The sequence below is a fragment of the Sciurus vulgaris genome (assembly GCF_902686455.1).
Source record: "Sciurus vulgaris genome assembly, chromosome: X".
Lineage (NCBI taxonomy): Eukaryota > Metazoa > Chordata > Mammalia > Rodentia > Sciuridae > Sciurus > Sciurus vulgaris.
In genome coordinates this window covers 64,709,155-65,755,756 of record NC_136471.1, presented here as the reverse complement: position 1 = coordinate 65,755,756, position 1,046,602 = coordinate 64,709,155, and the positions used below count along the sequence as shown (strand labels likewise).

Sequence of the window (1,046,602 nt, the reverse complement as noted above, 5' to 3'; positions counted from 1 at the left end):
CCTGACCCCTAATTTTTCTCCCTAGAGATAAACATTATTTACTACCAGTTTATTGTGACCTGCTAGAGATAATATAATGTAGAGCACTTAAATGTGCTACAAATGGTAGTATGCTATAACTATTATTTTCCTTATACCTTTTTAATCCCATTTTATCTTGAAAATCATAGTACATATAAGGATGCCTCCTTTTTAATATCTTCCTGTAATACCATTATATGAATACACCATGATTTATTTCATACTCCTCTATCATGGATATTGAGTATTTTTCAGTGTTTTTAAAGTGATACTGCAATGAACATCCTTCTTTTGGAGAGGCAGTATAAGATAATGGTTCTGAGTTCAGGTTCTTGTACAGATTTTCTAGGTTTGAGTCCCAGTTCTATCATTTAGCAACTGAATGGCCACTAGCAAGTCATTTAACCTTCATGAATCTCATTTTTCTCAACTGTAAAATGGTTACAATCTTACTATTTATCCGCAAGGTAGATATAAGTTAAATAAGGTACTTAGAACTATATTTGGTGTAAGCACCTAATAATGTTGTAATCATTGTTTTTAGTAATAGTAATTATAAGCCTGTGGGATATATCAATTTTTACCAATCAGACAGGCAAAAATAAAAATATTTAATAACACAGCGTTGGTAAAGGTATGGGGAAGCAGGCACACTTATACAGTGTTAATTGAAGTATAAATTGGTAGAGTTTCTTTGAATGGCAATTTGGCAATATTCATCAACATTTCAAATGTATGTACTTAGTGATTTAGCACTTCCTTATTTGGAATTTATCATATAGGCCAGTGAACTTGGTTTGGAAGCATTTGCAAGGATGTAATACTATACAACACTTCAGTATTTTGCTGCCTTTTGGTTTTAAATACATATAACCAAGAAATAATTTTTCAAGGTTAATAATTATTTCTTCATGTAATACCATAATATGGATAATATTTTCTTAAATAAAATATAAATTCTTTCCTCCCAAGGTGGCCTGTAAATTAAGCATATAAACATATTTAGGAAAACCTTATATTAATTCGAGGATCATGAAAGTTAGCAGTAGGAAGGCAGAGATATCTGTTTACTGAACTAGAATTTGTTTACTGAACTACATTATTTGTTTACTGAACAAGAATATAAAAGAGTGCCTATAATAGAAAATATGAACAAGAATATAAAAGAGTGCCTATAATAGAAAATATGAACAAGAATATAAAAGGGTGCCTATAATAGAAAATATGAACAAGAATATAAAAGAGTGCCTATAATAGAAAATAAGCTTAATAAGTATTTCTAAAACATCAAATGTTTAGAGATTCATAATATGCCCCTATGAATCCTTTTTTAAATACTGTGGTCACTTTTTTCCCCAGAGACATTTTCCCAAAACATGTTCTGAGGAAAAGAAATTCTGCAAGACATTAACAGGAATTTCATGACCAAATATTTGTAAGAAACAATCAAACTTATATGGTTTATTTATTTTAATATTCCTCAAGTGTTTTATAATTAATATACATGCGAATTATGAGGATTTCATAATAACTTTTAAAACATTGAACACATACTGAGAAACACCAGGATGGACATTTGGTATGGTTCAGAATATTTCTTATGTTTCCATACATGATATTATTGGCCTACCAATGTAAGACATACATAGCAAAATGTTTTCTGGGAGTGGTAATGAGCCAGATGAACCAGAATTATTACATGTTCTCCTCAGATGTCAATGTTGGTAATGCAGCTTATGATCCTAAATTCACGTAAGTTTGCACACACACACACACACACACACACACACACACACACAAATTGATGTACTACCAAGAATCTCATTGTCACCATGTTGTAAACAACCAAATTAACCAAGCACTGATTTTGTAGCATAAACAAAAGCTAAAGTATAAGAAGAGCCATTGACAACCTGAGTTCTTAAAGTTTAAGGAAGTTTCTTAGAAAACAGTTATGCCTGTAGGAATATGTATCCCTTAATGCTGTGAAATACAATCAATATCAGTTCAGGAAGTACCTTATTCAAACCTTATTACAAGTTCCAGACTTGTAGAGTAAGTTGTTCTTTTAAGTGTAGAACTAGTATCAGAGCTTGCTTTGAATTAAAGTTTCTCTGTCTTAAAGTCTGTGATTGCAGTGGTGCTAACAATTCATGAGCACAAATAGACTGGGCATTAAAACATATCAAAAAATGGACAGTCTAGTCTACTGGAGAATAACCTCAAATTACATGACGTAGTACTTTGGTGAGCATACAAACTCCTTGAGGAATTTACAGTATACTCAGATGAAGTCAACTTAATGTTTTCCATTTCAAATTTGTGCAGAAACTATGCCATTATGCATTTTCTATTTAAGGAATTCCAGTTCTTTGAGTTCATTATTATTGCCATCTTTAAAAGATAATCAATGTCATGACAGAAATAATTTCCACTATTTCCAAAATTTTTAAGTGCTAGTCTTAGTAGCAAATGATCATTTGTACTAACTATTGTATTTGTCAACTTGTTCAATACAGAAATATTCAGAACACATTTGCATTTTTCATAGTCCTTACAAAGCAAAACAAAACAAGAGAAACTATGAATAATTTTGTGGGAATTTTATGAACCTTTACAGAAAGTCTTGCTGTTCTTTTATCTGTTTAATTGTAATGTCATAGTAACAGAAAGCAGCATACCCAATTCTGCATGGATGAATAAGCACATTCAATAAGGAAGATTTAACAGAGTAAATCAAACACTGGATTAAACATTTTCTGCATAACAGACCACAAAATGGGCATTCATTTTACCAATGGATCCTTGGCATTAGAAGCAAATAGAAGTGCACACCAACATAATTAAACTGAATATTCAGTGGCCTGATTGCAAAGTTTCCCAATATTTTATCGAACTAACATCCATTTAATTAGAATTGCCTAAATATATTCAAGCACACGCCTTGAAAAGATTAAGTATAAACACTATTCATTTGCATTTCATCATTCAATATATTAATTTGTTTTCTTCTCTTTCATTATCCCCAAAGTTTGAACCAAGGAAATTTTCTGTGTGGTTGCACAAAGTAAAAAGTTCAAATACATGAAATCTGTAATATGAGGTGGTTTCACATTTAACTGCATTTGATTTTTAATTTTCAATGTGATGCATTCTTATTTAAAGACAGATTTTAATTCCCAAAAAGTGAACTATTCACCCAAAAATTTGCTGACAAAACCTCAAGACAGTTTTACATGGCTATTCAGATTAAAATTTTAAAATAGTCTGCTAGTTTTATATAGTCTCTTCCATTATTTGTGTTTCATTTATTCTATTAGTTTTTATTAGAATATATTTATGTTTTATTTCAATAGAAAATTTTAATTAGTCATTATCAGGAAATGACTAAGTAAAGCAAGATACAGAGCTTTATATTCTCTCTAGTCCATGATAATGTTTTATTAAGTCTATGTGTGACTTAACCCATTAATAATAGAAATTATCATTTCACATTCAGACTAACACTAATAAATCTGAATATAATGAGATAACTTGAACCATGTTTGATACTATGCAGAAATAAAAAAGGAGTTTGGAAAGAAATGAAAGATCTACTAAACAGCAAATAATGTCTTTGTAATATCAGTGTCTACTATTGTCAAATCAACTTCTCATGGAAGCTACCCTACCCAGAGACCCAACAAACATCATCAAGTATTTTTTCAATATCACATGACTGTAAGTTTCTAACCACAGCTGATTGGAGGACAGAGAATGAAGCTGCCTCAAGAACCACAGTTTTCAAAAATTTATGCCTCAACTTTTGGCCTGTTTTAAAAAAGTAACCTTTGTTAAGATTTTTTTTGCAGGAAATTCTAAATAAATGACTTAGCTAGAAGGTAGAGTACAACAATATTTGTTTGTATGATGTATTTTTTAGTTTTTCTAGTGCTGTGTATTGAACTCAGGGCCTCAAATATACTAAGCCTGTATTGCACCACTGAGCTACACCACAAGCCACTCTATAATTTTTTGGTTTTTTCCCTCTAATTTATTTTTAACAGTTCTTTTTACTTATACATGACAATAGAATTCATTTTAACATAATTATACAAGCATGAAATATATTTTATTTTAATTAGGACACCATTCTATTGAATGCACAAGATGGTGGGATTCACTGTGGTCTACTCATATATATACATAGGAAATTTATGTCAGATTCATTTCACTGTCTTTCCTTTTCCTATTCCCCTCCCTTCCCTTCATTTCACTTTGTCTTATCTATTGAACTTCTATTCCTCTCTCCCCCACTTATTGTGCGTTAGCTTCCACACACTAGAGAAAACATTCAACCTTTGTCTTTTTGGGACTGGTTTATTTCCCTTAGCATGATAATCTCCAGATTCATTCATTTCCTGGTACATGTAATAAAGTCATTCTTCTTAATGGCTGAGTAATACAACTTCATTTTGTGTATGTACCACAATTTCTTTATCTATTTATCTGTTGAAAGCCACTAAGTTCCATAGCTTAGCTATTGTGAATTGAGCTGTTTTAAAAATTTATATGACAACATCACTATATTATACTGATTTTAAAACCCTTGGATATTTCCTGAGGAGTGGGATAGTAGGGTCAAATGAAGGTTCCATTCCTATTGTTTTGGGGAAACTCTATATTGCCTTCCCGAGTGGTTCTACCAAATTGTACTACCACAGCAATGTATGAATGTACTTTTTTCTCCACATCCTTATCAATATTTATTGTTATTTGTATTCTTCACAATTGCCATTATGACTGGAGTAACATGAAATCTCAGTGTAGTTTTAATTTGCATCTCTATTATTGCTAGAGATGTTGAACATTTTTTCATATATTTGTTGACCATTTGTATTTCTTCTTTTGATAAGTGTCTGTTCAGTTCTTTTGCCCATTTATAGATTGGGTTATTTAATTTTGTTGTTGTTGTAGTTGTTTTCTTTCCTTTTTTTTGTTCTTTATATATCCTAAAAATTAGCTTCCTAACTGAGGTGCAGGTGGCAAAGATTTTCTCCCATTCTTTAGACTCTCTCTTCACACTCTTGATTGTTTCCTTTGCTGGGAAGAAGCTTTTTGTTTTGATGCCATCCCTTTCGTTGATTCTTGATTTTACTTCCTGCACTTTAGGAGTCTTCTTAAGGAAGTTGGTTCCTAAGTCGACATGGCGGTGTGTTGGGCCTACATTTTTTCAAGTATGTTCAGGGTTTCTGGTCTAATTTCTTGATCTTCGATCGACTTTGAATTGATTTTTGTGCAGGTTGAGAGAAAGGGATTCAATCTCATTCCACTACGTATGGATTTCCAGTTTTCCCAGAACCATTTGTTGAGGAGGTTAGTTTTTCTCCAATGTATATTTTTAGCATCTTTGTCTAGTATGAGATAACTGTATTTATGTGGGTTTGTCTCTGTGCCTTCCATTCTGTTCCATTGGTCTTCTTGCTTGCTTTGGTGCCAGTGCCATGCTGTTTTTGTTGCAATAGCTTTGTAGCATAATTTAAGGCCCTTTATAATTTTCTTTTTATTTTAAGTTTGGAGTTTGAAGTGATGTATTAGTATTGTATTAGTATCACATCATGAAATGACTGAAAATAAAGCAACTAAAGCCAATTTTCCATACCATTATGAACCCTCCATACAATGCTCTGAATGAAAGCATGATATCATAAAGGGTCAACTAAGGGAGAATCATGTGCTCCCTTAGCTTTGAAAAGAAGAAAAGAAAGTGCTACTGTGAGAAATGTTATAGAGCTATTATTAAAATACATGTAATATTATAGAACCATTAAAAATATGAAGACACTAAGTACATTCATGTTGAAATTTCAGTTGCAGTCTTAATTGCTTTATAGCAGTGTACAAATTACAAACTTTCAATAAGATAGAAAAGTAGAAATTATGGTCCTCATGGTCCCACATCTTGGCAATCATGTCCATATATAGTTCCTTCCCACATCAAACAAACTGACCAATGTACAAATGGGCTTTTGTGGAAATGATGGAGTGTCACTTTAGGAGACAGTCATTCAAGGCATTGTAGTTTCTACCTTACTATTTCTGGTATTATTTGTGCTGTAAAAAGCCAGCTGCCAGTTTATGGGAACACTTAGGGAACTCTATGCAGTGGTCTGTGAGACCAGATCTTCCACCTAATTTAGCATGCAACTAAGGCTTTCTTCCAATAGTCATTTGTGTGATCCATCTTGGAAGATAGTCTAGCCCTAGTTAAACTTTCAGAAGATCACAGCCTCAGCTGACATCTGGACTCAAAAGCTCACGAAATACCCTATGTTACTCCAGAACTCCTAACCCACAGAGACTGTGAGATAATAAATGTTTATTATTTTAAGACACTAAATTTTAGGGTGATATCTTATTTAGCAATAGATAATTTGTAACAAAAAATAAAACACTATCTTAAGATGACATTTCAATAATACTGTCTTATGGACAGAACGGAAATCTATGCCTCAACCTATCCTAAGTGTTTTAAGTCAAGTTGAGGCCTAATTTCACATACTCCCCTATTTATACCATATGGTCCAGTAAAACTGTTCTATTCACTATACCCTGAATGTTTGAATTTTTCTCCATGTTTTTGCTCAGATTGTTTCCTCTGACTAAAAGGATTTTTTTTCCTATCTTGGCTGTAAAAATCACAAACTTCCTTCAAAATCTCCTTAGCTGACACTTAATTCATGCAATACTTACTAATCTTCCAAAGTGAAAGTTTTCTCTTCTTCATTTTAAACTTTGTATTAGTCAGGACTATTTTAGTTGTTGTAAATTGTAGAATCCAAACTTAAAGTATCTTAAGCAAAAAAAGTAACTTATAACTTCGCATAACTAGGAGAGGCAGGGATACAGATGACTTAAACATGACTGGGTCATGATGCACAATGTTATCAATGTGCTCTCTTGCACTTATTGTCTCTGTCTGTTGCATCTCATGCTCCTGCTTCCTTGTGAAGACACTGGCTTCATTCCTATACTGTCCCTCTAATTTATATGGAAAATAGCTCTTGAAAACATACACTGAAATCCTTACAGGTTGTTATTCAAAACCTAGAAAACTTCTCTTTCTCCAGTTCCATACACCAGGGAAGACTCTGATTGCTCTTTCCATCAGGGTTCCTGCAAAAATTGAAGACACACACAACCAGGGAGTTTTTTGGCCAGATTTAGGGAAACCAACAAAGAATTTTGTAGCCATAACAACAACAGCAACAACAAAAAAGAGCTTTTATCATTCCTAGGCCAGAAAGGATAAGAGGTATTAACAGTTATCTTAACCCAGAGAGGGTAATCGTATGGAGAAGGCCACTGATAGGGTTTGTAACTTCAGTAGACAGAATTAACTAATTCACAACAAACTCAAAAAATCAAAAGGAAAGATCCAGAGGAATAAATATACTGGCCTCATTTCCTTCCCTTCTTTGTTTCCATGGTACCCCATTTGCTGAATCTAAAAAGAAGACAGAGGGAAAAGAAACACATGGGTATATTTCATGTCAGCCTCCCAGGCCTAGAGATGTGGCTCAGTGGCAGAGGGTTTGCCTGGCATTTCATAAGGCCCTGGGTTCTATTCCCAATACCCCAAGGCCAGGCTCCCAGAGATCAGAACAGAGTCAAAGGGGTAGATGGTAGATTTGGGAGGACAAAGTAAAATATCCAGGGCATTCTACTCAGGTAATGTGCTCACATATGACCAATCACTGCAGCATAGGACCGAAGAGTCTGATTTGCCAAGTCAGGTCACGTGGTCACTCAGGGGTAGGGTTGAAGTGAGGGTCATAATTAAAAGAACTTTCAGAACAATAAACTGGCATAAGGTATTACTCCAAAGGAAGTAATGTTGCATAAAAGAGTATGCCCCTGCCATCACAATGCATTTTTAGACCATTTTTGAGAACACTTACTGAATGCAGTCTTAAATTATAGTTGGTTCTGATTTCACTTATGCCACTTCCCAGACTGACAACTGCTAGAGAAGACAACTAATATTTTTTTCTCATTGATTACCCTGTATCACCTATCAAAATTCCTGGAATATGACAGTTCTTAAATAAAATTCAATTGAAATATTTTTATGTTTTTGAGACCAGTTAATGAAGATATAAAGAAAAATCTTTATTTTTATCTTATTTTGAGACATTTTATATGTTCTAGGTCAGTTCAGAGATGACTTTTTTTATCCCGGAAATGAGAGTTTGTTTGTTTTTCCTTTTACTTACATCCTAGGCACAGAAGTCCTTATCTTAGAGTGACATGAGGTAAGGATTAACAATCTGTCAGATTTTCTCAGCTGGAAATCCTTCCCCAACAAAGTACATTTCCCACACATACATGGATGCTTAGCTCCATAATATTTATGCCTGGCTGCTTCTAGGCATTCTGACCTACTAAATAGTTGGTTTGAGTTTTGCCATTGATGTTAAATAGTGATGAAATTGAGAGAGATGAAATGTCCTACATACCAAGTAATATATCTTCTAAAAGAACCTAAAATACTTAAATTACATAATTTTATGTAGAAAAGTGTTAGTTAACTGGAAAAATAATCACTGTACTTAATCTGAAAGTAGACTTTATTTCAATAAAATGACAGATCTTAGCAAATTTTAGATTGGTGGCATTGGTTGACTTGCTGAAATGTAATGCTGACAGAAATTTGCATATAGTATAATGAAAATTAGTTTAAAATCACCAAGGGAGGGCATTCACTGAAAATAAAATTGTAAGTTGTTCATTATTTTTTCTTTGTAAACTGTCTGGCTCCATTAGACTTAGAACAAGAAATAATGTTATGTTAGTTGAGGCCTGAATAATGTAGGAAATACTGGTGATCAAAATCTTGCATATTATAGTTGACAGAAGTACAAACACAGATATAGAATGATCCTAACTTTGCATTTGCCAGAACAAGGATAAAGAAAGTAACAGTCTTTAGTTTAGAAATTCAGTTGTTCTTTATGTATTCCCAATTTCACTCGTGCATATATGCCTCCATTATATTTTTTGTTTTAAGTCTTTTTTCTGTTTGAAAAACTGTGGTGGTTGACCATATATGTTAACTTGACTGGTTGTGTGATGCCTTGATATCTGATGAAACATTTTTTCTAGGTTTAACTGTACCCAACTTTTGAATGACACCACCAACTTTCTAAGGTCTCTAGCTTATGAACAGCAGATAGTGGGATTTACTCTGCTTAATTGTGTAATCCAATACCATGTTGTAATAAATTAATAATTAAGAAATCTCTTTTCAATTCAGTTTTTATGCAGAACTATAATGCAGAATGCTTAAACAGTTTTTACAAATATTCTAATGTGATCCTTCAATTATCAGTCATATTTTTCCTGTGATACAAATTAGAAAAGCTAATTTCTGGCAGCTTCTCTTTCAATACACTTTAACACATTTTGCCGTGTTTTTATACAGCCCTTTCTTTTCTTCTGCTTCTCATCTTAACTTTTGTCAATCTCATTCGCTATGTATCTTTCTCCTATCTTTCATTGAACATTTTCAAGAACCCATTATATGCAAAGGAGAATAAAAGATGAGGAGTGATGATGAAAAGATGGAAACCTGCCCAGGGATGTTTAATAACGCCATCCATAAAATGATCTACTCACTCTGCCAAGAGTAAGAAGAAGGCATCTAGGAGATGAAGGCATTTGGGTTTGGCTAAAAGGAAAGGGTAGAATTTAAACAGATAGAGATTAATGGAAAAGGCATTATAAACAAGAGGGGAAATTTGATCCGATTTATTGAAGCATAAAAGTGTGTTGGTGAGTTTGAGGAATAGAGACAAGACCAATGTAGTTGTAATACAAAACAGGGCAAAATTACTCAAAGATGAGCTTTGCAAAGTACGTTACTGGGAGATCATGAGGGATCTTGGATGATAGTCTAAGAATTTTGGACTTATAAGCAAGTGGAAGCACTGAGAGGTTTTTGTACAGGGAAAGACATAATCGTACCTGTAGAAGAAAATTATATTGGCAATTTAAAGGATGTAATAGAGAAGAAGTGACAAGAAGACATATCAGTTGGGAGGCTAATACAATAATTTATGGGGAAAGTAAGTGATGAATCTAAGTAAGTGCAGTAGGAATGGAATGAGAATAAATATAAGAGACTCATCAACAGAAGTATCAAACCAATCAGTATATTGGAAAGCGGATGGGAGGATAAGTGAGCAGTCGAATCATCCTAAATAATTAGAAAATGGCAATAACAGCAAAGCAGTTCTGATCAAGATTACCACATTGCCTTGCTGTATGATGCACTATTCACATAGTCTGTGTAAATGCTATCACCTGGAGTTGTGCAGTGCATAGGTTATAGAGCCTACACAACCAAAAGTAAGGATACTGACTTCTGATTCTTTACTGAAATAAGAGTATTAATTTCCTATTGCTTACCAATAGAAATTTTACTATGACTGATTTCTGAGATGACTAGCAACTCATCTACTAAAGAAAAAATAAGAGGATGAAATTTAGGTACCAACAAGTAGACAAGTAAATTTGAATAACAAATCCAACAAAGTAAAAAGGAATGCATATTTAAATTTTACCTACACATTACTTTATCACTATATTTAATTTGTATTAATATAAGAATCAACAGTTGTTTAGGAATAATAGCAGGCATTCAATCTAATGTCCCTAGCGTTTAGGATAAAGCAGAATTTGTTTTACTAGCTTTATTGAGATATAGCTCACATATCATTCAATTCGCCCACGTAAGAGTACAATTCATGGTTTTTAATACATTCCAATTTGTGCACATTTAAAATTTTTCACCCCTAAAAGAGGCATCATTCCCTTTGTTATCACCTCATTTTCCCTCTCAGTGCCCTCCAGCAGTCCCTGGTAACCACTAGTCTATTTTCTGTCTCTATAGATTCCCCTATTCTAGAAATTTAATATAAATAGAATCATAGAACATGTGGTTTTTTGCTACTGGCAAAATTTATATATATTAATGGTTTATAATACCATACATTAGGTGATAAATGTCATTTCAAAGGAATAAACATATTGTCATTTACATGCAGAGGAAGGAACTCTTCCTTCTGCTGTGTGACCTGGGAGAAGTCTTTAAAGAGATTAAATAAGAAAAGTCAGGGTATGTTTGAAGAACAGGGAAGAGGTGTTTGCAGCTGTATCTATACAAACACAAGTCTGAATTTATTTCTTCCTTAAAGATATTTTATGTAATAAAATATATATTCTGGATATCTTTATAATTGTTAGGCGATAAAATTAGTCCTCCCCAATGTAGGTAATATGTGAATTATCATGCAAGTCACTAAAAATTTACAGACAAAATAAGAATTAAGACACAAAGGTAGATTTAAACAAACTCCTTTATAACATATAGGTTAAAAATAAAGTTTTCAAATGGTAGAAAAATGTCCAATTTTGAATATGTGTTGTTTCTTTAATTTATCTTTTAATTTTTTGCAGACTGCATTTTGATTCATTGTACACAAATGGGGTACATCATTCATTTCAATGGTTGTACATGATGTAGATTCATACCATTCATGTAATAATACATGTACATAGGGTAAGGATGTCTGTCTCATTCCAACATTTTTCATACCACCCTCCCTCTCACTTCCTTCTACATAATCTAAAGTTCCCCCATTCTTCTCTCACTCTACACTCTCCACCCCCATTATATATCAGTCTCCACTAATCAGGGAAAACATTCGGCCTTTGGTTTTTTGGGATTGGCTTATTTAACTTAGCATGATATTCTCCAATTCCATCCATTTATTTTCAAATACCATAATATTAATCTTCTTTATGGCTGAATAATATTCCATTGTGTATATATACCACAGTTTTTTCATCCATTCATCTGTTGAAGGGCATCTAGGTTGGTTCCACAATCAAGTTATTGTGAACTGAGCTGCTATAAATATTGATGTGGCTGTGTTACTGTAGTATGCTGACCTTAAGTCCTTTGGGTATAAACCAAGGAGTGGGATAACTGGGTCAAAAGGTGGGTTCATTCTAACTTTTTTGAGGATTCTCCATACTGCCTTCCAGAGTGGCTGCACCAATTTGCAACTCCACCAGCAATGTAAAAGTGTGCCTTTTCCCACATCCATGCCAACATCTATTACTGTTTGTGTTCTTGATAATAGCCATTTTAATTAGAGTAAGATGAAATCTTAGAGTTGATTTAATTTGAACTTCTCTAATTACTAGAGATATCGAACACTTTTTCATATATTTGTTAATTGCCTGTATGTCTTCTGCTGTAAAGTGTCTGTCCAGTTCCTTGGCGCATTTATTGTTTGGGTTCTTTGTATTTTTGGTGTAAAGTTTTGTAAGATCTTTATAAACTTTGGAGATAAGTGCTCTATCTGAAGTGCATGTGGTAAAGATTTTCTCCCACTCTGTAGGCTTTCTCTTCACATTCTTGATTGTATCCTTTGCTGAGAAAAAGCATTTTAGTTTGAGTGCATCCTATTTATTGACCCTTGCTCTGATTTTTTGTGCTTTGGGAGTCTTGTTGAGGAAGTCTGATCCTAAGCCAACATGATGAAGATTTGGGCCTACTTTGTCTTCTATTAGGTGCAGGGTCTCTAGTCTAATTCATATGTCCTTGATCCATTCTGAGTTGAGTTTTGTGCAGGGTGAGAGATAGAGGTTTAATTTCATTTTACTGCATATAGATTTCCAGTTTTGCCAGCACCATTTGTTGAACAGACTATCTTTTCTCCATTGTGTGTTTTTGGTTCCTTTGTCTAGTATGAGGTGACTGTATTTATGTGGCTTTGTCTCTGTGTCTTCTATTCTGTACCATTGGTCTGCCTGTCTATTTTGGTTCCAATAGCATGCTGTTTTTGTTAATATTGCTCTGTAGTATAGTTTAATGTCTGGTATTGTGATACCTCCTGTTTCAGTTTTTCTACTCAGGATTGTTTTGGCTATTCGAGGTCTCTTGTTCTTCCAGATGAAGTTCATGATTGCTTTCTCTATTTCTATGAGGAATGTCACTGGGATTTTAATTGGAATTGCATAAAATCTGTATAGTGCCTTTGGTAGTATGACCATTTTGACAATGTTAATTCTGCCTATCCAAGAACATGGAAGATCTTTCCATCTTCAAAGATTTTCTTCAATTTCTTTCTTTATTGTTCTGTAGTTTTCACTGTAGAGGTCTTTCACCTCTTTTGTTAGATTAAGTCCCAAATATTTTATTTTTTGAGGCTATTGTGAATGGAGTGGTTTTCCTAATTTCTCTTTCAGGGGATTCATCACTTATGAATAGAAATGCATTAGATTTATGCATATTGATTTTATATCCTGCTACTTTGCTGAATTCATTTATTAGTTCTAGATTTTTTCTAGTGGAGTTTTTTGGATCTTCTAAATATAGGATCATGTCATCAGCAAATAGTGACAGCTTTAGTTGTTCTTTTCCTATTGTATCCCTTTAATTTCTTTAGTCTGTCTAATTGCTCTGGTAAGTGTTTTAAGTACAATGTTGAATAGAATTGGTGAAAGAGGGCATCCCTGTCTTGTTCCAGTTTTTAAAAGGAATGGTTTCAATTTTTCTCCATTAAGAATGATGTTGGCCATGGGCTTAGCATAGATAGCCTTTACAATGTTGAGGTATGTTCCTACTATTCCTATTTTTTCTAGTGTTTTAAGCATGAAGGGGTGCTGTATTTTATCAAATGCTTTCTCAGTATCTATTGAAATAATCATGTGATTCTTAACTTTAAGCCTATTGATGTGATAAATTAAATTTATTGATTTCTGGATGTTGAACCAACCTTGCATTCCTGAGATAAACCCCACTTGATCATGGTCCACTATCTTTTTAAATATATTTTTGTATGTGATTTGCCAGTATTTTGTAAAAGATTTTTGCATCTATATTCATCAGGGATATTGGTCTAAAGTTTTCTTTCTTTGATGCATCTTTGTCTAGTTTTGGTATCAGAGTGATACTAGCCTCATAGAATGAATTTGGAAGAGTTCCTTCCTTTTCTATTTCCTGGAATACTTGAGGAGTATTGGTATTAGTTCTTCTTTAAAGGTCTTGTAGAATTTGGCTGAGAATCCATCTTGTCCTGGGCTTTTCTTGGTTGGTAGGCTTTTGATGGCTTCTTCTATTTCAGTGCTTGAGATTGATTTGTTTAGATTGTGTATGTAATCCTGATTCAGTTTGGGAGGATCATATGTCTCTAAAAATTTGTCAATGTCTTCGAGATTTTCTACTTTGTTGGAGTATAGATTTTCAAAGTAGCTTCTAATTATGTTATATATTTCAATGGTGTCTGTCATGATCTTTCCTTTTTCATCATGAATTCTAGTAATTTGAGTTTTCTCTCTCCTCTTCTTTAGTGTAGCTAGGGGTTTATCAATTTTGTTTACTTTTTCAAAGAACCAACTTTTTGTTTGTCAATTTTTTGAATTGTTTCTCTTATTTCAATTTCATTGATTTCAGCTCTGATTTTAACTATTTCCTGTCTTCTACTATTTTTGGTGTTGAACTGTTCTTTTTCTAGGGATTTGAGATGTAATGTTAGGTCATTTAGTTGTTGACTTTTTATTTTTTTAATGTATGAGTTCAATGCAATCAACTTCCCTCCTAGTAGTGCTTTCAGAGTGTCCCAGAGATTTTGATATGTTGTATCATTGTTCTCATTTACCTCTAAGAAATTTTTTATTTCTTCCCTTACGTCTTCTGTTATCATTGCATCCATCATTCAATAGCATGTTATTTAGTCTCCAGGTGTATGAGTAGTAAATCTGATTCCATCAGCATTTTCCCAATCCCCTTTAGAAAGCTCTGAAAAACTTAACTGTTTTCATGACGATTTTTGAGCTTGGCATAGGGACTGCAGGCTGCACTGAACACCTCCCACCACCATTGCTAATTTACTACCAGAGTCCATCCCTATGAGACTTAGTTTCCAGGATAGTACATCTAAGGAAACTACATAATAGTATCATATTCTCTCACTCTTCCTTCCCCACTACCCTGTCAGAAAAGGTCACTTCATATCATATGATCCAAACTTATACACTTACCTTTGTTTCTCTAATATATATATATATATAAATATATTTATATATATAATTCTTATATATATTATATAATAGATATTAGAATTATAAGGAAGTTTTCTTTATCAACAGTACTGCATTCTTTTATTTTTAAAATATTTTTAGTTGTAGATGGACACAATATATTTATTTATTTATTTATTTACTTTTATGTGGTGGTGCTGAGGATTGACCCTCACATGTGTTAGGCAAGCACTCTGCCACTGAACTACATCTCCAGCTCCATACTTGGTCCTTTTAAATCAAAATGTTTTGGCTTTTACATTATCACCTTCCATGGTTCAAAATCCATTCAGCAACACAATGGACTTCTTTGAGGACAAGGTCATCCTGCAACCAATGGCAGGATTCACACAGAAAACTCTGTTGCCAAATCATTGGGAAAGAATAATGGACACAAGGAAGAGGAGCAGTAAACATACAAGGTCTTAAATATGAACTCATATTATTTGACATATACATACACAGGACCTTAACAAACAAAGGTCCCTAAATTCAATATCTACCCTCCCTAGAAAGAATTTGAAAATTAAAAAAAATTGTTCCTGTTACACAATATTAAGATAATAATATAGAGATATGATATGAATTGATATTCATTTACTAAAGAAGAGGAAGAAAAATATGGAAAACATACATTTCCATATATATTCCTTTGAATCTCTGAATTTGACAATTATTATGAAAGAAACATGAGAAGCATTACTGCTATAGTTTGGATATGATTTGAGTATGTCTTCAAAGGTTCATGTGTTGGAAACCTGGTCACTCCTCATAGTGACAGTGTTTAGAGGTAACAGAGCCTTTAAGTTGTGGGTCTAGTGAGAAATGATTAGGTCTTCAAGAGAAATTAATGCTTTTCTCACAAGTTTATCTTCTCAACTTCTAAGGAAGTCCCTTGAGAGCAAGTTGTTATAAGTGAGACTGGCATCTCTCCTGAATCTCTCTTTTGAATGTTCCATCCACCACTTTTTCACATTCCTGCCACTGTGATGTCATCCACCATGACATTTTCACTAGAGTCAAGCAGATGCCAACACCACACTCTTGAATCTCCAGAATTGAAAGCTAATGAAAATTATCTTCTTTATAATGTACCCAGCCTCAGATATTATGTTCTGGCAACACCAAATGATCTAACACAATTAGTGTGAGTTTTTGTTTGCATCTCTAGGCATATGGTAACACTGGTAATTAATGTGGTAATTAAATTGAGTTTTACATTTGTTTTATAGTTCACCACAGTTCCCACTGATCTTTGTTCACGAATAGTTCATTCCTATTCATTTATATTTTGTACTTAACCTTTGTAGTATAAGTTTATGATCATCTCTTAAACCCATTAATTCATTTCATTCATACATACACCCATGTAATAACCTTATTTTGAGATATCTACCTACTCTTCAACAGAATAAACAAAGTTCCTCATCATATGTTCATTTTATCAAATTTCATCTTTATTAATTTTGAAAACTCAAAGTATAAAATTTGTTTCCCAAAAGTAAAAATAAGATTCCCATATAAGGTTTTAAAAATCCACACAAGAATCTCCATTATTTAACAATAGGACTTCTTAATCATTTTAAATACCCTCAAGTGGCTTAGCTTTCAGAAGTCTTCAAATAAGCAGAGAACAGGTTGTCCACTTACTCCCCCTAATGATTTTCCTCAGAAGAGTCATTCATCACCTGCCCCCAGTTTTTTTCAGCTCCTTAATCTGTCAGCTCATTTGTTCAGCTTGTTCCATTGAGGCATCTTACTTTGTTCTACATACTTTGTTGAGTGCCCTTGAAGTTTCCTGGGACTTTTCCTTTAGCACGTTACAATTAGTAGGGTAAAAATGTAAGCTCACAACTAACTAATCCTCACAGACTTCATGATGATGCATTTCTGTCAGACAGAAAATCAAACAAACTCTTTAAAGACTAAAAAAGAATATATTGACTGATTTAGCTGAAAATGAGGAAGTATGGCCCAAACAATATCTAGTACGCTAAACTCTACTCCATTTTATTCAATTCTACTCCCCCCCCCCTTTTTTTTTAGCTCTATTTCTTCTGTGTACACTTCTTTTTCAGAATGTGGTAGACCCCAGTGATGCTAGGCTCTTCTCTTTCACTAGCAGAATAGTTGCAAAAGATTGAGAAATCTTAATTCCCTCAGGTAAACAAGCTTGCAATAGGAAAGCTCACTAACTTTTCTTCTAATCAACCCATTAAATGTCTCTCTAGCACCAGCTCGGCTACATACCCAAATCTGAATGCATCTCACAATGGTCATGGAAATGTGAAGTTCTGAATGGATTAAGTGACATCAGTGTATTCCCCTGGAGCTTCAAATAGATTCAACTTCACCCTAAGCACATAATCAGAGAACAGAACAGGAAACACTTTTCCCCAAGAAAAGTTATAGTACTTTGTCATAAACCTAGTGGTGAATAATTTCTCATAACAAAAGTAATAGATGTCCACTATGGAATTTTTTTTTAGTGGAAAAATATTTTGGGCTACATTTTCTATTTTTATTGATATTTTAAACTTCTGTGTAGTCCATTTACTTTAAGACCCTAATAACTTCTTTCACATTTCAGAACTTAAGAATTACAGATTTACATTATCTGTAGGGTTTCTAATGATTTAAAATATAACCTTACTCTGGAAAGCAGTATGGAGATTCCTCAGAAAACTTGGAATGGACCCACCATTTGACCTAACTATCCCACTCCTTGGTTTATAACCAAAGGACTTAAAATCAGCATACTACAGTGATGCAGCCACATCAATATTTATAAGCAGCTAAATTTACAACAGTTGGATTGTGGAACCAACCTTGATGCCCTTCAATAGATGAATGGAGAAAGAAACTGGTATATATATATATGCAATGGACTATTACTCAGTCATAAAGAAGAATAATTGCCATTTGCAGGGAAATGAGTGGAGCTGGAAAATATTATGCTAAGTAAAATAAGCCAATCCCAAAAAGCCAAAGGTCGAATGTTCTCTCTGATAAGTGATGCTGATACATAACAGGGGTGGGTTAAGAGAAGAATGGATTCTACACATTTGATTGTGTAGAGGGAAATGAGGGAAGGCAAGGGAGAAAGGAAAGAAAAGATGGTGGATAGAAACAATTATTACATGTATGATTACACAAACAGTGTGACTCTACATCATGTACAACCAGAGAAATGAAAAATTGTACTCCATTTGTGTACAATGAATCAAAATGCAGTCTGCTCTCATGTATAACTAAATAGAAAAAAAAATTAAAAAAGAAAATATAACCTTTACTTTTGATTTTGCATGATACTTTATATTCATATATTCTATTAGCATATATCCTATATAACTATTGTAGAATTGGACAGAATAAAGAAAGGAGTCCTTGGGGAGTGCCTATCCCTGGAAGAAGGTCCAGGATTTAGTGCTTAGAAAACATGACAACTAAGAAAATCATCAGTGGAGATATGGCATCTCATATTTCAACCTTTCCACAACTGCCTTAAGGTACATATTTTAAGCATACATTTTGTTTTGGAGGCTTTTGAAACAAAAATCATATATAAATCACCTTTTTTTTTAATTCTTAGGAGAAAAGATGGACATTAAGAAAAATACTATCATGCTTGTTACTTAAGTTTTTCAGGTCTTTGAGCCTACAGCCAAAATTGTTGGGGTCTAGGAAGATAGACAACCAGAGGGCCACCATGAAAAGCATATCAAGTGGGCTAAGAAGACTAGCATTGCTGTCCTTAGTATGGCTTACCGGTTTAATCTCAGCTTACATCTGTATCTAATTTTCAAAGTTGTGGTTTAGTCTAAGGCACTAGTCCGTTCAGACAAGTGGAATAAGATTCAGTAAAGACAAAAGAATCTAAGTCAAATAGACTGAAATTACAGGTAGATGTAAGAGGGAAAGACTGTAGTTAGTAAAAAAAAAAAAAAAAAAAAAAAAAAAAAAAAATCAGGTACCTGTAGAGTTTGCCACAGGCTTAATGGCCTTTAGTTTAGGGAAAGGGTTCTCAAGTTTCAGCATCATGATCATTTCGTAAATCTGTTAAAAGTCCTCTGTGAATTTCTGCAGTTCCCAATTTTATGAATTTGTCATAGGCACTGAGAATTTGCCTGGATTTTTTAAAAAGTTCCCAGGTAATGCTGATGCTTCTGTCCTTTGGCATTTACTTTGAGAGCTACATCATGGCAACACAACTAATTGCAGACTCCCATCTTCTGGTGGAAATAGAGCTCCTGAAAAAATGCCAGGCCTGCTCATTATTGTTTTGGGAGAGAAATCTATATTTGAAGGTTTCCATATCTAAAGTTTGATATGGCACAGTAAGAAGGGACAGAGATCTGAAATGCACTGGAATCTTCTCCTACCAGCTCCCAAGAGTCAATGTTCACATTTGTTCCAAATTCCAAGTTCAGGGATGTCAAGTTGGGTGCTTCAAAGTGGCCTTGGTGAGAGAATTACATCACACAAATTCACCAGTGCACTAGTGCCTCTAACATGAGATTGAATGATGATATATTTATAAGTTTACCTGCTCTATAGATGCTAAATCCCGCACACTCCATCTTTTAAGAACCTACGTTCCAGGGCTGGGGAGATAGCTCAGTTGGTAGAGTGCGTGCCTTGCAAGCACAAGGCCCTGGGTTCAATCCCCTGCACCACAAAAAAAAAAAAAAAAAAAAAGAACCTACATTCCATATATGATTATTAATTATCCTATAAAAATTGTTTTGTATTATTTATTCAACAATACTTGAGCATATTGAGTAGTTGCCACATGTCATGATCTTTGGCCAATGCTGGGGATACAGCTATCAACCGGAAAAACACAGTCCTTATCTTTTTGGAGATTATATAATTGTGAAAAAAAGAAATAATTAAAATGTGAGTGATCCTGTGAATGAATTAGCAGCAAAAAGCATGAACTCTTTTTAAAACTCAAAATAGTGAAGAAAATTCCTAATAATTATAAGAAGTAGAATTCAGTGAAATACTATAATTATGAAAATTATTTATATCTGTTCATATTTGCTATATATTTAATATGTGAGCCACAAGTGTTCAGGTAGATATAATTATTGTCAATCTCATTCTCTCTAATACCATATATGTTCGAATTTGGAAAGAGTTTGGACATTTACAGATTCTTAGGTAAATGTTCCCTCATTTCTAGACATGGTTCATTGGTTTCACCCTCTGTATATCTTTTTAAAGAAGAATAACCTTTGCCTTCTGGGAGGAAAAAGAGTTAAAGGAAACATGCTATAGTTAAAATATTTTCATTTTCTCATAATGAGTCAATGCATGTTAATTTTAAGGAAGTTTTTTAGGATGGCTTAGTTTAGCTTGTTTTATGAACAGTAACGTGTTTTTGTGCTGGGAATTAAACCTGGGGCACTTTACAACTAAACTACGTGCCCATCCTCCCTGCACCCCACCCACCCCCGGTTCTCCTTTTTTTCTTAATTTTGAGACCGGCTCTTCTTAAGTTGCTGAGTATCTCACTAAGTTGCTGAGGTTGGCTTCCAACTGGGGTGCTCCTTATTCAGCCCCCCAAATTGCTAGATTACAGGCATGTACCATTATGCCTGGTCAAAATAAAAAATTTTTGGAAGCAACTATTTAATCTATTCAATCATCTTTGGATAGTGTGGGAAAATTCCTAAAACAGGAAATATAGATGAGGATAAGAGTAGAATTTTGTTTTATTTTTATTTTATTTTATTTTATTTTTCTGAGCATAAATACAAAGTTTATTTCAATTAATATTAAAGAGTATAAATCTGAGCATCAATAAAGAGTTTATGTAAAATAGTTATTACTTTTAGTTTGGAAATGCAAGGATTGAGAGATAAGACAAATAAAAATGGAGCAAACTGTTTATATATTTGCTTATAAAGTTTCATTACACTAAAATTAGAAATCAGTATTAAATTTTCAATGTGTTTTTTTCCCTTCCCCCCGACCCCTCCCACCCTACTTTTCCCTCTATACAGTCCTTCCTTTCTCCATTATTACCACCCTCCTTATACCTAACCCTAAACCTAACCCTAACCCTAACGCTAACACCTCACACCCCCCCTTATATGTCCTCATCTGCTTATCAGCGAGATCATTCGTCCTTTAGTTTTTTGAGATTGGCTTATCTCACTTAGCATGATATCCTCTAATTTCATCCATTTGCCTGCAAATGCCATGATTTTATCATTCTTCATGGCAGAGTAATATTCCATTGTATATATATGCCACAGTTTCTCTATCCATTCATCAACTGAAGGGCATCTAGGTTGGTTCCACAATCTGGCTATAGTGAATTGAGCAGCTATGAACACTGATGTGGCTGTATCTCTATAGTATGCTGATTTTAAGTCCTTTGGGTATAGGCCAAGGAGTGGGATAGCTGGGTCAAATGGTGGTTCTATTCCAAGCTTTCTGAGGAATCTCCACACTGCTTTCTAGAGTGGCTGCACTAATTTGCAACCCCACCAGCAATGAATGAGTGTACCTTTTTCCCCACATCCTCTCCAACACCTATTGTTGCTTGTGTTCTTGATATTCGCCATTCTAATTGGGGTGAGATGAAATCTTAGGTAAGTTTTGATTTGCATTTTTCTTATTACTAGAGATGTTGAACATTTTTTCATATATCTGTTGATTGCTTCTACATCTTCTTCTGTGAAGTGTCTGTTCATTTCCTTAGCCCATTTGTTGATTGGATTGTTTGTATTCTTGGTGTAGAGTTTTTTTAGTTCTTTATAGATTCTGGAAATTAGCGCTCTATCTGAAGTATGAGTGGCAAAGATATTCTCCCATTCTGTAGGCACTTTCTTCACATTACTGATAGTTTCCTTTGCTGAGAGAAAGCTTTTTAGTTTGAATCTATCCCAGTGGTTGATTCTAGCTTTTATTTCTTGTGCTATGGGAGTCCTGTTAAGGAAGTCTGATCCTAAGCCAACAAGTTGAAGGTTTGGACCTACATTTTCTTGTATAATCTGCAGGTCTGTGGTCTGATTCCGAGGTCCTTGATGCATTTTGAGTTGAGTTTTGTGCAGGGTGAGAGGGATTTAGTTTCATTCTGTTGCATATGGATTTCCAGTTTTCCCAGCACCATTTGTTGAAGAGGCTATCTTTTCTCCATTGCATATTTTTGGCCCCTTTGTCTAGTATGAGAAAATTGTATTTATTTGGGTTTGTGTCCATGTCCTCTATTCTGTACCAGTGATCTACCTGTCTATTTTGGTACCAATACCATGCCATTTTTGTTACTATTGCTTTGTAATATAGTTGAAGATCTGGTATTGCGATACCCCCTGCTTCGCTCTTTCTAGTGAGGATTGCTTTAGCTATTCTGGGTTTCTCATTCTTCCAGATGAATTTCATAATTGCTTGCTCTATTTCTGTAAGGTACACCATTTGGATTTTAATTGGAATTGCATTGAATGAGTATAGCACTTTTGGTAGTATGGCCGTTTTGTCAATATTAATTCTGCCTATCCAAGAACATGGGAGATCTTTCCATCTTCTAAGGTTTTCTTTAAATTCTTTCTTTAGTGTTCTGAAGTTCTCATTGTAGAGGTCTTTCACCTCTTTTGTGAGATTGATTCCCAAGTATTTTATTTTTTTTCGATACTATTGTGAATGGGGTCGTTTTCCTAATTTCTCTTTCTGAAGATTCATCAATTATGTATAAGAATGCATTGGATTTATGAGCATTGATCTTGTAACCTGTTACTTTACTGAATTCACTTATGAGTTCTAAGAGTTTTCTGGTGGAATTTCCAGGTTCCTCTAAATATATAACCATGTCATCAGAGAACAGGGATAGTTTGAGTTCTTCTTTTCCTATTCGTATCCCTTTAATTTCTTTGGTTTGTCTAATTGCTCTGGCTAGAGTCTCAAGAATGATATTGAATAGAGGTGGTGAAAGAGGGCATCCCTGCCTTGTTCCAGTTTTTAGGGGGAATGCTTTCAGTTTTTCACCATTTAGAACGATATTGGCCATGGGCTTAGCGTAGATGGCCTTTACAATGTTAAGGAATGTTCCCACTACCCCAATTTTCTCTAGTGTTTTGAGCATGAAGGGATGCTGTATTTTATCGAATGCTTTTTCTGCATCTATTGAAATAATCATGTGATTCTTAACTTTTAGTCTGTTGATAGAGTGAAGACATTTATTGATTTCCGGATGTTGAACCAACCTTGCATCCCTGGGATAAAACCCACTTGATCCTGGTGCACTATCTTTTAATATATTTTTGTATGCGATTTGCTAAAATTTTGTTGAGAATTTTTGCATGGATGTTCATTAAGGATATTGATCTGAAATTTTCTTTCCTTGATGTCTCTGTCTGGTTTAGGTATCAGGGTGATATTGGCTTCATAGAATGGTTTGGGAGGATTCCCTCCTCTTCTATTTTATGGAATACTTTGAGAAGTATTGGAATGAGCTCTTCTTTAAAGGTTTTGTAGAACTCGGCTGAGAACCCGTCTGGTCCTGGACTTTTCTTTGTTGGTAGGCTTTTGATGACCTCTTCTATTTCATTGCTTGAAATTGATTTATTTAAGTTGTGTATGCCCTCCTCGTTCAGTTTAGGTAATTCATATGTCTCTAGAAACTTGTTGATGTCTTCAAGGTTTTCTGTTTTGTTGGAGTACAGATTTTCAAAATAGCTTCTAATTATGTTTTGTATTTCACTCGTGTCTGTTGTGATATTTCCTTGTTCATTCCAAATTTTAGTAATTTGAGTTTTCTCCCTCTTTCTCTTTGTTCGTGTGGCTAAGGGTTTATCAATTTTGTTTATTTTTTCAAAGAACCAACTATTTATTTTGTTAATTTTTTCGATTGTTTCTTTTGTTTCAATTTCGTTGATTTCGGCTCTGATTTTAACTATTTCCTGTCTTCTACTACTTTTGGTGTTGGTCTGCTCTTCGTTGTCTAGGGCTTTGAGCTGTAGTGTTAAGTCGTTTATTTGTTGATTTCTACTTCTTTTGTTGAATGCGCCCCATGAAGTAAATCTTCCTCTAAGTACTGCTTTCATAGTGTCCCAGAGATTTTGATATGATGTGTCTTTGTTCTCGTTTACTTCTAAGAATTTTTTTATTTCCCTCCTGATGTCTTCTGTTATCCATTCATCTCCAGGTATTGGAGAAGTTTCTGTTTTTTATTCTGCCATTTATTTCTAATTTCAATCCATTATGATCTGATAGAGTACAAGGTAGTATCTCTATCTTCTTGTATTTGCTAACAGTGGCTTTGTGGCATAAGACATGGTCTATTTTAGAGAAGGATCCATGTGCTGCTGAGAAGAAAGTGTATTCGTTCTTTGTTGGATGGTATATTCTATATAAGTCAGTTAAGTCTAAATTGTTGATTGTGTTATTGAGATCTATGGTTTCTTTATTCAATTTTTGTTTGGATGATCTGTCCAGCGGTGAGAGAGGTGTGTTAAAATCGCCTAGTATTATTGTGTTGTGGTCTATTTGATTTCTGGAATTGAGAAGGATTAGTTTGACGTACATGGATGAGCCAATGTTCGGGGCATAGATATTTATGATTGTTATGTCTTGCTGATTTATGCTTCCCTTAAGCAGTATGTAATGTCCTTCTTTATTGCTTCTGACTTTATTGTTTCTTTATTGCTTCAAGTTTTGGCTTGAAGTCGACATTATCTGAAATGAGTATGAATACTCCAGCTTTTTTGCTGTGTCCGTGTGCATGGTATGTTTTTTCCCATCCTTTCACCTTTAGTCTATGGGTATCTCTTTCTATGAGATGAGTCTCTTGCAGGCAGCAAATTGTTGGATTTTTCTTTTTAATCCATTCTGCCAGTCTATGTCTTTTGATTGATGAGTTCAGGCCATTTACATTCAGGGTTATTATTGTGATATGATTTGTACTCCCAGTCATTTGACTCATTTTTTTTTTTTGACATGATTTGGTTTCCCCTTTATTTGGCTATTCCTTTAGGCTAGTTCCTCCCATTGCTGATTTGCATCGTTGTTTTTCATCTCTTCCTCATGGAATATTTTGCTGAGAATGTTCTGCAATGCTGGCTTTCTTTTTGTAAATTTCTTTAGCTTTTGTTTCTCATGGAAAGATCTTATTTCGTCGTCAAATCTGAAAGTAAGTTTTGAGGGTATAAGATTCTTGCTTGGCATCCATTTTCTTTCAGGGCTTGGTAAATGTTGTTCCAGACCCTTCTAGGTTTTAGGGTCTGGATTGAAAAATCTGCTGATATTCTTATTGGTTTCTCCCTGAATGTAATTTGATTCTTTTCTCTCACGGCCTTTAAAATTCTGTCTTTATTTTGTATGTTAGGTATTTTCATAATAATGTGCCTTGTGTGGGTCTGTTGAAATTTTGTATATTTGGACTCCTATAAGCCTCTTGTACTTGGTTTTCCATATCATTCTTCAGATTTGGGAAATTTTCTGATATTTCATTGAATAGATTGTTCATTCCTTTGGTTTGTTTCTCTAAGCCTTCCTCAATCCTAATAATTCTTAAATTTGGCCTTTTCATGATATCCCATAATTCTAGTAGATTCTGTTCATGACTTCTTACCATCTTTTCTGTTTGGTCAACCTTTTTTCAAGATTAAATATTTTTTCTTCAATATCTGAGGTTCTGTCTTCCAGGTGTTCTATCCTATTGGTTATGCTTTCTATGGAGTTTTTAACTTGGTTTATTGTTTCCTTCATTTCAAGGATTTTTGTTTGGTTTTTCTTCAATATCTCTAACTCTTTATTGAAATGATCTCTTGCTTCCCATATTTGCTCCTTTAACTGTTGATTGGTGCGATCATTTAATGCCTGCATTTGCTCTTTCATCTCCTCCTTCAATGCCTGCATTTGCTCTTTCATCTCCTCGTTTGCTTCCCTGATTGTTTTAATTATGTACATTCTGAACTCCCTTTCTGACATTTCTTCTGCTGTGCTGTCATTGGGTTTTATTGATATAGTATCTAGGTTTGTTTGAGACATTTTCTTCCGTTGTTTTCTCATACTGGTCAGATGTCAGTGGGACTTTGTGATATTGCAGAATTCTTTTATTGGCTTATAGTGTCCCTGTAGATTTCCAGTGTATCACCTTCCTGCCTTCAGTAGCCTGAAGTGTTGGAGTAACTTGATAATGCAGTGCTTCCAAGGAAATCTGCCCCTAGCCTTCTACTGGTTCCAGGACTTGGAGCTGGCTCTGTGTGGAAAGGCTCTCACTGGGGGGCCTGCTCCGAGAAGCTAGCCTGTAAAGGCGCTTCCCACCAGAGGGAGCCGGGCTGCTGGCTGCTTGGGGAAGTCCCTGGCTGCCCTGTCCTGGTCCCTGAAGCAACCTGTGGGCGTAACTCGTTGCCCTGGTTCAGGAACCTACTTGGTTCTGTGCAGAAAGGCTCTCTCTGGGGGGTCTACTCCGAGATGCTGGAGAATCTGGCCGTGTGGGAGGATCCCACCGCCGGAGTGTGCAGAGCTGCCTGGGGAAGACCCTAGCTGCCCTGCCCTACTCTAATAAGCCACCCGAATCCGGGCCTGCCTCCCGGGCAGCGCTTCACCGGGTGGGGGAGACACACCCCATCGCTCTATTTTAGTCCGAGTCTCTCAATGCCTCCCCTTCTTGAATCCTGGCTTCTGGAGCAACTGGAAATGCAGTCACCCTCTAGTCCGCCGTCTTGGATCGCCCTGTGGAAAAAAAAAGGGTAGAATTTTAATGAGGCCTTGACATGAACAATAGTGTTGACTCTTGGGTAAACTTAAGACATCTCTCCACATTTCTTTCCCATTTTTTGCCAGAACATTGCAAGGTTACAGCAAGGATGTGGAACCTGTGCTTTTAGTTGGTGGATGAAGGAGTACATGGAAAAAAATTACTTTTTATACCCTTCTTAGGATATTAATGACCAATTTTTCAACTTCTAAAGTCTCAACATTATATTTTTAGTCTACTCAAATTGAGGTTCTTTGAGCATTTCTAGTCCTCTGATTTTACTGGTCTGGAGTGAGATAGATAATAGAAATCGATAGGAGACATTTAGAAACTTTAGTAGCAATTTAATAGAGTAATTTTATGTATTTTGAATATAATAATAAAAAACTGTAGCTTAACACAAATCTCCCCATTTCCTTCACCACCACCCACAAACTCTTGCAACCATCATTCTACTTTGTACTTCCATGAGCTCTACTACTTTATATTATACATACATGAGGTTATAAATGTTTATTTTTTTTTCAGGTTTTTTTCATGTAGCATAATGTCTTTCAGGTTCATCCATGTTGTTGCAGATCATAAGATATTCTTTTTAAGGTTGATAACTACCCTATTGTGTTTCTGTATTTCTGTGTGTATGCCACATTTTCTTCATTCCTTTGTTGACTGAAATTTAGGTCGTTTCCATCTTTTACCTATAGTGAATAATGCTGCAATGAACATAGGGAATGCAGATAATCTCTTTGAGATAATTATTTCATTTCCTAGGTTCAGTTATGCAAAATGAATGCATTCTGGAGATCTAATATAAAACATGGTGACTATAGCTTACATACTGTATAGTATACTTAAAATTTGCTAAGAAAGTAGATCCTGACTGTTCTCACCAAAACAAAGAAAACAACACTCAAAGTAGTAGATTGTGAGTTGATGATTATGTTAATTATCCTGATTTGTGGGATCATTTTAAAATGAATATAGATATCAAAACATCATGTCATACAACTTAAATATAATATATATATGTATAAAATCTTTGTTGGTCAATTATACATTAATAAAGCCAATAAACATAAACAAACAAAAAATCCTGGAGCTTGAATTATATGCCTTTTTTCAATTTATTTTCCAGCAATCATTCTTAATTGTATTTTACAAATCAATTGCAATTTTTAAAACATTTAATTCACATCTGGGAATGTAGCTCAGTGGTAGAGTACTTGCCTAACATCTCTGAGGTCCTAGGTTCAATTCCCAGTACTGCAACAAAAAACAAAAACAAAACAAAACTTTGTGTCAGAAAGATATGACACAGGACTGGGGATCTAGCTCAGCTGGTAGAGTGCTTGCCTTTCAAGCACAAGGCCCTGGGTTCAATCCCCAGTACTACAAAAAAAAAAAAAAAAAAAGATATGACACATAGAAACACCCAATACTAATCTTCTCTGTGTGATAGAAACAAATCAACATGTATGTAACCATTTTAGAAGATGAGTGGCCATGGGTGACTGCTGGAAATTGGCAGCATAAAAAACAAAACTTGATAAAAATCTGGGGAGAAATAATAAAGAACAAGAAGTGAAATACCCAGGGCCTTTGACTGAGTAGCTCAGGCAGGGGAAGGGGACTCTTCCCTCTAAGGGGGTAAAGGTGAAAAGGAAAGGGTGCAGAAGAATTTACCCAGCAGAAACAAAGCTTAAATAAATAAGTGATCATGACTCTGCAGAGTAAGTCATCTTTAGCAAAGAGGTTTCACTGTATCTCTCATCAAATTCTCTGAGTACTGTGACTAGGAGCCTTCTTGAATAGGATCGTATTGTCTGGGACTACACTGCTCTGGGTATCAGAAAATCTGGCATAAGCATATCTCAGGGTCCCTTTGGCAACATGTTTGCATTGAATGGGCAGATAGCAACCACAGGAGACATTTTAGCTTGGGAGAGTGTTTCTGACACAAATCTTCTGAGAGGTGTAAGATGCAGGACGCAAAGCACATTGCCCTCTGAATCAGTGTTTTCAGTGAACTGGCCCTAAGTGACTGGAAGGAACATAATCATGTGTACTTTTGTTCAGGGATCCTCTGAAGATGCTAGGATCAAGTGTAGCAGATTGCAAGCTCCCCTCCAGTACAGAACTGGGTGGTTCAATTGCTCTCTGCACCCTAAAAGGCTTAACACTTGCTGCACCTCCGGATCCACAAAATTAAATTACACTATAGATCAAATTGACTTAACAGATGTCTATAGAATATGCCACCTAACAGCTACAAATATAAATTATTTTCATGAACACATGGAACTTTATCCCATATATACCACAAAGCATGCCTTAACAAATTTAAAAAATTGAAATAATTTCTTCCACCTTATCATATCACAATGGTATGAAACTAGAAATCAATAGCAAGAGAAAACAGAATTTATACAAACACATGGAAATTGATCAACATACTACTCAATGATCAATAAGTCACCAAAAAAGTCAGAGGAAAAAAAATTACAACTACTTAATCAAATGAAGATGGAAACACAATGAACCAAAACCTGTGGAATACAGCAAATGTAGTTCTTCTTTTCTTTTTTTCTTCCTCCTCCCCTTCTCCTCTTCGTCCTCCTCCTCCTTCTTCTTTTGTTGTTGTTGTTTTCTTTGAATTGAAGATTGAAACCAAACTCAGGAACACTTTACTGCTGAGCTACATCCCCAATCCTTTTTTTTTTTTAACTTTTGATTTTGGGACAGGGTCTTGCTATGTAACTGAGGGATCCACTAAGTTGCTAAGGCTGGCCTCAAACTTGCAATCGTTCTGCTTCAGCCTCCACAGTCACTGGAATTACAGGTGTGTGCCACTGCACCAGGTCAGTGAAAGCAGTTCTAAAATTTTATAACCTGAGTATCTACATCAAAAAATAGTGAGATCTTAAAGAAATAACATAATGATGCATATCAAGTTCTTAGAAAAACAAACCCAAAATTAGGAGAAGAAAAGAAATGATAAAGGTCAGAGTAGAAACAATTTGAATGTATGATGAAATTAAATGATAGAAAAATCCAAAAAAAAAAAGAAAAAAAGAGATCAGTGAAATAGAGGCTAAAGTAAAATACAATGGATCAATGAAACTCTTCATTCTTTGAAAATATAAATAAAATGAATAAACCTTTAGCTAGCCTAATTGAAAAGAAGTTTCAAATAAATAAAATTTGAGGAGAAAAAGGATACATTACAAAAGATACCACAGATATTCAAAGGGCCATTAGGGACTATTTTTAAAAAACTATATGCCAATAATTTGGAAAATATAAAAGAAATGAGGAAATATCTAGAAACATAGAACTTACTAAAATTTATCCAAATGGAAAAATTTTTAAATCAATAACAGGTAATGAAGTTGAAGCAAAAGAAAAAACACCCCAAAAAAGAAAAGTCCAGGACTTAATGGTTGCATTGCTGAATTTTACTGCTCAATTTTTTAAAAAAGAACAAGTACCAATGCTTCTCAAACTATTCCATAAATAAAAAGGGAAGGAACCCTTCCAAATCCATTCTATAAAACCAGCATTACTCTGCTACCAAATTCTGACAACAAATAAAAACTAAGATTCCTGATGAACATAGATGCAAAAATCCTCAGCAATATATTAAAGATATTAATTCAGTAGCACAACTAAAAAATCATATGCCACAATCAAGTGGGTTTTACTCTAATGGTGCAAGAAAGATGAAACATATGGAGATTTTAAAATGTAATACAGCACCCAAATAGAGTAATGAATAAAAAGCAAATGATCATTCCAATGGATGCAGAAAATGCCTTTTATGAAATTCAACATTTCTTCATGATTAAAGTCCTGAATGAATTAAGTGTAAAAGGATCATACATCAACATAATAAAAGCTATGTATGATAAACCCATAGACAATACCATAATGAATGGGAAAAAATGAAAGCATTTTCTCTAAGATCAGGAACAAGAAAATGGTGCACACTCTCACCACTCTTATTCAAATATAGTACAAGAAATTTTAGCCAGAGCAATCAGGCAAGAAAAAGAAATTAAAGGCAGACAAATAAGAAAGAAAATCAAATTATTCATGTTTTCAGATGATATGTTTCTATGCATAGAAAACCTTAAAGACTCCACCAAATACTGTTGTTTTTCAGTAATGGGGATTAAACCCATGGGTAGTCTATCACCAAGTTACAATCCCAGACATGTTGTTGTTGTTTATTTTTATGTGCGTTATTTGGTTTGTTTGTTTGTTTTGAGACAGGTAATCACTATGTTGCCAAGGCTGGCCTTGAACTTGCACAATCCTCCTGCCTCACCTATTCAGTCTCTGGGATTACAGACATGCCAACATACCTGGTTCTTCTAAGAGATTTTTTTTTTTAATGAAAAACAAATTCAGAAAAGTAGCAGGTTACAATTGAACCAACACACAAAAATTGGTAGATCTTATGTACACCAATAAAGAATTATCTGAGAAAGAAATCAGGAAAGCAATCACATTCTCAATAGCTGTATCAGAAAAAAATACCTCAGAATAAACTTAACTAATGATTTGAAAGTAATTTGAAAGACCACTACAATTTAAAATAGCAAAGAAAGAAAATGAAGAAGATATTAGAAAGTGAAAAAACTGTTAGGGGCTGTGGTGTACACCTGTATTCCCAGCATTCTGGCAGGCTGAGGCAGGAAGATTGTAATTTCAAAGCCAGCCTCAGCAATTTAGGGAAAATAAAAAATAAAAGGGCTGGGGATGTGGCTAAATTCAGTTCAATCCCTGGTACCAAAATTAATTAATTAATGAAATAAAAATTAAAAGAGCTGGGGATGGAGCTTAGAGGTAATACATCCCTGGGTTCAAGCCCCAGGACCCAAATAATGAGGATAAATTTTAAAAGAGGTTGGAGATTTAGCTCAGTGGTAAAGCACTTGCGTAGTGTGCATTAGTCCCTGGGTTCAGTCCCTAGCACTGCCAAAAAAAATTTTTTTAAAGGGGAAAAATCTCCCATGTTCAAGAACTTGGAGAACTAATATTGTTAAAATGGCCACACTACCCAAAGTTGTCTACAAACTCAATGTAATCCTCAAAAAAAACAACCACTGATGTTCCCCATAGGACTAAAATAAAAATTATCATAAAATTCATGTGGAAGCACAAAAGACCCCATATAGTCTAAGCAATGCTGAGCAAAAATAGCAACAGAAGCATCACAATACTGGATTTCAAAACATACAATAGAGCCATAGTAATAAAAACAGTGTGGAATTGGTATAAAAAAAGACCTTAGATGAATGGAACAGAACAGAGTACCAAGACATACATAAATGCATCTTCGGCCAACTGAATTACATACATTGGAGAAAGGACAGTCTCTTCAATAAATGGTGCTAAGAAAACTTGTTATTCTCATGCAGGAGATTAAAAATAGAACCCTGTCTCCAATTCTATGCAATAACTAACTCAAAATAGATCAAAGACATGAATCTGAGACCTAAAGGCTTGAAACTACTAGAAGAAAACATAGGGGAAATACTTCAACATAGTGGCACACTATAATAGCCCAGGAAACAAAATCAACATTTTACAAATGGGACTACATCAAATCAGAAAGCTTCTGCACGGCAAAGAAAAAAATCAGCAGATTGAAGAGACAACCTACGAAACGGGAGAAAATCTTTGCCAGCTGTTCACCTGGCAGAGGATTAATATCCAGAATATTCAAAGAACTCAAAATAAGCTAACAATAAAGAACAAGTAATTCAACCAAAAATGGGCAATCTGGACACTTTTCAAAAGAAGAAATACAAATGGAGAATACATATATAAAAAATGCCCAATATCTTTAGCTATTAGGGAGATACAAATAAGAGCTATATTGAGCTATATTGAGATTCCTTCTCCCCCAAGTCAGAAGGGCTATTTGTCAATAACTACAGTAAAATAAAATGAAATAGCAAATGCTGGCAAGGTTGTGGATAAAAGGGAACTTTTACATACTGTCGATGGGAATGTAAATTAGTACAGCCATTCCAGAAAACAGTATTAGAGTTTTCACAGAAAACTAGAAATAGAAGCACAATAGAATCCAGCTTTTCCACTCCTGGGTATATATCCAAATGAATTGAAGTCAACATAGAGAAAAAAACACCTGTAAATCTATGTTTATTGCAGCTATGTTCACAGTAGCTAAGAAATGGAATCGGCCTAGATGTCTATGAACAGATGAATAAATAAAGAAAATTACATATATACAATGTAGTATTACTTAGCCATAAAGAAGAATGAAATTCTGTTATTTTCAGGTAAATGATGGAATGAAAGACATCCTGTTAAATGAAACAACACAGAACATAGAAAAACGAATACTATGCATTCTCTCATATGTGGAATCAAAAAAAAAGGAAAGAAAGAAAGAAGATCTAAAAGTGGAAATGGGATTATTAGTTTTCAGGATGAAAGGGGTGGAAGTAGGAAGGGGAAGTGGTAAGAGAAGGGAGAGTGGACATGATCAAAGCTCTATATATGTATGGACAGAAATGCCACAGTGAAACCCATTAATTTGTACAACTAATATGTGTTAATAAAAACAATAATAATAAGTTTCTTCATATCAGATGACTTGGGAAGCACTCGTCTAGCAATCTTTGGGACAATATACAGTTATTACCTTTAAAAGTGTTGGAAAGGTGCTTCTGTGGAGGACATATGTCAAGCATTAACAACTCATTCACCTCATGCTTCTATTTGATGTATAGTGCAATGGTAAGAAGCTAAAAAATAAGACTATGACATTTCCTGCAGACACTGGTCCTCATGTCATTCATTCACCCCACTACTGCTTGATGGCTATAGTACACAGAATATTCACAGCTAAAGTAATGTGGAACATCAAAATACCTGTACTCATCAGAATCAGTTATATTTGTTTCCAGTTGTTCTTGTTTTTATGATTTTGTACTTTGATTGATTATCGTATACTGATGGAATAGGAGTGTAAAAATTAGTTGTTTTTATGAAAACTCAAATACTTCAGAAGGACAGAAAAGATAAGTTGTTTCAAAAAACATCTATTGATTTGGGGGAAAACTGCCAAAGATTGGGTAAAACCGTAATTTAAAAAATTCTGCACTTAGGCTTATTTACAAAGATATTTCAGATTTTCTTTATTTATTTAAAAAATATTTTTAGATGTCAATAGGCCTTTATTTTTACTCATTTATTTATATGTGGTGCTGAGAATTGAACCCAGTGCCTCACACATGCTGGGCAAGCGCTCTACCACTGAGCCACAACTCCAGCCCCAGGTATGCCTCTACTTCATGTACAAACAGAGAAACAAGTTGTACCCCATTTGTTTACAATAAAAAAATTAAAAAAAGAAAGAAACACTTTGAAATACTAACCGCACAAAACTTCAATTGGCAGACATGACTGGAAAAGAAATCCTTGGCCTATGTCGATAAAATGACAAATTACCGCACAATTGTATTATTTAAAATTCAACAAAGTGTTTAAGATATGTTACTTCTGTTATTCATTTTTAAAAGTAAACTCATACACTGCTGGTGGGACTGCAAATTGGTGCAGCCACTCTGGAAAGCAGTGTGGAGATTCCTTAGAAAACTTGGAATGGAACCACCATTTGACCCAGCTATCCCACTCCTTGGCCTATACCCAGAGGACTTAAAATCAGCATACTACAGTGAGGTAGCCACATCAATGTTCATAGCTGCTCAATTCACAATAGCTGAGCTATGAAATCAACCTAGGTGCCCTTAGACAGATAAGTAGATAAAGAAAATGTCGTATATATACACAATGGATTATTACTGAGCTATAAAGAAGAATGGATTTTTGGCATTTGCCAGTAAATGGATAGAACTGTAGACTATCATGCTAAATGCCTTAAGCCAATCCCAAAACACAAAGACCAACATTTCTCTCTGATATGGGGATGCTAACACACAACAGGGGGATGGAGAATAGAAGTTCATTGGATTAGACAAAGGGAAATGAAGGGAAGGGAGGGGATGTGGAAATAGGAAAGAGTAGAATGAATCCAGATGAGTACATGACCAGTTTAACTCCACATCATGTACAATCACAAGAATGGGAAATTATACTCCATATATGTGTGATATATCAAAATGCATTCTACTGTCATGTATAACTAAAAAGAACAAATGAAGAAAACATTTTCAAAGGAACATCCCAAGAATGGATTCCTAATTACATCTTTTAAGATGGCTTCTAGGGCTGGGGATATAGCTCAGTTGGTAGAGTGCTTGCCTTGCAAACACAAGGCCCTGGGTTTAATCCCCAGCACAACAAAAAACAACAACAACAAAAAGATGGCTTCTACAGTATGAACAAAAATCACAAAAAGTGTTCAATGAAGGAAGGATCATTTTGTACTGAAATGTCAGATATGACATAATAGGGAACCTGGGGATCCTTGAAAAGTTGAGTCTTGGGTGGAAAAAGTTGGATGGTATTGATAAGTATATAAATTCAGAAAGAACTTCAAGAGAAAAGGCATTAAGCCAGGAAAGTATGAGCATAGTTATGGAGAGAACAGTAAGGTCTGATCTAGTTTGAAGAAAGGTTCATACTGGTAACTAAAGACTATTACCTTAGCTACAGTAAAGTTTATGACCTTAGATCAGTCATTCAGACTGAATATTCTCAGTTGTGCTAAAGGTCGAGTAGCTTTTAAACTTTTTTGCAGCAACCCAGAGTAAGAAATAAATTTTAAATAATAATATAGCACACACATGATGTATTATGTGTACATTTCATGAGATGTGCTTGTAATTTTTTTAGCAATTTTTGGGCATGATTCAGCGAATACTTTGGAAGTCATCAGAAGGGGGTAGAGTTGTATTCCACATCACATTCTGCCATTTACTTTTTATTGTGTATCATAATTAGTGAATATTTGTGGGGTCCATGTTGACATATTTATAAATAAATATAACAAATTTTGTTCCATTTCAATTCCCAATACTTGCCCTTTCCTTCCCATCCTCCCTCCCCCATCCCCTTCCTCTACTCTATTGTTCTTTCTTGTATTTATTTTTAATTAGTTAATTACAACTATATATACAATTGAAATGTATTGTGATATATTTATACATTCACATACCATGATTTGGTCAACTTCATTCCTCAGTTCTTCCCCTTTCCCTCCCCACCTCTCTCTCTCTTAGTCCCCTGCTATTACTCTACTGATCTCCCTTCTATTTTCACAAGATCTTTTTCATTCATTTTTTCTATCTTAATCTTATTACTATAGTCTAAGGGGTCTGGTATTTTCTATTCAATTTTATTTTATTAAAAATGTACTAAAAATATACTGTTTAGCCAATCTTGGTGGCACACACCTTTAATTCCAGTGGCATGAGAGGTTGAGGCAGGAGGGCCACAAGTTCAATAATAATAATACTGTTCAATACCCATTAAATTGATATCAGTACCCAGTACCCACTAGTGGGTGTAAACCACAGTAGAGTACCGTCTGAGGAAGTGGTTCTCAAAGAAAGATGAGTTTACCCTCCAGTAGACATTTGGCAATGTCTGGATACATTTTTGGTTGTCACCATTGGGGGAGGGGGAACTGCTGGTTGTATAATGGGCAGAAACTGTGGATGCTGTTAAACCTCCTACAATGCACTAAATAATTCATGTCCTCCTCCTAGCAAAACAGTGTCCAGTCCCAATTATCAATAGTCCCAGGTTCAGAAACTGTTATAGAGAACCCATTAATGGAACAAGTAAGTTTGCTTTAGATATTGCATTTCCATTTCCTTAGCAACTGAGACTCAGGTGGTTTTTTTTAAGTGTTCCCTTGTAACTTCCAATGAACAGAGCTGGACGAGGATTTGCTATCCAAATTTCTCTTGCTGTGTGTCCTTAGTTCACTCCTATAACACAAAAATGTACAAAAACAGGAGATCAAAATTCTTGAGTCAATGATTTAAATAGTATTTTCTTTATTAATCTTAGAAATACATTCTACAATGGTTAAGTTGTCATCATCCAAACTTCAAATGTATGAACTGACTATAGAAAGGTTAGTTAGGTGCAGTTTACAGTCTTTTATTTCACATTGGTGTCCTAGTTAGATGGCTTTGCTTATGCCAGAATGATGTTCATGGACTCAGGAGTGACACTAAATAGGTTAAGTCTGCTGTAAATTTTGTGACACTACAGTATCATGAATTTAATGCTAAAGTTACAACAAGGGGGTATATAATAAAGAAAATGCATGGTTTCTTCTACTGAGGATTTTAAAATATACAAAGAAATTTGTAAATTCAGAAGTCATTCAAATGAAAGAATTTATTCACAGAACAACATAAGAAGATGTGTTCATTGAATGCCTCTCTCTCCCTCTCTCTCTCTCTCCTTGCTCTTAAGAGAACAATACAATGTGAATACCTCTATAGAGAGATGCATGTAGCAAAGGAACTAATGTTCCTAAAAACCAATAAACAGCGAGAACCTAAGTCCTACCAATAGCCACAACAATGAAGTTAGTAAATATATTTTCTGAAGCCTGTCAACAACCATGTGCATGAACTTAGAAGTAAATTCTCCCCCAACAAAGTGTTGAGATGGCTGTTTTGAGGTAATTTGTTATGCAGCAACAAGAAGCTAGTAAAGAGTATTAAATTATCCTATTAAAATTGCAGAACTATGTTGATATTTATTTTGTATTTATTTAAATTTTTAAGAATTACTTATTATTTTCTGATAAATGCTTTACTATAATTCATTGCATTTTATTTTTGTTTCCCTAGGGTTTATATTATTAATCCATAATTTCTACAGACCATGAAAAGTTAATAATATTTTCTTTGCCACATTGTTATATCTATATTCTTTAGAATCACAAGATATTATTTTTCAATTAACCTTTACATGTATCTATAAAACACCAATTAAAAACAATAAATAAATAGAAGGAAACTCAGTATCTCAGTAAATGAAGGGGTACAAGGGAAGAGAGAAGGGCCAGGAAAGAGGAATTACTGGGGACTGAAATGGAGCAAATTATATTCCATGCTTCTGTAATTATGTCAAAATGAACCCCAATATTATTTATAACTACAATGCACTAATAGAAACATTTAAAAAGCAGTTTTATGTTTCCTAAAGCAATTAAGAAGAAAAAAGGAAAATTTTTGAAAATAGTCCTCACAAGCTATTTACCATTTCAGATGCCCTTTAGTGCTTTCTAATGATCCAAGTTTCCGTTATGAAGTCCCTTCAACTTGAAGAACTTCCTTTTACATTTCTTATAAAACAGATTTGTTAGTGATGGAATTATCTTCATTTTCTTTTGTCTAAAAATATCTTCCTCTGTGTGTTTTGTCAAGTACTAATTATATCTATCCCAATTATACATCCTGGGGCTGGGGAAATAACCACAGGATGTTTGGGGGCCCACTGGACCCATTGTGAGTCAGACGTTGGCCCAAACTACTTTGATCACCTGACCTCCTTAAGCCCCTACTTTTACTGGAGGATCACAATAACGTTTTGGATCTCCAGGAATCAATGTCAATACAGAGTCTGTGACTAGTAGTCTTCAAAAGTTCTGATCGTTGTCTTTTTCCCAATGCACAGTTGCCCTGGTAAAAGGCCTCAGGTCCCCTTGGGGAAGGATGGGAGAAATATTAACAATAAAGCTTTTTAGTACTGAACCAGAGTCCTTCCTCAAGGGGATCTGGCCTGTTCTGGGTCTGTAAAATGGCTCAAATCTGGGGATTTGTTGAGGGGCTGTGATTCTCTACTGTTATGATCAAAGGCAGACTTTTGTATATTTACCCTGAAATTTTTCAAGTTATATAAGTCAAGTAAGAATTTGGTGGGTTTCTCATGGAATTCTAGAAACTCCATAATTAATTAGCCAATGCCAGAGATCTACACAAATCAGAACATTTTGCTCATTTCTTCTCCTATGTGTTCATTATGGTAATTACAACCATCCTGTCCTTGGTGATTGAGTGCTGCCACTTGACCCCTTCCTTCTCACAATCCAATTAGTCTCATAGTGTTTAAGCCTCCCAAGTGATTGATCACAGCTCCCACAGAAAGGTCTGGCATGCAAAGAATAATGGCAGAGCTCTTCAAGAATGCAGGTTCTCCCCTCACAAATTTGTACCTTAGAGTTTTGGTGAAGGACCCTCCTTGTATGGAGGAGAAGGTCATAAATGATAGAGCCACTCCAGCATTCCAATCTCTCTGAGCCTTTGAATTTCTTCATTAACAGTAACAAGGAATGTCAAGCATTTCCATCTCACTCATAGTAGGCCATCTTTTGACTCCTACTTCAGCCAACCATCCAAACAATTTTTTAACACTGTGAGCTTGTTGCTGAAAGATCACTCCTTGTCCCTGATGCCAATACAATAACAAGAACATGGTTTTGAGAAAAAAGAAAAAGAAAGTTTGTTGCTTTGCTAGTAAAGGAGAAACACAGGGGACTCCTGTTCCAAAGGCTGTGATTCTGCCCATCAGGAAAAGGGAGCTTTTAAAGAGGTGATTCAAAGGCTACATTCCATGTGTTCTCTGTTGGAGTTTTCATACACTTGTTAATTTGGGAGATAGTCGTTTGTGAGATCTTCTGGTACCATCTCTAAAGTCTGTATTACTTCAGACCTTGGGTATGTACTCAAGGATGGATAAATCTGTCTAAGATGGGGGAAGAAAGGTAGTCCTCTTTCCCCTGAGATTAGGGAGGGTAGGAAGAGAGGAAAAGAAAGAAACACGTCCATTTAAAAATAAGTTGCAGTGGCAGAGCAGCAAAGGCCATATTCAAAGCATAAAGTAGACCACTGTTACATTTCCTCACTGTCGATTTCTACATTCCATTTCTATGAAAAAAAAAAAATGGGCAACAACATCTCCAAGTTGCTTCTTGCTGAAAGAGGGAGAAGTTGGGGAAAGTAATCCAAAGTCCTTATTCTCTATCAGGTAGGGTATAGACAGTTAAGGGTATTCAGCATAAGAGTAGTCCAGTGGTCCACTGTGGCAGATGGCAGGTGACTGGACAAGGCATACATAGAACAGGGATTATGTTAAGCCAACAATAAACAAGACAGCAGAGCATTACTTTTTTGTAAGCAATTAACACAAAAACATTTAATATTTCAGACAGTCTCTGAAAACCATGAAGACAATAACTCATAATCATATCAGTGAAAAATAGATCAAGTTTATCAATGTAGGAGGTTAGAAAGATTTGTAGGTCTATGAGATCAAACTCAAATTAAATTAGGACAAATTTGTGACTCTTGAGTCTTTTGTGATCATTGTCATTAGGCACTCTCACACAAGAAACCTTCCTTTGTAGCCTCCAGCTTTACTTACTTTTGGTAGGGCTGACACAAGTGTACATCTTATGCTTCATTTAAAAAAATATTGTTTTTCCTTCTATATGTCCATGCAGGACTTTTAGGCTATACTCTCCTGCCAAGTGTTTAAGACCAAGTTGGTCAAAACTAAACTTGTTCCTAGCTACTCTTAAGAGTCAGCTGAGATTCCTCAGAGATCACTCTTTTGGATGTGTGCAAAGCCTCCTGGCTCCTTTAGATTTTCTCTAACAATGATGCCATCTGCCAGAATGGGTCAAGGTCCTGCTGACCATAAACGATTTCTCTTAGAGGTGACAGGGACATTTCCCTCTTCAATGACCCTTCTCTTGCAAAATGTGTGCTGGTTGGCTTCCTGTTCTCTAGGGTCCTCTCAATCTCACCGATCAAGAGATTGGCAGACTCTCCACAGTTGCAGGGCCCAGAGAGAGTTCCCATTGTTCTCTGGGTCCTGGCTGGACTTAGAGGGCAAGGGTCAAAATGTTGGCTGCTTTTTCCTTGGTTCTTTTACTTCCTTGAATTTGGTCTCCATGTTTTTGGTTTCAATCATCCAACAGGCCAGTTTCACCAGTCTTAAAGTGGGAATTATAGGTTATAACCTCAATATCTATAATTTTACAGTGACCCCTTTCATTTAATTGGGGTCAGTATTAGTACCAGAAGTCAGCATTACATACTATCTGCCCTGTAGGTGATGGCTTATTATCTCAAATTAACCCAGATTGTTCCATGTAAAGCAGTACATCTGCCAAACAACAGGTGATCGTTACAAAATTTACAAGGAAAATACAAAATGAAATTAACCAGGCAAAAACATATTCAGGGACTGGGGATATAGCTTGGTTAGTAGAGTGCTTGCCTTGCAAGCACGAGGCCCTGGGTTCAATCCCCAGCAACACACACACACACACATACACACACAAATTCAGTTTGTGTAACAGCTATGAACCAAGTAAAATGATTTTTATGATCTTAAATCTTTACTTAGTTATGTGTTATATCCCCTGTTTGGGATCACAGTAATCTTTACAACAAAATTTGATCTTTGGAATACAACTCTAAATGAGTTCAAATCTAGTTATTCTGGAGCCATTCTAACATGGAGTAAGGTGGGAAGCAGAGCCTTATCTCAGGTAAAGTGGGGTTCTTGACAAATAACAACATATAACCATTACATCTAAAACATGAATCAAACAAAGTCAGAAGAGCTTTCAACTTTCTTTTTGTGGAAATGGTGGCAAAATACCTTCATGTTTTACAATGTTACCTTTAAACACATCAGGCTCTACTTATTACCTTCCAAAATACATTTAAATTCCTGTTTCAGTGTGAAAAATAATATAAAATTGTAAATATAACAATGACAACAGGTTACTTTATGTAGGTATAAAGCATCAAAAGACATGAATAAATACTAACTAAATTTGTTATTTCTATACAAATTCAAGACTATTGCTACAGATAAGTTTAGTTTGAAAAACACCAACTTTGTAAGGTGCTCTCCCTTAAGTTTTACATTTAACTATGTTTAACTTGTAAAGTACAAGTTAGAATCCATAGTGTACACTAACAACCCTCACAGGTCTGCATAGGTTAGCAGTACTAGCAAAAATCAAAAGGTAGCCTTAAATCTATTATACATTTAGGAAAGTGTTAATGATCAGAAATTGACTTAGTCAAAGCAAACAGATATAAGGCAGGTCTTCAAATGACCGTGGCCCTTCTATATCAGATACAATTATAAATTATTGGTTATCTTGCTGGTAATCTTACATAAGCTTTCATTTTATAAACTTTTACATAAAACTTAGACAAGGCTTAGACAGATATAGTTCTTAGATGCATACATATATTTAGGGTGTCAACTATATTGTTATAACCTAAATAACAGTTTTTGTTTAACCAGTTACAAAGGAATCATTTAAGACTTTAAAACAGGTAAAACCCCTAATTTCTTTAAGACTTAATTTCCCCAAGTAATAAAACCTAACAAATACAAGAAAATCATCTTGATATATATGAGCACATCGATGTTTTAGACCTTGCTTCATATCAGTACATAGAAGTTCAAATAACTTGTCTGCGCTAAGTACAGCCAATTTAATCACAATCACAAACTTTTTGAGATGTGCCTTCTGCAATTATTCTGCAACTTACTAAAACATTCACAACTTTTTTACATCCTTAGTTTTGTCCTCTTTTATCTTGGTCTTTAGCACTAGAAAAAATACTTTGTCTTCCAGAAACATTTCTTTTACCTTCTAATTTTCCACACTAATATAGTTCCATAGCTATAACTTTCTTTTATTTTTTTAGTTTCAGATGCTTTCTTAAATTCATATTCTGAAACAATCCTTATGAATGCTACCTGTGCATTTAATTTACACAACAAATCTCCCAGGAGAGGGATCTGACAATTGGGCATATACAAAAACTGTGACTTAATCTTTTTCTCCTAGGTTGTTCATGGGGTTGGAGAATAGGATATTTTTGAGCCTGACCTGTCTGCCTTATCATTATCATGATGCCATCAACTTTAAGTGACTTCCCCACTGTCAATTGTACCCAGAGGCTCCTTTTGTGCCTTTATATTATACTATGCTTGCTGGCTTTCCCCTCATGGGGATCCGAGACACCTCGACTGTGCCCCCTCCTCCCTGGCCAATATCCACCATGAGGTATTTCTGCCTCTTGCCATTGCCAACCTCCTCACCTGCCACAGAATTCGTCTCTGAACAGTCTTCCCTCTATTGGCAGTGAGTCCTCAGAGATCTTCTACAGTGGCCCTGAACTCTCTCTCTCTCTCTATGAAAACCCCAGCGCTGAATCAGGGTCTCCTTTGGCTTTGGCCACAGACCTGTCAGGGATGGTGTGACACTCAATGATGGTCTGCTCCTACGTGGGAAATCAGAGAGGTTGTGGGAACATCCCTTCCTCTCTTGTTTCCCTTCTCCAGGCTCCTGGGAACTCTTAGCCATGGGCTCTGCCCAATCTAAAATTCTCTGTGAACCCCACCCCCTTGGCTATTTCCTCAGAAATATTTGGTCTCTCCATTTGACTCCAGATCTCAAACCTCACAGATTTATTTTCTACTGCAACACAGTCTGACCCCAATACAAATTAGATAATGACTCCTCTTGGCTGGAGAATGGAACTTATACAACTTCTGTCAAAGCAGCAAGCTCTCAGCCTTTCCTTGATTTATGTTTCGGATGTAATGTCATTGTGTTAACTAACATTCACATAGTCTCAGGAAACAATACAAGTATAATGTATAGCTCAGCCAAAATTCAAGATAGCTATTACACAAACTAAATGTTTTAAGTACTACCTAAAAGAACGAACAACCTAAATTAATTTAAGATAATAAGCCATTACCTACAGGACAGACAATATAGACCCCAGTTAAATAAAAGGGGGTAAATTACTGTAAAGTCATAAACGCTAGACGTGAAGCCCAGTACTCTTACTTATGACTGGTGAGAATGGTTTGTTGGCTATTTAAGATCAAGTTTAAGATCAAGATTAACACAAAAGGGCCAAGAAAACCAGTTTTGGCTCTTGCCCTCTGAGTCAGCCTGAACCTAGGGAATGGGAGAGCTTCTCTAAGGAGCTTTGCAACTCTGGGTCACACGACCTCCCAATCAGGGAGATTGATGGGACCACTAGAGGATGAAAAGCCCATCAGTGCACCTGCTATCAAGAGGAGGGTCATTGAAAAAGGGAGACATCCCTGATGCTTACAAAGGAAGTCACCTTATTAAGGAGACCCTATCTAGCAAATGGCACTAAAGGAGCTAAGAAGCTGCTCTCAAGTTCTCCAAGAATAACCCTGGTGGGAACTCAGCTGACCCTTAACAGCAGATAAGAACAAGGTCAATTTGACCAGCTTGATCTTGAATTCCTAGCAACACAGTTAAAACCAAAACATAGTCATTCCTGGGCATTTAAAAGAAGGAACAATAGTTAAACATAACTTAAGACCTACACTTGTGTTAGCTCCAAGAATAAGCAAGATTGGATGCTACAAAAGAGATTTTTAGGCAGGAGTGCCTGATAACTATCAAGAGAAACTGCCAGAGTCAGAAATTTTTGGTCGTTTCAAGGTCTACAGATCTTCCTAAACAGAACCATGCCTGCTAAATTGCCCACATAAGTTCCTACAAGATCAGAAACACAAGTTCACCAACCAATCGGTCAATAAACCGCTTCTCCTTCAAGACTACCAGCCCCTGACACCCAAAGCAGAGACCTGTGATTCACTATTGACACCTCTGTCTCCAAAAACTCTGCTCCCACCTAAAGCCCTTCCTATCCTCTTTCTTACAGGAATGAGACTCTTTGCCCCTAACCAACAGGAAGAAGCTACACAAGAAAGACCATCATCTCCCCACCTCCCCCATCTATAAAAACAAAAAGGGAGGAATATTGGCATAAGTTCTGCTATTTTGCTGTCACCATTATTCTCCCTCCCCCACACCACTTTACAACCCAGATTGTTAGCCCACGAACTTCCTAGCCAGTACTTGGTCCAGATTGTTAGCCCTCGAACCTCCTTGCCAACCATTGGTTTGTTGTTATTAGCCTGTGAAATTCTGCCGCTTAATAATAGCTCCCCCGCCATTCTCTCTCCTCCTCGCTTTCACTCTCTCTCTCCCTTGCCTCTTGTGTGTACTCTCTCACTCTCTTTCTCTCATTTTCTCTCTCTCTCTCTCACCCTGTGGGCAGACACTCTGCCTCTCCACTTAATAAAATCTCTTGTGTGAGTTCCGCATCTGGAGTGGTTTTTCTGGGCACTTTTCACTTTTCACTATGCATATTGATATGCAATGGAGAAGGCCCTTTCCATGCTTTTTTTTAGACTTCTTAAAGACCCTTTTACAGAGACTGCCTATGAAACACAAGTTGGCCTTAGTTTCTTTTTCTTTTCTGGGTGCAATTATTTATTCTGCTAGTCTCCCCAGGCATCCAGCTTGATGGGATACTGTTATAGCAAGAAATGCTTTGCCCCAGTGTTGGATATCCCCTGACCAAATGGGGTGTGCTGTCAGATCTTAAAAGGGGAGACTCTTCCTGTCCCTATGTCATAAACTGACAGTGCTGGAACCTACTGCCACATTCTTTGTGGCTAGCAGTCTCCACCGTCCATGGCCAAAAGGGGTTGGAACACAGGGGAGAGGCCAGGTCATTTTTCTACAGCCCAGGAAACTTCTCTGGGATACCCCCCAGCTTAGGGCTAGTGTCTTTGACCACAGTGAGATGATCTGCAGTTGCCTGGGGTCAGGCTAAGAAACAGTGCTGGAAGTGGCAGTACTAAATTTAAAGATTTAAATTTTTTAACCCTTTCTTCTGGTGTCCTACTATCCTTTCACACCTTTTGGCACATTCAACTTAGTGCCTGACTCTTCAGACTCCTTATAATTTAACTGCATACTTGCTTGTATATACAGATTCTCTTTCATAGACTTTACCCCTGACAGACCAACTTTAACTTCAAGATTGTATAATAGTTCAGAAAAACCATTCAAAGGCCAGATTGTGTTACAATAAACTGTCTTTCTCTCAGACAGGCTTATACCTATAGGTGGCCCATTCAGTCAAGATCTCTGTGCTCAAGAGACTACTGGTAAGATCAATGCAGCATGGCCCAGGTCTTAAAGGGCCAGTAACATGGTAACAGATTAACACACACACACACACACACACACACACACACACACAGACTATAGAGAATCACCAAAACCACTTCTGACAGATGGCAACATTTAATACAGATAGACCTGCACATAAAAATTTCTTCTACTTACTTTAGCTTTGACAGACCAACTCCAACTACAAGATAGTACAATAATCCAGAAAGCTATTTAAAAGCCAGATCATTACAATAAAACATTACCTTAAGCAGACTTACACTTTTAAGTGGCCCTTTCTTTACCCCTGATGTAACAACTCCAATTGCAAGGCTGACCAAAAAAGAAAGGTTGTCCAGAGAGAGACAGCCAGAGAGGAGCCCCCAAATCATGGCAGACAGGAACATTTAAATTGGGCAACCAAATCATTCCCAAGAGAATACCTATAGGATCAATGAAGTATTGGCCATGTATTAAAAGAGACCATAACAGATACCAAAAAAAAAAAAAAAAAAAAAAAAAAAAGACAACCAGAGGGAATTACCAAACCCAAGGCCAACAAGCAGATGAGAACCTGGAAAAGAAATAACCTTAGGTTCTTGAGTTCTGCTTAACCATGACTCCTACACAGTGGCACCACAGATGTCCCCAGAAAGAGGGACAAGATGTTCCCATGAAGAGAAACCAGATGTGTAGAATCAAGGGTCTAGGCATGCACACTGGGGGACTTACCAGATGGCCATGTGTGAAGGGTTATGGAAAACAATATTCCTATAAGACGGCTTCCCAAGAAAAATTGAGGACGGTGTGGCTCGGGAGATGGGAGGGGAGATTGAACAAACATTAAACCTCTCCCAGTGCACTCCTGATGACAATGGACCCTGGGGGGAAGGGGTGGATACTGAATGCTAGACCCTAAACCCTGACCTTCCCCCATGGCAACTTAGTCCTAAATGACAATGGGCAAGATTTGAACACTCATCCCTCAGGGTCTGGTTTTAACCTGTACAACTAGCCCCCGATGGTCAAAACTGCACGTGCACAGTTTCCAATGATTACATCATTCTCATTGGACCCTATAAAACCAGAATCCCTTCTGTAACTGACAGTCATTTTCCCATACAGAAAATGGGCCTCAATGGAGCCTGAGTCCGCAAAGGAATAAAGGCTTCTGGGAATTCATGGAGGTCTGCTTCCCATCTTTTGTGCCCAGATCGCGAATCCCCAAAGACCACCAGGGAGCTGTCTCCAATGCAAAAGCAAAAGGGTCTTTATTGCAAGCTCGAGCTCGGACTCACAGTGTTCACTGACTCAGCAGGTACTGGCTGAGAGTCCCGAGTCTCGATTCAGTGGGATTTTTATGAGCTCCACAGTAGAGCGGGAAATTTGAACAAAGCAAAGTACACAGTTGGCTGATCTTCCAACATGTGTGGTTTGGCGTGTTTCCATTGGCTTAGGGTACCCAGGTCTTAACATATTGACATATATGGTTTGGAATGCTAGGCATTGGCTTGTTAGCTCCCGATTGGTTGTTTGCCAAAGGCCAGTCCTAATCTAGTAGCCTTCCTGGAATGGGCTATCTAGGCCTGAAATCTTTCATGCCCTAAATGCAGCCTGTCATGGCCGTGGTTTAGCTCCCTTTTCACCGTCCTTTTGTGCTTACAATGTGTGTCCCGACTTTTCTGAGTTCAGTTTTCTTTTTCTCAAAACAGACCATGATGGAGCAACCTGTACCATTCAGGAAGAGAATGCAGGAGTTCTCCAAAGCAAAAGGATCTTTGACAGCTGCTGGGATGATCCCTCAATCCCTCCCTTTATTCAGAGGAACAGCTCCTCTGGTTGGACCTGAGGCAAACTCACCCGTCTCCTAACTCTCCTGAAGTTGGTTTTCAACAAGTTTGCCAGCACCTTGCATCGTCAGCATGGAAGTAGGTTTCCTTGGAGAGACAGGCCTACCCATGAAAGCTGGAGTGCAGACTGCTCTTGGGTCCCAACTGGGGTACCAATTTTTTTGCTAAAAGCTCAATCCTTGTCACCAGTCCCAAATCCAATAATGAGGACACGATTTTGAGAGAAAGGAAAAAGAAGTTTTATTGTTTTGCTAGCAAAGGAAAAACACAGGGAACTCCTGTCCCAGAGGCTGTGATTCTGCCCATTAGCAGGAACTTTAAAGAGGAACTTTAAAGGCTTTTAAAGAGGTGATTCAAAGACTACATTCCATGTGTTCTCTGTTGGCGTTGTCATTCACTTGTTAATTTGGGAGAGAGTCATTTCTGAGGTCTTCTGGTACCATCTCTAAAGCCTGTATTATTTCACTCCTATGGTGGGTGTGTGCTCAAGGATAGATAAGTAAATCTGTCTAAGATGGGGGAAGAAAGGTAATCATGTGTCCCCCTGAGATTAGAGAAGGAGAGAGATTAGGAAGGATCAGGGAGAGAGGGTCCTATTCAAAGCATAAAGTGGACCACTTTTAGGAGCTGCCGCATTAAATCTAAATCTCTGCTTAATGGGTCCATAACAATAAATTCAGCCTGGTCTAATTTTGTGTTTTTCACTTTTAACCCACACTCTTAAAATCCATCCCCACACATGTTCCCTAGACCTCTGCTTGTGTGAATTAGAAAACTGAAGTTCCTTAGGAGTGTAGTGCACCTCTTTGAGGGTCACACCATGTATCTCACCTCTAGTGGCCTGCTTAGACTTGGATCTACTTATAGCCCTAGAGGCAACAGTGGGTGGTGAGGGTGGGGGTTTGAGAAGTATCTGTATTTTCATGCTGAACAACTGAATTATGAAGAATCATTACTGTTTCCACAGGCAAAGCAGGATTAGTTCACTTCAGGCGAGTTGGAGAAGCCAATACAACAGAGGGTGGTGGTAGGGATGCCTCAGTCACAACTTATGGTGGGGATTCAACAACTTCTCACAAAATAAACTCATCAGAATGTAAGAGTTCAGTGTCTCCAGACCCTTCAGTGTCCTCCCATAGGTCTCCATCCTTGATTTACAGGATTCCGTTCTTTTCTACGCAGTGTCATCACTTTAACTGCAGAAACCTTATGAGGTTGAGAATTAAACTTTCATCTTAATTAGGCCAATTGCAGTATGAGGTTTTTTTTTGTTTGTTTGTTTGTTTTTTTTTTTTTTTTTGCTTTTCAGCAACCTCAGTCCTATGACTACAAGAAAGAAGATTCTCCTTCTGAGCACACTGAGAAATTTTAGTTGGTTATGCACATCTGGAGGTGAGAAACTGAATTTCTGCACTCATCCTTTTCCTTTGTTATTTCATCTAGTGAAGCCAGAAGCAACCAGCCAACATCATTGTGTTTCTTAGTTTTCCAGAAATGTTCACAAGTATTAGGCAAAGAGTCACTAAACTCCTTGCTACTTACAAGTGGTGAATTGAGAACATCAAATGTGTTCATGAATCTCTTTAAACAGTTCACACCATGATTATCAGTGCTCTCCATAGAACCAGTGGGACAGACTTTAGCAACTTTAGGCCTAACAGATTTAGACAGCTCACTCCCAAAACCATAAAACCAATTAAGGAAATTCATCCTTACATTTCTATTTCTCTAGAACCACTCCTGGTACCAAAATCTGTATTAGTCAGGGTTCTCTAGAGAAACAGAACCAACAGGATATAGATATAGATATACAAATACATATACACATATATACATATAGATTTATTAGATTAGCTTACAAAACCAGAAGCTGCATAGTCCCACAATGGCTGTTTACATGCTGGAGAGCTGGGGGAAGAAGTAGTTGTGCAATCCAAAAAACTGAAGCCTCAGAACAAGAGGGATCAATGATGCAGCCCCAGTTTAGGACTGAAGGCCTAGAATTTTCCTTGAGAATCACTGGGCAGAGTCCGCTTTGGAAAAGTGAAGGTGGATGTCCTTGGGTGATCGCAGCAGCAATCTAGAACCTGTTAGAGAAGAATAAAGCTTGCATTTGCCGCTGCTTCCTTGTTCTTCCACCTTTTGTTCCACTCATACCTCCAACCTATTGGATGGTGTCCAAACTTGGGGTGGGTCTCTGCTTCAGTTCGCTGTCCCAAATGCCAATCATTCTTAGTCACACCCTCATTGACACACCCAAAAGCCTCTTAATCTTAGGTATCTCTTAATCCAAATTTACAATTCAGATTATCCCAGATTAGACATTACATCCCCCTTTAAAGAATTTATTTAAAGAATATATTTTCTGAATATAGAATTATTAGATCACATTTTTCAGTACTTTAAAATTTTTGCTCTTTTCTGGACTCCTTTGTTTTGAATGAAGTCAGGTATTAAATAGGTCATTGCATATATCACACACCCTCACCCTTCTCCCCATTTTGTCTTTCTTTTGCTATTTCAAGATTTGCTCATTGTTTTTGAATAGTTTGTTATGTTTCTTGGCAAGAACTTCTTTTGGTTTATTCTGCATGGGAATCAGTAAACACCTTGAATCTTCAATTTTCTGTCTTTCATCAAATTTGGGAAGTTTTGAGCAATATTTCTTCAAATATTTTTTCTGCTCCATTTTGTTTCTCCCCATCTTCTGGTATTCCATTGACACATATAACAAATCTTTGGATACCACCTAATAGGACCCTAAGTCTTGGTTCATTATTTTTCAATCTTTTTGTTCTCTGTATTTCACATTAATTTTAATTAATGTGTCTTCAAGTTAATTTGTTTATTCCTCTGATATTTCATTTGCTATGTCTACTCTGAAATTTAAAATTCAGAAAGTGTCTTTTTAAATTTGAAAGTTTCCATTCTGTTCTGTTTTATTGTTTCTCTTTCTATTCTGAGATTTAGTATTTTTCTGTGCTGATTTTTTTCATTTTGTATCTATGTACAAAATGTTTGTTGTATTGAGGATTGTTATTAGAGACTAATTTTCTTCTTCTATAATTCTAACAACTGGTTCATTTTTGTTTCAGATATGATTATTAATTTTTTATAGTTAGGTTATGTTCTATTTTTTTGGTTCTATTTTTGTCTGATATCTTGATTGTTAAATTATGAAGATTTGGAAATTTGTTATTTTTTCAACTGAGTGCTGTTTCCTTTGTCTTAACAGGTGATTTTTTGTGGGGGGAGGTACAAGACTTGAACTTCAAATTCTGTATCTGAGGCAGCAGCTCCATTATCAGTTTAGATTGAATTTAAATATGTCTTTGGGCAGCAATTCTCCATGAGTTTTCAGGTTGCAACCTGTGGCCTAGAATACAATGGTCTTTAATTGATATGCTTTTAGTTTGTTTCACACATGCCTGACTCAGAGATCAATCAGAAATGTGGATAGACAAGAGTTTGGATATCTGCTCTCTAGTTCTTTTTCTTGCAGGATTCCCCTATTCTCTTCAGAATTTAGTTTCTTGGGTTCAGTTTTCTCAGTTCACAGGTCAGAGGACACATTTATGTCTGTACAAATCCCAGTTAGGTGTGAAGTACACTTAACGTCACCCTGAAAACCAAAGAGATAGGTATTTATTTCTTCTCCTTCCTCCAAGTAAATATGAATTACAAACCATAAGACACTTCTGTCCACTCTCCAATATGTTCACTTATTTTTGTGTTACTCCTGTGCTTTGTAGTTTTTTTTTTTTTTTTTTCAGCAGGGTAGGTATGAAGATTTCTTAGGTAGGGTCTTAATCTATCATATCTGGAAGTGGAACTTTCTCTCATTTTATTTAATATTATTGTTATTTTTGTTTCATATTGGGAATTGAACCCAGAGGATCTCTATGCCTGAGCTCCATCCTCAGCCCTTTTAATTTTCTATTTTGAGACAGAGTCCCAATAAATTTCCCAAGTTGAACTTAAACTTGCAATCCTTCAGCCTCATTCTCCTGAGTCCCTGGTTTTACAGGTGTGTGCCACTATAACCAGCTACATCTATTTTTGCTTACTCTTTATTCTTAAGTATTAAAACAAACCCAAGTCACCATGTTTTTCATCTCTATATTCTTCTGTAATGTATCACTAAAAATCATAGACACTCTTACATAACCACAATTATATTATAATACATAAAAAACTTAACAAGCTTTTGTGAGGTCAATTTCTAGTCCATAAATTAATGTTCCTGATTGTTTAAAAAATATGTGCTTGATTTAGTATTCAAAGAAGGTCCATGAATTGCATTTTATTGATATGCCTCTTTGAAACTAAAACAGTATCTTATTTCTACCTTGCTGGAAAAACCACATCATTTATTCCTATAGATTAGCCTACCTTCTGAATTTGTCTGATTCCTCACCTGAAGTGTCATTTCACTTGTCCCTCTATCCTTCATATTTCTGTAAATGAAAACTAATTCTAGAGACTTAATTACATTTAAGTTCAACTTCCTGGCAAGAGCACTTCACAGTTTTTTCTGTGTGACTGATATTATAGTGTCTGGATAATATAACCATTTTTATTTTATTTTATTATTTTGATTCAGTATACACAAATGGGGTACAATTTTTCAATTCTTTGGTTGTACACAATGTAGAGTCACATCATTTGTGCAATCATACATGTACATAGGGCAATGATGTTTGTCTTTTTTCCATTATCTTTCCTTCTCCCCCCACCACCTCAATTCCTTCTACACAATCCAAAGTTCCTCCATTCTTCCCTTACTCCCTCCCACCCCCCATTATGTATCATCATCCAACTTATCAGAGAAAACATTTGGTCTTGGTTTGGGGGATTGGCTTATTTCATTTAGTATGATATTCTCTAAATTCATCCATTTACCTGCAAATGCCATAATTTTATTCTTCTTTATGGCTGAATAATATTCCATTGTGTGTATATACCACAGTTTCTTCATCCATAATCTAGCCATTTTTATATTTCACTCTAAACTAGAAGTGACAACACATAGCCAAGCCTTGCACATAAACACATTTGAATCCAAATGTCAGTTGCTATATTTTGTTTTGCTCACATGTTTTTTTTGTTTTTTTTTTACTGGCAATTGAAAGAAAACAACAACAACAACAACAAAAATTGTTTCCTGAAGCTGTATCACTCAAATTAGGAAAATGGAAGATCAGAATTTTTTCTTGTTTTAAGATATCTGTTCTTATATCAAACAACTTGACTCATTTATGTTACCTGTCAGGCCTCTATCAGCATGTGAATTTATAACTCACCCCATCATAGCAGGTATACCAAAACTCTGATCACTAATGTTAAACCAGCCCTCAGTAGTCATTTCACATTTATTCAAACCACAATCAATTTTGTTGTGCTCTGTCTGTGCATAGCTGAGCTGAAATTTGAAACTTGCATTGTGTATTTTTAAGAAATGAGAAAATTCTTGAAAATTTGCTTAAATATAGTCCTCTTATATACTGAAAGATAAAATTCACCATGACAAAATATCTTGACCATCCCCCAATTTCTGAAACTGGTTAAACTCCTTCAGGAATTTTACCATATGTTTCAACATAAAAATTAAAAGTTTAGGTGGCTCATAAAGCTAAAGCATTGATAACTTTCATATGCAATATTTTAATTTGGACTTTTAAAAGAGAAACCATAAACCTAAGACCATAAAGATATCATAGGAAACAAGCTCTTGCAAACTCATATTCATTGAAGAGGATACTTATTTTAAATTCACGAAAGATATAAACAAATATGAAACTTTAATACACAGGAGATGCAAAGCTAAATGATAAGGCTACATAAGTTACAGATTAAACATTCTGTTTCCAATTCTTTCAGGAACAATATATTTATCTAGTATCTAAATTGAGACAAAGGAAGTCAGAAAGAGAGGGGAATAACCAAAAGAACACAAGTGTTCTCCTTGAGATTGTTTTTGAAAGCTTTTAAAAACTGGGTGTGTAAGTTAAAGCTGCTTTTAGCACTTCCTCCACAGATCACTTTAGATTTTGCTAAACTTGGCAGCATTGTAGGGGTCATATTTTCACATGGATGCACTCTTCCTGAACAGAATATATTTGACAGAAACAAGTTTTTCTTTCATGCCAGGCATTTGTGTATCTGCTTTCCATAACAAACAGCAAGACAAAGCTCACTATTCTGGACTCTCTCCCAATATTTCCAATTTAGCTATGAAAACAAGATTTTTATTTCATGGTCTGGATAAATGCCCTATAAAAATTAACTCTATAAGAGAACACAGCAGTTTTCCTCAAAAATCATTTTATCATCTATGCATTTTCATTTCCATTTCTTTGTATATCATAAAGTCTATACTCTCGTCAATTGAGTTGATCAGGGTGACATTCTCAGTCTTTTTAAACATTATATAATTTACCATTTCATTATTTTTCTAATTTTAATTTCATATACTAAATTTTGACTCCATGATTGGATGTGGAGCAGATTTTATTTTACTGTTAGGTTTTTGACAGAGTCTAGGAGGTCCCAAACTGCCAGAGTTTTGTCCAAAACAGATTTTTAAAATTTCACTTGTTTTCCCACTCTATTCTTTCATAGTGAATTGAATCTGTCTAATAAAGTTATTATGATAGGTTAAAATCTTAAGAAAAGTTTACCATGCTGTATCTATTCAAATGCACCATAAGCTTATCTCCACAGGTTCTAAGGACAGTATGTCATGTAGCTAAAATTCCCAGTCTTCCATAGAAGTCAAAGCATTCAGTGAAAACTTTGACACTAAAAGAATGACAATTCATGTCTTCATTCTGAAGCAGGTAATTAAAACATCACTGTCAAGAATAACTGTCTTTAAAAAGTCATTAGGAAAAGAAGGAAATAAAGCCATATATATATTTATCATATTTTTAGTTGTAGGTGAACACAATACCTTTATTATAATTTTATGTAGTGCTGAGGATCGAACTCAGGGCCTCATGTGTGCTAGGCAAGCACACTACCACTGAGCCACAACCCCAGTCTGGAAATATAACTTTTGGTTTGTAAAAGAAAGTGGATAATTAAAATTGCTATTTTAATTGAATATAATCATTATCATAATAATCATTATCATCGTATTTGTGATACTAAATTATTTGGAATAGAGTGTTAGTATATTTCATGTGTCATTTTAAAGCTTTTCTTTTTTTGGTCACCTTAATTCTTTACTGTGATGCTTTCCCTTTTATAATTTGCCTTCTTTAGTATCTGAACTATTCAAGAATGCTATTATCCTTTTTAGTTCCTAGGGCTACATTATTCAAATATAATATAAAACCAGAAAAGCTATTTGGTATTGAAATACATTTAATCATTTTTGCTGGGAGAAAAACATATCAATTTTTTATATATAGAAAATTGATAGAGAGATATTAGTTGATTCCACAGCATATAGGGTTGTTGTACACAAAATGAGATATTACAAAATGTTAATGCATGTACAATTCTGTATGACTTCATACCTCATCACTAAAATTATGAAAGACTATTTTGAATTGGACTCAATCTAGATACAAATCAATTACTGAAATCAAGAGGAGGATAAGAGCACACCATCACAAAAACAAGTTAGTGCCAGTAGAATATGAGTTGAAATTTATTGCAGTCTCTTTTTCCCAAGGCTTAATATTATAAAGTGAGGATGACATTTCATGAACTGGGGTTTCTTAGTATTCACAGATGTATGTGTGTGTGTGTGTGTGTGTGTCTATTATTTTTAGTTTGAATACAAAACTGATGTTTGCTGTACATGTATACAAATCCTAAATTTTCTAGGTTATTTCAGCATGAGGACAAAAGTCATATTAATAGAAGGGTCACAAAACTACATTTTTTCTGATATCTCCCTTATCACTATTCAGGCTCTCATTTAGATTAAGGAGTTCAAGAAGAAGGTAAGGAATGATATATCTTAAATAGGAATGTCTTTCTTCACTATTTTTTTTTTTTGTATGTGTGGTGCTGGGAATCAAACCCAGGGCCTTGTGCTTGCAAGGCAAGCACTCTACCAACTGAGCTATCTCCCCAGCCCTTTCCTCACTATTTTTATATAGCTAATTCCTATTTACACATCAATGCCTGACTTAAGATACAATTTCTTTGGAAAACCTTTCCTAACCCACATTCTGTTTAAATGACCCACATCTACTCACTCATAAAACCCTATGCCTAACTATGTCCTGCTATACATAGTACTGATTATGACATTCTTAATACTTTTTTAAAATTTTAAAATATTTAAATGACAAGACTTTGTATATTCAAGGTATATAATATGATTTTATATATGTATACATTATTTAATGATAACTACAATCAAATTAATTACAACACCCATCACTACCTATATTACAAGTCAGAGTCCCAGAAATAATTAATCTTCTAACCCTAACTTTACAATTCTTAAAAATCATTATTCTACACTCTTTTTTTAAAACTCCAACTTTTCTAGACTCCACATATAATTGAGATCATGTGGCATTTTGCTTACTGTTTCTGACTTATTTCACTTAGCCTAATGTTCTCCAATTTCATCCATATTATCTGTTTTAGTCAGTTTTATGTGACTGTGACAAAACGATCTGAAAAGAACAATGAAAAGGAGAAAAAGTTTATTTTGGCTCACAGTTTCAGAAGTTCAGACCATGGTCAACCCGCTCCTTAGCTATGGGTGCTAGGTGAGGAAGAACATCATGGTAGAAGGTTGTGGCAAAGGAAAGAAGCTCAGGACATGACAGCCAGAAAGCAGAGTGCTGTGCTCACCAGGGACAAAATATAAACCTTAATGGAACACCCCAAGTGATCCATTTCCTCTAGCCACAACTGCTTACAGTCACTGCACAATCAATCCATCTCAGTGAATTAATTCACTGATTAGGTTATACCTCTCATAATTTTATCATTGCACCTCTGAAAATTTTCACATTGTCTCACACATGAGCTTTTGGGGGGACACTTCATATCTAAACCATAATATTATCACAAATGTCAGGATTTCCTCTTTTTATGACTGAAAAATATACATCAAAATACATATATTTATCCATCCACTGATGGACACTTAGGTAGTTTCAATATTTTGATTATTGTGAATAATGCTGGGGTGAACATGAAAGTGCAGATACTTCTTTTAGCTACTGATTTTCTTCTTTCAGATATATATCTAGAAGTAGGGATTCTGGGTTCTACTGCAGTTCTATTTTTAACTTTTTGGGGGAATTCCAGTAATGTTTTCCATAATGATTATACCAATTCACATTCCCATGAACAATGTACAAGTATTCCTTTCACTTCATGCTTTTGTCAACACTTCTTGTCCTTTTATAATAACTCTATTAACAGGTGTGAAATAATATCTCATTGTGATTTCATTTTGTATTTCCCTATAATTAGTATTGTGAAATTTCTTTTCATGTATCTGTTAGTCATTTGTATATTTTCTTTGGAAAATTGTCTATTCAGGTCCATTACCCATTTTAAAATCATATTGGTATTTTTTTGTTGTTGTCATTTTGTTGTTATTGAGTTGTATGAATTCCTTATATATTGTGCATATTAATCCCTTGTCAGATATAAGATTTGCAAGTATTTTCTCCCATTCCATATGTTGTGTTTTCATTTTGTTTTAGTTTCCTTTGATATTGCAATTATTTTTCCATTTAAAATGTACTGTGAAATGGGTATTTCTTAAATTTCTTAAACTGTAAAGGGGTATTTCTTAAATTGTTTAAGTATTAATATTTTTATTATGTGGATTAAGAAAGTTTTAGACACAACTGGAAATTGGGGGAAGTTGGGTGATTTAGCAGAAAAAGAGATTCGTGAAAAGAGAGTGAAACTTGGGAGTTCATATATTATTTTTAGAGTTAGATTTTAGAAGTACATATATTATAGGCACTAAAGAGTCTAATTAATGTCTATTTTTTCTCTTCATGGAACAAAAAAACAAGAGGTAGTGGAAAAAGAAAGGGGCTACTTCATGAAGGGTAAAAAATAATTCCTTTCTCTTTCAGAGTTGTTAAGGATAGCTACAGTTATTTGTAGCTATTCTGAGGTCTGACAGTAGAATATATCCTTCGCCAACTTCATCATAGACCAATGACAGCATCCCACATTCAGGACCATTTAAGGCAGCCTTAATCCTTCACCATGTGAGTACAGACAGATTTGTCAAGAAATTTCATCCAACTAACTAATCCTTCTTTCTAAAGAATATCTTGGAAATCAACTCCTCTGGAGTTTTGAAAAATTAATTTCAAATATACCATGAAGGCTTTCTTTATTTTAAAAACTTGACATCAGTAAGGAAAAATGGGAGTTTAAAATTATTCCCCATTCTACAAATGCTCCTCCAAGTGATTCAATTAGCAATTAGCTAATTGCATCATAATTTTAATTTTTAAATTTAATAAAGTCTTTTTTTTTCCTTTAGCATTTTGATTAAGTTGTGGTACATAATGGTATCAAAACTTTTCAAGTCAGATTACCAAAGTCTTGGTTAATTTATTTCAAACAATCCTTTCAACCTTTATTTATTTTATTGAAGTCTGTGCATGTAATGTCAGGAGGAATTTCACATCTCTTTGCAGAATTAAACATATTGAGCTGGTGTTTCACATGGCAGGCCTATATTTTTTTTCTTATCCCTCAGGATGCCTGTTCACTTTAGTGGGAGCTGAGTAAACATATCAAGCAAATTAAGAACCCTCCTTTCACTTGAGAACTAGGTAACAGGCAGAGTTATCAGTGCTGGCAGTTCAACTCTGGGAGAATTTGAAGGATCACTTTTAATTACTAGTAAAGAACCAAACAATAAGGTATTATACAGCTAACCTATTTATAAAATTACAAATCCCCACACAAACATTTTTGGAAATTGGACTTTAAATGTTAGCATTTTCATAGAAATGTATTTTTAAATATATACAATTAAATTTTTGCCAACAATATTAAAAACTTAGAATCACTGCAGAGAGTAAATGGCCCTTAGTATGTATTCTTTAGACAAAGGCAACACAGCACTATTACACATGCAATTTTAATTTGAAAATCCAATATCTCTCTCCAAACAAATGTAGTATAATATACCTTGCACCTCTATGTAGGTGCACAAAATAAGGTTAACATCCATCTCAGTAACCTATTAGTAGTGCTTGAGGACTGACAGGATTTCTTTATGTTCCTGGGTTTGACAGTAGACATTTTTCATAGGTTGAAAATGCTATTTAGATCTTAAATATTCTTAACAATATTACCTGGAATATATAACTATGTCTTCGTTTTTTCCAGGCTATGAACAAAAAGGGTGGGACACTATTTAAAAGAAAATATTAACTGGATTTCCAGGTGCACTCCTGTAATCCCAATGACTCAGTAGGCTGAGGCAGGAGGATTGAAAGTTCAAAGCCAGCCTCAGTAATTCGGTGAGGCCCTAAGCAACTCAGTGAGCCCCATCTCTAAATAAAATATAGAAAGTCCTGGGGATGTGTCTCAGTGGTTAAGTGTCCTGTGTTCAATCCCTGCTACCAAAAAAAAAAAAAAATTAATTGTATTTTCTGTTTTACATTGCTTTTCATTTTATATATTTACTTCAAATCTTATTTTTTTCTGATAATAGGCCAAACCCCATCTATACCATGCACAGAGACTGCTTTGGACATTTCACCAGTCAATGCTTTCCTACTCCTTTATTGGGAATATTGTGGTACTGGCTATAGAAAAATTAAAGTTTGTGTTATGAGAATATACACAAAATATATGATGGGAGGAGGAAATGACATATAAAACCTTATATAAATAAAATAATTCTATAATGCTCAATGTAGAAATGCCTTTGAGACAAATACATTTGTACAAAATCTATTTTCCAAATATTTTCTGCTTAAATGGCTTTTGGTGCTCTCACAGGGGAACAATAGATAGCCCTTTCTTGAAAGTAGGCTATTGCTTCTGCTATACTAAGAGTCTGCATTGATGAACAGTTATTGCTTATAAGAGTTAAATCTAAAAGGGGCTGCCAACTAGCAAGATCCTACTTTGAGTATATGGTGAGTACATAAGAGGCTATTCAAAGTATCACCAGTCTTAAAATAAGGATGTTGTGTCTGCTTTCCTTCACCCCACTCTGATTTTTCTTATGGTTTAAAACAGGGACATATGTGAATATTTGTAAGATTGTTTAGTATAAAAAGAAATAGAGGGCTGGGACTACAGCTCAATGGCAGAGAACTTGCCTAGCATGTGTGAGGCACTGTGTTCAATTCTTAGCACCACATAAAAATAAATAAATAAAAAATTATAAAAAAGCAATAGAGCAACAAATCACTGTTTTTCATATCTTCATATCTTTATCTTTTCAAATTTCAATGCTTTGTGGTGAACTGAATCTCTTTAAATTTTCTTTTCTGGTATTGGGAATTGAACCCAGAGGCACTTATCCACTGAGCCACATCCCCAGTCTTTTTGTATTTTTATATTTTATTTAGAGACAGGATCTCTCTGAGTTTCTTAGGACCTTGCTAATTTACTGAGGCTGGCTTTGAACTCTTGATCCTCCTGCCTCAGCCTCCCAAGCCACTGGGATTACAGATGTGCACCACTGAATCCCTTTAGATTGTTGCCTTCAAGACATTTATTTCAAATATCTCCTATGTTCTTTAATAAGGAACAATAACTCTGTCTAGAATGTTTTTATTTCTCAACTTTTTGTAATAAATAAGTAAAATCCCCAAAATTGTCTCATAGGCTAATAAGATATGGAAAAAGAACATTTAGTTAACAACAACTAGTCGTGTATTTCAACATAGCTAGTAGAAAGGATTTTGAATGTTTCCATCACAGACATATGATAACTGTTTGAGATGATGTATATGCTAATTATATTTATCTGATTGTTATACATTGTATACATCTATTGTAATGCTGCAATATACCTCCTAATTCAGTAAATTATTATGTGTCAATTAAAACTTTAAAAGCACATTAAAATGAAAAATAAACATTTAAAAAGCTTTCTTATTAAGGTTAAAAGAAAATACTGCATATTTAAGGCGAAATTTCAATGAACAAATTCATTCTTCTTAGCAAGTATAAAGAAAATAGAAATAGTCAAATTTTTATTATTGAATGTGAAATTGAAGACAATGATAGTACTGTGGTTTGGGGTGGTCTGTCTCTCAATGGATCCTCTGTTGAAATTTTGGTTTCCAATGTGGTGAGGTGAAGAGGTGGTGGGAACATTAAGAAGCAGGACCCGGTTGAAGTTAGGTCATCAGACTTGCTGACCTCTGAAGGGATAAAGGTAGTTCTAATGGGTTCCTAAATTAGTTCCTACCAGAATAAATGAATGAATCAGAACTTTTTCAATTCTAGCTAATTGTCTGGCCATGTGATCTCTCCCTCCCAGACTTGCTTCTGCCATTGTAATTCCATGTGCCATGAGGTCCTCATCACAGCTGAGCTGAGGCTGCCCCCATGCCTGTGAAACTCCAAACCTGTGAGCAAAATAAACTTTTTCTGTATAATGTACTGAGCCACAAGATTTTTGTTGTAGTAATGGGAAAAGGACTGATACAAATACCAGTTCCTCTTTTTTTGATCACTTTCTATCTTGGTGCTAATTTGGGGGATAGAGATAACTTTGGTTGATAAGAAAACTGAACACTGACCAACAGTTTAATGTATTTATTGTATTTTAAGCTTTCTAATATAATGGAAATTGCTGAGTTTGCAATGTATGTTGTCATCCACGTTATTACTAACAATGCTGAACAGAAGGGTGGATACAACTCTGGTAAAATACAGATACTTTGCTTGTGGTTGACATTGAACCATTTAGTGTTTACTCAATTTCCCAGCTAATACTCCTTTATTTTATGAGGTAAAATGTAGCAAGAAATGTGAAAGTTTCATAATTAAATCCATCTATGGAAATACAAATAGTATCTGCCTTCCATAGTCTTTTTTTCTACCACTTGGTTGTTTCCTATGTAGTGTTCTAGAACATTCTGTGTATATGAAACATATGCACATATGTGTTAATTTATATTCCTTTCTTTTTACAATAATAGTATTATGTAAATAGTAGCATATTCTGAAACTGTTTTGTATATTGCTTTTTATTTTAGTGCTGGAGATTGAAGCCACTGAGCCACATCCTCAGCCCTTTTTTGTATTTTATTTAGAGACAGGGTCTCACCAAGTTACTTAGGACCTTGCTAAGTTGCTAAGGCTGGCTTTGAATTCAAGATCCTCCTTCCTCAACCTTCCGAGCTGCTGGGACTACAGGCATGTGCCACCAGTCCTAGCTTGCATGTTCCTTTCTATCACATAATGTATCTTAGATATTATTCCAGTGAATCTAAATTTGCTGCATTTCAAAATGCTATTCCTGCCACCTCTTTTTTTTTTTTTTTTTTTTGCGGTGCTGGGGATTGAACCTAGGGCCTTGTGCTTGCAAGGCAAGCACTCTACCAACTGAGCTATCTCCCCAGCCCTCAAAATGCTATTCCTACACAGTAATTGTATGAATATACCATAATTTATTTTATCAGTCCTATTGATAGACATTTATGTTGTGTCCAATCTTTCTCAATGAAAACAAGCAACAATCAGTAACTATTCTTTTTTTTTTTTTTCTTTTGCTACTGGGGATTGAACCCAGAGCCTTGTGCTTGCAAGGCCAGCACCCTACCAACTGAGCAATATCCCCAGCCCCAATCAGTAACTATTTTTGCCCATACTTTTTGGTTCATATTTTTAACAAATCTTACAGAAAAAAAATCTTAAAATTAGAATTGAGTGAAAAAATGTCAGTCCATTTTGGGTTCCTATAAGAGACTACTCAATACTGGGTAATCCATAAGGGAAAAACTTTATTTTGGTTTATGGTTCTGGAGACTGGGAAATTCAAGAGCTACATCTGGCAAGAAACTTGTGCTTCAACATAACATGGCCCAAAGCAGAAGGGTAAGCGGGAGTGCATGGAACAGGCAATACAGCAGGGACAGCTTCATTTCATAGCAAACTCTCATAACTAATTCTGTCCTATGAAAGCCAGGACTCACTCATTTCCACAATAGTCAACCTATTCCTGTGTAAAACATATTAATACCTCTTAATGAACTAGTCACCTCCCAACAGCACCACCATGACAAGCAAATTTTACACGAGTTTTGGAGGCAACAAACCAAATTAAAACCATTGCAAATAATATTTTAAATTCTGATAGATTTTATTAAAATACTTTTCAACCAAATATTTATGAGAGTGCTGGATTCCCTATACTTTAGCACTTCTGTTTTTGTTTGGCTCTAATCATTGCAAGTTTTTTCTTGCATTGAGATACAATGTATTTTTCTACGATTTCTTCCATTTGTTTTAGTACTGACTTCTGGATTTTTACATAACAAACGCCATTCCTCTTTCATCTGAGAACCCTTTAATAATTTAAAGAGTATCATCGTGTCCTTTCTCAAGATTTTACACCTGTATTGGAAAATTGTGACTTGGCTCTCTTATTAATAATTTGCCCTTTATTGGTTCTGCTCTAAATCACAAGGAGGCTAGTCTGTAAAGTTTGTTTTTCAGCTTATATCGTGGCTAACTTCTGACTGTTTTCAGTATTGTGAGACACTGGCGAAAGAATGCAGGAAGGAAAGATCTAATGATATAATAAGTATCTATCTCAAGAAATTAGGAAAAGAACAGACAATTTTGACTCAATGAAAGTAGATAGAAAATAATGAAGACAAGAGCAAAAATTGACTTAATAGAAAGAAAATATATAATAGAGTGAATTCAAAAGCCCAGAGTTAGTTCTTTGCAAGACTAATGAAATAGTTTAGAGCCTGAAAAAACTGGTCAAAAGATAAAAAGTTAACACACACATTGCCAATATCTGTGCTGAAAAGAAGCTTATTACTGAAGATTTTACATGCATTAAAATGATGTTTGTAACCTATGACAATAAATTAAAGTTTTGGATAAAATAGAAAACTTACAAGAAAAATATTATCTACTGAAATTGACGGAAAAAAATAGGAAGTTTGAATAGTATAACATTAAGTAAAAATTGGATTTGTGGTTAAAAACTTGTGCAAGAAAAAAATCTAGCCCATTATTCTTCAAAATATTTAAGGAAGAAATAGTACCAATGTCACACAAAATCTTCCAGAGGGTAGAAAATGAGGGAACATCTCCCAACTCGGTTTATGTCATCAGAATGATACAACAAAAACTGACAAGAACATTATAAGAAAGAAAAATGTCAATTCTGTGATGAACATAAATAAAATTGTTCTTAAATGTTATAAAATTTAACTTAATGATAAAATTAAAGATAATTATGAACAAGTTGGGTTTATTCTAAGAATACAAAGGTACTATGATATTAAAATTTAATTAATATATTAAAGTATTTATAGATCTGGTTTTAAGATTACTTTGTTTCCTATGATATATTTAACATTTCTCCAAAATATTTTAATAAAAGGTTATTGAATATTGCATTCATTATAATAATAAAACATTTTTGGGGGGTGTTGGGGATTGAACTCAGGAGCATTTAACAACTGAGCCACACTCCCAGTCCTTTGAATATTTTATTTTGAAATGGAGTCTTGCTAAGTTGCTTAGGGCCTCACTGTTGCTGAGGCTGGATTTGAACTCCTGATCATTCTCCCTCAGCGTGCTGAGCCCCTGGAATCATAGGGGTGTGACACTGCACAGAGTTATAAAAAACTTTTAGTAAATAAAAATCAATTTGTTACTTATCAATTAACTAAAGTGACAAAAATCTATGAAAAAGAAATGTGAAAAGAGAAAAAAAAAGAAAAATACTAGGATAAGCTAATGGATTGATTAGAATTAAGATTAAACTTCTATGCCTGTTTAAAATTTAAAAAAAAGAAACTTTTTAGTGAACCAGTAATAGATTATTTCCTTGCTGTGAGTAATAGTATATAAAATAATAGCTTACATCAAACATCATATTTAATGATGAAACATTGAAAATTTTCCTCCGGAGAATGTTAGGAAAAAAACAAAATATCTGATGCCATTGCTTACATTCAGTGCTTACATTTGATGTATTGGAGATCCTAACCAGTGAAATAAAGTAAAAATATAAATAAGGTAAAAGTGTTGGAAGTGAAAAATAAGGACATTATTTCATATTTATTGATCTGTTTTCCAATGCTATAACAAAATACTTGAGGCTAGGTGTTTCACAAAGAAATATTTTTGTTTAGATCACTGTTTTCGTAGGTAACTTCATCTGTTTAGCATCTGGTGAGATGCCTCTTAACTTTATCATAGCATAATGGATGGAATAAAGTTGAAACTGCATGTGAGAGGGAAACATCACAAAACAAGACAGGAAGCAACATAAATTCAGGACCAAATTTCCTTTTTCAATGGCAACTCATTCTCTCAGAAACTAGTGTTCTGTGAGAACTACATTAAACCCTATCAGGAATATGTCACCCATGACCTATTTATCTGTACTAGGCCCCACCTCTTAAAGATTCTACTATTCTTATGACCACACATTGGAGACAAAGTCTCAAGACAAACCCTTGTGGGACAAACCATATGCAAGTAACAGCAGCATATGGAACCATGTATAGAGAAAATCCAAAAACATTACATGTTAGAAATAGTATGTTTGCTAGATACAAATTTAATATACAAAAATCAATCAATATTAGAATTTGATAAAAGGATACCTATTATATTATTAACATGAAATACTTAAAAACAAAAATAACAAATGAATTGTAAGAGCCCTATACAGAAAGCTATAAAACATTACTGAGGAAAAAAATCTGATATAACTGGAGGGTTATGCCATATTCATGAATTAAACTACACAATGTTGTAAAGGTTTCAATTAGTTGCAAATTATCATATTCTGACCCCCATGAAAATCTCAGTAGGTTTTGTGTAGAGACTGATAAGTTGCTTCTAAAAATTATAATGGAAATTCAAAAGCTCAAATAAAGCCAAAGAAATGTGAGGGATGAATAATAAAATTAAATTGCCAGGGAGGCTAAGGGAGGAGGATTGTGAGTTCAAAGCCAGACTCAGAAATTAGCAAGGCCCTATGCAACTCAGTGAGTCCCTATCTCTGAATAAAATATAAAGAGGGCTGGGGATGTGACTCAGCAGTTAAGAATCCCTGGGTTAAATCCCTCCACCACTGTACCAAACAAACAAACAAAAAAACTAAACTGCCAGGTATTAAGGCCTAATATTAATATATATTGGATAGGATAACATGTTTTATTTTGGCACATGTACAGACTAATGGAGTAGTAAATTGGCATAGAGAATCCAGAAACCAACCCATATATATATATAGTTACATAATTTATGACAATGCAATATAATGGGAAATAAATGTTTTGTTTAAATAAATGGATCATTTTGTTGTCTATCTGAATAAGTCCTTTACTCCATGCTATAAAAATACATCAATTCTTTGTGGCATAATATATGGTCTATTTTGGAGAAGGGTCCATGTGCTGCTGATAAGAAAGTGTATTCATTCTTTGTTGGATGGTATATTCTATAAATGTCCGTTAAGTCTAAATTGTTGATTATGTTATTGAGATCTATGGTTTCTTTGTTCAATTTTTGTTTAGAAGATCTGTCCAGTGGTGAGAGAGGTGTGTTAAAATCACCTAGCATTATTGTGTTGTGGTCTATTTGGTTTCTGAAATTGAGAAGGATTTGTTTGACTTACATGGATGAGCCACTGTTTGGGGCATAGGTATTTACGATTGTTATGTCTTACTGATTTATGCTTCCCTTAAGCAGTATGAAATGTCCTTCTTTATCCCTTCTGACTAACTTTGGCTTGAAGTTCACATTATCTGAAATGAGGATGGATATCCCAGCTTTTTTGCTGAGTCCATGTGCATGGTATGTTTTTCCCCATCCTTTCACCTTTAGTCTGTGGGTATCTCTTTCTATGAGGTGAGTCTCTTGCAGGCAACATATTGTTGGATCTTTCTTTTTAATCCAATCTGCCAGTCTATGTCTTTTGATTGATGAGTTCAGGCCATTAATATTCAGGGTTACTATTGAGATATGATTTGTATTCCTGGTCATTTGGCTCATTTTTTTTTTTTGACATAACTCAGTTTCTCCTTTATTTGACTATTCCTTTAGGATAGTTCCTCCCTTTGCTGATTTTCATCATTGTTTTTCATCTCTTCCTCTTGGAATATTTTGCTGAGAATGTTCTGTAATGCCGGGTTTCTTTTTATAAATTCTTTTAGCTTTTGTTTATCATGGAAGGATTTTATTTCATTGTCAAATCTGAAGGTAAGTTTTGCTGGGTATAAGATTCTTGGTTGGTATCCATTTTCTTTCAGGGCTTGAAAAATGTTGTTCCAGGCCCTTCTAGCTTTTAGGGTCTGGATTGAAAAATCTGCTGATATCCGTATTGGTTTCCCCCTGAATGTAATTTGGATCTTTTCTCTCACAGCCTTTAAAATTCTGTCTTTATTTTGTATGTTAGGTATTTTCATTATAATGTGCCTTGGTGTGGGTCTGTTGTAATTTTGTGTATTTGGAGTCCTATAAGCCTCTTGTACTTAATTTTGATTTCATTCTTCAGATTTGGGGAATTTTCTGATATTATTTCATTGAATAGATTGTTCATTCCTTTCGTTTGTTTCTCTGTGCCTTCCTCAATCCCAATAATCCTTAAATTTGGCCTTTTCATGATATCCCATAGTTCTTGTAGATTCTGTTCATGATTTCTTACCATCTTTTCTGTTTGGTTAACTTTGTTTTCAAGATTAAATATTTTTCTTCAATATCTGAGGTTCTGTCTTCCAGATGTTCTATCCTATTGGTTATGCTTTCTATGGAATTCTAAATTTGGTTTATTGTTTCCTTCATTTCAAGGATTTCTGTTTGTTGTTTTTTTCAATATCTATAACTCTTTATTGAAATGATCTTTTGCTTCCTGTATTTGCTCTTTTAACTGTTGATTGGTATGATCATTCAATGCCTGCATCTGCTCTTTCATCTCATCCTTTGCTTCCCTGCTCATTTTAATTACGTACATAATGAACTCCCTTTCTGTCATTTCTTCTGCCATGCTGTTATTGGATTTTATTGATGTAACATCTAGATTTGTTTGGGGCATTTTCTTCCCTTGTTTTCTCATATTGGACAGGTATCAGTGGATCGCTGAGATGTTGCAGATTTCCTCTATTGACTTACAGTGTCCCTGAAGATTTCTAGTATACCACCTTCTAGCCTTCAGTAGCCTGAAGCCTTGGAGGAACTTGATAATGCAGTGATCCACACGGAAGCTGTCTCTCTAGGGGTGGTGGCCTTCAGGTGGTGTATATTCCCTGCTAGTGGGCAGAGGCGCCTCCACTTGTTGACCAATGGTCATCCAAAGGGGAACTAGGCTGTGGGCTGAGGCAAGGCCTGTTTGGGCCTGTGTCTCTGGTTTTACTGTCCTTGTGGAAAAACCTCACCTGGCAGAGAAGACTCATCCGGTGGGGATGTCTCGCTGGTCAGTTCCCCTACTAGAGGTTCCCCTCAATCCACAACCACTGCCTGGGATGGGCAGCCTTCCTCTGCAACGTTCTCAGGGGCCCGGACCTACCTCCTGGGCCTGGGAACCTCACCCTGCGCCAAAGAGTCTCCTTAGGCTGCCCCTCCTCAGAGAAGGTGCCCGCAGTCCTGGAACCTTCACTCCGCCCCTAAGTGTGTCTCTGTGTGGCTCTTCCACCAAGAAGCCACCTAGGTTCTGGGACTGTGCTCTGTACCTAATCATCTGGCTCTGCAGCCGCTCCTCCGAGCAGCCACCTGGAGCCCTGGTGCAGTCGCTCTGAGTCCAAGCAACCCAACCCGCTGTGTGCCTCCTCCTTCAAGCAGCTGCCTGGAGCCCCAGTGTGGTCACTCCGAGTCCAAGCGCTGTGCTGAGCAGCCTCCTCTACAATGCTCCCAGTTGTCCATGTTCACTGCTCCAGTGGGGGGAGGGGTGTCTCGTTGGGCAACTCTACTTCACAAAGTTCCCTGCTTCTGGGACTACTGCCCCATCCGGGATGCCTCCTCAATGGGAGGGACTCACCTGGCGGCTTTGAGTTGGTTCCAAGTCTCTCAAAACCTCGTCTTCTTGAATCCTGAGTCCTGGAGCAACATGAAATGCAGCCACCCTCTATTCCACCATCTTGAAATGCTCCACATCAATTCCTAATGGATTGAAAACTTAAATGTTCATGAAAACAAACCAACAAAACTTATAGCATGTAGTATGGGAAAATATTTTTAGGATCACTTGGAATAGGTGAAACTGTTTTTATGAAAAACACAAAAGCACTAACCATAAAGAAATAGATTAATAAATTAGACTTCATTAAAATTAAGAAGTCTTTTTCTAGAACTGTTAATGCTAACATTTAGGGCTCTGATTGTCTTATTGCTCAATCCAGTGGCTTTGAATTTTATGGCTCTATAAACTCCACTCATGGATCAAAAAAACTGATAATGGACATCAACGAGTTTGAAAGAAAATTGAAATGATTATGCAGGAGTAACTCAGTGAGAAGTGAGCCTATGGTGCATCTTTTTCTGCCATAAGCTAAGTCAGTTGACCACACATCTATTCATTTCCATCTTCCCTTATCTCCCTAAGGATATTTCCGGTTCTCCATTTATCTTGGTCTCTGTTATAAAGGAAGTTTTAAAATACTCCTTTACTATTATTTTAATGGATATTTGATAAAGAGTGCAGATAAATGCCTGTGAATATTCCACCATGTTCATCTTACAGTCTCCAGGATGTAGTGTAATAAGATACATTAAACCTTAAGAACACCAGACTATGTCCACCAATTTGATATTAACCAACAAAAGGATATAGTCCTGATTCTCTTTTATGTTATATTTAAATTTCCTGTCTGTGCTCTGATGTTTATTTTTATCATATCTTTTTCTTGTTTCACAGATGAAACTTTATTATTTGTCTGAGCACATTATTTATTTATATTCAAAGACTTATTCTATTCTCAGTTGTAGCTTTTTGTTTTTTGGTAGTAGGGATTGATTCCAGGGGCACTTAACCACTGAGCAACATCCCCAGTCCTTTTTTGTATTTCATTTATAGAAAGGGTTTTAGTGGGTTGCATAGGGCCCTGCTAAATTGCTGAAGCTGGCTTTGAACCCGTGTTCCTCCTGCCTCAGCCTCCCAAGCCACTGGGATTACAGCTGTGCATCACGAGTCTTCCACATATATATATGTATGTATATACATATATGTGTGTGTGTGTGTGTGTGTGTGTGTGTGTTTGTGGTTTGTGTCAGGGACTTTCCTCCAATATATGGTAATATTTGGCTTCCCACTCATTTTAAAAAATGAGACATTGCTTAACTTAGTAGCTTAAAGATTTTTTTCAGACATGTTAGAACTCAAATATTGCCTTCTTTATGTCAAAAAGTACCCTAATACTACATGTAACTAAAAGAAACTAATTAAAAAATGCCTTCTATGCCAGATCCAGAAAGTGAGTGGAGGATATGATATGGTATACAAAAACAAGGCAATAAATCAGGAAAAAAAGAAAGGTTAAGGGAACAGAGGATAGCTGGGGATGTAGCTCAGTGATAGAGCATTTATCTATCATGTATGAGGCCCTTATTCAATCCCCAACACCACTAAAATAAGACTCCTAAATCACAAGAAGTAAAATCCAGAATCAATAAATGGGATGGCATTAAACAAAAAAGCTTCTACCCAGCAAAGAAACAATCAAAAACATAAGCAGAGAGCCTACAAAAATGGGAGAAAATCTTTACCACCCGCACCTCAGAGCACTAATCTCCAGTATATACAAAGAACTCAGAAAACATCAAATCAAACCAAAATAAACAAAACGAATAACCCAATCAATAAATGGGCAAAGGAACTGAACAGACACTTCACAGAACTACAGATGGTCAAAAATATATGGAAAAATGTTCAATATATCTAGTAGCTAAAAAAATGCAAAAAAACCTACACAGATTCTATCTCACTCCAGTCAGAATGGCAATTATCAAGAATACAAGGAACAATAAATATTGGTGAGGATGTGGGGGAAAAGTTTTGCTCAAACATTGCTGTTGGGACTGAAAAATAGTTCAACCCTTCTGGAAAGCAGCATAGAGATTCCTTAGAAAACTTGGAATGGAACCATGATTTGACCCACTTATCCCACTTCTCAGCTTATACCCAAAGGACTTAACAGCATACTGTAATGGTGCAGCCACATCAATGTTTATAGGAATTCAATTCACAGTAGCCAAGCTATGAAACCAACCTAGGTGCCCTTCAAAAGATGAATGGATAAAGAAAATGTAATATATATATATATAAATATAATATATATATATAATGGAATATTACTCAGCTATGAAGAAGAATGAAATTATGGCATTTTCCAGTAAGTGGAAGAAACTGGAGAATACAATGCTAAGCCAAATAAGACAGTCCCCCAAATCCAAAGGCTGAATGTTCTCTCTGATATGTGAGTGCTAAACCATAAAAAGGGAGGGTAGGGAGAGGAGTGTAGAAGTTCATTGGATTAGACAAAGGGGATTGAAGGGAAGGGAGGGGATATAGGATTAGGAAAGAGAGTAGAATGAATCAGTCATAGCTTTCCTATGTTCATATATGAATATACAACCAGTATAACGCTACGTTATGTTCAACTACAAAAACCTGATTGAAATTGGAATGGGTTGCACCCCATGTGTATATAATGTCAAAACACACCCTACTGTCATGTATATCTAAAAAAATAAAAAGAAAAAAAAAATGGAACAAAGAATTCCAAACAGGGTGATCTAAAGGGAATTTCCTGAATAGTAGACATGCAACAGCCCTGGAGTGACATTAACAGAAAGCAGAATAAAGAAGGTAAAGACTCTAGGAGGGAAGACTTCTTGGTAAATAGGAATTGAAGAATTACATGTGTTTGTTTATGTAGCAAATAGTATTAAGACAATGATGTAGTGTGTGTCTAATTAGAATTAGCAAATAGGTACATAAAAAATAAGCATATAGAAATATAAGACAATTGTTAACACCTGGAAAAATAAGAAACTATAAGAAAAAGGAAATGTAATCACAGTATATTAGTTGGATCATGTAGTAATCAGATGAATGCTGATTTTCCCTAATTCACGATATAACTATATTGAGTTTTTGTTGGATGGGAAGAGTTGGGATTAAAGGTATGAGAGACCAAAATACTCATCTACTACAACAGGAAGTCAATAGGTAATATTTAAAAATGATTAATCAGGCAGATGCTGCTGCCACAGACACCTCTGCCATCACACAGAGAATTTCTCTTGGGGCACAGCTGCCCCTGATACCACTGCTGTAGGTGCCCATAGGTCTTTTCTCTGGGCACTACTGCTGCTGTCAACATTGTCACAGATGCCCAGAGGTCTTTTCTTTTGGCACAGCTGTCATCTATAATGCTGCTGCCACCACTGCTGCTGCCACTACCACTGCTGCCACCAAAGTTGCTGCCATCTCCCGGAGGTCACCTGGAGGTCTTCTCTCTGGGTACCACTACTGCTGCCGACCACCTACCTGCTGCCACCGACCCCCACTGCTACCACTTCTACCACCTCCCATGTGTCCACTGCCAGGGAGACTCCAGGTTTGGTTGCATGTGACTGCATTCATTTTAAGACACTGCCAGAACCTGGGGTTTGGGGTGTTAATGGGTTTTCTGCCACCACCATCTTGAGGCATAGCTGCCCCTGTCTGGAGACATTGGCCAGGACCTGGAGGTTCAGTGCTGGGGTGCCTATGGGTTTGGCAGCACTTGGGGTCTTCCTCCTGGTAGTGCTGGTTGCCACCACCTAGTTATTATTTCTCAGGATTGCTCATCCCTGGTGGTCTCTCTCTAAATTCAAGTGGCACTGGGATCTTGGGACTGTAATGTGGCCAACCAGAGCATCTGAGGCCCAGATTGGTGGGATAGTGACTGGTCTACCAGGGCCTGTCTGGGCCAGTCTTGTGGGAAGCCAGAGACAGGGCTAAGAAATTTTTGGACACTGGCAGAGATTGTTGGTCAATTTTCCACTGAGAATTATTTTATTTTTATTTTTTTCTTCTCTGGCATCTCTCTCCACCACATTTGGAGCAGGATTTTTTTTGTGCATCTGTATGTTTGGGGCAGTGATACATACATGGTGTTTGTAGTTCTGCCGTATATTCTTATATTTTTAATTTGTTCCTCTTTATATGTATTCTTCCTCTCCTTTTTATGTCTTTCTGGATTTCCTTTGTACTTTTTCTCCACCTAACAGCCAATCTCTGTTGGTTCTTCTTCCCCTGTTCCTGTGGATTTTTGCTTCTGGCTTCTCCCTTTCTTCTTCATGAACATCATATCCTGCACTATTTCTGTTCTCACTATGTCCACTATTTGAGACTGTAAATCCTTTTGGCAAATTTCCTGTTTATATGGTGAACAGTGATTTAACTCACCATTGCTGTTTATATCAAGAGGACAGTGAATACATTGGTGGGAGCTATTAGATTTGAGGCTGTATATTGTTTGCACTGGGTGCTGCTGATATTGGTATCCCTCTTAAAGGTGGGATAAAGGAAATCTTCAAGGACAGTATAGGTCTACAGGGTAGAATATGTACTGCCTCAGATCCATAAAGCTAGATGAGAAAACACACAAGCAACATGAAAAAGCAGAGGAACAAAATGCCCCAAACAAACCAAGATGCCCCCATAAGAGAATCTGCTGACAACACAGTAGAAGAAATGTCCAAGAAGGAGTTAAAATGTACATAGTTAAACTGATCTGAGAAGTAAAGGATGGTATAAAGAGTGAAATCAAAGAGAAAATACAGGAAGTTGAAAGATCACTTCAATAAAGAGCTAGAGATTCTGAAAAAAAAGCAGAATCCTTGAGATGAAGCAATTAATAAACCAAATAAAAAATTCAGTGGAAAGCATCACCAACAGACTAGACCTTGTGGAAGACAGAACCTCAGGCAATGAAGACAAAATATTTAATATTGAAAATAAAGTTGACCATGTAGAGAAGATGGTAAGAATCCATGAACAGAACTTCCAAGACTTAGGGATAACATGAAAAAACCACATATAAGAGTTATCAGGATAGATGAATGATCAGAGATACAAACCAAAGGAATGCACAATCTTTTCAATGACATATATCAGAAAATTTCCCAGGGCTGGTGTTGTGGCTCAGTGGTTGAGTGCTTGCCTAGCATGTGTGAGGCACTGGATTCACTTCTCAGCATCACATATAAATAAATAAAATAAAGATATCATGTCCATCTACAACTGAAGATATTTAAAAAAAAAGAAAATTTCCAAAACCTAAAGAATGAAATGTAAAATCAAATACAGGAAGGAGGCTTACAGGAACCAAAATGTACAAAATTACAACAGACTCACACCAGGACACAATAATTAGAATGACTAAAGTACAGAATAATGATAAAATCTAAGAGGCCATGAGATTTTTTTAAAAAAGCAAATTACATATAGGGGAAAACCAATTTGGGTCTCAACTGATTTCCCAACCCAGACCCTCAAAGCTACGAGGTCATGGAACAACATATTTCAAGCTCTGAAAGAAAATAGATCCCAACCAAGAATTTTATATCAAGCAAAATTAAGTTTCAGATTTGAAGATGAAATAAAAACCATCCATGATAAACAAAAGTTAAAAGAATTCACAATTAGAAAGCCTGCACTGCAGAACATTCTCAACAAAATATCCCATGAGGTTGAAGAGAAAAAAAGTGAAAACAAGCAAAGGGTGGAACTACACTAAAAGAATAGTCAAAGGAGAAACTAAATCAAATTAAAAGCCAGAAATAAACCAAAATGACCAGAAACACAAATCATATCTCAATAATAACCTTGAATATTAATGACCTCAACTCATCTATCAAAAGACATAGGCTTTCAGATTGGATTAGAAAGCAAGACCCAACAATATACTGTCTTCGAGAGACTTATCTCATAGAATAAAACATCCACAGACTGAAGGTGAAGTGATGGGAAAAAACATATCATTCATATGGATTGCATAAACAAGCAGGGTTCTCTATCCTCATATCAGATAAAGTGGACTTTAAGCCAAAGTTAATCAGAAGGGACAAAGAAGGTCATTTCATTCTACTTCAGGAAATTATACATCACCAAGACATGACAGTTGTAAATATTTATGTCCTAAATAATGGAGCATCTACATACATCAAACAAACCCTTCTCAGCTTCAAGAATCAAGTAGACCACAACACAGTAATACTGGGTGACTTTAATACACCTCTCTCACCACTGGATAGATCTACCAAACAAAACTAAATAAAGAAGCTATATAAATAAATAGTATAATCAATAATTTAGACTTAACAGACATATATAGAATTTTTCATCCATCAATGATCGAACACTTTTTCTTGGCAGCACATGGATCCTTCTCTAAAATAGAACATATGTCATGCCACAAAGTAACTCTTAGTAAATACAAAAAAGTGGAGATAATACCCTGCATTCTACCAGATCATAATGGACTGAAATTAGAAATCATTGATGAAATAAAAAATAGAATCTACTCTAACACAAGGAGACTAAATAATACATTATTGAATGATGAATGGATAGTAGAAGAAATCAAAGATGAAATTAAAAAATACTTGGAGGTAAATGAAAATACCAATGCAACATACCAAAATCTCTGGGACACCATGAAAGCAGTACTAAGAAGAAAGTTCATTGCATTGAGCTCATTTATTAAAATAAAAAAGTAAACAAATAAATGACCTAACATTACATCTCAAAGTCCTAGAAAAAGAACAAATCAACATCAAAAAGAGAAGACATAATTAAAATCAGAGCTGAGATCAGTGAAATTGAAACAAAATAAACAATTGAAAAAAATTGACAAAACAAGAAGTTGGTTCTTTGAAAAAAATCAATAAAATTGATAAGCCCCTAGCCACACTAACGAAGAGGAAGAGAGAAAACCTAAATTACTAAAATATGCAATGAAAAGGAAATATAATGACACAACTGAAGTACAGAGGATAATTAGAAACTATTTTGAAAATTTATACTCCAATAAAATAGAAAATATTGAAGACATTGAAAAATTTCTAGAAACATATAACCTACCTAAACTGAAACAGGAGGTCACACATGGTTTAAACAGAACAATTTTAAGTAATAAAATAGAAAACATCATCAAAAGTCTACAAGTGAAGAAAAGCCCAGGACCAGATGAATTCTCAGCTGAGTTCTACAAAACATTCATAGAAGAATTAACACCAATACACCTCAAATTATTCCATGAAATAGAAAATGAGGAAACCCTTCTAAACTCATTCTATGAGGCTAAGATCACCTTGATACCAAAACCAGACAATGATATATCAAGGAAAGAAAACTTCAGACCAATATTCCTGATGAATATAGATGCAAAAATTCTCAACTAAATTCTGGCAAATCACACACAGAAACATATTAAAAAGATGGTACACCACAATCAAGTGGGGTTCATCCCAGGGATACAGGGTTGTTTCAACATATGGAAAACAATAAACATAATTCATCATATAAATAGTCTTAAAAACAAGAATCATATGATCATCTGAATAGATGCAGAAAAAACATTTGACAAAATACAGCACCCCTTCATGTTCAAAACACTAGAATAACTAGGGATAGTAGGAATATATCTCAACGTTGTAAAAACCATATATGCAAACCTAAGACCAACATAATTCTAAATGGAGAAAAATTGAAGCACTCCCTCTAAAAACTGAAACAAGACAAGGATGCCCTCTTTTACACTTTTATTCAACATTGCCCTTGAAACTCTAGCCAGAGCAATTAGATCAAAGAAAGAAATTAAAGGTATATAAATAGGTAAAGAAGAACTCAAATTATCACTATTTGCCAATGACATGATTCTATATTTAGAATATCCAAAATATTCCACCAAAAAATTTCTAGGACAAATGAAAGAATTCAGCAAAGTAAAAGGATATAAAATCAATACCCATAAATCAAATGTGTTTCTTTATACCAGTAATGAGTCCACAGAAAGAGACATAAAGAAAATTACCCCATTCACAGTAGTCTCAAAAAAACTGAAATACTTGGGAATGAATATAACAAAAGAGGTGAAAGACCTCTACAATGAAAACTACAGAACACTAAAGAAAGAGATTTCAGAAGACTTCATAAGATGGAAAGACTTCTCATGGTCCTGGATAGGCAGAATTAATATTGTCAAAATGGCCATACTACCAAAACTATTATACAGATTTAATGCAATTCCTGTTTAAATCCCATTGACATTCTTCATAGAACTAGAAAGAGCAATCATGAAATTCCTTTGGAAAAATAAAAGACCCAGAATAGTCAAAGCAATCCTTAGCAAGAAAAGTGAAGTAGGAAGCATCACAATACCAGACCTCAAACTATACTACAGAGCTATTATAATAAAAACAGCATAGTATTGGCACCAAAATAGACATGTAGACAAATGGTACAGAATAGAAGACACAGAGACAAACCCACATAAATACAGGCATCTCATGCTAGACAAAGGTGCCAAAAACATTCACTGGAGAAAAGGTATCCTATTCAACAAATGGTCCTGGGAAGAATGGAAAGCCATATGTAACAAAATGAAATTAAACCTTTATCTTTCACCCTACATGAAACTCAACTCAAAGTGAATAAAAGAGTTAGGCACTAGAATAGAGACCCTGCGACTACTAGAAGGAAAAGTAGGCCCAAATCTTCACCACCTCAGCCTAGGATCTGACTTCCTTAACAAGACCCCTAAAGCACGAGAAGTTAAACCAAGAATCAATAAGTGGTTTGGATTTAAACTAAAAACCTTCTTCTCAGCAAAAGAAACAATAATGTGAAGAAAGAGCCTACAGATTGGGAGAAAATATTTACCACATGCACATCAGATAAAGCATTAATCTGTGGGATATATAAAGAACTCAAAAAACAACACCAAAAAAGCAAATAACTCAATCAATAAATGGGTAAGGAACTAAACAGACACTTCAGAGAAGAAGGTATACAGTTGATCAATAAATACATGAAAAAAATATTCAACGTCTCAAGGAATTGGAGAAATGTTGGGGGCTGTGCCATGTTGGCGGCGCCAGGATGGCGCCTGATCACATCGGCAGTGAGGAGGTTAATTGACATAAGCACACTCAGGTGACTTTCTCGTCCACGCACACAATGTCTGCGCATGTGTTCTCGAGCACTAATTGCCTGCTCGGAGCGTCTCGCCTAATCTTTGCGTAAGAGGCGTGGCCCTGCTCTCCGCCTCCTGGAGGTGATATAAGCGTAGGCGGATCGAGAGAAAGAACACAGCAGCTAGTAGGGACACACAGCAGCCATTAGCAGAGAAGCAGCAAGATACACGCAGTGCGGCAGTAGCCAGAGAAGAAAAGACAGAGCAGCAGCTAGTAGGACATGCGCGGCAGCAGCGAGTAGGGGCGGCGGAAGGTAGATCACGGAATGGAGAACTGAGATGCATCACTAGGGCACCTTGGGCGGACGTACCCTTAGTTCACAGGATGCAGGACTTTAAGGTGTAGCAAGTCTCTTCTTCTAAGCTCTAAGCAAAGCCTGCCCTTCTTTCAAAATCTCTCTTAAGCAAAGTCTCTCTCTCTGATAAGCAAAGTCTCTCTCTCTCTCTCCCCTCTCAAAGCAAGTAAACCTCATTTCCTCTATCCTCTATAAACAAACAAGCAAGAAAGCAGTGCATTAAAGAGAAAGATAGAAGTGCCTCAGTTTCCACTCCACCACCCATAAGACCCGTGCAAGTTGTTGCTGCAAGCGGTGACAAATATCCACGGATTTTGGAACCACAAAGAGCCAGCGACAGAGAAATGCAAATCAAAACTAGTCTAAGATTTCATCTCTAATCAGAATGGCAAGTATCAGGAATATAAGCAACAATAAATGTTGGTGAGGATGTGGGGGAAGAGGTACACTCATACATTGCTGGTGGGAATGCAAAATGGTGCAACCATTGTGGAAAGCAATGTGGATATTCCTTAGAAAACTTGGAATGGAACCAACATTTGACCCAGTTATCTCACTCCTTGATTTATAACCAAAGGACTTAATAATGGCATACTGCAGTGACACAGCCACATCAATGTTTTAGCAGCTCAACTCACAATAGCTAAACTATGGAACCAACCTAGGTGCTCTTCAACAGATGAATGGATAAAGAAACTATGATATATATACACAATGGAATATTACTCAGCTATTAGGAAAAATGAAATTATGGCATTTGCCAGAAAATGGATAGAACTATAGACTATCATGCTAAGTGCCATAAACCAATCCCAAAACACTAAAGGCCAAATATTCTCTCTGATATGTGGATGCTAATTCACAATAAGATGGGGGGGATAGGGAAGAATAGAGTTTCTTTAGATTAGGTAGAGGGGAGTGAAGGGAGGGGAAGGGGTATGGATGTAGGAAGGATAGTAGAGTGAAAAAGACATTATTACCTCGTGTACATATATGGCTGCATGACTGATGTGATCTTACAACATGCACAATCATAAAAATGAGAAATTATACTCCATTCATCTATGATCTCTATCAAAATGTATAAATGCATTCTATAGTCATGTGCAACAAATTAGAACAAAAGAAATTTAAAAATAAAAATAAAAATGATTAATCAAGAAATAGCAATGGGCCCAGCTCAGTGGCATACTCCTGTAATCCCAGCAGCTCAGGAGACTGAGGTAGTAGGGCCCAAGTTCAAAGCCAGTACCAGCAACTTAGTGAAACCATAATCAACTTAGCAAAACCCTGTTCTCAAAAAATAAAAGGACTAGGGATGTGGGGATGTAGCTCAGTGGTTAAGTGTGTGATTGTGGGTTCAATCACAAAACAAAAACAGAAACAAAAACAAAAAGACCTGATGTAAGTACATTATTTACCAATGAGCAGATAAATTCCACAGACATAACCAAAATATTTCAAAGTAGTTTACTTTGAGAAATATTTTTTTGGTTTGGGAGTGGAGTGGCCAAAGGAGCCATAACTTACTGTATGTATGTATTCTAGCATTTTGCTTTTTAAAGTATATTCGCTTAAACAGAAATTGAACAAATTCATTTGGGATATGAAAATTCACAGTCCGGGACACATCCTGGAAAATTCCTGTTTATTTAGTTTGTGGAAAAGAATCTATATTTATTTATTTAGCTACTGGAGATCTAACCCAGGGGCACTTTACCGCATCCCCATCCCTTTTTATTTTTTTTCTTGAGATGGGATCTCACTGTATTGCTTATGCCCTTGCTAAGTACTGAGACCTGCTTTGATCTTGTATCCTTCTGTCTTAGCCTCCCAAGCCTCTGGGATTACAGGTGGGCACCGCTGTGCTTGCCTTGCAATCTGTATTTTAAATAAACATCTCAGCTTTGATTACCACATCACTATAGCCCTTTTTGCATACTTACTCCAAGTATAAGTTTTCAAAGGAACTTTTAGTGGTTTTAAGTTTTTCCTCTACTTTCACAGTGTTCATTCCTTCCATGGCCTCACTTTTCCTGATAGTATATGTATTTAAGGTATATATCTGCCATTTGAAAACACCTGTCCTTAAAGGTGTTTATTTTTTCATTTGTCATGTGCCTCCTCGTGCAATTTAAGCTCATCTGAGAACTCCCTATAAAGTCACATTATCTTTAGATTCATTCTCTTTCTTTTTCCTAGAGATTATTTTTAGTTGCATAGTGAGAATTTCATTTTTGAGACTTTCCAAACATTTTAATATAGTTTCTCTCTCAGGATCTCAGTCCATGGGTCCATAAAATTTTCTCTGAACTTAATTGCTTCAGGTTACTTAGATAATCAGAAGTTGCTTAATTTTAAATGTCTTCTTTATCTTAAATTTAAGAATTACCTCTCAGTCTCATTCTTCCTTTATGGTGCTACAGGACAGAATAATATATGATTCCACTGCTTCTTTATGACATTACAACAGAATCTTCCACCGCAGAATTTACACATGGGAGTTTTCCCTCTAATGAATTAAGATAGTTTAACCCCTGATATACATGCTGATTTTAAATAAGAAATGCTGAATGAATCCAAAACATGCATTTTAAGTTTAAAGTCAAATATCCATGCATCAATTGAAGGGCATCTAGTTTGGTTCCACAATCTGGCTATTGTGAATTGAGCAGCTATGAACATTGATGTGGCTGTATGCCTCTACTTCATGTACAAACAGAGAAACAAGTTGTACCCCATTTGTTTACAATTTAAAAAAAAGTCACATATCCAGCTAAGAATTGAAAAACCTAAACTGGGCATTTGGAGAAATAAATATTTTATTTAATGAATATTCTTTAAATGTTTACTAAAAAAATTCTCATTGATGATTATTAAACACCCCCCAAAAATTAACAAAAACAAAATGCTACTTCTAATGAATACTTTAGCTGTATTTGTATCTTACTTCATTAGTAAATTTTACTCTGTGTGTGTATATATGCAGTGTGTGTGTTGGGGATTAAAACTAAGGTCTTATGTGTCCTAGGCAGGCCTTGTACCAGTACCACTGAGCCCAGTTAAAATTTTACTTTTTTTAAAATGTAAGATTCTATAATTCAGATGAAGGAATGGGTTTTAGAAGAAATCAAGCTGAGGTAATGTACTTCTGATGTTTGAGATACCTTTGCTTTGATTAATCATTTTAGTGCTCCTTTTATTTTCACATTAAACATAATTTCGCAGTTTCTTATATTAATACAGTTATGTAATTTATTGCACATTCTTTATTTGCATACATTAAATTAGTATCATATCCAATGTACACTGTGAGCACTCATTAACTATATTTTCAAATGAGACTTTACTTCTAGGGTAAAATCATGAATAAGAGGACAAAGAAATACAATCAGGAACAAAGACTAATTTAAATTACTTTGAGTATCTTGCATAGTACAAATAGATTGCCTTTATAATTCTTCAATAACAACATAATTGAATCAAGAGTATGTGCATTTAATTAGAAACTATTTTAAACACTCCAGCCATAGGCCAAATATTCCAATCAATTAATGCATGTCTATTTAAAAAGATTCAGCTAAATTTAATCATTACATTTCTATTAATATGACTCAGTAATATAACTGTGACAACTCTGGTATTCTATTCTGATATTGCTATGAAAAATCTCAGCAACAGAAATGTTACTTTTGTTTTGCTTTCCAGTCCAGATGCAGAAACTATTGGATGGCACACATTTTAATGTAACCCCTATAACATTTTACAAGACACAGATTCAAGAGATTTGGTTCCAGTGACTCTGTGAAATGAAAAGTGGTTGCTAACCTAGGGACCCAGAACCTCCGCATTCATATTTAAGGGTTTTCCTTACTGGCAGAGACAAAAGAATTGACTTAAGCACCCCAGAAGCTCTTCAACTGGATGAAGTGATTAAATTGCCTGTTTGGAGTGTTCAATGTTCATGGTAGGTATATTCATCCTAATTCCAAAGGAAAAGTGAATTCAAAGCATTATATACGATTCATTGTATTCTTAAAAGAACAAATGATTTTTAAATAAGTGCTATTTGACACTAAATAATAGTCTTTGTAACATTTGGATAATTATCTGGATTTTCTTATTTGTGGTCAACAAAAATGTATCAGAAACTTGTACACTCATCTTCCCTCTTCCTTGAAGGGTTTTCTGTCTTGTATTTCCATGACTTGCTTGCTTGCTTCCTATAATTATTTATTCCTGTAATTATTAGCATTCCAATAAATATTTCCCTTTCTACCCTATTTATAATCATAATGCCTGTACTTTATCAAATATTTTTCTATAACCCCTACCACATAAATTTCAATATATATATTTTATATGATTTTTTGGGTTTCTAATTTTAAAAAAAAATGTATTTGATTCTTGAGAAGACTGAACTGAAATTCTGCAATAATTCTGTGTTTCCTAAACAGGTCACTTTCCAAACTGAGATAATTATGTTTGTGTGACCCTGAAAGGTGATAGTAGGGCAATTTTTAAAAAAACTTTATAACTCCTACACAACTGATTTATACATATATATTCTGTATAACTTATTTAATAACCTATTTCTGAAAGAATTCTAAAATATTTGGTCAAATGTTAACATTTTTTTACTTCAAGGCAATATTTATGTAATTATGAATGCAAGGAAATCATTTGTGACAACATCTCAGGAACCTGTACACATAGAAACTTCTCAAGATAAGAACTGCAGATGTAAGCACATTCTATAAAAATAGAAAATTATTATTATTGAAAACAATTGGTAAGTTGATAAAATAAATATTATTTCATAATTGAATTTTCAATACGTTTAAGATGCAAAGCAATACATAATCTGTATAGTTTATATTTTCATTACACAGTAAAACATTAACATGCTGGAACCTTGGTAAGAGTTCAATTTATTTGAAAACATTAATTACCTTCACTTATAGTCAAACAATGGCATGTAATACATATTGTGAACTGAGAGTTTTTTTAGAATTTTTTATATTTCTTTCCACATTTTTTGTTTTAAAAATTTTAGGTAATTTAGGTTTGAAAAATAAAAGGCTTAAGTACTCCTACCTATCACTAGATGGCGGTAATTCCAGGGTGGGTCTCATGTAGAAAAGCAGTAAAATGGAGATTTTTTTGTATTTATTGCTTTTGCACCAAAGATAAAGATATGTAGTAACCTCAACTGAGATTTTAGTGGTGGTGGTGGTAGTATAACTAGTGTGTTTTTTGTGGGGAAGGAAGGTAAGATGGAGGAATGTTTGTGTGACAATAAGTGTGTGTAAATTTGTAAACTTGTGTTGAGGACATGGTCAATTGCTTGTAAGAGAACTGAAATAAACTTAAAAACCCAAATTAAGAAGTAGAAAAAGGTAGGTATGCATTTGATGAACGATAGAGCATTTTCATTTCACATATTGCCCTTATTTGGAGACATTTGGTATTTGTACTTCAAAAAGAATGATTTGTGAATCATTGTTTATGATGGTCATAGCACCTTTTGTTGATAGAGAACCAGGACACATAATTTTAATATAAGAGCAGGTCACAACTTCCACTTAACATTTTCTTTCTGTTTGGCTATTTTGAACACAAAATGCATCATTTGACTCCATATTTTAAGTAAAGAGGTTGGATACATTTTTGGAGAAACATTCTTATTGAGTTTGAAATGAATATTTGTGGCTCTTTAATGATAATGAGAGATATCAATGGAAATGAATCATTGTATTGAAAACCCACCCAGGGCAATAGAGATAAGTGTGAGTTGTCGTAGTAAAGGCAACATAATGAGAAATTTTAGTGAATAGCATGATACAAAACTTTTTCTAAGTCAGCATCCAAACAACAAACAACCACATTACATTAAAGAACATTTCATCATTTATCAGCCATCAGTTCCCAGAGAAAAAAATTTCTTGGTGTAACAGATTTCCTAGTCTAACAGAAAATTACATTGAGACCTGATATCCTGATGGGTTGAAATAGTTGAATATAATGAAGAATATGACATGTTTGAAGAAAATTGAAGTGATCAGATTTCGCAGGGGAGAAAATCAAAGGCCTATCAGCTCTCACAAAGTAAGGTGAAACCTTTTGAAGGTTCTAAAAGAAGAGAATTTTGGAAATAGCAAAGTTGTGCCCTTTTAAGCAACTGTTTTGCACAACTTATGCTATGCTTTACACCTGCTGGACTTGGGATTGGAGGTTCAAGTAAAGTCACATCTCTTCTATCTGTTCTCACTATCAGGAAGTTAATTTAGAAAAACTGAAAGGCTCACCTATATTTCTCATGACTCCTTCATACTCCTGTCCACCAGCCACATTTACTATTATCTTCATGCCTCAGCCTCAAAGGCTATCCTTGTCCCAACCCTCCACCAACTTTCACCTAGCTAACTTCAACTGATCCTTCATGGTGGCTCAAGTGTCATATCTCTTGTGAAGCTTTCCCTGATACCTGCTATGCTAGGGTTGCCAGATTTAACAAATAAAGATAGAAGAAGTCCAGTTGAATTGGAATTTCAGATCAGCAATGAACAAATTTTTTTGTATGAATATGTCCCAAATATTGAGTTATGGATATTTACTTGCTAAATCTGGCAACAAAACCTTAGTTTGTAGTTTTTTAGTATCTTCCATAATGCGGTGTTTCATGAACCACATCGGATACTTCCATTGGAGAATGTCTTCACCATTACTTGCTTTGTGTATTGAAGAAAAAAGTATGGTGCCAGGCAGGGTGGCAGACACCTATAATCCCCATAGCTGGGGAGGCTAAGACAGGAAGAGCACAGGTTCGAGGCAAGTCTCAGCAACTTAGCGAGGCCCTAAGCAACTTAGCAAGATCCTGTCTGAAAACAAAACAAAACAAAGCAAAAAACAAAAAAGGCTGGGGATTTATCTCAGTGGTAAAGAGTCTCTGGGTTCAATTCTCAGTATTAAAAATCTAATAAAAGAAAAAGATATGAGTATGGCTTTTATGCCTCAGCCTCTAACTATGGCATATAGTTAGACTAATAAAAATTGGCCTTCAACCCAAAATTCTATATTGTTATTTTATGACCTGATAACACTATGTTTACATCTTTACTCTCTTCATCTTGTGAATGTGGCAGAGGAATAGCCTATCACTGCTAATTGATGAGCATTCAGCATGATAAGGCAATGTAACAAAAGAGTTCCACAAATTATTTCCAGAGAAAGAAAGGATTTGTGCCTCAATATCATTACTTATAATTAACAGTGAATTAAATGTAGTTATTGTGAGACATTTAAATGCTTTTATTAGGTCTCCTGCAAGATACTACTATGATTGCTAATCACTGAAAAAATTGCTAGTCACTACTTCTTTTACTTAATAAGGGATATACTATCTTTCAAACATTAAAAACAGATGACACTGCATTACTTCACTGCTGATGTATGTAATAGAAATGACACACTAATTAATTTAGTGCAGTATAAATGTACTAATTATTTATCATGGTTGACAATAGAATTATGAAAACATTCAATTACAATCAGTGGTAATTAATTATTTATTGATTTTACATTATGCACACATTAATACAATACACTTAATTATGCAGAAGAGGGGATCGTTTTTCTGTTGATATGCAGACCTTTCAATTCATCAGTTTTATTTAAAAACAGAAAAATTAAGTTTGGGTAATAAGTGTTGATCCAAGCTGAAATAGAATGTGTTTGGTATATACTAGTATCAATCTGATTAGAAATCTCCTTTAAGAGACTGTCTGAGATATAAAAGCACTAGATCAAGATTTATTTATTTAAATATGTTGTTCAATTATGTATCTCTGAGATGGCCAGTGATTATTTCCTAGAACTGTGCAGCTCTCAAAACTTAATTGCACAACTGGCACAACATCTTAATAAAATATTGTTCATAGTATGAATGCAACAAATATGTGCTAAATATTAATCTTGAAGGAAATAGAAGATAATTTTATGATGGAAATACATTCTTCAGGTTTCTGGAGAAAGTAGTGTCACTACCTCTAGCAGTGAGTAGAACTTTAAGGCAAACAAAATATTTTGGAGGATGGCTTTTCATAAGCAAAGAGAATTTGCCACATTTTTATCAGTTCATTTTAATTGTGCATAGTAGAGAAATTTGTTGTAATATAGTTGTGCATGTACACAATATAATTGTATTAATTTGACCATTATAATTCTTCAGCATTTCCCCTTTTCTTCCCTCTTCTCTCTACCTGGTCTTTTCCCTCTATTCTACTAACCTCCCTTTGATTTTCTTCTTCTTTTTTTTTAAATGCTTTTTAGTTGTAAATGGACATAATGCCTTTATTTTATTTATTTTTATGTGGTGCTGAGGATCAAACCCAGTACCTCACACATGCTAGGTGAGTGCTCTACCACTGAGCCACAACACCAGGCCCTCCCTTTGATTTTCATAAGATTCACTCCATATTTATTTTCCTTTTTCCTCTCTATTGTTCACATATGAGAGAAAACATATGGCACTTGATCTTTTGAATTTATTGTATTTCACTTAACATAGTGTTCTCAAGTTCCATCCATTTATCAGTAAAACGACATAATTTCATTTCACAACAATTTCTTTATTCATCCACTGATGGACACCTAGGCAAGTGGCATAGTTTGGCTATTCTGCCTGTATCACTATAATATACTGATTTTTGTTCTTTTGGTTATACACTGAGGAGTGGGATAGCTGGGTCATATGGTGGTTCCATTCCTAGTCTTTTGAGAAATCTCTATACTGATTTCCATAAGTGATTTACTAAGTTACTATCTCACTAACAGTGTAAGTTTTCCTTTTACTAAGAGAATTTTTGACAAAGGGTACCCAAGGCAGAGGAACAGCATACACAGTGGCTTGGAAATGTAGGTTTAGAGCATATCAAGTATAACTCCCTGCAGCCGAGGCAATTTGTAGCAGAATGGTGAAAAGAAATATAATGATTAATTGAAGCCTGGTTGGGGTGCAGACTGGAATAAGAAGAATCTCTAGAAGAAGGGAGTTCAGAAAGGAAAAAAAATCATTAGCATCACTATACTAGAAAATCATTTTTTCCTACCTTCCTATCGGCCTTGACTTAGTATGGTTCAATTTAATATATATTCTATATATAAATGAAAATTTAAAAGAATGGGATCCTAACTAAAATAAGATATATTCCATGCTTATATAATTATATGAAAATGGATTCTAATGTCGTGTATAACTAAAAAGAAACAATAAACTAAAAAAATTCCATTCAGTGTAGGTCATTAGATGCGCCAAAGAGTTTTCTTTCTTACAATGTAAGACTGTTCCTTCTGTCTTGAGGTCTTCCATTAACCTGGGTTTGATTTCAATAACATTACTAAGGCCAAAATCCCAACTGCTTTCAATATCACACCTCAAACTATGTTTTCTTCTGAGAGGAAATTATTTTCATAATTGCTTTTAGAAACAGACAATGGGTAGGCTCTAAATATAAGCAAAGAAAAATCAACATTCTAATTGGTAAAGGGGGATGGGGAGAACTACACCCTCACTTGGCTATCTTTTTCTCCATTTGTTTTGTGTGTATGACTCTCAACTAATCCTAAAGATGTACTGATCAGGTTTCTATTATTTAAACAACATTTTTTTCTGGAAGCATATTTTCTGTTAGTTTTTCTGTGTCTCTTATAATCCATTATAATTTACAATCCAGAGAAATGTGGACTATGTATGCATTTATAGAAAATTATAGCAAAATATATAATTTATATACAGCAGACTTTTTTTGACTTCCTAGTCCATTGTCAATATTAACAGTTCTACTTCAGTGCCTGGGCAGTTAAGACATTAAACAATGTTTCATGTGCTATGTTTAACTTGGATATAAACTGAGAATTGAGTTCTTTTATGGACCAGGCATATGTATGGCTTGTTTATTTCTACAAATGGATTTATACACTTGATGGAGATGACTGGACACAGGATTCTAGATAAAAGCTGTCTCTGACAAATATGACTGCTAACTCCATTGCCTACATCTGGAGGGGTCTCAAAGAAGCTCTTGGGTTAAGTATGTCTGTGAGAAGAAATAGTGTCTAGGAACTGGTAAAAAGGAATGTTTAGGTGGAACTTCTTTTTGTTATGTTTATGCAATCTGTACTATTCTGGAATCCAGACAGTATGAAGGAATACAGTACCAGCTAAGGCTTCCTGTTTATTTCTGTACATAGGTCCAGCTGAAACTAAATGTTCCGGCTGGGTATGTTACTCAGTAGTAGAATTGCCAGATGGAGGATTTCCTTGGTTTTTGTCTTCCAAAAGGAAATATTTCAGTCAAGAGACACAGTTAGAAAATACATAAAGGGTTTATTAGTGAGAAGTATGCCTCGACATGGAGTACATCACCTTCAAGAAAGGAAATGGTATGGTGTCTCCACAAGGGAGAGTTTTTGTATTTGACCTGGGAACATCCCTTTTCCTGTATTATGTATTTGGGCAGTTACTGCAGTTTCCCACCATCTTATTGTGGCTGTACTAATTTCCAACAGAGATTGTATCCTTTATCTCCAGTCTGACCTCAAGAAGGTGGTCCCTGGGTGGTGTAATGGCTGGCTGGGTGCTGCTCAGGGAAGAGCCTTAATTTCCTTTTCCCACCTTCCTTCTCCAAATTGCCTGGCCTGGGTTTGAGTTCCAGCACTGGAGGAAAAGAAGAAAAACACTAAGTAGATGAAAGATAAATGGACAAGATGAGACTCATTTGATAACCAAGTGTTCAGATGAAGGATCTAGGTCAGCTCTCATTTTGATAGAATATGTTATTGGTGACTTATGATTTTTAAAATTCATTATCAAAAATTAAAATTCAACCAATGTTTGTTTTATTCTGAATCCATTGCAATGTTTCCAATTTATCTTCTGACATCCCTGGAAATCAGTAATATGCAGTTGAAATAAGTAAGAAGTGAAAAAAGTGGGTCCTTTTCCAATGATGAGGCCAAAGTTCCTAAAAGTTTCTCTAATGGGAGAAGTCATGTTTGAGGAATTAAACCTTTAGGTATCCAGATATACAATGATCAAACCCATGAGTGCACCTACAAAGTTCTTATAAATAGATTTTAGGTACTTTAAACTGAGGTGATGACTCTGGCATATTAAGAGTCAGACTTAATGTGTTTTTGTTTTCACCCATGATAATTGACTGATACTCAGGACAGTATAATCAGTGTTCATTTGTCATACTTTGTTCATAAAAAACTGCTCAGGATTTCCATCTTCTCCTCTCTTCTTGTGGTTTCAAGCAGAGGATTATCATCTTGTTTCACATTAATGCCGGTCATTTGTACATTAGTAGGTGGTTACAGTGCTCCTCTGTGTCTAGTCTACTCTTCAAATGCTCAAGGCCTTTCAGGTGTTATGACAAAGAGTCATTTTCTCAAGTCAATGATCTCAGAGAAGCATAGAACCCTGGAAGTTAGAGATGAAAAAAAATTGTGCCAATCTTTGAAAAGTGATCCTGTTAGGCTGAGTTCTAAAACATACTGTCAGATCCTCTTGTCTTCATTTCTTACCCTCCCTCCTCCTACAGTCCTTAAATCAATTCTAAACTTGGGCTACTTTCCTTTTTATTTTTTAAGGTACTGGGGATTGAACTCAGGGGTACTTGACCACTGAGCCACATCCCCAGCCCTATTTTGTATTTTATTTAGAGACACAATCTCACTGAATTGCTTAGTAATTGGTGAGGCTGGCTTTGAACTTGTGATTCTCCTGCCTCAGTCTCCCGAGTCGCTGGGATTACAGGTGTGCATCACCTCGCCCAGGTTCCCTCTGCTTTTTGAATCCCTGCCTCTGTCTTGTATATTCTGACTTTGTCTCCTCTTCAATTCCCTTTTCTATTACCACTTGTAAGCATCCCCCTTCCTACAACTTTTCTAATTATTCCCAACTGGAGGAGTTATAGTTTGCATTTACTGAAACTGAACTTTGAAAAAAATCAAACAAATATGAAAGTAATTAATAGGGAATGCATTTATCCTGTGACAGGAATTATTCTAAGCAATTTATAAATGGTGTGTTGTGTATGTTAACTTTTGCAATTTCACAGAACCCCATGAAGAATTTATTATTATTATTATTACAGTTTTATACATCAGGAAATTGAAGCAAAAAGTGGTTAAGTATTTTGTTCAAGATTACCTAGCTAGGCAAAGGAAACAACAAGGAATGGAAGAGAGAACCTACAGAATGGGAGAAAATCTTTGCCAGCTACTTTTCTGACATAGGATTAATATCTAGAATATATAAAGAACTAAAAAATACACCAAAAATCAAATAACCCAATTTATAAATGGGCAAATGATTCAAGCAGACATTTCTCAAAAGAAGAAATACAAATGGTCAACAAATATAAGAAATAATCAAAACTACACTCAGATTCTATTTCATACCAGTCAGAGTGGCAGTCATCAAGAATACAAACAATAATAAATACTGATGAAGATGTGGAAAAAAGGAATACTTTACATTGTTGGTGGGCTTCTACATCAGTACAACCATTGTGGAAATCATTATGGAGGACCCTCAAAAGACTAGGAATGGAACTACCTTATGACCCAGTCACACCACTCCTCAGTATTTATCCTGAAGAATTAAAGGCATCTTACTACAGTGATATGTGCATACCCATGTTTATAGCAGCAAAATTCACAGTAGTCAAACTATGAAACCAGCCTTGGTGTCCATCAGTGGATGAATGGATGAAGAAAATATGGTATACATACACAGTGAAGTTTTATTCAGCCATAAAGAAAAATGAAATTATGTCATTTGTAAGCAAATGGATGGAACTAGAGAACATTATATTAAGTGAAATAAGTCAAACTGAGAAGGTCAAGGATGTATGTTTTCTCTCATATGTGGAAGTAAAAAGGAAAATAAAGGTGAAGGGAATCTTATGAAAATCAAAGGGAGATCAAATAGAGGAAAGGGACTAAGGAATAGGAGGAGGGAAGGAATGGGGGAAGTGTTGGGGAGTAATTTTGGCCAAATTATATTCTTCTATTGTGTGAATGTATGAATATGTAACAACAAATCCCATCATTAGGTGCAAGTTTAATGCACCAATTAAAAAATGTGGGGAAAAAAGTTTACCTAGCTAGTAAACGGGGAGGTAGACTTTGGATGCATGCAGTCTGTCTTTAGATACCTTTTCAATGAAACATATTTACTTCCTTTCTTTACCCATCTTTTATAGAAGAAAAAACAACAAAAACAAAAGGTAATCATTTCATAGTGCTCTGCTGCTGCTGGGAATATACATATCCTCATGTTTATATTTTCCCAGTCAGAAAAGTACCTATTTCCCTCCTACTCATAAAGAAGTGATACAATTTCTCCTTTATATTGTCAAGTCAGAGCTGGTTATTTTGCAAATAATAATAAATGTATGCCTTAACCCTGTGCCATTTTGTCATGTTGTAGCAAGTTTAGAAACAGTTATATCAGTGACACACTTCCTCAGTTAAGATAATCTTATGTAAAACATGTAGAATAAAAAACGTAAGTTTCAAACAGAGATTTAAATATTTTCTATTAAAACAAATAAATAAATTTACTTGGAGAAAGTAAAAAATTCATTATAATTTTCTAATACATTCATTAAAGATGTGTAACAAACAATTTTAGGTTTCATAGAAGCAAACATAACACAATCTAGTAGTGCCCCTTTATTCATGGAGAATATGTACTGAGAGTCCCAATGAATGTGTGAAACCCTGGATAGTGCCAAATATCATAATATGCTATGTTTTTTTTCTATGTAAACATACCTATGATAAAGTTTAATTTATAAATTAGGCACAGTAAGGGATTAACAACAATAATAAAATATGAAATATTTATAACAATATACTGTAATAAAAGTTATGCAAATTGAGTGTCTCTCTCAAAATATCACATTGTATTATACATCTTACCTGCCTTAGTATACAATTTTTTTCTTTATTAAGTCAGGAACTCTTACATTTCACTTTAAGAAAGCACTATACAGCTACTGTTTGGCATATTCAAATTGCCAACATCATTAGTCTTGAGCTTTTGGTGCCATTAATCAAGCAAAATAGAGGTTCCTTGAACTCACATTCTGTGATTCTTCCAGGACAGTCAATACCATAACCAAGATGACTACTGAGTAACTAATGAGTGGGCAGAGTGTAGTATACAACTTGGATAGGCTCAAAGGAATGAACATCCTGGGCAGGATGGGGTAGGATGCAGCAGGACAACATGAGACTTCATTATGCTACTCAGTGCAATTTAAGACTTATGAATTGTTTATTTCTGGAATTTTTCATTTAACATTTTGCATCTTGATTTTGGGTAACTGAAATTGTGGAATATAAAACTGGATAAGGGCAGGAGTACTGTATAAATATCTCACACTTAGCAGCATATATGAGGGAACAAATGCTTAAATAAAAATTAAAATATTTCTTAATCTGAGAATCCAGTCATCATCAAAAAGATCTATTTACCAAGAAGCAAAATTGTCATTCTTTTAAGGAAAACATAAATATATGAAACACATCAATCTCTTTGGCTTTGCTTCAGAATAAGTAATAAACACTTATATAGCTTAACAACTTATACAGGTGTACCTTGGAGATATTACAGGTTTGATACCAGACCACCCCAATAAAGCAAATATTGGAATACACAAGACTCACATAATTTTATGGTTTCCCAATACATACAAAAGTTATATTTACACTATAATGCAGTCTCTTAGGTGTGCAATCAGCATTACATCTAAAAAATGTATATACCTTAATTAAAAATACTTCATTACTAAAAAGGCACAGTATGCACATACTGTTGAAAAAAATGGTGTCAATAGACTTGCTTAATACAGGCTTGCCACAAACTTTTAATTTGTAAAAAGCACACAGTAAGTCAAAGTAAAATACAACAAGATGCCACATCTGTGTATTCATTCATTTAATAAACATGTATGAACACCCACTATGAGTGAGTGCCACTAAATGCACAGTGGTTTGCACTGGAAATATCACATTAAGGTTTATGTACTCCCTAATCTGACAACCTTATTCTAGGAGAGGACCTAAGACTAAGGCACAAAGGATATCAGAAGCATGTTTTAACTGCCTTAAGTGAGGCACAAAGTACTTTGAGAGTTCAGAAGAGGGAAAGCCCATTTCTGACTGAGAAGAAAAGAAATGGGGAATTCATCATGAAGGAGAATTGGACTTTTGTTTCAAAGAGGGGTTTGGATTTGGGTGAATGGAGATAAGGAGATGTGCAGCAACGTTTTCCCTGTAGAAAAAAATAACATGAGCATTAGCACCAGGGTAGGAAGGTACAATACGTTATGAGTAGTGGAAAGTAATATTAATTTATTGGTGTACTGGCAAAATGTCAGGGAGTATTGAAGGAAAGGATAAAAAGGTAAATCCAAGAAGAGTTAAATGTCTGTCTAAAACATCTGAAGTGTATGTGGTACCCAGAGGGGTAGTAATGAATTTTCTGAAGAGCAGATGAAACTTTAGAAAGAAATAACCTGGTATACTAGATAGACTGGAAGAGAAAATACCTGAAATTAGGTTGATTAAGAGGAATTGTGCCAGGTATGGTGTCACATGCCTGTAATTTCAGCTGCTCAGGAGGCTGAGGCAGGGGTATCAAAAGTTTGAGTCCAGTCTTAGCAACTGAACAAGACCCTGTCTCAAAACAAAGAATAAAAAGGGTCGGGAATATATCTCAGTTGTAGAGTGCTTTCTTACCATGTGTGAGGCCCTGGGTTCAATCTCCAGCATCAAACCAAACCAACCAAACCAAATCAAACCAAATCCCCACAACCCCCCCTAAAAAACAACAAAACAACAAAACAAACAAAACCACAGTGGACAAAACTAATGGAAATAAGCATTGAGAATGAAAAGGAATGGAAGGAACTGGTTTTGCTGAGTGTAAATTCAGCAAAAACTTAGGGACTAGTTCAGTAAGGATATATTGGGTAGAGAGAAATCAAAGGAGTCTCCCAAGTATCTCCTTCAGGTGACTAGCCACATGGAGAACATATTAAGAAAATACCAGAAATGAGAAAAAACCTCCAGATTTGAAGGGAGGAAGAAATATAATTCAGTTTTGTGCCAGTTGAGTTTAAAGTGACCATAGGATATCCAAGTGGAGATAACTAATTCTACAGGAGAGTTTAAAGAAATCTAGTGATAATATTTGGGGTAATTTGTAATTTGAAGGTTGTTGAAGCTATAGAGAGTTGATGAAATTGCCACATGTAAGGGTGTAGACATTAGGAGTCATAAAATTTCACTGTCAAGAGCAAGGCATGAAGAGAAAAAAGGTATAGGGAAGAGGAGAGTTGGATTGTTGGAAAGTAAGAAAGTCAAGAGTTTAGGGGCTCAAGAAGGATATTGATAGTGTAAAATGCTGCAGAATATCAAAGGATAAGGATTTAGAAAACAAGTTCAGATTTGACTTTTAGGAGGTCAATGATCACCTCTGGTAGATCAGTTTCAGCTAAGTGTTAAGCAGAAATCAAATTGCAGAATTTTAAGGCCTATAAGAGTAGTAATAAAGAAGGGAAACAGTTTTACACTTTTAAAAAATAAGAGTTTATGAAAAGACAGAGACTTCAGGGCAAAAGAATCTCAAAACTGTATTGAAATCACCTCTAGAATTCTTGTTTTAACACAGATTGCTGAACCTCACCCCCCGAATTTCTGACTCAGTAGGTCTTGGGTAGGGTCAAAGAGTTCGTATATCTATAAAGTTCCCAGATGTATTACTGTGTGTAGTTCAGGGACTACACCTTGAGAACAGCTGGTAAGGATTGAAGAGAGCATTTATTTATTTGTTTTGATACATACCCTTGAACATTTTCTATAATAAAAAGGGAAAGTGCAAGTAGAGATGGAGAGAAAGGAGATGCGAAAGAGAGGAGTGAGAATAAAATTAATAGAGTCAAGACCTGAAGGAGGTAAAAGGAATCAAGAAAGTAAATGAAGGCAGTGGAAGAAGCTTCTTATTTTCTGAGGGATGAGGAAAGTAGGAGAGGATGAGAGGGAAGATAAAAGGGACTTAGGAGGAGAGAAGGGAGGTTGGGGGAACTTCTATGGAATCACTTTGTGGTAAAATCATAGAGAAGTGGGAGGCAATAGCTGATGAGCCTTAAGGGGACGGTACCTTACAAAAAGTAGAAAAGAGTCCGGATGTCAGCTACAGGGAATTCAAAAGGAAGTCAACAAAATGAATAAAAGGCTACCAAGTAGCAGTGGGAATCCAGCTGAAGTTAGAATGGCTTGAATTTGAATAGCCTAAGATTTGAAAGGGAACAATAAGTTGAGACACATAGAACTTAAAGAGGACCTATCTCCTCCCCCTGGGACAGTGCAGTATGGGGTATCTTACGTTAAAAGTAGGTAAGTGCTTATACTTTATGTTTACTGGGAGAATTTTTTTAAACTTCAGCTAGAATATGTTCATTTTTTTCTTTTAAGCATCTGATTTTGTTTTCCTACCCAGGTTTTGACCAATTCTTCTCTTGTTCAAGTGATTGCCCTTCTTCACCTTTGCCTCCCATGGAACTCATCTACAATTTAACATTGTAAGTAAAAAAGAAAAAAAAAATACATTTTAGGGCTGACGATGTGGCTCAGTGGTAGTGTTTGCCTAGCATGCATGAGGCCCTGGTTTCTATCCTCAGTCCCATAAAAAAATTTAAAACACATTTTAGATGATTATAACATAGCCAGTTTCCTAGGAAAATATTGAGAAGGATATACGTATAGGTTTTAGCCAATTGATCCTCAATTATAGGAATGTTTTTGTTTCACATTTATTGCCTTGCCCAATCAATTTTCTTTTATTGTTTGCCTAAAAATAAACCTTAGGGGGTTCCTGGAAAATTCTGATTAGAGGCCATACTAGAGGTCATAACTTCAGACGGCTGAGGGTTTCAAACAATTCCACTTATTACCTTGGGATTTGCTTGAAAGCCATCCCTGAAAATATTTTGGATATTTTGCAGTCCTGCATAAGTTTGCATATGTGTGTGTGTGTGTGTGTGTGTGTGTGTGTGTGTAATTTTTTTAAAAAATTAAAATGATATCTTCATTTCACTGACAATGTGAAATGAAGTAGAATGTTTGGCCTAAAGTCACAGTTGAGCATGTTTCCCTCCAAACTAAACATAAATTAGGAGAAAATGTAAATTGCTAATTAAGGATAAGAATTTTATAGCATTTCAGTGTATGAGAAGCTACACTTAGGTCTCAAATCATTCCACTGAAATTAGTGGCATCTAGAACTTCTTGTTCTGATGAGATATGGTATCTACTTGTACCAATTTTATTCGTATTTGCTGTGGTGTTTGGATTCTGTTTGATATTAATTCACAAACCTTGAATATTTTCTTAGTTTTAATGCAGTGCTCTTATCTCCTAAGGGTACCCTGTTTACTGCAGCCTTTATGATTTTATATTGCTTCATACAATTCCAAACTTACAGGGTGTTGACATGCAAGGTTTCCTCTGGCCTTGTAGAAATCTAGCCTTATTTAGAAATATGTTTGGCTTATGGAAGACATTAAAGTCAGAAAGGGATAAAAACTGTGTGTAATTTGATTGTCTCAGTCTCAAAGCAAAGATAATAATAATAGAAATAGCAGCCATAGAAACTGAGTAATCAAAAGATCAAGAAAACCTAAGGACACAACACCTGGAGTCTTGCATCCAGATGACTAAATCTTTAAATTACAAGTATCACTTAAGAAAATTACCAAGTTTACCTTCAAGAGGACTGCAATGGGAAGGAATTCAAATAATGAAACCATGGGTCTTTTGTGTATTGAAAGCTTCTAAGAGACTTTAACACTTCAGTGATCACTGGCCAATTTGAGTCCTTAGTATTTCTATTAGAATTTGAACCTTGATCTCTGGTAATAATTAAAATTTAATTCTTACCTTTTCTAAAATTATCAAAGTTATCCAAAGTTATCAAAGTATGTATTGCTTTCAATATCACAAATAATGATTAGAATCTAAGTGAATGTTCAACCTTTCCTTTTTATATTGAAGAATCTCTTAAATATAAAACATCAAAACATCTGTCATGTCACATTTCTGAAAACTCCAAATCATTCTCTGAATGAAAAGGCATTAATAATGTAGAATTTTTAATGTAATTAGAGCTACTTCAAATAAAACTTTCCTTTACATCAAATTTATTGACTGGAAATTTTAATCACAGTAAATTAACAAAAACAAGTTATTTCAACACATTATTTAATAGCCATTTCTTTCAAAACACCTGTTGAACAGTTTTTTCATTAAAAAAAACCCTTGTAAATGAAAACATTTCTGCCAGTACTCTTCTATTTTTGTTTTGAGAAGCAGTACTTTTCTGCTTCTACTCTCTTCAAAATTGTTCATTTTGCCCCTTATTTTCTTCCCATGAGTGTACCAATAAAGCCAAAACAATTTGATATCTTTTAAAAATGTTTTGTGGCTGTGTAAGTTCCAGTTTTTTGTGTTAGAGATTCTTATTGCTGTATTCCAAAAGCAGCTGTCATCACAACTTCTTAGCATTTTGACCTCATGCAATTTAAAATTAAAACAGTATGAAGAGATTCAAAGGGCAGTTTTAATGCTTGGTTGATGAAATGACAAAAGAAGAAAGTATGTTGTAGAAAGAGGAAGAGAAATCTAATTTAGAACATTTACAACTTATGAAGGAAGCAAATAGAACTCACTCACTCCCCCTCTTTGACACTACTAAGTTCAACTCTGGAAGAATATCAGAGTTGTTGTATGAGCTATGTAGTTGGTTTCTGTAAAGAAATTAAGCCTGGATTTCACTTTCTTGAATAACTATTAACCTCTAGAGGAGCAGAGCACAGGAAAGGAAATACCTTTCTTCCAAAGAATCAAAATCTTGACAAGGAGTCTTAAAACAACTTTGATATGGTTACCTAACCACCATTTGCTGTGTGGATAAGACTATGTTTCCCCTGGAATGTACCCTATTTATAGACATTTTGTTGATTATGAGCTCTTGCAATAAGTTTGGAGCATTTGACAAGTCGGGGAAGAGGAATCTTGAGCTACCTTTTAGGACATGAAACATTAATCACTGAAACTTAAAAGCTCATAAGTAAGGGAGGGAAATGCCACATTCAATAGTGCAAACCTTTGCCCTTCTCTTGTATTCTATAATGGCTGTTTTGAGGCATCAAAGAAGCTTTCCTATAAATTTTACCGGGTGTAGTGCAGGGCAATCCTGCTACTAAGGGATGTGGACATAGAAAGCCTCGTCTGTTCCAGGACTGTGGCGGAAGTGCTGTAAAATGAGGTGTCTATCAGCCACCCACAGACTAAGTCTGTTTCCTAAAGTGTTCACAGGCTCACTGCGCTTCCTGATTATCAGTTCATATGAGCCAGTTAGTGACCCCAGCAACTCTGATCTGAGTGCGATCCGGTGGCCGGTTTCTCCGTGAACTGGGTAAGGGATAATTTACACCAAGCGCTCTAGGGGGACTGAAGAATGGCTGAGTTGTTTACTTCTGAACTCACTGGAGTCTTTCTCTAGGAAACTGGGTGAAGCCACCTATTAGCGCTCACGGAATTTGGGAGCAATGTGCAAGTGGAATTGCCGCAGCCATCTCACTTTCCTCGAATGAACTGGGGTGCGAGGTGGCGGGAGGGGGATCAGAAGATGCGTTCAGGAGTCCTGCTTTGTGTTTCCCAACCTTCTGGGGCGCAGAGAAGATGGGTACTTTGCGTACTATAGTTTGAGAGCTCTGCCTGATAATTGGACGTTCTATCGTTAGATTTCGAGGCAAGAAGCGGAGGTACCACACCAACCCCTTTTCGGGCTCCACCTCTACTCACCCGCGAGCCCAGAACCGCCTCAGGTAGTCTGAGGCCAGCCAGGGAGTCTCCACCTCCACGCCAGCGGCAGCCATTCGACGCACTCAGGCGCGGAGGGGGTGGGGCCCATTGGCTGGGGGTGCGCTGCCAGTCTCGGGAGGGGGTGTGGTGGGGGTGGGGTTTCGGGCCGCCGCGGGTCTAACTGCTCACTGTTTGCTGGGTAGTGGGTGAGCTTGAGCGTGAGCGGGGCTGCTGGAGTCTTGAGAACACTTCAGAGCGAGCGAGCTCGCGTCAGAGAAAGAGAGAGAACGCGCGAGCGAGAGTGAGGGAGTGCGAGGGGACCTAGAGGAGTCAGGGAGAGAAAGCGAGGGCCGGAGGAGCCACGATACAGACAGAGTGAGCATGTCTGTCTCCGCACCTCCGGTGATCTCTGCAACTTCCAGTGGTGCCGGCGTCCCGGGGGCCTTATTTCGGGCCGAACCCCTATACTCCACTCCGGGAGAGCCCCCTCGTCTCACCCCTAATATGATCAACAGTTTTATGGCCAATAACCACAGCGGCAGCGCCGGGAGTGGAGGGATCGGTAGTGGCAGCGTTGGCAGCTGCAACACCAACACCAACGAGTGCCGGATGGTGGACATGCACGGGGTGAAGGTAGCTTCATTCCTGATGGATGGCCAGGAACTGATCTGCCTGCCGCAAGTCTTTGATCTTTTCCTCAAGCACCTGGTGGGTGGGTTGCATACGGTGTACACTAAGCTGAAGAGACTGGACATATCCCCGGTGGTGTGTACTGTTGAGCAGGTCCGGATCCTCCGCGGGCTGGGGGCCATTCAGCCCGGGGTGAACCGCTGCAAACTCATCACCAGGAAAGACTTCGAAACTTTGTTCACCGATTGCACCAATGCCAGGTGAGACACTCATTTCTTGACTCGCTGCTCTTGCCCCTTTGCCCTCTTTTGCATGTCTCATCACCCTCACTAACTTTGTCTGTAGAGAGTGAGTCTTAACTAGCTTGCCTCTTCATACTTTGAATGGGTGGGGAAAGAGGACTAGAAGGACTCATTAATTACGGGTCCCTTCTAGTCCGCTCTCAGTGGTAGGGCTGGGGTCTAATAAAGTCCCGCACAAACTTCAGTTTGCAGTCCTCTACTGAAACTTTCCAGCCTTTCGCCCATATCTTGCATGGCATTTTGGCTGCTTGTGTTTATTTGTTAATTTCTCTATTTGGTTTTCTTTCCTGCTCTTTTGTGGCCTTACGGGTCGGATAGGTTTTTTTCTGAACACCGACACCAAGGGCTTTCTCTGGGGGCTGGCTGAGCAGTAAACGGGGCTCCAAAGCTGGCAACCCAGAAAACAGCATTTGGGGAACGCAGGGGGCTGGAAGTCTAGAATCCATCCCAGAGGGTGATTCAGTTCCCATTCTGCGAGTTTGTTGTGAGAGTGTGTGGGATGTGTACTGCTGTTTGTTTTTGTTGGTGGCGGTTGTGTGTGTGAGCAAGTGTGTGTAAGGACGAGTGCTCATGCCTGCTGCGCAAAGATCCCCGGTACACGATACAGGAAAGTAGATTAGTCCTTAAAAAATAAAAAAAATAAAATATAAAAATAAATAAAAAAGACGACGCAGATGTCACTTTCCTGGGATCGTCCGTTTTGGGTTATCTGCAGAAGGTAATGTGGGGCATGAAACGCTGGGGCTGGGGCTGGGTTGGGGGTTGGTATAGAAGTTGGTAGGTTTTCTAGAGAAGATGCTCTCAGCTCTTCCCCCCCACCAGGCAAACAGTTGGAAGGATCCCATTCCTTCAAAGAGAGGATTCCTTAAATGATGATGGCCAGCTTCCCTGGTTGTAAGTGTACCTCCTTCATATCACAGTTCAGAAGTACATTGAAGTATAAATGTCCATTTGCACATCAGAAGCAAATTGTGTTCAATGTTTTGAATAAAAAGTAAAAGAAACTATATTCGAAATTATTTGACTTTTTAAATACCTGTGAATTAGTCTTAGTGTTTATTTGACCTCCATTCTGTTAATATCTACAAAAGTATATATTTGGCACTTGAGTTTGGTATACAAACTAAGAAATTATCATCACCAGATTAACAGGAGCAAAGGGTTTTTGTTGTAAAACACTACTGTTCATCATTTTGCAAAGAACTTCAGAGGTACACTGTCTCACAGTGCAACTTTAAATGATCAGATCTCTGGATCTGTGATCTAAAACTGTAACTCAGTTACCACATCTGTTGTAAAATGCAAATTACTATGTTTAGTTGGAAGTGTACTGACAACTTGTAGAGAAACTGTTGCTTAGTGCTACAATAAGATAATGCTACAGAACTTACAAGAGAACCTTTTTTCTTTTTCCTTTGAGAAGTGTTCTTCTGGATTCAAGCAATTGAGCAGAAACGGGTTCATATGAGAACTCCTACCTAATGCACATTTAGGGCTTACAAACCTGGTTTATTAGGTCAGCTTTTCTTAAGGAAGATAGATGACCTTAAAACAAAGGATGAAGGGTTTCTCCAATAAAACAAGCAATTATGGGTTGTAAGAGTAGAAAGAAAATTTTATTTCGACTACAAAGCATTTTACTAATATATAAAATCAAAAGATGACAAGGGAATTCCTATGGGAGCCATCTAATTCATGTGTTACCATTCAAACAATTTATATTTAAATAATTGCAGACATGAAAAACTATCCTTTTACCTCTCTCCCTCTCCTCTCTACTTTCCTGTCCTTTCTTCCCCTCCCCTCTTACACCCATTCTTAAAGTGAACATTTATTACATATAGGAAGTTCTTCCTTCCCACATAATTAATTTATACATTTTTGAGCAAAATCTATGTATTTCATTTTAAAAGTAAATATATTAGTATTTTATTGTGATTTTGATACTTTCCTTTGTAAATTGAAACTTTGAATTTTATTAGAGTTACTTGCTAAAGGGTAAAATGATAAATTTCTATATATCCAGAGACAGGTAGTCTTATCCTATCTTTGGACCATGTTCTAACATGCTTATAAGTTATTATTATAAGTTATTATTTTAATCCAATTAAGTTTTATTTACTTCTTATCACAGCATTTGAATATCTAACTTTTTTGCTTGAATTGATTTTGTGTATGCATTTGTATAAAGGTGATAGAGAAATACTAAATATGGAGGAAGAAATATATTTGTGATATGATGAATGTGCTTTCTATTGCATTTTTTTTCTTTATAGGTCTTTTATTTATTAGATGCATTTTCTATAATGGTTACAAGTATCACAATATAGAATTGTAAAAAATTGTGAAATATATTCTGTATGTGCAATTCATAAATGGAGATGAGGAAAACTACTAGAAACACCCCGACATTGCAATTTTTAGGTAGGGTAAAACCCAATTTCTAGAAAAAGCTAATGGTAAAATAGCATTACCAAATTTTGATTGTGCAAATACCCTCATAATCATGTTGAAAACTAGAAAATATAATGATGTTTATGAAAGATACTTTATGAATTTTGGTAATATTTACAGAATATGTACTTCAAATTATTCATAAGTCTGAAATTTAAAATTAAATTTGAAATTAATATTTAGATCAACATTATTTCTGTGATTTTTAAATTCAGTAAAAAGTGAGGGATCCAAATGGGAAGGAGGTCCAAGAGAGACAACATGAGGCAGATAAGACATAAGGGCAGTAAGAGAGAAGAAATGTAGGAAAAGAGCAGAATGATGCTATGGGAAGGAGAGAAAGATGGAGAAGATCTTTTAGAGTTGCCTAAAGAAAATGAATGATGTAATAATGGAAAACTGGCTAAAGAGGATTGTCCTTCAGGGCTCATGACTTCTTACAGCTTACAGAGGGGAGAGAAATATAAGGAAAAATTATGCATTAGTTTGAATGGAAACTCTCATATACTATTCTTGTTTTGAAAGAAGAGTTTCATTTTCATCTCCCAATGTATAAATTTTCATAATATATTGTTGAATGGAAGGACTATTTGTATTGGTGTCATTGGCAATTTTCTTTTCCTGCACAATAAACATTATTCCCCATCTGTCAAAAGTGTAGGGAAGAGTACATGTCCTGACTTAGGGTATTTTAATTTGGAATGCTTTCTATGCTATCCCAGAACACATAAAATGGGCCATTTTCAAATTGGTCCTTTTCAGAGACTTTAACATATTGCCACTAAGTGGCATCTTGATTTGGTTCAGTGCACATCAATGTGCACTGAAGATAAATGAATGAATACACATCATTTTTGATAGTGCAAAAGTCACAACAAGGGACTCAAACAGTACCTTATATTAACAATTTTGTTTTAGTGAATTACTGAAATGTTCAAAGTTTTCTTTCTAGAAAAGAAGTTGAGAAATAATATGTGCTTCCAAATTAGGGAATTGTAAGACCAAAACTCTTGACCATACATTGTTCTGTTAGGTAAGTCAAGCTTTACATCACTGGAACTTCAAAGGGCTTATACAGTGTTCTCCCTTCATGCCCTTTAACTTCAAAAAATTAATTATAGGGAAATTATTTGAGGATTATTTTAAAAATGGTGACTTAAGGGTCCAAACCAAATGGAAAAATTATTATATGGTTTTAGATTTTGTTTTTGCAGATAGAAAACTGTTTTTTTTTTTTTTTTTCACTTCATTTCTTGTACAAGAAAACTTGGGAGTTTTTCAATAGCAGAGAAAAGAGGCAGATTCAGAAAGCAAATGCCTAAAATTCTCACTCTTATGCAGTGGATTTTACTACTAAATTGTCCTAAGTTTAGTAGCAGTAAAATGCAAAATTGGTTTCACTAAATGTGGGAATTATCCACGAAATTTTAGTGTTTTCTTTTTTTATCTACCTATCTACATGAAAGTAGCATTGTTGGATTTCACGACTGGCATTTAATTTCGTTTGAGGAGCAACTGATTGAATGTTATCCAGTCACTTAGAGTTAAATTAATGCTTGAAGAAATAAGAATGTATAATTAAGAAGAGACTTTAATAGTGTATTTGGAGATATGATTCAACATACTTTCATATGTATAAAATACACTTTTTAAAATTAAAATTCAAAAAGTTCAATTATAGTTTATTTTGACAGTGTATAAACAGAATATGAATGTGGTTTGATATTAGAATAATTTTATGAGATGAATAACGATGTTTACAACATTTTAAAACTACTTTCCAATATTAGAAATATGATTATTGTAAGCACTTGATGAGTTTGGCTTTGTATTCACACTCAATGAATACTTTATAGTTCATGATCCATACAGAATAATGTAATTTACTTTGAAATCTGATGTTTTTCATTTACAGTAAAGTTAAGGAACATCCAGTTTTTAAAGAACTTTTATCACTTTCCTTGACTGATATATATTTTTAGAAATGATAAAAATGTTATAGAAATGAATGCAGGCAGTTAATACAGACATTTTATTTCAAAGGATGATGATGAGATAGTCATATTGTCCATTAGAAACAGTCACATTGTCAACCATGCTGTGACTTTTACAAGATGAATGGTATCAGTATAACAATTAAAGTAATCTAGTCATATGCTAAGGCAATGAACTTTTGTGTGTATATTCATTTTAAATCTATACTTCTGTATAACCAAGAATTTTTGTATTTACGTAAATGCTTTAGCTTGTACTCATATTTGCCTTAAATGCTCATTTAATATGATGGATACTACATAAAGAAATGATCCATGATATGATAGAGTATATCTTTGGATTTTTATGTATATTATCCTCAATGTCTAGTACATGAACACCAATAAATAATTAGGATGTGATGATCGTCAGACATTAATGTTTTATGTGTTTTTGCACAGGAAATCCCTAATACTTGTAGAAGATATCAAACCTGAATTATTTTGTACTTTGCTAAGAAACATTATTTTATTTTAATGAAATACCTAGCTGTTTTTAAAATGATTCTTATAGGCAAATATAATTGTAAGAACCCTAGTCACAATATATTGTATTTCAGTTAGCAATCTAGATCTCCAGTGGCACTTTATCTTGTTCATGTAGATACACATGATTTAAATTTATCCACTCTACACATTTCAAATATATAGTAAAACTATCCTAATTGATCTCAAACTGAAAATTTATGTTTTTAGAGAAAAAAAAATCAACCTTTTCCTCCAAAGCAAAACAATCAGGTATTAATGATATTCTTATTGAATATTCAAAAGGTCTTTGGTAGCATTTTTTCTTCCTTTTTTTCCCCTTTCACCATTGAAACCTGCAAAACTCTTCACTGTCACTTCAGATCACACAATTCTACAAAGACAAAACAACATTTAAACACATTTGGTTTGGAAGGGAAATTGAGCATTTGCACCCAATAAGCCTGATTGTGGAACTGCATGCAAATTGTGTTTTGATTTATCTCTTTTACACTTTTTTCCATTTGAATTGATCTTGCATTAATTTCACCAAGCGGCTCTGTGAGGCTGCAGATGTTGCCCTGTGTTTAATAAATCAATGAGACAGATCTGAATGAATCACTTCAGATGGATTCTCTGCTCGGTTTGATGTCTAGATGTTATTCTTAGCTTGTTATCATGACAGATGCATTAATGTTCCCATACACTGCCAGCAATGTCAAAGAGATTGAAGCTTTTAAAGTGGCGGCATCCCTTTTTCCATTTTCTGCTAGAACAACTAAATTTATTTTATTTTACTTAGGAATCAGAGAAAAATATCAAAGCAATCTTAAGATTCTTCATGAGAAAGATTCTTAAAATTCATGGTATATTATTAACTATTCCAAAATGGTGGAAATCAATATAGTGTAAAAACTAAATATAGTATAGCTACATGATAGTGCCTCCACTTTAATATTTAATCATAGGAGGAAAATGAGAATTAGTAATATATGATAGGGCCACATTGAAAGTGTCACTATAAGTAGAATAATACTATAACCAAATTAATTATGGAAGGGTGTTAGTTATTAAATCCTTACTAAAAATCTTTTTGTCAGATTAATGCAGCTGCAATATACTCTTATCAAGGGATTAAGTATCTAATATTTTTGGTAGGAAGGAGACAGCCAGTCCACTGTATATTCATCATTTCCTCATTTTGTGATGGTGGAAATCTTAGAAAAGTTATTTCATTTTAGTATATATCAGTTATTTATATTCTGAGTAATGGTTTGTAAATCATAAAACATTCAGTAACAATGTTATCTTTGTAATTTAATTCCTTAGACTAAAAAGAGCATATATGCACTTAAAGGAACTTTGATATAACTTATGAAAATTACCTACCTTCATTAAATATCATAACTACCATATTTTGTTTAACATAACCTCTCACTTCATTACCTTTGTTTTGGGAGAGAAAGAATGCTGTCAATTGATGTGAAATATTTTGAATTTAGTGTTATAGGTGATATAGCATTTTATTTAATGTCCGATATTTGAAAATGCATATTTTGAAAAGGAGGTTCAACATTTTGAAGAATATTTATTTTTAAAATTAAGTTTTTAGAAGTAGATCCTCTTTACACACGTGTATGATACTTTTTAATCATAATTTCATTGTTACCTTTATTAGAATAGGACAATAGAGAACATTTGAAATGATACTGTTTAGTTTTCAAATTCTGCAGGAAAAATTTTATCTCCAGTGTTAGGATAATCTTTGAAGCTTAGGATACATGCATCGTAGATCTATAGTAGCGCTTAAATACAAGTTTACAATGAACTTCAATAAAGTTTTGAACAACAGTTAGCTTTCTTTTTCAAATTTTGTTTAAAACATGTCTATGTCTTATGCGGGATCTTTATGGTGGAATCTCACCACATCCTTCTTTAATGCTAAATTTATACATTATAATTTGTGAAATTACTATAATGTGAATATAAGATGTAATACAAATTGTTTAATGTGGAACTGTCTAAAACATATTTAATATATGTGTATGTATGTATGTATATATATATTTTTTGGGGGGCGGGGGAGGTACCAGGGTTTGGACACAGGGTGCTTAACTACTGAGTGATATCCCCAGCCCTTTTTGTTTTTGTTTTTTTAAATTTTAGACAGGGTCTCACTAAGTTGCTGAGGCTGGCTTTGAACCTATGATCCTTCTGCTTCAGCCTCCCGAACCACTGCAATTATACGTGTGCGCCACAGTGCCTGGCTTAGATTGATATCTTTATAAGTACCTACCATTAAGAAAGAACTGAAATTGTTACATAAAACAAAACCATGGATTTGTGATAATAATTTATGATAAGTCATTTTATCTTCATTATTATTCATTGTAAAACTTCATTAAGTCTAATATTGTGTATGATAGACACCCAATTCACATTTGCTGAATGAATATAGTCACACACATACACACACATGCACATTCATTCCTTTTATTATAATTCTTTGTACTAAATGCTTTTCTTTAAAAAGACGCTAAATAAGTAATCATAAAGTATGTAGTTATTAGAAAGACATAATCCTAAATCTTAACTCCAGTGTTAAACCATTTGTATCATTCCTTAAACTTTTCACAAATACACATGTAAAACTATCAAAACCTGATACATGGAATTAGAATATATGAATGAAATACATCATTGTAGAAAGTATGACTTCTTGATATTTCCTTTTATGGAAAACCCAGAGGAGATGTTCAAATATTATAAATAGACAAGAATTGATAAACAAATCAAGCCTAATACCATAAAATGATTCTCAGTGATTTGTGTTTATACCACTTCATAACAGCACTCATCCTTGTGGTGGTTGACTTGAGATCCTACTTTCAAACTTGCTTCAAAAGGAGCTGGTAAGAAGATAGTTTTCCTCCCATTTTTTAAGATTCTGTGAATGGAAACACAAATTCATATTAAGAAAAATGACATATTTTTCCCTGAGTACTCTGAAAACCCAATCCGATTGATACTTACACTTGCATGAAGTACAACCACCCCACCACCCCATTAAAGGAAAAACAGTTCTCTCAGCTGTAGTTAATTTTGGAAAGCAAAATTTCCTTTCATCTCATACCCCTGAGGTTGAAACTACTGGTATCTATGTACTATTTTGATTCATTATGATTAGTTTTATTAGAGCAAATAGTGGTGAAAACTTTGCAGTTACACTACTGGAAAAATATATAGTACAGGAAAGAAAGCTTAAAAAATAATGAGCCACAGTGTTTTTATTGCTGTACAACCATTTTATTTTTAAACAAGTTGACTGCTTAATAGTGTATAATGTAGTATATATGTTAAAGTATAAAACATCCAATTGTAATTGGGTCCAATGATCTTATCAGGTTGCTGGCAACTACTAGCTGGTAACAGCATTTAGGCTACATTTAGTCTATCTGCTATTTATGTGATGGGTTAAAAAGAAAAAAGTAATATTGATCTATCTCCGGATTAAAGTTTGAAATGGGCAACAGCCTGAACACAAAAGCCTTTTTTTATGATTTCTCAGCTTGCCATTGATCTCCTAGTTTTATTGCATTCATTATTTATTAAAAGAATTTGCAAGCTAAACATAATGTTAAGCTAGTTTGCACACAGGGACCGCACTTAGGAAATTGAATGGAAATTGCATTAGAGATGAACATCTGTGCTATTTTTCCACTCATGTGTTTATGGGTTTGTATAAAAGGTGTATTGGATTAACAGTTATAACTATTATAGCTTACAGCAATATGTTAGTTTCTGAGCTTTCAGTTATTTTGGAAGAAGTCTGTCTATCATATGTTTGTCTAGAAAACAGTGCTACCATCTCAAACAATATTTGGATAAATTTATTTTTATGAATGAATTATTTACATTATATATCAATCGTGTGGTAGTCTGTTATAGTAAATGAAATGCATTTAAAAACATCATTATCATATAAGACTATATTATCTCTTATTGGTTTTTGGTGGTGCGATACATAGATGCAATTTATACAGTACCTATTTTAAGAATCCAGAGGTTAATGCCATATGAAAGCATAGTAAATTCACAGAAACTATATAAAAGATTTAATATGACCATCCATAAAATGTTATTACATATGCATTTTAAGCCTTGATGCTTTTGGAAGGATAATAAACATACACTGAACACTAGTTCTATATAATACTACCAATGATAGGGTGGAATGTCTTATGTTTCTCTCTTGAGTTCAGTTCAAGGGCGTTTCATTGCGAAAACTCAAGCTGACTTCACCTCAAACGGTTCTGAGAAAATCAGTTAGACCCCAGTAAATATCTTTTCTGCTATATTGTTTTTAATCTGTGCATTCTGGAAAATTCACTTCTATCTGTCCAATTATTGGGGTTTAAGTAAATAAATATCTAGTTTAGGATGTATAAACCACATTATTTCCTGATTATACTTACTAAATTAGAGAAACTTTGTGATTACATAATTTTGCCGTGTATGTTATTGAATAATCCTTGAATTTCCTTTCCTAAATCTGTTCCATGTGTCATATGAACAATAGACCTCATTCTGTCATTAGAATTATACTACAGAGGTTCAGTTAAAAATAGTTATTAAATGCGCATCTTTGGATTAAAAAGTTGTTTTATGTTAAAAAGCTTACTTTCATTTGTGTGAGAGTTTGAAACTATTTAGATCAAGCTTAGGACTTCAATGACTTCGACTTTGTACAGTATTATACATTAAAATTAAAACTGAGATAGTGAGATGAGAAAAAGTCATTTGTTTTTATTCTTTCACAATACATTGTCCCTTAAATGAATTAAAGTATAAACAATATTGGATAACTAGATTATTTGCAAACATGTATCATTAAACATTTAATGTTAATGTTAAGATTGCTGCTTTGAAATAGCCTGTAATTTGATAAACTTCAAAATTTATTTTGTAGAAAAATTTATGAGCACCCTCATGGTTTTTAATTGAGGAAGACAAAAGGGGAGTTCATTCATAGAAAAGAATTTACTGCATAGTATGTCTTATGCATAACATATAAGGTTTAGTTTTCACTTTATAAGCCAATTAGAACATTCAGTTGGAACACAGCATATATCCATAATATATGACATTTTCCAAATTATCAATATCATTTCAACAAATATTAATAATCACCTACTATGTGCAAGGCTACTTATGAAGGAAGAGTAGTGTTCCTAAGAATTATCTATATTCTTGTTTTCTCATTTCCAGATTACCTAGGAGTAGAGGTTTATTGTTACATGGTTAACTCTTAGCTAACCTACATTATTGGAAAGAGCAGTAAATGATGTATACAATTAAAAACATAGACAATTAAAATAACATTAATTAAGTTTTGCAGTACATTATAAAATCTGAGAATATTCATCTAATTGTAGTGTCCATATTCCAACATTAAATTTTATTTCCATTTCATGAGTATTCACTGGGGGAAGGGAAGATAGCCCAGAAACATGTGAAAGTTGAATTAAATGTGAAATTAAATTCTTTGTGTAAATAATATCTGAAGTAAGTGAACATAATCAGGCATACAGCATATATTTCACAGCTAACAGTGTACTGGGTAATGTTGTTTGGTGATTACTAAATTAGTATATTTTGCTTGAAATTACTCTTATGTTGTCTGAGGAAGATTTATGTACTTAATGGATACAGTACTCATTATAGGCTGTTAGCAGATCAAAACCTGGCAAACTGCATGTGGCCAGTTGTTGACTTTAACAGACTTTTCTGTGCTTAGAATCCCTTAATAGCCATCTTCTATAAGTTAAATAAACATTTGTGGACACCAGAGGAATCATGACTTTTGGGCTAAACCACATTGTTGTGTACAGTTCTAAATGAGATTTTTGTGAAATGTTTCTGTTTTGTGAAGGGAAAAATTAATTGATTTTAAACTTGCAATTAAGAAAAGAAACACTATGGCCTTGATGCTGAGAATGTCCTACAAGAGCAGTCATTTTGATGATGGGTACATTTTGAACGTTGCAATGTCTGAAGCGTGTAGTAACTGTTTTAGAGCTTAATATGTATAAGTAAATTTGACATAGCCACTTTCTTACTTTGCAGTTGTCTTGGACTGGTCATTGTCATTCTAGAGGACTAATAATGTAAATACAATAAAATAATTGCTCTTTTAATTCTTTTTCTGTATTAATGGGAAAAACATAAAAGAGTTAGTGTCATATGTACCCACGTACCATTCCAGAAGGGACAGTGGAGCTCCACAATTTAATTTTCTGTCCAATTAGGAAGCCTCTTGATTCTAGACAGGAGTATATTTTCAGTCATGTTAGCATTGATGTAGTTATATTTGTATATGGACAAAAGAATGAAATTAAATAATGGTGGAGAAAACTTGAGAAACATTTGTGGACACCAGAGGAATCGTGGTTAGTAATCATGGCTAGGAGAATGGACTAGCAACCAATAGATGAGGGGTGGGTAATATAGAGCTTACTGATTATGGCCTTTTCATAGAGTTCTTGAATGAATTTCTCTTTCTCTCTCTCTTTTCCTCTGGTGTTGGGTGTTGAACCCGGGGTCTTGTGCATGCTAGTCAAGTGCTCCACCACTGAGCTACACCATCAGTTCCTGAATATCTTTTAATTGCCATTTTATTTCAGTGGTCAGCCTAAGCAGATTTATATGTACAGGGACATAAGGCATAAAAAATACCAGCCTTGAATAAAAGTTAATATAGTAATGACAAGATGTGGAAATGTTATTCCTTTTAAGGTCAACTGGTAACAGAAATTATAATGGAAAATTTGTATACATATTGTTATTAAGATAATATTCCTTTAATATTCTTGTTAATATTGCTTTAATTTAAAAATTATAAGGTGTCCATTAACATATCTTTGGGAAATTTCTTTACAATTCCTGTTAGCTTGATTCTAGCTTGCCATAGAACATTTTCAAAATATATGTTGCATATGAATTTTTGAAAAAGGGTTAAATTTTGCCTTGGGGTATGTGTATGTAGTCATCATTGTATTCAGTAGTAAGTGAATTTGCATATTAGGGAGAAATTTAAACCACTGAATTCAAGATTATTTAATGAACATTAAAATTTGAATTAAAGAATGCTGAAGTGGCATTTTTGTCATTTTTGGCTTTAGTAAGTACAATAAAGTTTAAATATTTAGTACATGCCTTTAGTCTGAAAGTATATCTGAAGGTTTAAAATGATGCAAGTAAGATGTAATGTAAAAACTTTACATGTATATAGTTCATATTTTATATGGTGCCTTTACATACACTGATGCATTTAATCTGATACTTAGAATAGTCTGTTTTAATAATTTTGTTGTGAAATTTCTTAATTTTTATAAACAGATGGCTAATCACTTTATAACATGGTACTACTGGTGGTCACTTAATCTCACTTAGACTTTTATCCCTCTGTGCTAAATTAGTATCATCCATAGTTATATTGAAAATTACAGTGCTTCTAGGGTATAGTAGTGTCTTAGATTTGTACAGAAGTTCACAGGCTGCAAAGCTTTTTTCACAAGCTGTCTGCATTTATTCTCACAGCAATTCCTTGAGGAAGGTCATCTGATCTTGAATTTAGGTAAGAAAATGGAAATGTAGGCAAGTAAAACAAATTACCCAAAGCCCTGCAGTCTAGTATACACAGAGCTGATTCTTGAATGTAAGCCTTCTATTTTGCCTTCTCTGCTCAGATCTCTATGCTGTTTTGAACGATGGACTCGAGAAAATGAGATTAGTTAGGAGGTGCATTGTTCCAAGTAGTCAGGATACTGTGGGAAATCTAGTTGTGAGAATTAGAAACAAACTGGAAGGAAAGAGAATCAGTATTCAGGAGCTTCCCTATAATGCCCTCAGGGCACATGTCCTTATTGTAAATACTGTCCTTTATTGTTGTTATCTTCAGAAATATAGTAACAAAATTATCTTGGGGACACAATTCCATGAGTGGGTACAAAAAGTTTTGGGAAATATTTCAAGTGAAAACGTGAAAGAAATAATACTTCAACAAAGTGTGTAGAGATGACAGTTCCTCAAAGCATAATAGTGGAAGAATTTATGAAACTGGAACCAAGTTACTAAAAGAAAGTAAATTACCTTTTGTGTCCAAAATACTATGCTAGAATCTATGTATGCCTTCAGAGACTTTTAAGTCTTATTGTAGATGTAATGCATATGCACATAAAAATTACCATTATTCGTTCATTCATCAAATAGCTGCTTGGCATCTACTCTGTGTCAGCACTCTTCTAGATACTGTGGAGACATTCAATAAATAAACAAGTAAGCAAGACGTGGAAATGTTATTCCTTTTAAGGTCAACTGGTAACAGAGAAATTGTAATGGAACATTTGTATACATATTGTTATTAAGATAATATTCCTGCCTTTGAAAAGGAGATCGAATTCTAGAGTTTGGTATTATAGGTAGAGAAAATCAATCAACAATATGCATACTGAAGAGAAAATTATATTATATATTAGAAGATGGCAAGTGCTATGGAAAAAATAGAGCAAGTAGAGCAAGTTACAGTTATGGAAGATTGAAGGCAGTTGTAGTTTTAGATAGCATGGACCTTGTAGGTCTTACTGAGAATATGAGATTTGATCACAGAATTGAATTGGAGGGAAATTAACTAAACAGTATGTGGAAAGAGTGTCTTGCCTTGGAAACAGTTTGACCAAAATCTCTGACACAGGAGCATGCCTGGCAGATTTGAGGAATATTAAAAAGGTGAGTATGGCTGCAGTGGAGTGAGTGAGGAAAGAGTAGTAAGAAGGAGATCATAATTGTAATGTTCTTGGTGGGTGTTCATATTAGGACTTTTAGACCAACGATTTTAGCTTTTACCCTGAATTAAATGGGGAATCACTGCAGCATTTTAAGCAACGGTGTAAGAGGCTCTGACTTAAAATTTGAAAGGGTCACTGTAGCTGCTAGGTTGAGAATGTGAGAGTAAAGCTTCAAGTGGGGCAAGAGTAGAAGTTAGTTTGCAGTGCAGAGGGAGAAGGGAGAAGGAGAGAGAGAAAAAACACTTTAAACCACAGTGGTAAAATAGTTATGGTAAGAACTGGTCAGATTCTGGACAGGTTTTGAGACTAGAACCAATAGGACTTAATGATGAATCAAGCATTGGATATAAGAGAAAGAAATTAGTAATGGACAACTGCAGGAATTGGGCATGTGTAACTGGGAGGATGAGGTTTCCACCATTTGAGAGAGTGAAGTCTGTAGGTGGAACAGGTTTAGGGGAAGGAACTAAAAAATATAATTTTGTACATATTAGTTTTTAAGTATCTCTTAGCCTTTCAAGAATAAATATAGATATTAGATCTAAAATTCTGGTGTTTGAGAGGTAGATGTGAACAGGAAATAACACATTTAGGACAGGAGTGACTAGAAGCAGAAAAGAGGAGAGTTTCAAAGACTGAGTCCTGGGTCACACCAACATAAAGTGATCAGGAAGAAAAGGAAGAATCATTAATTTATCCTAAGGAAGAGTATCATATCCAGTGAGGTAGGAGAAAAACCAAAAGGGAATTGTGTTCTGTAAACTAAGCAAAGAAAATTTATCAACAAGGAGGGAATGATTAACTGTATCAAATGCTGTTCATGTAAGTCCTGAGAATCTGCCATTAGATGAAACAATGGAAATCATTGGTGACTTTGACAAAAGCCATTTTGGTAGAGAGGTGGGAATGAAAAGTATGAGTGGTATTTGCTTAAGAGAGAATAGGAGAAGAGAAATTGAAGACAGTATAAATAACTCTTCCCAGGAATTTTCTTCAATGATAGCGAATAGCTTGATATGTAAGAAGCTTGATAATCACGAGCAAGGGGGCATAAAGTGAAGAAGTTATTATTTTTATTAAGTTGAAAAAAGAATGGCATTCTAGTAGAAATTGATACTATAGGAAAAAGAGAGGAGTATTGCTGAAGTGATATTCTTGAGTGGTAGATAGTAAATAGGAGCCAGTGTACACGTAGAGGCACTAACCAGTAGTGTAACCAAATTAGCTTTAGTTAGGAATAAGATTAGTGCATTGACAGAAACAGGTGGGAAGTCTAGGTATGTGTATGAAGATTCTAGTCATGGTATTGGGGATCTGTGGAAGTTCTCTTCTGATTGTTTCCTCTGTGAAGTGGAAATAGGTCATTCATCTGGGAGTGAGGATTGGAAAGGAGGTGTAAAGTGGTGTTGAAAAAGAGTCTGAGGAGAAAGATAAAGTATAAAATAGTCATTGGGCAAGTAGAAAAGCAACTATTAAAAATAAATTTAGTATGATTGCCAACAACATTAAATGTCCTTTGAGTTTAGTGGTCATAAATTTATATTTGAAAATGGTTAGTGTGGTTTTTTTTGTTTTAATTTCATCATGCAGAGCTGCGTCAGTACTGGTGCTAAGTAGGTAAATACTTGGATTTAATGAGAATTGTGGTTCTACTAAGTGGTATAACAGAGAGGTTGAAAAGTGTTGAGCCCTTTTAGCAAAATGTTATTGTAATGAATGAGAATGCATTTTAAATGGTTTAGATAGAAAGGGTATCAAGGAGGTGAGTGAGATGGGTATTTTCAATGAATTGGAGGTCACAAGAAAGGACCAAAGGACTTTAAGGGTTGGAGTACTAGAAGTAGTGGACTGGACAGGCATAGTGGTGGGCAGAGAATATGAGGCTCCAAATTAACAATGTGGAACAGTGGCATTATTGAAATTACAAAGTTTAGTGTATAACTGTGCACTTGAATAACTGAAGAGGACAAGATTGTTGGAGAAATTAAGAAACTAAAAGGCCAGAATGTTGGCATTATATCATCTATGTGTACATTTTTATTGAAATTTTAAGGATTAAGAGGGAGTCCTAATACAGTTCATTTAAAAATTTTACTGCATATAGTAGTGATATTGAGTTTGCTTTGTTAAAAAAAGATACTCTGCAATTAATTTATAAATTTTTAAATTAAAATTGTTGGAATTCAGAACTCTTAGAAACTCAACTTGACTAAAATGTTTTAAAAATGATCCACATTTATTACATTGTATAGGTTTGAATATTTGTACAATCTCTGACCTGTCACAGGCATGCTGTGCTTTATCTCAACTGATGAATAAGGTGAAAAACAGTATTTTCTAAATAACTGAAATTGTTTGATTTATTTCAGCTAGGGTTAATATTAGTTTATAATGGGAGTTATAATTAATTTTATTATAAACTGATTTTACACCAGGCACATTATTGGTTCCATGATGTATTTGTTGATATTATTAGTATGTCATATGTTCATGAAAAGTAAATTAAGTTTTTACTTTCATTTCAACATATCACTATTCTATAAACAGAGTACTACAAATCTGTTCAACATGGTGTAGTACTAAGAGATAGTCTTGGTTCTTTACCTATAGATGGTTCATAATGCATTGAAAGGAGCAGAAACGAAATCAATATATATTTTAAACACCTGCTGTTTTCTGATTCATGCATTATTAACCTCACATGGTAGCTACTTAAACAGCTCTTGTTGCAGGCACCACTTCTCACAGCTACTCTTTGACTTACTCTTGGGATTTCTGTGACCTTGGGGGTTTGGTGACGAAGAGTTAAGCTTTAAATCAGGTTCTCATATGAAATCATTGCAGAGCAAAACCAAGAAGTTAGTGATCTCAGTATTAATTCCTTTCTAATTACCTAGGAAATGAATTTGCTCTGGTGGGGGCTTGTCCAGCCATTCACCTGGCCTCTTAATAGAGTAGTTGAGAAGAAGGGTTTGGTCAGCACTGACAAACTCTCATTAGATCCTGTCACTGATTCTGAGTGAGTTTTAATTTTTGCAGCTGGAAAATAACATGGGAAGCCAGATGTAGTAACATCTGCTATTAAGTCTTGTTTGGGCGGGGGGTAGGCAATTGCATTGCTAGAATTCGTTTTTAGATCTACTGGATTGATTAAAAAAACCTTATTTCTCCTTTTTCTATAGCTCTGAAAGGAAACTTATGCATGTACTAAACACTGGGTTATCTCAGTCAGGATCAGATATCCAAAGTGTTGTAGAAAGACTTTTAGGCACTGTGCACTAATCTCTACTACAGAAAAGCAAAGTAAAGAAACAAGTGATTACTCATCCTGCCTGATATTTCAAAACTGATGAGATTAGAACTTCAAATGAATATTTTATTTAAGCATGAATCATTGGCAGGTTTGTTAAAACTGAATGCAAGTGCACTGATGTAAACTGCCTGAGGAAACTAATATCAGAAAATGGTGATGTTGAGATTCCTTTCTAAGAATAATTGATTGCTCTACTCAAGGTCTTGCTAAAAACAACCATCCTTTAAAATCTAGCTGAAGTATTAAATCTATGGGGACTTCCCTCACGATGCAGTGACTTCTTGCTTCTCTGAATTTTTATCTACTGACAACCTCTCTCTATATATCTATCTCTATCTCTATCTCTACCTCTATCTATATCTATCTTTCTCTCTCTTTTCTTTGGGTGGGGGCACAAATTGTGAAGTTATAAAAATGTTTATGTGTTCTCTCCCGTTTCAAACTAGCTTGTAAGTTTCTTAACTTCAGAACAGTTTGATTCATTCTTTTATCATTGCCAGTGCCAAACATAGTACATGGATTTGAGTACTCAAATTTTCTTCAGCTTTTTGGTTTGAGAGTAAAACTATAATTTATTATAATGACATGTATTGACTTTGGCAAATATTCATATTGTAAGAAAATTTGTTGCTATGCTTAAATTGCATATTATTGGAATTTGGATTGACAGCTATTCTTGAATAATAGAAGCTCAGGTAATCACTATTTTGTCTCAGAAAGATGCAGTTGTCCTAATTCCAACCCTTTCTCAATGTATGACCATCTAAGCCTTAGTTGTTTTCATCTAAAAATGAGGGTAATATTGGTTACATATGGAGTTTTTAAGATTGAGACCATGTACATAAAATGCTTGGCACACACTAAGAACACTGTAAATGTACATTACTGAAAGTGGTGCTCACAGTAATAAATGTGTACACAAATATATATATACAATCCAAACACAAGATAAAGAACAAATTTCAAAATAAAATGGACCAGTTTACAGAAATTTTTGCAACCAGGACTAAAACTGTGAGTGACAGCTTAAGCACTTCATTTTCTAAGAAATTCTTGTATGTTGACTTTCCAGGCTGATATGGCAGCTGGTAGGCCATTTATTACTAGTTCTATTTTGGTGGAAAATTCAGCCTTGTGTGTCATTTAGAGTTTGTGACACATGTACCCTCCCAAGGCTTAATGAGTTGTCTGCAGATGGGCTGTTATTTATTACAGTCATGTAGAATAAAATTGATTGTCTTCTAAAATTAATTTTTCATTTGCCTCCAGCCTTGCTTTAATAGAGGACACACAGTTGCCTGTTTGCAGAAATACTGTTTAATCACATTAATATCTCAGCCCCCCAGGCTGAAGAAGATAATTGTACAAACGAACAGCAAAATCTGTATCTTTAACTTCTTTTTATGATTAAATTATGCAAATGACTTATCTCCTGCCCTTCCAAGCACTAATCATCTAATTAGGAATGATGTGTTAAAGGGATGGTTTTGAATCAGGAGAGGGACAAATGCAGGAAGCAGAAAATGGGAGCTGACAATGGAATCACTGACGGTATAGTAAGAGGTAGTAGATGAATCTGTGTATTTGGCACAAAACGAAATGAGGCTAGTGTATACTAGTTATAGACCTGTCATGTGTCATCTATTGGCGGGAAATAAAATTTCCTACCTATGATGGCATTGCATCTTTTTTGATATTTATTTCGAATTATTAGTAAGACAACTCTTAATGTTAAGTTCCCTGTATTCTTGAACACTCAAGAAAACTAGGGTTTTTAATATCATACCCAATGAAGAGTTGACTTGCTCTTTTATTCCATGAAGGATAATCTATAGCAAAGTAATGGGATTGTACATTGATGAGGACCATAAACAAAGCTTTTCAAACTCACTTTTAACAACATAAATTATTTTTCCTAAAAAATTAAACAAAGTCAGGACATGCAAACCCAGAACAATTGTAGACCTCTGAATGGGTAACTCAGCATTCCAAATAGGTGGTTAACAAGATCTTATATTAAATTTGTGCATCTACCTCCAGACATGATTTTAAAGAGTTCTCAACATAATCATCCTATTTACTTGTGGACATAATTGTTCTATACAATATAGATATTTATCAGTAATAACAATTATATTGATAATTAGTGATCATAATATTTATAAATGATATTATTAATCTTCCTTAGTAACCACGTAGAACTTTATACATGAGTGTGATTCTTATAATAATGTAAAACAAATAATAATACTTAAGGCCATAAAATTTAAATTGAGTTTAATATGAATGTTTTAGAACCTCCTAAAAATCTTTTGTACCGTTACATTTGTGGGAGTCAGAAATCATAATGTTCATGTTCTTTCAATACAGTATTTCATTGATTTGAATTCTGTGCTTTAGTTGTTTCACACAGTCTGCTCCAGGGTATTTTCTGTATATAATACAAACTATTTCCCCAAGCATTTAAGAACAAACTCTCAATAAATATATCCTAAAGAGAACATAAGCAAAACTTTGTGTATTGGACAAGATAATTTTTCTTAAGCCCTTGCAATCAATGCTGTCATTCTGTTACTATTTCTGACTTTAGCTTCTTCTGTATTCCTGCTGCAGGTCACTAAGACTATCCACTGATCACTACCAGCCACTATTCTTTATTGAAGTGTGGTGAATTCTTACTATATTGATGCCAACAGGTTACAGACGTTTATTTAGCATTTTTGCTTGTTAAGAGTGGCATCAAACTATAGTTTATTTGTTTTACTGGAAAAAAATTTATTATTTGAAAAATTGAAGCAAAGTGTGTGTGTGTGTGTGTGTGTGTGTGTGTATGAGTGTACTGGGAATGGAGCCCAGGAGTACTTTATCACTGGGCTATTTCCCCAGTCCTTTCTGTTTTTATTTTGAGACAGAGTGTTGCTGAGTTGCTAAGACTGGCCGCACACTTATCATTTTCTTGCCTCAACTTCCTGAGTAATTGGGATTACAGGTGTGCACAACCACATGTGGCAAGTCTCCCTTATTGAACTTTTCAAAGTTGACTTTTTAAAATGTAATTCTGGAGATTAGGCACATGCATTCCTGTGGAGGACAGACAGCCTTTTATAGGTTTTTACAGTGAAGATAACATTGCCTCCAGAATTGCACTGAATTCAGAAGGGCCAAGTTAGTTTGTGTAAGTGAGGGTGAATCCATTAAGACATATTCCATTACATTCCATTTGGAAACTAACATGATTGTTACAATTTCCCAAACAAAAGTGGTACATTACCATATGATTCGAAAAACACCCCCCCAAAGTGGCTATGCCCCTGTTAGTGTATCCTTTTTATGAGATTAATTCTCAGTTGATGGTGTAGTTTTCCAGTAAGTCTAAATAAGTTAAACAGACATTCCTTTGGATTTAAAGGAACCAAAGAAGAATGGTTTGAATATTTGCAAATAGAAATAATTGTTTTTATAGTCCCTGTTTTTTTTTTTTTTTTTTTTTTTTTTTTTTTTTTTTTTTTTTTTTTTTTTTTTGTGGTGCTGGGGATTGAACCCAGGGCCTTGTGCTTATAAGGCAAGCACTCTACCAACTGAGCTATCTCCCCAGCCCAGTCCCTGGTTTTTAATATGTTTTCCAAAAAATGCCATTTTTACATGGCAATAGAACAATGATACTAAAACTCATTTTTGTTATCTTATTATGGTAAAATAAATATTTTTATTATTTACACAAATATTTTAAAAAATCTGCTTTAGTAGGTTGGGAGAGTTACAAGATTTTGTCTGAATCAGTCATGCAATCGAGAGCTATGTACTCCTCTTCAGCTCTTAAAGGCACCTCTGCTGAGTCTTGGGGTTATGAGAAACAGATTTTAAAACACAGTATGCAATAAATAACTGTTTTATGAGTAATATTGAGAAAGTTGGAACAATTGGAATCTAAAATGCCAGTAATTTTTCTTTATTCAAAGGCTAAAAATAAGGGATGCATAAAACAAGTTATTATCCATCAAATGGGGATTAGGCACCCTCTAGAAAGGAAGCTTATCTTCTCTGAGAACTGAAAAAACTCAGAAAGGCTTATTATCTGCTGTTGCATTATAGGAAGAATTATGATATCACTTTCTTCCAATTCTAAACCATACTACTTGGCTTTTAATAGACTTCAGAAGGATTCAGAGGAATGGGAATGGGAAGTATGGATTATTAACCTGCTACTGTCTTATTTCTCTTTCTCTTGAATAATTGGAAATGGTGAATGATCTTCTGAAAATGCTAAGGTAATAATATAGGGCAACTTGGTATATGCCAAACCTTAGTAAATGATCTAGGGGCAAAACAATATGTGTTTCTCTGGAGAATTCTACCTTTAGAATCAATCCTCTCAGGTTCTTCAGAATACAGGAGGCAAAGTCAGCAGATTTTCAAAATGCTTCTCTCATGCTTGTGTTTTTTCCCCCTTTTCTTCAATCCTTTATTTATTCTGTTTGGTGGTAGGGACTCTAAATGATGTAGGACAGGGTCTAATCCCAGGATGTAATTTCTAGGTATAAGTTCAAGAGGAAGGGGAAGAACAATTTTTTCAAGTTTGCTAAAAAGCCTGATTCCTTACCCAATACATGCTTTACCTTTTGGCATGCTCAGTTCTCTAGAATCTTGCCCTTAGTTGATACCAGTTTTCTGATAATTTCTTTTTTGCCTTATTTTTGTAGCATCTATATTATAGTAATAGTGTTCATTTATTGAGCACTATCTATGAGCCAGACATTATGCTTGGGACTTCCTGTTCATTATCTCATTTAATCCTCACAATGACCTTACATGTTAGCTATTGCCAGTATCTTTCTACAGTTAAGAGAACGAAACCTCAGAGAAATTAGGTAAATTGCTGATAATAAGAGTCAATGTAGAGACAAGAATTCTTTAATGTTCTAAAATTCTACACTCACCCAAATAATAAAAAAATGTCAATTATAGCATAATTTAATCAGGTTTGAGGAAAGGATATTTGAAATAAGAACACAAAACTGCACTTATCTTTTTTGGGTTGTGAAGAATCCAGGACATGTCTTGGACATTGATACAATTCAGAGAGGTGGTAACATTGGAAAATGACAGATTTTTTCAAATCTACTTCTATCAAGTTATGATTATAAAATGGGATAGCAATTGTCATCTTGTATAATGAATATCCACGTATTTTGACAAGTTACTTATTCATTGAAATTACCAATAAAAACTCCAAAAATGAAGAATGAATTTCAGGGGGAAATAGAATTATTGAACCTACCATTGTTCCGTTTCTCTTGTCTATTGCCTTTAAAAGATAAAATGGTGTTTTGAAGACAGGTAGTAACTATCCTCTAAAAAATAATTCAGGCTGTTGAATGTTAAGTAGGATGTTTATAGTGAGCTATAAACTGGAAAAAAGTCTTACATCTCTGCTGCACAGGATTTAATTATGCAATTTGCTCTGACTTCAAGGAGAATGAGACAGGGTTTCACATAATATTGCAAGGAATGCATATTGGGGAAAGGAATAATGAGAATCCATACAGATTAGAGGCCATACCCTAGGCAAAGGTATAGATATCTAAGTCCATTAACAATTTTATAATGATAGTAGTGGTCTAAATTGTAGGGCACATGTGGATTTTCTTGTTCATATATATAAATTTTGCGTGACACCTTTGCCAAGTTAGAATTATCTTATGTGCAGATGTAGGTACCTAGTATCATAAAGATTATGTCTTATCAAAGGCAAACTGGCAATGATGGGAAAGAAAAGGGAATTTATTTCTCTGAGTCCACTAGTCATTGGGTACTGTTTCCTATAATATCAGTTATTTCTCATATAAGTAACTTTATTATGTATCATGAGGTAGATTATAAGCAGTAGTTAATGAAGTATTATGTAAGATGGTAATAACATTTCATGAATGGTATTGCATGAGCAAAGTGAGATGTTTAACTGGAAATTGTGGAAATAAGGGTCAAAGGTGTGAGATGCCTGGAAATTATAATTGATGGCATCTGGAGAAGATTTTTCCAGAATTTTTGGCCTGGCATAAACTGCTATTGGAGTATACAGAAAAGGTTTAGGTAGGATTCCTCCCCGCAAATCTTATCATATAAGGGAGAAGCTAAAAGAGGTTTTAGTTAATATATAATTCTTATTAATAACTGAAAAGGTAGATTCCATCTAACTTAGATGGATTTTTGGAAAAAAACATTATAAAATTTTCTTCCAATTTGAGACTATGAAGGCACCAGGATGTAAATAAGTCTGAGATTCCACTTTTTTTTTTTTTTTTTGGTACCAGAGATTGAACTCAGGGCCACTCGACCACTGAGCCAAATCCCCAGCCCTATTTTGTACTTTGTTTAGAGACAGAGTCTTACTGAGTAGTTACTGAGTTGCTTACCATCTCATTTTTGCTGAGGCTGGCTTTGAACTCACGATCCTCCTGCCTCAGCCTCTCCAGCCACTGGGATTACAAGTGTGTGCCAATGCTCCTGATGAGATTATACTTTGAGAAAGGAGGAAACTTTACTACATAGAATTTCAAATGGGTAGTAATGAAGTTAGAGGAAACATACTAAGAACATGGGATAAAGGTAATAATAGTGGAAACCTAGACTTGAGTTATTGTCATACACTACTATAATAGTTTGCAGACAATTACTGACCCCAAATCCCAGAGATTGCTGATCAGGAAATTATATGATGGTAATAAAAGAAATTATTTTTATCAATTAGCTAGCCTATTTAACTGCAAAGAAAGTAAATTTGTAAAATTTCATGTGATATGGTACATTTTAGGTATTTTTATCTGTACAATTGATAAATGAAAGGGACACCAAATTTTACTTCCCCATAGGCCAGTTTCTGCTGAGGATGTAACTTGTGAGAGTCTTTAAAACCACTCTTTCTCTGGTTTCCAATATTATTACTATAAATCAACAAATAAAGAGAGATAGTGATTGAAACTCAGAATGGATTAGTAGTTGAGGAAAGTTGTATTGCCCTGTGCATTCTTTGTTGTGCTTTTTCTTATTATTGTGTTTTTCTTTTTTCTTTTCTTTTTTTTTTTTTTTTTTTTGGAGAAAGGATCTCACTATGTTCTTCAGTCTGGTCCTGAAATTGTGGGTTTGAGTGATCTTGCTCAGCCTTCTAAGTAGCTGGGACTACTAAAGTATCCTACCATGTCTGGCATTATATTGCCTTTTATTCTTTTATGCCCTGTGTTCTTTATTTTGAGATGCAGATAAGAAGCTGTTTTTGATGGTGCTTATGATGGAGTATTTACCTGTAGTTTTATAACTGATTTTATCAAATAGGATAATGACACCAGTTTCTGTCTTTTTAATATCATTTGCCCTGTGGTTGGCTGAATAATGCCTCCACATCCTAATGCGATGTCCACATCCTAATCTCCAGAATTTGTGAATATAATCATACTTTGCAACAGGAATTTTGCTGATGTGATTAAAGTTAAGGACATTAAAATGGGGGAGATTATCCTGGATTATCTGAATGGATCTAATATAAGGATCCTTTTAAGACCAAAGTAGGAGGACCAGAATCTGTATTAGGAGATATGATGATGGAAATAAAAGGCTGAAGTGATGGAATGAAAGGACCATAAGCCAAGAAATGTGGTCATCCTTTAAAAACTGAAAAAGGCAAATTAACATTCTATCTTGAAGGAATCACCTTTATTGACCCCTTGAGTTCAGACTTCTGCCCTCTAGAAGCGTAAGAGAACAAGTGTGCGTTATTTTAAACCACTAAATTTCTGGTAATTTATTACAGCACCAACAGGAAACTAATACATGCTTAAGATCTGGTGTCTCTTCATTGCATCAGCACATGACTGAACACATGGTAAACAACCAGCATTTATTGGTTGAACCACTATACCACAAAAGCTAGGAAAAGATTAACTAGAAGTGACTCTGAGAACCTTTAAAGAACTAATGGGTGTTTGTTGAAAAGGATTTGAGAGATTTTCAACTTTTCTGTAAAATATTTGAATTTGCCTTGAGTAGATTAAGGACCAGTGTAAGTAAATTCTATGTAAAACACTAAAGATTTCTGTATCAATGCACAAATATTTAGAAATTATGTAAAGTCAGTAGTCTTTAGAAAATTTAACATTGTATGTTACCCCTTAGTGGAAATGTCTTAGTGCAATGGATCATCTACATTATTATTTGTATCATGGGAATTAAAATCTAACTATAGTAATTAGAAAGAAAGATAACTTGGGATGTTTGGTGGTCTTTGGTGGCATTCACCTTCATGAACCATGTTAAGGAATATATGTCATTTATTAAATTGCTTTTAAGACTCTATAATATTGATAAGTTTGAATAATGAACAAGAGAAAGTACAAATAGGCATATTTAAGATAATTCTAAACTGTATGGCTCCATAACAGCCTTGAATGAGTTATATAGTGTGTTAGTTAATTTAGTGTGAAAGTCCTTAGGTTGGGTGCATTAGTCACTACATCACAAGACTGTAAGTATGAATTTTCTTAGGGTATGGCACCAAAATTCTCAATAAAATCTGTTGGTTATACCTGATAAGTAATAAGCAAGATACTAAATAAGAAAACACACTTTATACTATTTTCCTGGCATTGAAACATTTTAAAAATGAAATTTGTTATCTTTCCATTACTCAGTGGTTGTTTGGTCTGCTTCTTCCATCTTGTTAATGATGTCACACAATTCCCTAGACTTTTGATCATGGTAATTTTGAAAAAAATTCACTTCCTTTGTTTTTCACATTTAAACTACCATACCCTACTAATTCTTTCTCCTCAACATCTCTGAGACCATCTCTTTTCTGCATCTTAATCTGCAACAATTCTCCTGATTGAAAAGTGTTCTATCCTGGGAAACTCTCCCTGTTCCTTACTACTAATGCTTGTCTCTTATTCCTTAAAAACTACTTCAAAACTTTAAAAAACAATTTTCTCTTGATTACTTATTCAACCTTGATTCCTCTTTACTCTTACTGTGGTTACTAACAATTACTGATTTCTTGACTTGTGCAGTTGGATCATACTTACTCTGGCACTCTTGTTATTAGCTAGGTATATTGACCTCATCTTTGTCAGTGTTCCAAATATTTGTAGTATCTTGTTAGTGGTTTTCAATGCAGTTTCAGATTTAAACATAGGCAAGTTTCACATAATAAATTTCAAAAAGCACAAGTCTTGTGTCTTATGTTCCTTCCATAAAGCATTGCTTCACAAATACATCATAGGTCCTAATTAAGTATTTAGCTTAATTGAAACATTATAATTAGTATTAAATCATGCACGTAGATGTGTACTATTTAATGTGTGTGACCAGCTTCACATTAACAATAAAAAATATTGCCCTGAATCATGTGATACAGTGAAAAATTCAGTACTTCATTTAAAATGTGTGTGTGTTTGTGTAGAGCCTAGCATAGTACCTGTCACATACTGCATGTCCACTTAATGGTAAGTAACAACAGTAATATTTGCAAATGGTCTAGTCTTCCTTTATGGGTGATGAAATAGAGATTTAGTGGGTTGCTATAAGTTTTGTCTTGGTTAACTCTATGCAACCTTCCAAAGTAAATTTAGCAAGTAATATTCAACTTCTAAGATTATATTTAACACTAGGACAAGACTGGTGGACTCCAAAAAAGTAAATGGCCTATTCCTGTTTACTGCCTTCAAAGAATCCTACTGAGTAACAAAATGTGCACACATGAAACAACAAAAGAATACAATTCTAAAACTTGCAATGTAGTCTTTCAGGATCTGTAGAAGTTTAGAAATGGAAGGATTGATTCTTGATTTTTTTTTTAAAGAAACTCTGCTTTTCATTTATCTTGTGTGGTGTGGAAAATCAAAGTTTCATTATACTTACATGTTTTAACTATATAAACTGTAAGAATTATGCTTTTCTTTTCTTGTGCAGTATAGTGCCCTCTGGTGAATGTTCGTTCCAGCATAAAAATTCTATTTTACTCATTTTTTGGGTGAAGTTATCATTTCATGAATCTCTACTGGAAAATAAATTTGATTTGCCTGTTAGTTTCCAAAAATAATGACATGTTAAATAAAAGAAAGATGACAGTCTAGTTTTTAATTAAAAATTTAAAATGATTGTAACTTAAGCTCATGTACGTTTACCCTACTCAGTATACCAAAAATTGGTCTGCCTTCTTTCTTTAATTACCCTCCTATATGAGAAGTACATTAAACTCTCTGTTTTTCTTGATAGGGTTGAAAGTGGCTACTTTTGCATTTTAAAGATAAAGAGGTCATACTGATATTTTTAATGAAAATGAATCCAAGGATAGTATTATTCTATATGGAAAACAATTTGATCTGTACACTCAAATGTCAAATGCCAAACTTGAATGCATTAATTTTCTCCCTTGGTTAAGCCATGAATTATTTTAACTCTTTCTTTATAACATATTTGCTAATGAAATGTAATCTACTTTCTTTTTTGGACACACTCAAAGCTAGTTTGTATAAAAAATGTTCTGTAACAGTATAGCAACTCAGTAGAAATAGCTATGTTAGATATACTTTAAGAATTTTTTGTTAGGCTGGTGGTGAAGATTTTTGAGTATACCTATTTGTGACTTCAGCATAATTCTTGACTTTTCTCAAGGAGTTAAACTACCCTTCACTATCAAAAGAGGTGAATATCTTAATAAAACAGTAAGTGTCCTTACCATTTTTTTTTAAAGAGGAGGTCTCACTATGTTGCCAAGGGTAGTCTCAAACCTCTGGGCTCAAGTGATTCTCCCACCTATTCCTCCTGAGTAGCTGGGACTACAGGTATAGAACACCATGCCCAGCTTCTTATGAGTTTTTAAATTACAGGAATCAAGAACTCTTTCAGACAGTTTATATATGAAGACAGATGTACAGTTACTCACAAGGCAACTAACTGCAGGTTCCATTTACCATATTTTTGAGACTTGTTTATGGCACTTAAAATGACATTCATATATTTTTGTATGTTTTTTAAGTCAACATAGGCCTAAGGAACTATATTTGAGTTCTGCTAATTATTCATAAGTCAATTTTGCAGTCTGTTCACATCATTGCGATGTGATCTTCTTGCCCCATAGTAACTTCTATGCATATCACTTGAAACTTCCTTCTGAACTGACAGATTGATGGAATTGTTTAGAATTTTGCATGACATAGAAAGAAAGCAGGCTACCCCAGTTCAGTTAATTTGACTGAGAGAGAGAAATTGGCATTGAGCTGCTTTTTGCAAAGATATCAAAACCATGTAAATCTTGGTTAAAGTGAACACACATCTTATGTTGGAGAATTTAGTTATCGTGGGAAAACTCCCACGATGAAGAAACATACATACTTACTAAAATGTATTCTTACTTTAGGAATAAATGGAAACTTTTGACAAATGTCATTTTATGAATTCAGTTAAAATTAGACATTTCAGTTTGATGTTCATCTTAAAATACCTTATCCCTTATTGCAGTCTCTTAAACTACTTTTCAACAGTGCAAGTGTTATTCATCAAGAAAATATATAGAATAAAAATGTAAAAATATGGATGATTTAAGTTACATAACTTATTAGTAATATTTTGTTTTACTACATGGACATGTTTTACTTGGGTGTGTTAAGAGAATAACTGATCAAAATCCCTATTAAATTCACTCTAATGTATACTTTGGGCAATTGCTTGCTATGATTTTACTTTCTTCACACTAGAAGTATATTTACTCTTAGAGTAATGCAACTAGGATTTACTATGTTCCTTTCTCTTTACCTTGCTGTATGACATAGGGAAAGTCACTTATCTTTCCTCAGCCTTATTTGTAAAAGGAGTATTGCAAGTACTTTACTACTGCTTTTGGAGTCCTTGGAAAATTGAATTAAAAGTGTGAAAGTATATTTGCAAGCATAAATATTTATTTTCTTAGTTTTAACCCTCTCTTCACTAGCTTATAAACCTCTTGAGAATAGAAACTGCATCTTATTGTTTTATCCTAATTTTCATTTGCTAAGTACTAATGACATGCTAGACTCTATTCTAGCTACTTGAAACAAAAAGAGTAATAAAATATGGTCCCTTTGCTAGAAGTGCACGCACTTTTTATATAGGGGAAGGGAGGAGGGAATTAAATAAGAGCAATAGAGAAGTATTCAACCACTTACAATGCTAGAAAGCTATATAATATAGGCATGTGAAATATCCAGAAAGTGACATGGGAATGGAGATTGGGAAGTTATTGATCCAAACTTAGGAGAATCAGATAGTTTCTGGGAAGAGATGGCTTTAGAACTGGTTCTTGAAACATGGGCAGGATTTTTGTTTTAGATAAAGTTGAAAAAAAGAACAAATTCTAAGCAGAAAGAAGAATCTGGAGAAGGTACAGATGTGTGGAAATACTTTGCATGTTACAGAGAGTCTGGGTAGTTTGGTGTTATTGAGGTGCCTCCCTGAAGAAGTTGGCTATGATTAAATTTTCAAAACCTTGGAGAAAATATTGTGAGAAGCAATATTAGAGGTAGGGAAAGGAGCACAGAAGCTGGGGAATTAGCTAGAAAGCTGCTGCAGTGCTTTGAGAAAGAAACTTGGAGAACTTGGTAGTGGTGGTGGGAATGAAGGGATTTGTTTGAGAGCCAGCCACTGCTGCAGTAACCTTGATAGGATTTGGTGAATGAATGGATATCCATTATGCATTTAGTATGCATATTGTTTGCACATAGTAGGAAGTCAGTACACAGTTGTGTAATTGGATTAATTAAATTGGATTAATTAATTGAATTGTTAGCAAAATGTATTGATACTATTTTCATAAAGATAAGGCTTTATTTTCTTGTTTCCAGGACAGCCATTTCAGTAACTTTTAGGACTATTAAATTCACTACTAAATGATTTTTAATGCCTGTAAGGTCAAGCAAATAATTCTGTTTTTCAAGTAAAAGCATAGAGAGTTTATATATCAGCTTCCTTGTTATTGAGTACAGGGAAGAACAGGTTGAGCACTTAAAAAACTTTCTATTTGTTACCATTTGAACAAATGAAGTTGAAGTTACCTTTTCATTATATCTGATGAAAGGGCTTGCTAGACAGATTTATGGTATTCTTTAAAAATATTTTTATTAGTGCATTATAGTTTTATATAACAGTGAGGTCCTTTTTGTCATGTTTGTGGTGTTTATGTTTTTTGGTACTAGAGATTGACCCCAGGGGTGTTCTACCAAGCTACATCCCTAGTCCCTCTTATTTTTTGAGAGGTTCTTGCTGAGTTGCTGAGGCTAGCCTCAAACTTTATAATCTTCTTGCCTCAGCTTCCTGAGTAGCTGCGATTACAGGCATGTGCCTCTATGTTCAGTTAGTAGTATTCTTAGTTAAAATATTATGTTTGCAAAAAATTTCAGCTATCTCAGGTAATTTTCAATAAAGCCCCTTGAAATTGACAGAAAATATATTATTATGCCCATATGGTAGCTGAGGAGACTGATGTTTAAAAAAGTGAAATTACTTGTCTAAGGATCACAGCTAGTAAATCTTATTGTCAGGAATTGCTCTCATCTTCTGAATTCAATTCCTGAGTGAGATTCAGGAGAATGTATATTCAACAAGCTTCTCAAGTTTCTCTTCAGCAGACAACACCTGAGAATCATTACATTTGCAAGCCAGACTGGAAGTGGGAAATGAGAATGGAGTGAGAGAGAGGTGTTATCTAAAATAGAAGTGTCTTAGGGGTTGTAATAGGATTCTGGAGGAGGATGGGGTAGAGTCTAGAAAGGTGGAGAGAAAATCAGACTTCTTAGCCATTAACTCCCAAGTTCAGAAACATGATGCAGAGGTTGTTGTAGTAATTGTTGTTGCTGCTGCTGTTTTTATTGTTGCTGTAATTGTTAGTTTAAACAGTTTTTTTGTTAAGCAAAAGAAGAGCAACCTTAAGTACAAGAAAGTATCAGCTCCCCTTTGCAAGGACCTTACAGTGAAGATGTGTTTTACAGTTTTCTGGGTGAAAGTCACAGTGAATACATTGCAGCAAAATATAAGCTCCAAAAAGGCAAGACGTTTGTTTTCTGTGTTCATTGTTCTATCTCCAGAAACATATCTGCAACACATAAGGTACTCCAAAATAATTTCTGTGAAAAACGTGTCCTGCATTTAAACCTTCGTTATAGCTTTTGTGAAGTGCATAGCACATACTATTACCTCTCATTACCCTATTGTGCAATAGCACAAAAGAACTTGTTTCTCCTATTGAACTACAGCTTAGTACTTTTTGATCAATGTATCCCCATTCTTCCCTCTCTCCTACTCTCTCCAGCTTTTGGTAACCTTTATTGACTCTCAATTTTTTTTTTTTTTTTGACAGTGGGGATTGAACCCGGGGCACTTAAATGCTGAGCCACATTCCCATCCCTTTTTAAATATTTTATTTAGAGACTGAGTCTCGTTGAGTTGCTGAGGGCCTCACTAAGTTACTGAGGCTGGCTTTGAACTCACAATCTTCCTTCCTCAGCCTCCTGAGACTCTGAGATTACAGGCATGAACCACTGTGCTTGGCTTTACTTTCAACTTCTATGAAATGAACTGTTTTAGATACCACATAGTGAGATCATGCAGTACTTGTCTTACACTTGTTACTGTCTTATTTCACTTAAAATAATATCCTCCAGGGTCATCCATGTTGTCGCAAATGACAATGTATAGCATTTTGTCTCTGGGACCAAAATACCTGACAAGAACAACTTAGAGGAGGAAAAATTTATTTTGGACTATCAGTTTCAGAGGTTCAGTACACAGTCAGCTGACTCCATTGCTCTAGACCTGTGATGAGGCAAAATATTGTGGTGAAACATTATGACAGAGGAAAACTGCTAAGTTCATGGCAGCTGGGAAGGAGAGAAAAAGAGTGTCACATGAAGGGTGAGGGACAGATATAGTTCAATGGCATGCCCCCAGTAACCTACTTCCTTCAGCCTTACCCCACCTGCCTACAGATACCACCCAGTAGTCCATTCAGATTATTAATCCATCAAATGAATTAATCCATAAATAATGTTGCAGCTCTAAAAATCTAATTACTTCATCTCTGAACATTGCTACATTTGCCTAACATATGAATTATTTGGGGGACATCAAAATACAAACCATAGCAGACAGAATATCCTCTTTGTTGAGAATGATTAGGATTTCACTGTGTATATGTACCATATTTTCATTATTCATTCGTCAGTTGGGGACACTTATATTGTTTCAATTTCTTATCTATTGTGATTATTGTAGTCAGCTTTTGCATTGCTATGTCCAATATACCTGACAAAAACAATGGAGAGGTGGAAAAGTTTATTTTGGTTCATGGTTTCAGAGGTTCAGTCCAAGACTGGCCTGCTTCATTGCTCTGGGCCAGTGGTGAGGCAGAACAATACTGCAGAAGGGTGTGGTAGAGGGGCTGGGGTTGTAGCTCAGTGGTAGAATGCTTGCCCAGCACATATGAGACTCTGGGTAGAGTCCTCAGCACCATATATAAATAGATAGATAAAGGTATTATGTCCATCTACAACTAACATTTAAAAATTTTTTTTTTAAAGAGAAGGGTATGGTGGAGGAAAGCAGCTCAGATCATGGCAACCAGGAAGCAGAGAGAAGAGCCCCACTCATCAGAGACAAAATATAAAACCCCAAAGGCATGTACCTTGTGATCACTTCCACCAGGCACACCCTTCTCACCTACAGTTATCACCCAGTTAATACAGACTGGTGTATTAATCCACTAATTAAGTTATAACTTTTGTAGTCTAATCATTTTACCTCTGAAAATCTTGCATTGTCTCATACATGAACTTTTGAGGGATCCTTCATTTCTAAACCATAATAGTGACAAATGCTGCAGTGAATATTGGAATTCAGACATCTCTTTGAAATACTGATTTTGAATTCTTTTACCATAAAGAAATGATAAATATTTGAGAAGGTAGTTATGCTTGCATCATAAAATGTATATATGTATTGAAACATTACATGACACCACATAAATATATATCATTTTTGTTAATTAAAAAAATCTAAGTTTTGTTGTTAAGAAATGATGCTCTTATCATAATTGAGATATCAAGAGTCTAAGATATCTAACATAAAAGTAATAGTAGTTTGAGATGCATTGCTATTCATATGACTTTTGCTACTACTTCCCAGAATGGGACTGAGTGCTATTTGGAAAGGTCTGATCTCAGTAGTAATTGGTTCTTCTTGAAATTAAACAATTTTTCCAGGTAAATTGTACACTACTGTATGCCTTCATGGACTAGCCTAAAGATACTATATATAGAATGATTTGTTTCAATTGACTTGCAGTATAGAAAAGAGGTAAATGGATATTCAGAGGGTGAGTGTAACATTATCTGAGACAGTTATACCTTCCAGTGTTTAATTTAGAGTAAAATTTATTTTATTATTATTTTTGTTGTTGGGGATTGAATCCAAGGCCTCACATATGCTAAGTATGCACTCTACCACCAACCTACACACCCAGCCCAATCTAGTAATTCTTAAAACAACAAAAATTAATTCAGAAACACTTTTCTGATTGGAATTAAAACAATACATCATAAGAATACATTTAGAGGAAATTATTTGCTGCCTAGTACAAATCAAATAATATAATAAAATATAGCATGAATTAAAATGAATTAAAAATGAAAAGTAACTTACACTTTTCTTGTAGTAATTTATATTTTAAAATAATGATCACCTGCCTTATTTTCAGGAGATTCTTGAAATAGTGTCCATTTTATAAGTAAGGGAATTGACCCTAAAGGAACTAAGCAACTTATCCAGGGCTCCATAGTAGGTCAGAGTTGTGTTCTATTTCTGTGAAGTATATTTCTCAAAGAATGTCCTACAGAAGATTAGTTTTGAAAGTTTTAAAAGATTTCCCTCCTAAATGACAGAAATTTTAGAAGACTTCTCTCCCAAATGAGGGAAAATTTTATTTTAAAATAAGTCTAGGAAACAAAAGAGTTAGGTAGGATTTTTATGGTAGTGTATTCGTGTGTGTGTGTGTGTGTGTGTATTAAAATAGTCAGTGTTTTCCATACTTTTCTGATTTAGAATGCTTTTCTTTTCACAGAACTTTCCCTGAAATTGGTGCTTTTCATAATTTATTTTGGGAAATTATGTTTTAGGGCCTTGGACTCAGAACTGTCAAAGTCAACAGAGTCATGGTAATTCAAAGTATAACTTCTCCTTGAGTTATTTTAATTTTATTATAGAAATCCTAATGGTCCAAACTAAAATGATCTTCATATAAGGATTTTTTTAAAAAACAATTTCTCAGCCATAAAGAAGAATAAAATTATGGCATTTTCTGGTAAGTGGATGGAGTTGAAGAATATCATACTAAGTGAAATAGGCCAAGCCCATAAAACCAAAGGCTGCATGTTTTCTCTGATAAGTGGATGACAATACATAACCAGGGGAGGTGGTAGGGGCAGAGAAAAGAATGATGGAACTTTGAATGGTGGAGAGGAAAATGAGGCAGGAGGGGTGGGGGAAGGAAAGAGTAGACTGAGACAGACATCATTACCCTATATGTATGATTACATGAATGGTGTGAATCTACACTGTGTACAATCATAGAAATGAAAAGTTGTACTCCATTTGTATACAATGAATCAAAAATGCAGTCTGGAAAAATAAAAATTTAAATAAGAATAAAAAATAAATGAATAAAATAAAGTTAAAAAAAAAGCCAAGGGAAGCATTTGAGCCGCAAGAGGGGCATCAGTGCCTCTCAAATTGTACTACTTAAACAACTGTCTGTTCCATATATGAAAGGACACCCTATGTAGCTGACCTTGAAACAATTAGGACTTTTGCATAAGGATATAATTATATATATTGTAGCATAATTTTTACTTCCTTTTTATTTACAAGGAAGGCATCCCATAAATGATTTATGCTTTTTACTTATAAAGACAGAACTAAATATTCTAGCCCTTGGGTACTTAAAAATATTGCTTGAAAATGATTTGAAAGGTACTACTGGCCTTAGGGAGTAGAGTATAATTTTATCCTTTTGTAGTGTATTTATTTTATTCACCTTAATAACTTAATTTGATAATGGGTTTGTTGAGTGAAAGAAATTATGTATAAATGGATAAAATGCCTGCCATAAATAATGTTCCATATGAACAAGTCTTTGTTGAAATTTCAATGATAACTAAGATTGTTTTCTATGTTCAAAAAATTCGTAATAGAGTTATAACTTTTTTACCTTCTGCCTACTTCAAGTCAATAGATTTATGCTTTACAAAGTGCTTTTACATCTGTTCTTTCACTGAATCTTCATAAAACTTTATGAGTTAGGTAGAGCAGATTTTTCTCTCATTTATAGGGACAGAAAATGAATTGCTTGAGATTCTACTGCTAATAAATAATAGAAGGGTTAGTGCAATTGTTCTGTGTGTGTGGAAAGCCAAACCTTAATCAATCTCTTGCTAGGAATGTGTTGCTCATGAACCACACCCAAATTACTATGTTCAGTCAGCATTACCTATGGATTTGCACTGCTTGGAGAATACATTCAGCTTGTTCTAAAGTCTTTTTGTGTGATGCTGGGGATTGCACCCAGAGCTTGGTGCATAGTAGGCAAACACTCTGCCACTGAGCTATATGCTCAGCCCTCTTAAGTCATTTTCACTGGGGCATATTCCAAAACGTAAACAAAAACAAACTATCTAACATACTAAGCTTACTCGTTTTTGGAATCCTGTCCTAGTTAGTGTTCTGTTAGCACATGCTGATGAGTGACTTTACTGAGAATCTTTGGCACCAGGTGATGCTTGTTTATGAGTCTGCTTAGTACTTTGACTATTTGTATGGCCTAACTAAATAAATATTTTTGGTAAAGTACATACTGCATTTGTAAAATATAAAATGATTCGCAGACTTTTCTGCTGATTAAAATACAAATATATTCATTGCAGTTCAGCGGAATGCATTATGAAATAATAGAAAGACACTAGAAGCCAGACTAGAGTCAGGAGACCTGAGTTCCAAATGTACAAACATGTAGTCATGGAAAAGTCATTTACTAAATCTCTTTCCTCATCTGTAAAATGGGAATAATAATAGACCATCTTATTTGCCTCATGGAATATAAATTTATTTTCCTCACAGTTTACAATCAGGTATTCCATTTTTGGATCCCACCATTGTAGTTTTCTGACCTGAGGTATTGCCTGCACAATAAAAGGACTTTATTACCATGAAAGTGTTAATATAATTTCATAACATAATATTTGGAAGGGAAGTTAGGTGTAATTTTGAGTAAGTCCTTTAAATATTTATTATAATAATTTTAAAATTGTTAATGTCATTTGATAGCCTTATAAACTAATGATTCTCTGACTTTGGAAAGCATTACATTCTGCAGAGGAGCTTGCTGAAATAATGTACATTATTAAGAATCACCCAAGACTAAGTGGTTTGGTGTTGGAAAATTATTGCTATCATCTCCACTTTAATCATTAAAAAAACAAGAAACAAAGAAGTAAAGTAAAATGTCTCATTCAAACTTGAAGACTTCTGAATTCCCAGTTCTGAGTCTATTCTTTTACATCCTAAGCCCATTTCTGTTGCTAAGAAGAAATGGATTGGGTAGCATTCTCATGTTTCCTAGAACATAGATCTATTGTAATCTGGTTCCATAGTTTCTAAAATCCAATCTGTGTGATTTGCACATTATATTGCTTTGATACTGGTGCCAGAATCTTTTTAGTGGATGCATTACTTTCACAGATTATTAATTTTTTATTAATAAATCTGATGTGTATGCACTATTTTTTGCCTAGCTAATTTTACTTAGCATATTTTTGGGATTCATCCATGTTGCTGTATGTATAAGAAGTTTATTCCTTTTTATTGCTGAGTGGTATGAATATGTTACGGTATATTTATGAATTCTTCTATTGATGGACAAATGGATTGTTTCCAGCTTTGGGTGATTATGAAAAAAATTTCTATGCATATTAAAAAACTGATGTGGCTGCAGAATTGACAGTGTGTATGCTAAAATATATATGAGCACTAAAAATAGATTCTGCTAAGCATGGTGGCACATGCCAGTTATTCCAGTGACTTGGGAATCTGAAACAAGAGTATCAAAAGTTCAAGGCCAGCCTCAGCAATTGAGTGAGGCACTAAGCAACATAACAAGACCCTGTCTCAATACAAAGAATTAAAAGAAGGACAGGGGATGTAGCTCAATCTTAAAGCACACCTGGGTTAAATCCCCAGACGAATAATAATAATAATAATAATAATAATAATAATAGACTCTGAGACCTTCATTGCCTATTATTATAATTTGGATCTGGAATATCCCCCAAAGGCTCATGTGTTAAAGGCTTTGTTCCCAATGTGGCAATACTTATAAGTGGGGCTTGGCGTAAGTGATTGGATCATGAAGGCTCTAAATGAATGGCCTGTTGAATGGACTATTGGCAGGTGGTGGAAACTGTAGGGACTGGGACTAGTTGGAGGAAATATCACTGAAGGCATATTCTGGGAGAGTATATCTTGTCCCTGGCCTCTGGTCCTCTCTTCCTCTGCTTCCAGGCTGCTATGAGGTGAACAACTTCTCTCCACCGTGTCCTTCTGACATGTAGTACAGCTTGTACAGGCCCAGAAACAATGGAGCCAGCTGACCATGGACTGAAACCTCTGAAACAATGAGCCAAAATAAATCTTTTCCTGCTTTAATTTGATTTTTTCAGATATTTGTCACAGTTACAAAAAGCTGACTACCATACCTATTATAATTCTGAAAGAAGATAGTCGACAGCAAATTTTGTATTTTAAAATAAAACTTTTTGTGACTCTGTAAAAAGATTGAGAAAAATTATGATTTGGTTTTACTAACATAAAAAATGTAATGGACATTAGGGCTGCAGATTTGACTTAATACTTTTGTAATAAATAATTTTGTCTGCAATGGTTGGCTTGCACATAATAAAAAGGAAGAAATATACTCATTTATGTTATAGGGTAAGTAGCTGTAAGGTAAAAATTTGGACCTAACCATTTCCTATGCCATAATACTTACTTATGCTTTATTTTATTCTATTTAATTTTTAATAATTACCATCTTCATTACTTGGTAGAGTTCCTCTAACTTGGTATATCTGCTTTGGATTAAATTTAAAAATTCACAATTCATTCTACCAGGTTAAGGATTTCAGCATGCCCTCCATAGTAATTTTGCAGTGTGATAATGCTGTTTTGTTACTTAAAATTCATACAATTTAGAGTAAAGAATACTACAGTTCCTAATATAGGTTCTGAATATATTATCAAAGTTTCCTCATCACAAAGAATAATAACTTTTATAAAAAATTTAGAGTACTTTGTGGGGTTTTGGTACTAGAATTACTTTGTGCACCTGTAGATTGTATTCATAAAACTACTGAGCAGACAATGGGTTTTTAGAGGATTTTAAACTCCAACCAGAAAATATATTCTAAATGTGTAGCCTTTATTATCATCACATGGCCATTATAAATTCCACAATTGATTGTGTTAAGAATGAAGATCAGGGCTCATGGATTACATTGTCAATTTTGTCATAAAGTTCCTATTTGTGAACGTCCAACTTCATGCCTTTTGTTCTTGAATTTACCTTCTGTAAAATATAGTAATACTATTTAACTATATCACACAGGATGTTATCTCACTTAACTTTCCTTTTAATTTTTTTGAGATTCTCAAATATAAGGGACCGTAACAATTATTAGCACTACTCTATTCTGACTAGCAGGATTATGGTTGGTTTTAGCTGTATACATATATATAAATAGTTATTAGTTTCTTTTTAACTAGTATGTTGCTAAAGAACTTTGCATGTATCTTTCTCCTATCTTTTCTCACTCATGGACTTTAAATAAGGATCTTGCACCATTCTGATTCAAGTTGAAAGAATTAATCATTTTATTCATACACAAATATTTATCGAACATCTTCTGCATGACAGGAATGGGGTTAGTGATGAGAATTCAAAAATTGTACTGTTCCTGTACCTGATTTTCAAGGGTTTAGAAAAATAGATAACAAGTTTCTTCAGCTGAATCCTTCTGCTTTATCTTCAGGTACAGTGCCAAAAAGCAAAAAGCAGATGCTGACACGGCCCAGCAAAGCAGGTCACCTCAGGCTATTAATGATGATGTCTGGTATTTCATAGGAGTGAAGCTTGAGTCATTCTTAGTTTCCACAATTCATTCATTATCTAACTGTGAGAACTTGGGCACATCAGTTCACCTTCTTTGTATCTCAGTTTTCTCATCTGTAATCTCTAATACTTCATTTAGTTCTGAGTTTCTGTGATTTCTATCTTCCAGCTATAGGTATGATAACCATTTATAAAGTTGTAGAATTTTGTTTCTTTTAAGTAGTCTCATTAGCTAATCAAGATTGGAAAAGGATGGCTGAAGGGTTTCAAATCAATCCTTGAATAAATAACATCTTTCATGGAATGTGCAAAGGGAGATGATGAACTTTGTGATCCTACCCAGCCCGTACAAATACAAACTCTTTACCAAGTTTGATTTCTTCCCAGATTACATTTATTTAAATGGAGGAACAAACCAAGCTGGACTTGACTTTAACGTTACTGCTATGTGCAGTGCTAAGTGAAGACAGAAATGAAACTTTTTTTTTTTTTTTATTTTTCAAACAGAGGGCTTCATGTGATTTACTGTATCTCTGTCGTAGGCAGATTTATCTTGCTCAGAATATCCTTATTGTTTGTACTCCTTGGAGTCCTTAGAAAACTCATGCATAATTTCCATCCTGGCACAGATAACACAGGCATCCTAAAAGTTTCAACTTAGAATTTGTGTTTTTCTTTCCCTGCTCAACGAGCCAGTGGCAGGAGGATTGGGGGAAGTGGCAGGCATCCTATTCCACTTGTGTATGATGGCCCAGCAACTTGGTGCTTTAGGCTATTATTTCAAAATCCAATATATTCAAACTTTGGCCTCTGAGAGCAGTAGGATCAGCACACAAGAACAATAGAGTGTGATAAATATAGAATTTTCACTAAGGAAAAGACTGTGTCCTGTCATTTTGAATCAATGTTCAGTAGATGATCTTAGCATTCACAACCTACTATGTGCTTTAGTTTTGTGTTTGTGAAAGATAAAGAGGAGTAGAAAAGAACTTGACAGTGCTTCTTTCAAATATTATTGTGGAATAAAGAAATAAGTTCAATATATGCTGAGGGTGACCTCTACTAACATTGTCACATTAATTTAATATGAATCCCTTTCACACCCTACATAATTGCTGCTATGATAGGTAGTGCATCTCAGTGAGAATGCTTTGCATAGAGTCACCAAAATGTGGCTGAATGGAGTAACAGCTCTTAATATTTCTAGTTTTATTTTTCTTCACAATATTGTTTCATTTGTGAACATAAAAGAAACTTTAAGCTGCCCATTTTGTTCAAAATTCTGATAATTATCTACATTTTTCTTGAATTTCATATTATATAATGATCACAAAAACTATTTTGTATTAAAATGCATAAACTTTTGCATTTAGGATCTGTATAACTTTTTGCTTGTTAGTATATAAGAATTATAATTTAAAAACCTTTTAACCTCATGATCATTTAATTTAAAAATATTCTGAACAAATTAATGAATTAGTAGTAGCTTTATTATTGTTAGTCTATGGACTTGGGTTCTGTAAACTTTTGTTAAAGATTGTTTGATGGAGAATTAAATTAAATGAAAACAAAAGAAAGACAAGAAACACTGACATCAGCTGAAAAGTTTTTTGCTGACTTTTAGTTAACAAAGCTCTAAATGGCTACTAGTCTTCCACCTGCAATCAAGTGTAATAAACCTGCACTACAGAAGTCAAATTCTAGGGAAAAAAAGTTGGAAGCTCACACTTACACCATAAAACCTTGTTTATTGCAACCATCAGTCTTCTAAGATATGCCCCACAATGGGATTTGGTAAAGCCATTACAAGGTGCTGTATGAGTTCCATTTGCCTACAGTAAATAGAATGTCAGAAGTGTCAGGGGGAAATAAATATCGGGCTGGTTAAAAGGGAGCAGAGATAGCTCAAAGCATCATTGAGAGGATTGATTTATCTGGCATGCTGTAATGACTGCAGATGTGGATCTGTTATTCTAGATGAGCAATGAATTTGATGAGCTGATAACACAGGGCCAGAGAGGCCTGGTTTTAATTACTGATGAGGAATTTATTTGTGAAGCACTGTGATTTACTGAGGGTTTGTTCTGTTATTGACAGGTGACCTTGGGGCTTTTCTCTTCTGATGAATTCCAAAAACAGGAGCTTTTAAAAGAAATAATCAAACTCATGTATTTTATCTTTACTTAGAATACAATTAAGTCATTTGAGATACATTGTTGGGGTGGAAGCTGCATTCTTGCTTATATAAAAAGTTTGCTGCTCCAGTTATTTGCTGCTGATAAATTACAGTTGATTTGTACTACTAGGTATATTTTGTATTTTTCCTTTTAGGTAAGTCTTAATTCTGTGACTAGACATTAACATTTACTAGTGAGTTTTGTTTTGTCAATAGTATAAACTGTTGAAGCAGAATTGTACAGAAACTTAAGGTGTCTAACATTGCTCCTTCATTAAATAATGGCTAATTTGTATAATATGAATTGGGAGTCCGTGGGGAATTTATGGCTCTGATATAGTTCTGATAGTTACCACTGCTTCTTCTTTTTTAATGATACAGAAAATCCAAATCAAAGAAAGGAAGGTCAAGAAAATATCCCTCATTTATGTTCATTTTATTAACTCCCTTCCTTAAGGTTAGGAATTTGCCTCAAGTTAATAAATAACTAATTTGGGTATTTGTAATGATATTTGTATATTTTTTATCTTGGAAAAGTCTAATTGTTATGGCAATTCTCCCTTGTTTTTTTTTATTTAAAATATGGTACTATTAGGATTGCATCAAGAGCATAAATTCAAATGTCTGAGCTCCAAGTATCACTTGCCTATTTTCTTTTTATTTCAACTAGGAGTTTACATAAATGATTCAGAAGTTTGTGGTAAACACAGTAATTTCTGTATGTGTACCCTGTTAGAGTTGATGGCAAAAAAAATTGACTCTGTCCAGTTCTCATATATATATATATATATATATATATATATATATTGTTCACAAGCTATGTAAAAAGTCACTAAAACCAGAAAATATCTGAACCTCAAAAGTTACTAGAGAAGACATCAATTGATTTGAATTATATTTACGTGTGTAAACCTGTTAGTAGTTTGTTTGGCAAATGTCAGGAATCAAATCAGTTGGAAGGTGTTCAAATAACTTTCCTTTGTAAGCCTTCTATCTTACTGCATTTTTCTCATTTTATTTCTGAAGATTTAATAGGCAGTGGCATTGCATTTCTTTGTGAGGATTGCAATGTTTTCTGCAAAATTATTATAAAATCCAGAATGTTAAAAAACTCGTGTATATAAATGTTTATGAGATTAATATATGTGTTTGTATATAACAACTAATGAGAATATTTTATTTATATTGTTGTTTAATAAGTAATACCTTGGATGATTTGGACTGGGAAAAACTTTTTGACAAATATGCTATTTTGGAATGAATCATGACGTAACCATCTTAAATTGTAATATTATAATGTGTACCTAATATATATTTTCACAAAATTATGAGGTTTTTGATGTTTCAAACAGGTTGATTTGAATTTTTAAAGAATTGTAGTTTAGTAGAGATCAAGTAATAATTTTAATAGAAATTACTTGCCTTAATTTTTGCCTGTTTTGTAGTCTCATATGTTTAGTGAGTAAATCTCATTTTTCCTTCTTGCTGTATTCTGTTGGATTTAAAATTGTAAACTACAAATAGATTTTTCTATTGTCTCATTAACTAAAAGATTCACTTTGCATCTTATTGATTTTTGATAGGTTAAGTTCCACTAAGCCACCATCAAGTGTGTTTTAAGGGAATGGGTAAATGCTCACATAGTTGTAAGATCTGTATTTTGGCAGGCTGAAGCACATTAATTGAGGGACCAAATAGTTAAAATTTAAATTTTCATTCCACAAATTTAACCTACCAGGCACAAGAATAATTTTTATGTGTATGATTTTACATACATTCTTGAAATCTTCAATGCAATCTTGTAACAGTGTTCTATTAGATTTCATGATTAATCTCCAAAGAATACAGAAGTGAGTAGCATAAATTCCATTTACTGTAGTGAGACTGAGGAAACAAAGTTAAATACTTTTCAATACATGTATACATTTTGTATCAAATAATCACATGGTAGCCCATTGATATGGACATTTCATGTTTTATACATTGGTTAAAATAAATTTAATTTAAAAAGTTGAATAATTTTTAAAAGTATATCTAGCAAGAGAATGTGTATAATAGTCACTTTTCATCAAAGGAATAAATGTGGTATAAGCATTTGCTTATACACGTGTCTGTATATAGATATTAGTCAAAAAACTAGAGAACTCAATCTTTTTGAAAACATTTCATTTTCCTTGACCTTTCTGCAGACTTTGAAAAGTTTGAAACTCTTCTTTGCCTTCTGTGACTATTTAATTTTCTAGTTTTCTTTTGCCTCTTTGATTATCCTTCATAATTTGTTGGGTCTAATGTACTCCACACTTAAAGAATAAAAGAATTCTGTTATTGGTTTCCTGTTCTTCTCCCTCTTTATTCACTGCTTTAAAGAGCTCATAACTTAAATTACTACCTCTTCAAAAACAATCTATAAAGTACCAATCAAAAGTAAATAAAGAAGTGAAAGGAAGATCAGTAGAGGAGGGAGAAAAGGAGGAGGGTAGGGGGGAGAAAAGAAGATGGGGAGTGAGGATTGAAATAAAATTCCTTATGTATATAATTTTATCAAAAGGAATTCAAATACTATGTATAATATTAATTCTCTAATGTAAAAAATGATCCACAGGACTGCAATGTAACTCAGTGGTAGAGTGCTCCTTTGGCATGCTGGAGGCCATGACTTTAATCCCCAGTACTGCAAAAACAAAACAAAACAAAAGAAAGAAACAAACAAAAAAAGGAACACCTCATATTCCAGAAATAATAGCTTCTTTTCCTGCTGCCTTCATTAGTCAGCTTCAACTTTCCCAAACTGAATTCATAATTCTCATCTCTAAATTAGCCTTCCTAATTGTTCATATTAATTGCAAATACAATAATTGTATATATTTTCATAATTGTGATTGAATATATTTTTATCTCTGTGATTATAATTTAACAAGAATTTGGTTCTCATTGACACTTTCTTGACTTTTGATTCAATTTGCAATTCTTTGCCCAGTTTTTCCCAAATTTTCTTTTCCAACATTTTTTTTCAGAACGTTTCCCCTTTTCTTCCCCTTCCCTATTTTCCAATTCCAGCCAATACCAACATATCACCGTAACGATGCAATACTCCTCTAGCTTTTTAAGTCCCTTTTGGTTTATTCTTAACGTCACTTGTTTGATACCCATTTTTAAATTTGCATGGAATATTGTTTCTTGAAAGATCTCTAGTGAATCATTTAGTGATGCCTTAGTTATCTTTAATATCAAACTTTAAATTCTCCTTTAAGAATTCAGTCTTCCCTATATGTACACTTTAGAATTTTGATTCTCATAGCTTTAATTATCATGCACGAGCATGTGACACAATTTAATATTTTTATTTTCATGTACTAGAGGTGGAAGAAACTCATGATTCTCGTTGTTTGGCTCTGCCTCTGGCCAGGTAAGTATGCATAAGTCAGAAAGCTCTACAATACCTCCACAAGACACTTAGTAAATGTTGATAGAATTAAAATACTCTCAAAAATAAAATTTTTTCTCACAGTTTGACCATTTAAGAGTAGTTGTCATCATTTTTGTGGATGAACATCTATATCACAAATAAAGTGAAATCTAAATAATTTAATGTACAAGTTCTAGACACCCTTTATTTCTATACAGTTTATTATAAAATTATCACTTTATTCAATCTAGAAACAGTGTTACTTTCTAATCCTTCACACAATTTTTTAAAAAAATTTTTGAAGAAATAAAAGAAAATTTACTCTCAAAATATTCTTAATTTTCCTTAGTTTATCAGCAAAGTGTATACCTTTTGACTTCTGAGCACTATTTTGGCTTCTCCAAAATCATATTTTTTTTAAGTAATTTCTTTTTAAATTTTAATTTATTTTTATTGTAAACAAATGGGATACATGTTGTTTCTGTTTGTACATGGAGTAACAGCATACCATTTGCATAATCATACATTTACATAGGGTAATGATTCTGTTATTTTTCCTCCCCCCACCCCTCCCACCCCTCTTTTCCCTCTATACAGTCCCTCCTTCCTCCATTCTTGCCCCCCCATTATGTGTCATCATCCGCTTATCAGTGAGATCATTCATCCTTTGTTTTTTTGAGATTGGCTTATCTCACTTAGCAAGATATTCTCCAGTTTCATCCATTTGCCTGCAAATGCCATAATTTTATTATTCTTTATAAATTAGTAATATTCCATTGTGTGTGTGTGTGTGTGTATATATATATATCACAGTTTCTTTATCTATTCATCAATTGAAGGACATCTAGGTTGGTTCCACAGTCTGGCTATTGTGAATTAAGCAGCTATGAACATTGATGTGGCTGTATCTCTGTAGTATGCTGATTTTAAGTTCTTTGGGTATAAGCTGAGGAGTGGGATAGTTGGGTCAAATGGTGATTCCATTCCAAGTTTTCTAAGGAATCTCCACACTGCTTTCCAGAGTGGCTGCACTAATTTGCAGCCCCACCAGCAATGTATGAGTGTACCTTTTTCCCCACATCCTTGCCAACACCTATTGTTGTTTGTATTCTTTTTTTTTTTTTTTTTTTTTAGTGATTTCCCATTTCCTGCTTAGTATCTTCTTTTTATTTTTTATTTGGTAAATAATAATTGTGTAGATTTATGGGGTGCAATGTAATGTTTTAATCTATGTATATATTGTTGAATTATTCAACCAAGCTAATTAATATATCTATCACCTCACTAACTTATGTTGTTTATACATGTGTTAAGAATGTTAAAAATCTATTAGCAATTTTGAATTAAAAATACATTTTTATCTCCTTTGCATGTTTGGCCTATACAGAAACCTTTTTAAAATGTTGATTTGTCCAGGGGATATTTTTACTTTTTTAAAACATTGGTGTATTATAATTTTGTATAATAGTGGGATTCATTATACCATGTTTGTACATGCATATAATATAATTTGATCAATCTTATATATCAGTACCTTTCCTTCCCTTTTCTTCTTCTTCCCCTGATATGCTTGCTCTGCACTACTGATCTCCCTTCTATTGCTATTATTATTTTTAGTGCATTATAATTATATACATATATATGACTCATTGGGTATATTTGCAAATGAATATAGCATAATTTAATAGATTTTGATCCACAGTATTTTCCCATCTCCTCCCTTCTCCTTCCATGTTGATCTCCTTGCTCTACTCTATTGTTCTACCTTCTTGTGAGATTCCCTTTTCTTTATTCCTTTTTTCCCTCCCGCTGGTTTCCACATGTGAGAGAATAGGGGATATATTTGGAAGCAGATCTTATTATAATTTTATTTGAGAGGTATTTTTATGGTGACATAGTAAGATGAATTTTATTCAGAAATTTCTGTATGATCTTATTTATTCTGTTTATAAGTTTAAAAGTAATGAAAATTAACATCTTTTACAGCTGCAACCATTTAGGTTTATAGTGAAGTATCTGGTGGTTTAACTGCATATTGACACATTTATTAAGCTGTTTAGAGTACAGAGAAATAGTTATTTAATAGTCAGCATGAAAGGGGTGAAACCTTAACTTATTGTATTAAGCACAGAGTTTATTTTCTTCAAGTTATTGACATTATATTAAATAATGGGAGGAGCATTTGTGATGTCAAGATATGGTATAGAGTACAGAGAATGAAATGTTCCCCCACCATCTATTTTATTTTAACTTTGACTACAAAACTTCCCAGTATGCTCATAATTACATTAACAGTTATTTAATTATTGGAGAAATTTTTTTCTCCCTATTTTCAGAAAATAAGCTACTCTTCAAAAAGCACATAGTTGACAAATTGTGTACACATCTCTAGAATACTGGATCTAAGGAAAAATTTACACTTAGATCTCAGGAATTCTACCATTTAAGAATTCTTGACGATATATTACCTAGAATAGACTGAAATTTCTTTGGTATACTCCTTGGGAAGAGTTTGCTAAGCAAAATAAAAATGATGAGATTGAACAGGTAATGCTTTAAAAAGAACTATGCAAGAGATGATACATTTTCAGGTGTTTTAACCATAGCTCATCATATACAAGCAAAGGACGTATTATCCTATATTGTAGAATACACAGTCTTTTTATATAAAATTGAGATTCTTTTTGAAGACGATGTGTATGATAAGAGAAAATTTTTCAAAAGGCATGGCATGAAAAGTAAAAGTTCCTTCCATCAATCTCTGTGTGCTAGTCATTCAGTTTCCTTTAATGGGGGTTACATTTACTCAAGGTTGTGTAATTTCAGTTCTGAGCACTTATCTCTTTCAAATTAACTGAGTAACCTGAGAGGAGGTTGGTGAGCATACAGGCACAGTGTTATGTTCTTATTTCCTTGATACTAAGTGAATTAAGTTCTTGTACTTATAATAACTGATAAAGGCAAGGACAGATCATAACCTAAATTTCTACATTAGGTTGACATGTTAGAAAGTTTTAAAACTTTTTATTATGAATATTAAAAATGATCCATCACTAGTATTAAAACTACACTTCGGCTTTAATAATTACATTAGCAGTTTTAAGACATGATGATATGGACATGCATTATGTTAATAAAAATCTTTCACTATATCCATTCCTGACTGAGCAGATACTTATACACATATGAAACTTTACATTGAATATATTACTCTATCAATAAGTGAAAATTTTATACAGCAATAAGACCATTGTTTTCTATAACACCACTTTTAAATTATATTATTTATCTCAAATTTTATGCAATATTTGTTTGAGCATATATGTACTGGTTGTGGCCATGAAGTATTGTTATGGTGGTAACCATGGCTTTAGAAAATATAAATACAAACAAAAGATTCTAACACTGGGAGATAAATCTTTTTTTTTAAATTTATCTTTTAATAATTTTTATTTGTGATGAGAGTGATTGGATTCATTTTTGAACTCAACAGTACTGCTCTGGGGACTTTTCAGGAGGGATTTGAAAAATTAATGCAGTTGAAAAGAGGAAGATAGCACAAGTGAATAACAATGGTTATAAAGATTGAAAGGTAACAGGACAAAAATATACAGGGACTTCTTTATTGAATATAGCCTTTAAATAAGAAAAATTACCTTTGAATAATGCAATAATTAAAGAAAAATAACAAGGTATAGGAAGAACACAAAAGATAAGAATGAAATTAAGGTAGAACAAAAATACCATACTATATACTATACATATTTGATTTGAAAAATAAGTTGATTTCCAAATTTCTCTACCCCATTTTTCTCTTCTGCCCTTAATCTAATAAGAGAATAATTATTTATCAGAATATTTATTAATTAAATAAAGCAATGGCCTTTTAGAAAAGTAATGAGCAAGGTGTAAATTCATTATTAATAAGAAAACTACAGAAAATTTCACCTATCTAAATGTTTATAGTGGTGTCTTCTGATGGTGATAAGTATTTAGAGAATCAAAGATTAATCTATTTGAACAGTATACTAGAGTTTCAACCTACATACCAACACATGTACAAAATGTATAAAATATTAGTTGTCAGTAATCAAATCTGGCAGCTTGGATTTCAAAAGGACACAGAAAGAATTAAATTTAAAAAAACAAATAATTCAGATCCTTGGTACATGTAAAACTGATAAAAAAGAAATGCTTAGTAGTTTAGAAAAGAAAAAGATTTAAGAATTAATAAAATTATAGAATAAATCAGGTAGATGATGAAGGAAAGATAATGAAGAAAGCATACAAAACAAAAATTGTTAGGAATTATAAGTATAGTGACTATAGTTAACAAATATGATGCCATGAAACTTTTTAGGATATATATCCATAGGTGAATCCAGTGGTTACAACGGGATCTTAACCAGAGCAGCTTTATTACATTGTGGACTTCCAGATAGGATTGTTTAGATGTCTCTTTGCCCTTCTTTTATACTTTGCTCTGGCTATCTTTACATCTAATACTACTTAGTCATTCTAGTTAGATACATCATTTTACTGATGAGCAAATTGCACAAAAGTTAGTGATTGTCCATGGTGTCACAGATGATATGAGGAAAGCACGTGTATTATGGTGTACTTTACTGCAAGGATAGTATATAAATTAAAACAACTAAGAAAATTTATTGTACCTCAATACTGTTTAAATCTCAAAAGTTACCTTATTATATTGCTCTGATAATTTTGTCAGGAGTCTTATTAAATATTTGCAATGATATACTAATGTTTTATATTATGTTTAGTGATTATTATTTCAATGGTCTTTGAAAATAACTGTTAAATTATCTATTAATTTCCTCAATTATTGAAAATGTTAACCTAAAATTGGTCATCAGCAGCAATTCTTGCCATTCGTGATGGGGAAATTCTATGTTGGTTGACTTTTAAGTAACTTTTTTGCACTGTCCATTGTGTGGTTAATGTTTTCCAATTATCCTTTGTAATAAAGTTTGATGGGTGGTGACCAAATTGGAGTGTACAATCATAAGAATTCTAAAGAAGAATAAAGCACGATTCTGTGGATCACAAAAGTGCAGTATACTTGTGAAATTTTGATATCCTTAAGGACTTCCACTGCCCCCTCCACCTCTTTCTATTTGTTTTGTGATTTCCCATGAAGATCTGCACATTTTATAAGTTCACAAATTTGAATAAGAACAGTTGAGTTTTCTTACATTAGTCACGGTCTACATAATGTAGCTTAAAATTATGTTTTATGAATAATCATTCATGTTAGCGCTTGAAGGGAAGTTCTTTTGTATCCATACGTATAGTGAATACTTATCCCTTTGTTGCAATTATTGGATATTTAAAGACAGGGCCAATCTGCTTCCAGTTCTTCTTTGATGTCCTGGTAGATACTAGGAAATAGTGTGAATATCCACCAAAGGCTTACTGATAGCAGTAAGATGCCTGATCCATCTTGGTATCATTTCATTTTAACACATGATTTTAGTAATAGTGAAACTGACAATCTACTAAATGTCAGTTTTCTAATGAAATATTTGCACAAGCTCAGAATGTGAGTTGATGAATTTAGAATGTTTGGTTTGTCTTCACACATTGTTTTTAAGACAGAGCACTTCATAGGAAATAGATTCCCATGGTAACAATTACCAAGAAGAGGTTTTATGAACCCTAAGTTACTTTCCGTGGAATAATTTTTAATATTATGTTGGTTTAATGCTAACGATTTGTGAGTTAACCATTCTTAAATAAAAAATATTTGGTACGTTGAAACACAAATTATGAAAATAATTATTCATTTTAACACATTAATTCTTATACAGTGAATTTTGTGGAACAAGTTAGGACATAGAATGTCATTACAATGAAAAGTTAGGTGTGATTGTAGTACTATACTGAGTTCTAGTTCTTTTTTTTTTATTGTAAACAAATGGGATACATGTTGTTTCTCTGTTTGTACATGCGTAAAGGCATACCATTTGTGTAATCATAAATTTACATAGAGTAATGTTGTTTGATTCATTCTGTTATTTTTTCCCTTCCCCCCACCTTTTATTTTCTATGTGTGTGAATCCATATGATTCAGAGCTAATTAAAAGGTTCTTTTAAGGTAAAATGCATTTCAGAATCCTTTTTAAATTTTTAATTGGTTTTAGATATACATGGCAGTAAAATATATTTTGACATTATTATACATACATGGTGTACAACCTATTCCAATTAAGATCCCATTCTTTTGGTTGTATATAATATGGTGTTACACGGGTCGTGTATTCATTTGGGAGCACAGGAAAGTTATGTCCGATTCATTCTTCTGTCCTTCCTATTCCCCTCCCCCACCCTTCCCTTCATTCCTCCAGTTGTTGAATTCAACGAACTTCTATTCTTCCTCTCCCTACCCTACCTTGTGGTGGGTTAGCATTCACATATTGGAGAGAACATTCGGCCTTTGGTTTTATGGGACTGGTTTATTTCACTTAGCATGATACTTTCCAGTTCCATCCATTTAATGGCAAATGCCATAATTTCATTCTTCTTTATGACTGAATAATATTCCGTTGTGTGTATATATCATGTTTTCTTTATCCATTCATCTTCTGAAGGGCACCTAGGTTGGTTCCATAGCTTTACTGTTGTGAATTGAGCTTCTGTAAACATTGATTTGGCTCTATCACTGTAGTGTGCTGATTTTCAGTCCTTTGGGTATAAACTGAGAAGTAGGAAAACTGGGTCAAGACCAATGTCATGATGTTTTCCCCTTATTTTTTATTTAGTTATTTTGCAGTTTTTGGTTTTATGTTTACATGTTCAAGTCATTTGATTGGATTTGGTAAAGGTCTAATTTCATTCTTTTGCATGGGGATGTCTAGCTTCCCAAGGAATATTTGTTGAAAGGACTTTCCCCATTGTATATTCCTGGAACCATTGTTGGAGGTCAGTTGACAGTATGTACATGGGTTTATTTCTGGGTTCTCTATTTTTTAAATTGTTCTGTATCTGTCTTTATGCCAATAATATTCTTTTTTATTTACCGTAGCTTTGTAGTGTATTTTGAAATCAGGAAGTGTGAGGTCTTCGGCTTTGACTACTTGGTATCTTTTGTGGTTACAAACCAGTTTTAGGATTTTTTTCTATTTCTTTACGAAATGCTATTAGGATCTTGATATAGCATTGAATCTGAGGAAAAATTGAATTTGTAATCTCTGCCATCTATGAGTTGGTATATTTATATTAATTTTTAGTAACATAAAAACAAACTGGATCAATAGTGTATCCATAAGGCCAGGATTATTTATCTCTTAGGGCTGCCATATCAAAATACTTCAAAATATGCTGGAAGACCAAGTTCAAGCTTTCAGACATGTTTAGTTTCTCCTGGGGCCTCTGTCCTTAGCCTGCAGATCACTCCTTGCTCTGTCTTCACATGGCCTTTCCTCTGTATGTGTAGGCTGAGAGAGAGAGAGAGAGAGAGAGAGAGAGAGAGAGAGAGAAGAGAGAGATAGCTTGTCTCTCTTCTAATACAGACATCAGTCAAAATGGATTAGTATACTGTCCTTATGACCATTGTTTAATTTAGTTATCACTTTAAGTGATCTATCCCAAAATACAGTCACACTAGGTAGACTCTGCTTTTAAAGATATAATTTGCTGTGCATGAAAATAGTTGAAATGCATTAAATTGGATTTAAATAAGTGCAGAAGAATTTCTCAGTCCTTTCAAATATTAGCAGAATGGGTTGTGTTTCTGGAAATCAGTGCTTCTGATTTTGGAAATCTGTAGCAATTCATCAGTTTTAGATGTCTTGTAATGCACAAGAAGTTATATATATATATATATATATATATATATATATATATATATATGGTCATAAAAACCATTCTGGAAGTACAGAGTGGATAAGATCTAGTTTAACAGAATCATATAAGCAAATGACCTAACAGCCAAATGTAAAAGGAAGGGAGGAGGAGGCAAGGAAGTTATTATGTAGTAATAAATAGATCCTTTGATAATTGGGTTCATAGCAAATATACTGGAACTGTATGTTGAGAGTTCTGAAACATGGCATTGTTACTGGGTGGGAGGGCTTAGGCATTCAGGGATAACAGAAAGACACTGGAACCAGTGCTGGGAATGGGGAACTGGCCATAGAATGGTACTTTAGGAACCTCGAAAGGCAGACTAAATTACTCAATTTTATCTAAAGTTCCTAAAAGAAATCTAGTAAAGAGAATGTAGTGTTAGTGAAAAGAGCACAAAACAGGCTACTTAACCAAGAGAACTGGATCAAGGAAAGTGACCACCACATAACCAGGAGCACATTGGAAGGGAAAAATGTGTAAGGAAGTTGGTTAAAAGAAAGAAGGGAGATGACCTCAGTCTGTATGAAAGTAGTTCAGCATATAAGGGTCAAAGTTGAAAATGAGGAACAGTATAAAATACTTCAAAATATACAACAAAAAAGTGATACGTGTGGGTGGTACCTAGGGAAGAGAGTATAGACATTGGTTTATGATGCAATTTAAACTTATCTCAATATCAACAAACCAAATACAGCTTCTTCTTACGAAGTGCAGGGTATTTGAAAATGCACACTATTAACCGGTGATAATGTAACTCATGGAAGAGTTACATTGGTTTGTAAACAGTAATTACTCAATAATACCTAACACATTTAATCACAGGACTGAAATATAACCATTTATCCTGTCCATAATAAGAGATTGAAGTATCTTCACGTTGTGAGCTTTATATATTTCATGTATGTGCTCCCTTTTAAGTAAGTTTTCTTATTACTTAAAGCTTTTGGTTTCTCTTAGTGCCTTTTTAAATTTTATCATGATAGCCTTTTTGTTAAATCTCCTATAATAGCTTGTTATTGTAGCAAGGAATGAAGACTTCTATTCCTTCAACTCAAGGATATTCTGAATTTTGATGCCTATAATTAACCTTACATGTACATAATTATGTACATAAATTTATGTTATTTTGTGTGCATATATGGTAAAGAACATTTTTTTCTCCTCTTTCCATCATTTATTTGTTGCTAGATAAAACAAAACCCTTTTTCTTATACCAGAAAATAGAATTGGGAGATGTCTTTATAATGAGGAGCTTACTATCAGCTCATAGATCATTCTGACAACTCCTGTTTTCAAGGGAAGGTCCAAACAGAAAGGGATATCACAGTTTGTCTCCCTGCCTAAGGGCAAGATAGGCCTGAGCTTTAAGGAGAAATAGCCCTTTGCTGTTCATTTGACTGTTGTGGTTGTAGGTATTCATCTTCTTTTGTGCACACATTCTAAAGCATTGAATGTTGGACTGATGTTCCCATTTTCATGTGCTAACCATCTCTTGAAAAGTCGAACCTTGTTGTATTGCTGTGTAGCTTGTATGTCTTAATGACATGGAAAGATGGTTCTTCATTTATCAAAGAGGTTTCTTCTTGGAATTCTAGTTTCATAGCTTTCTCCATTAGCCTCCTCTCCATGTTTTTAATGTTTCTGTTTTGTCTTGGGGCTATTGATCTGATCTTTGCCCTTTTCTGTAAGAAGGAAAGCTGCCATTCAGAAATAATATGACTCTCTGAGTTAATTCATGGTGCATTTTTTTTCCAGATAAAAGTGAAATGGATTGATATATGCATATTTATCTAGAAGTGAGTGCAATTTTAAGAAGTTAATTAAGAACATGTGTATTTTTCTGTAAAGCTTTAGTTATCTGTTTAAAAAAATCTTGAGAGGTATCCTGGGAATTTATTTGATTCTTGTTCCTGTATTTTTTAGCATACTCAATAACTCTTAGCTAAGAGGCATGCTGCACAGATACCTGGCAGATAATTCTAATGCATGTGTATTTCATGACTTATTAATCAAAAGCCAGCAAATCCATACTAAATTGTAAAGATATCATTAGATGATCCAAATTAGAAATTTCAGAATAAGGTTAATAATCATTCTTATTCTGCTATTTGAAATGACTGTTAATCACATAAAAAGTGAAATGGCACATGATAATTTATTTGAAAATTAAAATTTTCTTTTTTGTCTTTTATTGGGAGATAAAATTTGCAAGTGCTTTTCATAAAACATTTATAGTGAAGGAATATTTATAAATGCTGTTAACAACTACATTTGCAATAGTTCATTCTGTTCATCATACCCCTGAAATGATTTAATTTTTAATGATTTTATATAGCTTAAAATAAGAAAATGCATGGTCTTCAAAAAAGTCCACATCATTTCCCTGTTATTGGCATCACAAATAACATGCTTTACTCAACAAAGCTGCCTTGATTTTTCTAATGCAACTCCCTGCTTCCTCTTCCCCCTATAGAACATGAAGAGTCAGTTTCTACCAATAGCAGTAGTTGTCAGTGAGATTATAAAATGTTTTGTTAGATATAGAAATGTTGACAGGGAGTAGAAATGTATATATGTATATACACACACACACACACATATATATATATATAAATATATCTGTCTCTCTACCTATCTATATATGTGTGTGTGTGTGTGTGTGTGTATACATACATACACACATATAAATTATTGTGGATTCAAGTTCCAGTGTATAATTACATTGTGATTTTATTTCAGTTAAAATTGGTGAAATACATTCCACTATTACCATATTCATAAGGTAGTAAAAAAAAATTCTTCAACTAGCTAGTTTTCATGGCTTTGGTGTTTAGGGTCTTTGGTGGTTTTATTTCATATTGAACCTGGGAGTTGCCTAAGTATTAGACTTTACAAGAGTAAATTTTTACATTACTTCTTTTTGGTATAAAGATGTCTCAGTTTACAAAATGTGATACAAGAACTGAGGTTGTAGCTCAGTGATAGAGCACTTGTGTAACGTGTGTGATACTGGGTTTAATCCTCAGCACCACATAAAAATAAATAAATAAAATAAAGATATTGTGTCCATTTACAATGAAAAAATATTTTAAAAAGTGTGATACTAGATTTTTTTCAGCAGATATTACTTTGGAGTTTTTGAATGTTGATCTGAAATTTGTTTATCCTTTAGTTCATATGATTTCTCCTTTAAAGAAACAAGTCTGGAACTATAAATCAGCCTATTTTCCCAAAACTTATGAAAAGGAGGGGGAGGGGATGTTGGGACCCCTCTTGATAACAACAATCAGCCTTTGTAAGGATTCATTCCAGGCTAATGGCTGGTGAAATTGTTCTGGGTAGTTAAAATGAAATGAAATGAATTAAAGAACATGAAGGAGAGCAAGCAGAATGGTTTATTGCTTTTCTTTGAAGGCACAATAGCTATACTCTGTCTCTTTTTTTCTTACTCTTATCTATGTGTTGGATATTTAAAGTCAGGATTTTGAATACCATGATGGCTAAATGAGGGCTATAAATCCAGAGCTATGGTGCAAAATCTACAGCTAGCAGGTACTAAAACAGGATGCCAGAGACTCAGATTCTTAAATTGTTTTAACTGATGAATATTCAGAGTTGAAAACAGAAGCAAGCACAATTCTTCCCTCTTGCTGAGAAATATCAAACTAGGAGTGAAAGACTTAAAAATATATTTATTGAAGATGGACACAAGGCAAAGTAGAGTAAAAGTCTAAATTGATATTTCTTCCATGACTGTTTGGAAGTTTTCTGAAGAACTCTATTAAAATAAAGGCAGTTTTGAATGTATGAAGAATCAAATGATAGACTATTTTAATTTAATTAAAAAGTAATCATCTAGTTGACTTGAATTTTGCAATGAATAGAATTGAACTTTGAAATGTCTGGAAGCTTACAACCATCAATGTAAAAGTTTCATATATTACTGTAATGTGGCTTACAAAGCACCTGGTTTTATGGTATTACACAGCTGAAAAAATAAAGTGTCATATCAGGTTGGGGTCACATCTGTCTAAGAAAACATAACATGGCAATTTATTTTGTCAATAAGGGAGATGAGCTATTACATTAAAGGTAAATTATACTCTCTGATCTACCCTTCTCTTATGGAAGTGACTGAAATTAAAGCCTCAGTTTGGAGTTGCATTATTTTTATACATTTTTCATGTAAGGCAATTTTCGCAAGAGAAGAGTGCTGGTAAAAAGAGCTTCAAATTTCTTTTCAAAATCACAAGTCTACTGTGGATTCTCCATTTTTCTTTTGGTGTTCTGACAAATAGGGGAAAAAAAACAGAAGTCAAGTATTCCAAGTCAAGAAGTCATGAACATTTGTACCACAAGCTCCTAATATGTCTGCATTCATCATATGTTGTGAGTTTACTTATTTTTACGCAAAATAATGGAATATATGTTGTAGTGTCAATATAATTTTTCATTGATACTTTTAATTGTGCATTAAAATATAATTTTACAGTCAACTACATGGAACTGCTGGTATAAAATATATATAAATAGTCTTTTTTGAGAAATTTTCCTGGTGTTTTGGTTATGCTTATATATTTAATCACTTAGTTTGGGAGTATATTGTCCTATCCACTAATGTGGGAATAAATATCCTTTGAAACAGATGCCACTATAAGAAAAATTTAATGAATGAAATTACTGGACATTTAACACAATAGTTAACATTTATTGGAAGTGTTCTGTGTGTGCAATACCCATATTCATTGAAATTACTAGCTCAATCATGTGAAATAGATTTCATGATATCAAATAATAATGCAGAATTATCTTTCTAATATTTTTGACATTATATGTCAAAAATGTTATATATAGCTCATACTAGCTGGGTAAATGTGTTTGACTGTGTTTGCCTTTTTTCATAATAGTTCACATTAGCTGGATAAATTTAAAATGCCATGTTGCCTTATAAGTAATTAGCTTCCTGCTTTTATAGAGTTTTTTTTTCCCCCTATATCCTTTGGTATGTTTGCTCAACTTTATTACTTGGTTTTATTGATCTCACTAGTCATTATATGCAATTTCTTCATTACATATCATTCTCTTTTTGTTCTAATTAGTTATACATGACAGTAGAATGCACTTTTGACTCATCATACATAAATGGACTATAAGTTCTCATTCTTCCGGTTGTGCATGATGGAGAACCACACCAGTCATGTAGTTATATATGCACATATGGTAATAATGTCTGATTTATCCTAGTATCCTGCTACCCCCATATCCTCTCCCCTCCCTTCATTCCCCTCTACCGAATTCAAAGTACCTCTGTTCTTCCCAAACACCCCCCTTATTGTGAATTAGCAACCACATCCAGAGAAAACATTTGACCTTTGGTTTTTTGGGATTGGCTTATTTTACTTAGCATGATATTCTCCAGCTCCATTCATGGCAAATGCCATAATTTCATTTTTCTTCATGGCTGAGTAATAGTCCATTGCGTATACATACCACAGTTTCTTTATCCATTCATCTGTTGAAGGACATCTAGGTTGGTTCAATAGTTTAGCTATTGTGAATTGAGTTGCTATAAACATTGATATTGCTGCATCACTGCAGTAGCCGATTTTAAGTCCTTTGGGTATAAACAGAGGAGTGGAATAGCTGGGTCAAGTGGTGGTTCCATCCCAAGTTTTCTGAGGAATCTCCATACCACTTTCCATAACAGTTGCACCAGTTGCAGTCCCATCAGCAATATATGAATATACCTTTTTCCCCACATCTTCGCCAACTCTTATTGTTGCTTATATTCTTGATAATTGCCATTCTGACTGAAGTGAGATGAAATCTTAAGAGTAGTTTTGATTTGCATTTCTCTAATTGCTAAGGATGTTGAACCTTTTTTCATATATTTGTTGATTGATTGTATTTCTTCTTCTCTGAAGTGTCTGTTCAGTTCCTTAGCCCATTTATTGATTGGGTTATTTGTTTTTCTGGTGTTTGATTTTCTCCCATTCTGTAGGCTCTCTCTTCATGTCATTGATTGTTTTCTTAGCTGAGAAGAAGTTTTTAGTTTGAATCCATCCCTTTTATTGATTCTTGATTTTACTTCTTGTGCTTTAGGAGTCCTGTTAACAAAGTCAGATCCTAAGTCAACATGGTGAAGATTTGGGCCTACTTTTTCTTCTGTTAGGCACAGGGTCTCTGTTCTAGTGCCTAAGTCTTTGATCTACTTTGAATTGAGTTTCATGTTTGGTAAGAGATAGGGGCTTAATTTCACTTTTTTACATATGAATTTTCAGTTTTCCTAGCACCATTTGTTAAGTAGGCTATCTTTTCTCCAGTGAAAAGATACTCATGGAGTAAAAAGATACTCATGGAGCCCCCCAAACCCTCCCTACACTAAAATCTTACATGGTTCCTATAATCCCCAGAATTAGTCTGTCCCTTCCCTCCCCCCAAGATCTTGACCTGAATATCTTTGTTAAAATTAATATATTTGTTGAAAGGCTGATACATTCTTGAGGGTCAGCTGAATGGGGTGTCATTGTTTATAAACAATCCTGGGCATGTTGATCTTGGATGACCAGTAGAGGACAGGTCATTTGGGAAAAATTAAGTTGATGATCTTGAAAGATAACTAAGATAAACCTGCCTAATTCATTTGTTTACTCATTACCACCAATCACTTGGTGAGTTGGAATTTTTAATTCTTTTTAGAATTAATAGGAATGTGATTTTTTTTTTTGTACCATCCAGTTAAACCAGTTTCTCATTTGGGATTTGAAAACCCTAGTTCTGACAAAAGTAAATGTTATATGCTCTATGGAAGATAGTAGTGAATAAACCTACAGGAATAAAGAAATTGTCTCTTAGGCAATTTAAGGTAAGCTAGAGAGGGGTCTTTGTAGAAGAGATGCTTTATTGGACATTGAAAAGTGAATAGTTCTTTAGTATAGAACTGTTTTGAGATTTATCTTAGTAAGTAAACATCCCAGCACATGTATTATTTAGGGATATACTTTTCACAGAGATTAACTAATGGAACATTAAACTGAATGAGGATGATTTTGAAAAAATGGTTCAAGTTGTACCATTTGAAGCTTGTGCATAGTGACTTGTACTTGTGAAATGAGTTGTGACCTGATCAGGAGGATTGAGTATAATTTAATGTGCATTGGGAGATTCCAAGCTGACCCACCATAATTGGGATCCTTTCTATGATACCATTACATGAACACTACATATATATTAACTGAAGAATTTTTTATACCATAAATACAAACTAACCTCTACAAATTTTTATCTTGAACACTCCTCTCTTTTTTTTTTTTACAGATTTTATTTTTTTAGAACAGTTTTACCTCCAAATTGAGAGAACAATATAGGCAGTTTTCATATACACTGTACTTAGTTTCCCCTATTGTAGCCATCTTACATTGAATAGTAATTGTTTATAGTTGTAATTATTTATGAACCAATATGTGACCATTATTATTAACTAAAATTCACATAATATTCAGAATCTCTTAGTTTTTCCTAATGTCCTTTTTCTGTTCCATGTTTGAATCCAAGATACCACATTAAATTTAGCTTTCCTGTCTCTTTAGTCCTCTCCTATCTGTGAAAGTTTCTCTGAATTGCTTTGGTTTTGATGACTTTCACAGATTTTTAGGAATACTGGTCAAGGTATTTTTTAAAGTGTCCCTTAGTGGGATTTGTGTCATGTTTTTCTCATTATAAGCCTGGAGTTATGGGCTATTGAGTGGAAGATCAAAGAAGTGAAGTGTCAATTTCATCACATCATATCAGGTACATATTATCAACTTGATTTATAATGGTTGGTTTCTGACCTTTCAAGAGAAAATTTTTTAACTCTGGTTTAGTTTTAGGTTTTCTCTAGTACTCCATCATTTCTTGTCATTGAACTGTACTGAAAACCAATTAACTACACGTGCTTCATGCTTTTTCATCTCTGTAGATGTGTGCTTTTATGCTTACCTTCCTGTTTTTACTTTGTTCATATATTCATATTATTTAGAAGTGAATCTTTCATGGGATCTCTCTACCCAGAGGTAATTTCCTTCTGTTAGCATAACACCATCCATGTTATTAAACTGTTTAATAGATACTTTTATTTGTTTGATTTTCACAGTGTGTTTAAACTCTGGGACAAGAACTTCATCTTATTTCTGTTTATACCAGTCACCAGAGTCTCATATATTGTGAGCATATAATACATAGTTACTGAATAAGTGAATAAGGGAGTGAATGAAAGAACCAGGAAGTTGAAAACACAATTGTACAGTTGTTAACAAAGTATGAATTATAAAGCTCATATAATTATTTTCCCCTATAATTTATTTAAGATTGAGGCTTGGACTGGAGATGTAGCTCTTTGTTAGAGTGCTTGCCTAGCATGCTAATGGTCCTGATTTTGAGTCTCAGCAATTAAGAGGGGAAAAAAATGAGGCCTATTAAGAAGGGGAAAATCATATATTTGGTGAAAAGCAATAACACATAATTTTGATAGAGTTGTCCTTTGGCAGTAGATATGTCCTCTTCTTTTTCTATATCTGATATAGTCACTGATGTGCAGAAGTATGATCTTGTGGTTCTACAGCATCCTTAGTAATTTTAGATTAATTTTGAACAAATTTTGAAACTAAAGCAGTTTTTAGTGTAATTCTGAGGTAATCAGATTTTCCTTAATAAGAACAACCCATTTTCTGATAATTCTGGTTATAAACATTTTATCATATTTTACTTGATGTATTTTTAACAAGGTCATAGTCACAATAGTGAATATTTTTATATCTAAAGATTTGTCCCTCACTGACCTCATCTGCTAGGATTCCTTTCCTAAATGTCATCAGCTTTCTCTTATATAGGCAGCATTCATAGTATGATTTGGCAATCCAAGATGAGTAAAAATGTGACTTAGTCTTAATTCAATATTTTTTCTGTGGACTGAATTACTTTTAAATACAGCTTATTTCCCTCTTTAAAGACTTTCAAATATTTTTATGACATTAGACTCAAGTGATACATTCTGCAAAGAAGTAGTCAATTTCTTCATAGCTGTTTTAATGAGGTTTTTCATGCTGCAACCAAAACACCTGACAAGAACAATTTTAGAGGAAGAAAAGTATATTTGGCACGCACAGTTTCAAAGGTCTCAGTCCATAGACAGCAAGATCCACTCCTCAGGTCCCTAGGAACAGGCAGAGGAAATCAGTTCTGGACATCAGACAGAGAGAGAGAGAGAGAGAGAGAGAGAGAGGAGAGGGAGGGAGAGAGAGAGAAGAGGAGGAAGGAAAAGAGAAGAGAGGGAGGGAGGGAGGGAGGGAAGGATTGAGGAAGAGAGAGAGAGATCTGCTCACCAAGAACAAACTATATACATATACCAACGGCATGCTTCCAGGGGCACATGTTGCCAGTCACAACCTACCTGCCTACCATTACCACCTACTTAACCCATATCACGGGATTAAAGCACTGATTAGGTCAAGATTTTCATAACCCAATCATTTCACCTCTTAACTTTCTTGCATTTTCTCACACATGAGCTTTCAGGGAATATCTAAATATATCATATCTAAATATATAAATATCATATCTATATATCATATCTAAATATATCATATCTAAATATATCATTTGTCTCTGGCCCCCAAAAGCTCATACCCATCTCACAATGCAAAATACATTGAGTCCATTTTAAAGAATCCCCAACAGTTTTAGCATTACCCAAAAGTTCAAGTACAAAGTCTCCTCTGAGAGTCAGGGCAAACTCTCAGTGAGAGCCCCTGTAAACATCAAAAGCAAATTACATATATCCAATATATCAAGGTATGGAGTGTACACTTCCATTCTGAAAGGAAGAAATAGGGACATAGAAATAGGGATGAGACCAAAGTAACACTGAGATCCAGTCAGGCAAACAAGTCCTGTAGCTTTATATCCATCAGGTGGGGCAGATGGCATTGTGATGTCTTCTCCAATGAGTGTTTGTATTTCCATCCCATGGCCTTGCCAGTTTCAGTCTAAATGGCCTCTGTTGGCTTGTCTCTGCTCACTTTCTGCAGCTTTGGTTGGCAGACCTTTCAGACATTTCTTAATCTTGGGGGTCTCCATTGCAGCTACGACTTCCTTCTCACTTCTTTATGCATCACCATTTGAGAGAAACCTTCAGGGACTCTGACCTGATACACTTTACCTGGCCTCCCAGGCCTTCCTTTGAAATCTCAGTGGAAGCGTCCATTACCCACTAACTCCAGCATCCTGCATTCCTCCAGAACCAGAACCATGTGATGCTAAGGTCTGCCAACATCTCTAGCAGTAGCTGAGCCTCTAAGGACCATGGTTTCAGCAGCTTCTGAATGCCTGGGTGACTGAGCAAGTTGAAAAAATAATCCTAGGTCTCCCTGAAGAAGGAGGGATCCCCAGGAATCTCTTCTCAAAGGAATTTTTACTTTTACTCCCTTGAGCTTGAGAGGGTGTGGTCTTGCCAATTCCTGAGATATCCTCACACCATCTTTCTTAGTGTCTCTGGGCAAAGTCTTTAGCATTTCTTTAATGGTGGTAATGTATTTAACAACTGTAACTTTCTTTGCCCAAATTTTACTCCCATCTTTCATGTTCAAGTTTTTCATACCTTTTGGCTCTGCTTTCTGCTCCTGAGTATCATAAATAAGCTTAACTAAAAGTCACCAGCATTATTCATGCCACTGTCTGAAGACTATGTTGCTTAGAAATTTAACCTCACAGAAAGTCTCTGGGCATGGGCATAATGCAGACTTCTTCTTAATCAGAATGGAATAGGAACATCCTCTAGTCCAATTTCCAATTGAGTTCTCTTTCTCCTCTAGAACCTCATGAGCCCTGTCTTTACTGTGTGCAGTTCTATCAACATCAGGTCTTCTGAACTCCCACCAGAATTATGCATTAATCCCTGCTTACAACTTTTCCTACTTGCATCTCTAATCTTTTCAAAATCCCCCCACAAACTGCAAAAATTCCAAAAGCTTCTGAACCACATGGTCAGCATAGTCACAGCAATCACCCCATTTCTCAGTACCGAATTCTGTTTTAGTCAGCTTTTTCGACATTGTGACCAAAAGATCTGACAAAGGACAATAGCAGAGAAACTTTTACCAAACTAGAAGTTTTTCATGGTTATGAAACTTACTTTTCAACTTTGAAAATGACAGGTGTGTTGGACTGGGCATGGTGGCACATGCCGTAATGTTGACAACTTGGGAGGTTGAGGCAGGAGGATCATAAGATTGAGACCAGCCTCAGCAACTTAGCAAGGTCCTAAACAACTTAGCAAGACCATGTCTCACAGTAAAAAATGTAAAATCACTGGGGATTTGGCCCAGTGGTTAAGCGCCACTGGTTCAATTCCCAGTACCCCCCCCCCCCCAAAAAAAAAAAAAAAAGAAAGAAAAAAATTATATGTATGTTGGTAAAAATATTTACAACATTCCAGCAAATATCATTACCCATTATTTAACTACTGCAACAGTACTGTATTTATATAATGAAAACTCGGCATTTGGATAGTATTAACTTTAATAAAATTGCTCACTGCTTATTTCTGATTATATCTGTAATTGGAAGAAAGAACAATTCAGACATAATAATAGTTTGCGTGGCATAATGAATGTGTGTCCCTACCAGTACATAATGCAAGAACATGAAATTAATCAAAATATAAGTTTTTTAATGTTTCCAATATTGGGTATATGCTTTCCTCTTTGGGTTCAGTTGATTAGTGGGATAAGTAAATTTTATATTACAATTCAATAAAAGGGTTTTTCACTTAAACAATATTAACATTCTTAAAATGAAACAAGCAAATGGAAATCATGATAAGATCAACAGGATGGCTTGAGTGTGTGTATGTTTTTGAGGATTAATGAGGTGATGCTTGAACTTGAGAAGCATTAAAGGTAAAATGAAAAAGAAGAATTTGCATTTTTGTAGACAATGAATGAGTTCTCTGCTAATAGAGGAAACAGCAAGGTCACAATACTGGATTTAGCTATTATAATTTATATTATAGTGGATGCAATATTATAGGTAAAAATGATAGGATAAATGAATCATGATTTTTGGTGTGAGCTTTAAAGTAACTAATTTAGACTGTTGATTTTCTTTCAGTTGAAATATACATAGAAAGGAGTACCTAAGTTAATTTTCACAAGGGTAACACACCTGTATCTGTGTAGTCAGCATTCAGATCAATAGTGTCATGGATTCCTAGAAGCCTCCCTTTTTTGCTGTTGTAGATATTAACACACTGCCAAGGAGCAATTTGTTTTCTGCCATTTATCATCATATGTTTGTTTGCTTACTATTGAACTTAGTCTAAATAAAATAACAAAGTATATAACCTTTTGTATCTGGCTTCTTCTCACCATTATGACTGTGAGATTCATCCATGGTTTTGCATGTGACACTAGTCCATTCTCTTTATTGCTAAACAATATTCCATTATATGAATGAATATGTAAAAATGTATTTTTTTCATTCTATTATTGATAAACTTTTGGGTTGTTTTCAGTTTGGGGCTATTATTTACACCACTTCTTTGAGAATTCATGTCTTTATCTTCAAGTCTCTTGCTGGATATATATATTCATTTCTGTTGAATATGGCATTGCTATATTGTAGGCTTAGTCTTATTTCAAGTTTCAGAATATGCTGCCAAATAGTTCTGTACTTCCACCAGGCAGCAGATCATGAGAGTTCACATTCTTCCACACTACCATTAACACTTGGTATTACATATCTTTTTTTATAATTCCATTTTTTATTTGTTCTGTCTAGACATACATGATAGTAGTATATTTTGGCATATTATATGGGATCCTAATTACAATAAGTTATGTGTCTTTTTTACTTTAGTCATTCTTTGGGGTACATAAACAAATCTGTTAAAATTGTAAGAGGATAAAAATATACATCTGCATAAGCATTTTTAAATACAGAAAATTCTGTTTGGCAAACATCTGTGATAGTACAATAATGACTATAGTGGCTCCTGACTGTGAAGAACCTGTGCCCTGCTCATTGTCACTGCTTTTCATGGCTTAATGTCATTCACTTCATCTTAATATTTTTACTTCACCAATTTCAGTCAAAAGCAAAAAACCTCCAAAATAAATTCTATTTAAACTCTCATTTGTAACAGTCTCTGTAAGCTAGTTTGATTCCTAGAACTGAAATCTTCAGTTGTCTTGAGAGATTAACCTGGTTAAACCTAATTCAGTATTGAAAACATATAATAATTACACTGGAGAGTTTTGTTGTTTGTGGAGTGTCAGCAAGTAATCTGTGAATTTTGCAAGTGTGTAATACTTTCCAGAATATTTAATTTAGCTATGCTCAAACTTAAGTTTTTGGGCCAAAGGTATTTTGCAATTGAGTGTAATTCAAAAATATATTCATCACCATTGCTGCTGTACCAGAATGTTCATATTTTACTTATTATTTTTTATCATTTCCCAAATTGTTTCTAAAACTAGATGACAGGAGATAATTTGCTCTGTCAACCATTGTTTTTTGATCATTACCTTTTTGAGAGATATTTTATTTCCTTTGCTTTAAACAGAATATCTCAATGTGATAGAGTGCCTACTAGTCAGAGAAAGTAGACTATACAGAAGCAGAGACTATACTCTTCAGTGGTATTACCACTCAAGGGTTCCTTCCAAGAAAGGGGTGATCTCTTTAATCTCTGGGTAATCTTATTTAGTTATCAGAATAATTCTGTAAATACAGTAGAGAAAGAGGAGATGTATTAAAAAGATCTGATCATTTTGAAGACAGTTTTTAAAAGAACATTCAATTAGATTGTAAATCAACTTTGAGTTGAAAATGTTTTCAGGATCATGGAATCAATCAAGATTTTCCATCTTAAACCACCAGATTATTTACATTTTACCCCATCACCCGTACATTAGGAAAGTGGCAATTGTGTGCCGCAATGTATTTAATATTTAAGCTTAATATTTGATAAATTTTTTGTGTTCGTAATTTAGAATAATTTTATTTTCACATGTCAATATTTGATTATCTGGGAAACCCAATGAGCCTTTATATTCACAAAGCAATATTTGTAGTTCAGGATGTATTTTAATACATTTTAAGAATTGATTATTTTGTATTAAGAAGTGCGGCTTATTCTCATAATGGTTTTATCTGATATTTGGTCCTAAGTGAAGCCAAATAGCAAAGTCAATTAAGAGCATTGGTTACATCAGCTAGGTTTATTGAATTTCTACAGTGAATTTGAAGTGGGGACAGAGGCTTTCTTTTGTATCATCAATCTCTGAGTCAACTCATTTCCTAATACTAATTCTAATACTGATTAAAAACCTTAGAAAGATGCAGTAACAGTTGTTTGTGGGTGTAACAAGGAAAGTTAATTGGTTAGATTGAGGTTGTAACAGTATATTGTAGCAGGAGGAAGAATGGACTAGGCAACAGAAAATTCCTGGTTCTGTGTTGACTTGGTCAAGTGCTGTCTATGTGATATGTTTGTCACTGAACTTCTCTTGAACTTAGCTTCCTCATCTGTGAAATGTGGAGAAATATACACTGTTACTGCCTTCTGTGTTCATCATAAGTATTAAAATGTGCAAATTTGTAATATTCTATCAATGTAGTACATTATTATTAGGATTTTACCAATCTGAGATAGATTACAACAAAAATTATTATCTGAAGAGAGAAAACTTGGTTCCCCATAAGTACACATCATATATAACAGCTGATGAAATAATTAAACATGAAACACAAAAACGTATTCATCGACTTGTATGATGGGTAGATTATATAATCTTAATTATTTAATAAGGTGTTATGATATTAGTAACATACAGCCTGATGAAGGACTCAAGGCAGTACTACCCGAACAAAATTAAGATTGTTACTGACAGTAACAATATATTTTGAAAATCCCCAAAAAGCAAAGATACTATTATAGCTATACTACTTTGAGGAGACTTTGAAAGAATAACAATTCACTATGAATTCTCTTTCATCCATTCTTCCCATCTATGGCAAGTGAATTAAAGTTAATGAGGAGATACAAGATTATCAAAGAAGGGGCTGAAGTTGTAGCTCAGTGGTAGTGTGCTTGCCTAGCTATGTGTGAAGCACTAGGTTCAAACCTCAGTGCCACATAAAAAATAAGTAAAATAAAGGTAAAAATGACTTATTATCAAAAATGATTATTAAAGAAAAGTGTATTAAAATATTATCAGTGAGGTCATTACAAATTCTGAAAAATAAAGTCTGAGTTTTATACATTCTTTGTATATAAAATGCCTTCATAGGTAACCACAAAATTCTAAGAGTAGGGAAATTAGGGTATATCATTCCAAATAACATTTATTTGGATTTTAAGTTAATGTCACTGATAAATGTATGCAATATAATAACTCAATGAATTCATAGTAATTTTACATTAAAAATGTAAAGAGCTTATAATATTGATCTTTTTTGGTTATGACATCTGCTTTTAAAGGTGAATAAAGCATGAATTCTCAAGACTACAGCATTGATCATAACATTTATTATAAATGTTCTGTTTACTTCTAAGATAAAATAAATTTCAGCCGACCTTTAAATCAGGTGATTAATTTATTGGATCTGCAATGTGAGGTTTTTGTTAATTTCAATGAAGCACATTTCCCTGTAAATCCTGACTGCTAATTTTGCTACATACTGTGGACATCAAATGCTTATTTGCATTGTTTTTCCAGCAGTATGATATATCCACATCTGCTCTGAGAATTAATACATATATAACTAAAAGTACTTGTGTAAAGCATAGTTGTCCAATAAAAAATAGATACATACTTTAAATGAGGCTTGAAAATGATCTGTTTGTGTCATATTGTGGAAATAGCAAAGATGTAAAAGCAGCAAATTTCTTCTAAGTTTCGTTAAATTGGGAAATACTTCAATCTGATTGGAACCTCTCTGTCATTCATTGACAATCCTATCACCTCTCTAAAGGCTTCTTTCCAAATTCTTTTCTATTATCTTGCTATTTGCTCAAGTGATCAAAGTGTATTGCCTTTTTGCATGTTGATGAACAAATCCAAATATTTCTGAAAAACCTTCAACAAGACTAGGGAAATTTAAATTTAATATCTAAATAACACTGGCATATAGTGTTCTAAACCATTTTTGACAGATGCAGTAAATAATAGACTTATGACTTTAGTTCAGGAGTTCTAAGGGAAGCTAGTATAAACATGTAAACCTCATTTGTAGTATAAACTTTTGATCCCCAGATGTATGAGCTAGTAGTGTCTGCAATTTTTTTTTACCTTGCCCTCTATTTCCATTTGTTTTTTGTTTCAGTACCAGATGGATTTTTTAAAACCAGATAGCTGTGGGAGGGACAAGATAAAGAAAAACTAAATCCATAAATGCCATATAAGCCACCTAGTGATCTGGTTATATTTTCATATTTAATATATTAGGAAGATGATCCAGAAAGGAAGTGACAGATATTTGCAGATTATATTATCTGTACTTTTGACACTTTGGTCAATATTCCTGTATTCATAGAAAAATCTATTAAATGCTCACATGTATTTTATGAGATTTATTGGATTTTAAAATTATTGCTATGAGTATTATGAATCAGGGAACACTAAATTAAAAGGAATCAGCTCCAAAAAGTCTTTGTGTATAAGGGGGAGAGCAAAACTCCTGCTAGGTAATCAGCTTTCATCAAAATATATTTTACTTTGAATATAGTATCAGCATTTCAGAGATGGGGACATTGGAGTTTCTGACAACTGGCTAATACTTTGTAGTATGTTTAAGGGAATTTGATCATGTATTGTAGATTATCATACAAACTAGTAAGTGTATAGGTGTCACTTTGATATTCTTTCATCCACTTCAGAGTAGAGCAAATATGATATTCAGAATTGTTGCTGGCTGCCTAAAATTTCTATTTATCTTTCATCTTCTTTCTTTTTCTTATTAACTTTCTAGAAACTTGAGATTCTGCTGCGATGCTCTCTACCACTCTTTTGTATTTGCTCTTAAATATTTTTTGTAATGTAATTAAAAGATTTTTTTCATTTTGGTAAATAACTTACATCTTGTACCAAATTCAAAAGTGACATAAGAATAAAATCAGCTCTAACAAGGAGGCTTTATCAAAAGAGCCTTGTTTTTATTTCAATTACTTCCCAATGGTAATTAAATTATTTCTTGGTTCACTATTCCTGTAGTACCTTGAGAATGGCTTTTTGTTGTGCTCCTCACAACTGAAGAAGCAGTAATAAAAAGGAGAATGGGAAAGGAAGTACAACCTTAGACATTCTTCCAAGTATGTGGTGTACTGTTCATATTTATATGTGAGGGAAGAAGGTTGTAAAACAAAAATTGTGGTAAGTATATTTTCACAGTTTGCTTAAAGAAGAACTCAACAAAAGAAGTTTTTCTGAGATAAAGGTGAAAAATGCACATAGGGGCAGGTGGTGCCATTAGCCCTGCAGTTGGGACTGACAGATCAGTACTGAAGTGGCATCAGGGCAGGGAGGTATCAGCTTCAGTAATGGAGAGATGTCTAGGGGAAAGATTGCTCTATCACAGTGATGGGTTCCTAGCATGTTATAAATCGAAGATTGTTCTTTCCTGCCACCGAGATGAGCAGCTCTTTCTCCTCTCTAGAATGAAATGTCGGACAGAGACAAGGAACAGATGAAAACGAAAAAGTAGGAGAAAGTTTTATCTCTTCCACATAAATCTCCTTGGGACCAGACAGACAGTATAGTGCCAATCTCCACCTTAAACATGAGGTGAAGGAAATGCCCTGTTTAGCAATTTCTTCTCATCTTAGACTACAGAATAGGTAGATTATGTTAATTCTCTGCTTGATACAACTTGTTTCCTTTTTTTATTTTTATTGTTTTACAAAAATAGGTTAAAACCAGAAAAATTTTAGTGGATTAATATTCTGGATTTGGAATGAAAGAGAAGTTGAACTGAATGATATTCAGTCAGAAGGCAGCATAATATATAGTGAAATGTGTAGAGCCCAGGTTTTAACATCTGGCTAACCAGCTCTTCTGCTTAAGTAACATTGTGATTTTTGGCAAGATACTCTCTTTAAGTGTAGGTCTCCTGGTGAGTAAACTGGGAATAATGATAATGATTTCACAAATGAGATGACATGTAAAGAGAGAACCTAGCAGAGTGCCTCATGCATAACAAGTACTTAAAAATGTTAGTGTTTCTTCCCCCGCCAGTCTATATTACTGTATGTAGTCAGTATTTGCCTTTTCCTGGAAACAATGAAGTGAGAACAAAGATCACTTTTTTCCTGATTATTTATAAAAATTCATGTAAACTACATCAAAATGATATTAGTGAAGTTCTGTGTAGGTCACCAAGTTACCAAAACTGATTACACTTTAATAAACCAAATTAAAGGAAACACCTAAAATATAAAATAAAAATTTCCAAGAAATTATCTAGGGTAAATTAATAATAATGTGAGGGTCACAAGTTAATTGTCATCATTTTAGCCACAGATCAATTGAATGACCTACCTAAAACCCCAACAGGGAATATCAGAAGAAGGAGAAATGAGCAGCAATTCTCTCTTTTCATCTAGCACTCCAGCTTTTTTTCACATAATTTGAAACTGGACAAGATAATTCACATAGGAATTTTATCAGTAAGAAAAGAGTATAACAGAAAATATAACTAGTAGGAAATAAGCATGTAATGTAGACTTAGGTACTTCTTTTAGTGAATATACAGAACATCAGTGAAGATTGTAGTTGAACTATCTGCTAATTAATTAATGTACATCAACAGTAAAATGCCGAATTATAACTTCTTTGTATGCTTTTATTTTGCATGTAATCATACATAATAGTGGAGTTCCTCATGACATATTCATAAATGTATGCAATTTGCTCCTATTTATTCTCTAATACCCTCCTCTTCTCCCTTTTCCTATAACCCTCTCTCTACTCTTCTCCAAATTACAACATTTTAAAGAGCCACATGGCATTCATTTACCCATTCTATTTTAAACAAAATAATCACAGCATAACTTTATCCTGATTAGAGATGCCACTAATCTTAAAGATGAGAATTATAATAAAATAATGAAAAAATCTAATAAAATAATTATTGAATTATGGCAGCAGTTCTCAAACTGTGATCTAAGGCAGCCCAGAGGTCCCTAAGATTTCCCAGGCATTCTCAGGTCCCTCCCTTTACCTTCTAAATATATAACTCTGGATTTTTCTCCCTGTATGTGTTTCAAACAAAACAACATAGTGCTTAGATTGAAGTAGATGAAACAAACCAACTCTTTTCTGGACTTACAAAAAAAATTTAAAACAATTCTATTCTTTACACTAATTTTTAAATTATTCACTTGTTTTAGAACATAGTCATCTTTTTATTAAAATGTGTTATTTATGATACTAGATATTGGTTTTATTATTGTTATATTTAATGAGTTAATAAATACAGTATAAAAGCATCCTGAGACAAAACATTTGACTCTTGGTAAAAGGTATAAGATTTTTGCTTTTAATGATTAGATCTTCGTGCATGTGTGTATGTGCGTGTGTGTGTGTGTGTGTTCATTCTACTTATGAAAGTAAAATATATGTTAGAGAATACTTGGGAATTTATGTGAAGTCAAATGTAAATCCCCTATGTTCCCACAATTCAGAGGTATCACATTGTAATCCCTTGATTCTTCTATGCATATATCTACATGTTTATTTAAACATAATAAAGATCATAAGGTATATATATTTCTGCATCTTTTTTTCATGTAACTTTGTGTCATGACCACTTTTACATTATTTTTACTACTTTTTAGAAACATGCTGTTGAACGTAATAATGATCAGTCATAAACTCTTTAAGCATTCTATTGATATACAGATAGATTACATTGCATTTTTATTATTGTTATTATCATTTTTATCAGCATCATTCCTTTCATCATATGTAGTATATTTCTGTCTCTAATTATGCTCTGGGCACTGTGCTAGACTCTTTACATGCCTTATCATATTTAACCCACTTTGGGTATATTCAGCTGTGTCCTCTAAGAATTGGTCTTTCTCTTTCTTTCATTTCTTCATTTTTTTCTGTCATTAGATCTAGTTGACTGAACATATGTAAAAAGAGGTGATATACAATGGCTCATCTCTTGCTTTTAATATATAAGAACCAAAAGGAAAATGTGTCTATTGCAATCTAACTCATTCTAATGAACAATATCTATATAAAATATTGTGGCTATTGTTTTAACTTTCTGCTTCTGTTTGGTATGATTAGTGAAGATTTCTCTCTCGCTCACTCTCTGTCTACTATTTATAATTCTTGAGATGGTGGAATGTATTCTAGGAACTTTGGTTAGAAATACCACAGGTATAGATATAAATCTGATACCAGCCAGATGACCTTAATTTATAGAAATTCCACCTCACAGATATACAACATAATATTAATTCAGTCTGCTCTCTTAAGAATGCATGACCTGGTTATTAGAATTATTAGGCCTAAGGATGGTTGAATACTAATGATATTTTTATATATCAGACAAAAATATTTTCCAGGATAAGAAATTAAAAATAATTATTGCCTCATTTTTGTAAAAATTTGTTTAAAATACTTATCAGAAAGTTCTTCCTATTTTTAAAGCCTACTTTTGCAGGTTAGACTTTTCGAAAATATTCAGACACATTCTAAAGGGACCATACATGAGTAAATTGAAAGTACATGTTCTATTTTGCCTATTTTTAAATGGGACCAGAGTCAGATTAAAGTAATTAGGGCAATTTGAAGCTAATGGTCAGATTTACCTCTCATCTATATGTGCAATACCAATTAAAACAAATAATTATCTTTCATTACTTTAGTGATTATCTCTTGTAAATATTTAATGCCATTAGCTACAACTAAATTATGTATTGTGCTTTTAAAATTCTAGCATCTTTATAAAAACTCAGGTCATAAGTAGAGCAGTTATAGCTAAGTGTGGTGGCACACGCCTATAATCCCAGAGACTCAGTAGGCTGAGGTGGGAGGATTCCAAGTTTGAGGCTAGCCTTAGCAAATTAGAAAGGCCCTAAGCAATTTAGAGAGACACTGTCTGAAAAATAAACAAATAAATAAATAAAAATAAGTAAATAAATTTTAAAATGAACTGGGGATGTAGCTCTGTGATAAAGCATTTCTGGTTTTAATCCTCAGTACCCCCCACCAAAAATTTAAAAAGTAAGGCAGCTATCAGTGAGAATTAAAACCATTGATCTAAGTGCAGGAAAGGACAAGTCTCACACATTTTTCTGGTTATATATTTACGTGCCTTATTTAACTTCATAGTTTTATTCTTTGAAGAACTTATTTCTGGAAGAAAATAATTTTTTAGAAGTTACCCTTGTTAGTGAGGACAAGACCCACTAAACATTTAAATAATTTTATTCAATACATCATTAAGTACATGTGGAAATCGTCTGTTTTATGTTGTTTATCCACAAATATAAAATATTATTAATGTGCTGATTTCAGGAGAGTTTGGATACTTTTTGAATGGGTTTACTGTTATCTAACCTTTGGTGATTTTTTTTCCTTTATTTTTTTAAGGAGACCAATTAAAGGGAACTTTTATTTCTGTGGATGATTGTGACCTGGACATTTAGAAATGAATTGCTTAATGGAATCATGCATAAATGGAAACATATTTATCTGTCAAAAAATAAATAGCAGTATTCTTTGGTTAATATCAAAATCTAATCTAAAATAGTTTTAGCCATTTCATACAGGTGACATCTGTGCTTAAATATAATTTTCTCTCCCTGTTCTGGCAAGACTGTTAATTACTTACTCAATGTAGTTCAACATTTAGTTAATAAATATGTCAAGCATTTACCATGGTGTTCTTTTTGCAGAGTTGTGAATTTGCAATTAGTTTTAGATTTACAACATGGTGACAGACAGTGCTGTATAAATAGAGGTTAAACACACAATTTACATATTAATTTCATGATTCATTTATTCAATGATTTATGTGGATATAGATTGTATTTAATCTCGGTGTGGTAGTTGTTTCAGGCATGACGAAAGGAATCACTATACTAGCAGAGAAGTAATGATGTCTATATTGAACTACAGGAAGTTGAGGTGGGAAATAAAGGTTTGGAAACAGTGATTCATTATCTTTAATACTCTCTGAGAGGCAAGCGAAAAGCCATAAGGGATTTTTTTAAAGGATCATATGTGACAATACTAAGAGTGGGGGAGGAAAGAAGTTAACCAGTTAGTATAGTGCCTTGCATATAGCATGAACTAAAATATTTGTTAAATTGAAGTAACTTGAACCTGAGGATCATAATATATGTTTAATACTGGATAAAACTTGAATTTTCAAAAATTTATGCAAAACTTTTTAAAATGTTTTTTATTTATTTATTATTTTGTTACTGGAGATTTAACCCAGGGGCACTTTAACACTGAGCTAAATCCCCAGTTCTTGTTATTTTATTTTATTTTTTTTATTTTGAGACAGAGTCTTTCTAAGTTGCTGAGGGTCCTGCTGAGTTGCAGAAGCTAACCTTGAACTTGCGATCCTTTTGCCTCAACCTCTAGGGTTGCTACCATTAGAGAAGCATACCACCATGCCTGGACCTTTTATCTGACTTCTTTTAATGGCCTTGTCTTCTCATGACTAGCACTCCCATATTTAAAAATTTCTCTTCTTCTATGGGGAAAAATGCACACTGATACATTGTTGGTGGGGCTTCAAATTAGTACATATTTCTGGAAAGAAATATGGAGATTTCTTAAAAAACTAGGAATGGAACCACTGTATGACCCAGCTATCCCACTCCTTGGTATTTATCCAACAAAACAAAACAAAACAAAACAAAACAAAAATCAGAATACTATAGCAAGACAGCCCCTTCAGTGTTGTAGCAACACAACTAACATAACAGCCAAATTATGTACTCAGTCAAGATGCCCATGAATAGATGTATGGATCAGGAAATTTTGATATATATACACAATGAAGTTTTACTCTGTCCCATTTGCTGGGGAATGAATGGAAATGGAGGAATATCATGCTAAGTGAAATAATCCAGATTCAGAAAGTCAAGCTCATATGTTTTCTCTCGCATGTGAAAGCTAGATAAAGTTAAGGGAAAGAAAGTGGTGGTGGGGGATCAGATATCATAAAGATATGGAAGATTAGTGGAATGAAATAAGGGAAGAAGAGGGAGGGAGAAAGGTTGGGGAAAGGGAGGAAATATGGAATGAATTTAGCAAAATCATGTTATATACACATATAAAATACCAAAGGGAATTTCTTTATGTATATGTAGAAAGTACCAAACAAAAATAAACAAATAAGAGAACAAAAGGAAAATCAGTAGAGGAAGGAGAATAGGGGGAGGGAGGTGATGAAGGAAAGGGGGAAATGGTAATTCAAATCAAATTCCTTGCATGTGTGATTTTGTCAAAATGTAGCCAACTACTATGTAGAACTACAATGCTCTAATTAAAAAATTCTCTATTTATCCATTCTTATAGCTTTATTCAAGGTTTATTTTTTTCATGCTTGGGATTGAGCCCAGGGCACTCAACCACTGAGCCACATCCCCAGACATTTTAATATTTGTGTTTAGAGACAGGGTCTCACTAAGCTGCTTAGGGCCTCACTAAATGGCTGAGGCTGGCTTTGAATTCATGATCCTCCTGCCTCTGCCTCCCAAGCTGCTGGCATTATAGGCATGCCACGGTGCCCAGCTTGATATTCTTGGTCATGACAATGCAATGTCAAATACAGATTAAAATAAATGAGATTTTTCCTTCCCCTTATTTTTTATTAGAAATATTAATATGTCTGAAGGAATTAAATAGGTTATGTTATATAATAAAAATCACCATTAAAAGTTTAAATGAATGTATGTCAGCTTTAAATCGGTCTACCTAAAGTTTTCAACATACTTTTAAAAGATAGGTAAATGCTATATGTATCTTTGATTTTCACAATATCAAATCTTATGATCAACTGGTTTTAAACCAGACAAAATATAATAGGTATATTAATGTTCCTAGGGCAACTTATAGTCCTCAAAATCATTTTACCCCTTTTAACCAAGAATAGCAATTATTGTGGAAAATTCTTCATGTAGTATTGGGGTTTACATTGTTTTGTTCTCAAGAAGATCAAGCCTTACAAACGTAATAACCTCAAGACCTTCTCACAGATGTAAAACCAAACATGTTCAGCAAGGGTTCCCAGGTCACTGAACTAGGTTCTCCCAGGAGGTAGAACCAAACATTGGATATCATCTGAATGGAGCCTGAACTTTTTCAAGCCACTAGGATTAACATTTAGTCAAAAATCCAGAATTTTTGAAGTGAAATTCTATTGGCTTACAGTAATATAGAAAACTAGGGCAACTTTAATAAACCTCTTCAGTATGCACTTATATAATCCCTACTTTATGCCAGGCTCTTTTATATACTCCAAAGATCTCATTTATTCCTTTCATACCCTCCAAGAAGGAATTATTAAATTCATTTTGAAGATGAAAAACCTGGGCCTCTGCTTTGGCTGCTAGCTGCAGGGTCAAATTATGAGAATTTGAACCCAAAAATGTCTGGCTCCAAAGTCTGACTTATTCTTCTGTTACTGGCTCTGTGGGTTCCTATGCTATCAGAAGAATCAGACAGATGAACAAAGTAACAGGAACAAGGCTCTTGATGCATTGAGGGGGCTTGTGCTTGAGCCAGAAGGGAGACAACACTGAACTAAAGTGTGAGGCAGTTTCAAAGAAAGGACAAAGGATATAACTTTTATGGCATCTACAAGTAGGCAGGGACCAAGTCTCTATAGAAGTAGGGGTTTTAATTATATCTGCACACTTAATCTTGCTTCTTTATGTGATGTGTGCCTAATTACTTTCTTAAGTCTTGCCTCTGGGTGAGTGTTTTATTATGCTAAAGTAAAGGTAACTGTGGGTTATTTTAGTGACTTCTATGAATGCATTTGTCTCTCACCATCAGCAGTTATCACCTGAGAAAATCCGTAATATTATTTTCAGAACTGTACAGACTATTGTCCTATTCTAGTGGGTTTGATTTTAGTGAACTTGAATGTGTGGATCTGAAATCTGATATTTTTGCTAACCACATAATCTCAAAAGACTGAGTTGACTTCCCAATTTTCCATCTCCTGGTGTGTTATCTTAATTCCATAACCTTGGAGACCGCTCCACTTTTTAATTCTTCATTTTCTGGTATGCCTGTTAACCTTATAAGAATGTGAGCTAGCTTGCCTATCTCACTTCCATTTCAGTAAAGAATGGAGTTACTGTGTTGTAAAGGTACCAAAAGTATTTCAAGAATTAAAAAAAGGTGAAAGACTAATCCAGGGTCCTCAATCTTGATCCTTGGCAACATTAGTTCAATTTGTATTTAATGTTAACCATTCTAGCAATGTGTCTGATAATTCCAGTAGTTATTGCTGTTTTTCTTAGTGGATAGATTTGATTACTTCAATTGTCTGCATTTTCTTATGTCAGTGGTTCCAATCTTGCTATTTCTCATGTTCAGAGCTCCCATGTACTTCAGAAAAGATCCCATGCAATTCTGTACTTTTTTCACTTGGTACTGTCATGGCATTTTTTTCTTGAATGCAGTGGTTTCTTGTGATTTCATTCAAAGGAGATGAAATTCTGTTTCCAGTGAAGATAATATGTAAATACATTGTATGCGTAGGATCCCGGAGGTAAACCTAGTGGCAAAATGCAGGCAGATATAGTGGATAATAAGGCAAGGCAATAATATCAAAACAATTGGTAGTAGAGGAAACAAAATGAGACTAAGCCTTGATTTCATCTGGAGATATCCTCTGACTATTTAAAATTAATAGCAAAAAAAAAAAAAAAAAACCAAAAAAAAAAAAAAACCAAAAAACGCTGGATTTAAAATTGTCAAGAGTGATTGACTTGGAGTGGAAGATTGAGTGGAATCCCTGGGAGGAAAATGCTTAATAGAGTATATTGCATTCTGGCGTCCATACTTGAAATGCTAACTATCCCCACTTGCTCAGCACTTAATAGAAACTTTTCAACTTGAGCAAATGGAGGTGAATATAATAAGCCCCTTCCCATTAAGAAAAGTTAGCTTATTGTAATCTTCTGCACTGTGAACTGTCCTCTCAGTCAAAGAGTAATGCCACATAGAGCTTGCACATGGAGAAAAATTGAAGAAGTAGGGTGAGTGGAGTGATCATTTTCAACAGTAGAATACCTAGAAAAAGGCAATTTAATGAATGAACAGGCAGGTATTCTTGGCAAGATTTCAAATATGGTTTTTAAAAATAAACACTTGAAAGTGAAGGGCAGGAGAAAGTGCTGAGGCTTAGATATTCTCACATATAGACCCATAAAACTGAATCAATTGCATTTTCATTTATTTAAATAATTTGCATATATCAACCATGCATTCTCATCTTGGTTTATAGATGGGTTTCTTTTTTCTTACTAGACATAGAGTTAAGTCTCGCTTTTAAATCCCTTGAAATTGTAATGTGATGAGTAGCTGACTATAGGGAGCAGGTGTCAAACAATATTTAAATGACATTCTCAACAAAATAAATATTGAACCACCCTGTCACATTGGTGATAGAATAATCTGCTCAAAAAAAAAAAATCTCATTCATTGTATACCGCCTCTGACATTTGTTCTTTAGGAATTATTTGCAGTTTATCTTCTGAGCTGGAGCCTTTTATCAGCACAGCAGTTGAACTACAGTGAAAAAAAATGGTAATTGAGTATTTTATCAAATGCTTCTAACAAAACGGACTTTGCAAGTCGTAAATGAAGATTAAAACCATTGCTTGCAGGGATGAACAAATTGGAATGATTTATTATCTGAAACATCAATATGTCACTGTTCAGAAATAAAATAAAAAGAAACAAACAACACCAGCTTCCCTCCACATTAACACTCCCCCCACCTCACTGCCAGACGTATGCACCCAAAGCACCCTTAGTTACAGTCAAAGCAGTGGAAGGTAAGTACATTTTAATTATTTGTGCTAGCAAAATCACTGAAGAAAAAGACAGGAGAAAAGCATCATAATAATAGGCCAGCTGCTGTAGGACATTATGTAAGGAAAAGAGACAGTAATAAAAGAACCATGTCAAAGGAAAGCAACTATGAATGTGTACTTCAGTGCTCCTCATTACAGGAGGAGGATTAAATATAATAAATGGGGCAATTTAGAAAAGTGAATTTACTGCTTAGGTTTAACACCTAAGTAGCCAGTGATTTTAAATTGGCCTTTAATCTCACTTATCTAAAATAACTCTAAAGAAAGATGCTAGAAGAATATGCATCATAGAATTGTTTTCTCTTAATTATTTTAAATTTGGAATTATTTGGATTAAATGCAGCATGCTTGTGTATTCACATTGGAACCACCCAGTAGATTAAATACATGAAAATCCTTTATAAAGAGTTGATGTGTTTTTTTAAATTTTATTTAATTTGATGTTAAGGATTTTTAAAAGAAAAATCAGAATTAAGTTGAATAAAAGAGAAACTTCCCATTTGTGAGAGTTCTAGCTGCTAAAAATGGTATCTTGACTTTGGTGTTGTCATTGAGTAAAAAAATTATCTACCTTCCAGGCTGCTAGCAGGGTGCCATTGTCTTTGTTGTTCATTCTCTGTGTGAATCTACTAGCTTATGACTCTTACCCTTGACTAATCATTAAGTACAAATCAAATGAGCTTAAAGCAGGTAGAACCCGAGACTACAGACTTTTTAAGGCATGAGAAAAACAAGACAATTAGATAGAGCTTTTTTTTTTGGTGTAGATAAAGGGAGCTTTGTTTTCTTTCTTCATTGCCACAAAGCTTCCATCTCTTTTAGACCTTTTGGATATAAAATTCTAGAGCCAATTGATTGATACATGACAAATTAAGTATAATTTTATGAAGAAATCATAGATGGTTGAATATTTTTAAAATTGAAAGAATCTTCTTCCTTGTTTATGGTCACATGGAAACAGATTTATATGTAACGTATTCTTAATTTTTTTGGTGTGGTACTGGAGATGGAACACAGGTTCTTGCTCATACTAGGCAAATCCTTTAATACTGAGATACATCTCCAGCCCTTCTCTTTCTTTAAGGGATGTGCCTAGATCTTAGCAAAACTAGCACATTTGTAGAAGCAAAACAAAGAAAGTCATACTCTTAGCTTGAGAGAAAATATTCTGAATAAGTGAAAAAGTATGATTGAATTTGATCTATATATACTGTATGCATGTAGGAAATAGCACACTGAACCCAATTAATATGTAGAAGAAATGCATGTCAATGAGATTGAAAATATATTTAAAGATAAAAATGAGTTGTAGAATATTTCTTAAAATTACAGTATTTCATGTGCATTCAGTAACTTGAAATGTTCTTTCTGGCAGCCATCAGAGACTATTCTAATTAATAGATATTTACATACACTTATGGTGTGAATTTATAAAGTAGCTTGTTCTTTCAGATGATTTAAACCAACTCAACTCCCAGTTTATTTAAAACTTCAGTAAGTTTTGCAAACTCATTTTAATTATATAGTACAAAGATATTCAGCATTAAAACTGAGAAACTACAAGGTTAAACCTTTTCTATTAAAGGCCTGGTGTCTCTAATAATTCTGTCCAATTCAGGTTAAATGGGTAGTTCCAACTCATGAGTTTTTTAAAACTGGAAGATGTTAAAGCTCTTCTTTTATAATTGAACCAGCTGTGTATTATTGTGTTTGTGTCTATTCGTGAGGCGATGCAAAACCTTTCCCAAGATTTCCATTTTTATGGGACAAATGAATGGCAGCACAGATTTTCCCACACTTCCTTTTCAGAGGAACCATATATATTTATCTCCAATAATACATATTATATTAACTTTCCAGTAAACTAATTTCACCCTTTGCATTCTAAAAGACTTATTCCCACTTTTTCCCCTTTTCATGTACTGGCCAATTCTCATAAAGCACAGATAAAAAGGTAAATAAAGGTTTTCAAAAACAGAAAACCTTATCTAACTTTTGTCTTTTGCAATTAGTTTTTTCAATCATCCTTAAATCACAACCCCAGTTACATTTGTGTTTTAGCTTTTTAAGAAAAATTATCTGAACTTAATGGTGAGGAATATGCTAATTACCCTGAGTTGATCAATTTAGAGCATATACATGAATCAAGACATCACATTTTATCCCCTAAATACATAGAACTATTACATGTTAACCAAAAAACTTACAAAAGAATTACTACATAAATAAAGTTAATATGTTGAAAACACCCTGTCTTTTAATCAATATTTTGAATGTTGAGTCAGTGCATTTGTAAATTCTATAAAACCAGAGAATAAATGACTAAATATTAACTGTGCATTTCTCTTTCTTTAGTCAGTACTTTACTTAGACTCCCTGGTTTTCTAAGAACTTTGCATTTTATAAAAGAGATGGTGCCTGCTAAAGTGTACTTCACAGATGCTGAAGTGAGAGAGAGAGATGAGGGATTTTACTCTCTTAAGGAGGAATTTTTGAGAAGAGATTTCTTTTGAAAGAGGAACATGGATGATTTTTGGAATGAAAATATGGCTGGGGATTGATAAACCTATCTACATAATACACAAATAATATGATCATAACCATTAGGTTTGTTATGTCGATAGTATTATTTATTGGTTATATTTGTAGGTATGATTATGTTATTTATGTGTATAATGTATATATTATATCTATGGGTATTATGTATATTTATTTGTGTGGGTATATATATCTATATGATTTTTGTGTTTGGGAATACACACAACGACAGCTTTCTCATTCCACATATAAAACAGACAGGATTTCAAATAACAAAATTCACTTGTTCAAAATTATACTTGAGTGGAGAGAAAAAGCCAGTTCTAGACTAGTGTTTTTCAAACTTTATCATGCATCAGAGAATTCTTTGGAGTGTTTATTAAAACACAGATTGCTGGGCCCTACTCTGTAAGTTTCTGATTGAGTACATATAATATGGAGCTGTGAATTTGTATGTCTAACAGGTTCCTAGGTGTTGCTACTGGTGCTTTTCCAAGAACCACACCTGCTTCTAGAATGAAACTCAAGATTTCACTTTCATATTTAATCTATTTTGACTGTGTGAAAAATAAGGGTGCTTTCTATAACCATAGAAATTTTGTTAACAAAATTAATTAATTTACTTATTTTTTGTTAACGTTACTAATTCTATATGTTAATGAAGTTCATTGTGATATTTCCATACATGTATACAGTATGCACCGATCAGATCCAACCTCCTTTTTTTCATCTCCCCCATCCCTTCCAATCTCTAGTAATCACTATTCTGCTATTAGGTTGACAGCAAAATTGTTTCAAACAAGTTACTAAATCCTAGTTTCTTTATCTGTAGAATGAGGAGATTAGACATGGATAATTTTTAAGGCAACTACAAAATGATATTCTAAACATGAATGAAATAATGATAATAGACAATATCAAAATATATAATTTTATCTGTGATATAGCATGTGAAGTTTCATACAATATATTGCATGTAAATTTGTAGCATGAGTTGGAGGCTAAATAGGAAGTCTAAGTTCTCACAAAAAGACTGTCTGAATTTGAGTACTTGCTTTGCCAATAACTATGATTGTGACCTTTGCCAATAACTATGACTGTGACCTTAGGCATGTTATCTAAATTCTGTATGGTTTAGTTTTTTTTCAACGAGTTGTATGATTTCTACCTTTTGGGGTTAGGAAGAATAACATACTATACATTAAAATGCATAAAACTTGTTCTTGACTTACAATAGGTATAATATCACTATCAGTTACTAATATTATTGGCAGTTATATAAATTTATCTCTTTGAGGTGTTTTACACAATATTGAACTAATTTGTTTACTTCTGATAATTAGTATCTTCTATGGATAAAAACTTACATGATATAAAATGATCACACTGACGCATCTAAGACTCCTTTCTAAGTTATATTTACTAAATGTTTTAAGCAAGATTTAAGTCAATATAATTATTTGATTATCATTATTTTGATTGATGATCATGACTTTAAACAGGTGACTGTACTCACTGTTGATACTGTTGGTTTGTATTATTTGAAGAAAAATATCATTGATTACTGTGCATGAATTATTCTGTATGTGTGCATGTCTCTGTGTGTGTTTATCTGTATATACATATGCAATTATCTGAGTACTTAATATCTAAATGTTTGAAAATATTTCATTTGGTGGTAGAAAATAAATCTATATCAGTGATTATAACTTTCTTTATTAGAAGATAATATACTGTAAAGAAATATGTCCATATAAAAGTCTGTGAAGGTACTCTATTTAGATGTGAATATTGTCTTGACTATTTAAATATATATTTGTGTTCATAGAATTTCATGCCTAGGAAATTTCACAAATGAAATTGGAAAATTTCAAAAACTATTGATTTGTCTTGAATTTTTCATTTAGATTATCTTGAGTTTCTTTGAAATCAGTACATGAAAATAAAGACTGATAATCGAAATGCCTTCTCAAGGACAATTCTGCAAGTCTTTTTGCACCAATTACCTGTATGTCTTGTTCAATTCATTTAAACTTGTTTAGCTCCCAGTTACTTGTAAAATGATGTGGTCAGAATCAATGGCTTCAAGATCTCTTTCAGCTACAAAATTCTATAATTCTCATACTATTAATAAAAAATCATCACAATAAGGTGCCGAAAAGATTGTTCATACCTCGTTGTTTGAATATTTTAAAACTCTCCCTGGCTTAGGGTATTAAGTGCACCCCATCCCCATTTTTGGAATATTAAATGTTACAATTTGATTCTTTCCAGATCTAGATCTCATCACGCATTGGCCACATGGCTAATAAAGATAAAATAACTACTTGTTACATAAATGGCATAGATAGCAGTCTGTCAAGTTAATTTCCAACACCAAACATTTTGAGATCAGTCACCATTTGCGAATTTTTTATGTCTGGCTTGTTGTAGGGAGATTAGTAGTAGATGAGAACAGCTGACAGAAAAATAAGGATGAATGGAAACCTTAAGGAAAAATTTTCTTTTAAGGAGATTAGTGATTTCAACTTTGGGGGTGACAGGAGCCAGGCTAAGTTCATTTTATCATATGTGAAAGGATTTTAGTTTAGTAGAGTTTCTTCATTGTTTTATTCACATAATGGAAGGATAAAATAATGATCTCAAATGTGCTAAATTTCCTGAGAAAATCTATTAAGCAAATAAAAAGTGATCACAGTCAAGAATTGTTAAAACTTACTGAATGCTTACTGTGTGCTCAAAATTCTTTTAAATGCTTTTTATGTATTAACTGTTTAAATGAAATACAAAATTTTAGCTATGTTCATCACTTTTTTTCAACTTAGGTACTTCCATATCACAAACGATGTAAAAGATGAAGCTTAATTGAGGACCTAATAGTATATTAGTGGTAAGAAGTGTTCCTTAGTAATTACTAGGTGTGAAGTTACCCTTGTTACTCAAATATGCCTGAGCCAAACATATAAGAGATCATTTTCTTTAGAATATGCTTAGAAAACAAAACAATGATGACTCCTCAAAATTATTAATCAGGCTTTATCTAGGAAGGAAGTTTAAAATGTAGTTATATTGTTTCATAGGTCCAAGTGTTGTGTGCTGTATTGTTACCTTCAACTGAGTAGTTTAAGAGTTGGTGAAAGCTCTTTGGTCTATAATTACATTTAGCTCAACCATTTAGCTGTTAACTCATATATTCCGTATAAAGGGACAATCTGCTGCCACATATTTTAGTGCCTCAGACAATAGTTTTCCAATTTTTCAAAAACAAAAACAGAAACAAATTCTTGATAATACAAGTAGTCAAATTTCCCCTGTAAGAGAATATGCTGGTATCCTGCAAGGGCAGGGGAAATATTTTTTTGAAGTAGTCATATGACTAACACAGTAATTGATTTGGTATATTAGTTTTGAATAACTATAAACAGGACTTCATATTTTAAGGATCAAAACAGAATTATATTATAATAGGCCAAATATTATGTGGAAATGAAATTAGAATTCAACTTGGTTAACTATAGTGGAGTGGGATGGAATCAGAGAACTTACCTTTGTTCTCTGATGGAGTTCTTTGAGATCTGTCATTTTGAACTAAGAATTACTCTGAGACGTTTAGGATCTTATCATTCTATTTTATATACTTACTATTATTATCTAGTAAGTTAACCATTTTAAATTAATGGGATCAGTATTTTAAAACACAAGGCTTCCAGAAAAGTGAATGGCAATCAGTTGTTTTCCACTCCTTAAAGTGGGTAACAAATTAAGGCAAAATCAGGTTATTACTACTTTTTAAAAAACATAAAACATATTAAATTACTATTTAGACAATGTCCATAAAATATTACACTTGAATCAGTTAACCAATTAATTATCTTGGTTGTTTAAAATGTGCTGATCCTATAATTGTACACAGTTGCATAGGTATATTTTAGGGGAGATTTGTAAGAAATGTAAGATTTTTTGACATGGAGTTTATGGTCTGACATAAAAATTTAGATGGCACTATGGTAATTAAGTATAAAATCTACTACAGCAAGCAACTGCTATAGGAGGTCAGAGAAGAAATTCGTATGTGATAGGCCCATCAAGACCCTTCAGTAATGAGTTTGTTTGACCCTCTGACCATGTTAATTCTGTTCTTCCAGTTTTATAGGTCGGTCCTTCGATGTTACTAGCTTAAATTTCTACTTGTAATATTCGAAAGTGAATTTCAATACTAGTACATTTATACTTGAGTTTTTCCTTTTCTATGCAAAGATATTGTAGCAAAATATTTCTATTATTTATTTGTCTTTAGTGTCCATTATAGTGCTTTGCTTTGTTCATGGCAGAACCTCAATAAGTATTTAATCAGAGGAACTATTATTAAAGATGGACATTGTATAAAGCTGAGCCATGAGAGGTGAACAGGAATTAGTGGGGCAGAGAGAAGTAAGGAAGATAGCCATGGGTGTACAAATGAATTTGGCAATGGTAGAAGCAGGAAGAAAAAATGCATTCCAAAATATATATTTTGATCCCAGTATAATGCATTTACAGTTTTTCATTCTACTCCCCAAAACCAGGAGATTTTAATGCAAGAGCTAAAATGTTGTTGGGTGCTGAGGTGCAAGCCTGTAAACCCAGCAACTCAGGAGCCTGAGACAGGAGGATCACCAAGGGCTATGCCTCTCTCAGCAACTTAATGAGACCCTGTCTCAAAAAAATAATAATAAAAAGGACTGGGGATGTAGCTCAGTGGTAAAGCACCCCTGATTTCAATCCCTAGTACAGAAAAAAGAGCTGAGATATGCTACCTTAAATTTTGTAATGCTCTTGTTAAAATAGTTGTATACAAAAGCTCAAAGTATTTCTAATTGTCTCTCTTAAAATAATGCCTACTATGCTAAATATACAGTTTTTAGAGAAGAAAGAATTTTGAGAAAATGGGGAAAATCAAGGATAACAAAATTTAGCTTGGATAAAGAGAGAAATCAAGAGTAAATGATAGGAGTCTCATGTATTTTATTGTAGAGGTCACACTTTACAAGGAGTTTGAGCTCAGAGGTAATACAATATCAACAATAACAACTGAACAGTCATGAGGTAGACAGCTTTGTGTAAGCATTACTAAAATTATTTTAGATTGGAAATGGTTGGGCACCTAATGAAAGGAATGGAGAAATCTCTGATTTTCTTCAGTTCACAGTAAAAATGGAATAAACACTGAAAAGCAACTAGGTTGACATTGCTATTGAATTGAACGGGTCAGTTTAATAGTCAACTCAAGTGAGGTGATGTACGTTAGAGTAAACAAGTCCCTCTAAAGGTTTACTTGATGATTGTATATTATAACTTGAAAACATTTTTTGAATAAAGTAAGTCTAACATTGTGAATACTGTCAGATCTCACAATTGGATAATGCCTTTTAGTGGAGTGGGGAATTCCAGGGTTTGAACTCAGGGGCACTCAACCACAGAGTCACATCCCCAGCCCTATTTTGTATTTTATTTAGAGACAGGGTCTCACTGAGTTGCTTAGCACCTCACTTTTGCTGAGGCTGACTTTGAACTTGCTATCCTCCTTCCTCAGCCTCCCAAGCCACTGGGATTACTGGCATGTACCCTATGCCCAGCATGGATAATGCCTTTTTAAATCAATGTATTAGCAAGTGGGTAGCTCTCATGGTTTCTGTTGAATGCATTGTAATCATTTTCTTTGGAGGGATGGAAGTCTATGGATTTTTAATGCTGACAGTCCCACAAAAGAGTTTCCCTTCCTCTTCAAGTGGTTGTCTCCTTTTCTAACAAAGATGACATCCAAATAGGAGACATTCAAATGACCTCATGCCACTCAACAAACAAACCAATTATTTGATAATAGGGGGGGGTTCTGTGTTTTGAAAAAACTATGCTTTTATATTTCCGTTACCATTCATAGACCATTTTGTAGTACCTCAGGTATTTATATGTATATTTCAGAAAAAACAAAATGTAGAAATAAAAAGTTATGCAGTTTTATCACTATTATGTTTCCAAAAGATACCACTTCTCTTTAACTTTCAATTAGCACTCTGGATTAATTTTCTATTTGCTTATGAACAAATGAGATTTATGTTTTTTTGAAGTATCCTATTTTATTTGAATGGGATGCTAGGCCAATTCTCTCAGGATTTTTATGACCTACTGGTTGTTAGTTAAATTTTCCTTTACTCTTTCTGGCCTCTTTTGCACACTTAGATTGTTATATATTTAGTGATGCTTTAGTCAGTATCAAATACTATCGGTTCCTAACAAGAACACTGACCATGGCTAGTAAGGGGGGAAGTATCTCCTTTGCAATAAATATTGCATCAGATAAAATAGATAATAATTAAAAATTTTTTCAGTATATCAGCATTTGGGTTTTGTCCAGATTAAAAACAAAAGCATGATTTGATATAAATTTAGACAATAAACGATATGATTATTTCTGAGAGGTCTATAGTCACATAGTACTGTGGGAAATAAACTAAGATTAGCTCACCTGAAAACGCACCAGGCTCTTTATCTCAGTAACCTTTGGGAAAATTGGAAATATTTAGCACTCCTAAATTTTAGGATTCTAACCTTATTGTGGTTACACCAGGACACATATTTCAGGACAAACCAGAGGATCACAGAATAATATGCTTACCCATTTTAGAATGAATGTTAATGTTTGGAATGCTTTCTTAAGATTTTTACAGACTGTGCATTTTAGATCTGGCCATTCTATTTAGATATTTTTATGCTTTTTCTTTAGGGAACATTATTTGTGTGCATCTTGTGCTTAAAGTTTCAAGGTCAGCATTACTTGCACGGTTGTAATAGTCCCAACAGAAAGATAAATATATATTGACTGAGCCTGGAGTTCCAGCTCTTTCAGTTTCTGAAGGTCAACAGCCCCTTAGAGGTGCTCTCCAACCTTCAGATGTCTATAGGTTAAATTACTGATGAATCACGGCACTTTTCTAAATGGAGGAAACCTACATTGTACTGGGAAGCAGCCCGATGTATTGTGTCTTCTGGCTGACATAATTTTGAACAAGATGGGAAGCAATTTCAATCCAGGCCTCATTCCAAAACTTTATGGAAATGATTGTAAAACTGACCAGTCAGGCTGAATATACTAGCTAAAAAGATTTAGGGACACCATTTATTTTGCCAGCTTGAGTTGTAACATTGTCTTAGGATCGATTTAGAATGAGCTGCCACTTTACATTATAAATCATGTTAACATTTCAACTTCGTAGGTACTAAGGTATATAGGATTGATAATGTTCAGGGTGTTGGAGAAATAATAAAGACAAAAAGGATAAATTTACAAATTATTCTTAGTGAATACAAAATTATTTGAGACAAGGTGATCATGTGACACAAGAGTATTGAAAAACAACACAGCAAGACAGAGTGAAACTGTAAACCTACATAAGACACTTGACTTTCCACATTTCTACTGGCATACTTTAGAGAATGTGATCCCTGCTAGTCAGGGTTGATGAGCTATAAACAGGCAGCATAAAGAAGAATGCATTGCAACAGCTACTTAATTTTACCCCACTGGTTTACATATAATGAAGAAATATACAATAAGGGGTTTATAAATACAAACTTCATTGTGTAACTTAAAACTTTTTTGAACTTTTTTCAATTAAACAAAGTTAAACTTTTGATTACACAAAGTTAATACCATAAGTATGTTCCAATATTGTCCTTCCAAAATGATTTCACATTTAAGGACTTAAAGTTTAATTATAGTTTAATACTAATTTAGAATAATTTGATTAATATTTTGAGTTAAATAGTACATTGAGGTAACTGTTTTTTTTCATGCTAGGGATTGTAGCCAGGGCTATAACCACTGCAGGCACCACCAGCCGAGGGTAATCTTTTTTCTATTTTACCAAAAACTGTTTGTGGAAGTTGCATATGAAATATCTTAATTTGATATAGATATGAAAGATCTGTCAACCTCAACTCTCCAAGTCAAATTTGATCTTCAGTCTTTGTAGATCCCATTTCTGAATTTGCCCATGATATGTACAAATTAATGGCAGTGTCTTTCATAAACTTATATCAAAATATAATTCTACTTCTTGCTATTAGACCTTTCATGCTAGTGTGTTATCTTTTTGCTTGTCTAAAAACCAAATAAAAATGTAATCCTTCTGATTTCAAATGGAGTTTTGAGATTTACAAATACATGTCAATTTGCTTAAAATCATTCTTAAAGGGATCTGTTGAAATTCATTACATATATACTAGAGTTATTATGACATTTTACTAGGTTTATTTATCTTATAGTAGATCATTCTCAAGAATCCAGGTTGTGGGGGATGTGTAGACACTGCCCACAGAACATAATAGACATGACTGGTAGTATCTTGTTGGAAGACGGTGAACTGGAAATATATGTACACATATTTCATAACATATGTGCATGTGCATATGTGCAAACATACTTTTTCTACATTTGGAGTAATATACAGAAACATACATTCCTATACAATAATATATTACAATGTGAGTAGTTAAGGCAATTCTACACAAACTAGCTGGAACCACCTAATAGAGTGATAAATAGTTCAATTTTCAGTATATTATGGAGTTAAATATATAAAAAAGAGCTTCAGCCTTCCTAGATATGTTCTTTCCAAAGACCAAGGGATAGACAAGAGCAAGTTCAAAGTCCACAGTTCATATTTGGTTCCAAATGTGATTTGATGCAAACCCTCTCATTACACAGTGATATCAAATGCTTTTCTGTTTTCTGGTGTAAAAAAATTAATTTGTCATTTGTAATGGTCTGTGAACAACTGTTTGAATGCCAAACCACATAGCAACCCCATCCCATCGTAGGAGGTTTGTTGTCCTAGGAATAGGTGGTCCGATTGTATGATTTCATTTTATGTAGAACATTTCAGATGTTTTCTAAATGAAATGTTTCTGAAAAGAATAGTGACAAAAAGAGAATTTGGTGGAAGTCATTCAGATTGTATGAGACTGTTAAATCACTTTAGTGCATGAGAATGGGGGACTAAATGTGTTAAATTGGTGTTAGTTGAATTTGAGTGATAATGCTCAGTTGTCATACCTTATTGTGTTAGCTTAAAAATATTTCAAGTTTTACTCCTACTGTTTTCAGAGAACTAATATCTGGATAAAGGAGAAAGTGAAGATATTTTCTCTAGCAGATAATGGTAGATATTTATCAATAGGATGCTAACAGGGAAACTATATATAATTTCTTTTTCAAACTGGAACAGTTTGGGGAGTGCAAGGAGGCACTATTAATAATTAGACTGGAACAACAGACATGTGCCAAGAAGCAAGTTTCAGGCAAACTACGATGTCTTGCCACTTTATGAATGGGATGCCCAAATTTACAAGATCGATTTTCAGGTGATCAGGCCTGGCCAATTCATTGTCATCTGTCCACTGAGTACTGAAGTGACATTTTTGTAAATGAATTATTTCCATGTAATGTTAAGACTCAATTTCATTATATGGGAATATAATATGGTTCCAGGATATGTTCTTCATATGGGTTTCACTTCTGAACCCCAAAAAAGTTTGTGGTAGGCTGTTGCAGCATCAGCAGATGGAAGTGCCTGGTAAACTGACCAGGCACTTATAGTAAATGCTATAATTCTTTACTTTCTAATTGCATTTTGACTTTCTTAGTCTATTTCCAGTTTCTCTTTCCTTCTACTTAGAATTTTTGGAGGATAATTTCCAATCTAAGAAAACATATGATATGTTATTTGCTTCTTCAAACCCTATGGTTCTCCTGAACACCTAATATAAACGTTGAACTTAAAAGAGAGACTTCAAAGACACACTTGTTTCTGTTGTTTCACTGATATCTCACTGTGACCTCTTAAACAAATGACTGAGTAGTTTTATTTATATATTTATGAAGTTTTATAAAAAAAAAAACAGGCAAAGTGCATTTTATTGACTGTACTTAGGTTTTTAACTGAAAAATAATATAACTCTCTGTAGTAATAGTATTTCAATAGAACCACGAATCAAGTTCTTTTCAGGTGAAACATATTCATCCACAATTATTTAGTTCACTGTTCAAAATGTTGTAATAAAGATTTTCCTGTTTCAAAAAGGGCTTAATTAGACCAATCATTCCAGGTGTCTCTGAATTGTTTTCATAGAGAAAGATTTCAGGAGTTCATTTGCAACATATAAGATAATGGCAAAGGAATTTTAGCTGATAACTGCTTGGCTAATTGATATTTGATTTCTATTTTTCTGTACTTTTAATATGTAACTAGATTTACGTAATTTTCATAATATCTTGAGGAAAAACTCAGTTAAGTTTATGCTTTTTATAAGACTGCAAAACTCTGCTTTTGAAAGATAAGAACACTCCACCCTGTTCATTGGCTAAGAGGAAACGCAATCATCAGTGTAGTCTCTTAGCTCAGTACAATGTCAAGTTGCATTATTTCTTAATTTGTTTCTTTAGATTTGAGATATGCTGAGTTTGGGAAGTTCCTCTTTATTCTGTCAACGTTTTTTAAAAATAAAATTTGCCACTTCGTACACACATATTTTAGTAGCCTTGATCTTTACTTTTGTAACACAAATGTTATTTATGAACAAATAATACCTTTGGAAGGAGAAAAGGTAGGATTGGTTTTCTTTTATAATTAAATTACTATGAATCAACACTTTCATGATATGTAAGCAACAATTTTGTTATGATTCTTATGTTACCCCATGATGTAATTCTCCTCTCTACCTCCCCTTTTCCAACATGGGGATTTCATTCTATATCTGCTTGCATTTCAGTGACATGTACATATAAGAATAATCATGTTCAATCCTTCAATATCTGTGAAAGTGTTCAACACAAAGTACATGTTCAATTTTTCTTTGCTAGATACAAGTTGTCCCTATAATTTATTTTGTATTGTAATGATTTGCGTGCTGAGATATGATTACTTAAGGAACTATTCAGGGCAACTGAGAGTTGTGAGTTTCCTTAGGCTAGGGTTTGTTTTACCTGTAGTATGCGGCAGGGAGGGTGATTTTTGAGAAGTCATGTTATTCCATAACTTGAAAAAATTCAGTGCTTATTCAAATCTGAAGGAAATACTTCTAAACAGTATGTATCATATAGAATTCATCTTAAAATCACAGCCATTTGTAGGATTTGTCTCTTGTTGGCCTCCTCCATCTGTCAGTTTGTTTGAGAAGGGTGTTATGTGTTTGCATGTAAGTAAACTTTGTATAAAACTCAGTTTTCTGACAGTAAAAATACAAAATACATTTTAGAGGTTATTATTCTTTATAATTTTAAATATATAACTATTCTAGATAGAACACTTATTTAAGACTGTTGAAGGAACTAAATTTATTTTGTGAAAGAAACTTGCATCATGGTACTTGGGAAAAAGGTATCTTAAACCTAATACTGATAACATTTTATTTTAATGAAATTTCACTTTACTGGTAGAATTTTCTACTTTGTGTTACTTTTACTCTACTCACAAAAGATCCTTATTTTGAAAGTTTCTTTTACAAGTAGTAGTTTTTATTTTTAAGGATAATGTTTTACCATCATAATAAAAGTAACCAAAATAAAATGTAGGATGGTCATCTTAAATTTAACTTCTCAGTGGTTTATACTTGAATATTTGACTATGCAATTCATAAGAATCTTAGGATATGGTGCATGAAAATTCTACTTTGCTATTTTTTTATGCTCATTCATTTTCATGTGATTTATGAATTTTTAAAATGGAAAAATATTGGCCTCAAATAAGAAAAGTTTTCTTTTAAACCAAAAACTGTATAAATGTTAGTGCATTTTGAACAATGTAGTATGAATTAGATTATTTTAGTGCTCCATTTGTTGAGGAATGTAAAAGGAAAAAGGAGAAGGAATACAATGTATGTGTCATAAGTGACCTATCTTGCCCTTAGACTTTGAAGTAACTCATTGGCCTCAAGAATGGCAAGAAGAAAAATGATCATAAAGCATGTACAAGTATCCATTATTTGTAGCTTTCTACTAGTTCAGTCATGGGAAAATTGGGCACAGGAGAGAGAGGTGATAGAATTATTATAAATGTTCTACAATGCTAATAAAGGACATCATAAAATATTTTAAGTTTTCCACACAACAAATGGATTTTGCAGCAGATGTACATAACTTGGAAGAATTTTCCTTGTTTTATCAGGGCCAAATATATATTAATAAATATATTGTTGAAAGCATTTGAATTTTTAAAACCTTGTCTTCCTGCTTCAGTCCTAAAAATTATTCTTGAAACATAAAGAAACTGCCCTGTGGTCAATGATAGTCTTAACTACTTGTCAATCAAAAGCAGAAGTTTGTTGAGACATTTAATTACAAGATAATGTAGTCATCAAAATGTCGTTGTGGTAACTGACAGCTCATTTTGGTCTGAAAGCGTGCAGCTACCTCCCCTGAGGTCAGAGATGTTCTGAGGTTAACTTAGTAATGACAAGTCCTTTATTATCACATTATGACATTGAAAAAAATTGCAATTATACTAATAAATTAATAACAGTAATAAAATGACAGTCATAATTGCATAATATACAAGTTGTCAACTGCATTTTGTTACATGGTTGGAATTTTTATCTTATCAGTATATCTGTAATATGTTAATTGTTCCTAGTATGGCATAGACAGAGAAGGATTTCTAGAATTTTTCAAAAGCCATCTCTATACTGATGGGAGGCCCACGTATCTATATTTTTTGATCTGACTTATATTTTGCCCTCCTTTTTCTCTTCTGCTATTTTACACAGCTATAAATTAAATAAGGAGAATTGGTAATTACTACCTGATCTAGTGTTAATGTGTAGTTAATATCCTTATTACTTCACAAAACTTTGTCTTTTTAAGAAAAATTTGGCTTAAATATCTTCTACTTTATGCATCCTGAACAAATGATGGGAAAGGACAGTGGTGTGCATAAGTTTTCTCTTATTTTATCATCATCTTAACACTGTAGGAGGAGAACACATTTTATTAAGTTCAACATATTACACAAATATGTTGATACAGTTTTAGTGTTTAGATTACTTTAAATAGCTATAGACAAAACCTGTGATTTCCTAATTTTGTATAAATCTAGAAAAGAGATAATTTTTGTACATACTTCTTCTGTGAAAACTTCCAATTAATCTAACTTAAGAAATAACAGGCTCCTCTAGGATTTGTTTAAGAACAGATATATGTGTGGAATAATCTAGCCATGACACTTGACAGTTGACATTTATTTACATAGAAAACATGTGGAAAAATGTTTAGATGGCTACTGTTTCTTTTTTAAAAAATTCATTGGTTCTTTATAGTTATACATGACAGTAGAATCCATTTTGATATAATTATACAAGCATGGAATATATTTTGTTCTCATTCAGTCCCTAGTACCTCTCCTTCCCTTTCACTCTCCCCAGCCCCAGCTCCTTTCCCTCTATTGATCTCTCTGCCATTTACCCATAGTTATTTCTTTAAATTAATTTCTGATAATCTACATGATGGTGAGATTCACTGTTGTGTATTCATATATACACATAGGAAAGTTGTGTCAGATTCCTTCCACTCTCTTTCTTATTCCTATCCTTCCTCCCTTCGCTTCATTCCCCTTTGAGATGGCTACTGTTTCTGTATACCTCAATTACAGAGAATTTATTATATGCTTTCACACATTTTCTCCTGGGAAGGGAGAATACCTCTTGTAATTGTGATTTTAACTTACTTTTTATATTTGCTAGACATGTTTAAAAACTCCTGGGTTTGCTGGGGAGAAAAAAATTGTTCTTTGCTACTCAAATTCAGAAAAGTAAACTCAAATCTCTTCTGCCAGGACTATGGGATTAATTAACTCTTAACATACCAAATTTCTTTGAGAGAAGTTTGAAATTAGAACACAAAAGCTCGCAGATCATATATTAATTCTATATTTTATGTACTGTAGATATAATGATTAGAAACTTATATTGAGTTTTATCCATATTGGAAAGAAGGAATGCTATAGGGTCAAATATATTTTAGGGAAGGTTAAATAGTCTTAAGAACACATTGGCGGGCTGGGATTGTAGCTTAGTGGTAGAGTGCTTGCCTAGCCCATGTAGGGCACTGGGTTTGATCGTCATATAAAAATAAATCAATCAATAAATATAATATATATATATATAATATATATATAAAGGTTAAATTCTCAAAAAAATGCATTGGTAACATGGTTGCTTATTGGCAGTCTTTTGCAAGTTTGAAAAGTACAATACAAATAGTGACTGATTTTTACTGAGTAAATTTTGATATGTTTTGGCACTGTTTTAAGACTATCACACATATTTCAGAGGATTTAGCTCAGTGATAGAACCTGGCATGCACAGGATCTGGGTTCAGACCCTAGCACTGCAAAAAAAAAAATTCACATACTAACTATAAAGTCCTCCTAAAAATATGAGGGTGGTACTATTATTATCTCTACTTTTCAAATGTAGAAACTGAGGCACATATGGTAAATAGACTGCCTCAGGATGTATAGCGGGTATGTTGTGGAGGTAGAAGTAAAACCCAAATAATCTGACTCAAGAGTTCATATTCTTAAACCACCAAGGATTGTAAGTTTGTATACTGCAAAACAGTACTTTACTGGGAGTTGAAGACCTGAATTCTAGTCTAGTTATATCTTTGTTCATTTATTTCCTGGTGGTGCTAGGAATTGAACCCAGGCTTCATATGTGCTAAGCATGCATTCTACCACTGAGCTACATCTCTAGCCCTAGTTTAATTTAATTGCTACTAAATAGTTTTATGATCTCACACAAAATGACTGACTGGTTCCAATTTCATTATTAAAAAGATGGACAAGTTCAGCGGGTCTGTAATCTGGGGTTATGAGAGCTTCCAAAGCAGACTAATATTTTTACATCCATTATTTGATCTCAGAGCTTTCTACCTCAATGCATACAGTTTATTAAGTATACATAGATTGAAGTTAAGGGAAAATTATTCTGGTTTGAATGTGAAATAGAATTTATTAGTCTGAACTGTCCAAATATGGATAAAATTGATTTAGGCATATTTAAGCATATTTCATTAAATGGAAATACTGAAGCAGAGGTTGGATGGCAACTTGGTGAGGTACTTAATCTAGGATTTCAGTTTATCCCTTGGGGAATGGGATAGACTTGATGACATTTTAATGTTCCTTTCTACCGTAAGATGTCATGTTTCTACAAATACCACCAATATATAATTCATTCATTTAACAAAAGTAGTCTATCTCTAACTATATCTAAACATGCATGTGCGCACACACACACACACACACACACACACACGGTTATGTGAATATACTGTATATATTTATCTCTATTCAAGAATTGTAGAGTGAATCTTACATGGATTTTATCTTTTAAGAAAAGGGAGATCAGTAGAGAAAAGGGACCAAGAGGTTGGAAGCTGGAAGGGAGGGGGAAAGTACTAGGAAGTGATATTTGCCAGATTATGCTGTTCTATTTTGTGCATGTTCAAATATGTAACAACAAATCCCATCATTATGTGTAACTATAATGCACCCATAAAAGTGTTGAAAAATAATAAAGTATGTAGATGTTCTTTCTCTAAATAAGCTAAAATGTAGGAGGCAGTTTTGCTTATTAAAAAAAGAGACATGGTTATAATGTTCCGGTTTAGGAAGAAAGTTGATTTATAGCTTAATATAGCATTTCACAGGAGGTTTCAGATACCTACTAAGCAGATATTTTGAACTGGAGCATATTCTAAGTAAATGAAACTGCATAAAGAATGACACCGGGGATAAGTTGTGCTCCACTGACACTTCCTTCCCCATTCCTCAAATTACGAACAACTGAGTGTCTGCAAATGTAGGCTGTTAATAGAAAGTATTATCTTGATTTGAATGCAGGTTCGAAGATTACTACCTGTGAAACTTGAGAGCTAATTTAACCATTTCAAATCTCACATTCCTCATTTGTAAACTGGTGACAATAACGCACCTGCATCCTAGGGTTATAGTTACACTTAAATGATTTAATACATGGGTCTAGAAGCTATTATATCTATATTCTTCCTTTTTTTATTTTTAATGTGATCCAATGTCAACTTAAAAAATTGTAGTAGAAGGGCAATTTGTATATTTAGGGATGTTATAGTGCTAGTATTGCTATGTGAATATCTGGAATCTAAAGCATCCGACTTTCATGCATGTACATACTAGCTATCTGCATTCTAGATACTTGCTTGAGAACTCATGCTTAATTGAGTACTCGACAATTTCTACCAAAATCCAAGAGAAAAGAGTGAAATAGAAAGAGGGTGGATGAGTTGCTTAGGGTCTTTCAATGCCATTTTTATATCATGGTGGTGACTCAAAAGCATATTTGTAGCCCCGGGGTGGTGGTGCATGCCTATAATGTCAGCATCTCTGGAGGCTGAGGTAGGAGGATCAAAAGTTCAATGCCAGCCTCAGCAACTTAGTGAGGCTCTAAAAAACTTAGTGAGACCTGTCTAAAACTAAAAAAATAAAATAAAATGGACTGGGGATGTGGCTCTGTGGTTAAGTGCACATGCATTCAATTCCTGGAACCAAAAGCAAAAGCAAAACCAAAACAAAAAAAAATATGCAAACAAATGATAAAAACTACAGCATAAAACAAAACCTGTAATATACTATCTGATTCTTCTTGGAAAATCCTTTGCAGAATTGTGATTTCATATAGTGGGCTCAGCCTTTACTGAGGACTGAATTAGGTTTAGTTACACGAAGAACATTTTTTTTTCTCCACATTTTTTATTGGTGCATTGTAGTTATAAATAACAATGGGATTTGCCATTACATATTTGTACATGCATAAAATATAACAACGTAATTTGACCAATATCATTCCCTAACACTTCCCCCTCTTCTTTCCCACCTCTCTCCCTCTGGTCACTTTTCTCTACTGAGCTCCTTTTGATTTTCATGAGATCCTCCACTTTCTTTTCCTTTTTTCTCTCTAGCTTCCACATATGGGATAAAACATACATTTGACTTTCTAAGTTTGGCTTATTTCACTTAATGGTCTCTGGTTCCATCTATTTTCCTGCAAGTTACATAATTTCATTTTTATTTATGGTTGAATAAAACTCCATTGTGTATATATACCACATTCTCTTATTGCATTCATATATTGATGAACACCTTGGAGGGTTCCATAGTTTGCCTACTGTGAATTGTGTATGGGTATGCATGTATCTCTATAGTATGATGAATTTAATTCTTCAGAATAGAAAAATGAGGAGTGATATAGCTGGGTCATCTTGTGTTTCCATGCATAGTCTTTTGAGAAACATCTATACTAATTTCCATGATGGTTCTACTAATTTACAGTCCCACCAACAGTGTCAAAGTGTTCCTTTTTCTTTACATCCTGTCCAACATTTATTATTGTTTGTATTCTGGATAACTGTCATTCTGACTGGTGTGAGATATCTCAGTGTATTTTTTTTCTTTTTAGTATTTTGTTTTAATTATAGGTGGACACAATACCTTTATTTTATTTTTAAATGGTGCTGAGGATTGAACCCAGGGCCTCATGCATTCTAGGCAAGCACTCTACCACTGAGCCAACCCCAGCCCCTTGGTGTAGTTTTGATTTGCATTTTGCCAATTGCTAGGATGTTGAACATTTTTCATATATTTTTAACAATGGTATTGAATCAATTTTTATTGAAATATTCTTTATAATTAGCAGCTTTTAGTTCATTGTTTATTTTTATTTTTATTTAATTTTCACTTAGCATTTGATATTGTAAGGGTGTTATACTCTCAAATTAGTGTCATTTTAATGAAGTCAGTTACTACTCATCAATATTTTATATTTAAAAATGGAAATTGGAAGTAATAATTTGCACACACTCCCAGTTTTAGAAGTGCCATTACTGTGGACCAATCTAGGAGAAAAGGCCTAGGTTTAAAGAAATAGAGTGTTGATATATTTAGGTAAGTTCTATAATTATAACAGTGTAGAGCTTCAGCCTTATAGATAAGACTATTACAGTATATTGGAAAAAAGTGGAAGCTTTGGAATGGATAGATGAATGTCTGATACTTGTTTGGACACTCACTAGCCAAGAGTTTCGGGGACTCATTTTGATATTCTGAACCTCATCCTTTTTAATACGTTTTCCATTTTTCATTGGGTTTAATATTTTCCTAAATGAATTATTTGAGAACTTCACTAAATAATGCGTGTAAAACATTTATGGAATGCTTGTGTACAAATGACTTTTTTTTGAAGACTCTCCAGGGGGTCATCATTTACACAGAATGCAATGCAAATAACATTCCTTGGAGTTATGCAATCTGTGACCCTTGTTTGGATTTTCATAATCTCTTTCTTAAGGGGTCTTTACTTTCTAGAAAATAAAGAGGTAAATGTTGGTTGGATTTGTTCAGAAAAATTGCAAATTTTGTGAGTAGTGAGGAAGCCAAATGAAGGAAGTAACCATCAATCTGTCCATTAGTTATCTCACCCACACATTCATTCTTTCATTTACCAGTTAGTTTTGAAGAATTGGCTGTGTGCCAGGCACCATCACAGATACACAAATATGTGTGAGTGAATGAAAATGAAATATGTGTTTGAACTTGAGTCAAAAAATACAGTGAAGAATGTAATTACATAAGTTATATTTAAAAATAAGAATTCTTTGCAATTAAATCCAAATTGGATAAGAGACCTGGAGATCTCTGTACTTCCGCTTACTCAGGATATCACCCGATATTTTTTCAGTTGTTAATATGAAATATTGGTTGTTTTAAAAATGGGTGATGGAACATGAATAGAAAAGAAATGTTAAATGTAAATAGCTTCTAAATATTTGCAGATTCTGTTGTTATCCTCACCCCTATTTTTTCTTTTCTCCAAGATACTTATATTATTCTTTTTTGTTGTTGTTGTTGTATTGTAGTCATTCTTGAGTCAGTCTTTCCCTCTGAGCTATGAGAACTTTGTAGAGAAAAGGAAATGTTAGATTACATTCCTATTCATTTTTTTATGATTGATCATTCCAGGCCAATAAATGTTTTTGTTTTTTTTCCAAAAGTGACAACAAATACTATTGTAAAGGTGCTAAATGTGGATATTTTTCATTTTGTCTCTCTTAATAGAATAAAGCTGTCATGAGAGCTAGGAAAAAATGTAGGAATAAATCATTAATGCAAACATTCAATTTTTTCTGTGGTTTCAGTCATCTTGGAATTGTCACTATGTTTAAATCAGTAGGAACATGAATTTGCCCTCTTATTTTATAGATGAGAAAAGAAAATTTAGAAAAATGAAATTACTGTAGGTAGCTCAGACACATTGTAATAGTTACTGGAAGTTAATTTTGGAAACTAAGCTCAGTGATTTTCTGGCACATCAAGTTTAGTTTACACAGTTTTCCTTTGTTACTTATTTTATTTATCTCCATGATTTATAAGGAATATGTGAAACATATCTTTCCTCTCAAATTACATTCAATTATCATCTTAGTATTTTTAAAACTTTCCCAGTTTTTCTCATAATTTAACTGCTCTTTTCATTGTCACTATATTTATTCTCCCTCTCTTTTGACTTTCTCAGGGTATTTTCTTCTTTATTTTTTTCTTCCTCAATGAAATATCATTTACTATAACTGCTTGTGTAAACACAAAAATAATCTCATTCATATCTAGCATGTTAACTTTGATATTTAATCTGTGTGCATCAGGTTAGGGTATCCTTTTCCTTTTGGTAATGAATATTGTACAGGGTCTGAAAGCATAGAAAAATTGGTCCAGTTGTGTGCTGTGTTACACTTCTTGAGAGAGAAGCAGGAATTGTACTTGCAAACTTATTGTTAATAATCAAATATGATATTAGGAGTATCTCATTGAGGGAGACACTCACTTTCACACATAACCATTAACCAGAAGTGAAAACTAGAAGTAAGATGCATAAGAGTGTTCACTTAAAATGGAATATTCAAGTAGGAATTCTAAGTGTTCCATTGGATTAATTCCCTTGCACCTTTGTTTTTTTAATAATAAACATTTTTGAACTTTTTAATCTTTATTTCTCAAGATGAACAAAATGATCTAAATATGTTTATTTCAGCAGAAATTAGAAAAATTAACAAAGAAAGTCAGAAAGAAAAATGACCTTTAGTTTTGAGACCTGCAATTTCCAGTTTTCAGCTTCATCTTAGGTGTTTAAACATAGTGCGTTCTGTAGTCAGTTTCTCTTTGGGTTTAGGAGGGTTCTGCTTGTTCTTAGCTTTCAAGTCATTCACCTTCAATCCCTGAACTGCAATTAGATATAAATCTTTTTTTTTCTTTTCCCCACTTTGATTTTTGCTTTTTAGGACAGCAATTAGGAAGGGTTGGGTGAATAGGTTACCATTTTATCCATCTCTATTACTCTGACTGATAGAGCTATTAAATAAAGGCAAACTGTAATTCTTTATTATCTGTGCTTCATTTCTTCTCTTTGCCCTGGAGAAGAGTTGCATTAAAGAGCAGAGTGTTATTGAAAATTCCAGAAAAATAACTTGTTTGACTACACAAACAATGATGCAATTCCTTAAAAAAAAACCCACAAAAACAAAACAGGTTTTACTGTATATGTATGAATTGGGAGGGGTATTCATCTTGAAGGATTGAAACTGTGGTGGGGGTGGAGAAATTATGCAGAAATAAGTGCTCAAACATTGTTTAGAAACAAAGTATAGCTGAGCATCTATATGATAAATAAACTTATAATTAGTGAGATCATTAGCATGGACAGAGTATATTTTAATATCCACAAAGAAGCCTTTAAGCTAAGCATTTAGTTTCACTGTGAAAGAAGAGGAAAAAGAAAAAGAAAAAAAAAAAAACCAAAATGAGTTATATACAGCTGAATAGGCTTTTCAGAGTCTCCAAGGAGGTGACTTGTCTGTTGATGGCCAGTGGGGGTGGAAGAGTGAAATAATTACTTAACAGCTTGTAAACAATGTGAGATGTGAAGTACGCTTCCCCCTCCCCCTTCTTCATTGAGAGAGTTTCTTGTTGCGATGGCTCCACTGGGACAAGCAGCAGAGAAATTTGATTAAATGGATGCCTGGGGTCGTGACCCTGTCTAAACATGGTGCAGCTCTCAGCATTAATCAAAGAAAATTTTTTCTTACTAAAAAAAAAGTCTGACCTTGCTGTGTACAAGTATCAGTGAACTTTGAATTTGGTTGTGGTTGAGCAGAGAACTGTGTAAGTCTGCGAGCATTCTGTTTACTGAAAAACAACGGAAAGGGAGATAGTCCTCTTGGACAAAAGAAACCTATAACATTATTTTAGATTATGTTATTGGACTTTAATTTGATGATAACCTATGAACAGCCAGTGGGATTTGGAGCTCTCTTAGAATTCGCTAGTACTTAGGGCAAACCACTGTTGACATTGATCTGAGTGTTTAGATGATATTTACAGCACTGTAGTTGGTATGGAATTCCTATGTTCAGGAACTCTCAGGATGGCTATATTTTGGGCTAGTGTTTTAATGCTGCTTGGAAATGATTTTCCTGAAAAATAGTGAGGGAACCACTAGAATAGTTGTTGCTGGTGAATCAGATAAGAGCAACACAATTGGAACTTTGCTGAGCAGGCATGTTCTATCGTATTATTCAGAAAATTTGCTTTGTTGAGATACTTGTCATTGTTCCTTGTTTTAAAAAGAGGAAATATTTGATATAATTAATTATTTCCCTCACAAGAATTGGCATAGTAGAGCATATAGCTGATTTTAGATTATCAAAATCTTATTTGTTACAATTAAGAACACTTCTTGTAGAATGTAGACTGCTTGTATCAAATATCTTGATGAATCCAGAATGATATGGTAAGGAGATTTCAAATGATTGAAAATAATCAGAGGTTTATATTGTTAATCCTTGTTGAAAATAATTTTAGTACATATTGGCCTGTTTATTGTCTGCTTTAGCTAAAATAGAAAGGAAACAAAGCTTCATTTGAAATCTTAGTACCTTAAAATTATTACTCTATTCATCAGTTTTGATTGTATAGCAATATGAGTAAAATTATAGAAGGTGTGTCAGCTTGGTCCTGCTGTGTCTTAAAATGTTCTTGGAATCTTGTGATGTGTTACAAAATAACAATTAAAAGACAGCACCTCTTACTAAGTTTTCTATTTTTTTCTGCTAATGATAGTATGTAATTGAATAAATTGTTAATTGATTATAGTAGCTAATTGAATTCTAGGCATTTAATCAAGGTATTTAATTTGGGTCTTCTTTAGAATTCAGCTGATGGAAGATATGTTAGCAGCATTTTCTGGAGGAAGCAGACTTTTTAAAATACTTTTATAAAATAACATATGGTAGTATAAGTAATACCCAAATAGAAAGCACTTTCCCTGGAGGTAAAAATGCTGTGATTGGAAATGGATCATTTAAATCAGTTTGACCATGACTGTGAATTTAGTCTATCATAATTTGTATAGAATTCATTCAAATTAGGCATATTATTCACACTTGAAATTTTACTTACATAATCACAATTTCATTGTTACTCTGAGCTTTGGGAGAGGAAGAACATAGTTTTCATTCCTGAACCATGACTCAAACCAGTTGGATCATAAAGTACCAATCTTGTATATGAACTTGGAAAGCCGCTTTCAAAACCTACCCACTCCACCATAGAGTGTGCACATGTCAAAGCAAACAATTTTTGATGTCATTCATCATCGGATGAAAGGTTTAGTTAAGTTACTACTGTTGAGGCAGTTACAAGAGGCGAGGCTGTTGGTATCAGTAAATAGATGTAGGTTCACATCAAGAAAAACTAATCAAATGCGATCAGTTATAGTGCTTGATGACAGTTTAATTTTAAGATAGCAACAAGGTCACTTGCATAACATTGAAGACAAGGGCCCATTTCTGAAAACTTTATATTCCCTCCAGTTTTAGAATATTAACTACTCTATAATGTAAATCCCTTAAGAAAGAAATAAAAACAAGTTTGTCTGCAGTCTAATTGTCCCTGACTGTTGCCTGTCCTCTAGGCTGACAGCGCTATCATGTATGGGATTTTATGAGAACTCTATCCTTACATAAGGAGTACTTGGCAGGAAATGTGCATATCGAGGAATTATTATGGAAATTATTAACACTTGTATTGATTGTGAGAGTTTTTTCCTGTCAAATATGCGTATTTGCTCACAATTTAAAAAATTGTAGAGTTATATTACAAATACACTATTGTATATGTCAACTCCTTCAACTTCCAATGTTTGTCATGGATGTGGTTTGGGGAAGGGTGAGGAGATACTTGACTCTATTTTGGGATCTTTCTCTTCTGCAACATGCAGGAGCTTGTTTTAGTGATGATACATGTGCAAAGAAGTACTCCAAGGCCCTGGGAGTGAATCATGAGAAAAAAAGATGGAATTATAGTTCCTATCTGAGCTTAAAAGAGTCCATCTGAAAAGATTTTCACCAACATCGGGGTTTTCTGTTTAGTGATTGGAAACCTGAAAATAAAACTAAGTGAAAGTTCACATTTGCCTGTATGGTATGGTTACCAAGGTTTCATTATAAAATGCTAGTAAAATTTTATAACTACAGTTCTATAGTCACTGAGTTTGGTATATAGAAAACAATTAGCACTTGATGAATAAAAGTTTTATGGCTTATTGGTATATATGCCTTACTGCTCTGGGCTATTCATTTCTCATTTTATTTTCATAAAAGTGCAATGCTTTTATTTAGAAAATGCTTTGATTTTTCAATATCTGTATGTATAATTGATAAACACTACTTTGTAGGATACTAAATTGTATCTAAGATTCATAATTGTTATGGACTCCCAATTGCCAGCTATTGGTTCTGTTTTGTATGATCTACTACTGTTTTGTATGATCCGTTTTGTATGATCTATTGCTGTTCAGCAGTTCATGTTAAGAAGTACTGTAAACCCTAAAGAACAAAATGAGGCAGATTTTGATTTACAGTCCCACTGTTACCACTGAAGTCAACTTCTTAGAGTTAGTCAATCTGAAAATTAATGATTACAGTATGTCCTCAAGTACTAATTTTATGCATGTATTCAGAATATTTATGAAAATACCTTGAGTCTTTAAAGAAATGATAACATAGACTCATAAAACTAACACCCTTAAATCACAGAAATTTGGAAAAATCTTGTACTGTTATCACCAGAGAATTAACTATGATAGTAACACTTATGAACTGAACATTTTTTCAAAAGAACACAGATTTAAATTCTGAATTTTTTTGTCTTGAGTGTTCAGTTAGGAGTAGAAGGTGAAATGTCCACAATTGCAAGTTAGAGAATCCATCAGTATAATGTACTATAACAAATTAGTTTTATCCTGTGAAATTTATAAGATTATATTACAGGAGAAATACAAAAGGAGTAAGAAAAACATGTGTATGTGTTTGTGCATGTGTTATACTTTGATTAATGCTGCCACTTTAAACAAGTTTTAAGGAATTTATGCTTATTAGTTGTTCACTTATCTTTCACTGTGACTAGTACATTATAAACTGATAATATATTAACCCTTTTATAAGAAAAAAAAAACATCACACAGAAAGTACCTTGTGAATTGGAAGATTCAAAGTCTGGGGATAAACCATTTTAATTTCATTCTTTTAGATGTAGACTTTTTTTTTTACTTTTCTTTTATTCTGTTGATTTCCAGTTTTTGAAGCTTTCATAATTAGCAATGACCATTTGATCTTATATACTGGATCCTCATATAAAACTTAAAGCATGAAATAATTATATATTTCAAAATTATGAACCCTTTAAAAAAAGATGATCCTGCTGGTTAATTTCAAAAGACTGTATTATAGATAGTCTCCATTTTACAGCAGGGAAAATGTTGTGTAGGTTTACGCCCCATCATTGTGTGAATTCTCCAGTGAGTCTATGGGAAGGAGTGACCTTGTTGACCTTCTTGCACTTTCAAGAGTAGAACGTGGTTATTTAGTCTGAACTGGAAGTAAGCAGGTCATGTAGAGAAACTGAAAGCTAACAATGAGTATTAATAACTAATGTACCAGTCCAAACATAGACAAAAAGTGCCCTGGAAGACCTAAATCAAGTAAGTTTGACACTTCTTTATATACCATTCTTTTGTCTGTACTGATTCAAGAGCAATAGATATTTGAGAGAAAGTAAAGAGACATATTCTGGAATATTGGTCTTTATCAAAATTTTTGCTATGCAAATTAGTTTAAAATTAAATTTAAGTGAATGTAAATACAAATTTCACTAGCTGGCAAAACAAGAAATATACTTGAATCTGGTACTCTCTCAAAGAGCACTTGTAATACCTAGTGAGCAAGAACTTATTCCTTTAAGCATTGTTTTAAGAGGAATCAGATGGTAAGAAACAACTTACCAGTCTGTTTTCTATGGTTTGAAGTTCCATTTGGTAAATAAATAAAGTATATATTATAGACCTTCTATCCCTATATGGTAAATGAAGCAAATCAAACATTCCCCTTTTTGGTACTGGTGATTGAACCTATATTGCTGAATTACATCCTAAGTCTGTTTTATTTTTTATTTTGAGACAGGGTCTCCCTAAGTTACTGAGGGTCTTGATAAATTGTTCAGGGTGGCCTCCAACTTGCTATCTTCCTGCCTCAACCTCCCATGTTACTGGGATTACAGACATGTGCCAGCAAGTCTGGCAGAAACAAATTCCTTTTTATCTTATTGTAATGATGCTTGATTTACCAGAATAATGATGACAACAAACACTTTTATTTCTTATTTTGTGCTAGGCATTGACTTGAGCACTTCAATATATTTGGAAATAAGAACTATTGTTGTCCCTATTTTACAGATAAGAAAACTGACATATAAGAGGATTAAATTACTTGCTCAAGGTCATACAGATAATGAGTGACAGAGCTGATATTCTGAAGGAATTTCCAATTCTGGCTTAAAAGTCCATTTTCTTAGTACTTGCAGCTCTCTGGCTCTTATTTTTTTGGTGCAGGGTTTCTTCAAAATTAGACAAAGGGCAGAAAAGAATGTGAAGATCTTTCATAGTTTAAAAAACCTCTTTCTGAAAGATCATTTAAAAATGCTGATATGATGCATAACTGAAATGTGTGGCCAATTTTTTCTTCCTTTGAGTCTAAGTAAACTCTTGAAAATAAGACCTGAAATACTCTGATACCAAAATTGAGTTTTTTACCTACAGTGATTTCTTCATATTATAAAACGAACTTGTTGACTATATAGAGTGCTTTAGTATACACTGTGAATTTTCTTTAAATAGTTGCCAACCTTTTTGAAAGGATTTTGAGAAGTTTTTTATCACCTTAGCACCTGCACAGTTGAGAAAAGTCATTAAAAACAGTTTTTAAACTGTGTGCCATGGTATATGCCCATAATCTCAGTGACTTGGGAGGCTGAGGCAGGAGGATCACAAGTTCAAAGTCAGCCTCAGCAATTTATTGAGGCCATAAGCAACTCAGTGGGTCCCTGTTTCTAAATAAAATATAAAAAAGAGCTGACCCTGAGTTCAGGCCCCAGTAAAAAAAAAAAAAAAAAAAAAAAAAAAAAAAAAAAAAAAGGACAAACAAAAAATAACATTAAACATTTTAACCAAAAAGTGTTTTTTGTAACACTTTAAAACATTTTACCCAACAGGCATCTTTTGGCTTGCATAATTTTCCTAGAATGCCTACACTGTTGCATTTGGGTACTGGCTTAATCTTTATCCAAGAAGCCAAATATCAACTAAATATCCATTATTAAAAGGAAAGAGTCTGCTTCTGTTGGAGAGCTATTGAGTTTATAAGTTACTGATTTTTTTTTTTTTTTTTTTTTTTTTGTGGAGGGAGATGTTTGATAACTTTCTTGTACTTCAGATAGTAAGCTTCTACTAACAGTCTTTGACCAGGAAACTATTAACTTAGTCATATAAGTCACTGGTCTTAGTATTTTTTAATATCAATTCTAATTTGCATCATTTGCCACCAACAATAGTGCTGCTTAATCTAGTAAACTGTATCCATAGAGGCTTCTAATGATTTTCAGTGAAAAATGTATCCATTTATTTTAAGGCAGTATTCTGTTGCTCCAATCCTTGTCTAGACAAAAATAATGTAGCCCAAGTAGTAAAGGTTAAGGATAACATCTAAAATGATAATAATCTTCTTGGCATCTTATATATTAAAGTTTGGACTTGGAGACGTTAGGAATAAGAGTAAGGCCTTTAATTAAAAGTTCAGCTGTGCATTGAGGGTACATAAAAAGGATTAATATGTGCAAATGGAGATGAAATTATTTGTGAACTAGTGTTCATTTTATTGATGTGCTTGGAAGATGTAATTTCAAAAAATTCTACCATCTATTACATAAAGGACATATAGGAGAAACTCAGATCACTATTTTAAAAAAATAGCATTGGGAGAACACACTGGAAAAAAGCAACAAATGACAAGATGTTAATGATTTGGAATCAATCGAAAGGTACTTACAAGTGTGTGTGTGTACGTGTGTAAAAAACTTAGATCTTCTTTAGTCTCTTGCCCATTTCATCTGCATTACTAATTTACAGTTCTCTAGGTTTGATATCTTTACTTTCTCATTTTTTCTTTTAGCCAGTATATCAAAAAGACCTACCAACTTTTATTCTGCAATGTTTTAGAAAAACCTGATATTTTAGTTATATTTTCTTTTCATCCTGACTTGGCTCTTTTCACTTTGTATAAGGACCTTCTTTTATCAACTTCCAGTCATGTTTGCTTCTGTTCAGTTACTTTTTAAAATACTTGTGCAGATAGATAGTTTTGCCTAGACATCATTTTCATCATATCACTTCTATATTCAAGCACCTATAGTGACATGTTTGAACACTTCTAGTTCTTCATGACTTTTATCTCTTTGCTCCAAGGGAGCACACCCTTCTCTTATCCACTTCCTCTCTGGTTAATTCCTTTTCATAGGTCTTTGTGTCTAGGTCCATAAAATTTAATTAGTCTCAAGTACTTTCAGTGAGTATTTCATTATAGATATTGTGTTTTCCTTTGTTCTGGACATCATGTTATTGATGATATCCTTTGGAGACTCTATAGTAGTTATAGTCAGGAATTCCAGAGATTTATATGAATGATCAGTGTTGAAAATATATTAATTTTCCTTTCATCTTTAATCATTAAGCATTTCAAGCTATTTTCAATTTTCCTATGATGTTTCCCCCCTGCTTCCTGTGAAAAAAAGGTAATCAGAGGCTAAATTTAACTTTAATTAACTGATCAAGTTTGCTGGGGATCAGTGTCCTTATCTGGATGAAGTTGATATGTCAGCTGTGGTTTCTTTATCCTTGTGAGCTCAGGAAATGGGAGTGTTGTGGTTATGTTCCACCTTCTTTTTTCCATAGCCAATAAACCACATTTTAATATATCTGTGCATTTAATATTTCACACATTAAATAATGACACATAAGAATATAACCTGTCTTCATTTATCAATAGATTTCCTGACATGAATTAAATTGCACATTTAAACTCATGTCAGAAAAAAAAAAGCAGAAGGAAATACATAAGAGGATAGGAAAGAATGGGGAAAAATGGAGGGAGGGAGACAACAATATCCGAGGAAGGAATGAAGGAAAAGTAAGAAAAAAACAGTGATAAAAGTATTCAAAGAGGAAAGGAAAATATTTGAATCAAAGGTGTCACTTTCTAGAGGTGACAGCAATTCTCCAGTATTGTTCAGTGTTACATGGTATTATTAAAGAAATTAATCAAGTTTCTTAGAAGACATAAGAACCATGCAGCCTCAAGTCACAGGGACCATCTGACAAAACAAAACTTGATATATGCAAGGCCCTTGTTTTCCCACAAATGCAGACATTTCCCTAATGAAATGAGATAGACTTATCTTTATTATTCTAGTGCATTTTAGTTTACAGTGTTGCCTAAGCAATAATTCAAAAGCTTATTTCAGGAATCTTAAGTAAGCAGGAAAAATAATACTTTGCACTAGTATCTGCATTTCATATATTGCATGTTTGAGAGTAAGTATTGCTGGACAGCAGAAAAAAATAAAAGTTATGACTTTGTTTTATATGCTGTATGAAATACAGAAGAAAAATTGGACTGCTGAATAATATGTTGTTTACATTTTTCAAAAATGTAAGCCAGACTGTGATGACATCAAAACTCAAGTACCAGTAACATCAGAGACAACATTCTTCTTTTTTCATATCTAATATAAGTCAAAATTTCTTTGATGCTAAAATATTTACTTGAGTACTAGTACACAGTGCACAATGATCTGCCCAACTCATAGTCAGGGTATAAATTCATCCTGTTTTTATCCTTGTCTGGGCAGGCTAAAGGCCAGAGTTTTATTGGCTCTAGCAAACATTCCTTGGCAAAAAACAAATAATCTGATGTTAATTGCATTGCTTTACTCCTGATACCCACAGGAAGTGTCACTTCCACATCTCAGGACAGACTCAGATTCTCTGATTTCAGGAAAATTGTCCATTCACTGTCATAAAAATGATGCAAATTAGACCTAAGAGTATCATTTGCTTCTGAAGATAATATCCTCTAAAATGGAACGGCATCATTTGGGATGATATGTACCAATTTCATCTTCAGTTAAAACCCAATAAAATAAAAGAGCTGACTTGAACTGAAACAGTGTGTGCTATCTCTCTATACTTCAATCTGTTTCTGATTTTCTACCTATATTCTGAAGCCTCAATTCAGGAAGTGTTAACAGTGCTTCTCTTTTTTCCCCATTTGAATGACATATTTATCTAGTAATGAATGAAAATTTAGAAATTATATCTTAGAGCCTAAAACCACCACCAAATACACATATATATTTATTGTTATATTACATATATATTGTACCACCAAATAAACACACATATGCATTTATTTGCTGGTGGTTTTATTCTCTGAGATGTAATGGGATAATTTGATCACATATGACCACTGGGAACATACCTGTTTCATTCATGTGTTGTGTATACTCCCTGTGCCTTCACAAATAACTATTATGAAAGTTTTCATTGTAATATAAGGTTCAGAAAGAACATTTTATATGCTTTTATTTTTATTTCAATTTCACATCCTAAAAGTTTAGTACTCTCCAGAAATATTTCCATTGAGTTTTGTTTGTAATTTTAAACACATGACCATATGTGATTTTTCTTAAAGAATTATCAGTGTGAAAGAAACTAATAGAAATTTTTGGATAGTGATTCTTTTGGTAAAAGTGGTTTCTAATAAGTCTCAAAAAGAGTCTATGAAGCTCAGCAGGAATTTTTTTTTCATTCCAGGAAGTCTAACTGTATTCAAAGTGCTTAAAAGAAGGGAAACCATCAATATTCAAATTATTGCTATTTTATTGGTTTTGCTTATACTGTCTCTCAAAGTACTTGTCTTTGATTAAGTGCAGTTTTCTCAGTCATAAATTAAACAATGAATCTTCCAGGACAGAAGAGTTGAATTAGTTAGAGAAAACAATTTCATCTCCATATTCCTCTTCCCACAGCACGTGAGTACACTTTCACGTACATACTTTCAAGTGCATGTACACACACACACCATTTCTTTAGTTACAGGCTCACTACAGGAGGTTTGTCTCTTTCTAATTAGATACGCATAATCCATTCAGCCTATTTGTGAAGTTCACAAGTTGATTCCCTCTCGCTTTTTCTCTTGCCGTCACTGTCTTTGACCAGACAATGAAAACAAAGATACAGTAGAACTCATTTTCTCATTATTGATTTCATGCACCAGCTGCCAGCTGTTTTAGCTTGTTCGTTTATATAACCCTCTGGGCAACTTTTAAAAAGTACTTTTCTTTGACCATCTGTTAAATACGATTGGTTTAATAATTAAAGACTCACCATCTCCTTTCAAAGAAATATAAATGTTGCTATTGCGACTGAAATAATCAACATTTTGGATTCAAATACTGAGACAGGTTTCATTCCATTCATCAGTATTAAGCACTTTGGGACACTGGTACTTCATGCTTTTTTCTTTCCTCCCCAAATAGTTTATGCTAGTGGGGAAAGCTCTTGAAAATTTACACCTTACGCTTTGTGCCTAAGACGTTCCTATTTCCCCCCTCATCTTTTGCTTCCAGTCATTAAGGACTGATACTTAGCATGACGGCTGCTCATTTTTATAACTACAGAAGCAATTTTTGAACAGATATTCAGGAAGGTACTTCAGTCAGATGCACTGATAAGACCACCTGTTATAATGAATGCAGATATATTTCCAGGGAGAATCAAAATCGTTGCATGCACTGTGGCAGCACTGTTTACAAGTCAGCATCCCACCATCTGTCTTTTTCCTAGTTGAAGGCTAGCTCATACACAGACAGAATCAGTAAGTAAACATTCTGCTCAGAGGCCTATCATCTTGGAATGTTGTTAAAATTGACATGCTTTGCCAATATGCTTATGAATGATGCTATTTGTTATTTTTTTTACTTAGCATATAGACCTACACTTTGTGATATTGACTCAGGGTGTGTAGGTTTTTGACATTGAGTATTAGAATTACATTTGTTGGATAATAAACAAAAGATGTGAGACCCTTACTTTATATGGCATCACCAGAGTTTATTTACACGTGAAGACAGATGTGAGCTCTATGAGAACTCTTCTTTAAGGCTCCAGTTAATTAAGTATTCAGTGATTTTTGGACTATTAGAATGTTCTTTGGAAATGCTTGTTTCTAAAACAATTTACCTCTTACTTCCATTGTATCTTGGAAATAACCTGTAGAATTACAGTCATATAATATAAGGTGAAGAACTGTATTTCATTTTCTATGCCAATTCTGTACTATTATCAATTCAGGGACAGAGGATGTGGCACTTGAACTGAGTTTTTAAATACTATTAGAAGTTTTCTGGGAAGATAAGGTGTGTGTGTGTGTTGGTGAGGGTGATTACAAGTAATGGGGAAACTAGATTTATGGATTGATCTCCTTGTCCTCATCTACCCTATTTCATCTTTTCTCCTGTCCTCCTAATCTCCTCTTATCCTATCTCACCCTCATGCTTTTCCCCTGCAAAATTTTGTTACAGATTCTAATTTGAGGAAACGCAAGTACAGTGTCTCATTGAGTATTTTATATTATCTTTAGCAATAATTTTATGATTCAGTCAAGTAGTAAAACCTAAAAAAATTGTTTTACTCTAAAATATACATTTACTTTAGCTAGGGTTCTCTGAGAATTTGTTTCTTCCAGTTTCTCTACTGCTTAAATGGCCTTGTTTTTACTTTAGCTTATAGTACCATTCAAAGTAGATTTAGTTGAGATAAAAATGTGTTTTTCAAATTACCCGCTCCCAGCCCCTTCACACACACACACACACACACACACACACACACACACACACACACACACATGACTGGGAACCAGTTATATAGTTGTGGAAAAGTCCCTTCTGCCCTGCTCCTAACATAATCCTTTTCTTTCTACACTTTTACTACTGGAATACCTGCAAATACTCTCAAACAGACCCAACATTAGAATCTCAGCCAGAAGGAATGCCCAGTGGCAAGGTCGACAGAATAGGTAGGGGAAATCCACTTTTAGGAGCTCTTCCTTCCTCCCAGCTCATCTTTGACTATTCTTGACTGATAAAAGAAAAAAAAAATTCTAGTTTCAGTTTTGCAAGCGCTTGGTCAAGGGATGCTATTAATGTGCTGTTTAAGATTAAAATTTGATGCACTTTCTATGAAAGGTCAGTTTTTGCTGGCCTATATTTGACACATGCTAGTAACTGGCTGATTAATGGAGTTTAAAGGGAGATCCTTGGATAAGAAGGTAGGCCTGCAGAATATCATTGAAGTTTTCACCTTTAAAATTTTCGGATCAGATTTTAAAATGATGAGCTAGTGTTCCAGAGTCAGGTTTCATGACTGGTGGGAAGTAAGACATGTTAAATATATGTTATATATTGGTCAAGAATGTATCATCAGAGAAACAGAAATGGGACCATTATATTTTTCTGTGTGTATATGTGCATTTGTGTGCATGGGAGGGTGTATGGGGGTGTGTGTTTAACCTTTAGTTTCTTACAGGTAATTTTATTACAGTTAAGGTTCAATTATACTGATTTTGATGCTGAATAAAAATGCTGTTATCACGGGCTGAGATTGTGGCTTAGTGTAGAGTGTTTACCTTGCATGTGTGAGGCACTGGGCTCAATACTCAGCCCCATATAAAAATAAAATAAAAGATTGTGTCCATCTACAACTAAAAATAAAAATGGTATTAGCAAGTTAAAAATAAAATATAAGGCCAAGTAAAAAGTTGAGATGAAAATGTATTGCAGTACTAGTTTCAAAATGTTACTTGTGAGCTGAACTACATTTCAATAGTGCACATTAAAAATACTGCCCTCTGTAAATTGTAATACTTTGTATTGTCCTAAAATGCATGATTTTGTAATATCATTACACCAGGGAATGAAAGCAAAGTTTGTGTGGTCACATAGAAAAATAATAATGCAGGAGATTTAAATTCAGATTTTAGCTGATGATAATGATTTCTTCTGCCTGCCTAAGTGAAAATCCGTTTCATTTTGTTTATTATAGATATGTGATATTTTTAAAAAATTTTTTTCTTGTAACTTAATATTTGTCATTTTTATGGCATCTGGAATTATGGGTAATACATCTCTGTCTTTTGTTTCTTTAGTCACCACAAACCTTTGTATGACAATAATATAAAGTATAGGCTTTATATTAGTCACAGGCTTCCATATCATTATCACTGGATGATCCTTTTCACAGGATTTGCCTCCTGTGCTATGCACTTCTACTGTCTTGAGTATCTTTCTCTTTAACACTGTTGGAATGATATATAGAGCATGAGGGTGAAATATCATACACACATACATACATATTCATGTACATGAATTAAAATGGACATTTGTTATTAGCACCCTTTTGTGTTGTTCTCCCTCCCACCAGGAAAAAAAAGGTCATCAAATGTTTTAAAGTTTGAAGAATCTATAAAAATTTATGGAAAAAGTCCACCTTTACATTTTATCATGTCAGCACATTATATGCTCTTCACCCTATCATTAAGAGTTCTGTGGTGATATTTATGTGATAGTATGTCATTCTTACAAAGGCCTGCAGCTAATGTATTTGATTGGAGTACATCACTTATCCTTTCCTGAGAAGCAATTGATTCTCTTTTCATATCTTTAGTAATGAAAAGTTTTCACAAGCCAAAGCTAAATGATTTCTGTAACAAAATGATTTCTGTAACAAAATAAGCAGTAAATGACTTGTTAAAAAAACACTTTTACTCTTGTGACATTAAAAGAAATGCAACAAATTAAATAATATTTTAGTGGTACTTTGATATTTATCTTTAAATGATGATGCAGAATGTGCATTTTTTGTGACTAAGCATATTTTGGGTTATGGTATATGCTTTATTATTACGAGAGACTCTTAAGCAACCTATCATTAACACAAATATTACTGAGTCAAAACACATAGGAAACATGAAATAAATGTTCAGAAATGAGCAAATAGCTTCTCTCTTTACTACCCCACCTAATAACCCATTAAAAATTTTAAAATCCTTTAAGGTGTACTTGCTTTTTAAGCTTTTGTCCACAGCAAATATTATATACTTGCATAATTCTATATATTATTTTGTGTGGACCTTCTTACTGCTTAACTGTGTTGTTTTAATTAGAATGATTAAATTTTCCAGAGGTAAATTGTGAATATTATTTAATATCATACATTTTAAATGAGAATTGATATTTGAAGAGAGTAGTTATTGGAAAAATTATACATTTTTAGAATAATTTTGAATAATTTTCCTTTATTATTTGATTTCAAAATTTCAGAAAGAGAACTCCAATAGTTTTGTGATATTTTATAATAGGACTGATTTACTTTTGAAGAGATTTAGTGGTGCTTTCATGTATCTGTTCATAACAAGATTATCATTGATTTTGTTAATACTTCTGAAAAGTATAATTTCATAAGTAGAATGTTTACCTTTTATGTATTGACAAGATACAATGAAATTAATTGTTGCTACTAAAATTTTGTAATTTTTATTCCAGAGATATATGCATATTTGCATCATTTCATAAAGATATAAATTATAATCCAGTGTAGTGGTGCGTGCCTATAAGCCCACCTACTCAGAAGCCTGAGGTAGGAGACTTATAAATTCAAGACAAGCCTGGACAATTTAGTGAGAACCTGTTTCAAAAATAAAATTTTTAAAAATGGACTTGGGATGTAGCATAGTAGTAGAATGCTTGCCTACTATGTGCAAGGCCCTGGGTTCAATCCCCAGTATTGAAAACATGAAAGGCTATAAACTTTCTTCTTTTGTAAAATAGTTTAATGTGATATGCAACTTGTGTTCAACATATCACTTGACAGAGTGACGAATATTTTGAAATGAAAATTCAGCTGAACAAGAAACAGAATAAAGCATACCCATTTTTCTCCTCTAGGTATTGAGTTAAAGGTGAGACATGCAAAAAGATTTATTTTGTAGCGTTTAAAAATTGATGATTTAGAAAACTTTATTGTCATTGGAAAATTCCAAACATGAAGATTAGTTTAACATGTTATCTTGATGATTATAATTGAATAATTTTGTAAGAGTAAGCAACTTCAAATCCATATTTGTAAATCTCTTTAATCTTACAAATGATTATATCTATAGCAAAACAGATTATGTCAGAAAGGCACTTGGATTACTTTTACTTTTCACCTGGCAAATATTTACTGCATGGTTAACAATTGTTAATTTTCAGAGCAATGCTAGATACTATGTAAACCTAAATATTCAAACAGAAGGTCAGTTAGAAGTATTGCATAGAAGGCATTTTAGCCCAGGGAAAAGAGGCATGTAGAATTTCAAGTCCAGGACTTGAATCGTACTGTGAGGTATATATTCAGAGAGAAAGCATAAACATCTTTATGGCATTAATTGCCATAATAGAAATTTTTGAAACACACACATATACACATAAGAGAGTTGACAGGAAAAGGAGAAAACTAAAAAATAAACTTAAAAATATTTTGGCCAAAGTGATAAAGGGGATGAATTTTATCTCAAACCATTTAAATAAGTTAAAGTAAACTTAAAGTTGTATACTAAATAAAACAAAAAAATTTAAATGTGGATGCTCTTTTGAAAAGTATTCACAGAAAACACAAAACAGGCATAACTTGGGGGAATTAGTTTACAAATAAAAGAAAAATCCTAATTCCATAACATTTCCCTCACTTCATTCTCCTAATTGTTGTTAGTTAAAGGAAATCAGACTAAATTTTTCCCTTTTTGTAAAACTGGTAGAAACAGAATTGCTTATTTTTCCAACATGTCACCAAATTACTGAACTTTGGAAAAGCCAACAATATTGATTTGCCAATTCCTAAATATGTGATTTTTTCAGTACCATATTCCAGTTCTAACAGTTGGGTTTCTGCTAATTATGATAATATTTGTATTATAGAAACTGTAATAATAGTTTAGAGAGAAAGCAGTTCATCAGTATTCAGCAAAAATCCTTTGGTTAGGTGGCTGGACTTGAATTAGTTCTTCAATTGTTTTATGATAATTTGTCTACTTCAAACATAGAAAAATAAGGCTAGAATCCAGTCTATTACACTGACCAACTTTCAACCCTAAGGAAAACTGACTTTAGAAAAAAAAATATTTGTTAAGAAATTCATATCGTTCAGAATTCATTCCTACTAGTAGCTTTGCATTTCCTTAATAAAAATGTTCTATGTATATGTATAATACATGTTTATATTATATTTTAAGCATATCAAATAATTTAGGGTTTTGGTCTCAAATTTAGGTGCTTTATTTAGAGTCATATTTTCATGATTTTTAAAAACAATAATAATTAGGGAAGAGAAAATTGGCTTTAGACCTTGATATTCCTTTTTAAATGTATTATTGGTGCTTCAAATAGACAGCAAAACCAATTTTCTACCTCATTGATCATTCTTCTTACAACTCCAAACTTTTATAAGAGTTTTCCCTGAAATCTTATGTAGGTTAATCTAAAATATTTTAATCATGTAAATAATCTTGTTGATAATGTCTTGGGACAACATGGTGAGGTAAATTTCATAATCCTATCATTTGGACAGTTGTCAAAAGTATATGAATGATTTTCAAAAACTTGCTAAAAGGACAGCTTGTTTGTATACAATTGCAAATACATATGATTGCATTTACTAATCTGTGTTTTCCTTTTAGCAACTAGTTCATATAAATTAAATTTGAAATTTTAATGATGACTTCAAATTATAAAATCACATTTCCCTATGAAAACTAGTTGAGAAAAATCATAGGGTCTAGTATTAAGATTTGGTTGTCTACATGAAACACATATACATTTGTATGCAGATTTGCAATATATACACATATTATGTTCAGCAGACTTAATATTCGAACCACAGTAGTATTTGGAGGAAATAAAAGCTATTTCATTAATAGGCTTTTGTAGTTTATAAAATAATTTTATTTTATATTATTAAAATTATCCTTATGCTGCTGCTTATGGCTTTTATTTCATTTTATTTTTTTGGCTTTACCATTAAAAGATTATTAAAATAGACATGGGCTTCTTTTAAAAGCATTTAAGGACAATGACGCTTTCAAAAGAAAGTCAAGGCTTTGAACACCTTTGAGCTTTCCCCCCATCCCCTAAATGCTCTGTAATTTGTGTGTGAGGAATTTAAGACCTCTCTGCCTATTTTGCGTGACATTGCTATTGATTTTTTTTTCATTTTTGTTTGCTGCAATTGTAATGGGTAAATGGTAAGTGTGAAGTAATAGGGACATGCTATTTGTGAGTGTGGCAAAAATGTATTGTTTTCTACTACAAATGCACCTTCAGAAATAACTGGGTGGTCTTTCATTGCCTCTTGATGTGATTTTTTTTTAGGGGAAGCATTCACAGATACAAAGGCATTCTTCAAGATGTGATCACTATAACACCAGAGCCTCACAAATAAGCAGAGTAAAAGACTAAGAATCTCATATAGGATTGCTACAATGGGTAAGAAGGGAAAAAGGAAGGCCTAGTTTCCTTGGAGAGATGAGGAGACAGTTTGAAATCCCTTGATTTTCAGTGTGGAGACTGTTATACATTATATAGCATGGAAAAGAAAGAATGCAATATTAAGGAGTCCTAAATAAGGGGTGACTATAGAGACTTTAGAATAAGCATGATGTGATGTGTAAGAAAGACCCAAAACCCATGCTGGGTAGTATCTGATCCTCTCCGTTAACAATGATGTATTTTCATATAATAGGGGAGAAGTTCTTTTCTTTCTTTCTCTCTTTCATTTTGCTTTCTTTTTTCTTTTTCTTTTTCTTTCTTTTTTTTTTTTTTGCATCCTTTTGAATGTTTGGTTGAATTAAGGGACTAGTGATAAGAAGAATTTTCTCTGAAACCCTATGGGTATTACTGCTGATGAACCTTTAGAAAAAAATGGATTCCTGGCAGTATATTAGACTTAAAAGAGCACATTTTGGAAAAGATGGACAGTACACAGAGCTATGTTTAAATAAATAAGTGTTTATGCATTATTTGAGAAGGCAATCATGGGAGTAATACCTAGTATTTCATAAAGTGGAAAGGGTAACCATACAAAAGGGAATAATATAAACAACTTCCGAAAAAGAGAAAATGCCCACTAGTTACTTAGTCAAATGGAATGTGCAACAGGAAATAGCTAATAGCCTTCATGAGTACTTATTTAGTGCTAATCATAACCCTTGATGTGAATGTAGCTAAGAGGCTTATATTGGAATAAGCTGCCTTAATACCTATAGAGTATTAAACATTTTATTTGGAGACATGGTGGTGATCCTATTGACACTTAAAAATAGAAGATAGTGTCAGTCTATTGATTCTCACCAAGAATAAATTACTCTAATTTGATTGCAATCAAGAGGTAAAAGCAAAAAATGATGTGATAACCAACAACAATAACAACACCCTACAAAAAAAATACAGAACACTTTTGAGACAACAGATAACTAAATATAGAAGGGGTGGAAGAAATACAATACTTCATAGAGAAGAAAATTTAAGTTGGGGGAAATTTTCTATAAGTCAAAATTTATAGTACTGTAATAACAAAATATTAAAATCAAAGAACATCAGAAATTCAAACTCTATTTACAAATATTTCAATAGTACTCATCGATATCTGAGTATAAATAAATATAATACAGGAATGATTTTTTAAAAAACTTCCATTAAAAATCATATTTCATTACATTGAAACCTGGAGACAGGACCTGAACAAATGAGCTTTTATCTTGACAGTTCCATCTGAAATCAATACTGTCACCCCAAAGACTTGTTATCCACTACATGTTTTCTAAAGAGTTTCATATGGTTTTATAATGTTTGGGCTGATCTTGTTATCTATGGAGTATTTAGCAGTTACTTTTTAGGAATTATAGGCTCACTCTACCAGAGGCAAAACAAAGTGCCTGTTCAGCAGAGAGGAAGATCCAGACAGAATCCAGCTTATATGTTTAAAAAAAGTGACCAGGATTATTATTATTTTATTTTACCTGATTTTACTATTAGAAAGGAAAACAGTAACTTATTAACAGCAATAAGGTTCTGAAAGTTTCACAGCCCTTTTATATGTTTATTATATCTACTTTTTGACTATATTATAATTATGTGCTTTTGTATACATGATCTTTTGTTAGATACAATAAGGAGACATCCATTAATTATGAATCTTCCTTTCTATTGTTTACATTTTAAATGATAATGAACACAAACTCATGGAGTAAGTTAATGTTGAACATATTAATAAATAGATGAAAATGTGCATATTATGTCTTTATATTTTTATCTAAGGAAGATGAATTGGGTTGGAAGTTGGGAGTCAATAGTAGTGGCATATTCTTTATGTAACAATTAGGCAAATGGTCTAATTCATTTTCTTTATTTATATGAATTTTTCTATTCAGGAAATTCAAGATTAAACTTACTACGTGGAGGAGAAATAAAAATAACAGTGGTTTTCTTGATAAATGGAGGCCTTATTTTTACCTTCATTTTACAAAGGCCTAAAAATCTACAGGATATACAATTAGATTATATCATTTTTATAAACACACTTAGAATATTATGAATAGTTCTGGTTTACCATATATTTTAAAAAGATGTCACATTTAAAAACAAGAATTAGATTGACCTTAGTGCTACAAAGAATGAGCAGTAAAGACAGGATAAAATCCTGAGTTTCTCTAACCTTTAAAAAGCAAAGATTGAAAAAGATTTAATTGAAAATAATATAAACTCACTTCAGTATACATATAGATAATGTCAGCCCTTTTTATCACAATACCTATTATTGTAAAAAAGATGTATACCTTTAAGTAGACAATAACCTTGCTAAAACAAATGTATGAACTTCTTAACTTCAAATCTATCTTTCTGTGGCATGCAAAGAGAATTATGTTTTACTAATTTCCCCTGTGAAGTAAAATGTTTGAAGGATTTTTAGTTAGTTCTTTTTCTGAAACACAGAAAATATAGACCCCCTTAACTGAATACTACTACCAGGAATTGAAATAACTATTTATGAATGAAAGGAAAAAGAGTATATCTCAGGAGTGTCAACTCTTGTGAAATAGCCCCTGATTTCTCAGAGGAATTTTAACTTAATTTATTTGTACTGTAGGCAGGTTGTCAACAATTTAGGAATCAGAGTATTATAAGGCATTTGAGCTATGATGAACTGGAAATGTCAGTTTATCTAACTTAGTTTCACAAATAAGGATACTGGGATTTAAAGAGGGGAAGTGATTTGTTCATGGTCACATAGCTGGCCAGTTGCCTAGTCGAAACTAATATTAATCCAAGTTTCCTTTTGCTTTGACTAGTGTTCTTTCTCTTAACACTGTTCCTTCCAGAATTTGTTGTTGTTCAAATATTGATCTATAACATGATTGTATAAAACTTGGAAACAAAGTCATAAGCTCATGAGGTCTCCTTTGTTCCTTTATATACTTGGTTTCCACATTAAGTTAAGCTTTAAGTCATTAATGCTGGCTTTATAGCTTTATACTTTTTGTTGTACATGTCCTTTTCTTTTGATTTTTATCTCCACCTGTCTGGAGTACCCTACCTCTTGGTCTCCTTATCACCAAACGTTTTTCAGCAATTCATTCTGTGTCAGTTTCACTTCCTAAAACATTGTTCTCCTCTTCCAGTCTTTAAAACTAATATTTCAAGACTCAAATCAAATTTCACCTCCTTCACTGACCTCTCCAGGTAAAACTGATACCTTCAACTTCTAAATTCATATAACTGTGTAGTTTATATCACTTGTGGATTCAACATTTACTAATCAGATATATTTGAATGCCAACTGTATACCAAGAAATCAAGTGGTACTCATCACTCACAGTCTTTCAGTGTAATAATTTGTGACCATGATTTCTTTCTCTTTTTAGAGTGTAATATTCTTGATGTTAGGTACTGTGGTTAAAGATATTTGTATTCTCTGTAGCCCATAGCTCATAGCCTTTTGTACATAGTTCATGATCAGTAAGCATTTGTAGAATAAATATTGAATTAAGAAGCTTCTTTGATAGAGTGAGGTGATAAATGTGGCCTCTATGCACATAGAGTATGCAAACTGTTAGATATCAATTATAATCATGTTTGAAGAGCTTCCTTCAATTCTTAAAGATGTTGATTCTTTGCATAGTGAAAAAGTAACAAAGTTTATCAGGGAAAAATGCATCAAGATGAAATAGTAATCCAGTCATATCCAGTCATATATAGTCATATTTATAGATAAATATCATCAACAATAAGTAGAAGAATACAGAATAAGATTAAAAACACTTCAGTTTCATTTCTACATATATAAAAATGGGACAATGATGCAAACCTACTTATGCACACCAAGTAGTTGCACTACATTAGTTAAATCAGAGGAAATGATTTGTTAACTGTGAAGTCATATAATGGTAAGATGCTATTATTTAAATGTGAGATTTTAAGCCTGTAATCAAGGTGTATCTAGTATTTTGGAATGTTATCATTTGTAATTTTAAATATCTACCTCTGCTCTCTTAGTTAATGAGAAATATACTTTTATTTTATTTTTAAACAACAGAGTAGTCCTCCTCAAGGATTAAGTCAAGGCATGAATGTTAGGGATTTAACAGGCTTTCAAAACAGTCATTCTCTTTATCCCCACACCCCGCCAAGTAATACATTAAGAGCATGTCCAGGCAAAGAATCCTTTGCTCTGATTCTCCTTGATTGTCTTCATCTGCAGCTAGACTAAACTAGATAGGATTACCAGAATGATCAATTGGCAAATGAACTAATTTTCTTAGAAACAGCTTATCTGAGTTCTACTTATAGAACTGTCAACTTTTCACATCTAATTTAAGCCTCATTAGACAAAGAAGTAAAATGTTAGAAAAGTAAAGGTGTTATTAAAATAAATTTGGATTGTTCTTTATCTCCATGAATAATGAATCTATATCTTTATCCATCAATAATACAGATTTATGCCATCAGATATGTTTCAGTTTATAAAGTTTCTGATCTTACGTTGGTTATTCCGGGAATGTTCACTTAGATTCTCAAACACCAAGACTGTCCTTCTAATAATCATGCACCATAATAAATAATGTATGTCAGTGCTGCATAGGAGAAATAGAATCTTAAAATGTGTTTTGTGAAAATAAATTTGAAAACTCCACAGAGATAATTTTGAAGAAGTTCAGTATCCCCTTTACATGTCCAATTTCATTTGACAAACATTTATTGATGACTATTATATGCCAGCAACTTTGTTAGGTGTTGAAGTAAAAGAGTGAACAAGAGATCTCACTTGTTATTTCATGGAGATTACAATTTTGTAGGAAGACATACCTAAAATGATAAATAAATACAATAATTATACATTATGATAAGTGTTGTGAAGGAATGACCATTTTAATCAGCAATTCAGAGTTGGGAGTTGATATTAACATTAAATTCTTCACATAAGCAGCAAAATATTTATAAGGTAGACCAATTTTTTATCACCTCAGTGTGATCCAAAGTATCAAACAGGATAGCTAATAAAGCAGCAATTGCATCTAATATTTCAAGGGCTGCAATATATATCTAATATAAATGTTTTGTTTGGCTTCTGCAGCATATCCTCAGGGTTTTCCATGAGTCATTCTGAACATACAGTACCAAGACATCATCATTAACTGCAAGACTTGAAATATAGCCAATGTAATAATACTAAAAAAGAAAAATCCCTTACAAGAGATTGGTTAGAACCCCCATACAGATCAAAGGACAAGATTCAAAGGGTCATCCATGGTGTCTTTAGCCAAATAAACAGACACAGATCACAAGATTATAAAGATAAAAATATCCAACAGAAACATTGTGGACAAAGATGCCAAAACATTACGTGATTTAATATTCACAAAGGTTTTGAGAAGTTTTAATGTTTAAAGCTTTATATAATGCAAATGATTTCAGATTAGTTATCTAATAATGAGAGTTGATGGATGTGACTAATATTTGCTGAGTTTGAATTGTGGAATAATGTTACTGAAAATGTTATCTGGAATACATTGCTTGTACAACTAAAGATACTTAACTGCCTGTATCCTTCATTGGACACATATTGTACATTTACTGAAATAATTAGTTATAGCAGGAGAAGAACAAATTATTCTATTTCTTATGAACATTGCCTTGAAAGCAATCATTTGATTCTATAAACAATAATCCTTCTTCTGAAATTCTGTTATTGTAGGAAATATGAGAGAAATATTGAAACTGTTAAGTTTCATCAGACTGGACTGATGAATTAGTGTTTATATAAAGGATCATTTGTCAAAATCAACTCACATAGAGTCTCACATTCTTTGAGTTGTATACTGGCACCCTAGTAAATAGATGAATATATGTATATATATGTGTGTGTGCGTGTGTGTGCCTGTGTATACCTGCCTGTGTATACCTGCAAAATTCAATTGAATTTTGAAAATGCCATAAGCCTTATTTGTCTTCACATAGAATTGTAAAATAAATGAATTTATCAACTAAGAAAAAGAGAAATGTCTGCTATAATCTCCAACAGTGTAAATACATCTGTTAATATGATTTGGTCCTGTCCTCAAAGACAACCTTTAAAAGGTTTACTAACACATAATTACTGGAAATTTACCCTAACCCTACCATGTCATGTGGGAGTGGAAGGCATTGCTTGATTTATGCTCTATTTTCTACATTTGTTTGCAAATTAACAATTTGTTTATTGTATTGAGCTAGAAAATCAAATGACATGACTAGCAGAACTTATCTGTGTAAGAAATAGCCTAATTAAGTATCCCCCACCTGACAAAAAACCAATAACATGACAGTGTATGCCAAGTTAACAGCTGACTCCCATTTCAAATGATAGGAAGTATTTTATTGATATTTTGGAATTTTAAATGAATGACTATTACTGTGATCAAATGATATGGTTACAGTGAATGTAATCAGCGTTTTATGGAATCTTTTCATCCAGTACAACCTGCTTTAGAGGCTTTTCTGTAACACAGTCGTGTCAACATCAATGGTCACCTGTTAAAGAAAGCACATCCAACATTTTTAGATAAATGATCTTTTGCTTTCAGTAACCCCTCAATAAATAGTTTACATACATGGAAGTTTCCAGAGATCCCACACTTAATCTGGGAAAATTAGATAATATTTGTGTAAACTATACCCCCAAACTTTCAAATAGCAGCCATAAAACTCAAATTCCTACTGGGACCAGAGAGATAACATGAATTAATTAAAGCCCTCTTAATGTCATGAGGAATTGTGGCAATTGTAGGAGACAGCAGAGTGCATGTCTATTGGTAGACATTGCTTCTCTACTTCTTGTAGTTATGCAGAATGAATAAATATGTAGAAATAGTATTGCCAGCTTTTCCATTTTTAAGTGAAACTTGAAATTCAGATTTTCTATAAAGTTTACAAAATTTTTAAAGCTGTGATAATACAATCAAATATATATTTTGCAGGTTTGGTTTGAAATTTAATAAATATAAAAAGAAAAAGGAGAGTGTAGAAAGAACACTGAGAGATCAAGGGAGCCACAAATCATGTCTTTTCTACTATCTAAGTGCATATATAATGTCTTTTGACCTTATTATATCCCCAGGAGGATAAAAACGACAGGAGAGTCTTTGGACACAGACTTCAAAAAGTTGTTCCTTAACACCCAGTAGCTGAAATAAGGTCACACATTTAGAAAAAATAGCTGTGAATTAGGGATCAGTATACATTTAATTTTAGCTTGCTCTGAGACCTTGGCCAGATAATTTTACATCTTGGGGCTATTTTCCTCATCTTTTAAATAGGCATGACAGTGGGAAGTCAACCAAAACAGTTCAGACACCCCCAATATATCACATGGGAATAGAAGAGCTGCACTAATTGAAAATATAGAAAGTAATGTCTCCCTTTTGTCTTTACTTACATTACCTACCACCACTTTTACTGAACCTCAAAGGTTGACTGTATATTTAAAATTCTCTATTTAAGGTCTTTGTCCTGTTTGCAGAATTAGAGAAAGGAGTACACTATTTAGTTACTGAACATCAGATGTTGAACTTACTATGTTAATTTTTTTTATTGTAAACGAATGGGGTACAACTTGTTTCTCTGGTTATACATGAAGTAGAGGCGTACCATTTGTGTAATCATACATTTACATAGGCAATGCTGTTTGATTTATTCTGTTATTTTTTCCTGTTCCCCCACCCCTCCCACCCCTCCCACCTCTCTTTTCCCTCTATACAGTTCCTCCTCCCTCCATTCTTGCCTCCCTCCCACCCCCCATTATGTATCATCATCCGCTTATCAGTGAGATCATTTGCCTTTTGGTTTTTTGAGAATGGCTATCTCACTTAGCATGATATTCTCCAATTTCATCCATTTCCCTGCAAATGCCATAATTTTATTATTCTTTATGGCTGAGTAATATTCCATCATAATATACCACAGTTTCTTTATCCATTCATCAATCAAAGGGCATCTAGGTTGGTTCCACAATCTGGCTATTGTGAATTGAGCAGTTATGAACATTGACGTGGCTGCATCACTGTCGTATGCTGATTTTAAGTCCTTTGGGTATAGGCCAAGGAGTGGGATAGCTAGATCAAATGGTGGTTCCATTCCAAGTTTTCTAAGGAATCTCCATACTGCTTTCCAGAGTGGCTGCACTAATTTGCAACCCCACCAGCAATGTACGAGTGTACCCTTTTCCCCACATCCTCGCCAACACCTATTGTTGCTCGTATTCTTGATAATCCCCATTCTAATTGGGGTGAGACTATGTTAAATTTGACAGTGAATTTTCAGTTTATTTTGAAGAAGACCAAGATACATAAATAATGTCTGAATTTTTAACCGAATTTCTTACTTTGTGGTATTTTATCCTTTCTTGTCAAATATTTTTGTGTTTTTTGTTGTATTATTAAATGTAATTCTGTGGTCTAAATTTCAGTTTTAAAAGTGAGAATTCCATATCTCTGAGTCTTTACAAAACTGATTTCAATCAAAGATGGTTACATCCCTGACATTAACTGTGTAGAGCTTTGCAACAAAATTTGGAAGAATAAAAGTCCACAAATTTGTCTATCAGTGTTACAGAGTAAATGTGACTTTGACTAATTCAAAATACAGCCTACTCTTAATTATTATCTTCTTGAGTCTCAACCTGAGTAGAATTACCTTATATTCATAACTTGTACTTAGAGGAAAGGTCTTTCTTTAATAACATTAATTAGTGTCCTTATGGCATATAGCAGCAATGATGGCTGGAGTCAGTGAGCTATGTAGAAAACACTACTACTTACCAGCATAGGTTGCAAGACCTCAGTGGGTAGAGATATACTGAGTATCATATCTGATGCAATGTTTTTGACTGTATGTAACCTGTTTTCTGCCAGTAGCTTTATAAGAATATGGCCATATGTGTATTTCAATCACAAAGATACATTTTAGTGAATTTCAGGCCATTTGTTTATAACTTTAATTACATACCCAGACTCACAAATATGGAGAAAAATCAAATAGGAAGCTTTAGTAGACAAAGAAATTAGAAGGAATATAAAATATTCTAGTCCAACTCCAGGGAACTTAGATGATTTTCTTCACAAGATCAGCTATTCTATACTTTGTTGATATTATTAGTAGAATAATGTGTTTGTTCCATAACATATTCCAAAATGTTGATTATTTGGCAAAGTGTAAGGAATACCAAAATGAATTAGTTGATATTACAAAAGGAAAAAATTCAGAAGTATAGGAATTACATTTTACCTAGAATGTAAAAAATAATGTATATCAAGCCCTTAGTATCTATGGGTTTCCTATCCATAGATTCAATCAACTGTGGATTAAAAATTATTGTGAAAATATATTGTTTCTGCACTGAACATGTACAGATGCTCTTTTTCTTGTCATTATTTCCTGCACAATATGATATACCAACTATTTGCATAGCATGTACATTGTATTAGGTATTGTAGATAATATATAGATGATTTGAAATATACACATATTATATGCAAATACAGTGCCATTTTATTCTTGAGTATTCACATATTCAGTATCTGCAAGCTGTCCTGAAACCAATTCCTCAGAGATACTGAGGGACAAATATATTTTTAACTTATAGACTTTAAAGTGCTAGAGTTATAGCTACTGTTAGGCAGCACTATAAAATATATTCTTCACATTGGACAAGACAAATCCATAATTTTCAAACATCAAGGTAAAATTCTAACTTTTCTAAGAAACTTTTTAATCTTTAATGAAAGAACAGTTAACAAACTCTTAGCATTTTATACATTAGAGCATTTTAACAAGAATGTTTCAGAAGTCATTAATTTTGTAATCTAAATTTCAATTATCAGTGAAGCCCATGTATAATATAGTTAAAAGCTTTTTATATTTTGGAGACTTGTATAATAATATACATAAGACCATAGCCAAAATAATTCTGTTGAATTTAGAAAGTTTTATAAATAAGGAAAAGGGGGAATCTTTGATAACATGGAAAAAGACCCTCAAATATAGTAATGTGTTGCCCATTAGATTAATCAAGCATGTGATATCATTGATTTGATTTTTATGAGTATATCCTATTTAAGAAAAGTGTCATTGCAAAAATGATTGAATGAACAAACTGTAAAGCCAAATCAAATATTTTTGACAGTGAAGTGACAGAACATAAGAGTAGATGAAAAAAAGGCTCACCTTCCCTCTCACTTCTTTTCCACAACATTAGATAAAGGTTTGCATTTTTTATTTATTTAGATACCCTTATACAGACCTTTGAAGCACAGAAGCAGTTTCTTTTAAAAAAAAACCAAACATGTAAACATTTTTACAAAACCAACAAAAGGCCTGAAAGGAGACACTTAACTAAAAGGTCATTAGAAGAAAAGGGAGCAACGAACCAGCCACGATTATTTATGATGGGCATCATAGGGGATTCGTGTTTCTTTGCTACTAAGAAATGCATTAATACTTAAAAGAGAAAGATTGTAGTCCTTATAATTTTTTTTAGCATGTCACTTTAGATTTTTGGGGTTCTTTGCTGAAGGATTGGGAACAGTGAAAATGAATATACTACTGGAAAGAATGACTGTTTTGTGGGGCTGGGATTGTAGCTCAAGGGGTAGAGTGCTTACCTAGCATGCGTGAGGTACTGGGTTAGATCCTTAGTATCACATAAAATCGAATAAATAAAATGAAGGTATTGTGTCCACCCCTAACTAAAAGAATATTTTTCAAAAAGAATGGTTGTTTGTTAACAAGCTAACTAGGTGGGACTTTTATTGATTTCTTCTCTATGTGTTTAATTTTCTTTTGTGTGGATGTTTGTATGACTGTGTATATGTGTGGTGTGTGTGTGTGTGTGTGTGCGTGTGAATGTGTAACCCTTGTGGGAAACATGTGAGATAGTTCTGTATTGTTGATCCACAAATAAGTACATAATGAGCTGTGTGATTACTTACTTTTATCATCTTGTTGGCCCAATAAAAAAAGTAGTGGAATACCCAATGGGATGCGAAGGAAGGTTCTTGAAAGGAAGGGAAAAGACATCATATTGCTGAATCGTTTTTGGAATTGTTACGACCCGAGGCCATTTTCTTCAACAGAAATCTATAACTTTATTTTCTTGCCTTCATATAGAGAAAAGCCCTAAACCACATGACATTTCACATTATTTTTTACTCAATTGGGATTAGACCAGAAATGTAATAACATTTTCCATATATTTAAAACACTATCTAAAAGCAATTCAAGCTTTCCTACCTTCTTTGTGTTCTTCCCTGCTGGTGTTTCATTGTGTGTAAGCTATCTAAAATTTCTGCAGAATTTAAGAAGATTTTTTGTGAAATATAATGAAGCCTTAATTAATTGGAAGCTAACTAACCAGAACTCTCAATTAACCAGTTTTATTTATTTATTTTTTGCTACACTCTCCTTTTAGAAGGAAGAGGCAAATGACAAGAAAACAAGCTGTAAACAGGTATTTATGTATTTATTTTTTAAAAATCAACTTCCTGAAAATGTCCTGGAACCTGTACAGATTAAACCCAACTTCCATAATCTTGTTCCCGAGACTATACTTCCTAAGGTAGGAGAGGGGAGCCATTTTGAAATTTTAGCTGCAAATGTTGAATCTTGCTTAGTCCTTTAGTGATAATAAGAAAAATGAAATCCAAATACCTATTAGAACCAGTCCATTCATTTGAGGGTTCTAGTTATTTGGGGTCTCCACTGGTTTCACTATTTCCAGTTAGTGATCATTTATATCTATTAACTGGAAATGAATCCCAGGATCATACAGTGGGATGATGACTGGCAGGCACAGGGAGCAACTCCCTCACTAACTAAAACAGAAGCTAGAAAAAAGCTGCAAGTTGACGGGGACTGAGTAAGGGTCATTGATATAAAAACCATGACACTTATGTAAAATAATGGGAAAGTATTTCAGATGCCCACCTACCCCTTGGCCATGAAATGCTTAGGAAGGTACATTCACTTTTGCAGGGCAGCACAGGCTATTAAGTGTGCTACAGCATGGAAAAGAACTAGGCTTTCCAAGTTCCAAGTAATAGGAACAGTTATATTTTGTAGGCAAGCTAGTAGTTCTACAATATCTGAAATTCTTTTTTTTTTTTTCCAATAATGTGTTTCGAAAATAGTCAGAAGTCCAAGAAGGTTTACACTTGAAACCTCCTGAAATAACTGTGAAAATTTCAGTTAAATTGCAAATAGAAATAGCATATTATTCCAGGCCTCATTCTTTCAGGTTGTTATGGGGAAAAGAATGGATAGTGAGTCAGAGACAAGAGAGGAAGGGAAACTTGATCCTGATGTACATTTTGTTATTGCCTGGCAATAGAGCCTCCACTTCTCTTCCAAACACCCTTCTAAGAGTAAATTACCTTTTGGTAATGTTTTTTTCTTTTCCTTTAGGGCTGCCCTTGACGCAAGCTTTGTCCATATTTTTCTATAAGAAAAATGTAATAGGGCCTTTGGGGGGAGATGAGGACTGCATTATTTGATTTATTGTTTTAAGTTTTAAATACAGGACATGAGAATCACTATGATGGTATTCTAATATCTAGAACATTTTTAAATTAAAAATTAATCTTAAATATCATGCACACTAAATAATACCCAAGTGACCTGAAGCAGTGGATGTGCCTCCTTAAGTGCCAAACTTTGTATTCAACTGTGACATCAAAGCTGGGGACACTGGAACCAACAAAATTTATTAATGATTTATTATAACTGAATGGGATGGATTGAATTTTGAGTTTAAGTTTGGATATTAAGTGTTTCTGATTTTCTATGAATGTAATCGAACTCAGGCATTGAAGTCAGCTTTTATTTTTATTTTTCTAGTAAAATTACTTGTAAATTCATGTCAAATTAACTCTGAATTAAATATCACTGTAGTTTATAAATATATAGTTTCATTTCTAGATTATCAGAGCACACAGTACATATGTACATGTGTTTTATAAGATTTTGCATTTGCTGAAATATGAGAAAACCGTGAATTATTTTTGAAAATATATGTATTAAATTACTCAAACCATAGAGAACCAGGAAAACCACAAACTCTGATGCCTATGGAGGCAAGGCTGGTGATATAAAAGAAAGATTATGAGCAATAGGGAGTAGTAGGGAATATGGTGAACTAAAATGTATGTATTTTTTTTCCAAAGGTGGTGGCTACCATTCATCTAACCTGATTGCTTCCATGTGGGAATGTTAATTTAGTGTTGTTAAGGTCTTACTTTTAAGAGAAACCATGAAGACAAACATATATATGAAATTCTCCAAGACTTAAGTATTGGTAAATAAATTAATAAAAAGAAAAAATCCAACACTGTGCAGAGAAAACAAAATGCGAATGTGACTGGATTCAATCCATGGGATATCAGTTTGTGACCTATGCTCTAAATTGTAAATTCTTTATGTACTTCAATAATAAAAACCAAAACCAAAAACAAAAATCACAGTTTATTATAAAATGTACCAAAGCACTTGGTGACAGAAAATCATGTAAAGTAAAAGTAAATAAATAGTAGGTGGAGTGCCTGTAAATAATTCTGGTACACAAAAGGGTGGCTATGTGCCATTTTTAATACATAGAAATAGCCAATATAGTTTTCCTTAAAGTGATTTGGAAATTAAAATCATGATTATTTTTGCATTCATGTTTATCAATGAAATGCAATGTGAAACAAATCATTACTGCCAAAGAGAATATATAAGCATAATTCTGTTACATAGCATAGTTTTCTATTTAAAGCCTAATTTGTTGTGCTTTAATAGGAAGAAATTCATGTGTATAGCATGTGTTGTTCTATTTTAAATTGGATTGCCTTTAAACAAAGTTCCATTTCCATCTAAAAAATTTTCTTTATTTTTACAAATGGTTAAAATAAGAAATAAAAGAAATTTAAGTAGTTAACACAACAAAACTTCATCTGAACTTTTGATAGACATTGACAAATACAAAACAAAAGTTGGTCATTTGAGATTTTATTAAGAGGTAACTGTTTGACTGATCTGAGACTTTGCTTGTTTGTCTGTCCTGCCCTGGACCTTAACACATAATCCCACTGTGCTACAATGCTTTTGACATTTGTATGCTCCTTTCACCACTGGCAACCCAAAAGCATATTTGTCTGAAAAGGAAACAATTAAATTCCAATCTCTCTAGACAAAAAAAGGGAAAGAACAAGGGAAAGAAAAACACCCCACTGCTAAACCTGCTTTAACGACTCCTATGATTTGCACCATAAATCCTCAGTTGGGATAGTAAATTAACATTGTGATCTCTCTTGAGAAACTAAAAATCTTTGAAAAGTTAAAAAAAAGATAATAAAACTCAATGTCAAATCCTAAATGAACTAGAAAAATCTCATTTGTTGATGATTATTCTAGGTGAAGGTTTCACATAGACACATAGGAAAGATGAGAAATTGAAAACTGTTCAACATATATGATAGTGTACAGAACTGTTGATATTTGCTTAAATTTGTGTAGATAGTGCTGCCCTTTCTAATAGTTTTGACTATAATTAATTTGTTCCATGAAAAGAATGAAATATGTTTAAATATACTAATTAATTAAACCTATTAACTAAATTTAGACATATAAATAAGATAAATCAAGATAAAAATTGATGAACAATAGTTCTTTCTTTTTCCAGAATTTAATAATATCTTACATTAGTCAAAAATGATAGGAAGTGATGTTCTGTATTTAGTTTATTAAATCATCCTAACAACCCTACAGTGTTGGTGCTGTTATTATAATCCTAGTTTTACAGATGATGATACCAAGTTGCAGAGAAGGTTCATTGACTCATCCAAGAATATCTAGCCTCAAATATCAGAACTAGCATTTGAATGAAGGCAGTTGGATTTCAAAGTGCAAATGCTTTGGACCCATATATTATGTGTTATATAACCTGTGAACTGGTATCAAACTTATTATTAAATCACCTCATTTCTGATATACATATGAATATGTATATATACACATACACATACATACACCTATACACAAATACACCCACATTTCTGGCATATTTAAAATGATATCTCTATTCTGAAATCACTTTTGGTAACATCATTTTGATAGTATAAAAATTAGCAAGATTAATTATAAAATAGTTCAAACAGAAAGAGTATAAAATAATAAGATGCCTGTGGGCAAATAACCAGGCCTCCATTTTACTCAGAACCCAATTTAAAACAAAATTGCATCTGTAAAACATTAATGATATTGGTAACAATAATATTTCTGTTTCACCCTTCGTACTCTCTTAAAGTTGAACAGTTTCATTGCTTTGAAATTTTAAAGTTATGAGAAAATAATATGATCTTTATGTTTTTAAAATGCTCCTAAAGTTCTGATAATGTATCATCCTTTATAATTGTGTTTGCCCTGGTTTTGAGTCTTAGCCACATTAATACGTGTGAATCTAGTTGATTCATTTTTTAAATCATCAATTATTCTATTTCTGTAAATGAATATGACAGAGTTTGTGATGATTATTTTCTATATTGATGGACATTGAGGTCGGTTCCAAATTTTTGTTATTACAAACAGTGCTGTAATGCACATCATGCCTTGTGTCCTTGTGTAGAACTTATGTAGGATATCAACCTAGAAGTAGAGTTGTTGGGTTTTGGACTATGCACATTTTCATAATAGTTAATATGAAATTATTCTTATTTACCATCCCACAAGCATTGTACAAGAATTCCCATTTCCCCACATTCTTGCCAATGCAGTAGACTTTTTTTTTTAAACAAATAATCACTTTGAATAAAAATGATTATTTTTAATATTTCTCTTCATAATTACACACATACAAATGAAACAGTCTTTCTAATCACTTAGTGCATATACAGTATCTACTGGTATTATTTGTGTTTTATTCATTTTTAAACATTTATAGTTCAGAAAAGCATAATAATACTATTTTAAGTTTGCAAAGTGTCTTTTTGGTGACAAAGCACTTTCATATAACTCCTCATTTGATGAGATAGTGTGGTATATCTGCTGGAGCTCTGGGGGAAAAATTTCAAAAGTTGATGGACTTGAAATCACCCTGCAAATCACTGTGTGGTTTTAGGGCTTAGTTAGGTATTGGACTAAACAAGTCTTAGAGAAACACTATAGTTGTGAGATATATCTTCCCTTTTCCTTGAATCTTTATTTCACTTGTGCATAAAACATAAAGACAAAAGTTAGGTTTTATCAATTCATAAAAACTTTTATAATGTCCTATGGCTTAGTTTAGATCACAGGTTTACCTAATTTATCTTTGTGTTTATCCCAATTCAAGGAGAATTGGGGGTGGAATGGGGGAGAAAATGAAGCAAAAATATTATTATAGGGCATAGACAGATGCTACAGAATCTTGAATCCATCTTCAGTTTTTCCCATTCTGAAGCATCACATTACAAATACTGAAATACAGTGAAAGCTCAACCACTATTTGTAATGACATTGTGTTTGCTTTCAGGTGCATCGTTTACATGTTTCTGATTCAAAGAAGAGAATATTCAGTATTTTCAGCTCACTTATTGTTTGATTCCATCAGTGCTTTTATGGTGCTCCACATAACTATTTAAGGTTGAAGGAGGATGCAGCATGTTCTTTAATTGTTTTTTTTTTTTTTTTTTTTTTTTTGGATAAGGTGCTAAGTAATCGGAGTTTGTGTTTTGGAGAGACTTTTGATTAGAATGATCTGTATCTTTGCCCTCATATTTAATACAGAGCTTTCAGGGTTTATTATATTTTATGGGTGCTGCTGGAAAGAACACTCAGCTAGAATAATTTAAGAGATTAAAATACAAAAGGGAATCAGTAAATATTAATTTTATTTAAATCCCCAGATTTGCAAATATATCATACTCACATACATGCACAAATACAGAAGTATATCCTCTCTTTAGATCAAGATACCAATTATTTTCAGTGACCTTTATACAGAAAGTTCTGCTTCTCTACAATGACATTGAACATCAGTTATGCCATGAGTGAAGTTGTATATATGAAAGGTAAAAATTCTGATAAAAAAACCTAAGTTATGTAATCTATGGCAATGAAGATACTTTTAGGGGTCTCTATGTGAATAGTCCTGGGAAAACATTTTGACTATGACAATTCTAGAAATTGAATTGACCTCCTACAGAATTTCAATATCCATATTAAACAAAAGTTGTGGTTCACACACTTTGTTCATATGATCTCTAGATTAATATAATATATATGCATATACCTCATTTGATGTGACAATAAGCCCAGAGAATCCCACATAAATTGCTTTTGAGAATTTTTAACCATTTTGACCTGTTTGAGATCTGATTGTAGGGCTCATATTTAAGAAGTTTTATTGCAATTTTTGCTAATTGGCCCTCTATTTTGCACTTTAAGCATATTCTGGAAGACACTATTTTGTTTACTGTGCTACTTCCACGAGTTCAGTGAAGAGAAAATTCTGCCAAGATCATGGAGATCACCTTTTCCCAGATCCTACATATTCTATGTGGAGATTTAATCAAGTTGTCCAACTTTTTCAATAGCACTAGTTAAATCACTTAAAACAGATATCCCAAATCTTTAAGCAGGTTTCAAAGATACAGATTCAGAGAATTTTCAAGCAGCACTTCTTGGACATAGTTCACTAAGTGACTGTCAAGGCTTTTGAGGAATCAATACTATTTGTGTAAAAAAACGAATATTGTAGCTGCTCAATATTTATTAAAATAAGAAAGGAGGAAGCATAAAATTGTGTATTGCCTTTATCATGTTCATTTGTAAAATTTACTATATGTACTTGAGATAGTAATGACTCTTTATTTACAAAACCAATTTCAATCATTACATGTACTACTACTCTTTACTGAGGATCCCCACTTTTGTTAGTTTGAATGAAGCCTTGGCAAACAAAATTTGACTTTTATCTACAAAACATCAAAATCATGGAAACATTTGTCTTTATCACTGCCTCCAAGTAAACTTATGTGCTTTGACACAGATGGCATCTAGATAATAATACTATGATATTACTACAGAAAATATTCCTTTGTGTTACTATTAAAAACCTGGTTTGAACTCTGAGCAAGTCATTTACATGATGTTTCCTTGGAATTACCTACATTCTTGTCCACTCTGACCTTGTAATTTTGCTCACAGTTGGAAACGTAATGCAGAGTGACTAAGATAATGTTGTTTACACAGACTTTAAGTGGAATGACATTATAGTCAAGCAAGTGTCACATCACCCAAAGTGAAGGAAGACTTAATTACCATAATCCTGTGAATACTAAAATTTCTTAGCCATGTGTAGCATAATAATGTAATGTTCTGCATGTTTCATTTAATAATGTGAAGGTGCAATACATTAGATCTCAGGCTGTGTGTTTCTTTAAAAATAAAAGCAAAGTGGAATTGTGGAAAAAACCAGAATTTTGTACTAGGATACTTGTCCAAATGTTCAGGTGAAGTCTGTCCTTTCTTTTAAACCATGAAGAGTTGCCTGGTGATGTGAAAATGAAGGGACTGCTAAAATATCCATAAATCTAGACACCAGTGAGTAGGGTGACAGACTATGAATTTCTCTGGAGGGCGCAGGGTAGTTTTAACTAAATGACTGAGACAGAATAAAGAGGAAAGGCTGATAACCACCTATTATGGTGCAATGGGGAACATATCATTAATTTACAAAGAAAGTGGTGACATTTTCTAAAATTGTATAGCCCTATTCTTAAAAGTTTGTCAGTGTAACTAATTAGTTGCTAAAATGGAGTTGATTCTAAGACCCAGTATGAATGCATTAGAAAAGGCAATGCATTGTCCCTAAATTGGTATGGTTTGTAATACATCTTGATGAATGGTACAAAATAATGTTAAGAAATGGGACTATTATTCCAAAATGGCTGTTCATTGGTTTGTAGTCCTTGAAGGAATTATGTTCCATGGCAACATGCACTGAAGTCCTGCAGATAAATTTTAAGTGCCCTAAAGACATGTCTTGCTTTCTGTTTTTGATAACACCAAGTTTTCAATACAAAGAATTTGCTTCCTCTAAAGGATTCTCACCCTCCCAGCGTATTAGAACTCCAAAGATGTTACCTTTGATTATCATTTGGACTTTTTAAAAACTACTTTTATTGATCAAAAAATGAAATGTATAAAAAATGAATCATTAATTAAATGTAAAAATGTTTTTTAAAAAAATAGAAAGCTGAGATGTATAAATATGCATTGCTCAATCAATAGATTCATTTAAATGACTTATTATTCATAATTCATGAAACATATTTTTGGATGCTAGGATACATACAGTGCCCCAGAATCTTTTAAATGTGTAAATGCTATTAAAATATAACATATTGAGCTTTTTAATAACAACAACCATGCTTTACAATTGGGAGTATTTAAAAGAATTTAGAACTTATTTATCATTACAGAATAGTTTTCTTTTACAGAATATTTTTATTTAAATGCATAAGTAAAATTACTCTTTGATTTTCTTTTCATATTAACATTTTCCTTTTGATTTATTAGTTCTAGACAAGCAGTATATTGGTGTAATGATATAGTTGATGAATAGAACTATATTGTCATGCTTCTTTAAAAGTAACTAGCCTACATTACAAAAATGGTGTTATTATATGCTTTATGCTGTGAGTTTTACAATTATTCATTAATTCACCTAAAGTTGTATCTGATATATTAGGTATAAAGAAGATAGTAGTTTGTATTTTTTAATAATGCATTTGGAAAGAAAATATCCCCTGGATTCAAAATATTTTGTGAAGAAATTTAGGATATCTGATTTAAACAACTCATTTAAAAAGTAGTCTGTGCATTTTTTACATTTTGTAGTATTAAAACAAATTGCTCTTCACTTAATTTAGTTTGTTCGGCTGTCCTTCACAAATCACTTGTGGTTTTTGGAACTAAATTATACTTCAGTTAATTTAGGGATAAAATGATTTTTTAGAAAAGTAGGCTTGGTGCAAAAGTGGTTAGGGGCATTGTTTATGTGTTTGGTTGTCTTTCTGTATGCTGGGGATTGAACCCAGGGCCTCATGAATCCTAAGCACATGTTCTACTACTGAGCTGCATACAATCCAGCCTGTTTTTTTTAAGTAAATGTTTTATTTTAGAAAACTTATACATTTACAGAAAAATTGCAAAGATTGTATATAGAGTTCCAATATAACTTGTATAGTTTCTTTTATTATTAATGTCTTAAAATTAATGAATTGATTTGTCAAAATTTAAGAACCAATATTACATATTATTTGAAATCAAAGTTCATGTTTTATTCACACTTCCTCAGTTTTTCCTTAATGACCTGTATCTGTTCTAGGATGTAGGATACCACATTATATTTAGTTGACATGTCTCCTTACACTCCCTTTGACTGTGGCAGTTTTTCTCCTCCATAGTTATGTTTAGTACTGGTCAGGTATTTGTAGACTATCCCATAAGGGGGCTTGTCTGATGATTTTCTTGTGATTAAATTTGGATTTTATGTTTTGGGAAGGAAGACTACAAAAGTTTGTCAGTTTTCTCCATTGCAAATTTACCCGTACCCCGACATGGCCTTTCTCTAGGGTACTCTTTGAGAGTCTTTGGAAGGCATCCCTGTATGCAAAATTATTTGGAAACTTCTTGCCTGGGAGATTTTTCTATTTTCCTCCAACTATTTATTTAATTGTTTATTTAATAACAGTATAGACTCATAAGAATATATTTTATACATTGGGTTATAATGCAATAATACAGTATTTATTGCTTAAATTGTTCTATCTTTGGTTATTGGGAACTTTTTCATTTGGCTTTTGTGTGCCTTTGACATGTTACCAACATTGTGGAATATTTTGTGTGTGCACTTCCTTACTTTCTTGTACTAGATGTTTTATGCCTAGAATCAGTGACTTCTCCAATGACTTCTCCAAGTAGTAGTTTGGGAAAATGTAATCTTAGTCATGAGGAAAATCTGAAGGTGACTAAGAAAGAGGGTGAGGGACATGATCTCAGCTTCATTTTCTTGTTAGTGCTCTAAATTCACCATCATCTTAATAATGCACATGGACCTTATTCTCTTAACATGTACATCTTTCCCCTTTAATAATATCTAGTAAGAAAAGGACCAAAAGCATTATAGTCTTCTGTAGCCACACACATTGTCATGCATAGATTTAGAAATATACTATGCAGTTCTGGAAAATATATGTACTTCTAGGAATCCCCCCTCCTAACCTGATCTCAATAAACTAGCTTACCATCAGTCCTGAGTCATGGTGGATTCATTTTTCCTCAGAAAGGATTTGGGGACCAAATAAATTTAGGGGACATGGGGTTAATAAACAAATGTATTTAATGCAGGTGTTCTCACACTCCATAATTTGTTAATTTATTCTATGAATAAATAGAAGACACTACATAGAATGTTTTCAGTCTTTTTTTAATTAAAGGAAAATGTTTTGTTCAGGAACCTAATAGTTCATAAAACACACTTTTGGAAATGCTGTTAAAATGGTAAGAGCCTTGAATTTGTATTCAGTAATCTTGTGTTTAATTCCACATCATGCCATCAACTAGCTCTGTTACTACAGGCAAATAACCAAATATCTACAATATTCTTATCCATAAATTGAACCTAAGATTGTATCTCACAGAATTATTGCAAAGAGCAAAAGTGAGCAAATCTAACATTTGTAAGAATTTATTTTAAATGCTCAATTCAGTGCAAGTATAATAAGCTGTAGATACCATGCCTTGGCTTTTATAATCATTGTATCTCTAATACATAGCACATTTCCCTGATATTTAGTCTTCAATAGTCAATAAATGTTTATTGAGCAACTGAATTGTATTACTATTACTTAAATTATTCTCTGTTCTGCTCTACATGTTATACAGCAGCTTATGACATTTTATAATTTGCTTTTTGAGATTTGGCATCCATGTGACACGATGTAGGAAGCAATCTACAGTTGAGTTGGATGTATACACACACACACACAAAAAAAAAAACACTAAAAAACTAAAAAAAAAAAAAACAACTAAAAAGAACCCTACACTTTTGATTCTAGTCTTTGTTTTACTGAACATGTGCTCACAGCCAATGGCTGGCTGCCTTCTGATTAGTTTTCATTGCTTCAAGCTGACCAGATTTTCCTTTGAAATAAGGGCACTGAAGCTTTCACCTCCACACTATGGTGATGTAAAATTCCTGCTGCAGAGTCACTGAGCTGGTGCTAGAAGAAGAGGAGCACCTGTGAGCACAGGCTGTCAGAAGGCCCTCAGAGCCCTAGAGTGTTGAGGCTACAGCTGCTGGGTTGAGAAGCAGTTGGAAGCACTTTTTTACTACTTCTTGTGTAACCACAGGAGACCCACTAAAAGATTTTTACTTTCTTTTGTTGTATATTTTGTGTTAACAGTGGTTATGGGAAGGATCCCTTTTGTAAAACTGAAGACAAGGCAAAGTTGTGATGGAGGTGACAGGGTGGGCCCTGTTAAATGATAGATTTGGTGAGAAGTGTTGTGTGGCCTCACATCTTCCATTTTGCCTAATTCCCGCAAAACAATGTATTTAGCAAGTATTCCCAGGGGTAAACTCTTTTAGGTTCCAGCTGCTCTTTTCAGAAAATAAACTGGAATGTGTTTATCATGTTTGAATTTGAGAAGTTGCCAGCCTTCCTAGAAATGTTAGGTGAATATTTGAAGTCTGGGAAATACCCATTCAACTTTGAAAGTTGCAAAAAATTTAAATAAAATTCTAGACTTGGGGGCTGGGATTGTAGCTCAGGGTAGAGTGCTTTCCTAGCACGTGTGAGGCATTGGGTTATTGATTCTCAGCACCCCGTAAAACTAAATAAATAAAATAAATGTATTGTGTCCATATACAACTAAAACAACAACAACAACAACAAAACCATTTGAGATTAAAAAAGAAATTCTAGGCTTGGGGTTAGTGAGACAATGGGCAAGATCAGTTTAGGTGTTCTTTGTTCTAATATTTAAATCATATGGTACATACTAGGATACTTTTGTCCATCAGGTAATTCATGAATTCTGGAAGACAGAAGAAAATGTTTTAGTTAAAAAATAAACTCTAGATGGAATAATGATGTCCTAACATTTCCATAATTGTTGGTCCGAGTTGTTCTTCAGAGATAGTTTAACGATTTGGTAGCATTGTTCTAATCACACTTAAAAATAGTTAGCAAGCCTCTCATCCCCTCTTTCTGGCTCAAAACATGAAATATAGAATTTAAGGCTTATACAAAATATGTGTGTGGCTGGGGAAGGCAAGGCTTAAAATTATAATACTATGACTGGATAGTATATGGAGTTATTTTTCCCCTTACAATACTACTTTCTATTAAAAGCTGGATTGTCCATTTTGAACATCAACTTGTACTTACACTGTCCATCTGCAGGTTTTAACCAAATATATTAGTTCTTTATTTAACTTAAATGAATACATGGTGGAACAAGACTTTATTTCATGTATGTTCTTGAAAATTTGAAACTTTTCTAGATAAAATATAACCACCTTCTTTTAAATGAAAAGTTGCATGCAATTTTAAGAAAACGTTTCAACTTGAATTCAGAAATCACATCTAAGAATCCTTCCTTGTGTTTCACAAATCTATTGAGTTTACTGAATTTTTAGTAGCATAGCAGAATTCCAACAATTGCAAAAATAATTAGTGAAATTAAGTTGAAAATGTTATAAACAAGTGAAGTTATTATTCATTCCGTACCACACTACAAATGTGGGAGGACATGTTAAATGATAAATTAGCCATGAACTGCTTTAATCTGTAAGCTGAACATGTTAGCAAACGGCTTGCGTTTGTAATTAGTATTTACGGCCACAGGAGAGTGCCTCTTTTAAAACAGTGACAGGAAATTGATCAGTTTAGGTTGTCATAGCAACCAAAAGAGTTCCATTGCTTGTGTTGGATTTAGCCTATTATACTATATACCTATGTTTAGAAATATATTTATGAACTGTAAAGATGAACTACTCAATAATGCAAAAAGGGTTAGAATGACAAAATGCCAAACTGACAAAGTCCAAATGAATGCTTGAATACTTGATAACAAGCTTAAGTGTTCGACGGTTGTCATGACATTTCTTTTACAAAGCAAATGATGTCTGGAAAAAAATCTTAAATCTAGATGAAAATGCAAATCCCTTTATGACAGTATGTGGCTGTCACATTCATAATAAGAGACAATAATTGATGATTTATGAGATGACACCATGGCAACACAGTCTTTCATCATTGGCACCCCTTGGTTACTTTTATATCAGGGGTTTGCGGGTGCCTGTGAAAAGTCTCCAACATGACTTACAAGAAGGTCTACTCATATCTTAATCCATTAGATCTTATTTAACAGGGTAGAAGCATTATCGAGATTCTCAGAATCATCTGACCGAGTGAAAACTGGTAATATCTGTGGCAAAAAAAAAAAAAAAAAAAAAAAAAAAAAAAAAAAAAAAAAAAATCTCTGCTAAACTAGTAAGCATATTCCAGAGCTGAGAATGGACAGATTTGTTTCTGTCCACTTAACCTTTCAAAGGAAATATGTAATGCCTCTCTTAAGTTTGAGTGCAAGCTGTTAGGTTATTTAAAGTTATGGTATCTGATAATATCCTTAAGTTGGAAGTGAGGAAAAGGAAGGAGTGTACTGCTCTTTGACTTGCTTGGAATTACTAAGACAGATTATTTGAAGTTTTATTTTAAGGTTGAGAACTTTATAAAATAGAATAAATGTGTAATTGGGTATTCTAGAATGGTTTTAATGTGTTTGGTAGGCCAAGAAGTAACATGTTACCATTTCTTAGAAGTGACCATATATAATCATTTCTAACGTAGATTATTTAAAATTTTGGAAATATAGTGAACCTCCTGCCTTTTATTGTCAATTCATCAAAAAAGTAAAATAATTTGATATTTAGACCTCTAGAAAAGTTCCTGAATTATTCAGCCACTTATATATACCAAAGTTTATTTTTTATCTAGGTTTAAAAATATGGTTTAAAACTTAAAAAATGTTTAAAATATGTATGTAAAGAATTTTTCAAACATTTGACATCTTTTGTCAAGATAAGAAATCTGTAATATGCATTTTCTTCAGAGAATTGCATAGCCAATTATATAAAGTAAGATCTTTGCTCATTTTTAAAATTTATATATTTCCTGTAAGGCTATGGAAGGCTTCTCAGTGTAGGAGCCCTAAATCTGCTGAGTTTGTAATTTTGTTCCCAATTAACAGTTATGAGACTTCCAGTCAGTATAATAATGATTTATCTCAGCTGATACAAGAAAATAAATTAATTTTGATTCTGAATCTTCTTATAGATGGTGGAGAAATTATATTTGCATGCAAAACGATATATTGTAATAGACTATTTTATTTTTTATTTCCTCTATTGAATATTATGTTTTCTTCAACATTTTGCTATAACAGGTACTATTTTTGTTATTTATCTTATAATTATTTTCCTATCCTCTTTTGTAAAATATTTCCATTAGAAGAATTGCTTAGTTGAAGGGTATAAACATTATACATTTTGATAAGTTATGCTTGAGTCTTAATTAAAATGGCACATGTTCTTGGCACAAAATTTTGCTCAGTGATCTGGAAAATATGTAAGTTGTAGAACACATTATTTCTGTTTTCTAGGAGTTTATGATTGACAGAAATACTAACTATAAGCATGAAAAAATCCAAAAATAAGCCCCAAATAAATAAAATGTGATATTGTATTATATATAGACTGCATATATATTTATGGTGAGGGGAAAAGTTAGTAGAAAATGGTTTTGCAAAGGATAATAAATTAGAAAGTAACATTGAACATTGAATGTTAATTATAACATTGAAAGCACAACTTAAGTGAATTTGGGTGACTTGAATAGTTATGAGAAGTGTTATTTTAGGTTTTAAGAGCCTATGTGAACAAAGCCATAGACTTAGAAATAATGGTATATGATAAGAACATTAAATAACTCTGTCCCACTTATACTGAAGTGGTAGTGCTGGAGAATAGTATGAACGACATTAAAATATTGCGTACTAATCTGATTGACTTCTCTGCCTCCATTTTTGACTAGTCTTGAGAATTAGTCCCTCTTCCATTCTGCTACATACCATTATTCCTCTTGCTCTTAGAATAAAGTCCAAACATTTTAACAAGGCTTTCAAAGTCCTTTACCAGTGGTTCTCTTCTGGAGGTGATTTTGCTCACACAGCACATTTGACATTGTTTGAAGACATTGTTCTTTGCGATACTGGGTGGTAGTGGTGCTACTGGCATCTGGTTAGTAGGAGCTAGGAATGCTACTAAACATCCTATAATGCACAAAGTCGTTCCCCAAAAGCAAATAATCATCTGGCCTTAGAGGTCAATAGCTCTGAAGTTGAAAAATGAGAAATACTACCCTGTAAACTCTAATCCCTGCCCATATTGCCAATCTCATCTCAAGCTACTTTCTCCCTTATAATCAATTCAATCACTTTGGAGTCCTTGAACATTCCTTTTCCCCTTTTATCTTCAGAATTTCATACATGCTTTCTCTACTTTGGTACATACTTCTGTTTCCCTTCTCCCCGTACTTTCACCCTTCCACCTACTTAATCCATTCATAATTCTACATATAACTCTCATCTCATCTTGACTCTTGGAGTGGAAGAACCATATTTTATCCATCTTTGTATCACCATTTCCCAGCATGTTGTTTGGGACACAATAAATGCTTCTTAAAGAATTATAGAGGTTTGAGGCTGGGATTGTGGCTCAGTGGTAGAGCACTTACCTAGCACATGGGTTCAATTCTCAACACTGCATGTAAATAAATAAAGGTCCATTGCCAACTAAAAAAATATAAAAAAAGAGAAATATATAGGTTGATGAGTGTTGGAATGCTAAGCTAAAAAAGGTTGTAATGACTTGTGTAATGATGTATAGGGCCTGTAGTAATGAGGAGGAAGTAGATGAGGGTCTCAAAGTGAGAATTTCCACAGCATAGTTGCCGATTCAAAGTGGATTGTGACAGTAGAATCAAAGATGATTTCTATGTTCCAGGTAGACTGAGGGAATAAGGACAAAAATTGGAGAATTGACAATGAAGCTTTAATTTGAGAAGTCAGATAATGAGAATCTATTTCCTTTGATTTGGTGATTCCTAGGAGCAGCTAGAAATAGAGTTTTCAGGGTGAACTTGCTAGCTTTGTGAATATGGGCAAGCCATTTAACCTATCTGGGGTACGGAGAGAATTAATACCAACTTGATAGGTGGTTAAGGATTAAATGAGTAAATAAATGTAAAGCACCTTGTTTTTTGGTACTGGGGATTAACTCAGGGGCACTTGATCCCTGAGCTACAGCCCCAGCCCTATTGTGTATTTTATTTAGAGACCGGGTCTCCCTGAGTTGCTCAGTGCTTTGCCTTTGCTAAGGCTGTCTTTGAACTTGTGATCTTCCTACCTCAGCCTCCCAAGCTGCTGGAATTAGAGGCATTCACCATTGCACCTGACTAAAACACTCACCTTTATACCAGTGTTGGACACATAGTTAATACTTAACAATTGCTAATTTATTATTATTATTATTATTATTTCCATTGCTTTGAATATCCTTTCCTTCTGTGGTCTCTGCCTTTTTATTTTTTTTTCTTATTTATTTATTTATTTTTTATTTTTTTATTGTAAACAAATGGGATACATGTTGTTTCTCTGTATGTACATGGCATAAAGGCATACCATTTGTGTAATCATAAATTTACATAGAACAATGTTGTTTGATTCATTCTGTTATTTTTTTCCCTTCCCCCCACCCCTCCCACCCCTCTTTTCCCTCTATACAGTACTTCCTTCCACCATACTTGCCCCCCTCCCTAACCCTAACTCTAACCCTAACACTAACCCTTCCCTCCCCCCCATTATGTGTCATCCTCCACTTATTAACGATATCATTCGTCCTTTGGCTTTTTGAGATTGGCTTATCTCACTTAGCATGATATTCTCCAATTTCATCGATTTGCCTGCAAATGCCATAATTTTATCATTCTTTATGGCTGAGTAATATTCCATTGTATATATATACCACAGTTTCTTTATCCACTCATCAATTGAAGGGCATCTAGGTTGGTTCCACAGTCTGCCTATTGTGAATTGAGCAGCTATGAACATTGATGTGGCTGTATCTCTGTAGTATGCTGATTTTAAGTCCTTTGGGTATAGGCCAAGGAGTGGGATAGCTGGGTCAAATGGAGGGTCCATTCCAAGCTTTCTCAGGAATCTCCACACTGCTTTCCAGAGTGGCTGCACTAATTTGCAACCCCAACAGCAATGTATGAGTGTACCTTTCTCCCCACATCCTCGCCAACACCTGTTGTTGCTCGTATTCTTGATAATCGCCATTCTAATTGGGGTGAGATGGAATCTTAGGGTGGTTTTGATTTGCATTTCTCTTATTACTAGAGATGTTGAGCATTTTTCCATATGTTTGTTGATTGCTTGTAGATCTTCTTCTGTGAAGTGTCTATTCATTTCCTTAGCCCATTTATCGACTGGATTATTTGAATTCTTGGAGTAGAGTTTTTTGAGATCTTTATAGATTCTGGAGATTAGTGCTCTATCTGAAGTATGATTGGCAAAGATATTCTCCCACTCAGTAGGCTCTTTCTTCGCATTGCTGATAGTTTCCTTTGCTGAGAGAAAGCTTTTTAGTTTGAGTCTATCCCAGTGGTTGATTCTAGCTTTTATTTCTTGTGCTATGGGAGTCCTGTTAAGGAAGTCTGATCCTAGACCAACAAGGTGAAGATTTGGACCTACTTTTTCTTCTATAATCTACAGGGTCTCTGGTCTGATTCCAAGGTCCTTAATCCATTTTGAGTTTAGTTTCGTGCATGGTGAGAGATATGGGTTTAGTTTCATTCTGTTGCATATGGATTTCCAATTCTACCAGCACCATTTGTTGAAGAGGCCATCTTTTCTCCATTGCATATTTTTGGCCCCTTTGGCTAGTATGAGAAAATTGTATTTATTTGGGTTTGTGTCCGTGTCCTCTATTCTGTACCATTGATCTACCTTTCTATTTTGGTACCAATACCATGCCGTTTTTGTTACTATTGCTTTGTAGTAGAGTTGAAGATCTGGTATTGCAATACCCCCTGTTTCACTCTTCCTGCTAAGGATTGCTTTAGCTATTCTGGGTTTCTTATTCTTCCAGATGAATTTCATAATTGCTTGCTCTATTTCTGTAAGGTACGTCATTGGGATTTTAATTGGAATTGCATTGAATTTGTATAGCACTTTAGGTAGTATGGCCATTTTGACAATATTAATTCTTCCTATCCAAAAACATGGAAGATCTTTCCATCTTCTAAGGTGTTCTTTAATTTCTTTCTTTACTGTCGTATAGTTCTCATTGTAGAGGTCTTTCACCTCTTTTGTGAGATTGATTCCCAAGTATTTTATTTTTTTCGAGGCTATTGTGAATGGGGTAGTTTTCCTAATTTCTCTTTCTGAAGATTCATCACTTATGTATAAAAATGCGTTGGATTTATGGGCATTGATCTTGTAACCTGCTACTTTACTAAATTCACTTATGAGTTCTAAGAGTTTTCTGGTGGAATTTCCAGGTTCCTCTAAATATATAATCATGTCATCAACGAACAGGGATAGTTTGAGTTCTTCTTTTCCAATTCGTATCCCTTTAATTTCTTTGGTTTGTCTAATTGCTCTGGCCAGAGTCTCAAGAACGATGTTGAATAGAAGTGGTGAGGGAGGGCATCCCTGCCTTGTTCCCGTTTTTAGGGGGAATGCTTTCAGTTTTTCACCATTTAGAATGATATTAGCCATGGGCTTAGCATAAATGGCCTTTACAATGTTAAGGAATGTTCCCACTATCCCTATTTTTTCTAGTGTTTTGAGCATGAAGGGGTGCTGTATTTTATCAAATGCTTTTTCTGCATCTATTGAAATAATCATGTGATTCTTGACTTTAAGTCTATTAATATGGTGAATTACGTTTATTGATTTCCGGATGTTGAACCAACCTTGCATTTCTGGGATGAAACCCACTTGATCATGGTGCACTATCTTTTTAATATGTTTTTGTATGCGATTTGCTAAAATTTTGTTGAGAATTTTTGCGTCGATGTTCATTAAGGATATTGGTCTGAAATTTTCTTTCCTTGATGAGTCTCTGTCTGGTTTAGGTATCAGTGTGATATTGGCTTCACAGAATGAGTTTGGGAGGGTTCCCTCCTCTTCTATTTTATGGAATACTTTGAGAAGTATTGGAATGAGCTCTTCTTTAAAGGTTTTGTAGAACTCGGCTGAGAACCCATCTGGTCCCGGACTTTTCTTTGTTGGTAGGCTTTTGATGACTTCTTCTATTTCAGTACTTGAAATTGGTCTATTTAAATTGTGTATATCCTCCTCGTTCAGTTTAGGCAATTCATATGTCTCTAGAAACCTGTTGATGTCTTGGAAATTTTCTATTTTGTTGGAGTATAGATTTTCAAAATAGCTTCTAATTATGTTTTCTATTTCAATCCTGTCCGTTGTGATATTTCCTTGTTCATTCCGAATTTTAGTGATTTGGGTTTTCTCTCGTCTTCTCTTTGTTAGTGTGGCTAAAGGTTTATCAATTTTGTTTATTTTTTCGAAGAACCAACTATTTATTTTGTCAATTTTTTGTATTGTTTCTTTTGTTTCAATTTCATTGATTTCAGCTCTGAGTTTAATTATTTCCTGTCTTCTACTACTTTTGGTGCTGTTCTGTTCTTCTTTTTCTAGGGCATTGAGCTGTAGTGTTAGGTCGTTTATTTGTTGAGTTTTACTTCTTTTATTAAATGTGCTCCATGAAATAAATTTCCCTCTAAGTACTGCTTTCATAGTGTCCCAGAGATTTTGATATGATGTTTCTTTGTTCTCATTTACCTCTAAGAATTTTTTAATTTCCTTCCTAATATCTTCTGTTATCCATTCATCATATAATAGCATATTGTTTAATCTCCAGGTGTTGGAATAGTTTCTGTGTTTTACTCTTTCATTTATTTCTAACTTCAATCCATTATGATCTGATAGAATACATGCTAGTGTCTCTATCTTCTTGTATTTGCTAACATTAGCTTTGTGGCATAATATATGGTCTATTTTAGAGAAGGATCCATGTGCTGCTGAGAAGAAAGTGTATTCACTCTTGGTTGGATGGTATATTCTATAAATGTCCGTTAAGTCTAAATTATTGATTGTGTTATTGAGATCCATGGTTTCTTTGTTCAATTTTTGTCTGGAAGATCTGTCCAGTGGTGAGAGAGGCGTGTTAAAATCACCTAGTATTATTGTGTTATGGTCTATTTGGTTTCTGAAATTGAGAAGGATTTGTTTGACATACATGGATGAGCCACTGTTTGGGGCATAGATGTTTATGATTGTTATATCTTGCTGATTTATGCTTCCCTTAAGAAGTATGAAATGTCCTTCTTTATCCCTTCTTACTAACTTTGGCTTGAAGACCACATTATCGGAAATGAGGATGGATACTCCAGCTTTTTTGCTGAGTCCATGTGCATTGTATGTTTTTCCCCATCCTTTCACCTTTAGTCTATGGGTATCTTTTTCTATGAGGTGAGTCTCTTGCAGGCAACATATTTTTGGATCTTTCTTTTTAATCCATTCTGCCAGTCTATGTCTTTTGATTGATGAATTCAGGCCATTAACATTCAGGGTTATTATAGAGAAATGATTTGGTTTCCCGGTCATTTGGTTCATTTTTAAAATTTTGTTTATTTATTTGTTTGACACAACTTGTTTCCTCCTTTATTTGACAATTCCTTTAGGATAATTCCTCCCTTTGCTGATTTGCTTCTTTGTTTTTCATCTCTTCCTCATGGAATATTTTGCTGAGAATGTTCTGTAATGCTGGCTTTCTTTTTGTAAATTCTTTTAGCTTTTGTTTATCATGGAAGGATTTTATTTCATTGTCAAATTTGAAGGTAAGTTTTGCTGGGTATAAGATTCTTGGTTGGCATCCATTTTCTTTCAGGGCTTGAAAAATGTTGTTCCAGACCCTTCTAGCTTTTAGGGTCTGGATTGAAAAATCTGCTGATATGCGTATTGATTTCCCCCTGAATGTAATTTGGTTCTTTTCTCTCACAGCCTTTAAAATTTTGTCTTTATTTTGTATGTTAGGTATTTTCATTATAATGTGCCTTGGTGTGGGTCTGTTGTAATTTTGTGTATTTGGAGTCCTATAAGCCTCTTGAACTTGATTTTCCATTTCATTCTTCAGATTTGGGAAATTTTCTGATATTATTTCATTGAATAAATTGTTCATTCCTTTGGCTTGTTTCTCTAGACCTTCCTCAATCCCGATAATTCTTAAATTTGGCCTTTTCATGATATCCCATAGTTCTTGTAGATTCTGTTCATGATTGCTTACCATCTTCTCTGTTTGTTCAACTTTGTTTTCAAGGTTAAATATTTTGTCTTCAATGTCTGAGGTTCTGTCTTCCAGGTGTTCTATCCTATTGGATATGCTTTCTATGGAGTTCTTAATTTGGTTTATTGTTTCCTTCATGTCAAGGATTTCTGTTTGGTTTTTTTTCAATATCTCTAACTCTTTATTGAAATGATCTTTTGCTTCCTGTATTTGCTCTTTTAACTGTCGATTGGTGCAATCATTCAGTGCTTGCATTTGCTCTTTCATCTCATCGTTTGCTTCTCTGTTCATTTTATTTATGTACATTCTGAACTCCTTTTCTGTCATTTCTTCTGCCATGCTGTCATTGGGTTTTATTGATATAACATCTAGATTTGTTTGCAGCATTTTCTTTCCTTGTTTTCTCATATTGTTCAGGTATCAGTGGACCGCTGAGATATTGCAGATTTCCTCTATTGACTTACAATGTCCCTGAAGATTTCTATATATATCCCCCCTTAGCCTTCAGTAGGCTGAAGTCTTGGAGGAAGTTGATAATGCAGTGCTCCACAAGGAAGCTGCCTCTCTAGGAGTGGTGTCCTTCAGGTGGGGTATAATCCCTGCTAGTGGGCAGAGATGCCTCCACTTGTTGACCAATGGTCATCCAAAGGGGACCTAGGCTGCGGGCTGAGGCAAGGCCTGTTTGGGCCTGAGTCTCTGGTTTTACCGTCCTTGTGGGGAAACCTCACCCAGCAGGGAAGACTCACCTGGTGGGGAGGTCTCGCTGGTCAGTTCCCTCCTAGAGGTTCCCCTCAATTTACAGCTACTGCCTGCGCTTGGCTGCCTTCCTCTGCAAAGTTCCCAGGGGCCCGGCCCTGCGTCCTGGGCCTGGGAGCCTCACCCTTCGCAGATGAATCTCCTTAGGCTGCCCCTCCTCAGAGAATCTGCCCGCAGGCCTGGAACCTTCGCTCCACCCTAAGCCTGTCTCTGTGCGGCTCTTCCACCCAGAAGCCTCCTAGATCCTGGGACCCTGCTCTGCACCTAATCGCCTGGCTATGCAGCCCCTCCTCTGAGCAGCCACCTGGGGCCCCGAACAATCGCTCCGAGTCCCAGAGACCCGCCACAGGCCTCTTCCTCCAGACAGCCGCCCAGTATTCTGGTGTGGTCACTAGGAGTACAAGCAACTCACTGCGTCCTTCCTCCTCCCACCAACCACCCATAGCCCTGGGCAATCACTCACTCCAAGTCGAAGTGACCCTCCCCGTTCTTCCTCCTTCTCCAGATAACCCCCCGGGTGTTCAGGAGCGGCCGCTCTGAGTGGCCCCGAATCCACGTGACCCGCTGCACGGGTCCTCCGGGCAACCGCCCGGAGCTCCGGCGCGGCCACTCAAGACCAAGCGACCCACCACGCCTATCCTCCAGGCAGCCCACCCGTGTTCAGGCGCCACCACCTCAAGTCCAAACAACCCACCACTCGCCTTCTCCTCTGAGCAGCCACCTGGAGCGCCAATGCAGTCACTGCGAGTCCAAACGACCTGCCGCGCTCCTCCTCCCCCTCCCCCCACTCCCCCGGGCAGGCCCTGGGGTTCAGAAGCGGTCCGAGTTCAAACAGCTCGCCACGCAGCCCCCTCCCCGGCAACCGCCTGTAGCTCCGGTGCAGTCACCCCGAATCCAAGCGGCCATGCTCCTCCCCCTCCTCCCCAGGGCAGGCCCCGGTGTTCCGAGTCCACACCTCCCCTGGGCTCTCCTCACCACTCCCCCCCTCCCTCGCAGCCGCCGGAGCCCTAGCGGCAGCTCCGAGTCCCAGCGCCGCGCCAAGCGGCCTCCCCCACGGCGCTCCCAGCCGTCTGCGCCCACTGCTCCAGCGGGGGGAGGGGCGTCCCGCCGGCAGCTCCACTCCACAAAGTTCCCTGCGCTCCGGGACCACCGCCCCACCCCGGACGCCCTCCCAACGGGTGAGAGTCACCCGGCTGCCCCGAGCCGGCCCCAAGTGTCTCAATACCTCCTCCCCTGAATCCTGAGTCCCGGAGCAACACAAAACGCAGCCACCCTCCAGGCCGCCATCCCGAAACCTCTCTCTGCCTTTTTAAATAGTACATTCCAGTACATCTGCCACTTTTACTGTCAACATTTTTATGATGATTTAGAAGAATGATGATCACCTCCCTTCTCTGAACTCCAGTAACAATTAAGTTTTCTATTTTGTACCTCTCATATACTGCCAAATGCTACGATTGCATAGGTAGTTGCCTTATGATCTTTAGTATATTGAATGATCCTTGAGGGGAGGACTGTGTCGTGTCTTACTCATCTTTTATGACATAATAGTAAGAACTAAATAAATGTTAGGTTATGATAATTAGTCGTCATTATTATTATTATCATTGGGAAATCATCAACAGAGGTGTGAGAGTTGACTCTTAGAATTAACGTTGTCTCATATTTCTTCAGTATTAATGCTCCTAATACGTAATACTTTCAAAGCACATCAGTTATGTTTATGAAATAGAGTAGAGGATCATTTTAAATTGAGTAAGTGATAAGTAATTTGAATAATTTAATTGATGCTAGTCAAGTTTCATTATTATAGGAAAGCCTTCCTGATGAAGGAGTATTTCTTTTGAAACATTCTTTTGAAACATTAGATATTTACAAGCTGTTAATTAATAGTGAAAACTCTTTTGCTTATAAACTAAAAAATAATATTTTTGCTTTTAATGCCAAACTTTTGAAGAAATAGATGTATGAAGAGATTTAATAAAAGATAATAGAGATTATTAAAAATGAATAAATGACATCCATGAATTTATAAGAATGTATATCCCTACTGGCTTGCCTTAAGATATATAAAACATTATGTTAAATAGTTGTTCAGAACCAAGCTCAGAAAATACAACCCAGGGATGTCTGGAGTGTTTTGTGTTTATAATACATAACTCACATCTCAGATATTCTTTCATGTATTTTGCATACAGTTTGCTTTGATTCAGTGATTCAATAAAGTTCTCTGTGCTAGGGAAATGTTTTATATGTGTAATTTATTTATTATATGTGGACATGATCCCTATTTTACACAACCATTTTTACCATTCATGTGAGTGCCACTGCCATTGAATTCATTTGGGACATCTTAGGAACACATTTTGCCTTTGGTATAAGCAAAGCATTATTATAAATGAATCTTAACTGAAAGGTTTCATGAGAATACTTTTTGATTTTTAAAACCATCTCTAACAGCATCACATGCCTCGTTGAAGCCCCATTTAGAAGAAATGATTTCAAATATACGATAGTATTTCCTTCTAAGCAATCTCACTGAAATCTTATAAGAGGAGAACATTTTTAAGTATTTGGTAGCTTTAGTTAAAAGTGCAGATAATTAGTAAATTTATTTTAGGTATTTGGGATGACTTCTTTGATTTGATTAGCTATTGCACATGTACACATTTTCCACATGAAGTTGACAGTTGATTTAAGGAAGAAAAAGGGGGGAGTTACTTGGCAATTTTTTATGAATAGACAAAAATAGCATAAGAAAATATCAATATTGCATAATTCATGAACATATATCAACAAGCAATGAAATTTAGCTAGCCAAAAGGTAACTGAAATAGATAATTAAACTACGGAGGCAATATTACTCAATAAATATTAATATTTGGTTGGCTACCTCAGTATAGGTAAGAGGCAAGGGCTAAATGCTGATGTGATTTCATGAACATATAAAGATATTATATGAACATTGATGTGGCTGTGTCTCTGTAGTATGCTGATTTTAAGTCTTTGGGTATAGGCCAAGGAGTGGGATAGCTGGGTCAAATGATGGCTCCATTCCAAGTTTTCTGAGGAATCTCCACACTGCTTTCCAGAGTGGCTGCACTAATTTGCAGTCCCACCAGCAATGTATGAGTGTACCTTTTCCCCCACATCCTCGCCAGCACCTATTATTGCTTGTGTTCTTGATAATCGCCATTCTAATTGGGGTGAGATGGAGTCTTAGGGTGGCTTTGATTTGCATTTCTTTTATTAATAGAGATGTTGAACATTTTTCCATATATCTGTTGATTGCTTGTACATCTTATTCTGTGCTCAATTCACCATAGCCAGATTGTGGAACCAATCTAGATGCCCTTCAGTTGATGAATGGATAAAGAAATTGTGGCGTATATATACAATGGAATAGTGTCCCAGAGATTTTGATATGATGTGTCTTTGTTCTCGTTTACTTCTAAGAATTTTTTAATTTCCCTCCTGGTGTCTTCTGTTATCCATTCATCATATAATAGTGTATTATTTAATTTCCAGGTACTGGAGAAGTTTCTGTTTTTTATTGTGTCATTTATTTCTAATTTCAATCCATTATGATCTGATAGAGTACACGGTAGTATTTCTATCTTCTTGTATTTGCTAACAGTAGCTTTGTGGCATAAAACATGGTCTGTTTTAGAGAAGGATCCATGTGCTGCTGAGAAGAATGTGTATTCATTCTTTGTTGGATGGTATATTCTATATATGTTGGTTAAGTCTAAATTGTTGATTGTGTTATTGAGATCTATGGTTTCTTTATTCAATTTTTGTTTGGAAGATCTATCCAGTGGTGAGAGAGGTGTGTTAAAATTGCCTAGTATTATTGTGTTGTGGTCTATTTGATTTTTGGAATTGAGAAGGATTTGTTTGATGTACATGGATGAGCCAATGTTCAGGGCATAGATATTTATGATTGTTATGTCTTGCTGACTTATGCTTCCCTTAAGCAGTATGTAATGTCCTTCTTTATCCCTTCTGACTAGTTTTGGCTTGAAGTCCACATTATATGAAATGAGGATGGATACTCCAGCTTTTTTGCTGTGTCCCTGTGCATGGTATGTTTTTTCCCATCCTTTCACCTTAGTCTGTGGACATCTCTTTCTATGAGACGAGTCTCTTGCAGACAGCATATCGTTGGATTTTTCTTTTTCATCCAATCTGCCAGTCTATGTCTTTTGATTGATGAGTTCAGGCCATTAACATTCAGGGTTATTATAGTGATATGATTTGTATTCCCAGTCATTTGACTCATTTTTGTTTTTTGACATGATTTGGTTTCTCCTTTATTTGGCTATTCCTTTAGGCTAGTTCCTCAGGTTGCTTATTTGCATCGTTGTTTTTCATCTCTTCCTCGTGGAATATTTTGCTGAGAATGTTCTGCAATGCTTGCTTTCTTTTTGTAAAACCTTTAGCTTTTGTTTATCATGGAAGGATCGTGTTTCGTTGTCAAATCTAAAATTGACTTTTGCTGGGTATAAGATTCTTGATTGGCATCCGTTTTCTTTTAGGGCTTGGTAAATGTTGTTCCAGGCCCTTTTAGCTTTCAGGGTCTGTATTGAAAAATCTACTGATATTCTTATTAGTTTCCCCCTGAATGTAATTTGATTGTTTTCTCTCGTGGCCTTTAAAATTCTGTCTTTATTTTGTATGTTAAGCATTTTCATAATAATGTGCCTTGGTGTGGGTCTGTTGTAATTTTGTATATTTGGAGTCCTATAAGCCTCTTGTACTTGGTTTTCCATTTCATTCTTCAGATTTGGGAAATCTTCTGATATTATTTCATTGAATAGTTTGTTCATTTCTTTGGTTTTGTTTCTCTAAGGTTTCCTCAATCCCAATAATTCTTGAATTGGGCCTTTTCATGATATCCCATAATTCTTGTAGTTTCTGTTCATGATTTCTTACCATCTTCTCTGTTTGGTCAACTTTGTTTTCAAGATTAAATATTTTTTCTTCAATGTCTGAGGTTCTGTCTTCCAGGTGTTCTATCCTATTGGTTATGCTTTCTATGGAGTTTTTAACTTGGTTTATTGTTTCCTTCATTTCAAGGATCTCTGTTTGTTTGTTTTTTCAATATCTCTAACTCTTTATTGAAATGATCTCTTGCTTCCTGTATTTGCTCTTTTAACTGTTGATTGGTGTGATCATTTAATGCCTGCATTTGCTCTTTCATCTCCTCCTTCAATGCCTTCATTTGCTCTTTCATCTCCTCTTTCGCTTTCCTGATTGTTTTAATTATGTACATTCTGAACTCCCTTTCTGTCATTTCTTCTGCTGTGCTGTCATTGCGTTTTATTGATATAGTATCTAGGTTTGTTTGGGACATTTTCTTCCCTTGTTTTCTCATATTGGTCAGATGTCAGTGGGACTCTGAGATATTGTAGATTTCCTCTATTGGCTTATAGTGTCCCTGTCGATTTCCAATGTATCACCTCCCAGTCTTCAGTAGCCTGAATTCTTGGAGTAACTTGATAATGCAGTGCTTCCATAGAAAGGTGCTCCTAGCCTGCTCCTGTTCCAGGGCTTAGAGCTGGCTCTGTGCGCAAAGGCTCTCACTGTGAGGTCTGCTCCGAGAAGCTGGCCATGAAAGAAGCCTGCCACTGGAGGGAGCAGGGCTGCTTGGGGAAGTCCCTGGCTGCCCTGTCCTGGTCCCTGAAGCTGCCTGCAGGCTGGAGCTCGCCGCTGGCCGGACTTGGAGCTGTTTCTGTGCAGAAACGCTCTCACTGGGTGGCCTGCTCCGAGAAGCTGGCCGTGTGGGAGGAGCCCACCGCCGGAGTGAGCAGGGCTACCTGGGGGAGACTCTAACTGCCCTGCCCTGCTCTGATAAGCCGCCACTTTCTGGGCCTGCCGTCCAGTCCGAGCTTCACCCTGTGGGGGAGACTCACCCCGTGGCCCTATTTTAGTCTGAGTCTCTCAATGCCTCCCCTTCGTGTATCCTGGGTTCTGGAGCAACTAGAGATGCAGTCACCCTCTAGTCCGCCATCTTGGATCACCCCCAAGAACCAATTCTTGCATAGGCACATAGTGTTAAGTATGTGATAATGTCTGACTATGGGCTTTGTGGATGTTATTAAAAGTCTTTTAAGTAGGATTGAATGAGAGGGTGGGAAGGTTCAGCTCTCCAGGCCATGCATGTACTTGCCTCTCTGTATTTGTAAGCTCTAGGGAACAAGGGTAAGTTCAATGTACAGGATGTTCCTTGTATAAGGAGGAAAACATCACACATAGTCACCTTTTACAATGATGAGTCATAATATCCCTTGATTATTCTTCAGAGAATCAAGGTTGTATTTGTATAAAAGTTTTCATAGTACAGACTGAAAAACTGAGAAATAATTTCTATAATTTCATTATGACACAATAAAGTTATATAAGCATCCAGAGAACCCTTAAAAAGCATTTTTTCAACATAAATTATTAAAAGACTTAATGAAAATACTGAAAATTGCATACTTCATGCTCATTATTTTAACATCCTTTGAGGACAGGAGAAGTCATAGTTGGTAGAACGTAATTTTTCCATGAGTTGTTCAAGAAATTAAAAATAAATATAAAAAGGTTTCTGCTACTGCCGGCAATATGAGCTTAATGCTTTAAACATTCAAACATTTATTATATGTAAGATTTATTATTTCTTCTTCAATAGGAAAATGCTTTATCCAAAGGATACATTGAATTTTTTAGGCGAGGTTAAAAGAGTAAATTTATTGCAAGAAAAGATGCTCAAAGACTCTGATAAAGATAACACTAAAATATTATATTGACAGTATTGTAAATTTAATGAAGAAGTCTATTAGGGGAGATACTAATGAAACTGCATTGAGTTGCAATTTCTACAAACATTTCTGTTACTCCCAAACCATTAGTTTTCTCGGGCCATCTGTATGAAAAGGGCAAGAACAGATATTTGTTCTCCTTTTTTTTCAGATGAAGAAACAAATATCATGAGTTCTCTAATTAGTAAATGCCATGCCTGGGATTTAAATATATCCCATTTGACTGAAAGTGCAGTGTGTCTTTTATTACATTGTGTTGCTGAGTGACTGTGCAGTGACAATAGCCAAGGTTCAAAACAAAATTAACAATTGAGATTATATAGTACTAAATAGTGATGGATTCTCAATTTTACATTAGAAACTTGCTTATGAGAGCATGTGAATAAAACATGATCAGCGATGAGAAATATTTAATAATAATCTATGTGCCAGATATGCATTAGATATCAGGAATACAAAATGAATGTGTATTCTAATGTTTACTCCCAAGTAGTTAAGTGTGATGTGATCAGAATTGTGATGAATGTTATGCTAGGTCATTCTTTTTTGATGTGTTCCATGCAGTCCCTATGCTGCATGTCTTCATCATTTCTCACTTTTTTTTTACCCCGAGTATACTTAATTCATTAATTTTTTTATTTTCATGAATTGTACACAAATGGGGCACAATTTTCATTTCTCTGGTTGTACACAGAGTAGAGTCACACCATTTGTGTAATCATACATGTAGACATGGTATTGATGTTTGTCTCATTCCTTTATTTTTCCTTCCCCCACCCCTCATTTTCCTCTGTACTATCCATCGTTCCTCCATTCTTACCTCCCCCCCATTATGTAACATCATCCACTTATCAGAGAAATCATTAAGCCTTTGGTTCTTTGGGATTGGCTTATTTTGCTTAGCATGATATTCTCCAACTCCATCCATTTACCTGCAACTGCCATAATTTTATTCTTCTTTAATGCTGAGTAATATTCTGTTATGTATATATACCACAGTTTCTTTATCCATTCATCTATTGTAGGGCACCTAGGTTGGTTCCACAATCTATTGTAAGTTGAGCTGCTATAAACATTGATGTAGCTGCATCACTGTAGTATGCTGATTTTAAGTCCTTTGGGTATAGGCCAAGGAATGGGATAGCTGGGTCAAATAAAGGTTCCATTCCAAGTTTTCAAGGAATCTCCAAACTGCTTTCCAGAGTGGCTTCACCAATTTGCAACCCCACTAGCAATGTATGAGTGTACCTTTTTCCCCACATCCTTGTGAACACCTATTTTTGCTTGTATTCTTGATAATAGACATTCTAATTGGGGTGAGTCAGAATCTATAAAGAACTCAAAAAACTATACACCAAGTATACAAATAACCCAATCAATAAATGGACTTAGGAAATGAGCAAACTCTTCACAGAAAATCTACAAGCAATCTACAGATACAGGAAAAAAACGTTCAACATCTGTAGTAATAAGAGAAATGCAAATCAAAACTACCCTAAGATTTCATCTTACTGTCTAATGAACTTTTGCTTGTAAATTTTTTAAATGTTATGCTAGTGGTATGATTCAAGTGGTATAGGAACAGGGGAAAGGATTCCTCCTTTCATCCAAGTTAGGAAAAATCTAGGACATAGGTGAGTAACACTACCCAGTTCTCAAGAAAGTACTATTTTTATGCAAATGTCTTCTTTTACATGAAGAATGGCCTCTTAGATTATTTTACTAGGATTGGGATAGGTGCTTCAATTTGAAATGAGTTATGCTAATCTTGAAAGTAAACCAGTTGTGTAAGAACAAACATGATTCAGCCTGAAGTGTTTGAGTTAATATAATAATGTAATAATCAAATAAAACAGTAAAACTTGAGAAACAGGAATTGAATTGGAGTAGGATAAAAAGATCTAGGAGGAGTTTTCCTGGGATGGTGTCCTTTATAGGTGAACTTTTTTGGTAGGATGTAGACAATATGCTATGAAATAAATGAATTAATGTGTAAATATTCATAGAGTAGAATAAATGGTCAAAGTACCACAGAAGCAATATCAAGCAAAAGTACCTTAAATATTTACCCCAGGCCTTTCAAGAAACCATTTTATTTATTCTTCCAGGATACTCCAGGGATACAGTTTAATTTTTGGCATTAAAAAGGAAATATTTGGATAACTATTTATTGAATAGATAACAGTTACCATCACTGTACTGATGGTCTGTGAAGTTATTCATACAATGCTTTAAAATTTTTACTTATTTTATAGATCATTACACATTCAATAACCTACCCAGGTTATGCAAGACAACTGTCAGAAAGACTCCTCTCTATGTGACCATTGAAGACTGAAACCCTTGGAGTAGTAAGTGAGCATTGCAGTACTTCATACTGATATACAAAGGGTAATACAGCAGATGTAGGAATAGGAGTAAATCTTATGTTTTTCATAGAGTTGACTTAAAGCCTGTTTCAGATTGATAAATGTCATATGTTCAAACAAAATACCTACATGAGAGCAACTGAAAACTTTGTCTGAAGTAAAGAGGTGAACAGTATGTAAGACAAAGTAGTTCCCCAAAGGCATTCCTGGTTCATGGTCATTATTTAGCCCCTGACTGAAAATAAACAATGCTGACAGAGTGTGTTGGGGAGCTATGATATATGAACAGTGTCAATGCACTGGGCTGATAACCTATAGCTTGACATCCTTATCTATAAACTTTGATAGATACGTCATTTTGCTATTGTCACTTTATTAACTTGCATGTTTGATAGCAAAAGATAATCTTTCTACCATCTAAAATAGTAGTACCTTTGAGAAATGAAGTATTTGGGAAACTGTCAATGAAGTTCAGTTTTTTACAAAGGAACAATCCCTTACACGTGGATTCATCTTGAATAGCTATTTTTCAATATGGGATGAAGTTGTTTGCATATCAACAGCAGACAATAAACTGTTTTGTCACATTAAATTATTTATGCCAAATAATCATGATATCTTTCCTATAAAAATAATGCTTTGCAAGAAAATGTTACTCTCGTTACTAAATTAAACTTTGCTACCTAATAAATTAATATTTTAGTCTTATGAATGTTAATTGGAAAATAACAGCTGTCCCTAGTTGGAAATATTTGCTTTTCTAGTAATCTTCCTTCTATATTGTGAATACAGCAGGAATTTTGCAAGCCTCCACAAAATCAAGAGAAAAAAATCAGTTTCATCCTATTGTGTATGGGAATTAGAAAAAAATAATTTTCTGGTGACATCTTTTCAAACTATTAGGACTTTTTTTATTCCTTGATAGATTTTTCTGCCATTACTGTGATATTGGTTACCTAATATAAGATTTAGTGTCAATTTGAAAATTGTGCCTCAAACCCCAAACTAAATGTGTTTGGAGCTACCATGCCAATCCTGGTCGTACTTATTATGTTTCACCTTTCACTTTTCGGAGGGATGTTTTACTCTATTTCTTCTGAAGAACATCCTCACTATCCTAACCTCCCCAGTGTCCTTGCTGAGTTCTGTTTCTGAGAATCTTTAATTAATGGTCCAGCCCATCTTTCTGCCACACTTGCTGGGTCTGTCCATCCATATTAATCATCAAGTTTATTGTCAAAGTTGTGCTCAGGACATGAGAATGGTTTTGTGAGTTATCCAGCTTTGGCAATTGTGTCAAGTGTTAGCCTATGAAAAGATGATATTCTCCTTCTTGTATAGATTTATTGCCAATATGTCTTGAGCACCTGTCTCTTATTAAACAGATTAGCATTGAAGGAAAAACTGAGAGTTAAAGTAGATTGAATCTTTAAGATTCTCATAGGTGGGATCTTTTCTTTATTTCAAAACAGAGTTCAGTTTTAGAGAAATCGTTAGAAGCACTTGATCAAAGTTGTGTAATTTGTTCATTGTTCTCTGTTATGTGCCTCAGACACTAGAGAACAGAGCTCTATTGGAAGCAAAGTACTCATACTTATTTTCTTTAGCCTAATTCTAAATTATTTCTTCCTTTATATTTTTATTTTTTAAGAGCAATGGAATTCTAATTTTCCTCTGTATTTCTATTCTACTTATACAACATTGCAACTTTAAACAAAAGGCCATCATGATAAATTTTTATGTTATATCAGGTGATCATCTTGTTTGGGGGGTTGATTTAAGTGTATTTTTTTTTCTTGAAGTCCTTCCTAGTTCACTGTCTTCACTCTGCTCTCTTCTTGCACTGGCATTCAGTTTTCTGCATCATATAAAATACTTCAAAGATTTTCATCAAATTTAAAAAAAACAAACAAAAAACCCTAAATTGTCACCAGAGTGATTCGCACCCATCACAGAATTTCATCTGGAAAAAGTGTGTGGTTCTCAGTGTAATTTGAGTTTATTTCAGTATTTCTAGAAAGAGGGAAATTGCACTGTTTTCTCTATACAAAGGGAATTTCCTTTTCTTTTGTTTTCTTTTTGGTGCTGTGATTGAATTCAAGGTTTTACACATACTAAATATACACTTTACCACTGAGACCCACTCACAGCCTTATAAGAGAATTTTAAGTCAGAGGATGCCTGGTAGGATTACCCACCTGATGCATTGAGAAACTACCAAAAACATTGTGTACTTGTAATAAAATATTACTGCTTTTAATCAGATTTCTGAGGGGAAGGAGGAAATGGGCTCATTAGTTTTACACTTTTTTTATACTCAAGACCCTCAATACCTTTCTGATTATATTCCTGGTTTTTAGTCAAAGAGCAAATTGCTTCTTATTGAGAATCAGGTGGAAGACAAAAATGAGAATGATAAATGGGAAAGAGAAAAAAAATAAGAATGCAGAAAATTAAAGGCATAAGTTTAGGAATGAACAAAATTTATATACAGAAAACTATTCTTTTGTATCCAAAACTAAAGTCCTCAGAGGGAAGGAGACTGAGATTGACTGGGCAGGGTAGGAGGAATACAACTCAGACAATTGTCTTTAATAGTAAAAGGATTCAAGCCACTTATGCCCTGGTTTTACTCTGTTCAATACCTTAAATGAAATTTATTGCATAGATATCTATATTCTGCTTCATGCTGTAGTTTACGCATATATGTGTATATCTATATGTATATATATTTTAAATTAAGACTTCAAGGTATGTGTGTGTTTTTATTTGTGTCTTCACACACATTTATTATAAATGAGTTTCTTGTTATTTAACAGAGGTTTGAGTGCTATTTTTTCTTTCAAATTGTGTTTCTACCTATAATAAAAGCAAAAAGATGCAGAAATATCTATTCATCTCCAAGGTGAAAATGAAGTACCCTACATTTATTAGTTTTTTAAAAAGGCTACTTTCTCATGGTCAGCTTTTGTGATGTCAAATGGAAATTTTTGAGGGTGTAGCTGTTGGGGTGGTCTCAGAAAATAATGTGGAACAGTAACAACACTAAGCAGTTGCTTTTATAGGCAATCTTTTTATTCTTGAATTAGACAGAGGCAATCATAAGACCATACAGTCATACCCAGATTGAGGAGATAGCATGATCTGTCTAATAGAAAGGGCAGTTTTTGGCACGAGGGGAATACTGGTTCAAACCATACACTTATTTTAGCTTTTCTGATGTGAGGCAAGTTTCTGAAACTCTGCATATTCAGTATTCTGAGCTCCAAATTTAAATACAATCATCTTGAAAAGTAAAAGTGGAGATTGCAACCTGAGAGATATAAATAAATCAATAAATCCCAGTCTCACCTACAGTGAACATCCGTTGTCATATAGTTTCCCTTTTGATTTCAGGTCCCCATACAGAACAAAAACAGTAAAGGAATAAAGCAAAGTGGCTATTCAATAACATGAGCCTCAATGATGGGAAGGCGGGCCAGTGAAGGCAGTGTGCCAGTGACATATGCACTTCATATGTGCCTATATTTTCTTATGTTCTAGGTTCCTGAATAAGATATTTTCCTTTTGACTAGAAATAAACATCACTGATGACTTTATTGTCTTCTAATGCATAAATGAGGAGGCAGACTGTTAATAAATTTTTGTGACAGACGCAGACATGCATACTTTCTTTTCCTTACAGAATTATAAATTAGCATCTTTAGAGAGGGCTTACTTAAAATATTCCATGGAGTTTATGCCTTGTCTAATAAAATCACAAGTACTGTACATGTATTTGTGCTCAAGCATTTTTCTTTTTGTAACAGGACACATTTACATGAACAAAAAACAGAACCTGTCACATTTTCCCAGCAGCTTATTTTTATGCTATAATTGTGTTACAGAAAATTTACCCTCTGTCTAACCCTTAATCATATTTTCATGCACCTAAAGTGTATTGCCTAATGTCAGAAGTTAATAATAATAATATGCCTCATTTACATTTATGTAAAGTTGAAAGAACACAGGAAATTGTAAATGTTTAAAGTTATTTGCTTCATTAAGACATGAATTAATGAAGGTTTTGAGCCTATGAATTCTGTCTCAAATTTTAATAATTTTGATCATATTTTATTTATTTTTACTCAGAATATTTTGAATAATTTTAAGGAACATTAGTATATTGTATGCTACCCTTAAATGGTGTTTAAATGACTTTTTATATAGTGAATCAAACTCAAAGGAAAATATAAATAATTATATGTTATGTAGGGGATTTTAGGAACTGATCGTGGAAGGCTAATTTTCCTCCACTTACACAAGCATAAAATATATGTTTCTCTTCTAGAATTTCCTTTTTCCTTCCATTTGTCATGCACAAAAGCACACAATTCTTTATAATACACACTTGCACTCAGTTTTTCAGAATAAGTCAGTTGTAAACTATAAATGTGAACTTTATGGCACTTCCTTATAGAGCTTGCAGATTAAGAAAGTATTTCATGGTTATGAGCAGATTCATGTATCCAGCAAGTATTTTTTGAGTGCTTACAATAATAATTCACAATTGTTTCGTGCTTTGTAATTTAGTGAGTGGTTTAACTCATGTTATCTGGTTGCATCTTTAAAGCAGCCCCAGGAGCCAGCTACTGCTGAATACACAGTCCCTTAAGAGTGACAGAACAAGGATGCCAGGATTATTAATGGCTGGTGGAAGATTTAAAACATAGTATTTGAGTGGTCCCTTGAAGGGTGATTGATTTGAATAGGCATAGATTGGGGTTAAAGATATTCTTGGAGGATGGAATAACACAAGCATGAGTGAAGTGAAGAAAAAGCACAGGGTATGTCTGAGAATTACAGAACAATTACAGAACAATTACAGAAAGTTAGAAAAAGCAATGAGTTGAACATTTTTGGACTGAGGATCTGCTAGAAGAAATGTCTTTACACTTCTTATCTCTTTTAAAATAAACTCAAATTCCCGTAACAGGAAATTAGTATTTTAAAATGAGATTAGACTCTTGGAAATTTGTTCATAGAATATAGATTCATAATACAACTTTCTAAATCAATTTAAAAAGCCTTTTGCCATATGAATGCATTGGTATCACCTTACTTTTTGAAATCTACTTCTATTATAACAAATAATGGTTTTGGAATGCTACTTAATTTTAACTGGAGGGAGAAAATTCTTAGACATATGGAAGAATTATTTATACCTTGTTTATTCCAGCTGGTTGTACTGGAAATAAGACTTAGTCAGTCATATAGGGTAACATTTATAATACTTAAATACCTACCATTGGCATTGCAGCTATGTAAATAGCTTCGTAGTTTAATGGAAAACACAATATGAGGAAAACCCCTGGGGAAAGTTGAGGCAATGGGCCAGAATAAAGCTGAAATATTAAACTTATGCCAATAATGTGCAAGTAGGAATGACAATGAAAATTGAAGGAAAAAAGTCACTGTGTAAGTATGGTTCATTGTAGGTATTTAAGAATATGACATCCCTACAATTTAGAGACTTTTTTACAGTTAGTGCAGAAAAGAAATGCACTGACATATATAGTATAATATGATAGAATGAATAAAATAAATCTTCTATAGGAAACAAAATATGCAGATTCAGATTTTTATTTGATATTTTTCCCCTTGAATTAACTGATAGGTTCAAAGCACTATTTCATTCTGCTTTGTTTTATATTCTGATTATTATTTACTTTCTTTGACTATAGTTTTCATTCCTTTCCTAGAGGAAATTAAACGTTGACAAGAGCATTGTTATAATTGGAACTTCTTGTGGAAATGAAAGTATCTCTTGTAGTTGTTTCTCATATGTGAATATCACCCCTTTGAGTCCTTCCTTTGATATTTTTCTTAAATTATGATCTTGTTTTGTTTTATCTTGGTATTATTTCATTTAGGCCCCTGTGTTTATCAATGGCATACCTTTGCAGAATGCTGAATGCTGTCAAATGTTAGGAGATAATCTGTGATCACTGGCTCACAGAGGGGTCAACCCCTTTGATTTAATATAGATTGGTCTTCTAACAACCATAGGTGTCATAATGAGTCAAATTCTAAATTGCAAATAACATTTTCAAAATCATCAGCCAAACTCTATTAAACTTGAGTAATTTCTTGGTATAATGCCCTATGGGCCTCAAAGAACTCCCATCATTTTCAGAAATGACCTTAATTCTTAGTAATAGTTTACAATAGAAAAATGATCACAGTGATGATTTTGATAATCTTAATCATATTAAAATTATCTAGTAAGCATGTATTTGCCCATCGTTCCACATAAGATAGGAGTTGTGTATATGATCTGAATATAGACTTCTGAAGAATCTTAAAACTGAAGACAACTCTAACATACATCAACATATAAAGGATATGTTTGGATACAAATACTAATGAAATGTATAAATAGGTAAAATATTTGCATTATATTAATATAAGAGCTAAATGTATGTTCAGTGTGAGAATAGTGAGTAAATGATTTGGGGGAGTAGAATAAGGTATACCTAATATTGAGAGTTCATATGTCCATTGAGTCTGGATACAGGAAAATGATCTTTTCCCCTTTTTTCCCTCTATCAGGTTTCAAGAATAGGAAGGCTATTCAAGAGTTCTTAGTTGTGATTACAGTGAAAGTTAGCAATATTGAGAATCTTAGGAAGAGATTTTCTTGTGCAATTTGGATGAAGCCCTTGCAGGAGATGGAAGGAATTTGGTATATTTTTGACCAGGTTATAGGATTAGAGGATCTGGTTTACTTAATTTAATGGATTCTGGTAGAGAAGTATTAAGGACAAATTATTAAGACCAGTGTTGAACTAGGATTCGGTATGGTTTGAGGTATGGTAATGATTGAGGGACTAGGATGACAGCTTTCCTAACAGCATCAAATAACTATTTAGTAGTTTTAACTAGTAGAAAAACAAGTAGTGCTTAGAGGTGGAAGGACAAGTTGGAAATCTTAAGAGCTATGATGAGCAGGTGGTAGACTGGTTGAGGGTCAAAAGGCAAATTACCCTGATTTGAACAGTACATTCTTGTATCACACTGTATCCCATAAATATGTACAACTATTAAATGTTAACCAAAATTTTTAAAAAGATCAGTTGATTGAAAGGCGTAATTGTATTGCTCAAAATGCAGGCTTAGGACACACATATATTGGAACACATTTTAAAATGCTCTGATTTAAAAATGGAAACTATTTTACCCATGGAATTGAATGAAGAGCATAGAATGATTCTTCTTTCCTAAATGGGCCTTGGGTAAGCACAAAGTTAGCTTGGCAAAAGTGTATTAATCATAATAGTGTAACTTATGGCACTGCTGAAATTTTCATCTGTTGATGGCATTGTGTATGTTCATTACTTGCACCCACACCAGTCAGATCTTTTTCACACTCCACATGTGCCCTCTATTTTCTTAAACTGATTTGCTTCCTCTTCCTACTTCAGAACAAACTAGTTTTGAGAATTGCTTTGGATATGTAATCTAAGGCTTTATTCTACAATTTGTTTTTATCATCACAGAGAAGTTTTAAAGGCTATAATTAACAAAGAAAGCATATAAAGAAGGTTCATTAAATATCTTTGTAATGTGATATATTCCTCATCCTGAACAATTTAGCTAGTTTTTTTACAGCAATATATTTATCCCATTTCTAGATGCTCATGGGCAGAAGAAAATATATCTTTATTTTTCTCTCTGCCTCCAGATTTCTCTTGCAAAGAGAGAATAATTTCTTGTCAACATGGTTGCAATATTTCAATTCATTATACTTACAGAATGCTGACTTGTAGTGCTAAGCATTCTTAATCTCATCTTCAGTGTATACCCAAAAAGACAGGGTATGCGATCTACCTGAAGGCAGTCTGCATTTTCAGTATTTCCAGTTGCCTTTATTTATTAATGGGATAAAAAAATGAAAAAAATAAATAGAAATACAAAATAAGAACCTAAAAATACGATTAAGAACAAAGTAAATCCAATTTAGACTGTCTAGAAAAGCTGATGTAGTTTGCTTTTTTAAAAATAGATTTCATTTAGAGAGTGCCTATCAGCCAAAATGCAGAAGGAGCATTAAAATATTTAGAATTCATCCCTTTTTGTTAGTTTTCTTTTGTTATTTCTTTTGCCTGATGACTCCACTTATATCATTCAAAAGAAGTCAATCCAGATGATAGGAGTTCTTTGTTACATTTAATAACTTACAAGAGCAATTTACTCTTACCTTAATGAGTCTGTGTGTTATCTTTAAAAACAGGCTGTGCTGTAGATTGAAGTCTAGGATTGGTTGTACATTGGACATGGATCATACCTCTTAATTGGTTCACAAGGTATTGTCTTATGTTTGAGGGAGACATGTGGGCTTTAAATTTTTTCCTGAAACAATGCTGGATATTGTTCAGAATCATATACAAATTCAACATTGAAGATTTGATCAATAGGAAATTATTGAGAATTGTTGAATTCCCACACTCTAAAGAAAGATTTTGTAATTTTTCTTATCAGTGGTCTATTTCTATGGAATAAATTTAGCTTGAGTATATGATGGATTGTTCATGGAAAAAAATAACTCCATTCTGGGACTATAAATGTTAGAAACAAGCAATTGGCAATTGTTCTGCAATCTTGGAAATATTTCCACAGGCTCAGAAACTATCGCTGCCTTATTACTTGGAAATGCTCTAAACATTAGCTTTTTTTTTTTCCCTGAAACTAATGGTGATGCTAGATGACCAACAATTTCTTTATAAAGAGAAATGTTCTTATAACCATGATTGTCATGAAATAATGGCAAATCATTTAAGTAGAAATGAAAAGATTTAAATATATAATCTTTAAGAAGTAATTACCATTAACTATTCAATAACTATTCAAAACTATTTCGTTTGCTTCAGGAAATGGAAATAAAATCGACTAAGGCTAGAGATATATGAATTAAATTACCTAGTTGACAACATAAGGGAACGATCATATGTATATGTGAACATTAGTCTCCTTGCTCTACTTGTAAAATGATTGATGATCAGAGCATTATTTGAGAAAGCAAAAGATTTGAAATAGCATATTTCTTCAATTTCAGAAACTGATCTTGAATGCTTTTTAGGTTGAGTAATGAAAACTTTTGGAGGGTTCTTCAAATTCTGATTCACTTAAGCAAGTTCATACATCTAAAAGTTAAACTACTTGTGCTATTTGAAAATTGCAATGAAATTTATAGTAACTCAAGTGACATTGTTGATTTAGAAAATGGAAAATATAGGAAAACAGAGAGAGGGAGGGAGATATAAAAAATGGTGGAATGAGACAGACATCATTACCTTATGTACATGTATGATTATATGAATGGTATGAATCTACATCATGCACAACCATAGAAACGAAATGATGTACCCCATTTGAGTACAATAAATCAAAATGCAGTCTGTAAAAATTTAAAACATAAATAAAAAAATAAAAAATAAATACAGTTTGACATTAAAAAAGGAGTAGCCTTTGAAGTTGATCGTGTGTATATTAATTTTAAGAAATGTCAGTAAGAATTCAAATAACAGGAAGAGCATAAATATAGGTTATTTAATTTATGATTATTTAAAGTTGCATGTTTTCCTGTAATTTTACTGAATTCAGATGCAATAGTGTTGCTTTGTTTGGCTTTTAATTTTACAAATGCCACCATTGCTAATGCCTCTTTGATTGTTGGCTTGCTTGAGATGGGTGACTAATTATTATTGATGACGGTTTAGTTTTATGTGCTGGTCTAATTCTCCAAATACAATACCTGCAGCCAACTGAAAATACCTGTTATTAGAGCTGGAAAACATTCAAATAAATGGCCTAGGCGTGAAAGGCTATATTTAGGTGCTTAACTTTTCTTTTTTTACATCTAACTTAGTGGATATAGAATTGGCACACTAGACAATAATATTAAGTATGTTTTTAAAATTTCCATTCTTAACTATCTTATTCAGTTCTTTTAAAAATAGATATCAAATTCTTTAATAACTTGTACTTCTCTGCAAATTGACACAATAATATTATGTGAACTGGTTCTTTAACTTGTTATTTTTGTTAATATATTTTATAATTTTAAGGTAATATTAAATGATAAAATTCAGTAACCAAGGTTTTAGCTTCAAAACAAAAATGTATATACACTATTTCTCTTCTTTTGTGCATAGAAAGAATAGATCACATATTTAAATGTCAAGTATATAAGTGCAGGTTTCATTAATTTAAGGTCAGATCAATCTTGCTTTTTCATCCTATTCTTATTTGCTAATATGTCACATGATGTGGCATATACAGGTTGTTGAATATATAAAGACCATCTTATACATTCTCTGTATTTGTCCTTTACAAACATTCTAAGTTTTGTTGACCTGGGAAAATGCAGAGGAGACATGTATATTGTTTTATGATGAACAGAAAAATTAGAAATTTAATGAAAGTGTATACAGTGGAGAATCTTTCTCTGAATTCATTTTCACTTGTTGCAATTATTTTGTTCATCATAATTTAATTTTCCCCATACTTTTATAAATTGTATGTACCAATATTGAAGTAAACAAAATTTAATGTTTATTTGGGAAAAGGTTAAGGACTTGGGGCACTAAAATAAACAATAATTCCAAATGCAACCTACAAATGTGTCAGGGAGGTTGTAGAAGTTCCAAACTTCAAAGAAAAAAAATGATAAGGCTCCTGAGAGCCTTCATATTGTTAATAAAATTATTGGTATGAAATGCATTTGTAAATTGATGCAATTTCTTTTTCTCAAAGTAGGACTTTTATAATTCTGTAGAAAGAAATCTGATACAAAACAAGCTTTGTAGAGGAAAATTTACTTAGTATTATTACTGGAACAGAAAATAGAATATTTTCAAATAGACTTTTATGGAATCCATCTAACTTCAGTGAACTCTAGTGACAGATTCCCTATAGTTTGACAAAATTTTAGGAAGTTTAGTCAATCTTTTCAGGTATTTCTGAAGATTTAAGAGTTTCTATTACATGTTTATATGCTTTTAAGTGCATTGTATAGTTCGTATTATTGTTTGTCAGTCAGCTTTTTATCACTCTAATAAATACATGAGAAAATTAACTTATAAAGAGAAAAGGTTTAGTTTGGCTCAGTTTGGATGTTCTTGTACACAGTTGATTGTCCCCTTGAATTTGGACCTAAGGTGATGCAGCACAGCATGGTGGAGTGTGTGGTAAAGCAAAATCATTTACCACCCAACTTGGGAGGTAAAAACAGAAAATGAAAGGGGCCAGGATCTCACAACCCTTTTCAGGTGTGTGCTTCTAATGACATAAGGATCTCCCACTAATTCATTAATCTCCTAAAGGCTCTAATACCTCTCAATAGTGGCGGCACTCCAGAGACCAAGCCTTTAAAAAATGGACCTTTAGGGGACAGTAATGATTTGAAGCTCTAAATCTTTGCTCTTTGATATGGTAGTCACTAGCTCTGCATGTCTATTGAGTGTTTAAAATATTGCTAGTCCAAATTGTCCTTGTTAAAGACAACTGACCATGAAGTTCTTAAACATGGAATATATCCTAAAGCCAATTGAAAATGATTATTACTGTAGAGGTCACATTTGATTATATTTTCCTGATTCACCTTCTGTTTAGATGTTAGGTGTCCCCCAAAAGCTCACATGTGAGATAATGCAAGAAGGTTTAGAGGAGAAATGATTAGGTTATGATTCTTAACCCAACCAGTATATTAATCCCCTGCTGGGATTAACTGAGTGGTAACAGAAGGCAGGTAGAGCATGGCTGGAGGAGGCAGGTGCCTGGGGCATGACTTTTGTGACTTTTGGGTATATATTTTTTATCTGGCGAGTGGAGTTTCTTATTCCTGCTCATCATGTGAGCTACTTCTCTCTGCTACACTCTTCCACCATAATATTCAGCCTCACCTTGAGCCCCAAAGAATGGAGTCAGCTATCTATGAACTAAGACCTCTGAAACTGAACTTCTCTACAATTGTTCTGGTCAGTCTTTTAGTCACAGCAGCAAAAAGCTCACAAAAACACCTTCTGTAACAAAGACACATGGAAGGCTAATTAGGGACCATAAAAAGTATTGTTCTCTCCCTATTCCTGATCTTTTAACCCTATTTCTAAATAAAATATAGAATGTACCATGTATCTTAAAGCTATTCCTCTATTCTAGCAGATAGTGATAAGAGACATGCAAATAGTACATACCATGCTGAAATCTTACAAAATTGGTGAGAATGTGATGGACTTTTTGCTACCTAAAAGCTGTAGCTCATGGTCTTATTCAAAGTTGAAGCACTGTGCATGTCCCTTTCTGGATAAGCATTAACTCTTGTGAGTGACTAAACCCAATTGTTTGCTAACTTGAACTTGTCTGCAGTTTATCTATTGATTTCATTGGGTAAATTTCCTCTGTTCTTTTGGTTTGGGAGTGAATAATCTAGGCATAGTAATCATGTGTAGTGATTTTTATGGGTTCATATTTTCTCCAAGGAGAGGCCAGAAATTCATCTCCTCTCATGATGGATTTTATGAGTTAAAAGTGTATAGCCTGGCTTACTTAAATTCTGTGTGCCTGGGAAAATTGGGCTCATTATTATGTAGCCAAATTGGTTTTATTGAATTATTCAAGGATGAAGTAATTGGTTGTGTAATGTTCAGAATAATTTTTAAAGCAAATTGAAGAAATGAAAAGCAAATGAAACAAATGGTATCTCACTTAGAAGGTTACATTCAAATGGATTTAATTACCACAAAATTTTTCATGATTCATTGTCCGTAATGATAGTGAAGAATAGTATGAGTGTTTGAGGATTTGTATCAAACTGAGAACAGGAAATATTAGAAATAGAATGTGAATGTGAGGATTGGCATGTGATAGAATTGTTTAAATGTGTATGTCTGAAAGCCATCCACAGCATGATGCATTTCCTCTGCTATTGTATATTACCATGGCATCATAATAAATAATAAGACAATAATAAAAACAATACAACAGTGTAATAAGAATAATACAAGTAATTATTTGTACAGTCTTTTAAAGTGTAAGGTTCTGAAAGAGTAGATCCCTTATTCAAGACTGTAGTAGTAGTCTAATTTGTAGCACAGGTATACAATGACTAGTGTGAATTTTGCAGTAGTCATCCATTTATTTTTATACTCGTAAAATTCATAAAATTGAACTTGTAAAAGTAGAACTGATTAATCTATGTGAAAAATCATGTAAGATAACTTTAGGACAAGAGGGTTAGTATTAATGAAGAATTTTCCATATTTAGTTTGAGTTTTTATGGTCTCAGGGAAAAAATGTATTTGTACTTTTTGACTGCTAATTTTGTAATAACGAGGATGGTTTAGGTCCAAAGAAAGCTCATTTTAACAACAAATATCTCTGGCAGTTTAATTTGTAATGAGAGCATACCCAGTATGCACTGTTTGCTGCCAGTGAAACATCTCTCTTAAGAGGAATTATACAAGGGCCTCCAAAGTCAGCTAAAATGCTAAATAACTTACAGTGTTAGAGTCCTAGAACAATTTGAGCAATAGGAAAAGCACCAGTTTTGTTTCCATTTGATTTGTTTGTAGGTTCAAAAAGGAATCCAGTGCATATTTATATCTTCCCATGACATTTTGTGCTGCTACTGTTTTAAACAAATTGCAGAGTAGAATATTAAATAAATACCACCAAATGAGCTCACATTTCTTTATTTCCCCTGGTACTTAGTTACAATCATTTTCTCTGGCAAAAGATGGTTACTGCCATTAGGAAATTCTGTTATGTAATTGCATCCATAGTCCGTGATGCACATTGATAAAGATAGGAAGGATAAGAAATGCAAGGCTGAGAAGAAATGCTTTTCATGTGAAGTTGGAAGAACACTAAGGTGTTCCAAATTTATAAGGCAGATATCATAACTAGGGGATACTTTAGTTGCTGCACCTGACTTACATGTAATATTATATGTCAGAGATTTAAAATGTTATATCTCATTTATAGAAATAAATTTGGTATAAAGCAGGTCTGTCTTTGTTCCAACTTGTAGATTTATTGATTTAAATATATAAAGAACCTCATCTATAAAATTCCTTCCATCTGGAGTTTTATTTTTAGATTTACAGAATTTGACACTGACCAAATGAAAGTTGGACTTTCAGTAAAAGATTGCTGGCATATATAAACACACCAGAGTGAAACTCAACATCATGTCCAACCACAAGACCGAGATCCTAATTACAATAAGATATATTCCATGTTTGTGTAAACATATCAAAATTGTCATGTATAGCTAAAAAGAACAAATAAAAAATAAAATGCTGTTCTCAGAATAAAAAAAATTGCTGGTGGATTTGAATTGCATTATGGAAATGAAACTTAGGACTGCAGTACAAAATTCTGTCATCAGAAAACTGGAGAGGGTTAGTAAAATCATATTTGGAAGAAGCATAGCATAGTGGTGGAGCACAAGGACTCAGGACCCAGACCACGTACTCTCTATCTAACTCCAGATTCATCATTCTCTAGATATGAGATCTTGGACAATGGGCTTAACTGTCTTTGTTTCAGTTTCCTAATCTTTAAAACTATGTTGATGATAATAATAGCAATTACCACTAGTGCTGTTTAAAGAATTAAAGGGTTTATTACTTGTAAAGTCCTTAGAACAATTCCTGATACATAGAAAGAGCATATGTTATAAGTGTCCTTTGAATGCATAAATACAATTGGGGGAAGAAATAACTTCCGTTCTTATTGATTAAATTAAGGTCTGTTATTTCCTGCAGTGGTACCCAGAAAAACTTTGCCTGATTAGGTTCACATGGGTAAATATATAAAGCTGACATATAGTATTATGATTTATTTAATAAACGTACTTGCTGCTTCAGATGATCCAAGGTAAGTCTTATAGTATTTGCAACTAAAATAATGTCCAGCTGTGAGAAGAACAGGTTATTCTCAATAATTTAGAGAGTGTTTGTAATATTATTTTTCTTCTTATTTTCATTCATCTTATGTATACTAGGCAGTGGACATATTAGTCAGAGCTTTAAATAGAGCATAGGTAGAGAAAATCAAGTGAACTGAATCTCCATTTGTCAAATTATTAGTAGTTCTGATGGATGGCATAATGGGAGGAACTATTCAAGCTGCAAGTATGACAAAAATATATGTATGGTTGAAATTTTTTTAATGTATTTATTTTGGAATTATGTAACTAGATAATTAAAATGTTATGTGAAATTAGCCTAGGAAGTTAGTCTATCATTTAAGTTCTCACTGGTGGTAGACAATCTGATGTTTGTTGTACTAAGAAAGAAAGACCAAACATTGAAAAAAAAGTAACAGAAATTTACTGTATTTAACAAAGATCACCAGAGAAATGCAGAAAAATAACCCACATATTCCTGAGTCAAATCTTTGTGAGAACAGTTGTGTGAATGATATGTTGTGTTCTTGGAAGATAATCTGCAGTATCCAGTGATATGACACACATGAAGACATTTATTAATCATGGCTGTGCCATGCAGCTTGCAATTATTATTATTATTTTGGTACTGGGGATTGAACCCAGAGGGTCTTAACCACAGGGCCACATCTCCAGCCCTTTTTATATTATATTTTGAGATAGGATCTGTATAATTGCTTAGGGCCTTGCCAAGTTGATGAGACTGGTTTGAACTTGTGACCCTCCTGCCTTAGCCTCCCAAGCTGCTAGGATTAAAGGCATGTGCCACCGTGCCTGGCCAGTTTGCAATTATTTAATGTCTTTGATATTTTGGCCAATATTTTATTTCTATAAGAGAAAAAATTCTGCTTTTTAAGAGGTCAGATTTGATTCGTTAGATTTTTAAATTTTTTTTTCTTAAAGAGCCTATAGATTACACTTAAGTCAAAATATCTTTTTATTTCAATTATTTAATTTTATTCTTGTTTTATTTTATTTTTAGTTCACAAATATATTTTTATGGGGTAAGGTGAAGATCTGATACATGTTTACATTGTGGCGTGACCTAATGTATGCATCTTTCACTTCAAATATTGATCATTTGTTTATGATAAGAAAATTTAAAATCTTTTTTGAAATACATAATAAATTATTTTAAATTTAGTCACTATGCTGTGAACTAGGGCACCAGAACTTATTCCTCTGATCTAACTGAAATTAAGTACCTATTAACTAATGCTTTTTGTTTGGCATCCCCAAATAGGTACTATTTTGGATTAATTTGAAAGAGAAAATACACTGCAGATTTAGGCAGAAGTTTAAATTTGTATTATTTTTAAAGGCCTACCACCTTGTAGCATTTTACATAAATGAATCTGCATTTAGTTGAATGTGTGTTTGTATATTTTACTTATAGAAAATCTTTAGAAATGGTAGGATGAGATTGTGATCATTATTTTTTTGGTCAGTTTTAAAATGTTTTATTTACTTTTTGAAATTTATTTTATTTTTTGATTCATTGTACACAAATGAGGTACAAATTTAATTTCTCTGGTTGTACATGATATAAATTCACTCTGTGTAATCATACATATACATATGGTAATGATGTTTGTCTCATTCTATTATCTTTTCTTTCCCCCCACCCCCTCCCCATCCCTCACTTCCCTCTACACAATCCAATGTTGCTTCATTCTTCCCTTACCCCCACCTTCTCAATTATGTATCATCATCTACTTATCAGTAAAAAAAAAAAAAAAAAAAAAAAAAAAATTGGCCTTTGGTTTTGGGGATTGGTTTATTTTTCACTTAACATGATATTCTCCAACTCCATTCATTTACCTGCAGATGCCATGATTTTACTCTTCTTTAATGCTGAGTAATATTCCATTTTGTATATATACCACAGTTTCTTTATCCATTCATCTATTGAAGGGCACCTAGGTTGGTTCCACAATCTAACTATTGTGAGTTGAGCTGCTATAAACATTGATGTGACTTCATCACTGTAGTATGCTGATTTTAAGTCCTTTGGGTATAGGCCAAGGAATGGGATAGCTGGGTCAAATGGTGGTTCCATTTCAAGATTTCTAAGGAATATCCATACTGCTTTCCAGAGTGGCTGCACCAATTTGCAATCCCACCAGCAATGTATGAGTGTAAAGCAGCTCAATTACCCTTTTATAAATTAATAACGCTCTATACAACATAGCATTAAGTTATGGCTATGTTTTTTTTTGTTTGTTTGTTTTGTTTTGTTTTTTGTTTTTGCGGTGCTGGGGATCAAACCCAGGGCTCTGTGCTTGCAAGGCAAGCACTTTACCAACTGAGCTATCTCCCCAACCCATGGCTATGTTTTAATAAGGGATTAGTTTAACAAATAATTGAAGTCTGTTCCATCTCAATTCTTGGCATTTTGCATTTTAGTGTCTTTATTCCATTATAATTTCTAATAGAAGTGACTCATTTTAACTGAATTTTTCATAGTAGCAAATTTATTACAGAATATTTTAAAATTAATATCTTCTCTAATTGTCCTGGTGGAGGTCTAGAATTCATTAATCAAAACTTTATTGGTTTATATTTTATAACAAAATATGAGAAGTCCTTTAAATTATAGACTGTCCCCAGGACTATACCATAGTCCTGGAATTTCTATGCACTAATAATTCAGAAGTTATAAAAAATATTTATCAAATTCCATTTTATATCAAGGAAATAATTAGAACCCTTTGGTAATGTCCCACATTTTGTCAAAATCAGTTAACTCTTTTATTTTCATCTCCTTCACGACAAAATTCATGTGGTAGAAGAGGAACTCAGACAAGGTACATTTTCCTTTACCTACATTTTCTTTTTTAAAGTAGAGAAAACACAGGTTTTAATGCAGTGAATATAGTTTTCTTCTTTAACTTGCTTATGGTGATTGCATTGATTGATTTTTGAAAGGTTGGATGAGCCTTGCATATCTGGAGTAAATCCACTTATTTGTGGTGTATAATTATTTTATACATTACAGAATTCAACTTGATAATATTTTGTTGACATATTTTGTCTGTAATTTTCTTTTAATGTCTTTTTCTTGTTTTGATATCAGGGTATCGTTGATCTTATGGAATGAGGAAGTAATCCCTCTGCTTGCTTCTCCCTTCAGAAAGAGATTCAAAAGAATTAATATAATTTATTCATTAAATATTTGGTGAAATTCATTAGTGAACCCATCTAGGCCTGATGTATTCTGTTTTGGAAGGTTATAAATTATTGACTATTTAATAGATATAGGTCTTTTAAGATTGTCCAGTTCTTCCTCCATAAATTTTGGCAGATTGTGTCTTTTAAGGAATTAGTCCCTTTCATCTACATTATTTAATTTGTGGGCACAGACTTGCTCATTTATTTCTTTATTATTATTATATCATCCATGGTTTTTGTCCTGATACCCTCTCTTTCATTTCTGATATTAAGAATTTGCATCTTCTCTTTTTCTTTGTTATCCTGGCTAGAAGTTTATTGATTTCATTGCTGTTTTGAAAGAACCAGTTTTCTATTTCATTGTTTTTCTCTATTGATTATTTTTTGTTTTTAGCTTCATTGATTTCCACTTTTTTTCAAATTATTTCTTTCTTCTGTTTACTTTGGAGTTAATTAGCCTTCCTTTTTCTAGTCTCCTAAGTTAGAAGATTGAATTATTGATTTTACATCTTTCTTCATTTTTAATACATATATACAATGTTGTAAAATTCCTCCTAAGCAATGTTTTTGCTGTATCCCACAAATTTTGACAAGTTGTGTCCTTGTTTTTATTTGGTTCAAAATATTTTAAAGTTTCTCTTCAGTTTTCTTCATTGACAAATGTACTATTTGGGAATATGTTGTTTCATTTCCAAGTAGTGTGGAATTTTCCAGTTATCTTTCTGTTATTGGTTTCTAGTTAAATTCCATTGTAGTCCAAGGGCAGCCATTGGATAATGTCAATTATTTTAAATTATTAAGGCATTTTTATGGACCTTGTATCTCTCTTGTTGAATGTTCAATTAAGCTTGAGAACAACGTGTAATCTGCTGTTGCTGAATGTAGTATTCTACTAATATAGATTATATCCAGTTGATTAGCGGTTTTGCTTAGCTCAATTATGTCCTTACTGACTTTCTTCCTCTTATATCTGTCTATTTTAGATATAGGGGTGTTGAAATCTCCCACTCAAGTAGCAGATTTCTCTGTTTCTCTTTGCAGCTCTATCAGTTTTTCCACATATATTTTGATGCTCTGTTGCATCAAATGATGTTTTATTTTCCTGTTGCATACACTTTAAGGCTTCTTGGAGAATGGACTTCTCTGTCCTTATGTAATGGCTTACTTTATCCTTGATGACTTCCTTCCCTTTGAGTTTCTTCTGTCCAAAATTAATATAGCTTCTCTTTCTTTTCATTTGTGTTAACATGGTACATTTTTAGACCTTTCATTTTAATTTGTATGTGTCTTTTGTATTGAAAGTAAGTTTGTGGGCAACATATAATTAGGTCTTGTTTCTTGATCCCCTCTGGCAGCTACTGTCTTTTAATTGGTAAACCCTAGGTTATTGATATAGTTGGATTAAGATCTAGACAAAGGGGAATGAAGGGATGGAAAGGGATTGGGGTGGGAATAGGAAAGAAAGTAGAATGAATTGAAAATATCTTTTCTATGTTCATATAGGAATACACAACCAGTGAAAATCCACATCCTATACAACCACAAGAATGCAATCTTAAGTTATAGTTCATGTATGTATAATATATCAAAATACATTCTACTCTCATGTATATCTTAAAAGAACAAAAAATAAATTAAAATCGAAGAATAAATAAATTAAAATGCTCTACCATATTTGTGAGTATTCTATTTATTTGCCCATATTCTGTTTTACTATTTTTTCTTTAATTCTTTTTCTGGTTTTTTGGTTTTAATTTATCATTTCATATAATTGTTTTTCCTGCTTCCTTACCACATCAATTCTATTAAACTTTTTAATACCATGGTATAGTTAGAAATATACTTTTTTTTTTAGTTTTCCATTTTCTTTATTTTTTTCTTTTTAAAAAAATTAATTTGTTTTAATTAGTTATGACAGGAGATGCACTTTGATATATCACATATTATGGAGTATAATATCTCATTCTTCTAGTTATACATGATGTAGGACCCTACTGGTCATATATTTATATATGTATATAGGGTAATAATGATTCATTCTATTTTCCTCACTACCCCCTTACCTTTTTCTATCACTTCACTCCCCTCTTCCTAAAGTAACTCTGTTCTTCCCTAGTCTCCCCCCGCCGCCCATTGTGAATTAGCATCTTCATATCAGAGAAGATATTTGGCTTTGGTTTTTGGGTTTGGCTTATATTGCTTAGCATGATATTCTCCAGCTCCATTCAGTTACCTGCAAATGCCATAATTTCATTCTTCTTTAAGCCTGAGTAATATTCCATATATATATGTATATATGTTTCATAAATTTTAACCATTCATTTGTTGAAAGGCATCTAGGTTGGTTCCATAGTTTAGACACTGTGAATTGAACTGCTATAAACATTGATGTGGCTGCACCACTGTAATATGGTGATTTTAAGTCCTTTGGGTATAAACCAAGAAGTAGGGTAACTGGGTCAAATGGTGGTTCCATTCCAAGTTTTCTGAGGAATCTCCATACCGCTTTCCATTATGGTTGCAGCAATTCGCATTCCCACCAGCAATGTATGATTGTATCCTTCTCCCCACATGCTCGCCAACATTTATTGTTGTTTTTATTCTTGATAATTTCCTTTCTGACAAGACCTTCAAAAAATTAGCGCCAATACTCCTCAGAGTATTCCATGAAATAGAAAAGGAGGGAAGCCTTCCAAACTCATTCTATGAAGCTAATATGACCCTGATACCAAAACCAGACAGAGACACATCAAAGAAAGAAAACTTCAGACCAATATCACTGATGAACATAGGTGCAAAATTTCTCAATAAAATTCTGGCAAATCATATACAAAAGCATATTAAGAAAATAGTGCACCATGATCAAGTAGGGTTCATCCCAGGGTGCAAGGTTGATTCAACATACAGAAATCAATAAATGTACTTCATCACATCAATAGACTTAAAGACAAGAATTATATGATTATCTCAATACATGAATAAAAATCATTTGACAAAATTCAGCACCCCTTCATGTTCAAAACACTAGAAAAATTAGGGATGGTAGGAACATACCTCAACATTGTAAAAGCTATATATGCTGAACCCAAGGCCAATATCATTTTAGACATATACTTTAAAAATGAATCCAAGTTCACAGTTAAGTAACACTATACTACTTCACACATAGTATAATTATCTTCTGATATCAAAATATTCCTTATGTCTTCCATCTCTTGTATGACAGCTATCATTTGTTTCACTTGTATATAAACTATAATAATTGAGTGCATTGTTATTACTTTGAACAGTTATGTTAGATCAACGAAGAGTAAAAAAAATAAAACGTTTTACTTTCACTTACTCCTTATGTAATGTTCTTCCTTTATTTATGTAGGATCTGGGTTTCCAGCTTTCCTCATTTTCCTTCTTTCTGATGAACTTCTTTTGACTTTTTTTTTTAAGCAAGAAAGATTTGCTAAAAAAAATTCCTTCAATTTTGTTTCTTTTGTTTCACAATGTTTTTATCTATACTCCACTTTTGAAGGATAGTTTCACAGGATACAGAATTATAGGTTCATGTTTTTATTCTCTCTCTGCCTTTTGATCCTTTAAATATTTCACCACATTCTCTTCTTGTTTATGTGGTTTCAGAGGAAAATTAAAATTAATTTCTTACCTTTGGTTTTCTGTAAGTAATTTTTTTTTTGGTAGACTTCTACTAAGATTTTGCTTTTTGTTTTGATTTTCTGCAGGTTGAATATAATATTCCTATGTATAGTCAAGATTAATATTATTTACTTCTATCTCCCTACACCTACAGAATAGAATATGAAAGTACAAGCTTAGGTGTTCTCTCATGAATTTAGCTAGAATACCACCCTGGGATGATGGAAAGAAGGAAAAAGAGTGATATGGTTGTGTCATCTCAGTATGTGTTACTCAAAGAATTAATCTTGGGTCAGGAGGAGGGAATGACAGTTCTATGAGCAATAGCAATGGCAGACTAGGGCATTACATGGAGTATTATCTTAGCCCATTCAAGAGAAAGGAACCCAAAGCATCCATTATGGAACTGACTGTACCTATTTATGACTGATTGAGAGCAGCTAGGCATCTGTGGAGAAGTTAACCTGAATCTCACCAATAAGCTTAATTTATACTGTTTATGATTTAACTGTAGTATATGTGCCTACATATAATGTATTAAATTTTTTAAATATATTAATATGAAAAATATTTATTGATAAATCATCACCTAGATTTTGTTCTAGGCACAAGAAAAGCAGTAATGAACAAAACACATTAATAATTACAATTAGATGATAAAAAGATAAGGCAATAAATTATGAGTAATATAAACTCTATGAAGAAAAATAAGGCAGAAGAAAGAAATGAGAATGACATTGGGATGCCCATTCAGTTAGTGTGGTCAGGGAAATTCTTTCTAATAAGGTGGCATTTGAACCTGAATAATAGTGGCCATACAACATAAATAACAAGTGTTTTCAGCAGAGGGAATAGCCCAAGTGTAATGGTCCTGAAACTGGCATTTTAAGATCTTGTGAATTGAGGGAAGGGTGAAAATTTTTTACCCATGTGTATAGGCCAGGTTTGGAAGATTCTGAAAGAGGATTGCTCCTGGGAATATTTACAAACACATCTATCAAACATGAAACTCTACAGAGGTCATGTTTAAATACAATACCACACTTCATTCACTGACTCTTTTTTATTTCATTCACTTTTCTTCTTTTAAGTTATACATGACAGTAGAGTATAACTTGTTTTATTTTTATAAATATGGAGTATATCTTATTATAATTAGGATCCCAGTCTTGTGGTTATACATAATATAGAGATTCACTGTGGTGCTTTCACACATGTACATAGGACAGTTATGTCAGAATCATTTCACTCTTTCCAGTGAATATTTTTGTCAGTTCTAGATTATTCTAAGAAAATTGATTGAAAAGGAACGTGAGGGTCATCTTTTCCTCTTAGGCCATTTTTCTTATCTATTGCTCTAGTTACCTTCTGAGAATCTAAACTTAGAATTGAAGTATCCAAACACTTTTTACTCCTTGAGGCTTCATTTTGAATTCTTAATTACATAATAAAGTTTCCATTCAAAAGGTAAATATTGGTAAAATCTCCAAGTCAAAAGTGATTCCTCAATTTGACATTCATGATAGAAATTTTGGGTCTTTAAATAGGGCTAGATTGAGACCCTGTTAAATGATATGAAAGGGTAACACCTAATCTGGGAATAAAGTGCTCACCCAGTGTCAGGTCCTAATTGAATGTGATTAATGAAGGAGATAATGGACTGATGAGATAAAGCAACAGAGGACACTTTTCTTGAATGAAGCCTGCTTTTTGATGCATTCTAAAGAATACATGTTTTATCCATTAGGGGAACCTAATAGTAGGTCAATTTAAAACTTCAGATAGTAAAGATGTGGTCATGAAACAATAGAACATTTTGGTTCTCAGTGAATACTCTCTTTGTTTAAATAGGACATACTCATAATGGGTTGTACAATTTATAATGAAAAGTGCCAGACACAGTGCAAATGGAAATATTTATAAAGATTTCTTTGAAGGTAAAGGGTTAAGTATATGAGATAGAATTAGCTACATAGAGGCATTACTAATGGTGTAAGAACTTAAACTATTTAAAAATAAAGTCACGAGAAGAATGTTTTTAATAATTAATAATCTGTTTCAGATTATATAAATATTACTAAAATAAATATTTTTCACCTCAGACATGAAAATAACATGCTATGTTGTTTTCCTATTGTTTGATAACATATATTTCACTCATGAAGAACTGGTTTCCTTGAGAAAGCCTAAGATGTAGATTGGAAAAGATACATTTAGAAGCTATATGAATGCTTAAGGACCATTAATAGAAGACTTCTGAGTGCTTCATGAAAGCAATTAATTAAAAGGTCAATTACACATATGCAAGAACTTTAAATGGTTCTTTAAAATGCCTTGCTTTCTGGCAGAATTCTATTCATTATTTAAAAACAACTGTGGAGGGGCTGGGGTTGTGGCTCAGTGATAGAGTGCTTGGCTAGCATGAGTGAGGCACTGGGTTTGATCCTCAACACCACAATAAAATAAATAAATAAATAAATAAATAAATAAAAATAAAATAAAGGTATTGTGTCCATCTACTACTAAAAAATATTTAAAAAACAACAATTGTGGAATAACCATTATGTATCTGGAATCATGTTAGCTTTATCTATTTGCTTATTTGGATTCATTAGGATTCAACAGTATTTCACTAACTTCTAAGTTTGTGTGACAAGTAATGTAGCATGCAAATATGTTTTAATGATATTTAACTTATGTAAACTTGAAAATATTAAAGGTAATTAAATGCCTTTGCTGCTGCTTTTACATCTTTACTTTCTTTGATAATGTTAGATTTTATTTTGGGAATGATATGCTCCTAATTTTTGTCTACTAAACCTAATGATTGGATAGGCAGAATTAATATTGTCAAAATGGCCATACTACCAAAAGTGCTATACAGATTCAATGCAATTCCGATTAAAATCCCAATGATGTACCTCACAGAAATAGAGCAAGCAATCATGAAATTCATTTGGAAAATTAAGAGACCCAGAATAGCTAAAGCTATTCTTAGCAGGAAGAGTAAAGCAGGGGGTATCACAATACCAGACCTTCGACTACATTACAGAGCAATAGTAACAAAAATGGCATGGTATTGTCACCAAAATAGACAGGAGAACAATGGCACAGAATAGAGGACACAGAGACAAACCCAAATAAATACAGTTGTCCCATACTAGGCAGCACTTTTGTAATGAAAATAGCTCTGACATATTTAGTAGGTGTGTAGATCTGTTGCTATTAGGTAGCGTGTTTACAATTTCTATTATCCAAATGAAGTTTCTTTATTCAGATTCTCTTTGATAAAATAAATATTCAGTTAATGGTATCTTGAATTTTTATAGGACCATCATTAGCTGTCTTTTTTATTATACTATTATTTTTTTCATTACTTACTGTTTAATGTAAAATTGGTAATTCTCAAAGTGATTTCTCACAACTGAATTGCTAGTGACTAGTCACTTTGAAAATCAAATTTCATCTTTATTCATTCTTAAGTAAGATTCTTCTCTTCTGGTTTAATAACAAATGAAGAGCTCACTACTTCAAAATTAAAGAGAATTGAAAGTGAAAACCTCAACCTCCTAATCACTTAACTTAAAACATGATAGAAATCACTTTGGTTTCTTAAAGAGACTTAAGAAATATATATTCTGATAATAAAAGGTGGAACAATAATTTAGTAAATGTTATCAAATTAAAAAAATGTGACCTCTGAAAGAGAAAAAAAGATTTCTACAAGTTAGCTCCTAGATTACAATGTTTTATAAGAAATATAAATTTCAAAATGCTATATGTAAACAAATTATGGATGTTATGCTTAAAATATGTTTTATTCTAGTTTCCTTTCTTGAATAATTTTTTATGTATTCTTACCATTTACAGAATTGATTTCTATTATAGTTGAGCTCTTTTTAAACACGTTTGATTATGCTGCAGGTCAGATATCACCTTTAGAAGTACAACCAATATATACTTTATAATTGAATAAATGTGCATTTTTCATATATAGGATACTGTACTAAACATTTATATTCTTGGATTCTAGCACATACAGCATATATACTTTGCTATTTTAATTATAAAGGTCTGAAATTTTTAGATGGTAAATTAACAATTTCTGGAGTGTATTCTTGTGTTATGAAAACCAAACTCAGGGATCTAAAAGATTAAATATTTTCCTCAGAAATTATTGCAAGGGAAATAGCCTAGATTTTTAGCAAATTAAGGAAGGAAATTAAGCACAGGCTCTTACAAAGGGAACTAGAATAGAAAATTGCATTCTAAAAAAGTACTTTTCTATTAATTAATATGTAAATGAAGAAAGAGATCCATGATTTTAACCAAATCCTCATTTCCTATCCCTCATCACAATAATGTATATACTTGCTAACAACGTGATAACATGGCCTCATTATTGCTTGCCTTGTACAAACCCAGAGAACCTGAGTGACTCTTTACCAGTGCAGTTCAAACTAATACACATTTAATTTCATAATAAACAAAAACCAAATGTAGCCAAGTGCTTAAAACATCTGATATCTTGAAATCGAATGAAAGGATTTCATAATTATTTATGTTAAAAACATGAATTCCAGTGTTGTCTTTTTGTAACCCTCCTTCTTTTGAATGTCTCAGTAATGTGTGAGGGAAAATTTCTGTCATCTTAGTTATCGCACATCACACAGTTCAGAATAGAAGAACCCAAGTTTTTGAGAAGTACTTGTTAGCATGTATGGAATAAGAAATTTTTATTATTTAGTTTTTCTTTAGAAGATAAATTCCTAGTGCAGTTAACTTTATATATATATACATATATATATCATTCATTAAAATGTGATCAATATGCAATCATTAATTCAAAAAATGTACTGACAGGAAAATAATTCTCCTTTTCTACTATTGGAGGAAGAATAATGCTATGAAAATAAAAGTGTGGGAGTAAGGGATTTTTTTTCTTTCTTTACTTATTGCCAGAAAAGCTTAATGGTGTTTTAGAACTGATATTAGACCTCAGAAAAGGGGTAATGCATCTTTAAAAGCTAAACTACATCTTCTTTACTTTTATCAAATTCTCTATAAATCTTTCATGACAGTTTATTTAACAAAGTGTCATTGAAACTGTATAGATGATTGATGTGACCCATGTAAGATCAACATGAAATGTTTGTAAATGTCAGCAAAATGTGACCATCTAAAAGCATATAAGGATGGAGTTTCTGTGAAAGTGAAAAACAAACAGAAAAATGTTTATCTTATTCTTTACTTTCTGGTATGCACTTATAAATTCATAAAGTAAATATTGTATTTGATTTTCCTTTGGTGTTCCTGTCATCAGAGGTCTAATTTGCTTTTGACATTTACCCTTTCAATGCTTTGATTTGTACTTATTGGATAAGTTTTCTCTATCACCTGTAGAAAATAATATAGACAGAACTTTCTAGAAAAAAATAATTATTTTGGAAAATATTAGAATAAACTTGACTAAAAATTTTATGTACTAATTGTAGGAAATATGAGAAGAGAAATGTCATTAAAAAGTATTTACCATCTATATCAGTTGTCAACAATATTGTTGATTTTCCATTTATTTGAAAACATTAGTGATAAAAAGTCAATTTTGTTATAAGAGAAAATAAAAGAGAAGTAAAATGACAGATTAACCTTCGAATATATCCGAAGAGGAACTTTCTGGCTCACTCTGCAGTAAAGATTTTCTTTATATTGTACTTTGATGCACTTTTGTATAAAACATGTTATCCTAAAAATAGATCACATTCTTTCCTTGGGAATAATGTTTTGGTTGTTTTATTTGTGCATTGCATTGGCAGTAAAGCAGAATGAATATACTGCAATCAATGAATATGGTAAATAGGAAATGAATAGTACAGAATATAAAATGGAAATTTGGAAAACAGGCATCAGTAAGGTTTTCCCATTGAGATGAAAAAAAAATGTAGCTGAGGTGGGGCTTGTACATTCATTGTTCACCTGAAGATACATTCATCACTTGTTTTTGCAAATAATTTCAGTAGTCCACAATTACCATATTTTCAGAATGTTTAATCTTCAGTACAGGCTGTTTCTTGTCACAATGGCAGTCTACGTATTTATTTGCAGAGTATATATTTTTAAATGGTGTTTGTATACTTTGCTACTGGTAGGAAACGTTTGTTGATGGTACAGCAAAATCATCATTAACTGGAAAATAACTGTGTTATATATTCAGGTTAACAAGTTTGTTGGGATTAGGGTTGTACTTAGCTTTAAGGAGGACATGGTATGATGAAACAATACAAGAAGCATATTGTGATCAGTGCAAAATCAATTTTATTTGTTTTCTGCCTACTTAGTATGGCACAATACTTAGTAATGTTCTTAGTGATGACCTTAAACTTTAGCAATATCTCTGGTCATCTGATAAAGAGCCCATTTTATTTATAACCTTGTGTTTGTAAAAGTAAGAAATTATTCTAATGTGTTTTGTTATTAAACTACAAGCATTGCAGCATAAATTATCATTCTGAAGATTCTGATGGCAAAGCTGTATGATGGATATTAACCATAGTATCCCATTCTGTGAGCAGTCCTGTTCATTATGGAGCATGTTAACTATCTTTTAACCTATTATACACGTATTATTGTATCTTCATGTTTATAACATTTAAAGAACTGTATTAGATTTTGCAGGAGTATAAAAGGAACAGCTTTAGTTCCTAGTTTTTTTGATGAATCTAATAAGAGAAATAATTCATGTTTATATATTGATTACTTATATTAAAGATAAGAAGTTAAAGGGCATTAAGATATGTGTAAAAAGTGGTATGAGGTAAGGGTAGAGAAATAATAAAGGGATAAAGTCTTGAAGCTGTTGAGAACAGGAAATCTTACAAGGAAAAAAATGAAAGTTTCTTATTTAAAAAAATAAATATATGCTCTTAGGAAGAAAAGAGAGGTGAACTTAGCATTATACCTTTCCTTTTTTACTTAGTTTTTAAAAGTGCTTTATAGTTTTACATAATTGTGGGGTCCCTTTGATATATTGACAAATACATGTAACAGAATTTGCTCCATTTCAATCCCCAGTACCAATCATCTACATATAATTATTCAAAACTAAATAATATTTTAAAATTAGTTTTGTTGCTTCTCTTCATAAGGAAAAACCTGAGTGTGTTTTCTTTGGGATTTTACATGACTTTATTTGACTTTGTACTCTATTTTAAAACAGAAATTTAATTAGAGTAGAGCTTTAAATCTAGAGAGAGATACAAGTTTCAATATACTTGATAGTGTCAACATTTCCACTAAATCAGAATTCACATGGGATTTTTGATATATTTGGAAACCCCCTCATTCTTTCAAGGCAAGGCGTAAGGACAGAAATTTAAATAGATGTCCATGTTCAAACACAAGGTGTACTGTATTCATCTGCTCTGTAAAATCCACTGTCTTGATACTGTCAGGGATACTTACATGCTTCCAACAGCTGTGTTGTAAAAGGACTCTGGGTTACCAGTCACATTCTCTTTAGTTGCTTGTAGCAGTCATAACAAAGGGCTTTGAAATTATGAAGTTACTAAGGAATGGGATCCTATCCAGGTAACATAAGTCATGGCAGATATGTACAGGCTCTTTGAAGTAAGGGGCTGCATGTCCACTGAAAATGTCCAGAACTTTAACAATCTGGAATTGATGTGTCCAAGACATTGTGGGATATCAACTTGATGATTTAAGTCTTCTATGCACTAACTTGAGTCTTAATGGCTTTTAAAAATGGTTAAAACTATTTATTAACTCAGAAGAGAATTTCTTCCTTTTAATCTCCATAGAATGTTTGCTTTGATATATTCTCTTTTCAAGATTTTTCAGAATGGATAACCTGCAAGGCCTTGTAGTTGGGGCTTCCTGTAAAGTAGAATATAAATCTGGGAAAATGCATTTATTTTTCCTGTATGTCATTGATATCTTATGTCATAATCCTTGAACATAACCATAAAGAAACTCATTTTGTTTTGCTAACGTTGGGTAAGAAATTTGGAGTGGTTTAGCAAGTTCTATGCTATTCCCAATAGATGCACAATCTATACACCAGTCTAATATTATGGGTGAGGTGGGTAGTAGGCTGCATGAACGTATTATTGGGTGGTAAAATTAGGATTGGCACTTTGATAGACATACTTGGTGAGCTTCCTTCATACCCATACAGTTATTCTTATGTTACTTATTACATGTGCACAATCTTTTAATTGATCATATCTCACTTTTATTTTTCACTGCAACTTTTTGAAGGTGTTAAGGACTATTCATTTTGATGTCAACTGAGCACAGAGCAGAATACTCCCAATTCCTTTTAGAACTTCTTGCTAAAAATAGGGCTTTTCTCATTTCTAGGGAAGAAATGTATAGAATGTCATTCTATATGCAAATTATAAGAAACTTATTCCCAGAAATTATATGTCCATCAGACCAAGTCAGGGTACATATGTCAGCATGTTAAATACTTGTATTCAAAGACCAAGAAGGTCTAAGGTGGGAATGTAAATTAGTACATGCATTATGTAAAACAGTATGGATATTCCTCAAAAATTTAAAAATAGAACTATATGATCAACCCCACTACTGAGTAAATATCCAAAGAACATGAAATTATTATGTCAAAGGGATATCTGTATTTTCATATTTATTGTAGTACTATTCACAAATGGAAACAACTTAATTGTACATCAACTGATGAATAGATAAATGATAATAATAAAGTAGATTTTACATGTTCTTACTGCAAAAGTATGATTACTATGTGAGGTAATGCATATATTAAATAGCTTCTTTAGCCATTATATAATGCATACATGTATCAAAACATCATATTTTTTATAATACATATACTCATGCATATGGCATTTATTGTCAACTACAAAAAAGTCCACCAACACTTAAAAACCACTCATAAATTAATATTGTTTAATTCACTGGAAATTAAAGATTTGCTTAAGTAATTTGCATGGTTTAGGAAGGAAAGGGAAAGTATAGATGGATAATAAAGATTAGTAGTTGGATGAAGGCATATTTTAATATCCTCACTTGTAACCTCCTGGTGCCCAATGAGCCACACAAATGTGACCTATCTTTGTGTGGCTCATCTTTTGTGTTGGTAAAGAAGATACTACAATAAATTTGCAGCTACTTATGTAAAACTAAAATGTATTAGATAATGAAGTCATTCAACAAACACTGATTAGGTATTTGCCATGTACCATGCATTCTTTTAGGCTTTACTGATGCAGAAATGTGTGTATACACATATGGTGTGTGTGTGTGTGTGTGTGTGTGTGTGTGTGTGTGTGTGTGCATGTGCATTTATGAAGTTTCCAAATTCTGTCTACAATGAGTGCTAATCAAAAACAAATATTAATAACTTGCTAAATAGTTGTCTTATCAAATTGATTGAGATCATATTTATTGCCTTATCCTTCAGCCTTGAGAATGGGAGTTTAATAACCTCTGTTTCCTACTTAAACTCTGTTTCTTTCTATCATGACAGGTGCTCTCAGTCAGCTAGAGATTTTGTTGATATTCTGCTATGGCACTGTTAATCTTATTTTGATTGAAACGGGGTCTGGACAGCAAAATTGATGGGTGCTTATGGAAAGAGAGTTGCAAAAATGTGAAGAAAAAGGGCTTGATTTTTAGGTGTGCCCAGGGCAAGAATTATGACCTTCCTTAAAGTTGTAATTTAGAAAATGTTCCACTCATTTTGCTTCTCTTAGCACCATATGGATTATCAATCTATTTATTTAAGCTCTTTTAATATCTATATTTTGATTGACATAACTCTTGTCATTTTCAATGATTTTCTTGCCTAAGCAATATATGATAGGGTTTCACAAAGGACAGGACATTTATCTTTCTTGTTAGGTGATATCTTTTCTATCAAAGAAATTGCACAGCTAGTCATGTCATGTAAAAGCATCAGATTCTTAAAGACAAATTACATGTAGTATATTTATTATATAAAATAATTGTAAGAGAGTTTTGTTAGATATGTAAATAAGGTAGGGAAAATTGAAAACTAGTACTATGTGGAAGGATGGTTATGCTTAATTTAATATACAAAATATATGTCAAAGATGAAAGGCATTTTTGTTGCCATGTTATAATTTAGTCATTCATCTAACCCTTTGCTATTAACTAAGAATTTGTATTAAACCAAATAATTAACTAAAAATTCAGTAAACCTCATTAATTTTTAAGACCCAACCCCCAAATTATCACTATTTTTACTGAGCCACCAACTTAATTAGTTGTAATTCAATGATGCTATTAGAACTGAAATTGAATATATATTTTTCTATAACCATTAAACCAGAAAAACAACACTAAGTCAAAATATTATCTAAAATGAGCAGATGTCTTATTCAGTTCACATATTTCTAGCACAAAATATTGTATACTATCTTTAAAATGTTTTAAAGCAAACAACACTGAAAATGTTGTTTGACCTCAGTATTTTATTTTTAGTTTCTTAGAGAAATTTTTCATTTTTCTCTTTACTTCTCACTTATAATGGCTCTTGATTCACTAATTTTTAATTAGTGTTTAGCCTAACACGTAACTTAGAATAGATTGATACATAGCTTCTAAAATGTTATCTTTATTATTTGTATTTCTGGCAGTTTTATTAACAAAATTTTTGGTTTGAATTTTGCTGTGCTTTTCTTTACCTGTGAGATATTTTCTTCCCTTTACAACATTAGTCATTTACCACAGTAAGCACAGAAAATGAATACCTGTATTTCAATCATTTCAGAAGACATTATTTAATAGATTTGAATGCTTCTGAAAAATAAATAATAAAAGGTTATGGGTGGGGCTGGGGTTGCAGCACAGTGGTAGAGTGCTTGCCTAGCACATGTGAAACACTGGGCTCGATCCTCAACACCACATAAATAAAATAGAGAAATTTTTAAAATGTTATGGGTGCATATATTTTAATATTTTTTCTGAAAGAGGAGAAATATGCTTTTCTTCAAGAGAGACAGTTGACAGGTTGTCTTCTTTTAGGGAGTTATATTGTAATAAAGAAATCTTTAGTTGTAAATAGCATTAATGATGTAAGTAAAGATATGTGCCCTAAAATTTCAGTTGGATGGGAGATATATTGTTAAGAGTACCACTTATTCCATTTTCTGGGTGGGCCAATGTATTGTCAAGGGCCCTTATAAGAGAAAGAGGGAGACAGAGGAATCAGAGAAGGAGATGTGGCAATGGAGGCAGAGGTCAGAGTGATGTAATTGCTGCCTTTGAAGATGGAGAAGGGCCCATGAGCCAAGGAATGCAGGCAATATTTATACAGTAAAAAAGGCAAGGAAATGAATTCAGTCCCAGAAATTCCAGAAGGAATTTGATTCTGCTAACACCTTGAATGTAGTCCAGCACAATCTACTTCAACCTTTTGATCTCAGCAATATAAGTTCAATTTGTGTTGTAGTTCAATTTAAAAAAGAAGAAAACAGAAAATAATGACCTGTGTCCTGTAAGGCATTATATAATATATCACATTATAGTGATATATCATTTTCAAATATAGTAGTATTCTGTTGTAAATATCTGAACTATACTTTATTACTTAAAATACTTCATATATTACTGAGTCAAATTAGTAACATTAATAATTACTCTTAAATCTGTCTGCATGGATTTATTTTTCAATATAGTATAACTAAAGTTAGTTTCTCAGGGTTAAAATACAGGCAGGTTTAGTAGAGTTTAGAGGTAGAAGTTTTGAAAGCTAAAAAACAAACTGAAGGCTGGAACATTGGATATATTGGATATCAATTTATTTCCTAATGTTGTTAACTGGACTATTTAATCCATGAAATATTATTTTGTTTGCAACAAAATTAAAATATTTTCTTAGTGTTCAATTAAGCCAAGAAGAGTTAATTAACCTCTTCTTTCCTAAACACACAATTTTTTCTTTATTTTTTTTTGATTTGTGCTGGGGATTAAACCAAGGGCCTTGCACATGCTTGACAATTTCCACACAGGTACATCCTTAGCTGTACGCAATTTAGTATTTAATTCTGTAGTATTATTTACTGCATTCCAGATAGTAAGAAATTTTGACTCTTATAAGAATATTTTACATTAAATTCATATACATACATATATATATATACATATATATGTGTAGGTTTATATGTGTATATATGTATATATGTGTATATACATATATATAGAACACAGGCCTATTATCTCTTCTTTCCTTTTTTATTGATTATTTTTAGTTATACGTAACATTAGAATTCATTTCAACATAATCATAAAAGCATGGAATGTTATTTCTTCTAACTCTTTACAGAAAATTAGGATTTTATGAATTAAAGAGGATGATAGAAATAAAACTTGAAGTTATTTTTTTCTAATAAAATAAATCAACTATTATTACTCTCTTTATATTCTAGGTAACATTCAAATAAGTCTAATATCCAGTGGCAATTGGCAGTGGTAAATATTTGATGTATATAAAGCAGAGTTTATACTAAACCATTTGGGCAAATGTGGAAAATGGTTGATAATTAGGAAATAGATTATCTCACATAAAAATAGAAAGTGTTCTTACTGGATTTTTTTTTCTGCTTTTAACATTAGCCAAATTCACAAGATAGATGTAGTATCAGACTTGTTCAGGAGCACCTGTACTCAAATTGCAGTAATAGAAAGATTAGCCTGGCTTCTTTTCAGGGCATGTGTGTTTATGTTGCTCTTTCTTTTGATCCTACTCATCTTTAAAATCCTATTCAAATATCACCTCCTTTGATTCACTCAGGATGAATATTTCTTTTGTGCTCCATGATGCATTGTTTATGTCAGTTCTTTGGTCATTTATGTATGTGCATAGTTTTCTCAGTGGCTCGTGAGAACTGGTCATGTATTGTACATATTTATTTTCCCCATAGCATCTAACACAGTGCCTTATACATAGTGAACATTCAAAATATCTCTGTGAAGCTGAGTTTCATTGAATGTTTTGGCAAATATTAGCAGCAGGATATATATATATATCTATCTATACATATATATATAAAAATATGTAAACTTATAAGAATGCCATTTCTTTATATTAAATAACCTATACAAAGTAAATGAGAGAACATCATTTAAATTCTGTATTTTTCATATATTTTGGGAGTCTTTTGAATATCCAAATGATAAATGAAAAGAGTGATAATTTTTTGAGAGAGAAAGGAAGAGATTATGTGGGGAAGGAGAAATGTTCCTTATCAAACTGATCAAAGTGTCACCTTTTCCAGGCAGTAGTTTAGAATTCTTACACACACACACACCCATGCACAAACTTTAAGTAATGAATAAGTAAAAATACCACAGCAATTATTTATGCTGGGAATAGCTGCTCCATTATGTTATATCAAGGTGTCAGCATTATATCATTTCAATTGCTTATTTCTTTTAATTTTATGTTGTCTTATAAGCATACCAGTTTTCTTTGGGATGAGTGGAATGATCCCTTTTCACAGTACATATTAAAGGTTTAAATTCTCTTGTGACTAATTTGGGGAAAATATGTCTTTGCATTTGTTTACTTGTAAAATGTTGCTATTAAAGGTTTCTCTCTTTTTTCTTTTTCCAAGAATAGTTTTTGAGAAAAAATATAGTCTGGTAAAGTTATAAGCATCTTATTTTTCTATACCTGAAATTTTCCATGTGTTCTGAATGAGTTTGCTGCACACTTTGATATTTTTACTTCTCTCTGTACCTGTCTTTCTATGTGTATGTATGAGTATGTGTTTTATACATTTGTGTACATATGTATATCTGTATACACATGCATAAACACGTATATATAATACCTATACCCCTCCTACTCATAAATGTGATGCCAAACAAATAGTTGCTTTCTATCAGTTTGGAGAGAATAATTTTAGTTTAACCATTTTGGGTATGCTGAAGCTCAGCATTGATTCTGTATCTTTAACTGTTATCTTTAAAACTTGCCATGAATGAGAGAATGTCTGTTGAATTGCTACCTTTATGTAGTTGCATCAAGATTAAGTAAAATGTTCATCTCTGTCACATTGACTATAGTCATAGTTTTCTAAGTGTGCTTGGAGTTCTTTGGATGTGCAAAGGAAGGACCATATGGAACTGGCTTTCTCTAAGGTACTACTGGGTATGGTTTTGTGTGTTTCAGTGTGCCTTTTGGCACTGTTAGCAGTTCAGCACCCTGGGAAAGGCATTGCTTTCAAACATGAGTAATTGATGAATTGTATGTAATATGCAAATGTGAATGCATAAATCTCCTGAATGACAGCTTAATTTATGTGAGCTTTTAAGAATGTGGGATTAGATTTTAATTAAATATCTTCAAAGGCACCCTGACTTATTCAGTTTTTTTTTTTTTTTTTTTTTTTGGCTGCTATCTTTAGAAAGTAGTGGGGGAAGGCTTAAATCATAATTTTATACACATTATTCACATTTTTCTAGTAAGTGATCATTGTTTTTCAGGAAAAAATCAAGGTATTTAAAGAGGAAAGGCATTTGTCTTTAATTATAAAAACACTGTTGTTCTGTTACAATGGTTGCAGTTTGTTATACATGATAGGTATAGAAAAATATATGTGGTTTGAAAATGACTTAAAATGCAAACATAGTTCTTAAACATACTTTAGGTACTACATATTTTCAGATGTAAATTAAATAATGGTAATTGTGAATGAAGTGTCTTAATACAGATCGTTGGTATGCTAATCCTGCTTATGATTTTCAAAGATGTTATTACCTTACATATAACTTAAATAGTTAATGGTAATAGAGCTCTCTCCCTTCTTTTGCTCTTAGATATGCAGTGTGTGTAGATATAGATCTGTGTGTGTAGATAAAAGTGCATTTGAAACCTTATATTACATAATGCAGATTCACATTAAAAAAAAGTCAACCAAAATTTTTGAAGTTCACAGGCACTTTTTCCTGTTAATCATCCTATGTGATCAGAAAATGAATTAAAAAGATATGAATTTTAATAGATACACACAAAATGTGCTATAAATTCTCATTCTTTTAAAAATATCTTTCAATGTATTCACAGTGTAAAGACAGTCATATTTCCTATAAGTATTGTACATGAAGAAAATTCACCACTAATGCGTTAAGCCTACTCTGTTTTTCCTGTGCATTTGTTTTCTCTTAATTTATAGTCAAGAAGGTAATTTTATTTTTGGCACCGGGGATTGAACACAGAGGTACTTAACCACCAATCCATATCCCCAGTCCTTTTTTATTTTGAGACAGGGTCTCGCTACTTTGCTTAGGGCCTTGCTAAATTACTGAGGCTGGCTTTGAACTTGCAATCCTCCTGCCTCAGCCTCCTGAGCCACTGGGATTATAGGCATGCACCACTGTGCCCCCAAATAAATTAAATTTTGACTATAGCTAAGTACCTGTTATATACCTCTTCTCCTGAATGTGTTTCCCTTCTGATGTATCATTGTAGAGGTTAATTGTGCAAACTCTGTAATCATACTTCATAATTCCAGGTTCTGAATCCCAGTTTTATCACTGCCTACTATGACATGACCTTGAGCAGAACATTTAACTGTCTCTGTTTCTGGATTATCTTTAGAATTAGATGACTTAATAGAAAGCATTTAGTAGACTTTGAGACTTATTGTTTATTTCCACTGTTCCTATCTGTTTTAGTTAGATTTTAAATCTCTGTGACTGAAACACCTAACAAGAACAACTTAGAGGAGCAAAAGTTTATTTACAGCTCATAGTTTTCAAAGGTCTCAGTCCATAGATGGCTGAGTTCTTTGCTCTGGGCAGAAAGTAAGGCAGTGCATAATGGGGGAAGAGTGGGGGAAAAGTAGAGGAAAACTATTCAGCTCATGTTGAGATCAGAAAGCAGAGAGTGGTGGGGAGGGACTATGGAGAAGATGTTCCATTCCGGGGTATGGCCCCAGTGACCCACTTCTTCCTGTCATATCCCACCTGTCTAGAGTTACCACTCAGTTAATTCAAACTAGGATGGACTGATTAGGTTACATCTCTGACAATCTAATCATTTTCCCTCCAAACATTCCTGCATTAACAGAAGCATTAGGAGGACACCTAGTTTCCAAACCATAACAAAATCATAACCTCAGTTCTGCCTAGCAGGCCTCTTTTCTCACTTGCTGGCCCCATGACAGCTTCATTGACTTCTCTATAACTTTGTCTCAAATGTATCTACCATGCCTCTTCTTCCTGTCTATATCCTATCTGATCTTGAGACCTGACTAAGGGCTTCTTTACTCTATGAATCTTCACTGACTCCTTCCTCTATACAAGCTCCACTTTTTTTCCTGAGTTTTCTTCTATCATAGTCTTTGTTGTTTAATCATTCCATTCTTTATTTTATTTGCATCATGTATACAGGTATAAAACTTACATTTCACTTACTTGGTTTCGGTTAAGTAGGTTGACTTAAAAATTACTTCTATTGTGAAGTCCTAGCTCCTTTTATCTGATTTGCATCTATCTAGGTTTGGGAAAACACAGTATGTTTGCATCTCCAAGTATGATGGCCTTGCACAATTCTCCTCTTTGGTCCCCTGCTTATTCTGGTTCCATGATGGTTGAGATTATTTCTTTCACTCTGATAAGGTGATTTTCTGTTTATTACTAATTAATGAAGAAAATATCATTGGTCTCATGTTGAAAAATAAATGCATACAATATTATAGATATAAAATGAAACAGATGAGAGCTTTAATTCTGGCCATGCTGGCACCTTCAGCAAGTTAACTTCACTGAGGCTGTTTCTCCTCTTAAAATAGGGGAAATAATTCCCATTTCATGAAACTACTTAGAGAAGTAAAGGAAGTTGATGTAAACCTAGCATAGTGCTAGACACATGTAGGTATTAATTTACTAACAATTTTCCTTCTTTTTAGTCATCTAGCAACTGTAACAAAACTCACAATAATGGGCTATAGAATGGAATCAAAGCCCTTCCTTAAATGAGATATGATATGGGAGGAATGGTGAGTTTTTCAAAAAGAGTATAGGACTATGTTTTCCAGTTTCTTCTCTGAAGGGACCAGAATGTGTAGACATTTTAACACATATTATTATTATTTTTTAAAGAAAATGAAAAGGATGGAACCAGGATGAATCTCTTTAGACTTTTTTAATCCAAACATGGAAGGTAGCTATAAACATAAACTCTTAGGTTGTCCCAACTTTCATAGCGGATACAAATTCTACTCTAGTGTGGTTACATTAGAAATAGTTTCTTTTCAAATGTAATCTCTTTGATGATTATGATTTCAACTCTGGAGATAGCCTATTGTACCTTATTCTGTTTAATTATTGGAAGCAGGTATGAATTTTATGATATATACATAAACTTACATTTGCATATAAGCTGCTATTCCAGGAACTGTGTTAGACTCAAAGATGAAATAAACCCCACATGGTACTGACCACGTGGGCTCAATGGGCTGAGAAGATCTTACAGAGCAATTTGCATCAGTGAGATTCTCACTAAATATTTATTGAAATTGATAGTTTAATTACTAGAGAATAGAGCTCATTCATACTGTTAATTGAATATAAGACTGTTACTTGTATTTATTTTTCAAGTTAACCCTTTTATAGGAGTCATTATAAAATATTTGATTAGAATTTTTAATTATTTTTACGATCTGTATGATTCTAATATTGTTACGTAAACTCTATGAACCTAAGTTTTCTAATCTGTAAACTGGAGATGGTAATGTCTAATTGCAGAGTTATGGTAGGTATTATACATATTATGTCTCTATTTATTTACATTTCTGTCATCTATTATATCATCACACTTTATTTGTTACATTTTTCAGTGTTTCAACTCACATCTGTTCTGACACATTCAAATTCAACTGAAATAATTATATATAGGCATCATTTTCAAGAGTTCAGATGAGAAAAATGAAGCATAAGGAGAAACATTTAAAAAGTTATAGTGATTGTTATGGGAAGAACCACGGACGGGAATTAAATAAATATGTATTGCAGTATTGGTTTTTGCCTAGCAAGATGTGTAATCATAGATAGGCAAGTTGTTTCATTCTTTTGAGCTATTGCCTCCTTATCTTTACAAAAATAATTTTCACTACAATGTGTGCATTTTTCAAAACATCATGTTGTATATCATAAACATAATTTTTATTTGTTTAATAATTAAATGAATGTAGATAATAGATTGTCACTTCACAATATGTTTTAAACTAAACTGCTTTCATTGTCACTTTTATAACTGAGTTTTTAATAATATGTTCTCATATCTCACATATTATTTTCCTAGATGTCAAATGCTACCTCTGTTGTACTAAAGTTGAGAGAATATTTTCTTGTTGGTAGAAAAAATTTTCTGTCAATGGAATTTGAAAGTTTCTCTCAATCTGTTCTTTATAATTATTTAGCACATTTACCTAGGATGGTTTGCATGAGGCCTTAACACAAATGGGCTATAAAATTACTAGAAAATAACTTCTTTGGATGAAAAGAATATTTACTCTGTCATTAATATTTACTTAAGTAAAGGTTGTGTAATCAAAGTCAGGAAGTATACTTTAGAAGGAGTATTTTTGCCTGACACCATTTGGACTAAGCTATAAGGAGAATTCACATGCCTTCTCATTCACTTTGTAATTTATTTCACCCTCATATGTTTTAAATTCAGAACACTCATATTTTTTGTAAAATGGAGACATCATGTTTAATTGTTTCTTTCTAATTAGAAAAAATAGCAAGTACAGACATCTCTTTTCTGTGTTATTGGCTCAACATTCAAGATATTCTAAGGCAAATATTGCATGTCTCATTCTAAAGGCAATGTGAGCCCACATTAATTTTGCAAAATGTCTTAGTGAAGAAAAAGGAGTAAATTTCTGTTTGCTGATTTTGTACTGGGGGTAGTTGTGGACCTTAGAGTATGTACCATATCTGATCTCATAATCTGGACATAATAGAGGAGATGGCTTTCAGAAATAGAAATGGATAGTCACATAGCCTGACTATATCCAAAAAATAGTAGCAAGGATTATAGATCTGCTAAATAGCAATTGCTTCTGGTCACATTTGTTTACTTTTAAGTAGAATGGGTCCAAACTTAAAAACTTTATTCCTTTTCTGTTTTCTAGATTTCAGCAGCTATGCGCCGGTTAAATCCTATTATGACTCTCTGTTACTTAAAATTCATCTTCCTTTATTCAATTGGTCTGTAATAATGCCTAGGCAGCTGTAAATTTTAAAAGCCTCTCAGGTAATTCTGATGTGTAGATTGAGAATTACCTATTTACTCTGCACTATGATAAAAAATTGTTTCTTTGTTCCACTTTCTTTAGGATGAAACTACATTCCCAGTGGGAGGATTTTAATTTAATGAGCTATAAATATTAGAATATTATTAACATTGGCACAAATATTGGGTGGAGAGTTGTAGCTCAACTGTTGTACAAATGTGTGGATCCTTTCAATAGATGCATGTATGGATTCATAAGTACAATTTTATGTGACTGGATTTGAAGGATTAGAGTTGGGGACCATTAGCCAAATATAAAATATATTAAGATGAGTCTAGATCTGAGAAATAAATTCTGAGTAGAAGCAAATTTGTTTCTTATTCTATATTATGCAGTCAGTAGCTAGAAACCCTTCACTATTTCTACATATAAATGAATCTATAGCCTAAACTGTGAAAAATTTGGATAACTGTTTTTTATTTTTTTTCTATTTGCTGTACACAGTGCCTTTTGCTCCAGAGGTTTCAGTTGCATAAACATAACCATTGTATAAAACATGCTTCTTAACAGAAAAGCTGAATTTCTTATTACTTATGTAGATGTTTTGTTGCAACACAGTTGCCATCTCAGAATGTTAAATCTATGTAAGGAGGGGAATTTTTAATTTTTTAATACAAGGACCCCTAATTTTTAACCAGTCAACACCTATGCAAAATGATGTTAGTGAACAGCTATAATCAATATTAAAATAATGATGTACAAAAATATAAATTGTTTTATTTGATAACATGTTTGCTTCTTTATGGAGAAAGAAACAAACCTTTATTTTGGCAGCAAGCATTTCCAAAGGAAGCAAATGTTTTAGTCACTCTGGCCAAAATAAATGTTTTCTTTTAGGCTGTTCAGTCAGCCAAATGTTTTCATAGCATTTTCAAAATGTTTCCACCCTTTATTTTCACAGTGAAGGTCTCTCTCCTTCCCACCCATCACTCTATGGAGATATTTTGAGAATGTATTTTGACCATGAAAACAGAGAAAGCATTTTCTAAATGTTGTCTTTTTAAATCTTGAAAGATTGTTCTCAATATTTAAGAAAGAGAAAACAAAAATGACAGTATGGTGTAGTTTAAAGAACCCTAGAAGCAACAGAACTTGGTTCTAGCTTTGACTCTGCAGCTTGCTTTTGGGTGACCTTTAATTGCCCCTCACTCTTCTTGGCTTTCATTTATTAATCAGAAATATGGAATAGTTTTACTAAACATAATCCAGTCTATATTTTGCATTTCCTTTCCATAAAATGATATTAATACATTGAATATGTGTGTCTTTTAGTATCAAAATATCCTCTATGTATTTTTAAATTTTATCTTATTTTGGTGAGAACACTTAATATGAGATCTGTGCTCTGAAAAATATTTTAAGTGTACATTATTATTAACTATATGCACAGGGTCATACAGCAGATCTCTATAACCTGGTTATCTTGTATAATTGAAACTTTATGTCCATGGAGTAATTTCCTGCTTCCCCCTATCCAAAGCCACTGTGAACCACCATTCCACTTTCTGATTATTTGTTTGATTACTCTAATAACTCACGTAAGTGCACTTATGCAGTATTTATCCTTCTGTGAGGGAGGGGCTTATTTAAATTAGCATAATGTCCTCAACATGTTGCATAGTACACTTCAAAAACAATGAATATTATATTTTAAAATTTTCTAGTGGAAAATTCACTTACCTTTGCGTTTTATTTAAAAAATTAAGTCAATCAAACAAGTTATATAAGCATAGTATTCAAATGCCTGGATTAATCTGACAACAATGGGTCCTCTATCTCCTAGCAGGATGAATTCAAACAGTTTTTCACTACAGCATGATTACTTTGATAACTAATTTAACAGCTTCTGCCCCTGCCTCAGTTTCCCAGACTGAATGAGTAAAATGCTGCCTAAATTTATTTTGAGTTGAATTTTATAAGATGGAAGAAAGTGAATATAATAAGTGAATGTGATTCGTATTTTCCTGCAATACTTTCATTTTTGGTTTAGAGTTATTAGATAAGTTTTGGAATTCTAAAAAGTTTTACTCAAATAGTGTTGATAGGAAGTTTAAGAAAAGTAAAATATGATGCTCATTATACATTACATTACAGTGAAAGAAAAATGTTAAGACAATAATCTGCACCAATTTAGCAGCTCTAAGATTCTTAATTACATCACTACTACCAATAAGAATTGCCAAATTATTGAGCATTGTTATGAAAGACTACATACCATACAGTAGGCTTCAGGCATGTTTTTTTCTGTCTCTGTCTGTCTCTGTCTCTCTTTCTCTCTTTCATGTGTGCGTGTGTGTGCCTTTGTGTGTATTTACTACAACTCTGCCAGCTAGGAGTTATTTTTTCCAATTTACAGATTAGGATATGAAACATATAGAAGTTAAATGATTTGCCTCATGTCAAACAGATGGTACAGCTTGTAATGTGCTTAAATCTGGTCTGGCTGATACTAAAAGAAATTAAAACTTCCGTGTTTTCTTGTCACAGAAATGCAGTGAGTAACAACATTTATAATAGTAATGCAATAGATTGGCAAGGGGTATGAGCTGGACAGTTTCACCAGTTCCTAGAGACCTTTACACTTGTACTTTAGAATGGTCCTAGGATAGAAGCAATCTTGATTGCCCTGACAAATGATCTGTTCAAAGCTAGGCCCAAAGTCAAACTCTGGTCATAATTCTTAGAGCTCTATTTGGTGTCTTCTGACGTAGAAGGCCACAAAATACTTTCAGTTTATTAGTATGGCCTAAATGGGGAGTGCAGGCCCTGCTCTGGTCAGGCCCAGTTGTTGATCTCTGTCTAGTTCTGAATGACAGTGAAAACCACATGGCTGCCAAGTGAGCAAATATTGTAGCAGAGTTAAAGGAAGATGGAGCTGTGATATTTTACATATATGGAACAATGCTTTACTAAAGAAAGAAGGTATCATAGAGTGGCTTTTTAAAGGTTCTTTGTTTTCAAGAACTATTCTTGATTTTTAATTGCTTTTGTATTAGAAACTTGCTTTTCTGGTTCAACTTTTAAAACTCATAGTTAATGAGTGCCTGTATAAGCCCAACATTATTTTTCAGTATCAATGATGGCTGTAAGTAAGTATAAAGATTAGGCATGCTCAAAGAACTTGAAAAATACAATTAGAAAAATAAAACATTAAATAAATTTTTATTTGTAGAATAACACAAATATGTTAGGTAAGAATATAAGAAATGTTGCAATGCAAATGAGAATGGGCAAATAAAGTGTTATCATTTCAGAGCTGTGATTAGGCACCTAATTTATAAGCTTGCTATCTTTTCAACAATGTACTTAATCCTATATTTTTCTGGCATAAACCATTATACATAATTCTTTCCCACCTTCCAATCAACAAGTGATAACTGTAGCTCTCTTCCTACCATCTTGTCTTATTCAAATAATCTTGTTTCATGTCAATGACAAGAGATTTAAAAACCAAGATCATTAATTATAGTGATGCACCAATTTTACAGATATGAGCATATATCTATGTGTGTGTGTGCATGTATGTGTATTTTTGCAGTGCTGGGCATAGATCCCAGGGCCTCACATGTGCTAGGAAAGTGCTTTACCAGTGAAGTACATCCCCAGCATTATTCAGTAGAAATATTGTATGAAGTACAAATGTTATTCCCATTTCTAGTGGCAATATTTAAAAAAGAAAAAAAATAAGGTAAAATTAATTTGATAGTATTTTATTGAACTCCATATATTTAAAATAATTATAACTTGCTATAAAATATTAATGAAATAATTTGTATTATTATTTTTGTACCAAGATTTTACATTCAGTTTGTTTTTATAATTATACAGTATCTCAATTTAGACTTGCTACATTCCACATGCTCAATTGCCATATGAGGCTGATTTTCATTTTATTGGGAAGTTCAGTGCTAGATTTAAAAAGGCAAATAAGAATTTTATCTGTATGACCTGGTACAATCTATTTAACCCATCTTTGGTTGGCCTCTGGAAAATGGGACAATAGAGGCACCTACATCATAAAGTTTTAGATTATATAAAGTAAATATTTAGAAAGATTCAAAACAGTGCTTGGTGCACGAGTATTGTGTTTATAATCATTAATGATTTATATCAATATTTTATACTACATATTCAAAAATAAACCTCATATTGATGTATAGATAAATTGTTTCATTTATAACTATTTTAATAATAAATATTTTTAATGGAAAAATTTTTAACTTTATTTTATTTATTTATGTTTTTATGTGGTGCTGAGGATTGAACCCAGTGCCTCACACATGGTAGGCAAGCATTCTACCAATGAGCCACATCCCCAACCCTAATAAAAAAATCTTTAAAGTGGAAAAGCACAGTTTAAATGAAAGAAATAGAATGTTTTATCAAAGTTAAAGCTATAATAAAATACTTCTTTATTTCATAATCTATTTTTTCAACAGTCAAATGAGAGTTAGTGACATGACTATAGCTTTAGGTTATGGCTGAATTACATGCAAATATATTTGTATCACAGGTCAGTGATTTACAAAAATGCAGACATGCTATTAGCATGTTCATGTTTATGAAATGAGTCCTATTCCTGCACACCACCTTATTTATACTTTTCAGTGTGAGAACATACATGATGTGAATCATTACTCAGAATTGTTCCTGCTTAGGAAACCGGCACTTACTTCATAGTCATCTTTAACCTTATGATTATTACTTCAGATTTTTAATTTAAACTGGTATTTTAAAGAATCGCACCTATATTATGTGGCCTAAACTGTTTTACTCATGTGCCAATATTCTCTCTTCAGTATTCGAATAATTAATTTTTGCCTCCCTGTTGATCAAAGTTCTCTCAAAAGTGTATGATTTTAAATTCTTAAATGTTTAAGCAAATTATGTATTAAATGTAATAATTTATTTCTGGAGGCTGATAACTTGGTTATTTTGTACTGCTTGCCTAGCACATGTGAGGCACTGGGTTCGATCCTCAGCACTACATTAAAAATAAAGAAATAAGATAATGTCATTAGGTCCATCTTCAACTAAAAATATTTTAAAAGCTCTTGTCTGGCAACATTGTACATTAACTACCAATGTGTGCATAGGCAGGTTTTTTCTCTTGAAATTTCCTACCCAGAATATGGAAAAGCAATTTTGAATTTGATATAGTCAAAGTTAAATGGATTTATAATATTTTTCATTAGGATAGAACAGATTTAGAATGTTATTAATTAACATTTGTAGATAGATAACATACAGAATAGGAAATTCTTGAAAATGCAGGAGGTTAAATAAGAAAAAAATGTTCTGAGTGGATGAGAGTTTCCATTCAATTCTCCATATTTCATTTCAATGATTATTGTTCTCCCTTTCCTCTCCCCCAAAGATAGGGAAAATTGGACATTATGAAGGTAAATTAAAGGTTCATTGGTACTATCATAAATATAAGGTCATTTAAGCTAACATCTTTAGCATATAAATATAAAAATGGGCATCTTGAGATGTTAGATTACTTGACAATGATAATAGAGATAATAATGCTGATTCCAAATATGTTTCACATTTTTGCAACTTCTGAATATTTAGAGAAACAACTTTTCATATTTTGATACATAGATATGTTTACCATAGTTAATTTTTGCTAAAATGAGAATTTTATGTCTTTTTTCATAATTTTCCATTTCAGATATGTTTTAGACTTTAATATATGTAAAATGAAAATGACATGTTTGAAAGACTTATTTGATTAAAAAAAATGACCACAATGCTTTCTTTTCAGATAGTTGTGTGCTGGTAAAGGTTTTACAGCTGTCTGGGAGTGAGCAGGGTTGAATAGAGTCCTGATGTATAGTGTTGCTGATTTCCATGGTGTAAATAATTCCATCATAGCTGATCTCAAGTTAACAACATAAAGTTCTTAATGGGAAGCTGGAAATTGATACACACAATTGGTGCTTGCAAGTGTACAAGCTTGTTCAAGTACATTACTGTCTTCACAGCATGAACAACATATGAGGATTCAATTCAGGATCTTTATTTATTTCACTTGGGTCTGATTTTCCATGTATATGTGTATACTCTCACTCATGCATACATTCAAGCTCTTAATTTTATGTATTTGTCTGTATTCTCTTTAAAACCCAGTATCCATTGCTTTTGTAAGGGATCACTGTTTTTCAAAACATTAAAGGTATTCATTGAGAAATAGAAGTTGGTTCATAGAAGGATGTATGTCCTAACATTACTTAGGACATTGCAGAAGGAAAAAATGAAAACAATAGAAAAGGAACTTCCTAACAATTCATGTAACAAGATTTGGACAAAATCCCTATGCCTTTGACTTTGACTTTAGATCTTAAACGATATGACATATTTCCTTAAGGAACATCTTTTATCCATATCCTACACTTCTACTCACTCCTTCAAGGAATAAAATTATAGAAAACAATGTTTTTTTAACTAGAAATCTTGAAAAATAAACTATAGACTTCCAGTGTAATGTTTCAGAGGACGGAAACATCTTGCATTCATTGCAATTTATCTGGAACACAACTTATTTAGACTTTTTGTGGTACTCTTTGTCAGAGGTGATTAATCACCAATTTTAGAGCACCAACAATTGCACCATGTTAATGTTTAATTAGCAAAAGGGAAGCACCTGTAGTGTGGAGGAAGAGGCGCCAAGATTAGACTATGCACATTCAGGTTGTAACAAAAGACAAATTAAATGAGCATACTATTTATCTTAAGGGAAATGTAGTTGCTAAGTTGTTAGACAGCCTCAACTCATGGGAAGTACAAGCAGTAAGCAAGCTTTAGCATGTATTTAATTGTTGACTTTTTACAAATAAATAAGAATGAGGGATGTTTGTGAGCTTTCCTGTCCTTCCAGCACAAAGGCAGTCTGATTGCACTTGGAATGATTAGACAGATCTATGACACCTTTATTTTAATGTGTCATACTTTGCACTTGACATTTTGCCTCTCACCAAAAAAATTGACTTGCTCCCCCCTTATCTCATTCTCTACTTCATCAGTCTCCCTGTATTCATATGGGGAAGATTATTCTAAGTGCTTTCTTAACACCTTTCCTTTGCTGCCACTTTCACATTTATAATTATCTTTTTGTGAAAAGATAAAAAGATTTAAAATGATTATTTTTGGCAGGAGGCCTAAGGTGAAACCCTGTTGTATTTAATGTGTAAATTATAATGTGTACAGTTGTGAAGAGGGGTTGTGTGAAATGCTCATGTAACCACAAGAACTTAAAGGAAGCTGTCAGAGAGTTTGTATTGTTTACTGGCCAATATTCATTTAAAAGAATCTCATAATACATTATATCTGAAGGGTAGATGAGTAGTTTAGGTTAAACACAACCAATAACTTTATGGAAGACAGGATGATGAAGGATACAATAGCCTCTCAGCAAGGGTTTAGAAAAAGTAAAACCCTTCCTTACAATTACTTTGAAGTTTATTTGGAATGATTAATTTTCCTGTGGCTTAATGTAAATTGAGAATTAAATAGAAATTGTTACCTTACTGATCAGCTGAACTTGCTTGCCCACTTTTCAAGTTGAACTTGTGTATGACTTTTCTAACCAAATGCATTTGAAGCAGAATCAGTCCTTTCATCTAAATAGGAAAATAAAGGAAAACATGTACAAGTTCTTATATCTTGTCAAATTTCAAAATATTTCCCTTCTAAATTTAGATTGTGAAAGTATTCAGTGTGCTTCCCTTCTGTTGTATGAATTAGTAACCTGCCACCTGTTCATTCTGGTATTTTAAACCAGTTATGGGAGAGTTCATAAAAAAGAAAACAATATATTTGGCTCATATTTCTGTTTCTGAAGATCCAAAGAATCTCACAAAATGTTTAGAATGACTGTACAAAGTATTCTTACAAAATATTCTGAATAATTATCTCACCTCTTCCTTCTTTCTTTCCTTCTTTCCTTCCTTTCCTTCTTTCCTTCCTTCCTTCTTCCTTTCTTGATGATGTTTACTTTGTACCTAATATTATGCTAGGACATTCAAACAATACTAATACAATAAGATAAAGTCCCTACTTAATAACAATAAACTTGTTATTAGGGACTGTAACTTATTGTAGTGATATCCTATTTACATTTAATTTTTTTATAATAGGCAGAGTAATACTGCTTACTTTATCATGGTGCCTAGTTGAATTAATTTACATTTATAAAATGACTAAAAGAATGAAAGTGCTGTACACATTCAGGAAATTCCTGCTGTCCTGAGATGGAAAGAGGGTTGTAGTGAAGTTCATCACAAGCTCTTTCATAGGTGGAGGGTCCAGTGCTCAGTACAATAATGGGGTTCAATGGCCAAAAATGTTTAAGAACTTTAAATTTTCCATGATTTTGCCCTTGAGAAATATCATTTCTTTCCCCAAAGGAGAAACAATAGGTTTACTGGATATGACTGGCTTTAAATCATATTTAGCAAATATGCAAGAGGAGCATGTTAGTTAAATTCATCTAAAAAAATTTATCAGTGATGAAACACTTTTTGTTTCAAGATATAAAGGTGCATTTGTCTCTATCTCCTCCTGCCTTGAGGGGGTGTTATTTAACAGCATATTTGTGATTGTCTAACCCACTCTGCCAAAAATAACATTTTCTCAAAGCAGAAAATAAATAACCCCCAAGAAAGAGAAAGTCCAAAGACCATGAATACATACAATATAGGGTATATCTCCAAAATTATTGTCTAATGCAGCAATTATAATAACATTAATATAAAAGCAATGAACTAGATGCATTAATGTTAAAAATGCAAAAACATAATAAATATATAATTCTATTTACCACTTATATGCATAATTTCTTCACATAAACTTTGAAGATGTTTTTAATATACTGTTTATCCTCTTATATTTGGGGATAAATTTTATGCTTTTATTTTTAAGTAGTGAACATAATATATGTATGTATGTCTATATATATGTATACATGTAATCTTATTTGCTCATAGTAAAATTATGGTTTTATAATTTGAGCTGTGTCATTCATTTTCCTAACCTTGAACTGATCTGTGGGTTTTAGGCATCAAAAATGTACCCAGATCAGCATATCCCATTCTTACAGTCTTGTGCCAGGATTTGAATTTGAAGTTAATTTACATATAAACTGGTGAAATTCTATTTCAAGCTAACCTCTTTTTAGTAGTCAATTTTAGGTATTTGTATTACATCTTCGTTTTATCCTCAACACTGTCTTGTTGGTACTAGGATCCATAGTCAAATTATATTAGTAGTATCAAAGAGATTTTTCACCTGAAATGGAGACCCACATTACTCATTGTAACTATTAATGTCATTTAGCTTCAGAAAAATGGTAAAATAGAGGAGTGCATGGGACTCAGTGGTAGAGTACTTGCCTAGCATGCAGAAGAACCTGGGGTTAATCCTAGTACTGTGAAAAGAAAATAGAAAAAAGAAAAAAATGGTAAAACATTTTACTTTGAATCAGAAGTACTCATGAAGGAATGATAAAATATCAGAAGCTTAAACAAAAAGTTATAATGCTTTTTCTGTAGTTGAACAAGAGATTAAAATTATAGATATGGAGAGAGAATACCATGTTTTTAGAAAAAAGTTCTTTTTTTCTAAAAATAGTTTATTTGTATTGGACCATTAGAAGCTAGAAGGAAATAGGAAATAATCTTGACTAGCAGTTGGATTTTAGTTGGTTTATTTACTTGAAGATAGTGATGGAAAAGGGGATTTTGAAGAATTGAATAACTGAAAAATGATAACTGTTGTTGACTTGGACAAGCTAAAACAAATAAACAAAAAGATCAGCTTCATGGCCCTTTTTAAATACATTGTCTAAGTAATTCCATGGTGCCACCATAACCATTTAAACTAATAATCTATCTAAATTGGGAAATTCTGCATAAATATGCTCATGTATTGGTCATTTCTTTCTTATTTTGCATATTATGATAGGGTATTTTAGACAGAGGAGTTGATAATTCCTCATAGTTCCTCAAGTCCAATCATTTTGGTACACATTTAGCAGAAAATAAAACTCAAGCATAGAGAGGTAGAGTTTCTCAGGGTCACAGAGTGACTCAATCACAAGTGGTATTCAAGTCGAATCTGAGTCTACAGTTCATTGCTGGCCTATTGCAATGTATGGTTTCTTATAAATCATGACGTGAAAGAAAAATCACTTTTTAGGTGTAACATGAGACTGTATTTAATTGTTTGGGGTTTACTGTCTCAATATTTGCTTGTGATATTTGAATCTAACCAAATTTATGTAACATCAAAATGACAGTGAAGGAGGGAAAATAAAATAATTATTTTCTTTCTTTATTTTGAAATCATAGTAAAATACATATAATATGTATTATCTTAGCTATTTTTCAGTAGCATTAACTATTCACATGATCATGCAGCAGTTCTCTACAACTTTTTCATCTTACAACATCTACGCATATGGACATCCACTGGTATGGCAACCATTAAAATCATCCTGCTAATTTTTTAAAGTCTAAAAAATTATCTACAATTATGTAATTATCAGCAATAAAGACAATTATAACTTCTCTAATTCCTAGTCAAATTTATGATTTATTCTGCCTTTGATTAAAGTTTTAAAAAATTAATTTTTTCTTTAAAAAAGCAGCTTCATTGATACATAATTCATGTGTCATAAAATTCACCCACTTAAAGTTTACAATCCCATAGTTTGTATTATGGTTGCAGAGTTTTCTAATCATTGATACAATCAATTTTAGAATATTATCATCAAACAAAAAGGATGCCAAACATCATTAATATTTCTTCCCCATTTCTTTTTTCCACAGAGATTCCCCCACCCTTATTCCCTATCCTGACTTATTTATTTTCTTTCTTTATGCATGTAAAAATTCTGGACACATTTTTAAAATAGTTCTCCTTTAGGAAGAATGATGGAATGAATCTGACATCACTTTCCTATGTACATATATGAATATACCACAGTAAACCTTAACTTCATGCATTTCCACAAGGTACTAATTTAAAAAAAACTATAGTAGCAGAAAAATCAGTAATGTAGTGGGAAGGGAATGGGGGAAAGTTGGAGGGAAAGGGGAAGTACTGGAACTGAGCTAGAGCAAATTATATTCTATGCTTATGTAATTACATTAAAATGAACTCTAATACTATGTATAACTAAATGAAACTAATTAAAAATAAAATAATAGTTCTTTATAATTTTATATCCTATGACCAACAACTCACCATTCTTTTCTCCCATCTAACAACCCTACCCTTTGGTAACCACCATTCTAAATTCTGCTTCTTTTTTTTTTTTAATTTTTTTTTAATTGTAAACAAATGGGATACATGTTGTTTCTCTGTTTGTACATGGAGTAAAGGCATACCATTTGTGTAATCATAAATTTACATAGAACAATGTTGTTTGATTCATTCTGTTATTTTTTCCCTTCCCCCCACCCCTCCCACCCCTCTTTTCCCTCTATACAGTACTTCCTTCCTCCATACTTGCCCCCCTCCCTAACCCTAACTCAACCCTAACACTAACCCTTCCCTCCCCCCATTATGTGTCATCCTCCACTTATTAGCGATATCATTCGTCCTTTGGCTTTTTGAGATTGGCTTATCTCACTTAGCATGATATTCTCCAATTTCATGCATTTGCCTGCAAATGCCAATATTTTATCATTCTTTAGGACTGAGTAATATTCCATTGTATATATATACCACAGTTTCTTTATCCACTCATCAATTGAAGGGCATCTAGGTTGGTTCCACAGTCTGCCTATTGTGAATTGAGCAGCTATGAACATTGATGTGGCTGTGTCTCTGTAGTATGCTGATTTTAAGACCTTTGGGTATAGGCCAAGGAGTGGGATAACTGGGTCAAATGGAGGGTCCATTCCAAGTTTTCTAAGGAATCTCCACACTGCTTTCCAGAGTGGCTGCACTAATTTGCAGCCCCACCAGCAATGTATGAGTGTACCTTTCTCCCCACATCCTCGCCAACACCTGTTGTTGCTCGTATTCTTGATAATCGCCATTCTAATTGGGGTGAGATGGAATCTTAGGGTGGTTTTGATTTGCATTTCTCTTATTACTAGAGATGTTGAACATTTTTCCATATGTTTGTTGACCGCTTGTACATCTTCTTCTGTGAAGTGTCTATTCATTTCCTTAGCCCATTTGTCGACTGGATTATTTGAATTCTTGGAGTAGAGTTTTTTGAGTTCTTTATAGATTCTGGAGATTAGTGCTCTATCTGAAGTATGATTGGCAAAGATATTCTCCCACTCTGTAGGCTCTTTCTAAGCATTGCTGATAGTTTCCTTTGCTGAGAGAAAGCTTTTTAGTTTGAATCTATCCCAGTTATTGATTCTTGCTTTTATTTCTTGTGCTATGGGAGTCATGTTAAGGAAGTCTGGTCCTAAGCCGACATGTTGAAGATCTGGACCTACTGTTTCTTCTATAATCTGCAGGGTCTCTGGTCTGATTCTGAGGTCCTTAATCCATTTTGAGTTGAGTTTCGTGCATGGTGAGAGATATGGGTTTAGTTTCATTCTGTTGCATATGGATTTCCAATTCTCCCAGCACCATTTGTTGAAGAGGCTATCTTTTCTCCATTGCACGTTTGGCCCCTTTGTCTAGTATGAGAAAATTGTATTTATTTGGGTTTATGTCCGTGTCCTCTATTCTGTACCATTGATCTACCTTTCTATTTTGGTACCAATACCATGCCGTTTTTGTTACTATTGCTTTGTAGTAGAGTTGAAGATCTGGTATTGCAATACCCCCTGTTTCACTCTTCCTGCTAAGGATTGCTTTAGCTATTCTGGGTTTCTTATTCTTCCAGATGAATTTCATAATTGCTTGCTGTATTTCTGTAAGGTACGTCATTGGGATTTTAATTGGAATTGCATTGAATTTGTATAGCACTTTAGGTAGTATGGCCATTGAAAAACTGAAAGCATTCCCCCTAAAAACTGGAACAAGGCAGGGATGCCCTCTTTCACCACTTCTATTCAACATTGTTCTTGAGACTATAGCCAGAGCAATTAGACAAACCAAAGAAATTAAAGGGATACGAATTGGAAAAGAAGAACTGAAACTATCCCTGTTTGCTGATGACATGATTATTTATTTAGAGGAACCTGGAAATTCCACCAGAAAACTCTTAGAACTCATAAGTGAATTCAGTAAAGTAGCAGGTTACAAGATCAATGCCCATAAATCCAATGCATTTTTATACATAAGTGATGAATCTTCAGAAAGAGAAATTAGGAAAACTACCCCATTCACAATAGCCTCGAAAAAAATAAAATACTTGGGAATCAATCTCACAAAAGAGGTGAAAGACCTCTACAATGAGAACTACAGAACACTAAAGAAAGAAATTAAAGAAAACCTTAGAAGATGGAAAGATCTTCCATGTTCTTGGATAGGAAGAATTAATATTGTCAAAATGGCCATACTAACTTCTGCTTCTGACAGATCAACTTTTTCAAATTCCACACATAAGTGAGATCATGCAATTATCTCTCTTTTTGTGCCTGGCTTATTTCATTTAACATAATGTTATTCATGCTGCCAGAAATGGTAGAATTTTTTCTTATTTATGTGAATATTATTCCATTGTTTATATGTACCACAGTTTCCTATCCATTTTTCTATTGATGGACATTTAGGTTGATTTCACATATTTCTCTATTTTGAAAAGTGTTGCAAAAATTTGGAAAAAAAGAACTGAGGTCAACATTCTATAGTGCTACATGCATTCCAAACTTTATAACAGCACAAGTTACAATAGCCAAGCTATGGAACCAAACTAGTTGTCCTTCAAAAGATGAATGGATAAAGAAAATATAATATATATATATATATACACACAGTGTGATATTACTCAGCTATAAAGAAGAATGAAATTATGTCATTTGCTGATAAATGAATGAAATGAAAAACATTATGCTAAGTGAAATAAGGCAGGCCCAGATACTCAAGGGTCAAATATTTTTTCTCATATGTAGAAAACAAGGAAAAAGTAATAAAAAGAATCTCATGAAAACAGAAGGGAGAACATTAGAGGAAAGAAAACAAGAGGAAACAAAGAGGAGATGAAAAGAGGGAATACTGGGGAATGAACTTGACTCAATTATGATATGTGCATATATGAATATATCAGAACAAATCCCACTTTATGTGTAATTATAATATACTAGTAAAAAAACTAAATAAAATGGAGACCAGTAGAGTAAAGGAAATGAAGAGGAGGAAGGAGGAGGTGAGGGAAAGGGAAGTATTGGGGAATCAAATGAAATACAATATGTGTGGATTTGTCACAACAAACCCTGCTGTTATGTGTAATTATAAAGCACTAATAAAAACATAATAAAAGTATGGGAATGCAGATAAGTCCTTGACATACAGATTACATTACTTTTGTATATATACACCATAGTTGGATTGCTGAATCTATAGTAATTCTACCTTTAATAGTTTGAGTAATATCCATACAGTTTTCCATAATGTCTGTATTTCCTAAGAACAGTGTATAATGTTTCCTTTTCCACATCCTTGCCAGCCATTGTCATCTTTTGTCTTTTTGATAAATAGCATTTTAACAGAAGTGAGATTATATCTCATTATGGTTTAGATTTGCATTTCTTTGATGATTATTGATGTTTAACATTTGTTAATATACATTATGGTCTTTAAAAATTTGTTAATATACATTATTTTTTAAATGGTTATTTAGAATTTTTACCAATTTTAATAGGATTATTTGTTTTCCTGATGTTTACTTGTATTTCTCATAAATCTTGAATATTAACACCTTGTCAAATGTAGAGTTTGCAAATATTTCTGCTATTCTGTAGCTTGTTTCTTTTCTGATTGTTTCCTCTGCTGGGTAGGAGCTTTTTATTTTTGCTGTAATATATTGTTTGTTTTTATTTTTTTACCTTTGCATTTGATATCATATGCAAACAATCATTGATTTGATTTTTCTATGATGAGAGATAAAGATATAATTTCATTCTTCTGATTATGACTCTCTAGTTTTCCCAACAGTTTTTAGTTAAAAGACTGTCCTTTATCCAATGTGTATTTTGGAACTTTTGTTGAAAACTAGTTTACTGTAAATATGTTGATTTATTTCTTGGCATTCTATTCTGTTTCTGTTAGTCAATATGTCTATTTATATTTTTGCCACTACCATGCTGTTTTTTAATTAATTTTTTATATTTACAGACTGCATTTTGATTCATTGTACACAAACAGGGTACATCATTTCATTTCTATTTCACGATGTAGATTCATACCATTCATGTAATCATACATGTACATAGGCTAATGATGTCTGTCTCATTCCACCATTTTTAATACCCCCCATTTACCTCTATGTAATCTAAAGTTTTGATTACTATGGCTTCATAGTATATTTTTGAGGTCAGGTAGTGTGATTTTTTTCATCTTCATTCTTTTTGTGCAAGACTGATTTAGGTTTCTTTTGTGATTCTTTATGAATTTTAGAATTATTCTTCCTAGTTCTGTGTAGAATGTCATTGGTATTTTGGTAGGGACTGCATTGGTTCTGTAGATGTTTATAGGTTGTTTAAACATTTTAACAATATTAACAATTCCAGTCCAAAAACATGGGGTATATTTCCATTTATATGTATTTTCCTCAATTTCTTTCTTCAGTGTCTTGTAGTTTGTATTATTGAGATCTTTTATTTCCTTGGTTAATTTTATTTGTAGGTAATTAATTGTATTGTATCTATTATAAATGGGATTATTTTCCTGATTTCTTTTTAAGATTTTTATCCATTAGCATATGAAATACTGCTTATTTTTGCATGTTGATTTGCATCTTGCTTCATTATTTATTAGTTCTAACAGGTGTTTTTGAGGTATCTTTAGGATTTCTATATATAAGATCCTGTTGTCTGCCTACAGGGAAACATTGAATTTTTTCTCTTTCAATTTGGATAACTTTTATTTCTTCCTCTTGCCTAATTTATCTGGCTAGTACTTCAGAAATATATTAAATAATAGTGCTGAAATTGAGGAGCCTTGCTTGTTCTATATTTTAAAGGAAAAGCTTTCATTTTTCTCCACTTAGTAATATTTTAGCTGGAAGTTTATCATGTATGCCCTTTATTGTGATGAGGTGCAGTCTATGACTAATATGAGAGGTTTTTTTTTTTTATCATGAAGATATGTTTCTTTTCCTTAATATAATTGAAACAATCATGTTTTTTGTCCTTTGTTTTGTTAATGTGATCCATCATGTATATTGATTTCCCTATATTGATCTATCATTACATACCTGGCAAGAATTCCACTTGATCCTGCTGATCTTTTTCAGTACTGGGGATCCAGCCCAGGGTCTTGCACATCCAGGGAGGTATTTTACCATGAACTATATATCCATCCCAGCTATTGGATAGCCTTTTTAATGTGTTGTTGAATTTGGTTTCATAGTGTGTTTTTGAGAATTTTCAAACATATATTCACCAGGAGTAGAGGTCAGCAGTGCTCATTTTGTTCTTGTTGTTTCCTTGTTTGCTTTTGATATCAGGCTAATCCTGTCCTGGTAAAATGAAATTGGAATTATTCCCTTCTCCTCATTTTTTTTCTTTTTGGAATGGTTTCCACATAATTGATATTGTTCTATAAATGTCTGGTAGAATCAACCAGTGAAGCCAACAAGTCCTGAGCTTCTCTTTGATAGGAGATATTTATCATTGACTCAATTACTTTACTGGTTATTGGTCTGTTCAGACTTTGTATTTCTTCATAATTCAATCTTAGTATGTTGTCTATGTTCATGAATTTCTCCTAGGTTATCCAATTTACCAACATATAATTGTTCATAATAGACTCATGACATTTTTCTGATATCAGTAGTAATATCTCCTTTTTATCTGTAATTTTATTTATTGTGTATTCCCTTTCTTTCTCTCTCTAATTAAAGGTTTGTCAATTTTGTTTATGTTTTCAAAAAAGGAACTACTTGACTGATCTTTTAAACTTTTTTTCCCATCACTAAAAACAATTACCTCTTACTAAGATGTCAAGACTAGTAGGTAGATTGATACATCTAATCCAAATGAATAACTTTTATATGTACAATCTTTCTTTTAGAAGTATATGTGAAAACCAATCAACTAAATAACAGACATGTTAAATTTAAGATCTCCAATATTTTAAAAACTGGACATTACCAGAGGTAGAAAATAACTGACAATCAAATGACAGAAGTTTTAAAACTTTAAACAAAATTCCTTCCCTGTTTAATCAATAAATGTGGCAGAATAAAAAAATCCTACAAAATCTGTTTATTGATCATTCTATCCATGTGTTTTAATAAGTGGTGATGCTCCCATTCAAGGAATCCATTAATTACCTAATTTTCTAATGAAGAGGAAAAAGATACTTATCACCTTCTCTGGAACAAATATTCATCTATTGACTTAAGACCAAATAGTAACAATGTAGGAAATTCATCAACAGTTCAGATTTTTGGTTTATATTTTATGGAATGTGCTGCTGTTCCAATCATATAAAGTAAAGCTGTCTGCATTCCAAATTTCAAAAATTGAAAAGACTCCCATCTTACGATACTAACCAGTGCCCTTTGGTTTCTTCAGAACAAGAAAGGTTAAAAGGGTTGTTGATAACAGATGTGATGTTCTTAGTTGGGGACATATCACACAAATCATAGCAAGTGCCAGACACTTATTTTACAGAAGTCTAAATGTTACCTGGTAGCCAAATTAACTTATTCCATCCACCTTCTTGAAGGAGGTGGAAATCCCATACCTATAACATTTGACAGGATGTGTTTATCAACAGTAAGTAGCTCAAACAACTTCCACAAATAAGTTGTCTAGTTTGGCTTTTAAAATGGGAAAGTCACATAGTTTGAAAGTAAATATAGATGAAATTGTGAATCAGGTATAATTTGAAACTAATGGACCATGCAGGAAGCAAGGGTTAATAAGCCAATGTGCTTTGAATTTGTACAAGTACTGATATTTCTGTATATAAAGACAGCATATATAACAGCTATCATGAGAAGTGAAAAATGACTTTTCCCCAAAAATGAAAATATTAAAACTAAGTTAAAATACATAAAGTAGCTAGTATTCCACACAGCATAAAATTTGAGAAATCAAAGTTTACATGTCCCAGCGGACCATGTGTGAAAATGCAAAGCAGGTATTAAAACCAATATTATGTCCAATATTTAAAACCAGTTTGTAATTGGTCGAACATCTAAATCCTTAATTAAAAAACACAACTGAAGTGAAAGCTTTAAACTGGTACACACGGTTCACACCTATATTTCAAGTTTGGAAATGCATATTTGCAAGCAGCAATACAAAAGTATTCATGAAGAATGCATAATCTCTGAAAATTATGAAAACATTCCTGCTACCAATACATTTCTAAATACAAAACTGACTACCATATTTGTTACTTCTGTGTAGCGAGAGAAGTTCATTTTCACCAAACCCTATTTTATTTATTTCTGTACTTATATTTATTATTTCTTTCCTTCTACTAATTTTGGGTTTAGTTCTTGCTTTTCTAAGTCCATGAGATTCACTGGTAGGTGGATTATTTGGATCTTTCAAATTTTATTTTTTTATGTAGGCATTCATTGCTATAAACTTCCTCTTACTAGTGCTTTTGCTGCAACCTGTAGGTTTTGGTAGGTTTTGTTTCCAGTTTCATTTTCTTTTAAGGACTTTTTAATTTTTCCTTTTGACTTAATTGATGACCCTTTGTTTATTCAAAAGTGTGTTGTTTGATCTCCATATATTTGTATAACGTCTAAAGATTTTTTGTTGCTGATTTCTAGTTTCATTCCATTGTGATCTGAAAAGACACAGGATGTAATTACTTAAAATTTGTTATGATTAGATTTGCTTTCCAACATATGGTTTATTCTAGAGAAAGTTCCATGTGCTGCTGAAAAGAAGGTGTATTCTCCATGTGTTGGATGGAGTGTTCTGTGCCCATTAAGTTCATTTATTTGCTCTTTTGTGTAGTTTAACTTTTATGTTTCTCTGTTGATTTTTGTCTTCATGATCTGCCCATTGATGAGAGTGGGGTATTAAAATCTCCCACTATTATTTTATATTGTAGCCTCTCTCTCTCTTAGGTATATGAATATTTGTTTAATAAAATTTGGTGCCCCAGCATTAGGTGTACATAGATTTTGAATCATCATATCATCTTGATGAATTTATCCCTTTTTATTATATAATAATCTTCTTTGTCTCTTATTATGGAGTTTGTCTTAAAGTCTTAATTTTATCATGTTAATATACCAACTGGTGCTTGCTTTAAGATCCCATTTTCTTAGAATATCATTTGCCATTCTTTCACTTTGAGTCTGTATGTATCTTAAATTTACATAAGTTTCTTGTAGGCAGCACATTGTTGGGTCTTTTTTTTTTTTAATCCATTTAGCTGTTTGATATCTCTATTTATTTTATTCTTTTATTTTATTTATTTTTTTTTTTGGTACTAGGGATTGAACCCAGGGAACTTAACCACTAAGCCACATCCCACATCCCCAGTCCTGTTTATATATTTTATTTTATTTAAAGAAAGGTTCTCACTAATTTGCTCAGGGCCTTGCTAAGTTCTGAGGCTGACTTGGAACTCTTGGTCCTCCTGCCTCAGCCTCCTGAGCTGCAGGAATTACAGGCATAGGCCACTGCACATGGTGTTACCTTTTTTTAAAATTTATTATTATTTTTTATTTTTACAGACTGCATTTTGATTCATTGTACACAAATGGAATATAACTTTTCGTTTCTATGGTTGTACACGATGTAGATTCATACAATTCATGTAATCATACATGTACATAGGGTAATGATGTCTGTTCCATGGTGGTATCTTTTAATGGAGATTTAGTCCATTTGCATTCACCATTATTATTGAAAGGTACAGACTTATGCTCATAAACGTCTTGATTTTCTTCTAGTTTTTAAATAGTCTTTGTTTTTTCCTTCCTTTTTGTGATTTGATGGTTTACTCTATTGATAATGTTTATTTTTTTCTTACTGTCTTTTCTGTATCTATTCTTCTGATATTTATACTTTTATACCATATAATGATGACAGTTATTTTTCCTTCATTTCTGGATATAGGACTCCTATGAGTACCTTTTATAAGACTGGTCTGGTGGTCTTGAATTTCTTAATTTTTTGGTTATCATGGAAGATCTTTTTTCTCCTTTTTTTTTCCCCCTGAAGAATACCCTGGCTGGGTATACTAATCTTTGTTGGCAGGGATATTTTTTCCTTTTCTTTTTCTTTTAGGACATGTCATTTTATGTCTTCCCAGCCTGTAGTGTTTCTGTTCAGAAATCTCCTGAGTCTGATGGAATTTTCATTAACTGTGACTTGATGCTTTTCTCCTGAAGATTTTAAAATTATTTCTTTTTCTCGCACTTTTGAGGTTTGACTATAATATGTTGGGATGAGGATCTTTTCAGATCAGGTCTATTTGGGGTTTTATAAGCCTCCTCTACCTGGATGTTCATTTTTCCCCAAGGTTAGATATTATTTCCATGGTAATTTCATTGAGTAAAATTTCTATACCCTTAACTTTTTGTACCTTCACCTTCAGGTATTCCAGTGATACAGATGTTTAATTGTTTAGCAGTGTCTCAAAAATCTTGAATTCTTTCTTTATTCTTTTTTTCCCTCTCTGAATGTGATATTTCAAAAGACCTACAATAAAGGTCTGATTTTCTTTCTTCCACTTGATATAGTTTGTCATTGAGGCATTCAATTAAATGTTTAATTCGACTTAGTGAGCTAAATTTGGTTCTTTTTCAACATTTTCTACCTCTTTTGTGAATCTCATTCATATTCTGCATTGTCTTCCTAATTTTCCTTACCTATCTATGTTTTCTTTGAACATTCAACAATCATTCTTCTGAATTTTTATCAAGCATTTCATCAATTTTGATATGCTGGGAATTTGTCATTGGGAAGCTTTGATATTTTGGAGGTGTCATATTACCTTCTTTATGCTTCTTGTGTTCTCATGTTGCAGTTTGCTCATCTGGTGGAATGAATATCTCTTCCACTTTTATGAGATGTCTTTCATAGTAGGCAGCTTTCTTAAGAAGTTGTGTCTTGGGATGTCAGTTTGTTACATTATGTTGAGCTTATTTCAAGCAGGACAATATAGTGTAACCTCCTGTTTTCTTTGGCTGTGATGAATGCATTTGTACATAGTGCATACTGTATTGGAGTTGGAGAAACCCACTGTCTTTTTGGGTCATGCAAGTTTGGGAACATTCAAGCAGGTGTGGTGTTGACAGCAGATTATGTAAGGTGGCCCATGTGTGGTTTAAGGTGTCCCATGTGTGGTTATTCCTACTCTGAGAATTTTGACCCCTATTAGATGATGTGTTTTCTCAGACACTATTGATATTGGTTCTGTTTCTTTTAAGAATCTCTGACACTGGCTGCACCAATATTGATGAGAAACCCATAGCATTCATTCCCTGAGTAGACATTCTTTTTTGAGTCCAAGTTCTTTAGATGGAGAAATGGTGGCAAAATCATATCACCCCCTGTGATTCTCACACCCTGTCCTGTCAGCAGTATATGATCTGATGAGTTGTGGGGGTAGCCAGTGATGGGACCTGTAAAGGTTTGGTGGCAGCAGTAGTTTTCATGTTCCCTCCTGCTGCTGCTGTGGGCATGCCCACCCAGGAGTGGGATATCAAACTTCTATTAGGTATACATGCTTGGTTATGAGTTGAGAACCAGGTATATACTTCCCCTAATTTTTTCGGTTCTAGCTCCTACCAGGGATTGAGTGGAAATGGCCTGTGGCTAGAGCTGAGCAAAATTCTTCTCGGGAGGAGAGAGCTGGGATAGAACACAGTAGGCACCAGGCAAAGTTTCTCTCTGAACCTTCTTAGACTGTGCAACAGAGGATAGGGCAATGGTTGGAGCTGTGAAAGCACACTGTTCAGGACTGCCTGAGTACATACCTATGGGCTGGGGAGAAGTGGAACCACAGATTTCTTCCTCATTATTGTTACAGACAGATATATGGCCCAGGGAGAGGGTGGCAGGGACCACATGGTTAACTGCCTTCAGTCCTGGCACTGGAATGAAATCACTAATGTTTTGCTATGTCTCTCGTCTCATAGGGCAGGCTCCCCCATATCCTTATTCTTGAGCACAGCACTTTCTGTTCCCCTATACTGCTATATTGCAGTGCTGTCAGTGGGTTTGTGTCAGTCACTCTACTGAGCCAAGTTGGCAGACCCCTGCTGATCCACTGCAGTAGAATGTCTGTGGGATCCCAGAGATGGGATAATGCAGTTTTCTGGTGCCTAGAATAGTCAGAATTCCAACGAGAGGTCCCTTCTCAAGATGACTCCTGGCTATATCACCTTGGATGTTTGCTGGAGGAAGATATGAAATATATTTTCAAAACTAGGTACTATGCAGATGATTTAACAAATTAGACTGTATGCAAGCCTATAAAGGTTTTAAAATTTTCAAGTCGCTAAAAAAGCCAATTTTTGCATGAGTGGTGATTGCTGGGAATTTATTTTTGCACCCTTACTTCTGCAGAGGAGAAACTCCTCTTCCCCCACTGTGGGGTGGGGGCCACAAGTGCCATATTTTGTTTCTCTTACTATGTTGTTGCCCCAGGTCTTTGGATCTTACTTTTCCATTTTTCTCCTGTTAATTTCCAGTGTTCTCCCATTATAAATCACCTCAATATGCAGCTATATATCTGCTGCTTTGATTCTTCTTTGTGGAGGAGCAGGTAAATGATGGGTGCTTCCCCATGTCAACCATCTTCAACATCAATAGTTGTTTTCAACTGATAAGAGTTTAACATTAATTGGATGACAAAAATTTCTGATTAATTGTTCATCACAGTTTGAATTTTTTTTAATTTTATTGTAAACAAATGGGATACATGTTGTTTCTCTGTTTGTACATGGAGTAAAGGCATACCATTTGTGTAATCATAAATTTACATAGAACAATGTTGTTTGATTCATTCTGTTATTTTTTCCCTTCCCCCCACCCCTCCCACCCCTCTTTTCCCTCTATACAGAGCTTCCTTCCTCCATAATTGCCCCCATCCCTAACCCTAACTCTAACCCTAACGCTAACCCTTCCCTCCCCCATTATGTGTCATCATCCACTTATTAGCGATATCATTTGTCCTTTGGCTTCTTGAGATTGGCTTATCTCACTTAGCATGATATTCTCCAATTTCATCCATTTGCCTGCAAATGCCATAATTTTATCATTCTTTATGGCTGAGTAATATTCCATTGTATATATATATACCACAGTTTCTTTATCCACTCATCAACTGAAGGGCATCTAGGTTGGTTCCACAGTCTGCCTATTGTGAATTGAGCAGCTATGAACATTGATGTGGCTGTATCTCTGTAGTATGCTGATTTTAAGTCCTTTGGGTATAGGCCAAGGAGTGGGATAGCTGGGTCAAATGGAGGGTCCATTCCAAGTTTTCTAAGGAATCTCCACACTGCTTTCCAGAGTGGCTGCACTAATTTGCAGCCCCACCAGCAATGTATGAGTGTACCTTTCTCCCCACATCCTCGCCAACACCTGTTGTTGCTCGTATTCTTGATAATCGCCATTCTAATTGGGGTGAGATGGAATCTTAGGGTGGTTTTGATTTGCATTTTTCTTATTACTAGAGATGTTGAACATTTTTCCATATATCTGTTGATTGCTTGTACATCTTCTTCTGTGAAGTGTCTATTCATTTCCTTAGCCCATTTGTCGACTGGATTATTTGAATTTTTGGAGTAGAGTTTTTTGAGTTCTTTATAGATTCTGGAGATTAGTGCTCTATCTGAAGTATGATTGGCAAAGATTTTCTCCCACTCTGTAGGCTCTTTCTAAGCATTGCTGATAGTTTCCTTTGCTGAGAGAAAGCTTTTTAGTTTGAATCTATCCCACTGGTTGATTCTAGCTTTTATTTCTTGTGCTATGGGAGTCCTGTTAAAGAAGTCTGGTCCTAAGCCGACATGTTGAAGATCTGGACCTACTGTTTCTTCTATAATCTGCAGGGTCTCTGGTCTGATTCCGAGGTCCTTAATCCATTTTGAGTTGAGTTTCGTGCATGGTGAGAGATGTGGGTTTAGTTTCATTCTGTTGCATATGGATTTCCAATTCTCCCAGCACCATTTGTTGAAGAGGCTATCTTTTCTCCATTGCATATTTTTGGCCCCTTTGTCTAGTATGAGAAAATTGTATTTATTTGGGTTTATGTCCGTGTCCTCTATTCTGTACCATTGATCTACCTTTCTATTTTGGTACCAATACCATGCCGTTTTTGTTACTATTGCTTTGTAGTAGAGTTGAAGATCTGGTATTGCAATACCCCCTGTTTCACTCTTCCTGCTAAGGGTTGCTTTAGCTATTCTGGGTTTCTTATTCTTCCAGATGAATTTCATAATTGCTTGCTCTATTTCTGTAAGGTACGTCATTGGGATTTTAATTGGAATTGCATTGAATTTGTATAGCACTTTAGGTAGTACGGCCATTTTGACAATATTAATTCTTCCTATCCAAGAACATGGAAGATCTTTCCATCTTCTAAGTTGTTCTTTAATTTCTTTCTTTAGTGTTATATAGTGCTCATTGTAGAGGTCTTTCACCTCTTTTGTGCGATTGATTCCCAAGTATTTTATTTTTTTCGAGGCTATTGTGAATGGGGTAGTTTTCCTAATTTCTCTTTCTGAAGATTCATCACTTATGTATACAAATGCATTGGATTTATGAGGATTGATCTTGTAACCTGCTACTTTACTAAATTCACTTATGAGTTCTAAGAGGTTTCTGGTGGAATTTCCAGGTTCCTCTAAATATATAATCATGTCATCAGCGAACAGGGATAGTTTGAGTTCTTCTTTTCCAATTGGTATCCCATTAATTTCTTTGGTTTGTCTAATTGCTCTGGCTAGAGTCTCAAGAACGATGTTAAATAGAAGTGATGAAAGAGGGCATCCCTGCCTTGTTCCACTTTTTAGGGGGAATGCTTTCAGTTTTTCACCATTTAGAATGATATTAGCCATGGGCTTAGCATGAATGGCCTTTACAATGTTAAGGAATGTTCCCACTATCCCTATTTTTTCTAGTGTTTTGAGCATGAAGGTGTGCTGAATTTTATCAAATGCTTTTTCTGCATCTATTGAAATAATCATGTGATTCTTGACTTTAAGTCTATTGATATGGTGAATTACATTTATTGATTTCCGGATGTTGAACCAACCTTGCATCCCTGGGATGAAACCCACTTTATCATGGTGCACTATCTTTTTAATATGTTTTTGTATGTGATTTGGTAAAATTTTGTTGAGAATTTTTGCGTCGATGTTCATTAAGGATATTGGTCTGAAATTTTCTTTCCCTGATGAGTCTCTATCTGCTTTAGTTATCAGTGTGATATTGGCTTCCTAGAATGAGTTTGGGAGGGTTCCCTCCTCTTCTATTTTATGGAATACTTTGAGAAGTATTGGAATGAGCTCTTCTTTAAAGGTTTTGTAGAACTCGGCTGAGAACCCATCTGGTCCCTGACTTTTCTTTGTTGGTAGGCTTTTGATGACTTCTTCTATTTCAGTACTTGAAATTGGTCTATTTAAATTGTGAATGTCCTCCTCGTTCAGTTTAGGCAATTCATATTTCTCTAGAAACCTGTTGATGTCTTCAAAATTTTCTATTTTGTTGGAGTATAGATTTTCAAAATAGCTTCTAATTATGTTTTGTATTTCAATCCTGTCTGTTGTGACATTTCCTTGTTCATTCCGAATTTTAGTGATTTGGGTTTTCTCTCGTCCTCTCTTTGTTAGTGTGGCTAAAGGTTTATCAATTTTGTTTATTTTTTCAAAGAACCAACTATTTATTTTCTCAATTTTTTGTATTGTTTCTTTTGTTTCAATTTCATTGATTTCAGCTCCGAGTTTTACTATTTCCTGTCTTCTACTACTTTTGGTGCTGGTCTGTTCTTTTTCTAGGGCTTTGAGCTGTAGTGTTAGGTCATTTATTTGTTGAGTTTTACTTCTTTTATTAAATGCGCTCCATGAAATAAATTTCCCTCTAAGTACTGCTTTCATAGTGTCCCAGAGATTTTGATATGATATTTCTTTGTTCTCATTTACCTCTAAGAATTTTTTAATTTCCTTCCTAATATCTTCTGTTATCCATTCATCATATAATAGCATATTGTTTAATCTCCAGATGTTGGAATAGTTTCTGTGTTTTACTCTTTCATTTATTTCTAACTTCAATCCATTATGATCTGATAGAATACAAGGTAGTGTCTCTATCTCCTTGTATTTGCTAACATTCGCTTTGTGGCATAATATATGGTCTATTTTAGAGAAGGATCCATGTGCTGCTGAGAAGAAAGTGTATTCGTTCTTGATTGGATGGTATATTCTATAAATGTCCGTTAAGTCTAAATTGTTGATTGTGTTATTGAGATCGATGGTTTCTTTGTTCAATTTTTGTCTGGAAGATCTGTCCAGTGGTGAGAGAGGCATGTTAAAATCACCTAGTATTATTGTGTTATGGTCTATTTGGTTTCTGAAATTGAGAAGGATTTCTTTGACATACATGGATGAGCCATTGTTTGGGGCATAGATGTTTATGATTGTTATATCTTGCTGATTTATGCTTCCCGTAAGCAGTATGAAATGACCTTCTTTATCCCTTCTGACTAACTTTGTCTTGAAGTCCACATTGTCTGAAATGTGGATGGATTCTCCAGCTTTTTTGCTGAGTCCATGTGCATGGTATGTTTTTCCCCATCCTTTCACCTTTAGTCTATGGGTACCTTTTTCTATGAAGTGAGTTTCTTGTAGGCAACATAATGTTGGATCTTTCTTTTTAATCCATTTTGCCAGTCTATGTCTTTTGATTGATGAATTCAGGCCATTAACATTCAGGTTTATTATTGAGATATGATTTGATTTCCCAGTCATTTGGTTCATTTTTTAAATTTTATTTATTTATTTGTTTGACACAACTTGGTTCCTCCTGTATTTGACGATTCCTTTAGGATAATTCCTCCCTTTGCTGATTTGCTTCTTTGTTTTTCATCTCTTCCTCTTGGAATATTTTGCTGAGAATGTTTTGTAATGCCGGCTTTCTTTTTGTAAATTATTTTAGCTTTTGTTTATCATGGAAGGATTTTATTTCATCGTCAAAATTTGAAGGTAAGTTTTGCTGGGTATAAGATTCTTGGTTGGCATCCATTTTCTTTCAGGGCTTGAAAAATGGTGTTCCAGGCCCTTCTAGCTTTTAGGGTCTGGATTGAAAAATCTGCTGATATCCGTTTTGGTTTCCCCCTGAATGTAATTTGGTTCTTTTCTCTCACAGCCTTTAAAATTCTGTCTTTATTTTGTATGTTAGGTATTTTCATTATAATGTGTCTTGGTGTGGGTCTGTTGTAATTTTGTGTATTTGGAGTCCTATAAGCCTCTTGAACTTGATTTTCCATTTCATTCTTCAGATTTGGGAAATTTTCTGATATTATTTCATTGAATAAATTGTTCATTCCTTTGGTTTGTTTCTCTAAGCCTTCCTCAATCCCAATAATTCTTAAATTTGGCCTTTTCATGATATCCCATAGTTCTTGTAGATTCTGTTCATGATTTCTTACCATCTTCTCTGTTTGTTCAACTTTGTTTTCAAGGTTAAATATTTTGTCTTCAATGTCTGAGGTTCTGTCTTCCAGGTGTTCTATCCTATTGGATATGCTTTCTATGGAGTTCTTAATTTGGTTTATTGTTTCCTTCATGTCAAGGATTTCTGTTTGGTTTTCTTTCTTTATCTCTAACTCTTTATTGAAATGATCTTTTGCTTCCTGTATTTGCTCTTTTAACTGTCAATTGGTGCGATCATTCAATGCCTGCATTTGTTCTTTCATCTCATCATTCAGTGTGTGCTTTTGCTCTTTCTTCTCATCGTTTGCTTCTCTGATCATTTTAATTATGTACATTCTGAACTCCTTTTCTGTCATTTCTTCTGCCATGCTGTCATTGGGTTTTATTGATGTAACATCTAGATTTGTTTGCAGCATTTTCTTTCCTTGTTTTCTCATATTGTTCAGGTATCAGTGGACCGCTGAGATATTGTAGATTTCCTCTATTTTCTTACAATGTCCCTGAAGATTTCTATATATATCCCCTCTTAGCCTTCAGTAGGCTGAAGTCTTGGAGGAAGTTGATAATGCGGTGCTCCAGAAGGAAGCTTCCTCTCTAGGAGTGGTGGCCTTCAGGTGGGATATATTCCCTGCTAGTGGGCAGACGTGCCTCCACTTGTTGACCAATGATCATCCAAAGGGGACCTAGACTGCGGGCTGAGGCAAGGCCTGTTTGGGCCTGTGTCTCTGGTTTTACCGTCCTTGTGGGGAAACCTCACCCGGCAGGGAAGACTCACCCGGTGGGGAGGTCTCATTGGCACGTTCCCTCCTAGAGGTTCCCCTCAATTTACAGCTACCACCTGGGCTGGGCTGCCTTCCTCTGAAAAGTTCCCAGGGGTCCGGCCCTACTTCCTGGTCCTGGGAGCCTCACCCTTCCCAGATGAATCTCCTTAGGCTGCCCCTCCTCAGAGAATCTGCCCGCAGTCCTGGAACCTTCGCTCCACCCCTAAGCGTGTCTCTGTGGGGCTCTTCCACCAAGAAGCCTCCTAGATCTTGGGACCCTGCTGTGCACCTAATCGCCTGGCTATGCCACCCCTCCTCTGAGCAGCCACCTGGGGCCCCATACAATTTCTCTGATTCCCAGAGACCTGCCACACACCTCTTCCTCCTGACAGCCGCCCAGTATTCCGGTGCGGTCACTAGGTCCAAGCAACTCACTGCATGCCTCCTCCCACCAACCACCCGTAGCCCTGGACAATCAATCACTCCGAGTCGAAATGACCCTCCCTGTTCCTCCTCCTCCTCCAGGTAACCCCCCGGGTGTTCAGGAGCGGTCTCTCTGAGTGGCTCTGAATCCACGTGACCCGCTGCACGCGTCCTCTGGGCAACCGCCCGGAGCTCTGGTGCGGCCACTCGAGACCAAGCGACCCACCGCGCTTCTCCTCCAGGCAGCCCCCCTGTGTTCAGGAGCGGTGGCTTTAAGTCCAAACAACTCACCACTCGCCTTCTCCTCTGAGCAGCCGCCTGGAGCTCTAATGCAGTCACTGCGAGTCCCTACGACCCGCCGTGCTCCTCCTCCTCCTCCTCCTACTCCTCCGGGCAGGCCCCGGTGTTCAGAAGTGGTTTGAGTCCAAACAGCTCGCCGCGCGGCTTCTCCTCTGGCAACCGCCTGTATCTCTGGTATAGTCACTCCGAATCCAAGCGGCCGCGCTCCTCCTCCTCCTCCTCAGGGCAGGCCCCGGTGTCCTGAGTCCACACAGCTCTCCTCGCAGCCCCTCCTCTGGGCCGCCGCCCGGAGCCCCAGTGGTTGCTCTGAGTCCCAGCGCTGTGCTGAGCGGCGTCCTCTCTGATGTTCCCTGCGTTCCAGGACTACCGCCCCATCCGGGACGCCTCCCCAACGGGAGAGACTCACCCGGTGGCTTTGAGTTGGTCCCAAGTCTCTCTATATCTCCTCTTTTGAATCCTGAGTCCTGGAGCAACATGAAATGCAGCCACCTTCTAGGCCGCCATCTTGAAAACCCAGTTTGAATTTTCGATACCCAAATTCATATGTTTTTACACTGAATTCCCCTTAAATTATTTTTGATACTGTTATTTTTAATAGTTTTGTGTTAATGTTCACTGTGAACATGTGTTTTTACCCACAAAACACATTTGGAGTATTCTGGATTCAATTGTATATTTACTTTTATCAATGGGTTTTATACTTTTAGATGCTTTTGTGCTACTTATTCATGCTTTTTACTTCACTCTAAAGAAATTTCTTTAGCAGGTCTTCTAAGTCAGGTCTAATGGTTATGAACTGTCTCGCTTTTGTTTGTCTGGATAAGTTACCATCTCTTATTTGATATTGCAAGATAGCATTGCTGGATACAGTAATTTTGATTGGCACTTTTTCTCCTGGAGCACTTTGAAGATATAATCCCACTCTCAACTGGCCTTAAGTTTCCAATAGAAGTCTACTGCGACCTGTATTGGAACTCTCTTATTTGTTACTGATGTCTTTTCTTTTGATACTTTATGGATCCTTTCCTTTTTTGGATCTCGAAATGTTTGATTAGAATATGTCTTGGGATAGTTCTATTTGTATTGAATCTGATTTTTGACCTTTAACCTTTCTGTGCCTGATCATTAACATCTTTCTTCTGGCTTGGAATTTTTTTGTTGTTATTTCTTTGTGTAAAGTTTTACCCCTTTTTCTTTTCCTAGTACTTCTTGAATGCCAACGATGGGAATATTTGCACTTTTGATATGTTCTATAAATCTTATAAGCTTTCTTCATCCTATTCAGTCTTTTCTTATTTCTCCTCTGACTACATTTTTAAATAGCTTTTCTTTGATCTCATTATCTTGTATGATCTCTTCTGCAGTTGATACTTTCTATTGCATTTTTCATTTTTCTTTGTATTTTCATTTCTAATATTTGTTTAATTTATTTCTATTAAATTACTTTGCTAGATTTCTGAATTATCTCTGTATTTTCTTGAAATTTGCTGGTCTTCTTAAAATGGCTATTCTGAATTTTCTTTCTAGCATTTCTAACATCTCCATCTTTTGGGGTTGGTGAGTGGTACCTTATTTTGAAGACTTTGTGAAATTTTTCCCTGGTCATTATTGATCTTTGTGGTTGTGTGTTAAGGTCTGTGCATTGATAATGGAAGTATTTATTCTAGTCTTTTCAGTCTAACTTTTTCCATGCCTTCCTTTTATGGTATGTCTGTCCAGGGATTCTGAGAAAAGTGTTTTAGTCTCTAAGCCCATGACTGATATCACTTCAGTGTTAAAGGATGCCCCAAGCCCAACTCTGTTGCTAATGTAGCTCAATTTGGAGTCCCCAGTGTGTTTTATACTGGGATAAGGTTCTGTTCACAGCTCTCAGATAGTGGACTTATGACCTAGCATACTGATGATCATGATTTTCTGCAGGTCTTAGGAGGGCTCACATTGGATCACTCATTGGGCCTGGTTGTGATGAGTAAGAACTGTGGTATAGGCCCACCACTGGAACCATTACCTTCAGGCCCATCTCTTTGGTCACAGGTAGGCATGTTCCTTGGTGAATTCTGGTTGAATGGGTCCTACTGTCAGATAGCAGTTGAGAATGGCTGGATCCAATCTTTATGGCTGTTTCAAAATCTACAGTATGATCAAGGACAGAGCATCAACTTGAAGGAATGTTTCTTAGCATGCCTCCCTCTAGTTATCTAGTAGGCAGATCTGTTCTCAGGCCATAAGTCAGATGGTCAAGACCAAAATTCAGGGACGTTTTGGGACCTGCTGAGAATAGAGATTGGTAAGCCTCACATTTCTCCTTAGCAACTTGGCTGGGTAAATCTGCTCTCGGAACTCAGCTGGGAAGGGGGCTGCAGCTGTAGCTGTAGCTTAGTGGCAGAGTGCTTGCCTAGCATGTGTGAGGCACTGGGTTCGATCCTCTGTACCACATAAAAAATAAACTAATAAAGTAAAGGCATTCTGTTCATCTATAACAACAGAAAAAAATTTAAAAAAAGAACTCACTCAGCTGGGAATGGCTACAACTTAACTTTAGGTCTAATTCCATAATTTTTTATAGGGCCAGTGTTATTAAGTTTAGCAGGGGTGATTCCCAACAGTTCTTTATTCTGCAATTGAGAGGGGACCGAATCTGACACTCATGATCCTTTCTGGAATAGCTGTGGGATAGTGGTCAGCAAGTCTGTGTGGATGGTTGTCCAAGGAATTCCCTGCATAGATGAGACAATTGGAGGGCTGGAGCAGAGTGATTGTAGCTGAGACAGAGACACATAAAGATCTGCTATTAGATGGAAGCCAACAAGACAGTCCCAGTGATTTAGAAGGGTACATATCTCCACTTTTTTTTAATGCAAACTGTTCTATGCTGGGACTATAACTGAGAGGAACTGAAGCTGAATTACTGGGTAATCTTTGGATCCACTTCTGAAACTGATATCAGCAGATAGAAGACTATGTCTGCCAAGATACTGGTGTAATTACTCATGGTCTCCTGGAAAATGGTTTTGGTTGCAGGCTCAAGGCTTAGTGAGGCTGTAGCCAAGCCCTTAACAGAAGAGAGCTATTTCTGGGCTCAAGCCCTGTAGCACAAATGGTGGGTATGCCACCTGGGTATAAATCTGTACATTCAAAATCACCTTCCTAGACCTTGGGTTCCACTTGAATTTCAAAATTTCTTACCTGAATCTTAAGGCTCTTGCAAAGAGAAGTTTGTTAGTGAGTGGGTGCAGAATTATTGTTGTGGGAGGATAAAAGTGAGTGTTCTTCTATTTCACCATCTTGCCGACATCACCTCAAAATAAAACATGAAAAATTTCTTTTATTTAACAGAAAGAAAGAGGCGTGGGGCAAAGTTTTTCTAAGGGATATGCCTTAAAAATATTTTCCTTTCAAAGTAAGAAATGGGAAAGGGACAGAAATGAAAAAGAAATGTTTGCATAACATGAAAATGTTTTATGGTTACCCTAAGGAAAGTTAGAATTGTGAAATTAAAAATCAAGTCTTGAACTCATGAATTCTACCTCAAATGTAAAGATAATCAGGGTGTAAATTAAGTATGTGTTATAAATGTAGTATGGGATTGGGAGACTTGGTAATTCTTTTAGTAATAGCGTCAAGTGACAAAGCTATACTTCCAATATATAAAGTGCAGTCTATATCTACCTATGTTATTTTTTAGCATTCAAAATGATTTTCAGTGGAAATTGAAACTATTAACAACAGCAAACTTGCATATAACTTTTTAAAAATCAGGTTAAAATATACATAACACAAAAGTATCTTTTTTATTGGTCCTTCTTATTCATGACAGTAGAATCCATTTTGATAAAAGCATATAAGCATGGACATTTTAACTATTTGAAGTGTGCCAGTAGTAATGACTATATTCACTTTATTGTGCAAAATACCTCCGGATGTTTTTCTTTCTTTTTGTATTATTTATTTATTTATTTTAATTAAAAATCATAAATTTACATTGGGCAATATTGTTTGATTCATTGTTATTTTTTCCCTTCCCCCCACCCATCCCACCCCTCTTTTTCCTCTATACAGTCCTTCCTTCCTCCATTCTTACCACCCTCCTTATCCCTAACCCTAAACCTAACCCTAAACCTAACACTAACCCCTCATACCCCCCCTTATATGACCTCATCCGCTTATAAGCGAGATCATTCGTCCTTTAGTTTTTTGAGATTGGCTTATCTCACTTAGCATGATATCCTCTAATTTCATCCATTTGCCTGCAAATGCCATAATTTTATCATTCTTCATGGTGGAGTAATATAACATTGTATATATATGCCACAGTTTCTTTATCCATTCATCAACTGAAGGGCATCTAGGTTGGTTCCACAATCTGGCTATGGTGAATTGAGCAGCTATGAACATTGATGTGGCTGTATCTCTGTAGTATGATGATTTTCAGTCCTTTGGCTATAGGCCAAGGAGTGGGATAGCTGGGTCAAATGGAGGGTCCATTCCAAGTTTTCTAAGGAATCTCCACACTGCTTTCCAGAGTGGCTGCACTAATTTGCAGCCCCACCAGCAGTGTATGAGTGTACCTTTCTCCCCACATCCTCGCCAACACCTATTATTGCTTGTGTTCTTGATAATCGCCATTCTAATTGGGGTGAGATGGAATCTTAGGGTAGTTTTGATTTGCATTTCTCTTATTACTAGAGATGTTGAACATTTTTTCATATATCTGTTGATTGCTTGTACATCTTCTTCTGTGAAGTGTCTGTTCATTTCCTTAGCCCATTTGTTGATTGGATTATTTGTATTCTTGGTGTAGAGATTTTTGAGTTCTTTATAGATTCTGGAAATTAGCTCTCTATCTGAAGTATGAGTGGCAAAGATATTCTCCCACTCTGTAGGCTCACATTACTGATAGTTTCCTTTGCTGAGAGAAAGGTTTTTAGTTTGAATCTATCCCAGTGGTTGATTCTAGCTTTTATTTCTTGTGCTATGGGAGTCCTGTTAAGGAAGTCCGATCCTAAGCCAACTAGTTGAAGGTTTGGACCTATTTTTTCTTCTATAAGATGCAGGGTATCTGGTCTGATTCCGAGGTCCTTGATCCATTTTGAGTTGAGTTTTGTGCAGGGTGACAGATAGGGATTTAGTTTCATTCTGTTGCATATGGTTTTCCAGTTTTCCCAGCACCATTTGTTGAAGAGGCTATCTTTTCTCCATTGCATATTTTTGGCACCTTAGTCTAGTATGAGAAAATTGTATTTATTTGGGTTTGTGTCCATGTCCTCTATTCTGTACCATTGATCTACCTGTCTATTTTGGTACCAATACCATGCCGTTTTTGTTACTATTTCTTTGTAATAGAGTTGAAGATCTGGTATTGCGATACCCCCTGCTTCGCTCTTTCTACTGAGGATTGCTTTAGCTATTCTGGGTTTCTTATTCTTCCAGATGAATTTCATAATTGCTTGCTCTATTTCTGTAAGGTACATCATTGGGATTTTAATTGGAATTGCATTGAATTTGTATAGCACTTTAGGTAGTATGTCCATTTTGACAATATTAATTCTGTCTATCCAAGAACATGGGAGATCTTTATCTTCCAAGGTTTTGTGTAATGTCTTTCTTTAGTGTTCTGTAGTTCTCATTGTAGAGGTCTTTCACCTCTTTCATGAGATTGATTCCCAAGTATTTTATTTTTTTCAATGTTATTGTGAATGGGGTAGTTTTCCTAATAATCTCTTACTGAAGATTCATCATTATGTATAAAAATGCATTTGATTTATGAGCATTGATCTTGTAACCTGCTACTTTACTAAATTCACTTATGAGTTCTAAGAGCTTTCTGGTGGAATTTCCAGGTTCCTCTAAACATATAATCATGTCATCAGCAAACAGGGATAGTTTGAGTTCCTCTTTTCCAATTCCTAACCCTTTAATTTCTTTGGTTTGTCTAATTGCTCCGGCTAGAATCTCAAGAACGACATTGAATAGAAGTGGTGAAAGAGGGCATCCCTGCCTTGTTCCAGTTTTTAGGGGGAATGCTTTCAGTTTTTCACCATTTAGAACGATATTGGCCATGGGCTTAGCGTAGATGATCTTTACAATGTTAAGGATTGTTCCCACTACCCCAATTTTCTCTAGTGTTTTGACCATGAAGGGATGCTGTATTTTATCGAATGCTTTTTCTGCATCTATTGAAATAATCATGTGATTCTTAACTTTTAGTCTGTTGATATAGTGAATGACATTTATTGATTTCCAGATGTTGAACCAACCTTGCATCCCTGGGATAAAACCCACTTGATTGTGGTGCGCTGTCTTTTTAATATATTTTTATATGTGATTTGCTAAAATTTTGTTGAGAATTTTTGCATCAATGTTCATTAAGGATATTGGTCTGAAATTTTCTTTCCTTGATGTGTCTCTGTCTGGTTTAGGTATCAGGGTGATATTGGCTTCATAGAATGAGTTTGGGAGGGTTCCCTCCTCTTCTATTTTATGGAATACTTTGAGAAGTATTGGAATGAGCTCTTCTTTAAAGGTTTTGTAGAACTCGGCTGAGAACCCATCTGGTCCTGGACTTTTCTTTGTTGGTAGGCTTTTGATGACCTCTTCTATTTCATTGCTTCAAATTGATTTATTTAAGTTGTGTATGTCCTCATCGTTCAGTTAGGTAATTCATATGTCTCTAGAAACTTGTTGATGTCTTCAGGGTTTTCTGTTTTGTTGTAGTATAGATTTTCAAAATAGCTTCTAATTATGTTTTGTATTTCACTTGTGTCTGTTGTGATATTTCCTTGTTCATTCCGAATTTTAGCATTTTGAGTTTTCTCCCTCTTTCTCTTTGTTAGTGTGGCTAAGGTTTTATCAATTTTGTTTATTTTTTCAAAGAACCAACTATTTATTTTGTTAATTTTTCTGATTGTTTCTTTTGTTTCAATTTCGTTGATTTCGGCTCTGATTTTAACTATTTCCTGTCTTCTGCTACTTTTGGTGTTGGTCTGCTCTTCTTTTTCTAGGGATTTGAGCTGTAATGTTAAATCATTTATTTGTTGATTCCTACTTCTTTTGTTGAATGCGTACCATGAAATAAGTCTTCCTCGAAGTACTGCTTTCACAGTGTCCCAGAGATTTTGATATGATGTGTCTTTGTTCTAATTTACTTCTAAAAATTTTTTTATTTCCCTCCTGATGTCTTCTGTTATCCATTCATCGTATAATAGTGTATAATTTAATCTCCAGGTATTGGAGAAGTTTGTTTTTTATTCTGTCATTTATTTCTAATTTCAATCCATTATAATGTGGTAGAGTACAAGGTAGTATCTCTATCTTCTTTTATTTGCTAACAGTAGCTCTGTGGCATAAGACATGGTCTATTTTAGAGAAGGATCCATGTGCTGCTGAGAAAAAAGTTTATTCGTTCTTTGTTGGATGGTATATTCTATATAAGTTGGTTAAGTCTAAATTGTTGATTGTGTTATTGAGATCTATGGTTTCTTTATTCAATTTTTGTTTGGATGATCTATCCAGCAGTGAGAGAGGTATGTTAAAATCGCCTAGTATTATTGTGTTGTGGTCTATTTGATTTCTGGAATTGAGGAGGATTTGTTTGATGTACATGGATGAGCCAATGTTTGGGGCATATATATTTATGATTGTTATGTCTTGCTGATTTATGCTTCCCTTAAGCAGTATGTAATGTCCTTCTTTATCCCTTCTGACTAGTTTTGGCTTGAAATCCACATTATCTGAAATGAGGATGGATACTCCAGCTTTTTTGCTGTGTCCCTGTGCATGGTATGTTTTTTCCCATCCTTTCACCTTTAGTCTATGGGTATCTCCTTCTATGAGATGAGTCTCTTGCAGGCAGCATATTGTTGGATTTTTCTTTTAAATCCATTCTGCCAGTCTATGCTTTTGATTGATGAGTTCAGGCCATTAACATTCAGGGTTATTATTGTGATATGATTTGTATTCCCAGTCATTTGACTCATTTTTGTTTTTTGACGTGATTTGGTTTCCCTTTTATTTGGCTATTCCTTTAGGCTAGTTCCTCCCGTTGCTGATTTGCATTGTTGTTTTTCATCTCTTCCTTATGGAATATTTTGCTGAGAATGTTCTGTAATGCTGGCTTTCTTTTTGTAAATTCCTTTAGCTTTTGTTTATCACGGAAGGATCTTATTTCATCGTCAAATCTGAAAGTATGTTTTGCTGGGTATAAGGTTCTTGGTTGGCATCCGTTTTCTTTCAGGGCTTGGTAAATGTTGTTCCAGACCCTTCTAGCTTTTAGGGTCTGGATTGAAAAATCTGCTGATATTCTTATTGGTTTCCCCCTGAATGTAATTTGATTCTTTTCTCTCGCGGCCTTTAAAAAACTGTCTTTATTTTGTATGTTAGGTATTTTCATAATAATGTGCCTTGGTGTGGGTCTGTTGTAATTTTGTATATTTGGAGTCCTATAAGCCTGTTGTACTTGGTTTTCCATTACATTCTTCCGATTTGGGAAATTTTCTGATATTATTTCATTGAATGGATTGTTAATTCCTTTGGTTTATTTCTCTAAGCCTTCCTCAATCCCAATAATATTTAAATTTGGCCTTTTCATGATATCCCATTATTCTTGCAGTTTCTGTTCATGATTTCTTACCATCTTCTCTGTTTGGTCAACTTTGTTTTCAAGATTAAATATTTTGTCCTCAATATCTGATGTTCTGTCTTCCAGGTGTCCTATCGTATTGGATATGCTTTCTGTGGAATTTTTAACTTGGTTTATTGTTTACTTCATTTCAAGGATCTCTGTTTGTTTGTTTTTTCAATATCTCTAACTCTTTATTGAAATGATCTCTTGCTTCTTGTATTTGCTCCTTTAACTGTTGATTGATGCAATCATTTAATGCCTGCATTTCGTCTTTCATCTCCTCCTTCAATGCCTGCATTTGCTCTTTCATCTCCTTGTTTGCTTCCCTGATTGTTTTAATTATGTACATTCTGAACTCCCTTTCTGACATTTCTTCTGCTGTGCTGTCATTGGGTTTTATTGATATAGTATCTAGGTTTGTTTGGGACATTTTCTTCCCTTGTTTTCTCATATTGGTCAGATGTCAGTGGGACTTTGTGATATTGCAGAATTCTTTTGTTGGCTTATAGTGTCCCTGTAGATTTTCAGTGTATCACCTTCCTGCCTTCAGTAGCCTGAAGTCTTGGAGTAACTTGATAATGCAGTGCTTCCAAGGAAAGCTGCCTATAGCCCGCTCCTGGTTCCAGGACTTGGAGCCAGCTCTGTGTGGAAAGGCTCTCACTGGAAGCCTGCTCTGAGAAGCTAGCCTGGAAAGGCGCTTCCCACCAGAGGGGGCCGGGCTGCGGGCTGCTTGGGCAATTCCCTGGCTTCCCTATGCTGGTCCCTGAAGCAACCTGCGGGCAGGAACTCGCCACCCTGGTTCAGGGACTTGAAGCTTGGTTCTGTGCAGAAATGCTCTCACCCGGGTGCCTGCTCTGAGATGCTGGAGAATCTGGCCCTGTGGGAGGAGCCCACCGTCGGAGTGCACAGAGCTGCCTGGGGAAGACTCTAGCTGCCCTGCCCTATTCTAATAAGCCACCTGAATCCGGGCCTGCCACCCGGGCAGCGCTTCACTCGGTGGGGAAGACTCACCCCATGGCTCTATTTTAGTCTGAGTCTCCCAATGCCTCCACTTCTTGAATCCTGGGTTCTGGAGTGACTGGAGATGCAGTTACCCTCTAGTCCTCCATCTTAGATTGCCCTGTGGATGTTTTTCATTTTGCAAAACTGAAATTCCATATCCGCGGAGCTACAACACCTCATTCCCCCTTACCTACAGCTGCTGGAAACCACATTGCTAGTTTTAATGCAAATTTGATTACTTTAAAGTGTAATCGTAGATTATTTATCTTTTTGTGAATGCCCTGTTTCACTTAAGAAAATGTCTTTCACACAATGTTCATCCATGTTGTAATAAGTATCAGTACTTCCTTTCCTTTTAAGTTTTACAGCAATTTTAACTTTTCAAACCAGTGTTCAGATATATTGATTTATCACATACAACTCTCAACATTATCCTCTATGGTGTTTTGCAAAGATACCATAAAACTTGTCCTACAACTTAATACAACTTGAAATAGAAACGGAAATACGGAGATGTACAAACAAAAAAAAACAATTATGCTTTTGATTTAATGAATCATCTGCATGAGACCACAAGTGTAACATAGTTTTAATCAGATTCATAGATTTTTTTTTGTTGAGAGTGTGAAGACAATTCTATAATACTGAAGTAATTTGTCTCAGATTACACAGATCAATAATGGCAAAACTCCTACATTAAATTTCTGCATTTACGCAACTAACTGTGACCAACAGCATCTTAAAACAACACCTATTTATTATATTACAGTCTTATATGTTAGAGGTCTGAATGGGTTTGACTGAGTTCTCTTTTTAGAGTTTTACAAGGTTGAAATCAAGGTGTTGGCCATGCTGGACATTTAATGGAAGCCCTTGAGAAAAACTTGCTTGTAAGCTCATTAAAGTTGGTGGCAGACTCTAACTCTTTGCATTACTGGCTATGAATACAAGATTTCCCATGGCTTCCAAAATCCACTGACATTCCTTGTCATGGTACATTCTCTGATTTCCTGTTCACTTTTAAAGGGCTCATTTAATTAGATTGGGCTCATCTAGATAATGTCCTTAAAATTGACTTAGAGCCAACTGATTAGTAATCACAATCACATCTTCAAAACCCCTTTTGCCATATAATGCAACATAATCTTACATGAGAGCCCATCATATTTATAATTCTACAAATTAGGCCTGGAAATCTTTGAATGAGGGTGAATTTGGAATTTTACCTACCACAACTGGAATTAGAAATCAGGTTTAAATTTCAGTGCTTTCTACCATACAGTGCTTTTATTGTACTATGAGTTCATAATTTCATGAAGAGCAAAATTTTAAGATTTTTATATTAGCAAAGGAACTGGTTTTTTGTTTATAAACTAAATCCATGCTTCTAGACTATATTCCTATCTGTAGAGACTAATGAAGTCAGGTTAATTATGACCACCTTCTTAAAGGACTTGCTCAACTTCACAAGATCTCCTAAATTGTGATTTAGCACTGTGCTGCTGCTTATTCTGATTTAAATTGAAACTCAAAATGTTAACTATTGAGATTATTATGTGACTACATACAGACTAACAATTACTGATGGGACTTCATTTGTCAGATGTAGAAAATCTTTTTGTGTTTTTCTTTATTGCTAGTTGCAATAGGCTCACTAATTCTAGCACTAAAGTGTCCTTTGCAATAACTATTAATGATCACCTATATGATGATACAAAGTAAAAGGCAGTGTCCTTTCACACACAGAGAAAAGCAGCAGTCAGAAAATTATACTGAAGCCTTCTAAAGGCAGTGGATCTTTACAAATCATGGCCCCAGAACCCTAACCTTGGGATGCTTCAATGTGAAAGGTTGCTAGGATTAAATTCTACTCTTGTATGTAGAGAAACAACTAGTCTAGCTGGAGTGGAAGACTCATTTAGGAAATAATTAGAGAAAAAAGAAGGAAGATATATTGACATATGTTACTAGAATATGGCATTTGGACTTCATTTTGTATGGAGTCAGGAAGCATTAAAAGTTCTAGAGCAAAATAAATTATGTGATGAAAGAAATATTTCACAAAAATTTATAGAACAGTTTATGTAGAATGGATTAGAACACAATGAAGCAATCTGTTAGAAGTAATGGGGGAATGAAGAGATGAAGGCCTGAATACGGATTTCATAAGTAAAAATGAAGAGAGGTGGAATATTGCAACACATATTACAATGGGATGAAAATATTGGAGACTGAAGATGAAAGGAGAGGATGAGGGAAAGTTTATAGTTTAGAAAACAAAGAGTGTTCCCATAGTGCTAGAGAAAAAATAAAGAGAATGGGATTGGGGATTCATATGCTGAATTTGAAAATACAGTAAAATCTACCCAAATGTGAACGTGAACTACTCGTCCAGTCTCCTCAATTTCACAAGTTTTCCATGGTGGCTTGCTGTGTAAACTCCAAAATACCTTTATTTTATGAATGTTTCTGACAGTGGTGTGATTTATCTTATGAGAGGAATTGTTTATTTAATTTGATTTATTGTAAGATTTCCTAAGATGCATTGATTCTACTGATATTTATACAATACACAAGTAGAACAAAAGGAGGCTATTAAGGTTTCACATTGTATACTAGCATTTGTGTTACAACCTTTTTTAATTATTCTAAGACCTTTATTAGAATTCAGTCAATGTATGACAAAACATAAACATATTTAACAGTGCTAACTCTAGGCCTACACCACATTTCATCTAAGTAGGGAACATAGTCAAGTAAATGAAGGATAAAATAGCTTCACAGTTAAACACTTTCTGTCAGGTAAATAGTCAACCCTTAAATTATCTATGCCATCAGATTTCTTTTTTCTTGATGTTAAAAACATATTTAACATTAGGAAGGGAATAAAACATTACATTTTTTAAATAATAGCTATAAATAGTTCAGTTTATTACAACATGAAGACTAATGCATGAATGTGGATTCTTTTACATGAGCTTCAATACTTTAATATGTTGCTCATTAAAAAGAGGAGGTTTTCTTTTATTAGTTCAACACCCTTATGTTAAAGATAATTTCTTTAACTTCCCTAATTCTAATGGAATTGCTGGATTTGATGCTTTTAATATAGCCACACTTAAGTTTTAGATATGGGTATAAATTCTGACAAAGGGAGTAAACAGTAATAGAATTTAAATGATCTTTCCTCTAGTGTGATTTTTGTTCTTTGTATCGATAACTCCCAGAGACAAGAGGAGCCATACTCTTCAGTTCACATGAACCAAGGACTGATTGACACCCAGTTTAACATAATCACCATTTTATGAAAGTTACCATAGTGACCAGTTTCCAGTTATCAACTTGAACAATTTCATATATGATTAATGTTAATTGCCTATTTTGCATGGATGACTTATTCCCAGTTACTGAATTGGTTGCTGCCACCTTTGATCCGGTTGGAAGTACAATTCAGTGCAAAAGACAAGTGATCAGTTTGCCATCACTGAGAAAAGATGGATTCAGGTTGCTGTGAGGTCAGAGTTTGTTTCTCTTCATAAACACTGAAAGGTCAGGTAGAGTTTAACCACCATTGGCATCCTTGAAATTTTATAATAAATGTCAGACCTAAGAGATTATTATTAATCCATGATTGAAACTAAAAGTCTTAGTGTTCTGGCAACAAAAATGATTTCTTTTTCATTTATCAAGCACACTGAAAGAGCATCGTTCTTACAGACTAATCAACACCTTCAAAGTTAATGTCATTCTTGGTTTTCTAACTTGTAATATAAGCTAAAAAATCACACATTCAGGGATTGTTCCATAGGATTTTAACTATCAGTAATAGGTCTAAAAAGCAAAGAGTAAATACCAGGTCATTGATAATAGATGCTACTTGAGTTATTCAATTGCAGTGGTCTTTCCAAGTTGCTGGAATTACTACCACTCTTTTTTTAAATTTTTTATCTGTTGATGGACCTTTTCATTTTTCATTTATTTATACACAGTGCTGAGAATTGAACCCAGTGCCTCACACATATCTAGGCAAGTGCTCTACCACTGAGCCACAAACGCAACCCAAATTACTACCACTCTTAACTGCTACTTTATATTCAGCAACTTTCTCATTCTGTCCCAGAACATTATGTTTCTTTAAGTAATATTAAGACAAGCTTTCATTGAAGAGTATTACATGACTTGTAATTCCTCACCAAATTAATTATTGTCCATATGATTTATATTAAATATCTTGAAGGCCTATGACATCATTAATTAATTTATTAACTAATATTTTTTTTCATTTGGAACAAGAAAATCACTTGTCTTCTTTTCCTTACTCCCTGGCTCCCTGGTTCATAAATGGATGATGACATGAAATAAATCTAGCAGTAAAACTTCATAGAGCATGTGTGTGTGTGTGTGTGTGTGTGTGTGTGTGTGTGTGTGTGTGTGTGTGTTTCTATGGATCAAATCCAGGGATTGTCACATACTGGTCAAGCCCTCTACTACTGAACTGTACCCCTAGTCTTGAAATGTCATAATCTTAATGATCAAAGATGTATCAGCTATTTTGTTACAACTTGGAATAGATATGTTACAGAATGTGTCATATTTTATTTACACCAGAACCCCTACTGAATATCTCTCTTGGAGAACTGCCAAATCTACAAAGTTTATAAACTAGAAGATAACACTTTGATGGTAATCCCATTCAATTACATATGATGTATTATTGATGTATGTTTCAAGTTGGTTTATTCCTTAATCTCAGGAATATGAGTTACTTTTTCATTTATTCTAAAGAAGTTTAAAGAATAAAGGGGGATGAAATATCAGGATAAATTATGTTAAAGGATGGGCTGCAGGAAAAATCAAGATTATTTGGTATCATTTCACTCTAAATAACCTATAAATGTTACATCTAATATTAATTATATAAAACTGAAGCTCTGAAAGATTTACCTGTGCTATTTAAGAAAAGTATATGATTTTATGGTATTATTTGCCTTGTATCTTAACAACTTCCCTTTACAGTGTACATGGTTGATATGTTGGCAGAGTTATTTGGATGGGAACTTAAAAAACAAAGGCCTATTTCTTCTCATAGAGTACAAATAACCTTGTAATTAAACTGAAAACAATTAATTACCAAGAAGCAATTATCATTCAATTAAAGAGTAATTACATGGTTATTTGTGCCCTGTAAAATAAAGCATTACTGAGATCAGTAATGCAATCAATATTTTAGCAGAAACAGGATGCTGCAATGATTGACCTTTCAACCTATGCTGATTAAATTGTCATCCATGTAAGTTTCCTAGTTAAATCACCACATGTTTATTTGTCTTGATTAATATGTAAATATCTGTCTGATTCTAATAATGCTCTTAAAGATAAGAAGTATGACATGATTATCTATCAAGAATGATCTTTCCCAACTTTCCACAGAATCCTCCATATTCATTTTATCATCAGAATTATATTCTTGGAAATGAAATGCAGAAACATTATTTCTAGGAATGTTTTCTATAGAGGATTATGAAGTCTTAAAGTAAGACTAAAGCTATTAGTTATTTGGATGAAGCTTTATTGATTGTAAGGAAATTTCACAACCCTAATTTGAGTTTATCTACTCTGGGGTTCAACTCTTCACTCCAAAATTAAAACAAGGGCATCTCAGTGTAAGAATTTTGCTCATGATACATTCAAACAAGTTTGAAAACAGCACACAGCTACACTCACCAAAGGACCAACAGGAAATTTTAAATAATAAGGAAAATACGTGTCTTTATTACTATACCGCAAGCTCCTCAAAGGCAGAACCCATTCTAGGTTTTCACAATATAGCAATGCAAATAAATAAATAAATAAATAAACAAACCAAAAGACTTACCTTTTTCAAGCTTTCATTTTGACCTCTGTGTTATAGATACCTGGCACTACGGTAGGCACAAACCAAGCAGACACCTCGACATTCTGTTTAATAGATGACTGCATGGGTGATATTGCCATTGCATATCTGTGAAGGTGTGGGTGTTTAGTCCTTAAGCAGATGTTCATGCTTCTGAGGCTTCTAAAGAGAATAAGACAGTGGCATCTATCTGTAGTGATCTTAACCTTTTTAAATTGTCAGATTTGAGTGTATCTTATTTTGAAGTTTCTATAGTTGTTTTGGAGTCTAAGACTTAAAAAACAAAAAACGATCACCTGACTATTAAATGATGGATCTGGATCTGGTCATGTTAAGCAGAATACAACAAACTAAGGTGTATGTGGAAACTGTAGAAACAGTGAAAGAACATTTCCTACTTATGCCAGTTAACTGATTTAATTACATTGAATGGACCCTACTGTCTGCTAGAGACAATGAGAGTTATTTAAGATTCAATGATAGTTTTTCATTGAAACCAGATATGAATGCTGCCTTCATGGAACTTTGCTTCTTGTTGGGAATACTCACAATCATACTAACAACATAAACTTATAAACTGAGACTATTAGAATGGAGAATATAATCCTCTGGGGTTTATAACATATGCAGTCGATATTACCTTGGGAGGAATTCTCCAATAGAGATTCCATGATGAGAAATGTAACCTTCCCCCCGCCCCAAATTTGGCAGCTTAAGGTAGAACCACTAAATCAAGAATGCCTCCCTATCCTGAGTTGACTTATTGGAAAACAACTGTTTCAAATACATAGGACTGAGAAATTTGGAACAAAAATGGTTAAACCATACAGCTTTCAATGGATGTTGTTAGCAGCTGGCAGTCATATGGCTTTTCATATGGAAATAGAGCATCATGCTGCTTAGTTTTGAAGGCAGCCTGTCTGAAAGTGATCTGAATATGGAGACAGCACTGAGATGTTTACAGTGGAAAAGTACAAAGGGTAATCAGGTGGATTTGAAGTTAGTAAGCTTGAGATCTGACAAATGGAAGAACACAAGGAAACACTTAGAAAGCACAGTTTTGGTGAAAATTATTTAATAAAATAGAGTGCCTTCTTTAAATGACTAGATATACCCTGATGAACATTCAGGGATCCTGGGATTCTTAAGATATTTGAAGTAAATAGCATATTTCTCTTTTCAGTATTTAAAAGAGTTAGGAAGTCATAACTGGGGAAAAATAAACAGGATAATAACATTGAATTAAATAATAAAAATGGGACCCAGAATCAAGTAGAAAGGAGAGAAGAATTAGTATATAATATTGAAATATTAAATGAGAAAAACATTTTTTTTGCTGGATTGATATACAATATTAATGTACAATGGAAGAAAATAACACTAGCACAGTGTATGAAAAATGAACTATGTGATAGGATCTCTGTTTGAGGTTACTAGAAGTTGTCTTCATTTAATAAAAGCAGAGTTTCTCTTATATTGATAGAGCACTTTGCTACTGCAAATAGATAGAATATGGTTTAACTTAAATTTCTTCATGAGCCAAAAGTCATATTTTCAAAATATAGTCTATCTGAATGAAACTTATACATTTTTGCTGCTTAAGTTATTTAATATTTTTTTGAGATTTTTGTCAAGAGCCCTATTATTCAGCTTCGTAAAATGAATTTCCACTAAAAGGCAACAACATCCTAGGAAACATTAAAAAGTAATTTTGAAAATTTTCAAAATTTATCAGGTGAGTTGATTACAACTTGATCCTGATGTTCTTTGACTTATAAATCTTTTCACTGTGATGACAACCTCCAAATGGTGTTTTTGGTACACTAACTGCATTAGGGTACACAAAGAATACAGGCTTTTAATTTCTTTATTGTATGGATCAGCAATTGCAATTTCTGAACTATTCATACCAGGGAGAAGAATGTACAAATTTGGTAGCTGAGGTCACTATTTTAAGTTTAGTCTTTTCTAAAAATATCAATCAATCTGAGAACGAAAAAGACAGTCTAGCTTTCTTTATTAGTATAGGTACTTGGAAAGTGAACTACTGCTTATTTAGCATGGTTTAAAAAATAGGTTGGAGCCAGGTGTGGTGGTGAATGCCTGTAATCTCAGTGCTCTGGAAGCTGTAACAGGAGGATCACAAGTTCAAAATCAACCTCAGCAATTTAGCAAGGCCTTAAGCAACTAAGCAAGGTCCTGTCTCAAAATAAAATATAAAAAGGGCTGAGGATGTGACTGAATGGTTAAGTGCCCCTGGGTTCAATCCCCAGTACAAAAAAAGGAAAAAAAAATATATATATATATGAGAAAAACAACTTAAAGAAGGGATTCTTTGTTCCTCATGAACTTCCAGAAGCTGTGGAAATGCTAATAAACATCAGGTTTTTTTCTTACATCTCTCAGCTCTTACCCCTCCCTTATTACCTTTGCTACACTGAGCAGAAACTAAATCACATTCTGTACATTCTCAGATCTTAGTAACATATATTAATACTTGGGATCAGGTGTAGTTTTTTAAAAAACTTTTTTAGTTGGCAATAGTCCTTTATTTTATTTATTTATATGTGGTGCTGAGAATCAAACCCAGTACCTTGCACATGCTAGGCAAGTGCTCTGCCACCGAGTCACAACCCCAGCCCCCATGTGTAGTTTTAAAAGCAGGGGGTAACTTAGGGTTTCTCATAATAGGTGAGCTGTATTGCAAAGTGCTGGCCTGTAAATTGAATCTAAACTAGAAATTGATCCCTTATGTCTTTAATGTTTGATAAAACTACATTGGGCAATTTAGTGGAAAGTATTGGTTTTTTAGTAATCCATAACAATACATAGTCTCCAATGTAAAGTTCTATCACTCTTGGCAATTAAACAAGATGTAGAAAATGAAAATAACAAGTGATGATTTTTCCAAAAGACACATTTAACCAGATCTTTCTTTGTCTGTTTCTCAACAGTTCAAGACCTGGTAGACCCCCTAAGCGTTCTTTGGGAGTGTTGCAAGAAAATGCCCGCCTTCTGCCCCACGCAGTCCCAGGCCTCTTATCACCAGGACTTATAACTCCAACAGGTAATAAAATCCATTTGATGATCAGCCTTGTCTCTTCATACTGCCCAGCATTTGAAATAAACTAATATTGATCTAACTGCCTTGTCCTTCAGAGCTTTTCAAGCTCTACTAGAGGTTACATTATTGAATTTTTTGAGTATTCATGAAAAGAAGTTTTGTTACTCCAGCAACCCAAATAAAATAGATATGATTTTTAAAAATGTTTCTCTTTGCAGGAAACTTTCATAGCTTTTTTGTATGTATGTGTATATTTGTATGTTGTGGTCAGGGATGGGGGCATTGGCCAAAAAAGCATCATCTCAAGGCCTCCTATAGGATGCAGCATGCTTGTTTATTTCATATACCTCAGTAGTATTATTTTTATATTTAGGTGACCTGAGCATCTGTGTATGTTCATATTACTGTAGGTTAAAAACACTAGAAAAAAACAATGCATACTTCACAAAGAAACATAATTGGGAAAGAAAAATGTGCAGGTGGCCATTGTCCTGCATGTTATTTTAGTGTTTTTCACTGAATGGTGTGATCACCGTTTTTCACTGAACGGTGTGATCATCATTGAACTCTATTGATTCTCTAAAAGGTATATCCCAAGTATGGAAAAAAATCAGAAATTAAGCTTAATATTTCTCTCATTGAATATTTAAAATCCATTAAGGTTATTACATTATAGAAAATGAATTTAAGGACAATGAGATTTTATATGTACCTTCAATGATAGGAACATTTTTAAAACACCTGCTTTGTTTGGGTGTTAATTTCTAGTTAATGGAAAAATATATGAGTAGTGATCCTTGTCACAGTAGGATTAGGGAGAAAGGAATGTAAAACTATAATTGTGTTTAAGCGTGATAGAGAGTATAATAAAAGTATAAGCAAGGTGCTATAAGCTCAAATATGGAAACAACTAAGTCACTTTGTTAAATTGGGCAATGCTCAGAGAGATGAAAACTTCATAGAGTTTTATCTCATAGAGTGTTGGATAGGTGGAGAATGAGGGGAAGAATATTCCAAGAGGAGAGAAGAACACACAGATATACACTAATGTAAAAGTTCCCAGGGTCTTAGGGGGAATAATAAGAAGGTTGTAGACACTGGAGCAGAGATTGAGTTAGCAGACTTACAAGTGACGTGGTTAGAAAGGAAGAAATAGACAGCTTGAAAAGCTATCTTTTGATTCACCATGTTAAGCCATTTAATTTTCCCCTAAAGACCAATAATTTCCAAAATTTATTTCAGGACTTTTCTCTGTGGCTGACATGAAATTGGTAAAGTACTGCAGGCTTTCCACTTCTGCCTCAATTAGAATTTTATATGTTCTTGCTCACATAGGATTTTGTTGTATTTTGTTAAGTAAAACTTTTATAGATAAAAGGAATCACTGCTAAAAACTTGAGTGAATGTTTAAAAACAATTGCTGTAAAAGGTAGATATCAATGAAGGTGATAGAAGAAGGAAGGTCAGTTGCTACAGTTCAAGGGAAAAATATGAAGGGTCTAAACAAAGACAAATTTAATAGAGTAGAAAAGAGTTCTGGAGTGCTTTAGTAATTAGAAGTAATCACACTTGATAATCTATTAAATGTAGATGGGGAGAGTGGAGTCTTGGATGATTCATGTCTAACTTGGGTGACAGGCTGGATGATGATATCATTAGCAAAGATAGAGAACTTAAGATTGGACTGGTTTTTGGGAGGGGATAATGAATTTGGTAAATTTAAGTATTTATAAAAAATTCTGATATAAGCAAGTTGCCCTGAGTATATAAATAAATGCAGAAGGTATAACAGTGCATGAAATATATCTGGTGATCATGAAATGATAATCTATTTCTAAATTTCTAAAACTATATTTCCAGAACCTTCATAAGCATCATGTATATAATCATATCTGTGTCTGGGTTTTGTGGGAATGTATATGTGGAAGAAATAAAAAAAAGGTTTTCAAATTTGCCTTGAAGCTAATTCATTCCTGAATAAACATTAGAGACTTATCTATCAAAGAAAAGTTGTAATGTACATTAAGTTCCTATTATGTATCAAGTATTGGTATTAAGTGGTTTATATAAACTTCATTTAATCTTTGTTATTATACCCTTATGGCTATGAAACATTTGATACCAATGTAAATAATCTATGTCTCAGTGAGTTTAATTGCTTAAGGTTATAAAGCACATGAATGGCAGAGCTGAATTTCAAACCCAGGACATTTGACTCCAGAGTCCCTACACTTTACTTGATGTATATGCTTCATGTCCTGCAAGATTATGAAGTATCGTATTTAGATTTGAGCATTCAGCTGTAGAGTAATCCCCCTCTTATAGTTTGCATGAACTTATTTCATAAGAATAAAAGTATCTTACTCACCTGTAGTCAAATGTTAGAAGAAAAATACTTTAAGCCAAGTAGAAATAATTTTGGGGATTATGTGATATTTTGGATTAGGTATGAAACTTTACTCCTCAAATAGCAAATATATTTGAGATATAATCAGTTCTCAATTTGCATATCAGTAAATTTCATATTTGACATTATATCAATCTTGTTTTATGAACTTAAATGCCATTATTTTTATTTAAACCACTTCTGAAGAATTCAGTTGATATTTCTAACATGGTCACTCAAGGGTCCTTTTCCCCAAAATATTATTGAAATGGTTTGCAATACTTTATAGTTTTAAGTTCTGTCATTGTAGAATATATTTTAAAGTAATATATAACACTGCACATATGTGTATAAATTTATGGACAACTGAAAAATTATTTGTCAAAAAGAAGCTTTGCTACCTACAGTTTCTATGTTTATGTTTGGAAAAGTTTGTTTGAACCCTGCTAGATTCCCAATCAATGGATTTGTTCTGCATTCATTTAGATTATTTTCCCCCAACTTTTTAGTTTGAAGATAGGGTCTTAAAGTACCGTAAACCCAGGTGTGGTGGCTCATGCCTGTGATCCCAGTATCTCAGGAAGTTGAGGCAGGAAGATCAGGAAGATCAGCCTTGACAATTTAGCAAGGCTCTAAGCCACATAGTAGGAACCTGTCTTAAAATAATAAAAAAAGAGGATGGAGATATGACTCAGTGGTCATATCTCTGAACGCACAATTGCACTAAAAGAAACCATATATATATATATATATATATATATTCTAAAAAATGCAAAAAAAAGTACCATAGAAGAATGATCATAGTATTTATTTTCAGATATTGTGACATTTTACATATTGTTTTTTGCCAGTAAATTATTTTCCCTCAGCAGTTGGAAAAAAGGTCAGTGAAAAGAGTTAGAAGTAGTTAAGACATTGTTAGATTTATTTAAGTGTAATTCTTCAACTTAGATAGCTTAACATATAAAGCTTAAAAGACACATTATAATGTCAGGTATGTCATTGTTTCATTTACATAATATAAATGTAAACATGTTTTATCTGATTTTATTTCCTTTCATAATTGGTACATTCTTTCATACTCCATTAGTTCAGAATTTGTGATAATTCAGATAATGGCTATGCTGATGTCTCTGGTATGAAAAAATTATCTTGTTTAGCAACTTAAATGCAGAAACAAGAAATATTTGTGTATGTGTGTGTAAATGCATGCATTGTTGTAGTGACATTAAAATACTTGGGGAGTATTTAGGTACCTAAACCATTTTTACAAGACCAGTAATAAAAATAATCAACATATGAATTACTGATGATTGATCTTTATTCATTAGGTAGGTCTCATAATATCTATTATTTATTGTCATATATTCTTTTAGATTATATAATATATATCGATACATATCTATTTCATATATATTATATATGGACAGATAGGTATTGTCTCTAGATATAGAGATACATTTAAATTTGTTCTTTTGTGTAACATAAATTTATTGAACATTACTCTGCATCACAAGTATAAGAAAACATTAGAACATTAAAATAAAATTCATTTTGTTGGTCAGGATTTTCCCAAATTTGACCCAGTCTTTTCTCTAGTTACCCCTAAATCATGAAGTTTGACTGAATTTTGCTTTCATGTATATGAGCTAGTGATGTTCTTGTGTTTCTCTGTTTTTATAGTGCTTTCAATATCTTAATTCAGAAATAGAGCATTAATACATACAAATCATATTTTCTAGTATTTGGTGTAAATTTTTGTGCTATAGGAAAAAATGTAGAGGAAAAATGATGCCCATTTTTCTGTACATCTCTGCAGAAGTGTTACTATCCCAGTATCACAATGAAGGGATGAAATAGCTGTATGTGCCTTTGAATTTCCCAGAAGATGATTGCTCCCCTTTCCTCAGCTTATGAAGCATTTCAAATAGACAGATGTGAGATTTGGCCTGAAAGAGATTTAAACTTACAGCTGACAAGGAAATAATCAAGTGCTTCAGATGAAATTCCTGTAGTGTTCATTACTTAAAACATAGTAGATTCTTCAGTTCTTTTTTAGTACTTGATGCATTGTGGCAAAACATCTTTAAGAATGTCAGCTGCCATCCAATTCTCTGGGTAATTGAGTCCTTGAAGATTCAATCCAGTGATAGTAGATACAACGCTCATCCCAGGGTTAACAGAGCCATAAGTAGAATTATATCTGGTCTTGGTATGGTGGTGTCACCTATTTGGTACCCTGTAATGCCAATGAGCCTAACTGCATCATTTGAATCAGTGTGCCTCTCTTTTCATGATGTATTTCATTTTCTCACTCATTTAGTTTGAATGTTAAGGATTGTTTGTAAGGAGACATCCTAGGTCATTCTGCTTATAAAAAGAAGAGATCGAGTCCTCACTCTAGAAAAATCATGCCAACCACACCACTGTGATGACTGAACTAAAACATGTCTATCTCTAGGACTATCTTTGAATTTTTCAGTGATGAGTATTGTAAAGCATAGTTCATGTCACATACATAATAAGTGCTGTTTTTTATGTCATTGCATTTCCCTTACTTCTTGTGTACTCAGTAAGAACTACTTGCCTAATAGGAGCCAGAAGTTGAATTACTAATATTTCTACCACAGAGTGGAGGGATTAGACTAATATTAATTTGCATTTTCTCCCCTAAATAAATAGTAATAGATATCATTTTAATAGTAAAATCTCCATTCATTGTATTAGCAGATTCTATGTTCCTCTGTAGGCATTTATTGTGCTTTTTCCATATATATAGGATAACAACTTTAACCTAAAAATGTCTAGTCAATTTTTTAGGTTCTTGTCAATCATTTTTTTTTCTCTGTATGGGTGGCTCATAGAGCAAAAGCCATTGCATATTTTCAATGCAGGTGGAGGGGAGACACTTGGACTTTAACTACATAATGATATTGATGGTGGTGATGATGATGATGAAGATGATAGTGATAATGGAGACAACACATATGATAATCTATGTAATGCTCTACAAAGTATGCCTACATCTTTAAAGTGAGCATTCATATATGCATGCAGATAAGCTTTATATTTAAATAGAACTATTCTCAATTGTTTCCTCATTTGATCCTCTTAGTATACTGTGAGGTTAGCATTATTATTATTGTTTGCCTGGCTGGAAATCAATTCCAGGGCCTCAAACACGTTAAGCCTGTTCTGTTCTGTACTGCTGAAATATATTCCAGTCCTGAGGATAGTTCATGAAGAACACATGAAGAAAATTAGTTTTTAAGAATTTCAATGATATTATGCCCTACATTTCCATGATAGTAAGGGTAGAGCCAGAATTTCAAACTCAATGTTTTTCTGACAGTAAATATCTCATTTTTCCATGTATCCTGAGTGATCTCTCATGAAAAAATTATGTGTTGAACATTTAGGCCATAAATATTCAGGATCTCATACTGAACCTGCTCAAGTTGAATATAAGAAATCGGATGTTTGATATTTTTTCAGAATTAGGACATCCTTGGAATAGTTCAACTAATTAAATTTTGTTGATCTTAAAACTTCATTAAATAAGAGCCTGATTTTTTGATGATTATTATAATAGTTTACACTGGGGCAGCTTATATAAAAGTATTTGATGATCAGTGGTGTTATTTGTTATAGCTATAATTTTACCATCCAAAAAATGTAAAAATAATCTTCTGAATAAATGCAACCTACTTTTTGTGTGGAAAAAAGTAACAGTTATAAATTGTTCCTTGTGATAATTCTTCAGTGAATTACTTTGATATACATAGCTAATGAATTAATATGATTAAGTTAATGAGAAATGCAAGTATTGCCAAACTCCACTAGTCCGGCTGCGATGCACTCCATATTCACAGTTCTAGCTTCCCTCTGTGTTCAGAGGATCACTGATGCCTACACACTGTCATTGTGATAAATGATATATCCCACAGTGCCCTGCTTTCCATCTGGCCAATCCTCAAACCATCTCCAAATGAGAGATCTCTTATAAGAATCAAATAGTCACAAGCCAAGTCTATTGGATTATAGAAAAAATTTCCATTTTCAAGCCCATCCTCCAACATATTTCCCCTTCATATGCAACTTATGAGTAATGAAATGCATGACTCTTCACCTACTACTTATTTTACTCCTTCAGTGCTTTCTCTTGTGCTGGTTTGCCTTTGTTCCAGGGAAGAAAGGGTATATTTAAATAGGACAATAAAATTTTCTGTTGTATAATATGCCTGACAGATGATAAGCTGCTTGTCACTACTTTGTTTTATGGGATAGAGTGAATGACTGTATTGAAAAAAACCCATTATGCAAAACATGCATTTAGGTTTATCAAAAGATATTCTATATAGTTTTTAAACAAAATATACTGAGTATTAATCATGTAAGGATTCCTGCAGAGAAAAATATATTTCCAAAGGGGAACTGAGACTCTGATTTCATTTTCTTTTTACTCCAAATCTGACAGTAATATTTTCATTTTCAGTACTGTTACTTGTATAACACAAGGACTAACAGTGAAGAAATGTGTATTTTTTAACCATATTAAAAAACCCCTTTCCCGTTTTTACTCTGTGTAAAAGCACATAAAGTTATTTCAACAAATCTAATAAGAACAACTAAAATGGATCATAAAGGACAGCAACGCGTTCTGTAAATTGAAGTCAGGGTATGATACAAGGGAGAATTTTTTATATAACACCAACATTTGGTGAAAAAGCAGTTGATTGAGAGAGGATAATCATATGGAATTGTGAATGGCTGACTATAATTAATTATTTGCAAAAGACTGATGTAGGCCTTTCTAAAAAGTTACATTTTTGGCTTGGGGATATAGCTCAGAAGTAGATTGCTTCTCTAGCATGCATGAGGCCACGGTTCAATTTCCCATAGCACAAAAAAAGTTACATTCTTTTAAAAAGTTTTAGTGAGGAATAATTGACATTGAATAAAATGTACATAATTGGACTTCATAATTTAATAAGTTTTGACATATATGCACACCCATGAAATAATGTACATAATCAAGATAGAGTACTCATTTCCTCAACTTTCCTAGTATCCTATCCTTCTTTCCCTGTTCTTACCCCAGGCCACCACTGTTTTTCAGTTTTATGTCACTATAGATTAATTTGCATTATCTAAAGTTTTATATCAAGGGAGGCATAAAGAATGTAATAATTTTGCCTTTCTTCTTTGACTTGGAAAATTATATTGAGATTGCAAGTAATTGTGTACATGAATAGTTCATTCATTTTTATTGCCAAGTAGTATTCCATGATTTAGATATATTACAATTTATTCATACATTTTTCTCATTCAAACATTTGTTTCCCAATATTATGAAGGATACTGCTTTAAGTTTTCATCTATTCATGTGTGTGAATATATACTATCATTTCTGTGGAATAGGACTGGTATTTCTAGGTTGTATGGTAAGCATATGTCTAAGATTATAGGGAACTTTAACTCTTCCAAAATCATCGTACCATTTTACATTCCTATCAGCTGTGTATGAAAGTTCCAAATGTTTTAAATTACTGTGAACATATTAAGTGGCCAGTCTTAGAAAGTTTTTTTTTTTCAGATCCTATTCCACTTGAATTAAATAGTTTGCACCAAAATGAAGGTTGATTCTTGAATTAATGTCATATTTCATTTATTCACTTGACCTTAACATAAATGATTACCTAGTGATACTTAAATATAGATTTATGGTCAGTGAGGGATGGAGACTGAGGATCACAATGAAAGGCCTATAATTGGGGGCAATACATAATAATACATAACAATGTATTATTATGAGATTTGACATTGTGTAGAAGAACAAAAGAAGGGCCAGGAGAAGCCAATGACAAAGGGAGAGTGAGCCCCAAAATTTCAGTTTTCACTAGAGTCAGCCTAGTATATAAATATTTACAATCAGATAAATATTTGCAATCTAACCACTGAAATAATATTATTTATGACTTTGTTATTTTCACAGAATTATCATTTTGAGTAGGATCAAACTCAAAACTAAAAAGAACCAATACATAAATAAATAAATCAGGGATAATTTAAATGTCTTGAAAAAAAAAGCTGAAATAGATATTTCTGGGGAAATAATTAAATTTCTATAAAACTAATGAAGAAATTAATTTTCTTGTAACCACATATCAGAAAGACTTTATGGAAAGAGCAGATATTTTGTTCCTAGGGTACCACTTTAGCTACAAGGGATAAGAGACTCATTCTAGTTTTAGAGGAAAAGCTCTCAAGATATTACAGTTAATTGTGAATGTGTGAGTTGAATTAAAAGCCTAATTAAAGTAAATGGATAAATAAATTGCACAAATAAATTGGAAAGAACATTGTCCTTAAACTATTAGAAATACACACACACACACACACACACACGTATATGTGGCATTCTATCAAAGTACAACTGATGTTGGTCAGCCATTTTCTATTGTGTATTTTAATTAAGAATATTTGATATTTGGAAATAGACCTTTTCATTTTGAGAGCATAATTTCTGAGTACTTCAACAAAATTGGAGCCCAGGGTGATATTTAGAATCTATAGAGTTGATTTTTTTTTAAATGAATACCTGTTGACTTTTTGTGAAAGATAACTGAAGTAATCAAGATCATGGAGAAGGCTGCATTTGAAGAATTTTGAAATGAATAGCACATTTTAGGAAAGATAGAGAAATTTAAAAAGTATTATGGTCTAATTATATTAACTCTTTAAGTATGTGCTGAGTGATTTAACTCTTGTTCACTGGTTTACACAATATGAAATAAATATCTCAGGATTAGAGTAGGAAATAGAAATCATACTTGAAATCAATATAAGCTGAAAGGGAGGGAGTGATATTGATTTTATGGCTTAAAACTTTATCCCAATCATAGTCCAGTTCAAGCTGTGATAGAAGCACTTACTGAGATAAATTAATAGAGACAGATTAAATAACCTTAGGGATATTCATGTTAGTCTGTTTCTTGCTGAACATGATATCTGTCAAAGGTAATGATTCCAATACCCCACAAATCATCCTTAGGTATTGTATTAGAGATAGAAGAATATCAGAGATCTATTTTCTCATGGGACAGCTTACATTGTTCACTTATGAAAGTACAGTAGAGCTTTGTATAAACAAGTATGTAAAATAAAGTTCTCTTTTTCTTTTTTCATGTTTCTTGAAGAATTCTAACTAAAATCATGCATTTTCTTACCTTTTAATTTTGTTAATTTGATCAACAATGGACAATCCTTTAATAACTTGTATTATCTGAATATATTTATTTTAGTAATTAAAATTATTAACCAAAAATTTCAGATAACATCTACTGATGTATTGTGACTTTTCTAAAACATTAAACATAAAAAAGCTGATGATAAAACATACAGCATCTATTTTGCCCTTGTTAAAGTAAAAAAGGACATTGCTTTAACACTACCCCAGCATTTATTTAACAGATCAGACCTCCTCTAACACTATTCCGAAATTCCGGAAATACAGACCTCTTAATATTAGTCTTTTGCTTGAAACTCTTTTATGTCTTTTCATTGATAGGAAAACAAAGTTCAAATTCCTTAACGTGGAAAAAGAGTCTTTCGAATTTTTCTAATCTTCCCACACAATGTCTTCCTCATATATCAGGTACTATGTAAGCTCATCATTAAACTTCTCTCTGTTCTTGAGAGATCTCATGTACTTTTACACTTCCATGAATTTGTGCATGCTTTTCCCTCTGGTCTGTACACTTTAGAAGAAAACGATCTTACTGTCAAATTAGAATTTCTTTTCATAAGAGAACCTCTGAATTAGTATAGCAAGTCTTTAGTTATATACTACCACATTTATTCTCCTTAGAATAAAACACGAATAATGGGAACTTGTGTCAATTTATTATAAATATCAAGTTCTTTTCATTGAAATCATTTAACCAGTAGTTATTGAGGATCAATTAATTTTTAAAATATTTTTGTTGTAGATGGACGCAATACCCTTATTTTATTCATTTTTATGTAGTGCTGAGAATTGATCCCAGTGCCTCACACAGCACTAGGCAAGTGGTCTACCAATGAGTCACATTCCCAACTCTCAATTAAATTTTGAACTCTGACAATTCCTTGGTGTTAACAAAAGTATGATGGTTTTTTTTTTTTTTTTTTTTATTGTAAAGTATGATGGTTTAAAGTTTTAAATCTAGAGTGGTAGGAACAAGGAAGCCAGATAAAGCTAATGATATCTTGAGTGATATTTGTGGCATGTCAAATGTTAATAAAAGCAAGAACTGCCATGATGACAATGCCATTGATTTTATTACTTGAGAAAAACACTCTCAACCTTTTTGGACTTCTAGGAATTACTACACATGCTTTGTTTCCCCTAAATCTGGACTGGCAACTTGAGACTGTTAAAAGTTATCTGAAACATTGATATTTCTGCTAGCAAATTTCCTACAGTCTGATTATTTTCTATTATAATTCATTATTTTGAAACCTCAGTCACTTGTTTTTACAGTATTCCTTGATGGAGGTGCTAAAATAGCTGGAAAGCAAATAGAAATTAAAGATGCTGAGAGGGAAAGTACCCATATTGAAACTTCATTATTTATGGTTAAAGTTCTATGGAATTATTGAGAGGGAAGGATGATATTAATTAACCATTATATATGTCTAGTTATGACAAATTTTGGATATAAACTCTTCCTGTACACAGGAGAGAAAAATTACAAAAATTTTTCTGAATTTTATCACCTGTGTTAGGCACAGTTAAATGACACAGATATATAAGGAATTTGCAAATTATTTGAAAGAGAAATCGCATCTTCTCTTTCATTAATATCTACCATATCAAACAAACAACAATGAAAAACTCTGCATTGATAACACCAAGTTTCCAATGGAACACTACCAGCCAGAAACTTTTTAGCTTGAGCTAAAGCATGCACTAGACGGCCCATTTTTTTTTTCCTATGACTAAATATTTCAAGTATGACCTAAAATTCTATTTCATATAGCCTCATAATTTACTTAAATGTTTTCTGTTTTAAAATTACTCTCCTTTATTGATTTTCAGTATTTGTTCCTTTCTTTTTCAGCACTTATCTGCTGATGGCTTTATTATTTAATGTTTGGATATTCTATTACATTATGGTCATACCCTGTTCCTGTTTTTCTCCTACTCTAATTTACTGTTTACTTCAGTTTCTAAAAATTATTTTTGGTAGTGGGGAATGAATGCACGGGTGTTTTACTACTGAGCTATATATTTAATGCTTTTTATCATTTATTTTGAGACAGGGTCTTGTGTAGTTTCTGAGGCAGTCCATTCTAAATGGACTGTCAAAACATTTCAAACACACATAAAATTTAAATTGAATTTATCTTATTATTCAAAATAATTACTTTTAATTTTCAATTTGATCAAATTTGCATTGATTTTCAACTAATTCTAAAACACAATGTCAAAAAAATGCTTGACTAGAGGTGAGTGGTTCAATTCCTTCCACAATAAAGGACCAAAGCAAAGAACAAAACAACAGCTGTTTCACTGGAGTGTTTGAGGCAAAGCGAAAGCATTGCTGTGCAGTGGGAATGTGGTGGAGATGTTTCAGAGTATGGTGAAACATAATGGTTTCATAAAGAACGAAACTAGACACATAGCAACTGCTATCCCATGTGTCAAAATCAACCCTGAACCAAAAGAAGGAGTTCATTTGGTTCCGAAATTGTTAAGCAGGAGGCTACCAACTGTCTCTATTCTTACCATAGACACTTGAGACATTTAGTGCTGGAGAAACCTGAATTCCTCAGACCCTGAGCTTCAAGAACTGCCTGGTTTCTGTACCACTGCATCTTTCCATATGATGAAGCAGTCAATGTGTTGCCTTTCTTCATACTGGTTTTTGCAGAAGGCATCCACCTTGAAACATAGCCTATCCAATGTCCTGTAATGCAGCTTAGGAACTTGGCTTACTCAGACTTGTTTATCAGCCATGTTGCTCTTTCCACCACCCCATAGCCATGAGAAGCAGCAGGGCAAGCAGCTCTGAGTATATAGATCTGTGCAGGATCCTGGAAAGTAGCCAGGTGAATCAGCTCACCCACACTTTTGCCTGAACAGCTGGTATTCCTGAGCATGTTGGCCCAAAGAGGCTTGGGCAAGCTGGAAGACTGCACTACCCTCCCAATCACGACCCTGGGAAGCACCCAAGCAGACTTTCCTGAGTGGATTTGTCCACTGAGTTTCCCAAAGCAGCTTGGCAACCCTGCCCATTATGCTGCAGCCTCAAGGGACAACTGAACAGGCCTCTTCTCAGAAACTTGTTCTCTGAGGTCTTGAAAAGCACATGGATATTCCTGCTCACCCCCTCTACCTAGAAACTAAGTGGACAGATTTCTTGAAGCAGCTTGGCTCCCTTATTCCCCAATAAGTCATTGGCAAAGCTTCCTAGACATTGACAGATACCCTGTTTGGACCCATGTGTGCTATCTGGACCCTCTGTGGACCTTGGATATTGAAGGGTACTCTGATTTGGAAATAATCACACTGTGTTTCAGACTTATGCAACAAAATTAAGTGAACAAAAATTCACATTTATTCAAAAAAGAGAAGTAAAGTGGAAGGTATAGAAAAACTAGCAAAATAACTACTGAAAACTTGCTGAATATTGGGAATGATATGGACATCTCTGTCAAAGAAGCTCAAAACACTTCTTGAAGATTGATCTATGGCCGGGCTTTGTGGTGCAGGCCTGTAATACCAGCAGCTCAGGAGGCTGAGGCAAGAGGATCTCAAGTTGAAAGCCAGTCTCAGCACAAGTGAAGTGCTAAGCTAATGAGTGAGGCCCTGACTCTAAATAGAATTCCAAATAGGACTGGGGATGTGGTTCAGTGGTCGAGTGCCCCTTAGTTAAGTCCCCAGTACCCCCCAACCCAAATGATTCATCTAAATAGATCATCTCTAAAGAATATTACAGTAAAACTGTCATATGTACATGATCATAAAATTCTAAAAACAGTAAGAGAAACGCATCAAGTCACACGTAAAGGGAATCCCACTAGTGTAGCAGATGAAATGTTACAAATCAGAAGAGAATGTGATAATGTATTCAAAGTCAGAAAGAAAAGATAACATAATTGTTAACCAATGTGTATACACAATGAAGCTGACCTTCAGACATGAAGGAGAAAGAACTTTCCAAGGCAAACATTGTCGAAATTCTTCACCACCAGGCTGATCATATAAGTAATGCTTAAGGGAGTCTATAATAGAAAAAAAATATTGATACTACCATCATGATAATACACAAAAGTACAAAACACAACAGTAGAGAAGAACAAAAAAGAAAGAGGATATAATCAAATACTGTCAATACAGAAAACTATTAAATCAGAAAAACAAGCAAAATGAATAAAGTGACATAGCATACTCTAAACAAATAGAAAAAAAATGAACAGAATGATAGGAGTATGTCTTTACATATCAATAATAATATTGAGTGTAAGTGGACTAAAGACCCTGGTTAAAAGATAATAGACCCGCTGGACTGAATGGATAAAAACAAAAAATAAAACCCAATCATTTGCTGCCTGCAAGAAAATCACTTCACTTATAAAGACACAGATACACTGTAAATCAAGGAATGGGAAAAGATATACCATGAAAACAGAACCAAAAGCAAGCAGGAGTAGCCATTCTTTCACAAGATAAAATAGTATTTGAGTCAATATATGTTAAAAAGCCAAAGAAGGATCAATTTTAATAAAATGATATAACGATTGTAAATACACATGTCACCAAACACTGGAGCACACTATATGACATTATTAGATCTAAACATTATTAGATCTAAATGTGGAAGTAGGTTATAATATAAAAACAATTTGGGGTTATCAGCATCCAACTTTCGTCACTGAACAGATTATTCAGACAAAAATTCAACAGAGAAAATTTGGAAAAAATTACACTGTGATCAAATGGAACTAACAGACACAGAATACTTCAACAGCTATGAAATACACATTCTTCTAATCAACACATGGAACATGTTTGGCCACAAAACAAATCCCAACATATTAAAAAATTAAATATTCCTTTCTCTTGCCAAAATGGAATAAAACTACCAACCAATAAGAGGGATTTTAGAAATGTATCAAATACATAGAAGTTAAACAACATCCTCTTGAACTAGCAATTGGCAAAGGAGGAAATTTAAAAAGTTTATTGAAACAAATGAAAACATATACATGGCAGTTAAAACATATGTGATACAGCAAAAGCAGGAATAAGGAATAATAAGGAATTTTTTTACCAGTAAGTGCATATGTCAAAATGTAGAACTAATTTTTTAAATGATAAAACTCATGAAACTAAAAAATCCAAAAGGAACCATACTCCAAATTAGCAGATGAAAAGAAATAACAAAACTAGGGCATAAATGAGTAAAATAGATAATCAAAAAATATAAAAGCCCAGTGAATCAAAGAGTTGTTGTTTTGAAAAGATAAACAAAATTGAGAAAGTTTTAGCTTGACTAAATAAATAGGAGAGAAGACCCAAATAAATCAAATTAGAGATGAGTAAAGGTATGATTACACAAATGGTATGCCTCTACTTCATGTACAAACAGAGAAACAAGTTGTACCCCATTTGTTTACAACTAAAAAAATCAGAGACGAAAAAGTATATTATAACTGATACCACAGAAATACAAATAATTGTTAGGAAATATTATGAAAAACTATAAACTCACAAATTTGAAAACCTAGAGAAAAGTCAGATACATTTCTGGACACATACACACTACTAAAATTTCAGTATGAGTACACAGAAAACCTTAGTAGATGAATAATAAAAAACATGATTGCATTAGTAATAAAATATCTGCCAACAAATAAAGCATAGGACTAGATAGCTGAATTGCTGAATTTTACCAAACTTTAAAGAAGAATTATCACCAATTCTTCTCAAACTATTTGAAAATATTGAAAGGGATAGACTCCTCCTAAACTCATTCTACAAGGCCAGCATTACTCTGATACCAGGACTAGACAAGAGGAACACAACAAAGAAAACTACAGACCAATATCCCTGATAAACAATGATGCAAAAATTCTCAACAAAACACTAGCAAATGACATAAAGCACTAGCAACAATATATAAGATTATACACTCTAACCAAGTAAGATTAATCTCAGGGATGTAAGGATGGTTCAACATACACAAATCAATAAATGTGATACATCATATCAATAGAATGATGAATGAAAAAAACCTTTTAATCATCCCTATAGATGCAAGAAAGCTGTTCAATATAATACAGCCTTCCTACATGATAAAAACCTTCAAAAATTAGATATAGAAGAAATGATAAGCCCATATCCAATATCAAACTGAAAGGAAAAGTTGAAATAATTTCCTCTAATATTAGAAAAAAGACAAAGGTGCTCACTTTCAGTGCACATATTTAATATAGTATTTGACGTCTTAGCAAGAGTAATAAGGCAAAACAAATAAATAAGCAATATCTAAATAAGAAAGGAAGAGTTTGCATTAACCCTGTTCATAAATAGTATGATTTTAGATATAGGTAAACCATTCATCAGACAAGAGATTCATTTCCAAAGTATATAAGGAATTGAAACAACTCAAAAACAATAAAATAAAATAAACTAATCAGATATAAAGATGGGCATATGACCTAAATAAATATTTCTTTTTTACATTACTTTTTATTTTTTCCATTTTTATTCTTTTTTATTAATATATGAGAGTAGAATGTATTTTGACATACATACATGGAGTTTAACTCCCAATTCTTGTGGTTGTACATGATGTAGATCTAGTAACACTGGCCATGTATTCATATATGAACATAGGAAAGTTATGTCTGATTTATTCTACTGTCTTTCTTTTACTCATCCATTCTACCTTCCCTTCATTCCCCTTTGTCTAATTCAATGAACTTCTATTCTTACCCCACCCTCTTATTGTATGTTAGCATCCACATATCAGAGAGAACTTTTGGCCTTTGATTTTTTGGGATTGCCTTATTTCACTTAGCATGATATTCTCCAGTTCCATCCATTTACTCACAAATGCCATAATTTCATTCTTCTTTATGGCCGAGTATATTCCTTTCTGTATATATACCACATTTTCTTTATCCATTCATCTGTTGACGGTTACTTAGGTTGGTTCCATGACTTAAACACTAGCAACATCATATAAGATTAAATTGAATTGAGCTGCTATAAACATTGATATGGTCATGTCAATAGATATTTCTTGAAAGATGATATATGCTGGTCCACATGTATAGTGCTTAGTATCACTAATCATCAGGAAAATGCAAAGCAAAACCACAATGAGATAGCACCTAACTCCAGTTAGAATAGCTATCATTTAAACACACACACACACACAAACACACACAGCTGAATGCTGATAAGGATGCTGAGAAAGGTTAACTGTCATATTCTGTTAATGGGAGAATAAATGAACACAGACAGTATGGAAAACTGTAGGGAGTTTCCTCAAAAAATTATAAAGAGAAATGTCATCTAATAGAACCCTCCCAAAACTGGATGGATTCACACACACACACACACACACACACACACACACACACACACACACACAGGAAATGAGATGATTATGCTAAAGATATAGCTGTATTCACGTTTATTACAGTACTATTTACAGTAGCCAGAATATGAAATCGATGTAGGTGTCCATTGATGAATGGTGTGTTAGTCAGCTTTCCATTACTGTGACAAGTATCTGAGATTAACCAAATCATAAAGAGCAAAAGTTTTTTTTGGTCTCACAGTCTTGGAGGTTTCAGTCCATGGTCAGTTAGCCTGTTGCTTTTGGGTCTGTGGCAAGGCAGTACATTGGGGTGGAATGTGTGGTAGATCAAGCTGATCACTTAATGGGGACTGGGAAACAGAAGAAACAAACTGGTATACTATACTTTGTTTTGTTTGTCCTAGGAACTGAACCCAGGGGTGCTTTACCACTGAGATACATCCCCAACCCTTTTTATTTTTAAGTTTTGAGACAGGGTATCACTAAGTTGCTGAGGGCCTCACTATGTTGCTGAGCCTGACTTTGAAGTTGTGATCCTCCTGCCTCAGCCTCTCAGCACGCTGGGATTACAAGCATGTGCCACCTTGCCTGGCCTCCTATACCCTCTCTGATAACATAACCCCAAATGAACTGAAACCTCACACTAGGCCTCATCTCTTAAAGTTTTTAACCACCTTCCAATAGTGTCAAAATATGTCCCAAGCCTTTAACACATGGGTCTTTGGGGATAATCCATATCTAGACCATAGCAAATGGATACAGAAAACATTGTATATATATACACACTCAATGGAATATTATTGAACCAACAAAAGAATGAAATGTTGTGTGCAACAACATGGATGGAAATGAAGTACATTATATTAAGTGGCACAAATCAGGCATAGAAAGACAAATACCACATGTTCTCATTTTATGAGAGCTGAAAGTTTATCTCATAGAGATGGAAAATAGGATAATTTTTGACAGAGCCTAAGAAAGGGGATAGTGGAGAGAGAATGAAGAGAGGATGTTTAATGCATAAAGGGATGCACTTGAACAGGAGGGATATTATATAATGTTCTAGAGCAAAGTAGAATAACAATGGTTGACAATAGCTAATTGAATATTTAAAAATACTTAGCAGGGATATTTCTGAAAGGTCTGAGCACAATGAAATGATAAATGTCTGAGGCAATAGATATGCCAGTTATACTGTTCTGATAATTACACACTTTGTATATATATTGAAATGTCACACTGTATACCATAAAAATGTGCAAGATTATGTGTCAATTAGGAATAAACATGTAATTAGATAAAAATAAAGTAATCCCATTTTATTACATTGAACATATTTATGATTTTCTTATCACATGATTTTCCTTATAATAAGCAAAGAGATAGAAATGAGAGCCTATATTTAGTGATTTCATTTTTTTGGTATGCAGATATTTAATTTGTTTCCAGATGGTGATTACATAAACATTTCTGCATATTATTGTGTACTAGGAGAACAGATTCTTTATCCAACTTAAGCAATTATACAGCCTTTTAAAGTAATATTTATTTAAAATTCAATTCACCACTAGGTCTATTTTAATGAGTCCCTCAAAAATATTGTTCCCCATATATGTCTTTTTATCATTTATTTTTAGTTATACATAACTTCTTAATAGTTATTCATACTTTTTTCTTTGGACAGAATTGTGTTTTATGAGGTAAATAGGTGCTTAAGTAGTTACTACATTCATGTAATGTCTCATTCAACTCATTAATATAGCATTTAGTCAGCATCTGTTATGTGCCTGGGAATGAGTATTCAATTTCTAATATAACATGACCCCTGCTTTCACAGAAATTATCCTCCATATTGTAAGAATGTTTTAGTCCATATTGTGCTGCTATAAAGGAATATCTGAAACTGGGTAATTTATAAATAACTGAAATTTATTATCTCACAATTTTGAGATTTTTAACATGGCTCTGTTCCCATGGTTTCAGTAGGCATTGCCCAAGTGGAGACTTTTCAAATGGTTACAACTCCATGTTGGGCATTGTGCTAATGGGGGCTCTCTGGTAGCTCCAAACCTGCAAGACACCTCTTCCTGGGACCCCAGACTGTCTGCAATGTCCTTTGAAATCTAGGTAAAGGGAGTCATGATCCCAATAACTCTTGCATTCTTATACCTTCTGGAGTGATCAGTCAAGCAGTACCTGGACCCACATGGCTATGCCTAAGATGGCTGAGGAAAAGTGGGCTCGGCATTTGTGAAGCAGTGATTTGATGTGTCCCTAGGAAGTGATTCCGAATATACTGAGAGTACCCTAAGAAGTTGTTTTAAAACTTTCCCCAGACCTGCACACTCTGATCCTTTGATGTTAACAGTCACATTGGTTTTCTCTTATGTGATTTGAAGTCCTTCTCTTACTGTCCCAATGAATAGATTCTGGAGGCATCCTATTTGCATCTCCTTATCAAATGGCCCTTTGGCCATACCCTGGGTTTCCTCTCCTGATAATGCTGTTTCATTCTCCACATATGGCCAGGTTGAAAATCCCCTCAAATCCCTAAGTTTTAATTATATAGTTCATTTTAAAATCCATTTTTTTCTTCTCACATTTCATTATATGTAGTTAACAGAAAGTCTGTAGCACCCTGAATGCTCTGCTGCTTATGTATTTTCTTCTGGCAGTTATCCTGGCTCATCACTCTTAATTTTTGATTTCCATGAAGCTCTTGGTGAACTGAACACAATTCAGCCAAGTTCTTAACCATTTGATAACAAGGATGGCCTTTTTCCAGTTTCCAATACATTACTACTCATTTTCTGTCTTAGACCTCATCAGAGTTGCCTTTATCATTCATGTTTCTATCAACATTATGATCACGAACATCTATTAGAATATTGAGGTTTTCCACTACACTTCTCTTTGAGACCTTACCAGAATCATCATTAATAACTGTTTATGAAAATATAGGCTTTTTCCAGTCTCCTCCCACAAATTTTTTCCAGTCTCTGCCTATAAACCAGTTCCAAAGCTGCTTCTACATTTTGAGGTATTTGTTTTATAGCCCCATTTCTAAGTTTATGTCTTCCTTCTTTTTTACTGCTATAACAGAATACCTGGAACTGGGACAATTACAATGGATTTTAATTCACTGGCTCACAGTACTGGAGTCTGGGAAGTCCAAGATTCTGGGACCTTCATCTGAAAGGGACTTCTTCTGAACTATTACATAGCACAAGATGAGAGGGCAAGAGAGCAAACTCATGGCCTCAAGCTCTTTTTATAATTGACTTTACTCATTACTACACACCTCCCCTTATGCTCTTCCTGCCAACACTGTTGTACTGTGGATTAAATTTAAAACACCATGCTTTTTTTTCTGGAAGAGCACATTCAAACCAAAGTAGTGTGTACCAATAAGTAAACAGTTATGAGATAATTTTGAAGACCTCATGAAAGAGAAAGTTCGAGTATTTCAGACAAAAGAAATAATCATGAAGTAGAAATCTTTCCAGATTTGCAGGAAAAGAAAGTTTACTATAGCAAAAAGATAGAATACATCTCTGAGATTATAATGAAATACCTTCCAGAATGTGTCAATCTTCATTGCTGATATGTTTCATTCAAGGGCAGTTTCCAAAAATACATCTTGAGTATATCACATTTACATTTTAATTTTATAATAACTTGAAACAGCTTGTTTTGTTGTTGTTGATGACAATGACTCTTTTAATTGTGCATAGCACTTTAGAAATTTTAAAGTACTTTGGCAAATATTGCCACATTAAGTCCTTCAAGGTAGACTGAATAGAGAAAGCATTTATCTTAACATTTTTACTGATGAAAAACAGGCCTAGAGAAGTTAAATGTAAATGAGTTGTTCAAGAATACACAATGAAATGGTGGTAGAAATAAAATACAAATATAACTTTTCTGACTCCATGTTTAGTGCTCTTGCAATGGCAAAATGATGAAAGACAGTCATATGAGAACTGAGAAAGTGTATTTAAACATAAGACACAAAAATATTTTGTATAACTTAACTATGTGACTCTGTATACATGACTTTCTACTTTTTATGCCTAATTTTATTCATCTGTAAAATGAAGATAGTAATTGTGAGCCTCATAAATTTGTTTTAAGAGTTAAATGATATTATGCATGCAACTGACTTAGTATGGTTTCTGGCATACTAAGTGTTCAATAATATTCAGCTATTACCATGATTATTGATTTGGAAATCTTACCTAAAATCAGTTGCAGTGGCATCAAGGTTTTATATAATAGTTGGTCCATTTCAAAGGACCATGTATCACTTGATATACAATGTTTAAACCCATGTGACTAATTTATTAAAAGGGTGAATAATTATAAACTTCTTGTTATAAAAGTAGTCTAATTTTTCTGTACCTAACAAAATTATTCTATGTTTAAATATAATAAACAATATATCTTTAAAATCTATGATTGAGAGTAGTAGTATTTGATTTGTGTCTGGGCATTATTGAGTATTAGAGAGAATGCATTCAAATCATCGTGCCAAGTGGATAACAGAAAAATTTTAAAATTAAAAGAACCTGTTGGTAGAGAGTATACCCATCATGCCATATGACCCATGTGAAGCGCATTACAGGTTTCAAATCCATGTTGTAAACCACATTTGTATGCATAGCCAATAGCCCAATCAGCAGAGTCATTGTCAGATATGAAGAATGACAACATGTGTCTTGAACTCCTCTGCTGGCACATTCAGCAAAGTCACATCTTCTAGTAAATAACCAAATTGTGGCTACTGATGTGGAAAGTAAATTGCTGGACTGATAACCGCTCCTCAGTTGGAACATGGCAAGATTTATTTATTTATTTTGTAGTGTGGAACTGATTCACTTAATCTAAAAATTACAAACTACAAATTAGATAAATATTTGCTTTAGGTTGTAATTTTTAGTGTTATGATTGCTATAGTTTGTTGGTATTCTGACAGGCTGTGAAAAAGATGTGGATCTTCAACACATAAAAATACAATAAATTAACAGCAACTACTGTGCTAGAGAAGTAATAGTCCATATGTTTACGAATGCTGATGGGATGCCTGCTTGGCATCCAGGAATGTTAGGACCAAACAAAGTTTTCATCCAATAATGAATATCATCTCTCACTTTTTAGTCATTATGAGCCAAGGGACTGAAATATTCATGACCAAATGCTTACCTGTGAAAAAGCCATGTGTTGCAAAAATGTGGGTGGTAATATAATGATTGCAGTGTTTGGTTAAACCTATATATCAGAAATATTGGTGTGCAAAGCAAATTTCCTTTCTTGCTTTAAAATCGATGGTACACTGAGGACTCATCAGGTTTTTGTCCCTATTGTATTAAATTTGTAGGGCAGAGGAGAATATGTTACTTGGTGTGAATATTGGCCTCTGTGACAGCGCTCCTTTACATCTATACTGAAAAATAGTTGCTTTCCTCTTACCCTAGTTTATAGGATCATTATGGTCCAAATCTATATTTTATTGCCTCCTACACACAAACTATGTGTGTAGCACAATATATTGTCATTAAAGCACAATGGATATGGTTTCATCAAAATGAAATATGCATATGAAGATTTGGGATTTTAAAAGGCAAACTAAAAAGGAGGTTAAACTTGGTCACCTATTTACACTTTTGCTTTGTTAGAGAACACAGGCTTCCTTGGGTTGGCATTTGTATGCCTTAGTTTGATAAATGGAAGAAGCAAATGTCTGATTTTAGTCTAACATTACTATAAAATGAACTAAATAATAATAAATCAATTTGAGGCTTAATTTAGGAGAAAAAAATAGGATGACACTCAATAAGCAGAATATGCTTAGTAATATGCCTTAAATCATTTAATTTGAAAATAGTATAATATGACATAAGTATTCTTATTATTCTGATTACATAGATGATGAAAATCAAGTCACAGGAGCGTGTGTATGTGGAGGAGTATGGGTGATGGTATGACTTTTCGAAGAATTAATCGGCCATAAGTTTGATCACAAGACTTCAGATAAGGAAGTCTGAATCTACAGTTCATAGTCTTAAAATCCAAGTGATTAAAAAAGAGAATTGTCAGGGTTAGGAGGAGGCCAATACTTGAAGACTTTAGAAGTATCTTTGTTTTTCAACAATTAAAGTCAGCAAAGGGAAAAACTACACTAAAGGAAAAACCAATCACAGGAGATACCAAGTCAAGTTAAAAAACAAAAATAAACCAAAATGATTGGGAATACAAATCATATATCAAAAATAACCCTGAATGTTAAAGGCTAAACTCATTTATCAAAAGACATAGAGGGGCAGATTGAATTTTAAAAAAAAGGTGCAACAACATGCTGCCTTTAAGAGAACTCCTCATAAGAAAAGATATCCACAGGCTGAAGGTGAAAGGATTGGAAAAAGCATATCACTCTCATGGTATGCCTAAAAAAGCAGGCATTTCCATCCTCATATCAGATAAAGTGGACTTCAAGTCAAAGTTAGTCAAAAGAGATAAAGGAGGACAATTCATACTGCTTAAGGGAATAATACATCAACAAGCCATAACAATTGTAAATATTTATGCCCCAAACAATGGAGCATCTACATACATCAAACAAATCCTTTTCTATTTCAGGAACCAAATAGACCACAACACAATAATACTAGGTGACTTTAACACACCTCTCTCACCATTGGATAGCTCTTCCAAACAAAAACTAAACAAAGAAAAAATAGAACTCAATAATACAATCAATAACTGAGACTTAACAGACATATATAGAATATTCCATCCATTAATGAGTGAATACACTTTTTTTCTCAACAGGACATGGATCCTTCCCTAAAATAGACCATATTTTATGCCACAAAGCAACTCTTAGAAAATACAAAACAACGAGATACCACCTTGCATTCTGTCAGATCATAATGAAATGAAAGTAGAAATCAATGATAAAATAAAAAATAGAAGGTACTCTAACACCTGGAAACTAAATAATACATTATTAAATGATGCAGGGATAACAGAAGACATCAGGGAGGAGATTATAAAATTCTTAGACATAAATGAGGATACCAATACAACATATCAAAATCTCTGGGACCCTATGAAGGCAGCACTAAGAGAAAAGTTTATTATATTGAGCTCATTTATTAAAATAATGAAATGTCAAAAGATAAAGGACCTAAAATTACATCTCAACTCCTAGAAAAGAAAAAAAAAATCAACACCAAAAGTAGAAGAAGACAGGAAATAATTATCAGAGCTGAAATCAATGAAAGTGAAATAAATGAGAAAATTGAAAAAATTGACAAAACAAAAATTTGGTTCTTTGAAAAAATAAATAAAACTGATAAATCCCTAGACACACTAATGCAGAGAAGAAGAGAGACAACTCAAATTACTAAAATTTATGATGAAAAAGGAAATGTCATGATGGACACTATTGAAATACAGAAGATGATTAGAAACTATTTTGAGAATTTGACCTCCAAGAAAATAGAATATCTCGAAGACATTGACAAATTTCTAGAAACATATTGAACTAACCAAACTGAATCAAGAGGACATACACAATTTAAACACATCAATTTCAAGCAATGAAATTAAAGATGCGATGAAAAACATACCATTTAGAGAAAAGCACAGGACCAGATGGATTCTGAACTGAGTTTTATAAGACCTTCAAAGAAGAACTAATACCAATACTCTTCAAAGTATTCCCTGACATAGAAAAGGAGGGAACCCTCCCAAACTCATTCTATGAAGCTAATATTACCCTGATATCAAAACCAAAGATACGTCAAGGAAAGAAAACTTCAGACCAATATCCATGATGAACATTGATGCAAAAATTCTTAATAAAATTCCAGTAAATCACATAAAAACATATTAAAAAGATAATGCACCATTATCTTTGACCAAGTGGGGTCATTCCAGAAATGCAAGGTTGGTTCAACATATAGAAATCAATAAACTTAATGGATCACATCAATAGACTTAAAGATAAGAATCATGTGATCGTCTCAATAGGTGCATAAAAGGCATCTGGCAAAATACAGCACCATTCATGTTGGAAACACTAGAAAAAATGGGGATAGTAGGAACATACCTCAACATTGTTAAAGCTATCTATGCTATGCCCAAGGCCAACATCATTCTATATGGAGAAAACTGGAAAGCATTCCCTTTAAAAACTGGAACAAGACAGGGATACCCACTTTAACCCCTTCTATTCAACATAGTCTTTGAAACTCTAGCTACAGCAATTAGACAGATGAAGGAAATTAAAAGGATATGAATAGGAAATGAAGGACTCAAATTATCACTATTTGCCTATGACATGATTCTATATTTAGAGGATTCAAAAAATTCCGACAGAAAATTTCTAGAACTAGTAAATGAATTCAACAAAGTAGCAGTATATATAAATCTAATGCATTTCTATACATCAGTGATGAATCCTCTGAAAGAGAAATTAGGAAACTACCCAATTCATAATAGTCTCAAAAAAAGAAAAAAACTTGGGGATCAACCTAACAAAAGTGGTGAAAGACCTCTGCAATGAAAATTACAGATCGCTAAATAAATAAATTAAAGACCTTAGAAGTTGAAAAAGTCTCCCATGCTCTTGGATAGGCAGAATTAGTATTGTCAAAATGGCCATGCTACTGAAAGTATTATACAGATTCAGTGCAATTCCAATTAAAATCCCAATGTCTTTCCTCATGGAATTAGAGAAAACAATCATGAAATTCATTTGAAAAAATAAGAAGCAGGAGGTATCACAATACCAGACCTTAAACATCACAGCTATAGTAACAAAACTGGCGTGGTATTGGAACCAAAGTAGACAGGTAGACCAATGGTATGCAATAGAAGTCAATAGAGACAAACCCACATACATATAGTTTTCTCATACTATACAAAGTTGCCAAAAACATACATTGGAGAACAGATAACCTCTTCAACATATGGTGCTGGGAAAACTGATAATCCATATGCAACAAAATGAAATTAAATCCGTATCTCTCACCTTGCACAAAACTCAACTCAAAATGGATCAATGACCTAGGAATTAAACCAGAAAAACTGTGCCTAATAGAAAAATAAGCAGGCCCAAATCTCCCCCATGTCAGCTTAGGAACTGACTTCCTTAACAAGACTCCTAAAGTGCAAGAAATAAAATCGAGAATCAGTAAATGGGATAGATTCAAACTAAAAAGCTTCTTCTTAGCAAAGGAAACAATAACATGAAGAGAGGGCCTATAGATTTGGAGAAAATCTTTACCACATGCCCATCATATAAAGTGCAAATCTCCAGAACTCAAAAAACTTAACACCAAAAATACAAATAACCCAGTCAATAAATGGGCAAAGGAACTGAGCAGACACTGCACAGAAGATATTCAATCCATCAACAAATATATGAAACAATGTTCAACAACTCTACAAATTAGAGAAGTGCAAATCAAAACTACTCTGAGATATCATCTCACTCCAGTCAGAATGGCAACAGTCAAGAATACAAGCCACAATAAGTGTAGACAAGGATGTGGGGAAAATGTACATTCAAACATTGCAGATGGGACTGCAAATTGGTGCAACCATTCTGGAAAATATATGGAGATTCCTTAGAAAACGTGGAATGGAGCCACCATTTGGCCCAGCTATCCAACTCCTTGGCCTAAACCCAAAGAACTTAAAATCAGCATGCTACAGTGATGCAGCTACATCAGTGTTTTATAGCAGCTCAATTCACAATAGCTAAGCTATGTAACCAACCTAGATGCCCTTCAATAGATGAATGGATCAAGAAACTGTGGTATAGATAAACAATGGAATATTACTCAGCCTTAGAGGAGAATAAAATCATGGCATTTGTAGGTAAAGGGATGGAGTTGTAGAATATCACGCTAAGGGAAAGAAGCCAATCCCAAAAAACTAAAGGTAAAATGTTTTCTCTGATATGCAGATGCTGATTCATAATGGGGAGGCATGAATGGAGGAACTTTGGATTGGGCAGAGAGGAGTTAGGGGAGGGAAGGGGACAAGGGAGTGGGAAAGATTGTGAAATGAGATTGACATCATTACCCTAGGTACTTGTATAATCACATGAATGCTATGACACTACATCATGTACAACCAGAGAAATGAGTAATTGTGCTCCATTCATGTACGATAAATAAGAATGTATTCTGATGTCCTATATAAATAATTAGAACATATAAAAATTAAAAAAAGAATATTTACTGTAAATTGGAAATTAAAAGAAGCATATTTGTTTTTAAAGAAAATCTCCATTCTCCAGCCAGTTCTTGCCCCATTATTTCATTTTAAATAATTTTCTTGTTTGCTTGCAGAAACATTGATGTCAAGATGTAGGACATTATGCCACTCTATCTCTTTTTTATTTATCTGCCCTTTGTCCATTTCTTTGCTTATTTGCTTCCCCACTACACTAGTAGGATATAAAAAGAAAGAATTTCCTTGAGGTTAGACTAAAGGAGAAGATTTATCTTGACATTTCAATCACCCTCCACTCAATAGCACAGATAATATAGAATTGAATACAATCCATTTTAAAAACATAACTAAGGATGAAGATTTTAAAGGGATTTAGAGTTCATTTTCTTTTTAGTAAGCATAAAATTTTTCTTCCCATTCTGAGTCTATTCTGGGAAATTAGATACATGTGGTTATCATTTGCATACCTATTATCTAGATTACACATACAATATTCATTAAGAAAAACTTTATTAACTGAAAATCAGATTATATTTTTTTTTATAGCTGATAAATATGAGCAAGTTAAATTGTGGACCTTGTAATGGAAGAATAACTTTTAAAAATGAAAGATAAGGTAAGTCTTAGCATATTGAAAGAGCATTTTTCCCTGTCTTCTAAAGTAGGCAAAAATCACCTTTTCATTTTGCTAACATACACAGTTTACAAGGTTGTGAACTTCATCATTTCTAAGGGAAAAAAATGGATGAATCATATCCCACAATATGAAATAAAAATGGGTCAAAATCATAGTAATTTATATGGAGTTTGATAATATTTGTGATTTTCAGTTTTATTTATAGCAGTTTATTCCTTAGTAGCTCAATAATTTAGGAAATAATTCATATATAGATTGATCAGCCATATTTTTCAAATGAACTAAGTTCAAAATTGCACCTGCAGGTGGATTTAGCCTAAAGTTTCTGATAGTCAACATTTGTCTTGGTGAGCTGATATCCTTGTATCTGACACCTACTTAAACTGTCTTTTCAAACAAGAGATTATGGGACAGATTCCTGTGGATTACCATTTATAATTTTCGAGTTATCTCACATTTTTGAAGGTTATGAATCAATCAATACATTCATACTTTTATTTTTCTTCATGATTGATAATGCAGGACTTGACCCTGTCCTCCTGTGCCCTGGTTTTGTCATTATCACCTTCTAATATTGTTCACCAAAACCCATTGACCTGTTGAGTATAGACAAATTTGGGCCATGCACCTTTGGAATAGATGCCCATGATTTTTTTAAACTTATTTTTATTGTAAACAAATGAGATACACGTTGTTTCTATTTGTACATGGAGTAGCAGCATACCATTTGTGTAATCATATATTCACATAGGGTAATGAGGTTTGATTCATTCTGTAATTTTTTTCTCCCCCCCACCCCTCCCACCCCTCTTTTCCCTCTATACAGTCCCTCCTTCCTCCATTTTTGCTCCCCTCTTACCCCCCATTATGTGTCATCATCTGCTTATCAGTGAGATCATTCGTCTTTTGGATTTTTGAGATTGGTTTATCTCACCATGATATTCTCCAATTTCATCCATTTGCCTGAAAATGCCATAATTTTATTATTCTTTATGGCTGAGTAATATACCATTGTATATACATACCACAGTTTCTTTATCCATTCATCAATTGAAGGACATCTAGGTTGGTTCCACAATCTGGCTATTGTGAATTGAGCAGCTATGAACATTGATGTGGCTGTATCTCTGTAGTGTGCTGATTTTAAGTCCTTTGGGTATAGGCCAAGGAGTGGGATAGCTGGGCCAAATGGTGGGCCCATTCCAAGTTTTCTAAGGAAACTCCACACTGCTTTCCAGAGTGGCTGCACTAATTTGCAACCCCACCAGCAATGTGTGAGTGTGCCTTTTTTCCCACATCCTCTCCAACACTTATTGTTTTTCCCACATCTTCTCCAATACTTGTTGTTTGTATTCTTGATAATCGCCATTCTAATTGGGGTGAGATGGAATCTTAGTGTAGTTTTGATTTGCATTTCTCTTATTACTAAAGATGTTGAACATTTTTTCATATATCTGTTGATTGCTTGTATATCTTCTTCTGTGAAGTGTCTGTTCATATCCTTAGCCCATTTGTTGATTGGGTTTTTTGTATTCTTGGTGTAGAGTTTTTTTAGTTCTTTATAAATTCTGGAAATTAGTGCTCTATCTGAAATATGAGTGGCAAAGATTTTCTCCCACTCTGTAGGCTCTCTCTTCGCATTGCTGATAGTTTCCTTTGCTGAGAGAAAGCTATAGTTTGAATCTATCCCCGTTATTGATTCTTGCTTTTATTTCTTGTGCTATGGGAGTCCTGTTAAGGAAGTCTGATCCTAAGCCAATAAGTTGAAGATTTGGACCTACTTTTTCTTCTATAAGATGCAGGGTATCGTCTGATTTCAAGGTCCTTGATCCATTGTGAGTTGATTTTTGTGCAGGGTGAGAGATAGGGATTTAGTTTCATTCTGTTGCATATGGATTTCCAGTTTTCCCAGCACCATTTGTTGAAGAGGCTATCTTTTCTTCATTGCATATCTTTGGCCCCTTTGGCAAGTAAGAGAAAATTGTATTTATTTGGGTTTGTGTCCATGTCCTCTATTCTGTACCATTGATCTACCTGTCTATTTTGGTGCTAATACCATGCTGTTTTTGTTACTATTGCTTTGTAGTATAGTTGAAGTTCTGGTATTGCGATTCCCCCTGTTTCATTCTCCCTGCTAAGGATTGCTTTAGCTATTCTGGGTTTCTTATTCTTCCAGATGAATTTCATGATTGCTTGCTCTATTTCTCTAAGGTACGTCATTGGGATTTTAATTGGAATTTCATTGAATCTGTACAGCACTTTTGGTAGTATGGATACCCTTGATTTTTAATGCAGGAGTGAGAATAATGTAGAATCCTCCAATTCACTAATCCCATTGTTTTTCCTGTTGCTCCCTTAGCATTTCAGAAAAAGTCTCCATTATGAAAAAGTAAGGGCCCAACTTGTGGAAACAAATATATATATATATTGAATAAAACATTGATTTCCTATAATGTGCATGATGATTAAATGAAACCATGGGAATTTCCTTAGATGGAATTTATAATTTCGTTCATGAGTAGGGCTATTACATACTTATATTAAACAGAAGTATATTTTATAAAGTTCCTTATTTGAGTTAAAGTTTGCATTTTTTTATCATTTAAAAATTTTAAAAATGTTTTATTTTGATTCACTGTACACAAATGGGGTACAACTGTTGTTTCTCTGATTGTACCTGAAGTAGAATCACACCATTTTTGTAATCATACATGTACATAGGGTAATGATGTTTGTCTCATTCTGTTATTTTTCCTTCCCCCCTCCCCACCCCTCTTTTTCCTTTATACAATTCATTCTTCCTCCATTCTTGCCTCCCTCCCACCCCCGGTACGTGTCATCATCTGCTTATCAAAGAAATCATTTGTCCTTTGATTTTTTGGGATTGGGTTATCTCACATAGCATGCTATTCTCCAACTGCATTCATTTCCCTCCAAATGCCTTAATTTTATTCCTCTTCATGGCTGAGTAATATTCCATTGTGTATATATACTGGCGTTTCTTTATTCATTCATTTGTTGAAGGGCATCTAGGTTGGTTCCACAATTTAGCTATTGTGAAATGAGCTGCTATAAACATTTATGTGGCTGAATCATTGTAGTATGCTGATTTTAAGTCCTTTGGGTATAGGCCAAGGAGTGGGATAACTAGATGAAATGATGGTTCCATTCCAAGTTTTCTAAGGCATCTCCACACTGCTTTCCAGAATGCTGCACTAATTTGCTACCCCACCAGCAATGTATGAGTGTACAGTCCATATTGTTGGTTAGTATTTCCAACTTGTCTTTTTTATATCTTCATGCTCTGTGTTGGGATGGTGCCATTTCAGTGACTTCGTAGAAGAAATGAAAACCAAATTGCTGCAACACACAGATACAGTAAAACACAATATTGAAATGATTCAACTCTGAGGGGTACACTTAAAACATTTCCTTTGGAACACTTTTCAGTTGATTTTAAATATATATTTTGAAACCAATTAATAAAGGAAGAGAATATATCACTAGCACTTGTTGGAATGGGTGATTACTTGAGGAGTAAGGTGGCAAACTCCTTTTCACATTATATTTTAGTTGGAAAGCATAATAATACATTAGGAAGTGTTAATTCCCACTATCATTAATGCTCAATAATTTTGCACATATATGCACAAAGCAGCTCTTCTTGTTACTCCCTGCACACATTCAATGCTTAGTGGAGTGCAATTGACTTGGCCCCAGCAATCGCTGAGCAGGTGACTTGATTACACTGAAATCAGGCAGAAAATGTCCTTTTCTGGCCACTCGAGTGAATCAGTCAAATTATCGAGTGGCAAAACTAATTCTATGCCTTGGGCCATCAGAACTGCCACTTCCTATAAGTCAAACCTTCAGTTAGTGTGAAATTGTTTTTTATTTTATTCTCTTTCATTTATTATGCTTATTTCAGCTAATCCACTTAGTGATAGTGATTCAGCCAGTATTCTTGGGCAGTTTTAGATATGCAGCCTCCTAATCTAGTAGTGCTGAAATACTTTACAATTGCAGTCCATTTAGGGAACATTCAAAATTTTGTATGATCCATTGTGCTAGTTGGTACAATGTGGTGCCTGTGATTTAAAACTGAGGCACAACAGGAAAGAGAAGTTTAAGTAAGATGAACTTTTATGATATTTTACTTCTAGTATTTTTTTCTTGGGTTGGGGAGATAGCTCAGTTGCTAGAGTGCTTGCCTTGCAAGCACAAGGCCCTGGGTTTGATCCCCAGCACCGCAAAAAAAAAAAAAAAAAAAATAGTATTTTTTTCTTAATAGAAGACATACATTTAAGCTTTATAAAATGGGACGTAACTTTGATTAAATGCATATTTAATGAAGATCTCTCAATTCTTGAGAAAAAATTGTTTATTAGTTAAATACTCTTTTCTTTGCATCTCTGAGGTGAGCCTCCATGCAGTACCTTACATACTTTTGAATTTCTCTACCAGATTTAACACTTCACAGAATCATTGTTATCACAAGTTGGGAAATCATTCTTTGTGACTACTACTGACACATTGAATCTGTCTTTCTCTAACTTTGAGATTATCAAGGACAGAATTTTATGTGCATGTTTGTGAAAATTTAAGGTGCACCTTAAAATCTTTATATGTATGTAAAATGCTTCCCTTATTTGAATGGAACAAAATATTTATATAAAAATCTTTAAATATTTAACAAAGAATTTGTGTAGCATGTAGTTTTCTGTTCACTTACATTCATTGGTTATACATAATAGGCAAATGTACTATTTTCTAGTAGCAATTGAAAAACCTGAAATTGAGACCAAAGTTTTAAAGAATAGGCAATATTTGCATATTGTGTTAATCAGCTCCCCCTCCGCCCCCCTCCCTGCTCCTGGGCCCCTGCTGTGGCAAAATCCTGAGAAAGGTTTACTTTGCCTCATGGATTTAGAGGTTTTAATCTGTAGTTGTTTGGCTCCATCTTCATAGTCTTCTGGTGAGGCTATTTTAACCTAGAAAATCACTAAGTGTAGTCAAAACTACTGCTCTCGATCTTGTTAAATCTACATTTTAGATTACTGATACATTCATAAGAACAATTAATTGGAGCAAATGAATATTTGCATATAAATGTGTTAAGTTAATTTCAGTTTCAACTTGAAATTTAATTTCCATAAATGATGTTGGAGTCAGAGTACTTTAACTAAATAGTTATTAATCCTTCAGTATTACCTTTAATATATGAACAGATTTATATTAAGAATATAAATATCCCTCAATCATAAGTGTCTTTAAAAACTGTTTTTCATTAACAAAATATGAGGTTTATTTTCCTTGCTGATAAATTTGTTTATAAAGACAATTGTAATAATCTTTATATTGATAATTAGTCCTTGGAGTCTAATGGCTTTTATCACTAAACACTAAATTTTTATACACTAATGAGATAGAACTTGAGTGTTGCAGTTTTTTGATAATGTTAATAAAATCACTTTGAAATATTTATTTTGACCATTTAAACTTGAGGTAAATGCTACTCAAAAGTATTCAAGACAATGCAATGCAAATAAGGTAATTTTGAATGATTTTATTTTAAACTTTTGAAAATTTGCAATATCTTATAAAAGAAAATTAAATTTATCTATGGAAAAGTTTTGTTTGAAGTAAGTATATTTTATTTTTTTCCTCCTTGGCAAGGTTGTATGAATATTTGTATCCTAAGTGTAAGCATAAAATAATACCATACCCTTGTAGCATAATTGATCATTCTTTCAGGTTAGTGTTGCACTGAAAATCCTATGGAATGAAAAGGAACACAACAAAACAAAAACAAATATAAAACAAACAAACACAAAGCACAGAACATACCAGGCCATGTTCTGATTTGCCTGTGCTGTTCTCAAATTGTGACAGTCTAATGTTGTTGGTTTTCCTGAAGGAGCAAATTACTGCCTGAGAGATTTTTACAGACAAAAGGCAGTCTCGGGGTAAAACTGCTTTCACTTAATCAGAGTTAGGTGGAGAAGAATCTCTCATAAGAAGGTCAATGGTCAATACCTTCAAGTGTTTGGTTTCTGTACTAAAAGACTGGCTGAAGTTTAGACCACTGTTTTAGAAAAGATTGAGTGTTATATAGAAAAATAATCTAGTTATGGTGAACCTGCTATAATTAGTTCATTAAGATTTGTTTTACAAGGAAAATAAGACTTTCAACAAGCTTTTAAAAAAATGAAGGAATGAAGGGGGAAGCAAAGTCCCCTTAGTGGCAAGAAATGAAGGATTTGTTGCTCATTAAACCATTTCTTGATGTTTCCCAATAGATTTTGAGCTAAACACTTGTTAATCCCAAAGCTCTGACAAGCGAGGCCAGCAGAATTAGGCCAACCACTGCTACAAATAGCTAGTGTACATGAAACGGTAATCATTGCTTTCCAGTCTATTATTAGATTAACTTCATAGGGATTGCTTTTTTCTCCTGTGAGTTGATGCATAAATGACATGCTTTACCCTCCAATAAATCTAATAGCAGAGTGGCTATGACATGATGTTCATAGCCCTTGGTCCCATGACAGATTATTTTTGATTGCTGCAGGAGTTTGGAGCAGCTTGAAACCATTAGAATTTAAAGACATCATTGAAATGTTACAGCATACCTAACTCATACAGAGTATTGCTGATTCTGTTATGTTCACAGTATTTTGCCCCATGGTCTTGGCTATCACTCTGTGACTAACTTTGGAAACTGATTAAAAAATCATCAATTGAGGTGACAAACAATTTTATTTCAAGTCATAAGAGCAATGTCTCTGTCCCTTGAGGATTTCTAACATTGCTAGATATCACTAAGGAGAGTTTCTGTCAATATTTTGCATCTAACTACCTTAAAACTGCGTCTTCTACTTATGGGATACATTAGAAAAACATTAGATGCTGAGTCTCTTATATAGGCAATTCTAAATTCATTCTTTCTGTAGTAAAACAGTTTGTTTCAGTGAATCAGTAATTTGTGTTTTGTGTTATTTCCTTTCTTCCTGAACATATGATCTTTTTTTTTCTGATGACATAAATACAAACGGTTTATTATTTTATATCTTGTGGAAATGGCTAAAATAAGTGTTCAGTAGAGAATGTGATCTGTGTGTACTTTCTCCAGGTTGTGGAGCCTTGAATCCTTCAACTTTTGCAGGCCTTCTTCCAGTGCTTTCTGATTCCCTATCAATTTAATTTTAGGAGGATCTCTATGTGTTATAACTAGGATGTCATTTTCCTGGAATATTCTTGGTCTGTGCCTATTTTATGCCCTGCCTTAGTGTTTTATTACTCTTAAAACTGTCCTTGTTTGAAACATAAACTGCATGGTTATTTTAGTTATTAACTCAGCTAATCTTTATATGAATAAATTGATTTATGAGTCTCTCTTGGAGTTTAACGTGTAGAAATGAATTCTCACGTTATTTATTGGCCCTCTTTCTTCCATAGCCAATACCTTTCAATTCAACACTTTTCTAACTTGAAAATAAAGAGGCATATAATACCTAGCAGGCCACCTCATTTCAGATGCTCTTACATGGCATCAATTTTCATGTTAAATTGGGTCTAAAAAGTTTAAAGCATTATACCAATCATTGATCTTCACCCTTCCCATGGCTAAAATAGGTATGAACTGGCACTTCATGTACCCCGGGTTTTCTCTATATCATCACAATGTGAAGTACTAAGACATATTTAATGATATGTTTCTTTTCACTGTATTAGGCACTGACATTATTGCAGAACACCCCAGGCAGCACAACTAATGAGGGAGTTAAGGACGGGCCTCTTCTTAGGCAAGATTAAAATGCAAAACACTTTGAATTGGTTTAATCAGAAATTTTGAACATTTAAAAAATTTATAAATAACAATGAAATTCATGCTTTGAAAATACATGGTATGCTTAACTATAGCTGCTTATAGAATAAAATGTATTACAATTTAATTGAGAAATGACTCCATTAAATTTATAGTAAGATTTGTTACAAACACAGTCTAAAACTAATGTGAATCTAATCTAATCCAATGATTATTTCTTTTTGATATATAATAGATTTTCCCATTTTCTTCATTCAATATAGGGTAACAGCTTGACAGCATTCAAAGTTCCATAGGCAAACAAAAATGTTCTCAATATAATGATGCATATTGTTATTTATATAGTACATTTTAATAACTAAACACATATTGATTTTACACAGAATAGTATGCAATCAGGGAACAAGCAACAGACACGTTTTGTGAACACAGTGTATTTTAAAGAGAGAAAAAGAATGTACATAGCAATAGTAGGTAAGTAGGTGAGTTTAGAGATTTAGTAGATTGGTATATCTTGATATTGGGTATGATTCATTTCATACATTCAACTATAAAGGTCAAATGAGAATAGGCTACTCATTCCCATTTCCAGTTTGCTTAGGACTTCTTGGTAGAAAACAGTCTTTCTTGTATGTTAAAGAAAAACAGTCTTTAACCGTATTTGGCATATATAAATGACTCATGTATAATGATAAGAAAAATAAACACAATACTTGTCTGAGTACTGAGCACCTCATTCAGTAACTACCTCAGGACAATATTTTGGCACTTTGTGGGCATGGTGTAACATTTAAATTTTCTAATAGAGCTAATTTAGAAACATTTGATGACTAATGCATTTTGTATTATGTAAAATTTTATGAACATTAATGAAAAGTTAAGACCAGTAGAATAGATGATGACGACTGGGGAAGGAAGGAAATGAAGAGAAAGGAGAAGCACTGGAAATGAAGTGCAGCAAAATATTTTATGTGCATATGTGAATATGTCACATAAGTCACAACAAACCCCACTATTATGTATAATTATAATGCACCAATAAAAACCCTAAAATAAGTTGCTACAATAGTTTTGATTCTTTGGTTTAGGGTTTGTTATTGTTTTCCTAAGAATCAACAAGAATGGTGTAATGGTATCATCCAGAAGTTGTCTGCATGCAATGATGAAAATAAAAGTAACAATCTGTGCATATATAATAATATCAAAGAGCAAAAATAACAGTGAAAACACACAAATTGCAGCTACTTTATTATTAATTTTTTTGTTTTACTCTTAAGATTTTAAATGATCAACTCATTTTGTTTTAAATTTTTTATCATGAATATACTGAAGACAAAACAATATATCATGTGGAAAGTACTCTAGATTTTTTTTACAGGGGCATTATTAGCCTACAGTAATTTGTATTTTATGAAATAAATGATAGTATATATTATTCTACCTATGAATTATGTATTAGGGGGACATTGAACAAGAGGAATTAGTTATGCCAGTTTCTGTTATAACTTGAATAGTATGATGATATTTCTTCTGAATTTTTTATGGTATCACAATGCCATAGAATAAGACTGGATTTGTTTCTTACTGATGACCAATTAAATTTCATTTCTGGAACATCATTTATATTTTCAAAGAATATTTTTATCATTTGTTACATGTCGATGGTCGTACTTGTCCTATTTATATCACATGACTTTTCGTATGTGTATATATATATATATGTGTGTGTGTGTGTGTGTGTATGTATATATAAACATAAGATTATATATAATTTGAATTGTAGTGATAGTGATTTGAATGGTGGAAAATATTATTATAGTTGGTACTATTCTTCAGCTTTCTTTTTTTTGTCAATTGTTATAATATTAATATATGCTATATTATAGAATTAGGGCATGATTTCCTTGGAAAATGAAGGAAAACAATTGCTATTTTGGGTATCATGGACTAGTTCCTGAGCTCAATGACCTTTTTCTTATCAGTGAAATATATTTGATTGCCACCAAAAGTATTATTAATCCTCTGTTTATAACCCAGATGGCTAATAACATATGGAATAAATCTGCACACCTGCAGTATAACAGGTTCCTCATGTTATAGCATAATACTTTGAGTAATACCATAGCATACTTCTAATGACTTCAAAGTTATCCAAAATCACATGCATGCTGAAAACATTTTATTATTTGTAATTCTTGGGTTTGTAAAAGTAATGAGTTTTGTAGAAAGATATGTCTTTCCATATGTGAGAAATGTGTTTTAAAACTCACATATGCTCTAGGAAGTTAATGTTTTCAATATTTACAAGAGCAAATCATCCTTGAGACCAACAGTGCTTTGTATTCTATCAGTTGAATAGTCAGCCACCATTTGTAAAATTCTTCTCCTTATTTCTATCATCCTATAATTTACTTCAGTAAAAATTAAAGTATAAATTGTATCTTTGAGAGAAAAGATGCTAATTGAAACTATGCAATAAAAATGTAATTTAGTAAAACAGTTTTTTTTACTATTTTAAGCCTATTATTTTAAAAATTACTGTGTATTAAAAAGGCTATAAAATTGTTCTCATTGTCAGCACATTTCGTCTTCAAACACATTTTAATTCTAATTTTCCTTTGCTTAAATTATAAGAACTTTATAAATTAGAAACTAAAATTAATCGAATAAACTCCAATTGAATGTTTTTATGTTTTGTGTGCATTTTTTAAAAATGCATTGTAAACTTTTCAGAGCTGGTGACAATGTCTAATGTGTCCATCCCCCCCTGATTTTAAGGAAATGTGAGGGAAAATAATGCTGACATCATTTGAAGCACCATTTATTTTCAGTTTTTAAACCCAACACGTTTACTAAGTTAATATATACTTTAATGCCTGAATCTATAATATCTAGATGAGATTTAACTGGTCTGATTTCCAAACCAATACAGAACCGATGATATGTGCAGTTAGGTAATTGGTCCCACAGTCTCCCCAAATAACTTGAGTTATAATGAGAAATAGTGAGACATTTGCAAAGTTAAATGCACCCTCTCTATATGCTTAGGAAGGACTCCCATATTTCACACAAGGATGTCTCTCAATGGGGCAGCTAATTCTCAATTATGGCCTTGCAAGAAAACTATTGCCTGCTCTGGAGTAAGAATAGATGATTCTTTTTAATTTAAAAAGTATGTTAACATAGTCACATATAATAATAGAAACAGATTGACGTGTGCTTACTACATGGCAGGAACTGTGCTAGGTACTTTATATCTGTTGCCACATTTAACTCCTGTAAGGACATTATGAGGTATGTATTATCTTTGTTTTATAGAAGAGGGAACAGAGGTTCAGCGAAGTCACACTGCTAGTGCACTTATGCCAAGTCTATCTGACTTTTCTAAGATGACACTCTTTTTTTATTTTTGGTTACAGATGAACACGATATCTTTATTTTATTTATTTATTATGCGGTGCTGAGGTTTCAATCCAATGTCTCATACTTGCTAGGCAAGCGCTCTACCACTGAGCCAAAATCCAGCCCCAGCTGATGCTCTTAATGACCACACCATGTTACTTTTCTTGAATTGTAAACATTGGTCAAAATGAAATCCCAAGAATGGCACCTGTCATTCAATGTGGAAAATAGAACTTGTATAAAGAGTGAGGGCCATTTCTATTTCCCGATGTTCCTCCATCCAGACTTTGAACTGGGGTAAATCACTTACCTTTATTGTGACATTTCCTCATCTTTCAAATAGTTTCTGCCTATAGGCCACTGAGAGAATAAAACTAGGTGAGAGATATGTATTAGTAAGGGTTCTCCAGAGAAGCATAAACAATATGATATACAGAGATAGAAATAAGAGGAAAAATATTATACGAATTGGCTCACACAAATATAGAGTTCAAGAAATCCCACAATATACTATCTGCAAGCTGAATAAACAAGAAAGTCAGTGGTATAATATAGTGTGAATTCTAAGCTTTGAGAACCAGGGTAGTTGATGGGAAAACTCCCAGTATGAGACCAATTACTCACAAACAAAGGGAGGCACAGGTATAAGTTCATGAGTCTAAAGGCACAAAAACTAGGAGCTCAGGTATTTGATGGCAGAATATGGATATTTCAGCTCAAATGGAAGCAAACTTGTCCATCCTCTGCCTTACTTTTTTCTACTTGGATTTTCCACAGATTGGATGATGACATTGGTGAGAGTTGATCTTTCTTACTCAGTAAAGTTATTCAAATGCTAATTACTTCTGAAGACAACTACACAGACACACCAATAAATAATATTTTAGCTGCTTATCTGGTTATCCCATAAGATTGTCCATTTAACACCTAAATTATCCATCATAAACATGTGATTGGGCTTCAAAAATATATTTTGAAGACACTATTCAATGAGTTTATATTCAGAATGCAAGCTTTGTCATTGATGCATAATTTCCTTAGTTTCCTCATTTTTCAATTTTTGGAAGTGAGGTGGTATTTTCTTACTTTTATTTTTATGAGAATGGCCAGACAATTGTAATAACTAATTGTATTGCTATCTGTCTGAGTGGTTGAATTTTCAGTAAATTTGGTTTTCGCTTTTTCTCCCCCTCTTCTCCAAATAATCTGTGACAATGTGATTTTTTTTCCATTTAGAGGAAACAACGCAATTTCACTGTGAAAGAATGTGGGATGCGATAATAATTATACAGTTCTTATGAGTGGTAAATGACTTTAAAAAAGGGATTATAAAGGTTCTGTGAAGTGAAGATCTGTTCTTATGATAACCAAGACAGTATGTGTAATCATGCCCATGTTTCTGAAACCTCAACATATATGGTCTATATATCATATTAAATCTACCGATTACATATTTAATATTAAATATTAACCTACTGATTAAATATTACTTAAATTATATATATAATACATATACATACATATCAAATTAATCAAGTAGTTTTCTTTATGTATGCACATAGATATTTTATGAATGTATGTATATATGTATTTATATATTTATGTGTTTGAACTGTGTATGTATATACAGATATGCACACATATGTACATACACATATATATAAATAAACTTTGAACTTTTTTCTCAAAAAATTTTTTAAATTATTTAGTTTTTAATTTTTTATGGACTGCATTTTGATTCCTTGTACACAAATGGGGTACATCATTTCATTTCTATGGTTGTACCTGATGTAGATTCATACCATTCGTGCAATTGTACATGTACATAGGGTTATGATGTCTGTCTCATTTTTTATAGTTTGTAATCCAAAAGAGTTTATATCAAAGGTTAGGAAGTTTTGGTTTGAATAAAGGTAATGAACATGCTGTTAAAAAATAGGCACATGACCTGCCAGAAGTGTGCTTTTGCAAGTTATTTTTCCTAATGATTACAGGATATATTCGCAGAATCATAACTTCATTGCATTATGAATGCACGTTTCTTATTTTTATTTTCTTATGCAAAATTCAACATTTATTGCATTTAAAATAGATGGAAATAAGTAACAAAAATATGATCTTGTATACAATGGAATGAAAAATAGAAATTATGGATGACCAAATGATAACTTGAAAGTAATATGTTGAGGATTTGGACATCATGACTGTATTTCATTGTACAAGGTTTCAGATTTAGCTGTTTTTCCAGTAAAAGAGGGGGGATATTTAGATTTGTTTTATATGTGCCTTTGTAGGAGGATAGTAATTTTTTTCTGAAATAGCATTTTATACTATATGATATAGGCACTCAGGATAGTGACCACCAGATTTTTGCAAAATGGTAGATTATTTTTATGATGTCAAAGTCGTTAACCTAATTTTAAGAAAATTTTATTTTATTTTTTATTTTTTTTGTTTTTTCTTGAGAAAGAGCATCACAATTTTCCTGGGTTGAAAATAAAGGATAAAGAAAAATACTATGTTAATTTAATGGTGTTTGCCACTTAGATTTATTTTGCCACCTTGAAGTTTCCATTAGTAGTTTTATAGGATTTGGATATAAAATAACAGCTGCGCATAAATCAAATAGTAATACAATTGAAAACAGGTATAATGTAACTTAAACATGTATTAAAAATTTCACAAGGAAAGAGTTCAGACTATATTGGAATATATCAGTCTGCATATAATACAATTTTTTTTTAATTTATGAAAAACACTCAACATTATTTAATTAGAAAAAGAAATAGAACATAACATATTGGGCCAAGAGAGCATATGTAGCCATGAAAACAGCCCGATGTTTGTCTTATTTCAAATACTTAATAACTCTATGTCCTTCTTCAAGTCTTTTGTTTTCTCTAGAACTCAATTCTCAATATGTGCTACTATCTCCAAAGTCCCTATTAAGTTCAGTATCCTTTGACCTACCTCTGTGAAACACCACTCAATTAATTTTGGTGTTATAAGACAAACAATACTATTGACATTATAACAATGAATAAATCACAAATTTTGATTATCTGAATAAAATGCCCTTACTTCTAAATTTTTTCTGTTAAAGGATTCCGGACTGCTTAATTTTTAAATTATGTCAGTTAACCATTCACAAGTATTATAACAATAGATACCTGTCATAGCAGACAGTTATATTTAGGAGCAGTCAATAAACCTAAAGATAATTGATGGAAGAACACTTAGATAACTTCCCATTTTCCTTCCTCAAATATGGTACAAAATACAAGTCAATGCCATATTGACATAGCTTTTATATTTGCTATCAGTTATAAATGCTGGGATTACCTGAGTGATTGTTTTCTCAGAAAACCATAATGTAATCTCAAACCTAATGCTCCAACAACCATGCACTAATTAAAACTGCAATTATATTTTTGCTCAAACAAAACGACTTAATAAACATTATCACAAACTGTTTACCCTTCCCAAAAACAATTTATGCTCACTAATACAATTTCCCATTAAAACTGCTGCCAGGTAAATTAAAAACTCTTGAAATAGTAAGTAAGTGGGAAATTAATTCAACAGTTTAATCTAGACCTAATAACAGTTGCAAGCTCAGAAAAAGATTGCTACAGCGGGGAGTTAATTAACAGCTTATTCCCCATTTGATAAAAGTAATCCACTCTAATTCCAGTGTAATTTACCTCAATGTAATATAAAACCACAAGCTGCTTCTGGTGCTGGTAGTTATTAGCTTTGTCCTGTGGCCACATTGACAATAAAAGTCAGCAGTATCTTAATAATAAGAGGCTGTCTGCTAAATGCCCACAATTAAAGATGTAATATGAAATCTTCCTATAGCAGCAACCAAGTATATTGCCACACAAGAAGGGGCTGCAGTTTAGATTTAAACTGCATTTGATTGCTCCACCAATTTCTAGGAAACAGGTGTGGCATGTGAAAGGTAAACATCTCATTGGCTTCATATAGGAAAGCACAGGGAAGATAAGTGATGAATCCATCTCCTTTGCCATCCTTATTGCCACTGTCTTAGTACATTTATCATCTGTTTTTACTTGGATTACTGCAGATATTTTTGTAGTTTCTCTGTCCTCTCCTTACTACAGCTGATCTTCTATGTAGTCAAATGCACAAATCTCATCATGCAAACATGTATATAAAACATTATTTACTACCTATTGTCCACAAGATGAAGTTGAATCTCCATAACATTACATGAAAAGTTCTTCCATGTTCTGGCTATAATCTACCATTCAAACCTTGTTGTGAGCTTGGAATACAACTGAAGATAGATAATTCTGCTGCTGCAGTATTGTCTCCTTGCTTATCTGTTATTTCCTCTGTGAAGTTTTCTTTGACATTCCTCATGAAATTTAGTCACTCCTTTTTCTGTTCTATTATAACACTTTACATGCATCTATCATTTCACTTACTGCATTGTCCTTTATTTCTGTTAAAATGTCTGTTTCCAACTGCAAGACTGTTTTCAAAGTGTAGTTCCTAGTGTAACACCATTGGATCACCTGGAAACTTGTTAGAAATGCAGATTCTTATGTTTCACCCCAGACTTAATGAATCATAAATTCTGAGAGTAGTAGCCAGAAATTATTTGAACAAGTCCTTGGGGTGATTTTGATGTATAGTAAAGTTGGTGACCAATCTAGACTTGTGAGCATTTTGGAAATATAGGTAACAGCTTATTAATTTTTAGAAACTTTTTCATCTGGCCAGTTGTAGTACATAGTAGGTATTAACATCCTTTTTAATTAATGAGTTCTTGGGAAAATGGGATAAATGGTATGCAAAAATACCCAATCTTCAGAAAGAAGTCCAGATGTCCCCTTATTCAACTGAAGTCCAAAATCAGTTTGAGAAGGTTAATTTTAACTTGTGAAACAGGATCATAAATTATAAATATGTCAACTCATTCTGTGTAACATAACACCCCAAAAGTATATTTGTATGATTACTAAAATCTTCACAAGATTGATTTAATTTCTTTTTCTCTTTGGAAGTAATGTTTTTAGTGAAAAAAAAATTATACTATTTTATGTTGCCAAATAGTCTAATTCTTTTAAATGTCATAATTATTACTCTTTTTTTTTTATTAATCTTAGAACTTTTATCCAACACCTGAACATAACATGCAATGACATAGGTTGCTTATTCCTAGTATCTTGGCTGTAGACACTAAACAGATATGTCATTTGCTGATTATGTTAATATAGATAAGTAATATATAGATAAATAAGAGAAGTGAAAATAATACTTTATCCAGCTAAGATGAAGTCATTTAAAAGCACATTATTATCTCTTATAGTACATGAATCTCACTTATAGAAGTAATATATATTATTATCCCACTATGTTAAATGTTAACAAGGATTAAGTGTTTTTTATTTCCCATTCTTGCTTGTAACATTTGTTTATAACATAATCTAATTGAACAGATTCCTTCTCAGCTTTTAGTGCACTTCTTAGAATTGTAATGTCTTTTGGGAGGAACTTAATCAGATAGAAATGCCAAACAAGCCTAAGTGATGTTATAATACAACATTTTGTTATTCCATCTAGAGACTCTATGTGTTTGTTAGGAGCAGAAAATAAGCCTTGGTAGAATAAAAAGTGTTAGCTATAAGTAAAATAAAATAAAAAGTCTTAGCTACTGTGTAGGAGCATTATGTGTCTCATTCTGCTAATGCAGATGTATGTGAAAACAGATACTTGTGGGGTATCAATTTATGTTTACCCCCCTACCATGTGTCTTTAATGGGGGGTATTTTAAAACTAGACAATTCCATATATGCAGGTGTACATCACCATCACATTCAATGTAATAAACTTTTATGTATTTTGAAATAATTTTACATTGAATTTCTTATTTCTAATTTCATCCTTAAAAATATTCTATAAGATAGTCAAAGCAGATATTATCCTTATTTTACAGATGAAGAAACCAAGACCCAGATAACTGAAATGAATGACGAAGCTGGAATTAGAACCCAGGTTACCTGAATTCTAGTCAAGTCCTCCTTCTGTTTTATCACATTTTCCCACACTTGTATGAATCCAATTCCATTAACCAAATATATATGGATTGACTACTATATGCCATACACTGTGCTTGGGTATACTTGAGTGTGATGCCTTCTATGGGTAGTAATTGGATAGTTGGTGAGTAAAAATAAACAACTGTAGGTTGTAGTGAGGATATAATAAAAACAGATGTGATTTAAACCAAGATATGTTGAATAATGGATAGTGAATGAATAATTCACTTAGAAGTCAAAAGTGAGGGTGGAATAATATTTTGGGGCTGGAATGTCCCTTTCCAAATTGGAGTTTCAACTTAATTCAGTAGTGGATTGAAAGCCAATGAAGCTCTTTCGAACAGATGATCCTGGAATGGGAATTGTAAGCAGATTTATCTGGAAGTTCTAGGTGATTATATTGGAGAAGATGGGTGGGGATAACGAGTATCTAGAGCCTTAGAGGTTATAATAATCTCAGCTTGAGGAAATGAGGCCTGAGCTGGTACATCAACAATGGTGACAGAAAAGAGAGAGATGTGTGTGTGTTTCTTCTTTGTATGTGTGTGGAGTATGCTTTCTTGTTTATAAGATCCTTGATAGTTCCTATGTATAGTTTAACACGTTTCTACATTTCTGGCATAGAGCTTGGCAATGACAATATTTACTTGATGTAAATACCCAATTATAAATATTAGGTGACTAACTCTATAAAGTGTACATAGTGTTTAAAGGAGATGAGGTTGTAATGATATTTATTGTTAGAAATTCAGGACTGGATTTGTTGATTTCAAAAGTGCATTATATACTGAAAATTTAGTAATTTTAGATAATGTATGAGTAAAGAGACAAGGAGATAAGAGTGGAAAGTTAGGGAATGTTTGAATTATGTGAATTTAGTAGAGTTAATACCAAATCTTAGTTTTTCTGTAGTTTGTATGGATGGAAATGTGGTGTTCAAAGTATGACGTGTAATCTGTTAAGGTTTGTGTGAGGCTCATTTTTTGTGTATGTATGGTGCCTTTGTGATAGATTACTGACCACAAAATGTGGCAGTACAGATATATACTCTAAACACCAATACATAACATATGACCATTCCCTGGTGATTATGCCATTAACAAAGGTTCATATGTAGGCAGGAAATTAAGTATATAAGTAAGTATCCAAAATCCAAAGTTAGTCTGTATTTGGGAAGAAGTTAAATCTGTATCTATTACTTCTAATTCCACCTTCTGAATCTTTTTTCCCTCTGAACAGGTTAAAGCTCATAAGATTTTTACATAAATGCATTTGTTTTTGAGTTCTATGCAACAGAGAAGATTTAGCCCAGAGTCCTTCAGTGCATTTCTACCAAATGATACTGAGTTGGTCCTTTGGAACTTTGATTTCAGGCAATCTCTTTTCTTCCTTGTTTATATTCATTCCACCAAATGCCATTTCCAAAGTAGATCAGTTTGGGTACATAAGTAAAATATGCTAGAACAGCTAACTTTCATTTTGGATGAGCTCCACATTTTTCCTAGGGAACTCAGTAGTTCATTTTAATTTGCACAGATTGAATAAGCTATAAAATTATAGAATCATACATGACTTTTAATGAAACTATAATTAGAAGCTTATTCACCATGCTTACCCTTTAAGATCTCAATCATTTGCACTAACAAAACTGAACTAGTCAAACCAAAATAAAATGAAAATTGTCCATCCTAATAAAAGAGGAGGGAATGACCAAATATATACCTGGAACTCTCATTTGAACTCCAGATTGAATGTTCATCTGCCTATTGGGTATCTAAATATCCAAAATTCAACTTAAAACATGCTAAAAACCAAGCTTATCCTCAGGCTCAGAAATTTATCCTTCTCATTGTGTTCTCATTTTCAGAGAAAGTCATAAAACCCTGGCATCTAAACCAGAAATAAGGAACTCATCATTAACTTCTCCCTTAAGTACTCCGTCAACTTTTCCTAGAGATTTTATCTTTTAACCCTCTCATATCTATTTCTTCACTTTTATACTCACTGCCAAAATGCTAAAAATGCCCTCCCATATTTCAACAGACAAAATGTAAGCCCCCTTTAATGTATTTCAATAGTTCTCTGTATATGGTCCCTTACTATTGGGGTGTAATTTGCAAACAATAAATATCACCAATTTTGTTTTATTTAATAATTTTTAATAAATATTAAAAATTGTTCTAATTTGTTACACATGACAGTGGAATGCAGTTTGACATATTATTCACAAATGGAGCAAAACTTCTATCTCTGGCTGAACATGCTGCAGAGTCACACCTGTATTGTAACCACACATGTATAGAGGGTAATGAAGTCCATCTCATTACACCATCCTTCCCCTCCCCACACCCCCTCTCCTTTCTTCACTCTCCTCTACATAATCCAGAGTTCCTTCATTCTTCCCCACCACTGCCATTATGGATTAGCATTTGCTTATCAGAGAAAACATTTGACCTTTGGTTTTGGGGGCTTGACTTATTTCACTTAGCAAGATATTCTCCAGCTCCATCCATTTACAAGTAAATACCATAATTTTATTATTCTTTAAGAATAAGTAATATTATATTGTATACATGTACCACATTTTCTTCATCCATTCATCTGTTCAAAGCCATCCAGGTTTGTTCCATAGTTTAGCTAAAGTGAATTGAGCTGATATAAACATGTGGCTACATCACTGTAGTAAGCTGATTTTAAGTTATTTGGGTATAAAGAACCCAAAAAGGAGTGATATAACTGGGTCAAAAGGTGTTTCCATTTCGAGTTTCTGAGGAATATTCATACTGCTTTCCACAGTGTATATACCAATTTGCAGTCCCACCAGCAATGTAGGAGTATACTTTTTCCCCAACATGTTCCTCAACACTTATTGTCGTTTGTATTCTTGATAATTGCCATTTTTGATTTGCATTTCTCTAATCACTAGAGATGATGAACATTTTTCATGTTTTCATGACCATTCACATTTCTTCTTCTGTGAAGTACCTGTTCAGTTCCTTACCCCATTTACTGATTGGGTTATTTTTTGGGGGGGAGGGTGTTTTTTTAGTAGTTTGTATATACTGGAGATTAGTGCTCTATCTGAAGGGCATATGGTAAAGATTTTCTCCCATTCTTAGATTCATGTTATTGATTGTTTCCTTAGATGAGAAGAAACTTTTAGTTTGAATTCATCCCTTTTATTGATTCTTGATTTTACTTCTTGCACTTTAAGAATCTGGAAAAGGAAGTCAGTTCCTAAGCTGACATGGTAGAGATTTGGTCTCACTTTTTCTTCTATTAGGTGCATGGTCTCTGTTCTAGTTCCTAAGGCTGTAATTCTCCTTGAGTTGATTTTTGTGCTGGGTGAGAGAGAGGTTTAATTTCATGTTGTTACTTATGTATTTCCAGTTTTCCCAGACACATCTGTTAAAGAAGCTATCTTTTCTCCAGTGTGTTTTTGGTGCCTTTGTCTAGTGTGAGATACCCATATTTATGTGGGTTTGTCTTTGTGTCTTCTATTCTGTACCATTGGTCTACATGTCTATTTTGGTGCCAATACTATGCTGGTTTTGTTACTGTTGCTCCGTAGTATGGTTTTAAGTCTGGTATTATGATGCCTCCTGCTTTACTCTTCTTTCTAAGGATTGTTTGACTATTCTGGGTTTCTTGTTTTTTTCTAAATGAATTTCATTATTGCTTTTTCTTGTTCTATGAAGAATGTCATTGGGGTTTTAATAGGAATTGTAATAAATCTGTATAATGCTTTTAGTAGTATGTTTATTTTGACAATATTAATTCTGCCTATCCAAGAGCATGGGAGACCTTTCCATCTGCTAAGGTCTTCCTCAATTTCCTTCTTTATTGTTCTGTAGTTTTAATTGTAGTGGTCTTTCACCTCTTTTGTTACATTGATTTTCATGTATTTAATTCGTTTTGAGGCTATTGTGAATGGCATAGTTTTTCTAATATCTCTTGCAGTGAATTCATCACTGATGTATAGAAATGCAAATGACTTATGGGTATTGATTTTTTATCCTGCTACTTTGTTGAATTCACTTAGTAGTTCTAGAAGTTCTCTGGTGGAGTTTTCTTTTTTATCTCTAAATATAGATTCATGTTGTTGACAAATAATGATAGTTTGAGTTCTTTTCCTATTCATATCCCTTTAATTTCTTTCATCTCTCCAATTGTTGTGGCTAGAGTTTCAAGGACTATGTTGAACAGAAATGGTGAAAGAGGGCACCCCTGTCTTGTTCCAGTTTTTAGGGGCAATGCTTCTCAATTTTATGCATTTAGAATGATGTTGAGTTTGAGTTTAGCATAGATAGCTTTTACAATTTTGAAAAGGATCCATGTGCTGCTGAGAATAAAGTGTATGCTTGATGATGGATGAAATACTCTGTCCTAGTTTTTCTAGTATATGAACATGAAGGGGTGCTGTATTTTGTCAAATGCTCTTTCTGCTTCTATTGAGATGGTCACATTATTCTTGTCTTTTAAGTCTATTGATGTGATGAATTACATTTATTGATTTCTGTATGTTGAAATAACCTTGCATCCCTTGGGTGAACCACACTTGATCATGGTGCACTATCTTTTAAATATGTTTTTGAATGTGGTTTCCCAGAATTGTATTGAGAATTTTTGTATCTGTATTCCTCAGGAATATTGGTATGAAGTTTTCTTTACTTGCTGTGTCTTTGCCTGACTTTGGTATCAGGGTGATTCTAGCTTCACAGAATGAGTGTGGAAGGGTTCCCTCCTTTTATACTTCATGGAATAATTTTAGGACTATTGGTGTTAATTCTTCTTTGAGGGCCTGGTAGAACTGGGCTGAGAATCCATATGATCTGGCACTTTTCTTAAATGATAGGCTTTTGATGGCATCTTAGATTTCATTGCTTGAAATTGATCATTTTAAATTGTGTATGTCCTCTTGATTCAGTTTGGGTAGCTCATATATCTCTAGAAATTTGTCGATGTCTTTTAATTTTTCTATTTTATTGGAGTATAAATTTTCAAAGAAATTTCTTATTATCTTTTGTTATTTTGGTAGTGTCCATTGTGATATTTACTTTTTCATGACTAATTTTAGTAATTTGGGTTTTCTCTCTTTTCTCTTCATTAGCAGAGCTAAGGGTTTATCAATTTTCACTATTTTTTCAAAGAACCAACTTTTCATTTTCTCAATTTTTTCAATTTTTTTTGGTTTCAATTTCATTGATTTCAGCTCTGATCTTTATTATTTCCTGTCTTCTACTGAATTTGATGTTGATTTGTTCTTCTTTTTCTAGGGCTATGAGATGTAATGTTAGGTCATTTATTTGTTGATGTTTTGTCCTTTTAATGAATGAACTCAATACAATTAACTTTTCTCTTAGCATTGCCTTCATAGTGTCCCAGAGATTGTGATATGTTACATTGGTATTCTTATTTACCTCTAATTATTTTTTTTAAATTTCCTTCCTGATTTCTTCTGCTATCCATTGGTCATTCAATAGCATGTTATTTAGTCTCCAGATTTTGGAGTAGTTTTTATTTTTTATTTTATCATTGATTTCTAGTTTCATTCCATTATGATCTATTAGAATGCAGGGTAGTATTTCTATGTTTTTGTATTTGCTAAGTGTTGCTTTATGACATAACACATGGTCTATTTTCGAAAAGGATACATGTGCTGCTGAGAAGAAAGTATTTGCTCAATGATGGATCAAATACTCTGTGTCCATTAAGTCTAACTTATTGATTGTATTATTGAGTTCTTTAGTGAGTTCTATTGTTTAGTTTTTATTTGGAAGGTCTATCCAATGCTGAGAGAGGTGTGCTAAAGTCTCCCAGTATTATTGTGTTGTGCTGTGTTTGATTCATGAAATTGAGAAGGGTTTGTTTGATGTATGTAGATGCTCCATTGTTTGTGGCATGTATACTTAAGATTGTTATGTTTGATATATGATTCCATTAAAGAATATGAAATGTGCTTCTTTATCCATTTGGACTAATTCTGGCTTGAAGTCCATTTTATCTAATATAAGGATGAAAACCCCCACCATTTTCCACAGTGCATGTGAGTGGTATCTTTTTCCCCATCCTTTCACCTTCAGTCTTTGGATGTCTTTTCCTGTGAGATGACTCTCTTGAAGACAGCATATTGTTGGGTCTTTTCTTTTAAAATCCAAACTGTCAGTCTATGTCTTTTGACTGATGAATTTAGACCTTTAACATTCACAGTTATTATTGAAATATGATTTGTATACCTGGTCATTTCTGTTTGTTTGTTTTTAACTTGACTCAATTTCTCCTTTTATCAACTTTTCCATTAGTGTAGTTCTTCTCTTTGCTGTTTTTCAGATTTTTATCATTTCCTCCTCATGGAATATTTTGCTGAGCATCTTCTGTAGTGGAGGCTTTCTAGTTATGAATTCTTTTAAATTTATCAAGAATTTTATTTCATCTTCATATCTGAAGCTTAATTTCACCTGATATAAAATTCTCAGTTGGCGTTCATTTTCTTTCAGAGCTTGATATATGTTTTTCTATGATCTTTCAGCATTGAGGGTCTTCATTGAGAAATCAGCTGAAATCTGAAATAGCTTCTCCATATATGTAATTTAATTTTTGTCTCTCACACCTTTAAAATTCCATCCTCATTCTGTATGTTAATTATTCTCATTATAATGCACCTTGGTATGTGTCTGCTGTAATTTTCTACATTTGGTGTCCTGTAAGTCTCTTGTAGTTAATTTTTTATTTCATTCTTTAGATATGGGAAATTTTCTGATATTATGTCATTTAAAAGATTGTGCATTCCTTTGGTTTGTATCTCCATGCATTCCTCTATTCTGATAAATCTTAATTTTGGTCTTTTCATGTTTTCCCATATTTCTTAGAAGTTCTGTTCATGATTTCTTGCCATCTTCTCTATATGATCAATTTTATTTTCAAGAGTATATATTTTGTCTTCAAATCCTGAGGTTCTGTCTTCCAAGTGTTCTAGTCTGTTGGTGATACTTTCCATTGAATTTTTAATTGAGTTTATTGTTTTCTTTATTTTGAGGATTTCTGCTTGATTCCTTTTTATAATCTCTACCACTTTATTGAAGTGATCTTTCACTCCCTGTATTTTCTTTCTGATACAATCCTTTATTTCAAAGATCAGTCTAACAGTGTGTCTTCCAAACTCCTTCTCTAACATTTTTTCTTACTGTGTTGTCTATGGATTCTGTTATTGGAACATCTTGGTTTGTTCAAGATGCTTCGTTCCCTTGTTTTTTCATTTTGTTTGTGTATCTTTTTTAATCTAGTGGTGTGGCTCTGAGCCAGTGCAGTTTCTGCGTTGTAGTCTTTTTATTTTTGTAGTGCTGGGGATTGATCCCAGGTGCCCTGCCTTGTAGTCTTATAGTGTCCCTTGAAGGCTTTCAGTACCTCGCCTTTAATGGCAATATTAACATCTTTCAATACAAACAATATACAACCTTAAACCAATAGCTCCTCTTAAGGCATCTACAGTTTTGTCATAATAAAGAGAAATGATGTGCTCAATTATTGTCTAAAATATGAACACTAAATTTGTTCAATGGGTTAACTGTTTCAAATGATGGACAAAGGAAACAGAAGTAGTATAGGATGTGATGTTTATGAAGGAGAAGGAGAGAAGATAGAGGTAAAAATTTATAGTAAGAGTGAAGGAAGAATTAATAGAGGTTGCCTATAAGCATGAAAGAAGTAAGAAAGAGAATCCAGGAAGACAGATAAGTGAAAGAAAGAATATATACAGATTTAAAAAAATAAATGTATAAGAATACACAACCGAACTATAATACATTATTCAGATATCCCACTTTTTAATAAATTGATGTATGAAAAACATTTAGTTTTAAAGATGATAGAGATATGAGAGAGGGGAAAAATAAAAGGAAAGTCTCTATGGAAAATTGTCATATTTCTTCCATTGGCTTTCAAAAATTTTCTCAGCTTCCCTTCTCTGCCAATTGGTGGTATCATCTGAAGTTTAATGGTAGCTCCAGTGCAGTGGGTGCCAGACCTGTTGACTGGGCAAGCCAATAGCAAGATGTCCTCACACTCTCTTCCAGTCTTCCCACCCATTGTAGTTGGCCCTTTCTGTCCCTGCACACTTCAGGACTCACTGAGCTGGAGGGGGCCCAGTTTTCTCCAGTTTCTCCTACCTGTGCACCCCCCCATGTGTTCCTCGGCTCCTAGGCTCCAGCTTTCCACAGGCTTGCCAGGCCTTAATGGGCCCATCCAAACCCAGCTGCAATCTGACAGACCTGGGTTTAAGATTCCCAAGATCCCAATGCTATTTTACCTTGCAGAGAGACCACTAGGGATGTGCTCACACAAAGGAGCACCCCTGCAAAGAGGCAGCCACATGGAGGCCACTAAAACATCCAGCAGGAAGACCTCAGATGCAACCAGTCCTGAAGGTACCCTGACAATGTATCTCCAGGCCCCAGACTGAGGCAGCCACACTTGGAGATGGCATCGGTCGTGCAGTGGTTGTAGCAAACCTGTAGGCCCCTTTGCCCTGGACTTCCAAACCCTGGCAGGTGTCCCAAGATGACAGCAGCCACATGTCACCAAACTAGCAGGTACACTGACAATGGACTTTCAGGCAGCAATGGGCAGCAGGCACTCCACAGGTGGTTTATGAGCGGCCTGTGGGCAAATGATGGGTGCTCAGTGGGTGAATGTCTGATGGCAGGTGATGGACTGGCTAATGGCAGATGATGGGCAGACAAAGGCTAGCAAACAGGCAACCAGCTGGTCATTGGTGGAGGTCAGAGAGATCTAAATATCACCAAGTTAAATGAGCTATGTGATGAATTATGGAAATTGTATGTGGTCATGTAGTAATTACTACAATCAATTTATGAAACTTTTTGTACTCTCTTTGCAGTTAGTCTTCTCCCCTGATTCTGGCCCTAGTCAATCACTCATCAGATCTCCATTATAATACTTTTGTCTTGATTTTTCTTTTTATTTATCTATTCATTTTTGCAGTAAGGGGGGATTGAACCAGAGACTCAACCACTCAATGAATCCTTTTCAGTGTTTATTTTGAGGCAGGGTCTCTTTTAGATATCCAGCCTGGCATTGAGTTTATGACCCTCCAGCTGCAGCCCCCAAAGTCACTGGGATTATGATCATACTCCACTTTGCCAGGCTCATTTTTTGAAATTATCATGATCTTCTTGACATTTATCTATTATACTGCTTGCATTGATAGTTCATTAATTTTCATTATGTGACTATAGCAAAATTTGTTGAATCTATTCACTATTTGATGATGATTGCCATGCTGGTACTTTTACTATTATGAATAATGTACTATGAGTATACAATGTTATGCTTATAAATTATTTTTAGATATATGTTTTCATGTCTTTTGAATAAAAGCCAGTAGTGGGATTGCTGGATCAAATGGTAATTATATATAACTTTAGAAAAAAAGATTGTCAAATTGACATTGTGACCAAGTAATGTGTAATTCTTTCAGTAGTATGGGAGTTCTAGTGGCTCTACATCCTGAGTACCACTTGTTTTTTCTGTCCTTTAATTTTAGGCATTCTAATGGACATGTAGTTTTATAGTTCCTTGTAGATTAGCCTGTATCTTCATAGTGACTATTGATGTAGAGTACCTTTCCATGTGCCTATTGGGTGTTTGTATGTTTTCCTTTGTGAAATATTTGTTTAAATCTTTTGTTCATTTAAAAAATTGAATTATTTTGTACTATTGATTTATAAAATATTCAGTTGTTTTCATTTTCTTTACTATGGTTTTCAAAGAACTAAGTTTATAATTTTCATGAAGTACATTACATATTTTTTAATTTTATGTCTTGTGCTTCTTGTGTGCTACATGATAAATTTCTACCTAACTCAAAGCCATATTTCTGTTATGTTTTCTTCTACAAGATTTATCATTTTATCTCTTGTGTTTGAAATTATGATGTATTTTGTTAATTATTTTGTGTGGTGTGAGGTAAAACTCAAGGTTTAGTTTATTTTATGAATATCCATTTTCCCCAACAAAATTTATTGAAAATTGTTTCTCCATGAACTTATCTTGGCACCTGGAAAATTAAATGACCATAAAAGTGTCAATTTATCTCTGGACCTCTATTTTGTTCTTTGGAGTGACATTCTTTACTCATTCATCAGTACTGCATTGTCATGATTACTGTTGCTCATAAATCTTGAAATCAGATAGTGCAAAACTTTTGTAAAATTAAAAATTCTGTCTTTCTCTATGTAAACTTAATTCAACTCATCAATTTCTTCTAACATTGTTTACTTTGTGATTGTAATTACATTGAATCCATAGATCAAGTTGGGAAAAATTACCATTTAACAATATTGAAGCTTTCAATTCATGAACATATGTATCTCTACCTTTATTTATTATTTCAATTCCTTAACAAATATTTTGTGATTTTCAGGGTACCAAACTACATATATTTTACTAAATTTATTCCTATATATTTTGATGCAATTTTAAAAACAGAGTTTCTTTTAAAAAATGTTATTCACATGCTTATTTCTAGTGCATGGAGATACAGTTTTTGGTGTATTGATCTTAAATATTGTAAGATTGCTAGAGTCACTAATTTATCTAGTAGTTTTTGTAGAATCTCTAGTATTTTCTATATTCATGATCATGCTATTTGTGGACAATGATAACTTCTTTTTCATTCTGGGTGTTTTTTATTTCTTACCTTATTAAAAAGGTTAGGACCTCTAGCACAATTTGAAAAGAATTGTGTTAGTATACATCTATGCCTTGTTTCTGATCTTAGTTGGAACGCATTCAGTTTTGGCTACTTAGTATTATGTTGGCAATAGGGATTTTATTTTATAGGTTTTTAAGCATTTTATAGGTTAAATAAATTTCCTTGTATTTCCAGTGTATTGACATTTTTTAATCATCAAATAGTGTTGGATTTTTTTCAGATGCTTTGTTTCTTCATTCAACTAAATGATTACATGATTTTTTTTCATTTATTCCAACAACATTGTGGATCACCTTGATGATTTTTCTGAGATTAAACCACTTCTATCATTTCAGGATAAAGGTCACTTAGTTATAATCCTTTTTAATCTTGCTGGTTTTCGTTTCATTAATATTTTATTGAGGATATTTTCTATCTCTAATATTGAGGAATGTTTATCTATTGAAATGTATTTGTGTGATTTTGTTATCAAGGTAGGCTTGATCTCAAAAACAGTTGTGCAGTGTCAAAGCCTCATATGTTCAGAAAACTTTAGATTAAATCAGAATTAAATTCACCCATGATGCTATCAGGGTCTGATATTTTGATTTTCATTTTCAATTCAGATTTAATTTTAAAATACAAAACTATTCATGTTTTCTCTGTCTTCTTAGGTTAGTTTGGTCAGTATAAACCTTTCTTGATCTGACTTCTGCATAAATCTTTACTATCACTGTTCACACCATTCCCTCCTCATACCTCTGTACTTTTTGTCATATGTATCCGATAATAGTTCTACTTGACATGTCATACTGCTTCAAATCTCTTTTACTTTACATACCCATTGATCTGCTTTTTGGGATGTTGTGCCTTAAGCTACATCTAGCTCTTTCTAAATTCCTTGTGCTAATCTCAGGAAGCACCTCTTTTCATGAAATGCTTTGGTTATTTCATTTTATATCTCCTCTTCCCACTCACATTCCTAGGACCCACTGCCAACTCTATTATGTGTTCTTCATTTGTTCTCACAAGATACCATGTAAGTGTAGCTATCCTTATGTTTGGTAATTGTATTTTCTTTATTATTATATTTCTATGTAACTCAGATCTTGGGTTGTATTTCTTCATTTTCAGTACCAAGCAAAATACTAGCAGTCATTAGAATGAAGGGAGGAAAGGAAAGATGAAAGGAAGGGAGAAGAGAAAGAATGGAATGAGAAGGGGTAAATAGAAGGGCGAGAACCCAGGAGGAGGTGAGGAGGAGGTAGTGATCTTTTTATTGGAGATCACCATTGGTAATTTTAACTGGTGAAAAAAGAGCTGGAAAATATGTGGTCCTAGCAAAAGACTAGATCTGATTCACTTCCACATCCATTTTAGAAATTGGAAACAAGAATCTTTGAAAACATCTGTCATTGTCATTAATACTCCAGGGCTCTCCCATGCATTGGGAACATTTCTGAAAATAATTGGTATGAAGGAATTAAAGGAAAAATTAAGGGATATTTCTTGCTGTATAGGAGATTTCTTGCTCTATGGAAGCCATAGAATAGTTCCATGCTTGAACGACACCCCGATTTTCAGGCTAGGTTTGTATTGACATTTCCTCAGATGACAGACTATAAATGACTAATCTCCACCTGTGCATGTCTAGCTAGAGCCTTGAACTGAAGTTCTTTCCCTCATAGGTCTTATTGCTCTCAAGAATAAGCATGATGCCAATGAAAGCATACAGCCATTGTTGACAAACATAAACTAAATATTGTATACCTACTGTGTACCAAATTCCACACTGCTATTTAAATTGTTCTGTTTGAATCAATGGTCTGAAAAAATTCTATGAAACACTTCTAGCTTTTCTAATAGGGCTTTTCTTTTGGAATTTGCTAATCTAGACAATTGCTAGCATGCTTATTCAATAATAAGTCATTTCCAATAAATAGCTTCTGTTCAACTTTAGCATATGTCCTCATTCTACCATTTTATACCATATTTTTCTTATCCAGGTTGCAAATACTTACATATGTATTCAATAGTCATACCATAAGTACATATTTTAAACACCATACTCTTCCTGAAGGAGGTTTCAGTGGTGCCTCTTCTCCTCCTCAACCAAGAACAAAACTCATCATATGATAACAAAAGAAGAAAGAGTAGTACATTGAAAAATCTTACCTTCTGTTTGTGGATATACTCTATATATCCACTTGACCATCTGCTTAGGAAGTGTGACCTGGTGCCTATTCTATTTCCTCTTCTTCAGTTACGGCATTGTCCTGTATTCTGCCATGATGATATTAAATTAACTGCAATACACAGTGTAGATTGGCCCTTCAAATTGGGTGGGTTTGATCTCAAAATGCAAAATCAGATTAAACACATAGCACTCTTCAAATCTAAACCAGGCAGCTGTTCCAAAAGAGGCTTTCTTTTATATCTGTACAAATGGTCTCTCTCATTAGCCCTAATTTTTACCTGTCAGTTTGAAGATATGTTTCACTAATGTTTAGTGTGATAACATTTAATTGATGAGGACTGCCTGAGTTATTGCCTTAATTACCATGACCCACTGTTCTTTAAAATTATGAACCAAAATTTCAAGTAGTCCTCTTATTAACCAGTGCCTGTGTTTAAGCTTATCAATGTGCATATTGTCATTTTTGAAATTGTCAGTTGTCTACTTTTTCACATCCAACGTGAACAGCTATATATTTATTCCTGAATAGACATTGAGAGATATAAACATACATAGTGCACACTTAAAGTTGAAATATACAGTTTCAATATTAAAATAAAAGAATGTAGTGTTACGTATAAAAGTTTTGTGTTATTTATTAAGTATGGTTGAGAAATCTACCTTAGTGTGCACTTATATTGCAGCAATATTTCAGTACAGAAGGTCAGATGATTTTAGGTTCAGTCCCTTAAGCCAGAACTCTTTTTTGAAATCCAGAAAACATTGAGAATTGATAACCTGATTTGTGCACATTGAAAGCTTACAGTACAGAGCACACACTAAAATCCTGTGGTAGTTTGATTTAGTTTAACTGTTCATCATTTGCAAAAGTGGGAGAAAATCATAGCTTATTTCCTATGACTTTCATAAAGTAAAGTATTTTAGGTAATATGGGCAAGGAAATTTTTATGCAATTTAAAAATTTTTTTAAAAGTTTATGTTAGCACATTTTATTGTGAAAGTCTCCCAAATGTGTATGTTTGAAGGGCAAATTCAAGATCAGATATTAAAACACACTGTTGTTTTTCTCAATCAGAACCTAATAAACTATCAAACAAAACTATTGAACAAAAGTTTAGACCCATTTTTGTTTCCAAAATTCAGTGTCACAATTGCCAAAGAAGTCCTCTCACTTTAAATATCAAGAATATAAGATAGTCTTTACTATAGTGGATCAAGGAAGCAGAGAAGTCTGACTAGAAACCTTCTGATATACTCAGTTATTCTTACCTGTTAAAAATATCATTTTAAACTGGACTTGTAGTACAGTGGTAGAGAGCTTGTCTAGCACATGTGAGGCACTGGGTTCAATCCTCAGCCACATAAAAATAAATAAATAAAATAAAGGCATTGTGTCCATCTACAACTAAAAATGTTTTTTAAAAATAAAAAGCCTGTGTGGCTCGGGAGGTTGAGGTAGGAAGATTGGGAGTTCAAAGCTCAGCAAAAGAGGCACTAAGCAACTCAGTGAGACCCTGTCTCTAAATAAAATACAAAATAGGGCTGGGATATGGCTCAATGGGTGAGTACCCCTGAGTTCAATCCCTGATACCAAAAAAGAAATAATAATTAAAAAATAAAATAAAATGTTTTTGTTAGTAACTGATGGAAGTACAAGAAATCTCAAGTTGAAAAACAAACTTTGGTTATTCTTTTTTCTGGAAAGACTCACCCTCTCCCTTAAGGTGTCTTTCCTTTCCACTTTAATGTATTTTGCTATTTTTTCTATGCTTTTCAAAAAATAAAAAGAAAGAAAAGACAAGACCCCCCCCCCGGCCTGGTAAAAACAGCACATAAATATTTGGTAACTAATAATTATTTTATTAGTAATACTTCACAGTTGTTTTTATAGTAATATGAATGTTAGGTGAGATATATTTATTGGAAGGAAGAGACGTTTTTGTCTGAATGTGGATCATTGGCTTGCTGATGTGCTATTTTAAGCACTTGCTAGTAAATAATTGTGTTTCTATTATAAACATCATTATATTGTGTTATAAATAATCTATAAAGACTGATGCCAACTTTAAACTCTTTCTATAATAGATTTGGCACTTGAGAGTAATTTTTTCTTTACAAATTTTTAATGACCAAAAAATTGATCTGGCTTGCTTTTGAGTTACAGCAAATTAAAACAAATTGTTAATTATGTTCAGCTGTAATTTGGGGAAGACTTAAAAATCCCAAACAATGACCATGATTTCAATAATAGTTGGCAAGTCATTAGTCCAGAGTTCTACTTGTATTGTATATGCCATTTCCTAATAAGGAGCTTTAACCTTGAAGACTACTTAATTTTCAACTGCATTTTATTTGCTGCTTTTAGTCTCTTCTTAAATTCCCTGGAAATTCATTGTAATGTAATTGTTTTTCAGGGCAGAATTCAGTAAAACCTGAATATCTATCCTGTCTAGAAGAGGGTTGATAGGTATTGAAATCACATCAGAACACATTAGGAATAAAAGTCTGCTCATAAAAGCAAGTACATAATACGTACTTGTTGATTCATTGGCAATATGAAACTGAAGCTCCAATTCCGAATGTGGCTTATCAGTTCAGCTAAGTTTTGCAACATGTGAGTAAAGCACAGGTTGTTACAGGTTGTAAATCATTAGGGGCCGTCTGTAGCCTCCTCTCAAACAGCAATCTGGCAAATATGAGGTACTGGTGACAGGAAAATGGGTAAAAAATACTATAGATGGAACAATTAAAATTTCTGTCCACAAGTGGTAAAAATTATCAGTAGATTACTCATGGATAATAAGCACATACACCACGAATCTAAGTGCTGATTCAGTATCTAATGTTAAAAAGATACAAAATGTCATTAATTTGTATTTATTCTTTCTTTTTATCCTTACTAATTTGACAAATATGTTATGCCCCAAAAGACCCAAGCACTAAACTAAAAACAGAAGATAAATAGATGAAGATAGAGTCTGTCATTAGAATTTAAAGTCTTTAGGGGTGTCAGATTATCCATGAATAGCCAATGATGAATATAAATTCTATGAGATAGAGGCAAGGAAAAGACTGCTATCACATTTTTGTGGGATAATCAGATTATGCATTATTAAATGCAATGCACACATGTCAGATACAAGAAAATGGTAGCTCATTCTGCCTCATGTGTCTTCTAACATATTTTACAAATTAATCCTTTTCAAAAACATACAATTTTAAATTAATTTTAAGTGAAACATGAAAATGATTTTTTACATATTTATGGGCACCATGGGATGTTTTGATACATGTGTACATTGTATACTATTTAAAGCACCTTAAATATATCTGTATTCTCAAAGATTGATCATTTAGTTACATTGAAAATACTTTCCTCTAGCTTTTTGAAATGGACAGTAAATTATCATTACCTGTAGCTTTCTTACTGTGCAATTGCACACCTGAACTTATTGCTCCTCTCCAAATATTACTTAGTACCATTGACTAAACTTATTCCATTCTTCCCTCTCCCTATATTCTCCCCAGTCTATGGTAAACACCCTTGTTCCCTGTAGCTTTTGTAAGATCAATTTAGTTATTTATTTTAGGTTCCACACAGGAATGAGATCATGTGGTATTTGTGTTTAAGTGCCTGACTTATTTCACTTAGCATAATGATCTCCAATTCCATATGTGTTGTTGCAAATGACACCACATCTGTATAATGGGTTGACTTTCAAAATAGCATTTTAAAATTTATTTTTGAAAAGGAAATTTCAGACTCATAATAGATGCTAGACATCATTATTTTAATCTTTTGAATTTCTTGTAACATAAAATATTTTTCTCTATATGCTATGTAGTTAATGGTCACAGTATATAATTTAGAATACAATAATTTACCAAATGATGGTATTTGCTATCAAATTTATTTCCTAATTATTTGAATGTAAATATATTTGGGTTTTAAAGTTCTTTATATTTAATGACATATATATTAATTGCTTTTTAATTTGTTCTTTTTAGTGGTATATGACAGTAAAATTTTTATACAAATATATTTATACAAAATATATTTTTATAGAAATATATTTATACAAACATGGAGTACAGCTTCTCCTAATAAGGATCCCAGTTTTGTAGTTGTAAATGATGTAGAGATTCACTGTGGTTTATAAAGTACATAGGAAAGTTAAGGCACATTCATTCCACTGTCTGTCCTATTTCCTGTCCCCCTCCTTTCCCTTAATTACCCTTTATTCAATCTACTGAACTTCTGTTTTTCCCATCCCCACCACTTTTGAGTGTTAGCATGTGCATATCAGAGAGAATATTCAACCTTTGATTATTTGGGATTGGCTTTTTTTGCTTAACATAATAGTTTCTAGATCCATCCATATTTTGGTAAATGTCATGAAGTCACTTTTTATGACCAAGTAGAATTATATTGTGTATATATACCACGCTATTTTAATTCATTCATCTGTCGAAGGGCTCTTAGGTTAGTTCCGTAGCTTACCTATTGTCAACTGTGCTGCTATAAACATTGATAGGACTGTGTCACTGGAATATGCTGTTTTGTTTTGAATTTTGATGCATTATACACAAATGGGGTACAATTTCATTTCTCTGATTGTACATGAAGTAGAGTCACACAGTTTGTGTAATCATACACATACACAGGGTAATAATGTTTGTCCCATTCTGTTATTTTTCCTTCCCTCCACCCCCTCCCCACCCCTCATTTTCCTCTATACAATCCATCCTTCCTCCATTCTTGTCTCCACCCCACCACCCATTATGCATCATCATTCACTTACAGAGAAATCATTCAGCCTTTGGCTTTTTTAGGGTTGACTTCTTTCCCTTAGCATGATATTCTCCAACTCCATCCATTTACCTGCAGATGCCATAATTTTATTCTTTATGGCTGAATAATATTCTATTGTGTATATATACAACAGTTTTTTTTTATCCATTCATCTACTGAAGTGAATCTAGGTTGGTTCCACAATCTAGTTATTGTGAATTGAGCTGCTATAAACATTGATGTAGCTCCATCATTAGAGTATGATGATTTTAAGGCTTTGGGGGTATAGGCCAAGGAGTGAGATATCTAGGTCAAATGGAGGTTCCATTCCAAGTTTTCTAAGGAATCTCCACACCACTTTCATAATGATTACACCAATTTGCATTCCCACCAACAAAGTATGAGTGTACCTTTTCTGCCATGTCCATGCCAACACTTATTGTTGCTTATATTCTTGATAATAGACATTCTAATTAGAGTGAGATGAAATCCGAGGGTAGTTTTGATTTGCAATTCTCTTATTACTAGAGATGTTGAACTTTTTTCATATAGCTGTTGATTGCTTGTAGATCATCTTCTGTGAACTGTCTGCTCATTTCCTTAGCCCATTTATTAATTGGGTTATTTGTATTCTTGGTGTAAAGATTTTTGAGTTCTTTATAGATTCTGGAGATTGGTGCTCTATCTGAAGTGTGTGTGGCAAAGATTTTTCTCCCACTCTGTAGGTTCTCTCTTCACATTGTTGATTGTTTCCTTTGCTGAGAACATGTTTTTTAGTTTGAGTCTATCCCAATTATTGATTCCTGCTTTTATTTCTTGTGCTTTGGGAGTCATGTTAAGGAAGTCTGGTCCTAAGCCAACATGATGATTTGGCCCTACATTTTCTTCTATTTGGTACAAATCTCTCGTCTAATTTCTAGGTCCTTGATCCATTTTGAGTTGAGTTTTGTGCAGGGTGAAAGATAGGGGTATAATTTCATTTTACTACATATGGATTTCCAGTTTTCCCAGCAATATTTGTTGAAGAGGCTGTCTTTTCTCCATTGTATGTTTTTGACACCTTTGTCTAGTATGAGAAAACTGTATTTATGTGGGTTTGTGTCTGTGTCCTCTATTCTGTACCATTGATCTACCTGTCTATTTTGGTGCCAATACCATGCTGTTTTTGTTAATATTGCTTTGTAGTATAGTTGAAGTTCTAGTATTGCGATACCCCCTGCTTCACTCTTCCCGCTAAGGATTGCTTTAGCTATTCTGGGTTTCTTATTCTTCCAAACGAATTTCATGATTGCTTGCTCTATTTCTATGAGGTACATCATTGGGATTTTAATTGGAATTGTATTGAATTTGTATAGCACTTTTGATAGTATGGCCATTTTGACAATATTAATTCTGCCTATCCAAGAACATGGGAGATCTTTTCATCTTCTAAAGTTTTCTTTATTTCTTGTTTAGTGTTCTGTAGTTCTCATTGTAGAGGTCTTTAACCTCTTTTATTAGATTGATTCCCAAGTATTTTATTTTATTTTTTGAGGCTCTTGTGAATGGGATAGTTTTCCTTATTTCTCTTTCAGAGGATCCATCACTTATGAATAAAACTGCATTAGACTTATGAGCATCGATTTTATATCCTGTTACTTTACTGTATTCATTTATGAGTTCTAGAAGTTTTCTGGTGGAATTTTTCAGCTCCTCTAAATATAGAATCATGTCATCAGCACATAGGGACAGTTTGAGTTGTTCATTTCCTATTCATATCCCTTTAATTTCTTTGGTCTGTCTAATTGCTCTGGCTAGAATTTCAAGGACAATGTTGAATAGAAGTGGTGAAATAGGGCATCCCTGCCTTGTACCAGTTTTGATGGGGAATGTTTTTAGTTTTTCACCATTTAGAATGATATTGGCCATGGGCTTAGCATAGATGGCCTTCATAATGTTAAGGAATATTCCCACTATCCCTATTTTTTCTATTGTTTTGAGCATGAAGACATGCTGTATTTTTTTCAAATGCTTTTTCTGCATCAATTAAAATAATCATGTGATTCTTTAAGTTTGTTGATATGGTGAATTACATTTATTGATTTCTGGATGTTGAACCAACCTTGCATCCTTGGGATAAAACCCACTTAATCGTGGTGCACTATCTTTTAAATATGTTTTTGTATGACATTTGCTAAAATTTTGTTAATTTTTGCATCTACGTTCACTAGGGATATTGGTCTGAAATTTTCTTCCCTCGACGTGTCTTGTAGAACTTGACTGAGAATCCATCTGGTCCCAGACTTTTCCTGGTTGGTAGGCTTTTAATGACTTCTTCTATTTCATTGTTTGAAGTTGATCTATTTAAATTGTGTATGTCCTCCAGATTCAGTTTGGGTGGATCATATGTCCCTAAAAATTTTTCAGTATCTTGGAGATTTTCCATTTTGTTGGAGTATAGATTTTCAAAATAGCTTCTAATTATGTTTGGCATTTCCTTAGCATCTGCCATGATATTTTCTTTTTCATCATGAAATTTAGTAATTTGAGTTTTCTATCTCCTTTTCATTAGTATGGCTAAGAGTTTATCAATTTTGTTTATTTTTTCAAAGAACCAACTTTTTGTTTTGTCAATTTTTTCAATTGTTTCTTTTGTTTCAATTTCATTGATTTCAGCTCTGATTATAATTATTTCCTGTCTTCTTCTACTTTTGTTGTTGATCTGTTCTTCTTTCTCTAGGAGTTTGAGCTGTAATTTTAGGTCATTTATTTGTTGACTTTTTCTTCTTTTATTGAATGTGCTCCATGCAATGAATTTTCCTCTCAGTACTGCTTTCATAGCATCCCAGAGATTTTGATATATTGTATTGTTGTTCTCCTTAACCTCTAAGAATTTTTTATCTCCCCCCAATGTCTTCTGCTATCCTTGCATCATTCGATAGCATATTATTTAGTCTTCAGGTGTTGGAGTAGTTTCTGTTTTTTATTTAACATTGATTTCTAATTTCATTCCATTATGATCTGATAGAATATAATGTAGTATCTCTATTTTTTTATTTGCTTAGAGTTGAATCGTGGCATAATATACTGAGTATATTAGAGAAGGATCCATGTGCTGCTGAGAAGAAAGTGTATTCTCTCATCGATAGATGGAATATTCGATATATATCTGTTAAGTCTAAACTATTGATTGCATTACTGAGTTCTATGGTTTCTTGGTTCAATTTTTGTTTGGAAGATCTGTCCGATGGTGAGATAGGTGTGTTAAAGTCACCTAGTATTATTGTGTTGTGGTCTATTTGATTCGGGGAATTAAGAAGGATTTGTTTGACATACATGTATGAGCCACTGTTTGGGGCATAGATATTTATGATTGTTATGTCTTGCTCATTTATGCTTCCCTTAAGCAGTATGAAATGTCCTTCTTTATCCCTTCTGACTAGCTTTAGCTTGAAGTCCACTTTATCTGATATGAGGATCAAACCCCTGCTTTTTTTTTTTTTGAGTCCGTGTACACGGTATTTTTTTTCCCCAAGCTTTCACCTTTAGTGTGTGGGCATCTTTTTCTATGAGATAAGTCTCCTTTTAGGCAGCATATTGTTGGGTCTTTCTTTTTAATTTAATCAGTCTATGTCTTTTGGGTAGTGAGTTTAGACCTTTAACATTCAGGGTTAGTATTGAGATACACAGGTTGTGTTCCAGGTCATTTTGGCTTATTTTTGTTTTTTAACTTGACTTGGTTTCTTCTTTAATTGGCTCTTCCTTTAGGGTAATTCCTTCCTTTGCTGACTTCCTTGGTTTTCATTCATTCTTCATGGAATACTTTGCTGAGAATGTTCTGTAGTGCAGGTTTTGTATTTGCAAATTCTTTTAGCTTTTGTTTATTATGGAAAGATTTCATTTCATCATCAAATCTGACAGTAAGTTTTGCTGGGTATAAGTTTCTTGTTGGCATTAATTTTGTTTCAGACCTTGAAATATGTTGTTTCAGGCCCTTCTAGCTTTTAGGGTCTGGGCTGATAAATATGCTGATATCCATATTTGTTTCCCCCTATATATAATGTGATGCTTTTCTCTCGCAACCTTTAAAATTTTGTCTTAATTTTGTAGGTGAGGTATTTTCATTACAATGTGCCTTGGTTTGGGTCTTTTGTAATTTTGTACATTTGGTGTCCTGTAAGGCTCTTTTATTTGATTTTCCATTTCATTCTTCAGATTTGGGAAATTTTCTGATATTATTTCATTGAATAGATTGTTCATTCCTTTGGTTTGTATCTCTGTGTCTTCCTCAATCCCAATAATTCTTAAATTTGGTCTTTTCATGATGTCCCATTGTTCTTGGAGGTTCTGTTCATGATTTCTTACCATCTTTTCTGTTTGGCCAACTTTGTTTCAAGATCAAATATTTTGTCTTCATTTTCTGAGGTTTTTGTCTTCATTTTCTGAGGTTCTGTCTTCCAAGTGATCTAGCCTGTTGGTTATGCTTTCTATTGAGTTTTAAATTTGGTTTTAATTTTGTTTATTGTCAGGATTTCTCTTTGTTTTTTTTCAGAATCTCTGTCTGTTTATTGAAATGATCTTTTCCTTCCTGCATTTACTCTTTTATCTGTTTATTGGTGTGATCATTCATTGCCTGTATTTGCTCTGTTATCTCATTTTTTCTTCTCAGATCATTTTAATTATGTACATTCTGAACTCCCTTTCTGAAATTTCTTCTGCCATGCTGTCATTGGGTTCTTTTGATATAGCATCTATGTTGGTTTGAAACACTTTCATCTCTTGTTTTCTCACGTTGTTCATGTATCTTCCCCTCTAGCAGTGCAAATCTAAGGTATTGCATTTTCCCCCCTATAGACCTATAATATCCCTGCAGGTTTCCAATTCCTCATCTTGAAGGGGGAGATCATATTAGGAGCACACAATACAAACAATATGCATTCTTAACCCAAATAGACCCTATTAAGTTATTAACCATATTATCTTAATAAACAGAGATGATGAGTTTTATTATTATCTGTAGCATAACCAATAGGTTTTCAATAAGGACCACAATTTGTAATGTTGGAAAAAGAGGATGGGGAAAGGTGTAGGATATAATGTTAATGAGATAAGTAGTGAGTCTATAGAGGTCCTATGTCATAGGAATAGTGAAAGCAGAATTAAAAGAAATTGGTTGTTAGCATGAGAAAAGGGATAAAGAGTCTCCAAGGAAACAAATAGATAAGAGGGAAATAGAGTGAAATAAATGTTAATAAAAGAAAAGAAAAGTAGGAATAATAGTAGGTATAATAGGAATAATTGTAATAATAATACTAATAAAAAATCTACAATAAAACTATACTGAATTGTTCAAACTTCCTAGTCTTCAGTAGCCTGATGCCTGAGAGGGACTTGATGATTGGTGTCCCAAGAAGGGTGTTGCCCCACTACTGATGGTGGCCTCCAGGTTTGTAATAATACATGATAGTGGGTAGACATGATCTCATATGTTGATTAATGGTCAGCCACTGTACGTATGACACAGGGCATGGGCCAAAGGTGTGGGTGTTGGAGATGGCAGGTGCGACCTTGTGACTGGGCCGGGTCTCAGCACCTCAATATAAATATTATATTAATTTGTATATATTCACAAAAATACTTCTATGATTTTGATTGGAATTGCATTAATGCCATCTACCAGTTTGACAAAAATTTACAACTTTAGTCTATTAACTCTTCCATTCCATAAACATTGAATAAATCCCCATTAGTGTAGGTCCTACTTGACTTCAACTTCTTTCATAAGCATTTTGTGTTGTTTTTCAGGGTACAAATCCTGTATAATTAATTACATATAAAACTACATATATCCTTTTGGTAGAAATTATATCAATTATATCTTTAAATTTTATTTTATTTAGTTTTAAAGTTTTGATTTCCAATGATGCATCAATAGTATGTAAAAATATAACTGATTTTGTGTGTTGTTCTTATATCCAGTGATCTTGCTAATTTTTATTTTTTTCAGTTTTGTTTAATTAGTTATACATGACAGTACTATGCACCTTGATACAGTATATATAATGGAGTATATTTTCTCATTCTTCTGATTACACATGATGTAGAATTCCACTGTTTGTATCATTATATAAATATATAGGGTAATAATGTCTGATCCATTCTACTATCCTTCCTAACCCCATAGCCCCTCCTCTCCTTTCACTCCCCTCTGCCTGATCCAAGTACAACTCTTCTTACCTAACCCCCATACCCTCATTGTGAATTAGCATCCACATATCAGAAAACACTCAGCCTTTGGTGTTTTGGGATTGGTTAATTTCGCTTAGCTTGATATTCTCCAGCTCTATCCATTTACCTGCAAATGCCATAATTTCATTCTTCTTTAAGGCTGAGTAATACACACACACATACTCACACACACACACACACACACACACACACACATATATTTATATATATATCTCACATTTTTTATCCATTCATCTCTTGAAGGGCACCTAGGTTGGTTCCATAGTTTAGCTTTTGTGAATTGAGCTGCTATATACAGTGATGTGGCTGCATCACTAGAAAATAGTAGACACAGACACAAACCCACAAATATGATTATCTCATACTAGACAAATTTGCCAAAAACTTTCACTGCAGAAATAAATAAATTGTGCTGGGAAAATTGGAAATCCACCTGTAACAAAATGAAATTAAAACCCTATTTCTCACCCTGCATGAAATTCCACTCAAAGTGGATCAAAGACTTAGGCACTAGACCAACGACCATGTGCCTAAAAGAAGAAAAATTTGGCCCAAATCTTCACCATGTGGGCTTAGTATCCAACTTCCTTAACAAGACTCCTAAAACTCAAGAAGTAAAATCGTGAATTGATAAATGTGATGGATTCAAACTAAAAATATTCCTCTCAGCAAAGGGAACAATAATGTGAAGAGAGAGTCTACAGAATGGGGGAAAATCTTTACCAAATGCACCTCAGGTAGAGCACTAATCTCCAGGATACATAAATAACTCAAAAAACTTAACACCACATGAATAAATGGGCTAAGGAACTGAACAGACACTTCACAGAAGAAATAAAATCGATGAGAAAATGTAGGAAAATTGTTCAACATCTTTAGCAATTAGAGAAATGCAAACCAAAACTGTTCTAACATTTCATCTCCCCCAAGTCTGAATGGCAATTATCAAGAGTACAAACCACAGTAAATGTTGGCAAGGATGTGGGGGAAAAGGTTAATTCATATATTGCTGGTGGGACTGCAAATTGGTGCAAGCACTATGGAAAGTGGCATGAAGATTTCCCAGAAAACGTGGAATGGAACCATTTGACTCAGCTATTCCCACTTCTTGTTTTATACCCAAAAAATGTAACATTAGCATATTACAGTGATGCAGCTAACATTATTCAATAGTTATAGTAAATTGTCGGTTTCTTGGGGTTTTGTACAGAAGCAATCATGATGTTTGTGAATATGGATAGAGTTACATTTTTTATATTTTTGCCATTTGTGTCTCTTTCTGATTTATTGGCTAGGATCTCTATGGAGCACTATGTTGAATATGAAAGAAGAGAGTTGTCATCTTTGCCTTATTCCTGGTTTTACTGGAATTTATCCAGTGTTGCATTATCAGGTGTGATGTTAATTATAGGATTATATTTGTCAAACATTTTCTTACATCAATTGTGATGACTGGATTTCCCCCCTTCTTTAGACTTTCAATACAGTGGAATACATTGATTAATTTCCAAATACTGAACAAGTCTTTCTTCCCTGGAATAAGTCCCACCTAATCATGAATATAGCGGAATTTAATTTTTTAATACATTTTAAAGACTTGTTTCTATGTTAATGAGGGATATTCATCTGGAGTACTCATTTTGTTGTTTAATTTTTATCTGGTTTTGGTATCAAAGTAATGTTTGCCTAATAAAACTAAATGGAAACTGTTTCATTCACTAGGTTTTAGAAGGGATTGTGTAGAGTTAGTGCTATTTTCATTATCATGATGAAGTTTTCAGGTTGCTTAAGATACTTTCTCTTTCATTTATGCTCTTTGTGCCATCTCATGTTCTTTTTTGTTGCTTTATGTTTTCCTATTTTATCAATCCTTTAAAGAAGCAGTTTTTGCGTTCATTGATTTTCTGTATTGTTTTCATGTATTCTTTTTCTGATCTTATTTTTTAATTTTGTAATGCTGGGAATCAAATGCAGGGCTGAGTTATAACCCCAGGCCCTCTAATCTTATCTTGACATGCTCTTCTCTTCTGTGTTGAGTTTATTTTTCTCTCCCAGTATTCTGAAGGTATAAATTTAAACTGTTGATTTTAGAACTTTTTTCCCTTTGTAATACATGCATCTAGTGGTATAATTTTACTCTCAGGACTCTTTTAGTGGCACAGCACAAGTTTTGCTTTGCTTCTCATGTTTGTGTACTTTAAAACATTTTCTAATTTTTTGTGTATTTCGTCTTGATTCAGGAATTTTTTTCTGCAAATAAGTTGTTTAATTTTCAAATCTTCATTGATTTTCCTATTATCTCTCTGCTATTGTTTTCTAGTCTGATTCATTATGATAAAAGGCCATAATTGTGTAATTTTAATTCTTTCATATTTGTTCATGTTTGTTTATGATGCAGAATATGTTCTTTTCTGGTACGTATTCTATTTCATTTTAAAAGTATGTATTCTTTGCTATTGTAGGATGAAGAGTTCCAAAAATTTCAACCAGATCTAATAGGCTGATAGCATTTTTCAGTTTTTCTATTTTTTGATGATTTTCTTTCTACTTCAATTAATTACTATGAGAGGATTGTTGGAGTCCCAATGTATAAAAATTTTCCATCATATAGTTCCCTTTATATTTCTTTATGCATATTAAATTTGTATACATGAGAAAATCTATTGAGACAATGGTACATTGTTTCTTTCATCTCTCAAATATATCTAAAAATACTCATGAATAATTGCATATTACCTTTACTTACATAATTATCATATCTGTTATTCCTCATTCTTTCTTGGTATTTCAAATTTCTTTGTTAATATTTTCTTTCTTATTTATAGTTATGCATTTCTTGGTCAAATCTGCATTTTATTTTGTATTGTTGTGCTCCAATAGATTAAAGCTCAATGCGTCAGTGATATCCTGCACCCATTGTATGCATCCGCTTACCATCATGGTATTGTATCATACAATCCATACATCCTATTTTATTATAGAGTAGGATTCTGCACTTTGTTCCCCATACCATATGCCCAGTAACATTTGCTAGCCTCCTCTCCAGTGTTGCTTCTCTTCCATAATAACATTTCCCTTGGCCAGTATTTCTCAAGTCATAGTGTGCATCGGAATCACATGAGGTCCATTTTTTTCATTTTTATTGTTGTTTTAATTAACATTAATATGTTAGAATTGTTTTCCTGTATTTGAGAAGAATATCGTTGTTATTTTAATAGCCATTGCATGGAATCTGTGGATCACTTTGGATAGTATGGCTATTTAATAGGATTAATTCTTCCAAACCATGTACATAGGATATCTTTCCATTTCTTTGTGTCTTCCTTCTTTGATCAATGTTTTATACTTTTTAGTGTAGAAACACTATATTCTTCATTAAATTTATTAATAAATATTTCTATTTTGTAGCTATTATAAGTGGGATTATTTTTTTGATTACTTTTTCAAATAGTTTGCTCTCAGTATATAGAAATGCTAATTAAGTTGGGCACAGTGGTGTACACACCTCTAGTCCAAGCTACTTGGAAGGGAGAGAAGGAGTATCACAAGTTGTTGGCCAGCCTCAGCACCTCAGCAATTTAGTGAAACACTGTCTCTAAATGAAAAAATAAACAAGGACTGTGGGTATAACTTAGTGGTAAAGTGCCCCTGGCTTCAATTCCCAGTTCTAAATACATAAATAAATAAATAAGTAAATAAATAAATAAATAAATCCTACTGGATTTTGAGTGTCGAATTTTATCCTGCCACTTTACTGAATTCATTTATTAGTCCTAACAATTTTTTTTTGGAGGTTGGAGTGTTTAGAATTTTCTATAACTAAAATTATGGTGTGTTACAGCAACAACCTCTTCTTTTCAGATTTGGTTTTCTTTTACTTCTTTTTCCTAACTAATTGCTCCAGGTAGTACTTACAATAAGTACTATGTTGAATGTAAGTGGTAAGAACACCCCTGCCTTGTTCCATATTTTAGAGGAAAACCTTTTACAGTTTTCCTTGTTTGTTATGTTAGCTCTGGGATTATCATATATGGTCTTCATTGTGTTGCTGTACATTCCTTCTATTTTTAGTTTATTAAGAGATTTTTTTCCATGAAGGAATGCATAATTTTCTCAAGTGCTTTGTATGTATGTATTGAAACATACACACAGTTTTGTCCTTTATTATATTAAAGGGATGTGTCACATTTATTGATTTACGTATGTTTAACCATCCTTGCTTCCCTGGGATGAATTGTGCATTTATCATAGTGAATGAACTTTTCAATATCCTGTTAAATTTAGTTTACTAGTATTTTGTTGAAGAATTTTGCATCTATGTTCATCAGGGATATTGAGTAGTTTTCTTTTTGGTTCTGTCCTTTTCTGGTTTTAGCATCAAGATAATTCTGGCCTCATACAGTTAATTTGGAAGTATTCCCCATCTTTAATTTTTTGAAGAGTTTAAGTAGACTTCATCATAGTTCTTCTTTAAACCTTTTTTAGAATTCAACAGTGAAGCCATCTGGTTCTGTGCTTCTCTTTGATAGGAGACATTTTATTAGTTTCTATATTCTAACATAGTATTGGTCAGTTCGGATTGGCCATTTCTTCATGATTCATACTTGTCCAAAAATTTATCCATTTTTTTGTAGTTTATCCAAATTGTTGGCATATAGTTGTTAATAGTAGTGTCTTATCATGATTTTTATTTCTGTGATAACATTTGGAATGTCTCAATTGCCACCTCTGATTTTATATGAGTGTTTTTTTTTTGTCTAAATGTTATTCCATTTTGATAATATTTAAAAAACACAACTCCCAATTCTTCATTTTTTAACATTTTCCATTGTTTTTCAGTTTCTATTTCTTTTTTTTAAATTTATTTTTATTGTAAACAAATGGGATACATCTTGTTTCTCTGTACATGAAGTAGAGGCATACCATTTGTGTAATCATACATTTACCCAGGGTAATAGTTTTTGATTCATTGTGTTATTTTTTTCTCCCCCCCACTCCTTCCACCCCTCTTTTCCCTCTATACAGTCCCTCCTTCCTCCATTCTTGCCCCCTTCCACCCCCCCATTATGTGTCATCATCCGCTTATCAGTGAGATCATTCCTCCTTTGGTTTTTTGAGATTGACTTATCTCACTTAGCATGATATTCTCCAATTTCATCCATTTGCCTGCAAATGCCATAATTTTATTATTTTTTATGGCTGAGTAATATTCCAATGTATATATATATACCACAGTTTCTTTATCCATTCATCAATTGAAGGACATCTAGGTTCTTTCCACAATCTGGCTATTGTGAATCGAGCAGCTATGAACATTGATGTGGATGTATCTCTGTAGTATGCTGATTTTAAGTCCTTTGGGTATAGGCTAAGGAGTGGGATAGCTGGGTCAAATGGTGGTTCCATTCCAAATTTTTTGAGGATTCGCTCAGTGATGTTGTCTGTCTTCAGTCTGGTGGCTGGCCGGTTTGGCTGCCCACTGCCTAGCTCACTGGCCAACTCGCTCCGTGACTGCCACTGACCAGTGATGGCGCTGTCCTTGGTGCAGGGGTCAGGTGGGGTCTCTCAGTGATGGAGCCGACCTTGGTCTCTATATCACTTTTTTGAATCTTTACTATTCCTTTCTTCAGCGTGTGTGTTTTAGTTATTATTTTATTGAGTTCCTTAAGGTACAATGTTAGATTTTTCATATGGAATCTTTTTTTTTTCTGATGTAAGCATTAATTGCTATAACCTTCAATTTTAAAACTGTTTTTGCTTTTATCCAATTGGTTTTGGTATGTTGTATTTCCATTTGCAGTTGTCTCAAGATGTTGTAAATTTTCTTTTTAATTTCTTCATTAATCCCAGTGATATTTCAGGACCATGTTATTTAATTTTTTTGTACTTATGAAGTTTCCAAAGTTCCTCCAGTTATTGATCTCATTTTATCCCATCATAGTATGATAGGATATTTGTTTTTAAATTTTTTTGAGACATATTTTGTGGCCAACATATGATCTATCCTGGGGAATATTCTATGTGCTTTTGAGAAGAAAGTACTTTCTGTAGCTGGTGAGTGAAATATTCTGAATATTAGGTTCATTTTGTGTCTAGAGATTAGTTTTAGTCCATTGTTTCTTTGTTCATTTTCTGTCTAGATTATTTTTCTTTTGCCAAAAGTATGTATAGAAGTCCTCTACTACCATTGTATGTGAGTGTATCTCTTCACTTGTGTTAATATATGCTTCATATATATAGGTGCTTCAAAATTAAGCACATCATGTTTCCAATTGTTTCCTTTTGCTGAATTGATCTTATCATTATATCATGACTTTATCTCTTTTAAGATTTTAACAAAGATTACTTTAGTCAAGAACATTGGTGACCTTTCCATTTTCAGAGGTCTTCATTGATTTCTTTCTTTAGTGTTCTGTAGTTTTAATTGTACAGGTCTTTCACCTCTTTTGTAAGAGTGATTCTCAAGTATTTAATTTTTTCTGATGCTATTGTGAAGGGGATAGTTTTACTGATTTCTCTGTCAGCTGATACATTGGTGTATAGCAATGAAATTGATTTATTGGTGTTGATTTTATAATCTGCTACTCTGCTGAATTCATTTATGAGTTCTAGAAAATTTCTAGTAGAGTTTTTGGGTCTTCTAAATGTAGAATCATGTCACAGGCAAAAAGGGATTGTTTGAGCTCTTCTTTTCCTATTCGTATCCCTTAAATTTCTTTCATTTGTCTAATTGCCCTGGCTAGGGCTGGTGGGACTTCAAATTGGTTGTAACCACTGTGGAAAGCAGTATGGAGATTCCTTAGAAAACTTGGAATGGAACCACCGTTTGATCCAATTATCACACTCCTCAGTCTATATCCAATGGAATTAAAATCAGCATATTCAAGTGATTTAGTCACATCATTGTTTATAGCAGCTCAATTCACAATAGCTAAGCTATGGAACCAACCTAGGTGCCCATCAAAAGATGAATGTGGTGTATATACACAATGGAATATTATTCGGCCTTAAAGAAGAATGAAATTTTGGCATTTATTGGTAAATGGATGGAACTGGAGAATATCAAGTTAAGTGAATAAGCCAATCCTCAAAATTGAAAGGTCAAATATTCTCTCTAATGGATGCCAACCCAAAAAAAGGGAGGGTGAGGAGCGGGGGGAGAATAGAAATCCGTTGGATTAGACAAAGAAAATGAAGGAAGGGAGGGAGGGAACAGGAAGGACAGTAGAATTTATTGGACATAACTTTCTAAGCCTTGCATTTGAATACACAACCAGGGTAACTCTGCATCATGTACAACCACAAGAATAGGATATTAATTAGAATACGTTCTACCCCAAGCATGTAATATGCCAAAATTCATTCTAGTGTCTTGTATAACTTAAAAGAATAAGTTAAAAGGATTACATAATCAGTATAGCTACTCCTATTCTCCTGTTTTTTATTTGCATAGAACATCTTTTTCAATGCTTTTGCTTTCAGTTTATGGATGTCCATATAGGTCAAGTAAGTTTCTTCAGCAGTACTTTATATTTATAAATTACTGTAGGGTTCATTTTGGCATAATTATAAATGCATATAACACTTTGCTGTATTTTAATCACCACTACTAATCCCCTCCTCCATTGTTCGTCCATTTCATTTATTTTTCCTACTCTATTGGTCTTCATTCTATTCATTAATTTCAATTGGTATGTTATATATAAAAGTGGAAATCATTGTGATATATTCATGTATGCACCTGACATAGGTTGGCTAATTTCATTCCAATGTTCTTCTCCATTCCCATCCCTCCTTCTTCCCCCCTGTTCCCCTTTCTCTTCTTCACAGTTCTTCCTACTGTTTTAATGAGATCCCCCTTTGCAAAACTTTTGATTTCTCTCTAGCTTTTTCGTACAAGAGAAAACATTCTACCCTTGACTTTCTGAATCTGGCTTATTTCACTTAGCATGATAGTCTCCAGTTCCATATATTTACCAGCAAATGACATAATTCTATTCTTCTTTATGACTGAGTACAACTCTATTGTTGATATATACCACATTTTCTTTGTCAAATATTAATAGCACCACAATTCACCATAGCCAAGTAAAGTGAGTTTTAAGGCAGTGTATATTTTGATATTATTTCTTTATTCATTTAGCCATTCTTTGTTTTCTGATTGGAAAAATTTAACTAATTTATACTCAAAGTAATTTTTGATAAATAAGAAATTTCTCCTGCCATTTCTTGATTATTTTATAATTTTGTAGATATTTTGTTTTTATTTTCTTCTTCTTTTACTGTCTTCCTTTGTGGTTAAGTGGATTGTTCTAGTGATGTGTTTTGATTTCTTCCTTTTATCTTTAGTGTACATATTACACATTTTTGCTTTGTGGTTACCATGAGACTTACTATAAACATAGTTATAAGAGGTTGTCATATTAAGCTGATATTTTCTTTTTTAAATGGCTTTTTTTCCTTTTTTTAGATATAGATGACAGTACAGTGCATTTTGACATATTATACATACACAGAATATAATTTATTCTAATTAGTATCCTGTTCTTATTGTTGTATATGATATGGTGTTTCACTGGTGATGTATTCATATATAAATATAGGGATATTATATCTGATTCATACTGTATTCTTTCCTTTTCCCACCTCCTTCCTTTCCCTTAATTCACCTTTGCCTAATCCAATAGACTTCTATTCTTCCCCTCTCTACCCCTTGGTGTGTGTTAGCATCCACATAACAGAGAGAGTATTCAACCTTTGTTTTTTGGGGATTGGCTTATTTCACATAGCATGATAGTCTCTAGATCCATCCATTTACCAGCAAAAGTCATAAAGTTATTCTTTTTATGGCTTAGTAATATTCCATTGTGTAATATTTGCCACATTGTCTTCATCCATTCATCTGTTGTAGGGCACCTAGGTTGGTTCCATAGCTTGGCTGTTGTGAAATGTGCTGCTATAAACATTGATGTGGCTGCATCACTGTAGCATGCTGATTTTAAGTCCTTTGGGCATGTACTAAGGACTGGTATAGCTGGGTCAAATGGTGGTTCCATTCCAATATTTTTGAGTAATCTCCATACTGCTTTTCAGAATGTTTGCACCAACCAGCAAGGCACCTTTTTTCCCACACTCTCATGAACATTAATTGTTACTTGTATTCTAGATAATTGATGTTTTGAAAGGAGTGAGATGAAATGTTAGTGTTCTTTTATTTTGCATTTCTCTACTTGCCACAGTATTGAACACTTTTTGATGTATTTGTTGACCATTTGTATTTCTTCTGTGAAGTGACTCTTCAATCCCTTTGCCCATTTTTTGATTAGGTAATAATTTTGATATGAAAAAATCCTCTACAAATTTATTTCACTATCATCCATCTATTTTGACTATTTGATGACATAATTTTCATCTTTTATATTGGATATCCTTAACCAGTTATTGTAGTTGTTGACCTCATTGAATGAGTTAAGAATTGCTTCCTTTTCTTCTATTTTCTGGAAGAATTTGTAGAGAATCAGTATAATTTCTTTCTTAAATGTTTGGTAGCATTCATCACAAATTCATTACCCTGGAGCTTTCTGTTTAGGAAAAAAAATTAATCTTTGATTTAATTTAATAAATATCACATTAATGATATTATCTGTCTCTTTCTGTGTAAATTTTGGTAATTTTTGTCTTTCAGGAAATTGGTACATTTAATCTCTTACCAAATTTCCATGCATATAGTTGTTTATTATATTCCTTTATTATTTTTAAATGTTTATAGAGCAGTAGTGATGCCCCTCCTTTCACTAATATTAGTAATTGATCTCATCTCTCTTTTTTTGTTACTTTTCCTTAGTTACTTTGTCTTAGTTACTTTGCTTGATTTTATTGGATTTCCAAATATTGGGTCTTGACTTCGTCAATTCAATGTTTTCAATTTCATTGATTTCTGCTTTCATGTTTTCTAATTGCTTTCTGTTTTCTTCTGCTTATTTTGAGTTTAATTTTACCTTTTGTTTTATAGTTTCAGAAGGAGGAAACCTGGATAAGTGATTTTACTTCTTTCTTCTAATACATGCATATAATTCTAAAAATTTCCTTCCAAGTGCTGTATAACTGCATCCCCCAAATTTTTAAACCATATTTTTTATTTATTCAAAATGTTTTAAACATAACTTGAGATCCCTTTATCCACAAATGTCTTATGCAAAGGTACCTTTTAATATCTACATATTGGGGTTTTCCTGATGTCTTTCAGTTACTGACTTTTAGTTTAATTTTACTGGAGTCTGGCAGTATACTTGGTATGATTTCCATAATTTTGGATTTCTTTTTTTTATTGTAAACAAATGGGATACATGTTGTTTCTCTGTTTGTACATGGCGTAAAGGCCATGTACATTTTTGTAATCATAGGCCATGTACCATGTGTGTAACCATAAATTTACATAGGGTAATGTTGTTTGATTCATTCTGTTATTTTTTCCCTTCTCCCCACGCCTCCCACCCCTCTTTTCCCTCTATACAGTCCTTCCTTCCTCCATTCTTGCCCCCCTCCCTAATCCTAACTCTAACTCTAACACTAACACATCCCTCCCCCCATTATGTGTCATCATCCACTTATTAGTGATATCATTTGTCCTTTGGTTTTTTGAGATTGGCTTATCTCACGTAGCATGATATTATCCAATTTCATCCATTTGCCTGCAAATGCCATAATTTTATCATTCTTTATGGCTGAGTAATATTCCATTGTATATATATATACCACAGTTTTTTTTATCCATTCATCAATTGAAGGACATCGAGGTTGGTTCCACAATCTGGCTATTGTGAAATGAGCAGCTATGAACATTGATGTGGCTGCATCACTGTAGTATGCTGATTTTAAGACCTTTGGGTATAGCCAAAGAGTGGGATAGCTGGGTCAAATGGTGGTTCCATTCCAAGTTTTCTAAGGAATCTCCACACTGCTTTCCAGAGTGGCTGCACTAATTTGCAGCCCCACCAGCAATGTATGAGTGTACCTTTCTCCCCACATCCTCACCAACACCTGTTGTTGCTTGTATTCTTGATAATCGCCATTCTAATTGGGGTGAAATGGAATCTTAGGGTGGTTTTGATTTGTATTTCTCTTATTACTAGAGATGTTGAACATTTTTCCATATGTTTGTTGACCGCTTGTAGATCTTCTTCTGTGAAGAGTCTATTCATTTCCTTAGCCCATTTGTCCATTGGATTACTTGTATTCTTGGTGTAAAGTTTTTTGAGTTCTTTATAGATTCTGGAGATTAGTGCTCTATCTGAAGTATGATTGGCAAAGATTTTCTCCCACTCTGTAGGCTCTTTCTAAGCATTGCTGATAGTTTCCTTTGCTGAGGGAAAGCTTTTTAGTTTGAATCTATTCCCGTTATTGATTCTTGCTTTTATTTCTTGTGTTATGGGAGTCCTGTTGAGGAAGTCTGGTCCTAAGCCGACATGTTGAAGATCTGGACCTACTTTTTCTTCTGTAATCTGCAGGGTCTCTGGTCTGATTCCAAGGTCTGTAATCCATTTTGAGTTTAGTGTGGTGCATGGTGAGAGATATGGGTTTAGTTTCATTCTGTTACATATGGATTTCCAATTCTCCCAGCACCATTTGTTGAAGAGGCTATTTTTCTCCATTGCATGTTTTTGGCACCTTTGTCTAGTATGAGAAAATTGTATTTATTTGGGTTTGTATCCATGTCCTGTATTCTGTACCATTGATATACCTTTCTATTTTGGTACCAATACCATGCCGTTTTTGTTACTATTGCTTTGTAGTAGAGTTGAAGATCTGGTATTGCGATACCCCCTGTTTCACTCTTCCTGCTAAGGATTGCTTTAGCTATTCTGGGTTTCTTATTCTTCCAGATGAATTTCATAATTGATTGCTCTATTTCTGTAAGGTACATCATTGGGATTTTAATTGGAATTGCATTGAATCTGTATAGCACTTTAGGTAGTATGGCCATTTTGACAATATTAATTCTTCCTATCCAAGATCATGGGAGATCTTTCCATCTCTAAGGTTTTCTTCGATTTCTTTCTTTAGTGTTCTGTAGTTCTCATTGTAGGGGTCTTTCACTTCTTTTGTGAGATTGATCCCCAAGTATTTTATTTTTTTCGAGGCTATTGTGAATGGGGTAGTTTTCTTAATTATTCTTTCCAAAGATTCATCACTTATTTATAAAAATGCATTAGATTTATGTGCATTGATCTTATATCCTGCTACTTTACTGAATTCACTTATGTGTTCTGAAAGTTTTCTGGTGGAATTTCCTGGTTCCTCTAAGTATATAATCATATCATCAGCAAATAGGGATAGTTTGAGTTCTTCTTTTACTATTTGTATCCCTTTAATTTCTTTGGTCTATCTAATTGCTCTGACTAGTGTTTCAAGGACAATATTGAATAGAAGTGGTGAACGAGGGCATCCCTGCCTTGTTCCAGTTTTTAGGGGGAATGCTTTCAGTTTTTCACCATATTAGCCATGAGCTTAGCATAAATGGCCTTTACAATGTTAAGGAATGTTCCCACTATCCCTATTTTTTCTAGTGTTTTGAGCATGAATGGTTGCTGTATTTTATCAAATGCTTTTTCTGCATCTATTGAAATAATCATGTGATTCTTGACTTTAAGTCTATTGATATGGTGAATTTCTTTTATTGATTTCCTGATGTTGAACCAACCTTGCATCCCTGGGATGAAACCCACTTGATCATGGTGCACTATCTTTTTAATATGTTTTTGTATGCGATTTGCTAAAATTTTGTTGAGAATTTTTGCATCGATGTTCATTAAGTATATTGGTCTGAAATTTTCTTTCCTCAATGTGTCTCTGTCTGGTTCAGGTATCAGGGTGATATTGGCTTCATAGAATGAGTTTGGGAGGTTTCCCTCCTCTTCTATTTTATGGAATACTTTGAGAAGTATTGGAATGAGCTCTTCATTAAAGGTTTTGTAGATCTCGGCTGAGAATCCATCTTGTCCTGGACTTTTCTTTGTTGGTAGGCTTTTGATGACTTCTTCTATTTCATTACTTGAAATTGGTCTATTTAAATTGTGTATGTCCTCCTCCTTCAGTTTAGTCAATTCATATGTCTGTAGAAACCTGTTGATGTCTTCGAAATTTTCCATTTTGTTGGAGTATAGATTTTCAAAATAGCTTCTAATTATGTTTTGTATTTCAATCGTATCTGTTGTGATATTTCCTATCAGATATCGTATCTGTTGTTCATTCCGAATCTTAGTGATTTGAGTTTTCTCTCATCTTCTCTTTGTTAGTGTGGCTAAAGGTTTATCAATTTTGTTTGTTTTTTCAATGAACCAACTATTTATTTTATCAATTTTTTGTATTATTTCTTTAGTTTCAATTTCGTTGATTTCAACTCTGAGTTTAACTATTTCCTGTCTTCTACTCCTTTTGGTGCTGGTCTATTCTTCTTTTTCTAGGGCTTTGAGCTATAGTGTTAGGTCGTGTATTTGTTGAGTTTTACTTCTTTTATTAAATGCGCTCCATGAAATAAATTTTCCTCTAAGTACTGCTTTCATAGTGTCCCAGAGATTTTCATATTATGTTTCTTTGTTTTCATTTACCTCTAAGGATTTTTTAAGTTCCTTCCTAATATCTTGTCTTATCCATTCATCATATAATAGTATATTGTTTAATCTCCAGATGTTGGAATAGCTTCTGTTTTTTTTACTCTTTCATTTATTTCTAACTTCAATCCATTATGATCTGATAGAATACAAGGTAGTGTCTCTATCTTCTTGTATTTGCTAACATTCGCTTTGTGGCATAATATATGGTGTAGTTTAGAGAAGGATCCATGTGCTGCTGAGAAGAAAGTGTATTGGCACTTGGTTGTATGATATACTCTATAAATGTCTGTTAAGTCTAAATTACTGATTGTGTTATTGAGATCTGTGGTTTCTTTGTTCAATTTTTGTTTGGAAGATCTGTCCAGGGGTGAGAGAGGCGTGTTAAAATCACCTAGTATTATTGTGTTATGGTCTATTTGGTTTCAGATATTGAGAAGGATTTGATTGACACACATGGATGAGCCACTGTTTGGGGCATAGATGTTTATGATTGTTATATCTTGCTGATTTATGCTTCCCTTAAACAGTATGAAATGTCCTCCTTTATCCCTTCTGACTAACTTTGGCTTGAAGTCCACATTATCTGAAATGAGAATGGATACTCCAGCTTCTTTGCTGAGTCCATGTGCATGGTATGTTTTTCCCCATCCTTTCACCTTTAGTCTATGGGTATCTTTTTCTATGAGGTGAGTCTCTTGCAGGCAACATATTGTTGAATCTCTCTTTCTAATCCATTCTGCCAGTCTGTGTCTTTTGATTGATGAATTCAGGCCATTAACCTTCAGGATTATTATTGAGATATGATTTGGTTTCCCGGTCATTTGGTTCATCTATTTTATTTTATTTATTTATTTATTTATTTTACCTTACTTGGTTCCTCCTTTATTTGAAAATTCCTTTAGGATAATTCCTCCCTTTTCTGATTTGCTTCTTTGTTTTTCATCTCTTCCTCATGGAATATTTTGCTGAGAATGTTCTGTAATGCTGGCTTTCTTTTTCTAAATTATTTTAGCTTTTATTTATCATGGAAGGATTTTATTTCATTGTCAAATTTGAAGGTAAGTTTGGCTGGGTATAAGATTCTTGTTTGGCATCCATTTTCTTTCAGGGCTTGAAAAATGTTGTTCCAGGCCCTTCTAGCTTTTAGGGTCTGGATTGAAAAATCTGCTGATATCTGTGTTGGTTTCCCCCTGAATGTAATTTGGTTCTTTCCTCTCGCAGCCTTTAAAATTCTGTCTTTATTTTGTATGTTAGTTATTTTCATTATAATGTGCCTTGATGTGGGTCTGTTGTAATTTTGTATATTTGGAGTCCGATAAGCCTCTTGTACTTGGTTTTCCATTTCATTCTTCAGATTTGGGATATTTTCTGATATCATTTCATTGAATAGATTGTTCATTCCTTTGGTTTGTTTCTCTAAGTCTTCTCAATCCCAATAACTTTTAAATTTGGCCTTTTCATGATATCCCATAGTTCTTGTAGATTCTGTTCATGATTTCTTACCATCTTCTCTGTTTGTTCAACTTTGTTTTCAAGATTAAATATTTTGTCTTCAATGTCTGAGGTTCTGTCTTCCAGGTGTTCTATCCTATTGGATATGCTTTCTATGGAGTTCTTAATTTGGTTTATTGTTTCCTTCATTTCAAGGATTTCTGTTTGATTATTTTTCAATATCTCTAACTCTTTATTGAAATGATCTTTTGCTTCCTGTATTTGCTCTTTTACCTGTAGATTGGTGTGATCATTCAATGCCTGCATTTGCTCTTTCTTCTCATCGTTTGCTTCTCTGATCATTTTAATTATGTACATTTCGAACTCCTTTTCTGTCATTTCTTCTGCCATGCTGTCATTGGGTTTTATTGATGTAACATCTAGATTTGTTTGGGGCATTTTCTTCGCTTGTTTTCTCATATTGTTCAGGTATCAGTGGACCTCTGAGATATTGCAGATTTCCTCTATTGACTTATAATGTCCCTGAAGATTTCTAGTATGTCTCCTCTTAGCCTTCAGTAGGCTGAAGTCTTGGAGGAAGTTGATAATGTGGTGCTCCACAAGGAAGCTGTCTCTCTAGGGGTGGTGGCCTTCAGGTGGGGTATAGTGAGCCGTGGTGCCTCCACTTGTTGACCAATGGTCATCCAAAGGGGAACTCGGCTGCGGGCTGAGGCAAGGCCTGTTTGGGCCTGTGTGTCTGGTTTTACCATTCTTGTGGGAAAACCTCATCCGTCAGGGAAGACTCACCTGCTGGGGAGGTCTCGCTGGTCAGTTCCCCTCCTAGAGGTTCCCCTCAATCCACAACTACCACCTGGGCTGGGCTGCCTTCCTCTGCAATGTTCCCAGGGGCCCAGACCTACCTCCTGGGCCTGGGACCCTTGCCTTTCGCAGACGAGTGTCCTTAGGCTGCCCCTCCTCAGAGAATCTGCCCGCAGTCCTGGAACCTTTGCTCCACCCCTAAGCGTGTCTCTGTGCGGCTCTTCCACCAAGAAGCCTCCCAGGTCCTGGGACCCTGCTCTGCACCTAATCGCCTGGCTATGCGGCCCCTCCTCTGAGCAGTCACCTGGAGCCCTGTACAATTGCTCCGAGTCCCAGAGACCCGCCGCACGCCTCTTCCTCCAGACAGCTGCCCGGTGTTCTGGTGCGGTCACTAGGAGTCCAAGCAACTCACTGCATGCCTCCTCCTCCTGCCAACCGCCTGTAGCCCTGGGCAGTCACTCCTAGTCCAAGTGACGCACCCCGTTCCTCCTGCTCCGGGCAGCCCGCCCCTCCGTGTTCAGGAGCGGTTGCTTTGATTCCAAGCAAGTCACCACTCGCCTCCTCCTGTGAGCAGCCGCCTGGAGCTCTGGTGCAGTCACTGCGAGACCAAGTGACCGGCCGCGCTCCTGCTCCTCCTCCTCCAGGCAGCCTCCCCTCCTCCTCCGGGCAGCCCCCCAGTATTCACGAGTGGTCGCTCTGAGTCTAAACAGCTCGCCGCGCAGCTCCTCTTCTCGCAACCGCCTGTAGCTCTGGTGCAGTCACTCCAAGTCCAAGCAGCTGTGCTCCTCTTCCTCCTCCTCCGGGCAGCCCCCTGTGTTCAGGAGTGGTCGCTCTGAGTCCAAACAGCTCTCCTTGCAGCTTCTCCCCTGGGCAGCTGCCTGGAGCCCCAGTGGTTGCTCCAAGTGCAAGCGCTGTGCTGAGCGGCCTCCTCTACGATGCTCCCAGTTGTCCGAGTTCACTGCTCCAGCCGGGGGAGGGGTGTCTCACCAGGCAGCTCTACTTCACAAAGTTCCCTGTGTTCCGGGACTACCGCCCCATCCAGGACGCCTCCCCAACGGGAGAGACTCACCCTGCGGCTTTGATTTGGTCCCAAGTCTCTCAATATCTCCTCTTTTGAATCCTGAGTCCTGGAGCAACATGAAATGCAGCCATCCTCTAGTCCATCATTTTGAAAACCTCCCTAATTTTGGATTTCTTAACCTATGTTTTCACCCCCAGATTGTTGTTAAGTAATCTAAGTAAGCTAAAGAAGAATGTTCATTCTCCTATTGTTGGAGGAAAAATTTATAAATGTCAATTAAATCCAGTTGATTGATAGTGGTGTTCTGTTGAACTCTGTATTAGCTGTTTTTGTTCCTGCATGATGTATCAATTACTGATAGATGGGTGCTGAACTGTTCAAGTATAATAGTCGATTCATTTTTTTCTCATCAGTGTTCTATCAGTTTTGCTTCATGTGTCTTGATACTCTGTCACATTCACCTCCAGGATTGTTATGTAATCATAGAGAATTGAGCTTTTATTATTATGTAATTGTAATCTTCATCCCTCTAACTTTTGAAGTTTCCCTTTTTCTGAAATTAATATGGCTATTTCAGCTTCTATTTTTTTTCATTTCATATGCATATGCTCATTTGTTCTTTGTTCATGTTCAATCTGTAGATGATCACACCATATACAATATTTATGATTTTGTTAGATTTTTATTTCTAGAATTTTAGTTTTCATATATTCTAGAGATCCTATCTCTCTGCCTATATTATCCACATTTTCCTGTATGTTGTATATTTTTTACATTAGTAATCCTTACATAGTAATCATAGTGATCTTTCATTATACCTCTGATAATTCCAAAATTTCTGTCACATCTGAGTCTGGTTCTGATGCTTACTTTGTCTCTTTAAACTTAGTTTTCATCTTTGTATTTGCCTTGCATTTAAAAGATGAGCATAAATGTACTGGATAAATGAACTGAGGCAAATAGGCACTTAGTGTGAGTTTTTATTTTTATCTGGCTAGGTGTTAGGCTTTGTTTAATTTTTAATGTAGCTCTTAAACTAGAAGTTCCCTTGTTCTTTTCTCTCCTCTGGATCTTGGGTTTCTCTAAAGTCTTCTTAAAAAAGGTCTGACACATGTAATTTGTTAGAATTGGGGAGATGCTAAAGTAGGGAATTTCACCTACCTCATTTTAGTTAGTCTTTGATTAAACCTGTTTTTTAGGCTCTGGTAAAATGGATTTTCTGAGGGTATTCATTGTAAGAGGAAGAAAATGCTCTGGGCATGTTTCATATGGTTACCTTACAATTTCCCAAGTCAATAGCAGGAGGTGATTTGTCTTTAATTTTCATTACATGAACTGGTAGGTGTCAAAGGGGTAAAATTCCTGAAACTGCTGGAGTGTCACTAAAATTTGTAGTGTTTAACTCTCCATGGAGTTTTTAACTGTCAAGTTTGTGTACATTTAGCTTTCATGAATTTGTCAATTAATGTTTAAAATTTTTTGCCTTGGTAGTAGCTCTGATGAGCTTCTTTTCCTAGGTGCATAGTCCACTGAGCTATGTTTCTCTTTGCAATTTACTTGTCTTTTTAATACTGAGGCCAGATGTTCATGCTGTGACCTTAATTGTGATGGATCTCAGAAGAAATCTTAATTTTCAATATGTTAATTTTTTTCCTTTTTTTGAGTGACAACTTCCAGACATTGAGGGATTTTCTCATTGTGGGTTTGATTTATACTTTCTTTCTTTCTTTCTTTCTTTTTTTTTTTTTTTGGTGTTTGGTACCAGATATTGAACCAGGGACACTTAACCACCAAGCCACATCCCCAGCCCTGTTTTAATATTCTGTTAGAGACAGGACTCGCTGAGTTGCTTAGGGCCTCACTAAGTTGCTGAGGCTGGGTTTGACTTTGAGATTCTCCTGCTTCAGCCTCCCAAATCACTGGATTACAGTCATGTGCCACCAAGTCCAGATACATTTTCTTTATAGTTAATATTGTAGAACATATTTCATATATTTGCTGGCCATTGTATATGATTCATTGGAGCAAGGTCTATTTGAATTATTTATTTATTTTTAATTGTGCTATTAATCTTTTAGTTATTAAGTTGCACTGTTTATAGTATGCCTTTCACTTCTTTTGTTAAATTTATTCATAAGTATTATATTACTTTTTATGTTATTCCAAATGGAATTATACACTTAATTTCATTTTTGTTTTTCTTTTTGTGTAGAAATATTTAAATTATTTTTATTCATTTTGTATTTTGCAATGTAGTTGATTTAGTTTAGCAATTTTAGTTTTTATTGGAGTTCTTAAAATATTCTATATATTAAACAATAACATCTGCAAATAGAAATAAAATTATATTTCCCTGTCCATTCTCATTTCCTTTTCTTTAATTTACTTGCATAATTCCCATAGTAAGCCTTCAATATACTTTTGAATAGAAGTTCTGGTAGGAGTCATCTTTTTCTTTATCCTGATCTACAGGGGAAAGCATTCAGTCCTTCATCTTTAACTATAATGCCTTCTGATTGTTTTTTGGTATATGCCCTTTCTCAGGCTAAGTTCTTTACTCTTACATGTCTTGTATGTTACTAAAACAAGGTGTTGTATTTTCTCAAATGTATTATGTTTTTATTGAGGTGGTAATGTGAGTTTTGTCTTTTATTCAATTGATAAGATATATTGAATTCATTAATTTAGAGATATTAAACCATTCTTGCATTCCTAAGATAAATTTCAGTTGTTCATGGCTTATGATTGACTTTCTTTCTGGGTATTGTTTACTAGCATTTTTTGAGAAATTTGCATCTACATTCACACACTATATCATTCTGTTATTTTCATACAGTATCTCTGTTTGATTTTGATAAAGGGATAATGCCAACCTTGTAGTATGTGTAAGGTAGTATTCCAGCCTTTTCTATTTTTGGAAAGAGTTCAGTGTATTCATGTTAATTTTTCTTTAAAAACATGGTAGAATTTGGTAGTAAAGCTATCTTGTCCTGGATTTTTCTTTCTAGGAAATTTATTTCATATCTTTTCTTGTTATAAACCTATTTACCTTTTCTCTTTCTTCTTGGATTCACTTTTGTAAATTGTGTCTTTCTAGGAATTTGCTTATTTCATAAAGGCTACTTAATTGATTGTCATGAAATTATTCATTATGTTACCTTATTGTTAGTAATGTGTCCTTTTCATTCTTATTTATGAAAACAGAATATTCTTTTAATCATCTTTTTGTGACACTTGCTATAAGATTGCCAATGTTGTTAGTCCTTTAAAGAATCATCTTTTGGTTAATTTGATTTTCTATATCTTTATCTATTTTGCATTCAATTTATTTTTACTCAAATATTTATGATTGTATTTCTTCTACTTGCTTTGGGTTTACTTTGTTCTTCCTTTTTTCTAGATTTTTAATGTGGATGTCTAGATTGTTATTTGACATCTTCAGTTTTTCATTATGGTAGAACACACCTAAATATAATTGTCCATTTTAAATATTAAAGTATACATACAATTCAGGAACATCAAATCAAGTTACAGTGTCATACAATTATTGCCAATATGTAGTTTAGAACTTTTCCATAACTCCTAATTAAAACCTTGTATCCATTTTTCAGCCACTAAATATTATTGCAGCTATCACTTATCTGCTTTCTATCTGAGAATTCTGGACATTTATCTGTTTTGGATATTTCATATAAATGGGATCATAAAATATGGATTATTATGTGTCTGACTTTTCATGTAGTATAATGTTTTCAAGATTCATCTTCACTGAAGCAAGAATCTGTATTCAGTTTTTCTATGTGTAAATAATATGTCATTGTATCAATCATATTATATTTTATCCATTGATCAGTTTATGGACATTTGAGTTATTTCAACATTTTAATTACTGTTAAAATGCTAATATAATCATTTGTTCACACTATTTTATTTTAGTAGCTGTTTTTAATGCTCTTGTATATATAACTAAGAGTGGATTTGCCAGGCCACATGGTAATTCTGTGATTTAAACTTTTATTTTTTGCTCCTAAGAAACTGTTTTCCATGGTGATTGTTCCATTTTATATTTTTACCAGTAATATTTATGGTTTCTAATTTTTCTACATCCTTGCCCACTCTCATTTCTGTTTTTATTTATTCATTTTTCATTATGTTCCTCTTCTTGGGGTAAAGAGTTTTCTCCTTATGGTTTTGATTAATTACTAATGATGTTGGGAATCTTTTTATGTCTTTACAGGCCATTTGTTCATCTTCTTTGGAGAAGTGTTTATTCAACTCTTTTGCCCACTATATAATTGCTTTTCTCTTTTTCAGTTATCAAAGTTCTTTACATATAATGAATACTAGACTTTTACCACATATGTGCTTTGTAAGTACTTTTTCCTATTTGTTGTCTTTTCACTTCTTGGATATTGTCTGATGAATTATTTAAAGAATTTCATTTTTTTCTATTTTTTCCTTTTGTTGCCTGCACTCCTGGTATCTTGTCTAAGAAATAATTGCCAAATTCATGATCAGAAAGATTTACATCATCACTTCTTTTAAAATTTTATAGTTTTAGTACCATTAGTTTCAGTATTATTTGTTGAAGAAACTATTTTTCCTCATTTAATAGCCTTATCCACATTGTTGTAAACCAACTGACAACAGATATATGTATTTATTTTCATACTCAATTCTATTCCATTGATGTACAATTCTATCCTGATGAAAGTTCTACACTGTTTTGATTCATGCAGTGCTTTAGCAAGTTTTGAAATTGGGCAGTTCCATTCTCCAAATTTGTTTTTCTTTTTCAAAATTGTTTTGCGTAACTGGGACCCATTGAAATTCCCTGTGAATTTTAGGTTTGAGTTTTCCATTTTTGCCAAAAAAAAGCCCATTAAAATTTAGATTAGGATGGCAATAAATCTGCAGATTGCTTTGATGAGTACTGTCATTTTAAAAATATTGTCTCCCAATCTGCAAGAACATGATGTATTTTAAATCTTCTTTTTTAAAATAGTATTTTACTGTAATAATTTCTCCATTAAGTATTTCTTTAACTGCATTTTCATACACTTTGGTACATTGTGTCTTCATTTTCATTCATGTCAAACTGGTTATTTAGTGGTATATTTTTCAACTTAATCATAGTTGTGAATTTTCTAAATTTCCTTATGATTTCCAATTTCGTCAATTCTGGTCAAAGCATATGCTTTGCATTATTTTAATTGTTTGAAATTTGTTGAGATCTGTTTTCTTGCCTAGCATATAATTTATCCTAGAGAATGTTCCATGTACACTTTAGAATAATGTGTTTTCTGCTGGTTTGTTGTTAAATAGATAGAGATGTCTTTTAGATCTAAGTGCTTTATAGTTTTGTTTTTTGAGTCTTTGTATTATGATTTTGGGAGTTTATTTTTAGGTGCACATATATTTGTAATTATTGTATATTCCTGATATGTTATCCATTATAACATAATATTTTTTGCAGGTTACCTTGTTTTAAATTTTTATTTTTTCCCCTCCTCAGAAGGGGTAACCATAGGCATAATTATAGTCAGATGGATGACCAGAATTTAGCATGATTCTCTTTGACACTTTCTCTGGTATCTGTGTCCAGTTGTTTGTCTCTCTTGGTAAAACCTGTGCACCCTACCCTGTTTAATTGTCAGTTGATTATTCTATTATTTTTGACAATGTGTTGGGGAATAAATGCTACATAGTTTGATATATTCCAGAATCTTTGAAGGACTTGTTTTTATAGGCAAATCTTTAAGGTTTGTTCCAGTACTAAGAGGGATTTTTTTTTTTTTGAGGAAGAGGAAAGGAAAAGTTTATTTTGGGGCTCATGGATTCAGAGGTCTCAGTCCATAAATGGCCAGCTTCATTCCTAAAGCCTCTAGGGGAGTCAGAACATCATGGTAGAAGTGTGATAAAGGGAAGCAGGTCATAATTCGGCCACATAGGAGCAGAAAGATCAAACTCCTCTCACCATGAGCAAAATATTTACTGCATAAGCATTCCTCCAGTGTCCTACCTCCTCCAACCATATCCTACCCATCCACAGTTACCACCCAGTTAATCCATAACAAGGGATTAATGCACTGATTAGGTTAAAACTCTTATAACCTGATAATTTCACCTCTAAGCTTTCTTGCATTGTCCCACACATGAGCTTTGTGAGGACACCTCATATCTAAATCATAACACTGTCATTTGTAACAATACCACACTGTCCCGAAGTTCTAGGTTCTGTTACACTGAGCAAGAGAAGGAGTTGAGAGAGGGTTGTGACTTAGACCACAGACTTTCAAATTTCTTATTGGGATTTAGTTGATTTTCTTGAACAAATATATCTCCACTCGATTTTCCCAGAGACTTCAAGTGGTTACATCATCTGTTAAGCAGTCACTTTCTTGTGGAGTGGGTCATCTGAGCTCCTCACACCTCCACTCTGGTTATCCTGCTTCTGATCATAATATTACTATATGAAAAATTGTTAAAGACTGTTTCCTACTAAAATAGAATCTGTATTTCTTAGCTTGATTTTCAAATAACTGTATAATTTGGCTCCATAGAGCATTACCATGGCATTAACAGAACACCTGCTGTTCCTTGAACAAACCTCATGCTGTTCCCTCTGCAAAACTGCTCATCTCTTTTCCCATCATAACACACATTCAGGTTCTCCATTACATCAATAAAATATGAAGAGCCTATTATGTCTAAATTTTCTAATTCATCATTCTCTATCTTATAAAACATGCTAAAATGTAAAGACACCAATCACTTTCTCTTACTCTAAACTTATACAGGTGTTAATAAATATTATACTTCAGAGATGTTGGCACCTGCCACAGAGTAGACAGTCTAGAAATACTTCTTGTTCCATGAACAAATGACTGAATGAGAATAAGTCACAGTGGCAAATCATGTTGAAAACAAGAGCTCTGCCATTCAGATTATTTTCTCACACAAGCATCCCAATTGCTTGTCCTATCAATGGTGTTAGACAAAGTTTTCTTGTTTCCTTTTTATTTTTTTATTTTTTAATTTTGTTCTAATCGGTTGTACAAGACTGTAGAATGCATTTTGACACACTGTACACAAATGGAGTACAACTTCTCCTTTCACTGGCTGAACATGGTCTGAGTCACATTGGTAGTGTATTAATACATGTACAGAGGGTAATAATGTCCTTCTCATTCCACCATCCTTCCTGCCCTCATACCTCTTCCACTTGCTCCCCTGTGCACAAACCAAAGTTCATTCACCCCCACTCCCCATTATGGATCAGCATCTGCTTATCAGAGAAAACGTTCAGCCTTAGATTTTTTGGGTTTGGCTTATTTCACTTAGCATGATATTCTCTAGCTCCATCCATTTACTGCCAAATGACAGAATTTCATTCTTCTTTAAGGCTGAGTAATGTTCCATTATGTATATCATATTTCTTTGCCCATTCCTCTGTTGAAGGGCATCTAGGTTGGTTGCATAATTTAGCTATTGTGAATTGACCAGCTATAAACATTGATGTGACTGTGTTACTGTAGTATGCAGATTTTAATTCCTTTGGATATAAACTGAGGAATGTGATAGCTGGGTCAAATAGTGATTCCATTCCAAGTTTTCTAAGGAATCTTCGTACAGCTTTCCATAGTGGTTGCACCAACTTTTATTCCCACCAGCAATGCATGAGTGTAGCTTTTTCCCCACATCCTCACTAACACTTATTGTTGCTTGGATTCTTGGTGATTGCCATTCTGACTGGAGTGGGATGAAATCTTAAGGTAGTTTTGATTTGCATTTCTTTAATTACTAGAAAATATAAACTTTTAAAATCAATCATATTTCATCTTCTGCAAAGTGTCTCTTCAGTTCCCTAGCCCATTTAATCATTGGGTTATTTGTTTTTTTTTTGTGTTAAGTTTATTGAGTTCTTTATATATCCTGGAGGTTAGGGCTATGTCTGAGGTGCAGGTGGTAAAGAGTTTCTCCTATTCTATAGGCTCTCCCTTCATGCCATTGATTGCTTCCTTTGATGAGAAGAAGCTTTTTAGTTTAAATCCATTCCATTTATTGATTCTTGATTTTACTTCCCTGCATTAGCAGTCTAGTTAAGGAAATTAGTTCCTAAACTGACATGGTGGAGATTTAGTCCCTCTTTTTCTTCTATTAAGTGCAGGGTCTCTTTTCTAGTGCATGAATCTTTAAGCCACTTTGAGTTGATTTTTGTGCAGGGTGAGAAAGAGAGGTTTAATTTCATGTTGTTACACATGTATTTCCAGTTTTCACAGCCCCATCTGTTGAATAGGCTCTATTTTCTCCAGTGTATGTTTTTGGTGCCTTTGTCTAGTATGAGACACCCATATTTATGTGGGTTTGTCTTTGTGTCTACTATTCTGTACCATTGGTCTACATGTCTGTTTTGGTGTCAATACTACTATGCTGTTTTTACTACTATTGCTCTGTAGTACAATTTAAGATCTGTTATTGTGATGCCTCCTGTTTCACCCTTCTTTCTAAGGATTACTTTGACTGTTCTGGGTCTCTTGTTTTTCCAAATGAATTTCATGATTGCTTTTTCTTGTTCTATGAAGAATGTCTTTGGGATTTTAATAGGAATTGCATTATATCTGTATAATAGTTATGGTAGTATGTCCATTTTGACAATATTAATTCTGCCTATCCAAGAGCATGGGAGACCTTTCCATCTGCTAAGGTCTTCCTCAATTTCCTTCTTTGTTGTTCTGTAGTTTTAATTGTAGAGGTCTTTCACCTCTTTTGTTACATTGATTCCCATGTACTTAATTCATTTTGAGGCTATTGTGAATAGGGTAGTTTTCCTAATATCTCTTGCAGTGGATTCATCACTGATGTATAGAAATGCAGTTGATTTATGGGTATTGATTTTATATCCTGCTACTTTGCTGAATTCACTTATTAGTTCTAGATGTTTTCTGATGGAGTTTTTTTTTTTTTTGATCTTCTAAATATAGAATCAAGTTGTTGGCAAATAGTGATAGTTTGAGTTCTTCTTTTCCTATTCATATCCCTTTAATGTCATTTCTCTGATTGCTGTGCTAGAGTTTCATGGAGTATTTTGAAGAGAAATAGTGAAAGAGGGCATCCCTTTCTTGTTCAAGTTTTTAGGGGCAATGCTTCCAATTTTTCTCAATTTAGAATGATGTTGTCCTTGGACTTAGCATATATAGCTTTTACAATTTTGAGGTATGTTCCTACTATTACTAGTTTTTCTATTGTTTTGAACATGAAGAGGTGCTGTGTTTTGTCACGTTTTTCCTGCATATATTGAGAATATATGATTCTCATCTTTACATCTATTGATGTGATGAATTACATGTATTGATTTTTGTATTTTGAAATAGTCTTGCATCCCTGGGATGAACCCCACTAGTCATGTTGCACTATCTTTTTAATATTTTTTTGTATGTGATTTGCCAGAATTTTATTAAGAAGTTTTGCATCTATATTCCTCAGGGATATTGGTCTGAAGTTTTCTTTCCTTGATGTGTCTTTGTCTGGTTTTGATATCACAGTGATACCAGTCTCATAGAATAAGTTTGGAAGGGTTCCATTCTTTTTAATTTCATGGAATAATTTTAGGAGTATTGGTATTAATTCTTCTTTGATGGTATACTGTCCTGCACTTTTCTGAAATGGTAGGCTTTGATGGCATCTTCTATTTTATTGGTTGAAATTGATCTGTTTAAATTTTGTATGTCCTCTCGATTCAGTTGGGGTAGTTCATATGTCTCTAGAAATTTGTCAATGTCTTCAAGATTTTCTATTTTATTGGAGTATAAATTTTCAAAATAGTTTCTAATTATCTTATCTGTTTCAATAGTGTCCATCCTGATATTTCTTTTTTCATCATGAATTTTAGTAATTTGAGTTTTCCCTCCTCTTTGTTAGTGTGGCTAAGGGTTTATCAATTTTATTTATTTTTTCAATGAACTAACTTTTCATTTTGTTAGTTTTTTCAGTGAGCTCTTTTGTTTCAATTTCATTGATTTGTATTCCTGGTCATTTTTGTGTATTATTGGTTTTCAACTTGACTTAGTTTCTCCTTTGACTGATTTTTGCTTTAGTTTATTTCCTCCCTTTGCTTGTTTTCCTTGTTTTTTTTTTTCTTCATTTGCTCCTCATGAAATATTATGTGAAAATATTCTGTAGTGCAGGCTTTCTAGTTGTGAATTCATTTAAGTTTATCACACAAGGTTTTCATTTCATCTTCATATCTGAAGCTTAGTTTTGCTGGATATGACATTCTCAGTTGCCATTTCTTTCAGAGCATGCTACATGTTGTTCCAAGACTTTCTGGCACTGAGAGTCTGCATTTCATTGATTTCAGCTCTGATTTTAATTATTTCCAGTCTTCTGTTTTTGGTGTTGTTTTGTTCTTCTTTTTCTAGGGCTTTGAGATGTGATGATTGGTCACTTATTTGTTGACTTTTTATTCTTTTAATGAATGAGCTCAATGCAATGAGCTTTCCTCTTAGCACTGCCTTCATAGTGTCCCAGAGATTTTGATATGTTGTATTGGTGTTCTCATTTAGCTCTAAGTGTTTTTTTTTTATTTCCTCCATGGTTTCTACTGCTATCTTTTCATCATTCAGTTGCATATCATTTAGTCTCCATGTGTTGGAGTAACTTCTATTTTTTATTTTATTGTCTGAGCTGAGAAATCAGTTGAAATCTGTATTGGTGTCCCGCTAAGTGTAGTTTTTTCCCTCTCATAGCCTTTAAAATTCCATCCTTATTCTGTTTGTTATTCATTCTCATTATAATGTGCCTTGGTGTGGGTCTTTTGTAATTTTCTGCATTTGGTGTCCAGTAAGTCTCTTGTACTGGATTTCCCCTTTCATTCTTTAGATTTGGAAATTTTTCTGATATTATGTAATTGAAAATAGTGTACATTCCTCTGGTTTGTATCTCAGTGCCTTCCTCTATTCTGATAAATCTTAAATTTGGTCTTTTCATGCTATCCCTTATTTCTTGGAAGTTCTGTTCATGGTTTCTTACCATCTTCTCTGTAAGGTCAACTTTATTTTCAACAATATATATTTTATCATCATTTTCTGAGGTTCTGACCTCCAAGTGGTCTAGTCTGTTGATCATGCTTTCTATTGAATTTTTAATTTGGTTTATTTATTCCTTCATTTTTAGAATTTCTTCTTTTTTTTTCCCTACAATCTCTACCTCTTTATTGAAGTGACCTTTCACTTCCTGTGTCTTCCCTTTCATACCACTGCTTATACTATCCTTTACTTAGCAGATCAGGTTAACTACATGTATTCTAAATTTCTTCTATGACATTCCTTCTATTGGGTTGTCTATGGATTCTACTGTTGTAGCATCTTGGTTTGTTTGAGGCACTTTGTTCCCTTGTTTTTCCGTGTTGTTTGTGTGTCCTCCCATCTAGTGGTATGGATCTGAGGCAGTACAGCTTCTACTTGTTCTTTCTTGTAATCTTGTAGTATCCCTGAAGGCTTCTAGTACCTCACCTTTAAAGGGGAGATCAATATTAACAGCACACAATACAAACAATATACAACCTTAAACCAAATAGCTCCTCTTACAGTATCTACAGTTTTGTCATAATAAAAAGAAATGACATGTTCAATTATTATCTACAATATAAACAGTAATTTTGCTAAAAGGGTTAACCATTTCAAATGATGGACAAAGAGGGAACAGAAGTAGTATAGGATGTTATGTTTATGAGGGAGAAACAGAGAAGATAGAGGTAAAAATTTATAGTAAGAGCTAAGGAGGAATTAATAGTGGTTGACTGTAAGCATCAGAGAAGTGAGAAAGAATCCAGGGAAACAGAAAAGTGAGAGAAAGAATATATACATTTTTTTTCAAAAAGGTAAAAATATAAGAATATACAACCAAACTGTAATATACTATTTAACTTTCCACTCTCCAGTAAATTGATGAATGAAAAATATTTGGATTCGAAGATGGTAGAAAGGTGAGAAAGAGTGGAAAAACAAGTTAAGTCTCTATGGACAATTGTGGATTGCTTGCATTAGCTTCAAAATTTTTCTCAGCTTTCTTTCTCCACTGATAAGTGGAGTTGTCCAATGCTTGATGGTGGGTGATGGACTGGTTGGCTAGGTGAGCTGATAGCAAGATGCCCTCATACCCTCTTCTAGTCTCCCCACCCTTTTTAGCCATCCCCTTTTGTCCCTGAGCTTTTCAGGAGTCACTGAGCTGGAGAGAACCCAGTTTTCTCCAGTTTCTCCAACCTATGCTCCCCCAGGGGAACTGCCTCTAGTCTCTGACTTTCCACAGGCTTGGCAGACCCAGACTGGCCCACACAAACCCAGTTGCAACCTGAGGGACCTGGGCTTTGGATTCCCCAGGCTCTGTCTGGCTGCATTCCCACTATCTCTATGCCTTCCAACTTGCAGAGAGACCACCAGGAATGTACTCACACAAAGGAGTGATCCTGCAAAGAGGACAGCAGATGGCAGCCACTAGCACTGGGTGTAACCAGACCCACAGGTACCCTGCCAATATATTTATAGGCCCTGGCTAGTTTCCCAGACTGAAGCAGCTGCAACCTGAGATGGCAGGGGTGGCTGCAGCACACCTGCAGGCCCTTTGGCCTTGGACTCCCAGGCCCAACATGATGGTGGCCACGTGCAACCAAACCTGTGGGTACACTGACAATGGATTTCCAGGCAGTCATGGGCAGGGGGTACTCCATGGGCAGCCTGAGGGTAGTCTGCAGGCATATGGCAGGCACTAGGTGGGTGTTGGCAGGTTGATGTCAGGTGGAGGGTAATGTGCAGGCTAAAGGCATATGACGTGCAGGCAAAAAGCAGGCAAATGCGCACCTAGAGGGCCTCGCAGTGCTCAGTGAACCATCTGCACATGAAAGGCAGGTGATATACTGGCAGAGGGCTGGTAATTGCAGTGGATAAATGGGGGGCAAAGCATAGGGGATCAGTGGGCAGTGAGGTCTATCTTACAAAGAATCAGTATTTCCTCTGATTGTGTCACAGGTCACAGAGGAACAAGCAATACGATCTCCCCCTAGTTCTTTATCTTGTATCCCCCAAGAGGAATATTCTTAATCATCTCTTTTCCATGGTTCTCCTTCATTAACAAACCAGTCTATGGTTTATTTTATCACCTCTCATGGATCCAGGAGCTTTCTCTTCATTGTTTATATCTAAAATTTTCATTGTATTCAAGAATAACCCATTCTTTAACTTTCCCATTCTCTTTCTCAAATAAAGTTGGAAATTTCTTTGGGGGTTCATTTAAGAGAAATTTTTAATTTCTATTATTATGGCCTACCTCTCCACTTCTGGAAAACACCCTTACACCATTGCTCTGGAGTTATTTTCTCAGAATAGAAAAAAATAAGTAGCCTCTTTTCTTTTGAATTGCATTTCCCAGAATAGAACCTTCACTTTTGCACTTCTAACTGGAGTGAAGCCCCTGTGTTGCTGAATTTAGACAAGGGAGAGAGAGAGCATTTCTTGGCTCAAGTGTCATGATCTCTTGCAATTTTCATCATGATTGAGTTGATTTTTTTTGTAAATATTTCTTCTTTTTTGCTCAATGCCATTACTATTTCCAGAGACTTTGTTTCATTTTAAATAATTTTCACCAATTAGTTTTTGTATGAAGAGCAGTATTGCAGCACATATGATGTCATCATTTTTCCATCCAAATTCAGTCTTTCTTGGTTATTTGTATTTAGACTGTGTTCTGGAAATTTTTAAATATTATACAGGTTTTTTTTAAAGGCTGTGTAGAATCATGCCTATGCAGAATGCTAATATTTTTGTTTTGTCAGGAAATTGACCTGTTCATGTTTAGTTCACAATTCCTCATCCACATTATGTGTGGTGTGCTTTCAATATAATTGCTGTTTTCAAAGTCATTGTACCAATTTTCAGAACTATCTTTCATGTGAATTCACTTCCTAAACCATCTTGATGCATAGACAGTGGTACATATGTTAATTTAGGTCTCAGAATCTTTGTTATGCAAATTAAGATCTGATTTCTATGTCTGCATAGCTCAGGACTGATTAGATTTCATAGATAACTTTGAAGTTCACTATCTTCACTGCTGAGGTTTCCTGTACCTTCCTATTCTCTGAATTTCCTAATTTCAGTCTTTTGGCCCAATACTTGGGACTTAGTTACATCACTATTTCATGTACTTCCATTCCTGTATCTTCATTGAAGTTTCAGTGGTAAGAAGTCAATAAGAAAAAAAATTCAGTGTGGTTGGCCCCATCTTTTTCATATCAGAGCTCCTCTGTTCAGAAAGTGAAGATTTTACCTAGAGCCCATGGTACACACCTGTGATCCCAGTGACTTGGGAGATTAAGGGATTGAAGGATGCAGACTGCAAATTCAAGACCATTCTGGGCAACATTTGACATCCTCAGCAACTTAGGCCATGTCTGAAAATAAAATATAAAAGTTGCATCTATTTGCCAGCATATGACATAATTTCATTCTTCTTTGTGATTGAGTAAAATTCCATTGTGCACATATACCACATTTTCTTTATCTATTCATCTGTAGACAGGCATCTGGGCTGGTTCCATAACTTGCCTATTTTGAACTATACTGCTATAAATTAAAACTATATTGTTATAAATGTGACTGTATCAGTATGGTATGTTAATTTTAGAATTTTTGCATTAATACTGAGCAGTGGTATAGCTGGGTATTATGGTAGTTCTATTCCTAGTATTTTTTGAGGAATCTCCATACTGTTTTCCAAAGTGGTTGTATTAATTTGTAGTCAATGGTGGAAATGTTTTGTATATGTGATGGCCAATGTAGTAGGCACTAACTACATGTGGCTATTAAACAATTGAAATGTGGCAGATATGACTGACAAACTACCTAGAGATCATGATATCATACAGTATGGTTCAAGACTTTGTTGAGAAGAATAATAAAATTGCTAATAAGTGTAATTATCCATTGCACATTTTATTAACATCCTATGTTTATTTATCTCATCACTCATTATAAGCTCCTTAATATTTTACTGTTTATAAGAGATGAAAATCTGGTCTGGAGAGGTAAAGTACTTTTAATAAAAACTCACACAGTTATTGAATGATGACAAAATTTTACTTCATACCAAATATACATTATTTGGGAGACATTCTGGAGGTCCTGCACTATTTATATTTTAAATCAGATACATGGAAGTACAATTTACATACAGGAACATTCACCACTTAGAATATACATTTTATCAGTTTTGATAAGCTGTTATAGCTGTATAACCATGATCAGCAAGATGAACATGTAGAATATTTCCCTCATACAGAAAGTTCATTCTTGTCCCTTTGTAAACTCTTCCACTTGCCCCTAGCAAATACTAATTTGTTTTTCTGTCCCAATATTTATGCTTATTCAAACATGTCAAATGAATAGAAACCTATGTCATAAGTATAAGTAACTTTTTTGAGTCTGGATTCTTCACATTTGTCAATGTTGTTTATTAGCAGTTCATTCCTTTTTTTTTTTTTTTGCTGGGGTAATGTTCCATTGTATGGACATAACTCCGTTTATGTACTCATAAATTGGAAGACTGTCATTTTCAGTTTGGGGCAATGATTAATACATTTTCCACAAACAACCATATACAGGTTTTTGCATAAATACCCTTGTAAGTTGTATATGAATACCTATGAGTATGATTTTTGGGTTACATGGTATATTTAAGACTAACATTATGAGAAAACTTCAAACTGTTTTCCTAAATGGCTATATAATTTTGCATTCCTACTGACAGTGAATGAATTCCACTTGATCCTCATCTTTGCCATACACTAATATTAAAGATTTTGGGGGATTTTAGGTATTCTAATGGGTACGTGGTACTATTTAGTTGTTCTACAAATTTACATTTCTTGAATGACTAATGTAATGATTCCGAACATCTTTTTTCTTCTGGCAGGGTTACCAGGGATTCGACTTTGGGAAACTCAATCACTAACCCACATCCCCAGCACTTTTTATTTTTTATTTTAAGACAGGATCTTGTTAAGCTGCTTAGGGCCTCTCTACTTTGCTAAGACTGGCTTTGAACTCATGATCCTCCTGCCTCAGCTTCCTGGGTCGCTGGGATCACAGGTGTGTGCCACCATGCCTGGACTGATGCTGAACATCTTTTATGTTCTCATTTCCCATCTTTACATCTTTGGTAAACTACTTGTTCAGATATTTTGTAATGTCTGAGAATTTTCTCTCATAGAGTTTACATATTTTAGTAAAATTTCTTTTTCAAACATGTCATTTTTCAAATATTTTCTCCAAGATTTTGAGTTTTCTTTGAAAAATAATGCTTTTCGAAGAACTAAAGGCTTTAATTTTGATGAATCCCAACTTAAAAATGTTTATCCTTGTACTTTCTTGACACCTAAAATGTGTAAAAGTTTGTGGGATAAAATGTGAAATTTCAATCTTTGTTTAATGATCAAGTCAGAGTAACCAGCATATCTATCACCTCAAACATTTATTGCTCTTTTTGGTGAAAAATTCAAAATAATTTCTTCCAGTTATTTTGAAATACATGATGTGCTATTATTTATTATAGTCCTATTGTTGTATAAGAGAACACCAAAATATATTCCTCTTACCTACCTGAAACTTTGTACCCAGGATCAACCTCTACCTATCTCTTCCTACCTTCCTTATAACCAATATTTTACACTTTATGTCTATGAGAGCAATGATTTTAGATTCCAATATGAGTGAGATCATTCAGTTTTTATCTTTCTGTGCTTGGCTTATTTTACTTAACATAATGTCCTTGAGTTTGATCCATGTTGTCTCAAAGACAGTTTCATTTTCTATGACTGAGTAGTATTTAATAGACATCTATGAACACACGTATACACATATCTCACTTTTATTCTCTAAATATCATACTTGTTTTTCTTTTTCTTTTTGTGGTGCTGGGGATTATATCCAGAGCCTTGCACATACTAGGCAAGTGTTCTACCACTGAATTATAACTCCAGCCCTTTTTTTCCATTTTGTCTAATAAATCTCAGCTTAATCCGTGGTTGCAAGGTTTTTTCAAAGTTTTTTTCTAAAGCATATATATTTTTAACTTTTACTATAGGTCTGCATTATTATGTTACCAGGGTCATCATAACAGAGTACCACAAACTGATTGGCTTCAACAACAGATATTTACCTTCTCTCAGTTTTTCTTTTGATGACTGTAAGGAAAGAATCTATCTTGTGTCTATTTTCTTAGCTTGTTTGTGGGCTTCTCTTTGTGTCTTGTCACAGTGTCTACTCTTTATTCAAATTTTTGTTTCAAATTTTCTCCTTTATAAGGACATCTGTCATACTGAATTAGGGCCTACCCTAATGACCTCTCTATCTAAATTACCTCTATAAAGATTATATCTCAGGGACCGGGAAATATAGCTCAGTTGGTAGAGTGCTTGCCTAGCTTGCCTAGCATGAAAGAGGCCCTGGGTTCAATCCCCAGCACCACCACCAAAAAAAAAAAAAAAAAAAAAAAAAAAATTATATCTCCAAACAAGGGTACATTCTGAGGTACTGGTGGACAGGATTTGAACATATGAATTGGGGGATTACAAAATACAGCCTATATCACTCTGCTATCTGGCCTTCCCAAATTCTTGTACTTCTCACATGCAAAACATCCAACATCCCAACATCCCCTAAAATCTTAACCCATTTTAGAATCAACTCCAACTCCAAAATCACATCTAAATTTCATCTGAATATGGTTTTGTTGATTGGTTTGTTTCTTAACAAGTGCTTTGTTTTTCTCTTGCTTTTGTGGTCTTATAATCTTTTTAAATATGTCAGTTGTGACTTGGAGAACAGAAGAAATTAAGAGAACTAGTATTTGTGTCTTAAAATGGGCATACTTCTTCTGGGAAGTATAGAGTGGAACTGAATTACTTTATTCAGGAGTTGAACTCCTAAAGAGCAAGAAAAGCTCTACTCAATGGCTTCAGCCTTGTTAGTGCATGAACGTGTGCATCAGTTTGTCTATGGTACAGAGGTTGTTTCTCCATATTTTTGTTCCTCTCCAAGCAGTTATTCCTTGATGATTGTTAGGAACATTTAATGGACAATGGGTTCGTTTTTCAAGTTCAACCTCAGTCTTCAGCATGCTTGGTGTAGCCAAGTCTTATGGATCAGGCTTTCTCTGTTAAGCTAAAATTCCTTCTTGTGGTAGCTTAAATCTTCCTTGTGTCTTTTGTTGTACACTTTGAGTAGGTAAGTATCTGTTCCCTGATTCCCAATCACCACTAGTGGAATATTTTTCATGGTATTAATGAAAAAGTCCTGTGTTAAGGATCTTTCTCCAATCCCAAGGAGAAAGTTTTTCTCTTATTTTCCCCTTAGCTATAATAATTTTTCTAAGATGGGACCAAAAGTTTGTTAGTTATCCTTATCAGTTTATGCCTTTTGCTCCATATGGGTGAAGGCCTGAGTGGAGTTTTATTCCTTTTCCACATCAATGACTACCCTTTTCCAGGTCCACACCAAAACCATATCCATGGTTTCTAACCTTGTCCCAACCATTTTTTCTGAGTACTTGGTGGAGGTTTATGGGGGAGGAACTTGCAAAGCTATAGTCTGAGGGATTCTACTTAGTTTTACTAAGCAAACGTTGTCTTTTAGCAATTCATTTAAAATTGTAGGTGATTTCTTCTTAAGTAGTTGACTGAAACCTTAACTCCGATACTCTTCCTTCTGTACTGTACCAATAATGACAGAGATTTTATGTATCTTTTATTTGGGGGGACATGTCTTTTCTGAGGGTTCAAGCTACTTATTTCCTCTTTGACCCTGTCTGAATGGTTCAAGGAGAGCTATCACTTTATAAATCTTTGATGTTTTTGTTGCTCTTTTCAAGATGTGAGTGATGTTTCAACCAGCTTTTTAACATTTTATGTTGAAGTATAACTTTTTGTATTTTGATGCTAAGGTTTTGTATTACATTTTTGAGTTTCTGAACAACTGTTGAAAGGTGAAAGCAGTTTTCCCAGGTATTTAGACATTCAAGAGCTTGCATTGTTAACCATCTTTTTAAATGTTATCTAAGACAGAGACCCTGCTCTAGACTCATAATTTAGTGCAAGAGACAATTATTGAAACATCTCATGATATAAGATTTCTGTTTGAGTAGTTATTATGGGTTTAATGTCATGTTAATGATAAAAATTTGTAGAATAGTACTGTAATCTTTTAGAAATTATGATTCAGTTGATACAATAACATGTTTTATTTAATAAACTAAAATGATGTATTTGTTTATTAATATATTCTATCAGACATGTTCATTTTTTTCTAGAGCATTCCACCTACTACTGCTGGGAGAACATTAGTAGTTTTCATTCCAAAACCCTAATTCTTGGATTAATGATCACATGACAGATTTCTTCCTTATAAGAAATGGCCAAATTCTCCCAATGCATATATTGTTTCCTGGAAACTATTCAAAGTTTTTTGAATCTCTCTGGTCTTTGTGGGAAAACTTTATGACTAAATGATCCAGAGGCACAAAAGGCATTAATATACTATTTAAGTAGTCCAATTTATTTTTAAGAAATCTCTTCTCTATCTGAAAGAATAGTTGAGGGCAAGGAAATTTTATTGAATACCTGCAATATACCAGGCTCTGTAGTAACAATGTCAGAGCTTATTACATCAGCTCATTTTAAAAGTTAGGTAATATTTTACCTTCAGCACTTGCTGTGTTCTTTTAATTTTCACAAAACTTATTGTCAGATAATTCATCTTTAAAATTGGCATAAATTTGTTTTTACATTTTTTTCTAACTAAAATCTGAATTCGTGTATGGGGAATTGAATGCATGTTATCATGAATAAGTAGTAGAATGTAGTTTGTTATATTAAAGTTTTCTACTTTGCAAGATCTTTAATTCTTGATACAGATATTTTATAACCATTTCTCATCTAAAATGATAAGCTTTGTCCTTTCAGTAACTTTCACTTTTAAATAATCTATTGGTTTGTGGTTAAAAAAGTGTTTTCTAGTTTGATGAAAAACATTCATGATTTTTTCAACTTCTTTTGGTGCTAGGTGTTTTTCTCTAATCTTTATTTTTCTTTCAATCTCCAAATCTCCTACCCCTATTCTTTGCTGACTACTGCATCTGCCACCTTTCTATTTCAGTGTTACATATGTTCCTTCTCTTTAAATCATTCATCTTTATATCACTATTTTCTTACTATCTTCTGTGACAGTTATTTTTACAATTTCTACTGAAGAGTAAAATATCATTTTGTTTGGTGTCAACCTTGGATAATGATTTCTCGGTGGAGTATGGTTTAAACTGCTCAGTGGATAATTTTCAGATTTTAAAAATATATCTCCAAATTTATCTTTGTTTTGCCTACCTTGGTAGAACCACATAATTTTTTTTAAAAAGGTGTAATTATTGATTTATCTGGATTCTGTTTTTTCTTAAGAATAAGGTACAATTGTTGGTATTTTCTTGCCAGATGGTGTGATCCCTTGATGATGCTTATAAAATATAATATATTAGCATATGTGTTGATAATTCCAGAACCTATGGCATAAATCAGTCACATGGTGTGTTATAACAGATGGGGCAAGTCCTTCTATTTTCATACTTAACACTGAATTCATAAAACATTATTTAGCTCATTCTACATGACTTTCCCATATTTCATATAAAAATGCAGAATAGACTTTTTGATATGTTAAAGTTGAGACTTCTGATATATTGTCTATGTATACAAATATTAAAGATGGACATAACATAGTTTACAAGTTTACTCAAAGTCAAATTATTGTACAATCAATAATACCATTTTCTTAAAGAAATGTGTTTATTTTTTCAAGTGAGAATCTTGAGCTGTTTAAGAAGAAATTTAGGTTTTGCCAGGTTGCTTGACCAAATGAATATATGATTTAAATGGATGAGTGAATATTCACCACTATTAAACCATAATTATGTTAGAGGTCATTAGCTTAGTTGGGATTTAACAGTGTTTTGGGAATCATGAACTCTATCCCAAACAATCTTGTTATTAAGAAATAAAATTAATTTGTAATACAGTATTCAGACTTTTGATGAGTGATTCCTAAAATGACATTTAGAAAGGAGAAATAAAAAATATGATACTGAGGTCATTTAATAAGGTCTTGAGTATAAAATGCTCTTGGACATAATACTTTAATGTTTCAAAAGTATTCTTCATGTCTCTTATCTCATGGACACTTTATCACAACTATATGGAGAAAGTAACATCCCCATTTCACAGGCAAAGCACAGAGTTTACCTTCATTCTTTTCATTCTTTGTTCAATATCTGCCATCTTCAAATTGAATTTTTGAGTTTGATGACATTTTAATATTGTTGCATTTCATAATGGATAGCAGGTCACTGATATTTTTGCCATATCAGAGGGATTAAAATGGTTTGTGGAATAGCCTATAAATCTTACTGTCTGGAAAATTTTGGGAGAACACAGCTCAAATCAACAGTTTTCATTAGCAAAAATGGCCAACTCATACCCCCAGTTAAGGTAAAATATACCTAGGAGGGTAAACTCAGCAAGCAGTTTAGGGTGCTTAAATACACCAAAAAAGGAAAAATACATAAATTATTACATTTATGATGTTGATACAGCTTCTCACCCAACATTTGGCATGGAACTTCAAGTTTCCTTGAATATATCTACCTCTTATCATTCTATATCTGTTTTTCCATACAAAAGCTTCTTTGTAAAAGATCAAAATAAACATGTCTGTATAACGTTAGATCATTGTACTATACAAACTTTATAGACAGAAAACAACTATTAACTGCCTATAGTGTCTAACATCATAAGTTTGTTTTCTGCAAACATTAGTACTAGTTTGTCTTTTAAAAATAATGGGAATATTTGTACTCATCCTCATATGACATATTAAGCATACATATAGTGACCAAATATAATTTAAAAAATTGCCTTTTCTGTCATCAAAACATTCTCAAATACAAGTCTCCCAAAAATAATTTCTTAATGTACAATATTTTTCTGATTTTTTTAAATCCTGTTTTTGATAGTTTATCCTGAAGCTAGTGTGTTCAAGTATTAGCTTATGTAGTCCTATCTTCACTTATTGATATGAATGCAGCAAGATATTTAATGTTTGTTTGTTATACTTTATTGATTTGTTAAATGAGATAACTTTCAGTCCCTTTAAGTTTATTGGGATAATTGACTGAGATAATGTACTTTAAAGAAACTATCAGGTCAGGAACGGTGGCACACACTTGTAATCCAAGAGGCTTAGGAGGCTGAGGCAGGAGGATCATGAATTCAAAGCCAGTCTCAGCAACTTAGTGAGGCCCAAAGCAACTCAGCAAGACCCTGTCTCTAAACAAAATGTGAAAAAGGGCTGGAGTTGTGGCTCAATGATTGAACACCCCTCACCCATGGGTTCAAACCCTGTATCAAAAAAAAAAAAAAAAGAGCACTTATGCAGTAAATGAAGATGATTATGGTGATTCATTGCAAAACATACTACTATATTTTGTTAACCATGATTAAAAAGGAAAAAGGGGAAAAATGAGTCAGTTTTATAATAAAACTTTTCTGTTTTATTCTATCATCTCTGTTATCATACCAATGTGAAATGATGAATGTGATTGCACATAGTAGGTGTTTATAATATAAACAAAATCTAAGTCTCCAGTATACTACTTTGTAGAAATTATGTAATGTTTAAATGATATTATTTTTGTGAATATATTTTATATATACTGCAAATCTATAGATATAGATATCTATTATTTATAGATATTTTAATAGCTAAATAGACACATAGAAGATAATATGCAAATTTATAGACAATATTTTGAATTTCAGATTTTCCACAGGCAGTTTTATCTTTTTATATATGACATTAGATTTCTTACAACCACCCTGTATTTCCTCTCAACTATTCTCCAATTGTTTGGAAATGCGTTATTTTCAAAAGACAAAATTTTGCCAATTCAGGGAAGAAAGGAGAATTTCTACATGCTTTTGAATACATACAGAATCATCTCTCATGATAGATACAGTTCTAGATTTTTAAATATGTTTTCTGTCATGTATTTTTTACTGTATAGTTCAGCCATTCATGATGCTTTGTACTTTTCCATGAAAATAATCTTGATAATTGAAAGAAAATTTCCCCCAACTGGAAATTTATTTGTTGATGTTGAGAAAGAAAAACATCATTAAATCTAATCAGGATCATAACAGTTTTGTAAAAGGAGATGAAATATTCAAATAACAATTTGAGTATGTCTTTTAGTAGTCCTACTGCTTAAAGGCATAAAGTAACTCTGTGTAAAAATTTCTTTCGAAAAAGCCATGCATGTTATAGTTGAATCTCTGCAGTTGACTTGGGGAAATGCCCTATGTAATACTATATCTTCTATATTTCTTTCTTTTTGCAATTTCATAAATCTTTTTAGAAAATGCATTCCTGAAGTGAGATAAAGTATCCCACAGTCAATATTCTGTGCAAATGTCTTCTTTTTGAAGCCAGCAATGAACAAGGGAGGACATGAAGGAAGTCATTTTAACATTGTGTTAAAGATATCAATTTATTTACTCCAGTATTTTCTATCTATAAGGAAGAAGCTATTTTGAAAATCAGCCTATGCACTCTATGGCATTTGCAGTAAACTCTTGAGATTTTTGCAAGCCATAGAATCAAACCGATATGGTCAATAAACAAACCATGGTCATTAGGATTTCAGCTACTGCATAGTACTCACTTGTCATTGTTTCCCTCAAACAAACTTTGCAAGTGAATTGAGAAATGAATAGGAAGATACAGTATCAGTTATGTTTGGACTGATAATATAATAATTTGCCTTAGTTACTGTACCATGAAATATTATATTACAGTAACTCTGATAGTTTAATCACATAAAAATGAAAATGCTTAGAGTTGTGCTAATGTAAGCATGCATTAAATGCTTGTTGTACCAAGTCATTTTAAACAAAGAAATTGCAATGTAGTCAAAAGGTAGAAGTGAGTAAAAATTGTACCTTTTTTCTTAAGACTTTAGCTGCTGAAATATAAAGTATTCCAATTAAATACTGATCAAGTAAATTTTTTTAAAAGATACATTTGTCTCAAAATTTTCATCATAATTTTAAAGTTAGGAAATATATTAACCGAAAGGAACTTACTTCTCTGATATATGTAACTACTGAGGTTTCTAGGGATTAATTTTATTGGAAAAAATTACAATAATATATATGTGTCAGTTTTTATTTACCGGCTGTTTTTTGTAGTTTGGAAACTTAAATTCATATTGATAGGTGAAACATGGTCATGATCACTTAAAAGGTGACTTTCCCTTTTGTTTTTGTTTTTTGCCTTATTAGCCACTCTTTATTTTTTTTTACAGACCGTATTTTGATTAATTGTACATAAATGGGGTACATCATTTCGTTTCTATGGTTGTACATGGGTTTGGTTACAAATACCCATGTCACCAATTAAAATGGTCAAATCTTACGTTATTTAGGCCTGCAGTTTCTGAAATGTTCCTTTTCTTTTCCCCCTAACACAATTCTTTGGTAGTAAAGGTAAGATGCTTTCAGTTAACTAGTAACTAGTGCTTTATGGTCATATTTTTACAATGGAAAACTGGTTGCACTTAAAGTGGCACCTGAACAAAAGACTTAAGATTGCGTCTTCTTTTTAATAAGATAATTGCTGAGACTTTCAGCTGCACTTGTTTCCCTGTCACTTTCAGGAGCAGTGTTGGCAGTTGTTTTGAAACAGAGAATTCTTTTTTTCCATGGGCAAAATGGACAGTAGCTTTCCCTACATTACTCACAATCAACCACAAAAAAAAAAAAAAAAAAAAAAAAAAAAAAAAAATGTGTCAGAGAAGATAACTGCTAAATCTTAATGGCATGTTTTTGATATTTTACAAGCTTCCCCTTGCAGTGCTTTTTACCTTGAAGGATAGAAAAACAGTCTAAATATTCGCCTGAAATATTGGTCTGTTTTCTCTTTGAAACTGGAATGTCAAACATATTGTAAATCCTCTGAGTCTCAAAAGTATTTTAATCTGAGCGTTCTATCCTCAGGAAATTTAAATTTTGATTTATTCCAGAGAACAGTTGCAAAGTTCTCTTATTTTCTCCACTGTGCCTTCTGTTTGTGATTGAGAAGGCTAGGATGGGGGTCTGAAAGTGGGAATAGTTCAGGAGGGGAGTAAATGGCACTATATAATCTTTTGACAAGCAAAGAAAGTAAAAGAAAGGAGAGAAAGAGGATATCCTAATCTTCTCCATGTTTTTCAAAGACAAGTAGATTTGAGGGGATCTCCAATTCTGGGTAGCTGTCAGTTTTCAGTACAGAGAGTCCTTAATCTTCTTGATTGACATTCCCCTTTTTAGATGCTAGTGTGACATAAGAACTATAGATCTGTCTTTTAATAAAGTTGAAATGTTTAAGATATGCTAAGAAGATGCTGTTGTATATGATGTCTCTTTTGACCATTTTCTATTTCCCTCTGAAACACTTGCTAATTCATTAATTTGGAACCCCCAGCTTCTCATTGAGATCACAGAGCTTTGTGGTGATCATTTTCTTTAAAAAAAAATCTATGGAATAAAGGCTTTTGATAAATGATGGGAATCTGTCACCCAGAAATCTCTTGTTCAATTTTTTTTTCAAACCATTGCAAGATGTATATGCTTCTAGACAGCTTGCACCTGCAAAGAGAATTGGCATACTGAGATAATTATTAGGATAACTCAGGATATAAGACACAATATTCTAAACTTTCACAGTGATAATCTGCAAACATTAGAAAAAACATAATTGGGGAGGCACGAGCTTTCTAGACAAGTGGTTGATAAGTTAAATGGCTTAATTCTATTTTTCCAATACTTCTCCATACTGTATGAGCCTAACTAAATTATTGCTATAGTGTTGAGACTCAATTAATTAATGAAACTTAAAATTTTTCTTTTGTTCCTGCATTTTAATACTTAAAAAGAAGTATGGAAAGAATAGAGCTTTGGAGTTAGATAATGCTTTGTTTAAATATTTTTCCTATTGCTTGTTTGCTCTGTGATATTGCCCAGACTAGTCAATCTCTCCCACTGTCCCCTAACTCATTTCATTGTTGGCATAATAGTTCTTGCATTTTCATAGAGTCGTTCTGAAGATTAAATGACATCATACATGTAAAACTTCTTATTAGTTCTTGACATATGGCAGTGGATGTTCAATAATTGTTCTTTTTTTTTTTACCTTTCTTACATTGGCTGTGTCCAATGATGAATTAAAAAGTATCAAACTTCTAGCTCTGGAAAATGTAAATAATAGAGCTTAAAATTAAGATAATTTTTTCTGAAGAACATTTCATAATGATTAGTCTTTGAGCTCCCCTTTAAATGTTTTGGAAAACTATCATGAATATCATATAATAGTGGTACTTTTAAGATGAGTGAAACCCATTTATAAATATTACTGCAATATAAATTCAGAATGTGGGGATCTCTTTTACTAAGCCCTACTAAATGCCAAAGTAATACAGGGCTATTAAAGCCTTAAGAAGAAAACCAATTCATTTCAGTCATGATATCACTTAAAACTGAAGTATTATGTAAAAGCTAAACAATGCCAAATGGATTTGGCTGAGATCAAAAGCCAAACCTATTTCTTCTCTTTCATCTTCAGTGTTCCATTTCCTAGGAGTATGACCTTAGTCAAACATCTATTAAAGTTAGCTTTTGATCTCAACCCCCTTTTGGGGGTAAAAAAAAAAGTCAATCTTTAAATTTTTCTTCTAGAGACAATCACTCTATTGTGTTTTAATGTTCCAGTAGTGTGTGAGTAAATAGGATTCTCTGATATATGTGATAGAAGACTGGTTAAATGGGACAATCATTTTTGTGTCAGAGACAAGAATCAAAAGGAAGCATTCTTCAGAAGCTATTAACTGGGAAATAATTCCCCCAGGTTAGTAGAAACATGTTAACTGGTCAGTCTGCTGTCTTTTTAGGTCTTTTGATGAAAATGCCTTGTAATTTGATAACAGGTTGTTACTCATTTGTAATGTAATTTTCTCCTCACAAGTCTAGCTACTTCATGATTAATTGAGGCAAATGCTTTTTCAGTTTACATATTAAAAAATGAAAAATTCACTTAAAAAAGTCTTAATACTTTTAGAAGTAGTATATATTATTTTTCATTCTTCCTGTCATCAATGAGTAGCAAATTTTCAAGATATACTAAAGACACAAGAGACATGGCAGCACATTATGATTGGTTGAATTATAAAGAAAATACATGGTGTTTGATGCCAGTTTATGTATGTATATGTGAGTACTATTTACTTATGTCTATGACTATGTTCTATCTATTGAAGATCTTTATATCACCTTTACTAAACCTCTATTTATAGAAATATAGATTTATTAGGCATACCTTTATCTATTACTACTTACCTGTGAAACCACATTCTAGATCCTATTGTGAATATAAAACTGAGTAGGATTTAGTCAATGCCCTATATCAGCCTTCACAGCCTTTGTTTTAGTTGGGAAGATGAGACCTACTTATAAATATAATTAATAAAGGACTGAAAGTGATAAATAGGTTCATATAAATGAGTCTATATAAAGTATTATAGGAAAGTTCAAAGAAGATAAGAATTATTTTTACTTGTGAGAATTTTTTAAAAAGGAATTTTTGGAGTTGATGACATTTAATTTAGGCTTAAAGGTTGGTTAAGCTGCAGTTGGCAAAACATGAGTAAATGTATTGCAGTCTTAGAGAAACACATCAGCAGAGGTGTTAAGATGAGCAAGTACCATATTCATATGAGTAACAGTGTTTAGTATAGCTATAGTAGTAGATAGGTAATGGGAATGTGTAGGAACTCTACCTATTAAGATGAATGCAGCAGATTGTAGGAAATTGTAAATATTATATTACAAATTTAGAAGTTAATTATACAGGTCATGGACAGTCACTAGATACTTTTAGGGAACCTGAAAATACTTTTCTTTATCTAAATATCACTAATGAATGACTACAGCATATACCGGAAAGGGGAAAACTTGGAGGCTGTCAGATCAATCAGGATGTTTTTAAGCAGTCTAACTAAGAAAGAATATAAAAAGTTGGGCTGGGGAGATAGCTCAGCTGGTAAAGTGCTTGCCTTACAAGCACAGGCCCTGGGTTTGATCCCCAGCACCCCCAAAAAAGAAAAAAAAAAAAAGAATATGAAAAGTGACTTTTATATTGTCATTCTATCCACTTTTAGACTTGTAATGTATTATTTTGAAGTACAACTACTTAACATTTGCTATGGAAAATTAATGTGTTGAAATTATTGGTACCAGTACTCAATGTAAAATGCAGTTTATATAATCCAATTATTTTATATGGAACTTTCTAAAGTTTCTATACTCTTAATTCATTTGCAACCAACCAAATTAAATTGATTTTTTTAAATGCATCAGTTTTACATGAAGTATATGGTGATTGTTTAAATAATAGCATATATAACTAAATTAAGATCCTGTGTTACTCAAAAAAGAAATTAAAGAGTAATAACTGGTTAAGAGGATCTATAATTTGACAAAGTGTTACAGTGGCTTCATTACTAGGATATCCAGCATTAGAAACGTTGACATATATCACCTAGAAATTATGACTTTGACTCTGGAAAGCCCATGATTTATGTCAATCTGGTTGAACATGTTAATCTAATCTTTCTGAAAACATAAAGGTATCAAAGACTTAGAATAAAATAGGAAAGAGAACAAATCAATTTAAATGAAGGGAAACAAACAAAATACAGTTTGGTCAGCTTAAATCTGGGATGATTTTTTTTTCTAATTTTGTTGGTTCTTAGTATGATCTATCTTATTAGTTGTGAAAACTAGCTATGAAAATTTGAAAAGTCACAGAAGATGGAGTTTCTCACCTCATTATGTAGATGGCATAGCATTCCATATATTGGTCTAGGCCATTCCATCCTTATTTATCTCCTAACAGTGTGTTGTTTGCTTATTTCTATAAGCAGATATTTTTGAGGTCAAACATATTATCGAACCCAGGGTCTTATGCCTGCAAGGCAAGCAGTCTACCAACTGAGCTATCTCCCCAGCACATATTATCACCAAAATGTTTGAAATTCTGACTGAAAATAAGAGGTTAGGAAAGAGATAAAATTCTTTTTTTGTGACATAAGAATGAGCAATTTTTTTTCTTTCATTCCCAGGTGAGAAAGTGGAGAAGGAATGCTTCATTTTTATTGGAGGGGAATAGACATGTGATTTGGAAGCAGATGGGGTGATGAGGAATTGAGAGAGGAGGTCTTTTTAAGATGAGAAACAGATCAGGGTTAGCCCCACGCATTCTCAATTCGGGGGAGAGATGCAGAGATGAAAGAAGCAAGAGAAGGGAGTGTTGTGTAAATAACTGAAGGCCTTTTCACTTTCTTTTTTAAAAATTATTTATTTTTAAATTTTTTACAGATTGCATTTTGATTCATTTACACAAATCGGGTACATCATTTCATTTCTATGATTGTACATGATGTAGATTCATACCATTCATGTAATCATACGTGTACATAGGGGTAATGATGTCTGTCTCATTCCAACATTTTTCATACCCCCCCCATTTCCTTCTACATAATCTAAATTTCCTCCATTCTCTCAATCCCCATTCCCCCACCCTCATTATATATCATCATCCACTTATCAGGGAAAACATCTGGTCTTTGGTTTTTGGAATTGGCTTATTTCACTAAGCATGATATTCTCTAATTCCATTTATTTACCTGCAAATGCCATAATATTACTCTTCTTTATGGCTGAATAATATTCCACTGTGTACAAATACCACAATTTCTTTATCCATTCACCTGTTGAAGGGCATCTAGGTTGGTTCCACAATCTAGCTATTGTGAATTCAGCTGCTATAAACATTGATGTGACTGAATTACTGTAGTATGTTAATTCCTTTGGGTATAAACCGAGGAGTGGGGTAACTGGGTCAAAAGGTGGGTTCATTCCAAGTTTTCTAAGGATTTTCCACACTGCTTTCCAGAGTGGCTGTACCATTTTGCAACTCCACCAGCAATGTAAAAGTGTGCCTTTTCCCCCACATCCAAGCCAACATCTATTATTGTTTATGTTCTTGATAATAGCCATTCTAATTGGAGTAAGATGAAATCTTAGAGTTGTTTTATTTTCATTTCTCTAATTATTAGAGATGTTGGACACTTTTTTATATATTTATATATTTATTAATTGCCCACTTCTGTAAAGTATCTGTCCAGTTCCTTGGCCCATTTATTGATTGGGTTCTTTGTATTTTTGGTGTAAAGTTTTGTAAGTTCTTTATACATTTTGGAGATTAGTGCTCTATCTGAAGTGTGTGTGGAAAAGATTTTCTCCCCCTCTATAGGCTCTCTTTTCACATTATTGATTGTATCCTTTTCTGAGAAAAAGCTTTTTAGTTTGAGTTCATCCCATTTATTGCTTCTTGCTTTAATTTCTTGTGCTTTGTGAGTCTTGTTAAGGGACTCTGGTCCTAAGCCAACATGATGAAGATTTGGGCCTACTTTGTCTTCTATTTGGTGCAGGGTCTCTGGTCTAATTTCTAAGTCCTTGAGTCATTTTGAGTTGAGTTTTGTGCAGGATGAGAGACAGAGGTTTATTTCATTTTATTGCATATGAATTTCCAGTTTTGCCAGCACCATTTATTGAACAGGCTATCTTTTCTCCATTGTATGTTTTTGGCTCCTTTGTCTAGTATGAGGTGACTGTATTTATGTGGTTTCATCTCTGTGTCTTCTATTCTGTACCATTGGTCTACCTGTCTATTTTGGTACCAATACCATGCCATTTTTGTTAATATTGCTCTGTAGTACAGATGCCTCCTGCTTCACTTTTCCTGCTCAGGATTGTTTTGGCTATTTGAGGTCTCTTATTCTTCCAGATGAAGTAAATGATTGCTTTCTCAATTTATATGAGGCATGTCATTGGGATTTTAATTGGATTGCATTTAATTTGTATAGTGCTTTTGGTAGTATGGCCATTTTGACAATATTAATTCTGCTTACCTAAGAACATGGGAGATCTTTCCATCTTCTAAAGTTTTCTTCAATTTCTTTCTTTAGTGTTCTGTAGTTATCATTGTAGAGGTCTTTCACCTACTTTGTTATATTTTTCCGAAGTATTCTTTTTTGAGTCTTTTGTGAATGGAGTGGTTTTCCTAATTTATATTTCAGAGGATTCATCACTTATGAATAGAAATGCATTGGATTTATGTGTATTGATTTTATATCCTGCTACTTTGCTGAATTCATTTATTAGTCCTGGATGTTTTCTAGTTGAGTTTTTTGGATCCTCTAAATATAGAATCATGTCATAGGCAAATAGTGACAACTTGAGTTCTTTTTTTTCCTATTTGTATGCCTTTAATTTCTTTGTTCTATTTGCTCTGACTAGTGTTTTAAGGATGATGTGGAATAGAAGTGGTAAAAGAGGGCATCCCTGTCTTGTTCCAGTTTTTAGAGGAAATGTTTTCAGTTTTTCTCCATTAAGAATGATGTTGGCTGTGGGCTTAGCATAGATAGCCTTTACAATGTTGAGATGTGTTCCTACTATTCCTATTTTTTCTAGTGTTTTGAGCATGAAGGAGTGCTGTATTTTATCAAATTCTTTCTCAGTATCTATGGAAATAACCATATGATTCGTAACTTTAAGTTTATTGATGTGATGAATTACATTTATTGATTTCTGGACATTGAACCAACCTTGCATCCCTGGGGTAAAACCCACTTGATCATGGAGCACTATCTTTTTAATATATTTTTGTATGTGATTTTCCAGTATTTTGTTAAGAAGTTTTGCATCTATGTTCATCAGAGATATTGGTGTAAAAGTTTTCTTTCCCTGATGAGTCTTTGTCTGGTTTTGGTATCAGAGTGATACTAACCTCACAGAATGAGTTTGGAAGGGTTCCCTCCTTTTATATTTCCTGGAATACTTTGAGGAGTATTGGTATTAGAATCTCCAAGAATTATGGTGTATCATGGAAAGACCAAAAAAACAAATTTAAGTGTTATTTGGATTGAGGAAGGCATAGAGATACAAACCATAGGAATGAACAACCTGTTCAACAAAATAATATCAGAAAATTTCCCAAACCTGAAAAATGAAATGGAAAATTAAATACAAGAGGTTTATAGAACACCAGGTGAACAAAATTACGTTATAATGAAAATACCTCAAATACAAAATAAAGATACGTTTTTGAAGGCTGTGAGAGAAAAGCGTCAGATTACTTATAAGGGGAAATCAATACAGATATCAGCAGATTTATCATCCCAGACCCTAAAAGCAAGAAGGGCCTGGAACAATATATTTAAATCTCTGAAAGAACATGGATGCCAATCAAGAATCCTGTACTCAGCAAATGTAACCTTCAGATTTTATGATGAAATAAAATCTTTCCACAATAAACAAAAGTTAGAGGAATTTACAAATAGAAAGCCAGCACTACAGAACATTCTCAGCAAAATATTTCATGAGGAGGAAGTGCAAAACAACAAGTCAGCAAAGGGAGGAACTACCCTAAAGGGAATGTCAATCAAAGGAGAAACCAAGTCAAGGTAAAAAACAAAAATAAGCCAAAATTACCAGGAATAAAAATCATATCACAATAATAAACTTGAATGTTAATGGCCTAAATTCAATAATAAAAAGACATAGACTGGCAGATTGAATTAAAAAGAAAGACCCAACCATATGCTGCCTTCAAGAGACTCATCTCATAGAAAGAGATACCCATAGACTAAAGGTGAAAGGATGGGAAAAAGCATACCATGCACATGGACACAGCAAAATAGCTGGAATATCCATCCTCATATCAGATAATGTGGACTTCAAGCCAAAGTTAGTCAGAAGGGATAAGGAAAGACATTTCATACTGCTTAAGGGAAACATAAATCAGCAAGACATTTCAATCATAAACATTTATGCCCCAAACAATGGAGCATCTATGTACATCAAACAAACTCTTCTTAATTTTAAGAATCAAATAGACCAAAACACATTAATAGTGGGTGACTTTAACACATCACTCTCACCACTGGATAGAACCTCCAAACAAAAACCAAACAAAGAAACTATAGAACTAAATAATACAATCAATGATATAGACTTAATGGTTATTTACAGAGTATTTCATCCATCATTGGGTGAATATACTTTCTTCTCAGCAGCTCCTGGATCCTTCTCCAAAATAGACCATATGCTATGCCACAAAGAAGCCTTTAGTAAATATAAAAAAATAGAGATACTTCCTTGTATCCTATCAGACCATAGTGGAATGCAATTAGAAATCAACGATAAAATAACAAACAAAAACTATTCCTACACCTGGAGACTAAATAATATGCTATTGAATGATGCAATGATAACAGAAGACATCAGGGAAGAAATAAAAAAATTCTTAGAGGTAAATGAGAACAACACATCAAAATCTCTGGGACACTATGAATGCAGTATTTAAGAGGAAAGTTCATTGTATTGAGCCATACATTAAAAAAAAATAAAAGTCATAAACTAAATGATGTAATATTACATCTCAAAGCCTTAGAAAAAGAAGAACAGATCAACACCAAAAATAGTAAAAGACAGGAAATAATTAAAATCAGAGCTGAAATCAATGAAATTGAAACGAGAAACAATTGAAAAAATTGACAAAACAAAAAGTTGGTTCTTTGAAAAAGTAAACAAAACTTATAAACTCTTAGCCATACTAATGAAGAGGAGTGAGGAAATTCAAATTACTAGAATTTGTGATGAAAAAGGAAAAATCATGACAGACACCATTGAAATACATAACATAATTAGAAGCTACTTTGAAAATCTGTACTCCAACAAAATAGAAAATATCAAAGACATTGACAAAATTTTTGAGACATATGATCCTCCACAGCTGAATCAGGACCATGTACACAATTTAAACAGATAAATTTCATGCACCAAAATAGAAGAAACCATCAAAAGCCTACCAACCAAGAAAAGCCCAGGACCAGATGGATTCTTAGCCAGATTCTACAAGACTTTTAAGAAGAACTAATACCAATACTCAAAGTATTACAGGAGATAAAATTCTTTATGCTTTCTTTTTCATTTGATCTATGTGAATTAGTGTACCCCTTTAGCAACCCCAAGCTATTGGCTCCAAGTTGAAAAAACCATCCAACTATCTCCTAGCTCTATACAGAATCCATATTATTGTGTATGCAAGTGTGTGTGTATGTGTGTGTGTGTGTGTGTGTGTGTGTGTGAGAGAGAGAGAGAGAGAGAGAGAGAGAGAGAGGGAGGGAGGGAGGGAGGGAGGGAGGATGCTCTCCTCAATTAATGATCTGGCCCAATTATTTCATCTAGAATGATTTTTCTACTATTCCAGATTATTACTTCTGATATATCAAATAATGAGATTTTTTAAAATGGATAGTGTATTTGTCATGGTTCTCTAGTGAAACAGAATCAACAGGATATATATATATATATATATAGCCTCAGAATAAGAGGGACCAGTGATGCAACCCCAGTCCACAGAAGGCCTAAAAACTCTGAAGAGTTGCTGGTCAGAGTCCCCTTTAGAAGAGTGAAGAAGCTGGTGTCTGATGTCTTCAGGCTATTGTGACAAAAATTCAAGACTGGATCAAGAATTGAACTTAGCATCTGCTGCTCCTTTCTCCTTTTTCCACCTTTTTGTTTCATCCAAGTCCCCAAACTATTGAACTGTGCTGCTCACAAATAGGGCGTGTATCCTCCTGTTTGCTATTCTACATGCCAATCATTTCTGGAAGCACCCTCATTGATGCACTTAAAAGCCTCTTAATCGTAATCCAATCAGACTGTGGATTCAGTTTAACCATCACAGATGGCTAGGGGTCAGAATTTTCCTTTACACCTATCTATTATACTTGGTCAAAATGAATACTAGATGCTTGTAGTCTAAACGTGTCACTTTAGTTTCTAAACTGATCAGAATATTCTCCACAGCAATTTCAGGAAAAACCTCAGTGCATGAAAATATTTTACAGTTGTAGAGGCAGAAAACACCTAATGCTGTGAACACTATTCTGGGAAAATGGGCAGCTCTATTTGAAGCAGCTCCACATACAATATTGAAGAATTCTTGGCTATTCCACTCTAATAGATTTTTCCTTTTCTTTCCTTTTTTTTTAAAAACTGGGGATTAAACCAAGAGACACTTTACTACTGAGCCATGTCCCCAGTCCTTTTTATGTTTTAAACTTGATACAGGATCTCAATAAGTTGCTTAGGCCCTCACTAAGTTGCTGAGGCTGGCTTCAAACTTGCCATCCTCCTGCTTCAGCATCCTGAGTAACTCAGATTACAGGTATGCACCACTGCACCTGCCTAGTCAGGTTTTCCTTGTCCTAGAAACTCAGAGAGTACAGTTTTATTTTCCCTCTCAGTTTTATTGGTACATTACAGTTGCATATATTGATGAGATTTGTGTTACATATTTGTACATGTACAAAATATGACAATATTATGTGGCCAATATAGAGTATAGTTGTGTGGGTTTGTTTGTTTGTTTCTTTGGTGGGGGGGAGGAATTGAACTCAGGGGCACATGACCACTGAGCCACATCCCCAGCCCTGTTTTGTGTTTCATTTAGAGACAGGGTCTCACTGAGTTGCTTAGTGCCTCGCTTTTGCTGAGAGGATGGCTTTGATGTTTGGGTATCTTGCCCTCTAGCAGTGTGAATCTGAGGTATTACAGTTTCCTCCCCATAGGCTTATAGGTTTCCAATACCTCATCTTAAATGGGGAGATCAATGTTAGCAGCACACAATACAAACAATATGCAGCCTTAATGAAAATAGCCCCTATTAAGATATTAATAGTATTGTCATAATAAAAAGAGATGATGAGTTCGATTATTTTCTATAGCATAAACTACAGGTTTGCAATAAGGTCTATAATTTCTAATGGTGGGCAAAAAAGATGGGAATGGGTGTAGGATGTAAATGTTAATGAGATAAGAAGTGAGTATATAGAGGTAGTAGATTACAGGAAGAGTGAAAGCGGCATCAAAAGAAATTGGTTATTAGCATGAGAAAAGGGAGAAAGAGACTCCAAGGAAATAGATAGCTAAGAGGAAAATAGAGAGTGAGAAAAATAATTAAAAAAAGAAAAGTAGGAATAATAGGAATAATACTAATAAAAAATCTACAACAAACTATAATATACTATTCAAACCTCCCATTCTTCAGTAACCTGATGTATTCAAGGTAGGTAACAATGAAGTGACCCAGGATGGGAGCTGCCCCAAATAATGATGGTGGTGCTGGGGTTGGGAATAATCCATGATGGCAGGTGGAGGTGTCCCCACTTGTTGGTAGATGGAGAACTGCAACTTAGTCCGCACAGGGAGTGGCCCTGGAGGTCTGAGGGCTGGGCCTGGGCACCACAGCGCTGCAGATCTGAGGCTGGCTTTGAACTTCTGATCCTCCAGCCTCAGCCTCCTGAGTCATTGGGATTAGAGGTGTGCACCACCACACCCAGTCAATATATAATTCTATTATGAAAATAGTAATAACAAAGAACTTTTGAATAATTTGACAATTAGAATAGGCTGATGGATTTCAAAAGTGCCAAAGTCTTGTTATCACACTGTATTTTATGAGGCAAAGTAATATAGGCTATAAAAAACGATCTTGCCAGATATCTTGTGTCCATGGAAGACCCAAGAAAAAGAGCTTTATTCTCATGGTATCTGTTTACTTTCCATGTAGGTCATATACCATTTGATCATTGTTGTTGATTGTTTCAGGTAGCTTTTCATCTATGCATTCTGATAGTTTGAGACACAGTAATCAATAATTATGCCTTGAAACATGCATACATATACAGATATATAGCATATATATGCACATATATATATAAATTTATATAGCGATATATATATAGAGAGATTTATATAGGAATAAAATCTTGGTCAAAATGAATACTAGATGCTTGATTATACCTCAAAACATGTATACATATGTAGATATATAGTGTACATATAGAGAATTGTATATATGTGAATATATGTTATATAAAATATATTTATATTTATAAATATAAATTTTACATTTATAAATATATAATTGTATATAGCTATATAAATCTATAAACTAAAGATTTATATATATGCATTGTTATATATGTTATCTATATACAAATCCATCCATATGCACAATATATATCTATAAATAAGTAAATATGTTTAGTATAGCAAGCATAATTTAGGCCTTCTCTAAAACCTCATGTTATTTGAAGACTGAAAATTAGTCTCTTATAATTAGTCTCCTAAAGGCACTCTTTAAACTGAGAATCAAGACAAATTATGTCAAAAAGTTTTCACATAATTGATTACATGTAACTTAATGCTTTGCTTTCTAAAAGAGATGTTTGATGTACACCACTTCAGTAATCACAAAGCATAAGCAATGATAAGGAATGAAACTATCAGGCAGTCAGTAAGTAAAATAAAGGCAAAAATATTGGCACTTAGAGTGTTTGAATGAACCATCTCTGCTCTTGCCAACTTCTCTTTCCTGTTCTGTTTCAGCATGACAGTAAGAATGTGATTGTAAAGAGAATGCAAAATAGACCCATTTCTAGAGAAGTTTGCATAAATGCTAGAGTTAGGCAGTAGCTCTTTTACTTCCTCCTGGTGTTGTTTCTCCTCAGTATGCATTTGGTTATTCTATAGTCATTAACTGTACACCATCATGGACCCATGACTATGTCAGGCACCAGGATATAGAAAAGTTAGGAGTAATACATAGTTTCTTCCAGTAAGGAGTTTAAAGCCTTGGCGAAAGAGATATGATTAATATAGAATGAATAAATGATGTCAGCAAGTGATTATTTTGGATGTACTATATACCCCCCTGACTTACTGAAGGTTAACAGTATATTTAACTTTATTTTAAAGATTAATAAAATGATTCCTAAGGTAAAGTGATTCAGATAGACACAACTATAGATAGCTAAACATAATTTTAGTTTTAATATCTTGTCCCTCTAATTCCTCCTGAAATATTTTTCCATCACAATTCGGGCCAGTAAAGGATGATTCTAATTTTTCAGTTCCTTTCTAATTCTATATATTAAACATTTGGTTATTGTAAATATGATTCAAAGCATATTAAAAGGCTGATTTTTGGAACAATCAATATTTTTAGATGCTTTGTTAGATTATATTTGGTCTTCTTTTAAGTAGTACATACATATTTAGAATAAAAATATCACAATAGTGAATATAATCAACAAAGAATCATAATGGTAGTTCTGTGACAACAGTACATGACAGTGGTTGAGAATGGCTGTCTTGAAGATAATTGCTTGGTTGATTCTCTGCCACTTACTTGGTATATCCAAGGGAAGACCAGTTACTGAAAAGTCACAGGAGGCATGATTTTCAGGAAGTCAATTACCTTCTGAAAGGTTTTCATTATTGGTGTTTAATATTCTTGTAGTGACAATTCAATACCTTTTAGCAAACACAAAACATTTGAATTTTTATTAGTTGCTTCATAGAAGTTAACACCACAGTTTAATTTTAGACTAAAATAGATTTTTTATTTGAGACTAATTTCCCATTTGTTCTATTTATTAAGGGAAATTGAGAAGTAGTTTTTCTTCTGCATTACCTTTCTAGGAAAAGTATTTAATTTTATTTTGCTTTGAAAAGTATTTTTTGTTTTTCACATAGGTGGATCCAACTCTCCAAAAAGTAGTAGGACTATTTATTTTATAGTTGTAGTGATTGGGGCAAAACATGTGGAGATAATGAGATTCCACAGAAATCACCCATCACTGTTTTGTATTAATATTCTCAGTGAAAAGTAGTAATCTATATCTTCCTAAACATCTTATGATTTTTCTGAAATGTGTATTTCAAAAAATATGTCAATAATTGAATTTCTGTTCTGGAAGCTATCTTTAGGAAAATTTAATTATTGTTATATATTGAATTTATCTGGGTTATTTTTTCTATTTCTCTTCCCTTTCTCTTCTCTTAATACTGATTTTCTATATCTCTCATTTTTCTGTGGTATTGATACCTGCTGCAGAACAGTACTCAAGTGTGGGCAATACTTCAGTTGATTACTCTTACTATCTGTTTGTAATTCAAATTGAATTGGGTTAATGGATCAGCATAATGTATATTCAGCGTTCTTCTAAGATTATGATTCATTTCTGGGGTGTTTATATAAGTTAAAGTTAAGATACTGTATGATTTATTGTATATATTCTTGCACTATGATTAATAGTGAAGTACCTTCCTCGAATAATTTCATTTCTGTTACCATGTTTGAACTGAAACTTTGAACAACTATGGTAGAAAACTAAGAATTTGTCAGCATAGAAGAAGTTAATGATCCTTTCCATCTTTATATCATTGCTATTAGTTTTTGGTTATAAGGAATCACTGACTTGACCAAATGATTTTTATTGTGTTAAAATGTACACTTAAACTATTTTTAAGTATACAGATCAGTGGCACTAAGTACATTCATGCTGTGCAAACTTCTCGAAAAATATGGAACCCTTCACAAATTTTCATGTGACCCTTATATAGGGGCCATGCTAATTTTCTCTGTGTTGTTCCAATCTTTGTATATATATATATAGCTGAAGGGAGGAACCAAATATATATATTTTTAAGTCTCCAGAATCACTTTGAGACTAGGAATATTTCACTTTTTCTCTGGCTTAATGAATTTAAGACAGGACTAAAAGGCCATGTTTAATGATAGAATTGCAGATAGATTAACAGGTGTAATGGTATCTTTGAAGGAATCCTGTACTTGATGATGGCAGAGCTGTGGAAAGAGGTTACTGATACTGTTTTGGGGTGCCCATCACTTCAGGTAGTCTCTCTGAATTCCTGGCATAACTCTAGGGAACAGACAATCTCATTCTAATTGGAGGTATTCAGTTTCACCTACTCTGTATCTAATGTACATTTTCATTTAAACTCATAATATTTGCTGGGAATGTCACTACTATTTTAAAAACCATATACCCGGCTGGGGATATAGCTCAGTTGGTAGAGTGCTTGCCTTGCAAGCACAAGGCCCTGGGTTCAATCCCCAGCACCGCAAAACAAACAAACAAACAGACAAACAAAAAAAAAACATAGACCCATGGAATGTCATGGCTGGAAGATCCTTAGACTTTGTCTTTAAATATCTAGTAACTATATAATAATGCTCAATGAAGTCACTTCAGGAAGTGTAAATCCTAATAGAAAGTACACCTGCTATTAGGAGAGTTCATATGTGTCAAATATTCTTTTAAAAATATTTTTAGATGTAGATCAACTCGATATCTCTATTTTATTTATATATTTTTATGTGGTGCTGAGGCCCAGTGCCTCATACATGCTAGATAAGCACTCTACCACTAAGCTACAATCCCAGCCTAGGTCAAATATTCTTAAAGAAAATGATCTATTGATTGGTACATCAAGATAATTGATAATTTTCTTATTGAGTAAGCATAAAAAGCTGAAACATTTCTAAGTTAAAATGATGTCATCAATAACAGGTATAACTCAATTAAATATACAAATGCAGAAAAATATTATGCAAAGAAATGAATTTGAGCATATATTCTAGTTAAAAATTAGTGCAATATTGATCAAATTGTGTTCTATAGAATATTAGTATCTTTAGAGTTTATACTAGTTATACTATTGTATGCTTCTTTTATAAATTAATAATAAGTATTTTATCTGAAAAGCTTTAAAAACATTTACAATAAGGAGATCAGAACCTACCTGAATAACGTGGATTCAATCCCCAATTTCAAAATTTATTTGCTGCTTCACATTAGACCATTTATTCAGACTCTGTGCTTTAGTTTTCTTATCTGAAAATGCAAATAATAATGGCATTCCCTGCTTAAGGTTGGCATGGATATTAAATTAGTTAATATGGGTAAAGAACTTAAAAGAGTATGTGGTATATGATTTAAGTGCTATATAAGATTTTTGTTATGAATCTACTGTTGTGTAATTTGACCTTCAATTCCCTTACTTCTCTTCCTTCCCCTACTTTTTAAAACATGTTTTATCTTTAACTTCTTGTGTAAAGTAGTCAAATGGGACCTAGTTTGGAAAATGTGAATACAAAACAGTTTTGACAAGTGGCTTAATTCCTGCTTATAATCTTAACAGTAGATGAAGTGAGAATATTTGAAGAGATGACTAGACTTTCAAACTTTTGAATGCTTATTATGAAGTCTACAAGAAAATAAGCAGTTGCTTGGCAGTTGGAGATTTTGCTAGGCAGTTTAGGATGTGAAACAGCAGTTTTTACAAAACAGCAGCCAGGCTTCTCTTCGTCCCTGATTTGGTTGTCCTCTCTGTAGTGCTGCGTTGCTTGCCCTGCCCACCCCTCCTATGATTTTGCTATTTCTGCTCTATTCTGAACTGGAAATTCACTATCTTACTGTACATCCTCCAATCTGTTGTCTTTGTAGGCAGGTTGAACTTTGGTATGGATGGGTTGTCTCCTTTCTTAAGATCTATCCGAAAATCAAGCAAGCTTTCAAAATATCCTTGCCAATATAATCAATTTCTACTGTCAAGTGATAACTCTGTGAATCCTGGCCACATGTACCAGCTATCTAGTGTTGTGTGAACTTCCCACAGTAGTATTTTGTCAAACTTTCACTCACAGCCATAACATTGTGCTAAGTAATTTTTTATGTTGTGCTTATCCCTGGATGCCAATCTTAAGAACTACTGTAATATTGTCCTGCAACTACTTTCATGTGGCTTTTCTGTTCTTTTTTAATTACTTTTTCTATTAGCTCCTATGGATTTTGCCTTAGTTGCATTCTGAATCTTTTAGAGCCCAAGTATTTTTCTGAATAGAGTTCAGAGAATAAACATCTCCAGAAAATAAACCTGAATACTACCTCTTCTTGGAAAGATTTATAAATCCCCAATTGATTTATAGGGAATTTCAAACCTGTTTCCACTAGATTCAATGTGGTATATCACATTAACATTTCATACCACCAGATGTTTCATTATTCATATTGTAGTACATCATATTTGACCCAAAGTAGCTTTGAATGCAAATAACAAACAAGCCAACACACGGTACTTGACGGGTAGACTGAAATAATGTGACAGGTCTAAGCTGCTTTTCATTTTGGGGAGGATATTATTAATTGGAATGCCTTGACTGTTAATTTAATTAAATGTTGTTTTTAAGTATAAAACCATATTGCAGTGAACTGACTTGCCATTTCATTTAATTAATTGTAAACCTCAAGATTTGATTACTCCTAGTTCTACTTTAGTTAATTTACTTGTTCACAGTTTTGACAGAAAAGCTCTCAAACTAATGTGAAGGGATGGGCACAGTATAACCAATTAGGAAATGCTAAAATTGCCTTACTTTTTGTTCAGTTTACTGTTGAGAACCCAGACTTCCTAATTGTTCCTTGTAAATTTTGTCACAATCCATAGATTCTCTTTCCCATACTTCTAATGTAAGGACTACACATCACATAAAGTTGTAAGTCTATTGCTGGTTTACTAGTGAGAAAGGAGTGCAAGAAAACTTTTTAAGGAACATGCACGAATAATAAAAGAAAACACAGGTGTTTCAAAGAACTATACAATGCCAAATCTCCATAGAATCATTGAAGGAACTTAAGGACAATGAAGTTCAATTTCTTCATTTTGCATATAAATGGAAGCACATAACATGTATAGACACAAGTTTTGCTTTTTTATTTTCAGTAACCCATAGGGCAGTGACCCCTTTTAGAGTGGTTTTCTAAGTTAAAATCAAGATTATGAATGTGGTTATTAGTGGATAAAGCACTTAGGTGAAAACTCATAAGACATGAGTTCTCTTTTTAACCCTACTGCTGATTGACTATTATCTTAAGCCCCTCTCTCACTGTTCCTCTATGGAACTGAGAGTTTTTTATCTATAAAATTCAGAAGTTGGTTTAACTAGTTAATGAAATTTTCACTCTTTAGAACTTTTGTTCTAAAGAAGCCTGAAGTAGGACCTTGTGTACTTCAAAACAATAATAGAAAATCATATACATACAATTATGCTATGTGGGATTTTTTCATATTTTTACATTGAATTTAAGGTTAATAAGAGGGTGTTGAAAAATACACAATGGTGAAAGACTAGTTTCTTCAATAACTTGTGTTGGAAAAACTGGATACACAGAAGCAGAAGGAAATCTGACCCAAATCATCACCAAATACAAAAATAATTTAAAAATGAATTAAAGACTTAAACATAAAACCCGAAACAATAACTCCTAGTAGAAAAGATAGGGACAATTCTTGACATAGGGCTTGACCATCAGTTTTTTCAAATGATACCAAAAGCACAGACTGCAAAAACAAAATACACAAATGTGACTACATCAAACTAAAAAGCTGATGAACAAAACAGTATCAACATAGTCAAAAGGCAACCTGCAGAATGGGAGAAAATATTTTCAGACCTGTATGAGATAAAGGGTTAATATCAAGGAAGACACACAGGTACATGAAAACATGTTCAACATCAACAATTCTCAGGGAAATACAAGTCAAAATCCCAAAGAGCTACCACCTCACATCTGTTAGGATGTCTATTATTTATTTTTAAGATAAAAGTAAACAAGAATGTGGAGAAATATGTCTTGTACACTATTGCTGAAAATTTAAATTGGTATATCCACTAGGGTAGATAGTATGCAGGTTCCTCAGATATTAAAAATAGAGCTACCACATGATCCAGCAGTCCCACTTCTGAGTATATATTTAAATGAATCAAAATTAAGATATTAAGTAAATATCTTAATTTCCATTTTTAATTAGAGCATTATTCATAATATCCAAGACAGAAGCAACCTAAATGTACACCAAAGTGGTGTGTGCATGTGTGTGTGTGTGTGTGGTACAATGTGAAGTTATTCATCCTTAAAAATGAAGGAAATCTTACCATTTTTGAAAACATGGATGAACCTGGAGGATGTTATATTAAAGTAAAATAAGGAAGACACAAAAGGATAAATGTTATAAGACATCACTTACATGATGATTCTAAAATATTGAGACTCACAGAACTGGTGAACAAAATAGACATTGTCATGACCAAGGGGGGAAGAGGAAACAGGGAATCATTAGTCAAAGTACGGAGTTTTACGTACTTCAAATTTTTCTGAAAAATAGTGTTCTTATCATAAATGAAAAATAGTAAAGTGAATGAGAGGAATATTATTGAGATGATGGAAAAGTTTATGACAGATGATGGTGATAGTTTCATTGGGTGTGTACTTACCTCCAAAGTCATCTGTTTTAGTCATCTTTTTATACCACTGTGATCAGAAAGATCTAACAAGAACAATTAGAAGAGGAAAAGTTTATTTGGGGGCTCACAGTTTCAGATATCTCAGTCCACAGATGGCCTACTTCATTCCTCAGGGCCTGAGATGAGGCAGAACATCATGACAGAATAGTGTGGCAGAGACAAACAGTTTAGGGCATGGTCACTCAGAAGGAAAGAGAGAGAAAGCAAGAGAGCTCTCCTCATCACAACAAACATAAACCCCAAAGGCACCACCACAAGGACCCCCCTCCTCCAGTCACACACTACCTGCTTACAGTCACCACCCAGTTAATCCCTACCAGGGTAATAATGCACTCATTAGGTTAAATCTTTCATAACCCAATAATTTCTCCTCTAAACAATTTTTAGCCTTGACTCACACATGAGTTTTTGGAGGACACTAAAATCTAAAGCATAACATCATCAAATTGCATACATTATATATTTATAGCTTTTTTTATGTCAGTCATGTCTCAATAAAGTGTTTTAAAAAAGAAACAGCAGGGCTGGGGAGATAGCTCAGCTGGTAGAGTGCTTGCCTTGCAAGTACAAGGCCCTGAGTTTGATCCCCAGTACCGCCAAAAAAAAAAAAAAAAAAAGAAACAGCAAATCCAATAATTTAATAAATGTTAATTATAAAAAGGAAGATATACAGCACTATAAAAGCTGTATACTTCCACATGGTCATTACAATAGCTAGAATTTAAACCAATAACAAAACTTTTTGACAAGATGGAAGGTACTAAGGTTACAGAAGTAAATGCTTGAATATCAGTAAGTGAAAAATGTTTTTCCTCAGTAACACTAAATCTCTGTCTTTCCAAATCTATTTTAATAATTTAAGTATATGTATTTGAACATAATATAAAATAAGTGTTATTCAGTGACTAAAAACACAGTATACCTCAAAGATATATGTCTAGGTATTTACCTATAATTATAGCATTTCACTTTTAAAGGCATTTTTTTCATTATCATTACACTTACCATTTTCTAGTTTTCTGATCCCAGCTAAAATCTTGGTTCCCAAGTAAAATTTTACTAAATACCTCACAAATTAGTTGTAACAATTATGGTATTTATATGCTCTCAGGGCTGCATATTAAGAACTTGTGGACAGTTGCTGATATTTTCTTTGTGTGCTATTATGATATGATTCTTTATACCTTAATATTACTTTATAAATTTGCTCAATGACTTTTTTCAATATTATAAAAATAGCATTTGCTTAGAAGAATACATACATATTAGCATTTACTATCTTTTCCATGAATTAGAAATATGTGGGACTCTTGTTCATTAATTTTCTTAATATCATTGTGTTAAGATACCTATTTTACCTGGAACTCCTTGTCTATAAGAAGTTTAAAATTTTGTCAACTTTTATTTTTCATCCAGTAGAAACCATTTATTATTCATAGAAATTCATATACTACAAATGGTGAAATAGATATTAATTAAATAATTATACTCAGAATTCAATTCTGAAAAATAGAAATGTTTCTGATACATTTTTTATTATGATCTACTCAGCGGTGTTGTTCCTGGGCAGATTCCCTTTGTTTAAATCTTTGACATCATATTTTCTACCCAGAATTGCTCTTGAGGTCAGGAGAGGTCATTTGGAGGAATTCAGCAAAGATAAATTAAATATGGCAATAAAATCTCAGGGATTATACAGAAACGTACACCAGTATGTAATCAGTTCATAAAGTAATGTGATTTTCTTTCAAATCATTTCTTTACCATGATTTAGAGAGAGACAAAATAATGTGGTGAATATTTTGCTTCATTGAAAATTTTTCTTGCATAATAGGGTATGCAGTGGCAAATTAGAACTTTAGTATTCTCCAGAACATTCATAGCTAGTAGGTGGAATCTATTTTTATTTATGCTTTTAGGGATTTATTCTGCCTCTTAGAATCTGAATCTTCTAATGACAATTATGTTTTGTTTTTTTTTAAACAACCAATATTCACCATATGCTTTGGACTTGCATTTGCATGGTAGAATAGATTTTGCCAAGTTCTGAAATATGCCTTTAAAAAATCTGCCAGAATTTTCCCTTTTTGTCCTATGGCAATACTTTACTAATAGATATTTAAGAATTTGGACAATTTCCTTCATGCTAATAGGTGGATTTTTAAAATAACTGACATATTAATACAAAATAATATTATTAAACTATAGGGATTGATTGTAGAGATGGAAAACCATTTTATTTTCATTTATTTGGTTCCTCATTTTATAATAATGAGGTAGGTAAAAGGGTGAAAGGCCTACCTGAATTCTTCCTTCTTCTCTGCTCTAAGCTGAGTCTCCTAGGCTAGATAGTCTATCCTTTAGCAGAAGTGTCAAGAAGAATGTATCCTTACAGCATTTCAAGTCTCTTTCTCTGACAATGTTGTTTTAAATGAAAAGTAATTCATAGTGAATTCTGTTTAAAACAACAGTGCAGAGTACATGGCAGACACCAGAAAGCATTAGTAAAAGGCCTAGAATATTTCAAACAATTGGCAGTTTTCTTAACTCTATTTTCTCTGTGTCGAATTGGGGATCAGACCTGTACTTCTCCTTTTTATAAATTTTCATACTGTCCATTGTAGTACAAAGAAATTATGAGTTGAAAATTACTTTAATTAGTCATAAATTCAACATTGATTTACTTTTGACTTGTATACTAAATAAGTGTATCCAGCTTTCATTTACATTAAGAAATGGTCCCCATTTTAAATGGGATGATTCTGGTTTTAGGTATAACTGCTGCAGCAATGGCTGAAGCAATGAAACTGCAGAAGATGAAGCTTATGGCTATGAACACTCTTCAGGGAAATGGAAGCCAAAATGGGACAGAATCAGAGCCTGATGATCTTAATTCTAACACAGGTGAGTACATTCAGGGATCCTGACAAGGTGACTTGTCCTTTTTTGGGGTGTGTGTGGGGAGAAGCAGAATTAGTAAAGAGGAAGAAATTATGTGTGTGTGTATGTGTGTGTGTGTGTGTGTGTGTGTGTGTGTGTGTGTGTGTGTATGTGTGCATTGATTATAAACAATTACTTCAGAAGATGCTTAACCCTATTGAAAATTTGTACACTGAATTACAGGTCCCAATCCTATTTCAGAAACATTCTATTATCTCCACTGTTTTGTTGCAGTGAAATTAAATTCTGATTTGTACAGTTCTAGTAAATCAATGCACTTTCTGTATGCTAAAGCCTGCCCCATTGCAGCTTCACCCCAAGTTTCTTACTCTTTCTCTAAATATTTTATATTTATTAAGTATATACAATACACAATATTTAAACAGCAAATAATGCAATATGTTGGTACTCTGAGGACAGAAGACAGGAATCACTGAATTTCAAATTTGTATGATCTAAGGGAAGAGATCAAAATGTACATATAGCCAGATGTGGTGGCACATGCCAGTAATCCCAGCAACTCAACTCAAGAGGCTGAGGCAGGAGGATCACAAGTTCAGTGCCAGCCTCAGCAACTTATCAAGTTCCTAAGCAACTTAGCCAGACCCTGTATCAAAATGAAAAATGAAAAGGGGTGAGAATGCTCCTCAATGTTTAAGCACCCCTGGGTTCAATCCCTGGTACTAAAAAATGTACACATATGAATATACCACAGTGAATTTCAACTTTATGTATAGCTATAAAGTACCAGTTATAAAACTGTAAATAAATAGAAGGAAATCCAATAGAGCACTGAAAGGAGAATAGGGGAAAGAAGGAGGGGAGGGAAAGAGGAAGTCACAGGGCACTGAAGTGGATCGAATGATATTTAATGCATGTATGATTATGTCAAATGAACCTACACATTATGTATAACTATAATGAACTAACAAAATATAAAAATAATAAATGAATCAATATATAAAATATTATTCTCTGAGATGACATGTGACAAAAGCAACAAGATAAATAAAGTACTATGAGAATATAGACAAAGAAGACATTTCTAAATAAATCAGGAAAGGATTCATGTGTAGGGTGAGGTGTTGGAAAAGGAGAGGATGTTAGCGTGAAATGCAGAAAATGGATGGCTTTAAATAATGTTTTAAATAGACTCTAGTATTCCCCTAGTTAACTGTTTCCAAACTGATTTTCAGACCCCGTCATATCATGTCTAAGATATTGTTTGAGGAAATTGTTATGTTTGATTACTAGAAAGTTTTAATAAACATTCTTAGGTGAATTCTAAAGCTCCTGTTGTTTACAGTCTTATTGACAAAGATTTCTAAACTTGAGTTTTAGACTTCTTATCGACTTGGAATAATTAATCCTTATCCCCCAGATGATACTTATAGGATAAGAAATTAGGTCATCACATAGCTGAGTAAGGAAAGAGCTAGGACTGAGTCATAGTCTCTTGGTCTTTCTGCTCTACCATTTTTTCTTTGATATTTGATTTTCCTGTATAGTCTAAGGTACTTAGTTTCTTTCTTTGATATTATATCTCAATCAATACTCGTAGACATGGACTTGCTGCTGGTAAAGATAATTGTCCTAATTTGGTATGACCAATTTTCTGTTCACCAGGAAGGTACCAGACCTCAGGTCAGACATGACCTAGTCTGAAGAAGTCCTGTGGGTATTATGGCTTTGACTGTATCTCTCATCCTCTTTTTTTTCCTTCTTGGTGTTATCTTCTTATTCTTCATTAAGTGAGATATAGAAAACTACTGTTTCACTAGAGTTGGAAAATTGTGTCTCATTAATCAAGCCATAAAATTCTGCTAGACCTACAAATATTCCAAGCAATTAAATGATTTAATTTTTTTTTAATTTTAAATGTAAGTTTGATAACTTAAATCCCAGTTCTGAAATTGTGCTGAGTGAATATTTCCCTTTTTTCCCTCATGGGAATCTTTTGTTTCTATAAGGCACAACTAAAGACAGAAATGAATGGTCTCTGTACACTTCATTTATTTGTGGCCATATGGTCATTTTACCTCAGAGAAATTTGGCTTTTATAGGCCATTTTCACTATGATCTATGTGACCAGAAAAACATTTTTAAAAGAATTTTCTTCTTTTAAAATTTTAGATGGTGCATGTTCTGTTTTAAATGTCATATTGTGCCAGCATTGCTATTCAATTTCATCATAGTTATTAGTTGCTAAATCCCCATAAGGCAAATTATAGTAGGTATAAAAATATACCAAATATTCAATTAAAATTTTTATTTTGGTGTTCATATGTTTATCTATTTTGTCATCTTTAAAATAATTACATTCTATCTTCTCTGCATATCCCTTGTACCTTCTTATTCCAAGACTCATGCCATTCACTCTTGCCATTTATTTGTGGGAGTCCTGGCACTTATTTGTTTGTGATAGGTTTTCATCAAAATACGCATTAAATATCATGTTATCCACACTTCAACTCCACAGGAAAATGTGCAGAAATGTAACAAATTCCTATAGGGTTTGATATCAACCATTGTTCATTGTTCTTCACAAAAACAACAGAAGTAGTCACAGTGCCCATGCTCTATGATCCAAGGAAATTTTAGAATGTATTGTGAATTCCTGAAATAAACAGGACACTGACCGGAAAATACAGGAAGCCTGTATTTAATTGAAGTGGTTGAATATGGGGGAAAGGAAGTCTCCCTTTGGAAGTTTTTACATACCATCATATTTCATTGAAACTGATATTTTTGATCTATTCGTAAGAGCAGAAACAAGAGAGGGGAAAACGGAATTAATAACATTAAGCTTTAAAAGATAAAGCAAACATAGATGTTAGAAGATTTCTAGGCAAGAATAACATTTTCTCTTTTGAAGACAGACCTATAGATTCTTTGATTCAAGGTTTTGTTTAATAGCTTCTGTAATGGCTGCACCATGACTATGCATTGAGATTTCAGCATGAATAACAACCTGTTCGTGTTTCATTTAGCTCCAAATGAGAAATTCTGTATTTTATTGTTTTAGGAAATTAGTCTGTATACTATTGCTCCGGTAGCTTTATAATTAATCACTAATGGTTATGGCTGTGGAAATTTTGTGGAAAATAGATGCCTGAATGATTATAATTGTAGCTGTCAAATTGGAAATATAGTTATAGACCAGCAGGTCCTTTTTACAAACTATGACAAAGACTTTGAGGATTGCCCATTTACATGTAGAAGTACATGTATTATTTTTAACTGTGTTGCTTATTTCAGGAAGAACTGTGCACCATAAATCCTCTGAAGAATCTAAGATGATAACCATATAAATCTTTATCTTCTGAGTTCCTGCTTGTTCTGACTTTTGTGTTGGTTTGGCTTCTGTGGAGCAGATGTCTTTTGTCTTTTAGAAATGCAGAGTACTTTGTCTTTCCAAAAAATATGGTATACAGTGGAAAGAGCCAATATATATAGTGTTGATTAACTTACAGATTTGAATTAGAAAATCCCAAGATTATCTTCTTTCTTTATGTTATCCAAGCACCTCATTAGATATGGAGCACGATGTTTCTAGAAAAATCAAATGAGGCATGCTTGTTTTTATTAGATCTTGGTAACAAAAACTGTTTTTAGTTTTTTCTCTTAGAATTGTAAACTTTTATTGCTTTTTTTTTACTTCTGTGCCTCTGGTCCCTTTATAAGAAATGTAAGACAGGAGAGCCTATTGTATTTTTCAAGATCCTCCTAAAAAATTACTCCAACAGGAATTATTATGCCTACTCTTAATACTTCATGTAGTAGATTAAGGATTTATTGTTTTGTCAGTGTTATTAAGGTAAGTTTCTATAAAAGCACCTCAGAGTTACGTCTTAGCATATTTCTTTCACAATGAATAATTTAAAATAATGTCTTCTTTCCTTACAGATCTTATTTGTCAACCTGTAATCATTCTAGTATTTCTTCCAAAGCCTCCACCTTCTTCTTGCCCTCAGCTATACTATTAGTCCAAAGTGTTGAATGCCACTTCTAAGGGAAGATCTAAACTGTATTAATTTTCCTTTCTGTGTCTTATACTTCTAGAATGTGTCTGGGTTTATTGTACATTTAAGCTAGATGCCTACCTCAATTCAGTTTTGTTCTGCAATTTTAAACGAGTCTCTTTCTCTCTTTGTACCTTAGCTATAATGAAAGAGTTTGGTATAACTATATTGAATTTAAATTCTAATCATCATATTTTTGTGATTCTTGAACCTCATTAGTCCATCCCCATCTTCTCTTTTTTATTATTTTCACTTAATGGGTAGTCTTTTTGAACCTGGTGCTCTTATAGTCCACACTGTTTATTTCTTACTGGGTCTTCCATTCAGCGTTGTAACTTCAGATTCTGAACCTAACCTCAAAATTTTTACATTGGTGTCACCTGATCAAAATGTGCTCTATTTTCAGGGTACTTATAGAAATGTCTTCCCTGCCCTTGGGATCTGAGAGACTTTTGTTGTATCACTGCCCCAAATTAACTTTGATCCATGGGTGACCACTCTTTGTCCCTTTTCTGCCTCCTGGGAACACTTTCCAGATGTGTGACCTGTTTGGATTTTCAAAGTTTATTGATGAGCCAATTGTTTAGACTAGTCTCAAAACCCTTGATAAAGTCAAAATAAATTACATCTATTGCCTTACCTCTATCTCTCAGGCTGTCATTATGTCACAGAAGGGAGATTAGATTTGCCTGACAAAGCTTGATCTTTAGGAGGCCATGCTGAATACTACCCAGTATACTGTTCTCTTCAGGTATTTGGAAATTGATTTGTAATATCTTCAAGGACACTTATCCTATCCTTACAGACTAAATACAAACAGATAAAACCGATACCAGAAGAGAAGAAGTGTAAGAAATAGCTCTTGAACTGGTCCAAGATATAGAATTTTTTTTCCTTTCTATAAATCTTTGAGGAAATTATTATAACTGAGTTGACATATTTGTGCTAGTTGGAATATAGTGTTCACAAATAGAGTTTATAATAAGTTAACAGTATATCATTTCAAAATGTTGATTCATGAACTAATTATAACTTCACAAAAATGAAATAGTAATGTGCTTATTACAATGCCAAATTTCCAAGACTGATTTACGGAATATGTTGATTTTGAGTAGCCAAGAATTAAAATAATGTTTATTATGCACTGTCATGATTATTCCTATTGTATTTACAAAAAGCAGTTTAATAAACATAATTTTACATAGCATTGGGTATATTATAATCCAGCATTTAATGGATTCCACTTTATAGTGAACAAACTAGTATATGGGACTTGGAAATAATCACTCTTTGGTTCTAAGCCTAAATTCTCTATGGTTCTGTGATAAGCAGACATCCATAATACTGAAGTCATGGATATGACCAGTTTATATAGTGAACCTAATGCATACACTGAACCCAAATTCAATAAATACTTGTGCCCTTATTTGAAGGTTTGAAAGATCTTTAACATGCAAAGTTAGTTTTCTGACTTTTAATGCAGTATCACATACCATAAAATCCACCCCATTAAATGCACAATTCAGTGTTCATACTATATTCACATAATTATACACTATTACCGTGATCTAATTCCAGATTTTGTTGTCAATCTTGCCCATTTTCCACCAACTTTCAGCCCCTGGAAGCCTACTAGACTACTAATGCATTGTACTGTTTCTATGGATTTATCTCTTCAGGGTATTTCATATAAATGAAGTCATACATTATGTGACCTATCTTGTATGGCCTGTTTCGTGTTGCATAATGTTTCCAAAGTTCATCCACATTGCAGCATGTATTAGTTCCTTTTCATGCCCAAATACTCTTCAGTCATATGAATATACTGAATTTTACTTATCCATTTATTCGTTGATAAAAATTTAGGTTGTTTCCACTTTTTGGGCATTGTATGTAATAGTATGGTCGATGGCCACATGCAAGTATTTTTGGGGAGAATATTTTCATTTATTTCTCATGAGTATGTACCTTGGAGTGGAATTGTTGGCTCAAATGATAATTCTGGGTTTAACACTTTGAGGAAATGCCAGAGTGACTGCAACGTTTTGTATTCCTGAAGTGAATTCTGTGTATTATACATTCAAAGATTGGATTAAAACATAAATTTATATTAATCATGCATTTCATGGATATTCTATAGTCTATTATGTGTGTTGTACAAATTTTATGACATTCCAACATTATAGTTCCCCTTTATAGAGGCAACCTGATCCTGCCAAGCAGCAGAAACTCTAGAGCCCCTAGGAATGTTAAGAAGGTTAAAGGTTGTGACTTTAAAGAAAATTCAGAAGTGAAATATGATAGTTTGGTTGATGTAGGGAGAGGGGTATTGACCTCTGACTTTTCTAGGGCTTATTGTATATCAGTACAGAGCAGGGAAATAAATCATACCACAAAGGTTTGTCATAACAATACCAACACTTTTACAGATACAATTATCCTAAAATTAGTTTGGCATTCTAACCCTTAGCTGGTCATATGTGGGGGTGAATTTGCTTAGTGGGAAAAAATAAGATTGGGAAGATAATACTACGAGGAATAAAAACATGTATATATATATGACTCCAAGGGGTGAGCGGCAGATGTTTTAGAAGTATTTTTCTGCAGAAATGGCCTGGCTAGGGGCACAAGAAGAAAAGGAAAAGCATATCTTAGGGAGGTAGTCACTGTGTCAGTTACCTTAAGGAACACCATTCATGGGTTTAAATAAATTCTCAAGGGATTTATTATATTGTCTTAGGATTTTTTCCTTCTCCCCTGGCTTATCATGGAGATTTGGGCCTGAATCTTAAACCTTAAACAGTTAATATTTGAGAGCCCTTCCAAATGAATTATCACACTCAAAATTACACATGCATCTATCTATCTATCCATCTATACCACACATATATACTGTTTATCTATATATAAACATATCATTAGGGATAAAAGGATAATGCTTAGACAGTAGATACTTATCAAAATTCAATATATTCCTGCTTAAATTGTATTAAAAATCATGCAGTAAAATATAAATTGAAGAGAAAAACAAAATCTCAGGACACACAATGAAAATAAGTAGCTCTGTAGGGAAAAAGGAATAGTTAGAGAAACCAATTGTAATGGTACCTGGTTCACCAGCAGGAACTCAATATAGAAATTTAATGTATGTACTCAGTGTGGGGAATATTTATTTATCACACTCATGTGAGAATTTTGTTTTTTAACTTCCTAAAGGAAGTTGGGCATGGATTCTCAGAAAGTATGTTTTCTTTAGCAGGAGTAAATATAATAATAACATAAGACACTTCCTTAGAGCTGGCCTTATCTGTAAATAAGATGATTTCATGGACTCTGGGAAACTGCAGTGTTTCTGCCATTCCCAGTTCTCCTAGGATGTATCTAATGCAAAGTATAAAGTTAATTTCAGAGCTCTCTAGGGTATTATAATTTTTCACTTTTATCAGTTGTTTACATCTTCATGTGAATTAAAGTTTGAGCGCTTGTGCTTATGAGAGGAGAGAATTTCCTGGGCAAAGCTTATGGGATAGGGATTGTATGCTGAAGCTTAAGGGCCCAAACAAAAATTTTGTCTGTTTCAAATTTATCTCATTCTTTTCTGAGATCGCAGCATTTCCTAACGAATGGTTATTTTTTCCAAATTTTATTAATGATGCCTCACTTCTCTTTCTTGGCAAAAAAATGGAGATTGTTCCTTCACAAGGATTAATCTCCACTTGCAAATTGAGCCTATGTTCACTTTACCTAGTGCATTCTCAGACTAGGTCACTTTTTCTATATGAATGTCAAGTCTTTCTAACTGGGTCATTAATGAATACAAGTGCCCTTCTAGATTATTATTATTATAATATACTAATATTTATCTTAAACGACTTGCAGAAAATTGAAAAGAAACCCCTAGAAACCCCCAGGACTGATTTGAATCTAAATCATTTTAAACCAGTAGACCAAACTTCTTTTCTGCAGATGCTTAAGGTTTGCATTTTGTGGGGAAGTAAAATCAATGAAAAACACATACCTCGTTTTAAAATTCAAGTGAAAATATTCTACCCTTCAAACTCACTGATTCTTAGACTGCTTCATCCTGCTGGGACATGATCAATGAGGCATCAATGCATTGTACTGGAAACTATCTATTCCCATAAAAGACTCAGTCAAGAACAAAGCATTTGTTTTCTTTGTGTAGTTTGAAGTTAACATGCATGATTTAATAAATGTGTTTTTGCTATCCTAAGAGAGATATCAAGGAGTAATAAATATTTTAGTGGTGTTTCTTTAAGCAGTTCAAATATTTTGAGTGTAGCCCTTCTGGGGGGAGTAGAATTGGGGTATAGTGCTGGGGGTGGTATTTGAGGAATCAAGGGAATGGGAATAGTGTCTTGTAAAGTTTTATTGTCGTTGTACCTTTTTTTGTGACTATACCTGCCACGGAGATTTCTCATAAATGCAAACATCCTTCACAATCTGGTTAAAAATCCACAAATACATCACTCAGGAATATTTAAGGAACCATCAGGAGGGGAAAAACTCATTGGTTTAATGGAATGCTGTCAAGGCAAATCAACATCATGAACGACACTGGGGCAGAATTGATACTTTTGCACTGACATGTTAAAAGAAAAGTCCATGCATTATTTAGAAAACCCAGAAATCTGTCAGCTGTATGATTGCCGAGTTAGCAGAAGCAGGAGGATGCTGCTCAAGTCGAAAAGAAATGCGTAGGCACAGATCCATATTGTAACCTTTCATGTTCTACACCCACCATGAATACTCAGCTATTACACAGTCAGCATTTTTGAGTTTTTCTCTTTTAAATTTTCAAGTGCTTCAGAAGGCAAAAGAGGTAGGTTTTTTATTCTAAAAAGAAAAAAAATGTCTAGGCTGTTATTTTAGTGTTAGAGTAAAGACAACAAGAGCAAAGAAAGATTGTTTTTCATGTTCCTGAGTGCTGTGCAAGTTTCCCAGGAGTGTTTGGGGGTTGTTAAAGTAGGTATTATTTTTATACATTTATCCTGTGAACAAAGTATTTTCTTAACCATTTAGCTACACAAGGAAACACTGTTAGTGATTTAAATGCATTAGTATACCACTTATAAACATTTTATTATCTACTAATATGAAAATACTCTACATATGTTAGTGATTTAAATGCATTAGTATACCACCTATAAACATTTCATTATCTACTAATATGAAAATACTCTACATATCATTTTTGCACAAATCTATGGAACCCATAGGGTAGCATCTCTTGAGAAACATCTCACAATAATAAAACTCTTGACCTCCCCTATGCCTTGGTATTAGTACTATGATGCAAATAGAGTTCAATACTCATGATATGATCATAGAAGAATAAAAAGAGGCAAAAATAAACACAGTCCTTCATTAGGATCATACATCTTAAAAACAAGAGTTAACTAATGGTAAAGGAGTCAAGATCTTGTCTTTTTAGGCTAGTAAAACTAGTGTTCTTTCTTCTCTATTCCTTTTTCTTTGTTTTTCCAGTACCAGGCACTGAAATCATTGTTGCTTTTCCATCTAGCTACATCTAAAGTCCCATGTTTTTTTTATTTTGAGACAGTCTTCCTTAGTTGCCAAGGCTGGCCTCAAACTTGAAATTCTCCTGACTTACCCTGCTGAATTGCTAGGATTACATATGTGTGCTACCATTCCTGACTCTACTCTACTTCTGCATTCGAATTTTCTTTTAAGGCAGAAAAAATTTTCTTTTAAGGCAGTAATTTTTTAAATTCCATACTAGCTGTTAATTTGTAACAAGTGAAGAAAAAAATCATGTAACCAGCCAATAAGGATAAATGGCATAGAATTAGAAAATAAAATTTTGTGTCATTTGTATTTTGGAAAATCCCGTCCTGATAGGTTGCATATGTCAAGTTACTGATGAGGTGGGTTCAATTTAAAATTGCCTTTTACATTATTAGAAAAATATAAACTTTCTCATCTGATTTCTACTGGAAATAATGAGTAGGAATATCATATAAATGCTTAAAATTTATTTTTTAAGATCCTGTATAACTGGTATTACATAGAAGGTTGCCTTGGAAGGAATGTGAATTGATACTTTAAAAAACAATCTCATTATTATCATCAGCCATTTCTACTGCAAAACCCACAATAAACAAAAAAGTCATGGAGCTAAATTGATATTGTCTGTCTGCATATGGAATTATCTGAGTTCTAAATTATTTTTGCCTATTTCTTTTGCATCTTGATGATGTTTTCCAACTCTGTCTTCTTTTAATCTTCACCAACCTTTTTTAACTTCCTCTTTGGCTATATCTACTGGTGGACTTAACAGTTAGACATATTAACAAATGAAAAAAAGCATTTCATTTCACATACTGCAGTGATGTTTTGTAAGGATGTGTGTGGGGGGGTGGGGAATGAGTTAGCACAGATGTGCTTGAGTGCAAATGCAGGTATATCTACATGAACACCTCTATAGTAATATTCCAGGAAAGATATTTCTCCTGGTAGTGTATCCCTGATTATTTGTCCCTTTCAGTGGTATCATTATTTGTTATAGATTTTCATGAAAATACATTTGGCACATACTACACCTTATGAGGTAGTTGTGTTGATTTCAAATAACTGGGTTACATGTGATCAGACTTCAGCCTTGCCCTCAAGTAAGAAACAAGAATTGTAGCTGGGTGTAGTGCTGCATGCCTATTATCCCAGTGGTTCAGAAGGCAGAGGCAGGAGGATCATGAGTTCAAAACCAGCCTCAGCAAAGGGGAGGCCCTAAGCAACTTAGTAAAACCCTGTCTCAAAATTAAAAAAAAATTAAAAATCTGGGCATGTGGCTTAGTGGTTAAGTACCCTTGGGTTCAATTCCTGGTAAAAAAAAGTGAAGAAATAAATAAATAATAAACAAGAATAGTTAGGATGGTTTGCAAATGAGGAAAATTAACAGTGCATCTTTTACATTAAGTTGAGAAATTACAGAAGAAACAAGGGCAATATAAATATTAGGGGTTCTGATTTATCTGCGAGACTTTAGCCAGTGTGCTTTTTTACCACAGCCTCAATTTGTCAATGTGTAAAAATAGCATTTTTGATTAAAAAAGTTCAATAAGTTTAGGAATCAGGGAGCTGAAAATAAAAAGTGCATTGAGACTTTATCTCACTCAAGTTAGGATCACAGTCATCACAAATACAAATAATAGCTTTGGTAAAAATGTGAGGAAAAGGTACACTCATACAATGCTGGTGAGACTGAAAATTAGTGCAACTAGTCCGCAAAACAGTTTGAAAATTCCTCAAAAAACAAACAAAGAAGGAATGGAACCACCGTATGACCCCACTACACACTTCTTATTTTTCATTCAAAAGATTTAAGCTTGGCATGCTATAGTGATACAGCCAATCAGTGTTTATAGCAGCACAATCCACAGGAGACAAATTGTGGAACCAGCACCAGTAACTATCAACAGATGACTGGATAAAGAAAAAGTGGTATGTATACACAATGGAGCTCTACTCAGCCATAAAGAAAAATGAAATTATGGTACTTTCTGGTAAATGGATATAACTGGAGAACATAAGTTAAGTAAAATAAACCCGATTCAGAAGATGAAGGGCTGAATGTTATTTTCTCATATATGGAAGCTACACCAAAATAGGGGAAAAATTGGGAGTGAGTAGAAAGGAAACCAGTAGAGTAGAAGAAGGGTATAGAGAGGGAAAAAGAAGGGGTGGGAAAAAGGAGGAAATGCAGAATGAAACTGGCAAAATTATGCTACATACGTATATGAATACACCACAGTGATGTTCACCTAAATAGACATCTATAAAACACCAATTTAAAAAAAAGTTATGAATAAACAGGAAGAAGATCAGTAGGGTAGAAGAAGGGGAATGGGGCAGGGAGGAAGGGAGGAAGGGAGGAAAAGAGAAAGTACTGGAGAATGAATTGGAACAAATAATATTCCATGCATATATATTTATGTCAAAATGAACCCCAAATTATGAATAACTATAATGCACTAATGAAACACTTTAAAATAGCATTTTGATTCAGTTATTTAAGAACAATTTCAGTTATAGAAGTCTCTGTGCATAGGGGAAGTGGTTATCCCTATTAATCCAAATGATTAAGAGGTAAATGAAGTACATTATGTATTGCTTATTTGGTTCAGGAACTGCCTGTAAATAAATTTTAGAAAAGTACCGATCCAGCTATGGATTAATTTTTATTATCCTTCCGGAATTTTACAGTAACTAGAATATATCTTATTCACTGAATTGGCATGTAATGCATCTCAATAGTATGTGGTAAAGAAATTGGCACTGGTCTACCCCTCTTCCCTTCAGAGTAAAAGGGGAAAGGCAGTAATATAATGTATTGGAATTGTCATTGTTTTAAGAGTTACAAGCCAAATGTTAAACCTCCTCTCTGTTTGTCTGTAGGACCAAATCCACTGCATTTATCTTTCTTTGGTTTAGAATAGCTTTGATCTCTATGAGCTATATGGCTTAAAATACTATGAATAGCAACACTTTTAAACTCTTTGGATTAGCTGAGACCAACTTTCCATAAGAAAAGTTGTAACTAAATACAGTGCAAGAGTCTGTTTACTGCAATCATTCAGTAATGCTTCAGGGTATAGTGTTCCCTGAATGCATTAACGTTAATGGGAACTGCATGCATTCATTGAAGGAAAATATTTACCTCTTAGTTTGTATTTCAACCATTTAGGTATATTGCATGATCTACATTATTTGATTTATCTAGTCTGTAACCTTCCTTGCATTCTAAGAACTAGCACTGTGTTTTAATAGCAGAAAAAATAACACTGTCTCATTGAATCAAAATTACTAGCAGGTAATGTATTTCCATATATGAGCTTCGTTGTAGCAAACTTATGTTGAGGAATAAGGAACATGTATTTGTAGAGTACAAGGAAATAACTGCAGGCACCTCCCAAATAATAAGGAAGAAAGTTTTCAGGTTATTGTTAAATTTACTATAAGAAACAAATGAAACACAATAAGAACTAATGATAAAACACAAATACCACAGCTTAAACTGTTTAGAAGGAAGCTTTTTCACATGCCTATCATTTTGTTGATCTGCAAATTTATAGTATCTGAATATAGAGGTCTAAATCTTCAAAGCTTAAAAAACAGAGGTACAGCATGAACTAATCTTCATTTTTTCCCCCTATCTTCTTACAGCAGCACTAATGGAAATGTATTTTGTTTAATGACTCTGAAATCCTGTTTGTAATTAGATGTGGGAATTGGTCTTACTTTGTAACAGATGATACTGGAATAATAATATGAGAGATGCTACACTGAGACCACTATCCTCCTAAATCTATATCATTTTTCATTTTATTGACAGGAGATGTGTACAAGGAACAAAGAAATTGATTTTAAAAAGGAGGAAAATAAGATCTAATAAAAATTTTCAATCCAAATATTTTAGTGTTGTGTTCAATATATTGCACTGGGGGGAAGGAAAGAGCTTGAACCTTGTTTTTAATTTTAGGCAACAAGGGTTTTAAATTTGTTGCTTTGTTTCTGATAATGATCTTTGAATGTTATTGCAAAGACTAGGTAGAGAAGTTTAATTAAGTGACAGAGATCATATCATTGAAGCATGTATTATATGTTAGGATGATTATACAAAATAATTAATACTGTCTTTTAAAGGACTATTTTATATTCAAACAATGAATTTAAAGTGTGGACAGACTGAATGCAACAGCTGTTCAGTACATCATGCTCTTCATTGTCAGTAAATCTACTGTCACTAATCATTCTGGTCACTAAAGATTTAGTAATGTTTGTAAGTATTAGATTTTTCTCCATTTAATATTAATGGGCTCTAGGGACCACAGAAAGTAGACTACAAAGAAAATATATGCATTATGAACAGGTTTCATTTTCCCTTCAAACACACATTATTGTCATTGATGGTAGTAAGAATGTTTGCATGTACTTACATATCCTTGGTACACAATCTGGTTACACATATTGAATAGTATATAATAGCTAATTTAGGTGTTATTGTATTCCTTTGTTTTCCAAGTCATATGTTGGGCCCTTTTTATAGATACTAGACTTGGAAAAAGATGGAAAATAATTATTTCTTATTCATTTCCTTAGAAACTCACATTTGACAATTTGGTTTCACAAAGCAGTTTCACATGTACTTATTTCCTTTGGTTATCATGAATATTCTGTAAAGTAAGTAAAGCAATTATTATCATGATCCATCTTGGAGAATAGAATAAATCAATGCCCAAAGAGGCTAAGAGATTTGGTGAAGTTCAAGCAGCTAGTATATGGCCAAATGCATATATTTTAACTCCCAACCTTACATTCTGTAATGGAAAAATAACTCATTGTGAATAAATTAAGTTGGGAACACATATGGTTTCATCAATGTACAGGTTAATAGATTTTGATAACATCATAATGGGTAAGTACACAATGTAATTACAATGGAAATTTCCGCAGATCATGGGTTCATGACTCTGTTCACTTTGTAAAGAAATGGGTTAGATTTCAATTTGATCATGATGAACAGACTCTTTTATTTGCTATGGAAAACTTACTCATTTTATGAAACATAAGAACATCTCAAGTTTCTTTATCTTTTCCGTGCAAAAGAAAGCAAAGATCGTATCAGCAACAAAAACAACATTTATAAAATCCTTGTTTTGGAATATTAAAAATAAGGCATATTCACTTTACCTCTGTTGTTACAGTATATTGAAAATATCAAAATATTTGTAGTGGAGTTTCATTAGATTGTCCTTTCCTGAGTTTTAAAGTAAGTTTCTTTGTTCTTTGTGCACATAATCTGTTGGCAGTAAAGAGCTGATAAAATGACCTGCTTAGTTCAACCGTACAAATCATCTTTAGGGACTCTAGCTGCTTCTTTATGAAATACTAGAATGTTCTTTATACATATGCAAAAATGTAATAATTCTCTACTATTCCTGTTTATATTCACTAGTCTGGAAGAGTGTTTTACATAACATTAGGAAGATAAAAATATTAAAAAACCTATAGTATCTGCCAACTTTAACCCATATTCGGGCAGAGTAGGTACTAACTAAATTTTTGCTGAATGTTGATTGTGTAGTATGCCATTGCATGTTGTGCATTATGGTGATTATCCTATGGATTACTATATTGTAGGACATACTGTAAGTCTAGCTGCCTTCATTATTGACAAAGATTGTTTTGTCAAACAAATAATTGCATTTCTCTGTGTAGTCCAAAATAAATATATGGAAGTTTTAAAACTAACATTGTTTTCTAAATAGAAAATGTAGAGGTCAAATAGTTATAATGAACAAATCCATTATATAATTCAACTTTAAAACTTCAAAGGGAACTGTTACACCTATTGGTATGATTTACTACTCCAAAATCAATCACAACATTTCTTATCAATGGATTATATTGGATCACTTCCAACTTGAAGGATAAGGTTTGTCTCCGTGAAAGGACTCTGACCACAGAGAAATTCAGGTATTAGGCATGACAGCTAATGTAAATAAGTGATCTTAGGGAATTAGGTGATCATGCATTATTTGGAGAAAATTTAAACAACTGACAACACTAGAAGGTAAGATGTTTTGACATGCTGATGATAGTTTTGATAACATGATCAGAGTAGGTGAAAGAATGAAATGGTGTGTTTTTGGTTAGTATATATAAAGCTAGATGAAATTGAAACAACATAAACCAAACTAACAAGGGTCCAGATATAGCCAAAGCAAATGTCAAGTAATGGTCAAAATGAGATCATTTGAAATCTGTGAAAAGTTACGATATTGAATGTAGAAGTGATTCAAATATAATAAAATCCAGGAGTGCTGGATTAGAACGGTCAACAAAATTAGCAAAAAAAAAAACAGAAAATACACAAGGAAAATATAAGTATACTTACATTCTTCAACAATCTGTGTAGCACTCAGAGAATCTCATCATGTTAACGAATCCAGTTACACAAAAATTTTTGAATTAAGATAGTTCTAAAAATGAGATCGCAATGTTAGAAAATACCCCCCAAAGTATAAGAATTATAAAATTATAAAATTTCATACATATGAGTATATATATTCCACCCAAAATATTCTAACAATAAATAGCAGGCTACTGGTTTACTTCCATTTATTTACACATACACCAATGCACCCATGTTTCTATTCTTTAAACCATATATAGTCCCCACCTTGTGACATCTCAACTTTAAAATTTTTGACTTTACAATAGTGCAAAAGTGATACATATTTGATAGAAAATATACTTTGAATTTTGAATTTTGAGTTTGTTCTAGGCTAGTTTTACACATTACCATACTCTTTCCCAATGCTGGGCAGTGACAGTGAGCCACACTCGAAGTCAGCTAAGTGATCACAGGGTAAACAAATGGTACCTTCAGTGTACAGTGTGGCTAAGCAATGATGTTCTGTAGGTTAGGTGTAGTAAAGGCATTTTTTAATTAACAAATTTGAAACATGATGAATTTATTCAGTTATAATTCCATCATAAGTCAAGGAGCATCTGTATTCAGTCACTAAGCACTTATTTATTATTTATTCAGTGGCATTAATATTAAGGAGTATAGGACACAGTCCTTTATGAGGAAGAGCTCATAGAAGAACTGTGAAAATACAATGAAATTGTGAATTTGGATGTGTTTTCCAAAATTAAATATACTTTACGAATGCTCAGAATTTTTATTGTAAACTCCAAATATTATTTCAGAAGCATGGATAGTGTAACAAACAATTCATTTAATCAAATTAAACCTCATGACCATCTTTTTTTCTTAATTTTTCAGGCAACACTGGAAAGTACGTTTGGGAGGTGAAGTGGTTAGTAAGATTTTCTGTATCAATCTAATAATAATTTAGTTTATGTAGGTCATACTGAAATTTTTGTTTCAAAGCTATTTTATTTCTAGTATCCCATTATTCTTATTGTGAAAATAGAATTAGATTACAAACATGAAAAACATTTTGAGAATTCTAACATTCAAACATGTGATAGATGATTATTTATATATTTTTAAATTGATAATTGTTTTTCTTCTGTGTCCAGAAGAGAAGTACATTCTTTATACCCCCTGTGGAGTCTAACCCAGTTCCCAACCTAAGTTTAATTCCTATTTAGGTCTGGTATTCTAGAGCACACTCACACTTCTTTTTTGATTGATAAATAGAAGATTTTAGCAGTAAATTAATTATTCAATTACTAGGAGTGTGACCTTGACCTTCAATATTTTTTCCCACCTATAAAATGATCATTTGAAAAGTTCCTTCCAGCTGAAATATACTGTTTTCCTGTAAGTACAAATTAGAATATGTTGACTCTTTTCTTTCTTATAGCACGAATTAAAAGGATATGGACAATGTTACTGTGACCAAACTGACATGCATATTTTAATTTATCCTGCAGTGTGCCTCCATTCTCTTTTCTGAAGAGTCAGCAATATGTGGCCATTTGACACAGATAGAATCATTGTAGCAGAAACAAATGGAACAGGATATTTTCAATAAGATGTGTTCATAATTCAAATTCTTTGTGTATTCACCTGCGTTCAATCATTTCATTTGTTTCAATGACTTAACAATTGAATCACATTTGGTACAGGGATACAATTCTGTATGACATATCTACTGTATGAGTATAAAATGAACTCAATAAAAGTAGAAATAAATGCAATTATTTTCAAGCACTACAGATCTTAGTGATCCTAATTGTGTACATGTGATATTTTCTAATTCAATTACTATCAACTACATTCCACATTAGCTCTTCTGTTAAAATCCATGTAGCATACCAGAGAAAAGGCATCGGTTTGTTAATACCAATCTATCTGTTTTTAGTTCATTGCCTTTGAAAACAGAAGTGTTACAGAGACAGAACCTTTGGATGATTTTGTTTCTGGAATAATTTCCCAGAACTTCAAAGGCTTTTTGCAACCCTCAGTTCCATTTGATTTTTGTTCTTGTCTTTGACAATAGCCAAAATATATCACTGGTGCATTTTTGTGTGTCCACTTGGCATCATTTATTACTCTTGTCTGGAAGTCATCTTTATAGATACCCAAGAAAGAAATAATTTGTCCCCACATAGCCACATTCTCAGAGGTGAGAACATTGGAATTCACAATTCACTGGACTTTACTAGTCACTGTTCTTAGGAAGTATGTAGTGATTGAGAACCTGTAAATGTCCAAACATTCTACCACCAAAGACTGTTACAGATCCACTGTTGAGCTTGTTCTATGTTGATTTGATTTTTACCAGTGTGAACACACAGATGACTTTTCTTCTTTACACATGAATAGCCAGAGGAGCATACTTGAATCATATTTGATATCATTTGTGGTTCTGACTCCACTCATTGGGATATTGAACTTATTAAGGATAAGTAACAGCATTGTGAAAAGAAATCTCTTTGGTAACTCATGTATATCTTTTCTGACTTATAGATAACTTATATAACTAATGAATAGGTTACATTTTTTCATTTTTCTTTGTCACATTTGAAAACTGTTAAAAATACAGTATGTCTACGTTATAAGGAAATGACAGGTATTTAAAGGTTTTGTTTTACTTTGTGGGCAATCTGGACACATCTACTATTTTTCTTTCCTTGAAATAAATCTTGTCTTGCACTTGGATGTAGTATGTTTTAACATTTAATGATTCGATTATTAGAACCAAATGAGGTAGAGACCATTGTGTTTGTTTTCCATTTACCATTTAAAAATAATTGAAAGAAAATGATATTTAACATACATAAATTATAAAACATAAATATTAATGAACATGCTAAACAACACAATAGCTAAAATATCATCAAAAGCTTACATTGACTTACATGTTCATCTTTTTTCCAGCTCTCTGTCTCTCCAAAAAGGTGAACACTCTCCTGAATTTTGCATTTGAATCTCATGTAGAGTTTTACATTTTAATTTTAGGAAAATATTAATACATAGCTTTAACTTACAGAATTATAGAATGCCAGAGCTAGAAGGCATGTTTGAAATCACTCAGCTTAATTCCATCATTTTATATGAAAGGAAACTGAAATCCACAAGAGGCAAAGGAGCCTAGATTTCAGTGGGAAGTTAGTCATCAGTTGAGAGGTTGGAAAATTACCAATAAATTATGAGTTCAATATATATATTCAGTGATAATTACAATACGATTGATATTAATATGGTTAATAATCCAACTTGGTGCTATAGTTTCAAACTAGGGATCTTTGTAACTTAAAAAACAAAAATTTTATAAGAATATATTTACTAAAATATTATCAGTCAAACCTGTGTCTAATTACATATTAATCACTGAAATGTTATAAATCCAAATTATTCATTCCATTGAAAAACTTTAAGACACACAATAAAGCCTTTAAAAAGAAACATCTCTAAGGGAGTAGAATGAGAAAAGGAAAGACAGTGGAATGAAACTGGCATAACTTTCCTATGTACATATATAAATATACCACAATGATTCTCACCAACATGTCTATTCACAAGAAATTAATTAAAAAATAACTATGGGCAAATGGCAGAATGATCAGTAGAGGGAAGGGAGCAGATGCTGGGGAGAGTGGAGGGGAAGGAGAGGTACTGGGGACTGAATTAAAACAATATATATTCCATGTTTTTATTATTATATCAAAATGGTTTCTATGGTCGTGTATGACTAAAATGAACTGATAAACAAAAAAGGAAAAAAAAAGAAACAACTCAATGAAAAACAAATTTTGGTACAAGAACAGGTAGCTATTCTCACATCAGAAAAAGAGAACTTCAAACCAAAATTAATCGGAAGAGACAAAGATGGTCACTTCATACTGCTTAAAGGAACTGTACATCAACAAGGTATAATGATTATGAATATTTAGGCCCAAAACAAAGTAGTATCTACACTCATCAAATAAACTCCTCTCAATATTAAGAATCATGTAAACCATGATACAATAATACTGGGTGACTTTAACACACCTCTCCTACCACTGAATAGATCATCTAGACATAAACTAAGATTCTACAGAACTAAAAAATACAAATAATAATATGGATGTAATAGACATCTAATATTTCATCCACCAATGATTGAGTTCACTTTTTTCTCAGCAGCACATAGAACAGTTTCTAAAATAGACTATATTTTAGGTCACAAAGCAAATATTAGCTAATATAAAAATTTAGAGATAATACCTTGCATTCCATCAGATCACAATGGAATGAAATTAGAAATCGATGGTAAGATAAAAAATAAAAACCACTCTAACACCTGGAGACTAAATAATACACTTTTGAGTGATGAATACATAGTAGAAAAATCGGAAGAAAAATACAAAAATACTTAGAGGTAAGTGAGAATAGTGATACAACATATCAAAATCTCTAGGACACTATGAAGGCAGTTCTAAGAGGAAAGTTCATAGTATTGAACTCATACATTAAAAGAACCGAAAGATACCAAATAAATAATCTAACATTACACTCAAGGTTCTAGTAAAAAAGAACAAACCAAAACCAAAATCAGTAGAAGGCAGGAAATAGTTAAAATCAGAGCTAAAGTCAATGAAATCGAGACTAAAAAGCAAATGCAAAGGATCAATGAAACAAAGACTTTTTTCTACCAGGCATTGAACCTAGGGGCACTAAACAACTGAGCCAATTTACCATCCCTTTTTATTTTTTTATTTTGATACAGGGCCTTACTACTTGCTGAGGCTGTCTTTGAACTTGTGATCCTACTGCCTAAGCCTCCTGAGCTGCTGGAATTGCAGCCATTAGTCATAGCACCTAGCAAGACTTGGTGTTTTTTTTTTCCCCCTGTACTGGGGATTGAACCCAGGGCCTTGTGCTTGTGAGGCAAGCACTCTACCAACTGAACTATATCCCCAGGCCCAAGACTTAGTGTTTTGATAGGATAAACAAGATTGATAAACTCTTAGCCAAACTAACCAAAAGAAAGAAACAAATTAACAAAATTCAATATGAAAAATGAAATATCACCTCAGACACTACTGAAATCCAGAGAATCATCAGAAAGTATTTTGAAAATTTATATTCCAATAAACTAGAAAATCTTGAAGATATTGTCAAATTCCTAGAGATATAGGGCCTACCTAAACTGAACATCAAGACGATAGAGAAAACTTAAACAGATCAATATCAAGTAATGAAATTGAAGCACCTATCAAAAGCCTTCAACAAATAAAAGTTCAGGATTGAACTGATTCTCAGCTGCATTCTAGCAGACGATTAAAGAAGAACTAATGCTTTTGCTCTTCAAATTGTTCCATGAATTATAAAAGGAGGGAACACTGAAAAACACATTGTACAAAGCCAGTTTCACCATGATACTAAAACCTGACAGAGATATATCAAGTAAAGAGAACTTCAGACCAATATTCTTGATGAACATGGATGAAAAGATTCTCAATAAAATATTAGCATACTAAATACAAAAACACATGAAAGGGTGGATCATGTTTTTCTTTAGTATTGTATTTGTTGCATGCATTAAAATAGTATGCTGAACTTATGAATTAATGTGTAATAATAAGTGTGCATGCACATGTGTTTATGTAATATTTTCATTCCAGCTAAGTATATTATTAATTTCCACAACAGTCCCTAGAAATTGAAGCAAATTATTCCTTTGATTTCATAGTTATCTCCTTACAAAATATTAATTTTAAGCTTATTTCTGATAGCTTGATAGTGACACACTCCCTGCTTTGGTTATGAACTTATTTAAAGGGAATTGTTTGTAGAATAGCAGTGTTTTTGTTGAAGGGAATTTAGTTGAAGAGTAACCTTTGCTAAAGTTTCCCAAAGTCTTACAAAATCATAGGTGTTTTGTAAACAAACCTTTGAATGTTTTTCTAATTGTTCATTAACTACTGTTTTTTAAACAGGAATTCTTTGCCCTGCTACCAAGGAAATTAAAAGAATCCCAGATCCTTTTTAAACTGAAGATTCAATCTTTGATTTGTCTGTTCTTATATTCATAGTTTGCCCACAGTTCAACCTTGCTAATTTGTATTAACGGAGGAATTGCATTTGAATCATAGAATAGTGCAATCCAACAGAACTTTCTTTCAGAATGGCAATGTTCTATGCTACTGAACATGGCAACCATTAGCCACATGTGACTATACAGCACATGCAATGTGGGTAGTGTAATTGGAGGAATGAATTTTTAATATTATAAAGTTTAAATTTAAATAGCCACACCTGTCTAGTTGTTACCATATTTCACTTCTCAGATAAAATATTAAAATACTAATTTGACAGTTTTCAAGAAATAAAATAATAGTAAAGAATCATCCTACTGTACATGTTTGGCTGGATTGATAACCATTTGTAATTAATGCATGCTATTTGCTTTTATTTTGGGGGGATACCAGGAATTAAACTCAGGGGCACAAAGCCACTGAGCATATCCCCAGCCCTATTTTATATTTTATTTAGAGACAGGGTCTCTTAGAACCTTGCTCTTGCTAAGCCTGGCTTTGAACTCATGATCCTCCTGCCTCAGCCCTCCTGAGCCACTGGAATTACAGGCATGTGCCACCATGCCCGGCATGCTATTTGTTTTTAAATAAATAGTTTTAGGTTGGTTTCTGATGTGACATAAACAAATCAAACTTGTAAAAGCATTAATCTTCCTGTCACAACAATTTTCATAGAGTGGGCAAAGGTATCCATCACCCCACACTTTATTAGTATAGTTATATATCCTAAATTTATTAATATAGTTCTATCATTTTCTCACAAGGAGTAACAACTGAAAGACACACAGTGATATTTTCATTATTACAAATCTAATAAAAATAATTGTCACATGGCAAAATATATGAAAAACTACCAATGGAGATACTCAAAGCATTGTAATTCCTAGGATCACATTCATAACTAAATACCCATAATAACCATTTCTGTGGCTAGATAAAGGATATTAGATTTAAGTTAGTCACTGGCTAAATATGTTAAGTAGATAACAGTTTACTGATATTCTGTTTTCATTCAGGAAGCATAATAATAACAATAATAGCCTTATGAATATGTAAATTTTATCCTTAAAAATATTGGTTTTGCCTATCTCTAAAGATGCTTTAGAGCTTGTTTATAAATCTGACCCTGCCTTTCTTTTGTAAACTATCAAAAAGAATTCCATCTGAAGAATATCCTCCTAAAATTAAAAGAAAAGCTTTTATTAAAATTGACTCTAAAGAGTTCTCTTGGCTTCTAATCATGCAAAAGTGAAAACATTGCCAATCTACCCTAAACACTGGGCCACAATTAACGTAAAATAGGCTTTGGATCCTCTGTACTCAGGTTGTAAACAGTAGCCTGATATCAACTGAAAGCAAGGAAGTGAGGCTCTTTCAGGGAATTATTCTTGAAATATAACAGGTGCAGTAGTCCTATCTGATGAGGACATTAGGAGACCATGTAAAAACAGCTTCGCCAAATAACTAACTCAGTTATCAGAAGTGAAAAGTGAATTCTCTAGTTTTGCAAAGAACAAGAGCTTTGGGAAGTGTGTATTTGTCATTATGGTTAATTTGCACATACCTCACTGAAGAAAAGGCCAGGGGAGCTAGGCCGAGAACACAGCTGTACAGGCGGCTCAACTAATTGCCTCTCCATCCTCAACCTCATTTATCTTCATTTCTTCCCAATTATACCAAATTATCAATAGTCTCTGTTGCATCAGAGTCTTAATCCCCTTTATTCAGGCAGCATTAGATAGTGGCAGATGAATTCTTGGAGGGAGTCAGGGTAAACAGCCATCAAATGCCACCTCTGGCAGATGGCATTGCTCACAAGAAATGTGACAAAACATTTGGAATTTGTAACTGGGCATTGGTATGAGGATGAAAGCTGTTAATATTTTTTTAAAAGATAATCAAGGTGGTACATGGCAAAAATGTAACCTATATTTTAAATAAAAAATACAAAGGTGCAGGTGTATACATCCACTCAAAAGATTAATATATATTTTAGATAGTATATTCTCACTGAGCAATGTAGCCATGAAATCCTTTCAGGCCATGATATTTTATGATAGTAAGTGGTCGATTTCAATTTGAAGGAAGGTGTACATGTTTTTTTATTCAAAGACAAAACATCATTTATTTTTCTTTCCACTCATACCACACCATGAAATATTTATTGTGTCTGCTGCCAAATTGGGAATATGTTTCAAAATTGGAAAACAAATTGAACAGCAAAAAGAAAACATTTTACTGAAAAAAAGTGCTTGAAAATATTTGCAATTCCTAAATTTTACTTTGCAAAAATAAAGTGGAATAGGACTTATTTTTCTATCATTTAAATATGTCAATAAAAAAATCTGAGCAAGCTCTTTTCAGTTTGTCAACAAATTTGGTGATTTTGCAGAAATAACCACATAACTTAATTGCTTTTATAATTTTAGCTTTCAGAAGCTTATGACCTACAGATGTGATCACATGGATGCTACAGTGGAATAAACAAACACAGGCAATGTTTGAAAACAAATATAAAATTATAGTCTACCTCTGTATTTATAAAGTCAAAGATTTTTTTTGGAAGAGCTGTGAATTTGTCTTTGAACTTTTCCTTCTTAGAGAGAAACTTGCTCTAAGAAGTGGGTATCTCTTTCCTCTTTGTCATTTATGCTTTAGATTCTGAGTTCAATTGCCTAACTGCAAATTGAACTCCTTTCTGTAGTGACAGAGTACAAGAAAAGAGGACAAAAATGTGGAGGTGTGTCTTCTCTTGTTATCTCCAGGATTCAGATCTCTCCCCTTTACTCATTTTTTAGGATATCCTGGGCAACTGCATCTCTTTCTAAAATGTATTCATTTATTTATTTGTTTGTTTGGTTGGTTTTTATTTGTTCTTTTTCAGTATACATGGCAGTAGAGTATATTTTGACATATTATAGATACATGGAGTATCTCAACATCATCCTCCTTCTCCTACACAAGACTGCACAAGTTACATTCCAGAAATATTTCTTTACACTTTTGGCTCAACAATGATTTCCATTTTTAACTTACTTTTTCTTCTGTGTCTCAACTATCTGGATTGCAAGAAGTAACCAAGTAAACCTTAAGATTAGAAAATAATAATTTCTAGCCTTTCATGCAAACTTGCTTTTAAGTCCCCTTTGAAAACCAACTTATTAGGCTGCTCTATATATTGTTTAGTGTTAGGTTAGCAGAGTTTAGGGAATTTATGTGCATTCATAATTATGAATTGACCTCAAACATCTATCAAGAGCTTCTCACTTTTTTTATTTAGAGATTGGATATATGCTTTTTATTGTTGTTGTTGTTCTATAACTTCTGGAAAATATATGTCATTACAATTGACAAGTAAATACAAAAATTATACACAAATTAAAACTTTTAAGATGCATACAGTTTTATAATGTTATTAACTTTGAAGCTACTAATATTTTATACATGTCAAAAAGCTGATTTTAAAATTTAACATAAAGACATTGCTTTCAGTGTCAGGCATAGGTAACATGTTGTTTTGTTTTCCAAATGTGTTCATCATGCCAGATTGCCAACCTTGGAAAGGAAAGACTCTAAATTGGCCAAAAGTGTCAGATATTCTTTGGCTACCTTTGCTGTACCATCAGCCCTAATAAGCTGAGGCTGGATGGTGTGCTGGTGCATTTTTAAACTTTCACACTTACAGGAATGAGTCTCAGTTTTAATGGTGTTTATGAATTGGAATTTGATAGCCTGTGGACAATAAATAGAGACTCTCATAATAAATTGTAGTATGTAACTAAATCAGGACATGTATGTAAAAGAATATGTACTCTGTAATTTACAAGATTAAAGGGTATTTAATGTAAGCAGTATGACTACTAATGTAAGCATGCAGTTTACTAGTAAAAGTACTACTACTACTACTACTACTAATGCAGGATATTAGTAATTTACAAGTTTCAAAAGACTTGAAAATCTACTTAGGTCACATAGACTCATCTGATTAAATTCTCTCTCTGAGTGTACCATACAATACTGTGAAGAGACCAATTAAAATAATTTAATGATGGCAAGACATGATATTTTTAAAATAAACTGTATTACTGTAATTTTAAGATAAAACCTTGCTCTAAATCTTGCTGTACTTTGAAACTGAATATTGAAACATAACTGAATGATTTGAAAATTTTCACAACTATTAAAACTGCTCCTGGGAAACTTAAAGTTGTTAAATGTAGCTAAGGCTCCTCTAACCTTTAATGCAGAATATATAATCATATTTTGAAAACATCAGCCTAATATATGCATGTATGTACATAGTAAAAATTATAGTAAACTATTTTTGTATTAAGTGCTTTTATGCTATGTTAATATTTTTCTTCAAAAAACGTATTCAAGGCCGGGGATATAGCTCAGTTGGTAGAGTGCTTGCCTCACAAGCACTGGGTTCAATCCCCAGCACTGCAAAAAAAAAAAAGTATTCACAGAATATTTTTAATCAGAACAAACATGACATAATGCAATCCCACCTATGGTCTTGTTAGTGGCCATGTGAGGAGTGTATCAGTAGTGATTCCTCTTGATCACTAGAAAATTTAGTGTATATCTTTACTGCTCATGATTAGTTCCTTTAAATCTTTATGCCCTTTCAACAACTAAATTTATTTAAACTATTTAATCCGTAAGTATTTGGTTCCTTGGTTTAAAAACAGGACATTTCTTTACCTATTATCAGTTCACAGGAGCAAAGATCATGACTTTCACATCCATAAATCTCTCTGTGTCTGATTTCATTTTGTCTTGCTTGGTATAATTTACTTGAATTTGTTGTTTGTGATATGGTAAGCATATATTCTCAAAGGAATGCAAAAATGATTTTATGTCAAGAAAACAACATTCTTATTTCTAATGTTTGGTGTATTCTGAAAAACAATTCCAGTGAATTTAAGATAGAGTGGGAAATTGAGGTTAGGAAAACCGACAATATAAAAATTTCTCTTATGACACTTTTACTGTATTGTGAATTACATATATTTTCATTATTTTAAGCTCATAGCTTTAGGTGTTTTTCTTCCTGATGATTAGACAGGTTTTGACAATTGTATTGCATGTTCTAATGCTGCCCTTTTGCTTAATTTATTCTTTTCAGTCATAGCATTAGGCCTTGTTTGTTCTGCCTTCTTTTCAGTGATTAACTTTCAAGAAATTCTATTATTCTTCCACCTCATTTTTCTCTTCAGGCATCGACTTGGTTCTTTTCCTTCTGATGCCTTGCAGCCCTGCCCTCATTTTCAAGAGACAGAGAAAAACTACCCACATGTGGTCCCATATCATTTATATTTTTGAAGGATTTTTGTTTAAAAAGAGGGGCCTAAATTTTAAAAAAAAAGTAGCTTTTCTGCTTACTTGTAATTGAGGGACTTTCTTTGAAGGCCTTGCCACTTCATGACTCACAGGTCTGCCCAATAAAGACCTCTGCCTCCTCTAACAAGCATGTTTTTCAAACTACTACTTTCTCACTTCTCTTCATCAAAGTGATTCATTTTGTTCCTCGCAATCTAAACACTGTGTATTAATAATCAAAGCCTCAATTAAAAATATTTATGTCAATATGCCTTGTTTAAGCAATATTTGAGAATAGTAGCTTAGTGTGTGTTTTCTAGAATTATTTGTTGTTCAATTCTTTATTGACAGTATGAGCTTGGGCAAATTATTCTACCTTTTTGAACCTCAATTTTCTCTATAAAATGTGGCTAATTATAGTATCTACCACATAAAGTTTTTGTGTGAGTTAGATGAATTTTTTTTGCCATACTTTGAACATTTTCATGGCACATAGTGAATACTTAGTTAATATGATTCTGGTGGTATTGCCCTTATGTGTTGTATTTTTTTCGAAGTAGCAGCCTATAACTGATAATTTTTGTTTTAAAAAATAAATGTAGTGATAAAGTCCACTTATGAATCTCTTAGATACTATTAGTGCCAATGTACTACAAGTGAAAGATTTGTTCCATATATTAGTAGGCATTGGAAACCCAGATCTAGTAAATATTGCTGGTTAAATCTATAATTATTAGGTATTGTTCCTTTGATTCTTTCACTATTCTTCCCCTTATACTCAATTTTCTTCTTTGTCTTTCCTAACAATTGTGTTTTCCTACCCTCTCTTATTTTTTCTATCTAGAAGAGATGTTAGTGAATTGGATATAACTTCTCAGCTTAACAAATTATTCATTCACACAAGGATATTATTTTATTCTATAGTAGAACACATCTATGATAGTGGTCTCATAAAGTTTTATTGCCTAGTGAGTCATAGACATCTTAGTTTGTACAAGTACATGTTATTATGTTTGCACAATGACAAAATCACTTAAACATATTTCATAGGCTATATCCCTGTTAATTGATGCGTGACTGTATGTGTTTCTTCCTCTTTATATTGTTATCCTAGGCTTTACCTTGTATTTCAATTTATCATTTATCCCCAGCTTTATAGCTTTTATGAAATTCTGGTCTGCAGATTTTGTCTTTATTAAAATGATGATTTTTTCCTTGCTTAAATCCTACTTTCTTCTTTCTATCTTGTATTTTCATGTTGTCAGACTAACTCTTTCCTCTCCTTTTATTATATTTTGTATTCATTTTAGAGTGACATGAAAATTATTGAAAAAAGTTAATCTCTATTTTTTCTTCCAACAGTCTTCTCATCTCCGTGATTATTCCATCTTATTAAATATGTTGTTATTCCTTATAATTCTCCTTTTAAGAAGTATTAGGAATAATAACCACTGTCTGTCAACCAAACCCAGCCTTCTCTGTACAGAGGGCACAAAAAGAAAAAAGAACAATCTGACTCTGATTTCCCATGAGAAGACCAGGTTTTATAGACTTTTTAAACTCTCACTTTCCCTCCCTAACATACCCATTGTGCTAGGAATGCATATACATGCACATATTTGTATATATACATATATAGTAAATTTTCAGTAACTACTTCTTGATCTCTTTCTGAGACAAAGTTTGATTTAGGCAATATACTTTTTTTGAAAGCTTTGAATATGCATTTACATTTTTAAGACAATTTTACTGCATAATTATCAATAGATTCCTTCACCTACATTGTGACAGGCATATTTTTAAAGTATGACTGACTGATGGACAGACTGGGAATTGCTGAATTAATGGGCACATTTCAAATCCTTGGCAAGGCTTGGCAGTAATTACATTTGCTGAACCACTTGATACATTTTGGGAAGTAGCCCAGTAAAACCAAATCTGGAGTTTTTCATTTTTGATGCTTTAACATACCTGATTATACAATTAACATTAAGAGCAACATACTAAAATGCATATGGCCATTCGAAATAAATATGATAAATGCAATCAATGAAGTTTTGTTTTAGCAAATTATTTAATTCTTAGGGTCACTAGTGGTCTTCATCATCTTATGTTAATAGTATTGTTAAAAGATATTTATCCTATAGACAAGCTAAAAGAGTTAATTAAAAACACTTTATCTTCTCTTCTAAAATAATTTATATTATATTAGCTTACACTTGCTTAGTACTTAACATTTCCAGTTACTGTGCCGTTTTTTGTATTCTAACAATTACTTCTACAACCATACAGGGTAAATATTATTATCCCCATGTTAGATATTAAGAAACTGAGTCTAAAATAGCTTTAGTATCATTCTAAGGCCACTAGATAATCAGTGGAGGAGCCTGAATTCAACACCTTATCTGTCTGATGTTCTGTCCACTATGCTATTATGATTTGGAGAAAATAATGTCCTTCCTTTTCTACTTTGTATCTATCTACTTGTGTCACTCTGTGTCATCACATTTGCTATTAACAATTGCAAATCAAGTAAGAGTTCTCTAACCACATGACTTCAAGGCTTACAAGTGGGCTGAAATCCTAAGTAGAAAAGTTGCCATGTGGTTAATAATTAATTCTTGTCATTTGGGAGACCAAGATTTATAAAACAAGACTTTTTGTTTGCTTATCATGGTAAAATACATGTAGCATAATATTTAAAAGTATCATTAAAAATTCCCATTATAACTATTTTAAGTGTAAAATTCAGAGACATTTAAGTACATTCACATTAATGTGTAACCATCATTGCTATCCACCTGCAGAAATTTTTATGATCCCAGACTGAAACCTTCCCCATTAAACAAGAACTCCCTGTTCTTTTCATCTTCTAGTTTTTGTTAGTCACCATTCTACTTTCTATTTTTATGAGTTTCATGATACTAGGTTTCTCTATTGGTCAAAAAAATAAAACCCAACATTTTTCTTGTGTGTGTGCAATTTATTACACTTCACATATTTTCAAGATTAATACATATTATAGTTTGTATCAAAATTTCATTCTTGATTTTAACTCTTAATGTGTGTTTATTATACAGAAAACGAATTTCACTGTGACATTTCCACACATGTATATATCATGCTTTGTTCATGAATGCCCTCTCTTCTATATTCTCTAACCTTCCCCTCTCACCCATACCCTCTGGTACTCTTCACCTTTCTTAAATAGTCCCTCTTCTACATCCAAATAATGTTTTTCAGTTTTTATTTTGTTTCCATAATGAGAGAAGATACATGACACTTGTCTGTGTTTGTCTTATTTCCAGTTCCACCCATTTTCATATAATGGCATGATTTTATTCTTCTTTATAGCTAATACTCCATTGTCTGTATATTTACCACTTTTTTTTTATTCAATCACCCCTTGGTGGGATCTTGTGATGGTTCCATAATTTGACTATTCTGAATTGCATTGCTATAAACATTGATGTGGATGTAAAACTTTAGTATGCTGACTTTAGTTCTTCTGGATAAATATTGAGGAATGATAGCTGGGGCATATGGTAATTTTATTCCTAATTTTTTGAGGAGTCTTAATACTGCTTTCCAGAATAGTTGCCTTAATATGCAGACCCCAAAACAATGTCAGTTTACCTTTTTCCCCATATCCTCACCAGTATTTATTATTATTTGTAGTCTTGATAATTGCCATTATGACAAGGATGAAAGGAAATCTGAATATTGTTTTGATTTGCATTTCCCTGGTGGCGAGAAAGTTCAACCCTTTTCTCATATATTTGTTAGCCATTTGTATTTCTTCTTCTGGTAAATTACTATTTAGAATTTTGTCCATGTACTGATTGGGATATTTGAATTTTATGGTGATAAGCTTTTTGAGTTCTTTTAATATACTGGTTATTAATCCTCTGTCTGAGGAGTAGCTGATGTTTTCTCATTCTGTAGGCTCTTCCTTTATGCTCTTAATCATTTCCTTTGCTGTACACATGATTTTTAAATTCACGTCATCTCACTTTGCAGATACATGGTTTTATTTCTTGAGATTTTTTTTTTCACATTTTTAAAAATTCTAAACAAATGGGATACATGTTGTTTCTCTGTTTGTACATGGCGTAAAGGCATACCATTTGTGTAATCATAAATCTATGTAGGGTAATGTTGTTTGATTCATTCTGTTATTTTTTCCCTTCCCGCCACCCCTCCCACCCCTCTTTTCCCTCTATATAGTCCTTCCTTCCTCCATTCTTGCCCGCCTACCTAACCCTAACTCTAACCATAACACTAACCCCTCCCTCCCCCATTATGTGTCCTCATCCACTTATTAGTGATAGCATTCGACCTTTGGTTTTTTGAGATTGGCTTATCTCACTTAGCATGATATTATCCAATTTCATCCATTTGCCTGCAAATGTCATAATTTTATCATTCTTTATGGCTGAGTAATATTCCATTGTATATATATACCACAGGTTCTTTATCCATTCATCAATTGAAGGACATCTAGGTTGGTTCCACAATCTGGCTATTGTGAATTGAGCAGCTATGAACATTGATGTGGCTGTATCTCTGTAGTATGCTGATTTTAAGTCCTTTGGGTATAGGCCAAGGAGTGGGATAGCTGGGTCAAATGGTGGTTCCATTCCAAGTTTTCTAAGGAATCTCCACACTGCTTTGCAGAGTGGCTGCACTAATTTGCATCCCCACCAGCAATATATGAGTGTACCTTTCTCCCCACATCCTCGCCAACACCTGTTGTTGCTCGTATTCTTGATAATCGCCATTCTAATTGGGGTGAGATGGAATCTTAGGGTGGTTTTTGATTTGCATTTCTCTTATTACTAGAGATGTTGAACATGTTTCCATATGTTTGAAGATTGCTTGTAGGTCTTCTTCTGTGAAGTGTCTGTTCATTTCCTTAGCCCATTGTCGATTGGATTATTTGCATTCTTGGTGTAGAGTTTTTTGAATTCTTTATAGATTCTGGAGATTAGTGCTCTATCTGAAGTATGATTGGCAAAGATTTTTTCCCACTCTGTAGGCTCTTTCTTTGCATTGCTGAGAGTTTCCTTTGCTGAGAGAAAGCTTTTAGTTTGAATCTATCCCAGTTATTGATTCTTGCTTTTATTTCCTGTGCTATGGGAGCCCTATTGAGGAAGTCTAGCCAACATGTTGAAGATCTGGACCTACTTTTTCTTCTATAATCTGCAGGGTCTCTGGTCTGATTCCGAGGTCCTTAATCCATTTTGAATTTAGTTTCGTGCATGGTGAGAGATATGGGTTTAGTTTCATTCTGTTGCATATGGATTTCCAATTCTCCCAGCACCATTTGTTGAAGAGGCTATCATTTCTCCATTGCATATTTTTGGCACCTTTGTCTAGTATGAGAAAATTGTATTTATTTGGGTTTGTGTCCGTGTCCTCTATTCTGTACCAATGATCTACCTGTCTATTTTGGTACCAATACCATGCCGTTTTTGTTACTATTGCTTTGTAGGAGAGTTGAAGATCTGGTATTATGATACCCCCTATTTCACTCTTTCTGCTAAGGATTGCTTTAGCAATTCTGGGTTTCTTATTCTTCCAGATGAATGTCATAATTGCTTGCTCTATTTCTGTAAGGTACGTCAATGGGATTTTAATTAGAATTGCATTGAATCTGTATAGCTCTTTAGGTAGTATGGCCATTTTGACAATATTAATTCTTCCTATCCAAGAACTGGGAGATCTTTCCATCTTCTAAGGTTTTCTTTAATTTCTTTCTTTAGTGTACTGTAGTTCTCATTGTAGAGATCTTTCACCTCTTTTGTGAGAATGATTCCCAAGTATTTTATTTTTTCGAGGCTATTGTGAATGGGGTAGTTTTCCTGATTATTCTTTCTAAAGATTCATCACTTATGTATAAAAATGCATTAGATTTATGTGCATTGATCTTATATCCCGCTACTTTACTGAATTCACTTATGAGCTCTAAAAGTTTTCTGATGGAATTTTCTGATTCTTCTAAGTATATAATCATATCATCAGCAAATAGAGATAGTTTGAGTTCTTCTTTTCCTATTCGTATCCCTTTAATTTCTTTGGTCTGTCTAATTGCTCTGGCTAGAGTCTCAAGAACGATGTTGAATAGAAGTGGTGAAAGTGGGCATCCCTTCCTTGTTCCAGTTTTTAGGGGGAATTCTTTCAGTTTTTCACCATTTAAAATGATATTAGCCATGGGCTTAGCATAAATGGCCTTTACAATGTTAAGGAATGTTCCCACTATCCCTATTTTTTCTAGTGTTTTGAGCATGAAGGGTTGCTGTATTTTATCAAATGCTTTTTCTGCATCTATTGAAATAATCATGTGATTCTTGACTTTTAGTGTATTGATATGGTGAATTACATTTATTGATTTCCTGATGTTGAACCAACCTTGCATCCCTGGGATGAAACCCACTTGATCATGGTGCACTATCTTTTTAATATGTTTTTGTATGCGATTTGCTAAAATTTTGTTGAGAATTTTTGCGTCGATGTTCATTAAGGATATTGGTCTGAAATTTTCTTTCCTTGATGAGTCTCTGTCTGGTTTAGGTATCAGTGTGATATTGGCTTCCTAGAATGAGTTTGGGAGGGTTCCCTCCTCTTCTATTTTGTGGAATACTTTGAGAAGTATTGAAATGAGCTCTTCTTTAAAGGTTTTGTAGAACTCGGCTGAGAACCCATCTGGCCCCAGACTTTTCTTTGTTGGTAGGCTTTTGATGACCTCTTCTATTTCATTGCTTGAAATTGATTTATTTAAATTGTGTATGTCTTCCTTGTTCAGTTTAGATAATTCATATGTCCCTAGAAACTTGTTGATGTCTTTGAGGTTTTCCATTTTGTTGGAGTATAGATTTTCAAAATAGCTTCTAATTATGTTTTGTATTTCAATCATGTCTGTTGTGATATTTCCTTTTCATTCCGAATTTTAGTGATGTGGGTTTTCTCTCGTCTTCTCTTTGTTAGTGTGGCTAAAGGTTTATCAATTTTGTTTATTTTTTCAATGAACCAACTATTTATTTTGTCAATTTTTTTATTGTTTCTTTTGTTTCAATTTCATTGATTTCAGCTCTGAGTTTAACTATTTCCTGTCTTCTACTACTTTTGGTGCTGGTCTGTTCTTTTTCTAGGGCTTTGAGCTGTAGTGTTAGGTCGTTTATTTGTTGAGTTTTACTTCTTTTATTACATGTGCTACATGAAATAAATTTCCCTCTAAGTACTGCTTTCATAGTGTCCCAGAGATTTTGATATGATGTTTCTTTGTTCTCATTTACCTCTAAGAATTTTTGAATTTTCTTCCTAATATCTTCTGTTATCCATTCATCATATAATAGCATATTGTTTAATCTCCAGATGTTGGAATAGTTTCTGTGTTTTACTCTTTCATTTATTTCTAACTTCAATCCATTATGATCTGATAGAATACAAGGAAGTGTCTCTATCTTCTTGTATTTGCTAACATTAGCTTTGTGGCATAATATATGGTCTATTTTAGAGAAGGATCCATGTGCTGCTGAGAAGAAAGTGTATTCGCTCTTGGTTGGATGGTATATTCTATAAATGCCCGTTAAGTCTAAATTATTGATTGTGTTATTGAGATCTATGGTTTCTTCGTTCAATTTTTGTCTGGAAGATCTGTCCAGTGGTGAGAGAGGCGTGTTAAAATCACCTAGTATTATTGTGTTATGGTCTATTTGGTTTCTGAAATTGAGAAGGATTTGTTTGGCATACATGGATGAGCCACTGTTTGGGGCATAGATGTTTATAATTCTTATATCTTGCTGATTTATGCTTCCTTTAAGCAGTATGAAATGTCCTTCCTTATCTCTTCTGACTAACTTTGTCTTGAAGTCCACAATATCTGAAATGAGGATGGATACTCCAGCTTTTTTGCTGAGTCCATGGGCATGGTATGTTTTTCCCCATCCTTTCACCTTTAGTCTATGAGTATCTTTTTCTATGAGGTGAGTCTCTTGCAGGCAACATATTGTTGGATCTTTCTTTTTAGTCCAATCTGCCAGTCTATGTCTTTTGATTGATGAATTCAGGCCATTAACATTCAGGGTTATTATTGAGATATGATTTGGTTTCCCCGTCATTTGGTTCATATTTTAAATTTTATTTTTTTATTTATTTGATACGATTTGGTTCCTCCTTTATTTGACACTTCCTTTAGGATAATTCCTCCCTTTGCTGATTTGCTTCTTTGTTTTTCATCTCTTCCTCATGGAATATTTTGCTGAGTATGTTCTGTAATGCTGGCTTTCTTTTTGTAAATTCTTTTAGCTTTTGTTTATCATGGAAGGATTTTATTTCATCGTCAAATTTGAAGGTATGTTTTGCTGATTATAGGATTCTTGGTTGGCATCCATTTTCTTTCAGGGCTTGAAAAATGGTGTTCCAGGCCCTTCTAGCTTTTAGGGTCTGGATTGAAAAATCTGCTGATATCCATATTGGTTTCCCCCTGAATGTAATTTGGTTCTGTTCTCTCACAGCCTTTAAAATTCTGTCTTTATTTTGTATGTTAGGTATTTTCATTAAAATGTGCCTTGGTGTGGGTCTGTTTTAATTTTGTGTATTTGGAGTCCTATAAGCCACTTGAACTTGATTTTCCATTTCGTTCTTCAGATTTGGGAAATTTTCTGATATTATTTCATTGAATAGATTGTTCATTCCTTTGGTTTGTTTCTCTAAGTCTTCTCAATCCCAATAATTCTTAAATTTGGCCTTTTCATGATATCCCATAATTCTTGTAGATTCTGTTCATGATTTCTTACCATCTTCTCTGTTTGTTCAACTTTGCTTTCAAGGTTAAATATTTTGTCTTCAATGTCTGAGGTTCTGTCTTCCAGGTGTTCTATCCTATTGGGTATGCTTTCTATGGAGTTCTTAATTTGGTTTATTGTTTCCTTCATTTCAAGGATTTCTGTTTGATTTTTTTTCAATATCTCTAACTCTTTATTGAAATGATCTTTTGCTTCCTGTAGTTGCTCTTTTAACTGTTGATTGGTGCAATCATTCAATGCGTGCATTTGCTCTTTCATCTCATCATTCAATGCTTGCATTTGCTCTTTCATCTCATTGTTTGCTTCCCTGATCATTTTAATTATGTACATTCTGAACTCCTTTTCTGTCATTTCTTCTGCCATGCTGTCATTGGGTTTTATTGATGTAACATCTAGATTTGTTTGGGGCATTTTCTTCCCTTGTTTTCTCATATTGTTCAGGTATCAGTGGACCACTGAGATATTGCAGATTTCCTCTATTGACTTATAATGTCCCTGAAGATTTCTAGTATATCCCCTCTTAGCCTTCAGTAGGCTGAAGTCTTGCAGAAAATTGATAATGTGGTGCTCCACAAGGAAGCTGCCTCTCTAGGGGTGGTGGCCTTCAGGTGGGGTATACTCCCTGCTAGTGGGCAGAGGTGCCTCCACTTGTTGACCAATGGTCATCCAAAGGGGAACTCGGCTGCTGGCTGTCGCAATGCCTGTTTGGGCCTGTGTGTCTGGTTTTACCATCCTTGTGGGGAAACCTCACCCGGCAGGGAAGACTCACCTGGTGGGGAGGTCTTGCTGGTCTGTTCCCCTGCTAGAGGTTCCCTTCAATCTACAGCTACTGCCTGGGCTGGGCTACCTTCCTCTGCAGCGTTCCCAGGGGCCCGGACCTACCTCCTGGTCCTGGGAGCCTCACCCTTCGCAAACGAGTCTCCTTAGGCTGCCCCTCCGCAGAGAATCTGCCCGCAGTCCTCGAACCTTCGCTCTGCCCCTAAGTGTGTCTCTGTGTGGCTCTTCTACCAAGAAGCCTCCTATGTCCTGGACCCTGCTCTGCACCTAATCACCTGGCTATGCGGCCCCTCCTCTGAGCAGCCACCTGGAGCCCTGTACAATCGCTCCGAGTCCCAGAGACCCGCCGCACGCCTTTTCCTCCAGACAGCCGCCCGGTGTTCTGGTGCGGTCACTAGAAGTTCAAGCAACTCACTGCCTGCCTCCTCCTCCCGCCAACCACCCTGGGTAGTCACTTGGAGTCCATGTGTCCCGCCCCTTTCCTCCTCCTCCTCCAGGTAGCCCCCTGGGTGTTCAGGAGCGGTCACTCTGAGTCGCTCTGAGTCGCTCTGAGTCCACATGACCCGCTGCACGCCTCCTCCGGGCAGTCGCCCGGAGCTCTGGTGCGGCCACTCGAGACCAAGCGACCCACCGCGCTCCTCCTCCAGGCAGCCCCCCAGTGTTCAGGAACACTTTGAGTCCAAACAACTCACCACTCGCCTCCTCCTCCTCCTCCTCCTGTTCCTCCTCCTCCTCCTCCTCCGGGAAGGCCCTGGTATTCAGGAATGTTCGCTTTGAGTCCAAACAGCTCGCCACGCAGCTCCTCCTCTGGCAACCGCCCGTAGCTCTGGTACAGTTACTCCGAATCCAAGCGGCCACGCTCCTCCTCCTCCTCCTCCTGCGGGCAGGCCCCGGTGTTCAGGAGTGCTTGCTCTGAGTCCAAACAGCTTGCCGAGCAGCTCCTCCTCTGGCAACTGCCTGTAGCTCTGGTGCAGTTGCTCCCAGTCTAAGCGACTCGCCACGCTGCTCCTCTTCCTCCTCCTGGCAGGCCCCGGTGTTCAGGGGTGGTCGCTCTGAGTCCAAACAGCTCTCCTCGCAGCCCCTCCTCTGGGCCGCCGCCTGGAGCCACAGTGGTTGCTCCGAGTCCCAGCGCTGTGCTGAGCGGCCTCCTCTACGATGCTCCCAGTTGTCCGAGTTCACTGCTCCAGTGGGGGAAGAGGTGTCTCGCCGGGCAGCTCTACTTCACAAAGTTTCCTGTATTCTGGGACGACCACCCCATCCGGGACGCCTCCCCAACGGGAGAGACTCAGCCGGCTGCTTTTATTTGGTTCCAAGTCTCTCAATATCTCCTCTTTTGAATCCTGAGTCCTGGAGCAACAAGAAATGCAGCCACCCTCTAGTCCGCCATCTTGAAACCCCCCTCTTGAGACTTTTGGTGTCCTGTAAGGAAGTCAGTGCCTGTGCCAATATGCTGAAGTTCTGAGACTATATTTTATGCTAGCAGGCACAGGGTTTCAGGTTTAATACCCAGGTCTTTGATCCACTTTGATTTGACATTTGTGCTGTGTGAGAGATAGAGATCTAATTTCATTCTTCTACCTATGGATATCCACTTTTCCACTACCATTTGCTAAACAAGGCTATGTTTTCCACAACATATTTTTTTGGCACCCATGTCAAGTATCAAATGACTATAAGTATGTGGGTTTATCTATATGTTTTCTATTCAGTTCCATTGGTATTCATGTCTATTTTGATGCCAATAGCATGCTGTTTTCGTTACTATGTTCTGTAGTATATTTTGATGTCTCAAGCATCCCTCTTCTTACTCAAGATTTCTTTTTCCATTCTGTGTCTTGTATCTTTTGAAATAAATTTCAGGATTGTTTTTCTATGTCTGTGAAGAATGTCATTGATATTTTGATGGGGATTGCATTGAATCTGTATAATGCTTTTGATAGTATGGTTATGTTGATGATATTAAGTTTTTGCAGAAGCTTTTTAATTTAATATAATCCCATTTATCAAGTATTGCTTTTGTTTTCTGAGTTATTACAGTCCTACTTAGGAAACTGTTGCCTGTGCCAATGTCTGGATGTTTTCCCTATATTTTCTTCAAGTATTTTCCAAGTATCAAGTCTCACATTAAGGTCTTTGGTCTATTTTTATTTAATTTTTTCACAGTGTGAGAGATAGAGGTCTTATTTCATTTTTTTACATGTGTATACTGATTTTCTCGGTATCATTTGCTGAAGAGACTGTCCTTTCTTCAATGTGTTTTGTGCAACTTTGTGGGATTATCTTTGGGCTGTAGAGGAGGCTGTGTGTGCTCCTGGGTTATTTATTTTATTTCATTTGTTTATGTGTATATTTTTATGACAATACTATACTTTTTTTTTGTTTGTTTGCTTTACTATTGCTCTATTTTATATTTTGAAATCACATATTGAGATGCTATGTTTGCTCAGTATTGCATTGACTATTTGGATTCTTTTGTTCTTCATATGAATGTTAGGACTTTTTTCTTGTTCTGTGAAGAATCTAATTGGTATTTTGATAGGGATTGCATTGAATTTGTAGATTACTTTTGGTAGGATGGCCATTGTAACAATGTTAATTCTCTCAATCCATGATAATAGAATGTCTTCCCATCTTCTAGTGTCTTCTGTTCTTTTTTCAGCATTTTGCAATTCTCCCCATAGAAGTCTTTCATCTTATTAGTTAGGCCTATTGTCTTTTTATTTTTAGTTGTAGATGAACAAAATATCTTTATTTTATTTATTTATTTTTATGTGGTACTAAAGCGCCACACTGAGCTACACCACTGAGCTACAAACCCAGCTCCTGGATTATTCTTTTATGATTTTTTTTAGGTTTTTGTGAATTATATTGATTTCCTGATTTTTTTCTCAGCAGTTTATTATTGGTGTATAGAAAAGCTATTTATTTTCATATATTGATTTTATATCCAGCTACAATGATGAAATTATTTATCTGTTCTAAGAATATTTTGATGGTGTCTTAAAGAATTTTTAAATATAGAACCATACCAGATGCAAACTAGGATAGTTTGGATTTTTCCTTTGCTATTTGTATCCCTCTTATTTCTTTCTCTTTCTTAATTGCTCAGGCTAAATTTCAAGTAATATTTTGAATAACAGTGGTGAGAGTGGGCACTATTGTCTTATTCATAATTTTAGAATAAATGTTTTAATTTTCCCTATTCTGTATGATGCTGGTTATACATTTGTTATATATAGTCTTTATTATCTTATGCTCTAATCCTTCTATACTTAATTTATACAGTCCTATACTTATGAAGTGATGTTGAACTTCATCAAAAATATTTTGAGTATCCATTTTTATGATTATATGATTTTAATTCTTGATTCTATTCAGGTATTACATTTATAGATTTACTTATGTGGATTCATCCTTGCATCCCTGGAATAAATGATCATTTCAATGTTTTATGGAGTTTTATTTCAAGAATTTAATGAGGATTGTTGCATGTATGGTCATTGAAGTATTGGCCTATTGTTTTCTTTTTTCTTTTTGTGTGTCAGGTTTTGTTAATAGGGTAATATTAGCTTTATAGAGTGAGTTTCTTAGGAATCTTTCCCTGTCTTTCTTATGAAATAGTTTGAGGATCATTGGTGTTATTTCTTCTTTAAATGTATGATAAAATTTATCCACATAGTCCCAGCTTTTCTTCGTTGGGAGGTTTTTTATTACTGCTTCAATCTCATTGCTTTTCAATTATCTATTTTGGGTTTTTAATACCCTCTTCATTTAATTTTGGTAAGTCATATGTATCCAGAAATTTGTCCATTTTTTTAGATTTTCCAGTTTATTGGCATATTTATTTTCACAATATTCCTTGATGATCCTGTGAAATACAGTGGTATCTGTTGCAATGCCACTTTTGCACTCTAGTTTTACATATTTGGGCTTTCATTTTCTTTTGGTAAGTTGAGCTGCGTTTCTCAAATGTGTTTATCTTTTCAAAGTTTCCACTGTGTGTTTTATTGATACTTTACATTATTATTTTACTCTGCGTTTTGTTTGTTTCTGCCTGTATCTTTATTATTTCATTCCTTCCACTGGTTTTGAGTTTATTTTGGTTTTGCTTTTTTAAGGCATCTATTTGCACATTGGGTTATTTAATTAACATCATTGTTTTAGTGTAGCCACTCATGGCTATAAACTCCCCTCTTAGTAGTCTATAGTTTCAGGTATGTTGTATTTCTACTTTTCACTTGAGTATAGAAATTTTCAAGTTTCATATCTGATATGTGCAAAGACCTACTATTCATTCAATGTATAGTGTTTTATACCTCTATTCTTGTGTAGTTTCTATAATTTTTCTTGCTGTCCATGTGTATTTTTATTCCATTATGTTATAATAAAGATAGATGAAATTATTTCATTTTATTGAAATTTTTAGGAGTATTTCCTCACATAATGTGTGATCCGCTTTTTTAAAAAGTAACAATGCCAAGAATGTGTATTTTGCAGCTGTTTGTTGGAGTATCCTGTTGATGTCTATTAAGTCTTTTTTGATCTGTATTGTATTTTTATTCTTGAATTTGTTGATTTTTCTATTTGGAAGATCATTCTATTGGTGAGTGTGAGGAATATCAGATGTTCACTATTATTATATTGGGGCCTATTTCTTCTTTTCTGTTTAGTCGTGTTTGTTTTATAAAATTGACTGCTCAGACATTCAAGTACATTTATAGTTATAATCATTATGTTTTGCAGTTAATTATCTTCTTTATCAGTATATAGTGACTTTCATTGTCTCTTCTCATAGGTTTTGATTTAACATCTCTTTTGTGTAATATGAGTGTAGCTATTCCTGCTTGATTTCTGATTCCATTTGATTGAAATATCATTCTTTATCCTTTGACTTTCAGTGTCTGTATGTCTGCTGGTGAGATGAATTTCTTATTATTGAGTCTTGGTTCTTAATCATATTAGCCAGTCTTCATCCTTTAATGAGAGAATTGAGAACATTTACATTCAGGGTTATTATTGAAAAGTACATATACATTATTGTCATTTTGTTGTTTTACTTCTGGCCATATGGTCATTTCTTCCTCTCTTATTTATTTTAGATCTTTAATGGTTTTCTGTATTAATGTTTGAGTCTTTCCTTATTTTCTTTTGCTTATCTGCTCTTTTAGTGAGAATTATTATTCCTCATGCTTTCATGATCGTGTTTATCTTTCTTCTATTTCCTTCAGGTAGTATTTCCTTAAGTATCTACTGTAATGCTGGTTTAGTTTTCATGGATTCACTTAGTTTATGCTTATCAGGAAAGATTTTTATTTTTTTTTTCATCAATTCTAAAGGATGGCTTTACTGGATGTAGCAATCTGCAATTGGCAGTTATTTTCTTTCATGACTTGAAGTATATCCATGCTTTCCGGTACTTTACAGTGTCTACTGAGAAATCTGCTATTGTTATGATGGGATTGGCTTTAAATCTACTTTGGCATTTCTCTCTTGAGTTTTAGATATTCTTCATTAGCTCTCGTTTTGGAAGTTTAACTATAATATGTCATGAAGAAGTTCTTTTTCTGATAATGCTTATTTGGGTTTTAAATACTTCTTCTACCTGATGTTTATATTTTCTCAAGATTTGGAAAATTTGCTTTTATTCAATACATGGGTTTTTTATGCTTTCTATACATAGGTTTCTATGCTTTCTATGTTTTCAGTCCATAGTTCTTTCACCTTACTTATTCATTTTAGTATCCCGGACATACTGTAAGTTCTGTTCATTCTTTCTTTTTTATTTTCCTATGAATGTGATAAATTTTCACCCTTATCTCCAGTCCCTAATATTCTGCTTCTGCTTGATCTCATGTATTGGTGAGGCTTTCAACTGAGTTGTTTGTTCATTTGTTTGTTTTTGGTCCTGGGGGCTGAACTTATATATTCAATACTACCAAGCCACATCCCAGGTCCTTTTTATTTTTTATATTTTATTTTGAGCCAGGGTCTTGCTACATAGCTGAGGGCTTCACAAGGTTGCTGATCAACTTATGATACATCTGTTTCATCCTCCATAGTTGCTTGAATTACTTTTGTGCACCACTGAACCTGGACTCAATTGAGATTTTAATCTAGTTTATTGGCCTTTTCATTTCCAAAACTTCTCTTCAGTTCTTTTTCAGAAATTCTCTTATTCAATTGCTCATTCATATCCTCCATGGTCTTAATTTATTGTTACTTATTTGTGTTTTTTTATTTGTTCTTCTTAGTTATACATGACAATAGAATGTATAACTTCCCATTCTTCTGGTTGTACATGATGTGGAATTACATTAGTTGTGTTTTCATATATGCACATAGGAAAGTGATACCTGATTCATTCTCTATCTTTCCTATTCCCATTAACCCTCCTTTCCCTTTATTCCCCTTTGTCTAATCCAAAGTAGTTCTATTCTTCCTTACCCACTCCCCTTATTATGAGTTAGTATCCATACATCAGAGAGGACATTTGAACTTTTGATTTTTGGGATTGACTTATTTCACTTAGCATGATAGTCTCCAGTTACCAGTAAATGCTGTAATTTCATTTTTCTTTATGGCTGGGTAGTTTTCCACTGTGTACACTGACCATATTTTCTTTATACATTGATCTGTTGAAGGGCACCTAGGTTGGTTCCATAGTTCACCTATTACAAATTGAACTGCTTTAAGTATTGATGTGGCTGCATCACTCTACGGTGATTGGTATATACAGTGATTTGGGTATATACTGAGGAGTAGGATAGCTGGTCAGATGGTGATTTCCTTCCAACATTTCTGAGGAAGTTCCATATTGCTTTCCAGAGTTGTTGCACCATTTACAGTCCCAAAAGCAAAGTAGTAGTGTACCTTACCCCAGCATCCTTGTCAGCACTTATTGTTTACATGTGTTCTTGATAATTGCTATTTTGACTAGAGTGAGAAGAAATATCAGGATAGTTTTGATTTGTATTTCTCTAACTGCTAGAGATGGTGAACATTTTTTTCATATATTTGTTGGTCTTTCTATTTCTTTTTCTGTTAAGTGCCTGCTCAGTTGCTTTACCCATTTATTAATTAGGTTTTTTTATTTAAAATTTTTTTTGCTCTTAGTTTTTTTTAGTTTGTCCTATATCCTGGAGATTCATGCTCTATCTGAGATGCAGGTGGCAAAGATTTTTCTCCCATTCTGTAGGCTCTCGCTTCACATTCTTGATTATTTCTTTTGCTATGAAGAAGCACTTTTAGTTTGATTCCATCCCATTTGTTGATTTTTAATTTTACCTTTTGACTTTGGCAGTCTAGTTAAGAAAGTTGGGTTCCTGAGCTGAAATGGTATACATTTGGGCCTATTTTCTCTTCTCTTAGGCTTAGGGTCTCCAGTCTAATGCTTAAGACCTTGATGCACTTTGAGTTGAGTTTTGTGTATGGTGAGAGGGGTTTAATTTTGATTTTGCTGCATATGGATTTCCATTTTTCTCAGCTCAATTTGTTGAAGAGGCTATCTTTTCTCCACTGTATGTTTTTGGCAACTTTGTCTAGTATGAGATAACTGTATTTATGTGGGTTTGTCTTTGTGTCTTCTCTTCTGTGCCATTGGTCTACATGGCAATTTTTTCTTTTGGCCAATACCATGTTGTTGTTTTTTTTTCCTATAGCTCTGTAGTATGATTTAAGATCTGGTATTGTGATGTCTCCTGCTTCACTTTTCTTGCAAAGGATTACTTTGGCTATTCCTAATCTCTTATTTTTCCAAATAAATTTTGTGACTCTTTTTCCTATTTCTATGAAGAAAGAATTTTAATGGGATTTGCCTTAAGTCTGTATAGCACTTCTGATAGTATTGCCATTTTGACAATGTTAATTCTGACTACCCAAGAGCATAGGAGATGTTTCTAGCTTCTAAGGTCTTCTTCAAATTCCTCCTTTAGTGTTCTATAGTTTTAATTGTAGAGGTATTTCACCTTTTTTTAAGATTGATTCCCACATATTTTATTTTTTGAGACTACTATGAAAGGGCTAGTTTTCCTAATTTCTCTTTCAGTTGATTCGTCCCTGATGTATAGAAGCACAATTGATTTATGTGTGCTAATTTTATACCCTGCTTCTGTGCTGAAATCATTTATGACCACTAAAATTTTTCTGGTGGAGTTTGGTCTCCTAAATATAGAATCATGTTGGCAAATAGGGGTAGTTTGGGTTCTTTTTTCCTATTCATATCCCTTTAATTTCTTTCTTCTGTCTAATTGCTCTGGCTAGAGTTTCAAGGACTATGTTGAATAGAAGTGGTGAAAGAGGGCATACTTGTCTTGTTCCAGTTTTAGAGGAAACACTTTCAATTTTTCTGTATTTAGAATACTGTTGGTCTTGGATTTACCATTTATAGTTTTTCCAATGTTGAGTTATGTTCCCAATCTTCCTAGTTTTTCTAGTGATTTGAACATGAATAGGTGATGGATTTTGTCAAAGAATTTTTCTGCATCTAGTGAGATGATCATATGATTCTTGTCTTTAATTCTATTGATGTGATGACTTATGTTTATTTTCACATGTTGAATCAACCTTCCATCCCTGGGCTGAACCCCACTTGATCATGGTGCACTATCTTTTTAACATGTTTTCGTATATGATTTGCCAGAATTTATTGAGAATTTTTGCATCTATGTTCATCAGGGATATTGGGCTGAAGTATTTGTTCTTTGATGTGCCTTTGTCTGGTTTTGTATTATGGTGATAGTAGTTCAGAATGGTTTCTGCCTTTTCTATTTAATGTAATAATTAAGAGGAGTATTGCGTTGATTCTTCTTTGAAGTTCTGGTAGAACTCCACTGAGAATCTGTCTGGTTCTGGACCTTTCTTTGTTGGTATGCTTTTGATGGCATCATTTATTTCATTGCTTAAAATTGATTTGTTTAAATAGTGTATGTCCTCCTGATTCAGTTTGTGTAGGTCACGTATCTCTAGAAATTTGTCAACATCTTCAAGATTTTCTATTTTATTAGAGCATAAATTTTCAAAATATTTTCTGATTATTGCCTGTAGTTTGGTAGTATCCATCATGATATTTCACCACAAATTTTAGTAATTTGAGCTTTTCCTCTCTTTCTCTTTATTAGTGTGGCTAAGGATTTATCAATTTTATTTTTTCAAAGAACCAACTTTTTGGTTTGTTGATGTCTTGAATTATTTCATTTGTTTCAATTTCATTGATTTCAGCAATTATTTTAATCATTTCCTGTCTTCTGCTTTTAGTGTTGATTTGTTCTTTTTCTGCGGGTTTGAGATGTAATGTTAGGTTATTTATTTGGTGACTGTCTATCCTTTTAATGAATGAGCTCAATGCAATAATCTCTCCTTTTATGAACTGCCTTCATATTGTCCCAGAGATTTTGTAAGTTTTATTGCTATTTTCATTTATCTCTAAGTATGCTTTTAGCCCTCATTTCTTCTGATATCCATTGGTGTTTCAATAGCATATTAATTAGTCTCCAGGTGTTAGAGTAGTTTTTAGTTTTTTTATTATTCATTTTTAATTTTGCTCCATTATGAAATGATAGAATACAAGGTATTATCTCTATTAATATTTTATATTTGTGAAGAGTTGCTTTGTGGCCTAAGATATGGTCTATTTTAGAGAAGGATCCTTGTACTGCTGAGAAGAATATGTTTCTTAAGTTTAAATTTTTGATTGCTATATTGAGTTCTATAGTTTCTTTGTTTACTTGGTTTGGAAGATCTACCCAGTGGTGAGAGAGAGGTGCTAAAATCATCCAGTACTACGGTATTGTAGCACATTATATTCTTGAAATTGAGAAACGTTTGTTTGATGTATGTAGCTGATCCATTATTTAGGGGATAAATATTATGATTATTATGTTTTCTTTATGTATAATTCCTCTAAGCAGTATGAAATGTCCTTCTTTGTCCCGTCTAATTAATTTTGGCTTCAAATTCATTTTATCTGATATGAGGATGGAAACCCTAACTTGGTTTTAAGATCCATATGAGTGATATGTTTATTCCCATCCTTTTACTTTCAGAATGTGAATGTCTTTGCCTTTGAAGTGAATTGCCTGGAGACAGCATATTGTTGAGCCTTATTTTCTAACCTAGTCTTCCAGTGTTTGTTGGTTGGTTGATGAGTTTAGGCCACTTATATTCAAAGTTATTATTGAGATATGATTTGTATTCCCAATCATTTTGGTTTATTTCTGGTTTTTAATTTGATTTATTCATTTTTCCTTTGACTATTCCTTTAGTACAATTCCTCCCTTTTCTCATTATGATTTTATTTTTCATTTCTTCTTCATGAAATATTTTGCTGAGAATGTTCTGTAGTGCAGGCTTCCTAGTTGTGAATTCTTTTAACTTTTGTTTATCATAGAAGGCTTTTATTTCATCTTCAAATCTGAAGCTTAGTTTTGCTGAATATAAGTTTCTCTGTTGGTACCCATTTTCTTTCGGAATTTGATAGATGTTATTCCAGTACCTCCTGGTGTTGAGGGTGTGGGTTGAGAAATCAGTTGAGATCCAAATTGGTTTCCCCCCATATGTAATTTGATTTTTTTTCTCCCTACCTTTAAAATTTTATCCTTATTCTGTACATTGGTCCTTCTTATACTAATGTGCTTTGGTGTGGGTCTGTTGTAATTTTGTATATTTGGGGTCTTGCATTTCATTTTCCATTGCATTCATTTGATTTGGGAGATTTTCTAATATTGTTTTATTGAAAATACTGAGCATTCCTTTGGTTCGTATCTCTGTACCTTCATCTGTCCTGATAAATCTTAAATCTGGCCTTTTCATGTTATCCCTTATTTCTTGTACATTCTGTTCATGATCTTTTAACATATTTTCTGCATGTTCAATTTTATTTTCAAGATTATATATTTTTTCTTCATTGCCTTAAACTCTGCCTTACAAGTGGTCTAATCTTTAGGTCATGTTTTCCGTTGAATTTTTAATTTGTATTGTTGATTACTTCATTTTGAGGATTTCTGCTTCATTAGTTATTAGTTTTCAGAAACTTTCTTCATTGATCTTTCACCTCCTGCATTTTCTCTGATTTCACTCCTTACATATCCTTTACCTCACTCAGTGTAAGTATGCATATTCTCAACTCCTTCTCTGGCATTTCTTCTACTGTGATGTCAATGTATTGTATTATTGGAGCATCTTGGTTTCTTTGTGGCTATACATTCCCTTGTTTTTTCATTTTGTTTATGTGTCTACCCATCTGGCAGTATGAATTTGAGGAAGTCCACTTTCTACTTTGTATACTTATAATGTCCCTGAAGGTTTCCACCACCTCAGCATTAAGGGCAAGACAAATAATAACAGCAACCAATGCAAAGAATGTACAGTCTTAAATCAAATAGCACCTACTAAGACATATACAGTTTTGTCACAATAAACAGAAATGATATGTTTAGTCATTGCCTACAATAAAAACAGTAAGTTTGCAAAAGGATTTACAATTTCAAATAGTGGACAATGAGAGATGAGAAGTGGTGTAGGAAGTGATTGTAAGAAACAAGGACAGAAAATAGAATTAAAAGATTAAAAGAATGAAAAAGTGAACAATAGATGTTGGTTGTTTGCAGGGGAAAAGAGAAAGAGAATCAAGGGGAACATATAAGTGAGAGAAAAAATATACATGAAGTAGAAATTTTAATAAAGTTAAAAATTGAAAGAAAAAGTAAAAAGAATGCAAAACAATGCTGAAATATACTAATCAGATATCCTTGTTCTCAATACACTGATCCATGAAAAATAATTGGTTTTAAAAATAGTAGAAATGTGAGAGAAAAAAATATCTTGATGAAAAGTTGAAGAATTGCTTTTGTTGGATTATCAGAAGATTTTCACCTTCCCTTTTCTTCTGTGTTACATCTGGAGTGTGATGCTTGCTCCACACTCAGGGTGGATTGCTAGGATGGGAGGGTTAATCCCTTAGGTGGAACTCCTTCATGGGGGTTTAGTCTTAATTAGGCTCCAGGCTCTTTGCTGAGTGCCAATTGATTCAGTGATTTTAAATCAGCACACCTCCAGGGCACAATTGCTGGTCCATGCTGGAAGACCACACCTCAGGGATCTCCCTTGGGTTCCACTCTAGTGTAGGAGCCAATTCTTAGTTCACTATGTCACCTTTGGACCCCACAATTCCCGGTCTCAGATTCAGTCGCCAAAATCAATCTCCCCTACCCCTACCCTTTTGAATTTCTGTTTGGGTGCTTCTCTCCCAGCCAGTCCTGTAAGCAGCCAAATTGGAGAGGCAGAAAGAAGCTGGGTGGGTTTGCACAACCAGTATTGCCCTGCGCAAACCTCTCTCCATGTTTGATTTTCTCCTGGTCACTTAGGCACACCTTTCTCATGCAGTGAGTTTGTCAGTCTTTTTTCCAGGCCAGACTCAGTTCTGCCAGAAATCAGCAACCTTGGCTATCAGCCCCTACAATGCAACTGCAAAATTGTTCCTTCCTCTGTCCTCTGCATGCAGCTGGGAGAGATGCAGTTTCTGTCCATACAAAGATATTGTGAAGCACACCTTGCTGTTTAGTCAGGCAGTGTTTTTGATCTCTAAACTTTCTGTACCCCGACCTGCCTCAGTCCTCCCCAAAATGTGGGTTCCTTTAATTCCCTTATTGCTTTACTTCATTTGTGGAGGGACCATTGTAGCTTATGCCTCCCACCACTGCTGTGGCTGTGGCACTGGAAATTTCTTTCTTATTATATTCAATCCTGTTCTGTTTTGAGTGACCAGTATTAAATTCCAGTGCAGTCCCCCCTAATTTTTATTCGTTCACTCACCTTGTTGAGAAGCTGCCTGTCTGCTGTTCTTGGTTTCATGCCATGGAGCAGCAAGAGAAGTGACTTCAGCTGTTTATTTGTAGTCTCTTGAAATTCATTGAACTTTTTAGAAGTAATCCTTTTAAATTCTTTAGTATAACATCTGCTTCAACACCTTTGAAATCAATCATTGGAGAATTATAAATTTAACAGGTACCATGTTGCCTTATTTTTTATGTTTTTTATTTCTATGTTGCAATCTGTACATCTATGGGCATGGGCATCTCTTCCGCTTTTATATGTGAGTTTCTTTTTAGTAAACTGCCATCTCTTGATGATATGCCTTCAGATATTGGTTTGTTGTATATTGTTGATTTTGATTCTATTTTCACTTCATAGTATAGTTCCCCCATGTCTTCTTTGGCTGTAATTAGTGGATTTTGGCATAATGTGTGTAATAGCCTGAGGGACTAATTTTCTCTGTAGGTCTCACAGGAATGAGGTCCCTCTGGTAGTTCAGGTAGGTATGGTCTGAACAACAGCATATGTAGGGTCTACCTTTTGTAGTTTATCTGACAGTGGTAATAGAAGCCCCTATTGGGTTTTGGAGATTTTTTTTTAGGTGCTGTTGATATTGATTCCATTACTTGAAACCTGGATTTTCTAATTAAAATGATGAGCCTGGAGCCTTTTCTTCCATTTAGACACTGGTGCAGCTCCAGTTGTTTCTTTTGGGTAGGTAGGAACCAGGATCACAGAGTCCCCTCTGTGGCACTGACCTCCATTCTTGTTTTTAATTTGTAATCTGATCGGAATGGGAGTGACTGATGCTGAGGTGGTTTGTAGGAGTGGTACCCACAAGGGCTGTGATATTTCTTTTGCTTTTGCTTTGGGAGTGAGTGTCCAGAAATAGGCCTTTATGCACTCTTTTACCATGCCTACTTTGGAATGGGTAATCAAATATATGCTTTTTTCTCCCCTTTTATTTAAGTCAACATTTCCAACAAGGTTCAAGTGGTCATGGCTGGAGCAAGGCGTAAATTCTCTCAACTTGGATAGGAGTTTAGTTCAGTGGCAACACACACACTTAATGTGCTCAAAATGCCATGCTGGCATTTCACTCTAACAGAAAAAAAAAAAAAAAAGAGAAGAAGAAGGAGAAAGAGAAGGAAAAGAAGAAGAAAAATCAGATCAAAAAGTAACAACCAACTAAAAATATCAGCAACATCTTAAATAGAAGAAAAAACAGAAAAGTGAATAAAATAAAAACCAATTTAAAATACCAACAACAGCAACACCATCAGCAACCAATAAATAAGGAGAAAATAATATAGAATAACATTTTTAAATAATTAAATTTACTAAAAGTAAATTTAAAGGAAAAAAGGTAGCAGGAGAAATTTTTACAAATGGAGAAAAGGGAGAAAGAAGGGTGAAAAAAAATAAATGAAAAATTTAACATTCAAAAGAGAAGAAAGGAGAGAAACAAGACAAACACAAAACAGTGACATCAAAAAAAGTCTAATAAAAAAGAATTTTCTCCATGCCAGTCTCCTTCCTTGCCCTATCCTCATAAGAATGGAAACTCAGAGTTTATGTGAATTGGAGCTTTTTTCCATGTCTTCTTAGCTTGTACAACTCTTCAACAGAGCAAGGGCTCTGGTCTACTCATTATCTTCTTTCATTTATGGTGTTCCTCAGCTGACTGAGCAGAAGTTCTTCCTGGCTGAAGTCAGTTGGGATTGTTCTGAACTGCACTACATGTGGGAAAAAGCGATGGTGCAATGTAGAACTCCACAGAAACAAATTATCTCCAGATGTATTTAAGTTACACACTCCAAGAGCAGGGTAGAAACTGATTCTGTGGCATTTCAGAATATAGAAGTCCACAAAGTTCCTCTCTGGAGCTATGCACTTTGAAGATGGGATAACACTGGTTCTGCAACTGTATATCCTCAAGGGCAGACAGGGGCTATGGAGTCACAAAGGTCTGTTTGTGTGCATTTATTGTACTCTACTGCCTATGGTTATGATGGTCTTAGATCTGGATTCTATGTGCTGTCATAGGTCACTTGTTACTCCCCCAGATTCTAAGAGCTGACCTGACAAACTGCTGTCTAAAAGAGCCTTCTGTTCTACCACATACTTATTCAAAAATAAGAGATATCAGAAAACAAGGGTCCTTATCAAGATGACTCACAGTGACAGCACCATGAACATATGCTGGGAAGTGCAGGGTACTGCTCCAGAGAGGTTCACCATGCAAATCTTAGGACTACTGTTAGTTTAACTTATAGTTCTACAGGGTAGTGAATCCTGCACCACTGGTGTTCTCTTGGACTTTCCCTCTCTCTCTCCTACCCCCGATGAAGGGGTATTCCCCTGCCTCTTCTATACTTTTCTGCAATCCCTGCTGGGATATTCTATTGGACTCTCTTTCACTGTCCAGTGATTCTGGATTTCACCAAGTCATTTCTGTTAAATATAGAACTCTAGATTTCTCCTATGTTTATTTACTTCAAAAAGCAACCACATTCCATGTTATTAATTTTGCCTCATGGTAACACAGACAAGTGATGGATGAATGCCTCTAGTCTTACATCGTTTTCTCAAAAAAAAAAAAAAAAGACAGTAGCTTGTGCATTTTATTCACTGATGATATAAAATCTTTTAGAAATACTTTTTATCAGCAAGGACAATGTGATTTGCAGCTCAAATCTTATGCCCTTTATATTATTTTTATCACTGAATTAAATTTACAGAATTCCAAGAAGTATCAGCTCTACTATTTTATTACTCAACTACTAAGAATGCATTATCATTGTCAATCTGAGTTTATGCTGTGTCATCCACTTAAGAGATCCTTTAGTGAAAAATAATTAATTTAGTCCATAAATGCACTCTATTGTTTATATATAGACCATGTCACAATGAGTTCAGAGTAAATGAAATGCTTGGGACGGCAATGACCAGTAACTTGTCCTGCTGATAAATATCACTCTTCTTTTGGAATTCCTCTAATTCTTGAAAGGTGGGGGCATGAATGATGATCCAGATGTTAAATATCAGTGAACTATATTTTTGTACTTACTTATTAGTTAAAATAGAATTGAAATTCTAATGTTTTGTCCTATTTTATAGGTCATCTTTTGTATTTTCTGAGGTATATCTACATAAGTTAAGGGACCTGCAATATAAGGTATGTTTCACAAAAGCATATGTCACAGCATATGAATTCTAGGAACTAACTCTATAAAATAAGTCTTTATTCTCAGCAGTGGATGTTCAATATTTTAGAAATATAGCAAAAAAGGAAAAGCTAGGTAGTGATATTATAAAATTATTTACTGCAAAGTGACTTGATAATATGTTGGTCATTTTGGCAGATCATATGCTATTATGGATGACAGAAGGATCTCAAATTCAGATTTAAAAAATGCTGTCACTGGTTTGAACTTATATTATTTTTTGAGTATCTTTCAACTTGTAATAGTTAAACTAGCAAGAGATGAATTCAAACCTCGTAAAAGTGTCTTGTAATGCACACAAAAATATTCTGTGGTAGCCACAGCACATAGCTTTTATGGAATTGAAGGATATTTTAAAACATAATTCTGCTCCAGGAAATATAATATAAATACAAGATAAATAGGAGAAAAAAAAAAAAAACTATGGAGTTTATAGCAGAGTGATAAAGATAAGTTTATCATTTGAAACTGCAAAAAGATATCAGGTAAAATTCTTTTCATTGTTATATATAGAGCAAAATTCCTTTTAAGCCAAGTATTTTTTTCAAATAATGCAAACTAGAAGTTTGCAAGTGTTTTCCAACCCTGTCATCACACTCAGCAGGTCATACAGTAGAACACTTGCCTTCATTTCATGTTATTTAATCCCCTATATATTCAAAATAATCTTTGAAACTCAATAATGGAGTGTTCAGATTTTAGCCACTGTGCCTTAAAGTGGCATGTAGGGAATACTTACTTCTTGCAGCATTTTAATTTAGAAACGAATGTACTGGGACTTCATTTGACTTTTACATTTATTTAGTGAAACATGTCTGCCTAATTCTAAGATAGATGTATCAGTCAAGTGCAATTTATTTGAATAAGCCTTTGGTGAATGCTTAATTTTAAATTATTAAATATGCTTTAAAGTGTACCTATTAAACCCAGAAATAAATTTATTTAATGAGCTATTGATTTTTGAAACTTTTGAATTTTACTCCAAAATTTTGGGGATGATGGTCATGATAATCAGAGTACTTTTTTTCCTATTATGGTGACAATGATTCAGTTACAAAACATTTGTACAGCATGTTCACCTATCCACCACACTCTCGCAGACCATCTTTGCACAAATCCTGGAATCCTTTCTTATAGTGCTTATTGTAAGTTTTCCTTTTGGTCATGGTGTCAAGATACTGTTTTCTTGTTTCTTGTTTCCTAGATATTGCTCTGCCCAGTTTCTCCACTACTTTACAGTTATCCTTTCTGATACTTTTTCTTTCTTTCTTTTTTCATTCCTTTTCTTTCCTTTTTTTAATTATTTTGGCAGCAACGACAAGAGCAGATTGGACAACTGCCTAGCAAAGCCAGTTTAGAGGTTCTTGAGATAATATAAGTGAAAGAGTAATGAGGGTTCAAATGAAGGCAATGTAGTGGGAATGGACAGAAAATCAATGTAAAGTGGATTTCAGTGAAGCTGGCCATACTAGCATGGAGGGAAAGGTAGAGATATAGCAATGATACTTATTAGACTGAGAGACCTTAGAGAATAGGTTCTGTCTTTTATCTATGTATTTTCAATACATGAGAATAAAGCCAGATACATATTAGGAACTCAAAATTTCCCATTTGCTACAATTCAATTATGCCTGTAACAGATAGAGGAAATAAAGGAGCAGGATCTTATGCATGGAATTATGGTCAATTTAATTTTGGATATTTTGATGTGAAAATGATGTGGTTATTTCCGTGATTTAACTGTTTTATACAAACTAATTATGACTACTTTTACTACAGAATAGTACAGTGTAATATGCTTTCCTGAAAGGAAGGAAATAATATGTATTTGCACTTCCAAATGTGATTGTCACCACCTGTATGTGGCTTCTGAGCACTTGAAAATTGTCACTTTTTTCTTTCTTAATTAACTAAAATTTAAATTGGAATACACTTGACATATGGATACTTTATTGTAGATTGTAACCCTAGAGGCTCATCAATGAACTACTATTTTACTTTTGATTAAAGTAGAAATTCCTAGTCCATCACCCTAGGATGTGACCATTCATTTGCCACATTTCAAAGCAGAAGAGAAGACAAATTGGTTACAATACAGTGCATTTATTATATTACCAATCTGGACCAATCTTGAAAGCTGATAAATATTTATTTTTGAATGTATATAGAAAAAACAAATGAATGCATAATATGATAGTTTATAGATTCTAGCTCCTCCGAATACCCCTTCAGTTTCTATTGACATATTATAACTTTATAATATACTAAGCCATAGACTCATGTCTGTGTATATGTGTGTACATGTATACATTCCCCCTACATACACATATCATATTATGTTTTAGAAAAAAAAGTATAATATTTGATAGTTTAATTATGGCTTAGAACATATTTTACTAAAAAAAGCTAAATGCTCTTAAAATTCATCCATGTGCATTCATTCAGTATTCTAGGTAACCAAAGAATTCTGTGACTGAGAGAATAAACTTGATTTATTGCATGTGCAACATAGATTGCTTGCCATTTGGCTGCTTGCTTTTTTTCCCTACGTATATAAGAATACATGTTTTCAAATAAGTAATTATTTGACCTATGTGTATTGCTGTAGTTATAAAAGGTTCAAAGTAAGAACACTTCATTATAAACATTTTTTTTCATATCCAAGCCCATTCTTTTAAATGTGCTAATTACCTTATATTATTCTTAATAGCAGGCTTTTAAATTTATGCTTTCAAGTTTAAAATAACTTCTTCTACTGCACTTTCTTCTTAAACTACAAGACACACACAGTTTGAGTTCAGAAAACAGAGATCTTTTATAAGTACAAAATCCTTGCATGTTACTTACCTAAACCAAATAGTCTTAGAAACTCAAACCCACAGCAATTGCAGCTTATGCATTTATAAAAGAATCATCGACTACTGTGAGTAGAGGACAACTGGTTAATAAATTCTCCTACTCTTCATTGTGATTTCAGTGAATGTTTTATATGCGTTCTTTACTCATTCTTAATAGCAAAGCACATTAAGAAAGCATATAGTCTGAGTGCTAAGGTTAGGAATGATATTTGCTATTTGTATCTAGAACATTATTACTTGGCTTCTTCAAGTTCATTTGAAATATTTTGGCATGCAGACTTATACTAATTTGTTGGAAATACATTCAAATATTATCCATGAGTTTTCACACACTTAGTCATAGAAATCATTCTGTTATTAGATGTTTGGGCACTTTGGGAAGTTAGAGAGTGCTAACTTGGCAATGTAAAATAGTGCAGCCATTATGGAGAACACTCTGGCAGGTCTTCAAAAAACAAAAAAATAAAACTACCATATGATCCAGTTTTCACTCTCCTTGGTATATATACAAAGGAAATAAAATCATACAGAAGAGCTACCTGCATGCCCATGTTTACTGTAGCAGTATTCACGATAGCTGAGAGGAAATCAACTGAGGTGCCCATCAAGAGATGGATTGATAAAGAGAAAAATAAATACAAAATGAAATATTATTCAACCAGGAAGAAGAATGAAATCCTGTCATTATTTGCAGCAACATGGTTGGAACTGATAGAGATTATATTAAGCAAAATAAGCCAGATACAAAAAAATAAGTACTGCATGTTCCCTATAATAGGTGAAAAAAAGATGTCAACTTGAAAGTAGAATAGTGATTACTAGGGATTGAGAAGGGTGTTGGGTAGGGGTAGGGTGAAAAAGCATGGTTGAATATGATCATTGCACACATAGGCATGTATGGAAATATCACAGTCAATTCTGTTAATATGTTCAATTAATATGGATTTATAAAAATATTGTTTGGTTCTTATCAATTTCATGCTTCTGCTTCCTTTTAAGATTATCTTTAAGTAAATGGAAATAAAAATATTTTCCATATCTGAAATTCCATGTTTCTGTTGAGATTTTTCCAAGATTCATAGTTCTGTTCCCTCTGCCCATTTATTCTGTAAAGAAACAGCAGCAAAAATAAGCAACATTCTGGGAACTCTTAACATTTTACAATGAATTTAAAAGAAAAAAAATTTAAATTATAAATTTAAGAGTTTCAAGCTAAGGCAATACAATTATCTCAGATATTTTGTCATATTAATAGTTCCCTTCCATTCATCACTGTTTTGTTCTTGTACAACTTAGAAAAGAATATATATTTCTACTCAATAGGTATTTATAAATTATGCAGTTTTCTCAACTATAACATAATTCAATTAATTAATGGACTATAGATTGATGTGATAACAGTTAATTGTAATATACTGTTTATTGACATAACTTTAGTTTTACTAAACATTAAACTAAAAGAGTGATGAAATGAATAGTTGATATGGAAAATCTCAAATCATTTATTCAGTTTTTAAGTATTTACTACATCATTTTCCACATTGTTTATTTAGGGCTATGTTGGGTTAGATTTATACTTAATATTAAGTTACATGAAGCAAGTATTTAATGAGGTTTCTCTATTTTCCGAAACCTATTTCCTACTTGGACAATTAGACCTGTGTTGTTGAAAATGTTATCCAGTTTTTTTGTTTGTTTGTTATTGTTGTTGTTTTTATCCTCTGACAGAATTCTCTCACAAAGCAAATAAGGTCTGGTTCAATGAAAGGTACATACTCTTATGTTATGAACTAAATTATGTTCCTGTAAAATTCATATATTAAAGCTCTAGCTCTCAATTATTTCAGAATATGGCTATCTTGGAAATAGAGCCTTTCTAGAGGTGACTAGGTTAAAATGAGGCCTAGGATGATTTCTAATGCCATCTCACGGGAATTGTTATATAAAGAGGAAACTTGAGCACAAAAAGAGACACCAAGACTTAGCTTATGCAGAGAAAAGTCCATATGAGGATAAAAGGAGGAGAAACATCTGTAAAGAGAGGCATCAGGAGAAACCAAATCTGCTAAAGCTTTTGTCTTCGATTTATAACCTTCACAAATAGGAAAAAAGTTGTTTTTCTTGCTGAAGTCGTCTTAACTATAGTATTTTGTTATAGCAGTTTCAGCAAAGTAGTGCATGTAAAGATATAGAGGTAGATAAAAATCTTAGTTTTGATTTGCATTTCTCTAATTGCTTGAGATGTTGAACATTTTTTCATTTATTTGTTAATCAATTGTATTTCTTCTCATGTGAAGTGTCTGTTCAGTTCCTTACCCATTTATTAATTGGGTAATTGTTTTTTTTGGCATTAAATTTTTTGAGTTCTTTATATATCCAGGAGATTAATGTTCTATCTGAGGTGCCTGTGGAGAAGATTTTCTCCCATTTTGTAGGCTCTTTATTCATGTTATTGATTGTTTCCTTTGCTAAAAAGAGACTTTTTAGTTTAAGTCCATCCCATTTATTGATACTTGATTTTACTTCTTGTGCTTTAGGAGCCTTGTTAAGGAAGTCAGTTCCTAAGCAAACATGATGGAGAGTTGGGTGTACCTTTTTTCTATTATGCACAGGGTCTCTGTTCTAGTGCCTAAGTTCTTGATCCACTTTGAGTTGAGTTTAATGCAGGGTGAGAGATAGGGGTTTAATTTCATTCTGGGACACGTGGAAAGATTTCATCTCACTCCAGTCAGAATGGCAATTATTAGAAATACAAACAACAATAAATTTTGGCAAGGATGTGGGGAAAGTGGTACACTCGTACATTACTGGTAGGAATGCAAATTGGTGCAACCATTATGGAAAGTAATATGAAGATTCTTCAGAAAACTTGAAATGGAACCACCATTTGACCCAGCTATCCCACTCCTTGGTTTATACCCAAAGGACTTATAATCAGCATACTTCAGTGATGCAGCCACATCAATGTTTATAGTAGCTCAATTCATAATAGCCAAACTGTGGAACCAACCTAGATGCCCTTCAGCAGATGAATGGATAAAGAAAATGTGGTAAATGTACACGATGGAATATTAGTCAGCCTTAAAGAAGAATGAAATTTTGGCATTTGCATGTAAATGGATGGAGCTGGAGAATATTATGGTAAGTGAAATAAGCCAATCCCAAAACACCAAAGTCTGAATGTTTTCTCTGGTATGTGGATGCTAATTCACAATAAGGGCACATGTGCTAAGTAAGAATAGTTGTACTTGGGTCAGGCAGAGGGGAGTGAAGGGAGGGGATACGGGGTAGGAATGATAGTAGAATTAATTGGACATTATTACCCTATGTGGATATATGATTACATGACTGGTGTGATTCTACATTATATACAAACAGAGCAGTCAGAAGTTAGTCTCCATTTACCTATGAAATATCAAAATGCATTCAACTGTCATATATAACTAATTAGAACTAATAAAGAAGATATAGAGATAGATAGATAAATAGATAGATAAAGGAGGTTGGATACTTTAGACTTCTACTTAGTGTTTAAAAAGACTGACCAATAGATTAGATTAGTAAAAATACATGGCTACCTTTAAAGGCAGTGAATATTGTTTCATTCTAACAAAGGGATTATGCAAAGTTTGAGACCACCAGAACTCCATATTTTGTCACTGGTAAATCTGTATACACTTAACAATGATAAACAGCTCTAGGTCAAAAGACCAAAATATGACCAGAACATTAAAACAACCTATTCCAAATATTAAGAATATGCCACCTGTCAGTTGCTTGCTCCAGAGTGCAAAATTATCTTATATTCATCATTCAGTGAAGATAGGAACAGCTAGAAACCACTTTCCTTCTGTCTTTAAAACAGTGGTTAACAAAGATGGGGTATCAGAAAAAGTTCATTCAAAGTTCTTATTGAAGCAAACACAAAAATGCTTTGTAATCTTTTGATGAAGTTTAAGAAAGATTTCTATTCAAATCAATTTGGGATATATGAGGTATAAAACATTAGACTAATGCCTAATGTACCATTTTATGTTGGATGCGGACTAAAATATTTTCAATTTATAAAATAAATATTGACATTGCCTCAGCCCAGGTATTTCAAAATGTCATTTTTTCTGTGATAGTGCAATACCACATTAATAACATACATCATAATTTAGTATCTTCTAAATTTATGTTTCTTTGTCAAACTTTTACTCATCATTTTACAAATTAAAGTTTGGTGCTAGGTAATTTGTATCTTGAACACAGTGCAAAAAGAAGAGAGTTGTTCCATTTTTTGCTCAGCAATTAATCATTCAGAGTTTTATATTTTCTGGTTTTAATCATGCTTATTGGATCATTGTTACTATAAAAAAATCTGTGTTTCAATGTGGTTACTTTCATTGTTCATTGATACTCTCCTTTCCCAAGCATCCTTCTTCATTGCAGCATTAACACTGTCTTATTGATTTTAATTGGAATTTCAATTTGGTGAATGGTAAATTACAAAAATGCACCAAATCATAAATTCCTTCCCTGCTTTTAGGAAGTGACTCTACAATATCAAACATCAGAATGAAGAGACAGAACAATTGATATAATCATAGAAGTGCTGCAGGTTCTCAATGAATATACCAAATCCCCAACAGGATCAAGAAAATGATTTTGGGTCCTTCAAGTCTATGAATTTAAAGAAATTTCCTATCTGACAATCTTCCATTCAGGTCAACTGAATGCTTATCTCAGAAACTGAATAATTACTACTTGTTTCTTCCCATTAGACCAATCAGGTACCCCTCAATCTTCACATGTATTTCTAAATAATATGGTGCTTCCTTTGCTCACCTAGTAAATACTGGTTAAGATCCAGTACCTCACATGTGCTAGGCAAACACTCTACCACTGAGCATACCACAGCTCTCAATTTTAAAACTTTAGGGGAAATACCAATTGGTCCATGAAAAGTTTACACTCTGAAAGCTGTTTATATAAATGTAGTATTTATAAGCAAATGTATAAATATATCTGTCCTTTAATACCCAGAAATTCCACTCCAGGTAATTAATTGATTCTAAGGAAATTCAGATATTTTTGTTATAACTTAAATCAATTTGATGAAAAATCTGAAAGAAACAAAGTACATTCTTTAAAAATTATAGTACAATTCAGTATACTAAAATGTAGCCTTTGCACTCTGTAAATATGATACCTGAAGTTATTTTAGCAGAGTGTTTACAATGCAAAAATGAGTATCCATATGAACAGAGCCTGGGAGGGAACTAAAGTGAAAATAATTACAATGTTGAATCTGTTAACAATATGTTGATTTATTCTTTATTTTTAAACCTGTAAATGCAAACATTTTATAGAGGGCCCAAGTGCCCCAGGATTGATCTTCATACCTAACAAGGTCACAGTTTCAGTCAGCATAAGGGACAGTATCATTCAGGTGGAGATGCTAATATCAGCATCCAGCATGGTTATGGGGGCAGAACCACTGAACCCTGAATGAATGTAACACATCAAGCAAATAGGTGGAGTTGCCATAGAACATCTTCTGTCCCAAAGCAGAACTGTTTTCTTTTATAGAGATTGAAATCCAACTCTTTATTCCTCTGTTAAAATTTTCCTTAAAAGAAAGTCATGGAAATCTATGGTTGCTTCCTCTTATTGTTTTAGGCAATGACTCTATTCCCAAAGTATGCTCGGTAGCAGACAAAATAGCTATGCTATTGTGGATCATGACAATACAGAAGTCTGCACTGGTGCACATTTCACTACACTCTCTAGTGTAGTGATCAAAGTATAATTTCAAATTGGAAGCCATGGTTTCATGTTTTATCCAGCTTATTTTGTACAGAACCTTGCTTATATTAAAACATTGCTTGAGAGCTGAACCCGAAAATAAGTGGTAAGTTTGGTTCCTACTCTATATGTTTTACATGTTATCATGCTCTTATAAATTAGTGTGTTCCTTTTTAGTGAGCAGAAACTGTTCTTTAAAATATAGCATATGTATTTTATAGGCTTGAAATGAAAGGGGAGTGGTAGGTTTTATAACCTTCTATATATATGTGCTTCCAAAATCTATTCATTATTATTTCAGGTTTATTGAGACAACCAGTAAGCAAAGTGGTCCTATGGTATTAGTGAAAATGGTTTAGTTTTCCCAGAGGTAGCTTATATCCTTAGACTTTTGAAAGTTTTTTAAACTATCATAAAATGAGCTACCATTTTGAATAATAATCTCCTATGAGGTAGTATTGCTTTTCATTCTAACAAAGTAATTTAAAAACATTCTCATAGAAATCTGTCAAATTTTAACCCGTTTATATGACTTTTTTTTTCAGGTGGGAGTGAATCCCCCTGGGATAAGGATAAGATGCAGTCTCCTCTTGCTGCTCCTGGACCTCAGCATGGAATTGCTCATGCAGCATTAGCTGGCCAGCCAGGCCTTGGGGGTGCTCCTACCCTCAACCCACTGCAGCAGAACCACCTGCTAACCAATAGTATGTATACTATACTCCCCAAACTGGCTATGTTGAGAAAAATACTGTTGACATCTCAAGAAATCTTGTATTAGCAGGACATAGTCTGTTTATCTTCAATAAGGTTAAACAATAGGAAAATAGAAGGAGAAGTAAAGAGGGACTCAGTTGAATGTATGGGATACATAGAGTGGAGGTAGTTGGGGAGACCAGGTAGTAGAGTAACAATACATGTGAAGCTATGTAGCAGAGTAGTGAAGAATATTGTCCAGAGTCAAATAAACTTGGGTTTGAATTCAACATTTTTTTTTTTACGCATGAGTGTCATCCTGGGGATTGAATTCAGAGCTTCACACACATTAAGCAAGCACTCTACTCCTGAACTGTAGCCCTGACCCTTTAAAAAAGGTGAGAAAGGGTTTCACCAAGTTTTTCAGGCTGGCCTGAAACTTGTGATCCTCCTGCCTCAGTTTCCAGAGTCCTGGAGTTACTGGTATGACTACCACACATGACTGAATTCCACAACACTGACTTTGCAGAAACCACCTAAGTTTTTCTAGTTCTGGTTTCTAGAACAAAAAAGAAGGGATAAAACTCCATACACTTAAATTTATTGTGAGAACTGAAAATAATAAAGAAAAAGTTGTAAGAAGTGAATTATACATAGCAAGCACTGTATAAAATATTAACATTATCATTACTTAGTAGTTTAACTATAGCCAATTTATACAAATTCAAGTTTAGCTGCCCTTTTTAGGCATGTAAATGACTCAGAAATATTTCCAAAGCAAAACAGGTCTTGTATATACTACTTGGCAAACAGGAAGTCCAGGAGAAGAGTGCTGTTACTACTTTAACTAAGCTTTTTACTCCCCCAGTAACCCTAGCATTATGACAACAAGGAATCCTGGAATATTTTAATATAATGTCCCAAATCTTAATGAAATTAATTAAAAGCCTTTAAAAACTATAAGCTTAAGGGGGTAAATATCCATATAAAATTGATTGTTGTCTAAAGTGAAATAAAATGAATGCCAGGAAAGTTATAAATACTTCCTTATGAGAAGTAAAATAAAGACTATTTTAGTTAGGCTTATGCCATAAAAGAAAGTGACTAAGAGGCTTCTGGATGCTGATATGACTTGTAAAGAAGATTGGAAGACACTATTCCTACGTTTGTAACAGGAATAAAAGACTGAATAATTTGAAAGAAGTCATCAACATTTTTGATCCATTAAAGATTGTGGTCACAGGGCACCACTATTCCAAAATCTAGATAAATAGGCAAAGACAGAAAACCACAAGTTATGGAGAACAGAAGCCACAGTTAGACCTGGTACCATATTTAATGGGTAATTGATTAATCATAGGAGAATTACTGTGGAACTGGTTTGATAAAAATTCCTGGGGTCCATCTTATTTTACTTCTATTCTTTCATGAATTTTATCTCCAGGAGCCCTACAAGGTTTTCAGATTTAAGATATGAGACAATTTTCCTTATGCTTATGACAGGTGGAAGGGAAAAGTAAGTTTTGGGGGGGTTCCAAGGATTGAACCCAGTGGTGCTTAAACAGTGAGCAACATCCCCAACCATTTTTCTATTTTTTAAATTTTGAGACAGGATCTCACTGTGTTGCTTGCAGTCTTGCTAAATTGCAGAGGCTACATTTGAACCTATGATCCTCCTGCCTCAGCCTCCTGAGTCATTGGGATAATAGGCATGCACCACCACACCCAGCTGAAATGTAACTATTTTTGAACATGACCAGATTGATCTATTCTTCTTAAGAAAAGTCTACCCTCAAAATAAGCTATATTATCATAAACAACTTGGTTTTAACATAGTCTAACTAACATGGAGGAAAAACTATACTAAAATCCCACACCCTAGAACCTTTGATGTGGAGGAAGTGAAAAATACAACCCCAGCACCCTTGAGCCTTCTTGTCTTTCCTAAGGTGAGGGGGAAACTGGAAAACACTTGTGAAAATCACAGCCCAAAGATCCATACTCATGAAGGGTCTGCCACCTAATCAGAGGAATGTTGAATGCTTCTTCTCTTCACATTTTATCACAAGCACAAAAGGGGACTTGTATAATAAGAGTTTGTTACAGCTGAAAGAACTGAGAGCCTTAGAATCCTGTTTAAGATGAATTTCCCAGGGAGAAAAAAAAATGTAAGGGATACAGAAGCAAAACACTAGAGGAAAGTTTGGCATCTAATACCATAAGTCAAGTACTTCAGATGGCCTAACTCCCAACTGGTTCAAAGTAATACCTTTCAGGAATGGCCTATTATTTGATCCTCATTTACCTGATGAAGCATTTTGGGCTTAAAATAAAATAGTTACAAGGCCTGGTTAAAAGCAGAAAACATAGTCTGAAGGGACAGAACAAACATCATGACCAAATTCAGATATAGTATATATTGAAAATTGCCAGATTGGTACCTTAAAAACTGATAAACATACTAAGAGCATGGAAAAAGTGGATAACATACACGAAAACAGGAAATGTAAGCAGAGAGGTGGAAATTAAAGAAAAAAAATCAAAAGAAACTGTTAGAAATGAAAAAAAAAAAAAACCCCTACAAGAAAAGGAAGAATGCATTTTATAGAATACCGAGGAAAGAGTCAGTGAGCTTGATCCAAGGCATGGTGGCACATGCCTATAATTCCAGCTACTATGAAATGTGAGGCAGGAGGACTACAAGTTCAAGGCCAGCATGGGCAATTTAGTGAGACCCTACCTCAATAAATAAATAAATGAATAAATAAGTAAATAAAATATAAAGGACTGGGATTTTGGCTCAGTGGTAAAGCACTCCACCCCTGGATGAAAGCCCTAGTAACATACACACACACATACACACACAATCAGTGAGCTTGAAATTATATCAACAGAAACTTCCCAAACTGAAAAACAAAGAGAAAAAATGACTGTAAAAGCAAACACACAGAATATTTTTCAAAAACGCACCAAGTGTATTGTGAATATAAAAAGGAAAAGAAAAAGAGCAAAAAAAATTGCTTGAATTACCAGTGACTGAGAATTTTCCAAAATTAATGACATACCAAATAATAGACTCAAGAAGTTCAGAGAATACTAAGTAAGATAAATACAAAAAACTACAGTTATTCATATTCAATTTATATACAGTCAAAAACAAAGAAAATCTTGAAAGAATATCAAGAGGAAAAATATCTTTCCTGGCATACTGGAACAAAGATAATGATAACACTGAACTTCCCCTCCAAAAATAGATAAAAAGATATTATGAAATGCTTAGAGGGTTAACAAAAACTAGAATTCTGTATCCAGTTAAATTTCCCTTTAAAAATAAAATAGAAATGATTTTTCTCAAACAAACAAAAAATTGAAGGAATTCAAAATTATGGCAACAGACTTACCTTGCAAGAAATGTTGAAAGATCATCCATGAGAGAGAAGGAAAATGATTTAGATTGGAAATTTTTATATGTATAAAGGAAGGAAGAGCATTAATGAAGGAACACAGTATTAAGTATAAAGTATTAAATAATATTTTGTAATTTTTAATTAATCTAACAGATAATAGTGTGTTCACAATAACAATAGTGTATTAGACGATTATATCTTTTGAATAAGTGAAGTAAATGACAGCAAGTGTATAAGGGATATGATAGAGGAATTGAGAATACTTTTATAAGGTACTTATACTACCCACAGAGTGGTACAGTAATATCAGTAAATGGATGTAGATTAGTTGTAAATGTATATTGAAAACTCAAAGACAATCTGTAAAAATTAAAATTAAGTATAACTGATATGCTGAGAAAGCTATAAAGAGAAATTAGAATCATAAAATGCTCCATTAAAGCCAGAAAAGGCATAGAAGGGTAGAAAACAGGGAAACAAAGAGAAAGATCAGTAAGGGCAACAGATAAAAAGCAGTTAAAATATAGGACTATTTATCCAACTATGTTAATGATTGCATTAAATTGGAATGTTTCTAAGTACAACAAGTTAAAGATAGACTAGCTCGTGTATTCTAGGGGCTTCTGATGTCAATGCTCTTTGTCTTTAATTCAATGTGAACATACTTCCTACATAATCATAAGTTGAGCAAAACAATAACAAAATAACAAGAACCCCCAGAGAATGTAATGATGGACAAAAAAGAGACCTTAATGTGTATTGGTTTAAGAAACTCACTTTAAATATAAACACACATATTGAGCAAAAGTAAAGAGATGGATAAATATGTATTATGCAAAACTAATCAAAATAAGACTATGGTAGCAATATGAATCTCAGAGAAAGAAGACTTCAGAGCAATGATGACAAAGGAGTCGATTATTTAAAAAAGAATGAAACAAAGTATTTCTATCTAATAACAGAGCATCAAAACATGTGAAGCAAACATTGATAGAACTGCAAAGAAAACAAATGAAACCTCTAGTTGGAGACCTCATCACCTATCTATAAGTAATTGACACAACCAGCAGACATAAAATCAGAAAGGGCAGAGTTTAACTGAATAGCATAATTAATCAGCTGAATCTAATAGGTATTTTAGAAACTTTGTCAACAGAAAATTATAAATTCTTAAGTGCTTATGAAACTTTCACAAAGACATACCACATTTAGTGCTATAACAAAAACTTTAACAAATATAAAGAATAGGAATCACACAAAATATGCAGTCAATAATAATGAAATTGAAATAGAAAACAAAACAGTGATGATTGTAAAATCCAAAAATATTAAGATTAAGTAGCATGCTTGAAAACAATGTGTGTCAAAGAAGAACTCTCAAGACAAATCTTAAAATACTGTAAAGTAAATTAAAGTGAAAATACAGCTTATCAAAATTTCTGAGCTGTAGTAAAAGTGATTATAGGGAAATGTACAGCATTGAATTATTATATTAAATATAAGAAAGAATAAAATCAGTAACAGAATATTCCAGTTTAGGAAACTAAAAAGATGAGCAGATCAAATCTGATAAGTAAAGGAAAATAAATAATACAAAATAGTGCAGAAATCAATGAAATTAAAGTAAGAAATCAATAGTGAATAAACAAATAAATCAAAAAGTCATTATATGGCAAGACTAATGACATTGATAAACCTGTAAATATGCTCAGGAAAAGAAAGAAGTACAAATTTATAACATCAGAAATGTAAGAGGGATCATTAATTCTGATCACATAGACATTAAAAGAGTAATAGAGGAAGATGAGTGCAGTGGTGCTTGCCTGTAATCCCCGAGACTTGGGAACCTGAGGCAGGAGGTTCACAAGTTGGAGGACAGCCTCAGCAATTTAGACCTTGTCTCAAAATTAAAATTAAAAAAAAACAACTGGGGATGTAGCTTAGTGCCCCTGGATTCAGTCCACCAGTACAAAAAAAAATTAATAGAGGAAAATCCTAAAGAACAAATTTATGCCCATAATTTTTATTACTTGGTTGAAATCTCCTCAAAGATACAAGACAAATCACCACTATTCCCACAAAAATAAATAAATAATCTGAGAAAACCTATATGCATTAAGAAATTGACAGTGGGGAATGAAGGGAAGGCAGGGGAACAGGAAAAGGAAATACAGTGAAATTAATCTGACATAATTTTCCTATGCACATATATAAGGATAATCCTACTATCATACATACACAAGAATGGGATCCTATCTAGAATACGATATATTCCATGCTTGTATAATTTTATCAAAATGGATTATACTGTTAGGCATAACTAAAAAAGAACCAATAAATAAATATGAAAAAGAATCTGAATATATATGAATATATATATATATAATTAATAACTTTCTGGAACAGAAAACAACAGGTGCATAAGTTGGTTGAGATGGATTCATAAGTGAATTCTACCAAATACTTCATGAAAGAAATGATACCAGCTATCTCTTCCAGAATGTAGAAGCAGAGGGAATCTTTCCTAGTATATTCTGTGAAGCCAACATTAATCAAATGCCAAATGCTAATAGCAAACAAAATGGAATGACAAGTCAATATCTTTTATGAACATAATGCAACATATTAACAAATCAAATTCAATATTATAAGACATGACCAAGTGTGATATATTCCAAGTAAGCAAGATTGGTTCAACATTCAAAAATCAATTAGTGAAATCCGTCACATCAGCAGACTAAAGGAGAAATACAATTTCTCAACCTTTTGTTTTTGGCACCTTTGACAAAGATGAGATTACTATATCTGTGTGATTTTGTCCGTGTGTTTTCTGTTGTATTCTATTGGTTTTCATAACTTGGTAGCCATTTTGTAGAAGAATGAAATGAACCCCCTATGTATTAACCTGCATAAAAGTCGAATCAAGTGGATGAAAGAACTAGGGATTAGACCAGGAACTGTACAGCTAATAGAAGGAAACATAAAGTCAACACTTCAACATATAGTCTTAGGCAATAACTTCCATAATAAGACCCATAAAGCACAAGAAAATAAACCCAAAAATTAGTAAGTAGGATGGCATTAAGTTAAAAAGCTTCTGCATGCAAAGGAAATCAGAATATGAAAAAAGAGTCTACAGAAAGGTAGAAGATGTTTGCCAGTTACTGTTCTGAGAGAGGATTAATATGCAGAACATATAAAGAATGCAAAAAATCTAATACCAAGAATTAACTGAACTAATAAATGATAAAATGGACTAAAAACACATTCTCAAAAGAAATGCAAATGGACAATGAATATATGAAAAATGTTCAACATCATTAGAAATCAGGAAAGTATAGATCAAAACTACACTGATTTTTATCTCACCTCAGAATGTTAACCATTAAGACTATAAGCAACAATAAATGCTAGTAAGGATGCAGAGAAAAGGAACACATGCATTTTTGGTGAGACGGTACAAGCACTGTGGAAAGCAGTATGGAGATTCCTCAAAATACTAGGAATGTAACCACCATATGATACAACTAGTACACTTCTTGGTATTTATCTGAAAGAACTGTAATCAGCATACTATAACTATGCATACATCCCAGTGTTCACAGCAGTGCTATCCAAATTAGCCAAGTTATGGAACCAGACCAGGTTTCCATCAACAATTAAATAAAGAAAGAAAATATTGTATATATACACACTGGAGTTCTCCTCAGTCATAGAGAAGAATGAAATTATGTTATTTGCTGGTATATTAATGGAACTGGATAATATCATGCTAAGTGAAATAAGTGTGACTCAGAAATTCAGGGTTCTAATATTTACTCTCATATGAGTTAGCAATAAAGAAAAAAGGAATAAAAAGGGGTATCTCATGAAAATACAATAGAGATCAGTAGAGTAGGGTAGGGTAACAAGGAGGAGAGAGGAAGGGAGGTAAAGAAAAGATTTGGGAATAAAATTGACCAATCTATGGTGTATGCTTGTATGAATATACTGCAGTTCACCCTATTTTTATGTATACTTATAAAGCACCAATAAAAATGTGTAAATAATACAGGAGAGTGGAGGAAGAGGAACAGGTGGAGTGAGGAGAAGAGGGAAAGAGGAAGTACTAGAGAATGAATCAGAGCAAATTACGTTATGAGTACATGTGAATATGTCACAATAAGCTCCACTATTATGTATAATTATAATTTACTAATAAAAGCATGAAAAGAAGACAAAATCATGATCCTAACAATAGATGATTTAAAAGCATCCAACAAAATACAAGAATCAATCACAATAGAAACCCTCAGAAAAATGGAAATACCAGAAAACTGTTTTAACTTGATAAAGAACATGTGCAAAAACCTATTACTAACATCATAATGTTGAGAAACTAGATGTTTTTTTCCCTAAGGTCAGGAATGAGGCAGGTATGACCTCTCTCACCACTCCTATTCATCATCATACTTCAAATGAGAAAAGGAAATCAAATTACACATATTGGAAAAGACTGTCTCAGTTAAAAAATGACACAATTGTTTCTGTACAAAATACCAAAGGTTTCAAAAACTGATCTTCTAAAATTAATAAGGTCTTACAGAAAGTTTGCAGGATATAAAATTAATATGCAAACATCTATTGCTTTTCTATATACTAGCAATTACCAATTGCAATTTGATGTTAAAAATCCAACAAAAAATGAAATTCTTAGGTATAAACTTAAAAGATGCATAAGATCTATTGAAGGGATACTACAAAACTCTTATTAAAGAAATCAAAGAATACATAAATGGGGAGATATTCTGTGTTCATGGATACATAGAGTCTATATCATTAAGACATTGATACTTTCCAAATTAAACAAGAGATTCATTAAAATTGCAATCAAAACCTAAGGATATTATTTTGTGAATATTTCCAAAGTAACTTTTAACATTTATATTGAGAGCAGAGACCTAAAATATCTAACACAATATCGAAGAAAAACAAAATCAGTCGACTGAAACTGCCATTATGTATTAGAAAAATGTTTCAATAAAAGAGATTAGGGAACCTAGAGATAGTACCACATAAGTATAATCAATTAATAGAAAGAGCAAATACAATATAATGGAGAGATCATAATCTTTTTAATAAATCATATTGGAACACCAGGAAATTGATATGCAACAAAAATAAACCTAGACACAGACCGTATACCCTTCACAGAAATTAACTCAAATGGATTATTGGCCAAACATAAACTGACAAATGCTAAAACTACCAGAAGATAACATCATAGAAAATCTAAGTGATTTGTGGTGCAGCAATGTGTTTTTGGATATAATAACAAAGGCATAACCTTAAATTAAAAATAATTATTGTGTCGGACTTCATCAAAATTAAAATCTGCTATAAGGAACACACTAATAAGAGAAGGCAAACACAAGTCATGGGGGGTAAACCTTTGCAAAATACAGATATGATAAAGAACTGATTGAATAATAACTCAACAATGAGGACTAAACACCACAATTTAAAGATGGACAAAAGACCTGAACAGACACTTCATCAAAGAATATGTGCAGATGGCAAATAAGCATAGGAAAACATGTTTATCATCATGTCATTAGGGAATTGCAAATGGAAAAACAAGATACCCCTACTGTTTTAGTGTTTTTCATTGGCATGACCAAAAATCTTGACATGAACAATTAGAGGATGAAAATTCATTTTTGCTCACAGCTTCAGAGGTCTCAGTCCATAGATGTCCAACTCCACAACTCTGGGCCTTGAGGTGAGGCAGAAGATCATGGTGGAAGTCCATGGTGGAGGAAAGCAGCTCAGGTCATAGCCACCAGGAAACAGAGAGAAAGCTCTGCTCACCAAAGACAAAATATAAATTCAAAAGGCATGCCACCAGTGATCTACCTCTTCCAGCCACACCATACCTGCCTACAGTTACCACCCAGTTAATGCATATCTGTAATTTAATACTTTGGTCATGTCACACCTCTCAAATCTAATCATTTCACCTCTGAATAGTCTCATATTATCTCACACATGAACTTTAGGAGGACACCTCATATCTAAATGAAAACACATACTGATTGAGGGAGCTAACATCCCAAACTCTGGGAATATCAATTGCTGGTAAGGATGTGGAGCAATAGGGAGTTTTAATTTATTGCCAGTGGGAACACAAAATTGTACAATGACTTTGGAAGATATTTTGGCTATTTATTACCAAACTAAACATAGCTTTCTATATTGAATGAATTTAAAACTGAAGCAAATTTATGTTTTGTGAATGTATTAATATATTACAGTGAACCACAATATTATGTGTAATTTTGATGCACTAATAAAACATTAAAAATTGGATCAGGCTGGGGATATAGTTCAGTGGCATAGTATTTGCTTAGCATGTGTGAGGCCCAGAGTAAAACTCCTAGCATTGCAAAAACAAACAAAACACTTGTGTTCACACAAAATCCTACACATCTACATTAAAGTTTATATCAATTTTATTCATAATTGCTACAGTTTGGAAGCAACTAATATTTCCTACAGTAGGTGAATTTAAAAATCAACTATGGTACCTATGTGCCATGAAAGTATATTTTGCAATAATAAAATGGGTAATTAATCAAATCTTAATGTCTTGAATGAAACTTCAGTATAGATTACTAAGTGGAAAAAGACAGTCTGAAAAGTATGATTTCATCCATATGACTAGGGAAAAGGCAAATTTATAAAGATAGTAAAAATAGCAGTAGCTCCCAGAGGTTAGGGAGATGACTAACAATTACAGTACAGAGGGTATTTTTCTCTATGATACTCAGAAGGTGGATACATATTATATATATATGTGAAATGACATAGGTGTGTCATAGGAGTGAGCCCTAATGTAAACTATGATAGTTAATAATAATATGTCAGTCTTTGTCAATTGTGACAACATACCACACTAATGTAAAATATTAATGAGAGGGGTAACTCTGCTGGTACAGTGGAGGTAGTATATAAGGAAATTTCAGCTCAATTTTTCTTTAAATCTAAAATTGCTTTAAAAGTGAAGTTTAATTTTTAAAAGAGAAAGGAATTTTAGCCATACATAAATTTTAAAAATTGGGCTATACAGGAGGATTCCAGGGAGAGAGATCAATATTAGGGAGTGCTAAGGTGAATTAAAACTGTGGAGAACTACAAACAGTCCTGTGTGGCTACAGTACAGAATATATAGAGGAATATAATGAGATATCAAAACTAGAAAGATAATTTTGAATGAAATCAAAGAACTTCAAATTTATTCTAAAAGAAGTAAGTATTCACTTAAAATCTTAAAACTGGAGTGGAAGAACAAGCAAGAAGATAGTACACTGTTATTGAGGGGATTGACCCTTGTTAATCACTGTAGAAATGGTAAGAAATTGCAGAAGACAACATGGTTTGGAAAGCAAATCAATGTAGGATTTTGATGGAGAAATAGAGAATTACTGGTTTGTACCCTTCATGGATAAAAGAAGGTCATGCCATGCTCTTAGATAAAAATTATTGGAGTTGCTGGAATATCAAGGCATATGAGAAATAATGCTTGCATGATTTCCTTTAAGGCAAAAGGAATGAGATTACCCATTTTGGTGGTTTTTTTTTTCAAAAGGTTTTGTCTTCATTACCATACTATTAAAAGTCTATGTACATATCTGGCATGTGCATAAGTGAGCCAGATTGCTGGAGTGTTGTGTACTATTGATGGCTTTTAATTTAATGTTTTCAGCTTTGGGAAAAGGTTGACTTACATAATTCAGTATTTGCATATGCTTTGCATGTGGAACTTATGTGGGGTCACTGTTAAACTGACCTGTAGTGTAAATATTAGCTTAGAGTCTAAGGCATTATACCTAATTGATGGTTAGTTATTGCAGGTCATGATCTGAAAGTGTGACTTTTAAGTCCTTCATGGATATTTGAAAGGTTTGATGAATTATATTTTAAAATTGTCTATGGGTTGTTAATTTTGTTTATAGTTTGCATTTAGTTTGCATGTCAATTGGACTTTACGTAGGCATATTTCTTGATTTGGCCAGATGGTGTCTGGGTGATGCAGAAAATCTTTGGAGACTGAGGAAAGATTATTACACTGTTTAAGGAATTGTAAATTGAACATTGACTTATTTAAGAATTTGAAATGTAAAGGGAGGCACTAACAGCTACTTTTTTAATCTATGATTTGATTAATTTCTGACATAAATAATATGTATATAAAGAAGAATTGAAATTTAAAACTATCTTGGGTTTGTGGTAAATGAAGACCTTAAATAGATACCTGATTTAGGGATTTGATGGTTGTTTTATTGATCATAGTGTGAAGGTTTTAGGTGAAGATAAGCAGTGGTTAATTAAATATGTTTAAAATATCCCATAATTAGTGTATAAGCAACATGATGATTAAAGTATAAAATGCAAATTCATCTAAGTTATTCTCTAGAGCTAACTGAAAACAAACATCTTGTTTAAGAAGGAGTGGTTTCCACATTTAAGTAAGATCATTTGGTACTTGTCTTTCTGTACCTGGCTTATTTCATTTATCATGAAGTTTTCCCACATGGTAAAGTATTTGAGGGGATAAATAAGTTAATGGGTTGTATGAAGTTAATTATTTCACATTTTACATACATACACATATGTGAAATAATATATAATAATTTCACATTATATCTGTATATATAATAACCTCATTGTACTTATAAACACATATAATTATGATTTGAAAATTTACAATAAAAGTTAAAAAAAGAATGTCAGGGACAATAACTTCAAACAGATCTTTATAGCAGATAAAGGAAAGGATTAGGTAGAAATTATCAACTTGAATAATGAAATTTTTAGGCCTTTCCTGAGGGGAAAAAATTAAAATAAATAAAAATAAATATAAGACTGTGGGGAAAAACATTTTGTATTCAATCTTGTAATCCTTGTGTTCAGGCTTCTTTAATAACTTAATAATCACAAGAAAATATTTCACAGCTGATACATTTAGTTTGGTAGATTGCTCCTAAAAAGGATTTAAAGAGGAATGAGGCATAATTGAAAACGGGGAGAGATTTTGTTGTTGTTGTTGTTTATATTCTCTGGGATATGAAGTCATAGAGAGTACAGAGAATATTACCTTTCTAGTCTTCCATGTAGAATTTCAATTTCAAGGTTTCTTTTGTTCTTGTATAAATCCAGTGACACTTTGTTTTGTGGCTATCTTTATCAGAAATATTGGTGAGTGATGAGATTTTTTGTTTTTAAAATTTGTTCTAATTAGTTATACATGACAGTAGAATGCATTTTAACACATTGTACACCAATGGAGCACAACTTCTCATTCCTCTGGCTGTACATGGTGCAGAGTCACACAGATAGTGTAGTCATAAATGTATATAGGGTAATAATGTCTGACTCATTTCACCATCCTTCCATTCCTACTGCCCCACCTCTCCCCTCATTCTCCTCTGCACAATCCAAAGTGACTGATGAGTTCTTTATGTAAGAATTCCTTTAATTGAGATGATCATTTTAGTGTTGTATGAAACCTGATGTGCTCCCTTTGCACTTTCTTTTTATTAGCTTTAAAACAACCATCATAGTTGAAATCAGGAGATGGACCTCAGATAGACTGACCCTACTTCGTCCTTCTAATCTCCATTAAAATTAGATTTCATTTAAAATTTAAAATGGCTCTGTTGAACACCCTACTAAGGGACTGAGAAGATAAACCACAGAGTGTGAAAAATTATTTTCCTAGAAAATATGTGTTTTGAAGTGTTTGTATTGTTGCCACTGTTGTTTTGAGGAATGAAGTTTGGAGAGCCTCTAAAAAATGTTTTCTATAATTTTCCTGCTGCTTTTTTTTTTTTCTGCTGTGATATGGGAAGCAAGAATAACTGAAGGGATAGCATAGAAGAAAATGAAATGTTATTAATATTTGATAATTAGGTGTAGGACCAATGTAATTGTTGTCCATCATAGAATTTCTCTAGTCTGTAATAATTTAGAAAAAATATAGGAAAGTTTTTTTTTAAACATCTGTTAAAGATTTTTTTTTCAAAATTACTTCTTTTTTTCCTTTGTCTTTTTTTAAAGATTTGTTCTAATTAGTTATACATGACAGTAGAATCCATTTTGGCATATCATACATTTCTGGGATTCTGTCTAAAATAGGGCAAGATCTCTATAGAGGCAATAATTTAAAATACATTGTAAAGTGTTATGTTTTACACAAGTCATATTAACACCCATACAATAAGGCCCATTTTTTCTAGCCTTTACTCAAAGCTACTTACTCTCACAAACTAAACCTGATAAGGTGTCAGTAGACAACAATTTTTATTTGCTACTTTTTACATGATGTCATGTCTGTGGCTATCACAAGTGAAATGTGGTAATATTTGAGATATAACATTGAAGAGATTTAAAATGTGTTTCCATTTGCATAAGAAAATATATGGAATTCTGATACTATTAAAATATTGATATTTATTATTAAAATGGAAAACAGGTTGATATTTTCATAAGGAAGCTATTCTTTATTGATGACTATTTCAAATTTGATCTGAAAGTATTCATTTTGGAGATTTATATCTAAAGGAGTATAATTTTTCCCATGTCTTGTTAATAATTCTGAAACAGATAATATACTTCCTGTTTTACCAGCATCTTTAGAAAGTCTCTTAAAATGCTATGCTAGAAATTATGAGTGTATCAATATATTTTGATTAATAAGTATGTTACATCTTACTTGCTAAATGCAATGATATTGGCTTAAGTATTTTTGTTTGCTCTTCTGGGCAAAATTCATTGAATCTTATAAATATTTTGGAAGTGAAAACAAGGAAAAGATTTATTTATAAGTAAAAGTCAGTAAATATAAAAGTATTTAAAATTATTAAATGATACAAAATCTCACAGGTACTATTAATGGCCCAAAGAGATAGTAGCATACAATAAATCTTGATTTTAAAAATAAACCAACAAGTATGAATTTGCATACTTTTTAGAAAACAAATTCTTAGCATCATAATGTAACAAGTTTAACATGCACTGTCTCTTTTAGGACTGGATCTGCCATTTATGATGATGCCTCATCCCCTACTTCCAGTCAGCTTACCTCCTGCATCAGTTGCCATGGCAATGAATCAGATGAACCATCTCAATACTATTGCCAACATGGCTGCTGCAGCCCAGATTCACAGTCCACTCTCCAGAGCTGGTGCCTCTGTAATAAAGGTAAGAATCATTATTTAGAACATGAAAAAGGTGTTAATTGTATATAAATTTGGATAAAATATTAGCAATACCACTACATTTTCAGTGGTAACATGTAGCTCATTGACTTAGTTTATTATCATACAGTATTGATGAGTTTGGTTTCTGACCAGGCCTGCCAGGTTTGTTATTGTTTGTTTGTGTTCGTTTTCATTCTATGGCCACACTCACTTTTAATTCTATCTTCCTGCCTTGAAATCATGTGCACAGTGTGTGGAAGGCATGGCCAGAGATAGAATATGCAAAAAACATTCCCATTGCTAGGGTGAGACAAAGTATACACTTCATCTTTTGGGAGTTTGAGTGGCAGTTGTGAGATATGATACACCTTGTAGGACTTATATTTAGACACACTCAGGTTTCAATTCTGATTTGACACTGATTGACTGAATGACCTTGGGCACAACACTTAACCGGCCTGAATGTGTTTCCTCAACTATAAAATGAAAGTCATAGTAAAAGTCTGTCCCACTTATTTCATTGACTCTCTAGATAATGTGAGCAAAATACACATCAAAATCATGAAGCATTAAACAAATATTTATGGTACTTTTTCTCATTATCATTATCTTCATTACATACCATTTTTCAAAAGTTTATGGCCATATGTTACACTAATAATTAAACACAAAAGATATCTTATAATTCCTACTCTGTTTCCTTTTATTCTGGCACATGTTCTCTCTGCTTAATTTCTAAATATTTATGAACTAAACTTTTGAATGTCTTCTTTTTCTCAGCAAAAAGTTGATATAAGGGTGCATGGGAGTCTAAGAGTATAGTTAATCATAGCAACCCATTGATTTGTTCCTTTTCCCCTTCTTTTACTCAGCAAATATACTCTTGATATAGACATGCAATTACATTGGACAACATGAGAAACTGATAAATAAGATATACTTTAACTTCCACAGACTTATAAACAAATAAGAAATAAACAACTATTCATTCAATGTGTACTAACAAGATAGATTGTGATGAATAACATAAGAGAATCACCAAGTACTAATGGAATTTAGAGGAGGGAGAGATCATACCTCACTTGGAGAAGAGATGGGGCAGGGAAAGGCACTGCAGTTGATGGATATGCACGGAGCCTTGCAATTTTGATATGACTGTAATACATAGGCATGGAGATAAGAGAAGTGAAAGCAGAGGAAATATGACATTCTAAATATTTTGGTCACATTTTAAAATTCACTTCTAATTTAGGATTGGGGACACTTCTAAAACACTGAAGAAAGTTTAAAACAACTTTATAGGAAAGGAAAATAAAAATGGGTTATGTTCATAAAACTTTATATGTATTTCAATGACTAATTGGAATTGTTTCCTTCAAATACAATTAATAGCTGTTAGTGGGTTAATGTAGACTAGTTGTTTGAATATTTGATCAGAGTATAAACTGAGAATTAGAGTTGTCTTTGAGAACAAAATTACCCATGGACATTATTTAAAATAAAGGATAAGATTACAATGATTTTAAAAATGGATGACTATTAAGAAACCATAGTCTTGCACACAAATTTGGAAATTCAATTAGGAAACAAAAACATACTTGAATGGTATTGTTATATTTGCTTTGAAATGATGGGAGAGTGCTTAGTTAGACACATGCTCATGTCTCTTCAAAAGTACATTTGACTAGTTTTCATGAGGACCATTATTCAGATTGAATTGGTTACATTTTTGTTGAATGTTTGAAACTTTGGATAGTTTTGTGAAGAATTTGAAGACAAGAGACTGGGGAGTGGAACTTATTACTACCAGTTGGTTATTGATGATTATTATGGTGATAGAAATAGAAAGGATTATCACATTCTCCTTACTCCAAATATTGCTTTATTGTGAACTTATTAATTCAATACCATTTTAATTTTGTTTATTGGTTATTAGCCTATTTTACATACAAACTTTCAGAAAAGAAAGTCTGAGCCATGACAAATAGAATTTTTCACCACTTTTTAAAAGCTCAACATTAAATCACATTTTTATTTAATTTCTGCCAAATTCACTGAACCAATTTTATGCTGAAGAGAAATAATATCTACTTTTGTATATTTTGATTAAGGTGAGATGAAAGAGATAGGTTAATTCAAATGCCCTTGGACACAATTGCTGTACAAATCTACTTTGAGTAGATTTCCACTGGAGGATAATAGATAAATTAAAACATTTATAAAGAGTTGATGTTAGCCTGGGCAACAGAGTGATATCCTATCTCAACAAAAATTTGATTTCAGTGAATAGAAAAAGGCTTTTAATAAAGTTGTCAAGTTATGTTTCTTTTGAAAAAGTGCTATTATGTAATGTTAACATTATTAGATTTAAAAATGATATGCCACAGACCACACCATAATTAAAATTTTCTAATTTTTTAAGTCACTAACAAATAATTATATATATATATATATATTAGAATGTCATCTTCCTTTCAATAAGATACCAGGAATATGATATCAAATTTTAAGGATATGTTTTACACTACTACTTGTGCTTCAACAGAATTTATTTCATGTACATCTCTGTGAAGCAGAGCTCTAAGTTAAATCTATTAGAATGCTATTGGCATTGGGCAAATCTGTGTTGAAAATTCATCTTCTAAGAATAGTAGGGGAATATGAAAACTTGTCAAACAAATGCATATTGTATGTATTTACACTTGTACAATATTTTTATCCTGGTAGATTGATATTTAGAAACCAGATGTTTAAATTAGCATTGTTTTATGAGATACCTAAACTGAAGTCATCATGTCTTTTATATAATATTTACCATTTAGAGGTAAAACATCCTTCCTACACATACATGACCAGAAAATTTAGCATTCAGTGTTTAGAAAGAAGTGACATAACTATATAATTTGATTCTTTCTGACAAATCTACTATAAATTAGGGAAAGTTAGAATGGTATAATCATAAACCCTCTTTGTTGTATAATCAATATAATGAATTTAAAACACAGCTGCAAAGCAAAATATCAAAAATTTTATATACACAGTAAGAAGTACAAATTACAAGCAAATTATGAGTTTAAAAAACTTTGCAACAGAATGGGGGATATAGCTCAGTTGGTAGAGTGCTTGCCTTGCAAGCATAAGGCACTGGGCTCCATCCCGAACACCACAAAAAAATAAAAATAAAGAAATAAATTTTGTGAAAATTCACAAAAAATGTCACCAGCATTCTTGATGTATTTAAGTAGTTCTAATTGGTATTATGTCTTCTGTAAAGATCATAGCTGTTAATGGGTTAGCGTGTAAACTTACTCCTAACATGACTTATTTCAGGTTACCAATATTTTAACAACTGGCTCACAAATTATTGAATACTTAACAATTAGCTTTGAATAGAATAGGACCCAAGACAGCTCTTCTTTTGAAGCTTTGCAAAAAATACACAACTCTAATTTTTCATGCCAATTTTCCATCACAAACGTTTCCAACCAGTTTACCTATCGACCTATATTACCTCAGAATAGTAGAGCAAATTAAAATTTTAGTCATCTTTATAAAAATAACTGAATAAGCAGTTTGCCTTTCTATATAAATCATACTCTTTAGCGTAGAATGATGTCCAGTTGGAAGGTATTGGACATAATTGCATTTGGGTCATTCCTACAAATAAGTGGGTAAATATTTTTATTTTGGGATGAAAAAAGTTAGGTGCTGATGCTTCTAAATACTCTTAAATAATCAAAGTTACATAGGAGAATAGAGTTGGGTGGCATAGCCACAACTGCTGTACTGTTTTTCCCCACACAGCTAGAAAATAAAATCATACCTTTTAAGAAATCTGAACAGTGATATGACTTTTAGAAGTTTAGATTTCTAAAGAAAAATATATTTTATACTTCAATAGATTTCCTTACCTTCATCTATTTAAACAATTAACAATAAATTGTTGGTATATAGAATATTTCTACTATAGTGCAGCTACCCAAGACGGTAGCCATGGCATGTGTTTATTTAAATTTAAGTTAATTAAGTAAAATTAAAATTCCAATTTATCAGTTGCAATCAGAAACATTTAAGGGCTTTATATCCACATGTTGCTTTTGTAGTTAGTAGATTACACAGCATAGAGTATTTCCATCATTTCAGAAAGTTTCTGAAGTAATTAATATGTTCTATATATACTTCCATTATTTTTTAAATTGATGAAAATGCTCAACACATTAAGTAGGTCAATGAAATGTCCAGTACCATCAGTCATCTTTGAAAAAAATTCTGATAATACTGATTGACAATCAACAAATGTATTGCAGTTAACTTTTCAGTTGCCCAGAAAGTATATTGATAGCTAAATATTTTAATTTCATCCTTTCTCTGAGAAACTACAGATGGAGAACACATTATTCACTGATGTAGCAAATGGATAATATGTGCAGAGGGATATGTTACACTGACTTGACAAAAAAAAATGAAAGAGAGGACCCCCATATATTTGTAGAATTGTATACTATTTTCAGCTAAAGCTCTTACACTCTGTTAGCTATGTAAGATCTATTCAAAAGCAGATTTCATTGGAAGAAGTATTATTCAAAAACAGGCTGTTTGCCTACATTTGAATTCTATTTTCACCATTCCTTGTTATGTGACATTAGGCAAATTAATTAACCTTTGTCTTAGTTTGCCCTGTCTCACAATGAAATGGGAATGTTATTCATACCTACTTCACCCAGTTCATAACTTTAACATGATGCTAAATGGTGGGAGAAAACATATAACAAAGAACAGTATTTGACATATAATAAATATTCAGTGTGTATTAGCTAACATTCTTTTATTTATGTTTCACATTCCAGAATCCATGTAGAAATAGTCATAAGTAGGAATCAAGGGCTAGCCTGAGACAGCAGTAGCTTCATCTATATAGATTCTTCTGTGAATCTCTCTTATCTGTGCCAGGATCAAAGGTGTACCCACCATTGGATTCACTTATAGGTATTTACCCTCCTCCCTAGAGAGCATTTGTTTACATTAATGGCAAATTCCCAAAGGAAGGATTAGGGACCTGGTGAAAGGGATGCCCATTTTAATATCAAAGCTGACCTGATTTGTGCTCTATTTTAAATATCTTTGAAAATTTATATTTGGATGATTCAATCTTTAATTTGGACTATAGGCATCTACATGCCACATGAAAATACTCATAGACCTTTCTTCTATAGCTAATGGGTTGCATTAGGCACTCAATAAATATTTGTCGCACGAATGAATGAAAGCTAAGAATTCACTAGATGTTAAACTTTGGGGAGTATTTCCAACATAAACAATCATTATTGATACGGGCTTTAATTCCAAAAGTAGAAAAGACATTACAGGTTACAAACAAATGTTCGTAGTTGTTATTGTCCTTACTTTGCCAGACACTAGTTTGGGAATATTTCTATGCCAAGCACATAGAAGCTTTTAGTTCTGACTCAGATCCCTTTAGTGTTGACTCAGCTATTAGCATTTGTAGCTAATAACTAATATAGCCATAACATGAATTGGAAATTGCATTATGATCATTAGGCTTGAAAGACTATTAATCTTTCAATTATATCAAAATTTTACAAGCAAAAATATGTAAAACACCTGACCAGTATGAAAGTTTATTCCCTATTTCACATTTCAGAGTCTAATATGACATTTCCCCCCTGTATTTGTGAGACACTTTTTAATGTTAGTGTACTGTAGTTTTCTCTGATACATTTAAGATGTTTAAGTAGGAAGTGGTTATTTGGCTGTTTACCAATACCATCTGATTAGCTGTGTTTCTTGTTTCGCTGAGCAGCTGGCAATTAATGAATTGATAGGAAATGGTCACAAGGCAGTGGCATTAGCATGTGAACATCTGGTATTAAAATTAGTCAACACAGAGTGGGGTTTTGTGATAATTCAAATTCACTGAAAAATCACTACTTGAGTCTTATTTGAAGGTCTCTATGGAAAGACAAAGCTATTAGTATCTTTCTGAACATGAGATGAAGATACTTTGAGTGAAAATTGAAGGTCGTTTGTGTTTGTTTGTTTATTTGGGTGGGTGGCAGACTTCCAAGACCACAACATAATTTGGAAGCTATGCATTTTTCCTTGAATATCCATTCTCCTACTGTCAGAAGTAGGAGACCATTCAAATGCTATGAGCAGATATTATGTATGATTCCCTTTATCTCTTAGCTTCTTCCTAGACAAGCTGATCACATTGAAAAGGTCAGGGGTTTTTTGTCCAAACATAACAGGCCACAAATAGGGTGTGTCTATCAGTTTAGACTTTTCAATAGTTATGTGCTCCAGATTCAACTACAGTCTGACATCATTTCTTATGTGCAGTATTATGTTGCCTCTTTTAATTCAAGATTAATATTTTGCCTTCAAAATCACTATAGAATGAAAACTCCTAATATCCAGTTATATTTTCTGAGTGGTAAATTATTTAATTGCTCTTGGCGATGAAGTATTGTACATTCACTGTTTAAAACACATACATACATATATGTGTGTGTATATACATACACACACACACACACACACACACATATATATGGAGAGAGAGAGCAAGAGAGCAAGCCAGTTTTTTCCTGAGTTCCTAGAAAATGCTATAATTGGTGATTGTGGAACACAGAGTAATTCTTAAATTGCTTCATAATGACACACAAAGTGTCATGCTTTTATTAATAATGTTCAGAAATATGTATAACACACATGATAGAGTTGTTTAATACACATATATCAGTGCTTCATAAATTCTATGTATGCCATCATATTTCCAAAGAGGTAAAGGGATTTATTGATGTGAAATAAATGATCTCTATGAAAATGGTCAGTTGATACTTTAGTGGCAATAAACTGAATCTTAAACCAAATTGAGTGTGTTAAACCCTGTATGAAACTGCATTTTCTAAGAATTGCGCCTGTTCTTCATGAAGAAACAGTATACTTTCAAATGATTTAATATGATGACTGTCTCCTTTGACTATTTGTGATATATCAAGAAAAAGCAAATTGTATGATATAGAAGGTTAATATATGTTCTAATTAATAATATTTCTTGAAATATATAAATATGTGTTAGAATCTGAGTTGTTATTTAAGATAATTTTACTAATTGCAGGGGTAAATAGGAATTTGGTTGTCTTAGAACGTATTAAATTTGAAAATCTCCCTCCTTTGCTTCTTTGAATCTGGAGATTTCTGTGGTGTTTTAGAGGAGCTACAGCTGTTTTTGATGAGGCACAAATGAAATGCATGAAGAGTAAAAGGGTTGTAAAAGTCATAAATGCCACATAAAATGAAGTCATCAATGAGTAAAAATGATTGGGGTTTTAGATTTGCCATTTTCCTTTTTAAATGTCCTTATTGATTTGTTGCAAATACTGTTAACCCTGTATTTGGCAAATGGTGAGGACATTATTACTTGTGTTCTCATTTGTAATAAAACAGATTAACTTGCTGTGAAATTTTAACTAGGCTGAGACACAACAGTAGCCACCTAATGAACCAAAACATATTGCAGTTAAATAGCTAAATAGATGCATACTGATTATAGGACTGAAAAATGAATGTTTGCTTTCAAAGAAGACATTGTTCATAGAACTATCATTGTTTGAGTAGCAATTAAACATTCCAATTCTGCCCAGATTTTTTTAACACAACTAATTCTAAATCAAAATAAGACAGTGAACATGTCTAACATGATTTACATGGCAAAGTATGTCTGACCTCTAAGCTGCCTTAGGAAAATAATAATGAACTAAACTCAGATTAAATTTAGAAAGTGCAGGCTACAAAATCTTTGTTTCTAGGGGGGTGATGCATACTGGGAATTGAACTCAGGTGCACTTGACCACTGAGCCACATCCCCAATCCTATTTTGAATTTAATTTACAGACAAGGTCTCACCGAGTTGCTTAGTGCCTTGCTTTTGCTGAGGCTGACTTTAAACTCATGATCCTCTTGCCTCAGCCTCCCGAGCCTCTGGGATTACAGGCGTGTGCCTCCACACCAGGTTAGGCTACAAAAACTAAAAGCAAAATATTCCTTCATGTGAAATGTTGCTGTCACTCTTAATATTCGCTCTCCAAATCATGTTTTCAAAGTTAGTTTATTGTTTCATTTAATGTGTTGTTGAAAATGGCTAAGGAGTTTGAAGGTAATTTATTCAAGCTCATATTGTCCCATCTTGTGCTAATTTTATACATGTTGGGGAAAATACCTTATTTCAGCATTATATTTTTCTTATTATTTATAGTGTTTTCTATTTGGGTTGATGTTCTTCCAGTCTTTTTTAACTGAGAACAAGCTTTCATTTTTTTAATTAGGCAGAGTGGACAAGACAAAGTATAATTATCATTTATATCCTCTTGTTTTTCCAAACTGTTTATTGTAGGAATCACTAAAAAAGTTTCCATTTTAATTATGGAGGCATATAATACTGCATGTGAGATTCCTGTTGACCATTATGCAGTGATTTTGTTTGTTCAATTCTGTTTTTGCACAATAACTTCTGTACTCTTCCCTTATCTGTTCATTCAGACATCCATTGAATTGTGTATATATATATATGTATACATATATACATATATATATATACACACAATATACGTGGGTGTGTAGCAAATTTTCAGTGTTAGAATTCATTAACAATTATTGAATGCTTTTCATTTTATGCACGTTTTGTCATAAATCAGTGTGACTACATAACAGTTAAAAAAGTAAATGGGCTTCACATGAATTTTTTTTATCGTGCATGTGTATGTGTGCGTGAATATACTATCTAGAGAATATATTTTTAAACAGGACAACTTCAGTTGTATTTTAGAACTAATGAACGTCTAGTCTCTTCAAAAAATGAAAGGATGTGTGGTGTGAGGGATATATAGATCTTCCTGTCCATCCCATATTATCCCTCCAAAAAATTATTGGGAAAAGAACTTGATTCTTTTCTTCTGCATTATTTATATATTACTTTTCATTGTTGCTTACATTGTTACAACTAGATGTTTTCCTGTATACTTAAAACATTGATTTTAAGGCATGAAAACAGCTATAAAGTCTTTAAAGTGTACTGTATATTTACAATTATTGCTATTTAATTTGTACATAATACTGAATCTACTATACAAAAAGTCTACAATTCATTTCACTAAAGTTATTGAGTGTTAACTAAATGCTAGGCAATAATGTAATACACCATATAAAAATGAATATAATACATTGATGACTTCATTAGTGTTGTAATGCTGCTAGAACAAATTAACACAAATTCAGTGGCTTAAAACAATACAAATCTATTATCTTATAGTTCTATAGTTCAGAAGTCACACATGGGTCTCACAACATTAAAAGCAAAGTGCTGGTAAAGTTATGTTCCATTCTGTAGGTTTGAAGGGAGAACGTTTCCTTGCCTTTTCTATTTTCTATAGGCCACTCACATTTAGTGGATCAAAGTCCCTTTCACCTACCTTCAAAGACAGCAATATTGTATCACATTGATACTCCTTTTATGCCTCTCTCTTCTACTTTTAAGAAGCTTTTTGATCATATTGGGACCATCAAGATAATCTCCCTATATCCAATATGATCTCCCTATGTCAAACATCTCAATGACTTCTCTAAAGTTCTTTTCTTCATATACCATAGTATATTCACAGGTTTTGACAATTAAGATGTGGAATTGACATCTTCGGAGAAAGAGTGGCATCATTCTGCCTCTTGAAATGACAGCAAAATGCTCATAATAGTTAATGAAATAATAACTTTTAACTCTCAAGTCGTTACATTTGCATTAAACAAACATTGTTTTTCTTTAGGGAATTTATAAATTTTGGATCTTTCATGCAAAATCAATATGAAATGCACATGCACTTATTCAATAAACTAATTCTTAATGTTATGATATTTTGAATACTGATGTTGTAATTACAGATAATTAGAATTTTTAATTTAAGAAATGTATTATGGATGAATGAAATATTTTATAGAACAAATATTTTTGCCCTAGCATGTCTATCATTCATTCATATTTATTGCATATATGCACAGATATTGCAATTTGATTATTTTATTGATCAAATTAACTGAATCATGCAGTTTTATTCAATAATTTCTCATGCATAAATATGGTGAATAACTTCAGTGTTTTATAACAATGTTTATAACCTCAAAAGTTTTGAAAGCCATAGCAGATAGAAGTGTGTAAAAATATTTGCTCTTTATTCAAATTCATTGTGTAAAACTATACAAATCTAAGTGCTATTAAGGAATTGACAGGATCAGTTTGAAAACAAAATCATTGTGTTCTGTGACTATAAAACAATTAGTATAATTCAACACTAGTTCCTGAGGTCTAATAGATTAATTGCATATCATATCCATAAATTTTGTGCAGAAAAACTAAGAATGTACTAGATGCCACTACTTGTGAGTTTTTCCCAAGGCTCTCAACTCTTTACATCTGGGATATCTCCTTCCTAGTCAGATAGTAGTATCACTCTCTAGGCCTTGTTATGAACTTTATATCAGTCTAGAAACTTACAATAATGGTAACTTTTGCTACATACCTAGGTTGATATTTATTTATTACTGTTCTAGAAAAAGTATCGAAATTAACTTTTCTGGAGTCTCCTACATGTACTCAGAATGTCTCTGGTTCCTTTTGCCTTCTCTTACTTAACTCACAATATTCCATTAAATTCAGAAGAATGAAAATATGTTTTTGTCTAAAGATGTATATTTAAGACCAGGTACTGTGGATGTGCCTACTTTCAGGATGAGAAAGACAACATTTCAAATCCTATGGACTCAACCATCTTGAAAAACTTGGCATACACATGGAATTTCCTTTTATGTTTTATTTTGTGTCAGGAGCGGATCCCAGAGAGTCCTTCTCCTGCTCCCTCCCTTGAAGAGAGTCATCGCCCGGGGAGTCACACCTCCTCTCACCCCAGCAGCAGTGTATCCAGCTCTCCCTCTCAGATGGATCATCAGTCAGAGAGAATGGGTGGGTATTTTGCCTGAAACAAGTATTGGAAGATATTTGTTCAGGAAATTCCTCATTAGGCAATAAATAGGGGAGAAAGAAGCTGGAGGAGCTGACACTTTCTTAACATAAAATGGCTTTTTGAAGTGGTCACTTTTATTGCTGAAATAATATGACCAACAAAATGAAAGAAAGTGTCAGAAATTTGTTCTCTGCAAAGGCCTTTTTTTATTGTATCATACAATCTCATGGGAAAAGTATCATAGGATTGCTGGTAGAATATTTGTTAGTTCAAAGTTATATTGGTAGGTAAGAGCTGTTGCAGTATAATACACTAGCATTGTAATATTCACAGCATTTTTTGGAATAATGCAAGTTCAAATATTCTTTAGGCAGCTTTTCATTTAAGAGTGATTAAAAAGTGATTCAATATATTATATGCCACAATCTTAAAAATTATTTGGATCACAAATATTGAACATGTTTTTTCTGCATTTCTTTCTTTCTATTTTTTTTTTTTTTTTTTTTTTTTTTTGTACTGGGGAATGAACCCAGGGGCACTGAACCACATCCCTAACCCTTTTTTGCATTTTATTTAGAGACAGGATCTCACTGAGTTGTTTAGGGCCTTCCCTAAATTGCTGAGGCTGACTTTGAACTCAAGGTCCTCCTGGTTCAGCATCCTGAGCTGCTGGGATTACAGGTGTATGCTACAGTACCTGGTTGCCTTTCTCTACATTTCTTATTTTCTCAGAAATCTTATACCACATACACTATTCCAGAAAATTGCAGTACTATCAGACTAACACTAGATATTTAACTCTAGATATAATATCCTGGGTATGTTGTATAGTTACCATGAGATTCTTTATGATATGGAAAGGATTATTTCCCTGGCTACTCCACTGGATTTTTTTGAGATCATGGAATAATATGTGGAAAACACTTTAGAATTTTCAAGATTTAAGGAAATATGAGATAATAAACATTGCTATTCTATGTGGGTCTTTACCTTGACTGTTTATCATCTCCTACTATCAGATATCACTCAGGTATACAGAAATTACCAGATACATTCAGCTGTACCCATTCTCATTTAATATACAGTAATTATGGATCAACTGACCTAGGTAAACTCTTAATTAATTCTATACCTAAACAAATTAATTTCCTATATATCTGTTTCCTTTAAGGAAATGACATTTGCATTTTTTTTAGTCTTGCTATGGGGATGTTAGGTGTACTTTAGAGCTCATTATAGTGATTCCTTCCAGGAGGCTCTCCAAAATAATGTGTGTATGTGTGTGTTTTAAATTTTTTTTTTTTTTTTGCAGTACTGGGGATATGAACTCAGGGCCTTGTGCTTGCAAGGCAAGCACTCTACCAGCTGAGCTATCTCCCCAGCCCATATGTGTGTGTTTTAATGGGAAGAGATGAATTAACAGAATTTCAGAAGGCATTCAGTTCTGCATTTGTGCTGGACAAGGATGAAGGCAATTTTTTCCTTGTAGAAATTAACCCAAGTCTCACTTAGCCTGTCAAAATTATACATTGTGGATTTCTAGCCTCATAGTGAGCTCTGTGATTCTTAAATCTGGCTCCATATTATAATCACTGGTGGATTTTTCTACAACCATGGATATTCAGACCAAACAGTCAGGGTCTCATTCACTTGGTCGATAATGTAGCCTGGGCAGCAGTGTTTTGATTTACTTTTCATTATCTCCTCAGGGGATTCTAAAATGAATACAGATTTAAGAAACAGTGAGTTAGAGTTTGAGGCTTATGGCCCTGAGGGTGCAAGTTTAATTCCTGAAAGAGGTGACCAAGGTTTTTAGCCTTACTCTGTTCTATGAATACAGACTACCTGGTTGTTACAACTTTGTAACACAAGGGAGTCTAGGTAAGACAGGTAGCTACGCTGAATGATCACTGATGAATCAAGAAACTGAAGTTCACACTATGCTGTTGGAATAATCCTTGTATTGATGAATGTGCAAGAGAGTGAAAGAGAGGGAAGGGATATGGATATATGTATATATACATATATGTATATATATATTTATATGGATATATACACACATATATATATTTATATGGATATATACACACAAATATATATATATATACATACATAGGGAGAATGTAGATATATATTATTTTTTATTGAATGCTGGCTAAAAGCAGAGCACATAAAGATATATACTTAGTGAATAGATACAAGAGAATAGTTAACTTATGCTTAGAAGTAAAATCAAATATTTCCAAAGCATTGTAATATATTACAAAAAAATCTTAAAAACATAGTACATTTCTAATTCATATGAAAGTAATTAGATTCTATATGTATATTCTATAGTTGTTCATGCATAATAATAACTTAATCTATAAATAATAAAAAGTTCTGGTGCTTTTTGGATTTAAAAATAGTAATAGTTTGTATATAAAGTTTTAATAAAATATAAGTACACAGAATGAAAGAACAAACTCAGAAAATTAGCATTATTTTCTCTTCCAATATAGATATACTGTGAGAATGGCAATAGTTACCAGAAAGTTATATTTTATCTATTAATTTTTCAATATGTGATATTTGAAAAATCTTCCACAGTGAATTAAATGCAAAATTACCTTAAACTCATGATCTATTAAATGAATTATTTCCTGAAACATTTTGGGAAATATATTATTAATTATGGAGGTCAATAACTTGCATATAGATTTTAAAAGAGGAACATTTTAAGTGCTCTAAAGAACATATGTTGGCAAGTATATAAGTGCTATATATTAATTATACTTTAAAATTCATATGATTGAACATCTTATTAATTTTTAAATTATGTGATTATCATACTTATAACAACCTTTCTACAGTTACAGAAGTAGAAGTATATAAAATTCATATTGTTATTAGAGAATATTATCCATATATGTGATGCTCTTCTGCCTTTCTTTTGGGAATTTTGCATCAAAATTACTCAGTTACATCTCTTATTTATAGTTATGATGCCCAACAATAGAGAGGAACTAATTGTTGATCAGGATAATGGACCAACCATCAAAAAATTCCAAAGGGAAAATAAAGGTAAAATGATTTTTCCTTATTTGATGTACATATAAATATCAGATACTAACTCAATTAATATATCAGTTTTGTATATTGCATCCACTGTTCCTAATTCAGAATAATTCCATATGGCTTTGGATAAATTCTTTTAGTAGTAAAAAAGTTATTACCTGACGTTTGTTTATTAATATTATAATTTACCTATCAACCTGAAAAATGTCTGTGCATGTCAAAAATGTCACGGTAAACATTTTCATTGTAACTATTCAGAGATGTGATGCCTCTCTCTGTGTATGTATATGTGTACACATACATATATACACACATATGTATATTTATTATTTAAATTCTTCATGATTTGTTGTTATATTTACAAAAATCAAGTTGGTGTAATGGGGAAGAGCTGCTTTCCTCAACCCTCAAAACCAATTTTAAAAAATAAGTGAATTTGATCATTTCAAATGAAGTTCTTTTAGTCAGCTTTTTTGTTGCTGTGTCTAAAAGACCTAACTAGAGAAATTTTAAAGGAAGAAAAGTTTATTCAGGGGCTCACATTTTCAGATGGCTGACGCCACTACTCCGGGCTGAAGGGGAGAGAGAACATCATGCCAGAAGGGTGTGAAGTAAGAAAGCAGATGGAGACATTGCATCAAGAAGAGACACACTCACACACATACACACAAACACATACACACACACACACACAAGAAAGAGAGAGAGAGAGAGAGAGAGAGAGAGAGTTAGTTCTTTCCTCACCAGGACAAAATATAAGCCCCAAAGGCATGCCCCCAGTGACCCACCTCCACCTAGCTACCTCCACCCTACACCCTACTGGCCAACCATTATCACCTAGCTAATCACTATCAGTGATCAATGCACTGATTAAATTAGGGTTCTCTAAACCAATAATTTCACCACTAAGCTTTTTTGCATTGTCTTACTCATAAACCATAAAAAAAGCTTATTAGGTTAATCCATCAAGTATTTTTCTGCAATACAGGTAAATATGTCCTCAACATGGCTTTTTATCTGCCACGGTGCATGTGTTATCTCTGTATAGTACCCAGTTTAGTCTTAGGATATCTGTTTAAAGAAGGTAAGGAGAGTAAGAATTTCAAAATGATGCATTTCTGAAATGAAAACTGAATGCAACTTTGTTTAAAAGGTTATAAAGTTAGGAGAAAAGGAAAATATATAATCATATGTTATAGACCATGCATTATTGCTGTCATGATGAGTTAGATGGTAGTTAACATATAATTTATCAGATTGGCAGATGGTCTGACAATTTTAGTAGTTAGGGAATCTACTAAAGATACTCATAATATGTTGAAAAATATTCCATGAACTGAACAGTTAATGGAAATTTTTTTCTTTCTTCTCTAGGCTAAACTTGCTTCATAATTACCTAGATGAGCATTTTAGTCAGAATTTGGAATAGTGTATGATTTTAATTTCATTGATCCATGGTTGGTTTCCTTGCCACATGTTTAGTCTTTCCTTAGCCAGACACTGAAATGCTATACACTCTGGGGCTCCAAGATGCAAATGACTTATTTCAGAATAGTTGTCAGAATGGAAAAAGTCAGGTTTAGTATATTAAACTACCCAAATTCTTATACAGGTAATGGAATTCTAGTTAAAGATGAAATTTCATTCATAACCCAGAAACAATTTGTTATGGAGAGCTCTTTTCTACCATGCCATGACTATTTGAAGGAGAGCTTAGTAGTAAAGCACCTTTTCAAGGAAAATTTTAAGCTGTACATGACACATATGATTCCATTGGAACTGCAAACTCCATAAGTCAAAATGACATTTAGGACTGACCTGTGTGCTGCAGAGCTCAAGTATACACTGTTGTGTCTTATGAAAAATCAGCTGGAGCACTAGTACAGATGTATAGTAACTGATTTTCATAAACTACACAGTGGTGGTATATACTGGCATTTCTGAATCTCTTGCTGTGGAATGGCACAGTTTTATTCATTTCAATCAAATAGGTTGGTCACACATCGTGATGAGGACATTAATAAACAAGAGTAGTATATTAAACTGCATGCACCCCAGTTCTGGTGGAGACTTTACCTTTGTAAAAAAAAATTGTAGTTGTAGATGGGCAGAATGCCTTTATTTTATTTGTTTATTTTTATGTGGTATTACGGGTCAAACCCAGTGCCTCACACATGCCAGGTAAGCACTGTGCCACTGAGCCACAGCTCAAGCCCCAAAAATTTGTTTTTGAATGAGACTTTCTATGTCAAGTTTTATGCGTATATTTGGTATAGTTAGACAAAATAAATTTTACTACAATAGATTTTAGATATTTAAAGGGAACAAATTAAAGTAGAAATATCAACATTTATTAAGTATGACAAGTAAGCAGTTAATACAACTATGGAAAACATACGTTTTCACATCTGTTTTGAATAATATCATCATAATTTTAAAAATGATTTGTAGCTCAGGAAATTACAAAATGCCTGCTCTGCTATTCTGAAAAAAATTTCAGAAAAATGACAAAATACTGAGAGAGTATGCTTCATATAGTCCACCCCTTTCTTCACCTTGTATAGTGGAGTGACAGTACAATACATGTCTTAAATGATAATTCACATTTTGCATTGGATTTAATATGCATATATATAAAAGTATATATTATCTGGATCTCCTGATAGCAATGTTCATTTAGACTGCATCCAACAAGAATTATCAAACTGTCCATTTTAATTTCAAATCAAGTGTTTTAGTAAAACTGACTGGTCAGTTCCGTCAAGCCTTTGATTTTATTTTTCTACAGACTTTGTCAAATAAATTAACCAAATCAATTTCACATTATGACATTGTATTACATGGTCTTTAATAGCCAGCTCTGAGATTCTATAGAGTATAGAAATTTGGACTCTCCAATTTGGTTTCCCCATGTGGTGGCAAAGGCACAAAGCAAAACTGATCTCCCAAACTGCTAACAGGAAAATGGCCTACAATATTTTGTGTTTGCTATCAACTGTGTTTATTGAAAAATTTCTGCATACAAGATTGTCCACAGTACACTGATAATCAAATTTGGTATTATATAGAAACTGTAGAACAATGAATTTGTCATCCAGCCTATAACTTGAGCCCATTGCAATAGTACCTTTTATTGTTTTATTTTTGTCAAATATTTTAGTAGTTAATTATCATTATATATAATATTAGGGTTCATTTTGACATAATTATACAAGCATGGAATAAAATTAGCTTTAGTGCAGTCCCCAGAATGTCTTTTTATCCTCCTCCCTCTTCCCCTGTTCCCTTTTCTGTGTTATACTGATCTTTCTTTTATTTATCTATAATCTTTCAAGTTAGAGCATTATGAATATAAACAAAAGTGAAATCCACTGTGATATATTGATATATGTACATAGAAAAGTTAGGTCAGATGCATTATACTATCTTTGCCAATCCCATCCTTCCTCCCTTCCCTTCATTCCCCTTCATCTACTCCACTGATCTTGCTTCTTTCTTGTATTTTTAATCGCCCCTTATTTTGGATTATTTTTCACATGTCAAAGAAAACATTCAATCTTTGACTTTTGGGGATTGGCTTATTTCACTTAACATGATAGTCCACAGATCCATCCATTTACTGGCACACATCATAATTTCATTCTTCTTTAAGGCTGGGTAATATTCCACTGTGTATATGTACCACAATTTCTTTATCCATTCATCTATTGAAGAGCACCTAGTTTGTTTCCATAGCTTAGCTATTGTGAATCAACTTGCTACGAGCTGATAGGGCTGTGTCACTTTGTTATGCTGATTTTAGTCCTTTGGGTATATACAGAGGGGTGTGAAAGTTGGGTCATATGGTTGTTAAATTCCTAATTTTTTTGATGAAACTTTATACTGCTTTCCAGAGTGGTTGAATTAATTTGCAGTCACATCCAACAATATATAAGTGTACCTTTTCCCCAACATCCTTACCAGCATTTATTAGTTGTATTGCTTTCTTTGTTTTTTTGTTCCTTTTAGATACAGATGACAGTAGAGTGTATTTGGATATATTATACATATATGGAGTATAACTCACTCCAATCAGGATTCCATTTTTGAAGTTGTAAACGATGGGGATATTATTCATATTCTTGATTATTGGCATTCAGAGTGCAGTGAGATGAAGTCTCAATGTAATTTTGATTTGCATTTCCCCTAATTGCTAGATGTTGAGCATAATTTCATATATTTATTAGCCATTTGTATTTCTTCTTTTGAAAAATGTCCGTTTAGTTCTTTTACCCATTTGTTAATTGTTGTGTGTGTGTGTGTTTGTGTATGTGTTAAATTTTATGAAATCTTTATCTATCCTGGATATTATTTCCCAAGAAGTAGGTGGCAAAGATCTTTTTCCATTCTGAAGGGTCTCTCTGGCTGCATTCAATTGTTTCCTTTGCTGTGCATAGCCTTTTTAATTAGATGTCTTCCCACTTATTGATTCTTGGTTTTATAAATCAGTTCATAAGCTCCAGATGAACAGATAATGATTTTAAAATCCTTTGATTATAAGAATCTATATCTCTTTTAAAATATAAGCATTACAATATTTCTGTGTATGCAAATAGGGGACAAATTTCAGCTTAATAGATGTTTGGGGTTATGTATTGGCATTATAATAATTTAAATGTGCTGGATTCAATGAGATGTTTATTTTTCTTTATTCCTGATACTTTTAGTTATTCTTAGATAATCTATAAGATGTAACATTTCAGACTATACAGGTGTTTGGAAATGGTGGGTGACCTTGTTTACAATGGGAAATGTATTTTCTGAACTTTATATTATTTTCCAAGAGAGACTAATGTGTTGAATCAACTAAAATACAAATATAATTACAAATGATCTTCATGATGAACTTAAAATATATAAATGAAAGTGAAAGATATAATTTGGCATATTTTATGCTATTCCATGGTTCTAAATTAAAATGAGAAAACAAGAAACATATCTGACCACAAATTTTGTTTTAATTGCCTTTATATAAAACCTATTTATTTAGAAGCTGTTATAGAACCATTGTGTGTTAGAAAAAGAAAACAGAAATTTCTTGTAACCTGATCAAGATTTGTCCTAATAGCAGTATCTTCCATAACTATAATGTAATATCAAAGGCACAAAATTTACTTTTGTATTATACACAATTATTTATTAGTTCACCAGTTTATTGTGTTTTCATTGGTGTGCATATGTCCATCTATGGAATATTATCACATGTGTATATTTGTGTAACTACTACTATAATCAAGATATAGGATTATTCTATAATGATACGGTATCTCATGGAGTGGGGATATTGCTTAATGGTAAAGTAGTTACCTAGCTTGCCTGAGGACTCAAATTCAATCTCCAGTACTGCAAAAATCCAATCACAACAAAACAAACAAAAAACACAGGGGTATCTCTTCTGCTATTCCTTGTCTCACACACATTTTGCCTTCCTTAATATCTTACTTGAAGCCACTAATCAAATAGCCATGTCTGCAATTCCATAATTCTGATAAAACTCTATGAATGGAACCATACAGCATGTGAACTTTGGTGATTAGCGTTTTCCAGTTGGCAGAATTTCAATGATATCTGTCCGAAGTGTTGTCTGGGCCAATTTTCCTTTACCTTGCCAACTAGTATTCTACAGTATAGATGTAAAACAGTAACCATTTATCCATTGTAGGATGACTGATGGTTTCTGGCTTTGGACTTTTAAAAAGGAAGCTTCTGTGATCATTTATGAATAATTTTATGTCAATATAACTTTTCATTCCTATAGAACAGATCCTTAAGAGTGAAATTGCTGGGCCATAGAGTCAGTGTATATTTAGTTTGAGGAGAAACAAAATTTCTTAAGTGGCTGGCCATTTTATGTACCTAACATCAGTATATGAATAGTTCAGATTGTCTCCATCCTTGCCAGCATTTAATGTGGTCATTATTTTATTCTTGCTTTTAGTTGTTCTTAAGGTATGTGCAGTGATAGCTCATTCTGGATCAAATTTGGATTTTCCTAAATGGTTAATGATATTGGACCTCTCATACCTATATCCTCTTTGTTGAAATGTTTCTTCTGCCTTTTTCTAGTTTTGTAATTGATTTTTTTTTTCATTTTTGAATTTTCCACGTTCTTTGTATATTCTAGATAAGTGTCCTTTGTCAGATATGTGGGCTTCAGATATATTTGCCAGTTCTTTTTTGGTACTATATTTGTAATTATTTTTTTAAATTGGGGATTAAACCCAGGGGTACTTAAACACTGAGCCAAGTCTTCAGTCCTTTTTTCTTATTTTATTAGAGGTAGGGTATTGCTGAGTTGTTTAGGGCCTCACTAAGTTGTTGAGGATGACTTTGAACTCGCAATCATGCCTTGACTTCATGAGCTACTGGGATTATGTGCATGGGCCACCACACTTGACTGTAGCTTGTTTTTATATTCTCTTAAAAGGGTCTGATGTTCAGCAAAATTTTTTATTTTTCTCTACATAATAAATCTAATATATATGCATCTGTATATATGCACACATATATATGTACATATACATATATACACACATATGTATAAAATATATATTTCTTTTATGGTACTTTTGGTGTCAAATCTAAAATCTTTTCACCTTGTTCTTGGTCCTAGGGTTTACTCTTGAGCTTTTCTCCTTTGTTCCTATAAGTTTAAGGTTGATCCCTTAAGACTATGATCTCAAAATTGGTGGTGTTTGGTTTTGGCTGAGCAATTGTTTGTTGAAAAAGCTACTTTTCCTGTATTGATTTGCTTTTGTGTCTTTGTAAAAAAAAAAAGTCTATTCTGTTTATCTATGTAGCCATTGCTCTTTCTGGAATGCAGTCTTAATTATTGAAAGTACATAGTAAGATTTTTTTAAAACAGTTAATTATTCCTTCTACATTAGTCTATATTTTTCAAGATTGTTGTGGCAATTCAAGAGTCTGTGCCTTTCTATGTATTTAGAAATAAATGAGCATATATTTACAAATGCAGTCGCTTGGATTTTGATAGAAATTATATTAAATGTATACATTAATTTGAGGAGAATTAACATCTCTACTGTGTTTTCTTACAATTCAAGAACACAGATGTCTTTCCACTATTACAGATTTTCTTGGATTTCTTTCATCAGCAAAGTTTGCTTTTGGCATACAAGTCCTGTCCACATTTTATTAGATTTATGCCTGTTTCGGCTTTTGAACAGTTATAATTATTTTTGTATTATCAAATTAAGCTTCCCTATTTCTTGTCAATTAGAAATGTTAATTTTTATGTGTTGATATTATAAACTACCATTTTACTAAACTTTACTCATTAGATCCCTATGGAATTTTCTACATAGACAAGCCATGCCATGTACAAATGGACACAGTTTTATTTCTGCCTTTTTTACTTGTGATTTTTTATTTTTTTAGTTGCTTTAATGTGCTGGCTAGGCCATTCAGTATATGTTGAAGAAATCATGAAAGTGGATATCCTTGACTTGTTCCTGATTTTAGGAAAATAATTGTTAGTTCTTTAGTACTATATATGATGTCAGCTGCAGATATTTTGTAGATATCTTTATCAAATTGTATTTATTTATTTTTATTCCTAATTGAGAGTGTTTTCATGAATGTGTATAGGATTTTGTCAAATGTTTTTCTGTATATGTTGATAGAATCACTTGATTTTTCTTCTATGACCTGTTGATATGGTGAACTATATTAATTGATTTTCCAATGTTAATTGGATGTATACAAGGAATTCACACTTGATCATTAGGTATAATTATCTTTTATCCATTTTTGGAGTTGGTATGCTAAAATTTTGTTGGAAATTGTGACTCTATTATCAGGAGTGATACTCGCCTCTAGTCTTGTTTTTATAATGGTTTTATCTGTATGTAGTATAAGAGAATATTTGCCTCAAAAATCAATTTGGAAGTGTTTCTTTGTTTTTTAGAAGAAATTATGTTGAATTTATGTTATTTAAAAATATGCTTGGTAGATATATTAGTTGAAATCCTTGTTCATAGACATTTCGTTTTGGGGATTTACTTAAATTTTGGTTTCAAATTTTCTTAAAATTTATAAGACTACTCAGACTATTTTCTCATGTTGAGCAAGTTTCAGTAGCTTTTCCTTTTTGAGGAGTTGCTGTATTTCATCTAATTTGTAGAATTTATGTGTTTATTTTTTTTTTAAATTTTTGTGTCTTCAGGGTCTTTAGTAGTATCTTCTGTTTGAATATTGATATTGGCAATTTGTGTTTTCTCATTTTTCTTGTCATTCTAGCCACAGGTTTTAAAATTATCTTTTCGAAGAATTAGTTTTTATCTCTGATTTTCTTTATCCCTTCTCTTTTTACTGCTTCTTTGATTTCTACCCTTGTGTTTGTTATTCCCCTTTTCTGCTTGCTTTGGATTTATTTCACTTTTATTTAAAACTTTGTTAAAGTGGGAAATAGATAACTGATTTGACCTCTTTTCTTACATTAATTAAGAATTTAGAGCCATAAGATATCCTCTTAGTTCTGTTTGGCTGAGTTCTAGCAATTTTGATACATATTCATTTTCATTTAGTTCAAAATATCTCAAAAGTTTTTACTTGTGGTCTTTCTGTTTTTCTTCATTCTTTTGAATGTTAAATGTTTTCTTCTGTTATTATTTCCTTTTTGTTTCAAAATAATGTAAGCCATTCATTTAGAGTAGTTCTCCTGACCATGTTTTCCCCTTTTTCTGAAAATATCTTCATTTCTTCTTCATTCCTAAAGGATATTTTCATCAGATACCCAATACTGGGCTGATGACTATTTTTTTTTTCAGCATCTATACAATATCATACCACTTATTTTTATTCTCCATGATTCTTATGAGAAATCCATTGCTATTTGAGTGGTGTTTCCTTTCATAGCTAATGAGTTACTTCTCTGACTGCTTTCAAGATTGTTTTTCCTTTGTCTTTAGTTTTGAAAGTTTGATTATGATGTTTCTAAGTGAACATTTTCTTAGATGTATTCTGTTTCAGAATTACTCAGCTTCTAGAATTTGTAGAATATTTTTTAAAAACAAATTTGGAAATATTTCAACCTTTATTTCTTTGAGTACTTTTGTAGCATTGACTTTTCCTTCTTTCTTCTCTCCTTCTCTAACTTCAGTGACACAAAATATCATGTAGTATATTTCTTGTACTATATTTCCACGTGTTTCTGTCTCTTTTACTTTGCTTTCTTAAAGTGAATTTCTTCCTGTTGTTCAGAATGCATAATTTATATTTTTCTCTTTTTAAATTTACTAATTCTTTTTTCTGTGTGATCCCATCTGCCATTGAACACATCCATTGAATTTTTCTAAAACTTCTTATAGTTTTCCATTTAAAAATTTCCATTTGTTTATTCTTGTTCTTCCCTTTGCTGTGACTTTCTAATTCTTTCCTGAGATCTTTCTATTTTTTCATTTATTTCATGCAATTCTTGTAATTTCTCTTTGAAGTATTTTTATGATGGTGCTTTAAAATCCTTTTCAGATAGGTCCAACATCTGTGAATTCTATTAGTGACTTTTCATTATTTTTTGGTATTTAAATAGACATCTTCCCCATTCCTTCTTTGATAACTGAATTCTGATCAAAACTTGGATGGTTAGTTATTATGGGACATAGAATCTTATATAAGTCTGGTAGGTTAATGGGTAGGACAGTGCCTTATTTCCACTATATTTTGGTAGGAGTTCAAATTTACCAGATTTGGAATGGTTCCATGTTATTGCTCAGTGTGAGTAGTTCAGACTGTCAATTCCAAACAGATATCAGTCTGTTTGGAAAGGGGCATATGTTTTGCACATTGCTTCTTCTTATATGGCAGGACCAGGATGTAAGACCTAATTCTCCTTGAGCAGTAGTGGAAATTTTTTACTTTCCAATACCCCTTTCTGACACCACCCTAGAAATGAAGGCAAAGTCTAGTAGATGGAGAGGAAAAAGACTAGGCTTGCCATGTAGTCTCTATTGACACTGTTTTTGAAGGAGTTGACCTTACATCTCTAAACATTAATTACAGTCCTGAATGACTTCTCTGAAACCACTATCTTTACTAGGGGAAAATAAGGCAGTGAATGATACTACTGTATTCCACTAAGGCCTGGCAAGGGCGAAGTTTATTTTCTCCACTTGGCTTTTGTTAATATGGTAGGAGTTGAACCACAGATTTTTTTGTCATATTTGGTTTAAGTGGAACAGTTATTTTCAACAAGTTTTCAGTCTGGATAAGTTCCCTATTTCCTGTCATTTAGCAAGAAATGACATATTTTATTGAGGATTTTTGTGTGTATGTGCCCATTGGGATTTCAGCTTTGCCATTTTCCAGTATCAAGTTTAGGATTAAAAGAAGAAAAAGGAGGAGGGGGAGGAGGAGGAGGAGGAGGAGGAGGAGGAGGAAGAAGAAGAAGAAGAAGAAGAAGAAGAAGAAGAAGAAGAAGAAGAAGAAGCAGCAGCCACCATCTGGAGTGGTGGTGCATTCCAGTAATCCCAGTAGTCCAGGAAGCCAGCCTCAGCAATTTAGCAAGGACCTAAGCAAATTAGCGAGACCCTTTCTCTAAGTGAAACGTAAAAGGAAGGCTGGGGATGTGATCCAGCAATTAAGTATTCCAGGGTTCAATCACTGGTAACCATAACAATGACAGAAAAAAGGACTGGGATGTCTGAATAGTATATTACAGTTTTTTTGTATATTGTTTTACTTTTACTTTCTCTCATTTTTTTCTTTTTTTGTTTTTAATATTTTTTTACTTTATATATATATTTTTTCTCTACTTATTTGTTGCCCTGTGTCTCTTTCTCTCTTTTGTCCTGCTAACAGCCAACCTCTATTAATTCCTCTTTCACTCATCCTACAATAACTCTTTACTTCTATCTTTTCTTCTCCTTCCTCATAAACATCACATCCTACACCATTTTTGTTCTCTCTTTGTACACCATTTGACATTGTAAACCCTTTAGCAAACTTACTATTTATATTATAGACAATAACTGAACACATCATTTCTGTGTATTGCAACAAAACTGTAGATGTCATAATAGGCACTATTTGGTTTAAAGCTGTAATTGTATTTGGTGCTGTTAATATTGGTTTCCCCCTTAAAAGGGAGGTACTGGAAACCTTAAGATGACTTTAAGTCTACAGGGTAGAAAGTGTACTGACTCAAATCCACACAGCTATATGGGAAGACACACAAACAACATGAAAAAACAAGGGAATAAAGTGCCCAAATGAACCAAGATGCTCCAATAATAGAATCCAATGACAACAGAGTAGGAGAAATGTCAGAGAAGGAGTTCAGAATGAACATAGTTAAACTGATCCATGTCATAAAGGAGGATATAAGGAGTGAAATCAGAGTTAGACTTCAGGAGGTAAAAGATCCCATCAATAAAGAAATAGAGATTCTGAAAAGAAATCCAAGGAATGAAGGAATCAATAAATCAAATTAAAAATTCAATGAAAAGTATCACCAACAGACCAGACCACTTGGAAAGACAGAACCTCAGGCAAAAAATAAAGTTGACCACACACAGATGATGGTAAGAAAAAATGAACAGAAATCCAAGAATTATGGGATAACATGAAAAGACCAATTTTAAGATTTATCAAGATAGAAGAAGGAATGGAAATAAAAACCAAAGCAATGCACAATCTGTTCAATGAAATGATATCAGAAAGTTTCCCAAAACTAAAGAATGAAATGGAAAATCAAATACAAGAGGTTTATAGGACCCCAAATATACAAAATGAAAACAGACCAACACCAAGGCACATTATAATGGCAAAGACTAACATAAAGAACAAGGACAAAATTTTAAAGGCTCAAGAGAAAAATATCAGATTATGTATACAGGGGAATCAAATTGGATCTCAACTGATTGCTCAACAGAGACTCTAAAGGCTAGAAGGTCTGGGAACAAAATTTTTGTCAACCAAAAATTTTATATTCAGCAAAATTAAGCTTCAGATTTGAATATGAAATAAAAACCTTCTATTATTAAAAAAGGTTAAAAGAATTCAAGTTACAAAACTTACACTTTAGAACATTCTCAAAAAAATATTCCATGAGGATGAAATGAAAAGAAAAAAGTGAAAACCAGCAAAGCAAGGAACTACATTAAAGGAATAGACAATCAAAGGAGAAACTAAGTCAATTTAAAACCAGAAATAAACCAAAATGACTAGTAATACAAATCATATCTCAGTAATAACTTTGAATGTTAATGGCATAAACTCATCAAAAGACATAGACTGGTAGATTGGATTAGAAAACAATACCCAACAATATGCTCTCTCCAAGAACCTCAACTCATGGGTAAAGACATCCACAGACTGAAGGTGAAAGGATGGGAAAAAAAATCACTCATATGGAATTTGTAAACAAACATGGGTTTCCATCCTCATATCAGATAAAGTGGACTTCAAACCATAGCTAATCAGAAAGGACAAAGAAGGACATTTCATACTGCTTAAGGGAATTAAGCATCAGGAAATCATAACAATCATAAATATTTATGCCCCAAACAATGAGCCTCTATGTACATCAAACAAACCCTTCTCAACTTCAAGAATCAAAAAGACCACAACACAATAATACTGGGTGACTATAATATAACTCTCTCATCACCAGATGGATCATCCAAACAAAAACTAAATAAAGAACTATAGAACAAATTAATATAATCAATAATTTAGACTAAACCAACCTATATAGAATATTTCTTCCATAAAGAAGTGAATATACTTTCTTCTCAGCAGCACATGGATCCTCCTCTAAAGTAGACCACATTTTATGCCATAAAGCAACTCTTAGAAAATACAAAAAATAGAGATAGTAGCCTACATTCTATCAGATCACAGTTGAATGCATTTAGAAATCAATGTTAAAATAATAAATAGAAGTTACTCTAAAACCTAGAGACTAAATAATGTACTATTGAATGAAGAATGGATAGCAGAGGAAATCAGGGATGAAATTTTAAAAAATTCTTAGAGGTAAATGAGAACACTAATACAACATATCCAAATCTCTGGAACACTATGTAAGCAGTACTAAGAGGAAAATTCATTGCATTAAACACATTCAATAAAAGAATAAAAAGTTGACAAATAAATGAACTAACATTACATCTCAAAGTTCTAGTAAAAGAAGAAAAAATCAACACCAAAACCTGTATAAGACAGGAAATAATTAAATCAGAGCTGAAGTCAATGATATTGAAGCAAAAGAAACAATTCAAAAAATTGAGAGAAGAAAAGTTGGTTCTTGAAAAAATAAATGGAATTGATAAAACTTTTGCCATGCTAATGAAGAGAGAGAAAATTCAAATTAATAAAATAGGTGATTAAAAAAATCATGATGAACACTGCTGAAAAAAGAAGACTAGAAACTATTTTAAAAATGTATACTCCAATAAGATAGAATATCTTGAAGACATTGACAATTTCTAGAGACATATGACCTACAAAACTGAATCAGGAGGACATACACAATTTAAACTGATCTACTTCAGGAATTGAAATAGAAGATGCCATCAAAAGCCTATCAACGAAGAAAATCTCAGGGACCAGACTGGAAGAATTAACACCAATACTTTTCAGAAAAGGAGGAAACCCTTCCAAACTCATTCATTGAGACTGATATCACTCTGATACCAAAACGAGACAAAGACACATCAAGGAAAAAAAAAAAAAACTTTAGACCAATATCCATGATGAATATAGATGCAAAAATTATCAATATAATTGTGCCAAATCACATACAAAAAGACATTAAAAAGTTAGTCAAGTGGGGTTCACCCCAGGGATGTAAGATGGGTTCAATATATAGAAATCAATGAATATAATTCATCACTTCAATAGACTTAAACACAAGATTCATATGATCTGCACTTGACAAAACACAATACCCCTTCATGTTCCAAACACTAGGAAAACCAGGGATAGTAGGAACATACCTCAACATTGTAAAAGCTATATATGCTAAACCCAAGGCCAACAGCATTCTAAATGGAGAAAAATTGAAAGCATTTCTTCTAAACACTGGAACTAGACAAGAATGCCTCTTTCACCACTTCTATTTAAAATAGTCCTGGAAACTCTAGGCAGAGTAATTAGACAGATGAAAGAAATTAAAAGGATAAGAATAGGAAAAGAAGATATCAAACTATCACTCTTTGCTGATGACATGATTCTATATTTAGAAGATAAAAAAATTCCATCAGAAAACTTATAAAACTGATAAATGAATTAAGCAAAGTAGCAGGATATAAAACCAATACCCATAAATCAAATGCATTTCTATACATCAGTGATGAATCTACTGAAAGAGAAATTAGGAAAACTACTCCATTCACAATAGCCTCAAAAAAAAATGACTTGGGAATTAATCTAATGATTTCTCTAATAAGTGGTTGATGCTACATAACAGGGGCAGGGGGAGGTAAGGTAAGAATGGAAGAAGGATGTTGTGTAGATGGAAATGAGGAGGAGGCAGGGGAGGAAAGATAATAGAATGAGACAAACATCATTATCCTATGTACATGTATGAAGACGCAAAAGTTATGACTCTACTTCGTGTACAACCAGAGAAATGATGGTTATACTCCATTTGTGTACAATGAATCAAAATTTAAAAAAAGAAATGAAAGACCTCTACAATGAAAACTACAGAATACTAAAGGAAGAATTTAAAGAAGACCTTAGAAGAAGGAAAGCTCTCCCATGCTCTTGAATAGGAAGAATTAATACTGTCAAAATGACCATACTACAAAAGGCATTATACAGATTTAATGCACTTCTTATTAAAATCTCAATGGCATTCTTCATGGAAAGAGAAAAAACAATCATGAAGTTCATTTAGAAAAATAAGAGACCTAGAATAACCAATGCAATCCTTAGCAAGAAGAGTGAAGCAGGAGGCATCACAATACCAGACCTTAAACAGTATTACAGAGACACGGTAACAAGAACGACATGGTGGTATTGGCACAGAAAACAGACATGTAGACCAATGGTACAGAATAGGCAATGGTACATAATAGAACACACAGAGAGAAACCCACATAAATATAGTTATCTAATACTAGACAAAGGCATGAAAAACATTCTTTGGAGAAAAGACAGCCTCTTCAACAAATGGTGCTGGGAAAACTGGAAATACATGTGTAGCAAAATGAAATTAAATCCCTTTCACCATGCACACAACTCAACTCAATGTGAATCAAAGACTTAGGCGGTAGAACAGAGACCCTGTGCGTAATAGAAAAAGTAGGCCCAATTCTCCATCATGTGGGCTTAGGAACTAACTTCCTTAATAAGTCTCCTAAAGCACAAGAAGTAAAATAAAGATTCAATAAATGGGAAGTATTCAAACTAAAAAGCTCTTTCTCAGCAAAGGAAACAATAACATGAAGAGAGAGCCTAAAAAATGGGAGAAAATCTTTACCACAGGCACCTCAGATAGAGCATTAATCTCCTCAATATGTAAAGAACTCAAAAAACAACACCAACAAAACTAATTACCCAATTAATAAATGGGTAAGGAACTGAACAAACACTTCACAGAAAAATACGAATGATCAAAAATTAAAAAAAAATATGTTCTACACCTCTAGCAATTACAGAAATGCAAATTCAAACTAAGATTTCATCTCACTCCAGTCAGAATGATAATTATCAAGGATATATACAACAAAATTTTTGGCAAGGATATGTGAAAAAAGATACATTCCTACATTACTGGTGGAACTGCAAATTGGTTAAACCACTATGGAAAGTGGTGTGGAGATTCAGAAAACCTGTAATGGAACCACTCTGACTCAGCTATCCCATTCCTTGGTGTATACACAAAGGACTTAAAATCAGCATACTACAGTGTCATAGCCACATCAAAGTTTATAGCAGCTCAACTCACAATAGCTAAACTATGGAACCAACCTAGTGCTCTTCAACAAACGAATGTATAAAGAAAATGTGGTACATAACCACAATGGAATATTTCTCAGCCTTAAAGAAGGATGAAATTATGGCATTTGCCAGTAAATGGATTGAGCTAGAGAATATCATGCAAAGAAATATAAGTCAATCCCAAAAGACCAAAGGTTGAATGTTTTCTCTGTCATACAAATGCTAATTCACAATAAAGTGGGGTATGGAAAAATAGAGCTAATTTGGATTAGACAGAGAGGAGCAAAGGTAGAAGGGTATCGGGGTAGGAATGATACTAGAATGAATTGGACATTATTACCCTTTGTGCATATATGATTACAAGACCAGTGTGATTCTACATGATGTACACAGAAGAATGAGATGTTATACTCCATTTATGTATGATGTGTCAAAATGCATTGTACAGTCATGTGTAATTAATTAGAACAAATAATAAAATTTAAAGAATATAGAAGAAGAAGAGAAGGAGGAGGAGGTGGAAGAAAAGAAAGAAGAAAGCTATTTTCTCTGCATTTTCAGATTCTTATTTTGTTTTATAAGTAATGCTCAGGGCTTTTAGCTCTTCTTAGAACAAAAGGGAAGTATCTTATCCTACTACTTCATTTTGGAAGTAGACATATTCCTTTCTTCATTTCAAAAACAAAATACTGAGATGTAACACACACACACACACACACACACACAACTTATCTGCTAAAAGTGTACAGTTTAGTAATTTTTAGTCTATTCTCAAACTTATAAATATCACCTCTATTTCTGGTATATTTTCATAATTCCCACAAGAAACCCTGTACTTTCTCATTTGTAGTCACTGATCATTCCTTTCCTCCAGCTCTTGGCAAGCACTCATCAGATATTTGTCTGTATGGATTTGCTTATTCTGGACATTTCATACAAACAAAAGCATGTAATATAAGGCCCTTTGTGTCTGATTTCTTTCAGTATGTATAATGATTTAAAAGTTCATCTATGTTGTAGCATGAGTCAGTACTTTTACATTGTATGGCTGAATATTATTCTTTTTTTTTTATTGCACAGATATGCCACATTTTGTTTACTCATTCATCAGTTGAGTGACTTTTGAAAGGTTTTCACTTTTAGCTACTATATATAATACCACTGTGAATGTGTAAAAGTTTTGTGTTGCCTTATGTTTTTATTTCTTTTGAGTATAGACCTCAGAGTGAAATTAATGGTTCATATGGTAACTAAATGTTTAAGCACTTGAGAAATACCACACTGTTTTCCAAAGTGACTACTGTATTTTACATTAATATGCAATGTATGAAGTTTCCAAATTCTCTCCATATCTCTAACACTATTGCCCATTTTTAAAAATTTTATCAACCCAATATATTATGAATATCTTTCTATGCAATTAAGTATTAAGTCATTTTAAATAACCTCATCAAATTTATTACATGACAATAGTATAATTTGCTTATTTATTTGCCTATTGTTGGACATTTAAATTGTTTCTAATTTTTTATTTGTTCTAATTAGTTATACATGACAATAGAATGCACTTTGATACATTATACATAGATGAAGTATAATTTCTCCTTCTGGTTGTACATGATGTGGAATCCCACTGGTCATATAGACATATATGTTTCTTGTTTTTGATAATATGTAGATTAGTGGGTACAAAGTGTCATCTTATTGTGGTTTTAACTTGCATTCCTTGATGAATAATGATTGTGAGCATGTTTTCATGTGCTTATTTTGCATCCATATATATTCTTTAGAGCATTATCTGTTTACATTATTCATCTCTTCTTAAACTGGGATGTTTGCCTTTTGTTTTTAAGTTTTAAAATTCATTTACATATCCTGGATAAAGACCCTCTTCAGACATGTGATTTGCAAATATTTCAACCTATGCTTTGTGTTATCTTTTCACTTTCTTCACAGTATTTTTGGTGAACAAGTTTTTAATTTAGATGGGGATCACTTTATCACTTTATCAATTTTTTTTTGCCACAAATGCTTTGGTGTTATCTGAGTTCTTTGCCAAAATACATTCCTAGAAGGTATACTCCTATGCCTTGATTGACAAGTGTTATAAATGTAGCTCTTATGCTTACATCTATGATCTCTTTTGAATTAATTTTTGTGTTTAGTGTTGGCTAGTGCACTGATTTCATTCTTTTGCGTGCAGATATCCAATTGTCCCAGCACCATTTGTTGAAAACATTTCTCCACTGAATTGAGTTGGCACCCTTGTCAAAAATCACTTCACCATAAAAGTAAGGGTTGATTTATTGACTCTGAATTCAATTCCATGATCTATGTCTATCCTTACGCAGGTATCACAATGCCTTAATTACTGATTACTGTAGTTTTATAGTAAGTTTTGAAATTAGGAAATTCAAGTCTCTCTTCTTTTTTACAATCAGAATAGGTTTGAATATTCTTGATCACTTGCACTTCAATAAGAATTTTAGGATCTGCTTGGATCAGTTTCTGGTAAAAAGTCAAGTGAAATTCCAATAATGGTTTTGTTAATTCTACAGATAGATTTGGTGAGTTTGTCAGTGTTAAACATTAAGTACTATGATTCATGAACACAGGATGTTGTCCCTGTATTTAAGTTCTCTTTAATTTGTCACAACAGTGTTTTTATAGTTTTCAGTGAATACTTTTACACTTTGTTCATGTTTATTCTAAAATATTTTAATTCATTATAAGTTTTAAATTAAATTATTTTATTAATTTTAGTTTAACATTTTCACTGCTAGTATATAGAAATATAATTTGTTTTTCTATATTCATCTTCTAATGTTAAACACTATTGAATGTTTTATGTAATGATTTTTTCTGTAGATTTTAAGATTAATTTTTGCAGTTTCTATAAGATATATATGTGTGTGTTCATATGTACACTACATATGATCATATTTTCTGAAAATAAACATAATTTTATCTCTCTTCTAATCAGTAATTCTATATCCTACTTAAATCTGTGGTTAGAGACTTCTGTACAGTGTTGAATAAAAGTGGTGAGAGTGGACATGCTTATTTTAATCTTATCTTAGCAAGAATGCTTTTATTTTTCACTGTTAAATGTAATGTGATCGGTAGGCTTTTAATAGATCCCTTTTATCAGATTCAGTAAATCCCCTTCTATTCCTAACTTGCTTTGGGTATTTATCATAAAACTATGTTGTATATTTCCACATTCTTTTTCTGTTGGTATTGAAATTGTACTGTGGTTTTTTTATTCATTATCAGGGTATATTACATTGTTTTTTTTTAAATGTAAAGTAAATTCCATTATTATTTTATTATGGTAAGAAAACTATGCTTTCTACTCTCTTAACAAATCTTTAATTACACAATAGATTATGTTAACTATAGGCACAATGTTGTACAGCAGATCTCTAGAACTTTTCATCCTCTAACTGAAATTTTATTAGTTGGACAACAACTTCCCATTTTCTATGATCCTAGCTCTTGACAACTGGTATTCTACTCTTTGTTTCTGTGAGTTTGACAATTTTAGATACCTTATATAAGTAGAATAAGGCAATCATGGTCTTCTGTGACTAGCTAGGTGCATCTATGTTGTAGCACGTGACAAAATTTATCTTTTTAAAACTAAATAAGAGTATGTTTTCCACAATATACTATGTACCAGTTTTCTTTATCTATTCATCCCTTGAAGGATAGTTATATTATTTCCATATTGTAAATTCTTTGAATAATAATTCTATGAATAATAGAGCATACAAGTACCTGCTTTTTTACTCTTAGGTATATACCCAGAAATTAAATCTCTGAATTCTGTTTCATATTTTAAGCAACCCCCATACTGGTTTCCATAGTGCTTGTGCCATTTTAAATTTCTAACAAGAGTTCCCAATTTTCCAACATCTTTTCCAATACTGGTTATCTCTTGTTTTTTCTAGTTTATTTTGGTTTGGTTTGGTAAAAAGCATTCTAAGAGGTGCGAGATGATATCTCACTGTGGTTTTATTTGCATTTCTCAGATGACTGGTGGTGTTTTGTATCTTTTTATATATCCATTGGTTATTTGTATATCCCCTTTGAAGAAATTTCTATTCAATTTATTTCCCTTTTAATTTTTAATTTTTTTGTTGTCAATGGAACTTTATTTTATTTATTTATTTATTTATTTATTTATTTATTTATATGTGATGCTGAGAATTGAACCTAGTGTCTCATAAATGCTAGACAAGAGCTCTGACACTGAACCACAACCCCAGACCCCTTTAATGTTTTTTGTTTTGTTTTACTTTGCTCTTAAACTGTAGGACCTCCTTAATATAATTTGGATTTTAACACCTTACAGATTTGCAAATAGTTTTTCCAGTTTCATTAGTTGCTTTTTTAACTCTGTTGACTCTTTGCTGTGCATAATATTTTTAGTTTGATGTAATCTGTTTCTATTTTTGGTTTTATTTTTTGTGATTTTTATGTCATATCCAAGAAATCTTTGCAAAGATCAATATCATGAATATTTCCCCCTACATTTTATTTTAAGAGATTTCTCACATCTTATATTTAGGTCTTTATTCAGCTTCTATGTAGAGTGTAAGATAAAATTTTATTTTCATTATTTTGCACGAGAATATCCAGTTTTGTCAGTGCTACATGTTGAAGGAACTATTGTTTCCCCCAATCTATTTCCTTAGAATCCCTTTAGAAGTTCATTGACTCTGGATGCACTGGGTTCAATATTCTGTACCCTTTCTATATTCCTATTTTATGACAGTATAATGTTTTAGTTGATAAAGCTTTGTAGCATATTGTGAAATTATGTGTGATCCCTCCAGCTTTATACTTCCTCAAATTGCTTTGGTTCTTTGGTGTCTTTATAGTTTTCTATGAATTTTAGAATTGTTTTTCCTATTTTTTGGTAAAAGTTTCCATGGGAAATTTGATTGGGGTTGTACTGAATTGCTATATCATTTCTGGTAATATAAACATTTCAACAATATTAAATATTATAATCCATTAATAAAGGGTGTTTTTCTATTTATTTGTATTCTTTAATTTATCTCATTGGTGTTTTATTGTTTTCAGTGTACAGTTGATTCATCTCTTCGTTCAAATTTATTTCAAAGCATCTAATTATTTTTTATACTATCATAAATGGAATTACTTTCTTAATATCCTTTACAGGATTTCACATTGATTTTTAATGTGGAATTTGTATCCTGCATCATTATTAAATTTAATACATTTATTAATTCTAGCAGTATTGCTGTGGAGTCTTCAGAGTTATCTCCATATAAAATTATGTCATTTTCAAACAATGATAATTCTACTATTTTTTGTATTTTGAAATGACCTGGCATTCCATGTATAAACAGCTCTTAGCCATAGTGTACATTCATTTTTACATTTTGCTGAATTTTGATTGCTAATATTTTACTGATGAGTTTTTTAAATTGTATTCATAATGGATATTGGTCCATAATTATTTTTTTCTGGTGATGTCTTTGCTTGATTTTGGTATCATGGAAAAATTGGTCTAATAAAGTAGAAAACTGGAGTCACAGAATTAGTTGAAAAGTGTTCATTTCCTTCATTTTCATTTAGCATATTTTATCAGTAGAAAAATTTATTCTACAGTTTGAAGTACTGCTTTGATAAAAGTAAGTAATTTTTTATAGTAATGGAAGAAGCACATAGGAAATGAGCCCACAACACTTGAAAGAGCAAATGTGATACAGGGATTAATTTTCCAGAAGTTTTCTAACAATTAAATAGAAAGCATCTGAATAGGGTTAAGAAGGCACAAACAATAAGCTGAGGAATTAAGGCATTGAATTTGAAGATTTCAAAATGGCAATGTTTTACCAAAAAAAAGGAAGATTTCAAAGTGCAAACACCTTCAGTGTTTGGCATAATTTAATTGTGGATCAGTTATGATTTGTGAGCTAGATTTTATTTTGTCAAGTAGAAGTAAATACTTTACCACAAGATTTTACATTTGTACTCAATGAATTTTTCTGTTAAATATGTATCTTGGTCTGCATTTCTATTATAGCCATATGTCCTGATTAGAAATCAGGCATTCTTTTTTCTCATATTGTAAGATCATGGCAAAATAAAGCCTTTGATATTAATATTTAGATTTGCGGATTGAAATGACAGAATTTAAACATAAACTAACTTCATTTCAATTTCTATTACTCCTACTATAAGTTCATATTAGAACATGTTCTGATGCTGTTTATAACAATGTGCCTACCACAAATACCACTTCTTGGAATCACTTGGAAATCATAAACAAGATAAACCAGTCTAGTGGCTTATATTATTTAGTATTCTCTTTCTGGTATCTTTTATTTTTCTTTCTTTTTAGCAAAACCTATGTTGGACAAACATTTTTAATTTGTATAAACTGTCCTCATAGATATGACAGGATTTAAAAAAATAATTTGCACTCTATTTAGAAATTTGTTATAATTCTCAAGCATCTTTATATACAAGATCAACTTAAAAAAGTAATTATACAGACAACAACAAACTGAAAGGATCCAGTGTGTATCTTTGTTCTTTTTAAGCAAGACCCTATTATAGATGATAAATGAACTGTATTGTGTGTATGCTTGCATTGCTAAGAGAACTAAATTATAAAAGCAAAATTGATATTGTATTGAATTAAATTATGAGAGATCAAAATAAATAAAATTGCTTATTATCAAGTACACATAAATAGCCTCATAATCATATTCATAAAACTGCTCAAGTAAACTTCCTATGGCACTACAGCGTTTGTATTCAGGATTAAGCTGATTGAATACATAATCATTTGAATATATGTGAAAAAGTCACTTCCCTGTATTTTTTCCTATTATAAAACATAGTACTTTAAAAATACATTTTTATCTCTTTTATTTTCCTAAGATATTCAGTTACCCATCAGTATTGCAATATTGGTCATGAAAGCTTATAATCTGCAGTTAATAGAAAACTGAAATGTTCTGATCCAAATGAATTCTATAAATCCAATGAACAATTCAAATAGTTATAGTCCTATTATTCTAAGTACTATAGTGTAATTACCTTGGCCCTTTCAAACATATTCATCAATATCATAGCATAATTATAGTAATTACTATAATCTTAGAATGATCATACGTAAATCTTACACTCAAAACTTTATTTATTTAGGTCTAATCTTCTAATAAGAAATATTTTGTCAAGTTATTTATTTATTCATTTTAGATGTGTATTCTTTGTTTTGTTTTATTTTGTTTTGTTGGTATTGAGACTTGAACCCAGGGACATTTTACCATTGAGCTACATTCCCAGTCCCTTTACTTTTTATATTTTGAGTCAGGATCTTTCTAAATTGCCAAGGCTGGCCTCCAACTTGCAATCATCTTGCCTCAGCTTCCCCAGGCACTTCGATTATAGGAATGTGCCACTGACTGAACTAGATGCATTTGTTTGGATAACTGATTATATAAGTTCCTGGTTAAAATGAATAAAAATTAGTTTTAAAAATTCTTTATTATACTTAAAATTACGGTTAGGTTCATTTTTAGATGTACCATAAGTAGAGGAATCTAGAAGATTTCAAAGATCACAATGAATTAGACTTTATAGTTAATATAACAAATGCTATAAAATCTAATTATCAGTTGATTAGACACTGATAGAATGCCAAAAATAGTTTTCATATGCACAATTTCCTCAGAATTATAATATGGTCCTTGTTATGATTTCTATTAATTTTTTTCTAGATAATGCTTTATGTGCACTACATTTTTTCAGGTTCTGGGAATGTAAGGATGAAGGGTAGTATTTCTGCCCTCAATGAGCTCAGAGAAAATGCTGTAATGCTGTTATGCTGCTGAAATAATTTGTTATAGTCTTCAAGTAGAGATTTGTTTCTTCTGACTTCAGTGTTTATCAGAATAGTCTATATTTCCCTGAGTATTTCTAATAGATATATTTAATAATGCTTATTTTTAGAGTATTTAAAATTGTTTACCCAGCATTTTGGTTTGTATGTTTTAAAATATTGCTTTGCATGAATGTGTTAAAATATAGAGTGAGCTCAAACACATAGTGGTACAACATTTATTCATTCATTGAAAAATACTGAAAATTCTACTTTAAATATTATGACTAATTAGACACACTGAAGAACTCTCTTATTACAATGTAATTAGGTTCTAGTTAAATGAATATGTTATATGTTGAGAGAGAGAGAGAGAGAGAGAGGAGAAGGCAGGTCATAAGGGAGGAAAAAATGAAAGCTTGCACAGAATTGAAAATCAAAATTTCAAGAAAGTTGCCAAAAGTTTTCGAAATTTGCTGCAACCAGTGATAGATGAATAGGAAAGGTAGGTTACCATACAGAAAAATACCCATAATTGATAATATTATGAGATAAAGCCTTAAGACCAGAGCAAGATGACAATACCGAATTTGAGAGTTTTGCAGTAAGCTAGGATTCTCAATTCAGTAGCACCACTGGCTCCCAGAAAAAACAAACACAATTTTTCTCTGAATAAAAGCATCATCATTTCAGGATCTAGGGATTACCACAATAACATTTAATCAACTATGAACTCACAAACATATTCTCACAATTAAATTTAACTAAATTGGAGCTCACAAAAACAAACAAAACTTTAATCATCCAAAAAATCAAATACCACAAGACAGTCACAGAAACAACAAACCATAGGCATAGACTATTCCACAGAGTATAAATAGTTATTTTACACTTCATTTGAATGGCCTAGGGAATTAAAATGTGATTAAATTAGCATACAAGAAACTAGGGATTACCAAAATCCACAGAATGATATTTTAAAGTACCAAACATAATTGTTAAAAATAAATTAATGTAAAATTTTAAATTAATGTCTTGGTTAATCAGTTAAACACCAGATTAGGTAAAACTAAATAAAGAAGTAGCGAACTGGAAAATGGAAGTAAACGATGCAGTACATATAGAATAGAAGGTGAAAATATGAGGGTTTATGATAAATGAGGATAGAAATAAAAAGATAAATGAGGATAGGAAAGACATTCTAGCTTCTATCTAGGTGGAGTACCAGAAGAGAACAGAGAGCATAGGAGGATATTAATATTGAAAGAGAAAGTGAATAAGCAATTTTCTAGAACTTCTCGTGTCTCTAGAGTTAGAATTAAAGTAATCAAAGAACTATGTTTGCAAGTTGAAATAGCATACATAGGCTATTTTTCAAAAGATTGGCAACCAGGAGAATGGGAGAATGAATAGTGGTATGCAGGATTAATAAATATCAGAGAATGGAATTCTTTTATTTTTATTGTTTTTAATGGGGAAATGTAGCATTTCCTGATTGAGGATTAGATGCATTGTACAGAAAGTATATATCAAAGCAACTGGCAGTCATACTTGTGCCCAGTGAATGTTTGTCTTACCCAAATCATAACCTAACTGAATTAGGCTACATAAATTAAGAATCTAATATTTTGTATCAGTACATTAACTCTCTTCTACATTTAGAATTGTTATCTTGGGTAGATTGTGTAACCTGGACATCACTGATGGTTTATTTCTATGGATGCATTAAACATTTATTTTGTGAATGTATTGGTTGAAATCATCACAAAATAGATAAATACTGAGAGACACAAAATGAAAAAGTATATGAAAGACTCATATTTACTATTTTGAAAAAGTTATAGAAATTGAAAGCCCCTGAAGAAAGAAGATAAAGTGCCAGTTACTAGTTCAATTTTTTTAATCTCTGTCACACTCAATTAATCTAATTTGAACCCAGCATGCTGCTCTGAAAACACTATCAGTGTTTTCTTCTTTTGCTGTTTTAGTCTATTCAGAATTTTAGCAAAAATATTCTATTTAAGAGTATATTTTTTCTTGAGAACATTCAAAAGTTTAATAAATAAAAAGTTAATAGAGACACAAACAGCTCTAAACATGATCTTCAATTAGCTATTGTATTTGAAGATGCAGGATGTTATGAGTAAAACTATTCATATGTATGTATTTTGATAGACACATATTGTAAATAAATCTGTTAAACCTATTATCTTTCTATGTATATCTATACATCTAATATCTTGTCTTCCAACCAAAAGAAAAGGAAAGAATACCTATTAAGACAAATTAAAGTTGCTATTCATTATTTGACATACTTGTCACCATGCCTTGGACATAACAGATTGAAAGGTAAAGGAAATACAGGAAATTATTTTTTAAGGTTCTTTTTTATCACATATTTGCTAAAGATAAAAACATATGAAAAAAATTCAAACCATCCCAGACATTTAACTGCAAATAGATAATAAAAAGGGAGAAGTTATTATATCAGCTCATGAACCCCCTTCAAAAGCTCTGCAACAACTTGCCACTGAAAGCTGCTATCTGGAGTAAAAACAAAACAAAAATAAACAATATATCTCTAAACTAGTATCTACAAGCAGTTATTTTTAAATAATTAGAGTTCTTCGTTTTGGCATGAATTCTCTCAATCCTTTGCTACAGTGGATGTGGAAATGAGAAAAAGGCTATTTTATTCACAAACCCAGATAAATGGAAAAATTGGTTATTTTCTGCTCTCTAGAATGAGTACAAAGATTGGAGATCTCCAAATCTGCATGTTGTTAATTCAGAGTAACTGAGGCAAAATCTTTGATGTGAACTCATAACTTTAAAAACAGCAAATTTGTTGAGTGTGAAACTTATATTTGTAATTAAAAACTCTAAACTTGTTAAACTTTTCTACCTTCTAGCTATTATTGTATCTGGTACTTATTTGGCCCTTGATGATATAAAATAAGTCAGATAAGTAATGAATCAATGACACATCAGATAATTTCCTTTAATCTCTCTGAGACTTAGTTTCCTTATCTGTGAAATGGGAATAATATATGTTCTCTCAGAGTTGGTGGGAATATTCATTGCAGTGATACATATTAGACATTTAAAATTATCAATATAGAGTTATTTATATGAAGACCATTATTGTTCTTGGTTTTAAAGAAGAGTTAAAATGGAATTTCTCTTTAATTGTTATTTTATTAGGATGCATTCAAAATTGTTATTAAAATAAATTATTAAAATCAACTTTTTGAAGTCCTAAGAAACAAATACAAACATATTTATTGTTCTTAAGATTTCTTTTCCAACTCTGCAGGACCTTACATCGGTCTAGTTAGACATCCCTAATTTCTAGTCAGTTTAGCTGTTTCTATTTCCAAATAGATAACTAAGATATCAGATATGTAACCTGAATTTGAATTTCATGAAAGAAACAAAACTTTATACTTAGATATGTGAATGAGATTCCAGCTTTTAAAAAAATATCTATTTTTTCATATATTCGATTGCTCCATTTCATAAAATTATGTGATATTTTCCTCAGTGAAATGCATAACAAATAAGAATGAGTATATTTTCATAATCACATTTAATAGATTATCCTTAATAGATGTGTTATTTCTCTTTATACATATTTTCAATGAAGATTAAGCCACAATCTTTAGAAATTAACTTATGAATGAAATAATTTATTTTGAGTATATTAATTTTATACTACAGTCATAATGAATCATATTAACTTTTGGTTTTAAAAAATATAAATGTAGTATCTTACACTTCAGTAGTTTAGAAGTCTGGAACAGGTCTCACCAGACTACAACCAAGTATTAAAAGTCTTTCTTTCTGGAGACTCTATAGAATCATCCATTTTCTGTTCTTTCAGATTGTTGGCAAAATCAGTTCTTTATGGTTGTAAGGTGAAAGTCCCTGTGTTCTTGTTAGTTGTCAGCTAAGAGCTGTTCCAAGACTCTAGTGGCCACCTACATTTCTAGGCTCTGGACCCCTTTTCTCCATCTTCAAGACCAGAAGTGGTGGGTGTGCCCCTTCTTTCATTGCATCCTTCTGACCTATTCTTCTTCCTTCTTATTTAAAGACTCATGCAGTTACTTTGTGTCTTACCCTGACAATCCAGGAAAATCTCCCTATCTCAAATTCTTAAGCTTTATTTGCATCTGCATAGTTCTTTTGCCATGTAAAGTAACGTATTCACAGGTTTTAGGAATTAGAATCTGAATATCTTTGTGATAAAGATGTTATTCTGCCTTTGGGCAGGAGTGGTGGGGGAGATTTTAGGTACAAAGACAAAGATATGGTAATAATGAACAACCACTTCCTAACATTTTATTAGACACATGAAAAATAAAGACAAATGCTGGCACATTGTGAGAGTATCTACAATATAATGAAATAGAAAATGGAAAAGCATGAAGTAGTCGCTGTTCTGGTTTTCTTTTTTGAATTCCTTGAGTTCATTTTTGTGTTAAATACAGAGGTACAAATTAACACTGTAAACAATTAATGTTTTCTTTTATCAAACTATCTATGGTGAAATTATTAGAAATAGTGTGTAATGGCTTCTGAAGGATATGGTTAACAATGAATGCACTTTAAGATAAGAACTTGAAAAATGTGTAACATAGAATCGAAATTGTCTCTGACAATCCGAAAGAGTAAAATTCTTTTATGTGCCAAGATTTGTACCATTTTCACTGTTAGCAATTGATGTATTTTAAAAAAAATGTTTTCTATGTAAATAGTTTCCTACAATAATTTTAAAGACTCCATCTTTTTCTGTTTCATATAATGGCTAACTTCAAATTATTGAAAATTTATTACATGTACATCAAATATTTCTGCTTGCATCTATACAAATGTTTTAAACCATTTCAAAGAATTTACATCCATAAAAACTGATTCTGATTTCATTTGAAAATGAATTCATGTTATATTTGTTTTTAATTGTAATTTACCTTAATAAGACAACTGATTCAAAATCTTATAGACATTACTTTTTAAATGATAGGTCTTTACAAAGGAGGACTATTTACACTTAGATAAAGAAAAATAAAACAAAATGGTCAAAGATCGCTGACTTACTTTACAAGAAATAGTTTTATGTAATTACAGCATCTATTTATCAGAGTGTTATCGATCCAGAAAGATCTTAGCCCCACAACACAAATCCACTTAATTTTTGAGTGTCAGCAAATGTTCCTTACTTTCCATGGTGCAAAAATAAAAGAAGCTATTATTTCTTCAGAACTGACTATGTTCCATGCATTGTTCTAAATGTTTGACACACATTATGTCATTTAACCCTCACAATGACTTTTTGAAGTGGGAATTACTACTATTCTTTTTTACATGTGAGGAAACTGAGGCACAGAAAGGTAAATTTTCTTACCCATGTCACATTTAAGAAGAATCATGTTTCATACCAAGGTTAATGAGCTCATTCTTATGCACTATGTAACAGTGTCTTAGTCATTTCTAACATATAAATAAAACATACAAAACCATCACATTCTGGTGTTAATTAGATCAAAACGTATGCCCAGAGTGTTTAATATGCTAAGACAAAGGGGAAGATAAGAAATGGTATATTGTAGAAGAAGTAATTTTGAACTTGTAATCAAAAGACTTGGATTTCATTCCTACATTCATTGATTGTTTTTTTTTAAATTTTTTTTATTGTAAACAAATGGGATACATGTTGTTTCTCTGTTTGTACATGGCGTAAAGGCATACCATTTGTGTATTCATAAATTTACATAGAGTAATGTTGTTTGATTCATTCTGTTATTTTTTCCCTTCCCCCCACCCCTCCCACCCTCTTTACCCTCTATACAGTCCTTCCTTCCTCCATACTTGCCCCCCTCCCTAACCCTAACTCTAACCCTAACACTAACCCTTCCCTCCCCCCCATTATGTGTCATCCTCCACTTATTAGCGATATCATTTGTCCTTTGGCTTTGAATATCTGACCATGGGTAAATCATTTAATATTACTCAGGTTTGGTTACCTCATTAATAAAATGAGGGTGATATCTCACTGTGTTGTTAGGCAACCTAAATGAAGTGTTGTGTGTGAAAGTACTTTGCAATATCCACATATATAAATAATGAAACTTTCAAAATGTTAGGCGGGAGCTCATTGTCAGTATACCTGTTTGCAATAGTAAGAATTATGCTATGGTAAATCCACAGTAATACCCTGTTTATTGCTTGGTACTTAACATAATGTAACCAACCCTTATGATTTTTAATTGTCTTCATCTTTTGCTCTGATAAATAAATTACTGTTTAAAACGAGATTGCTCTAGACTTTAAGCACATTCTACAACATGATCTATTAATCTTTTATTTTTCAATATATAAGATACATGCATAACTATATGCTATATAATAAACATACAGAAACAAAGTGACCTATGTTATTTGCTTGTATTTTTTCCCTAGGCCCTGTCTTAATCATTTTATTAGTAGATTATAATTATACATAATAGTGTGGTTCATTGTGACATATTCATATATGCATATAACATAATTTGTTCCAATTCATGCCCCCTGTTTCCTCCTCTTCACCCTCCCCCTGCTCCTCTTCCTCTGTTGTTCTGGTCTTCTTTCTTTCTGGACTCCATTTGTGTGCATTAGAATTATACATAAAATTTGAATTTATTGTGATATGCTCATACAAGCATATAGCATAATTTGAATGATTTTATTTCCTAGTTCTTCAAAAATTTTACCCCGTCCTTCCTCCCCCTTGATCACCTACCTCTACAGCTCTCCCACCTATTTTCATGAGATTCCCTTCTTTTCTCCTTTTTTCTGTTAGGTTCCACATATGAGAGAAAACGTTTGACTCTGAAGATGTTTGAAAGCTAATATTTCATTCCTAGCACCTGATTCTTGTAATGTCTTTCTTTCTTCTATGACTTGGATTCTTCTTAATTTTCTCCCTACCTTTCTGGCTCTTCTTCACCAGCATTTCATTGATAACCTTCTTCCCCTCCTTCTCCATATCTAGTTGTTCTTCAATAGCCTTTGCTCAGACCTTTCCTATATCTAAATGCATTTTCTCTTAGAAATGATGTCTAAACCCATGGTTTTAACATTCAATTGTGGGTAGATTACTTCCAAATCATACCATTTCTCTAATAAAACTTCAATTGCCTACTAATTTTTTCATGAGAGAAATATTTTCTTGACACTGGCATTCAAATTCTTAAACATTGTAGTTTGCCAGAAAGTATTTACCAATTGGTTCTCACCCCTTCCAAAAATAACAAAAAAAAAAACAAACATAAAACACTGTTTTGTAACATTTGAATAATTCTGTGGTGTAAATTCTCTTATCATGACCAATTCCAAGGTAATAGCCTCATGTTAATGAACACAGATATGGGAAGAGATGCTAATAGTTAGCTATCACAAGTTTGCATGAGCCATTTCCAATACACCATGGCATTTACCATTTTAGAATCTGTCTCCAGCTTTATCTTTTCTTCCTGCACCAAACTAGACTGAAAACTATTTTTTGAATGTGTACCATACATTTTTTTGTTCTATACATTTTTATTTTGTTCTTGCTATTCATTAAATTAAAAAAAAAAAAAAAAAAAAAAAAACATTCACTTTTACTTACTGATACCCTAATCAGCTTTTCAAGGCACAGGTACTTGAAGATTTTCCTGGTATCCTTACTAAGTTTCACCGTGTAATATTCTTCTGTGAGTGCTTCTTATTAATTCCAAGCATCCCTATTTTTTCTGCCAATAAGATTCAAAACATCTTGAGTTGGAGGGTTTGTTCTTCCCATTAGCACTCAGCCCAGAGTATTATTTTCTTAATACTTATGATTGAAACAAATAGATATGTGATAGACAAGCCAACCCAACCTCTCACTTGCTACTAGTCAATATGGTTTGATGGTTTCTAATGGAATCTTTAAAAGTCCTCTCTCACCATTTTGTAATGTAGCAGAAACCAGTTTCCTGAAACTACCACTCATATCCAAAGAACCAGTTGTTTAATCTTGTTTATATCTGACAGCTAGCCAATTAATTGTTGCAATAAACAGTTGTCTTTAACAATTAATTTAGCATTAGGGATTTCATTGACCACAGAATTTTCCTATTATGGAAAACATCAGTATCACTGAGACTTGAATCCCTGTGTTGTATCTACTTATGAGGCTGTGTAAGATGTGAATAGGGGGTTAATTCATTGGTAGATCCTCTGAAGCAGTATTTATTTCCTACAATGATGTTAATTTGTGTAGTAATTGTGGCATTATTTAAACATATGTTTTTTTTCTGTTTTCTCTCTAGTTTAAGTAAAATATCACATGTAAAGAAATGTCCCACATATTCATACAAATGTTATTTGAATATATAACCATAGAGTCAAGGTAACAGGTTAATATTTTACTTTGCAGGTCTTACAGTAATGTACATAATGAAACACTGTTTTTGAAAAGTCGATCTATTAGTCATATGCATGACAGATTAGAGGAGACAAAAACTGTGTAATTAGGAATTGGTTGTATATCATAAGAAATATTTTCCTTATGGATTAGTACATAGGATTTTATTTATTCACAGCTTCAAAGAAAAATTAACTATGAATTCTCTTACCATGTGTACTATTTCAGAAGTGATTAATGCATTTTTGGAGAACTACCAAATTATTGATAAAACAGCAAATAGAATGATTATGTGTTCAGCAGAATTTTGTGATTAGTAATGCCAGCTTTCCAAAGTATTTACATTTCCTTTTTAAAGCTGTAAAGTTTTCAGATTCATTCTGGTAAAGTACTGTAAATTCTCAGTTGTGTTTCCATTAAAGACCATGTTTTTCAAACTGTTTTTCTCTTCATGGGGAAAAACTCCTATAAAATCTAGAAAGAATTTGCTTGTAGTTATTCAAACGAATTGATATTGCAGTAGGTTCAGTAGCCTTAAATGTACTTGGATGGTAAATATAGAAATCTAAAAATCATATTTTTCTGAATATTTTCTAAGTAAGTTGTAGAGAAAGGTATATTGCTACCTCGTTTGTGATGACTTAGAACATTATAATTTTGCCTTGTGATTTTTAAAAAAATTCTAGGAGCATGTATCTGTAGTCATATAATCATTTAGGAATCAAAGAAATAGACATTCTCATATTCTTCACATTCTCATATCAGGGTAGGTTGGGGTAAAGTCATTTCACCTGAAAGGTCATATTTATTATTTTAATGACAAGATGCTATTATTGACTTTGACACCCAAAATAATACCAGAAGCTCTGTGAGATTCCTTTGGTATTCCAACTGTAGAAAACTGTAATTACAATGACCCTTTAGTCTGCCCTCATTTTATAAGAAGAATGTCCATTGAAGTCACCAGAAATTTTAAAGCACATGTGCACATACAAATACAATTCAGTGACAGTAATATGAATCTCTCTTTCCTTTTTTCATTGAGGCATAAATATGACCATATATTAAAGTGGGTGGATATGTTTTCACAGCAAAATTATTATGGTGCATCATCTTTGGCTCTAAGAAACTATTGAGCTCAGGGAAGCATCCTGAGTTCAACATACTAAAGGATAGTCAAATGCCAGGCCCTTAGTTCAAAACATCTTTGGAAGATTCTTGTAGAACTCTTGGCTGGTTTTGAATTGCCTCTGGTTTCCCTATATCAGATTAACTAATTTTTCCTAGTGAAAACATAAAACAAAATTCTGCCTTTTGCCTCACCTAATTTTTGTCTTTAAATGGTACATAAGATAAAGGACATATTTATAAATCTATCTATTCCGATATTCAGAGATGGCCAGTTTTGATCACTAGTTGGTCAACAGACAAGGTCAAGTTCTTGAATGTAGCTACATACCTTGTTTTTCAAAGGAAAATGACACATTTGGGGCATGTTTTAACTATACTAAAACAATTCATTCAATATTCTCATTTTACTTCTGAAATTTTTAGATGCCCTATCAATAAGCATAGTCAAAATGCAAAATATTTCTTTAGGACTGTGTTCTTATTTTCAATTGTTGTGGGAATCCCTAGTACAATATCATATCTCCCATTGGCACTCACCAAATGCTAGTAAGAGAACTTTGAAAGGAGCATTTAGTGTATAATTCCAAGGAAAAGATAATATATAACATCAGTGCATGTTTACATATCATATTTTATCTATTTTGATTTTGTGGTAGAATTTTGAGTCTATGATAGCATTTAACAGGTCATACTTTTGAAAGTTGGAGCAAAAATATTCATAGCCTTTTTATATGACCATCATAGAAATGTTATATGGCTTGCTTAAAAACCCTATGTGGCTTGTGATGACATAACATCCAGTACTTAGACTCAGTTTTGCTTACGAATCAGATTGATGAGGAGGCCACAGAAGTTATATTTCTGCTGCCTTCATTTGCTGAGTTTCTTCAGTTATTAAATAAAATTGTATTTCTTTTATTTACCATTGTTCTAAAAGTGAGGATGAAAATAGCGATATTCCATGTTTAACTGCATTATGTCTTAATCATAAACAAAAGGCATAAAATATTTAATAATAGAACTCAAAGTGCTTTTCACCCTATAATTCCTTACAAATATAAATTGAAATCAATGTTTCAAAAAAACACCTAAAACAGATGTAGAAATTATGTTTCCATGGGTTGTAGAGATGCTCAAGTTTCTACCATTTCATTTGCTTTGAAAGAATAATTTAAAGTTAATATTGATGCTAAAGTATGCACATGTTTAAGTAGGAAGATAATGTTAACTCAGCAGTATCATTGCTTTGATCTTTGTTTAAAGTCTTACAAAACTAGATTGCTATTTGATTGACAATCTTGTCAAAGAGTGAATGAAGACTGGCACCCAAATATTGAAAATGCAGCATTTACGAAACTTGAAACCCAAGTTTTCTCATGACACTGCATTTGTGGAAGACTACATTTTACATTGTTTTAAAATAAATGTGTACACTGCTAGATACAGCTAAACCTGATGTTCTTTTTTTTCCTCTTGGGTTCCTGAATTATATTGACCTCCTTAGACACATAATTTTGATACATTCCTATTAGCAACTGAGAATCTTTGCTGCAAGGAAAACACAAAAATGAAAGCCTCATCACTTTAGTATCTCTTCATTTTCAGAATATGACTCTGTTAAATGTTGACATATTAGTTTAGTATACCACAAGTGAGGCATTATACTGTATGGGTAAGAGTCAATCGTTAAGACCTCAGAATCTGGAGTCAAGACAGAACTGGGTTCACTTCCGAACTTTGCTGTATGATCTGCTCAAGTTTCTTTAGCATTTTAAAGCCTTTTTCCTGATCTAGAGCTTGGGGTGAATAATAGCAAATATTCCATTGGTATGAGTATTGAATGAGATAATGTAGAATGTCTTGTAGAGGACTTGAACACTATTATTATACTACACAGGATTTGAAAATTATCACTATTACTGTAGTGCTTAAAAATATGTTCCCACAAATTCTTGAAAACTGAAATTGTAAAATGAACAACTGTTTGTGTCAGGCTATTTAAATGCCCTAATTACAAGAATCCAGAAAGCAAGGAAATTAGTTTTGCTAAGTTTACAAACCTAGATTATTTTTAGTTGTTTCCAATTTTAGTCTTATAGAAATATTCATGTCATACAAAGTGTCCATTAATCTTCATTAAATATAACTAATAAAATTGAGAAAAAAATGGAGATTGTGAATTATTTTAAAGTAAGATATGAGTATTTTCCCTTTTATTTGGGACTGGGGAAGATAGAATGTTACACTAAAGAAGGGTCAGAATGATGGAGGAAAAAGACCTTGTCAGAATTATTATTAATTTTAATTTCCAGCAATAAAACTGTATATATTTCTATTCCCACTGCATACAACTAGTGTTTTGAAATGGTTTCATTAAACAGAGTGTGAATCGAAATTCTGATGCTGAATTGCCATTGGGGGATCACATCATCATCAGTTAATGACATTTATATGATTATATAATTCCTAAGCCCCTAGAGGACAAGACAGTCACATTTATGCTTTTGTTTTAAGGAAAGCATATTGTAAACCCATGGACATTGAATATTTGATTGGATACTTCTGTGGAAATGCATGAACTACACCATCTATATCATACTTTTTGGGAGATTAAAATCTGACTGAGAAAACTAAAATTTCCTAGATAAATCCAGCCTTAAATTACCTGGAACCTCAGCAATAAATCTTCCTAATCCAAAAGGTCTGGTTGGACTGTGATCAGTTCAATTTATTTAAAATTTTAAGCCACTAGAACACATTTACTGCTCTGAAAATAAGACTCTTGTTTTATTGGCAACTTAGTAGGACCTTAGATCTCTTTGTCTTGTTTAAAAAGGAATAACAAATCTTAGCAGAGATACAAATGCCTGAGAAACAAGAACACCTAAATATTAGCTTACTTTTCATTGCTTCGCTTTCTTCATGGAATTTTATCATAAAATTTAAATATTAGTTTTAGTTCAACAAAGTTAGATTGTTGCTGAAGGAAAAATTCTAATCAAATGAAGTGCTGAAAATTATTTTGCTTATATATCATGCATATTATTTAGAACTTTTTAATTGCAGATTTTATTTTTAGCAGGTACATTTCATTAGCACATAAATATTTCTATTCTTTCAAAGTGTTTTTCAACATCAGGATTTGATTATTTTGACACTTTTATAATTTGAACTCATGAATATCAATATGACTATAGTAAGATCAATTCCAAGAATATGTATGATATTTTTCAATATTTATATTATTTTTCTGTTTGATATTTCAGCACACTCAGAATCATCCACTGGGAAAAGGCAATGATGTTCATTGGAGTCAAAATTCACAATTACTGCCAGGCATGGTGGCGCATGCCTGTAATTCCAGTGGCTCAGGAGGTTGAGACAGGAGGATCACAAGTTTAAAGTCAGCCTCAGCAAAGGAGGCACTAAGCAACTCAGGGAAACCCTGTCTCTAAATAAAATACAAAATAGGACCAGGGATGTGGCTCAGTAGTTGAGTGCCCTTGAATTTAATCCCTAGTACCCCCACAAAAAAAATCATAATTATCATCTTTCTCTCCACACCACACATATCAGAGTCTTTTAGTGTCAGCTTTTGACATTCTTTTCCCTTTCTGATTGATCATGCACCTTTATCTGTGATTTATTCCCATTTCTTATCAGTTTAGGAAATGACCGAATTAGGCATTTAGAAACAAACTAAATTCAGTTTTAAAAGCAAATAGTTCCACTGTGCTTTACTTAAAACTCATGGTTTTATAAAACTTAATTTCCTCCTGAAGAATTATACTTTCAAATGAATATAATTCCTATGTAAACAACAACTTAAATATCTTCATGGTGTTTTAAGTTTAGAACATTTCCTTAAAAAGAGTTGTTACTGCCCCCTTTTAAAACATAAACCCTCATTTATTGTTTCCTTTCATCTGCTGATATAATTACTTTTCTTTTTGCCTTCAATAGTTTGTTCTGGTCATTAACATTTCTGTAAAATTAAGTTTGAAAGGTGCTTTTAATGTTCAGATAGACTGCAGTGCACATTTGGCTGTTAAAATCAACCTACTTAAGGCTGAACTAATGTTTAACATTCACAGCTATTTGAAGTAGTTCACTACCCAGTTTAATGGTGCTGCCAAGGGCAATGATCATATTACTTGCTATTATATTGGGGGGGTGTTCTTATTCCAGTAATAAAGACTATCAGTGGCATTTCTGAACACAGTGGCTCAAATATTTTGCATAGTTCTTTCCAACTAACAAGCTATGAAATATATTTTCAGTGGAAATGATAAGTGGAAGGAATTAGCTTTGTTCTACTTTATATAAGTTTATTGATGAAAGCAACTATATTCATGACATTATTTATACATGTTTGTGTGATACTTATATGCATACAAATAACCATAGAGGTATGTGCATATGATTAATGTAAACTTATGAGATAGTTGTGCAGTATTTTTGTTGCATGAATTTTATAGAAATCAATCATATTTATTATTACAACATATGAAAGAGAATGGAGTAAAACATAAAAATCATTGTGAATCCATGATGTATGCAATGCAGTGTTGTATATGCTATGATAAGCAAAGAGGTCTAAGATAGGACTCTTTCTACTGAGAAATTAAAATAAATTCAGGAACAATCAGAATATGAGAAAAGGGAAAGTCACAAGTCAGGAAAAGATTATCTCACAAATGGCTGGTATATGCAACTGGTACATGAGTGCAGGTGGAATGGATTATGTACTCTTGAAAGGCTTTATGGAAGAGGTGGGACATGAGTTACCTTTTGAAGAAAAAGTTGTTTTGATTAAATAGAAATAAGATATTAAAATTTGAGGTGTTCCAGGTGACATGAATAAAAGTACAAACGATAATAATGTGCTCAATTCATATTGTTATTAAATAGAACAGAACAGTAGAAATTTAATTGCAATGGAATTTACACTGCTGCTACCAGGGAAATGTTGAATTTGCATTTAGACTTTGTTCTTCTGTACTCTCCCATCCAAAATATTTTTTAATATTATTATTAAATACATTCATTTTATAGATGTTGTATCTGAGGCACAGAGAGAAAAAATTTTCCTAAGATCACTCAGTAAGTGGTAGAACTTAAATTTGAACCTAGGCTATTTGAATCCAGAGCCTCCATGCTTCATGACCACCTTATACTTCTTTATGTATTGTCTAAGCACCAGATTTAGGAGGTGAAGGAAATCACATATTATTTTCATCAAAATACCAAAATTGCATGTCTTAGTTTGTGCTGCTATACCATTAACAGAATGACTTAACAAACATTAGTTTGATGGAAGCTGGGAAGACCAAAGCCAAAGCAGAAGTATGATCCATGTTTGGTGAGGACATCTTTCTAGGTGTTATCATTTGGGGAAGAGAGAGAGGGAGGGGGAGGGAGAGAACAAGTGAGGTAGCTCTTTGTTCTCTTTTTCTACTTATTAGAATACCAATCCCATCATGGAGGCTTTACCCACATGACCTAATCCGAACCTAATTACCTTCAAAAGGGCACACCTCAACATACCATCACATTGGGGTTTAAGACTTCAGCCTATAAATTTGGGAGAAAACAAACCGCCAGTCCACAGCACAGCATATACTTTAAGACAACTGAAAATGGTACATAAATAGGAAAGTTCTGGTTTAAATACATGTTCTTACACTTTACCTTTTCCTGAAAGAAAAGCTGGGATTAAAGTTCTGAGCATATTTTCATACCTGTCCTTGCACATTAACATTTCTTAGAGAAGAGAGTTCTTACTGGTCCCAGGGAATAGGCATTACTGTATTTTCAAAATTTATTGAAAAATATACTTCCTGATACCAAGGGTCTTTATAGTTTGTGTTTCATATTATATCTTATTTCCTTAAATAATAGTATTTCAATGAAAATATAAAACATATAGATAACAAATATTTTAACTGTATACATGTTAACAATATTTATGTTTATATCTTTTAAATAGCTTAAGCAAATCCCCTGTGATAGTTTCATCTCTCTCTAAACAAAAATGACATATTTAAATGGGTTACTTAGAAAATTTTTCAGTTTTTATCTCTGGAATAAATAACTTGTCAAACCCACTTTCTGCTGTCAGCCCATGCCACATCCCTTTGAGTATCCAGACTCTGCTCTGTAACTTTAATGACATTAATGCCAATTTTAGCATGAATACAGACAGTATCTATAAAGACACTTCAGATAAATACAGAAATTTCATTCAAAATTTGAGTTTTGTAAAAAAGAAGTAAAAATTAAACATATGAATATGTGTCACCTTTTTATGTGCATTATCAAATAGTCCTTAAATATGCTGAACAAAGACACAAAAATTATAAACGCAAGAAGTGTTTTTCTCTAGTAAGCTTATAGTGTACTTAAAAAATATGTCAAAAACATGCAATGTTAAATAGTAATTAAATAACTAAATGATTTGGGACTATAGAAAAGGATGTCACAACTGAATATATCAATTATTAAATTAATATGATGAATGTGTATGCACTTAGCTTTAAGGCAGGGGAGATGATCCTACATATTTCAAGGTACTTTCTAGATACCCAGTGAGCAGAGGTTCCTGGAATAGTAAGTAGGAGAGTGAAGATGCACATGCACGGATGACCTAAAGAGCAAGCTGCTGCCCATTAGGTTGTGAGTACTTGGTAATGATTATATCACAGCTGATACATCTGCAATCTGCAGGGACCAAGCCACAAGCAGTCAGTGCTGGTGTCACGGTTATCATCATGATAAGGAGGCAGCCAAACTAATTACTCTAAATGATGGATGAGGATGTGGATGGAAACAGCATGTCCAAATTGGTCTGGTGAAAATTGTTACTGATTTTTTGATAAAAGAAAATCGTAGCATCTCAAATGTTCACAGTAATGTGAGCTAATTGTTTACCCACCACTAATAAATACTTCTAAATAACATTTCTCGTATTTCCAACACGACATTGTGGTAATTGGATAGGAAATTATTATTATTATTTTATTTAATGAACAGGGTAGTTAATAAATATAAGACTGATGAGGTAAACAACATTTTCCTCCAAAAATAATTTTCTTTCATCATCATTGCCTTTAAGGAGGGACAGAAAAATAAATCTACAAGCATTGCCACCAAAATTTAGTGCCAAGATAGAAGCATGTCTCTAGAGGTTTAAATGGAAAAAAATAATAATTTTGTGGTCTGACAGTTTGGTGTGGGTATTAAAAGATTTGGTTTACTCTGTCAGGACAAGAAAATGTGTAGTGTTTACAAGATAAAAATAAATATAGATGATGTGACCAGAATTTGATACATAATAAGTAGTACTTTTTGTTGTTGTTCCAAAATATAACACTGTAATGGAACATGTTATTTGAGAACCTAGTCAGTCGATTTGAATTTGCTTTTACCTGTTGTGTTTTATCACAATGGTTAGATTGCAATGATGTGGAAAACATTATTTGTAACCATAACACTTACCCATTTTCATTTTCTTCAGGATTTGCAGAGGTGAAGGAAAAACAGCTGTTCAGAAACAGCCAGAAAAGGGAAAGCTTTATATTTACATGAAAACAAAGACACTTTAAATTCACTGGAGGCTCATTTTAAGTTTCTCCTTTGTTTTTTGTTTGTTTGTTTTCGTTTTGTAACCCCTTAATAAAACACCAACTTAAATTTAAAGTTGAATGAGGCTATGAGAATATTGAGGAGTTATCTGTTATTTGTTTTTTTCATACAGGGTAGGTCTCTTCTTAAGGAACATATAATTAAACTTTCCCCTTTCTGATTGGCCATTACACATGGGGTTAGCTATGTAGCGAATTTGTGGGGGAAAAAAATTTGTGTATCTACATTTTAGTAGTTCTTTTTTTTCCTTAGGCTGAATTTTTATTCAGTTTTCATTGCTCTAGATCATTTTTACCATGCATGTAAAAATATGTGTAACTGTGATTAATGATTCATGAAACAAGAACGAAGTTGTTATTGTTATTGCAAATGGTTAAATTTTAGAGCTTCTCTGTGTTTTTAACAATGGAAAAGGACAGTGACTCTCATTTTATCTTCCTCAGAAAAGAATCACCCTTGTCTGTGAGGTATATTTTTGCATGATTTTCCAGCTTCGGGAATTTAGTTTCAGGTTAGGTCTTTAATGATGATTGACTATTTGAATTGTGTTTTATTTGCAAGCTAACACAGGCACATTTACACTAACCTTTAAGTTTTAACATTCTCTTGAAAACCATTGAAGCCCAAAAGGTTACAATGATTCTTTTAATTCCAAAAAAAAAAAAAAATAGATGAACCCGATTTCAAATGCCATGTGCAATTTGGAAAACACATCTGTCTATTAATTATTTTCAATTAAAATTGCAAAGGCATTACTTATATTCAAAAGATATTAAAAAACACTAAATGACAGCATATACCTCTATCCAGTTTCTTCTAAGTGAATTTGAACAAAGTGTAAAATGTTGCCCTATTCACAACACTGAAGGTAAATAAGGAGATAAAAAGAAGTTAAATATACTGCATGTATGTGTAAATGTCATGTTTTGTTTATGGATATATTGCAGAATAGAGTTAAATTTTTTTTTCTTGGCACATACAAAATTATGCCAAAATGGTGTGAAGCTACTTTTTCTTAAGGTACTACAAATATGTTACCTATTTCCCAAATAACATATAGTTTAACAAAATTGAATGGTTGAAATTAATCATGGGAATACAATATAAAATCTACTTTCCCAGTTGTAATTTAATTTTGAGTTATACTTCAGTGCTACAGAAAATCTTTCATTTTCCATAGAAAAAATGTTTCACCTGTACTATATTCCTTGGCAGAAAAGAAGAAGGTGGCTTTAAATTTTATATGGACTTGACTATCACACATGCATATGCACATACAGTTTGGCTATTAAAATTGAGTTGGACCCTCAATTAACCTGAAAACATATCAATTTTGCAAGAAATTGATTTAGTCTCATTTTTCTAAATTTACTAAATGTTTTACAAAAAGATGGTTAAGGAAAAGCATAAATATAGTTGTATGTATCAATGCAGCTTGAGTTGTATTATCACTATGACTCATTTTTATTTTTTGTAGATATAGCATTCAGATTACATTAGATTTGTTGCAGATTATAAAGAAAAGGTACATGAAATCTTAGAATCTACAAATTTAAAATTTAGATTTTCAAAGTGTTAAAAAGTGGAATTGAACAAAAACTCCAATTTAATTTTTAAATAATATGTTCTTCTAAGAATGAACAACACTTAGGTGATTAACATTAAAAGAACAAGAATCTGGTTCACACCAAGCCTGGAGACCTGTTTAAATAAATGTTCTCAAGTAATTTTAGGAGAATTATATTTATTTTTCCAATTATAAATTCCCATTCATTTTAGATTTGGGAAATAAGATTTGATCATTTTTGTAGACTTTCTGATGACCAGACATGTCAACAGTTTGTGACAATTCCACTCCAACCACATAATGAATCTTATCCTATTGAATGTTCTTTTGTTAAATAGGAATCATAGGAATTTTCTAAGCACTCAGAATCTAGGATCTATTTACCTTTAAGTTTATGTGTGCCTTTAAGTCATTATGTGTGCTCTGTAGGCAACCTAGTCTTTTTTTAAAAAAATCTTGTGATTTTTCATCCTATGCAATTTAGAAAACAAATTACAAATATTTATTCAATAACAAAGCAAAATGGTAGCCTCTTAAAAAGAAAGAGCAAATGACAACAGTAGTCTCCACCCTCAAGTAATTTAATGTTGAATGAGGAATTTAAGGCATTAATATTAGAAAAATTAATTACTGAAAAAGATATAAAAAACATAAAGAAACATATTTTAGTACCGAGTAAAAATGCTATGTGTGTGGTTAGAAAATTTATAGTATTTCAGAAATGGGAGGTTATTGTGTACTGAGATAAGAAAAGTTTTAATGGAGATCATAATTTATGTAAGGTTTAATTTAAGATCTTAAAAGGAGTGGGGAAATATTTTAAGAAAAAAATATAGAAATGATAAAGGTTTGTGAAAAGTAGGTAACAAGGAGTCAAGTAGATTGAGTATTTGGGGAAAAAACATTAAAGGTGGAGTTAAACTATGGAGAGATCCGGGAAGGATTAATGTTTTTTTCACAGGAGTTAATGTTGAACTGGGGCATTAATCTAGCATTAATGTTCAAAATAGCCTAGTGTAATAAACAATCAAAATTTCTGATTTCTGTTAAGGAAGCTATTTTAACTATCCAATTTGGAGGTTATTGGAACACAGATACTTTGAGATATGTATTAAGAGGACACTTTTACATGGTAGGTAAGTGAGAAGAAAAAGTGAAGAGTAAAAGTTATTAGGAGGGTTCAGGACTTGGTAATAGATGGTAAAAATTAAAAAATTAAGAATGACATCATGAAGTCATATTTTTATTAGAGCATTATAGTTGCACATAATTGTTGAGTTCATATTGACAAAGTCATATAGGCATGAAATTTGATTTACTCCATTTTGATTCCCTATGTCTCCCTCTCTCCTATTCTTCCTCCCTCCCCTATTTTCCTTCTACACTAATGGTCTTCCTTTCAATCATTTATTTTTTTAATTTTTGATTGTTGCTTTATAGATATACATGAAAGTGGAATATACTGTGATATATTCATATATACATATAGTGTGATTTTGTTAAGTTCATTCAGTATTTCTTCCCCTTTCCAGTTCTTCCACCCTCCCTCTGGATTTCCTTCTTCTACTCCACTGATCTTCCCTATATCTTTATATCTGATTCCTCCTCTTTTTTCTTTATTTTGCTCTAGCTGAAGTCATATTTGATTGAGATCCATGGTTAGATAATAAATGGCCCAAATATAATTGTAGGTTTCCTTTCCCAGTACCTTCATGTCATGATGTAATATACCAGTGAAAGTTTTCAGTAGGAAACTGGTGCAAGACTGGAGTTAAGAGTAAACTAATTGCTAAAAATAAATTGGGCTTTACTTATTAACTCTATAAAGAGTCTAACAAAAATGACAATACTTTTACCTTCTTCAAAAGTGTGAATGAATATCTTTAAGAGGCAGAAAGGAATACTTAACATTTCTGAGATGTTTAACAGACTTCAGTATTTTGACAGGCTCATAACAATTGAAAAAGACATCTGAATAAGAAGTACTTCATGGAGGTTTTAGAGTTCTTTATTAGAACTGTAGAATTTTGAAAAAATAATTGGAAATTGATAGTAAATTTTGAGGAATTGTACTAGTTAATAAAATTGATTATGGAGATGGATATGATAAAATACATTTGGGGGCAATAAAGAAAGTATGAAAGTATCATTTTACTCTGTCTTCACACACACACATGCAGACATATCACCACTACCACTTCTTGTTCATAAACATGAAGTTAGTATTTATTAGGGCTTAGTAGAAGGCAATATAAAGCAGTGAGGAACTTAGTTCTTAATTCCAAAGGTCTAAAAAATTGAAAAAGAATAAAAACAAATGCAAATATTCAAAAATTTCAACTCTCAAAATTCTGAATTTAGGATGTAACTATCTTCTTATCTAAATTAAATCCTAATTTCTTTACTTTGAGGGCAATTTTAGCTCTTGATCTTTGAAATATACACAAATATATACAGCACACTGAGTATGTAAAATGTCACTTTCCTTTGCTAAATTATAGTAATCAAAAATGCCTTTTGCAGAAAGAATAAAAACTAAACTGAAGGGAAAATGCAATTTCTGGCTTCATTTTGGAAAATGTTGTGCTATCCCATATTGACATCCAGATTATTCATTATTATACTAGCAAACAGATTGTATTGCACTTTAATCCTTTTAAAACATCAAGAGCCAAACCTGTGAAAATCAAGAAAATAAAAGGATTTTGAGCTTTGGTATATAATAAGACCTATTCTCACTCTTAAAATTATTTAAACAGGTGCTGTGGGAAACTGTTGCCTTTATAAGGCATTTAAGATGTTTACAGCAAAACATTTTTCCCTGTGATTGAATTTTTCAAAGTACTAAAACACCATAGAGAAATATGTTTTCCACCAGTTTTATGGCTCCCTAGATACATTCTCTACAAACCTGCTTGGACACAACAATATTGCAAAAAGACGTGGTGCCATTGAACAGGGTGGACAACTTTCGAAGGGTATGTACAAAGTACCAAAGGGAATGTCAGTATCATAAAAGTAATACAGTTTTAATGCCACTGTTTTATTAAAGTGGATTGTAGTAATTGTTTTTGTTTCATTCCTCTATTTTATTAGGGTATTTTATACCTGTAGAGATCCTATGATTATTTTCTGTACACTTTGTAGCTTCAGCGGTGATGTGGGGTTCATTCAGTATTTGTGAATTCTATTCAAGGGAAGACATAATAGCAAAAATTCCACTATAACATGTTTAACTCCATTGAAAAGTAAATAAGAAATAATTACTTGGGGCCTGGAAATGCATCTATGTGCTTCAAGTATTTGGAAGGCTGACAACAAAGTTTAATTAACTATGAGATGGCAGTAATAGAAGTTTGCTAACCACAGGGCTCATTTTCTGGGGCAAATAAGGGAAGAAAACTTGTACTGTAAATATGCAGGTAAGAGTCTATCTTCTGGGAATTTATATTCAAAACAGTAAAGCAATACACATTGATGTTCAAACTTGAATAGCATGTTGTATTACTCTTTACTCCCTGTTAATATTTACTTAATATGCATTCTGTCTCTGAAACTGGTAGGTAAGATTAGATTGTGACATGAGTTTTCTAGTAAATTCTCCCAAGAGAATTTGATACTGATTATGCTTGAGAATCGTAAGCAGACCATAGTACTTTTCACCATCTGTTAATACAAAGATGCTAACTGAAAATAAAACAGAATCCAATGCCAGTAACCAAGAAGAGGCAATAATTTTAATTTTGTGTAAAAAATATGGTATTTGGACATTCATATTAGAAAAATGTGAATGGGAACTGAATAATGAAGGGGAGGTGACAAGACTGAAAGGCAGAGAGCAAAGTGATCTTCTTTAGTGATCAAACAGGATTAGGATGACAATCTCTAAGATAGCTGGTTAAATACAACTGCTCAGATGATGCTGTCACATTCCTTAAGATCACCCCAAATATAATAATGCTCATTCTTAAGGTACTACATCCAAATAAATTAAATAAATTTATAATATAAATGTACTAATTTAATAGAATTGGAATATAGGACAAAGTTTGGGTGAATTGTTCAAGTTTGATTATTTAGTATACTATAGGTATTATCTATACTATAGTTACTAATAACGAAATATATTATATAGTAATTTTAAATATCCTCTTTATTTTTCTTTCTTTACATCAAAGTTCCTCTAGCTGTTGAGTTCATAATATTTAAATATTCATAGAAATAGAAAATGTTAAGCTCCTGCATTTAATATTATTGAATTTTGTAGGGTATTATATAAAATAAATCTTAAAATTATAGTTATTTCCCTAAAGAAATATCACTGATTATGAATATGTATAAAGATAGGATCTGTTAAGGAAAGAAAAGAGGAAGAATTTATAGTTCTCTAAAAGGTCACTGAAAGTTGAGAACTGAATAAACATTTTCCCTTTATGTTTGAAGCTTTGAAACACATTAAACTTTGTATAAATAAATATATATTTATATTTGTGGGCTAATGAAAACATCAAACTCTATGCTGTATGGATAGGTCCAACCTCCAAATATAGATGATCTCATAATAATTCTAAACTTTTATATTCAGTGAATGTATTAGTTTTTTTTTTTCAAACTAAATATCTTATGATAGAAGATGAGGGAAAACCTCAAGTACCAGGGTTATCAGTGAAAGTGAAAAATGTCTGCAGTGTCTTTGTATCAACATTTGACATTTCCACATGGTTATATAAACATTTATAATGAAGAGTGAGTGAAGGAAATGGTGCTGGGAAAAATGGAAGGCCACATGTAACAAAATGAAATTAAACCTTTATCTCTCACCCTGAATGAAACTCAACACAAAGTGGATCAAAGACTTAAGTCCTATAACAGAGACCCTGTGACGACTAGAAGAAAAAGTAGGCCCAAATCTTTACCATGTTGGCCTAGGATCTGACTTCCTTAACAAGACTCCTAAAGAGTAAGAAATTAAATCAAGAATCAATAAATGGGATGCAATCAAACTAAAAAGCTTCTTCTCAGCAAAAGAAACAATCAATAATGTGAAGAGACAGTCAACAGAGTGGGAGAAAATCTTTACCACACCTCAAATGAAGCATTAATCTCTAGGATACATAAGGAACTCAAAAATCTTAACACCACAAAACAAATAACCCAATTAATAAATGGGCTAAGGAACTGAATAGACATTTCATAGAAGAAGAAACGCAATCAACCAACAAATATATGAAAAAGTGCTCAACAACTCTAGCAATTAGGTAAATGCAAATCAAAACTACTCTAATATTTCATCTTACTCCAGTCAGAATGGCAATTATCAAGAATACAAAAACCAATAAATGTTGGCAAGGATATGGTGAAAAAGGTACATTCATACACTACTGGTGGACCTCAAATTGGTACAACCACTATGGAAAGCCATGTGGAGATTCCTCAGAACACTTGGAATGTAACCACCATTTGGCCAGGTTTCCCACTCCTCGGTTTATACCCAAAGAACTTAAGATCAGCATACTTTAGTGATGTAGCCACATCTGTTTATAGCAGCTCAACTCACAATAGCTACACTATGGAACCAACCTAGGTGCCCTTCAACAGACAAATCGATGAATGGACTATTACTCAGCATTAAAGAAGAATGAAATAATGGCATTCACTGATAAATGGATGGAATTGGAGAATATCATGCTAAGTGAAATAAGCCAAACCCCAAAAAACAAGGGCAGAATGTTTTCTCTGATATGCAGATGCTAATTCACAGCAGGGCAGGGTGGGACACAAGGGAAGAAGAGTTACTTTAGATTAGGTAGAGGGGAGTGAAGGGTGGGGAAGGGTATGGGGGTAGGAAGGATAGTAGAGTGTAACAGACGTTATTACCTCATGTACTTATATGACTTCATGACCCATGTGATCCTAATATCAGAAAAATGAGAAATTATACTACATTTATGTATGATTTATCTAAATGCATTCTACTGTCACATATAACTAAGTAGAACAAATTAAAAAATGAAAAAGAGTGAGTAAAGGAATTTCAACTTTAATAAAATAAGGCCAAACTTACCAGGAAATTTTTCAGGTAGATTTTTCCTGTTTTCTTAGTAGAAAGCACATTTATCTTAAACTTTCAAGTCTCCAAGAGAATAAAAATGCAACTGAAATTAAATTTAAGGAAAAAAAATATAACCCAACTAATGTGAGCCTGAAGTTTTCCAACTACCTTGGTACTAAGCTGAGGGATATTACTTACAAAATTACCAGTTTATTTTTTTGTCTGGTTATTGGGGAAACAAAATACAATGTTATAAGATCTTTATTGTTCTTCTTACCTTAACTAAGGACTTTACTTAATTAACTAGAAGAAAACCTTTTGAAAAGAAATTTCATGGTCAAATCATGGAATCAATGTATATTGAGTATTATTCTTTTTCATGAATATTTTATATTTGAAAGGCCAGCATAGGTTCAGATTCAGCCAATCTTTCTTGAGGGTATACTGTATTGTAAGTACTGTATTATACGCTTCCAATATTATTTTTCTCATTTTAACTTCCTACAAACACTCTTTGAGGCAATTGTTTTTGTTCTATAAAAAGGAAGATTGACATTAAAAATTTGATATCCTAACACATAGATTAAGTCATGTTCCTTGTGCTGAAAGTATAATATCTGACTCAGTGGGAAACAAGAGTGAAAATCATAAAAGGGGTATCTGATGATTTGGATTTGTACATACCACCAAGTTAAATTTAATGATACATTTGTGAAATCATTTTTGTTGTGATTCTTTGCAAATATTCCTCTTTGTCATGTAGGCAAACTATGTTTTATCTGATATTTATTAGAGGAGAGCAATACCATACTCTTCAACTTACAAGTTATAGATTTACTTTAATTTAGAGTACCATGCAATGTAAAACTGAGTGCTTAATGGGTTTATGAAAAAAAGACATTATAGTAAGTGTGAATATCGAGATAGAAGAAGATGAAATTGAATTAAACCCCACAAACTAACTAGAAATGAAGATGAGGAAGACCTAAGCAGTTTCTTAATAATTAAAGTATATTTTAAAGAAAATTCAGCTTTGTATAATAAATTAAATGACTAGTTATTCTTAACTGGCGAAACATAATAATGATGCAATAATGATTTCAAGATTCATTTATTAGGAAAAACCTGAATTTTTTTCTTTCATGAAAATGTGATACCTCAATGCCTTGATTTTTTACCTAAGTCTGAAAATTCAGTATTATCAGTAACTGTGAATATGAATGTGTGTGTATGTGTGTGTGTGTATGTGTGTGTGTGTGTGTGTGTGTGTGCATCCCTGAAAACAAGAAAAGGAGAGACAGAAAACATTTAAACAGAAGATTCCCAATTTTATATCATTGGTGCTGTGGTAAAATAAACAATATTATCAATACGTATACATTATAAAAGATAAAATTGCACATTTATTAGTGAGCATATTGATATAAGTTCTAAACATGTATACTTATTTACACATTCCTTCTTAATGCATTTGTAAGAGGTGACAAGTCATAAATTGTTTGTTACATTGATTATTCTTGCCAAATTTTCCATGATGTTGTCATTCTAATTTTGAATCACATTTGTTTTTTAATCTTCTGCCAAAATACTCACTTTTTGCCTTTCTGGATATAAGCAAATAGCTAAGAGTGACATCAGCTGTTTTCCTTGTTAAACAATTACTCATTTAATAAAGGGAAATAATTTGCCTTTGTGTAGGTTTGTATTTTTTACTATTTAATTTCCTGATTCCGTGTTATAAATAAGTCCATTATATATTTTTACTGCAAAATAAATCATTTTTCAGAATCTCTGAATCTATACAACAAGCTGCTTGATGGGCCTCCTTAATTTTTATGTAACTTCTTAAAGCTTTGGTGATACATAAAATTAGGTAATTAGGAAATTAAGTAATTTCTCAAAATCTGAATGACAACTAGTTCTACAAAATATAGTGGTAGGAAACAATTTTAATCATTTTTAAAAATATTTTTTAAATATTTTATTAGTACATTAAGTTATACATAATGTTGGGGTTCATTTGGACATAATCAGACAAAATGGAATATAATTTACACCGTATCAATCCCACCAAATGCATAAAAAATTGACTTTTATGCAGGCCAGTGGATTCTCAAAGTTTGATTCACATACCAGAAACATCAGCATCAGATACTTAGAAATTCACATTTCCAGGCCCTACACCAAACGTACTGAATTAGAAATTCTCACAGTGGGGAATGTAATTTTGAAAGACTTCTGGGGTATTCTTAAGTGTGATAATGTTTGAGAACTACTACTGTATTTTATTTGAATTATAAACTTCACCAGTGTACCTTCCATTATGCTTTATATTCAGCTATGTTAACTAAAAGGGACCAGGGAGGGGAGCATGCAGTGATTTTAAAGTTGACACTGGACTCACCAGGTCAGAGCAGTAAATTTTTCTTCCTGATTTCTACCAGATTAAGAACAGAGGTTTTTCTCCCCTGGTTGATGGAAAGGACTGCACATCTCTTGGCAGTGAAGCAAAATGAGAAATCTGCTTTACAGCCTCTGCAGTCAGCCCAATGACTGGACTCCTGCTAAGGCTAAAAGCAAGCCTGTATGAGAACCCTAAGGCCATTTTGCAGATAAACCCCATGACAAAATGTTATCACATGGAAGTGTTATCTAATTGGATGGAAATGTGTAGTGCCCCATCTATCATAAATATAACTCTTTAAAACATCAGCTATTCCCCACCTTACCCCTATTCCAGTCAGACCTGTTTGTCAATTTATGATTCAGGCTTTTATATATTCCTGCCTACTCATGGAGTGTTCTCTTCACAGCATTTCACAAAGAAGTAGCCAGGCTGGTTTTCTGGGCAAGGGGTTTGTATTACATGCTTCTGGTGCTGTTTAGTTGTTTATATAAGAAATTTGTGTTTTCCTTACATTTTTTGGATCAAATCCTCGTATCCAAATGAAAAATCTTTCTATTCTGGAAACGTAGCATTTATTTATTTCTAGGCATTAGAAAATCAGAGGTACAAGAAAACAAATAAGTCAGATTTGCTTTATAATATTTGTTGATTTTATTGGAAAGGTTGAGTAAACCACAACGTTTTATTTCCATCTCTTCATCCTTCCTCCCACCACATGCCTGTAAAAATATTTTAAGATTACAAATTTATGTAGAATTTTGTCTTTTTTAATAGAAATAGTGGAATCAATCTGATTATTAGAAGTCTTACATGAATTTGAGATTACCACTCCACATATCCAAAATCATAGCAAGGGTTACATATAGTTTTCATTCAATGTACTGAGGAAGACAGCAATGAGAAGATAAAAACTAGGAAAGGGCCTCAGATCTTGTGGAGATTATACGTAGTAGAATGAATTATATAATAAAGTTAAATAAGTAAATTATATGTATATTTAAATGGTAGTAAATTTTACAGGAAAAAAAAAGAAAGCATGTTAAAGGAGGGTGGAAATAGAGGAGCAGGTTGCAATGTTAAATAGGACGAATAGAAGAGGTTTCCCTATTGGGTGACAGTGAAGCAAAGAATGAAGGCTGTGACCCTCACATTAAATGCATAAACACTCTAAAATACACTTTGTAAAGCACTTAATTCTCAATCATTGATTTGAAACTTATTTTCTTAGTAAGCTTATTAACTCTAGAAGTTCAGAGCAGAAAGGGAGATATAGTTAACTGTTTATTCATTGAGATTTTCTTATATAAATCTAGACCACTGATTCTCAACCAGTATTGACATTTTGCCAGATAACTTTTTTCTTGGAGATGGGGGCAGGGCTGTCCAAAACTGCGTTATTTTGCAGTATTCTTGGACTCTCCCACTAGATGTCAGTAGTAGGCTTCTTCCAGATTTGATAATCAAAAACAAAAACAAACAACAACAAGAACAACAACAACAAAAACGTTGTCTCCACCTATTGCTGTATGTCCTCTGGGCGACAGAGTAACTCTTGGTTAGGAACAGCACGTGGTTAAGAACCATTGATATACATCTTTTGACCTAATTGAAAGTAAAACCAGACTCAAAGGATCTCTCCAAACATGGTGTTTCATAAGGTTAGTTAATAGATGCTTAGGTGGGCAAAGACACTACTATGTTCCCCTCCTGATTTCTAGAAAATTTCAATTATCACTTAATATTTATATTGCATTTACTTTGGATCAGGCATTATTCTATGAACTTTATGAATAGTAGCTCATTAGTCTTTACAACAACTCTAAGAGGTAATGTTGTTGTTATTCTAACTTTACAGAAGAGAAAACTGAGACATAAAATGGTTAAGTTACTTTCCCAGGGTCCTGAAAATCATAAAGCTCAGATTCAAACACATAGTTGCTTATATACTAGAGTATTGAAGTTCCAGCATCTGGCTCTTTCTTACTTGGCTTATCATAATATGTAACACATGTGAATACTTAATATTTCCATTTTAATTTTTAATTGATACATAATAACTGTGCATATTCACAGGATACAGTATGATCTTTTAGACACAAGTATACAGTGTGCAAAGACCAAATTAGATTTATTGGCATTTGCATTTTAATGGCTCTGAGATGTTTTGCTTTAAAAGATTTATCAAAAAGAAGGTAAAAGAAGGAATGTTATGCTGTGTGAAATTTGAATTTCAGATAACTGACAAATAACTTTTAGCATAAGGATGACCCATGGAATATTTTTGGACATACCCTTATTAAAACATGATTTGCTACTTATCTGAAATTCAAATTTCACTAAGCACCTTATAATGTATCTGCAAACCTTACATTAAGGATAAATGTTTAACACTATTTAGTCCAGATTTTTCCATATTAATTTGAACAAGGAACACTCTTTTGTTAGCACACCTAATATCTTGTAGAAATTTTGAGAGAACACTTTTCAGCTAGGCGGTGAATAGGTGAGTTTTAATGTTTGCTGCAGACACAGTGAACCCATCCTTCTTTGAATTAGAGGCAGTTAACAATCTGTGCTTTGTGATTCATGCTTAATTGTCTGCTTCTGCAATTTGCTTATTTTTTTTTTGCAAAATAATTTATAAGCTCCTTAATGAGTAGGTATCATACTTCCTCCAAGCCCTTCATTGAACCTAATATTTGTTATTGGCATAATAGTTTATCTGAGAGATGATTTAATTCCAATTCATAATTTATAAAGGATCCTGTTATGCCAAATTGCTAATCTAAGGATCCAGAGTAAAACAGGAACATAATTGGTTTTAGCAATATTCAATCTTAATTTCTAAGGCTGATGGCCCTTCATTCAATTTCTACTAGTTTTCTGTTTCCATTTATCTGCATTATTTTTATTTCCTCTTCCCAAACAAATTTGGGGATAAGGTTTTTCTTTTCCACATTGATGATTGTAACACTTGAGGAGGCATTGTTCAATTGAGACTATGAACACTTCCCTATATTCATGCAGGTCACATCATTACACAGCAGTTGGTCATTTTGTTGTTGTTATTGTTCTTCAGTTTGGGAGAGGGAAGCAGGTGTCTTGCTTGTGCTGAATGTAATGCTAATGACATCGACAAAGTAAAGTCCCTTGGGCCAGCTGTATTTAGGGGAAAACTCTCAAATCAAATAATGGAATATAATTTACTTGTTAAAGAATAAAAGTGATGACCTGGTAGGTAGCTGCATTTTTTCACTGCTCAGTGAGTCATCTGTGTTCAATTTCTGTTCCTGAATCATAATCCTCAAAGCCCAGAGGAAAGGAAATACTTAGCTCTACAAAAAAGTGGGAGAATAAGCACTGGCATCATATAAAATGTCTCTAGGACCTTTGACTTTAATTTTCCAGGGGACTTTTCCATTTGGAGCATTTACCATATATTTACTTTTTTCTACAATTAAAGTTCTTGTTAACTTTTGCATCTATTCATCTGGGTCCCAAGCAAGAAATTAAAATAAAGAGCTTGTTGTTTATGTGGATCCCCAAGTGCTATTACAAAGTATGGCAGGTTTAACAAACAGGCTCAATAAAAGTGTTCTCCTCATTACTTCAATAAATGGAGAGGTTGCTCATGTCCTTGACTAGATTGCAGTTGTGCTAGCTTTAGTTTTTAATTTAAACCATGTGTTATATATGCTGATAAAGGCTTATATATATAGGCAAGTTTTTTGAATCAAAATAATCAAAACCCCTTCTCAGGATTACAAAGAGATGCTCTTATTAAATTGATGATCTAAGTTTTCCCTAATACATTTCTATATAACACTGCATTTATTCAAACTCTGAATAAAACGTAGATGCCATTCAGATGTGAAGACCTATTATAAGATTGAAATCAATTTCTAATGAATTTATCATTTGTTTTTGTAGCATGTTATTTAAATCAGAAAAAAAATCCTGATGAATAATTTCAGTTTCCATTCATATACACTAAAACTAAAATGCTTCTACTAGTTTTGGGCTATTACAGACCTTAACATGCAATGTGACCTTGGTCTGAATAGCATGTTTGGTTAGCACAGAAACTTAATCATAAGAAGTCATAAGTAGAATCCTTCTTCTTTACTGCCCTTTTTCTAGGACTAGGAAATTTATTGCTTGTGGGACAGGTAGGATATGAACAATGGGCCGAATAGAGTCCAGGGTTATCTCATCTGTGTGAAAACTGCTGCTGAAAATCGATGTGACCTCTGCTACACTGTCATCCCAGTTCCCACCCTCTGTGTCCTATTTGTCTTTCGGTAGAAGCTTAGATCTGTGTGCTGTCTCTATGTGTCTCTCTTGGGCCAGATTATCAAAATGAATCATAGCCTGCATACCTCTTATATTTCTATTTATTTTCCTGGTGTTGACTAGGTCTGATGAAATATGATTCTTTTTGCATTTGATCCTCACTGCAGCAAGCAACACCTAATTCAGCTGTGTCTATCTCTTTAAAGAAGAGTAATACTATTTTGAAACTTCAATCTACTGTACAGCAGCATTACAAACCATAGACCATGCAACCTGTCTTCATAGTCAATACTTATTTTCCTTTTAGCCAATTGAATGGCATTTCTTTCAGCTTCAAATAGGAGACTTCTAGCTATTTTAACGTAGTTATAATTTTATTTTATGCATACTGAATATATTGCTTTCCTTTTCAGAAAGAGTGCTCCTCAGATTCTTACCACTGAAGCTATACATGTGTGTAGAGTGATATATAGCAAGAAATTCATTATTTTAAAGATCTCTGTCTCTCATACAAAATATTTATTTAGGGGAAATATGTTGTCTCTGAATCAACAGAAATTCAATATTCTAACTTCATAGTGGCTCATCTTGTAAAAAGAGATCTTTTCTGCTATACAAATTTATACTTTAAGATTTATAATTATCAGTATATAAGTTCAGAGTCTCTCTAGCCATTATTAGTATTGATAGATCAGTATTAAGTCATTCCATCTACTTAATGCACTTATGTGGAACATACAAGATAACCCCAAAAAATGCAGACTTTAAACAATACAAATGAAACATAATAGTTCTTGTCTTGTTGAGAAATTTATTTTAAAACATTAAAGCTGCTAATTTTATAATTTGTTTTTTTTTCTACATTTTTTATAATATTTCAAAAGAAATCTTGTAGTTAAAAAAAGTCAAGGAATTGTGATAATGTGCTGATCCTTTCTGTTCTTTCTGGAAAACAACCTGTTCCAAACCTATAAGTGATTCAAGAGAGACAGACAGAGAGAGGAGAGAGAGTGAGAAAGGCAGAGAGATGTTGTATAATGTTACAGTTAATTTTAATATTAAAATTCATATCACTATTATGGAAATAAAATTATGAGGGAGTTGTATAAAACCCATGCATCATGCATCCATGATCAAAATACAATTGCTTTAGCTTTTCTAAAAGTTAGTTTCAGGGAAATATATATTATAGCTTTCAGTGCTGAAGAAAATTAATGGGAGAGTCTATACATTTTATTGAATTTTTAAGTCCAATAAACAATTGCTGACATTTGGATTCAAATAATGTGAAAATGTTGCTTTTATTAAATAATCATTTAGCATTTTTATCACTATTGGTTTTAGAAAAATAGAAAATTAAGAGCATTTTATTTACAGATAATGCTATTCCATTAAGTATCTCACTGAAGGTTCCCGCCATGGTATGCCACAAATTCCCACACAAGAAATCCCAGCAAAGCATGATGATTATGAAATCAATGGGTGCAAGACTCTGCATACTATATATGTAGGCTACTTGCAATTGAAAAATTAAGTCTAACTGCATGACAAATCCCTATTTGCATTCTTATAGGAACCACACCAATAACTAATTTTTTTTTGTTATTGTTGTTTCCATACCATTTAAGCCTAGTCTTTTTCTTAAGTGATTCTCTTTTGAAGATATTGAGTCACTGAAAATTATTTCCATTCATAAAGAAGCATATTTTCCAACATTTGCTTATGCCCTGTTACTAAAATTAGGAAACAGCAGTGAGTAGAATGAGGTCTAATGATTCACCTAATCATATTGTTGAACTACAATTAGGAGTAACTGAGTTTGTTAGGTTATATCTGGAGACTCTCTCTCTGTATAGTAGGTTTTCTTATTTTTTAAATTTTTTGTAGTTGTAGATGAACAGAATGCCATTATTTCATTTGTTTGTTTTTATGTGGTGCTAAGGATTGAACCCAGTGTTTCACCCATGCTAGGCAAGCACTCTGCCAATGAGCTAAAGCGCCAGCCCTGGTTTTCTTTCTTTCTTTTTAACATATGTCAAAAAATGCCTCCATTTCCAGTTAGAGAGGAATATTTGATATCTGGTTCATACATCTCAATAAATGATTGTCAGCCAGAATTCAAATAGATAACACAGTAGTTATGTTTCTCAAAGTAAGAGATTCCTTTTCTAATTCAATATAACTGTCCAAAACAAATATGAAAGATCTTAATAATGAGAATAATTCTATTGATGTCTCTTTATCTGGTACTGAGACAATCTGATTACATTAATGAGAGTGTGGAAGAAAATGATATAAAATCTAAAGGTGAGAGAAAATACAACTTGCATTTCTGTGACTTAGTTGATATTTTTTCATAAGGAATATTTCTCAAGATTAAAAGTAAGCAATGGAATACTGTTCAGCAATAAGAAGGAAGAAGCTATGGATACATGACACCATATGAATAATCCTCAGAAACATGATGTTAAGTGAAAGAAGCCAGACAAAAAATGACATATATTATATGATTCTATTTATACAAAATGTTCAGAAAAGGTAAATATTTAGAAGGAAAGTAGCATACTTGCAGTCAGAAGCTAGGGTGGGTGAGGAGATTAACTATATATAAATAGGTATGAATAATTGTTTTGGGGGGGACTGAAATGTTCTAAAACATTTGTTGTGATAGAAAACTCCATAAATTTACCAAAAATTAATTATATACATAAATAGTTGAATTTAATGTCTATAGATTACACTTCAATGGAATTGTTAAATAATGAAGACAGGTAGGTATATAGTTAGGTAGACACATAGATTTGAAGAGAAAAAATAAAAGGCAACTTACGCATTTCCAGAAAGTGATCTGATCATTGTTTATAGATATTCAATAACATATACATCAATTATATTTACCTGAAATTCTTTTCTACAGATTTCATATCTCTTTAGCAATAAATACGTATTCATTTTCATGGATTCTGTACTGAATCACTTATCTTTGGAAACTAGAGGCAACTGGAAGAATAGGGATGACTTCTAATTATGAGTGTCCATCATTTAGTTTTTTGATCAGTTTTTGTAGGTGATTTGGTGTAACATTTAAGCTGTTAATTTGTGAGCCTTCTGACATAATTTTTTTTTTCAGAAGAAGTACCAGTTCAAATTCCAATGATGAAGTCACCCTTGGACAAGCTCCAGCTGGCTCCTGGGCAGGCATTGCCCCCTGGATTCCCTGGACCATTCATTTTTGCTGATAGTCTGTCCTCCGTGGAAACTCTGTTGACCAACATTCAGGTCAACAATATTTCTATAAACAAAATAAATGTAATACAAGACATTAGCACCTACATAAATTATTTCGTATTTGAGAAATTAAAACAGATGAAATGAACCGCATGTCATTTGCTGTACTTTGACAGGGTCTGCTGAAAGTGGCTTTGGATAATGCTCGCATCCAGGAGAAGCAGATTCAGCAAGAAAAGAAGGAACTGCGAATGGAGCTCTATAGAGAGAGAGAGATTAGAGAAAACCTTGAAAGACAACTTGCAGTTGAGCTTCAAAGCAGAAGTAAGTTTAACAAGTTTAGGTACAGAGTAAATATTGTGTTAGAGATATTTTAAAAAATAATTAGAAATATTATCAAGGATAGCTTGATACTGTTGAAAACAAGTTATAAAGCAAAAACTGTATGTAAACAACAAGGGAGGGAAATGTATAGTCCATCTCTTTATACTAAAAAAATAATGAACTAGATCTGTACTTTGGGCCAGTGCAGATTTGGAAAAACAAACACCTAAAATTCTCTCCCAATTTTATAAATTGCATCTGTATATAGAAAAACTTATAATTCCTTATATATATGAAATGCCAACTTCTTGCTAGGCACAGTACTTTATTCTGGGATGATAAAGTGAATGGAACTCAGTCCCTGTCCTTGAGGGATTTACATTTTAGAGGGCTAGCACAACCAGTTAATGTTAAAACAAAGTGGCAAGTGTAATTATGCACAATCTTCATGGTTATATATAGAGGGTTTGTTTCCTTAGCTTGCTGGAGTGATGAGGAGATAAAAGGAGTATTTTCTGATGCTGATATCTGAATCTGAGCCTTAAAAGATCAGTAGGGGGATAAAAGAGAGTGTCCAAGGACCCAAGAGGAGCATTCCAGACAGGGAGAGCAGCATAGGCATGGAGCCAAGAAACTTCATACATGGGTGACTATACACAGCTTGTTAATAGAGTAGCTTTGGGTTTTCTGAAGTGAACGGTGGAAGATGATGCAGATAAATAGGGGTAGAAATGGAATTATGAAGAATATTTGTAACTTTGCAAAACATTAACTTAGATTTTATCCTATAGGTGATGGGAAGTATTTGAATATAAGCAAGTGAATTATCTGGTCTGAATTCATTTGCATGAATCACTCTGATTATGGGGATAAATTAGAGGAGGATTAGTGTAAGACTAGTGTAAGACTAGGAGCAGAAGATTCAAAATTTCACATTCATAATCTGCACATCTTCCCTACACTTGCCATAAAATGGTAAACAGCATAAATTTTTTTGTTAGTGTCTTGTGAATGTACACATTGGTGAGATTCACTCTGGTATATTCATATATGTACATAGGAAAGTTAGGTCAGATACATTCCACTGTTCTTTCCTCATCCCATCGCTCCTCCCTCCCCTTCAGTCCTCTTTGTCTACTCCACTGGACATTCTTCTGTTTTTATCCCCCCACCTTTATTTTGTATTACCTTCCACATATCAGAGAAGACATTTGACCTTTGACTTTTGGGGAATGGCTTATTTCATTTAGCATGACAGTTTCCATTTCCATCCATTTACTGGCAAATGCCATAATGGTCATTTTTTTGCAGACAGTACTTGACATGGTTAGCATCTCTGCAAGCAGCTCCTAAAGGGTGATGTTTGAAACTATGAGTGAAACTTAAGCTGCAGTGGAGATCCAAGGGAGTTAGAGATGCCAGGAACAATTGAAGCCTTCCAATGAGAACTGCAGGCAGCAAAAGAACCTGCCTGAGATTGGCCTGTGGCCATCAAATAAGTTCAGAGTGTTAGGAACAAAATACCATATTTCCAATCTCCTTTATGGCAAAGTAATAATCCATTGTGAGTATATCCAACTTTTTATGACAGATTATAAGCTAAGTTCAACTGATGCAATAGATAGGGCACAATGTTGATATTATGGTCGTAAAGTCATATCTCTCCAAGTATATAATAAGAATAACATTTATACACAACATACACACATTAACAATATGTGATATTATATAAACATAGAAAAAATCCTCATAAACTTTTTTCCAATAAAAGAAAAAGTGCTCCACACTTAAACCAAAAATTCTACCACATTGTTTTTTGCTGCTAGCCATACCATGCTACTTGAATTAAACACACACATCCACATACAATAATAAACCATAATATACTTTGCAGAGTAAACATTTACAATAATAGAATGATAAAATTACAGGAAACTTTGGGGTTGCCTGTCTTGGTCCACTAACCAACTCTCTTGTCCCTAGGCTTTGGAAAAACGACTTATGTGATACACAGTCTTTGAAAATAATTAGCTATATCATCTTAGTAAAGTTTTGACCTCTCAAAGACTCAGTTTTCTTCTATAAATGTAAATGGTAGTGTTTTTCTTTCCACGTGGATTAAGATATAAATGTGTTACATTCTCAGCAAAATGCTCAGTATATAGTTGATTTTCAATAAATTATAGTAATGTTATTTATTTTAATAGTTTTAATGTAATGTTTGGCATTAATTGCAATATGTGAAATTACAAATTTCAACTGAATCAACATATTGAATATTTTTTGTCTCATTAATTTTATTTGAAGCATAATTTTGTTTTGTCAAACACATTGTTATGCATTAATTTCAATAAATCTAGGTTTATGATTTAAATAATTTGTTTAGTGCTATGTTTGAATGATGATGTGAATACAGTTATGATACTAATATATTTTATGTTCAATCCTATTTAGCAGTCTTTCATCAAAATAATAAAAATCATACTTTCTCATTGTCTTTGTCTCAAGAATTCCATATTTTGTTACCTTAGATTTCTGAGACTTTGCATATGCGTAGCGATTTACTTGTGTAACTGACTCCCTTCAAGTTGTTCAAGATAGTTTATGTGAAAATACATTTAACTATGACATGAATACAATTGAAATAAATAACATATTCAGCTCAGTTGAAATATTTTAATTATATATAAGGGCATCAAACAATTTTAAATGTCAGATAATTTATTGGTTTCCTCAATGAGAGTGTTCTTCTATTGCCATAACATCAATAACTTAATTTTTAAAAACTGATTTAGGAAAAGTGTTGATCTGCTTAGAACCCTGCTATGAACCAATTTATTTCTGGAACTTAATAATTCCATTTAAGGTGCTATCATAGATTTAAGCTTTCAGAGTTTAAATATAATCTACAATGACATGAGGGCCACTAAAGTTTTTACTTGAGAGATAAAGCCTTGAGAATTGAGGTATACCTCTTTAGTTCCTTTTTACCTTTCCTGCTTACTAAATGAACATTGCTGTAGTTGCATTTTTGCAACTTGCTTATATAATCATTGCTGAAACTTGTTCTCCGTGTGCGTGTGTGTGTGTGTGTGTGTGTGTGTGTGTGTGTGTGTTTATTTGTATGGGGAGAGAGAGAGAGAGACTAATGATATATGCATTATTTAAACAAATACATTAAATAGATTTTTGCCTTTATGACTGGTCATATTTCAGTGAAATGGACATTGCCACTTTCAATTTTAAAGACCATGCTATTCAACCCAATGGATATTTCAGGGTTTTTATTTTTTGCATTTTGAAATATTAATAGCAATAACTTGATGAGTAATAATATCTTTTTTATAAAATTAGAAAATATTACTGTTATCATTAAATGCATGTAGTGAGTCAAAGTAGAAAACAATCCTCCAACCCAATTGTCACCACCATATAAATGCATGTGTATTATAGAGCATACACACTAGAAATGCAAAAAATAGAAAGAAATTGGTTGCATGATTCAACTGCAGTAAAGAACACACTCTTTGGATGAGTCAAATGAGAACTGGGACCAAAGATTTTAATAGTGTCAACCAATACATTTACATTTCTCTTTCTATACCTGTCTCTATGGTTTATAATTCATCAAAACTTATTTCATTAACCAAGATTTTGCAAAATACCTTTCCACATTCCAGCTACCATGCAAAAGCGCCTGAAGAAGGAGAAAAAAGCCAAGAGAAAACTGCAGGAAGCCTTGGAATTTGAATCAAAGCGCAGGGAACAAGTGGAGCAGGCACTTAAGCAAGCCACTACTAGTGACAGTGGCCTGAGGATGTTGAAAGGTAAAGTTTGCTTTGGACTTAAGGTAAACAAAACAAATTCTGATTTAAAGAAGAAAGAAAAAATTGAAGGAAGGAAGGAAGCAAGGAAATGTCCAGGAAATATTAAAATATCAATTTGAGACCATATATTTTGGATCATAAAAAAAAAACAGTCAAAATAACCCCTTATTCTGGGAGATACAAAAAAGCCTTTAAGTATAAGATAATTCTGTGACTTTTGAAATAGAAACAGTAAAATTGATATCATTCCTGCAACTGCAATGTAAGTGTTTCAGGTCCATTCTTGGTAGATATGCTAATGTTTGGTGAACTCAGTTTTCATCAGTTATATAGGATGTTGGTTCTTTGATGCACACTGCATCAGTATTGAGGCATTTAAGGATTATCTGTGGGAAAAGGTGCTTAAGTCATGACATATCTTAATTCCACACTTTTCTAATTTCATTTTTAATTCTGAAACCACATAATATTGGTTACACTCAGACCCAGTCTGAAGTAAATGTTCGAGTAAATACACACACACACACATACACACACACACACAGAACACTTTTACATCCTAATTACTTGCTTTTATAGTTCATCTGAAGAACACAGTAGTAAAATATTTGCTTCTAGAGCTAGTACTACAGAAAAGCCACAAACCATAATTCATATTTTAGTCTTCATTTGCACTTAGCATATAGAAATCATCATCTATCATAGATTACAAATAGAAAATAAAGCATAAGAAATGGCCATTTCCATGTAGGCAACTGTGTCCATCATCTTTTCATTGTTCTACAGTCAGGGCATGTTAACCCGATAGTTTTAGAGGATTTTTACAAATTGATTATTTTCTTAAAATTTATCTTTAGGGAATGAATGAATAATTTTCTGCATACCTAGAAATATATATTCTATTGTGCAATCCTGCCCTAGTTTATAATTCTTCCTAATACCATTAAAAATAAGCATATAAAAACAAACAAAAACAGAAAAAAAAAAAAGCCCAAGGCATTGCATTATCTGTAGGAACAAAGTACTGACTTAAGTGCCATTTTCCATTTAAATGGAATCCTAAAACAGAATTGTACCTTAATCTTGAATGTCAATTATTTCAGATACTGGAATTCCAGATATTGAAATAGAAAAAAATGGGACTCCTCATGATAGTGCTGCTATGCAAGGTATGGTAAATAGCATACTTCTTCCTATAACTGCTTAATATGTGACCCCTGGGCACGTAGAGGGGATGAGCTTCTGTGTTGATACTTTTCATATAAGTAAAATAGATAAGTTTAACTTTTTTACTCAATGACATAGGAAGCAACTTGCAATTTTTTTAGTAAAACAAGCTTAATATGAGTTTGAAAACACAATAACAGTACAGATACTTAGCGACTACTAACATTATGTAGACAATGTGAGCAAATTTAGTGTACATTTATCTGTTAAAAGAATATGCATTCTTTTATGTATTAGGCATATTCTAAAACTGTATAAAATATGAATATAATTTATCTTTCATAAGTATACAATACATATATTTTTAACTTCACTACTTTACTTTTTGTACATGCCACAAGTACAATATCTATCAATATGTTAAAAGTATTCCACACAACATTTTTATCAACCTTTAAATTTTGATGCTAATTTTTCAAATCACCTAAATATAGAAATAGGCACACAACGTGTAATTCATGATTTACCTGATACCCATAAATACTTAGGTCCTTTAAAATATTTTTTAAAAATTTACCAGTTACAAAGAAGATAAAGCATCAACAGAGCATCTTAGCAGAGTGCATCAGCACCGAACATAGAAATTTATTTTGATTACTGGAAATTCTCCAATGTAAACTAACGCAGTTTTCTAATTCTTTAATTTTAAGTAGATCACATATGTTCACTTTTTTTAAAAGACTTACTTTAATAAATACATTTCTATCAGAAAATTATTTCCTAACTGAATACTAATGACAACGATGAATATGTTGCTTGCTGGAAGTTTAACAAATTGGTTTTTGCTACTCTATAGACTGGATCAACGTGAAGGCAACAGAACCGGTTGTGGCCAAAAGATCATTTGGGTGTATCTGAGGGTCACCATTTTATGTGGCAGCTTTAGAAAACTTAGAAATATCTACTTATGTAGTCTTGTAAATCATGACCACTCATGGATCTTCTCATAATGCCTAATTCTGCTGCAACTGGATAGAACTAACACATTAACTTCATTAGATGTGATAGCATGCATGCTTGGCTCATTCAATGAAGCTTTTGCTCTTTCTTATCTTTTTTTATGCTTGCCTGCTTTCTTTCCAGAATTTAAAGGCTGTGTCTTTGTGAGCAAAGCCATTTGAATGAGTTGTAATGTTGTCCACTCGATACACCACGGCTAAATTCATGAAGAATGTCCTGCTAGTTGGGGGCCTGGTGTTTGAGGTTGCAATCACATACTAGGGCCATGGTAGGGATGAATAGCCTGCAATACTTATTTGATCTGTTCTGAATCAGTGACACATAAACATAAACACAGTTTTTTAGGGGCATAGAGCTTGCTTGAGTCCCTAATTTGAGAAGGATGTAAGGTCAGATTTGGAACTGGAAGGAGTAAACCAAACACATTACCAATATTTTTTCCTTTATTATGTTTTAAGCGTGTGCCTTCATCCAATTACTAGCTATTTTACTTTTAATTATGTGCTCCCTTTAGATCATAGTAATAACATTTTCCCAACTGAGATAAATAGAAGCTTCTGAATTGTCTTGAAGTTACTTCATTTCCATGCAACAGGCAACAGATACCTTATTTGTGGGTGGTCAGTTTGGTGATATATGCAAAAGTATGTATCTTTATTTGGCTCCAAATTTTTTAAATTTTTAAAGTCTGTAAAGCATGGTTTTTGCACATGAGCTTTTAAAGTTGGTTTTCAATGAGCATACTTTTAATAAGTTCTATGTTTTTCTGGCCAAACATAATATAATTAGGCATATATTTAAATGGATTTAGATGGAAATTATTTTAAAGCAAGGGGATTAACTTTATTATGTATCTCCATATTACAAATCCAGTTCTTTAGTATTTGTGTTTAACATTTCCCATATATGATAAAATACATGGATTATGATAAAATATGTGGGTTAATAATTGTTTATTGGATATCTGCCTTTTAGATGGCATCAAATGACATTCATGATAAATGTGATAAAAATGGAAAAGTACACACTCTCTTGTCTTAGTACAGAATTTAAACTAAATGATAAAGCTCTCATAATTTTCAGCAAAATTAGAGTAAATATCTTATGTTAAAATGACATCATGTACCCCGTTTGTGTACAATGAATCAAAATGCAGTTTGAAAAAAGAAGTCCAATTTTCCAGCCAAGAATCTAATTTCCAGTAGTGAAACTTGTATGTTATGGAGATGTGAACTTTTGAATGTCTTTATTAACATTTTAAATAAAAATTATGCTTAAAGAGCTATAATTTCATTTAAAAATCAAAAAGATAGAATTAAAGTATATCATGTTATTTATTCTAACAGTTTCCATTAATTTCCCTATCTTCTACTCTTTGTTATGTAAGTACATATTCATATATTCCATATTAAATAATTATAGATAAAAATGACATTAGAGTACAATCTTAATATCAAAAGAGGTTATTTTGAGCAAAAATGATTTGTTTTGCTAGCCAGGATAACAGATGGCTGAAAATATTACCAGAACTAATCTTAAATATAGTTCCCCAAATCAATCAGGTCAAATAATTACCTAAAAAATCTCAAAAATATTTCCTTAGAATTCCTTTCAATTCCTTAGAATTGAAAGATGCCTTTATGTTTATCTGTGAACTTCAAAAAACATATAATGCTTGGAAAATATGAAATATAAATTTAATCATTATTTTTTTCCATTCTTTCTAATAACTTTATTTTCTTTGTGTTACGGGTTTTTGACTTATTTTGATACTGTTTTCACATTTTGCACCTCCCTCAATTACCCACTTATTTTTTTGCAACTCAGAAAATTATTTCCAACCATTATTTTTGAGCATCATTTCTTGCAGCATTGCAATACAATGCCATTTCCAATTCTCATCTCCGTCACAGCAACTAATTTCAGCATCATTGAAATCATCTCTTTTCCTATCATCAATAACATTGCTGGATAGTTATCCTTAACCTGAAACTCTGACTTTAAAATTCAATTAGTTCCACTGTTTTGTCTCCTTGAGAGAATTTAAAGGTGGATGTGGAAAAATGTTACAAGATCTTCCTTAGAAGAAATAAAGTCATATCCAGCTTTGTCATAATTTTCATATATGGTGCAAACAAACTACTCATGAGCTATACTTTTATGTTTAATAAATTTTATCAGCTTAATGATATAACTTCTTATGTGCTTTGAATTTTAGTTAGTAGACTAGATATCATTCATAGACTATCTTCCAATAAAAAGATATCTGTACTACTTAAATTTTGTTAGTCTACCTTCTCAACTCCTCCTGAATGTTTTCAGGCAATCTAACATTGAATACATACTCACTCTTATAGGTATGGCCACCATCTCTGGAGGTGAAATTTTCAGTGGAACATGTACACTGCTAAGGCCCCAAACAGATTCCTACAACTCACTTGGGAATCTGAAAGCACATCAACTATCTTATCAACCAATCTCTCCTTCACATAAAATAAACATACCAGGTGTCATTAAGTGCACCTTCAGATCAATGATTTTTGCAAATGACATTCAAGTGCCATTTGCGTAGTGAATTTTTGCTGATAAAAGCAAATTAAATTAGCACAACTACAAGTGAGCTGATAAAAACTAAAACCAAACAGCAGTACCATTAGCTAACAAAGTAATATTTTCTCTTTACTGCATTCTGCCATTTAGTTATTATCCTATTGGAAATCTAATTATAATCCTTTTACTCCCTAGTCAAACTTCACAGTTTTTGCAAGCTTAGCACTGACAAGTGATTTCATTATATTTGATTGCCCGCGCCCAGATTGACTTAACTTCACTTGGAGACCTAAAAGCCCTCTCAGTTTCTCAGATTCCCTGTTTGCACATTACTGCAACAGCTCCTTTAATTAATTAGCATGAACAGCAGTAACATGAACTGCTGAACAGAAAATAACATCATTTTATGATCGCAGAGAGACTTCTCCTTTTGCATGTTTATACCTTAGTTAACTTTTGTATGACTATATTTCATTGTTGGGGGCTACAGGTACAGTTGACAATGCATGTTTCTTAAATTCTTAAAAATTGACATCATTATCTTAATAATAATAGGTAAAACAAACGGAATGTGAAGCTCCTGAATTTTAGGAAAATAGACAACAGCATTCATGAACTGACTTTCTAGTCATAAAATAAAAGAATAAAAAAGTTCAGGGAATAGAACATCATAAAGAACAAGGGCAGAGTGACACACTATTCCTGTTTCTACCACTGCATTTGTTCGGGTAAAAAGAAAATAAAGAAAAATTTAATAATTTATTTTTGTAATTAGAATGGTAGTCCCTGTAAATAATTTTTACATTTGCCTTTTGCCTACCTATATGGCATAGACACAAGATGATTTAACAACAAAAAATATTTTCATCTGGTATTTTTCCTATAAATACAGTGGAATCTTAAGTACACTTTCTTCTTTTTGCTACTAACTCATTAGAAGTAAATATCAAATCTAACCCTCATATCAAAATAAAATGGAATTTGATATAAAAGTAAACATTTCTCTCTAAAACATTTTTGTTCAGTAAAAGATGTAGAAGCTTATCTTTAGTATAGGGTGATCATTCAAAGATACAAAATTCATGATTTCATTCATATAGTGTCTGGCAAAGATGCCAATGAAGAATGAGAGCAAAATGAGAGAAGTGTCATTTGACTTCAAAAGTATCAGAAACAATTTTAATTTCTATGTATTTAAAAATCACATGTTTTAAAATATAATTTAATATTCATATCATATATATTTAAATATATATTTAAGATGGAATTCATATAAACATGTATAGTCTTATCCATTCTCTCAAAATCAATTTGAGGGCTGGGATTGTGGCTCAGTGGCAGACACTTGCCAGCACATGTGAGGCACTGAGTTTGATCCTCAGCATCACATAAACATAAATAAATAAAATAAAGCTATAAAAAAATCAAGAGAGGTGTTTATCTTTTCATGACCAACCACTGAGACTTCTTTAATATCTTTTCTCTTTGCTGCACATTTGCTAACCTAGAACAACATTCTTCCAGAGAGCTTAAGATGTCATGCCAGTATTTACTAAAAGCAGCTACCCTTGCCATAGGATTGTGGTTATAAAAGTTGAAAGAATAGTAAGGAAAGTGATAGTAGTATGAAAGGAGACAGGAGAAGATAAATCCTGTATAATTTCTTGCCTTGTGTGTGATATGATCATAAAAACAAAAAGAATAGCAGATAGAACTTCTCTAATAGGTTTTTCTTTAACTTTCATCATAGTATACTATCTTTCTTTAGAGGTTCCACTGACTGCTTATTGCTCTAACCTCATCAACCATTAATTTTCTTCCCCTTGATATCTTGTGCACTCTAATATCAGGCCCTCTAATGTTCCCATTTTAGAATGGAAGTGTTCTTTTGCAAAGCAGAGATATACAACAAGTCAGAGAATAAATAGTAGGAAGTAGAACTTCTTAAAGATTCTCTCTTAAATGCATTCTTTGAAAAGTACGCACCTTGTACTATCCCAAGAAACTTTATTGCAACTGCCATCATAGAGGTAGAAAAGGCTCCAGCACATAGCCCACAGAGACGATCTCAGCTTCTCAGTTTCTTTATCAAAAGCAGCAGATTTTTTTCCTATGCACACTAGACAGTGTGCATCTTTTATTTTCATCCTCAGGAAGAAGTTGTCTATTTTCTTCATCTACCATAGGATTTTTTTTTTTTTTTTGGTACCAGGGATTGAACTCAAGGGCACTCAACCACTGAGCCACACCTCAAGCCCTATTTTGTATTTTATTTTTAGAGACAGGGTCTCACTGAGTCACTTAGTGTGTCACCATTGCTGAGGCTGGTTTTGAACTTAAGATCCTCCAGCCTCAGCCTCCTGAGCAGCTGGGATTACAGGCGAGTGCCACTGCACCTGGCTACCATAGGATCTTTGTCTTGATTGTTCATACATCCCAGATCATAATTCTCTGTTGTCAAATACCTATGTGATTAGAGCACACATTATTTTTTAGCTTTTTCTTAGGAATATGTGAAGAGTTTACATTACTTTATCATTTAGGCCCTCATTGTCATGAAGTGTCTTGTACCACTTACATAGTTAACAGAATTATTTATAGTGACTAAAGGCTGTCACTAATTTTGATGATTTTATAGAATCTGATCTATAGATCTAAGATTTATACTTCACTTACATAACAGATGAAATTTAGTGATAGCAAAATAAAGAGAATTTGAAGCCAAGATAGTTTGATTGTTCTGGCCGTAAGCATTGTTTTTTCTTTCCTTTCCTTTTTTTTTTTTTTTTGTGGTGCTGGGAATCGAACCCACGACCTTGTGCTTACAAGGCAAGCACTCTCCCAACTGAGCTATCTCCCCAGCCCCCGTGAGCATTTTTAATCTCCAGGAATAATTCATTAATTAATAGATGTTTTTACTATAGTCTAGGAAGGATTGTTTAACTTAACTATGATATCTGCTTGACAAGTTTCTTTATGTTTCATCTTTATATGTACAGAATACAATTTTTAAACTTGGGATTCACCCTACCCTAACTTCAATCTGTATATATCTCAGGAAATGCATAAGAAAAAAATATTTGACTAAAGTTTGTTTTACTTTTTCTCTTTCACATTTGTGTTTTAATAAATATGGCATAGAACATTTTTATACAAGTTTATGTAATCATATACTGACATCTGCATACCATCTATAAAAATTAGATTTATTATATTGCTTCCACATAAATGTGTGCTGCCTGTGTGAAGTTGCTCATTGGTCTTAGAATGAGGTATTCATAGCCTAAAGTTGGGATAGTGGAGGAAAAGAAAGACAATAGCTGGTATATGTATAGTATAATTTACTTTGTACTATTTTTAACAAAAATGTCCTCTAGTAGTGTTAACCACGGATGGTAGTTTTGAATAGTGTGATTAATCTTAGTTGTGTAATTATGAAAATGAATCAAGATAAGTTTATTTGCTTGCTGTTAGTAGTAGAAACTAAGAAAGAAGCAGGAGTCTCAACTCACTCATTGCTCTCACTACATATAACTATCAATCTGTATTCATAAAAATCTTTCATAAATAGCTAGGAAATTTATAAAACTTCAATATTGTCTGATACAGAACAGTGCACATGAGGAGGACTTCTCCAGTACACAGTTAGTCAAAACATTGTAAAACCAACTATAATGTAGTAATCATTTCTGCCTTAAAATTTGTAGAGGTTGGAATAATGTTTACAAAAATTAGACAAATATTATACATCTCTCTTTCTCATGTAAATCTGCACAGAGCAATTGAAATAGTAATAAAAAGAATGTTTCTTATTTGTGTACAATCTCTCATCACCCCTGACAGAACTTGACTTGGACAGATCTTCAGTTACCTAATTTTAGATTAAGATTTTCTTGTTATGGGGCATTCATGTAAAGATATATTTGCTCTGAGGAGCTTCTTTCTCATTTCATATAACATTTAACTTTGGAAATTAAAGTGTATTTAAAGAAAATTCATTAACATTTCATACAAACTTTCTTGATCCGTCTGAGTTTATGTTTTACTTTTGTAATGTTTGAAAATTTACATTGGTTATGATCTGCATATTATCTGGAATCTACTTTTTTCAATAATGCAAATGATTATCAGGGCAATATTTTCCCCATTTCCTTAGCTAGCTTTCAAGAAAGTATATTTTTGTCATAAACATTTCTTCCCTATTTCTATTTTCCCAGAAATGTTTAAGTATTCTTGTTTTCTTTAAAATAACCAAAATGAATACATGCAAGTTGATCTCAGAATCTCTGAGTGAGTGGATAATGAATAAAGCAAAGCCAGCAACAGAGTTAATAAATATTTAAATTGTACAATCTCCTGGCAACTACATTTCCACCTTCTATGGGAAATGTTGGATATTATCATTTGAAACATTGTACAAGTTATGTAATGTTTAATTTTTGTTATTTTCATTTTCTTCCATACTTTGGTTCTTTGAAATCAGATTTTATGGTGCTTTCCTATAAGTTTAGCAGACAAAAATAGTTAAAAGTTATTACAAAAGAACTTAATTATGTGTTTAAATGTCATATTAAAATATTTTCATTATGCATCCTATACAAAACTCCAATAAATTTTGCCCTTACAAAACATTTTATAACCTACATATTTATGAAAAGTGGGATATAGGTAGGAACTTAGATTCATTAGAAACAAGAACAGCATTTTCACAAGAGCATTACTATTTGAAAACAGTAAAATAAGATGGCATCCACATGTGACATACATATATAGAGCATCTCCCAATAGAGTCAGCATTTCATAAATAATAGCTTTCATTTATTATTTTTTCCCCTTCTTCCTCTTTCATGCTAGAAAATAGAATTCCAATATCTCTAAGGCTCTTAACATGAGTCAAAAGTTACAGATATCTGTACTGGACATATCCTTTCATTGCTATTTTAAGTCTAGTGTATGAGAGGCACAAAGAAGTTGCAGAAAGATCACTTATCTAGTAGCTAGGATTTCTTAGTTTCTAACTGGCTAACTCAGTTACTAACCTTCAGAAATCATTCAACCTTTTCCTGTCTTAAATTTAGTAAAATAGTTATCATAATACTTGACTAACTTTTTTTCATTAATTAGATGCAAACTCCGACAAGTATGACAAGTAGAAATTATCATTATTACTATGCCCTATCAAATATACATGAAGTAAGCATTTGTGATTAAAAACATAGAGGTTAGCAGGGATATAATATTTCACATACAACTGATGTGTGAAACTTTCTCTCAAACTTATGCTCTTCACTAAATGGTTGTGGTGAATATATTGCTATATTTTATCTCCATGTGGGAACAGAAGGGTATTCATGCTACCATTTTACAATGAGTCTTAGAAGAGCTGGAGATTCGGTAAATGGGGAAAGGGCAATTAAATAATTAATTTACAAAAATTAGTAAGAGAGTTTGAAACTCCATTATCATACTACTTGCAAAACTAAAAAACATGACCTGCATTGACCTTGATTTTGATTCAATTATAAATCTAATTATTTTTAGGGATAGCCAAGGTCAAGTGGTTATTACTTAAAGAAACCTCTGTTTTTCAAATAGAGGTTTAAAAACCTCTTTATTCTAAAAATGAATAACAGACCCTTCTGAAAAAATTGGCTCAAAGTAATTTTCTTTATTAGACAAAGATGAGTGAAATGCTGTACAATTTTATTATTTGCCTCTTGCATGCCATGGTCTACTTTTCATTCTCTCAGATAAGTAGCTCCATAATTGTACTAATTCACTAATAACTAACTGGACCCCAAACTAACCTCACTACTTTTGCATATTTGATTTGAAAATGAAACACAATGAACTTGTTTCCACAACTGAAATAGAGTTAATACAATTAATTGTACATTTAATTTAATTTGAATTGCACCTAAGACTAAAGCATACTGATTGAATAAGCACATTGTTTTATCTCTCTCTAATTTACTTTACAAAAACTTGATCTTTCAATGGTGATGTTACTTGGTGCCAAATATAGTGTCCATTTAAAAATCAGAAACACCTCATTAATTAAACAACTTAAGAAAACATGGAACTTACTTCTTAGAACTCATTTAAAATATTGTCATTAGTTCCACCATAAGTTAGCTACCCCAAAAGAAAAGTTTTATAACCTAAAATATGTCAGTAATTAAGCTGATTAGTTTTTAAGTTGTTTATGTAAGTGAGCAAAGAGTGAGGAAATATTTAGAATAAAATCATGAATGCATTATTCTCTAGATAGAAACTTCCCAAAACATAGAGAGATATGGTATTTTTAAAATAAAAAATTAAAAAGTGAGCAGTTACTTTCAAATAACACCCTACCAAGGAAGGAAATATCCTGAGAGAAAATTGCAATCCTTAACAAAGATACTAGCTCACAGAAAATGGTGTGGATCTTTACCTATTCTTCAGACTGTGGAGGAAAAAAAAAGAAAACCTCCTAAATTCTCCTTGCTTATTAAACTAGTCATGCATTTCACTGCAGGTTGTAAAGCAGTAGAACATGCACAAGGGGCTCATAAGCATATTTTAGAGTTAGGGAATATCATTTATACCATTTTTATATTGTCAATATTACCCCTAGAGAATAAAATTAAGTTTGAAACTACTGTAAATCTACAGTTTTGCTCACCTTTGTATAATTTTATTTTCAATAGAATGAGACTCACATAAATGAATATATGATTAAGGAATAAACCTAATAAAATAATACATGTACTACACACTAGTTTATTCAAATATTGAACATATATAATAGAACAAGATACTTTTATAGAGTTTGTGTTTTTCACTGACATGCATTGAGTAGATTTTGAATTTTCTTTGTTGGAATGAAATTTTGACCAGGTCTTATTGTTTTTTCTGTGCAGCCTGAACACTGATGCCGGAACTCCAACTGATCATAGGCACGAATAGGGTGCTGTAGCAGTTACCTGCTTATCTAGTGTTGTAATTCTTTAGATTTCATACTCAAATTCTTAAATTATGGAACCTTCAATTACTATTTGTTCATTACTGATAATTAGAATCTTGCACTTATAGGAAAAATGTGCTAGAGAATGGGTTTCATACGTTTTTAGGGGATAATCATAATGATGAGTGAATCTGATACTTTATACTTCTTTAATCCCTTTTTTCCAAGGAGTTCATAGTGCTTCACAAACATTATCATATTATTTCACACAGCATCCTAGTGGGGTAAGTAGGTGGAAAACATTTTAATACACATAAAATGTTATTTCTAGATGGTATGAGATAAAATGTAGACATTCCTGCTTTAAGCTATGGTTACTATGAAATAGGTTTATTTGTCAGACCTGGTAATTAATAGAAAGTGTATCAGGAGGTAATTAATTTGTACAATTAATGAAAATTTGTTATCATGGCCTGGGAACTCTCCTTTCTAAAAGAAAGATTTTACTGTAGTGTTCTCTAAGGAAATAGAGGGAGCTCTTGTTTTTAGAGTTTACCCTGCCTACATTTTTCCTTGAACTGTTGGTGGTGGAGCAAAACATTGAACCCCTTTCTGTTAGCATATTAATTATCTGTAAGAAAGGCAGTGCTAAAATTAGACACCCAAGCTACTAAACAACTCCCTTTATCCTCTTTCTTCTCTCTTTTCCCCAATCTTGCTTCCTCTTTGTTTTGCGATCAACAAGCAAACAGAATAAAAAATATATAGACATAAGAAAGGAGAAAGGCAGATACAATGGGACATTTACATCATGGATATTTTGTACTGTTCATGCTCTGTTCTAGATATGGCCAGATGCCTAACGTATTCAAGTGATTAGGGCCAAATGAAACATTTGGCTTGAATTGCCCAGAGAATTACTTGAAGTATTTTTAACTTTTTTTTTAACAGATACATGGTCAAAGACTGATGATATATACCAGTCATCATTTTTATGCCTCCTAAGAATATAATAGGTATTTAAGTGATCAGAAACATTTAATATCACTCCAAAAATGCCCCCTTGCATCAAGCAAAATCTGATACATTGTGTTATATCTGCCCTAGAATTAAGTTCCGATGTGACAAAAGAACCACTCATTTTATGCAAAGGGCCAAATGAATTCTAACAAAGAGAATGAATAAAACTTTATTAGTTCCCTATGGAAGTTTATGCAGATTTAGTTGGAATTGCAACTACTCAATGCACTTTTAAATATTACTTTAGTTCATGTCAATGAATATAATATTTTAGTCAATTCATATGCTGAAGGATTTTTTTTAAGAGACAGACATTTGGCTTCTGATGCTCTCCATGGAATATAAAAGATCTGTTTATGTAGAGTAGGTATGATGTTTTAGCTCAATTCAGAAAAAAGTCAAGTTAAAAATAGGTCCTGAAGAAGATTTAGGCAAATCAAATGAAAAATTTTATTAATATCAAATAGCTGAATAATGATGAAGCATGACTAAAAATAAAACATCCCCAAATCTTTCAACATTATATATTCAAATGGCATATGTTGAATGATAAGGGAAATTGAACATCATTTTTAAATTAAGTCACTTAAAAACACGCCACTGCTATTTTATAAATATATTTATTTTCCTTGGGTTGGCCATGAAGAATCCTCATGCATTTTTTTCTGGCCTTTTTGTACATATCCATCTTCTTTATGACACCTGATTTTAGCTATTTATTTTCACAATCTTTAGATATAGAACACATAAAAGAGGTTGGGATAGCTAGCTGTGGCCCTTGAAAGATAATTCAACTGAACAGTAGAATGTTTCCTGTATGGAGCTTCTGTGCCATGGGGTATGCCCATGTCAGTCAGTGATGTACTAAGGGAAGGGCTGCATGGGCCTGCGTTGTTACTTAAAACTGTCCATGTTTGCAAATATAAAATTCCCCCTTTTATCTATTGGATAAATCTTAAAGTAATAATCCCTGCCAACACTCCCCAGATAGTGTGTGTCCCTCCTTTAAAGTTCCCAACCTCCTAACATTCTTCCAAATAGACTTTGTTCGTTGCTCTTCCTGATCTTTAAAATTGTTTACATCCAAAGTGTACATCAGATCATCTCTGTTTGGAACTCAAATATGAACCCTCTTAAAAACATGAAACATTCAATTACTAATTAGCTGTTTCCTATGTCTAATAAAGTGAACATGCTGGGTTTGGTTTAAAATTCAGCTACTGCACTCCTCTGTTTATGGTTCCAGATGTTTTTGTTTTATCTAGGAGTTTGCTTTGACAGCTACCACTAAATGATAAATCACTCATATTATAGCTGAAATGCATTTTGAAATTGAAATGTGGCAAACTTTGAGATTGCTCCAACGATCAGTGTCAGTTAGCAGGTCAATACTGACTCCTACTTTTTGGTCATTTAACATTGACATATGTAAAACAATAACAGAACAGGTGTTAACTTTATACAACATGCTACACAGGAGTGTATTTTGCTACTGGTCTTAACATTGGGAGAAAAATTTTATTACTATGAAATCTCAATTTATTATACTTTGGGTAAAAATAATTGATTCATATAAATATTGTCTTCTTGCTAGCCTAGGGTTTTATTTTTTATTTTTTTTTAATTTTCAAGCTGCTGTAGAAACTGTTCCTGATAGGCCTTATAAGCAGAAACATTTAATGAAGTGTGTGGGCAGATATGTTTCTCTTTTAATAAAGACATAATTATACATAATAAATGAGATTTTCAGTAACTGAATTTTTCTAAATGAAGAATGTTGATTGTCTTTTGGCACTCACTGCTGTGTTTATGTACCTTTCTCAGAGGGCATTATTTGTTTTGCCATTGCTTTCAAGTTTGTAATGTTCACAATTTGTACTGCATGACTTGAGCTTTACTATATTGTATAAATTTGAATCCTGGTAAAATGACTGTCTTGCATTTGATGTTGAAGATCTTTCCTATGAAATTTAGGTTGTGTATACAGAAGATGAGATAGACTGGAGAACTGAGCAACTAACTAGTTCCTTTCACCAGATTAAATATTCTCACACTCCATGCACAAAGCAATCTGAGCAATTCTCTGGGTTGACAGATTACCAGAGTGTTTTTAAAATATAAACTTTCTTTTGTTTTGCTCTGCTAAAAAGATCAGATAATTTCAATGAATTTCTTGGGGAAATATCTGGTTACCCTCTAATTATGTTCAAACTTCCAGCTAGTCTGACTAATACAGAATCAAACTTATTTATTCTCCTGTTACCTTACCATATCTTTATTTTTGGTTCAGAGGGTTCAGAGGTATTATTCAAAAATTTCCACTAACTGACCATGACACCCTTTACACAGAAAAAATAAATATTTTAAAGATATCATGCATAAGGTCAAAACATGTATACCTTTCTCCTAACAAAGCTAAACTTTGAACTAGATTAAATGAATATTTTACACTAGACATATCAGCTCAAATATGATAATGTATTCTTTATGTGTAGAGATGATACATTTGGCTCATAAACATAAGCTTTTTAGCATTTCTTAAGCAAGATAATAGAGTCATACTGAGTCAACAGCACTTTCTTTCCAGCTTCTCATTTTGTAAGCAAAGGACAATTTGTGATTAGTAAGATACTCAGGTCATAAGCCATTGTTATGGAAAATAACAATTTTAAACATAAAGAAAGATAATAAATTTTTAAAAAGTTTCATTAATAATTTTTAATCACAACTATCAAATGTTACTTAAATCTAGGATACTATGAACTCTAGATTATCAATACTCAAATGAATACTGGTTTGAATAAAACCTCTGGTCATAATGGTATATAGAGCTAGTCTTTCTTCATGCAGTATACACAGTCTTAAGGTTAAACTTTGGAGAGGAAATTCAAAATGTACAAAGCTGTCATTAACTTAGGCCAAAATTATATAACTCCTTTCCCCCTGTTTTGGTAAACTATAGGGACTTCAATGTATTATTGTGTACAAAAGGAAAAATAATATAGATCACTATAGACATTTATAACATTTCATGAAAAAAATCAGTCTTCAATTTCTTCAATGTTGTCAAAAGAAGAATAGAAAATATATCATTAAAACTGAAGGATCTTTGAAAACTGACATATTAACATACAGAAATGTTAACTTTTACAAATACTAAATTAGACCTGTTACATTAAATCATTTTAAGTTCCTGAAGATAAAAGTTTTAGTATTATTAAACATGTATCAGATTTATTCCACAGAAGAACTAACTTGTTTTCTTTTTTTTAAAGGAGGTAACTATTACTGTTTAGCAATGGCACAACAGTTTTATTCGGCCTGAAAGGTCCTCGCTGGCTTTACATAAATGAAGATGCTTGTGATTCCAGTTTATCTCTGAAACTATTCAACATGGAGTTATTTCAATTGTGTTTATCAGCAAAGCTTTGTTTACTGAAGCAGCTATTCAATCTGTTACATTAAAAAAGGAATATGTGTACATTTTAAAAGCAATGATGTAAACTTTGTCCTCACATTAGATTGACCAGTTTAAGAATATGAGCTAAATCCTAATGGCTAAAGTAACTTGACCATATTTGATGCTTTTCTATGATTATTTCAGCTTGGCTTTTTGTCTTTCAAGAATAAATACTGTAGTGTGTTAGAGATTAGATTCTTATATGTATGGTTTCTCTGTTCTATCATATATTAAGTTAAAGTACACTTTCTTTGTTAAAAATGTACTTGCTAAACTTCAGTATAAATAAAAGCATTTTGACTTTGTCAATTGTCACTGAATTTTTTTTTTTCAAATTGCCATCTGTGGTCATGGTAATATGTAGTAGTCAGTGCAAATCAAAATATAGGAAGGTGTTTGCAAAGTTTTCTCCAGTTTAGTTATTCCAAACAAATAGGAACATGCAACTTATTCTCTCCACCCATTTAAACAGGTCAATATTCTTGTCCTCAATTATTCTATTTGTTCACCTTGGATTGCCTATTCTGGCTATATGTGTTTAATGAAGCTGTTGCTAGGAATAAGGACTGACTTGGAAGCAGGAAAAAAATGTACTGCACAAAGAACTGTAAAATATTTCTGGACATCTGTTATTTTCAAAAAATTTCTTCTGCAGCCACCTTCAGTGGAAAAAGACAACAAAATTTAAGAAAGTGTTATACATCTACATTAGTCTCCCAAAATTCCTGGTTCCTCAGTATGTGCAAGTGTCTAAACAGTGAAAAACTGAGGCAAATCATGGCCCTCTCCTATGGTTTATACAATCTCTCTCTTTTTTTTTTTTTTTTTTTACTTTATCATTGGTCTACTTTCAGTAAAATCATGGCACTCACTCAAATTCTGGTTCACCCAAGAACCTCTCAGTTTTCCCTATTCTGTGGCAGTGCCACTTAGACACCTTGCCTGTCTTGTGAGACATGTGTTGTGTCTCAGAGAACTTCTAGCTGGCCACTCAGTGACTGTGTCTTCTACTTTGGAATCATGTTGCTATTTCTACAGATATTTCCTCTCATCATCTTCTCCTCACCATACTCATTTATGCCAAACTTGAGTACTAATAGAACTAAAAAAGATTTTGCTATATAGGACAAAGATAATTAAATGTTTTTATTGGTAAGCTTGCCTGCTTTGGTAGTATTCTATACCCGCATACACCATGACACAAAAGAAACAGGGTCCAAATAGTCAATCATATGTTATGTTGGCTCATATTATGTAAAGGCTAATGTAATGTAATGCCATTAGTTCCCCAACTCTTACAGTTCCAGGTGCCTACTACCACCAGTGATTTAATCTCACCTGGTAGCAGTAACCTGTACTGACTTACCATCAATGGGGGTAATTCAGTTCTGGGTCCTGTGGATGGATAGGACTTCTAGGGAAATAGAAACAACTGTATTAATCACTTGGTTATTTGGTGCACAATTCTGAAGAGACTGAGCTATGAAATACTGGTAGTGAGACCTACTCTCCATTGCCAGTATTCCTGGGATAAGATTGCTTGCCATTTCAATGCAAACCCTTGACTGTTTTTCTATGTCCCCTTCCTCACCACCCCTTTCTCTTCTCCAACAAAATAAGAATCTTATCCTTAAGAAAAGGCATTGGATATAGGAAGGAAGGATTTCTGTCATCAGAGGACAGTGATTTCTTTGTACATCCATTTTTTTCTCAGATATAGCCCTCTTCTAGGGTTGAGAGGATCAGTGCTACATTTTTTCCTTTTTATGTTCTGGGAGTGTGGCTGCAAGAACTGGATCAGCCTCAGGCAAACTTCAGGATCTCTGACCTCTCATTTTGCACTTGCAGAGCACTGATGGGGGTATGCACAGCAACTCCCACTGCCAGACACACTCATGAAACCATAATGTTTATTTACTATTCCAATAGAAATGTGTCTTTCCATAACTCTCAAGTTACCTAACCTTTTGGGAAGATTCAATTGTTGCCATTCTTCCCAATGTATGCCATTCATGTCATGTTACTCAGCATTCTATTACTATAACAGATACCTGAGGATAACAACTTATAGAAAATAAAGTTATTTGGAGTCCTGGTTAGAGGTTCCAGCCTATAATTTCCTGGCCCTATTACTTCAAGTCTTGTGGAGCATATGGTGGAGCGAAACCATTCATCTCATAGCCATGTCACTATAAGAGAAGAGGAAGAGGCTGATCCCACTATACACTTCAAGTGCCCTCTCAGTGATCCAAATTTTTCTGACTAGGCCCTGCACCTTCAAAGTCCCTCCACTTCCTGATAGTGCCACAGGCCTGCAACTAAGTCTAAACACGTGGATCTTTGGGGGACAGTTATCCAAACTACAGCATTCTGTTCATGAACCCCAAAGACTTATGACCCTCTCATAATGTAAAGTGAATTTAGTCCATTTGCAAGAGTCCCCAAAGTCTTAAGTATTCTGTCATTGCTCAGAAGTTCATGTACAAAGCCTCCTCTGAGATTCTACGCAAATTCAGCTGTGATTGATCCCTTGTTAAAAGTAAACACATACTTCCAAGATATAATGGTGATATAGACAGGGTATATGTTTCAATTCTAAAAAGAAGGAATAAGGGGACTTGAGATGAGTGATCAGATCAAATCAAAAATTAAATTCTAAGTCTCCATGTCCAGAATTTTGGGCACACAAAGCTTGAGAAGACCTGACTTAGTAAGCAGCAGCTTGCAGACCATATTGCTATTTTAATCGGCCAATTCTGCATGTTTCTTATAGCTTTCTTGGCAGGCATTAAATGGTGCTGATGCCTTTACTTTTGGGGGTCTGCATTGAAGCTTTGGCTTTACTGTCATAATTCTACATATGACCCTGTCATTGGCTACTTGCAGGGACTCTAACTTGAAGCACATTGCCTGCCTCCCAAAATTTCCTTTGAAATCTTGGTGGAGTCCTCCATGATCTCAATACACTTATATTCTTCATGCTTTCAAAACCAACATCACCTGGATAACCCCAAAACTGGCTACAAGTGTGAGACATACCTGGATCATCATGAACCATGCCTTCAGAAACCTCTTAGTGACTTTCCAGCTGAACATTGGGAGACAAATCTCTAGGTGGTTTTTACCTGCAGGATACCTCGAGATTCCCTTCCCAAATGAAAGTATGAAACAAATTTGCATTTTTACACATTTGAACATATGATGGGTAGGGTAGTCTAGAGATTCCTTAGATGACTTTGAGGCATCCTTCCTATTAGACTGATGCAAAGCATTTAACTACTTTTTATAGTCAATAATTTCTTTAGTAACTGCATCCTCCTGGATCATACCTTTACATGTACTCCTTTTCTGGCCAGACTGAAAATATTTTAAATCTTTCTACTTTGTGACATTTGCTCTTTATTCTCCTTATAAATTTGGCTAAATGTGGCCAGTATTTCCCATGACTGAATGCTGTGCTTCCTTGAAATTTCCTCCAATAAATAAACTAATTTATCACCTTTGAGCCTGACCTCTTGCAAAGTCTCAGGACATAGCTAAAATGCATCCAAATTATGCACTGCTGTGTAACACAGATGGCCTTTAATCCAATCTCCAAAAGTCCTCATTTCCATTTGACACCTCATCACACCTCATCAGCATAGCTTTTTTTTTTTTTTTTTTTCAATGCTCAGGATTGAACCCAGGTCCTTACACTTGTGAGGCAAGCACTCTACCAACTGAGTTATAGCCCCAGTCCAGCATAGCTTTCTTTTTTAAGGATGTCTGCATTCTTATCACAATTCTGCTTTTCTGAATACCCACCAGAACATCCATAAGTTCCACTTACAGCATTCTAGGTTTTTCTAGCTTTCTACCCCAAACTTTTCAAAACTCTTCCTGCAACCAATTACAAAGTCTTCTCCACATCATCAGGTATATAGTAAAAGCAACGACTCCACTTCTGACACCAATTTCCTATGTTAGCTTTCTTTTACTATAACAAATACTTGAGACAATAAACTTATAAGCCAAAAGGTTTATTGGCTCACAGTTTCAGATGTTGGAATTCATCACAGTGAGTGACTGAGGAGGCTGAGGCAGAATGATCAGAAGTTCAGTCAGCCTCAGCAACTTAGTGGGGCCCTAAACAACTTAGAGAGACCCTGTCTCAAAAAATAAAATAAAATAAAAAAGGGCTGGGGATGTGGCTCATTGGATAGGTGCCTTTAAGTTCCATCCCTAGTACCAGAAAAAAAAAAAAAAAACTGATTGTAAACCAAATATTTGACCACTTCAACTTGAACTTGTAGAAAAGCTCTCCATAATCATATACATAGCTAAGTGACTCATTCATTCAAAATCATAGAAAAATAGAAAACTATCATGTATTACAGGTAATATAAAATTAATCAGGATATTTTTCATTTGTTTCATTTTTCATTTGTTACTGATAGTCATACACATGTTCCCACACAATATATACACAAAACCTTCTGGTTTTCTTTGTAAGTAATCACTGAAATTAAATATGGGTATTTTTCCTTTTTCTACTGGCTCAGCATGCTCTTGAACATATGCACATGTAATTCATGACTGGTAAATCAATGGTCATGTGTAAAGATACTTGGCTGTCATTGAGAGAAATTGTAGTCACTTTGAATACAGAATGCCTAGATGATGATAAATGTGAAGCTAATTATTGATGTCCTTCTTTTGACTTCACATGAAAAATGTAAGATTTCCCCTTTTTACCTTCTCTTGACTACCTTGAAATACTACTTTGATGTTTCTAGGTTGAAATGGAGTGATAGTTAAGCTGAGAACACAAACTAGGCACCATGTTATTAACCCACATTCACTAGAAGTATGGAAGCCAGAAGCTTTGGAAAACAAGTGTACCAATTTAGCAATGGTAAATCTCTCTAGAGTATCAGACATATTTATTATAATTGAGCTATGACACTTGCTTCAATTAATCAAAGCAGAGAACCACAATAACCACAAATGCATTTGAACTCAATTAATAAATTTCTTAAAACATGCCATCGTAATTCATTATGTTCTGATGGGGTAAATACTTCATCTTTGGATGGCTTTATAAAAAATGAGTTAAACCTATAATTTTTGGGGTAAAATTTATGCTAAAATTCATGGGAGAAACTGCCTTCTGGATTTCTATGGTATTTATGAGATTAGCAGTATACAAAGATCTTAGAAGTTCCAGAACAATATGAACATACCTAAAACCTCCTCTTAATCAAAGGTGAGAATTAAAATTGAAAGTAAGTAGGTGCAAGTTTTAGTTGGCTTTTTTGTTGCTGTGACCAAAAGACTTATCAAGAAAAACATAGAAAAGTAAAAGTTTATTTTGGTTCACAGTTTCAGAAATTAAGTCCATGGTCATCTTTCTATGTAGCTCTGGGCCCCAGCAGAGTCAGAAGTGGAAGGGCATGGCAGAGGAACACAGCTCAAGACATGGCAACCAAGAAGAAGAGAGAGCTCTGCTCATCAAGTACAAACTATAAACCCAAAAGGCATAACTTATGTTTTATTTTTCTAGCCTTACCATACCTACATGCAGTTATCAACCAGTGAACACATTCAAATGGGTAAATCCACCAATTAGTTTATAGTTCTCATAAATTATTTCACCTCTGAACATTCTCACATTGTCTCACGTAAGAGCTTTGGGGGAACACCACTCAACCAAACTATAACAGTGCCATTTGGTGTCTATCACAAAAAGGATAGTTTATATAACAAGAAACTTCCAATAATATCAAGGTAACAGAATTCACATTATAAAAAAATAGAAGTTACTACAAATGCTATATAATTAAATACCAACTGCATGATACAATGGTAAAGAAGGAAAAACCAGTTATATACAAAAATCATGGGTAGGCTTTATGAAATTTGAAAAGAATCCCAAAGAACATTCTAAATGAGGAATGGAAAATATAAGAAACAAGCACCTGTGAATTGAGCAGCTATCCCATTTGTTTACAATAAAAAAAAAAAGAAAAAGAAAAAAATAAAAGAAACAAGCATCCCAAAGTAAAAAATTGGAATGGCATGTACTACTCTTAGAACAGAAAGAATCCTCTATGAGGAAACAGAATTTTTGTCCAACTGGAGTGGGAGATAGATTTTGTTAATTAACATGGGACTCTAATATAAAGCACCTTAAAAAGGCATCAATGAGCATATAAATGGAACCTGTTTGGAATATCAATCTATGAGCACTGTCAAATGGACTGAATTGAGATGATGCACAAAAAGAGACAATTATATGCCATAAAGTAGTAATTTCATATATTCCTCTATACATTTCTAATTTTAAAAAAATTCACTGGTATACATAATATCCATTTTCCCAGATGCTTATAATCCTAACTATGAGAATGTGAGGCATTCCATGAATCAGTTAATATAAAGAAATATGTTTTTCATGGCTTAATAATTTGGAATTAAACTTCTACAAACATCAATATGATCATAAGCCATAAACTGAGATTTATTTGAAATAAAACATTTCAGCTGAAGACCCAACTTAATTTTTTCACTTTTACTAATGCAGGCAATCCCTGAATTCTAAATGAAAAAGGAACATCTTTTATATATAAACCATGGTTACAGTTAGGCCAGATCTCCCTTACTTCCTCCCAAAGTTTCACTCATTTTACTACTTTAAGATATAGGTGTATCCCTACCTAAGAATATAAGTTCTCTTAAACTCTCACCCTACTTCCTACCCCCTAGATTTCCCTGTCCCTGCTAATACTAAAGTAAGAACTTCTGGAGTACTTACAATAAAATCATCCAGAAAACTGAAGCAAGGAGAAAATAATTTTATATCCTGATATTAAGGATCTATCCTTTACTATATTTTAAGGTCTAATATGAAAACCAGAATGAGGCTGATTTTCCCCATGGACAAAATTCTAAGATTTCATAGATAGTAGGGAGGTTTAACACTACAGGTGATTCTATAGATAAGCTATCTTATGAATATAATTGTATTTTGTTGGCTAAAAATGGTAAACATTTTAAATGAATACTTTTATACAGAAAAATATTTATTTCCCATTTCAAACTACAATGAAATTTTTAAATATATTTTAGGTGGAAATTGAGATCAGGAGTTGCCTAGAAGAAATACCAAAAAATTAGACACTGACAGGAATCAAAGCAAGGAGCATAAATGGATTTTTCAAATGACTAAAATATTCTGTTAAGCATTAAAATATTGGTGGGACTACTATTTGAGGTAAAAATAGCAACCATATATGCTATATGTTCTCTACTGCTACTAATTTATATTTTTATGATTCAGGATTATAATTATGATCAGGATAATAATTATGATTCCCCCTATATGGGTAAATATGTTTGAGTTTTCCTTTAAACCTACTTGACTCCTCCTTATTATATCTAACAAAGTCCTAAATTGTAAACTTTGCCATTTACAACTGCTATTCTTCCCCACCTACTTGTTTGCTTTTTATGTTTTCTGTTTCTATTCAAAAATCTCTGCATGTGGGTCATTATCTCAGTTTATTTTCCATTACTATACCAGAACACCTGAGACTGGCTGATTTATAAAGCATAGTTATATTTTGGTTCATGGTTCTGGAGGCTAAGAGTTACAAGAACACAGTGCTGGCATCTGATCAATAAGGGCTTCAGGCTATTTCAACTAATGACAAAATATGGAAGGACAAACACATGCATAAAGAAAAGAAAGTATGAGTGGTGACTTTGCTTTATAACAACCCACTCTCATGGTAACTAACTCAGTCTTGGAAGAATGAGAATTTATTATCAAGGAAGGTATTAGGATCCAAGATGGCGGACTAGAGGTGACTGCATCTCCAGTCGCTCCAGAACCCAGGATTCAAGAAGGGGAGGCATTGAGAGACTCAGACTAAAATAGAGCCTTGGGGTGAGTCTCCCCTATCCAGTGAAGCGGTGAAGCAATGCCCGGGCGGCAGGCCCGGATTCAGGTGGCTTATTAGAGTAGGGCAGAGCAGCTAGAGTCCTCCCCAGGCGGCCCTGTGCACTCTGGCGATGGGCTCCTCCCACTGGGTCAGATTCTCCAGCATCTCGGAGCAGGCCCCCCAGTGAGAGCCTTTCTGCACAGAACCAAGCTTCAGTTCCCTGAACCAGGGCGGCGAGTTCCTGCCCACAGGTTGCTTCAGGGACCAGGACAGAGCAGCCAGGGATTTCCCCAAGCAGCCCGCAGCCTGGACCACTCCGGCAAGAAGCACCTATCCAGGCTAGCTTCTCGGAGCAGATCGCCCAGTGAGAGCCTTTCCACACAGAGCCAACCACAAGTCCCCAAGCCAGCGGTGACCTCTGGCCTGCAAACAGCCTCTGGGACCAGGGCAAGGCAGCCAGAGACCTCTCCAGGTGGACCTGCCCCCCGGGCCACAGGCTTTTTCCACGGGGTGATCCCAGATGGCAGACTAGAGGGTGACTGCATCTCCAGTCGCTCCAGAACCCAGGATTCAAGAAGGGGAGGCATTGAGAAACTCGGACTAAAATAGAGCCATTGGATGAGTCTCCCCCACCCGGTGAAGCAGTGAAGCGCTGCCCGGGTGGCAGGCCCGGATTCGGGTGGCTTATTAGAGTAAGGCAGAGCAGCAAGAGTCCTCCCCAGGTGGCCCTGCCCACTTGGGCACTGGGCTCCTCCCACAGGGCCAGATTCTCCAGCATCTCGGAGCAGGCCCCACAGTGAGAGCCTTTCTGTACAGAACCAAGCTTCAAGTCCCTGAAGCAGGGCGGCAAGTTCCTGCCTGCAGGTTGCTTCAGGGACCAGGACAGGGCAGACAGGGACTTCCCCAAGCAGTCCGCAGCCCGGCCCCCTCTGGTGGGAAGCGCCTTTCCAGTCTAGCTTCTCAGAGCAGACCCTCCAGTGAGAGCCTTTCCACACAAAACCAGCTCCAAGTCCTGGAACCAGTAGAGGACTACAGGCAGCTTTTCTTGGAAGCACTGCATTATCAAGTTACTCCAAGACTTCAGGCTACTGAAGACAGGAAGGTGATACACTGGAAATCTACAGGAACAGTATAAGCCAATAGAAGAATTCTGAAATATCACAAAGTCCCACTGACATCTGACCAATATGAGAAAACAAGGGAAGAAAATGTCCCAAACAAACCTAGATACTATATCAATAAAACCCAATGACAGCACAGCAGAAGAAATGTCAGAAAGGGAGTTCAGAATGTACATAATTAAAACAATCAGGGAAGCAAACGAGGAGATGAAAGAACAAATGCAGGCATTAAATGATCACACCAATGAACAGTGAAAGGAGCAAATACGGGAAGCAAGAGATCATTTCAATAAAGAGTTAGAGATATTGGACAAAAAAACAAACAGAAATCCTTGAAATGAAGGAAACAATAAACCAAGTTAAAAACTCCATAGAAAGCATAACCAATAGGATAGAACACCTGGAAGACAGAACTTCAGATATTGAAGACAAAATATTTAATCTTGAAAACAAAGTTGACCAAACACAAAAGATGGTAAGAAATCATGAACAGAATCTACAAGAATTATGGGATATCATGAAAAGGCCAAATTTAAGAATTAATGGGATTGAGGGAGGCTTAGAGAAACAAACCAAAGGAATGAATAATCTATTCAATGAAATAATATCAGAAAATTTCCCAAATCTGAAGAATGAAATGGAAAACCAAGTACAAGAGGCTTATAGAACTCCAAATACACAAAATTACAACAGACCCACACAAAGGCACATTATAATGAAAATACCTAACATACAAAATAAAGACAGAATTTTAAAGGCCGCGAGAGAAAAGAATCAAATTACACTCAGGGGGAAACCAATAAGAATATCAGCAGATTTTTCAATCCAGACCCTAAAACCTAGGAGGGCCTGAACAACATTTACCAAGCCCTGAAAGATAATGGATGCCAACCAAGAATCTTATACCCAGCAAAACTTACTTTCAGATTTGACGATGAAATAATCCTTCCATGATAAACAAAAGCTAAAGGAATTTACAAAAAGAAAGCCAGCATTACAGAAAATTCTCAGCAAAATATTCCATGAGGAAGAGATGAAAAACAATGATGCAAATCAGCAACGGGAGGAACTAGCCTAAAGGAATAGCCAAATAAAGGGGAAACCAAATCATGCCAAAAAACAAAAATGAGTCAAATGACTGGGAATACAAATCATATCAAAATTATAACCCTGAATGTTAATGGCCTGAACTCATCAATCAAAAGACATAGACTGGAAGAATGGATTAAAAAGAAAAATCCAACAATTTGCTGCCTGTAAGAGACTCATCTCAGAGAAAGAGATACCCATAGACTAAAGGTGAAAGGATGGGAAAAAACATACCATGCACAAGGACACAGCAAAAAAGCTGGAGTATCCATCCTCATTTCAGATAACGTGGACTTCAAGCCAAAATTAGTCAGAAGGGATAAAGAAGGACATTACGTACTGCTTAAGGGAAGCATAAATCAGCAAGACATAAAAATCATAAACATGTATTCTCCGAACATTGGCTCATCCATGTACGTCAAACACATCCTTCTCAATTCCAGAAATTAAATAGACCACAACAAAATAATACTAGGCGATTTTAACACACCTCCCTCACCGCTGGATAGAAACCATAGATCTCAATAACACAATCAACAATTTAGACTTAACCAACATATATAGAATATACCACCCAACAAAGAACAAATACACCTTCTTCTCAGCAGCACGTTTCCTTCAATAAAATAGACCATGTCTTATGCCACAAAGCTACTGTTAGCAAATACAAGAAGATAGAGATACTACCTAGAACTCTATCAGATCATAATGGATTGAAATCAGAAATAAATGACAGAATAAAAAAGAGAAACTTCTCCAATACCTGGAGATTAAATAATACACTATTATATGATGAATGGATAACTGAAGACATCAGGAGAGAAATAAAAAAAATTCTTAGAGCAAGAACAAAGACACATCATATCAAAATCTCTGGGACACTATGAAAGCAGTACATAGAGGAAGATTTATTTCATGGGGTGTATTCAACAAAAGAAGTAGAAATCAACAAATAAATGACTTAACACCACAGCTCAAAGCCCTAGGAAAATAAGAGCAGAACAACACCAAAAGTAGTAGAAGACAGGAAATAGTTAAAATCAGAGCCCAAATCAACGAAATTGAAACAAAACAAAAAATCGGAAAAATTAACAAAATAAATAGCTGGTTCTTTGAAAAAATAAACAAAATTGATAGACCCTTAGCCACAATAACAAGGAGAAAGAGGGAGAAAACTCAAATTACTAAAATTCAGAATGAACAAGGAAATATCACAACAGACATGAGTGAAATACAAAACATAATTAGAAGCTATTTTGAAAAACTATACTCAAACAAAACAGAAAACCTCGAAGACATCAACAAGTTTCTAGAGACATATGAATTACCTAAACTGAACGAGGAGGACATACACAACTTAAATAAATCAATTTCAAGCAATGAAATAAGAGGTCATCAAAAGCCTACCACAAAGTAAAGTCCAGGACCAGATGGGTTCTCAGCCGAGTTCTACAAAACCTTTAAAGAACAGCTCATTCCAACACTTCTCAAAGTATTCCATAAAATAGAAGAGGAGGGAACCCTCCAAAACACATTCTATGAAGCCAGTATCACCCTGGTACCTAAACCAGACAGAGACACATCAAGAAAATAAAATTTCAGACCAATATACTTAATGAACATTGACGCAAAAATTCTCAACAAAATTTTACCAAATCGCATAAAAAATATATTAAAAAGATAGTACACCATAATCAAGTGGGTTTTATCCCAGGGATGCAAGGTTGGTTCAACATCCGGAAATCAATAAATGTCATTCACCATATCAACAGACTAAAAGTTAAGAATCACATGATTATTTCAATAGATGCAGAAAATGCATTTGATAAAATACAGCATCCCTTCATGCTCAAAACACTAGAGAAAATTGGGGTAGTGGGAACATTCCTTAACAATGTAAAGGCCATCTATGCTAAGCCCATGGCCAATATCATTCTAAATGGTGAAAAACTGAAAGCATTCTCCTTAAAAACTGGAACAAGACAGGGATGCCCTCTTTCACCACTTCTATTCAATATCGTTCTTGAGACTCTAGCCAGAGCAATTAGACAAACCAAAGAAATTAAAGGGATACGAATTGGAAAAGAGGAACTCAAACTATCCCTGTTTGGTGATGACATGATTATATATTTAGAGGAACCTGGAAATTCCACCAGAAAACTATTAGAACTCATAAGTGAATTCAGTAAAGTAGCAGGTAACAAGATCAATGCTCATAAATCCAAAGCATTTTTATACATAAGTGATGAATCTTCAGAAAGAGAAATTAGGAAAACTACCCCATTCATAAAGCATCGAAAAAAATAAAATACTTGGGAATCAATCTCACAAAACAGGTGAAAGACCTTTACAATGAGAACTACAGAACACTAAAGAAAGAAATTCAAGAAAACCTTAGAAGATGGAAAGATCTCACATGTTCTTGGATAGGCAGAATTAATATTGTCAAAATGGCCATAGTACCAAAAGTGCTATAAAGATTCAATGCAATTCCAATTAAAATCCCAATGATGTACCTTACAGAAATAGAGCAAGCAATTATGAAATTCATCTGGAAGAATAAGAAACCCAGAATAGTTAAAGCAGTCCTCAGTAGAAAGAGCGAAGGAGGGGGTATTGCAATATCAGATCTTCAACTCTATTACAAAGCAATAGTAACAAAGACAGCATGGTATTGGTACCAAAATAGACAGGTAGATCAATGGTACAGAATAGAGGACATGGACACAAACTCAAATAAATACAATTTTCTCATACTAGACAAAGGTTCCAAAAATATGCAATGGAGAAAAGATAGCCTCTTCAATAAATGGTGCTGGGAAAACTGGAAATCCATATGCAACAGAATGAAACTAAATCCTTCTCTCACCCTGCACAAAACTCAACCCAAAATGGATCAAGGACCTCGGAATCAGACCAGAGACTCTGCATCTTATAGAAGAAAATGTAGGTCCAAACCTTCACCTTGTTGGCTTAGGATCAGACTTCCTTAACAGGACTCCCATAGCACAAGAAATAAAAGCTAGAATCAACCACTGGGATAGATTCAAACTAAAAAGCTTTCTCCTAGCAAAGGAAACTATCAGTAATGTGAAGAGAGAGGCTACAGAGTGGGAGAATATCTTTTCCACTTATACTTCAGATAGAGCGCTAATTTCCAGAATCTATAAAGAACTCAAAAAACTCTACACCAAGAATACAAATAATCCAATCAACAAATGGACTAAGGAAATGAACAGACACTTCACAGAAGATGTAGAAGCAATCAACAGATATATGAAAAAAATGTTCAACATTTCTAGTAATAAGAAAAATGCAAATCAAAACTTACCTAAGATTTCATCTCACCCCAATTAGAATGGCGAATATCAAGAACACAAGCAATAATAGGTGTTGGCGAGGATGTGGGGAAAAAGGTACACTCATACATTGCTGGTGGGATTGCAAATTAGTGCAGCCACTCTGGAAATCAGTATGGAGTTTCCTCAGAAAGCTTGGAATGGAACCACCATTTAACCCAGCTATCCCACTCCTTGGCCTATACCCAAAGGACTTAAAATCAGCATACTACAGAGATACAGCCACATCGATGTTCATAGCTGCTCAATTCACTATAGCCAGATTGTGGAACCAACCTAGATGCCCTTCAGTTGATGAATGGATAAAGAAACTGTGGTATATATAGCCAATGGAATATTACTCAGCCATAAAGAATGATAAAATTATGGCATTTGCAGAAAAATGGATGAAATTGGAGGATATCATGCTAAGTGAGATAAGCCAATCTCAAAAAACTAAAGAATGAATGATTTCGCTGATTAGCAGATGAGGACATATAAGGGGGTGTAGGAGTGGTTATTGTGAGGGTTAGGGTTATGGATAAGGAGGGTGGTAAGAATGGAGGAAGGAAGGACTGTATAGAGGGAAAAGAGGGGTGGGAGGGGTGGGAGGGGTGGGGGGGAAGGGGAAAAATAACAGAATGAATCAAACAACATTGCCCTGTGTAAATTTATGATTTTTAATTAAAATAAATAAAAAAATTTATAACATAATAAAAAAGGAAGGTATTAGTCCTTTTTATGACCACCTCTCAAAACTGCCACGAAAACATGCAGATTGAAACAGTAACTGCAGATGCAACAGAGCATATTGAAACCATGGAAGTCCATAACTCTTTAATATACCCATTTACACAGAGACTGATTGTCTCAAAATATATCATTCTGGTAGTCATATGTACATCACTGTGACAAAATGTCTCAGGAAAAATAACTTGGAAGATGAAAAGATTTTTTTGCTTTGTTTTGTTTTGATTCTTGACTCATGGTTTCAGAGGTTCAGCTGATAGTTGGTTGGTTCCATTGCTATAGGCCAAATGAGAGGCTGAATATCATGGCAGAAGGGCATAGCAGACGAAATATCTCAGTGCATGGCACCAGGAAACAGAAAGAGAATAAGGAACCAAGGACAAAAGTGCACACCCACAGTGACTTACTCCCTCCAGCCATGCCCTACCTTTCTTTTCTTTATACCCAGTAATCCATTCAAATTTTCAATCCATTCAATTTTACTGCTCTCATAATCTAATTGTTTCACTTCTGAATATTCCTGCATTGGCACATGAGCTCTTCAGGGAATATTTCCTATCTGAATCATAACAACCATTTACTTTTTAATTTCTTCCATTTATCTATTCATTCATTCAGATGACAAATATTTATTGAACTCACTATGTTAAACATTGGATGAATAAGATGTAAATGGACTCTGTCTTCAGGGGCTTTATAGTCCTTATAGTTAATCACATTATGTTGTGTGATATATGAGAAATGAAGGTTTCTGTGAATCAGGGGAAACACTCCTAAAGCCTTGGGATCAAGTAAGATTTCCTGAAGATAAAATGATATTTCACTTGCAATTTGAAAGATAATTATAGATAACTAGGGAAACAGAAGTCAGGCCACCATCAAGCAAAGATATAATTTAGTTTCAGAAAATTCCTACCTTTATTCCCCCTAAATTCTTTCTTATTTATTACCTTGGTACTTCAGGAAGAAATAACCATATGGTCTTTCCTTATCTCTATTTTCCCCTTACTCTTCTCTCCTCTGTGACCCACAATTTTGGACTCATAATGATAGAGGGTAAAATGATGGCTACCAGAGACTAGTGATTGAGGTGCATAGGGAAAAGGGAGATGTTTCTGTGAGAGGTAATAAATTTTAATAATATATTGCACATATGGTGATCATATGAAAAATCACTAAAATGTAGATTTGAAATGTTTTCAGCACAAAAAAATATTAGGTGAGGACATGGTCATATTAATTAACTGGAATTAATCATCTTACTATGTATACACATTAAAACATCATATTGTATTTCATAAATATAAATGATTTTTTCCAATTGAAATAAGACAGAAAAAATAAAAATTAAAGGCGATTCCAAATATAAGGTAATCACTCCATAATCCATACAGTTTGAAGACTTCTGAAACTCCTAAAGAGTCTATATATTTCTCCCAAGTTAAACCATCCACCCATATTTCTTGTGATATCTCTGTGTTAGTCCTCTTTGCACCACTAGGACCAAAATACCTGGCAATAAGAACTTAGAAGAGAAAAAGTTTACTTTGTGTTCATGGTTTCCAGAGGTTCAGTCCATGGTCAGCTGATTGCATTATTCTGGACCTCAAGTAAGTTAAGGCAGGACTTCGTAGTGGAAGGATATGGTGGGGGAAAGCTACTCAGAAAATGGCAACAAGGAGGAAAGAGAGATAGAGATAGAGATAGGCAGAGTGTGAGTGAGCAAGGAATCAGGGACAAAATATACTCACCCAAAATAAACTCGCCAGTAACTGACTTCTTCTAATCATGCTGTACCTGACTACAATTGCCACCCAGTAATCCATTCAAAGTGTTAATCTATTAAATTGATTAATGCATTATTTAAATTGCAGCACTAATAATCTAAAAAAATTACCTCTGAACATTTCTTCATTGCCACATGAGATTTTGTGGGACTTCTAATATCCAAACCATAACATTCTACCCTTGACTACCAAAAGGTCATGTCAATCTCACAATGCAAAATATATTTATTCCATCTCCAAGAGTCTCCATAGTCTTAACAGGCCCAGCATTATTGAAATGGGGTGTTGAGATATATGCTCCAAAGAACTTGGTCAGCCTCTTCCCCTTGGCCTTGCCAGTTGCCTCTCACACGGGCTCTCTCTCGGGCTGGCTTTGTCCATACCAAGAATCTTTCCTTAGCAGACTTGTCATGTCACTGGTATCTACTAATTTCTGGAGTCTCCATTGCACTTTTGGTTTCATTTTCATAACTTCACACCTGGTCTTCTCAGGGGTTGCCCTCAGGGATTCTGACCCTGCCACAATTTGCCTAGCCTCTGAGGCCTTGCTTTGAAATGTTGGTGGAAGCCTCCAAAATCCCCAACTCCATCATTTTGCATTTCTGCAGAATCAGCACCACGATGATGATACCAATGTCTTCCACTAACTCAAGTACTAACTGGTTCTTCTTTGGCCATGGCTATAGTGATTTAAAAGTGCCTGGGTGGCTAATCATGGTGAATAAATATTGGGGCACAAGTTTGAGGAAGTCTAGGTGCTCTCTTCTCAAAGCAATGACTTTGAAGCAAGTTTTGTTCTTTACACATCATTGAGACTGCCATGGGTGTGGTATTACTGGTTACTGAGATGTTCTTAAGGCATCTTTCCTATTTTCTCTGTGTGAAGTACATAGATTCTCTTTAGTGCCTGTAATCTCAGCAAACACATCTTCCTTGGAGCCAATTTTACACACACTTTTCTGACACAAAGACAAGACTTTAAAATTTTTCCAGTCTGTTTTTTGCTCCTGGTTATCACAATAAACCTTGTTCGTAATCAACAGCAATAACTATGCCACTGCTTGAATTTTGTGCTGCTTTGGCATTTTCTCCACAAGATTAATTAGGCCATCACCTTTAAATGTCAGCCTCGCAGAAAATTTTAAGTTATGGACAAAATACAGACAAGTTCTTTGCTGGAATGTAACATGAATGACCAATAGTCCAATATCCAATAGGTCCTTGTTCCCTTCTGAAACATCATGAGTGTAATCTGTATTGTCCACATTCTTAGCATTCTTTTTTTCAGAGCTCTCCACCAGAATTGCCCTTTAAACTCTCCTTCAGACTTCTCCAGCCTGAATCTCCAATTTTTTTCTAAACTCCCCCACATATCACTTCCAAAGACTTCTGAAACACACTGTCACCATACAGGATATGTTCTAAGTGGGCAGAGTGACCTCAACTCACCCTGACAGGTTCTACACTTATGCAGCTGAAGAGAATTTCAGAGCCCTTTGAAAACACATACAAAGATATATGCATGTATCTCCCAAAGGGAAGGGAGGGTACAGTTTTGCCTCACTACTCCTAGAAAAAAAAAAAATTGAGGTATCCAGGGTTGAATTCTCTGACTATAAATGTTATTTCCCTATGAAGAAAAATGCATGTTCCAAGACAAACGTTGGTGAAAATAAAATTCCATATCAATCATTTAATATTTGGGATTCAGAATGCTTCTTTCTTCTGCAGTCTAGCCATGAATCAATTATGGATACATTGTGCAAGTCTTTGAATCTGGCGACATTTAAATTGTTTATGTTTTGTTCTAATTAATCTGATACAAACATATGATGCAAGTTTTTTTTTTTTTTCTTCATCTAGCTAAAGAGAAAAGCATGAATGGTCGTGTTCATAGATCTAGGTCTTGATCTTGTAAGGGTGTCTTTTCCTCTCTCTTTGAGATCTGCCTATCTCAACATGGTTAGATGTGTCACAGCAATGACCCAACTTCTTGGTACCAGTTTCTGTGTTAGTCAGATTTCATCACTATGATCAAAATAATTGACAAGACCAATATAAAGAAGAAAAAGTTTATTTTGGACTCATGGTTTTAGAGGTTCAGTTCATGGTAAACCAACTCCATTACACTGGTCCTGAGAGAGACAGAACATCACTGCAAGGTGTGGCAGAGGGAAGAAACTGCTCAGTTCATGACATTCAGGAAGGAGGGAGTCAGGATGGCAAAGGGTGGGGAGGGAGAGCACAAATATGAGGATTCAGGAATAAAATATAACACCCAAAGGCATTTCTCTGGTGACCTATTTCCTCCAGCCAGTTCCTCCATATGCCTATAGTTACCATGCAGTAATCCATTCAAATTGATTATGTTATAGTTCTCATCATCTAAACATTTTTCCTGTATACATTCCTATGTTGCTGCATGAGCTTTTTATGGGACATCTCATATACAAACCATAATAATTGGCAACTATGAGAAGGAAAAATGTTGTCTTATACTCTTGATTATTGTAGATGGCCAGTTTTACCTTGAGTAATTAAAACTAAAGTACACATTTCCAAACCAATTTACATTTGACAATTTGTAATTGTATTCAAATAGTTTCAATGAATGTCAACTATTCATAAAGTTAAAAAGTTATATGTTTTACATTATTTTCATATATTACTCTATTGTACACCATTGATGCTTCTCAGAACTCTTTTTCGAGAAGTTTGGCATGAGTGACATGGGTCTAAGAGAAAGATATTCAAGCTGGTTAAATTTCATAAAGAGTAATACTTTATGTCAGAGTGTAATGAAATACATCTTATATTTGTAAAGGGAATTTGTTAATGATGTTTTTGGCTCTGTGTTCAATTTGCTTATTTCTGGACCTAAAAATCTTATTCTTAAGAATAGGTATAACCAGAAATCAGAGTGAAACTGTGAAAAATCGTTACCAAAATAACAAAATCTGTGTTACTGGAAAACAAACATTTTTTGTTGTTCTAAATAGTTATACATGACAATAGAATGCATTTTGACACATTGTGCACAAATGAAGCACAACTTCTCTTTTCTCTGACTGTACTCAATGCAGAGTCACACTATTCATGCAATCATACATGTACATAGGGTAATAATGACCGTCTCATTCCACCATCTCACCCCCACACTCCCTCCCTTCCCCTCATTCCCCTCGGCCCAATCCAAATTTTTCCATTCTTCCCTATCTTCCTCCCATTATGGATCAGCATCTGCATATCAGAGAAAACATTTGGTCTTTGTATTTTGGGTGTTGACTTATTTCACTTAGCATGATATTCTTCAAATCCATCCATTTACCTGCAAGTATCATAATTTCATTCTATTTATGGCTGAGTAATACTCCATTGCATATATATACCACATTTGCTTTATTCATTCATCTGTGGAAGGGCATCTTGACTGGTTCCATAGTTTAGCTATTGTGAATTGAGATGCTATAAACACTGATGTGGTTGTGTCACTGTAGTATGCTGATTTTAAGTCCTTTGAGTATAAACTGAAGAGTGGGATAACTGGGTCAAATGGTGGGTCCCATCCAGATTTTGTGGAATTGCCATACTGCTTTCCATAGTAGTTGTACCAAATTTCAGTCCCACCAGTAATGTATGAGTGTGCATTTCCCCACACATTCTCACCAATATTTATTGTTGCTTGTATTCTTTATAATTACCATTCTGACTGGAGTGAAATGAAATCTTAGAGTAGTTTTGATTTGCATTTCCCTAATTGCTAGGGATGATGAGCATTTTTTCATGTTTGTTGATCAATTATATTTCTTCTTCTGTGAAGTGTCTGTTCAATTCCTTATCCCATTTGGTGATGGGGTTATTTGTTTTTTGGTGCTAATATTTTGAGTTCTTTATATATTATGGAGATTAGTGCCCTATCTGATGTGTGTGTGGTATTGGCACCAAAATAGACATATAGATCAATGGTATAGAATAGATGACACAGAGACAAACCCACATAAATACAATTATCTCATACTAGACAGAGGTGCCAAAAACCTACATTGGAGAAAAGATATCCTCTTCAAATGGTGCTGGGAAAACTGGAAATCCACATTTAACAAAATGACATTAGACCCCTATCTCTCACCCTGCACAAAACTAAACTCAAAGTGGATCAAGTACCTGGGAATTGGAGCAAAGACCCTGCAACCTATAAAAGAAAAAGTAGGCCCAAATTTTCATCATTTCTGCTTTGAACCTGACTTCCTTTAACATGACTCCTAAAACACAAGAAATAAAATGAAGAATCAATAAATGGGATGGATTCAAACTAAAAAGTATCTTCTCAGCAGAGGAAACAATAAAGTGAAGAGAGAGCCTACAGAATGGGAGAAAATCTTTACCACACACAGTTCAGAAAAAAAAAAGACATAAATTTATGATCTCACATTTACAAATGTCCATTTGGTATAGCCATTCTGATATAAAATATAAAGGTCATCACATATATTCAATGCAAAATTTTTATCTTCACTTTTGTTTTGGTACAATCTTTTTCATAATTAAAGTATGATTATCATTGAATATCTCAAGCTGGAAAACTCAGATGCATCCTGAATTTTTGCTTTGTTATCAACATCTATTCATTAAATACTATCTCTTCCACTTAAGAAATATATCAAAATAATTTCCATTCCAATGTCATGATCTTAATTGAAATTCCTATTTTCTCCCACCTGGAGAATTTTTTTTAAATTGACAGAGAAAATTCTATGTGTTTGTTATATACAACATGCTGTCTGAAAGTGAAATTGTTATATATTGTTTTATGGTTAAACCTAGCTAATTAACAAATACACTACTTCACATAGTTATCAGTTTTGAAGTAAGAACACAATGTCCACTAACCTTGTTTTCTTCAGCATGTCATCTTTAACTATCATCACTCTTCTGCTCAATAGATTTCTTGAACTTATTCCTCATAATTTTAAGTATTGATCTTTTAACCAAAATCTCCCCAACACATTCTCCCTACTAACAACCTCAGGATCTGATAACTGTCATTCTAATTTATACTTATATGAATTCAATTGTTTAGATTCCTCACATGACTGAGATCATGTGGTATTTGCCTTTCTTTGTTTGGATTATTTTACTTAATGTGACATCCTCCAGGTTCATTCATTGTCAGAAATGACAAGATTTCATTTTTTACAGCCAAATAGTATTTCATCACATACATAATATATTTTCCTCATCCATTCATAAGTTGATGGACCCTTATGCTGTTTCCATTTCTTGGTTATTGTTAATGGTGTTGCAAGAACCATGGTCATACATATTTTGCTTTTGCATACTGATTTCATTTCTTTTGTTTCTCATAGGTATCATTAATGAGATTGTTTTCTTGATTTTTATTTTCTGAGTTTTCTCTTAGGGTATAGAAAAGCTATTGATATTTGTATGTTGATCTGAATCTTGCATTTTTGTGTATTTTTCTTGAAGGTCATCTTTTACTGCACTTCATAACCATTTCACTTTTTCCTGTTAATGAACATAAGATTTAGAAAGAGTCAATCATAGGTTTCAGTCCTAACTAATTATCTGACAATTAGAAAAATATGTTTAATCATACTTGTCATTGATTTCTTTGTTTCAAATTTAAAGTCCCTAATTATCAGGATTTGTATGGGGCTTAAAGAGCTAAAATACTTAAATAATTTCGGCAGTGCCTACCACTGTGGAGGCATCCTCTAAATGATAATTTTTTTTATTAGTGGTTGACATTATGCTTGAACCTTTTTTGTTGTATTTATCTCTCCAACAGGTTATAGACTATGGCTCTATTTATCTGCAATTATCTCACTATAAACCATGATACTCACCACACATGACAAAAGCTGACTCAATGAACTAATGTGTTTATTGATCACTTAGCACAGTTCCTTGCACACAGGGTTTATTTTTTTAATGTTTGTTGTGTTATACGTAAAGGAATGTCTGAATACTTCAGTTGCCATGACCTACATTCCCTTTGCAAATGATATTGAATTCTATAGACATACAGTGAACTCTAATTATACCTCTTTCTGCTCAAAATAAACAGTTTTCTGGAACTCATACAAAGAGTTATTCATTTACATCCTAGATTTGGTTAAAATAAGAATTGTAAGTTATAGCCACAACTAGAAATAAAGGAATGGAGTTGGGGAAACAGAAAGCAGACTGTATTTTATTTAACATCTCAATTTTTCAAACAAAAATACTGGGGAGAAGATATTCCATGTTTCCAGTTATTCCTTTCTTAGTCTTTGAGAATAATGAAGTTTTAAAATTATCTCTGACTTGGGCCAAGACACTTTTAATGCCATGTGTGTTCAGTTTTCTTTTCTTGTTGAAGCCAGCACTTAAATTAGCATATTAAAATAGACGGTATAAATCACCATTTTGAATTCCAAGTTGTCAGTATCCCTGTTCTACTCACATAGTAGAAAAGAAAATGCTGATGCAATGACATTAGTGCTTTGTTACAACACAGTCAACTTTTCAGTACACCTACAATGTCTGCTCAGGATCTTATGCATCATTATCCTTCCATGAACTGTTAGCACAAAGCTTCTGGAGAAAAGCTTATCAGGTCTAATTGTGCTGATTGTTAGAAGAAAAGATACTATTTCTTCTGATGACTAAATTCCAAGTGAATACACATTGGCATCATCTAAGAATTAAGGTTTAATGATAAACATTTCACATAGAAATTTAGGAATCAAAAGTCTTCATTTTTCTTTCACATCCTACAACTAAAATTTCCGTATTTTCCCTCATAACCTGCTTTATATTTCTCTAAACTATACTGATAATACCTTGGTGAGCATGTCATTGATTTCTAATTCACCCTTCCAGGAATAATTTTAAATGTCAAACTACTGGCAAATGAGACTTAGGAATTGATGAGCTTTGCAGAAGATATTTGCTTCTAAGTTGTTATTACCCTCTACTGATAAATTTTGACAGGTCAGAATATAAATCACAAATATCTCAGCTTTACCTTATCAAATGGTTTGTAACGAATACTGTGTTTTTCTGAGTTTTCCCATAAAGTCTATATTAACAAATTAGGATTACAGTGTGAATATACTGGTTCCTATGACATTCAAACTAGTTAATAAGACCAAAACATTTTCTCTGTGTAACTCACATGTGAATTGGGTTGCCAGAAAACAATCCTGCATGATTTATAATATCCCCATTTCAGGGATGCCAAAGAGTTCTGCAAGAGTAGTGCTTCTCAGTAGAATTTTCTTTCAAGAAGAACATTTCCTTCTCTAAGCGAATCCCCAGGGATGGATATAAAAAAAAAAAAATGAAGACTATTTCTGCGATTGCAGTTCAGAAAGTTCCTTTGTAGAAATCTTAAGGCACTCTAGCAACTTTCATGCTATAAAAGCTTAACTCCATTGGTCATCGGCCCATTACTTACTATGCTGTTTAATGTTTAAAATATTTATTTCTAAAAGGGTGTGTTTCACAATATTTAATGGCATATTGCAGCAATGTAGTGCAACTGAGAACATTTAGATTTATTTTTCTAGAAAAGATGATTTTTCCCCCTTTAGGACAACAATCGTCAGTGCAAATACTGAGGACAAAGTACAATTCACTTATACTATACTAAGTGATTCCACTTTGAGTATTAAAATGACTTTAGTTGATGTATATAGATTAAAACCCACAAAGATCTTCATGTTTCCCTAAATAAAAGAGAGTCCTCACCATAATAATCATTATCAGAAAAGGCTTGTTATAGCTACAAATGATTCGAGTATTAATTTTGGTTGAAAATTGGTGTAGAAGATGTATAACAGCTAACAAGTGTACACTGTCCAGTTATATGGTCTATTTTGACTGCTTTGTAGTAAAACTACACATTAAAATTTACTGTGGTTTATTTCAATTTTAAATAATTGCATATATTTATGGTATAGTGTGTGATATTTCAATATATATACATAATGTATAATGATCAAATCATGGTAATTAGCATATCCATCACCTAAAATATTTATCATTCCTTTGTGATGAGAACATGCAAAATCCTTTCTAGCTACATTGAAATATACAATGCAACATTCTTATAAATTTCTATTAACAGTACTCAAATGTATTTAATTGGATTAATATGTTGTACAGGCAAATTCAGAAAAGTTTTGAAAAACAGGCACTGCAAGATACTTTAGAGTATAACTATGATAAATAGAGTAAAAATAGGACTAAGATTAATTAATATATCATAATTATATATATAATTATATGACACACACGTATCATTAACATGCATGTCCACATATATTTACACAGACAACACAGATGTTTCTGAAGGGGAGACAAGAGTTGATTTGCTTAAATATATTCAAATATATCTCTACAGAAGAATATATTTATATTTGTAGAATATTACAAAATTTAGTAAATCATTCTCTTCAACAATGACAATAATTTGGTTCATTAAAAATACATTTAAACTTGCCTATCTGAAATACACAAATGTAAAGATTGCTAATTTTTGAAAGAAATAAGGAAATTGATTAAATTGAAATAGATTCTTATCTATTGTTATGGTTTAAATGTTAGGTGCCCCCTAAAAACTCATGTGTGAGACAATGCAAGAAAGTTTAGAGGTGAAAGGATTTTTAACATGCTCAGTGCATTAATCCCCTGACAGGAATTAACTGAGTAGTAACCATATACAAGTAGGGTATGGCTAGAGAAGGTGGGTTTCTGGGGGTATCTTTGGGGTATATCTTGTCCTTGTTGAGCAAAACTCTCTCTCTGCTTCTTGGTGACCATTTCTTGAACAGGGTGTCCTCTACCACTCTTCTGCCACAGGGTCCTGCCTCACCTTGGACTCACAGCAATGGAGTCAGCCATCTACAGAATAAGACCTCTCAAACTGTGAGCCCCAAATAAACTTTTCCTCCACTAAATTTGTTCTTGTCAGATATTTTGGTTAAAGTGACGAAAAGCTGACTAAAACTTCTGTACCATGTTGGATTTTGGAAGGTGGACATTTTGAAGCATAATACCTGGGGTAGAAACCATAAAGGAAAAAACAAATGGATTTGGCTCTTAGCAAACATCTGTACCTGTAAATTTAACATACTGTAAAGCAAAACTTAAAGGAAAACAGCAGGTAAAGCATTTACAATATACACTAACCAGTGGTTAAACATTTTCATATATAAAAAGCTAATACAAAAAGTTAATAAATAAGTGGTCAAATTAAAATGGGGAGATCAGTTTATTAAGGGATATAAATTTAAAATTTATACAAACTCAACAAAATGCAGATTGAAATGAGCATGTGCCTTTTACCTATAATATTGAGGAGAAAGATAAATAATAAGTATGGCTAGCATTAATGAAGTTATTTGTAATAAGTCATATACTATAGCTGATAGCATACATTGCTAACATTTTTGAATAACAAATGATCATATGTTTGTAAAGCCTTATAGATATGAAAAATTTTGACTTAGTAATTCATCTTTTGTGAATGTACTCTTTAATGTCCTTGCTATAAGAGGACAAAAGCTAATTTACTAGTTTGTTAATCATAGCAACTTTGTGTGTGTATGCATGTGTGTGTGTATGTTTGTGTTGCACTGGTTATTAAGCTCACGACCTCACATATTCTAAGCAAGCACTTTACACTATATGAACCTTAAATGCCCAACAATGTATAAATTAATTTGGCATCTCAGTTTGGGGGCTGCTCTGTAGACATTGATACTATGTCTGTATTAATGGGCTTAAGAAAAGGTTTACAATATCTAAATAAGTGAAAAAATCCAGATATGTATTTGTGTATAATTTAATCATAGAGAGACAATCAAACACACATACACAGATACACACACACACACACTATGAACTCCAATGTGGTAGTACATATAGAGTTGATCTGTTCTTTATTTGAAATTTTTAAGTTGTTACACTGAACATGGGATGCCATTATAGGTACGCAAATATTTTAAATAAAAATATATATTTATAAATCATTATTCTAAGAAAACCCCAAACTAGGGTCAACATATTTTATTATTCAGCTTAGGTCTGATTAATTCAAGGATAATTGTATTTGTAAAATTTGTGGCATCAAATTATAAATTGAACAGACTTTCCCAGTTACCTTACTTCAATCAAATTATTATTAATCTGATTTTAAAAAGGTAGGTAGTTTAAAAACATATAAAAGGGTAAACAAATTAAATTCTGCCTAAATTCTTAGCACTATTATCAAATCTCTGACAAGTTTCAATTTAGCCTTTTTAATTGTTTTTGTATATTTATTTTAATTGATACCAAAAAGCATAACTATTGTGTAGTTAATTGGGGACCATGTAGTACTTTGATATATGTATGTATTGCATATTGACTAAATCAGGCTAAACTTACCTTTCTCATAAAACATTTATTGTTTACTAGAGGTAAAATTTTTCAAAATCCTTCCTTCAAGCTTTTGGAAATGTACACTTGTACATTTGTTATTGACAGTGGCTCCACTATGCAATTGTATTTATAAACTTCTTATGCCAATCCAACTATAATTAGTATCCAATGAACAACCATTTCACATCTCTCTCCACCCTACTTTCCATGGCAGCTGGCAAGCACCATCTACTTACTGCTTCTTTGAGATGAAATTTTTAGATTCCAGATATGACTGAGATAATGCAGTACTTGTCTTTCTGTACTTAGTTTATTTAAGTTAATGTAATTGTCTTCGGTTCTATTCTTCTCTTTGTAAATAGCAAGATTTATTTCTTTCTTATGGCTCAATAGCGTTCCATTATGTATATGGATTACATTTTCTGTATTAATTCAGTAATTGATAGACACTTAACCTGTTTCCATTTGTTGACTATTTTGAACAGTGCTGCACTAAATATGGATGTGCAAATGCCTCCTGGACATACTGATTTCATTTCCTTTGGATATATACCTTGTACTGGTATTGCTGGATGATACGGTAAGTCTATACATAATTTTTTGAAGAAATTCCATACTAGTTTCTTCAATGCAATTCTAACATATACACATTAACTTTGTGCAAATGCTCCCTTTTCTCCACATTCACAATAGTGCTTTTATCATCAGTTTTTTTTTATAACAACCATTCCTACTGGGTTGAGGTGGTATGACATTTTGGATTTGATTAGGATTTCCTTGATGACTAGTTAAGTATTTTTTCACATGTTACCTTTTCATATACCTGTTTTTGAGAAATGTCTATTTAGTTATATTGCCCACTTCTAAAATCAGGTTATTTGCTTCTTTGCTACTAAATGCTTTGAGTTCCTTATATCCATTGGATGTGAACTCCTTGTCAAATAGATAGTTTAGAAATATTTTACCCCATTGTTCAGGTTATTTGTGCCTGTTGGTTATTGTTTTCTTATTGTGGAGAAACTTTTTAGTTTTTGGAATCTCATTTGTCAATATTTGCTTTTGTTTCCTGTGCTTTTGGTATCTTGTCTGAAAATCCTTGTTCTTTTCTATGTCCTGAAGTAACTTCTGCAATATTTTCTAGTAGTTTCATAGTTTCTGGTCTTACACTTAAGACTTTAACCTATTTTTGATGATTTTTATAACTGTTGATAAGTAGGTCTCTAATTTTATTCTTCTGGACATGAATGCTAGTTTTCTAAGCACAATTTATTGAACATACTGTCCATATTCCAGTCCATATTTTAGCAACTTTGTTAAAAATTAGCTCATTGTCAGTATTTGGGTTTTCCTCTAGGGATTTTATTCTCTTTGTTTTTCTGTTTGTTTTTATAATAATAGCATGGTATTTTGATTACTGCAACTTTGTATTTTGAAGGAAGGTGGTGCAATGTCTCTTATTTTGTTTTTTGCTCCTGATAGGATTTGGCTATTCAGGGTATTTTTGTGGTCCTATATGAATTTTAGGATTGCTTCTTCTACTTCTCTTAATAATGTGATTTTGTTAGGCATAGCATTGAATATATAGATTGCTTGGGTATTATGGACATTCTTAGCAACACTTTTTTGTTTTTAAATTTGTTCTAACTAGTAATACATGACAATAGAATGCATTTTGACACATTGTACACAAATGGAGCACAACTTCTCCTTCCTCTGGCTGTACAAAGTGCAGAGTCATACCAGTTGTGTAATCACACATGTACATAGGGTAATGATATCCATCTCATTCCAGGATCCTTCCCACCCCTAAGGCCCCTTGTAAGATATTGAGAAAGAAATAAATGAAGTGTAACAAAACTAGAAAACAAGTTACAAATTTGTTGTGGTAATATCTTACACATCATTAATTACATTGAATATAAATAGATTAAATTACTCAATTAAAAGACACAATGTGTCTGAATAGATAAAAAAGAATCGTGTGTTACCTATAAAAACTTCACTTCACCTCCAAAGAACACATAGAATGAAAATAAGTGGACTAAATAAAATTTTTTATGCAAATGGATTCAAAGTAAAGTAGAAGTAGACATGCCTATATCAAGTAAAATAGACTTTAAGTTAAGATCAGTAAAAAACAAAGGTTATAATGTCATGATAAAGGGTTTAATACAGAAAAAGAAAATAAGAAATATATTTGTTCTAATTCAGTCCCCAGTACCTCTCCTTCCCCTCCTTTCTCTCTACTTTCTGTTCCTTTCCCACTATGATACTGATCTTTCTGCCATTTACCCATAGTTACTTTTAAATTAATTTCTTGTGGATGTACATGATGGAGAGATTCATTGTAGTATATTCAAATATGTACATAGGAAATTTATGTCAGATTCTTTCCACATTTATTCCTGTTCCAATTGCCCCTCCCTTTCCCTCATTCCCCTTTGTCTACTCAACTGAAGTTTTATTATTTTTTATTCCCCTACCCCTGTTGTGGAATAGTTTCCACATATCAGAGAAAACATACAAACTTTGGTTTTTAAGGATCGGCCTATTCTTATTTCACTTAGCATGATGGTCTTCAGATACATTCATTTACCCATTCTTCTCTACCACCCCCCATTGTGGGTCAGCATCCTCTTATCAGAAAAAAATATTCAGACTTTGGTGTTTTGGGTTTGGCTTATTTAGTTTGGCATGACATTCTCCAGCTCAATCCATTTACCTACAAATGCCATAATTTCATTCTTCTTTAAGGTGGACTAATATTTCCATTATTATATATACCACATTTTCTTTATATACCACATTTTCTTTATCCATCTGTTGAAGGACATCTAGGTTGGTTACATAGGTTAGCTATTGCGAATTGAACTGCTTCTACTGCTCTCAATAATGTAATTCACACTTTGTTAGATATTGCTTTGAATATGTAGATTTCTTGGGTGTTATTGACATTTTTAGCAATATTTATTCTTCAGTCCTGCGCTACAGAACATTCTCAGAAAAATATTCCATGAGGAGGAAATGAAAAGCAACAATGTAGGTCGGCAAAGGGAGAAACTACCCTAAAGGAAAAGCCAGTCAAAGGAGAAACAAAGTCAAATTAAAAACCAAAAATAAGCCAAAATGAGTGGGAATACAAATCATATCACAATAATAACCCTGACTGTTAATGGACTAAACTCATTAATCAAAAGACATAGACTGACAGATTGGATTAAAAGGAAAGACCCAACAATATGCTGCCTTCAAGAGACCCATCTCATAGAAAAAGACATCCACAGACTAAAGGTGAAAGGATGGGGAAAAATATATCATGCACGTGGACTCAATAAAAAAGCAAGGGTCTTCATTCTCATATCATGTTGAATTTAATGGAGTTATTTTATTTAAATTTTGTATTTTTCATATTAAAGTTGTGAATGCTTCATGCCCCATACTTTCAATGTTAGAGGATTCTGTATTTGTTGTATAAGTACACTTATCAGCAAGATTTTAACTTTCCATCCTTTCCTCTTATTCATTAATGTCTGTCAGTTTGAAGAGCTTCCTTAAATATTTCTTATAAGAAAGTGCTGTTTAAAATATAACCTCTCAACTTTTGTTTCTCATGAAATGTCTTTATCTCCCTTTCATTTCTAATGTATAGTTTCCCTGAATATAGCATTCATGATGGGCAAATTTTGCCTTTAGTACTGTGAAGATCTCACCCCACCCTCTTCAAGTCTACAAGTCTCCTGCTAAGAAGTTTGCTGAATTTGGAGACCTCAATACATTTGTTACTATTCTCTTAGAGCTTTGAGAATATTGTACTTACTGTTCATCTTTGAAAGCTTCATTATAAGATATTTTCATTCATATTCAGTTGAGTTAAGTCTGACTGGTAACATTTAACTTTCAAGTACTTTGATATTTGTATTCTTATTTAAGTTTGGGAAGTTTTCTGTTAATATGTACTTTAGCATTTTTCTACCTCTTTGGCATTCTCAAGACCTTCTTGAATCCCAATATGCTGAATATTTGCTGTTTTATGACTGTCCCAAAATTTCCATGAGTTTTTAAAAATTTTTCTTTATTTTTTTCTCTTTTATCCACCAATTATTTTCCACAAAACCTTTCTTTTTATTAGAACATCATATTTATATATATTATTTGGGTTCTTTTTGACATAATTATACATTATAATACACATAATATACATAAATGTAATACATATAATATACAAAAATATACATACAAGGAATTTAACTTCAATCCCCATTCCCCTTCCCCTTTAATCTCCTCCTCCCTCACCCTTTTATCTCTCTTCTATTTTAGTAATCTTTTCATTCCTTTATTCATTTATTTTGAATGGTACTGTCCACATATACATAAAGAAGATATTGCCTTTGGTACATTTTTATATGTATATACCATGATTCTTTTAAATTCATTCCATATTTCTTTCCCTTTTCCTTCCTTCCTCCCTCACTCTCATTCTCCTACTTCTAAACCACTGAGTTTTCCTGCATCATTGATGTTTGATCCTCCTCACAACCCTTATTTTTCTTTAGCTTCCACATGTAAGAGAAAACTTTTGACCCTTGATTTTCTGAGTCTGGATTATTTCACTTAGCATGATGTCCTCCATTTCCATCCATCTACCAGCAAATGCCATTATTTCATTCTTCCCTATGGCTGAAAAAAGCTTCATTGAGTATATATGCCACATTTTCTTGATCCATTCATTAATTGACAGGTATCTGGGTTGATTCCCTAATTTAGTTATTATGAATTGTGCTGCTGTGAACATTGTAGGGATTGTATTCCTATAGTATGCCAATTTCAGTTCTTTTGGAAAAATAACACGGAGTGGGAGAACTAGGTCATATGGTGGTTCCATGTCAAGTTTTTTGAAGAATCTCCACACTGCTTTCCCGATTTCTTGTACTAATTTGCAGTTCCACCAACAAAGTATGTGTGTACCTTTTGCTCCATATCCTTGCCCACACTTGTTATTATTTGTATTCTTGATAAATGTCATTCTGACAGGAGAGGAATTACATGAAATCCTAATGCAATTTTGATTTGCGTTTTCCTAATTACTAGAAATGTTGAACATTTTTTCATATATCTGTTGGTCATTTGTTTTTCTTCTTTTGAGAAATATCTGTTTAGTTCTTTTGCTCACTTATCAATTGGGTTATTTGTTTTATTGGCATTGAGTTTTTTCAGTTCTTTATATATTCTGGTTATTAATCCCCTGTCAAAGGAGTAGCAGAAAAAGATTTTCTCCCATTCTGTAGACACTCTCTATACTCTTTTAGTCATGTCCTTTGCTAAGACAAAATCTCTCTTTGAACTCATTAATGTTCTATTTTCTTGACTCTATATTTATTTTATTGTCTTCTATTACATTTTTAATTTCACTGAGTTTATGTTTCAACTCAAGAATTTCTGTTTCATGTTTTAGAAATCTCTTCCTACTCTAAGTTTCTCTGATAAGACTATTGATTCATTTGTGTTTTTTCCAAGTTCATTAAGTCTCTTTAAACATCTGTTTTGAGTCCTTCCTTCCACAGGTTTTTCATATTTATTCCTTTCTAGCCAGTTTCTGACACCTTATAATGATTGTTAGATGAGGTCATGGTTTCTTGAAAGCACTAGATGCTTGTTGGCATGTGATATTATCTGGCTTTGAATGATCAGACACTTATTTCAGTCTTTTTAATCTGGCTTTGGTTGACCTTTCCTTTAGAGAAATTCTACACAGGACTCTTATTTTCATTAACCCTGTAATCATTTTCACTATTTTAACACAGGGATGACACACAGTTCCAGGTTTGCCAGGAGTCTATTTTTGGTGTGCTGACACTATTCCAGTAGTAGAGAGCAGACCAATCCCAGGATTTTTCAAAGTGCACAGTTGATACATTGTTCAGAGTAATGCAGGAGAATACCTAGAAAGTGTAGCCTGTCCCCTTAACCATCTCCCTGAGGGCTCCCTGTAGACCCAGATGCCTTATTGTATTCTTATCAGCCTGTACTCAGTCACTGTGGGATTACTTCCTGGTTCTGGACAGTCACAAATGTTAGAAAAGTCCCATCCTCTGGTATCCTAATTGTGGCCACCAATGTCACCAACTTGTGTCACACTGAACCCACAGCCTGCTGATAGTGGTACAGCACTGGGTTAGAAATAAGTCTCACAATGTGGCTATCAATTATTTAGGTGGTATTATACTTCGAATCTGGAATGTCCCCTAAATGTGTTGAAGGCCTGGTCCCCAGTTGGTGGTGCTATTGGGAGGTGGTGGAAGCTTTTGGAAAGGGATATTTGTTGAAGGAAGTAGGTTTTTGGGGATATGGCTTTGAAGGGTATATTTTGTCCCTGTTACCCCCTCTTTCCCCGCCTCCTTCCTGGCTGCCATGAATTAGAAACATCCTCTTCCACAAAGAAGATATTCTATCTTGCCTCATATCCTAAGCAATGGAGCCAGCCAAATTGGGACTAAAAGCAAGAGCCAAAATAAAATGTTCCTCCTTCAAATTGTGACAATGATGGAAAATTAACTAACACAGGTAGTCTCATAGCCCAAGACTGCTGTAACCAGCCACACTTGATGCTAGTTAGAAGTCTGATAGATTAGGACCACATGTCTTGCCATGGTTCTGGAGCTGTTTTGGCATAAGTAGGCATGCCTGGGGTTGGGAGCCATTAAGATTTGCTTAGTGTTGGGTTTTACGAGCTCTACACTAAATTCCCAAGCAAAGTCATGTATTAACTACTTTGTCTTACCAGTATAGATTCTCTTTCATAATTAAAAAAGTCCCCTTTAACTTTTATTTTTTTTTCCCCCGTGGGCTATAATATAGACATAAATCTATATTCATATATTCAATGCATTCATAATTTCCAAAATTTAACACATGAACTCTCCTTTCCCTCTGCAATGACATTTTTCACTCTGCATCTTTATCTTGAATAACATATCTGGGTGGGCATTCATTCACAAGAATCCAGGACCTCTGTTAATAAGAAACAGAATCCAGAGACCAAGGATTTATGTTGGCCAAATAATAGAGAATTTGAGGAAGCAAGAAGTAGAGAGTGTCAATGGCTACAATACAGACTTTAAAATAGTGAATGATTTTAAAAGTAAGAAAGGCATTATAGGCTTCTCTTCAGAACACTTAGGGAACTATGAAAAGGTTATAATGGGCCTAAGGGTAAGTATGTTGGTGGACATGGATGCTGTGCACTGGGGATATAACTATGGAACTGTGTATGGTCAATGGAGGGGAAGTTTTACTCAATGGTAGAGGATGAAACTATCTGAAGTCCTTGGGAAATTAGTAGAGAAAAAACAGGGAAGATGGAGGGAAGGATGGAAAGAAGGAAGGAAGGAAGGCGTGCACACAAGCAGAAAACAAAAAATATGTACAATAGAAGAAACAAATATTAATTTGAGAGAAATGGGAAAGTGATCCCATGAAGAACACCGATTCTTCCTTGACTGCAGGTAGAGGGAATGGCTTGTCCTCAGATAGGAGAAAGCCATGGAGTAGACTACTAAGACTTTCTATCTTATCATCTCTTCCAGTGGAAGACCAATATGGATAGCAGCCAACTTCTCAACCCAGACACTAAAAGCTAGAAGGGCCTGGACCAACATATTTCAAGCTCTGAAAGAACATGGTTGCCAACCAAGAATCCTATACCCAGCAAAACTAACCTTCAGATTTGAAGATGAAATAAAATCCTTCCATGATAAACAAAAGTTAAAAGAATTTACAAATAGAAAGCCTGCACTACAGAATGTACTCAACAAAATATTCCATGAGGAGGAAATGAAAAACAACAATGGAGGTCAGCAAAGGGAGGAACTACCTTAGAGAAAAACCACTCAAAGGAGAAACCAAGCCAACTTAAAAACCAAAAATAAGCCAAATGACTGGGAATACAAATCATTTCTCAATAAGAACCCTGAACGTTAATGGCCTAAACTCATCAATCAAAAGACATAGACTGGCAGAATGGATTAAAAAGAAAAACCCAACAATATGCTGCCTGCAAGAGACTCATCTCATAGAAAAAGACATCCACAGACTAAAGGTGAAAGGATGGGAAAAATCCTACTATGCACATGGACCCAGTAACAAAGCAGGGGTTTCCATCCTTATATCAGATAAAGTGGACTTCAAGCCAAAGTTAGTCAGAAGGGATAAAGAAGGACATTTCATACTGCTTAAGGGAACCATAAATCAGGAAGACATAACGATAGTAAATATTTATGCCCCAAACAATGGTGCATCCCTATACATCAAACAAATCCTTCTCAATTTCAAGAATCACATAGACCCCAACACAATAATTCTGGGTGACTTTAACACACCGCTGTCACCAATAGATAGATCTTCCAAACAAAATCCAACCAAAGAAACCATAGAACTCAATAACACAATCAATAACCTAGACTTAATAAATATATATAGAATATTCCATCCATCAACGAGCAGATACACTTTCTTCTCAGCAGCACATGGAACCTTCTCGAAAACAGACCATATGTTATGCCACAAAGCAGCCGTTAGGAAATGCAAAAAAATAGAGATACTGCCTTGTGTTCTATCAGATCATAATGGACTGAGAGTAGAAATCAGTGACAAAGTAAAAAAAGAAAATTACTCCAACACTTGGAGACTAAATAATATGCTATTAAATGAAACATGGATAACAAAAAACATCAGGGAGGAGATTAAAAAATTCTTAGAGGTCAATGAGAATGATGATACAGCATATGAAAATCTCTGGGACACTATGAAAAGGGTACTAAGAGGAAAATTCATTGCATGGAGCGCATTCCAGAACAGAATGAAAAGTCAACGATTAAATGACCTAACATTACAGCTCAAAACCCTAGAAAAAGAAGAACAGAATAAGAGCAAAAGTAGTAGAAGACAGGAAATAATTAAAATCAGAGCTGAAATCAACGAAATTGAAACAAAAGAAACTATTCAAAAAATTGACATAACAAAAAGTTGGTTCTTTGAGAAAGTAAACAAAATAGATACACCCTTAGCCACACTAACAAAGAGAAGGAGAGAGAAGACTCAAATTACTAAAATGCATGATGCAAAAGGAAATATCACAACAGACACCACTGAGATACAGAACATAATGAGAAGCTACTTTGAAAATCTGTATTCCAACAAAATAGAAAGTATCAAAGACATTGACAAATTTCTAGAGACATATGCTCCTCCCAAACTGAACCAGGAGGACATACACGATTTAAACAGATCAATATCAAGCAATGAAATAGAAGAAGCCATTAAAAATCTACCATCCAAGAAAAGCCCAGAACCAGACGGATTCTCAGCCGAGTTCTACAAGACCTTCAAAGAAGAACTCGTTCCAATACTTCTCAAAGTATTCCAGGAAATAGAAAAGGAGGGTGCCCTACCAAACTCATTCTATGAAGCTAATATCAACCTCATACGCAAACCAGGAAAAGACACATCAAGGAAAGAAAATTTTAGACCAATACTCCTTTAACTTTTAATTTTCAGAGTGTTCTAATCATTAAAACTGTTAATTGTTGCCAAACATTTCTTCTATGTCTTTAGAAATGATATTTCTTTTATCCTTTTAATCTAGTGCATTACTCTAGTTTTTATGTCAAATCGATCTTTCATTCCTCGGATAAATTTGCTTCATAGTGTGTAGTACTCTTACTGTTACTGTTTTCAGTTTACTTGTTGCTTTTACTGGAAACTTTTCATATATAAAAAGTATTTGTATATAGTTTTGTGTGTGAGTGTGTTCTGACTTTTATGTCATTTAACAATAGGAGTAAGGTACTCTAATGCCCCAGTTACAATAAGGGATGGAAAAACAGCCATAAGATGAGTAAGTAAATAAAAGACTTAAACCATGCAATAAACAAATTAGACATGTATATGGAACATGCTACCCAATTAGAGAAGAATACATATTATTTTTAGTGTATGTTGAATATTCTGCAGGATAAGCCATTTAAAAGACCATAACGTGTATCCTAAACTATTTTAAAACAATGAATTAGTACTAGGTGTCTTCTCAACTGCAGTGAAATGAAGTTTGAAATCAACAGTGTAAGGAAAACTACAAAATTCATGCATTCATGGAAATTTAAAAGTATAATCTCATAGGACCAATGCACAAAGCATAAACCAGGAAAGCAACTGAAAAATACTAAGATTAGTGAAAACAAAACCAAGACATACCAAAATCTATAGGAAACAGTGAAAATAGAGCTCTGAGATAAATTTAAAACTGTAAATGCCCAAATTAAGAAAGAAGAAAGAACTAATATCATTAGTTCAATTTTACACCTAGAGGAAAATCAGGGAAAAATGAAAAACACTAAACTGAAAATTGGAAAAAGGAAAGAAAATAATAAAAAGTAATAATAAAAGGTAGAGCAGAGATAGAGAATAGAAAAACAACAGCAAGAATAAATGGAATGAAAGTTGGCTCTTTGAAAAATCAATAAAATCATGAAACTTTTAGTTAGACTGACAAAAAGGACAGAAATGATGCTTTTTGAGTGCATTATTCTAAGTGAGTACATTACTATCAACATACACAAATGAAAAGGACATAAGAATATTTGTAAATAATGGAAATTCCAGGAACTAGAGACTGAGGCAGGAGGATCACAAGTTCAAAGTTAATCTCAGCAACTTTGGGAGGTCCTAAGCAATTTAGTAAGATCCTGTCTCAAAATTAAAATTTTTAAAAAGGTTGGTGATGTTGCTCAATGGTTAAGTGATGCTGGAATCCATCCCTGAAAATAAAAAACGAAAAAAATAAAAAAAAAATAAAAAAACCAAATTATCACCAATCTTTCTTAAACTTTTGAAGAAATTGGAGATAACGAAGCACTGCCCAAATTTATGAGGCCAGTATTACCCTAATACCAAAACCAGGTAAAGACATAAAAAGAAAGGAAAACTGCACCAATATCTGTTTATAATTTAAAGGCAAAAATCCTTGGTAGTATGATAAACAGAATCCAAGAGCATATTACAAGGATTGTTTATCACAGCACAATTCACAATGGCCAAGTTATTGAATGAACCCATGTGCCTGTCACCAGAAGAATGGATAAAATAATGTGCTATATATACACAATGGAATTTTCTCAGCTATGGAGAAGCATAAAATTATGGAATTTTCTGGTAAATGAATGGAACTCAAGAACATCATTTGAGCGAAATAATTCACACTCAGAAAGTCATGGGCCGAATGTTTTCTTTCTCATGTGGAAGCCAGAGCAAAATAAGGGGAAAAAGGGGGAGAGTCCATGAAAAGAACAGAGATCATTGTAATAGGGGAAGGAGATAGAAGGGAAGGGAGGTAGAAAAGAAAAAGGGGAGAACTGCTGAATGAAATTCACCAAATTATGCTATGTAAATATATGAATATACCATAATAAATTTCACATTTGTGTGCTTTATCTATAAAGCACCAATTAAAACAGTATACAAATGGAAGGAAGACCTAGAGGGTATTAGAATGGAAACAGGAGGAAGGAAAGAGGAAGGACTGGGCCCCGAAATGAAAACAAAATATACTTTATACATCAATGATTGTGTCAGGGTGAACCCCAGTATTATGTATAACTATAATATCATATTAAAAACATTTTAAAAGGGATTATAGGGCAGAGGTTATAGCTCAGTTGCAAAGCACTTGCCTAATATGCATGAAGTACTGGGTTCAAACTCCAGCACCACACACACACACACACACACACACACACACACACACATAAAGCTTATATACCATGAAAAAATGAGATTCACCCAGAAATGCAAGGATGCTTCAACATAAGAAAATCAATGGATAATGACACAAAAGAGAGAAAAGAGAAAAGCACATGATCATATAATTATTTCAATCAATGCAGAAAGTCATTAGTTTGAAATTTACACTCAGAGTACTTGGAAAGTCATTAGTTTCAGAATTTATACTCAGAGTATTTGGAATAAAGGTACACTTCTTCAATATGATAAATAACAATTATGAGGACTCACAGGTAACAGTAATACTCAAAGGTGGAAAAGAGGAAATATTGCCTATAACAGAAACAAGAAGATTCATTTCCACCAAAACTATTCAACATTGTAGTACAAGTTCTACACAGAGAATTGGGACAATAAAAATAAAGTCACCCACATTAGAAGTTAAAATGTAACATTATATCCATTTCCATATTATCTGATTTTATATACAGAAAAATCCCAAGCATGTGCACACACACACACACACACACACACACACACACTGTGGCGGGTGAGACCCGGGGCCCAGGGTTACGCCACATGCATCCAAGATGGTGACTGGCAGAGAGCCAAAGGGCATGCTGAATGCGCCTTGAGAAAAACAGGAAGCGTTCACCATTGGCTATATGATAATTAGTTCAGCTGCTTAGCAAGTGGACAGATATATCTTACATGTATGCTTGTGCTCGTGATCGCTTGACCTTTAACAGGATTGGATGGACATATCTGGTTACAATTGCTTATGCATGAGACTGCTTATATATTGAGGGTGTTATCCAATAAAGGGGAAGCTGCTTCATGAACTTCTGAAGTTTACGTGTCTTTTGTCCCACTGGTCGGCAGCAAGCGGCAAGTGGTGGCCCATACGGGGAACAGTGAGTGCTCAGGTAAGTAAGTAATAAAGGAGAAAATTTTTCACTAGCACAGTCAACTAGCAGTCAACTAGCAGGTTTCCCTATTTGAGGAAACAGTAGCCTTAAGGTTTAATGGAAGGTTCCCCTAGTGAGGGAGTGTAACAGAAGGTTTCCCTAGTGAGGGAATATGACAGAAGGCTGTCCTAAGAGACAGCAAAGGACGTCCTGTAGGAAATGAATATGTATAAGGTGTTATTTGTGTTAACTTTTCATGTTTGGTTTCTGTTTGTTGTTGTGGTATATGGACATTAGTTCATTTCTGTCTGACTTCCAAAAAACCAAAATTTGAAGAACAGTTAAGAGAAGGGGAAGAGATATTAGAAACTGTAAAAGAAGAATAATCAAGTAGAGCTTCAACTTTGGTTGTCGGCCCATTACCTAAAGGAACAGTGGGACTAGTTCTGGGGAGGAGTTCTTCTGCTTTAAAAGAATTAAATATTGTCCATGGAGTTATAGACCCTGATTTTACAGGAGAAATAAAAATCCTTGCTTCTTCACCAAGAGGTGTAGCAATAATAACTCAGGGTGATTGCATAGCACAATTGTTGGTCTTACCCAGCTGCCATGATCAATATCCATCAAAGAATATTATTAGGGGAAATAAAGGATTAGTTTCTACTGACCAAAATATGGTCATATTAACATTGGATTTAAAAGATGGACCTATGACAAAGTTAGTGATAGAAGGCAAAAGTTTTGAGGGCTTATTAGATACTGGGGCTGACAAAAGTATTATCAAAATGACAGAATGGCCCAAAGCCTGGCCACTTCAACAGTCAGATCAGACTTTAAGGGGATTGGGTATAGCTTCCAATTCTAATAAGAGTGCAGCCATATTTAAATGGAAGGATGAGGAAGGTTATAATGGTACTGTCCAACCTTACGTCCTTGAACATATCCCAGTAAACTTGTGGGGGAGAGATATCATGGAACAGATGGATTTACATCTCACATCTGAGATCCCATACAGTAATCCAAAAGCTAATGGATTGATGTTAACTCAAGGACACATATGTGGAAAAGGTCTTGGGAAAAATAGTCAAGGACCTACTTCACCCATTTTAGTTACTCCAAAACAAGATAGAAAGGGATTGGATTTTCATTAGGGGCCACTGAAGCAATTCAAATAACATGGAAATCTGATAAACCTGTCTGCGTCCCTCAGTGGCCCCTCTCAAAAGACAAATTAGAAGCGGCCCAGCAAATGGTTAAAGAACAACTAGAGGCCGGACACATCAAACCATCCACCTCTCCTTTCAACACACCAATATTCATACTAAAAAAGAAATCAGGAAAATGGAGGCTATTACATGACCTAAGAGCAGTAATTCTATAATGGAGCCCATGGGACCTATTCACTTAGGATTACCTACTTTATCGACTATCCCAGTTAATTGGCCCTCCATTGTAATTGACATAAAAGATTGCTTCTTTTCCATTATGTTACATCCCTCAGACACCAAAAGGTTAGCATTTACTGTGCCCTCACTTAATAATAGGTCTCCAAATAAAAGATATGAACAGATAGTCCTCCCACAAGGCATGGCCAATAGCCCCACTATGTGTCAAATATATGTAGGCAAGGCTATTGAACCCATACGCCTAGCAAATCCTCAACTTTTAATCTATCATTATATGGGTGATATTTTGCTAGCTCATAAGGAAAAACCTGTCTTAGAGCAATGTTATAATTCCTTACTAAAGTCACCGGAAAGATGGGGCTTACATATTGCCATTGATATAGTACAAATGACAGACACCAAAAACTTCCTGGGATCTATCATAAATGCAACTATGTTTAAACCCATAAAAATTACCGTTTGGGTGGACAAACTTAGAACTTCAAATGATTTTCAAAAACTTTTGGGTGATATTAATTGGATTAGACCTTACCTTCATTTACCCACCTCAAGTTTGGGCCCCCTGTTTGATATTCTTAAAGGTGATTCTGACCCCCTTTCTAAGCGGGTGCTTACCCCTAAGGCTCGAAAAGCTCTCAAGCTTGTTGAAACAGCTATGGAAAAGGTTCATCTTGATTGTATTGACCTAGCTAAGCCTTTACCATTCATTGTCTTGGTCACAAATAAGTTACCCACAGGAGTGTTTTGGCAAAAGGGTCCTATTCTATGGGTTCACATGAATTATGCCCCTAAAAAGGTCTTATCCTTGTTTACCGAATCTGTGGCAGAATTAATCCTTAAGGTGTTAAAAGTATCCCTTTCCACCTTTGGATCAGATACAATATCTTATTAATAATTGAAATTCATGGGCTATAGTCTTTACTAGGACTTCTGCTCTGTTTGACAATCATTTGCCATCTGATCCTCTTCTCCAATTTTGGAGTCAACACCCTATAATTTTCCCTAAAGTCACCCGAAAAGAACCTATTGTAGGAGCTTCCCTTATATTTACTGATGGATCAATAAATGATACGGGTGCTATTACTATAGATAATGTTACAGAAACATTGCTGTTTAATACTCTATCTGCACAACAAACAGAACTACTAGTAGCTATAGAACTATTCAAAACCCCCATGAGCCTTTTAACCTATTCTCTGATAGCAAATATGTTGTTAATGCTGTTCAAATTTTAGAATTAACTGGTCTGATTTCCCTTACCTCCACTATTACTAAATATTTACAATGCTTACAAAAACTTATCTTGGACAGAAAAGATCCTTTTTTTATTGGGCATATTCGGGCTCATACTGGCCTTCCAGGTCCTCTAAGTTTACACAATGATTTAACAGACACAGCCACCAGAGACCCACACATCTTTAATACGCTTGAAAATGCAAAAACCTTTCATTCCAAATTCCATGTAAATGCTTCCACTCTACGTACACACTATAAAATTACTAAGGCAACAGCTCGGGACATAGTCAAGTCTTGTGCTAAATGTGTTACACTTATTCCTAACCCCTCATTAGGAGTAAATCCAAAAGGGCTTCAGCCCAATCATATTTGGCAAGTGGATATAACTCATTATTCAGAATTTGGAAAACTACAATTCATTCATGTGTCTATTGATACCTTTTCAGGATTTATCATGGCCTCTGCTCATACTGGAGAAAAAACCAAAGATGTAATAACACACTGTTTACACTCTTTCTCCATCCTGGGGGTTCCAAAACAAATTAAAACAGATAATGGTCCTGGATATATGTCCCAGGCCTTTAAACAATTTTGTTCCACCTTTGGTATTCCACATGTCACAGGAATTCCCTATAATCCTACTGGACAAAGCATTGTTGAGTGTGCCCATTTAACGCTTAAAAACATGCTTTATAAACAAAAAGGGGGAATAGGGGCATCATACAGATCCCCAAAAGACAAATTATCTGTTGCCTTGTTCATCTTCAATTTTTTAAATCTCGATTCTGAGGGCCGATCGGCTGCTTACCGTCATTCCGAGCCTAATAAAAACATCTACCTCAAGTGCTCTGGAAGGACATTCTGTTGGGACAATGGAAAGGCCCAGATCGGGTGTTAATCTGGACCCGAGGTTCTGTTTGTGTTTTCCCACAGGATGCACAATCGCCAATTTGGGTGCCAGAGAGATTGATCAAGGCCTCAATAGAGACACAAAAACAAGAAGAAGATGAAGAGGCTTCTCCTGCTGATGGTGTTGGCAATTTCTCACCAAGTTAATGGAGGAGACTTGTGTGAACTATGGGGGATAGTAAAGACGTGGCCCTATCCTGTACCCCTTACCAACTCTTCTATTCTATATCCTCCTATTTTTACAACAATTGGCCACATTTCTCCAGTCTGCTGTTCAATGGGAAAAAGAATGGTTTGGGTTTTTGTCCGTGGGAGGTTTATTGTGTGTTGTATCTGTTCTGTGCATATAGTATTTATACAAAATGTGTATACATCAGAGCAGAGAAACAGCCATTATTCGCCAAGCTCTCATCGCAATTGATGCTGGCTCATCCCCCCAAGCCTGGTTATATATGCTGGATCAGTAGTCAAAGATGCATAAGATTTGTGGGGAGCTCATACCAACCTAAGACAGGAAATGAGGGCTAGAGCCTCATTGTCCAATGACAGGTAAGGATGTTGCTCTGCCGTGGACAACCTAAGACAGGCATTGTCTCTTTTATAAACAGAAAGGGGGAAATGTGGCGGGCGAGACCTGGGGCCCAGGGTTATGCCACATGCATCCAAGATGGCCACTGGCAGAGAGCCAAAGGGCGTGCTGAATGCGCCTTGAGAAAAACAGGAAGCGTTTACCATTGGCTGTATGATAATTAGTTCAGCCGCCTAGCGCGTTGACAGATATATCTTACATGTATGCTTGAGCTCGTGATTGCTTGACCTTTAATAGGATTGGATGGACATATCTGATTACAATTGCTTATGCTTGAGACTGCTTATATATTGAGGGTGTTATCCGAATAAAGCGGAAGCTGCTTCATGAACTTCTGAAGAGTACATGTCATTTGTCCCGCTGGTCGGCGGCAAGAGGCAGAAAAGTTCACCAAAGAAGTAAAATATTTCTACAATAGAAATTATTATATTTTAATGAGGGCTGGAACTGTGGCTGAGTAGTAGTGTGCTTGCCTCACATGTACGATGCGCTGATCTCAGCACCACATAAAAATATAACAAAAATATGTAAGTAAAGTTATTGTGCCCTCTACAACTCAAAATATGTTTTTTTAAAAATTTGATGAAAGAAATTGGGGAAAACAAAAATCAGAAAGACAACCCATGTTAATGGATTGGAATGAACAGCATTATTAAAATGTCAATACTATTGAAAATATTCTAGAGAATAAATGCAATTCCTATCAAAATGTCATGGTATTCTTTGCAGAAGAAAAAAAATAATCCTAGAATTTGTATGAAACTACATAAATTCTCTAACCAAAAGCCACATTGAGTAAAAAGAACAAAACAAGAAGCATTACATTTCCTGACTTCAAAACAAACTATATAACTACAGTTATTGAAACAGTCATATAGTTAAAAAAAAACAGAAATATAGAACATCATGTAACATAATAGTGAACTAAAAAGTGAACCCACAGTCAACTGATTTTTAAACTGTTTTAATTAGTGCATTATAGGCATACATAACAATGGGGTTCATTTTGACATAAATATACATATATGTAATATAGTTTGCTCAATATCAATCACCTTATTCCCACTTTTCCTACCATCTTCCCTCCCCATGTTCCCCTTCTTTAATAATCTTCCTTCTATTTTTTTTATTGTTTTTTAGATTTGAACATTATAGATATACATAATGTTGAATTCACTGTGATATATTTATACATGTAGACAGCATAATATTTTGCACTTTCTTTCTACATTCCTCCCTTTTCCCATACTTTCTTCTTCCTCCTTGATTATCTATCTCTACTCAAATGTTCTCCTTTTAGTATTCATGAGATCCCTCTTTTATAAATTCCTTATTTTTCTATTACTTCTGCATATAAGATAAAACATTTGATCTTTAACATTCTGTGACTGGCTTATTTCATTTAGCATGTTGTTCTCTAGTTCTATCTATTTGCCATCAAGTGCCATAATTTAATTCTTCTCTAAAACTCCATTGTGTGTGTGTGTGTGTGTGTGTGTGTGTGTGTGTATCACATTTTAAAAATTTCAATAATCTGTTGATGGGCAACAGGGCTGGTTCCATAAGTTGGCTAGTAAGAATTTTGCTCCTATAAGCATTAATATGCATGTATCACTACCATATGCTGATTTTATATGGTTTGAATAAATACCAAGGAGGGAAAAGTTTAGTCATATTGTGGATCTATTCATAGCTTTTGAGGAATTTCAATACTACTTTCCAAAATGGTTGTACTAATTTACAGACACAACAATAATATATGAGTGTAGCTTTTCCCCCACACTCTTATCACCATTTATTATTTGTATTCTTGATGATTGTCATTCATATTGGTATGAGTTGAAATCTCAATGATGTTTTGATTTGCATTTTCCTGATTGCTTGGAATGCTGAACCTTTTCTTCATGTATCATTTGACCAGTTTTATTTATTTTTTTGAGAAGAGTGTGTTTAGTATTTTGACCATATGTTGCTTTTTTTGATTATTTTAATTAAAAATCATAAATTTACATATGTTGCTTTTTATGCTCAGATTTCAAGTTCTTGTTGTAGTATGGATATGAATCCCTGATCAAAAGAGTAGCTGGAAAAATTTTCTCCCATTCTGTATGACCTCTCAATATTCATAAAAATTTCCTTTGCTGTGCAAGAGTATTTTTAATTATATGTCATCCCATATTGATATTTGCTTTTATTTCTTGAACTCACCTGTATAATAATTATTCTACTGAGGAAGAAATCATGAAAACCATTCCATTCACAATAACCTCAAAAAAGTGAAGTATTGAGAATAACTCTAACCATAGAAGTGAAATATCTCTACAATAAAACTGTAGAACACTGAGGAAAGAAATTGAAGAAGACCTTAGAAGATGGAAGGACCTCACTTGTTGTTGGAGAAACAGAACAAACATAGTCAAACGGATATATTACCAAAAATGATCAATGAATTAAATACAATCCCTCATTAAAATGTCAATGACATTCTTCACAAAAATTAGAAGAAAAGTCCTAAAATTCTTGCCATAGAATAAAGCCCCCAAATTATCAAAGAAATCCTGAGCAAGAAAAGAGTTGGTGGAGATATCATTTTACCTGATCTTAAATTATACTTAAGAGCTATAGTAACAAAAAACTACCTGGTATTGGCATCAGAATAAATATAAAGACCAATGGGGTAAAATAAAAGACAGAGAGACAAAGCTGCTTAGATATAGTCATCTGATATTGATGAATGTGCCAAAAACACGTTGGAGAAAAGATAGCATTTTTAGCAATTGGTGTTGAGAATGCTGAATATCCATATGTAGAAGAATGAAACTAGCTGTACACACAAATGATTTTTACAAAGGTGCTAAAAAACTAAAGACATTGTTTTCAATAAGTGGTTCTGGAAAAATTGCATGTCCTCATTCAGAAGAATGAAAATAGCCCTTATCTCTACTCAGTTACTAACATCAATTCAAAAATGCATTAAATAATTTACAATAAAACCCGAAATTATGAAACTACTAGAAGAAAATGAAGGGGGGGGGGAATCTTCAGGTTACTGTAATTGGAAAGGGTCATTTAGAAGAGACATCAAAATCACAAGCACCCAAAGCAAAAATAGACAAATAGGACATGAATGTAAAAGTCTTCTGCACAGCAAAGGAAGCAATCAATAGAGTAAAGAGACAACCCAAATAATGGAAGAAAATATTTGACAAGTATACATCTTTTTTCAGCAACTAAATACCTACCTTACTATAATTTGAAACAAAACAAATGCTCAAAGGGAAAAAAAGCTGTATTTTAATGTTATCAATGTTATCCAAATTTACTTTCAGTGCAGTGACATTCACACCCAAACACACACCTGCTGGCTGCCAAATAAAATATTCTCTTTCTGCAAGACTGTTCCTAGGAGCTAGATCATTTAAGTAATGAGGGAGTTAAGTTACATTAATTACTTACAGTTAAAAAAGATAATAAATGTTTACTTTATTCAATCTGTTAATGGTTTTCAAACTATAGACCTAATAGGGGTTGATATCAAGAATATATAAAGAAGTCCAAAAAACACGATATTTATTTGCATAAATAACCTGATATAAAAATGAGCACTAGACCTAAATGAACATTCCATACATGTACCCACACACACACATGTGCACACATGCACACAGACACACACACATGCACACACACACACACACAAAGAAGTGACCAACAGGTATATGAAAATTAGTTAACATGCCGGGTGCGGTGGCACAAGCCTGTAATCCCAGCAGCTTGGGAGGCTGAGGCAGGAGGATCATGAGTTCAAAATCAGCCTCAACAAAAGCAACGTGCTAGGCAACTCAGTGAGACCCTGTCTCTAAATAAAATACAAAATAGGGCTGGGGATGTACCTTAGTGTTTGAGTGCCCCTGAGCTCAGTACCCAGTAACCCCCCAAAAATGCTTAACATAACTAATGATTAGAGAAATGCAAATGAAAACCACAATGAGATATCATCTCACCCTAGTAAGAAAGGCTGTCATTAAAAAGACAAGATAATAAATGTTGGTGATGATGTGGAAATAGTATGGATAATCCTCAAAAATTAAACACAGAACTACCATAATATTCTGAATTCCAACTCCAAGGTATATATCAAAACTATAAAATCAGTAATTAATAGAGACATCTGCACTCTCATATTCATGCCTAAACTATTCACAATATCTGAGAAATGGAAATAAGCAGAATGTCTTTCACCCAATAAATGGATAACAAAAAAGTGATACATATACATATTGTAATACCATTCGACCCAAAACAAGACTGAAATCCTTTCCTTTGCAACAACATAGATTTAAGTGAGGATCATTAGGTTGTATTCAATGAAATAAGCCAGGCACAGAAAGACAAATACTATATTATCTCACCCCTATGTGGAATCTCAAAAAAATGATTTCATAGAATTTGAGAGTAAAATAGTTGTTATCAGTCTCTGGGAGTTTAGTGGAGAGAGAAATATGAGGAAAGTTTAATTAGTGGGTATTAAGCTATAGTTAGGAGTGGGAAATTCTGGTATGCTCTTTTACAATATGGTGACTATGGATAACATCAATAAACTATATTTTAAAAACTGAAAGAAAATTTATTGAAAACTTGTAAATAAGTGACTAATTTTTGAGGCAATAAACATGTCTAACATGATTTAAATATTGTACAATTTATAAGTGTATCAAAACATCTCAGAAATAGATACAATTTTATGTTTTGTGTTTCCACTAAAAGTAAATTTCTGGGGCTGGAGTTGTGAATCGGTGGAAGAGCACTTTTCTGGCATGTGTGAGGCACTGGGTTCAATTCTCAACATCACATATAAATAAATAAATAAAATAAAGGTCCATAGATGACAAAAAAATATATTTAACAAAAGTAAATTTCTTTGAAATGAAAAAAGTTGGTTCTTTGAAAATATTTTAGAAATTGACACATTTTTAGAGGTCTAAATAAGAAAAAAGAAAGATTACTTATTTTACTAAAATCAGTAAGCAAATGTAGGACATTGCTAATGACCACCACAACAGCAATAAAAACAACAACAAAGGATTACAAGGGATCATGAACAACTGCATGCCCAATAATGAGATAACACAAATGAATTGGAAAAATTCTTAGCATGACACAGATTTTTCAAACCAGATTAAGGAGAAAGAAAATCTGATTAGACATATGACATGTTAAAAATGTGAAAGAGAAATTTTTAAATTTCTGACAAAGAAAATACAGGCCTAAAGCCCTTCATTGGTAAATTTTAACATTGGAAAAAACATTACTACCAACTCTTTCCAAATAGTCCCCCTGACAGAAAAAAAAAAATTAGGGGAGCACTGCATTTTAAGAGAAGAGCACTTTCTATTTCATTCTATAAAGTCAATATTTCCATAATACACAAACCAGGAAAAAAATTTCAAGAAAATGAAACTACAGATCAATACCTTTTATCAATATAAATGCAAATATACCCAATAAAATACTAGCAAAACAAACCTAGTATATGCAGAAAGGAGGATACACTGTGACCAAGTGGGAAATATGGGAATGCCAAAAAAGCATTTGACAAAATCCAATACCTTTTCATTTTTAAAACATCTCAAGCTACTATGAAGAAAAGTGAACTTGCTTAAGATGATAAAGAAAATTTTTAAAAAATAACCATACAAATGGCATTATACACAGTAGTGGAAAAAATGAATGCTTTCATCAGAGGACTGCAGATCGTAAACAACAGAAGTAGCCTCCTCTTACTACTTCACTACAATTTGTTCCCAATTAAGAAAATGCCAATCTTTGAAATTTTTATGTGATAAACTTAATGCAAATGTATATGAATCTTTTTTATATCAGATAGACACATACATATTTCTATGTTCTGAGTTTGGCTCCCAATCTATCACTCAAAAGATTCTTCCTTTTATTTAAACTTCCCATGCAAATTGGAAAATTGCTTTTGAGCTTCTTGGGCCAAGCCCTTTCCCTAAGCAGACTCTAAATTGCTGTCAATAAATCCTGATGGGAGAAAAGAGCTTTGTTGAGAATCCACCTTTTTATATCCTGGAACTTGAGGTTACATTATAATAATAGCTAACAAGGAAATAATGACTGTATTTTTGTTTCTTGGCAAGTAAACATCCCTTTAAGAAATTCTGCCAGATCAGTTATTATCAGCCTCACGTGGTGTTGGGCTAATTATCTAGCTGTCATGGGGTTAACAACAATTTTAGAGAAGGCTTGTTACTTCATTTTAAGAAGTAAGTTGAGTGCATTCTTTTTTCATTTAAAATGTTTGGTTGATGCTCAGCAAGGTGCTGAACATAGAGATTTAGTATGTGTCGTTTTTTAGTTCAAATTTTTCATTTCTCTTTTGTTTCCCAGGACCCATGATGAATGTCTGCACTCCAAACTGGCTAGTGAATTAAGGAGGCATCAGCAATAACAGAGAGGAAATTTTGCAATTCAGGTGAAATACTGAGATTAATCTGGTTTTAAAGGACTAAAATACACACACACACACACACACACACACACACACTCACATATATATATATATACACACTCACATACATATATTTTATATGTATAATATATTCATCTATAGATGATATATAGTCTTCATATAGAGAATGTATTTACAAAATATTTTATGTGTATACATATACATCATACAAAATATCATATATACATATATGTATACATGTATATATGTATTCTTATACCCCTATGATATTTTGTATGGTGTGTGTGTGTGTGTGTGTGTGTGGCATTTCTATAAATTGTAATTTATATTTGCTGCACATTAAAGTGACATTATCATTGCAACCTCACATACTGACAACTGCTAATCTCTAATTACTATGAATGTTTTGAAGGAAGACGGTATGACCATAGCTCAACAATAATAACATTGTTTTTAACAAAGTAATAGAATCCTGAAGGAATAATAATTTTGAATTGCATGACAGGCAGAGTTTTATACCAAAGTTTGTTATTCAGAATCTTTACAGAAAACAAAAAAGAGCAACACTAATAAGCATGAACATATGCAATCTACCACATAAAGTTTCAGTTATACTCATCTGGGGCCTATCACTTCTATAGCTTCAAATTTGTGTTTGTGAAATAAATAAATAAATACAAAAAGGTACTTTGGATATACCAACAGAATAACTTGCATAAACAAGAAAACTGACCATAATTAAATGAAATTTTAATGTCTTGAGAGTAAGACTTGTATTTGAATTGCTGAATTCTCCAAGTAAAGTGGGTTTTTACTTAGTATTGTGATTTAGCATAGACATGTTAGATGTATTTCCAGCAATTTTCTATACATATGCACATTCCTTTTAATGACATACTTTAAACCTAAGCAAAATTGAACTTCATGTGACCCTACAATATGCACTATCAGAAAAATGAGAGATTACACTCCATTTATATATGATCTATCAAAACATTTAAATACATTCTACTGTCATGTATAACTAATTAGAACAAATAAAAAATAATTAAAAATTAATAAAGGAAAAGGAAAAAAACTGTACTTCCCTATGTTGTGTAGCTCTTACAGAATTAAGTAAAAATAAAACAAAAGAGTGAATTTTTCAGTGTCCTGAACTTCTGAGAGGCTTATTGAAATTTTCTTACAATCAAAGTTATGACACTGAGAATGAATTCTTTGAGACACTTGCAAAAAGCTCTGTTCTGCCACAATGCTGTTTAATTAAATACTTTACCTTAGCAGAGGCATAAAAAGATAAAATATAAAAGTGAAATGGAAATTAAATGGAAATGCTGGGAAGAACACCACATTTATTGTATTTTCTTGCTGAAGACACTTCTCCAATCAGGAGAAATGTGAAAGAGCTGAAAGAGAAAGTGGCAGTTATTCTAGCCAGAAGAAATATAGTTCAGAGTAAGGGGATATCATAACAGCTGAAAATTGAAGGGAAATTTGGAAAGCTGATGTCACAGAGTCTGGAGACCCAAAATATATTTACAAATCATCTTCAAATATGTGGCTAAACTGTGTAGGGCAATTCATACCAGTAATCACAGTGGCTCAGGAGGCTGAGGCAGGAGGATTACAAGATCAAAGTTAGTCTCAGCAATTTAGGGAGACTCTGAGCAATTTAGTAAGATCCTGTCTCAAATGAATAGATAGATAGATATAAATAGATGGATAGATAGATGATAGATAGATAGATAGATAGATAGATAGATAGATAGATAGATAGACAGACAGACAAAGGACTGAGGATGTGGCTCAGTGGTTAAGCACACCTGAGTTTAATCACTGGTACCAAAAAAAATTGGTGGCTAAATCTTAATGTATAACCTATATGAGATTTAATGGAGCTCAATAGAGTGTAGCCATTGTGAAATACTGATTTCACAAGCTGCCTGGTTCTGGAGATACCAAATTTGCAGTTCAATCCTGCCAAATTAGAAAGGCTTAGAAAATATCTAGAATTTTGTTTTTAAAGCCTAGTAAGATATTGTTTTATGAGTAATAACAAATTGAAACACAAAGGAAGAAAATCTTCAAATAAGATTAAAGGATATGAAATAAAAGCAAAAACAACTGCAAAATCAAAACCCATGTATGCACAGGACCCAAATTATATATTAGATAGTAAACTTCCTGGAAGAAGGAAGAAATATTTGTAGAAAGATATAATCTACAAATGCAATGTCTCATCAAAAAATACAATAAAATATGCTAGATATGTGAAGGAAATATGATTCATATTCTGCAGAATAAAACAGTTAATAGCAATAGATTTTGTTAACAAAGACACTAGAATTTGAAAAAAAAGAATTTAAGTGCTTAGTACAGATATAAGAAATCTTGGACAGAATGGGTGAATTATGTGGAATATGAAGTAAGGAATGAATAAATAAAACCATCAAATGTAAGCATCAAAAACAATGTATCTGAAATAAAACAAAATTATTGGAGACACTTAACATCAGGTTGGACACTTCAGAAGAAAAGATCAGTGATCATGAAATTTCTCAATCTAAAACAGAAAAATATCAACAAAATACATAGTGTCTCTGTGATATTTGAGACAGTGAGGTATTCTCTAATATATTTATAATTGAAGTACCAGAAAGTGATATGAAACACAATGAAGCACAAAATACTTGAAAAATTAATGTCCAAGATGTTTAGTGCAAACCATCAACCCAAAATTCCAAAAATTCAATGAGCCATAAGCAAGAAAATTATAAATTTTTGCCTATATTCATTACAGTCAACCTGTTAAAAACAAAAGGTAAGATGATCCAGGATGGCGGACTAGAGGGTGACTGCATCTCCCGTCGCTCCAGAACCCAGGATGCAAGAAGGAGAGGTATTGAGAGACTTGGACTAACATAGAGCTGCAGGGTGAGTGTCTCCCACTGGGAGAAGCTCAGCCTGGGTGGCAGACCCGCATAGGGGCAGCTTCTCAGAGCAGGGCAGGGTAGCTAGAGTCTTCTCCAAACAGCCCTGCTCCCTCTGGCAGCAGGCTCGGCCCACAGCCAGCTTCTTCGAGCAAGCCGCTCAGTGAGAGCTTTGCCACACAGAGCCAACCCCAAGCCCCAGAACCAGCAGTGGGCCCTGGCCCACAGGTGGCTTCTGGGACGAGGGCAGGGCAGCCAGAGACTTCACTAAGCAGCCCTGCTCCCTCCGGCGGCAGGCTTGACCAACAGCCAGCTTCTTGGAGCAGGCCACCCAGTGAGAGATTTTCCAAACAGAGCCAACCCAAGCCCTGAACCCAGCGGCAGGCCCAGGCCCGCAGGCGGCTTATGGGACCAAAGCAGGACAGGGAGAGGCTTTCCCCGAGCAGCCTGGCTCCCTCAGGTAGGGGCAGGCCCTGTCTATAGCCAGCTTCTAGGAGCAGGACCACCCAGTGAGAGGATTTCCACACAGAAACAGCTCCCAGCCCAGGACTCAGGAGCAGGCTAGGGGCAGCTTTCTTCAGAAGCACTGTATTATCAAGTTCCTCCAAGACTTCAGGCTACTGAAGGCTGGGAGGTGATATACTGGAAATCTAAAGGGACACTATAAGCCAAAGAGGAAATCTGCAATATCTCAGAGTCCCGCTGATATCTGACCAATATGAGAAAACAAGGGAAGAAAATGTCCCAAACAAACCTAGATACTATATCAATAAAACCCAATGACAGCACAGCAGAAGAAATATCAGAAAGGGAGTTCAGAATTTACATAATTAAAACAATCAGGGTAGCAAACGAGGAGATGAAAGAGCAAAAGCAGGCATTAAATGATCGCACCAATCAACAGTTAAAAGAGCAAACACGGGAAGCAAAAGATCATTTAAATAAAGAGTTAGAGATACTGAAAAAAAACAAACAAACAGAAATCCTTGAAATGAAGGAAACAATAAACCAAGTTAAAAACTCCGTAGAAAGCATAACCAATAGGATAGAACACATGGAAGACAGAACCTCAGATATCGAAGACAAAATATTTAATCTTGAAAGCAAAGTTGAACAAACAGAGAAGATGGTAAGAAATCATGAACAGAATCTACAAGAATTATGGGATATCATGAAAAAGCCAAATTTAAGAATTATTGGGATTGAGGAAGGCTTAGAGAAACAAACCAGGAATGAACAATCTATTCAATGAAATAACATCAGAAAATTTCCCAAATCTGAAGAATGAAGTGGAAAACCAGGTAACAGAGGCTTATAGGACTCCAAATATACAAAATTACAACAGACCCACACCAAGGCACATTATTATGAAAATACCTAACATACAAAATAGAGAATTTTAAAGTCTGCGAGAGAAAAAAATGAAATTACACTCAGAGGGAAACCAATAAGAATATCAGCAGATTTTTCAATCCAGACCCTAAAAGCTACAAGGGCCTGGAACAACATTTACCAAGCCCTGAAAGAAAATGGATGCCAACCAAGAATCTTACACCCAGTAAAACACTTTCAGATTTGACGACGGAATAAGATCCTTCCATGGTAAAGAAAAGCTAAAGGAATTTACAAAAAGAAAGCTGGCATTACAGAACATTCTCAGCAAAATATTCCATGAGGAAGAGATGAAAAACAACGATGCAAATCACAACGGGAGGAACTAGCCTAAAGGAATAGCCAAGTTAAGGAGAAACCAAATCATGTCAAAAAACAAAAATGAGTCAAATGACTGAGAATACAAATCATATCACAATAATAACCCTGAATGTTAATGGCCTGAACTCATCAAACAAAAGACATAGACTGGCAGATTGGTTTAAAAAGAAAAATCCAACAATATGCTCCCTGTAAGAGACTCATCTCATAGAAAGAAATAGCCATAGACTAAAGGCGAAAGGATGGGAAAAAACATACCAAGCACATGGACACGGCAAAAAAGTTGGAGTATCCATCCTCATTTCAGATAATGTGGACTTCAAGCCAAAACTAGTCAGAAGGGATAAAGAAGGACATTACATACTGCTTAAGGGAAGCATAAATCAGCAAGACATAACAATCAAAAACATCTATACCACGAACATTTGCTCATTCACGTACATCAAACAAATCCTTCTCAATTCCACAAATCAAAGAGACCACAACACAATAATACTAGGCGATTTTAACACACCTCTCTCACCGCTGGATAGATCGTCCAAACAAAAATTGAATAAAGAAACCATAGGTCTCAATAACACAATCAACAATTTAGACTTAATGATATATATAGAATATAACATCCAAAAAAGAAAGAATACACTTTGTTCTCAGCAGCACATTGATCCTTCTCTAAAATAGACCATAATTTATGCCAAAAAGATACTGTTAGCAAATACAAAAAGATAGAGATACTACCTTGTATTCTATCAGATTATAATGGATTGAAATTAGAAATAAATGACAGAATAAAAAACAAAAACTTCTCCAATACATGGACATTAAATAATAGACTACTATGTGATAAAGGGATAACAGAAGACATCAGGAGGGAAATAAAAAAATTCTTAGATGTAAATGAAAACAAAGACACATCATATCAAAATCTCTGGCACACTATGAAAGCACTACTTAGAGGAAGATTTACTTCATGGGGCGCATTCAACAAAAGAAGTAAAAATCAACAAATAAATGACTAAAAGCCCTAGAAAAAGAAAAGCAGACCAACAACAAAAGTAATAGAAGACAGGAAATAGTTAAACTCAGAGCCGAAATCAACAAAATTGAAACAAAAGAAACAATTGGAAAAATTAACAAAATAAAGAGTTGGTTCTTTGAAAAAGTAAACAAAATTGATAAACCCTTAGCCACACTAACAAAGAGAAAGAGGGATAAAACTCAAATTACTAGAATTCAGAATGAACAAGGAAATATCAAAGCAGACACAAGTGAAATACAAAACATAAATACAAGCTATTTTGAAAATCTATATTCCCACAAAACAGAAAACATCGAAGGCATCAACAAGTTTCTAGAGACATATGAATTACCTAAACTGAACGAGGAGGACATACACAACTTAATAAATCAATTTCAAGCAATGAAATAGAAGAGGTCATTCCAAAGCTTACCAACAAAGAAAAGTCTGGGACCAGATGGGTTCTCTACAAAACCTTTAAAGAAGAGCTCATTCCAATACTCCTCAAAGTATTCCATGAAATTGAAGAGGAGGGAACCCTCCCAAACTCATTCCATGAAGCCAATATCACCCTGATACCTAAACCAGACAGAGACACATTAAGGAAAGAAAATTTCAGACCAATATCCTTAATGAACTTCGACGCAAAAATTCTCCACAAAACTTTAGCAAATCGCATACAAAAATATATTAAAAAGATAGTGCACCATAATCAAGTGGGTTTTATCCCAGGGATGCAAGGTTGGTTCAACATCTGGAAATCAATAAATGTAATTCACCATATCATCAGACTTAAAGCTAAGAATCACATGATTATTTTGATAGATGCAGAAAAAGCATTCGATAAATTACAGCATCCCTTCATGCTCAAAACACTAGAAAAAATAGGGATAGTGGGAACATTCCTTAACATTGTAAAGGCCATCTACGCTATGCCCATGGCCAATATCATTCTAAATGGTGAATAACTGAAAGCATTCCCCCTAAAAACTGGAACAAGGCAGGAATGCCCTCTTTCACCAATTCTATTCAACATCATCCTTGAAACTCTAGCCAGAGCAATTAGACAAACCAAAGAAATTAAAGGGATATGAATAGGAAAAGAAGAACTGAAACTATCCCTGTTCGCTTTTGACATGATTATATATTTAGAGAAACCCGAATATTCCCATAGAAAACTTTTAGAACTTACATGTGAATTCATTAAAGTAGCAGGTTACAAGATCAATGCTCATAAATTCAATGCATTTTTATACTTAAGTGATGAATCTTCAGAAAGGGAAGTTAGGAAAACGACCCCATTCACAATAGCCTGGACAAAAATAAAGTACTTGGGAATCAATCTCACAAAGAGGTGAAAGACCTCTACAATGAGAACTACAGAACACTAAAGAAAGCAATTAAAGAAAAGCTTAGAAGATGGAAAGATCTCTCATGTTCTGGATAGGCAGAATTAATATTGTCAAAATGGCCATACTACCAAAAGTGCTATACAGATTCAATGCAATTCCAATTAAAATCCCAATGATGTACCTTACAGAAATCGAGCAAGCAATTATGAAATTCATCTGGAAGAATAAGAAACCCAGAGTAGCTAAAGCAATCCTTAGCAGAAAGAGCTAAGCAGGGAGTATCTCAATTCCAGATCTTCAACTCTATTACAAAGCAATAGTAACAAAAATGTCATGGTATTCGTTCCAAAATAGACAGGTAGATCAATGATACAGAATAGAGGACATCATGGACACAAATCCAAATAAATACAATTTTCTCATGTTATACAAAGGGGCCAAAAATATGCAATGGAGAAAAGATAGCCTCTTCAACAAATGGTGCTGGGAAAACTGGAAATCCATATGTAACAGAATGAAACTAAACCCCTATCTCTCACCATGCACAAAACTCAACCCAAAATGGATCAAGGTCCTCGGAATCAGACCAGAGATCCTGCATCTTATAGAAGAAAAAGTAGGTCCAAATCTTCAACATGTCATTTTAGGATCAGACTTCCTTTATAGGACTCCAATAGCACAAGAAATAAATCAAGAATCAACAACTGGGATAGATTCAAACTAAAAACTTCTCTCAGCAAAGGAAACTATCAATAATGTGAAGAGAAAGCCTACAGAGTGGGAGAAAATCTTTGTCACTCATACTTTAGACAGAGCACTAATTTCCAGAATCTATAAAGAACTCAAAAAACTCTACACCAAGAATACAAATAACCCAATCAACAAATGGGCTAAGGAAATGAACAGATACTTCACAGAAGAAGATGTACAAGCAATCAACAGATATATGAAAAAATGTTCAACATCTCTAATAATAAGAGAAATGCAAATCAAAACTACCCTTAGATTCCATCTCACCCCAATTAGAATGGCAATTATCAGGAACACAAGCAACAACAGGTGTTGGCGAGGATGTGGGGAAAAAAAGGTACACTCATACATTGCTGGTGGGGCTGCAAATTAGTGCAGCCACTCTGGAAAGCAGTGTGGAGATTCCTCAGAAAGCTTAGAATAGAACCACCATTTAACCCAGCTATCCCACTCCTTGGCCTATACCCAAAAGACTTAAAATCAGCATACTACATAGATGCAGCCACATCAGTGTTCATAGCTGCTCAATTCACAATAGCCAGATTGTGGAACCAACCTAGATGTCCTTCAATTGATGAATGGATAAAGAAACTGTGGCATATATATATACAATGGGATATTACTCTGCCATAAAGAATGATAAAATTATGGCATTTGCAGGCAAATGGATGAAATTGGAGAATATCATGCTAAGTGAGATAAGCCAATCTCAAAAAACCAAAGGATGAATAATCTCGCTGATAAGCGGATGATGGCCCATAATGGGGGGTGGGAGGAGTTAGTGTTAGGGTTAGGGTTAGGTTTAGGTTGAGGGTTAGGGAGGGTGGCATGAATGGAAGAAGGAAGGACTGTACAGAGGGAAAAGAGGGTGGGAGTGTTGGGGGGGAAGGGAAAAAATAACAGAATGAATCAAACAACATTTCCCAATGTAAATTTATGATTACACAAATGATATGCCTTTACTCCATATACAAACAGAGAATCAACGTGTATCCCATTTGTTTACAATAAAAAAAAACTAAAGATAAAGATAAAATGTTGTAAGACTGAGAAAGACATATACAAAATCAATTTATAGGAACAATGTCACCCTGGGGTGACTTTTTGATGACACTAAGGAGACAATTGGCAAACAGTCTTTGATATCCTCCATGGAGTGGTACATGCAAGTGGTAGAAGTTTTCTTTCCACTTGGTCCCATGGGCTTGGGAACATAGGAGCCAACCTGTGCTCACCATGGTTGCTGTCCTGGTTGCAACCTGAGAAGTACAATGTGTTCTAATGTGTGCAGTGCCTCTCCATGTTTGCTGACTTCATGCTTCTTACCTGGAACCTGCCAGCATCACTCAGATGTGGTCTTCTCCAAAATAACGAATAATGTCATTTTGGAAATATCTTCCTAGTTCACATTGAAGGTTCACTCAAATATAGCACTTAAAGAGTTTTTCATTCTGTAGCTTCTATGGGATTCCCATTGGTCTCCAAATACATTTCAATCATGCTGCCCTAGTTGCTTGAGAGGTCACTTCTGCCTTTGCTTGATAAAATGTTGCAACATCTTTTATAAACAAAAGTTACACTTAATGTAGATAAGATCAGTAGCCACGATGTTACTCTACCAGAAAATATTGTGGACATTATGGGGCAAGTCTTAGAAATGTATATATTGGACCTAACCTCTTACTCTCCTTCTCTCTATGCTATCTGACCACCATAAGGTGATCAATTTTCTCCACTACACCCTCCCTACCTGATATTTTACCTTGCCACAAACCCAGAAACTATGGAACATGGTAACCATGAGCAAGCATAATTTTTAACACATCTCCAGAATTTGTATCACCAAAAATTTTTCACAATACTGAGATATTGAGGCACTCAGAGCTCTTCTATTTAAGTTGATTTTCTCAGGTATTTTGTCACAGTGACAGAAAACTAACACAGAAATTTGGTTTCAGGGAGGGAGTCCTTGCTCTGACTACACGAGTGCAGATGGTTCAGAAGACATTTGAACTGGTTTGAAGGAGAAAATAAGAAAAGTTTGGAGACACAGGCTAGAACAAGGCTGTAATGCTGCAAGCAGAGCTTAATGAGTGCTTCTTGTAGGAGCTCAAAAGACCAGAATATTGACAGAAATGTTTAAAGACTGTGCCAATGAGGTTTCAGATGGGAATAAGAAATCTTTTGGAAATTTGACAAGAGGCAGTGTATATAACAACCAGGCAAAAATAAATTAATTAATTAATAAATTAAATAAATAAATAAATAACTTCTACTTTTTAAAATCCATTTTCTAAGATATTGTGTGAGGTTGAGTTTAAAGGTGATGGCAAAGGAAATTTCATGATAGCACAACATTTAGGCTATGACATTGGCATTGCTGCCAACTGTTAGCCAGATTTATAGTTAGAATCAGGAGGGAATAAAAGGACAAAGATTTTTGAAACTTGTAGTTATCTAGGAAATACACGAGTCGTAAAATTTGGACCATCAAAAAGAAACAAATTACATTATACCAGGAAAATAGAAAAGATGACTTGTGGGCATTTCAGAAATCAACAAGACCAACATTCATTCCCTCAAGAGTGTAAAATGTATTTTTTTTTTAATTGGAAAGAGATTCCTTGAGTGACCGCTTTCCACAGAGCTATCCAGGAAATTGTTTCCCTGGGAATTGTTTCACTATGCTTATCTATCCAGGCAGTTGGTGGCTACTGCAGTTGTGGGGACATCTATATTTTTGACACAGTTTTTCCACTCAAGCATCGGTGCTCAGGTCTATGTTTGGATGGAAGAAGTGATAATCTCTGAAATTCCTTTAAGTTAATTCTTTTGCTTTCTTGATAAATAGTAATTTGTTTTCGCTTGTTTGTTCTAATGTTTCCCCTCACATGGAATTTTTTTAATTTGTTCTAATTGGTTATACATGACAGTAGAATGAATTTTAACACACTGTATACAAATGGAGCACAACTTCTCCTTCCTCTGTCTATTCATGGTGCAGAGTCACATCAGTCATGTAATCAAACATGTATGTAGGGTAATAAGGTCTGCCTCATTCCACCACTGTTGTTCCCTTCCCCACCTCCACTCCCCTCCCCTCACTTGCCTCTGTCCAATCCAAAGTTCCTTGATTCTTATCTGCCCCCTCTCCTGAACTACGGATCAGAGAAAACATCCAGCCTTTGTTTTGGGGGGGTTTGGTTTATTTCACTTAGCATAATATTCTCTAGCTCCATCCATTTACCTGCAAATGTCATTCTTTCATTCTTCTTTAAAGCTGAGTAATATTCCATTATATATACATACCATATTTTCTTTATCCATTCATCCACTGAAGGTCATCTGGGTTGGTTCCATAATTTAGCTATTGTGAATTGAGCTGCTACAAACATTGATGAGCTGAGTCACTATAGTTTCCTAATTTTAAGTTCTTTGTGTGTAAACTTAGGAGTGCCATGGCTGGGTCAAATGGTGGTTCCATTACAAGTTTTCCTTCCACAGTGGTTGCACCACTTTTCAGTCCTACCAGCAATGTGTGAGAGTGCATTTTCCCACACATCCTCAAAAACCCTTTTTGTGGCTTATACTCTTGATAATTGCCATTCTGACTGGAGTGAGATGAAAACTTGGTGTAGTTTTGATTTGCATTTCTCTGATTGCTAGGGATAATGAATGATTTTTTCATGTTTATTGATCAATTGCATTTCTTCCTCTGTGAAGTATCCATTCAGTTCCTTTGCCTATTTATTGATTGGGTTATTTGTTTTTTGGTGTTAAATTTTTTTTTAGTTCTTTATATATCCTGGAGATTAATTAGTACAATACCTGAGGTATGTGTGTTAAAGATTTTCTCCCATTCTCTAGGCTCTCTTTTCACATTATTAATTGTTTCCTTTGTAGTGAAGAAGATTTATAGATTGATAACATCCCATTTATTGATTTTTAAATTTACTTCTTGTGTTTTAGCAATCATGTTAAGAAAGTCAGTTCCTAAGCCAACATGGTGGAGATTTGGTCCTACTTTTCCTTCTTTTAAATGCAGGGTCTCTGTTCTAGGGCCTACGTCTTTGGTGCCTTTTGTGGTGATTTTTGTGAAGGGTGAGAGGTAAAGGCTTAATTTCACTTTGTTACATATGCATTTCCAGTTTTGCCATTACCATTTGTTGAAAAGGCTATCTTTTCTCCGATATATGCTTTTGGTGCCTTTGTCTAGAATGAGATAACTGTATTTATGTGGGTTTGTCTCTGTGTCTTCTATTCTGTACCATTTGTCTGCATGTCTATTTTGGTGCCAATACCATGTCTTTTATTGTTACTGTTGCTCTGTAATATAGTTGAAGGTCTGGTATTGTGATGCCTCCAACCTCACTCTTCTTGCTAAGTATTGCTTTGTCTATTCTGGGCCTCTCATTTTTCCAAATGAATTTCATAATTACTTTTTCTAGTTCTATTAAGAATGTCGTTGGGATTTTAATAGGAATTGCATTAAATCTGTAAGACATTTTTGGTAGTATGGTCATTTTGATAATATTAATTCTGCCTATCCAAGAGCATGGGAGAGCTTTCTATCTTCTAACATCTTCTACAATTTCTTTCTTTGAGGTTCTGTAGTTTTCATTTTGTTAAATTCATTCTCAAGTATATTTTTTTGAGGGTATAGTAAATGGGGTAGTTTTCTTAAATTCTCTTGCAGTGGATTCATCACTGATATATAGAAATGCATTTGATTTATGGGTATTGATTTTATATCCTGCTACTCTGCAGAATTCAATCACGTGTTCTAGAAGTTTTCTGGTGGAATTTTTTGGATCTTCTAAATACAGAAACATGTCATCAGCAAATAGTGATAATTTGTATTGTACTTTTCCTATTCAAATCCTTTTAATTTTTTTCATCTATCTGTTTGCTCTGGCTAGAGTTTTAAGGGCAATGTTGAATAGAAGTGGTGAAAGATGGAATCCCTGACTCGTTCCAGTTTTTAAAGGGAATGGTTTCAGTTTTTCTCCATTTAAAATGATGTTGGTCTTGGGTTTAGCACACATAGCCTTTACAATGTTGATGTATGTTCCTACTATCCCTAGTATTTCCAGTGTTTTGAACGTGAAAAGATGCTGTATGTTTTTCAATTGCTTATTTTGCATGTATTGAGTTAATCATAAGATTCTCGTCTTTAAGTCTATTGATGTGATGAATTAGGTTCATTTATTTCTATATGTTGAAAGAGCTTGCACCCCTGGGATGAACCCAAATTGATCATGGTGCACTGTCATTTTAATATGTTTTTATATGTAACTTGCCAGAATTTTATTGAGAACTTTTGTATTTGTGTTCATTTGAGATATTGTTCTGAAGTTTGTTTGTTTGTTTTTCTTGATGTGTCTTTGTCTGATTTTGGTATCAGGGTGATATTAGCCTCATAGAATGAGTTTGGAACGGTTCCCTGCTTTTCTATTTCATGGAATAATTTGAGGAGTATTGGTGTTAATTCTTCTTTGAAAGTCTTATAGAACTCAAATGAGAATCTGTGTGTTCCTGGGCTTTTCTTGGTTGGTAGACTTTTGATGACATCTTATATTTCAATGCTTGAAATTGATCTATTTAAATTGTATACATCCTCTGTTTCAATTTGGTTGATCATATGTCTCTAGAAAATTTTCAATGTCTTTGAGATTTTCTGTTTTACTGGAGTATAAATTTTCAAAATAGTATCTAATTACCATTTTTATTTCATTAGTAACTTTATTGATATTTCCCTTTTCACCATGAATTTTAGTAATTTGAGTTTTCTCTTTCTCTTCATTAGTGTAGATAAGGATCTATCAATTATATTTATCTTTTCAAGAAACATCTTTTTGTTTTGTCAAGTTTTTTAATCATTTATTTCAAATTATTTTCTATTAACTTCATTGATTTCAGCTGTGATATTAATTCTTTCCTGTCTTTTGCTTTTGGTGTTGATATGTTCTTCTTTCCTAGGGCTTTAAAATATAATGTTAGCTAATTTATTTGTTTACTATTTTATTATTTTATTGAATGAACTCAGTGTAATGAATTTTCCTCTTAGCACTGCCTTCATAGTGGCCCAGAGATTTTATATATGTTGTATTGTTGTTCTCATTTACCTCTAAGGAATTTTTGATTTCCTCCTTGATTTCTTCTGCTATCCACTCACCATTCAATAGCATGTTATATAGTCTCCAGGTGTTGGAGTACCTTCTATTTTTTATTTTATTACTGATTTCTAGTTTAATTTCATTATGATCTGATAGAGAGAAGGATAGTATTTCTTTTTTTATTAGTTAAGAGTTTCTTTGTGGCTTAACATATGGTCTATTTTTTTTGTTTTTGTTTTTTTAATTTATTTTTATTGTAAACAAATGGGATACATGTTATTTCTCTGTTTATACATGGAGTAAAGGCATACCAATTGTGTAATCATAAATTTACATAGGGTAATGTTGTTTGATTCATTCTGTTATTTTTTCCCTTCATGCCCACCCCTCCCACCCCTCTTTTCCCTCTATATAGTCCCTCCTTCCTCCATTCTTGGCCCCCTCCCACCCTCCATTATGTGTCTTCATCGACTTATCAGCGAGATCCTTCATCCTTTGGTTTTTTGAGATTGGCTTATCTCACTTAGCATGATATTCTCCAATTTCATCCATTTGCCTACAAATGCCATAATTTTATTATTCTATATGCCTGAGTAATATTCCATTGTATATATACACCACAGTTTCTTTATCCATTCATCAATTGAAGGACATCTAGGTTGGTTCCACAATCTGGCTATTGTGAACTGAGCAGCTATGAACATTGATGTGGCTGCATCTCTGTAGTATGCTGATTTTAAGTTCTTTGGGTACAGGCTGAGGAGTGGGATAGCTGGGGTCAAATAATGGTTCCATTCCAAGCTTTCTGATTAATCTCCACACTGCTTTCCAGAGTGGCTGTACCAATTTGCAATCCCACCAGCAATAAGAAAACCTTAGAAGATGGAAAGATCTCCCATGTTCTTGGATAGGCAGAATTAATATTGTCAAAATGGCTATACTACCAAAAGTGCTATACAGATTCAATGCAATTCCAATTAAAATCCCAGTGGTGTACCTTACAGAAATAGGTCAAGCAATCATGACATTCATCTGGAAGAATAAGAAACCCAGAATAGCTAAAGCAATCCTTAGGAGGAAGCGTGAAGCAGGGGTATTGCAATACCAGAACTTCAACTATACTACAAAGCAATAGTAACAAAAATGGCATGGTATTGGTACCAAAATAGACAGATCAATGGTACAGAATAGAGAACCATTTCTTTAGTGTAGTTCCTCCCTTTGCTGGTTTTCATTGCTTTTTGTTGTTGTTGGTGGTTTATTTTCATTTCTCCTTATGGAATGTTTTGCTGAGGATCTTTTGTAGTGCAAGCTTTCTAGTTGTGAATTCTTTTAACTTTGTTTATCACGGAAGGTTTTCTTTTTTCATCTTCAAATCTGAAGCTTAGTTTTGCTGAATATAAAATTCTTGGTTGCATCCATTTTCCTTCAGAGCTTGATATATGCTATTCTATGACATCCTGGTATTGAGGGTCTGGACTGGGAAATCAGCTGAGATCCAAATTGGTTACTCCTATATGTAATTTGATTTTTTTCTCTTGAAGTCTTTAAAGTTGTAAAGCCTGAAAGTTGTCCTTATTCTGTATGTTAGTCATTCTGTTTATAATGTGCCTTGGTGTGGGTCTGCTGTAATTTTGTACATTTGGTGTCCCGTAATCCTCTTATAGTTGATTTTCCATTTCATTCTTTAGATTTATAATATTTTTGATATTATGTCATTGAAAAGTTTGTGCATTCCTTTTGTTTGTATCTCAATGCCTTTGTATATCCTGAAAAAATCTTATGTTTGGTGTTTTCATGTTTTCCCATATTTGATGGAATTTCTTTTCATGGTTTCTTACCATCTTCTCTGTACAGTACACTTTGTTTTCAAGATTATATATTTTGTCTTTATTGTCTGAGGCTCTATCTTCCAAGTGGTCTTGTCTGTTGGTGATGCTTTCCATTGAATTTTTAATTTGGTTTATTGTTCTTTCATTTTGAGGATGTCTTCTTGATTCCTTTTTATAATCTCTGCCTCTTTATTGAAATGATCTTCACTTCCTATATTTTCTCACTGATACCATTCTTTTTATTTTTCTTGAAGATCAGTCTTACTATATACCTTCTGAAGTCCTTCCCTGACAATTATTTTAATATATTGTCTATGGATCCTATTGTTGGAACATCTTGGTTATTTGAGGCAATTTTTCCCTTGCTTTTTTCATGTTGTTTGTGTGTCTTCCCATCTAGTTATATGGATCTGAGTCAGCATAGTTTCTACCCTGTAGTCTTATAGTGTCCTTGAAGGCTTCTTAAGGACCATTAAGGTCAAGACCAGGATTAACAGCACCCAATTCAAAACAATATAGAGTCTTAAACCAAACATTTCCTATTAAGGTGTTTATAGTTTTGTCACAGTAAACAGAAATGATGTGTTCAATTATTATCTATGATATAAACAATAAGTTTGATAAAATGATTTACTGTCTCAAATGATGCACAATGTTAGAACAGAAGTAGTGTAAGATATGATGTTTATGTGGGAGGAGGAGAGAAGATAGAGATAAAACTTTATAGTAAGAGCGAAGGAGAAAGTAACATGTTGGCCGCAAGCATGAGATCAGTGAGAAAGATAATCTACAGAGACAGATAGGTGAGAGAAAAAATATATACATTTTTTCAAAAAGTAAAAAGTTAAGAATAGAAAACAAAACTAATATACTTTTCAGACATCCTATTTCTCAAGAATATTGCTCATTTTTCTATTTTTATTAGTGATTTTTAGTTACACATGGCATTAGAGTTCATTTTGACATAATTACAAAGGCATGGGATATAATTTTCTCTAATTCAGTCTCCTGTACTTTTAATTTTTCTCCCCTCCTTTCTCTCCATTCCCTTCCCTCTAGTGATTTTTCTTCTATTTAGTTATAATTTTTAAATTAGTGCCTTATAGATATATATGAATGTGTGATTCATTGTGACATATTCACATAGATGCATAGAAAAGTTAGCTTAGATTCATTCCATTATACTTCCCTTTACCTGATATTTCCTCCCTGTCCATCACTCCCCATCTTATGCTGCACTGATCTCTCTTCTTTTTTCATGAAATTTCCCCACTTTTCTTTCTTTTTCTTAGTTTGGTCTAGTTCCTGCATATAAGATAAAACATTTATCCTTTGTGATTCTGAGTCTGGATTTTTTTTTTTTTTTTACTTATTCTGATGGTCTTCAATTCCATCCATTTACCCGTAAAAGTTATAATTTTGTTATTTTATTTTTGCTGAGTATTACCCCATTGTGTATATATACCACATTTTCTTTGTCCATTCTTCTGTTGACAGCCACCTAGGTTGGTTCCACAGCTTAACTATTATGAATTGTGCTGCTATAAACATTGATATGGTTGCATTCCTATAGTAATCTAATTTTAGATCTTTTGGATATGTACCAAGGAGTAAAATAACTGGGGCATATGGTTGTTTTATTCCTAGTATTTTTTAATCTCCATACTGCTTTCCAAATTAGATGTACTGATTTTCAGTCCCACCCACAATATAAGAATATACCATTTTCCCCACATCCTTGCCAACATTATTATTATTGGTATCACTGATACTTGCCATCCTGAGGAGTAGACAGAGATGAAATCTCAATGTAGTTTTGACTTGCATTTCCTTGACTGCTAGAATTGTTGAACATTCTTAAATATACTTATTCACCTTTTGTATTTCTTCTTTTGAGAAGTATGTTTACTTCTTTTTTCGTTTATTAATTGGATTTTTTTTCCTTTAAGTTTTTTGAGTTATTTGTATATTCTGGATATTAATCCCCTTTTAAAGGAGTAACTGGAAAAATTTTTCTCCCATTCTGTAGGCTCCCTCTCTATATTCTTAAATTAATTGTTTACTTTTCTGTGAAGAACATTTTTAAAATTTGATGGCATTCCACTTATTGATTTTTGGTTTTATTTCTTGTACCTTAGGAATCTTGTGAATGAAGTTGGTGCCTGTGCCAATATGTTATAGTGTTAGGTTTCCATTTTCTTCTAGCTGTTGAAGAATTACTGGTCTAATTCCTAGGTCTCTGATCCAGTTTAAGTTGACTGTAGTGTAGTGACTGTAGTTTAAGTTGACTGGGTGAGAGATAGGGATCATTTCATTATTTTACATATAGATCCATTGTTCCTAGTAGTACTTATTAAAAAGGCTACCTTTTCTCCAAAATATTTTTGGCACCTCTGTTGCATACCAGATGACTACCTATGTGTGTTTCCCTCTGTGTCTTCTATTCTATCCCATTTGTCCTCACATATGTATTGGTATTAAAGCCATGCTGATTTTGCTACTGTAACTGTACTATAATTTGAGGTCTGGTATTGTGATTTCTCCAACATTTCTCTTTTTTTTGGCTATTAGGGTAAAAACTATCAAATGAAAATGAAGAGTGATATATATATGATCAAAATTGACATTATAGCTATTTATAGTATACTATGCCAAGGTGAAGAAAATTCATATTGGGTCTTGGTTTGAACAGCATCAATATTTGGGGTCTTTAGAAGATGTCCACCATTCTTTGGCTTTGTATCCCCTCAGAGGATTGGGGACATAGGATCTCTTCCCTAGTTGCTATGGCTCTCACACCAGCTAATTCTCTTTTGTCAGTCTAGGGATGAGGCTGATTGCTCAGAGGGTATGATGTTGTATCTGCTGGTTGTTTCTATCATGTGCATGAGCTCAAGGCGCAGGGCTCTGAATTATCTCTCTGATTGCCCTGAGTCACTGTGTGTCTGCTCCCCTCCATAGGAATCTTTTAAGGTGGCATAGAGTCTGATGAGCTCAGGTACTGTGATTGTTTATTCTGTGTGGGTGATTTCTGGTGCAGAAACATTCCCCCTGGCTGACACAGCTCACTTAGTTACCATTCCTACTAATGAATAAAGAGATTTAGCATGTTCACTTCAGTTCTAGCTTTCAGTGCTCCAGGTTGTAAACTGCAGGCACTGTTTCCCTCTGTTAAATGGGACTGAATCAACTTCCAACCAGTGTCTAAACACCTACTGTCTGTGACCATGAGTCAGTCCATGCACCATCACTCTCCACTGTCCACGAGGTAATTTTCTGCCTTGACTGACTTCCTGATGACTTTGGCCATGATCTAGATACCTTCCTGTTCCTCTGCCCTGGACAAAAACTGCCTTCAGTTTGAATCTGACCCTATTATTCCTGTTTATGTGGTAATTAGTGTTACAGATCTCACAATAGGAACTGTGTATTCATTTTAATGCTGCATGTTATTCACTGCTATTATTGATGTTGCTTACTTCCTCATTTTTGTGATGTGTTGGGAATCTACTGAGACAATATGCATTCACAGGGCAAAGACTCTTCTGTTGAGCTACACCTGTAAAACATACAAGAGACAGTGTACCTTGCTACACACACAAACACCATGTTCAAACCTCATCAATGCTTTAATGCAAATATAAGAGAGAAAAATTCCAAACAACCAGGTCCCAAATTGCAATAGCTGCAGGAACCTTAGGTCCTACTCAAAGACATCTACTTCTACAGCAAAAACAGAGAAATGTGACACAAAGACTGTGGCACCACACCTACAAGTGACCTCAATCCATATTTCTCCATAATTCTTTAGATTTATTGAGTTCCTAAATTTAGAAAAAACAATCACAGATTGTAGTACACTTACTCTACTATATACAACACAATTGTCTTATTTACAAAAAGAATCCACTCTTGCAAAACCTACAGGAAAAATAGAATCCTCAAGCTCTGATGATGTACACATTTATCAAAATACACTAACAATCATGAAAGCACTAGCAAGGAAACTATACTACAAAAACCACTTGGAAATATATAGAAAAATTCTCATTGACCTAATATTGTGGAACACATCTCAAGAAAAAGCTGCACCCTAAAAAAAGATTCACACAGGTGACTAGAAGAGAAATACATCCCAACTAATGAACAAAATTCATAACAGGATTAAAAGAAATATGAAAACACAAGGTAAAATGACACCTTCTAAAGTCGAGGTTCATCCACTGACTCTAAAATTTTTAAAGTGGATGAAATACCAGTAGATTTTGAAATGTTTCTTCTGCACCACCACAATTTTTAAAGAGGATCAAATAATTCAAAAGAATGATTATAAAAATGATCAATGAATTCCAGAAAAACAGAAAAAAACTGAATGAATTAAGTAAATCAGTACAGGATATCAAAGAGAAATTCAACAAGGTGATAGAGATATTGAAAAGACCCAAATGGAAATCATAAAATTTAAAGCCACAATAAATCAAATGAGAAAATCAATTGAAAGTCACTCTAATAGATTAGACCATGCAGAAGACAGTATCTCAGAGCTGGAAGACAAAGTGGTCGGCCTTGTACATTCAGACAGTATGAAAGAAAAGAAAATAAGTAACATGAATAGACTATACAAGAACTCTGGGACAATATTAGAATACAAAAGTTAATTATAATTAGAATTGAAGAGGGTTTTGAGATGGAGATTAATGGTATGTACAACCTCTTTAGAGCTGTAATTTCAGAAAATATTGTATATAATGAAAATGAGGTAAACATTCAGATACAGGAAGCATTCATAATCCCAAATAGACAAGATCAGAAACAAACCTCTTCTTGATATATTATTATTAAATTGTCTAAAATAGAGTGGATCCTCTGAAAAGCCATCTTTGCACTGTTCCTGGGTCTAGCTCCCCACTCGAAAAAAACACTTCTGATTTTTTGGACATTGATGGCTTCATCACCAGAGTCCCTGAACTCTAGTTTCCTTTTTAACCCACTGCATTGGATCATGAGCATGCCCCACCATGTCAGATGTGGCAGTGCGCACTAGCTCCAATGTCACCACCAAGGATTTAAAGAAGAAGAAAAAAGTTGTGGATGAGGCAGAGAATGGAAGAGATGCCCTTGCTAATGGGGATGCTAATGAGGAAAATGGGAAGCAGGGGACCAATAATGAGGTAGATAAAGAAGAGGAAGAGGGTAGTGAGGAAGAGGAGGAAGGTGATGGTGAAGAAAAGGATGGAGATGAAGATGAGGAGGCTGAGGCAGCTGGGGGCAAACAGGCAACTGAAGATGACAAAGGATGATGATGCTGATACCAAGAAGAGGAAGACCCATGAGGATAATGAGAGAGCAAAAAGGAAAAGTTAAGGCCTTTGTGACATGTTACCCTTCACTTCCCATCTCAGAATCAAAATGTGGCCACCTTTGAGTAGAGAGGCCAGTCTGCTAGCCCACTGTGGGCAATTCCACCCATGGATGACCCCCACTCTCTACTACCTAACCAAAACCACAACATAAATTTGCAATGGGGAAGAAAAAAGAAAACTTCCAAGGCCCTTCTTTTTTATTAGAAGTACTTTTAAAAAGGAAAGCTTGTTTGTATTTTTTTTATTCACATTTTCTTAGGGGTCAGCCATTTTTAATGACCTTAGATGACCAAACCAGCCTTTGAAGGTTCTCTGTCCTACTTCTGACTTTATTTGCATTGTATTCATGTTCATTATAAGCTCAACAGAGAAGAAAACTGGTAAAAAAGTAAAAACAGCAACAACAAAAAATTAATCCTATTCAAACATTCTAGTAATTTTTTTTGTGTATGTACTTTAACCATACTATGAGTAATTGGTTTGTACGAGATGGTCAAAAAGGCCAAAGATAAAAATGTTTCTTTTTTTCTTTTTTGTCTATGAAGTTGCTGTTTATTGTTTTTGGCCTATTTCGTGTATGTGTGAAACAATGTTGTCCAACAATAAACCAAAATTTTATTTAGCTGTGTTGTTCTACAACAATAAAAACAAAAAGCCTAAAGGACAGGATGAGTAGAATTTTAAAATCCTCTAAAGGAAAAATGCCAGGACACATTGGAAGGCAAGCCAATCAGAATCACTTCTGAGTTATTAATACAAACTCTAAAATCTATAAAGGCTTAGAATGATGTGTGGTAGACAAGGAAAGTCAATTTCTGTCAACCTAGATTGCTATATCTAGAAAAGGTAAACTTAAAATTCTAAGGAGAAATTTTAAAAGTCCATAGTAATGAGAAATTAAAAGAATTTATGGCCACTAATCGAGCACTACAGATAATATTTAAAGAAATAACATGAAGAAGACACCAAAGATAAACTACAGATTTCACAAATTAACAAATGTCATTTGAAGAATAGCTAAGGAGAAACTGTACCAAATTAAATATAACAAATAGGTCAAAATAGCAGAAATTAATAAACATCTCTCTATATTAAGTGTGAGTGATCTCAACTCTCCAACAGAATAGATTAAAAGTAAAGACCAAACTATATATTGTGTTCAAGAGACTAACCTTACAAAGACAGTCACAGGTTGAAAGTGAAAAGATGGAAAATGACATTCCATGCAAATGGGGCCTGAAAAGAAGCAGGAATAGTTAGTGTCATATTTGATAAAGCATACTTTAAGTAAAAGTTAATCAGAAGATAAAAAAAGGTCACTTCATATTAGAAAAGGGAACAATCCAACGAGAGGTTGACTAACAAATATTTATATCCCAAAGATATAAAAATATTATAAATCAAATGGACTGAACAGACATATACAGAATATTCCATCCAACAGCAGCAGAATTCGCTTTATTCTCAGCTGCTTACAGAATCGTCTCCAAATAAAACATATCTAATTCCACAGACACTTAGCTAATACAAAATGATGTGATTTCTTAGCTCTTATCATATTATAGTGGAGTGAAGTTAGAAATCAACACACACACACACACACACCCCAAAAAATAAAATCCTACAGAAACTGTATAAACATATTCAGATTGAATGATAGCTTTTTGAACAGTGAATGGGTGATCAAAGAAATCAGGGATGAAATTTTTTAAACTCATAGAATTAAATACCATATACCAGTAATACTAGGACACTATAAAGGTTATTAAAAATAGGAAAATTTATAACCTTGAGTGCCTACAAACGATTCCAAATAAAAAACCTAATGTTGCATCTCAAGGACCTAATAAAGCAAGAATAAACCTAGCCCAATGCCAGTTGTAGGAAAGAGATAATTGATATCAGAGCCCAAATCAATTAAATAGAGAATATAAGAAAGGAATAGATAGGTTTAATAAATGCAGATTTGGTTGTTTATAGAGATAAACAATATTAATAACATTTATCCAAACTAACCAAAGGGAAAAGACAGATGACCCAAAGTAATACAAATAGTGATGGAATAGGAGATACCACTATACACATGAAAGAAATTGAGATCATTAGGGACTATTTTGAAAATGTATACTTCACATTGAAAAAATCTAGAAGACATGGAGATATTTCCAGACACATATGACCTTCCAAAATTGAAACAAGGGGGTATAGAACACCAAAGCATAACAAATAAAAGCAATGATATTGAAGTAGCAATAAAAAATCTTTCAAAATAGCAATCCCTGGGAATAGGTGCATTCTTAGATGAATTCTACCCAGCCTTTAAATTTTGCTATATTAGAAGATTATAAAGTTCCATCATAATAACTGCTGTATCTAATAAAAAATTAGCAAAATAGCAGCATATAAAATCAATATACAAAAATGGATAGCTTTCCTAAACACCCCCCCCTTTTCTTTGGTACTAGGGATTGGATGCAGGGGCACTGAACCACTGAGACACATTCCCACCCCTATTTTGTATTTTATTTAGAGACAGGGTCTCCCTGAGTTGCTTAGCACCTTGCTTTTGCAAGGCTCTGAACTCATGATCCTCCTGTATTAGCCTTTCCAGCTACTGGGATTACAAGTGTGTACCACCATGCCCAGTCTGTACCACCTTCTAAGCAACTAAATGTCAATGATCCACAAATTATTCCATTTAATAGAAAGTGTGACAAACTTACCAATTTATTCTATGAAATAAACATAATCCTGATACCAAAACTAGAGAAGGAACATCAAGGAAACAAATCTATAGTCCAATATTCCTGATGAACATATTTTCAAAAATTATTCATCAAAGTTTAGCAAATCATATTCAACAACAGATTAAGAAAATTGTACAACATGTCCAGATTGGTGCTATTACAGGGATTCAAGGAAGGTTCAATATACACAAATAAATAAATGAATTTATAACATAAGTAGAATCAAGATCATCTCAATAGATGCAGAGAAAGCTTTCAACAATATTCAGCACCCCTCCATGGTAACACCTTAGAAACTAGGGATAGAAGTACCTTATCTCAATATCACATAGGCTGTTTATAATAAATCTAAAACAAGATCATAGTGAATGGAGAAAAATGAAAGCATTTACTCTAAAGCTCAGAATAAGGAAGGGATATCCACTTTCAACACTCGTATTGAATTCAGTACTAGAAATACTAGAATAATTATACAAAAGGAATAAAAGAGATAAAAATAAGAAAGGAAGAATTCCAATTATCACTGTTTTTAGATTATATTATCCTATATTAGAAGACCAAAAAGTTCCACCAGAAGACTACTATAGCTAATAAATAAATTCAGCAAAGATGGCATTTACAATCAACATAAAAAAATTGACAGCTTTCCTATAAACCAATAATAAAATCACTAAAAAGAATTCAGAAAAATAATAAAAATAATTTCATTCACATCAGTCTTAATCAAATTATAATATCTGTGAATAAATATAACTAAGGAGATGAAAGAATTCCGCAAGGAAATTTATAGAACTCTGAAAATGAAATTTAAGAAGACACTAAAATCTGGAATGATTTCCATGTCCCTGTGTAGGCACAAATAATATTGTTAAAATGACTATATTATCAAAGTGATACACAATTTCAATGCAAAACCCATCAAAATACAAATGACATTCTTTGCAGAACTAGAAAAAAAAGTCCTAAAACACATGGAAGAATAAAAGACCTGGAATAGCCCAAGAAAGTCTAAGCAGAAAAAGCAATGCTGGAGACATCATAACACCTGTCTTCAAATTATACTACAGAGATATTGCAATAAAAATTACATAGCACTGCCATAAAAAGCAGACATATTCACCTGGAACAGAATAGAAAACACAAAGCCACACAGATACAGTCATCTGATCCTTAACAAAGACACAAAATCATGTTGGGGAAAAGTTAGTTTTTTAACAAAAGGTACTGGGAAAACTGGTTATCCATACATAGAAAAATGAGACCACATTCTTGTCTCTCACTCTACACAAAAGTCAACACAAAAAGCAACAATGACCTAAAATTAGAGCTAGGTCTTTAAAACTACTGTAAGAAAATGTAAGGTCAACATTTTAACATGTAAATGCAGGCAGTGACTTCCACAACAAGAATACTGAAACTCAGGAATAATACCAGTAATTAATATAATGCAGTAATTTTCAACTGCATCGTTAGCTAGAGTACCTCCTTACATTTGGGGTATATCAAATTATACTCATACTATTCAACCAATAGTTCTTACTAAAGATGTACAATTAATACATGCTAAAAAAGATTTTGGACTTATTGCGTTGCTTGCAGGTATTATTATTGCTGCCCTAGCTGCTTCAACTGCTGCCACGATAGCCTTAGTACAAACTGGTGCTAATGCTGCAGTGCTAAATGCACAAGCTACTAGAGTCAGTGAAGCCTTCGCTCTTCAACACCAAACAAATACGCTAATACAAGGAGGTATCCTAAATTTGCAGCAACAAACAGATCTCACGAATGAAAGAATGAATTTCGTGCAAATGACAATGTGTTTACAATGTAATCCCACATTACCCTATGTTTGTGAAACTATGGCAACACTTGACAATGTGACTAACTGGAGGCAAGAATTAAGCACATATTTAAGGGGTCCTTGGAATGCCCGGTTTCAGAACTTAACACTCAAACTAGGTCATGCAATAATATCAATCAATGAAACCCAAGCCCAGCTTGTACTGAATGCTTCTTTCTTTACACGATTATGGAACAAAATCACCTCCATATTTGATCCTGTAAATATTGCATTATTTGGACTTTCCCTTGCTGGCATTGTAATTTCATTCCTGTGTATTTTCTGTCTTTGTAACAGAACCTCAAAAATTGAGACTAGACAGATCATGTTAACTCAGGTCATGATGGCAAAAAAGAAAAAGGGGAAAATGAGGAGAATCCTGTGGTGTACCAGGCATGGATCCAAGGTATGGACTGAGCTTGAGCACAGAACACTGGACTCTCTTCATGTCACATGAGTACACTCTGTGATGACCCAATGCCTCTTGAGCCTTCCTGGTCCCCAGTAGAAGTCTGCTCTTCCCTGTAGTACGGTATTGTAAACATGTAACCTGAGCAGTGGCCTGGCTATCTCATTAATATGATTGGTTCTCACTCCATATATAAACTACTGCACTTCCTGAATAAATTGAGTCTGCATCACAGAACCTGGCTCCCAGTGTCTGAATTAAGGGGCACCACCCCGAGAGGCCAACTCACTTTTGACAACAAAGAATGAAGTTATGTCTTCTTCAGGAAAATGGATGGAACTCAAGGGCATTATGTTAAGAAAAATAAGCCCAATGAACATGAAATGTTGTATGTTTTCTCTACTATGTGGAAGGAATATACCAAAAAAGGGGTAAAATAAAGTGGGAGGTATCTCATGAACATCACCAGAGACCAGTAGAGTAGAGGAAATGGGCCAGGGTGAGGGAGTAGGGGACAGATATTGGAAACACCTGGAAACACTAGTGACCAAGACACATTATAATATCATGTGACTGTAGGAATAGGTAACAATGAATTACACTATTATGTATAATAATAACCTATTAATAAAATATAGAAAATTGTATAATAACAATTGCCTTGCTGACATTAAAGACATATATTAAAGATCTTACACATAGTCCTACCTCCCTCCTTTCCCCTTTCAAACTTGTGATTTAGGCTATTTTGTTCCTCATCAAGATTTATAACATTTGTGTATACTTCTGTTACTATAATTTGCGCAAGTTTATAATTATATGATTTAATCATTTGAATTTGTCTTTGGATTAATTTGATTTCATCCTCAGGTAGTTTTGTGTTGGTTTTTCTTGTTTTTTTTTTGTATGTATTTTTTAAAAAAAAATTTTTTTGTTTATAATGGAAGTTTTTTACTTTAGTATCAATTCTGAGGTTTAATCAGAAAAAAAAAATTTTGTTTTTGTATGTATTTTCAGAAAACCTTTTGAAGTATTCTTCAGTGTTTCCATGTTCTAGTATGGATATTGTATTCATGGTTCCACATTTTTTCTGAGAATAGAAATATTAGATCTTTTTAAAAAGTTGATCATGGAGAAAAGGTGTTAAGAGACCATGAATAGAATTTCCAAGAAATATGTGATAACTTGAAAAGAGCAAACTTAAAATTTGTCAGGATACATGATGGTTTGGAGATACATACTAAAGGAATGCACAATCTTTTCAATGAAAGGATATCAGAACATTTTCAAAACTTAAAGAATGAAATATAAAATCAGATACTGGGGTCTTATACAAATATACAAAATCGCAAGAGACCCACACCAAATCAAATTATTATGGAAATACCTAACATACAGAATAAAGATAGAATTTTAAATGCTGCTACAGAAAAATGTCAGATCATATATAGAGGGAAACCAAACTTGATTTTAGTTGATTTCTCAACCTAAACCCTTAAATGTAGGAGGTCTTGGAATAATATTATCAAACTCTGAGAAAAAAATGGATGCCAGACAAGAATACTATAGCTAGCAAGATTAAACCTCAGAATTGATACTAAAGTAAGAAACTTCCATTATAAACAAAAATTTAATGAATTCACAACAGAAAGCCTGCTCTATAAAACATACTATGTAAAGATACATAATGTAGATGAAATGATAAATAACAGTGAAAATTAAACTACACTACAAAGATAAACTACACTAGAAGACTAGACAATGAAAAGGTAATATAATTCAAATTAAAAATGAGAAAATCAGAATGACAGTGAATAAATTCATTTCTCAGTTATAATATTGAATGTAAATGGCCTAAACTCATCAACTAAAAGACATAGACTAGCAAATTGGATTAAAAAACAGGACCCAACAATATGCTAGCTCAAAAAGACGCACCTCATAGGCAAAGACATCCAGACACTGAAGGCCAAAAGATAGGAAAAAATATATCATTTACATGGATCTCATAAATAAGCAGGATTTGCTGTTTGTATATCAGATAAATGGTCTTCAAGCAAAAATTAAACAGAAGGGAAAAAGAAGGACATTTTATACTACTTAAAAGAATTATATTTCAATAAGACTAACAATTGTAAATATTATCCACCAAACAATGGAGCATCTACATACATCAAACAAACCCTTCTCGATTTCAAGAATCAAATGGACCACAACAAAATAATACTGGGTAACTTTAACACAACTGTCTCACACGTGGATAGATCTTCCAAACAAAAGCTAAACAAAGAAGCTGCAGAACAAATTAGTACACTCAATAATGTAGAATTAATGAACATATATAGAGTATTTCATACACTGTGGAACAAATGCACTTTCTTCTTGGCAGCACATGGATGCTTCTCTAAAATAGACCATATGATATGGCAAAAAGCAACTCTTAGCAAATACAAAAAAGTAGAATACTACCCTGCTTTCTATCAGATCATAATGGAAGGAAACTAAAAATCACTGATAAAATGAAAAATAGAAGCAACTCCAACATCTGGTGATTAAATAAAAAGCTATTGAATAATGAGTGGATAGAAAAAAATTAGGGAGGAAATAAAAAAGTACTTTTAGAGGTAAATGAGAACAACAATAAAACATATCAAATCTCTTGACCACTATGAAGGTAGCACTAAGAAGAAAGTTCATTTCATTGAGCTCATCTATTAAAAGAATAAAAAGTCAACAAATAAATGACCTAACATTACATCTCAAAGTCCTACAAAAAGAAGAACAAATCAACAGCAAAAGCAGTAGAAGACAGGAAATTATTAAAATCAGAGTTGAAATAAATAAAATTGAAAAAAGTGAAATAATTCCAAAAATTGACAAGATGAAAAGTTGGTTCTTTGAAAAGATAAATAATATGGCTTAACCCTTAGTTACATGAATGGAGATAGAAAATTCAAATTACTAAATTTGTGGTGAAAAAGGAAGTATCACAATGAATACTACTGAAATACAGAAGATAATTAGAAGCTATTTTTAAAATCATACTTGAATAAAGTAGAAAATTTTGAAGATATTGAAGCATTTCTAGTGACATATGATCTACCCAAACTGAAACAGGAAGATATATACAATTTAAAAACATCAATTCTAAACAATGGAAGATGACATCAAAAGCCTACCAAACAGGAAAGAACAAGACCAGAAAGATTCTCAGCCATGTTCTACAAGATGTTCAAAGAATTAACACCAATACTCTTCAAATTATTCCATGAAATAGAAAAGGAGGGAACCCTTCCAAACTCATTCCATAAGTCTAATATCACCCTGATGCCAAAACCAGACAAAGACACATCAAGGGAAGAAAACTTCAGACCAATATCCCAGATGAATATAGACACAAAAATACTCAATAAACTTCTGGCAAAATGCATACAAAAGCATATTAAAAATACAGTGCACCATGATCAAGTGTGGTGCATCCCAGGGGTGCAAGTTTGGCTCAACATACAGAAATGAATAGACCTAATTCATCAAATCAATAGACAAGAAGCATATGACTGTCTCAATAGATGCAGAAAAAGCATTTGACAAAACACAGTACCTCTTTATGTTCAACACACTAGAAAAACTAGGGATACTAGGAACATACCTAACATTGTAAAGGCTATCTATGCTAAACCCAAGGGCAACATCATTCTGAACAGAGAAAAACTGAAAGAATTTCCTCTAAAATTGGAACAAGACAGGAATACCCTCTTTCACCACTTCAACTCAACATAGTCCTTATAGTCCTTCAAACTCTAGCTAGAGCAATCAGACATATGAAAAAATTAAAGGAATAAGAACAGAAAAAGAAGAACTCAAACTATCACTATTTGCCAATGACATGATTATATATTTAGAAGATCCAAAAAATTCCACCAGAAAACTTCTAGAATAAATGAATTCAGCAAAGTAGCAGGATATAAAATCAATACCCATAGATCAAATGCATTTCTATACTTCAATGATGAATTCACTAAAGAGAAATTAGGAAATCTATCCCATTCAAAATAACTTCAAAAAATAAAATGAAATACTTGGAAATCAATCTAACAAAAGAGGTGAAAGACCTCTACAATGAAAACTACAAAACACTTAAGAAAGAAATTGAAGAAGAACTTAGAAGATGGAAATATCTCCCATGTTCTTGGATAGGCAGAATTAATATTGTCAAAATAGCCAAACTACCAAAAGCACCATTCATACTTAATGCAATTCCTATTAGGGTTCTGATGACATTCTTCATAGAAATAGAAAAAGCTTTCATGAAATTCATTTGGAAATGTAAGAAGGTCAGAATAGTCAAAGTAATCCTGAGCAAGAAAAATGAAGCAGGAGGCATAACAATACCAGACTTTAAATTTATACTACAGAGCAATAGTAATAAAAGCAGCACAGTATTGGCACCAAAACAGACATGAAATACGATGTTACAGAATAGAAGACATAGAGATAAATGCACATAAATGCAATTACCTTATACTAGACAGAGGCATCATTAACATACATTGGAGAAATGATAGCCTATTTAACAAATGGTGCTAAGAAAACTGGAAATGCTTATGTAACAAAATGAAAATAAACCTCTATCTCTCTCCATGCACAAAACAAAACTAAAGTGGATCAAGGACATAGACATTAGTCCAGACACCCTGTGCCTACTGGAAGAAAAAGCAGACCCAAGTCTCCATCATGTCAACTTAGAAACCAAATTTGTAACAAGAATCATAAAGTGAAAGATGTAAAATCAGTAATCAACAGATGAGATGGTATCAAACTATAAAGCTTCTTCACAGCACAGGAAACAATCAAGAATGTGAAGTGAGAGCCCACAAAATGGGAGAAAATCTTTGACACCTGCACCTAAGATAGAGCATTAATCTCCAGGATATACAAAGAGCTCAAAAAGCTTAACACCAAAAAATGTCAAACAAACAAATGAAATAACCCAATCAATAAATGGGGAAAGGAACTGAACAGACACTTCATAGAAGAAGAAATATGATCAGTCAACAAAGATATGAAAAAAATTCAACATCTCTAGCTATTAGAAAAATCCAAATTAAAACTACACTGAGATTTCACCTCACTCCAGTCAGAATGGAAATTACCAAGAATACAAGTAACAATAAATGCTGGCAAGGATGTGGGGGAAAAAGGTACATGCATACATTGCTGGTAGTACTGCGAGTTCTTGCAACCATTCTGGAAAGCAATATGCAGATTCCTCAGAAAACTTGGAATGGAACCATCATTGGACCCAGTTATTCCACTTCTCAGTTTATAATAAAGGACTTAAAATCAGTATACTATAGGCATGCAGCAACATCAAGGTTTATCAGCTTAATTCACAATAGGTAAGCTATGGAACCGACATAAGTGCCCTTCAACAGAAAAATAGATAAAGAAAATGTGGCACATGTTCACAGTGGAATATCACTCAGCCATAAAGAAGAATGAAATGATGACATTTGCCTGTAAATGGATGGATCCGGAGATTATCATGCTAAAAGAAAAACAGTCCAACAAAACCAAAGACTGAATGTTTTCTTTGATACATGGATGCTAGCTCAGTATAGGCTGGGGTAAGATGTTTACCAGATTGGAGAGGGTAGAGTGGGGGTATTAGAGTGGGGGATGGGAGTGGGAAAGACAGTCTAATAAAATAGACATAACTTTCCTATGTTCATATATGATGAATACACTACCAGTAAAACTCCACATCATGTACAACCAAAAAACGGGAAGTTATACTACATATATATATATTATATATATATAATATATATATATAGATATATCACGTTAAAATACATTCCACAGTCATGTATAACTAAAAATACCAAATAAAAAAGAATATTGGATATTAAAATTAAATCACCTTATCATGGGTTATATCTTAATGTAATCATTCTGTGTCAATTTTTCTAGAACCATTTTTTTTTCTTCTTTCTTAAATTTATGGTAATTTATTTTATTTCATGTGTCTAAATCTGTATGTTGAGTTATTTACTTTGGGGACATCAATTATTCACCTTGAAGATTTTATTTGCCATCCATATTTATTTTTTCCTGATTACTTGAACTTTGACAAATACGTTGACTACAGGTATCTCCAGATTTTCTTCCATGTTATCATACATTTGAAATTGTTTGTATCCATATATTTTCTACCTTGTTTTTTTCTAATTTAGTTAGTAATTTCACACAGATTTTTGACCCCTGATTATTATCACAAGTCAACATTTGTATATTTTCATATTTAACTCTTTATTTAATCTGAGTTGTTTCAGAGTTCAAAACAATTGTGATTTTTCTTGTGATTCTTTTGTTACGTTTTCCTTCCAGTACAGCTTCTTTCTTGATACTTCATGTTAAAAGTATCTCACTTATTTTCTTCAATTGCTGTAACATTGTGGCATATTGTCAATGTCAATCAATTCTTTTTCTCTTGTTCACACTTTGGAAGACCTGTAGCTCTGTCCAGAACTTTTCCCTTTTTTTGTAAACTCTCACTTAATGTAGATGATTTCAACTCCTTTGTCAATGCTTTTGAAATGTTTAAGAGACTTTTGAAATATTATATCCACTTTTTCTGTAAACTCTAGTCATGCAGAAAAGAAAGGACAATCCTGAGTTCAGCTTTCCTTTCTCCACAATTCAGTATTCAGATATGTTCCCCTTCTCTCTGACATGCATTTTATTCCCTTAAGGTATCCATTGACTTAAATTTTACTATACAAACTCTTCCTTTAGCCTAAAATCCTTCACTTCAATCATAGAAATTCAGTCTCATTGTTAACTTCCTCTCCTTTACATACATCACTCTGGAATTGACAACCTCTTCAGAACAGAGTAAACATGACACCAAATCAGTTTGCTTTTTTGAATTTAGTAACATTAGCTATAATTCAGAGGCTCTTGTCGATTCACCATTATGGTTTATAAAGGACATGGCTTGGGTGGACCTTGTCATATTCTTCCCTAATACTCTGTTCATCTAAATCATCATCTATTTCTTTCCTTGGCTGTCATTTTTTGATGTTAATTATATTGTTCCGTGCTTCTTGTTTAAATTTTGTTAGCTTTTTCTTGTTAATTTTTGCTGTTTTAAATGTTTTGCTGTTTTTCATTATTCATTATACTTTTTAAAAATTGTTCTTTTTATCATGAATTAGAGAATTTGAGGCAGAACTTATTGTTAACACAGTATTTTTCCCTACCATTTAAAACTGAATATTTGAAGACTCGATTTTATGAGGTCCAATTATACAATTATTAGGAGCTAAGAAAACAACTTTATGTTTCCATATCCAACTGTTTTTAAGAAACCTTTATTGTAAATAATATCTTTTGAACTTTTATAAATTATAAAGCTGTAGAAGCTATGAAACCTCGGAAATTTGACTCTCAGAGAAATATAGAAAACGTGATCAAACAAAATCATATATAAAGGATAAAATTTTTCCTAGTGAACAAGTTTCATATGTGCCAATAATGTTAGAAATCTTATTTAAGGCCATAGACCAAAAGAATTATAATGTCTCGCTTGATAGGATTTATATTTAATTTTCATTATTATTTCATTTTGGTCTCATCCATAATATTACTAGTATCAAAATGCTAAAATTTTCTTCATGTGATATCATTTTAGATATTTTGATATAATATAATATGGCATTAATGTGAACAAATGGAAAAGATCTACAACCTTATCATATAAATTAGAGATGAAAAGGATATTTTATCTTGTTCAACCTGCATTTTTTCTAAATACACATTTTATTTCAATAAGAGTCATAGTTTTTCTGTGAAAGATAATACATATTTATTTTGCTTTATGCTAAATGTGTAAATAAAATTTTAGCCTTAATGGAACATAAAAAGTCATATTTTAAATTTATGATCTTCAGCAATTTTATGCATTATTAGATTTTTCCCAGCAGTCATGTATATGTTTTATCCTTTTCTTTGATGAGAAAACACTGTGTATGAGTTAAAAGTTATGTCAATGTCAACTAAAGCTTGTGACAGTAAAAGAGTGGGGTCCTAATTGCATTTGGATGGCTTTTATATCTATTAACAACTGTATATTTCTGTGATTAATCTATAGGATCATATTTCTAAGAAATGTGTAATAATGCTGATAATCATAACAAAACTGTATGATTATTTAAATTCTCTCTTACATTGTTTCCTTCAAATACCATTTTGTTTGCATGGGCCCAGAAAATCAGAAATGAGTTAAAATTGAATTTTCATTGGAATAAATGGGAGATCCTGACATTTTGAATAAACATAATCTATGAACAGAAGATCAGAATTAAGAATCTAGGGGCGAACAAAGATGGCGGACTAGACGGTGACTGCATCTCCTGTCGCTACAGAACCCATGATTCAAGAAGGGGAGGCATTGAGAGACTCGGACTAAAATAGAGCCATGGTGTGAGACTACCCACTGGGTGAAGCTCGGCCCGGGAGGCAGGCCGGGACAGAGGAGACTTCTCAGAGCAGGGCAGGGCAGCTAGAGTCTTCCCCAGGCAGCTCTGCTCCCTCCGGGGGCGGTCACATTCCATGACCAGCTTCAGGGAGCAGACAGCACAGTGGGGGCCTTTCCACACAGAGCCAACTCCAAGCCCTAGAACCAGTAGCAGGCTAGGGGCAGCTTTCTTCAGAAGCACTGCATTATCAAGTTCCTCCAAGACATCAGGCTACTGAAGGCTGGGAGGTGATACACTGGAAATCTACAGGGACACTATAAGCAAATAGAGGAAATCTGCAATATCTCAGAGTCCCACTGACATCTGCCCAATATGAGAAAACAAGGGAAGAAAATGTCCCAAACAAACCTAGATACTGTATCAATAAAACCCAATGACAGCACAGCAGAAGAAACGTCAGAAAGGGAGTTCAGAATAGACATAATTAAAACAATCAGGGAAGCAAACGAGGAGATGAAAGAGCAAAGGTAGGCATTGAAAGAGGAGATGAAAGAGCAAATGCAGGCATTAAATGATCACACCAATCAACAGTTAAAAGAGCAAATGTGGGAAGCAAGAGATCATTTCAATAAAGAGTTAGAGATACCAAAAAAAAAAAACAAACAAACAGAAATCCTTGAAATGAAGGAAACAATAAACCAAGTTAAAAACTCCATAGAAAGCATAACCAATAGGATAGAACAACTGGATGACAGAACCTCAGACATTGAAGGCAAAATATTTAACCTTGAAAACAAAGTTGAACAAACAGAGAAGATGGTAAGAAATCATGAACAGAATCTACAAGAATTATGGGATATCATGAAAAGGCCAAATTTAAGAATTATTGGGATTGAGGAAGGCTTAGAGAAACAAACCAAAGGAATGAACAATCTATTCAATGAAAAAATATCAGAAAATTTCCCAAATCTGAAGAATGAAATGGAAAACCAGGTACAAGAGGCTTATCAGACTCCAAATATACAAAATTACAACACACCCACACCAAGGCACATTATTTTGAAAACACCTAGCATACAAAATAAAGACAGAATTTTAAAGGCTGTGAGAGAAAAGAATCAAATTACACTCAAGGGGAAACCAATAAGAATATCAGAAGATTTTTCAATCCAGACCCTAAAGGCTAGAAGGGCTTGAAACAACATTTACCAAGCCCTAAAAGAAAATGGATGCCAACCAAGAATCTTATACCCAACAAAACTTACTTTCAGATTTGATGACGAAATAAGATCTTTCCTTGGTAAAGAAAAGCTAAAAGAATTTACAAAAAGAAAGCCGGCATTACAGAACATTCTCAGCAAAATATTCCAGGAGGAAGAGATGAAAAACAAAGATGCAAATCAGCAATGGGAGGAACTAGCCTAATGAATAGCCAATTAGGAGAAACCAAATCATATAAAAAACAAAAATCAGTCAAATGAGTGGGAATACAAATTGTATCACAATAATAACCCTGAATGTTAATGGCCTGAACTCATCAATCAAAAGATATAGACTGGCAGATTGGTTTAAAAAGAAAAAATCCAATAATATGTGGCCTGCAAGAGACTCGTCTCATAGAAAGTGATACTCATAGACTAAAGGTGAAAGGATGGAATAAAACATACCCATACCATACACATGGACACAGCAAAAAAGCTAGAGTATCCATCCTCATTTCAGACAATATGGACTTCAAGCCAAAACTAGTCAGAAGGGATAAAGAAGGACATTACATACTGCTTAAGGGAAGCATAAATCAGCAAGATCTAACAATCAAAAAATATCTATACCCCGAACATTGGTTCATCCATGTACATCAAACAAATCCTTCTCAATTCCAGAAATCAAATAGACCACAACACAATAATACTAGGCGATTTTAACACACCTCTTTCACCACTGGATAGATCTTCCAAAAAAAATTGAATAAAGAAAACATAGATCTCAATAACACAATCAACAATTTAGACTTAATGGATATATAAGAATAAACCATCCAACAAAGAACGAATACACTTTGTTCTCAGCAGCACATTGATCCTTCTCTAAAATAGACCATATTTTATGCCACAAAGCAACTATTAGAAAATACAAAAGATAGAGATACTACCTTGTATTCTATGAGATCATAATGGATTGAAATCAGAAATAAATGACAGAATAAAAAACAAAAAAACTTCTCCAATACCTGGAGATTAAATAATACACTATTATGTGATAAAAGGATAACAGAAGACATCAGGAGGGAAATAAAAAAATTCTTAGAAGTAAACGAGAACAAAGACACATTATATCAAAATCTCTGGGACATTATGAAGGCAGTACTTAGAGGAAGATTTATTTCATGGGGCGCATTCAACAAAAGAAGTAGAAATCAACAAATAAATGACTTAACACTACAGCTCAAAGCCCTAGAAAAGAAGAGCAGACCAACACAAAAAGTAGTAAAAGACAGGAAATAGTTAAAATCAGAGCTGAAATCAATGAAATTGAAACGAAAGGAACAATCAGAAAAATTATCACAATAAATAGTTGGTTCTTTGAAAAAATAAACAAAATTGATAAACCCTTAGCCACACTAACAAAGAGAAAGAGGGATAAAACTCAAATTACTAGAATTCAGAATGAACAAGGAAATATCAAAACAGACACGAGTGAAATACAAAACATAAATACAAGCTAGTTTGAAAATCTATATTCCAACAAAACAGAAAACCTTGAAGACATCAACAAGTTTCTAGAGACATATGAATTACCTAAACTGAACGAGGAGGACATACACAACTTAATAAATCAATTTCAAGCAATGAAATAGAAGAGGTCATCAAAAGCTTACCAACAAAGAAAAGTCTGGGACCAGATGGGTTCTCTACAAAACCTTTAAAGAAGAGCTCATTCCAATACTCCTCAAAGTATTCCATGAAATTGAAGAGGAGGAAACCCTCCCAAACTCATTCTATGAAGACAATATCACCCTGATACCTAAACCAGACAGAGACACATTAAGGAAAGAAAATTTGAGACCAATATCCTTAATGAACATCGACGCAAAAATTCTCCACAAAATTTTAGCAAATCGCATACAAAATATATTAAAAAGATTGTGCACCACGATCAAGTGGGTTTTATCCCAGGAAAGCAAGGTTGGTTCAACATCCAGAAATCAATAAATGTTATTCACCCTATCAACAGACTTAAAGTTAAGAATCTCATGATTATTTTGATAGATGCAGAAAAAGCATTCGATAAAATACAGCATCCCTTCATGATCAAAACACTTGAAAAAATTGGGGTAGTGGGAACATTCCTTAACATTGTAAAGGCCATCTACGCTATGCCCATGGCCAATATCATTCTAAATGGTGAATAACTGAAAGCATTCCCCCTAAAAACTGGAACAAGGCAGGGATGCCCTCTTTCACCACCTCTATTCAACATCGTCCTTGAAACTCTAACCAGAGCAATTAGACAAACCAAAGAAATTAAAGGGATATGAATTGGAAAAGAAGAACTCAAACTATTCCTGTTCACTGATGACATGATTATTTATTTAGAGGAACCTGGAAATTCCACCAGAAAACTTTTAGATCTCATATGTGAATTCAGTAAAGCAGCAGGTTACAAGATCAATGCTCATAAATTCAATGCATTTTTATACTTAAGTGATGAATCTTCAGAAAAAGAAGTTAGGAAAACTACCCCATTCACAATAGCCTCGACAAAAATAAAGTGTTTGGTAATCAATCTCACCAAAGAGGTGAAAGACCTCTACAATGAGAACTACAGAATACTAAAGAAAGAAATTAAAGAAAAGCTTAGAAGATGGAAAGATCTCCCATGTTCTGGATAGGCAGAATTAATATTGTCAAAATGGCCATACTTCCAAAAGTGCTATACAGATTCAATGCAATTCCAATTAAAATCCCAATGATGTACCTTACAGAAATTGAGCAAGCAATTATAAAATTCATCTGGAAGAATAAGAAGCCCAGAATAGCTAAAGCAATCCTCAGTAGAAAGAGCAAAGCAGGGGGTATCTCAATGCCAGATCTTCAACTCTACTACAAAGAAATAGTAACAAAAACGTCATGGTATTGGTACCAAAATAGACAGGTAGATCAATGGTAGAAAATAGAGGACATGGACACAAACCCAAATAAATACGATTTTCTCATGTTATACAAAGGGGCCAAAAATATGCAATGGAGAAAAGATAGCCTCTTCAACAAATGGTGCTGGGAAAACTGGAAAACCATATGCAACAGAATGAAATTAAACCCCTATCTCTCACCCTGCACAAAACTCGAATCAATATGGATCAAGGACCTCGGAATCAGAACAGAGACCCTGCATCTTACAGAAGAAAAGTAGCTCCAAATCTTCAACTTGTTGGTTTAGGATCAGACTTCCTTAACAGGACTCCCATAGCACAAGAAATAAAAGCAAGAATCAACAACTGGGATAGATTCAAACTAAAAAGCTTCTCTCAGCAAAGGAAACCTTCAGTAATGTGAAGAGAGAGCCTACAGGGTGGGAAAATATCTTTGCCACTCATACTTCAGATAGAGTGCTAATTTCCAGAATCTATAAAGAACTCAAAAAACTCTACACCATGAATTCCAATAATCCAATCAACAATTGGGCTAAGGAAATGAACAGACACTTCACAGAAGAAGATGTACAAGCAATCAACAGATATATGACAAAATGTTCAACATCTCTAGTAATAAGAGAAATGCAAATCAAAACTACCCTGAGATTCCATCTCACCCCAATTAGAATGGCGATTATCAAGAACACAAGCAATAATAGGTGTTGGCGAGGATGTAGGGAAGAAAGGTACACTCATACATTGCTGGTGGGGCTGCAAATTAGTCCAGCCAGTCTGAAAAGCACTATGGAGTTTCCTCAGAAAGCTTGGAATAGAACCACCATTTGACCCTGCTGTCCCACTTCTTGGCCTACACCCAAAGGACTTAAAATCAGCATACTACAGAAATACACCCACATCGATGTTCATTCCTGCTCAATTCACCATAGCCAGATTGTGGAACGAACCTAGATATCCTTCAATTGATGAATGGATAAAGAATCTGTGGCATATATATACAATGGGATATTACTCCGTCATAATGAATGATAATATTATGACATTTGCAGGCAAATGGATGAAATTGGAGAATATCATGCTAAGTGAGATAAGCCAATCTCAAAAAAGCAAAGGACAATTGATCTCGCTGATAAGCGGATAATGACCTATAATGGGGGTAGGAGGGATTAGTGTTAGGGTTAGCGTTAGGGTTAGGTTTAGGGTTAGGGTTAAGGAGAGGGGCAAGAATGGAGGAAGGAATGGCTGTATAGAGGGAAAAGAGGGGTGGGAGGGGTGGGGGGAAGGAAAAAAATAACAGAATGAATCAAACAACATTACCCTGTGTAAATTTGTGATTACACAAATGGTATGCCTTGGCTCCATGTACAGAGAAACAACATGTATCCCATTTTTTTACAATAAAAAAAAAGAATCCATGTTTGATATTATGTATATTTGCTTTTAATGCAAGTAGCAAAAGGAGTTGAGGAATAATTAATTATGTATCATATCAGACAGGCAGTTAAAATTCAATAAAGAATACTCACAAAAGTAATGGATGGCGAATTAGAATGATTGATGCCAAAATAGAGCTGTTTAAAACTGGATTTAAAGAAATCATGGTTTTAATATTTGCTGTATGGAATGAGACATAATCTTGTGGGAAACTGGCGTTCTCTTAATTATCTTAAAAATTACCTGTAATATAATAATAAAAAATATGTTTGGCTCATAATTTTTTTACTGTTTAAATTTTTATTATTTGTGTATAACACATTCAGAAACAGATGAAATATTTTATGAATTGGTGTTCTAAATAATAAATAAATTGCTTACTTTGCTTAGAAGCCTTGATGTTTCTGCATGCTGTAAATTGGAGATGTGTGTGCTAACACTATTATGTAATGGAAAATCCCAATTTTTCTTTAAAAAATTGGGAACATTTTGCGCCAAACCCATGACAAAAATCACAGTCTGTTTCTAAAATGCTTTGCATTTTAATATGGTTGAAGTTAAGGCAGTAAGTAATTTAACAGATTTTCCCTTGAGCTGCATAGTTCTTTTCATATGTAATTATTCTCTCAGTGCATTAGATAATGCTCTGTTTCCCACAGTTGTATACACATCTATAAATCATTAATGAGGCAGTTAATTGAAACAAACCTATAAAAGATTTGCATTACCCAGCAGAAGCCTGCTTTAATTGACTTTTAGTTATTTACAATTAATTTTTCCTTTTGGAATAATAATTGCAAGTGATTTAGGTTTTCTCTTTTCACAGAAATTAGACATTGTCTCTTCTTCAAAAGTGTTCTTTACTATATAACAGAGACTCTGTCAATGACAATTATGAAGTCTGTGGTAACAGATTTTTAAATGAGATCCCTCTTAACTCTAGATTTCTAATCCTCTACTTGTGCTTATCTCATCTAAAAAGGCAGGGACAATTGGGAGAATCTGAATTAAAGAACAAACCTAACTTTGCACAAAAATGTAAAAATGACAGTGAGATCAAGGAAATACATTTTGGATATATCTATTGATTATGTTTCTGAAGAAATATCTTTTCACTGTTTTTCTCATTCATAAAAATAAAGTGAAAACCAAGTGAAAGTTTTTCAATGTATGTAAGTTCAAAGAAATCATAATAGTATTTAATAATTGCACTACCTGTAAAATAATTTCTTTAAAAATATAGTACAATGTTTTAACATTTATCTCATTGTATATTTCTGTATTTGTATGCTGTATTGTAATATTTTTCATTTTTTGTATTTTCATATCATTTATCTGCTAATCATTTTCTTTCAAAACACTGATAAGCAATAAATGGTCTATCAATGCCAACAGGATTGTTATTTCCCTGTTTATCATTCATTGATGATGGAACTATCATGGAAAATGGAAATCAGCCAGACAATAATCGCTAAGAAATATGAAGGGAGGTATCCAAATAATTCAAATTTTCATGGTAGTTTTAATATAAATTCTAGGAAAAATATTTCCCTCTTTAAAATTTGTTCTTAATGACTATCCCTCTGTGAAATCTTACCTCCAGATTTCCACATATATGAAATTAAATTTTAAGTTTTCCACTTGGCCTGAGATGTAATGCTAAATTTAGCACCTCCAGCAAGTCAGAATTCTCTTAGGGAAGCGGAGGATTAGGTGGGCTACAATCTTAGTTTAAGGATTAACTTCCTACCCTGGAAATTTGAGTGAAACTTGGAAACATTTTAGCATACACTGGAGACCTCAGATGCAAAGGATTCCCTGAAGTTGAGGGGTGGAATGGTGAATTGCTTTCCTTTATACATATCATTGTTCAAACACCTTCATGAATGTCCAAACATTGAGTTTCTCTACTTTTTTTTGTTATTTGGTGTAATTTACAATTCAGTTAAAAGAAAAGTTCTAAAACAATAACAATTATGCTTGACTGGAAAAATATAAAAGCATCACTTTAAACATGGATGTTTTAGGGAAGAATGTGTGATGAAATTTTCTTTGCTATTATTACCACCAATATTCCCACTCTATTCCCTTTACTTAGACTCAGTAATAACAATGTCCTCATTGTCTGCATGTATGGTTCCTCATAAGTTGTGAATTTTCTCAGGTTTTTTCTTAGAGTAAAATCCCAAATTATTATACATCATGATAATTTTAACAGGAACTGATGCACTGAGCGTTACTGCATTGTTCCATTGGTGGTCTTTGATACTGGATTAATTAGAAAGTGCTAGAACATATTTTGTTTTATTTCTCTGTTTATTGTTTTGCATTTCAAGCAGATGTACTTCCATTGCTTTAATAGATTTTCATTTCTAAAGCAGTTTTAGGTGGAAAGTACAGAAATTTCGTATATATCCCTTATCCCCTTGCATGCATAGCTTCCCTGTTATTATCATGCTCCACTCCATGGGTTTCAGCAAATTTAAAGTAATGTGTTTCTCTGATTATATTATCATAAAGGGTAGTTTCACTCTCCTAAAAATCCTCTGTGCTCTGCCTGTTAACCCTTCCTTTACTTTTCTGTTTTTTTGTACCAGGGATTGAAGCCAGGGGTGCTTTACCACTGAACCACATTCTCAGCCTTTTTTAATCATTTTCTTTTTCCTTTTCTTTTTGGACAGAGTCTCAATGATTTGCTTTGGACTTCACTAAGTTGCTGAGGTTAGCTTTGAACTCACAATCTTCCTGCCTCAACCTCCCAAGTCACTGGGATTACAGGCCTGTGCCACTGCACCCAGCCCCCTTCCCTTACTGCTAACCCATGATGAACATTGATCTTTGTATTTTTTCCATAGTTTTACCTTTCTCATAAGTAATATTGCTGAAATATTACAGTATGCAGACTTTTCATATTATCTTCTTTCACTCAGTAATATATAATTTGTTTCCTCCTTATTTCATTACTTGTTAGTCCTGCTTAGGGCTGAGTAACATTCAACTCTATGGATCTTCTTTTTTTTTTTTTTACTTCAGATTTTATTTCATGGAGAATATACACTAAGGAAAAACTCTAATAAAATTAATATCAATATAAAATACAAAGTCTTCTTACTTTCTTATGTTATGGTTAATCTAGATTGTCAACTTGATTAAGAGATGCCTAAATTTAAGAGATTTTTGGGTGTGTTTCTAGGAATGATTGTCACATGGGATAGAAAATGGAAGCAGAGATCCACCCTAGGTGTGGGCAGCACAGTCCACTAGGTTGAAGACTTGGATGGAACAAAAAGTTGGAAGAACAAGAAAGTAGCAACAGATAAAAGTTTGATTCTTATTGAACAGATTCTTGATTGCTGCTGTGATGGCCTGAGGACATCACAATCCAGCTCCTTCACTCTTCCAAACTGGACCATAACCAGTGTCTCTCCAAGGAGTATCCAGGCCTTTGGTCTTAAACTGGGGCTGCATCACTGATCCCTCTTGTTTTGAAGCTTCAGCTTCTTGAACTGAGCAACTACTACTATCATCTCTCCAGCAACAGGTTGGATCTGAAATATCTTCCAAAGATCAAGTGAAAAGGGCTCATTTGCCAACCCATAATGTCATTTGGAGGTGGTGCAACATTAGAAGGTGCTTTCACATTCATGTAAACTGTAGGATTAGCAAAGGAATGGAGACTTCCACTGTGATTTCAAAGGAAGGCCTAGGAGGCCATGTAGTATGCGAACTGTCAGAGTCCCTACAAGCAGCCCCTGAGCAGGTGATGAATGAAACTATGAGAGTGAAGCCAAATTTGCAACAAAGACCACAGAAATTTGGAGATTCCAAGAATATGGAACATCTGCCAAGGAGAGTCATGGACAATGAACAAAGTCAGCACAAGTGAGCACCCATGTGGGCTTCAGCTGGCAAGGACATGGGTCCAGAGTTGCCCTAGTCCTTTGCAGCTCATATCACATCATTGTGTCTCACATGCTAGACATGGAGCTATAGGACTTACTGTTTTTCCCACTGGGTTTTGGTGTTGCTTTGGTCACATTCCTCCTTTTTACGCCCCCATTCCTCCATTTTGGAATCAAAGTGTTTATCCTGTGACTCTCTTGCTATTGTATGTTTGAGGTATGTAGCTTGTTTTTAATTTTTACAGAGGCTCATAGGAAAGAGTTTGCCTTGAATCTCAAAGGAGATTTTGGACTTGAACTTTTGAGCAGTGATGATACTGTCAAGTCTTTGGGGGATTCTTGAAGACGAACTAAATGTATTTTGTCTTATAAGATGGACACAAGCGTTCAGGGGTCAAAGAAGAATTTTTTGGCTTGAGTATGAAATGTCTTCCTTAATGCCATGAGCTAAAGGCTTATTTGCAAGCCTGTGGCACTATTGAGAGTTGATGAAAACAAAAGGAGGTAGATCCTACCTGAAAAAAGTACATTTTAAGTGGGAAGGAATTTGAATGATATTTTCTCTTCTTCTCTCTTGGGTACTAGGGATTGCACCCAGGGTTACTTTACCACTTAAATACATTTCAAGTCTTATTTAATATTTTTTATTATTATATTTTTATTTTGAGAGAGGGGCTCACTAAGTTGTTGGGTATTGCCTTGAACTTGAAATCCTCCTGGCTCAGTCTCCGAAGTTGCTGGGATTATAGGTGTGTGCTGCCTTATCTTGCTTTCTCTCTCTCTCTCTCTCTCTCTCTCTCTCTCTCTCTCCTTCATTCCATGAAACAAGCAGTTATCATTCGTCATGCAGTCTGTGACACTATGTTCTGCCTCACTGAAGTCCCAAAATGACAGGGCTAAGTAACCAGGTACTGGAACCTTGAAACCATGAGCCCATGAGCCAACACACACACACACACACACACACACAGAATTTTCTCTTTCAGCTGTTTGAGGTATTTTTCTCACAGCAATGGAAAGTTGATTAACATATGTGGAACTCAAACTACAAATAACTGATTTTTTCTTAAAAATTTAATCCAGATAAAAACTAAATTAGGTTATTCAGGACATTGTTTATATTCAATAGTTTTAGTTAAAAAATAGGATGTCCATAAAATCAATAAATATCAACATTTTTGATTTGATATTTTCCATCTCTCTGTATAGGGATTCTTCCTTTCATTCCACAATGCATTTTAAGCCCCTAATAAGTCACATACCCCATTCCTGATGGTGGGTGATTAATGGTTCACAACATACAAGTTTTCTGCCTTCATGAAGTTAAATTTTTCATAGAATAGACAGAAAGTAAACAAAAGATATATAACATGAGCTAATTATAAGTTCCTTCGTATATATCCAGATATTTCTAGACAGAAAGAAGAGTTAAGTCTTTTGTCTGTTGGTTTAATCTTGACTTCAAATACTATCCATGACACTTACTAGTAAAGTGACATTGGGGGGCGATCCAAGATGGTGGACTAGAGGGTGACTGCATCTCCAGTTGCTCCAGAACCCAGATTCAAGAAGGGGAGGCACTGAGAGACTCGGACTAAAATAGAGCCACGGGGTAAGTCTCCCCCACCAGGTGAAGCTCAGCCTGGGCGGCAGGCCCGGATAGGGGTGGCTTCTAAGAGTAGGGCAGGGCAGCTAGAGTCTTCCCCAGACAGCCCTGCGCACTCCAGCGGCGGGCTTCTCCCACACGTCCAGCTTCTCCACCTTCTTGGAGCAGGTCCCTCAGTGAGAGCCTTTGTGCACAGAACCAGCTCCAAGTCCTGGAGCCAGCGTGGCAAGCTCTGGCCCGCAGGCAGCTTCAGGGACCAGGACAGGGCAGCCAGGGACTTCCCCAAGCAGCCCGGCCCCCTCCAGCGGGAGGCGCATTTCAAGGCTAGCTTCTCGGAGCAGACTACCCAGTGAGAGTCATTCTACACAGAGCCAGCCACAAATCCCCGAGCCAGTGGAGAGCTCCGACCCACAGGCAGCCTCTGGGACCAGGGCAGGGCAGCCAGAGACCTCTCCAGGCGACCCTGCACCCCTCCGGCTGCAGGCACTTTCCACAGGGCAATCTAAGATGGCGGACTAGAGGGTGACTGCATCTCCAGTCGCTCCGGAACCCAGAATTCAAGAAGGGGAGGCATTGAGAGACTCGGACTAAAATAGAGCCAAGGGGGTTGGGGAGATAGCTCAGCTGGTAGAGTGCTTGCCTCGCGAGCACAAGGCCCTTAGTTCGATCCTCAGTACCACACACACACACACAAAAAACTTTAAAATATAGCCATGGGGTGAGCCTCCCCCAAGGGTTGAAGCTTGGCCTGGGTGGCAGGCCCAGACAGGGGCGGCTTATCAGTGTAGGGCAGGGCAGCTAGAGTCTTCTCCAGGCAGCCCTGTGCACTCTGGCGGTGGGCTACTCCCACACGGCCAGCTTCTCAGAGCAGGCCCCCCAGTGAGAACCTTTCCCGCACAGAGCCACCTTCAAGCCCTGGAAGCAGAGGCGGGCTAGGGGCAGCTTTCTTCGGAAGCACTGCATTATAAAGTTACTCCAAGACTTCAGGCTATTGAAGGCTGGGAGGTGATACACTGGAAATCTACAGGGACACTATAAACCAATAGAGGAAATCTGCAATATCTCAGAGTCCCACTGACATCTGCCCAATATGAGAAAACAAGGGAAGAAAATGTCCCAAACAAACCTAGATACTATATCAATGAAACCCAATGACAGCACAGCAGAAGAAATGTCAGAAAGGGAGTTCAGAATGGACATAATTAAAACAATAAGGGAAGCAAACGAGGAGATGAAAGAGCAAATGCAGGCATTGAAGGAGGAGATGAAAGAGCAAATGCAGGCATTAAATGATCACACCAATCAACAGTTAAAAGAGCAAATATGGGAAGCAAGAGATCATTTCAATAAAGAGTTAGAGATACTTAAAAAAAAACAAACAAACAGAAATCCTTGAAATGAAGGTAACAATAAACCAAGTTAAAAACTCCATAGAAAGCGTACCCAATAGAATAGAACACCTGGAAGATAGAACCTCAGAAACTGAAAAAAAAATATTTAACCTTGAAAACAAAGTTGAACAAATAGAGAAGATGGTAAGAAATCATGAACAGAATCTACAAGAATTATGGGATATCATGAAAAGGCCAAATTTAAGAATTATTGGGATTGAGGAAGGCTTAGAGAAACAAACCAAAGGAATGAACAATCTATTCAATGAAAAAATATCAGAAAATTTCCCAAATCTGAAGAATGAAGTGGAAAACCAGGTACAAGAGGCTTATCAGACTCCAAATATACAAAATTGCAACAGACCCACACCAAGGCACATTATTATGAAAATACCTAACATACAAAATAAAGAGAGAATTTTAAAGGCTGCGAGAGAAAAGAATCAAATTACATTCAGGGGGAAACCAATAGGAATATCAGCAGATTTTTCAATTCAGACTCTAAAAGCTAGAAGGGCCTGAACAACATTTACGAACCCTGAAAGAAAACGGATGCCAAACAAGAATCTTATACCCAGCAAATCTTACTTTCAGATTTGATGATGAAATAAGATACTTCCATGATAGACAAAAGCTAAAGGAATTTACAAAAAGAAAGCCACATTATGGATCATTCTCAGCAAAATATTCCAGGAGGAAGAGATGAAAAACAAAGATGCAAATCAGCAAAGGGAGGAACTAGCCTAATGAATAACCAAATAAAGGAGAAACCAAATCACATCAAAAAACAAAAATGAGTCAAATGACTGGGAATACAAATCATATCACAATAATAACCCTGAATGTTAATGGCCTGAACTCATCAATCAAAAGACATAGACTGGCAGATTGGTTTAAGAAGAAAAAATCCAATAATATGATGCCTGCAAGAGACTCATCTCATAGAAAGAGATACTCATAGACTAAATGTGAAAGGATGGGAAAAATCATGCCATGCACATGGTCACAGCAAAAAAGCTGGAGTATCCATCCTCATTTCAGAAAATATGGACTTCAAGCCAAAACTAGTCAGAAGGGATAAAGAAGGACATAACATATTGCTTAAGGGAAGCATAAATCAGCAAGACATAACAATTGTAAATATCTATGCCCCGAACATTGGTTCATCCATGTACGTCAAACAAATCCTTCTCAATTCCAAAAATCAAATACACCACAACACAATAATACTAGGCGATTTTAACACACCTCTTTCACCACTGGATAGATCTTCCAAAAAAAATTGAATAAAGAAAACATAGATCTCAATAACACAATCAACAATTTAGCCTTAATGGATATATAAGAATAAACCATCCAACAAAGAACGAATACACTTTGATCTCAGCAGCACATTGATCCTTCTCTAAAATAGACCATATTTTATGCCACAAAGCAACTATTAGAAAATACAAAAGATAGAGATACTACCTTGTATTCTATGAGATCATAATGGACTGAAATCAGAAATAAATGACAGAATAAAAAACAAAAAAACTTCTCCAATACCTGGAGATTAAATAATACACTATTATGTGATAAAAGGATAACAGAAGACATCAGGAGGGAAATAAAAAAAATTCTTAGAAGTAAACGAGAACAAAGACACATTATATCAAAATCTCTGGGACATTATGAAGGCAGTACTTAGAGGAAGATTTATTTCATGGGGCGCATTCAACAAAAGAAGTAGAAATCAACAAATAAATGACTTAACACTACAGCTCAAAGCCCTAGAAAAAGAAGAGCAGACCAACACCAAAAGTAGTAGAAGACAGGAAATAGTTAAAATCAGAGCTGAAATCAATGAAATTGAAACGAAAGGAACAATCAGAAAAATTATCACAATAAATAGTTGGTTCTTTGAAAAAATAAACAAAATTGATAAACCTTTAGCCACACTAACAAAGAGAAAGAGGGAGAAAACTCAAATTACTAAAATTCGGAAAGAACAAGGAAATATCACAACAGACATGAGTGAAATACAAAACATAAATACAAGCTATTTTGAAAATCTATACTCCTACAAAACAGAAAACCTCCAAGACGTCAACAAGTTTCTAGAGACATATGAATTACCTAAACTGAACGAGGAGGACATACACAACTTAAATAAATCAATTTCAAGCAATGAAATAGAAGAGTTCATCAAAAGCCTACCAACAAAGAAAAGTCTGGGACCAGATGGGTTCTCAGCCGAGTTCTACAAAACCTTTAAAGAAGAGCTCATTCCAATACTCCTTAACGTATTTCATAAAATCGAAGAGGAAGGAACCCTCCCAAACTCATTCTATGAAGCCAGCATCACCCTGGTACCTAAACCAGAGATACGTAGAGGAAAGAAAATTTCATACCAATATCCTTAATGAACTTCGATGCAAAAATTCTCAACAAAATTTTAGCAAATTGCATACAAAAATATATTAAAAAATAGTGCACCACGATCAAGTGGGTTTTATCCCAGGGATGCAAGATTGGTTCAGCATCTGGAAATCAATAAATATCATTCACCACATCAACAGACTAAAAGTTAAGAATCACATGATTATTTCAATAGATGCAGAAAAAGCATTTGATAAAATACAGCATCCCTTCATGCTCAAAACATTAGATAAAATTGGGGTAGTGGGAACATTCCTTAACATTGTAAAGGCCATCTACGCTAAGCCCATGGCCAATATCATTCTAAATGGTGAAAAACTGAAAGCATTCCCCCTAAAAACTGGAACAAGGCAGACATGCCCTCTTTCACCACTTCTATTCAACATCGTCCTTGAGACTTTAGCCAGAGCAATTAGACAAACCAAAGAAATTAAAGGGATACGAATTGGAAAAGAAGAACTCAAACTATCCCTGTTCGCTGATGACATTATTATATATTTAGAGGAACCTGAAAATTCCACCAGAAAACTTTTAGATCTCATAAGTGAATTCAGTAACATAGCAGTTTACAATAAATCCAATGCATTTTTATACATAAGTGATGAATCTTCAAAAAGAGAAATTAGGAAAACAACCCCATTCACAATAGCCTCAACAAAAATAAAGTACTTGGGAATCAATCTCACAAAAGAGGTGAAAGACCTCTACAATGAGAAGTACAGAACACTAAAGAAAGAAATTTTAAAAAACCTTAGAAGATGGAAAGATCTCCCATGTTCTTGGATAGGCAGAATTAATATTGTCAAAATGGCCATACTACCAAAAGTGCTATACAGATTCAATGCAATTCCAATTAAAATCCCGATGGTGCACCTTACAGAAATAGAGCAAGCAATTATAAAATTCATCTGGAAGAATAAAAAACCCAGAATAGCTAAAGCAATCCTCAGTAGAAAGAGCGAAGCAGGAGGTATCACAATACCAGATCTTGAACCCTACTACAAAGAAATAGTAACAAAAATGGCATGGTATTTGTACCAAAATAGACAGGTAGATCAATGGTACAGAATAGAGGACATGGACACAAACCCAAATAAATATAATTTTCTCATACTAGACAAAGGTCCCAAAAATATGCAATGGAGAAAAGATAGCCTCTCCAAGAAATGGTGCTTGGAAAACTGGAAACCATATGCAACTGAATGAAATTAAACCCCTATCTCTCACCCTGCACAAAATTCATTTCAAAATGGATCAAGGACCTCAGAATCAGAACAGAGACCCTGCATCTTATAGAAGAAAAAGTGGGTCCAAATCTTCAACTTGTTGGTCTAGGATCAGACTTCCTTAACAGGACTCCCATAGCACAAGAAATGAAAGCTAGAATCAACCACTGGGATAGATTCAAACTGAAAAGCTTTCTCTCAGCAAAGGAAACTATCAGTAATGTGAAGAGAGAGCGTACAGAGTGGGAAAATATCTTTGCCACTCATACTTCAGATAGAGCGCTAAGTTCCAGAATCTATAAAAAACTCAAAAAACTCTACACCAAGAATTCAAATAACCCAATCAACAAATGGGCTAAGGAAATAAACAGACACTTCACAGAAGAAGATATACAAGCTATCAACAAATATATGACAAAATGTTCAACATCTCTAGTAATAAGAGAAATGCAAATCAAAACTACCCTAAGATTTCATCTCACCCCAATTAGAATGGCGATTATCAAGAACACAAGCAACAATAGGTGTTGGCGAGGATGTGGGGAAAAAGGTACACTTATACATTGCTGGTGGGGCTGCAAATTAGTGCAGCCACTCTGGAAAGCACTACGGAGATTCCTCAGAAAACTTGGAATTTGACCCAGCTATCCCACTCCTTGGCCTATACCCAAAGGACTTAAAATCAGCATACTGCAGAGATTCAGCCACATCAATGTTCATTGCTGCTCGATTCACCATAGTCAGATTGTGGAACCAACCTAGATGCCCTTCAGTTGATGAATGGATAAAGAAACTGTGGCATATATATACAGTGAAATATTACTCCGCCATGAAGAATGATAAAATTATGGCATTTGCAGGCAAATGGATGAAATTAGAGAATATCATGCTACGTGGGATAAGCCAATCTCAAGAAAGTAAATGACGAATGAGCTCGCTGATAATCAGATGAGGACATATAACGGGGTGGGAGGTGTTAGTGTTAGGGTTAGGGTTAGGTGTATGGTTAGGGATAAGGAGGGTGGTAAGAATGGAGGAAGGAAGGACTGTATAGAGGGAAAAGAGGAGTGGGAGGGGTGGGGGGGAGGGGAAAAATAACAGAATGAATCAAACAACATTGCCCTATGTAAATTTATGATTTTTAATTAAAATTAAAAAAAGTGTAAAGAAAAAAGGAAACTACATGATATTAAGGTTTCTATAATCCAATTGAGGAGGCAAAATTTTGATTCAAATTAGCACAAAAAGTAAGCAAACATGTAAAATTCCTAAAACAGAAACTTAAATCTCTATAAAGATATATGGAGAGAAACATACTGGATAAATTAAAAATGATATCAAAATTATTCAAATAAACCAAAAGGAGAAAAATAAGAGGAAATCAGGAAAATAAAAAAGTGAAAAAAATGTAATAATATAATGTTTAATCTAAATTCAAACATCAATATTCACATTAAAATAAAAAAAACTTAAACTTGTCAATGAAATTATAGGGTTACCAGAATAGATGAATAAATACAACCCAACTTTTTTTTATTGTTTGTTCTATTTAGTTATACATGGCAGCAAAATGCATTTTGATTCATTGTACACAAACGGAGTACAACTTTTCATTTCTCTGGTTGTACATGATGTAGAGTCATGCCATTAGTGTAATTATACATGAACATAGGGTAATGATATTTGTCTCTTTCCCCATCTTGCCTTCACCCGGCCCCTCTCCTCCCCTCATTTCCCTCTACACAATCCAACCTGCCTCCATTCTTCACTTACCTCCTCCCCCTAACCCCCGTTATGTATCATCAGCCACTTACCAGAGAAAACATTTGGCCTTTGGTTTTTTGGAAATGGTTTATATCACACAGCACCATATTCTCCTACTTCATCCATTTACCTAAAAATGCCATAATTTTATTCTTCTTTATGGCTAAGTAATATTCCATTGTGCATATCAACCACAGTTTCTTTATCCATTCGTCTATTGAAGGGCATATAGGTTGGTTGCACAATCTAGCTATTGTGAATTGAGCTACTGTGAACATTGATGTGGCTGTGTCACTGCAGTATGCTGTTTTTTAACTCCTTTGGTGAATGTGGAGGAGTGGAATACCTGGGTCAAATGATGGTTCCATTCCAAATTTTCTGAGGAATCTCCACTCTGCTTTCCATAATGGTTGCACCAATGTGCAGTCCCACAACCAATAAACGAGTGTACCTTTATCCCCACATCCTCACTGATTCCTATTGTTGCTTGTGTTCTTAATAATAGCCATTCTAATTGGGGTGAGACAAAATTCTATTTTTATGGCTCAATTTAGACTTTTGCTCACTTGACTTTGATACTTAAAATTAAAGAAATCTAGTAAGAATTTACTAGATTTCATATCTATTTCATCTATTTCAGTTCTAAAAACAATATGATCCACTAGTCATTGACATAGCTCTTTGCTGGTTAGATTAATCTGATTGCTGTTTAGAGGCTAGTGCCCATTACAGCAATCAAGTCCACCTTGCTTCTGAAAGTTTACTGTCACCAGAGTGTCCTTGCCACCTCAGGATAGAATTATTTGATTGCATTTAAATTTTTCATTCAGCAGCAGCAGCATTTCCCACTTTAATTTCTGACTTAGAACAATCACCAAGCTCTTAAAGGATGATGGTGCTCCTTTTACAAACTTATTTCTCATCATCATGGTAAAGTTGTGTTATGTTAACCATCCCAGAATGGATGAACAGGTCTTAAATAATAAATCCACTCAGACATTCAAACATTCTTAAACCTTTGCATCCTTCTCTGTATTGTACAAAAGCAATTCTGGCATTTCAATTTCATTTACTATAGGCCAACTTTTGGTTCACATTTCAGCTATCCAACCAAAGAAACTACTAGAATGTTTTCTTACTCCCCTAAGTTGCAACATTATATCCAGATTCTCTGCTCTGTGTGCTTATATAAATAAACTTGACTGGATCTCAATACATAATCCTTTCACAATTATCCAGACCCTTCATATACATTCCCAAATATTTTCTACCAGATGTCTATCTATACAAATCAGAAGCATATTTAATTCTTTTGGAGTGAAGTATATCTCTCATGGGTTACAGTTTGCACCTCACCATTTGGAACCTGCTGGGACTTGAATCTAGTTAGATGTCTAAATGTGAAGAGGAGTGGTAGGGTGAGTCCTGTGGGGATTCAGCAGCATATTGCAAGACAGTTACCTCAAGGGAATCCATTACAGTTATCCAGACAAAGAGCATAGTTAAACTCCTGTGCCACAGGAGAAAAATACTACTACTGGTAAAGAAGACTCATTAGAGTTTAGGGTTTGATGATCAAAATTTCACAGAGATTTTCCCATATCTTTTTCCTAATTGTATGGATCCTGTTCCTTCCTGTTCAATGTCCTCACTTTAATAGCAATACACTGAAAATTTGGATTCCATTTAGTTGTGCAATTCAGACACTCACAGTATGAGAAGTCATTTGTTTTTCAGCAATTTAGGGGTGCTACTATTATATTGTTCCTACAGGAGATACTTTTTTTCTTTTCTTTTAGCATACACATTGGAAATTTTAGGTCATGTATATGGCACTTGAGATTGAAATTCACACTCCTGAGTTAATCGATATCTTTCTGCACTTTTTTCAGTACAATTAGGCATGCCAGCCTATATCATGACATTTATTAACTTTACAAAAATGTTGCAAGATGTCAAATACATGGTCACCCTTAACCTTGCCTCTTAAAATGTCTTCATTAGAAGTATCCAGTGGTAATTTCTTGTATTTCTCTCTTGCTGCAGAATATCATAGATTATCAGTTTTCACTTTACTACTGAAAATAGAGTTATTCATGCCTACAAATCTAATCAGATTTAGGAATAATTTTTACAAACTCCAGAATCAGTTCAGAAAACTCATTTTTAAGATTCTCTTCCTTGCCAGATGTAGTGGCTCTTGCCTGTGATTTGTTTCATGGGATGCTAATGAAGGAAGATCACTTGAACCCAAATGCTCAAGGTGAGCCTGGCTACATTGCAAGACCATTTCTCAAAACATGCAAGCAAACAAACAAACAAACCAAAAATTCAAAAATTCTTCTTGTAGAACCACTTTAATCTTCATTACACTTGATTTCTAAAGAAACAGAATAGGAGGTGTGTGTGTGTGTGTGTGTGTTTCTATTCAGAAAGGGTGATTTATTTTTAGCAAGTAATGCACTCAGTTGTGGGGACTGGAATGTCTGAAATCTCCAGAGCCTGCTGGAAGGCTGGTAATTCCAGCAGAATTTAATTGTGAAGGCAGAATAGAGGCAGAACTCCTTCTTTCACAGTTATTTCTCTTAAGAACTTCAACTGACTGGATGAGATCTCCCCATATTATGGAGGATAGCTTGTATTACTTGAAGTCTACTGAGTTAAATGTTAATCACAATTAAAAAGTACCTTCATAGCAATATCTAGGCAAATGTTTGAACAAATAAAATCAGCACATAAAATTAATTATTATGCAGCTTCATAAAGGAACAAATATAAAACATAGGAGAATAAAATTTATAAGTGAAATAAATAAAAAAATCCTACATATGCCTTTAAGTACCAGAATGTACAGGATTTCCATCTTCAGGGATTCCAGCTCAAAGCAGAGAGTTAACTGCCAAGTGAGATATAAGGTGTTCCTGAACAATCAGAGCAGTTGCAAAATGTTTCTTTCAATTTACAATTCACAAAATGGCACTAGACATAAAAATGCCACCTTAATGTTATATTTGGAAAGGGAACATTTCAAAGTAAGAAACACAATCTCCGTAGTCTAGGTAAAAGTAGAGTACTTTAGTACTGCAGAGCTATGAGAAAGCAGCTTGAGTAAAAGGAATTCTTAGGGTCCAATGTATATAAGGAAATGTAAGATAGGAATGCTAAGACAAAAAAAAATATGAAGTAGACAAAATTTGTCTTTAATGTACTTCTTTTTTATTTTTTTGTACTATTTCTATTTCCCTTCCTTCTCTTCCCTTGCACTGCATTGTGATACTCATGATTCCTCATCCCTTTCTCTGTGAGTAATGTATTACCTTGACCTTAATATTTTTAAAATTAGTTATACGTGACATAATACATTTTGACACATTTTACACAAAGAGAGCACAATTTCTCATTCCTCTGGCTGTACATGGGGCAGATTCACACCCATAGTGTAGTCATATATGTATATAGGGTAATAATATCCATCTCATTCCACAGTCTTTCCCACCTCCACACCCCTGCCCCTCCCCCTCACTCCCCTCTGCCCAATCTAAAGTTCTCTCATTCTTCTGTACTCCCCCACTATGGATTAGCATCTGCTTTTCAGAGAAAATATTCTGCCTTTGGCTTTTTGGGGTTTGTCTTATTTCACTTACCTTGATGTTCTCAAGCTCCATCCATTTACCTTCAAATGCCATAATTTCATTCTTCTTTAAGGCTGAGTAATATTCCAATGTGTATACATACCACATTTTCTTTATCCATTCATCTGTTGAAAGGCATCTAGGTTGATTGAATAGTTAACTATTCTGAATTGAGCTGCTATAAACATTGATGTGGCTAAGTCACTGTAGTTTGCTAACTTTAGGTCCTTTGGGTATAAACCAGAAGTGGAATAACTGGGTCAAATGGTAGATCCATTCCAAGTGTCTCCATACTGCTTTCTAGAGTGTTTGCACCAATTTTCAGTCCCACCAGCAATGTATGAGTGTGCATTTTCCAACACATCCTCACCAATACTTACAGTTGCTTGTATTCTTGATAAATGCCATTCTGACTGGAGTGAGATTAAATCTTAGAGTAGTTTTGATTTGAACTTCTCTAATCACTAGAGATGGTGAACATTTTTTCATGTTTGTTGATAAATTGTATTTCTTCTTCTGTGAAGTGTCTGTTCAGTTCCTTAGCCCATTTATTGATTATTTGTTTTATTTATTTATTTATTTATTTTTTTGGTGTTAATTTTGTTGAGTTCTTTATATATCCTGGTGACTAGTGGTCTATCTGAGGTGCATGTGGTAAAGATTTTCTCCTATTCTGTAGACTCTTTCTTCACATAATTGTTTCTTTAGCTGGGAAGAATCTTTTTAATTTGAATTCATCCCATTTATTGATTCTTGATTTTATTTCTTGTGCTTTGGTAGTCTTGTTAAGGAAGTCAGGTCCTAAGCTTACTTAATGAAGATTTAAGTCTACTCTTTCTTCTCTTAGGTGCAGGGGATCTGGTCTAGGGCCTAAGTCTTTGATCTACTTTGTTTTTTTAATTTTTTTTCAATAGCCTGATGCATGAGAGGTACCTGACAATGAGCTTCCAGTCTCCAGCAGTTGTCTCAGGATGGAATTGGCCCCACCTAAAGATGGCAACTTCAACTTCAAGGATAATCCAAGATGGCTACAAAGGCATCCAAACATATTGGCAAATGGAGAGCTGTAGAACGAGGCATGGGCACTGAGTCCATGTGGGGTGCAGTTAGTCAGGCCAGAGGTCCTGGAGGCAGGGTGTGGTCAGTAGGGCCGAGGGGTCCTGGACATGGGACATGTTCATTCAGGCCAGGGGTCCTGCAGGTCCTGGCTGTTGTCCCAAAATGGTGGTAGCCACTTGTAACCAAACTTGTGGGTACTGTGACAGTGGATTTCCAGGCAACAGCAGGCAGCTGGTGATCCGATGGTGGTCTGCAGTCCATGTGCAGGCTACCAGTGGATGATCAACAGGTGGACCTCCAGCAGTGGGTGAAGGGTAAGTGAAAGGATGGCAAAGGGCAAGCAAGAGGCAGGCAACTGCACAAATGGCAGATGATAGGCAGCAGTCAGTAAGAGATCTGCACTCAAAATGTAGGTTATATGCTGGCAGACTGTGGGTGATCAAAGTGGAGAAATGTGGTAAACAGCAGGGGATCAAAGAGCAGCAAAGACTGCCTCACACCTCACAGAGATACAGGTTTTCCTCTGCTTAAAACCTGAGTTTACTTTCGTGCAGGGTGACAGAGGTTTAATTTCATTTAACTACATATGGATATGTAGCACCATTTGTTGAATAGGCTATCTTTTCTCTAATGTCTGTTTTTGGTTCCTTTGTCTAGTATGCAATATTCATGTGGGGTTTTCTCTATGTCTTCTATTTTGTACCATTGGTCTACATGTCTATTTTGGTGCCAATACCATGCCGTTTTGTTATTATTTTTCTGTAATATCGTTTTAGGTCTGGTATTGTGATGCCTCCAACTTCACTCTTCTTGCTAAGGATTCCTTTTCCAAATGAATTTCATGATTGCGTTCTCTAGTTCTATGAAGAATATCATTGGTATTTTAATAGATATTACAATAAATCTGTATAATGCTTTTGATAATGCCACCATTTTGACAAAATTAATTCTGCCTATCCAAGATCATAGAAGATCATTCTATCATCTAAGGTCTTCTTCAATTTCTTTCTTTAGTGTTCTGTAGTTTTTATCGTAGAAGTCTTTCACCTCTTTTGTTAGATTTATTCCCAAATATTTTTTTGAGACTAGAGTGAATGGGATAATTTTCCTAATTCCTCTTGCAGTGGATTCATCACTGATGCATAGAAATATATTTGATTTATGAGTATTGATTTTATAGCTACTACTTTGCTGAATTCATTTATGAGTTCTAGAAGTTTTCTGGTGGAATTGTTTTGGACCTTCTAAATATAGAATGTCATAGGCAAATAGGGATAGTTTGCATTCTACTTTTCCTATTCGTATCTCTTTAATTTCTTTCATCTGTCCAATTGTTCTGGCTAGAGTTTCAATAACTATGATTAGTAGAAGTGGTGAAAGAGGGCATCTCTGTCTTGTTTCAATTTTAGAGGGAATGCTTTCAATTTTTCTCTATTTAGAATGATGTCGGCATTGGGCTTAAAATTGATAACTTTTACAGTGTTGAGGTATGTTCCTATTATGCATAGTTTTTCTAGTGTGTTGAACATGAAGAGGTGCTGTATTTTGTCAAATGCTTTTTCTGCATCTATTGAAATGATCATATGATTTTGTCTTTCTTTTTTATGTGATGAGTTTCATTTATTCATTTTTGTATGTTGAACCAAACTTGCATCCCTGGGATGAACACCATATGATCATGGTGCACTGTCTTTTAATAATATTTTGAGTGCTATTTGCCAGAATTTAATTGAGAATTTTAATTGAGAATTTTTGCCAGAGATTTTATTCTGAAATTTTCTTTTCTTGATGTGTCATTGTTTGGTTTTGGCATCATGGTGATATTAGCCTCATAGAATGAGTTTAAAGGGTTCCCTCATTTTCTATTTCATGGAATAATTTGAGAAGTATTGGTGTTAATTCCTCTTTGAACATCTTGTAGAACTCAGCTGAGAATCCACCTGATACTGAGCTTTCTTTTTTGGTAAGCCTTGATGTCATTTTCTCTTTCATTGCTTGAAATTGATCTGGTTCAATTTTATATGTCCTCCTGAGTCAGTTTGGGTAGATCATATGTCACTAGAAATTTGTCAATGTCTTTGAAATTTTCTATTTTATTGAACTATAAGTTTTCAAAGTAGTTCCTAATTGTCTTCTTTATTTCAGTAGTGTCCATTGTGATATTTCCTTTTTCACCATGAATTTTATTAAATTGAGTTTTTTCTCTCTCTTCATTCACGTAGCTAAGGATTTATCAATTTTATTCATCTTTTCAATGAACCAACTTTTTATTTGTCATTTTTTTATTTGTTTCTTTTTTTCAATTTCATTGATTTCTGCTTTGATTTTAATAATTTCCTGTCTTCTACTACTTTCAGTGTTGATTTGTTCTTCTTTTTCTAGGACTTTGAGATGTAATGATTGGTCATTTATTTGTTGACTTTTTATTCTTTTAATGAACGAGCTCAATACAATGAGCTTTCCTCTTAGCATTGCCTTCATAGTGTCCCAGAGTTTTTGATATGTTGTATTGGTGTTTTCATTTACTTCTAAGTATTTTTTTTAATTCCTCCCTGATTTCTTCCACTATCCATTCATCATTCAATTGCCTATTATTTAATCTCCAGGTTTTGGAATTACTTCTATTTTTTATTTTATATTTTATTTCTATTTTCATTCTGTTTTTATCTCATAGAACGCAAGGTAGTATTTCTATTTATTGTATTTGCTAAAAGTTGCTTTGTGCCATTTCTTATGATCTGTTTTAGAGATCCATGTGCTGCTGAGAAAAAAGTATATTTTCTTTTTGTTGAATGAAATATTCTACATATATCTGTTAATTCTCCATTATTGATTGTATTATATTGTTCTATATTTACTTTGTTTAGTTTTTGTTTGGAAGATTCATCCGGGGTGAGAGAGTTGTGATAGTCACCCATATTATTGTGTTGTGACCTATTTGATTCTCGAAATTGAGAAGGATTTGTTTGATGTGCATAGATGCTCCATTTTGGGGAGCATAAATATTTACAATTATTATGTGTTGTTAATGTGTGATTCCCTTAAGCAGTATGAAATGTCCTTCTTTATCTCTTCTGACTAACTTTGGCTAAAAGTCCACTTCATCATCTGATATGAGGATGGAAACCCTGACTTGTTTACATAGTCTATGTGAGTGATGAATTTTTCCCAGCCTTTCACTTTCAGTCTGTAGATGTCCTTTCCTAGGATATGAGTCTCTTGTAGGTAGCATATTGTTGCATCTTTTTAAAAAATCTAATCTGCCGTATATGTATTTTTATTGATGAGTTTAGACCATTAAGTTTAAGGTTATTTTTGAGATATGATTTGTATTCCAAAGCATTGTGATTTATTTTTGGTTTTTAACTTAACTTAGATTTTTCTTTGACTTTTCCTTTAATGTAGTTCCTTCCTTTGTTGGTTTTTTAGTTTCATTTTGTGGTGCTAAGGATTGAACACAGGGCCTTGTGCATGCACTCTACCAACTGAGCTATATCCCCAGGCCCCTCCTTGATTAGTTTTTGTTGTTTGTTCATTTCCTCCTCATTAAATATTTCGCATAGAATGTCCTCTAGTGCAGGCTTTCTAGCTGTGAATTCTTTTAACTTTTGTTCATCATGGAAGGTTTTTATTTCATCTTCAAATCTGAAGCTTAATTTTGTGGGATATAAAATTCTCAGTTGACATCCATTTTCTTCTAGAACTTGATTTATGTTATTCTAAGATCTCCTGGTGTTGAGTATGTGGGTTGAGAAGTCAAATGAGATCTGAATTGGGTTCCCCCTATGTGTACTTTGATTTTTTTCTCTTGCAGTCTTTGAAGTTCTATCCTTATACTGTATGCTAGTTTTTCCATTATAATGTGCTTTGTTGTGGGTCTCCTTTAATTTTGTTCATTTTGAGTCTTTTAACTCTCTTGTAGTTGATTTTCCATTTCATTCTTTGAAATTTTCTGATATTATGGCTTTGAAAAGTCTTTGCATTCCTTTCGTTTGTTTCTCAATGCCTTTGTCTATCTCAACAAATGTTAAATTTGGTCTTTTCATGTTTTCCCATATTTCTTGGAAATCCTGTTCATGGTTTCTTACCATCTTCTCTGTACAGTTGTCTTTGTTTTCAAGATTAAATATTTTGTCTTCATTGTCTGAAGTTCTGTCTTCCACATTCTGTTGGTGATGCTTTCCATTGAATTTTTAATTTGGTTTATTGTTTCTTTCATTTTGAGAATTTCTGCTTGACTCCTTCTTAGAACCTCAGCCTCTTTATTTATATAATCTTTCACTTCCTATATTTTATCTATCTCTGATACCATCCATTATTTGGATGATCAGCCTAACTATCCACCCTCTAAACTAAACTTCTCTGACATTTATTTTACTTTGTTGTCTATGGATTCTCTTGTTAGAACATTTTAGTTTTTTGAGGAACTTTGTTCCCTTGTTTTTTCATGTCGTTTGTGTGTCTTTCCATCTAGCGGTGTGGATCTGAGGCAGTACAGTTTCTACCCTGTTATCTTATAATGTCCCTTAAGATCCAGTACCTCACCCTTAAGGGGGGACCAATCTTAAAAGCACCCAATGCAAAACAATATACAGGCTTAAATCAAATAGCTCCTATTAAGGCATTTTCAATTTTGTCACAATAAACAGAAACAATATGCTCAATTATTGTCTACAATATAAATGGAAAGTTTGATAAAAGAGTTTACCATTTCAAACAATGAACAACAAGGGAACAGAAGTAATATAAGATGTGATGTTCATAAGGGAAAGGAGAGAATATAGAGGTAAGAATTTATAGTAAGAGCCAAGGCAGAATTAATAGAGGTCCACTGTTGGCATAGAGCAAGTGAGAAATAGAATCCAGGAAGAGAGATACAAGAGAGAAAAAATATATATACAGATATTTTTAAGTGAAAATATAAAAATATACAACAAAACTGTAATATACTGTTCAGACATCCCATTTCTTAATAAATTGATGCATGAAAAATATTTGGATTAAAAGATGGTAGAGATGTGAGAGTGGGGAAAAATAGAATAGTCTCAATGTAAAATTTGACAACTGTTTCCGTTGACTTTCAAATATTTTCTCGGCTTCCCTTCTCCACCTATAGGTGGTATTTTCTGAAGTTTAATGGTAGCTTCAGTTCAGTGGGTCCAGGACTGGTTGGTTGTGCAAGCAGATAGCAAGGTGCCCTCACACCTTCTTCCAATCTCCCAACTCATTGTAGCTTAAACCTTCTGTCCCCGTGTACTCTAAGAATCAGAGAGCTGGAGACAGCCCGGTTTTCTCCAGTTTCTTCAACCTATGCTCCCTTGGGGAATTGCCCCCAGACTCCAGTTTTTCACAGACCTACAAGGCCCCAATTGGCCCATGCAGACCTAGCTGCAATCTGATGGATCTGGGCTTCAGTTTCCCCAGGTTCTGCCTTCCTGCAGTCCCCAGATATCAATGCTCTTTCAAATTGTATAGAGGCCACCAGGGTAAGCAGGGATACACTTACACAAAGAGTGACCCTGCAAAGAGGCAGCCAAATGTCGGCCACTATCACATCCAGCAAGAAGCCCTCAGGTGCAACCAGACCTGCAGGGACTCTAACAATATATCATTAGACCCTGGCTGGTGTTACCAGACTGAGGCGGCCATACCCCAAGATGGTGGTGGTGGCAATGGCAAACCTGCAGGCCCTTTGGCTCTGGACTCCCAGGTCCTGGCTGGTGTCCCAAGATGTTGGTGGTCACATGTAACTAAACTTGTGAGTACCCCGACAATGTACTTCAAGGCAGCAGTGGGCATTGGGTGATCCGTGGGCGAATGGTGAGCACATGGACAAACATCAGGTGATTGGTGAGTGATCTTGATGTTGGGCTTACAGGCCCTGGTGAGTTTTCCAAGAAGGAGGTTGCCACTTCAAGATGCCTACTGGGATGCCCGCAGAGTCTCAAGATGAATGCCACTGCTTAGGCAGTGACTGATAGTGGCTCCCTGATGATATGTGGCCACTGTTCATTGATGTGGAGCCTCTGACCTTAACTTTAATATAAAGAATTGATCTTTCTCAGTGATAAGATATATTTAGTCTGGTATTTTTCTTGTCATTGTTTATTATTTCCATGTGCACACATTCATTTTCATTTTCTAATAAAATGTGTATAACTTAAAATATAAACAACCATAAAGGGTATTCTCTAACAATAAAAGTTGAGATGATTTCAAACTGAAAGGTAGGTTTTCCTAGAATCCCTCCTCCATTCCATTCAGTCAACTTTTTACCTTGTCAACATATAGAAGCACTGGAAGAAAACTTTACCTACACCATAGTTTCATCTTAGGTAATATATGCTATGAATAATAATGGATGACAGATTTTCTAATTTGGAATCTCATTGTTAGTGTAGATACCTGAGAAAGAAAATATTATACCATTATATGAAATTTAGAGAACTTTAGAAAACTGCTAACTGTGAATAGTACATTTTCTTATCTGAATAAATATAATACACTTGGGTAGACTTTGTTGACATGTAAGTAATAATTATATACATATATGCAAAGAAATATGAATAAATGTATTGAAAAGCAAATAAGTTTCTTTATATACATTTCCATATTGATCCTTGTATATAATCTTTTACAAAGGAAATGTTTATTGTTAGGTATTGTGCTTGTGTCATGTTTATGTGTTGTGTGTGTATGTTTGTGTGTATGTATTGTGAATAATATTGCTTTAATTATATTTTTCAGCAAATTTATTATTTACTCAAAACCTACTAATTTACATATGTTGATTTTCTACACTATCATTTTATTGAATTTGCTTAAATGTTTTAATAGTCATTTGGTGTAGTCTTTAGGTGTTTCTATATATAGAACCAACAATATAATCTGAAAATAAGGGTAATTTGACTTCCTCTTTTCCTACTTAGATGCCTTTTATTTCCATATCTCACTTACTTGTTCTGGCTAGAATGTCTTGTACTATATTGAAGAAAATAAATGAAAGTGAACACCCTTGTCTTCTTTCAAATCTTAGAGGAAATGCAATAATGTTTTCCTGGTTCAATAAAAGTGGGTTATACGTTTGTCATATGTGACCTTTATTTTGTTGACTATTAATCCTTCCATAACTAATTTGTTCAAACTTTTTATCATAATGTTGAAACTAAAAAGAACAAATAAAAAAAAATTTAAAAAGAATGTTGGATTTTCTTGAAAGTATTTTCTGTGTCTAGTAAGAGGTTCATACGTGTTTTAACTGACATAATGTATTAAGTTAATTGATTTGCATAATGAAACCAACTTAATGGTGACATATAATCCTTTTCTTGCACTGTTGAAATTGATTTGCTAGCCTTTTATTGAGAATTTTTGAATCTACATTTATCAGGGTTATTCAACCTTAAATTTCATCTTTTTTTTTTTGTGCCATTGTCAAGTTTTGGTAACAGGATAATGCTATCTCATGAAATTAGTTCAGAAATCTTTCTGTGTCTGATGTATTTTGCTTGATAAGTACAATAATTTCATTCGCTGTGCCACAAATTACAAGATTCCATTGTTCTTCTGGGATAATACTTTTAGGGGATGTTTTGGAGCATCTCTGTTCATTCTTATTTAAAAATTTAAAAAAATAATTTGTTTCTGGACTGTTTTGTTGGGAGACTTTACTAATGATTCAATCTCATTACTTGTTTTTAGTCTATTCATCTCACAAATATATCCTCTTGGTTCCATTATGGTAGGTGATAACTGTCAAAAAGTTTGCCATTTCTTCTAGATTTTCCAATTTATTTGCATGCAGTTTTTCAAACAAATCACTAATGATCCTTTAGATTTCTGTGGTATCAGAGTTGTAAGGTCTTCTTTTTCATTTCTAATGGTAATCCTTTGTGTATTCTGTCTTTTTTTTTTCTTGGTAAGATCAGCTAAATATTCATCAATTTTGGTGATCTTTTAAAAGATACAACTCCACTTTTAATTGTAAAAGTGTGTATTTTTAACAATTCAATTTAATTTATTTCAGTTCCAATCCTCTATTGTTTTTCCTCTAAAAAATGTAGATTGTCATTTTCTATACATCTTTGAAATGCATGATTAGGTTCTTTACTTGAAATTGTTCTTTTTTTATATGGACACCCATAGTTATAAATTTCCGTTCCTTATTCTTAGAACTGCCTTCACTATACTGCACAAACTGTTATCTTATGTTTCAATTTTTATTTAATTTTAGGAGTGCTTTATTTCCCCTCGATGTCTTTCATTACCCACTGATCATTAAAAACTGTATTGCTCCATCTCCATATCTTTGTATAATTTCTGTTGCTATTAATTTCTAATTTCTTCCCATTATAAACTGATAAGATTCAGGAAATTCTTTCACTATTTGGTTTGCTAAAATGTGCTTTATGGTTTAACATATTAAGCCATTATTGAGAAAGTTCCATAAATCTACTGAAAAGAATACCAATTCCACTTTTGTTGGATGGAATATTCTGTAGGTATTTGTTAAGTCCATTTGATCTAAAATGTAGTTGAACTCTTGTTTCTGAGATGATTTTTTTCTATCTTTTAGTGAGAGTCAGATATTGAAGTCTACCACTATTATAGAATTGGGACTTGTCATTTTATGATTAGTAGTATTTGTTTTATAAAATTAGAAGCCCTGATATTCAGGACATATATATTTGCAATTACTACGTCTTCTTGGTGGGTTGTTCCCTTTACCAATATATAGTGACCTTCTTTGTCTTATTTGATAAATTTGAGTTTGAAGTCTGCTTTTTCAGAGGTGAATATACTTACTCCTGCTTGCTTTTGGATTAAATTTGCATAGAATATTATTTTCCTAAATTTCACTTTCAGTCTGTGTATTTCTTTGACAGTGAGATATATTTCTTGCAGGTAATAAAGAGTTGAGTTTTGTTGTTGTTTTTTTTTTTTTTTAATCCATTCCACCAGACTATGTCTTTTGATTAGCAAATTCAAGACATTTACATTTTGGGTTATTATTGGAAGTTATATAATAATTGTTTTTATTATTGGAAGGTATATAATAATTGTCATTGTTTTTTCTAATGTTGAATTCATTAATAATTCTCATTTGTCTACTTTTCTAATGAGATTCATTGTTTCTTGTGCTTTTCTGGTTGTGTTTATCATCCTTTTCTATGTGCAAGTTCCTTTAATCATCTTCTTCAATGTTGGTTTATACTCATGAATTACTTTATGTTGGAAAATATGCCATCAATTCAGAAGGACAGTTTTGTTGGTTATAGTAATCTCTGTAAATGATTATTTTCTTTCAGGGCTGGAAATATTTCATTCCATATCCTCCTGGACTTCAAACTTTCTACTAAAAATATGCTATTATTCTGATTTTTTTTGTTTTTAAAATTAACTAGCACTTCTCTCTTGCAGTTTATAAAATTAATTTTTGTTCTGATCCCACTTTGATTTTTGCTGCCAATTCTTCCTATAAATCTAGCTAAAAGTTGCCAGGAAAACCCATGCCACATCCAGGATGCGGGACTTCTTTGAAATTAGTTACACCAGATAACAATTCCAGCCTGACACAAAGTCTCAGGTCATAGAGAGAATGTTGATAAGGTCTTTGTCAAAAGTAACATGAATAGCCTTTAGGTCAATTCCCAATAAAGTATGAGCGCATTCATATTATCTGAATTCCTATTGGCATTCTGGTCTTCTGAACTTCCACCATAATTGCCCATTAAGCCTTGCTTACAATGTTACAAGTTTTCTCTAAACTACTTCCCCAAAATTTTTTAAATTCCTCCTGATAACAAGTTCCTGAACTACATTATCAGGCACATTCACAGAAATACCCATGTTTTGGTATCAGGTTTTGGTATTAGTTTTCCATCACTGTGAAAAGCACAATACTTGAGAAAGTCAACTTAGTGCAAGAAAGATTTATTTTGGCTCCTGTTTTCATAGGGCTTAGTCCATAGTCACTTGGGAGCATTACCTTTGACATATGGTGAGGTAGGACATTATGACAGAGAGCATGTGATGGGTCAATGTTGTTCTCCTTATGGCAGCCAAAAAACAGAAGAGGAAGTGAGAGAGAAAGGAGTTTGAGTTCCAATATAGCCCTGAGCTACTTTGACTAATTTGACCTACTTACTCCAGTTAAGTTCAACTTTCTAACATTTTCACCACTTCCCGATAGCACCAATCACTGGGGTTGAAGCCTTCAACACATGATTCTTTGGGGGACATCCCAGAACTAACCTTTTACAGCTCTTCTACTTGTGAGAATCCTTGGTATTGGCAGCAACAATAGTATGAGGTGTCTAAAGTACTTGTCCTCTGATCAAATAGTGGTTTTGGCACAGGTGCTTAATACAGAGAAATGGTAGCAAGAACCAAAGTATCCCTTCTATGATTAGCATCTAGTTCTCCCAACAGTGTGAAATCAAAAATGGTGGAGAGGCAGGTGTCAGTGGTAACTACAAAGGTTAATGACAACAGTAGTTATACTTTTCTTCTCTGCTACTAATGTTGGTATGCTTACATAGGAGTGAGATATTAGGTTCACCTTAGCCATGAAAGTCCCAGTATAGGGGACAGCTGTGTTTTTATCCTCTAGAGTCTTTTTCTATAGTTTCTATAGTTTCTATAGTTTCTATAGTTTCTATAGTTTCTTCCAGGGAGCAAGTGGGATTGGTGAGAGTTGGATCTGGGAAAAATTGTTTTTTTATGATCTTCTTAGCTGTGCGCACCCAGGGGCAGGGACAGAGTCAAGGCTTTCCTCATCCATACTTCATCATCATGAATTGTCCACTGAAGTAAGCAAGAGTAGAACATGGACATTATGTGCTAATTCTCCTCTATGGATCTCTTTATGTCATGAGGCCAAATGGTTGAGGCAACACCTGGGATGTCATCTTTCTCAAGAACACCCTTATACGCCCCTTCAAAATCTGTCTGAAGGCCTGAGAGTCAGTCACACTAAATGCAGAAAATCATCATTATCCCAGTTCAAGTAGTCAGGCAGAGAGCCAATTCATCCTCTCTCCCTCCAAGTTTTCTGACCTATTCATGCCCTGAATATATTAGATGATGCCCACTAACACTCAGGAAAGAAATATGCTTTAGCCAGGTGCAGTGTCTCATGTGACTTGGGAAGTTAAAGCAGGAAGAACAAAATTTCAGGCCCATCCTCAGAAATTAGGCAAGGCCCTGAGCAACTTAGTGAGATTCTGTCTCAAAATTAAAAATTGAAAGGGGGGTAGGATGTACCCAGTGGTAAGGTGCCCCTGAGTTTAATCCTGAGTACAAAAGAAAAAAAAAAGAAGAAAAGAAAGAAGAAAGAAATATATCTTTCTCAATCTTATTGAAATGCTAATCTCTTGAAAATAACTTCAAAACTGTTTTGTATGCATTTATTAAATGTAAAGTCAGGTGAAACCCTAAGAGGAAACACAGAAGCAGCGTAGGAAAACAATGTTTATTAAACTCTCAGCTCACAGATACAGGAGGCATGACACATTACACAACACACACACATACACATACATACCCTCATATGCAAATTACATAATACACCTGAAAAAAATGCCTAACAATATATCTGGACATCCAATTATCCAGTCAATTTGGTATACGAAGTTCATTATCACAAGCCCAACTATTGTCAACTTGGCACTCATGTACCTCCTTAAATTATACTTAATTTCCAAATAAAGGAAACAGTCATGCTATAATACCACTTATCATGATTCAGTAATACAGTATAAAACAGAAAATACTCTAACCTCTTCCCCTGAAAGAGGTGTATTAATCACTTTTTTGTTAGTGTAATGAGGTAGTGTAACTTTGTAAAGAAAATAATTGTATTTGTCACACAGTTCTGGAGCATCAATTTTGGGGTCAAGTTTACTCCTATAACAACTTGCCTTCATGAGAACTAAGATTCTGTTAGAAATACCTTGATTCCTTCCAACTAACTCAAAGACTTTGCACTCCACCTCTTAAAGGTCCATACCATCTCCCTACATTGTCATCCTAGGGATCAAGTCTTCAACACATGAACATTTGGGAGACAAATCATGTCCAAACCATATAGAAAGTAAGTCTGAATAATTTTTATTCTTCTCCTTGATACTCTGTAACTCGTAAACTAACTTGAAAAATAGATTGTAGTCCTCAATGTAGTAACTGGTTATGTGGTTATTTGTGACTAACATCTTCCATTACACATTTTGCATTCCTTTTTACTTCAAGAAAACAGTTTGCTTTGATTTTTAACCTGATGAGATGAACCAAACCTTCACTACTGAAGGTTCTGGGCCATTAACAGGACTACCTGTATTGGGTTGTTTTAATTTTCCATTAACGTTGATCACAGGGCATGGTAATACTTGGAGATATCCTAAGGAAATCCCTGTATTCCAGACACACTAATTTGTTTTTCTTTTTTATCAGTTATTTTTAATTATACATGGCACTATGATTCATTTTGGCATAATTATAAAAGCATGGAATATAATTTACTCTAATTCAGTCCCTGGTATTTACTCTTTCCCTCTCTGCCTCCCTCCCTCCCCCTATCCACTTCCATGTACTCTATGAATCATTCTTCTATTTATATATAGATTTTTTTTTTTACTTAGCATCTTATGGATATACATGATGATGAGATTCCCTGTAGTATATTGATATATGTACATAGGAAAGTTAAGTCAGATTCATTCCACTCACTTTCCTTTTCCCATCCCTCCCCTCTCCCCCTCATCCCCTTCAACTAGTATACCAATCTTTCTTCTATTTTAATGGAACAACCATTTTAGCATCTCTGTCTCTCTGTCTCTCTGTCTCTCTCTCTCTCTCTCTCTCTCTCTCTCACACACACACACATACACACACACACACACACACACACACATATTTTGAATTAGTTTGTACATATCAGAGAAAACATTTGACCTTTACTTTTTGGGTCGGCTTTTCTTTTCTTTCTTTTTTTTTTTTTTTTACTTGATAGTCTCTAGTTCCATCCATTTACCAGCAAATGCCATGATTTCATTCTTATTTATGGCTGACTATGAGTAATACTTCATTTTGCATACATACCACATTTTCTTCATCAATTCATCTGTTGAAGGGCATGTAGTTTCATTCCATATTTTGACTATTGTGAACTGTGCTGCTATAAAAATTAATGTGGCTATATCCGTATAGTTTGTTTATTTTTGATCATTTGTAAATACACTGAAGAGTGGAATAACTGGCTCATATTGCAGTTCCATTCCTAATTTTTTGAGAAATCTCCGTATTGTTTTTCAGAGTGGTTGCACTGATTTGTAGTATAACCAACAATGTATGAGTGAAACTAGGAATCAATGACAAGAGCAAATCAGGAACTACTCTAAAACAAGATTGATAAACCCTTAGCCAAACTAACCAAAATAAAGAGAAAACCACCCAGCATACCCAGCTTTTTTGCCTGGTTGCCTGGCCCACTAAAGAGAAGATTCAAATAAATAAAATTAGAGATGAAAAAGGAAATATCACCCCAAAGACTATAGAAATATAGAGGATAATCAGAAACTCTACCATTTCAATTAATCCAGTCACACCCTACCCTGATGTAAGATTAATCCCTGATGGGTTAAGACTCTTACAACCCAATCATTTCTTCTCTGAACCTTCCTGCATTGTCTCACATATGAGCTTTTGGGGGACACCTCACATCCAAACCATAACAGTAACTTAGTAGCCTATATTCAAGTGCTGAGATTCTACCAAGGCCCAGTAGTTGGCTGAGAACTCTTTCTCAAAAGATTAGTCATCTGTGTAGGATTGTAGGAATTTGTTCCTAAATCCTAAAGGTGTGTACTATGATTCACCTATAGGGACCTGCGAAATGTCCTGACAAACATCCCTATGTTCCACTGACAATTCAAGAATCATTGAATCTGCTGGATTGTATAGGCTGGCCCAGCAACCTGGTCATGTTCCATTGCTTACTTTTGTACCTAGCTCCATATAAACTAGCAGCTTTCAGAATAGTCAGTAATGGGCCAAAATGACATGCTTAAGTGAATAATATGCTGCCTCTATAATCCAAAGAGGCCTAGTAGGCATTGCCAATTTTTTGTTCTTGGAGGTCATTTGTAACAACTTATTTTACATATTAGAGGGGATATCTCAATATACCCCACACAACCAGATACTTATATAAATTTTGCCAAAATAGAAAGACCTTGAATTTTTGTTAGATTTTTTTTCCTACCCAGTATACAAATGTGTTACCAATAAGTCTAGAGTAATTGCTACTTCTCACTCTCTATATCCAATTATCATGCCATCAGTGCAATGGACCAGTGTAATTTGTGGAATGTAAAAGAGATAAATTCCCTGAAAACTAAATTGTGACATAAGACTGGACAGTTGATGAACCCATGAGATAGTAAAGTGAAAATGTATTATTGGCCTTGGCAGCTGAAAAGAAACTGCTTTGGTGGGCCTTATGGATAGGAAGGTAGATCAATAGCTGCATACCAGATATCAGGGGATGTGTTAATTTTTTGAATCAATTAAACCACAGTTGGTACCATATATAAACTAGAAGTCACTAGCTGGTTAAGCTTAGCATAATCCATTTACGTACTCCAAGATCCATCTTTCTTACACTCTGACCAAATAGGCAATTTAAATGGAAATATGGTTTAAACCACCACTCCTACATCTTTCAGGTTCATCATTCTGGCATTAATACCTGCAGTATTCCTAGGAATGTTTTATTGATTTTGGTTTAATATTTTCCTACATAGAGGCAGTTTTAATGACTTACACTTTTTACCACCATAATAGCCCTCACTTCATATGCCAGGGACCCAATACAAGGATTCTGCCTGTTGCTCAGTGTAACTATTCCAACCATACCTTCTGGAATTGGGAAAATCACCATAAGTGGGTTTTGAGAAAATTGTCCCACTGTAAAACCAACCTGAGCTAAAAGGTAAACTGACCTCCATAAGCCTATACTCTACTCTGGCTTGTGGGCCATAGTGACATTGTGGTTCTCCTGGAATTAATGTCAGTTCAGAGCCAGTATACACTAGTCCCAGAAACAGCTCAATGTTTCTTTTTCTTCCTCACACAGACCCTGCTAAAAGATCGTAGGTTTCTTTAGGGAACTCTGAAAGAAAGATCAACACTATGCACTGAGGGGGTGGGTCTTTCTTTTAGGGATCCAGCCTCCACTTCATTCAAGGACTCTGAGTCTATAATCTGCTTCAAGTCTTAGAATTGATAGCGGAAACATGAATTTATGATGATCTAGGTTAATATTTCATTCTTGATCTATAAATTTTACACTCACAGGTAAAGTAAGCATTTAGTAGGCTACCTATATATTTAATATCTACAAAAATGATAACTAATTTCACAGTTCTGCATGAGTCAGACTACAGATGTATGAATCCTCTACTTATAATAGGGTTATATAAAAAGTCCTATTATAAGTTGAAAATGTCATAAGCCAAAATACATTCAGTACATCTAATTTACCAAATATCATAGCTTAGAAACATATTACACTGTAGAAGTACCTGTTGTTTACCCTCATGATCACAAGGTTGATCGAATTGCAAATTGCTATTGATGCCCAACATCATGAGAGGTTATCTTGCCACATATCCCTAGCCCAGGAAATGATCAAACTTCAAAATTTTAAGTAAGGTTTCTGATGAATGTGTATTACATTTTCAGCATTATAAAGTGAAACAATTATAAGTTCACCCAATATAAGTCAGTTATCAGTGAAATCTGATTGATATTTTAACGGCTATTTTACAGTGATTATGCCCACCTTGCCTTGGTAGTTGAGTGCTATTACCCCTGGATCCTATTATTCCATTTCCAATTCAATAGCAGAAGTTCCCATTGTTGTAAGGACTGATTTATAGAAAAGAGCAATCCAGGAGCTCCTCAAGGATGCTGGGGCTTCACTCACAAATTTATTTCTTGCTGTATTGGTGAAAGCTATGTCTTCTAGAACATCTCAATGTGAGTGAGGATGTATTAAATGACAAATTCACTCTGAAATTCCAATTTTTCTAAGCATTTTAACCCCTTCCTCTATATGTAAGGAAGGCAGCCCTAGTGTTTCCAATTTGTTTACTGTGGACCATCTTTGTATCCATATTTTAGCTACTAAGCAAAAGAACTCTTAGAAACAGTTTAACTCCCTTATCTACAGTATTAAATCTAGTATTTCTGCTTACTAATGCCATATCAATAAATTTGGCCTGACTGAATTTAGTATTCCTCACAGCATTACTCCACATCCTTAGAAACCATTCTCATACATGTTTTCCATATTTCCAAATGTGCAAATTAGAAAAAATCAAGTAGTGTTTCTGGCATGTAGTGCATCTCATCAATGGTCATACTTCCTACCTCACCTTTAGGATGCTGCCAAGACTTGAGTCCAGTTATATATTATAACTAAAAAGATAAATCAATGTGGGTCTTATATGGAATCAGTATTGTCTTGCATGTCAGTTGCCTCAGGAGATGTCATTAGTGTTTCCTCAGGCAATGCAAGGTTAATCACCTCAGACCAGTAGGTGAAAATCCTATGCCCATGAGAATGGTGAAGTCACTCCCAATGAGTTGAAGGATGTGGTTGCCAATGGGGCTAGGGAGGCTACTTCCATTAGGTGTTAGAAAATCACTTTGACTCTGCAATAAAGGTCCTCAAGTGTTATGGTTTGGATCTTTAATGTCACTTGAAATGTTTGAAAATGCAGGAATAGAGATGAAATGATTCAATAATGAGAGCTGTAACCTCATCATAGCATTAATCATTTGATGGATTAATAATTTGAATACACTACTGGATGTTAACTATTGGCAGGTGGGACATGGCTAGTGGAAGTAGGTCACTGGGGATGTGGTCTTGGACTATAAATGTCCCTGGTTTCATTCACCCTCTCTCTGTCTGGTTCCCAGCTGCCATTTGCAGAATAATTTTACTCCACAATGCCCTTCTGCTATGATGTTCTTCTCACAGTTCCAGAAAAAATGGAGTAAGCAATTTTTGAACTGAGACCTCTGAACTGTGAGCCCAAAATGAACAGGACATTTTTCCATATCTTCAGAAAACTGCTATTTGTAATTTTATTGGGATTGTGTTGAAACTAGAAATTGCTTGGGTGGAATTAATTCACAAAATTAGGCCTTCCAGGTAACAAATTGGTGCTATCTTTCCATGTATATAAGTCTTATTTAATTTTGTTAAATAACATCCTCTAATGTACAGTATACTTTGCTTCAAATCCTTGGTTAATTGAATATGAGGTGTTTGGATGTTTCATATGCTAGCATAAAAGGGATTGCTTTTTAAAATTCCTTTTGGATTGTGTGCCGATGGTAATTTGAAAGACAGCATATTTTTGTGTGTTGATATTACACCATAAAACTTTGCTGAATACCCTTATTCGTTCTTACAATTGTGTGTTGCCGCTTGCCGCCGACCAGCGGGACAAACGACATGTACACTTCAGAAGTTCATGAAGCAGCTTCTGCTTTATTCAGATAACACCCCCAATATATAAGCAGTCTCATGCATAAGCAATTGTAACCAGATATGTCCATCCAATCCTATTAAAGGTCAAGCAATCACGAGCTCAAGCATACATGTAAGATATATCTGTCAACGCGCTAGGCGGCTGAACTAATTATCATACAGCCAATGGTAAACGCTTCCTGTTTTTCTCAAGGCGCATTCAGCACGCCCTTTGGCTCTCTGCCAGTGGCCATCTTGGATGCATGTGGCATAACCCTGGGCCCCAGGTCTCGCCCGCCACATTTCCCCCTTTCTGTTTATAAAAGAGACAATGCCTGTCTTAGGTTGTCCACGGCAGAGCAACATCCTTACCCTTCATTGGACAATGAGGCTCTAGCCCTCATTTCCTGTCTTAGGTTGGTATGAGCTCCCCACGAATCTTATGCATCTTTGACTACTGATCCAGCATATATAACCAGGCTTGGGGGGATGAGCCAGCATCAATTGCGATGAGAGCTTGGCGAATAATGGCTGTTTCTCTGCTCTGATGTATACACATTTTGTATAAATACTATATGCACAGAACAGATACAACACACAATAAACCTCCCACGGACAAAAACCCAAACCATTCTTTTTCCCATTGAACAGCAGACTGGAGAAATGTGGCCAATTGTTGTAAAAATAGGAGGATATAGAATAGAAGAGTTGGTAAGGGGTACAGGATAGGGCCACGTCTTTACTATCCCCCATAGTTCACACAAGTCTCCTCCATTAACTTGGTGAGAAATTGCCAACACCATCAGCAGGAGAAGCCTCTTCATCTTCTTCTTGTTTTTGTGTCTCTATTGAGGCCTTGATCAATCTCTCTGGCACCCAAATTGGCGATTGTGCATCCTGTGGGAAAACACAAACAGAACCTCGGGTCCAGATTAACACCCGATCTGGGCCTTTCCATTGTCCCAACAGAATGTCCTTCCAGAGCACTTGAGGTAGATGTTTTTATTAGGCTCGGAATGACGGTAAGCAGCCGATCGGCCCTCAGAATCGAGATTTAAAAAATTGAAGATGAACAAGGCAACAGATAATTTGTCTTTTGGGGATCTGTATGATGCCCCTATTCCCCCTTTTTGTTTATAAAGCATGTTTTTAAGCGTTAAATGGGCACACTCAACAATGCTTTGTCCAGTAGGATTATAGGGAATTCCTGTGACATGTGGAATACCAAAGGTGGAACAAAATTGTTTAAAGGCCTGGGACATATATCCAGGACCATTATCTGTTTTAATTTGTTTTGGAACCCCCAGGATGGAGAAAGAGTGTAAACAGTGTGTTATTACATCTTTGGTTTTTTCTCCAGTATGAGCAGAGGCCATGATAAATCCTGAAAAGGTATCAATAGACACATGAATGAATTGTAGTTTTCCAAATTCTGAATAATGAGTTATATCCACTTGCCAAATATGATTGGGCTGAAGCCCTTTTGGATTTACTCCTAATGAGGGGTTAGGAATAAGTGTAACACATTTAGCACAAGACTTGACTATGTCCCGAGCTGTTGCCTTAGTAATTTTATAGTGTGTACGTAGAGTGGAAGCATTTCCATGGAATTTGGAATGAAAAGTTTTTGCATTTTCAAGCGTATTAAAGATGTGTGGGTCTCTGGTGGCTGTGTCTGTTAAATCATTGTGTAAACTTAGAGGACCTGGAAGGCCAGTATGAGCCCGAATATGCCCAATAAAAAAAGGATCTTTTCTGTCCAAGATAAGTTTTTGTAAGCATTGTAAATATTTAGTAATAGTGGAGGTGAGGGAAATCAGACCAGTTAATTCTAAATTTTGAACAGCATTAACAACGTATTTGCTATCAGAGAATAGGTTAAAAGGCTCATGGGGGTTTTGAATAGTTCTATAGCTACTAGTAGTTCTGTTTGTTGTGCAGATAGAGTATTAAACAGCAATGTTTCTGTAACATTATCTATAGTAATAGCACCCGTATCATTTATTGATCCATCAGTAAATATAAGGGAAGCTCCTACAATAGGTTCTTTTCGGGTGACTTTAGGGAAAATTATAGGGTGTTGACTCCAAAATTGGAGAAGAAGATCAGATGGCAAATGATTGTCAAACAGAGCAGAAGTACTAGTAAAGACTATAGCCCATGAATTTGAATTATTAATAAGATATTGTATCTGATCCAAAGGTGGAAAGGGATACTTTTAACACCTTAAGGATTAATTCTGCCACAGATTCAGTAAAGAAGGATAAGACCTTTTTAGGGGCATAATTCATGTGAACCCATAGAATAGGACCCTTTTGCCAAAACACTCCTGTGGGTAACTTATTTGTGGCCAAGACAATGAATGGTAAAGGCTTAGCTAGGTCAATACAATCAAGATGAACCTTTTCCATAGCTGTTTCAACAAGCTTGAGAGCTTTTCGAGCCTTAGGGGTAAGCACCCGCTTAGAAAGGGGGTCAGAATCACCTTTAAGAATATCAAACAGGGGGCCCAAACTTGAGGTGGGTAAATGAAGGTAAGGTCTAATCCAATTAATATCGCCCAAAAGTTTTTGAGAATCATTTAAAGTTCTAAGTTTGTCCACCCAAACGGTAATTTTTATGGGTTTAAACATAGTTGCATTTATGATAGATCCCAGGAAGTTTTTGGTGTCTGTCATTTGTACTTTATCAATGGCAATATGTAAGCCCCATCTTTCCGGTGACTTTAGTAAGGAATTATAACATTGCTCTAAGACAGGTTTTTCCTTATGAGCTAGCAAAATATCATCCATATAATGATAGATTAAAAGTTGAGGGTTAATTTGTTGATACACACCATGGTGGAAATTAATTTGATTACCTTGCAGTTCGTATGGTCCTTAGCCTGTCAGCATGTTTAGATTCCATTGAGGATTGCCTGCAACTGCATTACGTCGGGCAGTCTCAGAACCTAACTCCTGGTTAGCTACCTTCCACATGATATATTTTCCCCCAGATAAGTATGCTTTTGCTAAATTACCCCAATCAGTCAGAGTAAGATTTTGACTTGCAACATTCTCTAATAAGGAAATGGTAAATGCAGCTTGTACTCCATAGGACATAACTGCCACTTTTAATTGTTTTACTAATTTTATATCTAATATTTGATGATATTTCTGATTGTTTTGATCTTCAAATACCGGGAATATTGGGAACACTGATCGAGATTCTACATCAGCCCACTGTCTGGGGGCCGCTCCTGTGCAGCAAGCACATGCGCCCCTACAACTTGGAAAAGAGTGGTGATCTGGATTATACGCCAGAGGGCGTGGCACGGTAGGGGTTAAATGCCATTGAGGGAACTTCTTTTCTAGCTCCGTCTCAGCTCCTGTTCTTCAGAGTTACATCCCTGTTCTGAGTCTGAACATCTACTTTCTCTTTTAGAAGCTCGACTTGATTGTTCTTCTTTTACAGTTTCTAATATCTTTTCCCCTTCTCTTAACTGTTCTTGAAATTTTGGTTTTTTGGAAGTCAGACAGAAATGAACTAATGTCCATATCACCACAACAACAACAAACAGAAAGGAAACAAGAAAAGGTAAGACAAATAACACCTTACACATATTCATTTACTTCAGGACGTCCTTTGCTGTCTCTTGGGACAGCCTTTCATTACATTCCCTCACTAGGGGAATCTTCCGTTATGCTCCCTCTCTAGGGGAACCTTCCGTTAAAACCTTAAGGCAACCATTTCCTCAAATAGGGAAACCTATTTGACTGTGCTAGTCAAAAATTGTGACTAGCTAGTTGACTGTGCTAGTCAAAAATTTTCTTCTTTATTACTTACCTGAGCGCTCACCACTCCCCGCACGGGCCAGCACTTGCCGCTTGCTGCCGACCAGCGGGACAAATGACACGTACACTTCAGAAGTTCATGAAGCAGCTTCCCCTTTATTGGATAACACCCTCAAAAATAAGCAGTCTCATTCATAAGCAGTTGTAATCAGATATGTCCATCCAATCCTATTAAAGGTCAAGCGATCACGAGCTCAAGCATACATGTAAGATATATCTATCCATGCGCTAGGCAGCTGAACTAATTATCATACAGCCAATGGTAAACGCTTCCTGTTTTTCTCAAGGTGCATTCAGCACGCCCTTTGACTCTCTGCCAGTTGCCATCTTAGATGCATGTGGCATAACCCTGGGCCCTGGGTCTTGCCCGCCACACTTTTCCTTACATAGTTTATTTTAATTTTTGTGTTTATTGTAAATAGAATGTTTTAAAATTTGTATTTTAAAAAATTCACTATTGGTATATAGCAACATTACCAATTTTTCAATGTTGGTTTTATGTTCTGTCCATTAGCTGTATTCCTTTTTAGTTCTAATAGTGTTTTTGTAGAAGTCTTTGGCATTTCTATATATAAGATCATGTCATCTGCAAACATTAAGAATTTCATTTCTCTTCCTGTTTGACTGTCCTTTTTTTCTTTCTCTTGCCTAATTGCTCTGGTTTGATTTTCTAGCACTATGTTTAATGAAAGTACTGAAATTGGGCATTTTTGTCTTTTTCCAGAACATGGAAACTTTTAGTTTTTCCTCGTTCAGTACAATATTAACTACTGACTTATAATAAATAGCCTTTATTACACTGAGTTTCATTCCTTTAATACTCAATTTGTTCAGTATTTCTGTCATGATGTTATGTTGATTTCACCAAATATCTTTTCTTCATCTATTGAGATGATCATGTGATTTTTGACCTTCATTCTGCTATTGTATTGCATCAAATTTACTGATTTGCTGATGTTGAATTATTCTTGTACCACTGGGATGAATCCACTCGATGGTTGTGAATAGTCTTTTTAATGTGATGTTATATGCAGCTTGTTGGGATTTTTTTTTTTTTTTAGAATTTTTGTATCTAGTATCATCAAGACTATCACCTTTTATTTTTCTGTTTTTAATGTTGTGTTCTTCTGTAGTTTTGATTTCAGGGTAATTGTTAGGTTTATAAAATGTGCATTCCTCTTCCATAATATAGAAAAATGTAAGAAGTGGTGATACTAGCTAATTTTTAAAAGCTTGGTAGAATTCAATGATCAAGCCATCTGCTTCTAGACTTTGATGACAGATATTTTATTAATGATTCAATTTCATTACTTGTTATCAGTTTGTTCAGGTTTTCTACTTCTTCATGATACAATCTTGGAAAGGTATATATTTCCAGGTACTTTTCCTTTTCAACTAGATTTTAAATTTTTGTGCAGGGGAGGTAGGGTACCAGAGATTGAACTCAGAGGCACTTAACCACTGAGTCATATCCTCAGCCCAATTTTGTATTTTATTTAGAGAAAGGGTCTCAGTGAGTTCCTTATCACCTCACTTTCACTGAGGTTGGCTTTGAACTCATGATCCTCCTGCCTCAACCTCCCCAGTTGCTGGGATTCCAGGTATGCACCACTGTACCCGGCGAGATTTAAAAAATTTTGATGTCTTACTGCTCATAATAATCTCTAATGACACCATAAATTTTGCAGTCAGTTGTAATATCTTCCTTTACTTTTGTGATTTTGAATCTTCTTGTGTTTTCTTAAAACAGGTAAAGTTTTGTCTATTTTGTTTATCTTTCAAAGAATCTATTCTTTGTGATACTTTATATTTGTATTATCTTTTCACTTATTTATGTTTTGATCTTTAATATTTATTTCCTTTTATTAATGTTTGGTTTTGATTTTTTTCTTCCTTTTCTATTCCTTGAGGTACAAAGATAGTTTTTTATTTGGAATCTTTCTGCTTTTTATGTAACAATTTATCACTATATACTTTTTTCTCCTGTTACTTTTCACATATCCTATAAGATATTGCATGTTGTGTCTCCATTTTCATTTACTTCATGTAATTTAAAAATTTTCTTCTTGATTTCTTCCTTGATATGCTGTTTGTTCAAAAGGACATTGTTTAATTTCCATGTATTTATAGAGTTTCCAAAAATTTCTTATTGATTTCTATTTTTATTGCAGTGAACTCAAAAAAGGTACTTGATAAGATTTCAATATTTTTATATTTGTTGTAATTTGTTTTGTGACCTACCATGATCTATCACATGAAACCTTCTATTTTCTGATGAAAAGAATGTGTATACTGGAACTGCCACATGAAATATACGTGTGTGTGTGTGTGTGTGTGTATATATATATATATATATATAATGAATGAACAATGAACTAGAGAAAAGATACTATGAAAACTCATACTTGCACTGCTTTTCTGTTCACATTTTTAAGGTTTATATCCAATTTTGTATCTTTTTACATGCCTATCTTAACATTTTGATGAAGTTCTTCTTATCTTTAGTTGTTTGGTTTTTAGCTTTCATACCAAATATGTGAGTGGATTGTGCATCACACTTACCATATTAAAGCATTCTGAATTTATGTGTATTATTACTCTTACCAATAAGTTTTATACCTTCCCATGTTTTCTTCTTAGTCACTAATCTCTCTTTTAATTTGAAGAATTCTCTTACACATTTCTTGTATAATATTTCTAGAGGAGATATATTTTATCAGCATTCGTCTGTTTAGAATGGTGTTAATCTCTTCTTAATTTCTCATACATTGCTGGTTGGATTGCAAATTAGTGCAGCCACTCTAGAAAGCAGTATGGAGATTCCAAGAAAACTTGCAATGGAACCACCATTTGACCCACCTATCCCACTCCTTGGTCTATACCCAAAGGACTTAAATCAGCATACTACAGTAATGCCACCACATCAATGTTTATAGCAGCTCAATTCACAATAGCTAGATGGTGGAACCAACCTAGATGCCCTTCCATAGATGAATGGATAAAGAAACTGTGGTATATGTATACAATGGATGTGGTATACATACACAATTATTGAGCCATAAAGAAGAATAAAATTATGGCATTTGCAGGTAAATGGATGGAGTTGGAGAATATAATGGTAAGTGAAATAAGCCAATCAAAAAAAAAAAAAACAAAGGCTGATAAGTGGATAATGATACATAATGGGGGAGGGAATGGGGTAAAGGAAGAATGGAGGAGGTGGAGGAGGGCTGAATTGTGTGGAAGGAAATGAGGGTTGGAGAGGGGTCGGGGGGAAAGAAAGATAAGGAATGAGACAAACATTATTACCCTGTGTACATGTATACACAAATGGTGTGGCTCTGCTTCATGTCCAACCAGAGAAAAGTTGTACCCCATTTGTGTACAATGAATAGAAAAATAATAATAATAAAGAAGAATATGAGCAAACATGCCTTGCCAAAATCCCTCTACTTTATGACCATGAGATCATAGCCCCTCTCTCCAATGACATTTCTTCACCGCTGCCCACTCTTCAACAAACCTCAGCATAGAAACACAAGAGTTTTCTGTTTCTTTGAGTGTTCATTTTTTGATACCTCCTGATTCATGTAAAGCCTATATTAAATTAATTTGTATATTTGATAATTTGTCTTTCCTTCTATAGGAAACCCAACTATGAACTTGGAATAGAGGAGGAGAAGATGTTACTTTTTTAGCTTGCAAAATCTGCCTGCCATTTCTTTGGCCTTTCCTTAGTGTAGAAATATTATAGCAAGGTCTCAAATGTCATAGAGTTAAAGGACAGTCCTCAGGAAAATCCTCTATATTACACCACTGTACAGAGATTTTTCTTTCTCCTGGAAAGTAAATGGAATTAACAAAAAAGTTTTGCTGAATACAGTATTCATGAATGTCCACTTCTTCAGTTTTGTGAAAATGTCATGCTACCTTCTCGTGATCTATAAGTTTTGTGCTTAGAAGTCTTCCATGAGGTTAATTGGGACAATCTTATGTGATATTTGTTTCTTTTATCTTGTCAAATTGGTAATCTCTTTTTTTATTTACCTTTGAGAACTTGTTTAAAAGACATCTTGGCTAGACTTGGATGAGTTAATTCTGATGAATGACCTTTGACTTTTCTATACTGGAATAATTCTGTCCTTACCTAGACTTGGAAGTTTTCTTTTATTGTTTTCTTGAAAAATATTTCTACCATTTTCTCATTCTCAAGTCCCTCTTGAGCCATGAAAACTCCAGTTTTCTTTGTCCAAACTCCCAGAAGCTTTGTGCGTCATTCTTTATTCTTTTCTTCTCTGATTTTGTATTTTCAAATTGCTTCTGCACTCACAATTTCTCTTCTTTCTTTAATGTATCTTGCTACTGATGACTCCCATCACATTTTTATTTCATTTATTTTGAGCTGAGGATTTCTGCTTGTTTTCTTAAAATTGCTTCCATATTTTTTTAAATTTTCAGTTTCAGAATATTACATAATTGCTGTTTTCTTCAAGCACACTGATTTTTCTCTAAAACATTTGTCTATTTCTGAGGGTTCTACAATACTGGTCAGTTTCTTGCACCTCATCTTTAATATTCAATGATGTCATATTTTCCTGAAAGCTCTTCCTGCTTGTTGGTATGTCATGTCTTTTGGGCACTGAAAGGTTAGTTTCATTTATTCCAGTCTTTCTAATATGACTTTGTTTGTGCTCATATTTTCAATAATTCTAAGCAAGCTGTTTATTTTCTCTGTACTTGTATCAATTTCCATTATTTTAGCACTGAATGATACCCAACTCTGTGTTTGCTGGAAGTATACTATTGGTCTGTTGCTACTTTTTGAGTAGTAGGGGATGATCTAAACCTCAATTTTTCCTAATACTTTGGTGGCCATGTTGTTCAAAATGAACAGAGGGAGTACTAAGAGGATTAGTTCATTCACCCTAAGCTTTTCTTGTGTCTGGATATACTGTGACACCTTGTTCATGGTCACAATTCTGTGGTCACTATGACATTTTGCCCAGCTCCATGCAGGACCACCATAGATAGACAAGTCTCAGGTTCTTATGTCATGCGTTGATCCCCATTGACAACAAACTGTGTCATACTCTGGAGCAACAGCCCACATAGACAAGAACAACACTGGGTAAGACAAAGTCCCACATTGCTGTGGGCTACCTATTGAAGAGGTGAACTTGTGGCCCAGTCACAGCAACCAGTACCACATGATGCTGACTGGAATAGAATTCCAATATACTATGCTATGTGTTCCCCTGGATATGAGGCTTTTGTAGAGCCTCCACCCACAGGGAGGCCTGGGCACAGGGCTGTTAGAATATTTCTAGTATTTGGTTTCACCAACTTAGCATTAAGTTCTACACCAATGTCCTGTGCCCATTATACTGTTCTACCACCTGTTAATGGGATTTTGCTGCAGGCTCTGCTGCCTGAGATTGAAATAGTGTTGGTGAAGCAGTACATTATCCACCTAGGCTGACACTAATCTGAGTCATGTGTGAATATCACAGCCTTTAGGACCTGAATCGTCCCAGGCATGAATTGAGACCCACACCACAGTTGACAGTGATGCAGGCCCAAACATAAATACTCCCTGTGGTGTAGGTCTGTATCAGACTCTAGAATGGGTTTAGAGGCTCCATCTGCAAGCTCTAGCCTGTGTACAGGGCTCTTGTTTTATACCCAGTATTGGACTTCACAGTGCTGGCCCTGGCTCTGAGTTCTAAGTCAGATTTTGAGTCCTACTCCCCAATAGGTAGAGTCTTGTTGACTCTGCCTGCATTTTTTGAAGAATTAGTAGAGGCAATATCTTTGATGACTGAATAATACAGCTTCAGTGGCTAAGGACACATGTATCAGCCTAGTGATAGGGATGAGATTCTGCTGTGAACTTGCTTTTTCCATAGAAGATCTGGTACTGGCTTTCAAATCTAAAGCCTTGGTTTAATTCCTTCTTCCCTCCTCAAGTGGGTGGTGTCACCTCCACACCTGAGTACTTGGAGTTGGGGAAGAGATGACAAAGGCATCTCTTTCTTTCCTGGCTTCTTTAATATGTCATTTCTTTTTATTCTACAAACCCAGGAACTATGTTCTCTTCATTGGTCTCCTTAACTCTGGTAAATGTACATTGGTGCATGAACACCTGTTCGTCTTGGTATATCTGTGGGAAGACAATCTCTGCAAGGTCTTACTAAGGTATCAACTTGCCCCACATCCTGAAGAATCAGGTTTGGATTTCATGTATTTTTGTGAACTGTCATTCTATTCTGTTTCCTCCTCAGTTGGCACCCTAAATTTGCCTTGCTCTTATTCCTGGTACTTCAAATATAGTTTGCCACATTTTCAGTTTTATATGATTCAGTTTAGTTCATGACTTTGAGATCTTTCTGCGTTTTACAGTAAGCATCCGAAGATATAAATTTCCTTCTGAAAATTGCTTTAACTTCATTTCATAAATCTATGTGGTTATTTTCATTTTAATTCTTCATGTAGTATGCCATAATTATTTCTTTATTAATCAATTTGTTATTTTAGAGCATGTTCTTTAGAGAGATCAGTGTCATAGAGGAAGGGGATTGAGGGGGACACAGGAGGGATGAGAAAATGTAGGAATGGTAGAATGCATAAGACTAAACTTTCCCATGTATATGTACATATATGAATATACCACAGAGAAATTTACTTTAAAAAAAAATTTGTACCAGGAATTGAACCCGGAGATGCTTAACCACTGTATGCTCCAGGTAGGATTTGGCCATCGGGTCACATTTTTTGTGTGAGTCTGTGTTTTGTTTTTGTTTTTTTGATTTTTATTGGTGGTGCTGGGGATTAAACCTAGGGCCTCATGCATGCTAGGCACACTGAGTGCTCCTGGGTTCAACATTCCCAGCCTATTTTTTAAATTTGGGAGAGGTGATCTCTAAGTTGCTTAGGTCCTTGGTAAGTTGCTTAGGTCCTTGTTAAGTTGCTGAAGCTGCCTTTGAACTTGCAATCCTCCTACCCCAGTCTCCCAAGTTACTGGAATTATGGATGTACACCATCGAGTCCAGAAATTTCACTTTTATGTATATTCATAATGCACGAATTATGAATTATTATAATTAAGTGTTTGTATAATGTTGTAAAAATAAACCAAATAAAAAAGAACATATTCTTTACCATATACTAGTGAATTACTCAAATTTATTCTTATTCATTTTAATTTTATTCTTTAATTTTCTGAGTACCTAATTGGTATTATTGAATTTCTTTAAATTTATTGAGGCTTAATTAGTTAATGGTACTTGTATTTGAACTCAGGAATGCTTTACCACTATGTTATATCCCCATCCATTATAAAAATTTTTACTTTGTGACATGATCTCACAAACTTTTAAAGGCTGTACTTGAACTGTGATCCTTGTACATCAAGGCTTAGTTTTATGTTCTAGGATATGATCTACTCCATAGAACTATCCATACACACTTAAAAAGAATGTATGTTTGGGACTGGGCTTGGCACATGACTGTAATCCCAGTAAGTAAGAAGCATAGGTCAAGAGGATTACATCTGCAAATCCAGCCTCAGCCTTAGTGAGGGCTTCAGCAATTTAGCTAGACTCTGTATCAAAATTTAAAAAAAAAATGGGCTGAGGATGTGGCTCAGAGGTTTAGTGCCCCTTGGTTCAATCTCTATTAAAAAAAAAAGAAAAAAGAATGTATGTTTTGGTGCTCTTCTTTGGGGTAAATGTATTTATTAAGTTTGTTTGGTTTATGGTGTTCTCAAAAACTTGTATTTCTTTATTTTCTGCCTACTTTGTTTATAGTTTATGAAAGTAAGATTTCAAAATGTCAAATGTCATTCTTTTAAATATTTATTTCCTTTAAATTCTGTCATTTTTGCTTCACTAAGTTTAGTGCTCTCTTATTAAATGCATATATGATTATAATTGCTATAACTTTTTAACAGATTACCATTTTAAATTTTTTCTGGTACTAGGGATTGAATTTAAGGGCACTTAACCACTGAGCCACATTGCAAGCCCTTTTTTATTTTATTTAGAGACAGGATCTCACTGGGTTGCTTAGCTCCTCACTTTTGCTGAGGCTGACTTTGAACTTTTGATCCTCCTGCTTCAGCCTCCCAAGTGGCTGGATTACAGGCATGAGCCACTGTGCCCGGCTAATAGATTGACCTTTTTACCATTATAAAATGTCCCTCTTTGTCTCTCTTACATTTTGTTTTAAAGTCAATTTTGTTGGATATAAGTATATACTTTCCAGTTTGCTACAGTTCTGTTTATATATATTCTATTCTTTTACTGTTAACCTATTTATATCTTACAATGTAAAGTATGTCTCATATAAACAGTGTATCATGGAATCTTTCCTTCTATCCAGTCTGAAAAATCTCTACCTTTCGATTAGATTGCTAAATCCATTCACATTTTTATAGTTGAATATTTGTGTCCCTTCAATAACTGTATGTTAAATTCTTAATCCCCAATATTATGGTATTGGAGGTACAATTTGGGAGAGGTAATTAGATTTAGATGAAGTCATTAAGGTGAGACCCACATGATGGGATTAGTGTCCTTACAAGAATAAGAAGAGTCAGGCATGTAACCCCAGTGATTTGGTAGTAGGACCTTTAGGTAGTAGGATCAGAGTTCAAAGCTAGCCTCAGCAACTTAGGTCCAAAGCAGCTTAGGGAGACCCTGTTTCTAAATAAACTATAAAAAGGACAGGGGATGTGGCTTAGTGGCTTAGCACTCTTGGGTTCAATGGTCAGTAACAACAAAAACAACAACAAAAGAATTAGAAGAGAAACTATAACTCTACACTTATCTCTACTGTATGAGGACACAGTTAGAAGGCAATTAGGGGTAAGCCAGGAAAAGAGGCTTCACTAGAGAACCAGATTGGCACTTGATTTCATCCTTCCCAGTCTAAAGAAATGTGAGAAATAAATTTCTTTAATTACTCCACCCAATGTAATGGTATTCTGTAATGGAAATCCAAGAAGCCAGCACATTTTTTAATATTATTAAATGTGTTAATTTTGTTGCATTTACATCTGCCATTTTACTTTTTGTTTTCATGTACTTCATATCCTTTTTTGGTTTGTGTTCTTCTTTAATTGCTTCCTTTTGCATTAGTTGACTATTTCTAGCATAATGTTTTAATTCCATTAATGATTGTTCTACTGTGGGTTAGAGCTATGTACTTAGTTTTGTTCTAGAGATTAAAAATGCAAATTAACATATAGTGACAAAAATAAGATTTATATATTATATATATAATTTATATTCTTATGGGGTGCAACTTAATAACAGACCGATCACCACTGAGAAGGCCAAATTTCAGAGTCTTTATTAAGTCGGCCAGCTGACTCTCATACAATGCCCCAAAAATGGTTATTTGGAGAACAGCCCTGACCATAGGGTTGTAGGGGTTCTTATACCCAAAATCACATCAATCATAAGTATCTGTTGCTATGATTTGAAATTACAAACTAATATCATGAGATCATCAACAGAAGAAGAAGTGGGTCAAAATAACCCTTACCTAGGTACAAACTAAAGAATGGTTACTAACATCCACGCAATCACCGTTCACATGGTACATTGTTTAGGAGCAATAGGAGAGCGAATTTTTATTACATAATTGTCACTTTGTATTGCTAAACATGACATGCTAAGTAACTGATTATGGGTACAGAGGCAGGGTGTTCCCATGGGAGAAGCTTATTTCCTACATAGCATAGAGTGTCAGAGCAAAATGGAGTCTGTTTAGTCATTTCCCTTAGATTCTGGCCTATAACATTCTCATGGAGCCAGATCTGTCAGTCCATCACAATATATTTTATATATATATACATTATTTATATATTATACATTATTATATTATATACCATATATAATATATAAACATATAATTATGTTTATATATTATATAAATAGATAGAATTTATGCTAACCTTCTTATTGCCAATTTCTGTTTCCTTCATTTCTTCCTGTCACTTCAGATTACTATTTAATATAATATTCTTTAATATGGATTTGTTCTGATTTATCTTCATTGTGTCGTTGCCAAATTTATAGCATTTTGATGTTATATTCTCCAGAAAAAATTATGTACATGCATATTATTTCCAAGGAATATATATTTTAAATAATTTCTATTACTTTTTATTCACACATAATATCTTTACATATTTATGAAACATGGTGTGTTATGGTTTTTTTTTGGGGTGCTGGGGATCGAACCCAGGGCCTCGTGCTTGCAAGGCAAGCACTCTACCCACTGAGCTATCTCCTCAGCCCCATGTGTTATGTTTTGATTCATCTCCACATTAGATAGTTGTCAACTCAGGGTAACTAGCTTATCCATTACTTTCAAATTCTACCATTTCTTTATAGTGAACACATTCGAATTCCTCTTCTATATTTTGAGATATTTAATGTAGTATTGTTAATTATATAACCCATGCCATAGAACATCAGAATTTATTCATCATAGCAAATAGTAACTTTCTATCTATTGATTGACCTCTCTCATTCCTCCTCCACATGCTATCCTGCCCAGTCTCTATTCTGCTATTAACTTCTATGTGATCAACTTATAAAGATTCCACTTATGTATGAGAAATGCAGTGTTTGTTTTTCAGTGCCTCACTTATTTAACTTAACATAATGTCCTCTAGGTCCATCCATGTTGTCACAAAGATAGGATTTTTTGCTTATTTTTTATTACTGAACAGAATACCATTGTGTATATATGCTATTTGTTGATAGACATTTAGGTTGAGTCAATATACTATTTATTGTGAATAGTGCTGCCATAAGCATGGGAGTGTAGGTGTCATTTTGTCATGTTGATTTTCTGTCCTTTGGGTATGTACCCAATAATGGGTCATAGTAATTCTATTTTCAGCTTTTGGAGGAAGATCCATACTTCTCTCCACAATGGCAATATTAATTTATATTCCAATTAGCAGTTGTAAAAAAATCATTCTTCTTTTTCCACATCTTTACCAAGATGTCAACAAGATGACTCAGTAAGGGACACCAGCCTTTTCTACTTCTCACAGATAAACCAAGATAGATTTAAAATAGAGTTACCATACAATTCTGATGTACTATTTCTAAGTAGGTATCTTTAAGATTTGAAAGCAGAATCTTAAAGGGATTTTGGTAATCCTGTTGTCATTACAACATTATTCACAATAGCTAAGACATAAAAGCAACCTAAATTCTCATCAATGGATAAATGAATAAAGAAAATATGGTACATATAGATAATAGAATATGTTTCAGCACAAAAAAAGTCCTGTCATATGTGAAAAGATGCAAAATCTGTAAGACATTATGATAGTGAGATTAGCTTGTCACAGAAGAACACATGATGCATCATTTTAGTTATATTAAATACCCAAAATAATCATTTTTCTACAATAGTGGTTTCTAAGCGCTATGGCAGGGGAAATGAGAATTCTTATCTAACAGGAGCAGTTTCATGTATGTACTATGATTATGCTTGAAAGATATTGTACAAAACATTATCTAGAGTTAACAATATTGTATTGTGTGTTGAAATATTTGGTTAAATAGGTAGATCTTGAATTAAGTGTTTTTATTAAAAAATAATGAAATAAAAAAGCAGAAGAGAATGCAAAATCCTTTGAAGGTGATCAGTGTATTTATTACATTGGTTGTGGTGATGGTTTCATTGGTGTATGTCCATACTCAAAATTATCAAATTGTACATATCAAATATTGAGGTACAGTTTGGTATTAGTATAAAGACAAAACTGGAAATAATTAGAATGAAATAGCGAACCAGTATATAAATTATTTCAACAAGGGTTCAAATGCTGCTCTGTGGGAAAAGTGACATTCTTTTCAATGAATGGCTCTTGGATATCTTGGGATCCATTTTGAAGAGAATGAAGTTGGACCCTTACCATTACCAGAAACAAAATTAATTAAAATGTATTAAAACCCTAAACATAACTGCTAAAACTTTAAAAATCTTAGGAGAAATATGTGGGGAATATACTTACTACAATGTTTTTAAATTGTAGGTGGACACAATACATTTATTTTATTTATTTTTAAATAAATGTACTGAGGATCTAACCCAGTGCCTCACACGTGCAAGGCAAGCACTCTACCACTGAGCTACAACACCAGACCCATCACTACAATTTACTTGACAATGATTTCTTGGTTATAACACCAAAATCATATACAATAATAAAAACAGATAAATTAAATCTATTACAGATTTAGAATTTTATTCATGATAGGTCAGTATCAATAAGCAAAGATAATGCACAAATGGGAAAATACTGTCAATCATACATCTATGATTATATTATATATTATAAACACAAAATATTTAAAGAATCCTTACAAATTAACAACATTGACACAAAATAACCCAATTTAAATATAAGAAAACATTTGAATAGAAATTTCATCCAAGAAGATATATAAATGGACAATGAGCAGAGGAAAAGATGCACAACATCTTTGGTCATTAGGAAAAAGCACATCAAAATCACAATGAAAAATCATTTCACAGCAAGATGATTATTATATATAATAAAAATGAAAAATATACAAGCATTGGTGTGGATGTGGAGAAGTTAAAAACTTATGCTTTTTCAGTGGGTTATAAAATGACATTTGTTGAAAACAACCAGGTGCTTGTTTAAATATTGAGTTAGCATATATTTCTATAATTCTACTTCTAGGTTTATACCCCCAAACATTGAAAGGAAGAATCCAAACAGATCTAATCACTATTACTCACTGAATCATTATTTTCATTAGATAAATTTGTAAATAACCCAAGTATCCATGAGTGATAAACGGTAATAAAAATTGAATTTGCCTCCTACAAAATCCACATGTTGCTAATTGAGGCTATTAAAAGATTATTAGGCCATGAGGACATCCCAATTATGAATGGCATTAAAGTCCTTATGAGAAAAAGCTTTTCAATTTGAATTGATCCCATTTATTGATTATTGCTTTGATTTCTTGTGCTTTGGGAGTCTTGTTAAGGAAGTCTGATCCTAGACCAACATGATGAATATTCAGACCTACTTTGTCTTCTATTTGGTGCAGGGTCTCTGGTCTAATTCCTAAGTCCTTGATCCATTTTGAGTTGAGTTTTGTGCAGGGTGAGAGATAGAGGTTTAATTTCATTTTACTGCATATTGATTTCCAGTTTTCCCAGCACCACTTGTTGAACAGGCTATCTTTTCTCCACTGTATGTTTTTGGCTCCTTTGTCTAGTATGAGGTAACTGTATTTTTGTGGGTTTGTATCTGTGTCTTCTATTCTGTACTATTGATCTACCTGTCTATTTTGGTGCCAATAACATGTTGTTTTTGTTATATTGCTCTGTAGTATAGTTTAAGGTCTGGTATTGTGATACCTCCTGCTTCATTCTTTGTGCTCAGGATTGTTTTGGCTATTCGAGGTCTCTTATTCTTTCAGATGAGGTTCATGATTGCTTTCTGAATTTCTATGAGGAATGTCATTGGGATATTATTTGGAATTGCAGTGAATCTGTATAGTGCCTTTGGTAGAATGTCCATTTTGACCATATTAATTCTGCCTATCCAAGAACATGGGAGATCTTTCCATCTTCTAAGCTTTTTTTTCAATTCCTTTCTTTAGTCTTCTGTAGTTATCATTGTAGAGGTCTTTCACTTCTTTGATTAGATTGATTCCCAAGTATTTTTTTTTTGAGGCTATTGTGAATGGAGTGGTTTTCCTAATTTCCCTTTCAGAGGATTCATCACTTATGAATAGAAATGCATTAGAATTATGCATATTGATTTTATATCCTGCTACTTTGCTGAATTCATTTATTAGTTCTAGAAGTTTTCTGGTATTTTTGATCCTCTAAATATAGAATCATGTCATTGGCAAATAGTGACAGGTTGAGTTCTTCTTTGCCTATTTGTATCCCTTTAATTTATTTGGTCTGTCTAATTGCTCTGGCTAGTATTTCAAGGATGATGTTGAATAGAAGTGGTGAAAGAGGGCATCCTGTCTTTTTCCAGTTTTTAGAGTGAATGATTTCAGTTTAGCTTTTTCTCAGCAAAGGACACAATTAATAATGTAAAAAGAAAGCCTACAATGTGGGAGAAAATCTTTTCCACACACACTTCAGATAGAGCACAAATCTCCAAAATCTATAAAGAACTTTAAAAATTTACACCCAAAATACAAAGAACCCAATCAATAAATGAGCCAAGGAACTAGACAGACACTCCACAGAAGAAGATATACAGGTGATTAATAAATATATGAAAAAGTGTTCAACATCTCTAGTAATTAGAGATGCAAATTAAAACATTCTAAGATTTCATCTTACTCCAATTAGAATGGTTATTATCAAGAACGCAAACAATAATAGATGTTTGCATGGATGTGGGGAAAAAGGCACACTTGTACATTACTGGTGGAGTTGCAAATTGGTGCATCCACTCTGGAAAGCAGTGTGAAGATTCCTCAGAAAACTTGGAATTTTGACTCACATTTTGACTCACTTATCCCACTCCTCGGTTTATACCCTAGGGACATAAGATCAACATACTACAGAGATTCAGCCACATCAATGTTTATAGCAGCTCAATTCACAATAGCTAAACTATGTAACTAACCTAGATGCCCTTCAACAAATGAATGGATGAAGAAACTATGGTATATATACTCAATGGAATATTATTCAGCCATAAAGAAGAATAATATTATGGCATTTGCAAATAAATGGATGGAATTGGAGAATATCATCCTAAGTGAAATAAGCCAATCCCCAAAAAAACCAATGGCCAAATGTTTTCCCTGATAAGTGGATGATGATATATAATGGGGTTGGGGGGGTGAGAGAAGAATGGAGGAACTTTAGATTATGTAGAGGGAAATGAGGGGGAGGAGGGGGTGGGAGTATGAAAAATGGTGGAATGAGACAGACATCATTACCCTATGTAAGTGTATGATTAGATGAATGGTATGAAACTACATTGTGCACAACCATAGAAATGAAAATTTGTACCCCATTTGTGTACAATGAATCAAAATGCAGTCTGTCAAAAAAAGTAATTCCCAACTGATTATGAGAAGCAAATAAATTATTCTGGTTGAACAAATCTATACACATTAAAATATTATATTTTGAACACCAAAAAAAAAAAAAAGCCCATATGAAAGAGGCTTCCACAGTGTTGCTCCACTAGTTTGCTGTTCTACCTTCTGCCAGAAGAGGGTGCAGCAAAGAGGCCCTTACCAGGGAAGGATATTTTGACCTTACGTGGATGAACCTTGAAAACATTAAGCTAAATGAAATACCCAATCACAAAACTATACATATAGCATGCTCAAACAGATATGATGTAAATAGAGTAATCAAATTCATAGAAAGTAGAATGGTGGTATCTAAGGGATGGGAAGAAAAGGTAATGAGTAATTATTGTTTAAAATTTTATTTTCAGTTTGGGAAAATAAAAAATGTTCTAAAGTAAATGGCAGAGATGGTTGTATGACAATGTGAATGTGTTTAACACCACTGAATCAAATACTTTAAAATGTTTTAAATGGTAAATGTTGTTATGCATATTTTATCATGATAAAAAAGTCATGTACTCAATTCAGTTCTCAAAACACCTCTTTCTTTGAAATCAATTACAGATATTTTGGGCACATCATATACTTTTGGTACATATACATATCAATGGCATGCTGAAGCTAGCTCATACCACTTTTAAAAATCAGATTATTTACCATTCAGAAATTCTGGTCTGCTTTTATAAAAACCTTTGGTAACTTGATCTTGATCACCTTGGGAGAATTTATATCTTAGAAATATTGTAGAATAATATGTAGAATAATGAGTTGTGGTTTGGTAGTGGTATTTGCTTAATTTTAAGGGAAGATTCATGAGGATACAACTTTAAGTCTTTGTATTAACCTTTCTATGGTCCAGATACAAGATCTACGGGTTGTTCCCTTAATTTTTTCAATGATCATAACAAAGGAATTTATAGTATAGTCATTTGTTACCCCGGATTTGCGCATTGTCCTGAGGTTTGATGACTTTACCTTTGGTTGAATGATCTTACTGGGTGATAAGTAACTTCATTTTTTCAATTTTTCAGTTTTATATCTTCATTGTAAAATCTGCTTGAAACTAGCATGTTATTTTTTGACCTCAACTCTGTCCTTTTATGTCAGATGATCATTTTATCAATATTTCATTACTTTTATAAAAAGTTTCCCCATTTTTTCAGCCTCTTATAACAAAATTCCTATTAATTTCCCATTGTTCTGTAACCAATTCTTTATTTATCACACTGTTCTAAACACAATGTCACATATCTTAAGATGTTAAAGAAAACCTTACTCCTAATTTTAATTTAGGTTAATTTTTCATATGATAATATAGTGCAATAATCCAACTCCAAAAGGAACAAAACAAATACAGTAGCTGAAAGCAAAATCACTTATTCTCATTAATAATACATACATGTCCTACCTAAAACAAGAATTTATTTTTCTCCACATTATTGCTGCCATTTGTTTTTGTTTGTTCTTGATAATAGACAAAGGGGTGATATAGAATCTCTGTAGTTTTGATTTGCATTTCCCTGATTGTTGAAGATATTGACCGTTTTCATATTTTTATGGGTGAGTGACTTACACTTCTTTTGAGAAGTGTCTATTCAGATCATCTGAATAGCTTTTTGTTTTAATTAGAGCTTTATGGTTATACATGGTTTGGTTCATCCCAACAAAGTATAAATTCACAGAATTCCATTTCAATTCATGATTTCCCCTTTATCCCTTTCTCTTTTCCTTCCTATCCTCCTTAGCTCACCCACACTTCTTCCTCTAATAATCTTCCTTTCATTCATCTATTTATTTATATTTGATTAGTTCTTTCTATCTACATATGAAAGTGAAGTTTCCTGTGGTATACTTATCTATATGCATATTTTAAGAATTCATTCTCCATTGCCTCCCCTTACCCATTCCTCCATTCTGCCTCTTGATCGCCTTCTTATACATTACTGATCTTTCCTTTATCTTTAAGTTATCCTACTTTTCCCACCCCTTTACTTTATTTTACATTAGTTTCCATGCATGAGAGAAAACACTGGACCTGTAAGTTTCTGTGTTTTGCTTACTTCACTTAGTATGACATTCTCCACTTCGTCCATTTATTGGCAAATGTGATTATTTCATTCTTTTTCATGGCTGAGCATTTATTATTCTTTTAAAATTATTTTACATTCTTTTTTTATAAGTACATTATGGTTATACATAGTTAGTTGGGTTCATCTGGACAAATTCATATATGCATGGAAAACTATTTCAATTCATGTCCCCCTTTTCCCCACCCATCCTCTGTGCCCCTACCATTCTCCTTCCTCTACTCTACTTTATTCTTTTGCTCAACTATTAATTTATTCTTTATGCTCTTTTATTTTTTGTTATGTGGTGCTCAGAATTGAACCCAGGGCCTCACACATGCTAGGCGAGTACTCTACCATTGAGCCACAACCCCAGCCAATTCTTTATGTTGTTGATCATTGCCATTCTGACTTGAGTAAGATGAAATCTAGTGTATTTTTCATTTGCATTGCTAGAGATGTTAGAATTTTTTAAAATATTTGTTGGCTATTTGTGTTTCTTCTTTTGAAAAATGTCTTAGTCTTTGATTTTTTTCCCATTTATTTATTGGGGTATTGGTTTTTGGTGTTAAGTTTTTCATGTGTATTCTAGCTATTAGGCCCCTATTGGAGGAGTAGCTGGTCAAGATTTTCTCCCATTCTTGTAGGCTCTTCCATCATGCTCTTAATCATTTCCTTTTCTGTTCAGAAGCTTTTTAGTTTGATGGCATCCCACTTATTGATTCTTGGTTTTACTTTTTGTGCTTTGGGAGTCTTGTTCAAGAAGTCAATGCCAGCACCTATATAATGGAGTATAAACCTGAGTTTTCTTCTAGCAATTGTAAAGTTCCTTGTCTAAATCCTAAGTCCATTTGATCCATTTTCATTTGAGTCTTGTGCAGGGTGAGAGATGGGGTTCTAGTTTAAGTTTCCACAAAAGCTATACACTTTTCCTAGCAATGTTTGTTAAAATGCTGCCTATTTTCCAAAATATATTTTGGCAACTTTGGCAATATCAGATGGCTGTAGGTATGGGGATTTGTCTCTGTGTTTTCTATTTTGTTCCTTTGGTCTTCATGTTTATTTTGATGACAATACCATGCTGTTTTTGTTACTACAGCTGTTTTAGTCAGCTTTTTAACCACAGTGACCAAAACACCTGATGATAAAAATTAGAGGAGGAAAAGATTTTCGGGGATCATAGTTTCAGAATTCTTAATCCATAGATGGCCTCCTCCATTCCTCGATACCTAAGATGAGGTCATATGTCATGGTGGAAGTGTGTGATGGAGGGACAGCACCTTAGGACATGATGATTAAGAAGCAGAAAGAGAAATTCAACTTGCCAAATACAAAATATGTACTCCAAAGGCTAATGACCTGCCTTCTCCAGCCACACCTTACCTTCCTTCAGTTAATCCCTATCAGGGAATTAATTTATTCAATCATCTCACCTTAAACCTTCTTGCATTGTCTCAAACCTGAGCTTTTGGGGGACATGTCATATCTAAATCATAACAAGAGCTGTGTACTATAAGTTCATATCAGGTATTATGATCCCTCCAGCTTCAATTTACTTGCTTACTGTTGCTTTATCTCATATTCTTCCAAATAAATTTAAGAATTGTCTCTGCCAGATGAATGGCTGGCAAAGATTTTCTTCCATTCTATAGGTTGCTTTCTCACTATGCTGATGTTTCTTGTTGTTTAAGTAAGCTTTTTCACTTCTGTGACTAAAGGACCCAATCACAACAACTGTAAAGGAGGAAAGGTTTATTTGGAGGCTCATGGTTATAGAGGTGTTAGTCCATAGAGGTCTGGTTTCATTACTTAGGGCTCGAGGTGGGGCTGAACATCATGGTGGAAGAGTGAGACAGAGAGAAGCAGCTCACATGCTGATCAGAAAGCAGAGAGAGAGACTCCACTCTCCAGGTACAAAATATACGCCCCAAAGCCACACCCCAGTTCCCACCTCCTCCAGCCACACCCTACCATTTCAGCTACCACTCAGCTAAACCTTATCAGGGGATTAATTCACTGATTGGGTTAAGACTTTTACAACCATTCTTCTGAATCATCTTGCATTGTCTCACACATGAGGTTTTGGGGAACACTTCACATTCAAAACATAACATACCACCTCAGGCCCCCAAAAATTCACAACTATCTCACAATGCAAAATATATTTTGTCAAGTTCCATGATTCCTCATAATCTTGACAGTTCTGAGATTGCTCAAAGTTCAAGTCCAAAGTCTTCTGTGAGACTCAGGGCAATCTCACATTGTGATCTATAAAAATAAAAACAATTTGCAAGTATCCAATATATAATGGTACAGAATAAACATTTCCATTCACAAAATTAGGGGCATAGAAAGAAGAGATAGGACCAAATCAAGACCAAAATCCAGCTGAGCAAACAGGTCCTGTGTCTGGCATCTGGAGCACATGACATTGTGATGTTCTCTCCAAACAGATAGTGTAGATCTTCCCCTGTGGCCTTGTTTGCTGCAGTCCAAGTGGTCTCTCTGTTGGCTTGCCTCTGCTCAGTAACTGCAGCTTTCCTAGAATGACGTCCACATTTAAGGCATTTATTAATCTCGGGGATCTCCACTGCAGCTTTTGCTTCCTTCTTACCTCTCCACACTTTGACTTCTCAGAGGGTGTCCACAGGGACTCTGACCCTGATGCACTTTACCTAGCTTCTCAGGCCTTCCTTTGAAATCTTGGTGGAAGCCTTCATGACTCCCTAACTCTAGCATCCTGCATTCCTGCAGAACCAGCACCATGTGGTTCATGCCAGGGTCTGCCACCATCTTGAGCAATAGCCAAGCTTCCAGGGATCCTGGATGCAGCAGCCTCTGAGTGCCTGTGTTGCTGAGCACGTTGAAAATACTTCCTAGGCTCCCTCGTGCAAGAAGGGTGCCCCACCGGTCTCTTCTCAAGAGAAATTTCAGTTTTACTCCCCTGAGCTTGAGATGGGTATGGGCTTGCAGCTCCTGAGATGCTCTCAAGTCATCTTTCTTATTGCCTCTGGGCAAAGTCTTCAGCATTTCTTACATGATAATAATATTTTTAACAACTGAAATTTCCTTAGCCCCAGTTTTACTCCCAACCTTCAAGTCTAAGTTTTTCAAATCTTTCTGCTCTGCTTTCTGCTTCTGATTATCACAATAAATTTGGCTAAAAGTAGCCAGCAATATCCATGCCACCACCTGAAGCAATGTTGCCTAGACATTTTTTCCACCAGTTTAAGAAATCCTTTGCTTTTAAAACTGCCTCACAGAAGTGCTGGCCGTATAGCTCCTCACGTAGAGTGCCTGACTCTCATGCTGGAGACCCAGGTTCGAGTCCCCAGCCCTCTGTGATTGTGCAAATACCAAACAAACAAGTGCATCTCAAAACTGCCTCACAGAAAGTCTCAAGACACACGAAATAAATGCAGATAACTTTTCAGCCAGAATACAACATGAATGACCTCTAGTCCAATTACCAATTGTTTCTTCCTTTTCCTCTAAACCCTCTTGAACCCTCTCTTCACTGTCCAGAGTCTTATTGACTTTCTGGTCTTCTGAGCTCCCACCACAATTGTCAATTAAGCTCCACTTCCCACAATCTAAAGCATTTCCAGTGTGCACTACTAAACATCTCAAAATTCCACCAACCAATTCCCAAAAGATTCTGAACCATATGGTCATGTCACAGCAATGACTCCACTCCAGGTACCAACTTCTGTTTAGTCAGCTTTTTTGCTGCTGTGACTAAAGGACCTGACCAAAACAAGTGTGAAGGAGGAAAGGTTAATTTGGGGGCTCACAGTTTTAGATGTCTTAGTCCATAGAAGACTGGCTTGAGATGAGGCTGAATATTATGGTGGAAGAGTGTGGCAGAGGATCAGAAAGTAGACAGAGATACTCCATTAGCCATATACAAAATATATACTCCAAAGTTACATTCCAATTCCCACCGCCTCCAGTCACACTCTACCACTTCATTTAACACCCAGTTAATCCTTACCAGGGGATTAATTCACTGATTGAGGGTAAGACTTTTGCAAACCAATCATTTCTCCTATGAACCTTCTTGCATTGTCTCACATGTGAGCTTTGGGGAACACATCACATCCTAACCATAACAACTGTGTTGTGCTGAAGCTTTTTAATTTAATGTGACTCCATTCTCTAGTTTCTATATATGTTTCCTGGGCTATTAGAGTCCTAGTTAGAACATATTTTCCTGTGCTAATATCTTGAAATATTTCCCCATTGTTTTTTCTCTAGGAGTTTGGGAGTTGCGGGTTCTACATTAAGGTATTTGATATATTTCAAGTCGATTTTTATAGCAGATTAGAGATAGGGGAACTAGTTTCAATTTTTGACATGTGGGATACCCAGTTTTCCCAGCATCATTTGTTAAATATACTATCCTTTTTCTAATGTGTGATTTTGTCCCCTTTGTCAAAACTCGTGAGTTAAAGATTCATGTATTTATTTCTGGGTTCCCTATTATGTTCCGTTGGTGTACATGTCTGATTTTATGACAACACCATGCTGTTCTATTACTATTGTTCTGTAGAATGTTTTGAAATCAAGTATTATTATGCCTTGAGCATTGCCAGTTTTGCTCAGGAATGGTTTGGCAATTCAATGCCCTCATCCTTCCATGTGAAATTTAGGATTCTTTTTTTCTAGTTCTGTGAAGAATGCCATTGACATTTTGATGAGGATTACATTGAATCTGCATATCTCTTTTTTTTTATTAGTACAGCCATTTTAACAGTACTCAATTTCCCAATCCAAGAACATAAGAGGACTTCCCAATTTCAAGTGTCTTCTTTAATTTCTTTTTTGTAGTACTTGTTAATTTGTGTTGTATAGTTCTTTCACCTCATTAATTAGGTATATTACTAGATGTTTTAAAATTTTGTAGCTATTATAAATAGCTACATCAGTATTTCCTGATTTCTTACTCAGTGAGTTCATTATTAATATGTACAAAACCTATTTATATATTTCTATGTTGATTTTGTATCTTGCAATTTTGCTGAATTTGTCAGTTCTAAAGTCTTTGGGTGGAGTATTTAGGATTTTCTATGTATGGAATTATACCATCTGCAAACATGGATAATCTAAATTTTTATTTTCCTATTCATATATCATTTATTTACTTATATTGCCTAATTATTCTGACTAAATTATTTGTACAATACTGAAAAAACTTGGTGAGAGTGGACATACTTATCTTTCACCTGATCTTAGGGGATCACTCAGTATGATGTTGGAAATGGGTTTCTCATATTTATCCTATGTTATGTTGAGGTACAATCTTATAGTACATAATTTATTCAGGGCTTTGGTCATGAAGTGATATTGACTTTTCTCATAGACTTTTTCTGCAATTAATGAGATGATTATGTGACTTTTATCCTTGATCTTTTTATATGAAATACTACATTAATTGATTTGCATATACTGAAACATTATTGCATCCTTGAAATGAAACCAAATTGATAATGGTGCATGAGCTTTTTGATGTGCTGTTGAATTTGATTTGTAAGTATTTCTGTTGAAAATATTTGCATCTGTACTCATTAATGTGCCAGTATTTAGTTTTGTTTTGTTATTGTCAGATTGGGATAAGAGAGTAATAGTGGCCTTATAGAAGGAATTTAGATGGGTTCCTTGCCTTCATATTTTGTGGACTAGTTTCAGAAGCACTAGTGTCAGTTCTCCTTTAAAAGTCTGATATAACTCATCAATGAATCCATCTGGTGCTGGGTTTTGTTTCTTAAGAGACTCTATCACTGCTTCAGTCTCATTAAAAGCTGTCAATATATTTAGGTTATTTATATCTTTTGCTTAAATTTCAGTATTTCATGAAATTCCAATAATTTCTCCATTTCTTCTAGATTTTCCAATTTACTAGGATATATATTTTCAAAATATTCCATAATGATCATTTGAATTTTTGTGGCATCTATTTTAATGTCTCCTTTTTCACCTCTAAATCAATATACTTGGGGCTCTCTCTCTCTCTCTCTCTCTCCTTACCTCTTGTGTTAAATAACTGGAGTTTGTCAATTTTGTTTAACTTTTCAAAGAGCCAACTCTTGTTTCATTAATCATTCTACTGTTATTTTGGTCTTTATTTATTTCTTCTTTAATTATCTATTAGTACTTTCCTTCTTGCTGTTGATTTCTAGTTTATTTCCATTGTGAGCAAATAGGCTGAAAGAAATAAATCTAAAGCATTTTTATTCATAAGCAAGGAAACATCTGAAAGGGAAATGAGGAAAACAACTCTGTTCACAATAGCCTCAAAAAAAAAAAAATCTTGGGAATCAATCTAACCCAAGAGATGAAAGATCTCTACAATGAAAACTACAGAACATTAAAGAAAGAAATTGAAAAAACCTTAGAAGATGGAAAAATCTCCTATGTTCTTGGATAGGCAGAATTAATATTATCAAAATGGCCATATTTCCAAAGGTGCTATACAGATTTAACACAATTCCAATTAAAATTCCAATGACATTTCTCATAGGAACAGAGAAAGCAATTATGAAATTCATCTGGAGGAACAAAAGACCCAAAACAGGCAAAGAAATCCTGGGCAGGAAGAGTGAGGCAGGACGTCTCACAATACCAGACCTCAGACTCTACTGTAGAGCAATAGTAACAAAAACAGCATGGTATTGGCACCAAAATAGACAGGTAGACCAATGGCACAGGATAGAAGACACAGAGATATACCCATATAAGTACAGTTATCTCATACTAGACAAAGGTGCTAAAAATTTACAATGGAAAAAAAGATAGCCCCTTCAACAAATGGTGCTGGCAAAACTGAAAATCAATATGCAGTAAAATGAAGTTAAACCCCTATATCTCACTGTGTACAAAACTCAACTCAAAATGGATCAAGGATCTAGGAATTAGACCTGAGACCCTTCACCAAATAGAAGAAAAATTAGGACTGAATCTCCATCATGCTTAGGACCAGACTTCCTTAACAAGACCACCATAGTGCAAGAAATAAAAGCAAGAATCAATAAATGGGATAGATTCAAACTAAGAAGTTTTTTTTTTTTCAGCAAAGGAAACAATCAATAATATAAAAAGAGAGCCTACAGAGTGGGAGAAAATATTTTCCGCACACACCTCAGACACAGCACTTATCTCCAAAATTGATAAAGAACTTAAAAAACTTTACACCAAAAATACAAAGAACCCAATCAATAAATGGGCTAAAGTACTGGGCAGACACTTCACAGAAGAAGATGTACAGGTGATTAACAAATACATGAAAAAGTGCTCATCATCCCTAGTAATTAGAGAAATGCAAATTAAAACCAACCTAATATTTCATCTAACTCCAATTAGAATGGCTATTATCAAGAACACAAGCAATAATAAGTGTTGGCGTGGACGTGGGGGAAAAGGCACACTTTTGCATTGCTGGTGGAGTTGCAAATTGGTGCAGTCACTCTGGAAAGCAGTACGAAGATTCCTCAGAAAACTTAGAATGGACCCACCATTTGACCCAGCTATCCTGCTCCTCAGTTTATACCCAAAGGACTTAAAATCAGTATACTACAGTGATGCAGCCACATCAATGTTGATATCTGCTCAATTCACAATAGCTAGATTGTGGAACCAACCAAGATGTCCTTCAATGGATGAATAGATAAAGAAATTATATATATACAATAGAATATTACTCAGCCATAAAGAAGAATAAAATTATGGCATTTGCTGGTAAAGGGATGAAGTTCGAAAATACCATGCTAAGTGAAATAGGCCAAGTCCCAAAAACCAAAGCCTGAATATTTTCTCTGATAAGCGAATGATGATATATAACAAGGGTGGATTGTGGGGGGAAGAGAAGAATGAAGGAACTTTGGATGGTGTAGAAGAAAATGGAGTGGGAGACGGAAAGATAGTAGAATGAGACAGTTACCCTATTTACATGTATAATTATATGAATGGCATGAGTCTACATTGTGTACAACCATAGAAACGAAAAGTTGATTCATTGATACCCCATTTGTGTACAATGAATCAAAATGCAGTCTGTAAAATTAAAAAAAAAATTAATAAAAAAATGTGAATGGGAGATTTTCTCTCAAAGATGTTAAAAATTTCCTTTATTCTCTACATCTGAAAATTTAACTATTCAACTTTTAGGTGAATGGTAAAGTAGCTGGAGAGATTTAGTGACTAATTATTGTGGAGGAGTGAAGATGTGAGGTTTTCTAAGTTTTTTCTTTAAGGGAAAAGATTCATTAAATATACGAGAGGAAATTATTTTGACAATAAAGATGAAAGCAAATATGCAGAAACATGGTGCTTACACTCTTATGACATTGTTCTAAGCATTTTACACACCTTAATTACTTAACCTCTATAACTCTACTTAGAAAGTTCTAATATTAGCTGGGTGCAGCAGTGCAGGCCTCTAATCCCAGCTGCTCAAGAGGCTAAGGCAGGAGGATCACAAGTATGAGGCCAGCCTCAGAAACTTAGTGAGACCCTAAACAACTCAGTATGACCCTCTCTCTAAATACAAAAATGGTCTGGGGACGTGGCTCAGTGGAAAAACTCCCTGGAGTTCAATCCCTAGTACCAAAAAAAATGCTAATATTATCTCTGTTATATAGATGAAGAAAATGAGGAAGATAAAGGTTAAGCAATCCATCAAAAATGGCACAAATGGGAATTGGTAGAGTTGTCATGAAGGAAGTGGTGGGTTTGTATGTACAGTTTAACATTTGATGTTGCAAAAATGACAGACTCTTATATCTTCTATCTTTTTAATATACCATCATCTTTGTTGATGATAAGGGAATGAGTGGAAATATTATACATTAAGATAACAAGTTTTTAAACAACGATCTTAGTGAGAACACACGCTTAGTAGTAGCATGAGATGAATTTCTTGGCCTCATTAAGAATCTGTTTGAAGGTTATGGTCAAGAATTGAAAATGAATCCAATCTGTTTATGTGGCATTCAATCTTGAATGTGTCACAGAAAAAGCTGAATTATCAGATGACCTCTAAGTCTTCACAAAGTCCAAATAAAGTGAATATTCTAAGAAATCTTTTAGAGTATATAAGACATAAAAATAAAATATCCGGAGCCCCCATAAAGACAAAGAATAAACAGAATTTTTCTTACAGGTTGTGCCTGGACCTTTTACTACCAATCACTACACTGAATATATAGAGAGATACTTCAAATCCCTCTTCCCCTCAAAATATTAGGGTTCTTTCTGTCAGGTCCTGTGATTCCCCTGGGAAAAACACTGAGACAAAATGGGCTTATCTTCCAGGAAATATTTTCATCACTCAGTAATTATACTCAGGAGATGCTATTTACTAGTTGCTGTTGAGAATATTGAAATCATAAGTAGCCTTTCAACTTAAAATATTACATTAACATACACACTATACACATGAAAACTATGTAAACCCCAATCAATCCATTCACATTTTTGCATGTAAATATCTGTCCTTGATAGAATTTCATTATTCAATAATGTATACACAAATTAAATAAAAGCTAGCTTTATCATTTCCAGACATATTTTTTTAAATGCTACAAGAAACAAGAATAACTTTTAGGCACATATTACTTTGTGTTTTCACTAATGTTGAAGAAATCATGGAACTTGTGAAACAAAAAAATAAAACCACAAAATAGAGATAAAACAGAAAATAAAATTGATTTAGACATAGAAAAACAGAGGGAAGATAAAGTAACAAAATAAAAGCTAAGAATCTTAAAAGGAAATTTATGATAGTAGATTTAAAATTAAATAGCAAGTAGTATAGAATACAATGTTATACAGAAGATTGAACAATTTAAACAGAGAAAACTTGAGAAGCTATCACGTAATTCAGAAGATAAGTAAATGAAAGTGAAGAACGATGAAGGAAGGAGAATAAGAAGCTAACCTACAGGTAATTCATGATACTGAAGAACATAATGCCGTTAAACATATAAATTAAAAAAAATGTAGTACAGGAAATCTATGTGACCTGAAGAAAGATCCAAAATTAAATATTGTAATAGCTTATTAGCTACAAAGAAAAATTATGAAAAAGACCAGCATTCAAATGCATACACACACACACACACACACACACACACACACACAACTTGGTGAAGACACAAAGAAAAACCCAGATATATAGTTATATATATATAGATATCTATATAGTTATATATATATCTATCTATATATCTATATCTATATATATATAGTTATATATATATAGATATAGATAATATAGTTATCTGACACTAGACAAAGGTGCCAAACACATACATTGGAGAAAACAGCCTTTTTAACAGAAGGTGCTGGGAAAACTGGAAATTGCCTGTGTAGAAGAACAAAATTTGACCCCTATCTCTCACCCTGCACCAAAGTTATTTCAAAGTGAATGACCTAGAAATTAGTTCAGAACTCCTAGAAGAAAATATAAGCCCAACACTCCAATATATTGACTCAGGAACTGACTTCCTTAACAAGACCCCTAAAACACAAGAAATAAAATTAAAAAATTAGTAAATGAATGGCATCAAATTAAAAAGCTTCTGCACAGCAAAGAAATAATGAAGAACACGAAAAGGGAACCTACAGCATAGGAGAAGATCCTTCCCACCTGCTCCTCAGAGAGGGCATTGATATCCAAAATATATAAAGAACTCACATCATTGTGTACATCCACAAGAAATTAATTTTTTAAAAGAAGAAACTATGGGTAAATGGCAGAAATGTCAGTAGAGTAAAGGAATGGGAGCAGGAGGTGGTGGAAGAGGAGGGTAAGTAGTGGTACTGGAGACTGAATTAGAACAAGATATATTCCAACATCAAGTATGGTGGTGCACACCTTTACAGGTATTTGCATTAGGGTTGTACAAAAGGCAAGGTTGAAAATGGGAACAACTTATTAAAAACAGGAAAACTGATGGCACTATGGTGCAGGCCTGTAATCTCAGTAGCCAAGAGGTTGAAGCTGGAGTGTTGTGAGTTCAAAGCCAGGCTCAACAATTTAACAAGGCCCTAAGCAACTTAATGAGACCCTGATTCAAAACTAAACATAAGAAGGGACTGGGAATATGGCTTACTTTTTGAGTGCCCCTAGGTTCAATTCCCAGTACACACAAAAAAAATTTATGTATATATATATATATATATATATATAAAATATTATATATAAATATTATATATAATATGTATATATTACATGCTTATAAACCAATAAAATAATACAATTTTAAGGACTTAACACCAAAATATCAAATAACCCAATCAATAAATGGGTTATGGAAGTTTGCAGATACTTCTCAAAGGAAAAATTACAAATAGTGAACAAATATATGAGAAAAGTTTCAACAACTCTAGAAATTAGGGAAATGCAAATAAAAACTATGTTAAGATTTCATCTTGCTCCAATTAGAATGTCAATTATCAAGATTACAAATACTCCTCCGTTTATACCCAAAGGACTTAACATACAGCCACATCAATGTTTATAGCAGCTCAATTCACAATAGCCAAAATAGGGATCCAACCTAGGTGTCCTTCAACAGATGAATGGATAAAGAAAATGTGGTATATATACACACTGGAAAGTTACTCAGCCTTAAAGAAGAATGAATTTATGGTATTTCCAGGTAAATGATGGAGCTGAAGAATATTATGCTAAAAAAAATAAGCCAAACTCAAAAAGCCAAAGGTCAAATGTTTTCTCTGATAGGCAGATGCTGATCCATAATGGGGGGTTGGTTGGGAAGAATCAAGGAACTTGGGATTGAGCAGAGGGGAGTGAGGGGAGGAGCTGTGGGGGTGAGAAGGATGGTGGAATTAAATGGACATTATTACCCTATAATACATGTATGACTACACCACTGGTGTGACTCTGCACCACACACAGCCAGAGGGATGAGAAGTTGTGTTCCATTTGTATACAATGTGTCAAAATGCATTCTATTGCCATGTATAACTAGAACAAATTAATTTAAAAAAAAAAAAAAAGTAAAAATAACATCCTGAAAAGACTGATTTTGGCTCCAGAAACAAAATTTGAGGCCCTGACATTTAAGTTAGTAAAAATGAAATAAAAATGTCTAGCACAATGAAAGTTATCAAAAAACCATATAATCTATTTAATTAGTTTTGACACATAATATATGATTATGGTTAATGGCAAATGAAGTGTCTTTTCCTAATTAAAAAAATTTCTACTATCTTAGAAATGAAAAGTTGTACCTCATTTGTGTACAATGAATCAAAATGCAGTAAAAATTTTAAAAAATAAGTTAAAAAAGATTTCATCTCACTCCAATTAGAATGGCATTTGTCAAGATTACAGATAATAATAAATTTTTGTAAGAATGTAGGGAGAAAGTATACTCATATATTTTTAGTGGAACTCCAATTAGTACACTCACTCTAGAAAGCATTGTATAGATTCTTCAAAAATCTAGGAATTGAAACACCATATGACCCAGCTATCCCACTCCTCAGTATATATCTAAAATAATTAAAATCAGTATACTAAATTGATATAGCCACATCAATATTTATAGCAGCACAACTCACCACAGCTGAGCTGTGATGGGCTGACGTCAAGATATGGCTCTATGAGAATGTTATAGGCCAGACTCTAAGGGAAATGACTAAACTTTACTCCATTTTGCTCTGAGACTCCATGTTATGTAGGAAATAAGCTTCTCCCATGGGAACACACCACCTCTGTACCCATCATCAGTTACTTAGTGTGACATGTTTAACAATACAGAATGATAATTCCTATGTAAAGAAAAATTGCTCTCTTTTGATCCCTATTGCTCCTAAACAATGTACCATGTGAATAGTGATTGTGCAGATGTTAGCAATCATTCTTTAGTTTGTACCTAGGTAAGGGTTAATTTGACCCACTTTCCCCTCTGTTGATGATCTCATGTTGTTAATGTGTAATTTCAAATCATAGCAACAGTCACTTATGATTAATGTAATTTTTGGTACAAGAACCCCTACAACCCTGTCGTCGGGGCTGTTCTCCCATCAGCCATTTTTGGGGCATTGTGTGAGACAGCCAGCCAGCTTAATAAAGACTCTGAAATTTGGACTTATCAGTGGTGATTGGTCTGTTCTTAAGTTGTGCCCCATAACACAAGCTATGGAAACAACAGAGGTTCCCTTCAACAGATGAATGAAAAAAGAAAATGTGATATATATATATATATATATATATATATATATATATATATATGCATGTGTGTGTGTATATACACACATATATAATGAGGTATTAATGGGCCATAAAAAAGGAAGAAATTATGGCGTTCGTTAGCAAATGGATGGGACTAGAGATTATCATGCTAAGTGAAATATGCCACTAACAAAAAGTCAAGTATTTTCTCTGATATGTGGAAGCTGATACAAAACAAATAAGGAGGGGGGAGGAGCAAATAGAGAAAGGAAAAAAAATAGAGAGAGTGGATTTCATCAAGATAAAGGAAATGTCAGTTGCATAGATGAAGGAGTTTCAGGAGGAAAAAGGAGTTATGGGAAAAGGGAAGAAAAGTGGAATGACTCTGAGATTTTGTATGGACATACATGAATACAGCACAGTGAATCCCAACATCAAGTACATCTATAAGAAATTAATTTTGAGGAACAATTTTAAATAATTTACAGAAAGATCAATGAGTAGAGAGAGGGGAGTTGGGGAGGGAGAAATGTAGAAGGGGAAAATGCTAGGGACTGAATTACAGCATATTATATTCCATGATTTTGTGATTATGTCAAAAATGTATCCTAATGTTACATATAATTTAAAAGTTTGTTAAAAATAAAGAAAATATATATACCCATATCCCTGTGAAAATTCCTGAACATTATTAAATGAATCATAAAAATATCAAAAACTCCCCAAAACAAAACAAAATAATTAACTAAAAAGGACAAGTCTGATTGCTCTCAGACAAAATTATTGAATATTAAATTCTAATATACAATGGAGTAACATCTAAGATTTTGATGAAAAGTGTTGGTTCACAAACTTTATCTGCCAAATTTTAATTTACATGATGTGATTTCAACAAATGTCATTTTAATATATGCAAAAGTCTGTAAAGCATACTATTTTTGAACTTTTTCTGGAAACAGCACAAAAGATTAACTAGAAAAGTATGTGAACAAATTCAAGAGATAAATCCATACAATGAGTTTAAAATATGTAAATCATTGTACAAAATGGTTGACTATAAGTATTAAAGCAAATATTTGTTTTTTTTGCAAATAAAAATAGATGCAAATCACATTCTTAGTAATTTAAAAAGTTATGTGTAAATTATTATTAATATACATAAGTTGAAAAAATACCATGTAAACACAACATAATCTTTTACAATAACAATCAGTTGTCATTTAATATTTTTCTTGGAATAGATAAATTAGAAAGTGTATTTTTGAAATTAAATATAACCAAAATAAAATATGAAAAGAAGATATGTTTTATAAAAAGGAAAACATAAAAAATTAAATATATTAAAATATAATAACAAAAATCTCAAGTATGTAAAAAGATCTACATAATTTCATCATCTCTCCTTCTTGAGGATGTATGACAATAAAACTAATAAAAATAGAAGACATTAAATTCCAAAAGATCATTAGAGGAGGAGGAGGAGGGACATTGGTAAATGAGATATTTTAACTAATCCATGGGAAAAAATAAATAGAAGAGTTGTAAGTGAAAAAAATGGGACAGAAAGAGTATCCAAGTAGAGTATCCAGGGAAATTAGTTGGATCTACAAATCGGTTTGCCTAGTAGAAGCCCAGAATACCAAAGTTCCACAAAGATAATTCACATATGCGTCTCAAAAGTAGAGAAATCCCATTTAAAGATACAGATGAAACTTTCCTAATAAAACATCAAGAAATATTATAGATAATACAAAATAAATATAGTTCAAGAAAATATGAACAATTCAAGGAAAAGGGAAGGATAATAGGAAACAATAAAATAATTCATCAAATCAAAATCTCATGAAAAGCATTTATGATTATAATGATAAATAAGAAAATGTCATATGATAAATTTTATTTTCAATGGTTTTCATTTTTACTGAAGACTTTAGAAAAGAAAGGATACTTTTTCATAATGAAATTGTCTAGTTTATTTCAGGAGTAAGTATAATATTTAAAGAAAAGCATAATAATCATTATATATAGGAAAAAAGTAAAGCTGATTTTTATTGCTAATATTTAGCATCATTCTGGCAGTCATTGTCAATTATAAAAAATTAACATATAACATGCGGATTTCTTACAGCATCTTAGCCTTAGAAGTTCATTTTTCATGCTCCGAAGAAAGCTGGTGAAATTATTTGTAAAACTTTATCAATTTAGAGCCTCTGGAAATTGTCCTGAGTAAATAATAAATGGAGAATCTTGTGTGTTCTCGTGTATTTTCTCTTGTTATAACACAATGCCAGAGAGAGAGTATTAAGGTTTAAATCTGGAATACACTCCATAAAGCTCATATGTTAGACAATGCAATGAGGTTTGTAGTTGTACTGATTGAATTATGAGGTATGTAATCTCATCAGTGGATTAATACATTTGATAGATTAATAATCCATTTGAATGAACTACTGTGTGGCAACTTTAGGAAGGTAGGGCATGGCTGGAGGAGGAGGATCATTGGGTATATGCCCTGGAAGGATTTACTTTTTCCTTGGTTCCTTCTTCTCTCTCTCTCTCTCTCTCTCTCTCTCTCTCTCTCTCTCTCTCTCTCTCTCTCTCTCTCTCTCTGCTTCCCAGCTGCCATGAGATGAGCAGCATCCTCTACCATGCCCTTCTGTTATGATGTTTCTGCAAAGGAGTCACCATGGACTGAGACCTCCAAAACCATGAGCGAAAATAATTCTGTCATTCTCTAAGTTGTTTTCATCAGGTATTTTAGTCACAACAATGAAAAGTTGTCCAGAATGCTGGGTAATACTATAAATAATAGAAAGATGGTTCATAGTTCTGGATCCTGGGAAATAGAAGATTGAGGGACTTCATTTTGTAAGGGAATTCTTGTGTGTTGTAGCATTGTCAAAGTAATTGCATTGTGAAGGAGAACACAAAGTGAAACAAACTCTTTCCTCTTATAGTTACTTTTGTGATAATAGCCTTAATCCATTCATAATTATGATGTGTTGGAGACCTATTAATATCCCCATGGTTCTACCTCTTAATTACCATCACAATGACAAGTTTATTTTCTTTTATTACTGCATTATCATTATACATAATAGTTGGGGTCATTGTGATAAAAATCATACAGGTATGAAATTCCATTTACTCTATTTCAGTCTCCAGTGCTCCCACTTTCTCTCCCACCATTCCTCTCCCTTTTCGCTTTGCTCTACTCTACAGATTATCTTTTCATTCATTTTTTGAATTTATTTTTGATTTATGCTTTACAGATATACATCAGTGACATTTTCTGAACTATATTTGTATATGCATGTGGTATACATATATCAAATTCATTCCACATTTCCTCATCTTTCCCATCCCTTCGCCTTCTCTCTTGATCTCCTTCTGCTCCATTTATCTTTCATATATCTTTATGATATACAGTCTCCTCATATTTCCCTTTACTTTGCTCTATCTTCTGCATTTAACATAAAACATTCAACTCTTGATTTTCTGAGAGTGACTTATTTTAGTTAGCATGATGTTATCCAGTTCTACCCATTTACCAGCAAATGTCATAATTTCATTCTTCTTTATAACTGAGTAAAACTGCATTTTGTTTATAATACCATATTTTTGTAATCCATTCCTTTATCAAAGGGAACTTGGGACTAATTCCATAATTTGATTATAGTGAGTTGCACTGGTATAAACATTGAAGTGTTTGTATCACTACAATGTACTGATTTTAGTTTTGGGGATGAACTGAGGAGTGGGATAGCTTGGTCATATGTTGATTCCATTCAAAGTTTTTTGAGGAATCTTCATACTACTTTTCAGGGTACTTGTACTAACTTGCAGTCCCACCAACAATGTATAAGTGTACCATTTCCCCACATCCTTGCTAGCATTTATTATTGTGTGTATTCTTGATAATCATCATTCTGTTTGATGTGAGATGAATTCAATATAGATTTGAGGTGTTGAGTATAAATTTGTTGGTCATTTGTGATTCTTCTTTTGAGAATTGTCTGTTTAGTTCCCTTGCCCACTTACTGATTTGGTCATTTTTTAGTGTTAAGTTTTGTGAGTTATTTCTGTACTCTGAATATTAATCTCCTGTCAGAGGAATAGCTGGCAAATATTTTCTCCCATTCCATAGGCTCTGACTTCAAGTTCTTAATCATTTCCTTTGATGCCACTCCACTTATTAATTATTGTTGAGAGATTTGGGTTAAAAGTACAAATTATGAGTTATACAAGGTGAATAAATTCTGAGGATCTAAAGCACAGCAAGGTGACTGGATAATGACATTGTTTGTGTATCTGAAATTCTTTAAGAGGGTGAACATTAAGCATTATCATTAAAAAAGAAAAAGACTAAAAGAAAATAGAATGTATGTGAAATGTTGAATAGTTTACCTAGCTTGATTTAAGGCATTTTAAAATATTGAGATAAGTACCTGCTAGGAAGCATAACTTCCCCTAATCCAGAAACTTCTCTTATCCCAGAAATGAAATTTTAACAAGAATTTTAGAAGTGACATTCAGATCATTAGTATTATGGTTATGACTATTATGGCTTCTTTTTAACTTGGTCTTGAGTTAGCTTTTATGACAACTATCATACACCAAGATTGGAACATTCTAGGATAGCAGTTACAGAGGGAAAGTTAGGAAGTAAACAATTCAATGAGGACCTAAAACCAAAATGCACAATACAGAAGAAATAGAATATTACAGATCCCAGAATGGTGAGGGTTCCTGATGTGCTAATGGGGGCCAATGAATATGGTAGGAACATTAATTAATTGTAGAATGGGGGAGAATAAATTTTGAGATAGGATTTATTAGGTAAATTGGCTCACAAAAATTTGGAAGCACAGAAGTCCCTGGAAATACTATTTGCAACCTGGAGAACCAGAGAAACCAGAGAAGCTTGCGGCATCTCTCATTCCAAGTCTAAGGCTTGAGAATATGGGAGCTGATAGTGTTACTCTGTATAGCCAAAATTCTGAGAAAGTGGAAGTTATTGGTGCAATTCTCAGAGACTGAATACTTTGGAACCTGAAGTTTTGCTATTCAATGGCAGAAGAGAGCAGGTGCAGCCCCAATATAAGAAAAGTTATTATGATTTATAAATAATATAATTTTCTTCCTGAATATCAACAATTAGATGAAGTGTTATTAAAGAGCTCTGTAAACTGCCAATGTATCATATAAGAAGATGATATTTTTTCTTAATCCCCAAAATGGTCACTTAGAAAATGATGAGGTTCACCAATCAACCCCAGCCAACCCCATTGGGGCTGAAGCAGTACCATATAGGGAGCCCCAATGGGACTATAACACAGGGACCAGGCATCTGTGCTGGGATGAGTTCCAAACCTGCATCTTTGCAAGTCTCCCGAAGGCCACCATTAAACTCATTAATTATGATAAACTTTAGGAAGTAAAGTTTATCAAACTTTAAACAAACTGAAAACTCATCCACCTTTCTGAGTCACCTCACAGAGGTCATGCTCCAAAATACTCCAGGACCCTGAAACTCTAAACTGATGATAGCTACTTATGACATATTTTTTTTCCAAAGCTATCCTGACATAAAATCTAAATTGAGGTGGTTGTACAGGGGGCCCCTTAGCCCACAACCAAGGTTCTAGTGGTGTCATTCAAGGTGTATAACAGAAGGAAATTTAAAACAAACAAACAAACAAACAAAAGCAAAAAAACTAAAATATCAAATGCTGGCCAAAGTCTTTTAGCCAGCAAGACCTGCCCAGCCAACCACCATTAGGGGCACCCTAGCTCCCAGAAGATCTCTGGGCCCATGTTTCAAGTGCAGAAATAGGGCCAATGGGCATGAGCCTGCCCCAACCTCCAGAAGCTCCGAGGTCTTTGTCCAAAATGTTATCCATATCAGATAATGGATTGCCCTGGTGCTCAGAGAAGTGCCAGATTACCCTTCCCCCACTGACATACTGGGATTGATAATGGATGATTGAAAGGGCCTGGGACTTCTACACCCAATGACCATCACTTCTCAGGAGCCCCAGGTGACCCTTATAGTGGTAGCAGGCAGATCCCTTTCCTTATAGATACTAGAGTCACCTTTTCAGTTCTGTGGGAGTTTTGGGGACCCACTTTCCCTGTCAAATCCTCTATTGTCAGGTTAGAGTGAAAACCATACCACCCCCCATGAACCCCTCCAATAAGTTGCCATATCAGACAAATCTGCTTTACTTATTCCCTTCTGATAATTGATATGTGTCCCATTTCCCTCCTGGGAAGGGACATCCAAACCAAATTGGGTACCTCTAGTTGCTTCTCACACACTATGCGCCTCCACCAAGACTTATCTGCTATTCCTCTCCTCATGACCTTGCAGAAATATACAACTCAACCTCAGTCTTCATATCCCCTTCCTCCCTCCCGTGTTGACCCCAAGGTCTGAAACACCCACACACACTCTGTAGCTACATGCTCACCTGTACTCATTGGCCTGAAGGACCCAACACCCTACCCAGCCCAGGCCCAATATCCCCTTCCCCAAAGGAACCTCTTAGGACTTCAACCACTCATCCAGAATTTAAGGCAGAAAGGCTTCCTGCGCCCCACCAACTCACTTTATAACACTCCCATCCTGGCTGTTAAAAAGCCAAATGAACCTTATTATTTGGTGCAAGATCTCTGCATCATCAACTTGGCAGTTGTCCCAATCTTCCCCATTGTGCCCAGTCCCCACACCTTGCTTTCCTCTATCCCCTCTTTCACCACATACTTCTCTATGTTGAATTAGAAGGACACCTTTTTCACTGTCCCTGTTCATCCTGACTTGCAGGATCTCTTTGCCTTCACCTGGACTGACCTTCTCACTCAAGTTTCTTCTCAACTGACCTGGGCAGTTTTTCCACAGGGAATTTGGGACAGCCCTCACCTCTTTGACCAAACACTCTCTCATGATCTCGCCTCTCTTACTTTTTCCTTCTTCCTCTTACAGTATGTTGATGATCTTCTATGTAGTACCTCTCTCGAGGACTCCCAAGGAGATACTATTAAGCTTCCAAATGTTTTGACTGACAGAGAGTATAGGTTGTCTCCAGCAAAGGTGCAGCTTTCCCAACCTCAGGTTGTTTACTTAGGAGTCAGCCTCTCACGTGGATTTAAGGCCATCACTGTAGAGAGAAAAAGATTGTTGCAGGACATGCCTACTCCATCTGCCAAGAAAGAAATCTTTTCCTTTCTAGGGCTAACAGGATATTTACTATCCTGTATCCCCAATTTTTCCATCCTGGTGGCCCCCTTGCATGAGACTTCAAAGGGTGCTCCCACTAATCCTCTCCTCAACACAGTGGAAGCCCCTTTTCTAGACCCTAAGGAAAGCCCTTCTTCAAGCCCCAGCCCTACACCTCCCTACCATTCTACCTGTTTGTCTGTGAGAAAAGTGGGTTTACTCTAGGTGTCTCAGGACACATGTTCAGTCCCACCTTTGGCCCAGTGGCATACCTAACAAAAAGACTAGACTCAACCATAAGAGGCTGGGCACCATGTCTTAGGTTATTGGCCACAGCATTTGTTCTAATCCAAGAATCAAAAAAAAAAAAACAAAAACAAAAAAACAAACAAAAAAAAAAACAACTTTCCTTTGAGGCTCCCACTGAAGTACTTTCACCACATCATCTGTCCAAGCTTCTTACTTATAAGGGCCTACAAATTTTGCCGCCTGGTCAGGTGTTAGCTTTGCAAACTGCTCTTATTGAGAACTCTTCCATTTCTTTTAAGACATACCCTCTTTTAAATCCAGCCACCCTCTTACCCCGCTTCCAACCGACATGCTTCAGCAACCCATAGCTGCCTTGAGACTCTGGAACTATTACTCCCCTGCTCCTCCAATGTTCAGGAGGGGGCCTTACACAACCCTACTTTCATATGTTTCACTAATGGGAGATCTTTTCTCCATGAAGGGATCCAACAGGCTGGGTATGCCATTGTCTCCCTGGTAAAGGTTGTAGAGTCAGGACCACTACCTAACAATACCACCAACCAACAGGCAGAACTAATTGCCCTCACCCACACATTCACCCTCACAAAGGGAGAATTCCTCACAATCTACACTGACTCCAAATACACTTTTCACATTATCCTTTCCCATGCTGCTATTTGGAAAGAGAGGGGCCTTCATAACACAAAGGGGAACTCCATTACCAACTTTAGCTACATTCTAAACCTCCTTGAGACTCTTCACCTCCCAGCAACCATAGGCCTTGTATATTACCAAGTCCATCAGACAGATCAATCATTCATCGCTTTAGGCAACAAGAAGGCAAATGAAGAGGCTAGAAGAGTGGCCCTATCATCCACATCAGCACCCATTATGACTCTCCATGATCCCTTACCTCCACGGCTCCCAACAGAAAATACTTTCATACCTCCACCATTTATTTCACCCCAACCTTTCTTTGCTCTCACAATTCACTAAGACTTATTTGCAACTATCCTCCTCTGACATCTCAATTCTGAAGGAACTTTCCTCCGCATGTGAAGTTTGCCTATGCACCAATCCTACAGCTGTCAGACCTCCCAATTTTCTGACTCACTAAGCCTGTGGCGCCATTCTAGGGCTAGACTGTCAACTTGACTTCACTCACATGCCCAGAGTAAAAAAAAAAAAAAAATCTAAATACCTTTTGGTCATGAAGGCGTCTACTTCTTTGGATGGGTTGAAGCCATCTCCACCTCCAACAAAAAGGCAATAACTGTCTCTACATTCATCCTTCATGAAATCATTCCTTGCTTTGGAGTGCCTACCTTCTTTCAGGCCTGAATCCATTTCTCAAGTTTCCCAACAACTTGCCAAAGTTCTTGGTGTCCCTTGGCATTTCTACATTCCATTTCACCCAAAGCCATTGGGTAAAGTAGAACAAACAAACTGACCTTTTAAAAATGTCTTAACCAAACTTTCTTTAGGACTTTGCCCTGACTGGGTTAAACTCCTGTTTCTTGCTCTTCTGCGTCTTCACTCACTCCCAAAGAAACCTGCCAATATCTCCCCTTTTTAGCTGATGTATGGTCATCCCATCCTTCCCCCTGGGATAATGCTCTTTTCTTCCCCTCTTCCTTCTCATATATTCATTCCTCTTCTAAACCAAATTCAGGCATTCCTATGGGGTTATGCCAACTCCTCCCTGCCTGAACCCTTATCTGGCCCCCTGGCTCAACCTCTCCAAATAGGAGACCAAGTTCTTTCTCTCCTCCTCAGGAGGCTACAGCCCCTCTATCTCCCAATTTGCAGGTACCCCATATGGTGATCCTAACTACACCAATGGCTGTCAACTTCTAACCCACAGACTTCTTCCAACCAATACTCAGTCACCCCGATGGGACTTCTCTGGCTTAGGCTGGAGGCCATCAAGACATTCTCCCTTCTTCACATTCCAGAGGCTGAGGACCAGAACACTGAGGCACCAGACAACCACACCCAGTCATGAGAATTTGACTGCCAGTTACATTCTTGCCTCCCCTGCCATTCCCCTTGTCTGTCATTTTCTTAACTATTGGATATTTCCCCAATAGGTCTGTCCAGGTGCCAGCCATTTCTTCCCTCCCTGATTGCTCATGGGACAGGAGGAAGACTGACTTACTGCCCCCAGGGATGTTTTATACATTTTACATATGCTTATAGCTGATGTTATGTGTTGACTTCCCTCTGCAAGGACAGCAACCAAATATAATGGATAGAAAAAGCCACACTCCCCAATGCTGGCTATACCTGTTCCTGGGACTTGCAACAAACATGGGACAAAAACTGGAATCCCCACACCTACTTCTGGTCCTATGAAACCCACTGGGGTATGTCAGATGGGGTAAGCATACAGGACCAAGCATACCATAAGGTTGTTCACAGAAATACCCTAGATTCTACAAAACCTGTTTCATCCCACCCACCATCCCCTCAACCTCTCCCAATCCCAGAGGATCCATTCTTAACAGAAATTGTCAGCACCACACACCACATACTCAATTTAACTGACCCTCTCATGGCACAAGGATGTTGGATGTGTATGAGAGCAGGGCTCTCTCATCTCCTAGCTAGTGCCCTAGACTTTAACAGCTCTTTGACTTTCAACAGCACCACCTTGGAGCAGGCGGATATTACCCCAAAATTATCAGGAGTGCCTCTCTTCCAATTTGCTTCCAGGTGCATATTTTTCAATGGAAGCCACCCTGTGGGTTCACTAGAAAAAGAAAAGTGCTTGCAGGTAAAGTCCCATGCATCCTCTACAAATACTCTTTGCCCCTGATCAGTTGAAGTCTCTCTCCTCTATGGGACAACTGTCTATCACTGCCTTCCCCCAGGTTGGCAGCGCATCTGTGCTCTTGTTTTCCTATTTCCTGCTATAGACCTAGTCCCCAGAGATGAGGAGATCCATATACCACTTATAGTCAACATAAGGCCTAGACCTAAAAGAGCCATACAATTCATACCCTTGCTAGTTTCCCTTGGAGTGACTGCTAGCATAGCAACTGGGATAGCAGGAGTAGCCACCTCTGCAACATATTATCAACAGATGTCAATCAGCTCATTGGGGACATCCAAAAGGTTTCAGAATCTATTTTTACCTTCCAAAATCAGCTAGACTCCCTAGCAGCAGTGGTTCTTCAAAATCATCATGGGTTAGACCTCTTAACAGCCAATAAGGGGGACCTCGGTTTTTTCCTATAGGAAGAGTGCTGCTTCTATATCAACTAATCAGGTATTGTTAAGGACAAGATCAAACAGCTGCAGGAGGACTTGGAGAGGAGAAGGAACAAACTTACCCAAGGATTCTTGTGGCCCACTTTGGGCCAACTATGGCAACTTATTCTCCCATTTCTGTCCCCACTCCTTATAATTGCCATCATACTGGACTTTTGTGCTGAGATTTGCACAAAATCAGATTCAAAAAATATTTCTAATCAGACTATTAATCAGCTTATATTACAGGACTATCAGAATCTCGTAAAGGAAGAATTGGAGCCTGTGGCTACAAGTATATTCCCCAGGGCAACTATTCAGTACCCAACCCTCACCTACTGCAACAACATCTCCCTCCCCTGAATCACCTCTATGTCCATGCCCAACAGGAAGTAGCTACTAAAGATGGATCTTTACCCATATGCCCAAAAGGGATCTTCTTACAAAGACAAAAATAGGGGAATGAAGGAACAATGGGTTAACAAGACTGCAGTCATTTACTACTCATTATTCTGCCCTCCCCACCATTTTACAACCTAGATTGTGAACTTCCTCATCAGCCATTGGTGCAATCATTATTAGTCCACAAACTTCCACTGTTTAAGAGCAGACCTCTCTCTCTCTCTCTCTCTCTCTCTCTCTCTCTCTCTCTCTCTCTCTCTCTCTCTCTCTGTCTCTCTCTCACACCCTTGAAGGCAGACCCTCTGCTCATTCGCTTAATAAAATATCTTTGTAAATTCCTGCATCTGGAGTGGTTTTGTGGGTGCTTTCAGCAACACAACTTGTAGTATCCAAGTTATGGAATTAGTCTATATCACTTTTCCCTAAATCTCTGCACATTTTGGAGAGATATCCCGTACTTGGGGAAAGAAACATACGAAAAGGACTTTGCCTTGGACATCAATACTAGGCCTCCCTGGTGAACCATACAGGCACCCATGACTCCAGACTCCAGGTCAGTAACCATGGACTTAGCCTCCACTTGCTTCAGGACACTGTGTTGGACCCAATTCCAGTCTACTCCACCGCAGGGCTAACTTCAGCAGCCTGAAACTCCAGGAACTCCACAGCTTCAGGCCAGCTTTGTGGGCCCTGGGCTTCAGGTCTCCCATAATGCCAGGCTGGCTCCAGTGGCCTTGGGCTACTGACCTTCTATGGTACCAGGTAAGCTTCAGGGCCAGTACATGCACAGAGATATAGGGATAACTCTACTTGTAGCTCAATCCATTTTACCTTTTTAATATAGCTCTGAGGCTTATTTTTAAAAGGGACATGATTTTTTTTTTCCTCTTCTCCCTTTCCCCCTCCCTAATCTGAAGGTGGGGGACAAAATTACTTTGAGTTATTTGTGCTCCACAGGAAGGAGATGTCTGCCACAGGATCTTGGAAGTGACTGCTTCCCAAATTAACAAGTAAATCCTAACACACCATCAGGGTGCCCTGGGACCCCCTATCAGGGCACACCTGGAATGTAGCCACTGAAGAGCTTCTTTAAAGCCCTGATTTCCCTGATGGGCAGAATCATAGCCTCAGGGACAGGAGCCTCATGTGTTTCTCCTTTGCTAGCAAAGCAATAAAACTTCTTTTTCCTTTTTCTCAAAACCTTGTTCTTGTTATTGAATTGGCATCAGGGATAAGGACTGAGCTTATTCAGTTACACTGGAATTCTGAATCTAGAAGTTCTGGGCCTGAGAAATGCCTTACTATTATCTCAGACTCTGACACCCCAAACTTTAGACCAGCTTTAAAATTGCCCTTGGAGGCTAGTCTTCAGGCTTGTTCCAGGACCAAGATGACCCCAGGTTTTAGCCCATACCTACTGACATCTCTGTCCCAGTGTCCCTGTGTATAAGGTCTACTGAAGCACTAGGCTGGCCCCATTAGGCCTGATCTTTGTGTCTGCTTCAGAACCAGAACAAGTAGCCCTTGGTTTTGGACCTGTTTCAGTTCCAGGATGGAATTTACAGCACCTAGCTTTGTCTGCCATAGTGTTATGGAAATCACATTCAGCAATAGACCAGGAACCGCGTAGAAAGTTGGAGAACTCAGGTTTATTTACATCAGCAGACTCAGATGAGCTATTGATACTGCTGGTGATGAAAATCAATCAGGTCTGAGTTCCTTTTTCCCAGATGTGAAGATTGAACACCTGAGAAAAGCCGAGGCAAACACAGAACACAAGATTTATTTAAAGAATAGAACACAAACAGAGACAGACTTCTCCCAGGAGGAAAAAGGGGATTCAGCGCTGGTATCCCAGGAAGTGGGAGTGTCCTACACCTTTTTATACATTTTAGAACTTTTTAATTCTCATGCCCCCCCATTCTGTATACATGTCTCATGACCAAAGTGATTCACGACCAAAAGGTGGGCCAAAGGCAGAAATGCAGCCACCCAGTGGTCCAAGCAGTAAGGGAGTAGCCTAGGAAGCATTCATTAACAACCCCTTGTAGAGAGGAACAATTCCCTGGAGGCAGGTCACCTTGACAACAGGTTGCAGCAGGGTTCTGGAGGTATTAGCATTTAATTTCCTCCTAAATCAGCCCCCATCTTTCTGACCCAATCATTTGTTATCTAAACTGACTGTCTTTTGGCCTGCTGCCTCATTATCACTGAAATTCTGGGCCCCAAGCTGAGGTTACCCAGAGCTTTTATAGGAAACTTGACATCATTTCTTAAACAATACAACATTGGTGGGTTTAAATTCTTGGCCTAGGTGACCAAAGACCATACACAGGAATTCTTTTTATAAGAAGTTCACGGATGCAGAACAAAGGCACTGAAACACCTGCAAGTGATGCTGCAAAGTGGCCTTCACCACAGGCAGCAGTTCCACAAGATATTGTAAGCTTACATTCCTAAGATATAAAAACAACTAGCATAGAAATGTTTCAATTTAAACAAGTATGTAAACAACACTCTTATAGACCTCAGTAATTAAGTAGTACTCTTACAGTGACCAAAGTTATAAAATAATTGTAAGTTCGAGGGCGAGGGCTGGTGGCCAAACAAAAGCAGACAGAAAGGGCTAAAACAAAGCATTATTGGAATTTGGCTCTCCGGCAAAATTCCCAGCGTTTCAGGGTACAGTTCGGGGTGGAGAGTTGGAGAAAATTGCATGTGGCCCCAGCTGACCAGGGTCTTTATAGGCTGGAATAGGTGGGGGAAGGCTTGAGTGTTTAGTGTCCCCTTGGGGTTGGCTGGGGACTCTGTTGATTGATGGGTAGTTGCAAGATGCCACTAAGGTTTATCTGCCGGTGTCTGATTGGTTGTTCTTTGGCACGTGCAGGCTGCCTGATGTCCCTGCTCTACGACGAGCTTGCAGTGGGTTGCTAGCTGTTTTGTTCTTTCTTATACAGCTGCTTAAATCCTGACATAACAGTAATATTTCCCTCTTCAATAGTACAAGATTCATTACTGAGAACATAAATTTTAGACTAGCCCCTAGGGATACAGATGCTATACTTATCCTAGAAGACAACAAATGGTGTACCCAGGGGATATGTGCCCCAGAGCGACATGCCTGTAAACTGAGGGACCATCTAACAAGTCAGTCCAAGGACTCCAGAAACATTGGTTTTTGTAGATAAGCATATCCCCTATTCAGATTTACAGGTAAAGAACTTTCCCAGAGAGAGTCAGCCTACTTCTGCACCAGGAAACAGACTGGTCTAGAAGCAGCAAGCAGCACTCAGAGGGAAAGAGAACTCCAAACTTTATTTTATGCCAGCAGGCCCAGAGGAAAACAAATTCTGAGCCCTGATCCACAGTTTCTCACAATATTTATATTTATATATATTTAAATATATAAATATTTAAATATTTATATATATATATCTTATAATTATGGCTTTTTCCTCTTTTCAAAAAAATTCCTAATCTATGCAGCTGAAAGTCTTATGCAGGATTTCTAACATAAAGCATGTTCACAGAACAGATAAGAAAAAACACAGGCATCTGTTACATTTCAAGAGGGAGTAGTTACTCTTAGGGCAGTTATTGACAATCCAAAAGATAGGGACCCATGGTTAATTAGGCTTCCTGGAGAAAGGCTAAGAGAGGGGAGTGGAACTGACCCCTTCCCCAGGCATTGATCTCTTACTGTAATATTTTCATAATCTCATTTCAAAATCAGGTATGGTTTTGCCATCACACTTCTTCAAAAGTACAAATTTTAATACATGGCTACAAGGATCAGGACAATTCAAGGAAACATGACATCACTGAAAGTGCCAAATAAAATATAAGTGACCATGTAACAGTGGTCTACTTTGTGCCTTGAATGTAGCCCTTGCTGCTCTGCAACTGCAATTCATTTCTAAACTGGACATGTTTCTTTCTATTACTCTCTCCCTGCTCTTCCCTAATCTTTCCCCCTCCCTCATCTTAGGGGAAAGAGGATGACCTTTCTTTCCCATCCTAGGCAGAGTTATCTGTCCATGAGTACACACCCACTATAGAAACAAAGTAAGCCAGACTTTGGGGATGGTACCAGAAGATCTCAGAAATGACTAGCTCCCAAAATAACAAGTGAATTACAACTCCAGTAGAAAACTCAGGAATGTAGCCTTTGAGTCACCTCTTTAAAATCCCCCTGTTTCTGCTGATGGGCAGAATCAAAGTCTCTGGGACCTGAGTGCCCTGTGTTTCACCTTCGCTAGCAAAGCAATAAACCTTCTTTTTCATTTTTTTTTTTTTTTTTGTCAAAACCATGTTCTCACTATTGGATTGGCATCAGGGACAAGGACCAAGCTTTTGGCAACAACCAGTCACAAAGAAATGGTGATATATAAGTTGAATGACAAAAGATCAAAATAAATGTTTTAAAGAAGCTTAGGAAATTTCAAGAAGATATAAACAATTCAACAGAATGCAGAAAACTATTGGCATCAGATCTGCTATTTTGCTGCCACCATTATTCCTCCCCCTATGCTATTTTGCAACCCAGATTGTTAGCCCACAAACTTCCTAGTTAGTCATTGGTTCAAATTGTTAGCCTTCAAACCTCCTTGCCAGTCATTGGACCGTTGTTATTAGCCCATGAAATTCCACTACTTAAGAATGACTCCACCACCATTCTTTATCTCTTTATCTCTCTCTCCCCTCCTCACTCTCTTTCTCTCACTCATTCTCGCTCTCGCTCTTGCTCTCTCTCTCTCTTTCTCACCCTGTGGGCAGACATTCTGCCTATCCGCTTAAAATCTCTGCATGAGTTCCCTCATCTGGAGTGGTTTCTGGGTGTTTTCATTGCTGCCTTGACTTGGGCAGACTCTTCTACCACCACTTAGGCAAGTGGAATCCCATCTGTCTCCCCAGACTCGGAGACACTGGTCTCATCTTTCATTCACCCAGACACTCTTCTCCACATCCACCACTGATTTCAGATTGGTGAGTTCTCTCCTAGGTCAACTTAAGCACTCCTCTGCTGACCTGAGATGCGACTGTTGCTTATCTGGCACCCTTAAGTCAGTTGAGGAGTCGGGGTTCCCCTAGTCACGACTTTTACAGTTATGGCTGGTCCCTATAGTTGACCTTATTTGATGCATGGGTCCCATTCTTCATGGTGGAGATTCTCTCTCAAGTTTGAGGCTCCTCTTTGCTCTTTCTCTCAAAAATTCTGACATCAGGTCCTCAACTCTCTTGGTTTTGCCCAGCAAACACTGATGATTGGGGGATGACTCCCACCACTGTGCTGCCTTCTTATCTCCAGTCAACTAGTCTGTGACTTTGGGATGCCTTGGACACTGACTCTACTGTATCAGTCTCCACCATGGGATCTGGATCCTCCATTCTGGCAAATTAATCCCTGGGGTGTCTACTAGACAATCTTAAGTCCCTTTACCTGATCCCTGGCCTAAAACCACCAAAACTTATCCTTTAGATAATCAATTCAAAATGGTCACATAATGGTATACAACTTCTGTGAGCAAGCAGGCAGATAGAAAGGAATTCTTTATCTTCAAGCTTTCTCTTTTTTTGCACACTAAACATGATCTTTGCTCTTTCTGCAATCCCAAACATCTCCTTTTCAATTCTTCTCCCCCTCTTAATCCCTCCTCTTCCTCTACTTTGATTTGGCTAACAAACCACCCCCATACCAGTTCCCTGTGACAGAGACCCCTCCCGCCCTCCCAACAGGTGAGCTTAAAAATATCATCTGTTTCAACCCCTTGAATGCAATATTGGAGAAAAAGATTAAGGTACAGTGATTTTGTTTTGTTTTGTTTTTGTTTTTGTTTGTTTGTATATGCTGGATTATTTAACCCTGTCCTGGGATAAAATTTGTTGTGTAAATTAAATTCACAGATCACATTCATAAGAATTGTTTCAGAATATGAATTTAAGAAAGGGTCTGAAATTAGAAAAGATAAAAGAAATTTAGAGGTATGGATATATATTTTAGTATGGAAAATTAGAAGGTTAAAAATGTTTCTGGGTGAAAAAGTATTTTATCTGGTAAAGTAATATTGTTGGGTTAAAGTTCAAGTGTAAAAGAACAAAAATAAGGATGTAAAGAAATATGAATGTTTAAGCATGTTGTAGAAGATTTGTGAGAGGTAAATCTCAAAAAGTGTGTGTTTGTGACTAAATTAGCCATAATTAGCACAGTTAATATTATTTGAACTTTAATATACTGATATGAAGCAAAGTCTGAAACAATGATCTACTCTTACCTGTTGAGATAATTTTCTTGTATTTTTGGCTTATTACTTGGGGAAACTAAGTCTTAAAGTTTTGTACCGTTTTAAAGTCATAAATCATTACTTTGTAACTTGTTAAACAAACACTGTTATTTAGGTTATAACAATAGTTGACAACCTAAATATATGTTACTAGGTATAAATATGCATCTGAGAACTTTAAGCCTTGTCTAAATGTTCCATAAAAAATTTTAAAATGAAAGTTTATGTAAGTTTACTGGCAAGATAATCAATAAGTGTTCTCTTTTGTATATGTATCTGACATAGAAGGGCCACACTGTCATTTGAAGACTGGTCTTATATCTGATGGCTTTGACTAAGTCAATTTCTGATCATTAACAGTTTTCTAAATGCACAAGTGATTTAAGGCTATCCTTTGATTTTTTGTTAACCTGTGCAGACCTGTGATTATTGTTACCATACACTCTGGATTCTAAATTGTACTTTAGAAGTTAAAACTGAGTTAAATGTAGAGCTTTGGAGAGCACTTTACCAAGCTGTTTTTCTCCAAATTAAAATTAGGAATAGCAAACATCTCAGTTTTGTATGGAAATAACAAATTTGGTTGGTATTTATTTGCATATTTGATGTTTTATAGCTGGATAAAATAACCTGCTATATACAAACATATGTACAATTTTGTGTTATTTTTCACACTGAAATTGGAATTTAAATGTATTTTTGGAAGGTATTAAAGAGACCCTGATCTGTTTAAAGATGATATTAAATATTGTAAGCATTCTCCCACTATTTCCACAAAAAGAGTTAAAAGCTTTCTTAGCCTCTCTTTGATTCATGTTTCAGGTGTAATGTGTAAGTTGTGAAGAGCTCTGCCTTTCCTGAGATAAGGCTTGGGCTCCCACCTAACTCCATGTTAGAATGGCTCCAAAATAGGCTAGCTTTCAGCTCATTTTAAGTTGTGTTCGAAAGATTGATTTTATTATAAAGATTATTGCGATCTCAGACAGGGACTATAATATATGACTAAGTAAAGGTTCAAGATAATAAAAGTCATTTTTCTTGGTTCATAGCTATTACACAAACTGAATGTTTTTTTGTTCCGTTAATTTCATTTTGTATTTTCCTTGTAAACTTTGTAAATCTTTTCTGCTAGTGTTTTACAGAGGTACTGCTTCTAAAAACAAAACAAAACCAAAGGGAAAAAAAAAAAGCACCTAACCTTCGTTAATTTGAGATAATAAGCCATTACCTACAGGACAGACAGTATCTAATGCTGAATTCCAGTACTAAAACTAACCCCAATTAAATGAAAGGGGTATCTGTAAAATTATAGATATTGAGGTTATAACCTGTTACTCCCTCTTTAAGACTGGTGAAACAGGATTGCTGGATGTTTAAAACCAAAAACTTGGAGACCAAAGCCAAGGAAGTAAAACGGCCAAGAAAAAGCAGCCAACATTTTGGCCCTTGCCCTCTAAAAGTCAGCCAGAATGCAGAGAATGATGGGACTCCTTTGTGGGCCCTGCAACTCTGGTGAGTCACCAGATCTGCTAATCAGCAAGATTGAGTGGGCCCTAGAGAACAGGAAGCCAAGCAGTGCACATTCTGCAAAGAAGAGGGTCATTAGAGATGGAAATTTCCCTGATGATTCTAAGAGAAGCCACGTATGGTCATCAAGACCCTGACCCTCCTGGCAAGTGGCACCACTGGTCAAGGAAAGTTAAAGGACCAGGGAGACTTCAAGCTTGTCCTCAAGAGAGATCTCTTGGGAATATCATCTGACTCTTAAGAGTACATATGAAAAAGGTCAGTTTTGACCAACTTGGTCTTAAATACCTGGCAGGATAGCACAGCCTGAGTACAGTCCTACATGAACATTTAAAAGGAAAAACAATGGTATTTAATGTAATTTAAGATGTATACTCTTGTCAGCCCTACCAAAAGCAAGTAAAACTGGAGGCTGTAACAAAAGGGTTCTTGTTTGAGAATGCCTAATAATAATGACAAGAGTCTCAAAATTGTCCTGAGTTAATTTGAGTCTGATTTCATAAACCTACAAATCTTCCTAACCTTCTACATTTATAAACTTGATCTCTTTTTCACTGATAAGATTATGAGTTACTGTCCTCATGGCTTTCAGAGACTGGCTAAATACTAATTTTTTGTATAATAATTATTTACAAAATAGTACTGCTTTGCTGTCTTGTTTATTATTGTCTTAGCATGATCCCTGCCCCATATATGCCTTGTCCAGTCACCTGCCATCTGCCACAATGGACCTCTGGACTGCTCTGATGTTGAATTCCCTTAACTGTCCAAGCCTCACCTGATAAAGAACAAGGACATTAGGTTACTTCCCCCACCTACTTTCCATAGAAATGGAAGCTAGAAATTGACAGTGCGGAAATGTAGCGGGTTCTTTTGGTGCTTTGATTATATCCTGTGTCGCTTTGAAACTTAGATTTTTTTCTTTTTCCAAACCTTTTCCCTGATCTTCTTCTCCATAAACTTCTCCTCCCTGATTTTCTTCTCCCTGATCTTCCCCTTCCTGATCTCTCTTCCCTAATCTCATTTTCTCTGAATCACCTCTTAAAAACCCCCTGTTCCTCAAAACGGACAGAATCATAATCTTTGGGATAGGAGTCCCCTGTGTTTCTCCTTTACTAGCACAGCAATAAACTGTGTTTTTCCTTTTTCTCAAAACTGTGTCTTCATTACTGGATTGGCATAAGGGACAAGGACCAAGCTCTTGACAATAATCAAAGGAGATATTTAATAAAAATTAAAATTATTTAAAAAATTTTGGTGCTGAAAATATAATAAGAATTAAGAGGATTGACAGCAGAATTGGCTAAGTGGAACAAATAATCTGTGATTTTAAAAACAGGTTATTAAAAATATATATTATGGAGAAAAAGAAAATAAAATGGAAAAGATGGAAGACAGTGTACAAATTATATTCAACAGAATAAATACAGAATATTTTCGAGTTGTAGGAGTGAAAGAAGTAGAAAAAATGTAGAAAGCACATTTAAGAAATTAATATTAGGAAACTTTTAAATTCTGAAGGAAATATAAATATTCAGGTACAAGAATGTAAAAGTGAAGCCAGAATTTTGAGATGAGAATAGATTCCCCACTTCACCAATTTTCTTGGGTTCTTGTCTCACAAATGTTTTTGTTTTTAATTAAAATATTTATTATTTTTACAGATACATTTTAATTTTGATTCATTGTACACAAATGGGGTACAGCTTTGATTCATTGTACACAAATGGGGTACAGCTTTTCATTTCTCTGGTTGTACACAATGTATATTCACACCATTTATGTAATCAAACATAGATATAGGGTAATACTGTCTGTTTCAATCTACTGTTTTTCCATTCCCACCCCCTCCCACCCCTTTTTCCTCTACACCATCCAAAGTTCCTTCTTTCTTCTCTTCCCCCTGCCACCCCCCATCATTATGCATTGTCATCCACTTATCAGAGAAAACATTCGGCCTTTGGTTTCTTGGGCTTGGCCTATTTCACTTAGCATGGTATTTTCCAACTTCATCCATTTACCAGAAATTTTGAAGAATAAAATTCATGCAGAATCACAGAAGGGAAGAGTAAACAGAGCATGATTATTTAAGCAAGAAGAGATAAAACTCCCACATGTGGGAGGGACTTGAATAGCAGAAAAAAAATCATTTTGGTGTTAACTTAGGAGCTTATATGTGGTTCTGGGTAGACTATGCGCCAAAATCTATATAAGGCACATATTGAAAACAAAAATAAAGGCTCTTGGCTTCCTATAACTTCCATCTGGGTTCACCCCCATCTTCCTGTTTTCCAATTTCTGGGACAAAGAAGTTACCTGGAGGCATTCCTACAGGTGAACCTCAAGGCCTTTTACATTTAAAAAAGACTTGATGGTGCTCATTAATATAATTTCGGGATTTGAACAAGACCTCAATTGAGGACCATCATTTCTGAATGCTGATCATTCACTAGTCTTATTCTAAAGGTCTAAAAATCAGATTTGATCCCAATTCAATTACATCAAGACGTGATAAAATTTTCAAAAATAAAGGATAAAGGAAAGAGATAATGAAAAGAAAAAGACAGCAGAAGCAAATAAATGTAAGGGACTCCCAATAAGACTAGCAGTAGATTTCTAAGAAGAAAGTTGAAAGGACAGAAGAAAATTCGATGATGTATTGAATGTGCTGAAGGACACAGAAAACTTGTCAACCAAGTATTCTCAGAAGAGCTATTCTTCAGAATAAGGAGATGTAGACTCCAAGACAAACAACTTCAGTAGGTCAGCACCACCAGACATGTCTTTATAAGACATATGAAAGAGAGCTACTGGAACCAAAAGAAAAGAAAGCAAAATAATAATTCAAAAAATAGTAATATAAAATATATGAAAGTGTCTGGTTTTAGTAAATGAACAGTCAAATTCAGAATAATTTAATATTATAATCATTGTGTATAAATTATCTCTTAATAGCTACAATAATTTATTAAGGGACATACAAAATAAAAAGGATTAAACAATGACAAAAATATTGAAAAGTAGGAAGGATAATGGAGTAAAATTGTAAAACTTTTTATGCAACCTAGGGTTAGTTGTGAGTTTTAAATTACCAGATTTAAGACATTTTATGTGCACCTAATCATAAGCACAATGTAAAGTTTTATAGTAGATATACCAACAAAAAATGTAAATAACCAGATCCTATCACTAGAGAAAATTCACTTAACCATATGGGGTGAAAACAAGAGAAGAAAGGAACAAAGTATTTCTAAAATAACCAAAAAAATTATCAAATGGTAGTATTAATCCTTACTTGTAAATAATTTATCTTTTTTCCCTTTTTTATTAATTTCTTTTCCTTTTTACAGAATGCATTTTGATTTATTGCACTCAAATGGTGTACAACTTTTCATTTCTATGATTGTTCACAATGTATTCACACCATTATTTCACATGAATGAAAATGTGTTAAATTCTCCAATCAAAAGACATAAAGTGCTGGGCACAGTGCCTGTAATCCCATGGTCCCTTTCTCTCTCCCAAAAGAAGTCTGTGTTACTACTTGCAAATAAAACCTGCTCTATATGCTTGTCTCAGTGTGCTTCTCTAATGTTCAAACTTCAACATTTGAGGATGCAGAACTCTTCACCGATAACCCATGGCATCACCTTCAGCCACACCATGGTTGATATTCTGATATCCCAAGAAGTTAGAGTGCTGTACCCCTTTTATAGACTAAATTTTCATTAGTTCTTTTGCATTCTTCTCCCTTGTTCATTTTACCCCATCCTGCATAGTGACTAGGAGATGTCAGTGGGATGGGGTGGGTGGTGTGCAGGTGAACTGAAAGGGTGAAGGTGGAGTGCAAGGCAGGAAGGGAGGGGCAGCCAAGGGGGCATTGATTACTAACTTTCTGCTCCTGGGTTGCTTCCTTAACAACCTTTTTGGGAGGGGTGGTATCAAACAGCTCTGGAGACATGAACACTGCAATCTCCCAGGTGTGATTTCCAACTTACTGAACTCAAATCTGTCTCCATTTTCTTGATCCAACTCAATCGCCTATTCTACATTAACTGTTTGTCTTTAATTCTGACCTCAAAGGAATTATAAAAACTAGACAGAATTATATACTTCCTGTAAGAGACTCACTTAACCTTGTAATAGCACATATACACTGAAAGAGAATGGAAGCAAAAAGATATTCTATGCAAATTAATACCAAAAAATAATAATATTTATATTCAAGAATGTAGACTTCCAGTCAAAAAGTGTAAAAAGCAAAAAGAAAGGTCAGTAAACAGTTATAAAGAGTTCAGTTCACCAGGAGGGTATAATAGTTGCAAATATATATGCAGCCAACTTCAGAGCACCTAAACATAAAATGCAAATAGTAATAGAAATGAGGTAGATATTGATTTTAATAGACTAAGTATAGAGAATCTTCAACACCTTGCTTTCAGCAATGGACTGATGATTCAGAGAGAAAATTATTCAGGAAAGACTGTTACTAAAATGTACTGTAGGCTGCACCCACCTACCCATCCCCCACCCCACCTTACTGACTTGGCTCACCCTTGCTGTGGCTCCTCAGCTTCTTTGGAGGCTGGTGCAGACATTTTGAATTATTCCTGAGGGTGTGGTAACCGTCATTGAAAGGGCAGCTCTCTTCCTGAGAGACCTACAAGAGACTGGAGACACTTTGACAGGTACCTCTATTTACTAACTTACATCCTACACCCTTCCCCAACTTCTTTGTTCACCATTAGAAATACTGTAAATGATAATCAAACTCATCCTGTTCATTACAGTAGTGTTAATGTCTTTACAGGGTCTCTCTGGTTCAGGGCTGCATTTTCTTTGTATTGAGTATTTCTAATAATGGTCTCCCCCTCAAAGGAGAGGTACTGGAAAACTGCAGGTTCACAATAAGCCTACAGGGGGGAAAATTCAAACTCAGACCTCCACTGCTAGAGAGGAATATACAGAAATGTGAAAAAAGAGAGGAAGAAAGTGTCCCCAACAAACCAAGATGCTATTTTGATAGAATCCAAAGACAGCATGGCAGTATAAATGACAGAAAAAGAGTTTAGTATCTGCATAATTAAGGTGTTCCATGAAGCAAAAGATAAGAGTGCAAATGCAGGCAATGCATGATCACTCCAATAAAAAGTTAAAAGAGCAAATGCAGAGGAACACTTCAATAAAGAGATAGAGATTCTGAAAAAAAGCAAAATACTTGAAATGAAGGAAACAATAAACCAAACTAAAAACTCAACAGAAAGCATCATCAACAAAATGGACCTTGTGGAAGACAGAATCTCAGACAATGAAGACAAAATATTTAATCTTGAAAATAAAGTTGACCAAACAGAGAAGATGGTAATAAATCATGAATGGAAACTCCAAATATTATGAGATATGAAAAGACCAGGTGCACAAAATTACAACAGATCCACACCAAGGCACATTATAATGAAAATAGCTCACATACAAAATAAAGAGAGGATTTTAAAGGTTTCAAGAGAAAAGTCTCAGACTACTAATAAGGGGAAACAAATATGGATATCAGCAGGTTTCTCAACCTAGATCCTAAAAGCAAGAAGGGCCTGGAACAATATACTTCAAGCTCTGAAAGAACATGGATGCCAAACAAGAATTCTATACTCAGCAAAACTCACCTTCAGATTTGATGATGAAATAAAATCTTTCCATGAAAAACAAAAGTTAAAAGAATTTACAAATAGAAAGCCTGTACTACAAAACATTCTCAGCAAAATATTTCATGAGGAGGAAGTGAAAAACAACAAGACAAGTCAGCAAAAGGAGGAACTACCCTAAAGGAAAAGCCAATCAAAGGAGAAATCAAGTCAAGTTAAAAATCAAAAATAAGTCAAAATGACCAGGAATACAAATCATATCACAATAATAACACTGAATGCTAATGGACTAAACTCAATAATCAAAAGACATAGACTGATAGATATGCTGCCTACAAGAGACTCATCTCATAGAAAAAGACATCCACAGACTAAAGGTGAAAGGATGGGAAAAAACCTACCATGCACATGGACTCAGTAAAAAGCAAGGGTCTCCACCCTCATATAAGAAAAAGTGGACTTCAAACCTAAGTTGGTCAGACGAGATAAAGAAGAGCTTTTCAAACTGCTTAAGGGAAGTATAAATCAGCAAGACATAACAATCATAAATATCTATGCCCCAAACAATGGAGCATCTATGTATATCAAACAAACTGTTCTCAATTGTAAGAATCAAATAGACCAAAACACAATAATAGTGGGGAACTTTAGCACACATCTCTCACCACTGGTGATCCTCAAAACAAAAACTGAACAAAGAAACTATAGAACTAAATAATACAATCAATGATATAGAGTTAATGGACATTTACAGAGTATTTCGTCCACCATTGAATGAATATACATTCTTCTCAGCAGTTCATGGATCCTTCTCTAAAATACACCATATGCTGTGCCACAAAAAAGCCATTAGTAAATACAAAAAAATAGAGATACTACATTGTATCCTATTAGACCATAATGGAATGCAATTAGAAATAATCAATAAAATAACAAACAGAAACTACTCCTACAACTGGAGACTAAATAATATGCTATTGAATGATGCAATGATAACAGAAGATATCAGGGAGGAAATAAAAAATTACTAGAGGTAAATTAGAACAACAATGCAACATATCAAAATCTCTGAGACTCTCTGAAAGCAGTACTAAGAGGAAAGTTCGTTACATGGAGTGCATTCAAGAAAAGAATAAAAAGTCTACAAGTAAATGACCTAACATTACATCTCAAAGTCCTATAAAATGAAGAACAGAACAACACCATAAGTAGTAGAAGACAGGGAATAATTAAAATCAGAGATGAAATTGAAGCAAAAAAAAAAAACAATTCAAAATATTGACAGAACAAAAAGTTGGTTCTTTGAAAAAGTAAACAAAATAGATAAACCCTTATCCCACTAACAAAGAGAAGGAGAGAGAAAAATCAAATTACTAAAAAAGGAAATATCATAAGAGACACCACTGAAATACATAACATAATGAGTAACTACTTTAAAAATCTATATGCCAAACAAATAGAAATTATTGAAGACATCAACAAATTTCTAGAGAAATATGATCTTCCTAATCTGAATCAGGAGGACATACACAATTTAAATAGATCAGTTTCAGGCAATGAAATAGAAGAAGTCATCAAAAGCCTGCCAACCAAGAAAAGCCCAGGACCAGATGGATTCTCAGTTGAATTCTACAAGACCTTTAAAGGAGAACTAATACCAATGTTCCTCAAACTATTCCAGGAAATAGAAAAGGAGGGAATCTTTCCAAACTCATCCAATGAAGCTAGTATCACTCTGATACCAAAACCATGCAAAGATGCATCAAGGAAAAGAAAATTAGACCAATATCCCTGATGAACATAGATGCAAAATTCCTTAACACAGTACAGGCAAATCACATGCAAAAACATTAAAAAAATAGTGCACCATGATCAAGTGGGGTTTATCCCAGGGATGCAAGGTTGGTTCAAAATCCGGAAATCAATAAATGTAATTCATCACATCAATATACTTAAAGTTAAGAATCATATGATTATTTTAATAGATACTGCGAAAGCATATGACAAAATACAACACCCCTTTATTCTCAAAACACTAGAAAAATTAGAGATAGTACACACATACCTCAACATTGTAAAAGCTATCTATGCTAAGTCAACTGCCAACATCATTCTAAATGAAGAAAAATGGAAAGCATTCCCCCTAAAAACTGGAACAAGGGAGGGATGCCCTCTTTCATCACTTCTATTCAACACCACCCACCAGACCAATTAGATCAAAGAAATTAAAGGGATACAAATAGGAAAAGAAGAACTCAAGCTGTCACTCTTTGCTGATGACATGATTCTATATTTAGAGGATTCTAAATACTCCAATAGATAAACTACTAGAACTAATGAATTAAGCAAATCAGCATGATATAAAATCAACACACATAAATCTAATGCATTTCTATTCATAAGTGATGAATCCTCTGAAAGAGAAATTAGGACAACCACTCCAAAAAATGAAATAAGATACTTGGGAATAAATCTAACAAAAGAGTTGAAAGACCTCTGCAGTGATAACTACAGAACACTAAAGAAAGAAGTTGATGAAAACAGAAGATGGAAAGATCTCCCATATTCTTGGATAGGAAGAATTAATATTGTCAGAATGGGCATTCTACCAAAGGCACAATACAGATTCAATGCAATTCCAATGAAAATCCCAATGACATTCCCTATAGAAATAGAGAAAGCAATCATCAACTTCATCTGGAAGAATAAGAAAACTCCAATAGCCAAAACAATGTTGAGCGGAAATAGCAAAGCAGTAGGTATTACAATACCAGACCGTAAACTATACTACAGAGCTATAGTAAGAAAAACGGCATAGTATTGGCACCAAAATAGACAGGCAGTCCAATGGTACAGAATAGAAGACACAGTGATGAACCCACATAAAAAAATAAATAAATAATTAAGAAAATAAATTGTACTATAGGTCAAATAGACATATCTGTACAGAATTTTTTATCCCTCAGCAGTAGAATTCACATTCTTCTCAAGGGTACATAGAACATTCTCTAGCACAGATGAACTGTTTGATCACAAAGAAAGTTATAACAAAAATAAGGTTAATGAAATCTATTAAGTACATATTCTAACCACAATTATAAAATTAGAAATATATAACAAGTATAATTTTGGAAAGTTTCAATACATGAAAATTAAACATATATTTTAATTTAATTAAATGTATGAAAATTAAAAAGTATGATGGAAACCAATGGGTCAATAATAAAATTGAAAGGAAAATTAAAATTATCCATAAAAATGACAGTGAAAACACAGCATTTTATGAAACCAGAAATAATCTGAGAGAAAGCCAGATGAGGACACTACAAGAAGACAAAACTATAAGTCATTATATCAGATGTAAATATCCCTAATAAAATATCAGCAAACTAAATTCAACATAACATTAAGAAGATCATTCACTATGGTCAAGTGAGATTTATACCAAGGTGACCAAAAAAGCATGTTACTAGAATAAAAACAAATGTATAGATGAATGGGAAGAAAAAAAGGCTGTAGATAAAAATATACACATTTATAGCAACTGATTTTCCATGAAGTTAAAAAATAGTAGGGACAGGATCATTTTGTCAATAAATGCTGCTGAGAAAACTGGACATCTACAAGCAAAAGAATAAAATTAGACCTTTAGGTCATATTGTATACACAAATCAAATAAAAATGGATTAAAAACTTAAAGGCTTGAAATCATAAAAATACTAGGCTAGAAAAAAACATACTGTAAAAGCCTCAGGACAAAGGAACAACTTTTTTTTTTTATATTACAGCAAAAGCACAGCTAAGAAAACAATTCACAATGTAAAGATATGACATACAGAAAGGAAGAAAATACCATCTACATATCTGATAAAGGATTAACATCTAAAACATATCAGGAACAAAAATAAACTCAATAGCAAGAAAATAAATCACCAGCTTCAAATATATACAATATTCCATTCATCAGTGAGCGAATATACTTCCTTCTCAGCAGCACATGGATCCTTCTCTAAAATAGACCATATGTTATGCTGCAAAGCTACACTTAGCAAATACAAAAAATAGAGATACTACATTGCATTCTCTCAGATAATAATGAAATAAAATTAGAAATCAGTGATAAAATAAAAACAGAAATTACTCCAACACCTGGAGGCTAAATAATACCCTATTTAATGATGCATGGATAACAGAAGACATCAGGGGGGAGATGAAAAAATTCTTAGAGGTAAATGAGAACAGGAATACAACATATTAAAATCTCTGGGACACTATGAAAGCAGTACGAAGAGAAAAATTCATTGCATGGAGCACATTCAATGAAAAAAGAAAAAGTCAACAAATAAATGACCTAACATTACAACTCTAAGCCCTAGAAAAAGAACAGAACAACATCAAAAGTAGTAAAAGTCAGGAAATAATTAAAATCAGAGATGAAATCAATGAAATTGAAACAGAAGAAACAATTTAAAAAATTGACAAAACAAAAAGTTGGTTCTTTGAAAAAAATAAACAAAATCGATAAACCCTTAGACCCACTAATGCACAGAAGGAGAGAGAAAATTCAAATTATTAAAATTTGTAATAAAAAAAGAAATATCATGATAAACACTGTTGAAATACAAAACATAATTACAAGGTAGTTTGAAAATCTATACCCTAACAAAACAGAAAATCTCGAAGACATCAACAGGCTTCTAGAGACATATGATCCACCCAAACTGAATCTGGAGAACATGCACAATTTAAATAGATCAATTTCAAGTAATGAAGTAGAAGAAGTCATGAAAAGTCTACCAACAAAGAAAAGTCCAGGACCAGATGGATTCTCAGGCAAGTTCTACAAGACCTTCAAAGAGGAACTCATTCCAATATTCCTCAAAGTATGCCATGAAATAGAAGAGGGAACCCTTCCAAACTCATTCTATGAAGCTAATATCACCCTGATACTGAAACCATACTAAGACACATTGAGGAAAGAAAACTTCAGACCAATAATCCTAATGAACATAGATGCAAAAATTCTTATCAAAATTTTAGCAAATCACATAAAAAACATGTTAAAGAATGATGCACCATGATCAAATGGGTTTCATCCTAGGGATGCAAGGTTGGTTCAGCATCCAGAAATCAATAAATATAATTCACAATATCAACAGACTTAAAGTTAAGAATCACATGATTATTTCAATAGGTGAAGAAAAAGCATTTGATAAAATACAGCACCCCTTCATGCTCAAAACACTAGAAAAAATAGATCCCTAGGCGCATACCTCAACATTGTAAGGGCTATCTATGCTAAGTCAACTGCCAACATCATTCTAAATGGAGAAAAACTGAAATCATTCCTTCCAAAAACTGGAACTAGGCAGAGGTGCCCTCTTTCACCACTTTTATTCAACATTGTCTTTGAAACTCTACCCAGACCAATTAGACAAACCAAAGAAATTAAAGAGATATGAATAGGGAAAAAAAACTCAAACTATCTCTATTTTTGGATTGCATGATTCTGTATTTATAGGAGCTGGAAAACTTCACCAGAAAACTTCTAGAATTCATAAATGAATTCAGTAAATTAGAAGGGTATAAAATCAACACTCATAGATCTAATGCATTTTTATTCATAATTGATGAACCCTCTGAAAGAGATATTAGGAAAACTACCCCATTCTCAACAGCCAGAAAATAATAAAATACTTGGGAATCACCCTAACAAAGGAGGTGAAAGCCTTCTACAATGATAACTACAGAATACTAGAGAAAGAAATTTAAAGAAAACCTTAGAAGATGGAAAGATCTCCCATTTTCTTGGATACACAGAATTAATATTGTCAAAATAGCCATATTACCAAAAGTGCTACAGAAATTCAATGCAATTCCAGTTAAAATTCCAATTACATATTTCATAGAAATAGAGAAAGCAATCATGAAATTCATTTGGAAAAATAAAAGACCCAGAATTGCTAAAGCAATCCTTAGCAGGAAGAGTGAAGCCAGTGGTACAACAATACCAGACCTACAACTATACTACAGAGCAATAGTAACAGAAACAGCATGGTATTGGCACCAAAATAGGCAGGTAGACCAATGGTACAGAATAGAGGACACAGAGACAAACCTACATAAATACAGTTATCTCATACAAAACAAAGGTGTCAAAAACATACAATAGGGAAAAGATAGCTTCTTCATCAAACAGTGCTGGGAAAACTGGAAATCCATATGCAGTAAAAGGAAACTAAAACCCTGTCTCTTACCCTGCACAAAATTCAATTCAAAATGGATGAAGGAGCTAGGAATTAGACTACAGATTCTGCACCTAATAGAAGAAAAAGTAGGTCCAAATCTTCATCATGTTGGCTTAGGACCAGACTTCCTTAACATGACTCCCAAAGCACAAGAAATAAAAGCAAGTAATCAATAATTGGGAGAGATTAAAACTAGAAAACTTTTTCTCAGAAAAGGAAACAATCAACTATGTGAAGAGAGAGCCTATGGAGTGGGAGAAAATCTTTGCCACACACACTTCAGATGGAGCACTAACCTCCAGAATCTATAAGGAACTCAAAAAACTTTGCACCAAGAATACAAATAACCTAATCAATAAATGGGCTAAGGAAATGAGCAGACACTTCAAGAAGAAGATCTACCTGCATTTAACAGATATATGAAAAAATGTTCAACATCTGTAATAATAAGAGAAATGCAAATCAAAACTGCCCTAAGATTTCATCTCACCTCAATTAGAATGGCTATTATCAAGACCAATAATAAGTGTTGGCAAGGATGTGGGGGAAAAAGGTACACTTACACATTGCTGTTGGGGCTGGAAATTAGTTCAGCCACTCTGGAAAGCAGTATGGAGATTCCTTAGAAAACTTGTAATGGAACCACCATTTGACCCAGCTATCCCACTCCTTGGCCTATACCCAAAGGACTGAAAATCAGCATAGTCACATCAATGTCTATAGCAGGTCAATTTACAATAGCTAGATTGTGGAACCAACCTAGATGCCCTTCAATAGATGAATGGATAAGGAAACTGTTGTATATATATACAATGGAATATTATTCAGTAATAAAGAAGAATAAAATCATGGCATTGCTGGTAAATAAATGGATGGAGTTGGAGAATATCATGCTAAGTGAAATAAGTCAAGCCCATAAAAGCAAAGGCTGAATGTTTACTCTGATAAGTGGATGATGATACATACTGGGGGGGATGAGGGATGAGGTAAGGGAAGAATGTAGAAAGGATCAAGTGTATAGAGGGAAATGAGGGGAGGGAAGGAGTTTGGGGGGATGGAAAGATAATAGAATGAGACAAACGTCATTATCCTATGTACATGTATGATTACACAAATGGTATGACTCTACTTCGTGTACAACCAGAGAAATGATAGTAGTAGCCCATTTGTGTACCATGAATCAAAATTTTAAAAATGTGCAAAGAATTTAAATACACTTTTTTCAAACAAGACATGTGAATGGACAAGTATATAAAAAAATGACGATCACCATTCATCTGGGTCATACAAATTAAAACCACTCTGAGAGTTCACTTTACAAGTGTTAGAATGGTTATTATAAAATGTACAAAAAATAACAATGTTTGGAGAGGTTGTAGAGAAAAGGCAACTCTTCCATACTATTGGTGGGATGTAAATTAATGCAAACTTGAGAGAAGACAATATGAGGATCCTCAAAAATTTAAAAGTAGAACTATCACATTATCCAGCAATCTCACTACTGGGCATATTTTCAAAGGAAATGATATTGGTATGTTTGTAGAGACAACTGTACTCCATGTTCATTGCAGCACTATTCATAATAGAAAAGACAAAGAATATTTAAGTGTTCATCAACAGATTGATGCATAAAGAAAATGTGATATATACAAACAATGGAGTATTATTGAATGATAAAAAGAAAAAAATTCTATTCATTTGCAGCTACATGGAGGAACCTGGAGAATATTATGTCAAGAGAAATAAGCAAGCCTCAGACAAATAAATGCCACGGGATGACATTTATATGCGTAATCTAAAAGAAGTGATCTCATGGAAGTACAGAATAGGAAGGTGGTTACCAGTGGCTTCTGCAGCACTGATTGAGGGGATTGAGGAGATGTTCATAAAAGATGACAAATTTTTAGCTAAATAGGATAAATACTTTATCAATAAATTGATAATCATGGTTAGCTATCAATAATATTTATATTCTTGATAAATGCTCTGAAAGATTCATGTTCTCAATTCAAAAGTAACAATCATGTGAGGTAATCTGTATATTACTTAACTTGTTTAGTGATTTCAAACTGTATATACATTTAAAAACATGGAATACATGACAACTGTATATATGATTTTATCTGTGAACTAAAAAATGAAAACTAAAATATCATAGAAAGACACATTTTAATATAAAATGAAAAATGAGTGAATTCTTTAACAAGTGAAAATAGTCAAGATTTAAAATAAAATAATATACTGTCTCTCATATAAAAATTAAGTCAAGGTGATGATATTGAATGAGTTGATGTCTTATTTATTTCACTGCTGTGACTAAATGACCCAACTAGCACAACTGTAAAGGAGGAAAGGTTTATTTGAGGGCTCATGGTTTCAGAGGTCTTAGTTCATAGAAGCCTCTCCATTCCTCAGGGCTTGAGGAGGTAAGGCTGAACATCATGGCAGGAGTGACAGGTGGAGGGAAGTAGTTCACATCACCATGATCAGGAAACAGAGACTCCTTTCACCAGATACAAATATATACTCGAAGCTATGTCCTAATTCCCATCTCCTCCAGCCACACCCTACCACTTCAGTTATCACTCAGGTAATCCCTATCAGGGGATTCGCTGACTCTCCTAACTCAATCATTTCTCCTCTGAAACTTTTTGCATTGTCTCACATGTGAGCTTTTGGGGGGCACCTCACATGCAAACTGTAACAGTTGATAATTGAAATCAAATGGCAGATCAACTATGTTTGATTAATCTTGTTTATTTCTTATATTTTTCAAATATTTCACAACAAAAATTATTAAAATTAATTAGACCAAAGTTAATCTGATTCTATTTCTTCAGTAGAACATTGAAAGTCCATACATATATCTTATGTAAGAAATTTTATCAAAGGATAGTACTTGACATCAAAGAGAAAAAAATAGATTATTCAATAAATGATGTTATGATCATTGCTTCACCTGTTGAAAATATCATTATCTCATGTTCCAGTTTAAAGTAAATTTTTACTTGGATGAAATATCAAATAATGTTGTTAGTATTACCATCCCAATGACAACTCTACAGCTAGTTCTGCTACTTCTAATTTTTTTATATTAAATGTGAATCACCTATATCATTTATTAATTTAATGTTAAACTTCTCATATAATTCTCATATCAATGAAATGATTTAGGTATTTTGTTTTCTTCATTTACTAAGTGAATAATTTTTGTTGGAAACAAGTATACTTTGTTGTTCGAAATACTTTGCCAAAAGTACAAAAGTCAATTTAGTGAGAGTTAAAAAAATATGGGATTCTATATTAAATACAAATTTTCTCACTTCCTTGAAGATACTCTTCCATTATCTTCTAATAGTCACCATTCTTAAAGATGGATATGATTCTTATTCTTTTAGAACTCAATTTTATTCATCAATTTTTTTCCATTTCCTTTAAATTCTTGCTATTGTATTTATCTTTTCTGTTTTCATATTTGTAAATAATAAAAATGAAAATAATTTTTGCTTCACATGCTATTCCTAGTTTGATTTTTTTAAAGTTTTCATCTTTTGTGACATACATACATGTTTAATATTTACTTATTCAATCTCTCAATTAATTCCTTCAGAGCTTCTGCTTTCAGCATTTGGTTTAGAAAGACCACAACCATTGCAATATTATATAGACTTTCTTAAGTTCTGCTGTTGATGCATAGTGTTGTGGTGAAAAGGCTTATATTCTAAAGTCAGATACACCTGAGGTTGAATTCTTGCTCCACCTCTTATAAGGAAACAAAGAAAACTTATTCATACCATTTCAGGGCAAAAAAAATGGAAAACTAAAACAAATACAAAGCGCTAACAGGGATGAAGATGTTCAAATACAGCATAAGTCATAGTCATAGCAAGAGTGAATCCATAAAATTCAGCTTTTAAAGACAGAGACTTTCGGATGTGAATAGCTGACTGGACAGGAACTTGGGGCACAGAGTCTGAGAGTAAGCAATTGAAAGAATGATGAACAATGTGTGGGGATGAGGAGGGGCAGGAACAATCAGCTTATTCCTTTTAATATGACCATACTACTTTGACGAAGTATAGATTAGAAGTACACAGAATCAGATAAAAATAGTGAGAATAAGGAAAATGGTTTTCTGAGTAAACATTTTTTCAAAAAGTCCTCATGCTCTTGATTGTCATATTTCACATCAATGTTTGGATTCTCTGGAAAGAATTGATTTAAAAATTGTTTTTGGGTGAGATCCAAGATGGCGGACTAGAGGGAGCCTGTGTTCCTTGTCACTCTGTAACTCTGGTTTCAAGCAGAGGATATCTGTTTCTCAGTGAGGCAGTTTTTGCTGCTTATCAATCCCCTGGTGTTTACCCCATTTGTCTGCTGTGATGACCTGCAGTCTGCCAGCTTATCGATGCCTTTTTTGAGTGCAGATTGCTTACTGTAAGGCATCTATCATCTGCCATTTGCCTGCCTCTCACCTGTCCATCGCCTGCCTTACACCTATCCATCACCCAACGCACGAGGGTCACCTCCCGATCTTCCGAGATCAGTCAGCAAACTGATCGCTGTCCAACAGTGGAGCACCAGCTGCCTGCTGTCGCCTGGAAGTTCACTGTTACAGTACCTGCAGGTTTGATTACATGTGGCTGCCACCATTTTGAGACAATAGCCAGGCTCCGTAGGACCCCTGGCCGGACTGACTGAGCCCCGTCTCCAGGATACCTCAGCCCAACCGATCACTCCCTGCCTCTGGGGCCCTCACATCAACTGACTGCTCCCTGCCACCAGGACCCCCAGACCAACTGACTGCGCCCTATCACTGGGACCCCAGACCGACTGATTGCACCTAGCCTCCAGGATCCCACAACCACACCAAACACAATGGACCTCCAGGACCCCTGCCAGACCAACCGCATCCCATCTCCAGAACCTCCTGCTGACCACGTACACCCCTGAGCTGCAGCTCCCCATTTGCCAACACATTTGGAAGCCAGAGCGGCCATCTTTGATAATCCTGGAAGCCATAGCTCTGATCTTTGGGTGGGGCAAATCCCATCCTGCCACGCAAGCTGCAAGCTTGAAGCTCATTGTCAGGTACCACTCATCCATCAGGTTACTAAACACTGGGAGGTTTCATTAGTATATGACTGTTATACAGTGGATTTTCTTTTTTCTCCTTTTTAAAAAATTTAAGTTTTCATTTCTTTACTTTTCTTGCTCTCTTTTTGTTTTGTTTACCTGTTCCCTCAGAGTCTCTTTCTCCCTTTTTTGCATGCTAACATTCGATTTCTTTTATTACACTCTCACACGTTCTATTTTCTAGAACTTCTGTATATTCTTTTCTTATCCCAGTAACAGCCACATTCTACTTCCCTCTGCATCCTCTTTGTCCTCCATTAGAAACTGCAGACCTTATTGCAAACCTGTTTGTTTTACTGAAGATAATATTTGAACTCATTATGTTTACTATGACAATTTTGTTATTGTCCCCATAGGGGCTATTTGGTCTAGGATTGCATAGTGTCTGAATTGGGCACTGCTAATATTGATCTCCCCTTAAAGAAAGGGTTTTGGAAACCTATAGGGCCACTATAAGCCTATACGGGGACATCTGCAATACCCCAGATCTGCACTGCTAGAGGGGAAGATACATGAACAACATGAAAAAACAAGGGAAGAAAATGATCCAAACAAATCTAGATTCTATATTAATAGAATCCAATGACAGTATGTTAGAAGAAATGTCAGAAAAGGACTTCAGATTATACATGATTAAGACGATTCGTGAAGCAAAGGATGAGATAAGAGAGCAAATGCAGGCAATGAATGATAATACCAAGAAGCTGAAAGAGCACCTGCAGGAAGCAAAAGATTATTTCAACAAAGAGATAGAGATTCTCAAAAAAAAAAAAAAAAAAAAAAAAAAAAAACCAAAAGGAAATCCTTGAAATGAAGAGGACAATAAACCAAATAAAAAACTCAATGGAAAGCATCACCAAAAGACTAGACCATTTGGAAGACAGAACCTCGGACAATGAAGACAAAATATTTAATGTTGAAAATAAAGTTGCCCAAACAGAGAAGATGGTAAGAAATCATGAACAGAATCTCCAAGAACTATGGGACAGCATGAAAAGACCAAATTTAAGAATTATTGGAATTGAGGAAGGCACAGAGACACAAACCAAAGGAATGAACAACCTATTCAATGAAATAATATCAAAAAATTTCCCAAGCCTGAAGAATGAAATGGAAAATCAAATACAAGAGGCTTACAGAACACCAAATGCACAGAATCACAACAGATCTACACCAAGGCACATTATAATGAAAATGCCTAACATTCAAAATAAAGATAGGATTTTGAAGGCTGTGAGAGAAAAGCATCAGATTGTCTCTCCCTATAGGGGGAGACTAATACAGGTAGCAGCTGACTTCTCAAACCAGACTCTAAAAGCTAGAAGGGCCTGGACCAACATATTTCAAGTTCTGAAAGAACATGGTTGCCAACCAAGAATCTTGTACCCAGCAAAACTAACCTTCAGATTTGAAGATGAAATAAAATCCTTCCAGGATAAACAAAAGTTAAAAGAATTTATAAATAGAAAGCCTGCGCTACAGAATGTTCTCAACAAAATATTCCATGAGGAGGAAATGAAAAACAACAATTTAGGTCAGCAAAGGGAGGAACTACCTTAGAGAAAAACCACTCAAAGGAGAAACCAAGCCAACTTAAAAACCAAAAATAAGCCAAATAACTGGGAATAAAAATCATATCTCAATAATAAGCCAAAACATTAATGGCCTAAACTCATCAATCAAAAGACATAGACTGGCAGAATGGATTAAAAAGAAAGACCCAACAATACGCAGCCTGCAAGAGACTCATCTCATAGAAAAAGACATCCACAGACTAAAGGTGAAAGGATGAGAAAAAACCTACCACGCACATGGACTCAGTAAAAAAGTGGGGGTTTCCAACCTTATATCAGAAGAAGTGGACTTCAAGCCAAAGATAGTCAGAAGGGATAAAGAAGGACATTTCACACTGCTTAAGGGAACCATAAATCAGGAAGACATAATGGTAGTAAATATCTATGCCCCAAACAATGGTGCATCCCTGTACATCAAACAAATCCTTCTCAATTTCAGGAATCACATAGACCACAACACAATAATTCTGGGTGACTTTAACGCACTGCTGTCACCACTAGATAGATCTTCCAAACAGAATCCAACCAAAGAAACCATAGAACTCAATAACACAATCAATAACCTTGACTTAATAGACATATATAGAATATTCCATCCATCAACGAGCAGATTCACTTTCTTCTCAGCAGCACATGGAACCTTCTCAAAAATAGACCATATGTTATGCCACAAAGCAGCCTTAGAAAATGCAAAAAAAATTGAGATACTGCCTTTTGTTCTATCCGATCATAATGGACTGAGAGTAGAAATCAATGACAAAATAAAAAAGAGAAATTACTCCAACACCTGGAGAGTAAATAATATGCTATTGAATGAAACATGGATAACAAAAAACATCAGGGAGGAGATTAAAAAAATCTTAGAAATCAATGAGAATGACAATACAACATATCAAAATCTCTGGGACACTATGAAAGCAGGACTAAGAGGAAAATTCATTGCATGGAGCGCATTCCAGAAAAGAATGAAAAGTCAACAACTAAATGACCTAACATTACAGCTCAAAGCCCTAGAAAAAGAAGAACAGAGTAACAGCAAATGTAGTAGAAGACAGGAAATCATTAAATTCAGAGCTGAAATCAATGAAATTGAAACAAAAGAAACAATTCAAAAAATTGACATAACAAAAAGTTGGTTCTTTGAGAAAGCAAACAAAATAGACAAACCGTTAGCCACACTAACAAAGAGAAGGAGAGAGAAGACTCAAATTACTAAAATACATGATGCAAAAAGGAAATATCATGACAGACACCACTGAGATACAGAATATAATGAGAAGCTACTTTGAAAATCTGTATTCCAACAAAATAGAAACTACCGAAGACATTGACAAATTTCTAGAGATATATGCTCCTCCCAAACTGAACCAGGAGGACATACACAATTTAAATAGATCAATATCAAGCAATGAAATAGAAGAAGCCATTAAAAATCTACCATCCAAGAAAAGTCCAGGACCAAGGGATTCTCAGCTGAGTTCTACAAGACCTTCAAAGAAGAACTCATTCCAATACTTCTCAAAGTATTCCAGGAAATAGAAAAGGAGGGTACCCTACCGAACTCATTCTATGAAGCTAATATCACCCTCATACCCAAACTAGGAAAAGACACATCAAGGAAAGAAAATTTTAGACCAATATCCTTGATGAATATGGATGCAAAGATCCTTAACAAAATATTGGCAAACCATATCCAAACACATATTAAGAAAATTGTGCACCACGATTAAGTGGGGTTAATCCCTAGAAAGCAAGTATGGTTCAACATTCGTAAATCAATAAACGTAATCCTTCATGTCAATAGACTTAAGGATAAGAATCATGGTTATTTCAATTGAGTCAGATAAAGCGTTCGACAAAATACAACACCCCTTCATGCTCAAAGCACTAGAAAAAATAGGGATAGTAGGAACATACCTGAACATTGCAAAGGCTATTTATGCTAAGACCATGGGCAACATCATTCTTAATGGAGAAAAACTGAAATCATTCCCTTTAAAAACGGGAACAAGACAGGGATGTCCTCTTTCACCACTTCTATTCAACATTGTCCTTGAAACTCTAGCCAGAGAAATTAGGTAGACTAAAGAAATTAAAGGGATACGAATAGGAAAAGAGGAACTCAAGCTGTCACTATTTGTGGATGACATCATTCTATATTTAGAGGATCCAAAAATCTCCTCCAGAAAACTTCTAGACTTCATCAATGAATTCAGCAAAATAGTAGGCTATAAAATCAACATGCATAAATCTAAAGCATTTTTATACACAGCAACGAAAGAGTTGAAAGGGAAATGAGGAAAACAACTCCATTTGCAATAGCCTCAAGAAAAAATAAAATACTTGGGAATCAATCTAACCGAGAGGTAAAAGATCTCTACAATGAAAACTACAACACATTGAAGAAAGAAATTAAGGTAGATCTTAGAAGTTGGAAAAATCTCCCATGTTCTTGGATAGGTAGAATTAATATTGTCAAAATGGGCATACTACCAAAAGTGCTATACAGATTCAATGCAATTCCAATTAAAATCCCAATGACGTACCTCACAGAAATAGAGCAAGCAATCATGAAATTCATCTGGAAGAATAAGAAACCCAGAATAGCTAATGCAATCCTTAGCAGGAAGAATGAAACAGGGGGTATCACAATACCAGAACTTCAACTATACTACAAAGCAATAGTAACAAAAACAGCATGGTATTGGCACCAAAATAGACAGGTAGATCAATGGTACAGAATAGAGGACACGGACACAAACCCAAATAAATACAATTTTCTCTTACTAGACAAATGTGCCAAAAATATGCAATGGAGAAAAGATAACCTCTTCAACAAATGGTGCTGGGAAAACTGGAAATCCATATGCAACAGAATAAAACTAAACCCCTATCTCTCACCCTGCACAAAACTCAACTCACAATGGATCATGGACCCTGAAATCAGACCAGAGACCCTGCATCTTATAGAAGAAAAAGTAGGTCCAAATCTACAACTTGTTGGCTTAGGATCAGACTTCCTTAACAGGACTCCCATAGCACAAGAAATAAAAGCAAGAATCAATAACTGGGATAGATTAAAACTAAATAGCTTTCTCTCAGCAAAGGAAACTATCAGCAATGCAAAGAGTGAGCCTACAGAGTGGGAGAATATCTTTGCCACTCATACTTCAGATACAGCACTAATTTCCAGAATCTATAAAGAACTCAAAAAAACTCTACACCAAGAATACAAAAAAACAATCAACCAATGGGCTAAGGCTATGAACAGACACTTCACAGAAGAAGATCTACAAGCAATCAAGAAACATATGAAAAAATGTTCACCATCTTTAGTAATAGGAGAAATGCAAATCAAAACTACACTAAGATTCCATCTCACCCCAATTAGAATGGCAATTATCAAGAATACAACAACAACAGGTGTTGGAGAGGATGTGGAAAAAAGGTACCCTCATACATTGCTGGTGGGGTTGCAAATTAGTGCAGCCACTCTGGAAAGCAGTGTGGAGATCCCTTAGAAAACTTGGAATGGACCCACCATTTGACCCAGCTATCCCAATCCTCAGCCTATACCCAAAGGACTTAAAATCAGCATACTACAGAGATACAGCCACATCAATGTTCATAGCTGCTCAATTCACAATAGCCAGACTGTGGAACCAACCTAGATGCCCTTCAATTGATGAATGGATAAAGAAACTGTGATATATATATATATATACAATGGAATATTACTCAGCTATAAAATAATAAAATTATGGCATTTGCAGGCAAATGGATGAAATTGGAGAATATCACGTTAAGTGAGATAAGCCAATCTCAAAAATCCAAAAGACAAATCTTCTCACTGATAAGCGGATGATGACACATAATGGGGTGTGGGAGGGGTGCAAGAATGGAGGAAGGAGGGACTGAATAGAGGGAAAAAGAGAGGTGGGAGGGGTGAGGGGAAGGAAAAAAATAATAGAATGAATCAAACATCCTTACCCTATGTAAATGTATGATTATGCAAATGGTATGCTGTTACTCCATGTACAAACAGAAACATGTGTCCCATTTTTTTACAATAAAAATAAATTTAAAAAAAATTTTTTAAATTGTTTTTCTTTTCATCCAAGTGGTACCAGTTGATGCTAACCAAAACCAAGTTAACAAATTTATATTTATTAAAGCATAATCAGAAATGCCAGGTGTGAGATGTTTCATTCCTAAATCATGAAGCAGCAAAAGTTTGCACAGGTCTTATTTCAGAGGGCATGCAGATAATCATTTTCTATGACAGTCACTCATGCATTCCTGTATATAGAAAAGAAGGATCATTATGTTTCCATTCAGGAACCAATTTATAAGAACGTTATTTATTTAACATCCATCTTAACTTTACTCTTGTTAATTATGCCTCTATGGAGGCTGCTACCCTAAATCAGCTTCTACATATTTTATCATTTCCAATGATATACTTAACTGATTGGTTCTCCTTGTTAGGTGAGTGAAGGGATTATAGACGGAGGCATTCTCTCTAGAAAACCATTTAAATAAAAATAACTCCCGTTATTTTCACAATAATAAAGACAATGTTGATAAACTTTTGTTTGTAGGTTTTATGTCAGGACTAATTTATCGTAACACTCCTGGAAAAACAGTTGTTGTTGTTTTTTTAAAATCTGAGTTAAGTCTCTAAGAGTGAAACCCGAAACTTTTTAGGTAATCATCCACATTCTATCTGTATTTTTCCTTACATTTTAAAAGACTTTACATATAGATAGTTTTTATTTATTTCACCCGAACATTTGAACAGTGAGTAAATATTTGTAAAATGACTGATTCAACACTCTTTCAAAAATATTTCAGGACTGAGATTGTGGCTCAGTGGTAGAGCACTTGGCTGGGGTGTGTGAGGCCTGGGTTTGATCTTCAGCAATGCATATGAATAAATAAATAAAATAAAGGTCCACTGACAAATAAAAATCAAATAAAAATAAAGAACATTTCATTAATGTGGAAATTAAAAATAATCTCTATAAGTTGCTATTCAAGTTTTCATATTCTTGAAATACAGTGTTTCCAGGAATGTTTAGGATTATCAATATTCAGATTTAGTGTTACAATGTGTAATGTATCTCACAACTTATTGTCTGTAAGATATTATTTATCCATGGACAAAATAAAAAAAATAAAATATATATTTGGATAAAATTTAGAAGAAAAATCAATTAAAATTTTAAAATTTTCTTCTCTTTTTTTTTCTTTACTAATTAAAACTCTTGCTAATATTTTCTGGAGTGTTTTTCTGTGTCTACTATTTCTTTCAGCTGCTGTTTAATCCTCTATGCAGAGAGTATTACCCTGCCAACTTTTTATTTCTTAAATTCTTCACCTGGTTTACTCTTTCTTCAAAATCATACCACCTCCTAATGAAATGTTTTGTTTCCATTTTGAGTAGTTAAGTCTACCTTTCATATGTTCTCATAATACCATGGTTTGCTTGAAGCATGTATCAGCATAGTAATTGTTTCTTTGCCCTATGTTTACATCATTTTGTAAGGCCCAGGAGACCAGGAGAGACAAAATTCTCACTGGCTAATGACATCATCTATCCCAGCATTGATAATTGTGTGTTGTACAGTTAAGCTTTTTTCTATGAGACAGCAAAAACATGAATGAATGAAATATTGTGATTACTGAAAGGTAATTAATGGGGTGGTCATCATAGAAGCTGAGCGTGATTTTAACTCACATAACCAATGAAAAATTTTATTCAATTTTTTCATAGATGAACATTCAGATGCTACTTTAAAATACCTGCTGTAACTTGAAGGAGTGGAAAATTAAAACAAGTAAATATATTTCATTTCAATGCATCTTTTGAATTCTTAGTTGTACTAACATTTTTAGTTTAAAAAATTCTGTAAATTGCAATAGATATTCCAGTTTTATGGAGCCTAGCTTCTGTGGGAAAACCATTATTTTAACTTTATTGGATATGCATCTTTAAACAAATTAAGCTGTACTTCAACAGAAGTACAAACAGGCATACATGCAGAGATCCATATTACCAACTCTAAATCCCATCACTACTAGATGAAGATAAAGCTGAACATGTTTCTTTATTGTTAAAAATAATTTGTTTTGAGCTGGGGATATAGCTTACTTGATGGAGTGCTTGCCTTGAATGCACAAGGCCCTGGGTTCAATCCTCAGTACCACCAAAAAATAAATAATAATAATAATTTGTTTTGAGAAACATACTAACATAATGTCATACACATAGCAGTTGGTTAATAAACTTTTGGTTAAATTGAATTTTAGGCTATCTGGAGATAACTTTCCTGAGTTCTTCTTTCCACATTCATATTCACTTAACAGAGTTGTAGGCAGCCTATATATTTCCTCAAGTAATGAGAAATGCATCCTTTTATTAAATAGTGATTGGCAACTTGCTTTCAGCAAAATATTGAAATTTATTTATTTTTAGACTTTCATTAGTGCATTATAAATTTATAAAATGTTGGGGTTCATAGGGTTGGGATCATTTTGACAAAAGCATACCTGCATGGAATTTTTGTTCTTTTTTAATTTTTTGTTTTATTTCATTGTACATGACAGTAGAAAATGCATTTATCAGTGTGATCCTACAATATGTAAAATCAGAAAAATGAGAGACTATACTCTATTTATGTATGATCTATCAAAATATAACAATTTGTTTTCATTTGTTAATTTATTTTAATTAAAAATCATAAATTTACATAGGGCAATGTTGCTTGATTCATTCTGTTATTTTTTCCCCTTCCCCCACCCCTCTCACCCCTCTTTTCCCCCTATACAGTCCTTCCTTCCTCCATTCTTACCACCCTCCTTATCCCTAACCCTAAACCTAACCCTAACCCTAACACTAACCCCTCCTACACCCCCTTATATGTCCTCATCAGCTTATCAGCGAGATCATTCGTCCTTTAGTTTTTTGAGATTGGCTTATCTCACTTAGCATGATATCCTCCAATTTCATCCATTTGCCTGCAAATGCCATAATCTTATCATTCTTCATGGTGGAGTAATATTCCATTGCATATATATGCCACAGTTTCTTTATCCATTCATCAACTGAAGGGCATCTAGGTTGGTTCCACAATCTGGCTATAGTGAATTAAGCAGCTATGAACAATGATGTGGCTGTATCTCTGTAGTACGCTGATTTTAAGTCCTTTGGGTATAGGCCAAGGAGTGGGATAGCTGGGTCAAATGGTGGTTCCATTCCAAGCTTTCTGAGGAATCTCAATACTGCTTTCCAGAGTGGCTGCCCTAATTTGCAAACCCAACAGCAATGTATGAGTGTACCTTTTTGCCCACATCCTCGCCAACACCTATTATTGCTTGTGTTCTTGATAATTGCCATTCTAATTGGGGTGAGATGAAATCTTAGGGTAGTTTTGATTTGCAAGTCTCTTATTACTAGAGATGTTGAACATTTTTTCATATATCTGTTGATTGCTTGTACATCTTCTTCTGTGAAGTATCTGTTCATTTCCCTAGCCCATTTGTTGACTGGATTATTTGTATTCTTGGTGTAGAGATTTTTGAGTTCTTTGTATATTCTGGAAATTAGCGCTCTATCTGAAGTATGAGTGGCAAAGAAATTCTCCCACTCTGTAGGCTCTCTCTTCACATTACTGATAGTTTCCTTTGCTGGGAGAAATCTTTTTAGTTTGAATCTATCCCAGTGGTTGATTCTAGCTTTTATTTCTCATGCTATGGGAGTCCTGTTAAGGAAGTCTGATCCTAAGCCAACAAGTTGAAGGTTTGGACCTATTTTTCTTCTATAAGATGGAGGGTCTCTGGTCTGATTCTGAGGTCCTTGATCCATTTTGATTTGAGTTTCATGCAGGGTGAGAGATAGGGATTTCGTTTTATTCTGTTGCATATGGACTTCCAGTTTTCCCAGCACCATTTATTGAAGAGGCTATCTTTTCTCCATTGCATATTTTTGGAACCTTTGTCTAGTATGAGAAAATAGTATTTATTTGTGTTTCTGTCCATGTCCTCTATTCTGTACCATTGATCTACCTATCTATTTTGGTACCAATACCATGCTGTGTTTGTTATTATTGCTTTGTAATAGAGTTGAAGATCTGGTATTGCAATACCCCCTCCTTTACTCTTTCTTCTGAGGATTGCTTTGGCTATTCTGTGTTTCTTATTCTTCCAGATGAATTTCATAATTGCTTGCTCTATTTCTGTAAGGTACACCATTGGGATTTTAATTGAAATTGCATTGAATTTGTATAGCACTTTTGGTAGTATGGCCATTTTGACAATATTAATTCTGCCTGTCCAAGAACATGGGAGATTTTTCCATCTTCTAAGGTTTTCTTTAATTTCTTTCTTTAGTGTTCTGTAGTTCTCATTGTAGAGGTCTTTCCCCTCTTTTGTGAGATTGATTCTCAAGTATTTTATTTTTTTTGATGCTATTGTGAATGGGGTAGTTTTCCTAATTTCTCTTTCTGAAGATTCATCACTTATGTATAAAAATGCATTGGATTTATGAGCATTGATCTTGTAACCTGCTACTTTACTGAATTCACTTATGAGTTCTAAGAGTTTTCTGGTGGAATTTCCAGGTTCCTCTAAATATATAAGCATGTCATCAGAGAACAGGGATAGTTTGAGTTCCTCTTTTCCAGTTCGTATCCCTTTAATTTCTTTGGTTTGTCTAATTGCTCTGGCTAGAGTCTCAAGAACGATATTGAATAGAAGTGTTGAAAGAGGGCATCCCTGTCTTATTCCAGTTTTTAGGGGAAATGCTTTCAGGTTTTCAACATTTAGAATCATATTGGCCATGGGCTTAGCGTAGATGTCCTTTACAATGTTAAGGAATGTTCCCATTACCCCAATTTTCTCTAGTGTTTTGAGCATGAAGGGATGCTGTATTTTATCAAATGCTTTTTCTGCATCTATTGAAATAATCTTGTGATTCTTATCTTTTAGTCTGTAGATATGGTGAATGACATTTATTGATTTCCAGATGTTGAATCAACCTTGCATCCCTGGGATAAAACCCACTTGATCGTGGTGCACTACCTTTTTAATATATTTTTGTATGCGATTAGCTAAAATTTTGTTGAGAATTTTTGCATCAATGTTCATTAAGGATATTGGTCTGAAATTTTCTTTCCTTGATGTGTCTCTGTCTGGTTCAGGTATCAGGGTGATATTGGCTTCATAGAATGAGTTTGGGAGGGTTCCCTCCTCTTCTATTTTATGGAATACGTTGAGAAGTATTGGAATGAGCTCTTCTTTAAAGGTTTTGTAGAACTAGGCTAAGAACCCATCTGGTCCCGGACTTTTCTTTGTTGGTAGGCTTTTGATGACCTCTTCTATTTCATTGCTTGAAATTGATTTATTTAAGTTGTGTATGTCCTCCTCGTTCAGTTTAGGTAATTCATATGTCTCTAGAAACTTGTTAATGTCTTCGAGGTTTTCTGTTCTGTTAGAGTATATATTTTCAAAATAGCTTCTAATTATGTTTTGTATTTCACTCGTGTCTGTTGTGATATTTCCTTGTTCATTCCGAATTTTAGTAATTTGAATTTTCTCCCTCTTTCTCTTTGTTAGTGTGGCTAAGGGTCTATCAATTTTGTTTATTTTTTCAAAGAACCAACTATTTATTTTGTTAATTTTTCTGATTGTTTCTTTTGTTTCAGTTTCATTGATTTCGGCTCTGATTTTAACTATTTCCTGTCTTCTACTGCTTTTTGTGTTGTTCTGCTCTTCTTTTTCTAGGGCTTTGAGCTGTAGTGTTAAGTTGTTTATTTGTTGATTTCTACTTCTTTTGTTGAATTCACCCCATGAAATAAATCTTCCTCTATGTACTGCTTTCATAGTGTCCCAGAGATTTTGATATGATGTGTCTTTGTTCTCATTTACTTCTAAGAATTTTTTTATTTCCCTCCTGATGTCTTCTGTTATCCCTTCATCATATAATAGTGTATTATTCGATCTCCAGGTATTGGAGAAGTTTCTGTTTTTTATTCTGTCATTTATTTCTAATTGCAATCCATTACGATCTGATAGAGTACAAAGTAGTATCTCTATCTTCTTGTTTTTGCTAACAGTAGCTTTGTGGCATAAAACATGGTCTATTTTAGACAAGGATCCATGTTCTGCTGAGAAGAAAGTGTATTCGTTCTTTGTTGGATGGTATATTCTGTATAAGTCGGTTAAGTCTAAATTGTTGATTGTGTTATTGAGATCTATGGTTTCTTTATTCAATTTTTGTTTGGAAGATCTATCCAGTTGTGAGAGAGGTGTGTTAAAATCACCTAGTATTATTGTTTTGTGGTCTATTTGATTTCTGGAATTGAGAAGGATTTGTTGACTTACATGGATGAGCCAATATTCGGGGCGTAGATTTTTATGATTGTTATGTCTTGCTGATTTATGCTTCCCTTAAGCAGTACGTAATGTCCTTCTTTATCCCTTCTGACTAGTTGTGGCTTGAAGTCCACATTATCTGATATGAGGATGGATACTCCAGCTTTTTTGCTGTGTCTGTGTGCATGGTATGTTTTTTCCCATCCTTTCACCTTTAGTCTGTGGGTATCTCTTTCTATGAGACGAGTCTCTTGCAAGCAGCAAATTGTTGGATTTTTCTCTTTATCCATTCTGCCAGTCTATGTCTTTTGATTGATGAGTTCATGCCATTAACATTCAGGGTTATTATTGTGATATGATTTGTATTCCCAGTCATTTGACTCATTTTTTCTTTTTTGACATGATTTGGTTTCTCCTTTATTTGGCTATTCCTTTAGGCTAGTTCCTTCCATTGCTGATTTGCATCGTTGTTTTTCATCTCTTCCTCATCTGCAATGCCGGTGTTCTTTTTGTAAGTTCCTTTAGCTTTTGTTCATCATGGAAGGATCTTATTTCATTGTCAGATCTGAAAGTAAGTTTTGCTGGGTATAAGATTCTTGGTTGGCATCCATTTTCTTTTAGGGCTTGGTAAAAGTTGTTCCAGGCCTTTCTAGCTTTTAGGGTCTGGATTGAAAAATCTGCTGACATTCTTATTGGTTTCGCCCTGAATGTAATTTGATCCTTTTCTCTTGCAGCCTTTAAAATTCTGTCTTTATTTTGCATGTTAGGTATTTTCAATATAATGTGCCTTGTTGTGGGTCTGTTGTAATTTTGTATATTTGGAGTCCTATAAGCCTCTTGTACTTGGTTTTCCATTTCATTCTTCAGATTTGGGAAATTTTCTGATATTATTTCATTGAATAGATTATTTATTCCTTTGGTTTGTTTCTCTAAGCCTTCCTCAATTCCAATAATTCTTAAATTTGGCCTTTTCATGATATCCCATAATTCTTGTAGATTCTGTTCATGATTTCTTACCATCTTTTCTGCTTCGTGAACTTTGTTTACAAGATTAAATATTTTGTCTTCAATATCTGAAGTTCTGTCTTCCAGGTGTTCTATCCTATTGGTTATGCTTTCCATGGAGTTTTTAACTTGGTTTATTGTTTCCTTCATTTCAAGGATTTCTGTTTGTGTTTTTTTCAATATCTCTAACTCTTTATTGAAATGATCTCTTGCTTCCCGTGTTTGCTCCTTTAACTGTTGATTGGTGTGATCATTTAATGCCTGCATTTGCTCTTTCATCTCGTTTGCTTCCCTGATTGTTTTAATTATGTACATTCTGAACTCCCTTTCTGACATTTCTTCTGCTGTGCTGTCATTGGGTTTTATTGATATAGTATCTAGGTTTGTTTAGGACATTTTCTTCCCTTGTTTTCTCATATTGGTCAGATGTCAGTGGGACTTTGTGATATTTCAGAATTCTTCTATTGGCTTATATTGTCCCTGTAGATTTCCAGTGTTTCACCTTCCTGCCTTCAGTATCCTGAAGTCTTGGAGTAATTTGATAATGCAGTGCTTCCAAGGAAAGCTGCCCCTAGTCCTCTACTGGTTCCAGGACTTGGAGCTGGCTCTGTGTGGAAAGGCTCTCACTGGGGGGTCTGCTCCAAGAAGCTAGCCTGGAAAGGCCCTTCCCGCCGGAGGGGACCGGGCTGCGGGCTGCTTGGTGAAGTCCCTGGCTGCCCTGTCCTGGTCCCTGAAGCAACCTGCAGGCAGGAACTCGCTGCCCTGGTTCAGGGAACTGAAGCTTGCTTCTGTGCAGAAAGACTCTCACTGGAGGGCCTGCTCCGAGATGCTGGAGAATTTGGCCCTTTCGGAGGAGCCCACCATCGGAGTGGGCAGGGCTGCCTGTGGAGGACTCTAGCGGCTCTGCCTTACTCTAATAAGCCACCTGATTCTGGCCTGCCACCCAGGCAGCGCTTCACCGCTGCACTGGGTGGGGGAGACTCACCCCAAGGCTCTATTTTCATCCAAGTCTCTCAATGCCTCCCCTTCTTGAATTCTGGGTTCTGGAGCGACTGCAGATACAGTCACCCTCTAGTCCACCATCTTGGATCGCCCCGTGGAAAAAGCCTGCCCCTGGGGGGCAGGGGAGCAGGTCCGCCTGGAGAGGTCTCTGGCTGCCTTGCCCTGGTCCCAGAGGCTGCTTGCGGGCTGGAGGTCACCACTGGCTTGGGGACTTGTGGCTGACTCTGAGTGGAAAGGCTCTCATGGGGGGCGGTCTGCTCTGAGAAGCTAGCCTGGAAAGGCGCTTCCCGCCGAAGGGGGCCGGGCTGCGGGCTCCTTGGGGAAGTCCCTGGCTGCCCTGTCCTGGTCCCTGAAGCAACCTGCAGGCAGGAACTCGCTGCCCTGGTTCAGGGAACTGAAGCTTGGTTCTGTGCAGAAAGGCTCTCACTGAGGTGCCTACTCTGAGATGCTGGAGAATTTGGCCTTGTGGGAGGAGTCCATCGCCGGAGTGCACAGGGCCACCTGGGGAGGACTCTAGCTGCTCTGCCTTACTCTAGTAAGCCACTCGAATCCGGGCCTGCTGCCAGGGCAGTGCTTCACCACTGCACCGGGTGGGGAAGACTCACCCTGAGGCTCTATTTTAGTCCGAGTCTCTCAATGCCTCCCCTTCTTGAATCCTGGGTTCTGGAGCGACTGGAAATGCAGTCACCCTCTAGTTCACCATCTTGGATCACCCCGTGGAAAAAGCCTGTGGCCAGGGGGGCCAGGGGGCAGGTCCACCTGGAGAGGTCTCTGGCTGCCTTGCCCTGGTCCCAGAGGCTGCTTGTGGGGTGCAGGTCACCGCTGGCTTCTGCATGGAATTTGATTTACTTCATTTCATTCCCCCTGATTCCCTTCCCTTCTGATGCTTCCATTTTTCCTTCATCTACTCCACTGGTCTACCTATCACTTATTTTTAATTTATTTTTGAATAAACTTTCTACATACATATAAAGGTAGAATTCCATGGTGTATATTGATATATGCACATATCATAATTTTGTTAAATTCTCTCTGCATTTCCTTTCCTTTCATTTCTCTCTTACCACCCTTTCAATCTCCTTCTACTCCACTTATATTCCCTGTACCTTTATGATATCCAATGGTCCCTTTTCCTGCTAATTTTGTTCAAGCTTCTGCTTAGGAGAAAAAACATTTGATCCTTGGTTTTCTGATTCTGATTTATTTTACTTTACATAATGTTTTCCAGTTCCATTCATTTAATGTCAAAAGCCATAATGTAATTTATTTTTATAGCTGAGTAAAACTTCATTGTGTATATATACTACATTTCCTTTATCCATTCAATTTTTGATGGGTACCTGGACTGGTTCTATAACTCATCTATTGTGAATTGTGCTGCTATAAATACTGAGTCACGTCTGTCACTATAATATGCTGATTTTTTTGGTTAAATACCCAGAAGTGGCATAGCTCGGTCATATGGTGACTGCATTCCAAGTTTATTTTTTTTCCCCTTAGGTGCGGGGGATTCGAACTGTGACCCTTGCACATGCTAGGCGGATACTCTCCAAATCCAGCTATTTCTTCAGCCCCCATTCCAAGTTTTTGAGGAATCTCCATACTGCTTTCCAGAATGATTTCACTAATTTGCAGTCCTTATAACAAAAGATAACTGCACTTTTCCCCCCACATCCTCACCAGCATTTATTATTATTTTTATCCTTGATAATTGACTTTCTCCACTGAGATGAAATCTTATTGTAGTTTCGCATTTAAACATTTTGTTTTCATGTATATTTTTGGCTATTTATGTTTATACTTTTGAGAAACTTCTGTTTAGTTGTTTTGATAATTTATTCATTGGAGAGTTTTTTCTTGTTTTGATATTAAGCTTTTTAGCTGTTTCTGTATTCTGAATATTAATGCTCTGCCAGAGAAGCAGCTGGCAAATATTTTCTCCAATTATATAGACTCCTTACACTTTTAGTCATTTTCTTTGCAATGCAGAAGCTGTTTAATTTTATGCCATCCCACTGGTTGATTTTCAGTTTTATTTCTTGAACTTTTGTTAAGGAGGTTGGTGTATGTACCAATATGTTGGAGTGTTGACCCTATTGTTTTGAAATCACCCAGTATTATTGCATTGGGGTCTATCTGGCATTTACCAAGAAATATATTTTTTAATATAATGAGATGCACTGATAATTGGGGAATGTATGTTTATTATTGTAATATCGTGTTGTTGGAATGTTTCTTTTCCAATTTTGTAGTGGCCTTCTTTGTCACTTCTGATTATTTTTTGCTTTAAATCTGGTTAGCCAGATGTTAGAATTGCTACTCTTGGTTGTTTTCAGATTTCATTTGTTTTTTTTTTATTATTTTTATTTAGCTTTTAGTTTTTTACAGACTGCATTTTGATTCATTGTACACAAATGGGGTACATAATTTCATTTCTATGGTTGTACACAATGCAGATTCATACCATTCGTTTAATCATACATGTACATAGGGCAATGATGTCTGTCTCATTCCACCATTTTTCATGTCCCCCTCTCTCTCATTTTCTTCTACATATTCTAAAATTCCCCCATTATTCTCTCATTACCCACCCCCACCCCCATTATATATCATCCTCCACTTATCAGGGAAAACATTCGGCCTTTGGTTTTTTGGGCTTGGCTTATTCACTTAGCATGATATTCTCCAATTCCATCCATTTATTTACAAATGCCATAATATTATTCTTCTTTATGGCTGAATAGTATTCTCATACAATGGAGAAAAGATAGCCTGTTCAACAAATGGTGCTGGCAAAACTGGAAATCCATATGCAATAAAATGAAATTAAACCTCTACATCTCACCCTGCACAAAACTCAACTCAAAATGGATCAAAGACATAGGAATTAGACCAGAGACCCTGCACCTAATAGAAGACAAAGTAGGCCCAAATCTTCATCATGTTGGCTTAGGATCAGACTTCCTCAATAAGACTCCCAAAGCACAAGAAATCAAAGCAAGAATCAATAAATGGGATGGACTCAAACTAAAAAGTTTTTTCTCAGCAAAGGATATAATCAAGAATGTGAAGGGAGAGCCTACAGGGTGGGAGAATATCTTTTCCACACACACTTCAGATAGAGCACTAATCTCCAAAATTTGTAAAGAACTTACAAAACTTTACAACAAAAATACAAAGAAACCAATCAATAAATGGGCCAAAGACCTGGACACTTTACAGAAGAAGACACACAGGCAATTAATAAATATATGAAAAAGTGTTCAACATCTCTACTAATTAGAGAAATGCAAATTTAAAAAACTCTAAGATTTTATCTTACTCCAATTAGAATGGCTTTTATCAAGAACACAAACAATAATAGATGTTGGTGTGGATGTGGGGAAAAAGGCACACTTTTTACATCGCTGGTGGAGTTGCAAATTGGTGCAACCACTCTGGAAAGCAGTAGGGAGAATCCTCAGAAAACTTGGAATGGACCCACCTTTTGAGCCAGTCATCCCACTCCTAGGTTTATACCCAAAGGACCTAAAATCAGCATACTACAGTAACAGAGCCACATCAATGTTTATAGCAGCTCAGTTCACAATAGAACCACAATAGTTCACAATGGAACCAACCTAGATGCCCTTCAACAGATGAATAGATAAAGAAACTCTGGTATATATACACAATGGAATACTATTCAGACTTCATTTGTATGGAATATTTTTCCATCATTTTACTTTCAATCTATGGGTAAGTCTTTTGCCTATGAGATGAGTCTCTTGCAAATATCATAAAACTGGGTCCTACTTTTTAATTCACTATATTAATCTATTTCTTTTAACTTGGGAATTGAGACCATTTAAATTAAATGTTATTATGCATAGGATTTGTTGTTTCTTGCCATTTTGGTTTGTTTACTATATTTAATGCCATCTTGATGTTCATTTAGTTGGTTCCTCTTCTAGTGATCTTCATCTATTCCAGAGCTTTAGGATTGCTTTAGGGGTTCCTCTATGTGTAGTAAGTCTTTGAGTATTCTTTGTCCTGCTGACTTAGTGGTCATGAACTCTTTTAGTTTCTACTTGTCATGGAAATATTTTCCCCATAGATTCTGAAAGAGAGCTTTGCTGGATATGGTAATCCGGGTTGAGAATTGTTTTCTTTTAGAGTTTGGAATATGTCTTTGCAGGCCCCCCTCGATTTGAGGTTCTGAATTGAGAAGTCTGAAGTAAGACTTATTGGTTTGCCTCTAAATATGACCTTGTGTTTTTCTCTTCCAACTTTTAATATTCTTTCCTTATTTTCTATGTTAGACATTTTGTTTATGATGCATCTTCTAGGGGTTCTGTTTTGACCTTCTCCATTTGGTGTTCTATATGCATGACGTATGTGGATATGTATCTCGTTTCTAATGTGGGGAAATTTTCTGTTTCTATTTCACTGAAGATATTCTTAAGCCTTTAGCCTCTTCTCTTCTATCCAAATTAATCAAGTTTATTGTATTTATACTGGGAATGAGTTATATTATTATCACAATTTTAATTTTTTCCCTTTTGTCTATTGAATATTCAAGTTTATATGTGCTGTCTTCAAGTCCTGAAGTTCTGTTTTCAAGGCTTTAAGTTCTAATTACACATAATCTAACCTTTTGTTGATGTTTTCAATTGAATTTTTATTTGATTCATTGTGTCTTTCACTCATTTCTAGGAGTTTTGATTTGTCTTTAATGTCTCTATTTTTTGATTGAAGTGACCTTCCAATATCTTTTATTTGCTTTCTTAATTTGTTTCTTAGATTTTCTTTTAGTTCATTGAACATTTTAACAATCAACTTTTGTTTCATCTTTCTCTGGGATTATATGCTTTAATATCTGTGAATTTCTTTGTTGGGGATTGGGAATTGTGGGTGTAGATTTTTTTTCCAGTTTCCTCATGTTTTCAGAGGTCTTGGACTTACACATCAGTTGAGATTTATTCCTTCTCTTGTTTAGCATGTCCTTTTGTGTGCTATTATCTTTTTTGTTCTGAGAATTGTCTCTGTTCTTCATGCATGAAAAGATGTCTGGGAGTGAAACCTGAGGTACTCCTCTGGTTACTTCTATTTGGTGTTCTGGTTGCCAATTTGGGGGTTTCTCACTCCCTGTTCTATGTGTTCAAATATTGTTGAAGCTCAAGTGGAGATAGATCTTCCATGGAGTGAGATTTGCTGTTACTTGGCTGAGTTGTATTACTCAGCAGTAAGATCTCTTTCAATTTAAAACACTTCAAACACTTTTCAGCTCCTCTTAGTGGAATCAGGGAGTCAGGAATAGCAATATTTTTAGCAACAGATGTACATCCTTATAATAAATATCTGGTATCTAACATCTATAACACTATTACCACCTGTATAAAAGTTGTGGGCTCAGCATTTAATATCAGCACAAAGAATGAACAACATTATCTAGGTCAGGCATTAAACAACAGGGGTCTAGTACATATTACAATATATTAATAATCACAACAACATAAATGGGGTATAAATTACATAAACTGTATAATTCTATCAGATATTGAGATTAAAGTTTTTTAAGTAAAAAGAAAATATGGTCAAAAGTCATGAGAACATTTGAAATATTTAAAAATTGTGTAGAAGAGAGGCAGGGGATAGGTAACAGATGATGGCTGTAAAGAAGGAAGAATGAAAAATAACCAAAAGTAATTTAAAAAAGAGAGGAAGAGCCAGAAAATTTGACTATTATTGGGGAAGAGAGTCAAGAAAAGGCAATAAGAAGAACAAAGATCAAGCTACAAAGAAATGTAAGGTCAAAACAATTTAAATCCACTGATAATGTTACTCCACCAAAGTCAAATCAAGGTTAAGTAATAAGTGGGTGAAGAAGAAAGTTATTAAATGAAATTAAAATTATATGAATATGTATATTCATATATATGTATATATAAGATCTATCCATACAGTGAAAACACACAACCACACACACACATATTTACCCACCCACATTTACACCATCACGTAGAATAGGAAAAATAAAAATATAATAAAATATAATGATGTGATATTTGAAAACTATTTAAAATAATTTAAATTTAAAATATAAAAAATGAGAAGACTATAAAATAGATAAAACATCTTAATGAGAAATAAAGGGCTTGTTTCTGCTGAAGTGGTCAAAACTATTGACAAGGATGGATTTTCATTCTTTCTCCTGTATTTGGGCACTGTAATCCTTCAGTCAAGGGCTGCGTACTATTAAGTCTAATGTCTTTGTGTTTCTCACCAAGCTGCCAGTAATTGTGGCTATAAGCCAAATCTTATTGTAGTAGCTCTCAGCATTCTGTCTACCAGTAAATGTTGAGATAGACTTGGAAGTGTTGAAAAATTGTGTACTACTGTAGAAGGGTGTGATGCAGAGTTCTAAATTGGAATGTAGAGTACTTGCAATTTAGTTTTTGATTACCTTTGGAACTCTGTTGGGTGTTTTATTTGTGATCCACACAACCCCTATTACTGTGGAAATGTTGTTGTCTGTTGGATGTCTGCATCTCAGAGGCCTCCCCAAAATTCCATTTTTATAATAAGGTTTCTAAACTTCCACAGGTTCCATATTTACTGCAATTATTTGAATTACACAGGGTCATAACTGGTGTTGGGAGGTTTCTATCTGGCCATTATTTCTGTCTTCCTAATAGCTAATGGGAGGCTGACAACCAAAGGGACTTTTTCTCCTTGTTCACTGGAGCCTGCATCTCATGGGCATAATTCTCTTTGCACCTATTTCAGTCACACAGGTTTAGGCATTTTCTAAGGCCAACAATAGGTGACTACTGATCAGGGTGACTACATCCTTTGTGAGTTCCTCTTCTCCTATCTTTGCTCATAGACATGCAGCCCTTAGAAATGGATCCCATGCTAGTGACTCTTTTCCCCACCTAACTATTTGCCTATAGGCTGAGCAATTTTGGTTGGTGTTTACTAAACAACTTACCCACTGACTCTGGGTCAATTAAAATGACTTTCCTTCACTATTCGAATCATGGGCTCCCCTAAACAAATATATTTTTTCTGTTACGCTTTCCTCTCTGCCTTCACTCCCCCCAACCTTAGCAGCTACAGCTGCTGCCATCGTCAGTCAAGTTGGCACATATCTCATCTATTATTTTTTATATTATATTCAAAATTTCTGCCTCTCTGTGTATCTGTGGTTTCTTTTTCCAGCCAGTATTGAATATCAAAAGTCCCTTTAGTATCCATCTTACTCTGGAGCAGTCTTTACACTTTTCAAATCTGGAGCTAAGGAAATTATGGGAAATGCACCCTTCCTCTAATCCACCATTTTTTCTTCTTCTAATCTCATTCTTCTTTATGGCTGAGTATAAATCCATTGTGTATATATACCACATTTTATTTATCCATTTATTATTGATGTGTACATAGGTTCATTCCACAAGTTGGCTATTGTTAATTTTGATGCTATAAACATTGATGTATCTATATCACCATAGTATGCTGGTTTTAGTTATTTTGGATAAATCCAAGGAGTGTGATAGCCAGATTATATGTTGGGTCTATTCCTAGACTTTTGAGAAGCCTCCATACTGTTTTTTTTTTAAATATATTTTAGTTGTAGATGAACACAATACCTTTCTTATTTATTTTTATGTGGTGCTGAGGATCAAACCCTGTGCCACAAACATGCTAGGGAAGTACCCTGCTACTGAGATACAGCCCCAGCCCTCCATACTCTTTTTGATGCAGTGTTCAGTGATCTTGTGGATCATTGAAGAGAGAGAGAAAATAAAAATGTTTAACTCTATGTATTACAAAGTAAAAAATTAATAGTTCTTGTCAGGAAAAATATTTTTGTGTGAGAGATAGTGTGCCTTTATCTTTATTATAATTTAATGACATAAAACATTTAAGTATTTTAGCTTGATAAATGACAACTATTATGCTGAAACTGATTTCAGGGCTTTTCTCATTGTCTAATAGTCATCTTTTTGTATGTTTTGTATTTTTACAAGCACAGATGAGCACAACAATTAGATTAGTTAATTATATTTATAATGCATAGTTCTATCAATTTCTTTTTTAGATTTTTGCTGACAAGGATTATGTTTTTAAAAGAAAAAATATGTCCATTAAATGAACAATATATTCATGCACACTTGCCTTTAGTATATATTTGTCAAATGTTGATGAATGCCCACTCTCTTTTCCTCAGTCTTCTAGGACCTATACACTACAGAAGAATAAAATTATCACCAAGATAATTTAAAAGGTTTGAATCCTCAAGCGAGCCCTCCACCCTTTAGTATTTAATGAGGAGAATCACCTTCTGTGAATTCAATAAAGATTGAGATCCTCACAAAGATTTATACCACATTAAACTTAGTATCTAGTGTATGAATGGTCCCAGGTGTACTCAATTATCAGAATATTATTCTTTAAGTGATCATTTCACATTTTGTGCCAACAGCAAATAAATTAAATATCACATGCTTCAGAGGCAATAAAAATATTTATTTATGTGTCCATTTGCTCAATATCTTAAATCAGCTAAATACAAAATAATTTTGAATGCTTTGGTTTATTTCTAGAGGATAGTTTCTAACCTAATTATGAAAACTTAATCAGCTGTTGCTGTTTTATTGTAGATTTTCAAGTGAAATAGCTTTTTTTTCACACATAACTTTGAGCCAAAGAACTAAGTTAGTTATAACTCTCAACTTCTTTATTTAACAGAAGTCTTCATAACCACATTTCTATTTGTTATTTATAAAATGAAATCTTTCCTTTAAAAATTTATGTAGACAGTAACTACTCTCTTGGACCCTCTCACATATGATCTTGAATACTGTAGTTACCCAAATTAAAAAATGTGCCTATAACATGCAGTAATGCAATTTGCTAGCAAGGAAAACACACTATTTAATTGGACACATAAATAAGTCTTACATGTATTCAACAGTACTTGATCTGAGATACTATAATGCCTGATATCTGAAGAATTTTGCTTGCACGACATGTACTTATGGTTTATTAGCTAACCTGTTCTGTTTACTGTAACTGCATTGTTACATAAGCAACTATATATTATTCTATTGAACTACTGTGCTCAAGTGGATTCTTAAAATTATTCTTGATTCTCTCTTTTCTCTCTCTCTCTCTCACACACACACACACAAATACTTACACACATGTACGTAAACACACATATTAGCAAAAACAAAAATTGTACATAAGTAAGCAGGATATATTTCCAGTGAGCAAAATGATATTGCATATTAAAATGTACTTCTGAAATGCATCAGTTCCAAAAAAATCAGAGAAAATGAAGTTAATATAAAACATCTTAGTTTTTGTATACATTTTAGTGTGGTCCAAATGCAAATTTTTAATATCACTGATGTTATGCTTTTAATTATTTTGTACAGAGAAGCTCAGAAACTTGAGTTTGATAAAATAACAGAAATCCCCAAACTATAAGTAGAAGCTTAGAAAATTTCATAAATATTTTATAATAATAAAATGGCATTTTCTTCTTTTGATGCCATAATGTTAAGGTTTCAATATATACATTTCTTTAAGGAAAAAATGATGAATTTTGATGTTATTACAGATTAGTCTTAGAAATCTACATCTCAGGTACATATCGATCCTACTGTTTGAATTTTATATGTATGTGCTGTATGCATGTATTGAAATATCACAATGAAGCCCATTATGTAAACTAATATATGTTAATCAAAACAAAATACAATAAGTTAATTTTAGTCATTAAATAAGATTGAATTTAAGATAATGTCCAGAGTAATGCCCTTCAAATATTGGAGGAGGGAAATTACAGAAGAAAGAAACACTATCTTTGACTAAAAAGTGAAGTAAAAATCTTCAAGTACTCAGCCTGAGAATCATTTGGGGAATTAAATTGCTAATGGATATCTAAAAGTATTTCTATAAACAACTAACCACTATAGTTTATTTTACCAGAAATCAACTAATAGAGTAGCAAGCCATTTTACAGAAGAATCATGTCTTAACCGTCACCATTAAAACATCTTGTTTGTTATAATGAGCTTATTTTCATGTCATGGCAGGTGGCCCATAATTATACTGCTTTGTTGTTTTGGTGACAGTGACACCTATTAAACCCCAATTCCTCTATGACAGATGGCTTTGTCCATTTCCTTCATGAGATGTCAAGGTCTATATAACAAGACATTATTGTTTTTGTATTTACTGATGTGTTAAAACAATATTTCTCAGAACTGTAAAATATTATTAAGTTTTGCATAGTATGTAAAAAAAACTTTGTTGAAAGCTGAATTTGAGAAGCGCTGAACAGAAATAATAAAGTTGGAGTGGGAATAGATGTGAAAAAGCATTAAGTATTGAATAACTCAATAAGTTCACAAGTGATTTTCTCTAATTATAAACATTCTCCTTTGGATACTGTTAGGGATTCACAATATTGGAAATTTCTAATGAAATTATCTAATTTTGAAGGCTTACTGAGTTTGTTAAAATGGGGTTCTTCTTCCCATATAATCATTAAGCTGCTAATATTAGTACCATATCCATACATGTCACCTTATGATTTGTAAAAAGAAAATTACTTAAATGGTTCATATTATTGTAAACTATTAGATGATGGTAAAGACAATAACTATAATTATTTTTCCATTAAGTAATTCTCCTGAATGATTCCTCTAGTATTTAATGACTATTGTTTCATAACCATAAACTAAGCCAAATTCTACCTTTTCTTTAATCATTAAGGTATTTATAGATAAAAGTATTGGAATTTTGCAAAAGTTATCCAGTCAGTTACCTGGGAGATGCAGTCTGTCACCAGTGTCTTGAGACTAATTCATTAGGTAGAGTTGGTAAAAGATATTTTATAAATTATCAAGTTCACAAGTGGTGTTTATTTATGATTTTTATTGGTCTCACTATACTCTTCCCTTCTCCATATCATTAAGTTCCACTTGGATAGAAATTTTTGTTACTTTTTGCTTGTAAATCTCAAGCACTTGTAATTACAGTGCTTATAATAATGCATGTGCTCAATTAATATTTTTCAAATGAATAAATGTTTACAACTGCATTATGAGTTCTCAAAAGAATAGGTGAATGATTTGTAGAAATAAAATAAGGAATTAAATTATTCTCTTCAGTAAGATGTCTTACACAGAAAATGTCTGGTTTAGATAAAAAATAATCAATACTTTACTTATCCACTTCCACAGGTGTAGAAAAAAGAAACAATGAATAAAATTGTACAAGATGATGACTATATCACTGAGCTGTTCAAGAAAAGATAACAAAATTTTCCCAAAAACCAACTTACCTAGTAATAATTCAGGTGACAATTAAATATTACTACAAAATATTTCAAGCAACCGCAGCTAATTCCTAACAAAACACATAGTTAATTATCATATATCTTGGTAATTAAAATTCATTTTGAAGGACACAGAGATAAAGTATAATACTAAATCAATAAGCCCTTTGATTAATTAGAAGTAAACGTTTGTTCTCTTGGCAAGATAGTCTTATGGAATTATATAATGATTCATTTTCTACACAATAAAAATAAGTATATTTGCTGGAGGATTTCAGCACTATTTGTGATTTGACTTATAATTTGTTCTTAATTGCCTCCATCCAGATATGAATAAATTTAATTCATTATTAATATTATTTAGGCTGCAGATAATCTGTTTCATATCAGGCAAAATATTTCACCATCTATTCATGAAACTAATGATAAACTATTAGAAATATTAGTATAAATATTGAGGGCTTAAAAATTTCCTAGAAAAATCATGCCAATTAAGGTGTAAATGTTTGTGGATGCTATTTTCATTCTGACTGATATCACACATGCTACAAGCACTTGAATATATAAACCAAGATTCAGGAACTGGTATTAGACCTCGACCATATCATTATCATATTTATACTTCTTTCAAATATTGGTCATTATAAGGGGGTGGCAAATACATCCTGAAAATCTAGTTCTATGAGTGATTTATTTCTAACATTCCTACTGACGTTTTTGTATATTTTGAGCTACAAGTGTTTTCCAGTACTAATTTATACTTTTGAGGACTAAAAAATAGATTTTCATATTTTCTTGTTGAGATGTGGCCCAGTTCAAGCTACAAGAATTTTTGTATTGAGTCTTAAAAAAGATGAAGAAAGAAAAATAATCTCGTTATATAAAAAAGTGAAAGTCATGAATAAATTCTCATCAGATATCACATATAAATTACATTTTTATAAAATTATCATTGATATTTTACTATCATAAAACACTGATTAAAAAGGTGTTATTTATTTCCTTTGGCATACATTATTTTTGTAACACTGTTGACAGCCTTGCTCTAGCATCATTGTATAAGAAAAGAAAGAGGCATAAGATTTTATGAATTTCATGAAGCAAATAAATGATTGTATATATTAAGAAATATTATAAATTTAATTCAAGAAACAAATTTTGAGTTAGCATATTCTTTAGTTGAAATGTAAGTGTGCTCGTATTCCCCAAATTATTGTCATGAAATAAATCAAGGTGTGTTCACTAGATGCAGAAAAAAACCTTTGACAAACTTGAGCACCCATTCATGCTAAAATGATGAAAAACTAGGGCTAAAAGGAATTTAACATTATATGTGCTATATATAATATACAACCTAAGGTTAATAACATAATGGAAAAAAACTGAAAACATTTTCTCAAAAAGCAGTATAAAAGAAAGGATGTTCACACTCAACATTCCTATTCAATACAGTTCTTGAAACTATACTCAGAGCAATCAGGCAATAAAAGGAAAATAGATGAATACAAACAGGAAAAGAAGTCAAATTATCTATGTTTGCTGATGACATGATCTTTTATCTTAACCTGAAACTATTCAACAGAAGGATTCTAGAGCTAATAAAAAGTAGTAGGATACAAGATCAACATTCATAAATTAATACCTCTTCTAGATTATGATAATGAAAGTCCTGAAAAAGAAATCATCAAGGCTATCCCATCAGAATAACCTCAAACAATGACATACCTCTATAGTGAAAATTATAGAACACTAAACAAATAAGTTCAAGAAAAGTTATAAGATGGAGAAACCTCCCATGTTCTTGGAGAGGCAGAATTAATATTGTCAAAATGGGCATCCTATCAAAAATGTCATAATGATTCAATTAAATTTGCAAAAAAAATCAATGACATTCCTCACACAACTGTAATAAATAGTCCTAAAATTTATTTGGAGAAATAAAAGAACCTGAACAGCAAAAGCAATACTGAGCAAAAAGAGTGATGCAGGAGGCATCATAATATTTTATCTCAAATCATACCTCAGAGATATAATAACTAAAACAGCATGGTATTGGCATCAAAATACACATGAAGACCAAAGAAATGAAATAGAAGATACAGGGACAAACCCATATGGACATAGTAACTTACTATTTGACAAAGGTATCAAAAGTACATATTGAATAAAAGGTAATCTTTTAAATAAAGAGTGCAAGGAAAGCTGGATATCCATATGTAGAAGAGTGTAAATAGATCCTTCTCATTCTGCACAAAAGTTAAATCAAAGTGAATCAAAGACCTAGGAATTAGACAAAAAAATTTTACAATGTCTAGAAGAAAACCTAGAGTTAAAACTACCAAAATATTAGCACAGATATCAACTTCTTTATCAAGATTCATAAAACTCAATAAGGAAACTTAGAATTAATAAGTGGGGTGACATCTATTTAAAAATCTCTTTCAGAGCAAAGGAAACAATTAAGTGTGTGATTATAGAGTATACAGAATGGAAGAAAATCTGATGGGGGATTGATATTCAGAATATATATTTAAAAACTCAATAAATTTTACAGAAAATAACTAATAACATAACCAATAATTGGGCAAAAGAATTAAACAAATATTTCTAAAAGAAAAAATAGAAAAGACCAATAAATATATGAAAAAAATTTTCAAGATCCCTAGCAATCAGGGAAATATAAATCGAAAATACACTGAGATTTTGTCTCACTGCAGTTAGAATAGTAATCATCAAGAATATGCTAATTCACATAATTCATAATGCTCCTCAGCAGTATGCCTAATCAATCAGTCCGCCCTTGCCAATTACAGATATTTTTCTTGAAAATTATTAATAAGGGTGTTTGAAATTATGTAGTAAACATTAGTTAGCTTTCATTAGAGTTTGACTAACTAAAAGATTTCTTCTTAGCCTTACCAAAATATTTTGCAATTTAGAAAATTTGGAGGGTCCAAAGCATGTGCATTTGAAAGTGAACTATCAATATAAATAGGAATTACTGATTTTGCACAAATTCTTGAAACAAAAGCTGCTTATTAGCTAAGATTATTTTATTCATGTTGGTTTTCCATTTCTGCTACTTTTGGGGTAAATTCAAAGAATGTTACAAAAGTATTCTAAAATTTTAAACCTTCCCTTTAGATGGAGTCGACTTTTTCATGCAATTCTCCTTCATATTTTTCTCATACTTCCTTTGAATTCTTCATTATTTGAAGGTCTTCCTTATAGTTTTCCATTAATGGTTCTTAGTATCACTCATGTAAGTCATTTCATATATTTATAATAACATACATATAAATGTTATTGTCATTTTATGAAAATGGTTGACAATGTCCTGAGTTGCTTTCCTCCTCCACGCCCTTATGCTCTGTTCTTCTGCCTTACCTCGGGCCCATAGCAATAGAGAAGGCCATTATGAACCAAAACCTCTGAAACCATGAACCCCATATAAAGTTTTCCTCCCCTGTGATTTTCTTGTTGGGTCTTTTGGTAAGAGCAACCACCACCACCACAACAACAACAACAAAAAAATGACAACAACAACAAAAACTGATGTAAAGCATAACTAAATGAGTTCAATTGTTGATGACCAAAGTGGAAGGAAGATTCTTTAGAGTAGCCATAGTAAAATGAAACATTAAATATGGAGGAACATAGTTCAGATGATATAGATTTTTTACTAGAAAATATGGATGCTAGAAGACAGTGGTGCTGAAAGAAAATAACTGTCAATGTAGAATTAAACATCAAGCAAAAAATATCCTTTAAGAATGATGGAAATATAAAGGCTTTCTCAGATTAAAGAAAACTATAATAATTTGGTATAAATATAATTGCTACAGAAGATATAGTGTACATATATTTTTAACTTTTTATTTATTTTAAACATGTTTTTATTCTAATTAGTTATTCCTGACAGAATGCACTTATGCATTTTGACAAATCATACATAAATGGAATATAATTTCTCATTTTTCTGGTTGTACATATTGTAGGATCCACATCAATGTTTGCAGCAGCCCAACTCACAATAGCTTAAACTATGAAACCAACCTAGGTGCCCTTCAACAGATGAATGGATAAAGAAAACATATATATATATATATATATATATACACACACACACACACACACAAAATGGAATATTACTCAGCATTAAGGTAGAGTATATTTTGAAAGCTTGGAGAACTTATGGTAGGAAAAAAATGAACATCAGAATGAGAAATATAAATGGCAAGTATCTGTGTGAATATAATAGATTGTTTTTACTTTTAAATTATTTAAAATGTGAATGATGTGAAAGTAAAATCATTCCATTATTGGTATACAAATAAACATATATAGATTTAATATATATGCCAATTATAACATAAATAAGGGATGGAAAAAACTCTCATACAAGTGTTTGATGCTTGATATGAAATAACAAAGTATCACCTATAAACAATTGGAGAGTTGTTAAATGTACTGAAATCTTGAAGGCAGCCATTAAATATACAAAAGAGTGTAAATGAAAAATCCCAAGATAAATTTGAATTGAATATTAAAAATTATAAAAATAGAAAGGAAGGCACAAAAGAGTAAAATGAAAGAGAAATAAAACAAATAATAAAATTAAGATATTTAATCTGATCCAATTAATAATTAAATAATTAAGTAAATATAGATGACCCAAAATGTACAAACTAAAAGTAAAAGATTATCTAATATAAAAAAGAAAATAAAAAACAAGGTCAATTTTCTGCCTGCAAGAAATATATTTTATATTTGAAAATGTAAGTAAGATAAAGCAGGAGAATGAAAATATATATTTCTCAAACATTAACAAAAAGCTCAATCGGATTTACTAATATCAGACAAAGATTTCATAATAAATAAAATTACCAGGAATAAATAGTGACATTACATAATAATATAAAAGGTCTAATGAAGAATGAATAATTGTTGTAGATGTGTATATTCATTTAACCACAGTGTTCCAACATATATGAATCAAAAATGTCAAACATGAAAAGAGAAATAAATCAAAATTATGAATGGATACTTAATCACTCTTCTCTAAACAACTGATAGAAAATGTAAGTAGAAAATCAGCAAAAATATTTAATACCTCAACAAAATATAAACTGACTTCTCATTGACTTTGAACAGCAACAGGAGCTTCATAATTATTAAAGTGAACATGGCACCTTCATCAAGATAATTATTCATCATGTTAATAAACTATAAAGAAAATATCAAATGATCATTTGAGTTCATGCAGAAACAAATTTGACAAAATTCAATATAAATTCATAATAAAAGTTATCAGAAAAAACTACTTTTTGCCAATTTGAGCTGTAGATTAAATTCAAACCTGGGAGCACTAAGGTGGGAGAATGGAGAATGGATTTGCTTGCCACTTGTTATGCTGTTTGGAATTAAAAAAAAAAAAAACAAACAGGAATACTGCTTCATAATGAGGTGGGTGTCTGGATGACATCATTGTAAATCAATATTTGTCAGAGATTCAGAGAAGCCCAGAGATTCTGGTGTTCTGAATGGAGGGTTAAAGGGAAAACACCTGAATCCCACAGCAGCAGTGGTGTTGTGTTAACAGAAAAGGAAAAAGAAACACAGTGCACAATTTTGGCACATAAACTCCTGTGGAAGGCATTCCGTACTTAGTTGATACAAAGAATACATAGTAAACATGTTTGAAATATTACCATTACTTGTAAGCGATGAAATGAGGTGGAGACACAGCTTGTGAAGTTTATGCTGGATCTTGTTCCTATGGGAAGCTGAGAGATCTTAGCAAATAATCCCACTCTATCCAGTTCTTACTGGTTGTGGGTGATCTGTGGTACAGAATCACTCCTTTCCCCACTAATATAGGTTGTCACGTTGCCATCACTATAACTTGAATATATGATTAGTTTGCCACCTATATCTGAGCTCCCAACGCTTGCAGTTGTGAATCACAGGTGCCCTCTCCTCTCTGCTGGGTCTCCCCTGGATCATCATTAAGTACCCGGTGGCTGCCTGCAAGTACAGGGCTCTTGTGTGCAGGCTATCCATGGACCATCTGAGGCACAAAAGCCTCTTCTCCGGCTGTGAGAGACCACCAGGGTACCATTCCTGTGATTGGGAAAGAGTCAGTTGGCCCTCCTCCATCTGAAGTCTTACTGCCTGCAGTTTTGAATCACAGGTGTTGCTGCCCCACATTGCCTGGGATAAAGTGTCTGAGGTCTTACTGTCTGCCACCATGAATCAGGGGTGTCTGTTCTCCTTTGCTGCAATCTCCTTTGTGGGATGCTATCCAGGTACCTAATATTAATCCAAAGGTGCCAGCTTTCTGTGGATCCTTCTGTGGCAGAGAAACCTCTATCCTGGCTGGTAAGGGTCTTGGTTTTTAATCCATTTTTCCAATTTATGTCTTTTGATTAGAGAGATTAGTCCACTTATGGTATGGTTTGGATGTGACTTTTCCCCAAAAAGTTCATGTACAAGACAATGTAAGAAAGCTTAGAAGTGAAAAATTGGGTTATGAGAGTCTTAAAGTAATTAGTGTGTTAATTCACTGATAGGGATTCACTGGATGGTAGGTAACTGTAGGCAAGTAGGGTATGCCTAGATGAGATGGGTCTCTGGGGGTGTAATATAAAGCCGATACTCCGCCTCCCAACCACCTGTCAATCTGCGCTCTGCCTGCCTCTTACTTTACAGGAATTTCTGGCTTATGCTGCCGCCATTTTCCTGCTTCCCACCTTACAGTCCGAACATGCTAAATAGCTATTGGTTCATCAGTTAGCTTGCAAGTATTCTCCTCCACTACTGGTTCCTTCTAGCCCGAGATTCTAATATCTGGGAGAAGCGCACACGCCATCTTTCTCTTTTTCCTTTCTTTTCACTCTGGAGCGGACATGTTAGTCGTCTGCATAATAAAGCCTCTTGTGTGAAACCTCGTGTCTGTGGTGCATTTTTCTGGGAGCTATTGGCGAGCCCAGCCAGCGACAGTTCAGCGGGATCGCCTCGGGTCCCAAGCTGCCTTACAGAGGGTGTGACATGGGTGTATATTTTGTCCTTGCTGAGCAGAACTCTCTCTCTCTCTCTCTGCTTCCTGATCATCATGTCTTGTACCCTTTCCTCTATCACAAAGAACCCCAGGAATGGAGCAGGTTGTCTATGGATTGAGATCTCTGAAACTGAGCCCCAAAATAAACTTTTCCTCCTCCAATTGCTATTGTCAGGTCTTTTGGTCAGAGCAGTGAAAAAGCTGACTGAAACAATTTACACTTACCAAAATTATAAAGAGATGATTTTTATCTCCTGCCATTTTGATTTATTTCTGATGTAGAATTCACACTTGATTTCCCTTGAGTATTCATCTAGTGAGATTCATCCATATGCTGATTCCGATATTTATTTTTCATTTTGTCTGCATGAAATACCTCATTGAGTAGGTTTTGTAGTAGTGACATAGTGGTTATGAATTACTTAAATTTTTCTTTATAAGGGAAAGATTTTATTTCATCTTCAATTCTGTAGAATGGTATTGCTAGATGTGGTAATTTTAGTGGGAATTCATTATCTCTCAGGGCTTCATATATATCTTCCCAGGTCCTCCTGATTTTGAGGGTGTGGACCAGAAATCAGTACAAATTCTAACTGACTTACCTCTCAATGTGACTTGCAGTTGTTAGAATTCTATCCTTGTTTTCTATATTGGGCATTTCAATTATAATGTGTGTTGAAGAGGATCTTTTTTGATCTTGCCTGTTTGTGGTTCTAAATGAATCTTTTATTTGAATTTTCATCTCATTCCTAAGTCTTGGGAAATTTTCTGATATTTTGTTAAAATTTTTGTGCAATCATTTAGTTTATATTTTGACCCAATTATCTATGCTAATAATTGTTAGATTTGGTCTCTTAATGTTATCCCACATATTTTGGGTATTTTGTTCATGGTCTCTTAAGATATTTTTTTCATTATTATTGACTTCATTTCAAGACTATATGGTTTTTCATTGAGGCCTGAGAATGTGTCTTCAAAGTGGTCTAATGTATTGGTGATACTTTCCTGATTTTTACATTGATTTATTGATTCTTTTGGTTCCAACATTTCCATTTAGTTCTTTTTCAGAGTCTCTATCTCTTCATTGAAATGTTCTTTCACTTCCTGTATATTCTCTTTTAGCTAATTCTTTCAATTTTTTTTTCATTGAGCATTTTAGTTTTCAACTTTCTCAATTCTTTCTGGCATTTTCTCCAGTGTGGTGTCAATGGGGTCAATTGTGTTGTGAACTAATAGGGTTGACTTATTCCCTTTACTTTTCATGTTGTTATTATTTCTATCCATCTGTGATAAAGCTCTCTTCTCATTTTATACAAGGGAATTTCAGTAAGCTAACTTTGTTGTTGTTGTTGTTGTTAGTATATGTCCTGGGTTGGTTGAATGTCTTGGTGCCAATATTTTCATTCAATTTGAACTTCTATCATGTCCAGTTTCTACCACTACATTGAGAGGAGATACTAATCCCCAGTAATGATAGGTACTTTAGAATAATGCTTTATTCTCTTAAATCATTTAAAACACCCATTAATAATGTTCTTCAGCGGCCCATTCCTAATACTTTGAAGAATCTCCATACTGCTTTCCAAAATGGTTGTACTAATTTGCAGTCCCACCAATAATGTATGAGTACACTTTCCCCCCACATTCTTGCCAGCATTTATTAATTTTAGTATTCTTGGTGATTGCAATTCTAACATATGTAATATGAAAGGGAACAGAAGACACAGATGAACCCACATATATACAGTCATCTGTTACTCAACGAAGTTACTAAAATATATATTGGAGAAAAGAGACATTTTAACAAATGGTACTGAGAAAATTGGATTTCCACAAAGAGAAGAATGATATTTAATTCTTACTTCTCACCATACTCAAAAGTCAATTCAAAGTTGATCTGGGATCTGGGAATTTGAATAGAAACTTCGCACCTACTAGGAGAAAACACAGGGTCAGTACTCCAATAAGTTGGCACAGGCACTGACTTCCTTAATAAGACTCTGAAAGCTCAAAAAAAAACCAAGAATGAGTAAGTGGGAAGGACCAAATTAAAAAACTTGTACAGCAAAAGAAACAAAGACGTGGAGAAAGTCGACAGAATCGTAAAAAAAGAGTGGGAAGATATCTTTTCCAGCTACTCTCTAACACAGGATTAATATACAGAATTTATAAAAGAAAACCTTATCAAAAATGCAAATAAACAATGAATGGACAAAATGACAGACATTTCTCAAAATAAATACAAATGGCTAACAAATATATGATAAAATGTTCAACATCCCTTGTAATCATGGAAATGCAATACCTGTTTGCTATTTATGTCTTCACTTGAGAAATATGTCTCCATATCCTTTGACCATTTTTAAAACTGGAATTTTTAGAATAATTTTTAAAATTGTTTTCTTGTCATTGATTTATTTGAGTTACCTAAATATGTTTCATATTCATCCCATATCAGATGTATGGTTTAATAGTATTTTTCCTTTCTATAGATTGTCTCCTTATTCTATTGATATTTTTTCTTTTGCTGGGCAAATTTTAAGTTTGATGTAATTCCATTTATCCATTTTTTATTTCATTATTTGGTCTTTAGGTGTCATATCCAAATGTTCATTGCCCACACCAATGTTGGGAAACATTTGACTCCCTATATTTATTCTAGTAGTTTTCCTGTTCTAAGTCTTAATTTTAGTTTTTAATTCATTTGCAGTTTACTTTTACAAATGGTGTGATAGAAAGGTGTATTTTGATTCTTATATATACACAATTGTCCCCATTCCCATTATAAAGACAGTCTTGTCCCCAATGTGTATTCTTAGCATTTTTTATAAAAAATAATCTATTGAACTTAATATGTTTATTTATTTCTGGGTACTATATTGAGTTTCACTGGTCCTGAATTTTTTTCTACCAATATCATGCTGTTTAGATTACCACAGCTTTGTAATATATTTTGAAATCAGGTAGTATAATGCCTGCAACTGTTTTATTTCCCTTAATATTGCTTTGGCTATTTGGAGATTTTTTTGCATTCCATATGAATTTTAGGATGTTGATGAAATTGGGATTTTGATAAAGATTGTATTAAATTTCTGTATTGTTTTTGCAGCATGAGAATTTTCCAAATGTTAACAATTTTTTGATAACAGAATATTTTATGATTTATTTATTTCACTTCAATTTCTTATGTCACATATTATAATTCTAAATTACAGGTCTTTCACTTTCTTGTTTAATTTATTCATAAGAACTTAATTTTTTCTAGTTAAGTAAATAGGATTATTTTCCTGATTTATTTTTTGCACAGTTTACTATTATTGTACTGAAATATTACAGGTTTTTTATGGTTATTTTATAAATTATTACTTTAAAAAGTTAATTAGTAGTAATATTATTATCAGTTGGAAATATTTAGTGCTTTTATAATCTATATATAAAATTATGTTGCCTGCAACAGGGACAATTTAACTTCCTCCTTTATAATTTGAATACTATTTTTTCTTGTCAGATTGCTCTCTCTAGGACTTCCATTAGTATATTGAATTACAGTGGCGAGAGTGGCCATCCTTGTCCTGTTTCTGATCTAAAGGGAAACATTTCAACTTTTGCCCTTTGAGTATAAAGTTAGCTGTGTATATGTTATGTGTACTCTTTAATGACTTAAGTTACATGCCTTTTATACCTGTTCTGTTTACAGTTATAATCACAAATTATATTCAATTTTATCAATTTATTTCCTGCATCTACTGAAATGATCATGTGAACTTCTTCTATTCTATTAATGTCGTGTATCACATTTATAGATTTGCATTAAAAAAAATAAACTTGCATTTCTGAGAAAACTCCCACTTGACCATGATGAACGAAGTTTTTAATGTGCTCTTGAATTTGGTTTACTACTAGTATTTTGTGGAAGATTTTAACATGTATGTTCACCAGGTATTTGGGTCTATAATTTTTTTTTTAGGTATTTCTGTGGCTTTCATTTCAGAGTAATGCTGACCTTCTAATAAGTTATATTCCAGGTATGTATGATATATCAAAATATATTATAATGTATATCTAAAAGTATATATTCATATTATATTATATATATTATATAATGAGTTCAGAAATATTCCCTCCTTTTCAATTTCTTGGAAGATTTTCTGAAAGATTGCTATTAGTTATTTAAGTATAAGGACAATTCCAGTCATTAAGTCATTAGTTCCTGGGCTTTTATTGGATCAGAGGATTTTTGATTACCCATTCAACCTCCTTACTCATGGATCTGCTCAAATTGTCTATTTCCTCATCATTCCATCTTGGTAAGCTTTATGATTCTATTAATATATCCATTTCTGTAAATTGTAAATTTTTGGCTTATAATTTTTCACAGTAATATCATATGATCATTTGTATTTCTGTGGTATTTTGGGGGTGAACACTTTGAATTGAACTCAGGGGTGCTCAACCACTGAGCCACATCTACATCCATTTTTTGTATCTTATTTAATTACAGGGTCTACCTGAATTACTTAGCACCTCACCATTGCTGAAACTGGCTTTGAACTGGTGATTCCTTGCCTCAACCTCCTGAGCCACTGGGATTAAAGGTGTGCACCACTACGCCTAGCTTCTGTGGTGTTATTTTTAAACATCTTTTAAAAATTTTTATTTGTTTCAATCTTCTTTCTTTTTTAGGTTATTCTAGCTAAATTTTATCTTGTTCATCTTTACCAAAACAGTTCTTAATTTTATTGACATTTCCTATTATTCTAGCATTCGTTTCTCTTATTTTTCTCTCTGATCTTTATTATGTATACCTTTTATTTATGTTAGGCTTATGTTTTGTTATTTCCTTTTCCAAATTCTTTGAAGTATTAGATTAGTTTTTGTTTTTGCTTTTTAAATCTGAGATATTTCTTCTTTTCTGATATGGGCATGTACTATGTACTTCTGAGGATGTTTTTGAAATTTCTTTTGAAATTTCTTCTTTGACTCATGGGGTTTTCCGTATCATGCTGTTTAGATAGGATTTATTTAGAATTCTCTGAAATTCCTCATTTTATTTATTATTAGTATCATTTTGTTGCAGTCAAACAAGATAGCCAATATGATTTTGATATTAAAATTGTTAAGACTAATTTAGAAATCTAACAAAAGATCTATCATAGGATGAAGAGAAGATGATGGAGAGGAGCTTGGCAGCAAACCCAGTCTCTCCACAACATAGTAAGGATGCATTGAAAGAATGAATAGCTGACCAGAGGTGTGCGTGACAGAATAAATATTCTAACATTCAATATTAGACAGTCTGAGACCTGGAGAGACATGAAAGCTTTGTTACTGGAGCAGAAAGTAAGGACTTGGTTCATTAACCTCAAACATGGACCATGGTGGGGGTAGAGGGTGGGGCAACAGAGAGGAAAAAAGGGGGACTTAAAACACATAAGCTCGCTCACTTAGCAGCAACTGGGAAGAAAAACAGACCAAGTTAAAATACAGAAATTAGAAAACACAGGAAGTTAGAGATCATTTCAACAAAGAGAGATTATGAAAAAACAAATGGAAGTATTGAAAATGAAAGGCTCAAATATCAAATTATAAATCCAATGGAAAGAATCAACAATAGATTTGAACACTTTGAATACAGATCCTCAAATCTTGAAGACTATGTATATAATCTTGAAAATAAAGTTGATGATAAAGAAAAGATTTAAAGAGACCATGGCCAGATAATCCAAGAAACCTAAAAACATTGAAAAAAAAAATTAAGAATCATTGGGGTAGGAGAATATATCAAGATGGTGAGTAAAATAGGTCCTTTTCTAGACAGCTCTGTGGCATGAAACCAAGAAAGTGGGTAAGCAAAATTCTCAGTAAGATGGGTGAAAAAATGTACTTTACTGGGAATTAATACTGGGTATTCAAAACAGATGGAGGACTCAGGAGGTTGAATGTAATAGAATAAGAAATAAATCCCCCACATCACCATGGCTGCTGCCAGTGCTGCCCAGAGCAGTCCCTTCCCAGAAAAGTGGAGGGATAGTAGACTAAAAAGAACCCACATTTTTATGAAGTCTTGCTATGGAATGATCAGGGATAAAAGACACTGCCACAATGACCCAGAAGGTATGCTGCACAAGCCTCTGTTGGTCTGTTGGGAAAAAAATGTGTATTTCCCAGCTGCCATGGAGAATAGAGGAAGAAGCCATCTTGCAACCTGGTAACAGGGGATGGTGGCTATGGGTGCTGAGACATGGAAAACCCAAACTGGGTTTGAAAAACAAAATGACAATAACATTGGGTGACTTTAACATGCCTCTCATTACTGCATAGGTATTTCAAACAAAAACTAAACAAAGAAGCTATAGAACTAAAAAATGCAATTAATTATTTAGATTTAATGAAATGTAGAATATTTCATCCATGAATGACTGAATACACTTCATTCTCAGCAACACATAAATCATTTTCTAAACTAGACCATATCTTAGGGCACAAAGGAACTCTTAGCAAATACAAAAAAAAAAGAAAATTCTTTGTAATGTATCATATCATAATGAATGAAATTAAAAAATCAATGATGAAATAAAAACTAGAAGATACTTTAATACTTGGAGACTAAATGATATGCTAATTAATGATCAATGGATAGTAGAAGAATTTGGGGTTGAAATAAAAAAAAAATACTTAGAGGTAAATGAGAATAATAACAAAACATACCAAAAATATCTGGGACACTATGAAGGTAGTTTTAAGAGGAAAATTAATACCATTGAGTTCATGCATTAAAAGGATAGAAAGTTCCCAAATAAACAATCTAACATTACATCAAACGGCCCAAGCAAAACAAGGACAAATAAACAGAAAAAGCACCAGAAGACAGGAAATGATTAAAATCAAGTTGAAATTGATGAAATTAAAACAAAAAAGAAATTTTAAAATCAATAAAACAAAGAGTTCTTCGAAAAAATAAGTAAAATTGATAAAACTTTAGCCAGGCTAATCAAGAGAAACAGGGGAAAATTCAAATTACTAAAATTCATGATGGAAAAGGAAATATCAACATAGAAACTACTGAAATACAGAGGAAAATCAGAAACTATTTTGAAAATGTATACTACAATAAAATAGAAAATCTTAAAGATATTGACAAATTTCTGTAAACACATGATGTAACAAAATTGGATCAGGGGAACAGATGAAATTTAAGCAGATCAACTTCAAGCACGGAAATTTGTGATGCCATGAAAAGTCTACCAACACAGAAAAGCTCAGGAATAGATGGATTCTCATTCAAGTACTATTAGACCTTCAAAGAAGATCTAATAACAATCTTCCTCCAATTATTCCATGAAACAGAAAAGGAGGGAACCCTGTTAAACTCATTCTATGAAACTAGTATCACCTTGACACCAAAACCAAAGACACATCAAGGAAAGGAAATCTCAGATCAATATACTTGATGACCATAGATTTAAAAATGCTTAATGAAATAATGGCAAATCACAAAGTGAAACATATCCAAAAAATGGTGCACCATGATTAAGTGGGTTTCATTCCCAGGATGCAATGTTGTTTCAGCATAGAGAAACCAATAAATGTAATTCACCATATCAATAGATTTAAAAACAAGAAGCACATCATTATCTGAATAGATGCAGAACAAACATTTGAAAAGATCCAGCATCCAATTATGTTCAAAACATTAGAAACACTAGGAATAGTAACAACATACCTCAACGTTTTAAAAGCTATATACAGTAAACCCAAGGCAAATGCCATTCTAACTGGAGAATAATTGAAAACATTCCCTCTAAAAACTGGAAAAAGACAGGGAAGTCCTCTTATACCACTCCTATTTAACATAGTCCTTGAATCCCTAGCTATAGCAATTAGGCAAAAGAAAGACATTAAAGGGAGAAGAATAGGAAAATAACTTAATGAGTCCCTATTTGCCAATGACATTATACTATATTTAGAAGACCTGAAGAACTCCACCAGAAAATTTCTAGAACTCATAAACAAATACAACACAATGTGAGGATACAAAATTATCATTCATAAATCAATTGTGTAACTATACACCCACTATGCATCAGTTGAAATACACAATAGCCTAAAAAAACACTTGGTAATCAATATAAGGAAAGAGGTAAAAGACCTCTACAATGAAAACTAGAGAACACTAAAGAAAGAAATTGAAAGAGATCTTAGAAGATGGAAAGGTCTCCCATGTTCTTGGCTAGGAAGAATTAATATAGTCAAAATGGCCATACTACCAAAAGCACTACACAGATTTAATGCAATTCACATTAAAATTCCAATGACGTTCTTCATAGAACAGAAAAAGGAGTAAAGAAATTCATTTGAAAAAATAAGAGGTCCAGAATAACATAAGCAATCTTCCATGAGAAAAGTGAAGCAGGCAGCATCAAAATACCAGACCTTAAATTATACTATAGCTTAGAAATGAAATTTCTAGCAAGATGCCTAAAGCCCAAGAACAAAAATCAAGAACCCAATATGGTTAGTACCAAACTAAATTTCTTCTTCACAGCAAGGAAGCCAATACAGACCATGAAGAGAACATAAAGAATGGGATAGCTAGATTGTGGAACAAAACTAGGTGTCCTTCAACAGTTGAATGGAAACTGTGGTATATATACACAATGGAATATTATCCAACCATAAAAAATAATATTATGGAATTTTCAATAAATGGATGGAATTGGAGAATATCATGGTAAGTGAGATAAGCCAATCCCCAAAAAACAAAGTCTGAATGTTTGCTTGATAAGTGGATGATGATATATAATGGGAGTTGAGGGGTGGGGGTCAGAGAAGAATGGAGGAACTTTAGATTACGTAGAGGGAAATGAGAGTCAGGTGGGTATGAACAGTGGTGGAATGAGACAGACATCATTACCATATGTACATGTATGATTATATAAATGGTATGAATCCACATCATGCACAACCATAGAAAGAAAATGATGTATCCCATTTGTGTACAATGAATCAAAATGCAGGATATATAAAAAACAAAAGATACCAAAACAACCCAAATAACCCAATCAATAAATGGGTAAAGGAGTTGAACAAACACTTCACAGAAGAGGAAATGCAATGAATATATGATAAATGTTCAACAACTCTAGCAATTAGAGAAATGAAAATTAAAAGTACACAGAGATTTCATCTCACTCCAGTCAGAATGGAAATAATAATCAAGAATACAAGTAACAATAAATGTTGGCAAGGATTTGGGCGGGGGGAAGATACATTCACACAATGCTGGTGGGACTGCAAGTTCCTGTAACCATTCTAGAAAGCAATATGCAGATTCCTTGGAATGGAACCACCATTTGACCCTGGCATATATCTAAAGAAATTAAAATCAGCATACTACAGTGATGCAGCCACATCAATGTTTACAATAGCTGAATTCACATTATCTAAGCTATGGAAGCAACCTAGGTGCACTTTAACAGATGAGCAGATAGAGAAAAAGTGGTATATATACACAATGGATTATTACTCAACCATAAAAAATGACTTAATGGCATTTGCCAGTTTATTGATGTATCTGGATACTGTCATGCTAAGAGTAATATATAAGCCACTCCCAAGAAACCAAAAGTCAAATGTTGTCTGTGATATGTGGATGATAACAATGAAAAAAGTGGGGAAGTAGTAGAAGTTCATTGGATTATTCAAAGGGGAATGAAGGGAATGGAATGGGGATAGGAATATGAAATGAATCTGACTCAACCTTCCTCTTACATATATGAATACATCACAGTGACTCTCCACATCATGTATGACCATAAGACTGGATCATAATTCGAATAAGATATTTTACATGTTTGTATTAATAAGTCAAAATATACTCTATTTTTATGTATATCTAGGAAGAACAAATAAAAGTTTAAAAAGGTGTTTTAAAAAAAATCTTTCTGTTTCAAATGTTAATCTTATTGCACTGTTCTCTGAATAATGTGACCTGTAATATCTCTACTTTCTTCAATTTAGAAGGATTTCTTTATAGTCAAATACATGATTTTTTCTCCCCCACTGACAAAATAATTGTACATTTCCTTCTTGAGAAATGGAGGAAACTAATTATACTGATTACATTAGAAGAACCAGTCAATTGCAAGAGATTGAATGATCGAGCCAATTAAAAAATTTTGATTTTTATGACATTTTTGCTAAAACTTAACTGACTAAAATTCTCAAAGATTAAAATTTGACAGAACCCTTCAGAAACAAAGTGGCAGCTTGGTTTCCTTCTGCTAATAAGGAAAAACCAAACCAAATCAAATCCTCTATCTTATACATTACCACTCCCACTATCTTTATTGTACATCAGACCTGTGCCATGTGGGCTATGATAATAATCTTGCCTAGGTTACATTTTAGGGATCTGAAGGCTGCTTTTGCTGAAAAAACAGACTCTTGGGCATACAGATGTCTGATATGTGTCCAACACAAGATGAAAGCCTTGACATCTCTGTCTTCATGTGTCTGTCTACCTTGTAGCCTTAAGCTTTGGACCAAGGACATGTCACTTAAACCAGAAGCCATAAAACTGCCATAGAAGAAGTAAAAGAGGTGGTATTCAAATTCCTGGAAGATCTCTACTTAACCCCAGAAAGACATGAATGTTCCTCCCCATTACTAGCCTCTCTATCTCCCTCATTTACCTATCCCATATTTTTAACTACTCAACTACATGGAGTTCAGCTATTTTGTGAGCAAAGCTCCCACTTCTCCATTCTTTGGTCAATGAATAAATATCTTTCTTTTTTTTTTAAAAAAAAAAAAGAAAAAAGAATCTTTGGGGTAGATGATGGCTCTAAAATAGAAACTAAACTGTTATAAAATCTTTTAAATGAAATTAGAAAAATTTCCAAATATTAGGAATTAGATGGAAAATCAAATACAAGAGGCATATAGAATTCCAGATTGGTGGGACCAAAAGTGATCCTCTCCAAGAATCCTCTTTCAAATATATGAATTGTGGATAGAATTTTAAATGTAGCAAAAGAAAATGGCAGGTCACCTTTAGAGGTAAGCCAATTCAGATTTCAACTGATTTCTCAATCCAGACCATAAAAGCCATGAGGACTCTGAATAATATATCACAAACCCTGAAAGAAAATGAATGCCAACCAAGATTACTGTACCAAGAAAAATTTTCCTTCAGAATTGAAATAAAAATCTGTCCATGATAAGCAGAAACCAAAAGAATTGATAGGCACTATAAAAATATTCAATGAAATATTTCATGCAGAAGAAATAAAAGTAAAAAAATCTTAGCAAATATGAGAAATAGAGACAATTATTTGTATCCTACCAGATAATAATGGAATGGAATTAGAAATCAATGATGAGATAAAAACAGAAACAACTCTAAAACCTTAAGATCAGTGTTTCCTTGAATAATGAATAGATAGCAGAAGAAATCAAAGGAGAAATATAAATTTCTTGGAAATAAATGAGAATAGTGATACAACACAACAAAATCACTAGGATAGTATGAAGGCAGTTTTAAGAGGAAAGTCAAAAGTACTGAGTTCATACATTTGAATAATAGAAACATACCAAATAAGTGATATAATATTATACCATGGAAATCTAGAAAAATAAGAATAAACTAACAATAAAATCTGTAAAAGACAGAAAAATGATTAAATAAGATGCTGAATCAATGAAACTGAGAATGAAAAAGGAATATGAAGGATCAACGAAACAGTGTTTTTTTCTTTGAAAGGATAAATGTGATTGATAAACCCTTTGCCAAACCAAAGAGAGAAGACCCCAATTTTTGAAAAGTGGAGATGAAAAAAGAGCTATAACACAGGCACTAATGAAATGGAGAGGATCATTAAAAAGTATTTTGAAAACATTTATTTCAATAAACTAGAATATCTTGAAGATATTGTTAAATTCCCAGAATATACGATCTTTCAAAATTGAACAATGAGGATATAGAAACTTAAACCAATCAATATCAAGAAACTAAATTGCATGAACTTTGAAGCTTTTCAAGAAAGAAAAGACCAGGATTGAAAAGATTCTGAGCCAAGTTCTACTAAACCCTTAAAAGAAAGCAATTACCAATCCTCCTCAAATAATTCCATAAATAGAAAAAGAGGGAGCACTGTTAAATTCTTTCTATGAAGCCAGTATCACCCTGATACCAAAACTAGACAAAGATATATCAAGGAAAGCAAGCTTTAGGCCAATTTCTTAATGAACAGATTAAAAAATTCTTAATAAAATATTGGCAAATTGCCTTCAAAAGTACATTAAGAAGATAGTGCAATATGATCAAGGGTGTTTCATATCAGGGATGTATGGTTGGTTCACCATATACAAATCAATCAATGTAATTCAGACACATATCACATGATTATCTCAATAGATGCAGAAAAAGCATTTGACAAAGTCCAACACCCATTCATGTTTAAAGCATTAGAGAAATTAAGGATAGAAGGAACTTACCTCAACCCTGCATAAGCTATGTATACAGCAAGCCCAAGACTAACATCATACTAAATGAAGAAATACTGAAAGCATTATCACTAAAAAGAAGAATAAGACAACATGCCCATTCTCACCCCTCCTATTGAACATAGTTCTTTAAACTAATCATAGCAATCAAGCAAGAGAAGAAAATTAAATTGATCCAAATAGAAAAAGAAGTCAAATTGTCTGTTTTCAGATGACATGTTCTTATATTTAGAAGACCCACAATAACTCCATCAGAAGACCTCTAGAACTGATAAGGAAATTTAATAAAGTTGTAGGATACAGCATCAATACACATAATTTAATTGTTTTCCTATACTCCAATAGTGAATCTGATATAAAAGAAATTAGTTAAACTATTGCACTCACAAAAATTAAAAAAAAAAACTATGCTTGGAAACAAATCTTCCAAAAGAGTTGAATGACCAGTATAATAAAAAGTATAGAACCCTGAAAAAATAAATTGAAGAAGCTTAAAAAAGGGAAAGACCTCCCATGTCCTTGGAGAGAAAGATTTAATATTGCCAAAATGGCCGTACTACCAAAAGTTTTATACAGATTCAATACTATCCCCATAAAAATACCAATGACATTCTTCACAGAATTAGAAAAAACACTCTATAATTCATTTGGAGGAATACAAAACCAAGAATAGTCAAAGCAACCCTCAACAAAAAGAGCAATGTTCTAAGTATCACAATACGTGATTTCAAATTAGCTACAGAGTTATAGTAAGAAAAATAGCACAGTACAAGCATCAAAACAGACAAGACTAATGAAATATAATGAAAAAAAAGAGAAAATCACATAGATTTGATTATCTGATACATGATAAAATGCCGAAAACATACATTAGAGAAAAGATAGCCTTCTTATCAAATGGTGCTGATAAAACTTGATATCCATATGCATAATAATTAAGCAAGATTCTTCTCTTTTGCACTATACACCAGTCAAATCAAATGGTATCAAAGACTTGGGAATTAGACCAGAAATTCTGCAAATGCTAGAAAAAAACTGGGGCCCAAAACTCTAACATATGGACACAGGTATTGAGTTGCTTATCAAGACTCCTAAAGTACAAAAAAAAAAAAAAAAAAACCAAAATTGAGAAGTGGAGCAACATCAATATAAAAAGTTTCTGCATAACAAGGGAACCAAGAGACTGAAAGGGGAACAAATACAATGGGAGAAGATCTTTGCCAAATGCTCCTTAGACAGCAGATTATTATCCAGAATATATAATAACTCAAAACATTTAACAACAAAAAAATCTCAAACAATCCAATTAATGGGATAAAGAACTAGAGAGATGTTTACCAAAAGTAGAAATACAATTAGTCAATAAATATAAAAAATTTCAACACCTCTAGATATTAAGTGTAAATCTAAATTACATTGAGATTTTATCTCACTCTAGTCAGAAGAGCAATCATCAAGAATACAAATTATAATAAGTGTTGGGAAGGATGAAGGGAAAATTACATTCATGCATTGTTGTGGCACTGTAAATTAATGCAACCACTCTGGAAAACAATATGGAAATTCCTTAAAATAATTGGAATGGAACCACCACATAACTCAGGTATAACACTTCTGGGTAAATATCCAAATATTCTAAAACCAACATATTATAGAGATTCAAACACATCTGGTTATAGCAGCACAAGTCAAAATAGCCAAGCTATGGAACCAGCTTAGGTACCTGTCAATAGATGACTGGGTGAAGAAACTGTGGTATATATACTCAAGAGAGTATTACTCAGTTATAAAGAAGAAAGAAAATATGGCACTTGGTGTTAAAGGGATGGACCTGGAGACCATAATGCTAAGTGAAATAAGCCAGATTCAGAATGACAAAAGTGGAATATTTTCTTTGATATACAACAGCTAGACCAAAATAAAGGGAAAGAAAGAAAAGGTGGGACTTCCATGAAAACAAAAGAGATATCAGTGGATTAGAGGAAGGGGATTGAGGGGAAAGGACGATGGATGAGAAAAGGAAAAAAATGGTGGAATGAATCTAACATAACTTTCCTATGTATACATAAATATATGTACCACAGTGAATCTCACCATTATGCATATCCACAAGGCATTAATTTTTTAAAAAGCTATAAATAAATAGCAGAACAAGCAGTAGAGGGAAGGGAACAAGGTGAGGTGGAAATGGAGGGATTGGGAAGTAGTGTGGAGTGAATTAGAGCAAATGATATTATATGTTTATACAATTATGTTAACATGAACCCTAACATTACATGGAACTAAAAGAAACTAAGAAGAACCCTTCAGATGTTATGTATAATAACTCATAAAAATAATAACAATCAATCCCTTGTGATAAGGGAATTTTACTATTTATTTTTATTCATGTAAATATCCTGAGTGCAATAATGTACTATAATACATATAAATTTGTAAGATATTACATATGACACAAGCCGCATAAAAGTACCTGTGGTCTCTATATCATTTCTTTCAATGTAAACTAAAACTTTAGTTAAGTGACAATTTTAACTTAAAAAGGATCTTTTCTAGACTCATGTGCCCTTGAAAAGAATGTTAATTCTGCTGATATGGAATGGAATGTTCTTTGTATTACTATTTTGTGTATTTAGTCTAAAGTATAGTTTACAACTGTCATTTCCTTTTGATTTTCTGCATGGATGGTATGTGCATTTTTGGCAGTCAGGTATTAAATTCTCCTACATTTTTGTATTATAATCTCTCTCCAGTTCTATTAATATTAGCTTCAAATTATTTTGTGCTCTGATGGTACATATATACACATATATTTAATTTTTTATTTGTTCTTCAGATTTACATGACAGGAGAATGTATTCTGACATATTATACATGCATGGAGTATATCTTCCCATTCTTGTGGTTGTACATGATGTGGAGTTACAGTGGTATTTGTACATGAATGAACAGTTACATTGGTCATTAATATAAAATTATAGGAGATTAATGTCCAAATCATTATATCATCTTTCCTATTCCCATTACCTCTCCCTTCCCTTCAATCCCCTCTGTCTTGTATTATTCCCTTTCCCCCTCTTATTGTGTGTTAACATCCCAATATCAGAGAGAATATTCAGCTTTTGGTTTTGGGGAATTGGATTATTTCCCATAGCATGATATTCTGTAGTTCCATCCATTTACCAGCAAATGCCATAATTTCATTCTCCTTTGTGGCTAAGTGATATTTCATTATCTATATGTACCACATTTTCTTTGTCAAATATTCTGTTGAAGGGTACCTAGGGTGCTTCCATAGCTTAATTATTGTGAATTGAGTTGATAAATATTGATTTTGCTGTATCCCTATAAGCTGAGAATTGAGATAGCTGTGTCAAATGGTGGTTCCACTCCAAGTTTTCTGAGGAATCTGCATATTGCTTTCCAGAATGGTTACAAGAACATGTAGTCCCACCAGCATTGTATGAGTGTACCTTTTGCCCCCACATCCTTGCCAACACTTATTGTTACTTGTATTCTTGATAATTTCCATTCTTACTAGAGTGAGATGAAATCTCAGTGTACTTTTAATTTTCATTTCTCTAATTGCTAGAGTTGTTGAACATTTATCATATATTCATTGACCAATTGCATTTCCTCTTCCATGAAGTGTCTGTTCAACTCCTTTACCCATTTATTGATTGGGTTATTTGGGTTTTTCTGGTATCTTTTGTTCTTTTGTATCTGGAGATTAATGCTCTATCTGAAGTACAGGTGGCAAGGATTTTATCCCATCCTTTAGGCTCTCTTCATGGTCTGTATTGGCTTCTTGCTGTGAAGAAGCATTTGAGTTTGATACTATCCCATACTAGGTTCCTGATTTTAGTTCTTGGACTTTAGGTGTCTTGCTAGAAATTTCATTCCTAAAACTGATTTCATGGAGTTTGGAGCCGATATATTTTTCTGGTAGGTGCAGGGTTTCTGTTCTAATCCCTAGATCTTTGATCCACTTTGTGTTGTGTTTTGTGCAGGGTGAGAGATAGGAGTTAAATTTCATTCTGCTACATATGGATTTCCAGTTTTCCCAGCACCACTTGTTGAAGAGGCTATCTTTTCTCCAATATATGTTTATGGCAGCTTTGTCTAAGATGAGATAATGGTATTTATGTGTTTGCTTCTGTGTCTTCTATTCTGTACCATTGGTCTCCGTGCCTGTTTTGATGACAATATCATGATGTTTTAAGTACAATACCTCTGTAGTATAACTTAAGGTCTGGTATTTTGATGCCACCTACTTCACTTTTCTCATGGAAGATTGCATATGTTATTCTGGACCTCTTATTTTTCAAAATGAATTTCTTTACTGCTTTTTCTGTTCCTATGAAGAACATCATTGGAATTTTAATGTGAATTGCATTAAATCTGTGTAGCACTTTTGGTAGAATGACTACTTTGACAATATTAATTCTGCCAACTCTAGAACATGGGAGACCTTTCCATCTTCTAAGACCTCCTTCAATTTCTTTCTTCAGTGTTCTTTAGTTTTCATTGTAGAGGTATTCTTCTTCTTTTGTTAAATTTATTTCCAAATTTCTTTGAGGGTACTATGAATGCAATAGTTTTCCTTATTTCTCTTTTAGTTGATTCATCACTGAAGTATAGGAATGCGATTGATTTATGGGTGTTAATTTTATATCCTCCTACTTTGTTGAATTCATTTATGAGTTCTATAAGCTTTTTCATGCATTTATTTGGATCTTATAAATATAGAATCATATCATAGGGATAGTTTGAGTTCTTCTTTTCCTATTCATACCCATTTAATGTCTTTATTTGCTCTGGATACGGTTTCCAGGATTAAGTTAAATAAAAGTAGTGGAAGAGGGCATTATTGTCATCTTCCAGTTTTTCAGGGGAATGCTTTCAACTTTTCTCCATTTAGAATGATATTGGTTTTGTGTTTAAACTATATGGTTTTTAAAATGTTGAGGTGTGTGCCTACTATCCCTAGTTTTTCTAGTGTTTTGAACATGAATACATGCTGCATTTTGTCAAATGCTTTTTCTGCATCTTTTGAGATAATCATTTGATTCTTTTCTTATTGATGTTGCGAATTACATTTATTGATTTCTGCATGCTGAACCAACCTTGCATCCCTGGAATGAAATCTACTTGATCATGGTGTACTATCTTTTTGATATGCTTTCCTGTGTGATTTGTCAAAATTTTATTAAGCATTTTGCATCTATGTTTATCAGAGATGTTGGTCTGAATTTTTCTTTCCTTTATGTTTCTTTATCTGGTTTTGGTACCAGGGTGATACTAGATTCATAGAATGAGACTGGAAGGTTCCCCTCCTTTTCTATTCCATGAAATAATTTGAGAAGGATTGGTATTAGTTATTCCTTGAAGGTCTGGTAGAACTTTGCTGAGAATCAGTCTGGTCCTGGGCTTTAATTTGTAAGTAGGATTTTGATGACATCTTACATTTCAGTGCTTGGTGTTAATCTGTTAAAATTTTCTTTGTCCTTCTGGTTCAATTTGGTCAGGTCATATGTCTCTAGATACTTGTCAACCTCTACAAGATTGTCTACTTTATTGGAGTATACATTTTCAAAATAATTTTTTATTATCATCTCTATTTCACTAGTGTCTGTTGTGATATTTCCTTATTCTTTTTTTTTTTTTTTTTTTGCTTTGAAGGGAAAATTTTATTTCAACATAAAAATGTGTGTAATAGCCCTCTTAGGCCCTCCAGAATTAGAATTTTTAAAATGTATTTTATTTTGGGTCAAAGCCTGTCACCAACAAGGTGCTATATCTTCTTTTTCTTGATGAATTTTTGTAATTTGAGATTTTTCTCTCTTTGTTTACTTGGAATGGGTTCATCAATTTTATTTATATTTTCCAAAGAACCAACTTTTTGTTACAATTTCATTGATTTCTGCTCTGATTTTAATTATTTCTTGTCTTCCACTGCTGTTGGTGGTTTTTTTTTTTTTTTTTTTTTTTTTCTTTTTTTCCCCCTTGGGCTTTGAAGTGTAATGTTAGATTATTTATTTGGTGACTTTCTATTCTTTTAAAGAATGAGCTCGATGCAATGAAGTTTCCTCTTAGAACTGCATTAATAATGTCCCAGGAATTTTGATACATTTTGTCACTATTCTCATTTATGTCTATTTTTTAATTTCATCCTGGATTTCTTCTACTCTCTATTTTTCATTTAATAGAATATTATTTAGTCTCCACGAGTTAGAGTAGCTTCTATTTTTTGATTTTATCATTGATTTCAAATTTTATTCCATATGATTTGTTAGAATTCAGTGTAGAATCTCTATGTTTATGCATTGCTTTGTGTTTTAAGATATCGTCAATTTTAGAGAAGCATCCATGAGCTCCTCAGTAGAAACTGTATCCAGTCATTGATGGATGAAAAATTCTTTATATGTCTTTTAAGTCTAAATTACTAATTGTATTTTTTTAATTCTATAGCTTCTTTATTTAGTTTTTGTTTGGAGCATCTGTCCAGTGGTGAGAAAGGTGTGTTACTGTCACCCAGCCGTATTGTGTTGTGGTCCATTTGATTTTTGAAATTGAGAAGGATTTATTCCATGTATGTAGATGCTCTATTGTTTGGGGAATAAATATTTATGATTGTTTTGTCTTCTTGATGTATAATTCCTTTAATCAGTATGAAATGTCCTTCTTTGCCATTCTGATTATCTTTGGCTTGATGTCCACTTTATTCGAAATGAGGGTAAGAATCTCAACTTGTTTGTGAGATTCATGTGAATGATATTTTTTTCCCATCTTTTACTTTCAGTCTGTGGATGTCTTTGCTTATGAGGTGAGTCTCTTGGAGAAAGAATATTGTTGCATTTTGTTTTTTAATCCAATGCGCCAGTCTAAGTCTTTTGATTGATGAGTTTAGGCCATTTACTTTCAGTGTTACAGTGAGAAATGATTGTTATTCTGTTATTTGATTTATTTCTGGTTTTAATTTGAATTATTTTCTTCTTTTATTGAATATTCTTTTAGTGTATTTCTTCCCTTTGCTGATTTTCACTTCTATTTTTCATTTCTTCTTCATGAAACATTTTATTGAGAATGTTTTGTAGTTCAAGCTTTCTAGGTGTGAATTCTTTAAACTTCTGTTCATCATGGAAGTTTCTAACTTCATCATCAATTCTGAAGCTCAATTTTTCTGGCTACAGTATCTTTGGCTGGCATCCATTTTTTTTTTCAAAACTTGGTGTATATTATTCCCAGACCTCCTCACTTTGAGTGCCTGGATTGAGAAATCAATTGTGATCCAGACTGGTTTCCCTCTATATATGACCTTCTGTTTTTTCCAACAGTTTTTAAAATTCTATTTTTTTTTTCTGTATGTTAAACATTTTGTAATAATATGCCTTGGCATGCCTTGGCATATGCTGTTGTAATTTTGTGTATTTAGAATACTGTAAGACTCCTGTATTTGATTTTCCATTTCATTCCTTAAGTTTGGGACATTTTTAGATATTATTTCATTAAAAAGATTTTGCATTCCTTTGATTTGTATCTTTATTTGTGACTTTATCTATCCTGATAAATTTTAAATTTAGCATTTTCATGTTATCTCATGTTTCTTGTATGTTCTGCCCATGGTCTCTTAACATCTTTTCTTCAATGGTCAGCTCTCCTTTCAATATTATGTATTTTGTGTTCATTGCCTGAAACTCTGCTTTCCAAGTGATCTAGTCTGCTGGTGGTGCTTTCCATTGAATTTTTAATTTGGTTTATTGATTTCTTCATTTTAAGAATTTCTGCTTGATTTTTTTTCAGAATCTCTCTCTTTACTGAAGTGATCTTTCATTTCCTGTATTTTCTCTCTGATTTCAATCCTTACATGATCTTTTAACTTGCAGATCAGTTTAACTATTTACATTATAATCTCCTTCTTTGACAGTTTTTTTCCACTGTGATGTCAATGGATTCTATTATTGAAGTATCTCAGTTTGTTTGGGGTGATTTTTTCCCTTGCTTTTTCATGTTGTTTGTGTGCCTGTCATTTATCAGTATTGTTATGAGACATTGGAGTGTCGACCCTGTGGACTTATAGTGTCCCTGAGTATTTCTAGTACTTCACCATTTAGGTGGAGACAAATAATAATGGCATCCAGTGCAAACAATATACAGCACTAAACCAAGTAATTCCTGTTATGATGTCTACAATGTTAATTGTCAAAATAAGTGGAAATTATATGATCACTTATTGACTATTATAACAAAAGTAATTTTGCAAAATGGTTTACAACTCTGAATGTTGGATAAGTAGAGAATAGAAGTGATGTAGATTGTAGTGATTATGAGGGAGGAGAAGAGAAGATAGAAGCAAAAATTAAAGGAAGAGTGAAAGAGAATTGTAGATATTGACTGTTAGCAGAAGAACAGTGAGAAAGAGAATCAAGTGAATCAGATAAGTGAGAGAAAAAATGCATAAAGTAAAAATTTAAAAAATAAAAAAAGAAATAAGAATACAAAATAAAACTGAAATATACTAATCAAACATCCTAATCCTCAAAAAACCGATCTATGAAAAATAACTTTCATCAAAAATGTAGAAATCAGAAAAAAACATGAATGTGTGAATGTGTAAATATCCACAAATCATTAAGGCCACAGTTAAATAGAGAAAAGAAACAAGAAAAACAACGTCAACTAGAACAAAAAAACAACAACAAAAATGTTCATGATAAAATGTTAACGAATTGTTTCTGTTGAGATTTAAAAGATTCTCAGCTTCCTTTCCCAGCAATTTTAGATGTGGTTGTCTGGATCATGGTTCTTGCTGCACCCTCAGGGTGGGGTTGCTCCAGTGAGAGAGGTAATCCCGTAAACAGAACTCCTCTAGGCAGAGTTTAGGTTTGGAATACTCAAGGTTCTTCACTGAATACCAATTGGTCTGGAGATTTTTTGTTTTGGTTTTACCATGAGGCTTACATAAAATATCATATTTATAGCAGGCTATTTTAAGCTGATAATTACTTAAATTGATTAAAAAATCTCTATAATTTTCTTCATTGCACATTTTATTTTTTGATGTCACCATTTATATCTTTACATTTTGCATATTCATTAACAAATTGTTGCTATTATTATTTCTAAGTGTTTTTGCTTTTAATCTTCATTGTAAAGATATATTATTTACATTTCATGATGACAGGATTAAAGCATTGTGAATTTGATTGTGTGTTTAATTTTACCACTGAGTTTTGTACTTTCAGATGATTTGTGTAACTAGTATACTTTAAGTTTGAGAAACTTCTTTTAGTATTTATTACAATATAGGACTTGTACTGCTGACATTGCTTAGCTTTTTGTTTTTAAATCTAGGAAAGTTCTTATCTCTCCATTATGATGGAGAGATTTTCTAGGTTCAATATTATTGGTTAGCAATTTTCCCCCTTTAGCACTTTTAATATATTACTATATTCTGTATGGTGTCTAAGATTCTTGCTGAGATATCTGCTGTTAGCCTTATTGAAACTCCCTTGCATGTTTGTATTGTCTTTTTTGTCTTACTGATTTCAGGTCTAGTCTTTTGCTTAGATTTTTGAAAATTTGATTATGTCTTGGTGTAGTCTTTTTTATATTGAATCTGATTGGAGATTATTAACCTTTCAGTACCTGAATTGCTATACCTTTATCCACGTTTATGGAGTTTTATATTATTTCTTTAAATACGACTTCTATCCTTTGATTTTTTTCTTCTCCTTCAATTCCTAAAACAGGAAAATTGCATTTTTAATGACTGCATAAATTCTATGAGCTTGTTTTAATTTCTTTTCATTCCACTCTCATTTTTGGCTATATATTTTCAAATAACCTATTCTTATGTTCACAAATTATTTGTTGTACTTATTCAATTCTATTGTTGATGCTTTCTATTATATTTTAAAATATTTATTCATTGTATTTTTCAGCTCTAGAATTGGTTTGTCTTTTAAAATATAATCTTAACCTCTCTATTACATTTCTTGTTCAGTCCATTTATTATTGCTTTGGTCATATCACTGAGTTGTTTCTCTGCATATAATTGAGGTTCTCTGAGCTTCCACAGCAATTATTTTTAATTACTTTCAGGCTATGTATACATCTCCATCTGTTCAGCATCAGTTACTTCTGTTTCATTTTGTTTCTTGGGTAGTGTCATTTTCCCTTTACTGATCTTTATCCTTGTGTCATATGTTTGCTTCTGCCCATTTGAAGAAGTATGGACCCCAGTCACTGAAGACCATCTTTGTCTTTCAAAACCCAGTAAGCCCATCTGGAGATTCTCGGCTGTTTTTTTTTTTTTTTTCAGCATTTTCTGGAGTGGACTTGCTGCTGGAGTCCTTGGGAAGGCCAATCTAATTTCTGGGCCAATTAGTGGGTGGGACTTGCAACCGAGTCATTGGAGATGGAGAAACCTGGATCCCCTTTGAACTGTTGATTGGTTTCATGTGGAGGTAACTTAGAAGCTTGGGTTCATAAGAACAGACCAAGACTATAATTGAAAGGGTTGGCTTAAAGCTGGTGTTCCTGGGTGCTGACCTGTTATGGGGGTGGACTTTGAAGCTGAGTCTATGAGAGCCATCCAGGTGTTAGGATCAACTGGAATGGGCATGGGTATGAGTCCATATAGACTTCTCTCATATTGGAACAGATCTGGGACGTAAGTATATTAGAGCAGGCATAGATCATTGGACACCATGGTCCTGCCTGGAGATTTGGTCTGCAAGGATGGTTCTGGAGCCTTGGCCCAATTGGCCTGACCTGGTACTATACTGTGGTGGCCCTCATCTTTGGTCTGTTGGAGCAAGCTTTGACTCTGTGTCTGTTGAAATGTATGTCTGCGTGTGCTAACCTGGAAGTTAGGATTTCATGGACTTTCCTGGCATTTGATAGGCCTTATGCAAACCTAATACCAGAAGCCAAAGATACTGATCTGGTGCTCAGGTAAACTTGAAGCCTGGGGCTGTGTTATTTAGCTTGGTGACTGAAATTCATTCTGTAGACCTGCAGTCTAGAGTGTGAGATTGTTCCTGGAACTGGGTTTTACTGGAACCGGTCCAGTGTTGGGGTCTGCATCAAAGTCTTCCACTCATTTTCCTGTCCTTCCTACATGTGCAGGGTATCTCTCTCCATGCTATGCTGATTGGGATTAGGAAAGGGGTGGCATAGTTAATGTAAAAATGACCTTCCTATTATCTTTAATATATCATTTCCTATTTCTATGCTACATCTAAATGCTGTACTCTCTCATCTTGTTTCTTATTTATTGTGAAACCATATTCTTACATAGTTTTTCAAACTGATATTAGTGTAGGGGTATGAGCACTGATTAGTCCTAATGTTTTATTAATTCTTTTTGATATATTTAAAGAACTAGCTTTGGTCTTAATTGATTTTATCTATTTTTGAAACACTGTTTTGTCTCTGTCCTAATCTTTAATCATTATTTTCCTCCTTATTCTAGTTTTAGATTTCATTTATTCTCTCTTTTTCTGATTCATCAAAGTATGAATTTTGGTTGTTGATTTTAGATCTTTCCTTTGTTTACATAGATATTAATAGTTATACATTGTCTCCTGACCACTATTTTCACTGCATCCCATAAATTTAGGTGTTTTGTGGCTTAGTTTTTATTTTTTTGTATTTTCTAATTTATCTTGTGATGTTTTTCTTTGAACCACTATTTCCTTAAAAATACATTGTCTATTTTACACATATTTGTGAATTTTCAAGCTTTCCAATTGCTACTGATTTCTAGTTTTACTCCATTGTGTTCAAATAATATGACTTTTATAAATACATATTTTGAAACTTTATTATGTCTTGTTTGTGACTTAACATGTAATCTATCCTAGAGAATACTCTATATACACTTGAGAAAAAATCGTATTCTGCTATACTTTTGCAAAGAGCTCTGTGCATGTCTTTTAGATCTTGTTGGTTTATGTTGTTGGTCAAGATTTCTATTTCTTACTGATCTTCTACATAGGAATTCTATCCATTATTCAGCATGGTGAAGTGAAATATTCAGCAATTATGTTTAAACTCTTATCCCTTCTAGTTGTTCAATATTTGATTCTCTATTGGAGCTCTCAAGATTTTTTTTTTGCTTTTTGTGTTCCACAGTTTTAAAGATGAGCATTTGAATATTATAATGTGATTACTCTTGAAATTTCCTTCCCCCAAGGCTTGCTTTCTTTTAACTGTTTGCTTTTTGAAGGCTATAATAATCTTTTTACTGATTTCTTGAAGTTATTATTCAAAGATGAATACCTTGTCATATACATTCATTTATGTCCCTATTCCTTATCTTGTGTTCATTTAGTGAGCATATTCTTGAAAAACAGAAGTTACAAAAATATACTGCGGTCTTTGTAGACTGGTTTCTCCAACACTTAGCCATGCATGCACCCAAACTAGGGATCAGCCAATGGTGAAAATTCAATCTTCTTAGGTCTTTTCTTCCTCTGAGCTTGTGCATGAGCTATTAAATATCCTCATATATATGGGTGCTTTTGAATATCCTAATTTCCCCAAGCATTTCTCCCCAGATTAAGCTCCCAGACCAGAGGATTTTTTATTAGGGAATTATGGTTATATATAATGTTGAAGTTTGTTTCGACATAATCATACAAACACAGAATATAATTTAAATTAATTCAATATCAGTATTTTCCCTTTTGCTCTCTCCTCCCTCCCATCTCCCCTCTTCCTCTACTCTAATGGTCTTCCTTATATTTATACATAGGTATTTTTATTAGTACTTTAGAGGTATATATAAAGATGAAATTCACTGTGCTATATTCATATATGTACATAGCATAGTTTGGTCAATTTCCTTTCACTGGTCTTTTTACCATCTCTCCTCCTTACCCTGTAATCCCATTCCTCTATTATATGAATCTCTTTTCTGTTTTCATCAGATTACTTTCTGCTTTTTTCTGCTTATTTTGGCCTGGCTTCTGTATATGACCGAAAAATTCCAACCCTTGATTTTTTGAATCTGGCTAATTCCATTTAGTGTGATGTTCTGCAGTTCCACCCATTTACCAACAAAGGTCATAATTTATTTCTTCTTTATGGCTGAGTAAAACTCTATTGTGTTTATGTTCTATATTTTCTTTATCTATTCATTTATTAATGGGTATCTGGGTTGGTTCCATAACTTGGCTATTTCAAATTCTGCTGCTTTAAAAATGATTTGACTGTATCATTATGGTATTTGGTATGCTGATTTGAGTTCTCTTGGAAAAATACCAAAGAATTGGATAAATGGGCTTTATGGTAGATCCATTGCTAAGTTTTTGAGGAATCTCCTTCCAGAGTGGTTGTACTAATGTGCAGTTGCACAAACAATGTATGAGTGTATTTTTCCCCCACATCTCCACCAGCATTTATTTTTATTTTTATTCTTGATAATTGCCATTCTGATTTCAGTGAGATGAAATCTCAAACTAGTTTTGATTTGCAATTTCCTAATTGCTAGAGGTGTTAAACATTTTACCATATATTTGTTGATCAGGCCTTAGGAATTTTTTTTATTATTTCTTTTTGATTATAAATAGCACTAGGATTCATTTTGAAACAATTTTAAAAATTGTGGAATATAAATTACTCTAAACAGTCTAGTATTTCCCCCTTCCTATCCTTCTCCCTCTCCATTTCCTTCCCTCTACTCTACTGATTTTTCAGTTATTTATACACACACACACACACACACATCACACACACACACGGTTAATATTTAATTTCATATTTTCAACCATAGTATTTTGCCTCTGCTATCTGTAGATTGCTCATTCTGTTTGCAATACTTTAGAGTAATTGTTGTTTTCTAGCCTATTTCAAAGTTAGGAAAATTCAATAGGTGTGCCTCATAACAGTCCTTCAGAAAGTTTTGAGTAGACAAACACTATAATTTTTTGAATAAAGTTGGCCTTGTTGCCTTGGGAACTTCAAACCAGGTTCCACCCTGGGAATGTGTACTTCCCTATTTAATAATGCTATTTTTCTAGACCAGGGGTAGGACAAATGCAAGTAAAAATACCAATAAAGCTTTCCTTCCATTTTGAAGTGGCCTTTTCATTGATTCAGTGTTTGTTTGTTTTCTGTAACCTTTGTCTACTTTGTAGCATTCTGACAGTTTCTGGTTTTGTTTTGACATTTCTTGAGGAGAAGCAAGAGTTTGGAGTTTCCTAATGTGCCATTTTTCTGATGTCACTCTTACGGTTCAATTTAAATCTTTATATCAACCATCTAAAAACATTTCTATGGTTAGCATATACATATTAGTCTATTCTGCTGCTCTGTACTTCCAATATTAGGTGCATTTTGAGATGACTTTGTGTTAATTTGGTCTTCTACATTTTTCTGGTGCTGTGGGGAATTCAGTTAAACTTTCACTGTACTATGTGAGATTATTTTCCAGGGCTTGGCAAACTGCTCTTTTTTGGTGGGGAAAGATATTCCCAGTACCATAGGGAAATAAATGCCGTACTAATCAGTCTTTATCACTGTGACCAAAGTACTAGACAGGAACAATTTAGAGAAGGAAATAGTTTCCTTTGGCTCAAAATATCAGAGGTTCATTCTATACTGGGCTGACTTCATTTCTCTTGGCCTAAGGTGAGGCATAACATCTTCATGGAAATTTGTGATGGAAGAGTCCAGCTCCATTCGTAGCCGCAAGGAAGAAGAGATGGGGGAAGAGCTCAATGGAAAGGTAATCCCACTGTATTCCCCAATTGACCCACTTCCTCCAGTCATGCCCCACCTGCCTACAGTTACTACCCAGTCAATCCATTCAACTAGAATGCACTGATTATTTTATAATTCTAGTAATCCAATCATTTCTTTCTTTCTTCCTTTTTTTTTTTTTTTTGCGGTGCTGGGGATCGAACCCAGGGCCCTTTGCTTGCAAGGCAAGCACTTTACCAACTTAGCTATCTCCCCAGCCCATCCAATCATTTCATCTCTGAATATTCCTGTATTAACACAGAAACTTTTGGAGGACACCTCATATCCAAAACGGAGCTGATGTACTGTGTTTTAGATTATAATTTATGGTGGGTCCCTTTTGCAGTACCAAGAAACCTAAACACCTTAGTGTTTCCCAGTGAAAATGTGGAGTTTCAGGTCTGGCTGAAGAAAGAATTATCTTTGGATAATTACTGTTTGGTTTCAAATTGATCCCCATTTCTGATTCTGCCATGTGTGCCTACATTTCTTAAAGGGATCACCTTTTATATAATTAAGGAATGAACCTATCAAGGCAAACTCCCGTTATATTGGGGGTCAATAAATGCCAGATCCAGATCATTTTTCTTCTATTCTGTATGGCATGTAATACTCCTGCCATCGTGTTGTTTCTCCAATCCTGGGACAACAGACAATTTCTCCTCTCTCTTACTATTTTTTCAGTGTTCTCCTTTGATAGCCTCCTGTGTTATTTACACTTTTACATAGCAGAAGGGATCAGAGAAAAATGAATCTACATCATATTTTAAAGACAAGAATTCTCTTCTATCTATTTTTATCAGCTGAAATTGAATGACTGATACATTATAATCTATTAACACAGACAGATAAAAATCTAGGAAAGAGCATTGTTGAAGAATTGCTAGGTTGATTCTTATCATATAATTGTATAGTGGAGTAGTTAAGAATATAAAATTCAGAGATGGATAGCCTAGGATAGAATCTGAATTATACTTCTTAGTAACTCTGAATTTGAACAAATTATTGAATTTCTCTGAGCAATGTTTTCCTCATCCACAGAATGGAGATAATAAGTATAACACTACTGCTGTGGAGATTAAATAAATTTATGGACATAAGACATCTGACATTTGAAACATTCATTTCTTTCAAATATGCTAAACAATTTCCTAGAAAGTAAGTTTTTTCAGTGAACAATATAAACTTTGACACTGCTCTCATGGAGTCTATATCATTATGGTGTTGACAATAAGTAGATTAACAAGATCAATTTATGAAGGGATAAATTCTATGAAGAAAATTAAACAGTTATGAGACAGAAAGTGATTTCCAGAATGGGAAAGAAAATTAAATTAGATCCACATATTTAGAGAATGTATTTTCTAAGAGGCAACTTTCAAGCTTAATCTTGAATTTTAATGAAAAAAAAAAACAGAATAAGCACTCCAAAAAGAAATAGCATAGAGTTTAAAGTTCTTAGAGTAATAATTAGGTGAATCAATTAACTAACATAAAAAAGGAAGCCAGTGTCACCACAGTATTCTATATGCAAGTGTGCTGGTGGAAAAAGGGAAAATGGAGGCTTGGGTCAAAAAAGTATCTTAAGAAGACCAGGGCCTGATTATGTAGGAATTTATTTTTCATCATGAGATATTTGGATTTTATCTTAAGTGCAAATGATGGACCTTGGGTTTTAGGAGGGGGTTATGTAGTCAGATTCATATTTTAGAAATATAATTCAGGTGGTTGCCTAAATGATTGACTGGCAGAGAGAGTAGACAGGAGTAAGAGCAGAGCTGGTTGCACTGGTGCACACCTATAATCCCAGCAGGATCAGGAGGCTGATCAGGAGGATGGGCAAGCTTAAAGTCAGCCTCAGCAACTTAGCATGACCTTAAGGAACTTAGTGAGGCCCTGTCTCAAAATAAAAAATAAGAATGGGGATGGATGTGGCTCAGTGGATAAGCATCCCTGTTTTAATCCCAAAACAAAATAAAGCTGAAAAAAGAGTAAAAGCAGAAACAGGGAACCTATTTGTCACTAATTACTGTATTTGAGTAATAGTAAGTCATAACTGCAATTAAATGAATAGAGAAGCAGAGAATAAAAGAAGTAGATATATATGAGATATTTTAAAGGTAGATTTAATAGGATTTTCTGATTAATTTGATATGAGATAGATATAATGTTTTCTCCTGAGCAAATGAATGGGTGATAAATGGCTGGACATAGTATATATTGAAATAGGAAATGGTGATGTCTGACAAGAGACACCACCACCATCAAGAGGGTTTTTTTGTTGTTGTTGTTTTGGTTTGTTTCGTTTTTTGTTTTTGTTTTTGTTTTTGTACCAGGGATTGAACCCAGGGGCCTTGTAATGCTTAATTTGAATTGTCAACTTGATTGAATTAAGAGATGCCAATGATTACGAGGCTTCTGGTGTGTCAATTGAGGGCATGTCTAGGAATGATTTTAATGCGGGGTAGTGAACTGAAATGGAAACCCTCCCTAAGCCTGGGCAGCATCACCCAGTAGGATGGAATAAAAGTTGGAAGAACAAGGAAGCAGATGTAGATGCAAGCTCAATTCTTCTTGAATTGGTTCATGATTGCTGCTTTGATCGTCTGATGATATTGGACTGTTGCTTCCTCACTCTTTGAAAGCGGACTCTGCCAGTGATTCTCCAGGTAGTTTCCAGAAGCTTTGGGCTCAGATTAGGGTAGCACTGTTAATCTTTCTTATTCTGGGGCTTCCACATCTTGTACTGCATAGCCGCTGGTTCTTCCAGCTCTGCAAATGCAGGTGGCCATTGTGGACTATCCAGCTTCTGGTCATGTAAGCCAATCTAATAAATCCCCTTTTTATGATCATACTTCATGTTGACTCTGTTCCTCTAGAGAACCCTGACTAATAAAGGTGCTTAACCACTGGACCATGTCCTCAGCCCTTTTTATATTATATTTAGATATAGGGTCTTTCTTAAGGCCTTGTGAAGTTGTTGAGGATGCCTTTGAACTGGCAATCCTCCTGCCTCAGCATCTGAGCTGCTGTGATTTATGTGAGAGATAATGATGGCTTGGATATTAGTGATGGAGGTTGATACAAATAGAAAGAGATAAGATCAATGATGGAGGTAGCATTGATAGGACTTGCTAAGTTTAGATCAAGCTAAGGTGTGTCAAAATGCCTTTTTAAAATTCTGAGCTAAAAGAGTTTACTATGCAGTCCCTAAGGTTTCACAAACTGATGATTCTCCATAACAAATTATTTTTCAATCTAGATTGGTCAAAATGTGAACAGCTTTACTTTTATAATTATCACTTATATGATAATATTACTCTATATTTTTAGTAACAAGAAAGTAAACTCTAACAATAATTTTATGTATTGCATCGATATTCAAAAAGAAAATTTCTTAAAGTTCAGGAAGTCAATGAAATATCTTAGAAGAGATTACCATGAGGCATTTAATTTACATATGCTAGACATGATATACTTAACTATCAAAACTATGAAACATTTTAACTAGAAAATAATTTTTTTAGATCTGGAATGGAAAGGTGGAGGAAGCTCATTATCCCCTGTTTGTTTTGTCATCAACATAGCTTAGAAGTTCTTAATGAATAGGTTTATAGGTATTGTTTGAATATTCTTTGGATTAGTTATTTTTTAATGAGTCCTACATGTATAGGAATCCATTACAGAACTATGTTTTCAGAAATACATTTTTAAATTTCTTGTATGTTCATGGAAGACCTCACAGCTTTCTGCTTGACCCAAGTGCTAAATACAATGATATATGTGGTAGACAATCAATGGAACTTGAATACCTGTCTCAACTATTTAACTTTATTATTTTCCCAGCATAGACAGAAAAAGTATTTTGGAGAAAAGTATAGAATCTAGTGAAAACCAAAAAATAATTATCACATCTTCATAAAACATAGTGAACCAAGATGATAAAAATCCCTAGTTTTTTTGGTATTTTTGTTCCTATGTGTATGTGTATGTGTGTGAGAAATTCATTTATATATGATGGCATCTTCTTGGAGGGGAGGATATACAGTTGGGTCTGTTGGAAAGTGCAGGGGATGCTATCATATACCACTCAGATTACCATTACTCTCATCATGAAGAAATCATTGATCCAGGTTCTGGAAGTGTTAATTTCTGGAAATAATCCTTTTAGTTCCTTTCTTAGATTTCTAGGCATGAAGAGAACAAAGATGTCCAGGGACAGTCCATCCCAATAACTCTTTTGTGTTAATTAGAGTATCACATTTATATATGTCATTTGGCTTTGTTTTGACAAAATCATACATGTAAGGAATTTTATTTTAGTTCACATTCCTTCTTTTTTTTCCCATTTTTAATCCCGTGTTCTTCCTCCTCTATTCTACTAAACTTCCTTTCTTTTACATATACATAAAGGTGAAATTCCCTTTGGTACCAGTATACATGAATATAACATGATTTTGTATAATTAATTCAATTTATCTTCCCATTTTCCTTCCTTCCTTCTCACTCTCATTCTCCTTCTGTTCCAGTTATCTTCCCTGTATCTTTATGATATTTCATCCCCTCCCCAACTGCCTTCTTTCCTTTGTTCTGCTCTAGCTTTCATATATGACAGAAAACATTCAATCCTTGATTATCTGAGTCTGGCTTATTTCACTTGGCATGATTTTCTCCATTTCCATTTATTTATCAACAAATGTCATTATTTAATTCCTTTTTATGACTGAGGAAAACTCCATTTTGTATATATAATATTTTTCTTAATCCATTCATCTAGACAGGCTTCCGTGTGGGATTATAAAGGTCCAGTATGCTTGTCCTAATTTAAACTGCTCTTGCTGCAGAATTCCCCATAGTCTCTGTGAAACTTTTGCTGAAATTGCAAGACACTCCAGTTTCTCCTTCTGCCAGGGCATATTGCTTCATTTCCCTATGGTAATAATCCTGAGAGTACTCTTAGGAAATGTCCTTCAGATGAATCTCTATCTATGTGTTGGCTACCCAGGATAAGCAACCTGTGGGAGACACATTTCTTCATGTAAAAAAGCAAATATTTGAAACAATGATATCTCTTGAACTTGGACTTAGTAAAAAGAAAAAACAGCAAAAAAAAAAAAAAGAAAAAGAAAAACAGCAGTAATGTTAGTTACTTTAAATGAACTTCAAAAAAATTTTATTTTATATTAGTATTCCCATCATGGGGATGAAGAGAATGAAGTTAAGAGAGGTTAAATAAATATTTCCAAGGTGATACAATTAATCAAATCTGGACTTTTAATTAAGATCTGTTTGATAATAAAGCCTAAATACTACCTCTATTCTAGTATCCCCATTTGAAGCACTTTTGTCTGTTAGATGTTGTTATGAATCCAATTATGGTGTTATGATCACCTTGATACTATAAAAATCATATTGCATTGGGAGTACAGGAAAGATAGTAGGAGGAGATATAGGCAATGCTGCATACACATTTTTCATATTGAAATAAAATAGTCATATTTATATAAGTAAGTTCTTATAAAGAATCTTACTGAAATCTATTCTTCATTTATAATCATTATGGGTAGAATTGGGTTACCATAAGTTAGGATGAAGCAAAAACAGATTTCATCTACCCAGAGTTTCATAGGGTGCTTGAACTTGCTAATACCTTGACATCAGACATCTAGCTTCCAGAAGTGTGACAAAATTAATTTCTGTTGTTTAAAGATACTCAGTTTGTGGTACTTTGTTAAAGAAGCCACAGAAAAGAATATCAAGATACACAATGGAGATAGTATTTTTTCAATTAATGGTTTTGTTAAAACTAGATATTCACATGCCAAAAAAAAAAAGAAAAAGAAAAAGAAATGGGGATTCTGTCTTACACCACTCAGAAAAATGAGACAGAATATAGACTTAAATGCAACATTGAAAAGTATAAAAGTCCCTGAAGAAAACATAGGAAAATTCTCCTTCACATTGATCTAGATAATGATTCTTTTTGATATTATAACAAAAGCACAGGCAAAAAGGCAAAAAAAAAATAAGTTGGACAGTGCTAAATTATAAAGGTTTTGCACAGCAAAGGAAACAACAAACGAAATGACAAACTACAGAATGGAAGAAGATATTCTCAGACCATATGTCTGATAAAGGATTAATACGCAGTATGTATAAGGAACTCATACAACTCAATAGTAAAACATATTCAATTAAAATGGGCAAATGAAAAAGTTGACCTTATAATTATAGTGAGTACAATGGTGGTTACCAGACATTGAGGTGGTTAGATGGAAGAGGTGATGGGAAAGTGTTAGTGAAGGGATAAATATTTGTAGTTACATAGGAGGAATCAATTTCAGGCAGTCTATTATTGTACAGAAGGTACCTCTAGTTAGTGACCACATACTGTATTCTTGAAAACTGCAGAAACTGGCTCTTCTGTGCTCTTACAACAAAAAGAACTATTTGGTAATAAACTAGACTTAACAAACCTGCAGCATATATATAATTCAAAACATCATGTTGAACAATGATAAAAGCATTCAATGCTACTTATCAATATGAAAAATAAATTTTAAAAATGGGCAAAGGGCCCAAGTAGAAATTTTTTCAAGGCAGTGATACAAATGGCCAGCAGGGACATGAAAGGGTTCTCCATATTGCTAATCATCAGGGAAATGTAAATCAAAACCAAAATGATATATGCCATTATACCTGTTAGAAATGACTAAATTATGTACATATATGAATATACCACAGTGAATTTCATGTGTATATGTGTGTGTGTGTGTGTGTGTGTGATCAGTTAAGAAACAATAAATGAAGAAAGAGCAGTAGAATAGAGGAGGTGAAGCAGGAAAAGGGAGGAAGCAAGGGAATGAGGAAAAATTGAGGACTGTAATGAAGCAAATTACATATATGAATATGTCAAAATGAAACCTATTATTATGTACAAGTATAATGCACCAAAACCCATTATTTTTTAATTAAAAAAGAGATTACAAGTGATTCCAAAGATTTGGAGAAAGGGGAAGACTTGTAACTCGTTGGTAGGAATATAAATTGATACAGTTATTATAGAAAACATTTAAGTTTCTCAAAAAAATTAAAATACAACTATCATATGATCCATTTCTGGGCATATATCTAATGGAATAAAATCAGTAATTTGAAGGAAATCTGCACTCCCAGGTTCACTGGTGCATTTTTACAATTGCTGAGACATGGATGCAACCTGTGGAAATGGATAGATAAATGAATAAGGGAAATGTGGTGTGTATATGTAAAATATGTATATGTATATGTAAAATACACACACATATATAATGAAATATTAAGTAGCCACAAGTGGAGAAAACTCTGCCACTTGCGACAACATGAACATAGAGGGAATAATGCTAAGTGAAATAAGTTGAACAGAAGAAAATACTGTATTATCTCACATATGAAATATAAAATACGTTGAAATTACAAAAACAATATAATGATGGTTGTCAGGAGCTGGGGGTACAAAAATGGGTGTTTTGATCAAAGATAGAATATTTCAGTTACAATGTGAAAAAGTCCTAGGGATAAATGTCTAGCATGGTAATTGTAGTTAACAATGTACACAAAATTTGTCTGGAGAGTAAATCTTTTTTTTTTTTTTTTTATTGTAAACAAATGGGATACATGTTGTTTCTCTGTTTGTACATGGCGTAAAGGCATACCATTTGTGTAATCATAAATTTACATAGAGCAATGTTGTTTGATTCATTCTGTTATTTTTTCCCTTCCCCCCACCCCTCCCACCCCTCTTTACCCTCTATACAGTAGTTCCTTCCTCCATACTTGCCCCCCTCCCTAACCCTAACTCTAACCCTTCCCTCCCCCCCATTATGTGTCATCCTCCACTTATCTTTTAAATCAATTTATTTTAACAGATGCATAAAACATAAGAATTGTACATATTCATAAGGTACCATATAATGTGTTGATATTTTTGTATGTTATGTAATGTTTAGATCAGTTTAAACATTGCTATCTCCTCAAACATTTATCATTTCTTATAGTACATTTTTTCAAAAATGTTTTCTTCCATCTTTTTGAAATGTACAGGGCATTATTTGTAACTATAGTTACCATATGGTGCAATAGCAAACTAAAGGTTCTTGCTTCTACCTAACCATAACTTAGTACCAAAATTGATAAACCTGTTCCCATCTCTCCCTCACTCCTGATTCTCCCTATCCTCTGATAACCACCTTTCTGCTCTCAATATTTTTAGATTCCACATATGAGTGAACTCATATGGTACTTGCCTTTGTATGACTGACTTATTTTACTTAGCACAATGATCTCCAGTTTTATCCATGTTGTTGCAAATTTCAGGATTTCTTTCTTGTTCATGACTGAATAGTATTCCATTGTGTATATGTACCACAATTTTTATCCATTCACTAGTTGATGTACACTTAGGTTGTTTCCATTTTCTGGCTATTTTAAATGGGGCTGTAATGATTCAGGAAGTGCAGATGTGTTTCAGACATACTGATTTATTTTTTAATATACTCCCAGTATAAGAGCAGATTTTTAATGTTCTCACCACATGGAAAAAAAGGTAACTAGGTAGAGTGGTACATGTGCTAACCTACTTCAAAGCTGATATCAAATTATCATATTTAGTACATTAAATCTGTATAAATTTACAACTCAATTATACTAAAATAAGGCAGTAGAAAGAGTTTGATGATGATAAATTTGATGATCACTAGTAAATATTATATCCTTATTGTTTCAATCTGAATTTTCATGGTTATTACATTCATTTCCAGTGCCTTTTTTTAAACCTCTTTTGTGCTATGTAGACACACTTAATATTGTTAAAGGTTGGGATACCCTAGGGAAATTACAGAGTATTTCAAAATCCTATATTTTATCTCTGTTAAAACACAGAGCTATAAACTTTGAATATTGTTATCAATAGATTAAGAAATGTCATATGAAGTTTGTAAATATTACAAGGAAATAAAAAGACAGTGTGCCCCTTTCTACTCAAACTCACAAAAGATTCCATTTTAGTTGTCATTCAATTTGAGTATGACTAGAAATACCAGGAAAGGCACATTTACTTAATGGTTTATACTTATTGGGATAATTCACTTGGGGTAGAAATGGAATTGAAAGTGTTTTATTAGCTCTAACATGTTTCTCTTATTTTCTATGTACAAACAAAATTGTAAACCCGTGATTTTTCATTGAATTAATTTTAGTACATAAAATTATGTATATGTATGTATATCTGTATATGTGTGTATATATGCTATTATATAATATATATAGCTATAGATAGGGATAAATAGTAGTGATCCTTGCCTAAAGATGTGGGGGGGAAATAAGTTTAACCTTTTTATTGATTTTATTTTTTATTTGAGGTCCACAATAAAATGAATGCCTTACATTTTCACTTCCTGATTATTAAAAAGATAAGTATCAAATTATTTTTTTCAGGCCAAATATTAGGTGTGCCTAATTTTCCAGGAGATATTTAAAATTTATTTTTTAAATTTAGTGAATATTTAATCATAGTTTCACTAATAAAGTATTTTACTCCTTGTATTGCTAGGAGGATAAATTTGTTTCTGTTCATATAAATAAGTAAAAAGTTTCAGTGTCTTATTTGGCTTAACATATTTTTTATATGTTTTTTATATGGAATGGTGGCATACATGAAATTATCTTGTTACTTCAGATAAGCCAGGGTGTACAAAGGAAGAGAAACAGGGAGGTCGAAGTTGGATAATCTGACTTTCTAATTATGATGTACTGAAAAAAATTAATAGTTCAAAATATTATTTTTTTCAGAATCTATGTAGCAAAAATTATGTAGGTAAATTTCTGTAATAGTAATATTATCCTTTTAAAAACTGATTACAAGATTGATTCTGTGGTTCATTTACTTTTTTCTTCTTTTTAATAGTTCTTTTTAGTTATATGTTACAATAGAATTTATTTTGATGTAATTATAGAAGCATGGAATATTATTTGTTCTAATTCAGTCCCCAGGAATTTTCTTTCCTCTCCCTTCCTCCCACCCCATGTTCCCTTCCTTCTATTCTATTGATATTTTTGCTATTTACTTACACTTTATTTTTTATAAATTAGTGTCTTGTGAATGTACATGATGGTGAACTTCTCTGTAGTATATTCATATATGTACATAGGAAAGTTGGGTCAGATTCATTGCACTCTCTCTATCCCATCCCTCCTACCTTCCCTTCATTCCCCTTTGTCTACTCCACTGATCTGTCTTTTATTCTTATTTTTCTTATATACTCATGGCCTTATTTTGGATTAGCATCTTCATATCAGAAAAAACATTCTACCTTTGACTCTTTGGAACTGACTTATTTTTATTAGAATCCCAGTCTCCCATTCCATCCATTTGCTGTTTTACGTTTCTTTTGGCTGAGTAACCTCCATGGTGTATATATACCACGTCTTCTTTATCTATTCATCCATTGAAGGCACCTCGCTTGCCTCCATAGCTTAGCTATTGTGAATTTTGCTGCTATAAACTTTGATGGTATGCTGATTTGAAATCTTTGAATGTATACCGAAGAGTGGTATAACTGAGTTAAATTGTGACTCCATTTCTTTATTTTTTAATTTTTTTTAATTGTAGATGGACACAATACCTTTATTTTATTATTTTTGTTTATTTATTTTTTCATATAAAAGCTTTGCTATTTCTTCTTTTATTTACTTTTTTTTTCATTTAAAAAAATTGTTTTAATTAGTTATACCTGACAGCAGAATGCAAAAAAAAAAATGTGGTATATATACATGATGGAATATTACTCAGCCTTAAAGAAGAAAGATATTTGTGTTTATTTTTATGTGGTACTGGGGATCAAACCCAGAGCCTCAAACATGCTAGGCAAGCACTCTACCACTGAGTCACAACCCCAGCCCGATGGTGGTTCTATTTCTGTTTTTTTTCAGGAAACTCCATCCTGCTTTCCAGAGTGATTGCAACAATTTGCAGTTCCACCAACAATTTATGCATTTATCCTTTTCCCCACATCCTCATCAACATTTATTGCATTCTTGATAATTGCCATTCTGACTGGAGTGAGATGGAATCTCAGTTTAGTTTTACTTTGCATTTATGTAATTGCTAGAGATGTTGAATATTTTTCATATATTTGTTGACCATTCACATATCTTCTTTTGAGAAGTGTGTGTTTAGTTCCTTTGCACATTTATTGATTGAGTTATTTATTTTTTGAGTTCTTTATAAACTTGGAAATTTATACCCTATCTGAGGAGTAGCTGGAAAGCATATTCTTCCCATTCTGTAGGCTTTTTCTTCATGCTCTTAATTGTTTTCTTTTGCTGTGAAGAAGCATTTTTATTTTATGCCATTCCATTTATTGATTTTTTAAATTTTACTTCTTGCACTTTAGGAGACTTCTTAAGGAAGTCAGTTCCTTAGCCAACATATTGAATTGTTGAGCCTACCTTTTCTTCTAGCTGGTGCAGGGTTTCTGACAGAACATTTTATATTTTCTGGTCAATTCAATGATCCTATATTATTTTTCCTATTCCAACACTTTCTAACATCAATCCACCCTTCTATCTTTCTTCTGAAACTCAATCTCAAAGGTGATAATCTTTTCACTTAATTTTGTCATTACTCTGAGAATAATAGTAGAATTCATTTTCTAGTGTAGATAGCACTGGATCAGGAATCAACAAGTCCTAAGATCTATTCTTAACTGTTCTATTTATTGTCCATGAAAGACTAGGCAATTAAAAATATCTTTAAAATGTGATTTCTTTATCCATACCATGGAGCTAATTCCACTTGTTCTAATCAAAACACTTTGTGAGAATCAAATGAACAATTATGTTAAGTGTTTAATGAATTGCAAAGGAAAATTAAAATAATAAATATAAATCAATATAATAAATATAAATAAAATAAATAATATTAATAATTATATTAACAAAATTATATTTATGTAATAAATATAAATAAAAATAAACATAATAAAACGTGAGGATTGTTGCAAAGTCAGGTATATACCTCCCAGAGAAAGTTCCTAATAATTTGTGAAATGTATAGATGCTTAACCTTATATGCAAACATTCATAATTAAATTCATTAACAGATGACCAATGACTTACGAGTATTAAAGACATATTATTATTTTTGATCTCAATCACATGATTATATATTAAATAAAGACACTTTTTATTAGACACTATTAGCATGTTAAAATAACATTTATTCATTCATTCAGACTAAGGATTTAGACGTTTTTTGTATATTTATAAATAATTAAGGGGAAAATGACATCTCTCTAGCAACAATTGTGGTACTTAGCATAGTTCCTGAAACATAGTAAGTGTTCAACAAATTTATTGTTTTTATCTGCATCAATTAACTTTTATACCACACCAATAAGGATTTGTTATTGTCTCCATTTTACAGAAGAGAACAGTGAATGTAAAAATTTTCCATGATTACATAGTTTAACAGCATTGAAATAAATGGAAAACCTATAAATAAAATGAGAAATTTATATAAATGAGCTCACTGGCAAAATAAATCATTACAATCATGATGTATGTAATTAAAATTTCCTCCCTCAACTATGACATGCTCTCAAAAATCCTATGTCAAACATATTCTGAATATTTCTGTATCTTAAATCTCTGAAGTTAATTTTTGTACCTCTGGTCATGTGTTGAATCAGAAGTTTAAGAGAATAGGATATGCAATGATCAATTTTCCATTGAAACATATTTTAAAACGATTTTATCTCTAATGTGTCTTCAAACTTTTGACAAGGTTTTAAATAAATGGATTTTTTAAATTACTTAACATTGAAATAGAATGACCAAAAGCAATTAATAATACAAAAGTAATACTAAATCTAAAAGAATCATTCCTTTTATATTATTAATTTAAATTATCAACTAAACTGGGTGTGGTGGTGCATGCCTGTAATCCCAGTGACTTGGGAGTCTGAGGCAGGAGTACTGCAAGTTCAAGGCCAGCCTCAGCAACACAGTGAGGCCTTAAGTAACTTAGAGCAAGACCCTGTCTCAAAATTTAAATAAAGAAAAAGAAATAGAAAAAGGCAGGGAATGTAGCTCAGTGGTAAAATGCTCCTGGGTTCAATTCCCAATAGAAAAAATTATTAACCAAAAATATGAACCTTAAGTTCATTCCCATTGATTATATTTTATTTTAAATGAAAATGCATAGTCAAGGGAAGAGGCTGAACACTGAAAGACAAGTAATGCACATTCTCTTAAATATTTGGTATTTAAAAGTAAAAAGTAGATTGAATGTAGAGTAGTGATTAGTAGAGGCTGTGAAGAGAAGGAGGGGAGATAAAAAAAATCTCAAATTTGGTCTGTTAGTGTACACTATATGCATACTGTATGCATGTATGGAAATATCACACTAATTCTATCATTATGTGTAATTTCTACATGTTAATAAAAATTTTTAAAGTTTTTAAAAAAGGAAAAATGAAAGAAAGATGGTTAAATGACAAAGACTGGGAGATTGTGGCCTCATTGCTGACCTCAAGCAGCAGTGAATTCTCAATACTTAATATAGGAACAGGAGATTCAGAACCAAATCTCCTATTCATCTTCCCTCCTATTAGATTTTTCTGTCTTCAGACTCGTATTTTGTCTGTATGAGGTATCATATCATCAAGCACAATGGTCATAATCTGCCACATCTATTTCCTACCACTCCAACACTTGACACGGTTCTATTGGAGTAGAGGATTCAACACTTGACATGGTTCTGTTGAAAGATCATCTTCCCTCTTGGGGGCCATAGGTGTGGCATGTCTCCATGTGCAGTTGTTTTTAATACTAATAATCAATATATCCTTAGATTCAGATTATAGAGAATACTGGGGAGTTTTCATGGTGCTGGGACACATAATAACATACAATAAAGTTTAATATTAATACTTAGATGAAATCATAAATAAGCAATTATGATTTGCTCAAATTTGTAAGGAGCCTGTGATTTCTTTTAGTATACAAATTATCTAAAAGTTTTTTGTAGGTATATAAGAGGGTATTCCTTTGAGCATTGATGTGGTGTTTGGTCTTCATTGCTTTCTTAGTGTTTATGATTAAGTTTAAGGATATTTTAACACTTTATAAAAAGTAAATAGGTTAATCATAAGTACAATTTGTATTCTTCCTATGTCTAGTTCTTTAAAGATCAAAATACAGTTTTAGTCCACCATTGAGTACATGAAATAAAATAAATATTAACTACAAGCTGATTCCTCTATTCTCTGTTAGTAATAACAAAAAATTTCCACTGTTAATAACTAACATTAGAGTTCTTGGAAAGGGTAACTTCTATAGAAACTTAATGACGTATTCTTTCAGAGAAATTAAAACTAAACAAAGCATGGTGCCCTCTACCTTGATGGGAACTGTGGTTTTTTTTTTTTTTTTTTTTTTTTTTGTTCTTGTTGTTTGTTTGTTTATTTAACCTATCATACAGCAGTAAGAACATGTTTCTTGAATAAGATCATTAATTATACTCTTTTTAATTTTTTTTTTGAGGGTAAAGAAAAGAAATATTTATTGGCTCATGTGTACTTTTTTCTTAGTTTTTAACAGATTGTTCAAGAGTAAAATTCAAATAAAATGCAATATTTAATATAACAATCAAATAAGGGTATAATGAAAAAATGGATTTTTACGAGCATACATGTATTTACGTTTTAAACTAAGGGTTATTTTAACAGAATCAAAAGATCAAAAACCTTTCAGAGTAAACATGTTATAGTAACCTGGGGTTACTTTATTATTAAATGGAGAATTTTTTTTTTTTATTGTAAACAAATGGGATACATGTTGTTTCTCTGTTTGTACATGGCATAAAGGCATACCATTTGTGTAATCATAAATTTACATACAGTAATGTTGTTTGACTCATTCTGTTATTTTTTCCCTTCCCCCCACCCCTCCCAACCCTCTTTACCCTCTATACAGAGCTTCCTTCCTCCATACTTGCCCCCCTCCCTAACCCTAACTCTAACCCTAACACTAACCCTTCACTCCCCCCCATTATGTGTCATCCTCCACTTATTAACGATATCATTCGTCCTTTGGCTTTTTAAGATTGGCTTATCTCACTTAGCATGATATTCTCCAATTTCATCCATTTGCCTGCAAATGCCATAATTTTATCATTCTTTATGGCTGAGTAATATTCCATTGTATATATATACCACAGTTTCTTTATCCACTCATCAATTGAAGGGCATCTAGGTTGGTTCAACAGTCTGGCTATTGTGAATTGAGCAGCTATGAACATTGATGTGGCTGTATCTCTGTAGTATGCTGATTTTAAGTCCTTTGGGTATAGGCCAAGGAGTGGGATAGCTGGGTCAAATGGAGGGTCCATTCCAAGTTTTCTAAGGAATCTCCACACTGCTTTCCAGAGTGGCTGCACTAATTTGCAGCCCCACCAGCAATGTATGAGTGTACCTTTCTCCCCACATCCTCGCCAACACCTGTTGTTGCTCGTATTCTTGATAATCGCCATTCTAATTGGGGTGAGATGGAATCTTAGGGTGGTTTTGATTTGCATTTCTCTTATTACTAGAGATGTTGAGCATTTTTCCATATGTTTGTTGATTGCTTGTAGATCTTCTTCTGTGAAGTGTCTATTCATTTCCTTAGCCCATTTATCGACTGGATTATTTGAATTCTTGGAGTAGAGTTTTTTGAGTTCTTTATACATTCTGGAGATTAGTGCTTTATCTGAAGTATGATTGGCAAAGATATTCTCCCACTATGTAGGCTCTTTCTTCACATTGCTGATAGTTTCCTTTGCTGAGAGAAAGCTTTTTAGTTTGAATCTATCCCAGTGGTTGATTCTAGCTTTTATTTCTTGTGCTATGGGAGTCCTGTTAAGGAAGTCTGGTCCTAGACCAACAAGGTGAAGATTTGGACCTACTTTTTCTTCTATAATCTGCAGGGTCTCTGGACTGATTCCAAGGTCCTTAATCCATTTTGAGTTTAGTTTCGTGCATGGTGAGAGATATGGGTTTAGTTTCATTCTGTTGCATATGGATTTCCAATTCTCCCAGCACCATTTGTTGAAGAGGCTATCTTTTCTCCATTGCATATTTTTGGCACCTTTGTCTAGTATGAGAAAATTGTATTTATTTGGGTTTGTTTCTGTGTCCTCTATTCTGTACCATTGATCTACCTTTCTATTTTGGTACCAATACCATGCCGTTTTTGTTACTATTGCTTTGTAGTAGAGTTGAAGATCTGATATTGCAATATCCCCTGTTTCACTCTTCCTGCTAAGGATTGCTTTAGCTATTCTGGGTTTCTTATTCTTCCAGATGAATTTCATAATTGCTTGCTCTATTTCTGTAAGGTACACCATTGGGATTTTAATTGGAATTGCATTGAATTTGTATAGCACTTTAGGTAGTATGGCCATTTTGGCAATATTAATTCTTCCTATCCAAGAACATGGAAGATCTTTCCATCTTCTAAGGTGTTCTTTAATTTCTTTCTTTAGTGTTGTATAGTTCTCATTGTAGAGATCTTTCACCTCTTTTGTGAGATTGATTCCCAAGTATTTTATTTTTTTCGAGGCTATTGTGAATGGGGTAGTTTTCCTAAGTTCTCTTTCTGAAGATTCATCACTTATGTATAAAAATGTGTTGGATTTATGGGCATTGATCTTGTAACCTGCTACTTTACTGAATTCACTTATGAGTTCTAAGAGTTTTCTGGTGGAATTTCCAGGTTCCTTTAAATATATAATCATGTCATCAGCGAACAGGGATAGTTTGAGTTCTTCTTTTCCAATTCGTATCCCTTTAATTTCTTTGGTTTGTCTAATTGCTCTGGCCAGAGTCTCAAGAACGATGTTGAATAGATGATATGCCTTTGCGCCATGTACAAACAGAGAGGCAACATGTATCCCATTTGTTTACAATAAAATAAAAAAAAAATAAAATAAAAAAAAAAGAAGTGGTGAAAGAGGGCATCCCTGCCTTTTTCCAGTTTTTAGGGGGAATGCTTTCAGTTTTTCACCATTTAGAATGATATTAGCCATGGGCTTAGCACAAATGGCCTTCACAATGTTAAGGAATGTTCCCACTATCCCTATTTTTTCTAGTGTTTTGAGCATGAAGGGGTGCTGTATTTTATCAAATGCTTTTTCTGCATCTATTGAAATAATCATGTGATTCTTGACTTTAAGTCTATTAATATGGTGAATTACGTTTATTGATTTCCTGATGTTGAACCAACCTTGCATCCCTGGGATTAAACCCACTTGATCATGGTGCACTATCTTTTTAATATGTTTTTGTATACAATTTGCTAAAATTTTGTTGAGAATTTTTACGTCGATGTTCATTAAGTATATTGGTCTGAAATTTTCTTTCCTTGATGAGTCTCTGTCTGGTTTAGGTATCAGTGTGATATTGGCTTCATAGAATGAGTTTGGGAGGGTTCCCTCCTCTTCTATTTTATGGAATACTTTGAGAAGTATTGGAATGAGCTCTTCAAAGGTTTTGTAGAACTCGGCTGAGAACCCATCTGGTCCCGGACTTTTCTTTGTTGGTAGGTTTTTGATGATTTCTTCTATTTCAGTACTTGAAATTGGTCTATTTAAATTGTGTATGTCCTCCTCGTTCAGTTTAGGCAATTCATATGTCTCTAGAAACCTGTTGATGTCTTCGAAATTTTCTATTTTGTTGGAGTATAGATTTTCAAAATAGCTTCTAATTATGTTTTATATTTCAATCCTGTCTGTTGTGATATTTCCTTGTTCATTCGAATTTTAGTGATTTGGGTTTTCTCTCGTCTTCTCTTTGTTAGTGTGGCTAAAGGTTTATCAATTTTGTTTATTTTTTCGAAGAACCAACTATTTATTTTGTCAATTTTTTGTATTGTTTCTTTTGTTTCAATTTTATTGATTTCAGCTCTGAGTTTAACTATTTCCGGTCTTCTACTACTTTTGGTGCTGTTCTGTTCTTCTTTTTCTAGGGCTTTGAGCTGTAGTGTTAGGTCGTTGATTTGTTGAGTTTTACTTCTTTTATTAAATGCGCTCCATGAAATAAATTTCCCTCTAAGTACTGCTTTCATAGTGTCCCAGAGATTTTGATATGATGTTTCTTTGTTCTCATTTACCTCTAAGAATTTTTGAATTTTCTTCCTAATATCTTCTGTTATCCATTCATCATATAATAGCATATTGTTTAATCTCCAGGTGTTGGAATAATTTCTGTGTTTTACTCTTTCATTTATTTCTACCTTCAATCCATTATGATCTGATAGAATACATGGCAGTGTCTCTATCTTCTTGTATTTGCTAACATTAGCTTTGTGGCATAATATATGGTCTATTTTAGAGAAGGATCCATGTGCTGCTGAGAAGAAAGTGTATTCACTCTTGGTTGGATGGTATATTCTATAAATGTCCGTTAAGTCTAAATTATTGATTGTGTTATTGAGATCCATGGTTTCTTTGTTCAATTTTTGTCTGGAAGATCTGTCCAGTGGTGAGAGAGGCGTGTTAAAATCACCTAGTATTATTGTGTTATGGTCTATTTGGTTTCTGAAATTGAGAAGGATTTGTTTGACATACATGGATGAGCCACTGTTTGGGGCATAGATGTTTATGATTGTTATGTCTTGCTGATTTATGATTCCCTTAAGCAGTATGAAATGTCCTTCTTTATCCCTTCTGACTAACTTTGGCTTGAAGTCCACATTATCGGAAATGAGGATGGATATTCCAGCTTTTTTGCTGAGTCCATGTGCATGGTATGTTTTTCCCCATCCTTTCACCTTTAGTCTATGGGTATCTTTTTCTATGAGGTGAGTCTCTTGCAGGCAACATATTGTTGGATCTTTCTTTTTAATCCAGTCTGCCAGTCTTTGTCTTTTGATTTATGAATTCAGGCCATTAACATTCAGGGTTATTATAGAGAAATGATTTGGTTTCCCGGTCATTTGGTTCATTTTTTAAATTTTGTTTATTTATTTGTTTGACACAACTTGTTTCCTCCTTTATTTGACAATTCCTTTAGGATAATTCCTCCCTTTGCTGATTTGCTTCTTTGTTTTTCATCTCTTCCTCATGGAATATTTTGTTGAGAATGTTCTGTAATGCTGGATTTCTCTTTGTAAATTCTTTTAGCTTTTGTTTATCATGGAAGGATTTTATTTCATCGTAATTTGAAGGTAAGTTTTGCTGGGTATAAGATTCTTGGTTGGCATCCATTTTCTTTCAGGGCTTGAAAAATGTTGTTCCAGGCCCTTCTAGCTTTTAGGGCCTGGATTGAAAAATCTGCTGATATCCGTATTGGTTTCCCCCTGAATGTAATTTGGTTCTTTTCTCTCACAGCCTTTAAAATTCTGTCTTTATTTTGTATGTTCGGTATTTTCATTATAATGTGACTTGGTGTGGGTCTGTTGTAATTTTGTGTATTTGGAGTCCTATAAGACTCTTGAACTTGATTTTCCATTTCATTCTTCAGATTTGGGAAATTTTCTGATATTATTTCATTGAATAAATTGTTCATTCCTTTGGCTTGTTTCTCTAGACCTTCCTCAATCCCGATAATTCTTAAATTTGGCCTTTTCATGATATCCCATAGTTCTTGTAGATTCTGTTCATAATTTCTTACCATCTTCTCTGTTTGTTCAACTTTGTTTTCAAGGTTAAATATTTTGTCTTCAGTGTCTGAGGTTGTGTCTTCCAGGTGTTCTATCCTATTGGATATGCTTTCTATGGAGTTCTTAATTTGGTTTATTGTTTCCTTCATGTCAAGGATTTCTGTTTGGTTTTTTTTCAATATCTCTAACTCTTTATTGAAATGATCTTTCGCTTCCTGTATTTGCTCTTTTAACTGTCGAGGTGCGATCATTCAATGCTTGCATTTGCTCTTTCATCTCATCGTTTGCTTCTCTGATCATTTTAATTATGTACATTCTGAACTCCTTTTCTGTCATTTCTTCTGCCATGCTGTCATTGGGTTTTATTGATGTAACATCTAGATTTGTTTGCAGCATTTTCTTTCCTTGTTTTCTCATACTGTTCAGGTATCAGTGGACCGCTGAGATATTGCAGATTTCCTCTGTTGATTTACAATGTCCCTGAAGATTTCTATATATATCACCCCTTAGCCTTCAGTAGGCTGAAGTCTTGGAGGAAGTTGATAATGCGGTGCTCCACAAGGAAGCTGCCTCTCTAGGAGTGGTGTCCTTCAGGTGGGGTATAATCCCTGCTAGTGGGCACAGGTGCCTCCACTTGTTGACCAATGGTCATCCAAAGGGGACCTAGGCTGCGGGCTGAGGCAAGGCCTGTTTGGGCCTGAGTCTCTGGTTTTACCGTCCTTGTGGGGAAACCTCACCCAGCAGGGAAGACTCACCCGGTGGGGAGGTGTCGCTGGTCAGTTCCCTCGTAGAGGTTCCCCTCAATTTACAGCTACCGCCTGGGCTGGGCTGCCTTCCTCTGCAAAGTTCCCAGGGGCCCGGCCCTGCCTCCTGGGCCTGGGAGCCTCACCCTTGGCAGATGAATCCCCTTAGGCTGCCCCTCCTCAGAGAATCTGCCCGCAAGCCTGGAACCTTCGCTCCACCCTAAGCCTGTCTCTGTGCGGCTCTTCCACCCAGAAGCCTCGTAGATCCTGGGACCCTGCTCTGCACCTAATCGCCTGGCTATGCGGCCCCTCCTCTTAGCAGCCACCTGGGGCCCGGAACAATCGCTCTGAGTCCCAGAGACCCGCCACACGCCTCTTCCTCTAGACAGCCGCCCAGTATTCTGGTGTGGTCACTAGGAGTCCAAGAAACTCACTGCGTGCCTCCTCCTCCCACCAACCACCTGTAGCCCTGGGCAATCACTCACTCCAAGTCGAAGTGACCCTCCCTGTTCCTCCTCCTTCTCCAGGTAACCCCCCGGGTGTTCAGGAGCAGGCGCTCTGAGTGGCTCTGAATCCACGTGACCCACTGCACGGGTCCTCTGGGCAACCGCCCGGAGCTCTGGTGCGGCCACTCAAGACCAAGGGACCCACGCTTCTCCTCCAGGCAGCCCCCCTGTTTTCAGGCGCTGTCACTTTAAGTCCAAACAACTCACCACTCGCCTTCTCCTCTGAGCAGCCGCCTGGAGTGCTAATGCAGTCACTGCAAGTCCAAACGACCCGCCGCGCTCCTCCTCCTCCTCCTCCTACTCCTCTGGGCAGGCCCCGGGGTTCAGAAGTGGTCTGGGTTCAAACAGCTCGCCACGCAGCCCCTTCTCTGGCAACCGCCTGTAGCTCTGGTGTAGTCATCCCGAATCCAAGCATCCGCACTCCTCTTCCTCCTCCTCGTCCTCAGGGCAGGCCCCGGGGTCCAGAAGCGTCGCCCTGAGTCCAAACAGCTCGCCGCGCAGCTTCTCCTCTGGCAACCGCCTGTAGCTCTGGTGCAGTCACTCCGAATCCAAGTGGCCACGTTCCTCCTCCTCCTCCTCAGGGCAGGCCCCGGTGTCCTGAGTCCACACCTCCCCTGGGCTCTCCTCGCCACTCCTCCCCTGGGCAGCCGCCAGAGCCCCAGTGGTTGCTCCGAGTCCCAGCGCTGTGCCAATTATACTCTTAAAGTTTTTTTACTTAACATTTCCTTGTATTAACCATGAAATGATGTAATTAATACCAAAGAAAAAACACACACAAAGATTCTGTGAACAATAAAGATTCAGATTCAGTCTCAGAACAGTTGGTGTCTCTGTGTGCTGTTTCCCCACCACGCCGACGCCTCCCATCCACCTAGGACTCCCGAATGCTGCTAGGGCTAGACCCTGACAATCATCATGATCAAAAGTCAGATCCTCTCCCCATGAGCCCTTGTATATTAATTGGGAATTGCAAAACTCTTGTCAAGAAGTCTAATTTGGAAGAAATATGCTGGAAATAGGGCAAAATTGTGAGTTGCTCTGCTTATAAGGACTTTGTTTTAATTTAGTATGTTATTGAGAGAAAAGTTCAGGCTTCTATAATTGGAAAACATGGTAGAATCACTGCTGACTAGGTTTCAGATATTAATCTAACAGCATATTTAATTGAACCCAAATAAAGGAGGTGTGACGAAATCGTCAGCAGATGTATATGGCTCCTTTTTTGACTCTGACAACTTTCAAAAGGATTGTTATGATTATTTCGACAGTTATTCAATCCATGTTCCTCTTCCTGCTCAGACTGCAATGCCCATGAGTCACCATATATCACTAAACAACTCAGGAAATGGCAAGAATGTCTTCAAGACTAAGAATGAACAGCAGAAATCTTCCTTGTTTGGAAAGTTGAAAGGAGATGACCTTTAAGCCCTTAAGAAGAAATGAATGCAGTAAAATAAAAAGTGGATTCTGAACACTGACCAAACTATCCCATGTACATACATATACCACAGTGAATTTTCCCTTTATGTAAACTTAAAATGCACTATTTTTTAAAAAAAAGCACTATACGTATATAGCATAGAGGAAAGGGAGCAGGAGGAAGGAGGAGGGGAGGGAAATAGGAAGTACTGAGAACTGAATCGGAGCAAATCCCATGCTTATATAATCATGTCAAAGAAAACCCAATATTATGTATAACTGTAATACACTATAAGAAAAACAAAGGTAAATTCTCTACTGGAGAAACTGAAATAAATTGAAAGGAGCAAAACAAACAATGAGAGATGAAGAATGATAACTCAGAAGAGGAGCAGAGTAGTACTTCCATGAGGAAGGGGATACTTATTTGAAGATGAAGTCTAATGATTGTGTTGGGTAGGTGGACCTACTGGTTGATGATGACAATAAAGATGAGGAGATGATCAGCTATAGTTGATCAAGGATGATGAAAAGAGATTGAGGAAGTATATAACAGAAGCAGTAACAATGGTGAGAATGAATTTCAAGCATATAATGTGGTTTAGAAATCTTAATTCCATTATTTCTTTACCTAGGTGCTTGTTTATGATCAAAATTTTCACCAGATCTTGTCTACTATTTCAGTACGTCCTCACCCTTCTCATCCTTCTCCTTCACATGTTCATTAATTCATATTGCCAATGCCAAGTCTCACTGTCACTTCTTTGACACTCCTAGGACTTATGTCTTACAATGTAATATTAATTTTAATTTTGATGTTTACTATGGCTTAGTAATTAAAATAATGCATGATTGGTATCAAGTCTCTGCAGAACAGTCTCTTGTTAGATATAGGGTGTTTAGTTCTTTCCATTCATACATTCATCAATACTTGTTTTCCTGACTGCAAATGCAATCTCATATAGTTGAGCAGCACATGAAAATAGATTTGAATTAGAGGTATGCGTGTTATATACCACATGAGTACTATGTAGAGCTGTTCAACACAAACATAAAAATGTGTTTTTGTGAATGAGAGAGGGAAACAAGGAAATACCATTTAGAAACGGTATGGTAGAAGTTTCAGTAAAGATATTACAATGTGACATTTGATTTCATACAGGGATTTCAACAAGTTTTGCATGGTCAAATTTCATTAATAAGTTGGCCTTCTTCCAAGGATATTTGTGTCCCTCTCATCCGCCATGGTGTCCTCACTGTAAGAAAATCTCATCTCACCTGTTCAGTCATAGTGCAATATTTTTAATTGCTTTCGTTTTGCTTATTATCAAAAAAAGTGGTTAAATGAAACCAGAACTTTAAGTAAAGGCCTATTAATCACAAATAGAAAATGGAGAAAAGGCATATATCTATATTCTTTCAAAAAGTGATAATTTTACATTTAAATGTGGTGCCATCTCATTTTTCCAACTATCATTTGAATTCTTTAAAAATCAGTGCACTCTATTGATTCAGATAGCTCACCATAACTTGTCCATAGTGATATTTATAATATAACCCATTAAGTCCCTACGTTTTCAATTCTGCAAATATTTCAATGAAATAGGCAGAACTGAATTAAATATGTTGGAAATTGTTGGAAATCATAATCTAGAGTTTGTATATCACTTACATATATTTTAATATATATAGATATTTTCACATACTCTAGTCATTCACCTATTACTTTCTCAAAAAACAAGAAATCTAAAAACATAATATTTATTTCAAAAGTTACCATGAGTGGTATATCTGTTGCTCAGTTTGTTTTTATAGATATCCCACAACTGGGATGATGGAACTTGATAGGTTAAATACATTTATTTTAAAAATGGTAAATTCTGTATTCATTCTGAAGAAGATATGAATTACTGGCCAATGACTCTTGTTATATTTTACTCAAGGTTGATCTTGAGATCTCTTTTAAGAGAATGGCTATGAATTCTATCCCTACCCTGATGGAGCTCTGAGGAATTTAGCCATTGATATTTTCAGTGTTCCTGTCACTGGATTTGTTTTCATGCTTAACGATTGCCTAAAGTCTAAGCATCTTATAAACAATTATTCTTCTTACAGGATACTTGCTTATGATGGAAGGCGAATTTGTGGTTCTTGTCTGACATGTATCCAGTTTGTTTCTGCCAAGTTATACACTGCCTAGGAAAGCTCAACTGGGAAAGAAATAAGGTTGAGGTGTATTGGTCATGTAAAACACAGAGGAAGCAACTCAATAAACAAAATGAAATAAAAGAAGCAGTGGATCTGTTAACAGATTCTAGAGAAAAAAAGGCACCATGCCTCACAGAACCAACAGGGAGAAGGGAGACTTCTAGGACATGCACACTCAACCAGTAAAATCAGGAACAAGAAAGAAAAAATAAGGGACCAAAAAACTTTATTGGTGTTCAGGGTGTTTTCCAAGTAGGTTTTTCATGGGGAATTCTAACTGGTATGTTTAGAGCAAGTGTGCATGTGTTCCATGCATTCATTATGACTAAGACATGGTCACTGTGGCATATCTGCACAGTCCATGTAGTGTTTTGGGATCAGTGGGGCAAGATAAGGTCTTTTGTGATCCCATATGAATTACAGTATATTGCATCTAGCTGTCCCATGGGAAGGTAATCACCAGGAAATGATTGTGTCAGCCAGTTATCGTAATTAAGCACATTAAGAAACTGGGAGGAGGTTTGGAATGAGAAAATGTGTCAAAGATAACTAAATCTGCCTCAGTTCATTTTCTGCAGTTGTAGCAGAATACCTGAGACTAGGTAAATTCTAAGGAACACTTGTTTATTTAGCCCCAGTTATAGAAGCTGGGAAATCTAAAATTATGATGCTAGCATTTGGTAAGGGCTTTCATTATGCATAACCCTTTGGAGGAAGGCAGAAAGACAATGCAGTGTGAGAGAGCACAGGAACAAACTTGCTTAGCAAGACCATTCTTGAGTTAATTAAACAACTCATGATAAAAACATGAATTTATCCCTCATGACCTACTCACCTCTTAGTTACTTCTCAGGACTATTACAATGACAAGTAAAATTACATCATGTGTTTTGAAGGGGACAAGTATTATAACAATAACAAAGTTCTTTTTCTAGTATGCGATGTTTACATCTATATTTAAAACGGATTCTGAGACAACATAAAAGTTACAAGAATTCATTGCAGTTCTTGATCTGTATTAGTTCCTATATAACCATGACATAATGTACTCCCATTAGCAACAGTTATATACTGGAAGTGATTTGCATGCATGAAGTACTAAAAGTGAAGACAGTGGCACAAGGCCTCTGTGAGTATATGGGAAACTAGAGAAGTGGGGATAAATCCTTTCCTCTCAAGTGATTTTTATATTAAAAATAATAGTATGTTGATAAAATATTTAAATCACTTTATTTCATAAAGAGATTAAGTCTTCACAACCTGGTCAAAATCTTTGGCTAGAAAATGATATATTAAAGTCTGAATCCTATAGGTGAATAGCAGCTTAAAGACATAATTTATTATGCATAAACATGCAGGATATTTGAAAGTTAGATTCATGGAATCTAATTTGTATGTAAAGCTGTTTACATACAAATACGTAAAGCATGCTCTTCATATACTTAAAGCAACTTTTCCAAAATTGTTATTTCCAGTACATTAGTTTTATTTTTTGGTGCTTTGTTTTGTTTTGCTTTGCTGTTTCTTTTGTGTTAATGAAATATTAACAGTAGCTCTGAAAGAACAGCACTTCCTTGATCAAATGTTTGACCTGCTACACAAATACATCTCTCTTTGAGTGCTACTATGTATAGCGCATAATAGATTCACTTATAAATCTTGCAGTAAAAAATACTATTGATTTTTGAGTCATCATTTTCTTAACTTCCTTGATCATAGATCCTGTTTTAACATAAAAGATAGTTTATGACTACCATATTTGTGGCTGCCACTGATAGATATACACACAACAACCATGCTCCCATCCGTTTTCTATGCTAATAAAGGTTACCTCCTTTTAACAAAATGGAAAATGCTAGTGACTACCATTTTTAGTTTCCTTGCAACTAAAGCATAAAGCAATGGGGGTGGCCCAATTCTGGCTAAAGGGACATTTTAAAATTTAAATTAAAAATATTTTAAATTAACGTGTAATAATTGTACATATTTACGGGACACAGTGTGGTATTTTAACAAATGCATACAATGTGTACTGATCAAATAAGGGTAATTAGCATTATTATCTCCTTATCATTTCATTTTTTTGGAGAATTTTTGGCTTTATTAATAATCTCTATTATGTATTTCTTTGCAATTTCATTAATATCTGCTCAACATTATTAATTTTCTTTTTTTTTACTTATCATTTCTTAATCTTTGAAGTATTCAACCTCCTCTCTTCTTTTTTTTTATATATTTTTTTTTATTGTAAACAAATGGGATACATGTTGTTTCTCTGTACATGGCGTAAAGGCATACCATTTGTGTAATCATAAATTTACATAGAGTAATGTTGTTTGATTCATTCTGTTATTTTTTCCCTTCCCCCCACCCCTCCCACCCCTCTTTACCCTCTATACAGTACTTCCTTCCTCCATACATGCCCCCCTCCCTAACCAACCTCCTCTCTTCTAGTTCATAAACTATGTAACAGCTTATTGTAAACCATAGTCAAACTACTCTGATATAAAACACTAGATTTTTATTGCTTCTATCTTAAAGTGTTCTGGTACCCTCTGCTCAGCCTCCCTCTACCCCCATTTGATTCTACTAATGAATATTCTATTTCCATATACACTATTTTAACTTCCAGAAACAAAAAAGAACATGCAATATTCTGACTGGAGTGAGATTGTGGTTTGCATTTCCCTGAGGGCTAATTTTTAGCACTCTATAAAATACTAAATGGCCATCTGTACTTATTCCTTTGAGAAATGTCTATTCAGATCACTTGTCCATTTTTAAAATCGATCAGTTTTTGTTGTTGAGGGTTTTATTTGTTGTTCCTTATATATTCTGAATATTTAAAAAATGTCAAATGAATAGCTTGCAAATATTTTCACCAGTTCTGTAGGTTGAGTCTTCACTGTCTTCATTGATTTATTTGCTTTTCAGAAGCTTCTTACTTTGATACACTCTCATTTGTCTATGTTTGCTTTTGTTTCCCTTACTTACATGGTCTTGGCCTCCCAAAATTATTCTCTACACTGATATTTTAAAGTACTTTAATGATGATTTATTCTAGAAGCTTCCTACTTTCTGGTCTTCCATTTAGGTATGTGATCCATTTTGACTTAATATTTGTATAGGGTGAGAGATATATGTCAACTTTCATTTTTTGTTTTGTTTTGCTTATGGATCTCCAATTTCCCAGCCACATTTATTAGAGATGAAATACTTTCTCCAATGTATACTTTGGGAATTTGGGCTAAGAATGAGTTGACTGTAAATGTATTTATTTATTTCTTAGATGATGATTCAGTTCCATTGATATATATATTGATTTTTATGCCAGTACCATGCTGATTTGGTTACTGTGACTCTGTAGTGTATCTTGAAATCAGATTTTATGATGTCTCCAAATATGTTCCTTTTGCTTTGACTGTTCTGGGTCTTTTGAGCTTCCACATGAATTGTAAGACTTTTCTATTTCTATGAAGAATTTTGATGTGAATTAAATTGAATCTGTAAATCAATTTAGGTACAATGCATATTTTAGCAAGGTTAATTTTAGTCTAGGAACACAGGATGTTTTTCCATTTTCCTTTATCTTGTGCAATTTGTTTCATTAGAGTTATGTAATTTAAATTGAATTGTAGAAGTCTTTCATATCTTTCATTAAATTTTTTACTAGATATTTTTTGCAGTTTTGTGAATGCTATTGTTTTCATTAGTTCCTTTTTTAAAATTGTAATTATTTGAGGGCTTATTAATTATGCTGAATAATGAATTTTATTGTAGCATATTCATGTTTATGATATAGTTTGATAAAATTAATTCTACGTATCCTCCCCTTACTTTCCCATTTCTTCTGCTCCCATCCTCTTTGTTTACACTAATAGTCTCCCTTTTACATTCATAATTTCATTCTCACCTTTTTTTTCCCTTCCTTTAGTTTCCATATGTGAGAGAAAATTTGCAACACTTGCCTTTCTGAGTCTGGCCTATTTTATTTTGCATGGTGCTTTCCAATCCTATCTATTTCCTGCAAATGACATAATATTGTTTTTCTTTATGGCTCAATATAACTCCATTGTGTTTTTATATCACATTTTGTTTTCCTTTTACTCTTTGAATGGATACCTAGGATAACATGGCTACTATGAATATGCTACAATAAACATGGGTATGATGTGTCTCTGAAGTATAATGATGTTAATTCTGTTGGTTAAATACACAGGAGTATCACTGGATCATTCAGTAGTCCTATTTTTAGTATTTTTTGAACCTAAGTAATGATTTTCATAGTGGTTATACTGATCTATGTTCCCACAATAATATATAAGAGTTCCTTTTTCTCCATATACTTGGTGGCATTTATTGTTAATTATGAACTTGATGACTGCCATTCTGTTTGAAGCAAGATGGGATCTCAGTGTAGTTTTTTGAAAGGAATTTTTATTTGTTCATTGTAGTTATATATAATAGTGGAATTGATAATGACACATGTGTACATGTACATAACATACTTTGGTCAGTTTCAATCTTCAGTACTTCCTCTTTCCCTTTCCTCCTCCCTCTTTCTGAATCAATTCTTCTACACAACTTATTACCCTTAGAATTTTATGAAGTAAATCCTTTTATAAAGTGTTTTCTCTTAACTTTCAACATAGGGGAGAAAACATGATTTTTGGCTTTTTGAGACTGAGTTATTTTGCTTAATATAATGCTGCCAAGTTCTATCCGTTTACCTGTATATGCCACATTTTTTCTTCTTTATGGCTAAATAAAAATCTATTGTGTATATATGCCATTTTTTATTTATCCATTTTTCTATTGACAGGCATCTAGGCTGGAACTATAACTTGAGTACTGTGACTTGTGCAGCTATAAACATGAAAATGTGTGTATCACTATAGTATACAGACTTAAATTCTTTTGAAAAAATACCAATGAGTAGTACAGTTGAGTCATATGGTGGCTTCATTCTCCGTATTTTGAGGAATCTTCATACTGATTTCCATATTAGTTGTACTAATTTACAATCTTACTAACCCCGTATAATTACTTCTTTTCCTCACATCCTCATCAGCATTTACTATTATTGCATTATTGATGATTGCTATTCTAATTGGAGTGAAATGAAATGTCAATATAGTTTTGTTTTGCATTTACCCGAGGGCTGAATATTTTTTCATATTCATGGCCATTTGCACTTCTTTTGAGAAGTGTCTGCTCACTCATTTGAGAATTCATCCAATAGATTATTTGTATTTTTGGTTTTCAGTTTTGTGGATTCTTCGTATATTCTGAATATTAATCTTCTGTCAGAAGAGAACCTGGCTAAGATTTTTTCCCATTCACTTGGATGTCTTCTCATGCTGTTATTTCCTTTGATGTGCAAAAACTTCAAAATTTTATGATAGTGCTTTTATTGATTATTGTTATTATAGCCTGAGGTATAGGAATCCAATACCTATTTTATGAAGTCTTTCCTTCATGCTTTTTTCTAGAAGTTTCAAAACTTTTTGTCCAGATCTTTGATTGATTTTGAGTTGATTTTTGTGCAGGGTCAAATATAGGAATCTTGTTTCATGCTTTTTCATATGTACTTTGTTTTACCTGCACCATTTGTCAAAGAGGCTGCCTTTTATCCAGAGTATGTTTCTGGTAACATTGTCAATAATCAGGTGACTGTAGGTATGTAGGTTTGTCTCTCTGGCTTCTGTTCTATTCCATTCATCTATGTGTCTCCTGCTTTTATGCCAGTACCATGATAGTTTTGTTATCGTAGCTCTGTAGTATAATTTGAAATAGGGTATTTGTTGCCTGTGGCATTGCTCTTTTTGCTCAGAATTGCTTGAGTTACTCTGAATTGTCTGTTCTCTATGAATTTTATGTTCCTCGTTCTGTGAAGAATATCATTAGTATTTTGGGACTGCATTGAACCTGTAGATGACTTTCAGTATTATGGTCATCTTAACAGTATTAACCTTCCCTATTCATGATCATGGGAGTTCTTTCCATTTTCTCATGTCTTCTTCAGTAACTTTGCAGTGTCCTGTAATTTTCCTTGTAGAGGTCCTTTACCTCCTCAGTTAGGTTTATTCCTAGGCATACCCCACTACAACCAGCTACAAAATCTGTTGAATTTTAATATTGATTTTTTTACCCTGTTACTTTGCTGAATTTGTGTATCAGCTAGGAAATCTTCTAGTGATCCTTTTAGGGTATTCTAAATATAGGATCATACCAATTGCAAATATGGGCGATTTGACTTTTTGTTTTTCTATTTTGATCACGTTTTCTTTCTCTTGCTTAATTGCTGTGCATAAAATTTCAAGTACTATTTTGAATTGGAATGGCAAGAGTGAACTTCTTTTCTTGTTTGTGATTTAAGAGGAAAGGCTTTCAGTTTGTTCCTATTCAATATGATACTGGCTTTAGGTTTGTCACATATCACCTTGATTATGTTGCGGTAAATTCCTTCAATCTATAGATTCTTCATGGAATTTATCATGAAAATATATTGAATTTTGCAAAAGGCTTTTTCTGCATTTACTGAATGATCATTTGACTTATGTCCTAGGTTCTATTTATGTGGTATGGTATGTTTATCAATTTGCTAATTGAACTAACCTTGTATCCCTGAAATGAAACCAACTTGATTATGATGTATATATTTTTAATGAGTTGGTGAATTCAGTATCCAACTATTTTATTGAAGACTTTTGCATCTGTGTTCATTAAAGGTATTTTCTCAAATTTTCTTTCCCTATTATGTGGATTTTTTTATCAGTGATACTGGCTCTGTTGAAAATTTTTGGAAGAATTTCCACCATTTATATTTTATTTATTTTTTTTTAAATTTTGAAACAGGATCTTGTGAAGTTCCTTAGGGCCTTCCTAAATTACTGAGATTGTCTTTGCACTTGTGATCCTCTTATCTCAGCCACTCCTGAGCCACTGGGATTACAGTACTCAGTGACCTCTGCACCTGCAATATGGAAGCTCTTGAACTTGAGGACTTCTGGAGGTTTCCTTTGTACCTTATTTGGCCATTCATCTTTGGTCATATCCTTTATTATATAATAGACTCTAAAAGCATAGGCAACCATTGTAATAAACCATTGAACATGAGGAGGGGGACATTGGAACATCTGGTTCAGAAGAGTTCCAGGAATATTACCCTGAAATACCACCTTTTGGCATTTGAATTACTCCATGCTGAGAATACTTGGGGAAAGGCAATGAAGGTAAAGGATTTTCTTTTTTCTTTTCTTTTTTTTCTTTTTTTTTTTTTTTGCGGTGCTGGGGATCGAACCCAGGGCCTTGTGCTTGCCAGGCAAGCACTCTACCGACTGAGCTATCTCCCCAGCCCCAAGGATTTTCTTGAGTTCACATTAGCTGTCTAAATATGATCCTCATAAAGGAACTTATTTCTCATGAATCCCCTACCAGTAATCTTATCAATCAAGGGAAATAGACTCAGATATCAGGAAAGGAGAGTGAAGGTTCACAATCCCTGCTCAGATAATACTATCACCTATTCTGAGTGCTGCTCTGAGGAAACAGAGACTTTTTATCTGCAAAACAATACAAATTTTATTCATCACGAATTTTTTACTCCTACCCTCCCCTAGCTTGTGTCAGCACCACCCCCAGAAGCTCCAAGCCCTTATTCATTTCTATATTTCAGGATGTTATATAATCTTCAATAATCTGACCCTTCCCAGAGTCTCATATTTTATGGAACCCCATGTATTCATATGTAATTAAATGCCATTTCCATACACATGTATGTTTGTGTGTTTATTGATTTTGTATTGCTGCATAGCCACTTACTACAATCTAACACCTTAATACAAGACAACATTATCTTCTGTGGATCAGTTGCCTGGACAACAAGTTACCTTGGCCCTCTCCATAAGGTCTCACTAAGCTGTACTCAAACAATGGGCAGAGGTTGTGATACATGTGAGGCTTGATTTCCTCTTCCAAGGTAACTGGTTAATAACAGTTTTTGCTTCTTAGGGTGGTAGCACTGAGGCCCTTAACTCTTAGGGACAGCCTTTTGTACCATGCTGTGTGACCCTCTCAACTGTGTGGCAGTTTTCTTTTTCAAGACCAGCAGGAAACCATCTACTTCTTCTATCTTTATGGTCTTACCTGATGAGGTCAGTCCCATCCACAGCAATTTCCCTTCTGACTAATTCAAAATCAACTTATTAGATACCTTAATATCACTGCCAAAACCCTTTTCCACATAATTTAACTCAATCATGGGAGTGATACTTCATTATATTCACAGTTTCCACTCATACCCGAGGAAATGTGATTACACAGGCTGCATATAACAAAAAGGCACAAATCTTGGGGGTCGTCACAGAATTTTGCATACCACAATGAGTGTGTGTGTGTGTGTGTGTATGTGTGTGTGTGTGTGTGTGTGTGTGTGTGTGCAGTCATACACAAGCCTGCTCATGTACAGTATTTGATTCTGGGAAATGTAAATACAGTATATTTACTTTATTTTTGCAGGTATGTGAAAGTTTTGTCAACCACTGTGAGCTTTTTTAGGCCAATTTATTATCAGTCAACTTGTAATTTTTCCTTACAAGCAGTTACTAATTGACACATATACGATTTAATGCATTGTATAACTAACATGTTGAAACATGTTTACTGTGCACTAGTGGTCAAAATTAATTAAGAGGACTTAAATTATACTTACAATATTTTGTACATAACTCTGCACTTACATTTATTATCTTTGGACTTGGTTGATAACATTAGCAGTTGAATATAGGAAGAATATTTGATTATTACTTGCCACAGTCTGATTGAATAGGACATTGAGAGTGGAAGATGAAAAGAAGACATTAGTGATGCAATTGCAAAACCATTAACTATGTCTCATAGATGCAATATCTGTGAAACACCAGTGGAAGACTCACAGGAGCTCTGTCCACAATCCTGGAGGCCTCTAATAACCAAGATAATTAACAGTGAGTTGGTATATATTCCTTCTATGATCTAAATTTGGACTATAGTCTGTGTATTATTGAAACTTCATATGAAAAGCATGCTACATACCAGTGATCAATAAAATGTAGTATTGTAACTAACTTCAGTACACTTGAGTTTGGTTTTCACCTTCTAAATTTATGAATATTCCACTTCTTATATGAAAATTCATGCAAAGAAAAATAAAATAAAAACAATACCCAAACCATAATGTGAATATCAAGTGCATGTAATAAATGCTATCCAGGAGCTCAGCGAACACCAGGCACCTCACATTACCAAGAATTAACTTTCTATATGTACATCACATCTTGCATAGGAACATTGAATTTTAAATGGAAATTATCTTGTGCCAACATTAGTGAATAAATAAAATACCAAAAGACTCATTGAACAAAAAAAGAGTAATATCATTTCAGAAATTCATTTTATTCATTATATGCTATGAACAATATAATGATATATAAAATATATGGATTGACTTTTGATTTTTAAGTTGGAGTTTTAATAATCACAGTTCTGATGTATGGGAAAATAATAGTAAATTGAAAGACTGGAATGTTCTCATGTTATCCATTATACAGAGAGTGGAAACTGGTTATAGCATAATTTAAGAAATTTTTTGTATTATTTTATAGCAGATGACATTTAATTACTGTGAAGGTATTCTATCCATATTATGTTTTTTCACTTGTCTTACTGGGAAGTAGATGTCTGCTGTGGAGCATAAAGGAATTTTTTATCCTAATCCCTGTGATATGACATGATTAATGAGATAAAATTCCCATTTGGAGATTCCTACCAATCAATAGGCAGATGAGCAGAAGTGGAAGTCGAACAACAAGACAGCAGGAGATGCTTACACTCTTGTTACTTTCATAAAGAAAAAAAAAAACCTACTTGGAGAAGTCTGATTTAAAGCTTCTTTTCAGTTCGTTTCTTTTATATCAGATGTCTTTCCACTTGTTGAGTTTTTTGTGTCTGAACATTTTTAGGCAAAGAGTAGTTGATAGTATATATTGGACTTAGTTGCTAAAATGAATAAGAAGGAAAACAAGATAATTTCTAATGTTTTGCACTTTTGCTAAAAGATCAGATAGATATTAGTATGCAATAGAATGCACAATACATACAATTCTTTAATACATTCTTACATATTAAATTGTATATTGATATACAGTTGTAGTTTATCTTCCATCTACAGTACACTTGCATGTTAGGTCGAACATTTGACATACAGATTGTTATTTGTGTGAATATATGTCAGAAATAATGCCTTTTTTATACTTTTCTAAAAGGATAAAAATAAACCCAAACTTAAAAATTCATTTAGTATAAAGTTATTGCATATTTTGCACATCTAGCAGAGTGTACTTCTATTTACAAAACTCTTAATCCCTTTTATTTTACCCTCTAGGACATGTACCACAAAATCTTTTCTTTTTTCCACATCATTTAATAAGTGACACATTAAAAAGAAAGGAAAAAGGATGATTCTCTATCTCTGCTGGTGAAGAGCACCTGTAGTAGAAGCATGAAACATGATCTTAGGGCGGAGAGAAATCATTGGAAATTTCAAAATGTCTTTATAACAGCCCCAGAGAGAATAACAAATTTTATTACACTATTTCATTTTAAAGAATTGCCTTGTGCATTTTGAAGTCTTTTAAAAGTTAAAATTCAACACATTTTGCTGTTGCACAGAGAGAAGTAAAAGGGGAATAGGTGAATTTTACATCATGAAAAGTTTCTCAAATTGATCATAATTTACATAGAAATTCTGTTCAGAACTATAGATATTGTTATATTTACTCTAGAAGCAGAGTGGTAAGTGGGGAAAGTTAAGGAGTTCATTTGACAAAAATATTTAAAGTCTAATATGTCATGTTTGCTCCTCTGTCATTAATATTTCCCATGTGCCTTACAAAATAACTATTCAGTTGTTTTAGTATAAAAATATTCAAGACATATTTGATTCCATGTCATGTGGAGATCATTATCAGTATTGGATATGTTCTCTCTAGTCAGTAATGTGTTTTTGCTCCTTTATATACTTGTCCCCATGTCTCCTTTTTATGATGAAATAGAAATGAACTGTGCCTATAATGTCTTTAAATAAATAAATAAATAATGAATAACTAGAGCAATAGTGCCAAATAGTTTACAGTATGAAAAGATCTATTACATTATCTGGTCCATTTCCCTGCTTATGCATTATTGATCACTGCCATATAATTCCCTGCTCCTTGCTAGGATGCTTTGCAATGTCCCTAAGAAAAATGTCCTTCTAGTATAATGCTATTCAACAATAAATAGTTTTTCAATACAATATAGGTCTCTGTATGGTGATATTGTCCCTGTTAACTACCTTCTCCCTTTACCAGATTCCCAATTCCACACATACACTTTGACAGTGTTCTTTACATATTCACTACAACAGCAATAAAGACAGATTTTATTTTGCCTTCTTTGCTCCTACACTTACTGGACTCTATGGAACCAGAAAATAAATTGTGATTATCATGTAATTTTGAATCCTTATTATCTAAGATATTTAAAAGTTTCATATATATATTATTGATTGGTATATATATACATGTGTTTTATATATATATATACATATGTGTGTGTGTGTGTGTGTATGTATGACTTCATCATTTGTCTTCAAGTAAGTCTTCCATATGTAAATCAACCTTTCAGTTTAAGATAGAGGTTTACAGAATAAAAGAGTAAAATCTACCTCTTTGGACATAACTGATGCAATCTGTGTACATATAATTGTTTCAAAAATTAGGCTGTGTATTTCTTTACACATTGAATTAAGTTTCTTCAACATGGAAAGGGATATCTAATGGTACCAATAATACAAGTAATGGTTTATATTTTATGAAATTACCTTTTTTCTCTTTATTTAAGAAATTATTAGTACATATCAATTACACAGAATGGTGGTATTCATTGTGGCATATTCAAATATGATAAGATTTCAAAATGATAATAATAGAGCCCAATACTAAAATTAGTAATCTTAAATTGTATAATCTTAAACTGTAGCAACATTTTCTCAAGGTAGAAATGTACTTACAAAGTACTAAGTAATCCATTTTTCCTCATAAAGTATTGACTATGGGCTAAATCCAACCTATTCCCTGTAGTTATAAACAATTTTGTTGAAATGTAGTCATGGGTTTACACATTGTCTATGGTGTTTTTACATTTCAGTGGCAAAATCCTGTTATGACAAAGACTGCATGGTCTAAAAATTTAAATGTGTTTTCTCTCAGGCCAACTATAGAAAATGTTTGCTGATGCTTGTAATGTCACATATGATTCATAGTGAAAATTAGAGACAACATGTATGAACCTGTAGGACATTATCCTAAGTGAAATAAGCCAGGCAGATAAAAACATAAAACATGAGATCTTACTAACATGTAGAAAGTAATAAAATCAAACTCATAGAAGTAGAAAATAGTATGGTAATTAACAGAGACTAGGTAGGTGATGGGAATAAATTGGGGATGAGGAGAAGTTAGTCAGAAGGTACAATGTTTTAATAGAACAGGAGGAATAAGATCTAATAGCTGATTACACAGAATGGTGACTATAATAAATAATATATTGCATATTTCAAAATTATAAAAATGGTAGATTTTACATATTTACACCACAAAAAACATTGAAAATGAGATGTAAAGAAATTGTTAGTTTGCTTGATTTAATAATTCCACAATGTAAAAATATGTTAAACTATCACATTGTACTATACACATATAAATACAATTATTGTTGAAAGAAAAACTAAAAATGAACAAATAAATTTGCATAATTGGACAGCTGACCCCAGAATATAATTATAAAGTTTCACCCATGTTTACGCTCATCTTTTATTACTCTAATTTACAGTTTGTTTCAAATTCATTTCACCACCTTTCAGATGCAAAGAAAATATACCTTATACAACCACATCAGTTTTCATTTGACAGATAGTATATCCTCCAAAAAGCATATCAACTCATTTTCTCCTATTCTTGAACTACCTTTTAAGAGGTGCTAGCTCAACATATTTATTTATTTCAATTTTTGTTGGAAAAATCCTTTTATTTGAAAGAAGGCTGAAAAAATGATTGCAAAGAGTAGAGGCTTTCTAGACCCTTTTGTAAAAATGGTGCCCCACATTGCATGATCTTTTTAGATAAAGTGTGTATATAATAATACACAAAAACAGAGAAATACACTTGCAGAAACAAACATATCTGCACTTCATATTAATTTATAAACAATAGGTGTTTGACAGCAAAATAGTTAAGATAGTTTCAGGCATAACAAACAACCTTATTTATCCAAATAAAACATAACTTACTGGGTGCTCCTGGGGATCAAGGTTGTTATCTAGATAATACTGAAGAAGGAAGGGAGAAACCAATGGTATGCAGTCACTTCAAGATTGTCTAAGAAAGGACATCCAATTAAGGAATGTGTCTCTATTAGTGGAAAAAAAAAAGGAAAGCAAAATGAAAAAAGAACATATAAACAAATATATTTGGAAGAGACTATTAGAAAAAAAAAACAGGTTTAAAAAACATGCAGGTATGCATGTTCCAGTCATTTAAGTCCTTAGAGATTATTTTTTGTACAAGAAATCAGAACATTTTCCACTAACAATTATAGACTGCAGTAGTACACATGAACCAATGATTAAATAAATGGCAAAATAAGTTTAGGCATTAAATAAAGAACATATTCAGAGAAATAAAGGCCAAGTAGCAAAAGGTATAAAGATCCATTTTTATTGTGAAAACAATTAGATAATATAAAATTTTACATCTTATTCATTTCTAAGTGTGAGGTCCAGTGGCATTAAGTACATTTACATTGTTATGACAGCATCACCAGATCTGTCTCGGGAAATTGCACATTTTCCCTAACTGAAAATTTGTACCCACTAAATTCTGCCTCCCAATTAGCTTCCTCTTCTAATCCTTCACAGGCAACATTCTACTTTTTGACTCAATGAATTTAACTGCAATAAGTGCAATTATGCAATATCTGTCATTTTGTGTCTCACTTATTTCACTTACCATAATGTCCTCAAGGTTCATCTAGGTTGTAGCATGTAAGAATTTATTTTCTTTCTAAGGGTAAAAAGCACTGGTCTGAATTATTATGAAAGTATTTTGGCATATTATCAGGGTAAATATATCTTCTTTTATGTGAAAAAGTGCTCAACATCTCTAGTAATTAGAAAAATGCAAACTAAAACAACTTTATGATTTCATCTTACTCCAATTAGAATGGCTATTATCAAGAACATAAACAATAATAGATGTTGGTATGGATGTTGGGGAAAAGGCACACTTTTACATTGTTGGTAGAGTTGCCAATTGGTGCAGCCACTCTGGAAAGCAGTGTGGAGAATCCTCAGAAAACTTGGAAGGTACCCAACATTTGACTCAGTAATCCAACTCCTCTGTTTATATCCAGAGGACTTAAAATTAACATACTACAGTAATGCAGCCACAGCAATGTTTATAGCAGCAATTCATAATAGCTAAATTGTGGAATCATCCTAGATGCCCTTCAACAGAGGAATGGATAAAGAAACTGTGTTATATATACACAATGGAATATTTTTCAGCCATAAAGAAGAATAATATTATGGCATTTGCAGGTAAATGGATGGAGTTGGAGAATATCATGCTAAGTGAAATAAGCCAATTCCCTAAAAACCAAAGGTCGAATGTTTTCCCTGATAAGTGGAGAATGATATATAATGTGGGTGGGGGGAGTGGGGAGTGAGAGAAAAAAGGAGGGACTTTGGATTATGTCGAAGGAAATGAGAGGGAAGTGGGGTATGAAAGATGGTGGAATGAGACAGACATCATTACCCTATGTACATGTATGATTACATGAATGGTATGAATCTACATCATGCACAACCATAGAAATGAAATGATGCACCCCATTTGTGTACAATGAATCAAAATGCAGTCTGTAAAAATAAAAATAAATAAATAAATAGTAAAATAAAAAAAAGTTCCTTCTGGGTTAGTTCTAGCTAGATATAACCTTGACTGTGTATACTCCTCAGCTAGATCAATAGTAAATACCTCAGCTAGACTGTAGTAAATGTCTCCAACTGCATTGTACAGTAAAAAAGTCACCTTCTACTGGCACAGGGAGGATGAACACCTGAAATCAAAAGCAGAGAAGCAGGAAAAAGAGAAGAAAAAACCTCAAGAATGTGCAAAGTAGAACTAAGTGATTTAGTGCCTCAGTCAGGCTCCAATAATTGTCACTTCCTCCATCCAAGGCTCGGTGTTCTATGCCTACATCCCAAACTCATGGAATTCTACTTGGTCAACAGTGAACATCTACATAGAGAGTAATCTGATTATCTTGACAAATCCTTTACTTCCAACTTAGCAGTACCTTACTGCATTTGACCCTCGGTTTTAAAAACTCTCTCAGCTCAGTCATAATACCAAACTGATAAAACAAAAACAAAAACTCTCTTAGCTATCAAATTTGGGAATAGGTTTATTTTCTCTGATTCTTAATTTCCTCAATTTTTCAAACTTTCTTAGTTTTTCAATTTTTAATTTTTCCTTTCCTTTACATTTTATTCTCCCAACTTTCTGTTTCTTTCATATTCCCAAATCAGTTTCTGAATAATCACTTTATTTTGAAATAAGTTTATTTATTCATTATTTTGAAATTAATTGTAATTTACTAATTAAATTGTCATATATATTTATGGTGTAAAACCTGATGTATTGATATACATACACATTGTACAATAAGTAAATGAAGCTAACTAATATTCATCAACTCTCATGCTTAAAGTACTTTTGTGGTGACTTTCACAATAGTGCACATACTGAACAAAGGATTTGCAGGATTTATTTCTCCCATCTAACTAAAACTTTGTATTCCTTGACTGATACTACCATACACACACACACACAGTCACACACACACACACACACCCTCACAACCTCCCATTCTCAAATTCCAGTAATCATTATTCTGCTTTCTGAAATAAAGTGTGTTCTTTTCAAATTATAACTATTAACATACTTGCATAACACACTTGCATTATATAAATTAATGAGTCTGACTGATATTTTCATACGTATCATGTTTTGTTCATATTCATTCTCCCAATTACCATTCCTTTGTATGTTCCTGGTTCCCTTTCCCTTTCTTTTCCCTCTTCTAATTTATGGTCATGTTTTTGTTTCTTCTTACATATAAGAGAAAGAATGAAGTACTTGCTATTCTGTGTCTAGCTTGTTTCACTTAACATGATGGTGACCAATTCTATCCATTTTCCCACAAACAAGAGAATTTCATTCTTCTTTATAGCTGAATAATACTCCATTATATGTGTGAGTTATATATGTGTGTGTGTGTGAATATACATATATATGTAATTTTTTTCTTTGTCCATTTAGTTATTGATGGACACCTAGGTTGACTACTTAACTTGGGTATTGTGAATAGTGCCAAATAAATATGGAAATTCAGGTGTCTCCTTTGTATGCAAACTATATACATGTGGATGTATACCCAAGATAGGTATAGTTAGATGATGTAGAAGTTCTATTTTTAATTTTTTAATGAATTCCTATACTTTTTTCCATGGTGGTTATACTAATTTGCATTCACACCCACAGTGAATAAGGATTCTTTTTCTTCCTTTGTACTCACCAGCATTATTTATTTTTTACTGTTTGGTTTGCTTTTGTTTTGATAATAGTCATTCAAACTGGGGTGAGGTGGTATCTCAAGTTTTAATTTTCATTTCATGGATGGTTAAAGATGAGAACATTCACATATTATTTGACATTTGTACTTCATCTTTTGAGAGGTGTCTGTTCAGATATTTTGCCCAGTTATTGATTGGATTGCTTATTTTGATGTTAAAGGTTTTGTGTTCTTTATTCTGGATATCAATCATCTATCAGATGAATAGCTGGCTAAAGTTTTCTCCCATTCTTTAGGTTGACTCTTCATTTCATTTAGGGTTTCCTTTGCTATAGAGAAGCTTTTTTATTAAATGTAATCTCATTTGTCAATTCGTGCTTTTATTTCCTGAGCTATTGGGTTTCTATTCCAGAAATTGTGGCCTGTGCCAGTGTCTTAAAATGCATCCTCCTATATTTTCTTCCAATAATTTTTATGTTTTAGGTTCAAGCTCTTTGATTCATTTTAAGTCAATATTTGTACCAGGTAAGATGTAGGGACCTCCTGTTTTAGTCAGCTTTTTCACTGCTGTGATCAAAGATTTTATTTTTCTTTCCCATAAGGATTCAAAATATTTACATGTACAAATAAATTTATATAATTATTGAGCACCTAGCAAGACACAGAGCAGATTAATGCTATCCCTTTCTCAAGTTTGTTGCTTTAAAATTTGCTGTTGTTGTTTTGTCTTATTTGACTTGTAATAACACAACTGTTTCATTTTCTGAGCCGTTTCATCCTTAAGTATCTGGGGGAGATACTAGTATAGTGGTTAATTTCTCAAATTTGGAGTCTGAAAAAATGCTTCAATTCCTACTGTCAGTAAAGCAAGAAGTCCTAGTACCTATCTCCCAGGGAGGTCATGAAGTTTCAATGAAATCACGTGTCATTCACTGAACAGAAGGCTACACACAAGAAGGCACTCAAGGAACATCAGATACTAATTCTTTCCCTTTCCTCCTTACCAATATTAGTAGCTCTGGGGGTGGCTATTGTAATATTCGTAAATAGTAGTAGAAAGTGTTGTAAGAATTATGGCAAATAGTAAGTATAAGGAACAGTGGCAAAGTTACAGAGCATTTGTAGTTAGGAAAAATTAGAGTCAGACCCTAGTGCTGTCACTTGAGGAGCGTTACCACAGGTATATGAGGAATCTTTATGCAAACTATGAAAGATGCCACTTCTGGAAGATGAAGGGCAATAAGATGCCCTTCCTCTGGATTGAGGAACATGCCAAAGGGCACATGGCTTGTCATGAACAGCTGAGCAAGTGGAGCACTGGTGGGGATTCAGCCCTGCTCAGCACTTCACCAGTCAGTTTCACCATCATGGCAGTTCACCACCACTCCCAACCATCAGAAGAAAAACCAAGGCTCAGAAAAGTTATGACAAATCTGGTTACTTTTCATTACCAATGTTGTAATATTCCTGAATTCCATTGTTTACTGGAATCAGCTCTGAGTGTGTTATACCTCTCTTTAGGAGTCTCCTGGCTGCTGAATTACACACTAATTCCTCAGCGTGGCACTCAGGGTTTCTGAGGATACTCATTTACCTTTAAGTTGTACCTTCTCTATTACAACCTGACAGTTTTTCCAATATCTGCCCATCCTTTCCTCTGAGTAACATGAGGGCTTAGATTTTTGTCTGCATTATTCAAATACCTATCCCAAGCACCCCAAATAATGAATGGCCCATTTAGGAAAAGTCAGTAATGGAATCTTTAGCTTTTTAAAAGCCTTACTGTTGGCAAAAAATATTCAATTTACTAGAACTAGCCAAATTATTCTAGTATCCTTTAGGAGGATAAATTTATATTTGTCCATTATTACTATCAGTCACACACACACACACACACACACACACACACACACACATGCACACAGAAACACACACCCCACACACCCATATACCTCATTGCTAATGTTTTTATAAATAAAACAAGGAAAGTTATTTAGCTTCATTACTCCATTCTCTACAAAAGATTTAAAACATATTAACATCATATTGATTTGTACAGGAAGAACCATGCTGAAACTAAAATGGCGGGCTTTTGTCAGACTTAAACTGGAAGGAATTTGGGCAACTTAAAAACTCTGTGCCAGGGCTGGGGATATAGCTCAGTTGGTAGAGTGCTTGCCTTGCAAGCACAAGGCTCTGGGTTCAATCCCCAGCACCACAAAAAACAAAACAAACAAAACAAAAAACTCTGTGCATTCTTCATCTATAAGGTAGGGGTAATAATAGTTCCTAGTGTAATAATTGTGATAGACTAGACAATACTGCAATAACAAACACCTCCAAGTTCCTACATCTGTGTCTTAAAGCAGAAGCTCATGGGAAGCCTGCTGCATGCATGAATGAATGACAGTCCTGGGCATCCCTCTTTAATGATTCAGTGATCCAGGCTGACCAAAGAAAAGAGTGAATGAAAAATTTAGTAAAAATAGAGGTTTTTGTTTTGTTTTGTTACTAATCCAACCTCAAAGTAACTATCAACTCTGCTCATGTCTTACTGATAAGAACAAGTTACATGCATGGCCAAGTCAACTTCAGGGGGATGGGTGGTATTGTTTTCTATGTGCTCAGATGGAGAATATGAAATGGGACTTGGTAAACACAAAACGTTATTTCTGTCATACCTATTTTATCAGATTGATGCATAGACTGAATGAGACAATAAATGTGCAGCTCTCGAAATATAGGTGATTCATGGTAAGCACTTTATGTTAACTAAAAGTACAAAATGTAGTCACTACTATTATTAAGACACAAGACATTTATCTTCAAAAATTTCCCACAGAATAAAAATTCAGACTGAGTTAGGAGTCAATGACTGAAAATTTTCCACTTAGTTTTCCTGAGTATTTGAAATAATCCTGTCCCCAACTGTGAAAAGAAAATATATTCCAAAGAGTCAGTAAAATTCCCACAAATGGCTTGAGTCCTGGTGTAAACCATGGGTAACTACTGAGTTCCTTTGCTTAGACTTCCCCTGAAAGTATGTAGAAAATTTATTCTGTACTTTTTCTGTTTCAGAGATCAGGTTTGTTCTGGAATTCTCAATTTTATTTATTTTTTTCAAAGAACCCACTTTTTGTTCCTTTGATATTTTGAATAATTTTTATTTAAATTTCTTTGATTCCCAAGTATTTTATTTTCGAGGCTATTGTGAATGGTGTAGTTTTCTTAACATCTCTTTCTGAGGACTCATCACTTAATTATAAAAATGCATTAGATTTATGGGAATTGTTCAGCTCTGATTTTAATTGTTTCCTGTCATCTACTGCTTTTGGTGTTGATCTGTTTCTTCTCTTGTGAGGGCTTTGAGATGTAATGCTAGGATATTTGGTGTCTTACTATCCTTTAAATGAATGGGTTCTATGCAATCAACTTTATGAGCTCTATGCAATGAACTGTGAAGCCAGTGTCCCAGAGATTTTGATGTGGTGTTGCTATACCCATTTACTTCTTTTTTTAATTTTTTTCATCCCATATTTCTTCTTCTGTTTATTGGTCATTCTACAGTGTATTATTTAGTCTTCAGGAGTTAGAATAGTTTTTTTTGTTAATTTTACCATTGACTTTGAATTTCATTCCATTATAATCTGATAGAATATAAGGTATTATCTCTATTTTTTATATACTTACATGTTGGCCCAAGATATAGTCTATTTTAGACAAAGATCTGTGTGCTGCTAAGAAAGCTTATCCAGTAACTTATGTCTGTTAAGTCTAATTTATTAATTGTGTTTTTTTAGTTCTATAGATTATTTAGTTTTTGTTTGGAGGATCTATACAGTGGTGAGAAATGTGTGTTAAAATCACCCAGTGTTATTGTTAAGGTTTATTTCATTCATGAAATTGAGTAGGGTTTGTCTGATGTATGATATAGTCCATTGTTTGGGGAATAAATATTTTTGCTTTTTGACGTATAACTCCCTTGAGGAAAATAAAATGGCCTTCTTTGTCTATTCTGATTAACTTGGGCTTGATGTCCACTTTATCTGATATGAGGATATAAACTCCTGCATATTTACAAGATTCATGTGAATGATATGTTTTTTACCATCATTTCACCTTCAGTCTGTGGATATCTTTGCCTATGAGGTGAATCTTTTGGAGATAGCATATTTTTGAGTCTTGGTTTTTAATCCAGTTTGGCAGTCTATGTCTTTTAATTGATGAGTTTAGGCCATTCATGGTTACTGTAGTTACACGTGCATACTCCAGTGCTGGCTGCACCATATTGAATGTAGTCACACATGCACACATAGGCCCTGGACATGTCATCTTATCATCTCATCTTTGTTTGAAGAGGGCTCCTGTCACAATACTTTTCTTTGAGTTGCTTTTCTGCTTCTCTATACTGCTTGGATTTCCAGTAACTTCTTTATTGGTTCTCAGAATTCTCCCACTCTTTCTTCCATTGGAATATAAATTCTATTTCTTTCTTTCTTTTTTCTTTTTCTTTTTTTTTTTTTTTTTTTTTGGCTTGCCCTGATTCTTCTTCTCATTTGCAGTGTTATGAAGGGTACTTCTATTCCATCAACATTTCTTTGAAACAAATATATTGTTAATCAGCAGAAAATTCATTAAAATTCTTCCATACGTAAGGCATGTTCTCAATGTGTAATAGTCATTCACCCTACTATGAGTCATGTTTCTAATACAGGTTGAGCATTCCTAATCCAATAATATGAAACAAAAAATGCTCTAAAATCCATAATATTTTAATCTCCAACATAATTTTACAACTGTAAAATCTCAATGTAGTTTTGATTTCTATTTTTCCAGTTGCAAGAGATGTTGAACATTTTTTCATATATTGGTTCACTGTATTTCTTCTGAGAAATGTCTGTTCAGGTCTTTTGCTCATTTATTTACTGGGTTATTTTTTTGTTTGTTTGTTCAGCTTTTTGGTGTTAAGTTTGTTGAGTTCCTTGTATATTCTGGATATCAATGCCCTATTTGAGGAGCAGGTGATAAAGATTTTTCCCATTCTGTGGGCTCTCTCTATATGCTCTTAATGGTTTCCTTTGCTCCGAATAAGCTTCTTAATTTGACACCATATTTGATATTGATTTTTTTTTCTTGAGCCTTAATAGTCTTGTTAAAGAAGTCTTTTCCTGTGCCAGCATGTTGGAGTGTTGGGCCTATATTTCATACATTAAGAATATCATTAATTCTGAGCAACTCAGTAATAGCATAACAAAATGCATCAATTCAGGTGAATTTCAGTTTCTTCCATATAGATAGAACCACAGTATAGTTTTATGTATACAAGAGGAAGTGGGTGTGTGGGATCATATTAAATAGTGCCTATGTATATGTGTTTATGTATATATATACATACATGCATATTATGCATATGGACACTATTTATAACATGTCTACGTATGTTATGTGTAATACAGATATGAATATTATGCATGCATATGTATGCATAATATACTAGAATACACCTAGTATGTTCAAATTGATTTGTGCATATATATTTGCATGTTTGTTAGAAGAAAGCATGAACATTTTTATCCATATCATACAACATTTTGTTGTTGTTGTTGTTGTTGTTTTTGTACTAGGGGTTTAACCCAGTGATTCTTTACCACTGAACTATATCCTCAACCTTTTTTTTTTCTTTTTTGAGAGAGTACCTTGCTAAGTTTCTTAAGTCCTCACTAAATTGTTGAGGCTGGCCTTGGACTTATGATCATCCCGCCTCAGTTTCCTGAGCTGCTGGAATTACAGGCACGTGGAACTGCACCTAGCCATCGCATCATACACTATCCTTGAAGGAGACACACAAAATCTACTCATTGCCTTTGGTCAGACAGAATAACTAGGGGATGTGAAGATAGTGCAGGAAAGATGTTTTCTTTGTAATATAATGTAATATAACATATTTCCTCCTCCTCCCACTCCTCCTTATTCCCTGCCTTTCCCTGTCCCTTCTTCTCTTTCTTCTTCTCCTCCTTCTCCATTTCCTTCTCCTTCTCCTTCTTCCTCTTATTCTTTCGGCAGTGTTGGGATCATGTACTAGACAACTGCTCTATCACTAAGCTACACTTGTAATACTTAATATTTTTAATTCTATGCATGTTGACTTTTGATTAAAGCCTGCAATATTTGAGACCTTTTTGTGATATTATGGATAGAATCTTGAGGCACTCTAACAATGAGTTACACCCCAACCCTTTTTATTTTTTACTTTCAGACAGGGTCTTGCTAAGTAGTCCAGGCTGTCCTCAACCTTGTGATCCTCCTGCCTTAACTTCCTAAATTGCTGGAATTACAGGTACAAGCATGTGCCACCATGCCAGATCAAAACTTTAAAAATATATTTAAATGAACACTGCTAATACAGTAGCAATTATAATTTGTAATTTATAGAAACTCCTTGACTCTAAATGTTGAGAAAAAAGGTAACTTCAAGCATTATTTTTATATAAATCACTCCAAGGTTTTGCTGTCAAGTGTTGCTCAGCCTTTACATGGGAACTTTAAATGTTGGGTAAATTGCCAACCCATGAACAGCACATGGGCTTTTCAGGATATTAAAAAAAACTGTTTTCCATATTGAACTAAATTTTCTGTCTCTGTATCATTCACCCATTGTTCTTAGTTTTATCTTCTTAGTCATAGGGTACAAGGTGAATCATCTGCCCACAAGGCAACCCATCATAAATATTAATGCAGAGTAACTACTGTTGTTTATTTGTTGCTTGACCCAAGCATTTAATGAAGAGTCCAGAGGGAAAATAGCAATAATGATAATTCTGTTGTGATACTGACCTTAATTTTAATATTATTAAGGCACCATTAATTATCTTCAGGGATATCACATATTTCCAAAGGAAAATTAATATCATTTCACTTGCAAAATCAAAATAAATATACAATTTATTCATATAATTTGCTTTTCACAAATATATTCACAGATTATTCAAAAAGGGAATATAGAGAAATAATGCAGTGATCTATCAATCTTAACATTGTTTAGCATTACTACCTCAAATTCTGCAGATTTTAAAGTAATATAATTTCTGTGTCTTTGAAAATGTAAAGTTCTCTCTGGAGCACAGCCTCTGGACCCTAATCAGAGCAAGTTAGAAATCTATAAATAGTAACATTTTCATTTATTTCCCACTGGGAAAAATTATTTATGAATATTAAAGGGGCTTCCTAGTGATGACTCTGGAACTTTATAGATAATCAAAATAAAAATTTGAAATATGAATATTTTCTTCACACAATCACAAGGCCTGAAGAATGGCAAAAGGAAATAAACCATAGACCTTCATTTCATATCAACATTTTCATTTGTAAAATAAATCAGATGTGTGCTTTATGAAATGATTTGGAGACAAGGATAGAAACCTGTGTAATTTTAGATACAATATTTGTGCATTGTTGTGGTGGATAGTATGATAATTTGATACCTGTATCCAATGTGTGATGATCAAATCATGCTAATGTCTATTAAATGAAAGTCACTAGAGAAATAAACAAGATTGCAACAGCTAAAGAAAATAGATTAAAGTTATTTTGTGTCTACATCATAAACATATATGACAGCATGGGGACAAACAATTTACCCTAAAAAATGTTTTTAAAAATGTTTTTCACGAGATTCCTTAGAAAACTTGGAGTGGAACCACCATTTGACCCAACTATCCCACTCCTTGGCCTATACCCAAAGGACTTAAACTCAGCATACGACAGTGATGCAGCCACATCAATGTTCATAGCTGCTCAATTCACAATAGCTAGATTGTGGAACCAACCTAGATGCCTTTCAGTTGATGAATGGATAAAGAAACTGTGGTATATATACACAATGAAATATTACTCAGTCATAAAGAAGAATAAAATTATGGCATTTGCATGTAAATGGATGAAGTTGGAGAATATCATACTAAGTGAGATAAGCCAAATCCAAAAAACCAAAGGTTGAATGATCTCTCTGATAAGTGGATGATAGATAATGGGGGTGGGAGGCAGGCAAGAATGGAGGAAGGATTGATTGTATAGAGGAAAAAGAGGAATGGGAGGAAGGAAAGATAATAGAATGAGACTAACATCATCACCATATGTACATGTATGATTACACAAATGGTGTGACTCTAGTTCGTGTACAACCAGAGAAACAACAGTTGTACCCCATTTGTGAACAATGAATCAAATTAAATAAGTTAAAAAAAAAATGTGCTCCATGGACTACTGACTCAGTAACATTATGCATAAATAAATAGATATCTTAAAAGGTATCCCTTTCTTTGAGACTTTCAATATACAGTAGCACAGTAAAGGTTCTGTGAAGTGCTGCAATTATTCTATTTAACTTTCATAATCATATATTTTCATATCATTTACAAACCTATATGACCAAGGATGTCTTTCCTAGGAAAATATGGATAACAACCATATTGTTTCCTGGAACTGACTTTCTTAATTGGCCTAAAGTGAACATATATTACAGCTTATATGTCTTTGAACATATCAGAATTCCTTAGAAAAAGAAAACGTTATCTTAAACTCTTTTAAAATAAAGACAGATAACCTTTTTTTGGAGGGGGGAGGGAATTTAACTCAGGAGAAGTATCACTGAGCCACATCTCCAGCCCTTTTTTATTATTATTATTTTTATTTTGAGACAGGGTTTTACCATATTGCTTAGCAAACATATATGATTAATTCATTAAATGGAAGGTAACATTTCATGAGGAGTAGCATATTGTTAAAAAAAATTAAGCCAATAACAAAAGATTTTCATCAATTATATTAGAATTATAGTATCAAGCGAACGAAATATCTTTAGGACACAAAATACCAAGTGACCCACCTCTCTGATGTTGCTTCTCAGTTTTCATTGGCTCATAGTCTTATTTCAGTCTTACATATGGCATTTTCCAAGATTCAAAACTAGGCTCATTTTATGTTGTCTGTCCGTGAAAACTCTGTAATATTTTTTATCATTTCAATAATCATTTGTAACAGAGGCAAGCTAGTCTTAAATCCACATCTCTAAACCATTTTTTTCTAATCCTTAGTATAGCATATGTACAACATGTAGGGCATTTTATTTATAGTTCTACCACCAATTATCTAAATCAAATATTTATAAAATCAAACATTTTCCTTTATTTTGCAACCACTTTGGGGCATGTCAATTTTTATTTTATTGGCCTATTTTTTCTGTCCATCAACCACTCCCCTCATCTCAGCTTTCTTAACATAATCACCAGATTCTCATCATAATCACAGTCATCATTGACCTTATACTTACATTACTGCAATGAATAGTCACCTAATTGATTTTACCACCTCTAGTGTTTCCCACAATGCAGTCTGTCCCATGGGTTAGATCCAGAATAATCTTTCTGATATTTTGGTTTGATGATGTCATTTCCCATTCTATTTCACCAGTTACTCTCCAGAGCTTATAGAACAATGTAGAGTTATCTTTCAAATTCAGTAAACATTTTCATGCTCATCGAACAATCTATTGCTAATTAAATTATCCAATTTCCTGGTCAATCATTCTTCCAGAAGTTCTTTTGCACAACTTCATAGTTTCACTCATGCCATTTCTCCTTTCTCCACAATCTAAATGCTGCCCCCCTTTTAGCCACAGTTCAAATCTCTTCTTGCCTGTGAAACAGTTATGTATTCAAACTGAGGCTAGCTAGTACTTCCTCTACAACAGGAAATGTGTTATCACCTAGGAATAAAGTTAGAAATGGCTCTTAGGGTGAAATATCTTTTATTCTAATTATAGAAATAGCCAAAATAAAACTTCCCATGTAGCTTAAAGAATGCAATTGTAGGTTGGGGATGTGATTCAGTGGTAGAGCGCTTGCCTAGCATGGGTTTGATCGCCAGAACCACAGAGTCAGAAAAATAATGAAATTGTTCAGTTATACACTAATAACTAGATGTCATAAGGAACAGAAATAATTTCAAGAAAGAAGTAACATTTAAGTTGAGAATTTTTGAATTATAATATTTCTTAGAAAACAACAAACTAAGATATTAAAAGGATTAAGTAATTTAACCAAGAATAATCTGAGAGTAGAAGTGATGACTGACTTCAATATTTAAATGGTTAATATGCAAAATGTTTTGTATTATTTGGCTTTAGTTGTATTGAGTTTGAGGTTTCTGTGTGAAATTCAAATGAAATGCTCAGTTGATTTTTTAACATCTAGTTATAAATTTTGAGAGAATATTATAATTAATCATGATAAGGCATTTCTTATTTATTAAAAATAGTTGAGGATCTACAATGGATGTAAGCTTTTAAAATATTGATGTGTATTTTTTCAATGATATTCTCAATAATCCTGTGTGAAAGCTATTAGTACTATTGTCATTTAATATTTGAGAAAGTTGCAAGATAGAATTGGAAATTTGAGAATAGTAATCAGTGTTAGGCAAGCTATGATTTAAATAAGATTGCTTAGGCTAAGCATGTAGATTTGCAGTATTGTCTAATAGAACTTTTTACAAAGATGGAAATGTTCTGTAATGTAAATTGTCCTATACAGATGTTACTTGTTACATACCATTATTAAGCATTTTAAATGGCTGAGGAATTACTTCTTTTGTTTTTAATTAATAACAATAAATTTAAATAGATAATTTGTGTTTAGTGGTTAACTTATTGGATAGCATAGAGTGAGAAAGAAAGAGCATCCACTTAGCACTTGAAGAGTGGGTAGAGATAAAAATATTTTTTTTCCAATTACACAGGTAACTATTAAATAAACAAGAAGGCACAAAACAGTTCATGCTCAATATATGCCTGATGCCATCTCAGCTCTGTTATTTATGTCTCTGATGATGGATACAAGATAAATTTGATAAAAAGAAAATTTGAAGGACATCTTGACTATCCACCCTAAAGTGACTTTTAATTGTGCACTTTTTCATCTACTAACCACTTCATTCATTTGGGACATAGAATATACTGTTATTTTCATGTACATATAAAACTACAATTAATCACAACAATTTTTAGAAAATCAAATGCAGGGAATTTTTTTAAAAAAATCTAAATCATGTTCACTGTATAATACACTGTTAGTAATCTAAAGATCATTGCTGCTTAATTGATCTTTTTGGTCATAATCTGTGCAGTTACATTTTGGAAACAATTAGCTTCTGTGTATAGACAGCATTGGTCCAAGTAAGGGAAGAAGAATCTAATACAGTACAGAAACTGAATTCAAAGTAAATGAACAGTGGTGGAGTACAGAAAGTTATATAAGTTGTTGAAATTTTCAAAAGTGTAAGTCTTTGAGTAACACATATAAAACTTCATCATTATAAGATATAACAAAATTTGATAGAATGAATTCATTATAGTGAGAATTGTTATTTAGTAAATATAAAACTGACTTTTTTTTTTTTTTTTTTTTTTTTCGATGCTGGGGATTGAACCCAGGGCCTTGGGCAAGGCAAGCACTTTGCCACTGAGCTATCTCTCCAGCCCAAACTTTGACTTTTTATTGAGACAATTTTTGTTTCCTTTGGAATTTGACTATAGAATCTTTGGTGTAAATCATAAAAACAAGCCTATCCCTCACCCTTTTATTGGGATTTCTGTCATTCAATGAATAAATACCAAATAGTTATTCTTTTGCAGTTTTTCTTTAAGGGTTTGAAGTAAACTGATATTCTTAACACCTAAATACACAGGCCACGAGGGGCCATTTATATTTCATTAATATTTTGTTAAAGAAAACCTATTACTGTTTCCCTGAATTTAAGAAGTTAAAACTGAAATATGAACTGATAGATTGCTTTCTGAAATTAAATTGTGACAAGTTCTGAGTGGCAGCAGTGTGACATAATGCAAACACTCTTAACTTTCCTCCTATGAGTGGGAGTATCCAACCACTGTGTATTGAAGAGAACAAATTATTCTTATTGTGATAGGAATACTGTTTTAGGCCAACTATATTCAAATTTACATTTTAGTCGTACTTTAGTCTATACTAATTGGAAGATTTTAAACACTAACACATATACTTTTTTGAAGCTTAATGCCAACCTCCACCATTATGATAACCACTTAAGGTTATATTATTCTCAAATTGAAAGGCAAATTAGATCTTTCTGCCTATGCCTACATAAGACTGATTACTCCAAAAGGGGAAAAAGTAATTTGAAGGTTTATTTTATGACAAATGCATAGCAATTTGTGCAAATTCAGGGAGTTGACTGCATTTGTTAGTTGAATTATTTGGGATCATATAATCAGAGCCTGATTCAAAAAGATCGAAATTATAAAAAACATATAAACTGAGAATGAAAGCATCTCATTCCTAGACTTGATTTCATTACAACTGGATATGTGAACATTGCCATTTATCTGAATATTTTGAGAATCAAATCTCATCTGTAAAATGAGGGGGTTGGACTATAGGGCAATCTGTAGGGTGTTTTCTGGCACTCAGAGTGTGTCAGATAGCACACTTTGCAATAATTAGCACAGAAACCCCAAACAGTGAAATGTACCAGCAAGCTTTTCCAGAGATAATGTCATATGATTGATAAATACCAAACCAAAGCTTTCCTCTGGCTACCACACATACGGGTTCCTCTAACTAGAGGAATAACTTTGGCTGTGCCTCTAAGGCAACAATAAAGCCAGATTTAAATTAATTATCTCATTTTCATGCTCATGTTGAGAAGAAGAGTTGGCAAACCAGACTAATTTCTTTTTTTGTAAAAATTGATGTATTACTTAATTGCATGATAACTGAAATTTCCATGACTGTTTCCATAGCTAAAACCAAAGGCTAAATACATAAATTAAGAACAGCAATACTATTTTCCTTCCTATTTATAAAAAGAATTAATAAAGCACTTTGAAATTCTTAAAGGAAACAAAACATGAAGTGGAATAAGTGGTGTCAATATTATGCATGGGTGTTGCTACACTGCCACTTAGTGGTGGTCATATGAAACTTAGTTGGGCAAAAATGAGTTGGTATGTTCTTTTTAACAAATTACAGATAGCTCTTACTTGACAGAATAGATAAAATCCAACATCATGCTGTGAAACATATTTACATCAACTGGACAATGTTTTACCACTTATTGAATTATAAAACCCAATATAAAAATCCGAAATGTATAGTCTTGTGGAAAGTGCCTTGACAAGTGGACATCACAACATAATTTTTAAGAGTAAAACACAATTTAAGCATTATAAAGTAAATTAAATGACATAGAAGCAAAATAATAGCTTTCTACTCTAAAGTCACCACATAAAAATGATGAAAAGGTGTAAAATGCTCTTTTTATTTCTGCCTTAAAATATTTCCATCACTGAGGAGGTAATCTCTAAAATAAATGTAGCTGAAAACATTTTTGGCAGAGCTCTTAATTAATTTCAAACTACCATAATATTATCTTTATATTTATCATATTTGAACTAATTTATTGTATATTTTAAGTCAAAAGGTTCTGGTATATTTGTAGTGTACATCCAGTGATGTTGAAAAATACCTTGAAAGTGTAGTCATGATACTCAATATGAACTTAATCCATGATTTCTTAGACCCTCAGTCATAGGTTTTAATTCAAATGGTAGGGATATTACAGAAGCCAAAACTAAGAACAATTTTCTGAGATGTTATCACATTGAATCTAGGAAGAAATAAACTTTTCTCTCTGTATATGAAGATTAACAAAAGAGCCCACACTTGGCTCATGTGGGGTGAAACACTTTTAAAAAGCAGAGAAATGCATAAACAGAATCAGAGAAAAAAGATGGAGAAAATGAAAGCACTGTATTCCATAGTTTGAGTCAGTTCAATGCTTGAGCCTGTGGTTTTAGCCAATATTTTTAATTCTGTGGATTATACCATTATCTGACTATTAACTCCTCTTTGTTCTCCCAAACTGGGATTAGATTTCTGTTGCTTGCTCTTTTGACTCACACTGGAATATTGTATAAGTGTATGTAATTTTTGAAATTCTGTCTTTGGGAGCAATCACCTATGCTCCCACAGTCCTGGATTCATAAGTCAAATAAGATTGACACAGTTTATCCACGGACTTTTTGGAATTATGTTTTCTTTCTGGTTGCAAAGTTGTGAGGTTAGCTTAGAAGCTGCCTGAGATAATGCTTCATTCCACAAAAGCAACAGAGTCTCCTAAAACTATTCATGGCTCTAATTCCATTAATCTCTAAGACCATATATAATGACTCACTTACATTTTAATCACAGTAGACCAATGCATTTCCCTTTTTTGTTTAAGTTATTCTGTTTTTTTTTTTATAATAGAGGCAAATAATTGGATTGTGTGAACTGTAACCTAATCAGCCCATCCTAGTTGCAATGGACTGATTGTGTGGAAACTGTGAGCAGGTAGGGCATAGCTTGAAGAAGAGGGCTATTGCAGGCTGTGACCTGGAACCGTTGTTATTCTCACAATCCTTTCCCCTCACCCTGCCTCTGCTTGTTGTCATAAGTGGAAGAGCCTCTCTCTACTAGGTCCTTCCCTTTATGATGTTCTTCTGCTTCTTCTTGGGCTCAGAGCAATGCAGTAAGCCTTCTGTGGCTAGAGACCACTGATACTATGAACCAAAATAAACTTTTTCCTCTAAGTTGTTCCTGTTGGGTATTTTGGTGAAAGCAATAAAAAACTGAATAAAATATATATCATTTTTGTAATAACTTCAAGGAAGTAATAATAATGAAATTTAGAAAATATTTTGAAACAAATAAAAATTAAAATGTCAAAATTTTGGTGATATGACTAAAGTCATTCTTAGAGATGTTTATATTCTCAAATTCATATATTAGGAAAGAAGAAAGGAGAGAATTTAACAATCTACATATCAACCTAAACATTAGGAGAAGACAACAGTAATTTAAGACAAAATTGCAGTACAGAAAGAGACATAATAAAAAAAATCAGATATTGCTAAACTACAGAACATATATTGAGGAGTTGAAAAAATAAATTATTACTTTGAAATAATTGTTAATTACCTGATAAGATTTATAAATAAGAAAACAAATTGAAAATATTAGAGATGTGATTGATTATTCAGAGAATACAATATAATGGGAGGATAATATGAACAATTTGGCCAATAAATTCAAATATTTGAACAGGAGAAAAAATGTTAGAGAAGTACCATAAGTCTGACTGAAATAAAAAGAAGTAATGTCCAAATCATTTCATATTTATTAAAGAAATCAATTCTATAGTTTCCTACAAAGGTAACACCAGGCTTAGATGACTACGCCAGTAAATTACACTAAATCCATAAAGAGAAATAACACCAATCTTAACCTAAACATTTCCAGAGAATAGAAACAAAGTGAAAAAATTAATAATTAATGTATGATACCAAAATCTGATAGACATTACAAGAATGGAAAATTTCATGCAAATCTCTCTTATTGAACATAGATATGAATATTCAAAATATATTAACAAAACAAATTGAATGATATATAAAAGGAATAAGACATCATGATCAAGTTCACTTCACACCAGAAATGGAAGGTTGATTTAGCATTAGAAAATCAATGTAACTCAGTACATTGAAGGAAAACTTATGAGAATCTCAATAAATTTAGAAAAACCATGTTATAAAATTCAATATCCATTCACAAACAAAATGCTTGACAACTGGAAATCAGCAACTCATTAATATGTAAAAGAGTTCTCCAGAAATCCTAGACCTTTTCAATGATGAAATAGTGAGAGTTTTCCTCTTGAATTGGTATGAAGAAAAAGATGCCCACTATAAATTCTTCCATTCAACATTGTATATCACACTCTATCCTATGAAATGATGTGAGAAAAGGGCAATGAAAAATACGCATTGAAATGAGAGAAATGTTAGTTAGCATTCACAGATGACCTGGTTAAGAATGGAAAGATCCAAAACAGGTTTATCCAGATGACAGAGTAGAAGGAAGTTGCCAATGTCTTGTCTGTTTTGTTGGCTGTATAGTGCTTTTGGCTATTGTGAATTCAGTAGTTTTCAGCTGATTCATCATTGGAGTATAGGAACACAATTGATTCTGAAATTAATTTTGCATCTTCATATTTTTCTCAATTCATTTATGAGTTCTAGAAGTTGGTATATATGCAAAGGATTTAAAATCAGCATATTACAAAGATGCAGCCACATCAGTGTTTACAGTAGCACAATTCACAATAGCTAAGTTATGGAACCAACTTAGAACCCATCAACAGTTGAATGAATAAAGAAATTGTGGTACATATACACAGTGGAAAATTACTCAGCCATAAAGAGGAATGACTTTATGACTTTTGCCAGTAAATGGATGGATCTGGAGATTATCATGCTAAGTAAAATAAACCAATCCCCCCAAAACTGAAAGATCAAATTTCTTCTCTGATAAGTGGAATCTAACTCACAATATGGGGGGTGGGGAGGGGAAGAATAGAATTTCAGTGGACTAAACAATGGGGAATGTAGGGAAGGGGGGATAGGAAAAGGAAAGATAGTGAAATGAATCTGACATAACTTACCTATATACATATATGAACACAACACAGTGAATCCCACTATCCTGTACATCCACAGGACCTGGGTTTTAATTAGAGTCAAATATATTCCATGCTTGTATAATTATATGAAAACTGACTCTACTGTATTGTGTAACTACAAAGAACCAATAAAAATAACAAAAGAAAGGAAATATGAGAAAACAAAGTGACATTTCCAAAAGTTCATAATTCTCCAATAACTGAATCAATAGATATTAAAGTGGAGATTCTAGAAAAAAGTTAAAAAGATGATTTATTAAAATAATCAATAAATTAACACAAGAGCTGAGGGAGAAATTACAGAATATGAAGGAGCATTTCAATAAAAACAAATTCTGGAGAAGAACTCCCTCTCCCCACAAAATTACTGGAAATAAGAAACTGGATCAAGTAAAAAGAAAAAATCAGTGGAGAGTCTCACCAATAGATTATAGCAGGCTGAAGAAAGATTTTCAGGGATTGAAGGTAAGGCAGATAAATTAGAACACTCAGAATGACACAAAGAAACAATAAGAAACAATTAACAGAACATATAAGACACATTGGAGAACATGAGAAGGCCAAATACAAGACTTATAGGTCGTGAGGAAGGAGGTGAATTAGTAGCACAGAAAATGCATTCAGTGAAATAATAGTAGAAAATTTTCCTAATATTGGGAAGGACATACACATGTGCTGGAGGCATTTAGAACTTCAAAAAGATAGGACCAGAAAATAATTCTCCATGACATGTACTAGTTAAAATACTATAAGTTTAAAACAAAGAGAGAATTTTAAACCTGCAAAAGAAGCACCAAATCATTTATAAAGGCAACCCCATCAGAAAAATTTAATAAAGAAAAGTCAAAGAGCAGATGGATTTACAGCTGAATTCTACCAGATCTTTAAAGAAGATCTAATATCAATACTCATTAAATTATTCCATAAAATTTAAAGTTATAGAACATTTTCAAACTCATTTGACACAGCCAGTATCACCCTGATACCAAAACCAGATAAGGATATATCATGGAAGGAAAACTATGAACTAGTAACTTTGATTAATATAGTTGCAAAAATCTTCAGTGAAATATTAGCAAATCCAATTCAGCAACATGTTTGCAAGACCATACATGGTGATTGAGTTGGTTTCAATCCATAAACACAATGCTGGTTCAACATATTCAAATCTATAAACATAATAAACCACATAAAATAACTAATAATGAGAATCACATGATTATCTCAATAGATGCAGAAAAGGTTTTATATAAAATTCAACAAAACTTCATGACAGAAACTTTGAAGAAACATACTTCAACATAACACAGGTTATATATGACAAAATCAAAGCCAACAATATGCTAAATGGGGAAAATCTGAAAGAATTTCCTCTAAAATCAGAAACAATATAGGGATGTCCACCTTCACCACTCGTATAAAATATAGTACCTGAAGGCATAAGCAGAGCAATAAGGCAAGAAAAATAAATAAAATGATACAAATATGAAAGTAAGAAGTAAAATTATCCCTATTTGCAAATCATATGGTTATATACTTAGAAGTTCATAAATGTTCCACTGTAAGACATTTAATATCAATAACTTTTCTATATATTAACAATTAAGACACTGATCAATAATTTGGGAAAACTATTACATTCCCAATAGCTTAAGATAAGTAGGAACAAACCTATCCAAGGTCATGAAAGACCTCTAAAATGAAAATTACGAAATGCTAAAGAAAGAAATTAAAGAATACAAAAGAAGATGGAAAGATCTTTCATGTTCATTGATATGCAGAATTAATATTGTTTTAGTGGCCACAATATTGCAAATTATCTACAAATTCAATGCAATGTCCACAAAACTACCCATGATATTCTTCACAGAAATAGAAAAGGCAATCTTAAAATTAACATGGAAGAACAAAAGTCCGAGGATAGCCAAAGGAATCCTGAGCAAAAGAGCAATGCTAGAGGCATCTCAATGACTGATATCACATTTTAATATAGAGCCAAAATAATAAAAACCACATGATATTGGCATTAAAACAGATAGAGACTAATGAAATAGAAGACACAGAGACAAACTCACACACATACATTCACCTGAGTTTTGAAAAGGTGTCAAAAACATACATTGGAAAGAGACTCTAACAAATTTTGCTGGGAAAATTGGATATTCATATGTAGAAGAATGAAACTAGACTCTTGTCTCTCACCTGTTACAGAAGTCAAGTAAAATTTGATCAAAGACTTCTGTGTAGCACTAGAAATTTTACAACGGTTAGAATAAAAGTTAGGGGAAACACTTCAACATACAGGTGAAGGTACAGAATTCCTAAATAGGATCCCTATAGCTCAGGAAATAAGAGATTCTCAATAAATAGAATATAACCCATGAAAAAACCTTTTGCACAACAAAGGTAATAAAAGAAAGAAGAGACAACTTACAAGAAGGGAGAATAAATGACAACTACTCTTTTGAGACAGGATCCAAAATATATGAAGAATTCAAAAAGCTTGTTTTTAATTAAAAAAACAAGCCTACAAACATCCCAGTCAATAAATTGGTAATGGAGTAAACAAAAGTACAAATGGGCAACAATAATATAGAAAATATTCAACATCTTACTCATCAAGGAAATGCAAATCAAAACTGCACAGAGATTCCATCTCACTCTGTTTAGTGTGGGAATTATAAGGATACACATAACAATAAAAGCTGAAGAAGATGTAGGAAAAAGAAACTCTCATTCACTGTTATTTGGAATTAAATTAGTATACCTACTATAGAAATAGGTGGGGATGTTTCTCAAAAATGTAATAATAGAAATATCATATGATCAAGCCATACCACTTCTTGACATTGTTCCAAAATTAAAGTACTCAAACACTTTAATATACTTTCAAGATACATGGATAAACATGTTTATCACAGCACAATTCAATATTCAAATTGCAGAGTCAGTATGAGTATCTGTCAACAGACAAAGATAAAGGAAGTGGTATACATATACACAATACAATTTTGTTCAGATATAAAGAAAAATATCAATTCACTTACAGGAAAATAGATGGAGGTGGACATAATGATTTCGAGCAAAGTAAGCCAGATGCAGAAAGAAAGCTATCATATATTTTCTCTCATTTGTGGAATACAGAGGGAAAAAACCTGGAGAAAAATGGGACATCAGAAAAGTAGGAGAGATAACATTAGGGTAGAGAAAAGGGGTCAAGAAAGGGAGGGTGAGAGGTTGGGGGAAGTATTAGACAGTGAAATTGATCATATTATAATTTTATGTGTATAAAGATGTGTTACAATCAAACTCACTGTTCTGTACAATTAATAAGCAACCATAAAAAGATTGAAAATAATTTGAAGAAAATTATTAGAATTACTAAATTAATTAAACAAGGCTGCTCAGATGTAAGGTAAATAAAAGTCTATTGCATTTTGTATGCAAGTAACATTGAAAAATGAAACAGAGGGGTATAAAATATTCATCAGTTACAATAGTAAATATTTTAGTGATGTTAGTTCTGCTAAAGTGATCAGTTATTTCCGTGCAATCCCACCCAAAATCCTATTAGGTTTGTGAAAATTAACAATATTAATTTAAAATCTATATGGATATACTAAAGACCAGAAATAACAAGGCTAAAGTAGACTAATTGTATAGTTGCAGTTATTATGGGGGGTAGGACTGAGGGGAGGATAGTTGAAGAGACCATTTGAACAGGATAATATAAAAAAAAATACACAACACACAGATGGGCCCTTGATTTATGTGTAAGAGTGTACTGAAGGCCCATGGATCAATGATCATATTTAAGTAAATATTAGAGAGGATATGAAATAAACAGAACCCATCTATACCACAGGTGGAAAGGTACAATTATTGCAACCCTCATAGAAAACAATATGGAGGTTCCTCAAAATATTAAAAATAAAATTACCATTTGATTTGCAAACATATATATATATATATGGTATACACACATGTACATATACAAAAGCATTGAAATTTGGATCTCAAACCAATATTTGCATTTCCTTGGTCATTGCAATATTATATAATGTAGCTAAGAATGTTAAAAATAACTATATGTCTATAGACAGATGAATGGATGGTGAAAATGTGGCAAAATGGAATACGACTCACCTTAAAAATGGAAATTCTGCCATTTGTGGAAATATGGAAGGATCTGGAGAATATTTTGCTGAGTGAAATAAGCCAAAAACAGAATGTCAAACACTACATTATCTCACTTACATGTGGGATATATAAAAGTCAAATTCATAAAAGCAGGTCATCGAATGGAAGTTATCAGGGGCTGAAGGGAGAAGGGAAATGGGGAAGGAGCTACTGAGAGGGTACATAGTTTCAGTAATATGGGATAAGTTTTGGAAATCTATAGTAAAACACACAGCTTTTGATTAATAATATTGTATGCTCAAATATTGCTGTGCAGATGGATCTTATGTTGTGTGCTCTTATCATAAAAGGAAAAACATCATAAAGTCAAAATAAACAGCAGGAGACTTTGGAGGTTATGAATAAGTTAATTGTGGTGATTATCGTGTTATGTTCAAGGACATATATTTCCTTTCAGAAACATCAAGTCGTATATATTTGATATCTTCTGATTTTTGTATGTCAATCATGTCACAATAAGGTGATTTAAAATATGAATATTGAACTATCCCTCAAACAACACAGAAAGAAGCAATCCCAGGCCTATGGTACACACACATAAAAATTAAAGTAATGGAAATTCTAAAAGATGAAAGGAGGAAAGAAACCTCCTTTAGTGTAAAGGTAATGGAAAAAAATACCAGAAACCAAAGGCTTATATTGTTTACACATACCCAACAGTCACTGACTTCAGTCAACTTCAAACTCTCAGCAGAGAGAAATTGCCTGCAGGACAATTTACATTTCAATATTATAAGGGGGTCAAGGCTTTTTGTAAAGAGTTTCATATAATGAACATAGGAGAATTACTGAACCCAGGAGACTCTGCTATTGGCTTTCAGAATTTGATATTTTTTGATGATGGAAAGTTTTAAAGTAAATGTAATATGAATATAGGTATAGATAGACATAAAAATGGAGTTCCTAGATTTCAAATACATGTCACTGGAATGTTACATCAATGATTTCCATTCATTTGGAAGAAATAGAGTCCGCATATATCCAGAGGTAAGGAGTATGAATCAGGACTAATTTGATTATGAGAATTATACCAGTGGAGACTTAAATTTGACCCCACCATCATTTATATTTCTTTTATCTTCCTTCCATATCCCTTTTCAACCTGTAAAAAGAATGAATAATGATGAAACAAAAATGATAATAAGCTTTATCTGGTGAGGTGCAATTTATTTTCTGTGCACCAATTTACTAATCATTACTAAAAGTTTTAGTGGTAGATATCATTATCCTTATTTTACCAATAGAGTTACTACAGCCCAACAAATTTTTTAAAAATGAAAATTTTAGAAGATAATACAGGAGAATATCTTCATCATTTGATGTAGAAAAAATTTTTTCAAAAACTCATGAAATAATGCTAACTATAAAAGAAAAAATGACTAATTTAGACAACCCTAATGTAAAAATTTCTGTTCAAATAAGACAAAAAATTTGAAAAGCCATAACTACAGAGCAGAGAAAGAGAGTTGTAAACTATGTAACAGCTAAAAGTTTTATCCAGAATATACAAAGAATGCCTATGAATTAAAAATAAAAAGGCCAAACAAAACTAATCAAATATTAAGAAGCACTCAAAAAGTAGTCAAATTGATAATAAACATAAGAAAAGGTGTCCACTATAAAAGGTTATTAAGAGGATGAAAATTAATATCACAATTAGATATCAATACAAAATCATTAAAATGGTTAAATGTTGACAAAGATATGGGGAAAAAGGTACACTCCCACATTGCTAGTAGGACTCAAAATTGGTGCAACCACTGTGGAAAGCAGCATGGAGATTCCTCAGAAAGCCTGGAACTGAACCACCATTTGACCCAGTTTTCCCACTTTTCAGTTTATACCCAAAGGATTAAAATCAGCATACTACAGTGACGCAGTCATATCAATGTTTATAGCAGCTTAATTCACAATAGCTAGATTGTGGAACCAACCTAGATGCCCTTTGACAGATGAATGGATAAAGAAATTGTATACACACACACACACACACACACACACACACACACAATGGAATATTACTCAGTTTTACAGACGAATGAAATTCTGGCATTTGCCAGTAAATGGATGGAGTTGGAGAATATCATGCTCAGTGAAATAAGCTAAACCCCAAAAACCAAAGGTCAAATGTTTCCTCTGATATGCAGATGTTAATTCACAATAAGGGAGGTGGTACTAGGGAAGAATAGAGTTACTTTAGATTAGGTAGAAGGAAATGAAGGGAGGGGAGGGGATTTGGGATAGGAAGGATAATAGAATGAATCAGACATTATTACCTTATGTACATATATGACTGCATGACCAATGTGATTCAACAACATGTAAAATGAGAAAAAGGAGAAATCATACCTCATTTATGTATGATGTATCAAAGTGCATAAATGCATTCTACTGTTATGTATAACTAATTAGAACAAGAAATTAAAAACACAGATAATAATACTGTAATAAACAATTTTTCATGTCTTTTGGTGCACTTATAAATGCCTTTCTACTAGGCATGTATGTAAACATAGGATTTCTGAATTAAATAGTCTGTAAATATTGAACTTATAAATTCTGCCAAAGTTTTTATGCCAATTTACACTTCTATCTGCAGAACATAAGAATTCTAATTGTAACACATATTTGCCAATACTTGCTATTTTCCATCTTTTTCATATAAATTGTTCTTAATGTTAAGGTAGTTTGTATTTTCATTTTCTTTTGTGATACCTTTTGTATTTTACATAAGAAATATTTTATAATTTTATGGCATGAAGATATTTTTCTTAAAAAATTCTACTGAAGGTTTCACTAATTCACCTTTCATGTTTGGATTTATAATTCATCTGAAATAGATTTGTTTTTAACAATAAGAACATTATTTTTATTTTACCTTTATTTATTCCTTCTTCAGTGATCTTCCATTATTTTTCTAAATACAAGCCTTTGTTCAAAATCTTTTCCTTTTCTCTAAAGAAATTCTTTTAACATTTCTTAAATGGTTTGTCCACTAGTAAAGAAAAATCAATCTAATTTTGTCTGATAAAAGGTTTCTATCTAATTTTTAATATTTATTAGTGCATTATAATTTTAAAGAATACTGGGGTTTATTTTGTCATGTTCACAAGTGCATGTAGCATACTTTCTTGCATTTCAATCCTCAGTACTTCCTATGACCCTACCCCCTTACCTTGTCATGATTCCCTTCCTCTATTTTATTAGACTTAATGAATGAATGAATGAATTTTAAAGGTGCATTTCAGTTAAATATATGTTTGGAATTCATTGTGATATATTCATATATACCCATAATCATAATTTGGTCAAACTTATTCCCAAGTTTTTCTTCTTTCCCTCTCGTCCTCCCTCCCTTTTTGTAGCCTGCTTCTAATCTACTGATCTCCCTTCTATTTTCGTGAGAATCCCTTTTTAAATTCCTCTTTTCTCTCTAATGATTCTTGTGTATGATTTGAAGGTAATTGTTCACTTTGCCCTGTGTATCCAATGTCCAATTAACCTAACACCATTATTGAAAAGTCCATCCTACTTCTACTATTGTGCAATGCCACTTTTTCATTGTGAATCACATATTTATATGAATCTGTTTGCACACTTTTTCCTTAGTTTTACTCTTCTTTCATTGTACTGATAATGATTAACATTCCCAATATCTGGTTGCCCAAACACTCTAACTTTGCTCTTCAAGTTGTTTTTTGGTCATTCTTGGTTGTTTTTCCTTTCTATTAGCTATATTTGTCATCAGAACACTCTTGGCCAGTGTGAGTAGAAGCTCATGCATTCATTTATTTTTCAGTAAAATATTTGAAATACTTCTTTTACATGAGTCAATTGCAATTTCATGAATTGCGGATACAGCAATGATTATGAGGACATCAGAACTTTTATACTCATGGGAAAACAATTTTTAGAGAGATATTACATGTATTATTGTGCACAGGATATAATCTTTGAAATATTAGGAAAAGTGAACAATATTATCCATTTTGACTCTCAAAATAGTTTATAGACATGGTTTCTTCTACTTGCTATGGAAGTAATGAAATATTTGCCCAAAAAGAAAATGAGAATATAATACTATTTTTTATAATAGAGAAATGTAAGTATCTTTAAAATATTAAGTGAATCTCACCACTTTGCAGATAAGCAAATTGAGTTCCTAGATGGTACATAATTTTTCAAAAATAACATAAATGACAAATGGCAAGTTGGCATTGTAACACATTTGCTGAATCCTGTTTGAAAGTGTTCTGTACTATCAACAGTTTTAGATTTAGTACTCAGACAAAATCCTTCTTATTTTATAGCAGTTATTTTGAATCATTATTAATGCACTGATTTAAAAAATATAGGGAAATAATGCATAAGTTTTCTTGTACAAAATGAATGAGAACTCTCAAGTATTCTTACAACACAGAACAATTTCACTACATGAAGTGATGGAGATATCAATAAATTTGAATGTTGTATCATTTCACAATACATACATGTATCAAGTAAATGCAATAAAAATAAAAAAGAATATGGTATCAAAATTATAAACATGTTTCTTAATATCTCAGTGTAATCTACAATAATCTGTACTGGCACTAATCTAGTGACTTTAAAACATATCACTGTTTATTTCTAAAATCTGGATATTTTAAATTCATGTCTTCTAACTGTTCTGTGATAATAAGCAATATTTAAGGAAAAGATTTTATAAGTGATACTGTCATATGCAGCCAAGTACCAGTAAACATAACACTGGACACAGTAAAAGAACAAACTTGGTGGCACCAAGTAAAATATTTAACTAGAATTAATATTTGAAAGGACTTGCTAATTTAGTAAAATATGGATAGAAATCAATAAAATCTCTAAAAGTGGCATCAATAACAAATAGTGGAATATTATATATAAACATATATTATATATGTTATATATATTGCATATACACACACAACTAAATTTCTTCCATGCTAATGAATTATTATATAGAAAAGCAGGGCAGTGTAGTAATTAATAGCCTTGTTTTGGAATAACAATCTAAAACACAGTAAAATAAAATTCAGTTTGAATCTGAGAAGCATGAATTTATAGCTGTATGATAATGGACATATTAAGCTTCCTAATATGTTCATTTCCTAACATATACAAGGGTAATAAATATTTAATCAATATATTGTAAGGATTAAATGGCATGGAATCTTAAAAGTTCTTTGGCACATAGTAAACACTCAATAACCACCAACCAAAAGTAATTATAAATACTCAAATAAATTCCATTGATATAGACAATACATTTTTGAAGAAATCCAGCTGAGCAAACAAATCCTATAGTTTCATATCCGCTATCTGGGGCAACTTACATTGTAATATTCTCTCCAAAGGGCTGTGTAGCTTCACTACTATGGCTTTGCTGATTGCAGCCCACAGAGCCTCTCTCTTGGCTGCTCTGTGCTCAATTCTAGCAGTTTTCCTAGGCAGATGTTCCACAGTACTGGCATTTCTTAATCTCAGGGGTCAGGGTTGTCAACTGTAGTTTCGGCTTTTTCACTTCTCCATGCAACACCCTTTCAGGGGTAGCTGCCAGTGATTCCAACTATGGGGCACTTTGCCTGGCATCCATGGTCTTCCTTTTAAATCTCAGTGGAAGCCTCTATGACCCCCTAATCCGAGCATCTTGCACACCTGCAGAACCAGCATCACATGGTTGATGCCAAGGTCTGCTGCCATTTCCATCAGTAACCAAGCCTTGAGGGGGAATGGCTATACTAACCACTGAGTGCCTGGGCAGCTGAACATGATAAAACAACTTTCTAGACATCTGTGCAAGCAGGATGCCCCACTTATCTCTTCTGAATGAAATTTTTACTTTTATACCCTTGAGTTTGAGATGGGTGAGGTTTTGCCAGTTCCAGAGATACCCTCAAGACATCTTTACTATTGTTTCTTGGTAAAGTATTTAGCCTTTATTTTTTAAAATAACTTTATTTTATTTATTTATTTTTATGTGGTGATGAGGATCAAACCCAGTGCCACAAATGTACTAGGCAAGTGCTCTACCACTGAGCATCAGCGCCAGTCCTGTTTAGCCTTTCTTTAGTAGCTATGTCTTTAACCACACCTTCCTTAGCCTCAATTTACTTAACAGTTTTATGCCCACACTGCAAGTTTTTCAAATCTTTCTGCTTTGCTTTCTGCTTCTGATTAACACTATAAATTTGGCTAGAAGCCACCAGCAATAATTGTGGTACTACCTGAATGCTATGCTTCCTAGAAATTTCTGTCAGATAAAGAGGTCCATCACCTGTAAATTCAGTCTCATAGAAAGTCTCAGGACATAGTCAACATGTAGAGAACTTCTTGGCCAGAACATAACACGAGTAGCATGTATCCCATTTTCTAATACAGTTCTCCTTCTCCTCTGAAACCTCATGAGTTCAGTCTTTACTGGCCAGAGGTCTATCAGCATTCTGTCTTTTGATCTCCTACCAGAATCACCCATTAAGCTCTGCTTACAATAATCTAAAACTTTTCCAGCTTCTCTCTCTACGCTTTTCAAAATTTCTCCCACAAATTCCAAAAAGCTTCAAATGCTTTGATAGCACTGGTCAGGTTAGTCACAGAAATAACCCCACTTCTTGGTACCAATTTTTGTTTTAGATAGCTTTTTTGTCTGCTGCAACCAAAAGACCTGTCAAGAACAATTAGGAGAAACAGTTTAATTTGGGGCCCATGGTTTCAGAGGCCTTATTCCATACACAACTGGATCCATTGCTCTTGGACCAGAGTGAGGCAGTACATCATGGAAGAAGGGCCATGCCAGAGGAAAGTAGCTCAGGACATAGCACCGGGAAGCAGAGAGAAAGAGACCCTCAGCATGGACAAAATATAAATCACAAGGACATGCCCCCATCCACCCACCTTCTCTAGTCACACTCTACCTGCCTACAGTTACCACCTAGTTAATCCTTATCAGGGTATTAATGCACTGATTAGGTTAAGGTCTCATAACCCAATTGTTTCATCTCTAAACTGTCTTGCATTATCTCACCCATGAGAGTTTGGGGGACACCTGATATTGAAATCATAATAGATAAGCAAAAATTATTTTGAATTCCTTGTTTGGTTACTATCATCAAATAAAATGTTGGCGAGGATGTGAGGAAAAAGGTACACTCATACATTGCTGGTGGGGTTGCAAATTAGTGCAGCCACTCTGGAAAGCAGTATGGAGATTCCTCAGAAAGCTTGGAATGGAACCACCATTTGACCCAGCTATCCCACTCCTTGGCCTATACCCAAAGGACTTAAAATCAGCATACTACAGAAATACAGCCACATCAATGTTCATAGCTGCTCAATTCACCATAGCCAGATTGTGGAACCAACCTAGATGCCCTTCAGTTGATGAATGGATAAAGAAACTGTGGCATATATATACGATGGAATATTACTCCGCCATGAAGAATGATAAAATTATGGCATTTGCAGGCAAATGGATGAAATTGGAGGATATCATGCTAAGTGAGATAAGTCAATCTCAAAAAACTAAAGGATGAATGATCTCGCTGATAAGCGGATGAGGACGTATAAGGGGGGGTATGAGGGGTTAGTGTTAGGGTTAGGGTTAGGTTAGGGTTAGGGATAAGGAAGGTGGTAAGAATGAAGGAAGGAAGGACTGTATAGAGGGAAAAGAGGGGTGGGAGGGGTGGGGGGGAAGGGAAAAAATAACAGAATGAATCAAACAATATTGCTCTATGTAAATTTATGATTTTTAATTAAAATAAATAAATAATAAAAAAATAAAAAGAAATGTTATGTAAAAAGGGGGTGCATGTTATTAAACACTATGCATGATTATTTCTACCCTTCAGAATGGAATATCTAAGAGATATTGGAACTAGAATTTGTATCCTAGTGTCTAATCCATTGAAACAGTATTCTACATATACTTAGGGAAAAGTATGACCCAAATTATCTACCATGCAGTTCAATTATTGACAAACTCTTTCTAATTCTCTCTCTCCATATATATTCACCCACTCTCTCTATATCTATATATATAGATATATAAATATATATAGATAAATATAGAAATACATATATGTGTACATATATGTGTGTATATTTTTTGCATGTGTACTTTTAAGTTATTGAAATATAGCTGATATAAAATAAACATTCTACTTTACATAGTAAAATTTGGTAATTTTAAAACACGATGAGCAAAATCATTGCCACAATTACTATGGTGATCAAATCCATCATTCTCTAAAGCTCCTCATGTCCCTTGTCAACCCTTGCTCCTAGCTCTTACCACCACACATACCAAAGTAACCAATAATCTGTTTAAAAATTTTTATTAGTGCATTATAATTGTATATAATATCAGAGTATATTGTGACATTCTTATGTTCACACAATTTGTTCCAATTCATTTCCCATAGGTTTTTCTTTCTCTCTCTACCATTTCCATGTTCCCCATCCTCCTCTCCATCTTCAGGTGTTCCTTATATATTGTTTTTTTATTGGTACATTATAATTATTAATAAAAGTATAATTCATTGTGATATATTCATACATGCATATAGCAAAATTTGGTACATTTTATTTCTTTGGTCTCCCCCTTTCTCTCTCTTCCTCCTCCCCATTGATCCCTTCCTCCCTACTACTTACTACTTACTTTTTCTCCTTCCTGTTTTCATGAGATCCCCTCATTTTTAATTCTTCTTTTTCCTCTCTACCATCTACATGAGAGAAACATTTGACCCTTGACTTTCCTACTTATTTCATTAGCATGATGTTATTCAGTTCCATCCATTTGCCAACTAATGACCAATTTCATTCCTCTTTATGGCTGAGAACATCACCATTGTTTATATATACCACATTTTCTTTATCCATCTATTTATTTACACCTATACTAGTTTTAAGATTGTGAATCATTCTATTTTAAACAAAGAAATATACACATCAGTGTAGTATGCTAAACTTGACTTTGGTCACTATAGATTATATGACATTTTCTAAAATTTTATATAAATACACAGTGTATTTGTATTTATTTTTTGTATTTATTAAATGAAATTATTTTGAAATTCATCCAATTTTTATCCACCTCAGAGGCCCTTCATTTTTATACTGAGTACCATCTCTTTGTATGAATATAGAAAATTTGTTTATACATTTCAGTATGGGTTGGATATTTGGGTTGTTTTCAGTTTGGGCCCATTATAAATAAAGCTGTCAACATCCATGTACCATGTTTATATGGATATATGTTTCTTTTTTCTTGTGTGAGTGTTGATAGATATTTTTACCATGTCCATTTTCCAGAAGTATTACTGAACTATAGTTGGTATACAAACATCCATTATGAATATCCAATCAAAGATGAATGTTGTATAAGTCAGGGTTTTCTACAGGAACAGAATCAACAGGAAGTATGATTACAAAAAGGGGATTTATTAGATTAGCTTACGTGACCAGAAGCTGGATAGTTCACAATGGTCATCTGCAGCTGTAGAGCTGGAAGAACCAGCAACTGCACAGTCTTAAGATGCAGAAGCCCCAGAAAAAGTGGGATCAACACTGCTACACTAGTTGGAGACCAAGGCTTCTGGGAACTACCTGGAGAATCACCAGCAGAGTCCACTTTGAAGAGTGAGGAAGTGAGAGTCTGATATCCTCAGAGGATCAAGAACCTGTTCAAGAAGAGTCAAGGTTGCATCTGCATCTACTTCCTTGTTTTTCCAACTTTTATTCCATCGAAGCCACCACCACCATCTTATTGGGTGGTGCTGCCCACACTTAGGGAGGGTCTCCAGTTCAGTTCACTATCCCACATTCTAATCATTCCTAGACACACCCTCACCGACACACCAGAAGCCTCTTAATCATCAGCATCTCTTAATCCAATCAAGTTGACTATTCAAATTAATCAGTACAAATGTATAAACAAATTTATGGTATGTGTATTAAATTCCTTTAGTACAAATGCTTTTAAAAAAATGTTCTCCCTAGTCTACTCTTTTATTTTTATTCTTATGAAGTTATTGCTTTTAATGAAGACCAGTTTTCCAAACTTTATAATCTCAGATTTTATACTTAGTTTTATGATTAATTTTGAGTTATATTTATATAGGTTATGAAATATAGATCAATGTTTGACTGTGTAGGAACACTGAACAAACCTTATGGTATTTGTTCTTCACCCCCCATTGTGTGTATACATCTGTATAAACTTTTTTGCCTGCTATCTTTCACAAAAGCTTTTTTATGATGTAATCTCATTGGTCGATATTTACTTTTGCTGCCTATGTAATTGTAATATCCAAAACGTCTTTATCCAGGTCAATGTCCTGAAGCATTTTTCCCATGTTTTCTTCAAGTAGTTTCATAGTTTTGGGTCTTATGTTTAAATCTTTAATCCAATTTAAATTGATTATCATAAATAGTGAGATAAAAGTGTCTAGTTTCATTGTTCTGCATGTATATACCTAGTTTTGCCACCACTATTCATTGAAGATAATGTCTTTTCCTCATTGCGTATTCTTGCTCCATTGTGAAAAATAGGTTAGCTGTAAATTTGCAGGGTTATTTCTGGAAACTATGTTCCCTTCTGTTGGTCCATGTGTCTGTTGTTATGGCAATACCATTCTGTTTCTGTAACTACAACTCTTTGGTATATTTTGAAGTAAGGGAGTGTGATGTCTCCAACTTTTTCCTTTTTATTCAAGATTGCTTTGGATATTCAGGAATTATTTTTCATTGTACAAGAATTTTAGGATTTTTTTCTAATTCTGTACAAAAATATAATTGATATTTTGGTAGAGATGGCTTGAATCTATAGATTTCTTTGGGTTGCACAAAATAACCATATTAATTCTTGCAATCTATCAAAATGGGATATCTTTCCCTTTGTATTCATTTTGATGTCTTTATTCAATATTGTGTAGATTTTATTGTATATTTCTTTAACATATTTGATTAAACTTATTCCTGGGTAACTCAATATTTTAGAAATTGTCAATCGTTAATATTAGTCTTTTGATTTCTTTTTAAAAGAGCTCGTTGTTAGCTAATTAAAATGATTTTTGTATAGCAAAATTATTGCAGAAAGTTTATCGAATTCATTTATTAATAGTAACAATTTATTATATCCCTGGGTGTCAAGGACTGTGATTTTACCTTTTGGGTACTGTAAATATTAAATGAATATACATTAATATATTTGAACTTTGAGTTTTATATGAAACATAGTTAAATAAATGGGTAATTGGTTTATCCATTCAGATTCTGTTTTCAAACTTTGTTTAAAAGCTTATTTTATCTAGGGTTAATTATTTTCTAATACTAAAGAAAGATGTTTTCTATTATTTTACTTATTCCCCTGAATTATGAAATTTTCTACTCTAGCTGTTGGGAACAATCACTATTTTAGTACTCCTGTGAGCTGCAGACACAGTTTCCTCTACTTTTTTCTATTTGTCCTTTCTTTGGGATTTGTGTAGTTTCCTCAAATACATGCACTGGGTAGTATTCAACTGGATATCTGAAAGGGAACCTCTGAGGATCTCTGGATTTCTCTCTCAATGTATCTTTCTCTTCTTAGGACTCTGCTTTGTGAACTCTAACCATTTTGACACATAAAGACTCCCTATTCTCCCTATTCTCATTTCAGAATGAGTGCCCTCCTTGGTTAGATTTTCCCCCTTGTGTGGAGGGCTGGAAAACTTTTCCAGCATGTAATATGGTACTTTCATGGTGTAATTTTGTCTGGTGGTGTAGTGCTTGTATGTAGATTACCCTTTTACTTCATGTTTGTCAGAAGCAAAAATCCTATACATGTTAATAAAATGTTGTTTGCTTTCTTAAGCTAATGAATGAGTGAAGGGATAGCTGGAATCTAAAATAAAGAACATGGGAACTTGAAACTTGCCACAGAAACTTGGTGAAAAAATGAGAGGTATAACAATCCAGATAACTGAAACAAAGTTGATCAAATACAATTTTTTTAATTTTGCAAACTTTCCCTATGATTTGTCCATGTGCAATATCTCACCAAGTTGACAGTATTTCATCTGTAAATCACTAATCATTATGACAAGTTAATAGGAGAACTAATATCTTTGAAGATGGTGTTACCCAGTGTGATGTTAATTACCAGACCAAATGGATCATGGAATGTCCTCAGTCAATATTTTGAATAGGTATTACTGAAAACGTATTACAGACAATTTTCTCACCATTTCTTAATAAAGTTTTGCATTCTGAACTACTGCCATTATATGTTAGGCTACTATAGTCAAGGTATCAATCATGTAATTCATGTATAGCAATTACTAAAAGGATTAATCATCTCTAAAGAACTCAATGGTTTTCACATAAGCCTGACAGGATTCAGAGAAAACACACGCTTCTTTTCACCAGAAATGTTAAAGCAATTCACTTTCACTTAAATCCACAAACAGGTAGTATGAAAGTATTGTCTTCTTTATGACTGGTTTTTGTCAAACTAAATATAAAACTTACCACAACAAATTTGACATTTCATACTGCTTTGCAGAAATCATGTAAAATTAGTCCATGTTTTAAAACAGCAGGGAGGCTTCCAGTGCAACAATTAACTGGTAACATATGCCACCACTGCCAAGAGGATTTTTAATCCTGTTAAACATTAATGTAGCATTTTTTGCTTCTGTCACAATAAGGCAACCATCTGCGTTTGAACCTGCTGGGAAACTAGGGATATGTTTACAGAAAGAGGAGAGAGAAAGAAAGGCAGATAGGCAGGAAATCTGGGTTTGTAGAGCTGGAATTTAAAGTCAAAATTTTGGAAAAACGTTGTTTAAGAAATTTGATGGCTATATGAACAATTTTGATACACAACAGCTCAAATTCAGTACTGTTTTTTAAATGTTCACATAAATAACTTTTCTTTGTATCAAAGAGCTCTTTATCCATCTACTTTTGCAGACCAAAAAGCATACTAATTTAGTGTGGTAACATTAGTTACTGTTTTATAAAACATGGTTTGCTATTGGCACTGACTTTCCCATACTCAGGAGGCAACAGTGTAGGTGATTCAAAGGCTGCTATAATTAAATGCGGCTAAACCACATTTCAGTGATTTATTTATAAAAAAACAATGATCCCAGAGAAAGGGAGAAAAAGAAGTAGAAAACTAATAGGATCATTCGCCAATCATAAATTGTCACTAAAAGACTAGGGTGCTGAAATTATATTTGGATCGTCACTGACAGCCTGTTCCATTTAATTTTGATGTGGCACATCCTATTTATATTTTCTTTTATTCCCTATATTTCCAATGTAACATCCAAGAAATCATTGCCAAATGCATGCAATGAAGCTGTTCCAATGTTTTTTTCCTAACCATTATATTGTTTTAAATCATACATTTAGGTCTTTGACTCATTTAGAAATACTTTTGTATAGATAAAATATAAGGGTTCAACTTTATTTTTTCGACATAATTACCCAGATTTCTCAACAGTTTGAAGTAACTGTCCTTTCCTCATCAAATTATCTTGGCTTCTTTGTTACAAATCATTTGGTTCTATATGAGGGAATATTTATGAACTATTGATTATATCCCATTTGTACCCTTTATACCAGTATACCCTGTATCCCTTTATACCAGTACCACACTGCATTGTTTACTGCAGCATTGTAGTAAATTTTGAAATTGGGAAGTGTGAGACATCCAACATTATTCTTTTTTAAGATTGTTTTTATTTTCAATTTCTTGAGATTTAATATGAATTTTGGAGGCACAATTATGTTTCTGCAAAAATGCATGATAATAAATTGCATTTAATCTGTAGATGGCTTTGAGATGTACTAAAGTCCTTCTATCAATGGGTATGATATAGGGCTGGGGAGATAGCTCAGTTGGTAGAGTGCTTGCCTTGCAAGCACAAGGCCCTGGGTTTGATCCCCAGCACCGCAAAAAATAAATAAATAAATAAATAAATGGGTATGATATATGTATCCAATTATTGATGTATTATTTTCAAAGAAAAATATTTGTTGACATCTAATAATTGTACATAATTATAGAATACAGTGTGTTAATTTGATACATATATGCTATGTGTAATAATCAAGACAGGGTAATTAGCATTTTCATCTCCTAAGAAATGATCACTTCTTAGGATTGGAAACCCTTGGAATCCTCTTCTCTAGTGTTTTGTAAAGTATAAAATAGATTATTGTGAAGTATTTTTAGTTACTTTCAGTAACATTTCAGTATACAATACTTTAGCCTTCTTGGTTAAGTTTATTTTTAGAACCATTGCTTTTAATGATATGTAAAAAACTTCTTAATTTCATTTGCTAATTGTTCACTGTTAATATATCAATTGCAACTAGTTTTGTGCTTTCTTAATCCTGTAACTTTGAAGAATTTATTAGCTCCAAGTTTTACATATGAATGATTTAGGATTTTCTAAACATGTTGATAACATCTGAGAAAACATTTTATTTCTTATATTGCAATTTGAGTATCTTTTATTTCTTTTGTTTGCCCTATTACTCTGGATAAAAGTTCCAAACTATGCTGAATAGAATTGGCAAAATGGGAATCTTTGTCTTGTTACTGTTCTAGAGAGAAAATAGTTATCAACTTTTCAACATTGAATACAATGTTAGATGTGGGTTTATCATATATGGCCTTAAGGTTTTTTATTTCTTTTTGGGGGAAGGGGTTGATGGGCATTGAACCCAGAGGCAGTTAACCACTGAGCTGTATCCTGAACTCTTTTTATTCTTTGATTTTGAGACAGGGTCTCACTGATTTTACTGCAAGTTTTTCTAAGTTAACATCTGAGTTGCTTAGGGCCTAAGTAGTTGAGTCTGGCCTCAAACTTGTGATCCTCTTTCCTTTACCTTTTAGAGTCTCTGGGATTACAGGCATGCACCACCACTCTGGCTTGGTCTTTATTCTATTGAAGGTGTTTCCATTTCTTAGTTTGTTGATTGTTTTTACTGTGAAAGGATGTGTAATATTCTAGTCAAACACTTGTTATGGATCGATTGAGAAGATAATGAGTTTTCCTGCACCCCACTTTAGTCTGTAAATTGAATTTTGTGGTTGAGTTTTTTGATTGTGAGACATTGTTGCATTCTAGGTGTAAATAGCACTTCCTTACAGTTCATAATCCTTTTAATGTTTGAATTTGGTTTGCTAGTATTTTTGAGGGAATTTGCAATATTAATCATAGATATTAGTCTAAGCTTTAATATCAATTTCCCTTCTTCAGTTTTTTCAAAGTATTTTAGGATGATTGATGTTAACTCTTGATGAAATGTTGGGTAGAATTTTTCAATTAAACCATCTGATTCTGAACCTTTCTTAGTTAAAAGGGTACTGTTCCTGATTCAATCTTTTTACTAGTCATTATTCTGTTCAGGTTTTCCATTTACTCATGATTCCATTTTGTTAGGTTGTATGATTGTGGGAATTTATCCATTTTATCCAGGTAATAGATTGGTGGCATACACTTATCCATAGTATTATGTTATAATCCTTTTTAATTCTTTGCCACTAGTTGTGATGTCCTCTATTTTATTTATGACTTTAGTGATTCAGTCTTTTTATTTCTAGGTATAGGCCATGCTATTTTATTAATCATTTAAAACAACCTTATTTCCATTGATTTCTATTTGCTTTTACTTCTGTCCTCTACTTCATTTATCTCTGCTATAATCTTTATTCCTTTTTGGTTAGTTTATTTTTTTATAGTCTAGTGTTTGTTTTATGTTATGGCAGGTACACTTGAATTTCAAAATTTAAAATGTATTAAAAGTGTGTAGGGACTAACATTTGTGTCAACAATTGATAAATGTCTAAGGTTGTTTAATATACAGCAGGATACAATGGTAGAGATGATGCAACAGGGCACTATGGAAGTTAGTCTAAAATTATTAGTAGGCTTTATACAAGCAACATCACATGTTGCTGTTTTAGAATTGGGTCATGACGAGTTTTTAATGCTAAGCAGTTCTTTAACATTTTTGATGTTAGATAGTGTTAAAATATTTAGTTTTGCAAATGTTTCAAAATAAAGTAGAAATGTATTCATAACATCACAGAAATGCACATCCAAGTATGTTTTCAATAAGAAACAGATCAGAACTCTTCCCTATATGAAATAATTTCCACAGAGATGAATGGTCTCACATCACTGTATAAAATAATCATTAAATATAATTTTTCAGATATAAAAATGCAAAGTTTTTTTTCCATTATCAAATATCAAAAATGCAAAATGCATGTCTTTCAAACAAACGATACTCTAAAATTATAGGAATACTTTCAGTAAATTCAGTAATGTACAAAGTAAAATAACCAACTATACTGTACTATAATTTTATTAAGAAAGCAATGATCAGAAAATACAACTATATGAAAGAAATTTATAATCCATAGAAGTGTTCCTCAGGCTTTAAGGTAAGATAGTTCACAGTTTAAACTAAAATGGGTGCTTGTCTTGAAAAACTACACATTTTATGTAGAAGATGTAACAATTTGTTTGTAGACAAACTGGTGTGCATATTTTAGCAACAGGTAAGGAAAACAAGATTCCAAAAGATCATTGTCAGAAATGAGGATTCCTGTACAATCCTGACAATAAATAAACAGATTCTGTTTCTTGTTGTACTTTTCTCTTTTTTTTAGCTTTGAGTTTAATTTGTTCTCCATTTTCTAGTTCTTTGAATTATACCATTGAGATTTTGATTGTGAGCTTTCTTCTTAACATACACATTTATAGTTGTAAACTTACCTTTACCTCAAGTACTACTTTTTCTACATCCCCTAAGTTTTGATATATACTGTATTTTCATTTTCACTTGACTCAAGATAGTTTATAACTTCCCTTGTGACTTCTTTGATACATTGGTGGTTTAAGAATCTGTTGCTCAATTTTCAAACTTTTGTGGATTCTCTGGTATTCTTTCAGCTATTTATTTCTAGTTTCCTTCTACTGTGTTTTGTAAATCTACTTTATATATTTCAATTTTTAAAAAAATTTTTTTGTTGTAGATGGACACAATACATTAATTAATTAATTAATTAATTAATTTATTTCTATGTGTTGCTGAGGATGGAACCCAGTGTCTCACATGTGCTAAGCAGCACTATACCACTGAGCTACAACTCCAGCCCCAATTTCAATTCTTTATTAAAAATGCATCAAGGCTTGTGTTGTTGTCCAACATGGAATTGATCCTGGATAATGTTTCTTATGAACTTGAGAATAATATATATTCAATTGAAGTTGAGTAGAGCACTCCATATGTATTTAAGGTCCAACTGGTCTTTTGTATTGTTCAAGTCCTCTACTTTGTTTGAGATCATCTATATTGTCTAATATCCCTTGCTAAAAGTGGTGTATGTAAGTCTACAACTACTATTGTAGTGCTATTGGTATCTTCCTTCAATACTGTTTTGCTTCATGTATTTAGGAGTTATGATGTCTTTTGCAGAGAAATTTATTATTGTTCTGTTTTCTTTGGTAAATGGACACTTTTGTCAGTAAAATGTATCCTTCTTTGTCTTTTGTAACAGTTTTAACTTAAGGTAAATTTTATCTGATATTAGTATTTCCATTCCTGCTGTCTTTTAGCTATCATTTACATGGAATATCCTTTTCTACTATATACATTTTACCAACATTTGTCCTTAGATTTAATGTAAATATTCTTGTAAACGTTTGGGTCATGTTTTTTGTCTACTCCTCTAATCTATGTTATGTGATTAGGGAGCTTAATCCATGTACATTTAAAATAATTACTAATAGGAAAGAGTTTACCACTGCCATTTTGTTCATTGTTTTCTGTTTGTCTAATACCTTTGTTTTCCTACTCTGCTCCTTCCTTCCTTTCATTATTTTTTTTCAACAGTGACATACCTTGATTTACTTTTTATTTTTTTTGTATAATTTATATATTTTAAAATTTGTGGTTAATATTGCAATTATACAAGATGTTTAAAAGTTATGAAATTATATTCTAACTGATAAATTTTTAAAAATCTCATATAAAACTACCTTATACTTTCATCCCCACTTCATATTATTGATGTTACAAATTATGTCTTTTATAATATATATTCATTAACATAGACTAATACTTCTTTATTATCTTTTAACTTCTATAGAGAAATTAATATTGTTTTAATGCCAAAATTCAATGTATTTACCTTTTTCAAGGAACTTTATGGTTTTCTACAGCTTCAGGCTGCTGTCCACTGTATATTTGTTTCACCTTTAAAGAATCCCTTTAGCAGATCTTATAGATCAAGTCTAGTGTTAATGAATTCTTCACCTTTTTGTTTGCCTGAGAAAAGTATTCATTTCTTCTTCATTTTTGGACAGTTTTACTAGGTTTAGTATTTTCTTTGCATTCTAATATATTATTATACTCCCTTTTAGATGGCAAGGTTTCCTCTGAGAAAACCAGTGACAATTTTATGGAAGACTTGTTATACAGAACTATTTGCTTTCTATTACTGCTTGCAATATTATCTCTTTGTCCTTGAATTTTGATGTTTTAATTATAATTTATTAATAGTTTGATAACAATACATCTTAGTTTGAGTATAACATGTCTGAATTTGAATCTTCTTAGATATCTCAAGCTTCTTGAATCTGTACATCACTTTCACCCTCAGATTTGCTTGAGTCTCAGCCATTAGTTCTTGGAATAGCCTCTCTTCCCCTTTCTCTCTCTTTTTCTCTGACTCTTGTGCATATTGGTTCACTTTATATTGCCCTGTGTATGTTATGCACTATATTTTTTCTTTCAGATTGTCTGACCAAATGAGTTCAAATGACTCGTCTTAAAGTTCACTAATTGATCCTTCTACCTGATTGACTCTGCTGTTGAATGTATTAAGAGAGCTTTTCAGTTCAAAAGTATTTTTTACCTCTGTATTTCTGTTTAGTTCTTTTTTTCATAGTGTTTCTCTTATTGGTATTCTCATTTTGTTCATGAATCATTTTCCTAATATCTTTAATTGTGTGTTTCGTTTAGCTTATTGGCCATCTTTATGACAGTTATGTAAAAGTCTTTTTTCAGGCATATCATAGACCTTTATTTATTTATGGTGAATTTCTGGAATGTCATTTAACTCCATTTGTTGGCTCTTATTTATTATATTTTATATATCGTGTGACAATTTTGGTAAAATTAAACATTTGCAAAGACAATAGAACGATGATTTCTCACAGTCTTTATAGACTGACTTTGAATGGGGGAAAACCTTTACTAATCAGCCTAGTTTGATGTTTTAGGAACTTTCAAACCTTTTTTGAGGATATGTGTTACTTGTGCTTGTGTGTGTTTGTGCATGTGTGTGTATTATCGATTAATCTTAAATTCCCTGAAGAGCCTGCTCCTGCTTCTTCTCAGAAGCATGTAGTCTTTTTCTGCTATGGTGTCTTTATGTTGAACTGAAGTAGCCATGTTTTTTGGTGATCAACTTTGCTTTCAGTGGCCTCAAAATAGGGACACTATTCCAGTTATTATTACAAGTCAGGCAAGAAAGACACTAGAACCTCAGGCAACCCTGCAATTAGCCCAAATATCAGCTGCACAGTCCATTCTTCTGTTTCTATCATGAGAGAATATGAATGGTGTGAGAGAGTTCCTCCTGGTGTTATGATGGTAGGTTGATTACTAGGAGGAGAATGGTTTAGTATACATAAAAAAGGCAATTTTCTCAACCCTTTCAATTGTGATATATTTTTGGTTTTATACTGGTTCGCGTTTTGTACCTTCTTCTATGTCATCTAGAGTTCTCAGAAAATATTCTGGTATACACATTGTTGCTAACTTAGTATCATTATGTGAAAATACTGTTAGATTTGTTGGCTCATTAATTCTAAACCCATCCTCTGGCTGATATCGCTTTCACTTTAGTATTTACTATAAGCACTTATACCTATAAATTTACCTCATAACTCTTGTTTGGATACATCCCCAAAATCTTGGTATGTAGAATATTCCTTTATCTTTTTTTTCAAGGTATTTTCAAATTTTCCTTGTGATTTCTTTCAGACTGGTTGATTATTTTGCATGTTATTTAATTTCTATGTTTTTGTGGATTGTCTAATTTTATTTGTGCTATTAATTTATGGCTTTGTTCCATTAAAATAAAAAATATCATGTATGATTTCAATTTTTAAAATTCACTGAGACTAACTGTTCACTATTATTTTTTTGGTGTGCTTTTCAAATGTAGTAATTTCAAGTGAACTGTCTTCTATTTAACTGACTGTTCTATTTATTCATTTCTGCTATTGAATATTCATAAATTTTTCATTCAATTATGTATGTTTCAATGCCAATATCACTGTTGTTTCTTTTTATAATTTATGTTTCAAATGACTTTTTTTTTTTAGGGAGGATAATCATGAGTATTTTTTTTTTTTAACATGGCATAAAGGGTCTTTATTTCTACCAGCTCATAGAGATTAGGCATAATTATACCATGTCTTTCTTTTTTTTTTAATTGTAAACAAATGGGATACATGTTGCTCCTCTGTACATGGAATCAAGGTATACCATTTCTGTAATCACAAATTTACATAGGGTAATGTTGTTTGATTCATTCTGTTATTTTTTTCTCCCCCCAATGCCTCCCACCACTATTTTCCCTCTATACAATCCTTCCTTCCTACATTCTTGCCACCCTCCTTAACCCTAACCCTAAACCCAACCCTAACCCTAACACTAAACCCTCCCACCCCATTATGTGTCATCATCTGCTTATCAGCGAGATCATTCGTACTCAGTTTTTTTGAGATTGGCTTATCTCATTTAGCATGATATTCTCCAATTTCATCCATTTACCTGCAAATGCCATAATATTATCATTCTTTATGGCAGAGTAATATTCCATTGTGTATATATGCCACAGTTTCTTCATCCATTCATCAATTGAACGACATCTAGGTTGGTTCCACAATCTGGCTATTGTGCATTGAGCAGCTATGAACATTGATGTGGGTGTATCTCTGCAGTATGCTGATTTTAAGTCCTTTGGGTATAGGCCAAGGAGTGGGATAGCTGGGTCAAATGGTGGTTCCATTCCAAGCTTTCTGAGGACTCTCCATACTGCTTTCCAGAGTGGCTGCACTAATTTGCAACCACACCAGCAAAGTATGAGTGTACCTTTTTCCTCACATCCTCGCCAACACCTATTGTTGCTTGTCTTCTTGATAATCGCCATCCTTATTTGGGTGAGAAGGAATATTAGGGTAGTTTTGATTTACATTTCTCTTACTACTAGAGACGTTGAACATTTTTTCCTATATCTACTGATTGCTTGTACATCTTCTGTGAAGGGTCTGTTCACTTCCTTAGCCCATTTGTTGATTGAATTATTTGTATTCAAGGTGTAGAGTTTTTTGAGTTCTTTATATATTCTGGAAATTAGCACTCTATCTCAAGTATGATTGGCAAAGATATTCTCCCACTCTGTAGGCTCTCTCTTCGCATTGCTGATAGTTTCCTTTGCTGAGAGAAAGCTTTTTAGTTTGAATCTATCCCAGTTGTTGATTCTTGCTTTTATTTCTTGTGCTATGGGATTCCTGTTAAGGAAGTCTGATCCCAATCTGACACATTGAAGATTTGAACATAGATTTTCTTCTATAACTTGCAGAGTCTCTGGTCTGATTCCAAGGTCCTTGATCCATTTTGAGTTGAGTTTTGTGCAAGGTGAGAGGTAGGGGTTTAATTTCATTCTGTTGCATATGGTTTCCAGTTTTCCCAGCACCATTTGTTGAAGAGGCTATCTTTTCTCCATTGCATATTTTTGGTCCCTTTGTCTAGTATGAGAAAAGTATATTTATTTGGGTTTGTGTCCATGTCCTCTATTCCATACCATTGATCTAAGTTTCTATTTTGGTACCAATACCAAGTCCTTTTTGTTATTATTGCTTTGTAGTAGAGTTGAAGATCTGGTATTGCAATAACCTCTGCTTCGCTCTTTCTACTGAGGATTGCTTTAGCTATTCTGGATTTCTTATTCTTTCAGATGAATTTCATAATTGCTTGCCCATTTCTGTAAAGTGTGTCATTGAGATTTTAATTGGAATTGCATTGAATCTGTGTAGCACTTTTGGTACTATGGCCATTTTGACAATATTAATTCTGCCTATCCAAGAACATGGGAAATCTTTCCATCTTCTAAGGTTTTCTTTAATTTCTTTCTTTAGTGTTCTGTAGTTCTCATTGTAGAGGTCTTTCACCCCTTTTGTGAGATTGATTCCCAAGTATTTTATTTTTTTCAATGTTATTGTGAATGGGGTAGTTTTCCTAATTTCTCTTTCTGAAAATTCATCACTTATGTATAAAAATGCATTGGATTTATGAGCATTGATCTTGTAACCTGCTACTTTACTGAATTCACTTATGAGTTCTAAAAGTTTTCTGGTGGAGTTGCCAGGTTCCTCTAAATATATAATCATGTCATGAGTGAACAGGGATAGTTTGAGTTCTTCTTTTCCAATTCATATCCCTTTAACTTCTTTGGTTTGTCTAATTGCTCTGGCTAGAGTTTCAAGGATGATGTTGAAAAGAAGTGGTGAAAGAGAGCATCCCTGCCTTGTTCCAGATTTTAGGGAGGATGCTTTCAATTTTTCACCATTTAGAATGATATTGGCCGTGGGCTTAGTGTAGATGGCCTTTACAATGTTAAGGAATGTTCCCATTATCCCTACTTTTTCTAGTGTTTTGAGCATTAAGGGATGTTGTATTTTATCGAGTGCTTTTTCTGCACCTATCGAAATAATGATGTGATTATTAACTTTCAGTCTGTTGATATGGTGAATGACATTTATTGGTTTCCAGATGTTGAACCGATCTTGCATCCCTGGGATAAAACCCACTTGATCATGGTGCACTATCTTTTTATTGTATTTTTTATGCGATTTGCTAAAATTTTGTTGAGAATTTTTGTATCGATGTTCATTAAGCATATTGGTCTGAAATTTTATTTCCTCGGTGTTTCTCTGTCTGATTTAGGTATCAGGGTGATATTGGCTTCATAGAAAGAGTTTGGAAGGGTTTCCTTATCTTCTATTTCATGGAATACTTTGAGGAATATTGGAATGAGCTCTTTTTTAATGTAGAACCAATCTGGTCCTGGACTTTTCTTTGTTGGTATGCTTTTGATGACCTCTTCTATTTCATTGTTTGAAATTGATTTATTTAAGTTGTGTATGTCCTCCTTGTTCAGTTTAGGTAATTCATGTGTCTCTAGAAACCTGTTGATGTCTTCAAGGTTTTCTGTTTTGTTGGAGTATAGAGTTTCAAAATAGCTTCTAATTATGTTTTTTATTTCATACGTGTCTGTTGTGATATTTCCTTGTTCGTCCGAATTTTAGTAATTTGAGTTTTCTCTCTCTTTCTCTTCGTTAGTGTGGCTGAGGGTTTATCAATTTTGTTTATTTTTTCAAAGAACCAACTATTTATTTTGTTAATTTTTCCGAGTGTTTCTTTTGTTTCAAATTCGTTGATTTCAGCTCTAATTTTAACTATTTCCTGTCTGCTCTTCTTTTTCTAGGGCTTTGAGCTGTAGTGTTAAGTCATTTATTTGTTGATTTGTACTTCTTTTGTTGAATGTGCTCCATGAAATAAATCTTCCTCTAAATACTGCTTTCATAGTGTCCCAGAGATTTTGATATGATGTGTCTTTGTTCTTATTTACTTCTAAGAAATTTTTTTATTTTCCTCCTGATGTCTTCTGTTATCCATTCATCATATAATAGCGTATTATTTAATCTCCAGGTATTGGAGAGGAATCCATTTTTTATTCTGTCATTTATTTCTAATTTCAATCCATTATGATCTGATAGAATACAAGGTAGTATCTCTATCTTCTTGTATTTGCTAACAGTAGCTTTGTGGCATAAAATATGGTCTATTTTAGAGAAGGATCTATGTGCTGCTGAGAAGAAAGTGTATTCATTCTTTGTTGAATAGCATATTCTATATATGTCCGTTAAGTCTAAATTGTTGATTGTGTTTGAGATCTATGGTTTCTTTATTCAAGTTTTGTTTGGACGATCTATCCAGTGGTGAGGGGGGTGTGTTAAAATCGCCTAGTATTATTGAGTTGTGGTCTATTTGATTTCTGGAATTGAGAAGGATTTGTTTGACGTACATGGATGAACCAATGTTCGAGGCATAGATATTTATGATTGTTATGTCTTGCTGATTTATGCTTCCCTTAAGCAGTATGTAATGTCCTTCTTTTTCCCTTCTGACTAGTTTTGGCTTGAAGTCCACATTATCTGAAATGAGGATGGATACTCCAGCTTTTTTGCTGTGTCCATGTGCATGGTATGTTTTTCCCCATCCTTTCACCTTTAGTCTGCGGATATCTCTTTCTGTGATATGAATCTCTTGCTGGCAGCATATTGTTGGATTTTTTTTAATCCAATCTGCCAGTGTATGATTTTTGATTGATGAGTTCAGGCCATTAACTTTCAGGGTTGGCTCGGCACAGCGCTGGGACTCGGAGCAACCACTGGGGCTCCGGCGGCTGCCCAGGGGAAGAGTGGCGAGGAGAGCTGTGTGGACTCAGGACACCGGGGCCTGCCCTGAGGAGGAGGAGGAGGAGCGTGGCCACTTGGATTCGGAGTGACTGCACCAGAGCTGCAGGCGGTTGCCAGAGGAGAAGCTGCGCGGCGAGCTGTTTGGACTCAGAACGACGCTTCTGAACACCGGGGCCTGCCCTGAGGACGAGGAGGAGGAAGAGGAGCGCGGCTGCTTGGATTCGGGGTGACTACACCAGAGCTACAGGCAGTTGCCAGAGAAGGGGCTGCGTGGCGAGCTGTTTGGACTCAGACCACTTCTGAACCCCGGGGCCTGCCCGGAGGAGTAGGAGGAGGAGGAAGAGGAGCGCGGCGGGTCGTTTGGACTCGCAGTGACTGCATTAGCACTCCAGGCGGCTGCTCAGAGGAGAAGGCGAGTGGTGAGTTGTTTGGACTTAAAGTGACAGCGCCTGAACACAGGGGGGCTGCCTGGAGGAGAAGCATGGTGGGACGCTTGGTCTTGAGTGGCCACACCAGAGCTCCGGGCGGTTGCCCAGAGGACCCGTGCAGTGGGTCACGTGGATTCAGAGCCACTCAGAGCGACCGCTCCTGAACACCCCGGGGGTTATCTGGAGAAGGAGGAGGAACGGGGAGGGTCACTTCGACTCGGAGTGATTGATTGCCCAGGGCTACGGGTGGTTGGTGGAGGTGGAGGCACGCAGTGAGTTTCTTGGACTCCTAGTGACCGCACCGGAATACTGGGTGGATGTCTGGAGGAAGAGGCGTGTGGCGGGTCTCTGGGATTCAGAGCGATTGTACAGGGCCCCAGGTGGCTGCTCAGAGGAGGGGCCGCATAGCCAGGCGATTAGGTGCAGAGCAGGGTCCCAGGATCTAGGAGGCTTCTTGGTGGAAGAGCCGCACAGAGACAGGCTTAGGGCGGAGCGAAGGTTCCAGACCTACGGGCAGATTCTCTAAGGAGGGGCAGACTAAGGAGATTCATCTGCGAAGGGTGAGGCTCCCAGGCCCAGGAGGCAGGGCCGGGCCCCTGGGAACTTTGCAAAGGAAGGCAGCCCAGCCCAGGCGGTAGCTGTAAATTGAGGGGAACCTCTAGGAGGGAACTGACCAGCGAGACCTCCCCACTGGGTGAGTCTTCCCTGCTGGGTGAGGTTTCCCCACAAGGACGGTAAAACCAGAGACTCAGGCCCAAACAGGCCTTGCCTCAGCCCACAGCCTAGGTCCCCTTTGGATGACCATTGGTCAACAAGTGGAGGCACCTCTGCCCACTAGCAGGGATTATACCCCACCTGAAGGCCACCACTCCTAGAGAGGCAGCTTCCTTGTGGAGCACCGCATTATCAACTTCCTCCAAGACTTCAGCCTACTGAAGGCTAAGGGGGGATATATATAGAAATCTTCAGGGACATTGTAAGTCAATAGAGGAAATCTGCAATATCTCAGCGGTCTTCTGGTACCTGAACAATATGAGAAAACAAGGAAAGAAAATGCTGCAAACAAATCTAGATGTTACATCAATAAAACCCAGTGACAGCATGGCAGAAGAAATGACAGAAAATGAGTTCAGAATGTACATAATTAAAATGATCAGAGAAGCAAACGATGAGATGAAAGAGCAAATGCATGCACTGAATGATGAGATGAAAGAGCAAATGCATTGATTGATCGCACCAATCGACAGTTAAAAGAGCAAATACAGGAAGCAAAAGATCATTTCAATAAAGAGTTAGAGATATTGAAAAAAAACCAAACAGAAAACCTTAAAATGAAGGAAACAATAAACCAAATTAAGAACTCCATAGAAAGCATATCCAATAGGATAGAACACCTGGAAGACAGAACCTCAGACATTGAAGACAAAATATTTAACCTTGAAAACAAAGTTGAACAAACAGAGAAGATGGTAAGAAATCATGAACAGAATCTACAAGAACTAAGGGATATCATGAAAAGGCCAAATTTAAGAATTATTGGGATTGAGGAAGGCCTAGAGAAACAAGTCAAAGGAATGAACAACCTTTTCAATGAAATAATATCAGAGAATTTCCCAAATCTGAAGAATGAAATGGAAAATCAAGTTCAAGAGGCTTATAGGACTCCAAATATACAAAATTACAACAGACCCACACCAAGGCACATTATAATGAAAATACCGAACATACAAAATAAAGACAGAATTTTAAAGGCTGTGAGAGAAAAGAACAAATAACATTCAGGGGGAAACCAATACGGATATCATCAGATTTTTCAATCCAGACCCTAAAAGCTAGAAGGGCCTGGAACAACATTTTTCAAGACCTGAAAGAAAATGGATGCCAACCAAGAATCTTATACCCAGCAAAACTTACCTTCAAATTTGACGATGAAATAAAATCCTTCCATGATAAACAAAAGCTAAAAGAATTTACAAAAAGAAAGCCAGCATTACAGAACATTCTCAGCAAAATATTCCATGAGGAAGAGGTGAAAAACAAAGAAGCAAATCAGCAAAGGGAGGAATTATCCTAAAGGAATTGTCAAATAAAGGAGGAAACAAGTTGTGTCAAACAAATAAATAAATAAATTTTAAAAAATGAACCAAATGACCGGGAAACCAAATCATATCTCTATAATAACCCTGAATGTTAATGGCCTGAATTCATCAATCAAAAGACATAGACTGGCAGATTGGATTAAAAAGAAAGATCCAACAATATGTTGCCTGCAAGAGACTCACCTCATAGAAAAAGATACCCATAGACTAAAGGTGAAAGGATGGGGAAAAACATACGATGCACATGGACTCAGCAAAAAAGCTGGGTATCCATCCTCATTTCAGATAATGTGGACTTCAAGCCAAAGTTAGTCAGAAGGGATAAAGAAGGTCATTTCATACTGCTTAAGGGAAGCATACATCAGCAAGATATAACAATCATAAACATCTATGCCCCAAACAGTGGCTCATCCATGTATGTCAAACAAATCCTTCTCAATTTCAGAAACCAAATAGATCATAACACAATAATACTAGGTGATTTTAACACGCCTCTCTCACCACTGGACAGATCTTCCAGACAAAAATTGAACAAAGAAACCATAGATCTCAATAACACAATCAATAATTAAGACTTAACAGACATTTATAGAATATACCATCCAACCAAGAGCGAATACACTTTCTTCTCAGCAGCACATGGATCTTTCTCTAAAATAGACCATATATTATGCCACAAAGCTAATGTTAGCAAATACAAGAAGATAGAGACACTAGCATGTATTCTATCAGATCATAATGGGTTGAAGCTAGAAATAAATGAAAGAGTAAAACACAGAAACTATTCCAACATCTGGAGATTAAACAATATGCTATTATATGATGAATGGATAACAGAAGATATTAGGAAGGAAATTAAAAAATTCTTAGAGGTAAATGAGAACAAATAAACATCATATCAAAATCTCTGGGACACTATGAAAGCAGTACTTAGAGGGAAATTTATTTCATGGAGCGCATTTAATAAAAGAAGTAAAACTCAACAAATAAACAACCTAACACTACAGCTCAAAGCCCTAGAAAAAGAAGAACAGAACAGCACCAAAAGTAGTAGAAGACAGGAAATAGTTAAACTCAGAGCTGAAATCAATGAAATTGAAACAAAAGAAACAATACAAAAAATTGACAAAATAAATAGTTGGTTCTTCGAAAAAATAAACAAAATTGATAAACCTTTAGCCACACTAACAAAGAGAAGACGAGAGAAAACCCAAATCACTAAAATTCGGAATGAACAAGGAAATATCACAACAGACACGAGTGAAATACAAAACATAATTAGAAGCTATTTTGAAAATCTATACTCCAACAAAATAGAAAATTTTGAAGGCATCAACAGGTTTCTAGAGACATATGAATTGCCTAAACTGAACGAGGAGGACATAAACAATTTAAATAGACCAATTTCAAGTACTGAAATAGAAGAAGTCATCAAAAGCCTACCACCAAAGAAAAGTCCGGGACCAGATGGGTTCTCAGCCTAGTTCTACAAAACCTATAAAGAAGAGCTCATTCCAATACTTCTCAAAGTATTCCATAAAATAGAAGAGGAGGGAACCCTCCCAAACTCATTCTATGAAGCCAATATCACCCTGATACCTAAACCAGACAGAGACTCATCAAGGAAAGAAAATTTCAGACCAATATCCTTAATGAACATCGATGCAAAAATTCTCAACAAAATTTTAGCAAATCGCATACAAAAACATATTAAAAAGATAGTGCACCATGATCAAGTGGGTTTCATCCCAGGGATGCAAGGTTGGTTCAACATCAGGAAATCAATAAACGTAATTCACCACATTAATAGACTTAAAGTCAAGAATCACATGATTATTTCAATAGATGCAGAAAAAGCATTTGACAAAATACAGCACCCCTTCATGCTCAAAACACTAGAAAAAATAGGGATAGTGGGAACATTCCTTAACATTGTAAAGGCCATTTATGCTAAGCCCACGGCTAATATCATTCTAAATGGTGAAAAACTGAAAGCATTCCCCCTAAAACCTGGAACAAGGCAGGGATGCCCTCTTTCACCACTTCTATTCAACATCGTTCTTGAGACTCTGGCCAGAGCAATTAGACAAACCAAAGAGATTAAAGGGATACGAATTGGGAAAGAAGAACTCAAACTATCCCTGTTCGCTGATGACATGATTATATATTTAGAGGAACCTGGAAATTCCACCAGAAAACTCTTAGAACTCATAAGTGAATTCAGTAAAGTAGCAGGTTACAAGATCAATGCCCATAAATCCAACGCATTTTTATACATAAGTGATGAATCTTCAGAAAGAGAAATTAGGAAAACTACCCCATTCACAATAGCCTCGAAAAAAATAAAATACTTGGGAATCAATCTCACAAAAGAGGTGAAAGACCTCTACAATGAGAACTATACAACACTAAAGAAAGAAATTAAAGAACACCTTAGAAGATGGAAAGATCTTCCATGTTCTTGGATAGGAAGAATTAATATTGTCAAAATGGCCATTCTACCTAAAGTGCTATACAAATTCAATGCAATTCCAATTAAAATCCCAATGACGTACCTTACAGAAATAGAGCAAGCAATTATGAAATTCATCTGGAAGAATAAGAAACCCAGAATAGCTAAAGCAATCCTTAGCAGGAAGAGTGAAACAGGGGGTATTGCAATACCAGATCTTCAACTCTACTACAAAGCAATAGTAACAAAAACGGCATGGTACTGGTACCAAAATAGAAAGGTAGATCAATGGTATAGAATAGAGGATACGGACACAAACCCAAATAAATACAATTTTCTCATACTAGACAAAGGTGCCAAAAATATGCAATGGAGAAAAGATAGCCTCTTCAACAAATGGTGCTGGGAGAATTGGAAATCCATATGCAACAGAATGAAACTAAACCCATATCTCTCACCATGCACGAAACTAAACTGAAAATGGATTAAGGACCTCGGAATCAGACCAGAGACCCTGCAGATTATAGAAGAAAAAGTAGGTCCAAATCTTCACCTTGTTGGTCTAGGATCAGACTTCCTTAAGAGGACTCCCATAGCACAAGAAATAAAAGCTAGAATCAACCACTGGGATAGATTCAAACTAAAAAGCTTTCTCTCAGCAAAGGAACCTGTCAGCAATGCGAAGAAAGAGCCTACAGAATGGGAGAATATCTTTGCCAATCATACTTCAGATAGAGCACTAATCTCCAGAATCTATAAAGAACTCAAAAAACTTTACTCCAAGAATTCAAATAATCCAGTCGACAAATGGGCTAAGGAAATGAATAGACACTTCACAGAAGAAGATCTACAAGCAATCAACAAACATATGGAAAAATGTTCAACATCTCTAGTAATAAGAGAAAAGCAAATCAAAACCACCCTAAGATTCCATCTCACCCCAATTAGAATGGCGATTATCAAGAATACGAGCAACAACAGGTGTTGGCGAGGATGTGGGGAGAAAGGTACACTCATACATTGCTGGTGGGGCTGGAAATTAGTGCAGCCACTCTGGAAAGCAGTGTGGAGATTCCTTAGAAAACTTGGAATGGACCCGCCATTTGACCCAGCTATCCCACTCCTTGGCCTATACCCAAAGGACTTAAAATCAGCATACTTCAGAGATACAGCCACATCAATGTTCATAGCTGCTCAATTCACAATAGCCAGACTGTGGAACCAACCTAGATGCCCTTCAATTGATGAGTGGATAAAGAAACTGTGGTATACATATACAATGGAATATTACTCAGCCATAAAGAATGATAAAATTATGGCATTTGCAGGCAAATGGATGAAATTGGAGAATATCATGCTAAGTAAGATAAGCCAATCTCAAAAAGCCAAAGGACAAATGATATCGCTAATAAGTGGAGGATGACATAATGGGGGGGAGGGAAGGGTTAGTGTTAGGGTTAGAGTTAGGGTTAGGGAGGGGGGCAAGTACTGTATAGAGCGTAAAGATGGGTGGGATGGGTGGGGGGAAGGGAAAAAATAACAGAATGAATCAAACAACATTACTCTATGTAAATTTATGATTACACAAATGGTATGCCTTTACGCCATGTACAAACAGAGAACAACATGTATTCCATTTGTTTACAATAAAAAAAAAAATATGTTGTTACAAACAAAAAAAAAAAAAAAAAAAAACATTCAGGGTTGTTATTGTGATATGATTTGTATTCCCAGGCATTTGACTCATTTTATTTTTATTTTTATTTTTTGACATGATTTGGTTTCTCCTTTATTTGGCTATTCCTTCAGGCTAGTTCCTCCCGTTGCTGATTTGCATCATTGTTTTTCATCTCTTCCTCGTGGAATATTTTGCTGAGAATGTTCTGTAGTGCCAGGTTTCTTTTGTAAATTCTTTTAGCTTTTGTTTACCAAGGAAGGATCTTATTTCATCATCAAATCTGAGAGTAAGTTTTGCTGGGTATAAGATTCTTGGTTGGCATCCATTTTCTTTCAGGGCTTGGTCAATGTTGTTTTAGGCCCTTCTAGCTTTTAGGGTCTGGATTGAAAAATCTGATGATATTCTTAATGGTTTCCCCCTGAATGTAATTTTATTCTTTTCTCTCACAGCCTTTAAAATTCTGTCTTTATTTCGTATGTTAGGTATTTTCATAATAACGTGCCTTGGTGTGGGTCTCTTGTAATTTTGTATATTTGGAATCCTATAAGCCTCTTGTACTTGGTTTTCCATTTCATTCTTCATATTTGGAAAATTTTCTGATGTTATTTCATTGAATAGATTGTTCTTTCCTTTGGTTTATTTCTCTAGGTCTTCCTCAATCTCAATAATTCTTAAATTTGGCCTTTTCATGATATCCCATAATTCTTGTAGATTCTGTTTGTTCATCTTTGTTTTCAAGATTAAATATTTTGTCTTCAGTGTCTGAGGTTCTGTCATCCAGGTGTTCTATTCTATTGGTTATGCTTTCTATGGAGTTTTTAACTTGATTTATTGTTTGTTCATTTCAACGATTTCTGTTTGTTTGTTTGTTTGTTTTCAGTATCTCTAACTCTTTGTTGAAATGATCTTTTGCTTCCCGTATTTGCTCTTTTAACTGCTGATTGGTGCGATCATTTAATGCCTGTATTTGCTCTTTCATCTCCTCCTTCAATGCCTGCCTTTGCTCTTTCACCTCCTCATTTGCTTCCTTGATTGTTTTAATTATGTACATTCTGAACTCCCTTTATGACATTTCTTCTGCTATGCTGTCATTGGGTTTTATTGATATAGTATCTAGGTTTGTTTGGGACATTTTCTTCCCTTGTTTTCTCATATTGGTCAGATATCAGTGGGACTCTGAGATATTGCAGATTTCTTCTTTGGCTTATAGTGTCCCTGTAGCCCTTATAGTGTCCCTTCAGTAGCCTGAAGTCTTGGAGGAACTTGATAATGCAGTGTTTCTGAAGAAAGCTGCCCATAGCCCACTCCTGGGTCCAAAGCTGGGGGCTGGTTCTGTGTGGAAATCTCACTGGGTGGTCCTGCTCCTAGAAGCTGGCTATAGACTGGGCCTGCCCCCCCTGAGGGAGCCAGGCTGCTAGGGGAATGCCTCTCCCTTTCCTACCTTGGTCCCAGAAGCCACCTGGGGGCCTGGGCACGCCACTGGGTTCAGGGCTTGGGGTTGGCTCTGTTTTGAAAAACTCTCATTGGGCGGGCCTGTTCCAAGAAGCTGGCTGTGGGTCAAGCCTGCCACCGGAGCGGGCAGGGCTCTTGGGGAAGTCTCTGGCTGTCCTCCCCAGGTCCCTTATGAAGTTTTTCTGGGGATGGGGAGAGGCTTAATAGCCAAATCTTCTGTTGTGTAGTGCACATTATGGCCTGGGAACCATGCCAGTGTGCTTACAATGAGGCAAGAGTAAATATTGCTCCTTATGTCTACAAGGTTTGTTTTACTTTGTTGTGTGCATAGTGTATATAAAGGACAAATAAGTCTTAAACTACATCTAATCTTTCTAGATGTTAAAGAAGTTGCCAGTGTATCACAAAAGTAGAATTAATCAGTCAACAATCTTTGTATGCTTTGTGTTAAAATTCCTTGGAGAGATTGTCTTCCAAAATTTGAACATTATAGCCTACTGGGTCAGTGAAGGGCCACAATGCTCAGATTTTGAATACATTTTCAAATTAGAACTATTGTTAAATGTGTATAGTTTATTCATGATTGTTATGTACAGTTTTGAAAAATTGAGTCCTTACTTGAAACCTCTATTCTTTCTAGGTGTTTAGAAGTGTCATGTACGTTAAATGTAGAGATATCACTTTATAAATATCTTTTCACTAAAATTCATATGAAATATTGTATTTTTATAATGGAACTGTTTAAACTACCTCTCTGAGCAGTATAGTACCATCTACTTGTTCATTGATGTGAAGGAGGTGGGAGGGAAGTAATTGCAAAAGGTAATATGTTAATACATTCATACTTGGCCATTTTCAGACATTATTTTTCTGTATGTTTTGAACACTTTGCTGTGTATATAATTTACATAATGGATAAATGTGCTCCAGCTTTGCAACATCTAGTCTCTAGATGTTAAAGAGGTTGCCAGTGTATGACCAAGTAGTTAGTAATATTAGCATATTTTGTGATGAATTTCATAGGAAAGCTTGTCCTCTGTAAATGACTATTTGATAAGAATGTGTTTAACCATCTCTAAGCAATACATATGTCTGTATTTGTCCACTGAACTGAAAATAGAGAGGAGGAAGTCAGGAAGGAAATGTTTAAGGACAAAATAGTCATATTAGAAGATACCTCAGATTATAACCACTGCTCCATCTGTAATTTTAATTATCAGTGCTGTGTGCATAGTGGACAGTTTCTCCTGTGGAATATCTAGTCCTTCTATATATTTAGAAGTATTTGAAATATTTAAAAGTATAAATAGTAGAATAAAACTTTTTGTAAAGAGCTTTTAAAAACTGATGGTAAATATAGTGTTTGATTGGAATTGTTAAATGACCTTTAACATTATACTGTCTGTACTTGTTCATTAGTTTGAGGGAGGTGGAAAGAAATACATTGCAAATGGTATTTTGTTAGAGTGTGCTAGAATATTTCAATTTACCTGTTACCCTCTAACATGCATTTCATTTAATTTGCTATACTTTATATATTGTGTATACACTGGACAGAAGAGTCCTAATTTTATGATATCTAGTCTCTAGATATTAAAATGTTCCTAATGTATGACAAAAATAGGATTAGTAAACTAACTCATTTTTTAGACTTTGTGTTAAAATTAATAGAAAGGCAGTCTTCTGGAAAGGACTTTTGGAAGTGAAATTGTAACATCACATGTGACACATGTGCCTATGTCACATGTGACATAGGAGAGAAGAAAGTGGATGAAGACTTCTAGGTCCTAATAATCCTACTTAGAAGACACATTCAGATATAAACATTGTTATATTTGTGTAGTTTATTCAACACTACTTTGTGTATAGTGCACCAACTTAAGTCTTTGAAATATCAAATGTTTCTAGATGTTTATAATTACACAAAGTGTGTCAAAAATGGAGATAGAAAATAAAGCATTTTGTAGTCAAATAAATCTAGGTCTAATATCTGTGGCCTATTAACAAAAATATAATAATTTTTGTATACATATGGCCCTAAAATTAGTAAATTGTAATGAAAATTCATCACCAAATAGGAAAATGTATAAAAGGCATGGTTAGGGAAATAGCAAAGCACAAACAAGGGGACAATAGAATTAAAAAGGTTCAACCACCATAGTGATAATAGAAATATGAATTATAACAAGGTAATAAAACTATTGGCTTCTCTGGGATTTGGAAATATTAAAAAAAATATAATAGTCAGTGTTGGAAGTTTTGTTATATCTACATATTTCTGATGGAACCGTAAAAATATTTGGATAGATATGTAAATATTTACTTCTATTAAGTTCCTGGAAATAGATATAATGGGTAAAAACTATGCACTGTAATACCCAGTAATAAGGTGGTAATTAGAATTCTAGTATAAATTTGTCATTGACATATTGATTTAATTTCCCATGTATGTATTTTCAGAAATTATATTGCTAGATCACATAGTGGCTCTATTATATTTCTACCAAAAGATTTACCTTTTATCTGTATGTTCAACACTTAGAGTATTTTTTTATAATAGCCTTTCTATCAGACATGAGGTGATATGTATTTGATATGTATTTTCTTGATGATTAATTATGTTGAGCACCTTGGCCATTTATACGTCTGGTTTGAGAAAATTACTATTCAGGTCTTTTTGTTTCTCTTTTTAAAACTAAATTAAGGTTTCATTTCCTATTGCGTGGTAAGGATTCCATGCTATGTGTTTGTTATATTTTAAATCTTAGGCATTCTCCAAAAGCTCACATGTGTAAGAACTTTTAAAGATGAAGTTATTAGATTATTAGAATCTTAAGTGAATCACTACATTAATTTGCTGATAGAGATTAACTGGATGGTAACTGGAAGCTGGTGGGGTGTGACTGGAATAAGTGAGTCATTGGGGTGTCCCTTTGTGCTATGTATTTTTTCTTCACAAGCAAAGCTCTCTCTCTGGTGCCATACTCCCAGATGCTTTCCTATACCATTTCCTTGTACCATGATTTTCTTCCTCACCTCCGTCCCCAAGGAATGGAGTCCATAGTCTATGAACTGAAAACTCTGAAACTTTGAGCCCTAAAATAAACTTCTTCCTGTATGTTGTTCTTGTTATGTACTTTAGTCACAGTAAAAAAAAAATAAAAAATAAACTTAATAAATGATATATTTGTGTGTGTGTGTGTAATTTAAACTAGATTTATTTTTAACTGATGCATAAAAACTAAAATGTATGTATTCTTGGAGTAATATGAACTTTTACTACATGTATACATTGTGTAATGATTAAGTCTCATTAAACATCTCTATCTCCTCAAGCATTTATCATTTATGTCAAAATCTTTTAAAAATATTTCTTATACCTTTTTAAAAATCACAGTAATTATTGTTATCTATAGTCATCTTACTACGCTATTTCACTGCAGATTCTTGTTCTTATATAACTACAGCTGAGTAACCATTTATCAATCTTTTCCCATCCTTCCCTTATCGCTATACTGCATAGTTTCTGGTATCCAGTCTTGTATTCCAATTTCTATGAAGTCAACTTTTTAAGATTCCACATAGTAATGAGATCATACAGTACTCATCTTTCTGTGTTTCTTTTTTTTTTAGCATAGTGATCTCCTTTTCCATTCATGCTGTCACAAATGAGAAGATGTCACTCATTTACATGGCTGAATATTATTTCATTGTGAAGACATACCATATTCTCCTTATCCATTCACCTGTTGATGGATACTTAGGCTAACTCCATAACTTGTACACTGAGAATAGTACTGCAATAAACATGGGAGTAGAGATGTCTTTTTGACACACTGATTTCATTTCCTTTTGAAATACACCCATTATTGGAATTGCTGGGTCATATGATAATTCTGGTTTTATTTTTTTGAGGAATTTCTGCATAACTTCCAGAATGGCTACACTAATTTATATTCCCACCAACACTGAGAAGGGTTCCCTTTTGTCCACATCCTTTATAGAAACATCTTCATTACAGAATTATTCATAGTTGAAAGATGTAAAAACAACTTAAATGTACATTTGTGAATGGAGAAAGAAAATGTGGAATATTTCAATGCCTATAATAAAATGTTAATCAAAAATGAAATATTGTTCATCCTTAATACATAAAGCTGTCCTCACATTTGAAAAAACATGGAAAAATCAGGAAGACATTATGCTAATGAATTGAACCAGTCAGAGTGAAGGAGAAAAATATTTAATATCTCATTTATATGTGAAATTTAAAATAAAACTCATCAGTAAGTAGAGTTTAGAGGCTTCAGGGGATATGGGGCAGAAGTGGGAAAATGTTAATCAATGAAAAGTCTTATTGTGCAACATGAATAAGTTGTGGAGATCTAAGAAATAATATGGTCTATAGTTAAAAATGTATTATTTACTTGAAATTTCCTGCAAGAGTATTTTTATGTGTTATACAAAATAGGAAAATAATAATTATATGAGGTGATGGATATGATAATTAAATTGTTTCATTGTGCATACATATATCAAAGCATCAAATTATACACTGTAAATACATATAATTCTTTTTTGCAAATCATAGCTCAAGGAGAAAGCACGAAAGTAAATACACCATGTACAAACAGAGAAACAACATGTATCCCATTTGTTTACAATAAAAAATACATAAATAAAAAAAAATAAAATATCATGTAGTCAAAAAAAAAGTTATGTACTTTTTAAGTAGTACTTTCTAGATAAGTATTATTCCCTTTCCTGTACAGTTTTTATAGTTTGCATTCCTCAGAAGCAGAGATATGGAGACAAAATTCAGAAAGTAAGTAGTTTATTTGGGAGCTGTTCCTAGAAAACATCTCTAGGGAAGAAAAGGGAGACAGGCAAGAGACAGAAGCAAATAGAGGTTGTCCTTTATCAAGCAATTTATTACTATGTGTAATTGGAATTTAATCTCTATGGAGAAATCTGAAAGAGTATGAAATATGCACCTCAGAGTATCCCACTCAAGAAAGTGACAGTTGATCTGTGTTTGGGAGGAAATTGGCAATGAGGTGCAGATGCTGGTAAGTTGGAAATCAAACTATAGAGTGCATTGAAATGCTAAGACTATAAATATGGGATGGGATGTAATCATTTATTTTATCAATCTCTATAAAATTTCACTTTCTGCATGCATGTATACACACGCAGTATTCTCTTTAATTCACTTAATTTTTTTCCCTCAGCACCTTACCTACACTATTCATTTTACTTATTTATCTCATTTATTGTTTATATACCCTCTCTAGAGTACATATCATATCAGAGAAGAAATATATTGCCTGTCTTTCTCTCTGCTTTATCGCTGATGTATGAAAAACTACCTGGTACCTATTAAATTCTCCACACACATAAGTTCAATGAAAGAGCATATGAATTGTTATAATTGCGAGTTCTGGCTCAACTTATTACAGAACTGAAGGAAAAAAATCATAATCTGATAGAAAATAACTGAGAACCTACGTGTAACAATGCTTTCTCAAAATCCATGGCTACATCGGTCTCTTCCACTAATCACAGAAGAGTCGTGAGAACTTTGTCTGTTGTGCTTTGGTGAAAAACTACTGACTCAGACCTTGAAGCCCTTCAGTGGTAGAAGTCAAATATATTAAACAATCAGAAGTGTATAGGTAAAGGTGTCTTATGAAGTTAATGAACTTTACATTTAGTTTAGTACATTGTATGCCTGCACTGACTCTGAAGCTATGTACCCTTCCAATGCTATTACTGAATTGTTAAGTGGTATGGGGATTAGACTTTTGATCTTGATGGTTTCTGTATATTATAAAAAACAATAATTTTACTTGAGTTCATTCATGCAATTATAACAAAATTGTATCATGCCATACAGTGAAAGGGCTTGTGTTAGGAGATGGAGAAGTGTTATCACCCTATGAATGTAAATACACAAATATCCACATAAGTGTATATGGTTTCAGGCTCCATTTGGATAAACATTAAAAATAAATAGGAAGAATATACTTAACACCATGTTACAGAGAGGAATGGAGTAGAATGTTATTATTTGGATGAATTATAGTAATAATATATAGCGATACATTCAACATGCTAATGTAATATTTTTCCTGAAAATTTTCCCTAATAATTAACTCTGGCCACTCATTTATTTGGAATGCCCAAAACTCAAATCAATCAAAGCGAATCAAGGACCTAGGCATTAGACCAGAGACTATGCACCTACTAAAAGAAAATGTAAGCCCAACTCTATCATGTTGGCTTAGGAACCGAATTCCTCAATGAGACTTCTAAAGTGCAAGAAGTAAAATCAAGAATTAATAAATAGGATGGTATCAAACTAAAACGCTTCTTCAAAGCAAAGGAAAAAACAAAAAATGTGAAGAAAGAGTCTACAGAATGGTAGTAAATCCTTGCCACCTGCACCTCAGATAGAGCATTAATCTCCAGGACATATAAATCACTCAAAAAATTTAACACTAAAAACAAAACAAAACAAAACAAAACAGAAACAACAAAAAAAATAACCCAATCAATAAATGGACAAAGGAACTGAACAGGCACTTCACAGAAGAAGAAATACTCTTGGTCAACATAAACATGAAAAAAAGTTCAACATCTCTAGCAATTACAGAAGTGTAAATTAAAACCACACTAAGATTCCATCTCAGTCCGGTCAGAAGGCAATTATGGAGGCTACAAGTAACAAATAAATATTGGAAAGGATGTGGGAGAAAAGGTACACTCACACATTGCTAATGGGAATGCAAATTGTTGCAACCACTATGGAAAGCTCTATGGAGATTCCTCAAAAAACTTGGAATGGAACCACCATTTGACCCCCTTACCCAGCTCCTCAGTTTGTACACAAATATCTTAAAATCAGCATACTACAGTTATGTAGTCACATCAATATTTATAGCAGCTCAATTCATAATAGCTAAGGTATGGAACCAACCTAGATGCCCTTCAACAGATGAATGGATAAAGAATATGTGGTACATGTACACAATGGAATATTGCTCAACTTCAAAGAAGAATGAAATTATAGCACTTGCCAGTAATTTGATGGAACTAGAGATTATCATGCTAAGTTACATAAGCCAATCTCAAAAAAAAATAATGGTCGAATGTTCTCTCTGATATATGGATGCTAACACACAATAAGGGGAAGGGGAAGGGGAAGGGAAGAATAGAAGAACTTTGGATTAGAAAATGGAGGTTGAAGGTAAGGGAGGGGGAATGGGAATAGGAAAGACAGTAGAATAATCGGTCATAACCTTCCTCTGTTCATATATGAATACAGGACCAGTGTAACTTCACGGTGTACAATGTCATGAATGGGAAGTTATACTCCATGTATCATATGTCAAAATATACTCTGCTTTCATGTGTATCTAATAACAAAAATATACACAACTGCTAGATTTGGCTCACAATCCTTAGTTTGCTCACCTCTGTAATATAACATGTCATATTATTCAAACCAAGGATAAAATTACATTAAAATTTTTTCTCAGAGTCACACTTTTATATAACCAATCTACAGAATCAGAACCGTTTCAGAATATTTGTGAAAATGAAACCGTTTCCTTAATATTTCACCAACTAAATAATTATAGAAAATTATGATAAACATAATTTTGTTTCATATTTTTAAAAATGTCTGTTTTTAGAGTAATTTAAATAAGTACATTTAAAGATACTACTGAATTACTAACTGGGAAAATAAAATGCACTCAAAATAATAAACAAAAAACACATTAACAAAGAAATATACTGCACTTTAACTGATTATATTTCATGTGGAAAGTCACTTGAACCAATGCAATGAAAAGAAAAGTTAAAAGACACATGAAATGTTTTTAATTATCTGTATTTTCAAATAGCAACTACCTTTGTTCTTTGTTATTGAATATTTTCCAAATCATTACATCTGTTTTACAATTAAAATCATTTAGGGGCTGGGGAGATAGCTCAGTTGGTAAAGTGTTTGCCTTATAAGCACAGGGCCCTGGGTTCGATCCCCAGCACCACACACACACAAAAAAAATCATTTAAATGCCATATGTATGTGTGTAAATATCCGCATCATAGGACATATCACTTAATATTTGAAAAAATATATCTGTTGACTACAGAATGGAAAATATGGAGTGGCTGGATATGGTGACACATTCCTGTAATCCTAGGGGCTCAGGAGGCTTACACAGAAGATCATAGGTTCAAAGTCAGCTTCAGCAACTTAGTGAGGACCTATGTCACTTAACAAGACATTGTCTGTCTCTTTCTCTCTCTCAATCATCCATCTAGATATATACTGGGGATTTGACTCAGTGGTTAAGTGCCCCTGGGTTCAATCACTGATATAGAGAAAAACCCAGAAAGATGAAAGAACTATCCTATGTAACAATTTTGAATGGTTAAAAATTGGCATGTGTTCCTAAAAGTCCACTTGTTTCCACTGTGCCAAATCTTGACAACAGAACACTTGCTTAAGGTCCAGAGAGAAATAGTTATTATCAGTTACCCTTCAGTATCATTAGTGTACTAACTCCTATGTAATTAGCAATTAGCTAAGAAAAGTAGCTAATTGCAATGTAATGTATGTAATGAAATGTAGTGTAATGAATGTAATGAATGTAATGAAGGAAATTTGGTCAGAGTGCATAAAATGCACATCTACATTTTTGGTTTTCTCTTTGGTTCTTAATAGTAGAACTCCTTAGACATATCTCTACAACCACACTTTTCATTTCTTTATATTGGAAATTTTCAATGGTTAGAATATAGTATCTCTTGGAAAAACTATTGAAGAGTAGTTGTTTGGGTCCTATGTCAGATATGGAAATTCCTGAAGTGCATTTCAGGAATCTGTATTTTTTAAAGAAACAGATAATTTTGGTATATATTCAGGATTAAGAATTAGTGTTCTAAGATCTTCCGTGTGCATATCTTCCTACTTGGGGAGGGCATTTTCTTAACTTATAGAGAATAACACATGGAAGGAATAAAAGGTGAAACTCACATGTAGTTGATCACTTTACCTCAAGAGTAGTTAGCACTTTTGACATTCAAGTTCAATAATGGTATCCATTTTCCTCAGACTGCTTTACCACTCATAGGTAATTCCTCTTGAGGGTTTTTTTTCATGCATATATAGAATTTAAATATTAAAACACACATTAAAGTTAAGATGTATATTACACATGTCATAATCTAATAAGATTTAGTTCATACTCAGATTTTGGACAATTTCTTGAAAAGGTCTTAAGTCATATGTATGTACTTAATTTTTTTGGACTGAAACTTATATTTTTATAGCTCTTGGAGGTGGACAGCTGAGTTTTTTGCTGGTCACAGATATGACAGAAATCCAGTATAAGTGAAGAATGGAAGAATGAAGTATCCATGATAATCATAACTGTTTCAGTTATAAGTGGTATATCCTGTTATGCAAAGGCAAAAGATAGCAATACCTCATTTCAGGAAATACTAGATCCAGGTTCTCAGTGTCATTTTGAATTTCTCTCTCCACTTTAGCGCTGTCCTGTCATCAGTGATAGCTTCACTGAAAGACTGACTCTATGAAATGCAACATGGCTCCAAGCATCTCCAGACATATATTTTACTAGCTTAGAAAATCCACAGGCAGGAAAATGTTTGTTTTCCAGTAATTCAAGCAGACGTTATGTAATTGGTGCTGATTAGATCAGCCTGAATCATGTGCTCATTTATTCATGTCTAATCATTGTGACAGAAGGATGGAGCATGTATATTGGATGGGTCTAGTTCATGTGCTACAGTTGAATATCGATAGATAAAATTATTCCCACCAAACCACAATGAATGAGATAAAAATCTAACAACTAAAACTACATTCACACTATGGTGCTTTACAAATATTCACTAATTTCATCCTCATAGCAACTATAGGGAGAGTGAGGGACTATTATTTTCATTTTATACAGGATTACTCTGATGCACAGGGAGATTAAGTTACTTACCTAGAGCTATATAACTGTGAGGTGTTGAAACAAGGTTTCAAGACAAGGTAGTTCCAAAACAAAGTGAAAAATTAACTAATCCATAGATCAGAGAAATGCATAAGTAGTCAGGGAAAAATTGGTCAGCTATTTCTAAGAGAAGGGTCAGTGAGTTACAATGAATTATATCCACTAGAGGGAATAATGAGGAAAGCATTAAGTATAGTGAGCTGGTGGCGAAGATGAAGCAGAATTATTTTTTCCAGGCAGCCTGGAAATGCGTTGGTTCACAAAAATTTCCCATCTCTGCTTTTGACATTCACACTTTCATGTCCAGATTATTTCTTGAAGCCATTACCTTTATCTTTATAGTTTTAAGTTCAGTTTTACTTAATCTACTTTCATATGCAGCTTTTATACCACACATATATTACATTTCTATCAAGAGGAATTATTCTTCTCTCTTCAATGTAAAGAATGGAAGGTAAAAACAAAAGAGCTATTGTTGGAACTAAGTAGTTCATAGACATTTGCCATTTGGGGAACCAATATTCATTTGAGTTTATTTATTGCATTATAAATTAACATCTATTGTTTTGTCACAGGTGTGTAGGTTTATATCAAGGATCGTTTCCCTGTCAGGGAATGGTGCCAAGAAATGTTCAATTGAAAACTAATCCCATCCAAAAATTTCTCCTAACCCAGCAACAGCAGATTTGTTATTTTAGAAAACAAAGCTATTGAATGAAAATTTTAGAATGGCTTCCTAATACTCCTGACCATTACACTTTGCACCCTAACACATAAAACAGACACTCACTAAGTGTATTTTGTTTTTTTTTTTAATTTTACTTTGATATGTTGTTTATAGAGTTTTCCTCTCGATATCATAGAGGAAAAGTCTTTGGCATACAGACATACATTTGTCTTATTTTTCAGTATTGGGGCCCTTAACCACTGAACCAAATCCTCAAACCTTTTTATTTTTTATTTTAGAGACAGGGTCTTGCTAAGGTATTTGGCATTTTTAAAGTTTCCAGGTCCAAATATCTGGCAACAGAAAGTAAGAATTGAGCAGTCCCTTTTAATTTAGACAGGAAACTCATACACTTAGAATCTAGAATATAGGAGCTACCTCATAGTACTAGCATTTATCAGAAGGAAGTGAAAAAAAAAACACTGTTTTTAACTTGTAAATACTGTTTTTAACTTGTAATAAGAAAGAAATTGTACTCGAATTAATCACTTAAGTTACAATTTATGCAATACTGTTTAATCTGTTTTTTTTTTTTGTTTCTATAGCATAGTATCATAGACTGGATAATTTATCAAGAAAATAAACTATCTTGCAGTTGTGCAGAATGAGAAGTTCAAGGTCAAGGGGCTGCATTTGGTGAAGGCACTCCTCCTGCACCATAACATAGTAGGAAGACATTGCAGTTTGAGAGATCTGTGTCAGATCAGATATCTCTTCCTCCACTTATAAAGGCACTAATCCCATCATGGGGACCCCACTATTATGACTTCATGTAATCCTAACTACCTTCCAAAGGCCCTACCTCCAGCTAACAATAACATATGAATTTGAGGATTAAGTTTTCAATATATGAATTTCAGGAGGACACATTTAAACATAGCAAGTGCCAATAATACATAAATTTTAAGACTTAGAAACAAATTTGGTGACATAATAGATAGCTGTTTTATTTATGATTAATTTGATATTTGGTATTAATAATTTTCTAAATAAAAATATTGAAGTACATTAATTATAATTTATTTTATACACTTTCCAGATTCCAGACACTTCAGGAGGTTATATTAGTTAAAATGAGGCAGAGTAAAATTCTCCTTTCCATTAAAACATTGAGAAAAATTGACAAATTTGTCATTATTAAATTTCTTAGGACACTAGAAATTAACCAAGGACCTGAGGGATTCTAAGAAAGCATTTATTCTAGGGAAAAATGTTAATTTCACTAAGGACAGCTGTCTATCTTGTCTTGTAACCTGCGCTATTCTAATTGTCCTCTCTCCAGCTACATGGTGGTCTTAAAATTAAACAAACAGAAATCAGAATCATGTTAAAAAACAACAGTCTGATAATCACAGCAGGGGAGGTGCAGAATAGCACTGGAGCTATAGTAAAACTTCATTACAGGAAAACAATCATTACCTGACCTACCTGGTGGTTCTCTATAAGATTCCATTTTCAGTGCAAATCCAATATTTATCCCAGTTAGTACAATTCAAAGCACATTTAGAATAGAGTGTCCTGAGTTCTATGAGAGATGGTAGCAAACTAAAGGGCACAGGAACTTCAGCATTTGTATACAGTTGGTCCGAAGTTCAGATGATCAGAGATCCAAGATGGTGGACTACAGGGAGGCTGCAATCCTTGTCGCTCCATAACTCCAGTTTCAAGCAGAGGATATCTATTTCTTGCTGCCAGCAGACTGACTGCAGACCGCCAATGGAGCACCAGCTGCCTGCCATTGCCTGGAAATTCACTCTTACAGTACCTGCAGGTTTGGTTACACATGACTGCCGCCATATTGAGACAACAGCCAGGCCCTGTAGGACCCCTGGCTGGACTGACTGAGCCTCGTCTCCAGGATCCCTCAGCCGGATCAATCACTCTCTGTGTCCGGAGCCCTCACATTGACTGACCGCTCCCTGCTGACAGGACCCCCAGACCAACTGACTGCATCCTATTACCAGGACCTCAGACCAACTGATTGCACCTGGCCTCCAGGATCCCACAACCACACCAAACACACCCAACCTCTAGGAACCCTGCCTGACCAACTGCACCCTGCCTACAGGACCTCCAGCTGACCAACTCCACACTACAAGCTGCAGCTCCCCAACTGCCAACACATTTGGAAGCCAAAGTGGCCATCTTGGATAATCCTGGAGCCATCTTTAGGTGGGGCAAATCCCATCCTGAGACTCCTGCTGGAGACTTGAAGCTCATTGTCAGGTATCTCACATGCATCAGGCTACTGAAGACTGGGAGGTTTAAATACTATATGACTATTACACTGTAGATTTTCTTTCTTTTCTTTATTGAACAATTTTAAGTCTTTATTTCTTTACTTCTTTTGTCTTTCTTTTCCTTTTGTTTACCTGTTCCCTCAGAGTCTCTTTCTCCCTTTTTGAATGCTAACATCCAATTTCTTTTGATTACACTCTCACCCTTTCTATTATCTAGAACTTCTGAATATTCTTTTCTTTTCTTTTAATTTAAATTTATTTTTATTGTAAACAAATGGGATACATGTTGTTTCTGTTTGTACATGGAGTAACAGCATACCATTTGCATATTCATATATTTACATAGAGTAATGTTCTTGCCCCCCTCCCACCACCCATTGAGTGTCATCATCCGCTTATCAGTGAGATCATTCCTCTTTTGGATTTTTGAGATTGGCTTATCTCACTTAACATGATATTCTCCAATTTCATCCATTTGCCTGCAAATGTCATAATTCTATCATTCATTATGACTAATATTCCATTGTGTGTGTGTGTGTGTATATATATATATATATATATATATATATATATATATATACCACAGTCTCTTTATCCATTCATCAATTGAAGGGCATCTAGATTGGTTCCATAGTCTGGCTATTGTGAATTGAGCCGCTATGAACATTGATGTGGCTGTATCTCTGTAGTGTGCTGATATTAAGTCCTTTGGGTATAGGCCAAGGAGTGGGATAGCTGGGTCAAATGGTAGGTCCATTCCAAGTTTTCTAAGGAATCTCCACACTGCTTTCCAGAGTGGCTGCACTAATTTGCAGCCCCACCAGCAATGTATGAGTGTACCTTTTACCCTGCATCCTTGCCAACACCTGTTGTTGCTTGTCTTCTTGATAATCGCCATTCTAATTGGGGTGAGATGGAATCTTAGGGTAGTTTTGATTTGCATTTCTCTTATTACTAAAGATGTTGAACATTTTTTCATATATCTGTTGATTGCTTGTACATCTTCTTCTGTGAAGTGTCTGTTCATTTCCTTAGCCCATTTGTTGATTGGGTTATTTGTATTCTTGGTGTAGAGTTTTTTGAGTTTTTTTATATTCTGGAAATGAGCGCTCTATCTGAAGTATGAGTGGTAAAGAATTTCTCCCACTCTGTAGGCTCTCTCTTCGCATTGCTGATAGTTTCCTTTACTGAGAGAAAGCTATTTAGTTTGAATCTATCCCAGTTATTGATTCTTGTTTTTATTTCTTGTGCTATGGGAGTCCTGTTAAGGAAGTCTGATCCTAAGCCAACAAGGTAAAGACTTGGACCTACTTTTTCTTCTATAAGATGCAGGGCCTCTGGTCTGATTTTAAGGTCCTTGATCCATTTTGAGTAGAGTTTTGTGCAGGGTGAGAGATAGGGGTATAGTTTCATTCTGTTGCATACGGAGTTCCAGTTTTCCCAGCACCATTTGTTGAAGAGGCTATCTTTTCTCCATTGCATATTTTGGCACCTTCGTCTAGTATTAGAAAATTGTATTTATTTGGGTTTGTGTCCATGTCCTCTATTCTGTACCATTGATCTACCTGTCTATTTTGGTGCCAATACCATGCTGTTTTTGTTACTATTGCTTTGTAGTATAGTTGAAGTTCTGGTATTGCGATACCCCCTGTTTCATACTTCCTGCTAAGGACTGCTTTAGCTATTCTGGGTTTCTTATTCTTCCAGATGAATTTCATGATTGCCTGCTCTATTTCTGTGAGGTACGTCATTGGGATTTTAATTGGAATTGCATTGAATTTGTATAGCACTTTTGGTAGTATGGGCATCTTGACAATATTAATTCTGCCTATCCAAGAACATGGGAGATCTTTCCATCTTCTAAGGTCTTCCTTAATTTCTTTATTCAAAGTTTTGTAGTTTTCATTGTAGAGATCTTTTACCTCTTTGTTTAGGTTGATGCCCAAGTATTTTATTTTTTTTGAGGCTATTGCAAATGGAGTTGTTTTCCTCATTTCCCTTTCAGCTGTTTCGTCTCTTGCATATAAAAATGCTGTAGATTTATGTGTCTTGATTTTATAGCCTGCTATTTTGCTGAATTCATTGATGAGGTCTTGTATATTTTTTTCTTATCCCATTAACACCTACATCCTGCATCCCTCTGCATCCTCTTTTCCTCCATTTGTAACAGCAGACCTTACTGCAAATCTGTTTGTTATACTGAAGATATTAGTTAAACTCATTCTGTTTATTATGACAATTTCGTTATTGTCCTCATAGGGGCTATTTGGTCTAGGATTGCATACTGTATGAATTTGGCACTGCTAATATTTATCTCCCCTTAAAGAAAAGTTTTTGGAAACCTATAGCGCCACTATAGGTCTATAGGGGGAAATCTGCAATACCCAAGATCTGCACTGCTGGAGGAGAAGATACATGAACAACATGAAAAAACAAGGGAAGAAAATGATCCAAACAAATCTAGATTCTATATTAATAGAATCCAATAACAGTGTGTTAGAAGAAATGTCAGAAAGGGACTTCACATTATACATGATTAAGATGATACCTGAAGCAAAGGATGAGTTAAGAGAGCAAATGCAGGCAATGAATGATAATACCAATAATCAGTTGAAAGAGCAACCACACGAAGCAAAAGATCATTCCAACAAAGAGATAGAGATTCTCAAAAAAACCAAACGGAAATCCTTGAAATGAAGGAAACAATAAACCAAATAAAAAACTGAATGGAAAGCATCACCAAAAGACTAGACCATAAGGAAGACAGAACCTCAGACAATGAAGAAAAATATTTAATGTTGAAAATAAAGTTGCCCAAACAGAATACATGGTAAGAAATCATGAACAGAATCTCCAAGAACAGTGGGACATCTTGAAAATACCAAATTTAAGAATTATTGGGATTGAGGAAGGCACAGAGACACAAACCAAAGGAATGAATAACCTATTCAATGAAATAATATCAGAAAATTCCCCAAACCTGAAGAATGGAATGGAAAATCAAATACAAGAGGCTTACAGAACACCAATGCACAGAATCACAACAGATCCACACCAAGGCACATTATGATGAAAATGTCTAACATTCAAAATAAAGATAGGATTTTGAAGGTCACGAGAGAAAAGCATCAGATTACATATAGGGGGAAACCAATACAGATAGCAGCAGACTTCTCAACCCAAACTCTAAAAGCTATAAGGGCCTGGAACAACATATTTCAAGTTCTGAAAGAACATGGTTGCCAACCAAGAATCCTATACCCAGCAAAACTAACCTTCAGATTTGAAGATGAAATAAAATCCTTCCAGGATAAACAAAACTTAATAGAATTTACAAATAGAAAGCCTATGCTACAGAATGTTCTCAACAAAATATTCTATGAGAAGGAAATGAAAAACAACAATGTAGGTCAGCAAAGGGAGGTACTACCTTAGATAAAAACCACTCAAAGGAGAAACCGAGCCAATTTAAAACCAAAAATAAGCCCAAATGACTGTGAATACAAAGCATTAATGTTAATAACCCTTAACATTAATGGCCTAAACACATCAATCAAAAGACATAGACTGACAGAATGGATTAAAAAGAAAGACCCAACAATATGATGCCTGCAAGAGACTCATCTCATGGAAAAGACATCCACAGACTAAAGGTGAAAGGATGGGATAAAACCTACCACATTCATGGACTCAGAAAAAAAGTGGGGGTTTCCATCCTTATATCAGATAAAGTGAACTTCAAGCCAAAGTTAGTCAGAAGGGATAAAGAAGGACATTTCATACTGCTTAAGAGAACCATAAATCAGGAAGATATAACGATAGTAAATATTTATGCCCCAAATGACGATGTATCCCTGTACATCAAACAAATCCTTCTCAATTTCAGGAATCAAATAGACCACAACACAATAATTCGGGGTGACTTTAACACACCACTGTCACCACTGGATAGATCTTCCAAACAAAAACTAAACAAAGAAACCATAGAACTCAATAACACAATCAATAACATAGACTTAATAGACATATATAGAATGTTCCATCCATCAACGAGCAGATTCACTTTCTTCTCAGCAGTACATGGAACCTTCTCGAAAATAGACCATATGTTATGCCACAAAGCAGCCCTTAGGAAATGCAAAAAAATTGAGATACTGCCTGGTGTTCTATCAGATTATTATGGACTGAGAGTAGAAATCAGTGACAAAATATAAAACAGAAATTACTCCAAAACCTGGAGACTAATAATATGCTATTGAATGAAACATGGATAACAGAAAATGTCAGGGAGGAGATTAAAAAAATTCTTAGCAGACAATGAGAACGAAGATACAACATATCAAAATCTCTGGGACACTATGAAAGTGGTACTAAGAGGAAAATTCATTGCATGGAGCTCAGTCCAGAAAAGAATGAAAAGTCAACAACTAAATGACCTAACATTACAGCTCAAAGCCCTAGAACAAGAAAAACAGAATAACAGCAAAAGTAGTAGAAGACAGCAAATAATTATAATCAGAGCTGAAATCAATGAAATTGAAACAAAAGAAACAATTCAAAAAATTGACAAAACAAAAAGTTGTTTCTTTGAAGAAGTAAACAAAATAGACAAACCCTTAGGCACACTAACAAAGAGAAGGAGAGAGAAAACTGAAATTACTAAAATTTGTGATGAAAAAGGAAACATCACGACAGACACCACTGAGATACATAACATAAGGAGAAGCTATTTTGAAAATCTGTATTTCAACAAAATAGAAACTACCAATGACATTGACAAATTTCTAGAGGAATATACTCCTCCCAAACTGAACCAGGAGGATATACACAATTTAAACAGATCAATATCAAGCAATGAAATAGAAGAAGCTATTAAAAACCTACCATCTAAGAAAAGCCCAGGACCAAACAGATTCTCATCTGAGTTCTACAAGACCTTCAAAGAACTCATTCCAATACTTCTCAAAGTATTCCAGGAAATAGCAAAGGAGAGTGCCCTACCAAACTCATTCTGTGAAGCTAATATCACCCTCATACCCATACCAGGCAAAGACACATCAAGGAAAGAAAATTTTAGACCAATATCCTTGATGAATATAGATGCAAAGATCCTTAACAATATATTGGCAACCATATCCAAAAACATATTAAGAAAATTGTGCACCACAATCAAGTGGGGTTCATCCCTGGAATGCAAGGATGGCTCAATATCCATAAATCAATAAATGTAATCCATCATGTCAATAGACAAGAATAAGAAACATATGGTTATTTCCATTGATGCAGAAAAAATGTTCGACAAAATAGAACACCCCTTCATGCTCAAAACACTAGTAAAATAGGGATAGTAGGAACATACCTGAACATTTTAAAGGTTATTTATGCTAAGCCCAAGGCCAACATCGTTCTTAATGGAAAAAAACTGAAATCATTCCCTTTAAAAACCAGAACAAGTCAGTTATGTCTTCGTTCACCACTTCTATTCAACATTGTCCTCGAAACTCTAGCCAGAGCAATTAGGCAGATTAAAGAAATTAAATGGATATGAATAGGAAAAGAGGAACTCAAGCTGTCACTATTTGCTGATGAAATGATTCTATATTTAGAGGATCCAAAAAACTCCTCCAGAAAACTATTAGACCTCATCAATGAATTCAGCTCAATAGCAGGCTATAAAATCAACACGCATAAATCTCAAGCATTTTTATACACAAGCGATGGAACATCTGAAATGGAAGTGAGGAAAACAACTCTATTTCCAATAGCCTCAAAAGAAATAAAATACTTGGGAATCAATCTAACCAAAGAGGTAAAAGACCTCTGCAATGAAAGCTACAAAACATTGGAGAAAGAAATTGAGGAAGACCTTAGAAGATGGAAAAATCTCCCATGTTCTTGGATAGGCAGAATTAATATTGTCAAAATGGCCATACTACCAAAAGTGCTATACAGATTCAATGCAATTCCAATTAAAATCCCAATGACGTACCTTACAGAATAGATCAAGCAATCATGAAATTCATCTGGAAGAATAAGAAACCCTGAATAGCTAAAGCAATCCTTAGCAGGAAGTATGAAACAAGGGGTATCGCAATACCAGAACTTCAACTATACTACAAAGCAATAGTCACAAAAATAGCATGGTATTGGCACCAATATAGACAGGTAGATCAATGGTACAGAATAGAGGACACGGACACAAACCCAAATAAATACAATTTTCTCATATTAGACAAAGGTGCCAAAAATATGCAATGGAGAAAAGATAGCCTCTTCAACAAATGGTGCTGAGAAAACTAGAAATCCATATGGAACAGAATGAAATTAAACCCCTATTCTCACCCTGCACAAAAATCAACTCACAGTGGATCAAGGACCTTGAAATCAGACCAGAGACCCTGCATCTTATAGAAGAAAAAGTATGTCCAAGTCTTCACCTTTTTGGCTTAGGGTCAGACTTCCTTAACAGGACTCCCATAGCACAAGAAATAAAAGCAAGAATCAATAACTGGGACAGATTCAAACTAAATAGCTTTCTCTCAGCAAAGGAAACTATCAGGAATGCGAATAGAGAGCCTACAGAGTGGGAGAAATTCTTTGCCACTCATACTTCAGATAGAGCATTAATTTGCAGAATATACAAAGAACTCAAAAAACTCTACACCAAGAATACAAATAACCCAATCAACAAATGGGCTAAAGAAATGAGCAGACAGTTCACAGAAGAAGATCTACAAGCAATCAACAAATATATGAAAAATTGTTCACCCTCTTTAGTAATAAGAGAAATGCAAATCAAAACTACACTAAGATTCCATCTCACCCCAATTAGAATGGCAATTATCAAGAAGACAAGCAACAACAGGTGTTGGCGAGGATGCGGGGAAAATGGTACACTCATACATTGCTGGTGGGGCTGCAAATTAGTGCAGCCACTCTGGAAAGCAGTGCAGAGATTCCTTAGAAAACTTGGAATGGAACCACCATTTGACCTAGCTATCCCACTCCTTGGCCTATACCCAAAGGACTTAACGTCAGCATACTACAGTGATGCAGCCACATCAATGTTCACAGCTACTCAATTCACAATAGCCAGAGTGTGGAACCAACCTAGATGTCCTTCAATTGATGAATGGATAAAGAAACTGTGGCATATATATATATATATATATATATATATATATATATATATACACACAATGGAATATTACTCAGTTATAAAGAATAATAAAATTATGGCATTTGCAGGCAAGTGGATGAAATTGGAGAATATCATGCTGAGTGAGATAAGTCAACCTCAATAAACCAAAGGACTAATGATGTTGATGACAAGTGGATGATGACACATAATGGGGGGTGGGAGGGGGGGCAAGAATGGAGGAAGGAGGGACTGTATAGAGGGAAAAGAGGGGTGGGAGAGGTGGTTGGGAAGGAAAAAATAACAGAATGAATCAAACACCATTACCCTATGTAAATGTATGATTATGCAAATGGTATGCCATTACTTCATGTTCAAACAGAAACAACATGTATCCCATTTGTTTACAATAAAAATAAATTAAAAAAAAAACAAAGTGCATTTATTCCCATGATTGAAGGTAAGCAAAGAAAAATGTGATGATTCCAGATTAAATTTTAAACAAAAATAAGTTGATAGAATTATGGGGAGCATGTATCCACATTTCTCTGAAAGCAGCCAAGATTGTAGACTTCTCACCCTCTTGAACTTGGAGAAATATTTATTTCTTTTTAATAAATGACCTACATTTGATACGTTTGCTGTTGCAGTTAGAAAAGACTAAGTCTGCTTGGGTGATTTTGAATTGGAACATAAAATTTTTCCTGATTTCCTACTGGAACTGAAACATCAGCTCTTCCTGGTTCACAAGGCTTCCAGTCGTACACTGTAACCACACTGTTAGCTCTCCAGGTCTACCAGATTTTAAGATTTTCTAACCTCCATTATTATGTTATTAAATCACTCATAATAAATCTATCATCTATGTACGTATCCATTTAGTTTTGTTTATTTGGAGAACCCTGACTAGATACTTTGCCAAGTTGCCATACTATTAGCATTCCTTATAGCAATAAATAAGAATTCCTGTTACTCTATATCCTCACCAGCATTTTATTTTCTATGTTTGGGGTTTTTGCCATTCTAATAGATGTGTAGTGGTAACTTATTGGTGTTCTCCTCTGCAATCCTCTACTGAAATAAGATGTTGAACATCTGAACATTTTTTGTGCATATTAGTGATCTATAAATACTCTTTGGTGAGGTGTACAAATATTTGACAAATTCTTATTTGGTTAGATATTTTCTTTTGAATATTTCTGTTTCAAAAATTGACACATAAAAATGGTACATTTTATGAACTACCATAGTAGAGTTCAATACATCTACACATTGTATAATATTGAACACATTGTATAATATTCAAATCAGGATAAGCATGTTTATTTCCTGAAATACTTATCATACATTTGTAATGAAACTGCTCAAAATCCTTTTTCTAGCTGTTTTAAAATTAAAATTACATTATCATTATCTGTAGTTATTTTGAATCATAACATCAGAAAATATTTCTCCTGTGTTAACTATAACTTAGTAAATGTTGAAGGAACTTTCCCCATTTATCCCTCCCTGTACTCTCCCCAACCTCTGGTGACCACTCTCATATTCTATGAGGTCAGCTTCTTCAGATTCCACATATGAGTGAGATCTTTCAGTATTTGTTTTTCTGTGCCTGGTTTATTTCATTTGACATAATGACCACCAGTTCTCTTCATGTTGCTACAAATGACAGGATGTCAGCCTGTCTTGTGGTTGAATAGTATTAGCTCATATATATGTCTAATATACATTATGTTTGTATATAATATGTATTACATATATAATGCTATATGTTAAATATATGTGTATATATTATACGCATAATATATAGACAATTCCTGGCTTTTGCTTTTGTGAATAGCACTGCAATGGACGTGGGAGTGCACGTTTCTTTAACACACTGATTTTATTTCCTTTAGATATATACCCAGTAGAAGATTTTTGTATCATGGTAGTTCTAGTTTCAATTTTTCGAGGAAACTCTATAGCGTTTTCTGTAAGAGCTGTATTAATGTATTTTTCCATCAAAAATAATGGTTCGTTTGCTTTGTTGTTACCAGAACTTGTACTCTTTTGAGATGCTATGATAGTCATTCTAAAGGTTGTGAGGCAATATCTCATTTTGGTTTTAACTTGCATTTCCCTTATCATTTGTGATGTTAAACATTCTTTCACTTATCTGTTGGTTAATTGTATGTCTTCCTTTGAGATGTGACTAAGTCTTGCTCATTTTTTATTCAGGTTGTTTGGATTTTGCGATTGTGTTGAGTTCCTTATGTATTGTAGATGTTAATTGCTTGTCAGATGTATAGTTTGAAAATATTTGCTCCAAATTTTAGGTTCTCTCCTTGCTCTGTTGTTTATTTCCTTTTCTATACATGACTTTTAGTTTGAAGTAATTTCATTTGCCAAATTTTGATTTTATTCATAGTCCTTTTGGGATATTGTCCATAAATTCCTTTCCCATCAATGTTCTCTAGCATTTTCCCCATGCATTCTTCTATATTTTCATATTTTCTGGTTTTCTGTTTAAGTCTTTAATCTATTTTGAGTTGTTTTCTTAATATGATGAGAGAGAGGGGTCTCATTTTATTCTCCATGTGGATATTGAAAATTTTCAGGATCATTTATTGAAAAGACTGTCCTTTTCCCAATGCATGTTCCTAGTTCCTTTGTCAAGGATGAAAATAAATCTCAAATAAAATATCATTTCATCTCTACAAGTTAGAAAAGCAAAAACAAACCAAACTCAAAATAAGTAGAAGGAAGCAAGTAGTAAAATTGGAGCAGAGATAAATGAAATAGAGACTAAAAAATACAGAATATCAATTAAACAAAGAGTTGGTTTTGCAATAAGGTTTGCAAATCCTGGTGTTTTGGCACATGCCTGTAATCCCAGCTACCTGGGAGGCTGAGTCAATAGGTTCACAAGTTCGAGACCAGCTTCAGCAACATAGGGATATCCTCAGGAATTTAGCAAGACCTTGTCTCAAAATAAATAAATAAATAAATAAATAAATAAATAAATAAATAAAAAGGACTGGGGATGTAGTTCAGTGGTAAAGTATCCTTTGGTTGAATTACCATTACCAAAATAATTTTTTAAAATAAAAAAATAGCAAAATTGTCAAGCCCTTATTTAGATGTACTTTGGGAAAATGATGGAGAATCAAGCAAAGAAAATCAGATATGACATATTACAATTGTCACTTCAGAAATAAAAATTGCTCATTAGAGATTATGTTGTACCAGCATGTTTATCTAAAAGAAATGTCCAATATCTGGCCACATAAAACCTACTTAGAATGAGTCATAAAGATACAGAAAACCTGAACAGATAAATAATGAATAACAAAAATTGAATCAGTAATAAATCCTATCAAATAAAAGCCCAGGACAATCTGACTTCATTACTGAGTTTTACCAAATACTTCCGAAAGAATTAATGCCAATTCTTGTCAAATTGTTGCACAAAATTAAAGAAAGTGCTTTAAAATTCATTCTATTAGGCTAGAGTTATTCTGCTGGCAAAACCAAATACACAGTAATAAAAGCTACAAGCTAGTACTCTTGATGAACATATGCATAAAAATCCTGTGCAATATGCTGGCATAGTGATTTCAACAACAATAAAAAGATTATTCCCCATGGTCAAGTGGAATTTATCACAGTGAAGCAAGGTTATGGGTTTCCTTATACCTTGGCTACCAGTCCTTTATCAGATATATGTTTTTTTTTTTCTTTTATTAGTGCGTTATAGTTATCCAGAGAAATTGGGTTCATTTGACAGAATCACACATGCATGGAATTTAATTTACTCCATTTCAGTCCCAGGTCTCACCTTTCCTTTCCGTCTTCCCTGCTCCTACTCTCCTTCTTCTATTCTTCTACTCTACTTGTCTTCCTTTTACTCATTTATTTGTTTATTTTTTACTGGTACTTTATAGATATACAAAAAGGTGGAAATCACTTGGGTATATGCCCAGAGCATAATTTTGTTAAATTTATTCTGCATTTTCTCACTTTTTCATTTCTTCCTTCCTCCTTCTTGATATCTTTCTTCTACTCCACTGATTTTCCCTCAACCTTTATGATATCTGATCCCCCAATTTCTCCTTTATTTTGCTCTAACTTCGGTATGTGAGAGAAAACGTTTGACCCTTGATTTTCTGAGTCTGGCTTGTTTCACTTAGCATGATTTTGTCCATTTCCATCCAATTACCTGCAAATACCATTATTTCATTCTTCTTTATGGCTAAGTAAAACTTGAGTGCACACATGTACCATTTTTTCTTCATCCATTCATCTGTTGATGAACACGTGCTCGTTTCTTAACTTGGTTATAGTATTAATATAATATGCTGATTTACGTATGCAAATATTTTTTCAGTCTACAACTGGTTTTATCCTCTGAATAGTGTCTTTTGAAGAATAGAGATTTTAATTTTTTATAATGCAAACTACACATTCCCAAATACATCATTCTTTTGGTTTTGCACATAAGAAAACATTGCTAAGCTCATGGTCACTTAGAGTTTTCTCCTCTGTTGCCTCACAGGAGCTTTTAGTTTTGCAGTTTATATTTGATTATTATCCTTTTCAGGTTGATGTTTTGATTCATTCTGTTATTTTGCATATACCATAATGGCCTCATGGTTGTGGAATTACAGCAAATCTTAAAGTTTATTATCATTCTTTAGTATTTTCTTGACTATTCTGAATATTTTCCTTTTTCATAAAAAACTTCAGGATGTAACTGACATACGTACACAATAACTGACTAGGTTTGAACTGATATTACATTGAATCTGTAGATCAAATTGGGATGAATTGAAATCTTGATAATGTTGACTTTTCCTATCACTGTACATGAAGTATCTCTCCATTTATTTAGATATTCCTTGATATATATTATCAGAGTTTTGTAGTCTTCCACATAGATATCCATATTTTGTTATAATTACATTTAAGTTGCTCATTTTTATTATGAATTATGACTTGCAAATTTGCCACAATTATGCTATTTAAATATTTGATTTTCATTTGAGACATTAAAGAGTAAGTATGACAACTACTCAGAAACAAAATGAATCAGTAAATAATATCCTTAAGGAAGCTGAGACATTGGGATTTCTAGAAAAAGACAGTAAATTTGTTATTTTACATATGCTAAAATAACTAAGTAAAGCAGTATATAAAATAGTAAAAGAAAGATTGAGAAGGTGGAATCATTAAAGGATATCAATAAAAAGTAAGATTATTTTTAAAAGACAGAAAATCTGAGTTCAAATGTACAGGCAGAAGAAAAAAAGAAATGAAAGTATAGCACCATTGAAATTATTCAATTTTAATGATATAAATTAAATGTATGAGGAGCTTCATAATGATGTGTAATACCATCAACTCTATCAACATATTCAACTGGAAATTACAGAAGATAAGAAAGAAACTAGAAATAGCAATATAATTTGAAGAAATAATAATCAAATACTGCAAATTTGATTAAAAACATTTATCTTTACTAAGTCCAGAAAGATCAAAAACTTCAAGCAGTACAAACACCAAAGGAACAACATACATATCATAAACAAACTCTGAAAAGGAAGCATAATCAAACTTATGAAAGCAAAATAGAAAAATGAATATTGAAGGCAGCAAGAAAATAGAAACATCATATGTAAGTATCCCTTGATAATATGAAGAATTGATTTCTCATCAACCATAAAGAAGAATAATATTATGGCATTTGAAGATAAATGGATGGAATTGAAGAATATCATGCTAAGTGAAATAAGCCAATCCCCCAAAAAACCAAAGGCCAAATGTTTCCCAACGGGTGTTGGAGGGAGGTGGGGTGAGAGAAGAACGGAGGAACTTTAGATTACATACAGGGAAATGAGAGGGAGGAAGGGGTATGAAAAATGGTGGAATGAGACAGACATCATTACCCTAGGTACATGTATGATTACATGAATGGTATGAATCTACATTGTGCCCAACCATACAAATAAAAGTTGTACCCCATTTGTGTACAAAAATACAAAATGCAGTCTGTTTAAATAAATAAATAAATAAATAAAAATGAAAATGAAAAAAGAAATGAAGGAGGTCAAATAACATGACATAATGACAGTGTCATCTCTTTGTTATTTGAAAAGGATTGTAAAACAAAAATTCTGTATTTAGTAAAATTGTGCTATCAAAATGAAGATAAAATTTAAATATTCCAAGTAAAATAAAAGAAATAGAACCTATCATTGGCAAATGTGCCCAAAAAGAAATACTAAAGGAAAACTTTCAGGATGAAAGAACACTAGAATCTAATTTATGAACGTAATTAAGAAAAAGAATGCTGGTAAAGAAAATTATGTAATCATAAAGACAATGTCTCTTCATAAGTTCTTCTTTCCACAATGGATAAAATGAAAATTCAGAAGATCAAAAAGGAAGTAGAAGTTCTAATAATGTGAGCAAAACAGACCAAACAGACATTTATAGAAAATTCCATCCAATGTAAGAGAATATACATTTTTCTAAGGTGTACATGGAACACTATATACATGGAATACTATATACTATATCCAGAACAAAGTATTTACTTTTAAAATTCAAACTAACAAAATCAGTATCAGTAAGTTTAAAGTTTTGAAATTCATAACATTTTTTTCTAGCAAGATGGGAGAAATTATTGATCACTAAGGGAAGAAAAGTTAGAAATTCAAAAATACATGGATTTAAATTATACCATCATAAACAACCAGTAGATCTAAGAAGAATTCACAAAGAAAATTAGAAAATAATTTGAGATAAATGAAAATATAAAATAGACATTAAAATCCATGAAATGTATTTGAAGATGTGCTTCCTGAAAAATTTTTCTCATTAAATGCCCATTTAAGAAGAAAGTTTCAAAACAAATAACATAAACTTCCACCTTGAGAAATTAGGAAAAGTTGCACACCTGTAATCCCAGTAACCTAGGTAGGAGGCTGAGGCAGCAAAATTGCAATTTCAAGGCCAGCCTGGGCAATTTAGAGGGATCCTGTCTCAAAATAGTAGTTATTCAGTCATAATTTTCCTATGGTCATGTATGAATAAACCACCAGTGAAACTTCACATCACGTACAACTGCAAGAATGGAATCCTAATTAGAATAATTTATACTCCATGTATGTATGATTTTTCAAAATATGCTCTACTGACATGTTTATCTAAAAAGAACAAATAATTTTTTAAAAAATGAAAAGTTCTGGGGATATAGATCAATGGTAGAACATTCCTGTGTTCCATCTCTAATATTGCCAAAAAGAAAAAAATATATAGAAATAAAGAGCAAACCAGTTGTAAAAGAACTAAAAGAAAGGAAAATAAGATTAAAATAAACAAAGGAGATAGTCAGAAAAAATATAGAGAAATTCAACAAATAAAAAAGATTTTTTTTGAAAAAGTCAACCAAATTGACCTAACTTTAGCTATAAGTCAATCAAGAATAAAGACAAATTACTTACATTACTATCAACATTATAGAAATTAAAAGGATTATATGGGAATACTCTGACAACTAGATGCTAAAATGTGCTGTATCTAATGCACAAATTCCTAGAAAGAAAATACTAAAACTGACTTAAGGAGAAATTGAAAATCTGAATAGCTTAGTAACAAAGAGATTGTGTTAGGAAGACAACTAACCAACCAAAACTTCCACAAAGAAAAGTTCAGGAACATATGGCTTCACTTTTAAATGTTCCAAAAAGAATTATCACAAGCCTTTCAGAAATTCTCCTGAGAGAGAGAAACAAGTCTCAAAAATTATATGAGGTCATTATCTTTGGATACTGATATCAGACAAAGAAATCAAAAGAAAATAAAAGAGCTGACCAGTATTCTTTATGAATATAAATATATATAAATGCAAATATTCTCAAAAATCTACTAGAAAAATGAATGTAGATGATACATAATTATATACTATAACCAAATAGGATTTATCTGTTGGACAAATCCCAACAACATTTTATGATAAAACCAGTCAATATTTTTAGGGAAGAGGAAGGGGCATCAGGACAATGGGGGAGAGGAGGCTACAGGTGTTTCATATGATCAGAGAATATATATACATATATATTTGTTGTTGTTGTTGTTGTTAGTGGGTATTGAACTCAGGGGCACTCAACCACTGAGCCACATCCTTAGCCCTATTTGTATTTTATTTAGAAACAGGGTCTCACTGAGTTGCTTAGCACCTCATTTTGCTGGTCCTGGCATTGAACTCTTGATCCTCCTAACCCAGCATCTTGAGCCACTGGGATTACAAGGTGTGTGTTCCTGGGCCCTGCATGATCAGAGAATATTAAATGCATGAAAGAATGTGCCACAATGAAATCCATTACTTTGTATAATTAAAACACATTAACACAAATTAAAACACAAAAGAAAACAGCAAACAAGGATAGAATGGAACGTCCTCAATTTGACAAAGGGCATTCATTAATAAGCCTACTAGTAATGTCATGCTTAATGATAAAACACAATAAAACAATCAGGAGAAAGAAATTCTGTTTTTACTATTTCTATACAGCACTGCACTAGAGGTTCCATTCATTAGTTAGGAAAAATTCAAGGCATCTATACAGGAAAGAAAGAAATAAAACTAACTCTATTTGAAAATGAAAATGTTTTATATCTTGAAGATCTTAAGGCATCCAGAAAATAAGAGTAAAATAAATAGGAAATGAGTTCAGTTAATTTACAATGTGAATGTAGTAAAGCTATTAACTATTGCACTTAAGTAGGTGAATTGATGAGATATAAATTTTATTTCTGTAAACACATACAACTCAATGAATGGGACTGTGCTAAAGGTACACACTTAGATGTAGTCTCATTTTTAGAAACTTTTTGTGCACATATGAAACATTTTCACAGGCCTTTTGTACAGTATTGACCTTTTGCATTGGGCTGTGATGAAGATGTATCATTGAGGAAAGCAGTCCTGGCTGTGATGAAGATGGCATATTAGAGCCAGGTTGAAATGCATTCAATTTCTTTTATGCTACTGACTAACTGAATTGTCACTAAGTTGTCCAGATCTCAGGATTTCCTCTTTCCAAACTGGAAGAAATACCATTTTCCTCACAGATTTCTTTTTTCCAGAATTAAGTGAAATAATTCTAATAAGAACATATATAATTAATTTGACACTATCATCACCACCACTGCCACCACCACCATCATCATCATCATCATTTAAATGTGCCTATGAGAAATGAGAGAATATTTGAATTTATTTCAGTCATGTGAGATGGTCATTCCAAACAGAGATAACTATTTGTGAAGGGATGGAGATGAATAGTATGAACATGATTTGCAGAACTGTGAGTGACTCACTGGTTATAGTGTATGGTGCTTGAGGAGAAATAGCACATGATAAATCTGGATAGTTGATAACAAGTTTCAGAAAGTGGATAGTGAAGCTAAGGAGTTATGAAGCAGTGGTATGCTAATTTCTTATTCAAATGTGAATCCTTAATATTTAGACCTAACAGGTTTGATGAAGAAAACATAATTGAAGGACTTATATTACTTGAATTTAAAGATTATAAGACCAAATTAATCATAATGGTGTGTCAATAGTGTTAAGATAGATATGTAGATCAAAGTAATAGAATAGAGCATCCAGAAATTGAGCCACACATTCATAATCAATTGTTCTGTGGCAAAAGTAGCTAACTTGGCTTTTAGTCAAGAATGTGTTGTATTTCCAACAAATGGTGTCAGAGCAATTGTATATTCATATGCATGAAACAATTTTAATTAATACTTCACATCATATAAAATTAACTAAAAATTAATCATATATTTAAATGTAAAACCTAGAAACAAAAGAGAAAGATTTGACATTTGATTAGGTAAACACTTGTTAGATCCATCCCATCCCAATAAGTCTGATCCATAAAACCAAAAATTAATATATTGGACGTCACAGAAATGAAGAATTCTGCTCCCCAAAAAATATTGTTAAGAGAATGAAAAGGAAAGGCATATACTGGAAGAAATATTTTCAAATCATATATCTGATAAACGACTGACATTCAGAATGTATAAAAATAAGGAGATAAATAGAAGATACTGATAGCATATAAACCAATAGCAGAATAAATATACTGATAGTAAATAAACCCATAAAATAATGTAACACATCAATAATCATTATGGAGATAGCACCACACATCTGTTAGAATGTCTAAAATTAAGAATGTGACTTTCTTAAATGTTCTCAAGGATGCAGAGTAACTGATACAATAATATGCTACTGGTGAGAATTTAAAATAGTGTAACCAATTAGAAAAACTGCTTGACCCTCTCTTAAAATATCATCCACACATCTATTATATGATCCATCTATTCAACTCCTAGGTTTCATATGAGATAAATAAATTTCAAAGACTCTCTGAATGTACACAGAAACTTTGTACAGAATAACTGAAAAGTGGGATACCAAATTTTGTTAATGAATGAATAAACACAATGTGGCATGTCCAGAAAACACAGTATTACTCAATAAAAATTAACAATAACATGTGCAACATGGATGAATCTCAAAATAATTACGACAAGTGAAAGAAGCCAGAGAGAAAAGAGTATATACCATGTGATTCTTCCATGGTATTTCACAGTGTTGACCAAGTATCAAGGACTCATCAGGTTGATGACATTATTGATTTGGTTATTAAGAATTAATAATAATTTATTAGGCACTTGATATTTACTGACCTGCACACTAAATAGTTTATGTGAACCAAATCATCATTGTCCTATGCAGTAGGTGTTATCTTATTTTTCCTGATAAGAAAATTGAAACTCAGAGAAAGTAAAGTGTATGCCCAAGACCACATATCAGACCTGAAAATTTGAAACAGGACAACATCTCTGTCCTTAACAACTCACCTGACAGTGGCCTACTGAAATTGCTGGTTTTTTTTTTTTTCCGTTTTTTTTTATTGTAAACAAATGGGATACATGTTGTTTCTCTGTACATGGCGTAAAGGCATACCATTTGTGTAATCATAAATTTACATAGAGTAATGTTGTTTGATTCATTCTGTTATTCATTCCCTTCCCCCCACCCCTCCCACCCCTCTTTTCCCTCTATACAGTCCTTCCTTCCTCCATTCTTGCCCCCTCCCTAACCCTAACTCTAACCCTAACACTAACCCCTCCCTCCCCGCATTATGTGTCCTCATCCACTTATTAGCGATATCATTCGACCTTTGGTTTTTTGAGATTGGCTTATCTCACTTAAAATTGCTGGTTTTTATGTCACTTCTGCATTGAAAACAGTGACTATCAATTTTGGACACCATGGTGGGCCATGAGAAATTCCTTAAAGTATATTAACATCTAGAATACATGCTATTTTTGAAGACTTTCTAAAAGCTTATTTCTGAGGTTCATCAACAGATGAATTAATAATGAAAATGTAATGGAGTACTATGGAGTACTATTCAACCATAAAATAAAATGAACTTTTCTTATTTGTGATAACACGGAAGGACCTGACAGACATTATGTTAAGTAAAATAAGTCAGGCAAAGAAAAACAAGACACTTGCTTCTCTTTCTTCTCCTTCTCCACCTAAACTGACTGCTCTCACTTATATTAAGCTAGTTTTAACTTTCTGTTTACCAATTCTCCCATTGCTTTATTTTCATTACTTTGATTGTTTAGTGATGACTTGCTTTTATTTTCTAAATATAGATTCTTCTTGGTACTCAATAAAGGGAAAATGTAACTTCTATATTGAAATGATTGCTTCATTCCAGTCTTATAGAAAAAGATACTCCAGACTAATTAATCTTTGAAAATTACTACTAATCCAGATTTTAGTAAAATAAGGATTTAGAACAGGGTTCAAAAAGTCTTGTAGTGGGTTTGTAAACAGTACACACAGTTGTTGACAAAATTTCCTTAGAAGTACATACAATAAAATATAATTTTGACTTTTTGAAGTTGAATTAACTCGACTTACAGCATGAGTCCAAGAAAACAACCAAGTAATAAGAGCCCAATTACTAATATTAACAGACTTAAAGGAAAAGAGAACATAGGAAAATGTGCTTCAGATAATTCCTACTAGGTAATGTAAATTCATCATTGTTCAAGGGAGAGAGACTAAAATTGCAGGAGAGAAACAATCTATTTCACACAAAAAGAGGTATTGGCTGTGGACAGGAATATTTCAACCTACCTGACAAAATAGTGTCATATGAATTCTGCCTTTTGGAAATTATCCTAAAGAAATAAAGCACCAGTTGTAAGGACATATGTACAGGGTGGCTTATAGTATTGTCCTATGCAGTGTCTTTTTTAAAATAAATATTGATATACAGATAAGATTGTGATAAATATAAGATAAAATTTTACTTATAATCTTGTATAATTTAGCATTCCATTCTGATTATGCATGATTACTTTCTTCCTGCCATAAATTTTAGAGAAATAAAAAGGATGAGCCATTGTCCCCTTTTTATTATATTTCAGTTAATGTATTGTTCAATATGAAAGAGAAAAAAATCAATATTTGATGATTTCTGAACCTAGAATTAATTTTTATATCAATAAACTTTAGATTTAAGTTTTTACCTCATTGGGATTTAAAAATGAGTAGATCATACACACCTTAAAGGTCAGAGCAACTCAATATGTATTTTCAAACTTTATAAAAATGATAATTATTGACATAAAATATTATTTTTGAAAGAATAATAATCCATTACAGGTCTTTACATCTTACTCTACTATAATAAAAAATAAAATAGGCAGATTTGATTTTGCAGTGTTTGTAATGAGATTTAATTTCTTCTATTGACAATGAAGATGTCATTAATATGTTCATTCACCAACATTTATTAAGAATTTACTGTGTGCCAAAAACTGTGCTGGGCCAAGAAAATAAAAATAAAGTCAATGCCTCCATATACTTGTAATTATTCATTAAACTAATTGGAATTTAGATAAAATCTGTGATTTTCATTTGTTAGCTAGATTTAACCATTTCATAATGAATTTATATTTGAAAACATATTGAACATGATATTGAACATGATATATACGTATGATTTTATCTGTCAACTCAGATGAATTAATTGAAAGCAAATTTGTGCTTTTCCATATATTAAGAGAAGTACCATGTTTCTACTCCATATTGATTTTAGCCAAAATTTAGGTCAAACAACCACTTGCATTTAACAATTTTGCCTTTAAATGGCTTTTGATCAAATAACTTGCTAGAATTCAACTATACTTTTCCTGTCACTCAGTTCATGTGTTAGAATTTTCCCATTCCATTATTGTCATAGTCATATATCTACATGATTTTATTATACATTTTACTTTTCTAAATAAATTCTTCCTCAAAACGTTGTTGACTTTCTACTTTTGTTTTTGTGTACTGATATATTATTATATATAACCCAACTGTTTATTTTATTTGACTTTTATTTGGACTTTAAATAAGTTTTTGAATCTGATAACTAATTCAGTAGTTTCTTATGATATAAAAATATACTCATAGGAAGTTATTTTATTTGGTAAAAACATTGTTAGGATTTCCTCTCATGAGAGACATTAAATAACTTCATGCACAACTGCTCAAAATATTTTTAAACTTCAATAAAGATAAGATTGCCAAAATTTAACATATGCTATGTTGTATTTAATTCTCCAGAGGAAATAAAAGAACAAAACATGTCTGTTATACTGATTAATAAGCTACAATAGAGAAAACTAGAACCATTTCTATCAGAATGAGTCATATTCCTCCGCAGGTTACACCAAAAATATATCATTTAAAGTTAGTAGAAAGGAATTGCAGTTGAAATAGTTTCCTACTCAGACATAACTTCGTTAAAATCGTATGTTACTTCTGGAATGCATTGAGTGAAAAATGATGAGATATTTTGTTGCAATTAACATCATCTATACAAAACATTTTACACTGTCTTGGAAGTCAAATAGTAACAATTTTAAATCTGGAATACACGTTTTTAAATTGGGAAAAAAGGAATACCAATAGAATAAAAAAAAGTTGATTTCTTATATAGAACTCAAGAGAACTTGATGGACTTCGACTTCCTTTGTCTGATATCACCTCATATCTGTTAAGATGATTATTACTAAATCAAACAAACAAACAAAAAGACAACAAGTGTCAGCAAGGGACTTGAGAAATTGGAACTTTCGTATACTGTTGTTGGGAATAAAAAATGGTACAGACACTATGCAAAACATTATGAATGTTCTTTAAAAAAATAAAACTTGGATAAACATATAATCTAACAAATTTCCCTTCTGGGCATATATCCAAAGAATTGAAGTAAGAATCCAGAAGAGACATGTGTAGTACCCTGTTTGTTGAAGCACTATTCACAATTCACAATAGCCAAGATATGGAAACAAACTCAATGTTTCCTCACAAACAATGAATAAAGAAAATGTGAGATACAGATATGTACAGACACATATGTCATACATGTATATCTATGTCTATCTATATGTATCCAGAGAGATATATCCCATGAAATGTATGTACATATATGGTCCATATATACCATGGAACATTTTCAGCATTTAGAAAAAGGAAATACTGTCATTTGTCATAATAAGGATGAACCTAAAGGATATTATGATGAGTAAGCCAGTCACAGAAGGACAAATGCAGCATGATTCCACTTATATATACATTAAACATCTAAAATAGAGTCATAAGAACAGAGAGTATAATGGTTGCTTCTAGATATATAGAAAGGGAAATATGAGGAGCTGCTGTTCAAGGGTCACTAAGAATCAGTGATACAAGTTGAATAAATTTTAAATATCTGCTGCACAACCCTGTGCTTACAGTTAACAATACTCTATTTTGCATTTAAACTATATGAGTGTAGATCTCATGTTGAATGAGAAATTGATGGACAAAAAAAAAACCTTTGAAATACAACTATGCATTCATAGATTAGTGAGGAAGTGATAAACAACTTCATCAGAAGTTTCTGAGGCAGAGACTTGCATGGGAATTTCAAATTAACAATGAAGTGGCTGCTTTAAGGATACAAGGTGGTTCATAGAGATTAAGTTAAGAGTATCTGTAGATCTTTGTTAAGTTTTGGTTTGATTCTTTATGCCATGATGAAATATTAGAGTGTTCTTAGAAGGTAAGTGACATGACTTCCCAAATGCTTTCACATCCCTTACTCTAGGAAACATAAACTGTAGGCCAAAAGTGTGGAAGAATGTAGACTACTGAGGATAGTGGTAGCTTGGATAATGAAAATGGCAGAGGAAGTAGTGAAAAATAAGTGGGTTCACAGTGTCTTTTGAAGGAATAGTCAACATGATTTGCTGACAGATTTAATGTCATGTGTATGATAAATCAAGCATAATTCCAAGGTATTTGGTACAGTCAACTAGAAAGATGGAGTTTCCATTCACTGACTGGCAGGGAAGAACTTCAAATATATCAGTTTGAGGGAAATCAGAAATTTGGTTTTGTGAAAACGCTTGTGATGATTGTTAGACATCCAAGTAAAGACATTAAACAGACATATAAATAAGTGAGGTCACAGCTAGGGATATAAATTTTAGAACTACAAATGTATAATTACGTTTGCAAACCATAAGCTTTAATGATATTCTTAAAGAAGTGAATGCAGTACACACCTGTAATCCCAGGAGCTTGGGAGACTGAAGCAGGATTGCAAGTTCAAAGGCAGCCTCAGAAACTTAGTGAGGCCCTAAGCAACTTAGCAAGACTCTTGTCTCAAAATAAAAATTAAATAAATAAAGAGAAAGGAGTGGGGGATATGCCTCAGTGGTTAAGTGCCCCTGGGTTCAATTCCAGGTACCAAAAATACATAAATAAATGAAGGTCATGAAGAAAAACATTCCAAAAACATATCATTAAGTACTCCAATATTTGCAGGTTGGAAAAATGAGCAGCAATCATGTTTTTTAGATTTAATTCCTCAGTAAGTTTACAAACTAATAATAAAAGGATTGATATTATCTGTGATATCAGGAAAAAAGAAACCATTCATACCTTCTTGGTAAAAGTGTATGTATTAGTTAACTCTCGCAATTTAAAAAATATTTCTTATCACTAAAATCCTTAAAAGAACACATGTTTATTAGCTCAGTATGTGTGGGTAAAGAATTCAGAAGTGGACTAAATGGGTGATTCTGTCTTGGGATTTCTCTTGAGGTTGACTACAGAACATTGTCTAAAGCCCCTTGTGAAGCCACTTCCATTATGGGTCACTCACATGGCTGTCTTGAAGAATGCCTCAGTTCTTCACTGGCTACTGGCAGGAAGACTATTTTTTGTCACAAAATAGAGCCCTCCATAGCATTCCTGAAGCATTCTAAACATGGCATTTCCCAGAAAGAGTGATATGAGAGAAAGATGAGAACGTCTTAATTACTTTTATGGTATTGTCCCCGAAAAAAAAAAAAAAAAACACACTGGTTTTGTCGCATTCTGTTTAATGGAAGAGAAACATCAAGTACAACTCATCCTGAAAAGTACAAAATTACTCTACCTCCTTGTAAAGGGAAGGATATTGAAGAATTTGTAGATTTATTTTAAGAACTTCACAATGTGAATTGGTTGAACATTTAAACAAATGTTTGAGGGGGCAAATATGTTTAACTGGATTGGAATATTGCACAATATATTAAACATCGTGTTATCCTATTAATGTGTGTAAATTTTCATACTTTTATGGACCAGTTAAATTAAGTGTAAAAGAAAGAAATCTAGCAATATCTGTAAAAATTTAAAGTGTGTGTGCTCCTTTTACAATAATTCTCTTTCTAGAAATCTGTATCCCACATGTGAACATGTATATACATAATATAAATATATAGAGGGTGATTTTATTTGTTTACAGCACCATTTGTAGTAATAAAACTTTACTATAGCTTCATTGTTCAGCATTAAATAATCAATGAAATTAATTCTATTACAGCTTTATATATGGGAGCAATATGTAGCAGCTAAAAGAATGACATAAACCTATTTATATTGAAATGAAAAGAGATCAAGAGAAGATCCCATGATACCCTTCAAAGAAGTAAGTAGTGGAACATTTTCTATAGTGTTTTTGTAAAATATAAATAAGAGTGTACATAAATGTAAGTGAAGTGTTGAATAAGCAAGACTGATGAAATATCATCAGTCAAACAGAAAATTCAAGCACACATTTTCTGGTCATTTGTCAGTTATTAAAAGACTTTCAGTCAATAATTAAAATAGCCAGTCCTACATAATAATAAGAAAGTGGACCTGCTGAAAACTGGGCACTTGCAATGAGCACAGGGACCCAAATATTGGTCACTTCCACCTTTTTCCTCATATAATGTTTATAATCCTTCATTCCTCATGGTTTTTCTCACTTTATTTCCCCTTCAAAGTTGGAGCATGAGGAAACTGAGGAATTAATGAGAGTAGCAAAGTTCTTATCTGATGGACAGTATTAATTAATTCCATGGATTCTCTTGGACTAACCAGTTATTTAAGGCTTGTTGACTCTATTGACTTTTACTGGTTCTTCAGAACTGCTCTCTCCACTCATCCTGGGGATCTCTCCTTTGCTATTCTTTGATGGGAATTGAAGTTTTCCTATTCTGATTAGTTTTTTACAACTCCTTCCATAACCCCAAGGTGTTTACCAGTACAATTTCTAGCTTCTTTTACACAAATCCCCTTACCCCTCCGACTATTCCCTCGCACATTATATATATGACAATCTCTTTCTCATATTTTGTCCATATGCAGTTTGTGGGAAACACTCATATATCTTCCTGTTGGGAGATTCTGGCAGTATGGTTATTTTCCAATTGCCCTTATTAGTTTTAACTTTCCAGCACTGTCAAGTTGCCCCAAAAGTGGACTGAGTATGAAAGATCAATGAAGAAGTCTAAAGACACAGGCATTTGAGAAAGCCTTCTGGATGTATAGGTACTATTTATGAACTCCGAGGTAGGCTGAGAGGACATAGGACAGGGAATCACCTGGCTTTTCTATAGATCCCAACCAGAACTCATTCTCTTTCCCCAAACCCCTTTTTCTTTTTTAATCTTTTTGTTCATTCTCACTATATAACCCAACACCCACGCTTTTATTTTAGTTAAACCTTGTGTATGGGAGCCATATATAAATATTCCTTTACCTTTAACCCTATGTGAAGAAATATCCAAGTACCACAAATTCTACCTCATGAATATGCTGAAATTATCAATATCTTTCCAAATAAAAGAGTCAACCCCAGTTTAAGCCATCTTCTATCACTGAATTAGTGCAATCTAAATGGAATAGTTATCTCTAGCTTTGTCACCTTCATGTTGTATTTCATCTTCATGTTCTAGTTCCTATAATGTGAATTTGAAGATATATATGTGTATATATATCCTTATCTTATTATATTTTGTGATGCAAAAATAACATACCTTAGATGGGAAACTTTATGAAGAAAAATGGTTTATGTTTTTCATATAGTTCTGTAGGCCAGATCATTTCACTGCATTTGGTAAAAACCTCCTATTGTGTCATAAAATGGCTAAAGATACAGTGGGAGCACTGCAAGAACAAGACAAGTGAACAGTATATGTAAGAGAGATCACATGGTGAAAGAAGAAATAAAGGACTCGGGCAGAGTCAGACTTGCTCTTGAAACTAATCCATCCTTTTAAGACCAAACCCAATTTGGAAGACCAGGGTTAATTCTTTCACAATGGTGGTCATGACACAATCACTTTCTATGAAGTCACATCTCTTAAAGTTTCCACTACCTTTTAATACTGTTACTTTAGGACCAAGCTTTTAGCACATAAACTTTTGGGAATCACACTCAAACAATATGCAAACCATGTCAATCTTCTTGAAAACCCTCCCTGGTTTTCTATTACATGTGCCTATATGTGCCATTTGTTCCTTCTGTCTCATGTTTTGCCACTGTCCACCTTAAATATTAAACTTTACTGATTCTAAACTATGTTTTGTTCTTTGTATGTATTATGCACTCTTTGTTGCATCTTGACTTATGAATATGTTAATCCTGTCTGAATTATGTTTCCCCATACATTTTCTTTTTACCTGGTTAAATCCCAATCATGTTCCAGATATAAAACAAATGAGTTGACTTTATTCCTTTAGTTTATATCTGAATGGCCCCCACCAAGGCCCATGTGTTAAAGTTTGGTCCCTGCTTGGTTCTATGGTAGAGTGGTGGAAACTTTAAGAGGTGGGACATAATGGGTGGTGTTCAGGTCATTGGGACATTCCCACAAAGAGGATTAGGGGACCTTGTTCTTTTTCTCTTTTTTCTTTTTCACTCCCCTACTATGAAGTTAGTGTTTCGGTTTACCACCATCCTCATGCCATATATGTACCTGCCTTGCTACATGCACAAAAGTAAAGGCCCAATCAATCATGGACTGAAACCTCTGAATCTGTGAGGTAAAAAATATCCCTTCACAAGTGATAAGTTATATTCTTATTTTCTGCTTACTAAATAAACATTAGTTTCCTGTTGCTGCTACAACAAATTAACAGAAACTTAGTGGCATAAAAGATCATATATTTTGGGGGGTGATACCAGGGATTGAACTCAGGGACACTCCACCACTGAGTCACATCCCCAGCCCTATTTTGTATTTTATTTAGAGACAGGTCTGACTGAGTTGCTTAGTGCCTCATTTTTGCTGAGGTTGGCTTTGAATCTGCCATCTTCCTGCCTCAGGCTCCCAAGTTGGTGGTATTACAGGCATGCACCACCACACCTAGCAAAAGATCATACTTTCATATTGAGTCTGGTGATTAGAAATTTTTGATGTTTGCAAGACTGTATTCCTTCTGAAGTATCTAGGAGACAATCTATTTCCTCGTCTTGTCCAGCTTCTAGAAGTCACCGGAATTCCTTAACCCATGTATATTCTCCTTCCTCCATCTTCAACATCAGCCTCATAGCCTCTTAAAAATCTTTCTTTTCTAAGGAATCTCTTTTTCCCTTTGACCTCTGTTTCCATCCTCAAACCACCTATTTCTTTACACTCTCATTGTCATTTATCCATTTTAAATGACATTTCTACTTGCCAATGGAAAAAATAAAAACAGAAACAAAAAAGAACAAAAAACCCCTGTAGTTATACTAGACTGGCCTGGATAACCAGTTCAGCTTCCCTTCTCAAGATCTTTGACTTAATTGCACCTTCAAAATCCTTTTCACCATTTTAAACTTTCTACAGTTTTATATAATTAGTATTTAGACATTTTTGGGGTAGAATTATTTGGCCTATCACACATAGTTAGCTGTAGTCAATACTTGTCTTGCTACTGGCAGAAACTTTATACCCACCTATTAAAAAATGACAAGAAATAGATCCCTTTGTTCACATTTTGGGAATACAATCAAAAAATTTTTTTTTCAGAAGAATCAGTTACACAGTGCCAAATTCAAAAGAAGATGTTCTTTGATGTTTTCTCACAAATGCAAAAGTTTTACGCCACACAGGTAGGGTTATGCCAAAGTGTGGAATGTGTACATAGATGCTCTATATCTAAGTTGCTTCTTTTAAACTATGTATCATAAGAGTTGGAATCATAAATGAGACATTTTTATTGTTTTTGACACACTGATATCATCACCATAGAAGCTGTCTACCTGAAACAGATGTCTTTTTTAATAATCACTAAACTTTGTGGCCTAAAACTAAGTGCTAATAAAAAACTTTAAAGTTCTAATCATAGAATCATGTCTATAACCTGAAATATTTCTCAAATACACATACAAAATTCCATAGAAAATTAAATTTTATAAAGAGACCATTTGATATTTATGACAAAAGTGCCAGTTTCCAGAAGACAGAGTGTACTTATTTTCTGCTTCCAGAGAGGTCAGTAAAATTGTGACAGAACTGATTGCCCATTTACAAGATTAGTCATCAAGTCCCAGGGCAAAAATAATAATCTTATGAGAAATTATATACAAAAGATCAGTGAGGTGCGGTGGAAAGTGAAATGGCCTTGAAGGAAGAAAATTAGTTTCTGATCTCCACTGTGACCTTAGTCATACGACCATGGGTTAAATCATTTAAGTTCTCTCATCTCAGTTTCTATACAATAAGGGCAGTGTACTAGATGTGTACTTTTCAAATATTCTTATCCCACTACACAGAATGCGACACAGAATTGTAGATTTCAGGTATACTTCAAAATAACCCCAAACTCCAAATTCTGTGTCTACAATGATTCTCACACTATTTTTTCATTCAGGAGTAATACTCAGCTAGCTAGTCTCCCAATAGCTGTGTAAGTGAGTCCTTCCATGATTGTATAGTGTATTCCCCTCATCTGACGGTTATCACAGGAACACTTTTCAAAATATTTCCAAACCTCTACTATTCACTAAATATCCATAAGGTCTAGAATTATAGAAACCTACAAAGAGAGAAATGTGTAGAAATAGAATATTTATCCTTCATTCACAAAACACATTATAAAGGAAGAAAAAGTAAAAATAATATTTGAAATTACTGAATGCTGATTCAAATTGACATATGTGTTGCTATAGCCACACTTAATCTATCATGTGATCTATATCACTTAGTTATAATTGAATAATCTTTCAAAGTTCCATATACCTTATTATTAAAAACACTGTATTAAATTATCTCTAAACCTTTTAATTTCAAAATTTTCTGAATCTCTGAGTTTTATCCACCTTAAATAAGAGAAACCACACAGCCTTTAAACTTAAAATATTTATTGGGCTAAGGGTATATGTCAGTGTT

General features: G+C 33.9%; 2 protein-coding genes and 1 long non-coding RNA gene across 11 annotated transcripts; 2 read left to right on the top strand and 1 right to left on the bottom strand.

Annotated features, from left to right (window-relative positions):
* The first annotated feature begins 99,514 nt into the window (after nt 1-99,514).
* Nucleotides 99,515-655,971, top strand: DACH2 (dachshund family transcription factor 2). Of its 9 annotated transcripts, XM_079123036.1 has the most exons (14): nt 99,515-100,228; nt 232,382-232,420; nt 352,177-352,289; nt 485,532-485,663; nt 547,906-548,064; nt 562,529-562,701; nt 573,594-573,729; nt 576,710-576,793; nt 635,255-635,433; nt 635,529-635,676; nt 639,357-639,503; nt 640,607-640,672; nt 651,143-651,189; nt 655,482-655,971. In XM_079123036.1, exons 1-13 carry the CDS (start codon nt 99,720-99,722, stop codon nt 651,145-651,147), a joined length of 1,890 nt encoding a protein of 629 aa, XP_078979162.1. In that variant the 5' UTR covers nt 99,515-99,719; the 3' UTR covers nt 651,148-651,189; nt 655,482-655,971. The 9 variants fall into 9 exon arrangements, with proteins under 9 accessions (XP_078979162.1, XP_078979159.1, XP_078979160.1 ...); XM_079123033.1 differs by lacking the exon at nt 651,143-651,189 and having other exon boundaries at nt 635,258-635,433; XM_079123034.1 differs by lacking the exon at nt 651,143-651,189 and having other exon boundaries at nt 635,255-635,403.
* Nucleotides 472,373-894,825, bottom strand: LOC306650813. The gene is made up of 3 exons (XR_013761039.1): nt 894,781-894,825; nt 734,741-734,778; nt 472,373-472,450 (listed from the first exon to the last, which is right to left on the bottom strand). It is a non-coding gene; the product is annotated as an uncharacterized lncRNA (long non-coding RNA).
* Nucleotides 726,147-726,428, top strand: LOC306652020 (prothymosin alpha-like; the record flags this gene model as incomplete). Its single annotated transcript, XM_079125083.1, has 1 exon — nt 726,147-726,428. The coding sequence occupies one exon, from the start codon at nt 726,147-726,149 to the stop codon at nt 726,426-726,428; it is 282 nt and encodes a 93-aa protein (XP_078981209.1).
* Nucleotides 894,826-1,046,602: the final 151,777 nt, after the last annotated feature.

Coding starts and splice junctions, on each gene's coding strand:
- DACH2 (XM_079123032.1), top strand. CDS start 99,720: ATGTCTGTCTCCGCACCTCCGGTGATCTCTGCAACTTCCAGTGGTGCC. Junction 232,421..352,176: donor AGAAAACAAGCTGTAAACAG/GTATTTATGTAT, acceptor GTTTCTCAACAG/TTCAAGACCTGGTAGACCCC. Junction 640,673..655,481: donor TGATAGTGCTGCTATGCAAG/GTATGGTAAATA, acceptor TTTTTTTTAAAG/GAGGTAACTATTACTGTTTA.